This window comes from Muscardinus avellanarius (assembly GCF_963383645.1).
Source record: "Muscardinus avellanarius genome assembly, chromosome: 9".
NCBI classification, from domain to species: Eukaryota; Metazoa; Chordata; class Mammalia; order Rodentia; family Gliridae; genus Muscardinus; species Muscardinus avellanarius.
The window spans coordinates 92,759,057-93,806,028 of NC_137795.1; the positions used below are offsets into that span (position 1 = coordinate 92,759,057).

At 39.7% G+C, this 1,046,972-nt stretch overlaps 3 protein-coding genes and 1 pseudogene across 4 annotated transcripts in view; 2 read left to right on the top strand and 2 right to left on the bottom strand.

Annotated features, from left to right (window-relative positions):
• Window positions 1-114,840: 114,840 nt before the first annotated feature.
• Window positions 114,841-972,971, top strand: EXOC4 (exocyst complex component 4; the record flags this gene model as incomplete). Its single annotated transcript, XM_080701126.1, has 18 exons — window positions 114,841-114,926; window positions 144,812-145,001; window positions 157,588-157,782; window positions 186,129-186,313; window positions 198,523-198,632; window positions 231,898-232,141; window positions 255,177-255,351; window positions 352,812-352,957; window positions 358,177-358,265; window positions 499,878-499,974; window positions 716,689-716,908; window positions 794,517-794,653; window positions 828,512-828,667; window positions 857,729-857,907; window positions 903,457-903,598; window positions 911,482-911,660; window positions 915,385-915,544; window positions 972,734-972,971. 18 exons carry the CDS (start codon window positions 114,841-114,843, stop codon window positions 972,969-972,971), a joined length of 2,928 nt encoding a protein of 975 aa, XP_080557252.1.
• LOC308267243 (protein lin-52 homolog) lies at window positions 209,970-211,529 on the bottom strand (annotated as a pseudogene). The gene is made up of 2 exons: window positions 211,430-211,529; window positions 209,970-210,297 (listed from the first exon to the last, which is right to left on the bottom strand). The product of its transcript is annotated as a protein lin-52 homolog (transcript).
• Window positions 972,972-1,016,830: 43,859 nt separating the features above from the next.
• LRGUK (leucine rich repeats and guanylate kinase domain containing) overlaps window positions 1,016,831-1,046,972 on the top strand; it is a gene marked incomplete at both ends in the record, with an annotated part of 115,026 nt that continues 84,884 nt past the window's right edge. Inside the window, 6 exons of the mRNA XM_080701233.1 lie at window positions 1,016,831-1,017,118; window positions 1,024,404-1,024,511; window positions 1,027,269-1,027,350; window positions 1,031,194-1,031,294; window positions 1,034,633-1,034,714; window positions 1,043,414-1,043,538. Of these exons, the coding sequence (XP_080557359.1) occupies window positions 1,016,831-1,017,118; window positions 1,024,404-1,024,511; window positions 1,027,269-1,027,350; window positions 1,031,194-1,031,294; window positions 1,034,633-1,034,714; window positions 1,043,414-1,043,538 (786 nt within the window). The remainder of the gene's footprint in view (window positions 1,017,119-1,024,403; window positions 1,024,512-1,027,268; window positions 1,027,351-1,031,193; window positions 1,031,295-1,034,632; window positions 1,034,715-1,043,413; window positions 1,043,539-1,046,972) is intronic.
• Window positions 1,025,911-1,026,791, bottom strand: LOC308267244 (small ribosomal subunit protein uS2-like; the record flags this gene model as incomplete). The annotated part of the gene is made up of 2 exons (XM_080701819.1): window positions 1,025,911-1,026,389; window positions 1,026,713-1,026,791. The coding sequence occupies 2 exons, from the start codon at window positions 1,026,789-1,026,791 to the stop codon at window positions 1,025,911-1,025,913; spliced, it is 558 nt and encodes a 185-aa protein (XP_080557945.1).

A 1,046,972-nucleotide genomic window follows, 5' to 3' on the forward strand; every position in this document is an offset into this window, starting at 1 on the left:
TCATGTGTGCCTAGGACTAGAACATACACATTAATTAGTAAGTAAATAGAAAGGAGCTCACCAAAGTTAACTCTCCAAATGCCAACTCTTCTACTGACTTTGTTAAGAGTCCAAGAGAAGCTATTTGCCATTTCTCTGATTTAGGACCTTTATCTATCAAGGACTGAAATAAGGATATCGAGCCAGCTTATGTGATTAGGGAAAGACATTTGTTAGATTGTCAAATTCCCAGGAATGGGCACCATGAAGTAATTGACAAGAGATAAGGCGCCCATTGCCAATTCAAACATGGCAAGAGTGGGAATATCCTCAAGTGGCAGATCTTTAATGGTGGATTGACTCTTGCCTTTAATCCGTGTTTCTCTTTGAGAATAGTGTTTCTATATTTCAGTGTTTAAAACAAGAAGGAAACTTAAGGAATTAATGCCAGTGTTGGAGGGTTTCAATTTTTTTTTAAAGAGTACTTTTTCAAATGACAGAACCTCAGCTGTGAAGGCTCATAATTCCTTTCAAGAGTAAAATGCCACTGGAGGTGGAGGGATGATTGGCAAAGGAAGGCCAGGAAACAGACTCTGCCGAGGTAATAGTGGGCCAAGAGATGGGCATCGGTGAATTCTCATGCCTATATCCTGTCAGAGAAGACTAGGTACTCTCTTCCCGCATCTCCAAAATGGAATTAGTTCTACCTGATCCCTCTCTCTCTCTCTCGACTGTTGTGAAAATGGGTTTGAGCAAAATAGATCTTTCCACAACATTTTCACCTAAATTGAACCAAGAAAATGATGAGCATCCAATTCCAGATGCTGACGATTCCCTCTTGCTAGCACTGCTCTCTGCACCTGTGCCTTTAACAGCCCGTAGTGTGGAAGGCACCCCAGATGGCTCACTGCTGCCTCTCCCCACTTCCCCCCTCCCTTTCCCTTCTTTCCTCCTTTTCCCTGTTTATTTCTCCCTTTGATGAAAATCACTCTCTGTTAGGGAGAGATATTTGGCATATATTTAAAAGCAATAGGGTATCCTTTCTTCCCAGATATTGCACAAGTAGCAAATTCAAGCAAATATTGACTGCTTGGAAAGATGAGAAAAGTACCTTCCCAAGTGTTCCAGGAAAGTGAGCTGCCTAAAAGATAAAGCCGTTTACCATCTGCTACCTAAACATAGTCTATGTTTGGAATATGGCTCAGAAAGTTACCGCTCTTCCTCATTTTCTTCAATTAAAAAAAATCCTGATCAAAAGTATATCTGTGATTTGGGCCTGGTGGTGCATGCTTGTAATAAAGGTGCTTAGGAGGCTGAGACAAGAGGATCACAAGTTTGTGGCCAGCCTCAGCTACTTAGTGAGGCCCTCTGCAACTTAGTGAGACCCTGTTTCAGAATAAAGAGTAAAATAACAGGGCTGGGGAAATAGCTCAGAGGTAGAATGCCCCCAGGTTCAATCCCCACTACCACAAAAAAAGAATAAAAATTGTATCTACATCCAGACATGGTTGTACATGCCTATAATACCAGTAGTTGTGAGGCTCAGACAGGAGGATCATAGGTTGTAGGACAGCCTCAGCAGCACAGGGAGACTTTCAGCAACCTAGCAAGATCCTGTATCAAAAACAATAAAATAAGCGGGGCATGGTGGTGCATGCTTATAATCTCAGCATTTGGGAGGCTGAGACTGGGGGATCGTGGTTCGCGGACAGCCTCAGCTACTTAGTGAGGCCCTCTGCAACTTAGTGAGACCCTGTTTCAAAATAAAGAATTAAAAAATAGGGCAGGGGGTATAGCTTGGAGGTCGAATGCTCCTGGGTTCCATCCCCAGACCTGCAAAAAATAAAATAAAATAAAATAAAATAAAATAAAATAAAATAAAAAACAAAAAGGGCTGGTGGTATTGCTTGGAGGTAGAATGCCCCTGGGCACAATCCCCGATACTCCCCTTGCCCCTCCAAAAATAGTTTACCTGCTTTTTCCAAAGACAACAATCTTCTCAGCTTTTCACAGTTTCTCACAGCTCCTTGGTGTCTGGAAGCTGGACTGATCAACAAACACATGGGAAAATGACAACGTATCCAGTGGGTAACAAGGCACCGTTAGACGGGGGCCATGCAAGCCCTGTGAGCCCACCGAGGTGCAGTTCCACTGCCAGGAAGCACTGGGTCTACACAGAGCTGGGCTCCTGACAAGTTGCTGATAGGTGATTAACCCTGAAAAAGCTTCTGCCTTAGAAAAAAAATGAGAAGGGGCCTCCAGAAAGAATAGTAATTATACTAACATATTTATCTGGCACTGTTGTAAAGCTTGTAACATTTTTAATCCTCATAATAAATATGAGAATTAGAAAGGTCAGGATTTTTGTTCTTCTTTTCTAGTCAGTAAAAATAAATGGCTTACCAGGGTCAGTCAGGGACCAAGGCAGGGTCAGCCCAGACAGAGTCAAGGCCTTCTGATTTCTAGAACTAACTTTCTTTTTCCTTTTTGGTAGTACTGGAGATTGAACCCAGAGGCATTCTACCTCGTATCTATACCTCCAGCTCTATTTCATTTTTATTTTGAAACATGGCCTTTCTCAGTTGCTGAGGGCTTTCTGAAGTTGCTAAGGCTGGCTGTGAACCTATGGTCCTCCTATCTCAGCCTCCAAGTACTGGGATTACAGGCGTGCAGCTCCGCATTGGGGCTAGAACCGCATTCTTTCTGGCACAGGAACACAGGCTTCCCCAGGAGCTGCACGTCTAGCTGAGGGACCTATGCAGTTGGCAGCAGGAGGTGTGGCCTTGCAGCCTGAGGCCAAACTTAATCCTTCTCCTGCTTAGCCGCGTGGACATCTCCGCAACAGATGGCTCAGTGCAGGGTGCCCCATCTCTTTGATCCACCTGATTTCAGCACAATGGCTGTGGACAGTTTCATGTCCCTGGCAACCTCCCACTGCAGGCTTTAGCATCATCTCTCTGCCTAGCATCTCTCAGGACTTCCTCCGAAGCCTCAGAAGGCTCTCAGTTGCCACCTGCAGGTGCGACCTGGAGGTGCAGGGGAGGTGAGGAGCTTCACTAATGGAGATGGGACCAATGAGTGAGTGCCCAGGGCATGTTCCTCACTGTTTCTCAGTAACCAGTCAGTAAAGTACCTCTGCCATCCTTTCTCCCCGCCCATCTATGTACATGCGGTGCTTCTCGGCCATGGAAGTTTGTCCTGGTAGGTTCCATAGGCTTGCTTGACCTTGGGACCTGTCAGGTTACCCACTGGCTACATTTCCCCATGTCTTTGTAGATCAGTCCAAATCCCAGGACCTCTCTCCACTCTCTTACTCTGGCTTCCTGGGATCACTGTAATACTCTGTGTTAAACCTGTGTAACCTCTAAGTTGTTCCTTTGTTCAGAAAGCCCCCAAAACTAAAGGGCCACCCGTCCTTGCCCCTGCTTCCAAAACAAGGGAAGCATTCTCTGTAATTGGCTAAGTTTAAGATAACGCCAAAAATTCTTGTGCCTGTACCTGGGTTTACTATCTATAGGGGGGTCTGTGAGCTAACAGGGCTTGCTGTTGTATTTTGCCTAGCTGGGAGGATGGCAGCCCCACGTGGAACTGTAACAGCCCGGTGCAGAAGAAAAAATCCTTCTGGCCTCTACTGAGTTGATGGTCTTGATTTCTTTGTTCTATGCTTATGGTACAATAATCACCTCCTAAATAAACTCCTCCTACTCAGGTGCTTGTCTCAGGCTTGGCTCTCAAAGCAACCTGAATCTGAGTCAGTCTCCTCTCATCACGCCTCCTGAACCTCTCATTGGTCCGGTGTCTTCTGAGCATCCTTTAGAGAGCCACCACTAGCCATCCGGCCGCTGCCTCTTTCCAGTGCTCCCTCTTAGCCAGCCCTGTGTGCAGCGGCACTGACATTTGCTAACAAGTGACTGGATATCTTTGCTGTATGGAGTCCTAAAGGCACGCCACGCCCCTCCCTTCTAGCGCTTCAAAGGAGCTTTCTCTGCTTTTTCTCTGTCTCTAGACCAGAGCTGCAAGCCATTGCTCTGCAGAGCAATATACACTGCAGGACTTTGTAGGCCAGCAGGCTCTATTGCAACAATTCAGCTGCACTACCATAGCAAAGGAGCAGCCACAGATGGTACATTTTGTTATTTTCTTAACATCAATGGTATGTAAATGCACACACAAGGCTGTATCCAATAAAACTTCAGTATAGATACTGAAATCTGCATTAAATATCATCACTACCACCACCAACATCATCATTATTGAGGGTTGAACTCAGCGACATTCTATCTCTGAGCTACACCCCTAGCCCTTTTTTTAGTTTTTATTTTAAGACAGGGTCTTGTTAGGTTGCTGAGAATCTTGCTAAGTTGCTGAGGCTGGTCTCGAACCTACAATCCTCCTGTCTCAGACTCCCAAATACTGAGATTACAGGCATGTGCCACCACACATAACCCATATTATCTTTACTTGGCATGAAATACTCTTTGTCTTCTTCCTTGAGAGAGGGAGTGACTTCTTCGAGCAGCTACCCCTCTGTTAGCACAGTGCCTGGCACATGGGACTGCACTCAGCACTTATTGGGTTGCTCAGCAAGTGGGACAAATGCCAGTCCCTTGATTATTTGAAAACAAATACTCAGCTGCTTAGCCTCATGTCCCATCTCCCCATGATGTATCCCAAAAGACAGAGCTCCCTGACTCAGTGATTCTGTCCTCTGGAGTGTTTTTTCCCCAAAGCAAAGGCTCTCTGAGAAGCTCTTGTATCAAATGAGCTTGTGTAAATTGCCAGTTGCATAAAACCTTCCCGGCCAGCCTGGTTTCCAGAAATTTCCAGGAAGTCCATTGGCACAGCGAGCTTGTATATTCGGAAGTTGAGAATAGGAGCAGAGGTAACAGGTATTTCTACTGCTTTCACCAGAAGAGGAAAATTCCAACCATGGTGAAAGTTTTGTTATTGGAATGACACACACAGACACGCGCACACACACACACACACACCAGGGGGAAATAATGATTGCAATCTGATCAAGCAATATAGCCAGCCTGTATTATGGAAGCCCTGAGTGCATTCCCTTAGATAACTTCCCCCATTGATTTCGTCCCCATTGGTAGGATAACCATCTGTGGACTCAGCCTAAGGGATTTATCACCTCCTGGCTCTGTTGCTAGAACAACTGTCCACCTGCGATAAGATCTGGAAGCTGATTTAACAAATTGAACTTTAATATGATTTTCCTAAGAAAATTTATCATCTACAGATCCCCTCTGGCTTGTTGAAATGGCCCCCATGGGAGATAAAGAGATAAGAAAGTTCTGAAACAGCACGGCCTCCGGGCGCAGCACCAGTCTGCTTCTTGGATGGAGCTCTGTGAGTGTGCTGCCACAGGCCACGTCCAAGAGATCCTCTAGAAACGCGGCGAACCTGAGAAAGAGCCCGTTAGTACAGAGACTCCAAAGCACCAGCAGCTCCAGGCAGGGACCCTCGGGGGTCCCGATGGCCTCATTTGAGCTTTCTACAACTGCCACACACTCATATACCCCTCTTGGCCCCCAAACCAGGTGTCTGGGTTTTTGCCATTTTCTCTCCACCAAAACTTGTTTTTCAGAGATAATATCTGATAAACTGATTCATGCTCAATTCTCTTCCCTGAAATTATGATGAATAATTGTCTATCTCTTTCCATTAAAATATAAGCGCCAAAAGGCCAGTGGGTGCCTGCGACTTGACTTACCAAATTCTAAAATGTGAGTGGTATGCTTTGGGTCACACAAATGCAGTCTCACTGAACCCCAGAAAAGAGAGAGGGAAGTAAGAAAGAAAAACCAATATACCTATCACTTTTTAATTTTTTATTTATGTATTTATTTATTTTGCAGTACTGGGGATTGAGCCCAGAGACATTCTACCTGAAAGCTATATCCCCAGTCCTGTTTTATTCTTTATTTTGAAGCAGGGTCTCACTAAGTTACAGAGAGCCTCACTAAGTAGTTGAGGCTGACCACAAACCTGCAATCTTCCCAAGTACTGGGATTACAAGCATACGCTATCAGGCTTGGCTACTTTTGTATTTATTATGGTACTAGAGATTAAACCCAGGGGCATTCTATCTCTGAGCCATGCCCCCCACACTATTTTATTTCGAAACAGGGTCTCACTAAGTTGCTGTGGGTCTCACTAAATTGCTGAGGCTGGCCTTGAACCTGTCATCTTCTTGTCTCAGCCTCCCAAGTACTGGGATTACAGGTGTACACCACCACATCCAGCCTACCTATTACTTTAAAAATGCCTGAGACTCCTAGGTTCATACATAACCAAATAATTGTACTTGTAAATTTGTTTGCCTGTAAAAAATTTATTATTCAAAAAGCACTTAGAACAGTGCTTGGCTCATAGAAAACAACAATTTAAACATAAATAAAATAAAATAAAAAGAGCTTCCCCCACTACTGAAAGAAATTAGGAAAGACTGTCCTCCTCCTCCTCCTCCTCCTCCTCCTTCTCCTTCTTTCTTCTTTTTTCCAATACTGGGAATGGAAACCAGGAGCATTCTACCTCTGAGTTACAACCCCAGCCCTGTTTTTTATTCTTTATTTTTGAAACAGGGTCTCAATGAGTTGCAAAGTAAGTAGCTAAGGCTGTCTGCAAACCATGATCCTCCTGTCTCTGCCTCCCAAGTACTGGGATTACAAGCATGTACCACCCGGCTGGGAAGACTAGGAAGACTATCCCTTCTAACACCTTCTGCTGTCACTCCTGCCTTTTCCTCTTCCTCTCACTTCCACAAATTGCATTTTGCTTTTTTTTCTTTTCTTCCAATTTTAGGCCATTGCTGCCATTTACCCTCCTCACCAGGTTTCATCAGTGTGGGAGTGTTGGGGGTAGGAAAGGCCCCAGCCCCTTTGCCCTCCAGGAGAAGACCCTTCTGAAAGCCTGAGAACTAATAAGCCCCTGTGTTAAACCTGCTGCATTTTGACAGGCTTGAACAAAACAAACACTTCTCTGAAGGTACAATTTTGGGGACAGGGAATGGCCCCACTTTGGCCTGGTCACCGTGTTACTCAGCTTTTCTTTGCGAAGGCCAAACACCTGACGAGAGCAAATGAGGAATGATTTATTTTGGCTCTTGGTCTCAGAGGTTCAGTCCATGGTTGGCTGCTCCATGGCTCTGGGCTTGAGGCCAGCAATCATGGCAGAAGGGCGAGGTGGGGAGAGCTGTTCAGCTCACAGCAGCAGGAGGAAGATGGAGGGAACCAGGAGAAGACACACCCTTTCAGGGCACATTCCCAATGACCTGCTTCCTCCAACTACGTCCCACCCCCCAGTAGTCCATTCAGCTATCAATCCAGTTGGTGGATTGGTCCACCAATGGAATGGATTAATAATCCATTCATGAGGTCAAAGCAGTCAATATCACTTTCTGAAAGCCCCACCTCTGCACACGTGCGGCTTTGGTGGGCATCCATAACACTCGTAGATATCCTACTACTCTATAAGATCAGCTCTGTGGGTGACTACAGCATCGGGAAGGATTCCCGTCCCCCAGACGATGAACGTTGTGGAAGATATGAAGATAATAATGCAGATGAGGACAGTGGCGTGGATGCCAATGTGCTCATCACTGCACCAAGAGGTTCTTTCTTCACCATTTTCCCTGCTTCATCCTAGGAAATAACCAGTTTTGCATCCCTGAATTATAGACATAAGGATTTTTTCTAACTTCCCCATGCTTCAAAAACAGCTTGTCAGTGACCAGGCAGAGATTCAAACCCGGATGCATTTTTGTTCATAGACTCTGCATGCCTGAGGCACTGTGCTAAAGGGCACGCTTATGTTATCTCTAATTCTTGCCACAGTACAGCAAGAGTGGTATTGGTGTCCCTTATTTTTTTTTTAATAACTATGACAGATGAGGCTCAGAGGAGCCAAGTGACTGGTGCAAGGTTACAGCTAAAAAGAGATAGAGCTAGTATTCCAAGTAAGAACTTTCAAGTTTTTCAACATGCTGTGTTGTTATTCCAGGATTGTGGGTCATTTTTATTTTCCCCTTGAAATTAAAAAAAATTCAAGTTTTCAATAATAATGTTACTTTAATATTTTTATAGTCTCAATCATAAAAGTAATATACGAATACATACTTATTGTAAAACATTTAACACTGTAGAAGCTACAGCACTTTTATGAGAAAAGTATAAAAATGATGTAATTGCATATTTCTTGAGGTTTACTAATGACTTTATTGTTGTTATGACTAACAATTCTTTTTTTTTTTTGGTACTAGAGACTGAACTCAGGAATATTTACCTCTAAGCTACACCTCTAGAATTTTTTTTTTTTTTCAGTACTAGAGATGGAACCCAGGGGCATTTTACCTCTGAGCTACATCCCTAGCCTTACTTTTTTTTCTTTATTTTGAAACAGAGTTTCAAAACTCACTGAGTTGCAAAAGGCCTCACTAAGTAGCTGTGCAGTGGCTGAGAACCACAATCCTCCTATCTCAGCCTCCCAAATGCTGAGATCACAAGCGCGCCACCATGCCCGCCTACCTCTAGACTTTTTAATTAATTAATTAATTATTTTTGTGGTACTGGGAATGGAACCCAGGGGCATTTTACCTCCAAGCTATACCCCCCAGCCCTATTTTTTGTTCTTTATGCTGAAACAGGGTCTCACTGAGTTGCAAAGGGCCTCACTAAGTAGTGGAGGCTGTCTTCGAACTGTCATCCTTCTGTCTTAGCCTCCCAAATGCTGGGATTACAAGTGTGTGCCACTATACCCAGCTATTTATTTTATTTTGAAACAGAATTTTTCTAAGTTGCTGAAAGCCTTGCTAAGTTGAAGCTGTCCTTGAACCATCATCTGAAGCTTTCCTTGAACCCAAGAGTCCCCTATCTCAGCCTCCAAAGTACTGGGATTACACACTTGTGCCACCACACTCAGCTTCACTACCATTTGTCATAGAGAGAAATGGAGTAGGCCTGTGGCAGTAAAGGCCTACCTTGATCAAGTTGTAAATGAAGATCCTGGTCTGTGAGAGTCCTCTTTACCTGTAGTTTATGTTGGGAGAGCAAATACCTTTCTCATTCTCCTGCAGACACTGGAGCATTTAGGAGTGGCTTCCAGAGTTTTTGTTCCCCTTAGAGAAACACCGGGTAGTGATGGTTATAGGCTGGCCAAGTGCAGGGCTCAGTGGGGGGTGGGTACAGAAAGCCTACAAGGGAGTATTGGTGGTCAACAGGGCCCTGAAGCCTGAGGGAGAATCAATAGAATCAGAGCAGGACACAGATGGTTGGCCCAAGTGGAAAAATGAAGGGGTTAGTTACAAAGGTGTAGGAAGGGTTAGAAGACACCAATAAGTGCTGGTAAAAAAACAAACAAACAAAAAACAAAACAAAACAAAACATATCCAGGAGAGCAACCACTTCCAGCCTGGGCCAGCAGCAAGGTCAAGGAGCAGTTTAAGAAAACCTTGAGAGAAAAGTACAGAGCCTCCCAAATGGAGGTCTAGCCTTAGATCACAGTCATGACAGCTCATAGCCAAGTGGTAGGGACACCAGAGATGAAATACCCCAACCTCTCTTTTTTTCTCCAACTTTCTGATCTCTGGCCAGTCTCTTATTTGTAGAACCCAACCAGAAATCAGGGAAAAAAGAAAGACCAGTTGGCACCATTCACAGTGGTCCACTTCCAGAGGCAAAGGGATGGGTGCTGAGGATTCAAGAGGGGTGGGCAGAGAGGAGCAGCGATGCTCGGGTACCCTGAGCCGAGGTAGAGAAGAGAGGCCAAGAGCACGAGCTGTCAGACTCCCAGAATGGGAGGCTTGAAAGAAAGATGCCCTGATGACCCCAGGGCATCTTTTCCTAGACTGTTTTTTAGAAAAGTTGTAGAGTCACAGGAAAAAAAAATTTAAGATAGTACAGAGACTGCCTTATACCCACTTTATCCTATTATTAACATCTTACGTTAGTATGGAACATTTGTTATGATTAATGAGCTAATATTGATATGTGATATGTTACTGTGAGCTCACATGCTTAGTTTTTTCAGGTGTCCTTACTTTTTCTCCAATATATATATATTGGCCATCTGGAGCTTTTTCAGTTTGCTGCTGTGTTCCTTTGATGCCCTTATCAGTATGTCTTACTATTTTGCTTTGTATTTTGGTTGTTTGTTTGTACTTTTTTACTCTGGGCTCCAAGCTTATCTAGTGTATTTCTTGTCTTTGTTCTAGAATATGTCATATATATATATATATATATATATATATATATATATTAAAAACATATATATATATGATGGGAGAATAAAAACATATATATATATATGTTTTATATATATATATAAGTATATATACATATACTTTTCTCCTATATATATATTTTCTCCTATATATACTCCTATATATATTACTTTTCATATATATATTTCTAGGATCCTGTCCAGATATCCCAGGACATTCAGTTGTCATGTGTCCTTACACTTATTTTAGCCAGGTCAGTTTTTCAGACTTTCCCTGTTTTTTATATCCTTGATAGTTCTGAGAAGTATTAGGTCTTTAATGCATTGTTACTCTACTGGATTTTGTTTGGAGTTTGTTTGCTTATAAAGACTGGGGGTTTATTAGTTATTGGGAGACAAGCCATTGAGGTAAAGTGCTGTTTTCATGGTATCAGATCAAGGGTCCATCCTACCAGCAAGAAATATCATCCTGATATCGATCCTGATCACATGGTTGAGTTACTCTTTCTTTCCCCCTTTTCAACATGGTGTTCTCTAAAAGGAAGTTACCATGGGCAGTCCATACCTAGCAAGTGGGGAATTATGTCTACGTCTTGGAGGGTGAAGTATCTACATAAATTCATCTACATAGATTTCTCTCTTCTTTCCTATTTATTAAGTTATGTAATCATCTACTTACCAGTATGAACTCCTGGGTATTTATTTTTTACTTCTGTTTATAACATAATACTACTTTATATCGGTGTGTGTGTGTGTGTGTGTGTGTGTGTGTGTGTGTGTGTGAGTGTGTTGGGGGGAGTGCTGGAGCTTGAAGCCAGGACAGTCTACCTCTGAGCTACACCCTCAGTCCTTTTTGGTTTTTAAACTGGGTCTCATTAGGTTACTGAAAGTCTCACCATAATGCTGAGGCTATCCTTGAACTCATGATTCTCCAGTCTCAGCCTCCTGAGTACTGGGGTGATGAGCCTGTGCCACCGTGCCAGGCCTGATTTCTGTATCTTGTTGCCCCAATTTTTCCAGCTTTGGCCATCTGGAGCTTTTTCAGTTTGCTGCTGTGTTCCTTTGATGCCCTTATCAGTATGTCTTACTATTTTGCTTTGTATTTTGGTTGTTTGTTTGTACTTTCTTACTCTGGGCTCCAAGCTTATCTAGTGTATTTCTTGTCTTTGTTCTAGAATATGTCATTTCTCTAATGATCCCTAGTTCCTTTTATTAGAAAGGACATTAGAAACCTGAGCTGGGCATGGTGGCATCTGCCTGTCCAGTACATGGGAGGCTGAGATGGGAGAATAACAGGTTCAAGACCAGCCTTAGCCAGACCCTGTTTCAAAATAAAAAATAAAATAAAATAGGTCTGGGGGTATAGCTCAGAGGCAGAACACCTACCCTGAGTTTTTTTTTTTTAATTTAGATCAGAAATAAGAAAAGAAATAAAGAAATTTCTGGAATTAAATGAAAATAGAGACACAACTTACCAAAATCTATGTGACACTTTAAAGATGGTGTTAAGGGGAAAGTTTATAGCATTGAGTGCCCACATAAGAAGAACAGAGAGTAGCCATGTAAATAACCTAATGACACATCTCAAGGACCTAGAAAAACTGCAACAATCTAATCCCAAAGCCAGCAGAAGGCAGGAAATAATTAAATTCAGAGCAGAAATAAATGAAATAGAGAATTAAAAAAAACAGTTCAAAGAATCAACAAAACAAAAAACTGGTTCTTTGAAAAGAATACTAAGATTAACAAATCCCTGGCCAACCTAACCAAAAGAAAGAATCAATTCAAATCATTAAAATAAAAAATAAAATAGGAGACATATCCACAGACAGTGGGGAAATTCAAAGGATTATCAGAAACCAGTTTGAAAATTTATACTTATAAATTTTTGAATTTAAAATTTATAATTATAGACTGGGAAACATGGAAGAAACCAAAACATTTCTAATCACATATAACCTACCTAAATTGAACCAAAAGGACATAGCAAGCCTAAGCCAACCAATAGCAAGCAAAGAAATAGAAACAGCAATAAAAATTCAGCCCAGGCCCTAATGGGTTTCCAACTGAATTCTACAAAACCTTCAGTGAAGAACTAATCCCAATACTTCACAACTTGTTCTGGGAAATTGAAAGAGATGGAATTCTCCTAAATTCCTTCTACGAGGTCAGTATCACATTAATCCCAAAACCAAATAAAGATACCTTAAGAAAAGAAAGTTACAGACCAATATTTTTGATGAACATAGATGTAAAAGTTCTAACCAAAATACTAGCTATATGCATTCAAAACCATATCAAGAGAATTGTATACCACAACCAAGTTGGTTTCATCCCAGAAAAGCAAGGCTGGCTCAATATACGCAAATCAATACATGTTATTCACCACATAAATAGAACTGAGAACAAAAACCACATGATCATATTAATAGATGCTAAATAAAGCATTTGACAAAATACAACACCCATTCATGTTAAAAACAGTGCAGAAAACATATTTCAACAACATTAAGGCAATATACAATAAACCCAAAGCCAACATCATATTGAATGGGGAAAAACTGCAAGAATTTCCTCTAAAATCAGGAACAAGACAAGGATGCCCACTCTCTCCCCTGAGTTTGATCCTCAATCTCTCTGTCTGTCTCTGTCTCTGTCTCTCTGTCTCTTTCTCTGTCCCTCTGTCTCTGTCTCTCTCTCTCTCTCTCTCTCTCTCTCTCACACACACACACACACACACACACACACACACACACACACAACCAAGCTCTGGATCCTAGGTGTACTTGTTGTTATTGGGGGTACTCTTAGCTGACAAAGCAAAAAAATACATTTGTACATACTAACCCATATTTATATATATTTCTATAAGTAGTCACTTATGTCTAAATTAAGGCAAACATGAGTTCACACTGTTGTCTCCAGCTCGGTCCTTTTCCATCTGAACCCGTCCAGGTTCCTCTCTTTGCTGATCTGTACATTTCCATTCCAACGGATGTAATCTTGGCTGCCATTTACTTAATTAACTGTTCACTTCCAGTGTATGTGTACACCAGTCTTAGTACTGTTCATTCCTACCCCTGTGGCTAAACAGTTTATCTGTTTGTATAGACACGTGCTTTATCAACTAGAATGCAGTGTTTATGGGCTGTTACTTTTGTCTTCAGTCTTGCAGATTCTCTTAATTTCCAAAGTCACTTCATTGCTCCTTCAGTAATACTATAGTTGAATTCTCCTGTCACAGTCTGCACCCCTCAATTTACTACATTATTTTTGAAATTTACATACATTAACGTTCATTCTTTGTAAAGTTCTATGTGTTGTGACAAAAGCGTGGTAGCATATATCTATTGCAGTATAACACTGAAAAAAATTTTTTTTAGGTATTGGGGATAGAACCCAGGGGCATTCTACCTCCGAGCTACACCCTCAGCCCTATTTTATATTCTTTATTTTGAAACAGGGTCTCACTGAGTTGCAAAGGGCCTCACTAAGTAGCTGAAGTGGTCCATGAACTGTGATCCTTCTGTCTCAGCCTCCCAAATGCTGGGATTGCAAGCGTGTGCCACCACGCCCAGCTCACAGATTCATTTTATTACCTTATAAAAAGCCCCCATGCTTCAGTTATGCACCTTTTCATCCTACTCTGGGGCCCCTGAAAACCATGTGTCATTTTATTGGCTGTTTGTTTTTATGTTTTCTACAAAGTCATACAATTGTAATCACATAAGGTGTAATTTTTTTTATGTCTTATGTTTCACTTAGGAACTTTAAGGCTCCTTTAAGAATTTCTGGCATATCTGTGGCTTGGTAGCTCACTTCTTTTCTTATCACAGAGTACTATTCCTGACACAGATGTACCACAGCTTGTTTATCCATTCATCCACTGAAGAACATCTTGGTTGATTCCTGGTTTTTGCCAATTACAAGTAAAGCTGCCATAAACATGTATGTGCAGGTTTCTGTGTGAAAATAGGTTTTCAAATCAATTGGGTAAGTATCTATGTCGGGAATCCAGCCCAACAGCGGCGGGGCTTGGACAGATGATGAGTACCGATGACTCGAACACACAAACCCAAGAGCCGGGAGTCAAGTCAAGCAAGATCTCATTTATTTCTCTCCAAGCAATCATATATATAGCACCAAACCACAAGGGGAATTCCCATGGGAAATAGCCTAGCCTATCGGGGATAAAGATCACTAGCACGTAGTTTACAGCCAATCCCAGGCCAGTACATGAGCCATTCATGTGTGAAGAAAGCTCCTTTAAAGGTAGAAAGGGAAAAACCGCTCAGTCTCCCCACCCATAATGAATAGGGAAACCACGCCTTCGTAGCTTCCTCCAGGCGCCATCTTAGCCCATTTTCTGCTGAATCACTTTACTTAAAGTTTTGCCTTAGGCTGCAGGCCACTCAGGCCGAGGGAGGCTGCAGGCCACTCAGGCTGAGGGAGGCTGCATCTCCTTAGGCGCTGTATGGACACACCCCATCATATCTAGAAGTGTGATTCCTAGGTCAAATGGAAAGGCTATGTTTAACCTTGAGAGAAACCGCCAACCTGTCTTTCAAAGGGACTGTACCATTTTGCATTTCTCAGCAACGAATGAGGGTTGGTGTTGCCCTAAGCCTTTTCTTTTAATTCAAATAACATATCAATAGGAGGAAAAGCTCCCAACAAATATCCTTTGCTACAGAAGGCAGGATTTCTATAAGAAGAGGCAGTAACTCGGGTACAAATCCTCAGGACCCATGGCTCAAGGGGACACCAGTTCACCAAGGACACCTGAAGCCACCTTACTTTTGCAATAGGGAAGAATATGTTGCAATTATTCAAAATACTTCGAGTTCTCATTACACAGTCAAATAGTTCTGTGAAGTAAAAAAGGAGTTTCCTTAACCCACACTAGAGCTGAACATATTCAACCCAATTCCCAAGATTTTCTTACATGCATAGAAGTCAGAACAGATTGACCAGCAGGAATTTTTTTTTTTTTTTTTTTTTTTTTTTTTTGGTGGTACTGGGGTTCCTGGAAACCCTTCTACCTCTGGGCTATACTCCCAGACATATTTTTACATTTTTATTTGGAAACAGGGTCTCCTGAGCCAGCACACGCCACTGGCTTCGAACCTGCGCGATCCTCCTGTCTCTGCCTCCCAAGTGTGGGGATTACAAGCGTGCGCCACCACGCCCGGCCAACCAGCAGGAATCTTTGAAGTATAAATATGTGACGTGGCAGAGAAATTAAGAACTTGCCAGTTTTTCATTTGCCAACCCTTAACAACAAAGATCTACTGAACTCGTACCATCACTGTGCTCATATTTTAGCTGTTAGCACCCCCACAACCCACAGCACAGTGGAGGAGACCAACATGTGTACAAACCACCCCATGTAGTGTCATCACTAAGAGAGGGCCACATGTTGATTTGAGAGCTGTTGATACACATCTGGTTAGTAAAATAGAAGAAGATAGGTGACAATTTTGACAACAGCCTTTGCATCTAAGAACCAGGCCAGTCGACCTGAGGGGCTCTAATTGCTTTTTTGGACTTAGGCTAAATTACTTGTGAATAGGGAATGAATTCCCTTGTGTTTTTGAGGCTATTGTGGTGGAAAAGATGGCGGGAGGTAAAGAAAAAAACCCAGCAGTGGAGCAGCCCTGGGCAGAGATAGTTTTTATTATAGGAGCAGCTGCACCCCTCTCTCACCAGTTTCCAAAGCTTCCCTGTCATTTGGAGAGAAGACAGCACACATTTTAAGGACACAGTGGAATGCAAGCGATTGATGGGTCAGCACGGCTGGCTGGGCTGGTGATTTTATAATTACAAAGCAGATTTTTTAGACAGAATGGTTACCCCAACTGTGTAATTAAGAGGATCGTTAAGGAATGTTGCTGGGCTGTGCATCACCCTGGGGCTAGAGCTACCACATGGTTACAATAGAAAAGTGCAGTCAGGCTTCATCATAAGGCCATTGCTAATTAATTGAAACAAATATTTGCAGTAACAATTCCTATAGATGATATATTTGCAACAGTTGAATGCTGAGAAAATCTTAGTAGAGGGGACTGAGCAGGGTGATAATAATAGACAAACAGGTGTTAGGCCCCAGGTTAGAGTAAAACCAATGGGCCAGTTGGAATTGGATGGGCTTGGTGCAGTTTTAGTGGGATCCAACTCTGTAGTGCTGGTGAGGATCTTATTTTGTCCAGCACATTTACCCAAGAACGGGGATGGGTAAATTGGAGGAATGATTGCGGAAATTGGCAAGAATGATTTGTGTTTGAAAATAGCACCTAAGAGGAAGGAGAAGGAAAAAGAATTATTTAGCCGGTGCCATAAATATATATATTATATTCATAAGGACTTTCAAATTTGTGGGGCATTTACTTGTTTGGTTTGGTTTTGAAGAATGGAAATTAACCATCTCTCTTGAGCCGAAAGAAGAAAAAAAAAAAAAAACCCTCAACTGCAGAATGTGAAATTTGAACTAAATGAAAACTTTTATGTTTTAGATTCTCAGACGGGAGACTACACAGATATTTGATTCATTCTTCAGTGAGAAATATTGAATTATTTTCAATAATAGCACTTCAGGAGGGCTATAAAACCTCAACACAAGCCCCTTCCATGGTCTATAAGTATGTTCATTTTTTTACATATTATTCTGATCATCTTCTTTGCTGGTGACCATGGTGCAGCCTTTGCTGGAAGGAAAAAGAGCACTACTTTGAAAAAAACAGGCCAAGTCATCGACAGCCAAGCCAATCTCATGCTTCAGAGGTGGACCTAGTCAATCTGTAGATTACAACTGAATGCACTCAAGACTTAGGGATGGGCTCTAGGTCCTGGGAAGTTGCTTCCAATCTTAGGATTCTAGACATGTTTATATCTCCAGTACCCAGTACTGTGTTCAACATACAATAGGTGGTTAGTAACTGGAGACCATATGCAATATAATTACTCAGGGCCCTTGTTTAAAATGCAGATTGGATCAGAATCCAAGGGTATTTATATTCTTGTTAACTTCTCCAAGTGATTCTGAGAACTCTTGGCCTAAAGCAACCAAATTCCAGCATTGGGCTTGAAGAAATCTCCCTGGGAGTTGCATCTTAGGAGAGAATGCTAGAGTCTCAGTGATTGGTAGGATGTGGAATCTTTTATCTGGTTAACAAATTCAAGCTGGCCAGATTGTCACAGCATAGATTAAAAATAGCAAAGGCCTGCTGAACTGACCCTGGATGTTTTCTGTGCTTTGTGACACCTCACTGGGTACAGGTGAAGTTTCCTGGGAAAGCTGCTGCATCTATCACTCTCAGGACCTAATTATGAATCACTTCATTTCAACAGCCTCTTCCCTTCCACAGTGGTTTGGCAAGGCAGGAAGGTTCATCCCTGGCAACAGACAGAGAGAGGAGAGCAGTACCCTCAGCACAGCAAAAGCTGTGTTCCTCTAGCTTCCATATGAAAAATACATCCAACACCTTCCTGGCGTGCTAATTTTATTTAATATTCATAGCCAAATAATTAAAACAAAGATATATTCATTATATTATAGAAATTTTTAAAAATCACATGAGGGGTGTGTGTGTGTGTGTGTGTGTGTGTGTGTGTGTGTGTGTTGCTGGGAATTAAACCCAGGGGTAGTCTACCTCCAAGCTACAGCCCCAGATCAACTTTATTATTTACTTGGAAACAGAGTCTCACTAAGTTGCTGAGGCTGGCTTTGGACCTGCAATCCTCCTATCTCAGCCTCCCAAGTGCTGGAATTACAGGCATGTACCACCATGTCTGGCTCACACAAGCTTTTGGAAAAAAAAAAAAAAAGCGATATCAAAGAAATGTCTCCTTGATCAAGTTCTGTAAGGGGTTCCAAAATCCTAGGGATATGCATTACTATTCTCTATCTAAGAAGGCTTTTAAGTAGCACTGTACATAGAACTTTCTTCAGTCATGGCGATGTTCTATATAGACACGTGGCTGATGAGACTAAGAAACTGAAGGTTTAATTGCATTCAATTTTAAGTAAGTCAAATATAAATAGCCATGTATGGCTACTGACTACTGCATTGAGCAGGTTTATGGAAGGAGCTTACATTCTAGTCTCAGCTTCCTCTAAGAAATGTCCTTGGGAATTAAGAGGAACCTAGAACTGGCGCAGAGCACTAGGCTTCTGAAGCAATTTTCCCGTCACCCCTCATTTTTGCTCTTAACCCTACATTCACTCGAGAACCTCTTTTCCAATCTGTGGCAAGAACATGCATAAAGTAGAAAGATACCTGCTATGGTTAGGATGTGGTTTATCCCCCAAGGTTTCATGCATCAGAAGCTCGATACTCAATGTAGCAGTGTTGAGACCTTTAAGGGGTGGGGCCTAGTGGGAGGTCTTTAGGTCATTTGGGGCCTACCTCACCTCGGAAGGGACTAAAGTAGTTCTCACGGGACCCTCAATTAGTTCTTGAGAGGTAGTTATAATAAAAGGATGGGCCTGGCCATTCTCCAGCATCTTTGGCTCCCTGCCTGGCAATGCGATCTCCCAGGTCAACTTCCACCATTGTGGCACCCTCTGCCATGATGTAATGTCACCAAGGGGGGGCCTCTCCAAAGCCAGCACTATGCACTTGGAACTTTTGGCCTCCAAAACTGTAAGCTAAATAAACCTCTTTTCTTTATAAGAACTCAGCCTCCAGTATTTTGTTGTAGTAATGGAAAATGACCTAATACAACTTGTTTCTGTGGCAAGCAAAAATGAGTGACTGTCAGGGAGCCTGAGAGTCAGTTCTGGGCTTCTTGTGCTTCTGCAACAAGATCTTCAGAATACTGGAAGTCGTCACAGAGAGACGAAAACTGAGACTTGAAAGTGGAAATATTTACTGCCCCAGTCACTTAGTGAATGAAACGGGAATGTCACTCTCGGCCTCCAGCCTCCGTGAGCTAGTTCCTGTAAGGAGTCTGTGTCCTTCTCAGGGGAAGGTGATGGATTGTTCTACTCTGGCCTGAGAGCTTGCTAAGATTTCAAAGCAAGACAGTATCTTGTAATTGGATCATGTGTATCATATGATTTACAAATTCCCCTCTGACCTAATACTTCTTGTGCTAACAATTTATCCCAGGAAACAGTGCTCTATTAAGTAGATAAAAAGGGCACAAAATCACACACACACACACACACACACACACACACACACACACACACTTAAAATCTCAAGAGTTGCCAGGCGTGGTGGCACACGCTTGTAATCCCCGCACTTGGGAGGCGGAGACAGGAGGATCGCGCAGGTTAGGAGCCAGCCTCGCTGGTTTAAAGACCCTGTTTCCAAATAAAAAATATAAAATAGGTCTGGGAGTGTAGCCCAGAGGTAGAAGGGCTTCCAGGAACCCCAGTGCCACCAAAAACAACAACAACAAAAAAAAAAACCTCAAGAGCTGTTTTAATTTATAATTATGCGTATTACAAAAATTGGAGGAAAACTTACAGTAAACATCTCTGAATGTCAGGGCTATGGATGATTTTAGTTTTCTAGTTTCCCCTTTAAGAAATTTTCATTTTTATTTAATTTTTGTTACAACTGAGAAATTTAATTATTTATAAACATGGACACCTCATTTTTTGTGTGTGTGGTACTGGGGTGGAACCCAGGGGATTTTCTACCTTCGGGCTATATTCCCAAACCCGTTTTTTATACTTTATTTGGAAACAGGGTCTCACTAAGTTGCTGAAAGCCTCACTAAGTAGCTGAGGCTGGCTTCGAACCCGTGCCATCCTCCTGTCTCAGCCTCCCAAGCGCGGGGATTACAAGCGTGTGCCACCACGCCCAGCTGGACACCTCATTTATTAATGATGATTAAGTACATTTTACTTGGTGAGAGCCAGGAACATCTTTTTCACTGTTTAAATATACATGGGCATGCTATGAACCTGTCCTCACAAACTGGGTGTTCTAGAAAGTATGGAGTTTTAAAAATTCCCTTTTTTTTTTTTTTTTTTTGTGTGTGTGTGTGTGTGTGTGTGTGTATGGTACTGGGGATGGAACCCAGGGACATCTAACTCTGAGGCACACCCCCAGCTCTATTTTTTTATTCTTTATTTTGAAACAGGCTCTCACTGAGTTGCAAAGGGCCTCACTAACTAGCTGAGGCTGTTCACGAACTGCGATCCTCCTGTCTCAGCCTCCCGAATGCTGGGATTACAAGCGTGCGCCACCAGGCCTGGACTCTCCCCTTCATTTTCAGTGCAACTTTCCTCCAACAGGAGCCCTGCATGGAGGTGGACGTGTTCACAAGGCAATACCAAGGGGCAAGAAACAGTCTGACCAAAGAATATTCAGGGAAAACACCAGTTAGAGACCTTTTCAAAGGACCATGAATTGGAATTCTCTGGACAGCTAGTAGCAATTTTCAGAATGCACAGCCCACAGGTACCTGATAGAAAAAGTGGCGCCCTTTTCTAATTCATAAAAGATGACGTCTAGGCTAACAATAGCCCTGTGTAGGCTGTTTGGCATCAGCAACTTGATCATGTTCAAAGTGAAATACGAGTGTGGCAAACACACGCACACACTACCTAGGAAGCTGCCCTCACGAGAACCTTCAGAAGTCGAGGCTGATGCCAAGACCTCAAGCACACCTCGTCTCCCCACGGCCAGGCAATTCCAGCCCATGTCTTCCCCGAGGTAGCTTTAGGCTGATGCGCTTCGTTTATGTGAAAGCAATTCTGATAGGATTGGGTTTTTGAGAGCAATTGCCAATCGAATGTAGCTTGGAACTAAGCAGCGGCTTCTGAGGTCTTAAGAGAGCCTATTACCAAAGCAAGCCAGCTCCCTCCAGATCGCTGGCAGACGCAGGATTGGCTGAGAGCTGGGCTCTCTGTCACGATGTGCTGCTCCCACTGAGCACACACTGCTTTGCAGGCAGGACACGTAACGCTGCACTGTACATCTCCCGGCTTGCCACATCCTGTTATGCTGCATCCCATCAGCCTGCACCGTGATGGAGCCGAGTACAACCTGGGGTGACATGTAGCACTTTGTAATGCGTCGTAGCATTTAAATCTACAACGGCCACGTGGCACACATTGGCTCGAACGGTAGATGCTTTCCACGCGTTAGAATGTGATCTAATGTGCAGGAACCGCTGGCCGAGGGCATCAAGTGTGTCGAGGGACGGCACTGGTGTCACACTCCATCTGAGAGCCAAAGTCCATCCACCACATTGAACATCAGCCCCTCACTGAAAAACTCCATAACCACTGGGTTCTTAAGAGAGAGAATCTGGCCAATGAGACGATTCCAAATCTTTGGGAGCGCCGGGCGTGGTGGTGCAGGCTTGTAATCCCCGCGCTTGGGAGGCAGAGACAGGAGGTTGGCGCAGGCTGGCTTAAGAGACCCTGTTTCCACATAAAAAAGTACAAAAATAGGTCTGGGAGTGTAGCCCGTGGGAGTGTAGCCGGAGGTAGAAGGGCTTCCAGGAACCCCAGTACCACCAAAAATAAAAATTAAAAAATTAAAAATTAAAAAAAATCCAAATCTTTGGGAAGAGGATGGTGCATCCAAGACTCTGGTGGGATGGGTTGTGCCCTGAGGAGATCTGCAATGGCTCTGAAAGGCAAGCAATTTGTGAAATGAAAGACTGGATTGATAGCTGTCACCTCAACTCAGGATAATGCTGAGTGCTTAAATCTCTTTGAGATTTAAGCTTATAATCTTGATATCATCACTCTTCTGGCAATAAAATTATAGACATGAGACTTTTCAGAAGAGCTGTGATGATGAAGGATGAATAAATGAGTGACCTAGGGGTAAAATCAAGCTTGCACCATAAATGTAGCTTTGACATCATAATTCCGCAGTCTTCACCTCCAGTTCTCTGTCAAGGACCAGGTCCTGATAGTCAAGAGAAGCCTCATGGTCTCCAAAGACAACTCACCGGGAAACAAAGAAACATCCAGCCCCCAAAGACTGAGGAGTGCTGGTGTGTGCTCAAGTTGTCAGTATCACAGCCACTGGGAATCCTTACTGGTTTCTTTCTATAAAGGGAAATTAAGCCAGGTGTGGTGGCACATGCCTGGAACCTTAGTTCTAGGAAGGAAGGAAGGAAGGAAGGAAGGAAGGAAGGAAGGAAGGAAGGAAGGAAGGAAATAGCTGGGTATGGTGGTGTAGATCTGTAACTTCAGTACTTGGGAGGCTGAGACAGGAGGATTGCAGATTTAAGGCCAGCCTCAGTAATTTAGTGAGACCCTGTTTCAAAATAAAAATAAAAAATAAAAAGCCTGGGAGTGTAACTTGGAGATAGAGTACCTCTAGTTTTCTAGTACCAGAAAAAGATGCGGGGATTATTATAATGAAGGTTTAGAAACCTCAGAAACATGTTTTAGATTACAGGTGCTTCCTACTATACCTGTATCAGAACTCTGTTATTTGAGGTTGTCTTGGCCCAGTCCAGGAGCAATAAAAAATCTGAGGAGAGGAGTCAGGACTATATTTCTCAGGATGCCTCTTTATTAAGTAGAATTAGAACCCTCTACTGGGCTACTTGTGTATCCAGTGACTCAGGGATAAGTCGCAGCCCAGTAGCAGGGTGACAGTCAGGCGACCCTTGGGCTTTCAGACCCCCACTGGTCTTCTGTGATGTCACTAAATCCTCGCCTTCCTCCTTAGTCAAGACTATTTGGTTGGCAGTAACAGAAACCCACTCGAACTACCTAAGGCAAAAGAGTGCGGCTACACGTGGTCAGAGCTGGGGCTGGAAGTGTGAGTCCGATCAGCTCCTCTCGTTTGTTACTTGGTCTCTTCCTCTCTCTGATGCTACAGGGACGGCTCACCTCTCTCTCCCCTCTCCCCTCTCCCCTCTCTCCTCTCCCCCTCCCCTCCCCCTCCCCCCTCCCCCTCCCCCCTCTCTTCTCTCTCCCCTCTCTCCTCTCCCCCCTCCACCTCTCCCCTCTCTCCTCTCTCCCCTCTCTCCCCTATCTCCTCTCTCCTCTCCCCCTCCCCCTTCCCCCTCCCCCTCCCCCCTCTCTTCTCGCTCCCCTCTCTCCTCTCCCCCCTCCCCCTCCCCCTCTCCCCTCTCTCCCCTCTCTCCCCTATCTCCTCTCTCCTCTCTCCTCTCCCCCTCTCTCCTCTCCCCCTCTCTCCTCTCCCCCTCCCCCTTCCCCCTCCCCCTCCCCCCTCTCTTCTCGCTCCCCTCTCTCCTCTCCCCCCTCCCCCTCCCCCTCTCCCCTCTCTCCCCTCTCTCCCCTATCTCCTCTCTCCTCTCTCCTCTCCCCCTCTCTCCTCTCCCCCTCTCTCCTCTCCCCCTCCCCCTTCCCCCTCCCCCTCCCCCCTCTCTTCTCGCTCCCTTCTCTCCTCTCCCCCCTCCCCCTCCCCCTCTCCCCTCTCTCCCCTCTCTCCCCTATCTCCTCTCTCCTCTCTCCTCTCCCCCTCTCTCCTCTCTCCTCTCTCCCCTCTCCCCCCTCCCCCCTCCCCTCTCTCCCCTCTCTCCCCTATCTCCTCTCTCCTTCCCCCTCTCCCCCCTCTCCCCTCTCTCCCCTATCTCCTCTCTCCTCTCTCCTCTCCCCCTCTTTCCTCTCTCCCCTCTCTCCCCTCTCTCCTCTCTCTCCCCTATCTCCTCTCTCCTCTCTCCTCTCCCCCTCTCTCCTCTCTCCTCTCTCTCCCCTCTCTCCTCTCTCCTCTCTCCTCTCTCCTCTCTCCCCTCTCCCCCCTCCCCCCTCCCCTCTCTCCCCTCTCTCCCCTATCTCCTCTCTCCTTCCCCCTCTCCCCCCTCTCCCCTCTCTCCCCTATCTCCTCTCTCCTCTCTCCTCTCCCCCTCTTTCCTCTCTCCCCTCTCTCCCCTCTCTCCTCTCTCTCCCCTATCTCCTATCTCCTATCTCCTCTCTCCTCTCTCCCCTCTCTCCTCTCTCCCCTCTCTCCTCTCTCCCCTCTCCCCTATCCCCTCTCCCCCCTCCCCTCTCCCCCCTCCCCTCTCCCCCTCCCCCTCCCCCTCCCCTCCCCCCTCTCCCCTTTCTCATCTCTCCCCTCTCCCCTCTCTCCCCTATCTCCTCTCTCCTCTCCCCTCTCTCCTCTCCCCCCTCCCCCTCCCCCTCCCCCCTCTCCTCTCTCCCCTCTCTCCTCTCTCCTCTCCCCCCTCTCTCCTCTCTCCCCTCTCTCCTCTCTCCTCTCTCCCCTCTCTCCTCTCTCCTATCTCCTCTCTCTCCCCCCCTCTCTCCTCTCTCCCCTCTCCCCTCTCCCCCCTCTCCCCCTCTCTCCCCTCTCCCCCTCCCCCCTCCCTCCTCTCTCTCTCTCTCTCTCTATCATTGTTACTCTGCCTCTCCACGTGCAAATAGACCAATATGGCTCCCTCCGCTCATTGTAATTCTCCTCAGACCAAGGGAATGGCTCACAAAAAGACAGGACTAGTAACCGTTCGCTCCAGTATCAATTCGGCTGGGGCTGGGTCTACCCAAGTCCAGTCTGTACTGGCCTCCAGTTGTCCTCCGCAGGCCAGTCAGGATGACCTGGATGGCAGACCCGGGCAGCATACACTCAGCTATCTTCACCCAGGTCTGAGACTATAGAATATTCTTAGGAAAGGAGACTATGGCTGGAAATGCACCCCACAAGGCAGTCTCCTCCTTTCATTCCTCCCTAGTAACGGCGGCATCTTCTCTTTCAAACATCACACAAATCATGAGATAGTGAGAGAAAAGAGGCCAGAGAGTCAGAAAGACTTGCATTCACACACTGGCTTAGCAATCACCAGCCATAGGACCTTGAGGAAGAACATTAACCTTGACTTGCCCCAAGAAGAGTGGAAATAGCATCTATCCGGAGAGGTGATTTTTGAGAAATAATGACTCATTTTGGGAAGAGTCAGAACTTCTACTTCTTCACTTTCCACTTATTTTCTATTTCCTAATTTTTGGATTCTGCTTGTACCGTTTCCTTGAAATTATTTTCACTAAGGTCACTTTGACTTCTCTGTTGGTAATATTTATCCTAATCATGTTCACCTTCTTTTCATTATTGACATTGTTGACCATCCTGGCCTTTTGGAAAATGCTATTTCCACATTCTATAAAATATATTCTCTTTTTACAAAGTCATGCTCTTTTTTCTAAAATTATTTAATATACAAATAAACAAAAATCAATCATCAGTTGTATCATCACACAAAAATTAACTACTGTTAACATGGTGAATCATTTTTTATTCTCTGCTTTATAAAAGGCATTCCACCATTTTGTAAAAGATTTTACCTGCTCATGATATAAATTCGATTAATATGCAAATGTAGGAGGACTTCCGGGAAGATGGCGACCGAGAAAAGCGGGGCTTAAGAGTCCCGCTAACAACCAATCTCCATTACCACAAAAAGAGCGCCTTTCATAGCCAGAAAACACCATCACCAGAAAAACAAAAAAACCACCAGGCTCCAGAGAGAAAGCGAACTGAGAACAGAGCTCAGGGCCACAGAGGAGACACACGCGCCCGAGGACGCGGCAGCAGCGCCATACTGCCGGCGGCAGCGGCGAACTCAGCGGACGGCTACAGCAAGCCGAGGTGAGCCGCTGCGGAACAGCCAGGCGGGATCTTTCGGCGCAGAGAGGATTTAAAGCTCCCAGTGGCTGAGCTCAGCACACGCTGCAGGGATTCAGCGTGGAAATCAAAACCAGAGAAGAAAAAATACGCCAGCCTCATGGCCGAGGGCGTGGCAGAGGCGCCATATTGCCACCGGCGGCTGCAGCAGCAGTGAATTCACCGAGTCCAGTACAGCTACATCTACATACTCAAGAACAGTGAGTCAAATTGCGGGCCACAGAGGAGAAATCCCAGTATTGTGCCTCCTGGGACTTGACCCAGTGAGGGAGTGGTGGTGGCAGAGATATCACACCATAGGAGAGCGTGCAACCTGGCACCCCCCATAGTTTAAAGCAGCCTCTATCGACTCCCTGGGTCGGAGACTCTGTGATACAACCCAGTAAAGGAGTAGTAGGGTCTGAGATAATACAGACTCGAGATCCAGAGCACCTTAAGTGAAGCCATAGTGACCCAAGGGAAGAACCCAGAGAAGGCACAAACCTCCGAAATCATGGGAAAGAGGAATAACACTGAAGTAATGAATGTGCACAACCCCACAACATCAGAACCTAATAAAACAGAAAATCAGAGATTTCTAGAAGATCAAATCAGGAAAATAACTGTAGAAATAATAGAGGTGCTTCGAAAAGAACTCAGAGAGAGCCAAAAAGAGATAAAGGATGCAATTAATGAAGTAAAGGCCTCAATTCAAAGCACAAACAACCGATTAGACCACATGGAGAACAGAATCTCGCTCTTAGAAGATGAGCAATCCAAAAATGAATGCATAGTTTCTAATCTAGAAAAAGATATCCAACAGCAGGAATCTGACATTGAAGAAATATGGGCCCATCTTAAGAGAGCTAACCTAAGAATAATTGGAATAGAGGAGGGAAAAGAAAGTGATACCAAAGGGATCAACAATCTCTTCAAGGAAGTAATAGCAGAAAATTTTCCAAATATAGAGCAAGAGGTTGATACACAGATCCAGGAAACTTATAGAACTCCCTTTAGACAGGATCCGAGAAGAGGATCCCCACGCCATATAATTGTCAAAATGACCAATGTGGAAGCCAGGCAGAGAATCTTAAAGGCAACAAAAACAAAGGGCCAAGTGACATTCAGAGGCAAACCAATTAGAATCACTCCAGACTTCCCAAACCAAGTCATGAGAGCCAGAAGGGCTTGGAGTAACATATTCCAAACTCTGAAAGAAAACAACTTCCAGCCAAAAATTTCCTACCCAGCAAAACTTTCTATCAAATTAGATGGAGAAATAAGAAGCTTCCATGACAAACAGAAACTGAAGGAATTTATGTCTTCAAAACCAGCGCTAGAGAAAATACTCAAAGAGATTAACTACAAAGAAGAAATAGGTAACACTCACCAGAACCAGAGAAACAAGAGTTTCCATCCAACAGACAACTAAGATTGGTTATCTGTGGAGATTCATTATTTATGTTAGTCTTTTACCTATCTCTAAATTGTATTGTTTGCCTTTATTGTTGTTAATTTTTTAGGATTTCTAGTTGGAATATTAATATACCTTCAGATATAGCATTTGGAAATATTTTATCCAATTCTATTAGTAACTTTTAACTCTGTTTACATTGTCTTTGGATATACAATATTTTCTTTTATTTTTTAGGGAGTTTGTATATTCTTCTGTTGCCTGTGCCATTGAAATCATATCCAAGAAATCACTGCCAATTTCAATGTTGTGAGGTTTTATGACCCAGATTTTCTCCTAAAAGTTTATAGTCTTAAGATTTATATTTAGGTCTTTTATCTAGTTTGAGTTAATACTTGTATGTGGGATTAGGTAAGGGTCCAATTTTATTCTTTTCCATGTAATTATTATTTTTCAACAATATTTAGTTAAAAGATTATTATTTCCACCACCAAATCTTCGTGGAAACCTTGTCAAAAATAACTTGACAATATAGGGAAGAAGTTAGCTCTAGGCTTGTATTTAACTCCAATGGTCTATATATCTGCCTTTAGAACAGTACTACACTGTTTCAATTATTGTAGCTTTATATGGTTTGAAATCAGAAAATATACATCTTCTAGCTTTGTTTTTGCTTCGAGATTGTTTTGGGTATCTAGAGTCCATATTCCATATCAGGATAGATTTTTTTCTGAAAAATAAATATATGATAGTTTCACCTAAAAAAAAGAAAAAAATATTCTCTGGTAAGAAAGAAAGCAAAAAGAAATATTGAAATGTTATCTTTAAGTCATCAAAAGCTTGGTATCAGACAAATGAAACTGTTATGTGAGATTATCATTTTTAATTTTGGATAAATTGCTATAATACTAGATGTCAACCACTAAGCCAAGCATGGGAGGGAGGGATGGGGAGAGAATGGGATGGGGATCGGGTGGGGGCTGACTGGGCGATGTGTGCATGTATGTCTACAAAAGTTTGTATCCCACTATGATGTATGAATACAGTGCACCAATAAAATAAAATTAAAAAATAAATAAATAAAATAAAAAATAAAAAATACAAAAAAAAAATATGCAAATGTAAAAAAGTATTAACAAATTTGAAACACCTCAAATCCCTCCAATTTTAAAATTATTAAGGATAGCACAATAAAAACTCCTTATTACCAAGGCATCTTTTAACACTGCAAATGTGAAACTAGAAAAATAAACAGAAATATATTTTTCACAAAATGGGCTCACATGATACTCCTCTAAATTAAAAGAATTAAACTCAATTTAATTTAATTTTAATAGATGTGAAACAGAATCATTGTTGAATTTCTAATAAGCATTTCCTTCACTACAATAGGAACAATTTCTAAAAGATACTTCTAACGCTAAAAAGAGTATGAAAAATATCAGGAGGTTAGAGACATGATGAGTCTATTTTAGACCTTGGCACTCACAGTCCTTTCAATCTTCCTCTCTTGATTTGCATTAGCTGGATTGTTGTTTTTACAGTGTTCACATTGTATATATAATTCCCTTAGTTGCTTGGAACCTGGCTTTGGTTCTACATTCAGTTGTGTTTTATGTTCACTATGAATCCTTTTTATCACAGAGTATCTATTTCTGAGTTCTTTATTCTGATTTGTCACTCTATGGAATTTTGTTACCCACGTTTTTTTTAGTTCTTCTGTAGTAGATGGTAGTATCTTTCAAAGATAAGCTCACATCTATGTCTAGAGGCCCATCTACAATTGAAACTGAATGATGCTGCAGTTTAAAACTATCTACATAGTTGAGTAGTGATAACAGATTTTCAGAAGCGCTCATGGGTCTCTATTCTTTGAGACCCATGAGCACTTATTTCACACATTCAGAAGAGCTGTCTCAGGCTTTTCTCTTGACGACTTCTTGGACAATGTCATGTTTATGAGTCACATTTTCCCTTATGGTTTGGATAATGCTCCTTTGTTTTTTTTTCTACTATTGAATGCTCTTGTGGAAAAGTCTAGGGCCAACCTTATTTACTGTTACTGACTGAATGACCAAGAAAAAAACCTCTCTATTATGTACATATAACTTAACTCAGTTAGCTTAAATAGACTGTGTCTTGCTGTTGGTGGCTTTGAGAAGTTAAGAAAATGTACATAAAATGTCCAGCCTAGAAGGTAGAGGGGCTATGAATTACAGCCTGAAGGTTAAAGTCAACCCACAAACTGGTTTTGTAAATAAAGTTTTATTGATATGTAACATTTGTTTTTGTATCCCCTGTGGCTGCTTTCCTACCTCAGTGGCAGATAACACAGATCATATGGTCTGCCAATCTTAAAATATTTACCATTTGTCCCTTTACAAAAAAGACTTACCAACCCTATTCTGCAGCACATACCCTCACTCTGACCTATGAAATCACAAACACTAGTTATTGAGAACAATGTTACACTTCCAGTTTTGCCGAACACCTGTTTTCTCTAAAAGTAGATTCCATAACATTCTAGGCTTGGCCCTACTTACCATAACCACCTCCCAAGAAGAGACGTTCAGGTGCATTCCTCAAGTTCTGTATGGTAGTCTCTTTCAAAGATAGGCCCACATTTATGCCTAAAGGCTCACCCACAATTGCAAACGAATGATGTTTCAATTTAAAACTACCTGCATTCAGAAACTTGCCCTGCTACCTTCACGTGGTCTGAAAGGCCATGCCCAAATGAAAATAAACAATTGATTTCAATCGTAGTGTATCATGTCACTTCTAAAGGGGAATGGAGGGAGGGTGGTGTTGCTTTTATTTGAGTAAAGGCCAAGAAAATGAAATGATAAGTCTACTGAAAGTAATTTCGGCTCATATTTTAAGAGTTTTGATGATGGGATTTTCTTCTTTGCTTTTATTTTTTGGAGTACTGGGGATTGAACCCAGGGACATTTTACTTGTCTTTGAACGTGGGATCCTCCTGTCTCAGCCTCCTAAGTCATAGTATTATAGGCATGGACCACCATTCCAGGCTTGCTGCTGGGACTTTGAAATCCACTTGAGCAGGACTCATCGGGTCCTTCCTCTTGGGGAATGGGCAGCTTCTGCATCAAGGAAACCTGTGGAAATCATTTCCTGCTCCATGAATTGCCATCTACATTCACTATCTCTCATGTACCAATTTGTGGAGAGTGATGAGGGTGGAGAGATAGGAGAAAGGATTAATAGTCTGCTTCCCAGTGACGGGGAATGTTGAGAATAGATATTTAGCAGAGGGTGAGATAAGAAATCTCCACGCCTTCTGTGTGTTTGTACATTGAAGATACTATCAGGTTAGCAGCTTTTCAAATATCCACTTGCCTGAGGTCAGAAAAATTAGAGATAGAAATTTTATTTAACTCTGCATTATCTACTCTCTGCAATCCAAGGCTAGTTAGCACAAAATATATCTTGGGGCAGGTACAGATTTATAATTTATATAAAAGGATGAAATATGGTTTATTCTATTTATCCTTCCATGGATAGCAGAGTAAACATCTATAAACTTCCTAAGAAATAGTATAACCTCAGCATAAACACGTTTAGAATATTTAGTATGTACAACCTTGGTCATGTTGATGTATGTATGTATGTATGTATGTATGTATGTATTCTAGAGATTGAATGCAGGGGTATTTTACCTGTAAGCTGTACCCCTAGCCCTTTTTTATTTTTATTATTATTTTTGTGTGTGTGTGAGGATTAAGCCCAGGGGCATTCTACTTCTGATCTACACCCCCAGCCCTATTTATTCTTTTTATTTTGAAACAGGGTCTCACTAAGTTGCTGAGGCTGGCCGAGAATCTGTGATCCTCCTGTCTCAGCCTCCCATGCACCACCACACCCAGCTTTATTTTTTTATTTTGAAACAAGATCTCACTAATTTTCTGAGGACCTTGCTAATTGCTTAGGCTGTCCTTGAACCTGCAATCCTATCTCAGCCACCCAAGTGCTGTGGTTACAGGTGTTTGCCATAGTGCCTGGCTGGATGACTTTCTTAACCTGTTCTGGTTCAGTTCCTGATCTTCAAAATGGAGAAATAATAATAATAAGAGCTAACTTGAAAGTTTCTAAATGCTTTTTATACGTTATTACATTCAATACTCAAGACTATATAAGGTGCATATTACTATTATTATTGTTGTTGTTGTTGTCCCCTGTTTGATGAGAAAAGTGATAGAGTTGTTAAGCTATTAATAAAAGATGAACCTGGATTTAAACTTGGCAGCCTGGCTCCAAAGATTGTTCTGATTAATAATAGGTAAATTTCGTATGCGTTTTCTAAATAGTAAGCACACAACAAATGAAAGTCATCGATAATAATGAGGCGGGTCATGAGAAAAAGAACAGTATAAAACAAAGTGATATAGATAAGGAATGATATGATCCCTGAAAGTGTTTCTAGCACCAAGCAAACAATTCTCTTATTGGAGACAGGACTTCATTTGAACTTGAACGCTGCCTCTTGTGCGACATATTTGATGGAGTTCAGAGCAGCTGAGTCCATCAACGCAGCTCTGGTTTTGGTCTTGACCACAGAGTTTGGGGTCAACCTTTATCTTCTGCCAGGAGCTCAAAATCAGAACCAGGGATAGTCTCCTGTATTCACATAGGCTTCTGGGTAGAAATCAGGAGTTGTTACTTTTAGCTGAGGAAGGCTTAGAAATGGGGCTGGCATAGATTTATGGACATCATGGAGAAATTGTGGGAGTATTCCCCTTGTATTATTCTGGGTTTCTGTCTCTGTCCTAGCACTGGGCACGTGGTAAAAAGTGAGTTTGGGCTGGGGGCATCAAGTTCAGTGGTAGAGCACTCGCCTGGCATGCACAGGCCCCTCCGTTCAATCCCTAGCAGCATACAAACATGTATGCACATATGTCTATGCAAACACACATGCACACAAGCATCTTGAGAGAGAAATCAGAATCTGTGAGCTGAAGAAGGAGATGCAAAAGGTGGAGCAATGAGGACAGGATAAGAAAGAGAAATGGAATCCAGGCAGGAACAAGAAAAGACTTTGGCAGGAACTGTGAGTCGCAGAGAGGTAAAAGTTGCGGTGGGATCACGTGGTCAAGTCCTCCTGAAAAGTGGGAAAAGACCAAGGAGCTGAAATCAGGGATTCCAATTGACTTTTGTGCACTCCTGGTCATAGCAGCATTATTCACAATTGCCAAAAGTTGGAGCAACCCAAGTGTCCATCAACAGATGAAAAAATTTTAAAAATGTGGTTTACACATACAATGGTGTATTATTTAGCCTTTAAAAAAGATGCAATTCTGAGACATGCTACACCAGGAATAAACCTTGAGGGGATTATGTTAAGTGAAATAAGCCAGACACAAAAAAAGACAAATATTGTATTATTCTACTTATATGAGATTCCTAAAGTAGTAAAAGTTATAGAAATGGAAAGTAGAATAGTGGTTGCCAGAGGCTGGGAGAAGGGAAAAATAGAAAGCTATTATTTAATGGATACAGTTTCAGTTTGTGAAGGTGATAGTTTTGGACATGGATGGTGGTGGTGGTAGCAAAAGATATGAATGCATTTAATGTCACTGAACTGAAAGGGGCTAAAATAGTAAGTTTCACCTTATATGTATTTTATAACATAGACATGGTTAACCTAGACAACCATTGGTGGGAGGGGGGAAGGGAAAATGGGGGCAGGGGGAGAGGGCACCAAATATAGTTTAAATGTATACTATTTATGTTCAATAAAAAATTGTTAAAAAATAAAAGGAAAAATAATAATAATAAAGAAATCTCATAGTAAGACTGGTCAAATATAAGTGATATGACTTAATTCTAGCAGTCGCCTTCTCCTGCACATCTATTACTGGTACAGTAATCCATGAATAAAGACTATGTTTATATTCGGTGGTGGTGGCTAGGATGAGGGACAAACCCACTCTCTGTGCGCAGCTTCCTTTTTGCCAACTGAATCAATTCACTGCTCTGAAAGAGAGCAGATAATTTATTCCAGAGAGCTGTAACAAAATTTGGGCAGGCCTGGCTTCTAACTAATCATTCTCCCAAAAGGTCTGTGGAGCCCAAGATAGCTCTGAAAGAAGTTGTCATCACTAGGATTCTTGTGATGAGCTGGCAAGATTAGACAAGGAAGGAAGGAAGCAGGTCCATGAAGATGGAAGATGCTTTTACAGGCTCACAGAGACTTGAGTTGGGGTGTGGAAGAGCCTTGATTAGGAAGGACATCAGTGCCTTCTTATCATTTAAGAGTGAAGAAGTTGTCACTCTCACGAGGTTGCACAGAGCCCTCTAGAAACCCAACCACAAGACTCTCATTGACTCTGGCAGGCTCCCAAGCTGGCAAATCAAGGCATTGTGGGATGCTAGTCTCTGTACAATTAAACTGATAATTAAGAAATAACAACCTATTTTTCCAATATAAATTGATAGATGCTGGTTGGTAGTGTTAGCTCAGGAATAAATGGAGCAGTAATCTGCAAAGGATGTTATTGCTATTATAAAAATAAAGATCTGTCTCCGCAACCAATCAATTCAGCAGATATATACCAACAATCAAATTGTTAAAAATGACTCCTATAAATTACCCAGTGTTCCGTCTAATGGTGCCAGAAGCAGCTGTGATACAATTTAGGGCTGATATAACCATACGTCGAGAGTACTTTTTCATCCTGATGTGTTTCGTTCCCTTCAAAGTAGTTGTAACAGAGCCCACAGCTTTGTTTAGTGCACCCGTGTGAAAACAAAGTGGATTTCACTCCACGGGCTAGCAAAGTCATTCTGGCAGAAATGCTCAGGAATATATGCATTTAACATGGGAAGAATAATTCAATTTTCTTTCTATTATTTTAGTGACAAGGTTGCAATATCCTTAATTCTTCATTAAGCCCTCTGGCTTGCAAGGAAGTTGCTGTTCTTTATGAGCTGCCATACTTCTTCAAAATGAACGTGGAAAAGACCCACCAAGGGATAGTTACAATCATGTATTTTTCAGTCTTATCTCACAGCCATTTCAACGAGAACAGAGCGATTGAGTACCTTTCCTCCTTACCTGTAGCACTTGAAGATTCAATCTGTCCACACTTTGATTGTCTGCTAATGTCTAATCACCAAGCCAGGCGAGGATCTGTTGGTGGCCTTTTTTTCTCCTTTGCATATTCATGTCAGCTGAAAAAAGTAGTTAAATGCTGGCTGAACTAAAAGCAATTTTCCCAGCTGGGAACCCTGGCACAATGGGAATCCATCTTTAATGTAACAGTTCCAAACTTAGTTCTAACATTGAGGTTGTCTAGTAAGCTTAGGAGGTGGCCAAGCTGAGATAGGGTTTTACACCAGACATAATCAACAAGGAGAGAAAAAACATAAGCAGTAGCCACTGGACGCCCACTGAGCGCTAAGTTCCTTCTTCAGAGGATGGGACACCATGAGATGCAGCAAGACAAACAAACACGATCTCTTCCCTCAAAAAACTTATACTAGAGTGAGGAAATGGCTTCAGTTTCCACCGGTTTGGGAATAACTAAGGTCACACAAATTAGAGTGAGACTCATAAAATAAGTCCTAAAAAATTTCCTATTTTCCCCCAAGATGGAGGTAGATGGGCTCCACCCAGTAGAAAAGGAGCCACATTCCTGACTTAAGTTCAAGGCTCTATCAATCTAGTTAAAGAAGAAATTTAAGTAGTGGCTGAAGCAATGGGTGGTGGCTCAGGCCTATAATCTCCATCCTTGGGAGGCCAAGACTGGAGAAGTACAGGTTCAAGGCCAGCCTCATCAACTTCACAAGATGCTTAGCAACTTAGTGAGACACTATTTCAAAACTTAAAGTTATAAAGGAGCCAGGTGTGGTGGTGTATACCTGTAATCCCAATACTTAGGAGGCTGAAACAGGAGGATCACAGGTTTGAGATCAGCCTCAGCAAATTAAGAAGTCCTTTTATGATTTAGTGAGACCTTGTTTCCAAATAAAAAATGAAATGGACCTGAGGGTATAACTTGGAAGTAAAATACCTCTGGGTTCAATCTCTAGTGCCACAAACAAATGAACAAACAAATAAGTAAAGGCTGACATAATAAGGTAAGAGAACTAGAAAAATCGGGGGCAAGGGCAGAAGAAAGTATTTGAGGGGGGCTGGAGTCACAAACAGGTTTGGGAGGCATGAATGAGACACAGTAACTTTGACATGAATATGCTGTCCAGCCATCCATTAAAATCTGAGTCTGACACTAAAGAAAAATGTCTCGAGATTTAGAGTCCCTGTTTCTTGGAGCACTGGCCAAATATATCCCGTTTCAGACTCTCAAAAACATATAAACTGACATATACCCTGACAATATACTCATGACCCTGACATATACTCATGCTGAAATTCTAAAATGAAAACTCCCCATCATTCAGTATCATGTTTGAGTTATCTGATATTTGATATTTTTAAAATATCACATTATAAAAGTCATAATTGGTCCTCCTACTCAGGATTGCCTAGGTATCCTTCCTGATTCTTTCATCATCCTTCTCCATCCTGATTTGTGCCCCAGGAGACTGGGCTCCTGGATGGCATTGTCTTGCCTTTGGGCTGCTAAGTGGTTTGGCCAATAGGAAGCCCAGTCTAGAGACAACAGGCTGGAGGAGAGTAACCTGAAGCTGTGTATTTGTCACAAACCCCTCTGCCTGGTCATGATAGACTGGCTGCCTCTTTCTCTACAGCTACTTGTTTCAGGTTGCAGTAACTCTTCCCCCTACTTGCCATTCTGGCCTAGGTGTACCAGTATTAGGAAGGCCTTAAGAAGATTTGAGAAAGCTCTGATTATTAATAGATATATTTCAGAAATAATTGTGTCAAAATGGCAGACCTGGAGAGAGGAAGGCTTGGCTTGGGTCAGGAAGCAAACAGCTATTGAAACTTAGATTGACTTAGCTAAAAGTAATTAGCAAGTCCATAGGAGAGGGGAGCTAGGCCCTTCTCTGTCTAAAGACAGATCTACATGATTAGATATGCTAGCTAGGATGGGAGGAGGGGACCTTTGAGGAAGGAGACACCTCCACACCTTGGTGGGGGAGGAAACTTACAGGGACATTTACTATGTCAGAATTACGTAAATAAGATGAAGGTCATGGGTATAAAAAGTCCTGTCAACGTGCTGTATCTTTGGTGGCGAATTGGCTTGGAACTGCCCCCGCCATGCCATTCTGGCATGGGGCTATAACTATCTTCTGTATTTCTATCTTTTTCTCTTTTTCTGTTTTTCTGGGGTTTATTTTCCTTTGGGGAGTTTTCGGGAAATGATTCCCAGGGGTCTAGCAAAGATCCCTGGGGACAGTTCCCCCCAAATGGTAACCCTCAGCCCCCACACCGCAGCACTAGGGACGATGACAGCTCCCTGCTGCAATGTGTTTATGGGGTATGGCGCCACCCCCTTAACTCTGCCTATACTTCATAAACAGTGTTCTCATTATCTTCTCTAACTTTTACCTTTATTAAACTCTTTTCTCGATTTCCTAGTTTGAATGCACAATGTCTTTTTTGACTTGACTCTGGTAGACTCCTCTGCAAATATTGATTGACTGATTGACCTGTTGATTAACATTATCCAGTTTAGGCTCTGTTTTCCTTTAAAAGTTTCTAGGGAGAAATGGGTAACAGGAAGAACTCTAGATGAAGAAGGAGATCCTATAGGGGAGCAAATAAGGTAACCCAACTGAGGGGATGGGAGGGGGAAGAGGGAAGCTCTCTAAAGCACATGATGTACTTAAACATATCAAAGTCAGTCACTAAGACAGGCATGGGAAGGAGGGATGGGGAGGGAATGGGGTGGGGATTGGGTAAGGGCCAAGTGGGTGCTGTGTGCATGGACGACTCCACAAATCTTTTATCCCATTAAGATGCATGACTACGATACACCAATAAAAAATTTTAAAATAAATAAATTAATTAATTTTAAAAAATTAAAATAAAAAAAAATTCTATAGCCAGCTGGGCATGGTGGTGCATGCTTGTAATCCCAGTACTTGGGAGGCTGAGATAGGAGGATTGCAGGTCCATCACCAGCCTCAGCTACATAGTGAGGCCCTCTGCAACTTAGTGAGATGCTGTTTCAAAATAAAGAATAAAAAATAAAGCTGGGGGTGTAGCTTGGAGGTAGAATGCCCCTCAGTTCAATCTCCAGTACCTAAAAAAACAAAACAAAAAAAGTTCTACAACCATCTGGCACATGCCTGTAATCACTTGGGAGGCTGAGACAGGAGGATTGCAGGTTTGAGACCAGCCTCAGTAACTTAGCTAGACTCTCAGCAACCTAGCAAGATTCTGTTTTAAAACTAAATAAATAAAAGAGCTAGTGATATAGCTCAAAGGTAGAATGTCCTTGAGTTCAATCTCCAGTATCATGCCCCCCAAAAAAGTTCTACAATATAGTAAATGGCATCTGAGCTGAACTCTTTTCACAAAAGAAAATGCTCAAGATAGTTTGTTCTAGCCTAGATAGTCATCAGGAGGCAAAGGTAGCGCGGCATGGTGGCGTATGCCCACAATCCCAGTACTAGGGATGCAGAGACAGGAGAATAGCAGGTTTGAGGACAGCTTCAGTAATAGCAAAACTCTCAGCAACCTAGAAAGACTGTGTTTCAAAACAAAAATAGGGCTGGGAGTGTATCTGGAAGGTGGATTGCCCCTGGGTTCAATTTCTAGTCACACACACACACACACACACACACACACACACGCACGCGCGCAAATGGTTAAATGATGATTAATCTCTACAGATGATACCGAAAGGAAAAAGAACAAGACAGTATAATAGCCTAGACACAGAAATATCTCCAAGACACATTAAGTGAAAAATATCAAGCAATATAAAAATAGTCTCCGTACAGCCCTATTTATGAAAACAGTAAAAGAAAGCTATATTTTATATGAACTCATGGTCCATTAAACTCTAGCCCCCAACATTTCCCTTACTTCATCCCCTACCGTATTCCTGCTCCCACCTTACACTTTAGCTACATTCTACGGTAGTGAGTTACAGCAGGCAGGCAGTTCTTGTGGGATGAATGAATGGATTACAGTCTTTCAAAGATATCCCGTACTTTCAAGGTGCAGCCTAGTATTCGTTCATACCGTTCCATTAGTTTGGGATACCGTTAACATTCCTTCACCAACTGTAATTCAGTCAGACAGCACCCATTCCAAATGCCTCCTTATCTGTGACGTCTTCCTCAATTCCCCAAGCCAGAATTTCTCGGCCCTTCTCTGCCATTCCATAGCAATTTGTATTTTCACCTGAGCACTTAGGATACCTAGCTTTATATTCAGATCCAACCTCCCCTATAAGATTCTGAGATTCTATTTTTTTTTTTTTCAGGTCTGAGGATGGAACCCAGGGGCAGTCGACCTCCGAGCTACAGCCCCTGTCCTTTTTTATTCTTTATTTTGAAACTGGGTCTCACTAAGTTGCCGAGAGCCTCACTACGTAGCTGAGACTGTTCGCAAACCACGATCCTCTGGTCTCAGCCCCGGAATGCTGGGATTATAAGCATGTGCCACCATGCCCGGCTAGATTCTGTGATTCTTGAGGAAGCTTTGGCAAATTTGTATTCCTAACATACATCAGAGCATCTCACACATAGTAGGCCCTCCATAAGTAGTTGGCATATTGCCTTGAATTAAATCTAATTCATTGCTAAGATCTGGTGGACCAGGTCATGTTGCCTATAGGTAGTTTGTTAATTGAATGTCTCCCAAACAAACCAAAATGGTTTATTCAATTATGAAATTGAGTGTCATCGATTTTAAATAATTTGCTCTAAAACTTCCAGTAATTTAAATCTGAGAAGAAAAGTAAGTAGAGAACGGACTAACCCAAGTCGGTAAATTCTTTCTTTGTTGGATGTCAAAGCTGATGATACACAGAAGGTACGAGTCTTGAACAAAGATCTGGCCTGGCTGAGGCAGGAATGAGCGAGACAGAAGTTGGCACAAGCAACATGTATGAGGAACAGGCATATTTTCCCGTTGACTTTCGCAGTACTTGCCCCCCGTGGATTTTTTCCAATGAATCGGAAGCCGCCTCCGCACAGACCCATAATCCACAGCTTGTAAGTAATTCTCAAATCTAATTTATTAAAACCTCATTTATTTTCAACAACACCAGATTTCTGATTAATTCCCAGCACTGTGGGTTATTTAATGCAGTGGGTCTCATTGTCATTTCTGATTTCCCCAAGTGCTTGATTGATAGGAGCTATTGTGGGCCCAGTCTTTCAGCGTATTATTCCTTTGTCAAGTGACAACAACAACAACAACAAAATCTTATTGATGAAATTGGTGGATGTCTCTTAAATAAGGAAGAAATACGGTATGGCATTGGAGACCCACAGGTGTTAGGCACTCACCAGGGAAACTTAAAATCATGCTTAGAAATGGAAATGGAATGCAGGCATCCCTGTCTCTCCTCCATCTTAAAAAAAAAAAAAAGTCTGCCAGATTACGGGGTTGTGTTTCTTCATCTGATGTCAAGGAGGAAAGAGCTTTACTTCTGTTTGCCTTTCTATGAGAGCCATGAAAGAAGTAGATTCAGAACCATAAATCAACTTTAAATGAAACCACTCTTTCTTATTGTTTGTTTTTTAAATTTTTCAGAACATTAAAGATCCATTTAAGTGCTTAAGGAGAGTTACCCTTAGAAGACAAGAGTCATTAAGTTTTAAAAAAAAAAGTAAGAGACAGTGCTATGACATTTGTGTCACTAATCTGCCACACTAAATAGGGACCCTTCTTTACTCCCTTTTCCTCCCCTCTGGACTGAGAGATTACTTCCTCATTCTAGCCATAACATAAGCTAGTCACAGGTGTGAATTAGGTAGAAAAGTCATCATGCAATGTCAAGAAGGGGGAAAGAAGCAGGTTTCTCCTATGTGAGCAAGGTGCTTGCACAATTGGTGTACTAGGTTGCTAAGATGTGGGCAGTCCCCCTTGTGTACCTTCCATTAGTGTTCTTGTTACTTTACCTCATACTTCTGGAGAGACAAGGGTCCTCCATGGAGGAGAGTTGGTTATTAAATGGAGAGTCTGATCCCTTCTCATTTCTCAAACATGAGGATAGATAGCTTCCTAATCAGATCTTTCTCTTTTAAACCTCTCCTTCCCCAGCCCTCGGTGACTGCAGCCCAGAGATTTGGATTCACTTTTGTGCCAAGTTTTCTTCTCTTTTGCGTGGTGTCTGACAGCTGGGATGTCATGATGTTTATGAAATGTTCACTGTCAAAGAGATTATACAGCACCTTGAACAGCTTAGAGGACACATACTGTGTACATCTAAGAGCTAAGAAGTCAGCAACCCGAGAAGAAAGCATAATGCAGGCGAAGTCTCCCATCCCCTTTCTCTCACCTTTACTTGCCTCCTAGGAGGAAATTCTGAAAAAGCAAACTAAGGGAAGAATAGCACAAGACCTCAAGTTCTTAAGATCCACTCTGCTGGGCCCTTCATTGTCTATGAACAAGGCCACTCAAGGGCGATCTCTCACATATACACACATTGCTACAGACACTTTCAGAAAGGTGGGCCCTTTGAGATAGTTGCCAAAGAGAGGCCTATAATAATTTATCAACAATTGGTTGTATGAAAATACATGTATTTACTGAATAAATTTAGAATGAATGGGATCTAATGCTCTTTACAAGAGATAGAGTTAAAATTGTGCCATCCCAAATTTTCATTAAGATTGACTTGAGGTTTAAGAGCCAATATATTAAGATAGTAAGATATAGGGAATGGGCAGTTTTTAATATTGTTATATGTAAATGGGTGCCAAATCTACAGAAGGCAATTTGGAACTATCTATCAAGATTTAAATGTCCAATCAGAGAATTTAAATGTTAGGATGGCAGAGAAAATATTTTCCTTCCTCCTTTGCTTTGCAGAAATCACCTAAAACTACAGTTGACAAGAAACAAAACACAAAACCTGTAATATATGACATTAGGAATAATAAAAATATATGAAGGAGAAACTAAATAACACTGAAAGCAGGAGTTAAGGCGCTAAAACCAGAAATTGATTAAATGTCTATGTGGAGAGAGAGAAAGAAAAAGAGAGAGAGAAACCACTTCCTAGAACCCCACCCCATCCCGAGTAGCAGGTGGCTACCTCTCACAAAACCCATACCACAAAAATATTAAACCAGATTATCTTGAGATAATCTGAGGATGCAGGTAACAGGCACTAGGCTAAAAACAAATTCTGTGTTAGTGAGCAGTGACACCCAGTCAACCCCTTGGTACGTGCTCAGCTTCCGGCCACTGGGAACCAGCATGATTATCATGGCTATCTCCTGTCTCCATCACTCTCTACCCAAAGAAAGTAAATTGTAGGATTCTTCTTTGTAAAAATACCTGAAGATACAGGAGGGCGTGAATTCCACCAAGGAAAATCAAGTAACTTTTTATTTCACTCACCTACAATGAAGCCAACAAGCTCAACACTATGAAAGAAATTTCTAATCTTCTCTTCAATGTCCTCATTTTAAAAATGAACTGACAGAGATCATTTGGCATTTAAGGGAAAACCTCCAGACTATACCTCAGCCCTATTTTCGCTTTTATTTGGAAACAGAGTCTTGCTAATTGCTAAGGCTGACCTCGAGCCTGCGTTCCTCCTGTCTCAGCCTCCCAAATACTGGAATTACAGGAGTGCGGCTTTCATCTTTTGTTAATTTTCTGTGTGTGTGTGTGTGTGTGTGTGTGTGTGTGTGTGTGTTTGTGTGTGTTTACTGGGGATTGAACCCAGAGGTTTTCTATCTCCAAGCTATACTCTCACCCCTTTAAAAAAATTTTTTTTTTTTGTTTGGAGATAGGGTCTTGCTAGGTTGCTGAGTCTCATTAAATTGCTGGGGCTGGCCTTGAATCTGCAATATTCCTGTCTCAGCCTCCCAAGCACAAGAATCACAGACATACACCACACCCAGCAAATAAATTTTATTTCATGTACATTACATATCAGAGAGAGAAAGGGGTGTGTGTGGAGGACATAGGCACTGATTCCAAAGTTGTTTTAGCTTCACAGAATATCAAATGAGACCAAAAGAAAAATTTAAAAATCCCACCTCCTTGGTCCTCTTCTCACTGAACTGCATTTATCATTAATATCCCATAAGACCCTCTCTCCCAGACATGCCTGTTGGAATAGAAAAACCCAAAGCACCATGCAGGAGTCTATACTAGCTTCATGAGCAACACAGTTTTTCTCAGAACTTACTAAAAGCCAAGTTTTGAATACTTAAAAACATCTCTATGGTAGATTGTTTGCAAAAATAGCTACAATTATTCCTCTCCCCCAATCCACATCATTTTGCTCCATGCCTTTGCATCTTTCTCCCACAAGAAGAAAAACCTAGTTGTCTGCAACTTGAATGGGCTGATCTTGTGAATTGCATTCTTGTGAATATGGCAGAGGCCACTGGACTATCATTGTTAGCGCAGGCCTCAAAGGCTTGTTAGCTTTTTACTGGTTCTCTTAACACCCTGCTGGGCCACCTTATGAACAGGCTTATTCCTGTGGCAGGAATGTGGCTCAGTCACCACCATCACGCTAGTTGTAACTTGCCAACTTGCAGATAGTGTGAATTAAGCCACCCTAGACCAGTGCTCCTCCAGCTAATCCCCTGGCCGACCACAGAAACATTAGCAAGCCTGGCAAGATGAGCCAAGTGTGGCCTGGAAGAGCTACCCTGTCCAGCTGAGCCATGGAATCAGGAACGATAATAAATGGTGGTTGTTTCACTCAATTTACTAAGCTTTAGGGTACTTTGTCAGGCAGTAGAAGCTATCTGATACAATATTTAAAAACATATAATTCTGTGAATAAAGGAAAACAGCTCACTTAGGTATCTTTGTAAGACCAAAAAGCTAGGAATTTAGACTGGAGATGTATCATCCTCAAATAAAAATAAACAAGACTTCTTAAAGTTTCACAAAAGTCTCACCATATTACACTTTTAAAAACTCAGTTTCAGCCGGGCGTGGTGGCGCACGCTTGTAATCCCCGTGCCTGGGAGGCTGAGACAGGAGGATCGCGCAGGTTCGAAGCCAGCCTCGGCTACTTAATGAGGCTCTCAGCAACTTAGTGAGACCCTGTTTCCAAATAAAATATTAAAAATAGATCTGGGAGCATAGCCTGGAGGTAGAAAGCCTCTGGGTTCCACCCCCAGTACCACCAAAAACAAACAAACAAACAAAACAACAACTCAGTTTCATTTACAGGGATTTATTGTATATGTTCACGCAGTGTGCATTAATATCACTAACTGGGTGAACCTTGATGAGTCTAAATAAAACTTCTCTTGGAAAATAATCTCAGCCATTCATTTTACATATTCTCTACTGCTGCTTTCACACTACCATGGCAGAGTTAAATATATATTTTTAAGGGAGAAAGGTTTATTTTGACTGATGGCTTTAGACCATGGTCAGCTGGCTCTGTTGCTTTTTTTTTTTTAACAAAAAATGTACTGGTGCACTGTCATCAGACATAACATCATGTGCAGGGGAGGAGAGAGTAGGGTGAGACCAAGGGGAAGGTCACCAGGCACTGTGTGCATGTGCGTCTATCACTCTGAATTTCATTATGATTGATTACAGAGTTGAATAATTTTGACAGAGACGGTATGGCCCTCTAAGCCTAAAATACTATCTGTTCCTTTCCAGAAAAAAAATTACTCAACCTCTAGTCTAAGCTGTTAAACAGGTTTCTGACTCCTAGGTCTAGAAGGGCTTAAAAATTTGCATTCTGAATTCCTTCTAAGGATTCTCAAGTCTCCCTCTTTAGGCATCTCCAGTTCTGGGTCCTCTGTGAGCTGGTACCAGAGGCTCCTCAATGCAAACGCCAGGTGTGACCCAGGCTGGCATTCAACTCAGCCTTGCTGTGCCCTCTGTGCACTGAGCATGCTGCTCTGTGCTGGGGTTGGGCTCATCGACCTTACTTGTCTTCTCATATACCACCTAATATTTCCTCCCAAATATTTGGAGGTGGAGCCATAGAATCTGCAAAAGGGTAAGAACTTGCGTCAGTCAGTTTACCTCTCGAAAGTCCCAGGGATGATAAAATGCTCTCAGCTGGGCGTGGTGGCCCTTGTCTATAATCCTAGTACTTGGGAGACTGAGACAGGAGGATCTCAGGTTCAAGGCAGGCCTTAGCAATTTAGTACCAAAAAATAGAGATAGATAGATAGATAGATAGAAAGATAGATGGATGATGGATTTTAAGCACACACACACACTTTCCATGGTTGTTGTGAGAATTAAATATAAATGTTAACAAGCTATTTATCAATGTTAACATCTCATAAACTAACTTTATACTATTTTGTATGACCGTGAGTAACCACTTGTATCATGGTAACATTACCAATATTGATAACCCTGGCGGTTTGGAGTGGCCGTTGATCTCAGCAGAGAAAAAGATTTTGCCCAGAAAGAATTAGCAAGCATTAATGAAATGAGTCTCTGGTTAAAAGGAAGACCTACCTGTGAGATAGCTTCAGCCATTATTCTGTGTTCAATGGTAAATATTTGTCTTCATTCCTGGCAGAAAATTAGAGCATGCTGGACAGGGAAGTGGTGTTGCTAGATCCAGGCTGCCAGACCTGGAAACTTGAAGCAAACCTTCCTGTGTCTCTGCCCAGAGCATCTCTTTAGCCTTTGGGTTCCCTTCCCAGTTCAATGCCACACCAGCCTCTGCGCGCCTCCAGGTGCACTAGTGCCTTCTGCCTAATTGTTCTAGAAGGACCCAGAGCACCACAAACACCTGCCCACACTGGAAACCTCAAGGAACTACCGCCAGCCAGGTCCAAGCTACAAAATCCATTAGCTGCTAATGACCCTCGGATCAGCCAGGAGCCAGGCTGGATGCAGAGTAGCAACGGCGCATTCTGTCCCCTCCAGCTGCCCAGCTCCCCAGCGGCGCACCGGCTGATGATTGCTGGCTGGCTGAACCTGTAAATGTCTTTTCTCAAACCTCACAGCTGTACTTCATGGGGCGGTGAGCCAGAGGAGGGGGAGGCCTGCCCGTCTGCTTCCTGGTTCACGTTTGCTCTTCAGCTGCGATTTCAAGGTCAGCTTAGCTCCTGGCAGCCAGGCCCCGTTACCCATCAAGTGGGAGTGTGCTGGTGGTGTCGCGATTTGAAGCTCAGCGCCTGCCCTTGCATTCCCGCGCCACACTCCCTAAGGTAGAGTCACTAATCCCAGAAACTTCTTGTGCCCAATTCACATGGAGCTCAAGAACCTCCTTAAGAGGGCTACAACTGACGCCAAGCAGTTCAAATCTCAACAGCCTGTTCTAGGAAGCCTGGGAGCCCAGCAGGGGAACGCAGACTGCCTTACCCTTTGGAGGTGCTAACAAGATTGCCCTGACAAGTCCGGCTTCTTATTAACAGTGTGTGTTTGGAATGAGTTGGAGATTTGGGCCCGATCCCAGCTCAGCTACCAGTTTATTCTGGAACCTCCTATAGGTTACATAACCTCTCCAGGTCTTAAAAAATGAAAGAGGAGCCTGGCTTGGTGGCACACAGCTATAATCCCAGTACTTGGGAGGCTGAGATACGAGCGAGGATCACAGGTTTGAGACCAGCCGCGGAAATTTAGTAAGGCCCTTTGCAACTTAGCAAAACTCTGTTTCAAAATAAAAAATAAAATAGGACTGGGGTGCAGCTCAGAGGTAAAATGTCACTGGGTTCAATCCCCAGTACTACACACACACCAAAAAAAAAAAAAAAAAATTAAGGAGGAATTAAGGATTTCTAAGTCTCATTTTGGTGTCAACATTCTGTGGTTCTCTTAAACTCCTGGGATGCTCTTCCTAGGCCTCCCCCCACCCAACAGATATACACACATTCATAGAGAATGCAAACAATTTTTTAATATGAATCCAAGCAAAATGTAATAAAGAAGGTAAATTTGCTGCCCCAAATTTGCATAATGTATTCTCAAGCCAAGCAGAAATGGCATTTGGATTGTTTGCTCTTTTGAATTATCTGCACCACCGCACCCCTGCATTTGTGCAGATAATTGGGAGGTGACTCTGTGTGAGGAAGGTACATAGTTGCCATATATGTCTTCGTCACAATACCATTTCTCAGAGTTTGGGTTCACGTAGTTAGCTCAGTTGGTAGAGCCTGAGGAAGAGCATGAGTCAGATGTCTGCAATTTTATGTTCAGAAAAAATTTTTTAAGAGTGTTAAAAAATTATTTATGTGTTATTTATGTGTTTAATTATGGACCTGACTGTAAAAGGAAGGCAGGATCATGCATGTTAACTTAATCTGAAGCAGCAGACCCTCATCCATGGATGCTGACTTGTAAGTGGACTGAGTCCAAAGGTACATAAGGTAGTCCGTCGTCTTATTGAGGCAAGAGTTTGCACCATCCTTCATGGTAGGTGACACATGGTGGGAAGGAGGTCTACAGATGGTGAGGACAGTGGCCAGTCACCCGGCAGCCACACAGATGCACAGCAGTGTCCTCACAGGCAGCCACGCCCATGAGCACCGCAAAGAAGTGATTTTACTCTGATGCTTTAATAAGGCGAAAAAGGCCATCACTTGTCTGTAAAGATATGCAGAGAAATACGTGATCGGGAATGCAACCCAGAAGAAAGCCTGGAGCCTGGACAAATGTTCCCATTCCCTCAAACTCAGAAACAAGAATGGGGCCTGGTGGTGGAGGTCTCAGGGACTACTGAGAGAGAACCAAGGAGCTGTCTCAGGGGCTTGAAAGGGGAGGCTTCGTGACGAATACAACAAATTACTACTCAACAAACCAAGTAGTAAAGAAATGAAACATGTGGTCCCCGAAGGCAATATCGGCTGAAAATAGAAAGAGGTTCAAAAATTGCTTTGGATAAATTCAAGACTTATAAATCCACATCAGAGGTTTCCTTTGTAATAGAAAACCTAGGTACACATGACACTTGACGGATTTGCTATGTGCCATGAAGCATCCCATCTGCCACTGTCAGGACCACGGTCACTATAGCTCCTGTCGGATGCTTAGTGAACTTTATACATGGGATCATATTTCATCCTCATAGGTACATTGCAGCTATTCTTGCCCTTGTTTCAGAAAAGAGGAAACAGTATTTACTATCCTCCTGAGTTGACTGGGTAGCTCACATGATCCCTCCCCTATGACCACATCTATATCACGTGATACTACCTGACTTGTCCACACCATAGAGGTGGAACTGTGTCCACTGGTGCAGAGGTCCTGCTGAGGAACATCTCCTTGAAAAGCTCGAGCCTTCACATACTGCTGGTGGGAGTATAAGATGGTGCCACCACTATGGAAAACAGTTTCATGGTTCTTGAAAAACCTACCATGCGACCCTTCAATTGTATTCCTTTTTGTATATCCAAATGAATTGAAAATAGACTTAAATATTCAGATACACTAATGTTCATGATGATAGCATTCAGTTACCAAATGTTCTTCAACAGCTGAATGGATAAACAAAAAGTGGTGTATCAGTGCAATGGAATATTATTCAGTCACTGAAAGGAATAAACTTCTGACATGTTACAGCATGAATGTATGTTAAAAAAAAACATTGTGGTAAGTGAAATAAGCAAGACACTAAAGACAGATATAGAATTCCTATTAAAATATATATAGAAAAAGTTATGAAGATAGAAAGTAGGTTAGAAATGATCATGGGCTGGAAGAAAAGGGATATGGATCTAACTAATATCACTAATTAGAGTTTCTGATTAAGTTGATGGAAATGTTTTGGGAAAAAAGATAGTGGTGATGGTTATACAGTATTAAGAATCTCACTTGTGCTATTAAATTGTACATTTAAAAATTGGCAAAATATTATTTTATCACAACAAAAGAGAGGGAAAGCCAGGTGTGGTAGTGCACACTTGTAATCTCAGTACTTGGAAGGCCAGGACAGGAGGATCTCCAGATCTGTGATCAGACTCAGCAACTTAGACTCTCAATGAGATGGCCTATTTTTCATGAATGAACCTAGCAAGACTGTTTCAAAACAAAAAATAAAAACAAAAAAGTCTAGGGGGCTGCCCAAAGTCTTCCTGGATCTTAACTGCAATGCCCAAATATCATGACAACAAATTTCATTTTGTTATTTAACTAGCCAGAACTGTCTGATTTCAAATAGTATATGAAGGTATTGAGTTTTGTTAGGAACTTACATAAAGTCCTACAGCTTTAGAGAATCAGAATTGTGACATCAGGCCACATGCTCATGTGTGTCTGGACTCAGACAGACCTCAGAGTCCTGATTTTAGCCACAATATCCTTGTGCATTGTCAAAAGATAAACATTATGCTGTGTAGATTCTGAGAGGGTCTGCTCATGCTGTCTTCATCTTCTAGAACGAAAACATTACAAAAAGCATGATCGGTGGATTCATTCATTCATTCATTCATTCATTTATCTACAGGGCAGCCAGTTGGCCAGACAATCACTAATAACCAAGTATTTACTGAGCAGTTACTGGATGTATAACATTATACAGAATACTAAAAGAGAGAGAGGCAGACAAACAGAAAAAAAGAAAGGAAAAAGAAAAGAAATGGAGAAAGAGAACCCATACACTATAGCTGTATAACCTGTCAGAAGACAAGTACTATGTGGATAAAATCCTTAAACAACAAGTCACTGTTACCAAGACTTGCAAATCAAAGCATCCAAGAGAAGGTGAATTGAATGAAAAGAAAAATCCATTTGGTATGGATTGGCTTCCACAATAAAAGTCCTTCTTGGTGGATGGTCCAGGCCTGATGGAGTGGATTATTTCCACTAGATTCACAGTTCAACTACTTAATTACCATCCTAAAATCCACCACAAAGGCTTAACCCTTTCTGTCATTCCTCAAAAGCCACCAGAGACCTGCAGCAGCATTTCTACCTCTTGTTTCCTAGGTTTTACTGTGAAAAGTTTGGCCCAGTTAGGATTTAGGGGAGGAATGTTCAGACAGCATGCACATCAAGAATAGGCCTGCCTTTGCTTAAATACAAGATTTGCTCTTATGGCCAGAAATCTGTCTAGGGCAGATATTGGTAAGAAGAGCAATCCTGAATTTCATTCTTTATTTAATGAAGAGAAGGTGTCACAACTCATGACATAGGATATCATCACTTTGGATCACCTTCAACCCCAGGCTCCTCTCCGATTTATCATTTTGGCTAAGCCTGGTCTATCAGGTCAGACAGGTGATCAGTTAACTAATCAGTTAGGTTAATCTCAAAAGTATATCTTAGATTTAATTTGATATTTTCTACCCATGACCACATACCAGGAAACATCCTCATATATGGAGCTAGGAAAAAAGTAACAATTGTTACGCCTGACTTGCAAATCTATATTCTTTAGCTTATATGGCAGATACTGTTGAGTGATCCATAAACAATTTCCCAAATGTCTTCTTCCTTGGCTCCTCCCACCATGGGAGGCATTCTCTTTTGCAACTAAGAGTGACAACATGACCCAGTTTGGGCTTTTGAGATGTGAGTGAATGACTGCTGGGCTAGGGTGAGGAGGGATTGTAGAAAAGAATTTGTTTTCCTGATGAAAAAAGGAGACGGCCCATTTTTCATGAATGAAGATAAGCGTGACCTGGAGTCCTTTGGTGTCTCCTTCAGCATTCTCACTGCTGTAATTCAAAACTCCTAATCACCATTTTACAGAGATTAATATCCACTTGATCACAGTTCTGGAGATTTCAGTGGTTCAGTCCAGGTTAGGCCAGATAAAAGTCTGCAGAGCTCCGGGAATGGTGCAGGATGCAGAGAGAGCACACAAGGGGCTTCCACATCATAGGGCCAGAGGCAGAGAAAGAGCAAGGGGAGGAGGGGCCATCTATAATCCCCAGGCCACATCCCCAGGGATCCCTCCTCAACAGCTGAACCTTACCTCCCACATGGCTGCCTGGTCTCTGTGAGGTATAAGGGGACATTCTAAATCCAAATCATAATATATGGTAATTGTCACATGAAGTGGCAGGCTTAAGGATAAAAAGTAAGAAGCTAAGAATGTAAAGTACATATGCATAAAGAGATGGGCCCTGAGTCAATACCAGAATCTACTTACTTCTGGCCTTTCTCCTCTTCCTGCTAAATATTTATAAGGAAGTATAATGTACATATAGGAAAGACACCTACCTTAAATGTACAGTCCAATGAAGTCTGACAAAACGATACACATCCAGGTTAGCAGAATCTAGATCAAAAGAGATGATGTGACCACAAGATAATGAAGCATGTCCTCTTTTCAGTCATTATCTCTGAAGGATAGCCCTTCCTGCTTCCATGGCCATTGATTAGTTTGGCCTGATTTTCTAGTTTTTATTAATGGAATTGTGTGGTGTGTATTACTTTGTGTCTGACTTCACATAATCAATACTTGTGAGGTGCTTCCACCTTGCTGTGGGTAGTTGCGGTTAATTTATTTTCTATTATATCCCATGTATGTTTATATCTCAGTTTGTTAATTCATTCCACCATTGATGAGCATTTGTGTACTACTCAGTTTGGGGTTATTATCAATGAGCATTGCTAAGTAGTGTGATGATAGACCCATTACACACTTCTGTTGTGTACACACCTAAGGGTGTGATTGGTGGGTCATAGGATATGCATTGTCAAGCAGTTTCCCGTAATGGTTGTATCAGAAACCTTTTTATGTGAAGAAAATATAAAAACTCTCCATGTTTGTTTGAGCCACTGTCAACTTATACCTGAATGAATTCCTAACTAATAAAGCCTTCTTGGTGTTTTAAAATATTTTTTTCAATTAGTTTAAACACATATAATTTGGAAATTTAAACACGAAAACTGCATTTCTAGCATGTCTCGAAATATTAAAATATCTCACATGAGAGCACAAACTCCTGGATGCAAACAATTGGCTGGATTGAGCCCCCTCAGTCCTTCTGCCTGATATCTAGTTCTGTTCTCATTCATATTAACCTGCTAGGTTTCTGTAGACATTCTAATTTGCAACTTCAACGTTATATATTTTGTGAAGAAAAGAAAGCCCAGAACATAAAGTCAGGACTTTAGCTATAACTTTGCAGGATACTTACCGTACCACCAAATTGCTAATCCCTGGGGTACAAAGTAAATCTATATACTTGCCTATGCCCAATAAATTTTCAATTCTTACTGTCATGCAATATAGTCAATTTTCTACCTCCCAACTTCTTGTGGATTTTTAAAAAATCTATTTATTTTTGAGCAACAGTTTTACAAGTAATTTGTGCTTCTATATCTGAAGGTCACTATTGTTTAGCCAATGAGAGGCCCTTTAGGCCTGGCAGCCCAAGGATGCTGATAGGAAGGTGCTCAGGGAAACACTTCAGGGCAAGGGTGCAGGCCACAGAATGGTACAGCAAGACGTGATCCAATTTAGATGAAAGCATAATTTTCTTAGAGTTGGAAAAAATTAGCAGAGCAGAGGCCGTTCATCTAGAAGAGTCTTTAAAGCAGGGAACAAATGCTGAAGGAATGTTTTTACTTAGGTCAAAAGCTCTGAAAAGGAGGGCGGGGAATGAAAGCATACCATTCAGATGGATAAAGAACAGAAATTCGCTTTTCAGCTGGCCTAACAGGTAGAAGTTGGTCTGGAAAAGCAAAGAGAATGATCTTTTTAAGTTTTCAGGAATGTAGAGAAAGAGGAAAAAAGAAAAAATAGAAGAAATCATACATCACAGACAGTGGCTACTTTTTGTTTACCTAGAATCCACTTTCTCTTCTTGTTCATAAGCTGCTCCCAGTTACTGTGGTTCTCATAGGACTGACTCCACATCTCCACAAACTGGCACATGGCCGATGGGTTCCCTGGGGGCACAAAACCCAAGCCAGGCGCTGCAATGCAATCCTGCCACTTTCATCAGAATTATTGGGAAGGCTCTGACTTTTCTGGTATTTCTAGCTATTAATAAAAAGATAATAGGCATTTGAAACTGCTGGAAGCTCTTGTATGAAGAACAACTTCTTTAAAATGATGTTAATACAGATGAGAGAGAAGAAGAAAACAGGTCTAATGATTCCACATGGTTCAAGTCCCTGGACCCAGGCATACTTGAAACACTGGACTTTACCATGACGAGAACTAGTAAGTTTCCACTCCACTAAAGTCAATTTGAGTTAGATTTCTATGACTTGCCACAGCAACAAAGATCTATTTTTCTCTCTTTCTTTCATTCTTTCTTTCTTTCTTTACCTTTCTTTCTCTCTTTCATATATATTATATATAATATATTCTCATAAGATATATATATATATATATGAGTTGGGTTCAATATATATATATATATATATATATATATATATATATATTCCTGGATTCAATTCCCAGTACCACAACTCATATGGAACATTCTACCTCCTAGCTACACCCCAAGCCCTTTTTATTATTTATTTGTTTTGAAACAGTCTTGCTAGGTTGCTGAAAGGCCGCAATTCTCCTGTCTCAGCCCCCCAAGTACTGGGATATAGGTATATACCACAATGCCTGGCTTGTATACATTAATTTTATATATTATGTTTTACATATTATACATATATTAGTTTCTGTATTAGTCTCTCTTTTCATTGATATAGCGAAAAAATCATAAATCAAAAATCATAGCGAAGGTTGGGTTGCACCTCTTCCCCTCCCTCATTCTCTAAGCTTGCTTGCTTGCACTCTTTCTGTTTTTCTTTCTCTTTCGCTCTCTCAACATTTATTGAAGGCCTATTGTGTGCCAGCATTGTCGATCCTGAAATGACACTAAAATGTCCCTTACACTTAAGTTACAGCCACTCTTGTTCCCTATTATTTGATTGAATCCACTGAGGGAATAATTTTTAATTTCATTGCTGGAAATTTCCTTAGCCTCTGATTTCCCCAGTGGATCGTGTATTAAGCCAGAAAAAAAAAAAAAAAGAAACTTTTCCCTCGATTCTCGTGTGTTTGAGGGCTGATATACATCACTGAAGTTTGCTATTAACATCGAGTTAGTTAATTATGGCAGGCACACAGTGGACGTACCGTGATGATGAGGAGAAAAAGCTTGCCCATCAGTCAGTGGAGCTTCTGAATGATTTTGCCATAATCCAGGGATACCGAAATTGATGAGCCTCAGTCCATCAACCAACCAAATAGAGCACCCAGCATTTCCTGAGGAGCAGGCTCTGGAGTTTTCAGCATGCTAAAATTCAAAGGCTCTGGGGGTGCTCGCTCCACGTCACACGCGAACAGAGCATTGTTTCCATCTCTTTCTTCTACCTGTACACCTGGTACTTGCCCACCATCAGCTTTTTGGCAGTTTTATCATCTCTGACTGTCCCACTGCTGACACCTTTGGCTTTGTCCCCAAAATATCACCACTTGAGTGATGAGTGCTCCTGAGGGGTCATGCTCCCAAGTCCCAGCCTCTGCCTCCATGGCCAGGTTATGGGATGAGTCCAGCCATTGTCCTGTAAAATTTGGGATGCCAGAGAACTTAAGAGCAGAGACTCCCGCTGTTTCTGATGTGAGCAAACTCACTGTCCTGCAGGTGGGAAGCATTCCCTTAACCAGGGAAGTGGGAACAGAGTCTCACACCCAATGAGCCCGACTATGGAGACCAAGAGCTGCTTGGAATTGTTAATCACGGCTCTCAGTAAACGGCTGAAAGACATTTTAGAAGCAGTGAATGGAAAATCCACTTCCTTACAAGCCCTCTCACCACCAGTTCCCTTATCCTTCTCCCTTTTCTCTTCCTCCTGTTATTTCTCTTCGTTTCATGTGCATGGAACTTCCTTAATCAAACCAGGAGTCTGAGCTGAACCCTAGGTTGCTCCAAAGACAGCTGTACCACCCCGCCATGCCTGCAGGTCAGTAGTATCGAAGTCCCATGATGGTCATTTTTCAATCAGAAAAGATCGTTAGGGTCTCTCTACCAACCTGCTCCAAGCGGCCCCTCCATCTTGAAACGTGTCTTTGTCTTCATCTGCGTTAACAGTGTGTCTCCTTCATCAGAGCTGCAGCTGCCTTGAGCAGTTAATTTTTTCCAACCTGACTTTTCTTGCAATAGTTCACTCTTAAAACGACTGTGTATCATTTTCTCTAAGTCAAACTGAATATTAAAGTACAGAGAGAGAGAAAAAAAAAGGCTTTAGACCAAGCAGGATGACAGTATTTCATCCGCAGAGACAGAGGGTGTTAAAATGTTCTACAGTTGTGCACCGAGGAAATTTTTTCCCCCCTCACACCTCTCTGAAGCCCAGAGCTGTGTCTAACAGGCTTTCAGTGCCACGTTTAGCACATATTTACACTCTCACAGCTCCAAGATAGGTATCTCCTCTCATCTCAAAACAAAGTCAGCCGGATCCGACCACCTTATCCATGTGAACCTATTAAATCTTATTTATTTCCCAGCTGCTAGAGATTCAGTTAATGGTTATTTATGTAGGAATTTGGCAAATGTCAGACAAACTCAGCGATGCTTATCTGGAGCCCTGTTTGCAAAGGGTGGCAGCTAAAGGGTTGTGTATTTCCCAACCTTTTCTCCTAAGACTACCCTTTGTGTGGCTGTAGGCAGCAAGGTCTTGCAGTGTCTGGTCAGGAGGAAAAGGATGAGATTGGAGGTTGGACTGAATGCTGCAGGAAGCGGGGTGTTGCATGTCTCAGTAGCATAAACTGCTCCACAAACTCAGGGTGCAAAGATGTTCACAATTCTTTTGCTTTTCTTGTCATTATTTTCCCTTCAGCAAGACTTTGCCATGCGCCTATTGGCAGAAAGCCCAGGATATCTCTCTCTCTCTCTCTCTCTCTCTCTCTCTCTCTCTCTCTCTCTCTCTCTCTCTCTTGAGGTCCACCTTAATACCATCAATTGTCAATGGAGGTCAAAGGCTTAATTCCTGGGCAGATTGTTGACAATGGTAGGGACAGCCCTTCCAGAGAGCCAGTTTAGCCTCGCAATTGCCCGGGAGCTGGCTTGAAGGTTTTTCCACGGTCTTTTTGTTCAATCCTGGACTTCCCTGAGTTTCCCCATCCCCTTCCCCAGGGGTTCCCTATCAGGACTGTCTTGTGTCTCTGCCAATTTGTTCACCTTTCCTCAGGGAACAGCCTTCTACCAAGATGTATTGACTATGAGCCACCTTGTCATACTGCCTCTGGGCCACAGGTGTCCCTTCTCTTAGGTTTACCTATGTTCTACCTGAGCAAATCTCTCTTGATAAGCTGAGAACAGTCTTTTCAGAAAGGATGTCCCTTTAAGCACAGCCATGGCTGGCCCCTGTATAATCTCTACCTTGCTACGCACACTGTTCTCAACTTATCATTTACACGTGGTTGTTTCTTAATTCTTGAGGCAAATGTAAAACAGAAAAGTTGGTCGGGCATAGTGACACATTTCTGCCATTTCAGTATTTGGGAGGCAGAGACAGGAGGATCATATTGTCTTTAATACAACTTAGTGAGACCCTGTTTCAAAATAAAAAATAGAATAGGGCTTTGGGTGTATCTCAGAGGTAGAACACCCCTGGGTCTTCAATCCCCAGTACTGATAAATTAATAAATGAATGAATGAATGAGGTTGTAACTTGGAGGTAAAATGACCCTGGGTTCAATCCTTAGTACCACAAAACAAAACAAACAAAAATCCTGAAGAGTTCCCTAAATTATACCAGATAACAAGGCACTCACATTGTCTTTAATACCTCAGACCACAACACCTAGAGCCCCACTTACCCAATCTCCCCAAGATAGCTTTGGTGGTTTCTCCTAGAGTGGTGGTTCATTGCTTGCAGCTGTCTGTAGCCTGCAGCGGACAAGTCAGATGCCCTCCACACTAGCAAGCCAGCCAGCAGGGGCAATGGGGCCTATTGGGCCCCCTGCTGGCCGGGAAGTGCATTGCCATCAGGCGAAATGGAATGTCAGGCAACAGCCACACTGCCTGTTCCCAGAGGGGTCCAGGAGTTTAAAGCCATTTCACCGTGGAGGTCTCATAGCACTGGGAAAGTTGAGGGAGAAGTTTTAATTCATAGGCTCTGCCCCAAACTAGCACTTTCCCCTGACAGCCAAGCTGCTCGTGCTAAGTCCAGGCCACCAGCCAAGAGTTTGTCCTGTTTCATAATGGTGTCCTCTCCAGATCCTGATGTCCTGTTCTGTAATCTGGCCTGAGGCTGGGGGACTAAGTACTCTCCTACAGTAGCACTCATCATCTATCACGCACATCTTTATCTCTTATTCTTAGAAGGAAGGGGATAGGGTATTAACATTTTCCCAGGTGGCTGTTTTGCCTCTCATTGCTGATTGCAAATTGATAAAGGCTGGAAGCACCTTCTATCTAGAAATAGCCAAGACCCATACTTAACCCCCCTACCCTGTCACAATTAAGCTTCTGACTTCAATGGCCTTTCACATCCACACCTGAGGTCAGTGATATATTTCATTTACATTGCTCTGTGTATTAGTTTTATATTGCTGCTATAACAAATGACCCCAATTTTGGTAGCTTATATCAACACCAAGAACTTAGAACAAGAATTTTGAACTTCTTATGTGTATCTCCTAGGTCAGAAGTTCAAAATAATTGTCACTGGGTGCAAATCCAAGTACCCTGAAGGCCTGTTTCTGGAGGCTCTCAGGGGAGAATCATCTTTTGCAGCATCTGGAACTTGGCCCCAATATGGCTCATGACTCCTTACTCATGTCACTCCAACCTCTTGCTTCTGTCTTTACATCTCCTGCTCACGTTCATCTCTTCCTCCAGAGCTCCTTTGAGAACACCTGTGACTAGCTCAGGCCCACCCAGATAATCCAGGAAAATCTCTCAAATTCAGGGTCTTTAACTTAGTCCCTCCTTCAAAGAGCTTTTTGTCACTTTAGATAATATAAAAGAATGCACACTCACATATAGGGTAACATATTCATAGGTTCCAAGGATTCACATGTAAATATTTTGGGAAGGAGGCATTATTCAGCATATTAAACTCATTATAATTTTTAAAAATGATTTTAGTTAAATTATCTCATGTAATGCTTAAGACATCCCTGAGATTTTTATTTCTGTCTTATAAAAGAGCAAATCATATAGGCTAAGGCTGTGTTGTTCAATATGGCAGCCACAATCACATGTGACTTTTGAATACTTGAAATATGGCAAGTCCAAGCAGAAATATGTGGATGTGTAAAACTCATGATGGAATTTAATGTTATAAAAAGCAGAATGTTGCTGGGCGTGGTGGTGCACACTTGTAATCCCAGCATTTGGGAGGCTGAGACCGGAGGATCGCAGTTCGCGGACAGCCTCAGCTACTTAGTGAGGCCCTCCACAACTTAGTGAGACCCTGTTTCAAAATAAAGAAGAAAAAATAGGGCAGGGATTGGAGCTTGGAGGTCAAATGCCCCTGGGTTCTATCCCCAGACCCCCCCCCCAAAAAAAAGCAGGATGTAAAGCATCTCATAATTTTTAAAATAATGATTAGCTATTGAAATGATTTATTTTGAATATTTGGAATATAGTAAATAAAATACAGTTATATTAATTTTACCTATTTTTATAAAACATGAAATTAAATTTAAATTTAAATGTGAAATTAAATTTAAATTTTGTAAAAAAATTTAAAATTACACACATAGGGTGGAGTATAATTCAGTGGTAGAGCATGCCTAGCATGTGTGACGCCTTCCGTTCAATCTCCAGCATCATATATACACATGAAGAAAGAAAGAAAAAGAGAGAGGAGGGCTGAGGAAGGGGAAGGGAAGGGAGGAAAGAAAAGAGGGAGAGAAGGAAGGAGGGAAGGAGACAAGGAAAAAACTAAAAATGAAAAGAGGGAAAGAAAAGGACAAAAGAAAGAGAAAGAAAAAGAAAGATGGCATGGATCATATTTCTGTTTTGCAGTACTGGGCTAAGGTCATACGTATAGCCTTGTCTTCTCTACATCAACCTGTCTTCTAACACCTTTCAAGGGTCCTACATTCCATTGAATAGTAGAAAAGCTATGGATTCAGATTCTGACTATATCAAGAAGCATGCTTATTATTGTTTCTGAGATTCAGTTTCTCAAATCTGACTTGTAGGCTTGTTGCGGATGTCAAATGGATAACCTCTGTAAAGGATCCAGCATAGAAACTGGAACTGGTGACAAATGGCAGTTCCTTTCCCTAGTCCTTTACCATCTCTATAAAACAACCACCATTTGCAAACATGTAAATAATAATTTTAAAGGTTTCAAGTCGCAGGGGAAATATGTTCGTAGAAAACTTTTTTCATCTGTATTAAACTAGGAAAATCTATAAATTCTTTCAATGAAGTTTTACTATTTTAACCCCAGATACCTATTGGATGGTGGCTGGCCACAATATCTAGATCACCATAGAGGCACAAGGAATAGTTTGTGGATACCAGGGAAGGAAGCCAGACTCTTAAGGAATCAGTTGTGCTAATAAGAAATCTAAAGAATTGGAACCTACCTCAGTGGTCGGAAGTTTGCCTCGATTAAAGTATGGCAAATTTAAGAAGATGTAACGCCTTTGCCCCATGAGTTCTCTGTATATAACATAAGCCAGGAACTATTTCAAAATATGCTGCTTAGACAACAGCCATTTCACTTACTGTTGCATTTGGCAAAATGCATTTGGTGGGAAATACATAATGCCCTGGTGAAATATATTCAAAACTTTCGGTTGAACAAAATACGCCGTTCTGCCCATGCTAATGTACATTGTGATTCATCAGAAACCAAGATGTAATGTGCAGATTCCCAAGCTTATGTGGTAATGGAAAACTCCTTTCTTCTGGGTGAGCATGGAACTGATATGAGACTAGTATGGAATTCCTACTTTGAGGAAACACATTTCAGAGGTCTTTGATCTCTTTAAGTGGAATTTCTTCTTTCATATTCTCTCGCAATCATCTCTCAAGTAAAGATCTAGGTATTTTATTATGTGGATCTATCTCAGAGCCCAGTTAGTTCTATTTTTACACTCCTCTGTCCACGGCACACCGTCAACATTGGGTGTGCTAAGAGGACAGCTCCCAAATTCCTTGACTTGAAACACTAATTCCTATCACAAGTTACTTGAGTGGGCTTTGAATCTAAAGGAAGGAATTTTATTTTAGTAATATGGACAGTTGTAATGCAAATTTTCTCTTGTTTTAACAACCATTTTGACATTATCAGTCTTTCATTTCGTATAGCTTGCACTGTGTCTTCTCTTGCCCTTGCTGAAATGAATAATGCAAATCTGATCCTACTCTGACTTCATCAGCACCCTCAAGTGTGTCCTGAAGAAAAGAAATGAGAGATCTTTTGCCGTTTTGTAGCAACTTTACAGCTCCTTTCTCATTCCCTGGCACTCATGCCAAATACATCAGTGCAACATTTGTTGGTGAATGACTGATTGAATGATTGTGGTACTGGTAGTTGAACACAGGGGCATTCTACCTCTGAACTACACTTTAAGCACTATTTTATTTTATTTTTTATTTCATAACAGGGTATTTCTAAATTGCTGAGGGCCTCGCTAAGTTGCTAAAGCTGGACTCGAACCTGTGATCCTCCCATCTTAGCCTCCCAAGTACTAGGATTACAGGCAAACACCACCACACCTGGCTTGCTACAACTTTTAGACGAGCTGGACTTCTTCTCTCTTCTCATGGCAAACAGGAAGACAAGCTTCATTTTCTTCGATGACAGCATAGTCTTTTTAGGTAGTCATTTCTAGAAAGCAAATAATCTCGTTGATTAATTAAGATCACAAAGAAAACCCTAAAATCAATTGGGACAAATTCAGACTGGCCACCATGGACAAATGGAAGCTCCAGCTTCCATGCCAAATAACTGTCTTATTTCAATGCGTCATGATGAACTATTTTAGATATTCAAAGCTGTTCCCTGAGAAAGGTGGGAGTACTGTTTACATATGTACCTGAAACCTACCCACAGTACATATGGAGAAAGGCCCTCCCGAGGCAGAAATATACGTCAAGCTCTTTAGTTACATGATAAAATTTCAGCTTAGCCATCAGCACAAGATACATGAAGCACATAAATCTGTCAAGAGAGTGGAAGATGTATGCTCTAGGTCTCAACTTACCTACTGTTCACTGTCTGCTAATTACCCACCCGAGACAACTGGCATTTGAGAAGTTTCAAAGCATGGCTAAGACATACTCCTCCAGCCAGAATTCTCCTCAAGAGTAAATTCTATCCTCATACTAACTCAAAAACCCACTCATGTGAGTCTTCTTTAAGCTACTCATGAGGAAATCTTAATAAATTTATGATTTATTCTTTCTTATTTTATTTTTAGTACTGGGGATTGAACCCAGGTACATTCTTTCTCCAAGCTATACCCCCAGTTCATTGTATTTTTTTTTGAAACAGGATCTCTTTAAGTCCTGAGTGTCTTGCTAAGTTGCTGAGACTGGCCTTGAACTCACAATACTCTTGTCTCAGCCTCCCACGTACTGGGATTCTAGGCATGCACCCCAATACCCAGTTGATTTATTCTTGAGAAAGTTCCACATAATAGTGCATCTATATCTCAATTAAAATTGAAGATAAGGCTGGTGTGGTGGCACACACTTGTAATCCCAGCCTTTGGGAGGCTGAGACCGGAGGATGATAGTTAACAGACAGGCTCAGCTACTTAGTGAAGCCCTCTGCAACTTAGTGAGACCGTTTCAAAATAAAGAATAAAAAATAGGGCAGAGGGTGTAGATCAGAGCTCAAATGCCCCTGGGTCCCGTCCCCAGACCTGCAAAAAAAAAAAAAAAAAAAAAAAAAAAAGGAGGGCAAGGGGTATATCTCGCAGGTCAAATGCCTCTGGTTCCATCCCCAGACCCCCCCAAAATGGAAGATAATAAATCCTCTATATTTGTCACACAGTCCTAGGATATATGAATTGTTTGAGAATGTAAAAATAGGAAAAGCATCTTTTAAGTTGGGGTAATTAATTTCACAGATAATGAAGATAACCTCAGTCATTCTCATTCTCTCTCTCTCTCTCAGCTTCGAGGGCATTCACAGCTGTACTTTAGGATCAATAGTAGTTATTTTGCTAAGTTTTATGACACAGCCATAACCCATCTTGTGGTTCACTTTTATTCTCTTTCTATAGTTTAGTGGTTCCTCAGTATTTTAGTCTTTGTTGTAATTTAAAATCCTTAAAAACAGTAGGTAGAATAAAAACAAGTAAAGAAAGCGCACATAATTTTTATATCAGCTTCCTAAGAACTTAATAGAGTTACAAGTGCAGAGAAAATGACTAGCCATAGAAAAGGTGGAGCCACAGATAGTGACAGACCAAGGTAAGTTTTCTGATAGAAGGAGAGACAGGAAGAAATAATCTTCTCTACGCAGTCTATTTATTTCCTAAAATGGATTAAGATTTGCACCCACACCAGAGACTGAGCAGATCACCTAGTGCTGCTCTGGGCAAACCATTAATAACTTTTTACTAGAAAGAGATACCATCTTAGTGACGGATTTTTAATTAAAAATAAAAAGCTAAGACTAGCTCCAAAACAATGTATGTGTTTTTGCTTGCCTACAAATTTTGGGAGTGGTTGTTGGTTTTTGTTTTTCTCTTTCCTCATCACTCTCTAGTGTCTGCCTAGACTCGTTACTTCTAACACTCCAGAGACCACAAGCACAGTGTGCTCAACAGAGATGCCTTCTCAAGAACCCATCGCTCCAACACTGCTTTCTGTGCTCAACACCCTCTCTGACCTGCAATTTCTGGGCCAGAGTGAATTGGCTGGATGGCTCTGCTGTCCCTTAGATGATGTCAGCTGAGGGATTGGGCAATTACCAGTCAACAAACTGGATGTCAGGCTCAGTTGAAGAGCTTGATCCTTTTAAAATAAACTCTGGTGGGGTGAAAAGTACATGGCTCTTGGGTACTATGATGGGGTAGGGTCACACTAGGAGAGAAAATCAGGTTACATCATAGGAAGAATTCACATGCTATGTCTGGACTTCACTAAGAAAGGGGTCTCAGACACAAGTTTAGAGAAAAAGATTGCAATCCACTAAACTTTTTTTTTTTAAACTAACAAGCCAACTGATTTTGTAATAGAGTCATGATATTATAGAACCTGAAATGATACCACAGTAATCAAATTCAGGTTATATTAAGTGACAGTCTGTGAAATGCCTTGAAATTGGATGCAGTATTGTGTGGGTATGTGCAAATGTTCATTCTCCTGGAAAAGGGAGTCATATTTCCATCAAATTTCCCAAGAGGTCAACAATAAAAAAAAAAGGTCCCGAACCTCTCACTGATCTAATCCAATGCCCTCATTTCCTCGAGACCATCCAATCATAACTAACTCAAGTTACTGTGCTGAGGCAGAGCTGCCAGGTGAGGGATTAGGAGAGATCAATCACAGGCAAGCAACTTTTCTAATAAGATTTCCTTTGAAAGTCCTAGAGCTTAGAGGGCTGAAAACACCCCAAAAGAAGGCATATGTCAGCTAGAATGCTATAGGGGGGTGGGGTCAAAATAGTTTAGATACCATCTTTTCCGTGATCATTTTATGTGCTTAAGGGTATAATTTTCTCCAGAGGTACTGTGTCACTTACAAGAGAGGAACCCTCAAGGAAGAGATGCCGGTATTACTAGTAACAGCCTTTAGAACACTCGGGGCAATGAGTGTCTGCATGGCACAATGTCAGTGAACATCACCTCCACTTCTTCACAGCCAACTGCTTCCAAGGCCACCTCCCTAGAAATTGTGATCATCCAGAATTTCCCCATTTCTGAAAGATCTCCTTCATTCAAAGGTTTTGCCCCCTGATGACATTTAATCCCCATGATTCCCTCTTCATCTTAGTTGACCACTTTGACACCTACTTCTCTGGCCCTTCTGTTGTCTCTAAGTCAAGCAGCTCCATCCCTGTCTGAAGAACTGCTTTCTCTTGTCTCAACTCTCTTATTCATTGTCTATTCAATCCAACCACTTGATCCAACAGTATTCCCCAGCTAATGTGTTTCCCATGCTCTTTGCTTCCAAAAGATCTGAGCCATGATGGCCTCCAACCTCTACCCAGTCTCCAACAACTATTAGCAGTCCCCCCATTTGCCTTTCCTCTTCTCCCCATCAGCTTGTGCCAAACTCCTGCAGACACTCAAGACTCCAACTCTTCAAGCCCACCAATGCCCCCAACGTTCAGCAGGCTTCCTTGTCACTTCCAGGACAAAAAATAAATACAGGTCATGAGACAGGTGATGTAGCAACCTCTTGCATCTGCATTGGATTTTCCACCAGCCCTTCTGACCCAGAGGAGGAGATGTTTCTCCTTCTGGTTGAGGCTAATGCCCCTCTGTTCTGGATCCATTTCTTATACTTCTCTGGGGACCTCAGTCCACTTATGCTTGCTCTTCCAGCTTTGCTCATCTTCCTTCCCCTGCTTTTTTTTTAACACATGTCTTCAATATTTTAATAAAACTCCACCTCAGATGCCACAGTAACCATCTTCACCAAGAGGTCAAGGTTGGCATCCCCCAAAGTGAGATGGCCCAATATTTTGTGCCCCCTGAGGCGATATAACTAGAGGATAAAATCACTTCTGTATGTTCTTACAAGAATGTGAATGTCCTGAAACTGATGACAGGAAAATGGTCAAATATGTTGACCATTAAATGTTCTGGTGGACAACTAATCTAGACTCTTTGAAGAATTTAATGACATAAAAATAAGAGGGAAGAAGCCAGGCGTGGTGATGCAGACCTGTAATCCCAGTACTTGGGAGGCTGAGACAGGAAGATCACAGGTTTGAAGTTAGCCTCCACACTTAGTGAGAATCTCAGTACCTAGCGAGATCCTGTCTCAAAACATAAAATAAAAAGGATTGAGAGTGTAACTCAGTGGGTAGAATGCCCCTGCATTCAATCCTTAGCAACACACATACACATGTGCACACACACACACACACACACACACACACACACACACACACACACCCCAGAGGAAGCACAGATGGAAGCTGAAGAGACATAACAGGCTAATGTTATATGTGAAACTTGATTGGATCTTAAATCAAAAGAAACAGAGCTAGAGGACATTTTCAGGTTAATGGGGGCAATATGAATTTAGGTCAAATGTTAGATGATATTATTAAATTAATGTTAATTGTTTTAGATCAGAAATATAATGTTCTTATTTGGGGGAGATAAGTGCTGACATATTCAGGAGTTAAGTCACACATTACATGTTTTGGGAAATATCTCCATTCAGGTAGTGAGACCAACTGAGTGAATCTGGGTGAAGGGTATATTTGTGTTCACCATTTCATCTTTTCAGTGGATTTAAACATTTTCAAAAGAAAAAGAAGCTCAGCATGCTGGCACATGCCTGGAATCCCAGTACTTGGGAGGCTGAGACAAGAAAATTCAAAGTTTGAGGCCCAGCCTCAGCAACTTGGCAAGACCCTCAGGAAAGTAGAGAGATCTTATTTCAAATTTTAAAAAATGATGCATGTGTATCTATGTTCATAGCTGTACAATTCACCATTGCTAAACTATGGAGCCAGCCAAGATGTCCATCAACAGATGAATGGATTACAAAACTACAGGATATGTACACAATGGAATTTTACTAAGCCGTAAAGAAGAACAAAATTATGTCATTTGCGGGGAAATGGAACTGGAGAACATTATGCTAAGTGAGATTAGTCAGTCACAAAAAGAACAGATGTTCTCCCTAATATGTGGAAGCCAGGGAGAAAAGGGGCCATAGGAGGAACTCTAGACAAAGGTGGAGAAACCACAGAGGAGCAAATAAGGAGGCCTGACTGGGGGTAATGGGAGGGGGAAGAGGGAAGCTCCCTAATGTACATGATGTACATTCACAAATACACTAATGACAATCACTAAGCCAAACATGAGAAGGAGGGAGGGGGATGGAATGAGTGGGAATTGGGTACGGGATAAAGTGATGTGTGCATGTATGCCTCTAACATCTTGTACTCCATTAAAGTGTATGACTACAATGCAACAATAAAAAATAATTTAAAAAGATAGGGCTGGAGTATGAATCGGAGATAGAATGTCCCTGGGTTCAATCCCCAGTAAACACACACACACACACACACACACACACACACACACACACACACACAGAATTCTCTATTCTCTGCTTCCTACATATATATTCCAATTTTTTAGCCCCTATTTCCTAGCCACACATTTTGATGGATTGTATAAATGCATCTTCTCTGCTTCCTCATTTCTCATTCACCTTTCATTCTAATGCAGTCCGGGTGCTCCCACCGCAATAGCTCTCACTGAGATCAACTATAACAACCTCGTTGCTAAACCCAATGCATGTGTACCTTTGATCTATTTTCTGGCTCACTAAATCACTTTTCAACTGTGTCCAATTTAATGCTAAACTTATCCAATGAGCCTTAAATTTCAGTTATGTTTTAGCTCCCAGAAGTTCCGTTTTCATTTCCAGAAGTTCCTATCTGCTGTGCTGCTTTTTCTGGTTTAATAGTTTCTGCAGGCATATTTTTATGGATAGAAGTAAAGTCATTTTACTTTTTAAGGTATTTTAGTTTTGTCGAGTTATAATCAATATATAAAAACTACTCATATTTAAAATATATAATTTGTGCAAAATTTTGGGAAAGCACACAATGGCATTCTACTTATCAATAAAGAAGAACAAAATTATGTTACTTGCAAAATTATGAAAGGACCTGGAGAATATTATGTTAAATGAGATTGGCCAATCACAGAAAGTGAAGGGTCATATGTTTTCTCTAATATGCACAAGCTAGGGGATAATTGGGATATAAGAGGGACTCCAGATAACAGAAGAAAAACCTCAATGGAGCCAAGGAAGTGGTTTAAGGGGAGGGAAGGACAAAGACTGACGTTCATTAATGGAAATATTATATCAGCTATGTGTACATATGTGAATATACCAATGTCAGTCTCAATACCCTGTATTGGGAAGGGGGGAAATGGGGAGGCCGGGAGGGTGGGTACCAAGTGCTGTGGGCATGTATGTTATTGTCAACATGATTTACATTATGATGTGAAACTGTAATGCACCAATAAAAGCATATTATAATAAAATAAAATAAAGGTTGAATAATAAGGAACAAATAAAAAATTAAAATAAAATATATAATGTGGGAAACTTCTATCTATGCCTATGTTCACCTAATCATTCCCGCAGTCAACATAATAAGCATGCCCATCATCTTCCAAAGTTATCTTATAATCTTTTGTAACCTCCCTCTCTAAGCCCTTGTGCCATCTTCCCGGCCCACACACAAGTTCCCAGGCTACTTCTGATCTGCTTTGTGTCACTATAAGTTAGTTTGGATTTTCTACAGTTTTAAACTTAAAAAATCATATGGTACGTATTCATTTTAATGACCTTTTTAAACTTATCACAATAGCTTCGAGATCTGGCTGAAAATAATGGTGCACACATGTAATCTCAGTTCTTGGGAGGCCAAGATAGGAGGATTGTGGGTTTGAGGTGAGCCTCAGCAACTTAGTGAGAACTTGTTTCAAAATAAAAAATAAAAGGGCTGGCCGGGCGTGGTGGCGCACGCTTGTAATCCCCGCGCTTGGGAGGCGGAGACAGGAGGATTGGAGGTTCGAAGCCAGCGGCGCTGGCTTAAGAGACCCTGTTTCCAAATAAAAAAGTTTAAAATAGGTCTGGGAGTGTAGCCCGGAGGTAGAAGGGCTTCCAGGAACCTCAGTACCACCAAAAAAATAAATAAATAAATAAAAATAAATAAATAAAAGGGCTGGAATTGTATGTAACTGAGAGAGGCTCCAGATTCAATTCCTAGTACCACCTAATTATAATAATTTAATATTAATATTAAATATTAAATATTAATATAATAATTTAATAATTATAATGAATTCCTCTTGTTGCTGAATAGTATTTGATTGCATAGATATGCTTTAGTTTACTTATCTCTTGGTGAACATTTGGGTTGTTTGCAGCTTGGAACTATTACAAACAAATATGCTATAGACATTTATATGCAAATCTTTGTATAGACATACTTTTTAAAAAATTTTCTTCAGTAAATTTCATAGATGCCTATGGCTAGGTCATATTATAAGTGTATGTTTAACTATGTAAAAAATAGCTAGCCAGGTATAGTGGTACATGCTTGTAATCCCAGCATTCAGGAGGCTGAGACAGGAGAATCATGGTTCCGGTTTGAGGCCAGTCTCAGCTACTTAGTGAGGTCCTTTGCAACTCAGTGAGATCCTCTCTCAAAATAAAGAATAAAAAAAAATAGGGGTGAGGGTATAACTCGGAGGAATGCCCCTGGGTTCCATCCCCAATACCAAAAAAATTTTTAAAAGAGAAATAGCTAAATTATTTTCTAAAAGATTTGTAACACTATACAGCTCCACCCAAACTGTATGCATCATAAGAGAGTTCCAATTGTTCCCCATGATGTGATCCATCTTTACATTTTAACCACTAATAGTTGTATAGGAGCATTTCATTGTAGCTTTACTTTGCTGGTTACCTTTGAGCACTTTTTCCTGTGATTACTTGCTATCTATATATCTTCTTTGATGAAGTTATTTTCTCAAACTCTTGATTATTTTTAATATATTTTTGTTCTTGTTATTGAATTTTGAGGATTGTTTATAGATTTTAGATTTTAGTGCTTTATCATATATGTAATTTTCAAATATGTTCTCTCACTCTGTGGCTTTTCCTTTTATTTTCTTGTGTTTATTATAGTTCTTAATTTTGATGAAATCTAATGCCTCTGTTTTTCAGTTATGAATCATATTTTTGGTATTGTGTCTAAGAAATCTTTGTTCAAGATCACAATCATTTTCTCTTATACTTCTAGAAATTTTATAGTTATATCTATAAATCCATTTTTTTTACTTTTATATGTTTTGAATCAAGGTTTATTTTTGCACGTAATTGTCCAATTGTTCCTGTATCCTTTCCTGAAAAGACTATATTTACTACATCCGATTGTTTCTTTACCTTTGTGGAAAATCATTTGACCATGTACGTGTGTGTCTATTCCTGGACTCTCTAGCCTGTTCCATTGATCTATTTTCTATCCTTATGCCAATACCACACTGTCTTAATTACTGCATCTTTGCAATAAATCTTGAAATCAGTAGCAAACCTCCAAAACTGAACGCTCGATCTCTTTCAACCTACTCCTCTTTCTGTCTTCTTTATCTAGTTGAATGATGACGCCATCACTCATGACAAACCAGAGCATCAACCTCGAATCTTGGACTTCTCTTTCCTCAAGTCCTGCATCTCATCAATTACTGGTTCTTCTCTCTACTCTTACTGTGTCTAAGTTGGGTCACGCTTTATATTACATACCCAGTTCCCTTTCTCTTTCAGTTTTAAAGTTCGTGAACATGGAGGTCATGTCTGCCTTGCTACCATTGTGCCCCAATCTCCATGTATGGGCTTAATAAATTTTAGCTAAGTGAAAAAATGAATTAACAAATCAACTTACCTGGATTTTAGTGATGTTCATAAACCAGTCAATTAACTGCTTTCCTTTACTCTTGGCTCATCTAATACATTCCAGTGCAACTATAGTTAATTTTTCTAAGAAAATCTGATGAAGTGCATATCCTTTTAACTTTTGTTTTTGGGTACTGGGTTTTGAACACAGTAGTATTCTACTTCTTAGCTACACCCCCAGCCCTCTTTTATGTTGTGTTTCGAAACAGCATCTCACTAAATTGCCGAGGGTGGCCTTGAACCTCCTGTCTCAGCCTCCCAAGTACTTACTTCTTGTGTGTGTGTGTGTGTGTGTGTGTGTGTGTGTGTGTGTGTGTGTGTGTGATGTACTAGGGATGGTACTCAGGAGCATTCTACCTCTGAACTATGTTTCTGGCTCTATTTTATTTTTTATTTTGAAACGGGGTCTTGCTAAATTGTGAAAGACCTCACTAAGTTGCTGAGGCTGGCCTGTGATCCTCCTGCCTCAGCCTCCCAAGCACTGGGATTACAGGAGTGAACCACCATACCTGGCTTCTCTCAGCTTTGTCTCACCCCACCTATTTTCTCTTTCCTTCTATTATCTTTCATGCCTCAGTTGAGATGTTGTCCCTGACTCCACCACACTTGGGTTAACTAGTTTCCATATTTGATCTCCAAACATTTATCGCAACATATACAGATATGCATATCCCTACAGGGCTCTGTAGAGCGGGGACTATGATCCCCTTGTTCACCAGTGTCTTTCTGGCATTTTGCAACACACAGTAGGTACTTAATAAGAATTGTATATTCTGACCAACCAACATGATTTAAACTATGAGTGTGGATTTGAAAGCAACATTGACATTGCTTCAAATTCATTATTATATATTAATAGACTTAATACCTTTGAGAAGTTCAACAACACATTTGAAAATGTGTTTTGCTGGGCATAGTAGCACATGACTGTATTCCTAGTACGTAAGATACTAGAACAGGAAGATCACAAGTTCAAAGCCAGCCTTAGCAACTTAGCAAGGCACTAAGCAACTTAGTGAGACCCTTTTTCTAAATAAAAATAAGGCTGGGGGTGTAGCTCAGAGGTAGAATGCTCTGGATCCAATCCCCAGCACCATAGGAAAAAAGCAAAGCAACGAAAATGTGGGGTTTCTTTTTTTGTCTTTTATATGGAGTTACTGTTTTGTGTGGGTTTGAGGGTGGAACCCAGGGGCATTTGACCTTAAAGCTACACCCCTTGCCCTATTTTGTATTTTTATTTTGAAACAGAGTCTCACTGAGTTGCAGAGGGCCTCACTAAGTAGCTGAGGCTGTCTGTGAACCCATGATCCTCCAGTCTCAGCCTGCCAAATGCTGGGATTACAAGCCTGTACCACCATGCTCGGCTTGGAGTTACTTTTAAATAAACCAAAATCTAAGCTAGTGCTTCTAAAACTTCAGTGTGCACAGAATAACTTGAAGAGCTGCTTTAAACTCCAGATTCCTGGACTCTGTCTCAAGAGTCCCTGATTCAGTGTATCTGGGAATGGAACAAGGTACCTGTGATTTTGATAAGCATTGTATTACTCAAAGTTATCTAGTTGCCAAAATAGCCCTCAAATCTTAGATGTTTAACACCAAAACTATTCATCTCTTGTTCATAGCAGAGATAACCTGTATAAAGATTCAGGGACCCAGACTGCTTACATTTCGTGGGTATATTCTCTTCTGGGACTGGGAGTCTGCCATGGAAACGCAGTCTTTACCTAGGAAGTGAAGGAAAATTGATAATTCCATGTTCATGGTGTGTGAGAAGTTTGAGAGTTTAGTGCTACTGTGGCAGTGACTGTAATATGTCCAGAGTATGTTCACACCTCTTCAGTGTGAACTCAAACAATAAGTCACACCAAAGTGTAACTGTAGCCTCCTGGCTTGCTCAGGTGCAGCAGAAAAGGCTTGGCTATTGGTCAGCACTGACAGTCCCTGTCTCTAGGGCCCTTTACTTCAGATGCAGCAACCTATGGGCAATAGTTGGAAAGTATCCGGGTATACAATCAAATGCCGGTCATTTCTTACAAAACTTAAACTTTGCCATTAATAACATAGTTGTCTTGAGACTTGATTTGAAGATGTCTTTCTAGAATCTCTTTAATCCTTAAAGTTAGTCAATGGCAGATTGGGCACATTCATGTCTCTGGAGGTGGTCTTAGGATGAAAAGTTGTTTTTGTAGCTTTGGTCAACTATTGGCTGCTTAAAGATCATCATTTTAGCAACTGTCCTTTTCCACAGCTTCTGCTGAAGTAGTTCCTGGAAAGTTTCAGGACTTATCATCCTTTTTTTTTTTTTTTTTCATACAGCAAGAAAAGGAAAGTATGACCAGGTAAGGTATTTCAGGCCTTCAGGAAAAAAAAAAAAAAAACCTTATTGGTAATTAATTCTGTTTCTAGGTCTCTCTTCACTTGAGTGCCTTTACATCTTTGCATTTTATTTTTCTTTTATGTGAGAGCTCACACCATGTTATAACCATTTGATCAATATTTTATTTTGCACATAAATGATTTTTCTTAGTAACTTCTCAGCAACTTACAACTTTTATAAACTGCCTTCTTAAGTATAAGCTGCTCTCTGAGGAAAGTTACATAAGGAAGTAGTTCATAAAGATTTAAGTCATGAAAGAGTCCTCATAAAAATTATTGTGTGCAGGGACTTCCGGGAAGATGGCGACCGAGAAAAGTGGGGCTTAAGAGCCCCGCTAACAACCAATTTCCATTACCACAAAACCAGCGCCTTTCATAGCCAGAAAACACCATCACCAGAAAAACAAAAATACCACCAGGCTCCAGAGAGAAAGCAGACTGAGAACAGAGCTCAGGGCCACAGAGGAGACACACATGCCCGAGGACGCGGCAGCAGCGCCATACTGCCGGCGGCAGCGGCAAACTCAACGGACGGCTACACCAAGCCGAGGTGAGCCACTGCGGAACAGCCAGGCGGGATCTTTCGGCGCAGACAGCATTTAAAGCTCCCAGTGGCTGAGCTCAGCACACGCTGCAGGGATTCAGAGTAGAAATCAAAACCAGAGAAGAAAAATTACGCCAGCTTCACGGCCGAGGGCGTGGCAGCGGCGCCATATTGCCACTGGCGGCAGCAGCAGCAGGGAATTCACCGAGTCCAGTACAGCTACATCTGTGTACTCAAGAACAGTGAGTCAAATTGCGGGCCACAGAGGAGAAATCCCAGTACTGTACCCCCTGGGACTTGACTCAGTGAGGGGGGTGGCGGTAGCAGAGATATCACACCATAGGAGAACGTGCAACCTGGCGCCCCCCACAGTCTAAAGCAGCCTCTATCGACTCCCTGGGTCGTAGTCTCTGTGATACAACCCAGTAAAGGAGTAGTGGGGTCTGAGATAATACAGACTCGAGATCCAGAGCACCTTAAGTGAAGCCATAGTGACCCAAGTGAAGAACCCAGAGAAGGCACAAACCTCTGAAATCATGGGAAAGAGGAATAACACTGGAGTAATGAATGCGCACAACCCCACAACATCAGAACCCGATAAAACAGAAATTCAGAGATTTCTAGAAGATCAAATCAGGAAAATAACTGTAGAAATAATAGAGGTGCTTCGAAAAGAACTCAGAGAGAGCCAAAAAGAGATAAAGGATGCAATTAATGAAGTAAAGGCCTCAATTCAAAGCACAAACAACCGATTAGACCACATGGAGAACAGAATCTCGCTCTTAGAAGATGAGCAATCCAAAAATGAACGCATAGTTTCTAATCTAGAAAAAAATATCCGACAGCAGGAATCTGACATTGAAGAAATATGGGCCCATCTTAAGAGAGCTAACCTAAGAATAATTGGAATAGAGGAGGGAAAAGAAAGTGATACCAAAGGGATCAACAATCTCTTCAAGGAAGTAATAGCAGAAAATTTTCCAAATATAGAGCAAGAGGTTGATACACAGATCCAGGAAACTTATAGAACTCCCTTTAGACAGGACCGGAGAAGAGGATCCCCACGCCACATAATTGTCAAAATGACCAATGTGGAAGCCAAGCAGAGAATTTTAAAGGCAACAAAAACAAAGGGCCAACTGACATTCAGAGGCAAACCAATTAGAATCACTCCAGACTTCCCAAACCAAGTCATGAGAGCCAGAAGGGCTTGGAGTAACATATTCCAAACTCTGAAAGAAAACAACTTTCAGCCAAAAATTTCCTATCCAGCAAAACTTTCTATCAAATTAGATGGAGAAATAAGAAGCTTCCATGACAAACAGAAACTGAAGGAATTTATGTCTTCAAAACCAGCGCTAGAGAAAATACTCAAAGAGATTAACTACAAAGAAGAAATAGGTAACACTCACCAGAACCAGAGAAACAAGAGTTTCCATCCAACAGACAACTAAGATTGGTTATCTGTGGAGATTCATTATTTATGTTAGTCTTTTACCTATCTCTAAATTGTATTGTTTGCCTTTATTGTTGTTAATTTTTAGGATTTCTAGTTGGAATATTAATATACCTTCAGATATAGCATTTGGAAATATTTTATCCAATTCTATTAGTAACTTTTAACTCTGTTTACATTGTCTTTGGATATACAATATTTTCTTTTATTTTTTAGGGAGTTTGTATATTCTTCTGTTGCCTGTGCCATTGAAATCATATCCAAGAAATCACTGCCAATTTCAATGTTGTGAGGTTTTATGACCCAGATCTTCTTCTAAAAGTTTATAGTCTTAAGATTTATATTTAGGTCTTTTATCTATTTTGAGTTAATACTTGTATGAGGGATTAGGTAAGGGTCCAATTTTATTCTTTTCCATGTAATTATTATTTTTCAACAATATTTAGTTAAAAGACTATTATTTCCACCACCAAATGTTCGTGGAAACCATGTCAAAAATAACTTGACAATATAGGGAAGAATTTAGCTCTAGGCTTGTATTTAACTCCAATGGTCTATATATCTGCCTTTAGAACAGTACTACACTGTTTCAATTATTGTAGCTTTATATGGTTTGAAATCAGAAAATATATATCTGCTAGCTTTGTTCTTTTTCAAGATCGTTTTGGGTATCTAGAATTCATATTCCATATTAGGATAGATTTTTTTCTGAAAAATAAATATATAAATATATGATAGTTTCACCTAAAAAAACAGAAAAAAATATGCTCTAGTAAGAAAGAAAGCAAAAAGAAATATTGAAATGTTATCTTTAAATCATCAAAAGCTTGGTATCAGACAAATGAAACTGTTATGTGAGATTATCATTTTTAATTTTGGATAAATTGCTATAATACTAGATGTCAACCACTAAGCCAAGCATGGGAAGGAGGGATGGGGAGAGAATGGGGTGAGGATCGGGTGGGGGCTGACTGGGCGATGTGTGCATGTATGTCTACAAAAGTTTGTATCCCACTATGATGTATGAATACAGTGCACCAATAAAATAAAATTAAAAAAATTATTGTGTGCAAACAGTGTTTCTGCCTGCAAAATTCACATTGGGAACAGCATTTTTAACACCCCCAAAACTGTCTAAAGGAGATTCTAAAGTTTTTTTTTTTTTTTTTCATCCAGAACTGGGGATTGAACCCAGCACTACACCCTGCAAGATACACCCAGCCCTATTTTTATTCTTTATTTTGAAACAGGCTCTCACTAAGTTGTGGAGGGCCTCACTAAGTAGCTGAGGCTGGTTGTGAACCCAGATCCTCTTGTCTCAGTCTACCAAGTACTGGGATTACACGTGTGTGCCACCACGCCTGGCTGCTTTGTTTTCGTTTTTGTTTTTGCAGTACTGGGGATGGAACCCAGGGGCATTCTACCTTTGAGCTACACCCCCGTCCTATTTATTTAGTCAGGGTCTCACTGAGTTGTAAATGGCCTAAGTAGCTGAGGCTGTCTGTGAACCTCGATCCTCCAGTCTCTACCTCCTGAATGCTCTTTTGTTTTTTAAGGACTCAAGGACAGTAGTAATTATTTGGCTTATCCAAATGACTTGGAGTGGGGTGGGTAGAAGAAAGTATTGCTTCAGCTTTTAACATGTAGAATTCATCTTTGCCTTGATTTATTTTCTGCACTGGAGAAAGCAAGCTATAGATAAAGTTTAGGAGATAATCATTCTAAGTTGATGAGGGAAGCCAGGAATCAATTCTTGAAACCCTCTGGCTATTTCTAACTGGCTCATTTTGTCGTCATGGGTTTTCAAAGTCTCCTTCATATGATCTGGAATAACTTTGTCTCCATTATTCCTCCACACTCTGCCTCTGTTTTCTCACTTTATGGGCCAGAAGGTTCTGCAGTGATCTATGAGCTTGGAGAATCATAAGTCAGAGTCATTGTACCAAATCTGAGAATCTCTTTGAATTCTGTTTTTCTTAAAAAAAAAAGTGAAATAAAAGATTGATATATTGTTGTTGAAATGGAGCTCTGTCTCCATTTATTGAAGTTATCCTCCTACACTCAGACCTTTCTCAAATGGCAAGGGAGAAGGGTCAAGGGGAGGCCCAGGCTCCTTCGGAACAAGCAAATGTTAGTTCTTACAATGCAGTCTAAAGTTCAAAGGAGGAGCAGGTGGAACACATCTGAGACACGGTGGCGTGGGCTCTGTACACATCTCCAGAAATGAAATTCCCTTAAGCCCTGGAGAGGACCAAGGGCCTGGCGATCGGGGGCCTGTCTGCCTCACTGCGTCACTGCGTGGCTTGTTTTCTTACATCCTTTGGCTCCTGTCCTACTGCATCCTCCTCCTCCTCCTCCTCCTCCTCCTCCTCCTCCTCCTCCTCCTCCTCCTCCTCCTCCTTCTTCTGCAACATCAGACCAAGTTCTTCTGAGGCTGCCCTCTCTCTGGTTCTCTTTTTTTCTCTCTCCAACTTTGTAAGGGCCCTTGTGATTACCCTGGGCCATCCAGATAATATGCCTTTTTTCTCTCATTTAATAAATGTGAGTAAAATTACTCATAGCATAATTTTACCATCTTAATGTTTAAACATACAGATCAGTTGTATTAATTATATTCACATTATTATACCTTTAGATAATTTTTGTGTTAAAAAGGAAATTCACTCAATGCCCCCAAGATGTCACCTGGATATTTAAAATACCTTTCTAGTAAAAAAAAATCAATAATAAAATTAAAAATTATTGAAAACTGAATGGCCATAACAGCTCAACACCTCAAGACTTGTTAGGTATATCCAAGGAAAACTTAGTAGTCTTAAATACATTGCTTAGAAAATGAGGAAGACTAAAAATAAATGAACTCATAACTCATTACATGAACCTTAGAAAAGAACAAAAGAGCCCAGGGAAGTTATTATAAAAGTAAAAGTAGAAACTGATGAAACATAAAATGTAGTAGACTCGATCAATATAAAGAAAAATGAATTATTCTAAAAGAACAAGAAAATAAACTGAATTTTGACAATTTGTATCATGATTAAAGAGAAAAGGAAAAACAATAAACTTAGAAAAGACAGTGAACAAACTAAAGTTTTAGCATTGCTTTTTAAAAAATGCAAGAGATTATGTAAATGTTACAGCATCATTTAAAATATAGAATAAATGGGTAAATTTCCAGAAAAATATAAATTTTCCATATTGACTCAAGGAGACATAGAGGCAGAAAACTGAATAATTCAATACCAATAAAAGTAATTTAATAGGTAATCAAATATCTATCCTTTAAAGGGCTTAGTCCTAGATAATTTATGGGCAAGTTCTACCAAACTTTCAAGAAATAGATAATTCTTACTTTATATAAATTATTATTCGAGGACTATAGAAAAGATAAAAAGCCACCTCCTAACTTATTATGCAGACATAGATAGAACAAGAAAAATTACATGACTGGGAATGCAAATAAATATTCTAAATAATATATTATAAAATAAATGTGTAATCCCACACCATGGCCATATATGACTTAATCACGTGAGCACAAAGATATTGCAATGTTAGAAAATCTCTTCTTAAAATTTTCTACATTAACAAATGAGGAAATTGACATTGATTTGTGCTTCAAAACTCTGCTCAAATTCAACTCCTATTTCCGATTAACATTTTTTTAAAGCCCTCGTACTAAAATAGCAAAGGAAGAAAACAACTTTAACTTGACAAAGGATGTCTGCCATAAATTCAGCACAAGCGATGGATCTTCAAGCGGAACATTAAAAACATTCCCACTGACGCCGGGATAAGAATCAGCTATCACCATTGTACTGGAGCTTCAAGCCAGTATAGAATTTATTATTTTAAGTGGAATTTCTGGGTCATTGGGCATGTGCATTCTTGATAGATAATCAGCTTTCTTCCCAACATCGTAATATGTCAAATCTGTTCTCAGAATTATGAATATATAAATACCGTTCAAAGCTGAGCCAACTGATGTATCATAATTACATTTATTTTCATGCACTTTTTTTTTACCTGGAGTTAAAATATACTCATATTTTCCTTTACTTAGTAGTCTTTGACCCTATAGTTAAGCTAGCCTATACATTCACAGAGAAATGTAAGACTATTGCAAAGATTATTTTTTTCTACATAATCAGACTTGTCAGCACATAGATCCATTATAATTTTTTTCCTGAGAAATATTCCTTTTGGAGTCTTCATCTTTCTGCTCCAATATGGACCCCCCCATCAGTTTCTTCAAAAAATAAATCTCTCATCTTCTGCATGAGTGATGAGAGTCAGTATCGTAGATTTGGAGTCGAGGTGGAGACATAGGTATTGCTGAAGAGCCTTTTATGGTTTTTGTTGTTGCTCTCTTTGAAGGGGTTGAACTGAGGGGAATTTTACCTCTGAGCTACACCCCAAGCCCTATTTTTTTTTTTTAATTTTGAAACAGGGCCTTGCTAAGTTGCTGAGACTGCACGCAAACTGCAACCCTCCTGTCTCAGCTTCCCGAGTACTGAGATTACAAGTGTGAGCCACCACGCCCAGCTGCCATAGCGCCTTTTAAACCATCCTATTTTTCTGCACTGCACCTCTCTCTTACCTTACAAAGACCATGATACTTCTAATTCTTGGCTTCCCTAGGCTTTACGAAGACATCCATCATCCCGCGGCCATGTTTCCATCTTCATATAGTCTTGCTTAGGGTTATAAATGTCAGGATGGAGTTTGTGTTCTCATTCATCCTTCTCATTATTGCCTTGGTGTGATTCCTCAGAGGAGAAGGGCAGAGTGTTGTTTGGGGACCCAGGAGAAAACTCCTGGCGTGTTAAAACTTTGGGTGTTTTGAATGATGTTCAACAAATAGATATTTGCAAAGGAAGGAGCAAGATGTAGGAGACCCCAGAGGATTCTGTGGTGACAGCGTAGGTAATAGGAAGCCTCCAGCTAGAAGAGGAAAAGATAACCAGGATTCTACACAGAGAGTTAAGTGGGAGAAGTGGTCTTGAGAGAGCAGCGGCGACCTTGGATTGATTGGTGCGGCTCCAGAAGGACCTCATCATCCTCTCTCCCTCTTGTCTCTTGGATTCAGGAGTTTCACAGATGGAACGTAATCAGGAATTGAAGGACAGAGGAGTCACATACGTAGTGCCATGGCTTGGATGTGTTTTGTCTTTCAAAGATCTGTGTGCTGAAAGCTTGGACCAGTGTCCTGGTATTGAGATGATAGAAACTGTAGGAGATGGGGCCTCTTGGGAGGGTTGGGTCATGGGGGCAACGCCCACCAAAAGGGATTAATGCCTGTTTCTTGGGCGTAGGTCTTGTGTGGCAGGATTAGTTCTCTTGGAAACTAATAGTTCTCTTGCTTGGCCCCTCCGTCCATGGTTGGTTCCCTTTCTGCTTCTCTACCGTGTTGTGATGCAGCCACAGGACCTGAGTAGGAGGCTTGTGCCATGCTATTTGGACCTGCTAACTACTAGAATTGTGAGCCAAATATACGTCTTTGCATTATAAGTTGTAAAGCAGCAGGCATTTTCTTAGAGCAACACAAAATAGCCTAAATTCATATCAATCCCCTTGAGGCAGAAAGCACAGTAGAAAGAGGAGGGGAATGGATCTGGAGTATCTAACAGAAGGTACCTGGTAACAGGGTAGGAATTGCTTCCACTAACTCTATTACAACTGGAAGTTCAAGCTCCTGGCTTCACATGTTACTTGACACTATTTCTCAAGCCAGACGTCTTTAAAGTCTGGATCTGTAGCTGCGAGTGCCTACTTAATAGCTTCACCTGGATGACTAACCGACATGGACATAAAATGTTCAAAGCAGAGGTCTTGATTTTTACCCTCAAACATGGCTTTCCCCAGCCTTTCCAAAATTAGCGATAGCACAGCTAGAGCCCAGCTTTTAAGTCAGAAACGTAACAGTCAGCATAGATTTTCCTTTATCTCCCCCTCCTTACTTATAATATTGTTGATTCTACTATCAAAACTCTTCTAAGATCATACCATTTCACTCAATTTCTGCTGATACCATCCAAGCCTCAGCCCCCACCATATTTTTTCCCAATATCAAATTCAGAATATTTTTTTGTACTTGGAACTAAATCTAGGGGCATATATCCCCTTCCTCCTGAACTATAACCTCAACCCTTTTTACTTTTTATTTTGAAAGAGCATCTCACTAGGTTGCTAAGGGTCTCACTAAGTTGCTGAGGCTGGCCTTGAACCTGTGATTTTCCTGTCTCAGCCTCCCTATACAGGCATGTGCCACCACTTAAAATAGCTCTTTCTTAGTTCCATTGTTCCAACTCTTGCTCTCCTACTATTTATTTTCCACGTTGCATCCAGAACAATCTTTGAAGGCTGGAAGAATCCAGATTCAGCGGCACATACCTGTAATCCCAATACTTGGGAGGCTGAGACAGGGGGATTTCAGGTTCGAAGCCAGACTCAGCAATTTAGTGAGTCCTTCAGCAACTTATAGTCTGTTTCAAAATAAAAAATAAAAAGAGCTGGAATTATTACTTGGAGATAGAGTGCCTCTGGGTTCAATCCCCAGTGCCAAAAAAGGAAAAATAAAATAAAAAGGTTAAAACTTATCTAGATGACAGTCCTATGCTACATGTCCTTTATTTCCAATGTTTCAAGAATAACATTCTTGGATAAAATGTCGAGACATCAAAAATAAAATTTCTAGCTGTCCATTCTGTTTTCAAGTCCCTGTAGGCTCTGACTTTCCCTCTTCAACTCTTCCCATAGGGATGCAAATGCAGTCCTGCATTTTATTGACCCCTGAGACAGTCCTCAAACAATGACTATACTCTTGGCTGGGAAGATTCAGGTGTACACTCTCTACCATTAACCAGAGCTTCTGGTTGGGATCACTCTTCCATCTCTCACATGGTAGTTAGTGTGATAGCACATCCTTCATTGGCTGCTTTCCTCCTGTCTCTCTTTTGAATTGGCTTACTGAAATTTTCTGCCCTTTCAGAATATGTAATTTGCCCTTGAATACTTGTCTCCGTGACTGTCCTGGCAAAACTGAAAGTGCCAAAGACAAATACTGAATCGAGGTGTGATGCTTAGTCTCGGTTGTCAACTTGGTTGGATCGTGAAACATCTAGGATTGTGTGACTTTGGGTGTGTTTGTTTGTTGCGGTACTGGGGATGGAACCCAGGAGCATTGTATCTCTGAGCTACACCCCCAGCCCTATTTTTAGTCCTTTCATTTTTGAAACAGGGTCCCACTGAGTTGCAAAGTGCCTCTCTAAGTAGCTGAAGCTGCCTGTGAACCACAATCCTCCGGTCTCCACCTCTTGAATGCTGGGATCACAAGCGTGCACCTCCACGCCTGGCTTTTAGGTGTGTTGATGAGATGACTGGTTTATGTAATGGCCGACTGAAGGGGAAGTCCTGCCTTGAATGTAGGCAACGTGGTTCTGATAGGTGCAGGACCTGGATAAAAGGAGAAATCTGCATGAAGACAATGCCTGGTTTTTCCTCAAGAAATTGTGTCTGCTCTTGTCTGAGATATCGGCCTTCAGTTCTTCAAACTATCTCCACCATTGTTTCTCCAGAGAGTTTCCCGGCCTCTTGAAACATCTTGGACTGGAACTAGATTAGTGGTCACCCCAGTTCTGAGACTCCAGCTTTTGGGCTACTTGATCAGCTGCCGCTTCCTGCAGCTCTCCACGTGCAGGTGGAAACTTGGGATGATGCTATTTGGGACTATAAACTGATTTGCCATATGCATGTCCTGTAAGCTCGGTTACTCTAGGGAACCGTGACCAGTACACAAGGTATTTTATTTCCTCTATTTCTGACCTACCCACCTGCCTTCCCAACCCTCCATCCCACAGGACTTTAGTACGATTCTTAAGACTGAACTTAAACTCGATCCAGCTAATCAGGTCTAGACAGTAGTGGTTGTAGGCAGATTACTAGACTCTCTAGAACATTTTTATTTATATAGAGTGTGTATATTTTCTGAATTTCTCCCTTGTAAATGTTTTCTACTAAAAGCCAAGTTTAGGCAATTGATGTGATGTCACTGAATGTGGAGTTGGGAGCAGATGCATGCTAGTACGTCATTATATATTCTTTCTGCCTGTACTTGCCAGCCATTAAGGTGCCAGCTCGGGTGTCTACACCCCATGTTTATTTTCCTCTCATATTCTTTCAGAGTTTGTTTAGCCAATAGAATATGTCAGAAGTGATAATAGGTAACTTTCAAGGTTAGGCTTTAAGACACTGAAGCCTTTGTCTTGTCTTCTTCTCTTAGATCACTCACTTTGGGGGAAGTTAGGGGCATGTGGTGGGTGAGCGGCCTATTGAAGAAGCACATGTACTGAAGAACCAAGGCCTCTAGCCTCCAGCCGTAAGCGTTAACGCTTTTGGAAGTGAAATCAACAGCTCTATCCGAGCCTTGAGATGCAGTATTCCCTACCTGACATCCTCACTGCAGTCCTATGAGAAGCCCGAGCCAACAGCTAAGCTGCGCTCCGATTTCTGACTTAGAAAGTATGTGAGCTAATTAATGCTTGTTATTTTAAGCTGCTAGATTTTGGGTTAATTTGTTATGTGGCATTATATAATGAATATATTACCAAGCAGATATAATAGATGATAATAGCCTCAAGAGCATAGATAATAATAAAATAATTAGGAAGTGCTGAAGTTTGAATGTTTATTATTTTTGTTTCTAGCATAATTTGTGCAATTATGTTTATATAATTAAAATTTTAATAATAGTTGTTTAACAGATAGCTTGAAAAATTCCCGAAATTTTAACAATTGGATTTCATGAGCCAGTTCTAGCAAAGTGACTCTCACCCAGTGATTGCCAAACAGTTTTGGTTGCATATACCTACTAGTAATAATTCTCTGAGCTTACAATTGCAAAATATTTATACTTAGCTTTGTATTAGACTTATGTACTACTCTACTAATAATTATACATATAATTACTTTTTTCTGGTACTGAGGATTAAACCCAGAGGGAGTCTAACTCCATGCTACACCCCCAGCCCTATTTTAATTTTTTATTTTGAAACAGGGTCTCACTAAGTTGCTGAGGGCCTCACCAAATTGCTGAGGCTGGCCTTGAACCTATGATCCTCCTGTTTCAGACTCCCAAGTGCTAGGATTATAGGCGTGTGTCACCATGTCTGGCTATATTATTATATAATTATTAAAAGAAAAAGAATCAATACTTTAAGTTTTCTTTCATTACTTGTGATATAAAACTATATCTTGTCAATGGAAACAAACTTTTTTTGTTGAGCAAGAAAAACACGTTTCTTCTCTTAGATGACCAATATCTCCACCTGTAATATGTCTGAATTCCAGCTCAAACAAGAAGAAAAAGTATCAACCCTGCCCATTTCTCATTTCCTTGTGCTTGCATTATTAAAATTCAACTCAATTCACGGTCTCGCTGCAGGAATATTTTAAAGCTACTTCTTCATTTTGTGGATTAAAACTAAATAACATAATCTATAAAACCATGTAACTATTTACATGCAAATTGCACCATTACAGAAGTCTAGGAAATAGGATGAATGGAAATGGCAGCCCATTGTGGCACCTGCACTCTTCCCAAGATACTGGTGTACTACTGACGACCAACTGCTGGGCGGACCAAGGAAGGGTGTCAATGTCAATTCGTAAGTAAAATTACAGCTGAACTCCGTTTCTAGTTTTCTGTCTTTCTCCCTCCCCCTTTGGTACTGGAGTTTAAATCCAGAAACACCTATCTCCAAACTACTCCCCCCCCAGCCCTTTTTTATTTTGACACAAGAGTCTTTCTAAGCTGGTGAGGGTCTCACTAAATGGTTAAGCCTGGCTACCAACCTGTGATCCTCCTGTCTCAGCCTTCCAAGTACTGGGATTACCGCCATGTGCTACCATGCCTGGCTTCCTTTTGCTTTTTAAGAGAAATAAATAAATATCATATTATTTTTCCTTTCACACCAGTGGTTCATTTTACTCCATCTCTGGAACCTCATTTCCCCTCCTGTCCCTTAGAGTCCTCTGGCCTCACCCCCCAACAAAGGCACCCGAGCGGCACATCTCCTTTTGTCAGAGATAGGATGGCACTGCACCTGGTTCACAAAACTGGATCAAATGAGAGGGACGGAAGAACAAAAACAAGGAGAAAATACAGCAATCTGTGGAGCCGGAAAGATGAGACCACAAGAAGGATGTTTTAAAAACAAAACTCTACAGAGCAGCAGAGACCCAACCTGGGTGATGGATGTAACCATCAGAGTTGTGGTGTTTTGTTGAAAGAAAGAATTCCCCCCCCAAAAAAAAAGTAAGAGAAAGAAAGAAACTTCACACACATCTTTTGAATCCCTGAAATCTCCTTTTTTGGGGGAAGATTTAATAGAAGAATAAGGCAGTCACCCAACCTCCCGTTTGACATCTATGAATGTGTTGTTCTCCTCCAAAAAAAAAAAGTCTTTAAAGATGATCATTCAAATGCATATTTTCCTGCATATTATAAAGTAATTTGTCACTTCTTTTGTGTTTTGATAGATGTTTCCTGGTGTTTGGCTCCAGAATGTTTCTTTTCGTGCATCTGAAACATTGTCATTTCCTAGAGACTCCAATATGCTGGCTTTAAAAGAAGAATATCAGGACTGAGGTGTTGCTTAGGAGGAGAACCCTTACCCAACGTGCTGGAGGCCCCGGGTTTGATCCTCAGCATTGAAATAATAATAATAATAATAATAATAATAATAATAATAATAATATACAACAAGAAGAAAGTACCACTGTTCTTCCCCAGCCATCACCTGCTCTCTAAAAGAATAACCCAGGAAAATTACAAGGAACTACTGATTTATGTTGGAGGTGGCTCTTGGCCCATCTTAGTTAAGCCTCCATATCACTGTTCCAGCATTTTGACTAGTGGTTGGGATTAGGGTGATGGTAAAAAGAATATATTGACAGTATTTTCTCAAAAAGATCGAAATTAGTATTAGTGATGGTATTGCAGGAGCAAAAATAATTCCCATTATCATAGCCCTTAACAGTTTATGAATTCCTTTCACATTCTTTACACAGAAGAAGAACCAGCCTGCAGTTATAGGTTAAGATTATTTTTATTTACTGTTGAAAAAATTGAGGTCAAGTGGCTTACCCAATTTATACAAAGCTTGTTTTTACAGCAAATATCACAGACACAGCAGGTCCCAAATTCTCTGATCTATGGTGAAAAGAGACAAAGACAAACAGACTTTTTTTCCTCCTCTGTTTTGCTTCATGGTCTCACTCTCTCCCTAACCCCGACCCGGTCCAGGTTGTGGTGAGTTGACAGTCCTCATTTACTTTATGCTTGTTTGGAGAACACTCCTGAGCAAAATTAAACCTTGGGGGCAGGATAAGAAAACAGGGAGAGGTTGGACAGGTTCATTGGCAGACATAAACCATGAGGATGATTCCAAAATAGGGACAGACGAGGTTAACTAGAGATCTGCGTGGCTATAAAGCAGAAAAGATAGAAACAGTCTAGGGGGATCAGAAAAAAAGAGACAAGAATAAAAAAAACAATTTTTTAGATCATGATTTCACCTGCTATAGCATCTTGAGGTAAAATAAACACCACCACCAATTCACCACTGTACACTGGGTAAACTGGGTGAGCTGTGTGCAGTCCTGGGGCCTTATTTTTTAAAGACACACACACACACACACACACCACCTAATTTGGGATTTCCAGTTAAAATATGGGATACACATTTAAATTTTAATTTTACATTTAAAACAAATTATTTGTGTGGGTGGAGACTGTATATGGAACCCATTCTATCTCCGAGCTACCTTCACTGCCTTATTTAATTTTTATTCTTATTTTTATTTTGAAACAAGGTTTCACTGAGCTGCTGAGAGTCTTACTAAGTTATTGAGGCTTGTGTTGATCTGTGATCCTTCTGTCTCCGCCTCCCAAATTCTGGGATTACAGTGAGGTACCACTACACCTGGCTAACAAATTACGGGAGAAGTAACAGAGGATTGAACCCAGGGGCTTCTACCTCTGAGCTAGACCTGCAGCTATATTTTATTTTTTATTTTTGAACAGGGTTTCATTAAATCGCTGAGGGTTTCTCTAAATTGCTGGCCTTGAACCTGAGATTTTCCTGTTTTACCCTCTCAAGTACTGGGAATATCGGTGTGCACCCCATACCCAAATTATAAATGTTTTTTTAACCTGAGTATAATACATGGGATATATGGAACATACTTATATTTAAAAAATTATTTTATCTGAAATAAATTTAATTGCATGTAGTGTGTCTTTGTTAAGTCGGCCAACTCTAACCTAATCATATTTCAGATCAACTTGCTACAGTAAGTATAATCTGACCGAAGCAGAGAGTGTTGCTACTATCTCCTGCTGGCCTGTATTGGATCAGTCATTTTCTTGTGTTCTGACAAGTATATTAGTTGCAAATGATTCTTATTTCCTAGATATAGTTACTCAAACTTCACAACTGAAGTATAGTTCCTGCTCTGTACATGCCAGGGAGAGTTTTTCAAGTAGATGGATTGTTGGAATTTGTTCTCTTCTTTCTTCAAATTTCAGAGACACTCAACCCCTCTCATGACCATCAAGAGAAATTCCTTTGTTAAACTAGCAAACATCTCCAGTTAAATCAAGAAGTGAATTAATGGATCTCCTTCCGGACCACAGAGCATAGGCCTAGGGAGGATTCATCACCAATATTAGCATTTGTTCTATAAATCCTATTCTTTGAGTAGAAGACCTATTTACAAAAACTTTGCAGAATCTCCTTCTTGGGAGTTAGTTGATTTAAGAGAGACCATCTCAAATGGATCGAATTCAGGTTTACCAAATGGCAGGAGGAAAGAACAGACAACTCTCCAGACGGCATTGATTACATTTTTACTTGCTTTCTTCAATTTTTTATTTTGCTCTGGAGAACTATAAATTGAACTTGCTGAAGTGGGAAAGCAACTCACACAAAGAGTAGAGGGATATTCCTATCCCCGAACCCAACCAGAAACCTGAACCTATTAATATACCCCACAGGCCCACATTAAAAGCCAGAAGAAAGCAGAGATGCTTTATGTGTCCCTGAGACTAGTTTAGAAAAAGCCGTCAAATCCAGGAGTAGTGGCCCACGCTTGTAATCCCAATACATGGGAGGCTGAAATGGGAGGATCACAGATGCAATTACAGCCTCAGTAATGTAGCAAGACTCTCTGCAACCTAGCAACCCTGTGTAAAAAAAAAAAAAAAAAAAAAAGAGGCTGAGGGAATAGCTTGGAGGTAGAATTCCCTGGGTTCAATTCCCAAAACACATACATATACACACCACACACACACACACACACACACTGATGATGATGATGATGATGATGATGATGATGATGATGATAATAATAATAAATAGCCATCTAGAGTTTTGACTATTGCTATTAAATTATTAAATTTTAATTATTCAATCAAAATCTAATTTTTATTAACTTTTTTGAGGTGAAATTTACATAAAATCGGCCACTTTTAAGGTGGAAAATGAGCCAAATGTGGTGGTATACACCTGTAATCTTAGTACTTGGGAGGCTGAGACAGGAGGATCATAGGTTCAAAGCCAGATTCAGCAACATAGTGAGATCTTGTTTCAAAATAAAAAATAAAACAGAGATGAAGATATAGCTCAGAGATCCTGGGTTTAATCCCCAGAACTACAAAAAAGTATAAAAATTAAAAAGTAGAGAATGTATTTGTTATTTAATAAATTTACAGTTTTGTACAACTATCTTTCTCAAGTCCCCAAACCTTTCCTTTGATGTTTTCATTAAACTGTCATTCCCCATCTCACCTCCCCTTCAGCCCCACACAGTCACTAATCTGCTTGTGACTCTCTGAACTTACTCCAGGTATTTATTAGGAATGGGTTTATACATGGTATGGCCTTTCATGTCCACCTTCTTTCAGCATAATGTTGTAGAGGTCTATATTTGTAAGCATTTTTATAGCTATAATCTAAAATATGTGACCACATAACTTAGAGTAAGAAAGACTTATTTTCTTATAGTTTTCTTTGGACATATTGAGATTCAGTCCATGTGAGGCGGGGGACCACGGATCTCCAGGCATGGCGGCAGCGGGAAGCTGAGAGAAGGATAGTGTAAAGCCGTGCTCCTCACATAATGGAGGCCTGAAGCAAGAGGAGTGAGATCCGAGGGAAGTGGAACCATATATAGTCTCTAAGCCACACCCCCAGGGACCTACTTTCTCCAAACACACTCTACCAGCCTGGGTCACCACCCAGATAAATCCATCACAGTGGGTTTACCCACTTCTGGGATCACAACCCTCATGATCCCATTACATCAACTTCAAACACCAGTTTATGAGCTCTTCAAGGGACTGTTCTAGACTAAATATAACAAGGTCATCCATGTTGTAGCATATGTCAGTTCTTCATTCCTTTTTATGGCTGAATCATATTTTTCTTAAATGTTACAGTCCAGTTTACAAGTCTTATTATTAGATCTGCTGATTAATATCTAGTCCATGTACACAGTTCACTAATATTCCTTAAAACTTTCCAACAGTGTGTATAGATTTAAGATATATCCCATTTCTGTAATATTTTAATGAGTCTTTTATGGAAGTGTAACAGTGATAGAAAAGGACACAAATCCTTGTGCTGTGGCTGGAATTTTTCCAAGTGCATACCTGCATAGCCACCATTCACTCAAGGGGAACAGGACAAGCATCAGAGAAGGTTCCTCTTTGTCCCTTTGCATTTTCCTATGAAATAACTGTTTTTACATCCTGATCGGTATGATTTTCAGTAGAACATATACTTATCTACCAAATGTCCTATCAATTATTTGCTAGTCACGTGTCTACCTTAACAAAAATGGCTGCCTGATGCTGAGGATAAGATTCAGATGGAAGCTTGTTGTCTCCCTGGTACCTCCTTCAGAAGCCCCTCCAGGAACAAAGTCTTCCCTTTGTGCTGAGTTAGATAACACCTGATACCCTTTATTATGAAGGAATTGGAAACAGAAGAGAATGACACTGTATATCAATATCATCAGGGTTTATGCTGAATATCAGCTGCTGGTTACTGTATATAAATTCCCCACAGTTGGCTGAGCAATTAATCTTTTGGTTATAAAAAATATTTAGGTATTGGCAGGGCCAGACAGGAAACCCAGCAGGCCTTAATGGTCTTTGCTGTCAAGGGTTCCCAGAGCCAGACCAGGTAAATAGCTCCCTAGAAAATATCTCTTAAGAAAAATTATTTCTGCTGGACTAGACTTCAGTGGCAGCAGCTAGATGAACAGAAGCTAAGATCAATGTGAAAATAGTTACAAGAGCAGGTGGGAAAAACAGCATGGGGCCATATAGCACAGAGTTCCTAACGCTAGCAGAGGCACGTGCAGTTAGCAGTACAGGTCACTGGAGGTTTGCAAGGCAAACTGACCAATACCCCTTCTGCTCATTTTCTATACCATTACTTTTATTTTTCAGGGAGGAGGGTGTGTGTGGCTTCTGACATAAAGCAATGAACTGATAAGCAATTTCTCGCTCCTAGGATTTCTTGAGGGAGACAACTTTGTTTGGAGAGGCCCCTTATCAGCCCTCCCATCTCACCACGGAATTGGCGGCCTACCCAGCCTTCTATGCTTTCTCTGCACAGAGACGGTCCATGTGAAATCTCTATCAGCCATGATAGCTAACTATTTATGTCTGATGCTGAGCTAAGTGGTTTTTTTCATCTGCTTCATTTTCATGGCAACGTTCAAAGTTTGTACTGTCTTTATCCCCACTTTACAAATGGAGAAACTGAGGCACAGAAAATAAGTAGCTCATCAAAAAACACCATCAGCCCACATCAGGCAGAAACAAGGCTCAGATCATTGTGGGCTGACTTCCGGGCCCGTGTTCTGCCCTTAGTCTACTTTATAATGATTATTTTATTTATTTATTTATTTATTTATTTATTTATTTATTTATTTATTTTGGTGGTACTGGGGATGGGACTCTCTACCTCCGGGCTACACTCCCAGACCTATTTTTTATATTTTATTTGGAAACAGGGTCACATAAGCCAGCGAGGCTGGCTTCAAACCTGTGCAATCCTCCTGTCTTCACCTTCCATGCACGGGGATTACAAACGTGCGCCACCACGCCTAGCAATATAATAATTATTTTTTACGAATTATTTTATCAGCCTGGCGTGGTGGCATACACTTGTAATCTCAGTATTTGGGAAGTTGAGACAGGAGGATGACCGTTCGTGGACAGCCTCAGCTACTTAGTGAGGACCTGCTTCAAATTAAAGAATTAAAAATAAGGCTGACGGTGTCACTTGGAGGTAGAATGCCCCTGGATTCCATCCCCAGTACTGCAAAAAATATATATATATTTTTTTCTTCAGTGCATTGCAATTATACATCATGGTGAGATTCAATGTCATAAAAACCTAATGCACACAGCTCTTGGTATATTTCCTTCCACTGCCCACCCAGCTCCTCCCCTTTACTCTCCCCACATCGATTAGTGAAATTGGTAGTAATACCTTTGCACATTGTCGTAGTATTACTTAAACTGTCTCCTGCTTCAATCCTCCCTCTTCCCCACCCTTCCTCCCTCTCCCAATTTTTTCCCTCTACTCCACACATCTCTCTTTGCATTCTTTTAAGTCCACTTAGTTTTCTAATTTCTTTCTGGCTTCCACACGAGAGAGAAAACATACAACCCTTTACTTTCTGAGACTGGCTGATCTCACTTAGCATAATATTCTCTGTTCCATCCATTTTCCTGCAAAGGACATAATTTTGTTTTTTATGACAGTAAAATTCCATTGAGTGTATATGCCATATTTTTATTTATTTTAATCGGTGCATTGTAGTCATACATCTGAATGGGGTACAAGATGGTGGAGGCATACATGCACACATCACTCATTTGGCCCTTCCCAAATTCCCTCCCTCCTTCTCATGTTTGACTTGGTGATTGACTTTGATATGTTTGTGAATGTACATCATGTACATTAGGATATATGCCATATTTTCCTTTATCCATTCATCTGTTGATGGACACCTGGGTTGGCTCCCTAATTGTGCTGCTATAAACATTCTATACTAATTCTTGGTCTTAAGATACTTTGTCGACATCAAAGCTGCATTTAATGTTCAATCTCTTTGCATGTGTCTGCAGGTTTGTAAGTTGCTACTGCAAACCTGAGATAATTTTTTTTCCCCTGCTACGTATCATCTGGGTTCTGGGCAATTGCTCAGAGGTGAAGATGTCTTCAGCTGCTCCTCAACTGTGTTTCAGGTGAGCTAGGTAGGAAAACCTGCATCATTTCTTGTCATTATTCAACACTCACTGAGTGCCCATCACAGGCAAAGCACTGGAAGGATTCAAGATGCACGAGACATAATCCCTGGTGGGGAGGCTCTTACACCTCAGCTGGATCTAGGGGCTCTTAAGGGAGAAGATGGAGCAGGACAAAACATTAAAAATAGAAATGCCCATTGACTGACAGACTTTATCTTTTACTTCATCTCTGAATCATGATGGTATGGGGAAAACTATAGCCTTCTTCTTCTCCTTCTCCTTCTCCTTCTCTTTCTCCTCCTCCTTCTTCTCCTTCTCTTTCTTCTCCTTCTTCTCCTCCTTCTCTTTCTTCTTTCCTCCTCCTCCTTCTCCTCTTCCTCCTCCTCCTCCTTTCTTCTTCTTCTTCTTCTTCTTCTTCTTCTTCTTCTTCTTCTTCTTCTTCTTCTTCTTCTTCTTCTTCTTTCCTCCTCCTCCTCCTCCTCCTCCTCCTCCTCCTCCTCCTCCTCCTCCTCCTCCTCCTTCTTCTTCTTCTTCTTCTTCTCTCTCTCTCTCTCTCTCTCTCTCTCTCTCTCTCTCTCTCTCTCTCTCTCTCTCTCTTTCTCTCTCTGATACTGGGGATTGAACCCAGGGGTGCTCTACCACTGAACTACACCTCCAGCCCCTTCTTCCCCCTTTTTGTGGCACTGGGGATTGAACCAAGCGTTGTTCAATCTCTGAGCTACATCTCCAGCCCTATTTTATTTTGAAACAGGGTCTTGCTGTGTTGCTGAGGGCCTCGCTAAGTTGCTGGGGCCGGCCTGGAACCTGGGATCCTCTTGTAGCTGACTCTGAAGTACTAGGATTACAGGCATGCGCCACCACAACTGGCCCCAGCCATTTTTTACAATTTTCTTTTTGAGACAGAGTCTCTTTAATTTGCCTAGGCTGGCTTCCAACTTGTAGTCCTCCTGTCTCAGCTTCCCTTCTTGTACCTGCTTTTCTACCCAGAAAAATGAAGCTCCCTTGATTTTTTTTTTCTACAGAACAGTGGAAGGGTTTGTTAGAGTAAAAGTGGTTTAAGATCTAAGGCAAAATAAAATGTTATTATCCAAGTATGCAGCATACATCGCCTGTAGACTTACGGCACAGAGCAAAGCCCTCTGGGAATGAACACTTATACAAAAAACGGTTTATTATCATAATAGAGTATTCAATTACTTGCTCTGATGAGAGGTGGAGGGGTTTCTTAATTCATTGTATTAATTTAGAGTTTGGGGGGATCATTAGAAATATAGGCCACCTATGGGTGCTGTGTAACACTGATGATAGAGTGTGACTATAATAGCAATAAGATGCATTTTATTTATACAGTCTCTAGCTACAAAGAGTGTTATTAGGTATTTTGCAGTGGGGCTCAGAAGGCTAAGACAAACAAGATTAAAATCAGCAATAAAGCAGATCAGGAGAAGCCAGTGAAATTCAGCAATAAATTTGATGCAAAACCAATGTGATATGCCTAAGGCCTTTTAGAATTTGCTGCAGGCCGATGCTTCTGCTTTCTCATTTTCGTGATGGGGAGGATCCAGGAGATGCGGTTGATGACTGTAAAGAAGAGGTCAACCAGGGAGCAGCTCCTATTGTAGGAAAAACAATTTCAACGTTGTGGAGGAGAACACAACTTTCATGGCCTAAAGATTTTTGTGAAAACTGTGTGTGTGTGTGTGTGTGTGTGTGTGTGTGTGTGTGTGTGTAACTCTCCATAGTCACTCATTCTTCTGTGGCGCCTAAGCCTCAGAATCAAGAAATCCTTTCTTTCCACACAACCCCAAATCATTTTGAGTCCCACTAACGTTTTGGTTCTCCTAAACCCATACTCAGCTTGCGATCTTTTCCAAAGTCTCTGGATTCCTGTAACAATTATTCCTGCTGTCTCTAGTGTCAATGTATCATGGCGTCTTACACAGAAATAAGGCTGTTGAGACCCAATTAGGCAAAGAGGCTGTATCACTTTCGGGTTTTGGTTTTTGTTGTTTGTTTTGGTACTAGGCATGGAGCCCAGGGGCATTATACTCCTGGGCTACGCCCCAAGCCTTATTTGGGGTTTTGGTTTTTGTTATTTGTTTTGGTACTAGGCATGGAGCCCAGGGGCATTATACTTCTGGGCTATGCCCCAAGCCTTATTTTTTATTTTGAAACTGGGTCTTGCTATGTTGCAGAGAGCCTCACTAAGTGACTGAGGCTGGCTACAAACCTGTGATCTTCTTTTCTCAGCCTCCCAACAACTGAGATTATAAATGTGGGCCGCCATGTCCAGCAGCCATCTTTGTTGACCTTCTCCAGATAGGAGAATTTGAATTTAGGGATTGGGGTAAATTGGGTCCAGGTCCCTCAATGTAAAAACACTTAGACGAACGTCTTATTTCAAAACTTTATAAAAATTCAGCAAATATTTATTGAAAAAGACTAAATAAGTCTTCTGTAAAAAAAAAAAAAAAAAAAAAGTTAGGCTGGGCGTGGTGGCGCACGCTTGTAGTTCCTGCACTTGGGAGGGTGAGACAGGAGGATCGCACAGGTTCAAAGCCAGCCTCAGCTCCTTAGTGAGGCTCTCAGCAACTTAGTGAGACCCTGTTTCCAAATAAAATATAAAAGAGGTCTGGGAGTATAGTCCGGAGGTAAAAAAAAACCCTGGGTTCCACCCCCAGTACCACACACACACACACACACACACACACACACACACACACACAGTATTTTTCTTAGGCACTTTATTTTATGTATTTATTTATTTAGTTAGTTAGTTAGTTACTTAGTTACTTAGTTTTTGGGTCTGGGGATGGAACCCAGGGGCATTCGACCTCTGAGCTACACCCCCTGCCCTATTTTTTTTCTTTATTTTGAAACAGGGTCTCAATGAGTTGTGGAGGGCCTCACTAAAGAGCTGAGGCTGTCTGTGAACCATGATCCTCCAGTCTCAGCCTCTCAAATGCTGGGATTACAAGCGTGTGCCACCACACCCAGCCCTCCTGGGCACTTTGAACACTCTTTAAGGCCCGTCTTCTAATGCCCTGGTAAAGACTTCTAGCCCCTGTGTTGAAGAGAATGGTTTGGTCCAGCTTGTACTCTCTTTTATGTGTTCAATGTTGTTCTTGCTGCAAATGCGGATGCCTTTGCCAGTCAAACAGGGCTGAATACGACATATTTTCTAGGTAGATTTACTGTGTATTCTTGAAATTGTTTGCCAGTTGCCTGCTCTACTATTAACAAAAGTGGGTGCATAGTAAGAATGAGAACACTTCTCTCAGTCTCCTCGGAGCACACAGCCACCCTCGGTCTCCTTGGTCTCTGTTTTTGTATTGGCACAATTCATGTTTCCTGATAATGGTAATCTAACCCAAACAGCTCCTAATGGAGGAGCTGTTAAATCTCCTTTAGTGGAAAACATTACTTCCTGCTTGGTAGATATGCCTGAAGATCCTGTTTTGAGCTAGGGCATGGTACTTTCTGGTAACAACATTGAATATCCTCTTCCCTTCTGTGCCAGTAACTCCAGGTATTGTTGTTTCAATACTTCAAGACTGGTTTTTAACACCAGGTAGCAACATCAGCTTGTAATCACCTACCCTGCTTGTAATTGTTCCCAAATTGCTGGTGTGTTTCTACAGGGTAGGCACTACTTTCACATTTCTTTATTTTTTTTCTCCATGTAAGACTTGTTATATACGTAATGAACATCACACAAATATATTTTTATATATACAATTTATATGTTGTCTGTTCTTTCTCAATATCTTATTTTCAAAATGTTTAAACCTATATAGAAATCAAAAGCACAGTGAAAAATCTGTGTATTTTAACTAGATTCACCAATTGCTAATATTTGGCCATATTTGCTTTATCTGTTTATACAAGCTTTATTAACTTCTAAACCATTTGAAGATGCAGAAATCACATTTCAGCTATGAATACTTCAACACACATTTCCTAAAAGGAGATATTTTTCTATATAGCCACTCTATTTATTATATTACACCAGGAAAAATTATACTATTCAGTCCATATTTAAAATTCCTTAATCATCTCCAAACTGTTTTTAATGTTTATCATTTTTAAACATCTAGGATTGCATTCAGGTTAGTGAATTGAAGCATGCTTTACATCTACAAAGTCATTTTGACCCATTGTGAAAGTTCAAAGTCATTCCTTTACTGTTCTTATCTCTGATTGTTGTTAGAATATGGAACAATAATTTATATCCCCCAAAGTTATAAAAGCACTAAAGATAACAAGTTCGGGTCACTTAGAACATCGCTAGTGGGACTTCTGGGAAGATGGCGACGAAGAAAAGCGGGGCTTACGAGCCCCGTTAACAACCAATCTCTATTACCACAAAATCAGCGCCTTTCATAGCCAGAAAACACCATCAGCAAAGAAACAAAAAATGTAATTACAAGAGACAGAGAAAAAGAGGGCTGGAAAAATGAGACACCAGAAAGAAACCAGACTGCAGTGCTGCTGCCGGAGCCACGGCGCAGAGTGGCGGGCGCCATCTTCCCTTGCAGCACCAGGCCCCAGAGAGGAGGGGGACTCAAAACGGAGCTCAGAGCCACAGAGGAGATATGCCGGCCTCATGCCCAAGGACACGGCAGCAGTGCCTTACTGCCAGCAGCAGCAGTGAGTTCACTGGATGGCTCTAGACCAACGCACTCAACAGCCCACCAGGCTCCAGAGAGGAGCGGTGGACAGCGAGCCAAGGTGAACCGCTGCAGAACAGCCAGGCAGAATTCGGCAGATTTTTCGGTGCAGGGAGCATTTAAAGCTCCCAGCGGCTGGGCTCAGCACACCCTGCAGGGACTCAGAGCAGAGCTCAAAACCAGAGAAGAAATACGCCAGCCTCACGGCCGAGGGCGTAGCAGCAGCGCCATATTTCCACCGGCGGCAGCAGCAGCGAATTCACCGAGTCCAATACAGCTCCATCAGCGCACTCAACAACAGTGAGTCAAATTGTGGCCCCTAGAGAAGAAATCCCAGTATTGTACTCCCAGGGACTTGACCCAGTGGGGGAGTGGCAGTGGCGGTGATATCACACCATAGGAGAACGCCCAATCTGGCACCCCCCTCCCCATGGTCTAAAACAGCCTCGATTGACTCCCTGGGTCTGAGACTCTGCAATACAACCCAGTAAAGGAGTAGTGGGGACTGAGAAACCACAGACTCGAGATCCAGAGCACCTTAAGTGAAGTCGTAGTGACCCAAGGGAAGAACCCAGAGAAGGCACAAACTTCCGAAATCATGGGAAAGAGGAATAACAATGGAGCAATGAATGTCCACAACCCCACAACATTAGAACCCGATAAAACAGAAATTCAGAGATTTCTAGAAGATCAAATCAGGAAAATAACTGTAGAAATAATAGAGGTGTTTCAAAAAGAATTCAGAGAGAGCCAAAAAGAGATAAAGGATGCAATTAATGAAGTCCTCAATTCAAGGTACAAACAACCAATTAGACCACATGGAGAATAGAATCTCGCTCTGAGAAGATGATCACTCCAAAAATGAACGCAGCTTCTAATTTAGAAAAAAAAATCCAACAGCAGGAATCTGACATTGAAGAAATATGAGCCCATTTTAAGAGAGCTAACCTAAGAATAATTGGAATAGAGGAGGGAAAAGAAGGTGAAACCAAAGAGATTAACAATCTTTTCAAGGAAATAATAGCAGAAAATTTTCCAAACATAGAGCAAGAGGTCGATACACAGGTCCAGGAAACTTACAGAACTCCCGTTAGAGAGGATCAGAGAAGAGGATCCCCACGCCACATAATTGTCAGAATGACCACTGTGGAAGCCAAGCAGAGAATCTTAAAGGCAACAAAAACAAAGGGCCAAGTGACATTCAGAGGCAAACCAATTAGAATCACTCCAGACTTCCCAAACCAAGTCATGAGAGCCAGAAGGGCTTGGAGTAACATATTCCAAACTCTGAAAGAAAACAACTTCCAGACAAAAATTTCCTACCCAGCAAAACTTTCTATCAAATTAGATGGGGAAATAAGAAGCTTCCATGACAAACAGAAGCTGAAAGAATTTATGTCTTCAAATCCAGTGCTAGAGAAAATACTCAGAGATTAACTACAAAGAAAAAATAGGTAACACACACCAGAACCAGAGAAACAAGATTTTCCATCCAACAGACAACTAAGATTGGTTATCTGTGGAGATTCATTATTTATGTTAGTCTTTTACATATCTCTAAATTGTATTGTTTGCTTTTTTTGTTGCTAATTTTTACAATTTCTAGTTGGAATAGTAATATACCTTCAGATATAGCATTTGGAAATATTTTATCCCATTCTATCAGTAGCTTTTAACTCTGTTTACATTTTCTTTGGATATACAATTTTTGTTTTTTTAGGGAGTTTGTATACCCTTCTGTTGCCTGTGCCATTGAAATCATATCCAAGAAATTACTGCCAATTTCAATGTTGTGAGGTTTTATGACCCAGATTTTCTTCTAAAAGTTTATAGTCTTAAGATTTATATTTAGGTCTTTTATCTATTTTGAGTTAATGTTTGTATATGTGTTAGGTAAGGGTCCAATTTTATTCTTTTTCGTGTAATTATTATTTTTCAACAATATTTAGTTAAAAGATTAGTATTTCCTCCACCAAATGTTTGTGGAAACATTGTCAAAAATAACTTGACAATACATGGAAGAATTCATCTCTAGGCTTTTATTTAACTCCAGTGGTTTACATATCTGCCTTTAGAACAGTACTATACTGTTTCAATTATTGTAGCTTTATATGGTTTGAAATCAGAAAATATACATCTTCTAGCTTTGTTCTTTTTTGAGATCATTTTGGGTATCTAGAGTCCATATTCCATATTAGGATAGATTTTTTTCTGAAAAATAAATAAGTGAATGTATGATAGTTTCACCTAAAAAAAAAAGAAAAAAATACTCTCTGGTAAGAAAGAAAACAAAAAGAAATATTGAAATGTTATCTTTAAGTCATCCAAAGCTTGGTATCAGACAAATGAAACTGTTATGTGAGATTATCATTGTTAATTTTGGATAAATTGCTATAATACTAGATGTCAACCACTAAGCCAAGCATGGGAAGCAGGGATGGGGAGGGAACAGGGTGGGGATTGGGTAGGGGCTAATTGGGCGATGTGTGCATGTATGTCTACAAAAGTTTTTTTTTTTTTATCCCATTATGATGTATGAATACAGTGCACCAATAAAAAATTAAAAAAACATCACTAGTATATATTATATACTTTTTAAAGGGGAAGAACTAGAATTAGAACAAGGCTGATATTCTTGTGATATGTACCATTATAATTATAATGATTGTTAATGTTGAAATGCTATTTTCCATTGGTAAAGAGCTAACACCTAAAGCACACCCATGCCGGGCGTGGTGGTGCACACTTGTAATCCCCGCGCTTGGGAGGCTGAGACAAGAGGATCACACGGGTTCGAAGCCAGCCTCAGTTACTTAGTGAGCCTTTCAGCAACTTAGTGAGACCCTGTTTCCAAATAAAATATAAAAAAGGTCTGGGAGTATAGCCTGGAGGAGTATAGCCTCTGGGTTCCACCCCCAGTACCACCACCAAAATAAATAAATAAATAAATAAATAAATAAATAAATAAATAAATAAAATAAAGCACTCCCAATGGGCCCGTCTCCACACGCTCTCAAAGGCTGTGACTCCTGGCACCATATGGGACCTCTGGAACTACTACTGAGAAGACTGTTCTAATTGGTTAGTATTTGTTATACAGCTCTGAAACTTTACATCTCTCTTGAATTAAACAGTTGTCAGTCTTTAATAGTCACATTCCCCGTTTTCTATGTTTATATCAGCTTTCCTATTTTACTGGGATTATATTTATTTATTTATTTATTTATTTATTTATTTATTTATTTAATTTGTGGTACTGGGGATGGAACCCAGGGGCATTCTACCTCTGAGCGACACCCCCAGCCCTATTTTTTATTCTTTGTTTTGAAACAGGGTCTCACTGAGTTGCAAAGAGCCTCACTAAGTAGTAGCTGAGGCTGTCCTTGAACTGAAATCTTACTGTCTCAGCCTCCCAAATGCTGGTATTACAAGTGTGCGCCACCATGCCCAGCTGGGATTATTGATTTTTTTTTTTTTGGTGGTACTGGGGTTCCTGGAAGCCCTTCTACCTCTGGGCTACACTCCCAGACCTATTTTATATTTTTGAAACAGGGTCTCTTATGCCAGCACGGCTGGCTTTGAACCTGCGCGATCCTCCTGTCTCCACCTCCCAAGCGCGGGGATTACAAGCGTGCGCCACCACGCCCGGCGGGATTATTGATTTTTAAAAAGTGTTTATAGCCGGGCGTGGTGGCGCACACTTGTAATCCCCACGCTTGGGAGGCGGAGACAGGAGGATCACGCAGGTTCGAAGCCAGCCATGCGCGCTGGCTTAGGAGACCCTGTTTCCAAATAAAAATGTAAAAATAGGTCTGGGAGTTTAGCCTGGAGGTAGAAGGGCTTCCAGGAACCCCAGTACCACATAAATAAATAAATAAATAAATAAATAAATAGTGTTTATATATTTCTGGTACTTTATCATCACTTGATAGGATTAAATAATTTTTACCTTTAAGGTCTTTCTATTATTCCCATAGCTCTCTGCATTTTGCTTTTTGTTATATTCTAATCTACAGGGTAGGCCCTACTTTTACATTTCTTTATGTTTTTTCAATGTTTTAAATATATATTGAGATATTGTTATATGTGCGTGAAGCACTCCATTAATATACTGTTTCTTTAATCTATCATTTATATGAATGGTAGGTGACTTTAATATGTGTATAGGATACATCGCATTTCCCCAAGGTAGAGCATATTTTCTCCATCCAGTGCTTCAGTGCTGAGGTAAAAACTGTTTATTAATTTACAGATCTTGGCACCGAACAGATAGCAGGTGGTAGTGACTATTTGTTAAAAATCATATGTATATATGGACTTTTATTTACTTAATATTTTTGAAAGTGAGCACAGAAGTTTTACAAACCTGTAATGTTAAATAAATATCAACTATTTTGCATTTCCTCCATGCTTACAAGTGAAAAGTTGTGCCTCCCAGATATTATTCACATAATCAAAAACTGACGAGATGTTGTTAAATTTAAAAGTTTGGCCAGGCATGGTGGCACACAACTGTAATCTCAGTACTTGAGAAGCTGAGACTGAGTACTTGAGACCAGCCTTACCAACTTAGTGAGATTCTTAGCAACCTCGTGAGACCCTGTTTCAAAATAAATAAAAAGGGTTGGGGGTGTGTCTCAGACGTAGAATGCCCCTGGGTTCAATCCCCAGGACCCCACCCTACATACACACAAAGAAAGTTTCAGCATGTAAAAGTGACTGGCTTGTGTATAGTTATTCCAGAGAACTTTATCAGAAATGTCAATGCAATATTGGAAGGGATTTCTGGATTTGGGGAGATTGAAATAGAAAATTGACAGGGAATGCTGAAGAGTAAACAAAACAGAAAACAAAGCTAATATCTGTACAAGCACTGCCTAATTAAGAAAGAGAACATGCCTAGCACTCCCCACGTACTTCCTTGCCCCCGAGACTTGGAAGATAGCCATTCTCTTGACCTATAATGGTATCATTTGTTTTGGGTGCTTTTTGAATTTCTATAGAGATGAAATTATATAGTACACATTCCCTTGTAACTTTGTTTATTCCTTTTTATAGTTTTGAAATCCGTGGTGTTTTAAAAAGTGGAAGCAGTTTTAAAACTGCTGTTTTAAAAAGTGTTTTAAAAACTGGAGAATTGGTGGTGTCTCTCTCTTTCTGACATGATCACCTCCAATCCTCCTTCTCTGTCTGACTCTCTCTACTTCTTTTCTGTTATTTCACTTCATTGCTATGTAATATTTTCTTATGTTCTCTTTCCCCTTTCTCTTTGTTCAGTGTCTTTTCTGGGCAGTAAGGGCACCAGAAAGCATTTCTAAGTGTTCAGTGCTAGGGGAGAGAATTCAGTTGACCCATCTGTATGGGGCAGTGAATCGGGTGCCCCATGATACCTTCCCAACTCTGCGTATCCCGGGAGTTCCGTCATAGCAAATACAGTGCTCTCTGTGGGCGACTGGAGATCCTCTGGGTAGAGTTGAAGATAAATGGCGTTCATGCTGTTGTAGCTAGGGCCCATTGCAATGGGAAGTGCAATTTTAGGACAATTAAAGTTTTTGAGACATCAATACTTGAAGTCTTGGAATTGAGAACGTCACTGCCTCACTGTTTGGTGCAAGTACCCCTTTCATTATTGATAAACCATTTAAGGACATAAATAAACATCAAATAAGTAAACAGAAACTCAAAAGCTTTTGTATTTTGCAGATCTGTTTTATTCTACAATAATCACCTGTAAGTATTTTCACAGAACGGGCACACAGCTTTTTATATCATCTACAGTTTTACTTACAAGTAAAAAAATTCAACAGAGTTTTATACCAGAGAGTATAAGAAGTTTCAGATATGAAATTATGTTGCTGACTTTGTTTTAATGCTCTTCCAAATTTTATGCACTCAAATTGTTATAAGGCATAAATCAATAAAAATGATTTTTATTTTTTGTTATTGTTCCCAAAGGCAACTTAAGTTTGAATTAACTCATTGCAATGGTGAAGTCTTTTAAAAATTGCTAAAGGAAATACAGTGTTTAAGTCACTTATCATTAGTCTGATGGCTGTGGTGACTTTTACCAGCCTCTCTGGTGTGATTTTCTTTTAAATCAAGTATTTCTGAAAAGTTCGGTCTTAGTCCCATTATATATTAGAGTTGTATAGAGAATGTTTCCACACAACACATATTGTACTTATCGAAAGTCCTAGTCTATGGAAGGCATGGAGGGGATAAAAATGAACAAAACAAGATTTTTGGACTCAAGGGTACAAATAAACAAAACTATAGGAAACATATACATTCTCCATAACAATCATATCACTTCAGCTGGGCCTGGTGGCAGACACCTGTAATTCCAGCACCTGGGAAGCTGAGACCGGAGGATCACAGGTTCTTGTCCAGTTTCTGCAACCTAGTGAGGTCCTCGACAACTTAGTGAGATCCTGCTTCAAACTAAAAAAATAAGATAGGGCTAAGGGTGTAGCTCAGGGGTAGAACACCCCTGAGTTCAATCCCTAGTGTCACAGAAGAAATCAAGTAATTTTATCATAACCAGTACTGACCAAGAGTTGAGTCATGGTATACAGGTGTATTGCATACACGTGTCAGTGCTTGGGTGAGCCACTGACCCATGGCCCTGACGTATAAGCAACATTTTAAGCAGGAAAATTAAAACAAACGTATCTTTAAAAGCACCTTGTGCTGAATGTTCTATATACATATATCATTCATTGTCTCCAAGTCTCACAATAGTCCTTAAGTAGCCACCTTTTTTTTTTTTTCTTAAATTTTGATTTTGAAGTAGGTTTTTTTCTAAGTTGTTGAAAGTGTTGCTAAGTTACTGAGGCTGGCCTCTAACCTAGATCCTTCTGTCTTAGCCTCCCAAGTACTGTTGTGCCACCAGGCCTGGCCAGGTAGCCACATTTTAACATATGTGGAATTTGATACTCAGGGACATTTTAGGAAGTATTTTAAGTCTATAGGAGGATGGAAAGTATAATAATGCTTGACATTGTCAGGATCTGGCTAGAGAGTGGGATGCAGGGGGAGAGAAATCAATAAAGAAGCGAGAGAAATAGTTGGGAGCTGTTCTTCGAGTGAACAGTTTGAAAAACAATGCTGTGGGCAATGACATACGTGTAGTCTTCCCTAGCACAAGGATGAGATCTATGCTTCAGAATACGTAGGATAAAGTGTGATGGGTACATGGGAATGAAGACAATGGAAGAAAAGTGGGAGGTGATTGTTTGCAGGAGTTGAAAAGAGAGGATGAAGGCAGACCCAGGTCATGGGATGGGAATGTGGAGAAGGGGGTGAGTTTAAAAGCACGGTGCAGCTGGGCGTGGTGGCGCACGCTTGTAATCCCCCCGCTTGGGAGGCAGAGACAGGAGGATGGCGCAGGTTCGAAGCCAGCCATGCGCGCTGGCTTAGGAGACCCTGTTTCCAAATAAAAATGTAAAAATAGGTCTGGGAGTGTAGCCCGGAGGTAGAAGGGCTTCCAGAAACCCCAGTACCAACAAACAAATAAATAAAAAAAAATAAAAATAAAAATAAAAGCGCGGTGCAAGTCACACTGATAGAACTTGGTGACCAACTGAAAGGTGACTTAACAGGTCCTCACTTGAGGATTCCGAGGATCCCGAAGATTTTCAGGTAAAGTTCATACCATGAAATTGGCCATTTGAAAGTGTGCCCTTCAGTGGCACTTACGGCATTTGCAATGTAAGGCAGCCATCAACACTATCTAGAGTCAGGACATTTTCCTCACTCCAGAAGAAAACTCTGAACCCCAAGCGTCAAACCTTATGCTGTCCTGTCCCCAGCCCCCAGCCCTGACAACCACTAGTCTACTTTCTGTTTGTCTCTATGGATTTACCCCTTCTGGGTATTTCATACAAAGGAATCATATAATAGACAACCTTTTGTGTTTGGTTTCTTTCATTTTCCATGTGTGTATGGACTTTTTTTTTTTCAGTTCATCCATGTTGTAGTACCGTCAGGACTTCATTCCTTTTTAGAGCTGAATAGTATTCCATTGTATAGATGTACCATATTTTGCTTATCCATCTATTCATGGATGGATATTGGAGTTGTTTCCACTGTTTGGCTTCTGTGAACAGTTCTGCTATGAATATTTGTGTACAAGTTTTGTTTAAACATCTGCTTTCAATAGTTTTGTGTATATACTGAGAAATGGAATTGCTAGAATATATTTATATATTGCTAGAATATATATAGCTAGTGTGTGTGTGTGTGTGTGTGTGTGTGTGTGACAGAGAGAGAGAGAGAGAGAGAGAGAGAGAGAGAGAGAGAGAGAGAGAGAGAGAGATACTGGGGGTTGAACCCAGAGTCACTGTACCTCTAGCTAAACCCCAGCACTATTTTATTTTTTTATTTTAAAACGTGTCTCACTAAGTTGATGAGGGCCTGGCTAAATTGCTGAGACTAGCCTGAAACCTGAGATCCTCCTGTCTCAGCCACCCAAGTACTAGGATTTAATTTTATTTTTTTTTTTTTGCAGGTCTGGGGATGGAACCCAGGGGCATTCGACCTCTGAGCTACACCCTCAGCCCTATTTTTTATTCTTTATTTTGAAACAGCATCTCACTGACGTGCAAAGGGCCTCACTAAGTAGCTGAGGCTGTCTGTGAACCACGATCCTCCAGTCTCAGCCTCCCAAATGCTGGGATTACAAGCGTGCGCCACCACGCCCGGCTATGTACTAGGATTTTAGATGTGTAACACCATGCCAAGCTTATATTGTAATTTTATGTCTAACTTTTTTAGAAATCACTGAACTCTTTTCCAAAGCAAACACAATATTTTGTACTCCCACCACTAATGGTCTAGGTTTCTATTTCTCCCCACACCTGCCCAAATTTATTTTTCTTCCTAAAAAATTTATTGCCAACTTAGTAGGTATAAAATGGAACCTCATTGTGGTTTTATCGATTACTTGATGACTAATGATGTTGAGCATGTTTTCATGTGATTATTGACTATTTGTATATCATCTTTGGAGAAATATCTGCTCAGAATTTTTGCTCATTTAAAAAATTGGATTGTAGCCAGGCGTGGTGGCACATACTCATAATTCCAGCATTTGGGAGGCTGAGACAGGAGGAGCATGGTTTGAGGCTAGCTTAGAGGTAGAATGCCCCTGGGTTCCATTCTCCAGTTCCGCAAAAACAAAAAGACACAAAAACATTGGGTTGTTTTGGTGCCAAGTTGTATGAATTCTTTCTATTTTTAGATAGTAGAAAACTATGAGATAAATGACATGAAATTATTTTCTCTTACTCTGTAGGTTGTCTTTTCATTCAATAGATTTTTTTGTGTGTGGGGGGAGGTCTGGGGATGAAATCCAGGGGCATTTGACCTCCGAGCTGCACTCACTGCCCTATTTTTTATTTTTTATTTTGAAACAGGGTCCCACTAAGTTGCAGAGGGCCTCACTAAGTAGCTGAGGCTGCCCGCGAACTGCAATCCTCTGGTCTCAGCCTCCTGAATGCTGAGATTAGAAGCATGTGCACCAAGCCCAGTGATTTTTTCTTTTTTAATAAAGAAATTCTTTTATTTTGTGTGTGAGTGGTGCTGGGAATTGAACCCTCAATCTTCTTGTCCCAGCCTCTAAAGTACTGGGATTACAGGCATGAATCACTGTCACTTTTGTCTTCCCCCTTCTCCTCTTCCTCCTCCTCCTCCTCCTCCTCCTCCTGCTCCTCTTCCTCCTCTTTCTCCTCTTCCTCCTCCTCCTGCTCCTCCTCCTCTTGCTCCTCCTCTTCCTCCTCCTCCTCCTCCTCTTTCTCCTCTTCCTCCCCCTCCTCCTCTTCCTCCCCTTCCTCCTCCTCCTCCTCCTCCTCTTCCTCCTCCTTTCTCTGTGCTCATGGGGATCAAATCTAGGCCCTTGTGCCTGTGCTTTATGAACAAACTATACCCTGACCCTGTCCTCTGACAGATTTTTTTTTTTGAGCCATTTACTGAAATAGGAAACACAGGGGAAGAAGCAGGAATGCAAAAATCATGGGGGAAGTAGGTGTGTTTTGAGGTCTGGCTGAGGATGCTCAGAGGTATTTGACATGGTGTCTGGAACATGGTGCATTCACATTCAGTGTTTGTCAAACGGTGAATCTGAGTGAGAAGCCTGAGGCCTCGCTGCCTAGCTCACCAGCAGACAGGTTCGTATCCCACAGAAACAAAGGACACTCCTCTTGGACCCTTTATTACTGAATATAATATTTTTGATCAGCTTTTCCTAAAATGCTCAGAATCCCAAATGCAACACGAAGATTAAACCACCACTTCTCTATTGGGATAACATCAATTGAACCAGGCACGGAGAAGAGAGGCAAAAAAATCAACCAGTGAGAGTGATTCAGCCTATTGTGCTCTCCTTAGAAAAACTCCCTCTCAGTAGAATGCAACATGTTTTTTTTTTTTATCTTAAACAAAGCTTGTGTTTCTGTAAGATTTATTTAAACTGATGTTGTTGAAAAAGCTTTATAAAATTTAAATCCCAGGTAAAAATAGAACAGTTGCTTTTTCCCTGTTGGCAGCAGGACTTTTCCCTTGAGTTTATAATCTATAGTCTATGACCAGAGTGGCTCAGTCAGACCTAAAGTGAATTTTTTTATTTTTAATATCTTAGCTGAGCTGACTTTTATAGGCAGACAGTCTGATGGGGAAATGAAATAGCTCCTTTCCTAGAGTACAAGCCCCATGGCTGATATTACAGGGCACTTGTTTTCAAATCTCCTGTGTCTACTCTGGGTGTTGTGCAAACACCCGGGCCTGGGCCTTTTTATGAATCTCAGGGAAGCCATTCTGCTGCTCAGCTAGCCTCACTCACACATTTCGTTTACCCGCAATAATAAGAATATCAATACCCTGGATTTATATAGAGCTGCTCATCCAAAGAGGTCAAAGCATTTTAATTTAATTGGATGTTCCCATGGCTTTAAGAGCCTCTGGGTATATTTACAAATGTAATAATAAAAAACAGTCTGCCCTGGTTTACAAAACAATAGACAACATAAAACAAGACCTGCTTATACGCTGTTTCTTGCCCTCGCCGCACAAACATATCCGGCGTCTGGCCATGGGGCTCAAGGTCTTTTCTGACATGGTCTCTGTGTGTCCCTTCACCTTATGATAGCACTTTTTCTTCACAAACCATTTATTCTAGAATTGTCCCTTTGAGCATAGGATGCAGGCTTTGTTCCTCCACTTGTCTAGAAGGCCCTGGGCTTCATCTTTAGGGATTTAAGTCTCTTTTCTATTTTTTATGCAGCTTAGTTATGACATATCTATTTCATAAGGAGTTCTCTAGCATCTTAGTCTTCATTGATTATTTTCCCTTGAAACACCTGCGGCATTTATAGTCTTTTTGTTTAGACATGTAGTAGATTATGTGGTTTATGGTCATTTCTACATTTCCTTTTCTCTTATTTCCCTGTGCAGAATGTCAGCATCTCCACCCTGAAGAGTCTAGAATTAAGCTCTGAGGTGTTCATAAGTATTAGCTGCTTCCGAGTCCTTACTGACCCTTTGTATACCTTTTGGAGAGATATTTGTTCAGACCTTCTGCCCATTTAAAACATTGGATTGCTTGTTTTAGTGCTGAGTGTAAGACTTTATTTTCCAGGTAGTAGAATCTTAGGAGATCTGTGACTCATAAATATTTTTCTACTCTTCTGTAACTTGTTGTTTCATTTAATAGATTTTTTTTTTCAAACCTGCTGAGTTTGTGAGTTTGTATTGAAGGCTGGAGGTTATAATGGGTAGAACTGCTAATACTTTCTTAGAATGTTTAAAAAGTTGTCCAGTCAGCTGGGCATAGGCACACACATTTGTAATCTCAATACTTGGGAGGCTGAGACGGAAGGATCGCAGGTTCAAAGCCAACCTCAGCAACTTAGCGAGGCCCTCTGCAATTTAGTGAGACCCTATTTCAAAATGGAATGAAATAGCTGGGTGTGGTGGCGCACGCTTGTGATCCCCGCGCTTGGGAGGCAGAGACAGGAGGATTGCGCAGGTTCAAAGCCAGTCTTACTGGCTTAAGAGACCCTGTTTCCAAATAAAAATATAAAAATAGGTCTGGGAGTGTAGCCTGGAGGTAGAAGGGCTTCCAGGAAACCCCAGTACCACCAAAAAAACAAAACAAAACAAAACAAAACAACTAAAAAAAAAATGGAATGAAATAAAATAGGGTTAACATTATAGCTCAGAGGTAGAACACTCTGGTCCAATCCCCAGGACAAAAAAAAAAAAAAAAAAGCTGGTCAGAAAGGTATATTGAGAGCCGGGTGTGGTGGTACACGCTTGTAATCCCTGCATTCGGGAGGCTGAGACAGGAGGATTATGGTTCGTGGACAGTCTCACTACTTAGTGAGGCCCTTTGCAACTCAGTGACACCCTGTTTCCAAATAAAGAATAAAAAATAGGGCTTGGGGTTGAACTCTTAGGTAGATTACCCCTGGGTTCCATTCCATCCCCAGTATCGGAAAAAAAAAAAAAAAAAAGGAAAAAGAAAAAAAAGAAAGAAAGAAAAAAAGAAAAGAAAAAAGAAAGGTCTATTGAGCTAAGTTCTCCTGGAATGGGACATGAAAGTGGGGAAACAATAAAAAACTATTTAATGAAGACTTAATTTGGGTGTGTCAATTTAACTATAACTTAATTGCATTTCTAGTATGTAATAAAAGTCGGCCATAATTTCTTTTTTTCATCTTTTTTTTATTGGTGCACTGTATTGATACATCATAATGGTATAAAAAATACTTTTGTAGACATACATGCACACATCGCCCAGTTAGCCCCTACCCGATCCCCACCCTGTTCCCTCCCCATCCCTCCTTCCCATGCTTGGCTTAGTGGTTGACATCTAGTTTTATAGCAATTTATCCAATATTAACGATGATAATCTCACATAACAGTTTCATTTGTCTGATACCAAGCTTTTGATGACTTAGAGATAACATTTCAATATTTCTTTTTGCTTTCTTTCTTACCAGAGAATATTTTTTTCTTTTTTTTTAGGTGAAACTATCATACATTTATTTATTCATTTATTTATTTATTTATTTTTCAGAAAAAATCTATCCTGATATGGAATATGGACTCTAGATATCCAAAACAATCTCGAAGAAGAACAAAGCTAGAAGATGTATATTTTCTGATTTCAAACCATATAAAGCTACAATAATTGAAACAGTGTAGTACTGTATTAAAGGCAGATATATAAACCATTGGAGTTAAATAAAAGCCTAGAGATAAATTCTTCCATATATTGTCAAGTTATTTTTGACAAGGTTTCCACGAACATTTGGTGGAGAAAATAATAATCTTTTAACTAAATATTGTTGAAAAATAATAATTACATGAAAAAGAATAAAATTGGACCCTTACCTAACACATATGCAAACATTAACTCAAAATAGATAAAAGACCTAAATATAAATCTTAAGACTATAAACTTTTAGAAGAAAATCTGGGTCATAAAACCTCACAACATTGGAATTGGCAGTGATTTCTTGGATATGATTTCAATGGCACAGGCAACAAACTCCCTAAAAAATAAAAAAATTGTATATCCAACGACAATATAAACAGAGTTAAAAGTTACTGATAGAATTGGATAAAATATTTCCAAATGCTATATCTGAAGGTATATTAATATTCCAGCTAGACATCCTAAAATTAGCAACAATAAAAACAAACAATACAATTTAGAGAGATGTAAAAGACTAACATAAATAATGAATCTCCACAGATAACTAATCTTAGTTGTCTGTTGGATGGAAAATCTTGTTTCTCTGGTTCTGGTGTATGTTACCTATTTCTTCTTTGTAGTTAATCTCTTTGAGTATTTTCTCTAGCGCTGGTTTTGAAGACATAAATTCCTTCAGTTTCTGTTTGTCGTGGAAGCTTCTTATTTCCCCATCTAATTTGATAGAAAGTTTTGCTGGGTAGGAAATTTTTGTCTGGAAGTTGTTTTCTTTCAGAGTTTGGAATATGTTACTCCAAGCCCTTCTGGCTCTCATGACTTGGTTTGGGAAGTCTGGAGTGATTCTACTTGGTTTGCCTCTGAATGTCACTTGGCCCTTTGTTTCTGTTGCCTTTAAGATTCTCTGCCTGGCTTCCACATTGGTCATTTTGACAATTATGTGGCGTGGGGATCCTCTTCTCCGATCCTGTCTAAATGGAGTTCTATAAGTTTCCTGGACCTGTGTATCGACCTCTTGCTCTATGTTTGGAAAATTTTCTGCTATTACTTCCTTGAAGAGATTGTTAATCTCTTTGGTTTCACCTTCTTTTCCCTCCTCTATTCCAATTATTCTTAGGTTAGCTTTCTTAAAATGGGCCCATATTTCTTCAATGTCAGATTCCTGCTGTCAGATTTTTTTTCTACATTAGAAACTATGCATTCATTTTTGGAGTGATCATCTTCTAAGAGCGAGATTCTATTCTCCATGTGGTCTAATCGGTTGTTTGTACTTTGAATTGAGGACTTTACTTCATTAATTGCATCCTTTATCTCTTTTTGGCTCTCTCTGAATTCTTTTTGAAACACCTCTATTATTTCTACAGTTATTTTCCTGATTTGATCTTCTAGAAATCTCTGAATTTCTGTTTTATCAGGTTCTGATATTGTGGGGTTGTGGGCATTCATTGCTCCATTGTTATTCCTCTTTCCCATGATTTTGGAAGTTTGTGCCTTCTCTGGGTTCTTCCCTTGGGTCACTACGACTTCACTTAAGGTGCTGTGGATCTCGAGTCTGTGGTATCTCAGTCCCCACTACTCCTTTACTAGGTTGTATCGCAGAGTCTTAGACCCAGGGAGTCAATTGAGGCTGCTTTAGACCATGAGGGGTGCCAGGTTGGGCGTTCTCCTATGGTGTGATATCTCTGCCACAGCCACTCCCCCACTGGGTCAAGTCCCTGGGAGTACAATACTGGGATTTCTTCTCTAGGGGCCACAATTTGACTCACTGTTGTTGAGTGCACTGATGGAGCTGTAGTGGACTCGGTGAATTCGCTGCTGCTGCCGCCGGTGGCAATATGGCGCTGCTGCTACGCCCTCAGCTGTGAGGCTGGCGTATTTCTTCTCTGGTTTTGAGCTCTGCTCTGAGTCCTGCAGGGTGTGCTGAGCCCAGCCTCTGCGAGCTTTAGATGCTCCCTGCGCCGAGAAATCTGCTGAATCCCGCCCGGCTGATCTGCAGCGGCTCACCTCGGCTCGCTGCCCGCTGTCCTCTCTGGAGCCTGGTGGGCTGTTGAGTGAGTTGGTCTGGAGCCGTCTGGTGAGTTCACCGCTGCCGCCAGCAGTAAGGCGCTTCTGCCGCGTCCTCGGACGTGAGGTCGGAGTATCTCCTTTGTGGCTCTGAGCTCTGTTCTGAGTTCCCCTCCTCTCTTGAGCCTGGTGCTGCAAGGGAAAATGGTGGCTACTGCTTCGCGCCGCGGCTCCAGCTGCAGCACTGCGGTCTGGTTTCTTTCTGGTGTCTCATTTTTCCAGCCCTCTTTTTCTCTGTCCCTTGTAATTACATTTTTTATTTCTTTGCTGATGGTGTTTTCTGGCTACGAAAGGCGCTCATTTAGTGGTAATAGAGATTGGTTGTTAACGGGGCTCGTAAGCCCCACTTTTCTCCCTTGCCATCTTCCTGGAAGTCCTATCCAAAATTTCTGATGTATCTTATTCTTGCTTTTTTTTTTTGGTACTGGGGATTGAACCCAGAGACATTCTACCTCAAAGCTACACCCCTATCCTGATTATGTTTTTTATTTGGAAGCAGGGTCTTCCCATGATCTTGAGACTGGCTTTGAAATTGTGATCCTCCTTCTCAGCCTCTCAATTACCAGGATTACAAGTGTTCGCCACTGTGCCGGATTTATTCTTCCTTTTTTAAAAAATGGACTTTGGAGCTGGTCATCATGGAGCACATTTCACAGACAGCCTCAGCTACTTAGTGAGGCTCTTTGCAACCCAGTGAAACCCTCCCTGTTTCAAAATAAAGAATAAAACATAGGGCTGTGGTGTAGTGCAGAGGTAGAATGCCCCTGGGTTCCATCCCCAGTACTGCAACAAAAAAAAAAAAGGCTTTTGTTTATTTCTGTTTATAAACTTTTGAAAACCACAACAATATATAAAGAAAAAGTTAAAAATTACCCATATGTTTGTGTCTCAAAACAACTTCATAGTACCATCAGAGATGTATTTTTAAAAAAACTAGTACCATATTTTAGTAATAATAGCTGCTATTTACCAAGTGCAGATGATACATATCTCACACAGTCTCACAGTAACTTAAGTGATGTGGTATTTTTGCCTACTTAACATGTAAGAAAATTGAGGCAGAGAATTGTTAAGTAAGTTTTTAAAGGTAAACTAGCCAGTAGAGAGCTGGGATTAAACGTAGGCAGTCTTTTTTTTTTTTTTTGTGGTACTGGGGTTCCTGGAAGCCCTTCTATGCTTGGGCTACACTCCCAGACCTATTTTATATTTTTTATTTGGAAACAGTGTCTCTTAAGCCAGCGAGGCTGGCTCCAAACCTGCATGATCCTCCTGTCTTCACCTCCCAAGCGTGGGAATTACAAGTGTGCGGCACCACGCCCGGAAAATGTAGGCAGTCTTACTGTACAATACGCTCTCTTTTTTACTGCTGTAAAATATGAATAGCATAAATTGATAATTTTAAAAAAATTTAAAGTGTATAACATAGTGACTTTAATATATCGTCAGGTTGTCCAACCATCAACACTTTCTAGCTCCGGAAAATTTCATCACCCCAAAAGGAAACCCTGTATTCCTCTACTAAGTAATTTGTTTTTACTCCTCCTGGCTCTGAGAAATCACTAATATGCTTTCCATTTTTATGAATTTGCCTATTCTGAATGTTTCACATAAATGGACACAAACACAATATGACCTTTATGTCTGACTTATTTTACTTAACACAAAGTTTCAGGGTTCAATCATGATTATACTATGTAATAAATAATATGTATTGATTGTTCATATGCATTGATTGTTCATAACTTTTTATAGATGAGTAATATTTTATTATATGGGTATGCTGAAATAATTTGGCTGAAGGCTATGAATACTTTAAAGTTATCATACATATAATTTTTGGCTAATTTTTTATGTTTTATTTTTATTTATTTATTTTTCTAAGTGGAACATATTGAGAGTGGTGTACATTTACATTGTGCTTCGTGCCCTTCCCCCTCCATTTTCCTTCCCCCTCCCAATAGGGAGTGTCCAGGTTAATCATGTTGTATTTATACTATTATACATATTCGTATGTAGCTCCTCCATTGAACAACCTCAGCTTTCTTCCTCTCCTATCCTTCCATTCTAGCTTTGCTGAGATTTCCCCTCCATCATCTGGAGTCCCTCTGGTATCACCACTACTCCCTAGCTTCGGCATATTAGAGAAAACATATGTCTCTTTTCTTTCTGTACTTGACTAATCTCACTTAAAATACTGTTCTCCAGTTCCTTCCATCTTCTTGCAAGTGATATTATTTTATTTTTCTTTATAGCTGAATAGAATTCCATTGCATGTATTTCCCATAATTTTGCAATCTATTCATCTGTTGATGGAGATCTAGTTTGGTTCCATATTTTGGCTATTACAAACTGTGCTGCTATGAACATGGGTATGCATATGTTAATGTAGTTCTCTGATTTCAACCCCTTAGGAAAGATACCCAGGAATGGTATAGCCGGATCAAATGGTGGATCTATTCCCAGTTTTCTGAGGAATCTCCATGCTGATCTCCATAGTGGCTGAACTACTTTGCACTCCCACCAACAGTGTAAAAGAGTTCCTCTTTCCCCACATCCTCACCAGCAATTGTTGTTGTTTGATTTCTTTATGTTTGCCACTCTGACTGGGGTTAGATGGAATCTCAGCGTAGTTTTGATTTGCTTCTCCCTGGTGGCTAGTGATGTAGAACATCTTTTCATGTATCTATTGACCCTTTGTATCCCTTCTTTTGTGAAATGTCTATTCATTTGAGTTGCCCATTTCTTGGTTGGGTTGTTTGTTTTGCTAGTGTAGTCTTTTGAGCTCTTTGTATATTCTGGATATTAGCCCCCTATCAGAGTGGTGGCTGGTAAAGATCTTTTCCCATTCTGTAGGCTTCCTCTTTAGGTTCCTGATGGTTTCCTTTGACGAGAAGAAAGTTTTTAGTTTGAAGAGATCCCACTTATTAATTCTTGCTTTAATTTCCTGCGCTTTGAAATCAATGTGAACTTCTACCAGCTTGATGTTCACTTAATAAAAGTAGCTGTGCTCTAAGCTTGTTGCTTCACAAATCCAGGATCTGAACAAGTTGACTTTCTCTTCATCTCTAAAGCTTTTTTTTTCTTTAATAGAGTTCTTTATTAAAGCGTGTGTGTGGTACTCGGGATGAAACCCAGGGCCTTCTACCTCCAGGTTACACCCCCAGACCTATTTTATTTCATTTTATTTTTTTATTTGTAAACAGGGTCTCACTAAGTTGCTGAGGCTGGCTTTGAAACTGCGACTCTCAGGTCTCAGACTCCCAAGTGCTGGGATTACAAGTGTGTGCAGCCACACCCAGCTTAAAGTTCTTCAGTCTTCACTACTACTAAGCAAATACCCTCATATCCTTCTTAATATTTATTATCCTTATATTTATTATTAATAATATATAATATATAATATATATTATTTAATATCCTTAACATTTATTATTGTTCTTCAGACTACTCACTTTCCAGAAACATTCTAATTCTGGCTGTGTGTTCATTTAATCTTTTGAGTGACTAGAGTCAATGTAGAAACTATCACAAACTTACTAGTAAAAAATGTTCATTGTGACTGTGTTTTATTTAGCTTGGAGAGAACAGGAATCTTTAGTTTCGGCAGTTTTGGTTTTAGTCATATTCCTTTCTTTATCTATTCATTTGGATGATCCTGTGTGATTCCCTCTCCCCCAGATTATCTGGAAATACAGGAACACTGGACAGAATTAACTCACACTTAAAACAATGTAGAAACATTTAGTTTTAGAAAACAAGGAAAAACATTTCTGTGCTCATTACGTTTTGCATTTGATTGCATTTTCATAAATCACTTTTAAAGTAAAATCTTTGCACACAGGCATCAAGTATAGAACTCCTTCCATTTATTTATTTATTTATTTTTTATTTATTTATTTATTTAATTGAACCCAGGGACATTCTACCTCTGAACTATGACCCCAGTCCTATTTTTTATTCTTTATTTTGAAACAGGGTATCACTGAGTTGCAAAGGGCCTCACTAAGCAGCTGAGGGTGTGCAGGAACCCGGATCCTCCTGTCTCAGCCTCCCAAATGCTGGGATTACAAGTGTGCTTCCATTTAGATGCACACCTTCACTTATACAGTTTGGCATCTTCGGATATATTTGACTAAAAGCCTGATCAAGTTCTTTACTTTTATTAAAGCTTGATAGAAGCAAGGAAACTGAAGAAAGCTCGAGGTCTGAAGATATAAATGAAGATACTACCAGACTGAAATTGCCACTGGTTTATTTTCCCCAGGGGCCAAAGAGCCTAGAAAGAGAACTACAATTCCCAGAGTGCTTAGAACGAACACTAATGCCCCGGCTTCGGGACTTGCTGCCTAAGTCCCGCCTTCTTGCTTCAGTGATTGGATACTCCATTTCAGTGCCTTTGGGTTTCCCTTCTCCTATTGGTGGAGACTCCAGCGTGTTCAAATTCGGAGTCGACGCTAGACTTGTTCTGTCAAGCCCGCCGGCTCTTCCCTTACCAAGATGGCGTCAGAAGCCGCTAGTGGGAAATACAGGAGCACTGTCAGCAAAAGCAAAGACCCCTCGGGGCTGCTCATCTCTGTGATCAGGTGAGGGAGGCTGGAGGCAGGGTCCGGGACGGGGGCAGCGGCTCCACCTCCGCTGTGGGAGGGAGAGGGTAAGCTGGGTCCCACCCTGCTCACCCTTCCCTTCCCTCCTAGCCTCCTCCCAGCCCCTTCCTAGGCCCCAGCAGTTACCCCTGTTTGGCCCTATCAGTTCCCCTCTTTCTCTGGGGTTGGGATTAGGGTGAGGGAGGAGCTCAGCCTCACAATCTTGTCTTCAGGGGTAGAGATCTCCAGGATCCCCGGGCCCTAACAGCACGCTCCTTGGGTTTGGTAGAGAAAGCCAGGTGAGGGTGTGTTCATTCATCCGTTGATTGGTTGCCTGCAGCCGCGCTCTCTGAGAAGGGCGCCTAGTTTCCTGGACTTGTGGGTGTCAGGCCCCGAAGTCCGGAGACTCCAGTCACGAGCTGCACACCGTCCGACTCTGATCTCTCTCCACCACCTGTGAGTGGCAAATACGAGAATCAGCTGCGAGCTGGGAGGAGGACTGAGGGTTTGAAGGCACACATCTATTTTTAACTTTGGTTCTGCCCTTTCCTGTCTTCCTAGCTCTGTTCCTTAAGAAACAGAACAAGTTTCAAAGACACCTCCTTGCACCACGCCCCCATATTAGGGTAAGAGTCGAAGTGGTGAAACTTTTAGGTCTCCCCTCACTTTTTCTTTTCTTTTTCTTTTTTTCTTTTTCTTCAAGTGAAATACATTGGGCACTGTCAGGTCAGGATTGAAAGCAACACAAATATAGTGTATTGTGACATGTGATTAAATGGTTGGCTCTTGAGTTTCTACTCGGATATTTTTTAGTGAGACACACATCCACTTCCTGCTCCTTTCCCCCACTTATGTTGAACTTTTGTTTAAGTTCTTGGAGGCCTCTGGGAATGTTCTGATGATCTTTTTAAAACCCGGGATCCCTCAGAATCAGGTACTAAGCAATTTAAAACAGCTCGCCACTCATGTACTGATAAGTTTCTTCTGGATCTTATTTAGGACGAACTCAAGGCCAAGATCTGCCTGTTAAGTCTGTCAATTTCCTTTTACAATTAAGAGAATAATTCTCCTCTATGGAAGTAGTTAATGTACTTATGAGGTACATTGGATTTCCTCATGGAGGAAACTGTTCTGTGGTCCACATTCTTGGTTTGACTCATGAGACTAACACTCCAGCTACAATATCTGTAGTTCCCCATTTCAATTGTCTAGAATTATAATGCCTGACCTTGTTTGTAGTCTTTAAAAAAATGTATTAGTCTCACCTTTACAATCAACACTCATGTAAGCACTGAGTATTGTTATTTTGTGGTACGTTGTCTGGCACTTAATACATACATACCTAGCAAATGTTGCTCAGTGAGTGAGTGAGCGCCCTGAGTTTTGCAAAGACAAATCAGATACAATATTACCCGTGAGGACAAACTATGCATACTAGCTGTAAGAGAAGAGATAAATGAAATGTTACGGGAATGCAGGGATGTTGTGGAAAGAGTGGTCACTTCCAAAGGAATTGGACTGGGGCTTGGGGAAGGTGGCCACTCTTTACAAAGGATTTTTTTTTTTTTTTGGTGGTATTGGGGGTAGAACCCAGGGGCTTTCTACCTCCGGGCTACACTCCCAGACCTATTTCCTATTTTATTTGGAAACAGGGTCTCACTGAGTTGCCAAGAGCCTCAGTAAGTAGCTGAGGCTGGCTTCGAACCTGTGTGATCCTCCTGTCTCAGCCTCCCAAGCGCGGGGATTACAAGCGTGCGCCACCACGCCCGGCTACAAAGGATCTTTTGATCCTATAGGTTGTTCCCTTTTCTTTTATGCTTTATGTCAATTTTCTTCAATGTCAGTTATATATACACTCAATGTCTGGTATTTGAAAATGGCATGGAAACCAACCTAAAGCTCTTTTTTTTAAAAATTCTGATACTGACTCAGAAACATACTTTGCTTTTGGTGTACGGTTCCTTTCTGTTCCCTGCGTGGGATCTCCTGCTGGATGGCCTGCAGTAAGATTTTGTGGGCATCCAGCCATCCCATATTCTGAGCCATACGACCTCATTTTATCACCATGATTTGGCCCTGTTTATTTATTTTTTTTAACTTGGGCTTTTGTTGTGTATTACTGTTTTCATTTTTCTTCCTTGACCTTGACCTCCCCAGAGCATTTGAATAACACTTCTTCTTTTTTTTTTTTTTTATAATATTGTGTGGTATTAGGGAGTGCCCAGATCTAACATTTTGGCCAAGCTTAATGAAGTTTAATGAAGATTGGATTTCATGGTTACATATGATTGTGTGAATGGATGTTGTTGCTGCTGTAGTGTTGGTGTTTGCATTTCAAGATTTCTTTGAAGCCGGGCGTGGTGGCACACTTGTAATCCCAGCTTTCGGGAGGCTGAGAGCGGAGGATGACAGTTCGCGGATAGCCTCAGCTACTTAGGCCCTCTGTAACTTAGCGAGACCCTGTTTCAAAATAAAGAATGAAAAATAGGACAGGGGGTATAGCTCGGAGATCAGATGCCCCTGGGTTCCATCCCCAAACCCGAAAAAAAAAAAAAAAATTTCTTTGAGTGAAGAAAAATGTTGGGATTGGAGTGAGAATATCGATAACTCTCTGTTTCTGGTGTGCTTTTGAATTTTCTTGTGGCTTAAATTTCATAAACAGTAGTATAGATTGAAGAGAGAATGGTAGAATTACTTTGGTATTTAGGATTTGGGGTGAGGGGAGTGCCCCATGGGAAAGAATAGAGTATATTTCTTGCTAGTAAACTGTGCTACAACTGAAGTAGCTACTTTGTGTCTCTATCTTGTATGCTGTGTGTTACCCTTCTTGTAACATTGTATTGATTATTCTTAATTCCTTGTAGAAAAAATGGCAACTTTGATGACCTCCTCCAATCCTTAACCTTTTCTCAAATTCTCTCTCAAAGACTCTTTATTTTTACTGGTTGCTTTGGCAAGACGCCTCAAAATGAGGCTTATATTTAGAAAGTCTGAGCATTCATGAAGACATACCTGGTATGTGCCAGATCTCTTTCATGGCTTCTTGTCATTTTGTCACAAAATCAGTTATGTTAGTGGGACAGTCCACTGTCTTTTGAAAGTTTGATCAGTACTTTATGTCAGTGAGAAATTGTTTTTCTTTTTTGAATAATGTTAAAATTCTCCTTAAATCCTCCTTCTCACATATGTAAACATGTAATTTCTTCCCTCCCTTCTTGAATTGAACCAAGGGGCATGCTACCACTGAGTTATAACCCATCCCTATTTTTATTGCATTTATTTATTTTTGTGGTACTGGGGATGGAACCCAGGGGTATTATATGTCCGAGCTACCCAGGTCTTTGGGGTGTGTGTGTGTGTGTGTGTGTGTGTGTGTGTTACTGGGGTTCCTAGAAACCCTTCTACCTCCGGGCTACGCTCCCAGACACCTATTTTTATATTTTTATTTGGAAACAGGGTCTCTTAAGCCAGCGAGGCTGGCTTCGAACCTGCACGATCCTCTTGTCTCTGCCTCTCAAGCACGGGGATTACACGTCCGGCCTTTGGAGTTTTTTTAAATTTTTCTTTTTTTTGAAATGGTCTCACTGAGTTGTGAAGGGCCTCGCTAAGTAGCTGAGGCTGTCCTCCAACCACGATCCTCTAGTATTCGCCTCCCAAATGCTGGGATTACAAGCCTATGCCACCACACTCAGCTCCTATTTTTATTTTGAAACAGGATCTTTTGCTAGGTTGCTGAAATTTTCACTACATTGCTGAGTCTGTGCTCAAACCTTTGATCTTTCTGTTTGAGCCTCCCAAGTACTGGGATTACAGGCATGTGCCACCACACCTGGCTAGATATATAATTTTTATCCTGTATTATATACATTATATATTATTATACTTCATATTTTTTAAAATATGGTATTTCTAACAATTAGAACAGCATTTATCATTGTGGTAATCTTTTTTCTTTTTTTCTCCCTTTTTTTCTTTCTTTCTTTTTTTTTTTTTTCCCCTGTCCTACCGAGCCTTGAACCCAGGGGCATTATACCTCTGAGCTACTCACCTGAAGCCTTATTTTATTTTGAAACTGGATCTCACTAGGTTGATGAGAATTTCACTACTTGCTGAGACTATCCTCAAAAATGCAATCTTTCTGTCTCAGCCTTCCATCTACTGGGATTACAGGTCTGTGACACCATGCCCAGCTTGCTGTAGTTTTCTTTTAATACTGGAAAGAGAGAGAGAGAGAGAGAGAGAGAGAGAGAGAGAGAGAGAGAGAGAGAGAGAACACGAACCTACTGGCAGATAAGTGTAAGGACAGAATAGGTATAGCAAAGGAACTATCTAAATCTCATCACTATTTTCTGCCATGGTGCTAAATAATGAAATGGTGACTATGTATTTTATTTATTTTTATTTATATTTTTTGGTGGTACTGGGGGTAGAACCCAGGGGCTGTCTACCTCCAGGCCATACTCCCAGACCTATTTTATACTTTATTTGGAAACGGTCTCACTAAGTTGCTGAGAGCCTCACTAAGTACTTGAGGCTGGCTTTGAACCTGTGTGATCCTTCTGCCTCAGACTCCCAAGCACTGGAATTATAAGCGTGCGCCACCACACCCAGCTGTGACTATGTATTTTATTAGTGTGATAGTCTATCACTTTAAAGCATTTAAAAGCCAAAATAGCTTAAAAGTGAAATATTGTCTAATCATAATACAAGTATTATATTGGATAGATTGATATTTTAAGTAACTTGAGACTCATACATAAGTATTTTTCATCATTTAAAAATTGCTGAAAAGAAAAATTTCAGGACAGTCAGATGCTTCAAAAGGTGGATGCGCAGGGCTTTCCAGAAGAGGGCTCCACACCTGTGAAGAGGGCTCCAGTGAGGAGGGAGGGAGTTGGATGGTCTTTGGGATTTGGTCTTTTGGAAGCTACTGCTAACTCTGCCACAACTGGCCCTTTAAATGGAAATAATTAGCAGGGCGTGGTGGCCAGGCTTGTAATCCCCGCACTTGGGAGGCCGAGACAGGAGGATTGCACAGGTTCAAAGCCAGCCTCTGCTACTTAGTGAGACTCTCTGCAACTTAGTGAGACCCTGTTTCCAAATAAAGTATAAAATAGGTCTGGGAGTATAGCCCAAGGTAGAAAGCCCTTGGGTTCCACCCCCAGTAAACCCCCCCCCCCCCAAAAAAAAAGGGAAATAATTGGGTGCACAGAGTCCTGATCACCTGCTGATGTACAATTTGGGCAGTTTTAGACCCACCCACACACACCCACACCCACCCACACACACCCACACACACCCACACACCCCCACAGCAGTTTCTTTCTTTTCAATAGCACCCTTCTCTCTTTTTGTTTGGTGTGAAGTTGGAGGAGGCAGCCTCTATGTGGGAAATAAGCAAGTTGGCATTTTGGAAGGTTTTATTTATTTATCTTTTTTAGTTGTCAGGTTTTTAGTTGGGAAATGTGTCTACCGCATACTGTTAGGTGATTTGCTTTCCAATTAAACGTTGCCTCTCCTTCGTAAGCTGGCCCGGAATAGCCAGTTTAATTGGGCAGACAAACTTCTGCCGTGACTTGGGAGGACATTCTGGGAACCTGGGAGCGGAGGCTTTGCAGACAGACGCTGGCTGGCGCTGTCAGGGAGGGCGGAAGGCCGTCGAAGGCGCACATTTTGATCAACTTTCATGCCTTCACAGAAGGTGGAATTTCAAACACTTTGAAAATTCTTTATTGTAGACACCTGCTAAATTTCCTTCCTCCTCAGAAGGTATTTCGGTCAGCCTGCGGTTAATTCAAAGTCATCTTTGTTGAAGGGGTCCAGGCTTTGATCAGGGCTTTGAACAAACAGCTTTGACGTTCATGACAGAGTCGGTGGCGGGAAAGTAACATGGTCACTGTGCTCGGAGTGAGTCCTGGAAGCTGTGTCAGGTGTTAATGTGGTTCCTAGCACCGTCTCCTCTCTGCTTGAGCCCATCTCGTGGTGGGTTTTGGGTGTCCAGTTATTCTTGTGTCCTTGCAGAGTCTTGGCACTAACAAGACAGCATTGCTTGAAAATTGCACTAGCATATTGAGACCAAACACTTTACAACTTTCCGGAAGCCCCGGGACATTTGCCAGCAGATGTGGAAGTCAGGGGCAGAAAAATTCCCATTTCCTGGTTGTGCATGCAGAATTAATGTCTTGGTTTCCTGGTTCTGCATGCAGAATTAATATCTTGGGGGACCAGTGTCTTGGTTTCTAACCCCAGGTATGGCTGTTAACATTGGAGCTTATTTTATTTATTTATTTATTTATTTTTTTGCAGGTCTGGGGATGGAACCCAGGGGTATTTGACCTCCGAGCTACACCCCCTGCCCTATTTCTTTTTATTCTTTATTTTGAAACCGGGTCTCACTGAGTTACAGAGGGCCTCACTAAGGAGCTGAAGCTGTCCGCGAACCGTGATCCTCCAGGTCTCAGCCTCCCGAATGCTGGGATTACAAGCGTGCGCTACCACGCCCGGCGAACATTGGAGCTTATTGAAGGCTTTGAGGCATACAGTTTTAATATTTTGTGATGTGGTCAAGTTTTTCACACTATTATTTATAACTAGGTGTAGTCATACTCTTTGGTGAGAAATGTGGTATGGTGTAGTTACACAGAAACTTATGTTCCTCATGTAACCTTGGAAAAGTTACTTAAAACTTCTTTAGTTTCTCATTTGTAAAATGGGATACTATTGGATAATATTTTTGATCTGCCGTGGTTTTGGGGAGGATTAAACAAGATAAGGTGATATAAAAGTATCCAGCACAGTTTGGCAGTAAAATTTCATTTCCAGGAGTTATAGCTTCTTTGGTTAGAAACTTGACTTTAATAAATTTGCCTATCTGAGAGTGGTGGCTCATGTTCACAATCTCAGTACATGGGAGGCTGAGACAGGAGGATCACAAGTTCAAGGCCAGCCTCAGAAACTTAGTGAGTCCCTGTTTCCAAATAAAGTAGAAAATTGGGCTGGAGGTGTACCTCAGAGGTAGAATGCTCTTGGGTTCAGTCCGTGGTGCGCCAAACACACACACACACACACACACACACACACACACACACACACATCATACTAAAAAATAAAAATGAAAATAAGCTGGATGTGGTGGTGCACTCTTGTAATCTCAGCATTTTGGAGGCTGAGAAAATAGGATCTCGGTTCTCAGACAGTCTCAGCTACTTAGTGGGGCCCTCTGCAGCTTAGTGAGACCTTGTTTCAAAATAAAGAATAAAAAAAAAATAGGGCTAGGGTTGTGGCTTGGAGGTAGAATGTCAATGGGTTCCATCTCCAGTATTGCAACAACAACAAAAAAATGCCAGAGAACAGCCAGGTTATAAGGTTAATTTTCCACCAGAAATACCATGCCAGGTTGACTGGTATTTTATTCCATGTCCGAATATTGTCTTTATAGCCTGCAAACCTTGTGCGGCTAAATTAAGATGGCAGTTATTTGATCATTTGAGATCCAATGAAAGGGGCTAGATTGAAATATCTTTATTCTTATGAATGTATAACACATACAAAGTACAAACCCACATAAAATATAACGCACTTATAGATTAAACGAGAAAATAAATTATTATTATTAGTTTGTGGTACTGGTGATTGTACTCCTGAGTTAAACTCCCAGCCCTACATTTTATTCTTTATTTTGAGACAGGGCCTCACTAAGTAGCTGAAGCTGGCCACAAAACTGTAATCCTCCTGTTTCAGCCTCCCAAGTACTGGGATTACAAGCTTGTGCCACCACGCCCGGCTATAAAATAGAATATAAACAAGCAAATGAAAGGGCTCAGGACCTCTTTGCTTAGATATCCTCATTGTCCTTTATATAAATTACATTGTACCAGTTTATTAAAAGAGTGGTTTCAGCCAGGTGTGGTGGCCCACACTTGTAATTCCAGTAGTTGGGAGGCTGAGACAGGAGGAACGCAGGTTCATGGACAGCCTCAGCATCTTACCAAGGCCCTCAGCAACTTATCAGGGCTGGGGTATATTTTAAGACATCAGAAAACCAAACTGCACATTTTTTCTTGTATGTGGAAGCTAGAGAGGAAAAAAAAGGAAAGAAAAAGACTTCATGGAAAGGAGAGAAGTCAGTAGGGTATTGAAAGGGGGAAGGGGATTGAGGAGGGTGGAGGGAAGGGTAGGGAGGTGTCGGGAAGGAAACAGACCAAATAATATTCTGTGCCTATGTGAGTGTATCACTGAATCTGAGGATCGCGTACAGGTGGGGAAGTGCGGGCGAGGGAGGAGCAAACCACGTGGTGTGTGTGTGTGTGTGTGTGTGTGTATCACCAGAGTATGTGCTTATTATTATTATTATTTTTTGGTGGTACTGGGGGTGGAACCCAGAGGCTTTCTACCTCCGGGCTATACTCCCAGACCTTTTTTTTTAAAAAAAAAAAATATATATTTTATTTGGAAACAGGGTCTCACTAAGTTGCTGAGAGCCTCACTAAGTAGCTGAGGCTGGCTTCGAACCCGTGCGGTCCTCCTGTCTCAGCTTCCCAAGCACGGGGATTACAAGCGTGCGCCACCACGGCCGGCAGGGTGTGTGATTATAACGCACCAAAAAAGTTAATAAGATCTCTCCCCAAATAACATTTAAGAAAGAGCTAGTAGAGTCATAAAAGAACACTGCCCAGTCATTTCCCAGAATATTCCCTCCTTTCCTTTTTCTGGTTTTTGTATGGATCCTTGTATATACAAGGGTTTAATAATTGTACTTATAACAACGTTCAAACACACATAACATAGAAAATATTTATTAGGTTGCAAGACAAAGTAGATTACCAGGAAGCAAGTTAAAGGACTCATATAAGTATAGTTTTAAGTGAAGAGAGGAAAAATATACAGAAAATTACAGAGAAGAAAAAGTATTTACCTTGTTCTCTTTATCCAGAATTAACCACTAATACCTTTGCTTCCATTTTAAAATAAAAGTTACTGTATTGTTACGAAAATGTTACCCTCATGATAGAGAACTCAATCAATGGGAGTGCAGAAAAATGTGACGATGAATGTAAAATTATCCCAAATTCTATGCTCTGTGAGTTATCATCATATGAAGTGAACCTAAACCTAGATTTATTTCTCTTTTTTATATGAATGTTTTTAATTTGTCCTCCATTTTGAGGTAAAATGTATACACCCAGATGAAGATACAGAACACTTCCAACATCCTAGAATATTCTCTCCCTTTTAATTTTTTTTCCTAGTAGATTTCTATTCTGTGTGTAAGGATATCCAGTTCCAATTTAATTTCTTAAAAAGTGGCTCCCATCTTCACCGAGTTTTCTTTTGTACCTTCACCATGAAGTCTGTGGGTCACCTTGGCTCTTTGGGTCTATTTCCTGACTCTGTAGTCTGTTCCGATTATGTTCATTTATCCTTATGACATACCACACTGGCTCGATTGTTACTTTTGTAAGTCTTGAAGACAGGCAGGGTGAGCCACTGAACTTTATTCTTTTTCAAAGTTGTTTCGGATATCCTATATTCTTTGCATTTCCATAAGGATTTTAGGATGAGCTGATTTTTGCAATAAAGCCTGCTGGGATTCTGGGTACTCTACCCAATGCACTAAATGCCGGGGTCCAGCCCTAGCAAGTGTCGAGGCTCGTGTGTTGGTGAGAGAGAGCCGAGGTCGATGAATATATTGATCAATAAATATATTGATCAGTACAGAGGGATTGACAATAATATTGAGCCTTCTGATCAATGAAAGGAGGAGTATCTTCGTTTATTTCTTCTGTAGTTCATGGGAGTTTTTTTAAAAGATAGATTTCAGTGTATAGGTGGTAGATTTTTATCTTCAGTATTTTAGATCAGTTGTGTCTTACATACAGTACAGAATGCCAATGTTCATTTTTCCCGATTCTTTTTTCTCTTACTCTTGTGTTATATATAATCTTCATTGCCATGCATTTAAATTCATTAGTCTTTGCGGTTTCTGTTATTAATCCTATATCTAACATAGTTTTCATCTTAGATTATAGTTTCATCTCTGCAAGTTTTACTTGGTTTTTAAAAAACATCTTTCATTGCTTACATCTTTAAGCTTATAGCTTCTTCTTCTTCTTTTTTTTTTTTTTTTTTGCGGGTCTGGGGATGGAAGCCAGGGGCATTCGACCTCCGAGCTACACCTCCTGCCCTATTTTTTATTCTTTATTTTGAAACCGGGTCTCACTGAGTTGCAGAGGGTCTCACTAAGTAGCTGAGGCTGTCTGCAAACTTTGATCCTCCAGCTCAGCCTCCCGAGTGCTGGGATTACAAGCGTGTGCCACCGCGCCCAGCTGAGCTTCTAGCTTCTTGAACACATGAAATACAGGTATGTCTTTGCTACTAATTTGATTAGGTGTGTCATTTCTGGGTTAATTTCCATTGGAAATTAATAGTAATGGAAAATAATTTCCATTAATTTTCCCTCTTTAATATTTCTTGTACTTTTCTTGGTCTTGTACTTTTCGATTGGAGGCTAGACACTGTACAATTTACCTTGTTGGGTACTGGCTTTGGGTATTTTTGTATTCTAGAGATTTGTTCTGGGATTCCGTTAGATACTTAGGAGCAGTTTGGTCTTTTCAGATCTTTTAGGAGCAGAACAACATTTACTCTAGGGTTAATTTTCTTTCACAGTTCTGTCAAAATTCTTTTGGTTACTCCGCCCAGTGCTCTGAAGTATGACTTTTCACTGGCTGGGAAAATAGGCACTATCTCTGGCCCTGTGTGAGTTCAGATCTTTTTTTTTTTTTTCTTTTTTTTTTTTTTTGCGGGTCTGGGGCTGGAACCCAGGGGCATTTGACCTCCAAGCTACAGCCCCTGCCCTATTTTTTATTCTTTATTTTGAAACAGGATCTCACCGAGTTGCAGAGGGCCTCACTAAGTAGCTGAGGCTGTCTGCGAACCACGATCCTCTGGTCTCAGCCTCCCAAATGCTGGGATTACAAGCGTGTGCCGCCACGCCCGGCTCAGATCTTTATCCTAATCTTTTCAGGTCCCTCTTTTCCCCACCTGGGTAGTTACCTCTGTACAGGTGCTGGTCAGTACCTAGCTGAGGACTCCGGAAAGCCCTCTGCTGGCCTCCAGAGTTCTCTGGAGCTCTCTCTCCTCTCCATTATGGCCTTGGAAACTAACGGCTTCAACGTCCAATGTTCTGAAGCCTGTTTTATTGGTTGGTTTGTTAGTCCTGGTATTCCATCTGGTCTTGTAGTAGAAGTCCATCAATATTTCATGTTTGAAAACTCTTTAAAGATTAGTTTTCATCAGTATTATTTTGGGTTGCGTATTCTCAGACAGGAAGATTACACGTGTCACTCAATTTGTGTCATGAATGTGAACTAGATACCATGTCATGGATGGTCTTTTTTATTCTGCATGGCATTAAACATGTAAACCCCCGTTCTTCCTAAAACACCTTTTCAGGAAACTTTTCATCAGGACTCTTAGAAATGCCTTGATAAGACTATGTGTGTATTTATGTGTTTCTTTGTTTTTATGATATTGTTTTGTTTTACTTAATGTTTGCACTAGTATTGTAAATTGTTGGCCTGAGGTCTAATGTGACTAGTAATAGGTTTCCTTTGGGCAATACAGTATTTACATTCTTTTAGTTATGTAGTCTTTATTCTTTTTGTTTTTGCTGTACTCCTTAGTATAAATAGTCTTATATTTGGCTGCTTCTTAGATTTATTTTACCTGCTTTCAAGCTATGAAATAAGGTATACAACCTTGGTCTTTATGGTAGTAGCCAGTCCTTTATGTGCTGAGAATTTAGCCTTGAGAAGCATGGGAACTCACAACTTAGCACCAAGTAATAACAAGGAAAAAATATTGTGTTACATTTGACAACAATAATTTGTTGGTAAGAAAATGAAAGATTTTAAGCTTCTTATGAGAACCTTTTCTGATTTTTTTCTTTTTTTCTTTTAAAAGTATAAAACCCTTGCCAAAAAGCATAATTCAAAACCTGTTTTTCTCCGGGTGTGGTGGCGCATGCTTGTAATCCCCGTGCTTGGGAGGCGGAGACAGGAAGATTACGCAGTTTCGAAGCCAGCCTCGCTGGCTTAAGAGACCCTGTTCCCAAATAAAATATAAAATAGGTCTGGGAGTGTAGCCTGGAGGTAAAGGGTTCCATGCCCAGTACCCCAGTACCACCCCCCCAAAAAAGAATGTATGTATATGTATATATGTGTATGTATACATACACATACCTATATGTGTACATATATACATATACATACATATATATACTGAGGATCAAAAGGGTGGGAAACAAGTTCTGTAACTTAATAAATTTTAGAAATGCTAGTAATATATTCTTTATGTCTTGACATTCCCCTCCACCATGCATATTAATGTATTAAAGGATCATGGAAGTCTATATTTAGGAAACCTCTTTCGACTTGTATAACCCGGATTTCCAAAATGTATTTGACTACATAATACCTAATAGTATTTTGTAAAATATGGTTTCTGAGGAACCCACCAGAAAACAAGATCCGTGTGGAGAGTGCTTTAAAGGAGAATATTGGGAATGGAACACTTAAAGTGAAAAAAGAGGTAGAGTTTGGGTAGGGAAGTATATGGGGAGATTTTATTTTATTTATTTATTTTTTTCTCTCTCCTTTATTTTTTTAATTTTTTATTGGTGCAATGTATTCATACATCATAATGGTATAAAGAAAGTACTTTTGTAGTCATATATGCACACATCGCCCGGTTAGCCCCTACCCGATCCCCACCTTGTTCCCTCCCCATGCCTCCTTCCCATGCTTGGCTTAGTGGTTGACATCTGGTTTTATAGCAATTTATCCAGTATTAACGATGATACTCTCACAAAACAGTTTCATTTGTCTGATACCAAGCTTTTGATGACTAAAAGATAACAGTTCAATATTTCTTTTTTCTTTCTTTCTTACCAGAGAATATATTTTTCTTTTCTTTTTTTGGGGGGAGTGAAGCTATCATACATTTATTTACTTATTTTTCAGAAAAAATCTACCCTGATATGGAATATGGACTGTAGATACCCAAAACAATCTCGAAGAAGAACAAAGCTAGAAGATGTATATTTTCTGATTTCAAGCCATATAAAGCTACAATAATTGAAACAGTGTAGTACTGTTCTAAAGGCAGATATATAGACCATTGGAGTTAAATAAAAGCCTAGAGATAAATTCTTCCATATATTGTCAAGTTATTTTTGACAGGGTTTCCACGAACATTTGGTGGAGGAAATACTAATCTTTTAACTAAATATTGTTGAAGAATAATAATTACATGAAAAAGAATAAAATTGGACCCTTACCTAACACATATACAAACATTAACTCAAAATAGATAAAAGACCTAAATATAAATCCTAAGACTATAAACTTTTAGAAGAAAATCTGGGTCATAAAACCTCACAACATTGAAATTGGCAGTGATTTCTTGGATATGATTTCAATGGCACAGGCAACAGAAGAGTATATAAACTCCCTAAAAAATAAAAAAATATTGTATATCCAAAGACAATGTAAACAGAGTTAAAAGTTACTGATAGAATGGGATAAAATATTTCCAAATGCTATATCTGAAGGTATATTAATATTCCAACTAGAAATCCTAAAAATTAACAACAATAAAAGCAAACAATACAATTTAGAGATAGGTAAAAGACTAACATAAATAATGAATCTTCACAGATAACCAATCTTAGTTATCTGTTGGATGGAAAATCTTGTTTCTCTGGTTCTGGTGTGTGTTACCTATTTCTTCTTTGTAGTTAATCTCTTTGAGTATTTTCTCTAGCGCTGATTTTGAAGACATAAATTCCTTCAGTTTCTGTTTGTCGTGGAAGCTTCTTATTTCCCCATCTAATTTGATAGAAAGTTTTGCTGGGTAGGAAATTTTTGTCTGGAAGTTGTTTTCGTTCAGAGTTTGGAATATGTTACTCCAAGCCCTTCTGGCTTTCATGACTTGGTTTGGGAAGTCTGGAGTGATTCTAATTGTTTTGCCTCTGAATGTCACTTGGCCATTTGTTTCTGTTGCCTTTAAGATTCTCTGCCTGGCTTCCACATTGGTCATTTTGACAATTATGTGGCGTGGGGATCCTCTTCTCCGATCCTGTCTAAATGGAGTTCTATAAGTTTCCTGGACCTGTGTATCGACCTCTTGCTCTATGTTTGGAAAATTTTCTGCTATTATTTCCTTGAAAAGATTGTTAATCCCTTTGGTTTCACCTTTTTTTCTCTCCTCTATTCCAATTATTCTTAGGTTAGCTCTCTTAAGATGGGCCCATATTTCTTCAATGTCAGATTCCTGCTGTTGGATATTTTTTCCTAAATTAGAAACTATGCGGTCATTTTTGGAGTGATCATCTTCTAAGAGCGAGATTCTATTCTCCATGTGGTCTAATCGGTTGTTTGTGCTTTGAATTGAGGCCTTTACTTCATTAATTGCATCCTTTATCTCTTTTTGGCTCTCTCTGAGTTCTTTTCAAAACACCTCTATTATTTCTACAGTTATTTTCCTGATTTGATCTTCTAGAAATCTCTGCATTTCTGTTTTATCGGGTTCTGATGTTGTGGGGTTGTGGGCATTCATTGCTTCATTTTTATTCCTCTTTCCCATGATTTCCGATGTTTGTGCCTTCTCTGGGTTCTTCCCTTGGGTCACTGCGACTTCACTTAAGGTGCTCTGGATCTCGAGTCTGTGGTATCTCAGTTCCCACTACTCCTTTACTGGGTTGTATCGCAGAGTCTCAGACCCAGGGAGTCAATTGAGGCTGCCTTAGACCATGTGGGGGGGGTGCCAGGTTGGGCGTTCTCCTATGGTGTAATATCTCTGCCACCACCACTCCCCCACTGGGTCAAGTCTCTGGGAGTACAGTACTGGGATTTCTCCTCTAGGGGCCGCAATTTGACTCACTGTTGAGTGCGCAGATGGAGCTGTAGTGGACTCCGTGAATTCGCTGCTGCCGCCACCAGTAGCAATATGGCGCCGCTGTCATACCCTCGGCCGTGAGGCTGGCGTGTTTCTTTTCTGTTTTTGAACTCCACTCTGAGTCCCTGCAGGGTGCGCTGAGCCCAGTCCCTGGGAGCTTTAGCTGTTCTCTGCGCCGAGAAATCTGCCAAATCCCGCCCGGCTGCTCCGCAGCGGCTCACCTCGGCTCGCTGCCCGCCGCTCCTCTCTGGAGCCTGGTGGGCTGTTGAGTGCGTTGGTCTGGTGCCGTCCGGTGAACTCAACGCTGCCGTCAGCAGTAAGGCGCTACTGCCGCGTTCTCGGGCATGAGGCCGGCGTATCTCCTCTCGTGTTTCTGAGCTCTGCTATGAGTTCCCCTCCTCCCTGCAGCCTGGTGCTGCAAGGCAAAATGGCGCCCGCCGCTTCACACCGTGGCTCCGGCTGCAGCACTGCAGTCTGGTTTCTGGTGTCTCGTTTTTCCAGCCCTCTTTTTCTCTGTCCCTTAAAATTACATTTTTTTTTTTCCTCTGCTGATGGTGTTTTCTGGCTATGAAAGGCGCTGATTTTGTGGTAATAGAGTTTGGTTGTTAGCGGGGCTCGTAAGCCCCGTTTTGTCCGTCGCCATCTTCCCGGAAGTGGGGGGAGATTTTAGGTTGAATTAACATTAGCTTGATACCAAGTGGACGATTGTACCTAATTTTTAGATAATGACCTTGTTTGTTGACTAAAAGATTTATCGCTTTTGGTCTCTGGAAGTGTTCAAGTTAATTGAAATATTAAAAACTGTGTGTGTGTGTGTGTGTGTGTGTGTGTGTGTGTGTTGGGTATAGTAACTGGCCCTATGTGCTGTCTGAAGCAAGATGCCAGTGCATTTTCAACTGATTTTAAAGCAGAAGTTGCTTACTGTCACTTGATATTAAACGAATCTCTTGTGCGGTTAAGGGACATTGTTCTTATATATCAGAAAACTTTTTCAGAGGGACTTATTCTGAATTGCTATCAATTGAGATGGGATTATCTTGTATTTCATGAGCTCTAATAAGACATAATTAGGAAACAAGCAATCACAATGTATAATTGAATATCATAAAATCCGATTTAAAAGTGCAATGTAGATTTGCTTATGCTTTGAGTAAAGCTGTATCTTATGTGATTAGACAGTGATACACATCTTGAAGATTTCTTTCATGTGTAATTTTTTATGCAAACTCAGAATTATGAGTGTTTCTTATTCTTATAATTCACTGGAAGCATTTATAGACTATTCATCATATACAAAGCGCCCCGCTTAGGAGAATAGGCTTGGGATACTTATTGTCATCTCATTTAGTTAGTGTTTATGTATTCTTAAAAATTCTTTTATTGGTGCTTTGCTATTATACCTCAAAGTGCGGTGTAAAGTTGTACAAACATGCACAGAGGTTGGCTGGCTTCCTTCCCTGTAGGTCCCGCGCCATATGGAAGGTAAGAGTGAAGTTGGCAGTGGTACCTTCACACACGGGCACAGCATCGTTTGAACTGCGCCTTCTTTTACTCTTCCCCATTCCCCTCTTCCTTTCTCCTTTCACTGTTCTACTGGTCACCTCCTCAATTGTTTAAAGTCCGTCTTTGTTTCCACAAATGAGAGAAGACATTTGACCCGTGATTTTGAGATTGATGTCACTTGGCATAATGTTCTCAGTTTCATCCATTTTCTTTCAAATGACATAACTTCGTTTTTTATAGCTTGGTGAAATTCCATTGCATATATATGACCACGGTTTGGTACCCATTCATCTGTTGATGAGCACCTAGGTTGGTTCTCTAATTTGGTGATTGTGAATTGTGCGGCTGTAAACATTCTGACTTTCATTAGTTTGGAATTCTGACTTGAATTGTTTTGGAAAGATAGCAAGGAGGGGTGTGGCTGGGTTATAGGGTGATTCCGTTCCTAGTCTTTGAGGAGCCTTCCGTACTTGGTGGTTGTACTCATTTGCAGTCCCACCAACAGTATGTAAGTATTCTTATCTCCCCACATCCTCATCAGCATTAAATATTGTTTCTCTTCTTGAATGCTATTCTAATTGGAGTTAGATGGAATAGCACTGTAGATTTTTTTTCTTTTTGTACTGGGGATTGAGCCCAGGAGCATTCTACCTCTTAACTACACCCCCAAGACCTATTTTATTTTCTATTTTGAAACAGAGTCTCACTAAGTTGCTGAGGGCATCTCTCAGTTGATGAGGCTGATCTCGAACCTGGACTCCTCCTGTCTCAGCCTCCCAAGCAGGGGGATTACAGGCATGGGCCACATCTGACTCAGTGGAGTTTTGATTTCTATTTCTCTGACTGCTACTAATATGAACATTTTCCCCCCATATATTTGTTGGCTTATTTGTATTTCTTCTTTAGAGATGTGTCTGTTCAGCTCAGTTGCCCCTTTTTTTTTGGTGGGGACATTTATTTTTTGTAGTGTTAAGTTTTTCAAGTTCTTTATATATTCTCTATATTAGTCCAATATTCGAGGAGTAGATGGCAGAGTCTCTCCAATTCTATAGGCTCTCTTCAGATTTGTGATATTTTCTTTTGTGGTCAGACGCTTTTTAATTTACCGCCATTCTATTTCTTGATTCTGCTTTACTTCCTGAGCTTTGGGGATCTTTTTAAGGAAGTCTGTACCAGTGCCTTTTTGTTGAAGGCTTGGCCCCATGTGCTCTTCTGATTGCAAAATTTTGGTCCAGTCTTTAGGTCCTTGGACTATCTTGAGCTGACGCTTGTGCAGGTCTAATAGTCGGGTCTGTTTCATTCTTCTACCCGTCTTTTGAGGAGCCTCCATACTTGGTGGTCATACTCAGGTCATCCAGTTTTTCCAACACCATTTGTTGAAAAGACTATCTTTTCTCCAGCATATATTTTTGGCACTTTTGTAAAAAAAAAAAAAAATCAACTGGTTCTAAGTGTAAGGATTTGTCTCGGGATCTTCTATTCTACTGACCTCAGTGTCTGTTTTTATGCCAGCACCATACTGTTTTTGTTATTAGAGCTCTAGAGAATAATTCGAGATCAGGTATTGTGATGCCTCCAGAATGATTCTTATTGCTCAGAATGACTTTGTCTATTTTGGATCATTTGTTTTTTCATATGAGTTTTAGAATTATTTTTTCTAACTCTGTAAAGAATGACATTGGTATATTAATATAGGGTTTGCATTAAATCTGTGGATTCGTTTTGGTAGTGTGGCCCATTTAATAATATTTGTTCTCCCTGCTTAAGAACATGGGAATTCTTTACATTTCCTAATGTCTTGTTCAGTTTCTTTCTTTAGTGTTCTTCAATTTTCATCATAGGCCTTTTACTTCCTTATTAGATTTATTTCTAAATATTTTATTTTTATTTATTTATTTTTTTGGTGGTACAGGAGGTGGAACCCAGAGGCTTTTTATCTCTGGCACTTTATTTGGAAGCAGGCTCTCACTAAGTTGCTGAGAGCCTCACTACGTAGCTGAGGCCGGCTTCGAACCTGTGCGATCCTCCTATCTCAGCCTCCCAGGCGCGGGGATTACAAGCGTGTGCCACCACGCCCCGCTATATATTATATTTTATTTTATTTTTTAAAGGCAATTGTTACTGGAATTTTTTCTAGATTCCATTTTCGGTGGATTTATGGTTGGTATATAGAAAAGCTAATGATCTTTATAAGTTGATTTTGTATGCGGTTAGTTTGTTAAATTCGTTTTTCAGCTCTAGAAGTTCTCTAGTTGGATTTTTCGGATTCTCTAAGTATAGAGTCATGCCATCTGCATACAGATAATTTCAGTTCTTTCCCCCAGTTTCTGTCTCTTTATTTGTCTTGCCTTATTGCTCTGGTTAGAATTTTAAGTGTGTGTGGAAAAGGAGTGATGGTAGTGGGCATCCTTGTGTTTCTGACTTTAAAGGGAATTCTTTCAGTTTCTCCTGCTCAGTATGATGTTGGCTTTGGGTTTGTCATATATTGCATTATAGGCTTAACGGTCTCCTTTTCTTCTCTTCAGTTCATGTGTTCACTGTAGTCATACGTCTTTAGTTCCCCTGCCAACTTAATATGTTGCTGTCAGACATTTCTTAGATTGACTGTTTCATATTTTAAGGAAAAAGACTCTCACAGTTTGAAATAAGGGCTAAATAGATTTAATGTAACCAGACATCTCCTTGTTAATGCAGTTTGGGAAAGAAAACAGGATTCACATTTTGAAGATTCATGTCAGCCCTAGTGTGTGTGTGTGTGTGTGTGTGTGTGCGCGTGTGTGTGTGTGTGTGTGTGTGTGTGTGCGTGTGTGTGTGTGTGTGTGTGTGTGTGTGTGTGTGTGTCTGTGTGTGTGTTGTTGGGATCAGTAATAAAAAGGAAAACATGTTCTGAAAAGATCACTAAGCTAACACCTGTTTTTTTTTTTTCTACTTAGAGTGTGGTTCTGAAACTAGTTAATATTTGAACATTTGTCCAGAGTTTAACTACTTAATTTTTGCCTTGCTATAATGCATTAGAATATTGTGAAAATAAACAAAACACCCTGTCTAGTTTTCTTTCATTATGCAGTCTCTAAAAAGTATATTGTCCTAAAAGAGGGAAAGAAGCAGTGCCCGGCAGGCTGGGTGCTTGACGATTAAGAATACAGGGCTCTGTGACTTGCTGTTGGTCCGCCTAGAGCCCCATTTTGAGGCCTTATCAGAATGGGGGTCACTGAGGAGTTTTGATTCTTATTGTAGATTGTGTTCTACAGAGCTGTCCTTTCCTGATAAGTGATTTTGGATATATGAAGCCTTACTTGTAATTAGTTTTTTTGAGTTACTTGAGGGGATTTCCATTAATTGTTGTGTTAATCTTTATTATTTCTAGAAGAGAGGTCACTGGATGCCAACAAGGAATGCCCTTAGTAGACAATGAAGATTCTTAACTGTTTGCAGAAAGCATGACTTAATGCTAATCATTCTGCAGGTGTCACCAAATTCATGTGTCTTAAGTTATATATTTCTTATAGCAGGTTAATTAGTTTCATTGTCTGTGCCTATATTAAGCAGCTAATTCTTTTTTGTGGCTTTGCCAAGAATCTGTGTTGTTTATGGCTAAAAAGGCCGATTACATCGGCTTGAGAATTTATCCAAGCAAAATAACATTGCCTGTGTTTTATAATGTGATATTTTATTCTGCTCAGGCTACCATAAGAAAATACGAGAGACCAGGTGACTTAAACAGTAGAAAGTTATTTCCGTGCAGTTCTGGAGTCTGTAAGTCTCAAGCGAGGTGCCATCGAGATGGGTTCCTGCTTGTAGATAGCCTCCTTCTTGCTGTATCCTCATCTGTCAGTCTGTGAGTACATGCAGGGGGCTCTTTTCTGTTTCTGCCTTTTCTTATAAGTGGATGAGTCTTGGCAGTTTAAGACCCCATCCTGACCTTAAACTTTATTACCTCCTTTATAGGTCCTATCTCCAAACGCAGTCACATGGAGGGTTGAGGTTTCAACATGAACGGGGAGGGGGCACAGTTCAGTTCATGACAGGTAGTGCTGTGGGCCCTCTTCATTGCTTTGTAAGAGGACCCTCAACTGCTTCCACAGTGATGGTCTGTCATCACCTTGTGTGGGGACCCAGGCCGGAGCCCTGGACAGTTTCTTTTCACAGCTGGTCATCAACCTTACTGTATGTTTTCTGGCTTGTGAACCTTAGTAGTCTTCGAATAGCCCTTGTACTTTACGCTCTCTCCATAGAACTGTTAGCTGTTTTATTTGAACTATCAAAAGGTTTGCTGAGAGGAAGAGGTTAATAAAACATAATTTGGTCCGTGTGGCTCTATAAATTCCCTAAATTCTATTTCTAGATTAAAATGAATCTTTGGAAAACTCTATCCCTGGACTGTATTCAGAAAAAAAAAATCTCTAGGCCTGAGTTGAGTTTTAATGTTATGTTCCTGAAAGGACTTAGAAGAAGTGACGATGTAGCTTGGTGAGTGCATGCCCGTACCCTCAGGACTCGGGAGGCCAAGGTAGGATGATGACATATTTGAGGCCAACTTCAGCGACTTACTGAGGCCCTCAGCAACTTCCTGTTTCGGTAAAAAATAAAATAGGGCTGGGAGGATAGCTCAGGGGTAGAACGCCCCTGGGTTCGATCGCTAGAACCACACAAAAAGATGAAGAAATGGTTATGCAAAATTTATTCCTTTGTTTGCAGAAGGTCATTGAGGAGATTGTTTGCTATATTGTATAATGTGTTTTGAGTAAAAAAAAAAATTTTAATTAGAATTTAGGACTAGTTTGTTTCCTTAAGGAATCTAGAGTCTGTCTTTTTGAGAGTACGAATTATAATATTCTGTTTTCCTTGACCATCTGGAAACTCAGATTTAAACTAAGAGGCCAATCCCTATAAACTAAGTTTGGCCACATGACTTACTTGAGGTTTACATTTATATGCATTTTGTCCTGCATCTCTTTAGTCCCACTTTCCCGCGTGTAATTTACACACACACACACACACACACACACACACACACACACACACATATAATATAATATATATATATATAATTTTTTTTTGCAGTACTAGGGATGGAACCCAGGGACATTCTACAGCGAGCTACGCCCCAAAATAAATATTCTTTATTTTGAAACGGGGTCTCACTGAGTTGCGAAGGGCCTTACTAGATAGCTGAGGCTGGCCATGAACCGCGCTCCTGTCTCAGCTTCCCGAATGCTGGGATTACAAGCGTGCACCACCACGCCTGGCTATTATTTATCTGTTTCTGTATAAATCATCCTGGATCTTTTTGGGGAAAGAGGTAGGATATAATTAAAATGAAACCTGAATGTGAATATTGTTTTCAGTGTCACCGGTAAATGCCGATTGAAAAGTTATCAATTTGGCTAACCCCTAAGTGGCTTCCAAGAACGCCCGGAGAGAAAGCTTCCAGAGCCGTGCCTGGTGTGGCTCCCAGTTTCCTCCCGGACCTCACCTCCCGGCACTCTCAGTCTTCCTGGAGTCTCCAAGTGACATCAACGTCCTTGCCATTCCCATGTCCCTGCAGGCCAAGCACATGCTGGTTCAGGGCCCGAGCATCTTCTGTTCTGTCTGGAGTCAGCCTCCCCTGGTAGCCTGTCTTCCTTTCTCACTTCCTAGGAAACACCGTTCAAATGCATGTTCACCAGAAGCCCTGTGGCTGCCCGTCTTCCTCGCTGCCTTTGCTTTTGCGTAGCTCCGACCTCCAGCCTCCCGAGTCCTAGGCTTCTCTTTTTGCTTCCTTGCCCGCCTCTCCTCCCAGGACGCAGTGTCACCAGGGAGGGGCTGGGTTTGTTCATTTCTTTAATATCTCTAGCTGTGCCTGGCAAGTGATAGATACTTAGTACATACTCATTGAATGAATCAGCGAATTAAGTAGGGCCGCCATAACTATTTCTTGCCTCCTAGACATTTTTGAAGAGGCATTTCTTGATGTGAGACAGTTTACTTGGGTTTGTTTCTGAAGGCAGGGAGCTGTCTTCAGAGACCTCTCTGGATCCTGCCTCTCGCTGCTGCTCGTTATGTAGCTTTTACTAAGCACTTACTGTTCCCGGCACTGTAGGAAAAGAGAGAAAAGGAAGGTCTGCTCTCTGTCCATGAATAAATATCCTCAGGAACTTTGGAGTGGGGTGGGCTTTAGGAGATTTGGGCTAACAATGTTGTCATTCATAGATTATTTTGTTCCTAATAATATATGAGCCAGATTTTATATTTTACAAAGCACATTCATGTACTTCTCAATCTTTACAATATCCTGGCAAGGAGGGTATTCTATTATCTTACCTGATTTACAAGGAAAAAACAGACCCAAAGAGGTTAAGTAACTTGCCCAAGGTTAAGTAAATTGCCCAAGGTCAAGTAACTTAAAGTTGCAGAGGCCAATTTGAATCTGGATTTTTGAATTTTCAAAACTTGTATTTTTTGATGTTTACATGGATGCCTCTCATATATATATATATGTATTTTTTTTTTCCAGTACTGGGGATAGAACCCAGGTGCATTTTATACCCCCAGCCCTATATTCTTTTTATTCCTTATTTTGAAACAGGATCCCACTCAGTTGCAAGTGATCTCACTGAGTAGGTGAGGATGTCCTGCAACCATGATCCTCCTGTCTCAGCCTCCCAAATGCTGAGATGACAAGCGTGCGCCACCACGCCCGGCTCATTTGACATATTTGATGACGGTAGTAGGAAGGTTTTCTGGCCTAGTCCTAAGGTTAGTATTTTAAATTCATGTTTTTTTCTTTTTGCATTTCTTGGTTCTGTCTTTGACTAAAAGCTGTTATTCCCCTTGGGTGATGTGTCACCTTTTGGTGACCAACCTTATTTTCATAGGTATGCTTTTTCTTTTATTTGATCTTCCTTTTGTCTTTTTCAAGAACAATATCGAGTTTTATATGCTTCCTCCTGTCTGGACTCCATTACTCTATTAAGTCCACAGTGAAAGCAAAATTGCTCTAGAGAAGGAAGCTGTGATGGTGACTTGTTATTTTCCTTTCAAAACATTTGACCTGCCAACGAAATACAAGAGCTGGTATAAGAAAAGGAAACAAATTCAGTTTTCAATCTTCAGTTACTTACCCTGGGTTTTGATGCGTGTTTCTAGGACTGGCTTGGAGCTGATGGTTTGTGAATCGTGAGGACCATATAACAGATTCATTCAAACTAGAAGCTGCTATGGTAGCTTCACATGTGTACCAAGGCCCTTTTAGCCCATTAGGTACATAAATTCCTTCCTGGGGATTAATTAGTCATGGTTAGAGATGTAATTCATCATGCAAAATACCAGTGCTGTCTTAGTGAAAAATTCTTAGTGATCCAGAAATGTCTCTGTGTCCAGTGTAACTGCAATCTAGTTTACTCTTTTATGTTACTCTGTGAACTTGACAGTGGTTTGTAGATCATAATTGTTTTGAGATAGGGATGGAGAAAAATCTGAAAAGCTATTCAGTAACTTGAATGCATCTTGGAGTGGCAACTTTAAACCATTTGGCCTTTGCTTATGTCTTTTATTATCTTGTATTTACTGTTTTGCAGTCCTGGGCATGGGACCCAAGGCTTCCACATGCTAAGCAAATATTCTACTACTGATTTATACCCCTAGATGCACTCATGTCTCTTAGCTCGTGCTTTTAAACTTTCTTGTCCAAATTAAAGACTGTTCCTACCTAAAAAGCTGCTCCGTGCTCTGCATCCATCGCTGGCTGTTCACTGTTCTCTTTATAGGTGAGCTGTAGCCTGATTAGAGTGCAGTCCTGCAGCTCAGGAGTCGAAGGCAGTAAAGATAGGATTTCATACCGTGTGCAGTAGGTAGAGCTTGGGCTCTGGAGATAAGAACACCTAGCTTTAATTCTAGCTCTGATATTATTAGCTGTGTGCATGTGTGCAAATAACTTTACCTCTCTGAGCCTCTGATTTTTCACCCATATAAAAAGGGTGATGATACTTTCCAACTCACTAGATGCTATTTTGAGGATTTTTTTTTATTATGAGAAGAAAATAACCACTGAATTGCCTGTCGTATTATAGACACTCAATAATTTGCATCCTGTACTTTACTTTTACCTCCTTTTCCCAACAGATATGGCACAGGAATGCATGTAAATTTCTATGCTTAGTTTTAAAATTTTACAAATAGAGGATGAGTGAGAGCTGGCTTGTCAGCATTTACTGTCAAAAGGATCTTGGATAATTTGTGGATTCCTCATTTTAAAAAATGCAGTGTAACTTTAGATTATAAAAAAAAGAGTCCTTGTCATAGGATATATAACTCTTTTGGTTTGGAAGTATATTGCTGTATTAGTCAGCTTTCAGGCACTGCAACAAAATACCTGAGAAAATCAACCTAAAAAGAAGAAAGGTTTATTTTGGCTCATGGTCTTAGAGATTTTAGTTAGTGGTCACTTGTTATTGCTTTGGGCTTGTGACAGCAGAGTACATCATGGCAGGAGTGTGTGGATATGGAGGCCTGAAGAGAGGAGAGAGAGAAGAGAGGGCTGGGGTCTCAAAATCTCCTTCAAGGGCATGCCTCCAGTGACCTAACTTTTTTCCTTTAGATCCCCATTCCTAAAGGTTCAACCATCAATAGCACCATAGGCTGGGACCAAACCTTTCTTTGGGGGAAATTTCAGACCCAAACTAGAGCATTTGTTTTCAGTTCTGAGCGCATTTGAGAGGCAGGACAATAAAGCCCTTATGAGGCAGACTGGAGTCAGATGGCCTAGGTTCAAGATCTGGCTTTGCTACTTAAAAGTTTTGTACTTAAACAAACAACTCAAGCTCATCATCTCTAAAAAGAGGGATAATAATGGTACCTGCCTCATAGAGTTGTTATCTATTATGAATTATTGTGTTTAAGTCACTCCCATCAATACCTGGCCCTTAGTGAGTTCTATGTGTTCATGGTTTTGAGGGGATTTCAGAGGAAAGCAACAAGGATGGTGGCCTACGGGGGAGACATGATGTGCAGAAAAGAGCTGAAGAAATTGGAGGGAATATTTTATGGAAGAAGGAGTAAATTTATTTTGTGTTAATGAAAAAGACAGCATTAGAATCAATGGGTAGAAATTATGTGGAGGATGATTTTATTTTATTTTAATAAAGGGTTTTTAACAAGTAGAGCTGTTCAGAATGGCTATGATACGTTGCTTTGTGAGCCAGTGAGCTTTGTATCGCTCGGAGGCTTAGAAGGCTCAAGAGAGGTTCCTGCCCTGGCTCGCAGGATGAGCTGGTGACAAGTGTTCTCTTTTTACCCTGCTCTCCGTTCAGGTCAAGTGACTGGCTTAATGTTAGATAATCCCACACTGAAGGTTGCTGGGTTTTGCTGGTGTGTGAAGGCTTTATCCTTACAGTTGTCCACTGTTTCATGCATTTCTGGTCTATCATTAATTCATCTCTCAAACATTTATTGTCTGAGACATTGTATTTCCGGTCTCATTTTGCAGAAAAAAAAAGCCTAGAGCTTAGAAATGAATCTTTAACTGCCTACTCTTGCTGGGCAGTATGTCATCGTTCAATCCTTAAAGGAACCCCATGACATTTTTCATTAGTGCTGGGAGACAGTTCTCCTTGGGCCTGTTGTATTTCTGAAGTTCTTGTAAGCAAAACCCTGAGCACCCTCTGTTAGACTATCTTGTCAAGGGTTTTCTTTTTCTTTTTCTTTTCTTTCTTTCTTTCCTTTTTTTTTTTTTTTTTTTTTTAGAAAATAGCCTTGTAAGTTAGAGATAGTCTGTCCCTCCACATTAAAGAGCAGGCATGTTTCCAGCTTGGTATAAAAGGTTTGGTTTTCCAAGCTCAAGATTCCTGACCTCTAACTCCCTGTGTTGGGCATGCATCCCCTGGAGGTCTGATACAAACATGCGGATGCTCATGCCGTATGCTGAGCACTGAGTAGTGAAGTCTTAGTCTCTGACCCAGAAGCTTTGTGTCTTTTACCAGTACTAATGCCTCTATGGCAGGCTCGCCTGTTAGGCTGGAGATACAATGGAGTCTCAGACTCTCCCCAGTTGTTGATATTACGGAAGAGCCAGGTAGGAGTGAGAGAGTTTAAATCTTATGCCCAGAGCTAAAGTATTCAGCATTTTGGGATGGTGGGATTTGAACCTTTGTCTCTAGAGAATGTACTTTCTATTTTATTGTGGAAAGATGCTACTGTCACTGCTGCTGCTGCTAAAGGTTGAACATCCCTAATCTGGTACAATGAAGTGTGAAGGGCTCCGAAACCTAAACTTCTTGAGCACTGACGAGACGCCACAAGTAGCCAGTTCCACACTGTAAAACTTTGTCTCATGCACAAAATGATTAAAGGTGTTGTACAGTTACTTTCAGGCTGTCTATATAAGGAATATATGAAACACTAATTTCATTTTGAGGTTTGGATCTTTTCCCCAACATACCTCTTTGTGTATGTGGATATTCCAAAATCTGAAAAAATCTGAAATCCAAAGCACTTCTGGTTCCAAGCATTTCTGATAAAGGATACTAAATCTGTACTACAACTACTACTATTACTATTACTACTATTACGGCGACGACTAATACTATTACTATTACTACTACTACTACTACTGCTGCTGCTGCTGCTGCTGCTACTACAACTATGACAGTATTTGCCAACAACTACAGCGAGTCTTTGTTGAGTGATAATGGTATCGGAGGCCTTGTTTTATTTCACCAGTGACTATGAGGAAGGATTCTATGATCTCTCTAGATGAGCAGATGAGATTCCTTTGCGGAGATCATATGGGTAGTGGGTATGGTTGAGTCAATCCTTACCCAGGCAGTTTGACTCTGTAGGAGTTCAGAGCATAATTTGCAAACCTGGGGTTGAAATCTCTGTAGTATTCCCATACACTCATTGTGTGAGGTAGGGCAAATTAATTTAACCTCTTCAAATCTCAGCTGCTTCCACTGCAAAGAGGGGGAGGGGAGACAATAACAGGAACGCCCCAGAGGGATTACACATGCATTCCATAAACTCTGCAACACAGCTGCTTCCCGGCAGCTAGTAAGCCTCTCCAAATATTAGAGGTGAACATTATTTTTATTATCCTACTGTCTGTCTTCTTTTTCTCTAATTAAAAAAAACCCTTTAATGTTTTTGTACTCTTAGAGTTTTATAATATATTTTTGACTAAGGATAAAAAATTATCCATCCCAGTTTACATCAAGAGAATGAATTTCAAATGTGGGGGCAACCTGTCACAGGATGTTTCTTATATAAATATTTTCTCCAAAAATGAAAATAGGAGCAAGAATCCCCTGTGGACTCCATTTCCTCTCTAATCTTCATTTTAGTAGCCCTTCCTGCTTTCCCAAGTAACTCCTAATGACCCAGCAATGCATGGCAGTGACAGCTGATGCCAGAGAAGGTGCCCTCTCTGGGCCTGACATTTTCCATAATGGTAATTCTAACGAGTTAAGGTAAACAATGGGAAAAGTGCTGCGGGTTTCCTTCAAGCGTTAGCAGAGAGAGGAAATTACAAGGAGCATCGTCACAATAGCAGACTCATGCAGTGTATTTCTGACAATCTATACCTCGCTGTTGCAAAGGGGGAGCGACAGAGTTAAAAGTCTAAGGAGTCTTACCTTGGGGAGAGTTGATAAATTGAAGGCACTTTCTGATTGCGCTTTACTTTAGATTAACGGTCTAGGAGGTTTCAGATTTAAAGAGCAAAGTTATGTATCATAGAAACAACAGGAAGACATACTCAGCTACTTTGTACCCAGATATTGCAAATAATCTCGGTAGCTGTAGCTCTGAAACACATTTCCTCCTGAATCTCCCACTTGGACTTACTGTCGTAGTAAAGTACTTGTGTGGCACTCTCTACCGGAAAATAACTGTGGAAGGGGCACGGAGCAGGGTCAGCAGTTTACAGATGCGGAAACAGGACCTGGCATGGCCCTTCATTCAAGTCTTTAGTTCTCGGTCATGTTGTCTCCCCGGGTATCCCACGTCGTCCTTGGTGGGTTTTGTCTCTTTCTTCATTTTTCTCACCTACCCCTCCCTCTTCCATTTCATGAAATGCTTGGTCTCTTGGCATCCCTAACACATTTACAGAATTCATTTTGAAGGTTAGATTGAAGTGTAAGACTGGCCTCCTGAATTCTCCTCTAAATTGAAAAAGTTTTTTTTTATATATTGTGTGGCTCATGAATTAAGATCCTTTGCTCTGAATGACAGTTTAGAGAAGCATGTTGTACAGTATTTTGCTTGCAAGTATCTAGAAGTGGATATGTGATTGATTTGCTGACAGACCATCTCTGAAAGCAGTTCTAATGATGGACTTATAATTGATGGCATCCATCATTGAGAGCCTAAAATATCCCCCTCCCTAAATTAAAAAAGATAAATGAAATAAACCAGGCCGAATGTATAAGCTGACAAATCCGAGGGAATTTAATGAAACTCTAAATTACCACAGCCAACAGATAAGAGGAGGAGGGTTCTTTGTTACTGATTATAATACTAAATTAAAAAAAATTATCCAAGGAAGACATGAGAGGAAACAAAGATCTGTGGCCCGTGTCTCAAACTAAGTTATTGAAAGATTTTTAATAAGTGTATCCATCTCATTCTCCAGTTATTGTTGATTCATATCAATCTTGTTAGTGGTGTTTGAGGAGCAGCAAATGCGGGGACTGTCTTGTACTATAGCTTTGATTATCACTCTTGTAAAAGATTTTGGAATTAATATGGCCTCGTTTCCAGGCTTCTGGGGCCCTGTACCCAATTCAGGTCATTCACATGAGCTCTTTGGAAAGGTGGTTCCTTGGTATATGAATAATTTTATCAGCTAGTGCGTTTAGAGCTTTGAACAAAAGAAAACCAACAGAAAGTAACTTAAGCAATGTTTATTACCTCTCAACAAAACATCTCAGCAAGGCGGTCTCAGGCCTGGCTGCTTCTGTGGCCCCGTGAACGCACTGCAGCGGCTTGGCTTGCCTCCTGGCTTGCCTTTCCATGGCTGTAAGGTGGCCGGAGGGTTTAAGAAGCTCAACTTGGTATAACAACATCCAGGTTTGGGGCAGGCACTTATTCCTGTTATCCTTTCTGCAAGAAAACAACCCCTAGGGCTTCCATTGGTCTCATTGGCCACGATTGTATCAGGTATGAGGAATGGAGTTATTAGGAATTACTATGGTTACTCAGACAGATCAAGAGCAACCCAGCCTGCCAGCTGATTAAATCTATTCCGAGGCCAAGGAAACAAGTGACAGGAAGAACTCCTTGGGTAGTCAGCCAACAAACCTGGACTGGCTTGGGATTTGACACAAGGTGATGGCCATTTTCTCTTCTTAGCTTTGTTAATTGGTAAGATCAGTGTGCTAGCCAGTCTCCTTTCTTTTGCTTTTTGCTTTTTCCATTTTACTCAGCTCGGTATAATCTGTCCTCTCCAGGACCCTGTCTACCAGTGATGATGTCGAAGACAGAGAAAATGAGAAGGGCCGCCTTGAGGAAGCCTATGAGAAATGTGACCGTGACCTGGATGAACTGATCGTGCAGCACTACACAGAACTGACAACAGCCATTCGCACGTACCAGAGCATCACGGAGCGCATCACTAACTCCCGCAATAAAATCAAGCAGGTGAGCCATCCTTGTCTGCTGACGCAGCCTCTCCCGCTAGGACAGGTGTGCTGCTGGAGAGGTGCCATGGTGGCGGCCGGCGGTGGTTAATGAGTGACTCCTAATGACGCTTTCAGGAGTTTCTCAGGTGTCTGGAAGGCCAGGCTGAGGACGGCCACAGAGGGCGTCCGGGCTTGCTTTTTCCTTCCTCTACTGAAATCACGGCTGCCATTGCCTTTCGCTGCAGTGTGGAACTGCCCGAGGACAGTGGCCTCAACTGGAGGAGACTGGAGAGAATCTGGACCAAAGAGGAGGGCTCTTTTAAGACTCCAGGGCCTCACAGGTCCCATCACTGTGTTACATGTGTATTCAGTGCACTCATATCTTATTTTTATTTTTTATATGTGTTGGCATATTGTTTTAGCGGTTAAGACTTTTTTTTTTATCTTTTTGAAATTTTGTCTTGGAGTCTGCCACCGAATTTAAAGTTGGTTGTGATTTCTTTGCCACTCTTACACATTCGTGGTATTTTTTTTTTTTTTAAGTAAAGAAAATCTAGCATGCAAAGTATTTAAACAAGTGATGAAATGTTAATGAAATCCAGAATTCTCGAACACTGGGCTTTAGTTGTGATAAGCTGGCATTAATTTTTTATTTTGTAATTTTCATGTCATGTTTTGGGGCTGTTTCCTTTTTTTTCTTTTTCTCTTCCTCTCTCACCCCTTTCTGTTTCTCTCTCTCCCTCTCCCTCTCCCTTTCTTTTATGGCAAGTTATTGAAAAGCTCTTCCTTCCTCGTTTAGTATCTAAAGGATGAGTGGGTTCATAAGGGACATTTATGTATTTGACCAAGGGATGAATTGACCAAATAAGGATTATGTACTATCACATCATAGTTATATGGTTCTTGACTGTGTGTGTGTGTGTGTGTGTGTGTGTGTGGTATTGGGGTTTGAACCCAGAGGTGCTCTACCTCTGAGATATACCCAGCCCTATTTTAATTTTTATTTTGAAACAGGCTCTCATTAAGTTTGGAAGGTGCCACTAATTTGCGGAGGCTGGCCATGGCCCTGTGATCCGTCTCAGGCTCCCAAGTATTGGGACCGTAGGCATGCACCACAACTAGCTTGACTGTGTTCTTTAATTCTTATAGTGCTGGGGATTGAACCCGGGGCCTCACACTTGAAAGGCAAGTGGTCCAGCACCGAGTTACTACTTCAGCCCCTCTTGACTATATATTTTAGAATCATTCCTTTAATACCTTTTTAATATTATTCTTTGAGAAGTAACAATAATTGCTACCCTTATTGAACATTGATTTTTTTTTTTTGCCAGGTATGATTGTGTCTATTTTTTTTTTTTTTTGTGGTACTGGAGATTGAACCCAGAGGCATTCTGCCTTCAAGCTACACCCCTGGGCCTATTTTATATTTTGTTTCAAAACAGGGTCTTACTAGATTGCTGAGGTTGTCCTTGAACCTGCAATCCTCCTTTCTCAGCCTCCCAAGTACTGAGATTGCAGGTGTGAGCCACCACACCCAGCTATATTTTGTCTGTTTTTTCAATAAATTTAGAATCTGAACCCTGGTCTCCTTGACTATAAAGACTTTGCTGCTGGTTTTCAGGCATTTAAAAAAAAATAATGCAATGCCTCCTTTTTTTACTTAAAAAAACCTGATATTTTATAGAACCTAGATACACAAACATGAAGAGGGGTAGCTCTTCCCACTTGTTTGGCGTTGGGGTGGAGCGGCCCAGAGGATCATGTGTGGCGCCCTCCTTAGCACATGGTGGCTGTCCCTCAGACCCCTCTGGGGGATCTCAGGCTGCCTGGGCTGTGGTTCAAATTCAGTTCCCTGTGCTGTGAGATTGGTAGGGGGGCTCCCTGGCTGGGACCCGCCCAGAAATGGCCACGCACAGGCATTCTCTCTTGTTTTACTTCCTGTCCTCTATACCTTGTATTGTGATTTTTTTTAGTAGATATATAAAGTACGCTCCTAAGAATACTATTATACTATTGATACGTGATTTTCACCCTATAAGAGTCTGCCGCCAGAAGCAGTAGGCTCTTAGCCTTGTTTGAAGCAGTGTACTGACCTCTTTACGTTTTACATTTTGGAAAGGAATACTATAAGTCTTGGCCTTTATGCGTGGTGAGTTCATCCTATGGATTTATCTGTGATGCTAGGTAAAGCAATAGATCAGTTGCTCCACATTTTAAGTAAACTGTAGTCCATTCTGACCCAATATACTAAGCTCAAAAGGGGTCAGAAAATGAATGTATGGAGCCGCTGACCTTCTGGCTTTGCCTCCGGTAATCACAGCAAGGGGGAAGGACCTTTCGGTATTTGTGTTTTCCGATTAGTTTGGTTGACTGAAAGGACTCTGTCCCGCTCTCAAGGGAAGCACCGGCTGATTTCTGCTTTGCTCCCCACCACTGCAAGTCGATAGCATCTTTGCCGTGAACAAAGCGTGTTGGCCGGCTCCTAAGAAGACGCCTCATCTCCAGGCACGCGTGTTTTCTTAGCCACAGTCTTCTTCCCATCCTCATTTTCGGTGTGCTGGGGTTCTGAGCAAAAGAAAACAAACAAACAAAAGAAACCTTTATTATACCAGACAGTGCAAAGAAAGTAAATGTCATGGAACTCAGTGTTAAAGATTAGCCTCAGTATTGGGAAGGAAAATAAGGGCTAAAGCTCTTTGGGGAAATGCACCTTTATTAATTAGTAAATAGGAAAAGTATTGGGAGAAATATAAAAGTGAGTATGTTTTTATTTTATAATTTGACAACTTTGTACCGTGGAAGTTCACTTCTTATTACCAAGGAATCAGTGATATTTTCTCACTTATCTTTCCTTATCTTTTTTTTTTTTTTTGTGGTGCTGGGGATGGAACCCAGGGGCCTTCTACCTCCAAGCTCTACCCCCTGTCCTATTTTTTATTTTGAAACTGTTCTCACTGAGTTGCAAAGGGCCTCACTAAGTAGCTGAGGCTGAGGCTGTCTGTGAACTGTGATCCTCCTCTCTCAACCTCCCAAATGCTGGGATTACAAGGGTGCGCCACCACGCCCAGCTAGGTATGTATTTTTAAAGTAAAAATGTGGGTTATTCAGTCATCCTTGGGATACATTACTTTAGAGTCAAGCAAGAGGTTGATAATATGTAGATCTGAGCTGAACCCCCCCCCCCCCCCGTTTTCTATCAAAGAATATAGTGAGGATTCACTCCATGAATGCGTGTGGAGTGCTGGGTACATTCCTGGTTCTATTTTAGGTGCTTGGGATATACAAGGGGAAAACACAAATCCCTGTCTTCACGGAGCTTATGGGAATAGGAAGAGACACAAACAAGCAATATTTACCAACACTTTCTGCCAGTGCTGAGTGCATTGTTCTAGGGTCTGGGGTATAGAAGTGAAGAAAACAGACAGACATTCCTGTCCTTACAGAGTATACAGTCTAGTCTACATCGTAATGAGGAGAGACAGACTCTAAAGTAATAAATAAGAAAAAGAGATGTGGTATAATGATAGGTGGCAAAAAGTACTATATCATGAAAGAAAGAAAAGAAGAGCCACTAAAAAAATCAGGGATACTAGGACGTGTGTGTGTGTGTGTGTGTGTGTGTGTGTGTGCGTGTGTGTGTGCGCGTGTGTGTATGACAGGGTTGAACCCAGAGGTATTCTACTTCTGAGTTATATCTCCATCCCTATTTTACTTTGTATTTTGAAACAGTCTTAAGTCGCTGAAGGCCTCCCTGTGTTGCTGAGGCTGGCCTCAATCTTATAATCCTCCTGTTTTAGCTTCCTAAATACTGGGATTATAGGTGAGCACGACCAGATTGGATTGGAACCAGAGGCATTCTACATCCGAACCACACCCCAGCCCTATTATTATTATTATTATTATTATTATTATTATTATTATTATTATTTTTTGGTGGTACTGGGGTTCCTGGAAGCCCTTCTACCTCTGGGCTACACTCCCAGACCTATTTTTTATATTTTTTTATTTGGAAACAGGGTCTCTTAAGCCAACGAGGCTGGCTTCGAACCAGCGCGATCCTCCTGTCTCCGCCTCCCAAGTGCAGGGATTACAAGCGTGCGCCACCACGCCCGGCTCCTCCAGCCCTATTTTATCTTTTGTTTTGAAACAGGGCCTCCCTGAATTGCTGGGAGTCTTACTGAGTTGCCGAGGCTGTCTTCAAACTTGAGATTCTCTTATCTCAGCCTCCCAAGTATTGGGATTACAGCCTTGCACTACCTGTCTGGCCACAGTTGCTCTTTTTAACCAGGTTGGTCAGGGAAGGCTTCATTGAAGTTACATTGAGCCAACACCTGAGGGAGGTGAGGCAGAGGGTCCGGAAGAGCATTCTGGGAGGAAGGGTAGCAGGTACAAAGGTCCAGAGGCAGGGTCATGACTGGGAATTTGAAGAAGCAGCAAGGAGGCCGGCGAGGTGGGGATGAGATGAGAGAGCTGTGGAGAAGATGCGGTACAGGGGGCCAGCTCTTGTAGGTCAAGAGCAGGACTCTAACTTTCACTCTTAGTGGGGTGGGGAGCCATGGTAAGGTTTTGAGCATAGGAATAGCATAGTGTGACTATGTTTTAAAGGCTTGCTCTAGGTGCTGGTGTAGGCGTAGATTTTAGTGTGCACAAGACAGACGAAGATGTTCATGTTCACACGTTACCACCTTGTAAAGCTGGAGACCACACGAGTATTTGCACCTCCCATCTTTGACATCACTTTCAAGTATCAGTGTATGTTCTGTTGGCAGAAGCTATGCCCTTGAAGGACACTGGGAGATGACAAATGGATTGGGCTCTTCCCAGGCGCTCCAACAAGTTTTATATGAGTCAAGTTCATTGTACTTTTTTCCCCTAGATTGTCAAAAAAATGTAATACCATGAAATACCATGTGAGATTGATGAGGTCAAATAATGTGAGAATAATAAGCAAAATATTAGGATGATCCTGTTACTTTGGAATTTTTGGTAAAATTGATCCAAATGAGATGCTCTTATTTTAGGAAACCTCAGAACCCATAGGTTTTTGCCAGTGCCTCTCATAACCATTGCTTATTATATTTTTTATTATTTATTTATTTATTTATTTATTTGTGGTACTGAGGGTGGAACCCAGAGGCTTTCTACCTCCGGGCTATACTCCCAGACCTATTTTATATTTTATTTGGAAACAGGGTCTCACTAAGTTGCTGAGAGCCTCACTAAGTATCTGAGGCTGGCTTCGAAACTGTGGGATCCTCCTGTCTCAGCCTTCCAAGTGCAGGGATTACAAGCGTGCGCCACCATGCCCGGCTTTATTTTGTTTTTAATTCTTGGTGGTACTGGGGATGGAACTCAGGGGCCTTCTACCTCGGGGCTACACTCCCAGACCTATTTTATATTTTATTTGAAAACAGGGTGCTGGCTTCGAACCTGCACGATCCTCCTATCTCAGCCTCCGAAGCGCGGGGATTACAGGCGTGTACCACCGCGCCCGGCACCATTGCTTATTATAACACCGCACTGAAATAGCTGAATATGACTGGTACAAGTAGGAGACTGATTGGTGTTTGAGTGTTTCCCCGTGGTGTATTGAGCAGAAGAGCCAGCCTCAGAATGCTCTAAGATACTAAGTATTCACTCTGATGCTTCTCCCAGCAGCAGAGTAGGTGAAGGGAAGGCACAGAGACTTGGCCCTGCTGTGATGTGAGTACACTGAACATTTCACCCCACTTTTGGCCACTTTCTTGGTACAAGATCAAGCTCCGAATCTGTTTTCTTGCCTGTAACTAGAAATAACTATCTGTGGTCATTCAAGTGAAGTTTTTAGGTCTTAGTGATTTAGTAATGCAACATTCATTACTTAACACTTACTGAAAATCACTTTTTGGCTTTTTTATAATAGTATACTTTGAAAGGTAGCATTAAAAAGAAGAATTGCCTTAATTAATATAAGGAATGCTTTCGTAGAACAGCATGTTTTGTGTAGGAAATTCTTACAGTCCAAATCTCAGATGGAAATTCCTAGCTGCTTATTTGAGAAAGGGAAAAGAAATCTTTAGCTTCTGAGAACTGGAGATGGTGAGTAGAGGGCAGTAACTTAAAGTCGGGCAGTCACTGGAGTGCCTTCAGGCAGCCACAGGAGCCGTGATGTCATCTCTGCCTGAAGCTCAGCTGTATTTGTATTTGTGTACCTACCCTAACTCAGCTCACATGGAAGGTATTGCCCTTGGACAGAGTTATAGGGAGCCTCTCAGAGGATCTAAGACCTTAGAATGTCAGCTAAAAACGGTCCGGGGCGGGGGGAAGCCTAGGGAATTATAGTGTGAGGGTGATTTAAAAATGATCTATAGTTCCAAAGAGCTTTTTTTTTTTTTTTTTTTTTTTTTTTTGGTGGTACTGAGGGCGGAACCCAGAGCCTCTTTTACATCCGGGCTATACTTCCAGACCTATTTTATATTTTATTTGGAAACAGGGCCTCACTAAATTGCTGAGAGCCTTACTAAGTAGCTGAGGCTGGATTTGAACCTATGCGATCCTCCTGTCTCAGCCTCCTAAGCGCTGGGATTACAAGCTGTGCCACCATGCCCAGCTCCCTAAGAGCTTTTAAACAAGAGCCATGTTTCTGAAGTTCATTCTTTCTAGGTACTTTCTGTAACACTCCATGGAAAAAATTGGGCTGGACACTTGTGGCAGGCAAATGCCTATGAAAGCAGTTATGGGTAGATTATTTTTACTACCAAAAAAAAAAAAAAGATATAGCAACAGTTTGTACTTCTAATATTAATAATATTGTCATATTAATCTCCAGTGACCTTCCTGGTTCATAGAGAACTTGTAGGATCTTTGGAGGGTACAGTTTCAGTAAGCTGTTTGCACTTTTTTTGGTGTGCTTTAGTGTAGATAATATGCACATTTAGAGGTTATCCCTCTTTGTTTTTACGAAAGCCAAATACACTAGTTTTTTTTATTTCTTAAAGGTTATAGCCTTCCAGCATTTCCCCTGTACTTGTATCTGTCAGCCTCTCTTGAATATATCTCTGCTGTTTCCCCAAAGCTAGAGCATTGTTATTTAAAAGCCTCACTCATTTTTGCCCCTCTTTATTTTTCCCAAGGCTGTGTTGCAAAACTTCCTACTCCTCTGCCATCTGTATCAGCTATCATTTCTATTCTCAATGGCCTCTTGGGCCCTGCTTTTTCAATTTTATTTTTTTTCTAATAGTCTCTCATTAGAGTGACTTGTAGCTCTTGTATATTGAAACTGAGATTCTTGGTATTGCCCAACAGGCCACTGGGAGGAAAGGTGAAGTTAGTAACGTGAGGAAGCAAAAGAGACTTGTCTCCATTGGATGTGACAGTCTGAACAACTCGACTTTTCATCCATTTAAAAAGAGAGTAATGCGATTTTTCAATTAATGGGATCTTTGATTCTTAATTATCCTTAAATTAAGTAGAACTGAATGAGAATACTATCATCACATTTGTAAAAGTAAGAACAGGAATTTGAGGGATAAATGTTTTTGTGCAGGTGGTATTTTTTTCACATTTGAATATTGTTATTCATTGATGGACAATGTCTTGTTCCCTCTGCTCATTAAAAAAAAAGCTTTGCTTTTACTCTTTAAATTGACAAATAAAAATTATATAGCCTTAAGGTATACAACATGATGTTTTGAAATATATATCTATATCTATATCTATATCTATATATATATATATTGTTGAATGGCTCAACTAAGATAATTAATATATTTATTGCCACATACTAGTTCATTGTTGGAAGAATACTTAACTATTTTTTTTAGCATTTTTTCTTTTAAAAATCAATAATCAATCAATCAATCCATTCATTTATTCATTGAGGTGTTCAGAATCAAACCCAGGGCCTTGCACGTGCTAGGCAAGAGGGCTCTACCACCGAGCTGTACCTCCAGTCTTAAAAATTTTGAAGTGTACAATACAGTGTTATCAAGTATGGTTTATATGTCATACCGTGGAGCTTTTGAATGTATTTCTCTTATCTAACTGAAATGTTGTATCTTGCATCTCTCCTATCCTGCCCTCTGGTAGCTATCACTTTTCTCCTCTCCTATGACTCTGATTTTCCATGAAGGTGATATAATATGGTATATGTCTGTTATTACTGTTTCTATGTTATTTCACTCAGCATAATATCTTAGCGGTTCATTCATGTTGTCACAAATTACATAATTTCCTTTTTTTTTTTTTGTGGTCCTGGGGATGGAACCCAGGGGCCTCTACCTCCAGGCTACACCCCTGACCTATTTTGCATATTATTATTTTTTATTTTGAAACAGGGTCTCACTAAGTTGCTGAGAGCCTCACTACGTAGCAGAGGCTGGCTTCAAACCTGTGCGATCCTCCTGTCTCAGCCTCCCAAGCACGGGGATTACAAGCGTGCACCACCACACCCGACTTAGGATTTCCTTTTTTTGGTGGCTGAATTGTATTCCATTGTGCTTATTTACTTCATTTTCTTTATCCATTTATCCATCAGTGGACACTTTGGTTGATTCTCTATCTTGGCTGTTGTTAATAATGCTAACCATGGTTTGGCGACATGGGAGTACCGATTTCTCTTTGACATACTTATTTCATTTCCTTTGGATGTTCAGATGCTTCTTTATTTATGGGGATTTTATCCTGATAAACCTGCGGCAGATTGTCAATATCGTAAGTCAAACATACATTTGATAAGTACAACCCCTGAGCATCCTGGCTGAGTAGCACAGTACATTGTGAAGAGCCAGCTGTTTGCCCTTGTGATGGTGGCTCAGTAGGAGCTGCGGCTTGCTGTTGCTCCCAGCCATCACCAGCGTATGATAAATAGTGTTTCTGGATTGGTAAATGATCAAAATTCAAAGCACAGCTTCTACTCAGTGTGTATTGCCTTCACACTGCTGTGATGTTGAGCCGTCCTACGTTTGGGACTGGCTGTAGAGTAGTTCTCTTTTAACTTTTTGAGGAACTTTTCTTTCCATAATGGCAGTATTCCCCATCTTTACTGAGGCGTAATTTTCATACAGTAGCATGCATGTCTTTTGAGAACACAGTTCAGTGAATTTGGTGACTGTGTTCTTGAATGTGTTACCATCACTCCAGAGTGTTCTCTCCTGTCTCATTACAGTTATTTCTCTCCCACATCCTACTCCAAGCAACTTCTGATTTGAATTGTCACTGTAGATTAGTTTTGCCTGTTCTAGAGCTTTATACGATATATTCTCTTTTGCTGATCATTGTGTGTGTGTGTGTGTGTGTGTGTGTGTGTGTATGTGTGTGTGTAGTAATGGGGGTTGAAACCAGAGGCATTCTATTTCTGAGCTGTATCCCAGCCTTATTTTATTATTTTGTTTAGAAACAGGGTCTCGCTAGATTGCCAAGTCTTGATAAGTCCTAAGGCTGGCCGAGAACCTTCAGTCTTCCCGTCTCAGCCTCCCAAGTACTGAGATTACAGACCTGTGCCACCACGCCAGGCACATCATGGTATTTTTGAGATTCCTTATGTTTCCTCTTTTTTGTTGTTGACCAACCCCATCCCCCAAGTTTTAAAGTAGCATTTTTTTTTTTATAACTGTGGTTTTCTAATCGAAAAGCTGAAGCCTCAGGGCAATTTAGTAATAGAGGTTCTCATAGCTTCTTATGTCTGCAGCTTTGTTACCCCAGTTTAGGGAATATTTTTGGCGATGTTCATTTTCTACACAGTCTGGTGCTTATGTTTTTTTTCTCCACAAATTCTACCTTGCTTTCACTTTTCTTTCCACGTAGTGTGAAGTGAGCCGATTAGGTTGTGTATATTCTAGCGTGAAATGCCATAATGGTCTTTTCCTAATCAGACGTGAGTTTGCCAAGCTCCATCCACACTTTGTAAGTTTATTCCCCACTCTTGATCAGGAGCCTAGTTGGGTGTTGTATGACATACATTTTATTTTTAACAGTTTCCATGGTAATCATTACACATAGAGGAAAAAAACCCCCGAGAATTAGACAACCAAGGTGATATGAGCAGAAGATCAGAAACCACATTTTAAATGATTTTAACAAAGATTTAAAGTGGAATGGGTTTAGCAGCTGAAGTTCTTAACCCAGAGCTCAAGAATTCCACTTGGATCTTGCCCTCAGAGATCTATTTCAAAGTCAAACTACACATGGATAGAAGCGAGGATTCCCCTACTTCATCCAACACATTCCCAGTTCCAGCTCTTCAGAGGCAATGCTTATTATACTTGTAATCCCCTTCCCCAGGTGTTTCTGTTTCTCATAATATGCTTACACTATTGTTTCATGAGCTTTCTCTTTTAGACAGTGTGTGCTGCCTGTGGCCGGCTGTGGACAACCAGGATTCAGTCCCCTTCCCACTCTTCACCCTACCCTGCCATATCCTCCTCCTTCGTCATCTCTAAATAGAGTTCTTACACACTAGTTAAATAATCAGTGCTCACCTTATTATAACTGTGAGTATTTGCATCTCAGCCATATAGTATGTTTAGGTCTTTCTCCTGTGTAGTTTTGTTGTTACTGTTTTTCCTGGATTTCATGATAAATTGTCCTGTGACCTGTCTTCTGTACTGGATTCTCCTTTTCTTAGGTCCCGTGTTTCTTCTTTTTTGATTTTCTCTTGTGTTGATGGAGCACATTGTTCAGACTTTGCTGAGATATACTGCATATAATATTTGATTATTGAGAGCTGAAAATGTTTTTATTTTTTCCTCATACTTGATTGATAGCTTTTCTGGGAAATAATTGTCTCAGATTTTTGGAGTTAAATATACTTTTGTCTTGTAGTTTTTAGTATTGCTATTGAGAAAAATCTGATGCCTTTCTGATTCCCAAGCCTTTGTACATAGGTATTGTAGTACAGGCAACTCTGTAAGATTTTCCAAGGCATCTATGCCCCACCCCAAATTAACAATCATTATACTGTGTTTATCTCACAGCATCATAAAGTCCTCTTATTCAAAACTTTATTTTTTTAAATGGGAAAATTTCATCGAAGTATAGTTTAGGTATTATCTTGAGGTTATAGAAATGAATTAGGTACTTACTCAAGAAACCTTTTTTTTTTTGGTGGTACTGGGTTTCCTGGAAACCCTCTGGGCTACACTCTCAGACCTATTTTTATATTTTTTATTTGGAAACAGGGTCTCTTAAGCCAGTGAGGCTGGCTTCGAACCTGTGTGATCCTCCTGTCTCCGCCTCCCAAGCACGGGGATTACAAGCGTGCGCCACCACGCCCAGCTCAAGAAACCTTTTAATCTTAGCATTCTGTCTCCATATTTTCCATGCTTACCGGAAAAATGTTGAACTTTAGTTCAGTGTGTATGTACACTACCACATAGAAGATGAATACGTATTTTCAGTTGTTTTAAACATAGTAGAAGCCGGGCATGGTGTCACAGGCCTATAATCCCAGTACTTACGAGGCTGAAACAGAAGTATTAAAGACTGAAGGCTAATTTCAGCAACTTAGGGAGACCCTGTTTTAAAATGAAAAGTAATAAGGAGTGGAGATGTGGGTTGGAGGTAGAACATCATTGGGTTCAATCCCTGGTATGAGAAAAAAACCAAAGCAAGCAAATAAACCCCACTAACACCCCCCCCCCAAAAAAAAAAAAAAACAAAACCCCAAACCAACCATGGTAGACTTTCTAGGGTGATGGAAATGCCCCGTATATCAATGAAGGTTTGGATTCCATATGCATTACCAGAACTCATTACATGGTAAATTTGAGATATTTCCATACATTCATGTTACCTCAAACAAAAAACAAAGCCATAGAGACATATTAAACTCAAATTTAAATAAAAAGTGTATTAGGGCTGCCAAGAGTTCACGAAAGCACTTCTGTGATTTGTCAGAGGTCACGGTTCTTTTTATATTTCCATGTCATAACAGCCGATAATTCTTAATCAGGGTAGACAGTAAAAACTTACTCTTTAACATGTGCATTGTGGCTCCTTCCCCATTCCTCTCCTCAGCCTGTCATTGTTATGTTGCGCCTCTGATGGTCACTGCACTGTGGGATTGTCTTATTTAATACCTAATGTTCAGATATAAGGCAAAACATCTTTGGTGCGTCCTTTTTAATTCTATCTCTGGATGTGCTTACTCTTTTTTGGGAAACGGGTTATTTTAATTGGAGTCAGTCGAGAAGAGCACTCGGATCCTTGCTTATATACTTTAGCTGGAGTTCTAGTGCGAGAATTTGGACCAAGGGACCTGTTAGCTGAACAGGACATCTGCAAGGGGCTTGGAGAAGAACTGAGAGCACTGGACTCTGGCATTGATCATTTCCCTTCTGGACACATTTTTATGTGTTACTTATTTTTTCAGAGTGCTTTATATGCATAGTACTTATTTCTAGATTCACTCCAAGGTATGTAAGTAGTAGTTTTCTCATTTCATGGGAGAGAAAATACAGACACGGAGAGGTAGAGATGTTCCCGAGTGAGTCAGGGTGAGCCGGGATTAGAATTCTGCAGGCAGAACAACCGAGGGGAAGAAGTGGGAGTGGGAAAGGAGAACTCTTAGGAGTTTATGCTGGCAAGACTTTGGACTGACCCAAGACGGAATCTATTTTTTATTGTAGGTAAAAGAAAATCTGCTTTCATGCAAGATGCTGTTGCATTGTAAACGGGATGAACTACGAAAACTGTGGATCGAAGGGATTGAACACAAGCATGTCCTGAACCTACTGGATGAAATTGAGAACATCAAGCAAGTGCCTCAGAAGCTGGAGCAGTGCATGGCCAGCAAGCACTATCTCAGTGCCACCGACATGCTGGTAAGAGGAGGCCCATGTGCCCAGATGAAAAAGCACTCTTTTCTTCTCTAATGCTTGTAGCACATTACAAACTGCCCATTTGGGATTCCTGAGCCCTTACAGGTGAAGTCTGGCTGGTTCTTCCTAATTTCGTTGCTTACAATGGTAGAAGATAGCCAGGCGTGGTGGTGCATGCCCCTAATCCCAGTATTTGGGAGGCTGAGACAGGAGGATTCCAGGTTTGAGGGCATCTTAAGCAATATAGTAAGACTCATAGGGCTGAGAGTATAGCTTGGAGGTAAAATGGCCCTGAGTTCAATCCCCAGTAAACACACACACACACACACACACACACACACACACACACACTGAAAAAATAAGAAAGGTAGATTATTACTAATGTATTGTCTACCTTTGAAACAATCGTGAGAAATATAAGAGAAAGAAACCAGTACTCAGATCATATTGGAATGGCAATGAGAGGTATTTTTTGGCTTTATTTTAGAGGAAGACAGTGAATCCCATTTTAATCACTAAAACCTACATGACACAGAACTTTTAAAGATTTATTTATAGCCGGGCATGGTGGCGCACGCTTTTAATCCCCGCGCTTGGGAGACAGAGACAGGAGGATCGCGCAGGTTCGAAGCCAGCCACGCACGCTAGCAGAGGAGACCCTGTTTCCAAATAAAAATGTAAAAATAGGTCTGGGAGTGTAGCCCAGAGGTAGAAAGGCTTCCAGGAACCCCAGTACCACCAAAAACAAACAAACAAAAAATAGTTAAAGATTTATTTATAAACTTGTTCCAAAAATTCTTTGAAGGAATTTTTACATAGAGCTTTCATTTATTTCCCTTTCAAGTGAGAAGAATGAAAGTAATTTTTCTGAGACAAATCCTAAAAGTAAGCTTGGTAAGCAGGAGCTCTCAACAGCCTCGCTTTTCTTAGTTCACAAAGTTCTGTTAATTTTTTTGGCATGAATGGAAGTCCTGAGGAGGTTGCAGTTGACGATGAGTGTCAAGAACAGGCATAAAAATACAGCTTTTACTTCTTAATAATCCTAACTTTCAGTAGTGAGATCCTACTTAAAATAAAAAAATTAAATTAAATTAAAAGAAAAAGACTGAGGGTATAGCTTGGTGGTAGAATGCCCGTGGGTTCATGCCCCAGTACCACGATAAAGGAAAACAAACAAACAAACAAACAAACAAAAAAACAAATTTTATATCTCTGTGCCCACTCTATACATGTTCATGGGTACTTTTTTTTTTTTATAATTCAAAATTGGCTGAGGAATACAGAGGCTCTCAGCAGCAGCAGATGGACTACATTTGAATCGTTTTTTTTCCCCCACAAAAGGTTAAAGACCCTTTATCTTTGTTTTACTAAATTAGATTGATTGTAACACCAGGAAAACACTGTGGGAGAGGCGGAAGGATTGGCTAGGACACAGGCTAAATGCTCTAGATGGTTGCAATTCATTCAGACTTACAAGAAGGATTTTGCTAAACGTCTTTCATAAGAAGTTTTTTAAGGAAACTTTCTCACCAAAGGGTGACAAGTGCCAGGCTCTTCTATCATATGTCAAAACCTGGTTATGAATGGACTGACCGGTTCATTTCCAAAGGGGAAGGAGGTTAATAATGATTTCATCTTGGGAGTGGCAAAAGAATTGATTACTTCCAGCATCTAATTCAAGGTGACATCTTACTTAATAATGGCAATCGGTTGTCCAGCTGAATACCATTAGTGTTCAGCTTCAGCTTTAGTGTTGGTTTATGCATATTTTTGCTAAATTATTCCAATTTTTCAATCAGAACATATATATATACATATATATATGTATATATATATATACACACATATGTATTTGTGAAACATGTCTATTAGAATTATGAGTTTTTAGAATGAGCCTGGTTTTATGCACATACCATATATCAAAATAGGTGTTAGAATTTATTTCTGGTTTAATTATGTTTATTTTAGGGTTTCAGTTTTTTTTTTTATGGTCTTATTATTTAAAGGCTAGTTTCTTTACCTAAGAGCAAACCAGTAATGAATACTGTTTCTCCACCTTTTTTGACTTATTTTTCTTTAAGACTCCATTATAGAATTTAATTAAATGATTGGTTGCCAGTTATAGAAATTCAATTCTAGCCCTCTGTGTTAGCCAGCTTTTTATTATTATAGAAAATACCTTAGATAAATCAAGTTATAAGGAGGAAAAGCTTCATTTTAGCCCACGGTTTCAGAGGTCTCGATCCATGGCTCGCTGATTCCATTACCTTTGGGCCTGGGGCGAGGCAGTATCCCATTCAAGGACATGCCCCCAATCATCTAACTTCTTTCCCCTAAGGGCCCTGTCCTGAAGGTTCCACCACCTCCCAATAGCACCACAGGTTGGAGGCTAGCCTTCCACACATGGGTCTTTTGGGGACAGTCAAGATCCAAACTGCAGTACCAGCTTAGGCTAAATGAGTGATGTGTGCATGTGTATGCCTTGACCATCTTGTACACCATTAAGATGTCTGACTATAATGCAGCAATAAAAAAAGAATAAAATAAAGAAAAGAAGTATTTGCTGAGTATGGTAGTGCATGTTTGTAATCCTAGTACTTGGAAGGCTGAGACAGGAGGATCCCAGGCTCATTGCCAGCCTCAGCATCTTAGTGGGGCCCTCTGCAAATTAGTGAGTCTTTGTTTCAAAATAAAGAATAAAATAGGGCCAGGGGTGTAGCTCAGAGGTAGAATGCGCCTGGGTTCATCCCCAGTACCACAGAACGAAAGGAAACAAAATGAAACGAAATGACAGGAACACAAAACAACTTCTTAACTCATGTATGCAGCCTGCTAAGGAGACAGGAGTGGACTGGAGTGCACGGTACTTCCTATCAGCATCCTCTTCATCGCTTTACCATAGACGGTCTCCCCTGTGTGAAGAAGGGGTTGGGTGCTCAGGGGGAAGAGGTATAAATTGTAGTCTATATCTGTTCAGCTTAGCAGAAGAATTTAACCCTTTTTTTCCTAGTTAAAGAATCTGGGGCTAAATTGTAGATGATAGCTTTACCGAAGAAAATAATCTTTTTTTTTTTTTCCTATTTAGAATGTCAAGACCAAGATTGAGCCAGCTTGAGTACTCTATGACGATCAGTTCTACCCGAAATCACGTGTTTGGGGTGGTGGGTAATGGGATGGGAGGAATAATAGTTGCCTCAACAGGTGGATGTACAAGATGCGTCTCTGAGATGTTTTGTTTCTTTCTTTTCCTTCCTTATTTGTAGTGGCTACACATTCTCAATACTGATCCTTTGCTAGGTGGATTACAGGTATCTTCTCCCAGTTGGTAATTTATCTCTTTACTTTGTAAAATGCCGTTTATTATAAAATATCTCACTTTAATGCAGTAAGATTTCTTCATCTTGTTTATTTTTATGTCGTTTTGTTTTAAGAATTTCTTTTTCATCTGAATGTCTTAAAGAGAATCTCCTGTCTTTGTCTTTAATCCTTCAAAAGTCTGTTTTTATATATGGTATGAATTAGGGATCTAATTTTATCTTTCTTCTTTATAGCCAGTTGACTTAGAATGTTTCTTGGAGTCTTTTTTTCTCCTGATTTATAATGTGTGTCGTTATATAAGTTTTCATATATCCATCGGTCTGTCTCCAGCTTCTGTATTTTGTTCATTTGATCTTTTCTGTACTTGTGTTCAAGCCAAGTTGCTTTGATTACTATAGCTTTTTTTCTTATACTAAATCTTGATAGAAGGTAGAAACATTTTCTTTTTTTTTTTAATGGTACTGGGGACTGAACCCAGGGACATTCCATCTTTTAACTTTTCTTTTAAAACAGGGTCTCGCTAAGTTGCTCAGAGTCTCATAATTCATCTTGAACCTGGGATCCTCCTGTCATCCTCCCAAGTACTGGGAGTAGAAGCTTGCATCACGTCTGACTTCTATCCCTCATCTTGATATTTAAAGTCATCTGTGCTATTTTTAGTGTTTCAGTCTTCCAAAGCAATTGTAATATCAGGTTGCCAAAGTCCACAAAAGATACCATAGAATCTTCATTGAATTGAAGAGAATTTCTATGTTAGCAATATTGAGTTTTCTTATCAGTGAATAGGATATTCCTCTCATTTATTGAAGTCTTTAGTTATGTCCTTTAGTAATGCTTAGCTATGTATTTTTAATACGTATTACATATATTTTATTGAATTTAACTTGGGTATCATATATTTTTTATGGCCTTTAAAAATAGGACTTTATTTATTTATTTAATTATTTATTTATTTTGTGGTGCTAGGGATTGAATCCAGGGATATTCTACTTCTGAGGTACACCCTTAGCCCATTTTATTTTTTATTTTCAAACAGGGTCTCACTAAGTTATGCAGAACCTCACTAAATTGCTGAATCTGGCAGTGAATCTACAATCCCCCTGTCTCAGCCTCCCAAGTAGTGAGATTACAAGTGTGTACTATCATACCTGGCTTCTTTCCTTTTATAATGATAAGGGTCTCTTGTTTTTAACCGTTATTATTTTGTAATATATAAGTGAACAACAGTTATAACATAGCTAATTTGTATTGAGCTAATTTGTATGTGTTGGTCCCAATTTAAGTATATTTGTCAACCCTAAGAGAGGTAGGGTTCTGATATCATTGCCATTTCATAGATGTAGTAGTTGGTTTACACGATCTGGGGAATTGACACGTTCCAAATAAGCGATGATTTGTATATAAAAACAATACCAACAGTTGCAGGGAGGGTGGATTTAAAGCGTGTCTAAAAGATCGGAAACATTCTTCAACCTGGTCTCTAGTATATGAGAGTGGAGTATAAAGTTTATAATTGCCCTTTGCTTCACACACACAAAAAATCACATTTTCTTTCCCCATGGTTATGTGCTATTAGAAGTAAACTCTACTTAAAGAAACTCAAGGGTCCAAATGGAAATCGGTGCTAAAAGAGATCAGAAGGAAGGAATGACGGAACAATCTTTCGAAAGCTCCCAATTTTCTTGGATTTGTTCGTCAGAGATTTTGCAATTTCATTTGAAGGCAGGCGCGGATGCAGATATGGTGCATTTTGATCCCTACTCGGTATAGGTTAGTAGATCCAGAGTGAATGGATCAGTGGTGACTCCTGGCTCTTGCCAGCTCCTGCTGTCCCTGCTTCCCCATCAGCCCGGCCTGGTAGCTATAGGCTTGGCTTCTAGGTGGGATATTTATTTCTCCTGCTGATAACCTGAGGATTGCATAAAATAATTAAATTGTCATGACGGAATGTCTGCAAATAGGCCTGGCCTTTTGTTTCCTTCTTCAAGGTAAACAGCTGCTGTTTGGCTTATGAAAGGCTGAAAGTGATCCAACAAGGAGCCCGTATCCGTCACATTGAAATCAGAGACTTGATTAATCTTGTAGCCTGTAGGTTGGTGATATGTACGGCTTAAATTAGACCTTTGCAGCCATTGTACTGGGTTGATGCAAGCACATTAATGACATAATTTCTGGTTGCTGCAGCGCACTTCTGCAGTCTGTCTTTTGTATTCCACTCACATTAATTGAAGTAATTTTGCCAGTGAAGCGTGTTTCAAACCTCTGCATTTAAATTGAAATTTTAATTCCCTTATTGTCTTGAAAAGACGGCTGAAGATGCCTTGTTACAGGTTTCATTATCACTCAAAACACTCCAGTTGCTGGTTCTAATGTACAATGACTGATTAATTCTGGGAAGAATTATTAATAGAAGAATAGCAGCTTCTTCCCAGTGGTATGAGCTCACCAGGAAGGTATTTTGTGATAGTTAATATTTTTATAAAGTTTTTTTTCCAAGGAAAATTTGTGTGTAGAAGTCTGCATCCTACTAAAATTGCACAGAGAGCTTTGAAAGCCACTTACACAAGTTCTGATTTATCAGCCCATAGAAGTCAATTCATAATTGCATTCAATCAGTGGAAACCAAGCCAGTATGAGTAGTTTCGAAGCACTTTAGCTGACAGTCACAAGACTTGTGACTAAAATAATTTTGTCGTTTCTAAGCCTTCCTGAGATTATAGAGATTTTGAATGTCTTTTAATCATTTTGTCTTTATTTATATGCCTTTAAAAAAGAATCTGTAGCTGTATAGGCAGATAAAGGATTCTTACCATAATTATAATGGTAAACGTGTTTATGTAGCTGCCTTCTTCCCAGATGATCCCGAAGTGCTCTCACGAGAGATTGGGGTGGTAGAATTATTTCACTTACATTGTGAAGGTATGGCCATATCTGGGATAAAGAGAGTAAGGCAGGTATTTAATTGAATAGTTTTTTTTTAGAATCCTGTAATAAAAATAAGCACATTTGTAGCATAACTCAACCTTCGTGATCCTCAGCGCTTGCTGGGTAATGTTGAGGGTTGTGAATGTCAGCATTGGTCTTGGTTTGGGTTAGGAGTACCTATGCTTGACTCCCAGCTTTGACTTAGTAGCTGGATGATTTGTGGCCCTTGGGGCTAATCATTTATTCTTTTGTGTGTGTGTGTGTGTGTGTGGTACCGGGGATGGAACTCAGGGGTGTTCTACCTCCGAGCTACACTCCCAGCCCTATTTTGTATTCTTTATTTTGAAATAGGGTCTCACTTTGTTGCAAAGGGCCTCACTAAGTAATTGAGGCTGTCTGTGAACTGTGATCCTCCTGTCTCTGCCTCCTGAATGCTGGGAATACAAGCGTGCGCCACCATGCCTGGCTCCATTTATCTTTGCTGAAAGCTGGAGTTAAGAGTACTACATGCTACCAAAGGATTTTGAAATGATTAAATGAGATGTTAAACCATGTACGTATTCCTAAGATGTGTAGTAAGTTCTTCAGATGTTATTTATAATTATTTGGTTGTTTTTATTGGTACTTTAAGAAAGGAGATGGCAGTTACTCTCATGTATAATCTCAAAACTGGTCTTGAGGTGGATGCAAATTGAGGTAGTAAAAGAGTTGGAATAGGACTAGGCTAAGAATTTTTTATATTTTATTTTATTGCCGAACATTGACATTAACTCAATGCAAGATTAGCCCACTTATTATTATTGTTGTCATTTTAGCTGTACATATTTATGGGGCACAGTGTGATAATTTGATACATGTATACAGTGTACTGATCAAATCAGAATAATTAACACTTCTCCCTCACACTTTGTGTTTGCAGCTTTTGAGCTCTTCTGGTTATTCATAAATATATATAATAGGTTATTGTGAACTTTAGGCATCCCACTGTGCTAGAGAACCATTTAACTGTATCCTTTTACCATTGTCCAAGTTTCCTCTCTCTCAGTTTCTATTCTGTAGCAATCAGTATTGTGTATTCAGAACCACTTTTGGCATCCACAAATGAGAGAAAGCACGTGACGTTTGACTTTCTGTGTCTGACTTATTCTACTTAACATAATGACCATCCCTTTGGCTGAAAATATCATTCTTATTTACGGTTCAATAAAACAGGTCTTATTCCTTCTAGCTAATGATATTTTGGTGCTATTATCTGACTCCCCCTCCCTCCCATCCTGTAGTAATCACTATTCTATAATGCGATTGACTTTAGATTCTACGTATGAGTGAGCGCATATGGTATTTGTCTTTCTGTGTCTGACTTATTTCACTTAACATAATGTTTGCCAGTTTTATTCATCTGTTGATGTGCCTCTAGTTTGAGTCCATATCTTAGCTCTTGTGAATAGCGCAGCGATGAATATGAGTAATCAGGTGTCTCTCTGATACACTGACATCATTTCCTTTGGATGTATACCCTGAAGTGGGATAGATCGCACAACACATCGATTTTGTTGTTGTCTTTAAGAGACTCACCTCACCAGGCCTGGCCTCCAGCTCCTGAACTTGAGTGGTCCTCCTGCCTTAGCCTACTGAGTACACTGCAGGCATGTGCCACCGCATCCAGCTTACTTTTAGTTTTTTTTTTTTTTTTAAGGAAACTTCATGCTGTTCTCCTTAGTGGCTACATGAATTTATGTTTCCACCAACAATCTACAAGAGTTCCCTTTTCCTTACATCCTTGCTGCATTTGTATGTAGTCTTTTTTTATACTAACTATTCTAACTGGGATGAGATAATAACTCATTGTAATTTTGACTTGCATTTCCTTAATGGCTAATTATAATGATTATTTTTTTATTTTTATTTTTTGGTGGTACTGGGGTTCCTGGAAGCCCTTCGACCTCCGGGCTACACTCCCAGACCTACTTTATATTTTTGAAACAGGGTCTCTTAAGCCAGCGTGACTGGCTTCGAACCTGCGCGATCCTCCTGTCTCCGCCTCCCAAGTGCGGGGATTACAAGTGTGCGCCACCACGCCTGACATAATGATTATTTTAAAATAAATTTAAGTGGCCATTTTTTATTACAGTACTAAGAGTGAACTCAGGGTCTTGAGTTCAGTGCTAGGCAAGCATTCTGCTACTGTGTTACACACCCAGCCCTTTAATTTTTTCTTTTGAGAAGTGGGGACTCATTAACCATTTGCCTACTTTTAAATGAGTTTATTTGCATTCTTGTTGCTGTTTGAGTTTCTTACATATTCGACATACTAACCCTTTACCAGATGCATAGTGTGCTATTTTCCCCCACTGCGCACATTATGTCTTGACTCTGTTGATTATTTCCTTCTATTTGCAGAAGCCTCTTAGTCTGATATAACTCCACTGGTCTTCATAGCCCCCCCTTGTGCTTTGGGGTCTTACTCTAAAAGTTGTTGCATATACTGATGTCTCAAAGTGTTTCCCCTTTGCTCTGCTAGTAGTTTCTCAGTCTCCGGTTTTACCCTGAGATCTTTGATCAATTTTGAGTTGATATTTCTAAAAGGTGGGAGATAGAAACCACGTTTCAGCCTTTCACATGGGATTGATTATCCAGAGTTCCCAGTATCCTTTATTAAAGTTGCTCTGTCTTCTCCAATGTATCTTTTTGGCGACTTTGTCTAGAATGAGTTGGCTGCAAACGCAAAGAGCTATTTTGGGGCACTCTATTCTGTGCCATTGGCCTGTGTATCTGATTTTAAGATATCTGATTTTAAGGCAGTATTATGCTAATTTGATAACTGTAGCTTTGTAGTATATTTTAAATCAAGTACTGTGATGCCAAAACACCTTTGTTCTTTTTGCCCAAGATTGTTTAGCTATTTGGGGTCTTTGCTTCCACATGAATTTTAGGATTTTTTTTTTTCTAGTTCTCTGACAAATGTCATTGGTATTTTGTTGGAGATTGTGTTGAACCTGTAAATTGCTTTTACACATTTACTGTGATTTATTTAACCACATTTGTTGGAATGAACATTGTAACAATATTAATTCTCCAGAGCACATACATGTGTGATTTCTTTATTTTTGTTTGTGTCTTCTTTAATTTCCTTCATTTTAGAGTCATTATTTTCATAGTAAAAGTCTTTCACTTTCTTGGATACATTTATTCCTAGCTGTTGTGAATTTTTTTGTAGCTGTTGTGAATGAGATTACTCTCATAATTTCTCAGCAAAGCGTTATTAATGTGTAAAATGCTACCAATTTTTGTATGTTGATTTAAATGAATCTGGCAACTGTATTCATTTGTCAATTCTAATATTCTCTTGGTAGAATCTATAGGTTTCTTATACATAGAATCATGCCATCTTCAAATAGGGCATTTGAATTCTTCCCTTTTCCAATGTATTCTTCTTGTTTCTTTTGTTGTCCTTTTGCTATGGTGAAGACTTCTAGTACTACATTAAAAAAGAGAGGTAATTCTCTGAATTCAACCCCTTTGGAAAGATACCCAGGAGTGGTATAGCTGGATCATATGGTGGATCTATTCCCACCTTTCTTAGGAATCTCCACACAGATCTCCATAGTGGCTGAACTAGTTTGCACTCCCACCAACAGTGTAAAAGAGTTCCTCTTTCCCCACATCCTCGCCAGCATTTGTTGTTGTTTGATTTCTTTATGCTTGCTACTCTGACTGGGGTTAGATGGAATCTCAGTGTAGTTTTGATTTGCATCTCCCTGATGGCCAGTGATGAAGAACATCTTTTCATGTATCTATTAGCTCTTTGTATCTCTTCTTTTGTGAAGTGTCTATTTAGTTCATTTGCCCATTTCTTGATTGGGTTATTTTTTTTTTTTTTTTGCTAGTGTAGAGTCTTTTGAGCTCTTTGTATACTCTGGATATTAGCCCCCTATCAGAATGGTGGCTGGTAAAGATCTTTTCCCATTCTGTAGGCTTCCTCTTTAGGTTATTGATAGTTTCCTTTGATGAGAAGAAACTTTTTAGTTTGATGTTATCCCACTTGTTTATTCTTGCTTTAATTTCCTGAGCTTTGGAAGTTTTGTTGAGAAAGTACTGCCTGTGCCAATATGTTGTAGTGTTGAACCTATGTTCTCCTCTACTAACTTCACAGTCTCAGTTCTAATTTCTAAGTCTTTGATCCATCTTGAGTTGATTCCTGTGTTAGGTGAGATATAGGGGTTTAGATTCATCTTTTTACAAATGGTTAGCCAGTTCTCCCAGCACCACTTGTTGAAAAGGCTGTCTTTTCTCCAGCGTATGTGTTTGGCCCCTTTGTCAAAGATTAATTGACTAAAAATGGGTTGAATTCAGAGAAATACAGCAACATATCCATACCTATGTTCATAGCAGCACAATTTGTAATAGCCAAAATATGGAACCAACCCAGATCACCATCAACAGATGAATGGATAGCAAAACTGTGGGAAATACACACAATGGAATTCTATTCAGCCATAAAGAAGAACAAAATTATATCATTTGCAAGAAGATGGAAAGCCCTGGAGAGCATCATGTTAAGTGAGATCAGCCAAGCACAGAAGGAGAAGATACACATGTTTCCTCTAATATGCCCCAACTAGAAAACACAAAGGATACCAGTGGGACTCCAGATATTAGAGGGGAAATACTAGCTAAGTTTTAATGGAAAGATAGGAGAGGAGAAAGGCAGATCTTGATTAATGAGGGTCTACACCTGAACATGTGTAAAATTATGAATAAGACATGGTTAACCTGGACAACCATTGGTGGGAGGGGGAAAGAGAAAACAGGGGTGGGGGGGGAGAGGGCACCAAATATAGTGTAAATGTATACTATTTATGTTCAATAAAAAAATTGTAAAAAAAAATTTTAGTTACATTAGGCACACACAAATTTCTAATAGTAGAATGTTTAATGCTATTATTTGTTCAATAAATCCTAAAATACACACACACACACACACACACACACACACACACACACACAAAAGAATTATCTGGCCCCAAATAGTAATAGTGCTGATATTGAGAAGCAGTAATATAGTCATGTATTCTTCTATAAAATAAAATGATAACCACACACACACACAAAAAAAAAGAGAGGTAAGAGTGGACATTTTTATCTTGTTCCAGATTTTGTTCGAAAAAGCTGAAAGTTTTTCTCCTTTCAGTATAATGTTAATTTTAATTTCTTATTGCCTTTATTTTGCTCAAGTATATTCCTTTTAATACCTATTTATTTTGGGGGTTTTTGTCATGATGGGATGTTGGATTTTTTTCAAATGCTTTTTCTGCATATATTGACATAATCACAATTTTTTCCTTTGTTTTGCTGTAGTGATCACATTTATTGGTTTGTATGTGTTTGTCCCTGGGATAAATCCCATTTGATCATAATGAATTATCTTCTTAATGTGCTGTTTGATTTGATTTGTTATTTTGGTGAGAATTGTTGCAATAGAAATATTGGGGTACAGTTTTATTGTGTTCTTGTCTGGTTTTGTGTTTAGGATAAAGCTGCTTTATAGAATGAGTGTGGATGAATTCCCTCCTCTTTCTCCTTCCCCTCCTCCTCCTCTTGTTTCCCTTTTTCTTCTTAGAATAGTTTGAGAAGAACTAGTTGCTTCCTTAAAAGTTGCGTATAATTCAGCAGTGAAACCACACAGCCATGGATTTTTCCCTGTTGGGACACTTCTTCCTGGTTCAGTCTCATTACTTGTTATTTGTCTGTTGAGATCTTTATGTCTTCACGGTAATATTTTGTTAAGTTGTATCTAGAAAGGTATCCATTTCTTTTAGGTTTTCCAATTTGTTGGTATATAGCTGATCCTTGTATTTCTATTATATCAGTTTTAATGATTCCTTTTTTATGTCTGTGTGAAACTCACTGGTGAAGTGAGTTTCTTGTAGACAGCATATCATTGGGTATTTATTTTTATCCATTAGCCAGCCTGTATCTTTTAATCAGGGAGTTTAGTCTATTTACATTCAAGGTTTTTATTGTTATTTAAGGGGGTTTATTTTCATATATATATATATATATATATATATATATATTTTTTTTTTTTTTTGTTTTTTTGTTTTTTTGTTTTTTTGTTTTGTGGTACTGGGGGTGGAACCCAGAGGCTTTCTACCTCCGGGCTATACTCCCAGACCTGTTTTATACTTTTTTATTTGGAAACAGGGTCTCACTAAGTTGCTGAGAGCCTCACTAAGTAGCTGAGGCTGGCTTGGAACCTGTGTGATCCTCCTGTCTCAGCCCCTCAAGCGCAGGGATTACAAGTGTGCACCACCGCCCGGCATCCTCTGTTTTGTTTGAGTCTCTTTTCCTTTCTGCTTCATTTTTGTAGTTTGGTGGTTTATTGTATTGATACTATTTGATTCTTTTGTATTTCCCTTTTGTGAGTCTTCTTGTCTAGTGGGTTTTATACTGTCATAAATTTTCATAATTTACATTATATTTCATACTTATATTTCTTTTGCTTCTAGATGTAAAGTTTTGCTAAGTATCCTTTGTAAGGCTATTTGGTTATGATAAATTCAATTTTTACTTCTCTTGAATTTTTTTCTTATTTTTTAAGGGTAGCTTTTCTACATATAGTATTCTTGGTTGGTTGTTATTATTATTTTTTTATTTTTTATTTTTTATTTTTTATTTTTTTTTAATTTTATTTTATTGGTGCACTGTATTCATACATCATAGTGGGATAAAAACTTTTGTAGACATACATGCACACATCACCCAGTCAGCCCCCACCCGATCCCCACCCCATTCTCTCCCCATCCCTCCTTCCCATGCTTGGCTTAGTGGTTGACATCTAGTATTATAGCAATTTATCCAAAATTAAAAATGATAATCTCACATAACAGTTTCATTTGCCTGATACCAAGCGTTTGATGATTTAAAGATAGCATTTCAATATTTCTTTTTGCTTTCTTTCTTACTAGAGCATATTTTTTTCTGTTTTTTTAGGTGAAACTATCATATATTTATATATTTATTTTTCAGAAAAAAAATCTATCTTAATATGGAATATGATTTCTAGATACCCAAAACGATCTTGAAAAAGAACAAAGCTAGCAGATATATATTTTCTGATTTCAAACTATATAAAGCTACAATAATTGAAACAGTGTAGTACTGTTCTAAAGGCAGATATATAGACCATTGGAGTTAAATACAAGCCTAGAGCTAAATTCTTCCCTATATTGTCAAATTATTTTTGACAAGGTTTCCACGAACATTTGGTGGTGGAAATAATAATCTTTTAACTAAATATTGTTGAAAAATAATAATTACATGGAAAAGAATAAAATTGGACCTTTACCTAATCCCATATACAAGTATTAACTCAAAATAGATAAAAGACCTAAATATAAATCTTAAGACTATAAACTTTTAGGAGAAAATCTGGGTCATAAAACCTCACAACATTGAAATTGGCAGTGATTTCTCGGATATGATTTCAATGGCACAAGCAACAGAAGAATATACAAACTCCCTAAAAAATAAAAGAAAATATTGTATATCCAAAGACAATGTAAACAGAGTTAAAAGTTACTAATAGAATTGGATAAAATATTTCCAAATGCTATATCTGAAGGTATATTAATATTCCAACTAGAAATCCTAAAAATTAACAACAATAAAGGCAAACAATACAACTTAGAGATAGGTAAAAGACTAACATAAATAATGAATCTCCACAGATAACCAATCTTAGTTGTCTGTTGGATGGAAACTCTTGTTTCTCTGGTTCTGGTGTGTGTTACCTATTTCTTCTTTGTAGTTAATCTCTTTGAGTATTTTCTCTAGCGCTGGTTTTGAAGACATAAATTCCTTCAGTTTCTGTTTGTCATGGAAGCTTCTTATTTCTCCATCTAATTTGATAGAAAGTTTTGCTGGGTAGAAAATTTTTGGCTGGAAGTTGTTTTCTTTCAGAGTTTGGAATATGTTACTCCAAGCCCTTCTGGCTCTCATGACTTGGTTTGGGAAGTCTGGAGTGATTCTAATTGGTTTGCCTCTGAATGTCACTTGGCCCTTTGTTTTTGTTGCCTTTAAGATTCTCTGCTTGGCTTCCACATTGGTCATTTTGACAATTATGTGGCGTGGGGATCCTCTTCTCCGATCCTGTCTAAAGGGAGTTCTATAAGTTTCCTGGATCTGTGTATCAACCTCTTGCTCTATATTTGGAAAATTTTCTGCTATTACTTCCTTGAAGAGATTGTTGATCCCTTTGGTATCACTTTCTTTTCCCTCCTCTATTCCAATTATTCTTAGGTTAGCTCTCTTAAGATGGGCCCATATTTCTTCAATGTCAGATTCCTGCTGTTGGATATTTTTTTCTAGATTAGAAACTATGCATTCATTTTTGGATTGCTCATCTTCTAAGAGCGAGATTCTATTCTCCATGTGGTCTAATCAGTTGTTTGTGCTTTGAATTGAGGCCTTTACTTCATTAATTGCATCCTTTATCTCTTTTTGGCTCTCTCTGAGTTCTTTTCGAAGCACCTCTATTATTTCTACAGTTATTTTCCTGATTTGATCTTCTAGAAATCTCTGATTTTCTGTTTTATCAGGTTCTGATGTTGTGGGGTTGTGCACATTCATTACTCCAGTGTTATTCCTCTTTCCCATGATTTCGGAGGTTTGTGCCTTCTCTGGGTTCTTCCCTTGGGTCACTATGGCTTCACTTAAGGTGCTCTGGATCTCGAGTCTGTATTATCTCAGACCCCACTACTCCTTTACTGGGTTGTATCACAGAGTCTCCGACCCAGGGAGTCGATAGAGGCTGCTTTAAACTATGGGGGGGTGCCAGGTTGCACGTTCTCCTATGGTGTGATATCTCTGCCACCACCACTCCCTCACTGGGTCAAGTCCCAGGAGGCCCAATACTGCGATTTCTCCTCTGTGGCCCGCAATTTGACTCACTGTTCTTGAGTACGCAGATGTAGCTGTACTGGACTCGGTGAATTCACTGCTGCTGCCGCCGCCGGTGGCAATATGGCGCCTCTGCCACGCCCTCGGCCATGAGGCTGGCGTATTTTTTCTTCTCTGGTTTTGATTTCCACTCTGAATCCCTGCAGCGTGTGCTGAGCTCAGCCACTGGGAGCTTTAAATGCTGTCTGTGCCGAAAGATCCCGCCTGGCTGTTCCGCAGCGGCTCACCTGGCTTGCTGTAGCCGTCTGTTGAGTTCGCCGCTGCCGCCGGCAGTATGGCGCTGCTGCCGCGTCCTCGGGCGCGTGTGTCTCCTCTGTGGCCCTGAGCTCTGTTCTCAGTCCGCTTTCTCTCTGGAGCCTGGTAGTTTTTTTTGTTTTTCTGGTGATGGTGTTTTCTGGCTATGAAAGGCGCTCTTTTTGTGGTAATGGAGATTGGTTGTTAGCGGGACTCTTAAGCCCCGCTTTTCTCGGTCGCCATCTTCCCGGAAGTCTATTATTTTTTTTAGAACTTAGAATATGTAATTCTGTTGTTAGTCTGCTGGGATTCCTTTAATTGTGACTTGCCTTTTTTTTTTTTTTAGTTTTAAAAATTCTCTTTGTCTTACTTTTGACGGTAATATCCCATGGTGTAGATCTTTTCTGTTTTTGTCTTTGGGCCTCCTATACATGGATGTTGACATTGGATTAGCTTTGAGCTACTCTTTTGCTGAATACATTTTCAATACCCTTTTTTCTTTGCCTTTATTTACTACAGAACTTCAATATTTGTTCATTTAATGGTTTTCTACAGGTCTTGGAGACTATCACAGTTTTGTTTATTTAGTGGTCTTGTAGGCTGTCTCCATTTTTTGTTTGCGGGGGGGTCTATATTTTAAAAGACCTGCTTTTCCACTTCACACATTCTTTTATTTGATCTAGTCTGTTTTTCAGACTTTCAACTGTTTTTTATTTGACTTACTATGTTCTTCATTTTCAATATTTTTGTTTCCTTTTCAAGGGTTTTATCTCTTTGTTGAATGCCTTACTCAAAGTTGAATTGTTTTCCTAATTTTGTTAAACTATATGTCTATAATTTTTTTATTTTGTGGTACTGGGAATGGAACCCAGGGGCATTCTACCTCCTAGCTATGCCCCTAGCCATATTTTATTATTTATTTTGAAACAGGCTCTCCTTAAGTTGCTGAGGCTGGCTTTGAGCTCGAGATCCTCCTGTCTCAGCCTCCCATGTACTGGGATTACAAGTGTGTGACACCATGCCTGGCTTATGTCTGTTTTTTTCTTAAATATTTTTTAGTTTCATTATAATTATTCTTCTGAAAACTTTTTTTTAATTGGTACAGTTAATAACAGTAATCGGTGAGTTTTATTGTGGTATATTGGTACATGCATATAATATTATTTAATCAATTTCACTCTCTAATAACTCCTCTTATCTATTTTGACAGGAGTGATATGGAATCTCAGCAAAGTTTTCCTTTGCATTTTAATGATGGTTAAATGTGTTGAACATTTTCTTTGCAATTGGTGGCTGTTTTTACTTTTTTATTTTTATGTGGAAAATATTGAAAATGGCATACATTCAGACTGCGCTTGGTGCCCCTCCCCCGCTTCTTGTCCCTCTCCCAACAATGAGTGTCCAGGTTGACCATGCTATATTCATACTTTTACACATATACAGATATAGCTCCTCCATTAATCAACCCCAGCCTTCTTCCTCTCCTATCCTTCCATTCTAGCTTTGCTGAGGTTTCTTCACACTCCCCCTGCCCCCATTATCTGGAGTCCCTCTGGTATTCTTAATACTCCCTAGTTTGGGCATATTAGAGAGAGAACATAGGTCCTTTCTCTTTCTATGCCTGGCTTATCTCACTTAACGTAATGTTCTCCACGTCTTTCCGTCTTCTTGCGAATGACATGATTTTCTTCTCTATAGCCAAGTAGAATTCCATTGTGTGTATTTCCCATAATTTCGCAATCCATTCATCTGTACTACGTTTGTACTTCTCTTACATTTGAGAAATGTCTGTTTAGTTCTTTTGCCCATTTCCTTGTTGGTCTATTTGCTTCTGTGGTGTTGAGTTTTTTCAGTTCTTTATATATTCTGGATATGAGTCCTTCATAGGAAGATTGGCTGACAAAGGTTTTCATCCTATATGTTCTTTGCTCTGTTGATTGTTTGCTTTGCAGAAGGTTCTTATTTTGATGCCACCTCATTTATTGATTCTTGCTATTGCTTTCTGAACTAAAAGAGTGTTGTTCAGAAAATAGTTGCCTAGTTGTTTCCCTTACTTATTCTTTTAATAGTTACAAGGTTTCTGGTTTTATACCCTTTCCTCTTTTTGGTACTAGGGATTGAACCCAGGGGCATTCTACCTCTGAGCTACACCCCCTGCCCCATTTTTTATTCTTTATTTTGAAACTCACTGAGTTGCAGAGGGCCTCACTAAGTAGCTGAGGCTGTCTGTGAACCGAGATCCTCCTGTCTCAGCCTCCCAGATGCTGGGATTATAAACATGAGCCACCACGCCGAGCTCAGTTCACTTTTGGACAGGGTGAAAGATGCACATGGATGCCTAGTTTTCCCAGCGCCATTTGTTGAAGAGGCTGTCTTTCTCCTAACATATATTTTGGCATCTTTGTTATATGTCAGCTGGCCGTAACTATGTAGATTTGTCTCTGTATCTTCTATTCCATTGGTGTATATGTCTGTTTTTATGCCAGAATTATGTTGTTTTTGTTCTGAAAGATTTGTAGTATAATTTGAAATCAGACGTTGGGGTGATGCTTCCAGCATTTCTTTATTGCTCAGTATCTACTCTTATGTAACTAAACATGTCAGACTACTGGACATTGAAATTAGGTACAAACCAGTTCTATACTGGAAAGTGCTTATTAAAAGTGTCAATTTTTTAGCAAGGTGTGGTGGTGTGCACCTGTAATCTCAGTTCTTCAGGAGGCTGAAGCAAGAGGATTCCAAGTTCAAGGTGAACCCAGGCAACATAGTGAGACCCACCTCAAAAACAAAAACAGAAGCTGGGCGTGGTGGCGCACGCTTGTAATCCCAGCTCTTGGGAGGCTGAGACAAGAGGATCCTGACTCCCGGACAGCCTCAGCTACTTAGTGAGGCTCTCAGCAACCTAGTGAGACCCTGTTTCCAAATAAAATATAAAATAGGTCTGGGAGTGTAGCCCGGGGGTAGGAAGCTTCTGGGTTTCACCTCCAGCACCTCCCCCCCAAAAAAAACCCAAAAAACAAAACAAAACAAAAACCAGAGTGTTGATTTTAGTGATAGTTGATGTAAGCTCTTCTTTCTGTTTGGGTAACAGGGCCAAAGGACCAGTTAAGGACCAGGTTATTCCTATTTGTGCTAGTAAAATGTGTCACTAGCAAATATGCTGAAATTATTTTCCTTTTCTTACAGGCAGGATAGGGGTGATAATGCATCCACTTTCGAGTGATCAGTGTAGAAGTAAGGAAAAAGAAAAGTAGGGCAAACATCCATCTCTGGCTGGAGACATTCCGAGGTCTCCTGGGCTTGCTTTTTTCTCACTACTCTGGGAATGGCGTTGCAGCGAGAACTCTATGGATTCCAGGGACTGGGACATCTAGGGACTTATCGGATTTAACCTGAAAATATTTCAACAACTGCTGGCATGTTCTAATATCTCTTATAGATTTCTCGACAATGTGATAAAAATATATCAGTGATTAATAATGGAATAGCCATTCCTAAAGCACATTTATTCTTAGTGTAGAATATCAGATTGAAAGACCAAGGTCAACATTCTGTAGTAAGAATTTATCAGGAAATGATCTGGCATATATTTTGATAGATGGATGGATGAGCTGGTGTTTACCATGTGACGAGGCCTTCGTTGGTCATTTCTGATGTTTAGTTATGTGTTTTCTAGGAAGGTGGCCATGACCTTGAAGGAGCTTACATGCTAGTAGGGAGAGACAGATGGTGAACAACTGATCAAAGTCTCATATGATAAAGACAATGGGGAAATATGCAGTAAGAAAGGTTAGAGATTGTGGGGCTTGGGGTAGTGCAGCCTCCTCTTTGGAAAGGGTGGTCGGGTGTAGTTGTATCTAACTGCATTTCAAACCCCTCCATTCTCTCAAACTCCTACATCTGATTTTTTTTTTCTCCAAAATTGAGTTAGTTAGGAGAAAGCTGAAAATAAGGTATTAAATAAATAACCCTGTTTTTTTGTGCCCCAAATCAATTGAGTAGACATGTGACGATTTTATTTTTTTTCTTACAGAATAGAAGTACAGAGCTTTGCTCTAAGTCCTCTTTATTTATATTTCTTTTTGAAGGCTGGAGTTTCTATAAACCAGACAGTTTGATAGCTACCTCGGTATTGTATTAGTTTTCTCTCTCTTTTATTTTGCTTTTTTTTTTTTAAATCTGCTATTCATTTGCCTCTTTTATTTTAAAGCCAATAGAAATTCCATTTTATTACACAAAACCTGATAAGGTTTAGCAGTTTTCATTCAGCTTGCCTGACTGTAGGGCAGTGATTCCTAAACTGCACATTACGGGATCTTTCACGAATTCTAAAGCTCAGGCCACATCCCAGGCTGATTAAATCAAAATCTCTGTGGGTGGCCTACTGCCTTCAATAATTTTTGACATTCTGTAGGTGATGCAATTCGCAGACAAATTTGGAAGTTGTGGTCTAGGGCATAGCTTGTGCTCTGGAATTGAGAAAAACTCACTGTCCGTTTTTAACGCCAGCTCTAAGTAGTTGGAAACACAATTTTTGTGTGAGACACCTATCGCATGGTGATATTCTCATTTATGGAGAAATACTGTTCCAAGGTGCTTTGCTGCCTTTCTTTGTTGAAGTTTTGATAGAACTGATGAATATTTGGCTTTTAGTCTCATTTCATGGCCTGATTTTTTCATCAACTAAGTTTAGTTTAATAGCTAAATGAGAGTATTTTCTAGGTTTGGGCTGACTTGGCACTCTTAGTAGATGTCGTCTTGATTTTTTGTGCGTCTCTGTTGTTGGTCCTCATCTGACTTATTGCAGGGTTCTACGACTCACCTGTACCTTGAGCAAAGAAATCGCTTTTTTTTCCCTCTGTTTCTTTAGTGTCCATATTGATGGAGAGGATATGCAGATTTTTGAATGGCCATTATTGAATGGTTCTTAAAATTAAAGTGTACCTTGAGCAAAGAAATCGCTTTTTTTTCTCTGTTTCTTTAGTGTCCATATTGATGGAGAGGATATGCAGATTTTGAATGACCATTATTGAATGGTCCTTAAAATTAAAGTGAAATAGCATATGGAAAGAATGCTTTGTAAAATATAAGACAGCATGCAAATTTAAAACTGTCCAGGTGTCATCGTCATCATCATTACCCAGTACCAGGTTAAAAAGAAAAGGCAAGAGTCTTGGTGTGTTTACCTTGAGCAGCATTTCCAGTCAGCCGTCAGTAATGTACGTATGTTGTTTACTCAGATAAACTACGTATGTATGCTTCCGCACTTGAGTCGGTAGGAGGAGTGATGTAGGTCAAGCATAATGCCCAAGTTGCATGCAGTTATCCAGAATATTTCTTATTTCAGCTTCATGTATGGACCTCCTAGAACAGGACTTTGACTGGTCAGTCTGTGGCCGGTTGGGAAGAGGTATCTGTGTAAATTGCGGCCTTGATAACTCACATCGTTGATGGGAGCATTCTGCCTCAACTCGACTGTGTCTGAGAAAGCTGATCAGTAGTTTAGATTGGATGGACAAGAAGAGGAGGAACTTGCTACAATAGTCTAATTTCTCTGAGATTCTGAGCCCATTCTGATACTAATTACCTGCGGTTGTCTAGCTCTTCAAATTAAAAGAAAAAGGCCATATTTCTCTCACATTCCTTTGTGGAATTTTAAGAGTTCATGTTAGTGAAGAGTTGTTTGAGTGCCGAGCATTCTAATGGCTTTGGGACTCGTGCACTGTGTGGTGAAATTGTCCTGATTGAAGTGAGAGCTTGAAGTGATTCTCCAAGACCTCCTTTGCCAACTGTTAAGACCACAATTGTTGGGTAACTTGTTCATGTCCCAGAATAACAAATAAGAGGATGGGTTAAGTGACTCTGGGACATTTGTTAAAAGAGACTGTCTTTTCTAGAGTTGTGTTTATTTTGGACGAAACATAGAGGTTTTAATGCTTTCTGTACAGAACACTCATGAAAACTGGGAATTGAAGTGACTCTGAGGTTTGGGACAAGAAAAGATTTCTGAGTTTTTCTGTGAGTAATTTGCAAGACTTTTCTCCCGAGGTGTTAGGTATACTTTAATTTCATCAGAAAAGTAATTGTGAGCAGATCTGTTATAAAGCCTTTTAGAGTAAAAAAGGCTCTTAATTTGGCATTATGCTCCCAAACCCCAGAATATGTGTATAATTGTGGAATTCTACTTGGAGAATTTTATGTTAAGGAAAGGAATAAGACTTTTAATTATGCTTGGCTCAGAAATATTTATATATACACATACACATGGGTATTTGTCACAGTGATTTATGAAAGTTGAAAAAATAGCAGCCTTAAGTGTAGGTGATTTTTATCTCATTTGTGGTGTTTTCACATTGTGGACCTTTATGAAAACACTGAAAACCATTTAGAGATGAGAAAATGTTCCCAGGTATTACCAAATGAAATGTTTAAAATTAGTTATTTTTGTGAAAACTGGGTGGAAAATAATTGGAGGTAATCAGGTTAAAAGATTATATATTACTATTTGATGAGCAGGGTTATGAATGATCTTTTACTTTTCTGAATTTTTGTGTCTTTTTTCTTGGTTAAGCATGTATTACTTTTGGAATTTAGAAGAAAAATCTAAAAAAAAAAAAAAAAAAGAAGTGGCATTCCTGGCTTGACTTTTTTTTTTTTTTTTTAAATCTGTAAAGTTAGTATGAAAGTTTGTTTTATCAACCTTTAGGTTCTCATACGGTAGAAAGGAATGTCATCTCTCGGATTCTGCATTCTGTGAAGCCTGGGCTGGTGGAATAGCAGAGAAGACCTGGCTGCCCTACTTCAGGAGCAAAACCACCAAGTGGATGGCTTTTGTCTTCATAAAATATGGGGATTACTTGTGGCAGAACTCCTCATGTTCAATATGGAAGTTAAAAAGGAGAGGGGCCAAAGAATTGCCTAATAAAATGGCGTGCTTTTAGAACAAGTCTGTTCTTATGGCAGTAATGGGGTGAGATCTTTCATGAAGCTACAAGTCCCATATGATCTCTTTTGGGTTTTGTTTTCGAAGATAGGGTTGAAGACACTTTAAAGAAGGACTTCACCAGTAAAAGCACTTTTTCTGTCAACACTTTATCTTAAAAGGCCCTCCCTTCATTCACTTATCAATAACTTCCCCTCATTGGCTTCATCCTATAAATGCCATTATCTCCCCTGCAGTCTATTGCATTAAGCCCTCAGTACCTAATATTGCCTCATTTCCATTGACACGTGCTTGACCCCAGCCCTTCTCTTCTCTTTGTTAATGCACCAACAAGCACTGATATCTCTCTGGAGCATTATCATTTGGCTGTTAGCTGAACTAATAACAACCTTTCATTTGAGCTGGTGAAGGTTTATTAAATAAAAACATGGAATAACCCCAACGGTAATGAAGGGAGAACGGAGGTAGACAGCATCCTGTTTTTAATGGTGAGAGCACTGCTGAGTCTGCATTATAGGTATTGGGTTTCCTGAGGGAGATGGGGCACCTGAATCTGATCAATAATACGTTATCAGGCTGATGTAAGAATGGGCGTTTTTGATTGTCTGATTTGAGGAGTTCTCGCTCCAGGCACTTGGCCTTGCTCCGCGTGTGATGCTGCTATCCTTGGGAAGTCTGTCTGCAGTATCAGACTGTCAGCAGCCTGAGGCCTTCAGACACTGGCAAAGCTGAGCCATAAGAAACGGCGAAGCTAGCTTCAGAGATTGATCTTCTTTTGGACCTCCGAAGACTTCTCTCAACCTTCATTGTAGCCGAAAGTCTTGGTGGATTCTCTTTATTCTCCCTGCATGAACTGTACTCTTTTTCCCATCCCCACTCCTGACATTTTTTTTTTTTTTTGGTACTGGGGATTGAACCCAAGGATATTCTGCCTCTGAGCTGTAGACCCAGCCCTAGTTTTTTTTTTTTATTTTGAAAAAGGGTCTTACTGTGTTGCTGAGGTTGGCCTCAGCCTCCCAAGTACTGGGATTATAGGCCTGTACCACCCCACCTGGTTTCACTCATGACATTTTGCAACATTTTTGCTTGAAGAGGAGTCTAGCCCCTGTGGTAGCTGGTGTCATGCTATAAATGAAAGTTAAGTGGATGATGTTGTCATGTTTATATTTAACAGTTGGGATTTCTGTGAACATAGGTTCACTTGTGAACCTAGGTTCACTTGTTTTCACTTCTGTGTCATATACACATAAGATGGTTTTATTCTTTTAGGACAGTTGTTCCACATTATCTGATGCTGTTAAGTACACAGGGTTCTAAAGAGTATTGTGATGTCTCAGGTACACCAAAACTTTCAGACTTGCTTCTAAAACCGTTAGTATTGTCCATTTAAATAACCACAGAGACAGTGGCTCTCCAAAGTAGTGAATTTATTCAGGAATAAAAGGGATTATAATGCAGATACACATGCTATGTGAGATCATAAGTACAAAGATTTTCTTTTGTTGTAGGCCTGTATCTTAACTCAAGGCAATTTTCAAAAAATTCTAACTGTATACTTGGCTTACTTTTTGTGTTATAGAAAAAATTTTTTTTTTAAATTTCTGTTTTCCTGCATGGATGGGCTTCTAGTAGCAAAACATGCTGTCCTAGCCCGACATGGTATTACATACTTGTAATCCCAGTACTTGGGAGGCTGAGACAAGAGGATCGCAAGTTTGTGGCCAGCCTCAGATACTTAGGCCCTCTGCAATGTAGTGAGACCCTGTTTCAAAATAAAGAATAAAAAATAGGGCTGGGGGTATAGCTCTGAGGTAGAATGCTCTTGGGTTCAATCCCCAGTACCGCAAAGAAAAACCAAAACCAAAACCAAAAAACAAACAAACTAAAAATATGAAAAGACCAAACAAAACAAAATATGCTGTCCTGTTCCATACTGGGTGTTAAAATATTTTGGGAACATTATCTTCATAGTCCTAAACGAAATATTTGTTTTCCACTCCACCCAGATTTCTGTTATCTTTATGAGCAATTCAAACTGTGTTGATAGAACACTAATATTCTGGTAGATGGTAATATATTCTATTGAAAAAAAAAAACCCCTCTGCTGGTAGTGTCTTTTTTTTCCCTGTAACATTTGTTTTACAAAATATATGTAAGAAAAATTCTAAATATATTTAGTTGATTCATCATTATGTAGTAATCTAAGAAATAATGTGGTGGCTCAGCCTGGTGGCACATGCCTGTCATCCCAGTACTTGGGAGTACTGGACAACCACAGGTTTGAGGACAGCCTCGGTAATGTAGCAAAACTCTACAAGCTAGTGAGATCCTGTTTTAAAACAAAACAAACAATTAAAAAGGGTTGGTGGTATAGAATGCTCCTGGGCTTAATCACTAGTACCACAAAACAAACAAAACACACACACAAAAAAAACAAATAGTGTGGCATGCTGGGAAGTTCTAGGATTTCATATTGGAGATCATTTAGGTCATGAATGCTTAGTGTTTGTTCTGTGACTGTGCTGTCTATTTGCAAATTCATTGTACTCTGTGTTGCCTACTTGATCTTTCATCTGCTGTGTCTTGTCTTATAATTTTAACATATATTTTTTATAATTTAACATATATTTGTTATAATTCAGACTTACCTGTGACACTCTTAGGAACCTCCCTCTCTCCTGCTCTTCCTCCCTTCCTACTGAGGTTTGAACCCAGGGATTCATGCATGCTGGGAAGCACTCTGCCACCGAGCTACATTACTAGCCCTGATCTTGATAATTTCTTAAAGCAGCTAACCTACTGAGACCATTCGGTTACTGTCTACTTTAATCCAACTGCATTCTTAAATTTTGATTGTTGTTTCATCAATGCATTATTTAAAAAGTGCTCTGTGTTAATCATTTGGAAAAGCCCAGTGTTATGATTTGGATCTTGAATATGCCCCACAAGCCAATGAGCTAAAGGCTTAATTACCAGCCTGGGAGGTGGTGGCACCTTTAAGGGGCGGGGCCTAGCGAAATGAAGTTAGGTCATTGCAGACATGCCTTTGAAGATGTTACTGGGGCCTTCCTCTCTTTTACTTGCCAGTTACCATGAGGTGAGCAGGCCTTCCCCACAGTACATTCTCACAGCCACAGTCCCAAAGCAACAGGGTCAAGCAACCCTGGACTGAAACCTCTGAAGCCATGAGCCAAGTAAAAGTTTTCTGTTGGGTGTGGTGGCTTACATCTGTCATCGCACTACTTAGGAGGCCGAGACAAGAGGTTTGACTGCCTCCTCCTCATCTTTTCCTTTATATATCATTTAGTGGTATGGGCTACTTTTAAAAGCCAGACAAGAAAAATGGCAGGTTTTTAAAGTGATGTTCTAGAGCTCAAATGTTGCACTGATAATTATTTTCTTCAAACTGGCTTGCACATCACTTAGTAAGATTGGGGGAGGCTCAAGCAATGACCTTGCCTAGCTCCCAGTGTTGGTTTTATAAGTAGGCTTGTAGCAAGTGAAAGCCAGAAAATAAAACACTGTATTTTTTTTTTATAGAAATAAGAGACTATTTTCTATTCTTTTTTTATGATGAGACTTTTAAAATTTGAGCTCCTAAGATTTCCCTTGATCATTTATATATTAATTGTACTTGTGTTTTGGGTCAAGGAAACATCAGAAAGTTGGTCATAGAAATGATGAATGAGCGAATGCCTGTAGAAAATGGTGCTTTGAAATACCACGCAAACCTCTCTGAGGCTTTGCTCTCTGTAGAATAAATAGGTACTGTTAAAAATAACTTCTGTGAACATTCAACATGCGACAGGCACTTTGTTTTACCTGAAATTTTTAAAACTTGGATTAAGTGGATTTGAAAGTTGACACTGTCTTCTAATTTTGTATTAGGAACATGAGCTGTTGGGGTTAAAAATCTTCATGCAAATTCCTACAAACCAACCAAGTGTGGATGTGCAGTGGGTGGTTTTTAAGCTTAAATATCTCAGCTGGATTTAATTACCTTAAGGGATAAGGCGACATGATGGGCCAGTGGCTTACCAAATTATTTTTCATTTTCTGGATCTCGATGTCACCGAAGGTTAATGCATCCTCCTTTCTTCACTAGAGACTCAAGTTAAAATCCATTTTAGGGCACGAGTGTAAATGAATTTGTTGTTTTTCCTCCTTGGGGACACTCTGGTCATTTTGTGAGGCTGCCTTTCCATTTGGAGTCGCTGGCAGCTTGCACAGGGCCCAGGGGCTCTCCTCGCGGGGGCACTTGCAAGTCAGCGTGAAAACGAACTGGCAAAGCTTCAGAGGGCAGCGCTGGCCCAGGGCTTGTCACTCTGCCGTTCCTCGGTTCTTTCTTGCTTAACTTAAGGAAACTTATTTACTACTGACATTTGATTATAGCACATCACAAAACAAGCGATGTGTCAGTAGGTGAGCCACTGCATTTCTTTTTAACCGTTTCAGGCTCCCTTGTATTGGGCAGCTAGAGAGCTTGCTGTGTTCAGTGTCTACAAGCTCCTAGTGACTCCTTGGCCTGCTGGAGATCCGTGACCAGCAGTTTTGATCACCATTGCATTTCACATCCATTGCTTAGGAATAAATGCTGGATGTTTTAGGGGAATTACATTCCATGGTTCTACCCTGAAGTAGGTAGTGTTGTTAGTTACTGCCTCTCCTGCATCTAGTGGGAAACTTTAGAAGTATAACCTAAGCAGGGAATAGTCTGGTGTTTCTCCTGCAGGGCGCTGAGTGCTCTTCCCTCCAAGCTCATCGTGGGATCATTTCTTTTCTCCTCTTCCTTTTCCTCCTCCTTCACTTTCTCCTCTTTGTTTTTACATTCTTCGTGTTTCTCTCTTCATCCTTTCTCAAGGAATCATACCTAGAATATGCTCTTCACTTTGTTTTTCTTTAAAAGTTATAAGAGACCTTTATTATATAATAGGTAATACATAATTCCATATCTATGACTATATGTACCATCTGTGCCGCCACTCCTTTAGTTATCAGCTTGAATTTCAGTTAGTTACTTTAGGTTCCCAGAATCCTTCGCATTCTCCATTTATTATAGACATTCATATGCCAATGTGATGAATCTAGTCGTATTTCTCTTTAAAATCTCCCAAGCCACAGGAGTATCTCCTTCCATGTAATTTATCCTGTTTACCATTCAAATCCTATTTCATCTATCAAGCTGGATTAGGCTAGGGAGAGGCAATGAGTGCTATTTACACCTGCAGCATCTTGTAAAAAATGCCTTACCTCTGTGTGTGTATGTGCACGAGGAGTGAAAGAGCCCAGCCCTAGGTAGATGCACGTGTGTCTTCAGTTAGCTCAGCTCAGACTTGTGATCAGCACTGAAAATAAGCTATTAATAAAATCTTCTCCCGGTGGTGCACTCCTGTCATTCTAATACTCGGGAGGCTCAGCAACTTGAGACTAGCCTCAGCAACTTAGTGAGACTCTAAGCAACCTAGCAAGACTCTGTTTCAAAATAAAAAGTGTAAAGGGCTGAGATAGCTCAGAGGTAGAATGCCCCTGTCTTCAATCCCCAGTAACACACACACACACACACACACACACACACACACACACGTTCATATAGTGTGCTGTTGTTTAGTCTTAAAAGGCTAACCGATTGAACGTTGATTTAAACCATCAGCATGTGGGATTCTTGCAAGGCATGAATGATGGGATCATTTATTTTGGGAGGTCACTTTACCTGTGTTCTTTGATAAGCAGTATGTGAGAAGATAAATAGTATGTACAGCTTGGCTGTGGCACTTTACATGCCTTCCTGTTCATCTTTGTCAAGATTTTTTAAAAACCTTTATTTATCTTAGATGATAAATCCTATAAGAGCAAGATTAGGCCTATCTACGCTGATAAGGTTTTCATAAACGCCCTTTTGATAGCATTTAGAGAGAGCCTCTCTTGTTTGTAAGACTATTGGGTTATTCTGTTTTCCCTCCCTTTTCAGGTGTCAGCAGTCGAGTCTTTGGAGGGTCCCCTGCTCCAGGTGGAAGGGCTGAGTGACCTCAGGCTGGAGCTTCACAGCAAGAAGATGAACCTCCACTTGGTTCTCATCGATGAACTGCACCGGCACCTGTACATCAAATCCACCAGCCGAGTTGTGCAGCGTAACAAGGAAAAAGGGAAGATGAGGTGGGTTGAATAGCTTCTTTGCTGGCATTCACTGGAAAAATATATACTTTTTTCCCAGAAAATCCTAGGTTATTTTACTTTGTCTTTAATGTACTGTTTCTGAAACTTGAAGATGATTTTATAATAGCACATACTCCAAGTTCTGAGAGGCTGACTCAGAGTCTTCATTTATTGTGATCCGCTTCTGAAAGGATATAGAGAAAATATTTTTCTGTGAGCCTGTTCTATACTGGATTAGAGATACTCTTGTATATCTCGGAAGAAAATGAAAAAAAAAAACCCCTTAAATTGGACAGTAACAGCCAAATTTAAAAAAAACACTGATATATGGAATCAGGTGAGATGGCACACACTTTCAATCCTGGTATACGAGAGACTGAGACTGGAGGATCACAGGCTTAAGGACAGCCTCAGCAACTTAGCAAGGTTCTCAGCAACTTAGGGAGACCCTATTTTAAGAAAAAAAAATTAAATGGGATAGGGGTTTAGCTTGGAGGTAGAATGCCCCTAGCTTCAATCTCCAGTAAATATATACACAAACATTCACACACACACACACACACACACACACACACACACACACATCAATACAACATATCAATTATATATATCAATTAAAGTTATAAGGTTGTTTGTCACTTAGGGTTTTGTTCTGCTTTTGGCATTCATTCTTCTAGAGTACTTCAGGAGAGGTTCAGAGAAAATGCTTTTCTTTTTTCCTTTGGTCAATTGTAGCATGGCCTATATTAAGGAGCTGAGTGAGCTCAAATTCTAGGTGAGGATAGACCTGGAAGGAGTAAGACTCAACCTTACAATAGTAGAGGATTAGGGTTATTAACATATGTCAGATAGCTGTGCATAATAGGCATCCTTCTAAAGTTTCTTTAAATAGTCATCAAGTGTTTTCAGAGGGGATTTGAGTACTATTCACTGAACTGTACTTTGGGCTTCTTCATCCACCTATAAACCATAAGAGTCCAGGGAGTAGTGCATGCTGGCCGTGAAGCTCTTAGGTCCTATCCTGTTTGAACAAATTGCACCAACTTTGTGTGTGATGTTTCAGTTTAGTTGTGAGGCTTTGAAAGAGAAAGACATTTCTATTATCTTCAGCAAGTAGATGTTAGAAAAACTTGTGTCATGCACATGAAATGAGCTAGAAATATGGACCCAAGACTTCAAGACTGGATCTGAATAAGTTGACTGTCAGTTACCGTTTAAGCTGAGAGTTGTGTATGTGTGGGAGAGAGAGTGCTAAGGAAATTCTTTCCAGTGTTTGGTGGTCAGTAGCAGGCCTGAGTAGCTTTCCTCCCACAGAAGAATGAATAACAAAACAAAAGCACTGTGAGTCTTGTGTATATTTCTGTAGCATAGGGGAAAACAAGTATTACTTTGAGGTCTCAGGGGAAGACAGATTTTTGAAAAAAGATATTTATAAATCAAACAGGAAAAACGTAGGAGACTTATGGTTAAGGTTGCTCAAAAGATGCGAGAGACACGTAGTAGATTAAATGATTGTTCAAACTAACGACTCCCCCCTCTTCCATTTTTGTGGGAGAAGGGCACTTCCTACCCCTTCAGTTTTAGGCTTTTGCTTTTGGAAGTTATCAGAAGGCATGACACAAGCAAAGACTTGATTTGTGCTTGTGCTAGTGAGTGTGTTCTTTTGTGCCCCTGCCGTTCCTGTGCTTGGTCCCTGGAAGAGGAAGAGAGACCCATGGAACCAACCCAGGACTGGCAGATTTGCCCAGCAAGGATCAGCCAGGGGCCCATGCAGGTGCTTCTCACTGAAGACCCTGAGCTGTTGAGCCGTCTGCAGCAAGCGGGCAGCTTCCTCAAAACAAAAACAGGGCACTGCAGAAAGGGTTAGGGAGAGATGCTGTGAGGACTGAAACGTGAGTTAGAGGTAAGAAAACAAAAATGGAGTAAAGAAGTTTAAGTCTTGGTTTAAAGCATTAGAGGAACTGAATCAGTAATATGGAAGAAAAGCTTCCTCAACATGACCAGGAAAAAGACAAAATGATGAAAGAAAGATAATAAATAGTAAAGACAGAAAACAGTGATCCAGCCAGTGAGTTTGGATATTCCAGAAGCTTTCGCCAAGACGATGGCGTCAGAGTCTGTATCATACATACTTGCTGAAGGTTTGCATATTGAAATCCCGGTCCTTACTACATCAGACTAGGACTGCATTTGGAGACAGAATTGCTTTTATGGAAGAATTAAGTTAACATGAGGTCATTGGGGTGGGACCTAACCCAGAAGACTGGTAACCTTGTTAAAAGAAGAGAGTAGGAGCCAGGTGTGGTGACCCACACGTGGAATTCCAACATTTAAGAGGCTGAGACGGGAGGAGTGTGGTTTGAGGACCGCCTCAGCTACTTCGAGACCCTGTTTAAAAATAAAGACTAAAGCCGGGCGTGGTGGCGCATGCTTGTAATTCCCACGCTTGGAAGGTGGAGACAGGAGGATTGCGCTGGTTCGAAGCCAGCCTTGCTGGCTTAAGAGACCCTGTTTCCAAATAAAAATATATTAAAAAGGTCTGGGAGTGTAGCCCGGAGGTCGAAGGGCTTCCAGGAACCCCAGTACCACTAATAAATAAATAAATAAATAAATAAATAAATAAATAGACTAAAAAATAGGGCTGGGGATGTAGCTCAGAGGTAGAATGCCCCTCGGTTCCATCCCCAGTACTATTAAGGAAAAAAAAAACACCACCAAAAACAAAAAAGGTAGAGAGTAGGGCACAGATAGGTTCAGAAGAAAGACCCTGTGAAGACAGAGGGAGAAGGCCAACATCTCCAAGTAAAGGAGAAGAAACCAACCCTGCCTACATCCTGATCTCAGATTTCTAGCCTTTAGAACTTTGATAAAATAAATTCCTACTGTTTACATCTCAGTCTGTGGTACTTTGTTATGACAGCCTGAGCAAACCAGTACAGTGAGGTTCAGAAGCAATAATTGGAATGTAAATAAAGAACCTACTTAAATAGGAGGGGGAAAAAAAAAAAAGACCTCGGTCTGCAAATTAAAAATAAAACATTCAAGGTAAAATTCAACAAATCTATTCTTGGATGTGATCCTGAAGTTTTTATTAAAAACAAATTCTATATGCAGTAGGGAGAATAATTATGTTATCTGCTTAAATCGAGTTATTTGTTTACCCAATATCCATTCTCCCCTTCATTTTTTAATGGCAATACTTACTTGTTTCTGGTGGCCCTAGATCCAGCTAAAAAGGTTTTGTTTTGTTTTCCTTTTTTATAGCTACAGCTGTTCAGTGGGACTTCTGCTTGCAAGCTATTGAATGTGGATTCTTGGGGAAAATTTTCAAAGGTGCCAAGTAAATTAGCATGCTCAATCTTTAACTCTTCAGTGGCCCTTCTGTCCTTTCTGTCTGGGACATGAATTGATGACATGAAGTTGTCTGAGATCTGAGATGACCTTGACAATCAAAGCCACATCCCAGCCTCTTTGAGCCCTAGATGGGCTTTTTTTTTTTTTTTTTAATGAGAGGAAAAAAAAACCTTTGTTTTACTTAATTATTTGGGTCTTCTTTTCGCATCTATCTATCTATCTATCTATCTATCTATTTATTTATTTCAGACAATATCTCACTAAGTTGCCAAGGCTGGCCTTGAACTTTCATTCCTCCTGATTGCCTTCACAGTAGCTGGGATTATAGGTGTGTACCACCACACCTGTTGTATACAGTTAGCTCTAATATTTTTCACAAAAAGGAGTGAAGTCAGGTTCATCAGAATTTCTTCAATACTGAATGCTTGAAGACAGTGGAGTAAAGTCTATATTGTTGAATGGAGAAGAGTTGGGACCAAAGATTTCTGTACCCAGCCAAGTGGACATTGACATGCATGGACAGCAGAGAGACATTCTCAGATATAAACTTATAGGCAATAAGTAGCTTTTTTTTCTTAAGAAAAGTACTCAAAGATTAACTCTAAGACATAAATAAAATCACTCTAGCTATATCACTTCTGGGTACTTTTGCAAAGGGACTGAAATCAGAGAAATATAGTAATATATGCATATCCATGTTAACAACGGCACAATTCACAATAGCCAAATTGTGGAACCAACCTAGATATCTATTAACAGATGAATGGATTACAAAATTACGGGGTATACATTACAATGGAATTCTACTCAGCAATAAAGAACAATAATGTCATTTGCAGGAAAATGGATGGTCCTGGAGAACATTATGTTAAGTGAGATTAGCTAGTCACAGAAAGTGAAGGGTCATATGTTTTCTCTAATATGAGAAGCTAGGGAGTAATCAGGATACTAGAGGGACTTCAGATAATGGAGGAGAAGCTTCAGGAGAGTCAAGGAGGTGGTCCAGGGGAAGGGGAGTGGGGAGAGTGAGGACCAAAGAAGAAATGACTTCCATTGACATTCTGTACATATGTGAGAACATCAGGGTCAATCTCTATACCCTGCATGGGGAATGGGTGCCGGAAATGGGGAGGGAGCTAGGGAAAAGCCCTCTAAGTGCGTGTAAGTTAGTCATTATACCTGTGATTTCTGTTCTGATGTGAGAGTATAATGCACCAATAAAAGTATTTAAAAAATAAAGTCACCAAAGGACAAAAGAAATCACAACTTGAGAACAATAAAGTTTTAGGTAGCTTGAAACAACTGTGAGAACCGTACACCATTAGATATATTTATACAAGGTCAGAGATATAAGCTGAAAACTATTGTTAAAAAAGGTCTTTGTGGTCAAGAAATATTTCCTAATAATAAATGGAATTTATATTTCCACATTAAGGTAGTAGAGAGTGGGAAACTTCAATTGGCAGCAAATGGCAAGGAACGCTGAATTTATGTGAGTTAGACGTTATTTTGCCTTGAACTTTAGCAATTAGAGAAAATGTATTGATTCAATTTGTTCTTGTTTTCTTAGCCTAAATATGTATATTTAAAGATGTCTAGTATTTAAAAATCACTAAGGAAGACAAAATCAAATAAAACATGCTCCTTATTTCAAAGGATGATAATATTAGTTAAGATTCGTGATTGCAAATAAAGAAAATCAGTAAATTAAAACATAAAAAAATTATTTGAAAACTATCAGGCATCGCACAGGATTTATAGGAACTATGTATAGCCATGTTCTTAATCCAGTAGGAGTGAAGGCAGATTAAGCAGTTGAGCACACAGTCTTAGAAAAGCTGCAGGAAGTATCGAGTGGGGTTGCTACCACGGCTGGGACTAGCCCTATAATGGCTGGAGTTTAAACTCCGCTGGGAATGATCTGGAAATGGCCTGCTCTTTCCTAATTTAATCCAAATTTGAAGCCCTGGGTGAAAGCATCCATTTTACTGAGCAGTCTTGGCCATAACTGGCCTTCTTCAGCATCTGTAGTAGGAAGTGGGGCTCTCTTTCTGCTTTGAATACAGTGGGGATTCTCTCTAAATACAAAGACTGTTCAGATGGTTGGTTCCCACAGACACCAAACAACACATTTCTGCTATAGGAGAAAACAAACAAAAATTACATTAAGAAATATAAAGAACAGAGGCTTTTGGTGTAGGCAATAGACAACCAGTAGAATTTAGAAACGAAAGGTACACGCATAAATGCAGAAATAATGAAAATTGTATTTGGATGAAATGAATCAAAGAAATGGTGAGATTGTCCATGTTCTTAGCTCATAAAGATGTCAGTTCCAATTAAATCCCAGTTGAGGTTTTTGAAACTCAAATGAAATTTGAAGTTTACATGGGAAAATAAATACATAAGAATTGTTTGTAAAAATTGAGGAGAGTTTGGAGGCGGGCTTTTCTTATGTGATACTAAATTATAATGTAAAGCTACCCTAATAAAAATAGCATAGGCATGCGAAAAGAAAATAAAATTATTGGAGCCAGGCATGATGTCTGAGAACTGTAACCCCTTTACTTGGGAGTCTGAGACTAGAGAATTGCAGGTTTGAGGCTAGCCTCAGCAATTTATCAAGGCCCTCCGCAACTTAGACTCTTTAAGATTAAAAAGAAAAAATAATTCCTGTGACAATATAGAATTCAGTGACAAACCCGGGATTCATGGGACTTTAGTATTTTTTTAACTATAATTCAAGTGGGAGTGGTGATATGGGAGATGAATACTACTTAGTGAATAGTATTGAGCCAGTTGGCTATCGATTTGAGGAAAATATATTTAGGTATACCTCCTTTTTATACACAGAAAGTTCTAGCTAGAACTTTAAATGATAGAACCTTATAACATTAAAACATATAGGAGAATATGTGTGATGGAAGCTTATCTGAGCATATTATAGAACATAAAAGCATTATGGTTAGAAGTTATTTAATAAATTTATGGTTATAAATTATTTAATAAATTTAGCTATTAAAAACTGAAAATATATCTTCTATAAAATGGTGCCAAAAGATAAAACACAGACTCCGAGAAAAATGTGTATATTATATAAAGGTTAACTATCCAAAGTATGAAAATGTTCTTCACAATAGTAATAAAAAAATGAGAGGTAATTCATAGACTTAAATGCAAATGTATAATAAAAATAAAAAGGTTGCTCAACATTATGAGTAGAGAGATACAAACCTGAGAAATCAAACCCAAGTTTTGGATCATCAAATAGCTAAAATTAATGACAGCCATAGCATGCTATGGTGACAGAGAGGAGGAGGTAAACAGCTTTCTTTTGGTGGTTGAATAACCAATATCCTTCTTTGGGGAATAAAAATTGTCATGTTCTTTGACCAAGGGATTTCATTTTCAGTTCCACATTCTACAAAAACCATAGTAGTTCATAAAAAATATGTAACAGGTTGTTCATCGCAACATTATTATTATGTGTCCATTTCACATAATACTGGACTTTGAAAAGGATCAAAAAGATCTCTATGTGCTGATGTGGTACTGTTTCTGGCCTGTGTTGTTGGGTATTAAAAAAAGAGAAATGAGCTGATCTGGTGGCACGCCATTATTATCCAATACTTGGGACACTGAGACTGAAGGATCACAAATTTGAGAACCGCCTTGGCTATTTAAATGAAGTTTTGCTTCAAAAGAAAAAATAAAATAGGACTGAGGTGTAGTTTAGAGGTAGAATACCCATTGGTTCAATCCCTAGTAACCCCCTCTACATACACAGTTGAAAACCAGTATATATGATATTAACTTATTGCATAAAAATTGAATGGCTGGGTGCTTAAGTATGTATCATTTATATAGACATAATTATTTGTATGCGTATAGAAAATTCCTAGAATAATACTGAAGAACTCATAACAGCAGTTACATGTTGGAAATAGAAATGGGCAGTAGAGAACAGGAAAGGATTTCCCTGTGTACACCGTGAACATGTGTTACTCTTAATAATAATACAATTATTATTGATGACTTAGATGATTTTTTTTTTTCAGAACTTGAGATTGAACCCAGGGGCATTCTACCTCTGAGCTACATCCCCAGCCCTACTTTAATTTAGTTTTTGAAACAGGGTCTCACTAAGTTGTGGGGGGCCTCACTAAGTAGCTGAGACTGGTGGTGAACCTGTGATCCTCCTGTCTCCGTCACCCAAGTACTGGGGTTACAGGTGTGTGCCACTATGCCCAGTATAGATGATTTTTAAAAATGAAACAGGAAAGCCGGGCGTGGTGGCGCACGCTTGTAATCCCCGCGCTTGGGAGGCAGAGACAGGAGGATCTCGCAGGTTCGAAGCCAGGCGCGTGTGCTGGCTTAAGAGACCCTGTTTCCAAACAAAAATACCAAATAGGTGTCTGGGAGTGTAGCCCGGAGGTAGAAGGGCTTCCAGGAACCCCAGTACCACAAAAAAAAAAAAAAAAAAAAAAAAAAAAAAAAAAAAAAAAAAAAAGGAAACAGGAAAATATTTAGGCTATATAGGCGAAGGGAACAACTAGAGGTGAAAACTCTATACAGGATCATCTAAAGAATGTTGAAAACATAGCAAGCGTGCCTTATTGTGTGTGTGTGTGTGTGTGTGTGTGTGTGTGTGCGCGTGCGTGTGTGTGTGTGTTGGAGAAACAGTTTTTTGGTGTATAAAATACTTAAAAAGGCATTACCCCCAAATGATCTTAATGGATTATTTTTCTTTATACTTTCAAAAGAGAAGTTGTACTTTTATAACCATGTAAAATCAATGAAATATTATTAAGCACTTAGAGTCTCCTATTTACTCTTATTTACTGCATGCATCCTGGGTCGGCACCTGAAATCCTCCGGCTCATGGAGGAGAACATTTTGGTCCCATGGATTTACTGTCTCTATTTGTCTCTGAGGTGTGAAGAGTGTTCAGAAGCCCATCTATTTTTTGCTCCCTAAGTTACCTTTTCTGTTTACATATGTCAGTTTTCTTTGTTATTTTTCATTTCTTTGTCTGTTTTCTCTCTTTGCTTAGATTTTATTTTTTTCACTTTATTTTCTATTACCATGTTTTCGCCCTTGGTCTGTCATGTGAAACCATGATTCTTTTTTTTTGTTGTTACTTTTATATCCTCTAACTTACTCATTATTTTTTCTGTATTTCCAAATAGGTCTTAGAATGGTATAGAATTACTATGCCAGCCATTCCTGTTTCATTATTCAGTTAAATTTTCTCACTAAGTGCATATTATCTTTGACAGATATTTCTCAGCTCAGTCAGAGAAATATGAATCTTTGGTCTTTGACAGGTACTCTGCCAGCTGTTCTGGTTATAGAAGTGAATATATTACTTACTAAATTTACAGCTTAAAGTTCAACTCACCTCTGCCAGGCTATGGAAGTGAGCTGTAGCTGTAAATTTTGGACATAGTTGGACCCATTTATTACTAAATGAAGGAAGAGACGTGTGCTCTAATTAAAAGAAAATATTTAAAAGGTTGTCAGTACTTCTAACCTTTCTTTAAAAAGGACCATTTTAACAGGCTAAACATGTTTAGAAGCAGATCTTAACTAGTCAGGTGATTCATTAATGGCTAGAAAGTTCTTGGGCTTATGGTGGCAGTAGTTGTTGCTTATTTTTTGATTTAACTTAATTTGCTTTCCAGTTTTTCTGCCCTCTGTTATGTTGTTATTAAATAACATTATTCACTTGGTGATTTTGGCAGGGGACTCTTTGCTAGTAGGGATTTAGTATACATCAACACTTATTTTCAACACTCAGCTATGAATAATTCTGAATACGTTTAAAATAAAATTTTGAAATTATGTATTGAAAATAAAATAACTCATCAATATTTCCTTCAAAATAAAGCAGTTCAGAGCATTCATCCTAATTATAAACTTCCAAAGAATAGTCTATTTAATATTACATTTTGTTTTGTTTTTTAAGACATTGAGAGATTAAAAGCCCTTTGAAGGAATTAATACCTTTTCAACCTTATCTCTGATGTATGGTGAGAATAGTCCTTTTTCTGTCTTGTGAAATGAAAACCAAGACCCAATACCATTTAAATATGATATTCTAGTATAATACCTACCTTTCTGCCAAGCTTCATGTCTGTAGTCACTAAATGAGGGGGTGTGTCCCGTTTCTCTGGAACTTTTGAAACCAAGCCCTTCCATAAAAGAACGAGAAAAAAAAAAAACCCACCAAAAATCATTTCCAGAGTTACTTGCCTTTGGGTTAGTGTGCACAAAGGAGAAAATTGAAGCCTAAGGAAAAATTTTAGAGCGAGAAAAAGAGATGAGTCTATGAAAATAGTTCTGCAGTAAATTGACTTTCTAAAAGTTTATTGATGGAGTTTGAGGGCCCTTCTGGCTCTGATTATAAAGTTGAGAGGTTATGTTTTTCAAAGTTAAAATGGCATGCCATGTATCACCCTATATTTAACAGAAATATACTTTCAGGTTAAAACTGAGAAAGTAATTGTAGGTTTTAATCTAAAGTGAATTGTGTACCTCTGTATTCGTGGAGGCATATAACTTGTGTGTTTATACATATCAGTGTGCACACACTAACTGTACTTCTGTATTATTAGGCTTGGCAGGCAATATGCCAGCTATCCATACGCCTGAATTTTCTTGCTAATTGATTTCTTTATCTTGCTTTACAACCTCTACGTTGTTATTAAAAGCCTTATAAAAGGTATTGTATTAGTCTATCATTTAAAGTTCAAATTAAATTTTTCTGAGTTCCCCAGTGGCAGCACTATAAACCTCAGTGATTACCCTGTCTCTGAGGGCGTGTACATCCAGGGGCTAGGGGGCTGTGGGGAGCTGGTGTTTTCAGTTGTTAATAAAATACAGGCAAAAGACCTTAAGGTAGGTGAGAGTAGAAAAGTAAAAAGACAAAAATGGGCATGCAAGTGAAAGAATGGATAAATCTATGATTTAACTTGTTTTATAAGTACGTAAACTTTCATGACGAAGCATTGGGTTTTCTCAAGGTAGTTTAGGCAATTAGGAGTTTAAAGTTTAATATTGGTTGAAAAGAGTTATTAGAACTAACTGCCAGGTCAGCCCTTGCTGAAGGCTGCTTTTGAATCCTGTACCCCTTACTCCCATCAGCCTGTGCATGGTCATAGGTGTTGGCCCGGGCTGGGTTTGGTTAGCCCCTCCCCTACTCATACTTGCATCTGCAGCACTGAGCGCACCGCCAAGCACTAGCACACGCTCAGGAACCGTTTGACTGATGACCCCTTCCTTCCTATGTAAGTGAAAAGGGAGACTTTAATGACTGTCATCATCCTCAAGGCCTAGGACAATGGTTCATGCATTATTAATACTCAGCAAAAATAGTGATTCCTTAACTGGTAATTTCAGTCTTTACCACAGCTTATTTTTCAAAAACTTCTGAAAATATTTTTTAAAGTACTAGTTTTAGCTGGATGTGGCTGGCACACTCTTGTAATCCCAGGACTTGGGAGACTGAGACAGGAGGATCATAGGTTTGTGGTCAGCCTCAGCTACTTAGAGAGGCTCTCTGCAACTTAATGAGACCCTGTTTTAAAATAAGGAATAAAAAATAGGGGTGGAGGTATAACTTGGAGATAAGATGCCTCTGGGTTCAATCCCCAATACCACAAAAAAAAAAGAAAAAATTAGTTTTAAAATATAGTGGTGGCTGTAGTACAGTGGTAGAATGCTTATGTAGCATGGATTCGATCTCTACCACTGCAAAACTTAAACAAATGAATAAAAGTAAAAAAAAAATAAAACCTACCTAGCACTTTGTTCCAGAAGGAGTGTGGGAGGGAGATGGGGATAGATTACCGTGGGGGTGGGCTGCAGACGTTCACAATTGCACACATCCCTCCATCCTGATTGGGGAAGCCCTCTCTGTGGGCGTGGCCTCTTCCCTTCTCTCCCTGTGCCTGCGCTTCTTTTATGACCTACTTTGAAAATCATTTCCTTGGGCAGCCACTCCGGGTGGTGATGTGTTTCACGACTAGAAGTGAAAACTTTGGCATTATCATAGTTACCATGACGTTGGTGTCATTTGAACTTTATTTTAAACTGATAAAGTCATTTTTAATACAAATAAGGAGAATAGCGCAGTCATGTAGCATAATTTCACCAAAAGGTGGTCATGTTTTCCCTCCTGTTTGGAAGCCAGGTAGTAATGAGGGTATAAGAAGGACTTTGGATAATGGAGGAGAAACTCCTTTGGAGCGAAGGAGCTGGTCTAGAGGAGGGGGGCAGGGCTGGAGGGAGAATGAATAAAGAAAGCACTTTCATTGAGGGTAAGTACAGGTGTGAGAATACCAGTGCCAAACCCCAGTATCACGTGTGGACACAGGGAGGCCGCGGGAAGGGAGCAGGGGAAGCTCACCACGTGCTGTGTGCGTGCTGCCACCATCACTGTGAACCATGTTATGATGTGGACTGCAGTGCACCAGTAAAAGTACAGGTATAAATTGTATATATATACATACATATATGTATACACATACACTGCTATAAATACTGAAAATACCGGTAAACAAGAAAAACAAAGCTGGTCATCCAGATGATCAAGAATATCCATACAGTAATTTTGTTAAACCTAGCATTGAAATAAAAGAGAAAATCATTTACGTCCTTAGACCCGTTAGACGACATCTTCACACTCCTGGCTGTGGCAGTCACCACTGTATTGGGAACATACTTGAGAGTCATTTGAAGTCACAGCGTAAAGAGGGCTCATAACCAAAAGGAAAATAATGAGGGCCAGGCACCTGGTAGACATGATGTTGGTTTTGGACAAAGTGCTAACGACTGCTTCTTTTCCCCTGAAGCTCACATGTGAAAGATGCTTCTCCTGGTCCTCTGATCGATGTTACAAACCTCCCTACTCCACGCAAATTTCTTGATGCCGCTCAGTACTCTACTCCTGGAGGTCCAAGTGGTAAGTTTTTTATTCTTGAGCCACTAAACTCTTTAATAGGCTGTAAATCCTAGACGAAGACCTGTTGGAGTCTGTGTGGTTGGGGCTGGGGAGGCCTAAATGTCTGGGAGCCTATAATGATCCCTTTGTGAGCCTCCCGGAACCTCAGGTGTAAAACCCTCACCTGGGCCTGGTGAGCTAACCCTGGCCGGCCACAGGGTCCAGCGTGGATGTGTTTTATTTGACCCATACTGTTGGGTTTGCTAGGTTGCATTTCACTGCTCTTTCACAGAGCGTGTGCCTTCAGCCTCTGTTGCTTCTATGAATTGTTACCCAGTTTGTTTTTGCTTTCTTTCTTTCTCTTCCTCCCTCCCTCCCTCCCTCCCTTCCTTCCTCCCTCCCTTTCTCCCTCCCTCCCTCCCTTCCTTCCTTTCTCCCTTCCTTCCTCCCTCCCTCCCTTCCTTCCTGTTGGTGCTCTGTAGTCATACACCTTAATGGGTTCAAGATGGCAGAGGCACACCACTCTACATGTGCACATCACTCATTCAGCCCTCCCCCAACTCCGTTACATGTTTGTCTTAGTGATTGATTTTTTTGGTTTGTTTTTGTTGTTTCTGCGGTAGGTACTGGGAATGGAACCCAGGGACATTTCTACCTCTGAGCTACACGCCCAGCCTTATTTTTTTATTTTGAAACAGGATCTCACTGAGTTGCAAAGGACCTCACTAAGTAGCTGAGGCTGGCCATGAACTGAGATCCTCCTGTCTCAGCCTCCTGAATGCTGGATCACAAGCCTGCGCCACCACGCCTGGCTGTGATTAATTTTATATGTTTGTGAATATACATCATGCACATTAGAGAGTGTCTCTTCCCCCCTCATCTTCCTCAGTTAGGTCCCCTTATTTGCTCATCTAAGGCTTCTCCTCTTTGTCTAGAGTTTCTCCTATGACCCATTTCCTCCCTAGCTTTTGCATAGGGAAAGCTTCTGATTTTTGAATCTCACTTAGCATAATGTTCTCCAGTTCTGTCCATTTTTCTGCAGGTGACATCATTTTGTTCTTCTTTATGGCTGAGTGAAGTTCCAATGTGTACATATCCCACAGTTTCGTAATCCATTCATCTGTTGATGGACATCTTGGCTGGTTCCAGAGTTTGGCAATTGTGAATTGTGCAGCTATGGACATAGATATGCATGCATTAGTTTGGTCATTTGGTTTCCGTTTTTTGGGTAGATACCAGAAGTGGTATTGCTGGGTCATATGGTAGGTTCATTCCCAATCTTCTGAGGATCCTCCAAAGTGGTTGTAATAATTCGCAATCCCACCAACAGTGTCTTAGAGTTCCCACTTCTCCACATCCTCGCCAGCATTTGTTGTTGTTTGTGTTTTGAATGATTTCCATTCTAGGTGGAGTTAGGTGAAATCTCAGGATAGTTTTGATTTGCATCTCTCTGACTGCTAATGATGTTGAACATTATTTCATACATTTTACCTGGTGGTTTTCATGAAGTGTATTTCACGTTTGGTCCCTGAGAGCTCTTGAGCATGTGACTCCTCACCTATGACCTGATTCTTTTTTTTCTTACACTGGTCTCAACTCTTCCAAATGTAACTGCATATGTGTTTGCACACACAACACATTTTGAGGAATTGTTCACATACTAAGAGTTTTTCCTCTGGAGTGGCCTAGGATCCTGCTGAATCAAAGGAAAGCCATTTTGGCCTATATTTAGATTTGGGCATGGGAGGGCTTTCTTAGATTATGGGCTTAGATTTGGGCATGGGAGGGCTTTCTTAGATTTCTTAGATTATCCCCTTAAGGGAATGTTTCAGAGTGCCGCAACATGCCCCTTCAGCAGAGTGCAGCTCAATGGACTCAGAGAACTTTGGGCTACTGGGAAGGGTTTCTCTGATGTTATTGCTTTGGGTTTGGGAAGAGATTAAATGTCCTATGCCATATTTTACAGGTCCCAACAGAGGCAGCCAAAGTCCTCAATGTATTTTTAAGAAATAGTAGTATCACCTGGGCATGGTGATGCATATCTGTAATCCTAGTACTTGGGAGGCTAAGACAGAAGACTTGCTGGTTCAAGGCCAGCCTTAGCAACTTAGCAAGGCCCTCAGCAACTTAACTAAAACCATTTTTAAGATAAAGAATAAAATAGAGTTAGGGGTGTAGCTCCGAGGTAGAATTCCCCTGGGTTAAATCCTCAGTACCCAAAATAAAAATAGTATCTATTATTGTCTTTTCAGATTAAAATTGTTACAGTCTATATTATACCTACAGTTATTTAGGAATTAAAACTATGAAGATAGAAAAGGTAGAAATAATTTGGAATTAGCACATTTTGTGTAACTAATTGAAAGGTTTTTTTTGAGAGCTTAACAATATATTGTTACTGGGGCATATTTTATTATTCTTTAAAATCTAATTAAATTATTTTAGAGTTATTTAGGCTTGGAATCTTAAAGTATATTATACTATAGAAAGTTTAATGATTGATTTATGGTAGATATTTCTTCTGTTGATTTACTTAGTTGCTGATTTTTAAAAAATTCCCAAACAGTAATTTTTATTATACTTTGCTAAGATTTATACCAAAGCCTCTTTGTGGAGTTAAAAAAATTTTTGTTTTTTTTTCTCTTTCTGATGGAGTGTTGCTTTTCATTGAGCTTTTAATACTGCTCTGAGGCGTAGCAGAGTATAGAATTATGAAATAAAAATGCATTTATACTTTCAATTTGTATTTTACCTCTACCTTTTGTAGAAATTACCAATTGTTACATCTTTGCATTTTTGTAATGTGAATTATCACTGCTTAGCCTGATTATATTAATTTACATAAATGTTGCCTAGTAAATGGCCAAGTGAGGTAAAAATTTTAATGTTTATGAAGAAATGATAGGGTAGCTTTTGCAAATGAAAGTGCTGAATAAAAATCAAATAAGCTGAAAAATTCCAGTGATTCCAAACTCAAATAGAAACTAATTTTGCTGCATCTATTATTTTTAATAAGACAGCTCTTTACTTTTTGATGGGCGCTTTTTCTGTCAGATCCTGGAGTTAGCTTTTGTCATTTAGTGGAGCTCATGGTGACACTTTGACTTTGGCATTATTAGGAGAAACTCTCGAGAACTGTATGGTGGTTTAGGGAGCTGGGGCCATTATGAAAACTATTTTTCAAGATAGGAACAAAAGTTTCTTTTTAGGAGGGTTTATTCCCTTGACTATTTTGGAAACTGTTGATCTCATGACTTTTTTGTGTGTGATGAATGAAATAGAAGGTAGTTAAAATGTTATTCGTTAAAACGGGATAGCAGAGGTTAAAATGCGTCTCCTATACATGAAGCGATGTTTTAAGTGCATTATATACATTACCTCAGTCCTGCAGGGCTGTGCTCCTCTCTGGGGGTTCCAGGGGACTCTGTGTTGTTGTTGTTGTTGTTGTTGTTGTTGTTGTTGTTGTTGTTGTTGTTGTTGTTGTTGTTGCTGTTGTTGTTGTTGTTTTTCCAGCTCCTAAAGCCTGCTGTTTTGCTTGGCTCCTGGCCCCCTTCCTTCCTGTTCTTAACCAGCAGTGCTGGGTGACATCCTCCTCGCATTGCATCTGTCTGACCCACTGTGCCTTCTTCTTTTAAGGGTTCATGTGATTAGGTTGAACCCAAGTAGATAACTCAGGCTACTATGCTTTGTCATGTAAGGCAACCTATCTGCAGGCTCTAGGGTTTAAGACATGGTATCCTTGGGGCACCATTATTTTGCTCCAAGGACTCACTGCTGATTTTTTGATGTAATTATTTTTAGGAGCCAATGTATGAGCATTTTGACTTTCTTGGAATTATGTAGTATAATCTTTTTGTGTGTGTGAGATACTGAAGATTGAACCCAGAAGTGCTCTAGCTCTAAGCTATGCTCCCAGCCCTTTTTATTTTTATTTTTAATTTTTTTTGTTTTGAAACAGGGTCTAAGTTGCTAAGAGTCTTGCTACATTGCTGAAACTGTCCTCACGCCTGTGATCCTCCTGTCTCAGCCTCTCTAGTACTGGGATTGTAGGTGTGCGCCAACATGCCTGGCTGCAAAGTCTTTTTTAAGTCATTGCAGTTGTAGTGTTTAGGACCATATTAATTTGGACTCCATTATTAAAGGGGGCTATATGAATGAGGAGGATTTAAATTATATAGACACTGCAAAAATATTACTAAGTACATATAAAAGCATGGGGCTGATGAGATACACTATAAATAAATGGCCGAAACTTTGTCTTTTCCTTAGTAATGAACAGTAAATCCTAAGAGTCTAATTGTGGAGTGCCCTGAGTGTGAGCCTAGAGAGTAATAGCCATTTTCAGCAGGGATTTTAACACGGGCTCTTAAAGCTTCCCTCTCATCTCGTGAAACAGTAGGATTGAGGGCGTAATCCATTAGAATTGACACTTTTATAAAGGAAGTTCCAATAGGGAATCCTGGGTAGAATGGATTTCCCATTGGGGTGCCATAAATTAAGGTTGGAGGTGATTCCTGAGAACTTTCAGGTTATTATTAATTAAATGAGAATTTTGATTGCTTATGGATGACTAGTTTTTCACATGTCTTATTTAGAGGTAGAGTTGAGATTGACTTTTCTGTGAGGGATTTTGTATCATGGTTCATAAGTGATAGTTTCTAAAGTACGCTATATCACTTAATATATGCATTGATTTTAGGCAGTACTTAGGGCAGGAACTGTTTTCATTGCCATTACCATTATTATACTTTCACCTGTTACGTATGTGATCATATATTTAAGATATCCCCAAAGTTGTATAAGTTATGTATGCGCCATCTAATTAAAAAAATAAAGCACTTATAAAATGTTAAGTCAAGGCACAAATTGGCAGAAACAAGTAATGCATTAACAGAAAAATGATTAGCTTCTGCCTAAATTTCCTACTACATGTTAATAAAGAAAATAAGTGGCACAATAAAGACCTGGGCAGATAATGAACAATTACCAGGAATAAGAGTCCATGCTCATAGAAATATTGGCATTTATCTGATAGAAATTAAGTATTTAGAATATATAAAGAACCCCTATAAATCAATAAAGGTAACCAACAGAATATTAGGCAAAAATATGAACATGCTAAAGCACATGATGTACTTAAACATATCAAAGTCAGTCACTAAGCCGAGCATGGGAAGGAGGGAGGGGGAGGGAATGGGGTGGGAATTGGGTAAGGGCTAACTGGGTGATGTGTGCATGTATGTCTCCACCATCTTTTATCCCATTAAGATGTATGACTACAATGCACCAATAAAAATTTTAAAAAGAGTTGGGCGTGGTGACCCATGCTTGTAATCCCAGCATTCGGGAGGATTGCAGTTGGAGGACAGCCTCAGCTACTTAGTGAGCCCCTTTACAACTCAGTGAGACCTTGTTTCAAAATAAAGAATCTGGGCATGGTGGCGCTCGCTTGTAATCCCAGCATTCGGGAGGCTGAGACCGGAGGATCGTGGTTCATGGACAGCCTCAGCAACTCAGAGAGGCCCTCTGCAACTCAGACCCGGTTTCAAAATAAAGAATAAAAAATAGGGCAGGAGGTGTAGCTCGGAGATCGAATGTCCCTGGGTTCCATCCCCAGACCCGCAAAAAAAAAAAAAAAAAAAAAAGAAAAAAGAAAAAAAAATAGTGCAGGGGGTGTAGCCTGGAGGCCAAATGTCCCGGATTCCATTTCTAGACCCATTACAAAAGAAAGAAAGAAAAGGAAAGAAAGGAAGAAAGGAAGAAAGAAAGAAAATTATGAACATACATTTTGCTTAATGGGAAACCTATGCTAGTAAACATAAAAAGTTACTTATAATCTAATCAACTATTACATTAAAAGTCTGTTTACAAATATAGAAACTGATTCCAGGGAGGTGGAGTGACTGGTCTGGGTTCCACAAAGATGGTCGTTGGGCCAGCTCCACCCTGTTCCTGCTCTTGGTGTGAAGAGGATACACACTGCAAGCCTTTCTTTCCATATTTGCATTAGCCACACTATTTTGTAATGAAAGGAAAGCCGATGTCTAATTTAAACTTAGTAATTCAACTCTAACAGGTCGAAGCATGGAAGAAGTGTGAAAGAAAAGCCAGTAATTGTAGCAGAATGTTGGTTTAAGCTTTTGGACTCCTAGTCTGCCCTTTCATTTGGCAAAGTGCCTGTGGAACGTTCTCACTGAGCCATTACCCCCAGGGTACACAGGCATTTCACTTGTGCTTCTGTATTCATTTTATCCATGTTCCTGCTGGGGTCGCTGGGATTATGACTAATGCCAGTGGACTTCTGCCTTCTCCCTTTCTTGATTCCAGCACAGGTTTTACATTAAGCCTAAATCGAACATTATAAATTAAGTAATGCTTTTCTTTTGCTGATGTTTTAACGATGTATATTTTATTTTATAAAGTCTGTTCTGAGACTTTATGTTTAAGAATTTGAGGTCTGGTAAAGAATTCTCTGTACATTGGAGTGGGAACAATGAGCCCTGACATAGGGAGAGATGAAATTTCTCCATTTAGAACTTAGCCGTGTAAAATAGTAAAGATCCTGATTCTCTGAAATAATATAACAACTTTTCTGTGACCTGTGTCCTCGGGCTGAGGTCTCCTTGGTGTTTTAAATCCACGGTTACTAAAGCACCCTTAGGTTTGTTCTTATTAAATGCCTTCTTTGGTTTCTGCGATTGCTCATAAATGCAGTTGAAAACTATACTCAAGGGAGGCCAATTGGGTAGTAAATTAGTAGTAAATATATTTCCAAATGTGAAAATAAAGCCAGGGCAGATATTATTGTTTAATTATTTTGAATATATTCATGTATGAATATCATAATTTAATATTACATTATTGCTATTTTAGAGATCACTGTATCCATCACTTCATGTACTTCCCACTAATCAGTCTTAACATTTTTTTTTAAAAGGACATATTTATTTTGATGTCACAGAAAACAAAGTATAGAAAGTACATTCTGCCCAAGACCAGCTCCGGCCAATTCAGGGTTTCTCGAAGGTGGTGAGGAGTTGGCGACTCGAGAGAATGAGAGACAGCCTGTTTTGGAGGCGCGACTCTGCCGTACAGAGTCAATGCTTTATTTTTACATGCTTTTACACGGAAATATTTGATATTAACAACTTTTGACAAAACACATCCTCAGTACACCTGGACATAAACAACTTTTACCAAAACATGTTTTCAGTACACCTACGTACATTTTGCGCTTTATCTGGAACAATTCAACCCGCCTCTGTGAGCTCATATCCCAGTACCCAAGATTATCCAAATTAATGTCATACAAATCATTCTGGTTATCTAGCCACAAAGATCAATTTTATTATTATTATTATTATTATTATTATTATTATTATTATTATTTGGTGGTACTGGGGTTCCTGGAAGCCCTTCTATCTCCGGGCTACACTCCCAGACTTATTTTTATACTTTTTAAATTTGGAAACAGGGTCTCTTAAGTCAACGTGGCTGGCTTCGAACTTGCATCATCCTCCTGTCTCCGCCTCCCAAGCGCAGGGATTACAAGCGTGCGCCCCCACGCCCGGCTATTCTAATTATTAACCTAACTAACAATGGAGCTCTGCAAAGCAAGTTCAAACCTAAAGCTAAACCGAAAGTACAGAGAAAAAGGGGCTTTCCATTAAAAGGAACACGAAGATTTTAAGAGATCTTTAAGGGGCACAAAACATTTTACTTTTATATTTCATATTTTAAAATACTAAATAGCCAGGCGTGGTGGCGCACGCTTGTAATCCCCGCGCTTGGGAGGCAGAGACAGGAGGATCGCGCAGGTTCGAAGCCAGCCGCGCGTACTGGCTTAGGAGACCCTGTTTCTAAATAAAAATGTAAAAATAGTGTAGCCCGGAAGTAGAAGGGCTTCCAGGAACCCCAGTACCACAAAACAAAACAAAACAAAACAAAAAAACCCAAAAAAACCCTAAATATACAATTTATTTTCTTGAATTCTTATGATCTTTGATAAGAAAATACAAAAAAGGAAGGCTCTGCCTAGCCAATTTCTCCATCACATATAATAAACTTTAACTAAACTTACCCTTAACTGCTAAATGCTAAACTTACTATTTTTACTTCTAAAATTAGCTGCTAATTTTATCTGTTATTTTAAACCACTAAGTATTCTATTAACTATTTTGACCCAACCACCAAATTTATACTAAACTTACTCTATTTCTCTAACATACAATGCCTATATCTAATTTTCTATAATAACTATTAAGTTGTTTAGCAAGAGAACTCATTTGTCTTTAATGAGCAGGCACCAAGAAGGTCCCCACCTGCCCAACCCTCTGTAGGAATGGCAGAGTCCTGACATCAAGCCATTTTACAGTGATATTAACTCTGTGCTTTCCAATCATTATACACTCCTGTACAGGAAAGTGGAGGATGGTTGGAGGTGGAAAAGTATTCTGATTAGTGCTAGCCCCCTGAGGGGGATACTATAGTCGACCCCCTAACGTATAAGCAGTCATATGGAGGGCCTTGCACAGTAGGTATAATTTGCCCAAAGTTAACTTTTCCTTTAATGGCTAAAACCTTAAGTGAGTCAGGTGTTGTAAGCAGAGGAGCAAAGAGCTCTTTTCTATGTAGCTCCTTGAAAGTTCTCCCACAGTCATATTCTTCTTAGCGCTATTCCCAGCACAAATCTTAGGGCATTTTTCAGTCATATTCACATCAATCTTCAGATTATTACAAAACAGCAATACTCAATCAAAGCATTGTTCAAATTTCATTAATATTATCATTATTATAACTAAAACCAAGAGGGATAATGGCTTCAGTTTTGCCAGAGTCTTCCAGCCCTGCGGAATTCTCTTCCCAGCTTTGACCCTGTCATACAGCAGGAATGGCACTGCCTCCGCTAACATTCCTCTAACATCCTGAAATATACACACACACACACACTGCACATAAATTTATATTATCACTATAAAATACACCACACCATTAACATTTCTAAGGATGACAAAACCAATAAATACTGTAATTCTAAAACACCTATTTACATTAAGTGCTAGAGAGTATGGTGACAGTAAAAGAAGGAGGCCAAAGCAAATAAGAAAACCAGCTCCCTGGCTTCCTGTTACAGACTTGAGTTGGTTTGTGGGGAGCTAACCCAGTGTTCTCCATGTATTTCTCAATTTCCCCAAACACTTCAAAGCGCCTCATATCATCAACTCTCAAAAACAGAGTGAAGAAAAAAAGTTGACATTAATGGTACTATTTTTTTTTGCAACATACACACATACACATTTACTTCAGCTGCATTTAGGGAGATCAAAAAATATTAATCATAAGCTTAACTTGAAATCAAAGCATCTACAACTGACTCTTCTAGGTAGCAGCCTGGCAGATGATTTCCCTCTCCCACTCATCCTTGTATTGTACACTCAACCATTTCCTCCTTGTAAACAGTAAAGTTGTGTGCATGGTCACATGCATAAATGTCAGAAAATGATTAAGGGATAAGCCATTAAAGTGAAGAGGGCTGAGCTGGCCATGGTGGTACACACCTATAGTCCCAGTACCTGGGAGGCTGAGACAGGAAGATCGCAGGTTCAAAGCCAGCTTTAGTAATTTGCAAAGCCCTCAGCAACTTAGCAAGACCCTGTTTCCAAATAAAAAATAAAGTTGGGCTGAGGTGTAGCTCAGAAGTAAAAAGTCTCTGGGTTCAATCCCTAAAACATGGTGGGGGGGGAGAAGCAGACTGTGCCCTCACAGACTCAAGACCTCAACCATGACCGCACTTTTCCCGTGTCCAATTCCTTCAGACAATTGCCACAGAGATATTCTTTCCACGAAGTTTAGGAAACTCCATGTACTTCTCAAAATATCAGAGAACATGTTTACTTGATGAACTGATTTTTACCTATGGGTGAGAACTTTAACATAGAGATGTATAATTGAAGAGCTCCATGAAGAGGTATATTTAAATCAAGGAAGTGTGTATGTGGTTTTTTTTTTTTTTGTGTGTGTGTGTTTGTGTATGTGTGTGATATAGGTGAAGTATCTGATATGAGGGACAAAACATTGTCATCACCCCATAGCACACACTATATTAACAGGATTCTAGTTTTCAAACGAATGGAAACTCCCATGAGCCATACCCTTCTTCTACTTACCAGGCAATACTGACTTTCATTTAAATGTATAACAGGTTAACTAGAACTCAAATGTCCTTACTTGTCGCTTTCATGTTTGTCCTGAGGTCTAGAACCGAAGATGTCTGAGCATGAACCGTTCACTCTACAAGCTAACTTCAGGAGGGACTCAGTACTCGGGAATTCCCTTGCCTGGAATCAGACCTGGGAAGTAGGGAGTGGATGCTGTTGAGGGTGAGACTATCCTGAGAGGTGTAGACCTCAAAAGCAGGTATACATTTCCTGAAGATTCTGGCTTCCCAGGTGGTAATCTTGGAACCTATTATAGCCTGGAGAGTTCATAGGTCAGGCTGCATGGTCTATTCCAGAATTTACTTGGTCTCTGAGCTCCTTTCATCTTAAATATTTCCTAAATATTCAGCCATAAAGAAGAACAAAATTATATCATTTGCAAGAAGATGTAAAGTCCTGGAGAACATTATGTTAAGTGAGATCAGCCAAGCACAGAAGAAGGTACATATGTTTCCTCTAATATGCCCAAACTAGGGAACACAGAGGATACCAGTGGGACTCCAGATAATGGAGGGGAAATATCAGCAAAGTTTGAATGGAAAGATAGGAGAGGAGGAAGGCTGATCTTGATTAATGAGGGTCTATATCTGAATATGTGTAAAATTATGAATATGACATGGTTACTCTGGACAACCATTGGTGGGAGGGGGAAGGGTAAACGGGGGAGGAGGGAGAGGGCACCAAATATAGTTTAAATGTATACCATTTATGTTCAATAAAAAATTTGTTAAAAAAATACTTCCTAAAGATCAAGCACAACTCAATAGAACCCATTCAATCAATGTGTCACAAGTGACTTTGCCATTAGAGAATTAAGTATAAGATCCTGAGGCTTCCAAATCACTTCTGGAAGTTCAAAAGCATTACTCTGACCTTTAAAAAGGACAGGACCTCTGTGTTGCCAATATCTGAGGCCGAGAAGCTGACTGGGTAACTGCGATTATCCTTGGGTAGAGCAGATTCTTCTCTTTGTCACTGAATGTCCTCAGAGGCACAGAGCCAGGAGCAGGGCAGAGGGGCAGCCCTGTGCAGAGGGGCAGTCCTAGAGGCTCAGCTCCTGAGGAGTCACGAGGTGTACATCAGAACTGCACCTGGAACGAGTTTGGTTAGAGTCCCGAGGACAACTGTCTACAAACAGATGCTACTTCTTGGGCTTCTCTAGACTGTTGAGGAATTTTCCCCGTGTCATCTCTCTGGAGTCATCCAGTCCCAGCTGATAGGCCAAGTTCTGTAGGCCTCGTACCTTCTCCATTAAATTAGCTGATGTGAGACTACCCAGTTCTTTTAACATGTCAATGTCATCATGTTCTATTTCAGCCATCCATTTGGGTGGAGAGCTTGTAATAGGACTTTGAAGGAAGCTGCAAATTCAGCAACACCTGGTAATTGTTCTGGCCAAAGATCTGGTGAGGCACGGTCAAGTTTCTCAAGACTTAGCAAAGATGCTTCCAAATCTGTCCCTGCTTTTCCTGCAATGATCCCAAATTGAGAATGCAAGAGAGATTGTGTTTCTCCTGCAATTCAATCCCAGGATGGCTGCCACCAGCCCCATCTCGAGCTTGAGAGAATCATTCTGTTCCATCTGGGAGACGCCATCTTCCAACCCATGTCATGTGCAACATTTTTTTTTTTATATTTGCTTGAGATAATCTTAAAAATTTCAGGTGTAATTGAAGCTATTTGGAATTTATTTTTTTATGTATTTTATAAGGAATTGAATTTTTAAAAAATATATAACCATTTAGTTCAGCACTTAGTTATGGCCCATCCTGCCCCACTGACTTTAAACTTTTTAAAATGGACTTTTTATTTTAGGATAGTTTTAGATTGACAGAAAAATTACAAAGATAATATAAAACCATCTCCATCATTCTAATTTTTTCATATGCTTTTATTGGTGCATTATAGTCTCACATCATAATGTAAATCACACTGACAGTAACATACAGGCACACAGCACCTGATGCCCGCACCCCGGCTTCCCATTTCCCCTCTTCCGAATACAGACTACTGAGATTGACATTGGTATATTCACATATGTACACATAATAGATGGTAGTATTTCCATTAATGAAATCAGTCTTCCTCCTCCACTTCCCTTAGACCTCCCTGGCTCCACTGAGGTCTCTCCCTCATTTTCTAAAGTCCCTCTGGTATACCAAGAGGGACATATTAGAAACAACATATGACCCTTCACTTTCTGTGACTGGCTAATTTCACTTAACATAATGTTCTCTAGGCCCTTCTATTTTCTTGCAAATGACATGATTCTTTTTCTTCTATGTTGTGTGGGTTTTTTTTTTTTTTTTGGTGGTGCTGGGGATTGGACCCAGGGGCATTCTACCTTTGAGCGACACCTCAGCAGCCCTATTTTACTTTTTATTTTGAAACAGAGTCTTACTAAGTTGCAGAGGGCCTCACTAAGTTGCTGAGGCTGGTTGCAAACCTGTGGTCCTTCTGTCTGAGACTCCAAGGTACTCGGATTACAAGTGTGTGCCACTGTGCCCTGGCGTATTCTTGTTGTGATGTTGAAATTGAGTTGGGAGTCGCCAAGGAGGCAAACACCAGCCAAGTTATTAAAGTCCTCTTTCTTTAATCAACCGCACCTTGGGTGGGATCTGCCGATCGAGTGGGGAAGGGACCGATGATTGACCAGCAGAGCCACGTGGTCAGCAGAGTCACCACTGGTTGGCAGGGTCATGCAGTGAAAGAGGAAGTACGGTTATTTATAGCGGAGGTCTTGGGGTGGAGCTAGCAGCATGTGACTGCTGATTCTCTAGCAACATCCAGAGTCTCGGGGCCCCTGGAGTCTGTCTGGAGTCTCGCAACATCTCCGCTTCTGGCTTCCGGGGTTCCGCCTCCTGTCCTCGTTGTGGGATCCCGTGGGGGAAGGGAGGAACCCGACCTATCACTTGTATTCTACTGAACTGTTGTCCATCTCTGCACTAATGCCACACTCTTTTAATATCTGTTATTTTATTGTTTATTAATTATTATTATTTTTTGTGGTACTGGGGATGGAACCCAGGGGCATTCTACCTCTGACCTACACCCCCAGCCTACTTTTTATTCTGTTTATTTTGATACCTTGCAAGGGAAGTATTCTCCTCTTGCTTATTTTCAAAATTAGCTAGGTTATTTACCCTTTCCTCTTTCATATGCATGTTAGAATCAAGATGTCAGGTCCCATTAAGAGCCCTGCGGGGATTTTGATTCTCATTTTATTTAATTTATGGAATTAGGGAGAATTTGAATCTCTTATTGAGTATTCCTATGAATGAGTTTGCAATAACCTCATCATTCAGATCTTCAGATCCATAAATGTTTTTCTTACCTTTTTTTAGATATATTATTGAGTTCCTTATATTTTTTGTGGTTACCATGACTGATTTTTTTTTTCCTGTTGCAGTTTCTATTTTGGAAATTTTGATTTTTCATGTTGATTTTTGCATGCAGCAATTCTGCTGAATTAACAATTCTTTATATTTATAAATTTAAGTAGATTTCCTGAAATTAATTTGTTTCAAGCTTTTTATATTACTACCTTTAAAAAAAATTGTTGGTGCTTTGTACTCCTACATCCTTATGAGGTTCATGGCGGTAGAAGCATGCATGCATACATCACTCATTTAGCCTTTCTCCATGAATTCTACTAGGATGTTTGCCAAACACATTTGTATATATTTTCTGGATTTTATATGTGAACAATCATAGTGTCTTCAGTTAAAAACAGTTTTGTTTATATTTATTAAAATTTTATAAGTTATTTGTACCCTTCTCTATATTTGTTTATTAATTTTGCTTAGCCAGTAATGTACATTATAACTTTGGAGCAGGCAGTAGTCGATCTTCCTCTATGGATATGCTTCCATAATGTCATCATAAAATATGATACACACTTTTTGTTTTTGACTTTATTTTCCCTTCTGCTGGATGGGAATCTATAGATCACATTTTTGTCTTTTAGATGTTAACCTTGGTGCTTTAGCACCTACCATGCTACAGAGATGCTTTAAAGTTATCAACTGACTATTTTTCCATATTATCTCATATGCAGTATGGTTTTCGAGCTCATTCTTGCCTGTGACAATATGCTGTTTGTTGAATTATGATTTTCTTTTTCTATCATTCTTTCTTCATATACTAATTAAAATTCTTTAGTAATAAAGAATGGGCGCTCCTGCATTTATTCACTCATTATTACATCACTTCGAATTTATGGATATTTATTTTGTTCTATGAGTTAAAGCCAGTTATCATAATTTTTTACTATGTTACATAGATTGTCCCAAGTTTGGCTGCCGGTAGGTAGCTCTTCCAAGTTGGCACCTAGGTCCTTCCAGCATACCCCCATCATATTTTGAGCACAGCCTTACATTCTGGCACTATAAGACATCTCAGGTTCACCTTGACATCTCTTGCCCTAACCTTAGAATTAATTGTCTTTCCAAGGAACTCCCTTTATTGAAAGATGATATTTTGAAGCCAAGATCTGTGTTCTAGTTGTCAACATTTCTACTGCTGTGTGATTGCTGTAGTGCCTCTTAGCTGACAGACAGGAAAAATAAAACATATATCTACACACAAATACATACATACATACACATATACATATGTACATATGTATATATACCTATATATAGCTATTTATATGTTTATATTTACATGTGTCTCTGTATAGGTATATACCACACACATATATACCAAACATACATATACACAGATCTGTATTCATTTAGTCCTACCTTATATATGCATATATATGAAAACTTCAGTTTGCCTCTGATTCCAAATTAACCTACTGCAATTCTAGACTTTTTTTCTTATTTCTGGTTCATTTCTTCAGTAGTGAGTAGCCTGGTTTTCTTTCTTTCTTCTTTTTTATTTCTCTTTTACTTATTTAAAGTAATCCTGTTTTGCAAATAAAATACATTCAGAATTGCTAACCATGAAAAACAATTTATTACACAGTAGAAAACTTTATTAACTCGAGTTTAATATTTGAGTACAGTTCTGTTTGCATACTGTTTGCATACAGTTCTGTTTGCATAAGGATTAGAGTGTATAGTCAAAATAGTAAATTCTGCTTACATCGGGTTTTTCATCCTCAACCCACCTTGTGATTACTTACTTGCAAAACATTTAGTTCATTTGCTATTGTTTTTATTTTTTTGGGTTCACCAAGATTCTGATTGACTTAAATTATTTTTTTGGGGGGAGGACCTATGATCACTGGAATATTCTAAGCCTTATAAGTATATAAAAGTATTCTGACAAGTATCACTTTTGATCCTCATATTTTATCCTAATCCTAGTCTTTTTTTTCTGTTCACAAGTTTTCTATTGGTAACTAGTTTTATTGGTTTCTACTTTTTTTTTTATTTTTTCAGTAAGTAAGACAGAAATGTTTCTTATATCCCCTTTCCCTTCCAAAATATATAGGATATTCTCTTATGCTTTCTGTTTTCACTTAATCATATACCCTGGAAATCACTCTATATTAGTTCATAGAGATTTTGCTCCTTCTTTAAAAAAATTTGCATAGTGTTCTGCTCTTGTGAATCACAACCCAAAGGACAAGGAGAGGACGAAAGCAAGATCATGCTTCTTGGCCAGACCTCCCTCCCATCCCCAGGGCTTATGGCGGAGACCGCACCCACTGGTGGGCTTTCAGTGTGGTAGGTTAGGTCATACACGGGGTCAGTGTGAAAAAACAAAAAAGAAATGAAAAAATTTAAAGCCAGCAAATAAAGTTCAATACCACACTGAGAAAATAGCATATCACCATCAGGGAGGGATTTATTTCAGGAGTGCGAGTTGGTTTAATATTCAGAAATCCATTAATATAGCATAAATAGATTTAAAGATAAAGGATAGAAAAGTGAAAAAAAGATCTTATGATAATTCACAAAAACTACAAATATAAGCCCTAAATCTATGAGAAATTATTCAAACCCATTTACAATTGCAGAATGCAAATTAAGCAATAGCATGGTGCAATTTTCACCAAATTAGAGAAAAATTTTAAAGTATGACAATACAATCAAAGTACGGCCAGGCTGTGGAGAAAAAAGCACACTTCTGCACCAGTGATAGGAATGCAAATCTCCACTGTTATTCGAGAGGAGAATTTGGCACTATCTAATAAAACCATAGGTGTATGTGGCGGGGCGGGGGGCGGGGGGGACCTGCGCCTAACACTACATACAAAAAAGGACTCAAAATGGATCAGAGGCCTAAACGTAAGGCCTAAAACGGTACAACTTGGAGAAGAAAACGGAGGGACAAAATTGGTGTCGACAAGGATGTTCTGAACATGACACCAAACGCACAGGCAAGATGAAGGGAACCTTGACGGGGTGGACCACATCACCGTTACAGACTTCAGTGCATCAGTGCTCGTCTACCAGATTTTGGCCAGTGCTATAATTTGATCCAGAAAAGGAATTTGGAGGCTTCCTTCACTTTTCACTATTCTGGAAAAATTTTTAGAGCATTGACGCGATGTGGTATTTGAAGGTCCAGAAATTTCCCCGTGAAACTATTTGTATCTGGTGTGGTTTTACACCTTCACGTTTCCCCCATTTTGTAATTTTCTGTTTCTTCTATATTAATTGGCTTTTCAAAAGTACTTTATCTCTAGTGGTATTTAACTTAAGATCTGGATTTTCCTGTGAAGTGATCCATCTTTAGCTTTTCATTTTTATTTATAAATGTACCTGCAACATATTTTCTTCCGGTTTTTAAAGTTTTTTATTTCTTTGTTGCCATTTCTTATTTTTTATGTGTTTTACTGTTTCTCACTTTTCTTCATCAAAGCAGTTCACATGTTTTCTATTTTGTTAGTTTTTTTTTTTTTTTTTTAAGAAATAAACCAAGCTGGGCGTGGTGGCGCACGCTTGTAATTCCAGCATTCAGGAGGCAAAGACAGGAGAATCGCGGTTCATGCACAGCCTCAGCTACTCAGTGAGGTTTTTTGCAACTCAGTGAGACCCTGTTTCAAAATAAAGAATAAAAAATAGGGCTGGGGGTGTAGCTTGGAGGTGGAATGCCCCTGGGTTCCATTCTCAGTACTGCAACCCCCCCCCATAAAAATAAAAATACAAAAATAAAATAAACCAGGGCTAGGCATGATATCTCCTATGATCTTATTACTTGAGTACTTAGAAGGCTGAGACAGGAGGATCACAGGTTTTATTCCAGCCTCAGCAACAACATAGTGAGACCCTGCCTCAAAATAAAACATAAAATAAGTCTGGGGTTGTCCCCAGTTAACTAACGCACACGTGTGCGCATGCGTGCACACATGGGGGGGGGAGGGGAGAGAAATAAACCGGGGTTTGATTTTATTCATTACTTCTACTTTTTTTTTCTACCTCAGTATTTTCCACTTTTATTTTTTCTTTCTTTGTTTTCTTTTGGTTTGTTTCTTGACTTGTTTTGAAAAATTTTTGGAGCTACAAATTTAAATCATGCATTCTTTCATTTTTACCAGCAAACATCTTTAGTTATAGGAATTTTTCTCTTGCCACTGATTTAAATATGACCCGTAAACACTAATATGTGGATTTTTGTCATTTAAAAATGATTTTATTTCAACTTATATTTCTCTTTTCACACAAATGTTTTTAATAGAAGTATTTTAAACTTAGAAAAGAACAGGATTTTTAAGTTAGGTGTCCATCAAAAAATGAATAGATAAAAAATATATATGGTATGCATATACACTGGAATTTAGATACATACAATAGATTTTTTTTTTTTTTGGTACTAGGGATTTCATCCAGGGACATTCTACCTCTGAACTATGCCCCCAGTATTTTTGTTTTTTCTTCCTGAAAGAGGGTCTTTCTAAGTTGCTGAGGGTCTTGCTAAATTGCTGAGGCTGACCTCAAATCTGTGATCCTCTTGTCTCAGCCTCCCAAGTACGGGGATTACAGGCATGTGCCACCACACCAACCTTAAAATATTGAGTCAGTCTCTGCCTCTCTCTGTCTCTCTGTCTCTTTCTCTCTGTCTGTCTGTCTGTCTGTCTCTCTCATTCTGTGGGGTACTGGGGATGAAACACAACAGCCTTCCATGCGCTAGGCAACTGCTGCGTCACAGAGCAGCCCGTACAGTGGAGTCTTATTCAGCTAAAAGGAATGAAATTATGACATTTGAAGGAAAATAGATAACACTGGAGATGACAAACTCATAGGAAAAATTATTATATATATCTTTTCTTTTATGTGGAAGCTAGGAAGAAACCACCACCATCACCAAGAAGGGACCTCCTGAAATGGAAAGGGAGCCCCACAAGTAGGGAAAAGGTTCTGCCAGGGAGGTGGGAGGGACCAGGGCAATTTGGGTGAGTAAAATCAATTAAATTATGTTTTTATGTATGCACAGACCCACCACAATGAAGCCCACCATTCTGTATAATTAAAATGCACTAAAACAAATTAATTAAATAAAATGGATAGATCAGACCCCTCCTCCTAAAGGAAGAAAGGAATGGCATTTTGTATTTGTGTCCTTCATTTTTTAAAAATGATTTCTCTCCATTTTTCCCTTCCTCTATCTCTTTCTCTCGATGGGAAGTGAACACAGGGGTGGTCCTTCCTTCCTTCCTCCCTCCCTTCCTTCCTTCCTTCCTTCCTTCCTTCCTTCCTTCTTTCTTTCTGTACTGGGGATGGAACCCAGGAGCATTCTACCTTGGAACTACACCTCCAACCCCATTTTTTAGTCTTTTTTTTTTTTTCACTACGAAAAGTTTGTTTTATGTAGAAGTATATAATTCAACTCAACCTTACCAGTGAAAATAGTAAAATATTAGCTCAAAATCCCCATCAGGTCTTCTGTGATCAAGGACTAATAATAAATGAGGAAACATCGAGTATTTGTCAATTTCTCTGGAACACTGTTTCATAAAATTCAAAATGGCTTAAAATTAGCCAGAACTTTATACCTCACTATAATACCTCAAAACTTGTACTTAAAAAATATTGATAGCTTACTTATTTTTTACTGGGGTTCCTGGAAGCCCTTCTACCTTAGGGGTACACTCCCAGATCTATTTTTTTTTAACTTTTTTTTTTTTTTTTTTTGAAACAGGGTCTCTTAAGTCAGCGCGGCTGGCTTCGAACCTGCGCGATCCTCCTGTCTCCGCCTCCCAAGCACGGGGATTACAAGCATGCCCCCGGCAGCTTACTTTTTTTTTTTTTTTTTTTTTGCAGGTCTAAGCTATACCCCCAGCCCTATTTTTTATTCTTTATTTTGAAACCGGGTCTGAGTTGCAGAGGGCCTCCCTAACTAGCTGAGGCTGTCCGCGAACCACAATCCTCCGGTCTCAGCCTCCGGAATGCTGGGATTACAAGCGTGCGCCACCATACCCGGCTTAATTTTTCAATCTTGTTCCACAGATTAAGCCTATTTTAGAGGCCTGGCGCAATTTTTGCCAAGGAATTCAAACAGGAAGCTCAGGTCCAGAAGCTTAACTAGAAAACCCTTCCTATCTTTAACAAAACCACAAACTTAAGTTGCTTCCACTAAAAATTATCACTCCACATTTTTTAGTCTTTATTTTGAAACAGGGTCTCACCAAGTTGCTGAGGGCCTAAGTAGCTGGGGCTGGCTGGGAATCTGCGATCCTCCTGTCTCAGCCTCTCGAGTACTGGGATTACAAGTGTGGGTCACCAAGCTTGGCTGTCATTTCTATAATCTTGTAACTTAAAGGACAACTTCTGTGGGTTTAAATTTCTTGGTATATGCTTTCATTCATTGAGTTAAAAAAAAACCCACAATACATCATCTTCCTTTGTATGTTTTACAGGAAATCTGGTGCTTTACCCCCTCCTTATTCTCCTTATTATGAAATTGTTGCCTATGGGTCCTGAAGATGTTTTATTATCCAGGTTTCACTGTTTGCCCGGGACAGTACAAACTCCTGAGCTCCAGTCAAACTCCCTGCTTAGCCTCCTAGTAGCCGAGAAGCTGGGACTGCTGTGCATATCACCAGGCCCCGCTGAGGATATTTTATCTGTGCAGTTTAATAGTTTTACCTAGTATGTGTTTTGGAGTTGATTATTTTGCATTAATTTTCCCAGATACTCAATCGACTTTTTCATTTGTAAATTTAGTGTTTTTTAATTTTGGCAAATTTTCTTGGTTTATAATTTTATATGTTCTGTTTCATTTTTTGTTATTTCTCTTTCTCACTCCAGTGTTATTTTTCTTCGCTTTGTTTTCCATTCCCAGTACTTTCTCTTTGAGTTTTTTTAAATCTATTTTTATCCCTATTTTATTTTCTGTTTTGATTTCCTGCATTTTCTCAATACTTATTATCAAATATTTTTTGAGTCTATTTTCTCTGGGGCATTTTATATCTTTTTCTTCATGTCTGAAATAAGCTTCCCCCCCTTCATTTATCTCCTGAGCTTAGTCACTTTTCACATCTTACTTTTTATCCAAGTCTGTTCTTTATTTCTGTTTTTTTTTTTTTTTTTTTAGCTCTAGGTGGCTTTTCATATCTTCAAATTCTTGTTTGAATATATTGATTTCATCTGGAATGTTCCCTATTTTTCTCTGCTTCATGGTTATTGTTCCGGGGGAATTTACCTCCATGGATATATGTTGTATTTTCTGACTTTTTGGCAACACGTCAATATGAATCTGTTCATCAATTTTTCATTTTTTTCTATGACTTTTTATGGTATTGGGGTTTTATGGGATTTTTAGCTCATTGGCTCCCTCTTCTGTCAGTATAGCAAATTCTAGACACTTTGGTATTTTTTTTTTTTTCCTTGCTTTGCTATGGGGGTGGGGGTTGTTGGCTCTTCTGTGTGCAGTGATCTTGAATTTTTCAGTGTTTGCTTTTTTCTCTCTTAACATTCCATTATAGCCAAAGGGCAGTTTTCTTCCTTTTTTGTCTTATTTCTTATTTCTCTCCCAGAAGAGAATCTGCTCTTTCATATAGTACCAACTTTTAAATCCCTTCCTGTATCGTCAGTGCTCAGTCGGCTTGGATACCTTTTTACCATTTTGGAACTCAGGATGGGCTTTGCCTTTTATGAGGGCCGTTTTCTGACCGCGGTCAACCCTGGCACCCCTGATGCTCTTCATCCTGGTTCCTGGTGGTCCACCTTGGTTTGCTACAAAGCCTGGTGACCGAGCAGGTGGTGCCTGAGTACCAGAGGTCAGTTTACTGGGACCGGGTATGTTTTTTTTTTTGTTGTTGTTTTTTGTTGGTTTTTTTTTGCTTATTTTGTTATTTTGAATTTGTGGCAATTTATGCTTTCAAGTTATCTTGAAGACGTGGCTTTTAGGTAGTTTTCTTTACTCTTCTTACCACATTGTCTTGTTTTGGGAGGAAATATTAAGAGATGGCAGTCTTGTAGCCATCATCGTCAGCCCAGGAGTTCTCAAACTAGAGATTTAAAAGGTACATTTTTTGAGCTTTTTTTTGGGGGGGGGGTTGGTGTCACAGTATCTCGATTCATATGTATAACTTTGAGATATGTAATATTATCTTCAGTGTGGAGTTGAAGAACTTGAGATCCTGCAGGATTGGATGACTTGCGGAGGCCACACTCTACAGAGGGGTGAAGTTAGTCAGCCGTCAAGCTGGATGGCGCCTCCCCTGGTGGTGGTGGTTTTCCATCACGCCAGCTCCCTGGGTAACTGAACTCAAGGACAAAGCCCTGCGGCTTAACACACCTTAGTGATTATCAGTCGGAAATGTCTGCTTACCCATTTGTCCTCGGTCTTGGTCCTTGTGTTTCCTGTATCCCTCTTCTATTTTGACAGACTCCTCAGTGGCCGACGATGGCTCCTTTGCTTTGCAAGGTGCCTATTTCGTGCTCTAATTGAGATGATGCGGCTAAAAGCTGTCCCATGGGGACATGGTTCAGCAGATGTTGGTTTTGTGTGTTTCGTCCCATCAGGATCTGTGTTGACTTGTGGAGGAGGAACCAGCGCACACTCATAGCGCCTTCTCCCTCATTGCGACGTTCTCTCCGTCCCTGAAATTGAGACTAATCCCGTCTGTCCACCTCCGCGCTGCCTTATCCTGAGGCTGCGTACACGCCTCCGCTCATGGGAGAGATAGCCCCCAGTAGTGGATGACAATAGTTTTGGATAACCTCTTTTCGGGAGTGGGGAGTTATATTTTCTGTTTTTTTTTTTTTTAAAGTAATTTAATCTATACCTTAGGGGTGCTTAGTTCACATTTTTGAAGTACCTTAATCAGGAATCCACACTCCAGGGGTAGTTAGTTAACATCTGAAAGACCCTAATCAAGATTCTGTACTCCAGAGGCAGCCAGTGCCACAGTGGCGCTCTCCATGGGCACCAGAGGGCCTATTAATTAAAGGAACGGATGTAAGAACTCGTATTTTACTGGTGAAAGCAATGGTATTTAAGGTACGTGGCTGACCTAGGATTTTCCATGAGACTAGGAAGATGAGGATTTGGCAAGGTTCGTAGTTTTCCAGCCTACTTGGGACCTCGATGCAAAGGTCCTGGGGCCTGCAGTCCTGAGGGTGGATCTTGTTGGCTCACCGGGCCAGTGGAGCACAGCAGGTCCCCTTACAGGTCCACTCCAGCTCACTCTGCCTGCTTCTCCACCCAGAGTGCACTGGACCCACACTCTGGCTCCATCCATTGTCTCTTTCTTCCTTTCTTTTTTTTCTTTTCTTTTTTCCCCTTTCTTCTTTTTCTTTCTGTCTGTCTTTGGATTGAACCTCCAGGGCATTCTACCCATTTTATTTTTATTTTGAAACAGGGTGTCACTGAGTTGCTAAGGATCTTGATAAATTCTAGGCTGACTTTTCATCTGTGCTCTTCCTATCTCAGCCTTCCAAGTAACTGGCTTTATAGGCCTGCACCACCGCACCCGGCTGCTCATTGTATTTCTTCTCTTCAGAGAGTCTATTCTCAATTTTGAGCCAGACTATTTAGTTTTACTTTCCTAAATTATATTTTGCACGTAATTATATTTTAAGCAGATTGAATATTTTCAGAGTATGAATTCCTAGTGCCATTTCGATCAGAAGCACACAAATTATTTTTAAGTCATTATTTTTTGTTACTTTCTACTTGAAAGTACTGTCAGTATTATGAGGCCAGGTTCTCATCTGTGGAGTAGCGTTTCTACTTAAGTAATTTGTTTGATACTTTAGTGTTTGAATGAGGCTTGACAATTTTTTAAGCCTCTTTTTTATATTAAATTTTTTTCTTTTTTTTGTGGTACTACGAATGGAACCCAGGGGCATTTTACCTCCAGCTACACCTTTAACTCTATGTTTTATTCTTTATTTTGAAACAGTGTCTCACTGAGTTGCAAAGGGCATCACTAAGTAGCTAAGCCTGCCTGTGAGCTATCCTTATGTCTTAGCATCCTGAATTCTGGGATTATAAGTGTGTGCCACTACCCCCAGCTAAATTTTTTTTTAATACTGGCAAATAGTTTTCATGCTAAATAGGGATACTGTGTGTGTGTGTGTGTGTGTGTGTGTGTGTGTGTGTGTGTGTGTGTGTTTTACTGAGGTTTGAGCCCAGGGAGTTTCTATCATTGAGCTATACCCCCAACCCTCTTTTATTTTTTAACGGGGTTTCTACAGTACCTTGCTCTGGCCTCAAACCTGCAATCCTCCTGTCTCAGTCTCCCAAGTCCTGGGATTATAGACATGTGCCCCCACATCCAGTTAGGAATGTTCTTAAATACAAGAAGTAATTTAAGTTATTTATATTTTGCTATCTATAAACTTTGCATAATTTATATGCCATGAGTAATATAAGGAATGATGTCTACCAAGAGTTTCAATGGTCAACACAACTATTGTCTCATGCCGTAACATATATAAATGATAAATGATACAACAGCTTATTCAATAAAAAGTTGCATATTACTGGAGTCTTTGTTTTCTGCAGTTTGCTGACATACACGCATAAATGATGATACACGTTACATTCTGAGGACAGAAAGCAGCCATGGACTGTTGGTCACGATTTCTGTCTTCACTCACCGGCGGACAAAGTCTTTTTCTTTTTTTGGTACTAGAGATTGAACCAAGGGAGCATTCTCCCTCCAAGCTACATCCCAAGCCCTATTTCTTTTATTCTTTATTTTGAATCAGGGCCTCACTAAGTTGCTGAGGGCCTCTCTAAGTAGCTGAGGCTGGCTGGGAACCTGCGATCCTCCTGTCTCAGCCTCCCAAGTACTGGGATTACAGGCGTGCGCCCACCCCCTCCCCGGCTCCTCAAAGTAGTTTCTTAAATAAGATAGTTAGCTGCATTATTGTTCACTTTATCTGTTTTTTAAATATGCTAGCTCTGATATAGGTATACATATAAGTTGCTATAAGTAATGTAGTCACATATACAGATTTCAATAATTAATGGAATCTTAGAATTCTTGAACTTGAAAAGACATTAGGTGTATCATTCAGCTAATCCTTTTCACGGTGTCTGAGAATCTTAATTAAACCCTCTTTTCATAAGTTCATAGCTAGTCCCAACTACAGGTATTATTTATACCCCTTAGGCATATATACTTAAGCATTCACCTGTGCATAGTCAAGGTATGTGTGTAATAGAAAACATTTAGGGCCCCAAGGATTTTAGTAGAACTAACTGGTTAAAAGGCATCAATAGCATTATGCTATTAGTGAGAGTCTATAAAACTAGATTTGAGAAATCTTCACTAGATAAAATCCCGGGGTGGGAAATATCAGTGGAAGAGAATTGGGAAGAAAATAAAGTATTTCTAATTTCAAAGTTTTAAAACTTATGCATTGAGTACACAGTATATATTACTAGAGATATTAAGGAATGATGTGGTTTTATTAGTTGGGAAATATGTACGTTTTGTTCTGTTTGTTGTGTGAGGCCCTTACTGAATTTTAGTTAAATGATTTTTTTTGTACAAAGCTTTTTCTTTCTTTCTTTTTTTTTTTTAGTGGTATTGTGGATGGAACTTATGGGCACTGTACCTCCGAGCTACACCGTCAGTCCTATTTTTTGTCTTTTCTGTTTTTGAAACAGGGTCTCACTGAGTTGCGAAGGGCCGCGTCAAGTAGCTGAGGCTGTCCGCGAACCATGATCCTCTCTGGTCTCTGCCTCCTGAATGCTGGGATTACAAGTGTGCGTCACCACGCCTGGCTTGTACAAAGCTTTTTCTTTAAGGCACTGATAGTTCTTTCTGACCTCACGAGGTTTTTGTGAGTATTAGAGGAGTCATGGTTGATTATATTATCCTTGAAATTGTGATTTAATTTCCAGCTGATGTAAGTGAAATAGATAATATAAATTAATTAATATTGGATCTGTCCTGTGTTTATGCTCTAGGAGATTCTAGGAGACAAACAGAAAGATCAGGTTTTAAGCAAATGTGCCATGTGGGGTTGTGGCATTTTATTATTCATACCTTGCTTATTTGCTGCTTTTTAATGGGCAATCTATCATATCAGCGTGCATATAAGTAGCTGTATTCCATGTGATCTCTCAGGCCTTATTGATTTAAACTACATTTACCTTATCACCAGTCACTGCTGTGGCAGGTAGCTCATGCTTAGGTGGCCCTGTGCGCGTGTCCTGGTGGTGACTTTCACGTGATCTTTTGTGAGGAACATTTTGTCTCAGCTCAACTTCGATTTCTTTCTGTCTGAAGCTCTTTGATAGCTTGGCTACACCCCCTTCATGCCCCATACGTGCTGAATTTTGAAGGTTTCTTGTCTGCTGAGTACTTCCCCCCTTGCTGCAGGCTTGTTTTTGCTGGAAGGAGACTTCTGTGGCCTGAGGTGCCTAGCTTCTTCCTGTATAAAACAAAACCAGTAACAGAAATGTTTGTTCTCGGAATGTCACGTTTGGAAATATTGATGATCTTTTTTTATTTGCCTTTGAAATTGTCATCTTTAGAGGCTTGAGGCTTTTTGATTCTATTACCAGTTCCACTAATATTAAAAAATATACTAGCCGGGCGTGGTGGTACACGCTCGTAATCCCCGTGCTTGGGAGGTGGAGATAGGAGGATTGCACAGGTTAAAAGCCAGCCGCTCTGGCTTAAGAGACCCTGTTTCCAAATAAAAAAAAGTCTGGGAGTGTAGCCTGGAGGGAGAAGGGCTTCCAGGAACCCCAGTACCACCAAAAAATATATATATATAAATATAAATATAAATATATATATATACACACACACACTAATTCAGTAAAGTATCAAATGACCTCTATATTTCAAGGAAAACCACATGAATTCAGTAATTTTTATATCCTTCTCTCCCTTTGTGAGTTTCAGGCGTCTAGTAAGTCTAATACAGAAATCATGGATAATATGTAGATTACTTATACATATAAGAACTTGAGTAACTATCATATATGTTATTAGATGCTTTTGGTTCATGTTCAAGTTGCTATTTTTTATTATACTAAAATATATATAACATAAAACTAACAGTTTTGTCCATTTTTATGTGTATACCTCACTGGTACAAAACGTATTCATAAGCTAGGCGTGGTGGCGCATTCTTGTAATCCCAGCATTTGGGAGGCTGAGACAGGAGGATCATGGTTCAAGGATAGCCTCAGCTACTACTTAGTGAGGCCCTTTGCAATTCAGTGCGACCCTGTTTCAAAATAAAGAATAAAAAAAATAGGGCTGGGAGTGAAGGTTGGAGGTAGAAAGCCCTGGGTTACATCCCCAGTACCCCCTACCCCCCAAAAAAATACATTCATAGCGTATGGAACCATCCCACCATCTATATAACATAATGTTTCATCTTGTAAAAGTGAAAGTCTGTACCTATTAAATAAAGTCTCCCCATTTTCCTCTTCTCTTATTCCCTGGCAACCAACATTCTACTTTTCATTTCTAGTAATTTGACTACTTTATGTACTTCATAAGTAGAATCATATAATATTTGTCTGTTGAGATTGACTTGTTTTACTTGGCACAGTGTTGGATTCGTCCATGATTTAGCATATATCCCGTCCTTTTAAAAGTTGAAAGGTACGCCACTGTCTGCATGTATCACATTTCCCTTATCCATTCACATGTCAATGGGCCCTTGGGTTGTTTCTACATTTGGGTGGTTGTAAATAATACTGCCATGAAGATTAGTATACAAATATATATTTGCTGATCAATATTCCTACAGGATATTGGCTTGTCATTTTCTTGTGGCGCCTTTGGCTTTGGTATTAGAATAATGATGAACTCACAGAATGAGTTGGGAAGTTTTTCATTTTTACATTTTTGGAAAAGTATGAGAAGGATTGCTTAAGCTTTTTAAATGCCTGGTCGAATTCACCATGAAGCCATCAAGTTCATGGCTTTTCTTCATTAGTAGATTTCTAATTGTTGATTTGATCTTTCTACTAGTTATATATTGACTTAGATTTTATATTTCTTTATTATTTACTGTTGGTTGGTGTTATGTTTCTGGAAATTTGTTCATTTCTTCTAAGTTATAAACAATATGCTCATATTTTTTTTATCTTATTGATGTTTTCTTCATAGTTTATCGACTGTTCTATCATGAAAAGGTGTTGAATTTGGTGACATGCTTTTTCTGCGTCAAATTAGGTGATTATATGCTTCCTTTTGTTATTCTGTTAAAGTGGTGCATTGCATCAATTGATTTTCATCTAGAATCCTCCTGGCGTCATAGAAATGAATCCCTCTTGGTCATGATGTATACTCTTTCAAGTGTGCTGCTGAATTCAGTTTGTTGGTAATTTAGTAGATTATTTAATTCCTCTGATTCCTTACTTGTTTCTTGTTGAGAGTAGAGTACTGAAATCTCTACTATATTAGAATTATTTGTTCTTTTGTTTTGTTCAATTTTTGCTTCATATATTTTAATAGTCTGTTATTAGGGGGATACATTTTTATTGTATTTCCTTTTTGTATTGAACCTTTTATTAATATGTAATATTCTTTTTGTCTCTTTAATTTTTTTATTAAAATTTTTTTAGCTTTTAGTAGAGCCACTTTTGTTCTCTTTCCATGTTGCTATTTCTATGGAATATCTTTTTTTTCTTATCTTTTGCTCTTAGTCTGCACCTTTGCATCTATTTGTGCTTTTGTAGACAGCATATGGTTTGATCACATTTTATTTTTTAATTCATTGTGCCAATCTTTGTCTTTTGATTGGAGAATTTACTCCATTTACATTTAAACTAATTACTACCGAATGTAGTGGTACACACCTGTAATCCCAGTAGTTGGGAGGCTGACACAGCAGGAGCAGAGGTTTGAAACAAGCCTTAGCAACTTAGTGGGGCTCTCAGCAATTTAGCAAGATTCTGTTTCCAAGTAAAAAATAAAATAGGTTTGGAAGTGTAGTCTGGAGAGAGATTGCCTCTGGATTCAATCCCCATAACCACCATAAAAAAAAGTAATTGCTGATAAGAAAAAATATCTTTTATTCTGATATTTGTTTTTTTATATATCTTATAGCTCTGTTTCTCGTATCCTGTGTTACTGTTTTCTTTTGTATTTTGTGGAATTTTTTTTGCAGTGAACAATTTAAATTTTCTTTTTATTTTCATTTATATGAATTCTTTAGCTATTGAAGGAATGAGGATTAAACAGTCTAAGGTTATAACACTCTAACTTAAATTTATGTCAATCTAATTTCAATACTGTATAAAAACTCTACTTTTATAGCTATGTGCCAACTGCTTTTGGTTGTTGATAGCATAAAACTACATCTTTATATATTATTCACTTTAATTCATACAATAACAATTATTTTAAATGCATTAATCTCTTAAATTATGTAGAAAAATATGTATTTATAAAGTAAATAGAAGACAAAAGACTAAACAGCTACAAGATATATAGAAAACAAATACCAAGGTGATAGAAGTCTTTCCTTGTCAGTAATTACTTTAAATGTGAATGAATTAAACTCTATAATCAAAAGACATAGATTAGCAGTACTAGATTCTAGACTAATTATTGTGTTTTAAGAGTCTTTTAGACTAGGAAACCATGTAGAAAAAAATATAGGTACAAATTTAATTACTGTCTTTTATAATTGCCCAGGTACTTACCTTTTTTGAGGTCTTTATTTCTTTGTAACAATTTTTAGCTACTCTTCAATGTCTTTTCATTTCATCCTTTATAATTCCTTGAGCCTTTCTTTCAGGGAAGGTCTAGTGATTATGAACTGTCTGAGCTTTTGTTCATTTGGGGATGTCTTAATTTCTCCCTTTACGTTTCAGGGAGAAGTTTTTAAGATGTATGATTATTGGTTGACAACGTTTTTGTTTATTTGCCTTAGCACTTTGGGTTATTCTACCATCTTCTGTCTTCTCAAGCTTCTGATTAGAAATCTGTGGACAATCCTATTGAGACTCCCTGTACATTATGGCTTGCTTCTCTCCTGGTCATTTGAAGGTTCTCTTTTTGTCTCTTAGACCTTTGATTATGTGTCTTAGTGTAAGTCTCATTGATTTTCTTTCTTGGAGTGTGTTTTTTTTTCAGATGTTTATATTCTTTCTTAAAATTGGGGTTTTTCTCTATCTCCTCTTTTAGAACCACTGCAGTGCATATATTAATCCATTTGATTTTGTCCCGTGGGCCCTGAGTGCTCTTATGTCTCCTCATTGTTTTCTTTCCTTTCCTCAGATTTCTTAATGTCCATTGTCCTATCTTCAAGTTAGCAGATTCTTTCTCCTGCCTGCTTTAATCTGCCTTTGAATCCCTCTAGTGAACTTTTCATTCCAATTATTACGTTATCTATCTTCATAATTTCTTTTTGGTTTGGTTTTTATTTTTCTATCCTTTTGTGATATTGTCATTTTGTTCATACATCACTTTCTTGACTTTTGTTTACATCTTCTTTTAGTTCTTTGAGCACCTGTAAGAGTCAAGTTATACTCTTCTTGTATAGATCTACTACTAAGTCTTCTTTGGGACAGTTTCTATTGATATTTTCTCTGTGGAGTGGGTCATATTTTTCTGTTTTGTGTGCCTTGTGATCTTTTGGTTGAAAGTCAGCACTTAAGTTTCATAATTTGCTGACTCTGGAAATCAGATTCTTCTCCTTTCCTAGGCCTTGTTTTTGTTGTTGTTATTGTTGTTGTATTATAGCCTCTGTCCCAAGGATCATCCTGGATGTGAATTTAATGTTTTCTCATTTCTGTTCTATGCCTGTACCTTTCTTTGGTCATGCCAGTCACTTTGTAATTTTTCATATACAAAAATTGTTTCTGAACATCTTAGTCTTTAATGTGGGGCTCCTAAAAGAGGAGAAAGAAAAAAAATGACGGAGTAAAGAAGGGTACAGGCCCTTCAAACCTTTGGGAAGTCATTTGAGCAAGAGGGAGAGGGGATTGAAGTGGAGCAGTAATCATGGCAGCTCACCTCTGCTGCACCTCTGTGATCAGAGGAAGAAATCAGCCACCGCAGCATAGATACTGAGTATTTGAAGGGTAATATAATTTTGGCCCATGCTATTTCTTGCCATCTGTGTTCAAGCTGTCCCAGGAAAATGTACAGGGCTGCCTGCCAGGGGCCTGGGGTGGGAGTAGACAGGTAGCTACAACTGTGCTAAGAGCTGAAATTGACTGACATTAACTGCAGCTTGCCATCCAAGTAGTCCTATGGAACCTAAAGCCTTTAGCAGCCTCCATAGTTAAAGTTCACGGGTGAGAAATCCATCATTAGGTGATGTTGTCCTTGGCGTGAAAACCGTGGAGTGTAAGATGACAGTAGGCAAGGTGATTTTGTGGAACCACCATTGTATATGTGGTCTGTTGATGAATGGAACTTAATTTTATGGCTCATGACAATAGTTTTATCAGTCACCTTCTGCCTATACGATTGTCTAGGTGAGGAGAGAGCTTCCTGGTGCTTTTTACTCTGCTATCTTTCCAAAATCCTCCCTAAGTGCATTTTATGAGTTGGGAACTCCCCAGGAAGGGAGTGAGGGGGAACAGCCTGCAGAGCATTCCATGTCATCAGAAGCAGAGGTTTTAGAGAATATACATAAATAGTGGTCTTTACAATCTCCCCTAAGTAGATTTCAGTGGTGCTGAACCGCTAGATTGGCTTCTAGTCCAGTTGAGCTTGAATCTACCAAGAAGAACACATTCATTCCTTCAGGCTGTCACATATAGGGAAATCCTTCCATTTGCCAGGCGTGGTGGTATACACCTGTAATCTCAGTGCTTGGGAGACTGAGGATTGCAGGTTTGAGGCTAGCCTTGGCAAATCGGTGATACCATTTTTCAAAGTAAAAAATGAGAAAAAATTGGGGTGGGAGTATAACTAAGAAGTGGACTACCCCCTGTGTTTTGTCCCTACTACCATAAAAACAAAATAAAGCTGGGCGTGGTGGCGCACGCTTGTAATCCCCGCGCTTGGGAGGCGGAGACAGGAGGATCGTGCTGGTTCGAAGCCAGCCGCGCTGGCTTAAGAGACCCTGTTTCCAAATAAAAATATAAAAATAGGTCTGGGAGTGTAGCCCGGAGGTAGAAGGGCTTCCAGGAACCCCAGTACCACCAAAAATAAAAAACAAAACAACAACAACAACAAAAAAAAAACCAAAACCAAAACAAACAAACAAAAAAACCAAACCCCCTAAACAAAACTTTCCAGTTATTTTGAGGATTGAAGGACAGGGAAGGTGGGGCAGATTTTGGTAGTTAGCTTTCATCTTTGGGCTTGTATTCACTTTTGTTTATGTCTGTCTTCATTCTGCCATTAGTACAATGAGAGAGTTATTTTTAGGCCAGAAGTTTGTACCCTCTGGTTCTTTTGGTAGTTGTAACCCCCCCCCCCCCCCGAATTCTTATGTGAAGTTTTGTATGTTATTTTGTGACTCTTAGAAAATGTGTGCTATTTGAGGGGAAAGGCGTGTGGCCTCCAGTAGATACAGAGGTCTCAGATCCTAAGATAATCCTTTCCCCCAACTATCCATAAGAGTTAACAACCACTGATGTAGGCTATTTATTCCTTTTCCAAACAAATGGTTTGGATGAAGGCTGTACTTTAAACATCTATAGAGACTTTTTGATATAACATTGCCTCGCATAAATTTTTGTGGATTATTAGCAATTTATGTCTCCAATAGCTTATGATATATCAGACATATGTTAAAAGAAAAATAGGCCGGGTGTGGTGGCGCACGCTTATAATCCCAGCATTCGGGAGGCTGAGACCTGAGGATCGCGGTTCGCAGACAGCCTCAGCTATTTAGTGAGGCCCTCTGCAACTCAGTGAGACCCGGTTTCAAAATAAAGAATAAAAAATAGGGCAGGGGGTGTAGCTCAGAGGTCGAATGCCCCTGGGTTCCACCCCCAGGCCTACCAAAAAAAAACAAAAACAAAAACAAAAACAAAAAACAGGAAAAATAGGTTGTTCTTTTGTATTTATGAAATATTTCTTCATTTTTCTATTTTTTATAGGGATTGAATGCAGGGGGTGCTCTTAACACCGAGATACCCTCCCAAGCCCTTATTATTTTTTTATTTTTGAACATGGTCTTGCTAAGTTGTTGAGGCTGGCCTTGAACTTGTGATTCTCCTGCCCCAGTCTCCCAAGTACTAGGGTTATTTTTGTTACTCATCCCTCAGAATCTCCTCTCCCGTGTACACATGGTTCTGCCTCTACTTCTCTTTAATTCATTTTTCTTTTGTAATGACTTTAACTTATTTACCTTTCTCCTGGATACATATTTATAATATCTCTTATTCCAGCAGCTTGTCATTTTTAATTAACGAATAGGAGCTTGAGGTAGGGGACCAGCTTTTCGTGAGTCTCAAGACTACAGCATTATGAACAGCATTTTTTATAAACAATCCATGCAGAATAGCAATGGCCATGTGCCAGAAATGGCCTGTGAAAACCTTCCCATGGAGGTTTACATGCTCATTTATACTTTCTTCTAATAGGTACGATTTCAGGAATACAAATATCATTTTGTGACTCCTAGAGAATTATCATGCAAATTAATTTAGCTGCAAAAATCAAAATCAAGGCAGTGATCCTATTATACTAGACTTGTTTTTGAATTTGACGGTGAAAACTATTATTATTGTTGTCATTGTTGTTCTTCTTCTTGTTATTGTTAATTTTGCAGTGAGGGAGATAAGCCTGCAGGATATCAAGGAGGATTTGGAGTTAGATCCCGAAGAGAACAGCACCCTTTTTATGGGCATCCTTATCAAAGGGCTGGCCAAACTGAAGAAGATCCCAGAGACGGTCAAGGCGATCAAAGAGCGCCTGGAGCAGGAGTTGAAGCAGATCGTGAAGAGGTCCACCACCCAGGTGGCAGACAGTGGCTACCAGAGGGGCGAGAACCTCACTATGGAGAACCAGCCAAGGTACAGGGGGGCACAGCTTGCGTTTTTGATACCTCTGTTTATTATACATTTTCTAGAGTAAAGCATAAATAATTGATCTCCCATTAATGATATGTGTTTGACCTCGGGATACTATAGCTCATACAAACTCAGATGAAAACAGCTTGCCCCTACATAATTCAGCTACCTGGTTTTTGATGTTATTGAGACCTTTAACACATATTGTCCATATTCACATAGATTGGCCGAAAGATACAGACCTATCTATAATTAAGTTGTTTATAAGCCAAGATACCGAGTGAATACATAATTCAATGAAAGAATTATCGAACATGTACTAGCTACCAAGTAGTTTTCAAGGTCATTTATGTGTCTATTTATGTATCCCATTTAATTCTCCACAATTTTGCAAGCTAGGTATTAGCATCCCCTTTTGTAGTCAGGAGAACTGGGGCTTAGAAGCTAAGTGGTCAGCCCAGGCTTACAGAACAGGAGGCGGCTGTGGAGTGGGGTCAAGTCCGTTTGGTTCTGAAGCCCCTGCTTTTTCCTCTGTCTCACACTGCCTCTTCAACGTGTGATGATATTTGCCAAAAGACAAATGAGCCTCAGGAATTCCTGTACTAATTTAGAACAACAAATAGGATTTGAATGCCATAACTTTTGTTTCCTAAGGAGATTATGGACATTTTATTCAGATCCTACTTCTGTACATTTTAGGCCATAATAGACCAGTGCCATTTGATGATGTTTGAAATTGGGCTTTCCTGAAAGTCAAAGATCTTTTTTAAAGGAGTCTTTGTCCCATCCCAATCCCCAGTTTCTACTCCAAATGCCTATATATGCCAGATATGTACAAGGGCAGGAATTGGGCGTATATGAAAAATACCCATTAAAACTGCTGTTTCACATAAGAATAGAAGGCAAGGTAGATCATGTCTTTTTTGCTCATTTATATGAGCTCCTGAGAAATATTCATAATCTTATTAATTCTGCTGTTAGGGATATTCCACTGTTTGTACTTAGTGCTTTAATTTTTTTTTTTTTTTAAAGACAGGAACAAGATTTAAAGAGGAAATAATAATAGCTCTTTTAGTATAGACTTTTACACACTTTTAATTTTGTGGAAAAATGAGTATATTCTATTTATAGTTTTATGTTTTTGTATATCTAAATGACATTGACTTTAATTGTATTTTATTTATTTATTTTTTGGTGGTACTGGGGTTCCTGGAAGCCCTTCTTCCTCCGGGCTACACTCCCATGGGCTACACTCCCAGACCTATTTTTTAACTTTATGTGGAAACAGGGTCTCTTAAGCCAGAGAGGCTGGCTCCGAACCAGCGCGATCCTCTTGTCTCTGCCTCCCAAGTGCGGGGATTACAAACATGCGCCACTATGCCCGGCCGACTTTAATTGTATTTTAAAACTCTTTACAAAGGAATTCCTTGTGAACTTCATTCAAAAGTAGTATGGGTGGGCCAGACATGGTAGTGCAAACCTTTAATCCCAATACATGGGAGGCTGAGACAGGATAATTAAAGGTTCAAGGCCAGCCACAGCCAATTATTGAGACCCTCAGTACCTTAGCAAGACCCTATTTCAAAATAAAAAACAAAGAGTAGCTCAGAGGTAGAGCACCCCTGTGTTGATGGGTGAAAGTATGAAAAAGTACTGTGGCTGGTAAAAAACAAACCCCCAAACTTCTGTCTAACCGTCTCCTGCCAGCAGTGTGTCAGAGCAATGGTTGATGAGGCACTTGTTCTCAAGCTCAGATCTGGTGTATTCTGACCTTGTGCTCTGTGGCACAGGGCTGCTTGCTGTAAACGAGGTTGCGTGGTTAGTGTTCAGTGGTTCTGGTAAGTTGTGCATCCACATACACCTGTGAATACCGGTGATTTACTGTTGGTGCTTTCTTCAATTCCTGTGTCTTTCCATCACTCATGTCACCATCCAGAGAAGGCGGGGAATGTGTCTGAATTGAACTTTGCTTTTCTTCTTTCCTTGCCCAGTGCCTGGATTTCCGTGAAGACCTTTTGGCTCCTTTCTAATGAATACTCTAGAATTCTGTTTTGTTATTTGCCCTGCTGCTGCAAGTCCCTAGACAAATAGACTGAACTTTCATAGGGAAATAACATTACTATAATATATACTAGAAATAAAGCAAAAGGGCAGAGATCAATAACTTTCCTGCAGATCTCATTACAGTACCCTTAAAAACATTGTGCCTTTCATAGGATTTTGACCTCTTCCTCTTCTGTTGCCTGGGCCCCTTCCAGAATTCATGAGTGGAAATTGCAGCACTCGGAGTAGAAATTGAGCTCACTGCCCCAGGAAATACTAGGGTTTTCTCTATCAGGAATGAGTCAGCAGCATTTTTGTTCCCCTAAGTTTCATTTCTTCATGAGTATATTCAAAGACTTTTTTTTTTTTTTTGTAGGCAGGAAATATTAGATACTAGCAAGTGAACAAGCTGTTTGCTACAGTTTCTTGTCTGCAACACAATCCTATTTTATAAAACATTTGATCTTAAAAATATTGGGCCCAAACTCTTTATTATAAGTTAAAATATTACCGAGAAAACGAACATTTTGGATGATCTACTCCGTTAGAAGATCAAAAATTAAATTATTGGGCTTGGATTCCAAATGATTGATAATTTGGAGCTAGTTTCTGCTGGTTGCTTGCTATCAGATGCTTTAAAACTCCTCAGAAATTAATTCCTAAAGTGATTAGCACTGTTGCTTCAAAAGGATTGGAATTCTAGAACGGATATTGTCAGATTGTCCCTCGGAGATTGCATGGTGCTTTGCGTGCATCAGACTTTGTTTAGGAAGGTGTTAAGGATCATTTACTTCACAGCGAAGTAAAATCAAAGTGCTTGGCAGCACTGTTGTTGTTGTTGTTGTTGTTGTTGTTGTAATTTTATCATCCAAGGAATCTTATGATTAAAATGATAAGAATCTGTTTTCTTTAAGGAAAGTTGAAACACAGGCAAAAGGAAACCATGAATTCTTCCTCCCCAACATGTATATTTTCCTGCTCACCTCCTAATGAAATAGCGTATTCCAAAATACCAGCATGTAAGTGACGCTCTGCCACGAGATACTGGTTCTGTACTTACCCTGAAAGTTTCATTGCTCGTCCTCATCTTGTTAAATATATTCTGGTTGTGATGCATTGAAAACAGGATTGTTTTCATTCGTCTTTATGGAAAGAGAATTAATGTTGTGTGCAGTTTCCCCAGAAATGTAGAAGCAGCCAGGCTACAGAATTCAGCCTTGCTTTAATTCCTACAGAGCCAGAATACTTCTTCAGCCAATTTTAAAAAATCGTGTAGGTGACTGCTTTATTGTTTCATTTTTTATTTTCCAAACTATTTGTCATCAATAGGGAAAATGGTTTTTTTCTTCATGAATAATTATTGGTGTGCCTAGGCCTCCACATAGTATTAAAGGGACCTATTCAACCGCTGTTGACGTTAACTGGTAGCGTGGTGGAGCACTGGGGCAGTGTGTGCCTTGCTAATCTACCAGAGCCACCTGCTACTCATTACTTCCCCAGGAGGGCAGGCAGTGACTTCAGCTTCAGATGGCAAATGTGGCCTACAGCCTCTGCCGTTCAGAAGAAATTTCTTCAACTCCTGTTGTCTAATTGTTGATTATTTCCCAAAATCTAGTTAATGAGTATTTCCATATCGTGTGTGTGTGTGTGTGTGTGTGTGTGTGTGTGTGTGTAAAAGAAGCTGGGAGAAGTTCTGTAATAATTAACAAAGAAGAAAAGCATGAAGAAGATTTGGAAGGAAAAAATTTTCTCAGAGATGTGAACTCTTGTCAAGAATAAGAAAGAGAAAAGAATGTGGGAAAAGAGAATGGCTTTCATGTGTGTTAGTAACTACTCCATCTATTTGAGAATGGCCCCATTTATGGGTGAAGGCAAAAACTCACTGCAGACTCTGGGCACAATGGCCCACACCTCTTATCCCAGCTACTCTGGAGGCTGAGGCAGGAGGATTGCAAGTTTGAGTCCAGCATGAGCAACTTAGTGAGGCTCTGTCTCTAAGTAAATTCAAAAGGGATAGGGATCTCCCTACGTGGTAGCACCTGCCTAGCATGTGTGAGGCCCTGGGTTCAGTCCCCAGCACCATCAAAATGAAAAATAAATCATTGTAGGGGGAGATGCTAGAGCCTGGCTGTAGTTGGGTAAACGACTGTTGGTATTGAAGAGGGCAGAAAAAATTGAATGAGTTGGAGCCATGGCTTCCTGGGAGACAGATTTGCAGTGTTCATTGACCTCTATTATGAAGAAGGAAGATGAAGTGTCTGCTATGAAAAGCAGAGAAAATCGCATGCTTTGTGCTTGCTGTGACATGGAAGAAACTTCCTGGGAAAAGTGGGTGTGTTGGGTAATAGGCTCTAAGTTCTGTGCTCCTGTCCCCCATTATACAACATATATTAAGTTATATCGAGCAATAATTCCATTATTTAAGACTTAAATTATCGTTCAAATTATTTTGAGGAGAAGTAAAATGAAACAGTAAAAATGAAAGTACCTATCAGAGACATGGATGTCCATAAAATTACATTTTAGTATGTATATAATACCTATTTTTGAAATATAATACCTATTTTTGAACCAACTAGTCATTGTTCTTTAAGTTTTTTAAAAATAACGTATGTAGCTGGGCGGTGGCTCATGCTTGTAATCCCCGTGCTTGAAAGGCTGAGACAGGAGGATAGCACAGGTTTGAAGTCATCTTCGGCTACTTAGTGAGGCTCTCAGCAACTTAGTGAGACCCTGTTTCCAAATAAAATATAAAATAGGTCTGGGAGTATAGCCCAGAGGTAGAAAGCCTCTGGGTTCTACCTCCCAACACCACACACACACACACACACACAATATATATATATATATATATATATATATATATATATATATATATATATATATGATGTCCCTAGAAAGGAAGAGAAGAGGAACTAGTTGCAGTGTCTACCTGAACCATTGTAAATATTTGTTAAGCGAAAGAATGAATCACATATATAGTGAATGTCTGCCATGGACCAGGCACTAGACTAAAATGACAGAAAAGTCATACAAGATCCCTGTCCTTGTGGGGAAGAAATACGTTAATGTGAGAGCAAATACATACGTTACATTTAAGCGGTGGTAGCAGCTACAGAGGATAAACAGAGTGTGCCTTGGACGCATGCGACTCTGGGTCCTATTATTGTCCTGTAATTGTTGTAGTTGTCAAGCTACGTTCTTTTGATAGCACCCACCATTTGTTCTTGTTGTGTAGTTAGTATGACATTGACGTCTGAGATGTGAGGAGGGAAGCAGTCAGAATCCTGAGAGGCCATTTTCACAGTTTTTGCTGACCTCTGTGGTTGATTAAATTTTGATGAGTAATGCCAAGTATGCTTTTCTTAGAGATGGTAGCAATTTTTCATGTCATGGATAATGTTGGAGCATTCCTATATTCCCTTGACAACAGATTTTTATTATTGAATGCCTTTTTTAAATCTTTGTCAATCTGAGAAGTGAAAACTGGTATTTTCAATGTGGTCTGGATTTGTATTTTTTCTCTTAATGAGTGTGGTTAAACTTTTCATTTGTATAAAATAATTTGTTGTCATGTCTGGGTTAGATCTGGATCTATTGCTTCAAAATAAGCGGGATGGGAATAAAAGATATAAATAAAACAAGGCATAAAAATGACAGTGAAGCAGAATTATGGGTACAGAATGATTTATTATCCTAATACTTTCTTTTTTGATGTTTGATATTTTCAGAAATATAGTAGTCAAAAAATATTTTCTTTTTAATAAACTTTATTGCGTTTGTCTTGTATTGATTTACAGAAACTCTTTATATATTTAGGAAATCTGTTCTTTGAGACTCATCATTTTCTTCTACCCCTTGGTGTTTTATTTATTTATTTTTTTTGCTTTGACTTTGTGATGTTCCTGCCATGTATACAATTGTGTTTCTTTTTATGAGGCTATATTTCTCAGCGTTTTCTTTACAAACTTCTAGATTTTGTGTCAAATTTAGATCTCTCTCATTCTTAGATTAAAAATACAATTGCTAGACTTTGTAGTATTGATATGGTCTCATTCTGGACTTGTAATAGTATATCGCAGTCAGCCCATCATAAGTTGAAAATATCATATAAAATGCACTTACTCCCCATAACCACTGAATCATTGAGCCCGCTGCACGTCAGGGCTTAGTGCATAGCATTCTGTGGAGTATCAGCTGCCCTCCTGGTCGGGTGGCTGACTAGGAGCTGTGACTTGCTGCCTCTGCCCAGCACGACAAGAGCGATGGTGCTACCTACCAAGGTAGCCTGGGAAAAGAACAACACTTAACATTCCGAGTATGGTTCTCCTGGATGCATATTGTTTTGTACCATTAAAAAAATTGTTTTTGAACGTTAAACAATTCTAAGTTGGGGACCTTACTGATACTCCCTTTTCTATGGGGTAGCCAGTCTCCCAGATGATGCCTAGAACTATAAATAGCACCAAACCCGACATGTAGTTTTTCCCATATTTATAATAAAGTTTAATTTATAAAGTAGGCACAGTAAGAGATTAACAACAATAAGTAACAAAGAAAGAGAACAGCCATAATAATATACTGTAATAAAAGTTACGTGAAAGTGGTCACGCTTTCAAAACCTAGCTTATATTGTGCACACCTTTCTTCTTGGGATACGATGAAATAATACAACACTCACATGACAGGGTAAAGTGAAGTGGATGGTGGACATGGGGCCAAGCATCGAGCTACTGTGGGAGGCTGCCTGGAATCTCGCGTACCATAGTGGATCTGTTCACCGAGGCAGCTGCTGACTGATGAGAGAACAGGTGGTGTACAGGGTGGACTTGCTGGACTGGGGAATGACTTCGTCATGTCTACCCAAAGTGGCACCTGATTTAAAACGTAGGGATTCTTTGTTCCTGGAATTTCTCAATTAGTATTTTAGGGCTGAGGCTGACAGTGGGTAACTGAAGCCACAGAAAGCACAACCACAGATGCGTATATGCGGTGTGTGTGTGTGTGTGTGTGTGTGTGTGTGTGTGTATGGGGGGTGCTATTTATCTTCGGTATATCTGGAATCTGAAGGCGGGGCCACACTTTCCTAATCAGATCTGACACTTACCATACTGTAGTTTAATGGGCTGTACACCCCTTTCACTTTTACTGCCTCTGTATCTATCATGTAATTGCTTGTCAGGGTTAGCTGCACGCTTGCTGAATAATTCCAACCCCAAATCATTTACTTTATAGTCATGGTTCTTTTCAAGGTTAATATTTGCCTCATTTCCTAAAACTTTTTCCCCTGGTTTTTCAGCCTATGATGGCTGTAGCTTTTCAAAAATGTGCTGAATTATTGTTCTATTCCCCCCCCCCCCAACTGTTTTCTCAGCCTACGAAGGCTGTAGGTTTTCAGAAATGCATTGAAAAAGTGCTCTGAAATTTGAAAAAAGTTATGCTATTTAAATATTTTTAAAATTTAGAGTCCAGAACAGAGTAACAGGTCATACTGACGTAAGAAAGCTTACTTATAGAACGGTTTGTATCTGTGAGAAAGTCGGAAGGCTCAGGCCCCAAGGTTAGTTTTATAGTACAAGTAGAGTGCTATGGAAAGAGAGCTAAATGAAATATTTCTCTTGATTTCTTTTGGACCCATGGCTAGAGTCAGTCATGTGTTTCTTTTTCAAATAGGTAGCATTTCCTTTCATTTCTTCTTTCTATATTAGTTATTCTGCTCCTAAGTATCTGAATTGCAGGACTTGGTAGAGATTGGTCATTTCATTTTGCAGAAAAGTCATTTGAGAGCAGCTTTGAAGCAAGGTCAGGCGTTTGTCCTTGTGGCTTCTTGTAGCCATTCCCGAGCACTGTGTGCAGCACCTGGACATGCTTGGAATGAGGAAGGGCCTCGCTGTAATTTAGATGAGTAGTTAATTCGAATCAAAGCAAGCGGGAAGCAAGTACATTTAACTTCAGTGATTATGATTCCATTTGATTAAATCTCTACTTTTGATTACACGTATCAGTGAGAACATACTTTAAATACACCCGACTATTAAATATTGAAGGGTATGACTGAGATGAACTGCAAGCATATAGAAGAAATCCTGCTATTCTTTACAAGCTTCACTGCAATGTTTTTAAAACAAATGAAAGGGATTAATTCTTTTGCTTATAGGACTTATTACTCTAATTGGTAACTAAGATACACAGTTCATTATTATGGAAGGTTTCAAGCCCACGTGCTTTTATGTAAGACTTAAATAACATAATTGATAATAGCTCCATAGCATATAAGGTGAAATAGTAGCAGTATCACTAATGTTCATAGTTACTTGTAGACATGAAGTTGGATAACTGTCTTTCTGATTATATGTTGTTCTTTGTTTATGATCTCTGAAAGAAGAGTATTTGGTTGAATGGGACAGAAACCTTTATTCCATATCTATCTATCTATCTATCTATCTATAATCTATCTATATTTGCGGTACTAGGGATAGAACCCAGGCACATTCTACCTCCAAGCTCCACCCCCAGCCCTATATTTTATTCTTTATTTTGAAACAGGGTCTCACTGAATTGCAAAGGCTGGGGCTGTCCTCGAACTGAGATCCTCCCGTCTCAGCCTCCCAAATGCTGGGATTACAAGCGAACGCCACCATGCCTGGCTTCATACTATATTTCTTAAATCATTGTTTTATATTTGAGCAGGTTAAAAAAAAAACTCTTGATTTTCTCCTTATACATTCAACAGCTGTTTTAAATTAGATATCCCACCAGTTAAGGAACTCATAGGTAAAATCTATTTCATGGGCCGTTATGACTTTTCTTAGATGTCGTTCTTCATGCTGCATCAAGGTCACTTCTTTCTTTGGCGGATAGTGGAAACTGCTTTATTCTTGCTATTTTCTCTGCACTTGTTAATATTATAATACAATCCTGGGCTGGTGGCACATGCTTGTAATCCCCATGCTTGGGAAGCTGAGACAGGAGGATCACGCAGGTTCGAAGCCAGCTGAGGCTGGCTTAAGAGACCCTGTTTCCAAATAAAATTAAAATAGGTCTGGGAGTGTAGCCTGGAGTTAGAAGGGCCCTGGGTACCATCCTCAGTACCACAAAAAAAAAAAAAAAAAAAAAAAAATATATATATATATATATATATATATATATATATATATATATGAAAAGATTCTCCAAGCCCAAATGGACATTAGATCTTTTTATTACAGAAACAAATCTCAGAATGGTGCATAATTACAACATACCAATTAACAAAGGGATAGTTTATGGCCTAATGTCTGATGTGGGCATATATACATGTATCACTTTGAATGTCACTGTGCTGTATGATTACAATGCACCAATGACTAGTAAGAGAAAAAGAAACACAAGTGAACTTGGGTCAAATGAAATTCTTTGCTTAGTGATGTATGGAGGTGGTGTGGGTATGGTTAAAGCTCCTACATTTCAAATGGTCTGGACCCCTTTAGGTCCTGGGCCACCCCCTTGGCACAGGCTCTAATCAGATTGGGCTGTGAGTTTGTAAGAGGAGGGTTAACTTTGTGTTTGTAACCTGGTTTAGGTCTGGGCTCATATTAAAGGCTCAAGAATTTTTTTTTTTTTTCCCCCAGTACTGGGAGTGGAACTCAGGGGCTTTGACCTTTGGGCTATACTCCCAGAGCTGTTTTGTGTTTTATTTGGAAACAGGGTCTCATTAAGTTGCTGAGAGCCTCATTCAGTGGCTGAGGCTGGCTTCGAACTTGCAAGAGCCTCCTGTCTCAGCCTCCCAAGTACTGGGATTACAAGCGTAGGACACCACGCCAGGCTAAAGGCTCAAGAATTTTAATGAGTGAGTATATAAGCACAGGAGGTCAAGAAGATAATTTTTTTTAATAAGAGAAAGTAAATTTTTTTGAGTCTCAGTTCTACTTGTAGTAGAGTATAAGAATCCATAGAGCTAGTGTTACTTGTGAGGTAGAAATGCAAATTACCCCACGGGGGTGATGAAATTGGAGTCTCTGAGTGTAAGAGCCACAGGACTCTATGCTTTAGATGATTCTTACGCATGCTAAAGGGTCGGAGTGTTTAGAGTGTCACAACCATCTCAGAGTCCTGCAGTTTTGTAGCATTCATGCTTTACCAAACAGTCTGCTATCAGGTAGGTCACCTGAGTGAGTTTCACCACTGGCAGGGGTGTCGTTATTAATCCCAGATGTATCCAAGGCAGTGTGAAAGCCCAGATAACTTCACAATGCACAAAGCTCGCTGCTGGTTGGATCAAGAGTAGACGTAGTCCCCTTCCACCGTATGAGTTCGCTCATGTTTCTAGCTCATTTGCTGGACCTGGTTTTGTTTTCGCTCAGAAAAGGGCAGCGTTTGTACTGACATGTCTGTTCTCTTGCCCGTGACCCCCGTTGTGATCAATGGCAGGCCTCTTAGAGGTAACTGGACAAGTTAAGAAGTGGGATCAGCAGCCACAGAGTAAATGGGTCCTAATTAGCTCACTTGAGACTCAAGCTTCCTTAAACGAACACTTTCTCTAGAAGCCTGGGCATTCTCATACTAAGTGTAGGGCACAACAGAGTGCTAAGAATATGAACCTAAAGTCCTAACTTTTATTGTCCCTGAGAAGCAGATTTATGGGTAATTTTTTAATGTTCCACAATGATAACTTTTCTTGAAATGGGAGAAAGACTCCCATCCCCCTTATCCCTCTTTTTGTGGCACTGGAGAATAACCCAGGCTATTTTACCTCTGAGCCATACCCCCAAGCCTGAGTTTATTTTTTATTTTGAAACAGGGTCTCTTTAATTTGCTAAGGATCTTGCTGTGTTTCTGAGGCTGGTCTTGAACTTGCAATCTTCCTTTCTCTGCATCCCAAGGACTGAGATTACAGGCATATCTCACCATACCTGGTTGGGGAAAGACTTCTAAAAGAATTAGGCACTGATTTGAGATACTTCCGCAAGTGCATTTGAGGTCATCTTTCCAGAACGAGAAGCCTGACTTGACTAGGAGGGCCGTGATGCAGGAAAGAAGTGACTAGAGCCAGGGCCCTGTTCAGGGTGCTTGTTATTTTTGCTGTGTTTCACTCTACGTTGCTAATAATTTCTTTCCTGCTCTTTTCATAGTGCAGATGGAGAATTAGTCAGCATTCTACAAATAGTAACTTCTTTTTTACATGAAACCCATTATTAATAAGTGGTAAAACTTATCTTTGTCTCTCTAAAAGTAGGTTTTAGATAACCTTGAAGACTGATGTGTGTCCTGTTTGAAATGAAAGTACTTGGTTAGCCGAGCTTATTACAAAAGTTTGTGTGCGAGTTGTACACAGGTCAAACTAAGACCACTTTTATATAAATACTGATGGATTTCTTTTACTTTTTCAGATAAAATATAAATTCTAAGTTGGTAAATTTTTTGAGCACAGTGGTAGGACATTTTCCCATTGATTGGCAAAGGCCAAATCCTGATATTAAGGTCTCAGCAGATACATGGGACAGGACTGTTTCCCTCCCTTGTGTGTGTCTTTTCTTCGTGACCAAGGGAGGCAGCTTCTTGGCTGCAGACACGGGTTTCCCAGCCAAATGACTCATTCAAGGTTCCCTGGATGTTAAATTTAGATTCAGATAATCTTGTCTCACCTTAAATACTGAACATTTTTCACAGCTTGGTGAGGTAGCTTCCCACCGTAGATACTTCTTGCCTCCTGCAAGTGACCCTTTCTGTTCCTAACATTGTCTTCTTAGCCTGCTGATTTTTTTCTTGGTAGCATTTGTAGATAAGATGCATAGGGATGGCTGCAGGTTGGTAGAAGATTTGGGAGAATAAATAATGTTTTACTTATATCTATGAGAAGGCTGTTTCTAAAACCTTCCAGGTAATTGGATGTGCGTTTAAAGAACAAATACTTTCTTCATCTTGACACTTTTCTGTTTTTTTACATAAAATAGATTTTATTGCAATATGATTAAAGTTAACTCCAAAAATGTATGTCTTTCAGCTTGTAACTACTTTATGTTCTCATGATTAGGTTGATAAGGTTCGTTTTTGGAGAGCTTAGTTTTGTGTGAAATATTTTTTTATGGGCTCTTAACACCGAGAGATCATAATCAGTAACACTTACTATGTGTAATCAGGCCTCTATCTCTCCCATTCTGCTGGAGTTCATTTTTTATTTTTTCATTCAGCAAATACTCATTTCTCATCTGTCTTCTGCTGGATATTATGACAAATCCTGGAGTGCAGTCCTACATCAGAAGCAGTTCTTTCCCTCAGTGAGTTGGGAGTCTAGAGGGAAAGAGGAGGCCTCACTGGGAGAAAGGATACTAATTTGAGGGCTCTTTGCTAACTATGGGAAGAGACGATACGGCCAGCTCTAGCAGGGTAACAAAGGCAGTGGAGACAAGCAGGCCCATTTGCGAGTCAGTAAAGAGGCTGAAGCAAGTTCTTGGTGAAGGCTGGGAAATGACAGAGGAAGGAGGGTGAGGCTTGATTCTTAGTGTAAGTGGTACTGACCACTGTTGTAGGGAACACAGAGAAGCAGATTTGGTGAATGACAGGATGGATTCCATTTAAGTCATTGTTATGGTTAGAGGGTGGCCCTTTGAAAAGCTCATAAACTGGTGTTTGGAGTTGACAGAGTCATAAGGGTTATAATTCCAGCAGTGGATAAATCCATCCACTGTAATGGATATATCTGGGTGGTGACCCAAGCCAATAGAATGTAGCTGGAGAAGGGGGGTCCTTGGGGGTGTGGCCTTAGTTATTATATATGAATCCGGTTCCCTCTGATCAATAGATCGCTGCCTTTCTTCCAGCCTGAATGATGTGAGGGGCACAGCCATGTGCTCTTCCTCTCCCCTCCTCCTGCTGCAGTGCCCTGAGATTCGGTCCCCAGCCACACATGGACTGAACCCGAAACCCTAAGCAAATAAATCTCTCCTCTAAATTACGTGGTTAATCTCTTAGATTATAGCTGTACGAATGCTGGCCAGAACATTTATGTTAAATTTGAGGCTCACAGCTCAGGAGAGTGATTCTACCAGGAGACGTGTTTAGGAGTCATTAACAGATGATAATGAAGACATCCTGATGAATGAGCTCATTTAAGAGAAGGTGAAGATGGGCCGGGCGTGGTGGCGCAAGCTGGTTATCCCAGGATTCAGGAGGTGGAGACCAGAGGATTGCGGTTCGCCGACAGCCTCAGCTACTTAGTAAGACTCTTTACAATTCAGTGAGACCCTGTTTAAAAAATAAAGAGACTAAACAAAAATAGGGTTGGGAGTATAGCTTGGAGGCCTGGGTTCCATCCCCAGTACCACAAAGAGAGAGAGAGAGAGAGAGAGGAGAGAGAAGAGAGGAGAAGAGAAGAGAGAAGAGAGAGAGGGAGAGAGGAAGGAGAGAGAAGATGGACAAGAACCTATGTCACTTAGGGAAGAGGCTGGGAGGAGGTTCCTGAGAGGGAGCACCCAGCAAGATGGAAGGAAAGCAGGAGTCTCGGGTCCAGGGTTAGTGGAAGACAGTGTTTGAAGGAGGGAAGGGCCACCAGGCACAAATCCTACAGTTATTTGATTCAACACCAAGGAAGATGAACTGGGTTGAGCCAAACAATCATCATCTGGGACTTTAGCAAGATATATTTCAGTAGAAGACCAGGAGTGAAAACCTGTGTGTAGTGAGAGTGTCCAGCAAGTACAGACAGTTCCACTGTCACTCTTGCCAGCCTTGGTTTCCCTCTTAAGTGGTGCTAATATGTCTCTGACCTCTCTTCTGAAATGGTTTCCTCTTTGTCCTACCCCACCAAGAAGGACATGCTCTAAAATTGTGTCCTTTGTTCTTTTCTTGTCTCTGAGCTTTGGTTTGCTTTTCTGTAACATGGGGATAAAGGATATGAGGTATCTTCTTCATAGGGTTGTTCTGAGGATTAAGTGAGATAATACAAATAAGGCACTCATTACAGCACCTGGCATGTTGCACTCAGTGCAGACTGGACACGATTAGCGCAGTCACCACTGCTGCCGTCATCCACGGTCACGGCCATCTTCTTTGCTGATGCTGTCTCCATCTCATTTTGGACCGACTTTCTTAGACTCTCCCACATTATGAGAGTTTTCGTTGCCTGTCCAATGCAGAGGAAAGACCCAGGTCTGCATCCTGAATTCTAGACTTCTCCTGATACTTCTACCCTACGTCGCCCATTCCTTTATTCACAAACTCAGTTGCCCACAGAATATGTTTTCTCCACTCTATACACTGGGCCATGTGCAAACAGAAAGGTGTAGTTACAGAGAAGCATAAATTGAAGACTTTTCCCTCTCTGTGTAGTCCAGGAAGTTATACATACTATGCACGACTTTGTCATATCTCTGAGATCATTGTAATAACGAGTTTTTGTTTGGAGAGACTATAGGAACACACAGAGACTCAAATCCTATTAACTTAATCAAAGAGTTTTTTTTTTTAATTGTAATTAAACAGTGTAGCTGGGCATGGTGGCACTCACTTGTAATCCCAGTACTTGGGAGGTTGAGATGGGAAGATCAAGATCGCAGATTCAAGGGCAGTCTCAGCAACTTAGTGAGGTCTGTTGCAACTTAGTAAAACCCTATTCCAAAATAAAAGTAGTAAAATAACCCTGAGGGGTGCAGCTCAGAGGTAACAAGGCCCTGGGCTCAATCCCTAGCACCAAAAAAAAAAAAAAAAAAAAAAAAAAAAAAAAAAGAGAGAGAGAAGAAGAAAAGAATTTTTAAAAAATGTATCTTATAGAATACAAACAGGAGTTGACTAACCAGCTATGGGAAGGACGACTGAATCTAGGAACATTTGGAGGAATTCTCATCTTTCTTTTTCCCTCTGGATGATAATCATGTGAAAGGATCAGAAATCCAGTGTTACTTTAGTTTCTTTGGTTTTTCATTATGTATTCACATATATCTTTGGCATATAACCCTCAGGACCACTTTGTGATCAGGAAGTTATAACAGAGGAGCAGACCCATGATGTATTGACAGTCCCATGGCTGTTTAGCAAACAGCTGGCATTCAAGACTAGGTCTGATACCAGTGCTTTATACTGGCACTTAGTGCCACCTTGCCATCCAAGGGTTAATATTTTCTTTCATGATGCTGCATTGCATGTTATTATAAACTCTGTGTGTGTGTGTGTGTGTGTGTGTGTGTGTGTGTGTGTGTGTATTTGTTTGTTGTAAAGGTAGAAATTGCAGTTAATTGAAATTCAAACCTCAAAGGTTCATAGACCCATTCCTAGAAGAGGCCTCTTCTAACTCAATTCAGCTTAAGGAATCATCAGGTAATTTAATGATCTTGCGTGCTTTATTGTCTTTTAGATCAGTGGTGAAAACCTTGATCTAAACTGGATTTAAGCAGCTGAGCTAACTGTAATATAATGTTTTTATTTCTTCCTGTATTTAATACTTCGTGGTGGGAGCAGGGTAGAGAATGATTTTTAGCAGGGTTTTGCGTGTTTAGTTAATCCTGTGTCTGCAGCTAAGGCAAACACTTGTTTTCACAACCTCGTATTGTGTGGGCAGTTGGAGAGTGTATATGAATATTAATGACACATTTCAGTTTATTTCTGGTAGCTTTAAATTGGAGCCGACTAGTGCAGACTTACGTCCTGTTTATGTGGATGAAGCCTAATCTCTTTTATTCTTTGACACATCACGGGAGCGTCTTCTTGCATTTTCCTCTTTAAGGAGCAGGCATGCTGGTGCCTTTGAAAAGCACATGATTGACTTTGGTCCCTTTCTTATTAGCCATTCACTGCTCATCCCACGACTGAGCTCACCTTTCAGTGCTCCCCTGGAACCTTGGCTGCCCAGGCCCCTGGGGACCTGCGAGTTGTGAATTTTTCTCTCTCCCTTACCCAGCCTCTCTGTGCAGCCCTTGCCTGTGCTGGTCCCCTCTTCTCCTTTGTCTCTAGATTTTTCTCTGGCTTCCTTCTCCCTCCCCAGCTGCTCCCTCACCAGGCTTCCCAGGCTGCTTTCTCTTGGATTGCTGGCTCTGCCCTTGCTGCTTTTCCTACTCTGCATACTTTCTCTGAGTGACCTCATCCTCTCAAATATTTATACTTTAAAAATTTCCAGCATCAGTCTCTGTCCTGAGCTACTGACTCGCATATTCAATGATCTTAGATTCCACGTACTCGGATCTAAACCCAACATCTCTTCTTCCAAATTTCCATCTTTATGTTACCATTTTCTCTCTCTCTCTCTCTCTCTCTCTCTCTCTCTCTCTCTCTCTCTCTCTCTCTCTCTCTCTCTTACCCACCCCTCCCTCCCCCTCCCTCCTCTCCCCCTCCCTCCCTCCTTACCTCCATCCTTTCATCTCTCCCAGGAAAAATAGCATCATCTTTAGCAACACTGAAGATGATGGCGTTTAGTCAGAAACCTCGACATGCAAATTCGGGGTCCTCTGCTTTCTTTAATGCTTTACCATGACCTCAACTAGTTCTTTCCATTTTCTAACTTTATTTTTCTGAGAGCTCTGTGAGATTCCTAGAACAGGTCCTAATTCTTTAGTTTTACAGAAAGAGACATTTGAGGAAGCTAAAAGATCATTTTTTATTAATTCACGGTTTAGGAGGTATCATCGATGAGGAAGAATGGGAATATTTTATTTTTTAAGTGTTCCTTAAGTAAGAAGGAACAGCACCCTAATGAACCAGAAGAGGAACGTTAATGTAATGACCTCCCAAGTAGTAAATTCAGAGGAGAAAGCTTTCAGATTACCTCATGTTTTGAGATACCAGGTCCCTTCTTTTCATTGTTCACCACAAGAGAATCCTCGAATCCTCAGAATTCTTTTAATTTTTGGTACTGGAGATTCTGCTTTTGACCTACATGCCCAGCCCTATTTTATTTTGTATTTTGAAACAGAGTCTCAGTAAGTTGCTGAGGGCCTCGCTCAATTGCTGAGTTTGGCCTCAAACCTGCAATTCTTCTATCTCAGCCTCCCAAGTACTGGGATTACAGGCATGTGCCACTGTACCCAACAAACTCTCGCTGTCTTTTCTTAGAGCCACAGCTGCTGTTTTTTTTTTTTTTTTTTAAATAGCTATATTGGGATGTAATTAGCCTACTATATGACTCACGTGTTGGAAATATATACTTTGGAGTTTTTTTAATATATTCACAGGGCTGCCACTATCTTGTTCTAGGACATTTTTGTGCCCTTCCCAACAGATTCCTTGCACTTTATCAGTTAATTGCCATTCACTCCAAGAAACCACTAATGTGTTATCAGTTTCTATAAATTGTTCTATTCTGGGTATTTTGCATATACAGAATCATATAATATGTAGTCTTCTGTGACTTTTTTCGCTTAGTGCAGTATTTTCAAGGCTTGTGTCTGTTGTACCATATATCAGTATTTTGTTCCTTTTTTGTGGCTGAATAATAGTCTATTATATGAACACGCCACATGTTGTTTATTTGGTCATTCGTTGATGGATCTTTGGATCATTTCCCTTTTGACTAGTATAAATAATGCTCTTAGGAACATGTGCGTGCATGCATGTTTTCAAATTTTTTTGAGTGCATACCTGGGAATAAAATGGCTGGGGGTTTGTATGGTAACTCCGTTTAATGTTTTGAGGATCTGCCCAGCTTTTTTACAGTGCTGTACCATTTTCAGTTCTTAGCAGCAGAGTATGAGTTCCAATTTCTCTCCATCCTCACCAGTATTTTTTATGGGTGCATTGTACCCGTACATCACGTCGAGGTTCAGAGCGGTAGACTCAAGCGTGCACCTGCATCTGGCGTTTCCCTGGTTTCTACCCCGCTTCCTCCCCTTCCCCATTTATGATATTGAAGTTGGTATCGGTAACTTGACACACGTCCACAGGATTGTTCCGGCGGCTTCCTTCATCACGTCTCCCTCCCAGAGTCCCCTTTTGTTATTCTACCAGTCTTGCTCCTTTATCTGAAGCCCCCTTTGTTTCCCAAGTTCTCTCTAGCTTCCATATGTGAGAGAAAACATATACCCTATTACTTCCTGAGACTTGCTAATCTCACAGCATAGTATTCTTTACTTCCATCCATTTTCTTGCAAATGACATAATTGTTCTTATATGTGGCTGAGTAAAGTCCCATTGTGTGTATAGAACCACAGTTTCATAAGACATCCATCTGCTGATGGACATCTAGGCTTGTCTTATAGTCTGGCTATTGCAAATTGGGCTGCTATAAATATGGATATGCATGTACTACTATCATATATATATATATATATATATATACACACACACATATATATTTTGGTGGTACTGGGGTTCCTGGAAACCCTTCTACTTCCGGGCTACACTCCCAGACATATTTTTATACTTTTTTATTTGGGAACTGGGTCTCTTAAGCCAGTGGGGCTGGCTTCGAACCTGCGCCATCCTCCTGGCTCCGCCTCCCAAGCGTGGGGATTACAAGCGTGCGCCACCATGCCCAGCACTACTATAATATTCTGACCTCCATTTCTTTGGGAAGAAACCCAGTAGTTTTTCCCCAAACTACTGGGAAGGTGGGTCCTATGGTGTGGATCCATTCCCAGTTACTTGAGAAGCATCCACCTGATCTCCATAGCAGCTGTACTATTTGCAATGCCACTAAGACTGTATATGGGTTCCTATTTCCTCACATCCTCACCAGCATCTGTTGTTGCTTGTATTCTTGATTTTTGCCATGTTTAACTGGAGTTAGATGGAATATGAGTGTAGTTTTGATTTGCATTTCCCTGATTGCTAATGATGTACATTTTTTTAATATATGTATTAACCATTTGTTTTTCTTCTTTTGAGAAGTGTCTGTTCAGTTCAGTTGCCCATTTTTTTTGGGGTGGGGTCTGGGTTATTTGTTTTTTAGTTTTAAGTTTTTAAAGTTACTTTTGTCTTTTTGATTATTTGATTTTTGTTTGTCTTTTTGATTATGGTGTATCAAAGTGCTCTCTCATTTTGATATAATTAGCATTTCCGGGCTAATGAAATCGGCATCTTTTTCTTCCTTATTGGCCATTCATACTTTTTGTAGCATTGTATATTAAAGTCTCTTTCTGTTTTTAGATTCGGTTGTCTTTTTTATTACAAGTTGTAAGAGTTGTTTATTATTGTGCTTGCAATTAAGCCCAGGGGCATTCTACCCCTTAGCTATATCTACAGCCCTATTTTTTTTTCTTTTTTCTTTTGAAAAAAAAAAGAGAAGGGCCTCAGAGGGCCTCACTAAGTTACCTAGGCTGGCTGAACCCACGATGATCCTCCTGTCTCAGCCAACCAAGTTTTGGGACTATAGGCCTGCGCCACCACTCCCAGCTCTATGAGAGTTCTTTAGATAGTCTAGGCAAAAGTCCTTTATCAAGTCTGTGATGTGTAAATCTTTTCTCCCATTGCATAGATCGCCTTTGCATTTTGATTGCATTTTTGGAGCACAAAAGATTTTAGTATTTTTAAATTTTCGTTGTTGTTTTATTTTGTGGTGCTAGGGATTGAAACCCAAACCATTCTACCTCTGAGCTGTATCCCCAGAGTGATTTTATTTTTTATTTGGAATCTGGGTCTCACTATGTTGTAGAGAGCCTTGATATGTTGTTGAGGCTGACTTCGCACCTGTGATCCTCCTTTCTGACCTTCCTGCCTACTGGAATTACAGGCATGTGCCACCAGGACTGGAAAAAGTTTTTAATTTGATGTCATAGATGTGGGCTTTATGAATATTGCAGTTACCTTGTGGTTAGGTAGAGGCGAGCTTCCTTCCGGTTGAAGTGGGTTGTGGCTCAAAGTAGGCAGAGCTGATCAAACAGTCCCCTTACATCCGGCCTGTCTCTTCCTTGCTATCGTGACCTTCCTCTCGTTCCTCGTTTATGATGGCCACACTGTAGGGGCAGGCCTGTCTTGGCTTTGAGCCTTTGGCAGTGGCTGAAGCTGGCACTGTCGGCATTTTCAAGGGTTGCTGTGTCCATGATGTTGCTAGGTGCTATGAATCTCACTGTATGCATTCTTTGCCTGCTGGTTTCTTTTCTTTTCTTTTCTTTCTTTCTTTTTTTTTTTTTTTTTTGCGGGTTTAGGGATGGAACCTGGGGGCATTTGACCTCCGAGCCACACCCCTTGCCCTATTTTTTTTATTATTCTTTATTTTGAAACAGGGTCTCATTATTAATTTGCAGAGAGCCTCACTAAGTAGCTGAGGCTGTCCGCGAACTGTGATCCTCTGGTCTCAACCTCCTGAATGCTGGGATTACAGGCATGCGCCACCATGCCCGGCTTTGCTGGTCTCTTTTCTGCTCCTGATTACTAAGCCACTCTCCCCTTGACTGCCAGAGAAGGTGTGCAGTTGTGGCACTCGGTGGTCTTGGGGATAGCCAGGCAGCAGCACCCCTTCACTACTTCTTCCTACTTTATTACTAGTTTATAGTCCAGGGCCTAGAACTTCAAGCCACTGGGATGCTAGACACCTCTGCTTCAGGCTCTGACTGTCACCAATCAGTAAACTTTCAAAAAATGTTGGGTATAACATATGGCCTTTAAATTTTAATTTTGTCAAATAAGGACATTTAGCAACATAACTGCCATAAAGAAAATAACTGATATTTCTCTACCAAGAGAGTACCAAAGAAATGAAATTAAATAAATATAACTTTGTGAAAAGTTGATAAATATATTTAGATTTTTTATTTTTCTGTCTACCACTGAAAAATAGATATGCTCTACAGATGCATATTTGAGAACCATAGTCATCTAGTCTTTTATAAATCTTTATTTAAAAAGTAGAACCTTCACTTAACCGGGTAGTTATGCCAGATGCCAGTTTTATGTTGATTATTTCTCATCACTGAAATAACTATTTCAACTGTTATTTTTAGGCACATTTTCCTGTCTTTTGTACCTCTCTCTGCTGATATTTGAGCCTTCTATGCTGATATTTGAATAGTTCTCCAATAGCACAGATGAGAAAAGAAAATAGAAAATTTTAGACATATATATGTATAAGTACGAATTGACAATTAAAAGATTTTTTTTTGTTTTTTGGTCCTGGGGATGGAACCCAGGGGCTCTACCTCCAGGCTACACCCACAACCTATTTCATATTTTATTTGGAAACAGGGCCTCACTAAGTTGCTGAGAGCCTCCCTCAGTAGTTGAGGCTGGGTTCGAACCCGTGCGATCCTCCTTTCTCAGCCTCCCAAGCTCGGAGATTACAAGCGTGCGCCACCACGCCTGGCTTGACATTTAAAGGATTTTTTATTTTTATTTATTATTATTATTATTTTTTTTTTTTTTGTGTGGTACTGGGGTTCCTGGAAGCCCTTCTTCCTCCGGGCTACACTCCCAGACCTATTTTATATATATATTTTTTGAAACAGGGTCTCTTACGCCAGCACGGCTGGCTTCGAACCTGTGCGATCCTCCTGTCTCCGCCTCCCAAGCGCGGGGATTACAAGCGTGCGCCACCACGCCCGGCTTAAAGGATTTTTTAAAATTATCACTCAAGATGTAGACTGGCATCTATTTACAAATATAGTGTTGTAATTTCTACATTATCTATGTATATCCTAGACTGGGAATACTACATCATTTCTATTGATTCTTTGCTATCTAAATTACAGTGTCAGGTAGATATTAGGATTTTATCATAAGATAGTTATGGGTTGTCACATTGGTATATTAGTTAGAATAATTAGGCAGTAAAGAGGCCATGAGCATATATAGCATACTATGTATTTTTATGAAATCGTAGTTACAACCTCTTATTTGTGGCAATAGAGTCTTGGTAGTTAGCAATGTGGTCAAGCGCTCTTTTGCTTTTCCTTCTAGTTTCCAGTTTGGTTGATCAGTCTTCTCAGGAGCTGTGAACTGAGAGCCATACATTATATAACAAAGCTCACATTTCTAGATTTTCTATATTTGTTCATGATATAAACATTAAATTCATTAAGAAATGCTTGCTGACCATTGTTCTCAATGCTCCTGAGTTCTCAGAGATATATAAGGCAGTGCCTGCCTTGAAATACTAATAATGGAGAAGGGCAGTAGTTAGCTGTCTATAAATAAATGTGAACCACACTTACTGAGGCACATGTGATCAGCTCCTTACAAGTGGGATCAAAGACTACAGACGTTCAGAAGAAGGACATTGTGATTCTAGGCCTGGGTGACCAATGACATTCTGTGGCTCAGTGGTAAAGGAAATACTTTATCTCTGCAACACGATGCTCTGTACCATCTCTCAGCGTACATCTATATTCTAGAACAGTAGTGAGACTTAGGTGGCTAAATGCATGGACACAGAAATCAACTTTGGTTCTTGGCCCGCTCCCTTGCCAGCTCATTCTGTGTCCTTGAGCACATAAAATCGATGTAATAATATGTGTCCGGCATATCTCACTATGATAAATGAGATAATGCGGATGGCTTAGCTGCTCCCTGTAGTGAAAGTCAGATTGCTTGGCAGGTGTGTATTTTTTTCCAGGCACCTTAGGCCATACATTTGAATAGTATTAAGTACAGCTTTCCACAACTAAAAGGATTAGTATCCTTTTCAAAATACCCGAATTATTGCTGGGGAATAGCATATTCTGTGTAACCTCTGAACCGTTGTCTGAAGAAATTGGCCTGAATTCCTTGGAGAATGTGCCTATGTTGAATGCAGAGTGTAGTATTGTGATCAATGAAATATGTTAAAAGGAAATAAGTGTTTATTGCACTCTTACTGCTGGTTTAGTAACTTCATAGTAGGTTTTTAAATGCTTAAATTATTTTCATCTTATAAAAGGAAACTGAGGCTTAAATAGGCTTTTCTTTGTAAGTTGTGGAGATCGTGCACCTGCTTGAAATAAAATCTGTTGAAGTGTGATATTTGTATTGTTTACGTTGTAGTGTGTTACTTCACCTTACTACACCTGATATTTTTCTTGCAGGCCAGTACAAACCATCCATCCATGGGTGTCCGTGCATATGGTGTCTGCGTAAATGTTATTTGTTTATCTGCTTTCTTTTGTTTTTGTTTTGCTACTAGATTGCTTCTGGAGCTGCTGGAGCTGCTCTTTGACAAGTTTAATGCTGTGGCTGCTGCACACTCTGTGGTTCTGGGATACCTGCAGGACTCGGTTGGGAATCCACAGACTCAACCGGAAGAGATCAAATTGTACGATATGGCAGACGTGTGGGTGAAAATCCAAGATGTGCTGCAGGTAAGGGCCTTCTACAAAGGGTGGCCTCTCGATTCAGGATGACAGCTTAGTACAACATCAATAATAAGTCAGCCACCTAAAATATTACCTCCTAAGAATCATAAGCAGAGTGAGAAAGCAGTATTTCCCTTTAAAGGTGATATTGTTGACGCAATTAACCTCTACTATCCTCAGAAGGCCAGTCAGCAAACTTTTATCTTTAGCCAGGCTTTAAAAATAAGAACTTTCTCAGCATGTAACAATCAAGGATTTACAATATCTGGCTTTTTCTTGTATCATACTGTGCATCCCTGGAAATAGTTAGGTATTAAGATAATAAGTAATAACTTGTTCTTAAATATTATTTTATGAACACATATGTGCGTAAGTGTTTTGACGTTTTTTATAGCTAACTTTTGTGTATGTATGGCTAAATGACAGTTTAAGAGCATATTCTGAGAGATAAGAACAAATCTGTAAGGTGCAAATGTATTACTTTGATTGATTTGTTCAATGAAGATCAGAGGAATTACATTACCGATACTGCTGAGATGACATTTGGAAGTTATGTTATTTTCTTTACATGCTCCAGCAAAATGTATTACATTTGGTCAGATGAAAATTAGAAGTGCACTTAAGAGTTTGCTTAAGCAAGTTTGACATAGGTAAATAGAAGTGACTTGGTTAAGTAGTAGCCGTTACTATGAGAAAATTTAGTATATGTCGGGAATTGAAAAATATAACTTACTTAGGGATGATATTAGCAAATCTTTGCAGTAAAAATAGATCACGAATTTAAATTGAAGTCATTTTTGAGAGTATAGGCTTGTTTCGGGTGGATTGAATGATTCTTGGTTATTCATTTTTTCATTTTGGTACAGTTCATTTGCTTTAATGATGTGATTCACTGGAAATCATATGAGTTGAAACTATATTTTCTGAGTTTAGTTCTTTTTACCAATATTTCAATTACTATATGCCTGTAGTGGGGTGATTGATAAATATTTACATATTAAAAATCTTTGGGGTTTGGAGATTGTTATTTAATAATTTGTATCTTGATTTGTTATTCTATCATATGTAAGTAAAATGTATATTTTATGCCGTTTATGAGTAAAATAATAGATTTTAAAACTATTTAAAAATAGTTACAATTAGGAACTTCAGGTTCTGGTCTTGATGAAATTATTATATTTGCTTCCAGCAAATATATAAGTGACTGGATTCAGTTAGCACAGCTGAGGACTCAGGTTACAAGAGAGAGGAGAACAGATGTGGTCGCCTCCACGTTCATCCCTGCTTCCTCCTGGGGATACTTTCCAAAGGATGACACAGGGAGGGAAAGTCCTGAACTGCCAATGGCAGACTCTCTTAGCAGAGGAAGCAGAGATCAGAGTTAAAGAATAGAGAGAGAGCTGCAATTGTGGGTTAGGACCCTGCAGAGGAGGATGGAGGATGAACCCCAGAAAACTTAAAAAAGAGTACTGGTGAGTGTTTTGCATACAACAAGGCTTAGCAGAAACGGTCCCTGTAGTAAGGTCAACTGAATGGCGACTTCAAAAGGAGTTGAAAAATGCTGGGAAATATTGGAACTCCGACTAGCCATTGTGGGAAAGAGCATGCTGCATGCCCTATGCTTTCAGCTGAGACTTCAGAAAGATCAAGCCATAGGAACAGGACTGTTCTAGTCACAGAGGAAAGGTTAATGTAAAGTTCACATGGTGAATCTCCAACCCATGTACCTCTGGAATCAGCCTGATCCACCTCTTCAGAAATTATTCCACAAGATAGACAAATTAACTCAAAAGATAGACAACCTAATTCAGATTCTCATTAACAAAACATTCACAATATCTAGCAAAAAATCATTACACTTGCGAAAAAAAAGAAAATGTGACTCATTGCAGGTTTTAAAATGTTGACAACAATTAGTATCTGAAATAAAAAAAAAATTACCAGATGGATTTAGCAGCAAATTGCCTACTCTAGGAAAACGAATAAGTGACCTTGAAGATAGACCAATCTAAACTGTTCAAATGAAAGTACAGAGAGAAAACAGAACAAAAAGAAAAAATCGACAACTCTGTATTATACTCTGGGACAAGATCATGTAGTCAGTCAATTGTGTTCTTGCAGGTACGGAAGGAGAAAGGTCAGAGAGATTAGGGCAGGAAAGTATCAGAAGAATTAATGGCCAAACAGTTTTCCAACTTTGTGGAAAAATATAAACCCACAGATCCCAGAAGCTCAACAAATCCTAAGCAAGATTAACACAAAGAAAATTAACACTAAGATAGTTCGTTATTAGGTTTCTAAAAACCAAAGAAAAAAATCTTAGAAATATCCACATAGGCTACAGTGAAATAGTGATAAAAAAATTATCACTGACTTCTCATCAGAAACCGTGCAAGTCAGAAATCAGTGAGTGTCTTCTTGAAAGTGCTTGAAAATCCAGAAATTATCATACAGAATTTTGTATTAACTAAAAATATCCTTTGAAATGAATACATACAGAGGTATTTTCAAATGATCTAAAGATGAATTTATTACCACTGTACTTGCATTTCAAATGTTGTAGAAAGTTTTTCAAGCCCAAGGAAAATTATACCAGATAGTAACTCAGTTCTGCAAGAAAAATTAAAGAGCAAGAAATTAAAAATGTGAGCAATGTAAAATATTTTTCTCATCTTTAAGGTTACTTATTTTTAATGGATTTAAAAAATTAACATTTAAAGCAGAAACACTAGTTAAATATCTTGGTTTTATAATCTATTTAGAGGTAAAATGTATGGCAGATGCGTAATGGATAGGAGGGTAAATGAAACTGTATTGTTGTAATTTTCTTCTATCATTCATGAAGAAGTACAATGTTCAGGATGGAGTATGATAAGTTAAGGATGCATAATTTAATTCCTAAGTCATTATATTTTAAAAGCCAGTAGCAGGAATAAAATCAAATGTTGAATAACCGTTTGACTAATCCAAAGAAAACAGGAAAACAAGAAGGGAAGAAAAAAGAACATGGAGGAAGAAAAGATAAAGAACAAAGCAAAGATAGGATGACTATAACACAAACGGCAAGATGATAGATATATATCAACCACATAAATAATCACCTTAGGTATTAATGACTCAACACTGATTAAAAGGCAGAGATCCATGCTGGATTAACAACAAAACTATACAGGTTCTATAGGTGTATTTTATGTTAAATTATTACTTTGTAATTCCTAAAGAATTTCAAACTTTTAGCAAAGTTGTAAGAATAAGTATAGTATGTAGTACCCATGTACCTCCATGTTTATCCACTGTTAAACACCTTACACTTTATCAAGTGCTCTTCTGTATATATATATGTGTATATATATATATATATATGCACACACATCAAATATTTTTCTTTGAAAAGCTGAAAGCTGTTTATCTAATTTACTATTTCCTAGTTTTTTCATATAAGAAATCCACCTAGAATCAGGCATTATATTTAGTCTCCATTAAACTCAAACGTTTCTATTCTTTCTTTTCTTTTTGTCACTGGCATTTTGAAAAATATACTTTCTCATTTAACAAAGGTTTCTTATTTTGAGTTTAAAAGACACATCACAAAGAATAAGAAATCAGATGCTCTTCCTAGTATGCAGAAGCCAGGGAATTCTAGGAGGGAGTCTAGACAAAGAAGGGGATACTATAGATGAGCAAATAAGGCGGCCTAACTGAGGGGGTGGGGGAGGGAAGAGGGAAATTCCATAGTGTACATGATGTACATTAACAAACATATCAAAGTCATTTTCGAAGCCAAGTATGAGAAGGAGGTAAGGGGGAGGAAGTAGGGTGGGAATTGCGTAAGAGCTAATTGGGTGATGTGTGTATGTATGCCTCCACCATCTTGTACTCCATTAAGATGTATGACTATAACGTACCAATAAAAAAATACATATAAAGATATAGATAAAGTAAAATTTTAATAATTGAAAGAGATGTTCCATGAAACACTAATAACTAATATTACCCAAACATATCAGACATTATTAGAATATATATAATTATGAAATGGAATTGTTTCTATCATAGTTCTTATGGTATTTAAAACTATAGTACATTAAGCCTTCCAAAGTTTGTTTAGGACTATGTAATCCTACTCTGACAACAAGCTTCTAAAATATTTTCTCAAAAGGTTCTTATGATCTTTGTCTTTGGCTAAATCTGACTAATATTCTAAATTTAAAAAGCCCACATGAAAAGCCAGATGTCATAGCATATGCCTGTATGTAATAGTGAATGCCTGTAATTCCAGTACTTAGGAGGCTGAGACAAGAGTATTACAGGTTTGAGACCAGTCTCAGCAAGAGTGAGATTCTCAACACATTAGTGAGACTCTGTTAAAAAAAAAAATATATATATGTATATATATATATGGCCTGAGGGTGTGTGTAGCTCCGTAATAGAATGCCCCTAGGTTTAGTTCCTAGTAACACAAAAAGTATAAAAGAACCCTCCCAAACCATCATGAAGAATATATTATGTTGTGAAGAAAATATCATGCCTTTCTTTATTGATTTTGACTTTATCAAATGCATATAATCCCTACTCTTATGAAAGAACCCACATTTCATATTGAATATGATTATTATAAACTAAGCAACTTTAAATTTTACCAGAAATTAATAGCTAAAATGTATAAATATTAAAAGGATGTGTTTCTGGCTTAACAAATGAGATACCTGTCATATGTGCAGTTTAAAATACATAATTTGGGAGGGCTATTTTTATATTATGTAATGAGTTATTTATTTATTTAGATAGCTGTAATGAGGTAATTTTTATGTTATAAAATTCACCCATTTAAAGCATGAATTTCACTGTTGTTTAGAATATTTATGCTATGTGTGGTGGCGTGTGCTTGTAATCACAGTACTTAGGAGGCTGAGACAGGAGGACAGCAGTTCGCAGACAGCCTCGGCTATTTAGTGAGCCCCTTTGCAACTCAGTGAGACCCTGTTTCAAAATAAAGAATAAAAATTAGGGCTGGAGGAATAGCTCAGAGGTAGATTGTCCCTGGGTACCATCGCTGTTACTGCAAAAAAAAAAAAAAAAAAGGAATATTTATGAAATTGTTCAACCATCACCATCATAACTTTGGAGTATCTTTATTATCTCAGAAGAAAACTGTTTCTATTAGCAGTTATTTCCCGTTCCCCACTCCCTGTAGCTTAGTCCTGGGCTACTGCTCATTAATATTTTTAGGAATCACATATTTTTTTTATCATGAATCCTTAGTTTTTTTTTTTTTTTTTTTTTTTTTTTTGGTGGTACTGGGGTTCCTGGAAGCCCTCCTTCCTCTGGGCTACACTCCCAGACCTATTTTTTTTATATTTTTGAAACAGGGTCTCTTACGCCAGCACGGCTGGCTTCGAACCTGCGCGATCCTCCTGTCTCCGCCTCCCAAGCGCGGGGATTACAAGCGTGCGCCACCACGCCCGGCAAATCCTTAGTTTTTATGCATTTGTTTTTCTCTAATATGGATCCTTGGAAGTTTTTCAATTTAAGAGAAGGTAGACAAGATCAGGTTAAGACACGAAGGAGGAATCAGTTGTGTGTTGTATCTGTCAGGAACTTGTAGTCTCCAAATTCTACACTTGCCAATACTGTCACAATTTCATATTAATTCGTACATAGAACAATGACATAAGCTATTTGACAGATATAGAACATAAAACTGAAATGGATCCAGTAATACAAGGCGAGAAGTCTAGCATAAAAATACCATTTCATTTCATGTATTTTAATTGGTTTGAGGTAAAGATATGACAATGTTCTTTGTCTTCTCCCTTTCTTCTCCTCCTTTCTTTTTCTCACACTTTTAGTGGTCTGTTCTTCTCAGTTTTTTCCTTAAATGTATTTTGAAAGGATGATCTATTTAATACTTAATTAATTGTTGATTGTTTCTGCATTACGTATTTACTCATGTTTATTAATCCATAGTTTTGAGAAAAAACATTTTTTGAGAAAGTGGTTCATCTAGTTATGTTATTACTGTAAATAATATTGTGAATACAATTTGAAAAAAGTTTTTTAGGTTTCTGTCTTTTCTATTTCCCTCGTAATTTTTCTAGGTTTCCCAGTATTGAACAATAGTAGGCAGTACACTCAAGGGTAAGTTGGCTATCCAATGACAGATACACATGTGAACTAATGTTGCTAAGTGTAAGACCATTACTTGGTGGAATATGTAGGTTATTCATCCTAAGGCTATTGTATTGGAAAGACTCAGGAAGGCTTTTGAGATGGATGGTGAATCACATCTTTGGAAGATCACAGAGGTAGAGAAAGTAAGGAACAGTACTCCAGATAAGTGGAGGACTACTGAAAATCGTCATGAAAACTACTTCATGAAAATCTAATGAGATAATATTGGTAAGTGGCAGACAAGGAGTGAATGGACAAGGGTCTTCAGGGCTAAGAAGAAGCCTTTAGATGCAACTGGAGGTTTAATCTCCGGACTAGAAAATAAGTTTGGATAAGTAGATTTGAGCGCAGGTTATGGAAAACCTTTAGAGCCATCTAAGTAGTTTGTGATATGTCTTCGGACTCATGAAGCTGGCTGCATGTTAGATTTACCTAGGAATTGACTTTTAAACTCACCCCAAACCTTCTGAATGAGGACCATTGTGGATCTGCGTTTATTTTAACTCATAGGGTGATTCAGATATTATTGTTCGGTATGCTGTATCATTGCTGTGGGCCACTGGTTCTCAAAGTATGTTTTCTGGACCAGAAACGACAATGTTAGCTGGAAAAATGTTAAAATGTGAATTCTTATTGTGCCTTTGACTTATTGAAGCAAAATTCTAGAGGTGGAGCCTTACAGTCTATTTTAACTATTCCTTAATGTGATTCTTATGTATGCTTAAGTTTGACAACCATTGCTGTAGAATATACTAGCATATTGGGGATTTTGATTGGGATGAGCTGAGATGGAGGAAGATTCACGCGGTAGAGTGTAAAGGACCAAGCGGATAGTCTAGAGAGTAAGGCCTACGGACTACTTTGGAACCTAATGGAGAGTCTGTGAGTTATATTACTTGAGATATTGTCCAATAGTAAAGAAACAATGCAGGTTCTTATGATAGAAGAACACAAAGGAGAGATCAAGATCTGTAACCTTTTGGAAAGTATTTTAGAAAATCACAAAAAGATAGAGTTGACCAAGTTGTCAGCTTGGTTTCCAATAGGACAGGTATTTAACGATGGTTTTGTTAAGTTATTAGAACCAATTATCTGCTAAGTACTGAGAAATAAAGATAAACACAACATAAAGAGCACACTTCATTGGATCGAGGGATACCCTGCAGTAGTGTATATTTTTCTATTAAATTCATTGTTAGTGATCTTTTGTACAACTAGTAATGCAGGAGAGCCCTGGCTAGGATATGTGTGATGTTTGCCTATATGAAAGGTGAAGGATAGAAGATTTTAATTTTACTTTCCATTTTGAATTTTTTTGTGGAGAGCCAATTTAGTTTTATATGCTGGGTCCACGAATGATCTTTAGGTTGAAAATTACTCCTGGAGAATAAAATTACAGGCAACAATGGATGCCTACAGTTAAGCCTGTAATAGTATAAATGAAAATGATGAGATAAGATGACGAATGGAGTTGTGTTTAGAGTTTGAATTTCAGTGTTTCTTTGAATGGGAAATGTTTCTTGCTAAAAAATTGAAACATTTCTTTGTATATTAAATTTTGGCAAAGAAAACAATTCTTATCTTCGGAAGACTCTAACAGTCTTTTTTCCGCTGGAACCCGGGCTTCCCTGGCAGGCGGAACCCATCCTGTAGTGGGAAGGCTCATTTGTCTCAGTGTGTTTGTGTCTGGAAACAGACAGTGAGGAGACAAGGCTACAGCTATCACAGTAACAAGGTGTCACAGTTTTCTCCTGGTGTCAGCCCTGTGACCACACACCATTGCACTCCTTTCTCGGTTTTTACTCTTTTGAAGCTGTGATAATAGAAATACATGTTTTTGCCCTTCTGAGCAGCAGCAGCACCTTCCAAAATGTCACCTACTTGGTGACATGCCTGTCACATTGTTGGCTGCAGGTTTTCAAGTGTTTAAGCTACACTAGAAACAAAATACTCATTTCTTGTTGAGTTCCAGGTAACAGAGAAAATCAGAGGACCCCTTTCACCCATCCCACCCTCGAGTGGTTATGATTCTGAAAAAGAATATAGGTTTTTCATATCTCATTTCAGAGCAAAACTGTCCACCGAGCCACTGTTGGCTGCCATGTGTGACTCTGGCGGGCCGAGAGTGTCCAGGGATGAAGGCAGTGGTTTCTTCTCGGCAGCTGTGACTCCCAGAACAAGTTAATTCACTTTTTTGTACTTGGTTTCTTTTCCCAGAAAGTAACAGAGACAGAATATAAAATAATTTTACTTTTGTTAACTGCCACATGAATGTTTAAATAGTGATAAAATTAACCTCATGCAGAAAGAAAGTTGGCTGTCAGGTCAGAAAATCCACAAACTTATCTGTCCTGATCTGTGACCTGGAGGGGTTTCCAAGGAAGCGTGTAATTTCTATTTTGAATCCAGGCCTAGAACTGGGTTATTCTTAGGTTTTGTTCTATTTGATATTTTGGCTTGCTGAAGATTCCTTACCTTTAATTAGCCTTGCAATTAGTCTTACAATTAGCCTTACAATTAGCCTTCTTTGTATTGCAGGCCGGATAACCTGTGAGAGTATCCCCGCGCAAATACATTTTCTTCATTTCTGAGCCTTTAGAACTTCTTGATGGCCTCTATTCTGGGCAGCATAGCAACACCAGGCTCTCAGCCAGGCCATGGAGTGTCCGGAGAGGTGCTTGTTCCTGGAATTCTTGTTTTGTCTTGCCAGTGGACAACATGCTGCACAATGGGTAGAATTCATTACCATTTGAAAGTGAAATCGAAAACCTTCTAGATCAGAGTCGGCTTCTGTAGTCCAGGATTCTCCCTGTGTTCTTCAAGTAGGGCCTGATGGGCAGCCAGGGAGATCACTCCAGCCCCTGGTGCAGATATGACAAATACACAAGTCAAGGGCCAGGTGACTGAGGTTCGGTGAAGCCTGATGCAAATATGAATAGCTTAATCACCAAGCCAAACTTGAGAAAATAGTGTCTTGGCAGGGGATGCCCCAGAACAGGCAGCAGGTCTGCCTTCCCTAAATTCCTAGATACCCAAGATGAGTCTTGGCTTGATTTCACCTTAGTCTAAAGAACCCATAGGGTAGAAATGGCAGCCCTTTACCTTCTAGCCCTTCTCCCCCAATCCTTGTCTCCTTGTCTGGTTTTGTGTAACATTTTAGAGGATGGACAGTTACAGGCCCTGCACCCGGGCAGAGTTGTGTTACTACTGGTGCTTTAAATGTTCCCGTCTGGATTTGGCCACCTAGGCCCAAGCAAGAGGCTGTAATAAGTGGTGGTGACCAGTAGTTAAGAGGAGAGATGTGATAGAGCATCATTATATGATTCGCCATGGCCTTCACCGGCATTGCTCATGTCTACCAGAGAAGACTTCAGAGCCACAGGCATACTTTTTGAGGTTGTAATCTTTGCTTTCTTTACATGCCTTTCTTAAGCCTGTTCTGAGTCTTGGAAGTGGTGCGCATGTCTGTATTCTTGACCATAGTGATCGATCTTTGGCTTGATTTTCTGTTGCTTCAAATCATATTATTCAGAAATTTTGTGGTCTGAGAAGACGACTGCCATTCAGCGTCTCAGTTTTGTAAGTCAGAATTTAATGACAGTGTGATTTTGAACAGTGCTACTCTACACAGCGTTGGCTGGGACTGTCCACGTGGCCGCTCAGCTGCCATGTGAACTGGGTGAGAAGGTTTAAGAAGATGTCACTGTGCATCTAGCACCTTTGTTCTCCTCCTACCGGCATCTCTCTCCACATGACCTCGTAGCAGAGTGGCCGCAGGGTATTCAGACTTCTAACAGGATGGTTGGCTTCCGCAAGGGAGCATTGGGAAGGGTGAAGGCTGCAGAATTTTGAGGCCCAGCCTTGGCTATTCTGTGGTGTCACATCGGCTACATGGTTTCTACTAAAAGGTGCAGCTCAGATTCAAGTGGAGAGGAAGTAGGGTCCATTCTGTGGGAAGAGTGGCAAAGAATTCACAGCTCTCTTTTCTCAAAGCAGCGTGGTGGGGTTTGTACGTTTGCTTTTATAGGTCCTCTGGAGTCTGACATTGCCATGAATTATTGTCCTTCAATCTCTATCATAAAATAAAGGTCAACATTTTTCTTTGTGGACTTCTTTTTAATTGGGTAGAGAATATTTTAATGATGAACAGGTTCAAATTTCACCAGTTTCATCATATTAAAGACAAGATATATTTAAGAAAATGCACGTCTTTTGCAATATTTCTTTATTACAGTGAGTTTATGGAAATTCTTATAGTAATTACAATATAATTTTCACTTTAAATTCAGGCACTGAAATGATTTCCTTTTTTTTTTTTTTTTGGTGGTATTGGGGTTCCTGGAAACCCTTCTACCTCTGGGCTACACTCCCAGACCTATTTTTATACTTTTTTATTTGGAAACAGGGTCTCTAAGTCAGTGTGACTGGCTTCGAACCTGCGCGAACCTCCTGTCTCTGCCTCCCAAGCCCGGGGATTACAAATGTGTGCTACCATGCCCGGCTTGAAATGATTTTTTTTTTTTTACAACTTATTAATCTCGTTTACCTCTTGGTTGTTACCATTTTTCATATTGTCTCTTTTTTTGCAGATGGAGAAACTGAAATAATAAGTTTTATGTTTTTAGCAAGAAGGAGTTAAGTGTAAAATGTGTCTTGCACTACTTTTCTTTAAAAAAATCTTAAATGATTGATTTGCATGCCTACTTTGACTTATACTTTGGCATTTTTATATTTATACATTTTCTTTTTCTGGTACTGGGGATTGAACCCAAGGATATTCTACCTCTGAACCATACCTCTAGCCCTTTGTATTTTATTTTCAAACAGGGACTTACTAAGTTGTGAGGGTCTTGCCAAGTAGTTGAGGCTGGCCTTAAACCTTGATCCTTCTCTCTCAGCTTCTCAAGGACTAGGATTGTGTGTACCAGCACGACTAGATGGCATTTTGACATTTAACTTGAGAGAACCTGTGTTTTTCTTTTAGTTGATTCATTTAGTTGAAATGATTTTAGGTCATATATTTTTTTAAAGGAAGACTTTGTGCTCAGAAATGTTTCTCACCAGGTTTGTATAGAATTGTATTTATACCTGTACATATGCAGATATGATTATTTTCAAATTGTGAAGATTCAGAATTTTAAGCTTAAAAGAATAGTAGTTAGTACCTGCATAGAGATTTGGCTTTTCTTATTTTACAATGCCAGAGATTTTCATAAATACATTAAGATTGGTTGGCATTGCCGTGCATGGTCAAGAAATCAGGGTTATTGCAGTTAAGCTTTTGTCATAGGTTTGGATTAGATCATGTGAACGATCTGAAGAGTTGGGTAGTCACAGCGGTCATTGGGTTTTCCTCCAACCTCTCTGCCTTTTCTGGCTCTGTGACCAGTATAGAATAGCTGGATTCCTGTCCTCCTCTCTTCTCCCTCCTTTCTTTCCATATTTTCAGAGGTAGTTGTTTCCTCTGACTATCCTGCTTTTATGAAATGGAAGCCGGCGGTGAGCACAGAGACTGGCGATGGCCTTTTCTCTGAGGCTCAGCCGAGTGCTCTCTGCATTCACATCTCAGTCACTCTGAACTTCTTCGTGATGTGTGACGAGGATGCACCAAGGAACAAGTGTGTGCCATTGATCTCCATGTACAGATTCTGGTCAGCTTTATAGTAGTGGTACAATGACAGCAAACAGATCATTTCTATTTCTGACCTAAGTATTTGAGAATGTTGACAAATATGATATTTCATCCAAGAACTCTTTTGGCTGACAAAAGGTCACATTGCAATGTTCATTATTATTGACTCTTATTATGAAAGGGGGTTTCCTGGGTGGCTTTTTACTTTCTCAATCTATTACTTTTATGTGTTTTCTGTATAATAGTTCAGTTTTTTTTAATTGAGGAGAAAATAAACTTCCTCTTTTGTAACATATATTTCTTTTTACAAAATTAGAGGAATTATTTTAATCTGCAGGGAGTTTAACATAAAAGGGAATAATATAGAGCGATTTATGGTCCCATGGAAAAGTGTTCCGTATGTGCACAGTGCTAGAGAAGACCACAGAAGGGTGAGGTTAGAGTGGGGAAAGTAGTGACTTCACTGGCAAGGTGGGACTTGGGACAATTTATAATGGTGAGGGCTCCACATATTCTGTAACTAGAGAGCTTAGGAGAAGGGAAGATTTTTACTTACTCTTCTTATAAAGTATCACCTCTCATCCCCAATAGTAAGATTAATTAATTTTGGGAAATAGAGAAATCTTTGAAGAAGATACTAGGCAGTTTGAACTTGGTCCTTCAGGATGTCATCCACCATTTTAGTTTTTTTTTCATTATGAAAACTTTCCAACATTCATATATAGATAGACTGGTATAATGGATTCCCGTGAATGTATCATCCAGTGTTACAAGTTTCAGCTGTTATCATTTTATGGCTAATACTGTTTTATTTCTCCCTCTACTCTCCTCCTCCTCCCTATTTTAAAACAACCCTAGAGGTCATATCATTTTATCTATATTTCAGTATGTGTCTCTAAAGGATAATAATACTTTTTAAAAAGCATAGCCATATCTAAGCACAAAAGTTCTGTATTAAAATCCAGTCAATGTTCACATTTCCAGTTATCTCTGATGTGATAATTATGTTTTCCACAGTTGTATGAATCAGAATCCAAACAAAGTTTGAATATTACAATTTGATAAGTTTCTGAAGACTCTTTTAATCTATAATTTCTCCCTTCATCTCACATTTTGTTTTTGCTCCTTGGGTTTATTTATTGAAGAAGTCAGATCATTGATCTTGCAGGATTTCCCTTTGCTTTGTGTCTTTTGCTATCTACTTTTGTCCTATAACTTGGGTCTAGAGGCATGATCAGATTTAAGTTGACATTGGGAGGCATGCTTACTTCATAGGTGACGGATGCTATCCTTTTTTTTTTTTTTGGGTAGAGGAATTATACAGTGAAGGTAATGTTTTACTCCGCAATAGTGTATTAAATTAGTGAAGAAGGAAATAGAGTTAGAAAGCAAGTTCAATCAGTGTAGGATAGGAAGGAGGACATTGAAAAGGAAGGGGAAAAATAATAGGGATATCAAGAAAAAAAAAGAATGACCTTGTAAAACTTTTTCCTACTAGCATTCTTAACAAGTGAAGAATCATAAGTCAGGGTGAAGTTTTGAACCTGGATGACCAGGAATTAGGATGAGGGAGGTGGCATTTTGTGTGTATTAAAATTGAGGTATTGGCTGAAGGTCCCTGTATAATTGTGTTATAGGTGGCAAGACTGAGCCTGAGAGGCTAGAGCCAAAAATAGGAATCTAGAGGTCTATATGGCTGGGGGTAACAGGTGAAGTTACACAAAGGGACAGCTCAAAAACAGTAATGATGTGAGCAGTACTTTCTTTTTTTATTTTTATTTTTTGTAGTACTGACTGGAGGTGGAACCCAGGGGCTTTTCTACCTCTGGGCTACACTCCCAGACCTATTTTATACTTTATTTGGAAACAGGGTCTCACTAAGTTGCTGAGAGCCTCGCTCAGTAGCTGAGGCTGGCTTTGAACCTGTGAGATCCTCCTGTCTCAGCCTTCCAAGCCCTGGGATAACAAGCGTGCGCCACCACCCCCGGCCTCCTTAAATAGTGTATCAGCTCAGTTCTCCATATTTGCTAAGCAGATATGGCCCCTAGAGAATGGAGTTTCTTGTGGCGATCCACATTTTGTCGTTTTTCTTTTTCTGCATTTTTACATCCTGTGTGATATGGCAGCATATTTTCGAGCAAGACCCAGATGCTGTTGATGTCAAGGGTAGGAGATGTCAGAAGCTGGAGATGCCTTTGAGAATGTGGGCTGATGTCTTAGAGAGGAAAAAAATGTTAGGTCGGCAAAGAGAGCCTGGGAGAAAGTGAAGAAGCAGAGAAAGCAGGAGAGGAAGCATCTGAGGCCAGCTCTAAGGAGGAGGGCGAGGAGGAGAGGCACTGGATGCACCAGCTGAGCATTCTTTATCTCCCTAGTAGCTTCTGTATCTGCCAGCCTGACCTATCCATGACTGAGAACTGGTTAGTGGGGGGTGGGGAGTAGTTTCTTAATGTCTACCCTATTTCTTCTCTCTTATATCCATCAGAACACAGATAATGTGGTTAATCAGAGGCTATAAAAATTGTATATAATCATAAAAAGTCCTTTCTAACTGAAAGGATTTTAAGAAAATATGTTATTCTAAAATATCCCTTAAACTGTTTAACAGGATCATATTCACTCATCTGTGTTTTATGTATACTTTTGCCTAGAAGGATGGTAAGATACATTTTTGCTATCAAATCTATACTTATCATTCAATGAGGTGTTGAAGAAGGGTACTGGGCTCTTCTTTATAGCCAAATTGTGCTCAAAATCATTTCATTTTTCAATCCTAAGATTTTATAGCAAATATTTTATAGCAAATATTATAGCACTGAAAGGTACAGATTTTTTTTTTTTTTTAATCATCCTGGGCTTCCCAGAAGTATTTGCTGTTGCAAAAGAGTTGTTCACATAAGTGAGTGGAATGAATTTTAAAAAATTAGCTACCTCAAAATTTTGAAGGGTTTTGAAAATATGACATGAGCAACAGCAACACAGTCCACAGCTTTGGATATGATTCTATAGGAAGACGGGGCTGCAGCCAAGTGAGCTACGGCAAATGACGAAGGCTCAGCAAGAAGTAGCCAGCCTCACGGGGGTGATAAACAACAGCACATTAGCTATGTGTTAGCAGCGTGATATGGCAATGAAAAAGGCCAGCACTATTTCTGGCTGTGCTGCACAAAACAGCCCCTCATCCCTGAGTTGGGCTGATCATCCCTCTCCATCCAGTTCTCGGGAGGTAGCATCTGGGAGGCTGCCTGGTGCATTGGGCACGTGTGCACCCGGAAGACAGGCACACGGGTGGGAGGCCCATGCGGAGCATCTGCAGTGAGTAAGGACTTGGGATGCGGCAAGCTCTGTTGCTTTTTAGAGGAAGTGACACGCGTAGGAATGAGCAGGAAAGTAAAGAGATGGTAACCTTTTCAGAGATGGGAAGAGAGAGAAGAAATATTGTCACCGTAAAGTTGGTCACTAAGAAGAGCGTTATGACTCCTCAGTGGTTGGCACTGGTTGACTTTAGAAGGTTATGCAAGCATTTTAACAGACAGCAGATCAGGAGAAAGGGGCTCCTGAGAAAAGTTAAGGAACTGGTTGTTGATGGTCTACTGTGTTTTTATCAAGGGATCCTCATTGGCAATGCTCACTGTCATGGAGCAAGGAATACAAAATAGTAGTAGATTAGTAGGCGAGTGCTTTTAATGGGATATTAAAATGCAAATGCGAAACTCAGAAACAATGGATGAGACTCTACAGTGACCTTTAGAAACATAAATACAAAATAAAGGAATTATTTACTTTCTACAATATTATAAACAAGTATAGCAGGAAGAAATTAAGAAATACAGAATTTTTACAGAATGTCAAGGTATAGTTGTTCAGTGAGAACTACCTGGACCATAGGACCTTCACCTTGGAAAACGGGATTGAATTTCATCAGAGATTTGATCCTGACAGGAGTAAACATGCATCAGTACGGGAATGGGCTGAAAATTTCTGCAGGGACTAATTCATCTTTTCTCTGATTTGGGGTCCTTCTTGATGATCCCTTTACCTGTTTGATCAGAAAGAAATTTCATGTCTTGTTTTTATATACCCAGCCATATTTTAGATGATTTGCTGATTGACATAGCTAAACGTGGTGCTTCATTGCCTTGGGAGTGAACTGGCACCATTCCTCCTGATTTTGTAGAATGACTCCCCTCTGTTTGTGATGCAGTGTTAGGGTTCCTTCTTATAGGTAGATAAATTTGACGGCGTGGGCTATTGTGTATGAAGTCAGTGTTTTCTTGAAAGATACCTTATAATCCAACAGGGTTGCCAGCTAGCCTCTTCAGGATACTTTGGGGTCAGCAAATTTGCAGAAGAGATGGCAGTCTTATTTTCTTCCCTTTCCCCAGATACTTTAAAAGAATGAATATTCAGTGGACTAGGTGATCATAGATTCTTACTCTGTCCTGTAGAAGGTATGATAATTATGATAATTATAGGTTTCTGGATGGGAAAATCTACCAAAGGCTATCTTGACTCCTTACCCTATGGTGAGAATGTATATGACAGTCATTGTCAGAGTGTCATTGCATAATCAAAGTAGTAAACTGAAAAGAGCAAACTAAAATTTAAGTTTTTTACAAATGATTCGTGTTTCCCTGTAATAAACTAATCTGCTGGATAAGGTTTTTTTCTTAGTTTGGCATTCAAAGTGCCCCTACAATTTGTACAAAGTCTATTTTTTCAGGCTTAATTTTACTCTTTTTTCTATAGCAATACTGTGTTCTAATGAAATCAGCCTTTCGCTTTGTCCAGCAAATATGACTCTATCCTTTCTTATCCAGTATATCTATTTGTACTATACATCTTCCCATTGCCTTTGTCCTCATCCCCGAATACCTTTTCCAGTGTGCTCTCTGTCTTATCTATGAAACATTCATTGATCATTTCCTTTCTAAAACCCTGTGCTCATTTGACATATCTAATGGCTATATTTTTCTTCCACTACAGAATCCACATCTTTCCATTTAATCAGATTAAAGTTCCTCTCGAGTACCATTTCTTACATGTCTTTAAATTTCTCACAGTGGTTTTGCACTTTCATTTTTCAATTAATTATTCAGCTAGACTTTAAGCCTGTTGAGAGAGGAGACCATAGTTTATTTACTGTGTGCACACCCCTCTCCTCTACCCACACAGTTTGGCTTCTTGAATGAATAAGCAACATTCAGTACATACCTGTTGATTGCTTGGTTTAAGACTTGCTACAGACTGAATCTGTTCCCCCTTCAACTCATGCCTTGAGGTCTAATCCCCAGGGGGATGGTATTTGGAGGCGGGGCTTTGGGGAGGAACTTAGGTCAAGACAGCAAAGCTCTCATGAATGGAATTGATACCCTCATGAAGGAGGCCTCAAAGAGCTCCCTGGTCCCTTTGGCCATGTCCTGTTACAACAACAATAGGGCTGATTATGAACCAGGAATTTGGTCCTCACCAGGTAATTGATTTTGCCAGTGCCTTGATCTTGGATGTTTCAGCCTTTGGAAACTATGATGGAATAAATTTTGTTGTTTATGAACTACCCATTCTATGGTATTTTATTAGAGTAGTCCAAATTAGGAGAAGAATGAATTTTAAGTGCCTTGTATATATAATGGACTTTATAGACTTAGAAACTGTATCTCGGCAATCACAGGACTGTGAAGGCTTACTCTGCTCACATGAGACCTCCTGCTTTGTCTTAGACTCGCCTGTAGTTACATTCCCTCTATTCGTAGTGTCCCTGTTTGTCAGGCAGATTAGCTCAGCTTTCCAGTTAAGGGAAATGAAAAAATGTTGGCAAGAGACACCATTAACAGTTGAGGCTATTTTAGTATTGTTATTAAACTCATGTGCTCTTATTGGCGGCCATCATTTTCACCTCGCCAATGTTAGATTTGGAAGAAAGGTAAAGAGTTTGGTAGTAGGTTAAGCTAAAATAAAAGTATTCAAGCTTGTCCTTCATTCTTTGGAGAAAAAGACATTTAAAGTTTTCATCTTTATGCAAGGCCTGCTGGCACACACCTATAATCCTAGGATTTCGGAGGCCGAGACAGTAGAAATGCAGGTTTGAAACCAGCCTCAGCACTCTAAGAAGGCCTTCAGCAACTTAATGAGACACTCTTTCCAAATTAAAATAGAGTAGGCCTGAGGGTGTAGCTGAGAGGTTGAATGCTTTTGGGTTCATTCCCCAGTAATATATACATACAAATTGATTTTTCAATTTGCTTATCCTTATTAAATTTTTTCCTCCAAATATTGCCATAGGTGAAATGCATTTGCCATAAGTTATATTTATTTTGTTCAGTGATGTATTTGATGTGGAAGTGTTAAGTCTTTCTTTAGAATCATCCGAGCTTCCATTATGTAATACTTTGGAGTGAAGGCTGGTAACCAGAGCCTGCATTTCACCAGAGGGGCAGCTTCCATTGAGTGGAGTGGAGGTGTCTCCTCAGTATTCTTTGTCAAGTGTTTTGTGGTCCTCTAAGAGGTGAGGTGCTATAGAAATAGAAGGCTTTCATCACAAGTCTTGGCCTACTATACAGAAACATGCTAACATCACTGATGATTTTTTTTTGCATAGTCAAAGAATTAAACAAAAAGTCATATTAATTTTCAGCTCCATTAGAGATGCAAGAATTAAAAAAAAAGAGATGTTTGCCAAACGGGAAGGAACTTAATAGGTAGGAGGAAGAAATTTTAATTTCAAGCTTCAAGTGAATGTTTCAAATAACCTAGGAATAAAAAAGACCCCACTGAATGTGTCTGCCAGTGTCCCTTTTTAAAGACCAGCAATGTTAAAAGGGGAGAAAATGGGAAAAAAAAACCTCACAGGAATATGAAATTAAAAGTGTTATAATTGAATCTGTTTATGATAGTAAATTACTTCTGAGAGCTTCAATTTAAAGATGTCCAAAGAGTCTGTGGTAATTCATTTAATATTACCACGGTCACCAATTCTGTCTATTATTGTTGTTGGTCAAATAGCAGTCTTTTTGCCCTTTTTTGTCATACCTGGTTGCAGTTGAAGATGATGAAAAACCCATTTACTTGTAGAAGGGTAAATGTATAATTCCAGAAGTGAAATAGGGACATTTCAAGCTCTCACATTAAGAGAAGTGTGTGTTTGTAATATCAAAGTGTTCCAGTTTTTCCCCACCCACATGGAAGCACCATCCCAGTCTCCGTGAAAGCTGTGGTTAATCTTCTGGGATCATCAATCAGAGGTTAGAGAGATGAGGAATCATACGCAGTGGAGAGCAGTGCCTTTTCTTTTGAAATCAAAACCGCAGGCAACAGAAACGCTTGAGAGGATCCTCATCCTTCCTATTGATTACACTCTTGATGTTATAGCTGCCCTATTTCACTTCATCCTTAGCCAAACAAAATGCAAATAGGGCATCCTTTCACAATATCAAAGTAGCAAGGGATGAGGATCACAGAATTGTGGCTTTGAATGTACTGAGACGATGTGCATTGAGGCCCTACGTGACTGCTTAAGTTAAACACACACACACACACACACACACACACACACACACACACACACACAGTACTCAGAAAGGAAAATGCTGTCTGTTCATTTGTCTACATTTTTGTGGGGGATCTAATCTGTCAGTGAATCTCCTGGAGTTTCTGCAGAATAAACTTACACTAATTTTGTATGGAAAAGGATGGAGAGACCACAGCGTTTTTCTCTAGGGATTGTTTAGCTCTCAACTCAGCAGATTTTTTTTTTTTTTTAACTTTTTAACTACATGTATACATGGCAATGTGATCATTTTTTTCATGTTTTAATATTGGCCTTTTCTGCCTTTTTATGGGAGATGGCTATTCCTTTGTCTTACCATGAAATTTTCTTGGGTAATACAGTAGCATCAGGACTGATTAGTGGTTCTTAAAGTGTGGTCCCCTGACCAGCAGCATCTACACTATCTGGGATGTGGTGAGAAATTCAAATTCCAGTGTGATGTCCCAGACTTACTGATAGAGAAAATCTTGGAGGCTGGGGCTCCACAGTTGTCTTTAATAGACCCTCCTCATTATTCTGATGTAGAGGAGAACCACAGAATCAAATACTAAACTTTAAAAAAGAAATTCTACTGTTGCTTCAAGAAATATCAACATTTGGACTCATTTATGCTGATGACTGGGTCAAGTTTTAAATATATTATTTCAGCTGGACATGGCAGGGCATGCCCGTAATCCTAATTCTTGGGAGGCCGAGACAAGAGGATTGCAGGTTCGTGGCCCATGTCAGCAATTTACTGAAGCCCTCTGCAACTTAGTGAGACCCTGCTCCAAAATAAAAAAATAAAATAGGGCTGGGGGTGTAGCTCAGAGATTGAATGCCCCTGGGTTCAGTACATGTATACACACACACACACACACACACACACACACACACACACACACAGTCATACATATATATTTGTATATGTATAAAATTATATATTACATATTCATATATAATTACATATTAAGCATACATATTATTACCTTTAACACTCTCAACACTTCTGGGAGCTTGATATTGGTCCTTGTTAACATGACGAAATTGTGTTTAGGCTCGTATGATTGGCAAGCCACAGAGCCAGGCTTTGGATCTTGGATCTTGGTGTGATATTAAAGTTCATTCTCTTTACTACTATGAAACAGGAAGATTTTCTTAAAGGATGCTTTTGGGTGAGTATTCTTATGACTTTTTACAGCTAGGTGCACCACCAGTCAGGAAGGCACCTAGAAGTTAAACAGCAAGTTACTTGCCAAGAGCCAAACAGAGTGTAGAACTAGAACTCAGGTCTCGTCCCTGCTCGGCCCTTCCTCTCTCTTATTCATCACTCTACCAAATGTCTTATGTAGACTAACTTAGGAGATGCTAACTTCTCTGTGAGGTGTACCACCTATTCTACAGTGAGGCTTTCCATGTCAAGCTGGAAAAATTGAGGTGGGGTGACTTTTTCAAGGTCATTTTTCTTTTTTAATGGAAGAGTTGTACTTTGCTTCTGTTCATGTTGGTGCTGTAAGGTTACAACTTTGCTACTCTCCTGTTTCAGTGTACAAAGAAATACAAAGCAACCAAGGTTCTGAAGTTCACTTTTTACTGTTTTGTCTAGAAACTTTTCAAATTTGATGTATTTTCTTCAATTTGCATCTTTTTGCTGTGGGTCTAGGGATGGAATCCAGGGGCATTGGACCTCCAAACTACACCCCTTGCCGTATTTTTTATTCTTTACTTTGAAACAAGGTCTCACTGAGTTGGGAAGGGCCTTACTAAGTAGCTGAGGCTGTTCACAAATAGTGATCCTCCAGTCTCAGCCTCCCGAATGCTGGGATTACAAGCGTGCGCCACCAGGCCCGGCTCTTTAATTTACATCTTTGCTCACAACAATAATCATGGTTCTATCCATTTCAGGTCTTGGTTTGAGATGGTCTTTGAAGCAGCCTGGATCCATCCCAAACAGAGCTGATCTAGCCCTCCTGCCTAGGCTTGTAGATATTCTCTTGTTTTTGGTTTGTTTTTATGCTTTTATCAATTTACTTTTTTACACATCATGTAAAGTTGCAGTCTCCTTAGCTTAAGCACTGATTCTTAGGCACCGAGGATGACTTCTTTGTGTTTTTGTGTGTAGAGCTAATATAGTGTCATTTCGCAGATGGTGCTCAATAGTTTCCTAAGGGATATTTTGGCTCTTTCTTATCCTACTATCCTTTTATTTTCAGATCTGCCTTCATCTATCATTTCATTTCTCTTTTCTCTGATCATTTGTACTCACTGCTCCCCTAATGCAGATACACCATTCTCTTCTTCCTAAACTTATGTTACATTAATAATACATACTTAAAAATTTCAGCTAACATTTACTGAGCATTTGCTATATCACAGTATGCCTAGCTTTATGTACATCTCATTTAGTTCCCATATTAGTAATTTTAATGTTATTTTTACTTGGCAGGTGACCAAAAGAGAGAGAGAGAGAGGGAGAGACAGACAGATAGACAGACGGACAGACAGATATTTTAAAGGATTAAATGACTTGCCCCAGCTATTAAGTGGTGAGACTGAGATTGGATCTCAGCTTCATCTGATTTCAGTTGGACACTTAGCCAGCTATGGTACGTTATCTTCATGCTTTTAAAAATCCATATAATCTTTATGGCTTTGTCTCCTTTGCTCTATGATGACATCTTGCCCATATATCAGGCTTACCCTTTTGTTGTAATCTGGAGAACCACCTACAGAGAGAACTGGGCAGGCCGGTGTCTTGCACCCAGAATCCTGGGTCTACTGCTAGGGGGACCCTGTGCTCTGAGGAGCCATGATCGACTGTAGCCTCCAGACTAAGGTTTATTCACATGGCTCAAGTTGTCTCCGTCTAGAAATGACAGAGTTAGTGTATATGTTTGTACTTCAGCAGGGATGCCATTTTCAAACATTATGCTGTAAATGCAAGGACAGTCCTGTTTCGAAATAGTAATGGATCAGCACTTTGTTGGCTTAATTTCTTTCTTCTGGTGTACCAAACCATTCCGTTCTGCCAGGATCTCCTTCTCGTCTTTACATCCAGTTCCTTGCCTATGGCAGGCAAGTGCTTTATCACTGAGCCACACCCCCAGCCACTCAATCCAGGATCGTAGTGACTTTATACATTTGCACACAAACATGTATATATGTTTCGGTATAATCCTAACTTGGTGACTTGATTTCCATTTTCTCTAAATGAAAATAGTTACAGATGTTTTGGGGATGCCTGTGGCTCAACTAGTACATGTGTCTCTATCTATTTTTTTTTTTTTAATTTTTACAGGCCTGAGGATGGAACCCAGAGGCATTTGGCCTCCAAGCTACACCCCCTGCCCAATTTTTTTTATTCTTTATTTTGAAACTGGGTCTCACTGAGTTGCGGAGGGCCTCACTAAGTAGCTTAGGCTGTCCGCAAACCATGATCCTCTGGTCTCAGCCTCCGAAATGCTGGGATTACAAGCGTGTACCACCATGCCCAGCTCTATCATTCATTCATCCATCTATCTATCTATCTATCTATCTATCTATCTATCTATCTATCTATCTCTTTATCTATCTATCTATCGTCACTTTTGGATTTGCTTTATTCAACTGGGTTGAACTTTTACTTTCCTTGTGAACTAGAACACAAATTGGGCCAGATCAGTTTAAAATATTCTCTTTCTAGACTTTTCTTGGCAATTTGTTCTTTCTTTAAAACAGGTTTATACAGGAGATAAAAGTCAGAACTAGAAAGTTGAATGTACATTGTCCTCTTTTATTTTGGTCAATTTTATATTCTCAACTGAATTTCTGAGGATTGAAGAGAGCCAAATTACCTTTTTTTCCTTTCAGTATAACCCTAACTTGGTGACTTGATTTTCATTTTCTCTAAGTAGAAATATTTACATATATTTGGGGGATACCTGTGGTTCAATTAGTATTTCTAAGCCGATTAGAGAATGTAAAGTGAAGTTTAAGTGCTTATCATTTTTAATTATATTATGAAGATTAAGATATAACCATCATTATCATAATCATTTAGAATTTGGATACCATTTATATTTCCAAAGTGTTTTATTCATGCAAATTAACTGGTGCTCCTGGCATTCCTATAAATTATATCAGTATTGTTCATGAAATGTTGCCATTTACAGTTTACAGTTTTTATTTTTACTCTGGTCAAACTACACCTGGCTAAAAGCGTGAAAGCAATTAATAGCCTTAAAAATCACATAAGATAAACATTCTTAAATACCTTTGCAGCTATAACTAGGTGCTGGAAATACTGAAATGACTGCCAGGGCCAGTGTTAGAAAATTAATTTCTTTTCCTTGAATAAATTGCCATATCTTTGCTTTTTCTCTTCCTTGTCTTATCTACTTCTTTTTCTGTTTATTTTATATTTTTATTCATACAAAAACATGTATATATTGTACACATATATTTTCCACATTTTATTGCACTAAACATATTCAATCCTTATATCAGGAAACAATGTACTACCAGAATCTTTGCACTTTTCTTTCCATTTGTCCATTGGACATTTGCATGAATGCAAGATTCTGTCTTGCACACTAGGGATAGAAATACATGTAGACTTGGAATTATGGAGATAATGGGTTTTCATTCTCAGATGTTTTGCTTCAGTTATAAAACTAATTTCAGTACATTATAGAAATGCTATTTCACTAGCTTTAAGTAGACTGAATATTAACAGAAAGAGATCCATGTAGGATGTACCTCGTGTGGTGTAGACAAAATATACTGTTGGACATCAGAGAAGAAAAGCTGAGTCCTTTGAGAAACAGTTCATCTGGAGGTAACATTCGAGCTTGGCTGGGATGGAGGGCTTGGGCAAAAAAGTGGACTTGAGCTAAGAAAGGGAAAAAGATGGGGTAAGGATGGCATTTAGTCCAAACAGATCAAGATGTTTTGTGCATGTCACGTACTGGTGACAGGGAATATCCCAGTTTGTTTGGAGAAAAGGGTTCATGTAAGAGCAGAATTACCATTTATATTTGAGAGGTAAGTGGGGATCATGTGTTTACGGATTTTGAATACCAGATAGTGAGCTAACAAGTCATTGGATACTCTCTGTGTTATGCGAAGAAAGCACAATGCCTGGTGCTTTGCCATGCGTTTTGAGTTTACACTCAAGACATTTGGGGCAGAGGGTCAGTGGTTAGTGGCACCAAAGACATGATCAACTTGAGGAAAAATGGAGAGACCAAACACAGGAACAGAAATTAGAAGATTGTTATGGCTGATCAGATGTGAGAGAATGAACCTTTGATTAGGGTGGGTTCTAAAATTTGTAGACCTGTCCCTAGAGGATTGACTTCAGCTTTTCATGATTATTCTATATATAATGCATTTAGAGTTTGCAATATATAATGCCTATTTATTTGGCAGATACTTATCAATGTTCTAATATGCATACATCTCTGCTGGGATTTATGGACTGCTCACTCTTCTCTGTTTACTTAGCATTAGTTAATTTGGGCAAGCATTTAGTCAGTTTCTGCCTAGTGTCCATATGTGATCATATAATCGAGAGTCGTCCGACTGATTAAAGATTGTAGTTTTTACAATGCCCTCCCCCTTTTTTTTCCTTAGAAATTTTTTGCTTGTCATTTTTTTAAATAAAAGCATACTCCTGTCAGATTATTGAATGTAGTTTATGATTTCTCTTTCTTCCCTAGATGTCCCATCATTTTATAAACAATACTAGATCTGTTAGATGAATTGCTTTTGATGTTTTCCTCCCAGTTTAGCCCTTGTTGGCCATAACAACTATCTAAGGTTTGTCTCGGCCCTTTTTCCCTTTCTCCAGCCTTTCATCACCACTCCGAGAGGTCTTGTTCTTCTGTTTTGGGTTAGATGGTGGGTTAGCAGACTAGACATGAGAGGAGGGGTTTAGAAATGGGGGTGTGTACATATAGACTCATAGGTTATTAATGGGTATCCTGGAAAATAAATTATGTAAAAGAAGATAGAGAATCAGGAAATAAAATATACCAAGGATGAAAATAGAGAAAAAAGAAAAGTGGAAGACATGAGGAATGGTTTGTAACCAGAGGTTACTAGTTGAAGTCAGTCTCATAAACTCTTAACTAAGTTGGGCAGAGGAGAGTCAGAATTATTGAAATATCATAAATTTTCTTTCAACCAGTTATATGATTTGCCATGGTTTTTAATACTTCTTTGGAGTAAGGCTATAAATCCCAGTTGATATCACCATTGGTATACAATATTGTCCCTTAATGTCAGAGCCATCATGTTTTCTTTATTTGGCAAAGTCTAGACAATTTGAACCCCTTTATGATGGCTTTTGTACTAAGACTGATTCAAATTTAGGGTGTCTCTTTTCTTGTTCATATTCAGGCAGGCAATTTACTTCTCAACAATGTCATTTGTCCTAAAATTTGATCTTTCTTACCATTGACAGTGTGTTTCTCATTCTTCAATAAGTACAGGATAAAGTGCCAATCTGAATATTTTTCATTTGTGATTTTAAAAAATAACTGAAAATATTAAGTAGTAAGTGCAATGAGTTTTTGTATGACTTTATTTTTGCCTAAATTTTGAGTTTAGCTTCTTCAACCTTTTAATCTACTCCGAAGCATTATTTTTAATAGATGTACTATTAATTTGCAACTAGAATATTAATTAGCCCTTTTAAGGCAACTCTACTATCCAAAACACATTAACTGCGCCTTCTCTAAGAACCATGATAACACATTTTCACCTGACAAAAGGGGGTGGGCAGAAAATTAGCTAATGAAATAGTTGTTCCAGACTAGTATGTAATTAAGGGCTTCGCAAAGCCCTTGGGGAAATGAGAAAACTGGGGTGAGTTGAAAGTATGTAAATTATCTATTGCTTTACTAAATAAATGTGTAGTGGAAATGAATTTTTCCTCTGGAATATACTTGAAACAAGAATAAACCATAGTTCTGTTTGCCTAAGTGTTGTGGCCTACTGAATAAAAATATCATGCTTTACTTTTTGATCAGTGCTAATTGCCAGTAAGTGCCCCTGTACTGCATAACCTGGAAGTTGCTGCTTAGTCCCTCCAGGTGTGAGGTCAGGGATGAGGTCAGCAATGCGGACACTTCCATCTTATCCGTAGGGAACGAGTTGTGGACAAGTTCTTTGATTCATGGCTTGTCAAGCTCTAACAAGGGTGTGAATCACCTGAACAACTTCTGCAAACACTTTCATGCAGTATTTCTTGGGTGGGACCAGAGAATTTGCATTTTCAATGCACCTCTCAGGTAAGGCTTATGTTGCTTGGACCAAATCTTGAGCAGTAAGACCCTACTTAATATTTTTTGGAACAAGGAGAGAAATCTTTTTATTTAGAAACCATAGTAAATACACATGCACAGCTGCTCATTATCCTTTTAGCATTTGTCATCTTGAGATCCTGGGTGCGGTGTGGGGCCCTCAAAGGACTGTGGTCAAGACTCTTGCCTCTTTAGTATTGCCTTTCCTAATCACCGTGATGACACTGCGTTTGTGAAGACGGCTGGCTGGGTGACATGTTTGACCCAGAACTCAAGTTCTGAACTGTGTGGTTTGTCAGGGCTAGTGGAAATGAATTTCATCTCTTACAGTGATGGGTCATTAGAGTGCTGCCAACATTACTCATTGACTCCTGCCTGCTTGCTGAACCCAGTGCCAAGTGCTAAACTAGCTGCCTTGTAAGTAACTCCTGAGTATTACCTAGCTGTTCCATATCAAAGATATCCCACACTAACCACAGAAGTGTAACAGTTCTGCCCCTTAGCTCTAGAACATATCTCTTCTCTCTCTCCATAGCCACAGCTTTCGTTCAGGGCTCTGTTTTCTCTCCCCAGGCCATTGTTTCATCCTCTTCACAGATCTTCTGGTTCACTCCTCACATCATAGCTGGCACCATGTCTCTAAATGACAAATCCCTGCTTAAGGTTAAAACTCTGAAGCTGGCCGGGCGTGGTGGCGCATGCTTGTAATCCCCACACTTGGGAGGCGGAGACATGAGGATTCTGCAGGTTCAAAGCCAGCCTCACTGGCTTAAGAGACCCTGTTTCCAAAAACAAAAACAAAAACAAAAACAACAACAACAACAACAACAACAACAACAACAAAGCCTCTGAAGCTGACGTCCAAATTATGGCATACAACAAGAGCCCCTTCTGCAGTCTGGCTTGGCAGCTTGATCGTTTACTTCTTTTCCTTGGTTGAATACTGTTTTTTTCCTTTTCTTTGCTTTTAGGCTTTTGCTCATTCTGCACCCTTTGTCTGGTATCTTCTTACCCTCCTTCTTTGGATAATTGTATTTATCCCTGTCTTCTCAGTGTTGATATCAAGCTTTCTGGAAGATAGTTCCTGAATTTGGTATCTATCTCTGTTGTGGACTTCCCCCAAAGTCCTGTGCACTTCCCTGTCCTGGCAGTTTTTATTTTGTATTATCATTACCTGTTCTCAACATGACCTTCTTTGGACCGTGAATGAGTTCTATGCACATCTATATTCTTAGCACGTGACATATAGAAATATTGACTGAATAAGGGACCATATGGGAGGAAAGAGGTTAAAATGTAGGTATCTATTTTGTTTAAGGTAGAATTTGCAATGTTTTTGAGTCATGGATACTTTATATTAAAGTCATACAACATTGATTTAGTAGTCAGGTTCTAATGATGTACATAACAAATGTCAATAAAATAAAGTATGTAATTTTATGTTAGTGTGTAGGTAGTGAGCCATATTTAATATGAAAGAGGAGGGAAAATATTTGGAATAGTACTCATAAGACCAATAATAAATATTTCAGCTTGTGGAAATAGAAATCTTATGGAAATTATAAAAAATGTAATGATATAAATATTACACATAAATATTGATATTACTATTTTGTTTTTCTCTTTTGAATGTGTTTTTTGCTTGACTTTTAGAGCAAATATACCATCCTATGGCACGTCTGTGTTATAATTTAGAACTAGAAATACTCTTTAACCTATCTACCTCACTTAGTAAGTATTTGAGTGCGTAATATGAACAAGTAACTATGTTAGATGCTGGAATTACAAGTAAAAGTTATATCATCTTAAAGATAAACTGTGTCCATATTTATAAGAACATCTTAAGTATCGGTCTACTTTTTGTTCTCTAGGTAATTCATACATGTATACACGTATAGTGACTTATTGCTTGTAGAGACTGTTTATATGTCTTATCTCCTTTTGTTTCTATAATATAGATGAAGAAACTAAGGCTAGGAGTAATTTGCCAAATGTCATGGATCCCTAACAAGTTTTCAAGAGCACAGTTTGAAAAAATACTTAAAAAATTATGGCATATGTTCAAGTACCTAATAATTTTGGAGCACTCAGAATTCATACAACTTAACTTGAGTCCATTATATGAAGGGTCCGAGAATCGCCCACCAACCCAAATAACGAAGGACTCACAAGAGATGTAAAATGCAAGCGAGGTTTATTGTGCTGCAGCTCTGTCCTGGCAAGCCAGGGGTTGAGACCAAGACACTAAATGGTCGAGGTTTCGACTCAGAGCTCACTCCAAGGTCTGAATTTATAGCCCCAGGAGGGAGTGGTTACACACTTCAGAGCCCGCCAAAAGTCCGAGCCTGCCAACCTTAGAATACAACCAATCAGATACAGGGACAAACAAGTACAACCAATAATTTTAAAACATGCATCCACACAAGTCAGAGCCTGCTAAAAGACTACTTATCTCCCTTATGGTATGTGCTCGTTCCCTAGGGCTGCCTTTCCCACCCACCTTGGCTGGGCCAAGCTTATCTCTGTGCTGAGGAATCTGCCTGGAGAGCAGATTAGCATGGCCTTGTTCCCCAGGCCTGAGGGGGAGGGCTGGGAGATTAGAAGCTTTGACCTGGCGGGTCCCCTACCCTGGTCCTCGAATCCTACAACCTGGGCAGCTGGGCTTACAGATTTTCATTCTGGTTCCAATCCTACCTTACTTCTGTATCTTAACTCTATATTCTAATATCTTATTTTAACCTTATATTCTAACTCTATTATCTTATTTCTAATCCTAATATGGGAGAAAACTTCTCTAGTTAACTTCTCATGCTGGGGGTGGGGAGGAAAGCGCTTCTTCCAGCCTGCTTTCCAGCACTCCTATAATATTACCCATTGGGTCTCTGTTGCTTTAAGACATTAGAAATATGGTTTTACCTTTAATATTTCTTAGGATTGTATTTTTAATTTAGCTATGGAAGGAAGATACATATTTTTCCAAATTTCTCTTGTTTTTCCTTTTCACCTCTCGTAATTTCTTTGCTATTTTGATGAGGGGTGATGTGCTTATTGGTAGAAGGAAATTTAGGGAAATAAATATTGTGGATTATATCCAGCAGGTAAATAAAGTACAGTTCTTTTTTTTTATTTTATTTTTTATTTTATTTTATTTTTTTATTTTATTTTATTTATTTTTTAATTTTTTTTATTGGTGCATTATATTCATACAACTTATTGGGGTAAAACACTTGTGTGTACAAACATGTATTCATCGCTGATTTAACCCCTACCCAAATCCCACCCCAAAGTACAGTTCTTATAGTTGTCTTTAGTTTATTCTTGTATCTTCTTGAATAAAAAGTCTTCACTTGGGCCAATAATTATATCGACAATAACATTTGATAAAAGTGAATGCTATACAAATGTAAGGTGATGTTACTATATACCTCCCTCTGCAGGTTGGGTAGAGTTTGCTGTCAGTGTGACTGTTCCAAAGTGTGTGCAGTGACTCTCCTGTTCTTTATAAGGGACCTCACTCTGATGCACCTTCAGGGCCGTTGGATTTGACAAAAATTCTCTCATCTGAATTGTTTGGGCTGCTCAGATCCCTTTCCAGATCAGCTTTGACCTTGGGTTTCCAAGTTCATCCCAACTGAATCCAGTTTTAGCAACAGGTTTTCTGTATCAGTTTAGCAAGAATAGCCTCACCTTTGATATCTGATCGCCCTTGACATATGATTAAATTACTCTTTTTGCATCTTGACTGTGTAAGACCTTGACCTGCCTTTAGGAATAATCTTGTTAGGTTAGTTTAGCAAGAATTCCTCGACCCTTCCAGTGATTTTTCCATGCACTTTTCCATTACTCTGCTGTTGGCTATACGTCTCCCACTGTCTTTGCTGTTCAGGGAGTTGAGTTTGGTCTCTTTCCTTTTAATGCAGCAGTTTTGAATCATCTTTCTTAAGATTTTAATAGGTGTCAGAGTGATTTATTTTTTATTTAACAGATTCACAGCAAGAAGAATAATTCAAATGGTCAAGTCTGTATTTGGATATAAATGTTAAGGGGGGTATGGTTTAATGTGAGAAGAAGAGAATATTATTCATGTGATGAACATATGCAATGTTTAATTAATCTATGAATGATAGCAACCAGGCTCTGTCCATATCTTACTACATGCCTATTAAGCAGTAGAGCTTGGATTTGAACCCAAGTGAATCATCAATATCCCTATACTTCACTGAAATGTTACACTCCTTCCCGCATTCTTTTCAGTCTACCATTGAAGGGTCCGAGAATCGCCCACCAACCCAAATATCGAAGGACTCATAAGAGATGTAAAATGCAAGCGAGGTTTATTGTGCTGCATCTCTGTCCCGGCTAGCCAGGGGTCGAGTTTCGACCCAGGGCTCACTCCACAGTCTGGATTTATAGCCCCAGGAGGGAGTGGTTACAAAGTCAGAGCCAGCCAAAAGTCTGAGCCCGCCAACCTTAGAATACAACCAATCAGATACAAGGACAAACAAGTACAACCAATAATTTTAAAACATGCAACCACACTCGTCAGAGCCTGCTAAAGGACTGCTTATCTCCCTTATGGTATGTGCTCATTCCCTAGGGCTGCCTTTCCCACCCACCTTGGCTGGGCCAGGCTTATCTCTGTGCTGAGGAATCTGCCTGGAGAGCAGATTAGCATGGCCTTGTTTGCTGATCTGGCTCAGAGACCTTGGCTGGCAAGCTGGAGATTAGAGGCTTTGACCTGGTGGGTCCCCTGCCCTGGTCCTTGAATCCTGCAACCTGGGCAGCTGGGCTTACGGATCCCCATTCTGTTTCTAATCCTACCTTACTTCTATATCTTAACTCTATATTCTAATATCTTATTTCTAATCCTAATATGGGAGAAGACTTCTCTAGTTAACTTCTCATGTTGGGGGGAGGGAAAGCGCTTCTTCCAGCCTGCTTTCCAGCACCCCTACACCATGTATTAATTTTAGTTTAGTAAGACTAGCTATGGATCCTGGCACTGTGGACTTAGCAGAAGATGGTTGAATGGGTATCAGTGATTCTATTTATCTTCACATATGTCAATATGCAGCACTTTATAAGACCTAAGGTCCTTTGTAAACCATCACAGTGGCCCGTGTTGGGACCATCTTATATAAACAATTTTCTGTTACTGGAGCTACTTCCAATGATTATATAAAAAGAGAAGTGTAATCAAAATCAGATAAACCTCCCTGTAGGTTAGTATATAGATAAATCATCCTTTTTACTCATTGGCTCTGCCTTTGCAGTACTCATAGGAGATTAGATAATAAACGAACTGGTTTTTACATGTTGAGCTAAAATACAATAACAGAATGATGCCGTTTTATTGCCACATTATTGAGGCTTTGTTTTCCTACCAGAAAAACTACTAATTTGTTGATCTACTAAAACTACAAGAATTTTTGCTGCGTTCGGTTTACTCCTTCACTTTACCTAATCATTCCCTTTGCAGAGACTTCTGATGCCCAAGTGAGAGAAGAGATACTTGGGTAAACGCTTGTGCTTCAGCTGAGCTAGGCACAGGGATTCCCCATCTCAATGTGACTGGAGGCCTCCTCAACTATGAGAGACAGGTTGTGCTGAAGGTTGGATTTCTTTATCTTCAAACGTTTCTAGAAGTGGCCACTGGAGTTGACTTGCTTTTGTTTTTCCCTGAGTACTTTCTTTATTACTTTTGGAGATCACTAACTCAGAAAAAACAGGGAGTATTGTACCAGTATTGGGAATGGCCTAGGAAGATTTGGGAAAGCTCTGATTAATATATTTCAAGAGAAGAGAATTGATATTTCAAAAATAGTTGTACCAAAATGGCGGCAGACATGGGTGAGGGGCAGATCTGTGCAAGGACTTGACTTCTGCCTAAAACAGGCAGCTATTCCAATGTAAATTAACCTAGCTCAAAGCAATTAACCAGTCAATAGAGGAGAGCTAGGACTTCTGCTTTCTAAAGAGATCTACATGATGATCTAGAGAGGATAGGGCAGGGTTTGACCTTGCCCTTCAGGAAAGGAGACACCTCACCACACCTTGCTAGGGGAGGTAACTTACAGGGACGTTCACTATGTCAGAGTCACGCAAACAAGATGGAGGTCATGGGTATAAAAGGCCGAGTCCACGTGTAATTCCTTTGGTGTACTCATTCGAGTCATCCCCTCATGCCATTTTGGCATGGGGCTGTATTTCTATTTTCCGTATTTCCATCTTTTAATAAACTTTAAATCTTTAGCAAGAGTTTGGCTAATGTGTATTTATACTTAGCTCAGAACAAGAATCCGCGGTTTTTCTCTGTTTTTCTGTTTGTGTGATTGTGGTGGGGGAATTACTTCTCCCCTCACATACCAAACACATTTCAACCGCAACAGTATGACTTTCTGCTAGCCTCCTCCTGACCCTGGTCCAGCTTTTCTTACTGTGGAACACATTAACAACTGGCTTTATTCAGACATTTGGCAGGCTGCAGTGGTTCAATTAATTTCTTCTTCCTATTCTATATATTTTAATTACCCTAGGGATCTGGTATTTTGAAGAAAGTCTGATTGGCCAGCTTGTTCAGGGTTGGAAATACTCTCCTTTAAGTTAGCCTTTTAGAGGTGGGAAGTGGAGTTGATTTAAGGAACTGGAAATTACAAGGTCTTACTTAGAGGGAGGTCTGTCATCAGTTAGCATTTTAGAAGAGTTTTGTATTTAATTAGCCTATCTGTATGATGTTCTTAAGACAATATTCAGAAGTATTAGTTTTATTTTACAAATAAAGACTGAACATATAGGTTTGCAGGGGGTCTTCTTTCAGGCTAAGAAATGAAATTATGATTTACCTAGGTCGGTCTGCTTACTGCCTTTTTATTTTTCCCCTGTCTTCAGACAGTCCATCCTGCTGAGCCCATACACAGTGAGTGCACTTTTGAAATGGTTTTATGTCTATGAGCACCACATGGTTAGCCTGCAGGAATCATAATAATGTGTGGGGCATGTGTTTCAAGGTAGCTCAGAATCTTCTTATCAGGACTTGCACCTCAGAGGATATCAGAGGAGGGAGGAAAGAAAGCATCATATTAGAGAAAAAAGCATTATGTTAGGGAAATTAGAGTTTTTGGATGGGGCTATCAAATGAGCTTTAAGATTGAGGACTGTATGTCTGGATGTGTGTGATTTTTTTCCTCCCTCTGCATGTGGCTATACAAGCCTTTACATTTTGCATACATGGGCATCTGTCTACTGCCTTATTTAGTATTATGTTTGGATAATGCATTCAAGGAGGCCAAAACATGGTAAGATTTGCTATTTGCAGATTTTTACATTACTATTAATAAATATAGACCATTGAAACTCTGATGGGTTAGCCTCTCTGATATTATTTTATTAAAGTGTAGGATAGGCACTACATTGGGTGGAATTGTGATCTTTAAAGGCTAAAAAAGATTTAGAGCCCCAAACAGGAGAAGCACAGGTTTGAGGCCAGCCTCAGCGATTCAGCAAGACCTCAGTGAGAACCTGTTTCAGAATAATAGGGCTGTGGCTTCATTTTGGTGGTAGAATACTCCTACGTTTAATCCCTAGTACCAAAGGGTGGGAAGAGACAAAAGTAAAAGGTGGCTACAGATACAAAGAGCAGCTATCTTTGAGTTAATTTCTGGTTTATCTTTTTTTTCTTTTCTGGTTTATGTTTTGACCTTAGACTGTATCTAAAATTATGGCTGGCCATCTTTCTTATCAAAAGGAGATTAGCAAAAAAATTTACATAGATGAATGTAAATGCATATCCACTTTTAGTAAAAACAGTTAAATTTTATATCCTGCACTTATAAAGTCATTTTTGGTTACAAAGGGAAGAACCTTAAGTTGTTTATTTGCTTAATGAGCCAATTATTAGGATGTTGAAACATTTTTGCACCATCTGTAGATGATAGATCCTCATTGAAATCACTTTATCTTCTATAGTGCTGTCTTTAATAGTTTGTACTGTCATCAGAAACAAACTCGAGAATTCTTATCATTAAATAAAATATTCTTAATCATTTATGCACTATAAAGATACTTGGCATTTCCTATGCATTTCCTGACCTCTGCCAGTGCATTTAGCACATCCTTACGCTTGCAGAATTTTAACTAGATCTTATCTCAGATTGTGTATCTCTAGATTTAATGTTTTTGGGATTCATCAGCAGAAGTAGAACAATTTCTTCGTCTTTATATTCCATCTAAACGTGTATTGACATTCTCTGGAAAGTCATTTGAACAAAAATCCTGCCAGCAAATAGCCCACTGAAGGCATCTCCAGGTGCAAATTATGATCAGATTATGAGAGACTTAGCTCCAAGGTCATAAAAGCAAGCTGGCCTTAGGGGAAGCTGTGTCACAGTGTCAAGTGGAACATGCTACATTATAGGGACGCATGCGGTGCTTCTATACTGACATTGTTGACTGTATATGCTCACGTACTTTCTTTTGGCTTTTAAAAATCACGGAGTAAGCCGGGTGTGGTGGCGCATGCTTGTAATCCCCGCGCTTGGGAGGCGGAGACAGGAGGATCGCGCAGGTTCGAAGCCAGCCGCGCTGGCGTAAGAGACCCTGTTTCAAAAATATAAAATAGGTCTGGGAGTGTAGCCCAGAGGTAGAAGGGCTTCCAGGAACCCCAGTACCACCAAAAAAATAAAAAATAAAAAAAAAATAAAAATCACGGAGTAAATCATGCCAAAGTAATTGTTTCTCTTAATTTTGAATCACAATCTCTTCTGATAATATAATTTACTTCTAAGTGTGGCCTTTGAAAGGAAGCAGTATGATCTTAAACCTGAAAGCGAATCACTAAGTAACGATCACCAGTTTACTAGTGAGCTTATTTATAGGGCATAGTACTTTTGAGGCGTGGTAGGTGATTGCTGGGCTGAAGTTAGCCTTGCTGTGCTGTGCAGTGGGCAGTCTAATCTTAAACCTTGGAAGAGCTTTTCGATTATACAAAATTTTTAATTTTTATAAAACTAATTAATTCATCCCTTATTTTTTGTTAATGTTTTGTGGCCTGGTATTGGCTGGTCAAAAGTGATTTGTTAGCCAGTTGTGGTGGCACATGCTTGTAATCCCAGTACTTGGGAGGCTGAGACAGGAGGATTGCAGGTTTGCGATCAGCCATGGCAATTTGTGAGGGCTCCCGCAACTTAGTGAGACCTTGTTTCAGCATACAGAATAAAATAGGTTTGGGGGTATACCTTGGAGGTAGAATGCCTCTGGGTTCAATCCCTAGTACCCATCCACCACCCCACACACACACACACCAAAAAAATTAAAAAGAGGTATGTTGTAGTGGGATGGTTTGGAAAATTTGACATACTTTTAGATGAATGTATTTATATATTTATTTATTTTTAAATTTTATTGGTGTATTATATTCATACATCATATTGGGGTAAAAAACTTGTGTGGACATACATGTACACACAAATTTAATCACAAATTTAATCACCCTACCCAATTCCCACCCCATTCCCTCTCCATCCCTCATTCCCTTGCTTGGCTTAGTGGTTGACTTCAATATGTTTAAGTACATTGTGCGTTTTAGAGAATTTCCTCTTCCCCCCTCCCATCCCCTCAGTTAGGTTGTCTTGTTTGCTCCTCTATAGGATTTCCTTTTTCATCTAGAGTTCCTCCTATGACCCATTTCTCCTTAGCTTTCACATATTAGGGAAAGCATCTGATTTCTTATTTTTTGTGACTGACTAATCTCACTTAGCATAATGTCCTCCAGTTCCATTCATTTCCCTGAAAGTGATGTAACTGAGTTTTTTTTTTTTTTAATGGCTGAGTAAAATTCTATTGTGTACATATCCCACAGTTTTGTAATCCATTAGATGAATGTATTCAGACACTCTACTACTTCCATCTTTCTTTGGATTAATGTACACTTTTTCTTTTTTTTTTTTGGTGGCAGTGGGAATGGAACCCTTCTACCTCTGGGCTACACTCCCAGACCTATTTTATATTTTATTTGGAAACAGGGTCTCTTAAGCCAGTGAGGCTGGCTTTGAACCTATGTGATCCTCCTGTCTCCGCCTCCCAAGCACGGAGATTACAAGCGTGTGCCACCATGCCCAGCTAATGTACACATTTTTAATAGTTATATATAAAGGTTTTTTTTTTTTTAAACATTTGTCTAAGGGTAGCCCAATTCTACAACCTCACGGTTGTGTGTTAATTTCAAGCCAGCAATAGTGTTTTAGGTTTTGTTTGAGTTGATTAAAATAATGTCTGGTCATAGGCCTAATTCATATCAATAGCAAGAATCATAAAAAAAGCAATTATAAGGACAGTTTTTATAAATAAACTCTCGAATCATATTAAAATTTAAGGGGAGTGAAAAACTTTGAGGGACTTTTTTTTTTTTACTGTGAAAATAAAATCCAAAAGTGGTTTACAAGGCCGTGATGATTGGCGCACGGGTACGGACCTCAGCTGAGCCATGGGAGCTGAGTGTGCATGTCTCGTCGTCATCCCGCAAGTGGCAGGTCGACGGTGTGCACGTGCATGAGACTTTGCCTCCACCTGAGCCTGCTGTGGGGAAAAAAAAAAAAAAAGTGGTTTACAGGTTTACAGTCACTTTGTTGGCCTTCCTGAAATGGTGGTTTGATGGCAAACTCCTAAGCAAGGACTTTCTTTTTCAGAGGGGCTGAAGGTATCATTGGTGCTTGGTTCATGTTTAATAATATCGCTATTCATGGTTGAAATGTGGTCAGGTACACCAGGGCTAATGCTGGTGCTCTTAGGAGAAGGGTGATTGGCATTTTAATCAGTGCCTGTGTTCTGAAGCTTTGTCTGAATGACTGTATTTTCAACTCCTCAGATTTCTCTGCTCTGTGTGTAGTCCCAATTCAGAGGGGAGAGCTCCATCTACTGAAGACCTATTTCAGAATGCTACCTTCTGTTGACTTCAATGATTTTTCCTTTGCATTGCTTGTTGACATCTCTTCTGATTTATTAGCTCCAATGAAGATTATGCTGAAACTAAATAATTTGATCGTTTCAAAACAATTTTTTTTGGTCATTTTGTTTAGTTTTTAGATCTAAAGAGTTACCAAGGAATATCCTTAATTCACTCATTAAATAGTAATATTTTGTTGGGACCTAGGTAAATGGTAAGGCTGCTCTTAGGAAAGGTTGCTATAGGTGGTCTTTCTTTAGTCATTCCAGCTTGAATCTCAATACAAAATTGTCCCTTCCGTACAGTCACATTGGCATTTTATTGGTGATGTCATAGGAATTACATTGACATTGGTGTCAGACTTAGGCTTGACTTTGCCAGTTTGGCTTACTCTGGGATATTGTATAAGTGACTTAGTTTTATTTATTTATTTATTTATTTATTTATTTATTTATTTATTTATTTTTTGGTGGTACTGGGTGTGGAACCCAGGGACTTTCTACCTCCGGGCTATACGCCCAGACCTTTTTTCTATTTTATTTGGAAACAGGGTCTCGCTAAGTTGCTGAGAGCCTCACTAAGTAGCTGAGGCTGGCTTCGAACCCATGCGATCCTCCTGTCTCAGCCTCCCAAGCGCGGGGATCACAATTGTGTGCCACCACGTCCGGCAAGTGACTTAGTTTTATAAGCCTCAGTTTCCTCAAGGGAGCTTCTGGGCCAGGATTAAGAGGTTTGGGTTTAGTTGGAAGTAGAATTTTTAAAGGATTTTAAGTAGGGGATCATTCATATTTGCATTGTGGGTCAGACCTGAGATGTTAGTGGCCAGGATGTAAGCTCCCAGTCCCATCAGAGACTACCAAGGCTTCAGGGAGCCATGTTGACCATGTGACCCTTCTTTGATCATGACCCTTCTTTGATTGATCCACATGATTCGATCCATAAAGTGTTATAAAAATACAGGCCAACTCAGACGATCTCTATAGAAATCTAAGGGTCATGTTTTTATGATCATCATAGGGACATAAAAGTCACAAGACATAAAAACCACAAGCCTCCAAAGAAAAACCTAACATTTTTAATACCTGAATATCTCCAACATAATAAAACATTAAAACACAATGAAAAGGTGAACCAAAGATTGGGAGTATATATTTGCAACTCTTCTAAGTGACCAAAGACATACGTGTGCACTTGTGTGTGTGTGTGTGTGTGTGTGTGTGTGTGTATGTATGTTTGTATGTATGTATATACTAGTGTTTGAAAGAAGTCATACAAATCAATAAGAAAAAGACAAACTACTCAATAAAAAATAGGTAAGGAATATAAGTAGACAGTTCACATAGGAAAAAGATTGAATGGCCAATCATGAAAGATGTTCACGCTCACTAATAGGGAAATGGAAGTTAAACCCTGGTGAGATTCCATTTTACACCTGTTGATCGATAAAATCTAATGAGCTTGATAACCCCAAGTGTTGGCAAGAATCAGAAGAAGCAGGAACTAATTCCCATAATACTGATGGGAATAAATTACTGCATTTTTTTAAGCAAGAAAGTTGGAATTTTTTGTTAAAGCTGAAGATGTGTATATTCTGCAACTCAATTATTTTGTTTTTTTTGTGTTAATCTAGAAAATGGTCACACTTATAAAACAAGAAGATATGTGCAAGTATGTTCATCTTAGCACTACTCTCAATTGACGAAAAGCAGAGGGAGTGATAAATAGGGTGTAATACCGTGTGATGTTTCTACCATACAATGGAGTATTTAAAACGAGCTAGTTGTATACGTATCCATATGAATAAGTCTCAGAAACATGATGCTAAGTGCATAAAGTAAGATGTAAAGGAGCATATAATATATACAATTATTGGGTATGTTTGTAATATAGTTATAATATATATTTTATATTACATAGAAAGTTTGAGACATAATTTATAAATGATTTTCCAATCCAGAGTATAAAATCCAATGGCTGTTAGTATATTCAGAGTTGTGCAGCTGTTACAACAGTCAATTTTAGAACATTCTCATTACCTCACAAAGAAACCCTGTTCCTCTGAGCCACAACTATCAGCCTCTCAAATCTCTCATACTCTTGATCCTTAGACAACCACTATTCTACTTGTCTCTCTATCATCCAATCTAAACATTGCACATAAATAAAATCAGATAACACATGTTCTTTCATGACTGGCTCCTTTCAGCTAGGTACTGTTTTCAGGGTTCATTCATGATTAGCATGTACCGTACTTCATTTCTTTTTATTTCCAAATGATATTCCATTGTATATGTGTACCATCATCTTAGTTCTCTATTCATCAGTTGGTAGACAGTTGGGTGGCTTTCAGTTTTTCACTATTATGAATAGTACTTCTATGAATATTTATATGCAGTTTATTTTTGTGGATATAGTTTTCACTTCTCTTGGGTAAATATGTAGGAGTGCAGATACTAGATTACCCATAACTGCATGTTGGAATTGCCAAACTGTTTCCTTTTTTTGTTCGTTTGTTTTTTTGGGTGGTACTGGGGGTGGAACCCAGAGGCTTTCTGCCTCCAGGCTATACTCCCAGACCCATTTTATATTTTATTTGTAAACAGGGTCTCACTAAGTTGCTGAAAGCCTCACTAAGTAGCTGAGGCTGGCTTCGACCCTGTGCGATCCTCCTGTCTCAGCCTCCCAAGCGCGGGGATTGCAAGCGTGCGTCACCACGCCCGGCGCCAAACTGTTTTCTAAGGCAGCAGCAGTGTGCTTTGACTTTCCCACCGGCAGCATCTAAAGGTTGCATTCCCTCCATATCCTTGACAACACTTGTTGCTGTTCATCTTTATTATGAGCATTTTGGTGGGTCATTGTGGCCTCCCCTCCCCAGCTGTGATTTTGATTTGCATTTCCCTGGTGGCTAATGTTTGATTATCTTTTTCATGTGCTTTTTGACTACACATGAATTTAATTATGTGAAACATTGTATGTATTGTATTAAGCCTGATTGTATATATTGTATTATTTCATGAGTGTGTGTGTGTGTGTGTGTGTGTGTGTGTAATCTAAGTATAAAAATGGAAAGGTGTGGGACAGTGGGACTTTATTTGTGTCACTTCATCTTGTTAAGGTGTTAAATACACACACACACACACACACATCACACACACGAAGTTGACTACTCTAAAACAGTAGTTGATGTAGTAAGAGTAGAAAATTTTTTTGGAAAAAGAATAAAAACTTGAGAAGAAGTCCCAGAAATACTTTTATGTACATGCTTCCATTTTGGTGAGATAGGACATCTGGGAAATAAAGTTTGGTCAAAATTTTAAGTTGATCCATGTTGGCACATGGCTGTAATCCCAGTATTTGAGAGGCTGCGACAGGAGATTCATACATTTGAGGCCAGTCTCAGCAACTTAAAAAGACCCCATTTCAAAGCAAAAATAAAAAATAAATAAATAAATAAAAAGGGCTTGGGGTAGGTTGGAGGAAGAATGAGCCTGGATTCAATCTTGAGGATGAAAATAAGAAAAAAAAAGTTTATTTTGAAGAATCACTTATGAGTACAGATACCAAATTAGGGTTGTCACAATGTCAGATGTTGCAGGGAGGAAAATAACATAGTTCTGTTAAATAGAAATAAAAATTTATATGATAATTATCTCATTAATACCCTTCTAAGTTTTTATTTTAAACATAGGGTTTAAACTCAAATTTTAATAATAATAATAATAATAATAATAATAATAAATAAATATATAGTCTGTGAGAAGACATTAACAAAGCTGTCAGTGAATTGAGGGACAGAAATGGGGCTGTATCTTGGGAAGAAAGATGGTTCTAAGTATCTTACCTGGCACATTAAACTAGGTGTGGTGTTTGCCCATCACACCACGTTTGGAATTTCAAAGTGACACCAATGTAACCCAGCTGTGATTTAAAGAATTTTTTATTCATGCCTTCTCCTCTTTTTTGTTAAAAACATTATGTAATTTGCATACATGGCTGCTTCTCTTTCTAGCTCTTACTCTCCTTTGAGTGAAGAAATAACGGATTATTTATTAATCTTGGTACCATTACCAACTGCAGTACTTTGCATATAATACATGCATAAATAATATACTTAACTTAAAATGGAACTTTATTCAGGAGGCTTTGTATGTGGGAAAGCTGTGAAAAACATGGAAAGACGAAACACAACAATGTGTACAAAGTACCCCCAGCGATACCTAATTTACCATCAAAAGATGTGGCTATTTCTTTATGTGTCCTCCTCTTTCAGATATTTGAGAAGAGGTAATTGAAGACAATTCCATACACTAAGAAAGGAATGGAGAGAAAAAGTGACTAAAGATTTTTAAAGGAGGAGGGGGCCTCTGCACTTGCAGGGAGGAGGATGGAGGATGAGGATGCTGGGAGGGAGGATGACTGATGTGGTCAGGGTCTTCCTGCTTTGGGGAGGAGGGAAAGCTTGGAGATGATGGAGGTATTATTGTGGGAACATTAAAGGGAACAAAACATTTGGAAACTTGAGCGGGCTGGATAAAGAAATAAAATTTAGATGACCAAATGTATCTTCCAGCAACATTGAAGGAGTGCAGAATTTTTCAGGATGAGTTCTATGTGATTACGTGATTTATAGGCTTCAGAAACTGGGATTAAAGTAGAGCATACAGGGTCTGTAATGCTGAGGAAAATGACTCTACAGGGCTGCAAAGAAAGATTTGTTGGGGACATGGTTATTTCCTTTAAATGATTCCAACAGTTCTCATATGGATAAGTAGTTTTTAAAATTCTTTTTATCTAAGGACAGAACTAAGGCTACATAGTTGAAGATAGATGCCTGCCCAGTAAAAAAGAACTTAATGCTAATTAGAACTGTCTAATATTGGAATATCCCATTTGAAGAGAGAGGGACTTTCTTGTCAGTAGAAGAATTCAAAGAAAAGCTGAGATACCAAGATAGAAGGTCTGCCTGGATAGTCAACTAAACGCCTAACACTCATGATGTTAGGGGTTTTATTATCAGAACGTTGGTGGTTTGTAGTTCAGAGCAGAATACATATCATTACTACATCTAACAGACAGCATTAATAGCCAGAGAAGAATCTGAGGCGGTTGGGAAATATCTGTGCCACAGTTTACAGCCCCCCCCCCCACCTTTTTGCTTAAGGCATCAAGGATGGTCCTTATCTGTAGTATCTCTCATCACTTACTGTGATTGTCAACTGGTCTACCTCATCAGTATACTTAGGCTCCTTGTGTTTTACCTTCATTCAAAACATCATTTAGAGTGAGCCACTGCATTTGACTTCTTTGCAGTCAGAATGGGTTGTAAATTTATTTGTAGTTTGAGCATGTGTGGAACCATTATAATTCTTTGGACATTTCTCGTTCTTGCATGATTTTTGCTCCTTGCATCACTCAGTAGATGAAGGTCTGATTTTGAGTAAAGGCATTCCATACTATAAACAACTGTTATTTTTCTCATTTTCACTAAAAAAAAATTCTTGAATGCTTTTTGTTTCCTACACTCTCACACAGTCTTCTCTTAGTTGTAGGTAGAACAGAGGCTTTTATCAGCTTCATTAATCTCACAAAGAAGATGTCCTCAACCGTGTAGGACAAAGGACAGCTATATGTATTGGTTCCTTTTTTGGCTTAGTATTTACCATATTTAAACAATAAACTGCAATCTTTTAGGATCCCAAACTTAACTTTTTTTCTTTGTGTGGTATATTAGTGCCCAGAAATTTAGTATTGATTACTGCTGTTTCTCTTGCCTCATCTAGACGTGAAAGGAATAAAAAGAGAGCTTGATTCATGACGATGGCCAGTCAGCTCTTTTTGCTTACTGAGATAGTGCACTAGTTTTAGAGAACTGGATAATCAGTCTCAGAATTACATTGTGATGCTAAGATACTATTGGATAAAAAGCATAGCCATCATGACATACTCTGTCAGATCACTAAGGAGAATATAGAAAATGTACACAGGTTGGTGAAGTGCTGGAGAGGGAAAAAGGATCATTGCACAGAATCTTTTTGGGGCTGTCGTAGAGTAGAATTTCTGGTTCAAATATTTGTGAATGTACATGAATCACCTCCTGTGGTTGTGGAGAATTCCCGGGGTTCTACATTTTCCTTCATCCTGCTTTGTGGCACTGCCTGTGACCACCTTTAAGATAATTGTGAATACAGTTAAATATACGATGAATTTTACTTAGCCATAAAGAAGAACAAATCATGTCATGTGCAGGAAATGGATGGGACTAGAGAATGTTATGCTGAGTGAGATCCACCAGCCCCAGAAAGCCAAGGGCCGTATATTTTCTCCCATGTGGAAGTTAGAGAAAAATTTGGAAAGAAAAGAGAGTTTAGATAAATGAAAACATTCCAGTAGGATTTTAGAAGGTGTTTAAGGGAGGGACGTAAGGAAGATTTAATGTTGGAAGCAATTCAAATAATGCTGTGTATATAAATGAAATTATTAACACTAATCTCAATAAGATGTATGGGAGGGAGAGGGAGTGGTTTGGAGTCAGAAGGAAACACTGTTGTGTGCATGTATGTTTCTATAATTCTGAACCTCATTATGATGTGTAATTACAGTGTACCAATAGAGTTATATTAAAAGTAAAATAGACTTTTTTTAAAACAATAACAAGAACAAAAAGATGAATAAATCACATTACTGGGGAATATTCTCTGGGGATAGGAGGTCATGGTGATTGGTGAGCTATTTTATAACAAACTCTTATGCAGTTAGGATTAAAGACCTCTTACATGGCAAACAATTAGAATTTAAATTAAAAAATAAATCTGGGCATCATGGCACATAACCTGTAATCTCAGTATTTGGGCAACCAAGACAGGATTACAGACTAGAGCCAGCTCCAGCAATTTAGCAAGGCCCTCAGCAACTTAATGAGATTCTGTTTATAAATAAAAAATAAAATAGGTCTGGAAGTGTAGCTCAGAAGTAGAACACCCCTGGATTTTGTCTCCAGGAAACCATACTCACAAACAAAAATGAAAAATGAAAAATATATAAGGAATTATAGAAACTTTTTTTTAGGATGATATAACTTAAGTATTGAGGGGATGGTCATCTTTAACTATGTTTAGCAGTCATAAAATGGTTGAATGTGATTTTCCTATATAAGCAAATTCAAGGAATGTTGTATCCAGAAGAGACTATGATGATGTGCTCTGAATTGGAACAGTGTTTCTTAAAGCAGCTGGGTATGTAGGCAGAACTAAGGAAGATATAAATGGAGAAATAATTTCAAGAAAATATCAAGATGAGTTTATCTGAGGGGCATCCAGTGACTCACTGAAAGAAATTTGAGTGAGTATGAAATAAGACCCCAATATCTGAGCTGATGTATAGTTAGTAGGACTAGGGAATTGTCAAGGAAGAAAAAGAAAGAAGGCTCATGGTACGAAACACATTGAGGGATTATTTACAGATGCACCAAAGAAACATGTTTGAAATTCTCCAAGTTGGTGTCCATCACTAAAAGAATTCAGAAATTTGGAGAACCAACAGTAAAGGAATTTACCACTGGACTAGGGTTTTCTGTGATCCTGATTTTAAGGAATAGATCAAATCTAGAATAAAAAGGGAACCTACATTTTAACTGTACTTTCCATTGTTAGAAGTGACATTGTGGATGGTAGGTGTTAAAGGATTTTTTTTCCGAAGGATTGGGTTGGCCAGGTGGACTGTTTTCATGAGTAACAGAATAGTTGGTAGTGTACAGGCTTATTCGCATCAGGAAATTCGAGTATTGTGCTTTTCCACTTTGGAGGTGCTCTTGGACACCTTGCTGAGAGTCTGTGAGTTTCTAAAGCAACTTTTTTGGGGAAAAAATTGCTCTTTTCCTTTTCACTGTTCCATTTTTGTTTTGATGTTTGGTAGGGAATAGTGGACTTGGTTTTCCCCCTGACTCAATAGCAGAATGACATTAGGAGAGACGTTGTGCTATTCTTAGTATCAGTTTTCTCTTTTGGAAACCCTGTCCTTCGTTTACAGGGTTAGTCTGTAAACTGAATAAGTGAAGGAAGTGAAGGTTCTTGGTAAAGTGTTAAGCGTTCTATAATGTTAGAGCGTACTTCTTTTGTGATAAATGTCCAGTTATCCACAATACTTCTTTGCCACCCATACAAGTAGGTGCCTGGAAGTCATCCCTTTTCCTTGACCCTGTCCTCATGGCCACCGTGCATCAGAGAAGGGATGGATACCTGATTCAAATTGGGCACATAGATTCTCAAATTTGAGAATTTGGGTATGATATTAGAAAATGACAGTTTAGTTCTTGCTGATCTAACAGTGAGATTAGAAACCAAGTAAGCTATAGTACAGCTGTCTTTATCTTGTAAAATGAGTCACAGAAAGCTCCTTGCAGAATAAAAGACAATCATAGGAGAGAGACAGACAGGCAGACAGACAATGAGAAGGTCCCTCCTGTGATTCTTGGCTGCTGGTGGTGGTGGTGACCTGTATGCTTTCCATTTCTTGATGGCTATTACTAATTTTTGCCTTTGAATTGTATAATATATAACTTAAATCTATTGTAATTTCCTTTCCTTTTTGTTTAAGCTATTTCGCTTCTTTTGACTTTTAACTGGAGAGCTAAAATGAAAGCCAATAAGTATGGTACTTAAATTTGTTTAATCCCCTAACTACTCATTCATTCCCCCACTTTTATGTCTACTAATTTGTTTTAAAAGGCCAATTATATCCTTTCATTTTTTGAACAGTCATTGAGTAATTTTTTCAAGGCATTTTAGAGATGCTGAAATGAAGAAATATGATCCTTGCACCCAAGTTATTTTTAATTTACTGAGGGAGATGGACATGCAAATGACTACTTATAATATTAGGTAGAAGTAAGAAGTACTATGTGCAACTCGTGTGAAGTGATTTTGATTTAATGCTCATTATCCTTGAGGTTATTATTTATTTATTTATTTATTTATTTATTTATTTATTTATTTTTGTGTGTATGTGGTACTGGGGTTTCTGGAAGCCCTTCTACCTATGGCTACACTCCCAGACCTATTTTATACTTTTCTTTTATTTGGAAACAAGGTCTCTTAAGCCAGCGTGGCTGGCCTCGAACCTACACGATCCTCCTGTCTCCGCCTCCCAAGCACGGGGATTAGAAGTGTGCGCCACTACGCCCGACTATTTTTTATTTTTTTGGTGGTACTGGAGTTCCTGGAAACCTTTCCACCTCCGGGATACACTTCCAGACCTATTTTTTTATATTATTTTAATTTGGAAACAGGGTCTCTTAAGCCAGAGAGGCTGACTTCGAACCTGCGTGATCCTTCTGTCTCAGCCTCCCAAGCTTGGGGATTACAAATGTGCACCACCAAGCCCGGCTAAGGTCATTATTATTTTAAAGAGGGGAGCCTTTTGTACCTGGCTGGTGCTGAGGTCCTAACCTGGTTTTGAACCCTTCGCTCTTGTCTGTGCCTCTGAGCATTACAGGTAGGCTCCGCTATTTGACTACATAGGCCTTTCATTATCAAATGAGGTGCAGATAATTACAATATCACAGGCAAAACTGAAAACAAAACAAAGCAGAAGTTCAGATATGAGGTGTTTTTTTTTTTTTAACTTTCTCAAGCAGTTCATCTTAAGATGACTAAGTCATCCTATAGGCAAAATGAACGTTTTGGTCTTAGAGGTTTTGTACCCCCTGTACGATGTATAAAATGTGACTTGTATTATGTAACAAAAGAGGATGGCTATAACTTGCATTTTATATTAAAAAAGGGTACCCTCATATAAAAGTTCTTTGTTCCATATAGCTTGCATCACATAATTAAATGAATTCTTAGGCTAGATAGCAACCAGTCAAACTGCAAAGGGTTGATTTTAGAATCATATTTTCTTAACATGGAGGTTATGTAGGTTACATGTTTTACTGGCTCATGCAGCTCTTCCAAGTGACCCAGTTCAGAATGACATTCAACTCCGAGAGAGCTGATTGAAATGGGCACTGGTAGAAAATCCCTTGGGGATTTATGAGCAATTAAAAAAAAAAAAAAACTAGGAATCTCATTCTCTTTAATAATAGAAAAAATATGTAGTTAGTAATTTAGAAAAGTATATGAAGGTTTTATCTTACTCAAGAAATTGTGGGAAATGCTATATTTTATACTAAAAGAAGGAGAACAATTAGTTTCATTTGGAAAATATCATTTCCGAAGTCATAGAATTAATGCAGTAACCCAAGGTTAAGCTACATCGATTTCTTTGTGAGAATTCGAGATATTATTTCTAGGATTATTCTAGAAATGTTATAATTTGGTTAAAGCAATGCAGGCATGAGTATTCCATCCCATCCTCACCACCAACTTGGAAGCTTTGCGTACTTTTTCCTATTGCGCTCTCTCTCACCTTCACAGCGCTTTGCTCATTTGGTAATGGAGTGGGTATGACTCAGGTACGCATACACGTGTAGACATTTTCACCTTCTTTTCTGCTAGAGTGTAAGCTCATTGAAAGTGAAAACCAGATGACTACCTTTTTACCACATGCCCTGTCCCTAGTGCTGTCCTGGTACCTAAAAGCCATTGAATAATTACTGAAGGCAGAAATCAATGGGTATTTATTATTTATTCCCGTATCCTTGTCCCCTATAAACATTGCCCATAGAAAGATATGCTGCAAGTCTTTATAGGTAACATCATTTTTAGGCTCTTCGAATATTATACACACGATAGGAAATTTAGCACTGTGAATATAGTCAGTAAATAATCAATTAAAATGTTATCATTGAGACTCATATGCCTTATATTCTCTCACAGAGAAGCTTAACTTATAAAAATAAAAGAAGAGCGAAGGGAATCACTAGGTGGGACATTTCAAAACTTTAACCTATGATTTGCCAAATGACTACCAAAATTGTCTGGGTAGCTTTTCTGGTAACTAGGTTGGTCAGGACACAGAGAGCAGTAGGGGATTCCTTACAGCTTTCATCTATGTCAGTGATGGCACCTAGTCCAGTGAGGAAGCAAAGACATTTTCCTAGGGCCAGAGCTCAAAGAGGGGGCAGTGTCATGGTGCCCTTTGCGGTGGGGGGAAGCTATTCCATGAACTGCAGTTACGGTCTGTAGGGAGAGGAGCTTTGAAGACATTGAGGTCTGCTGGAGACTAGAAGTTTCCCTTTCAAGAACAGGTTTGAGAAGTTGGACCGGGGCCCCCTCCCCTGCATGTTTTCTCTGTGTCTGGCCAGGATGGTTTGAGAGTGGCTCACTGATGAAGGTGCCTGTCCAGGTAGGAGAGATGTTATCAGATTTCAACCCTGGCTCATTCCATGCTCTCTCTAGAGTGTGATGTCATGCCTCAGCTGGGGGTTATGTGTGTAATTGCCGTTGGCGGAGCACTGTGTGCTATGCCTGCAGATGGCTCTGAATCTGTCAAGGAAAGAGCAAGATAAATATTTTCTTATAAATATAAAAGGAAGAGTTAAACACTTATTGTTTAGAAACCAAGCTGATAAGCATATTACATTGTCTGAGGCACCAGAAATAAGCAAATTAATTACATGCAAATAACTGTTGCTCACGAAGTGTGGGATAATAATAGTATCTGTTTAGATGTTTATGGCAAGTTTATTTACATGGCACAATTTTCTGCTAATTTTCCTGTGGAAAATGATAACTATTGGTTCCTTTTGCCTTTCTTTCATAAATACTTTAATGAAATTCTAAAAACTGTTTTCCTTTCTATCTTTGCTTTGCCAGGGGCAATTTTAGAGAAATAAATGATAAAGAAAGGACTATTAATTATATGTAGGTTTTGATTAACATATATGTTTTTTTCTGCCTCAAACAAGTGACTGACATAATCAATATCACTATATCATATGAGGTTCTTTATATCAAATATGAACACTCAATAGTTATACCATATCAATTTTTGGTTGATTTTTTTAATGAAAAGAATGTAAATGTATCTGGTGCTGGGGACTGAACCCACGGGCCATTCAACCTCCAAGTTACATCTCTGCACTATTTTATTTTTAATTTGGAAATAGGGTCTTGCTATGTTGCCGAGGCTGTCCTCAAACCTGCCATCTTCCTGTTTCAGCCTCCTAAGTACTGGGATTACGGGTATTTGCTGCCATGACTAGCTCTCAGAAACATCTTTTGATGTCAGTTTCTGGGTAAGCTTCAGATGTTTCCTCTCTCAAGGAAAAATGGAATTGTGCAGTTTATATTGACAGTGTGATCCGTGGTATGGGTCTCTACACTTTACACTAATGAATGATTGGATTCGTTTTGTAAGGATACCTCTAGACTCTGCCTAGTACTCCAGACAGGCCAAAGGAGTCCTGTGCCACTCTTGGGATTGCTGTATGTAATGTTTGTTCCTTCAGCTATCTCAGAGGTGATGACACGAGTTCTTTTATTTTTTTTAAGATAATCACTTTTTCTGAGTTATTAACTTAAATTGTACATCAGATTTCTCAAACACTAGGGAAAATTTTAGTAGGGATCAAAAGTAACTCTTTTTATGTTGAACTTTATGGACTGGACTTGATCCATTCCAATCCTCCCCATAGAGTGACACATACCTCTACTGAGCTACTGCTTGGTTTATTTGCTCTGTATATGCTGTCTCTAGCTTGTAGCTCACCTCTGTGCATTTTCACTAGCAGCCCTGACATTTTGACATGATAATTTGGAAAGTATTATCTTATGGAAGGCCAGGCACCTTGATTGATCCTCTCTTGTTCACAAAACAGGTAGTAGAATGGAAATGGCATTCTGCTCTAATTTTTGGTAGAGCCAGAAGTTTAATATCTAGTCAAGAAGGAGAATATAGCAATTTACATTTTGTATTCATTGATATCAGCTCTTCTCCAAACTCGTTTTGCCGTCTAGTGAAAAGAGGGCCTGGCATAAGGAAGTTGAACCACTGAGTCTATAACATCTTGTTTCTCCATCGACTGTCATGGTGGAGACTTGCCGTGGAGGCTTGTGGGCAATATTTTAACGTGTTTCTGGGGGATAGGGGTGGGGGCAATACAAGCCCCTTTGGGTTCCATGGTTTTCATTGTTCATCCTTTCAGAATGAGGTTCCCATGCAGAGAAATTATACTGCCTTTTAATAATCCTGGTTAAAAGAAGGAGAAAAATCAATTGGTAGATTTTGAGGAGAGAATCAATTTTCTTATTATAGAAAAGGGTGAGAGACATAACTACTTTGTGTTTGCAAATTATTTGCTTTCAGTCTGTGCTGCTTTCAAGAGTTTGAGAAATAGGGTATTTAACTTCTCAACTTCTGACTGATAGGATCATAGTAAAAGTGCTCCAGCCTAATGGAAGCTGAAAATGCAGCTCTCAGAATTGCTGGATCACACTTGACAGTGATTTGTATGTCTACGGATTATTAAACCTCAGCACAGAGAATGCCCTGATTTAAAAATTTCCCACTTTGCTCAGTTGGTGTGATGTGAGGAGCAGCCATCCTTTCTGCTGTCTTACCTGGTTGACTGTAAATTTCTAAACCACAGCTTCCTTTCTGGGGAAGTCCAACCACACTGAGTTCTAAGGAATTCCTTTTTCCTTGGACTTCTCAGCTAGAGAATTGCTAACTTGCCCTTCACTTTGACCTTGGCCTTGACACTGAACTGCCATTTATTTTTTCTGCAGCCTTATTAAGTATGCACCACCAACTAGAGCTTGTGTCTTGGAGTGGTCAGAAAGAAGCATTCTTAAAGCAAATGGTGGTTGCTCTGCTGTATTTTACTATATTTATCGTGTAGGCCCTCATACATTTCCTCTTTAAAAAAAAAATCCCTTGAGCTTATACAGCCCTGATTAGTTATGCAAAAACTTAATATTCAGAGATTTCTGTTGTAGAATATATAAATCATGAAACAGATTCAGTAGTTGAGGCTTGTAGCCTTGCTAAACATAATTTTAAGGTTTTGTCAGTTATTTTCTACATCAGTATGTGTTCTTATTCTACCACTTGCTGATTTTTTTTTTTGTTTGTTTTTGTTTTGTTACTGTTGTTAGTTTTCTACCAACAATTACTGGTACTTCTTGTGTATATTTAGTTCTCACATAGGTTATACCAAGACTTAAAGTTTAACTTTTGGTAAGATTGCTTGCAGTGAATATACTGCTCTTTCTGTATTTTAGTGTTTTATCTTCTTTGTTTTTTGTTTTCTGATCAGAAGTTACCTCATGGAAGTTATGCAGATATCTATGCCTGGAATTCTAATGCATAATGAGTCAAAAGCTGACTAAAGGAGAATTATAGAAACATTGGTACCTTGGATAAGCTGAAGGCTCAGGAGAGGGCCGATGCAGAGGGCCCTGGTGTGAGAATGGACTGAGGCAATTTGCAGCTGAGTTGGATGGACCTGGTGCAACAGAAGCAGGGAGGGTGTTGACTCGGGGAGTGGAGGGTGCCGAAGCCATGAAGGCTTGCAATATGAGCCAAGGAATTGATGGAAATAGGCCTTTTTATCTTCTGTTTTAATCAGTTTTAGTGATGTTTGCCTTAGGCCTGAAATAATGACTCAAGTATAAAACTACGTGGGTTTTTTTTTTTTTTTTTTTTTTTTTTGCGGTACTGATAATGGAACCCAGGGCATTCTATCCTCAAGCGACACCCTCAGCCCTATTTTTTAGTCTTTTTGTTTTTGAAACAGGGTCTCAGTGACTTTTGAGACCGGGTCTTCCTAAGTTGCCCAGCTGGCTCTGAACTGAGATGCTCCAGCCTCAGCCTCCCAAGTAGGTGGGATTGCAGGTATGTGCCACCTTGCCCTGTTTGTGTTTAATTTTCTGAGGAACTGCGAAACCTTTTCAAGTTGATTGTACCATATTACATTCCTACAACAGTGGGCATATTTGTAACTGACATACTTTTGAAAAATAAGTGTACCCTTTCCTGCCTTTTTGGAGATGATATATACTGGAGTTACTGCTTGAAGCTTTGAAATGTTGTACAGTTTTAGAGCTGGAGGATTTCTAAGGATTTATCTTCCTACTGTAATGGAAAGTCTCTGAGGCCAGGTATCTTGTCCATTTTGTTCATTATTGTATCCATACTCTATCTAGATCAGTGTTGTAAATATAAATACTCAATTAGTGTTTCTGAGTCAATGAATCTTTTTTTTTTTCAAACCGGGAATGGAACCCAGAGGCGTTCTTCCTCTGAGCTACATCCCAGCCCTACTTTTTTATTCTTTGTTTGGAAGCAGTATCTCACTAAGTTCCAGAGGGCCTCACTAAATAGCTGAGGCTGGCCGTGAACCTGTAATCTTCCTGTCTTAGCCTCCCAAGTATGGGGATTGCAAGCATGAGCCACCATGCCCGGCTCCTGAACAAATGAATCTAATAAAACTCTCTTGCCTTATAATAGGAAAAATGATGCCCAGAAAAGTCAGTGGCTTCTTACAGGCTTCTGCACAGATACTTACTGGCAGAATGAGGATAGAATTGTGATCCCAATTTCCTTGCCAAGCTCTTTTTTTTTTTTTTTTTTTTTTTTTTGGTGGTACTGGGGTTTCTGGAAGCCCTTCTACCTCCGGGCTACACTCCCAGACCTCTTTTTACATTTTATATTTGGAAACAGGGTCTCCTAAGCCAGTGCGCGTGGCTGGCTTCGAACCTGCGCGATCCTCCTGTCTCTGCTTCCCAAGCGCGGGGATTACAAGCGTGCGCCACCACGCCCGGCCCTTGCCAAGCTCTTAGCATCGTTATCGTCTTGAATTCACTGTTCTTCCCAAACCTGATGGTCTGTTGCTGACCGGGTACAGGATTTTCTAACAGTTTTATAGCTGGGTCTTAAGAGTTTATTGACATTTAATGAATGTTTTTGTTCTTGTTGAGGTTATTTACATGTTTGCTGCTGAGTCCGGCATTCATAAAAGGAGGGAAACATTTAAATAGCTCCATTTTACCTAAGGAAGATAAATTACAGTTGCTCATCAATAAATAGATAACTTTCATAGCTGCTAAGATTATTAGATTGTGGAAGACAATAAATTTGTGCCCTCCCTTGTGAGTCCCTTGCCTCAAAAACTTCACAACTAATGATCTGAAAGTGAGCTGAGATAATGCACGTCTGCTATGTGCCTGTATTCTCTCCTCTCCTAATCCCTCTGTGGTTGGAGGAATCCATTTTATCAATGTTCCCTCCTTGCTCTGCTCTCTCAGAGTAATATATGTAGAAATTAAATGTAGCCTAGCACACACAAGCATAGATGTACCCTGTATCGGCACCTCTGTTCTTGCGGCCACATTTGCATGTTAAGTGGAGTTGTGTGCCAAGAAGGATAGGTTTATAGACCGGACCCTTAATGAAGTAGAGTAGTGCAAAAGCTGTAGACTGTAGGTAGAAACCCAGAGCACTTGAGTGCAAAGAGAATATACTGAACCTCCTTTTGACAAAATTTTTTGTTTTATAAGATTTTATGGGAAAGAGTCATTGTAATTGCTTCAGGTAAAAGTCATTGCAGGAAGCAGAGTGTTAAGACATTACTTGAAGGCATTGAGACTTCCCCATTTAAAAATAACTTTTGATCAGCCATTTGATACCTGTTATCAATTAAAATAACTTTAAAGGATTTTCGCATCGTACTGGTAGTCATCAAGCTCTATGGGGCATATCCTCAGGAGGGTCCATTAGTTTGTTAACATCATGTGTGTTTTTCTGGCCCGTCCTAACCCCGTAGCATTAGGAGTTGAAGCCTATCCCTTTTTTTCCATTAAGTTAAGAAATTAAGGTATTGTCAGGGAGTTAGCAGGGATAGTAGGGGGATTAAAAATACTTCACAGGTTTTAATTTAGGGTTATTTCAGCATTCTACCTCTGAGCCAAACCCGTAGCCCTATTTTATCTTTATTTTGAAACAGGGTCTCACTAAGTCACAGAGACTGGTTGCGCACATGCAATCCTCTATCTCAGCCTCCCAAACACTGGCGTTGCAAGCATGTGCCACTGTGGCCAGCTGTCTAATCTTTAAATCACAGAACTTTACAGAGGCTCACTCTCCGCTTTTGTAAACTATGGGCCACAATAATTCCTACCCTGCAGCATAACTTTGCATTTGGTGAGATAATATATGGTCCACCTAGTCGGCACTCAGTAGTTGTCAGTGAACTGTGAACCTAGGTTTATATATACCTGTAAATTTTATCCTCCTTTCAGTATTTTCTCCATTTTATATTTTGTTTCCAATAGTATTTAACTCGGGTTACGTTGTTGACTCTAAAAATGCACAAGGGTAAAGCCTTTTTTTTTTTTTTTTTTTTTTTTTTTGGTGGTACTGGTGATGGAATGCTTCTACCTCCAGGCTATACTCCCAAACCTATTTTATATTTTATTTGGAAACAGAGTCTCTTCAGCCAGCAAGGCTGGCTTTGAACCTGTGTGATCCTCCTGTCTCCGCCTCCCAAGCGTGGGGACTACAAGCTTTCGCCACCACCCAGGCAAGGGTAAAATAGCTTTTTTAAAAAAATAGCTTTTTTAGCTGGGTATGGTGGCGCACGCTTGTAATCCCAGCAATTGGGAGGATGAGGCAGGAGGATAGCACAGGTTTAAAGCCAGCCTCAGCTACTAAGTAAGGCTCTCAGCAACTTAGTGAGACCCTGTTTCCAAATAAAGTATAAAATAGGTCTGGGAGTAGTGCTCAGAGGTAGAAAAGCCTCTGTGTTCCATCCCCAGTGCCACAAATAAAATAAAATAAAAATTAAAAAATTTTTTTTGGCAGTACTGGGTATGAAACCCAGGGGCATTCTACTTCCAAGCTATACCTCCAGCCTTATTTTTTATTCTTCATTTTGAAACAGGGTCTCACTGAGTTGCAAAGGGCCTCACTAAGTAGTAGCTGAGGCTTTCTGCAAACTGCGATCCTCCTGTCTCAGCCTCCTGAATACTGGGATTACGCGCACGTATCACTACACTTAAAATTACTTTTAAGTGTTGTTTTCTATAAAGATTTGTTAGTAGCTACTATAAATTTGTCAAATATTTTAAACTCTCTTCCAGTTTTTGCTAATACCACTATTATTGCTTACATTATCCAAGTTAGAAACCTTGGAATGATCTTTCCTGTTTTTTTCTGTTTCAATTTCTGTAACCTCGTATGTTATTTCTATGCAAAGCTAGTACTACATAAACTATTATTTATGCTTATGTAAGGTACACAAGTTAGGATGTATGTGGACTCAGATGGTTGGGTATGCTAAGCATGACTGTAAGTGTAATTTATTACCCTTTATTTGTCAAATTTCTGAGGCACTAATAAAGCTCTAAATCTTATTCATTTATACTTAGAAATCCAATATAATCCCTATTTTACAGTTTTTACCTGTTTAATTAATATTTTATAATGGTCCTCTAAATGACAAGCTTATAAAGAAATAGATGTTCTTTTGCCTAGATGATACAGTGAAAATGGAATAAGTTCGTGTTCTGTTAGCAGCAGGATACCAGGTGTGGAGGGACAAATCTCTACATCCTTGTTTCTGATAATGTGGTGTGTCAGGCGAGGTGACACATGCCTATAATCCCAGTGCTTGGGAGGTTGAGACAGGAGAATCACAGGTTTGAGACCAGCCCCAGCAACCTAGCGAGACCCCATTTCAAAACAAAAAAATAAAAAGGGCTGGGGATATAGGCAAGAGGTACAAGTCCTTCGTGTTCAATCCCCAGTGTCACACATACCCAAAAGCAAAGGAAAAGAATCACTTAATCTCTAACACACCTCATCACTCCATCCCCACCTCATGGGAGCAGTGTGCTTCCTTCCTCATCTTCTTCATAATGGGCTCGGCCATGGGACTTGCCCTGACTAGTAGACTTTAAGCAGATAGGCCACCAGCAAATGTTTGAATGTGATTGTGCTGGACTTGGTTTTTTGCACTCCCATGATTGTCAGGAGGAAGGTATGCGCCTAGTACCTGGTAGTTGAAGGAAGATGAAAAGCACTGGCTCTGGTACCAGGAAATAACAGGAAAAAAATGCTTGTCCTTATACGCCACCAAGTTGTAGGGTGTTTTATTACTCAGTATTGTTGTGTCAGAAGCTAACCAATACAAAAGGAGATGTAAAGATTTCTGGGGGTACTGACTTGGGAGTTTTAGCATTCCATGTAGACTCAATGCCTTTGTTGATTTATGGCACTTATTTTAATGCCAATTTTGAGCCACTGGTCACTGGCAAACCTGTTTAGTAAACAGGTTTAAAGCTCAGTTGAAAGTTATGCTTACAGTTCAGATACGGAAGAAGGGTTCTGATTAACTTTGGCTATCTCTGCAAACCTGCTTGTACTTGGAGGTTGTTTCTAGGAGAACAAAATGGCTTATTTCTTGTTGAATAAACTAGTTGTATTTTCTTAGTGGTAAAAAAGGACCTCGAATACACATAGTCTCTTTAATTATGGAAAGAACCTATTAAAATTCCATTTTGTCTTTAGAATGGGGCATATAAAGGAATCTGGAGGAGGCCAAACACCTCTTTAAAATACTGATTGTCTTGGACTAATTCCTTTACTGTGCCTCCAGCATCATTAGATTCCAATCCCACTGTGTAGGTTCATTTGCAAAGAAAACTGATTGCAGAGAGGAGGCTGTGTGCCAGGGACCTCCCTCAGCAGCCGGTCAGAAACCTGCCCATTGTTGAAGTTGGTTACCCTCACCACTACTTTTATTTATTTTCCTTCTACCTAGAAAAAAAATATTGTTTATTTCACAGGGTATCATAACCCATCCTTCAAAAGAGAATACCTGAAAAAAGAGAAAAAAGAATCTGTGGAAAAGCTCAGAAGGTTCTCAGCACTTCCTTCTGCCCGGTATAAACAGGAGCTTTCCCTTTGCTCTGAGCTCCCCCCTCTGGCTTTCATGGTATAGTTCTCTTTCTGTAATTACTAACTTCAAAGCTCCCCCACCACTTCGTTTTGCAAACTCTCTAGACTATAAAGTGAAGGTAGGGGTTGCTTTTGTTTCTTAGAGTGTAGAGTGAGGGTAGATTGAGGGGCACAGAGGAACTACATACAACATTTATTAACTTTTAATTCACTGTAGAGAAAAAAATTGGAAACCCAATATACCTTGATGTCGCTTCAAAGATACTTTGAGCTTATTAACCATTTTGCAGCCCGTGCGCCAGAGCTGAAATGAGGTACCTTTTCGCAGACACGGGGTTGTGCTGTCATAACAGATGGATCCATATGGCTCTTTGTTTTTATAATTAAAGCTTTATCCTTACTGATTTTTTTTTTTTTTGGTCTTAAATGGCTGTTTTCTGATAGAGGCTGATTGCTTTATTGTAAGTAAACTCCTAAGAATTACATCATATTTTCTTTAAAAAGAAGATTGATAATGCCCAGTTTATTTGGCACTATTTTAGATTCTGATTTTCAATGTAGCTTAATTTTCTTTTTCTTTCCTTTCTTCTTTCTTTCTTTCTTTCTTTCTTTCTTTCTTTCTTTCTCTCCTCTCTGTCTCTGTCTGTCTGTCTCTCTTTCTTCTTTTTTTCCTCCTCCTTCCTTTCCCTCCCCCTCTTCCTTTCCCTCCCCCTCTCCCTTTCCCCTTAGTAATTCTGGGGATTGAACCCTAGGGCATTCTGCTTTTGAGCCACACCCCTTTGCCTCTGAGCTACACTACTAGCCCTATTTTATTTTTTATTTTGAAACAGGATCTCACTAAGTTGCAGAGGGCATCAATAAGTTACTGAGACTGGCCATGAACCTGCGATCCTCCTATCTCAGCCTCCCAAGTACTAATAATGTAGCTTAATTTTCTAAAAAATAAAATCTCATCACTTTAAGAACCAAACGTTATATTTTAACTTGTCTTTGGGAGAGGTTCTTGAGCATTGATCCTAGGGGCATTCTACCTTTAAGCTATACCCCCTGCCCTATATTATTTATTATTTTGAAATAGGGTTTCATTAAGTTGCTGAGGCAGGCCTTGCAACTGTGGTTCTCCTGTCTCAGTCTCCCAAGTACTAGGTGTACAGGAATGAACCACCACACCCTGTTTATTTTAACATTTTTAATGGGAATTTTTGTAAGATACTTTTTTTTTTTTTTTTGGTGGTACTGGGGTTCCTGGAAGCCCTTCTACCTCTGGGCTACCCTCCCAGACCTATTTTTACATTTTCATTTGGAAACAGGGTCTCCTAAGCCAGCGCGCGTGGCTGGCTTCGAACCTGCGCGATCCTCCTGTCTCTGCCTCCCAAGCGCGGGGATTACAAGCGTGCGCCCCCACGCCCGGCCTAAGATACATTTTTAAATTTTGATTTTTTTTCTCCCAACATACTAAGCACATTCGAACTCCTCTAGATGATTGAAGAACATCATTTTGACCTGGATAACTAACTGATGCTTCCATTGGACTTTTCCACACTACCCTTTATGGAGGGTAGTGTTGTGTCAAGGGATGGCCTCTTCCTTAGGGAGGCATATGCACTGTTCCCAGACATCCATTCATTTCTTTCTCACTTTGTCTACTTCAGATGTTGTCTTTTTTTCCTTGCTGGCTGTTTGGCTGTAGGTTATCATACCTAGCTATTTATCGTGTCTGTTTCAGACAAGCTCCTCTTGCCTCCTACGTTGCTCAGCTCCCATGGTATCAGCTGCCCAGGCAGAGAACCCGGGATGGCTAGAATTGTGTGGAGAAGACCTGACTAGAGAAGCACTGTCTGGATAGCAAATGCATGAATTTTTAACAAGGGATTCTTTTTAGCAGTATGTAAATTTTGTCCATGAAGTTACCTATGCTTTCTTTCCTTCCTTTATTTTTTATTATTCTGAGTGGTCTAGGCTGACAAATAAATTTAGGTGTTATCCTGCTAACAATGGTATGCAAATAAAATAAAATTTCTTCTTTTTTGGAGGTAGAATTCTTCCTCCAGTCCTGTTCATCTGTATTTTCATCACTTTAAGTTTTAAGTGGTCCGTGAATATCCATTTCTGGGGGAAATGCTCTATCATCGTGCGTTTGAGAAGCATCTTCATTTGTTATATTGTTTCTCCCATTGTTTGTTATCCTACCTAGATGGCATGGAATGGGAAGGGAATGAATAACCATGCTTTTCTTGACACTGAGATAAAGAGGCATTTTTTCTTTTGTTTTGTTATGAGTCATATATTTAGTTATTATTTGTTGGTTTTTACCTGTTGACCTTTTATTCCTTATGATAGGATAAAGAAGGGCGCCATAGGGAGTGTGGATTATCTCCGTGGCTGTTATTTTTAGGAGGTGGAGTTCATTGTGTTAGTTGAGTCAGTAGATTGCTGTTCCTGTTTCTGAAAGCTTTTCTTTTCTCTTGACCTCGTCCAGACTGGGTATGACGTGGGTCGACCACCCAGCACCCTGGGTCGTCTTGTGACCGTGCATCCCTCCTGCGCTTTAGCTGCTGTGGCTGGACTTGGCCATCTAGCACCTGAGCTCCGTCCTTCAATGAAAGGACTTTTGAGTTTGACTTTAGCTTTCCTTTCTGAGCTGGAGCTGTTATTACTCATATAAATGATAGTGTATGTGTCACATCCCTTTCCTTTTTATGAGTCTGTGGCTTTCAATTTGGGTTAATCGGCGTGTAGTTATGAAAGGGTACTATGTGGAATGCACATTGAAGATGAATTAATGAAAATATATTTGAGTATCTGGCCGTGGGTAGTGTTGTTGTGGAGTGTGTATAGGTGAGGAACATCAAGAATTCATTAAGCTACATAATGATCATAGTTAAGGTACTTTTTGGATTTTTTTTCCAGTGCTGGGGTTTGAACCCAGGCCCTTGCTCATGCTTGGCATGAGCTTGCCACTGAGCTATACCCTCAGCCCTTACTTTAAAATTCTCTTTAGACGGGCGTGGTGGTGCACGCTTATAATCCCAGGATTCATGAGGCTGAGACAGGAGGATCGCGGTTTGCGGACAGCCTCAGCTACTTAGTGAGGCTCTTTGCAACTCAGTGAGACCCTGTTTCAAAATGAAGAATAAAAAATAGGGCAGGGGGTGTAGCTTGGAGGTCGAATGGTCCTGGGTTCCATCCCCAGACCTGCAAAAAAAAAAAAAAAAAAAAAAAAATTCTCTTTAAATTTTGCTTGTTCTCCAGATACTTTAGAGAGTTTCCTTTTAAAGAAAATACTGAAAATATTTCTCCAAATTTATAATACATATCAAACTTTATTTTAAAGTTCCTCAAATCTACTATGTTTGTCATACTAGCGTCTTTTAAGTTTTTATTCTCATTATGGTTTATGATTTATTCAGCAGATATTGAAATATATTATATTTTGCCATTATATCATTTATGGAAGGAAAAAAAAAAACAGATTATAAACTCCTCTGTGATACCGTTTTCTTCCCAGAAGAAATGGAAAATCTTGGTATCGTTCCCTTCCTAGCTTACTCTGTGGTCAGGTTCTATGTGGGGTCCCACTTTGCTTGCTCTGAGCTCCTTGCCCTGTAGGGCACAGAGGAAGAAGGCACTGGCCTCATGGAACTCACAGTCTGGGTGGAAAAAATGCCCCTGGTCTCACCAGTAAGATTTCCCATCATCTCTCTTTGTGACCATTTTAAGAGTGACAGGCTGTTTCATTATCTAATTCCCCCCTCCACTTCAGGTCTTCTGTTTCCCCATTTTTTCCGTGATATTTCCATAGCGATGGTAAATTGACTTTGCAAGTGTGCAGGGGGATTTCCTGCAGGGGCGTGCGTCCGTCATCCGGGCCTTCTGACTCCGGCAGGTTCAGTTCTGTCAAGCCCTCCACATCTGCTTTTTGTCAGTCGCTATTTTCGCAAAGTCTTCATTCTCTCTAATTATACAAATATGTCTTCTTCATTTTTCTTGTCAAAGACAAATTAAAAAGAATTAGTTCAGTTTCGGAGCCAGTTTAGTCTTCATTAATTCCATACCCGACTCCATTTTTAGCAGCCCTTTTCTTTTCCTAGTCTTTCCCCTCCCCTTGATCATTTTAAAAGCTCGTCTTCTCACGTCTGACTTACTGGAGGAACATGAATTAATTTGTTACCTCCAACTCTTTCTCTAAGTTTGAACTCACTGTACCAAGATACTTTTTTCCCTTTTCTCCGTACTTAGTTCAGATCTGTCTTTGTCTGTAGATATTTGAAGAGTCATTTGTGAAACTACATTAGGTGTTTCTTGTTCATTATCATTTTCCCCAAGAGGAATTTTAATCCTGTGTGTGTTAATTATTTAATTATCCTAATGATGTCTCATATGGTACTCCTGGCCTCTTGCGCACTGATAGAATTAATCCTCCATCCCAATGCTCTTCAGAGTTCCTGATTCTTTAATGTTTGTACATTTATATTTAAGTGGTTCTTATATTCATTTCTAACTACTTTTCTCTTGTCATGCCATCCAGGTATTGTCTCTTCTTTGTTCTCCCACCCTATGTTCTTTAGATTTAAGGGTTTTTTTTTTTTTTGAGGGGTTCTGCCTTTCATTTAAAGTTGGGGATTGAAGCCAGGGACATTCTTTCTTGGATCTGTATCTCTGGGATTTTTTTCTTTTTTAAACAGGGCCTTACTAATTTTCTGAGAGTCTCACAAGATTTCTAAGACTGATGTTGAAACTGTGCTCCTCCTTTCTCAGCCTCCTAAGTACTTACATTACAGGCCTGTTCCACGGAGCCTGGTTGCTGTCATTTTTTGGTCTGTAACCCTTACTCCTTACTGTCCATTTTCGCGAGTGCAGTTCATTGTTAAGTATACTCCAGTCCTCAAGCTCTCACTTGGAATGCTCACTAAGATCCAGATTTCTGGATTCTAGCCCCAGAAAACTTAACTCAAGTGGTCTTTTGAGGGACCCAGTGTCTGATAGAACATGAAAACCGGGAGTCAGGAGATTGGATTTTAATTTTGCTCCTGGTATATTTATGTTTCACTTGTAAAATGGAAGTGGGTAGCTTGGATCTCTCCTGTTTGAACCTCATGTGTAGTCTCTTCCTTCAAGGTTTTTTTAAAAATTTATTTATTATTTTTTATTATTTATTATTTTTTATTTATTTTTATATTTTTTTATTAATTTATTTTTTAAATTGGTACATTGTAGTTATATATCAATCACATTGGAGTACAAGACTTGAGAGGATATACAAGCACACATCATCCAATTAGCCCTCCTCCAGCCCCCATCCCATTCCCTACCCCTCCCTCCATCCCACGCTTCTTTGGTGATTTACTTTGATACATTTGTTTATGTACCTCCTGCGTTTTAAAGAGGCTCCGTCCTCCAGTATTACATACCCTCTGATTGGTCACATTAGTTGCTTCACTATAGGGCCCTTTCTATAGCTCAACCTCTTCCTGTTGCCCTTTTCCTCCTAGTTATTGCCGATTAAGAGAAGCGTCTGATTTATATTTTCTGCGATATTTCTCTGTGCATGCTGGGTTGCAAGTACCGATCCCACTCTTGATGGTCCCAGTAGTGGCCTGGCTACTCAGTGGACTGATCCAGACCTCGCTGGCTCAAGCAGCGGCCTTGCCTCATGGGAGGCCCCAGTTCTGGTCTCGCTGGCCCCTGCACCGGTCTAACCCCTAAGCTGGCTTTGGTCCCGGCCTTGGAGGCCGCAGGTGAACTTGCCTCACGCCAAGCTCCGATGCTGGCCATTGGCCCCTGCACCGGCTTAACCCCTTGGCAGGATTCCAATCCCGGCCTCGGAGGCCCCAGCACGGGCCTAGCCTCACGGCAGGCTCCAATGCCAGCCTTGATGGCCCCAGCACCGGCCTAACCTCTCGGCAGGTTCCGTTCCTGGCCTAGGAGGCCCCAGCACTGGCCATGTCTCACGGCAGGCTCCGATGCTGGCCTCGCCTCATGGCAGGCTCCGATGCCGGCCTCGCTGGCCCCAGCACCAGTCTAGCCCTTCGGCAGGTTGTTATCCTGGCCTTGGAGGCCCCAGTACCGGCCTTGCCTCATGGCAGGCTCCGATGCCGGCCTCGCTGGCCCCAGCACCGGCCTAACCCCTCGGCAGGCTCTTATCCCGGCCTTGGAGGTCCCAGTACCGGCCTTGCCTCACAGCAGGCTCCGATGCCGGCCTCGCTGGCCCCAGCACCGGCCTAACCCCTTGGCAGGCTCTTATCCTGGCCTCGGAGGCCTCAGTACCGGCCTTGCCTCAAGGCAGGCTCCAATCCCGGCCTCGGAGGCCTCAGCACCAGCCTTGCCTCACGGCAGGCTCCAATGCCGGCCTCGCTGGCCCCAGCATCGGCCTCACCCCTTGGCAGGCTCCAATCCTGGCCTCGGAGGCCCCAGTACTGGCCTTGCCTCATGGCAGGCTCTGGTGCCGGCCTCGCTGGCCCCAGCACCGGCCTAACCCCTCGGCAGGCTCCGATCCTGGCCTCGGAGGCCCCAGTACCGGCCTTGCCTTATGGCAGGCTCCAATGCCGGCCTCGCCGGCCCCAGCACCGGCCTAACCCCTTCAATCAAATTTTGAGAAATCTACCATATTTTAATTAGTTGATATATGTTATCACTTATCAGAGTCCTTCAACTTTATAGATATTAAATATAAGACAATGTCATCAGATGGCCCATGAAGAACAGCATAAACAGTAGCATGTGAGTGTGTTTGCATTTAGGCGGATGCTGATACCACACATCTGGCTACTGACATGTTGCTACCTGGGACGTGTAGTTGTCTGGCACTTACGAGAGCCAGGATTTATTAAAAAACAAAGTGGCTAAGACGCAGGGGGCAGTATCAGTCTCTCCATCCAGATGTTTCTTCCATGTCTTCCCTGAGCCTGCCTCACTACTGATTTGCAGAGTGGTGAAGATTCCGACATTACCAGCAGGACTATAAATTCAGTGGATGACTCTTCTATCACTCGGCTCCCACAACTTCAGGAAACCAAGCTCAGGTTAGCTCAGCGTTTCCCGTAAATTATAGCCTCTTTGTTTTTCCTTTTAATTAAACTGTGCTTTAAAAGCATTAAAAAGAACAATTTTAGTGATCAGATTGAATTATCAGGTACTAGCAACCCTCTCCCTACCCCAAGAGAGACACACACTTAAGCCATCCCCAAGCCAGGACCTAACATAAATAATGGCAACTCTCTTTTGAATGTTCAGAAAGTGATAGTTGCTTAAAACTACAAGATCATTCTTATTTCCCTTCATATTTTTGTTGGGTCTGACTGTTGCCTGGAAGGGAAGATGACATATTAAGAGAATTCAGGTAACGTAACAGAATCAACTATATTTTTATGAAACTTTCATTGCATTATTCTATTCCTACCTGATTCCCTCTTTCCTTTCAAGCACTTTTAGCCTTGGAGTTAACTTCTTTTGGTACCTTTGACCATCAATGGTCATGATGTGACTGAAGGCACCACTGGGAGATTTGGGCTGAAATGTTTCGTATCAAAAGTTGTGACTTCAACAGCTAGTGGAAAATGCTGAGTAAGTGATATGGACTATAAGTACCAGGGAAAATAAAGGAAAAGAGAGACCGTGGCACTCTTGGGAAATGCTTCAAGATGTGGGTGGTCTTTCCAGGTGAACAAGCCAGTGAGGGCTAGGGGCCAGTATCAGAAGATGGAGCCAGGGAAGTCCAAGGAGTATGTGAGGAGAGGAAGTATACAGAATGGACCAGCACAGAGGATATGCATGTAGGGCAAATTTTTAAGAAAATTTTAAAGAAAATCTGATTGGGCTGGACTTAGAAATCCTACCTGAGGACTTCAGTTTTATAGTTTATGGAGCAAGGCAGGGTTTATGATGTGTGTGCGTGTGTGCTTGCGTGTGTGTGTGTGTGTGTGTGGGGGGTGTCCTGGGATGATTGGATCCAGGGTTGCTACATCCCCAGCATAATTTTATTTTTTATTTTGAAACAGGGTCTCACTAAGTTGCTGAGGGCCTTGCTATGCAGCCGAGTCTGGCCTTGAACCTACCATCCTTCTGTCTCAGCCTCCCAAGTACTGGGATTACAGATCTGCATCACCACACCTGGTTTCTGACATCATAAATAGCATTTATTACTTCCTCTAAGTTCCAATCATTTTCCGAGGAATGTGGCTTGCAGATGGTACAGCAGGACTAATTCTGACTAGCCTTTGTGTATGTTATGTGTGTGTGTTAGTGTGCACATGCCAATACAACACACCTGCCAAGGGGCACTGCTGACATGCAGTCCTTGAGCAGAGTGGAGAGGAGCGCAGCACTGCTGGCCGAGTCCTCCAGTGAGTGATTTTAGCTGTGAAATGAAAGCAAGTCTGAGTACACGGTTTTTGAGATCTATTGATTACCAGTGATTGACCCACTGGAAAGGCTTGCCATAGCAAGGAGACCCCTAAAGGGTTTTCCCGTGTGTGTGTGTGTATGTGTGTGTGTGTGTGTGTGTGTGTGTGTGTTTTGTGTTTTGTGTTTTGCATTTGCATTTGATGTCTCTTTTCAAGTTCTTAGAAACAAAATTATAAAAGTATTTAGAAAGGATATATTAGGTGTGATTTTCATGATGAATTATAAGTAATAATCAAGGGTAATTAAGAAGTCTCTTTTAAAAGTATACTGTAATATGAAGGACAGACTATGGAAAGTAAAAGAAATGGACAGTTAGTAGAGAAGATGTACAGGGAGGATTTATTCATTTAGTAAATCTTTACTGAAATGTGTTATATTGTGGGGAATATAAATTCAAAAAAGAGCAGAGTGTGATGGTGCATGCCTGTAATCCTAGTACTTGGGAGGCCGAGACAGGAGGATTGCAGTCGAAGGCAATCTTCAGCAATGTGCTGAAACCCTGTTTCAAAGCAAAACAAGGGGGCTGAGGGAGTAGCTTGGAGATAGAATGCCTCTGCGTTCAACCCCCAGTACCACATGTACATACAAAACAATATAATAATAAAGTTGAAAAGGCTTGCTTCCAGGAGGTCTGATATGAATTGGCGATGACACCATGTACTTAATGACAAAACAGGGCCGATTCACTCAGGAAACAAGAAGTGAGTCCTCAGGCTGGTGGGGACGGGAAAGGCATCACGAAGGACTTCAGAGCGGAGGTATTTGGACCTTTTCCTAGGCTAAAGGAAAGAACCTAGTAGAGAAGGAGAAGTTTTATTAGTGATCCAGAAGTAATAAGAGATAATGAAGTGTTGTGTGGAAGAGATGAGAGTAGATGGATCTGACAAGAAGGAGAGGACATTTGCTGGACATTAAGGAAAGAATAAAAACAAAAACCCAAATCCCCCAAAGATGACCAAGTAATCAGTCTGTGTAACTGTGGTCTAGGTGAATTAGTTTCACTGCGGTTGGGTTTGCGGCGATGGAGTTCCAATAGGAACAAACAAGTGTTTGTCTCTGCTGCTTCCCAGATTGAGTTGCATGCCTGCAACCCTCTGAGGGTGCCAGTGGGTGGTATGAGTGACTTTAGCCAAACTTCCTCCATCTTCCTGGCTTTGATGAGGGGCCAGGACCAATCACAGTATCTCAGGACCCCAGAGCCTCATCCTTATTTCTCAAAGTTACTTTCTGAGAAAAGTCAGCTGGAAAGTGTCTCCTTGGTGGGTAGGAGGTGGTTAAGTGAGACATTTCTCCTATGCACAGAAAACTCAAAATGTACAAGGCACCTGCATCAAGATAATGGTGCCAGATAAGGAAAGCTTAGATTATTGCCCTTTTTATTTTGGCCATCACCCCAGCTCCAGAAACAATTATAGACTTCAGGGTCTATGTGGCTCTGGGAATTATGAACATTTCTTATTCTCCTGGTTCAGAGACCTGGGTGTTCTGCTATCTTGGGCACTAGGTATGCTGAGAACCAGGTCCTCGTAAGAGTGGGCTGTAGCTCACTCACTGATTGGATGGGCAAGCTTCAGTCTCACTGTTTTTTCATGAGAAGCCAAATGACAATGAATCAGGCTGGCTGACCAAAGGGGTTTTCAGTGCAAAGAAGAGAGATCCTGGACGAGAGCCAGCAAAGGGGAACAAGGAGACCAGAAAAGAAAACATCCAAGTGGAAGGTGACTCTCCCTCATTCCACATCTCAGTTGAAGAGTAACACTTATCAGGAACGGACTTGGTACCGGAGAATGTTGGGGCCACAGCAGTGAACAAGGTGGAGCTTACACCCTGGTGGCAAGTTGGAGGCAATAAGCTCATACATACATAAGAATTCCCTTCCTGATGAATTGCTATGAGAAAGATTGAATTAGGAAAATAACATCATAAGGCATGATTTGTTCAGGAGGTATCTTTTTTAAGCCATAACGGTCAGAAAGTCCTCCTTGAAGAGATTCCACTTGAGTTGAGTCTTGAATGATGAGTAGAGAGATGTATTATGGTTGAACAACGGGAGATAAGAAGAATTGGAGCTTGTATTTTGACCATGTTAAGATTGAAATGCCTGTGAGACAGGAGATACAGAACTAGGTGCTCAAGGGAGAGGTCTGGACTGATACAGTAAGTAATCTTATTGGATAGATTGCATTTCAAAATGTGCAGAACTGCTGGACATGGTGGTACACACTTGTAATCCCAATACTTGAGAGGCTGAGATTGGAGGAATACAAGTTCAAGGATATCCTCAGCAAATAGTGAGACTCTCATCAACTTAGCAAGACTGTTTGAAATAAAAATAAAAATAGGGCTGGTGGTATATCTTGGAGGAAGAAAGCCCCTGGATTCAGTTCCTAATGCCACCAAAAAACCAAACACACACACACACACACACACACACACACACACACACACGACTGGATGAGATCTTAGCACTCACAATTTTGTGGGGGGGGGCTCCTTAAATGATGGGTATTTGCCTAGAGATTAGCAACATAAAATTTCTTATCTATTCATTGCAGCGATAGGGGTCAAACTCAGGGCCTCACACATACATGTTGGGCAAGCACCCTACCACTGGGTCACATTTCCAATCCTAAGATTCTTATTTTAGGTAGGACAGTTTCTTTTCTTTTCTTTTCTTTTCTTTTCTTTTCTTTTCTTTTCTTTTTTTTTTAATTGCGCAGAAATTAGGGGGCATGTTAGGACTTTGTGTCCGTGTTTTTTCTGTATTTCTAGACCATGAGTATACTGATTGATTAATTTCTCTGCCTAGGTAGTTGATGGCTAAAAGACAGCATTTCTCAAAGTTTTCAACTTATATCCTGACAAATGGAAGATTTTCTAAACTCATTATAGAATCTACTCAAGTGTGAATATGCAGTCATAGGTTTCTGATCTTCAGATTTATTAAGAGGCCCTGAAATCTCGCTCTCAGTAAATATTGTATTTGTAAAGGATTGCTGGAACATGTGTAAAGGGCTTTACAGTGAGCACACATCTGAGGTTCCCAAACCCCCGAGAGGTAGGAAGATATTGTGCTTTCTTCTTTACAGTAGTGTAGGGACGGGCCTTGGAATACAAAGTGACTTCTGCAGTCCCACACAACTACAGATTATTAGGGTCAGTCTTAGGACCAAAGCTTTAATCCATATGCCTGGGCTCTTACTGTTCCCGCAGTGGTTCTCAGACTTTGGCTACACAATAAACTAATAATTTTAAAAGGAAACAAAAAATGCTCCATGCTCAGGGCCCACCCCAGAGGCCTGGAAAATGATATTTGAAAACAAAGCACAACCACAAGAACTCTGCAGGTAATCTCCATGTGCAGTCAGTCCTGCCTGTGAGGCTTTGCTGCCTGACCTGGAGTTTCCTCACCTCTAAGTGTTTACTGACACAACCAAGGACACTGTCTAATGAAAGTAAGGGAGGACTCTTTTCTCTCATGACCAAGTCTAAAAGAGAGCCTTTATTCTTCCTTGTGAGGTTTTCTTGTCTGGTTTTGCCTTTGAAGGCATCACGTATTCCTCCCTTGGCACCAGCATCCGTTCTGCCTGTCTCAGAGCAGTGAAGCCGGGCCACCCCCTTCTCAGAGGTCAGTATAATTACAGCCAAAACCTGCCCATGGACCATGTGCCTATGTAAGAGGGAACTTTGTCTAGTTTTTAGGTTCACAGCTAAGCACCAGCCACTCCCCCATCCTATAAAATTATTTCAGGTAATTTGATGGCATATTTGCAGGGTTATTCCCAGCTTTTCATGCAGGGTCATCTATAAAATGTAGAGGATGACTTTTTTTTTTTTTTTGGTGGTACTGGGGTTCCTGGAAGCCCTTCTACCTCTGTGCTACACTCCCAGACCTATTTTTTATACTTTTTAAATTTGGAAACAGGGTCTCCTAAGCCAGCGCGCGCGGGGCTTTGGACCTGCGCGATCCTCCTGTCTCCGCCTCCCAAGCACGGGGATTACAAGCGTGCGCCACCACGCCCGGCTGTTTTTTTCTGGTTTGCACACTAGCTAGTGAATACCTGCCAGCTCCTATCCAGACTGGCTTTCTCAGAGCTTCTCAGAGCTTGGTTCTCTTGAGTAGCACCAGCCTGTTCATTGTTGCCAGACCTTGAGAAAATAAATATAATTTGAGATTAAGCCTTTAGTAGTAACTCTTAGTGAGTGGGCAATGCCATTTTATGTCTATTGAATAATAAACATAAAACTGCAGCTTGGATTTTGATCAAGTTTGTATTTTAAAATTTTTTATGTTTTTGTTGTATAAAAGTGTCACAATTGACCCATTGTGGCAGATAATTTTAGAAGAAGACATGGACTGGGTCTCTGAGTTAATCAGTGACAGAGTGGACTACTGACCACCTCTGCTTTTACACACGTGGAATGGTACTGTTGTTGAGTGGTGACTATTTTAAGACTGAAGCAACACACTGTCAAGTGATGGATTTCAAATTCTGGTAGTAGGAGTCACCTGGGACTCAGCCTCAATCTACAATATAAATTTATAAACATACTTTTGACCTTCTTGCCATCTGCCCTCTCTAGGCTGTAGTTACATTCACATATGTTTGTGTAGCCCTCTGAAGACACAGGGACATCTTGGTATGTAGGTTATTAACCATGAGTCAAGGACTAAAAGGAAAAAATAGTTTTCAGTTTGCCGTGGCATTTTCTATTCCCATTTTTGATAGATTCTGGTCAAGTAAGCATTTCATCATTTTATATATTGTCATGTATTTTAGCTCTGCATAAATATGATATAGAAAATATATCATTTTTAAAAGCATATTCAGTCAAAAAAAATCAGTGTTGATTGTTTTCTGTTATACATTGTTCTAGGCAATCAGACTTCTGCTTCCTTTTTCCCAACTAGGATAGAGTGGCATATAGAACTCTTTCTCCTCCTTCTTCTCTAATTTAGGGGGCTCTATCTCTGAGCTTTACTCTCCATCCTTGTGTGGTCTTGTTAGGTTGCCCATGCTGGCCTTGGACCTGTGACCCTCCTGCCTCAGCCTCTTGTAATCTTTTCTGGGATCACAGGCCTGCACCACAGACTTACTCTGTGTTCTCCCTGTACAGTCCACTGGAAAAGCCTGTCCACCTTCCCATTTTATTGTATTATTCCTGCTGGAAGAAATGTACAGAAGTTTAAGAAATACAGAAGGAAAGTTAAGCTTACCATATTCCCAGCACCTAGAGATAATTATTATTCACATTTTGATGCATTTTCTTCCCCAGATTTTTGTTTCATTAAAAAATTACAAGACTGTTACATGTTGGGAATGCAAAATTCTATGTACCTATTTTAATAAACCATTTTCTATTTATACATATAGTTATATGCATATTATAGAAATGCTTGGGAAATAGAGAAAATTTATAAAGTAAAAACTTTAAAAAATCCAGATTCCTATATTTCAGGGAAATGTTTTCATTTTAACTTACATATTTATTTACTTTTTAAAAAGTGAATTCATATCCTCATTATTTTTAAGTATGACTATTGTGGGAATAGGCTTAGGCATAGTTTCAGAACCTAGATAAGAGAAGAATTTTTTTAAAAAAACAATGATTTGGGTTATTTAATATGAGTTTCAAAAATGTGAAAACTCATTTATCAAGTTCCTAAGTAGAAATAAATAAATAAATAAATAAATAAATAAATAAATAAATGGTGTTTATGTTTCTCCCTGTAATTCATCCTTTTAGAAAAATACATGTTTAAATTTAGTAGTTCTATACTGTTGTCCCAGATGTGTTTAAATAGTTGAGTTCCTCTTAGTAAGCGGTAGAAATAATAACACTGCTTTTGACTTAAGTCTCTAACTAAAATATTTGACTCTGTCTCAGTCTACATGGTTCTAGGTGAGGGGTACGGAAGGCAAAGGCACAGTTCAGGGAAGGGCTCCTGGCTCTCACTGTCTGGGGATGCCTGTGTACACCCAAAATATATGTTTATGTTCTAAACTTGAATATGCATACATGTGATCCACTTGGAAATATCATCTTTGCCGAGGTATTCAGGTTTCATGATGTCATACTAGATCAAGAGGAGATCATACTGGATTAAGGTCATACTGGATTAATTATACTTTGATTTAATGAGTAGTGCCCTTATAAGAAGATGGAAATGTCCTCATAGGGACAAAAGACACAGGAAGAGTGCCATGTGACAAAGAGGCAGAAATTAGAGTGTTAACAGTATAAAGCAAGAAATACCAGGATCGCTGATAACCGGTAACCACCAGAAGCCAGGAAGAGTCAGGCAAAGACCCTCCTGAGAGCATGCGGAGAGAGCATTGCCCTGCTGATGCCTTGATGTACAGTTCTCAGCTTCTAGGCCTTAGAGAAGCCTTTTTGTTAATCCATGCAGGGTGTGGTAATTTGTTACCACAGTTCTGGGAACCTAAACACTTCCTTCAAACACTGGTTCCTTGTTTTCTTAACTCATGTTCATAAGCTTTCTTAAATGAGAATACATTTCTTTTTGAGCACTATTTTTAAAAAAAAATCTGTAGACATTGTTTCACAGTTTTCTATCATTTTGTGATACAGAAAGCATATAGCTATCCTGATTTTTGTTCTTTTATGTCCTTTTTTGGGGAGGGTCATGGGGTTACCTTATACATAATATTTATCTAGATAAGGGTCATTTCATTGCCTCCAGCTCAATATGGTAAGCTCTTTTGCTTTATTCATTGCATTTTTCCCCAAAGCAAAAAAAAAAAAAAAAAAATATGCCCCTCCCCATTTGTGTGTGTACATAACCTTTTAAAAAAATATTTCTATAATTCTTGGATTGAATCACTATTTTCTTATTATCATGTACATCTGAGAATATTTTCCAAATTTATTTTCCACCTCCATTTTAATTTAATATAATTTTATTTTATTTTTAGATAAAAGAAGATTTATTTGCTCATGACTTTTGGAGATGTTAGGGTTTAGTTCATGGTAGGCCATGTCTGCAGCACTAAGGGCATGGCAGGGGGAAGTGAAGAGAAAGCGAGGGCAAGTCTCTGCTCTTGTATTGTGGAGACTGAAAGCCAGGGAGAAGGAGCAGGAGAGAGAGGAACCAGATAGAATTCCCAAGGCCACACCCCAGGGGCCCTCCTTGCCAACCAAGCCCTACCTCCAAAATGGCGTCTATGCTTCCATGAGGGCTAGGGAGACATTCTAAATCCAAACTGTTTGTTACGTATGTTTATTGAAGCATTATTCACATTACCCAAGAAGTGGAAACAGCCTCAACCTCCACCAACTGATAAATGAATAAAGAAAATATGGTATATGTGCACAGGAAATACCACTCAACCATCAAACGAAACTAAATCTTGTCCTTTTTAACATCATGGATAGAAGTAGAAATCATTATGTTAAGTGAAATGAGTCAGCTATAGAAAGACGCGTCTCACTGATGTGAAATCTAAAACTGTTGTTCTCTTAGAAGTTGAGAATATAATATTATCAGTAGCCAGACTCCAATTTTGTTTTAAAGATATTGATCATTACATACCTAGTGCTTTTATTGTGGCTTTCTCTTTTGTTACAGTATTTTTCTCCCCCTTGTCCTCCTTCTTATCTTTCCTTTGTTCCTTTTCACTTAATCATGGTGTCTTTTCCTTTCAGTCTGACTTTTCTCTTAAGGTTTCTTTTGCAGTTGCAAAAGGCCAAGTGTTTTTGTATGCTACGGAGGATGCCAGAATTCACCAAACATTTCTTATTTTTAGTTTTTAGTTTCTTGAAATTTATCTTTTTCTCCCTCTTCTTATTTATTCAGTGTGTGTGTGTGTGTGTGTGTGTGTGTGTGTGTGTGTGTGAATATTTGTGTTACTGCGGATTAAACCCAGGGAAATTCTACCTCTGAGTTATAACCCTAGCCCTATTTTATTTTTTATTTTGAAACAAGTTCTCACTAAGTTGCTGAAAGGCTCTCTAAGTTGCTGAGGCTGGCCTTCAACCTGCCATCCTCCTGCCTTAGCCTCCCAAGCACTAGAATTATAGGCGTGAGCCAACAAAAGTAACTAAAGTCAAAAGAAGAAAAGAATGAAAGCAGAAAGGAGGGGAAAATAGTAAAGCTTAGATTAGAAGTGGTTCTTACAGTAACCTTATTAGCATATATCTCATTTTCTTTTAAGAAGTATAAGATTAGGGGGGAAAAAGAAAAACTACCTTATATGAATACACCTATCATAACTTTTAAAACTATTTTAAAATGTGAGAAAACTTGGACCTTAGAATCTAAGAAATACAGGGACGTGGCCTGTATGGGTAATGAAAAGCAATGAATGTGCCTGAGGAGAACGCTGGCGGCCGGATTAGAACAGTCCAGTAGCCCGGGCATCTAGAAAGGTCAAGAGTTATCTGCATTCTGCACCCTCTGCCATCTTCACAGCCCACTCAGCCTTCAGCTCTTCTCATCTCTTATGTCCAGAGTCACTGATGCTCATGGATTCGAGTTAGTGACTTTTTTCTGCAGAAGTTATTTTAACTAGCTTGTTTTGATTCTCTGCTATTATGGGTGTGGACAGCCACTGACATTCTAACAGATGCACTTGTTGGGAACAGGTTCTTAGTATAATAACGACAGAATCTCCAACAGAACATTATATACGTGAACTACCAACCTTTGTGTTTCCTGTGGGTAAATGAGCAGTATGTAGACATTTGAAATATATGTCCGTTTAAAATTCTGTCATGTGAGGTTAGTTGTTCAATCCTATGGTCCATTTTGTCTTATTTTCCATGTGCGAAAGTGCCTCCTAATGGCATCGCCAGTTGTTCATCATCCTTCTTTCCATTCTGTAAAGTCGGCCTGTGTCCACCCTCTGTCAATCTGTAAGTTTATCGTGACATATATACACGGAAAGGATCGTTACCTTTTCTGGGAGGAGAATAAACCATAAATATGAACGAGGCTTTAAAAGAGCCTAACATAAATCACCGAGAAAGATCTGTACTAGACTGTAGGAATGTAAAAATCACCATGAATTATAAATAATACAGCAAGGTTAGAGAAATCATTTTATATGAAAGCAGAAATAAATTTCTGCTAGCTACAGGAAGGCTCAGTGCTTTTCATACCATGGGTTGACCAGATTCTGTGTGGAACACTGTACAGTTGAGAGTTCTGTAGTAAATATTCTTGGAGATAATCGATGGAGTACAACACTGATGCTTTCTTGCTCATGGAGATTGCATTTGTTTAAGGCATCAAAAGAAATCTTTTGTATTTGTCTTTGCGCCTCGATAAAATAATTTACATTTTTAATTATTTGTTGACTTCTGTTAGTGCATTGTAATTATACATCACAGTGAGATTCAAAGTGACACAAACCCATATGCACACAACACCTGGCGTCTTGCCTCCCCATCCCGCCGGGTTACCTTTCCCCCCTCCAGGTGGACGTGAGTGAGGTTGCCGTCTCATTATTTGAACTGTCCCCTTCTTTCATCCTCCTCCCTCCTTCCCCTTCCCATTCCACTATTGCACTGGGATCTAGAACCAGCCTAGGTTTTAGTCAGCGGACGAATGGATCATCAAAATGTGGTACATATACACATAATGGAATTTGATTCAGCCGTAAAGACAAACGAAATTATTTGATTTGCAAGCAAATGGATGGAATAAGAGGATATTATGCTAAGTGAGATCAGCTGGTCCTAGGAAGCCAGGGGTTATATGTTTTCTGTCCTTTTTGGAAACTAGAAAAAAACAAAACAAAACTGGAAAACATAAAGGACTTCATATAACCAAGTAGAGACCAGATTTTTTTATTCTTTTTTTTTTGGGGGGGTGGATTCTGGGAATGGAACCCAGGGCCATTCGACCTCCGAGCTACACCATCTGCCCCATTTTTTGTCATTATTTATTTTGAAACAGGGTCTCATTAATTTGCGGAGGACCTCACTAAGTAGCTGAGGCTGTCCACGAACCGCGATCCTCCGGCCTCAGCCTCCAAAATGCTGGGATTACAAGTGCGCGCCACCATACCTGGCTTGATTTTTAATTCCTTAAAAAACAAAAACCTGGATTGAAGATTTTAAAAAGTTTATTTTAATTTAAAAGATAATTTTGCAAGACTCATGAGTTACTTTCGAGCTTTATTTATAAAGCATGCAGATAATGTTCTTAATGACTCATTTTTGTGTTATATGTATTTTAATAATATTTAATGGGGCAAATTAATCCTGAGAAGATATGAGTAGCCCTTTCAGCCTGCATTAAAGAGAATATTCTTTATAATAAAGGCATCATCTCTTGGATAATTACTTCTGTTTGAGCAGCTGGTATTTTTTTCTGAAGAAAGTTTTACTTATAACTTACAGTAAAGGAGTTATATGTTGTGTTAAATGATTAACTTTATTTGGAAAGCAAGATGATTTTATTTTTAAAAAGTACTTTTTATTCATGACACCGAGGCTGAGAAACTTCTATAGTTATTACAGGCGATAAAGGAAAAGTATAGGGCATAGTGCTTGTTCTTAGATTACTTCCTGTTTGGGATCAAACTAATATCGTTTTAACAGCATTGCCATTTCAAGGCAATATATGATTAAGCTTTAAATTCTCTGATTCAGGTTGCTTTTAAATGTCAGTCTTAAAGAAAACTAGAGACAGGCTACCATTATATTTTTACCCCTGTTCACACGTGACAACTGGAAACATTTTTAAATATTCAGTTCCCACTAGATTAGAAACTGTTTTCTTCAATTTATTTCTAACAAGAAATTTCCTCACAGTTAAACAACCTTTTTTAAAATTTTGTACTATTTCTCCAACACAACCCTCATTTCTTTTGAGGAGGTGCTTTGTAAGTATTATTTCCTATCTGTTTAAATTTCAATTCATTGATAACACAGTCCAGGAATACCACCATCTAGATTCCTGTTACTGTTTTCCAGTTAAAAGTATCATGGCTGACATATGGGAAAAATGATCTAATTTAAAGAATATTTTACCTGTAGAGATATTATATCATAGTGAGTTCTAGGCCTCTTTTAAAACTGTTCCAAGCCGGGTGTGGTGGCGCATGCTTGTAATCCCAGCATTTGGGAGGCTGAAACCCAGATGATCGCGGTTCGCGGACAGCCTCAGCTACTTAGTGAGGCTCTTTGCAACTCAGTGAGACCCGGTTTCAAAATAAAGAATAAAAAAAGGGCAGGGGCTGTAGCTCGGAGGCCGAATGCCCCTGGGTTCCATCCCCAGACCCGCAAAAAAAAAAAAAAATAATAAATAAAAAAATAAAAAAATAAATAAAATAAATAAAATAAAAAAATAAAAATAAAAATAAAATAAAAATAAAAAAACTGTTCCAGAATTGATAAATCTGAAAATTCATATGGTAGGTCTAGAAGTGAATTATATTAGTGGTTAGGGTTGAGCCAGTGCTTATCTAAATAGATAAATGCTGACTGCAAATTTAAAACTATTGTGTGATATGCATAATTGAAAGTCTATAGATTTATTCATTACTTCTATCTTGACTTAAAAAGTGAATGATCTGTCATGGTCTTCATGATTGATACATTATATATTGTAAGTAGTGTAGCTCTTACCCTGTTCACCACACCCCAAATTATAAACCAGTATCATTTATTAATTTGAGAATTACTGACTTTAATAGATTTTATATCTGAGAGTATAAATTGCAAGAAATAAATTTTGTAAGTAGTCTGCTTCCTTCTACCTTAGGCTAAACCAGAATGTCTTTGAAAGATACATTACATACTATAGTCAATCTAGGTTCATTCTCTATCCATCTAAGCAATTGTTTAAAGGCAGGTGTATTTTTATTAGTTGAAAGTGAAGGGAAGCTGAGTGTGGTGGTACATGCCTGTAATGTCAGTACTTGGGAGGCCTGGACAGGGAGATTGCAGGTTCCATACTAGTGCCTTGGCAACTCAGCCAGAGAGACCTTGTTTCAGAATAAAACAAAAATAGCTAGGGTATAGCTTGGAAGTGGAACACCCCTGGGTTCATTCTCCAGTGCCACCAAAAAAGAAAAAAAAACAACCAAACAACCAAAAACAACAACAACAACAACAACAACAAAACAACAACAACAACAACACAAATGAAACAAAAGCCATTCCTTAGCCATTGTCACTGGTGATTCTAATTTCTGCTTTTATGCTATTGTAACTTACCTGAAGAATCAGCATTTTGTATGGGTCACTTGACTTTAGAGGGACCCACATTTGACCCACACATGGCTGGAAAATGTTTGGGTGATAGTTTTGTAGTTTCAGAAGAAAGAATAGCTGCATGAAGGCCAACAAAATTAGTTAGTGTATTTTCACAGAGTGAAAGTGTGTCACTCTTAGGACTGATAAGCTTTGTTGCTTTTATAGAGTATACCATCATAATTTACATTCATGAGACTGTATAATCAAATATGCTTAGAAGGGAAGGGAACATCATCAGATGAAGCTACTCAGGTACATTCAGTAAGAACAGTAAACCAGTTTCTATTATTGAATCGTATCTGAAGTATGAGAAACCTTAGGAGACATCATAAATGAAGCGTCTCCAGCTTCTCCGAATGGTTTTGGGTACTGTGAGGACCTGCTATTAGGCTCCCTTGCCTCCCTTTTTGCTAAATGCCACTGTTATGTGAGCAACAAACGTGTTTTTGGAGATTCCATGTTTCCCTGACTCTAGGCTCCGGTGTGATGCCAGTTTTGTGGACCCTGGACCCTGGCGTGATACCACCTTTGCTCACTCTGGGCTTCAACATGTGTAAACCCCTTGAAGAGTTTTTTGCAGAGGCCACATGTTTCAGCTTGTTACAGCTGGAATAATGCCACGACTTCTCCCTTAACCCCCTGTGTGGCTTCTTTTTCAGATGGGCTAGATCGAACCCGCAACTTCCTAGCTTTGGTTGGTTGTACAATGCTGCATATAATCATTCTGAACTTAGCAGTGGATGTACTTTGCCAAGTTTGCAGAGGTTATGTTGGGCTGCAGTCACTGCCAGCATGGAATCAGGCATCAGAGTGCCCAGGATGAAGGGCACACAAGCTGGTTTTGAGGAACCGAGTCAACTCCATCTAGCACCTAGGTGGCAAATGGAAGTGCTTAGGGTAGTGTCTAGTTCATAGAAAGCACTCATAAATACTGTTTGGCTAGTAGAGGTAGTTACAGCATATAGGAAATAGACCTAAGAGCCAAGTCAGTGGCTGGAATCTGCTGGTCTGGTGGTAATTTTGAGTGTATACTTTTCTTAATGGGCATTACACTTTTATGGTTATTTTTTCTTTCTGCAGGATTATTTGTACAGGCCAGTGGAGCAACTAAATTTCTAGCTCCGAGGAACAGGAGGGCACTGAGAGCTCCGTATTTATCTGTGTGTACATAGCACCTAATGCAGTGCATTGCCCTCAGCACATGTCGGCTGGTTAGCAGAAACATTAGCTGACGCTGGATATTTGTGATGGGCTATGGAAGGCGACTCAGTTTGCTTTAGTGGAGGGGAAAGGAATGACTTTTCAAATTGGTAGGACTGTGAATAAAGGAACAGAGAGTGGGATGAGCTTATTTGATTTTTGTGAGACACTAGAGAGGTCAGTCTGAGGAGAAGCCTGTGGTAGATGTTGTGGTAATGGTTGAAAAAGAGGCTATTTTTTAGAGAACAGTTCCTAGGAGATGTGTATTGTGTTTTTTATTGAAGCCCCATCCTGATTATCTTGTAGGGTAGGTCTACTTTTGGAGAACAGAACCTAAATGGGACCAGGCTTGTGTTTTCATCAACATAAAAACCATTTATTTAGTTAGAATTAAGAGAAACACACACACACACACACACACACACACACACACACACACACACACAGTATGACTCAGCAGTGCAAGTTTCTTTGGGGAATACAAAGGAGAATGTGACATTTTTCTACTGAGAAATTCTGCCTCACAGAATAATCTCGAAATTCCTGATCATGCCGTTGTTTCTGAAAGGGCTCCAGCAAGAAGCCAGTGTGGTAGCTCAGAATGCTCACCTTCCTACAGTTTAGAACTCAACATATGAGTTTAACAATGATTAGGATTATTTTCCCAGTTGGGTTGCTTATCAAACCCTTATCAATAATTAGTGGACTGAATCAAATGTGAAACTCCTAAAGGCTATTCTTTGGAAGAGGGAGCCCTTTTCCTTTAAAGGAACTATATTCTATTCTTCAGAGGGAGCCGCTAACTCTGCTAAAAGGACCTTGTAATTTAGCATACACATTTTCCAAAAATAATTATTTAGGGATTCATCCTTTCCCTGTATTCTCCCCACCCCCAGTCCCTTCTCTTTGAATACTCATTATCTTGAATCACTTTTTTCCTTATAGATGTCTTTAAAACTCAAATGCGGCAGTTTGTTCTGTGGCCAAACTTGTTCCTAATACTACAGTTACTAGAAATGATTTTAATAGTAGTAGTAGCAATAGACCCCTTAGTAATACCAAGAATCAGTGCTTTTTTTTTTTTAAAGTGTGCTACTGGCACTTACTATTGAGAAAATTCTGAATTTTTCTCAGATTTTGAGGGGAAAGAAGGGGGAACTGGAAGTATAATCAGAGATAAATGGTAGGCTTTCAGAAGGGTGTTTTTTTTTTTCCCCCTACAAACTTGTACATGGATGAAAGGATAATTATTCTTCCTGGATGGATAGTACATGACAAATATTTTCTGATTTTGAGTCCCATAGTTATTTCATCTGGAGCACCGCATAGCTATTCATCTCATTCTTTTTCGCACTCAGCTCTGGGTGTACCTAGCTCCTCTTGAGCTGGAGAATCTGAGATTGAGTGTTCACGCTGGCGTGAGGACCTGCTCTGGGGCTTAGGATTGCCATTTATCCTATCGCAAATATAAGCCCTCACAAATTTTGTGAAGTGCACTCCAAAGACATGGTTTTGCTTTCAACTTGATGACACTATAATTGATCAAATATATTCTTTCGAGGAATCATCAATTCTTATTGGAGTTTGAGGAGATGTCATGTTCATTTGTCAACATGTCACTCCAGGGACACAGGTGCAGTAAATTTATGGAGGGAGCACCTCATGTTTCTCCTGAGCCACATAAATGTGAAACAGAATTGATTGAAAACATGTGGGTTTGGATTACTCCTCACATAGAGCGCAATTAAGATCTTTCGGCAGAAAGCAATCTGCTGTGATTCTTTTATGTTTTCCCATAGCCTAGGCAAGGATCAGGTGTGAGGGGACACCAGGGAAAATTTTGGAGACCAGCAGATGTCTTCTCACGAAAAGAATACTGAGATATTTCTTCTCTGGCAGAATGACTGTTGCACATTTTTTAGTCAAGTGCATGATTAACTTTGACATTTGGAAATGGAACTTCACGTAAAAATAAGCATGGTTCTTCTGCATATTTAATTAAGATGTTTAGTTCCTGTCAAGGCTGATAGTTTTTTTTTTTTTTTCCCCTCTCCCTGTGAAGGGCAATATATTCTCAACTTCTGAAATTTCAGAAACCTGTACTTAACCTTTAATCGTCATTCCATTTACATGGAAATCTGATTAACAACTTTTAAAGTTCATGAGCTCCTGGTAAATGCAATTAAGACCTTTTTGGAGTTTGTTATTAAGAGCTGGCATTTAAAGAAGACTGCGGCCTGGCTACTGTTCTGTCTTCCCTATAGCAGGATGTCGTAAGCAATTAGCAGAGAACACGCGGTACATGAATTGTACTGTATTGCTTGTGCATTAACATGGTTGGTATTTAAATAGCATGCTGTCTCTTTCTTTTCCATGACTTGCTTTATGGTATAAGCTTGTTACTGAGTGGTAGAATAGTGCCAAGGATAATTAGGAGGAGCGGTGGCAGTTTCCCTAAGTATAAGAGTTAGGCGCAGCTTCCCTCCCCTTGCAGCTCTCAATTCATGTTTATAAACATTCACTCTCGTGTCGTGTGGAGTCAGGTTAATCATCCTACTTCACTGAATTTATTCCACTTCTCTAGTGGGCATGGCAGCCTTTTTGAGAATGAAAATTAAAAGGTGGAGAGAGAGAGAGAGAGAGAGAGAGAGAGAGAGAGAGAGAGAGAGAGAGAGAGATATCATTAGGTATACAGTTATTTCCCAAACTTTTAGGCATTTCAGCTGTTCAACCATTGTCCTTGGTTCATGGAGGCAGGAGAGAGGAGTTAAACTTGTTGAATTAGGCACATGAAATATTGAGACAGCTAAGCTAAGCTGAGCCTCAGTGTTAGGAATTAATGGACATACCTGAAAACTGGGAGTTAAAAGTAGACTCGTTTTTACTAAAGACTATGGAATTAAGATAATGCACCTGGAGATAGAAGGTTAGGAAGTCAGCTCAACCTTCTGAGACTGCATGTTCAGTAGCTCTACCAAGAAACCAGAGCTAGACAAGACAAGGTCACTGTTTAGAGAGATGACCTCATACTCGCTAGAACAGAACAGTGTCTGAAAGTAATACTAGGGACTCTTCTACATGATAAGGGACAGATTCCAGGTGGCAAGGAACAGTCACATGCATGGAATAGTCACTGAAAGGTAACCTATAGTTACCTTTATTAGCATAGTAAAATTTGCACTCCAAGGTGGAGACTAACTGGTGATGAGATGTGGATCACATGAAGGGTGTAGATGCAACTATATACTCCACTCCCCATGGAATGACATCAAGGGACTGGGTCCCTGTTTAGTCTGTAGATGCTATAGAAGCTGTACACCTTTATCCTTGGAGTCGGCCTGGGATTTCAGTCCCTCTTGTGCTACCTCCCTTGTGTTTAAGAACAGAGAGTCTTGTTCTCGTGTCAGTCAATATGTTTTTTTATTGCATTCTTTTGATAGAGAGTTCAAGAACACAGGGAGTTGGTCACAATATTAATTACAAATTGAGACGTGTAGTGATGTATAGAAAGTAGAAAGGGCAATTAATTGAAAACAGAAAGGCTACTAGTCACATGTTGCCACTTTATGATAGACTTGGGTTTCATTTGATGGATGCATATAATATATTTCTTGGGCACTATACATGTGTGCAGGATACTGCTTCATTATTATTTAGAGAGATGATAAGAAAATGAAACAAAGTACCAAAAGAGACAAATCAATAAAATATACTGCATACGACTATACTATTAAAGAATACTTGACCCCAGATGTGGTGGCACATGTCTGTAATCCCAGTATTTGGGAAGCCGAGTTCCAAGGATTGCTGGTTTGAGGACAGCCTCAGGAACTTAGTGAGACCACGTTTCAAAACAAAAAATAAAATGAGCTGGAGTTATATCTTGGAGGTAAAATGCTGCTGGGTTCAATCCCTGGTACCACAAAAAAACAAAAACAAAGCAAAACAAACTGGAATCTTTACATATTTCTATACTGTGAATTTTTTATGAACATAAGTTGCCTTTAAATGAAAATAAGGAACTATTTGTAAAAAATAAAACTAATTAGGAAAATCATTCCAAATTTTAAATAGGAAAACCATTATAGATTTTATGCCAGAACTATAAGTGAAAAGTAGTTCTTGCCGGGCGTGGTGGTGCACGCTTGTAATCCCCGCGCTTGGGAGGCGGAGACAGGAGGATCGCGCAGGTTCGAAGCCAGCCGTGCTGGCGCAAGAGACCCTGTTTCAAAAATATAAAATAGGTCTGGGAGTGTAGCCCGGAGGAAGAAGGGCTTCCAGTAACCCCAGTACCACCAAAAAAAAAAAAAAAAGTAGTTCTCCATTTTGGGGGCCTAGAGTTTCTATATTAACTATAAAGTTATTTCAATTAACAGTGATTATAATTTAAAAATTTTAATCATAGTGTAATCAGAAATTTTATAAATAGATGAAATTGTTTAATTCCATATTTTGAATTAACATACCTTAGTAGAAATGGTATATAATAACCACAGGCCAATTGTAGATACAGATTTATTTTTCTGGCAACAGAATTAATAAAGTAGAATTTTGTTCTGTTTAACCAAGCTATTAATATGTATTTTTCATTAGTTAAGTGTTTTGTTCAAGAGATTATGTATATGTATTTTCACTTTCAGATAGAATAATTTTGCTTATTTAGAGACAGAATCTTTCTTGTAGATGCAAGAGTTGACAAAGTCCGGAATAGATCGATGTCAAATTCTTTCAGTTATTAAGGATTTAATATGGCATTTCAATCTTACATGAAATGGTAGTAATATGGTGTACTGTTAGACTATGTATCTTCTCATCAAATTATATCATGAGGTTAAGCTGTAAAGGGAAAGTTAAATATCCAGCCATTTATGATTGCCAAGTGCAGGTCTTCATCTGGGCATTCTATAAGTATTTGAAGGATAAATTTAACTAAATTTATCAGAGAAGGTTTTGTGCTTGCTGTAGGAGCTGAACTGGTCCTTGAAGGAAGCCCAAGATTTAGCACCTAGTTAAAGTCAATATGCCTATATTCAGAGTAAGTATTACCTTACCAAATTTAACAGACTCTGCAAAGCCTGATCTTGATGAGTACAGCTGGAATTTCCCTTCTGGACTCTTTAACAAAAGGAACCACTTTGTTTATCTCTGTATCCTGATGCCTGTGTCCTTTATGCCTTCAAACCCCATTGCCTTCCAATCCTCTCAGTGTTGCCTCAAATCCAATGGAAAGGTACTTAACACAGTAGGCACACAATAAATGTTAACTGAATCTGAGTCTGCTCTTGCTATTTCAAAAAAATCACATTTGAATGAATTACATGCAAATATTTTTATGCGTATCAGTATTCACGTATTACGGATAACTAATATGAAGTCCTTTAGTAACAACTGCTAATTGAAAATCCTGGGTCTTAACTACTTAATCGAATAAACTGTCTCCAGAGAGTAATTTGGGTCTTTTCCAAGATGGATTAACTCTTTCAGGTCATTAGGGTAGTACTTATCTCACTGGAGCAGAAATTTAATAAATGGTATTCCCGCGGTGTGAGTAAATTAATGTACCTCAAAAAGCCTGCATTTTCACCCAATGTGTTGTAATAATAATTGAGGAGCTCATCTGTGAATGTGAAACATCAGTAAGTTGCTGCCCTTTAGACCGTCACACTTTGAATTTAGGTACCTTGCTAGAGAGCACCTCCTTTGTTCATGATACAGTGTTAGATCTTGACAGAGATACAAAGAAAAGGCATGGCCTGAACTAAGAGGCAGCAGAGAAGGCAAGAGTAATATTCATGGAATCACTCTTAATAGCTACAGGATGAAATTCTTGAGAAATCCAAACTATTGTGTGGGTTCTAATTAGAGTGAGCTAGCATAGATGACTATTTATGATAGATGGTAATCTTCTGGTAGACAGGAAGCATGACTTGTTCACAGTGTCCTCATTCATGTTGAATTCTCTCAGTATGTATTCATACATATGTCTAATTATGAATGGGTCTATACAGACTTATGGGGAATATGAACTAGATTAATCAGAAACATTATATTGTAATTTTCATATATGTGCCAGCCATTTTTCCTATAAGAGTATAAATTATTATTATTATTATTATTATTATTATTATTATTATTATTATTAGTGGTACTGGGGTTCCTGGAAGCCCTTCTACCTCCGGGATACACTCCCAGACCTATTTTATACTTTTTATTTGGAAACAGGATCTCTTACACCAGCGCGGCTGGCTTCAAACCTGCGCGATCCTCCTGTCTCCGCCTCCCAAGCGCGGGGATTACAAGTGTGTGCCACCACGCCCGGCAAGAGTATAAATTATTAGTGTGTGATATTAGTCTAAAGTAACTATGGTGAGTATTTGAAATTTTTTTTTTTAAAAGCCAGTCAAAACTGGGCATGGTGGTATATACTTGTAAGCCCAGTACTTGGGAGGCTGAGTCACGAGGATTGCAGGTTTGAGGACATCCTCAGTAAACAGTGAGATTCTTATCAACCTAGCAAGATCCTGTTTCAAAATAAAAATAAGAAATAGGGCTTGGAGTGTAGCTCAGAGGCAGACTGCCCCTGAGTTCAATCTCCAGTACCCAAAACAAAAAACAAAACAAAAAAATAAACAAAAGAAGGAAACCAGTCATCATCTTTTTGAGATGTGCTCACCTGTTGCCTGATAGCCTCAATTTGGGTGTCAGCCTCCTGATGGAATATTGACCTCCAGCTAGGGAGGACGGCAAGAATGATCAGTTTTACCCACCAGCATGTTATACACATCTAATTGGAAGATAAAGACAATTACTTTTTATAAGACCAAAATGAAATGACATTAAAAAAACTGCAAAAAGAACTTTCAAAAAAAGATATGACTCCACAAGAAGCTTAAACTTCAGGGCTATACCACCTACTTCTATTTTCTCATGCACATCACATCTTCTCCATGTTTATAGACTGACTAATAACCTCTGACTGGAGCTAAGGCGGTTTGTTAAAATCAGTTAAATTCTACTTTCTTGATCTTATTCCCCATGCTTGATAGATGAAAATAGAACAGTTCAAGGCAGGAAGGGGAAAAGAAAAGATAAATTCAGACATAACAAAACAAAAACAAACAAACAAACAAAAAATGAACAGCTTTGCATCTGGACATGGTGGCGCATGCCTGTTATCCCAGTACTTGGGAGGTTGAGACAGGAGGATTGCAGGTTTGAAGCCAGCCTCAGCAATTTAGTGAGACTGTTTTTTAAAATAACAAATAGGGTTTTGTTTGTTTTGTAGCTCAGAGGTGGAATGTACACATAAACTAGTTTATTAAACAATTGGTTATACTGTAAAAAGAACGAATAGGATCTAACCATACAGAGGCCGATTGTCATTGTGTTGAAACCACGGATCATCAGAATGACGACATTGAGGTTAATCTGCTAATAGCATATGACATAGAATGACATGTCTGAAGCAGGATGACCATTTGAGAGACAGTTAAAATGTATATAAAGGACAGTGATGATCTGATATAAAGCATTTAATATAGGAATGAAAATATTTGGAAAAGGAAATGGGCATGAAATGTCGTATAATGACAGAGGACTTTGTAGATGATTTGGAAAAGTGTCATAGCCAGCTATAAATTTTTATCCTGAGGGCTAGGGGGTGGTTCAGTGGTAGAGCACATGCTTAGTATTCCCAAGGCCCTGGATTCAAGCCCCTATGCTCAACCCTTGCACCCCAATTATAGAAGAATGATAATGGCCTAACTTAAGGAGAGGAGCTAGGAAGCCCTTAGGTCTCACGCCTTTGAAGAGAGGTGGTAAGAAAAGGTATTCTTGTTTAGACTTAGTTCATTGGATCCATGCTTTAGCACTTTCTAAACATCTGTGCTGCTTTCGTCTTCTTGTGATAAGGATGTGAAAACTTAGACAGTCTTACAGGTAATGACAGTTCATCCCTTGTGCTTGGGGGTGAGTATGGTATAAGAAGATGATTAGGGCATCACCCACAATATATGACAAAGGTGGAAGGACAAAGAATCAGGACATGCGGTATTTAAGCAGTTGGCACAGCAGATATGGTAGTCAAGCATTCCAAGTTTAGAGGGTGAGTATTAGCAGAACCTGGAATTAATGGTTGATGACTTTATTGCAAAGCAAAGAGAATCAAGAAAGGAGAATGATAGCCATAGATGGACGAGGATATCGATATATTGTCATTTGTTTAATAACAGTCATAAAGCTGTTGCAATGTTTTAGGCAAAGTTCTGAGTGATTTGCAGTACTAACTCACTAAATCCTGATAATATGTAGAGTAGATAATATTCTTTTTAGACCAAGGAACTGAGATCGCGAGGAACAGAGTGGTAATATATATTTAGTTTCTAGAATGCATTAAAAAAGAAAAAGAAAAAAGCCCATATGTCCAAGCCTCATCTGTAAATATAATAGTATGTTTACTTGCTAAGCATTCTTACATGTGTTACTTTGAATTCTCATACTAATTCTAAGAAGTAGGCTTTATTATTGTCTTTATTTCACAGATGAGGGAAGTTGGCTCAGAGAGATCAAGTAACTTGGCCTGGTCACATGGCTGAGAAGTAGCAAAGCTGATTTCAAGCTCAGACATGATACATTTTTATATTGTCATCTCATTTTGTAGTTCTAAGGCTGGGTACATGTATCTCTGTTTTAAAAGATGTCCTTGTGATTCCTATGTGCAAATCTATCTACCCAGAATTTTAGTACAAATAGGGAAGGAAAAGATATGTATATGTATTTGTTGTATAGGAGGAGATAAAACATCATAGTCAGTGAAAATTCACAGTTGGAGATCTTGGAGACCAAGTATTTCCTTAATACCTAGTGTGTTAATGATGAAGCAGAGGTCATTGGAACTGAGGAGACTGGACAGACTTGTAATGTTACAGAGAGTCATTAATATATTATACTGAAGCATAATAGTCTTAATATAGAATAAAATTACATTAGTTACAGAATTAAGTAGCAGTAGCTAAAAGTTTTGTAATGGTGTAAGGAAAACCTGATGTAAGAAAACTGGTAGGTGATATTGATGAGATAACAGGAGAAAATACGGTGAATTAATAGAATGATCTCTAAAGCATGTTTCAATAGAGGAGGCAGAAAATATATCAATTTAGAAAAATGAAGCCGTGTTTTTGTTTATTCTAGCATGATTTCCTTTATTTGTTTTCTATTTTCTAACAGTAAAAAAATAGAAATAAGAAATCATTAAAATACTATGGGATCCAAATTACATGGAGAAAAAACTGACAGAACTGAAAAGTGGAAAATTCCGCAACTATAGTTAGGATTTTCAGTATTCTTAATCAATAGTTAATTGAACAATTAGGCAAAAAAACACTGAGGACTTGAACACTATCAACTACATTGACTTAAACTGATGTATGCGGTGTATTTTAGCCAACATTATCAGAATACAGATATTTGCTGAGTCATATATAATATTTTCTATAAGAAACTATATACTAGGCCATCAAGTATTTATCAAAACATTTAAATGGATTAAAATCCTAATCAGCTTCAGTTTAAAAAATGAAATCACATAAAGTTTATTTTCTGACCACAATAGAATTAATTAAACAAAAAAGAAGAAAAATGAAAGCTCTCTAAATATTTGGAAATAAAACAACAAACTTCAAAATACACCTTGAATGAAAGTTGAAAGACCTAATATCATCAATCTATCTTCCCATCCCAAGAGCTAGATAAAAAAAAAAACCCTCCAACTCAAAGCAGAAGATAGGAAATAATATAGGTTAAAGTTTTTTAAAACATCAAAAATCAATAAATCTTTAAACTGACTAGCCCTTTTAAAAAGCAAGAAGTCATTAAAAATACCAAAATGATAAACGAAAAAGGAGACATCACTATAGACCATACAGAAGCTAAAATGTTTATAAGAAAGTATTCTGGACAATTTTATGCCAATGAAGTAGACAAATTCCCTGAAAGACACCAAATATCAAAATGGACTGAAGAAGAAATAGAAAATTTGAATTGTCCTATAACAAACTTAATTAAGTTATTTTTTTCCTAACATCCATAAGCAACACAAATGTTCTTTGAAACATGTAAAGATAAAATGATATTAATTTTTTGCAAATTATTTTAGAAAACAGAGATGAGGGAACACTTCCCAACACATCCTACTAGGTTATTTACTAATTCCTAATAATAAAGATAAACACATGACTGGAAACTATATAATAATATTTCTCGTGAACAAGATATAGCAATTTTAAATGAAATATTAGTAGATCGAATCTGTCAACACATGCATCTGCCTTAATACTATGACTAATTTGGATTTATTAAAAATTAGTTAATGTAATATACAATATTAATAAAATAAAGGACCAAACCCACATAATTACTTAGATTCAGAAAAAAGAACTTGAACCTCATAGATTTTAAAAAAAGAGAAATTTTCTGAATCTGATAAAGGTATTCATGAAAAAATCTGTAGGAAAAATCTTAAGAACTTTCTGAGTTAGTAGAAGTATTCTAAAGTGATTAAGGTGGTGTTTATGAGCTGTATATATTTATTTTAAAGTAATTGGACTGCACACTATACAAGGTGCATTTCATGGTACACAGGTTATGTCTCCACAAAGTAGTTTTAGGGTATTATGGGATAGAATTGTGTTACAAATACTCAAGACTGTCCTTTAAGTGCTAATAATTCTGTATGAGCTGACAGAGTTTAGCAGTCCTGATACAAAGTAAATTATAAATCATGAAAACCGTATCAGTCTAGCTGGGCTTGGTGGCGCACGCCTGTAATCCCCGCGCTTGGGAGGCTGAGACAGGAGGATCGCACGGGTTCGAAGCCAGCCTCAGCTACTTAGTGAGCAACTTAGTGAAGCCCTGTTTCCAAAGAAAATATGAAAACAGTCTGGGAGTATAGCCCAGAGGTAGAAAGCCTCTGGGTTCCACCCCCGGTACCACCAAAACAAAAACAAAAACAAAAACAAAAACCATATCAGTCTTATGCCTTTTCATACTGTGTATTTCAGAGTACACATGTAAATGAATGCTCATATACTTTACAAAGGGAGTAAATTCCAAACTAAATTTATTGTTTTTGTCCCTACTGAACCCATTGTCCCGTATTTCTGGTTACTGTTCATGGCACTACAAAGTTTTTTTCCCCCCAAAAAAATGAACATTGTTTTTAGTTCTCTTTTCCTTTAAAGAATAGCTAGTTGAATTTTATTCATTTTCCTTTTTGCATTGAGTCACAGGTTTATCCTTTATTATATGATACCATTGCTACTACTTTAGTTTAAAACCCCTTGTTATGATTATGGTGATACTAGGTTTCCCCTTCTCCCCTCCCTGAATAGTATTTCCGTAATGTTTTGCTTTTGTTTCTTGTCCCATTTCCTTTTATTAGTTATGCTGCCAGGTTTATTTCCATACCGTGTATGTTTCACCATTTTATTTACCTATTCAAAACCTTTTCTGCTTCATCAATTTGTATTTGACTTCAAAACATGAGCTTTATATTAAAGGTCCTTAGGAGTGTGTTCCATGTACCATCTTTCCAGGCATTTTTCTGTCACTAAAATATTTGCTGTTTACTAAAGATGCTCTCATTTTCCCCAGCACTGCCACTGCCCGGGCTAGGGCCTTTTTTTTACAGTGTAGATTCTGTTTTTGTCCTTCTAAGGTTTCACAGTTCTGAAGTCTTTTTTCATTGTCCTAACAAGAAGCAGTCTTGTCTTCTGTGACTGCTCTTGGCCATCTCTTTGTCCTGATAGTTTACCTCTTTTGTTTTGTTTTATTTTATAATCATTTCTGTGTGTCTCATGGTAGACAAGTACATTGAGGGGAGGATGTATTTTCGAGTTCCTCTTTTATGTCTAGAATAATACCTTACATATTTTATATGTCAAATAATTATTTAAAACAAAAATTCTTTTGGAAATTGTTAAAACTGTGTTTTCTTTGTTAAGAGTTCTTCTGTGGGAAAAAATCAAAATAAAAGCAGCAAACCAGGAGCTATTTGGTCTAGGTTTTGTTGATCAGGTATTTAATACAGGATCAGAAACCCCTGGAACTTTTTAACTAGTTTTTCTCTGAGTAATGAACTATGCACAAGGCCATGCTAACAGTGATTTTAATAATACAGTTGTTTTTGAAGTGACTATAATTAAGCAGGCAGCCATTGTGTTTTAAAAAGTTTATTTTTCTTTTGTTCCCTTACCCTAGAATATTTGAGTCCTTATATAATGGATAATGGCTGCTATATTAAAAAATCTTTTCTGTTTTTTCTTTGCTAAATTCTAGTCTCTTGTAATCCTATTAGGGAAAATCTGGTAGTTTTTAGTAACTGTTTGGAACAACTGTTATGATATTTCTCCATCTCTGTAGTTATATTTTTCAGGAATTAGGGTGATTGAGAGAGGTATTTCCCTGGTTTTGCCCCTCCCCCTTTGAGTATTTTTTCCTAGACATCCTCGATTCAGTAAGATATTTCTTGCTTGAGCTCTTCCTTTGTTCCTTGAAAACAGGGGGTACCCACTGAAAATAAGCTGATGACTCAGCTACTGTGCTGCTTCTCCAGGGACCAGAGCCTACTCTGATTCCTTTTCAGGACCCCATCCCCCTCCCTTGGGCCTAGAAAAGAAACCCTTGGGCATCTGCATTGAAAAGGGGTGTGTTGTTTAAAATTACAGTGTTTAATATAGCCACATTCAAGACTACCAGGAGAAATGGAGTCTTAGTCCATGTTGGGAGCTCAGGTGATTTTTTTTTTTTTTTTACGTACTTATTTCTCCTCTCGTAAGAAATAGTCCAATGCTCAGATTTATTAAGGAGGAAAATAATAGTATGACTTTACCGTAAACTAATGACTATGTGAAGTTAGTAGCCAGGAGAATTGGATTCATGGTTTTACAGATTAAAATCTGTTGCACAGAAGATCAAGAACAGAAGAGGACAAACTAAATGAGCTAAATAAACTACTATTCATGCTTTCATGAAATATCAGAATTCTCCCGAAACATTGTGATATAACTGTCACTCATCTATCTATCTACAGATATTTTTATGAAGAAACAAAAACCCACTCAAGCTATTGTACATATATATATATATTATATATATTATAAATATATTGCAAATATACTCTGAAACTAAAGCGTTGAAAATTTAGGACCTTAACAACTGGATTTAATACTTGTAAAACTATGGAAAATATTGAAAATTGTCAACTTTTAAATCTTTCCTGTGGGTTTCCTATTCCCCTCCCCTCCCCTCCCCTCTCCCTCTCCCTCTCCCTCTCCCTCTCCCTCTCCCTCTCCCTCTCCCTCTTCCCTCTTTCCTTTCCCCTCTGCCCTCTCTTTTCCCTTCCTCTCACTCTCTTTCTCTTCGTAAATTGATTTTTCTTTATTTCTTGTCCTCATAGCAAAATTTGGTTACTGCAAAGAATTCAGATCCCCTCACTTACACTGAGTAGTAGAGACTATATCATCCTAACATATCCCTAGGAAAGAGAATCTGGTTGAGTAATTGGAGGATGGCTGTCTCCCGGGTAGATATCTCAGCCATGGATGAGAGGATGACGTCACAGAGTTAAAAGTGTGCTACTAGAGACCATTATGGGTTGGGGAGCAGTTCTTAGATGAGAAGAGTATTTTGTAAGCTGGGTATATTCCTGAAAGGGATCTACCATATTGAACACCAAGGATGGTGTAAATGTTTCAATGAGTAGCTAATTAGATAAATGGAGAAACTGAGAACAAGAGATATATTAATTCTAAGCCTATGAATCCCATTTGTAGTTTAAAAAGCTTTGCATTCATAACCACAAGCAACCACAGGCAATATGTTAAAGAAGATAAAGTGGTAAGTGAAGAATTCCTTCAGAAGGATGTTAGCAATATTATAGCAAGTTATACATCGCAGGATGTTGGTCCTGCTTTTACATCACGAGATTTCTAACTGGTGTCTTAGCAACCACTGTTCAAATACTATAGCAGAAAAGATGCATAAATCTCATTTTATATTTTCTTTAAAGCATTATATACCTTTGCTTTGGCCAGAGATTCATCCAGCATACCAGGTTCTTAAGAAATTTAGTAAATCACGATACCACTGGAATATATAGATTTTCAAGTTCTTTCCAAATGTGTCTTTGTTTTTTCCTTCAGTTTTACATATTAAAACTTTAAAAGTTGAATTTAAAAATACCATAAAATTTGATTTTTTTTTTTATGGTACCGGGGATGGAACCCTTCTACCTCCGGACAACACTCCCAGACCTATTTGTATATATATTTTTTATTTGGAAACAGGGTGGTCTCTTAAGCCAACGAGGCTGGCTTCGAACCTGTGCGATCCTCCTGTCTAGCCTCCCAAGTGTGGGGATTACAAGTGTGCGCCACCACGCCCGGCTGACTTTTGTTTTTAAATTCTTGATCAAAAAGAAGTTGTAGTGTGGGGTACTTAGTAAAGGAATTAGTGCCTGCTTATGAAAACATTTAAGGCCAGTAAGAACGTGGGATTATCTTCTGCAGATTTTTTTGTGGACAGTTTGTATTGTATGCAGTGCCCTTTGCCCCAATTTTCCAATTGTGGGTAATTTCTCCTGGACAAAAGATAACCAGTAAAGCTTGTTTCCTTTTATAAAAAATAAATTTGGACTCATGAGTATGTTCTTAAAATATTTATAGTCAATTTGTAAGATGTAGTATATTTTGTAGCATGATGTGGGATCATCACAAAATTATATAGTTGTAGTGTGTATGTTTTTTGCTGGTGTTGAACCCAGGGCCTTGTTTATGCTGACTACATACTCTACCACTGAGCTTTCCCCTCAGCCTTTAGTTATATTTTAATAACAGGTTCCTGGTGTTTGCGTCAAGACTTTGCAGAGAAAGATTTAGCCTAATTCAAATACTTGTTAAGCAGATTAGAAACAGGGACTCTTTATTCTTTGAGCTATTTTAAAGTATACTTTTACCAATTTGGACATCAAAATTATATCTGATCTTCAAATAGTGTTTTCTAACTAGTACTGAATGATGTTAGAAAAAAGAGCCAAACAAAAGGTAAGAAATAAACAAATCGCACAACCATTTAGCCTATTGCTAAAATCACCACTGCACCTTTTTAATTTTACTTGTATTTTAGATTTTTTTTTATAGCGACAACTAATGTGCTGGGTTCTTTCTACTTTTGGAGGTTATTTCTAACTTGCATATAACAAACACGCATTGAGGTTTCTTATACTTCTAAACATTCGGCAATTCATTACATTTTTTTATTTGCTGATATTATGCATGCTTCTGTAGTGGAAGTAAATATATAGTGCTTTAAGGAACATGTAAATTAAGGACTAACAGTAATGGGCAGATTGTAGTGAATTCCTTTTGAATGGTGCAACAAACTGGTTCTTAGGAGTTCAGAACAGAAAAGAGTTTGCCTAGAGTGGCCTTTGATGGACTAATTGAGGAGCGTATGTTGAAATTGTTCTGGAAAGGTTCTTTGGGATTTAGTTAGGAGATAGGGTAATATAAATCAAGCTTTCCAAAAACGAGAAGGTCTAAGATATATTCAGGGAAGAGTATTTTGGTTGTCATGTTGGGGGGAGAATAAGATAAAAATATAAATATTGAAGTCAGATTGTGGATTTTACAGTGCATATCCCTATATGACAGTAGCGCAGTGCTGGGGTTTCAGTCTGCCCATGGTGTTTGAGAAGTACTGAAAGAGTAAGAGAAAAGGGGCAGAAACGTCAATGAGAAAAAAAGTCTATGAGTTGCACTAAGTTGGTGGCAGGCAGAATGGACAGGAAGGACATACACACGGATAATTGAGGACGTTACTAACAGAATGGAGGACTAACTTCTTAATGGCCACAAAGGATAAAGGAATGTTCCAAAAGATGGTTCTGAAGTTTTAAACCTGGAGACAAGTGAGAATTAGAAACTACATAAAAATAAAACGATTACAGAAGAAACTATTGGTGGTATTGGAAACCATTTCATTTTCAGTGAAATTGATTTTACTGGTGAAATATGTGAATATATCAGACATGTAGTCACACATGTGGGACTGGGTTTGGGAGAGGAATCAGAATGAGCCACGATACGGTAAAGGAAACACTAGATGTGAAGGCTACTTTGCAAAATTTGGGACCTAAAGAAAAAAAGAAGTTAAGATTATAGATACTGTGTAAGGACCAATGCAAAGTATTTCTTGGGAATGTAGGAGTAGTATGTGGTTGTAGAATGAAGCCAGTGATTAGAAATAGACTAACAATACTAGAGATAATAATTTCGGGGATATTGTCAATATGGAAAAAAGAATAGTGATCTTAAAATACCTGCAATTTGAGAATACTAGTTACAATATACCTTCATCAGTCACTGTTATAGCTTACAAAGCCAGCCATTGCATTCTAGAACATTAAATGCCTTAGAAGATTTACTTGGTTTAGTATATCTTCATGGTTTGGTGGAAACATCTACCTGTCATGTTGATGTTAAAACCAATACTGGAGTATGAAACAGTGCATTTGCAGACATCTTTCTGTGCCGTATCAATTTGAAATTCTTTTCTAATTTTTAGCCGTCTTTTGACCACAGATTGCTGAAAAATTTATTATCACCATTGGTGAATATCCTCAAGTTCTTCAGTTTAATTGTTAGTAAAGACTCAATTCCGTATCTCCCTGACTGTTGTGTAGTTTTAGTGATGTACTAACAGAGATGGTATTTGTTGTTATAGTATTTCATCAGCATGCTAAATAATGGCTTCATAAATAAATTTTAAAAATTGGCCAGTGTGTTAACACGTTTTAATACTTTCCCAGTGCAATTTTTATTTTGCAGAAATTGAAATAAAGTCCATCTACTGCTACCTATCTGGCATTTTTTATTGATAGGTTGCATGTCTTGGAGTAGAGCTATCATGGTTAATAGTATAGACTTGGGAGTCAATTAAACCAGTTTGCAATCATGGCCTACTATTCTATAACTAAAAGACCTTAGGCTAGCTTTTTAATGTCACTTATTTTTATCTTCAAAATATAGATAATAATTCTGACTGAGTAGTTTTGAGGTACAAGTAATATCTAATATTATTTAAATTTCTGATATTTGATAAGTACTGAGTAATGTATATTTGCTTACAGTGGAGACAAAAATGCTTTAAAACTTGCTGCATCATGTTTATCAGACGCTTCATAATTTTTCTTTTATGACAGTTGCTTGAAATAGGACGTGAACTGTCATTGAATGAATGAATGGTTAAGTGGGAACCTGACTCTCCAAAAAGCCTTTACTCGCCTACCTGTGTATACCTACCTGTGTATACCACTGGGCTATCTTGAAAGTGCAAATGTGATAAGGGATTGCAGAAATGAGTTGATATGCTTTAGTACTAGATATTCTTAGGAGCTACGGTGGTTTATGTTCTAGATCTGATATTTTCTTTCATAGCAGTAGAAACTTTTGAGAATACTGGTCTTAGAAATGGTAGGGTAGCTAATTCTAGTCTGGGCCCTGTGGCTCTGAGGTCAATTGGGTTTTTAAAGTAGGGACTGTTGGTAGTAGTTGATTTTTTTTTTTAAAGAGCAGCTGCTTTTCTTCTCATCTCGGATGAGTATCAGAATGGAAAATCTTTTTAGGTTAGGATCTCTTTATTTCGCTTAGTCTCTCTGCCTATACCTCTCCTTGGCAGATTTGTTACATAGAGGAAAAGCAGGGACTCTGGAGTCTGTCTTCCAGTCTGGAACCTCTCTGATCTCCAGTTTTTCATCTATACTCTAATATCTTCTCTGATAAAATTTGGTACTCCAAGTAAGATAATAAATCTTAATGGATTAGCACCCTGCCTCCTGCATAGTAAACCCTCAATCAATATTAGGGCATTGCTACTGAGGCTGCTGTAGTTTGGAATAATGAGGATTACATTATAATTAAGAAAAAGATCGATTGCTTCTCTCAGCATAGTACCTGGCATATTAAATAAAAATGTTCCTTCCCATTCAAATGCCCACCACATCCTCTTACCCAGGAATAAGTAGCAAGTAGATGACTTTCTTCTGTACTGAATCTTTCCTCCAGTCTCTAACAAGAAAATGAATAATTAGGTTCATATACTTCTGAATGTCAAGGGGTGAGGTTTTAGAATTAGTCTTGCATGATAGCACATTATAGGTATGTGGATTAAACTGTTTATCTGGTTATACAGATGCTGTTGACTGAGTACTTGGATATGAAAAATACTCGCACAGCCTCTGAGCCCTCAGCTCAATTGAGCTATGCCAGTTCTGGACGGGAGTTTGCAGCCTTTTTTGCCAAGAAGAAACCTCAGAGGCCCAAAAATTCTCTTTTCAAGTAAGTATCACTGCTAGCAAGATAGCAAGGTGTCAAGAAGTATTAGGTCCCAAGTAGGGTGGCTTTCTACTTTATTGACAGCCATCACTTTCTGTGGCTGGCGTTGAAGTAGTTTGTAGTAAATGAATATATATTCAGTTTTGTTTAACTTTGTTCTGTTCTCTGTGGTGGCTATTTTGGAATGTGGTTACTGGACCATCTAGAATTCTTAATATAAAGGCCATACATTTATTTCTTAATTTATCTTATATAAAATTAAGGGAAATGCAACTCCTCAGAAGTTTTTGGGGAATTTTATATGAGATAAACAGAAATGAAATATGTCAGCACAGATAAAACCCCAAGTACTAAGAAATAGTCTTTGTTAATAAAGTCACAGAAATCTTCTGCGCTAAGCAGTATTGGGCTTTTTGTTTAATAAATGACAGTCTGAATTTTTTAAGTACTATTTTAGTTAACCCTACCAGGTCATGTGCCCCAAGTATAACAGCAAATAGTTAATGTTAATATTGTTAATAATAACAGCTAAGTCCGATTGAGTGCTTCCTAAGGACCAGGCTCTCTAGTTATAAGTTTCTCAGAATGATCTCAATTTAACATAATATTCTCTATTTAACATAACTTAAACTTCAATAGCAACAGTAGTAACATTTTCTGAGTCCATATTAAGTGCTGAGCTATTAGGCCATTTTCATGGGTATTCTCACTCGCTCATTATAGCAACCTCATAGGCAAAGTTGAGATACAAGAGGGTTATTTAAGATCCCATAGATAACAAGTGGCAGAAGGAGGATTCAAATCCAGCAGTCTACCTAACCAGCTTTTTTTCTGCCCTCCCTCTTTTCCTCCCTTGATCCATCCCTCCCTTCATTCCTCCTTTCCTTCTGCTGGAGATTGAACCCAGGTTCATTCTACCTCTAAACCACACCCCCAGCCCTCATTTATTTGAAAACAGTGGTCTTGCTAAGTTGCTGAGGCTGACTTTGAACCTGAGATCCTCCTGTTTTAGCCTCCCAAGTACTAGGATTATAGGCATGTGCCATCACACCAGCTTCTTGTGAATCTTTTTAAGATTTATTTTAACATACAGACTTAATTTCTTAGAGCACTTTTAGGTTTACAGAGAAGTGGACAGGACTTACCAAGAAATCCCTTATACTCCCTGCCCCTTTCTTTCTCTATGAACATCTTACAGTAGTGTGATGTATTTGTTAGAACTGATGAACTAATATTGTTATGCCATTATCAACTATAGTCTAGAGTTTACATTGGGTTCACTGTTTGCATCATATAATTCTAAGCAGTGCATAATGTCATTTATATACCATTGCAGCATCAGTATCTGCTGTGCTCCTCGTGGTCGCTCCTCCCCCTCCTCCCTTACTCCCAGGAGCCACTGTTTTCATAGTTTGGCCTTTCCCAGAATGTTCTAGAAATGGAATCATCTAGTATATACCTTTTGAAGACTGGCTTCTCTCACTTTTCAGTATGCAGTTAAGGTTCTTCAGCTTCTTTTTGAGGCTTGCTAGATATATATATATTTTTGTATTGTAAAATGATACTCCCTTATGTGGATGCCCAGCTCATTTATCTACTTACCTGGTTGAAGAATATCTTGGTTGCCTCCAATTTCTGGCAATTATGAATAATAAAGCATATAAACACTCATGTGCAGGATATTGTTTTCATTTTCCTACATACTAACCTGAGCAAGCAAAAGTCTTTCAAAAATTTATTTATTTTTGTTTATTTTAGTTTTCAAATTTTTTATCGGTGCATTGTAGTCATATATCTTAATGGGGTACAAGATGGTGGAGACATACATGCACACATCACCCAATTACCCTTACCTAATTCCCACCCCATTTCCTCTCCCTCTCTCCTTCTCATGTTTGGCTTAGTGATTGACATTGATATGTTTGTTAAGGAGCATCATGTGCATTAGACAATTCCCTCTTCCCCCTCTCACACCCTCAGTTAGGTCGCCTTATTTGCTCATCCATAGTACCTCCTTGGTCACCTAGAGTCCTCCTATGACCCATTTTCTCCCTAGCTTCCGCATATTAGGGAGAGCATCTACTTTCTTATTTTTTTGTGACTGGCTAATCTCACTTAGCATAATGTCCTCCAGTTCCATCCATTTCCCTGTGTTTTTCTTTATGGCTGAGTAAAATTCCATTGTGCACATATTCCATAGTTTTGTAATCCATTCATCTGTTGACTGATTCCATAGTTTGGCAATGGTGAATTGTGTAGCTATGAACATAGATATGCATGCATTAGTTTGGTAGTTTGGTTTCCATTCTTTTGGGTATTGTATGGACATACATTTTTAACTAATTTGGGTAAATACCTAGGAGCACAATTTCCAGATTGTATTCAAAGGCTTTGTTTAACTTTTTCTTTTCTTTTCTTTTCTCCTTCCTTCCTTCCTTCCTTCCTTCCTTCCTTCCTTCCTTCCTTCCTTCCTTCTCTCTCTCTCTCTCTCTCTCTCTCTCTCTCTCTCTCCTCTTTCTTTCTTTCTTTCTTTCTTTCTTTCTTTCTTTCTTTCTTTCTTTCTTTCTTTTCTTTCTTTCTTTCTTTCGTGGCACTGGGGAATGAATCCAGGGAGATTTTCCCTCTAAGTTATACCCCTCAGCCCAATTTTTTTTTTTTTAATTTTAAAACAGATCTCACTAAGCTGCAGGGGGCATTGCTAAGTTGCTGAGGCTGGCTGCTAACCTGTGATTCTCTTGTCTTAGCCTCCCAAGTACTGGGATTACAGGCATGCACCACTGTGCACACTTCTATGTTTGATTTTATAAGACACTGTCAAATTGTCTTCCTAAGTGTCTTCAATTAAAAAAATGAATAATTAATTATCTGTTTATTAATCTTTTCTGCCAGTTTTCAATTCTCTTTTCCTTAGGTTCTAGAATTTAAGCCCAGTTCTAAAATAATCACTGGCACGGGAAAGCCGGCCTTGGTAACACCCTTACTCCCAGCAGGTTCATCTCTGGTGCTACGTCTCTAGTTGGAGAGGGAGCTACTTTTACTGGGCAAAGAGAGAATAAGGAAGTAAAACACCAGATGGAATTGGGGATATGTTGGCCAGCAACGCACACAGTGGAAGAAAGAGATGACTGATAGAGGCAACCGAGACTCTCAGAAGGTGCCCAACTAGGCCTCCCCCTCCTCTTCCCTCCCCTTCCTTCCCTTCTTCTTAACTTTCCATTGTAGATGTAGGTTTACTGCAGAATGTAGGCTTCTCTATTGCAGAATGTCTGTAATTTCTAGCTCTCAACTCTTATACACCATTACAATGTCAATGTCTGCTGTCCTCGTAGTCTTCCCTCATCCTCCTCCCTTACTCCCAGGAACCACTGCCTCCATAGTTTGGCCTTTACCAGAGTCCTTCCAGAGCTGTAATTTCCAGCTCTCAATGCTCACCTCTAACTTTCAACCTCAGACCATGCACAGAAACATTTTCAAACATTTAGCTAATCTTCTGAAGTTACAGTAATGGAAAAAAAAATGACTCTAATTGCTAGAAATGAGAAAATTAACTTTAAAATTGTTACACGTTTATTATTATTGGGCAGTAATAAAACTCAGCACCGACACAGAATTAGGCGGTTATTACAGATTCGCCTGCCTCTAGTCTCGGTTTCACTATTAATGAGCCGTGGGTGCCTGACTGTCTCCTGTCTTAGCAGGCCTCGGTGCCTTTGGCTATAAAAATGAAGAGGTGAGACTGAATAATCTCTAGTGCCTCTTTTACTATACAATTATATCAATCTGTGACTTGTCACAAACATAAAAAGAATTCTTGAGTAGCAAAACTATATCAAGTCACCAAGGATTAAGATTTTGGAGGGCTGGACTGTTTTTATCACATCCGTGAAGGACTTTATTACCCTCTTTAATTGCCCTTAGCCAAGGTTAATTAAGTGTGTTTAAGTTCTCTCTCATCGTTCAACGTGAGCCTCTTTATTCTTTGCTCAAGAGTTTATTTTTTCCCTTTGCCATCTCTGATCAATAGCTGTCAGCATGCTGTTTAGAGGTCAGTGGCTTCTCTTCTGCACTTGACTGGCAGGTGGCACTTTTGATACACTGCACACTTTGCCTTCCTTCTGGCTGTTAGTGCCTCTTAGTTCTTGGTAGGGTGCAGAGAGAGGATCAAGCAACCCAAGGGTTTCCCTCCCAGACTGACATTGGACCTGCATTCATCTTTATTGTCAGCTGTGGATAAAGAAGACATAATTAAGAAGATGACTACGCTCCCACCCTGTTGCCAGAGACCTCGCCCATTCTCACGCCTGCTCTTTTCATTCTTTCACTGTTTACCCCTTAGTGGCAAGCATTCTTAGAAGGATTCCTTCTTTTGTCAGCCTGTTATCTTGCCTCTGAAAATCTCAGGTTTGAAGTGGAATCCCTTAGCCTATCAAAGGATTTACTGTTTGATGTAGTCGTAATTTTCCCTGCTTTTCTTAGCTGTAGGTTTCTCCCTAAGAATGATTCATTTTTGTTGTTGTCATTGTTCACTGTTTCAGCTTTTAGGGACCCATTCTTTATCATGAACCTGCCTCCCATGTTTCCCATCGTTGGAAACAGTTCCGGGATAGGTGTGAATGAACACTTTTGCAGCTTGTTATTTTTGAGGGTATTTTATGAGATCGTGGGTGGCAGATCAAAAAAACTAACAGCCACTTGAAAACAATATTTTTTAGGATGTTAGGGAGAGACCAAAGATGCTTGCTGCTTTGATGCGATTTTTCAGCATTCTTTTAAGCGATGCCCTTTGTACCAGTCCTCTAACTGGGGTGGAGGTGTTAGAGTGCAGAGCCAGGATGTCTGTGGTGTCAGCTCGCAGTCATGATGGATTTTGAGCTGGATAATAATGTAATTTAAATGACTTTACAGGTTGCCCATGGGGCTAAGTATAGGAATCCTGGTAAGGGATAATAATGGTCCCAGGGTAAAGCAAAGTTAGGGCATACCACAGTTGTGCTAGTTGAAATGTAGAATAAGCCAAAGATCTAAGTACTATTGTAGACAAATGTCATTTATAAATCAAGGCCAGAGGCAGCTGTCTCTGGCCCTATCATGGTATAGCCAGATGTTGTGATTGTCACACATGGGAGAATATCACACAGACCAGAGTAGAATACTTGGGAACAGATGCATACCACCGGCGCGCTTGCCACCTAACCATTTGTTTACCCTGCGTTTCATTGCAGGTTTGAGTCCTCCTCTCATGCCATCAGTATGAGTGCCTATTTGCGAGAGCAGAGAAGGGAGCTCTATAGTCGAAGTGGAGAACTTCAAGGTAAGCAATTGGTTTAATCTGGCAAAGTCTATTTTCTTGAGGGAGATCTGAAGTGTTTATAGTATGCAAATTTGTGGTTTACATTAGAAGATTCTTTCTAGATAATGAACATTTAAAGACTTAATAATCTAGTTCTACTATCATTTCCCAGCATCAGCTTCCACGAAGCTAAAACTGTTTTCTATGGCTAAAGGACATACAGAGTTGCTACCATTCAAGTGAGGATTCCAAACAAAAGCGATGAGGCTTGGCTTTCCAGCTTACAGAGCAGGCCAGGCCAGTCACAGTTCAGCAGAATGACCTTCTTCTGTGGTAGCCACTATTACTGGTCCCTTCATTAATGTTGAAACCTTCAGGAATATGGCAGGTGCAAGAGAAATTTGGAAGAGGGTAAATGCAACTCTTCTTTGCTTAAAGAAAAGGATGCCTTTAAGGAGTTTGTCTAATCAATAGTCTTTGATATTCAGGAAACTTGATGCCTATGTATGGTTACTAAAGTGTTGTAGCCTGCCAAAGAAAATACTTAGGAAATAACTTACAATATACTTAAACAAAATAACGATCAAACCAAAAACATTTTTTTGTATGTTAAAAAAGATGTGAATCATGGTAAACATAATTAAACTCTGTGGAGGCCTGCTAAGTGTAAGACATTCTAGGCTTTGAAGGGGTAGAAGTCAGGTACAAAGAAATATAAGATAAAACCTTAAGATCCAGTTATGAAAGTTATAGTTATATATAAGTATTCATGTGCGCATGTATGTATATATGTACACACACACATATATGCAGTCAACTCTCTGTGTAGTTGCTTCTGTACTGAATATGTATAGAACTTTTTGTCCTCATTCCCCTAAACCCTACAGTATAACTTTACAGTATAACTATTCATAAAGCATTTACATTTTACTGAGTGTTATAAGTATCGTAAGATGATTTAAAGTATGTAATAGAATTTATATACATTACATGCAAATACTACATCATTTATATGCGACTTGAGCACCTGTGGATTTTAGTATCCACAGGGGATAATTGTTTCTGCAGCATCCCCCACAGAGACGCAGGCATACCAGTAAAGATGCAGGGAAGTAAATACTAACAACTTAGTGGGCTGTGTGCATAGCATTGCCAGAGGAGTGAAGAGATGGCAGTGATAGTTTAAATTGTTTTTGAACTCTGAACATTCTCCGTGATGCATGGCTTGTTCACTTTTACTGTCTTTGACGCACTGTGGGCACTTGGGGCATTTTGCAGCGACCAGTTTGCACAATTGAATAGTTAGCTTTAAGACTCATCATAGTTCTACATCAAACACTACCAAATAACCAGTCAGCCTTTCTGGGCTTGAAGACTGTTGCCTACTCATCCGGCCTCCACCTTCATTACTAGTCTCATAACCTGTAAAATTTCCAGGCTGCTAGGTGTGCTCACATTCGTATCACAGCAATGGCTCCAGTACGCATACATATGGTAACCCAGAGTAAAAGCCTAGAAATATGTCCCAGGGTATGAGAAAAGGGAGATTACAGCCTCAGCTAGTTAGTGAGGCCCATTGCATCTCACTGAGACCCTGTTTCAAAAGTACAGAATAAAAAACAGGGCTGGGGTGTAGCTCAGAAGTAGAATGCTCCTGGGATCTATCCCCAGTACCACACACAAAAAAAGGGAGATTAGGCTACCAATATTTTATTTAACATCAAAGTGTTAGTATGCATCTGGAAAGCCTGTGATGTGTTTCTTGGAGGGGTGTAGGAATTATGGACAAATGAGGGAGCGGCACATTCTGGTCAGACAGAAACATAGGGAGGATGAGACTCACATCTGTCTCGGGAGTGTGGGTGGGCTGCAGAGCGTGGGGGGAAGTGATGGTCACAACACACCTTCCTTCAGGAGTTGGGCTTGTGCTTAAAGTGCCACTTAGGGGTGCTGCTGGTCATCCAGGGCCAGGGATCTCTCTGTTCTCAGGGTCACCGTGTTCACTGTCCTTCTTCTCTTCACTGTTGATTTAAGGGATAGTTTAAACTCATCTCCATCATTTTTCTCCATCTATCTGGTTTTATCTTAAATTCCATTAATGGTGACAAACTCTTTTTTGAAGGACAGATTATTTCATTTATTAAAAGTGACTAGCCGGGCGTGGTGGCGCACGCTTGTAATCCCCGCGCTTGGGAGGCAGAGACAGGAGGATCGCGCAGGTTCGAAGCCAGCCACGCGGGCTGGCTTAGGAGACCCTGTTTCCAAATAAAAATAGGTCTGGGAGTGTAGCCCGGAGGTAGAAGGGCTTCCAGGAACCCGAGTACCACCAAAAAAATAAAAAAATAAAAATAAATAAATAAAAATAAAAAATAAAAGTGACTAGACATTTAGCTGGGCGTGGTGGCACACGCTTGTAATCCCCGTGCTTAGGAGGCTGTGACAGGAGGATCACACAGGTTTGAAGCCAGCCTCAGCTACTTCGTGAGGCTCTGTTTCCAAATAAAGTATAAAATAGGTCTGGGAGTATAGCCCGGAGGTAGAAAAGCCCCTGGGTTCCACCCCCAGTACCACAAAAAAACAAAAGTGACTAGACATTTTTAAGAGCAATTTTAAGACCACACCCAAATTCAGTAAAAAGTACAGAGTTCCCAAATGCCCTCTGTCCCCACCCATGCACAACCACCTCCTTTGTGGAGATCCCACACCGCAGTGGATCCTTTCCTTTGTACTTTGAGATGAAATGGTGGAAGATCATGTGATCCACGGGGTAGGAATGCAAACTGTCATTCGCTCAAATTCAAGCCCTAGTAGTCAACAGGCTAAATGATGCCACATTCTTTCTTGTTAGACAGTAAGAGTAATGGGCACTCTGTGCTGTAGCCACACAGAATAATTTTCAGATTCCCTTTGTGGTCCATGATCTCTTGAGAGACAGCACAGTGTGTCTTTAAAGAGTCAGGCTTCTGGGCCTAGACTGCCTGCATTTAAAAACCTAGCTCTTCAACACTATCCTCAGAGCCTTGGCAAGTTACATGACCTCTGTGCCTCTTTTTCCTTTTCTGAAAATGGGGATAAAAATAACAATACCTACCCCATGTGGTGGTTGGTTGTGAAAACTGGGAGGGGGGGAGTTAAGCTTGGGATAGTGTTTAAACAAGTGTCTGGCATGTAGTGAATGTTATGCCTTCCTTTTCTCCTCGAGTGTTATTATTTCTAGTACTGTGACTTCTGAGTTTTCACACATTCTGTTTACTCTTTGCGCTATCTTTTAATGGCTAAATTCTACTTGACTTTCTAAGTTTAGCTGAATCCAACTCTGATGAGCTTCTTTGCTAATTTCTTCTCTCCCCAACCTATTCACTCATTCATTCATTTATTCATTCATTCTCTCTGTCTCTCTCACAGGCTTTCTCTCTGGTTGTGGCCCATGTCATGTTCTACTGTCTTTTTTTTTTTTTTTTTTGCTAAGTATTTGCCATACTATATTGTGGGTCAAAAGTCCCTTGCTTAAGTTTGCTATGAAGCCGTAAGTTCCACAGGGGACTTAATTTATTTCCTGAACTTTACATATTATACTAAATGTTCCATCAATACTGGGTGTTGCTCCAGTGTCAGAATGAGTGAAGACAGGTGGGATGTAGGATGGAGAGGTCACCAGGGAAAGGGAGGGGAGGCTCTAAAAGGAGCTGGGGCACTGACAGCCATTACCAGCCTTGTAGGTTCCCAGTGCAAGTGCACGCACGTGTGCATGTGTTTTTACTAGGGATTGAACCCACACGCATTACATTCTACCTCCAGGTTACACCCTCAGGCTTATTTAATTTTTGCTTTGAAACATGGTCTTGCTGGGTTGCTGAGAATCTCGGTAAATTGCCAAGGCTGTCCTTGAACTTGCGATCCTCTTGCCTCAGCCTCTGAAGTCCTGAGATTACGGGTGTGAGCTTCCACATCCAGCTCCTATTGGCTCTTAAGGTTAAGGAGAATTAGAGGCTGTACATGTTTTGGGTCTCTGCAGTTCCGCTGTACATCAGCTTTATTAAATAGAAAAGTTGCCCTTGAGCTGTCTGGCCCAGGAGGAAACTGCTGTATGTAATTGAAAAACATGCAAATCCAACTTAGTTACAGAGAAATTTTATTCTGTGAGGATAGTTAATCAAAGAATTGCTATAATCTAACTTTCCCATCCTTCAAAAAAGTTAATTGAAACCTGGGACTTTCAAGCACATGTGTATTGTATTGCATTTACAGCAAGGTAGGAGGAGTCTCTTTGGTTGCAAGAGAGAAAATTAGTTAGCCAACATATCATGTTCATGATATTCATTAAACAATATTTCCACAGGGCTGACACATCACACTCTTAGTGAGAGAATAGATCAGCTGATTGTTTTTCTGTGAAAATTTGATGGTGTTTCATTCAGGAGCAAAAGTTTCACTGATGAATGCTTTTAACATTTCTGCAGGAAAAGAAAAGAAGTCACACTTCTCTCTCATTAAAAGTGGCCACCCTCTTTCAGTTATTCCATTAATCTGACTGGCCCAGGGACCACAGTGAGATCTGCAATTCAGCTTCGCCCCCAGAAAGGCATAATTGGATAATTCAGTTAAATCATGAGAGACTGGCAGAAGATTTTTGTCTCTTAACGCCAGATAGCTGCAGGCTTTGCATCCCAGTGGTTTCCTTCCTGGGGTCAACTTTCCTTCCTGTTGCAGAGGAATGCTAAAGAAATCTACCATAAAGACCATCAAAGTAGCACCGAAAACTCAAATTTCACAAAAGTTATGTTCCTGGCAACATTTTTCATTTTAACATGTAATTAAAAATATTCATCAATCTTAACATTCCCAGGGGGCGGGATGTAAAATGAGATTTCTTTGGTATTATCAGCCCATCTCAGTTGGCTCCACTGATTCTAGTAGAGATGGTTCACTAGTACACCATTGGCAATTGGGCTGAGGACGTGGGGGCGGGGGGGGGGCTACTTCAAACTGTGTGAGATAACAGGTGGAAATGGAACTTGTGTATGTGTCTATATTAATCATTGACTTCCTGTTGTGTAGAGCGTCTCTCCTGCCATGTTGTACTTCTTAGACAGCAGTGTCGTAGGTAAAGAAAGATACATGTTATAATGAACATTTAGATTGAACATCAGTGTCTCAGGCTTAATGTTTAATTCTTCAACAGAATACGGTAATTGATGAACACATTATCCTGTGAAGGTATTAAAGAAAAACTAAATAATACCACTTGTGACCAAAATAAGCTATCAGGTTAATCAATTCACCTGTACCTTTAGTTTCTGAAATAAAAAATAGATCCATTGACAGCCCTGACTACTTTAAGCATATATTATGACTATTAATTTCGAAGTTTAAACTCTGGAAATATTAGAATAACGATATTGATTTAAATTAAAACAGTGCTTCAAAAGAATTCTCGTTGCGGAAGTGGGAATATTGCATCTACCTTGTTACCGCTCACATTCTCCTCAATTCTGGCCCACTAAGTTGACTCCCCCTCAAGCCACCAGGGACTTCCTTCATGCCAGAAATTGTGTTTCATTTTCTCCCTTCATCTCACTAATCTTTCAGGAGCTATTTTCCCTTTGTTCTCATGATGTTCTTTCTGAAGCTTTCCTGAGCCCATTGTCTTGGCGTTTGGTCCTGGGGTCACCTCAGCCAGGACCACGCTTCATTTGGTGCCTTGGTGCAGATGACTTCCGCATCTGTGCCGCCTGCCCCAGTCCTGTTATTGTTTTCTGACTTCTCCTGGCTTCCAGCCCTCTATTGTATAATTCCTTATTACAACATTTTAAAAAGTCTTCTCGTAATACTTTTCTTAATATGTGCATGATTATTTACCTGATAATTTGCTGATTTTCTATGCTTCCCTCTACCTACAATGCCATCTCATTCATTGGTACCCAGGATAATGCTTGGTACCTAAGCTAGAGCCTGGAACTAGGCTCTTAAAAATATATGATTGGTGCGTGGACTGTAGCTCAGTGGTAGAACATATGCTTAGCAAGTGTGAAGCCCTGGATTCATTCCCCAGCACTGTGTGTATTTATACATGTATGTGTGTGTGCGCGCACGCACACACACACACACACACACATATGTATGGCACTCTATTCTTATTTTCATATTTGTAGGCAAAAGTCTACTTGTTAGAGAAACCCTAGTAGAAGCTTTAATAAACAGCGTGGGAGTCCTGTGATTTGTGTGGTTCATATTCAAAGCTAACAAGACTTATGAATGAGTAAAGTTCATTAGTGGTCCTAGATTCCAGGAGAAATGTGTACTCAGTTTTGATTACAGTTTCCTTTCTGTCTTGGGGCTACTTAGTACTCCTGTTTGTACTTGATGATATTACCTTCAGAGTGCCATTTTTATCCCCGGTAGTTTAATGAGTGGCATTTCTATAGCCCTGACATTAAAATATTCTGTAAAGCTCCAACCACTTGAGAACTGACTTTGCTAAGAGGATTTGCTTTACATAGTAAATATGGAAGTATTGGCATCAGGGAAAACTGGGCTGTGTTACTGACCCGACCTGAGTTTTCTGAGCTTCCTTCTCTAACGGGCTGTTGGTGGCTGGGGTTGTGAATACTTAATGATATTGTATATAATTAATCTATTTGGAAATGTGTTGCCTTCAGGTAAGACAATATTTGAGATAGATTAACCATAGGTTGATTATCTTTCGTATAAAAGGACTTATTTTAGACTCTCTTAAATAGCATGCTGTTCTATAATGGACCATTTGAAGCAAGATTTCACTTATGCACAGATTTTCAGGGACATTTTGACTGAAGCAAGTACAACAATTTTACAGTCACACCACACATTTGCTCTGTAGCCTTAAGTATAAGAAGTACTTGTAGAGTTTTATATCCTGAAATTTGATTAGAAAATTCTTTGCAGTCCTTTAAATTTCACTTAATGACTTTGTTAACTACATAACAATATGCAGGGAACCTGAAAAGACATAACATTTTTTTTGAAAATTGCATATAATTATTTCAAAATAACTTTAATCTTTCATAGTTACCTCTTTTGTTTTAGAGTCTAGCATAATGTGTAAAAATTGATTCTCCTTCTCTTTTTATATTTATATCCTTGCTTTTTAAAAGAATAATCTTAACTTACATGTAAGATTTGTATTATAATGAACTTGTAATAGAACTTTTGTAAATGCCTATTTTTTCATCTTCTCCTAAGAAGTAGTAAGTAATAAATATTCTTTTCTCAGGTCATGCACAGACTAATATGTGATTTCAAATCATTTAGGAAATAAAATATTTTTATTCCAAGGCTTAATCTGTGAGATGTAGAAATTAATATTATTTTAAAATGTTTTTCGGTTTTAATAGATTTAATTTATATAAAAAGGGCTTATAACCAGGCATGGTGGTACACGTCTGTGATCCTTGTACTTGAGAGGCTGAGACAGGAAGAAGGCAGGTTCCAGGCCAACATCAGCAACTTATCAGAGACCTCTTCAACTTAGCAAGACACTTTTTCAAACGAACAGAAAACAAACAAAACAGACCATGGTAATAATAGAAAAAAAAAAAGTTAGTGGTATAGCTTGGAAGTAGAATGCCCCAGGTTTTATTCCCAGTCCCACACACGCAGGAAAAGATTTATTTTCTGAAACACTCTAGTTTATATAGTATTCTCTGTAACCAGTGAAGAAACCACTACTACTTCAACTGTATGGAAGAGCCTGGAAATCATGAGAAAATGGATCTTGAGACTGCAAAATAGCCACGACAAAGCCACTGTACCTCATTCTTGCGATATGACCTGTGGTCTTCATGCAAAGCCAGTTGTTTCCGTACAACTTCATTTTTAAAAATGATGTTTTGTTCATTCATTCCCACAGTTATGAGAAAAGAAAATACTCTACCCCAATAAGTTGTATGAATATAATGCACCAATAAAAAAAATAAAATAAAATAAAATAAGAAAATTAAAAAAAAAGAAAATACTGTTAAGTGACATAAATGTATTTGAATTTTAAAAGTGCTACAAATTCATTTCTCCATATCTATATTATAATCAAAACAGAGGCTTTGAAAAACATTTGTATGAAAAATAACTTCTAACATGACACAATGGAAAATTGAGATTTTTATGTCTTATTTTTTATTATTTGTTTCACAATGGATTTTTATAAGGTAAAACATCTTTTCTCATTTTCATAGAATTTCTTGAGGACCACAGAAATTATATTCTTAGCAAATATAATAGTTTATATAATGCTACTCATTCTAAGTTGAGGTTTTAAAAAAAAAAAAAAAAAAAACAACACTGGGAGTGGTTGCACATGCCCATACTTGGGAGGTTAAGCCAGGTGGATTGTAGGTTTGAGGCCACCAGCCTTAGTGACTTAGTGAGACCTTAAAGTTGGGCTGGGGAGGGGGGTGTAACTCAGAGGTAGAATGTCCCTGGTTTTAATTCCCAGTAACAAACACACACACACACACACACACACACACACACACACACACACACGGAGAGAGAGAGAGAGATAGAGAGAGAGAGAGAGAGAGAGAGAGAGAGAAGATAATCATTATTTATGATATATAATTTAGAAAGTAATTATTAAAAACTGGTAAGAATGCTAAATAGCAAGCTCATCAGTATCTTTATAAGACAAATCACTAAAGGAAGGCTGTTTTGTAATTTTGGAATGAAGTTTGGGTCCTTTTAGTTGTATTCATAGGCAGGACATGGTAGTGTAGGCCTGGAATCACAGCAACTTGGGCTGAGCCAGGAGAATTGCAAGTTCAGCGGCAGCTTGAGCAACTTAGCAAAAGCGTCTCAAAATAAGAACAAAATTAATGTGGAGCTGTGGATGAACTCAGTGGTAGAGCATTTACCTAGCATTGCTCTAGGTCCTGGGTTCCATCCCTAGCATCTCAAAAAAATAATAATTTTGATAGTAGAAAGTATCTCATTGCAAGTGCTTATCAAGATTTAGAAGCAACTGATGTGGATATACATGTAGCATGATATCTAGAAAATAAAACTAAATTCCAGTGCTAGAAAATGTTTTAGACTCGTAGCTTAGTGCTTTTTAAACTTACTTTTAGTCATAGAACTCTTCTGTTTAAGTTCGATTTCATACTTCAGTATAGAAAGCAGGGTATAAATGGTCTGATAAAGGAAGATGAGGGTTCAGAGCAGAGCACCGCCCACCCAGGCCCCCTCTTCTTTTGTTCCTTTCCCCTGCAAGCACCCAAGACACTGTTATCAATTTCCATAGATGTTCAGAAGCAGATCCCTACCCAAGTGGAAACTGGATATGGAAGAGATCTGATATTTCATATTGGTAGGAAAGACAGAATATAATCCGTAGAGACGGTGAGGCAATTTATTATACATATAAAAATTGGATTTGTCTTAAGAACTCAACTGCAAAAAGCAAAAACTATTGAGATTGTTCATAGCAGCATTGGTTTGAATTAATTCATTCATATTCTATCATTGAACCCAAGGGCATTCTCCCTGTGAGCTACACCCCCAGCCCTATTCTTTTTATTATTTTGAAATATGTTCTCACTATGTTGCTGAAAGTCTTGCTCGGTTGCTGAGACTATCCTCAAACCTGTGATCCTTCTGTCTCATTTTCCCAAGTATTGAAATTACAAGGCATATGCTCCCATGCCCGGCTGCATTATTTTAATAGCAAAAACCTCAAAAGCCCCTATAGAAAGGCGGTTGGAAATGTAAATGTCTGTAGAGACAGCCAGTAAACTTCTGTGTAGTAATGAAGGGGAATGAAATATATTATACAGTAACTTGGTTGACTTTTGAAATCAGTCAACATAAAAAAGAAAATAGAGTATTTAATGCCATTTGTATGAAGGTCAGAAGAAGCCAGAATTGAATAGTGTGTTGTTTAGGCATACATTCTTCTCTGATCAAAATTTAAGACAGTAAGGTAAGGGAGCATGAATATAGAACTCAGGAAAGAGATCACCTTTGGAGGAGGACATAAGCGGGGAGAGGAGCCCAGAGGGTTTCCGGGGTAAAAGCACTCAGGCCCTCTTAGTTCTCTTGTTAGAGAACTCTTGTTCTGTCTTAGGCTACATTAGAGAAAGACATGTTGTTTTATGTCATCATAGATACTCTTTCATATCTATTATTCTTCTCGTAAAAAGTACACACGTGCACTTAATTAAAAAATTCTTAAGCATCCAGAGAAAAGAACATGCCTGTAATTTCATGTTCCCATTCAGGAGTCCAGACCAAATGTATAGTTTTCTGTGACAGTGCAGTGAGTGTTCTCTGGCCTGCACCATTCCATTAAATCTTGAGGCTCAAGCCAAACCTGTGAACTCTTCCTGAACAACTGTTGTATCTTATGTAGGTCGTGAGGAGACCACTTTGGAGTTAGATGAGTTCCCTCCTGATGTACCTGCTCTTTCCTCTCCCTCATCTTCTCTCTGGGATCTTCGATACCTAGAATGAATTACTCAGCAGCTATCCTAATTTGGGGTTTTCATGTTTCTAGTACTGTTTATTGACTCTGTAGAGATTAATTACTTGTTTATTTGTGCTAGAAACTGCCCTCAGGATACAGACTCCCAAGTACTGGGATTATAGGCATGTGCCACCATGCCTGGCTAAGATTTCCATGTATTTTTAATGCTTAGGTTTAGTTATAAAGGATGAAGAAAATTTTTGTATATATTGAAGGAAGAGGCAGGAATTTTAGGTACTAGGCATAGCATTTATAAATGTATGACAGTGTTAGAGTATGGGCTGCTCATATGCTTCCTAACAATTAAGACATTAAGAATCAATAAAGACCAATGGTGGGCTGGGTGTTTTGGTGCACGCTTGTAATCCCAGCATTTGGGAGACAGAGAACTGAGGATAGTGGTTTCCGGACAGCCTCAGCTACTTAGCAAGGCCCTTTGCAACTCAGTGAGTCCCTGTTTCAAAAAAATAAAAAGACTAAAATATAGGGCTGAGGGTGTAGCTCAGAGGTATAATGTTCCTGGGTTCCATCCCTAGTACTGCAAAAATAAATAAATAAATAAATAAATTAATTAATTAATAACAATTGTGTACTAATGAAAAGAGAGTAAAGGCCACTGTCATACTTGAGCAAAAGATATATGTGACCATATACTGCATTTTTATGAATGGTGTTCCAGTGTTATACTCATGTGACTCTATTATTAAAATTCCTGTAGGAAAATAACTTGTTTTATGTGTAGCTATTATCATGAATCTTATCAGCCTATGCATGGGAGATGAGACTGGATATATTTGCAGGGACCAGAGCCTGAAGGAAGCCCAGCCTATTTCTAAGTTCCTTTAAAAAAAAAAATAGAACACTCAACTTGAATGGCAAGTAGTGATAGCAGCTTGGTTCTGTGTGGAGATTGCAGAATTCTTTATGTTCACAACTGATTTCTAGCTTGTGATTGTGGTATGGGTGAAAATATGCAGTAAGTTACTTTTGGCTTCTCCACAAATTTAAGCGCAAAAAGCCCATATTATAGTAATATATGATAGTATGTATGAATACTACATGAATATTGTAGTAGTCATAATATAGGATGTTCATTCCTAGAATTGTGATGACATCTACTGAATTGCAGCCAGTTCATTTGCATATTCATGCCCACTTAGCTCAAATAAGTCCCTGTTTGTTTGCACATTAATGTCTGATTTCTGCATCAGTTAACTAATTTACATATCCCTGTTCAGTTGGTTAGTGATGTTCATATGTGGAATATTGGTGCAGCTCTGTTTGTGCTTTAAGTAGCTTGGGGAAAGTTATGGTTTAATGGAAGAAGCACCTTTTTTTCATTCCACTTTTAGTAGACAGATCATTCATCTGTATAATGCAGTTAACAACACTTAACCTGTCCACTTGTTGTACACAATCAGTTGACACCATGTACATAATAGTGTACCATCAATATTTGTAGGTCATCTCCTATATAAGGAAGGGTCCTAGGTGCTCTGGAAAACAAGACATACAATTAGTTTTAGTTCTAGCAATGGAAAACAAGACATACAATTAGTTATAGTTCTAGCAAGTGTCACAAACACTTTGGGAGCGTGAAGCAAAAGACATTTAACATTTCCAGTTTTAAAAATTATCACATGGGAAGAATCCTTACACTGAACTGAAAGATGAACAAACTGACTAAGGGAAGGAACTCAGTGAATTGGGGAGAAGAAGATGTAAATCAGCAAAAATGTGTGAGAGCTTCCTGGATTTGTAGGCATTTTGTTGAGGTCGAAGGACAGAGTATGTGGGGAAGACTAGACCTGGACAAGAAGACTTGGTATAACATAGCAAGAAGGTTTGGATTTTCTGTTATGGTTTGAAATAAGGCTGCAGCTCATCATAATTGTAAGCAGTTAGCTTCTCTTCCCTGGACCCCTGCTACAACTTGGAGCACCGATGGCCAAGCTCACCGTATCCTCCAGAGATCCAGAACAGTGCTCAACAACACCATTACGGAGCAAAAGAGAGAGCTTGGAACATGCTTAAGAACCTATTATAAACAGTGAATCTAAACTGCTGAAACAATCCATGCCAGCCCAAGAGGACTATAGACGCCAAGTCTACTCCGTATTCATATATTTGTAGGGTTATATTATTTTGTTGTTGTTTTGCTTTGTTTTTGTCTTTTTTTAAATTTTGTACGTATGTGGGGGAGTGCTTGTTTGTTTGCTTTCTTCCCCATTCCTTTTACAAGCTTCTTTCCTTCTTGTACATATCTACTCTCATTTCTCTGTTCCTTTTCTTCTTTCTTTTTTATCCTTTTCTTTGTCTTATATTTAATGCACTACATATTACTAAATCAAATACTCTGTATTGGTTCCTAGAATCCTACAACATATTCACTATCTCTAATCTCTACTAATTATTACCTTACAAAACTCAAACTCTCATTCTATTTGATCCTATATGCTGCTTTCCCCTATTCTTGCATTTACTACTTTATCACCTTCCTCCTCTCTCAACCTTCACCATTGAATATAACACAACTTGCCTTTGTGTATATGAGCTGACACCTACAGGGTGAGAGAAAACTATCAAAAGCAACAAAGATACAAACTTAAGAAACCTAAAATCATGAAAAGGAGGAAGAGCAAGGGAGAAATGAGCTTCCACAACCCCACAATAACAGAACACGACAACAAAGAGTTGCAGAAGGTCAAATCAGAAATTTATTTATTTTTTTAAAAATTTATTTTATTGAAAGTAAATGTTATACATTTAATCTGTATTTGGTGCCCTCTCCTTCCCTCCTCGTTTCCCTTCCCCCCCTCCCGATACTTAATACCCAGGCTAACCTTGCTATATTTGTACTTTTACACCTATTTGGAAATAGCTGCTCATCAATTAAGTTCAGCCTCCTTCCTCTCTTAGTTTTCCATTCAAACTTTGCTGAGATTTCCCTTCCATTATCTAGAGTCCCTCTGGTATCCCCAATGCTCACTCGTTTGGGCATATTAGAGGAAACATATGTCCCTTCTCTTTCTGTGTTTGGCTGACCTCACTTAACATAATGCTTTCCAGCCCTTTCCACCTTCTTACAAATGATGTGATTTTGTTCTTGTTCATAGCTGAATAGAATTCCATTGTGTGTATTTCCCATAACTTTGCAAACCATTCATCTGTTGATGGGGGCCTAGGTTGTTTCCAAATTTTGGCTATTACAAATTGTGCTGCTATGAACATAGGTATGCATATGTTGCTGTAGTTCTCTGTTTTCAACCCCTTTGGAAAGATACCCAGGAGTGGTAAAGCTGGATCGTATGGTGGATCTGTTCCCAGTTTTCTAAGGAATCTCCACACAGATCTCCATAGTGGCTGAACTAGTTTGCACTCCCACCAACAGTGTAAAAGAGTTCCTCTTTCCCCACATCCTCACCAGCATTTATTATTGTTTGATTTCTTTATGCTTGCCAATCTGACTGGGGTTAGATGGAATCTCAGTGTAGTTTTGATTTGCATCTCCCTGATGGCTAATGATGAAGAACATCTTTTCATGAATCTATTGGCCATTTGTATCTCCTCTTTTGTAAAGTGTCTATTCATTTCAGTTGCCCATTTCTTGATTGGGTTGTTTGTTTTGCTAGTGTAGAGTCTTTTGAGCTCTTTGTATATTCTGGATTTTAGCCCCCTGTTGGAGTGGTGATTGGTAAAGATCTTCTCCCATTCTGTAGGCTTCCTCTTTAGGTTCTTGATGGTTTCCTTTGATGAAAGAAGCTTTTTAGTTTGATGCTATCCCACTTGTTGATTCTTGCTTTAATTTCCTGAGCTTTGGAGGTTTTGTAGAGAAAGTTACTGCCTGTGCCAGTATGTTGTAGTGATGAGCCTATGTTCTCCTCTAATAACTTCACAGTCTCTGGTCTGATTTCTAAGTCTCTGATCCATCTCGAGTTGATTCCTGTGCATGGTGAGATATAGGGCTTTAGTTCCATCTTTCTACAAATGGATAGCCAGTTCTCCCAGCACCATTTGTTGAAAAGGCTTATGAGTTTGGCCCCTTTGTCAAAGATTAATTGACTGTAGGTATGTGGATTTGTTTCTGTATCTTCTATTCTGTTCCACTGGCCAGTGTACCTGTTATTGTTCCAATACCATGCTGTTTTTATACTATTGATATATAGTATAGTTTGAAGTCTGGGATTGTGATGCCTCCTGCGTGATTTTTGTTGCTGAGAATTGCTTTGGCTATTCTGGGCCTTTTCTTTCTCCATATAAATTTCATGATTGCTTTTTCTAGGTCTGTGAAGAATGTAGTTGGTATTTTGATGGTAATTGCATTGAATCTATAAATCATTTTTGGCAGAATGGCCATTTTGATGATATTTATTCTGCCTATCCACGAGCACAGGAGGTCTTTCCATTTTCCAAGGTCTTCTTCAATTTCTTTCTTTAATGTTTTATACTTTTTGTTGTAGAGGTCTTTTACATCTTTGGTTAGGTTTATTCCTAGGTATTTTATTGGTTTTGAGGTTATAGTGAATGGAATTGATTGTTTTATTTCTTTCATTATGCATTCATTGTTGGTATAAAGAAAATCCTCTGATTTCTTTAGGTTGGTTTTTTATCCTTCAACTTTGCTGAATTTGTTAATTAACTCCAGAAGTCTTTTGGTTGAGTTCTTTGGGTCTTCCAGATAAAGGATCATGTCATCTGCGAATAAGGATAATTTTAATTCCTCTCTTCCTATGTGAATTCCTTTTATTTCCTTCTCTTGTCTGATTGCTGCAGCAAGAGTCTCAAGGACTATATTGAAGAAGAGTGGTGATAGTGGACATCCTTGTCTTGTTCCCGATTTTAGGGGAAATTCTTGCAGTTTTTCCCCATTCAGTGTAATGTTGGCTTTGGGTTTGTTGTATATTGCCTTACTGATGTTGAGGTATGTTCCTTTTATTCCAATTTTCTGTAGTATTTTTAACATGAATGGGTGTTGGATTTTGTCAAATGCTTTTTCAGCATCTATTGCTATGATGATGTGGTTTTTATTCTTGATTCTATTTATGTGGTTGATGACATGTATTAATTTGCGTATGTTGAACCAACCTTGTTTTTCTGGGATGAAACCAACTTGGTCATGTTGTATTATTCTCTTGATATGGTTTTGAATGCGTATGGCTAGTATTTTGTTTAGAATTTTTGCATCTATGTTCATTAAAGATATTGGTCTGTAGTTTTCCTTTCTTGAGGTATCTTTATTTGGTTTGGGGATTAATGTGATACTGACCTCATAGAAGGAATTTGGGAGACTTCCATCTCTTTCAATTTCCTGGAATAAGTTATGAAGTATTGGTATTAGTTCTTTACTGAAGGCTTTGTAGAATTCAGCTGGAAACCCATCTGGGCCTGGGCTTTTCTTTGATGGAAGAATTTTTATTGCCATTTCTATTTCATTGTTTGCTATTGGTTGTTTTAGGCTTGCTATGTCCTCTTGGTTCAGTTTAGGTAGGTTAACTGTGTTTAGGAATCTATCGATTTCTTCCATGTTTTCTTGTCTATTGGAGTATAAATTTTTAAAGTAGTTTCTGATAATCCTTTGAATTTTTTCACTGTCTGTGGTGATGTTTCCTTTTTCATTTCCGATTTTAGTAATTTGCATTGATTTTCTTTTTCTTTTGGTTAGGTTGGCCAGGGGTTTATCAATTCTATTAACCTTTTCAAAGAACCACCTTTTTGTTTTGTTGATTCTTTGAATTGTTTTTTTGTTCTCTATTTCATTTATTTCTGCTCGGATTTTAATAATTTCCTGTCTTCTGCTGGCTTTGGGGTTGGGCTGTTGCAGTCTTTCTAGATCCTTGAGCTGTGCCAATATGGTCTGAACTTGGTGATTCTGAGGCCTTCTTATGTGAGCACTCAATGCAGTAAACTTTCCTCTTAATACTGCCTTCATAGTGTCCCAAAGATTTTGGTAAGTTGTGTCTCTGTTTTCATTTATTTCCAAAAATTTCTTTACTTCTTCCCTAATTTCAGCTCTTACGCATTCATCATTCAATAGTGTATCATTCAGTCTCCACGTATTTGCATAGTTTCTTTTGAGTTTCCTGTTGTTGATTTCTACTTAAATTCCATTATGGTCTGAAAAGATGGAAGGAATTATATTACATCTTTTGAATTTGCTGGTGCTTTTTTTGTGTCCCAGGATGTGATCTATTTTGGAGAAGGTTCCATGGGCTGATGAGAAGAATGTGTATTCTGTAGTTTCTGGATGAAATGTTCTGTATATGTCTATTAGGTCCATTTGGTTTATAGTTTTCTTTAGTTCTAAAGAGTCTTTAATCAACTTTTGCCTTGAAGATCGATCCAGTGGTGTGAGAGGCGTATTGAAGTCTCCCAGAATTATTGTATTTGGGTCTATTTGAGATCTGATGTCCTGAAGGGTTTGTTTTACAAACGTGGTTGCATTCACATTTGGAGCATAAACGTTTACTATCATTATATCATATTGGTGTATTCTTCCTTTTAATAAAAGGAAGTGCCCTGATTTGTCTCTTCTGATGTGTCTTAGTTTAAAGTCTGTTTTGTTGGATATAAGGATTGCTACCCCTGCCCTTTTTTGTTCTCCAGTAGCATGGTATATCTCTTTTCATCCTTTCACTTTCTTGCAAACAGCATATATTTGGGTTATGTTTTTTGATCCACATTGCCAATCTATGTCAGAGGTGAGTTAAGTCCTCTGACATTAAGAGTTATTATTGAAATATGATTTTTGTTTTCCATCATTTTGTGTTCTGTCATCTGTTTGGTAGCTTTTTCTTTCTTCCTTTCTTAGAAGCCCCTCTGATCACTTTCCTCTCTTCTCTGGTTCTGAAATCTGCTTCTTTTTTCTTCTTTATGGTTTATTTCTTTAAGTATTTTCTCTAGTGTTGGCTTTGAATTCATAAATTTTTTGAGATTTTGTTTATCCTGAAATACTTTTATTTCACCCTCGACTTTGAATAGTAGTTTTGCTGGATAAAGCAGCTTTGGTTGGAAGTTATTTTCTTCCAAGGTCTGGATCACGTCGTACCAGTCTCTCCTGGCATTCATGACCTGGGTTGTATAGTCTGGGGTGATTCTTATTATTTTGCCTCTGTATGTCACCTGACCTTTTGTTCTCACTGCTTTTAAGATCTTTTCCTTGGCCTCTATGTTAGTCATTTTGACTATTATGTTGCGTGGGGAGGTTCTATTTTGATCTTGTCTTAATGGTGTTCTGTATGTCTCTTGAACATGAAGATCTATCTCTTGTTCCATGTTAGGGAAGTTCTCCGAAATTATTTCTGTGAAGAGATTAGGGATGCCCCTGGTCTGTACCTCTGTCCCTTCTTCAATGCCTTTTATCCATAAGTTAGGGTGTTTCATGTTGTCCCATATTTGCTGTATGTTTAGGTTTTGTTGCTGAATGACTTCTGCATACTATTGACTGTGTTTTCGGTGTTGGATGAACTGTCTCCTAACAGTGATGTTCTACTTTCCATTTCCTCTAATCTTCCAGAATTTCTTTCTATTGCTGACTTCATTTCATTTATTGACTCTTTCATTTCATTCCAAACACAGGGTCCTTCCGGGTGAGGAGGGGGTCGCCTAGGAGTGCCCCGCCAGTGCCTGCCCACCCACCTAGGGTCGAGGCCAGAGGCCCAGACCACAGGGTCCTTCCGGGTGGAGAGGGGTGTCACCTAAGGGTGCCCTGCCAGCGCCTGACCACCCGTACAGGGTCGGGGCCAGAGGCCCGGACCACAGGGTCCTTCCAGGTGGGGAGGGGGTCGCCTAGGCGTGCCCCGCCAGCACCTGCCCACCCACCCAGGGTTGGGGCCAGAGGCCCGGACCACAGGGTCCTTCTGGGTGGGGAGGCGGTCGTCTAGGGGTGCCCCGCCAGTGCCTGCCCACCCGTCCAGGGTCGGGGCCAGAGGCCCAAATCAGAAATTTAATGGAACCCGATAACAGAGAGTTGCAGAAGGACAAATCAGAAATTTAACAATAAAAACAATACAGGATTTCCAAGAAGAATTTAGAGAGAGCCTCAAAGAAATAAAGGAACAAATGAATAAATAAATGAATGAAAAAACAAATGAATAAAGGAACAATGAATCTGACAGTCTGAACAGGAATCAAAAAGAAGCTAAAGGAAGTGAAGGATGCAATCATTGAAGTGAAGGTGTTAATACAGACTATAAACAATAGATTAGACCACATGGAAAATAGAATCTCTCTCTTAGAAGATGATCACTGTAAAATGAACATATAGTATATCATTTAGAAAAAAACATTTGACAGCATGAATTGGACATCAAAGAGGTCCTTCTTAACAGAGCTAGACTAAGAATAATAGGCATAGAAGAGGGAAAATAGAAGGTGAACCCAAAAGCATCAACAACCTTTTCAAAGAAATAATATCAGAATTATTCAAACATAGTAAAAGAGGTTGATAAACAGGTACAGGAAACTTAGAGAACCCTGTTTAGACAAGATCAGAGCAAAGGTTAACAATACCACATATTAAACTGACCATTGTAGAAGGCCAAGAAGAGAATCTTAAGGCAATAAAAGCAAAAGACCAAGTAACATTCGGAGGCAAACCAATTAGAATCACTTCACACTTGCCAAACCAAGTCATGAAAGTCAGAAGGGCCTGGAGTAACATATTTCGAACTCTGAAAGAAAACAACTTGTAGCCCCAAATTTTCTGCCTAGCAAAACTATGTGTCAAATTTGATGGGGAAATAAAAATATTCTACAACAAACAGAAGCTAAAAGAATTTATGTCTTCTAAACCAGCACTGGAGAAAATACTCAAAGAGATTAACTGCAAAGAAGAAATGAATAATACATGCCAGAACCAGAGTAACAATAATTTCCACTAAGCAAACAACTAAACAAAGGAGAACAAACACTACCTCAAATAGAAGTTAAAACTCAAAATGTTAGAAGTTAAAAACATCTCTCAGTAATCATGCTGAACATAAATGGCCTCAACTCACCAATAAAAAGAGTAAGGTGACAGAATGGATTAAAAACCAGTATCCATCTATTTGCTGCCTTCAATAAACACACAAGTAAAGATAGTAACAAACTAAAGGTAAAGTACTGGAGCATTTCAACAGAACTCGAAGACAAGCAGGAGTAGCAACTATGATATCAGACAAGTTAGACAAGTTAGACCAAGCTTACTAGATGAGACAAAGCATTTTATTTTTAACTGGTGAAAGGAACAATCCAGGAAGAGGAAATAATAGTCAATATTTATGCCCCAAACATAGGTGCAGCTACTTTCATAAAACAAACTCTTTGTGACATTAAGTCACACACACATCCTAATACACTAATACTGGGAGACTTCAACACCCCTCTCACACTGCTAGACAGATCTTCTAGACAAAATGTCAGTAAAGATGCCTCAGACCTAAATAACACCATAAAACAAATGGACCTATTAGACACATATAGAATATTCCACCCAACTACAGCAGAGTTTATATTTTTCTTAGTTGTTTATGGAACCTTCTACAAAATAGACCACATCATGGGCCACAAAGTGAGCACTAGCAAACTCAAAAATTGTAACATACTTTCCTGTGTCTTTTCAAAATAGGAGATAACATACTTAAGAGTGAGTTTTAGATAAAGCTTTTATATGTGTGTATGGAGAATGGATTCAGTGCATTGAGGTCAGCGACAAGGAGGTAAGTTGTGCTGTAATTTCAGGTGAAGGCTTACGAAAGACGGTGCCAGCTTCTTAGGACAGGTGGGAAGAGATCCAAAAGCTAATTTAGAGTTAAAATCAGTTGGACATGATAATATGTGTAGAGTTTGAGCAAAGATACACATTTTGGCCGATTGCCAGCTTTCCAATCTGGTAACTGTGGTAGATAATGATGCTACTTGTTAAGAAAAAAAAAGTGCAAAAGGAGGAATGGATTTATGGAGGTTTATATAAGAACCAAGGTACCGTCCTTTGCATACATCTCATGCTTCTCAGTTTCATTAAGATCTATCTAGTCTAACTAGATTTTTACTAGTCTTATCTGTTATCTTCTCTTAAAGTTTAAGGGTTTCACTCTTTTCTGCCTCCCCATAACCATTCATTGTACTAAGTCCTGAATATTGAAGTTATGTGTTTCTCTCTTCCTTTGTTTATTTTTATCTTTTTATTATTTATTTACTTTTGATATTGGGAATTGAACCTTGGGACATTCTATCTCCAAACCACCTCTGTAGCCATTTTCATTTTCTATTTTGAAACAAGGTCTTACTAAGTTGCTGAGGATGGCTTCACACCTGAGATTCTCTTATCTCAATCTCCCATGTACTAGGATTACAGGGACACACCACAGTGACTATGACTGGCTCCTCCTTTTAATTTGAAATTACAAACTTTACTTTCTTCTTTCTGAGTTTTGATTGGGAACTCATTTTAGTCTGTGAATATGAATTGTTAATTTTCATTCCTAGATGTATCCTTTATTTTTAGTATAAAATCATGCCAGCATGTATCTTTCTTAATAACTTTCTCTGTGATTTTGTGAAAATAACCAGTTTTTTCAGTTGCAGGTGGAAGATGTTCAATTATTTCTGTGAAGCTAATTCAACTCCAAAGCTTTAGCTTTCTGGGTTCTCACCAACTTGCTTTCTGTTCCTTAGATCAGAATATGAGGACAAGCCTGCAGTGGTTCAGAGTTTGGTTTCTGGAGTCAGGTTTACTACCTGGTTGGTGACTTTGTGCAAATTAACTCTTCTGTGTGTCACTTCATTTTCTATAAACTGTGAATGTACTTATTAACTTCGTAGGGCCTTAATGAGGGTGAAATAAGTTAGCACATGTAAAATGTTTAAACTGTGCCTGGCACATATTAAGTACTGAGTAAATGTCAATGACTATTACTGTATGTGTGCTCCCCAGCACCTGGCCTCATTCTACCCAAATAGGAGGCATCAATAAGTGTTTTTATAATTAATGAATGAATAGGCATGTTAATTACAAGTTATTTCAAGTTGTGTCTTCCAGTGGTTCTTTGCAGCTCTCCTCCCCCACGCTTCCTTTGCACGCTTCCTTGACAAGAGTCCTGTCAAATGGTTGGGAAAATGTTTTCATTTGAGTGGTCATCCTAACCTAGAGATGTTATTTGACATCCACTGTCACAGTCTGGGTGGTAACACACTTGAATCTAAGTAAAAGGGTCACACTTTTTTGTTTTTTAAGGGGTCTACTCTCCCTTGCCTTTATCCACCCTCCAGGTAAATATTCATGGCCATAATGAATATGGACATTTCTCTTCAAAGCTGGTTTGATCTTCTCTGTCACTAACCCTGATTTTACTACATGAATGATTTAGAACAATGGGAGTATGACAAATAAAAGGGCTAGGGGAGAAAGTTTATTCTTTTTATTTGTTATTTAAGGATTTTACGTCTGAGCATTTGGCATTACTGTTTTGCCTTCCTGTTGTTTCCAGTTTGAAATCACTTTCTTGCTCTTTGTAAAAATAAAAGTAAGAAAAGAAGTCATCGCCAACTCATGATTTGTTAACATCTTTTAACCTAAAAGTATGAGAGTTACAGAGATATCAAATTAGTACTGTAAAAGGGTATAAATTGAAGTTTTTTTTTTTGAAAGTAACATAAATTCTTAAAAACAAAAATTGTATGACTGTATTTTTAGGGTTGTACAGAGAAGCATAACGTACGTGTGTGTGTGTGTGTGTGTGTGTGTGTGTGTGTGTGTGTGTTTACAAGATTTATTAGATTAACTCATTCAGTCATGGAGGCAGAGAAATCCTCTGATCTGCCATCTGCAAGCTGGAATCTAAGATGGTGTTCTTTCAGTCTAAACCTGATTGTCTGAGAAACATGTCCAGTGGTGGAAATGTCAGTCATAGGTGAAAGGGTCCAAAACCAGGGGGTGGGTTGTGTAGGTTCTGATAATGTCACAAGCTAGAGAAGCAGGAGGGCCAGTATCTAGAAGGAGGAGAAGTTGGAAGTTGGAGGTTGCAGTTCAAGTAGAAAAATGGAATTCACTTTTCCTTGGACTTTGTTTCATTCAGGCCCTCAGGGGATTGGATGAATCAGTGGTGAGGGAGATCCGCTTTACTCACTGTAGAGACTTCAGTGGTAACCGCTTCCAACAGCACTCAAAGACATACTAGTAAGTGGTGGTGTCCAGCTATCTGGGCATCTTATAACCCAAGTTCAGTGGACATACTAAAATTGATCATCACAGGATGAAAGTTTATATAAAAAGTCATGGCTAATCTGGAAGGGAACATTTTGACTTGGCTCGCAAGGCAAGCAATTGTTTATGCACACCATTCTCATAACATGGTTGCCAAAAGAGCACTGCTGACAGCAAGGCTGTTAATGAGGTAAGGATTCACTCATTTGTGATAACTATTCTTTCTAGGTTCTGGTACTGCTGAGAACCAACAATTTCATCTTCACTTAAATATCTAATGAATCTTTTTTTTTTTTTTAAATGTAAGAGAAGGTCTTTTGCCATAAGAATTCTTTACCATCTAAATTAAGTGGTAGAGTTCAATTATTTCTAGACTATTTACTCTGATTAACTTAATATAGTTTATTAGAATAGGTAAGGAATTTGAGGTAATTTTTCCTAAGGAGTTGAAATCATTCACCATTCACACATTAGTTAGTCATTTTTTAAACTTAATTTCCAGGACGTTTTAAGGAAAGTGTAACTCAAAGCTTATTTTAATTAACTTCTACTCCCTTTGTCTAGATAATTTGTTTAGTTTAAGGTATATTTATTGCATTTTACACTTCAAAATTTGTAATTGCTACCTATACTTTTAGAAGTAACAATATGCATTATATAAATAGGAATTGTGTCTCTTGTGAGGCGAATCTTGTGAGGCGAATCTTCTTTGTTCTTCACTTTTTTTCCTACCTTACTTTCTTTATTAATTGCCATTATTTCATTATATTTCACTTGTTATTGAGGCAATTGTACTCAGAGTAATAATTGTAGAGTGTACTTATCTTAAAGTCATTTTACATACTTATACACCCATGCAACTACCACTCAGGTTTTCTCATATACCAGGGATCTGTCTCTTACAAAACCTCACATATACTCTCTTCTTTTCTTCTCTTAGTCATTATTTCTTTAGGGAAGTTTTTTGGTTTTTGTGTTTTTTTATACTCTTCAACTATATTAGGTTTCTTCTCTGTATCACTTATAATTGTTCAATTAATTATTTATTTAAAATCTATATTTATGCCGGGCGTGGTGGCGCATGCTTGTAATCCCTGTGCTTGGGAGGCGGAGACAGGAGGATCACGCAGGTTTGAAGCCAGCTGCGCTGGCTTAAGATACCCTGATTCCAAATATTAAAAAGTATAAAATAGGTCTGGGAGTTAGCCCAGAGGTAGAAGGGCTTCCAGGAACCACAGTACCACCAAATGAATAAATAAGCAAATAAAATAAAATGTATATTTATCATTTATCTTAACATCCATGCTGTCAGGGGTCAAGTTAGTTTGGTTTATTGTATATATTAAGTATCTTGTATAGTAATCACCCAATAGATAGTCATACTATTTGCAGATGATCACAATTTGAATATTATTCATTAAGCAAATGGTTGAACTAAACAGAAGCTTAAATATTTTCTTTCCAAGTAGAACTTTTTCCAGTATGTTGATAATATTTTGGAGAAACATATGAATATATCATAGACTCAATTGTAATGAGAATGAAATGGAAACCCAATGTTATTTAAGAGTATGAGATTACTGAGGTGGCATTTTTAGTACATAATTATTATTTTATTCACATAATTATTTCGTCAAATAAGCTTTATTAACTCATTTTTTATGGTCAATAAAACCATGGCTCATAGAGATTAAGTAACTTGACCAAAGTCACAAAACCAATGAATGTCAAAGTTGTTCTTTAAGAGTTTTATTATATAGAGTTTGCAAAATATCTTGCATTTGTATTGGCTATGATTTTTCTACTTTATTGAAATGATTTAAGTACAGCAACTTGCATTTATTTAAAATCAAAAGATTTTGCCGGGCGTGGTGGCGCACGCTTGTAATCCCCGCGCTTGGGGGGCAGAGACAGGAGGATCGGGCAGGTTCGAAGCCAGCCGCGCGCGCTGGCTTAGGAGACCCTGTTTCCAAAAATGAAAATGTAAAAATAGGTCTGGGAGTGTAGCCCGGAGGTAGAAGGGCTTCCAGGAACCCCAGTACCACCAAAAAAAAATAATAATAATAATGAAAAATTAATAAATAAATAAATAATAAATAAATAAATAAATAAAATCAAAAGATTTTAAATAAATCTACACTGAGATGGCATTTAACTCCAATTAGAAGGGCAATCAGGTAATGTGTGTATATAAGCCTCCACCATCTTGTACCCCAGTAAGATGTATGACTACAATGCACCAATAACTCCTTAAAGCATATGATATACTTATTCATATTGAAGTCAACCACTAAACCAAGCATGGGAGGGAGGGATGGGGAGGGAGTGAGATGGGGACTGGGTGGGGGCTGGCTGAGTGATGTGTATATCTATGTCTACACAAGTTTTTTTTTTTACCTCATTATGATGTATAAATACAATGCACTAATAAAAATGATTTAATCACGTTAAAATTTTAAAAAATAATAAAAAAGAACATCCATTTAATGCAAAAAAGAAAGGCAATCATCCAAACATAAACAATAATAAATGCTGTTAAGGATATGGGGAAACAGAAACTCTTCTACACTGTGGGTGGGACTGCAAAGTGGTATAGTTGCTATAGAGATCAATGTGGAGGTTTCTCAGAAGAATAAGACAACCATATGACCCAGTAATACCTCTTCCTGGGCATCTTACCAAAGGAATTGAAGTCAGAATATTGAAGTCAGAGTACCATATGCATCTTCATGTTTACAGCAGCACAATTCACAATAGCCAAATTATGCAACCACCTAGATGTCTACCAATAAACGAACATATCACAAAACTGCTATGTACACACAATGGAATTTTACTCACCCATAAGTTAGAAAAAATCGTGTCATTTGTAGAAAAATGGACGGAACTCAAGAATATAAAGCCAGTTTTAAAAAGTGAGTAGCTATATGTTTTTTCTTATATGTGGAAGCCAGATAGAATTTGAGGAACAAGGGTAATCTCAGATAGACAAGCAGAGACTCAAGTGATGGAGGGGCTTAGAGAGGGAGCAGGGGGGGAAAGATGTAAAGAAGGTAACACTTGAAATAATGCTATGTACATATATTAATTTACCAGTGTAAATCTCAAAGACTGGGAAGGTTAGGGAAGGGGATGAGATCTGGAGAGAAATGTTCCAAGTGTTACATGCATGTATATTTGTATCACTCTATATTTCAGTGTGGTATATAATTACAGTGTACCAATAAAAGCATAAAAAATAGAATGGACAATTTGACGAGTTTGATTAAATGCACATACCTGTGAAAATAATGTCACCATCAAGATGCAGAACTTCTTTTTCACTTAAAAGTTTCTGTGTGTTCACATATACTCCCGTTATCCCTGTGCTCCAAGCCTTTGTTAACCGCTGACATGCTTTATGTTACAAAATGTTACCTTGAAATTTCAGGAACCTTATATACATGAAATCATCTAATATGCAACTTTGGGACTGGCTTTATTTTACCCCATGTAATGATTTTGACATATCTTCACATTGTTGAATATATCAGTAGTTAGCTTCCTTTTAATGATGAGAAATACTTGCTTGTTTGGCTCTGCCTGCAGCGTACTGTGGTTCCTACAGTTGCCGATGGACTTTTGGAGTACTTCCGGTTTTAAGTTATTGTCAATAATGTGCTGTGCCATTTGCCACAGATCTTTGTGTGTGACATGTAGTTTAAATTCGTGTAGGGATACCTAGAAATAGGGTTGCTAGATTATATGGTTAGTATATATTTTAACTTTTTAAGAACCGGCTAGTTATTGACATCAATTATATCATTTTATATTTTCACCAGCATTGTATACTAAAAGTTGATATTGTCAGTTTTTTCAATTTTAGACATTCAACTGGGTGTTACAATGTTATCTCATTGCAGTAGTTTGTCTATTTTTATTTTTAATTTAACATCTTATTGATGTAGGATGCTATAGAACTTCAGATCTGAGCCTTTTATATCCAAATTAGAAGCAACTTCACACACCTTCTTTCTTGTGATATTTAGTCCAGATCTATTATTCTATATCATTTTTTATGAAATAACTTATATGTACCTTCATGAAGTTTTTTACATATAGAGAAAACACAAGTAAGTTTTTCAAGTCTAATATACCTAATATATATTATTATATTATTTATTATATATCTATTATATATTATATATATTATATCTAACATATAATTTATATAATATATAGTATATATAAATATATTTAATATATATTAAATATATATTTACTTAAAGGTTTAAAATAATGCTTACTATAATTACAATGCACAAATAAAAGTATAAGATAAATAAACTTTTTAAAATTATGTTTACTAAAACTCCTAATTTTTCATGATCTTTTGATCTTTCGAAAGTTTGTAGATAAGTTTTGATAAAATCCTGTTCTGAGACAAAAAATTCACAATTATTGTTTTATTAGCAATCATAGGGCTAATATAAAATTCTGCTAATTAAGACTTACCATTTTTTGTTGAGTACCACCATGGCAGCAAATGATATCTTAAACTGACAAGCTGTAAATTAAAACTTGCAGAATGCAAGGCCCAGGCTAGGGAAAATGAAGTTATGTATAGGTGACTTGTCCCATTTGAATTAATCAAAGGGCTGCTGGTGTAGACCAGCTGTGTTCTCTGATGACAAAAACGAATCTTGACATTTTGGATAATGAAAATTCAGTTCAGCACCTCTTAGAGATATGTATGATAATGTATTGTCAGTCAGAAGCAGAGGGAAGGTGGGAACACAAACCCTGTCTTATTAAAATAGACAGTGTGACAAGTGGACATTGCTGGATTTCTGGTTTCTAGGAAAAAAAATGTCAAGGGAAATCTTCCTTTAAAAAAATGACTGGAATGGCTTTTTTATAGAGGAGGGTAAAAAGATTTAACTTTTGATGCATGCCCTCTGTGACAGCTGCCTTTGTTCATGATTCCTAGTTTCATGGTTTATTTTACTGGGGTACAGGGTAAGGCATGAATGCCCCGGGACAGAGACTCACTCTTTTGGTTTGTCAGTATTAATGCAATCACCGCGCTCATACCTTGTAAGCCCACTTATTATTTCCTCTGCGTGTGTTTTTTCTAGTTTTGCGGATTAGCTGCACTGTCTCTTCAAAGGCTATCCAATCAAGGAGGGGTTATTAAAACCAGGATGATTTATGACTGAGAATTAATTAGAGAAGCATTTTCATGCAAAACATCCAATTTTTTGATTAGCAATGGAGCAGGGCCGCAATTAACACTCTAGGAAGCTTAAATTTCCAGCTTTTTGATTCTCAGGAAATGAGATTATCAAACCAGGGTCAGACACTTGACAGCAAAACAGGAATGGGAGGAGTGTGAAATTATATGTTAAAAAAAAAGTCTTTTGATTTTGATTCTGAGATTGCTGTTCAGGCAATGGAAAATTCAGAAGAGGGGAAGAACAAAAAATTAAAAAATGCAAAAACCTGAAAGGCCTGATTCTTTAGTGGCCTATTTGCTATGCAAAATATCTCTCGTAAATGTTTGTTCAGAGTACATTTTAGAAGCACAGCAATATATTTTGTTCCTTCATTATTATTATTCATCTTTCTCTCATAAACTTTTTTTTATATTCAGTGTCTTAACAAGTATTTAAAACGTTTACATGTGTTGGAGGGAGGCCAGAGTTTCATTTGAAAAGGAAGTTTCGTTTCTAAATGGTGGCTTGCTAGTTTTGGAGTCCATCCATTTTTCTTGGTGTTTTTAATTATTTTAATTCTCCAAAAACACAATTTAGGTAGTGAATTATGTCAAGCCATAGATCGGCACTTATTGATAAGTGACCTTTGTCAGTCCTAGGTATCTGAGATAAGAGGTAAAGTAGCCTCAGACCTGCTCTAAAACAAAGTATATTCTGCCTTAGTGTAGTCTCAAGGAGATGCAACGTGATGAAAATTCATTTGTTCTGGAAAACATTATTCTCACTCTGTCCTCTTAATTTAGACATTTAAATTCAATTGAGAAATACAGGAGCAATGCATCTTTTGTCTTAATCCACTCTCCCATGTTAAAGCTCACATATGTCTCTTCTTTGTTCATTAGATGGCAAAATACTTAAATAAATTGAACTTATCAGTATTTTCAAGTTACCTGACCCTCCGTTCACTGCCTTGTTTTCATACTTGCACTGACCTTGATGCTTTGCCTGTTTAAATATACACACTATGATATACAGAGTGCAACATGAACATGTGCTGTTTATAAATTGCCTCTATATTGATATCAGGATCATTTTTGTCAGTCAGTGTAGAGTAGAAAGATGATGAAGAACCCTTCCTTGGCCCAGGTGAGGTAGAGATGAAGATTGGTTAGGATGCTTCTCTCATGTTCTCCCGGTCTTTATTTCTCTACTTAAGTAAAAGGTAGGAACTTAGTTAAAATATTGGTAGTTATTTTTAAAATAGCTTTATGAGCAGATTCCAGACTGCCAACAGCCACAAGTGGATGAGACTCTATAGCATCTATAGAATCGGAGATTTCTAGTGTTGTGTTTTTCTCCCTACAACATGTCGGATTTAGGAACATAATTTATTGATCTAGTCTATCATCCTTGCAGTTCCACTGTGGATTCTCTACTTTATATGTCATTCTTGCTTAATCCACCTTCCTTTGTTGATGAAGAGTATCTATCACTGGCCAGATGAGAATAGGCCACGGTTTTATCTTGGGGAAAGGAGGAGAAAAAACTGCCAATCAGAGGCCAAAGAACAGTTGATCTTGTCAGATCTGCATCTATCAGCCTTAGTTCTGATGTTTCTGTTTTGGGATATTGATGATTATATTCTTTTCGATGTATAATAAATATTTGCTGAGAGAATTTCTAGTGTTTTTAAGTAGATTTTTTTGGGGGGGAATGTTTCTGCATTTCCAGGTCCATAATCTCGGGAGCCTAAACATATGATCCTTAGCCTTTTGTGTCTCTATTAGGGGAAGATCACACACAGAGCCTTCAGGGAGTCTGTGACACCCATTAGTGTTTGCAGATTTGTGGAGCAATAGAAAAAAAAGCATCTAGTTTTCATTAGGTATTTAAAATGCTGTCAATGTGTAAATTTTTATAAATATACATATACATTCGCAATTTCATATACAAATAGAGTTCCTAAATTTGAAAATCTTATTACATATGGAAAAACAATAAAATAATTTCAGTAAAAAGACATAAAATTAGATCCTCTTATAATAAATATGAAATAAACATATATTTCAGTGTTTACTAACAATATTAGTAACATTAATTTAAAGGTAGGTGGAAATCATTGAATTTATAAGAACTGAGAAAAATTTAATCAGGGAAGACATTGTAGTTAAATAGGAATCATTTTTTAAAAAGCCAAGGTTTTTATTTAGTTCAGTGGAAAACAAGGCTATTCTAACATTGTTTCTTTTTTTTTTTCCTCCTCCAATGTGAAGTTTTTTAAAATTACAGTTTGACATAGCTCAATCAATCAATTAATTAATTAAGGAACTTCATTTTCTTGTAGCAGCTCACAATGGATAATAACAACATTATCGTGTGGAATTCCCAGTGGTGGAGTGATGGTGTGAGCTGCTCTCCTGGCAACATTTCTGCTTTGTTTGATTTGCTCTGTGCTCAGTGTATATAGTGGTGGATGATGGATGGGCAAGAAGGCTATTTAAAAAAAAATTGTGCTGGCGATGACTGGGAAGAAATGCTTTTACTCTTTAGTTAAATGTAATTTATGTTTACTAAATATGAGCTCATGTATATTTGGGGTTATATATAATCTATCTCTGTAGACACAGGTTTAATTATTGAATATAGATATTCTTAAAATTTTGTTGGGGATAAGAGACCCTGTTTCCAAAAAATAAAAAAGTATAAAAGAGGTCTTGGCGTGTAGCCCGGAGGTAGAAGGGCTTCCAGGAACCCCAGTACCACCAAAAAAAAAAAAAAAAAAAAAAAAAAAAAAAAAAAACAAAAAATTTGTTGGGGAAAATTACACATTGCTGCTGAGGCTTTGTCACTCTGTTTAGACCTACTTTTCACTGAAATGCTTGTTTTGATAAGGATATCCTACTTTTGCAGAAACAGGATAGAGACAAAGAAACATATTAACGTAGGACCACGATCAACCTAATTAATGGAATTAGAGTCTTTGTGAGCATGTAGGTGAGGGCAGCAGGCTAGCAAAATGAAAGGTTGAAACTTCAAGGTGCCAAGTGATGGACGGGGAGAGATTCCACCAGGCACTAAAATACGCGAATCTTCTCTGTGTTAGATGGAAACCCAGGAGTTGCTCATCTTTTAAATTTTGAATACATAGAAAGAGAAACCCGTGACTAGCCAGAAGGAATAACTGAAGGAGAAGTCATCAACCTGGTTGGAGAAGAGTAGCTCATCAGACTTGAGGTGTCCAGAAGAAATTAGAGGAAGGGCAGGCAGGCAGGTAGTGTGAAAATCATCCATCATCAGCTTTTAGGAAACCCACGCAACTGAGGTCTTAATGATTCCCAGAAACTATAACCATATTTTTTCTTTTGCTTCCAGTGCCTTTTTGTCAGTCTTGACAGCTCTATCTTTCCGAGCCCAAAATATTCTAACTTATTTTAATGGTTTAATAGTAAGCTCTTGAATGCAAGCTAATGAGTTAGAATGTAGACCTTTTGTAGCCATTTTCAAAATTGTCAGTGAAAAACAATCTCTGCTTAACTGTGGCATCATATCTCTGATGAAAAATGTTTTGTTTTGGTAATATGAAATGAATCAGAGAAAGTCATGAAAATTTTTCTAATATAAACCAAGAATTTTTCTCTTATATGAACTCTCTCTTAGTCCCAACTAACTGAAAGACCTTTTAAGTTAGTGAGAGAGCCCATTCTCTTGCTGAATCTTCTAAGAACTTAGGTCTTATGTAGATGGTATTAGTTTCTTTTTCCCCAGAGTTCTCACTAATTGATAGAATAATAAAAAAAAAAAAAAAACCTGTGTGTTCTGCAGTTAGATTCCCTTTAAATAATGTAAAAACTGATAAACGATTAGCACTTGGATGACATCCCACATTCCTCAGTGGGTGTTTTAATTGCTATGATTTTGTGGACTTGTTCAACTTAATTACCATTAACTATTGCTGAAGTCTTTTGCTTCCTCACATGCGGCCAGTACCCATCAGCAGCATTTAGTATAGGATTCATGAAAAATATCTTCTGTGTAAGGTCAATGGAATATGTAAAAATTTTCAAACAACCTATGTAACTAGCGCTTTTAAAAAATGGTTCTCATGCTAAAAAAATACTTATTTAGTAGTGGTTGACTTTTTGGTGGTTGTACTATATTTGGCAGTTGGATGACCAGTTATGTTTTAGAGTATCCAAATGGATTAAGAAAATACATTTCTTGAATATTGGTGTGTGATACATTGTAGGTTATTGTCCACTTATAAGTTTAAGTGTACTCATAGATGACTGACCTTTAGATGGACTTCAGTGATTTTGAACCCATTGAAAAACATTATATTCCTCTATGGGACTAGAAAGCATCTACTGAGATTATTTAAAGCCCAGTGGCTTTAAATCAGAGGTATAAATATTGCATGACTAGAAGCATACATATTATCTTAGAGGCAAAAGGCCCAAGAATTCACTAATCGTAATTTCCGGTACTCTCTTGAATGTTTCAACCAGTATGGATCAAATTGTTGTTTTCAATGTTTAAAATTCTACATCTTTTAATTTTTGCTATTTGAAAATGTTGCAGTGAATACTTTTTTGTCTATTTCTTTTTTATTGATGCAGTTTTTAAAAAAATTATTATTGGTGCATTGTAGTCATACATCTTAGTGGAGTACAAGATGGTATAGGCATACATGCACACATCACCCAATTAGTCCTTACCCAATTCCCATCCCATTTCCGCCCCCTCCTTTTTTCTCATGTTTGGCTTAGTGATTGGCTTTGATATGTTTGTTAATGTACATCATATGCATTAAAGAATTTCCCTCCCCCCTCATTCCCCTCTTTTAGGTCATCTATCGTATCTCCTTCTTCATCTAGAGTTCCTCCTATGACCCATTTTGTCCCTAACTCTTGCATATTCGGGAGAGCATCTGATTTCTAATTTTTTGTGACTGACTAATCTCAATTTCCATAATGTTCTCCAGTTCCATTCATTTCCCTATATATGACGTAATTGCGTTTTTCTTCATGGCTGAGTAAAATTCCTTTGTGTACATGACCCATAGTTTTGTAATCCATTCATCTCTTGTTGGACATCTTGGCTGATTAATATTTGTGAATCATTCTTTAGAATAGGTATTCTAGAAGATGAATTCTTGGGTAAAAGGATAATCCTATTTAAAATTTGATAATCTCCCAAATTATCTTCCATAAATGATATACTATTTTATACTCCTTGCAAAAGTCTGTGCAATTTCCATTTCTTTTTATTCTTGACATTATTCAATATTATCAGTTTTCAAAAGGTAAATTTTTTATTTTTATTTTTAAAAATTTTAATTGCTGCAATATAGTCATACATCTTAATGGGATAAACAATGGTGGAAAAATACATGCACACATCACCCAGTTAGCCCTTACCCAATTCCCACCCCATTCCCTCCTCATCCCTCCTTCCCATGCTTGGCTTAGTAATTAACTGTGATGTTTGTTTAGGTACATCATGTGCTTTAGAGCTTCCCTCTTCCCCCTCCCATCCCCTCAGGTTACAGTATTTGCTCCTCTATAGGATCTCCTTCTTCATCTAGGGTTCCTCCTGTTACCCATTTCTCCCTAGCTTTTATTAGATGATGTAGTTGATGTTTTTCTGCAAATGATGTAATTGTGTTTTTCTTTATGACTGAATACAATTCCATTGTGTACATATCCCACAGTTTTGTAATCCATTCATCTGTTGATGGACAACTTGGCTGGTTCCATAGTTTGGCAATGGTGAATTGTGCAGTATAAACATAGATATGTGTTAGTTTGTTAGCTTGGTTTCCTTTCTTTTATACCCGAAAATACACAGAAGTGGTATTTTGGGAAGGTAAACTTTTTTAGATTTCAGATTTACCAACCTAATGGAGTATGTATATTATTACTAGCCATAGGTTTAGCATATTTACATTTGTGATTTTCGTAGCTGTTTTTACTAAATTATCATTAGGAGTCCAAAATTAACCCCATTTCTATTTCTATTGGTTTGTGCCCTTCATTTCTTCCTTTGAATGATTTTAGATACTCTTGTAGATATAAATATGTTATAAATATTTTTTGCCCCTAGCTTGATGCTTAACTTGGGGAAAGATGATTTTTTTTTAAAATAAGTTTAAATCTACTATTCCAATAGTATTTTTGATGGCATGATCTTTTTTTTTTTTCAGATGAACACATAGACATTTTTAAAGATTGCAACATAAGTAGAGATCATGTTTTTTCCTGGGTAATCTGTTCTTGTGCCTCACAGTCCTTATAAACCTTTTCTCAACTTTAATAAAATTTTAAATGTGATTATTAACATCCACATCAGTTTGAATACCTTATTTAGCAGTCTAAAAGTTTTTTTCCTAATGTAAAATTTCAAGATTTTATGAAGCCCTTTAATTAATCTCAAATCTTTGCTTACTAAGTAGCAACTTGACTCTGCTTTTCTTTTTTTCTTCCTTAAAGTTAATCTATTTTCTCGACTTTAAGCATAGTCTGTAGTATTCATTCTAGATTGTGAAAGGCCATCATCAGTTATGTTTAATAAGGAAAGCACAAATGTTCAACAGTGCTGAAGTTAGTGTCATAGCATAACTGGAAATTAGAATTTCAGCCTGATGAGATCTTCTCTCAAGGTGAACCATTAATATGCCATGCAAATGAAGCCTAGTTTTCCTGTCTAGTATCACCTGGCTCAGAGTGTGGCCCAACCTGTGCCTCTTATAGGAGACATGAGAATCATTCCTGTGTCCTGTTCCTCCAAGGACCCCAAGAAGAGCACCCATCTGACTAGTGACTAGAGCTCATCATGGCTGAAAGAATTCTAGTAAGCCTAGTTGCCTTTTTCTCCCATCTCCAACAGCTATTGATGAGATGCAAACTAGGTATAATTTGGAGCATTATGATTTCTTTCCTCTTAAAAAAGTCAACATAAATAGTGTTATTTTTTTATCAGCAATCATAAAGTTACCTATCTGACTACATAATGATATTTCTTATCTCATTTGTCATTGAGAACTTAAATCTTTTCAGCGAAAGAAGTAAAATATAGAATTCATCTTAAGCCAGTGCTCTCCACCTTTAGGGTAGATCAGATACCTGGAAGGCTTATTAAAACATAGACCTTCTAAACCTTATTACCCGAGTGTCTGACTTAGTGGGTTTGGGAATTTGCATTTCTAGCAAGTCCTTATGTGAGGCTGCCGTTTCTGGACCATGGAACATGCTTTGAGATCTACTACAACAAACCTTACAACACAATGAAGGAAGGCAGAGCTGATCAGGATATACCTGTTGCCTCTGACCAATTACTTGTCTCCTCCTTAGCACTTTGCATTTAGGAATTACTGTATTTCCCACAGAGAATACCAAACCTAATAGAATTATGCATGTGCATTAGAGATCATCAACCTTACACCTTTTCCCCTGGGCTTAGAGCAATTTGAACAGAGACATTCCCATCAAATGACATAAAACCTGTAACTATAGTAACAAATTAACAATTACCAGGCTCTATAATTGGTTGTTTGTACAGATCTCCTTCATTTGGGTTTTATGCATAAATTACAGAAACAGAGATGGAAGAATGTTTAGGAAAAGGATGTGAAAGGCTTGTTTCCTCTTGCTGTTATTCTAATAGAGATTTCAGACTAATTTTGAATTGAAAATGACTAGTCAGTTTAGATACTCATAAGGCATGCCACATTCTTGAATAAAATAAATACTATGTGAAAGATTTTTTTATCTTTGAGCTAGATGTGTAGTTGTGCATTACTGTGAGCTTTTATCCCATACATTTTTCTGATTCCTTTTGGTTCTGAGCAATCTTAAAGGTTATCTACTGGACACTTCTATTTGCAGTCAGTGTCCGCTTATGTATATCTTTCTTTATCTTACCCCTACCTGCTTTTTTATAAACTCTAGATGGTAATGTTCTCAGCAATACATTTTTCAGAGTCCTTTGCAGTTAGTTGTGCAAAAGGCCAATTCATTTAGGAGGTGCACTTTTCTAACCCTTCTTCTCCATCTCTCTGTGGAATATGGATATGATGGCTGAAGTATCAGTAGTCATTCTGGACGATGAAGCACCTTCAAATTGGAAAGCAAGCATTGATATTGGAAGAGCAAGAAGGAGCTTTGATCCCTGATGGCCAGAGTCAACATTCCAGCCCCTGACTATTTACATTCAGATTGAAGAAAGAAACAAGCCTTTGTCATTAATTAATTAATTTATTGCTACTAAGGATAGAACCCTGGAGCATTCTACTTCCAAGATACACTCTAGCCCTATTTTTTATTCTTTATTTTTGAAACAGGGTCTCTCTGAGTTGCAAAGGGACTCACTAAGTAGTAGCTGAGCCTGGGTGCAAACCGTGACCCTCCTGTCTCAGCCTCTTGAATGCTGGGACTACAAGTGTGCACCACCATGCCTGGCTTAACCTCTGTCTTTTTAACCCAATTTATATAAATTTTCTTGTTTTTTATAAGCAAACCTTGTTATTTGTCTTGGAGATGGTATTTTCTCTCTTTTTATATAATGATGTTTAAAACCTATGAAGTTATTATGGTTTAGATATGAAATGGTCATCAGAAATGCTCATGTTCTGGCAATGTTCAGAGGAAAATAATTGAATCATGAGGACTCTGCCCTTGTCAGTGAATTAATCCATCAAATTTATTAATAATTTGTGCTCCTGGATGGTAACAATAGGCTGGAGGAAGTGTGTCATTGGGAGGACATCTGTTTTCTGCCCCTTTCTTTCTCTGTCTTCTTCCTGGCTACCATGAGCTGTACCTGTCCTCCCCCATGCCTGGCCATGCTGAGTGTCTGCTGCCTCCCATGGACACTCCTCTGAAACCGTGATCCAGATAAACCTTCCCTCATCCATGCTGCTCTTGCCTATTCGGTTACAGCAATGCAAAAGCTGACTAATAAAGAGGTATTTTCACTGCTGACCTTATATGTTTATTATGAGTTATTCTACACTTTTTGAATGGATCCCTGTCATCTTACACCTTTTGTTTTTTCTTCTTTCCACCTAATGAAATAACATTTTTCAGAGTCTGATGTACCCGTTTTATCTTTAATAAATTTATTGAGACAATTAACATATTTCCTTATTTTAAGTGTATAATGCACTGACTTTCAGTGATTTTACTGAGTTGTATAAACATTACCAAAATCCAGTTTTAGAATGTATTTCCTAACCCATTTTTATGCACCTTAGGCTTACTTAAAGAAAAGCCTCATCCTTCCTTCAGATAAATAATTCTATTAAGTTGTGATAAGTGCTATAGAAAGAAGGTACAGCATGTTTTGAAAATGCACAGAACCCCAGGAGATGGGTAAGTAAAGGGGAAAGACCATCCTAAACACAGAGAAGAGAGTTGTGGAAGGTCAGAGTGAAAAGGGAGATTGGGGTGTACAAGAAGCTTTTAAGAAGGCAGTATGGTGAGGAAGGAATCAAGGATTTAGGCAGAGCTAACAGTTAAGGGGTTAAATTGTGTCTTAGTGGTCACGTGACTTTTGGCAAGGTATTTTTTCTAACCTTTCTAAGCCTCAGTCTGTCACATTAAGAGCAAGAATTCTCATTTTCAGGGAAACAGATAGATGGAAGATAAACTATATGAAATTTTAGCCCTCTACCTGAAATTATTTTTATCCTGTAATTTTTTTTTAGGGTAAACGTAAGTTATTTCACATATTTCTCTGGCTTCATGAATAGAGCATTTTAAGCATAATGTAACTTTCTATTGATAACTTCAGGTAGTAATCATGAACTTCAAACAGCACACTATACTAAGGTCTGCCTGTCCTTAATTGAAATGATTCAGCATCCTGCATTGTGTTCTGGGTCTGAATTTTACTTAAATTTCTACTCCCTTTCTTCCTTCCTTCCTTCCTTCCTTCCTTCCTTCCTTCTTTCTTTCCTTCCTTCCCTTCCTCCCTCCCTCCCTCCCTCCCTCTCTGCTCTTGGTTACTTCCTTTTAGTAGTCTTTGTTCCCTTCCTTCCTTTAGACTTAGAAATTGGATATAAGAATGTATCATTCTGTGTGAAGTCAAAATAAATAGACCTGAGGTGAGTAATAAGGCTTGTGAAATTTGTAACATCTCTCTTGTTCCCCCAGAGGCCATTTTTGTTTACTTTCAATTCTCGATTATTATCTGGATTCATGCAATCGCTGGATATGTGAGCACTGTCTGCTTTCCAATTTGCCGGACAGTAATTGGGCAGAGGAGAAAATTGGTTTGTTCCATTAAATGTGCTTTTCTAGTACATTTGCGACTGGCTGAAGGCCTCTTTCAGGCTTGTTAATTTGTAGTGTGTAGTGCGATTCCTAACATCTACCTAACATCTACCGAGAAATTCTTATGTACCTTTATTGTTCTCTGTACTTTACTTGTATTAATGATATTGATAATATTTAGCTGCTACTGTATAATTAGTCCAGTTGATTAATGTTATCCTGATGTTCAACTGAAAACAACATTGCTATATTTAAAACAACAAATAGCTTTTATTTTCTATGTAATCTTTGATAAATCTCACTCTAGAAAGAATGTTCTAGAAAATTTGACAGGTCCTTCTGAGTAATATCAAATACCTCTTCATTATCTAAGTTACTATTATAGTGCCGGGGAATAAACCTAGGACCTCACACATGCTAAGTACATGCTCTACCACTGAGCTAAATCCCTAGCCCACAGTATCTAAATTATTGATTACCACCTCCTTAGTCTAGAATTATAGACTGTCCACAGGGACAGTAAGAAGCATCATAGTTCTTAAAAAGGGACTAATGAAAATAGGAAAATAAGAATAGAAACATAGAGTAACATATTTTAAGTTGATTAGGTAGCACTAAAACCCTGAGGGCTTAGAATTAGGGGTGCTAGGCAGTAGGCATGCAAATGAGAAAAGCAAAGTGTTCTAGAGGACAGCATAGCTTATTTTCAATCCCCAAGTTTTATATTCATTTTACTACGGTAAAGTCTACCCTGTGCGTATAAGGTTGCTTCTCTCTGATCACTAGACTCAGGACATTCTGACCTTTTCTTGTCACTGCTACTAGTTTATTCTTTATTGTTAATGAGAAGTTCAGACTGATAATCCTACTGAAGTTCTTTGCCCCTCCCTAGTCAGAAACAATTCCAAGGTTTATTATTTTCTTTTTTTCATTTTCATTTTTAAACATTTTTAATTGGTGTATACATCTCAGTGGGATAAAAGATGGTGGAGACATACTTGCACACATCATTCAATTAGCCCTTGCCCAGTCCCCACGCAATTTCCTCTCCATGCCTCCTTCCCATTCGTGGCTCAGTGATTGACTTTGACACTATTTGTTTAAGTACTTTGTGTGTACTTCCCATCCCCTCAGTTAGGTCACCTTATTTGCTCCTCTACAGAATCTCCTTCTTCATCTAGAGTTCCTCCTGTTACCCATTTCTCCCTAGCTTTCACAGATTAGGGAAAGTACCCAATTTCTTATTTTCTGTGACTGACTAATCTCACTTAGCATAATGTCCTCCAGTTCTATCCATTTCCCTGTACATGATGTAATTGTGTTTTTCTTTATGGCTGAGTAAAATTCCATTGTGTACATATCCCACAGTTTTGTCATTATTTTCTTTATACTTTTATTGATGCATCATAATTATACATCACTATGAGATACAGAGCGATGGAAATATGCATTCACAAACACTAATGTGTTTCCCTCCAGATTCCACACCATTCCCCCCTTACAACTATTATATGTACATAGCATAATTAAATATGCTTACCTTTCTTAGATGTCTTTCTCCCTTCTTTTCTCCTCTAGACTCTCCATTGTTCATTTCTTGGATCCACTTTTTTGTTAGAGGGCTCTTTTCTCTCCAACTTCCATATATGCGAGAAAACATACAACTATTCATTTTCTCAGACTGGCTAATCTAATTTAGCATAATATTCTCAACTTCCATCCATCTTCCTGCAGATGGCATGCTTTTTTCTTCCTTATGGCTGAATGCAGTTTCATTATGTGTCTGTAACAGTTCTGTGATCCATTCACCTGTTGGCAGCAGCACCCAGGCTGGTTCCTTAATTTGACTCTTGTAAGTTTTGCTGCTATAAACAGGGCACATGTATCATTCTAATATTCTGACTTCATTTCCTTTGGAAAGATGCTCAGGAGTGGGAGAGCTGGGTCATATGGTGTTTCTCTTCCCAAGGTTCTGAGGAACCTCCACAATGGCCTTCATTTGTGGCTAAACTAGTTTGCCGTCCCACCAATACTGTGTGAGGGCTCCTATTTCCCACATCCTCACCAGCATTTATTATTGTTTATATTCTTGGCGATTACGATTCTAATTGGAGTTAGATGGAATCTTGGTGCAGTTTTGGTTTGCATTTCCCTGACTGCTAATGATACTGAACATTTAATTTAAAAACAGTAAATTCTTCAGAACAGATATTCACCTAATCTATTCTTTCTACCCTAAATGCATATATCTACTTAAATATCCTTCTCATGAACCAGGGGCCATGAGATAAACTATAACCATTAAGAGATTGATGCTGGTTTGCATAACAAGAGAGAATAAACGTAATCTTCATAAAGCAATAGGAGTTCCATCCATTTCTTTGACAAAACCTTATTTGTATAAATGGTACAGAGAAGGTTGGATCATGTTTGGCGACAGCTTGGAAGGAGTGAAATTAATAGCAAGCACAGAGTTGAGAAGAAATAGTAGTTATGGCAGTTTCCAAGTGTCTTGGGTGAGAACATTTAAAGGCAATTTGCAGGGAACAACTGAGAAAAATCAAGCTGAAGGTGTAATAGCTGTTATAATCTATTTTCTGTTGAGGTAGGAACAGGAAATCTACAAATCCATAAAAGTTTAATAATACCAATAAAATTAGTATATCATTTTGAATCCTTATCCATCTCCCCTGTATATACAAGTTTTGAGTTTGTACATTCATTCATTCATTCATTCATTCATTTTTTTGGTACTGAGGATTGAACCCAGGGACATTCTTCCTCCACACCTCACCCCCGGTGCTTTTTATTTTCAAACAGGATCTTGCTAAGTGTTTTGCTAAATTGATGAAACTGGCCTTGAGCCTGCCATACTCCTATCTCAGTTTCCCAAGTACTGGGATTTTAGTCATGTACCACTGCGCTCAGCTTGTGTAAGAATTTTGAATCTTCTCTTAATTATTCTAAACTCAAATTAGAAATTATTCTTTAATCTATCTTTTACTACATTACAAACTAGCCCAAACTTAATGACCAAAACACCCATCATGTATTATCATTCGATGAACTGGGGCTTGACTGGGCAGGTCTTAGATTTGGACTGGCTCCGTTGTGCTTGGCTGTTCTAGAATGGCTGTAGCTGGGATGGCCAGGGTCCTTCTGTACACTGTTTGTCAACTTTTAAAAGATTAGCAGGGGTTTAGTCTTCTTTGAATCTTGGTTAGACTATGGAATATCAGCACTTTAAATTTGTACTAGGATTATATTGATATTCCATAGTCTAATCAAGATTCAAAGAGTGAAGGAAAAGACTTTTTCTTGATGGAAGATGCTGTAAAGTCATAGTGAAAACTGGTGTGCAGGCTGGGGTGGGGAAATTTTTTGAATTAAAAAGAAGAAGAAAGAAGAAGGGAGAAAGAAAAGAAAAAACCTACTGTACTGTGTCAAAATAATTCAGATTATTGATACCCTCTCTCCTAATTTTTTTGTCCTAGGATAGATTTAGGTTTCTCTCTTAAGGAAATTGTAGGGGAAGAAATATTAATTTAAAAAGTTTTAAATTGATTGTTAATTTATATAAGTCATAGCAGCATCACTCAAAATAGCCGGAGTATGGAAAATACTCTAGGTTGTCTCCAGTAGATAAACTGATAAACAAAATGTGCTGTACACACATAAAGGAATGCTATTCCCTGTCAAAAAGGAAGGAAATTGTGACACATGCTATAACACTGATGAACCTTGGAGACATTATCGAATATTATACAGTAAGTAAGATAAGCCAGTCACTAAAGATCAGATATTATGTAATTCTACTTCTAAGTCCCTGGAGTAGTCAATTTGTAGAAACAAAAAATAGAATGGTAGTTTCCAGGCAGGGAGAATAAGGAGTTAGTGTTTGATAAGTAGAGTTGCAGCTTGGGAAAATGAAAAGAGTTCTGGAAATGAATGGTGATGTTGACAATATGAATGTCCCTAATGCCACTTAACTATATGCTAAAAATGGTTAAAATGATAAGCTGTATGTTTTATATATTTTATACAAAGTAAAGAAATATAAATATATTTGCTGCACCAATGAAATCTTGGTAACTGCCTAAATGATTAACGATATGGAAATAAGTAAATATTTCATAAAAGTTTTAGAAAGAATTAGGTATTAATTTCAATGCCTTATAATATACTTGTAAATAAAAATCAAGGAAGTACTTGTCATAAATAAAAATCAAGATATAAATTTTAACAATACAACCTCAAGCATATAAATTCACTACATGAAAACAGGTATGTGTTGCCTTTGAAGTCACGAGAAAAAGTTATTTAAAAGTAAGCAGAGAGGAGAAAAAGAGCCAAGCTAATTAGTTCATTAGGCTTCTTTGAAAACAAAGCAGAAAACGAAATAGTTTTATACAAGTTGGCTACAACTTAATTAGCCTCCAGATGAGAATTATAGTTTATAGAAGTTGGGCAAGTAGGAAGTCAAGTCTCCCAGCAAGAAACAGCTTTACTATTTGTTTATGACAGTAGAAAGTAGACTACTACAGTGGAAATGAATACGTATTCTACTTTTTGTAAGCACTGTATATGATGATTTGGGATGGGCTTGATCTACTCACTAAATGTTGCTACAGCAATTTGGAAATATTATGTCCAGTTCATTTGGATGTGGTGTTGCTGGCCTGGAAGCCCAGTACTTGGGAGGCTGAGACAGGAAGAGCACAGATTCTTATTCAAGATCAACAACATAGCAAGGACTTCCACAACTTAGACCTCGATGCAAAAGAAAAATAGGGCTCTGGGTGTCGCTCAGAGATAGAGTGCCCCTGGGTTCAGTCCCTAGCTCCACCAAAAAAAAAAAAAAGAGTCCACTTCATCTAGTATTATTTGATAAAAATAAAAGATGATTAAAAATGGTAAAACATGGCCAAAATTAGAATGTAAAAGAAAGTATTAAATGTTTGGCTAGACAAAGAATGTGTGTATAAATACAACAAAAAGCTGGGTGTGATGGTCCATGCATGTAGTCCAGTACTTGGGAGCCTAAAACAAGATCTCCAGCTTTAGGCCATCCTCGGTAATTTCGGGAGGCCGTCAGCAACTTAGTGACACCCTGTTTAAAAAAATAAAACAAAACAAAAAGTGGGATGGTGTTTAACTAAGCAGTAGAACACCCCTGGATCAATCTGTTGTATTACCACTTCCACAAAAAAATGAATATGATGATGGTGATGATGATGATGGTGATGATGATGATGGTGATGATGATGATGAAGAAACACTCTGAAAGAAAAGGATGTTTTAAAATTGTTACCTAGGCTGGGCGTGGTGGCACACGTTTGTAATCCCAATCCCCGCGCTTGGGAGGCGGAGACAGGAGGATCACGCAGGTTCGAAGCCAGCTGTGCTGGCTTAGGAGACCCTGTTTCCAAAAATAAAATAGGTCTGGGAGTGTAGCCCTGCGGTAGAAGGGCTTCCAGGAACCCCAGTACCACCAAAAAAAAAAAAAAAAAGATTGTTACCTACAAATGTGAAACTTTATAATCTAAAACATGTAAAATTAATAGCCAAAAAATTAAAATGGAGCAGTGAAGGAAGTGCTCGGTTAAACCATTGTGCATGGAGCATACCTTCACTTTTTGGGGGTGCAAATTATTTTAAAAGATGAAGTGCATATTCCAGTGAAAATGTCAATGCCTATTGAATTCATATTATAAAATGGAAAGAACACCATTATTATTTCAAATTAATTAATTACAGGGAGCTATTTCTGCTGCCATTTTTAATTCTTTTCTTTTTCAGCTGCCGGATTCTTCCTTTCACTCCGGCCTCCTGTCACCTCCTTTCCTGCCTCCCCCACCTTCTCCTCTTGTTGTTCACTTTCCCCCTGTTTTTCTTTGGACTGCCTCTGCCTCTCCCTTTCTTACTCTCGCTCCGTCCTTCCCCACAAGCTCAGCGAAAGTTACATTTTTGAGTTTCATTTGTGCTCTTCCTGTTTAGCCATAAAAGCCAACCAAGTGTGCATTCCAGATAGCATGAGTATAATGGGCAGTAAGCTCCCGATGCAGGGTGATTATTGTTGGTGATGATGTATAAAATAAATAAAAGGATGCTCTGGGGAATGTTGACCCTGCAGGGCGTGTAAGTGCACATTACATGATCTGGGTGGTAAACTGAGCCAGTCTGATATTGTCTACTGGAAATGGCAATGTTTACACATTTTCAGAGTGACATTTGTATGAAACCGGCTTCTACTTTTACTGCATTGAATCCACTCTCTAACCATATTTTAATGGTAGTCTTCCAGAGCTGCTTTCTGCTATGGAAAACACTAGCTGAAAGTTTAAAATCTTCAGAAATTGTTGACTTTCATTTTACCCGATACTTCAGGTTAGTTGTAATTAAGATTTTATGTTTTTAAACCACTCACCAGATAGCACATGAGAATATAGATTTTTCTTTCACAATTCTCTCACTGAAAATAACTTTGTCATTTCTAATGAAAAATTCTGTCTTTTAAACAATAAAAGTGGCCTTATCTGAGGCTGTTACATTATAAAATCTGGAAGTATTTACTCAATAATACATATTCCTATAGTTTTTGAACTTTATTCTTCAACCTCAGTGCATTTCAACAATAATAGGAAAAGTGAAAGATAGCCTAGAATTACATCCCCAAAGCAAAATATTCTGTATTTATTATTTGTGATTTATTCCAATTCTGTTTCAAATATATTTGTACCTTTAACAATACAGTAACAATGGAGCAGATTCAGTTTTCCTTCAGGCTGCATATAAGTAGCTTATCTCATGACTCCTATTGATTAAATCAGGTCAGTGAAAGTCTTTCATCATGATTACTATTTGTCCTTTTCAGCCATTTTAGTAAATCTTAAGTAGTGGAAATGAAATTTAATATCAACCTGCAATAATGTCTTTTGCCTTCGTTTTTAAAATTGAGTTAGTAAAAGATCTTCCCAAACAAACACATAAACAAACCCCCAAACTACAGGTGTGGGCCATCATTATCTTTAGTGAAGGTTGCGTCTTTAACGTGCTTTGAGTCTTCCCAAGGAGCATAGTACGTGTTATTTGTTTGAGTTTCCGTCATAACTTAGTAGTGATTTTTCTCCATTATGGATTTTATACATAATGAATTTCAGGAAATACACAACAACAGCTTCCTCTGCTTGTAGATAAAGACAGTAATATGACGGAGTGATCAAATACAAATGTTCCTTTAATTTATTTTACCAAGACATTTATCCATGTTTTATTTATAAGGCAATTGAAGTCATTTATTTTGTATGGAACTCTTCCTTTTCTGAATAACAAATAATATATTATCATATATACCGCATTGGAGAAGGGAATGATGAAAGCCATATTCGAAAATAAAAGTTTAATATTTTGGGCTCATTGGGCACAATTATAATGGTACTAGCTTTGTTTTCTACTGAACCATAATTGTGTGTGCAGAGTTTTTAAAAAAATTGGCATGGCATATAGCACAGAAGAGTGTGGAAAACAGAAAATTCTTTGTTCAATGAGGGAAGGTTTTTTTTTTTTTCAGCTGCAGAACATTTTAAATGCACAAAATCTGTCTCAGCAATATTCCTTTGTAAGATCTTTGCATGCACATAATTTTAAGTGGTTTTGTTTCATTGGTGATTGTACGTGTGGAAGCCCACTGGCCCAAGAATCTCAGATATGGCCATGTGAAGCCCATGACCAGTGGTTTTGCTTTTAACTCTTTCCAGGTACTAGTCCATTTGAAGGGATTTGGCATCGCTTCATTTAGGAACCTAGTCAAGTTGACCCCTGATGTTAAACACAGTCAACCCCTTTTGTTTGCTGCTGCCCAAGGTCAGCAAGGAATATACTTAAAGCTACAATGTAGTGATAACTATTTGCCCTCAGTTAAAATTCCAGCATCTTAATGTTAATTGTATTCAAGAATGTACAGGAGCTGGATATGCACACCTGTAATACCAGTACTTGAGAGGCAGAGACAGGAAGATCACAGCTTCCAGGCCAGGGTCAGCATCTTCGTGAGGCTCTCAGCAACGCATTGAGACCCTGATTAAAAGTTAAAAGTAATAGTTGGATGTGGCGGCTCATGCTTCTAATCCCAGCATTCGGGAGGCTGAGACAGGAGGATAATGGTGCACGGACAGCCTCAGCTACTTAGTGAGGCCCTCCGCAACTCAATGAGACCTCGTTTCAAAATAAAAAGTAGGGCAGGGGGTGTAGCTCGGAGGTCATATGCCCCTGTGTTCCATCCCCACCCCCCCTCCCCACGCCACACACAAAGTTAAAAGTAAGATAGGTTCATGGTGTCGCTCAGAGGTAAAATGCCCCTGGGTTCATTTTTTTCGGTACTGGGGGAAAAATACATTGGAGTACAAAAGGAGCTAACTGTATTGGAGTACTTTTTATAATAAACAACAAGTTCTAGTAGAAAGTCCAGTAACACTATATTTTCTTTTTTTAATTTTTTTATTGGTGCATTATATTCATACAACTTATTGGCGTAAAAAACTTGTGTGTACAAACATGTACTCATCGCTGATTTAACCCCTACCCAAATCCCACCCCATTCCCTCCCCGTCCCTCCCTCCCTTGCTTGACTTAGTGATTGACTTCGATATGTTTAAGTACATTGTGAGCTTTAGAGATTTTCCTCTTCCCCCCTCATTTCTCCTCCTTTAGGTTGTCTTGTTTGCTCCTCTTTTCTCCCTAACTCTCACATATTAGGGAAAGCATCTGATTTCTTATTTTTTGTGCCTGACTAATCTCACTTAGCATAATGTCCTCCAGTTCCATCCATTTCCCTGAAAATGATGTAATTGAGTTTTTTTTGATGGCTGAGTAAAATTCCATTGTGTACATATCCCACAGTTTTGTAATCCATTCATCTGTTGATGGACATCTTGGCTGGTTCCATAGTTTGGCTATGGTGAATTGTGCAGCTATGAACATAGATACACATGCATTAGTTTGGTAGTTTGGTTTCTTTTCTTTTGGGTAGATACCCAACAGTGGTATTGCTGGATCAAATGGTAGATTTGTTCCCATTCTTCTGAGGATTCTCCATACTGTTTTCCAAAGTGGTTGCACTAATTTGCAATCCCACCAACAATGTCTTAGAGTTCCCACTTCTCCACATCCTCGCCAGCATCTGTTGTTGTTTGTGTTTTGAATGATGGCCATTCTAGTTGGAGTTAGGTGAAATCTCAGGATAGTTTTGATTTGCATCTCTCTGATTGCCAGTGATGTTGAGCATTTTTTCATGCATTTATTGGCCATTTGAATTTCTTCTTTTGTGAAGTGTCTATTTAGTTCATTTGCCCATTTTGTTATTGGATGCTTTGTTTTCTTAGTGTTGAGTTTCTTGAGTTCTCTGTATATTCTAGATATTAGTCCTCTATCAGTGGTGTAGGTGGCAAAAATCTTCTCCCATTCTGTTGGTTCTCGACTGAGATTCTTGATAGTTTCCTTTGCTGAACAGAAGCTCTTCAGGTTCATGCAATCCCATGTATTGATTCTCCTTTTAATTTGTTGTGCCTTTGGGGTCTTGTTGAGGAAATGTTTGTCTGTGCCAACACTATATTTTCAAAGAAGTTATGAACATAAGTGTAATTTTGAAGATTCATACAACTCTAATATATGCGATTTGAAATGGTTATTTCTGTTGCTGACAGTTATGGGGATGTTAATACTATTGTATTTGTTTGTAAGTATAATCGAAGGAACTGCTAAATTTCAATAGAGACTAAACATGTTTTTTCTTCAAGGTCATGCACTCAAATTCTATCCATGAATCTTAGATTAAGAAGCCTGTTTAAGAAGAGATTTCTGCTTGTCTGATCAGGATTTTTTTTTTTTTAGCCAATGTTTTAGAGTAAGAGTGTTATTTGCTTTTTATAACTGATGGGCTGACTTCCTGAATATAAGCAGATGAGACCTGAAATGCTATGATATTTTTAGTCTTCTGCCAGTAAAGATAGCATAGTTGCTGTCATATTGGCACTAATATTTGGCTCTTACTAAGAAACCAATACAGCATTGTTACCCAGGCTATTAAGAAATCCATTGTTTTGCTACAGACCAAAACATATATATCAATCAGTTTGTCCGAAATCCCTAATCTTTTTCTTTCCAATTTACTCAAGTCAATCTCATTTATAAATGTTGACCACTCCTTCTTTATCTAAGCTAATGTTTGTGATGTAGGATCAGTAATTTGAAAAAAAAAATCAGATAATCACTGAACTGAGATGAAACACCAAATTGATTGGCAAAGAATATATTGATTCATTCAAATACTGAGTGACTAATATTTTAAGTCATTCAAAACACATAAATATCTCAGAATAAGAGGGTATATGTGTCCTTTCTGCATTGTTAGTTTAATTTTCTGTTACTCCAAACTTGCTCTAAAAAATGTCAATTAATTTAGAGAAAGTACTCAGGGTCAATGAATTTACCTGAACAAAAAGAGAACAGATGAGAAAATATACACACGTTTGACAGTTATTGGAAGAGAAATGTCCTGAATGTCTAAATGTCTAAGTTCTCTCTCTCTCTCTCTCTCTCTCTCTCTCTCTCTCTCTCTCTCTCTCTCTCTCTCTTTCTCTCTCTCTCATATCCCTGTTGATTTATACATCCAAACATCAACAGATGTATGATTTAGCATTTGCCCTGCACCTCTGGCTCTAGGGACTGTGTAGTTTTGTACAGAGCTTCTCGGCTGCAGTGAACCCTGTCATTGTTCTGAACAGCTGGGAATGGAGTATAGCTCATTAAGACAGGAGATGTTATCCAAGCCTCCCCTGGCATCCAGAAGGGTAGTGAATGTGTTTGCCTCCCCAGATCTAAAGTATCCATTTCCTTACCACCTAGTGTTCTCTTGCATTTATGAAAAACTCTATTGGCCCCATTGCCTCTTTGAGTGATGAGCATGGTTTTTACCAGCTGTTCCCTTTTTATCCCAGTCTCCTTCTCTTTGGCTTTTTATTATGTTTATAGTATATGTTATTTCATTTATTTTAAAAAATAAAACTCCCATGCAATTGGTGTATATCACTTGTTTATGTAACTAGAATATTAAGAGCAGATTTTTTTTTCCTTTTGTGGTACAGGGGATTGAACTCAGGGGTAGCTATGCCCTGGTCCATTTTAATTCTGTTTTGAAACAGGATCTCCATAGGTTGCTGAAAATCTTGCTACTTCTGAAGCTGTCCTCAAACCCACAATCCTCCTGTCTAAACCTCCCAAGTACTGGGATTACAGGCATATGCTACCATGTCTGGCTAATAGCACATATTATTTTGTATAATAAATCCCTACATAATAAAGCCTATTATGTAGACATCTGTGTTCCATTGGGAATAAAAGCAACTTTGCCAGAGAAAAGGTTACAATTTAAGTTTATAATGCTTATCAGGGGAGTGGGTTTCTATTTGTGCATTTACTTTGTGCGTTGCTTTATTCATGTGACTTTATTTGATTAAATCCCTGAGGCATAAGTGGTATCATCCATTTTATTGACAAGTCACTAAGCTTCAGAAAGACAGAAGGAAAACAAAAATCGACTTAGCAATTTCAGAGCAGGGATTCATCCCTGAGTCTTTTCAGCCTTGTCATCTCTGTCTACTACTTTTGAAACCTGTTGTTGGGGTATATAAATTCAGATTTCTACGTTCAGCTTCCTGTGGCATCATTGCTTACGTGGCATGATTATTTGTTCAGGACAAAAGAAAAACAGAGGAATCATGTTAAAAACAACACGTTCATGTGGAGATGTGGATCATATCTAGGTGATCATTTTTCCATTTGCAGGATTATTCAGTCTTTGTACAAGAGATAGACAAGGCTGATCAGTCAGAGCAACCTGGATGACCAACCTCTACATTAACAATGCTGGACGAATGCACCGTGATCTACCATCTTACGTGCATTATTCCATTTAATTCTCTGGGTGGTGCTGGAATAGATAGAGCAGTTATGTAACATGCCCAAAGCCACGTCGCCTTCAGGTATTCAGATGGAGCCACACAGTCATCTGATTTCATTGCTCATGCTGGAAATCACTGTGCTGACCCCGCCGAGGAACGGCAGGTTAGCAATAGGGCTTCGTGTGATGCATTAACCAGGAAAAAGAGAGGTAAGTTACTTGGACACTTGAACGTTTTCTTTTCCCATCAGCAATATAGACTATTAAGAAAATTGGCATTCTTGTATCCAATCAGATGCTAATCTCCTAAGGAGAAATTAATAAAAACTTACTTTGTGTACTTTTTAAAATTAACCACCAAAAGCTGATAATGTGATTTCTAAATTACTCATAATAGGTACAAGTGGAAGGAACTGAGGGGGTTGAGAATTTAAGGCCTGGCAGAGAAAGGCTAGAGCTTTACACAGACCTGGCTTTGTCGGCTGGAGGGAGCTGAAGGATCCCACCCATGTTGCATGCCAAGACATGTGTGAGGGAAGAGGGAGTGATTTCACTGTGTTGGTACATTAACTGCGTATCCTTGAGTGCAGGAGGGGCTTCGCCTTATATTATGTTTTTCTAGTTAAAGCATCTCTAAGATATTTGATATCTCTTCTGCCATGGCAAGACTCATGAGGCAGGACTTAATAGAGTCTGACATCAGCGAACATGTGGATGATGTAATGAACATTTCTCAGTATGCGTGCACTTACAGATACTTGGTGATATACTTATGTTTTGTAGGAATGCAAAAATCTAGAAAAAGGACAAAATTAAACTTCTAATAAGGAAAAAAAATTATTTAAAACAAGAGCTTAGCCAGGTGTGGTGAAGCACGCTTGTAATCCCTGAGTTTGGGAGGTGGAGACAGGAGGATCCTGCAGGTTCGAAGACAGCCTCTCTGACTTAGGAGACCCTGTTTCCAAATTAAAAAAAAAAAAATCTATATCTATCTATCTATCTATCTATCTATCTGGGAGTATAGCCCGGAGGTAGAAGGGTTCCATTCCCAGCACCACCAAAAAATAAATAAATTAATTAATTAAAATAAAACAAGAGCTTAGTTATTGCTGGGTGTGTTGGCACACGCTTGTAATCCCAGCATTTGGGAGGCTGAAACCGGAGGATTGTGGTTCATGGACAGCCTCAGCTACTTAGTGAGGCCCTCTGCAACTTAGACCCTGTTTCAATATAAAGAATAAAAATAGGGCAGGGGGTATGACTCAGAGTTCAAATGCCCCTGGGTTCCATCCCCAGACCTGGGGAAAAAAAAAAAGCTTAATTATCATTACTATTCATTTCTTTTAAATTTTAGTTGACAATTATTTTTATGTGAAATGGTATCTTTCTTATATTTTATTATCTATAGATGGACCTATAAGGATTTTCCTATTTCAACTCATAAAGCACATTCTACCACTGGTATTTTATAGAATCTAACCACCCATATAGAAGAGAATCAGTGTTCTATTATTAATTTTGTAAATAATTTTATGTGTACATTTTAAATCTATAAGAGTCTACTATGGATTCATTAATTGAATTTGTAATTTATTTTAAAATTCTGACAAGAATTTGAAAACTAGAGGAGAAACAAAAGAACATTATAATAAAACCAAGAAAGGTTTTGGCTGTTATTAGGGCTGTGGCACTGCCATTTCTTTTTTTAGACCTGTGTAAGGATTGAAAGCAGCTCACCAAACTTACAGTGAAAAGTTATGAGTAAACCCCAGGCATGGTGGCGCAAGCTTGTAATCCCCGCACTTGTGAGGTGGAGACAGGAGGATTGCTCAGGTTCAAAGCCAGGCTTGCTGGCTTAAGAGACCCTGTTTCCAAATAAAATATAAATAGGTCTGGGAGTATAGCCTGGAGGTAGAAGGATTCCAACCCCAGTACCACAAAAAAAAAAAAAAAAAAAAGTTACGAGAAAAAGAAAAAAAGACATGGCCAGGCATGGTGATGCACGCTTAAATTCTGACCCATGCAGGGCATGGTGGTGCAGGCTTGTAATCCCCATGCTTGGGAGGCAGAGACAAGAGGATTGTGCAGGTTTGATGCCAGCCCGCTGCCTTAGAGACCTTGTTTCCGCATGAAAAAGTAGAAAACTGGATCTGGGAGTGTAGCCTGGAGTTAGAAGAGTTTTCAGGAACCCCAGTACCACCAAAAATAAATAAATAAATAACAAATAAATAAATCTTGACCCATGGGAGGCTGAGATAGGATTGAAGCTCAAGACTAGTCTCTGTAACGTATTGAGGCTCTCAGCAACTTAGTGAGACCCTGTTTAAAAAAAAAATAGGGTTCGAGGTATACCTCTGAGGTATGATGCCCATGGGTTCAATTTCCAGAACCACACACAAAAAATATATATATAAAGGCATAAAATGGTCCTTGTTTTATGAAAAATATAAAAGTCTTTAGGGACATGAATTCTTCTTGGAGTTGTGGTTGAGAATTCAGTTGTTCTGTTTCTTTGTAGTGAACCTGACTTTAGATAGTATGATAATTTTTTATTGAAAAACTTGCTATTGAATTACTTTGGGAAATTAGTTTTGGGAAAGAGAGCCCTGGTAGACTCCTGAGCATCTAATACTTGTTATTTCTACTTTTGGAGAACCTCGTTTCTTCAAAAAATATGATGAATTTTTTTTTTCCTTGTTAGACAGACCTTGACTTTTTCACTGTGATCTGTTAGCCATGACCCATCGTAATTTAGTAAGTTAGAAAAATAAAAGGAGGGGTGGCTTGGATTGGCACAATTTGCAAAAGTGGGTTTCAGTGACAATCCTTTTGACGGCCAATGGCTCCTTCCACTATGGAGAGAGAGGGGCAGATTGACTGCACTGACCAAGAAGTGATGCTTACTGTTATAGGGAATTTGTTTTCATGAGGACTGAGTGCTTTTTGTATGTGGTGTTGTGGCAGTGACTTAATGACAGAAAACAAATTGCAAAGCTAAATGAAAACATTGTTCTGGGAGAAAGGCTACTAGTAATACACTTTTCTTCTAAAATTGAATGGGACTTTGGAGTGGCCAGGTTAAAAATTGGCCACGTCTAGTGTTATGTTTGGAGACCGTGTTATATTTTGAACCTTAGCAGAAGGAAAATTAAAAAAAGACAAAATTATTTACTCCAATATAAATTTGTTTGTAGGCATCCTTAATTGACATATTTAGCAGCAGTAAGGTAATTCAGATAATTTTAGAGAATTTACTTTCGAGAATGAATTTCAGTAAAGGATAATTTAGACAATTATATTATGCATGAGAAATGACTATTTACTAAAAAGAGAGTAAGGTTACTAATGATAGTGAAAGTTTCAAACAAGAGATTCTCTCTAAATATAGTCTGTTGTCTGAGATTTCAGGGTGAAAATTACATGGATGGAGCATGACCCAGAAACAGCCCTGTCAATGATTGCTACTGGGAATACAGTAATTGAAGATTTGCCTGTGTTGATTGACTTTCAGTATCTGATTACAGAAGCTCTGAGCAGTGTGTCTTGTCCTTTTATCTCCTTTGTTACCTCTCTTCAGAAATGCTTGTAAAATATGTGTGCTTTATCTATAGATTTTTGGATTCTTAGAAGACCACTTATCTATTTCCGTGTAGTGTTTACCAGGAGAATATTTTAATCAATGTCAATATTAACATGCAAAAGCTGAGTTAAAATGTACCAAAATCCTGAGACTAATTTCCTTGGCATATGATGTACTTATTTATTCATTGCAGAACCTCATCTATGTGAATGTTCAAGTTGAAATTATTCTTGACCTTGGGTGCTAAAATGACAGCCTATGCCAGGGCAGTGTAGCTTTGTCGTGACAACTCTCTTATAATGATTCATTGGTGCAGATTGATGTTTTGCAAAAATCTCTCTTTAAGAACTAAATTCAATACTGTCAACCCTGAGAATCTGGTCACTTTATTTAGATCTTAACAGAGGCAAAATATATGAATGGACTTCTGTTTTTAAAAAAAGAACGTCGTTGTGGTATTCTACTGTATGCCAGCTCTGGAAGCAGCCTGCATAGTGTGAATTATTTATGGTCAACATCTTGAGATAGGTTTTCAGCATTATCTTTGAAACCTACGGTAGTGCCAGAGCTGGATGTGCCATCTCTGGACATTATTTCTGGGAATGCCCTTTTTGTTTTATTGGAACTGAACTGCCAGAGACATTGGTAGATGGGCTGTGTAAAGTAGATTGGAAAATATAAATATTTCTTACTGTACGGAAGGACATTTTCGCTCCTACAGACTGGTTCGGTGACTTTTCTATTTTCCCTCTTTTGTGTTACTCTGTTGATTTGGTCTCAATGGCATGGGAGTAAGAGGTAAAATAGGGAAGGGAAGGAATGTTAGGGCTTGTCCCAAAGGCTGTGGGTAATACATGTAACTCAGTCTTAGCAAATTACTCAGTGAGGCAGTCCACATATCATTTGAGAATCTGTTTTCTAAATTACTCAGCTTAGATCAAAGAATTTTATTTTAGCTCTAATAAGTACTTAGTTTGTTTCTAGTGTGCCCTATATTTTCATAATCAACCACAGCTTCTACCTTTTGGCATTTTGTTTCACTCAGCACATTGGCTCTGCGTGTTCATGTTTTTATTGCCATTGTTGATTTAGCACAGAATTTGATTAATGACTACATACATTTTAAACGAAGTTGCATTGAAATGTATATTTGTTCAAATTCAGGACTAATCAGTAAACGTATGTCTTTGGTGTTTCCTTTCTGTTGCACAGATGCACGTCTGGCTACAGTTGTTTTCAGAACCCCCCATTTTGTCCTAGGTCGAAGAACCTTAGCTAATTTTAATCAACCCCGAGCTGTCATTTCTGTTCATCACTGTCACATTAACATCACTCCTGTTCATCACTGTCACATTAGCAGCAAATCTGGACTCGCTGATTAGTAAAGTGGATGGAAATCACAGCTCTGTGTGTGTCCAAATAGCGACTCATCAGCAAGGCTTGTGATGGGGTCTGATGGTTTAATGCAGGCCTTAATCAAGGGCTGAGAAATGTTTTCTCTGCAGTTTAACCTAGTAGCATTGAATTACATTAACATGTATATACACTCGCATCCACATACACACACAGGAGCAGCGTATGTCAATGTTCAAAGTCAATCAGGCCAAATCAAACAAAAGAGGAAAATAAATAGACTTTGCTGGTACTTCTCGTGTTACTTTATTTCAGCCAACATAAACAGCACATTTACCTTTGCTCTCATGGAGTCACTCAACTCCTGCTGAAGAACTACTTGATTGATAATATCCTATCTTTGTGGTCAGGGACTGAAAGTGTATGGGGCGAACTGGACAGGTTTTGTTTGGAGCCAACACTCTCCCGCGTGGCGATAGTTGCTTGATTCTCAGGGACTCGCACGCAGCGCTGTCAAGCAATCTGGAAATCGTGTGCATATTAGGCAGAGTATGAAGAGAGTGAAGAAGTCATTATTTGGAGATAGGATGGGCCCTATTATGGGTATCTCTGCTCAAGCACATGAAATGCCTATATTTTTATTTTTCGAAACAATTTGTGTCTGTGTGTCACACTCAATGCTTCGTATTGATTGCCCAGCGAACTCAGCCATTTTTCTATCTCAGTGTTTCATAATATGCGTGTGTTCCAGTCTCAGATCTCCTCCTTGTCCAAGGTGGGTATTTGAATTCCTGCCGTCATATTCCAATATTAGCCCGTAGGAAGTAGGCAGGGAAAGAACAGGGCATAATTCTCTCTCCAGAAGGAACACGCACTAGCATCCTTTTACACTTAATTGGCTAGAACATTATTATGGGAACATAATTAGATGCAAAGAAGAATGAGAAATGTAGTGTATCTTGCCACCCTTGTGCCTAGAAGGGGAGGATAAATATTTGAGAAGAACTAGCAGTCTCTGCCATTTTGGTTCATGTGAGATGTGCTGTATCCTTAGCTATAGTGTCAGGAAATCAAGCCCTTCCTTTTTACAGCATTCCTGTGCTCTTCATTCATAGGGGCACACCATTTATGGAAACAGAATACCACTTCACTCTTCCGTTCCTTTTCTCCCCAAGAGATGCATGCCTTTTCCAGTCAGACTCTTTCTTTCTTTCTGACCCAGCCACCATGGTCAGTGGCTGTGGCATTCGCTCACAGATCTAGAAGAATGCCATAGCAGAAGTTATCCTCTGGGTTTTTCTGAAAATAGCCCAAAGTCCAGACTGTGGGCTTTAATATTGTCTTCAACCAAACCAGAAGAATGATGGTGTAGTTGTATAGTATTCATTTCATTTTTACCTAAAACTATGCAGAAATCTCTCTCTCTCTCTCTCTCTCTCTCTCTCTCTCTCTCTCTCTCTCTCTCTCTCTCCTCATATGCATGCTACTGGGATTGAACCCAAGGGTGTTCTACCTTATATCTATCTATCTACATATCTATATCTATATCTATCTATCTATCTATCATCTATATCCAGCCCTATTTTGTTTATTTTTGAAATAGGGTCTCATTAAGTTGCAGAGGGCTTTTCCAATCTTCAGAGGCTGGCCTCGAACTTGTGATCCTGCTGTCTCAGCCTGCCACAGATTGAGATCATGGGTGCACATCACTTCACTGAGCTTCGTGTCTTAAATATAGTGCCTAGCATCCCATTTCACCATGTTGAAGGTGTAGTTGTAAAATGTCTTACCTATCCATGACAGCAGCCCATACTTTGGGTGCATTTTGCCTTAATTTATAAATAAATGTCACCTTTGCTCAGTAGTAACAACTACAACAATTTCCCCTGCTTTTCTTCCCATATACTTTATTGTGGTTGATGGATATGTGAGGCCATAAGGATATTTTCATTTTAACAGATAAGGCAGCTGGGTTTTAGAGTTTAGGTTTCTTGTCCAATGTTGTATAATTTCTAAGCAGCAGGTCCAAGGCTCAAACTCCCCAAATGTTTGAAATTTAAACTCACTTCCTTTTCTGCTAGGGCCCAAGAGCTGGAAAATAGGAGCTTTCTTGCACTTACCACACACTGGGGCTCTTCAGTCTCCCTGCCCTGCCTCTTCAGAATGGCCGGGCATCCTTCATGGGACAAGTCCGTTTCCACCCGAGCTTCAGCTGCCCACGTGCCATTTTCCTTTTTGTGCTGTTTCATTTTCTCCTCATCCATAGCTTTAGTGAACATCCTTCTGTCCTTTATCTCTAGACTCTTCTTTTCTTGATTAAATTTATAACATTAAAAATGCTGTGTCCCTGCTCTAAAAGACTTAATATCTCTTTTGGGTTACATAATATATGTATGAAGAAAGGATCATATTTGTCTCCTTGAAAGGTGTGTGTGTTAGTCTTTTTATAGTATACTTTTAATAAAAACTGAATCTCATCTGCCATACTCTATTTTGAAAACATTTCTTTAATTTTTTTTCCTTCAACTTTTACCCATGTACCTATGGTATGTTTAATACTCTGATTTTCTCTACAATTTTATATTTACACACACATACACACCACACACACACACACACAAACACACACACTTTATATCATCTTATGATTACAAAGAGTGGGCTGGAGACAGTGGCAGTGGGCTCCCCCCGCCCTGCCCTGCCCTGAGTGGATGTGGGGAAAGTGTTCTTTATTCTGCCCTGCTTCAGCACTACGATGCTTTCTTTAGGCAAGATAATTTTTTTCTCTCTTAGGATCTTCAGCTTGTATTGGACACATCTTTCTGTATCTCATTTTGTCCCTAACTTTACCACCCTGGCTGTATTTTCCCATTTTGCATATTGTCGATGTCTGAACTGTAAAAGGATCTCAAATTATGAACTTAGGAATGAACTTTCTTTGGCCAGACTGACTTCACAGAGCTGCCGTTCTCCGTCGCAGTGTATTCTGCAGTGATTTAAATGAAAACAAGCTATCTTCATACCTGTTAAGGACAGATATTAAGAAAGGGAATCCAGGCATTGGAGGCACACACCTATAATTTCAGTACTTGAGAGGCTGAGACAGGAGAATCAATTGTTTGAGGACAACCTCAGCAATTTAGCAAGACTCTCAGCAAGGTAGCAAGACCTTGTTTCAAAATTAAAAATAAATAAATAAAATTGCTGGGGTGTAGCTGAGAGTTAGAATGCCCTTAGTTTCAATCCCTAGTATAAAAACAAAAACAAAACCATAAGAAATGGCATTTATCCCTGATGTAGATTCTCTCTAAAGCTCAGTGTAGGTTGGTTGATTTACTGATTTTAAAGGTTTTGGGGTTTGTTTAGTTTTTCCCTTTTTGATGTGTTAGAGCAGTTCCCAAGTGCAGGAAAAAAAATTGTAGTATACTTTTATAAGCCCCAAAACTGTCCCAGGTCTCATCATGAATTTAGTGGATTTTTGTAGTCTTTAGAAAGTAGTTCATTGCTCTGCGAAGTCTATCAATCCTTGGACCTGAGGCTTTCTAGCATTATCTTACTAAGGGAATTTGTTGACTGTCTACCAAAAGACTCTAAGGAGGCATGCCTTAGGGGAAGATCTGCTGTAGAGGTAATGGGTTCACTGTTGGTAATCTCACTGTAGGTAATCTCTTCCTTCTTGCTTGTGACTCTGTGACAATTCTGTAATTCAGGTATATATAAAAATCACTAGCAGCCACCTCTAAAACCTGGGAGGATCATTTAGCTATTTCCCGTCAGTGGTTTTGAGCACTTTAGAAGGAAGCCATTTGATAAACATCAGGCTTTTCTGTTGTTGTTGCTATTGCTATTACTTGTTGTCATTTATGTAGCACCTGTTTCACTAATGCAATTGCTTATAGGAGCTGCAATTTGCTCCTGATGGCTACTTTTGTCATTATCTAATCTATGGTAAACTACATGTCATCTAAATGTTGCCATTGGGTTCTTTTGCCTTGAAATTGCAGCCCTAGAATACTGTTCCAGTCCCATTTGTCATGAACCCCTAATGGAAATTTCTTAGGAACATATGGTACCAGGTGTCCAGGAAAAGAAAGCATTAAAAAACATTGGACCTCCAACTGATTCCCCCCCTCCTGGTCCTTATTACCTTGGAAAACTATTAAAAGAACATTAGTGAGTTTTCCATGCGCAGCTCCATTTATATAACCAATTGCTAAATTTCTAAGTTCCCATTTTATTCACTTCCAAATTTACAAACTATTTCCAAATCTGGGGTCTGATTTACTAATGCATAGCGCTTTGAATATATGCGTGTGTATGCCTTCTTGGTAAATTGTTATTCCTTCCTTGTTTAAAAGCTTTCGGTCTCTTATTCTGAAAAATTTCTGCCCGCAGTCATCAGTTGGCATGTTAGAGAACAATACATCGACCTGATAGACTTTGCCGGTTTCACTTGCAAAAGCTAATAGCTTCCCATTATAAGCAGAGACAGACTTTGTTACCCAGGCATGTTTATTAATTTTCTATTTACTTCTCATCAAAAACCCTAAAAAATATTTTGTTTTGAAATTTGGAATCTTTTGATGTGTGAGGTATTTTTACACAATGAATCAAAGCGCTCCTTGCTAGCTAATTCCCCTTTCCTGACATTATTAACAATTTTTAAATTCTGGGAACATGAAAGGCTTCACACTAAAATAGGTTACAATAAGGAAAATTGTGGCTCGTCTTTTGAATATTTATGTCTACATGAAATTATTTCTGAGGCAGAGTATGTTTTTGAGTCATTCACATTCGTAATCGATTCTACTTAGGTTCAATTAGGGAAATTATAGTCATTATTTACTTTTTCCTCTTCAAAAGTATTCTCTTTATTCAAACATTTGAGAATTTGTGCACTGCACAGGTTAGACATGTTTCAGAACTTATGTCCAAATGGCCCGTGGCTTAGTATTTTATGTGTGATGTTCCTCCCTGTTACCCGCCAGTTTTCTAGCAGTACTGGTGAGAATCTTCTCGTTTAACTCTTCAAGCCTTTGGCCATAAACACTTGGGGGTAAAGATAGGACTACATTAAACAGCCCCCCCCCCATTCTTCCTTTTAGGTGTGAGTCATAAACCAGGCTGTATTTGAAGTTTACAGAAGAATTCTTACCAATGTATATAGATCCTAGATTTGTTGGGTTGAATAGTGTGATAGAGTAAAAACTGCTGAACAGTGTTGGAAGAGTTTTGGGGAGAGAAGTTGCCCTAGGGACCACCTCTGTATCACGAGTACAGGAAGGCTTATCACTGAGGAAGGCAGAGGCTCAAGTCCCTTTCATGGGTAATCTGGTACTAACCACAAAAGCATAAAATACATTTTTAAAAATTTTACATTAAAATTATTTTGAAATAATATGTCATTTGCAGAATACTCATTTAAGTGTGTTCACAAAATAATCTGACATGGTCTTGAAACTGACTTAATGAATGACATTAAAGTCTATATTTGATTATCAGTACCAATATTATTTTTCTTCTATGAATTAAAAAAATTTAAATTGTTCTTTTCAAAGTCCTTGGTATATTGAGAATTAAAACTCAGATGTTATAAATATTAATGATGCTGAGTGGGGATAGACTAGAAATGTGCTCATTTTAATCATGAGAGACCACAGCTCTTAAAGTGCTGTGCTTCTTTTCACTTACAGCACGAACGTCGCAGCTTGACTATATTGGGAAAGTGAGCGTTTTCCACTTATCCTTGAACTCTTGGTTGGTTTTACCACTTGTTTTCTCATAAAGGATTTGTTGCTCTGTTGAAGTGATCTAAAAAGATGATCAAAAAAAATAGATATATATTTTTTTTGTGTGTTAACACCTTTTAATGTCTCACCTTTTTTTTTCTTTTCACAAGATTTGTAACAAAAATACATGGAATTTAATACAAGTTACAGTATACTGGGCAATTAACAGAATCTAAACAAGACATGTCTATGAAGTGTAATCCTTCTTTAGGGAAAGCATATTCCATTCCACTAAGACAGAATGACAACATGATTAGGCACGATCATCTCACACTGCCTACTGTTCTAATCTCAGAGACTGGCAGACTTGGGGGGTATTAAACAAAAATTTTTAAGATACACATAACTCTTCCAACAAAATTCATTGTGCATGTAAACTGAGCATCCAAGGATAATCTCTGTCGCCCAAGATTTTCCCTTAAGGCAAATTTTTATGTTTCTATTTGCTTAACTGTCTTTTTTGGGGGGGAGGGGATTTTACATAGATTACTTCAAGTCTCCCAGTAAATTTAATTAATTGTGTAGATTTCACACAAACTGTTAACAGTTGATATTCTCTGAGTTTCTGAGACATCTTTTTATACTTTTAGCATCTAGTGGTTATACTGTGATTAAATTCCTTCCCTCAGTTTACCCTATTCCTTTATTCCATTTCTTAATTTGCTCCCTTGAACATTTTTCTCCATCCTTCTTACAATAAGCATTTATGTGTACATTTAATGACTATTATTTGCTTATTTTTATGCTGTCTTCAGCCACAGTGACTCCAGTTTCTTTAGACTTTAATTTTATACTGTTTTGTCTGGCCTTAGTGATTTCAATGGCTTCTTCTCATCTAGATCTTTAGAAAACAGTAGTATTAGATTGAAAAACGAACTTACTGCAAGAAACGGGCTTGTCGTTTTCCTCCACATCAGTCAAATTCTTTGAGATCCTCAAGCTGACACCTCCATGGGAACACTTATTATTTGTTAAAATATGGCCATAAAAGTCGACTTTGCAATCATATGGACTCATCTTGACAGTGCTGTGAGTGACAGACGCTAATCTTATCTGCTGGCTAGCATTTTAAAAATGATAAATGGACCCCAAGTCTTTATTTACCTGTAAATGAAATTAAGTTTATCTTATTCCTCCAAGAAATAACATTACTTAGAAAATTTTGAATTATACCTTTCTAAAACGAAGTTAAATAGCAAAGGCTAGGGGCTACATTTTGATTATCATTATATAAGGATATTTTTTTGCCTGGCTTTTATCAAATCAAATAATGGTGTTTGATAAAAATCGAAGTGTGCAGAACTCAGCATATATTTCCTAACAGAACAAAAAGATCCTTCACCGTCCATACCTGCAACCAAACGTAAAAATTCCACCCAGGTAGAGTGAAGGATACGAGTTCAAATTAAATTTTACCAGATATTTGTTCTTTGATTTTCTTTTGCAGATCTAAAGTAATCACAGCATGTCTAAGACTAGTGTCTTCCTTGTTTTATCTCTCTTCCTTCTACCTGCCTAATCATTTGAAGAATTATCTAATTAAATGGAAATCTGGTACAGTGCCTGCTGGTGAATTGATGTTTGTAGTAACTTCTGCTTTGCCTTACTTCTGTTTGTGATCCTGATATCTTTGTTTTGAATTGCCTTTTCTTTGTTGGTTAGGACCAAGGACATTAGAACCCATTTTTATCAAGTCTTATAACAAATGCAATTAGGTTACCTCGCCAGTGTCTAATGCCTTTTTCTTTTCCATTTTAACTGGGTTTTCAGAACCACAAGGTTCATTTTTTACCCCCCTTACTTATTCTTGATCTCCAGAACCGTGTTAATAAGACTTTTAGATGCTGCTTTGACAAATGTGAGGTTTAACTAAAGGGCATTAAATCAATAACCTTTTAAATTTTATTTCTAAAGCATAGGACATTGGTGTACTAAGTTGATGGTGGGAAGAACCTGTCATCGTCGATTTGTAGATTTTCTTCTTCTTTTTCCTCATCCCCATGCTGCAGAGCACTTTGAATATTGTACATGAAGTAATATGGGAAGGAGGTTTGAATGAATAGGATAACTCTTCATCTTTTGTTTTATCTTCTTTTGAACTTTCATTTCACCCGGGCCTTTAAAAGTCAAGGGAAAAACACATACACACACATACTTGCCTGTGTGCACACACTTCTTGGCATTTTAAAATTTGTGAGGGATAAAAAGATGAATCATTTCTCTGTCAAATACTCGTAAATGAGAGATTCTTTCCTCCTCCACTTTAGATTCAAGACTTGCATTATCAAGGAAAAAGAATATATTAATGGCTCAGTGGTACTCATCCTAAGAACTCAAGTGTCTCTCCAAACTTAAATTTCCAGATAACTAAATCCTACCTCTGGGAGTAACAGTAACTCCTCCACTTTTAGATATCAAATAAGATGTAGAATGTTAGATTAGATTGTTTCCCTTTTCATATTAAATATTCTCTCTTGATTTAACTTCTTTCTTATTTCTTCATGTTTTGTCAGAAAATCATTTAGTGAGTCCTTGGGAGGCTGAGACAGGAGGATCCGGGTTTGCGACCAGCCTCAGTTACTTAGTGAGGCCCTCCACAAGTTAAGAGACCCTGTTTCAAAATAAAGAATAAAAAACAGGGCTGAGGGTATAGATTGAAGGTAGAATGCCCCTGGGTTCCATCCCCAGCACCATATACCACACACACACACACACACACACACACACACACACACACACACACACAGTCATTTAGCTTTTCTATTAAAATATTTTTATAATTGAACCTTTCTGTGCTCACTACAGCTTCCCCAGTTCAGATTTGTGTCACTCCTCCCTTGAACCCTTTCCACATGAGTCTTGAAAGCCACCTGGTGTGAACTGAATTCAACCTGCATCCTATCTTCACATATTTGTCAGTGTGTCCGTCGCTTACCGCGCGCTGGTCCTACTTTGAACCCGCATCACAGCCACAGGGATTGTCAGATCCCAGCCTCATCAGGCCTCCTTTCCCATGCATGGAGATGGTGGGCATGTTCCCACTGAAGCCTGTCTGTTCAGAGGAAAGCCTTCAGTTCCTAGTTTGTATTTCTGAGTTCTCCTTGACATTCTGATTGGGAGTTTTGACTGTTTCAGTTGATTTCAGTTGCTTTTAGAAAAAGGGTTCTCTAGATACGACTTAACCAGTCCAAATGAGAAAGAGATGATGGCTTTTCTTGTTCTAGCTGCTTCTGTTAATGTAGTTTGTTGTTACTGTGGATATGGTTTACAGCTGGTCTGTTGGTTCATCAAAACTTTCAAGGCTTCTTTATTGGTGCTCTTTTTAAAGTTTTATTTTCCATTTTTATTATTTTTAGATCATTATATCTATTGAGAGAATTTTTTATATACAGTAAAGGTTTTCTCCCTAGCTGGGCAGTCTGGTGGATTTCTACTGTCATGGAATTATTGCCACAGCTGAGATGTAGACCTTCCCCTGCCTTCTCTTCCTGCGTGGGTCAGCACTCTGCTGCCCTGCTGTTGCAGGTCACTTTTTCCACCCCTGACTTTGGGTAACTGGTTTCTGTCCGTGTTATCTTGCATTTGTTGTTACCATTTCTTTTCTTATGTGACTGATTTTTTTTTTCTGCTCTAAAATAAACCTTGAACTTTATGCTTTTAAATTTTCTTCATCTTAACTTGGTCACAAGGCTCCAGACTACCATGATATTTTTAAATTCTAATTCTATTCTGACATTAGACATGTCTCATTGTTAGTAGGGTCCAGGCCAGAGGCTGCTGGAGTCTCAGCTAATTGAATTTGGTGAGCCACCCACATTGGAAATAAGAGATCATGATATAAAAAAGGGAAAATAAATTTAACTGTAGTCTGGCCCATATTCGGGAGATAGCTAATCTGTCTTTGTCCATCCTGCAGAAAAACATTACACTTTATAGGAACAAAGAGCCAGAAAATAAACATATGTAGATTCAGCCAGACTGCACTGGCTGAGGGGTGTTTTCTGAATTTTATTAGCACCAGGGACTTATAGCTTCCCTTCTCAGCATGAGAGGAGGGTTTGTAGCAAGCTGAGATGGAGAAAATAGTTTAATAAAGAGGGTAACAGGAAACTGAGAATAATAGACAATTTGGGGTTTACAATTCTATTTTGTTTTATTTTATTATCCATTTATTTATTTATTTATTTATTTATTATTTATTTATTGGTCTGGGGATGGAACCCAGGAGCATTTGACCTCTGAGCTATACGCCCTGCCCTAGTTTTTTCATTCTTTAATTTGAAACTGGGCCTCACTAAATTGCGAGGGCCTCACTAAGTAGCTGAGGCTGACCGCGAACCAGGATCCTCCAGTCTCAGCTTCCCAAATGCTGGGATTACAAGTGTGTGCCACCACACCCAGCCTATTTTAATTTTATCTGTTCTGAAAGTTGAACCCAAGGGCATTGTACCTCCAAGCTATGCCCCCAGCTCTTTTTATTTTTATTTTGAAACCGGATTTTGCTAAGTTGCTGATTGTCTCACTAAGTTGCTGAGGCTAGTCTCAGACCTGTGATCCTCCTGTCTCAGTCTCTCAAGTACTGGGATTACAGGCATGCATCACCACACACGGCTTGGAGCATATACTTTTAAATGGAGCCCCTTTTTATATGTTGGCTATATTCTTAGATCATATTAGGGAAAGAAGGCTGACCAAAGGCCAGCCCTTGGTTAACACTAGGAACATTTCTCTATTGTGACATTTTCTTGCTTTCTTTTTCTTTTTCTTTCTTTCTTTTTTTTTTTTTTTTTTTTTTTACTAATTATCCTCTTTGGAAGATTGCACTACCCAACTATGTTTTTTTATGTTTACATTTTTTTTTTTTAGCCAAGGGCAATTCCAAAAGTTTTGACAGATACATTTTTGAAGTCTGGGACACAATTTTAGGCCAATATTCTTACTATATAGTCTAGTATTCTTTTTTGCCTACTAACATGACTTTGAAGCTATCATATTGCCACTGTTGAAATTATTTCTTGTTGTCATTTCTGTTCTTTGTATCTTTAAATTTTGAAATTTATGTGCTAGATTTTCCAGTAACCATAAGTGGTACAAAAATTAATGAATTCTATTTCTGAGTTGTATATTTATTATGAATGCACACTTGTATAAAGTATAAGACTTTTATATTTGAATTGAAGCCATGCTTGCCATGAAGCACATTTATGAAGTCTAAGGTCAACACTACACCTTTGGGTAAGGGACATTTTGTAGTAAGTAGCTTACATTTAATAAATAAGCACTCTGAAGGCAGGTACCATGTCTCCCTTGTATGCTTCTAGGATCAAGTGTAATGCCAGGCATAGAGTAGGTGTTCCTAAATAACCTTTTAACTGTTTCATAGTAAGATGTACAGTATTTACTCTATTAAACACTGAGCCCTGTGCTGGATTTTTTTAGTATTCACTTTTGCCCTTACAACAACAAAGCTATTTTTTTCTGCAAGAATTCAAATAATAGACATTGATTCTTCTAGAATAAGTTAACTATAGTTTGAGACTATAAAATTTCATATCACTGAACAAATCTAGCATTTAATGACGTATATCTTTTGCTCAAGGTAAGAGCCTTGCTGTTTTTATTACCATCAATAGTAGTATTAGTGTAGGGCTTTTTATACTTTATTCCTGATTTTTATTAATAATAAAATGTACAAGCATAAGCACTCAAAGTGAACAGAGATGCTACTGCACGAGTCTGCAGCTCCCTAACCATACACGTGAAGATTATGAGGATTTCATGTCCATTTCTACATCGTTACCTGTAATTTTTAATTTGTCAACTTTGCTAGGCAAAGGTCCCCAGCCATTCAGTGAAACACTAATTTAGATGTTGCTGTGGAAGCCTTCTGTAGATGTGCCTAAGGTCCCAATCAGTTGACTTCAGGGGTAGAGACCCTCCTACAACATTGAAAGTTAATGAAAGTTAGTTGCAAGCAGAACAGAAGCTCCCCTGAAGAAGGTGCAATTCCATTTGTGGGAAATAGCTTCTGTCTTCCCACAGTCAGAGCTTGCCTAGAGAGCTCCCACATTCTCTAAGCCAATTTGCATGCAATGCCCTTTTCAATCTATCTTTCCCTCTTGTCTTGTTTCTCTAACCCTGACTCAGACCTTCCCTATCACAGTGGTGCTTCCGGATGATTTTATAAAGAACAGTGTGATGTCCGTTCCCATGACCCGTGCTGTATCACACCTTAGCTGTAGACAGAATGCCTGTGCCTTGCCTACAGTTGCTCCCCTGCCGTAGACCATTCTGTTGTGTACCCACTGATGTCATTTGATTTTGTTGTTGCTGTAACTTCCAGGTTTTTCATGCTAGGGAAAGTTTCTGTTTGCTAGTTTTCTAGCCCAGTGTATAGGGAAATAATGTTAGGGTAAATTTAGTTGATTCACAATTGCTTTATTTTGGGAAGAAGAAAAATAGCTGTCGTGCATTTTGGTGTCCTCTATTTGGGAGGAAGGTAGACGATACAATAGCACAAGGTGCAATGTGTGTTCCAGGGCCCAGAGAGTTGGTACAAAGGGGATGGCACTTGCTCCGAAGTGTATTCCAGGATTCTGTCTCACGCTGGTGTAATGCCAAAGCATATGGATCTCCATATGGTGTTTCTTTTGGGGTTTATACCACCTGTAATCTAACTGATTTTCATTCATTTAAATTTGTCCAAGAGGTAAGCAAACTAAACCTGGCTATGAAAATTAAATGCCTGCATTCACATGCTAAAGTTTGAAATGAGTCACAATTGTTACCGTAATTACCAAGAAAGAATGTTTCATTAAATGAGTGCATCAGTAATACGCAAGCACTCTTCTGCCACCTCGTTAACAGCAGGGAGTAGTAGATCCATTTCTGACTTGTGGAGCAGAGAGGAAAATTATTCTTTTTTATTTTATTGAGTTTTCATGAGAAGATGGAGTTAGATCATTTTGGACATTTTAAAAAGTAATAATAGTAATGAATTTAAATATGTTTTCATGGTTCAGGAGTAATGGTATTGTGAATGACATTTGGCATTTTGATTGAATACAAAAAGTAATAAAACTGGTTGTTTTGACTGCATGATATTGAAGTTGTTTCATATCATTAAGAACCTTTGATTTCAGAAGTAGAAAAAGTGGCTATATTGAACCATGGTTTTCAGACCTCATAAAAATGCTTTTCTAAGCTCGAGGCAGAGTTACTGGTTTGTGTGTCAGCTAGCATTGTTTTACATTGCATCCTAAATGTCTTAGCCTCTCTTCAAAGTGGCTGGTTTTTTTTTATGGTACTCGGGTTCCTGGAAACCCTTCTACCTCTGAGCTATACTCCCAGACCTATTTTTATACTTTTTTTAAAATTTGGAAACAGGGTCTCTTAAGCCACCATGCTGTCTTCAAACCTGCTCGATCCTCCTGTCTCTGCCTCCCAAACATGAGTAATACAAGCGTGCACCACCACGCCTGGCGCAAAGTGACTATTTTAATAAGGCAGAAATCACTGAAGATGTCTTTGTGCTAGTGCTGTCATGTAAAAACAAAACGGGACTCTTGCTTATAGTCCAGGATACACGTAGGACTCTTAACTGAAAGACGTGGGACTGCTTCCGGTACTTAATATGTTAGGAAACAGGCATAATTATTGATATTTGAAATCACTTGAAAGCCAGATTTATTAGGCATTAATTTCTTTCACTCCATATTCGCCCCCAAGATCTAAATGGCTGATTGGACTGTGACTGTGGGCCTCTTTTGTTGAGACTCAGCGGAGACTTAGGGCAAAGATGGCAGGGTATGGGAACAGGCTGATGGATGGGTTCTGAGTTATAGTTACACAGGAGAAGGATATTCCAGTGCCGTATCAACTCACAGAATGACCGTAGTAGTCATCTCATAGTAAGTCACAGAAGAGTCACTAGAGATAATGATAGTGTACTGTATACTTTTTAATTTATTTTAATACCTATGTTTTTGAAAAGCAAAAGAAGGGATTTTGAATGTTTGTACACCTAAAGAAATAGTAAATATTTGAGGAGATATGTGTACTCTGACTTGAACAGTACATGATATGTATGTGTGTTGAAAAGGTGTCCTCTAGATAGGTACAATTTTTGTAGATTAAAAGAATGAGGTAGCAGGAAGGGCCGGTTCCCGACAGTGGTAGGAGTGATTGCATGTGTATAATCATGATCGGCCTGCCGCCACCGTGTTCCTAACATCCAGTACAGCGTCTGGTACAAAGTGCTGCACATTATATTTTCTTGATAATAACAACCGGCCAGGTATGGTGGTGCACGCTTGTAATCCTTTTACTTGGGAGGCTGAGACAGGAGGATCAGACAGGAGAATCACAGGTTCGCAGCCAGCCTCAGCTACTCAGTGAGGCCCTCTGCACCTTATTAAGACCTTGTTTCAAAATAAAGAATAAAAAGCCGGGCATGGTGGCGTACGCTTGTAATCCCTGTGCTTGAGGGGCTAAGACAGGAGGATCGCACAGGTTCGAAGCCAGCCTCAGCTACTTAGTGAGGCTCTCAGCAACTTAGTGAGACCCTATTTCCAAATAAAGACATATAAAATAGGTCTGGGAGTATAGCCTGGAGGTAGAAAGCCTCTGGGTTCTATCCTGAGTACCACCAAAATAAATAAATAAATAAAATAAAGAATAAAAAATAGGGCTAGAGGTGGAGCTCAGAGGTAGAATGCCCCCGAGTTCAATCCCCGGTCAAACACACACACACACACACACACACACACACACACACACACACACACACGAACAGCCTCATACAAGATTAGAAGTGTTGCTTTTTTTCTTCTTCTTTTTGTCAACCTCAAAGTAAACTGATCCCTGGTTGTAACGTTTATTGCTTGTACCCTCCAATTTTCATCCAGTGCTGGGTCATATCTGCGCCTGCCTGCCTATTCTGTGCTTTGAAATTCAACCCAATTGGTCTTTTTTCTTTGACAATATCAGGATGAGTCAGAACGGCAGATGCAGAGCTGCTGTGGGCTGTAGGTTGGTGGCCATTGTCATTTCCTCCTCACCGCTGCACTGGACCCTGTCTGCCTAGGCCTGCCGCCCCCCGCACCTGCACCCGCAGCCTCTCCCATATCTCCTTCCTCACCAGCATCCCGTCCCGGCCAGCCTCGCAGCGGTGAATGTCTCCCCTTCCTATTCCAGTGGTTCCTGATGTATTATTATCAATCATCATATTGTATTATAATGTTTTGTTTATGCATTTTTCCTCCCCACTACACTCTGAGATCTTTATGGATACAGAAATTATGTCTTACTTGTTTGGTATAACCTTGTGCTTTGTACATTATGTGCGGTAAATGTTTGTAGAATTAAAAACAATGGATTAACAATCAGATTTCTCATCTTATAGGTTCCCCTAGGTATAGCAGTGTGTCACTGAGTCTACAGAAACCTCTAAAACTGATTCAATAGAAAATATTTGGGAAAGCAGTAGATTTGAAATTACTGGAAAAATGGAATCTAGCCTGCAATTCCCCCAGGAGTATGGATTGATACTTATAAAATAGAATGGCCCAGCTAAGTTATCAATCTAAATAACAATGAACAAATATTTATTGAGTGCTCATCCACCTAAGGGACTGTGCTAGAACTGACTACTCCTTTCATGGACTAAGGGCATTTACATAGGTTGCAAAGCTAACAATTATCAAAATGCCTTTTTTGTTTGGTTGCTCCCTGAGTGCGTAGTAGTTCAGAAGATGCTAGTGCTTGAGGCATGTCTTAACTATCTTCCCAGGAGCGATGTTTCATATCTCATCTTCAAAGACAACCTGTAGCTTTGTTATCATTTTTAGCTATATTCTTTCTCTATAATAGTAATGTTTTGATTAATATATTTTAGTCAGCATTCTCACTGCCATGACTCAAAATACCTGATGACCACAACTTAGAGGGAGGGAGATTTGTTTCCTCACAGTTTTCATGATTTCCAAGATTTCAGTCCATATTAGTCTGGGTCACATCTGCAGAGCCATGGTGGCTGGATACAGAAAGAGAGCATGGGGCAGGGACAAGGGACATGTAAGTCCCCAAGGCCATGGCCCCAGTGACCTACTTCCTCCAGCGACACCCTACCTTGCCCACCTCACCAACCATTAAGCCGTCAATGGACTTCTCAATTGATAAGGTTAGAACTCTCATGATTCAGTCATTCCACCTCTGAACACTTTTGTCAGAGGTGAACTACATGAGCATTTCTGAGGACATTCTGTGTCTAAACCATAACAAATGCTCTGTCCGTTTTGATTTTTATTTGTCAAAAAACTTTAAAGATACTGACTTTGTTTCTTAACAAACTCAGGCTCATATTCAGAAGCTTTAGGGCTAGGATAAGAATCACACATGAACCGCATGGGTTTCAACTTTGGCTTTGCTCCTCTGGCTGTATCCTTTGAGACATGGTTACTTTAGCAACTTTTTGCTATTTTGTCCTCTACAAACTACAAACAATAGGGCGACCTACTTCATAAGGTACTCCCGAGGATGAGATGAGATAATGCTCACGAGACTCTGGTTCATGATTATTAGCTTCTGTAATATATATTCAGTGTATCAGAATTTTTAAAAATACTCAATTTTGACATACTCGTTTAGAGCATGCAAAATGAAATTTTTAATTCCTAAAACTTTTAACTTTTTTGAGTCAGAACATAGCTATGCTTTTGTTGGAGGCAGTGGCCTTGTAAGAGGCTGCTCCTCTTAGAAATAGGATGAATCTATCACTTAGGAAATTGTACTCGCTTAGGTGATTTCTTGCCAGCTTCATTTTCCTGTCAGTTGTTGCCCACAGTTAAGTTGTTGCAGTGCAGCTTGGTACCTGTACTCTTTAACTTGTCACCAGATATGTTCTTAATGGATTGTTGTAACTTTAATGAAATCCAGTCTTGCTGAATCACTGAACCTGCTTTCTCCTAGCAGGCCCTTTATTGGGACCTGACAGATCACCTCTCCAGAGCCTTGAGACGTCCTGGCTCTCTAATTCTTCTTCATAACGAGTTTTGTGCTGCATGATAAAATATTCATGTTAAAATAGGCTCTAAACTAATTATCTGCAGCCAGCAGTTGCCACTGCAGTCATTTGCTGTTAGCTTGGCTCAAGTTAATGGCTTGTATTTCAGTACAAATAGTCCCTTCTGGCTGTTTTCTGTCGCCGATTCTTATCCTAAATGGAATTTCCATACATCTCTGGTGTTAATTCTTATTTTGAAAGGAGACTTCTTGCTTTACTTTTTCCATCCCATTCTGTTATGAGTAGCTTGATTTTGGTATCCACTGCCTTATTTCTGTCCTCCACCTTCAATGCCTATGTCACTGTTAAATTAAGAACTCCCACACTGCCAGAGAAGTCAAATACCAGCTGACATTTAGTGGAATATTTCAGGTAAGGTTTTAAGGAAACAAAGTATCACAGTATGGACAAGATATATTTGTTTGTGTGTAAGATAAACATTGGTGCTTAAGAGCAGAAGGCCTACCACTGGATTGTTATGATAGGAATTAACTTTAGAGTTATGGGCCGGGGCATGAGGTAGATAAGACACTAATGGACTATTTTTCTGCAGGTGTTGGTGGAAAGGAAGGATGAAGGACCTCAGAGGGAGTGGGTAGATTAAGGAGCAGAGGACTGGATCGTAGGGGAATCCATAGTGTGATGTAGAATTGGAGGCAAGCCAGCAAGACCTTCCTCATACCCCAAGACTGGGCTAGGCTCATTCCTTGGTTTTTAAAATCCCTTTTCCCTTCCCTTTGTTTCTGTGAGTGAGTGAGTGAGTGAGTGAGTGAGTGAGTGAGTGAGTGTTAAGGGAATAAGCCAGAAAGAGAGAGTGGGGGGAGGGAGTGAGAGAAATGGAATGGGAATGCTGTTAGATGGGCAGAGGATGGGCCTCCTTTGAAATTTCTACGTTCCTCTCACCCCAGCATTATGGTACTACTGCGCTTTTCCAAAATGAGCATCTCACTTGGAATCTTTGGTCAGGGAAATGGGCTCCTATTCAACTAACTAGGCTTTTACTCAGCTTTTCCATAATGGGATAGTTATCACACTTTTTTAACACCTTTGCTCACCTTTCATCCCCACCCCAAATAAAACTCAGGCTGCCTATTGATTCTCTTACCATTACGTGGTACATGTCACATGTGACCTGTTAATGGCTTTATGATTTATGGGTCCAGGATGAGTGGTTTTATTTTGAAATAAAAAAAAAATCTGTTTTGCATAAACTTAAAAAATAGTTTTGTTTTGAATAAATGGAGCTATTAGATTCCTGCTTTTAGGGCATTTCAGGAAGTTGAGATACTGTGTGTGAAGAAGAAAGCACGAGTGAGGGCTTCCTGACATAGCAGTCCAGGCTCCGTTGTATCAAGCAACACACACATGGGGGATTGTTGTATTTTTTCTCCACACATTGTTTCTGACTTCTGTGAAATGTTTCTTAATTCACCTGATCTCTATTCTTTGGTCCAAGCAGAAACATGCCTGTTTAAAACACTTATGGAGAAATGCTTTCTGAAAGAAAATGTCAGCTAACATTTGGTTCTTTTGTTTTTAATAAAAGCATTTTTTGCCCTAAGTCTGTTGTAAATGACATACGTACAGAGAGCTCATATTAGAGTTTTAGAGACCTAATATTAGGGTTGTGGCTTTTAGAAGTTCTACTATAACTTGAAATTTAAAGAGTCACTAAATATTATGCTTTTCATTTATTTTCTAGGTAGAGAATGATAATAATAAATTTCTTTAATTAAATGAACAGATAGTATTTGAAGTTCAAGAATACTTGAGGCACGAGGGAGAGGGGTGTGCCAACCACTGACTCATATAATAGGAAAAATGTGTTTCATCTCTTCTTCCTTAATGTAGAAGAATAAATTTGAATACTACAAACACATGCTTTGCATATTCTTATATCTCTTTCGTAGTCCCTTATTTTTATTGTGAGAAGCTAATATAAATTTTATTTTTGATAGTTTTTTTTATAGTTTTTCTGTCTGTTTTTGTACTCCCTGAATATGACCTATAGGCCAGGTGTGGTGTTGCATACCTTTATTCTCAGTATGTGGTAAGCTGGATCAGGAAAGTCGTAGTTTCAGGGCCAGCCTCAGCAACTTACTGAGGTCCTCAATAACTTAGCAAGACCTTGTTTCAAAATAAAAAATAAAATAGAGCTGAGGATGTGGCTTAGCAGTAGGAAGCCCCTGGGTTCAGTCCATAGTACCACAACAAAACAAACAACAACAACAACAACAATAAAAACAGAGAGAGAAAGAGAGAATCTAAATTTAAATCAGATCATCTAAAATATCTAGAGTTACCACTTCAAATCATCTAATAAACACTGATTTTCTCAGAGAGGGAAAGCTACCAATGATCTCCTAGAAAAACCTAATGGGCGGGAGGATGGAATTCTTTACCCAGTTATCCTCCAAGGGGTTTCATGTGCAGACCATCTTTACTTTCCTTACTATTGTAAGGCTAAAGGACACAGGAGGAGAAATCTATGATGATACACAATTACCACATAAAATGTTTTTGGGGTCTGTGATTTTGAGAACGTAAACCAATTACCCCAAACCTTCAATTTCCACTTTAATTGGCCTTTGGTGTGTATTTCAGTTTCTGTTTTTTGTTTTGCTTTTTACATTTCTTTACCATTTTTAATGCTTCTTAATTATTTCTCTCTCTATATATAAATAGATATTAAAGAAAGGAGATATCTATATCTGTATCTTTCTCCTTTCCTTAATATGGTTTCCTTTCCTTAATGTGGTTTCATTAGTTTTTCTAATTGCTTCTTTGTTTCGAAGTTTTGTTTTTTTTTAGACTTCCCAGTATTAAAAGAACCCCCTAAGATGCCATAGTACAAGTATTTTATATTATATGTTGTTGTTTAATCTATGAAACGTGAATTTATTTTTTTCTGATAAATCTAGGTCTCAGCACCTTCTATTTGCCAATTCTACCATTTTCCAGTGATTTGAAATATGTACTAATTTCAAATGTATAATACGGTTCCTTGATTCCAAGTGAAAATGATCCAGCCTACTGAGTTTAAGCAAGACAGGGTAATTTTTGAAAGAGAGTGGGATTTTTCTCTCAAAACCACAAAACAGAAATTTAGCTGGTTCTCTGGAACTATGACCAGGGAGTCAAATGCCATCAGGTTTTATTCTTTTTTTCTACATTTCTCATCTCCTCTCTTTCCTCCATGTTTGTTTACTCTTCTCACAGTCGTCTTTTTCTAAGTGGTTCCTGAGCCTTTCATCTTCTCAGAAAGAAACCAACTTTCTGGTCTCCATCCAAATATCTTGGGTATGGGCCACCTGCCCTTCACCGTATCCCAGAAATGAGGTCGTATAAGAACACAGCCAGCCCTTCCCAGAACCACATGGGTGAAAGGCTAACCCATCCTGAGATGCCTACTGAACTTTAGGTACATGGGTCTCATTGTGAGCCCTCCAAAATTTATCATTTACTTGTTCATCCATCCCTGTTTCAACTCAGTGCTATGTTAAATGTGATTTTCTCTTGAACTTAAAAACTCTAGTATACCGGCCATGATGGCGCACACTTGTAATTCCTGTGCTTGGGAGACAGGAGGATGGCGCAGGTTCGAAGCCAGCCATGCTAGCTTAAAAGACCCTGTTTCCAAAAATAAAAAAGTATAAAATAGGTCTGGGAGTGTAGCCCGGAGGTAGAAGGGCTTCCAGGAACCCCAGTACCACCAAAAACAAAAAAAACAAAAACAAAAAACCTTCTAGGACAAGTATATTCTCATGGTTTTATTTTTCTCTCTGTTTTGTTTTGTTTCTGGTATTGGGGATTGAACCACAGGAGGGTTCTAGTTATCAGCTATACCTCAGACCCTTTTTATTTTTTATTTTGAAATCGGGTCTTGCTAAATTGATGATACTGGCTTCGAACCTTCAGTCCTCCTGTTTCAGCCTCCCGTGTCCTGGGAGTATAGGCCGGTGCCACCACGCCTAGCTTATTTTTTCTCTTATTAAACAATACTATTTGCTGGTATTTGTTCTTCCAAATTAAACTTAGAAGGAGCATGTCAAGTCTCATTATACATCCCATGGTCTTCTTTCTTTTCTTTTTATAGGAATAAATTGAAGTTATATCTTTATAAATAGAAAATTGGCTTTCTTCTTTTGGCACTTAATATTCCAGAATCATGGTATACCTTTCTATTTAAATAGAAAATCTTTCTTTTTATGCTAATGTAGACCAACATTATATTAGTGTCAATTAAATACTCATTACTAGATTTTGCTCAATCAAATAAAGCTTCCTGGAATAATAATTTAGAAAACAACAAGAAGAAAGATTTCCCATAATCCTGTCAGCCATTCAGAGTTAACTATATACATTTTGGCATGCGATAGTCCTGCCTCTTCTACGAGGTGTTTAGGTTCAACAACTTGGCATCTGAATCCGGAATGTGTGTAGTAACAGGAAACTTGATAACTATATGGTTCTGTTATTTGCTACTCTTATTCAAAGAAGTCTGAAGATATCTGTTCAATGTTTCAATGAAATCACAGCTGATTGTAAAATTCCTTTGGCCTTTCTTGGTGGTCACAAGATGGCTGCTGCTTGGACAATCAGGTCTATGTATCAGTTTGTCCCTTTCCTGTCAGTAAAATAAATTATTTCTAGGGTCACCTATGACCACTTTTCCATCAAGGAAAGGTTCACAAGAATGCACCTTGCTAGCTTTTTAGTTTCTTTTGTGGGAGCCAAGGCTGCGGAGGGCCCTGTGAGTATCAGGTGAACAATATCTGCCTTTGCAAATAGGGGAATATTCACCTTGTGCAAGCGGAGTTTTAAATCACAGACGGATAACTTCTGTATCTTCTTTAACTGATCGCTCCTTAGATGCCTTATTAATTCAATATTTTTCTCAGAAGAATTTCTGAGAAGTCATTTATTTGCCCACCAATTTTACAGTGCAAACGAGAGTCCTGGAAACCTTAGAAGTCATTTATATTTTTCCATTTTTTATTGATTGACTGATTGGGGCATAGTCTTGTAACGTTGCCCAGGCTGGCCTCCAACCTATGTGATCCTCCTGTCTCAGCCTTCCAAGTACTGGGTTGCAGGTGTATACCACCATATTCACTTCTCATTTGATTTGAATGCCATTTCTTAACTGTTTAAGACGGAATTGCCTTGGTCATTACTCATTGAATTGGAATGCTGACTCTGTTTCAGTTTTTTTTGTTTTGTTTTGTTTTTTAATTTGCTGTGAAAAAAATAGTTGAGCCATGCATGGTTGTGAACACTTGTAGTCCCAGTACTTGGAAAGCTAAAACAAAAGGATCACAGGTTCCCAGCCAGCCTTAGCAATTAGGCAAGGCCCTCAACAACTTAGTAAGACCCTGTTTCAAAATTAAAATAAAATAGGGCTGTGAATGTAGCTCATAGGTAGAATACCCTTAAATTTTTATTAAAAAAAAAAAACTTCAATGTCTCATCCTCTCTTTCTTTCCCTGTCTCTCCTTCCCTTCCTCCCTCCTTACATGGAGAGTACCTTTGCTTTCTGGTCATCCGTGTCCTGCTCTGGGTTCCCCATGTCCAGGGCCTGTCTTCTTCTCTGAAGACAAGTCTCTCAGGATGCTTCTCTCATCCCTGGGCTCTGCGTTACTTGCTTCTCCCACTTTCTTAACACCGCTGCCAGGTGCCTCTGGGTAATGTGGTTCTTTCAAATCTCATTCATCTGGCACTTCCAGACTTGTTTTTATTAGGACTCATTGCTTTAACAGTTATGCCATACCCCTGACAGAGTTCTTCTTACCTAGGAGAAATATTAGCTTTATTTTAACTGTGGCAGTTTTCACAAGTGTGCGAAGAGCTGGAAAATTGCAATTAGTTTCAGATAAGCACAGCTGAAATATTCGTGTTTTGTACGAAGGCAACAAATTGAAAGAGAGATTGAGGGCACCAAGTCAATGGAGTTTCCAGTGATACAACCCATGCATTATGGGTTCATGTATCATGCTGGGACCTTGTTACTTATGAAATCCACATTAAAAGGACCTTACTGTGTCCTTAGTAATCCTCATGCCTCTTAATAAGAGCTTTTAATATTTAGTCCCTGAGTCATCGCATTTTTGAATTGTTGGCCCTCCTGTGGCCAAACCAAATACTTTCCTAATTAATTTTAATAACAGAAAGACTCACTGGGGATGCACTGGTCCACGGGGACAAGACTGCTGATGCACGAAATCCTGAAAAGAAAATGCAAGCATTTTGGGTATTTCAGTGCCACTCTTTTATTTTTATTTTTAATGGCTATTTCAGGCCAAGGGGGCCTATTTGTGGTTAGCATTCTGGAGACTGAGTATTGCAGAGTGCCCTGTTTTTTAGTTTGTGTGGTTTATTTTTTTGCATTGTCACACTCTGGTGTTAACATTCATTTTTTAATGGCCATTTGTAGTGGCATATGATGAAATTTAAAGTGACTCTTTGGTTGGAAGGAAGGAAAATGATAATTTTTAATTGTTAAAGTATCCTGAATTAAAAAAATGTCTCACAAAAGTATATTTTGTAAAAAAAGAAATTCAAAATTGGGCAAATCAGCTTGCTCTCATGAACATCTGTAAAACATTGGATTTAATTGCCCTGTATCTGCTCATGGCTACGAGATTTCTACTTTTATTTCTCTGGTTCTTCTCCATCTTTGCATGCCATTTTATTTTTTCTTTCCTAATGTTACCCTGACTAGATGCAGTTGTTTATATAGAAAAATTAAGATGCTCTACTTGTTTTTAAGAACTTAAAGACAAGTGTGCTTAAAGACTTTTCCTCCAAGCACCTGTTAACAGTTGAATTTAATGTGCACCAGCTGTAGCCTAGTTATGTGTAGCTGGAGTGGGAGATGTCTAATACATTATCTTTCTTTGAGATGTTTTCATTGAAATGGGTTTGGTAAAACCAGATGGCTTAAGATAGTTGGAAAAATTTAGATGAATCTTAGCTTAGATGAAGCCCTCGCAAAACATGGTAATTCAAATATTTCTGCTTGTACTTTTGACATGAATTATAAATTGTGTGAAACTAGAGATTTATTTCTACAAAATTGCTGGGAAGTAACTTGCACCTTGAGGCCATTGTCTTTTGACGTTGACCATTTTGTCCATCTTAGTTTTCCTGCTGAGTTATTATTTTGGGCATGATACCATAGAATACATTTACTCCAGAGAGAAATGTAAGTGCTGAGAATGTTTTATTCTTGTTGACATATGAGTCTACTTCAAATTGAAAGAACTGTTCCTTCAACGGAATTCTTGTATTTTGCCTACTGAGTTACAAGTCAAAGCAAACTCTTGCCTTTTTTCTTTCTTCACTTATTTTAATGGGAAATTATATATAATAAAGATGTTGTAATCTTTCTGACATACTTTTAACCAAACCAAATGAATTATACCTTTAACCCAAGTAAACAACTTTTAGTATTCAATTTTGAAAGTAAGGCCTAGTCAAAATGCTGAATTTTTGATGCCTGACCAGTAGCAGACAGGCTAAGATTTTCACTACTGACTTAGTATTTTTAGAGATTTTTAACATGTAAGGTTTTTGAACTGTAGCGTATGAAATAATATTCATTCTCGATGAGTGAAAACACATCCCAACCTGGAGATTAGTTAGAGATTGCTCAGGGACTTCAACTTGAGGACTATGAGGTCACGTGGTAACACCAGTTTCAGTGCCTTGAATCCTAGTGTCCCAGGGATTCTATGAACTCAAGCTTTACCCAGCCCCAAATACACGAGCCAGGGGTCCAATGTGGTGAGTGGGAATTGTGATTAAAAAATACTCAGTTTGGTAAGTACTACTAGAATTCTAGTTCTAATTTGAATGAGAATTAGAAATCAAAATAGTGTCCCCTGGAAAATGATTCCTTACTTTCAGAACCATAGAAAAATGGAATGGGATCCCAAGGCACTATTACCTGATTGGGAGCCAAGGGAGAATTTACTTCCCGAGGGCTGGACATGGCTGGTGGAGTTGACAGTAAAGATCACAAACTTTATGGGCATGCTAAATTAACCACTTTCACTCTTTGTGAAGTAGGCAGTGGGGCATATTTGAATTTAAGTTTGCATATCAAACAAGTTCCCTCTCAGGTAATGCTACTGGTTCAGGATCATAATTTATCTTCTTTTTCCTTTAAGATAGGGTATTTCTGTGTTATCTATGCTGGTCTTGAACTTGTGGGTGCAAACAGTGCCTCTTCAAAGTACATTTTAAGGAACTCTATACCTGTAGGTAGATGGAGCTGAGGAGTACAATGGCAATCATTTACAAATAACTATAGCACAAGGAATAAAATTTATTGGAAATTCAATATATGCCATGATACAGCTCAATAAAGTTAGCATCTAAGTAGTGACAATTTTATTGGGGGATCACAGAGAGGTGATATAATTTTAAAGTAAATAATATGAGTGTGGTATCATTTATAAAGGTATTTAAATAAATGCATTGGCCTAAATGATGTAAAGATATAGCTTCCATCTTCATGGCATGAGCTTAATTTAGGCACAGGTCCATGAATTTTTTTATTTAAAAAAATTTGTGTGTGTGTGTGTGTGTGTGTGTGTGTGTGTGTGTTACTGTGGTTTCTGGAAACCCTTCTACCTCTGGGCTACACTCCCAGACCTATTTTTATATTTTTATTTGAAAGCAGGGTCTTTTAAGCCAGTGTGGCTGGCTTCGAACCTGCGCGATTCTCCTGTCTCCTCCTCCCAAGTGCGGGGATTACAAGCGTGCGCCACCACGCCCAGCCAGGTCCATAAATTTTAATTATCTTGTCTTTTAAATATGATATGAATAATGTTTGGGGTTTAGAGTAAGACAGCCCAGGGCCAAACCTTCACTCCTCTGTGTTATCTTTCTTAAAGTCCAGAAATTACAGTAATATAAGATGCAATGTAAGGAGTCATTTTATGAGCTTTCAAGATAAACATTTATGGGCATGGTGGCACACAGCTGTAATCCCAGTGACAGGAGAAGTAGACGCAGGGGGATCTCTAGTTTGAGGCAAGTCTGGACAATTTAGGAAGATGCTGAAAAAAAAAAAAAAAAAGCCAAGGATGTAGCTGTAGCTCAGTGGAAGAGCACTCCAGTGTTTTATCCCTAGTACTGCCAAAAAATATAAAGTTCAATTATTTAAATCGCCCATCCTTCAGCTTTCACATCTGCATAATAGAATCAACAATAGTACTATCTCATAGGATTGTTGTAATTATATTAGAATGGGAATCATCAGGAATACAAACAATAACAGATGCTGGCAAGGATATGGGGGGAAAGAGCTCCTGTACACTATTGGTACAATTGTAAATTAGTACAACCATTGTGGAAATCAGTGTGCATATTCCTCAAAAAAGTAGGAAAGGTACCATCATATGATCCTCCTATACCACTCCTGCCATCTATCCTAAAGAATGAATATTATAGCTCTACACACATGTTTATAGTGGCACAATTCACAATAGCCAAGGTATGGAAGCAACCTAGGTATCAGTCAACACATGAGTGGATAAAGAAAATGTAGTATATACACACAATGGGATTTTAGACATAAAGAAGAACAGAATTGTGTTATTTTCAGGAAAATGGAGGGACCTGGATAATATTATGCTAACAGATTAGTCAGTCTCAGAAAGTCGAGGGTGGTATGTTTTCTCTACTTTGTGGGAGCTACCGAGAAAACAGGAAACATAAGATTCTTTAAATTATGCAAAGATAATTCGATAGAGTAGTTGAAGGAAGGGGTGGATAGGCAAGAAGTAGGGAAGGAAAGGAGAAGGTCTGGGGACAGAAGCAGTTCAAATAATCCCAGGTCAATATGCCAATCCCAATAACTTGTGTGGGAGGGAGGAAGGGGAGTGGGTAGGATATGGAGGGAAAGTGGCACATGAATCCTCACACTGGTGTATAATTACATTGCACCAATCAGTTATGTATGGCAAAAAGGCCTACACTTAAATGAAAGCTAAGATAGAGTTAAGATTGGGGGGGGGGGTTCTTAAAATAAATAGAAAATTTCTTTTAATTTGGCTCATTGGTCCCAAACCTCATCTACCAATGTTCATTGTTAGTACTTATAAACAGTAAGCTGTATTTATTGTTACAAATATAAACAGTGCAGTTATCTTTGCAATCTCTTTCATAAATTCAATTTCTTTTAGTTATTTATTAATCTCAGTAAAGATGCATTTTTATTTTTAAGGCAAATTGTAAACTTTCGAATACAGGTCTTGTCATATTTCATCTTGTCATGGGCTAAACACTGCTCACAAAATACATGAATCCTTCTTTTTACTGGGAATAGAGCCCAGGACTATTCTACCTCTGAGCTAGTCCCAGTCCTATTTTAGTTTTAATATTTGAAACGGTCTTATTAAGTTACTGAAGGCCTCGTCAAGTTCCTGAGGCTGGCCACGAACCTGCGATCTTCCTGTGTCAGCCTACCAAATCCTGGGATTATAGGTGTGCACCAGGCTACAGTGTTTCATGTTGTGAGGCTGAGGTAAAGAGAAATGAGCTGTTGACTAGCAAAGTTGCAAAGGCCAGATGTGTCCTAGGATCTGCCTGTGAGCATGATCTCTGCCCTTTGTCTAGGTGGAAGCCACCCAAGGCAAGGTGGCTTTTCTACTTGCCAGAGTGAAAAGCAGACTGTAAAACCTCACAGTTAAACATTCTCAAACCTTAGCTAACCAGTGGTTGTTCATTCTCAAAGCATCTTAACAAAAATACTACTTGCCCAGCTACCCCTTCAAAACAGTTCCAAGGAAAAGCTGTTTCTTCAAAACCTTTTTGTCACCCTACATAAAGCTCAGATCCTCCATTTAGTGAATGATTTCTTAATCCAGATCCTCCAAGTCAGGTAGGTTTTTTGATGGAGAAACATCCCCATTCCTGGTGGGCAGGAAGTTGTGTACCTAAACCTTGCTACTTGATCTACTCCCCATGAGAATATTAGCTCCTCAATAAGGGACCATTCTTGTGTTGTTGTTGTTGTTGTTTTTACTCTTAATGCCTGAAATAGTGTTTTCCACACAATCAGATATTCAAAACCTACTTCTGGAAAGAATGAAGGATGACGGCCATTGGTAAATACTTTATATAAACTATGTTTAAAACATTGTGATGTTATAAGTAGACAATATTAGAAGTTTGCATTCATATTGATAAAACATTAGAACAAGCATTTAGAATTTCTCAACAAACCTTTACGGAATCAAGTAGAATGTCAAGAAAAAATGGAAAGGTTACATGTTTGTGTATTCACTAATTGTACCTATATGAGGATAAAGTCACTTGACTAGTATATCAAAAAAATTTTTTTTTTAATGTTTATTATTGGCCAGGCGTGGTGGCGCACGCTTGTAATCCTGAGCTTGGGAGGCGGAGGCAGGAGGATCACGCAGGTTCGAAGCTAGCAGCACTGGCTTAAGAGACCCTGTTTCCAAATAAAAAGTATAAAATAGGTCTGGGAATGTAGCCCGGAGGTAGAAGGGTTTCTAGGAGCCCCAGTACCAGCAAAAAAAAAAGAGATTATTATTATTATTATCATTATCATTTATTATTGTGTTGAGGATTGAACCCAGGATCTCACACATGCTAGGAAAGTGCTCTATGACTGAGGTACACCTTCAGCCCAAACTTTATCATTTTAAAAAGTCAATTTAAACAATTTAAATATTCACATGCTTCAGAATCCAAACGTATGAAATTGTATATAGGTAAACATTTGTCTGCCGCTCCTGTCTTCCAGTTGCCCTGGTCCTTCCACTGGTTAACTCATAGCATTAATTTCTTCTTAATCACCTCAGATTTTTTTAGATATCTAAACTAATAAAAGTATACCCTTTCTCCCTTATTATACATAACAAGTAACTGTGTTTCAAAACATTGATTATTTTCATGTAACATATCACGGAGTTTATTATTATAGCTGAACAGCATTTTATTGCATGGGTGTATCATAATTTATACAGCCAGATCCCTATTAATGGACATTCACATTTTTCCCAATCCTTTGCTGTGCTAGCACCAGCAGCGTAATAATCCAAGTGTTATTTATTACATGCATGAGTATTTCTACAAGAGAAGATCCTAGGAGTGGAATTGGAGGCAAAACAGTGTTGCCCTTGTTGTTTTGAGGGACAGGGTGATACTGCCTGCTGGACCAGTGTATACTTTACCATGCAGTGTTTTTCATTCTTAGCACTGGCATTTTTTTTTTTTTTTGACACTGGGTATTGAACCTGGAATCTTTCTAACTCCAACTCATACCCCCAGCCCTTTTTATTTCTTATTTTGAAGCAGGGTTTCACTAGGTCACACAGGCTGGCCTGTAACCTGTGATTCTCCTATCTCAATCTCCCAAGTACTGGGATTACAGTCATACACTACCACACAGGGTGATTCTTGGCATTGTTATCAGTACATGGTGCTATCAGCTGATTCATTCCAATTCTGATTGTAAGAAACTTTTAGTTTGAATTTATAGTTCTTTTAATGAGATTGAACTTTTCTTTCATATCTAAGCACTTTTTATATTTTCTTTTTTGTGCTCTGTTCTTACTATTTTGAATTATCTTAAATTGACTCTTTTTTTCCTCTATTGATTTGTAGAAATTCCTTATCAGGGGATTTAGCACTCTAAGATATGCATTTCCACTTTTTTTCCTTTATACTTTGACTTTTCTTATCTTTTTTGCCATGTAGAAACGTTTAATTTTTATTTTATTAAATATAACAAAATTTTTCTTATGACTTACATTTGTGAACAAGTTATAAAAGTCTCTTCCCAGCTGAAATTATAAAGAATTTTATCATGATTTCTTTCATTACTTTTATAGTTTCTTTTTTGCAGTAAATTTTTTAATTCATTTGCAAATTAGCATGAGTTAATCCTTTGACTTCCACTTTGTGCTCTATTGGTGATACCCCCCTGATTCATCTAATTTCTATTGAGTATTTTTTATGTTCAAAAACCCTTGCTAAATGCCTTCTTATAAGCTATCTTATACCTTAGTAGAATGGGTAGGATTTCCAAAGCAAATATGAAAGGAAGCATAGGAAATGTAATGCCAGAAATGTTCTGGGTACAGATTAAAAGAATGGTTAATCATTTGTGTATAGGAAAGAACAGGCCTCAGAATAAGGAAGTATTTTGACCACTCATTTGGAAGTGATATGAATGTTTAGCAGATGGATTAACATAATCTGATTTATATTAATAATGCTGGCACCACCCTACTGATATAAATGAATAATGAGAGCTACTAAAGAAGACTAACGTGGGTGTGCTAGTTCTAATTATGTAACCGGTTATATGAGAACCCTAACTTCCCACTCTTAGGATTTTGGAAATCCTTTTGAGAAAGAACCAAGGATAATTAATTTTTTTGAAGGCCAAAATAACCAGAAAGGTGATAGAATGAGTTCTAATGTGACAAAGGCAAAGAAGTTGATCATGTGGAGAAATGCCTAGCATTTGGTACATCCAAGGAAGGTAGCCAAGATTTTTTAGTCGCCCTATGGAAGGGTCAATAAAGATGTTAGGTATTCCCAGAGAATACACTAGATGAGATAATGCTTCTAAGAGTAAGAGGTAATGTGTAAGCTGAGGTGACTTTCAGGAAAGCTAATGATGTTTCAGTGCTAGGTATCCATAGGCAGCTTATTTTCGAACGCACACTACATATAATAGTTAAACATTCATTAACCGACTGCACACAGTACAGTAGTGCATTCCTGTAATCCTGTTACTGGGGAGCCTGAGACAAGAGAATCTCAATTTTGAGGCCAGCCTGAGCAACACAGCAAGACCCTGTTTCAAAATAAAAACATAAAAAGGACTGGGGTGTAGCTCCGAGGTAGAAAATCTTCATTTTGCAAAATTGAAGATAAAAATGCGGAAGAGCTGCGTGTGCTGGTGCGTATTACTGATTCCAGCCCTTGGGAGGTTGAGAAGGGGGATCTCAGGTTCGTGGCCACCTCACAACTTGGTGAGGCCCTCTGCAACTTAGTGAGATCCTGTTTCAAAATTAAATAATAAAATAGGGCTGATGGTATAGCTCTGAGGTCTAATGTTCCCGAGTTCACTCCCCAGCACCCTAAAAAGAAAAAAAAAAAGAATGAGGAAGACAGAACATTGATAAAATACTCCAAAAGTGTGGATTATATTTCATATATGTAACACACACACACACACACACACACACACTGATGTTGGAGTATTGGGTTTTGTTAACAAAGAGCCAAAATAAAGATAAAATATTTAATTTTCCAATTTAAGACACAGTCTTGCATTTCATGGATAAAGAGTGATATTTTTACCCATTATAATGACCCAGGTTTTCAGCCTTCTTCCAGTGAATGTGTGTGTCCCTTCCTCCTTCCCCCTGTCTATATTCTTTTCTCCCTCCCTTCTTTCCTTCTTTTCTTTATTTTCCTTCCTGTACTGGGACTTGAACCCAGTGACATTCTACCTCTGAGCTTCATTCCCGGCCCTATTTTAGTTTATATTTTGAAATGAGGCCTTGCTAAGTTGCTGAGGGCCTGGCTAAGATGCTGAGGTGGGTTTCAAACCCTTCTCCTCCTGTCTCAGTCTCCCCAGACTGTTTTTGCCTTCTGTGCCTTTCACCAGTATACACACCGTCCTGTTTTCTTTTCTATTCACCATTAATTTTTATTTATTTATTTATTTATTTTTGCGGGTTTGGGGATGGAACCCAGGGGCATTTGACCTCCGAGCTACACCCCCTACCCTATTTTTTGTTCTTTATTTTGAAACCAGGTCTCACTAAGTTGCAGAGGGCCTCACTAAATAGCTGAGGCTGTCCGCGAACCACGATCCCCGTGTCTCAGCCTCCTGAATGCTGGGATTGCAAGCGTGCGCCACCATGCCCGGCTATTCACCATTAATTTTTATAAGACAGTAGTGAAGTGCAATAAAATATCAAATGGTTGCCTGACTGTTTCTGTGCTAAGATGGCAGTGCTGTTGAAATTGAATTGTATGCTGGCAGGAAAGGCCTCTGTGGATCGTTGGGAAATATTTGACAGTTCAACTTTGGTATAAAAGTCAAGTTAGTACTGTCAATACGTAATGTATAATAGAAGGCACTGAATGAATACTGATAGACTCATGCATGTAGAACCTCTGTAGACTTTAAAATTAAGGGGAGATTGTGCGCTGAGACTCTCAGACCTCACAGCCACAATACGTAGTGATCATCCAATCCACCACATTATTTTATAGCTGAGGAGAATGAAAACTAAAGTACTTATTTTTTTTATTTCTTGCATGTGTGTACAGGCAAATTTGGTGGCAGAGATTCATAATCAAGTTTTCTGATTTGCTTTATTGCTTCCCCCCCTCCCCAGTGCATATTGCTCCTTTACCATAGTGGTTTTCAATTTTCAGTGTACCCTTTGTAATTCTTGGGAAAACATGTAGATATTTTCAAACAGAACCCCCAAATCTGCATGTTTCTCTGAGTACCACTCAGACACAGATGATTCTTGTGATACTCTGAGAAGGGTGGCCCATGCCATGCATTTAAACTGCACTGTATAAAAGTTACATATACAAGGTTGTACCTGAAGTCAAGGTGTAGGAAGTGGGAAACCAAGACTCTTATCCACTCCTCAGTGTCTTTTTTGGTGTATTTTTGTTGCTGTCTTTGTTCCATGATGCTGTGACTAACTCTACTTGGAAGTCTAATAGGCATCTAAAGTCAACGTGATGCCACTTGTGATATGATGATGGTTATATATGCTTATTAGTAACCACAGTAAAATGGCCTGATAGGAACCACCTTTAGACGTTAAAAAGACTACAATAGCTACCGTTTTAACAATTTGATTCAGCAATGATTTGAGATGCTAATGTAAGTATTGATTTTTCCATACTTTCTGATTTTACACTGTGCTGAGGGACCTGTGCAACCTTTTCGTTCAAGATAGAGGAATTCAGTATTGTTTTGAACTTTGTCTGTAAATGACCTGCAGTATTGTGAAATATACAACTTAAATATGTAAAATATTTAAGGAATATGTTTGTGAAAGTGACTATTCAATGCTCCGTTGTGTGGCTCCAGGTCATGTAATGGTTCAGAGGAGGTGAGACAGGCCTCAGAGTAGTAACAAAATAAGTCTCTTTGGTGCTCCATACGGATGAAATATGATCAGACAGAAGGAAGTCAGTGAATATGGAAATTATTTGTAAAGCTAAGTACTAACGCACTTGCCTGTAGCCCCAGTACTTTGGAGGCTGAGACAGGAGAATCATAGGTTTGAATATAGCTCAGCAACTTAGTGAGACCCTATTTCAATTTTAAAAAGGGGGATCAGAGTTATGGCTTGGAGGTAGAAAGTCCCTGAGTTCAATTCCTACTATCAAAAAAAAAAAAAATAACCTATAAAAGTTAATGCCCTTAGAAGGTTGGAATTTTAGTCCTTTTCTGCTGCTATAACAAATTCCATACAACTCTTAATTTATAAAGAACAGAATTTATTTTCTTACAGTTCTGGCAACAGGGAAGTCTAAGATAAGAGAGCAGCCATTTTGGTTGTTTTGTGAGCTCTGCCTCCTCTGGAGGGGAGAAAAGCAGTGCCCTTACCTGGTGGCAGTGGTGGGCCACCTGTTTATAAGAGAGAAGCCTTCCTGGACTAAGCACCTCTTAAAGGCCCCTCCTCTTAGTAATACCATCACATTGCAACAACACCTGCAGTTTTAGCAGGTTAATGAACAATTAGAACTTTCTGGGAAGATAGACATAAAGATTTTCATTGTTAATTTGTCATTAGGTTAGCATAAACAAGTGTTCTTAATAAAGATTTTAAATGTCATTAGGAATGAAAGAAAATAGGCAGTTGTTTGAATGGCTCTACTTGTGCTAAGAGGGTCTTAGCACAGTACTCTGGCTTACTGTTGAGGTTTGCATAAGGAATATCCCCCAGAAAATGTCATGTGTTGGCAACACAGAAATGGTCAGAGGTGAAATACTTGAATCAGGGCTCTAATATCATCAATAGATAAATGCACTGATGGATTAATAATTGAATGGTCCTACTGGGTGGTAACTGTATGCAAATAGGATATGGCTGGAGGAGGTAGGTTACTGAGGTTGTATCTTTGACTAATATATTTGTGTCTGGTCTGTCTGTCCATCTTTCCCTTCCTGGCTGTGTAAAAGCCCCACCTCTTTATAACACCACACCCTGCTGCCAGGATGTTTCTGCCTTGGAGCTGGCTAACTGTGGATGGAACATCTAAAACCATGAGCCAAATAAACCTTTCTCCCTGTAAGTTGTTCATGGTAGGTATTTTGATCACAACGAAAAAAAGTCTGCTAGTGCACCTACTTTCTTTTGTAACCACATAATTATGGCTTATTTAAAAAACTCAAATTCTGCCGGATGTGGTAGTGCACGCTTGTAATCCCATGCTTGGGAGGCAGAGACAGGAGGATCACGCAGGTTCAAAGCCAGCCTCCCTGGCTTAAGAGGCCTTGTTTCCAAATAAATAAAATAAAATAAAATAGGTCTGGGAATGTAGCCCGGAGGTAGAAGGGTTTCCAGGAACCCCAGCGCCACCAAAACAAACAAACAAACAAACAAACCCTCAAATTCTTCTGGAATATTTTCTAAAGTTCTCCAAATTTGCAGCAATACAAATTGTAATCTGAATTATAGCAATGAATAATTGAATAGGCTAATATGTAGACTTGCTTGGAAAGAAAGACTGGAGTTGAAAAATCAGTAAAGCTTAGGAAAAAACTTATTAAAGTGTATTCAATATAAAAATAGCAATAAATCAAGAATAATAAACATTCAGGTTTCTTGGATAATCATTTTACTTTGAACAAGAGAAACAAATTGTAGCTTCTCTGAGTGCACATATAAGGTATCTGGCATTTGAAAGACTATGGCTGAATACAGGAACTACAAATAAAAATTATATGAAAGGAATTCCTCCTGGCATAACAAAAATCACATTAGTAAAATAAAATGGTTTTATCTTATAAAACTATTTTTATGGTAGATATATTATTGACTTAAAGAGCTATTGGGATTCTGGGGAATCTTTTGGGACAGCTGTAAAAGTTACTCCACTGAAACAGCATGACTGTGATTGCTGATTAATAATCAATTAAAGAATAGTGATATCTGAACATGATCTATAGCAGTTTAAATAGACTCAGAACTTTACCTCCCATGGTACGTACTAGACATTTTCCAATTTAATAAACTCACGGTGCCTCTGTGAAAACAAGGACCCTTTGGGGGAATCAATCTATTATTTTGGGGTTTTTGAACCAGATTTCTTCCACTCATCAAGAATCACTAATAATATTCTAAGAGACCATTTAAGAATATGAGCATCTGATAAAGCTCTTACTCTATAAGAGTAAATATAAGTAAGTTGAGACTATGCCATTTCTTTTTTTTTAATTTTTATTGGTGCATTATATTCATACATCATATGGAGACTATGCCATTTCTAAATAAAAAACTTGTACTTACGTTCAGCTGTGATAATATATGAACAATTAGATCTTAACTAATTAGATCTCTTAACATATTGGCTTCAAAGTCATCTAATTAATAAAATAATTATAATAAAACCATTAGCCAGGTAAAGTGGCTTATACCTGTAATTCCAGTACTTTGGAGACTAAGACAAGAAAGAGGATAACATATGCAAGGCTAGCCTCAGCAACTTAGCAAGACCCTGGCTCAAAATAAAAAAATTTAAAAAAGGCTAGGAGTATAGTGAGGGGTTCAGTCCTCAGAGTTGAATGCCCTGGGTTCAGTCCCCAGTACTGTAAAAACAAAACAAGCAAACACTAAAAAAAATTCTAGTATATCTATACTAGAATATTACATACAACTTTCGAGCTAGAAGGAACCACATTCTTGTAGCATGACAAAGCTTGTATTTGGAGAGGTGAATTGACTTGTCACTGATAGACAAAGAGGAACCTGAGTTTTCTGGGCAGTAGTCATGATAGCCCATAGTTTACTTAGAAGAGTGGAAGGAGGACCACTCTCAGCAGCAGAGAGTAGTCCCCTCATCACCCTCCCTGGAAGTCCAGAGCTTCCATCCTCAACTTGGGCCTGTCCAGGAAGCCTCACCACAGGCAGCTTAATAAGGAGGAGTCCGGGACCAGGAGGTGTGGTAGTGCTCACCAAAGACATAATTCTGCAGTACTTTGTGGCTTTAAAGCAAGACCTGTAACTATCCACATGGGGCTTAATTCCTCACTGTTAGGGTGTTATGTTCTTGTGGTAAAAATTAATGATGTTGGAGACTTATTTTGTGCTATGATGAGACATTATATTCTTCAGATTTATGAAACTTTAAAATGACTTTGGTTCCATTTTATAATTTTTCAAGTTACCATGGAGTGTATTTAAAACATTTTATGTTGTTAAAGTGCATCGAAGAATCTAAATCCTTAGTTATTTAGGTAAGACCTCTGATCAACTGCAGTTCTTACTAGTAGTTTGTATGGTTCTACAGTATTGTTCATCATGAGCATTTGCTGTGAATAAGTAGAAAATGTGTGTACGTATAAGAAGTAGCTCTGACTTCTTTAATGATTCTTGTTCTTTACAGTCAGTAGATGCTGAATAAAAAAACCTTTGTGGGTTGCCCTGCTTTGCGTATTAGGTACGATGAGTATTTTTCTCTAAGGAATAATTAGTCAGAGTGGCTTGTGTGTGTAAGCAGTCAGTCCATTTGTTTAGAGGGCTGCTGGCCCACTGGCTCAAACCTGATACGTTGGCTTTCTTTGAGCAGGAATATTGGAGCTCGTGATCAGGCACAAACATGGCTTCTCTGAAAATAAAATAATAACGATAATAATAATGTACTTAGGTCTCAGGCTGGGTGCTGTCCTTTTTTCTCTTCATTTTTTTCCCTCATTATACATTTTTAAAATTTTTAATTGTCTTTTCCCTTGATACTTAAATGCATCCGAAAAATTGTCACCTGCAGAGATGCCATTTAGTGAGATTTGAAACTTGGTCAGAGTTAAAATTTATCTTTTATCTTCAGTGGTGATGACAGATCTGTTTGGAACAAGTTGTTGGAAGGGATTGTATAATAAAACGACACAGATTATGAAATAAATCGATGACCTGACTGTTTTGTGTGACTTTATTATATGTATCAATGAAGTGTTCCCCAGGGTCAAATAATTATACTTAGGATTATGCATACTTGTGGGGAAAAAGGAGATGTGCTAATTCCCAGCTAAGAAAAGTTTTAAAGCGATATATTTTCTTTGAGGAACTGAGCATGTATTAATTTCCTTTTGTTATTTCCTTTGCCACTTAAATTTACCTATTGTGGGTTCCCAATGTCACTGTGACCACATTGGCCCAGTCTGCATCATCTCCAAACCCAGTTACTGCACACCAAATACTTGTCTTTCCTTGTTCTGCTCCGGTCTGTATACTGAATATTTCAGTGTACATTTATTTAGTGTGGTGGTGATATCTTAGTTCTCCAATGTAAGGAACAGTCTGTCACAAACGGGTCCAGATAGGTATTGATTTGTAATCCTTAGAGCACTAGCTTTAAAAGAGCCCCCCTTCATCTTAACAATAATTGTGGACCATCACATATACAATACGACTTTAGTTGCTTAAAACATTCAATAAATAGTTCCTGAATGTAAACCATTTTCTTGATTTAAAAGTTCTGCTTGCTGGTAGGATTTAGTAAGGGGTTGGCTGTAGAAATGAGTAAATTCAGTACATTCCCTTTCCAATGATAACCGATCCTGGGGCTGAGTAGACTGTTTCTTGAAATTAAAATGGTAATAGTATACAATTATATGTAGCCGAGCAAAGCTGGCATAAATCATAGTTGTACCTTTCTCCTTCGATGCTTCCTTGACCCCCAGTGCTGTACAATTAAAACATATTCCGGTAAGTGCTTCTAACAGTCCTCTGATTTTTCCTTTTCTTTTCTTTACCTTCAGGTTCATCTTAAATGAACCTCGCCATGGTCCCATAAGGCCAGTCTGTTTTTGCATTTCTCAGTTCTGATTTCTTTTGGCAGGAGAACTAGATATGGTTGACAGATTCTATCAGAAAGGGGCTTTGGTAACTGCTCGTTCTGTTCTGTGACTGTGCTGCTAACAGATGGGCACAGTGAATGTTGAAAGTGTTCTGGACCTCCGCATCTTCCTTCGGCTCCTGGGTGGGGAGCTATGCCAGCACTTTTCTTATTATCTATTAGCAAATTTAAAAAGAATCGCTTGGATTCTCGCTTCTTTTTTGGACCTGTAACTAACTCACGTTTATGGTTGGGTTTCTCCCACCTCTTTTACTCCCCCCTTGTTATATACTTTTTGGAATAAAGAGAATTCTCAAGATGTTAGTGCAGGCTGGCATGACTGGGTGCCAACATTTCTTACAGACTTGTTAAAAGATTTATTTTTTGCCTGAGAATTACACATATGGCCTAGAATGATAATATTAGGATCTGTGTTGGTTGAGATAATTGGCAGATCACACCTTAGGAAAAAGTGATTGGTTGGCCTGTCTCTTTCATTTTCATCTCTATCTTCATTACGGTCAAATTTCCATTATGTGGTATATTACTCAACTTTATAAAAAGTGATCTTACCCATTTACAGAGGGCATCTGTTAGTTGAGTGTGAATTATTTATTTAAAGTGGTCTCTTGCATGGACCAATTTAGCAACAGTCAACAAAATCAAAATGAGCAAAGATAATCATAGCTCTAAAAAGCTGATTTCTTAAGGGGGAACAAAATCACCACCCAGGTAGTGCTTAATAGAAAAATAAATAAAAGTGAGAAATGGGATCTCGAAGCCATTTCAGTGAAGCTTCATTGCCCACATGGAGACAGAGTGACTTGAGCTACAGGCTGCTGTTGGAGAGGTAACTAGGAGGCCTTTAGCCCTAGACAGCCCTCTGAACAGCAAATCTTTGTAGAACTCCTTGATATTAGGGACACATTAATTCATCGGTTTAACTTTACTTACGACAAATAAGAGAATAACTTGTAAAGTATCCAATGTTATGATAATTATTAATTCAACATTTATGTAAATATAAGCATTGTAAAACATTATTTCTATAACACCTAATTCTTATAATGCTGATAATGGGTATGTATTTCTGCTTACACAAAAGGATACTAAGACCAAGTTAACTTATTTGCTTGCTTTTGCTTTCAGGTTCGATATTCACCATGTGTAGGTGTAAAAGAAAATATGCCCAGGGTTAGATATGTATTTTCATTTCTTAATGCCTAGAAGACAAGGCTCCCATACTTTCAGCACAGTCTATTTCACTTTGTAGTTTATAATATACATAATTACAAAGAATAAGTTGCATAAATGATGGAGGTATGACAGGCCGCTGTTAAAGATGGGATGATATTGTAGAATAGGAGGGAAAAATAGGCCCCTTCCTCTTCTCTTTAAACATTCACTCTACTTACCACATTTATCAGAGTTAAAGATGCTAGCAATTACATGATTAAGTTACAGACTTAGTTTCTGTTTTTATTTCCCTTCACTTTAATAATGACTTTCTTTATGAAAACTTTTTGGACTATAAAAATACCACTCTAAGTTTCGGGATTAATATTATAAGCATTTTGGTCCTCTTCCCCTCATAAGATAGCTATTTCTACAATGCATGCCAAAGACTATTATAAAATTAGAAGACATATTCGTCAACTTTTATGTCATGGTCATTAGCTTAATACCTGACAATAGCTTAGATGAAGAAAGGTCTGTTTGGGATCATGGTGTCAGAGACTCAGTCCCTTGTCAGTCAGCTCCAAGGCAGAAACATCATGGTGGCAGGGTGTGGGGGAGCAAGGCTGCTCAGCAGCTGGGAAGCAGAGAGACAGAGACAGACAGGGAAAGAGAAGTGAGGACCAGGGGCAAATATCACCTCCACGGCCGCACCCCCAGTGACTTCACTCTTCTAGCCATGTCTCACCTGCTTCCAGTTACAGCTCAGTAAGTCCGTTCAGTTTTTAATCCATCAATGGATTTATCCACTGATGAATTTCGAGCCCTGATTCATTTATTTCACCTCTGAACACAGGAAGCAATAATTCAAGCTCCTGAACATTAAAGGACTTGTTCAAGATTGTACAGGGTACAAGTTAAGTCAGAGTCTGGAGAAGAACCTAGATCCTCTCCTTGCTGCTCTGTACTCTTGCTTCTAATTATGCTTCCTACCATATTCCTCACTCCAGATGAATTGCCTATAAAAAGTCAAAAATATGCCCTTTCCAGTCTAATTCAGCACTTACTATCAATATTTCCCTTAATGTTTTAATAGAATTATAGAATTTAGATTTGTTATCTTTCATAGACCTTACATGCAAAAAAGGCTCAATACATATTTATTGACTCACTGAATGAAACTGGTAGTACTGTTTTGCATATGCAATTTTTAAGACTTTCAAAAGGAAGTTGAAATCAGAACAGAAACTAAGATGGATCCATCTGGCTTATTTGGAAGAACATTATTGCATAATAGAATACCAGGCTAATCACATCATGCAAGTCAGTGTTTATAATCAGAGGCAAATCAACTTGCTAAATATTATAGATTTTCAGAGTAGTATAGATATTCCTTTCTAAACCCCACAATGGGTAGAAACACATGTTCTTCCAACTCAGTGTACATTTGAAGTTGTTGTTTTTATGTTGTTGTCTTAATTTATTGACATTTTAATACTTATCTTGTGTAATGTGATTGTCACATAAATTCAAAAAATGAAAGCTCGTGATTCTATATTCTGCTTTTGCCATATTTCTCCTTTTTATATCAGTTTTACCTGGCATCATATACTTAGTGGGATTTTTGTGACTTACCTAGCTAGCCTCAGTATATAAAAAGAGGAATTTTTAAATTTATTTTATGCTATAGAAGTTTGAATGTAGTTCCCAGAGTGTTAATTAGTGTGCAACTACAAATATAGCCTCTTTTTTTTCCCAGACACATACATAGCTTTCATTTTAGGATATATTTTTATATCTCAATCAGTAAAGAAAAATAGCATTTCTCACAGATTTTTTTACTCATATATTTCTTATCAACATGTCTAATTTGAAATAATAACATATTTTTTAAAACGTGGCTCTAACATGGCAATACGAATTTGATAGTTCCTTGAATTAATAGGTTATTGTATCATTGCATAAGAAAGAGCTGCTTCACTTTGGGGGAAATATGAACTAGTTTGTATAAATGTATTTATGATTAAAATTTAAAGTAATGCACTGTTACTTTTATAAAACAGTTGGTATAGTTGTCAAAGTTCTTAACATTTTTCACAGTATTAGTAGAATTTCCCAGGGCATTGAAAGAAAAAGCAAAGAAACAAATCTTTAATAGCATTGTATTCTGCTCGTCTCTTGGGCTTGTGGTGAAGAACAGGTGTTAGGGTGGTGGTGAAATTAGTTTGGAATCATGAAAAAATAAAATACAACTCTTTGCAATGGCTAGGGCAAAATGACTTTGCAACACAATTACTTTGCTCCCTTCTGAGAAAATGCTGCTTGTGTTCAATAGCTCTTGTTAACCTGAAAAAAACCTCTAGGATTATATAAATAATGAATTGGCCCAAAAAATACATTGGCTTTTTGTAATGTAGATGAAGGTAAGATGTCATGTCTGGACTAAAATTTGCATATTAGAATAATTTAGTTATCTTATCTTGTTCTTTCAAGAAATAAATGACTGTGAATATTCATGGTTCAATTAAAATATTAATGGTATACTTATACTTTAGTTTTAAGTCTCTAGCCATCCATAAAGAGTTTGATTTCAGCTTGATTACCAGTGAAGGGATATTGTAGTATGGAGTATAATGTGTTGGCATTTTGTCTCTTAAATGAATATATAGTACCTGACATGTGCAAATGATTTGTTTATTCATTCAATGCCTCATTTCTTTTGATGATGAATGATTATTATTTTTCAATCTATGGTAAGGCAAGGGCATCATATAAATATACTTTTATACCAAAATACTTCTTATTTATATATTTATTTATTTATTTATTTATTTGGTGGTACTGGGATTCCTGGAAGCCCTTCTAACTCTGGGCTACACTCGCAGACCAATTTTCTTTCTTTATAGTTTTTATTTGGCAACAGGGTCTCTTAAGCCAGCGCACGTGGCTGGCTTCGAACCTGTGCGATCCTCCTTTCTCTGCCTCCCAAGCGCGGGGATTACAAATGTGTGCCACCACGCCTGGCTAAAATACTTCATTTTAAAAAAGGCATAGTCTTCACGGTTCTTATTGTAGTTTTCATTTCATTATTTAGTCACTTCTTTTCTTTTCTTTTCTTTTCTTTTTTTTTTTTTTTGCCATGCTTGGGATCCAATCCAGGTCCAGGCAAGGGCTCTGCCACTGAGCTATACCCATAGCTCTATTTTTTTCTAATTGTTGTAAAATACATGCAACAGAAGTTTAGCATTTAATCTATTTTACATTTTTTTCATAGTCCATTAACTATGCTATAAAATTTACATTTTCATGCACCCATCTCCTGACCTTAAAACATTTTGCAAAACTAAAACTTTATATCCATTTAGCAATAATTCCCCATCTCTCCATCTCTCCCTTTGTATAACCTCTGACCTTCAAATTCCTCTAAAAACCTTCTCCAGGACACCCTTCTTTTTTGTAGATTTTTTTATTGGTGAATTGTAGTCATACCTCGTGATGGGATAAAAGATGTTGGAGACAAACATGCACACATCCCTCAATTAGCCCTTACCTAATTCCCAACCCATCCCCCCCCCTTCCCATGCTTGGCTTAGTGATTGACCTTGATATGTTTGTTTAAGAACATCAACCCACACACTCCTTTGAGCTCCTCCTTTAAAGAGCCTCTTGGTGAAGTAACTTCCACTTAGTGACTGCTAAGGAATGTTGATTTGTGTCAGGTTCTGTGTCAGCCATGTTTCTCATCTCCTCCTCGGTGGCACCAGAATTGCCTGTATCAAGTGCCTTGAAAGTCAGAAACATTCCAAAGAGATGCCATAAACAAACAGACATGTGCAGTCCACTAGGAACTTATAAAGAGCCCTTCATCTCTGGATTCTCCGTCAGTATTCTTACTCTGCTGTTACTTTGGACATGGATTCACATGAAGGTATATTCTGGGCCCATAAGTACTGCTTGAATATCTAATGATGCTTTTGATATTGAATCAAAGTGTTTGGACCCAACTATTCTGAATTGTGAACATGGGCATAGAATTATAATTTAAACTTGAATAGAAGCTATGAAATGATCTGGTGTAAACCTTATTTACAGATGAGGAGACTGACATAGTCAAAGGTTTCTATGGTTGTTAAAAATAGCATTTTTAAAATAATCTTTTATTGATGCATTGCAACCACATATCGTATTGAGTTTTAATGTGATAGAAACATACATTCATATAGCACCTGGTGTGTTTCCCTCTAGAAGAATGGCATTTTCCCCATGTACGGTGGTGTATGCCTCTAATCTAGGACTTGGGAGGTTGGGACAGGAGGATCACAAGTTTGAGGACCCCTCAGCAACATAAGGAATCCCTGTTTTTAAATTAAAAATAAAGTAGACCTGAATATGTAGCTCAGTGATATAATGCCCCTGGGTTCAGTTCCCAGTAACACACACACACACACACACGCACACACACACACACTCACACACACACTCACACACATGCACACACGCACACACACGCACACACACACTCACACACACACACACACTCACACACGCACACCCACACGCGCGCACACACACACACGCACACACACACACGCACACACGCGCACACACACACTCACACACACACACTCACACACACACACACACTCACACACACACTTTCATTGCCTCATTGTTTATAGGGTCTTTTGTTATAGGAGCATAGATGTTTCACTGTAATTTGACTTGTTTATGCTTGCCATTCTAATTGGGATTAGAATCTCAGTGTAGTTTTGATTTGCATCTACCTGAAGGCTAATGATGCTAAGTATCTTTTCATGTATCTATTAGCTATGTGTATCTTCTCTTGTGAAATGTCTCTTCAATTCGGTGGCCCATTTATTGATTGGATTACTTGTTTTTCTAGTGTAAAGTCTTTTAAGTTCTTTGTATATTCTGGATATTAGCCCTCTATCAGAGGGATAACTGGTAAAGATCTCTCATTCTGTAGGCTTTCTCTTTAGATTCTTGATGATTTTCTTTTAATGGAAATACTGTCATGTACCGTGTGTATACATGTAAATGTACTATTTTCAATTTGGACACTTGGTATTGGGGGGAGGGAAATGGGGAGTCAGGGGCCCCAAGTACGGTGTGAATGCATGCCATTGTCAACATGATCGACATTGTGATGTGAAACTGCAATGCACCAATGAAAGAAAATAAATAAATAATAAATAAATAGATAAATAAGGAATAAAAAGAAACATAGATGTTTCAGAACTCTCTACAGCCAAGACAAAATAAAGGAAAGTAATTTACAATGTTTAAACCAGGCTTGTTGAACATATTCAACCAAATAGAATTAACCTAATTATTCCTCAGTGATTCTTATGCAATCACAATTGCTGTATTTTTTTATAAATAAAGGATGTATACATGGACGTTTTCCTTAATATTAGTGTATGTGCAAAATTATTAAATACCTTGCCATTTTAGTATGATATCAATAATGATGACAAGATTAATGATTAAAAATTCAGAAAAATGTGTTTTAAGTGACAATGAAAACAAATTATAATTACCAGAATTGTTTTATTTCTCAAGATCATCAGGGAAAAAAGTAATGGAGCCAAAACAAGTAGTTAAGAGTTCACAGGTTTTAAGCCGGGCGTAGTGGCACACGCTTGTAATCCCCGCACTTGGGAGGCGGAGACAGGAGGATCGCGCAGGTTCGAAGCCAGCCATGCTGGCGTAAGAGACCCTGTTTCAAAAATATAAAATAGGTCTGGGAGTGTAGCCCAGAGGTAGAAGGGCTTCCAGGAACCCCAGTACCACCAAAAAAAAAAAAAAAAAAGAGTTCACAGGTTTTTAAAAGCTTCATTTTTTGTAGATGAGTGGCATCTTTCAGGAAATAACTATTTGTTGAAGAACCGTAGCTTGCTACTTATTTTTAGTTTTTTCAAACAGCTTTATTGGTACAAAATCCATATCCCATGTCAGTCATACATGTGAAGAATACGATTCAGTGGCTTTTGTGTGTTCACAGAATTGTGCAGTCATCGCAGAGGTCTGCTTTTATCACACACTTTTCCTTTTATTGTGATTCTTCTGTTTCTTCATACTCTTACCAGGACTCTCAGCTCTTCTTTACTGATTTCTTTGATTGTCTCCCTCTTTTGTCTCCAGTTGTTGACTGGAATCATAGCCACATTTTCAGAGAAGCTTCCAATACTAGTTCTACATTTTAAAACCTTTTCTCAAACTCAGACAATCCCATATGTGGCACGCTATGTCATTAATTAATTAATTAATTAATTACTTCAGTGTTCATGAGATCCACTCTGTGCTGAGCACTAAAGAATGTTGGCCTAGTTGGGAAGAGAGACTTCTGAACCAATCCAGGGGCTGATGCTTGGGTGTTTAATGTTCTGGATGTCATGGAAAGAAAGAGGAAGGGCACTTGAGTGGTACAGGGGAGATTTTCTAGAAAAAAGAGTCTTGAACTGAATCTCAAATAAAAGGAAGGAATTAGCTTGATCAACAAGATAGAGAACGCCAAGCAAAGAGATGACCATTTTCAGAGTGTCAGTGAAGTGGAGACTTGGAAAAGAGGAGACTTGGTTTATATAGTGGTTCTTCTGAGAGAGAAAAGATGAAAGGTGACACTGGAGGGAGAGATGAGGGAAACAGCCCAGCTTTGAAAGGACATGGATATTATTATAAGGAATGTCACCCTTATCCTGAAGGCTATGAGAGACTTGGGGGAGGGCTCAGAGTAGATAAAAATGACAAAATTGATGAGGATAAATTTAGTGAGCTAAGGCAAGGGACAGAGTGCCGGACTGTGGGGTCATTGTAATTCCTTCAGTTAGAGATGCTATAGGTGAATTGCTCTGTGGTCCTATTTGGGAAGCCAGTGACTGATTGGGTTGGGGAAGGAGCAATGACAAAGGACAGGGAGGGGAAGGAAAGGACTCCTGCCAGGGTGGAAACCATCTGACTTTGGAAGGAGAAAAGCAGGATGTAGAGAGGAGGAACTCAGTCTTAGAATTGTTGAATCTGAAAGTGTGAGGTACTCAGGTGGAATCTGGAGTGAGATCGAGCTGCATGAGCACTTGATGGTTTTGGGTATCGCTGGTGTCCAGGTGGTAGTTGATATCGTGATGGCGTGTAGATCATTAAAAGGAGGAAAGGACTTGAGAACAGATGCTTGGGAGCCTGAGCAAGAAAGGGACATTAGACATGGAGGAAATCATACATGCCTAAAGTCAGGGTCTTCATCACCCCTTCAAAGCCCTTCTTTGAAATTTTCTTCTTGCCTGAAGATAGCTTTCTCAATGTATTTGGAATCTAAAATGAAAAGTCCCTCCAGCACTCATATTTGCCTAATTTGTCACCAACTTCTCTTGCTTTTTTTTTCCAGACTATACCTTTTAAATCTACCCTTTCGGCCAGGCGTGGTGGTGCACGCTTGTAATCCCTGCACTTGGGAGGCTGAGATAGGAGTATCGCGCAGGTTCAAAGCCAGCCACACTGGCTTAAGAGACCCGGTTTCCAAATTTAAAAAGTATAAAAATAGGTCTGGGAGTGTAGCCCAGAAGTAGAAGGGCTTCCAGGAACCGCAGTACCACCAACAGAATAAAAAATTAAAAATAACTAAATCCACCTTTCTTATTTTTCCCCACGTATTATCACTATTAGGGCTTTGTGTTTAATTGATTGCAGTTTTCTCCTATCTTTTTGTCTTCAGATTTTTCTCTCAGACTTTTTATCTATTAATATGTCGGGATTACATACACATTTTCAGACGACAAAGAAGAAGTCTGTTGTTTTAAAAAGGTTTGAAAGAGCTCATTTATAAAAATGCAGTTCCTGGCATTTAAAGCCCTTTGGAGTCTATATCTAATTTATCTTTTTTAGTATAAATCTCAGCGTAAATTTTAAGTTCCTGCCATTCTGCAGTATTTAATCCCCTTGTATTTCCACATCTGCCTTTTCTTGGGCTGTTCCTATTACCTTCTTCCCTGTTCTCACTCATGCAAAGGTCAAACTCAACCATTCACACCTCATTTCCTCTTCTAGAGGAGGCAATGGTATTATATAAGGACCCGTGTGCAAAGCCTTATGCAGCTGCGTATTAACTGAGTAGCTTCAGGTAACTTCCTTTTATAAACTTCAGTTTTTGTATTTTTTAAAACAGGCCATCATGCAGGTTAAATTAATTTTAAAAATGTATGGAATGTAACATGATGGTTATCTCTTCTGATTCCTGTTCCTTTGAGTCTTATTCATCCATTTATTTGTTCCACAAATATTTACTTTGGCACTGCTCTGGGCAGTGGGACACAGTGGGACACAGTGGACCAAAACCTGTGGCCACTGTGGAACTTACATTCTAGAAGGAGAGAACCATGGTAAATAGGGTAAGAAATCTATATTAGTTTAATAACTGATAAGGGTAAAACTTGAAGGAGGAAAGAGAGACATGAAATATCCAGAAGAATGGTGGACTTTTTAGATAGGATGAGTAGGGAAAACTCTCTTTCAACAAAACCTGACACACTTACCATAACCTTAGTACTCTGTCTTTGACATGCTGTTGTTTGACTAGATATATGCATCAGTTGGCTTTGCTCTCAGCTCTATTACGGGCTTTTTGAGCTCAGGAACAATTATTATTAGCTATCCGTGTTCCTTACACTATTTTTATTGCAGTGGAAATATATCATACTGACAACAAATTGATACAATATCCAAATATATAAATGAAGATCAAAGAGAAGGCAAGCTTTCTCATAGGCAGAGAATTCCGTGAAAGTTAAATACTTATCACTTTTTCACCTAATTTTTATTCATTTAGACATTTATGATGTCAAAATGAAAACCAAGAGAAATAGACTAGTGGTAGATACCACATTTTATGAACTGATCTTTGCAAGTTTTTAATGGGGATGATAGCACTTTTGAGTTTCATAATGAAAACTGATCTCTGCTGAGGAATTGCCTGAACTCGCAACCAATTAACGCTCCAGTACTCAGGATGAAACTAACTAGACTGTCCTTGGAAAGACAGAGTCAGCAGCCAATAAAATTCACTTTGTTTGAATTTTTTTTTTTTACAAGGTGTTTGTGCATCTGACTGAACAACATCATTAAGAAAAATGCCCAAGTTTCAGTATCATTGTTTGAACCCATCAACAAAATCAGATGGCTTGAATATGTAATTAACAGTTAAATTTGTCCTCCAGATTTCTTTAGCTTCCAGAATACCAGGCAGGAAATTGAAATCTGAAAAAGGAACTCAGGATGCAAAGCTTTCATTTGTGCCTCAATTTTTTTTTTTCCCAAAGAAAAGTTATCCTGAGAAGAGTTAAATTTTCAGCCAACAATGAGATGAAAGCTGTGTTGTTGCTATTGCTTTTATTTTGAACTTTGAACAACAACAAAAAATCTACCAAATACTACACTTTGATTAGTTTTAGAAGTTTTTGTTTTTGTTTTTCCCCTTAGGGGAGACTGTGGACTATAATTTCATCACACACACAAAAAGTGGTGCTTGAGCTCTAACGAAAAGTTTCAGTTTGTTTTTCCCTTGGGGTTTTGACATTTTCTGTTTCTTGACATTTTTACCATTGTAAGACATACTTCTTTGTATTCTTGCCCTATATTCATCCCCTCAGGGAAATTGTGTATTTTATCTACTGGAAGGCAGGAATGCCTTCTGTTTTGGAGAAGCCATTTAATTGTTCAAATAAATCCAACTATAGTGTAATAGACCAATCATTAGGAACTGGGCCATGTGGCAGCATTTTGATTCATGAGACCTACATCCTAAGTTCATTCGAAAAACAAAATCAAATACCGTGGACACAAAATGGATGGATTTCTTTTCTCTTCGCTTCCTCTGTAGCCCTCCCTTTCCACCACTTAAAAATATTAAATAGCATACTTAAAAAAAGCTCTTTATTTTAATATTTGTAGTTTGCTTAGTTGTGGTTTTCTACTTAGGACATAATAATTTACGTGCTATTAGTTAAATTTTATTCTCCATTTATTTATATAAAATTGTATGTCCAAGTAAAGGGAAATAAAAATATATCACTTATCTTTTTATTTCCTTTTCAGCTATTTTGATATAATTCCATTTTAGCTCATAATTAAATGCACACATATATGCACACATGGATTCATTAGATTTACTAGCAACACTACTTTCTTTCTTTCTTTCTTTCTTTCTTTCTTTCTTTCTTTCTTTCTTTCTTTCTTTCTAATTTTATTTATTTATTTTTCCTTGCAGTACTGGGGATGGAACCCAGGGACATTCTACCTCTAAGCTATACCCCAGCCCTATTTTTTTTTTTAATTCTTTATTTTGAAACAAGACCTCACTAACTTGCAGACAGACTTACTAAGTAGCTGAGGCTGTCCATGAACTGAGATCTTCCTGCCTCTGCCTCCCAATTACTGAGATTACAAGCATGTACCACCATACCCAGTCTTTCTGCAGAACCGAGTTCTCTTAGACCTGCACATAATGGAAACAGACCTAATGGGCAGCTCCCTGGATTATAACAAATGACAGTTGTGTTTGAAGATTGGATGAATGTAGATGAGATAAGCTGGCGCCATTTCATTGACCCTGGACCGTGGTAATAGGCAGGTGCAAATACATAGACATGGTACAGTGATGTTGGTTGTTATCCTGAGAGGGTACTTTTAGCCTGTTGGGATTAAATAGTTTTTGTGTTTTCCCCATTCAGAATTCTGAAATTCCTCTCTTGGGATTATTCCTAGGCCAGAGAAAATTTTGGAAGATCTGGACTTGAGTTCTCTGCAGGCTAATTTTAAAGCATTTCTTTATGGCCACTATAATGCATGCAGGAATGTGGACACAGGGGGAGTCCTTGAAAGATCCATCCAACCACCAAAGAGATACCAATGCTGTCAAGGCTTAAACCTTCAAAAGATTAGGGAAGTCTTTTGTTTTGGTCTCAATAATCTTTCTCAATTTTCATATGTTGTAAATCATGGGAGAGAAAAAGAGCTATGAACAGTCCTCACTTCTGTCCTGCAGGAAACACTGTGGGGCTGTTGTTTTGCTTCATTTTTACAAGTGAAACAGGAGAATGATTTGTGAAGGCTAGACTCAGGATGCTACTTTATTGTTCTGGTGGCAGACTCTGAATTTCATCATTAGTTCTCAGAATTGAGTTTACAATCTGAATTAACTCTGATAATCCTTGCCCAGCAGGCATAACCTTTGGATCATGAGATAATCCAGCTAGAACTCTATAAGCCATAGGCCATCTTGCTCCCTGAATCACTAATGTGTATGCAGTTATAAAATGGGAATCAGTTTCTCTTTGGGAAGATGAATGGAGAAAAATAACTGAGTAAGTTCACTTGTCAGATCTATCTGGTAAATAATCATACTGGATCTTTATGGACAATAGCTCTTATATGATAGGAAGCTCTCCTAATTCTAGATTCTTCTGCAATTTTGCATTTCTCGCAAATCCAAAGGCATTAAAAGATGATTCTCTCCGTGAATTATCATGACATCTGCCCCTTTCTTTGCTAAAATTCTTCTGAGAGTGGGTTTATAAATTGGGCGAGGAAGTGTATTTTGAGCAAATAGTAAGATATATAATAGTCTTAAAATAATATATAAAATAGTCTATTAAGCAAATAAAAATAAGCCAGCTTTATTAAATATGAAAATGAGAATAAATGCATTCTAATTTTCCATTAAAGTCTATATTTTATTTGATTACATGTGTAGTAAAATTTCATAAATTTTTTAAAAGCACTTAAAATGCCTTTGTAAACATTAGATAAGAATAATTAAAATTCTTTCTATATTAAAATTGAGGTAGAATAATGAAGATTGTCCACAAACCAGGGACAGCCATATTGACCATTTTGCCATTGAAGCAAAACTATGCTAATCTTCACTAAGAGAGGAACTTTAGAAGCTAAGAGTTGTCAGTTGCTTTTAAAACTTTGATCATTCTAATTCTAAAGCACACATTGAAATAAGAATTACATTCTTCTATCTCCTTGTCTTCTCACCATAACACTCTGCTTTTAGATTTTTTTTCCTGAAAAATTGGGGTAAAGCCTGGGGCCCAAGATCAGACTTTGACCCTTCTCTCCTTGCCTAGTGTGTTCACGTCCCAGCCAGCCTTGGCCGCTGCCTCCTCGCTACCATTCCTGTTGCCCCGGCTTGCTCTCACTGTGCAGATTTCTGCATGACCATTCCATTTGTGATACATCTTTGTCCATTTCCACAGTATATATACTACATGTCTTGGGTATCCTAGTCCTTGACTTAATTTGGATGGTGTTTGTTTGTTTTCTTATCATTATTTTATTTTCACTGGTGCATTGTAGTCATATATCTTAAAGGAGTATAAAGGCCATCATGTGTACATCACTCATTTAGCCCTGACCTAATTCGCACCCCATTCCCTCCTCCCTCTCTCCTTCTTATGTTTGGCTTAGTGATTAACTTTGATGTGTTTGTGAATGTACATCATATACATTAGGGAATTTCTCTCTTCTCCCCTCTCATTCCCCTTAGGGTTATTTTATTTGCTCCCCTATGGTTTCTCCTTCTTCATCTAGAGTTTCTCCAATGACTCTTTTTCTCCAGAGAGTCCCCATATTAGGGAAAATATCCAATTTATTACATTTTGTGACTGACTAATCTTACTTAGCATGTTCTCCAGTTCCATCCATTTCCCCACAAATGGCTTAATTTTGTTCTTCATGTCTGAGTAAAATTCCATTGTGTATATAGCTCATAGTTTTTTAATATATTAATTTATTGGTGGACATCTTGAATGGTTTCATAGTATGGTAAATGTGAATTTTGTGGCTATTGACATAGATATGCATGCATTAGTTTGGTAGTTTGGTTTCTGTTTTGGGGGGTAGATACCCAGGAGTACTATTGCTAGATCACAGGATTGGTTTGTTCTCATTCTTCTGAGGATCATCCATACTATTTTCCAAAGTGGTTGGACTAATTTGAAATCCCATCAACAACGTATTAATGTTCCCACTTCTCCAAATCTCCACCAGCATTTGTTGTTGATTTTGTTTTGAATTATTGCCATTCTAATTGGAGTTAGATGAAATCTCATGGTAGTTTTGATTTGCATATCTCTGATTCCTAATGAGTTTGAACATTTTTTCATACATAACTGGCCATTTGAATTTCTTTCTTAGGTCACTTGTGCATTTTTGATTGGAGTATTTTTTTAGTGGTGAATTTCTTCAGTTATCTATATATTTTGAATATTAGTCCTCTCTCGAAGAAATAGTTGGCAAAAATTTTCTCCCACTTTGTCAGCTCTCTGTTGAGGTTCTTTATAGTTTCCTTTGCTATACAGAAACTCTTCAGTTTAATGCAATCCCACATATCCGTCCTCCTCTTAATTTCTTGTGCCTTTGAGGTCTTGTTGAGAAAGTTTTTACCTGTGCCTATGTGTTGAAGTGTTGGACTTATGCCCTCTTCAAGGATCTGTAAGGTCTGGTTTCCAAGTCTTTGATCTATTTTGAATTGACTCTTGTGCAGGGTGAGAAGGTGGGGTTTCTTTCCACCTTTCTTCATATAGTTAACCAGTTTTACCAACACTATTTGTTGAAGAGGCTGTCTTTTTGCAGTGTAATTTTTTGGCCCCTTTGTCAAAAATCAATTGGCTGTGTGTAGATTTGCTTCTGAGTCTTCTATTCTGCTCCATTCTTCTATGTCTTGTTTTTGTGCCAATACCATGCTGTTTTATTACTATGGCTTTGTAGTATAGTCTGAAGTCAGGTATTGTGATATCCTGTATGGTTCTTATTGCCGAGAACTACTTTTGCTATTTTGGTTTGTTTGTTTATTTGTTCCACATGAATTTAAGGTCTGGTTTTTCTATGCCTGTGAGGAATGACCTAAATAATGTAATGGGTATTACGTTGAATCTGTAAATCACTTTTGGAAAAATGTTCATTTTGATGATTTTTATTCTGCCTAACCAAGAACATGGAAGATCTTTCCATCTCTTAAGTATTTTTTATTTATTTTTTTTAATGGTTCATAATTTTTGTAGTGGTGTTTTACCTTCTTAATAATAAATTAGGTTTACTCTTAAGTATTTTGCTTTTTGTGAGATATCCCGAGTAGAAGTATTGTCTAGATTTCTTTTTCAGTGGATTTATGGTTGACATAAAAGAAAGCTTCTGATTTTATAAGATTTATTGTGTATGTAGATACTTTGCTGAATTCATTGATTTGTTCTATAAGCTTTTTGGTTGAGTTTTTTGAGTCTTCTAAATATAGTATCATGTCCTTTGCAAATAGGGATAGTTTTAGTTCCTCTTTTCCTATATTAAAAATAAGTGATAATAATGGACACCCTTGCCTTTGTTTTGTTCTTGTCTTTAGAGGGAAATCTTGCAATTTTTCCCCATTTATGTGATATTGGCTGTGGACCTATTCTGTATTGCCTTTATGATGTTGAAATATGTTCCTTCAATTCTGATTATCTGCAGGGCCTTTAGTATTAATGGGTATTGATTTTGTTGAATGCTTTTTCATCATTTTTTTGAATGATCATGTGATTTTTGTCTTTGGTTCTGTTTATGTGATGAATTGCATGGATTGTTTTTTCTATGTTGAACCAGCCTTGCATCTCTGGGATGAGCCCTACTTGGTCATGGTATATGATTTTTTAAAATGTGCTTTTGAATGTATTCTGCTAGTATTTTGCTTAGCAGTTTTGTATATAAGTTCATCAATGATATAGGTCAACGGTTTATTTCCTTGAGCTGTTTTGTTTTGGTATTAATGTGCTGTTGGCTTCCTAGAATGTATTTGGGAGAGCCCCGTTTCTTTCCATTTCATAGAATAAATTGAGGAGAATTGGGCTTAGGTCTTCTATGAAAGTTTTCTAAAATTCACATGGGAAACCATCTGGTCCTGGGCTTTTGTTAATGGTAGGCTCTTTATATATTTGTGACTCAATTTAGGAAGGTTTTATGTGTCTAGAAAATTGTCAGTTTCTTCTAATTTATCCATTTTGTTGGGTATAGTTTTTTCAAAGTAGTTTCTAATAATCCTCTATATTTCCATGCAGTTAGTTGTAATATCTCCTTTTTCATCTCTTATTTGAGTAATTTGTACTCAGTTCTTTTTTTAGTTAGGTTGGTTAGTGGTTTATCTGTCTGTTTATTTGTTCAAGAAACCAGATTTTGGGGTTTGGATTTCTTTTATGTTATTTAACTACAATAAAATGCTATTTGATTATTTTATTTTGCATCACAAAAAATGTACCATGCTTTTCTGAGAAATTTTGTGAGGGTTCTGACTGTATTCTTATGTTTGATAATGTGCTATCTCATTTTGGCAAAAAAAAAAGAGGCTAACTTATTTTTTAACTAGAGAAAATATGCATTGAATTGTTTATATTTGTAAAATGAATAATAGTACAACTTCTTAAAATTAGATTTTCCTGCTTTTACATTCTATTCTTTATGTGATATATTTTCTATTTTCATCAATTAGATATTTTGTTGTTGCTGTTTTGTTTTATTTATAGTTTTTTGTGATGTTTGGGGCTTAGTAAAAGAATAAGATGTCTCTGGGGAAAAATTCCCCATTTCCCCTACACAAAGACAACCTTAAGAAGTCTCTCAAGTAGGGTACGTTTTATAGCTCCAGATTTGTTTCTTTGCTACTGTCAAGGCTCTTCTATTTTCCATGTACGGTCTTCTTTATCTTCAAATTGGCTCCTAGATGGACACCAAGGCACAAAGAATTGTTATAGTTAAAATGACGCTGAGGGCTCTTTTCCTTAATTCAACTAAAATTTGTTTAATAGGGAAATTAAAACTAACAGGCAACTTGGTACAGCTTCAGAAAGTTTTTTTTATTACAAAATCAGTGGTAGAATAGAAAGGGAAGAGAAACAAAGCAGTGTACCTGGCAGCCATGCTGGAGAGTGGAAAGTGGAACTCTATTCCTGGTCTTTAATACAGATTTTGTATTGGTATGTTCTTATCAGCAGTACCAAGGCAACAGACTAGCAAGTTATTTTTTAGGTGGGTGATGCCTCTCTGTCTCCAGACAGTGCACTCACTAAGTGAGCGGTTCAATAATCTACCTTGCTTTTACCTCTGTTGTATTGGGCTGTATGGGTTGCCCATCAACTAAGGGTGTGTTGAAGCGGCTCACCAAGTTTACCTTTCCTATACCCAGGCCAGGTCAAAAAGAAGAGGAGTTAAACAGAGGTGCTGACGTCCTCTACATATTTTTAAGGACAAAGGCTTCAGTTGTCTCTAGGGCTTGTAAGGCTAAAGTCCTTAATTTTGTTTACATTCTTACTATATGTTACCTACTAGAACAAATGGCAGAGAGAGGGGAAGCTCTGCAGTGGAACAGCTGCTGCCCCTCCCTGCCTGAGCACCTGATGGCACCCAAGTTTTGAATGATTTTTTACATTTTGGAAAATTAATACCGGAGAAAATTTTCCAATACCAGCACAGAATCACAGCTTTCCTAGCTGTCTAATCCACTCGAGATTTGTAAAGGCAACAAAGGCCCACCTCTTCTTTGACTCTTCTTTATAATGCAAGAGCAACTTTACTTTCTCATTAGCTTGAATTGCAAACCTTTTTGAAATGCATTTCTGGCCAAGGCGTAGTGTCTGCCTTCTTCCCATGAGGCATGCTGCTCTCCAGAACAAATCAGAGCTCTTTTGAGAGGAAGAAATTATGGATAATATGAATTTTGGGACACAGCCAAATTTTCAGTAATGTTTGTGTATTCTTCAGTGTATATATAATATCTCCTCTCAGCCAGCCTTATTCAAATCAACCTTGGTTAATACTTCAATGACAATTTTTGTCACTAGAGCACCCACTTTACAAGTACGGAATAGGTTCTGCTTCAATAAGCAAAGACCCAAAATAACAACGGCCGCTACAACACAGATATTTACCCTCTTACTTATCAAACATGAAATAGTTCAAGGGTGGTATAAAGACCTTGTTCCACAAAACTCTTGGAGAGTCAGGCTCCTTCTAATGCATGGTTCTAAGTTCCAACTCACTCTGTAGCTGAACCACCACCCCAAATGGTGACCACTGTATCCACTGAATGGTGAAAGGAAAATACACGTGTTTATATCCCACTGTCCAAAGCTTAGAACAATAATATCTGGGAAGAATAGAAATATAGTCTAATTTTAAGATGCTCAACTAAAAATCACAGGAGAGTATATTGATTAAAACAACCAGTGGCTGACCCACTCTCCAGGATTAATGACCTGGATAATGATGTCAGTGAACAGATTATCAATTACTTCGTATTTGAACTGTTTACCCCCTACTTGTCCTTCCCAAAGGTGTCTATTTATCTGCAGAACGATGCTCGGTGTTCTAAGGGCACTTAATTCATGTGTAACTGTTCTGCCTGGCATGAGAGCCAAGTCATGAAACTTTTGAGTTCTTGAAATGTTGTAAATGAGGAACAGAGTTGTTAATTTACTTTAAAAACTTGATCCAGTTATCGGAAACTTTTGGTTATGTCTGGAACAACCTGGGAGTGCGACTGCGTTTTCAACTGTAAATTTTATGAAATCCAAATACAATTATAGTATTTCTTTTTTTTTTTTTTGTGGTACTGGGGTTACTGGAAGCCCTTCTACCTCCGGGCTACACTCCCAGACCTACTTTATATTTTTGAAACAGGGTCTCTTACACCAGCGCGGTTGGCTTCGAACCTGCGTGATCCTCCTGTCTCCGCCTCCCAAGCACAGGGATTACAATCGTGCGCCACCACGCCTGGCTACAAGTATAGTATTTCTGATGAACCTGATAATTTTACATTGAGTTGGTTTTAAATATAAAGTAATAACTATATTTAAAACTTAGTATGAAAAAAGTTCTCTAGAATATCTTAATATTGCAACATGTAACTATATGTTTAAATGATAATGTTTTGGTATTTTTGGTAAGAACAATTAATTTCACCTATTACATTTTCCATATTTTATGTAAGTATTGAATGGTTCAGAATTACACATTTTGTTCTCATATTTTTCTCGGTCAGCACTGTGGTAACGTTACACTTTTCAATAGAAGACTTGACTTCATATGGAGATGAGGAAGCAGAAATTTTTAGGATGAATATACCTGGGCTTTACTTTATTCTCATATTGTCCTTTCTAGATGCAACTAAATTCTCTCCTCTTTTTGTTCTTATTTTTCTCTGCTTCTTCTGATCTTTTCTTCAGCCTTCTTCTTAGCCCTGCCCCTGCCTCAAATAAGACTTGTGGACTAACTGCTATTTAGAAGAAGATGACCAGCCAGGTTTGATGGTACATGCCTGGAATCTGTGCTTGGGAGGCTGACATAGGAGGATTGTAGATTTCAGGACAGCTTTAGCTACTTAGCGAGGGTCTTTATAACCTATTGAGACTGTTTTTAAATAAATAAATAAATAAATAAATACATTTAAATAAATAAATTAGGGAATATAGCTTTGAGGTAAGATGTCTTTGGATTCAATCTCCAGTACCACAAAATTAATTAAAGGATTAAAGAATATGACCATATCATTCAGTCTTCAAGTGACATACTTCTTTGAATCCATCGTGTTGTCTTAGGTGACTAGTACAGCAACCTTTCTGACCTTAGCTTCTATATCTTCCATGCGCTCTGGTTTACAAAATGGATGGGCAGAGACCACATCTTTTCCTTGAAATTGCATTGCATTGTGTTCAAAGTATACCTTTTTTTTTTTTTTTTTACTCATTACCTCATTTATCTGGGTATCTGAAAATGAGATAAGGGAAAATAGGTATGATTCTTAGTTTACAAAGTATAAATGTGTTTCTAAGCTGAATCATTGCCCATAAATACCACATTACAAACAAATCCTTGACTGAACGCTGGAAACCTCACAGATCCATGGCTTTTGTGATCGTCACGTGTTTCTCAGATTGCCTAGCATGTTTTATGTGTTTTAAGCTGCTAACCATCTATGGGAGTTTTCCCATCTGGATTTTCCCATCATTTGCTTCAATAGCACCTGCTTTGGCTCACAATGTAGTGAGTGAGGCTTAGATGAGAACATGGCTATTAATATTATCAATATTATTTTACAGTGTAATTTATGCAGACCTGTTTTCTTCTTTAGCGTAATGAGAGTGGTATACTTCCTCACTTGCCCTGTCACCTAGGTGCAGAATGCCCTCTATTGATTGCACTAATAGAATTAGTATTGCTGCCGGGCGCGGTGGCGCACGCTTGCAATCCCCGCGCATGGGAGGCTGAGACAGGAGGATCGCACGGGTTCAAAGCCAGCCTCAGCTACTTAGTGAGGCTTTTAGCAACCTAGTGAGACTCTGTTTTCAAATAAAATATAAAAAGGTCTGGGAGTATAGCCCGGAGATAGAAAGCCTCTGGGTTTCACCCCTAGTACCACCAAAAAAAAAAAAAAAAAAAAAAAAAAATTAGTATTGCACTTTTTTCCAAAAAAGGCAAGTAATTTATTAAATCATTTGTAAAATATCTCAGCATTGTGTATTTTCTTTTATTGATGCGATATAAATACACATCAAGCTGAGGTGCTGAGAGAGACATTTCCTTTCAGGTGCCGTTTCCCTTTCTCCACTTTTCCATACATGTCTTCGAGGTTGGAAAGGATCACAAACCTGTGGCATATGCACACACAATGATATTTTACTCAGTCACAAAGAAGAACAAAGTTATATCATTTGCAGGAAAATGGATGGAACTTGGGAATATTGTGCTGAGTGAAATGAGCCAGTCGTAAAGAGTGAATAGTAGTGTGCTATTCACTTGATGTGGAAGCTAGATAGAAATTGAGAAACAAAGGTAACTTCAGATACAGAAGTGAAGAATCCAGTGGAGTGATGGAGGGGCCCATGAGAGGGACCAAGGCGGACAGAGACCGAGGAAGGCCACACTTGAATAAATTATGTATGTATATTAAAGTAGCACGGTTTAAGAAGTCATAATTCAAGAAACAAAAGCCAAAAAACTTAAGTCTGATTGAGAAGAAAATAAGAAGCTTTATAACTTTGCCATCTTCTCCCCCAGCCCAACTTGTTGTTGGATAAAACACATCTGTCTTTCTAACCAATGCCGGTTTCTAGCTTAAATCACTATTGGCTCATTTTCTTAACATTTTAAATCTTCGGTCAGATAGGAATAGACATTCATGAAGAATCTCTTTTCTTGGCTTCTATAGAAGCATCAACTATATATAAATCGCGCCAAGAAACTAGATAATTAAATATCATCAGGATACATTTGAAAGCAGGTTTGCTATGAATCACTTACTCTGAGAATAATCCCCTAAAGACTGTCCTGATGAAGTACATGGAAATATAAAAAATATAGAATCTTTTGCCTGGCTCCTCTATTGTTTATATGCTTTTTTAAATAATTGAGGAATAGCTTATTTGGCATATTCTCTTCATCCCTCCCCCCTCCCCCCCAGACCTCTTTATAACAGGAGACGTTTTCTCAGGGGTAAAAAAAAAATATTTAAATTTATTTTTCTTCATTTTTTGAAATACTGACTTTGGGTGTTTATTGCCATTACTGACTTGGGATACTTACCGATCACCATATCATTTCTATTTGAAGGATTTGTTCTCTTTTCTTTAGTGGAAAGACCTTGTGGAAATATCTAGGAAAATAGGAATTCTTTGGGAATATTTGGGGATGGGCATGTGGGAGGGTTGTGTTTTCAGGCATATCTAGTCTTTAAAAATTTTAGAGTTAGCTCATTTCCTTCAATTCTGACAAGTTGTATCAGTCTGAATTGTTCTATAAGGAGCTCACTGTTCTATTCACACTGCCTGGTGGAACTCTTTAAAACTTAGCAAAACATTTTGGTACAGCCACTCTTGTCCTCTCAATGTCACCACTGCCCCTTTCTGATTCTCTCCTACTTGTGAGAAGAGAAGAGCGGTGGTAGTGGGTGGCCGGTAGACAAGATGGCAGCACTTTCCTGCTTTTCCTCTCTAGCCTTCTCCATCATCACTCAGAGCTGCTCTGCGTGCTCTCTCCCGCTAGGGTAACAGTTGAGGCAGATGTTGCATCTTGAGGCATGAGCCTGGCCTCTGCCATTTCTCCAGGACATCGCCCAAAAATAGAGCTGGTGGCATAGTTAAGTCAAGCCGCCGAGCCTCCCGAACATCTGGGACTCCTGTCTACTGCCAGCGGAGGCTTGACACTAAAAAGGCTTTGTCCCAAATTTCAGTTTTGAAGAAAGCCTCCCTACTTCTCTGGGGCATGAGCAAAATCCAATCCAGATCCTGCACCTGCCCACCCAGCTGGCCACTGGTTGTACAGGTTCACATTTCCAGTTGATGATAGAACCTTGCCTGTGTCTGCATGCTTGTGTATGTGTGGGCACGTGTGCGTGTGTGTACTTGTATAAATATACAATCCCAGATGTTTAGGTACTATATGGAATCATAAACAAAATTGTATCAAGAGAGTATATACATATGTACAGGTTTTTGGAGCTTTGCTAAATTGGGTCCAGCATGATGCTGACATACTAACTCGTATGAAATTGGTTTTCATTAAAGTCTGCAGGTTATTCCCGTCCTGGCAATGGCTTTGATTAAGCACTGTGTTAGGGTCATATCCTAGAATAACAGCATTGTGAAATCCCTGGCTGTTTTTGAAGGAATTGTGATTAAAGTTCTGGCTGTTTTCCCGTGATTACTAATGTCTGCTGAGGCTCGAGTTCCCCCGGTTGTTATTGGCGATTGGGTTGCGTGGCAGCCCCTTGTGCTTTCTTGCCAATATCAGTGACATTCTCCAGGGGGGAGTGATTTTGCATTGAAATGCGAGAACAAAAAGCTGTAACAAAATTAACACGGGGTCTAGGGTTTCTGATGTGACCACAGAGCTAGAATGGGAATGTTTCCCAAAGCCTAATTCATCTGTGATTGAATTTCAGACTAAACAAAGCTGCCATGATGAGAAGGGAGAGAAGCCCATCTAGAAGAGATTATGGATGAACAGGTTGAGGAATTCGATATGGCAGGGCGGAGTCTAGGGAATAAGATATATTGGCTTCAGATGGGCTTTTCTTCTGGACAGGTGTGTTCTGTGCTGAAGTATAAGCCGCCCAGGCAGCAGCACACTTGGGAAATCTGTGCTGTTGGGAAGGATAATATCTTTTCTGCTAATGGGAAATGGAAAAATGAGAACTTTGTTTTAATGTGTACAAAATTTTTTTTTGTGTGTGTGTGTGTGTGTGTGTGTTTTATAGGAGCATATAGGGGAAATCATTGTACAGGTTTCATTTGTAGAACTATGGTTGTCTTAAAAAATGAATATTGACTCTCCCAGTTAATGATATTCTTCTCTACATTGAAAAAATGCCAGATTTTAAAAATCAAGAATATATTAAATGCATAACATTTTTAGTTGCTACCAGATTAGAATTCTTTTATTTTATTTTCTAGTCTTCTATCTTTGAACACTTTTCTGGTATTCATTTTCTACTCATATAAATTCAGCAGTCCTTGAGTAGGGCATCATATCTTAGACTTTTTGTTTCTCTTACTATGCCACATATACAACAGTTTTATAATGTCTGTCTGGATTGATTTAGAATTTTTCTTTTGTCCTCTACAACAAATACTTTTTAAACTTAAACGCAGTGTTGCGCAAATACTTAATGATTAAAATTAACTTGTGAGAATTCTGAACTGAAAGAATTGACGCATTTGATATTTTGATATTTCTCATCAGATCCGGTTACGTATTTACATTAGCTTTTGGGGCTAATTTCCAGACAGAACAAAGGCTTCTGGTCTTACCTTGCATTCGTTTCACACATGATTGAATTTGATGTAGAAAAGAACAGAACAATATTGTACGTGTACACAAACTTTGGAGAGTCCAATTTTAAGCAGATTTTTAAATACACACTATTGTCAGGTAGTTTTATAGATGCTTTAGACATATGAGCAATCAAATTGAAGTTCCTGCAATCTCTTATTATTTTTATTTTATTTACTCTGGAATTTTTATCGAGATAGAATTCCTATACCATAACATTTGCCATCTATAGAATTGTGCCATCATCACCACTGTCTAATTCTGAAACACTTTTGTAATCTTTCCCCATTAAGAGTTTCTCTTCTTTCTTCCTTCCTTCAGCCACTGGCAATGGCTCATCTATTTTCTGTCTCTGTGGCTGTGCCTCAGATGGATGTTACATACAGATGGCATCATATAGGCTACATCATACATGTAGCCTTTTTGTCTGATTTCTACTGGCTAACAATGTTTTTAATGTTCATCCACATTGTTGTGTGAATGAGTACTTCATTTTTTTTCCCTGGGGTAAAGAAGCAAGTAAGAGATAGAGGTGGGTTGGCATTGTTTTTGAACATTTTAAGTGAAATTTGTGCCCATTAGAATTCCAGGGGAGATGTCTGGATCGCACCTGGGCATGGGTGTCTGGGGTTCAGGAGGGAGGTCTTGGCTGGAGATACCAATTGTAAAGTCATTATCATATAGATGATATTTAAAGCCAGGTTAAATGAAGTATTCTGTGGAGTATAAATAGAGCAGGGAAAGGGTTCATGGGTTGAGTCTAGAGCACTGAAATGATCAGAGGTCAGAAAAAATGAGGAGGAATACACAAGAAAACTGTAAAAGTTTTGGTTACTTTGTTAGGAGGAGAAGCAGAATAGGATCCGAGAAGCCAGGTGAAGAAAGTGTGTCAAAAGGGAAATGGCTAATTGTGTCAATTGACGCTGCTAGAGCCAGTAAGAAAGATGAGGCTCCAGAACTGTTCACTGACAAGGCCATGGTAAGAAGGCGCCTTCCAGACCAGCATCCTCCAGAGGACAGGCGAAAGCCTGCAAGCTGGCTCATGTCTGGCCAGCACTACGCTCCTTCATGTCTCGCAACTCTAACCGTTTCACATCTGCAGTCTGTTCCTTGTCCTGATGCCTTTTAGCTCATTCACATCATTGACCAGAAAGAGCCCAGGGCCTCCCGTCTGTACCAGTCAGCTTTCTATCACAACAGCAGCTCCTGCCGCTCTTACAAATGGTGGCTCTTTTCTGTACCATAAAGAAATGTGTCTTGTGTCTCCTTCACTCTTGCCTCTTCCAGACCATTTTCTCTTTTCCCTCAAGGTTCCCATGTCCTCAGATTATCCTGTCAGTTATTATCTCTTGTTGTAATTATTTATAAACTCTGGGAGTGTTCTAGCTGTTTCTAGCTGTAGATCGTATATTGTGTAGTTGCTACTTATAAAGTGGTTTATTTTCTGACTTTTGGCAACCATCATTGTTAGAGCCTGGCTTCAGTATAGTTTCCAGGAGGAAGGACAGTTGTTTGAGACCAGTTCTTTTGAGACACTAGTAAATATGGAAGATGACAAATGCATTAATCAAGTTCATGCTGTACAGGCCTAATCTTTAAAACATACGTGAATTTTAAGTGGTTTATATAGTTGAGAGGAAAACGTAACACGTGTGTCTGACAAGCTGATCAAATGATAAAGTGAAAGAAAATTGGGCCTCAACCTTTTGGACAGCCGAGGAAAGTGCAGGCACATTGCTGCTCTCTGAGACAGATGGAATGGGAACAACTAATATATCAGGTTTTGAAACATTGAAGAACAACTTATTTCAGTGCATATGGTGTTGGATCTTAGACAAAATGATATTGGGAGTAAAAACACTTTTAGGCAGCATCAGAAAGACATTGTACCTAAGCATTATCTGCATAACAGTGTTTAAATTTATTTCATGGCAATAAGCTCAGAATTTATTATTAAATAATTGTAGGACACCAAAAGAAGCCTTTAGGTTCTCCCTGGAGTGGTACATAAAAGAAATCAGAGTGAAACCATATTACCGCAAGCATCTGTGATCATTTGAATACTTCCTTTTTTATTGTGCTTTAAGATCAGAAAACTGTTATAAACTCATATAAAACATTTAACAGTAGAAATTGAGATTATTATAATGGACATATTAGCATCAGTGCTTGCTACATGCTACACATGGTTGTCTCTTTTGTTTCAAAAACTGATATAAAATAGATCATTGCATACAACTTAAGTATAACACTACATTTTATTAAAGCAAACAAGTATGGCCTTGAAAATTAATTTTAATATTTGATAAATAGAGATGGGAGAAAGGCAAGCAGTAATTGGTATCATTAAGTAATTTTAAGTCATTCTTCACCATTTTTAAGTTGTAAGCAGAGTTAAGCATTTTTCTTTAAAAACATTTTTGTAGGTTGCCTTATTTGCTCACCCATAGTTTCTAGAGTTCCTCCTATAACCCTTTCTCTCCCTAGCTTCCCCATATTAGGAAGAGCATCCGATTTTTTGCTTTTTGTGACTGACTAACTCAGCTTAATGTTCTCCAGTTCCATCCATTTCCCTGCAAATGATATAATTTTTTTCTTCATTATAGCTGAGTAAAATTCCATTGTATACATATACCATAGTTTTTGTTTTGTTTTGTTTTGGTTTTTTTTTGGGGGGGTACTCGGGTTCCTGGAAACCCTTCTACCTCCGGGTTACACTCCCAGATCTATTTTTATATTTTTATTTGGAAACAGGGTCTCTTAAGCCAGCGAGGCTGGCTTCGAACCTGTGCCATCTTCCTTTCTCCACCTCCCAAGTGCGGGGAATTACAAATGTGCACCACCACGCCCGGCGTTCCCGTAGTATTTTAATCTATTCATCTGGATGGACATCTTGGCTGGTTTCATACTTTGGCAATGGTGAATTGTGAGGCTATGAACATAGATACACATGTATTAGTTTGGTAGTTTGGTTTCCATTCTTTTGAGTAGATATCCAGGAGTGGTATTACTGGCTTCTATGGTAGGTTCCTTCTCATTCCTCTGAGGATTCTCCAGACTGTTTTCCAAAGTGGTTGCATTAATTTGCAACCCCACCAACAATGTATTAGAGTTTCTTCTCCACATCCTTGCCAGCATTTGCTGTTGTGTTTTTTAATGATTGCCATGCTAGTTGGAGTTGGGTAAAATCTCAGGGTAGTTTTGATTTGCATCTCTCTGACTGCTAATGCTGTTGAACAGTTTCTCATACATTTATTGGCCGTTTGAACTTTTTCTTTTGAGAATTGTCTCTTTAGTTCATGTACACGAAGTACATTCATAAATATATAAAAGTCACCCATTTCGCCAAACATGAGAATGAGGGAGGGGGAGGGAATAGTGTGGGATTGGGGAAGGGCTAAATAAGTGATGTGTTCATGAATGCCTCTACCATCTTGTACCCCATTAAGATGTATGACTACAATGCACCAGTGCAAACTTGTTTAAAATTTTTAAAAAGCCTTATTTGGAGTAAGATATTAACAAGCTTTTTAAAGCAATATGTTTTAAGTAATTTGCTTTTATTGGTGCATTATAGTCTCAAATCATAATGTAAATCATGTTGACAGTGATATAAATGTACACAGCATTTAAATACACAAACAGATTACAAAATTATGGGATATATGCACAATGAAATTTTGCTTAGCAATAAAGAAGAACAAAATTATGTCATTTGCAAGAAAATGGAAGGATCTGGAGAACATTATGTTAGGTGAGATTAGCCAGTCACAGAAAGTGAAAGGTCATATGTTTTCTCTGATATGTGCAAGCTAGGGAGTAATTAGGATATTAGACGGACTCCAGACAATGGAGGAGGAACCTTAGTGGAGCCAGGGAGGTGGTCTAAGGGAAGGGGAGGGGGAAGACTGAGGTTCATTACAAGCTTTTTTAATAGAATGGGCCTCAACTTGAAGATGTTCAGAGCTCCATAGAATTATTCTGAGAGTTTGTTTTAAGGTTAGGACTGGGTTTTAGTTTAATAAAAAACACTTTCATCTGAGCCTGGGATTTACTTTTTGTTAGATAAATGAAAATATATTTTCTCTTGAAAAACACAAGAAGATGAGTCTAATTAACATGAATCTCATATTCCTCAAAAGTACTCATATATTATTTTGATTTTGCTTGATTATTCCATGCACACTTATAGTAATTTTTTCTGTCTTCTCAGTATGGTTGTATGTTTATTGAACTCACCAACTCCTGACCACTATTTAAAATGTCAGATTCAGGCATTCTCCTGAAGTAGACAATGAAAAGACTTTGTCTTCAAGATGGTCATAATCCCTGGGGCAACATACTCAATGATTCCAAATAATAAGCCATGAAAATGAAGATAAAATGAAATATTAAAAGATTAGCTGCAGGAACTTAGTTACACAAAACAGTCATCTGTCCGGGACTTAGAATTTAAAGCTCTTCCCATGTTAAAATAAACTTGTAACCACCTTTTACCCAGTTGTGATGTTTTGCATTCAACCTGCTGAGTATTTGGAGAGGTGCTGTAAGCATATGTTTGTCTGGCGAATACTTGAGTTAGGTTCCTTGGAGACCACTGCCTGCCACCCCTAAGCAGCTCTTGTCACATTTAAGGCTTCTGACAATGTGCACTGAGTGTCATGCTAGCAAGTCTTCTGCTTGGCCTCAGTTTTGGCTGACTGTGTGTGATCTGTCTGCCAGGTTTTTACTAAGCAAAGGGAGTCCAAAATGGCTAAAGGCAGGTGTTTACCTTGAGAGAGTTGCTTTAATAGGGGAGCAGTAGATATTATAAATATAATAGTAGTTACCTGCTCAATGTCAAAAGATACTTGGGGAGACCCAGTGGTTTTAGGTAAGTACTTTGTATTTAGGGAAGACTATCTACAGTATGAGCCTGAGTAGTTAAATGTTGTCATTGTTTTCCAGTTATTGAATAAGGATAAAAATAAATGTAGTATTCAAACATGCTGCAACAGAATTTGGGAGAACTAAAGATGCCTGTGAGGCTGGAAAAGATTAATAAGTTATTATTATCTGTGCTAAATATAGCTACTGTCTTTCTGGCAGTTTTATTTATTTATCACTTATTTGGGGAAGAACTGTAAAACAAACACAAATGTGGGGAAATAGTATACCTATAACTTGTGCATAGTCATTGTTCACATTAATAAGTAGTTAGCAGCATTTTACCGCATTTGCTTAATTTCCTATTTTATTTTCCCCTTTTACTCTTTGGATAAGCATTTTAAAGCAATACCCAGATGTTATGATGTTTTATTCCTGCATACCTATATATGTATCTTCAAACCACAAGGAGACTTTTCTTAGAGATCTTCAATTTCAACAGTTGTTTAATATTGTCTTGAGTCCCATGGGACTGTTAGAACTATAATTATCTATCTGCATTCATTTCAGATTTTTCAATTAAAAGAAGGTAGTAGAAAAGAAATAATTTTTATCATTTAAAATCCAATATAAAAATACAGAATTTATTCATTCATTCATATTATTTTGTTTTAAATGTTTCCATACTTAAGCTGAACTTGTGGCTATTAGACCTTGATTCAGATATTTATACCAAATGATATTGGCTTTTATTTTGAGAGGCTTTTGTGAATATAGCATATTCCAATCATATATACTGATGCTGTAACAAGCTGAGGATATTAATGATTTTCTGATAGTATTAATTCGTAATATCTCTGTAGCAATCACACTGCACTCCCTCTGCTGTGTGATCAACATAGGGGCTGTTTTGACACCAGCTGAGGAGAAACATTAATAGAGGAATGTTTTCTAACAAATAAATACAAATTATATCTATACAGCCACTATAACCCAAACAGGAAAAGCCTATGTTTGAATAAATGACATCATTACCCTACGTGTGGATTTTGGGAGGTGGTTGATAAAGTTATACAATAAAAATTGTGAAAATACTTGTAGTCTCACTGGTGTGCCCAAGAAGGCTCTACCTGGCTCACTGGAGCTGATGGCACATCTCTTTGTTTTCAGTGACATCATGTTGGTGGTTTGAAATAGGCTATGATGAGGAGTATTTATACAACGAAAATCAGCAAATGCTGTGAATTAGGGCTCCTTCCCCTACTCAGAAAGCCAGCTATTAAATATTAACCAACGCACCAGTGATTATAGTCTAGGAAATCCTCTTACCTATAAAATGAGAGACGAGAAGGCTGCTCTACTTTTCTGTACTTTCTTTTTTACACAGGATGCAATAGCTTTATCCTCATCTTCTCTTTAATGTGAGCACTATTTCTTTTTGTTCTTGATATAACTAGATAGAATTAGACCTCTCATAACTTTAATTCCCTTTACATGATTCTACATGACTGTGGCAGAATATAATGTGAATTCTTTAGAGAAGCTGGCTACTGTAAAACCCTTGGAAATGGTCTCTGACTTACTCATATTTATGGGTTTAATCCTAGGACATTTTTGTTGAAATCCCCAAATCTCACTGTTACTTTCCAATCAATTCTTTGAATCTCCTTTATGATCCTATGACAAATGGGCATCCAGTTTTCTTTGGAAACACAAACAGAAGATGTTAGTTATAAGGAAGAAACTGTTTCTAAGTAGTCATTAATTTTCTTTGCCCTTCAGTGTTTTCCTTTCACAAAGCCTAATCTATTTTATTTTAATTTTTCTTATTTTTGTGGGGGTACAACTGAAAATTCAACAGATGCACCAAATGTAAAGTATGTAAGATCAATTCAGGGCTGTTGGCAGTTTCGTGGCTTCATGTTTACCATTTCCTTTGGTTGGAAACCTTAAGACTCCTCTAGTGATTTTGAAGTATATGATACATTGTTTTAGGTGGTAGCTACCTCATTGTGCTGTAGAGCACTAGAACTGATGTCTTCTACCCAACTGAAGGTTCAAGGCATTTTGACCTCCTATGCTCTTCTAGGGCCATAGAAAATAACCACAACTCCTTTTTCGTAAGTTAGCATTTTATATATTAAACACAAATAATCATATTCTTTCCCAGAACTCTATTTCTCTAAACGTTTCTCATTTCTTTTATTCCTTAAAACTTTGAATAAAACTGTGTGAATTAAACCTCCTTTCTTCTGAGGATTTAATTTTTCCAGCTTCTTTATGGTGATTAGAAAAACATTGAAAATACGGTGTTTCCATGTTATAATAACTAGCATTCATAATCATGATTTTATAAAAATGAATACTCTCACACACTTTTATTTGATCTATATAAAATAATTCTTAAGCTGGACATGGTGGCAAATGTCTGCAATCTCAATACTTGGGAAGCTGAGACAGGAGGATCCAGGTTAGAGTGCCAGCCTAGGCAATGTTAGCAAGACCCTGTTTTAAAAAAAAAAAATGGCTTGGAGTATAGCTCAGAGGTACAAGTCCCCTGGATTTAATCCCCACTATAAATAAATAGGTTGATTAATTAATTAAATATCTGGACCAATGACACATCAGAGAAGGGCAGATAGAAAGTAGTGAAGTTAGAGTTGAACATTTGAATTTGTTTCTTACTCTAGAAACTCTACCAGTTTTATTGTAGTTCGTGTTTATGATCTTGAGGCTATCTGTGTGCCCTCCTGGAACTATTTGTAAAATTACTTCTTTTATATACACATTTATCCAGGTAGGGAATCCATAGTGTAGATGAGATACTGAAAAAAAAATTTTGACCTCATCAAGGGTAAGAACCCTGACCATGTTACCTTTACTCAAGGATATCCACCTAGGAATTATTTAGAGACAAAATCTTTAATAAGTAAAAGATTTGGCTTTACTACTACCCTGCTTGTAGGGATAGAACTCTCATTGAAATTCATATTACTGGGGAACGATACTTTCTTCTAGGCTGAATCACCTGGCTGTATTATATGAATTGAATATATAATAAACATTCTACGTTGTTAAGTCCAAACATATTTCTATCTCTATCTTTCACTCATATATAGGTATAGGTATATAGATGTGAATATATATATAATATATATTCTTTTTCTGTGTGTATATGTATATATGTATGTATTATATGAGAGACTATATTTTATATTTATTACCTATTTTGTTACGTTTCTATTCTGCTCATAGTTTTAAATTTTCAAATAATTTGTTTTATAAGTAATAAGAACCAAATTTTACAAAAGTAAATCTGGCTTATCGAACTTGCCTTATATTTTATAATAATACCTCATTAAGTAATATTGCATTTCTGGCAGAGTTTAGTGTATGCTATCAATTTATTTATTTTTGGTTATTTTGAGTGAAGCCAAATTTTTCTTTCTACAAGAAGTTTAAAAGTTTCCTAAGACTTAACTGCTAGCTTTAGGTTGGGGGAGGCCCATTCAAAGTGCTGAGAAGACTGGGATGAGTATAGATGTAGGAACATTTAGTTTTATGAACATAGGAAGGGTAAGGAGGTCCAGTTTTTCAGCATCTATTTTCTATATAAAGAAGAATAAGGGAGCCAGTAGTGGAGCCTGGCGGTTGAGGATGGAGAAGGACTGATATAGTTTTGGTAGGCAGTGGGAGAGGGAGTTATTCAGAGCCAGGTGGTGGACTGACAGCACACTGTTGAAGGGTCTGTTTTAGTTGTCTAATGTGTTGTGTATAAAGATAGTGAAGGCAGGCAATTGACCGTCCCTGGGGTGGGCTTTTCCCAGGCTGATACTTAACAGGCAGCGAGGTTGGGAAGAGTGTGTTTGGCATTGTGCATCGTGGCATCTTGGTTGAACAAGAGGAAAAGGAACTATAAAAAGTTGGTGAAATGGGAAAAATGGAAGGGCCCAGTATGTTGGAAGTGATGGGGTCAAAGAAAACTGCAGGAGGAGAGGGGCAAATTTATACTTAGTGCAGAAATCAATGGTAGTAAGATGTGGGGTGAGACTGAGGGGGAACCAGAAGCTGACATTCTTTGACTCTCCAGAAACAGACACAGGAACAAAGATGTGAGATACCTATTAGGAAAGATAATGGAGCAGAAGTAAGATCTGGTAGAGAGAAAAGTCAAATTAGGCAGGCCCTTCAAAGCCTGAAGCAACAAAGCGGGGATCAGTGGAGTGCATCTGGCCATCAGAACCGTCTTTCCTTGAGCAGGAGGTGGCCCAGGCTGGTGATCCTAGTGTTTGGAGGCTGATGAGATTTATAGCCCACATGACTTGATTACATCAGCTCTGAGCATTAATGCATAAGCTCTTCCGGGAACTTCTTATATCCAACCATAGCCAACAGAGCAGCAGAAGGAGAACTCGGAAAACCTGGGGGCAGGTAGAAAATGTAGAGCCTTGCAGTTCGTTGTAAGGAATATGTTTCTCCAAATGAGAAGGGACACCCTCGGAGCATCATGGAGAAGGGAGCTACTGGATTAGATATGCATAGCACTGAAAGAGAGGGGGCAAGGATGGAAATGGGGAGACCTGCAATCTAGGAGAGAGGTGGTGGTGGCTTAAAATATAGTAGTAGTGAGAATGGTGAGCATGGCTGGGACTTCCTGGGATTACTTAGGTCTTGCAGCCCAGACTGGCAGGATTTGCTGGTGGATTGAATGAGAGACAAGAGCAAAATAGATGCATGGAGATGACTCTCAGGTTTTAGACATGGACAACCAAAGACTGATTTTCTTTTTTCTTTATGTGAAGGATTGAACCGAGGGACACTCTACCTCTGAGCTACATCCTTAGCCCTACTTTATTGTGAAACAGTGTATTGCTAGATTCCCACTCTGCAGGCCCCAGCCTGCCATCCATCCTCCGGCCTTGGCCTCCCAATACTGGGGTACAGTTGTCAGTCACCCACCTCACCACACTGATGTTCTTAATGCCACCAGACCTTTATGGTACCTGTACATGGTCGGTACTTAAATACTTGTTGAATGTATTAGAATTTAATTTGCTTCCAGTCTTCTTGTTCTAATCTCTCCTTAGCTCTCTATTGGTGGAGTGGTCTGTGAGCATGAGAGTCAAAAGTCTATGTGCCAAAGCTGTCAGTTTGCGGGTCTTCCGTCCCTTCATCTGGTATCTTCAGAGCTTTTCTGTTGGCACCCTTTGCCCATCTCTGCTCCCTCCTGAGCTAAATTGACGTGTAATTCTTTTGTCCATTCTATTTTACTAAAAGGCTTGTCTATCTTTAAAACTGTTGAAAAGTAACATTTAAAAAGCAGAACACCCAATCTTTAAAGAAATACAAAGGAAAGGTACTTTTCCAGGAAGAGATTGTAGCAGTAATTTTACATGATGTTTTTAGCAAATGTTGATAAGTAGCTCCTTTGTTCTGTGATCGAGTCACTATTTTTGATCAGCCAAAGGGAGTGTTTATTGAATACCAATATTAGGCATTCTATATTATGTGTTATTTCTGCGCATCTGTTTCCTTGTAATACCAGACTACTCTTTGGAGGGACAGTGTCACATTTTCTCTTTAGAACAACTATAACTTTCCATTTCTCCCTTGGATTTCTTATTATGCTTACTTAAGTTGTTTTCCAAACTAAAGAGCAGCAATTCTGTCTATAAGGCTTTTTTGTATTCTTTTGTTGTATTTCTAAAAAATTTATAATTTATCTTCCTTTTAAAAATAATTTACAGATGCATTGTAATTTTACACCATAGTGATGTTTAAAGGGGTTCTTTTTTGTCTTTTTTTTTTTTTAAACCGGGGATCGAACCCAGAGCGCCACACCTGCAAAGCAGGTGCTTTGCCACTGAGCTACATCCCCGCTCCATACGCCATAGTGATGTTTAAAATGATAAATGTGTACACACTCATCACTTGGTGTGTTTCTCACTAGATCCCACCCTACGCCACTCTCCTGCCTCGCCAGACACTTTAGTGACATTGGTGGTGATACTGTCACATATGGACATAACATTATTTTTCTTTATACCTTTATTGATGCATTGCAATTTTACATCACAGTGAGATTCAGAGCAACACATAAGCACATGCACACATCCCTCAATGTGTTTCCATCTGCATCCCAGTCCACCTCCCCTCCTGCCTCCCTGGGCACGTTAGTGGACATCAACATGCCTTCATATGTTGATAGAACATTATTTCAACTGTTCCCTTCTTCTGCCCTCCCTTTTTCTCTCCTCACCTTCCTCTCCCAATTCCCTTCCATCATTTTGCTGATCCTCTCCTCAATTATCTGAAATCTCTTCTGTTTTCTTTCTAGCTGCCAAATATGAAGGAAAACACAGGAATCTTGACTTTCTGAGATTGACTGATCTCACTTAAACCAATGTTTTCAAGTCCCATCCATTTTTATACAAATGACACAATTTTGTTCTTTATGACTGAGTAAAACACTACTATGTATATATGTAGATACCACTATTTTCTTTATCCATTTTAGCTTTATATTTTTGGGGGGCTTCTTTATATGTTAATTATAGCATTCACTTTCTGAGGTCATTAGTTATGTCTTTTGAGTGCAATGAAATTGTTTTTTTCTATAAAATATAATTTTGTCAGAATTGTTTTTACAAAACCATTGATTAAAAGGATTTGTTTGAATTTCATACAGTTGTTTTGTGGTGAATAATAAAGACAGCTTAGGCTAAAATTGCACAGACCAGCTATGATTTTTGCCTATTTTCCTTCTCTGCATTGGAATATTCTTATAATAATCATGGCAGGATCTAAAATGTTTCCCATAAAGAAAGAACATAAAATAATCTTAATTAGATCATGTAAAAATGTCAGCCCAAAATGATAGCAGTTATTTTGTCTTGAAGTATCACTAATATACCAAAGAAAAATATAGCTCATTCTCATTAAAATCCCAGTAGAATTATTGCATATGCTATTTCAATGATTATAATAATTAGAATAAATTTCTTCTTACAACAGTGATTCTCTACTTTTTTATGCAGTAGCAGAAAAAATATAAATACAACCAATAAGCAGAATATATTGTGAAGGAAATTTTTTAATCTAAGGAATAGAAATTCCTGCAAGGAATGCTTTCTCTATGATTCATTTCCCTCATTTTATTGATGTGAAATAGAAGGCTCAGAGGAGATCAGCATCTTACTTAATGTCATAACATTACTTGATTTTGAGTTTAGAAAAAAGTTTGTTCTTGCAGTATCTGATTTTATAATCTATACTAACATGTATTTCATTATATTCCATTACATCATGTTGACTGATAAATTTAAGGAAAGACCTATATTCTCCTTTATTAATTTATCATTTTTCTTGAATTGATTTGAACGCTATTTTTTTAGTTTTGTTTGCTATGTGAATTGATTAAAAACCAAAAGTAATAGGGAAATCTGAGTAGAACTCAAAGATACTTGAACTGGAATAATTGAATTTTGAGTGAAGTTATTTATAGACCCTTCTTAAGGAGTGTATAGTATAAAAATTTCCACTTCTAGCAGTATGACAGGAACCCTCATCAATCTTATCACGAAAAACTAAAAATGCTGGATAAAATCTTTAATAATGCATTATATTGCTTTGATGAGCTGGCAAAACAGTTAGGATTACTGGGAAAGAAAACAAAACAAGACAAGGGCTCCAGAGAGATATTAGAGGAAGCACTACAAAGCCAGTTTTCACCCCGAGGCCATTTGTCTAACCCAAATGAACTTGCAGGCCTTAGGAGGACAGGACCAAAGCACAAAGCGCAGGCTGACCCAGGGGAGGGGTCTGCTGAAACAAATCCCCCACCTTGAAGCATGCTGGAGGGAGGAAGGATCCCTGAGGAATTCATAACTAGGCTCCTGGTCAAAGTAGATGTCCTCTGGATGGTGTGAGAAAGTTTCAAAGTGCAAATTTAATTCACAATGCGGGCAGTAGGGTGATAGTTGCAGAAGCTCTTGCAAGTATTTTCTGGTGCAAGCCATCTTCAAGCAGGCTTAAAAACTGCTGCAGATAAATTGCTATGAAATCTAAGCTTATAAAATACACATGTATGTTATTCACACACAGGAAGAAGGAACAGAGGTGAAAGACAAAAAGAAACATCAGCAGAGACTTTGAATGTTGTAATTATCAGGCAGACAATACTGGCTTATTTCACAATATAACTTTAATGACCTTTTGACACAGTGACTCCTGCCTGTCATATATTTTCATATATTTCTAGCCTTATTTCAATCCTTAGTGGTTGTGTAATATACTAGTTTTATGTGTGTGTGTATGTGTGTATGTATTTGTATGATCATATATTAAAGTGTACACTATCAATTACCTTTTTGCATTTTGATAATTTTAGCTTAATATATCATTCTGTGAAGAACATCATTACTGCCAAATCTTTAATTCTTCCTCCTCCTTTTCCTTCTTGCTCCTCCTCTTCCTGTTGTTATCATCATCATCATCGTCACCATCATCATCATCAATCATTTGGTTCTGCTGACTGAAACCAAGGGCATTATACTTCCAAGCTACACCCTCAGCATCTTTTATTTTTTATTTTGGGGTTGCTGGAGCTGATCTCAAGCCTGCATTCTTTCTGTCTCAGTCCTCCAGCTCCCAGGATTACAGACATTCACCAGCCCTCCAGGCCCACTATTATTTTTTATTAAGGTTGAAAGTAAATTCTTAAAATTATAATTTGGGGATCAAACAAAATGTGAAATGTTAAAGCTGTAGCTCTGTGCTTTACAAAAGTCATGATTAATTGAATTGGAAATAAAAATTTTGAAAATGTATGTGATATAAGTATGCTAAACAAATGTGAAGCAAATAAAATTGGCAAATTGTGTTAGTGGGTGGCTGCATTTGAACATGTTACACTTAGTGAAGGACAGTGATCAAGACTTAAGACAGAGAAATCTTTTTCTCTATGACTGCTATCACTATTTCAATTGTAGATAAGTAGGAGGGGGCCATGTTTCCTGTGTTATCAAATAGAGTATTCCATTTGAGGTCAAACGAATATATGAACATTAGAGAATTTAAAGGTGGGCAGTGTGGATAGATTGAAAAATAATGAATATTTTTATTGCTTCCTGTACATATATAGTTAATTATACATTATCATCTCTTTATATAAATAGAAACCTTCTCATTTTCATTGTTGGTCGTTGCCTGGCTCATGTTTATTTGGCTTAGAAGACTAATTTTAATTTGATAAGACTATTGCTATAGTGCCTAGAAAGTTGATGTTGCCAATAAAACCTAAATAACGACTATGGGTGTGTTGATAAAGTTATTTAACGCCACCTGTGCCTCAGTAATCCAGATGCTTCCAATGAGCCATGGAATAATGCTGTTTTTGTTCAGATGCCAGTACTGATTATCTTTGTTATTGAGCTGAATGAGACCATGGTTTGCAACTTGTATTTTGACTCTAAATTTGTATTTAAAAATTCTACCATCACTCCTCTTAATCATTTAGGGTTCTTATACTTTTTACCTGTCATGTTGATTCCTTCCCAATAACTCTTTCCAAACTTTCAGAATACTTAGGTTTCAGTACATCTCTAAGTGTGAAGACAAGAAAAGCATTTAAGAATACCGTTTCTTCCATATGAACTGGAATATTTATACAGTAACCATTTCCACCGAGCTCTATCATAGGCCATTCCATAGGCAAAATAAGACTGATGGCTTCAGTCTCTGCTCAGTTTGATGCTTCTCTGAATCACAAATCTATCACCCAACTGGCAAGTTAAAGACCCTGCTCACCAAACACACCTGTACATCAGCACTGAGACGAACTCACCTGGTTAGAGAACTTCATTCCATTCTATCATCCTTCATGTCACACAAGCTTTAGTTTAGCAAGGAATCCTCAACAAGAGTAAAAAGCATACTGCAGTGTAAAACTTGAGTGAGGAGTGAAACCCCTGCTTTGATTGTGAGTTATGAAGTCGAGTTGGTACAGTGCAGATATCATAGAGAGTTCCCCAGTTGTGCCAGTTCCCAGATGCTCCTGGTGTGGCCATTGTTTGTCCCATCAGTAATGTTTCCTCTGTGATCCTTTAAAATACGTAGGGTCCCCCAGTCACCCCTGCTGCCACATACACATAAACACAGGAGGTGGTTGAAGAGCTGGGACTGGTGGGAAGGAATTCTTCTGGAGAACCAAATTCTCCTATTTTCTGTTTTCTGACTATTGCCCTCACCCCCAGCTGCTGCACAGCTACTTATGCAAAATCAGAAAGCAAAGTGAGTATTTGGATACAGCCTCTCTGGAAAACAACCTAGCTGTTTCTTAAAAAGTTAAACACAGACTTGTATACACAAGGAAATTGAAAACATACTTTCACACAAAAATGTGTACATGGATGTTTAGAACAACATTATTCATAAAAGCCCCAAACCAGAGATAGTCATTTATCAGCCAGTGAACATGTGATAAATTACATGTGATAGACATACTTTGGAATACTATTAAATCATGAAGTCACAAAGTACTGATAAATGCTATAACATTAAACAAATGCTAAGTGAAAGAAACTAACATATGGCAAACAAGGCAGGGGTCCCTATCATGAGAACTCTGAACTAGATATAACAAGGTAGCCGCTAAAATGTATTTTATAGATTCAAGATAATTAAAACTAGCTAAAGAGTGAAGAGAGAAGAAAGGATCAATGCAATCTCCCCATGCGGCCTTAAAATAAAGTGAGTTGGAAGATAATGTCACTAAGATGGGAAGATCCTCAAAGATGGTCAATTAAAATTCCCCTGTGCCTTATTGATCAACCACTTAAAAATATGCACGCTGTGACTGGATTTGTTGTAACTGGTCATATTTTACAGTCTTGTCCTTCATAGGGCATGCCATTTCAGTCTCCATTATAGAAACATCTGGGACTGCTACTGATGGATCCTTCTTTGACTTATGCTCATGGAAGAGGGCCAGGTGAACACCTCCTATGAATGGCTTATGATGAACTATTATTAACCATAAAATTTATTGCTTCATTTTGCTTCGTCTTCATGTCATCCTGTCCTCCAAAACTACTTTTAATTTATTTGTTAAGAAGATAATTAAGGAAACATGTGTAGTTTTTTTTTCCTCTTTTGTTTTTATTAAACCAAGTGATCACCCTCAAAAAAATTTCAGATTATTATAAAATTTATTTGTTATTTAGAATATAATTAATTCTTGAACTAGGAAGAGATAATATCTTTCTTTCTCTTTCTATTCTTCTTCCTTACTAATCTCTTCTTTTCTTTTCTTTCCTTTTCTGTTCTTTTCTTTCTTGTGGATCTAAAGATTGAACACAAGGGAAACAAAGTAATATTGTTCCCTGAATACTAGGAGCATGTTCTATCACTGAACAACATCTCTAGCCCTATTTATAATGATCATTTCATCATATGGAACTAAAAATCTAGGAGAGATGGTTTTACTTCGGACAAAATTCAGATGAGTCATTTGCTTTCTAGCAGTTAGTTTACATGGAAATTTCCAACAGATGTACAATACTACACATATATACTGTGCAGTTCTTTTTGTGTGAAACATATAATGCATGTTCTTCTCACAATAGCCCCATTATTATGCAGTTCTTGATTTAGATGCTTTTTTTTTTTATTACCCTCCACCTGTCAGCAGGTGGAGGGTAAGGGGAGGTGGAGGGGGCGCATCATTTTTTTCTGCCTTCTAGTCCGCAGAAATGGGAAATGGGAACTTCTAGTTCTTGCTTTTGGGACTGTAGATGAGGAGAAAGTGACTTCTGGCCACAATTGGACCACTCAATCTGTTCCCAAGGGCTAAATGAGAAATGTGTTCATGTGTGCCTCTACCATCTTGGACTGTATTAAGATATAAGACTACAATGCACCAACAGAAAATTTAAAAAAAAGAAAATGGTTTCTCTTGAGCTTCACTTCTGTTTTTAATCAGACTTTTTGTGTATTGGCTTGAATGACCAACTGCTATATTTAGTGTTGATTCTGTGGGAAAAAATGTGTTTTATGTGTAATAAACAGCAAATCCATGATTTGATTCTAGATTGGAATTCCCCTGTCTTACTGTCATTGATATCACTTTAGTCGACTTCTTAGTTTCTTGAAAACATAAAATATTACACAAATAACAGAGTGCTAACATAGTTGAAAAAATCTTTAGAGAAGCTAAACCAAAATTTGAATAGTAACCCTATCATGTTTGACCTGGAGGTCTGTACCTTTCCTCCTTGTCTCTCACCATAAGCTACCATGTCTGTTGTTGTTGTTGTTGTTGTACTAGAGATTGAACCTAAAAGCATTCTACCCCCAAGCCACATCCCCACCCCTTATATTTTTTTGTTTTGAAACAAGGTCTCTCTAAGTTGCTGAGGGTCTTCCTAAGTTGCTGAGTCTAGCTTCGAACCTACAGTTCTCTTGCCTCAGCCTCCCAAGTGCTGGGATTATAGGCATGTGTCTCCAGGCTCAGCTTGCCATCTCTTTATCTCTGTTTGATAATACTCGTACTCTGTTTAATATGATTAGAATCAAAACTGATATTTTATGCAAATTGCCCAGAAAAAAATTTTCTTTCCTAGCTGGTGTTTGATAAATATGAATCCTTTCCCCACTTTTTGCTTCTTCCTACATATTTAGGATAATATTTGGCACCTATTTTAATTATGCAGTATACATTAGAGCTAACCAAGAATAAGACAGAGTTGAGCAATGGACTATTTATAAGGCATTTATTTGATTTATATGAGTATAACTGTTTTATTTGGGGATTATCCTCTGTAAATTTTATTTTAATGGATATTCCTTTTCATCCTTTATTAAAACATTGATTCCCCACTGAACATATTTTGTATCAAAACCATTGCTGTTTTTACTCCCCCCACCCCCCTTAGGTGGTTTGTAGTTAAATCACTTGGTCTAGAAAAGGCATTGCTTACTTAGTTTTTTTTTAATTTGTTCATTTGTTTATTCATGTACTCAGTAAATATTTACTTGAGTGCTTATTCTTTACTAGATACTCTTCCAGGCACAAGGGATGAACAAAACAGAATTGTAGCTGGTAATTATGCGCTGGGTATAAACTGAGTCCAGAAGATGCTTCTTTCCTCGAAGGCCTCATTGCCTGATGGCTCTTCCCAGGTCCTGTAGCAATTGACCTTTGAACACAGCAGTATCATCACCAGTCATAACTTGCTTGACTCTACTGTAATAAGAAACCATTTTAGAATTACGATAAGATTTTACATTTACTTTCTTCTTGACTTAGCACCATTGTCCACGCTCATATATAGACAAATCCTTGGGACAAGTTTAGTGGCTATGATAACAATAGTAATTAAGATACAATGATGATTTATGTTTTAAAAACAGGCACATGTTAAATAGCATAATATAAAAATCAACCAGACAAGATGACAACTCTGGATTCAGGGAAGTCACCGAACATTCAGCTGGCTCCTCCAGCCAATTAATGACCCTATTTATTGGTGCAATTAGGAATTCCATTTTTATTATAGTATATGCATTCTAGTATATATCTGAAGCAAAATATTTGCTGTGAAAGAATTCACTTTCACGGTGTCTCTTTTCTATTGGAAAAAGCCAATTTTAAATCAAGAACACCTTAGAAGTGTCAGACGGAGCATGCTCTTTTTTGTAGTCTAATGAAAGTCACCAACATATTCTACAATATTTTTATTTAAGTACTTGTCATAGTTTATAACGTTAACATCTGATCTGGGTATGGTGTTGCACACTTGTAATCTCATTTCTTGGGAAGTTGAGACAGGAGGATTATAGGTTAGTGGACAACCTCAACAGCTTTAGTTAGGCTTTTTACAACTTAGTGAGATACTATTTCAAAATAAAAAATAAAAAATAGGTCTGGGAGTATATTTTAGGCATAGAATTCCCCTGGGCTCAATCCCCAGTTCTACCCAAAATAAAAAATAAATAAGTAGGTAAATAAATAAATAAATAAATAAATAAATGTAGGTTATCACCTATACACTTGCTATTGATTAGTTTAAATTGAAAAATTAAGAGTAGAGAAAGGCTTATTTCACTCTCGTGCTGTATTCACAGCAATTTTCCCAATCTGTCACCTGCAGTAATACTGCCTCAAAAATAACAGACATGTTTTATTCATTTGCTGTAAGTTAGTCTCATTAATAATATTGACTGAGATCCCTAAAAAAACACCATTTCTGTGAATTTGGGAATTTAGAGCTTTTTTTTTCCCTTAGCTTACATTTCAATGATGTGTGTGTTTGCGTGCGCATGTGTAAAATCAGATCCTTAAGTGTTTGATAATTCTGAAAATTAGATGACCATTTATTTGAGATATGGTAGATACTGAACAATGTGCCAGATGCCCTTGTTCATTTTATCTCACTTAAACATCACGACAGATCTTTGAGTTTATTGCAATCCGTATTTTATAAATGGCAAAGCCAAGGCTCCGGGAATTTGCTTTTATCACACTTCTACTAATAATAAATAGAAGACCCAGAACCTGACATAAGGTCTTACTGATTCCTCCCTCTGTGCCATGCTGAGTTCAGTGAGAACATTTGTTTCCATTTCATTCTGAGGCTTTGGTTTTCTATTTGTTTTATTAAGATGACTATATTCATTATCAGTGACAGTAAATCCTCACTGGGGAGAATCAAGGGATAAATTAATTTTAATACTAATTTCTTAAAAGCAAATGAATTCTAAAGGAAGGGACCAGCTTGCCTCCAACTTGCTGTCACACCACAGCCATCAGGTGGCCCTGGTGCTGGTTGCTGGTCACATGGGAGGGCCTGTCAAACCTGCCCTCCTCATTGATGCAAACAGGAAATCCGACTGGGATGTTTCTTGCCTTCCTTGGCATTGTGTATTCTACTATTGTCACTTTCCTTTTCACTCCAACCATCTATCATCATTCAAGATTTTCCTCCGGTGCCTATCACCTGGCCTCCACAGCTGAGATTAGACTGTAAGCATAATGAATGGAGAGATGTCCCTGCTCACTCAGTGCTCTTGTTGGCATCGACAATGAGCTGTGCTCCTTTATGTTATGACAGCAGTTCCCAGGGTGTTTGATTATAGGAAGGCACACCAGGAGAGGTGTGCTTGTTTCTCAACCAGAATACTGAAATGTTAGACTTGACCTCAGAGGGTAGAGACTCACAGACCTTATGATCTTTGACCATAGCCTTTACTTTGAGTTTTGACAATTTTATTTTCAAGACTATTTTCTTGGTTTGGTGCCTTTTGTTGATAATTTGGTGTTGTAGTCCATTGCTTGCTGCTACAATAGACTACTGCAGACTGAGTAGTCTATAATGAATAGAAATTTATTAGCTTCTAGTTCTGGAGGATGGTAAGGCCAAGATCAAGGGCAGTGTGGCCTTTTGCTATATTGTACCATCCCGGAGCAGCAAAGAGAAGGCAAGAGAAAGAAAGGGCTCAAACACAGCTGGGTAGGGGGGGCAGGGTAACTAAGGCTTGAACCCAGGGATGTTCCACCACTGAGCTACACCCCCAGCCTTTTGTATTTTTTGTTCTGAAACAGGGTCTCACCAGTTTACCGAGAGTGTTATTAAATTGGTTTGGCCCCGCAATCCTCCTGTCTCAGCTTTCCAAGTACTGGGATTATAAGTGTGTGTCAAATTTCACCATTTATAACCAACTTACTTCAAGGAGAATAGCTTTAATCTATTCATGAGGGCCGTGTGGCTGAATGCTACCTCCCAACACAGTGGAATTAGAGATTCAGTTTCTAAAACATGCTTTTTGATGGACACATTCATAGCATTTAATAAGTTGGATTTGGCTATGTGGTCAGTGAAGAGGAAATCATAAAAACGCAGGGTAGCTGGCACTTGGTAATGGATCTGGACATTAGTCTCCGTAGGTGGAATTTTTGCTAGGGATTAAAGTGGGAGAGGAGTTTCTCTTTTTATGTTTCTGCCCTAACTTTACTTTTTGTTTAGCTTAATACCATTTTGAATCACTAATTATCGTTCTACGGCTAGGAGGGCTTTCAACCAAATAAAACTATATTTTTATCTAGCTTCATGCACTTAATTTTCATGGCCAAAATTTTCTCACACTGACATTTCTAGTAGCTCCCATGCTATATTTTTGGTATTGTGTCTTTTATTATTTTCATTCCTTATTTGATTGCCATCCACATGTACTTGTTAAGCACACTGGCTACTCTAAGGCTTTGGGGAGACAGAGGTCATTGCTTGCATTTGTTAGGGTTTTTGGCAGCTTACAAAGGACTCTGACATACTTTCTCATCTAATTCTAATAACATTTTTCCCAGATAGGTCTCTGTTCCTCCATTCATCCAGCCAATGTATATTTATGCAACCACTCTCTAGAAAGTTATATTCCTGGTGGGGAAAAAGTTATATAAGCATTAAAAACACATAACAATGTTAGAAGTGACCTATGTTAAGGTTTATATGGGCTGTTTTATGTTGTAACTGTTATTAGAATTGTGCTCTTATGGAGAAAGCATTTGCCATGTGACTAGACACAGGGCCATAAGGAATGGTAGGAGGGGAGACAGCCATCCAGATGGGGACCCAGTGTGGCCACGCATACAGGTGGCCAGGCAAGCAATGCAACCATTGAGCTGCATTACAGGATTGGCTTGACTGTGATAAAGTTTATCGGGTCTGAATTTAATTATTGAGTACCTGAAATTGTACCTCTTCAGGATATTTAGAAATGACTGGAAATCGCCTAAATCATAAATATTCCATAAAGATTCATTCCGATTGAGTAGAACAACACATTATTTTTTGTATTTATCTCATAGAAACTCATGTCATTCTTGAAGTGCAGAATATGTAACCTGCTTTCTTCTCTACACATCTATCTCCTTGGTGATTCGATTCTGATTAGATTTTACTATCTGAGGAGGAGAGCTGCTGATAAAAAAAAAAGACATAATTATTGTGGGATTTTTTTTCCCCATTTTTAAGCATACTCTGTGACCCTTTGCAGAAAATTTTGATTAAAGAAGTAGTGTTTGGGCTGAGTCTTGGGAGGCCATGCTTAGGCCCATGCTCTCCCACTGAGCCACACTCCCAGTCCCTGTCTTAGTCTTAATGCTCTCATTTTAATTTCCCTTCAATTGCAGAAATTGACAGGACATTGATATCTCTGCAGATACGTTATTGCAGGATGGATTTCATTTATGCTAGGGATGTGACTCAGTGGTAGAGCACTTGCTTCACATGCATACGTCTCTGGATTTGATACCCAGGAATGAACACACACACGCACGCACGCACGCGCGCACGCACGCGCTCGCATGCGCACAAACACGAGCTTTGACTTCTAATTAAGAGCAATACATGCCCTTCTCTTTTCTGTTGCTCTGAAGAAAAACTATTCTCTGATTTGTTGCTGGAAACAACTGATCCAAATGGTATTTGTCTAGACTCTGATGCCTCTGGGAAATCTTGATCCAGAGTATGGATTTCTGAAGTTTCACATGTTTTTATCAATCTCTAAAGTGCCTCAAATGACCATTAAGATAGATAATAAACCGAGGGAGATTTGTTTATATCTGGTAACATGCAGAGAACTATAGTCAGAAAGGAAAGGTTTCATGTAGAAGAAAGGAATGTAATAATATGAGTGTAGATTGCTAGGGTTTGGAAGAAACTAAATAGCATCTATCTTTCTTCTCAGCATTCTGAATGTTTTGAGAAGTAACCTAAGATAGACGGAAAGTGAAATACCATGTTTCATATTATAGAAGGTGCTAAGTTACTGCATTCTTTTTCTGACAAGGCAGACCTTTATAGCTATGTTCTTCTTTCTTCTTTAATCTCTCTCTTTCTCTCCTCTTTTTCTTTTTCTTTCTTTCACTTGAAGTACTTTGGATTGAACGCAGGGACTCACCACATACTACCCGTGAGTTATACAACTGAGCCATACCCCCAAGACAACATAAAAGTTATACTTATACCAGACAATACATGACTATCTACAGACAGTTGATGGTTTTCAGAGTGAAATCTGAGGCATGCTAAGGAATTACTTTACTTCCCTATAGTAGATACAAGTAGAAAGTAGCTAGGGATTACAATAATTAAATTTCATTTTAAAACCAGAAGGAAGATGAAGAAGGGTAGAAGCATTTCTCTCAATATCCAAAGTTAAACACCTTTTCATACTCTAACTAACCTCTTTGAAAGTAGGAAGCCTCTTATAGCATTGTTATCCATGTGGCTGGCCACCATTGGAAAACTGTTTTGATGTTCCTATAGATGAGTTTAGTCGTGATTTCTTGCACCATGACCCTTGAGTGCTTTATTTCAGTAACCAGTTAATGGTGATTTGAGGAAATAATGAGTCCTGATAGGTAAACCTTCTATTTACATATCACCAAGCATGATGGGTATTAGCAGCTTGGAATAAAGTATTGTCGGAAGCCTGGATCACTTCTTTAAGAAATCAGCACTGTTGGTGACACAGGATGACATTGTTTAGGAAACAGGGACATTGGCAACTCTGAGTCACCATCCTTCAGAAGAACTAGACTTTGAATATGATATACTTTTAAGTATGCATTGACATGCTGCAAGGTGGTGCATGTGTGTTATTCTAGCTACTCAGAAGGCTGAAGCAGTAGGATCACACGCTCAAAGCCAGCCTGAGCACCTTAGCGAGTCCCTGCCTCAAAATAAATAAAAAGAGCTAAGGATATAGCTCAGTTGTAGAGTGCCCCTGGATTCGATCCCTAGTACCTCACACATTTACACACACACACACACACACACACACACACACACACACACACACACACAGATTGCCCTAACAAATTTACTTTTCTTATATTTCCTCACTGAATGTGCATGAGAGCCTATGGTAAATTATTATTTTATTTAAAAAGAAGTATTACAATAAGAAAAATATAGACTTTAAGAAAACATGAGCTCGGCCAGGGTGGCATGTACCTCTGATCCTAGCACTTGGGAGGGTGAGCAGAATAGCCTCAACACATTGGCAATTCTCTTTTTCATACTTTGTTTGATACTCCATTTTAAGACAAAAAAAAAATTAAAAGTTTGGTGGTGCAGCTCAGAGGTAGAATTCCCTGGAGTTCAAACCGTACTACCATCATCACTGCTACTATCACCACCACTCCAGGAAAGAAAAAGGAAGAAAGGAAGGAAGGAAGGAAGGAAGGAAGGAAGGAAGGAAGGAAGGAAGGGCAGGCAAAAAAGCAGAGTATAGCTTAGTTAACAAGATGTTTTTTTCCCTAGTGATACATAAAATGTTATTGTTTCCTATAATTAGTGGAGTCTTTGAGTTAGGTTTATATTATATCTGTTCTACTCTTTCCAACTTGAGACAAGTTTGGACAGCACTATTTTCTTCCCCTGAAAGTTTCATATGCTGTACTGCCCACAGTACTCACTGGTGAAGAGAGATCAAACTTTAATGCCATCTGAATTGTGGCCTTGTGCTCTTACTGTAACTATTCCATTTATGCTTAATAGGTTCCATTTTCTTGGTCTAAATGAACATTCTAATCTATAGCTTATTGACGTAGAAGCCTGGATCAAGTCACTCAAAATAATTTGGTCAATATTGAAAATAACTGTTCAAAGATATTCCATATAACATTATAACATTCCTGGTGATAGGCTTGGTTTCAGTGACCTTCATCTGTATTTTTTTTCTTTAGGGGGTCCTGATGACAACTTAATTGAAGGTGGAGGAACAAAGTTTGTGTGTAAACCTGGGGCGAGAAACATCACTGTCATATTTCATCCGTTACTAAGGTAAGTCAAGGTCTGTGATGTACTTAATGAAACTCAATATTTCATTATTTATGCAGATGTTCTGAATGCCAATAGTTCAGTCACATTGAAACAAGTCCTAAAAAACATGTTCCATCTTCTAGGGCCTCATAATCAAAGCGAGTCAATAGAACAGATAACCTCAACCTTACAAGTAGCTGCTTGTTCTCAGGAGTAATAGTCCGTAATTTCTTTCATTTGATCCCCCCTCCCACTTTTCAGCCCTGTCCTTCTGTTTCTCTTTCTTCCCCTCCTCTCTTCTGTTTGATCTTTTTCAGAGGTTGGCAAACCACGGCCCCCTGGAGAAGTGTAGCCTGCCACCTGTTTTTGCAAATACATTTTATTGACACACAGGCATGCTCATCTGTTTATATATTGCCCCTCGCTGCTGTTGTGTGATGATTGCAGAGCTGAGTGATTGCTGCATAACCCATATGGCCCACGAAGCCTAAAATATTTACTCTCTGGCTCTTTACAGAAAGAAATCGTTGACCCATAATTCATCTTACTCATTTACAGTAATGACTCCTTGTCCTTTGAGAATTGGCAGGTCTCTGAACAAATATGATTTACAAAAACTGAGAGATAACAATCAGATATATGGTTTTGAGCAGGGCACTGTGGTGCATACTTGTCATTGCAGTTACTCAGGAGACAGAGGCAGGAGGACTGAAAATTTGAGGCCATCCTGGGCACCTTCCTGTTTCCAAAAAGAAAAGAAAGGGCTGGGGATATAGCTCTGCATTAGAGCATCCCTAAATTTAATCCCCAGTACCACACACATAGAAAAGTATTGCTTTATGCTCTATATATCAAAAAATAATTTGATGGTGACTACAGTGCAATCTGTTATAATTCTTATTTAATTATGATTATAAGGAAACACTGATGAATGATACTTCCATTTTAAAAAATCTGATTCCTCAATACCTTTAAAAATGTACTTTTCTGGGGGTAGGGAAAGGCCATTGTTCAATGGATACAAACTTTGTATTTTTACTGGTATGTTAAAAAATGCTGTACGTATAGTAGTTAACACTACTCTACCTAAAAAGGTGAAAAGGGAAAAGAGTTCAAATACTCTTTTTGAACTATTCTCAGAGGCAGAGTTATTCTACCTCTGAGCTACAACCCCAGTCCTATTTTATTCTGTTATGAAACAGTGTCTTGCTGACCTGCTGAGAGCTTCACTAAATTGCTGAGGCTGTCTGCAAACCTGCCATCCTGCTCTCTCAGCCTCCGAGGTACTAGAATTACAAGCATACATCACCTACTATGAAGGTTTCCAAATTTTACTTTTAAGCAGTACAGACAAACATAAAAATTGTACACATTAATGCAGTAAAGTTTTGATACATAGACACATACATCACGAAATATTAAAATCAGCCTAAATGTATTTACTGTCCCAAATATTTATCATTTATTTATGGTAAAAACTTTCAACATCCTTCTTAATTTTTGAAATATATGGGGCATTATTGTTATCTATCGTGTGGTACGCTGGAACATGTGCCAGCATCACTCTGACCAGACTTTCCCCATCCTTTCCTTTCCTGTGTTCTCTCCATTCTTTGGTAACCACCATTCTACTCTCAGCTTCTGAGATCAACATTAGGTTCCACGCATGAGCGATATCGTGTTTCCCTTTCTAGCACGGCTCATTTTACTTAACACAGGACCCTCCATTCCGTCCACGTTGTCACAGATGATAGGATTTTTGTCCACTGTGGCTGAATCGTATTGTGTTGTGTGTATGTGCCGCGATCCCTTTCTACATTCATCAGTTGATAGACACTTGGCTTGTTGCCATTTCTTTGTTTTGTGAATGGTGCCACAGTGAACATGGGAATTCCCTTCTGACACCCTGATTTCATTTCTGTGAATATATGCCCAATAGTGGGATTGCTAGATCATATGGTAGTTGTATTTTTAACTTTTTGTGGAATCTCCATATTGTTTTCTATTATGGCTGTATTAATTAACATTCCCAACGTGAACATAGTAGTTAACACTGCTGTGTCATACACTTATAAAAGGGTAAGATTATAAATTTAGTGTTATGCTTTTGACCACACTTAAAAAAATGAAGTTTCGAATACTGATATCTGATATATTAATTATATGTTTTTGCTGTAAAGAACCATTATATGTTTTGGTCTGTTTTCATAGAAAGGAATAGGAACGTTTGGATTTACTAAAAGTATATCTTAGAATAACACATAAATATTCTAATATAAGTTCTATAAAATTTTAGACATTTAGAACAATAGTAAAACAAAAACTATTGAATTTTCCAGACAATATCTTGTAGTCTTTTCTAAAACATTAACAGTTTATTACTGAAATTTTCCTTTCTTCTCATTATATAAGACTAGTAAACTGATATCATTAGTGTCTAAACTCATATCTCTTATTTAGGAAACCATTGTTTGAATTGCACTTGATTACTTTCCCTAGTAGATTCTGAATGTAAATGTACAAATAAATAATATAAAACTTCAAATTTTCATACAATACAACCTTTTTTTTTTTATTTTGGTGGTACTGGGCTTCCTGGAAGCCCTTCTACCTCCAGGCTACACTCCCAGACCTATTTTTACATTTTTATTTGGAAACAGGGTCTCCTAAGCCACCGCGCGCGGCTGGCTTCGAATCTGCGCGATCCTCCTGTCTCTGCCTCCCAAGCGCAGGGATTACAAGTGTGTGCCACCACGCCTGGCTACAATACAACCTTTTAAAAGAAATACTATCAATACTTTAAAAATCTCTCTTAACAAATACATGCATCAAGTAAATTCATTTAATTTAAGAATCACAGGAATAAGAGAATAAAGACTTGTTCTCCATTAGTTTAATTAATATATATATAATAGATAAATTATAACATGAAATTTCTCTATTATATGCTACTGTTCACGTATCAACTGCCTTTGGTAATTTAATATTCACTCTTCTGCAATTGCAATTGATTTCTACTTAGTGTTAATTGTTAGAAAAAAGGGAAGAATCCTTAACCATTATAGGCAGCTTCTAACCTAGATTTAATGCCATAATTTAATGTTGTGCTATACCTTGAGTAAATGGAATCCTCATGCTTACATTTGTGTCAAGTATAGAAGAAACTTCATGAAAGTTATTTAGTAGTGTTGCCAATAGCCACTTTTTAGGCGATTTTTTATAATAATTTTATGTGAAATAAAAAATATATCCTAATTATTTTCATATGTAAAAGGCATCTATTATAGAAGACAGGTAGAGTTTAATGTATTGCAGTTCCTGGTAGTTATTTTTTTAGTGTAATATTTATGTACTTGGCTACAGAGTTGTTTTAAGGCTTGATGGTACTCTACTAATCTTACTTGGTTTCTACTTTCATTCAGAATTTTAATTTATTGGATAAAAACTGGAGGTTTATTACATGATATAAATTGTTTATGTTTCATTCTTTCCCTGTGTATCTCTTAATGGAAGCGACAAGAGTATTATGTAGTCTGCAAGGTGAGTTAATTCTTTGATAAGTAGGTGGCCATTGTATATTTTATGTTAGCCCTTGATTCAAGTTGTAACCTTGCCTCTCAAACCCATTATAGAGTTCTAGTTAAAACCTCATGCTGGTCTTCTGGATCTTCAAATGATTAATGTTTTTAGCATTTTTTTTCTATTTTAGCTTTTATTCTTCAGCACTTTCTGTGTGTTTGATTTATTATTTATTCTTAAGTTTAGAAGTTTAACTTTCATAATTAGAAGAATCAGTATGCATTATTTTAATAGTGGATTTTATTATTGCTTTGATCATTTCAAATGTTTCTCAGTTTTCCTTTAGCCATTCATTTACTGATACTCAAAAGCTGTTTATTGAATGCGTATGATGTGCATTTTCCTGTCTCCAAGTTAGTTGAGAACTGTCATTTAATAACATTCATTCCTATTTTTATGGGATTATTTAAATAAAACTGTGTAGATATATTTTCTACCTTTGCAATACTCATGGCTTTTATTCCGTGCTAGTTGAATGTGAATGTGGTTTAGCATTTTGTTATTAACAAGACAGTGTGGCATTGTGGGAGGGGTGGCACTGAAATATGGAAGGATGGAGGGGGACTAGAGTTTAAGTTTCAAAGGAAATTCACAGCAAGGCATCTTGGTTCAAATTCAGGCGCCTTCACCTCAGTTTTTTTTAACGCATTCAAATGCTAGGTCCTAAGGAAACAAAACTGGAAGATCTCCTCCTTGTCTCAATGTACTTTCTTCTTAGCTGCATGAGTGACAAAAATTAAAAATCCTCAAAGCACCAGGTCTTGGAAAGGATGTGGGTCACGGGATTTCAGACCTGTGTGAGTCTAGAGATCCACGCGGCCTCTCTTGAAATCGGTTTGACATTTTTGCAAATTCACATATCCCATTGTGCATTAGTAACCTTCCTTTTAACGCCATTCTTATATCAAGTCTTTTCCTTAGAGATTCGGACAGTTATTCTATATGTATAATTTACATCATAATTAAAAATAAGTTCAGAAGGAATTTATCACAAGTTGTCACTTATCGTGAGTTACTACCTATTTATTAAAACATACATGTTGCTCTTTCTCTTAGTGAACTAATGTATTTGTTCATTGGAAGAGAGAAACATTTTTCTTCTATGTCTAGCATAGCTGGTCTTCTGTCATAATGAAACTTTATATCCTGCTTTCTATAATTTTATTTATGTAAAAACTCTTTACACAACTTTCCTTTGGTGAACGGTTCTTTCTTTGAGGTTTAGAGGGTTTTCTATATGGAAAACTCTGAACCACTCACTCTTCTGAGAACACTACAAAGCAGATTCCCGATACACTGTTTTACATATGCAGTGTAGTCATTTGTCCTGTCCTCCCATAAAATTATTCTACAAATTCCTCAATTCTGGTAATTTCGCAAACTTCTTTTTGTATTGCCCTCACTCCCCGCCCCCCGCAATCTCCTTGTTACACAGTCTCATAGGGTGCTGGAGGAAATATACTCACTTCCAATTTGTTTGCTTTCTGTTAACTTGGAGGGCCCCTTTACATGTTTATTTAATGTTTTTCTTTGCTGTTTTCTTCCTGCTCAGTTTTGTCTCTTAGAAAGATGGGCTGGAGAATTTTGCTTACTTTCCTCTTAACGTACAAAGACATTGTTTGCAATTAAGCCTTAACGAAGACTCATGAGGATAAGAGGTCGTCTTATCAATTTTCCTGCCTGTGGGTCCGAACAAAAGCATCTTGAATCAGATATGTTGCTAGCCAGACTCAGGTAGATTCTAAAATACTGTCCCCAGAATGTAGACACAGAATATGATGACTAGTGTCTTTTGTGCTATTTCTCAGCTTTCTGTGGAACCCTTGAAGAGAAATGTTTGGATTCATTATGATAAATGGGATTTATTTTGTGGATTTTCAGTTTAGGGGAACAGAAAGAAAGATATGTTCGTGTTGAAGTGTAAATGGCATATCTTGCTTCTTTTGTATAGGCCTAACATAGATGCAGATATCTTTGGAAAAAATATTTCTTAATAAATACATGATGTCAATTTCTAACCATGATCTCAGTATAAAAGAGCCTTTGGTGATGAAGAGCCTTTTTACTGAGGTATCAACTTCAGTTTAACACAGAGTGATATTTTTATTGCTCCTAGTATATAATGTAGTCATTTCGGCAAATTTGAAATTCATGGCTGGTCTTTGTGGAATTTGGGAGTAGGGGGTGAGAATTTATTTTATTTTTTTAATCTTCCATGAATTTCTCGTTTACCGTTTCTGCTATGATTACCTACAACAGGTAATACATTGTGCTTTAGGTTTGTTAATACAGTTATTACCTCTACTTAAACATTAATGAGGACAAGAATTATTTCTCTAAAAATCTAAATGCTACCCAGGTGTGGTTACAAAATACTAGTAATTACATTAGTTGGAAGGCTGAGATTGGAGGATTACAGGTTTGCAGTCGGACTCAGGAATTTAGGGAGGCCCTTAGCAAATTAGTGAAATCCTGATTTAAGATAATAATAGGGCAATCATGTACCCCAGCGGGAGAATGCCTTGGTTCAATCCCCAATGCCACTAAAAAAATAAAAATAAAAAATTCAATCTAACTAGAATATTCAGAAAAAACTCCAATGATTTTGGCTATTGTTTCTCCCTTCGTGAGCCAATAATGTACATTGACGGGATGTTACTAAATGAAAACAGAGTCCTTTCCTTGACCCCACTGGACTTATGACCTCACAACTGTAAGGGTCCTTGTTATCACAAGGGGAACCATCAGAGGAAGGTTAGAGGGATTTAATGAACTCCATCATTGTTTCAGAAATAAAACTTCAAGTCCTATTTAGCCCAAACAGGGGTCAAGAATGAAAACACAGACCCCAAGGATTCCTCCTTGCTCTGTCTTCCCATGGCCTCTTCTTTTTGTACATGAAGATCTCTGCTATTTCTTCCTCTTCTCATAAGGACACCAGCCCCACTCAATCAGCATCCAGCCTTTTATCACCTCAGTTAGCTTTAATTATGTTCTGTACAGAATATATATTAACTTTCACAGAATAAATTTGGGAAATTAATGTAGGAAATGAAAGTGGATTGTAGAATAATAGGAGTGAACACATTGTGTGTGTGTGTGTGTGTGTGTGTGTGTGTGTGTTTGTGTGTGTGTTTTACTAGGGATTGAATCTGGGGGTTCTCTACCTCTGAGCTATAGCCCCAGCCCTATTTTATGTTTTATTTTGAAACAGGGCATCACTTCGTAGCTGAGCTGGCCTCAAATCTCTGATCCACCTGTCTCAGCCTCCCAAGTATAGGATAACAGTCATGCACCACCATGGCCAGCCACATTCTAATTTTTGATATTGTCCCAATCACCGCGAATCTAAAGTTTTCTTTATATGTCAAGCAAGGAGCTAATTGGTCTGGATGTTGCATTCTACCTTTGAGTTTGTATGATTCTGTGACGGGGGAGGGCTTTTATAATATTTGGGAAATCCAACAGCTGACATTCTAAAGTGTGAAAGTCCAGGTGACAGTTCTACAGTGAGTTTTCTCTTTTCCTCTTTGCTTCATCTAGCCTTTAAGAGCATGTGGCTCTTAGGGGTAATCAGCACTTTCATATTTGAAGTAGGTTTCTTCCCAGAATATTGTCGAAGGGTTGTTTGCAGTTTGGCGTGACTAGGCAGCAGCAAGAGGCTGGAAACGTGGGGATGCTGAGGGCGTTAGAGCTGCAGAAACATTACTGATGCGCACTGCATTGAGCTCAGCTCCAATACTGAGTATCTAGACCATTACTATTTCACTTTATCATCCTTCACACTTCATTAACGTTGGGCAGCATCTGCAATCTTCCCGAGAACAAAGCAATGAAGTATTTGCTGGTCAGCAGGGAGTACATTGGCATCTAGGTCAGTTAAGGAGATGACGTTTTCTTGGCTACTTGAGCTTTTATTGATGTGCAGTATGTCTTCTGGTTGGCTGTCCCTTTCTTCAGTCAAGCTGCAGTAAAGACAAGGACTTGTAATTGCATTCATTGTCTAACATGTAGTGAAGGAAGGCTTCTGAAAATTATTCTTACCAGCGGTAGAAACCGCCAATTAGTGATAGCACGGGGAGCCATTCCAAAGTTACTCAAGGTCTGTTTGTGAAATAGCTTTGAAATGATGGTGATTTTTAAGAGGTTCTCAAAGTTTAGAGGAGCTGAAGCCAGACCTGAAGCAAGCTAACCCTCCAAAAACAATTATGCCGTTAGCATCATAATTTATGTTTCATAAAATAATATTTTATTTGTATTATACTGCTTATAATATTACTTGTTGTTCATGCTGCCAGATCTAAGGAACATAAAATTCACTGTTATAATTAAGCCAAGAAAAATTCATTCACTCACCCACATAACAAAATTTATTGAGCACTTATTTTGTGCCTACGCTTCTTCATGGAGCAATAAGCAAGTCTCTCCTCTTATAGAATTTAGGACTATTGAAAAAGTCAGACAGTAATTGAATAAAGTAATATACATGGAAAACAGTAGTGTTAGTTTTGCAAGGAACAGGAGAAAAGAGTGAAGAATTTGATAGTGGCTATTGGTGGGGGTGAGGAAACTATTTTAGATCGAATGAACTGGGAAGGTCTTTCTGAAAACATAGCATCTGGTTACAGCCGAAAAGAAAGCTAGAGAAGGAGCTGAATTCATGAAGGAGAATGGCCTGGCCCAGAAAATGGAGGAAGGTGGGTATGTTCACAGAACAGTGAAAAGACTGGTGTGAGTAGGAGCGTCTTCTACATGGGTGAGTTTGGGAAAGTATGGGTAGGAAACTTGTACTCTGGGCAATAAAAATAAGCATGGCCTTTTTATTCTAAAAAATGAGATTATTATTTTTAGATTTAGAAGAAATGTTAGAACTAAAATTTCTGAAAGTTTCAACATGCTGAAGGTGTAGAGAAATCCGGAAAATACTGGTTGTCAGAAAAAATTATTTTGTAAGACTCTGTCTTACTAGATTTAAGCTACTCAGGATCCCCTGTTTTGAATAGCAAAGTCATTATCACTACTCTGTTCAGTACAGTGAAAATGCTTCATCCTTCTGAAAAATTATGTATCTAGAAATGGAATATTTAATTTGATTTAGTCCACTTTGATAGTATTACCCAATGATATTAGGCAAATGTTATCATGAGATTAGTCTAACAGGATGCTCTTAAGGAGTTATCCTGCATGGCATTTTAAATATATGAGTTTCTAAAGAATAGTTGTAGCTGAAGTATAAATTATTGTTTTCTTTCAAATAAATATATTGTCTTGTAGGTGCTTTGCAGAAGGCCTGGTTTGCTTTTGGTTTTTATTTTTTAATAAGCTTTGCCAACAAATCTATCAAATTTTATTATAGATAGTAATCACTTCAGTTATTATATACATTAATCTAAACCTAGTCTAGCACCAAAGGTCTTTTCAATTATTTTGACACTAACTCTTATGAATGAATAAATTTAACAAGGCTATTTTAGGCCTTCAAAAATTCCAATTTGTGTTCCTGTAATATCCTGGGTTTCTGCCTTTCTTGATGTTTCCTTCCTCAAATCCCTTCCTATACTGGTTCTACAATGAAGGGATAGAATTGTGAGTAGTTCACATGTATGTACTGTATGAATGGGATACACAAGAAATATTTTCTTAAAGAATTAGTAAGTTGTAGGAATGTTTAATAAATAATTTGTTATCTGGTATGAATAAAAATATAAAGGAATTATTATAAAATATCAAAGAAAATCTTGTCTTGAATAATAACAACATCAAAATAGATCAATCCTTCTTGCAGAATTAAAAGTGTATAGTAGTTTTTCCTTATCCATAGGAAACACAGTCCATGGATACCTGAAACCACAAATATTACCCAACCATATTTATATACTATTTTTTCCTATACATATATACCTAGGATAAAGTTTAATTTATAAAGTAGGCATATTAAGCTATTAACAACAAATAATAATAATTATTATTAAAAGTATAGCTATAACAGTAAAATATAATACAAATATTAAAAGCATGAATTATTTCTGGAGTTTCCTATTAAATATTTTCAGATTGTTGTTGACTATGGGTTTCAGACTTTGGACATTGAAACCACAAAAGAGAGTGATTACTCAATATTCTAGTTTCTTTTGATATCTTTTCCCCTTCACTGTAAGTAACTGAGAAGTACTTGTTAAAGGCTAGAACGTGGAATTAGAAATGCAATTTTAGAAATTAATTTTTACACTTTTGATCCTAAATTACTCTTTGTAACTTAGACTAATATGTTGCTTTTTGTAATGTTTTGTCAGAAACTGAGATACTTTTTCCTTTTCTTTTTATTATTGCTATGGTGCAAGCTGGGTTAAATAAAGTAACTAATGTCTCGTTGTTCTTTCATGAATCATGGAAACTACTCCCAAGATTATAAACCCTTTCTAACAGAAGAAATCCTGCTTTAAAAACTTTTTTATTCTCTTACTCCTTTTGCTGTATTTTTTTCATTTTTATTTTGAAAGTGTTTACTGGCCTCTATTTCTTGATATGGAATATATTTGTGTGTGTGGGGGTACTTTGAGAGAGAATTTAATTTGAATATTTACATTAAGCTTAAATGTCAAAAGTTGAAATAATTCTTTCATATTTCTTTTCCCAATACTTTTATATTTGAGAAATGCATATTTGAGTTGTTTCAAATATGTCATCCTGATGTGTGCATTGATATTTGGTAGAATATTATTCTGAGAGTTCACAGGTATGCGGTATTTTTATACAGGTACATGTTTGTTCTTAATGAGCTAAAGCTTATATAGACATTTTGAAAGATGTTGGTGATTAGACAGCCTAGCAAATAACATTGTGGATCATACATTATTCATGCATGGGAGAAAATGTGGCCACCTTGTTGCATTTTTATGAAACACTACAGTTATTTTCCTATTCTTAGAATTATGAAAAATATCACTACATTTTCAGACTGTCTGAACTACGAGGCCTATGAAGCAGTGAGGTGGTGGTATATTTAGATTCCAAACACACTTCCATATCTGTTTCTTAATTCATATTATAAATGTTAAATGCCTTTAATCTTCAAACTGACTTTTGGAGATTATGGGTTTTTTTTTATTATTCTAGCTCTTTTAATTTTTTTTTTACTTTCAATTTACAAATGCGGCATCTGATATAGCCCTAAACATTGATTGTGACTAACATATTAGTGAAATGGAAAACCAATCAAGGGTTTAACACACTTTTGTATGTACATTTCAGCAAACTCAAAGGAAGTAAGACATGTTAGTCTAGCTAGCAGCAAACTGCAGATCACTCCTGCAGAATGCTAAGAAAACTAGGAATGTTACTGAAGAATAGAAGATTTTATATCTGTGTCTAAATACATAATCCCTGCACCTCATTTAAAAGAGGTAAAAAAGCTTTGTTCTTTGTTTCTTCATAAGTCTGGATTAAAACTAATTGAACATTAAAGAGATGTGGCTCTCTCCAATGAGATTTTTGCTGAGTAATGAGGATTTTCTTATGAATAAGCAACAGAAAGAGAAAAGCTTTTGTTCAAAGATGCTTACCCATGAGCTGACCTCGAGTTGGAGGTGACTGGATGCTGAACTGTCAGGTCTACATTCCTTAATCTATGACTGTGTCTACATAATGCACTGTTTAACTTCAGAGCTCCAGACACATTTCTTTCAGTCTTGTTCATTTGGGGTATTTTTTATACTTCAAATTAATGCTGGTGATAATCCAGAATCAAGAAGTTATAGGTGGCTTCTACATTATTTTTGCATTGAGTTTGTTCCTCCTAGCATAGAGGCAAAAGGAAAACTCACATCATGGCTGCATCTGGAGTAGTTATTAGAGGAACTCCATCTCTTCCCCACCATATAATTTTATTATTTGCCATTCTCTCCATTCTTTGCTCCTATTTTTAAAATTTTTCTCCTGTACCTGTAACTAGCAAATATTAATCTAACTCTTTCAGTGACTCTGACGACAAAAAACAAAACAAAAGAACACAAAAAACCGACATTTCTACTGCTTTGGAAGCTGAAACACCATGATAGGTGAAAATTGTACTTCAAATACATCTAAAATTATTATGATGTTGATGCTGTGATTTTTAACCTAGATGTAAACTGGCATTTTGATGCAAGTTTTCTTAACTTTAACAATTAAATTTTATCATTAGGAATTAAAATTTGAAAGCTTACCTGTAAAAGATGCTAGAAAATATTATGTTCAGAATAAAACATTTACAGTTTGTGTGCTTCTTTTTATGCATTCTGAACATGAACATGTATTTGTCTTTTGGACTGCAAGAGGCAAAATATGCTTATTCAATATTCAGTGAAATATGTTTATGTTCGGTCACAGGCTCATTTATATCTGATTTTGAAATCTAAATTGATAATATAATTTGGTATAAAAATAACATAGGCATGCCTAGAGGGAAAATACAGCCTTTCCATATAATAACATATTCTTTTGTATATTGGCTATGCATTATTTTTCAGTATACATTGGAAAATTATTTTACCATTCTCCTTTCCTCTCAGATCTCTCTAACACACGTACACATGCGCAAACGCACGTGCGCGCGCGCACACACACACACACACACACACCTATTCATTTTGTTTTCTTGTTTGTGCTTTTCTGACTTCATTATTGTGATTTCTGTAGACTACTAGCGTTCTTTCTCAATCATTTTCAGTTTTTTAACTTTCATTCATTGCTGGAACATTTGATCATTAGTATTGCCTACTCTTAAACATCTACATTACAGTGTTTTCTATTGCTCTAAGAAAATACCTGAGAATGGGTAAGATATAAAGAAAAGAGACTTTCAAACATTGTTATTTAATAAAGGAAAATGGAAAAAAAATGGGAAACAAGATGCATGAAAGCAGCCAGTTATAAAGGACAATAGAGGTGAAAGCACCATAAAAGATGATTTAGTTTTTACTAAACATCAATTTCAGTTTTGGGGAAGGACATTTCTAAGTAGTTTTGAACTTGGGAAGGCTGTCTATCCTGTCTTTGGTTTGTACTTAAAATGGTTACCGGAGTCTTTTTATGTCTTCAAGGACTTTACTGGTTGTGGAAGAATAAAAAATATTTGGCGTTTGCTATTTTTACACTAAATAAGCATTCTTTAAAGCCCATTCCTCATGTTAAATAAGTTCACAAGTATATGATGATGAGGGAAGAACAGAATGTTCACTAAAATCTCTCATTCTCTAGTGAAGAAATATGGAAGAATACTTTTACTCTGAATTTAGAATCTTTATATTTTTAACGCTAATTTTATATTTTATTGAGATGTGACATACCTCAGTATTTACATATATATTCATATGTTATGTGAGTTTTCACATGTTTATGTATGACCTTTTAGTGTCTGACTTCTTTTTTGCAACATATCTAAGTCATTGATGTTACTGGGAATATTAGGAGTAGTTGTTTATTTTAATCAGTCTATAAGTATACTACTGAAACTTGCAATTATGAAACAAAATATCAATAATTATTTTGGAATATGATAACTTTTAGGATGTTAAGTCTTAAAAAAACTGCAAGTAATTTGAGCGTCTTCAAAACTATTTAATTTTTTTTTTTAATTGCTATCAGGTTTGGTCAAGGAGTCTTTCAGACTAGTGAGTGGTATTAGAGGCTGGGACAGTGTCCAACAGGGCAATGAGCCAGGAGATGCAGAAGTCAAATTCTCTATATGATGAAAGTAGACAGTATCATACAGCTTGGGAGTAAAAGCTACAGGAGCCAAAATTAATCAAGTCTTTACTCCAAGACTTTTGGGTTTATGAATAAATCAATGAGAAAATAATTGGCAGCTAATAGCTAAGAGTTTAATTAAAGAAAAGGAATTTCTACACAAAGAAAAGTGCTATTGTTTCAGAATTTAGAATCATCTCTTTCAGAGATATTTGGCCAGAAGTTGTACATATACCTGTAATCTCAGTACTTGGGAGGCTGAGACAGGAGGATTGTAGGTTTACAGCCAGCTTCAGCTACTTGTAAGGCCTGCTGCAACTTAGTGAGACCCTGTTTAAAAATAAAAAAAAATAAAAAGTATGGCTGGGGGTGTAGCTCTGAGATAGAAAATCCCTGGGTTCACCTCAAAAAGTAAAAAATAAAAATAAAAAATAAATAAGATGGGCTTGGGATGTAGTTCAGAGGTAGAATGCCCCTGAGTTCAATCTCCAGTAATCCTCCCCTTGAAAGAAGATAAAGATAGAGATAGAGATGGAAATAGAGATAGAGAGATAAATATCAATATATAAGCTAGTTTTTGGAAACAATTTAATCATTCTTTACTCTGTCCCTGTGTGCTTAGGGCACTGGCATCAGTGAAACCATTGATATCTTATTTGTATAATTTATTTTTGCTTTTGTCCTCTATTTTAAGTAGGGTGGGAAGATATTAAAATGTAAGAGTAGACATAAGAATAGAAAAGAAAATTAAGAAAAAGTGGCCCAAATAAGGTTTGATTAAAGTGTATCAGTTGTTATAAATGCACCTAAGTAAATTTATGCTTTATTCTCACTTTGAAGCTTTTTTTAAAAAAATTGAAATGAGGATTTCAGTAAAGAATAAAAGGAACCAACATCTTTCTCTGGAACATGGAGATCCCTGTGCTATTTAAGCCTTAACTTATTACATTTTTTTTACATATTTTTGATTGACATATTGCGTTTTCAAAACTCAACTTAGAAAAGTAATGAAAGTCAGCTCTAGTTGAAATAAAATGCATTTGGGAGGTGGTTCTTGAATTTGGACATATTTTTTAAGTTTTTTCCATTTATTCATTTCTTTTCCCCCCATCAAATATTCACGGAGAACTTATTATGCATCAGACACTGTTCTTGTCTTTATGAAGTTTATGTTCCTAATTAGAACATTGTAGTAGTTTAATTATAACAGAAAACTTATGGCAAGGAAATTTATCATTCCACAATTGTTGTAACTCCTCCATTTTCTTTAAGTTTGGAAATTGCTTGTTAGGAAGACACATCTCACTTGGTGAGCTCTCTCTTTTTCAGAGGTAGTTCTATCCCTTTTCTTAACCCCACTTCCCGACATCTCATTTGGGATCCAGACCAAAAAATTCTTGGCATTTACCCAGAACACTCTTGTTTCCCCACACACATCCACTGTCTTTTTAATTTTTTTTCCATTTCTACTCCATACATGTCTCAACTTCATCCCTCTCTTTGACACTGCTTTACTCTCTCAGCTTCCTGACTGGTCTGCACTGTGTGAAACCTTACCTACTCCATCTTCTATACCTGTGCCACAAGAATCACGCTAACTTCTTATTTCCTATTCATTGGAGTCTGAATGCCTTGTTGTGGAATTGAAGACTGCATTCTGACTTTATGCGTAGTGCTCAGAAGCTCACTTGTCCGCTCTAGAAACACGAACCCTTTCTTCTTCTAGCTCTCTCATGTTATTTTCCATGTTTCTTTCTTTTTTTTTTTTTAACCAAAGATTATCCACAAATACCAATCTCTTGCCTTCCTTCATTGTCTGACAGACATCCTTCAAGAATCAGCCCATACATCACCTCTCTCTACCTTTTAGGTTTACTTCCACACACCCTCAAAATTTGTACTTAGAAATAAATGGGATTGTAATATGGGTTACTCATTGTCTTCTTTTTAAAAATTTTTGTACTTCAGCCACATTTTTATTATAGCCCTTAAGAGATTTTCTTGATATGGTTCCAGATGGACACAGTTCATGTTTTGAAAGGAATATATCTACCCCTATTGAAAATATTAAAACAATGATCTCCTTATCAGGAGAATATTGTAACATTGATAATTACTAGTCCTATTTTAGATGAAGGTAGAAAAACAGGTATGAGTAAAGGAATTAGACAGCATTCAAAGTCAATATTTTTGCTTGAAAGGTAGGATTGGGAGAGAGTGGAACTTTTAGATAGTCTAAGCTAGATGAGATATTGATACTGGTAACTGAGCTTATAGGTTGACATTGCACGATTAGTGAAGCTTAATAAGATATTGAATTGGGCAATGTTCGGATGGAGTGAATACAGAAAACCCTCAAGCTCAAATACAGAGATTCTGGCAAAGAAACAATGCAAAATACATGGATAAGAGGATAGGATAAAAGAATAGCAAATCACAGGGGATGTTTAGACGGGATCTTTATTTATATAAGGTTATCCATGTAGAAAAGATTGAGTGTACATACCATCGTACATGTCTACAACATTAACCAGCTATTAATAATAGTTTGCTACATATATTTTTATTAACATAGAAGGTATTCATTCAATATATTGAGTAAAATGTTGGTCACAACATAAAATGTATAGGATAACCAAATATTGTTTGAAACATAAATTTTTCATATATCTTTTTGTTGAGCACATTTCTACTTAGAAATAAATATGGAAGCCGGGCGTGGTGGTGCACGCTTGTAATCCCCGCGCTTGGGAGGCAGAGACAGGAGGATCGTGCACGTTCGAAGCCAGCCGCACGCTGGCTTAGGAGACCCTGTTTCCAAATAAAAATGTAAAAATAGGTCTGGAGTGTAGCCCGGAGGTAGAAGGGCTTCCAGGAACCACAATACCACCAAAAAAAAAAAAAAAAAAAAAAAAAGGAATCATGAACCTTATTTTCTTTGTATGTTATAATTTCTTGTATTTTAAATTTCTTGTATTTTATATTTTCATATATATTTTATATTTTCTGAATTCATTACAATGTACACAAATTTATTTTATAAATATAAAAACATATCCAATGGGATAGACTAGCATATAAAGCCCTGATTCCCAGAATATAAAGAATTGTGAACAATTATATAGCAATTTGTATAATATTTCCAAGTACATTGTCTTATGATCCACTTAACAACCCTAAGAATTAGTGTAAGGAGTCATACTGTTAGCCCTAATTTTATGGCTGAGGCTGGAAAATTCGGTCCCTTGTATGTGGGTTGACAGGGTTGGAAGCAGAACATAAACCTGTGGATTTGATTCTAAGTGCAGTGTTTTCTTCAATGTGCTGGATTTGGGGTCAGGCATGAAGATGCCCAGTCTGAGGGACTTACTGGGATGGCCTTGAAAGCAACCTAGGACACCTCCACTTAGTGGCTCCTTTCATATCTAGACTCTCAAATTCTCTTCGTTTTGTAAGGAAAGGAGAAAGGTGAGATTGTAGAAGAACTAGCTCCTAAACTTCATTTTTTTCATGTTTTCTATATAAGGTCTGTAGTCTATATGGCTATATATGTAGTCTATATATGTGTGTGTGTATACATACATATATACATACATATATACATACATATACACATATATTCATACATATATACACATACATATATACATACATATATACATATATTCATACATATATATACATATATACATACATATACATATATACACATACATATACATGTAGTCTATATGTAGTCTTTATCTTAAACAATTTAAGGTTCCGCAAGCCACAGTGCTCAGTCACAACTCTGTTCCCCTGTGTGTTTTCTCTCTATTTGATTCCCCTTTTCTCTTTCTTCACCTGCTCAATTTCTCCCTGTCCATCAGCAACGTCTTTTGGGGACAACTCTGTGATATTCTTTTATTCCTCCTCTTCTCCCAGTGGTTCTTTTCCCTTTCCTCTGTGCCCTTGTAACGACTTTGCATAGAATTATTATTTATGCACGTGTTCTTACATATTTCATGTCATAAAGAAGATACTAGGGCAATCTTTTATTTTTATTGGTTTCATATACCTAGAATTTTATTGACGCCAAGCATGCACTAGGTTCTCAATACATATTGGTGAGTGAATCAGTATTATGGATATTTTCATGAAGGCTAATACGATATAGATCTCACCGTCATAACCAAGACAACAAGAACAGACAACGGGTTATTAAATGACCACACAGAGTCCCTAGTTTAGGTTTTAGGCTCCTGTGGGCCTTAGGGTCATTGCCTCCAATGACCTCTTTCCATGCAGATCTCCTTCTTGGGGTTGCTTCAAATATGTTACGATGCACATTCCAAATATATTTGGGGGTAAAGATATTTAAAGAGGACTCATTCTTATTTAGGTGATTACAATGATGAGGACAAAACAGAGAGACACAGTGACTTTGTAGTCTTCAGTGCTTTATGTTTGCCAACAGGCTGCCAGGGCTTGATTTAAGATGATAGTCTGTAAGCTCCTTAGGCAGACTGTTAATTTCCCATGACAGCGCGTGAAGTGTCTCCTCCCCTCCCTGCCCTCCCCACACCCAACATCCTGTATCACAGGAGCCTCCTGTGTGAGACAGTGTTTAATGCTGCCTGTCAGAGAAGGTGCTACAGCAAGTCAGTCAGGGCGGAGTTTGCAAACACACTTCTGCCTTATGGAACCTCAAAAAGACTGTCACGTATCTCACTTCCCTATAGGGTCTCTTCTTTCTAGAAGAAAACCCATCACAGATGTAAATGTTACAGGAATTTTGGCTACAGCCTGTGGAGCTACGGGAAATGTTATGCATAGATAGTTTGGATTGGGGAAGAGGAAAAGAGCCTTGGCTGAGGCTTTTCAAATCTTCCCAGCTATTTGTGTGAATTTATAGTTTTTACGTTACTAACGACTAGATATTTTTTTCTTTGAAATATTAGTTCTATCTTAAGCTCTTGCTCTTTTTTTTTTTAAATTGCTTCCTCTGAAAAGCAAAGTTTAAATTTTCCCAAATGACATCGGTATTTATAAAATATTATTTTAAAAAATATTTCTTCTCTGTCTTCTAGGCTTTTCCTACCAAGCCTCCTCTTAGGAATTATTCACATATGTACTTACTTGAGGTTTAGGTGAAATATATGTATGTGAGCTGCGCAGGTTTCAGATACTGTTTTATTTTGTGGATAATGAACAACCACCAACAGGGAAACCAGTTGCACTTGAAAATATAATTAGTATTCCCAGCCCAGAAGAAGTTTGCATTTGGTTGTGACAAAGCCAGTTGGATGGTGTGCCCTCTGCAGAGAGGGGACTGGGAAGATGGATGCATTTCTAATGCAATCAGGAAACCCCTCTATAATTTAAATATATTAGCATATTCTAAGAAACCCTGGTATGCGAATGTCCCTGAGATAGTTGAAAGTCTCTCCCAAACAAACATGACTGGATTGCTTGAGGGAACACATTAAGACAGCAAGTTTGGTCCTTAATGGATCAACTTTGTCTTTACTCATTACCAGAGCAAACTCCAGAAAACTATCACCTAGGCCATAAGGAATCAGATTATTGATGTAGCCCTAGTGATTTTGCTTTCATTGTTCACATCTAATTTGCCACCAAGTGTTTGACAATTCTACAAACACAGAATTTCTCCAACATTACTATTATATCATGCTTGTACCTAGAAATAATAATGAGCATAAATTTTGAAGCCTTGTGGATTATATAGAAGAAAAGGAATCATCACTTGAATTTTGTGTTATAAACAAATAAGTAATAGCTTTCAAACATTGTGAATTCTAGAAATTCTAGGGAAATATGACATGAAATTAATTATCTAATTTGATGTGGAATTAATTATCTCTGTGCACATCCTGCGTTTCACTATTTTTGTGTGGTAGTTGTGGGGGCCAAACCCAGCGCTGCATGCATGCCACTTTTGCAATCTTCTTACGTATTGTTCTCCTAGGTCTCCATCAACTCAGATAAATAATAAGGATAGCTCAAGTTGTTGAGCCCTAGTGATGTGTGCAGGTGTATTACAGACACTTTTCATGTATTATCAAATTTTGTAGCTACAAAATTAAGCTCTAAGACTTAGAGAGCCCAGTTAGCCTTACCAACATTACAGTAGCTTAAATGGAGGATCCAGGAGTCAGACCTACACAGAGAGACCCCGAATCCTAGCTCTTACCTCCCATGCTATATTGCATTTGTGTGTCTCCGCTCAAAACCCTTCAAATATGAGTTTTATCAGGTTCTAAGACTCTTCCATGATGGCTCTGATTGGTCTATTAAACTCTGAACTATCATTTCAATTAAAAGCTTTGGAAATAATCTGTAATCATAACTCTTCTATTAGGCCAAAATACATTAAAAAAGATATCATATGACCACCTCTTAGTGTCAGAAACATTATAAGCCAGGTCAAAGTCAGATCCACAGAGCATTTTCTTATGGTAGTCTAGTTTAATCATATGCCTGCCTTTTCCTTAATTTTGCTTCCAAAAGATAAGTCTAAAAATAGTTGAGCCAATTTAGAAGAAAATGCCATGGAGTTAATTGGTTAACTTGGAGGTAATTATTTGTATAATTTAAATACTTTCATCATAAAATTTACCAAATTTTCAGCCTATTTACATTAGAATTTACATTATATAGATTAATTTATTATATCTTTATTAATTTTCTACACAGAACAGGGATGTTTCCATGGTGTTAGAATAGAACCTATGATTTCTCTATTACCATTGGTTCTTGGTATGAAGTGGAATGAAAACTTTCAAGAATCCTATATTCTGCCCTTAGGACTGACTTCTTTATAAACACTCTCTACTGGCATTATCTTCTGGAGAGCTTGAATTTCTCTGTATTTTGTAGCATTACCTTATCTCTCAAATGGCATTTGCTTTGTAGATCCTTTTTTTCTTCTGTGAAGTATGCCAATATTTTAAATATTTTAGTCCTCATTGTACCAGTATTAGGGATGGCCTAGGAAGATTTGAGAAAGCTCTGATTATTAATAAATATATTTCAAAAATAATTGGGTAAAAATGGCAGACCTGGGGAAAGACTTGGTTTTTGTTTTGGTCAGGAAGCAAACAGCTATTGAAACTTAAATTGACATGGCTAAAAGTAATTAGCAAGTCCATAGGAGAGGGGAGCTAGGACTTCCTCTTTCTAAAGACAGATCTACATAATAATTGGATAATCTAGCAAGGATGGGAGGAGGGGGTCACCTTCCTGAAAGGAGACACCTTGGCTGGAAAGTAAGGAGGAACCTTACAGGGACTTTTACTATGTCAGAATTACATGAAACAAGATGGAGGTCATGTGTATAAAAAGTCTGTTCCGTGTTTTGTACTTTAGTGATTTTGTTTGAAGCACCCCTTGTGTTATCCCTGGGTAACATGAGGCTGTGACTATCTTCTGTATTTCTATCTTTTTAATAAACTTCTTTAAATCTTCAGCAAGAGTCCAAGCTATTGCATATCTATCCTTAGCTCAGGACAAGAACCCGTGCTTTTTATTCTTTTTGTGGTTTTTGGGGGGAGTTATTCCCAGGGGTCTAACAAAGGTCCCTGGGGACAGTTTCCCAAACCGTAACATTTTCTCTCAAACCATAACACTCATGACACACTTGTTTCCCCATGTATTGCATACTTCTTATTCCTGAATTTATAGTGGAATAATATAGCCGGAGCCATAAAAGGGGAGGAAGCCAACTCTGACTTGCCAGGACCGTTCTTTAGTGCCATCTGCCAAAACTAGTCTTTGAGGAAGAATGGACACATCTGGATTGGCAGTTTCATTGAGAAACATCATTGTTTTTTGTAATTCATTTACTTACTCATTTTGCATTTGTGCTTTTCTAAAATGAATGTGAGACAGCTGAGCAACTATTTGTTTGAGGAAGAGTTAAAAATTGAAATTGTGTGAAAGAATACCAGCCACGATTTATAAAAAGAAAAACAAGGAATCTACTTAATTTTTCTTACTTTTTCCTCATGATCTATCAGGGAGATGGAAAATGAAAGGAGCAATTGCTCTCTATGGTGGATTGCAGTAAGGCTTGGATACCCTGTAATGATTTGGATTTGGGAGTGTTCCACAGCCCTCACAGAAACAGGGTGGCAATGCCAGAAGCTTTGTTGTAACCCCAGAATTGTAATGGATTTATCTGGATGGTGGTCTGAGCCAGTAGTGGCTGGAAAAGGTGGGTCCCTGTGGCTGTAAACTCAGGGATTCTATATGGTCCCTTCTCTCTCTCTCTCTCTCTCTCTCTCTCTCTCTCTCTCTCTCTCTCTCTCTCTCTCTCTCCTCTCCACTTCCTACTACCATGCTGTGAGATTCATTGTCCCCAGCCTCACATGAACTAAACCCCCCAATCCTGCTCTAATTCCTAATAAATCTTCTTTTCTCTACATTGTTTAGTCACATCTTTTAGATGATGGCTGTGAAAACACTAATACGTACCCTTTTTGGTAGAGGCCTGTTTCTCAGTTTATTTCTCATAAAGGAAGAAATCATTCAGATTTTTTAAATATAGTTGGGTGTTTTCCATTTTTTTTTTTTAATTACTGGTGCATTGTAATTATACTTCTTCGAAGAGGTTCTGAGTGATAGGCGCATACATGCGCACGGCACTTGGTGCGCGGCCCTCCTGATCCCACCCCACTCCCTCCACCGCCCCGCACATTATTTTGAAGTTGGCATTGATAACTTCATACATGAACATCGCATTATTTGAATTGTGTTCTTCTCCCACCCTCACCCGTTCCTCCTCCTTTATCTGAAGACCCTTTCCCTTCCCGGTTTATCTTTAGTTTCTACACAATGAATGAAAACACATGGCCTTTCACTTTCTGAGCCTGGCAAACTACTGAGTATTTTCATGATCCTATTACTTTGAAATAATTTGCCTCTTCCTTTTTAAAGTACCAGAATTGCAAACTTTTTCTACAATCCTTTCCTAATGTTTGCAGAATGCCCTGAGGCTTCTTCTGGTTCCATGGGATTCCTTTTTCCAGGTACTGGCAAAATCATTAGACAAGGCTGGAGCTTCATGATGACTCTTCTAGCTCCACTTTCTTTGCTCTGTATCATTACATTTAATAATGTTTCACCTAATTTTCAGTATTTGTGACAGGGTCCAGAGCCCAACCAACCGGAATGAGTTGGATCACGAAGCATTTCACACACTGGCTGTGTTGAACCCTCTGGCAGCCCGTGCCATGTGGGAAGCCTGACTACTTTTTTTACCCCTAGGGATTATTTATTTATTTATTTATTTATTTGTTTTGTTTTGTGGTACTGGGGATGGAATCCAGAGGCTTTCTACCTCCGGGCTATACTCCCAGACTTTTTTTTATATTTTATTTGTTAACAGGGTCTCACTAAGTTGCTGAGAGCCTCACTAAGTAGCTGAGACTGGCTTCGAACCCGTGCGACCCTCCTGTCTCATCCTCCCAAGCGCGGGGATTACAAGCGTGCGCCACCATGCCCGGCTTAGGGATTATTTATAATTTTGACTTCTTTCATGCCCATTTGTGTTTCTGAAGAGGGTGTCAGGGGAAATGGAGTGCCTGTTCAAAATGGTTTTCTTGATCTTCTTCTGTGTAAACCTCACTAATTCTTTCAGGCACCACCTTTTGTAGCTTGTTTTGCGTTAAAAGAGAAAAAAAAAAAAAATGGAGTCCACCTGAATACCAGGTTCTGGCTTTTTCCAAAGGATGCATGTCTGCCCTGGGAAGCTCGGGTGAGCTCCTCCCCACTATCTCTGTGGCTGCTCACAGGGGCCGGCCGGGCAGCGTAGCAAGAGGGCGAGTGAGGCTTGGCAAGAGCACACCTCAGTAAATATTTGGTCATTATTTGAATGGGCCTCTTAGTCCTCAGAAACAGTGATGAAAAATGACTGAAGGGAGCCTATTTAATGTTAGATCACCACTTTGGGGAAAAATTAATTTTTGGTAAGCATTTCAGGATGATTTGGTTGCTCTCTGGGTTTCTATCCCTTGTAGGTACCCAAAACTATGCAAAGAAGACTTTATTAATACTCTGAACCAGGTTAAAATACTCCTATTTGGATATTTTCCCCATATCTATCAATTTGATAATCTGACAGCCATAAATATGTTCCCTAGTTTAGAGATTTCCCTCACATGGCATGATTGGTGATTGTGTGTGGAATCATTATATGGAAACATTATTGGTGACTTACGGCTTGTCTAAATACTGTATGTTTTTACTGGAGAACATTGGCTCTTGAATGTATTTCTGGCACTGCGAGGAAAAAGAAAAGTATATAAAATACAGCCAGAAGTTTATTTGTGCAATGGAGCTTTAAACTCAATTGTTCCTCCCACTGGTAACAACTTGAAATTGCTTCTCTCCTTCCGAGAAAGAAAATTGTCCCATCTTAAGAACATCGAGACTTATTTTTAATCTTTAAACTGGTGGGGGTTTTATATAAAAAGAGCCAAAAGTCTACATGGTATTTTTTAGTTTGTGTATCACATAGTGTCTAAATTACAAATCTTAATTAGTACTACTCAAGACTAAATAGAGTGGCTGTTTCAAGATCCCTAACTAAGTTAGTTATCCATTAGAATGAGAAGTGAATCTCACAGGAAGATTTGCACTAATAATCCAGGTGGAGTTCTCAAGCAATATGATAAGCCCAAACAGAGAGTAGTATTCTTATTATAATATACAGCCAGGAACATACTTGCTGTTAATTCACTGTTTGAAGGATTAAATCTAATCTCTAAAATTATGTTAGAAGACAAAATTTAAAGAGAAAGGAAAAATAGGAGACATTCTTATTTTGTAAGTTATTTTATCTTATACTAGAGAGAAGCTATGCACTCAAGCTTATTAAATACAGCTTTCTTAGTATTGAGCTTGGTCAGTTGCATTTGTAGAAGGGACATTTATTGTATGTCCTGCAAGAAAGAAGAAAGCTAGGAAGGGGACATTTTTTGATAATTTAATTGTTATAGCCATGCAAAGGTCTTGAAATATATCCAGTGTACTCCCCAGACAAGATAGAAGAAAGGCTGAAAGAAGTCTTATGTAACATTCCCTCCCTCCCCATTTCTCCCCAAAGAGGACATTAGTGTTGTAGAATAAAAAGTCACTTTCTGTTCCTTCTCAGCATTGATGTCGGTGACTGACAGCATGTGTAGCGACTTAGTCTCATTAGGGTGTAGGCCAAGGAAGACATCATAGATAGGAAGATCAAAACTAGAACTGAAGCAAGAACTTTTTACTCAACTTGAATAAAGCTAGAGGAAAAGTATCGCATATCTTCAGAAAATTAAAAATCAAAACAAAATGAGAAAAAGTCAGTACTTCTAGTTTTTAGCACTTCAATCTAAAACTGAAAGTTTTAAATACTTTCAGAAAAAAACATGATATATTAGTCTACAGAATTACTATATTATCAAAGAAAAGATTGTTCACTAATGGAATCAGGGTTTGGATCACTTATATTTTGAATTGGTTTTATAGCATTAAACTGTGATTCAAAGATACAGATTATTCAATACATAGGATTTTTAAAATTACTCTGGACACTTATCTTACATCAGAATTGTACACAAGAACCACACCTTGTAACTCAGAAACTCTAGAAGGTTGATACTACTTGGTAGATTGATTATCTTTATTAGCTTAAAAAAACCTGCTTGATCTACTTTCCTAGGTATTCAGCTATGATAGTTCTGATTTATATCCAATTGTCATTCTCCCTATGACATCCACAGTAACTATTCTCAGTATAATTGAAAAGCTACCAGCATAAGTACTTGTGATATAAAGATGTGGTTTTTTTAAAAAATTTACATGTGAAATGTTATGAATTGTGATTACTTTCACACATAGCCAGAAGTACAGTATCTTCTTACAGACAAGTGAGAGATGAGGGAGAGATTTATCCTTTAGATTACAGGAAAATAACTTGGAGGCTAAATCCTGATAAAAGGCAGGCATCTCTTTTGTTGTTGTTACTGTTCTTGTTCTTAGAGAAATATAAGCTATTTAATTTGTCTTTAACATAATCTCGAGATTATAGTACTTTATTTACTAAATGAAAAAATTGTTTAGAAAGAAAACCAAACTTCAATTTGAGATAAGCCCTAAACAGAGGGAATGCAGCAAAGGGGGCTCCCAAGGATATCATAGAACGAAGAGGAAAGAGAGAGACGAGGTTGGGAAGGAGTGAGTAGCCATGGGCAAAAGAGGGCGCATGGTTCACGCCCTCTTGATTCTCCGTATATTGTGTGGGTATTATATTTTTGATTCTATGTTACTTCCAATTCACTTGGAACCCCCAGCTGTGACTTAGCTGTCGTGAGCTTTTTTTTGTCCTTAAAGACCAACTACCATGATTAAATAGCCTCTACATGTCTACCTACCGTACACAACTGTAGAATTGTGCTTCAAAAGTAATTTTTGAAGGGCGTACTAGACTTCTCAGGACTATCTTTGCACTGTTTTGCATTGGCACACAAGCACAGCAATATTTTTCTGTCTTTTAGTACTTTCAATTTTCTCTGGCAGGTTAAAACATGGTAAGTACCATCTCTAATCTTTCCTTTTTGCTTCAGCTCAGCAAACATCCCCTCATTCCTCGTAAACTTTCCAAAGCTCAGCAAATAACCTTTCGCCATGCAGCAGAATTTTCCTTTTGACAGATTAGAAAAAGTAAGCCTGACTTTATAAGCTTTTTTCTGTCCTGTCACTTTCCAAATGGCTTCCTGTTTCTGAACTGCACGGCAGAATGTGACGTGAACAAAAGAACAATATTTGAGAATGGTGTGCTATCTGTCCATCACTCTTTGTCTTTGTACTTGCATGATGTGAGAAGAGAGAGACCAGGACTGCAAGAATTCAAAGCTGGAGTTGAAGTTCTGTTAGTATAGGATGACTAGTTCTGTAAAAGTCTAAGTAGAATTAAGAAGATTCGTAGGGAAAGATAGCGATAGTCAGGGGCGAAGATAGGGGTAGTCATGGGGAGAAAAGAGATTCCTCCTCAATACCATCTGTTTTCCCCCTCCTTTGGGTCTCATCACATTGGACTGCTAATACAGAGAGTTTTTCCTTAATAAGAAATCAAGTAGTACACTGAATGAATGATCCCTGTCCTTAAAGTGCTGGTTCTAGGCATTTGTGAATAGGTTTCCAAAAATCAATACTTCACGAAAGAGTATGTGTTAGGAGGAATTTAAAGAAGGTTCTTACATTCATTAGTATTCTGAGAGCTAGGAGTAAAGCTATTTAGCCCTGAAGGCAGAAATACCTTGGAGATTTAGATTTTGGAGTCAAAGGGATCTAAGTTCCATCCCCATTTTGGTCACTGAACTTCACAAAGCCTCAGTTTCTTCCTCTGTAAAATAGCAATGACACCATCATTGGCTTGATGGGATAGTAGAGAATGCGTGGGGGAGATGAGTCGATATACCTGATATACCTAAATTAGTCACAGTTGTACTGGAAACACTGTAAGGTCTCTCGAAGTAATATTTGTAGAGATGATTGTCAGTAAAACCACAAATAGTTAAATGGTTTAACATTTTGAGATGATTTGCAGGTTTTAGCTTTTAGGGGTTGTTAATCATGGCTAGATGAAATGAAGGGAGGGGGATTGAAGGGAGTTGGGGAGGATATCTGCCCTTTTATCTCTCTTCTGAGCCCAACAAATTCCTTTCTTTTCTATTCCTCTTGCAGAGGGCTCATTCATAGTAAGGTGGGAGGATCTATTGCTACACCACAGTATTTGTAATATAGGACTTGGAGAGAAAGTACTCGCATTTTGTGGTACTTAAGATGGAACCCAGAGATGTACTATCTCTGAGCTACCCCTCCCCCAGACCTATTTAATTTTTTAATTTTGCAATGGGATCTTGCTGAGTTGCTGAGGCTGGCTTTGAAACTGTGAGCCTCCTGTTTCTGCCTCCCAAGTACTGGGAATACAGACTTGCGCCAACACACCTGGCTGCATGTAAATTACTAAGGGCCACATTTGAAGCTTCAGTGACAAGGATATAATATGGGGGTGCTTCTTAATGATATATGGAATGTTACTCTTCTTCATCCTAGCAAAATAAATTAGCAGACTTGAATATTGGGAGAAATAAAAATGGATTTCATCTTGTAAAGTGTCAGAGCAGGTAATCAAAACAGGAGAATTATTTTTGAATTATGAAATGCTAAAAATATAACAGTAACCCCCTCAAATACAGAGAAAGCGCTAGTAAAATGATGCATAACCCTAGTTCAATAAAATAGCAATGCGAATAACATGGCAGCAGAATACTGATGAAATTTTCCGTCTCAGACACCTTTGTGTTAAACAGATTAGTTTAAAGTGAGCACTATAGTGGGCCCTTACATAATTAAAAAAATGACAACCACCTGGTTTAAAATGTTTCAGTCTTAATCAGAAAATATTTCCAAAACTAACAAAGTTGAACTAATTGAGTCAGGCGCACGCCTCTCTCTCTTTCTCTTTCTCTCTCTCTCTCTCTCTCTCTCTCTCTCTCTCTCTCTCTCTCTCTCTGATTTATGCCAGTAAGTGAGCACCAATTAGAATATTAAAAATAATATAGTATAGCTTTGTAGTGATTTCTTTAAAATTTTATATGCTTATATGATTTTTACTTTTAATGGCCAAGTTAATGATTAAGTCATGACTTGAATAAGAGCTCAGAAGAACATTTCAGATAACAAAAGGCAGTGGGAGGGGGCTCATTCATCTAATTTAACACATGCTGTGAAACTGTAAAGACAAGCAGGGAGAAAGTCAGGAGCTGGAGGTATGATTTCCTGTCTTTTTGTTCTTAGTCTAGTGAAGTAAAATGACATTTCTTCCAAGAACTGAAGCTTGGTTATGAGAAAGGAAAGTTATCCTACAGGCCTGGTGATAGTTACTGATCCCTTCTGCTTTCTTATTAACTTAATTAAGTCCAGCAAATGAAAGTCCTGAGCGTCAGTTTCTTTCCACTTGTAATTAATATTCAGCTCAAGAAGAAGCTGTCATTTACAGCTAGTATTAAGAAGATCCTAGAGTTTTGTTACTGAGCACAGAAAAATTAAATTTTGAAAAACAAAATTTCATTCCAGACTGTTTTTTTGGCATAGAAGTTACCCACCATAAGATACTCTATATTAGTTAATCTGTCCCAACTCTCTTGACAGACACTATTAAATTCTAGTGATACTGGTAATTTACTAAAGGGGATCATTATACTTTTAATGTAAATTGTCATTATGAACAGAATTGATCTTGTGTTTCCCAAGGGCAACAGTGGGAGGGGCTACTTCTATTTTTTTCTCAGGAGAGGTGCATTGTTATTGTATAAACTACTGTGGCTCCTGCTTCAGTTGAATATAGACTCAGTGTTAGAAGAAGTCAGGTTTTCTTGGTGCCTATTATAATGCTCTGTCCTGGTCTGGGTTTTTTGAAGGAATCAAGTCATGGATGTTATTAGTCACTTTGTATTGCTTTAAGGAAACTGACACATGAAGAGAACCACACAGAATGGGCTATACTATGAACCTTCTATTGGACCTTTGACTTTTACAAGGCTTAGTTTGCTTGTTTATTTATTAGTTTATACAACAGTGATTTATTATACACCTATCATGTGCTAGACCCTGTATTTTCTAGTGGGAATAAAATAGGTGACTATCACTCCCAACCCTCGTGGTGCTTACAGACTAATGAGACAGATGAGCAATCATGAAGAAAGCACTTAAATGCCACAAAGAAGGGAGAATGTAGTTCAGTAAACTATCTCAGCCTCTGGGGGCCAGGGAAGTCCTGCTAAAGTGGGAAATGTCTCAGCTGAGAACTAGGAGATGACTAGTACTTAGGATGAAGGAAGAACTTTTCTAACAGATGGTGGAGCATGTGCAGAGGTCAGGGGAAAAGAAGAGTGAAAGGCAAGACCAGGAGTGGGAGTCGGAACACCACGTGCAACTGTGAGGGCTTTATGAGACTTAAGATCCACCAGTTTCTGTCAACATCAGCATGGCTGTCCATTAGCCCTTGCTGTTTCTCTATGGTTTAAAAATGCGAACATCATTATGGGCCACATGACCTCTTTGCCAATGTATTTGCAGAGCCTTTCAGAATCTCATTAGGTTAAAAATTACATCTTGCCAACCAGGTGTGGCGTTCCATTCTGTAATCCCAGTACTTGGGAGTCTGAGACAGGAAGATTTCAGATTCAAGTGCAACTTCAGCAGTATAACAAGACTGTCAGCAACCCAAGGAGACCCTGTTACAAAGACAAAACTAATGATGGCTGGGGTGAGCCTCAAGGGTAGATTGGGATTGATTCTGAGTAATATGCATGTGTATGCACACACACAATCTCTCTCCCTCTCTCTCTCTCTCTCTCTCTCTCTCTCTCTCACACACACACACACACACACACACACACACACACACACACACACACACACACATCTTCCCTGTACCCCAGGTAAGGAGGTTCAGACACTACTGAATGTCCTTTTTATAACCATGTTAATATCTGCTCATATTGTCTTGTCCCCCTAAGGGACAAGGCATGACTGCTTCTAGCCCTTGGGGTGCTGTGCATCTACATACCATTCTAACCCAACTTTTAGGATGTCTTTGAGTTAGCTAACTCTGTGATTTGTACCCATCCTCTCCTACAGATTGATCATGACAATCAGTGAGGCACAGTATTAAGTACAATAGACATTTCATATGAGAGAAGTATATGGATGAAAGTTGATATATAGACATCATGAGGGAGGTAGCAAACCTGATGTAGAAGAAAAGCTTGGGGAAGGAGTACCATTCTAGTAAAGATGGAGTGTTGAATGGCTCTGGGATGCATGGGATGTGGAGAGCCTCATTTACCAGGAGCATTGACTATACGTTGATATTGTTACATAGAAAATAGAATATTTTTTTTGTTTAGTTTCGATTAAAACAAAGCTTCTTAGCTTGACCATCATTTATTTGGTGAGAAATCATAGAAGTGTTTTTTAGGATTAAGATAAGTGGGAGAGAGGGCAATTTGTAGGGCCAGCTTTCTCAAAACAGTTCTGTGGTGTCCCCACTTAGGGGAAATGCCCTCAACTCATTAGCCACTGACTAGCTGGTGAACAGAGTTAGTGACTGTAAGATTTAATTCTGCAGTTTCTTGGTGGTGTGACTTTTGTTGTTTAATCTCAGTTTCTTCATCCTTCTACTGTGGGTAATGGTAGTCCCCGAGGGAGAAGTAGCCACCCTATATCAGTGTTGCTGGAGAATACATAAATACTCAGTTGTAGCCTACATAGTAATAGCTGTGTCCCAGTTTCACTCAATATGAGGATATGCATTCATTTCCTCATATATTCGCTAAGCAAATATGTTGTAAAGATGCTCTGAAGTCCTTGGTTTTAATTTTGACTCCTGGCCTTGTATTATTAGTGACTGGCCTTGTATTTTTAGTTGAAGCTCTATCCTACTCCCCACCCAAAGGAAATTCTTGTTTATTTTAGTTCCATTTTATATGTTTACAGTGTTTATCAAAGTGTGTTCTAAGAATCACCTGCATCCAAACTAGCTTATTAAAAATATGTCCTTCTGTTGGACATAGCAAATCAGAACCTGTGCGCAAGCCCTAAGAAATCAGCCATTGAACTGGATTTTCGGTAGATTATCAGGTTTGTAACCTGTTAGAATCCTACTGCCATACTGGTCTCTCATTTGGTGCTAAGATAAGGAAAATCTAACAGTCATTTTCCTCTTCTTTATATGTTGTCTACAACTCTGAATCCTGAAAACCCCTATTTGCTTCACTATGGTTGGAGAAACTGATTTCTTTATTAGCCTTCATTTACATGGATTGTCTCAGAGAAAAGTAAGACGACTGAACTCTCTTCCTCTCAAGATAAATTTTCTCTTACTAGCAAACATTTCTCTAAAACTCAAGAGGCAACCGCCAATCACTCTCAGCCACCAGCCTTCAGTATAATGCAGGTAATAATGCACTTTCCCTTTCCCCATCCTAGGCTTTGTTATTGCCCTTGGGCCATATGTTCAGGATTCATAGCCTGAATATTAATGACAAGGTAAAAAAGCTGAATTTTCTGCATGTGTTTTCATTAATTTTTTGCAGCCTTAAATTGATTGCTTCCCTTCCCCCAAAGCATACCCAGTATGACCCTGATCTAGTGTGGCTTAATCAATAGACTACAGAATGACTAATTTGTTTCTACTCATTTCATTACTGAGTATTTTCCTAGCAAAAGTGAGTAGAAGAAATGCCTGTCTGTGATCTAGGGTGAAGGGAAATATAATGCCACAGATAAACAGCTATCTGCCTGTGTTTGCTGCAATATTTTTTAAAAGAATAAAAGGAAAAAGAGAAAAGATAGTGCTGAAGATCCCTACTCCTCTCCAATATAATTTCTGCCACATTGTGTAAATATTTAATAACAGTAGTGTAACTCTTTAATACATTTTATTGTTGTTTTGTAGTGATCTCCTTATCCAAAACAATATGGTTTCCATTGACTGGGCCTAGTAGAACTCTGGAGAAGTTAAAATCATCTACTTGAAAGTATACTAAACCTATGAGTACAGTGTAGGGTTTTCTTTTTCTTTTTCTTTTCTTTTTTTCCTTTTTTTTTTTTTTTTTTTTGGTAGTACTGGGGATGGAACCCTTCTACCTCTGTGCTACACTTCCAGGCCTATTTTATATTTTTATTTGGAAACAGAGTCTCCTAAGCCAGCACAGCTGGCTTCGAACCTGCGCAATCCCCCTGTCTCTGCCTCCCAAGTGTGGGGATTACAAGCGTGTGCCACCACGCCCAGCTCTTTATTTATTTATTTATTTTAATTCTTCTTTCCCATTGATTATTTTGTGGAGAAAACCCAATGCCCATTTTATTTTGGGGGGATACATAATAAGTGCTTTATTAAAGTTAAGTGAATAGTATGATGAAAATGGTAGATGTGTGAGGATGCTGAGCTGCCACCTGCAGCAGCCCACCTTAGGTTGAAAATAGCGACTCGACATTGATCATTTATTAAGCACTTGACTTGTACCAACTACTTTTCATGTATTATTGTAACTTTCATTTTTTATCCTTTACTTTTGCGCTTCACATGTGTTGTGCTGTTTTAAATACACTTTTATAGGCACATCGTAATTTTACATCCGTAATGAAGTTCAAAGTGATACAAACATATATACATGCAGAGCAAGATATGAGAAAGAAATAAAGTGGTCTGCTCCAGGTCATAGAAGACAGGACTGTGTGATGGGATTGAGACTTGAGTTTCCCTTTGCCTGACTTTAAGTTTCATGTGCTTGCTGGCAAACCAGCCTCAGCTTGCTCTAGGGACTCTCGCGATATCTGAAATAACAGAGAAAAGTGGCATCTTCCCAGAGAAGTATAAGGAAAGGGAGCCCACTGGGCATGTGTGTTGCTCATAGATCTCTTGCCACATACTGGCATAGCGGCTAATTATCTGCGAGGTGAAGTGGACCATGAATACACCTTATCGTATTAGCCTTCCATTGCTGTAACAAAACACCTGAGATAATCAACTTAAGAATAGGACAGATTTATTTTGGCTCACGGTGTTGGAGTTCACAGGCCACGGTGGGTCGTTTTTTGGCCAGTCACTTTTTTGGTGGGAGCGTGTAGTGTAGGAAGCCACTTGCTTCATGATGGCCAGGAAGCCATGAGGAGGAAGAAGAGAGACTGGAGACCCTCTCCAGGACCCTATTCAAGGGCATACCTGCCAATGGCCTATCTTGTTCGCAGTGGGCTCCACCTGTTAAAGGTCTCACCACCTCCCAGTAGCACCAAGGTAGAGACTAAGTTTTTTTTTTTAAAATACCTGAGGACATTTCAGAACCAAATTATAGTAGTCATTGAAAAATACAAAAGGAATTTTATACATTTTAGTAACTTTTCCAAAACCTGAGTTCTTGTGATATTCTGCCTTTTTCCTGTGGACAAAAATAGATATTTCGCATCCTCACCGAATATGGAAAGCTCATACAGAAATGGTAAACTGCCACTTGTGGTGGTGCATACCTGTAAAAGTGCCTGTAAAGTGTGGTACTAGCTCCTGAGGAGGCTGGGGCAGGAAGGATCCAGAGTTTGAAGTCAATCTCTGCAACACAGAGAGACTGTCTCAAAGTAAACAAACAAAAACCCCCACAAAAAAAAACTTTAAAAAAAGGTTACATCTTTTAGGCTGGGAATGCAGTTTATTGGTCTATCATGTGCAAGGTTTTGATTTTTAGCTTCAAAACCTCAAAAACGTTTCTTTAATTTAATTAAGATATTTTCCTAGCTTATTATTAGTGGCTATATGTTTGTGAAATAAAATAATTTTGATGGTAGGGAGATCTAAATTCTAAAATAGATCATCTCCAATTTCAATTTTCAAAACAAAACAAAATATACAGTTTAAAGTAAATACTGAGCTCTTTGTCCAGCAGGAGGCTGGTGTCCACCATGCATGACATACTTTAAAGATCATATCGTCCCACCACTTTCTGAAGTTCTTAGCTAGAGCTAGGAACTTTTATTTGAGAGTCACAATAATAGCCAACTATTTTTTTTTTTTTTTTGGTGGTACTGGGGTTCCTAGAAGCCCTTCTACCTCCGGGCTACAGGGTCTCTTACAGCAGCGCGGCTGGCTTCGAACCTGCGCGATCCTCCTGTCTCCGCCTCCCAAGCGCGGGGATTACAAGTGTGCGCCACCACGCCCGGCACAAGCCAACTATTTTTGTATGCTTAGTATTTGCCAAACTCTTCGTCATATCTTTTATACATTATTTGTTCATTTTACCTTCACAACAACCCCATGGCAGGTAGTATTCATAACCACACATTCCAGGTGAGGAAACAGGCCCTGAAAAGGCTTTTGTAATTTGTCCAAGGTCATACAGCCAGTGCAAATCTTAGTATGTTTAAATTTCAGTTCTTAATCCCTCTGGTGTTCTGCATAGATGTAGTTTTTGAACCTTGAATACACATAGTTGGAAAGGAGGCCCTATTTAATCTTAGAACTTGCCCATGTGAGAGAAGTAATAAGGCAGCAAAGGCATCTAACAACAACCAGTAACAGAAACCTTACAGGAGCATTTTAGAGAAGAGAGCCATTGAGGGGGATGGGAGGAGGAAGGGGAAACTCCCTAATGTACATGGTGTCCATTCACAAACATATCAAAGTCAGTCACTAAGCCAAACGTGAGAATGAGGGCGTGGGAGGGAATGGGGTGGGAATTGGGTCAGTGCTAATTGAGTGATGTGTGCATGTGTGCCTCTACCATCTTGTACTCCATTAAATTGCACGACTAGAGTACACCAGTAAAAAAAAAAAAAAAAAAAAAAATTAAAAAAAGAAGAGAGCTATTGAAAGCTGGAGAGAAGTCAAGGAAATGAGAAGGAAATTATTTCATATAGAGATTGTGTCTTTGGGGACTTTGACAAGAGCCATTTTGAATAAGGCATTTTAATCATATGCCAATATGCATCCGTTTGTATCGTTTGGATTAGTTTATTTCATGATTATCCTTGGATATCACTTGAGGATGATTCACAAGCATAATGTGCCCTAGGATAATAGATCTCAACAGATTTTAGCAAATTAGAATGTATATATCACACTTTTTACTTCTTTGCTTCTGCCCATGTCTACTCCAAAATAAAGTTCATAAATAAAGAAAAAGAAGTGCCTACCTTCCTGAGAACAGAAAAAAATAGCACCCAAGATTTTTTCTGCACTTTTCCTATGAAATTTTTTGCTAAGAGAAAATAGATAAAGGTCAGTAGGTGATGTGGTGAATGTTATTAGTGGGCTCTACTGAAAGTAGGATTTTTTTTAATGCTTTTTTACTAAGGTACTCAGACATTTCACAGACTTGTCCATGTTTTATAAATAAAATATGACATGTGTGAAGGATAAGGTTATTAATTTTCTTTTCTTTTTTCGCCAGTGGAGAAATTGAAAAAGAGAAAGAAATTCTTTGGAGCAAATATGACCCCCAGTTTTACTTTTCTCTATATCCTCTCTCTCTCTCTCTCTCTCTCTCTCTCTCTCTCTCTCTCTCTCTCTCTCTCTCTCTCTCTCTCTCTCTCTCTTGTGTGGGTGTGCGTGTGCGTGTGTGTTTCCCCTGCTGGTCAGAACAAAGCGTTCATTGCGATCAGCTACTTGGATGGTTACCAAACCTACCTGTAGTCTTTGATGGGGCTTGTTTCTAACTCCTCTTAGAACACTTCACCTGGGGCCCAGGGGCAAAACCAGAACATACTTCTAGTTTTCCTCCCTGCTCGCTGGCTGCTCCCTGAGTTCTTTCCTCATCCTCCTTACGTAGGGACTGGTCCTTCACCAACCTCTTGATATACTTACTATACTTGGCTGCCATCTTTAAGTCTATTCCTGCTTGACTGTGATCTCAGCCCACTTTAGGACTTTAAAAATATCATTTCAAACTGATGACTCCCAGATTTTTATCACCAAACCAGAGGACTTCCCTGAACTCCAGTCTCATATGTCTATCAGCTTACTTCATATTTCTTTGTCTTTGTCATATATGAATCTCAATTTAAAAAATCCCAAGCTGAGATCCACACCATATGTTCAAGCATTCCTGTCTCTTAGTCTTCCTCATTTCTCTCTTTTTTTTTTTTTTTCTTTGTGGTACTGGGAGTGGATCCCAGGGGCGTTTCTACCTAGGGCTATACTCCCAGACCTATTTTTTTTTTTTACTTTATTTGGAACCGGGTCTCACTAAGTTGCTGAGAGCCTCACTAAGTAGCTGAGGATGGCTTCGAACCTGTGTGATCCTCCTGTCTCAGCCTCCCAAGTGTTGGGATTACAAGCATGCACCACCACACCTGGCTTTCTCTTCCTCATTTCAATACATGGCTATGTCATCCTTCTAGTTGATCAGACTGAAACGTAGTACTCATTTCTTATTCACACACTCAAGAAGCAATCTATCATCATGCCCTATTGGCTTTTCTGGAACTGGGTCTGGTGGTGCACACCCAAAGTATCATCCCAGCTCCTGGAGGCTGAGGCAGGAAGATCACAAGAGCAAGGCCAGCCTGGGCAACTTAGCGAGAACTTGTCTAAACATAAAAAGTGCTGAGGATGTAGCCCAGAGCAGAGCACTCGCCTAGTCTGTGCATGGCCATGAATTTTATTCCTAGAACTCAAATCCCCAAAACAGAATCCTACCATTGCTCACCATATTCCTAACTTCTAGATATCTAAACCAGCATCACCTCTTGCCTGAATTGTTGAATTTGGCTCCTAACTGGTCTCTTGCTTCCTCTTTTGCACAGCTCCCTTTTAACCCTGATACTGTTAGAATACAAGGAACTTTTTGGCAAAATTCTTTAATAGCAATTCACATGGAGTAAAAACATAGTTATTTTATAATGGTTTTCAAGGCCCTAAATAATGCATTTTTGCCCGTTGATGTTGACTACATTCTCTACAGCTCTGTCTGTAGATCACTCCTAGACATGCTGGTCTCTTAGCTACGCCTTGAAACTGCCATACATCTGCAGTGCTGTTTTTCTACCAGACATCCATGTGATACAGTCCCTAAACTTCTTTATGGCCTTTCTCAAGTGCTGCCTTTCTAGCAAAGCAAGCCTTCCTTGCTCCTCCTATTGAAAATTGCCTCCTCACCTCCAGCCTGCTCTGGTCTTGTCCCCATTGCCTTCTTACCATCTACATACTTTGTCTTCTTGTCTGTTTCTTTCTCCCACAGTATAAGTTCCATAAAGACAGGGATCTTCACGCCTTGTGCTCACTATTGTTCCCCTGCTGGTTAGAATGGCACCTGGCAAATAATAGGCTTGCAAGTAATGTTTCTTAAATGAATAACTGCTTCCAAGCCTAGAATTGTCAGCTTAGGGTATACAAGTACTGTACAAGTTTATTTGTGAATAAATTTTTTTCTGATCTCCTAGCTTAGTCCTAAGATAATAGTTTTCCTTCTCTGAACAAAGGTTCCCCTGCATATCCAGATCTTTAGTTCTCTGAACAGGTATCGCCTATTAGAGCCAGACATAAGAAGCATGTATTATCATCTCCAATTCTGTAGAGTCTCTTTGGCCCGGGTGACTTGAAAATGCTGTCCCATAAAGGCAAACAAATCCAGAGACCTTTGCAGTTTCTCTTAGCCTCTCCTGCATTAGCTGGAGATAAATCTATGCAGAGTTCACTAAAGGGAACAGACAACTGCATTAAGCTGTGTAATGATGAACACTAATGGCCTGTGACAAAATGGGTCTCTGTAGACTGAGCTGCCTCTCAACGTGGGGATTTTTCCCTCTTTTTGATAGTGGTAATGAAAAAACGCAAAAACAAAGCCACTTCCAAAGATGCTAAGAAACCTGCAGGCCAAGTCAAATGTGGTTTTCATGGTATGTCTTTATTTTTTTCTTTTGAAAGTGCATGCATCTTGGCCGATAAAGGCCTATGCGCTATTGGACAGTGATGGGGAACATCTCGGCTCTATTAATTACCTACGCAATTTCTTTATTCCTCATAGCAACCAAGTGTAGTTCACTTGTTTCTTTGTTAAACTGAGGTAGGAGTTGCTTATTTTGGCTTATAGATACTTATGCCATTACTCCTGTGATCCATAGAGGTTCATTATTTTCTGAGCATTTTTCCCATTCTTAAGTGAACAGCTTTATTTGGGAATCCTTTTCCTCCCATGTGACTGGTCCATGGTTTGCTACTTGGCCTTGAGTTAACCAGCAAACTTTCTCTCTTGTACACTGTTGTGAAGATCAAACAGATACTTATAAATGCAAACTCTTCATAAACTGTTGTTGAAATTTAAATTAATATGAATATTAGAACAGATGATATGATATCTAAGACCCCTTTCACATGTAGACCTGAATTCTTATAACTTACAAAAGTAATCTTTCTAGTAGATCTTATAAATTTAGATTGTGTGTGTGTGTATGTGTGTGTATGTGTATTTGTATAAGACTTGGGGTTTCTGAGAGTTGTCTGTGAAATATTAAATAATCTGAAGTGGCCTTTGATTTAATATTAAGAATTCCAATATGACCTAAATATGCTATATTTCCAGTGTTTCTTTCAGTTATTCAGAACACACTTTACAGACATATTTGACAACACATTTCCTTCCTGTACTCTGCATCTCCCCTGGTGATCTACCAAAATATAGCTCCTCTGTTTGTGACTTTGTAAAGCCCTGGTATGACGTTTTCCTATAAATCTAATTTTATTGACTCCCTCCAAAGTAATTTCTGATAATCCAGCCAGAACCTTCATTTTTGTTTATCATTTTCAAGCTCGATTCTTGTGTAAGAAGACTCTAATTTTAGCCCTAGCACAAAGGGGTACAAGGACAATTTCAAGGCCCTGCTTTTGCTCCCTACTCTACTAAATTTATAAATTCTAGGAACCTATTTACTTTTAAAAACATTTTTTGTTCTTATTTTCAGTACCAATTTGTTTCCTTCAGCTTTCCCACATGCATGACTTTTATAGCCCAGTATAAAGTAGAGTGCTCTGCCATATTGATTTAATGGTATGTTTCAATAAATTTCCCCTGTTACAGTGCTTGCTCCATACCAGGCAGCCAAAGGGGAAACAGACAGATGTGCTAGTTAACTAATTTTAAAAGAGAAAAAATTCCATTTTCTCCATTCTGTAATGTCATAGCTGTCCTGCCAATGACCTGATACTGAAATGTATTAGGTTCCCCTGACATATACTATAGGAAGTAGTGACCTGACCTTTTAAAAATTTTATTAACATTTATAAATTTGTTTTAGTGTATTATGTTAGAAGGAATGACTTTTTCCCCCAGAATGAATGGGAGTAATCGGTGTACAGATTCATAGCTATGCCATATATTAATCTGCTGGACATTTTGTATGTGTACACATGATTGCTCCCCCCTTCCCCTGCCCAACCTCCTCTCCTACTTTTAAGGATTTATGCTAATTAGAATGGAAACATTTAAATTTAAAAAAAAATAAAGCACCTTGCAAACATCCAGAGCCATCATTGTCTTCTTTGAGTTAGGATAGGCTTGGATTATTGCTTGATAAACACCGAGACATAGAGATTCATCCATTTGGTGTTCTCTCCGTGCCTAATGCATTTCACATGCTAAGCCAATCACTAGGGCCATAAGAGGGATCAGCACAATCCCTGCTCTCAAGCAATTGATGGTTTAGGAACCTGTGCTATACAGTCAAGATCCTAATCAAAGATGTTTTCCTCTCTCAATTCTGTATTCACAGCCTAGATGCATTTACCTTCTTTCCCTCCCTCCCTCCCTCCCTCCCATCTTCCTTCCCTCCCTCCTTTCCTTCCTTCCTTCCTTCCTCTGTTCCTATTCTGTCTTGGTACTTCCTAGGAAATAATTTGTATAAACTTTGGAGGCACAATGTCACAGAACAATGCAGGGAATCTTGGTTTGTACAAATCATTTGAAACTTAACTATATCCACTATATTTTTAGCACCTTAGCAATTCTCATCTTTCTGTCCCTACCCTAAGAAACAAAGAAGAATTGTGTGGTTTTATAGAAAGGACCCTGCTCCCCGGACACGAAACCCAGGCGCCAGGAGAGCCAGCCTGCCGCCTTCTAACCTGCTTCCTGCAGCAGCAGTGCTGAGCAGCAGTGATGATTGACAGTCCCATCCATCATCTGCCTCTTTCCAAATGCTTCTGAAACTTAAATTAAGCCCCCCGGCTCCTCAGCGAGTATAGATTGCTGTTTTATTTTACAGTAAATATTTGTTTATTTTATAGACAGGGAAATTGAGGCATTGAGAACGTAAGTGGATAGATAAATAAGTTATGGACACTGCTGGGAAACTTTAGCGAACGCTTATTGAGCCGTGCGCAGCATCCTACTTTCACGAGCCCTGTGCGAGGTGTATGTTTCTAGCTTCCCACCTTCTGCTTGAGGAAAGGATGCGCTGGAACTTAATGACTTGAATTTACTTTTTGTCCTCATAGACAGCGATTGACTGTTGTTGCATTGTCCCTTTTACATTTGCAGTTTCTTCATATACTTTCCTTTCTACCTTTGCTGTAGAAGACCAAATGGTAAGAACATTAACATGTTTCCAAGTTCAGTCACTCAGAAGATTTTAAAAACAAAACAAACAGACAAAAACCGCCACTAACACTGTCCCATATCAAATATCATGCCATGGCCAAAAAGGTGAATCAAGAAGTGGCCCTTGTACCCAAGAAACTCTATTCTAGTAGATCTTGTTTAGTGACAACTACAAAAATAAACACATAAATAATAGTAACGTTTTTGTTTGCTTATTTTCAATTCAAGCAGCTTTCTTCATTGAAGAACTTTTCAGAGCCTCTAATGCACATGTTCACTGCCAATGCGTAGAAAAGGAAATAGTATATCCCACATTTTCCGAGTTTATGTGAATAAAAAACTACATCATGCAAGAGTATATATTGGAGTTGCTGTTCTTTAGAACTTGCTTTCAAGAATTGATGAGAGCCATTTTTCTCCATCCACTTGCCAAACCACACTAGAAAAGACCGTGGGGAGAAAAACAACTCTCCCCGGAACAGTTGCTGAGAACTGAGTCTAGTCCATCCCAGAAGCTGTGGTGTCCTCAAATTGAGTACCAGCTTATGAAGGTGAGACAGACTGCTCACCTTTGTGTTTAATAAACATAGAGTATTTTTAGGCAGGAGCCTAACTCCTAAACCAACAACCAGCAGCCATCTACCTATCCCCAAAATGCAACTTGAGTGGATGTTGAAGCCCAGAGGGAGAGGATTTAGACTTACTTCCCATAGAACCAGCTAGAATGTGGGAAAAAAAAAAAAAACCCAAGTGTTTTCCTCTTCTATTCTACCACACACATCTCCAATGATACCTGGTCAGAGGTTTCAAAACAACTTTGGCACAAATTCTTAGATACATAGTCTTTACCATCAAAGAGACCAAAAATAGGATACACAATCAAATACTTTTTGCTGTTTTTCCACAACAGACCTGAATTGGTGAACTGTTCTCTTCCTTTTTTGTAGTTTACTCCTCTACTCCCTGTCCTGTCACGAGGTTTAGGCTGTTTTCACATTGAGAGCCACATTGTGTTTGAGATACTGCAGACTTCCCTCCTTCTGCTCTTGGCATGTACTGAGTGACTCAGGACTAAAATATGACATACCACAGAAACACTGTGTCAGTTATATTATGATTTTTTTAATTTCAAGAGAAGTATGATCAATATTGCTGTGAGGACCTCCTCAGCAACATACTGAGACTCTCAGGAACCTAGCAAGACCCTATTTCAAAATAAAAAATAAAATAGGGCTGGGGCAAAGCTCAGGGGTACAATGCCCTTAGGTTCAATTATGGTATCACAACAGGAAGAAAGAGAAAGAAAGATGGAAGAAAGAAAGAAAGAAAGAAAGAAAGAAAGAAAGAAAGGGAGGGAGGGAGGGAGGGAGGGAGGGAGGGAGGAGGGAAAAAGGAAGAGGAGGGGGCTTGTCTTTTTCACAAATGTGTTTCAAAAATATAGATATAAGTCATATACAAGTGTATACCTATACTGTAGAATATTCTGTGGGCATCTTTAGATCAGCTTCCTGATTGTTTGCCAAATGGCCTATTTTTGGAAGATTTGCCGTAACACAGTACCCTGTTCTGTCATAACAAGATCGTTTCATACTTGTAAATAGATCGAAGTCCACACATCTGGACCATTTGTAAGTCAGTTGTGTGAAACTCAAAATGTATTGGCTCATAGAAATAATCTTATGTTGTTTGGTGCAAACCTCCACGAAACTGTTTCATCCATAATGTGTCTCTAGTGTCACTGTAACTTTCTCAGGCTTAACTAAAACGAAAGCATGTGTCCTGGGAATGGATTCAGAGTTTGACTGGAGATTCCAGGACCACATTTCTTGCTACTAAAACCTGAGAGTAGGGTCAGGATCTCATGCAATGCTAGAATCTGCTCAATAGCGGAGGCCTTAGAGGTCATCTGGTCCAGCCTTCTTGGTTTTGAGACCAAGAATATCACCCTCAACATCTCATCACGCTTGTGTACAGCGATCAGGGCCTGGGGTAGAGGTCTCTTTCTAGAGAGATCCATGTGGTGATCTCTCTGGAGATCAATGGTGTGAGGGGCAGGATATGGCTGGGTGAGAGGGGGTTGTGGGTGAGGAAAGATTGTGATAGTGTCTGAGGATCTGATTGAATGAGCAGGGTCTTCCTTCCCAGGCCTGGCAGTGTTGTCCTCCCTCTCTTGCCTCTGCTGTGTACCCATTCAGTCTCTGTGCCTTCCTGATTGTTAAGGCATGTTGTGATCTCCTTTCTTATGGCGAAAGGGCATTCATTTCTCTCTTCCTCATTGCTGGAGGAGCAGAGCCCAGTGGTCGCTCTGACTGTAGAGTCCTCGGTGGTAAAAGCAGGGGTAACAAGATGTTTCTGTCAGGGTGTAGGAAACAGGATCGCCTGGGGAATGTAGCCAGTGTGTGTAGGTGACGAGGCTGCGTGGATGCAGAGCTGGACCAGAACATCACAGGCCTGGGGAGGCGGCTGTGAAAACATTGCTAACTCCCAGGGTAAGCTGGGGACCTGTGTGCATATGAGGGAAGAGGGAGAAGGGAAACTCTCTGCCTTTCTGATGCATCGAAATTTGTGATTCTCTGGCATATCCTGAAAAATTACTGGGAAATTGAGATTTTTGATGCTAATTAAATAGTACTCAATGATGATAACAGTTTAAATAATGCTATGTACGTATATGAAATCATCAATACCAATCAAAGTGATATCTATGGGAAAAGGGAGGGAGTGGGATGGGATCCAGAGGGAAACACACTAAGTGTTGTATGTGCATGTATATTTCTGTCACTGTATACATCAGTATGATTGTGTAACTTATAGTGCACCAATAAAAGTGTAAACAATAATAATCAATCACCACAGTGAATGAACCATGTATTTGTCTAAGATACAAGAAGCTGGGCATAGTGGTGCACACCTGTAGTCCTAGTTCTTGAGGGCCCGAGACAGGAGGATCATAGATTTGAAGCCTGTGTCAACAACTTAGCAAGGCTCTCAGCAGCTTAGTGAGACCCTGTTTCCAAATAAAAAATAGAATGGGCCAGGGATGTAGTTCAGAGGTACAATGCCCATCAGTTCAATCTGCAGCACTACAAAGACAAATCAAAACAAAACACAATAAAAAAGTACCAGAAGGTATTCTTTTACCCTGATTCTTCTGATTATGTTTCATTTAAACGATGGAAATTAGCAATACCATTTATTGTGCTTGTTTGAGGTAAGAGAGGGTGGTTCAGAAGAAGAGGATAGATGGATGGAGTGAGACATTAAGTTCAGTTCCCTTCCCTTCCAGCGCTCTGGGAAGATCACCTGGAGAGTCTCTTTGGTCTCCTTAGAGATGCATGAAGAACATCAGGAGAGAACATTCACATATCTAAGAAATACTTGAAAGGACTATAAACAATATTCATTCTCTTATTCTGTTTTTTTTTTCATCTAAACATTTTACCTTTACATAGTTATTTTCTTTTTCTAATTTGGCATCATAGCTATGTGTTTGTGATGTAGGATGGGTAGAAAGCCTGCTTTCTAAAGACTAAAGTTTCTGATGATATTTTGATGGATTTTTCTAGAGATTAATTATTTCAACTTTGGTAATATAAATTCACAACTAATTGAATTACGAGCTTTGAAATTGTGAAATAACTAGTGAGATGGGAGTTTCTTTGTGAATTAAGTTGCTAGATTTTTTTTTTTTTTTTTGGTGGAGGGACATGGAACCCAGGGGCATTCTACATCTGAGCTGCACCCCTAACCCTGTTTTATTTTTTATTTTTAAACAAGATCTCACTAAGTTGCTAATGCTGGCAGTAAACTTGTGATCCTCCTTGTCTCAGCCTCCCAAATCCTGGGATTACAAGCGTGCGCCATCATGCCATGCTTTGTGAGTTAAAACAAATTTATCAATGCCATTCCCAGTGTTGTGCACAGTGAAGGTGAGGAAGCAGGGTTGGACTCGGGGGAGGGTCACCAGGTGCTGTGTATGTATGTCTCTATCATCCTGCACTCCATCATGATGTGTGATTACAATGCACCAATTAAAAAAGAAAAGTAGTCAGCATCTATGTTGCTGGGGTGAACGGCACCCTCAGTTGTGGCATTAATGTACCTCAGGCAGCAGAGCCAGGGGAGTCTTGTTTAGGTAACATTCTTGCCTTGCCAGCTCTCTGACTCTGGGCAAGTCCCTGAATCAACTGAACTTCTTTTCTCACCTGTTTAATGGGGCAGTTGCTCCCGAGCTCACAGTGCTGTTCCCAGTGTCAAAGCATGACACACGTGCAAGGCCCTGGCATTTCCTCGCTGCCCACTCCCTGTGTGATTTGCTTGAGGTTGGCTCAATTTGTGGCTATGTTCTTGGGCAGGTCTGGCTGGAGGGTGTTCATGGAGCTGCAGAACCATGAACTGCAGCCTGCAAAACCACCTCGCCCGTGTGAGGGGCCTGGGCCTCCCCAATTTGTTTCCTAGATTTCCCAGTTCTAGCTCTTGCTCCTCACTGTGTATCACAGTATGTCCAGGAACTCCACAACTTGAACATTTGTAAGGACCTTTATCTCTTTGTGGACAGAATTTGCTTGATCTAGGTAATTCCAATTAGAAGAATGTTGCACAGATCTGCAGAGCATTCTTCTATATTCCTCTGTTAGGGCATTTACCAAAATAACCAAATCTTTGATATATTATCTTTCATGTCTTTTATAAATGAGTGTGTGTGTGTGTGTGTGTGTGTGTGTGTGTTACTGGAGATTGCACCCAGGGACTTATACTTCCAAACTATATCCCCAGCCCTTTTTTGATTTTTGTTTTTTGTTTCAAAAAGGGTCTTGCTAGGTTGCTGAGGCTGGTCTCAAATCTGTGATCCTCCTTTATCAGCCTCTCAAGTTCTGGGATTACAGATGTGCACCACCACATCCAACTATATCTAACAAATTTTTATTTAACTTTATTTATATGCCAAGCAATAAAAAATAAAGTCTGTTCTTCTGGAGTGTATGTCTAATGGGAAAGGCAGATGATCAATGCCAAATGTCTCAGGATTGTTAAGTAGTATGAAGAAAAATAAAGTGGGGAAGGAGGAACCGGGTAGAATGCTGTTTAAATGGGATGTTCAGAGCAAGCGCTCAAGCAAAGACACGGTGGAACTGAGAAACAACCAAGAGTGAAGCCTTCCAGGCAGAGGAAGTAGAAAGCCCCAGAGCTCTGAGACCAGAATGCCTGCAAGCAAGTGAGCCAGGAGAGTGTCTGCGATGATGTCAGAGGTGTGCTGGGAGCAAGACTATTGACATCTGTTAGATGGTGCAACTCCCAACCTTGGAGAGAAGCTATTGAATATTTTTGCATTATACTGGGGATCCAGTCCAGGGGCTCTCTGCCAGTGAGCTATATCTCCAGCCTTATTTAAGTCTTTCTTCCTTTCCTTTACCCTCCCTTTTCCATCCTTCCTTCCTTTTTTCCTTCCTTCTTTCCTTCCTCTCTTCCTCTTTTTCTTTTGAGACATGATTTGCAAAAGTTTCCTAGGCTGGCAACTTGTGAACTCCCTGATTCTGCCTCCCTGGTAGCTGGGATTGCAGGCCTGTGCTATTGCACCTGGCTTGTTAAAAGAGTTTTGAGAAGAATACCATAACTGGGCTTCTTGTGTTTTTTTTCCTAAGGATTGCTTTGGCTACTGTATGAAGAACATGCTGTAGGGAAACAAAAGTAGTAGCAGAGTCAAAAGCCATTGCAATAACTAGTGGTGAGAGATGATGGCCTCAACTAAGCGGGTAACGGTGAACGTGAGACTTATCACCGCGAAGGTTCACCACTGAATTAAATATGAATGCGAGGAAAAGAAAAGCCAAGTACATTTTAAGGTTTTTCACATTAGCAACAGGAAGAATGGAGATGTAATTCCAAGAAATGAAGATTATAAGATGATCTAGTTGTGTAATGAGATCATGATTCAGTATGGAGACATCTGCATTTGAGACGAGTAGTTAGTTGAATGTATGACTGAATTGGGAAGTGAGAAATGGCCTGGTACTATCCAGTAGCACTCTCTTCTGTGATAGAAACATTTTTTTTATCTTTTCTGTCCAATAGGACAGCCACTATCCGTGTGTGGCTGTTGAACACTTAAAATGTGGCTAGTGCAGCTGAAGAATGGATTTCTTATTTAATTTTAATTGATTTAAATTGAGACTTCAATAATCATGTGTGGTCTGTGGTTATTGGGCCAGCTCAGTATGGAAGACCATAAATATTAACTTAAAGTCAGCGATATCTCAGTGTGCTGTGTAAGGCTGTGAGACTGGGAAAATACATTTAGAGGGAGGCTTAGGTAAAAAGAAAAATATGGCCGGGCGTGGTGGCGCACGCTTGTAATTCCCGCGCTTGGGAGGCAGAGACAGGAGGATCGCACAGGTTCGAAGCCAGCCGCGCGCGCTGGCTTAGGAGAACCTGTTTCCAAATAAAAATGTAAAAATAGGTCTGGGAATATAGCCCGGAGGTAGAAGGGCTTCCAGGAACCCCAGTACCACCAAAAAAAAAAAAAAAAGAAAAATATGTGAGGACCAACACCTCCAAAATAGAAGTTAGGAAGATACAGGACTATAGCAAAGGAGGCTTAGAAAGGAGCAGATGTGAAGAATGAAATGAATGAATGAATGAATGAATGAATGAATGAATGAGGTGAACGAATGAAAAGCTGAAAACAAGTGGCTTCCAGGAAACCACAGGGCTCTGAGGAGACTGATTAACTGTGGGCATGCAGCTCAGCTGTCCCTCAGCCTCATTTTTTAGCGAGGCACTGAAGGATTTATCTCTTTATAGTCTCTGTTTATCCTAGGACCTAGCAAATATGTATTGCTTTATAATCACTTCTGAAATAAATGTTGAACAGTTATTCAGTCTTTCAAAATTCTGTTCTGGAAATGTGCTCCCTTACTGAAGGTCTATGCACTGATGCAAAGGCTACCAGCCAGAAAACCCTAACTGTGTTTATTACTTCTTACCCATCAGTGAGGACCAGCATCCAGCCCTTCCTGGTCCTACCAGGACTTCTTTTAGAAGAGCAGATATGCAGACAGCAGCTGAACCTCGTATCTCAGGTTCAGCTGTAATTGAGGTAGAAGAAGCAAACATTCTCTTTCCCCCTATATTTTGCTTCTGTAGGACGAATTCCTTAAAAGAGCTCTGGTCAAACGTTTGTAGATAACTGGAAACCATCTGTGCACTTGGGACCTGTCATCTTTTAGAGTCAAATAAAGTTCTTGTGTGCAGCCAAGAAGCAGATTTGACCCCAAATCTCCGATACATAGATCTGATTTTTCCCCTTGGTTTTCCCCACCTTCCCTTTTCATTCTTCTTCTGGACTCTGAGTTTTAATGGACTCTGGTGTCTGCTGCCTTTCTCTTGTGTGTATTCTTCTCTTTTTCTTATCTCCCTCTATTCCTCGATTTTATAAAACTCTACTTGTTGTTCCGTATCTGCTCTGAGTCAGATTCTTACCTGGCCCAGCCACACACCACCTTGCTGTGTATACACATACACCCTACAATGCGCTGACCGCTCTGCATTAGGAATTTCTCCCATGTGTCCAGGCCACTGTGTGCACCTGGCTCTGCCTTAGCTTCCGTTCTATAGTTGATATACTGTTTCCTATGACCTCGGAGTTATTCCATTAGCTTGGAGAGAAATCTCAAAACCAAGGAGAAAACAGGCCTTTTTTTTTTTACCTTGCCTTTATTTTTTCTTTAATGATGACTATAGTTTCTATGGCAATTCTTTTTAGAATGATTTTAAGTAATTCCTGTGACATTCTAATACTCATTTTCTTGTCCTTTATATCTGTACCATATCATCTTATAATACTGAGTACATATTATCGTGGCCACAGAGAACGCACTGTCGTTCCTATTGTTCCGGTGTGCGGTCACGTGGGCAGTACTTTTACAGTACCCTGCGGGAGAGCAGATGGCTGAGTAGGGTGGCGCCGGACCCTGAAGACCCACAGTGACTTTGCACAGCGAAGGGCAGGGGAGGCAAGGAATTGGTGTCACTCTCCAGCCCTCCAGAGTTTAAATCTGCCAAGAAAAAATGCAGAGCTGTAGCTTGCCTTGAATGATTAAAAGTCACATAAAGAATGGAAAAGAAAATCCCCAAGGATTGATGGCTAGAAATCTTTTATGGTCAAACTGTACCTAAAGCAATGGCTTGAAACTCTAGAAACCAAAGAAGGAAATGAGAATGGATTATATATAATACAAAAGACAAATGCACACACATTCCCTGCCCAGTGGGCTTTTAATAGAAGACAAGCCGATTAGGACACACACGTACACACACATAAAAAGCACAGTAATTAAGGCATATCTTCAGAAGGGTCATGGTTGCTGGATTCTTTGTGCATCAAATATTAAGTTTATTTTCAATTTTCCTATAAGGATAATTATATTATTTTTTAAGCTGTGAATTTGTGCAACACAGTTACATGAAAAGACAGATTACGGAATGGGTTCTGTGTGTTTAACCTCATAATTCACGTATGCGCCATTTGTGTTCCTTGCCTAGCATGTTTGTCTTTTAATGTTCCTCTGTGTTAACCCAGCTGCCTCCCGTTATTACTGCCGTATTACAATGGATGTTCTCTGCATTTTTATGAAGAGCCTATTAGCAGCATAGACTTGATTTAAAGAACTTCTCCAGTTTATGAATACAGTTCAGCCCTGTGAATGAATTTAGCACTTTGATGTTATTTATTTACTCCACACCATAAAATGTAACATAATAAATAATGGGTCCCTTGGGCTTATGGTAAAACTTAGTGATCATCCTCTCAGCAGGAAGAGGAACACAACTTGAGTGGAGAAATAATGATCAAAATTCACCATGCTCACTGGGATGCCATTTATATACCTGAATCTAATAAAGACAGAATTACAATGCTTAACATTATGCTTACTCCCAGCATCTGAATGTAATGAGCCTCAGAGAGGGGAGAGACTCAGCCATGTTAGCAAAATCTTAGAAGATTGTATCAACCTCAAATCTACAACTCAAATAAGAAAGTGTTGCGCATCTGTGATCCCAGTATTCGGGAGGCCGAGACAGGAGGATCATAGTTGCTGAGGTCTGCCTCACCAACTTAGCAAGGCCTTCAGCAAGACCCTCAACTTAGTGAGTCTTAGCAGGGCCCTCAACTTAGTGAGACCCTGTTTCAAATGACAAAATAGGGCTGGGGGTGTAGCTCAGAGGTAGAAGCCTCTGGAATCAGTACCTAGTAACACACACACACACACACACACACACACACACACACACACACTGTTCTTAAAGGCATGTACCACTTAATTTCTTATGCTAAATAAATGGTAGTGTTTTCACCTGCATCCACAAGAAAAGCTTTGGCTTGTTTTATCTTGAAAGAACATTCCTATATCATCCCTTCATAATCAATCCCATCTGGAGTTCTCGGGGTGACTCTAACAGTCATAGCTAAAGTACCTACAGGCCAGGGCCTCAGTGTGGTCACCGGTCAGTAGGGCTGCTCTCGCTCTTTCAGGGTAGAAGCACAGAGTCAATTTATGAGCATTTCAAACTCTGTGCTAATGAATGTATGCCTCACTTTATTACAAGGTTATTTGGATGGCTTTTGTATTATGTTTGCTTTCATCCAATGTTATTTGCTTCATTAGATACTTGTTCCTTGTAATAATGAGTGACAAATGTAAAAAGCCTGTGGGAACCTGATTCATAAACCAAATGAGTGACTTAAGCAGGAATTAGGACTTATACCAACGAGCTAGCCCACATCGCATCTATCTAAAGGGCCTCGCCCCTGCTCAGGTCTAGCTAACCACTGTCATCTATAGTCCTAGTAGATGATCCCAAGATTTCCAAATTTAAAATATATATATATATATATATATATATAATCAGCTATCTTTAATTTTCATGTGAAATCCTCATGTGTTCAATCATCAGCTAATTTTATGGAAATTGAATATGCAATCACATATCAGGTATGTTAACATTCTGGTTTTTGATTCATAGGTTACCAGCTAGGTAATTCATTAAATTATAAGTTCATTAAAATGTTTATATAGAGCTGGATGTGGTGGCCCATGCTTATAATCGCAGTATTTGGGAGACTGAGACAGGAGGATCGCAGGTTCATGGCCACCCTCAGCTACTTAATTAGGCCCTCTGCAACTTAACTAGACTTTGTTTGAAAATAAAGAATAAAAAATAGGTCTTGGACACACACAAAAGGAGGATCACGATTCGCAGACAGCCTCAGCTACTGAGTGAGGCCCTTCGCAACTTAGTGAGAACCTATTTCAAAATAAAGAATAGAAGACCCCTGGAGAAACCAGACCCAGTAAGACGCTGGGTTCTGGGCAGGGGTCGCGGGCTGGGCACGCCAGATGGGGCCCGGGTCGCGGGACTCTGGGCCCCAGGCCGAACTGCGAGTAGCACGCCAGACCCCTGGAGAAACCAGGCCCAGTAAGACTCTGAGTTCTGCGCAGGGGTCGCGGGCGGGGCACGCCTAATGGGGCCCCGGGTCGCGGGACTCTGGGCCCCTGCTGAACTGCGCGTAGCACGCCAGACCCCTGGAGAAACCAGACCCAGTAAGACGCTGGGTTCTGGGCGGGGGTCGCGGGCGGGGCACGCCAGATGGGGCCCGGGTCGCGGGACTCTGGGCCCCAGACCGAACTGCGCATAGCACGCCAGACCCCTGGAGAAACCAGGCCAAGTAAGACGCTGGGTTCTGGGCTGGGGTCGCGGGCTGGGCACGCCAGATGGGGCCCGGGTCGCGGGACTCTGGGCCCCAGGCAGAACTGCGAGTAGCACGCCAGATTCCTGGAGAAACCAGGCCCAGTAAGACGCTGGGTTCTGGGCAGGGGTCGCGCGCGGCGCACAAAAGCCGGGGCCTGGGTCGCGGGACCCTGGGCCCCGGGCCGAACTGCGCGTAGCACGCCAGACCCCTGGAGAAACCAGACCCAGTAAGACGCTGGGTTCTGGGCAGGGGTCGCGGGCTGGGCACGCCAGCTGGGGCCCGGATCGGGGGACTCTGGGTCCAGGCCGAACTGCGAGTAGCACGCCAGACCCCTGGAGAAACCGGGCCCAGAACAGAAAAAGATAAAGAAAAATATCGGAGAGGTGGTAAGAAAGCCGTTATGGATGCCAGGACACTGGAGATGCAGACAAAACTTATCTAAATGCACTGGAACTTATGGAAAAATTCGCCGTGAAAGAGGACTGCTATTTCTCTATATTGTTAAGAATCTCAGACATCACATATAAGGAGAGAGTTTAGCGGAGACCAAGGAGAAATGCGGTATTGAAAGAGTTCTTCGCGATGGTGGTAGAGACTTGTATTCAGGAGAAGCAGAAACCGGATCTTACCAACTTTATTTTTTTGGAGAAATTACACCAAATGTCGAATGCTACCATCACGCATGCTTAGGAACACTAGACAACATTCAGAGTGGAAAAAGAGCCTGGGAAGGATTTGAAACGGTGGAGGCAGTGGCAATGCCAGTGGCCAATATTCGGGGGAGGCAGAGATCTGATACATTACAACTGGAACCTTTGAAATACTAACCACAGAGACAGTGATCGGAACCTGCTGAGGGGTCAGGCGGGCGCCGGGGCCAGTGGCCGACATTGGAGCTTGCTGTGAGGCAGGGCCACTACTGAGGCCTCCGTGGCCGGGATTGGAACCTGCAGAGGGGTTAGACCGATGCTGGGGCCAGCGAGGCCGGCATTGGAGCCTGCCATGATGCAAGGCTTGTGCTAGGGCCTCCGAGGTCGGGTCCGGAACTTGCTGAGGGGTTAGGCCGGTGCTGGGGTCAGCAAGGCCGGCATCGGAGCCTGCCGTGAGGCAAGGCCAGTGTTGGGGCCCCCGAGGACGGGACCGGAGCCTGCTGAGGGTTTAGGCCGGTGCTGGGGCCAGCGAGGCTGGCATCAGAGCCTGCCATGAGGCAAGGCCGGTACTTGGGCCTCCGAGGCCAGGATAAGAGACTGCCGAGGGGTTAGGCCGGTGCTGGGGCCTCCGAGGCCAGGATAAGAGCCTGCCGAGGGGTTAGGCCGGTGCTGGGGCCAGCGAGGCCGGCATCGGAGCCTGCCTTGAGGCAAGGCCGGTACTGGGGCCTCCGAGGCCGGGATCGGAGCCTGCCGAGGGGTTAGGCCGCTGCTGGGGCCAGCGAGGCCGGCATCGGAGCCTGCCTTGAGGCAAGGCCGGTACTGGGGCCTCTGAGGCCGGGATCGAAGCCTGCAGAGGGGTTAGGCCGCTGCTGGGGCCAGTGAGGCCGGCATCGGAGCCTGCCAAAGGCAAGGCCGGTACTGGGGCCTCCGAGGCCAGGATAAGAGCCTGCTGAGGGGTTAGGCCGGTGCTGGGGCCAGCGAGGCCGGCATCGGAGCCTGCCTTGAGGCAAGGCCGGTACTGGGGCCTCGAGGCCAGGATAAGAGCCTGCCGAGGGGTTAGGCCGGTGCTGGGGCCAGCGAGGCTGGCATCGGAGCCTGCTGTGAGGCAAGGCCGGTACTGGGGCCTCCGAGGCCAGGATAAGAGCTTGCCGAGGGGTTAGGCCGGTGCTGGGGCCAACGAGGCCGGCAGCGGAGCCTGCCGTGAGGCATGACCAGTGCTGGGGCCTCCGAGGCCGGGATCGGAGCATGCCGAGGGGTTAGGCCGGTGCTGGGGCCAGCGAGGCCGGCATCGGAGCCTGCCGTGAGGCAAGGCCGGTACTGGGGCCTCCGAGGCCAGGATAAGAGCCTGCCAAGGGGCTAGGCCGGTGCTGGGGCCAGCGAGGCCGGCATCGGAGCCTGCCTTGAGGCATGACCAGTGCTGGGGCCTCCGAGGCTGGGATCGGAGCCTGCCGAGGGGTTAGGCCGCTGCTGGGGCCAGCGAGGCCGGCATCGGAGCCTGCCGTGAGGCAAGGCCGGTACTGGGGCCTCCGAGGCCAGGATAAGAGCCTGCCGAGGGGTTAGGCCAGTGCTGGGGCCAGTGAGGCCGGCATCGGAGCCTGCCTTGAGGCAAGGCCGGTACTGGGGCCTCTAGGCCAGGATAAGAGCCTGCCGAGGGGTTAGGCCGGTGCTGGGGCCAGCGAGGCCGGCATCGGAGCCTGCCGTGAGGCAAGGCCGGTACTGGGGCCTCCGAGGCCAGGATAAGAGCTTGCCGAGGGGTTAGGCCGGTGCTGGGACCAACGAGGCCGGCAGCGGAGCCTGCCGTGAGGCAAGGCCGGTACTGGGGCCTCCGAGGCCGGGATCGGAGCATGCCGAGGGGTTAGGCCGGTGCTGGGGCCAGCGAGGCCGGCATCGGAGCCTGCCTTGAGGCAAGGCCAGTACTGGGGCCTCCGAGGCCAGGATAAGAGCCTGCCGAGGGGTTAGGCCGGTGCTGGGGCCAGCGAGGCCGGCATCGGAGCCTGCCTTGAGGCATGACCAGTGCTGGAGCCTCCGAGGCCGGGATCGGAGCCTGCCGAGGGGTTAGGCCGGTGCTGGGGCCAGCGAGGCCGGCATCGGAGCCTGCCGTGAGGCAAGGCCAGTACTGGGGCCTCCGAGGCCAGGATAAGAGCCTGCCGAGGGGTTAGGCCTCTGCTGGGGCCAGCGAGGCCGGCATCGGAGCCTGCCTTGAGGCAAGGCCGGTACTGGGGCCTCGAGGCCAGGATAAGAGCCTGCCGAGGGGTTAGGCCGGTGCTGGGGCCAGCGAGGCCGGCATCGGAGCCTGCCTTGAGGCAAGGCCGGTACTGGGGCCTCCGAGGCCAGGATAAGAGCCTGCCGAGGGGTTAGGCCGGTGCTGGGGCCAGCGAGGCCGGCATCGGAGCCTGCCTTGAGGCAAGGCCGGTACTGGGGCCTCCGAGGCCAGGATAAGAGCTTGCCGAGGGGTTAGGCCGGTGCTGGGGCCAACGAGGCCGGCAGCGGAGCCTGCCGTGAGGCATGACCAGTCCTGGGGCCTCCGAGGCCGGGATTGGAGCATGCCGAGGGGTTAAGCCGGTGCTGGGGCCAGCGAGGCCGGCATCGGAGCCTGCCGTGAGGCAAGGCCGGTACTGGGGCCTCCGAGGCCAGGATAAGAGCCTGCCAAGGGGCTAGGCCGGTGCTGGGGCCAGCAAGGCCGGCATCGGAGCCTGCCTTGAGGCATGACCAGTGCTGGGACCTCCGAGGCCGGGATCGGAGCCTGCCGAGGGGTTAGGCCGCTGCTGGGGCCAGCGAGGCCGGCATCGGAGCCTGCCGTGAGGCAAGGCCGGTACTGGGGCCTCCGAGGCCAGGATAAGAGCCTGCCGAGGGGTTAGGCCGGTGCTGGGGCCAGTGAGGCCGGCATCGGAGCCTGCCGTGAGGCAAGGCCAGTACTGGGGCCTCCGAGGCCAGGATAAGAGCCTGCTGAGGGGTTAGGCCGGTGCTGGGGCCAGCGAGGCCGGCATCGGAGCCTGCCTTGAGGCAAGGCCGGTACTGGGGCCTCGAGGCCAGGATAAGAGCCTGCCGAGGGGTTAGGCCGGTGCTGGGGCCAGCGAGGCCGGCATCGGAGCCTGCCGTGAGGCAAGGCCGGTACTGGGGCCTCCGAGGCCAGGATAAGAGCTTGCCGAGGGGTTAGGCCGGTGCTGGGGCCAACGAGGCTGGCAGCGGAGCCTGCCGTGAGGCATTACCAGTCCTGGGGCCTCCGAGGCCGGGATCGGAGCATGCCGAGGGGTTAGGCCGGTGCTGGGGCCAGTGAGGCCGGCATCGGAGCCTGCCTTGAGGCAAGGCCGGTACTGGGGCCTCTGAGGCCAGGATAAGAGCCTGTCAAGGGGTTAGGCCGGTGCTGGGGCCAGTGAGGCCGGCATCGGAGCCTGCCGTGAGGCATTACCAGTGTTGGGGCCTCCGAGGCCGGGATTGGAATCCTGCCAAGGGGTTAGACCGGTGCAGGGGCCAATGGCCAGCATCGGAGCCTGGCGTGAGGCAAGTTCACTCCTGCGGCCTCCAAGGTCGGGACCAAAGCCAGCTTAGGGGTTTGACCGGTTCAGGGGCCAGCGAGACCAGAACTGGGTCCTCCCATGAGGCAAGGCCGCTGCGTGAGCCAGCGAGGTCTGGATCAGTCCACTGAGTAGCCAGGCCACTACTGGGACCATCAAGAGTGGGATTGGTACTTGCAACGCTGCATGCACAGAGAAATATCGCAGAAAATATAAATCAGACGCTTCTCTTAATCAGCAATAACTAGGAGGAAAAGGGCAACAGGAAGAGGTTGAGCTATAGAAAGGGCCCTATAGTGAAGCAACTAATGTGATCAATCAGAGGGTATGTAATACTGGAGGACGGAGCCTCTTTAAAATGCAGGAGGTACATAAACAAATGTATCAAGGTAAATCACCAAAGAAGTGTGGGATGGAGGGAGGGGGAGGGAATGGGACGGGGGCTGGAGGAGGGCTAATTGGATGATGTGTGCTTGTATATCCTCTCAAGTCTTGTACTCCAATGTGATTGATATATGACTACAATGCACCAATTTAAAAAATAAATTAATTAAAAAAAATAAATAAATAAAAAAAAAAATAAAGAATAGAAAATAGGATTTTGAGTGTCGATTGAAGGTAGAATACCCCTAGTTTCCATCCCCAGTACTGCAAAAATAAATAAATAAATAAAAAAATAAAAAATAAAAATAAAAAATAGGTCTTGGGGTATTGCTCAGAGGTACAATGCCCCTGAGTTCAATCTCTGGTACCCCCACAAAAAAATGTTCATACAAACAATGCAAGGCTTCTATTGAATTGTTAATTGTTGAACTAGTATTATCAATTACAGTGTTGCTTTAACATCCTAAAAAACATTGCTGCGTGATGTTAAATATTGTAAAATACAGTCATATATACATATATACAAGTAACATTTCTTTTTTATTTTTATTTTTTTGTGGTACTAGGGATGGAACCCAGGGGCATTCTACCTCCAAGCTATACCCCCAACCCTATATTTTATTCTTTATTTTGAAACAGGGTCTCACTGAGTTTCAAAGGGCCTCACTAAATAACTGAGGCTGTCCACGAACTGCGACCCTCAGGTCTTAACCTCCCAAATGCTGGGTTTACAAGCGTGCACAACCACACCAGCTCTACAAGTAGCATTTCTTTTAGGCAACATTTTCATATTTCAGTCTTTAAAAATCACTAAAAGCCACAGAAAGTGAAGGGTCATGTGTGTTCTCTCGGATGTGGGAGCTAGGAAGTAATTGGGATACAAGAAGGACTCCAGATAAAGGAGGAGAAACCCCAGGGGAACACTGTAGGCAGTTAAGGAGAGGGTGAGAAGATAGTATATAGGTAATGAAATTGTCAATGCCAATCTTAGTATCATATATGAGGAAGGGGTGGGATTAAGATGGGAGCCGGGGGCAGCTCGCCAAGTGCTGTGTGCATGTGTGTCCTGATCACTCCTAACTACATTATGATGTGAGACTACAATGTACCAATAAAAGTACATTTAAATATCAATATCAAATTTTTAAATGTATACTAATACGGAAAGATATGGATGATAGAAGGAAATGCTAAGATTTTCCCTCATGGTAGAGGAGTCATAGACAAATAATTCAATTATGCTTTGCTATTAGCAAATGATAAGCAGACTTAACACAAACACAAATATATTATCAAATAATTTTCATCATCCTTAAATTTATTAAATGATAATCAAGAAGTTTTAGATTGATAATTCACTACAAGCCAATGTCCTCTAGATACAATTTATTAGCTAGAAAAATATGTATGTATTTCACAGGATATCAATTTATGAAGACTTTTGTCTTCATGGTGTTACTGAAGGATATATTAAATCACTTACAGTAAATGTAGAAAACATCTAGTGTATTCTGGAAACAGCATAGGCTGTAGTTCTGTAGACTTTATTCTGGAAGTTTCTGAAATCCGATTTACTCTTTGTCTGTCTTGAATGTGGACAAATCATTCTACTTTGTGAGCTGTTTGATTTAAAGCAGTCTGCGTTTCTCGTGGCCCTGGCAAGTTGAATTAGTCCCACACTACATCTCCAGACAGCAGCGTAGACGGTGAGGGACAGTGCGAGGTAGCCCTCTGCAGATAGTTTGACTTGGGTGACTGAATGTTCAATACTTGGTCCTCTATTGGACAACTTCAATTATTAGGTTGAAATGAAATATGCCTTCTTGTAATTTTACTTCTGATTATTTTAAACCTCTGAGTTACCTCCTGCGCTTTTTGGTTCTCTTCACTAGCAGTTATTACTTTATGTTTTTTGTGTTGCATATGCTTATACCATGAGTAAAGAATGCGCTCTCTCTGGCAAAGTTGCCTACTGCAGCTTTGAGGAGGAATGTAAAGGTCACAAAATTATTAGGGTGAGAACTGCAGGCATTCATTCATTACTCAAAGTACTCAAGCCAGGTGGGTGGCGCATGCCTATAATCCTGGCTATTTGGAAGGTTGAGCCCAAAGTATCTCCACTTCAAGGGTAGCCAGGGAAACATAGTGAGGCCCTGTTTCAAAATAGAGAGATCCAGGGGCATAGCTTGGTGCAAAGTGCTTGCCTAAAATGCAGGCCGCCCTGTGTTTGATCCTCATTACCACAAAATTAGTATGTTATTGATTGCCCATTATGTACCAGGGTCTTCTGGATACTAGAGTGCCACTAGTGCTTCTACTGTGGTCTCCCTTCCTTGTAAATTTTTGTAGGTATCTTCTCTCGTTGATGATTATCACTGAGCAGGATTAGGAGCCAAGAAAGAACACACTATTTGGGAGAAGATCTGATGCAAACGAAGTAACAAGGAGGTTACTATACTTTTTGTGATTTATTATTCTTCCCATAAGGCATTTTATTAACTAACACATTCTTTTTCCCAAGGAAGTTTTACTTTCTCTTGATTATTAAGTAAACCAGTTAATTAACAGACTTATTTCTGTATTTTCTAAGTATATCTATTCAAGCTATTTATTTTCTTATTTTTTGCTCATTTCTATAGTAAGAAAGTGATTAAACCCTTTATTCATGATAGGAGGCTCTCAGCATATATACAGTATAGAGAGCTTTTCAAAAACTCATATGGGACTGGAATACAGCTCAGTGAAGTGCACTTAGGTAGTAGGCAGGAGGCCCTGATTTCAATTCCCAGCACTACAAAAACAAAAAGCAAAATAGTCGTGTAAAATTATTATTCGGGGTCTAAAAATGCAGTGTATGGGTGTGAGAGAACAAGAGTAAGAAATAATGAGGTCGAAGTGATGCATCTCCAAAGCTAAGAAATACTTGTCTCCTTTAGGCTGACATCCATTCTTATTTATACTGATACTATCTGTCTGATCCTTATAAAATATTATTCTGTTTTATTTGAAGTCCCCATGTCTTATGCATGAACTTGGCTTTGTTAAATTTCACTATTTAGAAAAAAGAATTTGAAGCCTCATGTTAGCATCTTTGCTCTGGTTAGGATGTATCACTGGTCCTAGGAACAACCGACACATTTCTCCTTTTTAACCATTCCACAGGCTCCTACCACATCCGTGGACACAGTGACTTAGCAGGTGGTTTGCTATGCTGGATCTGTGCCATGATTCAGTCTTTAGACACTTCAATATCTGTCAAGACCACTTCAGTCTCCCTCTGACCTCACCATAGGGAATATGTACTAGAATTTCCCACATGGTAATATACTGCATATATTAAAAATAAAAAGATTGCCATCTGAGTTATCAGCCTTGAAAATAAAATGCCAAAGCCTCAGTTTGGAATTACAGACTTGTTTTTCAAAATTTTCTTTGCTCTGTTTTTTTTTTTCCTTTGGCTTTTACTTTTTTCATATATTGTAGTTTCTTTTGTTCTTTAGCCAGTATTTCTTAAATGCCCAGTATATGACCCCCCAAAAAAATTCTCCCTCCCTCCCTCCCTCTCTCGCTCTCAATCTCTCGCTCTCTCGCTCTCTCATTCTCTCTCTCTCTTTCTCTCCCTCCCTCCCTCCTCCTTTTTTTTTCTCTCTCTCTTGCCAGGCATGGTGGCACACACTTGTAATTCTGGTACTTTGGAAGCTGAAACAGGAGGATCTAAGGTTTCCAGACAGCCTCAGAAATGTAAGCAACTCTCAGCAACCTTCTTTTAAAATTAAAATAAAATAAAAAGGGCTGAGGGTGTAGCTCTGAAGTAGAATACCCTGGGTTAAATTTTCAGTATGAAATATAAAAACTGTACTAAACACCTTGATAGTTATAAAAATGAATGAAAATTCATTTCTATGAACTTCTTTCATCCTGAGGCCACCCAAATCAGCAATCTATTTCAATCAATTTCAAGTCCTTGTCTTTCTAAAAGTAGCACCAGAAGGGAATACTTGTATTAGTTTTTACTGATGGGCTTTGTTAAAGTTTCTTTTATTGATAGATATATTTGAGGAAACTTGGTGAATTTTTATTACATGGGGAGTTAGAATGTTTATTGATATCCTATAGCATGTTTAGTAGTATATTAGATTTAAAAAGCATAATTATATTGTATTCTTAAATTTTTTTTCCTTTTTCTTTGGTGTGTGGGGTTACTAGAAATTGACCTGGGCTTTGTGCTTACTAGGCAAGCATTACTACCACTGAACCACATCCTCGGCCCTATTTTTATTTTTATTTTAAGCCAAGGTCTTGCTAAATTACCCAACCCGTGATTGTCCTTCCTTAGCCTCTGAAGAAGCTGGTGAAATTAAAGGCCTATACCGGGCAACTTTTTTCCATTTTATTTATTTATTTATTTATTTATTTATTTATTTATTTAGAGGTACAAAGGGTGAAACTCAGGGGCATTCTACCTTCCAGCTATACCCCCAGCCCCATTTTTTATTTTGAAACAGGTTCTCACTAAGTTGCAAAGGGCCTCACTAAGTCTCTGAGGCTGGCTGCGAACTGCAATCCTCCTGTCTCAGCCTCCTAAATGCTGGGATTAGAAGTGCGTACCACCACGCCCAGCTTCTTTTATTATTTTTAATAAGTCCCCATTTATTCCTTACTGTTGAAATGAAGGCTTAAAAAGGGATTGAACTTTATAGTGTGTAAATTATATCTCAGTAAAACTGATTGGTATGTGTATTTGTGGGTACTTGAAATAAAGCTTAATAGATCTTACCTAAGTGGTATGGCTGGATGTCAGGAACCAAAAGCCTTCTGCAGTTTGGTCTAATCCTCTGTTCGGCATATTTGTTAGGCCATTTTGCTGCACTATAGATGGACTGCTTTATTCTACCTACTAGTTCCAGTTCTAAAGCATAGAAATATCTTAGTTAACTAATTGAAACACTCATTTGGATAAGAACCTAAGCAAGGTTCAGTAATTCTCAATTTCCCACTTTGCTTGCGAAACACAATGTTAAGTATGGAATTGCCCTCTTCACGGCTTATTACACAGTATGTTCACTCACAGGGAAATAATTTAGTGTAATTCACTCCCAACTACTTCCCTCAAGCTGACCCCATTATTAAAGTAACTCATTTCTCAAGGTTATATTTATTTTGAAATTATTTTATTTTCTTGGAGTTCATAAATTTAGGCACACCTGGTCTTATTCACTCTTCTAGGTGATGCTAGGGATTGAGCCCAGGGCTGCTCTACCACTGAGCTACATCCCTAGTCTTTCTAATTTTCTCTTGAGATAAGGTATCTCTAAACTGCTGAGGCTGACTTTGAAGTTAGGATCCTCCTGCCTCAGTGATGCTCATGGCTAGGATTACAGGTGCGCACCACCTCACCTGGCATTCTCCTTTTGAGTTTTTTCTCCCTTTGAAATTTCCACATTGTGTCACCAACCCAGCTCTGATGGCTCCAACCTTTCTCGTCCTACCTTGATGATCTCAGACTTCTTAGATATTTTATTTTTATGTTTCCCCCATCCATCCTCCTTTATGCATTCAAATCAACACAGGGCTTCTGTTTTGTGAAAGTACTTAAGGTCCACTGTATATGAAGAACTTAGTCCATTACCTCAAAGTGCTTTCCTTAGCCCTTCCCACCATGGAAAAGCAGGGCAAGTTTTCACCTATTTTACCTGTAGATCTGAGGCTTCTCTACCAGATGCTGTTCATTTCGTAGGACCCATGTATTGAAAGTAAATGAGCCATTTTAAAAATTTTAGGAAATTTGATTTTCTCATTTTTACAAAGCCTTTTTATTCCTTTTCCCATATTTTTTATCAATCATAATAACTTTCTCCCCTGAGCCATTTATTAACAGTGCTGGCTTTAAGTTATCCCTCTTGTAATTGATAGAGACTAAGTTGTCTCCCCTTCCCCTCCAGCCCTCCCCTTGCTGGCCTGGGGAATATCTACAGTTTGACATGAACACCACCTTCTTTTCATAGAATGGTACAGATGATGTATTCACTTTAACACTTCATCCTCCATGGAAGTTACCAGTCATGATTCCAGGCAGGCCTTTGTTCTCCTAGATTTTGCATTTTCTCCCTGCACAGCCTTCTCAGGCTAAAAGATTACTCAAAAGTGGCAGTAGGTGATAATATGCGCAGTACAAAATTAGGTTGCTAATTTGTCTACGATCTGAGAATGAGAGCAGTTAAAAGTGAAATTTTAGACCGGTTACAAATTTTACCATTTCAGTATAAAATAGTGGGCTTTGTTTCCCTCGTGTTCTTTAGATTAGTTGAGAGTCCTTCATGCTTTATATTGATTTTCTTTGATAAATTTTTATGTTTTCTCCCTTCCAAGGAGTACTCTTTCTTCCTCAGCTAATCCCTGTGAATTAAAGGCTAAAACGCTTTGTCTTACGTTTGGAGAAATGTCCCTGCATCATTCTAGACAGGAGAGTGATTGATGGCTTTGATATCAAACTCTGACCTGAAATAAATTTTGTCTCAATTTGAGAGAAAGTAATGATAACACAGGTCCTCTCCCAATCAACTCGGGAATGGCGCCTTTGATTTTTTTTTTTTTATCTTTCTTCATTTATTTCTACCAGGAATTGAAAAAATCTCACATTTTTCCTATGTTGATTTAACAGTATGGTTGACATTTTAAAATACCTAAAATAAAGAAAATAGCACATTCTACTGAAAAAGGCTGCCAGTACATTACACATGCTTGGTCTAATGCATTCCTCACATTACACAGATCTCCAGAAATGCTATAGAAAGGAAACACATTCCCTCGACGCTACAGGATGTAAAATGGATGTAAACCAATTACTTTTTGCAGTTCTTTGAGCGGTCTCAGGAATACTGACCCTTCTGACTTCATTTTCAAATAAGAAATCTCCACCTCCATCTTGCAAGGAAAAAATAATTGAGCTGAATTCCTCGCAAGAAGCAAATCAAGGTCTTCAAAGAATAATTTTGCTAGGACCCATGGTGCAAATCACCTTTCAAACGTGCCAAAGGTAGTTATTTAAATACATTTAAGCCCCTAATCACAAAGGTCTTTGATGAACTTTTCCCGCTTTAAATACATCAAAGGAAGTAAAGAGAGTAGAAAAAGCCATTAGAAAATCATTATAATAAACACCAACATCGATCTACTCCCCTTTCCTTTGACTCCTCCCTTTTCCTTGTCTTAAACTATTTAGGTGGGCTTTATATACCGAAGTAATCAAATTCTCACAGACCATTAAAAAAGAAATTTAAATGATTCACAAAACACACACGCACACATTTTCTTTACTTAAGATTTCAAGGAACCTGGGCAGTGCCCGAGTGCCCAGTTTTTGGCTGTGACTTTCAAGTTGAATCGTTTTGATGGTAAATCGCCTCCTGTGTATGCCTGTGTGTTTTGGCTTAAAAAAAAAAAATCAATCTCTGAGAAAATGGGCTTCCATCTTCCTTTCAGCCCTGTCTCCTTTGATGATTGATGTTAATTCAGTAAGCTGCTGACCCAAGAAAAAAAGAATTGTTTGTGCTGTTGTTTTGAATAAATAAACTTACAAAGAATCAATGGCTGTAGCTTAGAGAAATTAGGTGCTGGAGAGCCTTAAGTCTCTTTCAGTCCTGTTTCTCATGTAAATAAAGCAGGTAAAGGGCACTGCAGCACCAGATAGCTTTTTGAATGATCGAAACTTGCTTCAAGGAGAATTTTTTTTTAATTTAAAAATAAATGTTCTTTCTCTCTGTAGCTCTAGTGAGAAAGGTCTGTATTTATGACAACACAGACACTTATTCGCATAATAATTCCAAACCAGCTGTAGCAATGTAAGTTTGCACGCTCCCAGGGCCTCGGCTGACAGGCAGTATTGTTAGATGTGGACTTCAGTCTTCTTCTGCCATTGAATGAAACATGTCAGAGGAACTGAGGACACTTGATAGAGTTCTGAATTGGAACTTCTGAGTTCCAGCTAACTCTTTATTGACTGACCATAGTCGAGTAACCTTGCTTTTCTGCCTCACTATTCTCTTTACCTAAACCCTTCCACCAGATGTTCTGATCATGGAGTGGAGGTGACATCAACCTTAAAATGACTATTCTTCAACCAAATAAGTGATTAACTGGGCTCCCGGCCCTGGCTATGAGACTTAGTATTATTATAGGCAGCCAAGATAATTGAAAAAAGAAAGGCAGCCTTGCTTTTTATTGCCATTTATTGTGGTCCCACTTACTCAGCGTTGTCTAATAATGACTGTGTTTCACTTCCCAGTTCACTTCCCCTACAGTTCCAGCCACATCAGCATACATTTACGGTACTGATACATGGAGAATCAGAGTTTAATGTTAGCCTTGGGCATTAGAGTTTTATAATTCACAAACAATCTAAACATCGAGAAATAATGGAGCCCGGCATGGTAGCAATGGTAGCCTGCTTCCATAATCTAAGCTACTCAAAAGGCTGACACAGGAAGATCCCTGGAGCCCAGGAATTCGAGCTTAACCTAGGCAGCATGGCAACACCCTGTCAGAAAGAAAATAGAGATAGAGATAGAGATGGAGAAAGAGAAAGAGAAAGAAGAGGGAGAGGAGAGGGAAGGAAGATATAGTGAAAAAACTAAGCACATTATGGTATTTTCAGATAGTATGCAGTTATCTATAATTAAGTTAGCTTCCTTTTCTATAAAATGGGTATAACACCCCGGTCAAAGTTAAATTGTTATGTGTGAAACACTTAGAGACTTCCTGTGGGCATCATATAACTATATTATTTTCTTATTCATGATATATTGGAATTGTACTCATGATTAGCATTGATTAGCAAAGAGGAATGCATATGTTTCAAATGAATATGAGATTATACACATAGTATTATCTCAGATATGTAAAATATTGCTAGGAGATAATGTAAAAAATAATAAAAATGATCATCTCTAGCTATTATTTTCTCCTCTCTTTTTTTCTGAATTTTTCATCCAAGAAGCATGTGTTTTATGATTTGAAAAGAAGAAAAAAAAAGGATTTGAAAATGTGTGGCTACTTTCCAGAGTATTTAGGAATGCATTTTGTCTAAAAGAAGTGATCTGATAAAGCTAAGTATGATTAAATTTAGATATTTAAAACAGAGTGAATAGGATTCTTATACAAATGTGTATTTATAGCCTAATCTGGTTCTATCTACTTTCAACCTGTGGGGGAGGGGACAGAGTACTGGGGATTGAACCCAGAGGCCTTCCACTTCTAGCTATAGCCCCAGCTAATTTCAGTTCCTAACTCCACTAATTACTAGATCTGTGATCTCACATATACCAATTATACTCTTAGATGTCTAATCTGTACAGGAGGAATAAGTTTATTTGTTCTGTTTATCAACTAATGTAGTTGACAACATTGAATGAAAATATATATGAAAGAACTTTGTACTTATTTGGAAAATTTATAAAATATTCTAGGCTTTCTGTCTTCTTAGAATTTAAGATATCATAAACTTTCAAATATAAATAGTATTAACTAAAGATGGGCAGTAAAATGTTTAACAGTGAATGAAGTCTGACTCAACAGGATGAAAATAGGTTCATTGAAGGCTATATTTTAGGTGTAATGTTAAGCTTTGTTGTGCACTGGAGTCAGACATCTTTAAGTACTGATGAGATAGCCCAGGGTCTCATTTATTATATAGGAAAAGACAATCAAGGAGACATTCGTAGGTCTATAAGCAGTACTCTTGATTGGGAAGGAAGGTGGCAGTTTTGAACATCGTTCAGGCACCAAACATTTAACTTTGCCTAGTCCAGGCCTCTTCCTGTTTTCTGCAATGCATGTTTAGCTCATAGAAAAGTAAGTTATTGACAAGGAGTGAACATGCCCATTCACGCTCCCATTTGTTGTGAGAACAGAAAAACTTTTAAAATGCTGGCACTGGGTGACAGAATTAGCACTGCCATTTAGATTTACAGTTTTGCCATGAAATTGGGCATCTCCTTTACCAGTTATCTGAAGTGAGCCCAGTTCATCATTTAACTTGTAGTCATCAGATCCATCTTTTTCAGGGTTACTTTCTTTATTTATACAGTAAAGGATTCTTGTGACAATCAAATGAAATGGTATGTGTAAAAATAGCTTTTGAGCAAACCTGACTTGCAAAAACAGGGTATTTGAATGTCCTTGAAATATCTCTACCTAAGACATGATCAATTACTGTGGTGGATTACATATAAGTCAACAAGTCATTGGTATAAGTCTCTTTCTAGGAGGCAAGACCCAACACCCCTGCCCTAGAGAGTAGGAGGGACAAAGATGGAGTTGCAGACATGCGACCCCACTCAGAAACCTTGGCCTTCGAGCAGGGAGGTGGGTCACTCTCTGGCCTTCTCCCACCCTCCACCTCTGAAGCAGTAAGAAGTTTCTTAACTTCCATTAAATAGAGCATAAAAGCCTCATATGAGAGGAAAAGACATCTTTATACATCAAGACAGAAACATAGAGACAAATTTGAACAGACAGACCTTGCCAGGCTCCCAGTTTGTTCCCATTAGGTCAGACCCCTTTGTCCAACTGGACTTCTCCACAGCTCTCCTGTTCATTGTCAAACTACAGCAAAAGCACACAGGCTTCCCATTTGTATGTGTCATCGTTTCTAAAGGCCCACGTCACTTGAAACTTACATTAAATGCGTTTGGACGCTTTTCGTCTATTAAACTATCTCTTGTTATAGAGACTTTAGCCATGAACCAAGTGATGGGTGAGTGATGGCTGCCATAGTGGTGACAAACCTCTAACAACTCCAATGCCTGGAAAAGACAAATGCTGATTTTACAAAGAAGAACCACAGTTGACACCACCTTGTGGGTGCTCAAGCTTTATGTCACCAATAGTCACACACATATTCATATCATGTCTCCCCACCACGTGAAGATGGGCAAGTACTTCATTTCTCCGTGCCCTTAAAACGTTCATAACTGACCAGGCATCGTAGTTCACAGCTGTAATCCCAGGACATGGGAGACTGAGACAGGTTTGAGACCAACTTCGGTGATTTAGTGAGACCTACAGTAAACTAGCAATACACTGTTTCAAAAAACAAAACAAAAAAATTAGGTGTGCAGGTGTAACTCAGAGCTAGAATGCCTCTGGGTTCAAGCCCTAGTAACATACACACTCACAAATTATATATGTAGTCACTGTCTAGTCCTACAAAAACATCAGAGAAACAAAATAATTGGCTCATATCTTCAAAAAAATTTAAACCATGAAAGAAAAGCAAGGACTGTGGAACTAAACTAGATTAGAGAAGAAAAAAAAAGAGACCTGACAGCTGAATTTAGTGTAGCCTCAAGGACTGGATCCTGAAACAGATAGGAAACATTAGTGGGAAAGCTGGGGGACCAGGATGAAGTGTGTAATTTAGTTAATAATAATGTGCCGTGTTAACTTTTTAGTTTTGATAGTTGTACTATGATTGAGCAAGGGAAGAGGAGGAGGGGAATACAGGCCCTCTCTGTGCGATCTTTGCAACCCTTATAACTACTTCAAAATAATATATTATAGTTTGGATCCAGAATGTCCCCCAAACCTCACAGTGCAGCAGTGTTCAGAGGTGAAATAATTGAATCAGGAGGTCTCTAACCCATGTTAGGGGTCTCTAGATTAACCTAGAGATTAACCTCTATATTAATCTAGAGATCTCTAGATTAACCCATATTAGGGGTTAGTAACTCAAATAGATAGACTGCGTGGTAACTGTAGGCCTCTGGGGCAAGGCTAGAAGCAGGTCAGTGGGGGCCTGGCCCTGGGGACTATGCCTTCACCTGGTCCTTCCTTTGCTCTCTGTTGCTTTCTGGCTGCCATGAGCTGAGCACTTTTCCTCTGCTGCTTCCTGCCGCCATCTGTTTCTGCCTTGAAGCTGACTGGCCTTGGACTGAACCTCTGAAGCCATGAGCCAAATAAACATTTCCCCCTAATTTGCTCTTGTACTTTATTTTGGTCGTAAATTCAAAATCTTAATACACATGTAAAAATTAAAATATTTCTCGTACATGAGGATTATCCTATAGGCATGTATAATATTCTTCAAAAGGTGTTGTTCTGTGTATCATATTTAACTGTATTAAAAATCTGAAGGATGGGCGTGTGATTCAGTGGAAGAACACATGCATAGTATGTAGGAAGTCCTGGGTTTGATTCTCAACACTATCAAATAAATAGATAAAGTCTGTTTGATATGATGAAATTTAATGACTATGTCAGATTTTGGCTCATTTCCTTTGTTACCACTTTAGAGCAACTATTCTATCTTATATTTTCTTGGATTTTTTTTCTTCTAGCCAATCTACAATTATATTTTGCCTTCAACTTGATGCTCCTTTTAAAATATGCACATGTCATCGGAAGGAAGATGGATGGAACTAGAGAATATTATGCTAAGTGAGAGTAGCCAGCCACAGAAAGTAAAGGGTCATTTGTTTTCTCTCATAAGTGGAAACTAAGGAGAAGTTGTGCTACAAGAAGGATTTCAGACAAAGGAGGAAAAACCCCAGTGGGGCAGTGGAGGGGAGTAGGGAAGGAAGGTGTGTGGGGGGGCTGATGAAGAAAATATTTCTCAGTACAATCAGTATCATGCAATGGGAAGGAGATGGAGTAGGTTGGGATGGGGGAGGGCTCCCCGGGTGCTGAGTGCATTTTTACTCCGAACTTCATTACGATACGTGATTACAATATACCACTAAAAGTATATTTAAAAAATAAAATATAGTATGTAACATATGCTGTTTCATTTATTATGCCAGAATAATGTTAAATCAAAATGGTATAGATGGAATCTTGTAAAAACTACAAAAATTCGCAAAGTTTGAAAAATGGTAATAGAGAAGTTACAAAATGAGTAAGTCTGTTAGGCATAATAAAGATAATGCTCTGAGAATAACTAACAATTATGGAATGGTACAAATCTAGCAGTGTTTTTAGGCATTCTACAAATATTAATGTGTTGAATTTTTGCAATTATTTACAACCTACCCGGCAGGCACTGTTGTTATCATCATTTTATGGATGAGGTATTTGACAGATAGAGAAGGAAACCCAACTTCTTTCAGTATACAAGCCAACCCGTTGCCCTATTCTTAAGAATCCTTTTATTTCTAAGAACCCATGTTCACATCTTTACACTGGCTGCAGCAACACTCAGAGGCTGTGTATTATACAAGAGGAACATACAGCAAATTGTTTCATAAGCCATCATTTCAGTACACACATTCTAATTGCATTCATGCTAGTTGTGCACCAGATGTGAGGCATCGTGAAGATCAGACCCTTTACCACCACAAAGGGTTCGAGGCTCTCAGTCAAACTGATTCCCAAGATGCCCCTGCTGGGTTTCAGAGCACATTGTTATTTGTTCAAGCACCAATACATGCTTTTGAAGAGAAGGAGTTGGTCCAAACATGGCAAAGAGCTTCTTGAATTGCCCTTCTTGTTCTGAACACCATGAAATACTTTCCTCTGAACAAGTTGGTATTCTGATCTTACAGGGAATTTGTCATCCTGTGAAAAGGGAAGAAAGTCTGAGGGCCCATTTCAAAGACCTCCCCTCTCGCCTTGATTTCCAGAGCACTGCTTCTCCTTTGAATGTCATCTCTCCTTGCGCACTTTCTTCACAGGGCCTGGATTCTCCTTCCCTGTGTGTTTCTATGACATGTCTCATTCCAGCTGACACATTTTGTTAGTGTTATCAGACAGATTAGAAGCAGTAAAATCACTGCCTGTGTTGTTTCTCATTCTTCCAGGTCAACAAGCTTACTTTCAAAGATGGCACTCCTTGATTGCTCTGCTTGGGGCATAATTGATCAATATCAAGTTCGCAGTTGATTCTACATCTGGCTTGTTAACTTAACTCACTGTGTGCTGATTTCATCTGCAGTGTTAGTTCATATCTTGGGACTCTCATCGAATGTATATATTCAACTTTCAAGAGGCTGGCAATAGAAGAATGAATGGTTTATAATTTGATTATCTGAGCTCTTACAATTAATAGCTCTAGCCTGTGAATCAAATAAAATATGCTGTGATGATTATTCTTTTTGTGATCATTAACTAAGTATTGCTTAAAGTTATCATTTTTCAGCCAGGCATGATGGCACAGGCCTGTCATCCCATGGTTGGGAGGCTGAGTCAGGAGGCACACAGGCAACTTAGACTGTCACCAACCTAGTGAGACACCCCCGTCAGAAACAAAACATAAAAAGGGTGGAGATTTATCTAGGAGGTTAAATTCCTCAGGATTCAATCTCCAGTAACATACATACATATACACATAATAATAAAATTGTGAAAAAATATTCAGTAAAATTTATTCAGTAAAATTTAAAGTTTCAGTAAACTTTAAAGTTTTCACCATTCCTATAGCTATATGGTCCCTGTAAAACATGTTGTCTCTTTTTTCTAATTTTGGGATACGTGTATGAGATTTTATATACTGTTGGACCAAGAAAAGTAACTTTGCTAACTGTGTTAAAATAGTTGCCACATTTATAATATATATGGAGAAAAATATCAGCAATTTGTTAACCTCAGAAAATGAAGCCGTGCGTGGTGGTGCACGCTTGTAATCCCTGCGCTTGGGAGGCTGAGACAGGAAGATCACACAGGTTCGAAGCCAGCCTCAGCTACTTAGTGAGGCTCTCAGCAACTTAGTGAGACCCTGTTTCCAGATAAAGTATAAAATAGGTCTGGGAGCATAGCCCCGAGGTAGAAAGACTCTGGGTTCTACCCCAGTACCACCCAAAAAAAAAAAAAAATGAAAAGCTAGTAAATAATTCTTCTATACATCTAGATAATAAAAATTATAAGAAAATAAAATACCTAGAAAATGGAAATATTCCCCTTTTTAAAGATAAACAGCATATGCAGATGACCCCAGTGTACAGCCAGGTTAGTTTATACATGTTTAACGATCTGTCCTATGTGGTGTAGAAAGCCAAAGAATCACATTTTCTACTTTAAAGACTTACCGCACTGCAGTCAGTGTAACAGGTACTATTCATCTAATTAGCTGAGATGCCACTGTGTTAAAGAATTTAGTGGCTGCTTCTTAGCAGCCACTAAATGAGAACCTTGACTATGAACTGGTCAGAGCTCAGAAGAGATGTCCCTGGATGTTAATATCAATATGTTTTACAAATGAAAGATAAAATATTTACCCATCATGATTACAAAGAGACATTTACAGTGCTAGGAAACTTTTGATGTGTTTTAGCTTAAAGTCTGTTTTGTTGGATATCAGCGTTGCTACCCCTGCCCGTTTTTGGTCTCCATTGGCATGATATATCTTTTTCCATCCTTTCACTTTCAATCTGTGAATGTCTTTGGCTGTAAGGTGAGTTTCTTGCAAATAGCATATATTTGGATTATGTTTTTTAATCCACATTGCCAATCTGTGTCCTTTGATTGGTGAGTTAAGGCCTTTGACATTCAGAGTTATTATTGAAATACAATTTTTGTTTCCTCTCATTTTGTGTTCTAACTTCTGTTTGGTATAATATTATTTCTTCTTAGATGCCCTGCTGATCAACTTCATCTCTTCTCTGGTTCTGTAACTTGCTTCTTTTGTCTTCTTTATGGAATATAGCATGGTTAACCTAGGCACTCATTGTTAGGAGGGGGAGAAAGGGAATGGAGGGAGGAGGGAGGGCACCAAGCATGGTCTAATAAATGTATACCATTTTCAATATGTTCCACATATAAATAAAATATAAATAAACATATAAATAAATACATATAAATAAAATTTTAAAAATAAATACATATAAATAAAATTTTAAAAATAAAATAAAAGGCAAAGCAAACTTTAAAAAATTAAATGCTAGGAAACTTTATCTTTGAGTTTTAATGCACTCTATAACTTTGTAAAATATGTGAAAATGATGATTTTAACTGCCTTCTTTGTTCTTACCTTATTTTTTTAAGGGGATCGTGTTGTTGTTGTTGTTGTTGTTTTGGAACTGGGGATCTAACCCATAGTGCCACACCTGTAAAGCAGGCATTTTGCCACTGAGCTAAATCCCGGTCCATTTTTAACTGTTTTCTGTGTGTAAACTTAGTGTGAGTCTAAAGACTATGAAAATTACCATATTTTTAATTGATATCCAATTTTAAGGGTTGGTAATTTATATAAACATGAAAGCACCTTGCCTGTTTGAGTAATTTGTTTGCATGAAGGAAAAGGCTTTCCCAGGATCTTAGACAAATTTCTGGGTTCTAGTTTAAAAAAAAAATGGGGAAGAAAACAAATATCAGAAAGACCCACATAAAAATAAAATGAAAGGGCTCTGGTTTCTGGCAAGGTTGGGAATTAAAAGTCTGGAAAATTTCCTGGCATAAAGCAGTTATAAATGCTGGATAAAATGTAATAAACTTCCTTTTTAATGTATTGCTAACCTTGTTAGAGAGTAAGAGATATCCTGGGGATGAAAATAAAGAGAAAAGTAAAAAACAGACACTGATATTATAGCTGTTGTGGGCATTAGTCAGTCTCAGTAACCTCGATTTTTGAGGTTAACAGCAATACCACTCAGGCAGGCCAGCCTGGGCCTGTGCAGGAGGGAACTAGGATCGAAACCTCCATATGAAGCATAGAAATTGTGGACAGTAACACCTCCAGTAAAAAAGAGACACACACATAAAAAAAATCCAGGTCCCCCATGAATGGTCCTTCACCACCAAACAAATGAGAAAGAAAAAATATTTAAAAATCTGCTCATCAGCAAAAGGAAACGACAAAGAAATTCACCGTGGCAAAACAGACTATTTTTCTTAAGGTATATGCCTTCAGCTTAGACCCTGGCCTTAAGATTTAGCCAGGCACACTGATTCATGCTTATAACCCCAGCACCTCTGGGGCCAAGACAAAAGAATCTCAAGTGTGAGGCCAGCACCATAGCAACACCCTGTCCAAAAATAACAAAAAAAAATTAAAAGGACTGGAGGTATAGCTCAGTGACAGAATGCCCTTGGCTTCAATCCCCAATATCACACAAAAAAGAAGATAAAATCCATTGGCAAAGCTTCCACCAAATCTTTTATTAGTTTTTTTTTCTTCACAAATAATACAGAGACTCAATCAGATCATTGCAGGTGTTATGGCAAGTATCGGGAGCTATTTAAAATGCAGGAAAACAGGACTGTTGGTAAGTACTGTAAATCTGAGCGGCAGGAGACAGCAGCACTGAGTGGCAGGCCCTCGATGTCCATTCGCCTTGGCGACTCAGCTCTTTCTTGCTTCTCGATGTCCATTCGCCTTGGCGACTCAGCTCTTTCTTGATTGCCTTCCACTCCTGAGAGGGTTATTTTTTTTTCACAGCTGAGCTTTTTTTTTTTTTTTTAAGAATCCAATAGCAACATCATGACATTTACAGCCTTTCTCTACACTATGATCCTTTAATTATCTTTTTTATTCTTTCTTTTTTCTTTTCTTTAATGTTCCTAGGGATTGAACCCAGAAGCATCCTACCTCTGAGCTACACCCCTAGCCCTATTTCAATTTTTATTTCAAAACAGGGTCTCACTAAGTTGCTGAGGCTGGCCTCGAACTTGCAATCCTCCTGTTTTCGCTTCCCAGGTACTGGGATTACAGTCATGGCCACCCCCCCAGGCTTAGTTTTTTTTTTTTTTTTTATGTCATCTACTTTATTTCAATGTTGGCTTTCTAAGAGTAAGAATGATATCTTGGCTTTGAGCAGCCCTTTGGCGTGGCTGCTGTTGCATATCTGCTCTTGGGCCAATTAGCACAGCTTGGTAGAGCAGAATCGTGCTGTAGAACAAAGTCTCCTGGCTGAACCTATCCACAGAGACCACCTTGGTGAGCACACATGTGCTCCGTGATTAGGGAAGTCACTTGATTGAGTATACCTAGGTATGTGTAGGCAACAGAGTATGATTTCCATCTCTTCAGCTAACTCTGAGATTTGACTGGTCTCCTACAGTGCTGGCTTTTGCTTGTTTGGTTTTTGTTTTATATGAAAGAGGATCTTGCTATGTTGCCCAGGCTGACCTTGAACTCCTAGGCTCAAGGCATCAATCCTTCCACCTCAGACTGTGGAGCCTCTGACATGATAGGCGTACACCACCAACTGGTTTCCACACTTCTGCTAAGTCTCTAGGTAAGGAATTGAGCCAGGCACGGTGGCACTGTCCAGTAATCTTAGCACTTTAGAGGTTGAGACAGCTGATCTTAAAGATAATTCAACCCATTAGTTAGGTGCCAGGACTTATAACGTAAAGAAATAACTGTTGGTAAAAAGGTTTTATTTGAGCCGGGTGTGCTGACGCATGCTTGTAATCCCAGCATTCAGGAGGCTGAGACTGGAGAATCGTGGTTCGCAGACATCCTCAGCTACTTAGTGAGGCCCTCTGCAACGTAACGAGACCCTGTCTCAAAATAAAGAATAAAAAATAGGGCAAGGGGTGTAGCTCGGAGGTCAAATGCCCCTGGGTTCCATCCCAGACCCACGCAAAAAAAGGTTTTATTTAACATAAATATTTGTATACTGCTTTATAAATTTAGCAGGAAGAGTACAAGTTCAAGGCCAGCTTCAACAACTCAGTGAGGCCCTCAGCAACTTACTGAGATGCTGTTTCACACACACACACACACACACAAAAATAGGGCTGGGGAGTAGCTCAGAGATAGAATGCCTCTAGATTCAATCCCTAATACATACATGCATGCATACATACATACATATATGCTTTAGAATAGTACTAAGCTTAAAGTTTGATTTTTCTCTAATATCCTTGTTTTTCTTATATTTTGAGTTCAAAAATTTTATGTTGGCAGCTGCCCCTCTCTACTGCGGCTTAGCATGTCTCCCACACCTCAGGATGCCACTATTAATAGAAGCATTAACCTTTCTCCAAACTAAATTACTCAATCTTGTATTAAAACGAATTCAACCAATTCATCATTATTTTAGTTTACCTAGTTGTTAATCAGGTGTCACGACCTGTGACTCAAAAAAATAACTGTTAGTGAAAAGTATTTATTTAACATAAATATTTGCATTGAACTGTACATTACTGGCTTATGAATTTAGCATATTATGTATACAGGGATGTGTAAAAAATTATTTTAAAAAATAGGATTAGAGGACATCCACATTTTCCTTAAAGCACTCTTAAAGTAGTTGGTCTAGAGTGAAACTATTTGGCTTCAGTTTATATGCCATTGAACTCAGGGCTAGAATCATGATTGAGACACCCTATAATGCAAATAGAAATGTCCTGAAGTCATTGTGTAATTTTACAGAGAACTCCACCAGAGCCAGGAAGGAGAAGTCTGTAAGTTTTATAACATGATTAACTCGGAGACAGCCGGCCTTTATGTCAAGGGGATTGAAAGTGGACCTGTGTAGGCTCACGGTGTAAGGAGCAGGCATTCTGCTCGGTGCATATCTACTTTTCTTTTTTTCCTATAATCAATGTGTATGTTTAATTAAATAGAATGAAAATCTTCTACAAAATGAAAATATGTGTTGAAAAAAGTGGGAGCAGTAAAACAATACTCTCCAGCTTTTTACCTCGGGTCCCCGTGGATTAGCGATTTACTTTACATTAGACATGACAGTACAGTGATGATTATTGTTCCTTTGGGACTGATAAGAAAAGAAATGGTGTCCTATTATATTAGTTATTAGCATTCTCTGTTATAAGTATTATGGGAAGCTCTGGAACTCAAAGAACATGGCCTGAATATATATATATATATATATATATATATATATATATATATATATATATATATTAAGTGAGTAAATTATCTTCCAGTATTAGTAAAAATGTAGTTTGTCTGCCTTAGAAAAATAAAACCTTCATACATAATTGAGCTTTTCTGTCATTTAAAATATTTCAGAAAACATCCACCATGGTCTAGGCCCATTTTTCTTTGTCGAGAGATGCTTCATTGGTTTCTGTGTGAAAGTTTTGACATTTATATTATACTCCAAATATTTGACACCCCAAAGGATTCCAGCTTCTTAGGAATGAACCAATGGTATCTCATATACCAGTCAGCCATTAACCACATTCTGTTTTTCTAATTGGATTAATGTCTTCTTTCCTTAGATATATTTGCTATGTTACTATTTTTCTATCTAATTTCTTCCATGTGCAACCAATACTTCTCATCTGCTTTTAGCACTCCCCAAAGGTTACTGCTGAGGGTTAAATAGTGTGGAAAAGAAACAGTCTTGAATTTATGTTTTATTATACAAACAAAGAGTCAACATATCCAGCAGTTTCTTGGTAAACGACTGTACCACTGGGTGATGGTGATCATCCTACCATCCTTTATCATTTTAGACCTCCTCTTCAGTATTCACTCTGTTCCTCCTATGTCCTCTATTCTAGCACATATAAAATACAGAAAGCTAGCAATCCCATGACATAATCTACCACACCAGTTCAACAAGGAGAGCTATGAAAAAACTGTTAAAGAAAAAACTTACAACACTTGTTGAAGATCATAGGAAACTAGAAACAATGGCACAATGTAACTCCAGCCTCAGAATGCAGAGGCAGTGGGATTGCAAAATGGTGGCCCACCTGGCAACTTAAAATGTCGGGTCTCAAATAAAAATGAAAAGGGCTAGCATTGTATCTCAATGGTAGAACACTTGCCTAGAATGCACAAGGCCCTGGATTCAACCCTTAGTAACACACACACACACACACACACACACACACACACACACACACACACAGAAGGAGGAGGAGGAGGAGGAAAATAAAATACCTTATTCAAGTGGGGTTGCTACAGTAACATTTTGTAATGGAGAGAAAATTGGACTCAACACCAAATGCAACAAGTACCAATGAAAGTGATAAATCAAGCTCTACTAAAATAATCCTTCTCTTAGCACAAAAATTAGTTTTTGCTGAAGAGAACTGAGAATCAATGGGAGCAGGAAAAAATGTTGGCCCTCTCTGTATGCATTCAAAAGCAGAGCATAAATGTCCCTTTGAGAAAGAAAAATAATTTTTCCTGGTAAAAATACCTCCTTGTCCTATACCGGAAAGAGGAGAAGCACCTCTTATCACCAGAGATGGAGAGGTTTTGCCAGTATGAGTTTGCATTTTACACGTATTATTTCATTCAGTTTGCACCACAGTCCTATGGTATTAACCCTGTTGACAATCTGGTTGTTGTGGTTGGAAAAACTAAGGTTCAAAGAACTTAAGCAACATTCTCTTAATTAAAGAAAGTCTTGCAGCCACATTCAAACCTAAATGTCATTTCAGAACATACTCACTCTCTTAGTCATCATATGCATTTAAATCAGTAAAAAACTAGACAAGGCTGTCTGTATTCTAGACACTGCTGATAGAAAAAAAAGCTATGTACACCCATTCTTACCTTTCTTTCTTGACAGAGGAGGACTGCAAAGAATGAGGGTTGTTTTTTTTTCCAATAACAGAAAGAAAATGAGTCAAGGAAGATACTCATGGGGCCTCAGGATGGCTCAGAGAAGAGAGAATCTGAGCTAAGCTTCAATGGTTTGGCCAGTTTGTGTAGATTTGTTGAAGGCTGAAGGGATGACGGTTGCCAGGGAGTTTCACAGATGACCCCTGGGCCAGCATCTCCTGTCATCTTGTTAGAAATGCAAATAACCAGCCTCACCTAGACCCTTGGAGTCAGAAGCACTGGCTGTAAGATGTCCTGAGGCTGCATTTTTTTTCAAGCCTTTACAGATCATCCTAAGTGTGTGCAAACTTGAGAACCACCACTAATGCTCTGGAGGTGAAAGGACTGGACTAGTAGACTATTATTGCCCTTCCTCTCCCTTGCCACCCAGGAGGAACAGAGTTATTTATCACACCTGAATTGTCCCCTCTGGTCTTCCAGTAGAGTAGTTGAAGATATGTTCACTTTTTACTTTTTTATTATATTTAATATTATTTTATAATGCTGAGGATTGAACCCAAAGCTTCACACATGCTGGACAAGCCCTCTGCCACAAAGCTAAATGCGCAGCTCTTCATGTATTTTTAGATAAGAGAGTAGACATTGTTGCTAATGAGTCAACATTTTACCTTCACTCTTCAGCTCTTAAGAATTGAGTCCCTTCCAATTAGCCTCTTAGACTTGAAAGACTTAGTATTGTTTAATGATAAATTTTCATAATTAAATAATGAGTTATCTGCCAGTAAGTTGGCAAAACCAAGCCATTAATAGTTTAAATAAATCTGTGCTGAAAATTGTCATAGTGATGGCGATGGCAACTTCTTTCTTCATCATTACCAACGATGTCCATTGTCTCAGCACTTTTAAAATTTGAAATGGAATTCTAGAGGCATCAAAATTATGCTTATCCTAACGCTTATTTTTCATCGATCAAACCCGATATAGCAGTAAAGACCAAGGACCATCCAAATTCATTTGTTATACTGACATGTGGCTATATTGGGCCTCGCATGAAGCAATATTGTTTTGATTTGAAGATTAACATATAAATGTGGGTGAGGTGTTCAGAATGTTTCAGAGACTATTTGCGCTGCTTCTCAAGCCATTAAGACACACAATGTAGTAGTGAACAAGTAACATTTAAGACCTGGGCATTGTAAATGTAAAGCATTGATATTTCCACTTCAATTTTGATCTCTTTTTCATATAATCTTTCGTTATTGTTTTTGCTGTTGATATTGAAGTAATATAATTTATTGATTTCTTATAGCTGCTTTAGTGCAGTACATTAATTCCACTCTGCTTTTTGCTATTTTTTCTTAATGTTGCATTTATTACAGTGTTATTTTATTTAATAGGTCAGCCTCCACTATTAATCTGTGAGGGCAAAAATGTCTTCTTTGTTAGTGTTTTTTTTGTGTGTTTTTTTTTGTTTTGTTTTGTTTTTTTGGTGGCACTAGGGGTGGAACCCAGAGGCTTTCTACCTCTGGGCTATACTCCCAGACCTATTTTATATTTTGGAAACAGGATCTCACTAAGTTGCTGAGAACCTCACTAAGTAGCTGAGGCTGGCTTTGAACCTGTGCGATTCTCCTGTCTCAGCCTCCCAGGCGCTGGGATTAGAAGCGTGCGCCACCATGCCTAGCTATTTGTTAGTGTTTCTCCTGAAACATTATTAATAAAATTGTGGTTCTTTCTTTTTTAAATAATATTATGAATGGAATAGCCCATTATATGCAATTTATTAATTTAATAAACAACTGTTGAGTGTTCACTTTGTGTTAGAACTGATGACAGTTTTAGGAAATTTCCTCTAAGTCTGTGCACAATTACTAGGGAACTCTAAAAATAGTTGCTCTTCCTTGGATGCTATCCCTGCTGATTCTGATATTGTAGGATAAGGCTTGGGACGTGGGAAGGTACTATTTTTAAAAGTTCCCATGAAGCCACATATGGTGTTACACATCTATAGTCATAATACTTGGGAGGCTAGAACAGGAAGATCTCAGGTTCAAGGCCAACCGCAGTTCAGCAATTTAGTGAGACCCTTCTTCCAAAAAATAAAATAAAATAGGGTTGGTGGTATAACTCAAAAGTAGACTGTCCCTGGGTTTAGTCTTCAGTAAAACACACACACACACACACACACAAACACACACACACACACACACACATGAGTTTCTATAGTAATGCTAATATGCTAATGTTCTCTCAGGGTTGAGATGGGATTTGTCTTCTTCCTCCTTATCTTTTATCATTATTTTTATTTCTATTTTTAAATCCTTATTTTTATTCATAGAAAAACAAAAAAGGAAAACAGAAAGTTTAAAAGGATTATCAAGCTTAAAGAAATATAAACCATCTTATTGCCTTATAATCATAATAAAATATAATAACTACTATAATATTTCTATGAAGTAAATATTATTCCTCCTGCCCTGTTTTATAAAAGTTTGCATAAGATCATAGCTCCTGTTCTTTTCCCTTGATATAACCAGTGTTAAAGGGAAAAAATTACACCAGGTATGGTGACACAAGCTTATAATCCTAGCTTCTCAAGAGGCTGAGGCAGGAAGAGCGCATGCTCAAGGAAAGCCTGGGTAACTTAGGGAGACACTGTCTCAAAATAAAATAAAAGAGAGCTGGGGATGTAGTTCAGATGTAGCGTACTTCCCTAACATGTGCAAGGTCCTGGGTTCAATCTTCAGAACCAACAAATAAAATTAAATTTACTCAACACCTGTTAAACACAGAGAGTCAGACTTTATTTAAGGGAGCAGGTGGCAATAGCCAGAGAGACCAAGATAGTGGGATCTTGCAGTAGGAATGAGAAATTGGACTTTAACTTTGATGATGGCAAGGACAAGTGCAAATTTATTTCCACAGAACAGAGTGGAGTGGGGGTGGGGTGAGGGTGGTGGAAACGACAAAACCTCAAGAATAAGGGGTTTCTGAGCCTGGCGTGGGGACGCAGGCCTATGATCCCAGTACTAGGGAGGCTGAGACAGGAGGATCGCAGGTTCCTGACCAACCTCAGCAAATTAGAGAGGCCCTCGACAACTCAGTGAGACCCTGTTTCTAAATAAAAATGAAATAGGGCTGGGGTGTAGCTCAGAGCTAGAATGCCCCTGGGTTCCATCCCCAGTAATAACACACACACAACACACACACACACACACACACACACACACACACACACACAACACATACGGGGGAAAAAAAGAATAAGGGATTTCTGGTTTTACTGATCAATGGGATTACTGTTAAAGGGTGGTCAGATATCAAGGGTGGGGGATTTTTCCTAAACTGACTTAGCAGGATTCCTGATCAAACTGGATTACCTCCAAGGACAGTGAGAGATACCCAAGTCCAGCCCAGGTCAAAGGAGAGTCTGTCACCAGCTGTCCTGTAATACTAAGGCGAATTGTTTTGAAAATGAGCTGTCCTAACCACCTATGTGTTCTGTTTTTTAAAACAAAGAATAATGCAAGTAAGCTTATTAGTGATAGATGTCTTAAAATCCATAGGGCAAAAAAGATCAAGTTGGTTTCATCTATGTGACCTTTGCTGTGTTTGTTTTGTTGCCCCATGCCCTATTGGCATTTGACCTCCAAACTATACTCCCTGCCCTATTTTTTATTCTTTATTTTGAAACAGGGGTCTCACTAATTAGCTGAGGCTGTCTGCGAACCGCGATCCTCTGGTCTCATATTGGTATCTTTTCATGAAAAAAGTCTTTAGCTATTTCTTCTCCATTTCACTGTGAGTAGTTTGAACAATGACTTCATTCTTCATTCTTCAGCTGAGAGACTGTAACTCCTGAAGATTTGGTGGTATAATACAACTACCTTTCACACTGCAGTCTCTCTCTCTCTCTCTCTCTCTCTCTCTCTCTCTCTATATATATATATATATATATATATATTCATATATTAAATAATTTAATCATATATGCATTTACATGTATGATTGAATTATTTAATTGTGTGTGATTAGAGTATATACGTATAATTACAGGAATAGTATCCTACACTCTGGAGCACATTGCTTCATGCTTGACTCTCCAGTAACTCCTGTTTCATCTCATGGGAAGGATATCAGCCTTTGGTTTTCTGTCTTGGTGGTTTTTGAGCATGTGTACTAGATTGTGCATAGAATATTAAAGTTTAGATATCGATGGTTGATCTGTGTGTTTAACCATAATACGGAATTTAAAACTTGGCCACAATAATGAATTATTAAAAATATAAAAGTAGGTATGTGCTTTGCCAGTTTTATGCCATACGCCTAGCATTTCTTGTTAAACTATGGACTTACTGGAGATTGCTTTTTAAAAATACTATTTTTGTATAGTATCAGCACTCACCTTTTTAGAACCTCGCTGGTAAATATGATGTATTTATTTACAAGGGTGAAATTAGAATGCAGTTAAAGAAGCTGGTCTGAAATGTGTCTGCGGCGGGATGCATTTAAATTTAGAAAGCGCAGATGTGTAGGCTTACTCTTCCCTCTGTTTGCAGTGCCCTTTCTCTTTGGTCCCCAAAACAAGTAGCAATTCTTTCGTCCTGCAGGTCCACTCTCCAGTGGAGTCTTCTCTGCCTGGCACGTTTCTAGACTGAGTTAGGACGCTGGGGAGATCCACTCCTGGAGACCCTGCGGATGGCTGAAACCTCAGTACCAAATGTGTGTATGTGTATGCGTGTGTGTGTGTGTGTGTGTGTGTGTGTGTGTGTGTGTGCATACCTATGATAAATTTTCGCCTTTTACTTGGGCTTGGTAGTATAAGTCTGTAATCCCAGCTACTCAGGAGGTTGAGGCAGGAGATCACAAGTAGTTTAAGGCCAGTTTAATGACAATTTAATGAGACCTATCTCAAAATAAAATAAGGGATCAGAATGTAGCCCACAGACAGAATAGTCCTGGGTCTAAACCCCAGTAGCACACACATGCGTGCACACACAACACACACACACACACACACACACACACACACACAGAGAAAATCACTTTTTCACTTAAACAAGGCACTTTATGGCTTTTTTTTTTATTTTTGTGTAACCAGAATGTCAGCATTACTACTCCTGTGCATGGTTTTGGAGATATTATTAAGTAAAGTAGATTTACTTGGAAAAACCCCACTGTGATAACATGATGGTCAAAGTAATAATCAATACAGCAACAAAGTGACTAATGGGAGGTCAGCATGGTGCGTATACCTGTAACCGCAGTACTGAGACAGGAGGATTACTGGTTTGAGGCCAGCCTCAGCAACTTAGCAAGACAGTTAGCAACTTAATGAGACCCTGTTTCAAACTAAAAACTAAAATAGGATTGGGGGGATATAGACCAGAGGTAGACTGCCCCTGGGTTCATTCCCCAGTATTATAAAAAAAAAGTGACTAATAAGGCTGGGCGTGGTGGCACATGCATGTAATCCCCACGCTTGGGTGCTAGAGACAGGAGGATCGTGCAGGTTCGAAGCCAGCCACGCTGGCTTAAGAGACCCTGTTTCTAAATAAAACGTATATAAAAAAAAAAATAGGTCTGGGAGTGTAGCCTGGAGTTAGAAGGGTTTCCAGGAACCCCAGTACCACCAAAAAAAAAAAGTTTCTAATAGTTAAGTGGTATATATGGCATATATATTCTGGACAAAGGGATAATTTATGTTCCCAGCAGAATTAAGCACACCAACATGAGATTATATCATACCATTCAATTTGGTATGCAACTTAAAACCTGTAAACTTTTTTTCTGAAAATTTCCATTCAATATTTTTGGAGTACAATTGGTCTCTGTTAACTGAAATTGCAAAAAGTAAAACTGGCTAAGGGGGCTACTGAGTTTGTTCCTCTAAAATCTCCCTGTAATGGTAAATAAAATGCACATGCATGTGAACTGCTTCATGAAAAGACCGTACCTAGGAGCTCCCAGAGATGGCAGGACCGCCTCTGAAGCAGTACACATTCATTATGGATTTGGTTTTGACCTATTGAATAAAACTTATTATTTGCCCTTGCACTGGAAAACGTACCAGATCAACTGATTTCACATTGAACGATGGTGAGCTATACTGTGACTCTTCTATCTGGGTACACTGAGGCATAGGGTGCTGAATGATGTGCTAAGTCATACAGATTGTTCCCTGGATTTAGTATGACACTGTGTTTATTTCAATCCAATATACTGTTCAGTAAACCGACATTTGCAAAACTACGTTCTACCAGACACTATTGCCCCCAAGAAATGTAACTGGACTCATGGCCAGCAAAGGGGAATATAGATTTGGTGGGAGGAGGGACCTCAGGTAAATAATAGGTTTCATTTTCTTTGAACTCTAGGACTTCTCTCAATGATAGTGTACTAAAAGTACATAGTGCCAAAGAGATTCATGTAGTTTATGACATTTTCCAAAGTTATACGTTACCAGAGCCTCATCTGCCCTAACAGCCTTTTTTTTTCCCCCAACTATGCACTAATCGATTTCGTGTGATGTTGACTCAAGCCTTTTTATGTCAAAGTCATGTTGACGTTGTCTGTTAACAGAAGAAATTGAAAAGATATTGCTTGTGGGCTCCTTTCGTGGATTTGTCTCTGATTTGCTCTATGAGATTTGGCAAATTCCAAAATTGAGGGAAGTTGTTCCATTTATCTATTAGTAAGGGGGATACGTGGGGAGACACGGGGTCAAATACTCAACCTTCGCGTTTACGATTTTGAGCCTCTGGTCACTGTTTTGCTCGTAGGTCCCGGTCAGGATGTACATGTCAGATCATATTATACAAATAACGAATGACAAACTGCATTCATTTATTTTGTGGAATTAATTTATTTTTATTGCCTGAAGTAGGTCAGCTTGCTAATTAATTTTTATATGGAGACTTTGGTATCAAATGTGGTCCAAGAAATATTGCAGAGTCTCCTTTCTGTTACCGTTTCTTTTTCGTTTAGTAAAAGGGAAAAAGAGCCTTTCTCTGATATCAAATATTAACTTAGTTTCTGTTTTGAGAAAATTTAACTTGATCAAATTCAAATCTTAGGCGTACTGTGAATTAAAGTTTAATTACAAGAGGGCATTTAGAAGTAGTTATATTGTAATTCGAGATGGAAACCTCAGAAAGCTAATAGAGATTGTGGATTTTGGAAGGGAATCAACAACATTAGTTGTAAGAAGAATGAACCATTAGTGTCTGGGATCTTCAGTGCAAGGGAGTATTTGTGTTCTCACTGTGTGGAAATGATCGTGGTCGAAGGGGCACAGGAGTTTTTATAGTTTCCCTAAGGGAAGAAACAACTAAATTTGGATAAATGTTTTCCAGGGGGGGAAAAAAACACGCAGAACAGATACTGAGAATTTGAGAAAGTAAAGACCCTATGTCTGTCTGAAAGGGAGGGAATGCTCTCGATATGAATTAGTGTGGAAGGATCGCTGCTGGGCTGTGCCTCAGAATCACAAGCTTTGCGGCCATGGACAGCTCTGTTCCTCACCATTCTCTTAAAAGAAAATGGGGGTGTAGTGGTGCACACCTGTCATCCAGCTACTTGGAGTTAAGGCAAGAAGATCACAAGGCCAGCTTTTGCAACTTAGCAAGACCTTACCTCAGAATAAAAAATATATATATATTTAAAGGGTTAAGAATGTATCTCAGAGGTAGAGTGCCTCTGGATTCAATTCTGATACCTCCAAAAGGGAGGGAGAGAAAGAGAGAGACAGGGAAAGACAGAGAAAAAGAATATGTCATATTTAATATGATTCAGTGATTCTGTGCAATGATTATAAGAGGAAACATGTCTTTCCAGTTGATTTTCTTTAGTTGACATATTAAAAGACATGGTCAGAGAAGGATTGGTTTGGTAGTACACAATCCAACTTTGATCAGCTAATTGGTGTGTGTGTGTGTGTGTGTGTGTGTGTGTGTGTGTGTGTGTGACTGGAGATTGCACCCAGGGGCATTCTATCTCCGAGCTACATCCCCAGCCCTTCTATATTTCATTTTGAAACAGTGTCTCACTAGGTTGCTGGAAAACTCACTCTGTTGCTGAAGCTGTGCTCAAGCTTGGGATCTTTTTAGCCTCTGAAGTAGTAGGATTACAGGCATGCACCACCATGCCCAGATCAGCTCATGGAATTTTATTCATAAAAATATTTATTTTAGATTGCATATATTTAAGAAAAATCTGCTGCTTTTGTTCCAAACATTTTTTTTTAAATCTTCCTTTGGAATTACCTAAAAGCACATTTAAGGTTCCCGAATAGTTGCGTCGGCAAACCACAATCCTTCAGGTTCTGCCACCTGAATGCTGGGATTACAAACGTGCGCCACCACACCTGGCAGTCTTAATTATTTTACATGGTCAAAAAAGTTATTAGCCAGAACAGTGACGAATGCCTGTAATCCCAGCTACACAAGAGGCTAAGACAGGAGGACTGCAAGTTTAAAGCCAAGTTGGGCAATTTAGTAAGGCCTTGTATCAAAATAAATATAAGAAGGCTTGAGATTCTCAATCAATGGTTCAGCACTTGCCCAGCTTGTGAGACCCTAAATTTCATCCCTAGTGCCCACTCCCCCAAAAAATCTTTAACAAAGATGACTCACTGCTGAACTTTTTCTAAGACAGTTATTAACGTGGAATTATAGACTATCTTAGCTGTGGAAGCAGCTCTGAAGGAAATATTTAATATCCATAGGCAAATATTTGGGGAGAGTAACTCTTATTTGTATGCTTAATATCTGTTTATATTTTTATTTAAAAGCAACAATTATAAGCCAAAGCTTATAATCCCATTATTTGGGAGGCGGAGACCATAATATCGTGGTCCTTGGACAATCTCAGCTACTTAGCGAGACCCTTCCCAACTCAATGAGACCCTGTTTCAAAAAATAAAAAAAGACTAAAAATAGGACTGGGGGTGTAGCTTGGAACAGAATGTTCCTGAGTTCCATCCCGTAACTGCAAAAAAAAAAAAAAGAAAAAAGAAAAGAAGGAAAAAGAAAAAAAAAGATACTCTGATCTGATGAAACAAACAGAAATGAAAAAGGAAATAGTAAATTTGAAAATCAAGATGCAGACATGTACATCAATGAAAATAAACATTACCTTAAACTTGTAAGTGGAATTCTACCATACGGTTAAAGACATCTGGGCAATCTTAATTTTTAAGTTGCATTTCTTCCTGAGTAATTAAAGCTAAACTACAGTCCTAGGCTTTCGAAATTTCCCATTATCTAAAGCGCGATTACATGCCTCAAAAAGATCTGTGCGGAGTATTAGATGGCATAATTCCACATCTGTGACATGATCATCTGAACGGGAACTGAGTTGCAGTATAATATCACCTTAAAGATTTTAATGACAGAAAATATTAACAGGATTAAGCAAGATCAACAGGCTGAAAAGGCAAACGTTGGCCTGTTGAATCACGCTGTTTCTAGGCACTGTTAAAGAGCTTACCTCCACTGGGGCTATGCTCTGCTGAATGTGCCCGACTTTTATTTGTTTGTTAAATTATAGTGTCTACCAGACAGCCTTTAGCTGGCAGTTTCAATACATTTGTGACTTTAAAAATAATGACTTAATTTTTATTTTATAATATTTTTGTGGTACTGGGGGGTCTAAACTAGGAACAGCTATGTCTGAGCTATGTACCCCCAGAGACCCCCCCCCCATCTTATTTTTTAAACAGAGTTTTGCTAAGGGCATCACTAATTTGCTGAGGCTGGTCTCCAACCTGTGATCTTCTTGTCTCAGCCTCCCAAGTACAAGGGTCTACCACCATGCCTGTCTATGACTCAACTTATTTTTTTAAAAAAGTATCATATTTATGTGGTCTTTCTCTGAGTTTATGAATGAACTTTCCTTCCAATTTGTTTGAATTAATATTTTTATGATCACTGTGTGTTTATACATGCAGATCTATGTCTGTGTGTATGAAAAATTATATATGTATGTCTTTTTATTAGCTTCAATATAATTAAATTATCATAACAAGGACAACCAGTTTAGCACTTTCCAGTATAGTACCTTTTTTCTTACTTTTCAGGAATTTACGAAGTAGACTTTTCAGTTGCAAAAGCATATTGCAAAAGAAACAAGCACATATACATGTCTGTATTCGTAATTAAATTTACCTTTTCACACAGACGAACAATGTCAATATTAGAGATGGCTTGTGTTAACTAATGAAAGTAGAGCTCGTCACTCTGCAAGGGAAACATAATATGAGCTACAAATATAACTTTATTTTCCATAAAACTCTTACCTGAGCCACAAATGTAATTTTACTTCCAAATAGAAACATAAGCCAACATTAAATAAAGTATATTTCACTTAACACGTCTAAAATATCATTTCAATCTGTCACCAATATAAAAATTACTAAGATATTTTACCTTCTTTCTTATAATAAATTTTGGAAATCCAATGTGTATTTTATACTGAGAATACATTTCAGTTTGGACCAGGCACATTCAAAGTGCTTAATAGTCATGTGTGACTCGGGTACCATTATGATTGGGCATCACAGGGTAGATGATTATCAGTCTCTAGCTTTCAGGAAGACCGGGATGTGAGAATAATAAAATTAGACTGGGCACACTGATGCACACCCGTAATCCTAATACTTGGAGGCTGAGACGGGAGGGTCACAGGATTGCGGCCAGAAGCAAGGTAACAAGACAACTTAGTGAGACCCCTCCCTCGTCTAAAAATAAGAAATAAAAGGGCTGTGGGTGTAGCTCGGAGATAGAAAATCCCTGGGTTCAATCTCCAGAAACAAAAGAAGAAAATTGCTGTTAAATCATAGATTATTTGACAGCATATCCAGTAATCACCACTTCTTTGCTATAGAAAGTAAAAATGAGACATAAAGTAGAAAAATAAGACAGCTTCTTAAATATATGTGGATACAAAGGGTATTTACCAAAAGAACTGACTCGATTATTTTTCCTAGCTTGCTGACAGTAGCAATATTTTTCAAATTCAAAATAGATATAAGTTCTACAGAAATTTTCAGTTATTACTGATTCCTCCTCAGGCTGAGAAAGAAAAACAGGACCAGGAAGCCTGCTTTATCCCAGCAAGCTTTCCATTATCATTGCAAAGGTCGGGTGGAGGGCTGAGACCGAAGCTGTTCTAATGAGGGGCTCAGGATTTTTTAAGAATTTGCCCCCAAATAAAGCCAGGTGTGGTGGCACACTCTTGTAATCCCAGTATTCGGGAGGCCAGAGACAGGAAGATTGCAGGTTTGAGGCCAGCCTCAGCAACTTAACAAGACCCTATGCAATGCTGTGGGACTCTGGGACTCAGTTTCAACATAAAAGATAAAATAGAGCTGGGGGTGTAGCTAAGAGGTAGTATGCCCCTAGGTTCAATCCTAGTAACACACACACACACACACACACACACACACACACACACACACAGAGAGAGAGAGAGAGAGAGAGAGAGAGAGAGAATATTCTCTCAGATCAGTAAACATGAATATGAAAGGACATCTTTGTCAGCTCAGGCTGCCTTACTTGGTGACATAAACACTACTTATTTCCCACAGATTTGGTGGCTAGAAGAGAGGATCAGGGTGTTAGCACGGGCAGCTTCTGGGAAGACCCGTTTCCTGGCTTGCCTTCTGAGGAACAGACCCTTGCTCTTCTCTGGGTGTCTCTTCTAAGGGCACCAGTCACATCTTGGGCCTCCCACCCGAGCGCCTCTCAGAGGCTCCACCTCTGACACCTTTGCACCCAGGAGTAGGTCTTCAGCACACAAGGGGGATACAAAGAGTTTAATCGTATCTTGGGGTCTGCCTTCGTACCTGGAGCTTCAACTGTCTGTGGCCCAGTAAACCACTGTTCCTATGACATTTTTGTTTGTTTACATGAAATGGCCTTTTTCTGCCTATTCTTTTTGTTATATATATATATATATATATATATATATATATATATATATAATCAAATGCAAGAGATTTACTGTGGTGAATTATTAATTTTTAGGTACCTTGAAAGATTTACATTGAAGCTTTTGCTAATAAAAGTATATTTTAACTTTTGTGTCTGATTAGTTAAGAAAGTGATAGAAAAGTCATTGCTAAGTAGAAACAAAGAAAAATAAAATTGGCTGAGAAATACCAATTAGATTAACAGTTTCCCGTTTTATTTATTTATTTATTTATTTATTTATTTATTTATTTTTAATTTTTGCTGTACTGGGTATGGAACCCAAGGGTATTGTACCCCTGAGCTACACTCTCAGCTCTATCATTTAGTGTTTTTAGTCTTTGAAAAGGTCTCACTGAGTTGTGAAGTGCCTCACTAAGTAGCTGAGGCTGTCACCGAACCGTGATCCTCCCAAATGCTGGGATTACAAGTGTGTACTACCACACCCAGCCACAGTTTCCCATTTTAAATTCCATTTTAGCAATCCTGATTTTTAGAAATGCCTGGTTTTATCTAGCATCCTAATGCTTATTTCTTTTTATTTTTTTCTTTTCGGCACTAGGGATTGAACGCAGGCTTTGCACATGACCCTAAGCAAGAACTCTACCTCTGAGCTACACCTCCGGGCACTAAAATACTTATCTGAGATATATTTGCTTTTATAGTTGCTTCTGATAAATTTGCAGCCTAGGAATTTTGAAATTCTGGTTATCATAAGTGATAACATACAATTACCTAGATAATGCAATGATATAAATACCTAAAATTGTTATAGTGCTTTTTGGGTTATATTACTTATAGAGGATTTTTTTTTATCCCCAAGAGAGAATCTGATGAAAACCATTAGACTCACAGAAGTTTTGGAGGTCTAAGTCATGACTTAAGCCCTACTACTGACTAGATATAGACAGACTGACATTATTATAGTGAAATAAAAACATAGGACTACCTATTATAAGGAGAAGACTGAAAGAAAGACTATAGGGTCAGTACAGAAAAAATCAATTTCTTCATATGTGGTTTGGTAACTAAAATTAATGAAGAGTTTGAGAGTTTGAGGTATTTATCATCGAAAGCTCTTGTTGCATTACAATATTAAATTTGGGAAAGATGGGACATTTAACTTGGCAAGGTGGAAACTTACATGGTTCAGATGTCTCCTACTGAAGATCATGTTGAAACTTGGGTTGAAGGTATCAGGCAGTAATAGAATCATCGCTTAGCATGCACTAAAGCCCTGGATTTGATCCCTAGCACCTAGAGAAAGGGGGAGAGGGAAAGAGAACAAAAGCAACAGCAAGTGAGAGATTGACGGAGAGAAGAGAGAGAGAGACAGAGACAGAGACAGAGAGAGAGAATGAATCAAGAAATGTATTTGCCAACTTAAAAGTGTGGTAAGGTGTGACCTTGACGAGGTGATGGAGTCACAGGGCACCACCTCATGAGTGGATTAATATCCTAATCAAGGGAGCAAGTTGTTTTTATGGGAGTTGGCCCCTCATAAGAAAATGTTTTCCCACCTCACTCTTTCTTTCATCATGTATGATGTAGGAGGTGATCCTCACCAGATATTTGAACCTTGAAATTAATCTTCCCCAACTCAAGAGCCGTGGAAAATAAATTTACTCTCTTTATATACTTCCCAGTTTATAGTAGTCTGTTATAGCAACATAAAATGGATTATGACCATGCTATGTATTGATGTAAAAGAATTTAGTTCTAATAAAAGGACTCTCTTCACACTTCTGGAAAAGAGGAATTGCCATTAATTGCCAATGGCTAGAAAAGAGCACTCAGCATCTTTGTTTCTTTCTTTCTTTTCTTCCTTCCTTTCTTTTTCTTTATTCAACATACATCTCTAGAACATCTATTATGTGCTAGAGAACAGACATGATTCCTTGCTGTCATAAGGTTAAATTCTGGTAGGTGAGAAGTGTCTGTTTCATTGAAGGCACCCTACTGGGTACTTTACATGAGTTCTTTTCTTTAAGCCCTACAGCAACCTATGACATTGTCATTAGTTCCAACTAAATGATGAAGCTGGAGATGTTGCTCGGTGGTAGAGTGCTTGCCTGACACATGCCAGACCCTGGGTTCAATCCACAGCACCATAAAAGAAGAAAGGAAAGATGAGGACTGCTAGGTGTAGTGGGTGTGTCTATAGTCGTGGGTACTTGGGAGAGGAAGGGGATCACTTGAACCCAACAGTTCTGGGCTAGCCTGGGCAACATAGTGAGACCCCCTTCTCAGGAAAACAAACAAAAAATAAATAAATAAAAAGAAGCTTAGCAAATTGTTCAAGATTACACAACCAGTTACATAACAGGAAACGTAAGTAATCCTTAACTCCAAACTCATTATGTATATACATTCAACATATGTCAATTATATCTTGGTAACATGGTTTTACTTTTTTTTGTTTTTTGTTTTTTGTGGTTCTTGGGATTGGAACCCAGGGGCATTCTACCACAAACTATACCCCCAGCCCTATCTTGTTTATTCATTATTTTGAGACATGGTCTGACTGAGTTTCAAAGGGCGTCACTAAGTAGCTGAGGCTGTCCTAGACCCGCGATCCTCCTGACTCAGTCTCCTGAATGCTGGGATTACAAGCATGAGCCGCCACACCTGGCTGGTAGTGTGGTTTTAAAAATGTAAAATAAAACCCAGCTACTTGAGAGACTAGGGCAGGAGGATGCAAGTTTAAGACCAGCCTCAGCCACTTAGCAATATCTTCTTTCAAACTAAAGAAAAATAAAAAGGACTAAGGATGTTCCTCAGTAGTAGAATGCCCCTGGATTCAATCTCCAGTACTGCTAAACAAACAAAATACAAAATTAAATCTTGGCTTGTCAGACCCAATGCAGCTCTATTACTATACCATTTCCCATGATTACATGCTATATAAGAATACCTTACCAAGTGTCAGATTTTAATAATTTTAGAACGTATAAGTTTGCTCATCGTCCAGTTGTTTTGGTTATTTTTTTTTTACAAAGCTGTCATTTTATAGTATTTAGCTTGGTTATGTTTTCAAAAGAAATTAGATCTAGTGCTTTTAGTCTGATCTGGTAGCACAAGCTGCTACTTCCCCTCCATAATATAACCGAAGATTCTTTTTTATTTTAAATAAAATTGTGGCAACAGAGAGATGCTTAGCGTTTGCTGTGTTTAGAAGCGCGACTCTGATAAGCCATCGCCTCTTTAGTAGTTTCGTCTGTGAAAGCAAAGGACAGCCGGTTGTAATCAGGCATTGTCTGCCAAGATTGACACTGGCGGAGGAGCGCCATGAATCTGTAGATTGTGTGGAAGAATAGAATGCCAGAGATGACATTAAGAAGAAAAGATACAAAGAAAGGCAAGAAGGTTCAATGCGTTACCTATCAGCTACAGCAAAACGTTCCACAGACTATCTGCAGAGGCTGTCAGCAGGCTGTGCCCCAGCAGGTTAGAGTTGTCTTCTGCCAAGATGTTTAGACATCTTGTTTCTTATCAGATCAGGGCTTTGATGGCCAAGCCTCAGGCTGCAGGGTTACGTTTCTTCGTTGCCTGTAGTGAATTTAGCATTGTTTGAAGATTTCCTTGGGTAGACCGATCACCATCATAGTCTGCTTTCTCTGTCCTCTAAGCATGGCGTGAGTTTTCAGTGTAGTAGTGACACTTGTGGCTGTATAGGCAGATCACCTTGGCGCTCATCTCTACCTACCTGTGGAAGAGTGGACCAATGCCTTCATCTCTCATCTCAGTTCCCCTTCCCTCTGTAAAATGAGAATATCAATAGAACTCTAGGTCAGATTTTCTCTTTTTTCTTCTTTTATTTATTAGTGGTGGTGGGGATGGAGGGTCTCTCCCATGCTGAGCAAGCGCTCTACCACTCACTACATGCCCAGCCTGAGCACTTGATAGGATTTTTGTGGGGGATGTGCCATACACTCATAAGCGGAGTGTATGGCACATGGTAAGTCTCATGTGTGTTAGCTAGGCTGCTATTATGATGATTGTTGTCATTATTGCTATTATTATTGTTTCAGAAATGTTATCATGCCATACTTAAATTGTTCACTATTATTCTCATAGCATCAAATGGCAAATGAACAAGAGCGTTTACTTTCAGATTCTTAGTACTTTGCCTGTGAATGCTGTCAAGTTTTTATCAGCCATAAAAGAATTCGTGAGTTTAATACCATATTGCATGCAATGGTAGCTAGACCTTCAGAAGGGAACACTGGGGAGAAGTGGGGCAGCCATGACCAGGAGGTGGCCTGGTCTTCCATGGCGGGAGGGGACAGCCTTCTCAGCATGCCATCCCCTCTGTGCCTGACCTTCCAGGCAGCTTCCCATGCATTGCCCTGGGACCACAGCTCTGACTCTTGTCACGTATGGAAACTTTGCTCAGTGGAGGGAGGATTTGGAAGTGGAAACTATTTGAGACACAAGCTGGTAGCTGCAGATAGGAACTGCCGCTGGGTAAGATATAGCCAGCCACCTCAGCCATTTATATGGTGCAGTCCAAGAAACAAAAAAGTCTATCCCTGGGCAGCTGCTACTAATTTCTTTTTCCTTTGTTTTGCTTTCATGAAATCACCACATTCTCTTTATTTGCTTTTTTGTAGTGTAATGCTAAATCAGAGAGCCATGTCATGTTATCGGGCTTAATTTTTACAACAAAAAAAGGAGGGGGGAGAGAAAGAGGAAAGGAGAAGCCATTGCCACCAGTCACCAGTGTATCAAACATTTTACAGAATGAACGGAGGGAGGGATAAATTAAGCACACTATTGGTAAAGTACAGATCAAAGGGGTGAGGGATGCCGCATGCCACCCGGTCCCCATAGAACAACAGCAAGAGAAAATGAACTATATCATTTTTTACCGACTTGTTCTCTCGGTGATTGAGACATTTCAGCACACGACCAAGAAAATAATAGGTTGCTTTCACAATGGTAGAAGTTTAACAAATGCTCAATCATTCACCCTACATCAGCGCTGTCATTGGCGAGAGCTTTACTGTATGATATTGATGCCTTCTTTCTTATTGCCATATTCTTTTCAGATTCAATCTGTCTGCAATGGGCCACTAAACATTTCAATTTGCTACCTGTAGAGCTGGATTGCAATGCTCAGGCTGAAATGAAAGAGAAATGGATTTAGTGAAACTCAAAATAGAGAGAGTCCCATGGATTTTTGTAGAAGGATGCACAAACTGAAAGCCACTGATAAGATACACATGATCACTTTTGAGTGTCTCATGAAAGTACATGGTATTAAGCAATTCATGGATGTTTGTAGAGAAAAATAGACTCAGCTGGATACTGATAAGACTCCCCTACATTTAGAGAAACTCGGATTCCGTCAGCCCTGGTATACCTGCCTACAGTCAGTGCCATGACAACAGCTTTAAATGCATGTAAAACTATGCTCGTTTGGGTGCTTCTCAGTGGGCTGAGCTAGCAAAGAAGAGAAGTCAAAATTATTTTCAGCCATACCCTGGTAGTTAGTCTTCCTGGCAGTAAGCATGCAGGAGATCCCCTAGCTGGGAGAGGGGATTCCTCTTTACTGAGGGTACCTTTTACTATGTCATTTTCTGACTGCTTTGACCACACTTGTCACTATTATACCCCACTTCTCTGTGTTTCATTAATTTTTATTAAATCAGGGTTTGTCATTCTCTGTGCCTAATATGAAGGTACTCTAAAAGGTTCCCTGCTTAAGCCGGCGTGCTGGCACACACCTGTAATCCCACTACTTGAGAGGCTGAGACATGAGGATTGCAGGTTCAAGGCCAGCCTTAGCAACTTAGCGAGGCTCGCAGTAACTTAGTGAGATCCTGTTTTGAACCAGGAAACAAATAAAAGTGCTGAGGGTATGGGGATTCGGGGATATGGCTCAGAGGTAGAATGTCCCTGGGTTCAACCCCCAGTACCAAGAAAGAGAGAGAGAGAGAGGAAGAAGGAAAGTGTGAGGGAGAGGCAGAGAGAGAGACAGAGGGAGAGAAGAGAGACAGAGCGAATTATTGATTCTCTAGGTAGTCTATATTTGAGCTTTGTAACGTCAAGTAAATAGAATAGACTTGAAGTGTTTTCAGTGTCTGCAGCAGAAAATTCAAGTATTGCAAATTAGAGCCAAAAAAAAAAAAGGATTAAAGTGCGACAGTAAAGTATCCGTTTATACTCACTTAGGTTGACCATAGCAAAAGAATGGAAAATAACAAGTGTTGAGAAAGATGTTAAAAAGACTGCCCTTCTACACTGCTGATAATGCCATGTAGTTTAACCAGTCGCAGTGTTGGGCATTTGTACAAAAGTTTAACATAGAAAAAGAAAAGAAAGAAGAAAAAATTAGAAAGAGGGACTCAAACAAATACATGTTCATAATAGCACAATTCACAGTAGCCGGATGATAAAAATGGCCCAAATGCGCATATGTGGATAAATTAATTAATGATATATCCATACATTGGAGTATTATTCAGTCATAAAAAGAATCCAGCTATTGATACATGCTATAATGTAGGTGTACCTCCAAAATTTTATGCTTTACGAAGTGAAAGAGGCTAGACTCAAAGGGCAATAATATTGCAAAATTCAACTTATATGAAATAGTAAAGATAGATAAATCTATAGAGGCAGAATAGATATACCAGTGGTCACCTGGGCCTGGGCGAAGGGAAGAATTGGGAGAAGCTGCCTATTTGCTTTGGAGTGATGGAAACGCTCTGGAAGTTGATCAAGATTGTGATAGTGCAATACTGGAAATGTAGTAAGTGCCACAGAACTGTGCATTTTGATGTGGTTAATTTTATGTTATGTGAACTTCACCTTAAGATATTAATTTCAAAAACTAAACAGTTAAGAGTCATCTTCAAGAGAAGGGAAAGCAAAGGTTGAAAAGGCAAGTCCTCAAAGGAGGAGTCTCTCTTTTGATTTTGTTTGTGGTACAGGGGATCAGAAGGTGTATCTTATGAAGGATAATGGCCACCTATCAATGCTTTTACAGAGGGGCTTAACTAAGAAGTTAATTTAATTAGTAACAGAATGAATATGGGTTATGTTTATTCCTACTTAATATGATTTTCAGAATGAGAGTTCTCTTTTGACTTGTGGATTCTTTTAGCACAAGTATCTAACAGTGTACCTGTAGTGTGTTTTATCACTTGAATTATTTAATAAGAGCCTTATTGTGCTGAAGACATCATGCTAGTCTTTGGAGAATATAACTGTGAATGAGATAATCTACCCTAAGAATTTAGATTCTAATTGAGAAGAAAGACTAAAAATAAATAAATAAACACATAAAAGGATCATAGACTCTGTGAAGGGGCATAATGAAAATCATTAGGAAGCTGAGCCATAGCAACAGGAGAGGAACTTGGGCTATTCTACTTGATAGGACAGGATGCACAGAGCCTAGGTCACGGGGATGCCCGCCTTCATACCCACAGGAAGTTCCAGACTAGGTGGAAACTTTCTAGTTAAAAGTCTTCTAGGTGCTGAGGGCATGGTTTTTGGTAGGTCTCTTGCTTATCATTTCTGGGTATTGTCCTTAGCATCAAAAACAAAATCAACACCAAACAAAAGTCTCTTGGGTTGAATTAGATGGCAGCTTAACATCAGAGGTTTCCTTGACACCGATACCTCTTGCTTGTGCCTAAATTCCCTGGGGTCTTGCTTCCCACATGTTTCTAGACTGTTCCTTCTCTGCTTCTACGATCTCTGAGCAGACACTTTGTTTTGATCATTGGTATGAGTGTCTTTTGTGTTATTTTGAATACTGCGTCGTTTCACTCACTACTGGTGTAATACCAAGATTTCTGGTGTTTGGTCTGGATTGAACTCTTCCCTAATTTTGACTGAGTGTGCCCAAATAGGACCCAGTGGGTAACTTCTGATCTGTAGTTTCACTGTGATGCCCTTTCCACATGCTCCCTGGGATTGCTTACCCTATTTTCTAGTTTCTGGGCAGTCTCCCTTATGCCTTATCTCAATCCCCATCTGTCCTCAACCACTGCCTTATCTCTCTTCCCCTGGGATAATGAGTGAAAGAGACCATACTCAAAAGGCAATATATTGCGTAATTCAACTTATTTATCCAGAATGAATCAATAGAGGCAGAGTCACACTGGGACATTTTACCTCTGACCTACCCAGTCCCTTTTTCTTTTTCTTTTTTAGCTTGAAATAAGGTTTCCTTATGTTGTTGAAGATCTTTCTAAACTATTGAGGCTGGTCTTGAACCTGTAATCCTCCTTTCTTAGCCTCCCAAGCGCTGGTATTACAGACTTACACCACCATACCTGGTTGTTCTCTTTCTTTTCAAAATATGAAAATCAAAGACCTTATGTCACAAACTTATTCAAAGCGATTTTATAGTTTTATTGGGGTTTAAACCCAGAAGTGCTTTACCACTGACCTACACCCGCAGTACTTTCTGTTTGAGATAGGCTTTTGCTAAACTGCTCATGCTGACCTCAAACTTGAGATTCTCCTGCCTTGGCCTCCTGACTAGCTGAGACCGTATACATGTACCACCTCATCCATCTCCAAAAAAACTTACGCTCGCATGATATGTGTTATTATTCTTTTTCTAGATGCATTCTATTAATATTTTTATATCTGTTCTCAATCAATTAGGCTGGAAATTTTTAAATGATATTTAATAAAGATTTGATCTTCTCTCATGAATTTGAGAAATGAAACATCCAAAAAGTAAGAGCCTTCTTCTAACGTGTTCTTGCAACTATAGGACTTATTTGCTTTCCAGTAGTTTTGAATAGTCTTGAAATTTTTATTTCAGCTGGGTATAGTGGCACATGCCTGAGACAGGAGTATTGCAGATTCGAAGCCAGCCTCAGCACCTCAGTAAGGCTCTCAGCAACTCAATGAGGCTCCCATCAACTTAGCGAGACCCTGATACTAAATAAAAAATAAAATAGGTCTGGGGAGTGTGGACCGAAGATAGAAGGCCCTGGGGTTCCAGCACCAGTAACACACACACACACACACACACACACACACACACGTTCAATTCCTCAGTTGGCCATAACTCACAGCAGCTTTTGTCCCCCTTGAATTCAGATATGAACAAGGGAACAGGAACTTAATTTTTTTGTTCACTGTTAAGTTTAAACCTTATTTGTTATCAAACAATTCCACTTGGTATTTCCCACAGATTCAGATTTGGTTTTTCAAACCCCAAACCAAAACAGTCAATAAAAGAATTCCAGACAAAGATGTTTTCAGTCTTGAACATTTCACAGTTCCTTCTTATCCTTTTAGGTGGCTCTCGCTAAAGAACAAGCAGTAAGATTTTCCTTTCTGTGTAATTTAGAGTTAATTAGTGGTGGGAGAACATGAGCTTTTTAGTTTTGCAAATGATATAAATCATCTTCTTTTGAAGTGGTATTAATTCATGTAATACCTGAAGAGTTGGTGTGTTCTGTGGTGTGTTCTGTTGTGGCCTTTTGCTCTCTTTAAGCGGGGCACCAAGGCCACACTGCGTTGTGACTGTTCTCCATGTGTGCACCTCCATATGTGCCCCAAATCCTGCCGTATACTACCCATGTTTCCTATTAATTTTCTTGTAATACGTTGTTCATCTATACATCTTACTGCCAGCTTGGAAGCTTCTTGTACCAAAATAATAACTTTGTGAACCCAGTACCCAACATAGTTCTTGATATGTTAGCTGTTCATCTATTTCTGATGAGTATGTAACATAGGGCCTTGTGAAGAACAGACACACTTATATACTTACAAATACATGCAACCAGCAAGCATATAATAACTGTTTATTTTCTGCATTTTATTATCTGGGCCTTTTGAAGTTTTTACGTATTTAGGATCCCTCCCCTGATAAGCTTACAATTTCATTGAAATCAGAATGCATGTTTGTTAAAAAAAAATGCCTTAAGTAATGATAGGATGTATGTATTTTAAAGGTTTGCTTTGTTCAGAGGTCTTAGGGACCCCCTTGCTAAGGAGAATCAGGACCTTATTCAGAGAGGGAATGGGACTTAATTTTACCAGACTGGGTAAGATTTTGCCAAAAGGGACTATACTATAGGTGGTCATTGTTGTGTTCAAAAGATTCCATCCAGCCGGGCATGGTGGCGCAAGCTTGTAGTCCCCGAGCTTGGGAGGCAGAGACAGGAGGATCGCGCAGGTTCGAAGCCAGCCGCACTGGTGTAAGAGACCCTGTTTCAAAAATAAAAAATTGGTCTGGGAGTGTATCCCGGAGGTAGAAGGGCTTCCAGAAACCCCAGTACCACCAAAAAAAAAAAAAAAAAAAAGATTCCATCCATTTTCAGGAACAAGGTGGACCAGTCTAGTCATGGAAAGGGCTCATTCTGAGGAGAATAGGACTGGACTTGATGAGGACCCTTCAGGGAGACTGGCTGTAGAGTCCTCCAGTCCATCTAGAGCCACCAAGATTTTCATGTCAAAACATGACATGTTGCTGAATTTTTAGGAAGAATAATGTGGTGTTTGGCATTCCATATAGATTACAAGGTAAAGAAACTAAGAGCAGGAAGACATTTTAGGCTGGAAGTGACTATTTCCCAGAAAGCATTGGATTTGAGTTGTTTGAACTTTGACTCCATTCAGTCCCCCATCAGCCTTGGTCCCTTTCGCTAGAGCCTTGATTACAGCACAGTCAGATCTTCACCCTCAGCTGCTGCTCTTCCTTGTAGACTTGTTATAAAGCTGAGCACTGTAAAAGCAAAGAGTTAAAAAGTTCTACTGTGTACTAACCAAATTAAGTTTTGTGCGCTTATAAATATGTGACAGTATACCCCACTATTACATGTAATTGTAATACACCAATTTAAAAAGAAGGATGAATGAAATGAAAAATAAGTCAAAACATTATGTAATTTATTTTAAATAGAGTATGGTAACAAATACAAGTAACACAAGTGGCATTTTTTCTCAAGTGGACTTAGGTGATTTATTTACTGTTGAATTGGCGGAAACTCAGAAGCAATGCATACTTTTTTAAGAAATAAAAATTATTTTTAATGAAACAAGCCAGGATTCTATAAAAGCTATCAATGTTTTATTTAGCATTCCATTTTCCAACCCTGCCTAACATAGTGCTTTATAAAAACTGATTGCCTCTCAAGAAATGATGGATGCATGGATGGATGGATGGATGGATGGATGGCAAAGGAGTTGAAAATTACTGGATGTTAGCATACTGGGCTGAGGGTATTATCGGATATGTCTCCGCCTTCACCTCAGTAGGCTGTGGATCTCTTGGAAAAGGACTGTGTTTGTTTTTCTCATTGTATCCCTGGTTCTGTAAAGCACAGTGCCATAAGCCTGTATGTAACCTCAGTACTTGGGAGGCTGAGAGAGGAGGCTTGCAAGTTCAAAGCCAGCCTCAGCAACTGAGCAAGGCTCTCAGCAACTTAGCAAGACCTTGTTTCCAAATGCAATAGGGCGTGGGTATAGCTCAAAGGTAGAATGCCCTTGGGTTTACACACACACACACACACACACACACACACAATCAATCAATTTGGTAGCCCAAATTTCTAGCCGAATGCCTAGAAAAGTGTCTCCTTGAGTGAGTAAATACAATCCAATAATAAAGTTAATAACTTAATTATGGAACTTTAAGACAGCATATCACCAATATGGAATTTTGTTCTGACCTTGGGCCTTGAGGCACCCACTTAGGATCTGTGACCCTTAGTTTCCATTTCTGTAAATAAGAAGATACTAACTGGGTTTGGTGGTCAGGCCTATAATCCCAGGGAAGCAGAGAGAAGAGGAACTAAGGTTTAAAGACAGCGTCAGCAACTAAGTGAGACTCTGTTTCAAAACCAAAGTAAAAAGGGTTTCGGGTAGCCGGGTGTGGTGGCGCACACTTGTAATCCCTGTGCTTGGGAGGCAGAGACAAGAGGATCGCGCAGGTTCGAAGCCAACCTCGCTGGCTTAAGAAACCCTGTTTCCAAATAAAAATATAAAAAAGTAGGTCTGGGAGTATATCCCAGAAGTAGTAAGGGTTTCCAGGAATCCCAGTGCCACCAAAAGAAAAAAGAAAAACCATAAAGAAAAAAACGGGGGGCTCAGGGTAATAGCTCAGAAGGAGAATGCCCCTGGGTTCAACTCCCAGTAACAACAATAACAAAAAAGATACCACTTCTTTTGCAAACAGATAAATAAATAGTAGTGTTAGAAGCCATGACACAGGCTATGATCCTAGCTACTGGGAAGGCTGAGGCAGAAGGATCAGGGGTTCAAGGTCACTTAGCAGACCTTATGTCAAAATAAAAAGCTCTGGGGATGTAGCTCAGTAGCAGAGTACTCCAGGGTTTAATCCCCAGTCCTACAAATAATAATAATAGTAATACAGAATACATCGGAGTTAAAATAACCAAATCTACTATATATGCAACAAAGGGGAGGTCTTATTTCATGAATGTTGCCTTTAAGAAATCTTAACTATGGGCTTCCAAGGACAGCTGCCAGTAAGAAAGTAGCCATTTTACACAGGCGACCATGACGCATAAAACAGTCAGCCTTATTGTCTTATTTGGAAGGGTGTTATTTTCTGAATAATTTTTTTTTTTAATAAGAGACTTTTATTAAAAGGCTTCAAAACCCTTTAGAAATATTTCTTTTTTTTTTTTTAATATGACAATTTTTTTATTGAACATAAATAGTATACATTTACACTATATTTGGTGCCCTCCCCCCCCGCCCACATTTCCCCCCCCACACACACCAATGGTTGTCCAGGTTAACCATGTCTTATTCATAATTTTACACATGTTCAAGTGTAGACCCTTATTAATCGAGACCGGCCTTCCTCCTCTCCTATCTTACCATCCAAACTTAGCTAGTATTTCCCCTTCAATATCTGGAGTCCCTCTGGTATTCTTTGTGTTTCCTAGTTTGGGCATATTAGAGGAAACATATGTATCTTCTTCTTCTGTGCTTGGCTGATCTCACTTAACATAATGTTCTCCAGGGCTTTCCATCTTCTTTCAAATGATATAATTTTGTTCTTCTTTATGGCTGAATAGAATTCCATTGTGTGTATTTCCCATAGTTTTGCTATCCATTCATCTGTTGATGGTGATCTGGGTTGGTTCCATATTTTGGCTATTACAAATTGTGCTGCTATGAACATAGGTATGCATATGTTGCTGTAGTTCTCTGAATTCAACTCCTTTGGAAAGATACCCAGGAGTGGTATAGCTGGATCATATGGTGGATCTATTCCCACCTTTCTTAGGAATCTCCACACAGATCTCCATAGTGGTTGAACTAGTTTGCATTCCCACCAACAGTGTAAAAGAGTTCCTCTTTCCCCACATCCTCGCCAGCATTTGTTGTTATTTGATTTCTTTATGCTTGCTACTCTGACTGGGGTTAGATGGAATCTCAGTGTAGTTTTGATTTGCATCTCCCTGATGGCCAGTGATGAAGAACATCTTTTCATGTATCTATTAGCCCTTTGTGTCTCTTCTTTTGTGAAGTGTCTATTTAGTTCATTTGCCCATTTCTTGATTGGGTTGTTTGTTTTGCTAGTGTAGAGTCTTTTGAGCTCTTTGTATACTCTGGATATTAGCCCCCTATCAGAATGGTGGCTGGTAAAGATCCTTTCCCATTCTGTAGGCTTCCTCTTTAGGTTATTGATAGTTTCCTTTGATGAGAAGAAACTTTTTAGTTTGATGTTATCCCACTTGTTTATTCTTGCTTTAATTTCCTGAGCTTTGGAGGTTTTGTTGAGAAAGTTACTGCCTGTGCCAATATGTTGTAGTGTTGAACCTATGCTTTCCTCTACTAGCTTCACAGTCTCAGGTCTAATTTCTAAGTCTTTGATCCATCTTGAGTTGATTCCTGTGTTTGGTGAGATATAGGGGTTTAGATTCATCTTTTTACAAATGGTTAGCCAGTTCTCCCAGCACCACTTGTTGAAAAGGCTGTCTTTTCTCCAGCGTATGTGTTTGGCCCCTTTGTCAAAGATTAATTGACTAAAGATGTGTGGGTTTGTTTCTGTATCTTCTATTCTAATCCACTGGTCAGTATATCTGTTTTTGTGCCAGTACCATGCTGTTTTTACTACTATTGCTCTATAGTATAGTTTGAAGTCTGGGATTGTAATGCCTCCTGCGTGTTTCTTGTTATTGAGAATTGCTTTGGCTATTCTAGGTCTTTTCTTTCTCCATATGAAATTCATGATTGATTTTTCTAGGTCTCTGAAGAATGTCACTGGTATTTTAATGGGAATTGCATTGAACCTATAGATCAGTTTTGGCAGAATGGCCATTTTGATGATATTTATTCTGCCTATCCATGAGCACGGGAGATCTTTCCATCTTCCAAGGTCTTCTTCAATTTCTTTCTTTAATGTTTTATAGTTTTTGTTGTAGAGGTCTTTTACATCTTGGGTTAGGTTTATTCCTAGGTATTTTATTGGTTTTGAGGTTATAGTGAATGGAATTGTTGTTTTTATTTCTTTCATTGTGGATTCGTTGTTGGCATAAAGAAAAGCCACTGATTTCTTTAGGTTGATTTTGTAACCTGCGACTTTGCTGAATTTGTCAATCAGGTCCAGAAGTCTTTTGGTTGAGTTCTTTGGGTCTTCCAGATAAAGGATCATGTCATCTGCGAATAAGGATAATTTTAATTCCTCTCTTCCTATGTGAATTCCTTTGATTTCCTTCTCTTGTCTGATTGCTGCAGCAAGAGTCTCAAGGACTATATTGAAAAGGAGTGGTGATAGTGGGCATCCTTGTCTTGTTCCTGACTGTAGCGGAAATTCTTGCAGTTTTTCCCCATTCAATATAATGTTGGCTTTGGGTTTGCAGTATATTGCCTTAATGATGTTGAAGTACTTTCCTTCTATCCCAATTTTTTGCAGTGTTTTTAACATAAATGGGTGTTGGATTTTGTCGAATGCTTTTTCAGCATCTATTGCTATGATGATGTGGTTTTTGTTCTTGGTTCTATTTATGTGGTGAATAACATGTATTGATTTGCGTATGTTGAACCAGCCTTGTTTTTCTGGGATGAAACCAACTTGGTCATGATGTATTATTTTCTTGATATAGTTTTGAATGCGTATAGCTAGTATTTTGTTTAGAATTTTTGCGTCTATGTTCATTAAGGATATTGGTCTGTAGTTTTCCTTTCTTGAGGTATCTTTATTTGGTTTGGGGATTAATGTGATACTGGCCTCATAGAAGGAATTTGGAAGAGTTCCATCTCTTTCAATTTCCCGGAACATGTTATGCAGTATTGGTATTAGTTGTTCACTGAAGGTTTTGTAGAATTCAGCTGGGAACCCATCTGGGCCTGGGCTTTTCTTTGGTGGAAGAATTTTTATTGCCATTTCTATTTCTTTGGTTGTTATTGGTTGGTTTAGGCTTGCTATGTCCTCTTGGCTAAGTGTAGGAAGGTTAACTGTGCTTAGAAATCTATCAATTTCTTCCAGGTTTTCAAGTCTATTGGAGTATAAATTTTTAAAGTAGTTTCTAATAATATTTTGAATTTCTTCACTATCTGTGGTGATATCTCCTTTTTCATTTCTAATTTTGATAATTTGAGTTGATTCTCTTTTTCTTTTGGTTAGGTTGGCCAGGGGTTTATCAATTCTATTAATCTTTTCAAAGAACCAACTTTTTGTTTTATTGATTCTCTGAATTGTTTTTTTGTTCTCTATTTCATTTATTTCTGCTCTAATTTTGATGATTTCTTGCCTTCTGCTGGCTTTGGGAATAGACTGTTGCAGAATTTCTAGATCCTTGAGCTGTGTCATTAGGTTCTTTACTTGGTGGTTCTCCGTCCTTTTTATGTGGGCACTCAATGCAATAAACTTTCCTCTTAGTACTGCCTTCATGGTGTCCCATAGGTTTTGGTAGGTTGTGTCTCTGTTTTCGTTTGTTTCCATAAATTTCTTTATTTCTTCCCTAATTTCTGCTCTTACCCATTCGTCATTCAATAGTGTATCATTCATTCTCCATGAATTTGAATACTTTCTTTCGAGTTTCCTGTTGTTGATTTCTACTTTTATTCCGTTGTGGTCTGAAAAGATGCAAGGAATTATATTACATTTTTTGAATTTGCTGGTATTTTCTTTGTGTCCCAGGATGTGATCAATTTTGGAGAAGGTTCCATGGGCTGCTGAGAAGAAAGTGTATTCTGTAGTTCCTGGTTGAAATACTCTGAAAATGTCTATTAGGTCCATTTGGTTTATGGTTTCCCTTAGTTCTAAAACGTCTTTACTCATCTTTTGCCTTGAAGATCGATCCAGTGGTGTGAGAGGCGTATTAAAGTCTCCCAGAATTATTGTATTTGGGTCTACTTGGGATCTTATGTCCAGAAGGGTTTGTTTTACAAATGTGGTTGCACCCATATTTGGGGCATAAATATTTACTATCATTATATCTTCTTGGTATAGTGTTCCTTTTAGTAAAAGGAGGTGCCCTGATTTGTCTCTTTTGATGTGTTTTAGTTTAAAGTCTGTTTTGTTGGATATTAGGGTTGCTACCCCTGCTCTTTTTTGGTCACTGGTGGCATGGTATATCTTTTTCCATCCTTTCACCTTCAGCCTGTGAATGTCTTTGGCTGTGAGGTGTGTTTCTTGCAGACAGCATATATTTGGATTATGTTTCCTAATCCACATTGCCAATCTATGTCTTTTGATTGGTGAGTTAAGTCCTTTGACATTAAGAGATATTATTGATATATGATTTTTGTTTTCTGCCATTTTGTGTTCTGTCTACTCTTGGGTGGTGTGATCTTTCTTCTTTACTTAAGTGGCCCACTTATTAACTTCCTCTCTTCTCTGATTCTGAAGTCTGCTTCTTTTTTCTTCCTTATGGTTTATTTCTTTAAGAATTTTCTCTAGTGTTGGCTTTGAATTCATGAATTTTTTGAGATTCTGTTTATCGTGAAAGACTTTGGATTCACCATTGATCTTGAATAGTAGTTTTGCTGGGTAGATGAGCCTTGGTTGGAAGTTATTTTCTTCCAGGGTCTGAATCACATCATACCAGTCTCTCCTAGCATTCATGACCTGGGTTGTATAGTCTGGGGTGATTCTTATTGTTTTGCCTCTATATGTCACCCGTCCATTTGTTCTCGCTGCTTTTAAGATTCCTTCCTTGGCCTCTATATTGGTCATTTTGGTTATTATGTGGCGTGGAGTGGTCTTTCTTTGGTCCTGTCTCAGTGGAGTTCTGTATGCCTCCTGGACTTGAAGATCGAAGTCTCTTTCCAAATTTGGAAAATTCTCTGAGATTATTTCCTTGAAGATATTACAGATGCCCTTGGTCTGTACCTCTATCCCTTCCTCAATGCCTATTATCCGTAGATTAGGGCGCTTCATATTATCCCATAATTGCTGGATGTTTAGGTTTTGTTGCTGTAAAGATTTTTGTATATCGCTGACTGTGTTTTCGGTTTGGGATGTACTGTCTTCTAATATTGATATTCTGTTTTCCATTTCATCTAATCTTCCAGAGTTTCTTTCAATTGCTGTCTTCATTTCACTTATTGCCTCTTTCATTTCATTCCAGACCTCTTTCTGATTCTTTTTTAGTGTTTCTAATTCACCTTTAACCTCCTCTATACTTGTTTTGAATCCTTTCATCATATTGAACAACAAGATTCTGAACTCCCCTTCTTGCATTTCTAGTAGGTCAGTATTCGTGATTTCTGCTGTCTCTTCGTAATTCCTGGTTCTCATATTTGTAGCGTTCTCTGTCCTGTTTTTCTGGTTTCTACCCATCGTTCGTGAGTATTATGCTTAGTCAAATCTTAATATTAGGAGTTGGGGTATCGGCTAGTCAGCAGAGCCTTTCCAGTGTTGAGGGTGGGTGATGTGGGAGGAGCTGGGGTGATTAGTAAAGGAGTCAGATTAGGTAGAGGATATGTTTAGGTTGAGAAAGACTTTGAGTATCGTAAGGTGAAATCTTGCTAGGAATGAGAGAGAGTTAACTACTAGGACTCTTGTCGTTCGTGGAGTAATTATGAATGTAAGAGATACTTAGAGTATTAGACCAGGAGGTATATTATGTGGAAAAGTTTTGGGGGGGAAAAGTATGTAGGGTTAGTGTGGGAAGGTTTGTAAATAGGGGTGATGGAAGGAGCAGACAGACACAAAAAAAGAATAGAAAAAAAAATCCACACAAGATACCAAGACTATTATGTAATCCTAGAAAAAGGGAGGAAGACCAATCAAAGGAGGAGAATGAAAATAAAGGAAGGAAAGAGGAAGAAAGAGGACAAAAGAACAAGAATAAAATAAAAGGAGCTAGCAGCTGTGTGAATTAAAAAAATAAGGCAAACTATCCAATATATATATATAAAAAACAACATGTGAAAGTAAGAGAAGTATGGGGTGAAAGAAAAAAAATAACACAGCAATAACCATACCAAAACAAAAGCACTGTAAAAGCAATATAAAACAAAACATCCACATTAAAAGTAAAATAAACAGTCCTTCTTATTTACGCATATGGGGTCAGGCCTATATAATATGTGCGTATGTGATTGCTTTAGTAACTTTCAGAATACCATCCAATGTCTCTTAGTTTTCTTTGTACTCTATTTTTTTATCTTCTTAGGTCACTCTGGGTGTTTGGACACCTTCTCTCCTTTAGCTGCTTTAGGTTTATGTGTCCGGATGTCTGGTTTCACTGTTATTTGATTCTATACAATTCACAGGTTCTGCGAAATTCTAACCTGTGGTCAGTACCTCTGCACTCACCACCCTAGACTCCAGCCTGTGCTTCCCTACGACACGGGTGGAGCATGACCAAGGTATAAATAGAACCTCCCCCTGAGGTCCTGTGCAGATATTGTGGCCCGATGGATTTTCCTGTGTCTCTGGAAATTCCAGCTGGGTTAGCCGGTGTGGTCCCAAGATGTACCCTGGGCAAATGGGTGCTGGTTCCTGGGTGCCCACGCTTGCTGCCAGAGCTCTGCCTATTCCAAGGGTGCAGGCTGGGTGTGCTGCTTTTACTGGACCCAGGAGTGAGTGGATGCAGCTGTCTGTTGCTGCTGGTATGCTCTTCCAAGGTGTATTGAGCTGAGTTCTCGTTCTCGCTTAGAATTGAGCCTCTGGCTAGCAGGAGGGTGGGAACACCCAGCGGTGGGCCAGGAGTGCAGGATAGGTGCTCAAGGATCCAGTGCGTGGTGCCCAGTAAAGGCCTCTGCCTCCCGCGGGACGTAGAAACTGGGGGTGCCCCAAGGAGATTTCCAGTTTACACAGGGCTTTCGCAGCCTTGAAGGCAGTCTCTGGCAAGGTGGCGGGGGGGGGGGGGGCTAGACACCCAGGTAGGCTCCAATTTAGTGAAGAGAGTGGGACAGGCAATGACTGCTAGCAGGGAACCAGGGTGCCGACAAGGTGCGCAGAGGGGAGTGCTCGGGTCTGAGGCTTGGGCGTGCTGGGGGGTTGGAGTGCAGCGCACGCTAGGGTCCGCACTTCCCGTTGCCCGCGGGTACCTGTCTTTCTTGGTCCAGGATTCGTGGGAGTCTCTATGCTGTTGTGATCCAGTCGCTGGTGGGCACACAGAATTCTGACGTGGGAGCTGCTCGCTGTTTTCAGTCCCGGATTATCTTGCTGCGGGACTATCGGGGCTATCGGGCAGGCAGCTCCGCTGGCCCGCGAAAGCAGCCCGCGGCCGCCGATCAGCGTTTGCAGCTGGTCCGGTGTCTGGGTCTATGTTCTTCTTCTTCTTCAAGTTCAGAGTTCCCCCGAGGTACCAGGATTTGTTTTGGTTCCTGGTATGTATTTTTTTTTGTTGATTAAGACACAGCTTTCTAAGTATCTGAAGTTTTATTTGCTTCAGCTACTGAGGAGTACTGTGTCCCTCAGTCGCCATTTTGAAAAAAAAAAAAAAAACTATTTTCTGAATAATTTTAAAGAAAAGGAAATACGGTTATGTTGAGCTGTTTCAACTTATAAAACTGGAAACTTTTGAAAAGATACTGAATTTTGCTCTGCTACCACAATTGTTTCTGTTAATGTATCAGGGAGAAAGAACTTTTGAGAATCAAGCTAATATTTTGCTTAACTTATTGATACTTATGGGATTCAACTATTTTGTTTTGCAAATAATATTCTCATCATAGATAGAGTACCTACCACTTGGAGGTACAGAAAGTGAATGTTCTAGTCCTAACAAAAGGACAGATCATTTGAGATCGGCCTGGCTGTCATTCTAAGCTACCACTAAAATAATGGATTGAGCTGGGTGTGGTGACACACACCTGTAATCCCAGTACTGGGGAGACTGAGACAGGAGGGTGGCAGGTTCTCAGCAGCTTAAAGGGACCTTGGGCAACTTAAGGAGGCACTGTTTCCAAATAAAAAATTAAAAAGGGCTAGAGATATAGCTGGAAAGTGAATGCTTCTGGCATCAATCACTAGTATGAAAAACAAGCAAACAATGGACTATTTATTCAAAGCTTAAATTCAATTCAGTAATTTTATGAAGTAAATCCTTGGGGCTAGAAAAGGAACATTAAGTAGGAGCCTCAGATTTCCTAACGTAAATACGTAGTCAAGTAGAATTGGATGTTAAAATAGTAGTTTGGCTTTGTTCCCTTTGCTTCTGGTGGACTTTATCTTTGCATTCGCTGCATGGACACAAGTAAGGGAAAGTGGAGAACTCCACATGCAGGGAACTCTTTCTCCCTGTCACTAAATTAATGGGCTGGCCTCGATTTATTTCAGAAAAAGGGAAAATATGGAGCTTCATCTCCACTTTTTCATTAAGATTAAGAAAAGCATCTGTATGTGGCACATTTATCAGCAGTAGCTTGACCTCACAATTTACTGTTTTCCATACTCACAGGAGCTTATTATAAAGAAAAAAACCTTGAAACATCATCAAACATACTTTTTGAGTGTTACCTATTTAAAATTCTTATAGCATCCTTAGGGAAAGAACCAGGAATCAAAACCAATAATAGGAATTATCAATAAGGTAGATAATCTCTTTTAATACACACATAGTGTGATATGGCAGGAAAAAAATAGTATGTTTGGAAGTCAAAATGTTTTATTCCTATTCCTAAGATAGTTGCTCACTGTGCCAGAGGCCAGATTTTATCATTTTTGACACGGCTCCTTGTAAAATTTAGTAAAAGAGTAATGTACATGTAATGTGATGAAAGTTTTGGAACTTTTGGCGTCAACCAAACATTACTAGAAATTCCCATGACCTATCAGTAAGACAAGTGTCTCTTTTATATGAAACTACAGGACGGGCATAAATGACTGGACATTTATTGGGAGACCATCCCATGGCTCTCTTGTGTTTCTTTATGTCCCATGAATATCGTCTTGTCAGGGATTCTCTTCTCAAGGAGGGTTGTATAATGAATAATATAGCCTTGGAAGAAAGTGATCATGTACTTTCTGCTACTACAAAAATAATTTCTTCCTCCAGGGCAAAAAATGGCCAGTTTAAATTTGGAGTCCATTATAAAGGATCAAGCTTTTTAAACTCAGGATTTCTCCCCTGTGATGCAACTGAGTATGGTGCACATCCTGACTCTCATCCTGTGGCCATGTGGAAACTGAGACTCAGGGAACCAGTATAAGAAAATGGTGACATGCTGCCTGCGACTACTGCTGGTAGTGAGGGGAGGTCCTTTGTCCCTGGCCCAGGAGTGTTTGTTTTGTTTTGATTTGTTTCAATTCTGCTAACCTCCATGATTGTGGCAGCCAACTTGTTAGCTTGCTGGTAGGGTAGATTCTCAAAGTCTCCACAGTTCCCAGCAGAATTGAGTTTGAACACGCTGACTTTAAAATAAGGCACAGAGCTAAAGTTCTGCATCTGATGCAATTTGCAACTACATATAAGTTCTAGCATGCAGAGAAGAGGTCAGAAGTAAAGATATGAAAGGTGGCCTCATGGTTTCTTGCTCAATCATTCTCATTCCTTATCTCATCTGGGACTTGAATGCCTTAACACCATCTTTTCATTGCAGTGAAATATTAGAAATATTTTGATTGTGAACTTTAATTTGAGAGTTTAAGACATAAGGTTAGAATGAAGTAGTTTCTCTGGCCACACATATTTAGCTACTCTACTTAAATTTATTAAATTCTTATGACTTTTGTACCTAGCTAAACTTCATGGGTTGTTATGGCTAAATGGAGAATATCCTGTGAGGAGCTCATGTATTCGTGTTGTTCAGAGTTGATATAATTTTGTCAGGAGGGCTGCAATCTCATAGGTAGGTAAACACATTGTTTTGGAGTTACAGGTGGTAACACAGGCAGATGGGTCAAGGTTGGACAAGGAGGGCCCCTGGGGGGGTGTGACCTTAGGGCTGTGCTTTTGCCTTTGAACCGCCTATTTTGCTTGGCTCTCTTGCTCGGGTTCCCATGATGTGAGAGCAGAGCCTCCTTCTCTCCCTCTGTCTGATTTCTGCCGCAGTGCCCTGAACTTCAAAGACCTGGCCTGAAACGGACTAATCCCCAAGATCTCCAACAAAACCATGAGCAAATAAATCTCCTTTCCTCTGTGTTGAGGGTCAGTTGCTTGGGATTATAGCCGTGAGAATTTTGACTGAGACAGAAGAAATGAAGTTCTTTAAATGAAGAAAAAAAAGTTCATTTCTTCTCCTTTAAGAGAAATCAAGATTCTGTATACTGATAATGGTAAATAGGCAATATGTCCTTTCCACAGGAAAAGAGAAAGTGCCTTTTTTATACCCATATATGGGCAACCACATGTCTAATGATAATTAGCCTGTTTGGAAACAATATCAAAACCGTAGGTCTTTGGTGTAAGATAACTGGGGCAATCCACAGAGGCTATAACTGATAGGTCCTTTTGCTCAAGTTCTAGGCACTTTAAAGGTCATTGAGAAAGACTAAATAATCTATTAATTTTTACTAGGGCACCCATTTACATGTCTTTTTTGAAATCAACATGAAATCTCATTTCCACTCAAAATGCAAAGTGCTGTATAATATCACTACACAAAATGCCCTAAGTCGTTGCATTTTTAAATGACTTTGAGGCAGGCTTTCAGGCCTGTCCTTACTGCATGTGTTCAGCATCTCAGATTGGGTTATTGCCATATGAACACAGTAGTGGGAAAAATAAATTTATGTCAGCCTGAGTTCTACTTCTGCATTTATTATTTGAACTGCTCATAACCTTTTCCTAGGTCAGTGACCATCTTGCAGACTTGGTTGTATTCATATATGTCAGAGAATAAAAAATGCTTTCTTCTTGAGTTTCATGCTAAGTTAAATGCTACTTTTCCATTTGCAATAGTAATCTAAAATTATTTACCTGCTTTGGAATTCATATACTACAAATTTATCAGAGGAAAACTGTCAGATGAGTGTACATTTTTGTGCTACTTGTCTATTGTTCATTAAAGTAGTTGCTTTGAGGTCCTCGGCAAAAATAAAGTGTTTTGAAGGAAAGGTAGAAAAGAGGGGAGAAAGGTCAGGTGGTCCCTATCTAATCTGCCATCCTGCATCTGGCACCAACTGGCCTCGTGGCAGTTTCTGCTAGACCTTGAAAAATTACAGTCACCCCCCACCCCCACACTTTCTATGCTCTTTCCTCCACTCAATCTTGGTGGAATTGGTTACCATGGACAAGTAGAGCAGCATTATTTAAAACAAGAGCAATAGTATCTGCCTAGCAGTGAGCAAAGGTATGACAAAACCTCTTGTCCTTTATGGGGAAATACTATCTTGATTTATAAAATAGATATTTCAACAAAAATAGATATTTCTATAGACCAATATTTCTTTCTATGACTTACTCAAAATGGAAAGTGAAACTCCAAGTTATATAAATGAAAAGAATCTTTTCATATCATCACTAGTCATGCCAGTCTAAATCATGGGAGTCAAAAATCTTATATAACTATCACAATTTTGATGAGTGATTAAAGATGATCATATATAGGTTTAATAATCTCAGGCTACTGAATTTTGCGATGATAGGTTTTGCCTTTGGGCGGCTGTATTCAGTCTGAGGCCTTGGTTGCTTGGTCAGATCTTGTTTTCTCAGATGAGTATTTCAGAAGTCTTACACCCTTTCTTGTTGAAAAGCTTAAGGCAGAGAGAACTCAACAGGAGTGCAGAGAATCCTTCACTTACATTCTCAGTTACTCCAAGTCCACTGAAAGATCTCAGTCAAACCAAGCTTTGGTAGAAGCAAAAGACAAAATGATAAACCCACATCTGAAAAATAGTTTAGTGAGGCACATTTCAAACAGAACCTCTTTTATCCTAATTCTTCTGGTGCCTTCTTTGCAGAGTACCCCCAATTCATTCATTCATTCTTTTATTCATTCATTCAGTCAGTCAGTCAATCACGCAGCAAATATTTATGGAGTGCCTCCTGTATACATATTTCCCCAGGCTCTATAGATAAACATCAGTCGATACAATAAATAAAATCTCTACTTTTTTAGAGTTTACATTCTATAGGGAACAGACATTAATAATATCATAGTTATTATTTTTTAGTGAATCATAAAATATATATAAAATGTCAACTGGTAAAAAGTGCTATTAAGATATATAATGTGGGCCAAGGGATTTACTAAGAAAATAACCTCTAGTTAGGTGTGGTGCCTATAATCCCAATAAGTGGGAGGCTGAGATGGAAGGATTACAAGTTCTTGGTCACCCTTAGCAACTTATAGCAAAGCCCTCCACATCTTAGTGAGACCCTTTTTCAAAATAAAGAATAAAATAGGGCTGGGGCAATAGCCCAAAGATGCAATGCCCTGGTTTCTATCCCCAATACCACAAAACAAAACTAAACAAACAGAAATAATAGGGGGGGCCAGGCGTGGTGGTGCCCGCCTGTAATCCCAGCATTTGGGAGGCGGAGACTGGAGGATCACTGTTCCCAGACAGCCTCAGCTACTTAGTGAGGCCCTTTGCAACTCAGTGAGACCCTGTTTTAAAATATAAAAAGACTAAAAAATAGAGCTGCTGGTGCAGCTCGGAGGAGGAACAATGCCTCTGGGTACCATCCCCAATGCCACAAAAAACAAAACAAAACAAAAAAAAAAAAACCCAGGGATCTCTGAAGATAGCACATGAAAAAAAGCCAAAGGAAATGTGAGAATAATTCAGACATTCTTGGAGACAGATGTTGTTGGACATAGGGGCAAAGAAATGGGCTTGCTAAGTTGCCGAAGCTGGCCCTAAACCTGCAATCCTCCTGTCTCAACCTCTCAAGTACTGGGATTAACAGGCATGCTCCATCATGCCTGGCTAATTTAAATTTAAATAACAACATGTAGCAGTGGCTAGCATGTTGGACAACTCAGCTTTACATCTTCAGTGGTAAATCTTTTAGGTTTTGCATTTTTAAGGCTTGAATCTGGAATATCCCCCAGAATTTCATGTGTTCAGAGGTTAAGTGGTTGGTAACTGATTGGATCTTGAGAACCCTGACCTATCAGTGGGTTATTCTATTCATGACTAAATGAACTACTACTGGGAGGTAGGACCTTGTTGAAAGGAATACTTCGCTCGGGGTATGCCCGAAAGGGTTCTCTTCTTCTCTCTTCCTTTTCCTCTTCCTCTCTCCCTCCCTCCTTCCCACTCTCTGGCTGCTATGAGCTGAGCAGCTTTTTTTTTTTACCATGCCCTTCCACCATGATGTTCTGCTTTGCCTCAGGACCAAAGAAGTGGAGCTGGTTGACCACAGATTGTACCTTTGAAACCATGAGCCAGAATGAACCTTTTCTCCTCCTAGATGCTTGTATCGAGTATTTTCATCACATTAACTAAAAGCTGACTAACACATGCATGTCATTGGATCCTTCAACCATATGTAATTAATGAGCATGGTTGTAATGCAATAAAACTTCCTTTATTTGTGGGTCAGATTTGGCACAAGGGCTCTAGTTTGCTGATTGCTGCTGTGAATGAGAAATAATAACCAGACTATACTTAAAAGGGAGAGTTGGCAGGACTTATTTGTAAATTGGATGTGCAGTGTTAAAGAATCAAAGAACTTGAAGATGTTTGATCTCTGCATTTGGTAAAATGCAGTTGCCATTTTCTGAGATGGGAAAGAGCTAGATAAGGAACAGATTTGGGAAGAGGAACTGAGTTGAATTTGGCCTTGTCAAGCTTAAGATATTTATTAGCCATCCAGAAGGAGTTTAGGAGAAAGATCTGTGCTGCAGATGTCTATTTTATAGTTATCAAAAATAACTAAATATAAGAGTTTGGTTAAAAAGATGGGTTAGAGGACTGATTTGTGGCATACTTCACAGAAGTACAAAAGAAAACAGATTAGGAGCACAAAAGAAAACTGTGAGGAAGAGTGAGAGAAACCACAAATTATGTCTTAGCAGCTGAATTAAAGTGTGTCAAGGAGGGATTCATCACGAGCTAACCATATGCCGCTTAGGGCATAGTAAGCACGGGTATTTGTGTTGAGTCATGTATCATCAGACCCTATACTGGCTTCTGTTGAGTTGTAATATATAGCTCCCTCCCACTCAGAGGCCTTTAATGGCTCCCCATTGCCAGTTCCTTGACTGAGAATTTTTATTTTAATATGGCTGTGAGTCCATCAGAAGCCCTTCTTCATAGGTTTCCAACATGCCCTGCAATTTGGCCTCTCTCTCTTTACTCGTTCTATGTAAATCCTTTACATGAGGAATGCCATTTCATCTTTTCGATGGCCGTTGAAACTTGCACTTACTCTCTGGAGCCAATTCAAATGCCTTTCCTCCAGAGGTGCTTTTGCCTCCTTCCAGTCATCTTTTCTAATTCATCTATCCTCGTTCGTCCTGGATCCACGGATGTGTGTTTCAGTCTACACTTAATTTCAGTTGTTTAATTCACAAGTGATATGCTAGACCCCAGAGGAGAGGTGTGTGAGACCGTGGTGGAATGATTGTGAGCAGGGGGAATGGTATTAAACTTACCTGGTTTAAATACCAGTTCTTCCATTTACTGATTTTACTACGGTAACAAAATCTTAGATGCTTCATTTCTTTATCTGTAAGTTAAGATAAATCAAGTTTCATGGGAATTAGGTGAGACAGTCCGGTTAAGTTTATTCATTTATTGCACTTACTGTATGTGAGGTTAAAGCTAACATTTTTTCAAAGTAAATGATTCAATAACCAAGTTTGTACAGGGAAAAGTCATTAAGAATGTTGTTGTCGCCCATGTTTTTACATCTCTTACAGTGTTTACCACGTCCCTTCGCTTATACCCATTCTTCGATCATTCACAATGAAGAGGTTAAATGCTAAGCTCTACCCATTAAGTTAATTACAGTTGAGTCTCGCTCTGCTCACTTTACATTCCCTGTTGAAGGTCTTTTAAATTGTTGCCACTCAGCAGTTTATTAACTTGATAGGAGTACATGATCATCTGATTCTTCCTTTGCCCCACAGGCTACTTTTCCTGTGGCTCAACAGATTCACAGAGTGAGAAGGAGTTGCAGCCAAAGTCAATATTTATAACTTTATCATTAGACCTTAAAACATTCCGTGAAGAATTCATGGCAGCGTATGAGGTGGAGAAAGGGAGAGTTACATGGGGAGCCAAACATCTGGTTAATGGCTCTGTGAACCTCAGGCAGCAAGAAGCATAGTTGCTCTTCCCTGGAAGTAACTGCTCGGAAGTCATCTTGAAAGGATTGTTTCCGTGACAGTATATGCTAGGAAACATTTATTGAGACTTTCCATTGATATTGTCACATAGTGTTTACTGAAGACAGCTTTTTATTTCAGAACCGTAGAGAACACTGAGTTATAGGCTGTCTTAAACCTTTTTGAACACACTGAATCAATCAGAGTGCCTTTGTTTGTTGGATTTCAGTTGGATTGTCTGTCTTTCACTTGGAAAATAGTTGAGTTTTTTTTTAATTTTGTCTTGATATTTAGTGCTAATTTCTCTTACTTAATTGCCTTCTATTTCTATTTTATATTGTGTTCCATGATAACAAGATAAAATTCTTCTGTCAATTCCTTTGGGGCTCTTAACCCATTCTTCTATTAGATAGTTTAGAATCACTTCTATGTACAAGTCATAATACTAAGACCTTTAAGCCCATCTAATCCAATCACCCTCCTAAACATGATCTTTTCTCTCATTTCCTTCTATCTTGAATTTCATCTGTCCTAATACTTAGAACTCTACTTACACCAAACTTTCCACTTTTTGAGGAAACCATTTCATCTTTCAACAAAATTGCCATTAGAAAGCTGTTTTAGTACAAAATACCTCCCAGTTATACCTGTCTGATCCAGTTCTGCCTGTGGCTTCTTAAGGAAATTGTCTAATCCATCCTCCACAAAACAGTCTTTCAAATGTTTGAATGACAGGAAAATAGTTCTATTCTGTAAACCCTGTTGGTTCTCAGATAATGTTGGTTATTGACGAATTTACCTTCTTTTATTTTTCCTTAGAATTTAATTTCAAGGAAAGCTAAAAACAACAAAGACAAAAAAAAAAAAAAACCTCAATTGCAAACTAAAAACTTGGGATAGGCTGTAAGAAGAAATGAGAAATGAGTGACAGATGCCTTGGTTCATCTCTATTGAATAAATATATAATTATGCCATTTTATTTAAAAATTTTACATTTTTCAAAAGACAGTAATTGCAATAGTGCATTGAATAATTATTAAAGCAGTGCTATTTGTCACTAATCGATGGGTTTGGATGCAGCATGTTGGCCTAATACACAAATCTTGCAAAGTCCTCTTTGAGGGCCTGAGGGAAGGGAGAAACACATGAAAGATGCTGCCAGGTAAATACTTATTTAGCCAGGATGAGGCAGGACTGTCAATTCTCTGTATATCAGGGAGTAATGAAAAGATCTTATTGTTCTTCCTATGATTGAAATGTTATTATTCATCATGGCTGTAAAGGAGTATTTACTTACAGGATATCTTCTTGGGTCCTTGGGGAATAGTGAGAATTTTTTCTCAGGCTTTCTTTATGTTATTTTTCTCTTTAGTTAGTTTTAGAATACTATTCCACATTTCATTTTATGAGCCTTCTTTCTCTAATCTTCATACTCATATTTGTATTATAATTTTTAAAAGAAGGGAGAGTCACAATCAACTCTGGTGATTCTCCTTTTCTAAATGTCCCGTGTATTCAGAAGATAAATTCTTCTCTCACTACAGAGGACTAAGAAAACTTTCTTTTCTAGATCTAAAATAGCCTCGCTTCTTGGTCAAAGGAAGAAGATTAATTAACTCTTCATCTGGAAACCTCCCAGAGCAAGATATAAAGTAATTGACCTTTAGAAATTAAATGTTATAGCATTTAGATGAATAATCATTGGCTACTGTGATTACTTTTCTTAGATTTGGGTGAAGGGAATAAGAGACGTAGGCTTTTGACCAAATAAAAGCATCGCTTTGTGGCTGGGGACGTAGCTCAGTGGTAAAGCATTTGCCTAGCATACTTAAGGCCTTGGGTTTGATCCCCAACACCACTAAATAAGTAAATGAAAGCATAGCTTTAATTTTCTGTCACTCTAATTCTGGTACTATTTTTTTTTAACAACCATGAAATCCGGAAGGTTTAAAAACAAGCAAATAAAATAAGAAAGCACCTTCTAATTCCTAGATATAGCCCAAACATCTTCTTAGGGAGATTCTCTCTTCTCTAGGTAGTATAAAGGAGATGATTGGAAACTGGGTAATAATTGACAGGGACTATATGTGAATCTTGTTAAATGGATTGGAAATTCAATTCTCTACTTAGAGATCTTTTAAGAGAAATGATAGATGCAAGCAAGCAGGGTCCCAAATATGGAGTCTTGGAAGTAACTATCTCTAATGACCCTTGGCTGAAATGTTCTAATTTGCCCTTATTCTTTTGACAAATGATAAATTGGTAAGATTATACTAATGATGATGTTATATCTGCTGAAGAAGGCTCTAGGAAAAAAAAATAGCTTTTTGATATAATCAAAGTCAGTTTGGTGAGCAGCTAGCCATTTCAGATTTAGCAGGTCCTATTTTTTTTGTCCAAATGCCTCTTTGGCCATATTTATGAGATCATTTGTTTTAAATCTATCTGTCTCCTTTTTCATTCCTTTCTCTGTTATTTGCTAACATCTAAGCAAAGGAAAAGGGGCATCCCTGTGTCTGTGGAGTTGACAGTCCAAAACATTTGGAAAGAAGTGTCCCAAAACACCAGTACTGAGTATTAAACTCTTTACAATTGTGATAGCTGGGCGTGGTGGCGCAGGCTTGTAATCCCAGCGCTTGGGAGGCTGAGACAGGAGGATCGCACAAGTTCGAAGCCAGCCTCAGCTACTTAGTGAGGCTTTCAGCAACTCAGTGAGACCCTGTTTCCAAATAAAATATAAAATAGGTCTGGGAGTATAGCCCAGAGGTAGAAAGCCCCTGGGTTCCACCCCCAGTACCACCAAAAATAAATAAATAAATAAATAAATAAATAAATAAGTAAATAAATAAATAAATAGAAAATAAACTCTGCAATTGCACATTTTATTTTTCCTCCCCCCTCTTCCCTGCAAGTTTTGAATGGAGTAGCTCGTTACTAGATAAATGTTAGTATGGTGAACTTATTTTCTGTGAATACTATGGAAACATTTGCAGAAGTAATATTCTACTTTTCTCTATTACATTTCCTTTAATTTCATGAGACTCAGATTTTACTTTAAACATGTATCACACTTAAATAGAAAATCAGCATATTTAACATAGATCATCAAACATATTAGTAGATTTCACCCTATAGTAACTTACCATTTGTATAGCAAAATTTCCATCAATATTTGGTGTGATTTAAGTATCTTTATTGCTTTGTATTATTGTGATAAAATATATCTAACATCAGTTCTACCATCTTAACCGGTTTATTGGACAGTCCAGTGACATTAAAAGCATCCACATTGTTATACAGCATCAGCATCATCCATCTCCAGGACTTCTTTATCACTCGGGCATTCTACCCTCAAGCTATATCCCAAGCCCTATTTTATTTTGTATTTTGAATCAGAGTCTCAGGAAATTGCTGAGATTGGCCTTGGACCTGCAATCCTCCTGCCTCAGCCTCCTAAGTAATGGGTTTACAGGAGTACCCACCAAGCCCAGAATTTTCATCTCTTTACAGAAGGAAACTCTAAACTCATTGAATAATAAGTCCCTGTCCTCCTTTTATGGCTTTTGATTCGTATTTTTTACTTTTTTCTTTCTTTCTTCCTTCATTCCTTCCTTCCTTCCTTTCTTCTTTTCTTCCTTTCTTCCTTTTTTCTTCCTTTCTTTTCATTTGTATCTTTCTAATTGCTAATGATGTTGAGCATTTTTTCATGCATTTATTGGCCATTTGAATTTCTTTTTTCATGAACTATGTAGTTCACTTGCCCATTTTTAATTGGGTTATTTGTTTTCTTAGTGCTGATTTTCTTGATTTCTCTGTGTATTCTAGATATTAGTCCTCTATTGGAGGAGTAATTGGGTTATTTGTTTTCTTAGTGCTGATTTTCTTGATTTCTCTGTGTATTCTAGATATTAGTCCTCTATTGGAGAAGTAGGTGGCAAAAATCTTCTTCTGTTCTCTTGTCTCTTTGTTGAGGTTCTTCAGTTTCTTTTGCTGTACAGAAGCTCTTCAGTTTAATCCAATCCCATGTATTGAATTGCCTTTTAGTTTGTTGTGCTTTTGGGTCTTGTTGAGGAGAAAGTTTTTGCCTGTTCCTATATGTTGCAGTGTTGGACCTATGCCCTCTTCAAGAAGCCTCAAGATCTCTAATCTAATTTCTAAGTCTTTGATCCATCTTGAATTGACTCTTACACAGGATGGGAAAGGGTGATTTATTTCCATTTTTCTGCATATGGTTAACCAATTTTGCCAACACCATTTGTTGAACAGGCTATCTTTTTTCCAGTGTATGTTTTTGGCCCCTTGGCCAAAAATCAGTTGGTTGTAAGTGTGCAGATTTGTTTCTGAGTCTTCTATTCTGCTTCATTGGTCTATGTATCTGTTTTTGTGCCAGTACCATGCTGTTTTTATTACTATGGATTTGTAGTATAAAGTCAGGTATTGTGATAATTTCTCCTGCATGGTTTTTGTTGCTGAGAATGACTTTGGCTATTCTGGATATTTTGTTGTTCCAAATGAATTTAAGGACTGATTTTTCTATGTTTGTGGGGAATGACCTTGGTAATTTAATGGGTATTGCTTTGAATATGTAGATCACTTTTGGAAGTATAGCCTTTTTTTTTTTTTTTTTGTGGTACTGGGGATAATGGAACCCTTCTACTCCAGGCTACACTTTCAGACCTATTTTTATATTTTATTTGGAAACAGGGTCTCTTAAGCCAGCAAGACTGGCTTTGAACCAGCACGATCCTCCTATCTTCGCCTCTCAAGTTCAGGGATTACAAGCATGGGCCACCACGCCCAGCAAAGGATGGCCATTTTAATGATACTTATTCTGCCTATCCATGAACATGGAAGATCTTTCCATCTTCTAAGGTCTTCTTCGATTCTTTTTTCAATGTTTTATAATTTTCCTTGTAGAGTTCTTTTACTCCCTTGGTTAACTTTATTCCTAAGTATTTTTTTTGTGTGTGTGTGGGATATCCTGAGTTGAAGTGTTTTCTGGATTCCTTTCTCAGTGGATTTATGGTTGGCATACAGAAAAGCTGTCAATTTTTTCAGACTGATTTGGTATCCAGACACTTTTCTGAATTTGTTGATCAGTTCTCTAAGCCTTTTGGTTAAGTTTGTTGGGTCTTTGAGTATGGTATCATATCATCTGCAAATAGTGAAAGCTTGAGTTCTTCTTTTAAACCCAGGATCCTTCTACCTCCAAGCTACCTCTTCAACACCTACTTTAAAAAAAAAACACATTGTGTTTTGAAGCAAGGTCTCACTGAATTGCTTAGGGTCCTGCTGAATTGCTGAGGCTGGCTTCAAACCTTTGATTCTTTTCTCTTATTCTCTCAAGTATTAGGATTATAGATGTGTGTTACTGTGCTTGGCTTTGCTCCCCCCCCCCCTAATGTGGGGCCTATATAGAAGACTATCCAGTACTCTTGGGTCTTTGTAAACTAATTTGTGCTAATTGAAGACACTATTACTATACTGATTTATAGAACTATGTAGCTTACAGAACACCAGAGAAAGAAGATAAAGAGATTACAAATAGTAATGTGTCTATCCACAAAACACTCACTTGTTCTGTGGACTGGCATGAATTTGGCATACCTCAGGCTGAATTCTGGCTTCAACACTTACCCTGACAACTGTTTCTAGGCCAGATTCTTAACCTCTCTGAGCCTCGGTTGCTTCAGCTCTAGAATGGGTATAATAAAAGCCATAAAGGGATGGTGAAAGAAACCAAAGAGCTAATGATGCCCAAGCATTCTGAAGATTAGAACTAGTATTTCACATGTTAAAGGACATGGCATTTGTGTCATGTACCTGCTTGTTTTCCTCTTATTGCCTTTCTTTGTTATGACATTTAAATACAATTCTCAGACTCAAAAAAAAGTGCTGAAGTTAACAACTTTTTAAAGGGGCTATTTTACCAACACCATAATTGACATTCTGTCACTGCTCAGACTTTATTTCATTTCTGCTCAACTCAATATATAGATTTTTATACAAACCATTTACCAAGCAGTAGACAATAGCGCCGTTGGCAGATCAAATTTTTACAGGTGTGCTGTTTGTTATCCACAGGAGAGCCTCACTGGGATGGCTTCCGTTAACAGGCCAGGTGAGAGTTAGTGACACTTAAAAACTCAAATTATTGATGAGAACATCCCAAGTAGTATAAAGAATTTAAAATTAAGCCTGTGAAGTCATTATCACATTAAACAGGGAGATGGTGATGGGTCATAAATTGGTTTTCCATTTTATTTAAACAAGACCTGGCAGAATATAAATGGAATTCTTGAAGTCCACGTATCTCATGATAATTCTTTACTTTTTTTTTTCAACATGCTATGAGATTTAAAGTGTAGGTGATCTCTGATTAATTCTATTGGGCTACGTTTATTGGAAAAATCATATTTAGAGGATTTTACCCCCACTTTTTTAAAATTTCTGCATGTTTTCCAGAAACTCAAGGATTCCTTGACATTTTAATTTTTCTGCATTGGTTTCACATATGCAACTTTTTGAAATTTTAGGGATTTAATAAACCATGCTCACACTTGATTGACCATATTTCTTAAAGGTTACAGTATTGTTTAGTGTTTGTTAACTGCTTTAAAGCCATGCCTAAATCAAAACTTGGGTCAGATCTTCAACTTCTTCCAGATGTAGCATGCATCTTAGTTGAACCTATGGCTCAAGTGATCCATTTCCTTTCTTGTAAAGCACTTATCATCTGACCTTGAGCCTTAGCTTAAGCCTCACCAGATGCCTCCCAAGGTTGTAAGGCCTCTCCCTCTCTGTGCTGTCTAGTCTTCTGATGTTTTCTTCTAATGAAATCTCTTTGGAAGATTATTTAGCTGCCTCCTTTAAATGGATCTTCAATTCTTTATCTTTTGAGATTTTGTAGTCTTTCTCCACTTAGTGCCAGTTTATCAGTTCACCAGTTAAGATCATCTAAAGAGTCTTCTCTGAGCATGTCTTATTCTACTCTACTCAAAGAAAAGATCACTTTCTCTCTTTTCTCCCCTTTGTTCTTTTTTTCTAAGGAATAAGTCATTTTCTGTTATATCAAGCTAAATTCTCCATCTACCCCCTTTCTCTATTATCCCCCACTGGGCCCAATCCAACCCTCTCTCCTTTCCCATAAAACATTTACTTTCTGTAATTATTCCTCACCTGCCCCAATCTGACCCTCTCTTCTTTCCCCTAAGATATTTATTTTTTCTGTGTCCAGAGGTCTATGGACTAGTGAGTTCTCTCCATATCCTAAGAAAATTTTCCCTTAGCCTGTGGTCCTCTGGAAATACTGCCTGCTCCCCTGCACCAAGTTTCCCAAAAAGTAGATGTGTTTCTTTTCTCTACTCTACCTCCCACTGACTCTAATATTTCTCTTTGAAATATTCTCAGTTCGTGATTCTGTGTAGAATTGCAGTTTTCAATCCTGGCTACATTAGAATCTGACTAGATTTTAAAAATTACTAATACTTGAGCACTACCATGACAATTTCTGATTTAATTAGTAAGTGAAAAACATCCCCATTGATTGTTTTAAAAATCTTTTCAGAAAGCCAGGTGCAGTGGTGCATGCCTGTAATCCTAGTAATTGGGAGGCTGAGACAAGAGAATCACTGATTTGAGGCCAGCAACTTCGTGAAACCAGGCTTCGAAATAAAAAATAAAAATAAAAAAGAAGATCTGAGAATGTAGCTCCCAGGTAGATTGCTCCTGAGTTCAATCACCAGTGCCAAAAAACAAGAAAAAAATATTTCCAGAAAATTGTGATGTTCAGCTTGGGTGGAGAACTACTACTCTAGCTGACCAGTGTAATAACCTCCTAACATTTTCTGCCCAGTATGTATCCTCCTTGGCTTATTAGCTCTTATGAAATAGGTGAACATCTGCTTCTTATGCTTGTAAATGTTCACAGTTGAACATTTTGTTCACCTGCCTTCCCAACTAAACATTTTCCTATCCTTATTTGACACTTCCCCCATCCTATTCCTAAATCATTGCTTCTGCCCAAATTATTATTATTGTTGTTGTTGTTGTTGTTAGTAGTAGCAGTAGCAGTAGTAGTAGTACAGTACTCTGAATGAAGCCCAGGGCATTACTTGTGCTGGGCAAGAGCTCTAGCACTGAACTACATCTCCAGTCCAAGCCCTAATCATGTGGGTCTTCTAATCTATATAATCTACGTTAATGATCTTATCTCTTTTTTTTATCTCTACAATTATGTAATGCCACTCTAATGCCCGTCCCCAAACCCAGTGGCGTCACTGTGAACTGCCATCTGGGCCTCTATATGTACATATCTCATTGGCCCTCATGTGCAGAAAAAGAGCTTAGCATCTTACCAGAATTGTTTCCTCTTTTCTGGCTTTTGTTTATTCAGCCACCTAGGCCATAAAAATCATATTTATCTTCAGTTTTGTCTTCCTTTTTGTCGCTACCAGTTATTATCTAATTTTAAAGATTTCATCCCAGGAATTGCTCCTTAATATGCTGTTCTTTTGGTATTTCCGCAATCATCAATCTTATTCTGGCTGTGTATGGACAATTGCAATAACCTGCTAGCTGGTCTTCACTGTGTCCAACACAGTGCTGTCAGATTAATTTTCGGGCACGACTCCAATCTTTTCACTATCTTTTAAAATCTTCAAAGGTTTTTTTATTCACTATAATTGAATATAAACAATTAGCATGAAATTCTGGGCATTTGATAACAGGCCCCTGCCAGCATTTTCAATCCATCCCCATCACTCTTCCGCAAAGGCTCTGTGTTTCAGCTAAACGGGGCTGCTTGTTGGTTTCCACGGCCTCAATATGTTCCTATATTTTGAAGCCTATTGATTTTTTTTTTTCAAATCCCTTAGGCAGAAAGGTTTCGCCATGAGTGTTCTAGGCTTGTGTAGACCCTTCTCATATTATTTGACTTCTAAATTCAACATAGATTCAGTTGGCCTAAGGTTTCTAGTTGCTAGGATCTCATTTAACCAGGATGTGTATAAATATTTGTGTTCTGTGTATAGCTAATCCATCTTCCCTAACTATTCAAGGTCAAGATAATGCTTTTTAGTTTTAGTTTTTTGTTTTGTTTTGTTTTAAAGACAGCTTCCATGTTCTTGTAGGCCAGAATCGATCTTTTCAGCCTGTACCCTTTGTGTAAGAATGCCATTCAGCTCTTGAATTTAGTGCCATAAAAAATACGCTGAAAAGTTAGGATGCATTTGCTTTTTGATTCTGTAAACTTTGCATACTTTCTGTGTCCCTCTATTATTAAATCCAAATTATCCTCCTGCTATCTTGTATGAAATGGGGTTTCTCAGCAGTAGCAAACAACAGTATCAATCTATTTGAGACTGTTAATGACTCATTTATAATGCCAGCAGACACACGAAGGCTGGAAAAATTAAATGTACAGCATCATTACCTTTGTGGCTAGCACTGCAGCAAATGGCATAATGCTTAGTTCAACATTTGAAAAAGTGAGAGGAATTCCTTTAGGAGAATGAGCTTTATAGTTGAGGGTATGGATAATAGAATGACAAATTCATAACTTCTTGCTCTTTGCACTGCCTTCCACAAGGCATTCTTTGAGATTAACTCTCAGACTCTGCACATATACAGAAGCTCAGCTGTTCCAGTCATCCTGACCTATTTTGAATAGATAATTTTAGACATGTATTTTTGGAGTTTTGAGAATATCATTTTCAGAGAACATGATTTAAAATCCTCTTTAAAGTAGTAATTATTAGAAATTCTCTAAACCATTAGCCTCTTGTAATTTGAAGATGATGTTGCTAACCTCTCCAGGGTTGCTGTAGACATGATCTTGGGTACCGTATGAACCATTATGCCTGTAAGTTGCCTCCCAAAGCCAAGTTGTATTGTTGCTTCCATTCCACTTGAACCACTCCCCAGCAGTATGCTCTAGATAAGCCTTCCTTTTCACATACAGAAGGCATTTATAAAAGAGATGGTTTGTTTTGACAGTTAGTAGCTATGGAAGAGAGCAAAAGGAACTGATCTAGTAGAGATCAAAATAGAACATGAAGTGGCCATCGTGTCCCATGCCTATAATCTCAGCATTTGGAAAGCTGAGACAGGAGGGCCACAGGTTAGAGATTAGCCTCAGCAACTTAACAAGGCCCTCAGCAACTTAGACCCAGTTTCCAAAGCAAAACAAAAATGTTAGTAAAATGAAAACAGTGCTGGTGGTTTTGCTCGGAGGTAGAATGCCCCTGGGTTCAATCTCCATTATGGATGTGGGGGTGGTCGGGAGGGGGAGAGAGAAAGAGAGCAAGAAAAGGAAAAGGAGGAGGAGAAGGAGGGGGAAGAAGAGAGGAGAAAGAAAAGAAAGAAAAATTGAGATCCAAACGTTCAAGTCGAACTATAAAGTGTAATATAAGTGAAAATATTTGGAGGTGGTATCAGACCCGATACTCCTACCTGTACTGCCTTTATACCTACTCTACTCTAGGACTCTGGTTTTCCTTACAGGGCAACAAAGACATTTTGTAAAAAGATATTAAATGTCAAGACATCTGCCTGCCTTATAGGTGGGGTGCAAGTATGTATAGTATGAAATTTTTTGTAAGAATATATATGTGTGTGTGTGTGTGTGTGTAATGTGTGTAGTGTGTGTATGTGGTGTGGTGTGTGTGTGTGTGTGTGTGTGTGTGTGTGTGTGTGTGTAGTCTGTGATCTCTCTATTTTGCTGAGAGTCTCACTATATTACTGAAGCTCTCCTTGAACATGTGACTCTCCTGTCTCAGCCTCCTAAGTACTGGGATTACAGGCCTGTACCAACACGCCTGGCTGTAACGTCATTTTCTTGACAGTTCATACTGGAGCTTAAAGTCAGAAATCAGCCCATCAGGAAGGAAAGGATATAAAGTTGGGGAGAGTAAGGACGACGTAGAACCTGCAAGAATGAGCCAGAGTCTTTGTTCTACCTACTTCCAGCTCAAATGAAGAGGGTGACCCGCAGGGGAGGCCGGCATCATTGTCATGGAGCTCAAGACGCACCTGGCTCAGGAGTTAGAGACGACGGGACATTGGAGCAGGTGCAGGCTGGGCAGCTGCCCACCAAGGAGCTGAGCCAGCAACTGAGCAGCAGCACTGAGGACACGGCTGCCAAGCATGTGAAACACGGGGGCCGCTGCTTCATTGTCTCCCCGACATTGCAGGGGGAAGGTTGGTTCTGGGAGAAGCAGTTCAGCCTGACCCCGTTGTTCACTGCACTTAATGATAAATTAGCTTTCCATGTCACTTCTTTATCAATTCAAAAGGATAGTATTCTACAGGCCAAAACGTTTTCCAACTGTTGCATGATATCTAAATAACAAATCTCCATTCATAACCAACCAGTATATATAATTGTGTTATTAATGCTACTATGGAGCTGAAAGTCTGATAGCTTGGCTTATTGTATTTCAGGGTAAATTATTTCAATATAGCAAATTAAGCTATATAATATAACAATTAAAAATAAATAAATGAGGATATTATGGGAAATCCCTTTTTTAAAGGTTCATCATCAGCCAGGCATGGTGGCACACACCTATAATTCCAGTACTTAAAAGGCTGAGACAGGAAGATCACATTTTAAGGCCAGTCTCAGCAACTTATCAAGGCCCTCGGCAACTTAGTGAGACCCTGTTTCAAAATAAAAAAATAAAATAGGGTTATAGCAGTAACTCAGAGGTAGAAAGGGCCTGAGTTCAATCCCTACTGCCATTAAAATTAAAAAAAAAACCCACAGAGGTTCTTCATCATTTTATTACATCTATTCTATAATAGTATTTCATATTACACTTAGTTTGATTTAGTCAGTTAAGGCTAGTAACCATAAATATACTATAAGTATATTATTAGACAGTAATGCTTGCTATCCCCAAAATTGTATAAAGTGGTTTGCTACTGTGTATAAAAACTGTTAGAACTTGATTGGAGAAATCGATACTCATTTGCTTATACTCTATAGACAACAGTCAGCCTAGGACCCTTTGGAAACTCTAGACCCATGACATTGCTGATTTTCCATACGTTTCGTATAGAAAAACCTGAGTAGAAATTAGCATCCACCAAGCTCTGTCCCTTCAACTTCACATTCCTTGATGCATTCTTACCTTCTGGGATAGTGGTTTCCATGGTTCCCAAACATTTCCCCCTTCATCACCATACGTAGGATACCGTTCGAGATGGGAGTCTCTGGTGAAGAAAACGAAAAGGCAAAAAGGAATATCCTGAAACACTCCAACACTGCCAGGCAGTGTCACGGTTTGCTCGCGGTCTTTCATCAGTATAATCTAATTTCCTGTCCTGTGATGACAATTTAAAATGCCTCAAAAGTGCGCACCTCAGCATTTGCCCTTCTAATTAAAACTGTTCAGAGAAGGGGGTGCTTTCTAAGAATGAAAATTCATTCATTCATTCATTCATTCATTCATTCATTTTGTGGTACCAAGGATGGAACCTAGAGGCATTATACCTCGGAGCTACAGCCCCCGGCCCCATTTTTTTTACCTCATTTTATCTTTGAAGACAGGGTCTCACTGAGTTGCGAAGGACCCCGCCAAGTTGCCAAGGCTGGCCACAAACCACCACCCTCCAGTCTCCGCCTCCTGAATGCTGGGATTACAAGTGTGCGCCAACACACCCGGCCTTGAGGTCTCCTTTCTCACTCTCCTTTATAATCGTAGTTTATATTGTCTATGGAGGTTTTACTTATGTTACCTCATGTGATCCTTCAAGAAAGATGGTACTGTTGGAGCACAGGCATTAGCATAGGAACGATAGTCTTGTTAGATGAGCAGGTAGATATTAGCACTCTCCTGCTGGAAATTAGAAGTTAGACTCCCAGTTGGAAGTCAACAGCTTGGCCAAATCTGGTTGCCTGCCTACATGCATATCCACTCTCCTTCTCCTGCATGTCAAATCCTAACATTGTTTAGGTTCCTCTCTCTGCAAGGCGATATCCTCAGTAAAGGGTCTCTTTCCCTGCCCCTCAGGGTGCATCAATCCTTCTCGACGCCCATTTCATTAATAATATGTCTTGCACCCATCACGGTTGGTGACATGAATAAATAATACACTTCTGGTCAGTGAGTGTGAGAGAAAGTCTACTGAGGTCTTGGGGGAAGAATTTTCTTTGATTAAAAGATAGTACAAAGAAATAGCCTCATTTGTTCCCATCAACAATGCCATTTAGAAGTGTGTTAGGTAGAACTATGGTACCCATTTTTCAATGGGTCGAGCCTATGATGAAAAATAGAAAGACCCTGAGTCCTTAGTGATGTATAAAGCCACTACATTAGCTAATTCTGAAACTGCTCCATCCTAGAAATCCTGTCATGATTGATAATAGTTGTTCCTAGTGTTTAATCTGCCTCTCATTGATGTATCGATATATTGATACTTTCCAAGCTCCTTCTAATATGTCTTTGTGGCTATCTTTTCTGATCTTCCTTATGGCAGAGCTTAGGGGAAAAACTAGGTACCTCTGAGTAGCTGCACTGCCGTGAGATTTGCAAGAAGGAACTGAGGTGAGGACTGTTTTCGTGGCTTGATTGTTTTCTTGGACTTGCAGAGAAATGTCAAAGTTGTTGCAACAGAGTCACTGCCTGGCTTCCTTGCTCTCAAGAGGTCATTGTAGTTTTGCAGCCTCCTAATTCTCTACTTTCCCAATAGTGACAGGTGTCATGGTTCATCTGGTGGGCCACTTCATTAATATTATTATATAATAATTCGGTTTGGACCCAGCTCCACCGGCTCTTTTAATGATATAGTGAGCAGCAAATTTCCTATATTAAATACCTTTCTGTTTAAAATAACTAGAGTGTTTTCTGTTGCTTACAGTGAAACCCTGTATACCACTTTCATTTTTCTAATACTTTTATCTAAAATAATGCTGGCTAAAACAGTCACAGACATATTAAACCATAAAATTAGTACTTTAAATCCAATCCACCTGGTAACAAATTCACACTTCTTTCTACGACACCTACCTAGGAAATCAGTAAGAGTGACTGTTCAATTTCTGCAAGACAACATCTTTCTTTACCCCTCCTATGTCTCCTAAAGTAGCCTCCCAACAGATATTTTTGTCTCTCGTCCACCCCTTGCCTTTCTAAACACAGGTCTGCTCTTAGGAATACTGGCTCATGTCTCCCCATCTGAGACCTGGGTTGACCTACACTTTTCAGTACAGGATATTTAATCTAGTTCTTCACACATGAGGGGAACGTGCTCTACCACTGAGGTACATCACCTCCTTTTATTTAGTTAGTTAGCTATTTGTGACAGAGTCTCACTCAGTTACCCAGGCTGGCCTCATGCTGACAATCTTCCCAGATGGCTGGGATTATAGGTGTGGGATACCATGCCCAGGTTTAAGTGTTTTTCTTCAGTAAACATTGACCTTTGGGTTGTTTGTTTGTTTGCTTGTTTTGGGGGGTTGTTTGTTTTATTTTATTTGAATTTGTTTCTTTTCCTTTTTTTCCTCTTCTTTTTTTTTTTTTTTTTTGTTTGTTTGGACTAGAGATTGAAACCAGAGCCATTCTACCTCTGAGCTACACCTAAGCCCTTTTATTTATTTATTTATTTATTTATTTATTTATTTATTTATTTTGAAATAGGGTTTTGCTAAGTTCCTAAAGGTCTCACTAAGTTGATGAAACTGTCCTTGAACCTGCAATCCTCCTGTTTCAGCCTCTCAAGTGCTGGGATTACAGGTATGAGACAGTACACCTGGCTGGATACCAGTCTCTAACCCTCTTCTGTGTTTAATGACTCCCTCATTCACTTTTTTCCCTGTGTCCACTGGATTCCTTCTGCCCCTTCCCCCATGCTTCTGGAGTTTGCAACACTAACACAGTTCTTAGGAGTCTTGCTAGCCCTTGAGAATTTTCTATTTTAGGTATTTCAGATCATTTTATTTCTACTTTCTACCATTCCTACTTTATATATTTCTTCCAAGAGTCATCTAAAAAGATAAAGTAAAGCATAATATACCCTGGTAACTTAGTTTACCAGGGTCATTTTGACACATAGAAACTGATTTGTTCACAACTTTTCTAAATTCTGTTTGCTAACAGTAAGCAGCACCTTGATAGTAATTTAAGACTTTCAACCACCGTGGTATATTATTCATGTTCTAGAAAACTTAGATTTATGAAAAATCAAAAAGTTTAACATGCTTTAAGAAGTTTCATACCCCACAGCAAGAAAACTTTACATTTCTCCCAGACAAAGGAATCAGGGTCTGTTAAAAGCAATTGTCAATGATGCATTAATATTCAGGGCAGCTTATACAATATGCTTAGATTTTTGTTGTTGTAGTTGTGGTTTTAAGTTGAGACTTTAAATATAGCTGCATTTAAAAAGGGACACACAGGGCGCAAAGGATTCCTCTTCACTCCTTGCTTGTTCTTCCTGGAGTTGTTAACCAGGGAGTTCTAATAGATTATTTGCAGATAATAGGGGAAACAGATTATTTTAACATCAAAAGAGGAACAAAGAAAAAGGAGTTGTTTTTCCTTTTCCCAACTGCCCTCTGGTGGCAAAGGCTCAACAGACAGCAGAGACATTTTATAAAGCTTCTGGCTGTGCAGGTGCGTGAGGCTGGTGGTTCTTAAGAGGGTCTCAAATAAAGTCTTTGCTATACATGTGAGCCTCTGCAAGGGAAGAGCAGAGGCTTGGGTCTCCTAATTACATTTTCCTTCCCAATGGCATCTGTTCTTATCATAGTAGCACCAGGCTCTACCAGCCCCGTCAATACTTGTATATTAACAACAGACAATCGATAGAAAAATTAAAAAGGAAAGTCAAGGTAATTAGGCTAAAGCTGCCGCTTATGAGTTTTCAATAATTGCTTTAGCTTCCTCTTGTTTTCCCATCTCCAGAAAAATAGGGCCTGATTGAAGGACTGGGTCGTGTTTGACTGAGGACATGTCAAAACTATACAAAGCCAGGCAGGAAATAAAATTAAGCGGTATTTGTTTTAGAGCAGCCAAGGGGGCTTTGCACGATGGCTTGGGAAGAATAGGCGTTGATTTAAATGTGCCCATCAGCAGCTGCGCCATTGTGGTACCTGTTTCATGTCATCAGTTTCTGCACCACTGGCAGCAACCCGCTCAAAAGCTCTGTGACATGTTGTGTATTACAGCTCCAGAGGCAGACAGTCTATGAGTTTTTCCCAGAAACATCAGGATCTTTCTGGAAATTAGATGCCATCCTTTTCAAAACCATGGAATAAGTAAAAAGCCCTGTGGCTGTCATTGTGCACCAACCTGCAGCTATTTTGTGTGTGCGTACATAATTGATAGGGGTCACTGGCCATGTATTAGGCCCTAATAAATAAACCATCCATGTTGGGTAAATGAGACTAATCTTTTTGGGGCTTGAGCTACTTTGGTGTTTCTGTGCCCTGGTGCTATAAGTCTTATAAGTAAACCAGAGCCACTCGTGTTTTTTTTTTTGTTTTTTTGTTTGTTTGTTTGTTTTACTGCCACATATTAGGCTGATGTGTCTGCCTCTTGGGAAAAAGAAAGAAAAAACAGGAACTCCAAGTTTGGGAGAGATAAATCTAAGGCGAAAGGATACTTCAGTGAGAGAGAGATTTCATGTTTTATGTCTGTTTACAGTATTCGTTTATACCATTTCTGTCAGCTCAAAGCACTTTATAAACTTTACAACCAAATTATGCACCAACATCATTTCATCATTGCTGATATGTAGCTGTTAAACATCTGCCAGGTACATATTTCTTGGAGGCAAAAAAAAAAAAATGTAGAAGAGAATTAAACCTTGTTAGCTATACAGAAAAATTGGGTATATGGAAAATACATAAATGTATTTATTGAGCAGCTGCTATGTCCAAAGCATTATAGAAGACTGCCCAGGTGGAGGAAATAATAAATTCTCATCATCAGCACCAAACCTTCCCTACCTCCTTCCTCATGTTGGTTAATCAGAAATGAGTGATTGGCCAGTATTTCAATGCAGGACCGTCTGATTTCAAAGTACAGGCTCTTAAACCTTGTGTTGCATTATAATTTTTACCCAAAATTTTAGTTTTCATTGTTGTTTTAAGACTCTTTGAGGAAGACAGAATGTGGGAAACAGGCTCTCTTCTCAGAGAACCCAAAATCTAATTGATGCTAAAATTGTTGGGGTCTGGGTTTGAGATGGAGGAGTACTGAATTGAACGTGCAAGCCCAAACGCATCGTGAAGTGAGATCAGGAAGCCAGAACCAGGGCTTCCTCGAGATTGTTGCCGATTGTTCTTAGTATTGCAAATGGCCTTGTTTTATTCCACCTCTAATTGAGTTCACATATGTTTGTTAACCAATAAGAGTTCTGAAATATTATGCAACCGTTATAGGAATGTAATCAGATAATAAGAGCTTAGATGAATCTGACTGCCTGGTGTGGATCTCAACACTCCTTTAAAAAAAATTTTTTTCATCTTACTTTTAATTAATCATACTATCTTCAGTGAGCATCTTAAACTTATTGTCTAATTTTTGTTTTGTTTTGTTTATTTTTTTGGTGCTGGGGATTGAACCCAGTGGATTCTATCTTCAAGCTATACTCCCAGCCCTATATTATATATATATTTTTTTATTTTTAACAGGGTCTCACGAAGTTGTAGAGGGCTTCACTAAGTTGCTGAGGCTGGCCTCATGATTCGCCTGTCTAGTCCTCACAAATACTGGGATTACAGGCGTGTGTCACCACACCCAGGTCTAAATTTTTTTAATCTATAAAATAAACACAATAGTAATATCTATCTTATGGATTTGTTATAAAGATTAAATGCACAATATATAAAATACTCTGTTCACAGTGCTCTATAAATTTTAACCCATTTAATAATACAAAACTTATTATAATAATGCCTGTGTAATGATACAGAAAATGTTCAAGAGACAACTTTACATTAAAAAAAACAGAATATTAAGTGACATTATCAAAACTCTATAAAGAACTTAAACTTTTTTATAAAAACTTGAATAAAATAGAACAAAATATTGTGGTTCATTCTGGAACCATTCCTTCTTTTACTTTTAAAATATTTTGAGGTACTTATCACAGCACACAATTCTTTTATTTATCTCTAAATCTTGGTTTTTAGTTGTTCTCCCTCTAGCATACAAATTGTATGAGAAAAAACTCACATCAGTTTACCTCCAACATTGTCTATCCTGTGTTTAGTGCCAAGTGTCTGGCTTAGAATAGCCCTTCAACAAATATTTGTTGTGAGAATATGTGTACTTCTGTCTTTCCTGTGTTTTCCAGTGATGTTAACAGATAATCCGTGTTATAACAGAGAGTGAGGAAAGAGATATTTTAAAAGCATTACCTCAGCCTTCCTAAAGACAAATTATTGCTGTATAGTTCATGGCTAGGGATCAAAAAATAAGAAATGGTTTCTCATGTTATATATTTACTTACTTTTATTGTCTCTTTGTTTATATTGTTGTTGCTTTTAAGGATTGACCATTTTAGATGACAGCCTTTCTTTTAATTTTTTTCCTCTAAGGTAGCTTAATTTCCCACTATTTTATTTGAAGCATACTAAAGCTCTTTTATGATTAGAAAAAAAAATTGCAAGTCCCAAATAACATAGAGAGCTTCAGTATTTTTATCCAGTTAAAATTTGCCTTAAAGTGTTACTGTAGATTAAGAAATATGTTCTCAGGGATTTTTTAATTTCTTATTTTGATTTTTTGCAGTACTGGGAATTGAACCCAGGGACATTCTACCTCCAAGCTACACCCCCAGCCCTACTTTTTTTCATTATTTTGAAACAGGGCCTCACTAAGTAGCTGAGGCTGGCTCCGAACCTGTGATCCTCCTGTCCCAGTCTCTCTTGAGTACTGAGATCTCAGTTTTTTATTTCAAAAACTGTAACCTGGATAATGCACTCATATTTCTTTAGTGGTGTACTCACCACTTACTTCTACTAAGTATACAGCTGTCTTTTTTCTGGAGTATATTTCCTCCAGTAGTAATTGCTTTTGGGTGTGTTCAGTTCAATGCATTTCAATATAAAACATATAATCGTTTTTAATATAGAGCAATGACATTTCAGAAGACAATCGATAACAAGTTGGAGTTAACTTAAAGGCTCTCCAGAGAAACATCCCTTCTTGGTGCGTTTTGTCTGGTGGAGCTATGGTCTCTCTCTGCCTAAGGGCTGGTTACATGCAGGAATGCCAATGAAGGACACAGTTGCTTCTCTGCCAGAGACTTTGCTTTCCAGTACAAGTTGGCCTGGGCGCACTTGGTGGAGGTGCAGAAGGTTCTCTGGTTGCTCAGTAAATTCAATGCTTTTTTTTTTTTTTTTTTTTTTTTGGTTGTACTGGGGTTCCTGGAAGCCCTTCTACCACCGGGCTACACTCCCATACCTATTTTTTTACATTTTTTTAAATTTGGAAACAGGGTCTCCTAAGCCAGCATGTGAGCTGGCTTCGAACCTGCGCGATCATCCTGTCTCTGCCTCCCAAGCGCGGGGATTACAAGCGTGCGCCACCACGCCCGGCTAATTTTTTTTTTTAAAGAAGACACCCAGTGAAACAGGATTGCAATGATACATACAGGTTCACACAGTGAATATAAACAGAATGCAAAAGCCTTTTCATCTGTTGCTAGAAAATTTCAAAGTCCCAGAAATGTAGCCTTGTCTTTTCCATGATTTTTCATTCAACTGCCAGACTGACAGCAAGAAATTCTATCATGGTTCATATAAGTCAGGACAAAGTTGTCTCTTTTCTGAAGAGGGTCCCAGGGAAGCACTTTGGAAAAAGCAAAGGAGACAGGAGAGAAAGAAGAAAATAAGTTAAAGTGAGGAGTCAGAGACTCAGAAGGGTTCTGCCCAGTACAAGCGCATCCGGGGACCACTGTGACTCAGGTATATCAAGACCAAAGTTATGTTGGTTCAAGCAGGATTCAGAAAGGAGTAACTCTCTACATCTGTGGTAGCAGTGACATAGTAAATATGGGTAATGAGTCTTCCTTTGTTGCTCTGAAGGCCTGAGACTTCTCTTCTTTGAGCCTTTAACTCCAACTTGTAATCGATTGTTTTCTGAAATGACATTGCTCTATATTAAAAACGATTTTATGCTTTATGTTATATTGAAAGGCACTGACATAAACACACCCAAAAGCAATTACTACTGGAGGAAATATACTTCAGAAAAAAGACAGCTGTATACTTAGTAGAATAAATAGTGAACTGTTGTGTTGCTCTTAAGGTCATAGTGATGATGATAGTGGTAGATATCATTACTATTTTATCTTTCTTAGAGGAAATATGTTAACATATTTAACTTGAAAATGGAACTCCAAAAAGATTAGTAGTAAGTTCATTTATTTAAAATCACACCATAAAGAGTCACAGAAATTGGTATACTGTGAAGGTCAAATTAATTTGTGAATTGGCTTGGAAATTGACATGCATCATTATGTGTGTTGGAAAAATGGCAATGCTGATGTGCCTTTCAGATCCTCATGTCTTGAGCTGTTCAAGTAACAAATAAGAGTGATTTGAGTCGTTTTGACCTTGATATGATACTGAGTATACAACCTCACTTCTTAGCTTCGCTATGGCTCCAGCTTCCCTAACCCCAACCCCAACCTAACACTCCTATTCCAAAGCAGAATTCAAAATCTGTACAATTCGGCAAGAAAAGCCAAATTAGGAATAATATTATTTTATCCCTATCAGCCACCATCACACAATTGCAGTATCTACATCCTGATTGAAAATTTGGTCTTGCAGATTGAGAATGTCTCATTAACTTTTTGCTTCTTGTTCTCACACTGAAAAAGAAGAATCAATATAGACCAAAAGACTAAGAGACTAGAAGATTTTCTCTTCCTCTGGGTATGTGCCTTAGACCCTCCCTTTGTGCTAGGCAGCCCTTTTGCAGATATGGGACTCCCTGGAATGGTATTGCCTAGTCAACTCATGGTAATGGTATTAGTGGTAACAATTACCATCAAAAAGCCTATATTATCCCCCAAATGCTTCTTTTGTGGCCCATTTATGGAGCTATTATCTTTCTACCTGGTCTTAGGTTTCTACTCCTAGAATTAAAACTTTACATTATAGAGTGAACTTACTTATTTTTTCCGAAAACTCTACTCATTAAGAATGACATGATCTTGAAAAAAATAACAAGATAGATAAACCACTAGACAACCTAACTAAAAAAAAAAAGAGAGAACCAACCCAAATTATGAAGATAAGAGATGAAAAAGGAGACAGTACTACTGAAAGTGTAGAAATCCAGAGGATTATCAGAAACTTCTTTGAAAAAATATACTCCAACAAAATGGAAAATCTGGAGGAAATTGACAACTTTCTAGATGAATACAACCTTCCTAAACTGAGTCAAGAAGATATATAACACTTAAACCAACCAATAACAATCAAAGAGATTGAAACAGCAATAAAGAGCTTAGCATCAAAGAAAAGCCCAGGACCAGATGGCTTTCCATGTGAATTCTATAAAACTTTTATAGAAGAGCTAACCCCAATACTCCTCAAACTATTTCATAGAAAAAAGTGGGACTCTCCCAAATACATTCTATAAAGCCAACATCACACTAATACCCAAATCGAATAAAGACAGCTCAAAGAAGGAAAACTACAAGCCTATATCTCTGATGAACTTGGATGCAAAACTATTAAACAAAATACTAGCAACACGCATTCAAAACCACATAAAGATAATCATACACCATGACCAGGTAGGGTTCATCCCAGGGATGCAAGGCTGGTTCAACATATGAAAATAAATCCATGTAATTCACCATATAAACAGAATCAAGGACAAAAATCACATGATCATTTTAATAGGTACTGAAAAAAGCATTTGATAAAATCCAACATCCATTTATGATGAAAACACTGCAGAGAATTGGAATAGAAGGAACATATCTCAACATCATAAAGGCAATCTACAATAAGCCCACCGCCAACATCATATTAAATGGGGAAAAACTTCAAGAATTCACCCTAAAACCAGGAACTGGACAAGCATGTCCATTATCATCACTTCTCTTCAATATAGTACTAGAGACTCTAGCCAGAGCAATAAGGCAAGAAAAGGAAATCAAAGGAGTACAAATAGGAAAAGAAGAACTCAAACTTTCACTATTTACAGATGACATGATACTATATTTAGAAAACCCAACAAATTCAACCAAAAGGCTTATAGAACTGATCAACATTCAGCAAGCACAGTGTCTGGATACAAAATCAATCTTAAAAAATCCGGAGCTTTTCTGTACACCAACCATAAATCCACTGAAAAAGAAATTCAGAAAACACTTCCACTCGGAATCTCCCACAAAAAAATAAAATACTTAGGAATAAACTTAACCAAGAAGGTAAAAAGTCTCTACAAAGAAAATTATAAAACATTGAAAAAAGAAATCAAAGAAGATCTTAGAAGATGGAAAGATCTTCCATGTTCATGGATTGGCAGAATAAATATCATTAAAATGGCCATCCTTCCAAAAGTGATCTACAGATTCAATGCAATGCCCAGTAAACTACCAAGATCATTCCTCACAGACATAGAAAAATCAGTCCTTAAATTTATTTGGAATAACAAAAATCCCAGAATATCCAAAGTAGTTCTCAGCAACAAAAGCCATGCAGGATGAATCACAATACCTGATTTTAAACTATACTACAAAGCCATTGTAATAAAACAGCATGGTACTGGCACAAAAACAGATACATAGACCAATGGAGCAGAATAGAAGACCCAGAAACAAGTCCACACATTTTCAGCCAATTGATTTTTGACAAAGGGGCCAAAAACTTACACTAGAAAAAAGCCTTTTCACAAATGGTGTTGGCAAAACTGGTTAACCATATGCAGAAAAATGGAAATTGATCCCAGTTTCTCACCCTGTACAAAAGTCAATTCGAGATAGATCAAAGACTTGGAAATTAAACTAGAGACCTTGAAGCTCCTTGAAGAGGGCATAGGTCCAACACTGCAACATATAGACACAGATAAACACTTTCTCAACAAGACCCCAAAGGCACAACAAATTAAAAGGCAAATCAATACATGGGATTGCATGAAACTGAAGAGCTTCTGTTCAGCAAAGGAAACTGTCAAGAACCTCAATAGAGAGCCAACAGAATGGGAGAAGATTTTTGCCACCTACACCTCCGATAGAGGACTAATATCTAGAATATACAGAGAACTCAAGAAACTCAACATTAAAAAAAATCATCCAATAACAAAATAGACAAGCAAACTAAATAGACACTTCACGAAAGAAGTAATTCAAATGGCCAATAAATGCACGAAAAAATGCTCAACATCATTGGCAATCAGAGAGATGCAAATCAAAACTACCCTGAGATTTCACCTAACCCCAACTAGAATGGCATACATTCAAAACACATACAATACCAAATGCTGGCAAGGATGTGGAGAAGTGGGAACGCTAAAACATTGTTGGTGAGACTGCAAATTAGTGCAACCACTTTGGAAAACAGTATGGAGAATCCTCAGAAAAATGGGAACAAATCTACCATTTGATCCAGCAATACCATTTCTGGGTATCTACCCAAAAGAAAGGAAACTAAACTACCAAACTAATGCATGTGTATCTATGTTCATAGCTGCACAATTCACCATACCCAAACTATGAAAACAGCCAAGATGTCCATCAACAGATGAATGTATTACAAAACTATGGGATATGTACACAATGGAACTTTACTCAGCCATTAAAAAAAAAAACTCAATTACATCATTTTCAGGGAATTGGATGGAATTGGAGGACATTATGCTAAGTGAGATTAGTCAGTCACAAAAAATAAGAAATCAGATGCTTTCCCTAATATGTGAAAGCTAAGGAGAAATGGGTCATAGGAGGAACTCTAGATGAAAAAGGAAATCCTATAGAGGAGCAAACAAGACAACCTAAAGGAGGGGATGGGAGGGGGAAGAAGGAAATTCTCTAAAACACACAATGTACTTAAACATATCTAAGTCAACTACTAAGCCAAGCAAGGGAAGGAGGGATGGGGAGGGAAGGGGGTGGGAATTGGGCAGGGGTTAAATCGGTGATGTGTACATGTATGTCCACACAAGTTTTTTACCCCAATATGATGTATGAATATAATGTACAAAAAATTAAATAATTAATTAATTAAAAAATAATAAAAAAACTGACATGATTTTGAAGGAAGACCCCAGAGCTTAGAAACCTGTAATGACTCTTTCTCATTAATGCACTCTAGCAACACTCTAGGGAGGTATGAAGAGCTGGCACAAGCTTCATCAGAGGTTAAGTGAAGCCTACCAGTAGGGGAGGCCCAGTGCTGAGAGGGCCCAGGAACGCCCAGAGCGGGAGCTGTTCCTAAGCCGCTCTGGTGTCTGCTGTTGGGAGAGTCACTAGAAGGACTTACAGGTCTCAGCATGTGTACTGGTGTCGGAGACGTACTGCAGTTGATGTGGTTAGGCCGTGGAGCTGGATGGTGGGGGAGAGATACGGGACAGGCCTGGAGGGCTCCATGTGCAGGCTTCCCATGCTCTCTCCTCCCATGAGAAGATCACTCAGAGCACATTCTTCCCCTAGTGAAGGAAACACAGCAGCCTGAGGACAAACTCGGTGCCTCCTAAGATCAGGCATTGGTCATCTAGTCATAGAGACACCCTCTGTCTAGCATTTACAAAAACTTTAAACTCCCAGAAGCAAAACAACTGTTCAGTACCAACTTCATTCTACGGATGGTCCAGGCACGGTGAACCACTCCTACCAGTTATGAAAAGGTGACCCTTGTAAGACCTCAGGCTTGCTGTGTGGACCCTTTTTTGCATAAGCATTCTTGGCTTTGGTGATTTTTCTAGGCAGCCAAAAAGCAGCATGACATAATAGGCTCAGTGACCAGGTTGGCTGACTTTACTTGAGGCATCTAGTCTCATACATAGAAGATAAATACACCAGTCCTCCAGCAACAAAGGTGAGTCGCTAGGGTAATAACTTACAGAGACTTCATTGACTTGAAAATTAAATTCAGGGGATTCAAATGTCCTACCTTTCCTTGAGAACCACTGCTCTTACCCAGTAGACTTTTCAGTCAGGCCCAAAGAGGTGATAGGATGGCGAGATGCTCCCCGACACGGGCTTCTTTCTAGTATTATCCATGTCCCTGGGGCCTGATGGTTGGGGACCTATATTTAAAACTGTATGCATAATCAGCCTGAAAAACTTTTAAAAGGCAAATAATAATTGTTTTGAGACTTGTTTGATCCGTTTCATAAGTAAATCTAATCTTGTCAAACTTCAGAGAGATAATATTATGTCTAAAATTCCCTAGTTTAATCACTGAGCAGCATCAAGTATGAACTAAATTTTTTATATCAAATCAATGGTTGCTTCTTTTTCCAAGCTAAATTGCCTCTCCTCTTACACTACTGTCATATTCAAGAGATGGCAAGGAACCCTACTTTTAAACTGATTTTGTCCCCTCCTTCTTGACCTTCCTAATAGTAGTTGGCTTTTCCCCTACAAGTGGACTTTGATGCCATGAATACTAAGTAGATAATCCTCTGAGACCAAAATGAGATTGCTGGAAATTTATCTGTAGTGAACTATAAGGCCTAATGTTGTGATTTTCCAATCATCAGAAGAGTTGTATGTTAGAATTACCAGGGGATTCGAATTATGAGGCCCTTTTATAACTCTATGGTAATTGCTTCTTATTGTCTCCTTTCCTCAAGATTCTGAATTTTATTTGCCCTACATAGTGAGTCATTCTTTTAATATCTTATATTTCACACAACTTCAGACCCCAATATAGTCAAGGATTCTGAGGACCAACATTTGAATCTCTGGAGGAACAGCTAACATCTAGACCTAACACATAATAGGGAATTTTCCACTTGTGGCGTCAAATTGGCACTCAAAAGAGTTTAGATTTTGGAACATTTATAACTTCAGATTTGGGGATTAGGGAAGCTCAATCCATGTCCATAAAACAGACCTTATGATGCTTAATACTTTGGGGACACCACTTTTAAAGCTATGGGCAAGGTAGTATTGGACCTGAGAGATGGCTGCTGATGTCTGAGAGAATTATGGACTTGTTTTGAACTTTTTCAGTGGCAACTTAACAAGATACATTTTTTGAGAACACAGTGTTTCCTACACCACCAGAGTCAGAACACTTGGACAGAAGTTGTTTGTATTTCATACCCACACATGGTATTAGCATGGAGGACAAGACCATTTTGGCAAAGAATGCTTTTCCTCTAAATTGGTTTATTGAATCTTTGAGTTTCTTATTTCATCAGAGACCATTAAAATATTTGGAAGGCCAGTTTATTTCATGATCACAAATGTACCTTTAATTGCTTACATAAAGTCAGAGCATGTCTTTCTCCCTTCCCAACAAACTGACATTTATTAGCATTTCTCTGGCAGTTATTTGTAATTGCACTAATGTGCCCCATTCCAAAATGTTACAATTAAAGCATTTGAGATTCCAGGCGCATTTCTAAGCAGATGTACCAAATTACAGCCTAAGACTTCTGCTTGAAATCTAGAGTTCCAATTAGTAAAATATCTGGGGTGGGAAGGGTTAGCAAGGAAAAGACCTGAGAAAACACATAGCCCAAAATAGTTTAAAATTTTCTTGCTACATTGCCTCCACCCAAATGTGATTCCTAGGCATGTAAGAGGGTGTTACATTTCCTAAGAAACGGCTTGGTTTCCTTTTCATTCAAGTTTAATTGGTTTTCATGGGCTGAATTAAATCGGAGAAGCAAAAGTTGGATGGATGATGTCAGTGAGCAAATGACTCCATATATAGCAGCATCTCATCTGGGTGTTTGTGAGATTTTTGTTGTTCTTTTTTTCCATCAAAAACCACAGTTTCATTTATAGCTCTTTTTGTCATATTGGTTTTTACATGTTGTCTTAAAACAAAGCAGCAAAATACTTACATCTATCTTTCCCTCTTGACTTGTTTCAAGACTCCTGGTGACTGTCCTCGGAGGTGCCCCTCTTTGCACCTGGAATGGCTACTCTATCCCATCCTCTCTAATTCCCCATTTATGTTCAAACCAACATCTAAAATCTGCCTCCCATAAATCTTTATTTTCTCGGAAACTTGTTTCTGATTCTTCAGCCCCTATGAATTCTGTTTTCTTCAGTCGCATTATAAAGAAAGCTGTATGATCAACAGAAAAGAACATGGTAGGGCGGTAGGGTCTTACCAGTTTGGCCCACTACTGTCTTTGCTGCTAACTTTATGGAATCAGTGTCCTCTTTGTTAAATGGGACTAATGGTACGCATCTTTCTGGGATGCCATTTATTTTCTTCATTTGCTCATCTTTCATTCATTCACTTAGGATTTGTACTGAACATCCTGGTGAAGCCAACACCAGGATGCCAATAAAGACATAGCACTTGCTGTCTTGAAACCCAACATCTTCTGGGGGAAATGAGCACAGGTAATTACAGTCATGGCCAATGTTTATAAACAAAACCAAAATACATACATGCATACAGCATTAGGAGCAATGGAGAGATGGCTCCAAATGAGGTGAAGGGGACTGACAGGAATCACAAGCAACTTTCTCTAGCAAGTACATGTTAATTTCATGGATGATTTCATGAAGGATGAGGATTAACATGCTGTACTCTCTTGTCTTTATCAGCTCTTACATGTGTTTTATCAGAGCCTCAGTCTCACAACCTTCTCAGCTTTTGAATGCTTGCTCAGCTGGCTGTGTCAGACATTCCCCTGCGTGTTTGCCCACATCCAGCCAGCCTTTGCTGTCACAGTCTCACTTAGGTGGAGCCAGTTTGCCTTCCTTTCTCTGGGATTTGGCTGCTTCTGCTCTTTCAACACCATTCTTCTTAGCCCTTTGCTGTGGAATACTTTTGATTTTTTTTTCCTGCCTTATTGACTGCCTCTTTCAAAAATCAAAGAACCAGAAGCCAGAAATGGAGGCACATGCCTGTTCATCTCAGAATTTGGGAAGCTGATACCAAATGATTGACGATTTGAGGCCAGACTTAGCACCTTAGTGAAGCTCTCCACAGCTTAGTGAGACCCTGTTTCAAAATAAAATATATAATAAAATGGGGCTGGGGATATAGTTCAGAAGCAGAATGCTCCTGGGTTCAATCCCCAATATAAAATAAAAAAGAACTCAGTCTCTTTAGAATGGACTTTATTTGAAAATAAACGTAGCTTTGGTGATACATATAGAAGATTTTCATCTATAGAAAATATGAGCACCAAAAGGCTTAAAATACCCATTCTCTTCTAAGAATATTTGAAGTCAAATTTATTTTTTAAGCTTGCTACCTCAAATATGGTTTCACTAAAGCAAGACTTCAAAATTACTCATCTTTATGTCACTAGCACACCCAAGAGCAATACATGATAGATACTTAATCAGATGCTATTTACGTAAAGAAATAATACTAAAAAATTTTCAGGATTGAGCTTAGGTTAAAGCTAAGCAACAAAGCTGGGCATGGGGTTCATGCTTGTAATCCCAGTACTTGGGAGACTGAGACAGGAGGGTTGAAGCTTCTAAGCCATCCTCAGCAGCTTAGTGAGGCTCTCAGCAATTTAGTGAGACCCTGTTTTCAAATAAAATATAAAAAAAATAGGTCTGGAGGTATATCCTGGAGGTAGAAGGCCCCTGAGTTCCATCCCCAGTACCACACACACACACACACACAAAAAAAAGCTAAATGGTAAACAAAATCTCTAGAAATTTGATACATAAATGACTTATAGATACAGCCAGATATAATTAATGCTGTAGAGATACACTGCACAGATTAAATTATCTCTACCTTGGGAGGTCCAGAAAATCTTAATGAACATTAAGCCATATACATTAAATTGGAAATGATGACAAGGATATTTCTAGGTGATAAGGAAGGGTGTACGTTCTAGCCTGAGGATCAACATGTAGGAAGCATAAAGCATAAATCTGACACTACCGCAGAAATCCAAGTTGCTCGTTGCACCTGACGCGCTGTCTGTATTTAAAGGCACCAACACGAGGCTGAATAGACATGCCTCAATTTGAGTGAACAAAGGTAATGTGGCGTGCATGGAGTTTTATTCAGCCACAAGAAGAACAAAATTATGTCGTTTGCAGAAAAATCGATGGAACTAGAGAGCATTATGTTAAGTAAAATAAGCCAGATTCAGAAAGTCAAAGGTAATATGATCACTTTTATATGTGGAAGCTAGAGAGAGAAAAGGAAAAAAAAAGGCATCTGATGAAAATAGAAGGGAGATTAGTAGAGAAAAGGAAGGGGACCAAGGTGAAGCAGAGGGGAGGGAGAAAGGACATTCTGGAGAAAGAAATTGACCACATTATATTGTATGCATGTATACATATATAACAATGACTTCCACTATTATTTATAATCATAATGTACCAATAATAATAAAAAAGCCTTACAAAGACGGAAAGGAAAGCAGGCTGAGGCTAGAGTCTGAAGGTCTGTGTTACATGTGGCTTATAACTTGGACTTCATGAGTTGGGAGATCACTGAAGAAATTTAAGTCAGAATTATTTGATCTTATTTGAACTTGGAGAAGGTAAGGGAAATGGAGGGGAGAATAATATAATTATTAAAACATAACAAACAGAATTTTTACACATTCTATTCTTACCTATTCTACAGTGATGTGTCAAAAGAGGATGTTTTAGCTCAGCAAAATCAAAAGCAATGAAAACAGTTTATTATAATGGTCTAGTTGAGAAAATGGTAAGGTCTTTAGATAAGATTATTTGGTAAGTCTGAAGCAAGGAGAGTTGTCAGTGGAATTGTCAGTTCTTGGCCAAGATCTTGGAGGTGAAGGAGAGGAAGGTGGCCAAGTTCACCCTGGGCATATGGCAGAGGCTCTCTGAAATGGAGACTATAGGAGCAGGAACACATTTCTGGAGAAATGCTTAGTTTTGAAGTTGTAGCAGTTGAGGTCCTGCAGAGTATCTAGAGGAGTGCCTAGGTAGTTAAAAGTATCTTGTAGGAACACATGAAAGTTGCAGTAGGAGATGGATATAAAGGAGTTATAGGTTTTTGGTGCTAGTTGAAACCATAACAATAGTTGAACTCGGAAGTGAAGCAAGGAAAGAATTTGGTGATACCTCAGGGAGCAGAGCCTTTTAAGGAGAGTAAGAGAAATGGGGACCACTGTGAAGATAGTGCTACTGTGTCTATATACTTTATTGTGATAAAAGTGACTAGTCATCATAAATGCACCATATTGACTGATTACGTGAGGTATACTGATGTACTATGATATGTACCATTTAAAAATTCACCTATAATTTACTTTAAATTTAATGCTAACAAATAGAATAATCACCACATATTTAATTAGCAGTACCTTCTTTTCTTTCATAGAATTTCGAAGGGCTACTGTGTATTATCTTTGAGACCCAGGTCTAAAAATCTACAAAGGCACTGAGTTTTTTAAATTGGTTTTAAAGATACATACCCTTACTCTTCTACATTTTTCAGTTAATACTGTAAACAGTCTTACAGTTGCTGGTCAGTAAGTGTGAATCAATGCTGAATGTTTTCCTACTGAAAAAGAAAATCTTGGCCTAAAGCTTGACCTGCTCTTCTCCCACGTATCTTTCATTATCAACATAATCTATTTCAAATGTAATATACTGAGAATCAAACTAAATAAAAACTACCAGGAAACAAGTGCTAACAAACCCTCCAGTCACCAGTTTTATTTTCCTAAGACCTGCTTGTTGCTATATAGATTCTTCACATGATATCTGATATCTGAAACCTATTGCAAGTTATCAGCAACCATTTGGAGAGTGTTTATTTTTTAATGAACTATGGACAAGTAATAGCAACACTTAATCCCATTCGCTGAACGATGCCTACTAAGCTCTTGGCTCTGTGCAAATAGGCACCGTACATGTCTTCCCTCTTATTCTCACATCTGTGTATTCAGCTACTCTGAGCTTATACTATGTCCCAGATGTTCGTGTTTTTATTTTTTTCATGTCTTGACTCCAGGTGGAATAACTAACTGCTCTGTATACCTTCTTTGTGATACCTCTTCATCTTTTGTAATTTAGCCTGTATTGCCAATCTGAATGGTAGCTCCCTTCAAAATTTAACCACTGGAAACATAACAAGATGTCAATGAAGTACTTGGATGAGAGAAAGCCCATCATTCTATCCTGACACAGAAACTTCTTTTAGTTCCATACTTTCCAGTTTTTTCCTCATCCAGATATATTCTTATAATCCTACATGTACTATCTGGCATTCTACTTTTTCTCTTACACATCATACTTTTCAAATTTCCACATGATTTTCATAATGATCATTTTCACCCAGAAAGTATTACTGCATTACAGAAAATGAATCAGCCACACTTACCATCTTGATGATACTTCTTGTTTGCTTTCTCCTGAGTATTTGTGTTACAATTTAAGGTAGCAGGTAGAGATGTTTAAATACCTAAAAATCTAGACATGGTGACACATGCCTGTAATGCCAGTATTTGGAAGGCTAAGATAGGAGGATCACACGTTCAAGGCCAGTCTTAGAAACTAAGTGAGACATTCAGCAACTTTGACCCTGTTTCAAAATAAAATGGGATTAGGAGTATAGCTCAGAGGTAGAATGTGCCTGAGTTAAATCCCTAGTACCACAAAGCAAAAGAAAAGAAAAGAAAAGAAGAGAAAAGAAAAGAAGAGAAAAGAAACCTAGATTGCTAGTTTGTATTTTGATGATTTCACTTTTTTACCAAGGTCCTTTCAGATTCATTTAGCCTCTCAGAACTTCCATTATCTGACCTGTAGAATGATTATCTCTAAAATTATACCTAAAGCCCTTGTAAGCTCCCACCAATCTAGGACTAGGACTCTCTGAATGTAATCAACCTCTAAAGTATTGATGGTTCTTCATCTTTTTATGTCATATACCCATTAGGAATGGGGTGATCTGAGAGTATAGCTCAGGGGTAGAGTGCCCCTGGGTTCAACCCGCAGCACCAAAAAGAAAGAAAGATGGAAAGAAGGAAAGGAAGGAAGGAAGGGAGGGAGGGAGGGAAAGGGAAGGGAAGGGAAGGGAAGGGAAGGGAAGGGAAAGGAAAGAAAAGAGAAGAAAAGAAAAGAAAAGAAAAGAAAAGAAAAGAAAAGAATTAGCCAGACATGATGGTGCACGCTTCTAATCCCAGTACTTGGGAGGCTGAGACAGGAGGATTATGGGTTCACAACTAGCCTTAGTGAGGCCCTCTGCAATTTACTGAGACCTTGTTTCAAAATTAAAAGTTGAAAATAGGGCTGGGGGTATAGCTGGGAAGTAGAATGCCCCTGGGTTTAATCCCTGGCTCTGAAAAAAAAAAAAAAAAAAAAAAGATGTCCCTATGCATAAGCATAGGAACTTTCTCATGCTGTGCCTTCTGGGGACCAATAATTTTGCCCTGAGTACAGGAAAGAAAAAGATTATGGAAGTCACATGGAAGTCAGGAAAAACATCATTTCTGCAAGGTAGGGGAAGTGATGTTGGCTCCTTTTGCTCACACAAGCAAGAAAGCAGAAAATGGAGAGAAAGGCATGTATAAAACACACTGGAAAGTCATATAGAATACCGACTCGAATAGTTTAAAGTATTTGAGTGTGATCTGATTCATTCATTTAAGAGATTCACCATAGTCAAAGATGGTGACTCACAGAACTACACATGGAAATACTAAATCCAGGCTTCTAGAATTGGAGAAGAGGAAATAGACAAGACCACAACTGTCTGGCCGCTCCTTTAAAATATGTATCAAAAAGCCAGGCATGGTGCCGCACACTTGTAATCCCAGCATTTGGAAGACTGAGACAGGATGGTCCAGGTTCATGGACAACCTAGTTAGTGAGCCCTTTGCAACCCAGTGAGACCCTGTCTCAAAATAAAGAAAAAAAAAATAGAACTGGGGCTATAGCTCGAAGGTAGAATACCCCTGGGTTCCATCCTCAGTACCACAAAAAAAGAAAAAAAAATGTATCAAAAGACTAAATATGACCCTTAGTTCCAGATACATTATTTAAAAGTGTATCTGTGAAAAGTGGATGTCATGGATTTAGTTGTCTATAAGTCGATAAGCAGTCCTTTCTCCAAACACAGGCCTCTACCTTTTGTCTTATCCCCCAAAATGTGTGAAATTGTTTTAGGAATGTAAAGAAACCCTCTTTCCTGGCTCCAGCCTTCTTTCCTTTAAAATGTAAATTACAAGTCCCCTTCTTCCTGCTAGCTAGCCCTGGCTTTCTTAGTAAAAAGATATATTTTTAAAATTGGAAATCTTTCCCAATACTGATATATTAATACATTTTCAAACCTCTTCCCAATACTAGTCCATTCACCTTCTGCCTTAAGACTGGTCTCACCACTCTTTTGTCCAGGATGCTCTTATCACAGGTGAAGATAGTGGGTTCTGCTTGAAAGGGCAGCAGTTACGTAAATGGTGTAATGTTGAATGTAAGAAGCCATTGAACCTAGGTTGCCTTTTGTGGCTCTAGTGAAGTGCCTTGGATTTCTTGGCTGAGTTAGAGCAGAGAGGTGGGGAGACAGATGGAGGAAGTAGAGGAGGCACCTCACTTTTTAAGGCATAGCCTGTACTTGGGGTTTAGATGTTTAGAGGGGTGTCGTGAGGATGCTTAAGCTTTGGAAATACTCAGGTGGAATTAAATGAAAACTGTGACACATCTCTTTTCTGGAGGGCTTTTGGTGTCAAAACTTCTGGGTGGGTTCTTCTAAGAGAGGCTTTTAAATGCCATGGAATCTCAACTTGGATTAAATTATGGTTTAAAATACCACAATGGGATGTCTTTTCATGATCTGTGGGAAGTCTTTCTTTATACAAACATTCTTAAAATATTTCAATCTGGACAAAACCAAAATATTCACAGATCTGGATTCTACCTAAGTATTTTTCTGGTCAGTGATTCCCAATCAGTTTGCTTTAGAGTGGCTGTTCCTAAATTTCGAGTATTATGTAAATGACTAATATGATTCTATGAGCATTCATTTACTTACTTATTTTTGGTGCTGGGGATGGAACCCAGGGGCATTCTACTTCTGAGCTACACCCCAGCCCTATTATTTATTCTTTTTCTCTGTGTGATACTGGGGTTCCTGGGCTACACTCCCAGACCTGTTTTTTTATATTTTTATTTAGAAACAGGGTCTCTGAAGCCAACCTGCGCGATCCTCCTGTCTCCGCCTCCCAAGCGCAGGGATTACAAGCATGCGCCACCACGCCCAGCTTATTCTTTATTTTAAAACAAGGTCTCAATGAGTTGCAAAGGGTCTCACTAAGTAGCTGAGGCTGTCTATGAGCCCACGATCCTCCTGTCTCAACCTCCCAAATGCTAGGATTACAAGTGTGCACCACCACGCCCGGTTCTCTACATGCTTTTAGATGGATTAACTCGTTTTATTACCCAACAACACTATGAAGGATATAGTATTATAATCCCCCCATCTTGAAACAAATAAGAGAAATGAGTCTTAAAATGTTTATATAAGTTGCTTAAGTGGACATGGCAAGTAAATGGTGAAACAGGAAATTGAACCCAGTCTGTTAACTGAGATACAGAAAATACCCAGTAAGAATACATGCTCCAGAGCCTGCTTGCCTATCTGGAGAGGGTAAAGAAGAATCACACTACTGGTTGTCAAGAGAATTCTGAACTGCTAAGCGCTATAGGAAACATCAGTAGAGCAACCATTAGTTCCTGTGGCCAGGCAGAGCATCATGATATGTCAAATAGTTAAATCAATGCATTAGCTAATCAAATCAATTCATAGCTTATTCATTGAGTTTAATAGATAACTATTAAATGCCTTGGTCGCAGAGGAGCTCTTTGTTTGGGAGAAGCTGACATAGAAACCACCAGGTACACATGGTATAATAAATACAAACTCAGGGAGGGTGGTGGGGATGAAGATGTCATTACAGTCTGATATTAAGTGACCCCAAAGGCTCTTGTGTTGGAGCCTTGTCCCCAGCTGATGGCGCTAATGGGAAGTGGTGGAACCTTTGAGGAAGAACGTCCTAGAAGAAGAAAACGAGCACATCAGGGGCAGGGTCTGGAAGGGGATATTAGGACCCTGGCCCTCTCCTCTTTCTCTTTTCTTGCTGCTTCCGTGGCTCCATGCTCCCTGCCATGATATTCAACTTCGCCACTGACAAAAAGTTGCAGGACAGGGGACCCTAGACTGAATCTTCTGAAGCCTTGAGCCTTATGAGTTTCCTCAGGTATTTTGTCACATTAAAGGAAAACTGACTAGTACACAATGAATAAAATAGACATATGGTATATAATTCTAATCATAGACAATGGTATACATTTTTATACTGAAAAGTGTGCATAAATACAGCTTACTTAACTTTTCTTGCTCAATGCCCACACAATTCTTTATTATTCTTTGAAATATAATAACCTCACCAATGTACATCTTCCTCCCCAATATATTTTGCCTTTTCAGTCTGTAGATTATTAAGAGGAAAAAGATAATGTGATTCAAATGGAAAAATCAAGAATTGAAGGACTTTGGTTGTTTTAAGTGCTTAAGGAATAAATGTTGACTTCTGAGGCATTAATTGAGGTTGGGGAGGAAAAAGGAGAGAGGCCAATGACATATAATTGGATAGATAATTTTAATATGGTGAAATATTTTGAATTTAAGGGCTGCTTCTCATGCCAAAAATCTTCTCCTCTCATTTGTCCCTGACATTTTACCATTAAAATCTTCTACATTAAGGCACTTTTCTTCAAATTGTGTTCTGTAGAATTCTATTATTTTGCAAGATATTAAAAGATATTCTAGGTAGGGAAAATAGTTCCATAAGCAAACAAAATAATAAGATTGGAAAATAGTACAACTAATCTCATTCTTGGCAGTTCATTTCTCCTTCGAAAAAGTAAGAAAAAAAGTCTATTCAGTTTTACTTAGCCCAGTACTTCCCAAATTTATAAGTTCACAGAATCCTTTTTTAATTTTTCATGGAATATTAGATTAAGATACTATATTTCCTGAGCATTCTTTTAAAACTCAAATGAATCTGAGAGAAGCTAAAAATAATGGTGATATAATGATGATCATGATGGTGACATATTAATAATGTAGTAAAATAGCATGTATTCTTACTGGGTATTTTCTAAAGCTCAGTTAACAGATAAAGAGAATTATTCTTAACAGGATTGCATGAATTTTTTATGTTTATACCACTAGGAAATGACAGAGCAGCCAGAATTCAAATGCTGGTAGTATATTCCATAGCCACTCAGGTCTGTCTTTATCAGCAACACACATGAAGTTATCATCAGATACTTAGAGCCGGGGATCACTTAGTTACTGACCTTTCTTCTCCAGGACTGCAAACTTAGAGAAGGGTCCCAGTGTGTTGAAGTTCTGATGGAAGTTGAGGGAAGAGAGGAAGGATAAAGACCGTCTTGCATTTTAGGAGAGCTGTGTGTGTGTAGTCATAGTCTGAGAAGGAGTGCAGAAGAAGAAAGGTGAAGTGACAGTGTGGTGGAAGACTCACCTGCCTTCTACTTTGTCTAGAAGAAATCTCTAGTGCAAGAGAAGAAAGCATAAAAGCATAATGCATGTAAGAAAAAATTAAGAAGGAATAGAATACAGGTTGAAATTTCCTTTCTCCAAGACAGCACTGAGTCCAATGAGGGAATGTCAAGACAAGTCACAGTTCCCTACAAGCAGGCACAATTGTGGTGCCTAACTCTGTGTAATGAGATTACCCTCCTCAGATAGCCCATGCCCAAACTGCCCTCGTGACATGGACACAATAAACTGTGTGGATCCGGGCAAGTTTAACAGTGGCATTCAGAAGACCCTGTCACCTTTGGTTTAGTCCTGTATATGAAAAAATAACATTTGAAATAATACCAATGGCTATATTTGAATACATTGTGTAATGCACACACACACATGTGTATGTGTGTGTGTCTTTTACTCGAAATTGAACCCAAGTGCATTCTACCTCTGAGCTATACCCCCCAAGACATTTTTGTGTTTTATTTTGAAACAGGATCTCACCAAGTTGTGGACTGTCTTGCTAAATTGCTGAGGTTGGTGGCAAATGTGCAATCCTCTTGTCTCAGTCTCCCAAGTACTGGGATTACAGGTATGCATCATCATGCCTGGCTGTGTAATGCTCATAATAAACATGGACACTTTTCACAAACATTGCCTTGACTCATGAGATGGAATATGGAAAGATACACTATCTTAATATTGTCTCGGATAGAACATCCATTCCTAGAATGGGAAGGGGACAGAAGGATGGGCCACAAAATCACAGGGAAGCTGTCTTCTTCACATCGCAGAATGGGGTATCCAGGGCACATCTCTCTCCACCACTGTGTACCTGCTACCGCGGCCGCACACCACAATACCTGGCATCTCTGGCTTGCATGCCAGCATCACTGCTCTTCTCCCCATCTGGTTAGACCTTTCACCATCCTGCATCACATTTGGGTGTTGATAGCAAAGTCAGAACCTAAGTTGCCTGGTTTCATTATTTCCATTATAGGTAAAACCTTTTTTTCCTTTAAAAAAAAAAAAACAACTCTTTTTAAATACGGCAAAGCAGTTTTAATGTCCTCTCAGGCTGATTTAAAGGAGGTCTTTAATTTAAACAATAAAATGTTCCATGTTAAAAAATATATTTGCAAGGCCCAAAAAGGATTTATTTCAAACAATATCTGATACAACGAAATTGTATTAGATTAAACAGATAACACATCATCTGGGTTTCCTGCATCATTGTTTGACCTATAAAACCAAACTCTACAATCTGATGGCAAAAACAGGAGGATGGCAAATTCACAGCCCTTGAATTCACAGATCCAAGAGCAGCGTGCGTTCAGCCTATGGATGTTAAGTGAGACAGCAAACAAACCAGCAAATTAAGAATTTAGTATTAACAATAATTCTACTGGGGCTTCAACCTCCCCTAATTAGGAAGTCTTAAAGGGAGATTAGCATTCTCTGTTGATGTTTACCTCCGAAATTTTGAACAAAACTGTATAAGCAGAAGATACCCCAAGGAGCGTTGTTGGAAAAATCCCAACAATCGCATAGAGCCACATAGATGAAATGATTTAATTAGCTCCAATAACACTATTCTTCTAAAGCGTCTGAAACCGACTCATGAAACTCATAAAAAGCCCTCTATTTTCTAGCATATGTGAAGTGTTAGGGTGCTTAAGAGTCTACTCTGAAAGGCTTTCTGAGCCTCCCTTGATAAAAATGTACTATTGTCAGAGTTAGAGGGAAAAGAGGCTATGTATAATATCCAATTATCAATGTCTTTATAGAATTAAGAACTGGAATGACACTGTACAGTTCTTCTAATCAGTCTCTTTATACAAGAGTGAGCTGATTCATAGAGTATTGACCCAGTGAAGGTCCCACGGCTGGCTTGGGGGACAGCGCTGGGGCCAGGCTCCAGGCTCCCTGAAAGAGAAGAAATTTCAAGGCTCTTTTCATCCCAGCATATGGTCTGGCTAGTGTTTGATTTGCATTCAACTTTGCTGATAAATCACGTAGCTGATAAGTTACTTGTCTATATGATTTTTTGTTCATTTCTAAACATGCTCCGGTGTAGATTACTAGCAATGCTGATTCTGTGCTAAGCTTTCACCTGGGCCCCATGTTCTTGGTCTATATGACCAAAGAGATGACTTAGACTGGCTTCTGCTTAGTAAAGTGCTTCCTCTCCTTGCTTGCGTGAGACTTCACTGAAGGGATTTGCCTAGAAGGAATGTGAGTTAGGCACAGGATGATGTGTGGACAGTTCCCCCTGAACTTAGCTCTCTGTGCTCAAGCTCCTATGTCCACACCCTTCCAGACATATTACAGAAGTTATAATTCAGGTAGGTGCTTGATTGTAGGAAAAGGCAGACCTGAGAGTAAGACCCACAATGGCACTGAGACTAGTGGTGTGTGTGTGTGTGTGTGTGTGTGTGTGTGTGTGTGTGTGATGTACCAAATAAACAGAAAATTTCATCATTGTATAAATAGTACAATTCGGCATTTCACTGTTTAAGTGGTACAATCTCAGAATCCTGGAAGTTAACCTGTTGGCATTGAATAATATGAAATTGCTGGTTTCCAACTATATTTTTCCTTACAAAACTATGGTTAGCCAGGCCTGGTAGTGCATACCTGTAGTCCCAGCTACTTGGGAGCCTGAGGGAGGAGGATCACAAACTCGCGGCCAGTCTGGGCAATTTAGCAAGACCTTGTGTTAAAATAAATTAAAAAGAGGGGGGAAGCCGGACGTGGTGGCGCATGCTCGTAATCCCCGCGCTTGGGAGGCAGAGACAGGAGGATTGCGCAGGTTTGAAGCCAGCCGCGCGTGCTGGCTTAGGAGACCCTGTTTCCAAATAAAAATGTAAAAATAGGTCTGGGAGTGTAGCCCGGACATAGAAGGGCTTCCAGGAACCCCAGTACCACCAAAAAAAAAAAAAAAAGAGAGAGAGAGAGATGAGAGAGATGGGGGTGTAGCTTAGTGATAGTGTGTTTGCCTAGCATGTGTGAAGCCCTGGATTCAACCCCCAGTAAAACACACACACACACACACACACACACACAACAAATATGTATCAAAATGTTATAGTGGATAATAGTTAATGAGTATATAAGAAATTCAACATTACTAGGAACTAAAAATAAGAAACCATTTCCTTACTTTTATCAAACAGTAAGGCCACTGGTAGTCTAATACTCAGCTGTTGGGAGCATTGGTTAGTATAACCAGTCAGCACAGTGTTTTTTATTTATACATATTTATAGATATTATATAGATATTTATTCACTAGTAGTTGAATAAGTTTTAGTAAAAATGTCAATCAAAGTATGTTTATAACAGCAGAAGAATGAAAATAAACTAAATAGTAGTGGTAGGAGAATGGTAAGTTAGTCATGATATATCCATATTATGTGATCTTATATAAGTTAAAGTATTTACCATGTGTTTTTAATGGTGTTGGATAATTCTAGAATTTAAAATTGAAAAATTTAATGAAAGTATATACAATATAAACATAATTGTGTTAAAAAACAGATTGTATTTCTTCTTTCATGAAGTGTCTCTTTAGTTCACTTGACCATTTTTGATTGGGTTATTTGATTTCTTAGTGCTGAATTTCTTGGGTTCTCTGTATAGTCTAGATATTAGTTCTCTATCGGAGGAATAGGTGGCAAAAATCTTCTCCCATTCTGTTGGCTCTCAATAAATGCATGAAAAAATGTTCAACATCATTAGCAATCAGAGAGATCCAAATAAAAACTACTCTTAGATTTCACCTAACTCCAACTAGAATGGCAATCATTCAAAACACAAATAACAACAAATGCTGGCGAGGATGTGGAGAAGAGGGAATGCTAATACATTGTTGATAGGATTGCTAATTAGTGTAACCACTTTGGAAAATAATATGGAGATCCTCAGAAGAATGGAAACAAACTTACCCTATGATCCAGCAATACTACTTCTGGGTATCTACCCAAAAGAAAGGAAACCAAACTACTAAACTAATGCGTGCATATCTATGTTCACAGCTGCACAAACCACCATAGCCAAACTATGGAACCAGCCAAGATGTCCATCAACAGATGAATGGATAAAAAAAAACTATGGGATATGTGCACAATAATGTGCACTCAGCCATAAAGAAAAACACACATCATTTACAGGAAAATGGATGGAACTGGAGGACATTATGCTAAGTGAGATTGGTCAGTCACAAACATAAGAAATTGGATATTCTCCTTAATATGCAAAAGCTAGGGATAAAATGGGTCATAAGAGAAACTCTAGACGAAGGAGGAGATACTAAAGATGAGCAAATAAGGCGACCTAACTGAGGGGATGGAAGAGGGGACGGTAATTCTCTAATGTTCATGATGTACATTAACAAACATATCAAAGTCAGTCATTAAGCCAAACATGAGAAGGAGGGAGGTGGAGGGAATGGGGAGGAAACTGGGTAAGGGCTGATTGGGTGATGTGTGTCTGTACTCCACTAAGTCAGTCATCTGCTCCAGCGCTTCAGTGTTTGAGGGGCAATTTCTTTACCTTCTTGTATGGGTCTGCCTTATAAAATCAGAACTGTGTCTTTCCATTCTGTCTCTCTTTCACCTAACACATTTCCTGGCTTAGAAAAAAGAGTTCAGTTTTGTTGTCTGGTTTATTGGATGACTTAAGTGGTGAAGAGCACAGTTTTGAAATCATAAAAAATGAGTTGGAATCCTGGCTCCATTAACTTTCTATGCTATAATGCCGAACAGATTACTTACCTTCTTGATGTAAAATGACTTATTGGGGTTGTTGGGAGACTTAAATCAGTCAATATACAACTTTTAGAACTGTGCTTAATAAATGTTTGCAGCTGTTGTTGCTTTCATACTGATTTCCTGCATGTCAATGCTTTTTATCAAAACAGAAAAGTCATTTGAGTACCCAGCCAAAAATAATTGCAACAGCAAAACTTTTAAGAGAAGAAAATTACGATTCTCTTATTAACTAGTAAAACTTGGGAAAAGGACTGTAGAGCAAATAGAATTCTTTAAAAGCAAGATGACATGTTTCTACTGAAAATTTCTGCTTTTAGTTCCCCACCCAGCCCCAGGACTTACTAATTAGGAGACCTCTCAAAATTACTTAAAAAGTCCTTAATCTTGTGAGGGTTTTTTTTTTTTTTGTAGGCATTAAATATAAAAATAAATCACAAAGAAATAATATTCTCTTTGCTTTGGAAGAATTTTTTTTCTTTGTTTTTTCTCTGTCCCTCTCCTTTTCTTTCCTTTTTTCATTTCCTTTTTTTTTTTTTCTTTTGTTTTGTTTTGTTTTTGAGATAAGTTTTGTTGCCCAGGCTGATTCTGAACGCAGGATCTTCCTGCTTCAGCCTCTTGTCTTGAAGAATTTCTTCACCTTCTGACTTGTGCCCTTGTCTCTGATGTGTATAGTGAGAATACCGGTCCCCTTATAGGTTATTTGTGAAGAATAAATCAGGAATCCATGAAAATGAACTAACGAGAGTGAAAGCTTACAGCCGATTTGAACTAATGCATGTTTATTCATTTTTCCTCCCCATTTCCCCCTCTGCCCATCCTTTTGCGTCCCACATTTCTAGGTAGTTTTCAAATATGTCTTGCCCAGAAATTAAGCTAGTATAATTTTACTAAGATTAGTAAATTTTCATAAACTAAAATTACACCAGGTAAAATAATCATCTTTCTGATATCCTTGCCATTAAAAGAAGGCGGATGCCAGAAGTTAATCCATCCAGTCCAAATGTGGAGCCCTCCTCTTCCTGCAGTACAGGGAGCCTTGTTGGCTATTTCGTTCTGCCATCTCCATGTTAAGGAAAGAGCCATGAACCTTGCTTGCTTGGCTGAGATGATTGGCCCAGGAATATGGTACTTTTTCCGACACTCGTGTGCCATTGGACGTTGTTTGATTTGAGGCTTTCAGTTTGGAAACTTCATTGACGTGAAGGGTTGATTTCCTGTGGTAGAGTTAGCTACTCATACTTTCTAAATGCACAGTTGCCATTTAATTCCCTTTGGAGGTAATATTTGATGAAAAAGTTTGCAGTCTCAGGTGCCCTGAGCGACTTTTCCAGATAAATTGTTTTGGCCTTAGCTAACTGAGCTGGGAGTTGCTTATTATCGATCAAGCTTTTACTAACCTAGAGAATGGTGATATCTGTTACACATTATTTCATTCACAATGCAAAGTCTTGGTTTTGAGTTCTAGTTGTGCCACATATTGGCGAGGCCATCATGAGCAGGCAGGTAACCTTCTCAGATCTCCATTACTGCTTCGTTAAGTATAGATGTGAATCACTAGGTAACTACAGTTGTGACCATCAGCTAAGGTAAAAATGAGACATGTTTTACAACCAATTAAGGTAGGTGGGACCTCTAGTCTTACACTGAAGTAGGCTATTGCTGCCATCTTTATTACATTGTTTGTGAAATGAGTTTTCTGTAATATGAGCATATCTTGCTTAGAGAAAGTTTACACTTTGATTTAACTGAGCGTCTGCTTTAATTTCAGGACTTCCATTTAATTGGAAATGATCCCTAACACAAATGGTCATGGCCCGCCTGTTTTTTGATTAAACTAACCATTGGTTTAGACATAATCTGTGCAATGAAAAATTTAAAAAGCGGAGGGCTGGGGATGGAACTCAGTGGTTGAGCGCCTGTTTAGTGTTCATGAGACCCTGGGTTCAATCTCCAGCATCACAAAAATAAAAAGAAAAAGGAAAAATAATACTGAAAAGCTAAATGATTTTTAATATAGCTTTTCAAATGGCCTGTCCTTATTTTGAAAAACCAAGGTTAATGGAATACTTCTAAGGATGGTCGACTCTGAAATTCACAGTTGCCTGTGTGTGTCCAGATGTGCTCTTGTGGAGTGGGCACATCCTTTGTGTCTTGAGCACCGAAAGAACATGGTTTTTTATGCACAGGATAAAAATAAAAAGGGAACATGGTGTTTTAAAATGTGTGTATAGCATATCATTGCGATGTTAAAATTTATACTTGGACCTATTTTAGAAATGACCTAATTAATTTGTTCTCTTTTCTGCATTAATTACCTTCCTTTGTATTATAATCCTTCCTATAAGGAAACTGTCAGACGAACCCATCATTCTCATTGCCTCAGTGTTAAATAAGAATACATATTTTAAATTTTACCTGTGAATTATATTTCTCTCCCCTTGGTAATTTACCTATCTCTTAAGTCTTTGGAGACTCAGCATGGCATATGATTTCTATGTGAATTGCTTTCTTTGCTAAGGACAAAGTTCTTGTTTCTAGGAAATTATGTAGAATTAATCTTTTTAACATGTGGCTTTGTCTCTCACAGCTTAGTGATACAGTCCCATAAAATTGAAGTGAGAATGGAATCTAGTAAATGTTCAGATGGGACTTAACTATCAAAATCAACTGAGCTTTGACCAGGAGTTGACTGACAATTGATCACATTCTCCAGTGCCCTCCCTTTAGTGAGATTTCTTTGCTTTGCTTTCTTTTCCTTGAATATGACTTTTAGGAGGCTTGTGTTTAGAACTTCAGCACTTATTTAAAAAAGAGAGATATCTTTATAATTACTATGTAAGAACTATGAAGTGGGAAAGAATACATTGGCAAGGCATATTACAATTACTTTGTCATGCATCTGGTTATGTTGGCATATTTGTTTAATTAAATTCCCTGCTAATTATAACTGTATGTACTTGTGTTAATTATTATTTGCTTAACAGAGGCAACGCATAATTCTTTAAAGGAAAGCAACTCACTTTCTATTTAAATTAAATTCCAATTTAATATGCCTCCTAAAATAATAGTCATGACATTTCATTAGAATAGTAGTGGGGAAATATTTATCTACCTCAGTGGAGTTTGGACTGGCTAAAATTTAACAGAGTTGTTTTAATATCAAGTTGTATTTGGCAATCTTAAAGTTTTAGAGTAAAAAAGTTAACATCATCAGACCATCAAGTACAAGGTACATGGTTCATCTGCTGATACATTTTTGCTGTGTGTGTGTGTGAGAGAGAGAGAGAGAGAGAAAGAGAGAGAGAGAGAAAGAAAGAGAGAAAGAGATCCAGGACCATTCTACCTCTGAGCAATACTCCCAACCCTTTTTTATTTTCAGTTTTGAAACAGGGTTTTGCTAGGTTGCAGAGGGTCTCACTAAGTTGCTGAGGCTGTCTTTGAACCTGCCATCTTTCTAACTCAGCCTCTGAAGTACTTAGGATTACAGGCGTGTAGCACAATCCCCAGTCATTTAAGGAGAACCCTCACCACCCTTCCAAAAGTCCTCATCACCTACTCCTGAAGAGAAAGGGATAGAATCCTTGACAGGGCTTCTGAACCATCTGGCCAGTGCAGTTCACTTTCTTTATTCTCCAAAGCATTTGTTTAAGGCCACATTGCCCAGGTCACTTGATTATGACCACTCACATGGATATTTAGTAACTTTTTGGCTTTCTCAAGGTTGCAGATCTTTTATCGAAGTTCTTTTCAAATTTCTGGCCAGCAAGAGTGGTGTACTTCTTTAATTCCAGCTACTCTGGAGGCTGAGATGGGAGGCTAGGGCAACCAGTCAGGACTCAGTCTCAACGTAAAAATTAAAAAGGCCTGGGAAGAAGCTCAGTGGCGGAGCACTTGCCTTAGCATTTGGAAGGCCCAGGGTTCAATCCCTAGTACTGGAAAAAAAGAATCGTTGGTGGAGTTGGGTCTTTTCCATTTCATTCTTTTTGTCCTCTTTCAACTTCAAAATGCTTCTGCCTCTGTGGATGTCACCTTCCTTCCACCTATTGTCAGATACTAGATGAAAAAAGGGACTTCAGGTAGATGAGGGGAGTGACCAGTAAAATAGTGCGAGGTGACTGGAGGAATGAGGTAAGGAGGAGAAGAAAGAACACCGAGGAAGGAAACAGTTCAAATAATGCTCTGTCCATATATGAAGGTATCACTACCAATCTCGCTACCATGTACGGGGCCCAGAGAGAGCGGGGCAGGACCTGGAGGGATATACACAAATCCTGTGTTTGTATCACTGTGATGTGTAACCACAAAGTACCGATAAATTATAAAAACAATTTCCCCTTCTTCTCTGGGTGAGGAGCTGGGAACTCTTAGCCCCATAACTGCCCCATTCTTGCACGTACACCTGCATCTACTTAGCAGGCTTGACTCTTACTTGTTCTTTTCCTGTACTTCGTTTAAAGCTGCTTTCTCTTTCTAAAATGTCAATTTAAAGATTTTACAACTTATTCTTCCTATTTACTCTTTCTAAGTCAGATCAAGAACTTTCTTTTCTATTTCAAGAACTTGGTCTTTGGTCCAGGTAGAAATGAGTTTCAAATATGCTTCTTCAGGTAATTGCCAATTTTCTGAGCCTCAGAGTTCTTATTTATAAGATGGGGCTATCAGTGATGACTCATATGGGACTAGAAAGGTCAATGACATATGATCCCGGCAAAGCACATAGTTCAGAATAGGCCTCAATTAAACAGTAAAATCAAACATATACATATATAAATATTTATACGTTTTAAACTTACTGTGTACACACAGCTGATTTCCCGTTTTCATTCTCTTCCAATCTGCTTTCAAGAGTCAAACATATTAACAAATGACACATAATCTACTAATACCAGTGCATTTCAAACATTTCTAGCAGTGGAAATTTTTCCAAATGAAGTGTTAAATGAAACCATATAACACTTTTGTAAAGAACAGTGTAACTGTTCTTATGAAATACTTTTGTGCCCTTCCAAGTCACACCCTGAAAAAATCATGTAGCCTGAGTGAGGTCCATAATTTAAACAGGACTGCAAGATGACTTTTGAGCTCACTTATATTAATGAGTATCCACTGTAAGCAGGGCATGGTGCTGGGGAGGAAGATAAATTAAGACACAGTCCTTCACCTCAAAGAGTTCACAGTCTGGTAGGCAGTCTCTTTCAACTCTGAGATTCGGTAATCTAGATTCAGATAAAGATGTCAATAGTTGTAAAACAATGTGCAGGGCTAAATAGGATACACAAGTGCCTGGGGGACATAGAGTTGTGTTTATTCATAGACTCATCTGGAAAGATCTCATCCAATGATAGTTTGAAAACAAAAATGACTTCTAGAATGGAAAAGTATCCCCATATAAAGGAAAACTTCTTTAGGCTTATCAAGGACCAAGAAACAAGACTTAAAAGCCCTGGGAAGCAAACTACGAACATATTACTCACTCAGTGCATTGATCTTCTGAACCCCGAACAGCAGAACTGAGATGCGTGAATTGAGATAGAATGAAATCTATGGATCTGGTTGTCAGTTTGAAAACTTGGTGAATGGTCAGTATGAGGCACTATAGAAGTTTTTTTGTTTTTGTTTTTTGTCAAGAAAAAATTCTGAGTGGACATGGTGGCTGCACACTTATAATTTAAGTACTTGGGAGGCTGAGACAGGAGAATTACAAGTTTGAGACCCTGTTGCAAACCAAAAAATATAAAGGGATTGGGGATGGGGGCGTCACTCGGAGATAGAGTACCTCTGGATTCAAACCCTATTACTACAAAAACAAAAACAAACAAGCAAAAACCTAGCTGGATACGGTGGGGCATGCCTATAATCCCAGTTTGGGAAGGATGAGACAAGAGGATGGCAGGTCCTCTTGTTTTGTTAGAAGCCAGCCTCAAGCAATTTTAGTAAGACCCTGTTTCAAAATAAAACATACCAAGGACTGGGGAATATATAGCTTGGAGGTAGACTGCCCCCCCAGGTTCACTCCACTGGAGGGAGGGAGGAGGAAACTTAGAGTAATATTGTCCATCTTGGGCTTTTTAGTCGTTGTTGTTACCACAACCCTGCCTCTGATGTCAACTGAAAGCAAGCCATCAGTAATAGTTTAGAGACGAGTCCCTACAGTATGTAAATTACCGTGGGTAAATCTATAGAGCAGCCATGCCCTCTAGGAACCTAAAAATTGTCACAACTCCTTTTCAAGTTCAAATTATCCCTCAGGTTAGATAATAAGCTCCAGCTAGCAAAAATCCAAATGCTTTAGTGTTTTTGAGAGGGATTCCCAGGTATTATCTGAAATTTGTACCTGCCTCTTATTTGCTACATGATCATGCCCTAATGAATTCTTTAAACTTTGATCCTGAGTTTGGAACTTATGTTCATTTCAATTCAGCAGATACCCTTTGATTGACTAGCACATACCAGACTCTGTGTTGGGCACAAGAAAAAGACAGCAAGGCCCCTCTTCCCAGCCTGTAGTGTAGTGATTGGGCCAGAAAAATAAGATGATAATGATAAGATACTGTGCTAAGTGCTACAGAAGAAATATAAAGGGCAGGTTATGGGAACATGGAAAAGAGGATGTCACATCAGAGGCCATGACACTTAAAGTAAGGCTCTGAGGATGAATGAGGAATTAGGCAGATGCAAGGAGAGGGAAGGACTTTCCATGTACTTTCCTTTACAGTGGACATCGGGGACACCAGAGACCAGGCTGGCCATGGGCAAGGCTGCGTGGCCATACCTGGACCAGTTCCTTAGCCTCCTGAGCATCAATCTCTACATCTGACTTTAGCACAATATATTTATGAGAATTAGGTGTGAGAATGCATATAAAGAGGCTCACTGAGGCCTGGTGCACTGTCTGTTTAAAAATTCCTTGGGTTCTTTTTTGAGCACTCACAGTTGGGCTTCCATTGTCAGGACAGCCAAATTTTGGTGTTTGATAGCAGATGAACTTGCCAACCACCTAGCCTGTGGTTAGGCTACTAAAATGGAAAGTTTCATTCCCAATTAATGCAGCATTTTTCTCCGGGACTTTGAACAGACATGTTTTTGATCCATCAAATCTTTCTGTCCTGGGGTTGTGTCTGGTTTTTATTCCAATTTTAAGGTCTGTCTGCACACATCATGCCTTGAGCCATGTGGCACAGAGAAGGACAAATGATTTCTTCTTATGAGTCCCTTTATTAACAACTATGGGGAATAGTTAACATTTATTTAAGAAAAGACTTTGTTGAGAGAAACTTTTTGTTATTTTCTAATGAGGAAAAAGTCTCTAAATGCAATATATCAATCTTGTTTCCTAGATTACAAAGCAAATCGGAGACAGTTTTGAACTTCTCCCTTATTCCCTTTATCATGAATGTTTAATAACCAAAGGAGCCGATTTTTGCTCAGAATTAGCTTCCAGGTTTGAAGGACTATTAGCAGTCACCACAGGGAGCCTCACACTTCGATTATATTTGCCATTTTTTTCCCCCAGAACAGAATCACTTTCCATGTAGTTATAGCAAGTGCCTTTGTCTCTCCACTCTTATCTCCTGTATTTTAAATATGTTCGCTTTTGCCAAGATGAGATACCAAGAAAGTAACCAAATTGTGTTACGGGAAAGAGTCGATCGTTGCTTCCATAAACTTGGAGAAATCAATAAGCATAGCTCTCCATGCCCCTTGATTCTTCCTGAAGCTATTTTAGTTACATCATAAATGTTCTTGTCATAATCATAATATTAGGTTAATATTTTTTTCTCATTTAGTTTAACTCATGCTAAGTACTGTGCATGTGTTATCCTATTTATCTTCACAATGGTCCTATCAGATATAGGCTAGAGTGACATCTAGTTTATCTAGGAGAAAAATAAGGCTCAAAATAGATAGATAGATAGATAGATAGATAGATAGATAGGGCAGTTTGCTTATTATCTTGCAGCTGACAGGGCTGGGATCCACACCCTGGCCTGTGCATTCTTGAACCCAGGCTCTTAGGTGTGGTGTTACAGTGCATCTCTTTAACCCTTCTGTGATCTTTTAAAGTAGACTTTCTACTTGGCATTTTTTACTGGGGGACATAATTTTGTCTCTTGCAATAGTGCATATTGGCTCATTGTTAGCTTTGTTTGTAAACATTTAAAGTACATCATTTACAGGGAAATGGATGGAACTGGAGAACATTATGCTAAATGAGATTAGTCAATCACAAAAAATAAGAAATCGGATGTTCTCCCAAATATGCAGAATCTAGGGAGAAATGGGTCATAAGAGAAACTAGACGAAGAAGGAGATGCTATAGATGAGCCAATAAGGCGACCTAATTGAACGGGATGGGAGGAGGAAAGAGGAAAATTCCCTAATGTATATGATGTACATTAACAACCGTATCGAAAGTCAATCACTAAGCCAAACATGAGAAGGAGGTAAGGGGGAGGAAGTGGGGTGGGAACTGGGGAAAGGCTAACTGGGTGATGTGTACATGTATGCCTCCACCATCTAGTACTCCATTAAGATGTATGACTACAATGCAGCAACACTAAAGAATTATTTAAAGTAAACTGGGCTCCTGGGTTCAATCCCAAATACCACAAAAGAAGGAAGAAAGGAAAGAAGGAAAAAAGAAAGAGCTTCTTGACTTTAAGAAAGTCACATCTAGTCGGGAAAATGTATAAGAAAATAATTGTATATATTTTATTATCAATTCCCAATAAAATATTATAGCTTATTTTACATTTTAAGAAGCATATATTGGTTATTTCCAACCTCTAGTATCCTAGATCTCAACTAAATCTTCAACAGAACTTGGCACTGACTTTACAGAAATCACAGGATACACTTGAGACCTTTGGCACGAGGAGTGTTCCAGACTATCGAATTGCCCCTGTGGAAGAAAGATGGGCACAAATGTGTCTAATGAGAAGAGCCTAAAAGGAAATGAAATGCCTGACAAGGTTAGACTAGCTCAACTTGCTTGGATCATTTATTTATTTAATGAATATTTGTTAATCAATCGCTTTAGCCCAAGAATTTTCTTATCTGGGGACCAAAATCAATAGTATACATATATTTAACTACCTACAGTAAATTCGGATATTTTCTATTCTACTCCATTCCAATTCATGCTGATTGTAACCCATGGTTGGAAAAGCACTGCTTTGGTCATTACAAATAACACATTAAGAAGATAGAGGATTTGGCCTCCACTTCCAGAACTGATTGGTGATTACAGCTGTGCATTGTGTGAATCCCAGAGTGGAGCGGGTAGCAAGTCCCTGCAGATAGTTGCACGATCTTGCACAACTTCTATCAGGTGACAGTCTTTTGTCTCATTTCATTCAGCCTAAATTTGCTAATGCTCCTTGCTCAGTCGCAGAATGTCACGGATCCATTTGGAGAAGCCGATGAGTAATCTTGTGAATGGAAAAACGAGCTGAGGGAAATTGCTTACTTTCTATGTTGATTCAGGCCCCATTTCATCTTAACCCCCCAGTTAGAGGACATCAGTAATGATTCTGTCTCTGCAACTCATTCCTAAATAAAATTAATTGGAAACTAGATAGCTCCCTAATAACCATGCTTGTTTTTGCATAATAGAAGGAGAAAAGGATTAAATTCTTTGTTCTAATTAATAGGAATGAAAATAGAATTTCAATCCCATGGCATGGGAAAATGAGAGAAAATATGGCTTGTAAGTAATTTTCACGGTTGTTTAGGAATAATTGTTTCATTATTGAGTTAATAGCTTTTACAAACAGCTTCCATTTCCATATCATATTTCTGCAGTCACTCTTTATTGAGATTGTCTAAGCAGAAGATGACAAGAAGTTGCTTTAAATCCATCACTTGTCGAAAACACGAGTTCCAAAATTGTTAGGGGAGGAGGATCCAGCAGGAAAGGATGAGGTATAGCAGGAAAATAAGGGGTCAGATTGAAATCGCTTGATTAATAAGACAACAAAATTCATTCACCAGCTTGTTTCAAAGGAGACTCTTATTATTCTGGAAAGAAATTAGACATCAGATCCCTCATAGGCCCCAGGCTCTGACATGTGTTTTATAATGACAGTTAATTAGATACTGTCTGCAGCAATCATAGGCTGTCATTTCTAATACATTTCTGGGAAGTTGAAGGACAGGAGAAGTCACCCCCTCCCTGCCTTCCCCCTTCCCGTAACACAAATCGGTTGCCAAAATTAACTATGAATATATGAGGCACAAGTTCAACAATTATGCAGTAGTTGTGTACATTCACGTCTTCTAGCTGGTGTGTGCTCTGCATCCCAGGCTGTGTCGGCGTGCATTTTGCAGGCAGAACTGTTTCTATGGCTTTGGGAAGATTTAGGAACATGTCAACCAGTAGTCTTAACACCTGGCCTGGTGGAAGATGCCACTTTCATTGCAACTTGTGCAATAGAACACAAAGCGTCTTTCACATTGTCATTTTCAAACCACTAGCCCCCCTGTTCACTAAAACACAACTTGCAATGCATTAATTAAAGTTATATCTCCTTATGTTTATAACAACCTTAAATTTGAATAAATCTTGCTGTAACACTTAACCAGTATTTTTTTTCATGCCCTTTTTCTCCAAACATCATTATAACATAGCAATCAAGAATAATTTTAAAGAAACTAAGGTATGAGATAGAAGCCCTGATTGTGTTGGCTTAACACAATCATATTGTCAGATTTTTAAACATTCTTAGAAATTACCTAGTCCAGTCCTTTTACTTTACATACAAAGAACTTTCAGGCCCAGACTGGTAGAATAACTGGCTAAGATGATGCAGTTAATTTGTTGGCAGGCCTGAGTGGAACTCTGTTCTACTTTCCCGCTCAGAGCGCTGCCTACTACTGACTTGTTACCTGGTGGCTTTGGGCAGATCACTGGATGTGCTTGGGCTGGAGTCTCTTGATCTGTAAAATGGGCACAGGAATGGTCTGGATCTCACAGTCGCCGTGAGAGCAGAAGGGGAAGCTGCTGGTCAGTCTTCTGCAGGACCCTAAGCCAGGAGTGTTGCTCTCCAGCTGTTTTATCAGTATGTCATCGTTTCCAGTGCACGCAGAGAGCTCGAAGGGCAGAAGGAGGTTTTTCTTCCCTTTTGGTTGAAAACTACATTTCCACTGTCCACCACATTCCTATTTTCTAATTTAGAAACCTGCCTACTCAAGCCATGTATAGAAATATAAGCCTTTCAACCCAAATTATTATAACTGATGTCCCTATAGCAATGATTTCCAAGCATGGGGGAGTGAGAACTATCCAGAGAGTATTTTATTTTTTATTTATTTATTTATTTTTTTTAGTTAGTGCTGGGAATCTAACCTAAGCACTTTACCACCAAGTTACACCCCCATCCCTTGAAAGTATTTTTTTTTTTTTTTTTTGGTGGTACTGGGGTTCCTGGAAGCCCTTCTACCTCCGGGCTACACTCCCAGACCTATTTTTTACATTTTCATTTTGGAAACAGGGTCTCCTAAACCAGCGCGCGCGGCTGGCTTGGAACCTGCGTGATCCTCCTGTTTCTGCCTCCCAAGCGCGGGGATTACAAGCGTGCGCCACCACGCCTGGCTGAAAGTATTTTAAAAGTCTAGATTCCTCCTCTCTGTTCCACATCTACCCTCTTGTCAATTACTCTTGAGAAAAAATGGTCTCATATAACATATTTGGAATATTAATCTGTGTATTTGCTAGGTTTTGATATTCATTTTTACTTTTTGAGCTCCCTAGATAATTGTGGAGAACAGCCAGGTTTTAGAGTCACTGTCTGGAAGCTGCTGTTACCAGAATAGATCATATCCCCAAATATGCCACCTTCTGCAGCTGCTAAAATCTCTGGGTACATTTTTGGGGGTTCTAATTAACTTTTAGATTCTAGAGGTTGAATTCTCAGCAGAGAACTGGTCATATAAAATCTCAGAAGTACTACACTGTTCCACTTGCTTGCCCTTATGTAGTCAGATATACACAAAGCTGCCCACTGCCTCTCTCAGCACTGTCCACAGCGCCCTCACCCAAGTGGATTATACACTACGTACCTGCCATTTCTGGAAGTCAGCCTGCTGCCCATTTCCAGTGGAAAACACACTTGAGGTTAATTTTATTTTGTGGTGGTGATTTTAATCTTCTCGTGCCCATCCTCCCAGTAATAAGGTCGGGCCTGTATTAGGCCACTCTCTCTTACATCTGGCCCTCTCATGATCAGAGACATGTATTTTCAAAACACATAACTGGGATTAATGGTGTGGTGAATGATATTGAGTGATTATTGTCTGTGTGAAGTAAACTGGTATCAGATTAAGCCACATCCCTGACTACACTGTATGATTCTCTACTCAGTCAGCTAACCAGCCAGCCAGGGCAGAATTGGGAAGGTACAGGCTTGTAGGCCATTTATGTAGCTGAAGATCTAGGTTGATATCTTGAATTATTCTCAGGTTTGAACAAGGTATGCCGAGCCAAGTCCTCAAGTGCACCTGTTATGGTTCACTTGCTTTCTAATTGAGTGTAGCCTCCTGGCCAGATGTAGACTCTCATATCAGTGAAAGTTTAAAGATTCTTCAGTAGGAAGGAGGATGACACTGAATAAAGATATTTAAAAAAAAAAACAAGGCAGATGACAGTGAATAAGAAATGTTAAAGTTGATTTAGACGGAACCCACACAGTAAGCTTTCAGTGCATATTAACTCCAATCAAGGTTATTACCATTACTCTTAGGCCATTGCTGCTTAACTCAGTTATTGCTGATCAGCCCCAGCATGTTGACCATGGGTATTAAGCATAGAAACTTGAAGGCATTTAACATGATTTTTAGAAAAAAAAAGCAATTTAAGGCTGATCCACTTTGTTGAAGCCTACCTTCTTATTCTATTTGTGCCTATTATAGTATATGATCCTTAACATATGGATATTAGTTCTGAGTTCATATTTCCATTGGGTTTAGTGAATCAGATGTTTTCAGGTGAATTAAATGGGCTGTATGAAACTCATCCCTGGACTAGTTTCAAGGATTGCTGGGGCTTATGGCTAATTCACAATGTCAATTCAAAGTTTATGATTATTTTTCCCTGGGGACTCTAATATTCCACTTTAGCGCGCACCTTCACCACTTTATTAGTTGAATAAATAAGGATGAAAACACGTTTAACCTGACTGAGGACTGTTGCCTCTAGCAGTGACCCAGATAGATGGCAGTGGAGTGGAGCGCTGCCATTACCCCTGGGGCTCCAAGTCGAGGGCCTTTAAATGGATCCAACTCTCTATGGAGCCATAATTGTGATAATTTTTCAAAAAGGTAGACAATATCTTACATGATTTTTTTTCTTAGTTTGCCTTGTCAGAAGTGAGGAATTATATTTCCCCCTGTAAGTTCTTTACCATGTAACGCCACATGCCAAGGGTTCTTAATGTATTTAATCTGCAGTATGACTGTCCTTTGGGGAAAAGGATTGGAAATCAACATGAATGAAATGCATAGCCATTGTGTGTTAGGCTTTCATACCATTTAAAAGAGTGTACATTGATCATTCGCAGCGTGTGTCATAGAAAAATGACTTCCAGCCACCTGTTAGGCCAATCTGACAATCCCACAGGGTGCTGTGCAAACACATAGTGTTCTTGGTCTAGGAATGCAGTGTCTAGACTGCTCTTGTCTAGGAGTTTATTGTCTTACGTAAAGGCAGATGGGAGGTTAAGTTAATGTCATCTGCCACTCGCAGCAGGTGCATCCCAGAGAATGTATGTGTATAGCTACGCTAATGTTACCTGGGATATAGTCTCTCATAGTTTTTGTGTAGATTTAGCGTCCTATAGAGGACTTAGAAAATCGCATGTTCATCAGCTTTCTGTCATGATCATGACATACCTGAGGCACAATTCACATAGAAAGAGAAAAGGCGTATTTTGGCTCATGGTTTTGGAGGTCCTAGCCCAAGGCCCCGTTGTCTTTGGGCCTCTGGCAATGCTGCACATCCTGGTGAAAGCCTGGAACGGAACAAACTACTTAGCTATGAGTCAGGAAGAGGAAGAGGCTGGGGTATTTTTTCTTTCCTCTTCAAGAAAATACCTCCAATCACCTCAGATCCTCTCAGAAGATCTCACCTTCTGAAAGTCCACAGCACCTCCCAGAAGCGCCACGCTGAGGACCAAGCCTTTACTACACGGACCTTTGGGGGCATTCATCCGAACCATAGCACATGGGTATGACATTAAAATGTCCAAGAAAATGTCTGAAACCCTGAAACCCTTCCCCTTGACCATGCCTCCTGTGAGGCTTCTGTAATCCCACAAACCTTGTGTTTTTATTATACTCTACTCTGCCCTGTCTCAAATGTACAAATGCATAAAAAATAATAGGACTGATGTGACTGACACCCTCAATGCAGATAAATCATGGCTATAAGTCATTTGGGGTGTTTTGGTTGTTCACAATTAAGAATTGAAATTTGATATTCTTGAGGCTTCAGAAAAGGATTTTTAGAAGATACAGAATAGTACTTGGTGCTGGGAAAAAAAAACCACATTAATTTTCTAGAAGAAATCACATTTTGTCTGTAATCTTAGTGAACCTAACCTCATTAGACTTTCCTGGTTATTCTACAGGAAAAAAAGCACTGTTAAATTAAAAAAAAAACAGGCAAACTAATGTAAATATTTATTCCTTTCTGGGCTAGAAAGCTAAAGGAGGTGGGAATTTCAAGTTGCAAGCATGTGATTTTACAAAACTAGGTTAGTCCCTTGAGGAAACGGAGTTTTTTCTTAGGTTTTCCCACTACCTCTTGGCTGCTGTCACACATCTATGGTCTAACTCTACCCTTTGATTTTAGGAATGCAAATGTCACTGTCTCTATGATGTTGCTCTGTTAAACGACAATGTAGCATCTTCCTCCAGCGCTCCTCTTCCTGCTGCTAACTGCAGCGACAAGTTTCATACCGTAATTCCAGTTCCATGTTGATTTACCATTCAGTCATCTTGCAGGGGCCAATTAACATCTCGTCTCTTGTTCCACACATATGGCGCGTGTTGCCCCAAGCCCAGTTCCCTCATATGGAAAAGGGACTGCCAGCGAAGGCTAATCGACCTTTTGTGAATGAAGGGCTTCAGCGTGTGGATGATGAATCGCAGTTCATTGTGAATGTGGACATGATTCATTTCTTCACTCTAATTTTTAAGTTCATGTGTAATTTAGGAAAGACTCAATTCGTGTTTGATCTGTGTCCTCTCAAATCATCAACATATTATTTTTTAAGAGTTATCAAGTGTTGAAGAGCTAACATTTGGCTCAGAGTAAGGTATTCATATGCCAAATTATTTGGACTAAGTTCAGAAACCTATTGGTTTGGGTCTCCAAATGGATGTTCTTAGCAACGTATGATTTTCTGTTTCTTTATTGCATATTATGAGCCATCTATTTGTCCCCTGCTTTGCTGATATCCTTCTAAGTGCTTTATATCTAAGAACACTTACCTGTGGCTCACTACCACATTAAAAATATAAAACAAAACTATCTATAACAAGAAGGGCCTGTTAGCCTGCTGGAACCTAACAAAAGTAAAATCAGAACAGATCAAGAGCTTGAATTTTCTTCTAAAGATAGAGCTAACTATTTAATTTATATTTTCAGACGTTATTTCATGAGTATCTTTTGTTGTAGAGTTTTTTTATATTTAATCTGCTAAGCTTGCAGGTTTGAAATGGTGAGTTTCTATCTGTAATGACTCTTATTCACTATCAAGGAGAATTATTTAAACATAAAATTTATCAAAATTTCTATTGAGATTAAAGATCAGATACACTTTGTTCTTTCTCTTTTTTGTTATTCCGAGTCTGGGGATGGAACCCAGGGCCATTCAACCTCCAAGATATACCCCCTGCCTATTTTGTTATTCTTTATTTTGAAACAGGGTCTCACTAAGTTGCAGAGGGCCTCATTAAGTAGCTGAGGCTGGCCACGAACCGCGATCCTCCCATCTCAGCCTCCCAAATGCTGAGATGACGAGTGCGCGCCACCCATCCCGGCTTACACTTTGTTCTTTCTTCTAGGCTCTGCTCATTGTTTGTGTATGTCAATTAAATTTGGTTTCACTAGATATATTTGCAGAAAAAGTGATAAAAATTTTTTTACTAACTATTGAATTCAATATCCAGCTGTGTCTGAGACAATCTGACAGTTGCATTTTGAACAACAATTTATAGTAAAAATATTTCCTGGAGAGGCTCATGCAAAAAGTTGCTTCTCCGGAGCTTAAAAGTGTTTTCACAATTTCAGTGCTTCCTCTAAAGAAAAGGCAGTTTTATGATTATTCATGGAATCGGGGATGGCCTGATTCGTAATTGTACTAGGAAGCCGATGAATACGCTAGATGAGAAACAGGAGCATATAGTTGAGAGTGCAGATTTTCAAACCAGACGATCTAGGTTCACCTCGTGGCCCAATCACTTATTGAGTGTGTGACCTTCATGATGAGTTTGCAAATACCCTGCGCATCACTTTCTTCTTCTGCCGTATGGAGGTGATGATAATAGTACCTTTTAATAAACTGCTATACGAAGCTTGTTAATACTTATGAAGTGCTTATAACAGTCTCTAGCTTCTAGCTAGTATCTCTTTGGCCTATAGCTAGTATATATGCATGTGTATATAATATATGACTATTTCAAGGAGTCATTATGAAGTCTGTCTTGCCTGCTAATGTTTTTTTCCTCTGTGGAGCTACATCTTCCCTTCATTTCTGTGCTATTTTGAGCCTAGATAGCTAGTAACATTCTCTATCTTCTATTTTTTTAAAGAAGATTTTTCTTTGAAAGGTTTACAGAAGTATACTGAATTGATGAGAATTACAGGCATTCTCTGAAGTATGTTTACATTTTAACCAGGACTGTGCAATAAATAAAATGAACAAAAAGGTCCAAAGTATTCAAAATAAGAGTTTTGATCCAAGTTTTCACTCATCCTATGAATCTCTTGATTCTGATCTTCGAGGGGGCAGGTAATGAAGGAAAGAAGGTCGGTCAAGTCACTCGTGAATCCCTTAACTTTACGTGGCACTTGGTTTGAGGTATTATCTCCATACAGACCTTTCCACTATGTCCAGAGTTGAGACAGGGTCAGCAGGCGGTGGCCTCTTACTCTCTGTCCACCATTACTTATTCAGAAGGTTATCAGAATCTAGCCAAAGTTTCAGACTGTTTTTCCCTCCGGTCTAGCACGTAGCAGAAACAATGCCCAAGCAATAATTGCTTTATCTAATCCCTTATTAGTCTATAATGTGGCCTCTGTCATGTCAGGTTTTTTTCTTTTAATTTAATTCTTCTAAAATGCTAACAGCGTTTCCCTTCTGATTTAACCTCACATGGGCTGCATCAGAGATTTTTAAGTAAATTGTTGCCGTGTTAATTAAAATTTCATGGTCAGGCTCCATTCCCTAATAGAGATGATGGGATTTGGTCTCCTCTGTATCTTCAAATAAGCAATCCTCAAACATCCTATGATCTCTCCTGCCGCCTTAGAAGATTTGACATGATGGAGGGATGATGAGGCAATCAAACAAATCCTATTGATTCATCTCCGTGAGTATAATTCATCCATCAGTGAGCACCTTGGGTGCAAAATTACCTTTGGAATTTAAATTTCCGTTCTAGAGTTGTATTGGAAAGGTAATTTTGTTTGGGTAGGCCACGGGGTTTTGCTTTTAGATTGTATAAAATTTATATCTACTTGCCATCTTCATTGTATAAGTGAGAGGTTTAAATACTATGCATTTAATGGCCTTGTCTATAAAAGCGAGGGTTTTTTTTTTTCTTTTTAATGGTTTTCTCGATACTACTCACTCTTATTTTTGCTGCAGTGCTAGGTGAAAAGTGGATTTATAGCACCATAAAATGCAAAGAGTAGAAGAGATAGAGAAGGAACAATTTAACTATTTTAGAAACTATTCCTTGAAGCTTTTCAGAACTCAGTTGGGGCCTTTGGACCATTTGGGGAATTCCGGTCACTGATTTCTTGACGTTTAGGTCAAAGGACTTACGCTGATGATTTGCTAGAGAGCGGGGACCTGTGTTCTGGAAGAGTGAAAGCAAACAGGAGGTAGGTGCTGGAGGGACAGAATTTGCTTAGTGAGTGGTCTTATCATACAACTAACGGCTACTAAGAGTTTTTGACAACTAGCTGCAATTTCATTTGTACTCATTAAACCCTGAATGTCTTAGATTCGTAGTTATTACGCCTTCAGAAAACCCCTGTGCTTTCTTCATATTTGAAGTAGTTCCTCCTTCCTGTAATTGCTTTCAAAGAATCTAAAAAAAAAATATCACACGTTTAGCATTTTATTTAACAGTATTGCCAAGTCAATAAGAGGGGGTTTTATTTTGTTTTTCTAAATCTGGAAAGGAAAGCATTAATGATATTAGCAGTCTTGGTGATAAGCTGAACTGAGCGCTCCAAACCTGGTGTTAAGAGCTTGTCATTAAACAGGCTTCTTGCGCATAAATATACATTTTAAAACTGCCTTTTATATTAATAGAGACAGGCTCTTGCTAGACTTAACAACTCTCCCAGATTCACCACGGGTCTACCAAATTATTTTTGCACAAATAATTCCTGGGAACAATGTCTCTGTTTGTGTTAGGACATTGTAGTTTCAGGTGGAAGCCCACCCACATGGGCACGCAGTGACCCTCATCTATAATCCCAGTGACTAGGGAGGCTTTGGCAGGAGATTCAAGCCAGACTAGGCGATTTAGTGAGAACCTGTCTCAAAATAAAGTAAAAAGAGCTGGGAATGTAGTTAAGTAGTAGAGTGCTAGCCAGCTGTGGTGGTGCACATCTCTAATCCCAGTAGTTGGGAAGCTAAAACGGGAGAATCTCGCGTTCACAGCCAGCCTCATTACTTACAGAGGCCCTCCACAATTTAGTGAGATCCTGTTTCAAAATACAAAAAATAGCCGGCCGTGGTGGCGCACGCTTGTAATCCCCGTGCTTGGGAGGCGGAGACAGGAGGATTGCACTAGTTTGAAGCCAGCCGCGCTGGCTTAAGAGACCCTGGTTCCAAATAAAAATATAAAAATAGGTCTGGGAGTGTAGCCCAGAGGTAGAAGGGCTTCCAGGAACTCCAGTACCACACACACACACCAAAAAATAAATAAAAATAAAAATAAAAATAGGGCTGGGATGTAGCTCAGCGGCAAAGCGTTTGCCTGACAAGCACACCTCCCTGGGTTCAATCCCCAGTCCAAAAAGACAAAAAAAAAAAAAAAGACCCCCTTTAAAATACAAAAATAAAATAGGGCTGTGGATATAGACTAAAAGTAGAATGTCCCTGGGTTTAATCCCCATTATCAAACCTCTCTCTCTCTCTCTCTCTCTCTCTCTCTCTCTCTCTCTCTCACACACACACACACACACACACACACACACACACACACACACACACAATAGTAGAGTGCTTGCCTATCATATGTGAGGCTCTGAATTCAATACCCACCACTTAAAAAAAAAATCCTACACTGGGTTGGAGTGACTCAGTTCAAGTATGCCTAGTATGCCTGCCATTCCCACTGATTGGCTAGGAGCAAAACTAGGACACTCATGTCCTGGAGTCAGACCCTGGCCATCCAAGGTGTGCTCCTACGGGCAGGTAGTTAGCTTGCTCCCCAGCAGATTCTTGATGGGAGATCCCAGAGGGACACCTCCATGGCAGCCATGACTCCTCTTAGCATGATGAAAGTATTAAAGAATTGTAAGGTTTTGCCTTCTTAAATGCAAAGTTAGTATTGGATTCACTTAAGACAATTCTTACTAAATGTTCTGTGTCACTGTGATTCATCACAAACTGGACAGATGACCTTACTAGTATTGGGAAGTGTGAGACACTGATCAGTGATTCAGCAATACTGACAGCAATAGAATATACATCCTAGATAGGTACCCTCCAAACAAACCAACCGAACTAATTGGTCATGTTAAAAGAACAGTGCCGCTGGGCGTGGTGGCGCACGCTTGTAATACCCCTGCTTGGGAGGCGGAGACAGGAGGATTGCGCAGGTTCGAAGTCAGCCTCACTGGCTTAAGAGACCCTGTTTCCAAATAAAAATAGAAAAAGTAGGTGTCTGGGAGTGTAGCCTGGAGGTAGAAGGGCTTCCAGGAACTCCAGTGCTCCAGGGATTGGTAAACCTGAGTTTGGGGTATGGCGCTGCCACTCAGAAGCTGTTATTTCCTTGAAGATATCACTCATACTTTCTGGGTTTATTTCTTTGATTGAGGAATGCAGGAGTTGTCATAGTAATGAATGGCCCTTTCCATTTTTAAAATTCACTGATTGGGTCAGAATGTGTGATAAATGCAGATGATTGTAGCCCTTGAAGTCCAGTGCCCACAGACCTGAGCTCTGGCTGGGCACGGATTGTCTAGGACTCTGCCTCCTGCTGGCTCCCTCTCATCTTCCTGAGCTCCAGTGAGGCCCAGCACTGACCGAGTCATGCTCAGTGGAGAGGGAGGAGGCTCTGAGCCTCAGCACCCAACTGTGTCCTCGGCTTACTCACAGCTCTTATTACTTTGGGCAAGTTGTCTAATTTATCTTTCATTTTCCGAGCTGCAAAGCACAAAGAATGCTTCCTTCCAGACACACCACTTAATGAGTGATAACACAGAAACGCTTTCATTGTGTAGAAGTACACCTCTGCCAACTTTAATCATTACCTTATGCCTTCTAACCTTTACTTTAGAAAAATATATTTCTTTGTATTCCTAGCTCATATGAGGTTTTCTACCTAATTTATTTTGGGGAGTGAAGACAGCCCAGTTAGGCCAGTATCAAAAGGCAAGCAGTGATGTGACTGCCTGGGTTGCATTGTTGTCTGTAACCAGCATCTTTTAAGCTCTTTGAAGACCATGTTGACATCCTTAGCCCAGAGAAAGTCATCAAGCCAGACGCTGCCAGTTATTTGTCAAAGTGCTACATTAGGAAATGTTATGTCTATACATATCTAGGTTTACTAAAATAAATGTAACCTCGGAGGGCATACAATCATCTTGGAATACATACTAGGTAGATATTTGGGCCTCTAGGCTTACAAGTAAGCAAATACCCTCCCTTGGCTTTATGAAAGTGTTGGATTATTTCAAATCACACAGATGTACCCATCCTTGGAGCCTTGAAGACATTAACATTAGTCAAAGTGATGCAAAATTCAATTAGAAATTATCTGATGCTCCCTGCATGTTGATTTCACTAGGTGCGGAGTCTCTTTTGCAATAAACTACTTGCACAGAGGAGACTCAGATCAAGCAGGATGAAAGTTCTCAAAGGATTAAGTTCCAAGTAGGGGCAGAAAACTGATCCCAACATGGGAGCCTTCTTTACAGCATCATCCAGAGAGAAGTGCAGCCTGCGGCAAATCATACGAAATGCCCCTCCCCCGGAAATACATCTTTTGTAGCGACTGTCCCCTTAGATTAAATGTTCCCAGATCTGGGACACATATCTGCAATTATACTGTGCATGTGGAGGGAGGGGGGTGATAGTAAAGGTTGGTGGGAGTGTGTGCACTATAATGAAAGACAAATAAGTCTCTGCAGACCTGCCCTCCCGCTTCAAGGCCACCCACTGATGGAGTGTGCTGTGGTCACCAACCTGAGCCTTTGGGAAGCAGGATGACAGAATAGAAAGACTCAACTCTCAGGATAGCCTGGGGTTTGAATCCCGGCTATAACATGTATTTGCCTAGTGACTTTTGACCAATTACTTAGCTTCACTGGGTCTCATCTTTTAAATTAGGATAATATTTGCTATGGAAATATTATAAAGATTAGTAATAAATGCATATACTAACTTACACATTGATTAATGTGGTAGCATTCAATAAATGATTTTTAAGGAATGTTCTGTAACTCTTTTATTTATTTTTTTTACCATGGATATGAGGCTTTGCATCTCTTGAAAACATTACATTTTTAGCCAGAGGACTTAAGAGTATCTATGTCTTCATGGCATCCGTTAAGTCTCTGTCACACAGGCTCCCAAGAACAACTCTCATTGGACATATTCAGAAAACAGGGGATTGACTGTGGGTGATTGTGGATGAATGCATGAAAGTCATACACTCACATGGACTTTGATGCTTACATATGAAGCACTGCTGTGCGACAGCACCGTTATAAAGGCATGGCTCCAGCCATCGTCCTATCTGTGGTTCCCTTCGGACATGACCGCTCTTATGAACGAGGAATTTTATTTGATTCCTTGTGGCAGAGGGCCAGAATATTCATCTCATTCACAGTGCCTAATCGCTCCTCTGTCTCTTTGCTCTGGAACTCTGCTACATTGAAGTGTAATAAAGTATACATTCAGTGAACTGTGGTCAGAGTTTAGTGGATGGGATCATTTCTTGGAGATAGTTTTTAAAAGCCATAAATGATTTAGAAATTCAGGAAGGCTCAGACTTAAGATAGCTTCGTTCTTCTTTCACTTGTAATATACCAGAAGTACATGTTCTCAAAAACAGAAGGTAGTACAGATTTGGGGCTGTGAGAATCTCAAATTTTTCTAAATTCTTCTCTATGATTTAATTACTCAGACACCTAGCTGATGGCACAAAGAGAAAGTTTTTTGCAATACACAAAGTGCTTGCTTATTTTCATGTGGCTTGGTTTGCATGCTTTGAGCAACTTATACATGTGATAAGTCTTCATACCCTCCTTCCTTTTGCTCTTAAAGAATAGGAACTGTTAGTTTAAAAACACTCATATTGAGGCTGGGATAATAGCTCAGTGGTGGAATCCTTGCCGAGGCCCTGGATTCCATCCCTAGTGTTACAAAACCACACCAATGCAAAATCACCCATTTTCTCTATACTCCCATTTTCAATGATATTATTTATCATTGAAACATTATGCTACTAACTCAAATCAATAAAAAATTATACCAGTTTTTTTCTTAAAGCACTTTCTTGTTTGATTAACACATAGTTCTCTCTTTGCTCATTTCTTTTCCCTCCATCATCACCTCTCACTAAGTGAAGGTCAAGTGGAGGTGCTTGTAATGGCGCACAACATTATTGAGCTCTAGTGGTTAGGACTTCAAGAGACCATTAAGAGGACAGAAAAATGCACCTTTGATGTCTTAATTTGATCACTCTAATTGAGAAAAAACACCTTAATAATTATTCAGCAGGTATATTGACCTGATCATTCATTTGCCTTCTAATTTGGGCCCTTTGTCTCTGCCTCTCGGAGTTTTATCTCCACTTAACGAGGTGATATATGAAGAGCCCTGGACATCAATATTCAGGGGATGGAGCAAAGGCCTTGACCTGTGTCTGCTTCTCTTCCCTCTCCCTCCCTGGAGTCCATTTTCCTGGTGCATGGCGTGGCTGGTGGCTCCGTCGGGGAGCTGACAGCAGAGGGTTGTTATAATGATGCTTTCAGATCTCTTCAGAGTCTGTAATTAAATGACATCACTGAGTCTTAAATGCATCTGCTGTGAAAGTCAGAAGGCTAAATTATCCCATTAAAGAGAGAAAAGTGTTACTCAGTGTTAAAGAATCCCAAGTTTAGTATGCTGCCGAGTTGCTTCGGGAGAGCTGTTGAAAGCCAGTTGAGCATGGAGCATACTGGGAAGACGGGGAGGCTGGAAGGCCCTGTGGTTCAGCACAAGCTGTTCAAGAATCACAGCTGCACTCAGACTAACTTTTAAAAGAAGAAGCCATTTTAAAAAGTCTTTGCTTTCCCAAATGCAGTTAACTACTTAATTGCTGGGGTTTTTTCCCCCATTAAAAACAGCTGTGCTACTCCAGGCCCTTCATAAGCTATCTGCAGCTACATGACCACAGATTAGTATATGGTCGTTAATTAGAATGCTCTTTGAGCGAGAACAAGGCCGTATGTTCATGTCCCATAGGGCCAGATAACTTTACTAAGTCACCAGGTAGCATAGCCCCAACCCTAGTTAGGCTTTTCCCAAATTACTGCCTGATCATAGCAAAAGGGGATTTGGGGGAAAAAAGGACTTATGTTTTCCAACCCCTAAGTGCCACCTCTATTGGAATAATGCTTAGAATTATGACTCTCAGAACTATTTTGGCTAAAGTACAATTGCTTGTATTTTCATTTAATTATCACTTCTAATGCTTTTTTTTAAAATATAAAAATAACTTATAAGCATTAGATAAGGTCTTAGCATTTCAGGTACCATTTTATTTGACACTTTTCATAGAATTGAGAAATGTTTTTAATTGACTTTTTCTTTCTATTCATGTCTAGTTTATTATACTATATAATAATTAATAACTGTTATCTTTTAATTGCTATTTAATATTGGATAGGATGGGATGGGATGGGAAGATAGGGAGGACTTGGGATAAGTTGGACAAAAACTACCCATATTCTCTCTTCCGTAACTCTCGTTTACTTTCTCTAAGCTGCCTGACTCCTTCTGTCCTCAGCATCTTTAGCCGTCATTATTCCCAGTCACCAAACTGAGGTTAAAAGAGGAGATGGAAGACAGAAATAGGCACATGTGTTGCATTCTTGGTTTTTCTTTAGAACACTAAGAAGTTTTCTTCACATCCCAAATTCTTTCTTATATGCCAGATCTATAAGAAAGAATAATTTTGATTGTAAAAAAAAGTTTTTAAAGAAAACTTTCAAGCAAAAAAAGTTAATATTTTGAAGAACACTAGAATATCTCATAGAATCCAATCCTTTAGCAAAATAGAAACCAGGGTCCCTGGGTACCTCAGCAAGAGGATTCTGTGGGTTTTCTCTGTAGGGCTCCCAGTTATCATCAACTCCTAAGTCGCAGGGCTCTCACTTCCAGCAGCTGTCTTTCGACACCATGGAATGCACCAAGAGCAGAGGTAGCAATGTACAGCAGAAGAATTGGCTTCAACGAGTCTACCTTTCTGGGAGTTATGGATACTTCTCTTGAGTAGGGACCAGAGGATCCCACCCAAAAAGTATCCATGTTGTTGGAACCGTAGTTAAAGAAGGACCCCCCAGGAGAATTTAGTACATCACAAAGCAGATTCAAAGATAATAGCATACTGAGCTCAGTGATACAAGCCTGTAATCCTTGTACCTGGAAGACTGAGACAGGAGGATCACAGGTTTGAAGCATGCCTCAGCAACCTTAGCAATACCTTGTGAAGAAAGAAACGAAAGAAAGAAGGAGAGAGAGAGAGAGAGAGAGAGAGAGAAGAGAGAGAGAGAGAGAGAGAGAGAGAGAGAGAGAGAGAGAGAGAAAAGAGAGAAAGACAGGCAGGCTGAGGTTGTAGCTTGAAGGTAGAATGTCCTGGGTTTAACTGCCAGTACCACAAAATTAAAATCCAGTTCTCATAGTCTAGAACACTAGGTCTAAAAAAGGGTTTTCCCTTAGGCCTAAGGCCACCTACAAGGTCAGTGCTCTTCATGAATCCATTTGCATTTTGATGACCTCTAGTCAATTATTTGCCACTTTCCCCACCAAAAAAAAAAAAAAAGAAAGAAAGAAAAAAGCCATGTAAGATATAACAGTGATGATTTTATTATCCTGGCTGTTATAAGAATTAAAGTTTATGTATCTTATAGCAAATTTCCCCTCCTCAGCATGTAAGGCAATCAGAGAAGAAAGTCCAAAATAGGAAAGACTCATCTTCATTTTAGTTCTGTCAAAATGTATTTGTGTACTAATATGTATTCAGTATCTACTATACTTAAAGTATTAGACTAGAATTGTGAAAAATATAAGGAAGTCAAAACCATTTTTGAATGCCTATACCTTAGTTGGCAATATAAGACATAAATACAGAAGTTACAATTATACGTCAAGGTTGTAAATAAACTTAAATCGATTGGTCTATAGATAAAAAGTGCTTTCGGCATAAAAGAGGAAGGATTTATGAATAACAAGAATGTTGTAACATTTATTGAGTATCTTCTATCAGATGCTATATTGAGCATGTCTTATGGGTTAAGTTATTTAATCCTTCAACATATAGTTAGTGGTGTTTTATAGAAAGAGATAGACTTGTTGTCTTAGTCATTTTGAGCTGCTAGAACAAAATACCATAGAGGTAGACTGAAGCCTGCAATTAGTGTGTCAACTTGACTGGGATCTAGTGACTGTTCTTCCTGACTTAAAGACAACTGCTTTCTTGGTGTGACTTCACACTGGGGGCATTGGCAAGAGCAGAAGCAAGCTCCCTGGCTTCTCTTCTTAGGAGGGCATGAGATTCCATTATGAGGACAACATCTTCATGACTCCATCAAAACCTAATTACCTCCCAATGTCATCACATTCAGCATAAGAATTTGGGGGCCACAGCTTTGCATCATGTGTACTCCTGCAACCCCAGTACTTGGGAGGCTAAGACAGGAAGATCACAGGTTCAAGATGAGCCTCCCCAATTTAGGAAGACCCTTAGCAATTTAACACAACCCTGTTTTAAATTTTTTTTAAAATTCAATCTCCTGGATTCAATCTCCAGAACCAGAATAAGAAAAAAAAAAAAAAAAAAGGGGAGAAAGGGAAAGAGAGGGGGAGGAGAGAATTGAACTTGGAAACAGGGGAACACACTCTAATCCAAAGCACTCATGAAGGTTAAATAACTTGCTCAGGGTTAATGTAACCATATAACCTAGATACTTCTTCTTTATTCTCATGTCTTAACCTTTATGAAATATATTTTAGGGGATTTTTCTAGAGGGAAGGGAACTTGAATAAAATTTCTGTGTATTTGAAACACTAAAGTTATTGGGTTCTTGATTGGTTCTCTTCCTCTTTCACTTTCTGTTGCTTTTCTTTGCAGGATCTCCTCATCTTCTCTACCTCTGTATTGGTATATCTCAGGGCTCAGTCATTGGACCTCTTCTCTCTTCTATCAGATCTACTTCCTAGGTTTAAATACCACCTGTACAGTCATAGCTTCTAAGTTTTTATCTGTAGGACCAGTCTCTCTTCACTCTTTGATGTCTCCTTGTGGATGGCTGATCAGCATCTTCAACTGAATTTCTAGGAAAAAAATGTCCCCCAAAGGTCTCCCTAAAATTGTTCCTTCTCTTGTCTTGCTCATATCAATAAACGTTTCAGTCTCCCAATTGCTTAGATCAAAACTCTTCATGTCATGTCATGCTTGACACCCCTCTTTTTATATACCCCAGGGATAATAGGTTGTCAACAAATCTGTGGGTTCTACTTTCAAATTATATAGAGAATCTAACTAATATCTCCATTGCTATCTTCATAATCTTCATCATACCTTATCTGCATTGTCAGGGTACCTCATCTCTGATGCTTTTAATACTCTTGTCCTTTATAGTCTCATTTTCAAATGGCAGCCAGAGTGATCTTGATAAAACCCAGGCAGTCATGGAAGTCGGTCAAGGTAAAGTTCAAATTCATTACCATGGTCTATAAATCAAGAAAGGAAGAAAAGAAAGAAAAGCATAGGTCAGAGAGCTTTCTGGACCGGCATCTGTTCCAGAACCACGGTAAATGCTGTAGGAATTTATTCATCTGAAAAGTTCTAGAGCCCTAGGTTGAGAAAAGCATGCGGGGTATACAGAAGCTCACCATCTCTTGGCACTCTGCATTTCACAGATGCTGATTCAATTTTATGCCACTTACCCCTTTTCTCCCCCAGCACAAGTGAACATACATTTTGCATATGATCAATTGTTGACTTCCAGCAACATTCCTAATACAATTTCATGCTAATAATATAGGATCGCCAGTTGATGGTAAAAACAAGTGCATTGTGAGGTACCAGAATGAAGACTGGCTGAGGATATGAGAGACCTGGGCTCCAGGCCCATTGCTGAGCCTTGGTATATCTTTGTTCAGTGTATGAAGCTCTACATACTTCTGTTACCATATTTAATGATAAAGTTATGCTGCTGTTATAATAACTGCAAGTCATTCATCAGTTAAAGTCTAAACATTTCAAAGGGAAATTGTTATTTTGTTATTGATTGTAGGGATGTAATGGGAAAAGATTTTCTCCTTTCCATCTTAGTTTCAAAGTATATACTACTGTTAAAAGTGGTGATAGATTTTATGTGTAAGCTGTGCATTTTAACAATCATGACTGACTCTCTGTCTTAGATGTAGTCAACATATTGATCATCTCCTTGGAAGTGTCCAAGGACTTGCCACTGTGTCTGGATAGTGAGCTCTTCAGCCTGTTGACCGCATAATTAGATGAAATATATACTCTCATGTAACAAACTTGAAGCCATTAGTGTTGGGTAGCCCCTGAGGGAGTCCAAAGCTGCCTCCAGCCTTGTAAATAATGAGCACATAACTTCCAACACCTGATCTTTCCAGCAGAACTAAGAACCAGACCATTTCACAGCGCAAAGTATGGTCAATGAACCCGTTTCTCCAGCTATAGAAGAAATAAGTTTTGGGTTTTTTATTTTTGTTTTTTGTTTTTGCTTTTTAGGAGCAATGGCGCATGCAGCAGTATGTAGACAGGAAAAGCACGTGATGCATTTATTTGCACTGGGGAAGTCAGAGAAAAATCTTCACCTGAGATTGCTTAGTAGTCCTAAAGCTCTTAAGTTGCTAATGTGTCTCTGCTCATCCCACTGGGGGCACTTAACTTTTTGCTAAGCGTTAGAGAGGCCAAACAAATGATGCAAGAGCATGATTGGATTTTCTGGAACTGTGGAAGTGATTACGGGAATACCTCAAATTGCACAGAGCGATGAGCTTAGACAATTGGTAGAAGTGCATGAAAGCTATTTGCCTGTTTCACAAGTTCACGTGCCAGCCCTATTCCATGCAGTCGGTATTTTGCGGGTGGCCACATGCATTCCATATGAGATAAAATGATTAAGCAGATTCTTTCTGTCACTCATCCCCTCTTTCTAGAGCTAGGTTGTCCTTCTAGTTAAGATTTACAACAAGCCAGTAACTGAACGGAAGATGGCATGGCTGAAATATTATTCGGTTCCACAAAGCACACCTTTCCAGACTGAGGCTTGCAGGTAATTTCATGCTGTGCTGTCAGAGGCTCTGTGGAACCTGCTTGTCAAATAAACAGAGAACATTCATTCTCAGGCGTGCGGCCTGAATAGCTTTCACAAACATTAAACTCACTTAGAAAATAATTAGTAATCAAAAAAGGCATTTAAAACTCAACTCTCTGAAGCATGGAGGGAGATGTACATTACATCGATTGAATTATCAGTTTAAATATCTACTTTAGGTTAGACATAATTAGGTTTTAGTGAAAGATGTTTATGGAGATTGGGGGGATGTAGATTGTTTTAATCGTTGAAGTATCCTTTTTATTAGGTTGGATAGTAGGGACTGGTGTTGATCAACTAAAGATCTTCTCGACTGGGAATGGAAGAATCTTAACACCGTCTAGCTGGAAGGAATCTGGCATGACCTCATTCAGCAGCTGTCTGCCCAGGGTGCCCAGTTCCTACAAATCTATGAAGCCGATGATGAGGTTCACATTTTTATTTTCCATATATTCTTGAGTATGAATGTACTCCAAGTAGTGCTACAAAGTTACCAATACCTTTCTTTGTCTTTTGGTTGGCAGTTCTACCAGCACAAGGTGCAGTACTCACCACATGTTACGTAGAGGGAGGGGCTGCGTCGGCCTCGTTCATTTCTCTGTCCATAAGCTCCCACGACTGTGGCCTCACATGTGTTAGGAACTTCCAGGGCTGTCGATTGGTTCTTTTGTTGAACAAATCAGTAGAAGAAAACTGATTAGAAGTCCTTTTGGCAACTATACAAATTTAATTTAATTTTTTAGAAAAGAAGATATATAAACTGTTGTTCAGTTAAAGCAGTTTGATTAGTAAAAACATATTTTAAAACAAAATCTCCATGAATGTGAATTAGTAAAATAAGTTATTGGTGTGGAAACTACTTTGGACAATGGCAGACTGAAGCCTGGAGAAGTTAAACATGTGGCTCCAAGCAAGGTATTAGGGGTCAGAGCAAAACTAAGATTTGAAAAACTCAGGTCTTCCTACCATGGTCCAGGTTCTCCTGTCACAGACTGTATTTCCTAAAACAGATACGGTGCCTTTAGATATTGAATATTTATTAAACGGTAACTTCTACAGTTACTTCTTACTTTTGTTGTTATGTTTCGTAAGGTAGAAAATTAATTGAATATTGTTTATCACATGATGGTGAGGTGCTGTTAATGGTACTTTGTGGTGTAGGGAGGTTTTGGGGCTTACAGACACCTTCAAAAGCCATGCAGTGTCACTCACAGAGTTATGTGGTTCATGCACCGCAGATTTTGGACCCAGGCTGAGGGTATCTGCCGCCTTCCCTATTGTCCCTCCTGTGATTTGATTTTTTTTTTATTTTATTTTTTTTTTTTTTTGCGGGTCTGAGGATGGGACCCAGGGGCATTCAACCTCTGAGCTACACCCCCTGCCCTATTTTGTATTCTTTAATTTGAAACAGGGCCTACCCAAGTTGTGTGGGGGGGGCCTCACTAAGTAGCTGAGGCTGTCGGCAAACCATGATCCTCCAGTCTCAGCCTCCGGAATGCTGGGATTACAAGTTTGCGCCACCACGCCCGGCTAGCTCCTGTGATTTTTGGAGGCTCCTATCAGAATTAATGAGTTTTTCACATTTCCTTTTATTCAGATCAGTTAAACAACCCATACTGTTTTATCATTTAAAATGTACCCCGCCAAAATAAACATAGAATGTACCAAGCCAGCAAAGTGTGATGGTGCATGCATGTAATCCCATTATTAGGGAGGCTGAAATGGAGGGTCGCAGGTTCAAGGCCAGCCTCAGCAACTTTTCGAGGCCCTCAACAACTTAGTGAGGGTTTCACAATTAAAAAGGTTGGGGATATAGCCTAGAGGTAGAATGTGGTTGAGTTCAATGCCTGGTACCTACCAATAAAATAAAATGTGCCAAAATATACTTTTCACAATGTCCTTATAAACTGGTCAATTTATTTACAACTGAGGCGTTTTCATTTAGGAGCGGTGGAGATAACATCTGCCATAGAAGAAAATTACTCACAAAGAACAAAACCCTAAATTTCCACGCCATGATGAAGCCATAAGAGGAGCTATTGTAAAATAGACGTTTTTAATCCCCAAATGAAAGTGAAACTGTAAAAACAGACAGAATCAGCTACTCAGTGAGGCCCTCCGCAACTTAGTGAGACCCTGTTTCAAAATAAAGAATAAAATATAGGGCTGGGACTGTGTCTCAGAGGTAGAATGCCCCTGGGTTCCAGCCCTGGTACTTCAAAAAACAAAACAAATTCCATATCACATACATTCAGGAGACTTTAGTGAATAGTGATCTTTTCATTTTTACTGTCTAAACTGAGTCAGCCTGTGTCTCTCTCCCGGTTCAGAAAGCGTCTGGCAGCCAAGCTTCTTGTCCACTTTACTGGAGACATTGAAGCTACCTGGTCTACTTACTGATCCCAGAAGCAGAGCCTACGCTTCTATTTTGGTGTTTTTACTTAATTTTTCAGTGTTTGTGAAATCTCAAAGTTCAATCACCATTACTTTGAACTTGCTACCCCATTCTCTCTCTCTTTGCTTAGCACCTGAAGGATACTGCTCTACCTTCAATTCTTTCAGCTCAGATGTTCTTCCCGTCTTTACACTAGCTCCTGGGAAGATGTCCAGGCTGCGGACAGCAGCCTGAGTGTGTTAGAGCTGATGGCCACCCATCACTTTCTTCCCAGTGAGTAGCCATTGTTGGTGCCAGTGAGTATCCCAGTGTAGTCTCTGTTTAGTCTCTGTTTTTTTTTTTCGAAGCAACTACTTACTGTACATACTTTCTTAAATGTTAGGTTGAAGAGTCTATACGCAACCTTTTTGTAAAAAAAATAGGTATTATACAAGCAAGTCCATATATAACCATTGTTTAATAAACTATGGTCCTCACTAAATAAAGAATGAAGACACCGAGAAAGGAGAGAACAGTGGTAAATGGGTCTGCTTTTCCCTCCAACCACAGCCATGACAATATAATCCTCATTAAAGGGCTATAAAGTTGTGTGCTTTAGCGGCTCAGCACACTAATGCCTCCTTGCTTTTAGTGCTGTTTTAGTATGTTGACCCTCTGTTCCCTGCAGCTGGGAGTTTATTAGTCTTTGTGGCCTTTGGGAATGAATATTCATAATGAGATAGCAGTGATGATTCAGATCCCTTTTAGGGCCCTAAGGGAATTACTCTTAGCAAGTAGAAAAGCTGAAAAAAAGACCAAATCATGCCAGCATCCCATACTAAACCAGGGAACAGGAAGCTGCATTCACAGACTCTACCAGGTAAACTGAGGCCCAGAATTACACAGTTATAAATCCTGTGGCCGCACTGAAATCCAGGTCTTTTGATTTTCAGGCCACATTCTTTCCATGATGCCATGCTCTCTCTATATTAATTTTTCGTTTTCATTTCTGAGGTACTAACACAGGGAAGACACGAAATGCCAAACACCTAGCTGGAACTTGACCATGATGGTGAGAATTCTGTGTCTAAGCTGCCCAAGAAGAGCAGAAGGGTGGAAAAGCATCTCTACTAACCATGTTGGTGCTTAGAAGTAAACTCAAGCTGAGCGTGGTGGTGCATGCTTATAATCCCAGTATTTAGGAGGCTGAGACAGGAGGATTGCAGTTCACGGACAGCCTCAGCTACTACTTAGTGAGGCCGTTTACAACTCAGTGAGATCCTGTTTCAAAATAAAGAATAAAAAAATGGAGCTGGGGGTGGAGCTCGGAGATAGAATGCCCCTGGGTTCCATCCCCAGTACGTGAAAAATAAAAGAGTAAACTCTACTTATATTTTGAGAATTAATCTCACTAATTCTATGATATAATTTTCCTCTTAAAATTATTAGTGTCATTAACTTCTTTTAAACATCACTAAGTGTATTAACAGGGTTTATGAAATGCCTGTTAAGTGCTGATCATTATGTTAAATAGGGTGGGAAATATGAAAGGCATATATTCCTTCCTTTTAAGTTACCTTTTCCCAGTCGTATTATAAAGATCTTATGAAGATTTATAATTTTAAGGTGAACTTATTAAAATTCTTATGATTACATTTTAATTTACCATGAATATCCAGTTATCTAGCCTTAAAATTTTTCAGTAAAATTCCACTGAACTTTCTCTATAAGCAGCTTATTTAAGTCAGTACTTTACTCTTTTAATTTTTCAATGAGATCAGGTCAAATGTAAGAACTATTTCATTTTCTCAAGATGACATCATTTGGATCCTTGACTTAGGTTGTATTTTTCCTTTTTCCCGGGATAGATACCAATCAGACATATGGGAAAAAGGACTCTAGTGGAAATATGGCCAGAGAGCCTCCACTCCTGATCCAGGCTGCCTAGGAAGCTTCTCAGTTGACTGGAGGATGAACTAGATAGCTTTGCCTATTATAGTCATGGCATTGACATAACATTGGGTTAACAAGATTATTTTTAGTGATCTGAGTCTTTGGTTTTATTTGGAAGACACCTGACTTCATAGATGGGCTCCTTCCCCAGTTCTGTGCCTAGGAAGCTAATTATTCAGTCGGAGGGTAATGAAAGACCCTGCCATCTGTCTGCTGATTTAATAGAGTGTCAGCATATCCCAAATAGGACGTAATTGGATTGACAGACACAAAGCCAGTTATTAGACTGTTATTATCTGATTGGAGAAAAGCAGCGGAGAAGCATACAACTATAGCTAAACTAATCTGATGATGTCTGTTGTTCTCGGAATATACAGTCCTTCATGCAGAATACATGGGCTTTGAAAACCCTGACTGGCTTAGGAACCTTCTCTCAAAATTCATCTCTGTATTCTTATTACAAATCATTATAATGCAATCTAATAAAACACAGTTTGCATAAAGATGGGGCCCATTTATAAAACTGTCACCACAGCTACTCTATTAATAGAGCCATTTTAAAGATTTATTGTGAGCATATGTTACTTTTTACAGGGGGCCAGATTGAGAGCTGCAGGATTTGAACATGCAAGAATGTGTTCCTTTTGATAATTTTTTTCTTAAATGAAGCTATTTTACTCAAGTAATGTCATTTGATTCTTACTCTTTTCTTACTTTTCAGGTATAATCATCAAACAACAATCTTGGTGAGGCATTAGCAGAGGGTAACAAGGTCTAGATCACTGTCACACAGCCACTGTTTTCTTTCATAGGTTCTAGTTTTACTTCTGAGTACCTCCGGGAGTCAGTGAGCCTGTGGGATGGGCAAAATAGTGGGGTCTGGAAGCAGAAGGGTCTCTGTGCATTATTCTCCAAACACAGGCTGGATGGATCTGGTGGGGAAGTGGTAGTAACCGGATTATGTCTATTCACTCACTAATTGGTTAAGTGAGAGTCATAACCTTGCTCATTGCCATACCTAGAATTTTTTGTTCTTGGAGTTCCTGTCTTTGGAGCTCTTGGAGAGAACTGGATAGGACCCCAGCAAGCTTGTGTTTGTTCAACAACTATTTAAAGGATGCTTGCAGTGTGCTGGGCACTTTCCTAGATGGGCAGATGTGAATCACCAAAGCCCTTCCCTCACGGGGCTTACATTCTAGGGAGAAAGATCGAATGTAAATAAATAAGCAAATCCATGTATATGGTATCAGATGAGGACAAGTTCCATAAAAAAAGAAAAAAATTATTTGAAATAGGGTGGTGCATAATTGTACTCCCCAGCTACTGGGGAGCTTGAAGCAGGGGGATCACTTGTTCAAAGCCAGCCTGGGCAACTAAGTGAGACCTTGACTCAAAACAAACAAACAAAAAAATTAAAGGTCTGGTAGATAGGGTTAGAGGGTTCCTGGATTCAATTCCCCACACCAAAAAAGAACAAAAGAAAAAAGAAAGGCAATGAAAGGAGAGTGAAAATAATCAAGGGAGCATTTTAGATGGCCTCCTTGGACATCTGAAGGAGATAGGTGAGCAGTCTACAGTATAAGAGTGGGTCCTGTGACCATCCGGAGAAAGGACAGCCCCGGGCAGAGGGCAGCGCTTTCAGAGGCCCAAATACATGTCAAGTATTACCGTCAATGCTATGGCAGCTTCCTTTGCCAGATAATAATCCCTAGTGTTGCTTATTTGCAAGTTAGAGAATGCTGATTATATACATGCGTGGGTAATGGTCTGAACAATACATAAACATGTGATTCTGGTAATAAGTTCCAAGTAAGCTCTAGAGAGCACCATCATTGTAAACTGAGTCACTGTGACTTTTTGAAGGACTTCCCTCCTAACAGACACATTCTGTAGTGACATGACTTTCTTGATACAACTATTCTGTTATTAATTTGGTTGGAATTTATAAATAAATTATATAACTGTTAGAAGTATTGCTACTGTATACTGTATAATGAGCTTTCACTGTGGGACTTGCTGATCCTGTGGCCTCTTCTCTATACCATGTTGCTCAAAAGATCCTACCTCTGAGTTTCTTTCTTTCTTTCTTTCTTTCTTTCTTTCTTTCTTTCTTTCTTTCTTTCTTTCTATTTTTTTGTACTGGGAATTGAACCCAAGGAAATTCTATCTGAGCTACAACTCCAGCCCTATTTTACTTATTTACTTATTTTATTTTGAAATAAAGCCTCACTAAGTTGTGGAGGATCTAAGTTGCTTAGGCATGACAGGGACCTGTGATCCTCCTGTCTCAGTCTCCCAAGTACTGGAATTACAGGTGTATGTCACCACACCCAGCTTGAGTTCTTAATATAAATGGCAGACTGTGTCAGAAACCATAGGAAATGTAGGGAAAAATAAAAACGCAATTCCTATGCTCAGAAAAATGAAAAATACAGTTGGAGAGAGATAATTACATGAGAAATAACTGAAGACAGTGAAAGATGAGGTATAAACACATAATTGCATTCCTAGTACTGTGAGAGGGAGATGAATGTAGACTGCAGATAATAAGCCCGAAGCTGAGACTTCAAAAGGTAGAAATTTGGTGGGTTCTATCATAAAGTTCTAATCAGATATTGGAGTTAGAAATCACTCCTGTACCTAGAGTGAAAATTGGACATCATCATGATTACTCATGAAAATTACTTAGAAAGCTAGAAATGATCTAGTGTCTCTCAACACAGTAAATACAGCGCAGATATATTTTCCTTCATTCTCTCCCCTTTGGTTAAATTCCAAAAGGAAGTATTCACCTTGTGAATAATAGACACTCTATTGTATAAAGACACAATGCTTAAAACACTAGATCACACAATCACATTTGGAGTGGCTAGATACTGATATCATGAAAGGCAGCCAGAGGCTGAATCTGATTGAAGGACCGAGATTTGTGTCTCTCTTTCCTTGTGTGCCCTGGGACACACACTCTGGGAGTAGAATGGTGGGCTGAAGGCCTTGTCATATTAACATGCCCCCCCCCAGGCCATGCATTGTTGATTTTATATATACTAAATGCGGATATTCTGAAACGTTGCTGAATTGCTAGATGCTCCGAGTGAGTAGAAAACTACTAGCAACATGTCTAGGGTAGAAAGAACCTTGGATTCTTGAAAATAATAAGCAAATGAGCGTCCTACAGAGATACGGGAAAGCAATGGGGCCAGAACACCAAAGAGAGAAGTGGAGATTCATGCAATGGGAGTAGAAACCACCTGGGAATTTTCAGAACTGGAATGTCACTGTGGAAGAGATCGCTAATGCAGGTTAATTTGCTGGTGAAATATAAGGTGAGCAGTATAGTTGGGAGCCCAAAAGACCAGCCCAAAGTCATCTGCAATAATCTAGGAAAGGAGGGCGTGCCAAGGGATTATAGACCAGTCATGGAGAGGGGACGGCTGTGGAGATGTGTCCTTGCTGCCTGTCCACCTCCCTTGGGCTCATGAAAGCAGTTTAGAGAACTTGATGCACATTGGAAGGAACAGGTCAAACTAGGATCTTGGTTAATCAGCCTCACTTTAGCTTTTTAGAATCTTTTTTATTTTTTTGAGGGTCTGGGGATGGAACCCAAGGGCTCCATCGACCTCCGAGCTACACTTCCTGCCCTACTTTTTATTCTTTATTTTGAAACAGGGTCTCACTAAGTTGCGGAGGGCCTTACTAAGTAGCTGAGGCTGTTTGTGATCCGCCTTCCTCAGCCTCCCGAATGCTGGGATTACAAGTGTGCACCACCATGCCCGGATAGAATCTATTTTTTACCCACCTACCCATCCAGTCTTCTTTCTCTCCTCTCCATGCTTACAGTTGAATACATTTTTACGCTTACAGTCAAACATAATTCTTTCCCAGATTAAAGTCCAAGCATAGCATAGATGTTAGTGGCATTAAATTATATAAGGAAAATTCTCAACAAACAAATTTGAAATGTTAAGATCTTTATTATCCATTTGTCATTCCTTTTGTATTCTCTTAAAATATTTAAATGATGTCAACAGATTTATGTATTAAACATATATTTGAAAATATATGCTATATGTCGTTCAATGATCTAATTTTAACTATTCTGTTTTCACCTGCATTTTTATGACAACATCTCGTAGAAATTGATTGACCAAAGAGAAAGGGACTCTTTGGCTTTTTTCTGTGATGCTCTTAATGAAAGATTCGCAACTGCAAGAATAACAATTTTCTTGTTTTGTTTTAGTAAGATACCTTTTATCTTCTTCATAAGACAGTATGAGTTGTAATCCTATTAAGTAATGTTCCTGCACTTAATTTTCAGTCCTCTGATAAGGTTTTCTTACTTATGTTTTAAAAGTCCAAATAATCTCAGGAGCAGTAGTCAAAAAATAAAAAGTTCATTTATGGGAATGCTTTATGAAGATCCCATGGTCATTGCTTTCAGGGTTTTGTTAACCCTAGTAACTGACAAGTGTTGACATCTAATTATAGCTGTTTTCCCCAGTACGGGGACCTAGAAGGCGAGCATCTTCTAAAAATACTCTTAAGTGTCAAGCGTGCACAACTTCTCAAGTCTAAGTACAAGGTATAAAACTCTCGAGGTCATCTCATGTGCTTTCCCTTTCCAGCATTGTCTCCTAAATTATCTTGGGGAATATAATGACTCAGTCTTATGGCTGGAGTTGGTTAAGCCCATCTTTTCCCATCAGAATAAAAGAATTGGTACATGGCAACTGACCAAGAGCCTCACCCTGCAGGACAGACACCCGCCAGACACTTTGATGTGCTGAGAGCAGGTGGTGAAGGCCTGGCATGGGGGCTGTTTATTCCTGTGCTCGTCACACAGGGAGGGATGAGAGGCATGGAAAGCCGTATTGGGAAATGCTTTTCTTGTTGGCTGTGAGCTAGACATTATTTACTGGCTCCCCCACCCCAGGTTTATGTTCTGCTGTTGGGCGAGGATGTTATATTTGCTCTTTATGAATAATCAATAGCCTCACTCCCTTCCTCCCACACCACCGCAAGCCCAGATAATAAGAGATACAAATTTGTCTTAGCAGCAATATGGTTTGTAATTTCTGAATACTTCCTCAAGGTAGATACTGACAAATATGAATTAATTAGAGATTGCACACAAGTGAAGTGAGGTGTAATTGTCATGTGTACAGAGATAGAGCATAAAATGATCATAAACACTGGTCAAGGACAAATGAATGTCTCTTTCCCTCACATACGTCCAGCTGGCCATAGCCCTAGGTGCTGCTCTGCACCGCGGCCACCCTCAGAGCAGGCTTAGCCTGTCCCTATATGAAGGAGGCTTGCACTGCATGTCTATGGAGAAACTAATGATAAACCTAACCCATGCCTCATCCTCAAGGAACCTAGAGTTCAGGAGAGCCATAAGGCAGAGAAACAAATTAGAGCGGCCTGTTCCATTAGCGCTCCTAGCCTATCTAGAGTACAGTTCCCAAGTTACTTTCTCTGTGGACCAATGGCTTTTGTATTTCTTTTTCTCCACTATAACCTACAGAATTGGAATATTTATTTATTTATTTATTTATTTATTTATTTATTTATTTATTTATTTTGCGATACTGGGGATGGAACCCAGGGACATTCTACCTCCAAGCTACACCCTCAGCCCTATTTTTTATTCTTTCTATTTTGAAACAGGATCTCACTATGTTGTGCATTTTTTAAACACCAGGATGTTTCTACTCCAGTATGTGTGTAAAATTATATATATGTATATATACATATGTATACATTTAATATTTATATAAATTAAACACAAGTTGCCATTAACAGATGCGATACACCCTGCCATTTCCTAGCCCATTCGGTCCTCCTTCCCTCTGTGTCCCCTCCGTCTCCCTCACCTCCATACTGTTCGTGGCTCTTTAGTTTTATTTCATGGCCATTGATAGGATGTGAATTGTGGCCGTGCTTAGCTTGTCTTCCCCTGAGCTCCCAAAGAGCAGGTTTTCTGGGTCTTTCTCACTCCTGTCACCTAGTCATGCTTGGCATGTGGTAAGCACACTGACGTTCAGGGACTGAATAAGGGGACATCCACATCTCCTCACAACCAACTTGCGTTCGAATCTGACTCATGGTACAGATATATTCCTTATAATACTGACTTCAAGGAAAAAAAATTGCTGCTGTCTCATTCTACCACCTTAACTAGGGTGAATACAACAAGATAATGAATTATGCATTGCTAGGAGATGATCCCTATAGGCTAAGGCTAGGCAAACACATCTACCACCCTCAACTTTTAATACATTTCATCTCATAATGGTCTCTTTTTTTCAGCATGCTGTTGAGAATTTTTCCAAAACCATGACTTAAGGAAGGGAATCTACCTTCAATTATTTATGGCTTAAATTAATGCAAATAAGACTTCCTGGGTTGCTGTACTGATACTCATTAATAAATATTTCACTGGGCATTCGGAAGATTCAGATTGACTAAATGAGGCTCTTTTTCAATATAAACAAAAGCCCTTGTGTTTTTCTCTGCCGTGCAGGCCTGGTTCCTATGCCTGACTTTCATTAAGTCAAATGAATGTTAGATGGGTGCATCCACAGAGCTATGGATCCTGTGGGAGCCAGCGTCGGCGGGGGGCTCCGCACTGAAATAATCCTCTAGTTAAACCAAATCTAATCTCATTAGCAGGGTAATTGTGCTGTTAGGGAAAATGGCCAACCAGGTTAAAGAGAAGCCCACATAGTCTAATTACTCTTTCTCTTTTGTCATCGGAGAATAGAACATTGAACTGAGAGGCGAAAGATGTAGATTCTGTGCTTGCTCTCAACAGGCTGGAGTCTTAGAAATTTCCAGCTCTCATACTCCCCAGGGCCAGGGGATGGTATTGGTGTCACCGCATACAGTGTGAGATTCTTTCCTGTAGAAACAAAGGCAGCAATAATATATAGCCTCCTGTCCTATGGTTCCCTGTTATACGTGTATTTTGCCCCTCACATTCCCAACACAGTTATACCATCAGATTTCACCAAGGGTTTAGTACTCTTCAAGCTATACTAGTGCAGCAGAAATGTCTAAAGCCATCAGAACACTTCAGCTTTAGTTATGAAAGACAGGGCCTTCCTTATTTCTGCTCATTAGGGAATTTTCTAGAGTCATTGAATCTGTGGCCATATCTCTTGCATCCTTCTAAACTTGCATGCAGGTGGGCTTTGCCATTTTTAGTGTGTGGCATAGAAGAAAGAATGGTGGGTTAACTAGGAGCCAGACCGGGACACGGTCTTAAAGCTTGACAGCAGTGTGACCTCAGCAAACCACTTATCTTGTCTGAACTGCCGTTTTGTCACATGTAAAATGGAAATAATTATCAATGTCATGACAGCTCCCAAAGCAGAATGAGGTTCAAATATGTAAACGTCCCTCTGTAAGCACAGACATACACTACAGATATGAGAGATAATCACATGCCCACTGGCATCCTTAGTACAGCTTAATCATACTCAGCAGATACCAGTTAATTAATTAATTAGATGTTTGGGGTATTTACTGCCATGTTTCAGATTGTTGTTTCTAGGATATCCCCCTTTTTTCATAACAGTGACTAAACCTAGGGGGCGAGGTACCACTGAACTACACCCCCATCCCTTTTTCATTTTATTTTGCAGCAGGGTCTCACTAAATCCCGGAGGCTGGCCTAAAACCTATAATCCTCCTGTCTCAGCCTCCAGAGTATCTTGGATTACAAACATAGGTCACCATGTTTCTCTTAAGGAAATCTTACATGAATGAATATTATCAAGGATTTGTGAAAAACAGTGAAATGGATGCTGTTGCATGTTTTTAAAAAGAAAACACGAGCTGGGTGTGGTGGCATACACTTGTAATTCCGATATTTGGGAGGCTGAGACAGGAGGATCTCAGGTTCATGGCTAGCCCCAGCTATTTAGTGAGGGCCTCCACAACTTAGTGAGACCATATTTCAAAATAAAGAATAAAAAATAGGGCTGGGGGTATAGCTCAGAGGTAAAGTGACCCTGGGTTCAATCCCCAGTACTCCCAAAGAAAAAGAAAAAGTAAAAGAAAGCATACTGAATATCTTCTAAGAAGAGCCTGTTATATCACTTCCGAAACAAGATATGCATGTGGGAAATGACAAAAACACTAACGCGTATTAACTAGTATGAATGCAATGTAGTAACCTTCATACATAAATAAGCAATGAAAAACTAACATTTGAGCTTGCGACTATCATGACTGCAGCCGTAATTTTTCATCATTGACCCCATAAAACTGAACCATCTTATGCATACTATCAAACTGAAAAGAAACGGTGTCAAAGGGAATTGGTTGCCAGTATGAGGCCTGGGATATTTTTCACAAATTTTATATAAAACAACGTTTTCTGAAATTTTTTCCCATTAAGTTGTGTTTTGTATATTTTGTATTTATTCTATGATAAAGCCTCTATTCCTTTATTTTCCCTTTTATAGTGCTTTGAAGACAGGATCCATTTCTCATATGAGCTCCAATGCAAGTCTTACATTGGACATTTGCTTTCAATGGACCAACCTCTTCTATATGCTTTTTTTGTTTGCATATTAATAGCAACAGTTAATAACAACAATCAGCCCAAGAGGGTAGCACTAGTCACCTGGTTGCAGGTTGTTGACGCTTAGACAGCTGTTTTATCTGCTGTGTGTTTTAAGTATTTATCATGAGCATAATCCAGACAAATATCAGTTCTGCAGGAACGGATAACACTAATCGAAAGTCTCTTAGAGGGTCTAGTTTTTCTTTGGAAATTCTGTATATTCTATCATTTTAATGCCCCGCGCAGTTGATACATAGTCACCTGCAAGTTATCAGCCAGACAGGAGACTATTTTTTTTTCTGTCTTATTCAGTATACAAATATGATAATCTGTATTTTTCTGCATCTTAGATTTGTGAGCGGAATTTTTCCCTCTAACATTACAAAGGATATGAAAACTAGAAAGTGCACCTATTTGTGAAACTATAAGGAAGGAAATGATTCTGATGCCTCTGCTAGGGACACAGAATGATAAAAATGGAATGCTGGCTAAGGTAGTTTAAAAATGTTAGCTTCGTCCACTTTTGATATTAAATTGGTGACTCAGGCAACAGTCTCATTGCTGGCCACATAACTCAGAGGAAGATTTATTTGCTCAGAGTTTTTGGAGATTTAGGGATTCTGCCCATGTGAGGCCAGGGTCTGCAGATCTCAGGACTCAGACATCAGAAAGAGAGAATCCTAGGAATCAGAAAGAGAGAAAGAGAGAAAGCAAGGGCTCTGCTCTCATGTGGAGGCCAGGAGAGATAGAGATAGAGATAGAGAGAGAGAGAGAGAGAGAGATATCAAGCAGATTCCAAGACATAAGCCCAGTCCCTAGGGCCACAGCCCAGGGACCCACCTTTTCCATCCTCACTCCACCTGTCTAGGTTTCAACCCAGTAAATCCATTGCAATGGATTTCCCCGCTGATGAGATCACAACTCTCCTGGCTTAATGACATCAACTTCGAACATGAAATATGTGAGATCCTCAAGGGACATTTTATATCTAACTATAACAGTTGGTGTCAACACAAGCCCATTTCATCATATTGAAACCTTTAGGGCACAGTGTGTCAATCCATGTTTTATCCATGTGATGGGAATTATTCTTCTGCATGTCTTCACTGTTTTTGCTAGCAAAACAGAGGGATGGACAGCTTGGGAGGGGTCATGCTGGTCCTCGGCCTCCCTGGCTGCCTGGGATCCCAAGATGCTTGAATCTGGGAAGGATCTGGAGATTGTTCATCATCTTTGACTGAAATAAAAGACTGTACTTTCTGCCTGGAGGCTGGGCAGGCTGCTGGCAGGCCCTAGTCAGGGGTGATGAAGGTGGAGGACAGCAGGAGACCTCAGCCCTGTGTGGGACCTGAGCCACGTGCGGCAACACAAGCCTTTAGTCGCAGACTGAGTTTGGGCCACATCCTGGAGCAAGGGCTCCTTCTGAGAAGGCTATGGAGGTTCTTAGCCTGATTTTTAATTGGGAAAGAGCTAATAACTTCATTGAAGGCAACAATTTTAGAAGATGGTTTCTTGGACACCCAGGCACTCGCTGTGCAAAAAGGGCAGGCCCCAGCAAAAGAGCTGGCTGTACTTACTCTCAGTATGTTCCCTTAAGTCCTCAGGATAAGAGAGCTGCTGACAACCAGGATGCTGCCCTGGTTCCAGGAGGGCTGTGCAGTGGTGTCTCACATGAAACCCAGGCTCTAGGCTTCTGGATTTGAAATACTACCCATTGTTTCTTTTTTTCTTTCACATTTTTAGTTCTTTTATGGTGATCAGCAGCTTCAGGATATCAGGGTTGATGAAAGAGGGGCCTCACCTCAACCTGCCAGCCTGTGACGTCTCCCCATCACAAGGCATCTAGCAGGTGCTGGGTAAGACATCCTTGCTGGGATTTGCCCTGTGCCCAAATGGAGAAAAATAAGGCCTTGGTAGTCGCCCACCACCAAGAGAGGAAGGAAAAGGCCTGAGATGGCTGGATCAGGATGTCAAGTAGGAGTTAACTAAAGGGATCTCTGTGCACATTGCCCTCTGGGATGCCCTTCAAGTCAGACTGGTTTTCTTCAGGTTTTTCTGACAGGGATGAGGCCAGAGACAGAGAATGCTCCAGAAAGGAGTCAGGGAAACCGGAGTGGGAATAGGGGGCGAGTTGGCTGGAGAAGGAACTTCCTCATGCTGCCCAGGAGGCTGGTGGGCTGTAGCAGGCCCTGGTGGAAGTGCTTCACCGGAGCCATTGTCATGTAACCGCTGATGGCATTTATCCTTGTCACAGAGCATCCTAGGTGGTTGCGGGAGACAGGAGACAGGAGCTGCAGCCAGGAACATAAGGTGTCAGAGCCGGGCAGGCTGGGCATCTGTGGCCGACAGCCCACACTGCTCCGCACCCTGACATCACAAAGCCAGTGCTCTTCCTCCCCCTAGGGCTTTAGGCCCTTCCCACTCCAGCCTTGTCTCCCTCAGGTCATCCCCGGGCCATGGACTCACATCACAGATGCTGATGGGAAGAACACAGGGCAGTGGGAAATCTTCACAGGTGCAGAACTGAAGTGCGTCCCAGGTCTCTCACAGCTCCTCTAGAGAGACTCTACAAGCTGGAAATGGAGATTGAGTTGTAGGAGAGAAGGAAGGGCCCAAAACTTGGAGGCTGCGTGGAAGGTCCTTGAGGGAAGACTCCGGGGAATTGGACTCTGGTGAGGAGGACCAGGACCTGACAGTAGTGTCAGGCACAGGGAAGGGACTCACTTCATCAATTATAAGGTGCCTCCCACCTCCAAGGTCCTCCAGAGATCAAGGTCCTGATGACCTCCCTGTGGGGTGAAAAGGCATGTCGTCTCCAGGAGGAGCCTGCCTTAGCAAACAGGGCCAGCCTGTCCTCAGTGGACTCCAGGGCCCTACCTACATGCCCAGGCCCATACCGCCCCTTACTGGATACATCCATCTCCTGCCCATGACAGCTTCCTTCTGAGCAGTCCTGGGTGTGACTTCCTCCCCAGTGCCTCCCTCTCAGGATTCTGCCACTGACATCCTCTGGACCTGATGTTGATCTCTCTGGGACAGCAGCAAGAGGTGACATCCCCTCAGGGCAAGCCACTCAAGCCAAGAAGGACAGAGCCACTCTTCTTCCTGACCTTGCTTCGCCTCCCCTTTTCCATCTGATGCTGAGATAAGAAAGAAAGGGGAGCTAGGTCTATTCTCCCTCTCCTCCCCCTGCACAAGTGTGGACATCCTGCATTCCTGAATTTGACATTTAGCTAACAGAGCTCATCTTTAAAGTGGCAAATAAGTTCTCTTTTATCTTGCATTTTTCTTTGAAAAACATTATAAAGGTAATATTCTTTTTTTCTTCTTCTTCTTCTTGGCACTGGCACTGAACCCAGGGGATTATATCTCTGAGCCCTACCTCCAGCCCTATTTTATTTTTTTGTTTCAAGGCACAGTCTTGCCAGATTGCTGAAGGTCTCCTTAAATTGCTGAGAGCCTCGCTAAGTTGTCAAGGCTGGCTTTGAACTGCCATCCTCCTGTCTCAGCCTCCTAATACTGGGATTGCAGGTGTGTGCCACCATGCCTGAGTCAATAGGGGATTTTCTGCATTGGCTCCACCATGGATATCTTCTGTCAGGAAAAACACTCGTATCTACAGTTGCATCTCAGCTGCAAGGTTAGGTTCTGGTTCCTGAGACCAGATGTGACTCTGGTCTGCCACAGGAGAAACAATAGAATAAGCCAGGTGTGGTGGCACACTCTTGTAATCCCAGCATTTGGAAGGCTGAGACAGGAGGTTCAAAGACAGCCTCAGCTACTTAGTGAAGCCCTTTGCAACTCAGTGAGACCCTGTTTCAAAATAAAGAGTAAAAGCCAGGTGTGGTGGCTCACGCTTGTAATCCCCGAGCTTGGGAGGCAGAGATAGGAGGATCACGCCGGCTCAAAGCCAGCCTCGCTGGCTTAAGAGACCCTGTTTCCAAATAAAAAATATAAAATAGGTCTTGGACTGTAGCCCGGAGGTAGAAGAGTTCCTGTCCCAGTACCACCGAAAGAAAGCAAGAAAGAAAAAGAAAGAAAGAAAGAAGGAAGGAAGGAAGGAAGGAAGGAAGGAAGGAAGGAAGGAAGGAAGGAAAGGAAGGAAGGAAAAATAGGGCTGGGGATGTAGCTCAGAGGTATAATGTCCCTGGGTTCCATCCCCAGTACCACCACCAAAAAAGAAAGAAAGAAAGGAAGAAAGAAAGAAAGGAAGAAAGAAAGAAAGAAAGAAAGAAAGAAAGAAAGAAAGAAAGAAAGGAGGAAGGAAGGAAGGAAAAAAGATATTTTCTTCAAACAAACAAACAAACATAAACTAGGAAAACTACATATATGCAGCACTCAGCAGGGGCGATCTGTGTGTCTGGATGGTGTGCTGGCACAGTGAAAGGTCATTCAGCTCACACATGAGGAGAAGGCCTCTTGGGGAAGGTGACATCAAAGCTAGTGGCCATGAGACCTGGGACCCTCGGGAATCTGGTGCAGGGAGTGTTCTAGATAAATGGCCCGGGGTAGGCAAAGACCCAGAATCAAGGGAGAGCAGGGCACACTTAAAAAACTGCCAGTAGTTACATATTCTGTGCTTTAGTGAGACGAATATGAGAGCTGTTAACTCTGTTGAAGGAAACAGAGACTGAGGATGGGAAGAAAATGACTTTATAACAAGTTGTGTCCAATCATCTGCCTCATCATTTAATACCGGCCTGAATTAGAGAGTGACTTTTAGAAAGGGAAGCACAGGAGTATCTGCGCGGGCTCCAGCGTTGAGCTAATCGACGTGGTACCATTCCTGTCATCTGCTGGCGAATGACAGCCCCTGGGGCATGATTCTCTCACTGTGGGTGCTAGAGCACCCACAGCAGCGCATAGCATCAGAGCGACACTCCATAAATATTGCCTAAGTAAAAGAAAGCGTGAACTAATGAATGCATGCATGTGCATAAGAGAGTCTATAAAGTGAACTCCCACAAGGGGAAAGGCGTCTTACATGCGTAGCAATACTGAGGAAAAAGTGAGAGATGGTGTTGGAGCTTGAGCCTGACTACCTTGGATGATGGTGGTACCGAAACAGAAAACACAGAAGGAGGGACGGCGGTACCAATGGGAGGGCAGCAGTGCAGACTTCATGCGGGCTACAAGTAATTTGAATTATCAGGAAGTCATCCAGTTGAAGGTATTGAACAGGTGGATGAAAATATAGAGTAGAGCAGGAGCAAAAGGTGGAGGCTGGAGAGAAGATTTACTATCTTCCTTTTTTTTGTGTGTGTGTGCTGGGGATTGAACCCAGGGGTATTCTACTGCCAACCTACACCCCCAATCCTTTTTATTTTTCATTTCATTTTCATTGGTATATTATAGTCTCACATCATGATGCAACTCATTGTTTATATATCCCACAGCTTTGTGATCCATTCATCTGTTGATGGACATCTTCATCTTGGCTGTACACAATGGAATTTTACTCAGCCATAAAGAAAAGCACCATTTCATCATTTACAGGGAAAGGGATGGAACTGGAGGACATTATGCTAAGTGAGATTAATCAGTCACACAAAAAAATAAGAAATCAGATGCTTTCCCTGATATGTGAAAGCTAGGGAGAAATGGGTAACAGGAGGAACCCTAGATGAAGAAGGAGATCCTATAGAGAAGCAAATAAGGCGACCTGAGGAGATGGGAGAGGGAAGAGGGAAACTCTCTAAAGCACATGATGTACCTAAACAAACATATCAAAGTTAATCACTAAGCCAAGCATGGGAAGGAGGGATGGGGAGGGAATGCGGTGGGGATTGGGTCAGGGCTAATTGGGTGATGTGTGCATGTGTGTCTCCACCATCTTTATCCCATTAAGAGGTATGACTATGACGTACCAATAAAAAACTGTAAAAAGTAACGCAACTCATAGTGACAGGGACACACATGCACACAGCACTTGGTGGGCTTTTTTCTGACGCTCTTCTGACTCTCTCCTTCCCCACACATGATACTGAAATTGACATTCATATTCTCACTGGCATTATGTCCAGTGACATAATGTGTAATATAATCAATATACTCTATTTTAGGTGCTTTGGATCATAATGTCGGTGGAAGTGCTAAGTCGCTGAGTCTCACTAAATAGCTGAGGCCGTTGGACGTTCCATCCTCCTGTCTCTGCCTCCCAAGTACTGGGATTACAGGCGTGATCAACGCACTCAGCTATTTCTGTCTTTCAGTTTTGTTTGGTTGTTGTGGTAGTAGGCATTGAACTCAGGGGCATTCCACCTCAGAAGTACACCCTCAGCCATATACATTTTTTTTTTTTTTGCTTGTTTTTTGAAGTAAGGTCTCACTGAGTTGCAGAGGGCCTCTCTAAATTGCTGAGGCTGGCCAAGAACATGTGATCCTCCTATCTCAGCCTCCCAAATACTGGAATTACTGGAATACTGGCATTATTGTAGTATATCAGCTTGTCTCTGATACACTACAGTGTTTGTATCTAGCAATACCATGGTCCTCTCCACCCACACAAGATCTAACAACTTCAACACGCACTTCAGGGCGTTCAGCATGCACGTCTTTCTATGGATTGTCCCCGCTTATTGGCCCACCGCGAGACTCCTCACCCCGGTGAGGTGAGCGTCGCAGAGGTGGTGATGTAGAGGAGTCTGTTAGATAGCATAGGCTCACCTCCAGCATCCACCGTGCTTTCTGGATCCAAACTTTCCAAGGTCAAATTTTGGCCTTATCACTTACTGGCTGTATGACCTTGGGAAAGTAATTCACCTTTCTGTTCTTTCCTTTTTTCTCCCAAATGACAATTGTACAAATACTTCATAGCGTTGTAAGGAAACTGAAGCAAAGCATAATGAATACCTTAAAGCAGACTGGCCTATAAAAAGAACAACAGAACTAGCAACTGTTAATGTTACCGTTATTTTTTTTCAGGTGCTTGGTTTCATGCTATGTGAGATGAAGACAGTAATAATGCAATTCTTACAGAGTGACCATGAAATGCTTTGCATGAAATAATCCATGCAAAGCTCCTCGTTATTAACACAGCTTCTACTGACAGCAATAGGTAGACAGATTTTCAGGTTCCCCTGTGTCTTATATTAGAATACGTGAAGGCCAAACTGATCCGAAGGACCTAAAATAGAGCATATTGATTATATTACACCTAAGTTTCCGGGTGATGTGCTAGACATGTGGTAATAAGTCGCAATTTTTCTTGGAAACATTTTTGACAGCTTTTACGATTTATTAAAAAAATATTAAGAAGAGGTTGTTTTGCTATATGTAGATTGAAAGATGTAAACAAAATTCCAACTTTACTGGAAAAGCAGGATTGTTATTTTGTCTTTGAGGTTTTTCTTCACCAGTAGCCCTTATGTATTTATTTATATGCACTTGGGTGGTTAAAAAAGATTTCTTAATATCAGGGTTCAAATCTTAAGTCACTTAAATTTCCAAATTATATGCTTAAAAAACTTAACAGCTGTCATTTTAAAGAGGCTGACTTCATTTTACCTAAAGTGCTTTTTAGTCTGGAGGGAACATAAATGCAGTTGCAAATCACCGGCAATATACTGACGGTAAGACTTTAAAAAGTTAAATTTGCAGATAATGTTCAAATTTTGCAGATAATATTCCATTCTGCCCTAATGATTTTTTTTTTTTTACCTCTTTTCTCCCCCGGACGAGGTATAAATTCCACTCATTACAAATAAGAGCACCTAAATGTCTTCTTATTTCATTAGTTGGGCAAATTGTCTCCTAGGGGTGTGGGCCAAGCATGTGACTGGGCTCTGCAATGATAAGCTTATTTTGCACTTTTATTCAGAAAATCTTTATATACAAAAGCTCAGCCAGTAGATAGAGTCAGCATGAACAATTACAGACGATTGGGGGAGACTCCTCCTGATGTGCCAGTGGTGTAGTCCCATGAATTAAGAGGCAAATGTGCTCCAAAGTGCATTAACCTTTATGGATTTTTCTTTGGTTTTCATGTTCCACTGATTTATGGTCCTAAATATGCCCATTGCTGCTGTTTCTGAATGAGTCCCTTTAAATCATTTCTAAACGATCTTTTTCGACTCAGATAATGCAAGTAAGTTGACTATATCTCCAATCAATTCCTCTGAGGCTTCTTTTCTTTGCCCAAGCTGTTTTTCAGTTGCTTCTGTACCTTACATGTTGTATCTGAGAGCAGTCACGGAAGTAAGAAATATGTCTTAAAGGAGCCACATTTGCTGGGTAGCTTCCTTCTGCAGACTGAACTGTTTCTGATCTTTTGCACGACCTTTCTTGGGTTTATTATTTTCTTTGTGTTGAATTCAGGGACATTCTATGTTCGAGCTACACCCTCCACTTTTCCTTCTCTCTCTGTCTCTTTTTTTGGAAACAGAGTCTGTTAGGTGGCTGAGAATCTTGCCACTTTGCTGAGCTGTCCTTGAACCTGCAATCTGCCATTCTCAGCCTCCCAAGTACTAGGTTTCCAGCCATGCAGCACCAGGCCTGGCCTTCCTGGAGTTTGATCTGAATCGCCATTTACCTTACTACAGCCAGCTGGTCACATTCCTTTATTCAAGGATGGGCTCCGATCTAGGAGCAGATTGTATTATGGGTTCTAGATTGATTTTATTTTCATTCAAATCAGGCATGGTAGGGATTTGAATATACTGTGTCCTCATGAAAGTCCTTCAAATGAATAAACATCTCTCCTCCCACTGCAGCTTCTGCAGTGCATTGTAGGCCCTCTGTGTCCAAGAATGTCCACAGCTAGTAGCAGCCACAATTCTTGGCTGAGATGAAATGGGAAAATGGAGCTTTAAGATAAAATGGAATTTCTGATAAGAAGGCTGGGCTAAGCAAGGGGCTGAGGAAGCCCAAGTGAAACTTTAATTAGTTTATAATTTCCCTGGATAGAAATCATATCGAGATAAAAATGTTGAAAATACTGGGTGCAATGTCAGTGGTGCGTGCTCATTTGTGCCTTCCAAGGGACACATAACTTGCTGCAAAAAAGATTAAATTTAAAAATACAGGTATTACATATGTATATACTTTTAGAGGCCCCCTAGTTGGTAATCCAAAAAGAAAACCTCTGGTTAAATATTTACACATAGCAATCTTAAAATTTACAGAGTAAGATCCACGCTTTGAACATTCAAATGCGAGGAGAAGGAGTTGTATCCACTCGTTATTTGTTTTTTGGTTTCTCCTACGTTACAGCCGTAGGTTTAAGAGGCTGACTTGGATAATGTTCTTCAAATTAGATGCTCTACATCCAGCTTTACATGGGTCCTTTCTGTGGATGCTCTCGGTCTCTTTTCCCACATGCACAGTGGTGCCTGTGTTTTCCTGCTCTCCACACACAGGGCCAGGAAATCCCCAGTGTGACTGTCCCCCATGAGATGCGATCTTACCCTGTGACAGGTTCCATCTGTGTTCTAGCCTAACTTTGAGATGAAATGTTTTCTTTCTTAAGGACTCTCCTCACTGTTAAAAATGCGATGTGTTCTTACTTCCATAGAGCTGATTAAAGGCCTTGTTGGAAAAATTCGGTTTGGGGATGATTCTCATCTGTACTCTTATCTCTCTCATTCAGTAAATCATTTAAAAAATACTTACTAGGTCAAAGGGCCCAGACAGCATATTTGGGGAATTTGGGGGAAAATACAACATAGACTTGCCCATGAAAAATGTCAAAATAATTCAACAGAAGCAAAGTGAAGGTGTTCACTGTTCCTCATATACATTGGTTTTAATAATATTGTCTTAATTATCATGATCGAATGAGTTTATAATACTCTGTGAAAGAGCAGGAAGAAAAGTAGTATGGCCGGGTGTGGTGGCATGTGCCTGTCATCCCATGCTTCAGAGGCTAAGACAGGAGGGTCGCAGGTTAGAGGACAACCTCAGTAAGTAGTGAGATTCCCAGTAACCTAGTGAGACCCTGTTTCAAAACAAAAAATAGAAAGGTCTGGGGTATAGCCTGGAGGTAGAATGCCCCTGGGTTAAATCCCCAATAACACACACACACACACACACACACACACACACACACACACACACACACACTTATGAACAATCATGAACAACCATAGTGCACAACTTAAAAAAAACAATGTGAGAATGTCTGCAAGAACTAGATAACACTCTTTCAAAAAGAGATGCCAGTCAACAATGGAGTGGTGGAGATAGGGTATGGTTTTCCTTTCTCTTTTTAAGTCTTCTACTTGGACCTCTAGTCCAAATTCTTGGGAAGAGGACGTTATTTGCCATGGTCTGGTTTCAGGAAGAAGGGTTTGAGATGAAAAGATATGTTCACTATTTCATGCAATATTTTATTCAACAGATATGTCCTGAGAGTCTACTGTGTACTGACTGTAAAGTGTACTGGGCAGAGGGTGCAGCCGTGAGCAGTTTACACCTGGCCTCCGGAGTCGTGGCGATGTGGTCACTCCCACATCTGTGTGTTACTGAAATGTTCAAAGTATTAATGTAATGGCCTGAACTACTAACTATGGATGCTTATATAGGAAAGTAAAAAAGCAAAGTGAATTATAAAATATGTCACACTTTGCTCTAATTCCCAACCTTGTCAGGTTTGCAGAATACTAGTGATAATGGTGCTTATAAAAATAGCAGCCACCACCATTCACTTTGCAGTTATTAATGTGACATTCTCTGTTCTGAGCAATTAATTTGTATTTCCTCATTTAATTCATCAGAACAATCCTATGGGGTAAGTATAGCTATATCCACTTTACAGAATACAAAAGAAAGGCTGAGAGAGGCAAAGTGTCTCTCCAGATGGTACATACCGGGTCCAAACTAGTGCCCTGCTCTTGGCCGTTCTGCTCCCAGAGTCCCTCCTCCCTGCACCGTGGCCGTGAGGGGCGTGCACCTCCAGGGTGGCTGTCAAAGTTCTCTTTCTACCTCTTTCTCTGTCCTGTCTTCCCAAGAAAGGGCACTGCCCTCTTAATGTCATTGCCCCTCATTTTATAAAAGTTGTATTGCTTTTTTGTGTGGTACTGGGGATTGAATTCAGAGGCATTCTAACTTCAAGCTATACCCACAGCCCTTTTTTATTTTTTGAAAGAGGGTATCACTCTTTTGCTCAGAGACTTGCTACATTGCTGAGTCTGGTCTTGAACCTGCAATCCTCCTGTTTTAGCCTCCCAAGTACTGGGTTGATAGGTGTGTATCACCAACCTGGCTTTACTGTGTTTAAATTGACAAAATTATGTATACTAATAGTGTACACCATGTTTTGAAATATACATTGTGGAATGGCTAAACTGAGCTATTAACATGCATAGTTATCATTCACATATTACAGTGTTTTGTTTGTGTATGTGTGTGTTGAGAATATTTGAAATCTATAGTGTGTCACTTTTAAGTATATAAAACATTGCTATTAACTATCATCACCATGCTGTATAACAGAGCTCTTGAATGTATGCCTCCCATCTAATTGAAGTTTTGTGCCCTTCGACCAACCTCTCCCCACCACCAGCCCCTGCCCAGCCCCGAGGAAACATTATTGTTCTACCTATTTTTGACTCAAGGAGTCCAGAGACAGCTCTAAATTTTCTTTTCTTTCCACCCAATGCCTCTTGCTTTCTGCACAGTGCAGCGGCCCACAGCTCTGGAAGCAGATTCGGGAACATGTTGCATACGTTCCCTGGAGTCAGAGACGACAACACCAGCCTGGCTGTGCCATTGGAGACTGATGTGTGTGCTTTAGGAAATAGTGACTCGTATTTAAAAGAAATCACACAGCCGAGGTGATGGGACCCCTCTGCCAGTGCTGTTCAGAATGGTTTCATTTTAGGGACACCCAAGACAAATAGAACTAGAATAAAAGAAAATGTGGATTATATAGAGACTTCATTACCTTGCTTAGGAACAGGTTGACTAGTAAAAAATATTTTGTTTTTATAAATGTTAAAGATTGCAAAAATGTACGATATATTTCTGCGTAGAAAACTCTTTTTCTAATTTCCCTTAAAGGAAATAAACAAGGATTCTCACGATTGGTTCTCATAATATTTTAAAAAGGTAAAAAGAGCTGGGCATGGTGGCCCACTCTTGTAACCCCAGTACTTGGGAGGCTGAGACAGGAGGATGACAGGTTTGAAACCATCCTCAGCAACTTAGTGAGACCTCTAACAACTCAGTGAGACCCTGTTCCAAAATAAACAATAATAAAGGGAGTGTGCTCAGAGGCAGAATGCCCCTGGGTTCAATCCCACGTGTCATAAAAAAAAGAGTTTTGATATATTTACTCATTAGCAAGTTGATAACTGAAGTTTTCTTTTGGAGGCTGACTAAGGGGACCAGCATACACCTGGGGAGGGGAGTTCTCTGGGGATTACATAAGACTAGAAGACCTGAAGTGGTTAGTGTGGCAGAATGTGGGCTGTGGAGGTATTCAGATTATGGCTGTGGTTAACCACTTGATTTTTTCCATTTTTCTCTGCCTTCTTCCACCCACCCTCTCCTTAAAGATTCATGAGATCTTGATTTGGGTCACGCTTTTACTGCTTTTTCATGTGATAACATCAATTCAGAAGCTTCATTATTATTTCTCTCGCCTTCTCAACTTCCACTTTCTCTCCTGAATTCCTTAGGTTGCTTGTTTTCATTGTAATAACCCCATGAGTATACCACTGTACCATCCCCTTTCCTACACACACACACACACACACACACACACACACACACACACAGAGCTTAGTGGGTTAATGGGGTATTTAACTGGTGATAAGCAAGATAATCTGCCATGTGTTGATTTATTAAGTAAAAGAAACTCAGGTTGAACAGTCAAGCTTTGAGAATTATTTATATGCCAAACTTTAAATGTGATCTAATTACAAAGCCATTTATGAAATATAGTCTTTGATATGTATAGGTATTTTTTAATTTCTAATTTAATTTTAATCAAGTAGCTAATGCATTCACAGTTTTTAATAATCAAATGATTATAAAAAGTTATGATTGAAAACCTCATGCCTAATCTTCCCCTAAACTTCATATTGCCCCTGCCTCCCACAGGATTTATTAGTGTTTGTTTTTTTTTCCACTGAAATATGTATCCTGGAGATCTGTTCACATTAGCACATCAAAAGTTTTCATGTGAGGAGGATGAAGGGAGCTGAATAGTATTATAATACATAGTATACCAAAGTTTGATTCCCCCCTACTTGATGGACTTATGGGTTGTTTCTAGGCTTTTGCCATAAAAACAATGCTAAAATGATCTATATACCCTATACATAGACCCTCTCATTCACATTTGGATATAGCTGTCAGAAAAATTTCCCAGAGGTGGTATTTTTGGGTCCAGAGGAAATGCATTTATACTTCTGAATGATAATTCCGACTTACCCTTTCTTAGAAGCGTGCTATTTTAGCTGGGTGTGGTGACGCACGCTTGTAATCCGCACTCTTGGGAGGCGGAGACAGGAGGATCGCTCAGGTTCGAAGCCAGCCGCGCTGGTTTAAGAGACCCTGTTTCTTAAACAGGGAGTGTAGCCCGAAGATAGAAGGGTTACCAGGAACCCCAGTACCACCAAAAAAAAAAAAAAAGAAAGAAAAAAGAAAAAGAAGAAGTGTGCTATTTTCCCCTCCCTTCAATAATATACAGGGATGTCACTTTGGCCACATTTACGCCAACAGAGTGTGTTTCCAAGCTTTTAGAATTTGGACAATTGCATGGGTATATAAATTGGTATCTCAGTATAGTTTAACTTAAATTGTTCTCATCATGAATAAAGTCAGTATTTTTTATGTTTCATGGCCACTGTATTTCTTTTATTATAAATGCACCTTATATGTCTTTTGATCATTTTTCTCGTAAGCTGTTTGAATTTTTTATCTTGATTTCTAGCCATAATCTTTGGTATAAATTAGAAACCATCCAGTTAGTTATTCATCTATTTTCTCTGCTGTTGTTGATTGACTGTTTGTGATAGGGGGTATTAAACTCATGGCCATGCTACCACTGAGATATGTCTCCAACCTTTTTAATCTTCATGTCAAGACAGGCACCTCACTAACTTCTGACTTGTGATTCTCCAGCCTCCGTTTCTGGAGTCTCCAGGATTACAGGCATATGACACCGTACACAGCTCTTTCTTTCATTTCACTTCATTTTTCTCCTTCTCTTTTGTGAAAGAAAAGTTTTAAGTCAGCCTTTGCTTTGCACAGTATTGTGCAAACCGCAAGATGACAGTTTTACTGTAAAACTGTAAAAATGACTAAACCAGCTAAAAACAGGCAAAGCCATCTTAATCAATGGGGAAAATCACAGTTGTTTCATGACTTCTAAAAATTTTTGTCAAAACATTAATAGCTCTTACTGTTATTTATGAATGATCTCAGAATGAAAATTAAGATAACTAGGAGGTACTGAGTATGCTGTTAGACAGCTCTTTGCTGCTGTGACAAATAACCATGACAGTCAGCGTACAGGGGGAAAGATCCATTTGGCTGGTGGGTTCAGCCCACAGTTTTCTGACTCCAGGACAGAAACATCATGGCAGAGCAGAGCTTCTTGGCTCATGGAGGCTGGGGAGCAATGAGAAAGAGTGTGTGTGTGTGTGTGTGTGTGTGTGTGTGTGTGTGTGTGTGTGTGTGTGGCTGGGGAAAAGATATACCCTTCTAGGGGATGCCCCTGGTGCTCCACTTTCTCCAAAGAAGTCCTACCTCCTACACTTCTCACCACCTCCCAACAATGCCATCAAATTATGAATCCCTGGATGGACTAATCTATTGATGAGGGTAGTGTCTTCAGGATCCATCACTTCCCCAATCTCCGAACACTGCTGGCTGCCTCGGGCACCAAGGCTTCAACGTATGTGACTTTAGGGGGCATGAGACTTGGGGGCAAACCATAACAAAAATGTGTTTTATTGCTTTTAAATATGCAAGAGTAAGTCAGGCATGGTGGCACACTCTTGTAATCCCAGTTCTTGAGAGGCTGAGACAGGCAGATTGGTGGATTGTGGACAGCCTCAGCTACTTTGTGAGACCCTTTGCAACTCAGTGAGACCCTGATTCAAAATAAAGAATAAAATATAGGGTTGGGGGTATATCTCAGAAATAGAATGCCCCTGGGGGTTCCATCCCCAGAACTGCAAAAAAAAAAAAAAAAAAAAAAAAAAGCTGGATGTGTAACTTGGAGGTAGAATGCCCCTGGGTTCCATCCCCGGTACAGAGAAAAACAACAACCACAACAACAAAAAGTAAAAGTAGTTTGAATAGCATTTGAAAACTTCATCTCATGTACATAGTGATTCAGCGTGAGCATCTTCTCGATGCCTTGGCAAGCCGTCCAATCCTTCTACGCTTGAGTCAGCCGCCAGTATTTGACCCTTTGTTGTTTCACTGTGAAACATGAAGTTTTCTGCTGGCATCACTCCCTCCAGCGTTCCGTCCTCCTCACCCTCTTCTTCCCATTCATCACAACCACTTCCTCATTTATGTCGGGCAGAGCGCCTTTGCTCCGGCTACATATGTCTCTCAAATGGCAGCAGTGTCAAAATTCTCTTGGTCACCAATTTCTTTTATAACTCTATTTACATTCAGTTCAAATTTCATCCCCAGTGTCATCACTTTTACTTCTGTTGCTGTGCTTTTATCTTCGTTGGCCAACTCCCTCTTTCAGTTATCTGTTTTTATAAAATGTCACATGGGCTTATCACTGGGAGACAAGGAGACAACTACATGCTTGGCTGCCTGGACATGTGCCAATAACCAGTGCATTTTCAGTACTGAACTTAGACCCTGTATACGGTAGCACCGAGGCTGTCTTGCCTGTGACCAGTTACCAATAGACTTGGGAAAGTGATGTGATTGGTCACAGATCATGATGCACAGAAGTAATGTACATAGATAATTCTGAGGAGCTAGTGCCATACTTTATGCTTTATGCAATTATATTTTATACTGTAGTAACACCATGATATTATGGTCTTTAAACCATGTTATTGGGGAAGTAGCATTATATAAATTGTAGTAGGTTCAATTTGTGTATATCAAACCACAGAAAACAGGGGCCACCTGTCTTAAAATGTATGAATAATGTAAAAATACATATGCATAGTTATCTCTGAGTTTGACAGTTTTTTTGTTATGTATACTTTAAGTGTTTATAATAAAGGAAATAAAACACTACAAATAAAATTGAAGTTCTTCTTTGTGCCCCAGCTCCCATTCCATTCCCTTTCCTAACCTGCAGGCTCAAGTATACATCATGAACTAGAAAAGTATCCTTCCTTCTCTTTTCTCTCTCCAACATGTATATATAAACCTACAAAGTTTCAATAAGAAATATATACTATTTGTGGCTGTGCGCTCTAATTTGCACCCTCATTTTATATTCTACGCATTGCACTTTTTTGCATTTTATAGTCTTACTTTCTTCTTGAATTAATAAAAATATTTTTGTCTTTTCTTCTGCCCTCCTAGAATAGAAGTCATGTTTTTCTATTCCATCCTATTTCTGTTTCATTAATCATGTAATGTATTCTAAAAAAAAGTTAAAAAATAATTAATAAAGTAATGTCCTTCTGTCTCCATGGAAATAGCTAAATCCTAGAGATACATGTGTGATGTGTGTGTGTGTGTGTGTGTGTGTGTGTGTGTGTGTGTGTGTATGAGAGAGAGAGAGATCTAACCTTTTTGCTATATTTAATAATCTTTTTACCCTGTCTTTCAGATTTATTCAGGAGATCGAACATGCCCTGGGACTTGGTCCAGCCAAGCAGTGTCCTCTTCGAGAATTTCTCACCGTATATATCAAAAACATCTTCCTCAATCAAGTCTTGGCTGAGATCAACAAAGAGATTGAAGGAGTCACTAAAACATCTGACCCCTTGAAGATCCTAGCTAATGCGGATACCATGAAGGTGTTGGGGGTGCAGCGGCCTCTCTTACAGGTAAAAAAAGAAAAAAAAATAGAACTTACTATTTTATGAGCAATTGTATTAGCCTGGCCAGAGTCATAAATTAAAGAAGAAGAATTACCATCTGTTTATATATTCATCAGGGATAAAACAAAAGGAAATAAATTAAACAGGCACCAGGGAAATTTAGGTGTAAAATAGTTGGGTAACGGAAGTTCCTTAAGATCTTAAAGAAAAACTGGTTAACTTTGAATGTGGGAGATGATGAGTCTCATTAACAGGCAAGCGACTCTTCTTTGCCTAGAATTTGTCCTTGAACGGCATCGTTTTTCCATTGGTCAATGCATCCCAGAGGAGAAAGGATTAACAAGAAGGAAATTAGTTACTCTACCTAACCTCAGTTACCAGCAGGAAACTCTGTATACCATCTGAGGGCAAAATTCCCATAAATAACTTGACTAGTTTGCAGTGAATTTGAACTGGTAGACTGGCTTTTAAAAGACAGATCATTTCATTTATATAACGATCTGGTTAATATTAAAATTTTTACCTTGACTCCATAAAAATGGTTTCTGGGCAATAGAAATCAAACTATCAGAAGATGGTTTTGATTAATAAACTTGAAGTATATATTTGCATACATTTTAGCTAGTGACCTGGAGGTAAATATAAACCTAAAAGAAAATTAGTATGACTTTAAATTATAGCTATACATTGATTATTATTAACTCATTTATCTTTATAATGTTTATTCATTTAAAAGAACATGGGCCCAAAATCACACGTTTATAAAAGCTGCCCAATAGGAGGATATCCAAAGTGCATAAAGCTTGAGCCACTTTTGGAAGAGCAGCTATATAAATGGGGGGGGTGTATTTACTGCGATTGCCTGCCCTCAGCTGCAGTTACGTATGTCTTCCTTCATTTTGCCTTCTATGTACGTTAGAATTAACAGCCATCCAAAAAAAATTTAAAAAGTAAGAATGAACAGAAATGCTAGACCTTTCTTAGGGAAGTGTTCTGGTTATGAACATTCTGTTTGGAGGGACAAAGTCTTCTATGGCATTGAGAAAGTCAAGTGCAGGCATCACATGCAGGAAAATGCTCGTTTGGATGGGCCTGGGTTGGACAGGCTCCTGGTGAGGGATGTATGCAGAGAAGGGAGTGTGCCCACTCCTCCTGCTGCCTTGCTCACCACTGGCTCTTGCATGGCTGGGATCTTCTCTTTATTCTTATTTGATGTATCACCTCCACGGGAAGGTTTTTCTTGACTGTCCTGCCCAAGTAGGTCCCTTTTCCTGATTTCACCATTCCTCCTTTTCCCTTTCCCTTCACCACCATCTCCCCAATGCATTTTTAAATACTGAGGCTAAACCTGTGGACTGGATCAATGTTTTATGCTAGCATCTCATACAAATCTTTAAAAAGCTCAATCAAAAGACTCACAAAAACATAAATCACCCATGATGTATGTCTAGCATTTCCTTTTTCAAAAAATTATTTTAAGATTATTTAAATTAATATATAATTAAAATGTTTTATATAAACATTATAACTAAAATTGATGGGCAGCGACTTATAAGAGACTCAAACAACAAAGTTTTCTTTTCCCAAGGATAAAGTTTGGGCCAAAGATTAAATTCAAACTGACCTTAGTTTGGGCCAATATATAAAATTAAGTTCAAATCAGCCTTGCAAAATGAGACAAAACATACTCTCTATGATTATTTAAATATCTGACACCCTTGCCCTAAAGTCTATTAAAAAAAAAACTTTTCCTGTCCTTGGAGTTCCTGCTTGCATGGCTATGCCTTTGCTTTCTGCCCCCCCCAAAAATATATATGTTTATATATATTTATATATTATATAAAATATATATAAATATAAATATATATATAATATATATATTATAACAAATCCTAAATAAAACAAAAAAGTTTAAACCTGGTCTCATATAACAAATCTTCTCTCATTCGACCTCGACTCTCCTCTCACCAACATACAAACCTCGACTCATATTAAGACTGGACCCCAACAGTTTTATTCCCTTCTTAATACTTATCACAACTGCAATTATTAATTAATTTTGCTAACTTCTTTACTTTATGTCTTCTCCTGCTGCAAGGTAAGTTTCAAAAGCATAATATAAGAGTCAGGCCTAGGAGGATGCTCAATAAACAGGTCCGTGAATGCCCACATGAATGTATGGACTGATGGACAGGTAGATGGATGGACACAGGGAGGAGTTTTCAGTCATCATACCTGCTTTCAGGGTCAGAATGGGGAAATGGAGAGGGACAACAACTTGTTTACTCTAATGCTTTGTCTGATCATCTTACTAATCCCATTTTCATCAGAAAACCATTTAGTTTTTATTTCCCAGAAGTGTTATGCTACATGCCATATAGAGCTAGTTTGCTACTTTAACATGCTTGGTGTACTGAATTTAAAAAGAAAAAAGAAAGGGCCACAATGCACTGCCAAGGGAATCTGTGAATTAGAGATTCCATCTTATTAAATATGATCATGTTTTGAGTAGCAGTGACGCAGTAAAACTCATAAGCAGTTGACTATATACGATCTGGGCCATGTCAGGCCACGCACTGCCAGCCGAGTGTCATCTCTGGGCATTTCCCCCATGTGCCTGTCAGATCATTCCCAGCCTTGTCACCAGACATTTGGCACGTGTAACTGTGCCTCTTGTCCTTTGAATCAAATACTCCATTCTGAGGCTAGGTAAGAACTCCACCTTTACCAGTCAGGCTTTGGCCTCATCAGGATATAATTATGTGTAAGTGAGTCAATCTTGAAGCAAAGGCCATTCAAGCTATTAACCTCCAAATTTGTTTTCAGAGATAAAGCGCCTACTTTGTTATTTGGTTATTTTATTGCCCATCCTCTTTTTTTAATCAAAATTTTATTTTATGAAAATGAAAGGTGCTAAGGGTACAGATATCAAATTAATATTTTTGGAGTTGTGAGGTTTAAAAAGCTAAGGAGGAGAGTTATTTTTCCTTCCCTATCCTGAGAAATTCTCTGGCTTCGTAATGATTATAAATTATCTTCTAACATGATTTCCCATGCCCAAATTTCAGTGTTTCTAAAGTGTGTTTCTATGTCTGCTCCTTAAGATTTCTATTCCCAACTAATGGCAGGTGGCTAGTCTGAAGAAAAAATAGGAAGTAATAATAAAAACTTTTAACTAAGAATCCAAAACAGATATTAAGGAAGGAGTTGAAGAAATGTATATATGTGTCAAAGATGGGCATTGTTGAGTATTCAGGTAATGTCCTGCATAAAGATATCCTTTACAGTTCTTTCTTCTGCTAGACTGTTTGGTCACAGAGGAGAAGAGAGAGTGAGACTTTCCCCTGTGGCAACACCCAATGTCATGTGGCATCAGCCCAGCCAGATTCTCGAGGGAGGTGGAAAGACAGCTGTCTTGGTGCTGCTTTCATTGGTTTGATGATGGGCAGATGCAGCGCACGGGTGCCCTGTGAAGAGAGCCCCAGGACACTTTGTCCTTGCCCCTCTGCGATGGCATCTGAGCAGCACAGACACTTGTGTTATGAGGGCTTGTCCATGGGTGCTGACATGCAGCCCCACCAGCGACTTTCCTTTTTCATAAGAAGGAAGGAAGGAAAGAAGTCAAGAGGAAAGGAGACAGTACCAGCCTCTGTCTAAACTGTGCAAGTGTTGGCCCAAAACAATACAGCAAAGTAGTGCTAGTAGTAATACTAGAAAAGGTAGTAGTAGTAATAATGATGACAATCATAATAATATAGTGGTGACGATAGCAGCTACCAACTCAGTGGCATTTGCTATGACCTGGACACTGCTGTGAGTGCTTTCTGTGTATTGACTTACGAATGTTGTGATTGTATGGCGGGAACTTCTGCAAGGGTCTTATTATGGCGAGGAAACTGAGAAACGGTGAAATTAACTGCCTTGCCCACAGTCATATAACTGGCAAATGTAGAACTATATAATTCACACCCAAGCAATCTAGTCTTGGAATCTGTGCTCTAAATCCCTTCTACTGAAATTGTTGTCTGAAGAGATATTCTTGTCTGCAAACTATGTGTTACTGGTATCTCAGGCACAGAGAATTTGAGGCTGAGTATATAGACACTTTCTGTTTTTTTTTTTTTTTTTTTTTTAGCAATTTGACATGGCTGAGTCTAATTTAAAAAATCAGGATTTCTGTTTTGTACATTTTTGTGGGCTTTCAAATTTCTTTCCATAGCAATTCATTTTAATGCATTTTATAAAAGTACCTATCTTTAACAGATTGAGGGAACAAAACCGGGCTCTCACCTTAGTCAAAGAAGCTATACATCCTTTCCTCCCTACACTGCCTCACACACAAGTAAAGCATAGAACCATCTTTTCTGCCTCAATGTTTAAAGCATTTTACAACAGACAGATGAGCTTGAATATTTGTTGCAGTTAATTCTCTTCTTAGATATAACTATTTATAAAACTTAAAAATAGGGTTTTTTTTAGCATCTCCTTCTTTCAATGGCACACCCTACACCTAATTTTTCACTTCCTAGAATACTCTTAGAATAACTATGATATTGAGGAAGTACTCAGTATTTAATAAATTAATGAATGAATGCAGATGAATAAATGAAGGCTTTCTTCACATAGGACACGCTTGTATATGACTCCCCCCCACCCTGATATAAAATGCAGGATCTTAAACTGAAGACTTTAGATGCTGCTTAACCCAAAACGTCCCGGTTCTTATGTTTCTGTTGCTCCCACTCAGGCAGGACTGGCTGCACCTCATGATCTCACCTCTGAAAGTTCTCTATTGCTATTGCTTTTTCTGCAAAATGGCTCCCACCCATTGCAAAGCAAAGCACGCTGATTCAAACTAAAGTAAGGAAATTTTTAAGAGTATTTTTAATTTCTTGGAGTCATATTCCAGACAGAGAATTCCAAAAAGCCATGACATTTTGATGTTCCTAAGTTCCACCTAGTTTGGGAACTCTGTGCCCAGCATTCTGAACATGGATTTTGGGGGGAAACCATCATTTAAGGTAGTCCTCGTGTGCCTCCCACAGTCGACAAATTGTTCATTAGTTCCACATAAAGGAGGGATTGAATTGATACACTTTAGTTTCCTAGTTTATCATTGATTTGGGGGTTTATTTTGGGGGGTTTTAGTACCTCCATAGTAAAAAAAAAAAAATCAGGAGACTAATGTTTAGTGCTTTTATCACTAACCTATCAAACAGTCAAATGGGTAACTATCTCACCAATGGTCCAAGTCAAGTTACTTCACCTATCCTCAGTGACTTAACCTTCACCCTTGATATCTAACAAATATGTGTGAGGCTTTGAGTCAGACTCTGCATTGCTATGGTGTCACTGGCTGGTCTGTCTGCCCATTGGTATTCTAGATGCATGCCTTGTGACTAGGACAACAAAGGATGGTCTGTGGACTGTAATGTCTCCATTTTCTGGGAGTTTGTAAGAAATAGATTCCTGACCCTCACTCTGCTTGGGGAACCTTTGGTATAACCAGCCCTTCAAGTGGCTCTGGGACAATCTGAAGTTTAAGATGAATGTCTTTAACCATCATCATGCCTGGGTTGTGGTTAAGTAATAGAATCTAATGCCATGACCTCTTAGAGGTTCCTGATGAACAACAGTAGTCCAAAGGAAAAAGAAAAGTATTCCATTTTGTTTCATGCTGGCCCAGACATCGTTAAAACAATATTTGCCGTGGTACCAGAAGCTGCTTCCTAGTCTAGCACATTGCTGATTTTTGCAAAGTTCTTTCCAAAGGCAGGAGGAACCCACGTTTCCTGGCTCATGTAGGGCAATGTGAGACAGAGGCAGCTTTACTAATGCTTGGGCTCAAATTCCCGCATCCCTGAAAGAACAAACATAAGCTGTGCAAGTAGAAATTTTAAGCAGTCTTGAAACATTTAAGGCATATTTTCATTTTCCTCGCTGCCCTTGTATTTGCCAGAGTCTCTTCTGAGAAGTGAAATAGCTACAGTCTGCCTGCAAACACCATACTCTCACCTCCTCCTCAGCCAGCTGCACCTCCCACTTCCACCTGCAGGCTTAGAGGAGCGATTCTCAGCTTTGTTAGAATCACCCAGGAGCTTCTGGAAAATACCACTGCCCACATCCTATCAGCTGACCAGGAAGGGGGTCTGCCCAGCCACCAGTGCTTTGTAATGTGCTATGGTCCCAGTATAGCCAGAATTGGTGCCATAGCTTGGAGCTTTCTATTCCACAGAGTCAGCTCTTTCCCTCAGGGGAAAATGTAAAAAATTACAGTTGAGGCACTAACTCTTGTTAGTTGTTTCTAACAAGAGTGCTTTATTTGCTACATTGAACCCAGCTCTGTATATAAACCTTGGATTTAGACACAAATGGATTTCAATTCCAGCCATTTCATTTGATAGCTTTGTGTCCATGCCCAAACCCTCAACCTCTCTCTGTACCTATTTCTTCTGTGAGATAGGAATAATAAAATCTGAGTCATGAGAGCACTCTAATGGCTAACTACAGTGACAATTGTGAGCCATGCCTCCTCCTTCCTACCCGGAGTGCAGAGTGTGGAGCTCAACATTGACTGCCCTGGAACGCCACCTGCTTTCTCCTTGACTCCCACTTCTATGGCTTTCTGGCCTCTGCTGTTGGCTCCTCATAGACCCCATCCTCTCTCTAGGTGTTCATCCCGAGTCTCCTCACTTGCTATTTGCCTGCTTCTTGCTCTCTGTCCTCCAGTACCCACCTAGTAACTTCTCTTTCCAGTCCCCCACTACTCTGGCCTAATAAGAGCAAGAGGTGATACTGTCTAACCCTATTTCTTATTTTTCTGGAGTTTGCCTACTGGCCACATTTTAGCAGCAGTAATAGCATGAAGTGTTTCTGACTATTTCAAGTACTGGATTAGAGTACTAGGGCTTCCAAAATGAATTATTACAAACCACAAACTTATTAGCATCAATCAACAGTAACTTACTCTGTCACAGTTATGGAGGACAGAAGTCAGCATCCTTCCAAAGCTGTAAAGAAGGACCCTTCCTTGTCCTTCCTAGCTTCTGCTGGCTCCTGGTAATTCTTGACTTAGGCACCAGCACTTCAACCTCACCTCTATCTTAGAAGGGTCCTTTCCCCAGTGTCTCTATTTGTTCTTTCTGGCTCTCATAAAGACTCTTTCATTGCGTTTAGCATCCATCCTAATCATGTATGTTCTCATCCCAACATTTACCTTATTTACATCTGCAAATACCTGATTTTCAAATTAGATCACATCCTGAGGTAAGATCTTTGGGGGATAACACTCCCCAGTTCACCGCAGCTAGTAACTAGAAGCAAGTTACACAGAATGCAATATATTCAATTGGTAATGTTTTCCTTAGTGATCCTCTAGCAGGAAGCAGTGTTAAAAGTATTGCTACTGAAGCAATGGTCCCAGTATGTCTAAATTCTTAATGTCTGCAAGGCTCAGAATGAAAGTTTTTGGCAGGCCATGTGATCGCTAAAGCTCTAGTTAAGCCTTATTGAAGGTTGATGGACACAGCTGCTTAGAGTAAAATAATTTGCTAGAGGTAATTACACTGATTCCCCAACCTATTATCTCCCCAGCTAAGCCAAGGTGCTGCCAGCAACCTCTTCTGTTTTCCCAAGAAAGTGTGGCCAGCAGCAATAGCATATTGTTTTCATCATATTGAATTATGTTAATATGAAGAATGTTGCATCGCGGCCAGTTGTTGCCCTTCCACTCTCGGGTACGGAACCCATTCAGCTTTTATTAGTGTAAATAGATTAGTCCCACTTAAGGTCTCCTGGAAGTCATCATGAAAATCATTAAGTTGAAAAGAGAGCTAATCAATTGATTTTTTTCCCCATATGCTCTGAGAAATGGTGCTAATGGTCTCACTGTGCTAAACTAGGTCTAAGAATCAAGGTGTCTTGGGGTCTGATCTTATTCTCCAGTGTTTATAGCAAAAGAAACACTAACTTAGAACTCCTTGTTTTCATTTTTGAAGTTTACTCTTATAATCTAATTTATTCATTAGCAATATTGTTTGGTCTTTCCTCGAAAATTGGAGCCTCAAATAACCAGCCACTTGTGGCTACTTCAGACATTATTCAGAAAGATGGAGTACTAGAAGATGCCTTTGTTCCTGTCTCTGGTTGTCAAGACTGTGACCATAGCTTCAACACTCACCAGTTCATCCTCAAGACAACTGAGCGAATTAAATCTTTCATTACTATGGGGTCGTTCAGGATAACATTCATCTGTGTTTTCAGATCATTTTATCAAGTTATGCTAATTTTGTACTGTTAACTCTATTATGGGTTTAATGCATTTTAATGTTTGTAGGATTTTTTACTGTGATGTTTGAGAGGCATTTTGAAAGTAATTACTGCTAGGTTTCATCTTGGTGGGAGGGGAAAGGCATCTAAAGCTTGGATCTAGTCTCTTTATCAGCTCGATGGTAAGTCCAGGCACTTACCTTGCCTGAGATTCCCCTCATCTATAAAATGAGAATGACACTTGCCTACACTACCTTGCAAGACTAGGGTGGGAAGACCCATGTGACCATGTATTCATTAGGATCTAAGGAAGTGCTGTATATACTGAGATGCTTCGTAACAGTTACTATACCGAGTCCACATGCCCACAAGATCACTTCATTCAGAAGAATCCATTAACATTAAAGAGAATGGTGCTAAAATGCCTACAGAAATTTTAAAAATGCTTCTATTAAGTGAAAAGCTTCACTAATCATTACCAACATTTGTTCCATGCATCATTAGAAAGCCAACGTAAGAACCTGGCATTTCTGAAGCTACTTTTTCTCCAAATAGCTTATCATGAAAATATTTTAGACATCCATAAAGGCCAGGAGAAATGTCCATTTAACACCCACATACTCACCACCCACATCCTCCAATTAACATTTCCTTATATTTTTAATAGCATAATTGAACCTGGTCATTTTAATTCTTCTTCAGCTATCCCAGAAATGAATTGCCGGCCATTCCCTAAGCACGTTATCATAGTGCTACTCACAGGATTTTAATATTTTACTTAGAAAAAGTTGAATGTACAGAGAGCTACATTAAGTGAGAGAGTAGTTGCTTTGTTACGAGTGTTCAGTTTTTAACAGTACCCGCCCAGAAATTTTCTTTAAATAGTATCATGGAACAGGGAATTGACCAGCTCATGCTCATGATTAATCTCTAAGTAGGGTCATTATTGATAGAACATTACAAAGGAACTTCTCCTCACAACTGTTGGTGAAGAAGGCTGTGGTGTGAGCCAGTGAGAAATGATTTTTATATACAGGCAGACCAGGCACTTTAGATGATCAACTTCAGTTTTTATAAATATCCTTAACTTATAGTCTTACCTCTGAAAGAAAAAGAAAAGTTCCCGGATAATAAGACTTCTATAAGTCAATTTATGTGAGGCCAGGAGAGAACAAAAATTAGCCATGTATAAACTACTTCTATAGGATTTAGCTATCTAGGCAAGTGGAGTAATACCAAAAGGGCTAGAAATAAACATCTTTTTCTTTTTCTTTTGTCTAACAAAAAATTATCTGCAGCCAGCCATGTGTATTTTATAAAGACCCTTAATAATCTAAATAATTTTGGTTTTGGGGGATCCATCATCATTCCACATGTTTTAATGATCCATCACTTCACACAATGTACTGGGAACAGATTTTAATTTATAGGCAAGTTTTCAAGAATTCATCTACTACATCCGGTTTATGGGGTCAGTTTAAAAAGAATAAGCTGAAATGAAGGCTTTAGTCAGGAGGGATTGCTGAATGGAAAAGTAATTACAGCTAGGGACACTTGTTTACCAGCTTGGCTGGGTACTAAGAAACTGGTTTGAGCACAAGCCTATCTGAGAATGACAACAGTATATGGATAAGCCCCGAGTCTTAAACCCAGACTCTGAATTTACTTCCTATCATGAGCAAAGGTAGGTCCACTGATGGCCAGCTTGGTTGTCACCTAGGCTGTTCTATGAAATAGGGCTCATTTGAGATAAATATTTTGAGACAGTGATTGTCTGCTGTCCATTTGATCCTGCCTCAGCCCACTCTTGGGTGGATAAGCTGGAGAGAAGGTAATGACTTACGACAGATCTGCTGACAGGGACCCAACTACATTAACACTCTGTCACTCAGATCTTTAGAGAACTGCCTTTGCCTGAAATATAGTTGACTTTACTTGCTAACAAAGGCATCTTCAGATTTATTTCTTTTCCTTAAATGTGAGAGAAGAGGAAGAGTGTCCCATCAAAAGATACTAGGAAGAGAGAAAAGGCTGGCTCGACAGGCCAGGCAAATGAGAGTTATCATTCTTGGGAGAGCAGAATTGCTGATCTGGCAAGATTGCTCGTAAGAGCCAGATGAGTATAGACAGAGAACTGCTGCTCTTAGAAAATTTCTGAGGTTCTTATCCTAAGTAATTTTTGCCCTGTCTGGATGTACATGCAGCTTTGGCTTAAAGATGTTCTAGTGAGAAAAGGAAGAAAGAAGAGGACTACCTCAGCTTGCAGTTAAATGGCCCCTTCAAGATGAACTGTTCAAGAAAAGCAGCTGTATTATTCCTTCATGCTTTTCAAGGACATTGTTCTGCTCAGTACTTGTACGTAGCTGATCTTGGTGAGCTAATAAAAACCTGATGCCTCATGCATTTCAAGAGGGACATGGTGCTGTTGAGTAATTGACACTGTTGAAATTATAAAAGACTAAATGATTCGTATTTATTAAACACTGACTTTATGCTAGACAAGGTGATATAGGGATACAGGATAAATTTCAGCAAGACTCCCATTTCCCAGAAATTTGGTAAGGATTATCAAATTAACTAAGGGATCAGAATTTCTCACACCTACAAATCCAAGAATAACAGAGGATGACGTACAATTGAACACTGAATCTGGTGGTTCAGCAGGCTGACACTGAATGGATTAAGGAGAGAGAAATGAGGACTCTAGCGAGGCCTGGGGCAAGAAGTGGGCTCTGGGGCATCAGGATTGTGCAGAGCTGGAGAAGGCAGAGGAGAAAGTGACTCAAACGAGGACAGAAGATACACGAGGACGCAGAAGGTGGGCATGGCCATTATATTGGGAAAGGAGAAAGGGAAGTCTGAGTAAGGAATGGAGAGTGAGAAATAAGGTCACTGGGGCCCAAAACTCTATAGTGAAGACCAGCTTACCAGGAAGAGTTACAGAGTCATAAAAGATTTTAGAAAATGGATGTGCTCAAATGGATGCACTCTGAAGGAAGAGTGGGCGTTTGCAGTTGACAGGTACATTAAGGACAGAAGGCTGGGGTCACTGGTGTCGAGGGCAGGGATCCAACAATCTGGCGCTCAGTAGGGGAGACAGGAAGTTTTCTCTGAGTGTTGTTTCTCTCCCAGTGGAAGCTTGGGGAATTGACCTCCAGGCTGCCTGAGGTTTGGTGAGCCCCGACATTTCCCTGAGCTCAGCATTCGAAGTCATTCTTTTGATTCATTGCCATCATTGACCAAACACACCCCCACAGACTTACTTTCCAGAATAAACATTGCACTCATAAATCTCCATCAGACCTTTTTTCCTGTGCCTCAAAGGCCGTGGCCGGATGAGGTTCGTCCTCACCTCTGTGTCCACAGAAATAGCCACTTGGCCGTAACACATTCATATTTGTTTAAAGATCAAACTGGAGTTTTCTCATGTATTGCCTTTCTAGACAAACGGGAGCTCTGCCAGTTAAAGCCCTGCCTTGGGAGAAAGGCAACACACAGCTCGCTCATTAACAGGTTATCTGTGTCATTATGTCCTTTTCGGATTGTGCGTATTAGGAATAGAGTCTTTTGAGGAGAAAAATTCATCTAGGCTTCTGGTTTCCCTTTCTTTTTCTTCCTCGTTTTTTTATCTGCTTTTCCTCCTCCATAGTTACGGCTATTCCCGTGGTGAATGGTCATATCTGTGGAGTCCAGAATACCCTGAGTATTCACTTGCAAATAGCTACAAAGTTAAATTCAGATAACGGCACTTAAATGAGAGCCCTTCTCTATCTCTCCATTTGGACACACACTACTTCATTTTGCCCCATTTCAACCAGCAGAGCTTAATTGCTTTCTTCCTGACTTTCCACAAAGCATTTCTGAATTTGTTGTCCCCTCGGTCATCCCAAGGTCAAGGCTGTCTATCAGGAGCTTGCAGAAGCGTGTTGGTGACCTTGCTTGCTGCGTTTGTCTATGGCTTCCAGTGCTGTACCAGAGAGAGCCACCTACCTGGGCAGACAGAGGCCCGGTTGTCAGTTCATTTCTTGTCTCTGAACAGGGGTACTCCTTTTCTTCCATCCTTTTGAAGTTTTGCTTTAGAGCCAGTAGAACTGTCTTGGCACGAAGTAGGCACTGATTTGTCGAAGGAATCAAGTGGAAATTGCCAATAGTTATGTCAAAGAGTATTCTTTGGCTTGTATGGTGAGAGATGGAATTTATTAAGGCAGATTTGTTGGTTTGCCAAAGAAAGTAACTTTGCATGTTGGTTTTAAAGAACTAAGCCTTCTACCTTGAACATTTTTGATTTACAGAAAAATTGCAAAGATAGCATGGAGAGTCCCCATATATCTTATCCCCAGTTTGGTTCATTTGTTACCAATGATGAACCAATATTGATACATTATTATTGATGAAAGCCCATACTTTACTCATATTGCCTTAATGGATTTTTTTACATCTAATATCATTTTTTTTCTTTTTTTTGGGTATCAGCATCCCGTCAGAATACCACATAACATTTCATGTCCCCCTAGGCTCTCTTGGCTTTAACCGTTTCTTTCCCTTTATTTGATGACCCTAAAATTTTTTGAGGAATACAACTAGGTACCTTGTAATATTCCTAAAATATGGGCTTATGTAATGTTTTTCTTATGGTTTCACTGATGTTAGGAGTTTGGGCATATAATCTCAAGAGTATATACACTATCAATATTGATTGATTGATTGATTGATTGATTACTGGCCCAAGGAGTATTGGTCAGGATTTTCCACTATAAAGTTACTCTCCTTTTTCCACTTTATGTAGTATGCTCTGGAAGGAAGCCACTTCATACAATCCATACACTTAAGGAGCAGGAGTGATTGGGAATACTTCTGCATGAGAGATTTGTGACTTCTCTGTATTTGTGTTTATTGAGTCATTTACTTACGTCACTGTTGGCTCACAGATCGTACTTGGGGTTATAATTCAGTACTACTTTAATTTGTTGCTCAAATTTTTCCAGCTTTGACCAGTTTGAGCTGTCTCTATTGACACCCTCACTGTCTGTGTTCCCATCCTTGTTAATTGTTTTCGAAAGCGCTTCCTTACTTACAAGGCTCATCTTGTATGCTTATTGCGCTAGTTCTGGAATCAGCCCATTTTCTAAGGACTCCAGATAATTTTATTGGAGAATGATATTAAAATCTAAAATCTGGGGACTTGTTTTTTTTTTTCTTCTACTTGAGCATATCATTATTTCTGGGCCCTCTCAGCTGACAGAAGAAGGAAATACATGTGTATAGACTAGCTCTTATGTATATTCTTATCTATAAATATTTTTGTACGTAACTATTTATATCTATCTTAAGCTAAAAATGAGTGTATTGATGTCTTAAACCCTAATAATAAATCACCACATGGATCATTCTATTGTCTTCCTCTTGCTTAGCTGTCCTCTATCTCTTCAAAGTGATAAACCTGGCTTCTCCCATCTCTCAGTCCATTTACTTATCTACTTTGTTCCAGTAACATATATAGCAGAATAAGAGCAGTTCAATTCCAGTATACCTATGCAGCAGTATCAGAGCCACCACCCTCTACCCTTGCAGGGGGAGCAAATTTAGCAACTAGTGCGCTGAGCTTATGTACACATCCTTTTCCCTGTCATCCTGTAGTCTCCTCATCTCCAAAGTGACTTAAGCAGAACCTGTTTCTCCCACTCCCTCAGAGATGCCGTTTTATACATTTGTAATATAGTTAGTTGGTTTTGTCATATTCTCTATCCTGGGATCCCATGGTATCCGATTTTTTTTTTTTTTTTTTTTTTTGCCTGCATTACCATTTACTCTTTCTGTTTTAAAGTTCTATAGGTTTTCCAGGTTAACCATGCTATATTTATATTTTTACACAAATTCAGATGTAGCACCTTCATTAATCAACCTCAGCCTTCTTTCTCTCTTACCCTTCCATCCACATAAAAATTAAAAAAAATTTTTAAATTTTTCTGTAGGTTCTTGACAAATACAGGGTCATGTATCGATCAGTTAGAGAGGAATTAATAGGATGAGAATATAGGCAGAGGGGTCAAAGTATAAAGGCAGAAAGAACTTTCTCAGTAGCCAGTAGGACAAGAAATTTACAGATAGCAGTGATCAGAAGCTTTTTGAGGCATAAAACATAAATAAGAGAAAATTAAATATTTATCTTAAAGTAAGAAAGAACATGAAAGTTATGATTTACAGTGTTATTATTTAGTTGGTGAATGTTTTTAATTAGTCCCTAGGTAGCTATTTTTTTCGTCTTTACCAGGTGAATATAAAGCTCATATGTTTGTCTAAAATGCATTAGTTAAATATTTATGCTTATGTGATTTGTTACCTATAATGTCTACTTTTTATGGAAAATAAAATCTATTTTTACTTTTTCTCAACTAGTAAAAAGCTAGGAAAAAATCAAGACAATTGGCTTATGAAATTATTGCCCAGATTCACCTCCTGTGTAGTAACCCAATTTTAGATCTTGTGCATGGGAAATAATCAATTGGTTTTGAGCTAGTTTAGCAAATAGGTCAGTAATAGCAAAAAGAAAAAAAAATTAGGCTTATTTTAATTCTGCTTTCTTATTTCTTCTAAATTCTGAATATATAGACAGAGTCTGAGTTTCTTATTTGGTAGAAATATAACATAGCAATTAGGTAATGTAACTAAACTCATATACATGGGAATAAATATAATTTCTTTATTTTTATTTTTTTATTTTTTGGTGGCACTGGGGGTTGAACCTAGGGGCTTTCTACCTCTGGGCTATACTCCCAAACCTTTTTTATATTTTATTTGGAAACAGGGTCTCACTAAGTTGCTGAGAGCCTCACTAAGTAGCCGAGGCTGGCTTCGAACCTGTGTGATCCTCCTGTCTCAGCCTCCCAAGCACAGGGATTACAAGCGTGCGCCACCATGCCCGGCCTAATTTCTAAGATATAACTCTTTTTAATAGAAGCTTGGTTGTGTATAGTTAAACTGAATTGTGAATCTTCCCAGCTACACTGGTAATCTCTGTTATTAAAAGACTGGACATGAATAGCATTTTCAAGACTAGAATGTGCTTTATAAACTAATCCATGTCCATCACCGGGGTGAACTCAACACAAGTGCCTGGTCCAGGGTTTCGCAGATGGAAGCTCTGTGATGGAATCCAGGTCCTTCTCCCAGCCTAATAGTCTTTCTGTTCTATCCGTGGTACTATTTGAAACCTGTTACCTTTCATGTGCTGAATGGCTTACTTATGTTGGATTTTAACAGCACCAACACTTTTACTGTAAGAAAAACATTTTGATCTGCTGAACTTTCAAAAAAGTAACATCCTGAAGCCCCTCTTTCAGGATGATTCTGCCTTTGGTTTGCTCCTTTCTCTAGGCAGAACACGTTTTACTCCAAAACCAAATAACAAGCCCCTCTCTCTTAATTTATGGTTTTCAGATTTTTATAGTGTCCCCCCCTTTGCTGTCCAGAAGGCTGTCTGAAAAGTCACAATCGTTTAAATAATTGATGGCTACTTTATGAAATTGTCAGGCTGGATCCATCCTCCTGCCGCCCCAACCGCAAGTCCTTGAGCAGCTAATCCTTTTATGTTGTATGGTTTTTTTTCTTCCTGGTTTCATTTAGATAATTATATTATTCACCCTGAAATATAATTGCCGTTATACTGTGGGGGAAGAGGAGGTGGAGCAGGCTGGGAGCCGCCTGCTGTTGGCATCTGCGGGTTGTAAAATGCCTGTTATACGCTAGCCTCTAATTTCTTTGCCATCCCACCTTTTAAAGATTTAATTATACCTGTGTAAAAGCATAATTTGAAATGTGACTTCTGATTCTTTTGGAAGATAAAAGAGAGATTAATTCATTGTTAAACATGAACAATGTTTTTTCATGGAACAATGCAAAAAAAGCTTAGGACTAGAAATCGGGAAAACTGTAGTCCATTAAACAAACAATTTCTGAAGGCCTACTGTGTGCGAGGCACAGACTAAGAATTAGAAAGTGCAGAAATTTAAAAAGAAAGAGAGAAAAATCAATAACTGTCCTCTAGGAGCACAGATCCCAGTGACCTGCTTCGCCAGCCACATGACATGACTTTGGGCCACATGCTAACTTCTCTGGGCCTCAATTTCTCATCTCTGTACAGAGGGGAGTGGGCTTTTCCAGAATTTCCTTCTTACCTGTAACATTGGGTGACATTCCAAAATGAGATCACAAAGTAGCAGCCACATTCCTTCTTTGTCGAATATAATTGGAAGAGTGAGGGATTGTAAAAGGTATAAATTTTCTGTGACAGAAGTCAGTTTGTCCTCTCTGAAATCAAAGACAGTCCAATCTGAAAGCACTTAGACAAAGAGATTCTTTTTTTTTTTTAATATATTTCCTACCTGCCAAGTTCAACATTGCTAAGGCAGGGTGTGTTTGAGGGCAGAAGGTAACATTGTCTAAGCAACTGAAAGTCATTATCAAAGGAGCAGTAACCTTCCCTGTCACGTTATTTCATGACATCTTTTTTTGCTAGCTCACAGCACTGTTTTTTCCAATAAGGATTGTGATTCTAACAGGTGATTTTCACAAATCTAAATTTCTCTGTCCACTGGAGAGAAAGAAAGATCATTAGTTATGGTTTTTTTTTTTTTAATGTAATGCTCCTTTCTCTTCAAAAGTATTGAATTTGGATGTGGTAAAACTTACCAACTCAAAAACTTAGAAAACTTAAGGATATTACATATAAACAAAATGACAGAGTGGGCATTGTAACTTTATGAGGTGATGGTATTCGCCATGGTGTTAGATCAAATAAACTCGAAATGACAACAGATAGCCCATTACAAATGGAACACAAATAACACATGATAAAATAGAGATTTAGCATGGATTTTATAACATGTTGATTTTTAGGGAGTAAATCATAACCCATTTGCCTTATTGGAAAAACAATTTTCTTGTTATACAGGAAAATGGAGTATTTAAAAAAGAAATGAATGTGACAACCAAATGGACTTGGTTGGAATCAGCAAATTTGTTTCTTATTCACTTGTTTTTGTATTCAGGAGAGGGATATGGAGCCTAAACCAGCTTAGATAGTAATAGTTGCTTTATGAAACAAAACCCAAATTAGCCATTTGGGCTAACATAATTTGCCTGTTTCCCATGTTCCCTAGTAATATAAATTGATGCTAGAAATCTCTTCTCTTTATATACAATATTAATGTTTTTATAATTTGCAATCTGCCTCCTTTTTCTTCTTTATCTTTATAAAAATCTTTGCAAACAGCCCTCTTCTTGGTAACATATTCTGCATCTAGTAATAAGCTCACCTATTTGGGGGAACTTTCATTTGTTTTTTACATACTTTTATTGTGCGTTATAATTACACATCACAGTGGGACCCAAGTGAGACGTACATCCATGCACACACCACTTGGAGTATTACTCTCTGCATCCTACCCTTCACTCCTTTCCTCCCTCCCCATCCATGTTAGCGAGATTGGTGGTGATAACTTCATCTGTGGACATAACATTATTTGAACGGTTTCCTTCCTCCAGCCTCCTTTTTCCTCTCCCCACTTCCCTCAGCAAATCTCCTCCCACTATTCTACTGGTCTCACTTTATCATGAAGTCTCTTTTGTTTTCTATATTCTCTCTAGCTTCTATCTATAATAGAAAACATGCAACCCTTAACTTTCTAAGATCTCACTAATCATAATATTCTCAAGCTCTGTCCATTTTCCTACAAATTGTATAATTCCATTTTTTTCTTTATTGCTGATTAAAATTCCATTGTGTGTATATATGCCACGTATTCTTTATCCATTTTTCTACTGGTCCCTAAAGCTCAGGCAATAAAACCAATAATCAATGGGATGTCATCAAATTAAAAATCTGCACAGCAAACCGGGCGTGGTGGCGCACGCTTGCAATCCCTGCGCTTAGGAGGCTGAGACAGGAGGATCGCACAGGTTCGAAGCCAGCCTCAGCTACTGAGTGAGGCTCTCAGCAACTTAGGGAGACCCTGTTTTCAAATAAAGTATAAAAAAAAGATCTGGGAGTATAGCCCGGAAGTGGGGAGGTAGAAAAGCCCCTGGGTTCCATCCCCAGTACTACCAAGAAAAAAAAAAATCTGCACAGCAAAAGAAGCAGGAGTTTCTTTTGAAGTTTTGGAATTTCCATGAAAGAGGGCCTACAGAATGGAAGCAAGTCTTTGACAACTACTCCTATGATAGAGGACTAATAAATAGACTATATATAGAACTCAAAAAGTGTTAACACCAAAAAATGACAGTAACCCAATCAGAAATGGGTATATGTCTCAAAAAGAAGAAAGACAAATGGGCAACAAATAACATGAAATAAGGTTCAACATCACTAGCAATCAGGTAAACACAAATCAAAACTGAACTGCGATTCCCTCTAACTCCAGTTAGAATGGCAACCACCAAGAATACAAACAATAATAAGTGCTGGTGAGGATGCAGGGAAGTAGGAACCCTCACATGCTGTTGATGGAGTTGCATATAACTACAACCACTATGGAGATCAATATGGAGGTTCCCCAAAAGTCGAAGAATAGAACCACCTCATGACCCAGCTGTGTCACTCCTCAGTCTTTTTCCAAAAGAAGTAAAGTTAGACTATTATATGTGATACTTGTGTACCCATATTCATAGCAGCACAACTCACAATATTTTTATCTCTCTTTAGGACTATGTGATGTAATCTACTGCTTCTAAAATTTTAATATTGTGATTCATTGTGTGTGAGAGAGGGTACCTTTTAATATATGTCATCTAATCCAGTCAGTGGGTGAGTCGTGCTACCATCTATTTTGTGTCAGTACTCAGATGATGTTGCTGCAGCTGGTCCAAGAACCCGGTAGCTAGACTGTGTACCTGGGGTCCTCAAGCTTTCTGTAAAGCACTAGATAATGAGTATTTTTTAGCCACTGTAGCTCCTGTCACCTCTGGACAACTGTGCATCATAATGTAAAAGTAAGCCCAGACAATCTGTAAATGAATAAGCATGGTGGCATTCTAATAAACCTTATTGAAAAAATAAAATATGGCAGCTGGATCTGGCTTATCGGTTGCAGTTCTGCCAACCTCTGACTTAAAGAGTATGTTTGCAGTGGTTTGCTATTGTTTTAACTTGAAGGCTGCCATCGAGACATTTACATCGAGTTGTTTTATGATGTTAGACACATACATAGGATAAATAGAGAGAGGTTAATTTATGTTTTACTTGGGCATTATAAGAGAAAAATTTCAAACCATGTAAGATATTTCTTTCCTCTCGAGGACTTAGAATAAGGTGGGAAAAATAATGCCTTAGCCTTCTTGTGGGATAATAGGGCCAACATTTCAAATAATCGTGTCCTTTCTAGCAAGTCATGGTTTACAGTGGTACAACGTACTTTACATTCCTTTTTCCAAACTGTGACCCTTTCCTGCATGTGTGCGTTCCTTTTATCACTTCCCTTGCCATATCATTTGGCAGCGATCCATATTTGGGTAATGAGATAGTTTGTTGTGCCTGCAATGAAGAAAATGATTTAAAATGTTTTTTAATAAGTTAACAGGAGCAAGTGTTGAAATTACTGTAATGAGATAATGACAGTGCGGCATATTGCTTTGAAGATTGTGCTCTGGTGAAAAATGTATGCTCCTAATAAATTCATTTTCATGCCATTTTCCTCGGCAAGCTTGTTTAGCATTTGTCTGTCTGGCTGCCAGTAACAGGTAAGTGGTCACATGAGTTGGAGGTCAATAAAGAAGACCAAAGCCCCTACTTGTATAAGGAGTTACCGAACTTTAGGACATCAGCCATGGAGGATTTGCACTGATACCCAGAGGCTACAGTGACAAGTGCTTCGTGGGATGTTAAGATCTAGATTTATGAACCTAGGTTTACCTTTGTAATATGTCTGTTATGGTAAATCACATGTAATTTTTTTTGGTATTTTAGATGTTGTACTTGAAAGTTGTCTACTTGAAAGTTGTTGGCACAGTAGCCAACAAGTGCTTTGTGTGCATACTCAATACATGGCAGAGGAGAAGACACTGAGACAGCAGAGATGAAGGGGACCAGAGACTCGTTGTCAAGTCCGCTGTTCATTAGGGTGAGGCAGATGTACTAACACTTCAGTGTTATATCTGCCACGATGTACATTTGTGCATGGTACATCGGGTGCTGAGGAATAGTGCTCAATTCTACTTTGAAAGTCATTAAAAATATTTTGTAAAAGAGAGGATACAAAAGCTAATCTAGATAGGTAGGGGAATGTCCCATGTAGAATAAAGAGCATTAATAAAGGTATAGAAGCTGGGCGTGGTGGCACATGCTTGTAATCCCCGCGCTTGGGAGGCTGAGACAGGAGGATCGCTCAGGTTGGAAGCCAGCCTCAGCTACTTAGTGAGGCTCTCAGCAACTTAGTGAGACCCTGTTTCCAAATAAAATATAAAATAGGTCTGGGAATGTAGCCCGGAGGTAGAAAGCCCCTGGGCTCCAGCCCTTGTACTGCAATAAATAAATAAATAAATAAGAGCATTGCAAACTGCGGAAAGAGATACATTGTCATATATACTGGTTATGCTTTGAATATGGTATATTCCCCCAAAGCCCATATGCTTATGGATTTACCCCCAAGGCAGTAGTGTACAGAGTTGGGGCCTTTGAAAGGTGATTGAATCACGAAGTCTCTGACCTCATCAATGAGTCGATTCACTGACAGATTCATAGTTGAGTGGACTATTTTGGTGGTAGTAGAAACTTAGGAGGGGGCCAGGTTGGAGGGAACAGGTCCTTGGGACTTTGCTCTTGAGGACCGTAGCTTGTCCCCAGCAGCTCTCTCTCTCTCTCTCTCCTCTTTCTTTTTTTCCTAGATGCTGTGAAGTGAACAACTTTGCTTCAACATTTCCTCTGTTCCATTATGTTCCCCACCACATGTCCAGAGACAACAGACCAAATGACCAGGGCTGAAGCCTCTGGATCCATGACCCAAAACAAGTCTTTCCAAAATCATTTTAAGTTGTTTATCTCAAAGATCTTGTCACAGTGACACACATAACTCTTGTAAGGGAATCCTGTATAGCAATGAAGATGAAAGGATGAGTGAAGGAATTAATGAAATGCATGTTATACATAGCCTGGACGAATCTATCAAATACATTCTTGAAAGGAATAAGATACAAAATAATCTACAAAATGTAATTCCGTTTATAACTGGCTAAATAAAACTACGTAGTTTAAGGACGTATAAGTGGTAAAATCAAAAAGAGTAACAAAGGATTACTATAAAGTTTACCTTTGGCCAGGAAGTACTTTGGATACTGAAAAGTTCTTTAACAGGCTTTTGGTTTCATTGGGTGTTTCCTTTATGATTATTCACTAAGGTACAAACTCATACTATAAACTGTGTGTGTGTGTGTGTGTGTGTGTTAGTCTCTTCTGTTGCTATAACAAAATGCCTGAGGTTGAGTATTTATAAAGTAAAGAGGTTCATTTGCTCACAGTTTTAAGGGCTGAAAGTCTAAGATTGGTGACCCTATCCATTCTGCCTTTGATCAAAGCTTCATGAAAGATGGCATCATAATAGCAGGGAGGTGTGGGGAAGAGATCACAGGATGAGACTGGAAATAAAGGAGACTCAGGAAACAAGCTGCCAGTTTTTATGACAACCTATTCATGCAGGAACTAACCAAAACCCCACAAGCGTGATGCCCCCAATAACAATACCTTCCATTAAATCTACCTCTTAAGGCCGGGCGTGGTGGGCACGCTTGTAATCCCTGCACTTGGGAGACTGAGACTGGAGGATCGTGCTGGTTCGGAGCCAGCCTCGCTGGCTTAAGAGACCCTGTTTCCAAATAAAAAAAATAGGTCTGGGAGTGTAGCCCGGAGATAGAAGGGCTTCCAGGAACCTCAGTACCACCAAATAAATAAATAAACAAATAAATAAATAAATAAATAAATAAATAAATAAATAAATAAATCTACCTCTTAAAAGTCCCACCACCTCTCAACATTGTCATACCAAGAACTAAGCTATCAGCACAAAAGTCCTTGAGGAACCCATTGAAATCATATCCAAACCATAGCTTTGCATTGTGTGCACATGTGCATATGTGAATGGTGTAGAAAATAGATTGTTTTAAAGAAGATAAATGTGAAGAGGTTGAAAATGGGAGACTGAGGCTGCGGTGTCTACAATGGGCAAGGCCTTTTCTGACGCAGCTTTTTAATCTTTTTGGCCCCTTCTTATTGCACACAAAGATTATTTGTTCATATCTACATCTTCAGATGGGTACAGTTCAGTTACTACTTGCATCCAATCCTGCCAAGGAAACTGTGAGCGGTCTATCTTCATACCCTCCTTGAATCCAGTGATTGCCTCACACTACGTATACCCTCTCATGCATCCTTTCCTAACCAGTCCCATTCCTGTGATTCTTTACTACAGCCCAATACCCCCGTCTTGCCGGTTCGGCATGTAGAGCCCTTGCTTGCTGCTCACTCTCTTCCCACCCCCTTGCCCAGTCCTCTCTGTCTTGTTTCTGTGGGCAGAACAGTGTGATGACAGCCTTTCTCTGAAATTCAAGTCAGGTTTTGTAAGCAAACTCAGAGTCCCCTTCAAGAACCCCTCCTGACCAAAAGAGATGTGATTTAGACCCTCTTGAAATACTACTTGAAAATATCTACCACTATAATCACACTAAAATCTCTACTTTATAATAGATTTTGTTCTATCAAATACAGACTTATTTATTTACTTATTGGGTACTGAGGATTGAACTTCCTAGAGACATTCTGCCTCTGAGATATAACCCCAGTCAAATTTTATTTTTAATTTTTAAACAATGTCTAACTAAGTTGCTGAGTACCTCACTAAGTGGTTGCTAAGACTGACCTTGAACCTATGTTTCTCCTGTCTCAGCCTCCTGAGTACTGGGGAAATGCAGTTGTTCTTTGTTTTTTGTTTTTTTTTTTTAATCTAAAGCCTGAAAATCCAAACATATATCTTGAAACTGAAATGTATATGCATAAATGGACTGTACATCATGGACACTTGGGTTTTTATTACTTTGTGTTTTTCTTTGAAATAGAATGAATAAATCCTGTTAACTCTTTAGAAAGATGATATGGAGGCCTCCTCTAGCCCCACAGGTATATGCTTCATGTCATTTTTCTAGCATAATAGCTATGGTGACATGATCCATGCACATCCTGTTTCTGGTCTGTCTTACCATAAATAGCCCAGTGGGAACATTCTGTTTAGTTAAAGTGGGCTCAGCACCCAGTGTGCCCCAATAGCAAAGAGAGTGAGGTTAGTAATATTGCCTTTGCCTTCTGTCCTTACTGAAGACACCTCTGAGTTACTTCATCAGTCTGCTACCTGGTTCTCTTGGAAAGTCACAGCCTGGTGGGCTTTCTCTCTGGCAGAAGCACTGCACGTATGTATGACACCCTCCACCTTATGGCTCCCACCACGCATCCCAATCATGGGGATGAAATGCCTCTTTCTTGGTATTGCTTTGCAGCGTGGTTCAACCCAATCTGCACACTTCTCGTTGCATGCAGTGAGTTAAAGGGTGCTATGCTTACTGTAACCGAAATTACAGGTTTATTTTGTAATCATCTCATGGAGAGGAGACATGATCTTGTGATCCTTGGCTTCAGTGGCATCAGTGCTGATAGTGCACTCTTCTTTTGTTGGAGGAAATGAAGTGTCTCTGGTTGACTGGCTAAACTCTTAAGTCTCACAAGATATGAGTGAATAGAAAAGGCAAGCATTTGTTCACTATCATAAACAAACCGGCTTTTCAAAGAATTCTGTGATACCTGCCACCTTCTCGTTCTCCCATTCTCTCTCTCTCTCTCTCTCTCTCTCTCTCTCTCTCTCTCTCTCTCTCTCTCTCTCTCTCTCTCTCAGGAAATTTCTAATTTATAGCCCCGCAAAAGTAAAAATCACATTTATTTTATATCTATGAATTTGGTCTTCAATCAAGCAAAGAAAGAACGGATAAAGTAAAAGGAAATTTGAGAAAAGCCAATGCGAGAGGCAAGCTGGGGCTGGAATTTCATCAAATCCATTTCTAGCCCCATCAGCTGCTTGCCTTGTTACCTGAGGCTTTCATTTCATCTTTAAATCTCACTTCTATCCTGCTACTCGGTCCTTTTGCTTCAGTTTCTTGGACGCCTAAAAAATGCTAAGAATAGAAATCATAGGCCAACCTGAAGTTCGCCGGATACCTTATGACTACCACCCTTTGCTGCGTTGTATTTGTGGCGTGCACCCCTGGCTGGCACACTGGCTTAGTGAGCTTGGTTGATATGTAGGTGGCACACACCACATGTTGGCACTCTGGCTTAAGGAGTCCAATTCCAGGACCCAGTAGATTCAGATAATTCTATATGCCAGACTGAAAGAATTTATACTGTTGTTTTGGGAAGTTTAGGACTTCTCAAGGCAATATGGTTTATTTCAGGGGTCAGCAATCTTGTGTAAAGAGCCTCATGGTTAATGTTTTCAGCTGCAGGACACACATAGTCTCTGTTGTGACTGCAGATGGTGCCCATCTATGATAACATCTTGCCGTGTCTCAACTCTAGAGGGGTGCAAAAATGATACAGATTCAGTGCAAAATCGTACTTCAAATTCTGAATTTTGACCTTTGCCCCTTGCTAGCAATATGCCGTCCAATCCTGTTTTGTGATGCTGGGTCACAGCAGTAAGACTGTGCTCCCAGACTGCCACATGATCAAGAGGGGATGCTACCAGCAGCTCTGTCACCTGCTGTGCTACTGAGCTCTGGTCAGTAGGTTAGGTGTACTAAATGTGTTTTCCATTTGCAGTATTTTCAACTTACAATGTTCTATCAAGATGTAACCCCATCATAAATTGAGGAGTGTCTGCATTCAGCTCTCCCTCTATAGCAGACTGTACACGAATGAACACATGTGGCTGTGTTCCATTAAACTTTGTTTACAAAAATAGGTGATAGATTTAGCCAGCAGGCTAGAGTTTGCTGACACCTGGTATAAAAGCAAGAGTGTTGAATTTTGAACTGGGCCTTCACATAGAGTTTGACACCTAAAATCATTACAGTCTAGCCCTACATGAGTCTTGTTACTTTTATATTTATTTGTAAACTTTGTAGCAATAGCATTTCTTGTGCCTCCTTTAGGGGAATGGGGTAATTTAGATGAATAAGATTTATTCACTGTGAAGTACTGTGTAACTCTTTTCCTAATTACTATTATTAGAAGCAGCAAGGCCAAGTTTTCTAGATGAGGAGAGGATTGGGACTCACTTTTAATTCCCCACAACTATACTGGGATATCTTGGAACATGTAGGTTTAGGTACAGGACCAGAACTCTGGGAGGTAAGCCACACCTGAAAATGGCTATACGAATATGATTCTAATTTGAAACCCGAGAAATGTATCACCTAGCAACAGGGAGAAATAGAGAATGGTCCCTTTTGCCTGAGTACACAGTTTCAGGAAGAACATGTGAAAGAAGGGGAGAGTGCCCACAGGGTCCACAGTGTCTTTTTACATCAACTTTGGCAGTCAATGAGATATAAACATTGTGGCTGGTCTCCTTCCATCATAGTGTTTCTGTGTTAAGAATTTAAATTTGCCAAGGATTTGGTACACTCAAATTTGAGTGCTAAATTTGACCAGTTTCTATATCTTTAACATTTATGAAACTAACACAGTTTTGTCCCATGAGGGGAAACTATAGATGATATTGTATCCTAGATAGAACAGTACATTCTACATAGTGAAGAATTTTACTTGTTCTTGTCACTGTTTCCAAAAGGACATATAATATTTTTGGTCCCCTTATACTTCCACAACTCTTCTCTCCACCTGAAATATACTTTATACTTTCCTTCAACTGTCAGATATTATCTTTAAGTCTATGTCACCTCTTCTCTGGGATATGAAACGTTCTTATTCTCTATATTCTAATAATACTGGCTATCTGGACCATCATTGAAACAGTTTATCATTTCATATCTTTTCATCCTAACTTCTCAATGAGATTGTACATTTTCTGAAATCTGAGACTATTTCCAATTTAATCTGCATCTATCTCATCCCCTTGCATATGGTAGGTTATTCAGTACTTGGTTAAAACTAAGCAAATTTGTTTAAGCAAATTAAAAGTATTTTTGGTATTGGAAAGCCTTTGTGAAATCAAGACTACCAGGATACGAAACCTTGTTTGATAGCCTCAACTTTTTAAAGGTGGAAAAATAGCTGGAGGTCTCAACTGCTTAAACCTGAAATCTTGAGACCTGACAGTAGTAGTCCTTATTAAACAGTGTTCTGGTGAATGTTTAGCAACCAACTTTCTAGGGGGAAATAAGGTGAAATGGAGAGAGCAATTAGTAAACCAAACCCTGATTTGTAGTGTTCACCAATTTCTGTGATATAAATACTCTTACCATGGCCAATGTTAAGCTAGCAGCATGGCAGAGAATACATTTTGGTGAAGAAATACATAGCAGAACAGCACTGTACAGAATTTCCATGACACAGGCTCAGTAGACTTAAGTAGCCTCAATAGTACAAAGGGGGGAAATGTGAAGTAACTGGGAGGTGGTAAATTTTGAACATTTATCACTATAGTTTTTAATGGATTTTATGTAACTGTGTGTGTGTGTGTGTGTGTGTGTACTACTGGGGTCTGAACCCAAGGGTGTTCTACCTCTGAGCTACACCCCCAGCCCTATTTTTTTTATTCTTTAATTGGAAACAGGGTCTCACTGCGTTGTGGAGGGCCTCACTAAGTAGCTGAGGCTGGTCATGAACCTGTGATCTTCCTGTCTGAGCTTCCCAAGTGCTGGGGTAACAAGTGGGCGCACCATGCCCAGCTCTTATATAATTGTAATGATATTTATGTTTAATAACTATTGTTCAAAAGTCCTAAAAACTTAGCCCCACATATTACTGTACATTATAATGGCTTGTCTTTCTCTCCTCTTAAACAATGAGCTTCCTGAAAGCAAGGATAACATCTTTATTGTATCTCCAATGCCTAACACATAGAAGATACTCAAGTATTTGTTGACCGAGTCAATCAGTTCAATATTTTACATTTTTACCAAATTAATATAACCTAAAACAAAGAAAAAGGTTCTTTTTTCTAAAACTCACATTTTATTTTCTTTCTTCTGATTCAGCTCTAACAACATACTATGAATGTTCATCTCAAAGCAGTTCACCACATGAAATATTAATATTTTCAATATCTTGCAACTAAGTGTATGTGAGTTATTCATGGGCAGAATGTTCAAAGAAATAACTCTTAATGTAAATATGTTCAGGAACTACTTTTCAGCAGAATGTCAACATATTTTGAGCTGCTTACATTTCCTTAAACCAACCAAACACTGCCAATTCTTATGTTATATAATTTATCCACATTTAATTGCAGAATTTTAAAAAATCTATTTTTTCTGGGTACTATGTATCTTCCATGTTGTCAACCTAAAGCTTTGGCACTGACTAGAATATAAAAATCAGAATTCTAGCATTATACTTCAGGGTATTCTAAGAAGAAAAGAATACTCTTTTCATAGTATAGACTAACATTTCCTAGAATATGTTTCATGAAACTCAGCTCTGTAGGATGTTAACAGGTACTTCATGACAACTGGTTCTAAGGTCATAATAGGTTTGGGGAAAAATTAAACATTATATAGATTTCTTCAGCAGTGCATCATAGAAAGGGTACAGTGTACACTATTTCCCTAATGATTTTTTTTCCAGTAGAGTTTGACAGAGACCTAATGTTCCAAGACATGCTCATAGAAATATCACATTTGTATGTGAACAGACTTAAGAATCATATAATGTTTACAGAGTTGAGAGAATGCAAATAAAGGTCATGAAGGTTACTTCCCCACCCACACACTGTCCATGGCTCCATACAGATGGCCATCCAGCCTTTGCTGACCTGAGCAGGAAACTCAACCACTCCAAAAATCAGTCCACTCCATCGCTGGCCTGCTTTCCTTTTTTTAAACACAGTTCTTCCTTATAATTGAACCAAAAATCTGTTTCTCTGTAAATTACCCTTTTCTTCTCACTTTGCCATCTGGAATATGGGCAAAACAAGCTTGCTTTCTCTTCTGCAAGAAGACTATCACACTTCCTGTTACTCGGATCTTCTTCGACGTGAGTATTTCTAGCTTCTTCAACTCTTCCGCTCATGACGAAGTTTCTAGAATCTTCGCCATCCTGATTACTCTCCTCTGGATAAGGCCCAGCATCCCTCTCAATGCGAGATGCCTAGAAATAAACAGTCTGCTACGATCTGCCAAGGACAAATGTTTAACATTTTATTCAACAAAGACTTCTGGAGACACTATTCTATTTGGGGGCACTATTCTAGACATAGGGAATATGACAGGCAATAGAGACAGGTATTGAGGAGGAAATATAATTTCTCCTCCACCCCCATAATTTCATAGTTGGGACAGGCCCCTATGATAAATGAGAACAAAAAAACCCCACACATTTATTAACAAGTGCATTTCATATCACATAGCGTGATCCTCAATGAAAGGTAACTCAAAGCCAGATATGGTGGTGCACATCTGTAATTCCAGGGCTTAGGAGGCTGAGACCCAAGTGTTATAGGTTCAAGACCAGCCTTAGCAATATAGTAAGACTCTGAGCAACCTAGCCAGACCCTGTTTCAAAACAGAAAAGTCAAACAGGGCTAAGGATATAACTTGAAGGTAGAATACCTCTGGATTCAATCGTTAGTACTCCAAAAAATAAATAAATAAAAATTTAAAAATGCACTTACCTAAAACTCTGACTTACCTAGAACTATATGCATGTTCCAAAAAAGAACAATAAAATTTAGAGAAGTGACAAGAGAAAGGGAAGGAGTTTTAGGCTTTTAGAGGTGGGAAGTGGTGGGGAAGTAGCTATGTGGGAAATTAATGGAGTAAGGTTTGTAGTTTCCTCTGATGCTGTCTCTGAGCTGGTAAGAGCTGGCTTGTCTTGGTTCAGGGAAGCCATCTTTCTCCAAGGACTTGATGTGGCTTGCTAGAGGTAGGAAAGGACGGTTCAGATAGTGCTTTCTGCAACTTCTGCATCTCAGGTGCCCTTGGGTCAAAATCCCAGTATGCCAAATTGGCCTATTTGGGGATGGCATGTCCTGATTTTCTTTGCAAGCAAGGAATAGCTGTCATGGAGATTACAGCTCAGTAATGCAAAAGTCAAGCAAACCAGGCAACATATAAAGATGCAAGTTAGTCTCAGGTAGTCAAAAATGTTATGAAGAAAATAAGACAGTACAATAGAGCCGTTTGTGGGGAGGTGGCTTATGTGGGCAATGGTGAAGGAAGGTCTCTCTGGGGTCCATTTGAACTCTTCCTGGAACTCACAGAGGAACTGAGGAACAAATGAGGATCTGAGGGGAGTGTGTTCTAAGGGGAGGAAGAAGGAAAGGGCAGGCTCGATGACAGACAGGGCTCTTATCAGCAGAAAGAGAGCTCATATAGGAAGTATGAGAAAGGGAGAGTAACTTGGGATGACATCAGAGGGGAGGCAGCAGCTGCCCTATTTCTGGTGCCAGAGCCATATTACCAGGGCTCGGTTAGGTACCGATTTTAAGCATGGGGACACTCACTGGAAGATTCAAGCAAGAGAATGACACACAGGAATTGCAGTTGATCTGATCTGCCAATGAACCATCATGCTGCATTATACTGCTGTGGATCCAGCCCAAGATACTCTTGTTGTTACCACTGTTTTTCTAAAAACCTGGTCAAGTTTCAAATTTGTATTAATGTTTGAAAAATTAAAATTTCTAGATGTTTATTATTTCTCTTCCTAATCCTCCTTCTCTTCCTGCTTTCCTTCTTCTCTTCCTCCTGCTACTGCTCCTCCACCTTCTTCTTCCTCTCCCCTTCTATTCTTCTTCTTTATCTTGACGAAGCAAGAAATTTGAAACCTAGGTGAAAAAAAATCTCTGTTGCTCTTAAGTTTTATAATCTTGGTCTCTTGATTATCAGAATGATGTTGAATCCTGACTTATTCACTACTAGTAGTGTAGAATTCTTAGATTTCTGACATTATTATTATTATTGTTATTATTATTATTATTATTATTATGTGTGGTACTGTGGATGGAACCTGTGGGCATTATACCTACAAGCTGCACCCCAGCCCTATTTTTTTTTCTTTACTCTTTATTTTGAAACAGGTTCTCATTGAGTTGCAAAGGACCTCACTAAGTAGTTGAGACTGTCTTTGAATTACGATCCTCCTATCTCAGCCTCCCAAATGCTGGGATTACAAATATGTGCCAAAACTCCCGGCTTGGCTTCATTAAGTTTAATAAATGATATATGTCTTTTCAAAGTTGACATGTTTTATATATATAATATATAATGAGTATCTGTATTATATTATATAGGATAAGTCAAAGTTATCAATAAAATTTCTGTTCAGGCTCTTTCCAAGGATAGTAGGCTATGAATGATACCCCTTTAGGTAGAAAAAAATCCATTGTGCAATCTTGTCTCAATATAGCTTTTCAGCCACCTGCTAATATTTGACTCTAGGAGTTATTTATCTTATATATTTACCTCACGATAAGACATATAGACCATTTAGTCTACTAATACTAATACTGTAAGAAGAAATAATTACCATAGCATTTATGTGAATGCATAATGATTCTTAGACAAACATTTTCTTGTCTAAATGTTTAACTCTACTCTGAGAGATAATCAGCTGATATTGACTAAGAAATTATTAGCCAGGCTTGGTGATTCACACTTGTAATCCTAGTACTTGGGAGGCTGTGACAGGAGGATCGTAGGTTTGTGGCCAGCCTCTGCTACTTAGTGAAACCCTCTGCAACTTAGTAAGACTCTGTTTCAAAATAAAGAATAAAAAATAGGGCTGAAGGTATAACTCGAAGGTGGAATGCCTCTGGGTTCAATCCTCAGTAGTACAAAAAAAAAGAAACAGTTAATCAATGGTTTCTAAATTATCTTCTTTCCACTTATAAAAAATATACATGACATTTTCCTGGCTTCAAACTTTGGGATGAAGATTGGGTGCAGACAAAGCTCTCATGGAATTAGAAAGAAAGCATTGTTTCTAATGGAAAGGAATATAGCAACATCTGCTGTCCCTTAAAAATCCATTGCACACATAGGAGTTTATTGAGTACTCTAATAACGACATAGGGAGCAAAGATTTGTGAAAAACACAAGCCAAAGCACTAAACAAACAGACAATCAAGTATCTTTGCTCTTAAGTATTCCTTGAAGGCCTGGCAGAATCTGAGATGGGTTAAGTTCCTGGAAGCTAGATTTAGTCAATTTCCTGTCTTTTTGTTACTAACGTTCAGAATCCAGTAAATGGTCCTAGCCTAAGGTAGAAAAGTGCCAGTTAGAATGCAGTTAGACTGTGGTTTAGGCAATCAAGGTCGTCTCGGGCTTCCTTGGAACAATGCCATTCTTTAGCCTGACGCTCAGGGTAACTGTGTGCTTATTCACCAGCTGGACACCTGCTTCATGTAGCTAGCTGGGTTCTGTGCCAGCCGCTTCTCTCACCTCAGCATCCTTATTGTCACGGTTCCACCCATTGTTTTTTAACCACCATCACCTCTATTTCGTGGGGAAAGAACATCGTTCTTTGGCCTGATGTCTAAGTCACTCAGCGTGAAGCCTAGGCACACCTAAGGACCCAGAAACCATTCACACGTGTTGCCCAGACATCCTGATTCAGTCTGCTACAGTTTAACAAGTGTTTATTGGACCCCTACCATCTGCTTGTTTATATACTCATCTCTGGGGCCACGGTGAGCTTCTTCTAGAGACGTTTGCCACCTCTTCTGCTCAGGTTAAACCTAAAAAGAGCCTGCTGATTCATCTTACCCAAGCAGCACATTTGCACTGCACCCTTTCCGGGTGTCTTCCTCTCCTGGCATGTCTGTAGGCACAAAGGTACTTGTGAAGCTAACTTCTCCCAGGTCACAGGCCCTGGTGGATTCAAAGGTGTTGACTGTGTTTCTGCTTGTCTTCAGGAGGTAGAGTGTGAACCATCATGGAGATGTGGTTCACAGAGGAATCAGCCTTCACCAGGAATCAGAGAAGCAGCGCTCATGGGGCGAGGGAATGCGTCAGAAGGTCCATCCCTTTGGAGAGTCCAGGATGACACATCCGCAGTGCTCTCTACACTTGCCCCTCACTGGCCACCTGGCTTCCTGTTTGTCACTGTGAGGCCACAGTACAGCTGTGAATGTGGACCCACCCTGGGGGCTGGTGAAGGGCAGGGCCATCCAAGACTGGAGACTGTTCCCTGCTCACATGCTTGCCCTTCCCGTTGGCCTCCCCGGTCCCGGGTGTGTGTCTTTAGCAGTGTCCTCAACTGGACTCAACTGCTCGAAAGCACGCACACACAAAGATTTAATCCTGCATTTCACATGCTGTGAAGTTAAAATGAGTGTGAGAGGAAAGAAGTTTACATCAGATTTGACAGTCTTACTGATCGTTGCTGATAAAACCTGGCAAAGGGGAAGGTAATCGGAGCCTCGGGAATTCAACTCGCTCCTTTAATCCACTCAGCAGATATTTTATTTTTAAAACATAAGCACAGCCATCAGCAAAATTGAAAGGCTGTATGGGACCCCGAGGCACTTTAAACTTTTGAGCCCTCTTAGCTCCCACCCCATCCCTACCTTCAAATGGTCCCTCTTAGCCATTTCTTCTGCTTAGGTGTATCCTCCTCATCCTCTCTTTCCCTTACTCCCTAGAAACCAATTAAAAGAAAGAAAAAGAACTTGCCTGTTGGCATTAATTAAAGAAGGAAGATGCCTTGTGATCTAGGCCATCAGCTAGAGAGTTCTGCAGTATATTATCTCTACTTCTTACGATTTTCGTAATATCTCTTTGTCTTTCTCATTTGCAGGAAGTAGAGAGCACTGTGCTGCCCTCTAGCTGATTATGATAGTGCACAGGGCTCCTCCTCCTCCCCAGGCGCTGCCAGATCAGCTGCTTGTGCCAGCAGAGACATAGGCAGTTGTTTCTCATGTATGGCTTTCCCTAGGCATTTAGTAGAGAGAACCTCTTCTACTTTAGACTGCTTTCTCAAGCCTCCTGAACCACCAGTCTTCCTAGAATACTCTGGTGTTCTATATCAGAAAATCAACTTAGTCCTACCTGTGAATTTCAGCCACTCTATACTATAGCAGGTGCCCTAGAAGATTTTTTTCTAATAAGACACAAAAACAAAATGTACAAATGGCTGTGCCCATTTGTCTTCTACTTACTGATCAGGCAGCACTGATTCTTCATCTCGGTTCTTAAGATACCAGCATAACTGCATTTGGAGATATAGGCTCTCATTCTAGGACCCCGGGGTTCATAGTTTACCAGTAAATGTAATGCTCAAATCTCTAAGCTTATTTTCTTACCCTCAGGGCCCAAGTCATGATGTAGTTGTGTTTTTAGTATAGAATGATAAAATATTCTGAAAAGCATGCTTAGTGCCCTGTTCATTGGGGCCAGGATAGAAGCAACCACTGATAGAAAAGTGGCCTTAAGTCAGCTCCCTGTGTTTGTTTTATCTGCCGGTCAAAACAGTTAGGTTGCAATCCCCCTTCACAGTCCAGAGAGCTAGTGAGCAGGCTTTACTTGACTGTAATGATGACCTGCAAGTATTATGTCTACATACATAGACTGTAATAGGAAAAGGCCTTGATCTACATCTGGCATTTGGTAGTAAGCTTTATCATTAGCTTTGGTAGTAAGCTATATCACTAGCTTTATCGTTTTTAGTCATGTAAACAGATCTCATCTCTCGGTACTCTGAGCCGTGTTTCCCTTACCTGTGATCTGCACTATTCACCTCACAGCATTGTCAAAAAGATTAACTGATCTGGGCCTGTCAAAGCATTTTGGACAGCTTGGGCTTTGGGATTAGATGTGGGATCAGATCCCAGACCCATCCTCACTGGCTAAATGACCTTCCACAGGAAGCCGAACTTTCTTGGCTTCCTCATCTATAAGATGAAAATAATAGGAACCCAATCCATACAGCACCAGTATGAGAATTCAATAAGTAATGCATGTAGAACAAAACACTGGCACACACTAAGTTGTGGGTGCAATTGTAAGTGGAAAACCTACTGTGGAGCTCTCGTGAGTTGTGAGAGAGCACAGTAGTTAAGGACCTGGGACACGCTGCTAGGCCTGATACCTGGCACTAACATTTACTAGCAGTGTGACTGTTCACTAACAGTCTTTTGTATTGCTTGTGTATTTATCACCCCAAGTCTGAATTCCTTCTGACTAGCAAGACTGCCTTCTTACTGCATGTGTAGCTAGCTGGTAGAGATTCTAACATGTAGGTGCTCAAGAAAATTCTGTGAAATGATTAATCACACGACTTTTCTCATCCGCCATACCTTTTACACTGTGGTACTTCATAAATATCATTCACATTTATAAAAGTAGCCATAAATTGGAATTGGTAGGCCACTGACCAGATAATGTAGCTAGTGTGAAATCCACAAAGCTGCTTCTATTCTCTATCTCCAGGCTCCATGATGGCTTTGGATTCAACTTCCTTGCTCAGTAGGTCTCACTTAAAGCCAAAAATGCTATGTAAAAATAGTTTGTTTATTTTTGTCTATCTGTAGACAAAAATAAACTTTTTATTTTTATCTTTCATTCTGAGACAAAGTTTTCACCAAGTTGCCCAGGCTAGCTTCAAACTTTTAATCCTTCTGCCTCAGCTCTCAAGAGGCCAGGATCACAGATACACATATCCATACCCAGCTTTTAACACTTTATTTTTATTTTTTGATACTGAGGATTGAACCCAGGACATTCTACCTCCAAGCTATACCCCTAGCGCACTTTATTTTTTTTTTTTTTTAACAATTTTTTTTATTGAACATAAATAGTATACATTTACACTATATTTGGTGCCCTCTCCCCCCGCCCCCGTTTTCTCCCCCCCCCCCACCAATGGTTGGCCAGGTTAACCATGTCTTATTCATAATTTTACACATGTTCAGGTGAAGATGCTCCTTAATCAAGATCGGCCTTTCTCCTCTCCTATCTTTCCATTAAAACTTAGCTAGTATTTCCCCTCTAATATCTGGGGTCCTACTGGTATCCTTTGTGTTTTCTAGTTTGGGCATATTAGAGGAAACATGTGTATCTTCTCCTTCTGTGCTTGGCTGATCTCACTTAACATGATGCTTTCCAGGGCTTTCCATCTTCTTGCAAATGATAAAATTTTGTTCTTCTTTATGGCTGAATAGAATTCCATTGTGTGTATTTCCCACAGTTTTGCTATCCATTCATCTGTTGATGGTGATCTGGGTTGGATCCATATTTTGGCTATTACAAATTGTGCTGCTATGAACATAGGTATGCATATGTTGCTGTATTTCTCTGAATTCAACCCTTTTGGAAAGATACCCAGGAGTGGTATAGCTGGATCATATGGTGGATCTATTCCCACCTTTCTTAGGAATCTCCACACAGATCTCCATAGTGGCTGAACTAGTTTGCACTCCCACCAACAGTGTAAAAGAGTTCCTCTTTCCCCACATCCTCGCCAGCATTTGTTGTTGTTTGATTTCTTTATGCTTGCTACTCTCACTGGGGTTAGATGGAATCTCAGTGTAGTTTTGATTTGCATCTCCCTGATGGCCAGTGATGAAGAACATCTTTTCATGTATCTATTAGCCCTTTGTATCTCTTCTTTTGTGAAGTGTCTATTTAGTTCATTTGCCCATTTCTTGATTGGGTTGTTTGTTTTGTTGGTGTAGAGCCTTTTGAGCTCTTTGTATACTCTGGATATTAGCCCCCTATCAGAATGGTGGCTGGTAAAGATCCTTTCCCATTCTGTAGGCTTCCTCTTTAGGTTATTGATAGTTTCCTTTGATGAGAAGAAACTTTTTAGTTTAATGTTATCCCACTTGTTTATTCTTGCTTTAATTTCCTGAGCTTTGGAGGTTTTGTTGAGAAAGTTACTGCCTGTGCCAATATGTTGTAGTGTTGAACCTATGTTCTCCTCTACTAACTTCACCGTCTCAGGTCTAATTTCTAAGTCTTTGATCCATCTTGAGTTGATTCCTGTGTTAGGTGAGATATAGGGGTTTAGATTCATCTTTTTACAAATGGCTAGCCAGTTCTCCCAGCACCACTTGTTGAAAAGGCTGTCTTTTCTCCAGCGTATGTGTTTGGCCCCTTTGTCAAAGATTAATTGACTAAAGATGTGTGGGTTTGTTTCTGTATCTTCTATTCTAATCCACTGGTCAGTATATCTGTTTTTGTGCCAGTACCATGCTGTTTTTACTACTATTGCTCTATAGTATAGTTTGAAGTCTGGGATTGTAATGCCTCCTGCGTGTTTCTTGTTATTGAGAATTGCTTTGGCTATTCTAGGTCTTTTCTTTCTCCATATGAAGTTCATGATTGATTTTTCTAGGTCTCTGAAGAATGTCACTGGTATTTTAATGGGAATTGCATTGAACCTATAGATCAGTTTTGGCAGAATGGCCATTTTGATGATATTTATTCTGCCTATCCATGAGCACGGGAGATCTTTCCATCTTCCAAGGTCTTCTTCTATTTCTTTCTTTAATGTTTTATAGTTTTTGTTGTAGAGGTCTTTTACATCTTGGGTTAGGTTTATTCCTAGGTATTTTATTGGTTTTGAGGTTATAGTGAATGGAATTGTTGTTTTTGTTTCCTTCATTGTGGATTCGTTGTTGGCATAAAGAAAGGCCACTGATTTCTTTAGGTTGATTTTGTAACCTGCGACTTTGCCGAATTTGTCGATCAGCTCCAGAAGTCTTTTGGTTGAGTTCTTTGGGTCTTCCAGGTAAAGGATCATGTCATCTGCGAATAAGGATAATTTCACTTCCTCTCTTCCTATGTGGATTCCTTTGATTTCCTTCTCTTGTCTGATTGCTGCAGCAAGAGTCTCAAGGACTATATTGAAAAGGAGAGGTGAAAGTGGGCATCCTTGTCTTGTTCCTGACTGTAGCGGAAATTCTTGCAGTTTTTCCCCATTCAATATAATGTTGGCTTTGGGTTTGCAGTATATTGCCTTGATGATGTTGAAGTACTTTCCTTCTATCCCAATTTTTTGCAGTGTTTTTAACATAAATGGGTGTTGGATTTTGTCGAATGCTTTTTCAGCATCTATTGCTATGATGATGTGGTTTTTGTTCTTGGTTCTATTTATGTGGTGAATAACATGTATTGATTTGCGTATGTTGAACCAGCCTTGTTTTTCTGGGATGAAACCGACTTGGTCGTGATGAATTATTCTCTTGATATAGTTTTGAATGCGTATAGCTAGTATTTTGTTTAGAATTTTTGCATCTATGTTCATTAAGGATATTGGTCTGTAGTTTTCCTTTCTTGAGGTATCTTTATTTGGTTTGGGGATTAATGTGATACTGGCCTCATAGAAGGAATTTGGAAGAGTTCCATCTCTTTCAATTTCCCGGAACGTGTTATGAAGTATTGGTATTAGTTGTTCACTGAAGGTTTTGTAGAATTCAGCTGGGAACCCATCTGGGCCTGGGCTTTTCTTTGGTGGAAGAATTTTTATTGCCGTTTCTATTTCTTTGGTTGTTATTGGTTGGTTTAGGCTTGCTATGTCCTCTTGGTTGAGTGTAGGAAGGTTAACTGTGTTTAGAAATCTGTCAATTTCATCCAGGTTTTCAAATCTATTGGAGTATAAATTTTTAAAGTAGTTTCTGATAATGTTTTGAATTTCTTCACTATCAGTGGTGATATCTCCTTTTTCATTTCTAATTTTGGTAATTTGAGTTGATTCTCTTTTTCTTTTGGTTAGGTTGGCCAGGGGTTTATCAATTCTATTAATCTTCTCAAAGAACCAACTTTTTGTTTTATTGATTCTTTGAATTGTTTTTTTGTTCTCTATTTCATTTATTTCTGCTCTAATTTTGATGATTTCTCGTCTTCTGCTGGCTTTGGGAATGGATTGTTGCAGAATTTCTAGATCCTTGAGTTGTTTCATTAGGTTCTTTACTTGGTGGTTCTCCATCCTTTTTATGTGGGCACTCAATGCGATAAACTTTCCTCTTAGTACTGCCTTCATGGTGTCCCATAGGTTTTGGTGGGTTGTGTCTCTGTTTTCGTTTGTTTCCATAAATTTCTTTATTTCTTCCCTAATTTCTGCTCTTACCCATTCGTCATTTAGTAGTGTATCATTCATTCTCCATGAATTTGAATACTTTCTTTCGAGTTTCCTGTTGTTGATTTCTACTTTTATTCCATTGTGGTCTGAAAAGATGCATGGGATTATATTACATTTTTTGAATTTGCTGGTATTTTCTTTGTGTCCCAGGATGTGATCTATTTTGGAGAAGGTTCCATGGGCTGCTGAGAAGAAAGTGTATTCTGTAGTTCCTGGTTGAAATACTCTGAAAACGTCTATTAGGTCCATTTGGTTTATGGTTTCCTTTAGTTCTAAAGCATCTTTACTCATCTTTTGCCTCGAAGATCGATCCAGTGGTGTGAGAGGCGTATTAAAGTCTCCCAGAATTATTGTATTTGGGTCTACTTGGGATCTTATGTCCAGAAGGGTTTGTTTTACGAATGTGGTTGCACCCACATTTGGGGCATAAATATTTACTATCATTATATCTTCTTGGTGTATTGTTCCTTTTAATAAAAGGAAGTGCCCTGATTTGTCTCTTTTGATGTGTTTTATTTTAAAGTCTGTTTTGTTGGATATCAGGGTTGCTACCCCTGCTCTTTTTCGGTCACTGGTGGCATGGTATATCTTTTTCCATCCTTTCACCTTCAACCTGTGAATGTCTTTGGCTGTGAGGTGAGTTTCTTGCAGACAGCATATGTTTGGATTATGTTTCCTAATCCACATTGCCAGTCTATGTCTTTTGATTGGTGAGTTAAGTCCTTTGACATTAAGTGATATTATTGAAATATGCTTTTTGTTTTCTGTCATTTTGTGTTCTGTCTACTCTTGGGTGTTGTGATCTTTCTTCTTTACTTAAATGGCCCACTTATTAACTTCCTCTCTTCTCTGATTCTGGAGTCTGCTTCTTTTTTCTTCCTTATGATTTATTTCTTTAAGAATTTTCTCTAGTGTTGGCTTTGAATTCATGAATTTTTTGAGATTCTGTTTATCCTGAAAGACTTTGACTTCCCCATTGATCTTGAATAGTAGTTTTGCTGGATAGATTAATTTGGGCTGGAAGTTATGTTCTTCCAGGGTCTGAATCACGTCGTACCAGTCTCTCCTAGCATTCCTGACCTGGGTTGTATAGTCTGGGGTGATTCTTATTGTTTTGCCTCTATATGTCACCTGTCCTTTTGTTCTCACTGCTTTTAAGATTCCTTCCTTGGCCTCTATGCTGGTCAATTTGGTTATTATGTGGCGTGGAGTGGTTTTTCTTTGGTCCTGTCTCAGTGGAGTTCTGTATGCCTCCTGTACTTGAAGATTCAAGTCTCTTTCCATATTTGGAAAATTCTCTGAGATTATTTCCTTGAAGATATTACATATGCCCTTGGTCTGTACCTCTATCCCTTCCTCAATGCCTATTATCCGTAAATTAGGGCGCTTCATATTATCCCATAATTGCTGGATGTTTAGGTTTTGTTGCTGTAAAGATTTCTGTATATCGCTGACTGTGTTTTCGGTTTGGGATGTACTGTCTTCTAATATTGATATTCTGTTTTCCATTTCATCTAATCTTCCAGAGTTTCTTTCTATTGCTGTCTTCATTTCACTTATTGCCTCTTTCATTTCATTCCAGACCTCTTTCTGATTCTTTTTTAGTGTTTCTATTTCATCTTTAACCTCCTCTATACTTGTTTTAAAACCTTTCATCATATTGAACAACAAGATTCTGAACTCCCCTTCTTGCATTTCTAGTAGGTCAGTATTCGTGATTTCTGCTGTCTCTTCATAACTCCTGGTTCTCATATTTATAGTGTTCTCTGTCCTGTTTTTCTGATTTCTACCCATCGTTCGTGAGTAATGTGTTTAGTCAAATCTTAATATTAGGAGTTTAGGAGTATCGGCCAGTCAGCTGAGCCTTTCCAGTGTTGAAAGTGGGTGATGTGGGAGGAGCTGGGGTGATGGGTAAAGGAGTCAGATTAGGTGGAGGATATGTTAGGTTGAGAAGGACTTTAAGTATGATAAAGTAATAACTTGCTATGAATGAGAGAGAGTTAACTACTAGGACTCTTGTTGTTAGTAGAGTAGTTATGGATATAAAAAATACTTTGAGTTTTAAACCATGAGGTATATTATGGGGAAAAGTTTTGGGGGAGAAATGTATGTAGGTTAGTGTGGGAAGGTTTGTAAATAGGGATGCTGGTAGGAGCAGACAGACATAAAAAAAAAAAAAAAAAAAAAAGAATCCCCTCAAGATACCAAGACTATTATGTAATCCAAGAAAAAGGAAGGTAAACCAATCAAAGGAGGAGAATGAAAGAAAAGGAAGGAAAAGGGAAGAGAGAGGAAAAAGGAAGAGGAATAAAATAAAAGGAACTAGCAGCCGTGTGAAATAAAAAAATAAGGCAAACTGTCTTGGTGCAGGAATCCGTGTGAGTCTCTGTGCCGATGTGATCCGGTCGCTGGTGGGCAGACAGAGTTCTGGTGGGTGCTGCTCGCTGCTTAGGATGCGGTCCTAAGTCCGTTTTTATTCCCGAATTATCTTGCCGTGGAAATATCGGGCAGGCAGCTCCTTGGACAGCTGCCAAAGCAGCCCGCGGCTCAGCGTTCTGGTCCGCGGTCAGATTGTATCTGCAGCAGGTCCCGTGTCCGATCTTTGTTCTTCTTGTTCAAGTTCAGGGTTCCGCCGAGGTACCAGGATGTGTTTTGGTTCCTGGTATGTATTTGTTTTGTTGATTTAGACACTGCTTTCTCAGTATTTAAACTTTATTTACTTCAGCTACTGAGAGGTGCTGTGTCCCTCAGTCGCCATTTTGGAAAAAAAAAAAAAAAAAAAAAAAAAAAAAAAAAACCCTAGCGCACTTTAGTTTTCATTTTGAAACAGGGTCTCACTCAGTTGTTAAGGTTGGCCTCAAACCTGAAATCCTCCTCTTTCTTTCTTTCTTTCTTTCTTTCTTTCTTTCTTTCTTTCTTTCTTTGCAGTACTAGGGATGGAACCCAGGGGCATGCTACCTCAGAGATACACCTCCAGCCCAATTTTTTAATTCCTTTGAATGAATCTATTTTTTTTGTTTTTTTAATTGGTGCACTGTATTCATACATCATAATGGTATAAAGAAATTACTTTTGTAGACATACATGCACACATCGCCCAGTTAGCCCCTACCCAATCCCCACCCCGTTCCCTCCCCATCCCTCCTTCCCATGCTTGGCTTAGTGGTTGACATCTAGTATTATAGCAATTTATCCAATATTAATGATGATAATCTCACATAACAGTTACATTTGTCTGATGCCAAGCTTTTGATGACTTAAAGATAACATTTCAATATTTGTTTTTGCTTTCTTTCTTACCAGAGACTATTTTTTTCTTTTTCTTTTTTTTAGGTGAAACTATCATACATTTATTTACTTATTTTTCAGAAAAAAAATCTATCCTGATATGGAATATGGACTCTAGATACCCAAAACGATCTCGAAAAAGAACAAAGCTAGAAGATATATATTTTCTGATTTCAAACTATAGAAAGCTACAATAATCGAAACAGTGTAGTACTGTTCTAAAGGCAGATACATAGACCATTGGAGTTAAATAAAAGCCTAGAGATAAATTATTCCATATAATGTCAAGTTATTTTTGACAGGGTTTCCATGAACATTTGGTGGAGGAAATACTAATCTTTTAACTAAATATTGTTGAAAAATAATAATTACATGGAAAAGAATAAAATTGGACCCTTTCCTAACACATATACAAATATTAACTCAAAATAGATAAAAGACCTAAATATAAATCTTAATACTATAAACTTTTAGAAGAAAATCTGGGTCATAAAACCTTACAGCATTGAAATTGGCAGTGATTTCTTGGATATGATTTCAATGGCACAGGCAACAGAAGAGTATACAAACTCCCTAAAAAATAAAAAATATTATATATCCAAAGACAATGTAAACAGAGTTAAAAGTTACTGATAGAATGGGATAAAATATTTCCAAATGCTATATCTGAAGGTATATTAATATTCCAACTAGAAATCCTAAAAATTAGCAACAATAAAAGCAAACAATACAATTTAGAGATAGGTAAAAGACTAACATAAATAATGAATCTCCACAGATAACCAATCTTAGTTGTCTGTTGGATGGAGGAGAATCTTGTTTCTCTGGTTCTGGTGTGTGTTACCTATTTCTTCTTTGTAGTTAATCTCTTTGAGTATTTTCTCTAGCACTGGTTTTGAAGACATAAATTTCTTCAGTTTCTGTTTGTCATGGAAGCTTCTTATTTCCCCATCTAATTTGATAGAAAGTTTTGCTGGGTAGGAAATTTTTGGCTGGAAGTTGTTTTCTTTCAGAGTTTGGAATATGTTACTCCAAGCCCTTCTGGCTCTCATGACTTGGTTTGGGAAGTCTGGAGTGATTCTGATTGGTTTACCTCTGAATGTCACTTGGCCCTTTGTTTTTGTTGCCTTTAAGATTCTCTGCTTGGCTTCCACATTGGTCATTTTGACAATTATGTGGCGTGGGGATCCTCTTCTCTGATCCTGTCTAAAGGGAGTTCTATAAGTTTCCTGGACCTGTGTATCAACCTCTTGCTCTATGTCTGGAAAATTTTCTGCTATTACTTCCTTGAAGAGATTGTTGATCCCTTTGGTTTCACTTTCTTTTCCCTCCTCTATTCCAATTATTCTTAGGTTAGCTCTCTTAAAATGGGCCCTTATTTTTTCAATGTCAGATTCCTGCTGTCGGACTTTTTTTCTAAATTAGAAACTATGCATTCAATTTTTGAATGATCATCTTCTAAGAGCGAGATTCTATTCTCCATGTGGTCTAATCGGTTGTTTGCACTTTGAATTAAGGCCTTTACTTCATTCATTGCATCCTTTATCTCTTTTTGGCTCTCTCTGAATTCTTTTTGAAACACCTCTATTATTTCTACAGTTATTTTCCTGATTTGATCTTCTAGAAATCTCTGAATTTCTGTTTTATTAGGTTCTGATGTTGTGGGGTTGTGGGCATTCATTGCTCCATTGTTATTCCTTTTTTCCCATGATTTAGGAAGTTTGTGCCTTCTCTGGGTTCTTCCCTTGGGTCACTATGACTTCACTTAAGGTGCTCTGGATCTCGAGTCTGTGGTATCTCGGTCCCCACTACTCCTTTACTGGGTTGTATTGCAGAGTCTCAGACCCAGGGAGTCAATCGAGCCTGCTTTAGACCATGGGGGGTGCCAGGTTGGGCGTTCTCTTATGGTGTGATATCTCTGCTACCGCCACTCCCCCACTGGGTCAAGTCCCTGGGAGTACGGTACTGGGATTTCTCCTCTAGGGGCCACAATTTGACTCACTTTTGTTGAGTGCGCAGATGGAGCTGTAGTGGACTCGGTGAATTCGCTGCTGCTGCCACTGGTGGCAATATGGCGCCACTGTCACGCCCTCAGCTGTGAGGCTGGCGTATTTCTTTTCTGTTTTTGAGCTCCGCTCTGAGTCCCTGCAGGGTGTGCTGAGCCCAGCCTCTGGGAGCTTTAGATGCTCCCTGCGCCGAGAAATCTGCCGAATTCCTCCCGGCTGATCCGCAGTGGCTCACCTTGGCTTGCTGTCTGCCACTCCTCTCTGGAGCCTGGTTGGCTGTTGAGTGCGTTGGTCTGGAGCTGTCCGGTGAGTTCGCCACTGCCGCCGGCAGTAAGGCGCTGCTGCCGCGTCCTCAGGCGTGAGGCCAGCTTATCTCCTCTCTGGTTCTGAGCTCCGTTATGAGTTCCCCTCCTCTCTGGGACCTGGTGCTGCAAGGGAAAATGGCACCTGCCGCTTCACACTGCGGCTCTGGCTGCAGCACTGCAGTCTGGTTTCTTTCTTGTGTCTCGTTTTTCCAGCCCTCTTTTTCTCTGTCCCTTGTAATTACATTTTTTGTTTCTCTGCTGATGGTGTTTTCTGGCTATGAAAGGCGCTGCTTTTGTGGTAGTAGAGATTCGTTGTTAGCGGGGCTCTTAAGCCCCGCTTTTCTCCGTCACCATCTTCAATAAATGTATTTTGAAACGGGTTTCATTGAGTTGCAAAGGGCCTCACTAAGTAGGTGAGGCTGTCCACCATGAACAGCGATTCTCCTATCTCAGCCTTCCAAATGCTGGTATTAAAAGCATGCGCCACCATGCCCAGCTAGCAATCATCCTTTCTCAGCCTCCCAAATACTAGGATTACAGGTATGTACCATAGTGCCTGGCTTTTTAACAATTTTGAAAACAGTACCTCCACTTGAATCCCCCAGATGATTGCCTTAATACACTGGGACTAAACGGACATAATAGTATTTGCCAAGTACCTCTGAGTCCATCAGGAAAGCAACGTTTTGGAAACTTCCCGAGGATGGGGACCTGGCTTTGCTCAGGCGCTTGAGACATGCTGATTCTGAAACCGAATGATCTGTTCGTTCCCCAACATCATGGAGTTTTCCTCTACGTTTACCCCATGGCAATTAGTCCAAACCCATAATACTACTTTCCAATTAGTCAAAATAATGTCACAGTCTTAGGCACCTCTTATGCTTCATCTATTTTGGACAGCAAGTGACATCTTGTTGCAGCTTCTCTGCAACCCCAGGCTGCATGTCAGCCTCCAGTCACTTACTACGTGGCAGTCTCCCCCTCCAGCAGGACCCTTTGTTGACACCCTCTGAGAACTTGATGCCTTTCCCTCCAAACTGCAAAACCACACTCACTGGCATCAATTTGATTTTCCGGAACCTGATTCCACTTTTCTCACTGCTCCTTTTCCATTAGAGTTGAGTCTCCAGCCATCGCTGGGGCAACGTTAGTTTTCCCAAGCAGCCATTACTGGCAAATGGCCCCACAGCTCCTGCTACATCTTAAACACGCGTCCCACAGGTAGACAGAGCATCAGTCTTCAGCACCACCTGGCTCCCTGGTAAGCTTTTGTTTTATGTGTGGCTATGCTGTCAGGAGCTCTGCTCCCCTGGCTCTTACTATAGCTCCCAGAGAGCTTTTCTGAATATGACAACTATCTAAAGACGAATTATCTCCTTGCAAAGTTAATTTCTGTTTCTCAGCAGGGAGCCACTGGTTCCCGCTGGGTTTGAAAGTGCCGCTGTTTGGTTAATGGATGAGTGTCTCTTGGATCCTGGTACCCACTCTGGAACTGTTGCAGCGCCTGGCTTCACATTTGCTTTAATTTCCTACTTGCAGCTGGTGTTAGGAAACCTAAATGGGTTTATTCACGGGATAGTGGCTTACAGTCATTAGCACGGGAAGGAAAGGATATTGAAAATAAGGACCAGAGAGCTGCTTTCATGCCGTTCTTGAACATCTAGGACAGTCGGGTGGGTGGGCTGGTTGGTTTTTTAGAGAGTAAATTCACAAAATCCTTCTAGAGATAGAACAGGTTGGCCTTAAATTGGAGGTTCATCTCTGACCTGGAAGAGTTGGGAAAAATTAGAAATTTTTGGTGTATCGTCAATGCCCAGAATTATGGAGATGAAATAAGATTCTCTAACACTTTTAAGAGTAATAGTCAGGGTTCTTAATGTTGCTAATATCCTGAGGCTTTTAAAATGCAAAAAATTAGCTGAGCACGGTAGCGCATGCCTGCAACAATAGGATTGCAGGTTCTCAGCCAGCCTCAGAAACTTAGTGAGACTCCCAGAAACATTTGTGAGACCCTGTTTCAAAACAAGAAATAAAAAGGGCTAGGTTAAGCTGGGCGTTGTGGCGCATGCTTATAATCCCAGCATTTGGGAGGCTGAGAAAGGAGGATCTCGGTTTAAGGACAACCTCAGCTACTACTAGTGAGGCCTCTTGCAACTCAGTGACTCTATTTCAAAATAAGGAATAAAATTAGGGCCGGGAGTATATCTTGGAGGTAGAATACGGCTGGGTTCCAATCTCCAGGACTGGAAAAAAAAAAAAAAAAAAAGACTAGATTACAGATTGGAGGTAGAAGGCCTCTGAGTTCAATCCTCAATACCAATAAATAAATTGCAAGAAATTTTATTACACAGAATTGTATTTCTTTTAGAGAGCTGAGCCAGAATGCAGACTAGAAAACTTTTTTAGAACACATCTGGAATATTTCTATTAGATTCTGAAGTTGCCACTTTAATGGTCAACAAGGTAAAATCTTGGCAGTTTTGGGTGGGTTCAACCAATGCAACTCTGGCTTTTCAGATTGATTTCTAAGGGCCAACAGAGGTATGTTTTTACCCTCCAAAAACATCCAGATCCTAGAGGCCAGTGCTCATTTATCCTCGAGAGGAGCCCAATTCTCAGCTGTTAACTAGGTATCAGAATATGCCCAGAGTTGCTGTGAGGGGAACATCTGGGCGCAGAGCCCCGCTGATGGCAGACAGCTCGCTCCCCTCTCTAAGGCTCACGGTCCACAGCTTTTCTACACAGTATACAGTCAAGCTAACTGCATGAGAGACTGCCAGACTCAAAGTTCTAAGGAAGCAAGTATACGAATCGGCAATTCCTCCCTCTTATCAAAGTGCCCTTGACAGTGAAAAACTTTAATCCCAGTGAGTCCATAAGAGGGAAGAAGGAACCATGCAAGACCAGTGAAAAGGAAATCTTTCCCCCTTCTCTCTGCTCTGTGACTTGGGGCAGATCTCTTATTGTCTACTAGTTTGGGTTTTATACTAAGGAAAATAACATTTCAGAGAGATGACCGGTGAACTGATGAAGATCCCGCAGTTAAATATAGAGTACAGAACAGATACGCATAGGCGCCTAGTAGAAGGTACTTCTTTTGTTCTCTGTTTCCAATTTTCAGGCATAGAATTAAATTATTTAATTTAAGCCAATGAAATGATAATAATACCCTATGTAAAATACCTTTATTTTATTTTATTTTATTTTATTTTATTGGTGGTACTGGGGTTCCTGGAAATCCTTCTATCTCTGGGCTACACTCCCAGACCTATTTTATATTTTTATTTGGAAACAAGGTCTCTTAAGCCAGCAAGGCTGGCTTCGAACCTGCACGATCCTCCTGTCTCCTCCTCCCAAGCACAGGGATTACAAACATGAGCCACCATGCCCAGCTACCTTTAATTTTTAAAAAACATCTTTACATAGTTGATTTACCTAAATGAATTAATATGCATGCAATTAATATGCATGTCTCATCCATTCCATTCTCCTTAGCATACCTGCTTTTTAGTTCTTCCTCTTTTGCTTCTCTTTTTTGAGAAAACCCTTCCACCCATCCCAAATACCCACATATTGCTAGCTGAATGGTCACCTCCTTCCCAAAGCAGTCTTCTCGGCTATTGCTATTATTATTTTTTATTATTATTCAAAGCATATAGATGTAGACTGCTCTCTCTCTCTGCTGGTTCTCTTAGAGAGCATGGCTTTGTTTCTAAACAAAGAGGTTAATTTTAATAATAACATTTAGGTCCAGAAATGGTGGTTCTCAGATTTGGATGCAAAAAAATTGCCTGTGGACCTTGTTTAAAAATGCAAATTCCCTTGGGCGGGCGTGGTGGCGCAGGCTTATAATCCCTGCGCTTGGGAGGCAGAGACAGGAGGATCGCGCAGGTTCAAAACCAGCCGCACACCGCTGGCTTAGGAGACCCTGTTTCCAAATAAAAATGTAAAAATAAGTCTGGGAGTGTAGCCCGGAGGTAGAAGGGCTTCCAAGAACACCCATACCACCAAAAAAAATGCAAATTCCCAGGCCCACCCCACAGATTATGATTCCCTGGGTGTGGAATCAATGGGACCCACAATTTTAATCAGCACCCAGGGTGATTCTGATGCACAGGATTTTTTTTTACTTACTTTGAGAAGCTGGTTTGGAGGGCAGGAAGCCTGCCTGTTAAGAGTGAAAATGGCAAGGTTAGGAATGCCAGAGGGACTCCTCACAGCTCTGTATCAGTCCCAGCCATTTTTTTCTTGTGATTACCAATAAAAGTCCTGACACAGGGTGCTTGGTCAGCAGGCGGTTACTTGTGTAGCTTCAGAAACATTCCAGTGCAGCCATAACGCAGCCACCAGCACTGGCGCATGCACTTTAAATCTTTAGTTTTCTTTTTTTTTTTTTAACTTTCTTTGGTTTACTCAAAAGAGCTTTATTCCCAGGGTATTTTATATATTGCAATGATTGATTGATTGATTGATTGATTAACTGACTGACTGACTAATAGTTGTTGTAATTACAGCAGAAGGGATGCCCTTTAGTTAAACTGAGTCATTACTTCCAGCTATGAAGCTCATACATACATAGCTGCTGTTTCTAAAATTCTCAGGGATTCTTACAAGAAGTATGGCTGCTCTTTAAGGCAAAGAAAAAAGATTAAAATAGACGAAAATAGATCCACACATCCTTCTTTCTCTCTCTTGCTTGCTTTTTACCTTCTTTCCTTCCTCCCTTCCTTCCTCTCTTCTATTCTTCCTTCTTCCTTCCTTTTTTCCTTTTTTTTTCTTACAATGGAAAGGATTAAACCCAAACTTCACACATGCTAGGAAAATACTCTACCCCCAACTCCCAACCCTATATATATATTTTTTAAACAGTGGTGGGGCTGGGTTTGGTGGCCCACATGTGTAGTCCTAGTATTTGAGAGGCTAAGACCGGAAGATCAAGGCCAGTCTCAGCAACTTAGTGAGACTGTTTCAAAATAAAAAGCAAAATAGGATTGGGGTATAGCTCAGAAGCAGAAAACCCCTAGGTTGCATCCCCAGTAACACACACACACACACACACACACACACACACACACACACACACACAGTCCCCGCAGTGTTGGGGCCTGGGGATATAGGTTAGTGGTAAACCACTTGCCTAACTTGAGCAAGGCCCTGGTTTATATCCCCTGAACCACAAACATAATAGTTGATAAATAAATAATGATAACAATACAAATTGAGGTCGGCATCATGTAGGAAAATTTTTTCCAATATGTTTACATTTAGTGATATGACAAGTGTATGTTAGTGGTAAGAAATTATACTAAAGGGCAAATATGAATGAGTAAATGCATTTAAAAATTAACATCTAAAGCAGCACACACCTGGCCGAGGGGCTCTGAGTTGTTGCAAGGAGCGATCAATCCGAGTAATTTGTCAACACGGGTAGCTGATTTGTAGTTTGCATATTTATTTCATTCACACATTTGGCCAAGAACATAAAGGCTACGTTAGAGGATGCCATCTAGTCCGGAATCTCTTTCTTGTTTAGAAAAACTCCCAGCTTTGCAACTCTGCAGTAGTGACTGACAGCTGTGACATTCAGCAGTTGTACTGGAATCTGCTGCCCGGAATTATACAAGTAAACAGGTTTTATAAAAGGCAGTAGGTGGCCCTTGAGTTATATGTTTTTGCTTGTAACTGTTAAGGGTGGGATTAGCAGCAGTAATAAGTATTCCCTCTCATGTTGATTCTGGAGTGGCTTCCTCCCCCACCTAAGACTTGCCGTCGTCACCATCATCAGTTAGTATTTTGGTGACTGCTAGCCACGTCTCTGCCGTCATCTCTAACGGCTACTTCATAGGAATAGCTATGATGGAATGCTTCAGAGCGTTCACGGCTCTGTGGGTATTCGGTTACGGGTTCTGAGGCTGGATCTGACTAGGCCTACTGATGGATACATGGAAGTTGATGATACAAATGAACACTTAGCATTTTGCCTTGTGCTTCTGAGTACACAATGTGCACAACTACCTTGCAAGATAGACCATTCTTCTCTTGTGTGAAGAAAGAAACTGTATGACTTACTTAATATAATAGTACAGTTAGAGAATACAAGATCTAATATTTGTCTAAGACCAATTCTGTGTTTTTTTTTTCCCATACTCTACTATATCTCCTCCTCTGGATCAGGAAAGTTTTAGGGTTTTTTTTTTATTAATTTAAAAAATCATGAGATCATTAGGAATCATAAGATGATTTCTCAAATCCTCAACCTTTTCCAATAACTAGTAGTATTTAATAATTTGTCAAGTTGCGTATGGTGTATTGCTTAGTAGTAAATTGTCAAATCATTTTCTTCTGGCTTAAAACATTTGCACTCAGGTTAGAGAAGGCAGAGGGATATAGACATCTATGGAACAAGAGATAGACCTCTAAAAAATTTATGTGCACCAAAAATGAGAACGTAGATATTGTCACGCCTTGGTACTTCTGGACCAAGGAGTCTTACGTGGTAAGAAGTGAAAATAAAGTAATGAGGCTAGATGGTCAGATTTCTTAGAACAGGAAGCCAAGCTCTGACCATGTTTGTTTGCCTGCGAACAAGAGGGAGGGAGAGGTCCTCTCTGAGCGCTCATCTCCCTAGTCCTGGGTGGTCAGCACCGGGGTCCTTCTCTGCTTCTTTGGTTCCACCCCATCGTTGCTCTGTCCCTTTCCCCATTTTCTATTCTTCTGGGGAGTTGCATCCTTGAGAATGTTCTCATCCCTGCTGGTGACAGTCATTCCACTTGATGGGATAACAGGCTTCTTTTCCTCTTCCTTTTATGATGAGAGAAATGCCCTAATGTACATGATGTATATTCACAAACATATCAAAGTCAATTACTACACCAAACACGAAAAGGAGGGAAAGGAGGGAATGGGGTGGGAATTGTATCAGTGCTAAACGAATCAGTCAGTGCCAAATGAATATGTGCATATATGCCTCCACCATCTTGTACTCCATTAAGATATGAGTACAATACACCAACAAAAAAATTTTTTAAAGAAATAAATACTTAATTGCTAGTTATGCATAGGGAACAATGCCAAGTGCTCTAAAATATACAAAAATGAGCAGTAGCAGGCTTTGCTTTCAGGAAACCTAAATTTAAACATGAGAATATGAAAACTACATCTGATTCATGAATCCTGTCTTATTCATCAAAATATGCATGGTATATTTCTACACACCTGACTTGGAGAGGATAATGATGCTTTTGCATTTATATCCATAAACTATCCTTGATTAATTAATAAATTAAGCACCAAAAGTGGATTAGTATAAGTAAAACAGAAACTTCTGAGTTATGTAATTAGTGGTCATAAACCTAGGTACCAGAGCACATGTACTCTACCCAAAGGCTCTCAGTCAAATCTGTTTATTGAAGAATAATTTTGGCTATCTGACTCTCTGTTTTACATTATTATTTGTATTTCCAGTGCTGGGTATCAAACCCAGGACCTCACACATGCTAAGCAAACACTCTAGTACTGAGCTATACCTCCAGCCCCTGGTTCACATTATTTTTTAAAAAATAGCATTAATAGTAAGTATTGGAACTGAAAACAATAGAGTCTACTGCTATTTTTTATTCAAAGCATTAAGGTTTAATAGCTGCTGTTCTCTGTAAGAAAAGCTATAAAGTCATTACGCAGCATGCTGGTCTGGAGCCATGTGAGTAGGTACAGACCGCTCTCTCTGCCAGTCCCCGTGGAGGGCATGTCTTTATTGCTGAACAGAGAGGTTAATTTTGATAATAACAAATCATTAATTCATAATGAGTCATTCCATGGTTACATTGAGATCTATGGATTTCACTGTAAAAGGCAGGGAAATATGAATATGCTTTAGAACAATCATCAGTGACAGAAGTATAAGAAATTATATGTTATATCAAGTAGTTAGTTATACTAGAATTTTGTTTTATTACATAATTTAGAACAGGTAAGCCACTTACTGGAATTGGGATTTTATTTGGGAGAACTTTGTCTAAAAATGAAACCGAATAGCCAAGAATTATTATGCATGTAATTTTAAAGATATTTACTGTTATCCAATAATTTTAAATTTTCTCAAACAAATTTCGTGTGATGGACTGTTATCTTTACTAGTTTTTTTTTTTTCCTGATCAGATCTAAGATGGTTTCTAGATTTTTATTTTATCTTGTTTTTGTACTAGGGATCCAAGCTATACCCCCAGATCTTAAAATATTTTTGGTTTAAAACAGGGTTACTGGGAGTCTCACCGAGTCGCTGAGACTAGTCTTAAACCTGCAATCCTCCTCTCTCATCCTCCCATCTACTGGGATTTACAGGCATGCATCACCACACCTGGCAAAATTTTTATTTTTATTGAGTTTTTTATTTTCATTCTTTTTAAAAAAAAAAAAACTAGAAACCCTAATATCAGTAGAAGCAATAGCAAGGCACTGAAAAAACAGGTGAAAAAAAAGTATAGTTTGTAAGAAAAACTTCTGGAGTTTTTCTATGTGATTCACTTACAAATGATATATAAAAGCCAGGCATGATGGTGCACGATTGTAATCCCAGCACTTGGGAGGCTGAGACAGGAGGATCCCCAGTTCACGGCCAGCCGCAGCTACTTAGTGAGGCCCTTGCAACTCGGCGAGATCCTGTTTCAAATTAAAGAATAAAGTAATAGGGATGGGGATATGGCTCCGAGGTAGAATGCCCCTGGGTTCCATCCCTAGTACCGCAAAATAAATAAATAATAAATAAATAAATAAATAAACAAACTCAGAGTATGCCAATAGTTCTTTTAAATTATGTTAATATTCCAAGCATATAAGAAAACCACATTATAGTTACATCTGTTGCATTCTCATGTTTATTTTTATTTTTTTCTAGAAATACTTGTTTTTTAGTTAAATGCTTTCTTATGACACCTATCAGCGTTCAATCACTGTGAATTAAGAGGTGTCTATTTTTCTATGCTGTTTTTAATAAAGAATACATATATAATACATGTGTATTATATATATTTTTATATGTTATCAATATTTTTTCAGGTAAATTACTTTTATTTGACCATCATTTATGGATGGGAACTCAAAATAACTGGAAACCATTTTGAGCAAAGTACTTTTCACATATATTACCTCATTTAATTTTTGCAATAATCCTATGAAGTGAATACTCTCAATGAGATAGAAAGTAAGTGGCTTCTTAGAGTCACAGAACAAAGTCACTGACAGAGTTAGTGTTGAACCCCAGACTTTTCTGTCTCCACAACCAATGGCCTCCCTTGGGCATTTTGCTTACTGGGTACCAGATACTGCTGCTCAAGATATACAGAGCCTCCTGTGTTCATGATGTAGTTGGGCTGAAATGGCTGGAGTAGGGAACTAAAGAATAGAGGTGGAGGCTGAGACAGGAGGATCGCGGTTCCCAGACAACCTCAGCTACTTAAGTGAGGCCCTCTGCAACTCAGTGAGACCCTGTTTCAAAATAAAGAATAAAAAATAGGGCTGGGGGGGTGTAGCTTGGAGGTAGAATGCCCCTGGGTTCCATCCTCAGTACTGACAAAAATAAAAATAGGGCATAGACGTGCTCTTCAGTGCAGCCCTGTGGGAAGTGGCCAAGAGATGAAGGTACGTAGGGCAAGACACTCAGTGAGACTACTGTTCTGGAGCTGGTGAGGGATGCTCAGTCTACAGGCTCGGCAGTGGGGAGCCAGTGCTATGGGCCGAGGCCAGGTAAGAACAGCCATGGCACCATCATTTGTTGCTGCCCAGGGTGGGAAGGGAGACCTGGGCGGGAGAGGAGGAGGAGGGAGGAAGGTGGGTGGTAGGGCAGGGGCCGAGGAGCCTGTCACAGGGCACTGTAACTTCCCTCTTCCACTAAATCTCAGCTCTGACAACCACCCTACTGCTTAATTATTTATCTCTGTTCCAAAGTGGAACTCATTTCAATACATCTCTGGATCTGAAAGCCTACATGCTCTGCAGCTATGAAGATTGTTATTTTTTCCCCCAGCTTTATTAAAGCACAATTTACAAATAAAATCGCATATAGTTAAGGTGTACAACCTGATAATTTGATACATGTATATGTTGTGAAATGATGACCACAGTCAGGGTAATTAGGACATCTATCACCTCGTACACCATTTGAAGCTTTGAGTGTTAGAGCTTTGCAGGACCTGTGCGGTTTCTAATGGAGACAGAAGTGTGCATGCTCTCTCTACTGAAATGGATTCTCCCCACTTTTGTTTTTCCTGGGAGGTCCATTTGCAAGTGGTTGATGTAGAAACACTTGGTTCCACTATGCCCTGCTGTCTCTTCATCCAAGCCAACCAAACTCAACCACTGAACCTTGCCCTGGCTCTAGTGTAGGGTTGGGCTCCCGCAGACTCACATGTCACCTTGTAATCAGTGATTTGGGGCACTGGCTGGCATAGGATTCTGCCACTAATGGATGCTACCTCTCCTTAGCTCAGCCATTCCCAGGATCAAGGGATCGACGGTGAACGAATAACCCAGTGGTCTCTGGAGCCAGACAGCCTGGCTTCCGGTCCTGGCTCTACTGCTTACCTCCTATGCAGTTGTAGGCAAATGACCTACCCTCTCCGCTTCAATTTTTTTGTCTTGCACAAAGGCACTAGTCATGTCTTCTTTACAAAATGATTTCAAGAACTATAAAACTTGCATGTAAATTTCTAACTTGCTTAAACTTCCTAAAGCAATGATCAGCACGCATAAAGGTAAGGTATGTAGAGTCTCATTACGCCATTGACATCAACTCTCAACGCAGCAAAACCTCTTGTTCCTTCCCACTGCCAGCCCTGCCTGCCCACCTTCCTCTCTAAGACCTGGCTGGCAGATCTTCTTACACTAAAGTAAGCTGTGAACCCTTTGCTGGGCAACCAAAGACTTGGTTATTATTTCACATGGGAGCGGGGAGGAAGAAAATGCCTTTTGTCTTTTGTTTTGTTTTTTGTTTTGTTTTGTTGTTTTTCCCTCCCATTTCCTATAGCAATTAGAACAGAGTTATTCTCAGAAAACCCTGCCAAATTCACTTTAAGTGTGCTAGACAGTGTGATCTGTGGAATTACGGTGAAAAAACCCTAGTCACTTCCATAATCCTGCCAAAGAGCCATTTTTAGGTGACTCAGGGGTGGATGTCTATTTTAGAAGTCTAGGTCCTTTTGGTAGAACCTGAGCAAATGTGCTTTTGTTAACATCATTAAAGAAAGTTTGTAACATGCACCTTGCACTCTATGTGTTACCTGACTACTGTGTGGTTCTAAGAGATGTTTAAAGCATATGCGCTAATGGCCTTTCTCTTTTAAACCTGCAAAAATTTGAAGTTCTTTCGTCAAATTAGGAATCAAATAATTGCCAAAAACACAGAAGGTAAAAAACAAGAATTTTCTTTTATAAGTAGGTTAAAATATTATAAACTATTCTGTATGAAGTATGGTTCAAAGAGATCCTTCCTGTTTTTTTTTTTTTCAGATAATTAGGAATAAATTCTTTAGCTTCCATTGATTCTTTGTGGCTTGGGCTGAGATCATAGAACCATAAAGATTTGACTGGACTATTTTGAGGAGAAAACCTTCAACATCTGCATCTTTAGGTCATTCCTTTTGGACCAGACTCCACAAAGGAAAATTCTCTACTCTGCTTCCTGGAGACCGAGGACCTGGTCACCAACATGTAGGAAAACAAATAGAAGATGGAAGTGGGCTGGGGATTCTTGGCATCCAATATGTATAAATTCACCTAGTGCAGGTTTTCTCTTGCCTGTTAAGTGTTCAAGCTGTCTCCCAGTCCAGGCACTCTCTATTTTGTTCTTTCCAAGAATAAAGCTTCAGGCTTTGGCCAGGGTAAAGGAAAGACAGTTGCTCAGCTGGGGAAAAGATCTGGGGATATGTGTACTTCAAAAATAGAATAGATGTACTTTCTAAATAATCCTTTTATCAGCTACTCCTCTTCTTTTGCCTCAGCATTCAAATATACCTAGAACTGATAGGAATTCAAAGTAGAGATTAAGTTGAGTATGCACTTGTCTTCCTGGTGTTCTAGGATTCCATTCCCTTGAGTTTGTTGGAAATACTTGCCACTCTTGTCTTCTTTCCAGCTTCCAAGATTGGGTTGCATGCTCTGGTTTTACTTTAGATCCTATAACACTTTCACCTTTTATTAAAATATGGTTGCTTTCATTTTCTCCCTTTGGTTCTTCTTGCCCGTGTCTTACAAACTTCTCTTCTACTGTTATTTCAGTGGAGTTTGGGGAAAGAGAAAGAGAGGAGAGACAGACAGATAGACAGAGACAAAGAGGAAGGAGAGAGAGAGAAATTGAAAATATCAGTGTGTACCTGGAAGTAATTCTGCCGTCTCTCCATCTTTCATTCATGTGATGTGTGCCTTCACTCAGAAGGCTCTGCCCTGCCTTTCCCAACAGGTGTCTAAGGAGGAAGGTTGTCCCCTGCTTTTCTTCCTACTCATGCCATAAAGGTCTAGCCTTTCCATGTATTCTTCCTAAAAACCCAACTCTTATCCCAGCCCGTCTCTAAAACCATTCTAGAGCATCCCAGGACATAATGAATGGCACTCATATCTCCTGCACGTCGCTGAATCTTGGCATAGTCATCTTTTTTAACGTCTTCCAAAACTCTAAAATTGGATTCTCTTCATGCCAAGCCCTGCCGGATAGTGATATATAAATTGTGAGCAGCACAGCCTGGGGGCAGCTCTGGGCTCCACTTTGCAGCTGTTATCGTGAAGGTTGAACTTAACCTTTCCGCAGCTCTTCGTCTTCATCCCGTAATATGAGGTATGTAAAGACTCAGTGATATAAAGCATGTGGCCCTGCTTAGCCTACTGCCTGCCATAGAGGAGGCATTTAACAAAAGTCTCCTAATCCTGTTCTCACTCACCTCTCCACAGCCTGGTACTTCCCTGGTAGTAGATGCTCAAGAAATATTTCATTAAATGGTTATTTGGGGAAAAGCTTAGTAGAGGTTCTTCATTAGATATAGTCGCTCAGTTTTTCTGTATCCACAATATATGGTATCAACTATAACAGAAAAGTAGAAGTCTTCTCTTAACTAGAATGTTATTAAGGCAGGAAATTCTTACCACTCAAATAAAGAGGCATCAGGGGAGCAGAAATACAGTGATCAATAGAGCTGAAAGGGCCCTGGTCTTGGTACTGGCTTGACCAAAGCCAACCTGAGGCCTACAGCTGTGCTCTCTGCTTGCAATTATAAAAGTGAGAACTGTGTTAACTAACTACCAGTTCAGTCCACAGCTTGCCACTGGGGACCTGGAAGCCAGCTGATTTCTTGACCTAGGGCGCTCTGCTGTGTAGGGTTGCCAGTTGTAATTATATGTTCAGGTGTCAATTAGCAAAACAGGCCATTATTTGGCAGTTCGGAGTAATGAGATGGATCTTGCCCTAATCCTTCAACCCCACAAGCATTTGATAAGTGCTTTACATGTAAAATTCTATATTGTGCTACATCTAGAGGAAGTTACAGGAAGAGCCAGAGATCCGGCACTTTAAATGTGCATTCCTCTGTAAGCTCATGAATTCTCAAATAGAATCTTAAGCAATAAAGAAAAAGAAAGAATGATTTCCATTAAAATATCTCTCTGTCTCCACACACACACATCCTTTGTACTCAAATGATAGGAATTTCAAATACCTCATGAAACCGATAATATAAAAATCTATTTAGTAGAAAATCCTTCCCGAGTATGATTGTACTAGATTCTGCTTAACTCTAGGAAAACCTTGGTAAGTGAACTCTCTCCAGTGGTTGCTAGTTGCCTCTGATATTTGATTTTATTTCTTTTATCTATTTCAGTTTTTCCATGCAATTTTTTCTCAGTGTCTTATCCAGTTTTATGCATAGATTATCTTCATCAAATTCCTCAGTTGTATTCTCTTTTTATACCTTATCGTTATGACTCACCTAAACCATGTCATTTTATGAAATATCCTCCACTCCTTTTTTTTATAATGTCCTTTTTTGGTGCGTTACAGTCTTACATCATAGTGTAAATCATGTTGACAATGATCTGATTATTTCTCATGAGCAAGAAATCGCCACGAAACAGAGAAAGATAATGCAAGACCCCAAGGAGGGAGTTGAGAGTGGGTGGCAAGGGCCAGCTATGTTCTTTTGTTGGCTTCTCATGGCCTATAACAGAGTATAAAAAGACTACTCAGCCCTGCTCTGGACTTCTCTTCTCCAACTCTTCACACTAAACCTTGGTCTCCACCTCTCAGATTAGAGTACGTATTCTGTTTTTTATACACTCGGTTGTTTTTGTTTGTTTTCATCTCCCTGTGGTTTTATTTTTCTAGCCATAGTGAGTTGGAAATCTCAAAACGACATCAAATCTCCAAATCACTATCCAGCCACTTATTTAGGATAGATGTATTTGGGTAATCACACTTAAGAGATTCCACAATACTTGGACGAAAATTTTCAGAAATGTTGTGAGCTGGTGAATAAACATTGCCATTAAATAAAAAGTAAGTTCTGTAATATTTAAAGCAAAGGCAAGCAGGATGTGGTGGCGCACACTTATAATCCCAGTACTTGGGAGGCTGAGATAGGAGGATCGCAGCTCATGGACAGCCTCAGCTACTTAGTAAGGCCCTCTGCAACTTAGTGAGACCTTGCTTCAAAATAAAGAATAAAAAATAGGGCTGGGGTGTAGCTTGGAGGTAGAATGCCCCTGGGTTCCATCCCCAGTAATCCCCCCCCCAAAAAAGCAAAGGTAATAGGCGCTCAAATCCATCCGTTCTTAATTATTTCACTTCATTTTCCCATTATCGCTGTTCTTGAGGTGATTTCCATCCACTGTAGATGATGGCAACCATACTGTATCTCTATGTGTGTTACAGGGCATCTCTTCCCAGCTGAGTTCAGTGACATCACATTGGCTGCTTAAAATCAGCCATGGTAACGCCTACTTACATTAGTAAAACCAGGGCACACTGCAAAGCAGGACACCTCCATCTCCCTGGAGAGCCAGTTATCAACTATCTGCTAACACACACCACTCCTGCTCTTCTCTTCTGCTCCCACCACCCCAGTTACCAGTATCTTCAAGAGGGCAGACTCTCCTGCCAAGGTAGTCACACCTACCTTACATTTCTTTGTCCCAAATCCTTAGTGAACACCAGGCTCAAATTTTTTTTACTGAGGGTTCAAGCCACTCCTAGGCTGCCCCTCTCTCCTTTTTCATCCCCCATGAACCAGTCATTCATTTCTCTTTTTCTTCCTTCTCCCTTCTCCTTTCTTTCCTGGAGCCAGACTGGCTGAGTGGCTTTGAGTCTGGCTTCACCATTTACTAGTTGTGTTGCCTTGGGCTTCTTACTGAACTTTCTGTGCCTTGAGTTTATTATTATTAACATGGAAACAATATTATCGACCTCACAGACTTATTTTGGGGCTTAAATGAGTTAATAATCTTAAAAGTGCCTAGAATATTTCCTACCATATGATAAGCAATCTATGCATATTTATTTATTAAAATAAATATTTGGGTTTGTTATCTAGCACTTACTTACAGGCTTATTATGTGGTAGAGTTCAAATCCAAGAGGACAGCTGCAAGGGAACACATAATAAAAAAGAGGCAAAATGGGCAGAGATTGTAACATAAAATAGTAGCTTTAGGAATCAGGGAAAGGGTGAATGAAATAAACTGGAAGAAGTGGCTATCAGAGAGGGAGACAAATATAACAAAATATAGGCACATTTCAGAATAACCTGCAGAAACTAAAAATATGTAATATAAATGTTTAATGTTTGCTTTCAAATAATGTACCATGGAAGTACAGGAATATTTCATTATAACTGCATAGAAAATTCCCATTTTGATTTTAGCAATTAAATCAATTTTGGTCTGCATTTAAGGCAAGAATTTAGTTGTCACGTATTTAAGGTACTGAGGCTAAATCAAATGTGTATTGAAAAAGAGTGGAGAGAGAGAGAGAGAGAGAGAGAGAGAGAGAGAGAGAGAGAGAGAGAGGAGAAGGGGGAGAGAGAAAGAGGCCATATCTATGAAAAACGCAAGCCCAGGAGCCAAAGTACTCATTTGTCTGACCATCTGGAAATCTCCAGTGATCTAGGCACTTAATTTTACCCTCATTTTTAGAACAAAAGGGAAACAATAAAAGAAGAAAATGGGCAGCAGGGACATTCTACTTTTCATTTAAAAAAAATCTTAGTGATAAAAGGAGCAGCGAGTTTAAAAGAAAAAAATGAAAAACCATTAAAATGATTTGAATGCTCTGTCTGTATTTTGTGGTGGGCTCTATTGTTTTCAGTTACATGGGAACTGTGGTAATTTTATGAATCATTAGAGTTTTCTCTCCAAATTATATCTGTGTATTCTTAAAGTGCTCCCTATGTTACCCACAGTAAGAGGCTGTTGAACAATTTCATTTAATACTTTAGAATTCTGTGCTAATTTTCTAGTTTAAAACATTTATACTTAACAGTCCAAAGATAAAATCATGGCAGCTGAGTCTTTGTGTATTTTATTTCTCCTACTTTTTAAATCATATGAGCCTGTCTCTGTTCTTATCTATAGTCTGGTGAGAGACTAGGAAATAAGAAGCCCTGGTTTGGTGTCATGATAACTTCCCACTCGAAAGCAAGCAAGAGCTCTCCTATACTACCCAACGTTGGAAACAGTCACAACATTTGAAATTTGTCCTTGGGCATATGTCTCATCAGGCATGAGGATCTGTAAAGCATGTACTCTATTACTGATGCTGAACCTCTCAATTAACGGAGCCCAAAGGCTATTCCATCAACTTTGCCCAACAGTCCAATATGGACCCCACAGGAAATTGATGGAGTGAGGTCAATGAAACAGGTAGTATATGGCTGTGCATGTGGAGTGAGTGAGTGTGTGTGTGTGGTGGGGGGTGTGTGGTACTAGGATTGAACTCAGAAGCATTCTACCTCCGAGCTACACTCCTCCCCCCTCAACCTTTTTATTATTTTGTATTGAAACAGAGTCTTGCTAGTTACTGAGGCTGGCCTTGAACCCGTGAGCTTCTCAAGTACTAGGATTACAGGCATGGGCCACCACGCCTAACTCTTTTTCCTATTTTTTGATGTGAAAACCACCACCGTCACACTTTTGTGAAAACCATGACATTATAGGTGATCTGTTTTATGTTTTGTTTCAAGCATCTTCACTGAGTAAGATAAAAAGTTAAATCTATGTTGGTCTCTTTTACTTCTGGTTGGTGAAATCCGAAAGTCTAGAAATAATTGTACATTCCAAGTATTGGCTGCATCCTTCCCAGGGACGTTGGTGGTTCCTGTGTGAAGAAATTGTCCTAGAAGGAAATACATCAAACCTTCAATATTCATATTTTTAACCACCAACTATTCTTGTACTTGGGAGAAAAGCTGCCTCCCTGGGCCGTATGTAGGTGGTTCTATTACGGTTTCTTTCACACTAGCTTTGGCTAGATGCCCTGGAGCTGAGTTCAATATAATGTATTGTGGGGATTTCCAGTCTCATATAGGCCTGTCTCCTTATAAATGATGTTCCTCAATAACTAAAATCTAGAAAAAGATGTGTGAATGACTCATGTTTTAAACTTAGGAAGATGAGCTAACACCTACTTTAACGTTATGGGGACGGGAGGCAGGAGATGTCACCATGGTTCATGAAGAATATCGCACCCCAAGCTGGGCATAGTGGTGCACACCTGTAATCTCAGTACTTGGGAGGCTGAGACTGGAAGATCACAGGTTCAAGGACAACCTCAGCAATGTAGCAAGATTTCCAGCAACCTAGCGAGACCCTGTTTCTAAACAAAAAATAAAATGGGTCTGAGGGTGCAGCTCAGAGGTGAAATGCTTGTGGGTTCAATTCCCAGTAAAACACACACACACACACACACACACACACACCCCACGACCCTTGTGAATGAAGAAAGGAAATCAACTTGTTCAACATCCGTGAGTCAGTTGGTGTTAAAACCATGTTCAGAGTCCAGCTCCTATTGGCTAGTTATTTGATTTTTGTCTGCAGTACATTCTGCTTTTTTGGGCATGGAAAAGTCATACAGAGCAGTTAAACGTGTTCCTGGAATGAGCTAGAATGCTGGGTTTATAGCTTTCAGTTGTTTCAAAACAAAACCTACTTGTTAAAAGCCATTAGTTCTGAGATGTTATCCCCACTCCCACTATGAGGTGGATCTGAGTTGTACCTCTACCCTTGAACAAATCTCCCCTTGCATGTGCACGCTTGCACGCACACTCTCGCCCCCAAACAGTTCCATATGTTCTCTTTTACTGGAAGCCAAGCTCCCTGCTCGTTCTGCTCCCCGGAGGGCTCCACATCTCACCTCTGAGGTGCATGAGTAACTCAGGCTGAAACGATTTGTAGGGAAACTTGTCAGCATAATTGATTATAATATGGTGTGAGCCACCAAAGACAGGTGAGCCTGCACGGAGCAGAACAGTGTGTACGTAGTGTGCCTCTCCCACCGGGCCCGGCCGGACTTCCTCCTCTGACATGATGATTTATAGATTTGTAACACTTCCCTAATGTATCATGCCCCGGTGTGGGTCATTGGAACCTCCCGCCAAGTCACCCTGCCTTTTTGAGCAGAAAGAAGAACAGTAAAGGTTTCACTCTGAATTTTGAGGGTTTTTTTTTTTTTTATTAGCTCTAATGGAAGTGGCTGAGGAAATGTAATCTTTAAAAGGACAAAATAATTACCTATAATGCTTGACTAATACTGGTACATCCAGAGAAATGCTCTTGTGACTACAGATGCTTTGTGACATGACGGAAACCCGTCAGAGTGGCGTGAGGATTTAAGAAATGTAAATGATACAAGCATCTCCCACCACCTCTGGAGGCAGCGTGATATGCTGGTGTTCTTTGAAAACCTCTTTCTAAGTGTTGTACGTGTTCCTGGAAACAGCTCTAAGTGTTAGACTTGCTATAAAATAGGGAAGATAATGACTGCTCTACTTTCTCACAATCTGTCGGGATATTGACTGAGATCTTTGCAAAGTACTCTTCAGTTCTCAGGAACAGGAAGCAGAGAGTTAGAAAATGCTATGGTAATGTGTTAGCACGGCCTGGGAAATTATGCTAAGACACGAAATTTCAGAAAGAGGTTTTAAGACAGGTTGGTCTATTAGTCTGAGCCTGTATGGTGGTCCTGTGCTCTTCTGGCGGATCATTTTGTCTTCAGTATTACTTGTGGATGAATTAGGAGGCCCAGGTTTCAGGCAAGCAGGAAAAGAAAGGAGCCCTTGCTGGTTTAAAACCGCCCAGGAATAATCTCTTGGCTGCTGGCACTGGAGCAGCCCATGCTGGGAGACTGGTCAAAGGAACGTCCACTAAGGCCCAGGCTTCATGTCCTGTCCTGACTCTCTTACCCATCCCCCGAGTTACTTCCCACCTTCCTTTCTCTGACAAATGTCCCAAGTGACTGTCCCTCCTGGACACACACACTTCCTTCACAGCTTTCTATCCACCTGGTTTGGGCACAACCAACCCTACCACTGTAATATGGCCTGAAGGTTACAGTGACCCTCTTCCTTCAGCAGCCCTCATCCACCTTGACCTTTCTACACAGGCAGCATGGCTGCCTGGACAGACCAAACTCATCACTTAACTGTTCCTGTGTTCTTCCTGGAGAAGCAACAAAAATACTGAATAGGAGTAGGCCTCCGAGTCCAGGCTGCTTGAGTTCAGATTCTGGCTGGGACTCCTACGCACTAGTTGTGTGGCCTTGGATAAAACCCTTTGACCTCGTGGTACTTTGTAAAACTGTAAATGAGGATAATAATAGAAGCTAATTTATAGTTAGATAAGAGAATTCATGTAAAGTGCTAGGACCTGTTATAGCTCACTTCATTAGAATCTCCTATTTTGTTTATTGGCCCCTCTAAACTGTAAGCATGAGGAGGGCAGGAAGTGTGTGTGTGTGTGTGTGTGTGTGTGTGTGTGTGTGTGTACTAATATACTGTTATACTGTCATATTTCCAGAGCATAGCAAGGTGGTAGTGTCAGGCACATAATAGGTACCATCTCAATAAATATTGGATGGATTGACAGATGAATGATAGGTAGGTAGTCTTTTTTCTTTTCTGTGATACTGGGATAGAACCCAGGGGCCTTCTAGCTCTAGGCTATGCCCCAGACCTATTTTAAATTTTTTTTTATTTGTAAACAGGGTTTCACTAAAATGCTGACAGCCTCACTAAGCTGCTGAGTCTGGCTTCGAACCTGCAATCCTCCTGTTTCAGCCTCTCAAGCACAAGTGTGAGCCACCACATCTGGCTTAAGCATCTCATTTAACATTCACATTTAAACTACACAGTAAGTTCTATTTGTATTTATATTTACTTTTAAAAAAAGAAAGGAAACAGTGGTTCTTGGGAACTTTACTTTGGTCAATCAAGACCACTAGGCTTGGAGTTTGGTTATCTTTAAATATATCTTTAAATATATTCTCTACAACCTCATCTATATTTGCTCTTTTTCCTGCCTTTTTACTTTGATGCAGCTTCTTGCTGTTATTTTTTTTTTCTTTTGAGTAAAAAGAAAAATACTTATATTGGTTGTGTTAAGGAAAAGAATGAGGGTATTTTAAAATGTGTGTATACCTAGTTTGTACAGCCTAGAGTAATAATGGACCCCTTGATCAGAAAGAGAATGTTTAGAAACACACAATCAGGAATAAAATGCCAGAGGGCACTGTTATGTAGAGTTAAGTTCAGAGGATTTTGTGAGTGGTTGGTTTGTTGTTTAAAGGTCAGATGCCCTTCCACTCATATTTTTAGTGAAAAAATGCTGATGTAGTACATATTTTATTATGTGATGTTCTAATGAAGAATTTTATATCCAAGCATGAAATATTTCAGTTTGTATGCAAATACTATAAGCTGACTACAGTGTCCAAGGTTAGACTTTTTTTCCCCCGCTAAGAAAAATCTTGTATAAATATTCAGGAGGCATGGAATTGTCACTTTAAGAAAAAAACATGAAATATTTTATAGTGAGTTTTATGTCTACTTTTTAGAGAAATCAAGATGAATTCATAGCCAACTAATAATGCACTACACACCTACATTACTCAAGAAAAGAAAACTATATCAACCTATAAGAATAATGAAATGTTTTTATTTTCTGTTGACTTGAAAACAATTACTAAAATATAATCCAGGATGTTATTTCTCTAGCCTGGCTTCTCACTTGCTTCCTGATGGTCAAGGTCATGGCACAGATACTAACTGTTCCAAATATCATGACCTACTGTTCATGTACGGTTTTTTTGTGTGTGGGTCTGGGGATGGAACCCAGGGGCATTCGACCTCCAGGCTATACCCCCTGCCCTATATTTTATTCTTTAATTTGAAACAGGGTCTCACTAAGTTGCAGAGGGCCTCGCTAAGTAGCTGAGGCTGTCCACAAACCGTGATCCTCTGGTCTCAGCCTCCCAAATGCTGGGATTACAAGCGTGTGCCACCACGCCCGGCTTGTTCATGTACTTCTTCTGTTTTTTCTACTATCCCAGCTGAATAGTATGATCTCTCTACCTCACTTCCAAATAGGTAGCCTATATCTAAAGGAAAGAGCAAGAGCACCTGCTTCTCAGTCTGCACCTTTTGCTAAGCTGTCTCAGAAACAGTAAAAAGATGATCTGCTTTCTCTATAACACTCATTGGTTCTGACACAGAAAACAGCAAATAAATCAGACTTGTGCAATGCTTGGCCACACTGTGGACCATGTACACTTCAACCAATAAGCTCCGTAAGTACTAAAAGGCCCTACAAAAATTAGGAAAAACAGCTCTAAGGAATTTCAAAACATCTAGTTCCAAATAGTCTCTGAGCGTGTTGTTTATTCCAGCAGGAAGCATGTAGCAGTAACGGATGAAAGGCATGTTGTCTCGAAGCTGAGGACTGGTGCAGAGTCTTAGAGGTCATACACCAGCTGGGCGGATTCAAAGTTCTAATCGACAGCATCCCCTCTGCCCAATATTAAATCTCATATGCTAGAAAAAGCACCTGATATCAGATGGAAACACAACACAACACTTTGACTCGAGGAAAGGCAGATAGGGTACAATAACCACTGCACAGAAGGAACAAGAATAAGGGATGTCCTACGGACAGTGGTGAAGGTATCAATATTAATTTTACTATTTTGAACAGGGAGGAGGAGGGAGCAGGCCTGGATCTGGCGGGAAATGTACCAAATGTTGTGTGCATGTATGTTTCTATCACACCAAGCCTCAGTAATTTGTATGGTTACAATGCACCAATAAAAGTACGTTTTTAGAAAAGAGTAAAGGGTAGCTTCAAGCCTCCTCTTCCTCCTCTTCCAAGGAATCAATGTTCCGATGCCAACAGGAATCAATAAATACTCTACTCTGTCCGTTCCCTCCTTTGTTCACAGGAGCTTGTGGTCCATCCATTCAGTTAACTGGGCTTGGAGTGTCAGATCACTATTGACAAGGAACGCCTCCTGCTGCTACTGTTAAAAATCTTGAAAAGAAAGTCCAGTGTAGGATAGGTTATCTCGTTATCCAACCAATACTTTCTTAGTAGACTGAAACTCCTTTTCCCCCCTTACACTAGGGATAAGATTTAGAAAGATCTGAGTCAAGTAACTAGGTGGCAGAGATCCATACTGTTTAACCCAAAGAAATTTGTTATGGGAGGCTTCTTCATACCAGAGTCTGCCTTGTATGACGTATGACATGCAAGGTGCATTGCGGTCATCGGTAGAGGCTGAAACGTGTGTGTTACACAGAGGTGACTACTCTCTAACAATTTGCTGGCTCTCATCTCCTCCCAACGTTTGGCTGCCCAAATGTGGAAAAAGAAGAAGAGTTGCCAAGAAGGATCTTCTGGTTTTTGTTGTTTGTGGTACTGGGGATGGAACCCTGGGGCGTTCTACCTCTGAGTGACACTCCCAGCCCTATTTTCTTATTCTTTATTTTGAAATAGGGTCTCACAGAGTTGCAAAGGGCCTCACTAAGTAGCTAAGGCCATCCTTGAACCATGATCCTTCTGTCTCAGCCTCCTGAATGCTGAGATTACAAGCGTGTGCTACCACGCCCGGCTAAGGATCTTCTTTAATTTGGTTTATCGTCCAATCTAGCTCATCCACCACATGTCAGAAAGGACCTGTATGATCGAGGACTTTTTCTGTGATAGAACTTAGGGCCGATTTTACATTGATTTCAGAAAAGAAGCCATTGATGACAACATGAATCCTCAGCATGTTGGTTTGAAACCTTTTTCATCTGTCTCTCTCAGAACCCAAACCATAAAGCACAACATTGAACCCAAGGTCTGACTCCAGCATCCACTTATAAAACAGGTTTTCATATCATTGATTCAGTTAAGTTCAACGGAAATGGAAGGAGCGATCATGCTGAAGAAACCATTCAAGGTTTGCTGATGTGGTACAGCTCCCGTTAGCGTCTGCAGTGTTCTGTCAGAGGTTCAAACTTCTGGACTGCTGTGAGCTTCAAGTCTCCTAAGGCACTGTATCGTCTCTTTATTTCCTTGAGGATGAGTCTTTGCTAGTGGAAGTTGAAACTGCTCTGAGCTCGACTCTTTTGGCTGACTAGTCTGAGCTAGTGTCCTCTTCTTGTTCCTTTGCAAACCCTTCGTCATCCTCTGAGCTGAAAGCCGAATATTCATTTTCATTGCCAAAATGAGACCTGGAAACTATTCATCTTTTTTGTACAGCACAAGATGTTGAGAGAAATTCACTTTCATCAATGTTCTTCAGATGAACTTTAAAGCAGAAGGTCTCGTGCTACTTGAAGGGATGTTTATCTTAATTTCAGGGTCCTTCTTCACACAGAATTCAACACTGGCTCTTGGTGTTTGGGCTGGTTGTGAAGTTAATTTCACCATCTTTTCAGTGTTATGTATTCTAAAAAACAAAAACAAGCAAACAAAAAAACCTTTATCTCCACTACTTGTAGCAGAGCCGCTCTTCAAGGGTTAGTGCTAGAGGTTCTAGGCCAGTGTTGACCTCGGCTCAGCTCTGATGAAGGGCTCTTGGTATGCCACCTGTGGTTGGAATTGTGGAGGGAGGGAGGAAGGGAGAGAGAAGGGAAGGGAAAGGAAGGGAAGGGAGAAGAGAAAGAGAAGAGGAGGGTCTCACAGGCCACACGGGGAGCCTGAGCCCCCTCCTTAGCTTTCTTCCCACTGTGTTCTCCCCATCCTCCATCCATCTCCTCTCTCTTCCTCCTTCCTCTTCCTGCTGCTCTTTCTTCCCCTCCTGCTCTTCCTCTATGGCCCCACTCTTTCTTCTACTGGATCTTTTAACCTCATGCCATTCTTACCTTATCTCGAGCCTATCCACGCCATTCTTGTCTACTGCCAGGGCCTTAGTCACTGCCTTGCTGTGAGCTCTCTCTCCCTTCTTTCTTCAGGCCATCCACCCACTACAGTGTACCTACCACCTTCATCCAGCACCATTTTCCTTAGGAGAAGGCACAGTGTGCACTCAAAAGGAGAACACTGACCTAGAAATCAAAAGGACCGCATTCCTGAATTTTTCTTTCAGATTCCAATTTTTTAAACTTTTTTCTAGATGCTTTTTGAGATTTTTCTATTTATCATAATTTTCAGCAATTTGATTTTAATACAATCAAATTGTATTACAATCTCCTCTCTCCTCTCTCTTTCTCTCTCTCTCTTCTCTGTCTCATGTTGGTACTAGTGGTTTGCTTTTACCTGAATCAAGTGTTTTATTAGGAGATGCAAAGTAATTTTCTTATTCAATTATTTCTGTTACATTTTTTAAAGATGACATTATTCCTTAATGTAGAATTTAGCAGAAACATGGTTCCTAGTGGAAAGACAGAGCAAATGCATGATTATTTCTCTTTACCAGTTTTCAGAGGAAAATTTTGATTTAGGAGATACCAAATTGTGGCAGAATATTTTTTTCTGACTTTCTTCATTGGGGTGTGTGTGTGTGTGTGTGTGTGTGTGTGTGTTTCAGTAAACATAACCAATTCAGCAATTTATACTTTGGATGCTTTACTCATCAACTTTGGACACAGGTGTCCTTTATAGCACTCAGAGTATCTTACTGTCCTTCTTTGTGAACTTATTTGAGTTTTTTTTTTTTTTTTTTTTTTTTTTTTTTTTTTTTTTTTTTACTAGAGATCAAACTCGAGCCCAGGGGCATTCTACCTCTGAACTACACCTCCAGCCCTATTTTATTTTTTATTTTGAAACAGAGTTTCACTACATTACTGAGTATCTCACTAAAATGCTGAAGCTGGCTTCAAACCTGCAATCCTCCTGTCTCAGCCTTCCAAGTACTGGGATCACAGTTGTATACCATTACACCAGCTAACTTACTTGTCTTTTTATCTAGGATTGTTAGAAGGCAGGGACCTTGTATTTCTTTGTATCTACAGAGAAAATCTTTACTTAATAAAGTAGGTACCTATTTAATCAGTTAATTACCCATCTCATCCTCTCTGGAATAGTTCTCGTCTGATGGTTTATAGTAGTACTGCCAATGATACTGCTATATCCTCATGTTTAAAAAATACATCATGAGTAAAAACCATTAGAATAGAATACATACAGATGGTATTCTTAAATGTTTCTGAAGGGGAGCCTATTTGTTGATACAATGGTTAGACATAATTGTTTAAAAATTGAGATTTAACATGTGCCATCCATGTGACCACCAGCCAGATGCCCTATCCTATTAATACGCCTCCCCCCGCCCACCCCGTAGCAGAAAGTACTGTTCTGGCTTCTGTCACTACGGATGGGCTTCCTTTACCTTATCCTGAGCTTCACATAAAGGGGCTCAAACAGTATATACACTCTTTTGTTTCCAGTCAACATTATGTCTGTGATGTTCAACTGTGTGAATTCTTGTATGTACCACTGTCTGCTATTTTTTCATGGTTCTATAGTATCTCACTGTATGAATATATCAATTTTATTTTTCATTCTACTGTTGAGAGACATTTGGGTTATTTTCAGTTTGGACTTAAACATGAGTTTTTGTTTGGGAACCAAACTCCCAGATCATTGCTTTAGTGGCCCGCTTTTTATCCTTTCTCTTCCTTCCTTTGGTAAATGAAGAATTGCTCCTTATATAGGATGTACTTGCCTTTACTCATTCAATTAGAAATATTTATTGAGTACCTGTTATATGTCAGATCCTGTATAATTGTTCTCTTATTTAGGAATAATTTTATAGACCAATTGGGAAGCAATGAAAAATGTGTAACATGTTATAACAAAGAAGTCAGAGATGTTCCAGGCATTTCCAACAGGGAGACCTACTATGGTAGAGGCTTAGGATGAGTCTTCCTGCAGAAAGGATATGGTAACAGGGGCTTGGAAGATAAGCAAAGCACTCCAGCAGGGGAGTAAGGAGCAGGGCATGGCGGGCCAGAACAGGGCCCTGAAGTGGTACCAAAGAATTGAAAGGAGCCCACCCAGCTAGTCTTCAAGAAATGAGGAGGAATTGTAGGAGATGAGGCTGGGGGGGTCGACAGAAGCCATGGTGTGTCTGGGTGATCTGAAGAATGCCTATTCCATGAAAGAGTTTTAAGCTGGAGAGAGACATGATGAGATACAATTTTAAATTTTTTCTTCTGATGTTAACTTTACAAATTGTAAAGTGCATAGATCTTATGTGCCAAGAACTTTACATGTGTTTTTTAGGCTTGTGTTTTTACTTATGGGACAGCTACTCAAGCAGGATATTTTCAGATCCTAGAATGCTCTCTCCTTCCCCATTAGGACTTCTGCCTCCTCCAAAGCGAGCCACTATTCTGGCTTCCCTCACTAGGGATGACTTTTCTTTGCTTTTGAACTATAGTAATGACAAAATCCTATGTTTGTATTCCTTATGTCAGACCTTCTTCACAGAGTATAAAATCTGTAGGATTCTTCTGTTGTGTGGATCATATTTGTCCTTTTTTCACTGTACTGCAGTATTCCATTGTATGGATATAACAAAATACATTTGCACATGCCTATTATACCATAATATATTTACGCATGCCTGTTAATAGACTTAAGAATTGCTCTCTCTCTCTTTTTGGCCATTATAAATAATGCTGTTATGAACATTTGTGTCCTTGTCTTTTGATGGACATGAGCACTTATATCAATGAGAGAAATCACTTTTTAAAAGATCACTCTGCCTGCAGGGTAGAGGCTGCTTTGGAGAGTAGAGGTGGCAGTTCCAACTTCCGGATACCTAGCCTTCTACCAGCTAGCTTAGCAAAGGAGAGGACCATTCACTTCAGTTTAAACATCATACAGATCAAAGCATAGACAAAAAATGGAAAGCAGATTTCCTTTTGGCTTTTGTCATTATTTTTTATTGTAGTTAGTATCATGGTTTACAGCCAGTGACTACTTAAAGCTGACAGGAACTTGAGGGGAAATATGGCATGATGAGTTTTGTTGACTTGTAGTTGAATATGCCTCAGTAAGCAGGACCATTTTCTTATTATCAAATATGTGAATGCCCATCACTCCACAATTTCCTGTCTGTATGTGTGTCATGGGAATGCAGGGTATGTGTCTGAGGTAATGGGTTAATTTTTCTGACAATTTTTTTTTCCTTTCTTCCTTAAGCAGTTTCTCAGAATGCTAAGTTCTTTGCAGCATTTTGTGTGTGTGTGTGTGTGTGTGTGTGTGTGTGTGTGTGTGTGTGTGTGGTACTGGGGTTCCTGGAAGCCCTTCTACCTCCGGGCTACACTCCCAGACCTATTTTTACATTTTTATTTGGAAACAGGGTCTCCTAAGCCAGCGCGCGCGGCTGGCTTCGAACCTGCGCGATCCTCCTGTCTCCGCCTCCCAAGCGCGGGGATTACAAGCGTGCGCCACCACGCCCGGCAATCTTTGCCGCATTTTTTAACTATTCCTGCACAGGAGCTAAAATAGCACTCATACAGAGACTGTATTCACCATTGTTTTTCCCCTAAATTGTGAAGAAAAAATACATATATATTCACATATATGTATTCAGATGTGTAGATATGTGTTATGGATTGCCATTATAAAAATAATATCAAATGAAAGTAGGTTTTTTGGTTTCTGTTTTGCAGAAGTATGTAAGAACCTGAGGCATGATACAGATACTCAGTCCTTAGAACCTTGAGGATTAAGATAGTAATAAGGAGGCTGTGGTCTGCTTCTACCTTATCAAAGCAGGCTTTTGACCTATTACTGAGCCTTATAACTTTCCTCCTTCCTGTTCTGAGCGGGCATGACTCATTTAATGAGCATTTACTGAGCACCTGCAATGTTTCCAGTAGCGAGGTGTGGTGGATATGAAGGTATTGTCACTGGTGAAAAGAATTTGCACTCTAGTGGAACAGACAGCCAAGTGAACCTGCAGTTACAGTGCTCCATTTATAGTCGAGAGTAAGACTTTAACTGGGGAATTCTAATAGCACAGAAGTAGGGCATTCGATTAGAGTAGGAAACCCTTGTCTTGCATCCCCAAGAGTCAGAGGATGAGACACGAAGAGCATTGCAGGCAGAGAGATCTCGAGGCAGAAGGGCGCAGAGTCAGGTGTTAGCCTGGTGCAAGCAAGGGATGCTAGGAATTCAAACGTGCACATGCTTAGTGGAGCTGAAGAGAAGGTTAAGCTGGAAAGCCTGGCCAGAGCAGAAGAGGCCTGGTGTGTAGGAAATGCCTTGGACCCCAAGGAAGAACCTGACTAATATCCCTGTCACTACCAGTGTTCCTTGCGGTCTCAAGCATGTCATTGGGCTTTCGTGTCCTCAGGTAGCATTACTGGAGAAGAGTTATTCCCAAACCACATTCCAAAACATTGTTCCAGTAGATGTAGAAAGATAGGCTGTGGCTGGCTGTGGTGGCCCATGCATGTAATCCCAGTGCTTGGGAGGCTAAGACAGGAGGATCGCAGGTTGGAGGGCAGCTCCAGCAACTGAGCAAGGTCCTCAGCAACATAGTGAGACCTTGTTTCAAAGTAAAAAGTAAAATAGGGCTAAGGGTGTAGCTCAGATGTAGAATGAATGGGTTCAGTCTCCAATACACACAGAGAGACAGAGAGAGAGAGAGAGAGAGAGAGAGAGAGAGAGAGAGAGAGAGGGAGGGAGGGAGGGAGGGAGGGAGGGAGGGAGGGAGAGAGAGAGAGAGAGAGAGAGAGAGAGAGAAATAAGCTGTAAGAAAAAATTTTATTTCAATAATTCAAGGATTAAATACTATGTTCACCTCTTGAGGGTTCACAATGACAACATATTAAAGATTGTCAAAGTCTTCCAGTAAAGACACCACTTCAGTTTTCTTTAAATGCAAATGTTTTCCAAATTATTTGAGCTTGGACCCAGTTTTCTATAAAATTAGTATCATGCTGCAGAGGGCCATTTTGAAAACAGACCATAGGTCAAAGGTCCAGTCACCTTCCCGCATTAGTTTTTTTGTTCATACATGCCGATGGTGCTGGGGCTCATCCTTGTCCGCGTATGCGCTACTACTGAGGTACATACTTGGCCCTTTGCAAAACCATAAAGCTGGTTCATAGATGTTCACTTCTTACTTTAGATTGCAGGTGCTACTCTGTAATAAAGTTCGGTTGTTTAATATCCTAGCAATTCTTTTTGTTTTATTTCATCTGCTGCCTTGGGGTTGTTCTCCCCCTCTTTATTATGTCATGCTCAGACTTTATTACCTACTAATAAGTTGCAAGAAATGGTAATTGCATTGTTGCTAAACAAATATCAATCATTTATAATGTGTTTAGTAAAAATTATAATAAATAAAATCAAGGTTTTACTTATTATGAGGTCCTCAAATTCTGCATTGGCAAACATCAAAATTAATAATAAGTTAGTAAATCGTCTGTGATGCTAAAGAGAGCAAATAAGTACAAACAGGATTAACCTTGTTAGAAATTTAACATTTTTCTATGTGTATCTGTCAGAGCCACTGGTTTGGAAATTGTTTTAAATTTTTAAAAAATAGGAACTTGCTTTCTGTAAGAATTCCCATCATTTCGCAGACTGCAGTGTTATTTTCCTGGAAGAAAGTGTAGTGATTGATTATCCAGAGTGCTACCATGACAAGGGAAGCCAACCAAATAGCTGGAAAACTGTGTGTAATCATGTAGCATCACATACGCGCCGTGTTGAGTGCAACCATTGGAATTAAACCATGCCATTCCGATCACTCCCTGCTGTATGTCCTGTTTACCCCTAAAATCTTTACCTCTAAGGAATATGGAGGGGTGCTAGCAGTCCCCCCCCAATACCATCAGCACAATTACCTTTTGATTCGAAGAACTGCAGTAAATACAGAACAAACCTAATTCCCTCAGAGATTTCAGAATGCAAGACGTCTGTGTCTCACAACCCTCACTTACATGACATTCAGAGAGACGTTATTTTTCTCCTATTAACATCCTTCTTATTGGTAATATTATCCTCAGGGCCTTGAGGTGCTATAAACAAAAAGAGAAATAGAAAGATGGGAGATAGACAAGAAAGATAGAAAAGGCGAATGCCGATCTCCGCTGAGAAGTTGGTGATCTAGTCAGGAAGGCCAGACACACTTGCGATGTGTGGAGAACACTGTAATTCAGCCAGTGTCAAAGTAACAGTGTGCAAATTGAATACGTGAAGTCATGAGGGCGATCAAATTATCCTTGGTTATTACAGGACTAAACTGAGTCATAAGAAAGGAAGGGGCTACCCAAACTACCCCAGAGATGCTTATCCATGGCGTCATTGGGAGTAGACCCCAGCCCTGCCTCCTAATCATTGGAGTACCTCCCTGTGCTCATCTCCCCTGCACTGTCTGAGATGTTGAGCAGGCTCCGTGAGGCCGGCTGAGCCCCACTCCCCTTCACTAATTGCCATCCACGTGTTGTAGGATATCCCGCGCTCTGAATCAGGATGAGGATTTCAGATGCTTCTTAGTATGGGGACATGTAGCCGGGCCAATCAATCCCTGTCACTCACACACAAATACAAAGGAATGGGATTATGGATCAGGGTGAGGCTGCGGTGCTTTAATCTTAAAATCAATACAGAAAAGGAAGTTGAACTTGTGGGGATTCTATAGGGACTGTAATTTCATTTCCTATGAGGTTTGCCTTACAGAATATAACTGCTCCTGGCTTCTTTCCTTCTAATTATTTTTCTGGGGTTGGGGAGGGGAGGAGAAGAGAAAGAAGATAAAATCCTCAAACAACCAAATCAACTTGAATAAGCATGCAAATGTCACTCATAATTCAAGCTAATCCTCCACTGTATTGAGGGAAGCCACACACTTCTGTCCATTGTTTTCATTTTTACGGAAAAAGAATTTCACCAAAACCCTGAACCTCAGAGTCTTGTCTTTTAAGCATACTGAATTGCCTTTGGCTCCTTAATAGGTCGCTGTCAGAATGGGAAAATATTTTTAAATGTTTACTTTTATGGCTAAATCTACTCTAGCCTATGTAATTTTATATAAAGAAGTATTCAACACATTCGCTATTGACCAAAGGATTTCAGGCTGCTAAGCATGTGATTAATATTTATTCCAGTGTAATTCTACTCCTTTTGAAAGAGGCGTGAACTAATGGTTTAAACAACTCGGTCTTTTTCATAATCAAAGATTTAGAGCTTATTGAATAGGCCTCTTTTCAGATATACCCCTGATTTGCTATACACTACAATCTGTCTGGCATTAAGACAGGCTTATTATGTTTCCCTTCAGATGGTTCTCTAATTCAATTTTAATATACAGCTGAGTCTGTTTCGACCCTGCTTCCACAGTGGTGGCAATAATATTGCTATAGTTTGGATTTGGAGTGTCCTCTGAAAGCCTATGTCTTAAAAACTTGTTACTCAGACTGGTGCCATTGGAGGTAGTGGAACCTTTAAGAGGCGGGGCCTCGTGGGAGGTCTTTAGGTCATCGGGAGCCGCCCTTGAAGGAGATTGTAGAGCTCAGCATCTTCCTCCTCCTCTTCTCTTTTGCTCCTGGCCATGAGATGAACAGTTCTGTTCCACCATGTACTTCTGTCGCAATGTGCTGTCTCACCACAGGCCCAGAGCAAAGGGGCCAGTCAGTCAGGGACCGAAGCCTCAAAACTGTGAGCCCAAAGCAACCTTTTCTCTTTATAAGTTGACTATCTCAGTTATGTGTTAGAGTAATGAAAAGTTGAATAATAAATAATGAAACTCCATGATCTCATGGGAAAATAATTGCGCCATGGACAGGAGAACTTGGGCCTGTTTCTGAGGCAGAATACTGTAGTGAAAAAGCAAAATAAAACAAAAAACAAAAACCCTGATGGAGTGTGGTGGCACACACCTATAGCCCCAGGACTTAGGAGGCCACACAGGAGGACTGCAGGTTTGAGACCAGCCGTAGCAACTGAGGCAAACCTTGTTTCAAAGTAAAAATAAAAAGGGCCAGGCAAAATAGAAAATAAAGAGTGATGGGGGTATGGCTGAGAGCTAGAGTGCTCCTGGGCTCAATCCCCAGTACCCCAGTATTCAAAACAAAAACAAAAAAAGGGAAAGAGAAGAAAAGATCTGTGGCTTGGTCTGCTTCATCTTTTAACTGGGGGTGACTACAGGACCCTCCTGATAGGTAGGGGCGTCGAGAAGATTAAAAGAGCCAAAGCAGCAAAGTGATTCACACGTCCCCTGTGCTTGCAAGAGTCCTACAAATGTTCATGATAATCGTGATTATTATTTGAGTCTCAAGCGAGGTAACATATGCTTTGTATGTGAAAACATTCTACAAGCTTTAAGGCACAAAATGTTTTTTCTTGATAGATTGATAGTATTAAAACTTTTAAAATAAATCAAAGAAGTTTTTTTCCTTGTGTTGCCTATCATAGGTCCCTGCTTTCAAATTAGAGCCCTGGAGGGGATAAATCAGGCTCCCACTGAATATGCATTCTCTTTCTTAAACACTGCATAGAAGCCCTGCGTGGTGGCACATGCCTGCAATCTCAGTGCTTGGAAGGCAGAGACAGGGGATCACAGGTTGGCAACCAGCTTCAGCATCTTATAGTGTGCCCCTCCACAACTTAGTGAGACTTGGTTTCAAAAAATATATATACATATATATGGCTCGAAGGGTAGAATGACCCTGGGTTCAATCCCCAGTAAAACACACACACACACACACACACACACACACACACACACACACACACACACTAAAAATATAAGAAAGCCACGGGCATATCTTACTGATTCCAAGAATTCCATGGAATAAATTTGAAAGTCGTTATGCTATGTCATTCTAGAGTAAAACTCCTCCTGGGATCTTTGGAATACCAGCACTACATAAGATGTATATTTTATTGTTGACGGTGGTCTGTATTGTTAGATGTGACATCCTTCAAGAAAGCTCAAGTGTCTCTAATGACTGCACTCTTTCATCTCTCCTTCCTTGCCGTCTGGACTCCTGGAGAACAGCAGTCTCTGGGTTTCTGAGCCCTCTCTTCTATGTTCTTTTCCAGAGCACCATCATTGTGGAGAAGACAGTGCAAGACCTCATGAACCTGATGCACGACCTGAGCGCGTATTCGGACCAGTTCCTCAACATGGTGTGCGTGAAGCTCCAGGAGTACAAGGACACCTGCTCTGCGGCCTACAGGTAGCGCCTCCATCACTATAGAGCCCGGCATGGGTTCAGATTGGTGTTATTACCTTCGTTACCTGTCTTCCACCATTATGGAAAAGGTTCATTCCTGAATTTCTCAAGGGTCCTGATGAGAAAGAGTGCCCCATAAATAGTGTATTAGATCCTTGCATAGTCCTACCAACAGAGAGAATGAAAGGGACCGAGGGTCAGAGACACTTAAGACTAATGTGATTGTCTCCCCTGAGATGTCCGCCTTGATTTCCATGAAAACCTAGAATTGAATGATGTTGTCTTCCTAGAGGAAATTCCAGATCTTCATAAGTTTATCTGGTGGGTAGAAAGATCCCTAAGGGAAGCAATTTGAAACTCTTAATCAAGTATTTCTTTTTCATTGTGACAAACATATTCCTCCTGATGTTTGATCTACAGGCTTCCTACTGTGACAAAAGGACAGTTGTGCCTGTTTTCAGCATCAGTGGAAATGAAAAACCGTGTTATGAACTTGAAAACTGTTAGTTATCCCTCTGATTTCTTTTCTCTTGGTTCAAAATCTCTCTGGGCTTGTGAAAAAGATTATAGCACTTCTCATAGAAAGCTAATAATAGGAACAAATTATGGTCTGGTTGACAAGACGTGGAACAATTACAGAAGAAAAGAATGTATAATAAAATGCTAAATTGTACCTGATGTATAATTAAAGGTAGAAAGGTAAAGTACATAGCAGGAGCTACCTGTGCAATACAGACTGTAAGGGCAGACTAAGGAAAACACGAGAAAGACAGGCAGGATGGCTGCAACCAGGAATGGTTCTGCAGAGGGGAGGTAGGTGATGGATGAATGGCACTGATGGACGTGGAGGAAGGACATTGAGGGATGGAGGGGAAGTGCTGACATAGTCACCTGCTACTTGGAGGAGATGAGGAGGAGGAAGTTCAACTGAAGCAGAGGTCCTAGTAGAAAGTAGTAAGAGATGGCCCTATATGGAAAGAATAAGACAAAATCAACAAAGGGGCTTAAAAAATAAGGCTTGAGCCAAGCATGGTGGCACATGCCTGTTACTCCCAGTACTTGGGAGGCTGAAACCGAAGGACTACAGGTTCAAGGGCAGCCTTAGCAACACGGTGAGACTCTTAGCAACCTAATGAGAGACCCTGTTTCAAATTAAAAAATAAAAATGGCCGGGGGTGTTGCTTGGAGGTAGAAAGTTCTTAGAGGTTCAATCCCCAGTACCAAAAAAAAAAAAAAAGACTTGGAAATAGGAACATTGTACAGTAGATAATAAGTCATTATAAATGAGCCAGTAAGCAATGTTTAAGGAAGATTAATTTGACATAGTAATACAATATAGACTAATGCTTAATCTCCCTCACTCTAGCAATAAGTGGTATTTATCCAGTTACATGGACCAATTAAAGAAAAGAAATCAAGCCACTTAATTGAGATGTACTCCCAACATTTTATTTTATGTGTTCAATGATTATTTATCAAAACTTATATTTATCTTAAAATTACATATAACTAATAATTGTTATAATCAGCTACATATTAAATAATGACAGTCATTAAAATAAAAAGTAAAAAATTTACTCTTGAGGTAATAGGAAACCTAAATTTATGTTGGGTATATTTGGATACATTTAAAATGATGATTTTAAAGTGTCAGCATTTATGATATGCCAAAAATAGTGTCTTTTGCAATTAAACTCATACTAGAAACAATTAATGTCAACTTTAAAATGTAGGAAGGGGAATATGTTTTTTCAAAACTATATTACAGGATCACAAACTACTGTGAAAGCATTTGTCTGAGATTGGATATTTTGGCCCATTAGGAGTTGTTTTTTTCAATTTTATAAAAGCAGATTTCTTACAGTCTATACCAACATCTTATCTACCAAATGAGAATTGAATTTTTAAAGTATTAAAGCTGAAATATTAAACAGTAAAAATATTTTAAGTGATTATATTTAACAACATTACATTTTACTTTTATGTTTACATTGACCTTTCTTAGAATGTAAAGCTTTAAAAAAAAAAAAAAGAAGCAGAGAATGCCTCCTTTCTCATATCTGAGTATGGATACCCAATAATCTCTCACAAGTAATAATGTTGATGAACATTAGTTATTATAGAGAGTGTACATGGCTGATCACAATAAGGTAAAGTTGAGTCTAAAACTGAAGCCTCCCTAGTGCCCATTTTCATAGTATTGCTCCTGTTATTTTGACAGAAAAATTTGAAGTCCTAGTAGGTTGGAACCTTATTCATCATAAGTATTCTTTTCCTCTTTTTTTTTTCTTTGTAGTCCTGGGGATTGAACCCAGGAGTGCTCTGCCCCTGAGTTGACCCCCAACCCTTTTCACTTTTTATCTTGAAACAGGATCTTGCTAAGTTCTTTTGGCTGGCCTCGGACCTGTGATCCTCCTGTTTTATCTTCCCCAGTCCTGGGGTGACAGGCCTGCACCACCACACCTGGCTCCTCAGGGTTTTTATCCCACTCCTACGTGTGAGGGATTGAAAGTCACTGTGTATTCTCCTTTCTGTGTTACTTAAAGTACTTGAAGCATTTGAGTACTAGAAAAGGGGTGTGTTACCGGAGGCTCCAGTCCCACATCAGATGGCCTCATGGCTGTGGGCCTCCGGCACATCCTGGCAGGAGTGTGTGGTGGAGCAAACAACTTATATCGTGAACCAGGAAGCAGAGAGGCCTGAGACCCTCAGTCCCCTTGAAATACACCCCGGGGACCTTAGGACCATGAATAGGACTCTAGCTCCTCAAGCCGTTAGCACGGGTCTTGGAGGTGGGAGGCAACATCTGTGTTCAAACCGGAGCATCACTGCATTCACAAGTTTTCGTCTGGAAGTATTTTTTGTATTCTGAAGTGATCCTTTCCTATCCATTGGACATAGCCCTTTTTTTTTTTTTTAGAGGGATTAATTTTAATCCTTATGTAGAAAAACCTTTCACATCTGTGCAGATAGCTATCTCGGTCCATTGAGGTTTTATTTTAATTTTGTTTCCTGGACAGTTTCTAAAATGTTCCCAGTTTCCAGTGTCTCTGGGATCTGCAAATCATCCGAGTTACCCTTCTCCATTGCTCATTAGCTTGGCAGTGTCCATCCTGAAAAGGAGTGCCCCAAATCAGGCCCGGGGCTCCCAGACACGCTCCGGCTGTGGCATAGAACCATCACTTGGGTTGTGCAGGGCCAGCGCAATTCTTTTTTCTTTTATAATATACTCTTATCGGTACGTCGTAATCATACATCACAGTGAGGTTCGATGCAATGCACACACGCACCCAGCACTCGTGTGACTCCCTCTGGACACCCACTCCCCATACATGTTAGTGAGATTGACTATAATACTTTCATATATGGATATAGTGATGTTTGAGCCTTCTTTTCCCCTTCTCTACCTCCCTCCCCCCAATCTCCTGGTCTGTCATGCCGCGCGCGTGTGTGTGTGTGTGTGTGTGTGTGTGTGTGTGTGTGCCCAGCCCTATTTTATTTTTTGAATGGTCTCACTAGTTTGCAGAAGGCCTCACTAAGTAGCAGAGGCTGGCTGCAGACCCTCCATCCTCCTGTCTCAGCCTCCCGAGTACTGGGCTTACAGGCATGCGCCGTCAGGCCGGCGCTGATCTCTTATCTGAAGTCCTTTTGTTCCCCATGTTCTCTCTAGCATCCACATATGACAGAAAGCACACGACCCTTGACCTTCTGAGACTGGCCAATGTCACTTAGCATAATTATTATATCCTAGGACTGCATTTGTTGGGTATTTATTGCACATCTACAGAAACACTGTGTGGAGTGTATGGGGAGAAAGAAGTTAACCAGTTGCAGAGTCTATCTCTAATGAATTTATATTCTAGTTGAAGAATTATAGGAAGGGAAGTATAGGACCAAAAATAGGATGCATATATACAGCTCTCATTTATGGTAAAAAGCATGGAAGGTGGGTGAAGACTCCATATTCCAGGAGGATGGAATCACTAAAGAGGACAGAAAAGGCTGGGGAAGGGGACGGACTAGGTTTTGTGGAAAAGAAGAAAGATTTAGACATAGAGGCTTCAGAAGGGAAAGGAATGAATCAGGGCAGTGTAAGGAGGCCGGAGGAGGAGGGAAAGGATCTTGTATGTCAAGTTCCAGAAACTTGGTCTTATTAAATTAGGTAATGGGGAGCCACTGAAGGTGTGTGAGCAGGGAGGACCAGGTGCAATCCTGGGCTCTGGGCAGATTTGGGGGGAGCTTTTTTAAGTGTATTGGAAAAGCAAGATGATAAGGTAGAAGAGGAAAAGATTAATTAAGGGCTGAATTAGAAAAATGGAGGGCAAGGGGCAGTGCAAGAGACACCAAAGAGCCAACACTCGAAAGACTTGGCCAAGGGCAGGAAATGCAAAGAAGATACACTTTGTGAAATTATTGTTATCTTTTCTATTTGCAATTCTTAACATAAATTCAAGATCTCACATGTACCCATTAAATGTAGTATTATTTTTAACTCCTCATTCCAATCTATGGAGATATTTTTAAATCTTCATTCTGTTATAAAAAAAATCTTAGCTATTCCTCCAAATTCCATGTCATCCTTGATTTTAGAAACAATCTTACTTTATGTATGTCATTGGAAAAAAATAATAAAAGTATGATAGGACAAGGCTGAGTTGAGAAATTTGGGGCTCTACATCTTGAGACTTCCTTTCAGATGGACATCTATACATTGCTCAGTACTTGAGGAGTGCTTAAGTTTTTCTAACTCAGAACCTGGGCTTTAGCTCAAGACCAGCCTTGCAATGCAAGTCTGAATGCCCGCTTTTCACCTACTGGTAATATAACCCTGAGCAGCTACTAACCTTCTTTGTCTCAACTTCTTTGTCTATAAAAATGGATAATGACAATTCTTTCCTGAAAGAGAAATTTTTTAATGTGGATATTTTTAAAACTGTGTTTTAGCTAAATAGGAACACACATGCGTGCTTGCGTGCGCGCGCGCGCACACACACACACACACACATATACACACAGATTAGCTGTTTTTTTTTTGGTGGCACTGGGGTTCTTGGAAGCCCTTCTACCTCCGGGCTACACTCCCAGACCTATTTTTACATTTTATATTTGGAAACAGGGTCTCCTAAGCCAGCGCGCGCGGCTGGCTTCGAACCTGCGCGATCCTCCTGTCTCTGCCTCCCAAGCGCGGGGATTACAAGCGTGCGCCACCACGCCCGGCTTAGCTGTTGTTTTGATACTCTCTGTGATAGTGGTTAGGATTGTCTTTTCATTACCCATAGTACCTTCTATTAGAGACTTTATCTGGTTTCCTTCTGGTGTCTTCCTACTCTTGGCCTTTTGGGGTTCTTTTTTTTCTTTTTTTTTTTTTCTTCTTCTTTTTTTTTTTTTCATCTTAGAGATTGAACCCAGGGCTTTCTACGTCTAAACTTTACCCTCAGCCCAATTTTATTCTTTATTTTGAAACAGGGCCTCACTAAGGTGCTAAGGGCCTTGCTAAGTTGCTAAGGCTGACCTCGAACCTGCGATCTTCTTGCCTCAGCCTCTCAATAATCCAGTGCTGGGTTACAAAGTGCACCACCATGCCCAGCCTAATCCTGACCCTTTTAATGCGAACATCCCCATCTCATGTCTTCCCAAGATAGGTGTGTACAAGCCAGCTACAGACAATACTCTAGGGATTTGTTCAAGAATCTTCCCATCCCTTTTAAGGCCCACTTCTCCTTGCTTTGTTGATCCATTTTTTAAGAATTCTCATCCTGGGCAGCTCTCAAATTACCGCTGGGGAAAAAGTCAAGAAAACCAAGAGCCAAGTTTACCATTTCTTCATTTAAGTCAGTTAGGAAAGGAACAAAGTCACATGACTTGTTATCTGTGAGATCATCTTGGCACCTAGTGAGGACCACTTCTGAATTGTTCACAGACTATATTAATAATCTGTTCAGAATTTTGCTGATAATTCCAAATTCTCCCTGATTCTTTACCTTCCTTTTATGAGCCTCAGGGATTTGCTCTCAAGCATTTTGGATTCCAAGAAAAATTCCCTAAACTTATTAAAATAGTCTGTTTTTGTGGGAATGGGGATTGAACCCAGGATCATTCTACCCCCAAGCTACACCCATAGGCCTATTTCTTTTATTATTTTTATTTTGAAACAGGGTCTCACTAAGTTGCAGAGGGCCTAAGTAGCTGAGGCTGGCCATGAACCCAGATCCTCCTGTCTCAGCCTCCCAAGTACTGGGATTACAAGCATGCGCCACCACATCCAGCTTAAAATAAGTTTAGAATATTCTTTGATCTCACTAACTCTAAGCACAGTTGATTATTCTATCCTAAAAATGGTTTGTTACTTGATTTCTAGGGCTTCTATTATTCTCTCAACCCTGTGTGAGAGTTTATAGACAGGGCAGAGTGGGGAATGTGAAGCGTTTGCCTTCCTCTGGTTTACTGGCTGTTGGAGGTGGGAGAGAGGAGACAAGTAATAGATAAACATAATACACAAGGAATTTTAGAAAATTTAAATGCTGTGCGGAAAACAAATGCCAGCCGGGAATGGTAGCACGTACCTAGAATCCCAGTACTTGGGAGGCTGAGACAGAAGGGTCATGGGTTCAATGACAGCCTCAGCAACATAGTGAGACTTTAAGCAACCTAGCAAGACCCTGATTTGAAACAAGAAATTAAAAAATAAAGGGGCTGGGGGTGTAGTTCAGAGTAGAATGCCCCTGGGTTCAATCCCTAGCACCACGAGTGGTAAGGAATGCAGTAGGGGGACGCATAACTTAGTAATCTGGAATGAGGCCCTTGCAGTGTTAAGTAGCATGCCCCAAGGGGGTCCCTGTGGAGTTGAGGTTTGAGGAAGGGCTGGAGGGAGTTGAGGAAGATAAAGTATTCCCTGGCAAAAGACCAAGGCCCTAAGGTTCTTGAGGGAACAGGGGGCCATGAGCCTGGTTGCAGGATGGTGAGCAGGGTGATGGGTATTAACAGATGGCTGTGACAAAACAAAGGGCCAGACCACAGGAAGGGTATTGCGTTCTCCTTGAAGTGAGATGAGAGCCATTATAGGAATTGTGCCTACGAGCAGCACGATCTTACCATCTTACTGACACTGTATTTTGTGTGTATTTATGTATGTATTCTGGTACTGAAGACTGAACCCCGGGGCACTGTATCACTGGGCTATGCCCCTAGCCCTTTTTATTTTTTATCTGGAAACAGGGTCTGGCTAAGTTGCTGAGAACTCAATAAATTGCTGCAGGCTGGCCTCAAACCTATAGTCCTCCTGTCTCGGCCTACCAGGTGCTAGAATTACAAGTATGTGCCACCATGCTTGACTTATTTATAGTTTAAAATACAAATATTGAAAATGGGCTGCAGGGAGACAAAGATGGAAGCAGGGAGACCGATTCAGGGCTATTGCAGTTGTCCAGGTGAGAAATGAAGGCAGCTCACATTGCTGATGGCAGCAGAGTTGGTAAAAACTGGTTGAGCGCTGAATATATTTTCAAGGAACAACCAGCAGAATTCCTTGTCAGAGTGGCCATAGGATCTAAGAGAGAGAAAGGTGTCAGAAATGGCCAGTGAAAAAAATGAAGCCACCTGCCACTGGATGGAGGACACTGCAGGTTTGGGAGCAGGTAGAGTAGGACTTAGATTTCTGGTGTCCACTAGCCGTCCATGTGAAGATAGGAAGTATGGGTAGGTGCATCAGAAGGAGAGAGCTGTGTCCTGCTGGAGATATGTGCTAGCCACTGACGTACACATAGTATATATAAAGAACATCTAAAGCCATGATACTAAATGGAAGTTCCATGGCATGAGTGTACACGCGGCACATCAGAGAACTGTGGACTTGAAGCGGTTTGAAAAATGAGGAATAGCCAACAAGGGATGATAAGAAGCAACAATCAGTGAGGTAGGAGGGAAATAAAGACGACCCAGTGACATGGGAACCAAGTAAAATCGAGGTGGAGCTCAAATGCTGCTCCTAGGCTGTCATTAGCACTGAGAACGGGCTAACACATTGAGCTAAGCAAAGGTCAGCGGTGACCATCACAACAGCTATTTATAAGGAGCAGTAGGGGTGAAAACCAGACCGGGGTGGACTTTTCAACAAAAATGGTAGGGCTGAGGATGCAGCTCAGTGGTAGAGCACTTGCCGAGCATGTGCAAGGCCCAGGGTTGCATCCTCAACACTGCAAAAGCAAAATAAAGACAACAGAAATGAAGTACGTAGATTGTAAAATACAAGTAAAACTTTTACAGTGAATTTTGCCCCAAAGAAAAATGGAGTGGTCATTGGAGAAGGGAGGTCGTGTGAAAGTATTTTCTTATATGTTATGATATTTTAAATATTTGAAGAAAATCATCTGGAAAGAAAGAAAATGGTCGGTGTAGGAAAGAAAAGGGAGAATTGGCCGGGCGTGGTGGCGCACGCTTGTAATCCCCGCGCTTGGGAGGCGGAGACAGGAGGATCGCGCAGGTTCGAAGGCAGCCGCACTGGCTTAAGAGACCCTGTTTCCAAATAAAAATATAAAAATAGGTCTGGGAGTGTAGCCCAGAGGTAGAAGGGTTTCCAGGAACCCCAGTACCACCAAAAAAAAGGGAGGGGGGAGAATTGCAGAGGCTGTTTTGGGCTAAGCAGGGGTGGTGTCTGATGCACGAGTGGAGTGATTGGTCTGGGGCATGACCAGGAGGAGTTTGTTCACTGTGGACTGCCCTACCTTTAGCAATTGAGTTATTCCTCTGTCGTTCATATTTCACCATTTTGTCCAACACAGGGAGCCTCTGTCTCTCTTGCCCGGCTTCTGTTGGAACAGTCATTGGCATATTGCAGTCGTCAAGAGTGTCTTGATTCCTCCCTCTAAGGGCTGGACCACTTTAACACCCCTCCTGGACAGTCTCTGGGGTAGTGCGCACTTCTGAGTACCCATTCTCAGGTTATTCCACATACAAGGGAATTTAAGCGAGCGAACTACCATGGCTGCTGAATTGCAGGACTATGTTGAATTTGTCTTAGGGCTTGGAAAAGTGATGTTAGGATTCTTTGAAGGGGAATAAATAGAAAGTCATTTCTGTTTGTTGTACAGAAACGCACTGCCACGTGCACACACACATACGTCCGCACATGCATACAAGGGCGCGTGCACGCACGCGCACACACACCCATAATGCATGTTGCCTGTTACTTAATCAGCTTTGTCAAGTTTAGGGAGAAAGTGTTTTCTTGTTGTCTGAATCGGAAGATGGGAGGTGTCCTCACTTCCTCTCTTCCCATGGATTGCCCTCCCCCAGATTGGCACCTGCTTGAGGAGTAATTAGGGCAGTCCTAATTTGGACAGCCAAATCCTGATTACAGTGAGAGGAAAAACAGGAAATGTTCTAGTTTTACTGCCAGCAAATGACTGACTTAAATAGAAAGCCATATACAATTCAAATGATCCAAAATGATATAACACTAGCGAAGGAGGAAGGGAGTGGGGAAACATTGCAATCCGATCCTCCCCCGCTGGACGCAGAGAGTTTGGGTAGAGGGATGGGATCCGCAAGCTCACAATGCCCTCTGCCGAGGAGGCTCGGCTGGCTTTCCACGCTTGCCCTGAGAAGGAGCAGCCACTGGGAGTGTGGAGATCTGAGGAAAGGTCAGGTGCATCTCACCTTTCTGTGAGCACCTCACTCCAGAGAGAGAAACTGTACTGCATAATGATGTCACGTTGCACGCTTTGGATAAAGAGCTTGCCTAAAAGTGGTATGAGGATTAGAAGTGTTTTCCTTAATTAGTCACCCCCTGGAGCTTAAAGGAAGACTCAGCTGTGAATTCTGCACTGCAGCAGCGCTCCGGCAGTTGGTCCATTTCTCGGCTACTTCTAAGCCGAACGCCTCTCTCCCCTTTCTTGTTCTCTTTGCCCGGAGATGCAACTGGTGGCTTGTGTGGCCCCAAATAATAACTTACTGATTTCTATGTGTTCTCATGTAAGCATTTTTTTATGCATTTTTTAGTTCATTCTCTTTTTTTCAGGGTCCAGTAAAGAACCTGCACCACCCCGTAATCGGACCTGGTGAAGAATTCAAAATAAACCTCTTTTCTACTATTAGAGGCACAATCGATATGAGACATTAGTGTATTTTAGGGGGCAGGAAGGTATAGCCACCGTCAGGGCTCACCTTTCTCCACTTCATCACAGAGGAGTTAGAAGGCATGTGAGAACGCAGACAGAGCCGACAGGGATGCTCCTGCAGTCACTGATGGCAGAGACCAGGTCCAGCCCAGCTCTGGATATGTTTTTGGAAGGAATGAGGAATCTGCTGACAGAATGGACAGGACAGCAAGTTGTGCGGCAGCAGGGTTGGACGTGGTGCGTGAGGGAAGTTTGAGAAAGGAGATGATTAGGATGGAGAATTTTGGAGGGAGTTGAAAACTTCCCACGTAGGGTGAAAGAATACTGTCACAGGTTTTGGTGAGGACGGCGACGTGACCAAAGTGGTGTTTTAAGATCTTCTGGGGAATACTATGCTAAGTGAGATCAGCTAGTCTCAGAAAGTCAAAGGTTGTATGTTTTCTCTCATACGTGGACGGTAAAAAGAAAATAGCCAACAAAAGCGATTTCAGGTAAATGAAGACAGGAACCAGCTGTGGAAGGGGGTTGGGGAGGGAGGAAAAATAACACGTAGAATTGAGGATGGAAATGGTCCAGATAGTGCTGTCTATATAGGAAGGTATCAATCCCAATTTCACTAACATGTCTGGGGAGGGAGAAGTGGGGAGCTGGGTGTGATGCACAGGGAAAGACACCACGTGCTATGTGCGTGTGTTTTTATCTCGCTATATTGTCTAATTACAATGCACTAATAAAAGTGTAAATATTTTTCTCATTAAACAAAAAAGGCTTCTTGGTCCCATTGGGCTGACTAGATACTAGATACTTGAGGTTTCTGGTGTAAGCAGAGGCTTCCGTCCTACAGGAACAGAAGCCAAGCTGAGCCTGTGCAGCCTCTTGCAACCTAGATAACTTTGAGCATCAGAAAAGCCAAGTCCAATACAAGGAGAACATTCTGCAAACTTGATTTCAGTCTGCCTGTTCAAGCCCTTTTTCTTTTGGCTCACCTCACACTGCTATGTATTCGTTTTTATTAAATATTAAATAGACACAAATAAACATTATAAAGTATATACAGAATCTGCTTTGCAGAGAGCATTCAGCGAGTACAAGCTTCTATTATGTTCTCCTGGAATTTATTTTGTATAGCTCAATGCTGGTGTGTTATTCCACTGTATTATAATTTAAATTTTTATGTATTTGACCAGTTACTGGTTTACATGCCTTCATCTCTCTAGAACATTATTTTTCAACTGTGGCTTCCCATCAGAGTTATATGGAGAATTTTAAAATATACTTATTGAACTGGGTATGGTGGCACATGCCTATAATTCTAGTACTTGTAAAGCTGAGACAGGAGGATCACAGGTTTGAGGCCAGTCTCAGCAACTTATAGAGACCCTCATCAACTTAATGAGATCCTGTTTCAAAAATAAAATAAAATAGACCTAGGGGTATAGCTCAGAGGTAGAATGCCCCCGGGTTCAATCTCCAGTACCACACACACCCAACAAAATGCACTTACCAGATTTCCTACCTTAGGTCCACTGACAGGCCTGGACATATGTAGTTTTTAAATATCCCCAAAGTGATTCTCATGTGTATTACTGTTTATAAATCACTATCTGGACTCTCAGCTTCTAGGAGGAGGTTACTGTTACTTTCCACACAGTCATCTATGTCTCTCCATAGGGCTCTCAGGCATGTTTATTGACCAAGTAAATACTTTCACTTTCCTTCTCCAGAGGACACTGGCTCCTCTCCTGGCCCAGTACAGATGTTGCTCCCTAACTATGTGTCCTACGAATTCCGCAGCAAGCAGCCGGTCCTCCTTTCCCCTGCCTAGCACAGTCTGCCATGATCAGATAGGAGTCTATTGCAGTAACCTTGATGTCAATAATGAGGACCTGAGCCAGAAGGGAAATAAACAGTAAAGTACAGTCGCTACGCAGGGGACTCTGTAGTCATGAGCTTATCTCGTCAGTCACGACTATTTTGTTAAATTAGATTCTCCCTGCCTTCCAGATGAGAAAACAGAGGTTCAGAAAGGTTAATAATGGGGCAAAGGTCACAGAATGTGGAAGTCATAGTGCGTGCATTAGAAGCTAAGTCTCCTGAATACAAAGCCCAAAGAAAAGGCAATGGAATTATAGAAGAAATAAGAAACCTGAACACTGTTTCAAATGGTTTAAAGAGACAATAATAAGGAGCATAGACTCCAGAGTAGTAGGTGTGGGCCCCTCCAGGCTCTGCTTCACCGGCCTGTTGACCACAGGCAAATCCCCTAATCTCTGTGCCCAGCATTTCATCTATCAAATTGGGAATAATGTTTACCACAGGGGATTGTTGTGAGGACCGAAAGAGCTAATATATTTAACATACATAGAGGAATGTCTTGTTCATGGTAAATAAATATTAACAAATATGATTATTTGTTAATAATCCTAAATACTACATAAGTGGTAATACCAAATAAGTGTTAGCAAATATGATTATATGCTAAGAATCCTAAATACTAAATAAGTGATAATACTAAATACCAAATAAGTGTTAGCAAATACGATTGTTAATAGTATCTGTGATATTTTCTTATCACTTACTTCTAAAATAACTATCAGCCACTGATATTTGCCAATAAGATGTCACAGGAAAGATATTTTTATGACTTCAGTGTTTTCCCTGTTGTTTTATGCTTCAATTGTATTATTTTATCATATAATCTATTATTTTATCCATTTAACAATTATTGAGGCCAGTAATTGTTAAATGAATTATATCACTGAATACATCAGGTATTGGCCTAATGCTAAAGCCAGACAAGAATATCACAACAAAAGAAAACTATAGCCCAACATTATTTGATGAACAAAAATGCCTAAATTCTCAACAAAATGCTTAGCAAATCAAATTCAGCAACTCATTAAAAGGATCATTCACCATGATCAAGTGGGATTTATCCCTGGGATACAAAAATGCTTCAACATACATAAATCGATGAATATGATACATCACATTAACTGAGTAAAGGAAAAAATTATGATCATCTCATTAGGTGCAGAAAAAGCATTTGACAAGTTAATTTTCCTTTCATAATGAAAACCCTCAACAAATGAGGTATAGAAAGAATATACTTTAACACAATAAATGAATATACCTTAACACAGTAAGTGTTATATAAGAATATACCCTAACACAGTAAATGGACCCTATATGATAAGCCTATAGCTAATGTTACACTCAATGGTAAAAGATTGAAACCCCTTTCTCCAAGTTCTAGAACAAGACAAGCCTACTCTCACCAATTCTATTTAACATAATAATGGAAGTCTCTGCCGGAAAACTATGTGACCTATGAATTCTGGAAGAAAGAAAGATGCAAAATAGTTGCTGTTTGCTGATGACATTATCATATATACAGAAAACCCTTAAGATCCCATGAAAAAAAAACAATTAGAACTAATAATAGTACAGTAAAGTTACAGGATGCAAAATCAACATACAAAAATCAGTAGGACTTATATACATTAATAACCAACACACTAAAAAAGGAATCAAGAGAACAATCCCATTGACAATAGCCACGCACAAAAATGCTCAGGAATAGCTTTACCCAAGGTGGGGAAAGACCTATATCCTGAGACTATAATACATTATAAAACAAATCGAAGAAGACGCAAATAAGTGAAAAGATAACCTGTGTTCGTGGATTGGAAGAAGTAATATTTTGAAAATGTCCATACTATCCAAGGTGATCTGCAAATTCAGTACATTCCAGTTAAAATTATGATGCAGGGTTTTTTTGGTAGAAATAGAGAAATAATCCTAAAATTCACATGAAGCACAAATAAACCTGAATAGCCAAGGCAATTGTGAGCATAAAAAATGAAGGTGGAGGCATCGCAATATCTGATTTCATTCTACACTGAAAGCAAGAGTAACTGAAACAGTATGGTACTGGCATAAAAATGGATTCATCAACCAATGCAATAGAACAGAGAGCCCAGAAATGAATCCAAGCATGTGTAGTTAATTCTTAAATTTTTTTCCCCTGCGGTACTGGACATAGAACCAAGGATCATTCCACTTCTGGGCTGTACCCCTAACCCTATTTTATTTTTTTATTTGAAGCAGGGTCTTGCTAAATTGCTGAGACTGGCTTTAAACCTCAGTCCTCCTGCTTCAACCTGCCAAGTAATGGGATCACAGACAGTTAATTCATTTTTTTATGAAAGTGTCAAGAATATATATTGAGGAAAAAACATTCTCTTTGATAATATCATTGGGCAACCTGGATATTCATATGCAGGAGAATGAAATTGGACCCTTTTTCTACATCACATACAAAAAATCAATTCCAAGTAGATTAAAGACTTAAAGTTAAGGTCTGAAATTGTAAAGCTACAAGAAGAAAACATGGGGGTAAAGATCATAACATAGATCTAGGTGATGGCTGTTCAGGTTGATTCCTAAAGTGTAGACAATGAAAACAAATTTAGATAAATAGTATTACATTAAAAAAGAAACGAAAGCCAGGCGTGGTGGCACACACTTGTAATCCCAGCATTTGGGAGGCTGAGACAGGAGGATCCCGGTTCATGGACAGCCTTAGCTACTTAGTGAGGCCGCCCTTTGCAACTCAGTGAGACCCAGTTTCAAAATAAAGAATAAAAAATAGAGCAGGGGGTATAGGTCGGAGGTCGAATGCCCCTGGGTTCCATCCCCAGACCGGCAAAAAAAAAAAAGAAGAAGAAGAAAAGTTTCTACACAGTAAGAGAAACAATGGAAACAATTGCAAGAGAAAAAATAACCTACAGATTGGGAGAAAATATTTGCCAGCCATACATCTGATAAACAGTTAATCTTCAAAACATAAAAGAAACTCAACTTTAAACAATGAAAACAATCCAATTTAAAAGTAAGCAGTGGGTGCTAGGGATACAGTTCAGGGGTAGAGCACATGGAGGCCCTTTGTTCAATCCCCAAAATCACCAAAAAGAAGAAACAAATGATAGGCAAGGGACCTGAGTAGACATTTCCAACCAGAAGACATACGAGTGGCCAACAGACATATCCAGAAACACAGTTCAACACTGCTGACCATTAAGGAACTGTGAATTAAGACCCCAACGAGGTGCTCGCTTTGGCAGCACATATACTAAAATTGTATACACAGATTCGCATGGCCCCCGCACAAGGATGACACACAAATTCATGAAATATTCCATATTTTTATAAAAAAAATAGGGCTGGAGGTATAGCTTGGAGATAGAATGCCCCTGGGTTCCATTCCCAGTACCACCAAAAAAAAAAAAAAAAAAAAAACCACCCACAATGAGGTATCACCTCACACTTGTCACAATGGCCATCATCACAAAAGATAAAAGTAAGGTATTGGCAAGTAGAGTAAAGGGATCCTTACACCCTGTTGTTGGGAATGTAAATTAGTACAGGTCAATGGAAAAATGCAAATGGAGGCCCCACAAAAAGTTAAAAGTAGAATTACCACATGATCCCGCACTACCACTTCTGAATTTTTGCCCCAAATATTTGAAATCAGTACGTCCAAAATATAACTGTGTTCACTGCAGCTCTATTCATAAAAGCGAAGAAGCTATAGAATCAGCCTAAGTGTCCATAACTGGATGGATAAAGAAAGTGTGATACATATAAACAATGGAATGCTATCAGCTTAAAGATAAAAAGAAAACTGTCATTTGTGACAACGTGGACGGAATTGGCAAATATAATACTAAATTAAATAGGCCAGACACAGGAAGAAAAACACCTCATGTCCTCACCTACATGTGGAAGCTAAAACAATGGAATTCAAAGAAGCAGAGGATGGAGCTGTGGCTACCAAATGGCTGGAGAAGGGGAGACGAAGAATGGAGCCATAAGGGTTGTTGTTGTTGTTGTTGTTTTCCATTGCAATATATTGTACACTTTGGTAAATACAACAACTAATCATGTTTCAAAATCATTAACTTTCTAATGTCCTCACCACAAAAATAGTATCTATGATGATATGTTCATCAGCTTGATTTAATTACTTCACATTTCATTCATAAATCATAACTTTACTTTGTACTCCATAAATATATACAGCCATGATTTGTGAATTGACAACTTTAAAATAAAAATTGTAATACATACACAATTATTTATTCAGGCTCAGGAGAAAAGGAATGAGTCAGGCCAGGCAAGGTGTTGCCTTCCTGGGTTTTACATTCTAATGGAGGGAGATAAATGATAATCAAGCGAAAAACACACAAAATAGATTTCCCAATAATGAGGATCATGGGATTTTAAAAATATAAAAACAAAACTATTCTGGGTGAAGGGCAATAGCAGAAAAGGATGTGGTGGTGTTTGAGCACAGTTTTGAAGGGAGAGAAGGAGCCACATGGCCAGGAAGGGGCAGAAGCAGATGGAAGACAGGAACTAGCTTAGCGCTCATGTGAATTCAGGTTAGTTTAACAGAGCAGAGTGAGCTAAAGAGGTTAAATACCAAATGAGGCCTGCCAGCCAGAGAGGTCAGGTCATTGGGGTCTTCTCTGGCTACACATGAGAATTATGTGCGAGTTTAAAAATAGCCGGCCTAAGCCCTATTTTAGACTGTGGAATTGATAGATTTTCAAATGCTTCTCTAGTGTTTTAATGTACAGCCAGGATTAAGAACCTTTGAAGAAGGGTCTCGAGACCACAGCATTTGAGATTTATTCTAAGTGCATGGGAAGACATGCAAGGTTTAAACAGAAGCTACCTGACCTAATATATTTTTATAAAGATCTTAAAGATATTCAAACACAGAATACATTTAAATTTGCTTAGCATCAGAAAAGTCTGAATATTAACAGTTAAGACAGATTTTATATTAATTCTTGGTCCACCGCCTGTGTTGTAATATAATTCTTTTCTTTCTGGGTTTTTAAATGTCAAACAATTATGACTCTTTATATGAGAATTTGTCTATTTAAAGATTGCTATTAAATTATCTCTAAGCATTACCTTCCATAAAACCCCAGATTCCAAATCCTTCTCCCCTTGGGTCTTCTTGAATTGTTTCCCACGAACCATCACCAGAGTTATCAGATGTTTCTTAACACCTAGGTAGAAATGCACACCATCTGAAAGCTCTCTGACCAGCACTGGGTGTGGTATCAAAGATGACCTGATGTTTCTCTGCTTTATTCCCAGGTGTATTCTGTTCCGTCTTACCCTAAGGGACTTTTTGCTTTGGCTTTTCTGTTGGCTGTTTCTCGTTTTCTTCAGCATCATACTACTATCTCTAACTTTGCATTCCTAATTGTCATTATCACGTGTGTTGCTGGACTTTGCACAGCAGCTTGGCCTTCTGTGGGCCTATGGTCATCCACAGTCTAAATTGGACCAGAGCAGTTCAGTTTGGAACAGCTTTGTCCTGGGGTTCATTTGTCTATCTTGCCTCCTCGTTTTTGAAGTGTCTGAATGCTTCAATCTGGGAAAGTAAGCATCATGCCCAGGCTGTCACCAAACAGTGGAATCCAATTAGCCCTATCTGCCCCTGGTTGTTTACCTAATGAAAGATTCAGCACCCCAGCTGTGTCCAGGGACCATGCACACTTGCACTCCCCAACTGTTCCAGCGTGGAAACCCCGCACATCAGAGCTGGTTGGCACCAGCAGATGTTTCCCGAATGAAACCCACTCAACCGTGTCTGGAGTGTGGACCCTCCGCGGGACAGCAGCCTTCTCACCTGTTTCAAGAGCTACACCTATTTTCTTCTTCCTTCTGGGAACAGATACAAATAGTTACACAGATGGCTCTGTCTGTGGCCCTTTGAGCTGTGAATTAATTAGTAGATTATGGTTCTGGTAGGGATGATTAGCTCTACTACTCTTATGGAAAAATTGTTAGGGATAGAGCTCTCCTTTTTCTTGAGGCCATTTGAAGATGTCCTGGAATTTCATAACTCACATGATACTGTTTGTCACAAAATCAAAAGCCAATAAGCTGGGCTCAATGCCACATGCCTATAATCCCAGTACTTGGGAGGCTGAGACAGGAGGATCACAGGTTGTGGCCAGCGTCAACAACTTAGTGAGGCCCTCTGCAACTTTGTGAGACCCTGTTTCAAAATGGAATGTCATGGAATGGAATAGGGCTGGGAATATAGCTCAGAGGTAGAATACCCCTGGGGTTAATCCCCAGTACCACACACATATACACACACAAAAAGAAAAAGAAATTAAGAAATTAAGAAAGAAAGAAAAGAAAGAAAGAAAGAAAGAAAGAGAAAGAAAGAAAAGAAAGAAAAGAAATAAAGGCAATTTGTTACAGTGGAATGAAAGAAATACCACTAGGAGAGCTGTATATTTTTTACTAATATCTTTTAAGATAAATATCTCTGAAGCCAGGCATGGTGGTACATGTGAAATATATATATATTTCCCAGCCTTCGGGAGGCAGAAACCAGAGGATCGTGGTTCACGGACAGCCTCAGCTACATAGCGAGGCCCTTCACAATTCAGTGAGACCCTGTTTCAAATAAGAAAAAAAGACTAAAAAATAGGGCTGGGGGTGTAGCTCAGAGGTACAATGCCCCTGGGTTCTATCCCCAGTACTGCAAAAACAAAAAATTATCTCTGAAATAAAAAATATCTTTAGAATAATTATATGCTAATTAATGCCAGTATTTCAATTTAGAATATTTGAAATTGTTGTGGGGATATTGGTGTTTATTCTAACATGAATTAACATATTTGTTATTGAGAGCAGTATGTGGTAATATCTTAATTAATGTTACTATTGTTTAATAAATGGGATCTGAGAATATTAAGTAGTAATATAATACTGAACTTTTAATTAATGTAGTGTTTTAAAAATAACTCAATAAGTAATATGGATTTAATATAATGTATTAATATAATGTATTACTAAGCTGTTTTTTGTCTTATCCTATCAAGTGCCAAAATAGGAAACTATAGCCCCCAAAGTATACAATACCATCTCATACTTATAGACCCAAACTGTTTTCTGAACCATAGGTGCAGACCATGTCTGGCTCAAAGGTTGAGATACAACAAAAATTAGTTGCGTTTAGGTTTGCAGAACTTAACTTGTCATATGGCCCCAAAAGGAACTGAACCACCCACCTAAAGTTCTTTCTAGATGCTAGTACTGAAATTTCAACTTTATGTAATATCCCTATGTCACAAAAAAACTGTTCTTTTAATTTTTTATGAGCCATTTAAAGATGGCAATGCAGGACATACAAAGACAGCTGATGAACAGGTTTGACCCATGAGCCAGTGTACCCACCTCATTGCATAATGCAAGGTAATTGCAATGTGATAGGTGATCAGTAGAAAGTAAAGGATTTTATTTGTTTCCCTTCCAGTGAGAGAAATCATCATAAGCTGTCATAGTCACCAAATTCCTCAGAGAAAGTGAGTTTTTGAGGAGGCTTTCCAGTAATAGGCCACCTTGGAATAAGTGGAGTAGGAGAAAAGTTTTGTTAGTAAAAGAAGAGGGAGACTTGTTAATAATCACTCCTTGGTTCTTTTGTTTTATATCAAGACTCTTTTCTGTTGATTTTTTTTTCAGAAAGGAACATACCTGCATTTATTTATTATTCCAACTTGTATTCAAGTCAGAGTGATCTGTGATTTTGTAGAATACCAAATAACTTAATAGTTCATCTAAGCCATTTAGTGCAAAAAATAAAAGGGAACTCACTAGAATGAATTTAGATTAATAAGTAATCTAGACTCCTAAAACTGAAGAGGACTTATTTTATCTCCAGTTCAGTTCTTATACACCTTCTAAACACCAGGTATTATACTGAGCACCAGAGATTTTAAAAAAAAAAAAACTAATAAATCAACTATACCCTCAGAGAACTCATCCAATTTGGAATCCCAACTTGTAAAAATGTGTAGCAGAACCAACAAGAATAAAGTATGTGTAAGGGTCACCCCTGGGTGTGCCTTCGGATTACCTGGGAAGCTACTAAAACTTTGTGTTGCCCCTACCCCCACACATTCTGATTTGCTTGGTCTTGGTTATGACCTGGCATCTCTCTTTTTTCTTTTTCTTTTTTTTTTTTTCAGTACTTGGGATGGAACCTAGGGGCATTCTACCTCCAAGCTATACCCCCAGGCCTCTTTTTTACGTTTTATTATGAAACAGGGTCTCACTGAGTTGCGAAGGGCCTAAGTAGCTGTGGCTACCTGTGAACAAGGATCCTCCTGTCTCAGCCTCCCAAATGCTAGGATTACAAGCATGCATCACCACGCCAGGCTGGACATCTCATTTTTTAGGCACCTACCCCAAGCGGTTCTAATGAGCAGTCAAGGTTGAAAACCTCTGGTATAGGGTTATGGTGCACAAAAGGGAGGGCTCAGCAATCAAAAAGGAAGAGCTGAGGAGGAGATGAGAAAGTCTTTCCAGGCAATGCAGTCGCCTCAGCATGCACGGGGTTTGGCACAGAGCAGCAGGCTTAGGCAAGGGAGCAAAGCTGCAGCAGGAGGTGAGGCTGAACAGGTAGGCACTCAGGTGCCTAAGTTTGGTATTTTGTGGAATTAAGAGTCACTGTAGAGTTCTGAGAAGGGGAATACCATGATCGTTTTTGTGGTTTAGAAATATGACTCTCTGGCTAGAGTGGTGAGATGGAACGGTGGTCTTGTAGCTCTAGACAAGAAGCCCCGTTGCCAGATCGTCAAATCCAAGTCAGAAATGATGAGGGTTTAACTATAGGTTTATGGCAGTGAACCTGGACTGGAAATGGCAGATTTATAAGATATATCGGAGATGAAATTGGCAGGATATGGTAACTGAGGGTGATGAAGATGACTCTGTTCCTGACTTGAATAACAGGATGGCTTGAATAGGGGATACCAGATGGTTAGTGGGAGAGAGAGAGGTGGAAAATTAGTGAATCTCTTTTGACTCATTTTAGTTTGAAATGCTGATGGACTATCAAGTAGCCTTCTCCAGCAAACTTTTAAATTTGTTGGTTTAAGACTTAGAAGAGAGGGATTCCCTGGAGATACTAATTTGTAAGTCATTAGAATAGAGATTGGTCCAGTTGGGCAAAAATGTGAGTGCCCAAGTAAAAAATGTAGAACACAGAATTTAACCTGTAGACCCCGGCAAAGACCTATAAGTTTGTCTAAAAATGGAGTTAGGCTGGTAGGAATCAAATTGGGGGGCGGGGGGGGAACAATGTTATAGAAAGCAAAGGAATAATAATTCAAGAAAAGAATGACAAACAATATCAGATGCCTTAGAATAGTTAGAGTGCGAAGATTAAAACATGGCCATGGGTTGATGGAGCAATATCCCTGAAATTTTGGTTCCAGAACCCATATTGGTATTGATTTTTGAGTAAAGAATGTGGAATAAATAGGTTTAGAGAACTCTTTTCCTAATCTACTCATCTGTTGGTGGACATTTGGGATTATGAACTGTGGCATATGCACACAATGGAATTTTACTCAGGCATAAGGAAGAACAAAACTGTGTCATCTACAGGAAAACAGAACTGGAGAGCGTGGTGCTAAGTGAGCTTAGTCGGTCTCAGAAAGTCAAGGGTCATGTTTTCTGTCATATGTGGAAATAGAGAGAAATTGGGAAACAGAAGGGATTTCAGAGAAGTAAGGAGATGTGCCAGTAGACTAGATAAAGGGAAATTAGAGGGAATGGGGGAGGAGGAGAGGAAGACTTGATGAAGTAAACAGTTCAAATAATGCTGCGTGCCAGGCATGGTGGCGCATGCTTGTAATCCCAGCCCAGTCACTTAGCGAGGCCCTCTGCAACTTAGTGAGACCCTGCATCATAATAAAGAATAGAAACAAAATAGGTCTGGAGTATCGCTCAGAGGTAAAATACCCTTGGGTTCAATCCCTAGTACCGAAAACAACAACAACAACAACAAATAATGCTATGTACATATATGAAGTTATTGATTCCCATCTCAATGTGTATGGGAACAGGCAGGAGGGGGTGGGATCCAGAGGGAAATACACCAAGTGCTGTGTGCATGTGTTTCTATAACTATGAACCTCAGTATGGTGTGTAATTATAATGTACCATTAAAAGTATATTTTTAAAAAGCCCTTTTCCTGCTCTTAGCATACACAAACTAAATAAAAATTGATAGCTTTGAAAGTATTTCAAGTAAATAAACAAACTCTAACCAAACTCAAAAGGAAGAAACAAAATGCTCTAGAAGCCATGAATGAAAGAGGAATTAAATTCCATAGAAACAATCACATGTTGGAGTGGAGAGGCCCACGGTGATATATAGGGACAGACATTTCAACCTGTAAGACAGGGAGGGAGGGAGCCTTATCTGTGCAAACATTATGAAAGAAACAGTTCCATTCATGAGCAGAACCAGGGAACCTCTGGGTTCTCAGGCCACTTATCTGATGAGTATCTCTGAAGGAGGATTAGCATTGGTAGAGAGAAATGCTGGATAAAGGAAGCGTCCTCCCCCTCCTCCCCTCCCCCTCCTCCCCTTCCCCTCCTCCTCCTCCTCCTTTTCTCTCTCTCTCTTTCTCTCTCTGTTAAGTAACATAGGGAGTTGAAGAATATTTTGTAGAGAGAAATACTAAAAATATAGGAAAAATAGGGAATAACTGGATACCCCCAAGAGCCTGAGTAGAAGAAATATGTGTATCTGTTGTAGTTGGGAGGCAGAATATTTAACATTAATAAGTCCCCTTTTTCCTCTGTCAGATAGGAAGGATGGGGGCTTGATGGGCAGTAAGGAGATACAAGAGGAAAAAGTTTTGTTATTTGTTTCTTCATTTTAAATAGCCACTAAGGGAAATGGAGAGAGGTTGAATAGAGACACATAAAATGAATGCCAAAGCCTGGCGTGGTGGCGCACGCTTATAATCCCAGATTTGGGAGGCTGAGACCAGAGGATCACGGTTCGCGGACAGCCTCACCTACTTAATGAGGCCCTCTGCAACTTAGGCCTTGTTTCAAAATAAAGAATAAAAAACAAGCCAGGGGTTGTAGCTCAGAGGCTGAATGCCCCTGGGTTCCATCTCCAGACAAGAAAGAAAGAGAGAAATAAGGAAGGAAGGAAGGAAGGAAGGAAGGAAGGAAGGAAGGAAGACAGGAAGGCAAGAAGGCAGGCAGGCAGGCAGGCAGGCAGGCAGGCAGGCAGGCAGGCAGGAAGGAAGGAAGGAAGAAGGAAGGCAGGCAGGCAGGCAGGCAGGCAGGCAGGCAGGCAAAAGCAAGAAGCATCCACCTGCAATGGCCATCCAAAATCTGAAGTGGAACCATTCTATAAGTGTTGCAGACCGGCTCAGTCCTGTTGGGGCGCGAGTCCATTCGTGGTCAAAAACCTCAGCAAAGATGGGGAAGGATTAGAGTGAAGTACTGCAGCCTCTTCTCTGCAGCAATTCTTTCCCTTCTGGGAACTAAGAGTTCCTAGTGACGGCGCTCTCTAGAAAGAATCTGATATGGACAAAGGCTTCTTGAGCCAATGACACTTTATTACAAAAACCCCCCAAAATTTATACCCTTCACCAGTAAAGTTAATAATAAGAGAAAAGGGAGTAAATGCAATCACTGTGAAATAATAGTGAATGACATGTAAACAAAGGTAATAAAACGAATCCTTCAGCTGGCTGTTGGCCTTCGAGAGATTAACTCCAGATTCTTTCCCAGGTCTTGCAGATAAGCAGTTCCAAAGGGCGACCTCCCAGAAGAAACAGGCACGCCCAAGGCTTGGAGGCTTCTCGGGGAATCTTCTTTAACTTTCTTGGAACTTTCCATCTTTTAGGCTCAGTTCATATAGCAAGTGTGGGGAGATGTGGTGATTCAGGTGGATGTGATAGGGTTTCTTCAGGTGTTGGCATCTTACCTTCTAAATCTGAAAGCTTAAGCAAACTCACAACACAGTTTGGCAGACAAAATACCACAAACAACACCACAAAGTTCTTGGTTTTAATTGTCCGATGTATTTCCTTAACTGCTGAATACTCTTCTTTAGACAACAAGCCTATTAAAAGCCTATTCATCTTTAATAATCCATTTCCCTGTCACAAACCCTCTGCAACCTGCTTCTAACCTTATAATTCCTTTCTTTCCCAGTTGGGACGTTCTTATGATAAGCTCTTCTTCATGCAAAAATGCTTTTCTTACTCTTATGGTATTTCCTTTCCTTCATACATATATATTTAGAATGTCTGTCCTTTATTTTGTCATATTCATTCCTAACCATGCGGCCAGTCTCTCTGTCTCCGGGAATGCTCATACTGGGCGTAAAAGTCAACAATCTTTTTCCTTGGCTCTATTGTATTTGGGCAACTAAGTTGTTCATCAACTAAATTGCTTCGAAGTCACACACAAAGTTTTATCTTCTCTGTCTCTAGGCAGGATCTCAAGGGTAAACAGAGTTACCTTAAACTGAGCTACCTTACCGGAGTTAATGGCTTAACCCAAGTTAGTGATAGGAATGAGGGGGAGTTAATGGCTTAACCTAAGTTAGTGATAGGAATGAGGGTCGGAGACCATTTGTGATTGCTGCAGCTGGAATGCTTATCACAGCATCTGAGTTCTGGCCAGTTTTTTCATTACTATTGAGCAGAGCCAAGGGCATTTAGACAAATTATTAGAGAATTTATTTCCACGGACTCAATTTCTTTCATAGTCCTGATCTCACATCACCGGAGCAATTCGTATAGAGAGTTAAAAGAATACTAGAAGAATAATAGTTATGCAAGAATATCTAAAAGTGGAGAATGCTTTTGGCCAGCGACCACACCTTTTCTCGGGGCTTATTTCTCACGTTGAGATTTTGCCTATGGACTGCAATAATGCAGATGCCAAGAGGGCGTGGCTTTTGCTGGTATCTGCATATAAGGCCACACCCTGCAGTGCAAATAAACGATTGTAAAAGTTAGATTGTTGTGTTAATTCTTTAGTATTGTAGAAAAGATGCAATAAATAACAAAAGAGGGACTAGAGGTCCCCCTGAAAGAGCAATTTGAGAGAATAGAGGGAAGAGGTTAGTCAGATTTATACATCTCTAATCAGTTAGTAATAGAAAATGTTTGCTTAGAGTAAGTTAGAAGGATTCTAGAAATCATCCTCAGTCTTCTAATTTATTCTAGCTTATTTTAAGAGAACGAGGGTAATATTACTCCATATAACATAAAACTATGTTACTTTCAGTCTGGCAACCACATGTCAAGGTTTATAGGCTTTAATATTTCTTATCGATAAACATCAAATTATTTGTTGGGTCAAGGAAGCTATATATATATATATATATATATATATATATATATATATATATATATATATACACACACACACACACACATACATACCATATGTATTTACCTGAAAATGCATAAAGTATTCCATTATGGCATCCCCAAAGATATTTCTGCCTGTGATGGAGGAAATTTTCTTGAGTCCTTGTTCTTCAGAAAGAAGGGGTATCCACCTAATTAGCACTCCTTTCACAAATAAATGTCATTTCTGTCGCGAGTATTACTGATGAAGATTTTTAGACCATTGAATTCAGTTCTGGTGACAGAAAGAGAAGCTTTTTTAATTAGTTTGAAATTGAACATCTAAGGTGAATTTACAGGTACATTCTGCTGAGGACAGTGTTAGTAGAACCCATGGGCCTTATTAAAGGACTTGAAGCTGTCAACTCCAGGTCACTAGCCAAAGCCCACTGGATGTAGCAATAATTAAAGACTTTCTTCTTGACATCTAGGGCAGAGGATTTTTTTTTTATGTTGATAGGTCTGCTTTGAACAGAGGGATGTCTATAGTTCAAAAAATACCTTTTAGTAGAAGTAACTGACAGTTTAAACCAAGAAGTCAAAGAATAACCTTTTGTCATACTCTGTTACCTTTTAGGTAGTACTTATGTTGCTATTTAGCAGCATTTTCTAAATATGGCCATTCCACTTTTTATTTTTTCTAGTTTTATTTTTTGTTTATTTTTATATTGGTGCATTATATTTATACATAATCATGAGGTAAAAAAAAAATTGTGTAGACATAAATGCACACATCACCCAGCCAGCCCCCACCCAGTTCCCACCCTACTTCTCTCCCCATCCCTTCCTCCCATGCTTGGTTTACTGGTTGACTATGATATGAATAAATACATTGTGTACTTTAAAGAGTTTACTTCTTGCCAGGCGTGGTGGCACACACTTGTAATCCCCACGCTTGGGAGGCGGAGACAGGAGGATCGCACAGGTTCAAAGCCAGCCTTGCTGGCTTAAGAGACCCTGTTTCCAAATAAAAAAGTGTAAAAATAGGTCTGGGAGTGTAACCTGGAGGTAGAAGGGTTTCCAGGAACCCCAGTACCACCTAAAAAAAAAAAAAGAGTTTACTTCTTCCCCCCTCCCATTCCCAATTAAGTTGTCTTATTTGCTCCTCTGTAGGATCTTATTCTTCCCCTGGAATTCCTCCTATGACCCATTTCAGCTTAGCTTTCACATATTAGGGAAAGCATCCGATTTCTTACTTTTTGCCACTGAATAATCTCTTAGCATAATGTCCTCCAGTTCCATCCATTTCCCTGTAAATGCTGCAATTGTGTGTGTGTGTGTGTGTGTGTGTGTGTGTGTGTGTTTTATGGCTGAGTAAAATTCCATTGTGTACATATCCCACAGTTTTGTAATCCATTCATCTGTTGATGAACATCTTGGCTGGTTCCATAGTCTGGCAATGGTGAATTGTGCAGCTATGAACATAGATACACATACATTAGTTTGGTAGTTTGGTTTACTTTCTTTGGGTAGATACCCAGAAGTGGTATTGCTAGATCGAATGGTGAATTCGTTCCCATTGTTCTGAGGATTCTCCATACTGTTTTCCAAAGTGGTTGCACTATTTTGCAGTCCCACCAACAATGTTTCAGAGTTCCCACTTCTCCACATCCTCGCCAGCACCTGTTGTTGTTTGTGTTTTGGATGTTTGCCATTCTAGTTGGAGTTAGGTGAAATCTCAGGGTAGTTTTGATTTGCATCTCTCTGGTTGCCAATGATGTTGAGCATTTTTTCATACATTTATTGGCCATTTGAATTTCTTCTTTTGTGAAGTGTCTTTTTAGTTCGCTTGCCGGTTTTTTGATTGGATTATTTTTTTTAGTGTTGAGTTTCTTGAATTCTCTGTATATTCTAGATATTAGTCCACTATCAGAGGAGTAGGTGGCAAAATCTTCTCCCATTCTGTTGGCTCTCGATTGAGGTTCTTGACAGTTTCCTTTGCTGAACAGAAGCTCTTCAGTTTAATGCAATCCCATGTATTGATTCACCTTTTAGTTTGTTGTGCCTTTGGGGTCTTGTTGAGAAAGTTTATATCTGTGCCTATGTGTTGCAGTATTGGACCTATGGCCTCTTCAAGGAGCCTCAAGGTCTCTGGTCTACTTTCCAAGTCTTTGATCCGTCTTGAATTGACTCTTGTGCAGGGTGAGAAAGTGGGATTAATTTCCAATTTTCTGCATGTGGTTAACCAGTTTTGCCAACACCATTTGTTGAACAAGCTATCTTTTTTCCAGTGTACATTTTTGGCCCCTTTGTCAAAAATCAATTGGCTGTAAGTGTGTGGAGTTGTTTCTGGGTCTTCTATTTTGCTCCACTGGTCTATGTATCTGTTTTTGTGCCAGTAACCATGCTGTTTCTATTACAATGGCTTTGTAGTATAGTTTAATGTCAGGTATTGTGATTTCTCCTGCATGGTTTTTGTTAATGAGAACTACTTTGGCTATTCTGGGCTTTTGTTGTGCCAAATAAATTGAAGGACTGATTTTTCTATGTCTATGGAGAATGATCTTGGTAATTTAATGGGCATTGTGTTGAGTCTATAGATCACTTTTGGAAGGATGGCCATTTAATGATATTTATTCTGCCTATCCATGAACATGGAAGATCTTTCCATCTTCTAAGATCTTCTTCGATCTCTTTTTTCAGTGTTTTATAATTTTCTTTGTAGAGATCTTTTACCTCCTTGGTTAAGTTTATTCCTAATTATTTTATTTTTTGTGGGAGATCCTGAGTGGAAGTGTTTTCTGAATTTCTTTTTCAGTGGATTTATGGTCGGTGTACAGAAAAGCTTCTGATTTCTTAAGATTGCTTTTCTATTGATACACTTTGCTGAATTTGTTGATCAGTTCTATGAGCCTTTTGGTTGAGTTTGTTGGGTTTTCTAAATATAGTATTATGTCATCTGCAAATAGTGAAAGTTGAGTTCTTCTTTCTCTATTTGTACTCCTTTGATTTCCTTTTCTTGCCTTATTGCTCTGGCTAGAGTCTCAAGGACTATATTGAAGAGAAGTGGTGATAATGGACATCCTTGTCTTGTTCCTGTTTTTAGGGGGAACTCTTAAAGTTTTCCCCCATTTAATATGATGTTGGCTGTGGGCTTATTGTAGATTGCCTTTATTATGTTGAGATATGTTCCTTCTATACCAATTCTCTGCAGTGCTTTTATCATAAATGGATGTTGGATTTTATCAAATGCTTTTTCAGCATCTATTGAAATGATCATGTGATTTTTGTCTTTGGTTCTGTTTATATGATAAATTACATGGATCTATTTTTGTATGTTGAACCAGCCTTGCATCCCTGGGATGAACCCTACCTGGTCATGATGTATGATTTTCTTTATGTGTTCTGAATGTGTGTTGCTAGCATTTTGTTTAGCAGTTTTGCACCAAATTCATCAAAGATATAGGCCTGTAGTTATCTTTCCTTAACTCTCTTTATTTGGTTTTGATGTTAATGTGATATTGGCTTTATAGATTGTATTTGGGAGAGTTCTGTTTTTTTCTATTTCACAAAATAGATTGAGGAGTATTGCTATTAGCTCTTCTATAAAGGTTTTATAGAATTCACTTGGGAAACCATCTGGTCCTGAGCTTTTTTTTTTTTTTTTTTTTTTTTTTTTGATGGTAAGCTCTTTATTGCTGTCTCAATCTCTTTGATTGTTATTAGTTGGTTTAAATTTTCTATATCTTCTTGACTCAGTTTAGGAAGGTTGTATTTATCTAGAAAGTTGTCAGTTTCCTCCAGATTTTCCATTTTGTTGGAGTATAGTTTTTCAAAGTAGTTTCTGATAATCCTCTGGATTTCTACACTGTCAGTAGTAACATCTCTTTCATCTCTTATCTTCATAATTTGGGTTGATTCTTTCTTTTTTTAGTTAGGTTGGCTAGTGGTTTATCTATCTTGTTAATTTTTTGAGAAATCAGCTTTTGGTTTTGATAATTTTCTGTATAATTTTATTCTCTACTTCATTCATTTATACTCTTATTTTAATAATTTTCTATCTTCTACTGGCTTTGGGGTTAGATTGTTCCTGTTTTTCTAGGGCTATTTATTTGATGGGTTTTTTTTTTATGTGAGCACTCATTGGTATAAATTTTCTTTTTAACACTGCCTTCAAAGTGTCCCAGGGGTTTTGATATGTTGTATCTTTATTTTCATTTGTTTCTAGATATTTCTTGATTTTACCTCTTACATCTTCTATGACCCATTCCTTATTCAGAAGTGAGGTGTTCAGTCTCCACATGTTTATGTTGTTTCTCTGGGTCTTCTTATAGTTGATTTCTAGTTTCATTCCATTATGGTCTGAAAAAGACACAGGGAAGTATGTCACATTTTTTGAATTTGCCAGTGCTCACTTTGTGGCCCATGATGTGATCTATTTTGGATAAGGTTCTATAACCAGCTGAGACAAATGTGAACTCCACTGTAGTTGAGTGAAATATTCTATATGTGTCCAACAGGTCCATTTGATTAATGGTGCTCTTTAGTTCTGAGGCATCTTTACTAACCTTTTGTCTGAAAGATCAGTCTAATGGTGTGAGAGGGGTGTTGAAGTCTCCCAGTATTATTGTATTGGGATTTATGTGTGACTTAATGTCACAAAGAGTTTGTTTTAGGAAAGTAGCTGCACCTGTGTTTGGGGCATAAATGTTGATTATTGTTACTTCCTCTTACTGAATTGTTCCTTTTACCAATAAAATATGACCTTCTTTGTCTCTTCTAATAAGCTTGGGCTTGAAGTCTAACTTGTCTGATATCATAGTTGCTACTCCTGCTTGCCTTTGAGTTCTGTTATGATTACCTTGCCTCAGCCCTTTACCTTAAGTTTGTTACTATCTTTACTTGTAAGGTGTGTTTCTTGCAAGCAGCAGATAGATGCATTCTATTTTTTAATCCGTTTTTGCCACTTTATATCTTTTTTGGGGGGGAGTTGAGGCCATTTACATTCAGTTTGATTATTGAGAGATGATTTTTAATTCCTAACATGTTAATATTTTATTTTTGTTTGAATGACTGTTCATTTTTGCTTAGTTATCCGCTTAGAAATTCTTGTTCCTCTGGTTCTGGCATGTATTACTTATTTCTTCTTTGTAGTTAATCTATTTGAGTATTTTTCATAGCGCTGGTTTTGAAGACATAAATTCATTCAGTTTCTGTTTGTTATGGAAGCTTCTTATTTCCCCATCTAATTTGAAAGAAAGTTTTGCTGGGTAGGAAATTTTTGGCTGGAAATTGTTTTCTTTCAGAGTTTGGAATGTGCTACTCCAGGCCCTTCTGGCTTACATGACTTGGTTTGGGAAGTCTAGAGTGATTCTAATTGGTTTGCCTCTGAATGTCACTTGGCTTTTTTTTTTTTTTTTTTTTTTGCCTTTAATATTCTCTCCTTGGCTTCTACATTGGTCATTTTGAGTATTATGTGGCCTGGGGAACGCTTTCTCTGATCTTGTCTAAAGGGAGTTCTATAAGTTTCCTGTACCTGTGTGTTGACCTCTTGTTCTATGTTTGGAAAATTTTCTGCTTTTAATTCTTTGAAGAGATTGTTGATCCCTTCGGTTTCACCTTCTTTTCACTCCTCTATTCCTATTATTCTTAGGTTGGCTCTCTTAAGATGAGCCTGTATTTCTTCAGTGCCCAGTTCCTGTTGTAAATTGTTTTTTCTAATTTATAAACTATGTTTTCATTTTTGGAGTGATTATCTTCAAGGTGTGAGATTGAGATTCCATGTTTCTAATTGATTGTTTATAGTTTGAATTAATGCCTTTACTTCAGTGATTACATCCTTTATTTCTTTCAGACTCTCTCTAAATTATTTTCTAAAATCCTGTGTTATTGTACAGTTACATTCCTGATTTGATCTTCTGCGGATCTCTGCATTTCTTTTATCACATTCTGTTATTGCGGAGTTGTGAGAGCTCATTTCTCTGTTGTTATTCCTCCTTCCCATTATTTCAGAAGTTTGTACCACTTGCTTTTGGTAGATTTCTCTCAGTCTCTAGGTGTCAGCTTTTATATTGAAGGGCAAGTTGTATTGTATTCAACAGTGAAGTTTGAGTAAGGACGTAAGTGAAAGTGTAAACGGAAGAATAGGGTAAGGTCTCAGATAAGGTCGAATAGTGTGACTATATGAGTTTGGTAAGGTAGTATGTACTAGAGATTATAGATAGTACAAATGTAGTAGAATTCTAGTAACCAATCTAAAGTCCCTGGTACAGTGAAGTGGATTTAATACAAGACAAGGGAGCAATAAAAAGAAGATAAAAGATAGAAAAGAAACGGTGTGAGTAGGTATGTACAAGGGAAGAAGCTTGGGAGAGGATTTGGGAAGAGGATTAAAAAACAAATATAAAACAAAAAACAAAACAAACACACACACACACACACACACACACACACACACACATACACACACACACAGCTCCCCCCCAAAAAGGAAAAAAAAAACAATCAGGTATTCACTGGCACACATAAAAAAAAAAAAAGAATGAAAAGACCAAAACAATCCCAACAACGAATTAATGCATCTCTACAAATAAATGACTAATCAGCAGTCTCTCTCTGTGTAGATACCAAGGGCCACTGGCACCTTTCCCTCTATGAGTCTGGTTCTCTGAGTCTTCTCAGTCTATGCAGTTGGTCAATATCAATGGGGCTGATTTAATATTGAGTGAAGGTCGCCCTCCACACTTTCCACAGATTTGGAGTCTAGGTCTCTCCCTGCCTCTGTTGGTAGTGTATGCCTCTGAAACCAAACTCAATGTAGGAGTCTCAGTTCTCCACAGCTAGGGCTGGGCTAGTCTGACTTCTCCCTCTTCACCACAATTGGGAGGTCTGTGTTGTTCCCAGAGATCTTACTCATTTGGGTTTAGTGTTAAGCATAAGACTCCCCCCACACTTTCCACTTATCGGAGCCTGGGTCTGTCTGAGCTTCTCATATGATCAACAGCAGATCCCATTCCCACATTCTCTGGGTTCTTCTCCAGATCACCAGGACTTCACTTGTTGTGCTCTGGATCTCTAGAGGGTGTGGTAATCTCAGCCTCCACCACTCTTTCCCCGGGTTTTATTGCAATGTCTCAGACCCAGGGAGTTAGTCACAGCTGTGCAAGACCCTGAGAGCACTGGGATGGGCATTTTCCTTTGGGAAACTGTGCCTAAGGTGTAATAATTTCTGTCACCCCTACTCTTTCACTGGGTTGAACTGCAGGATTTCAGACCCAGGGAGTTTGTCAAAGCTGCGTGAGTCTCTCAGGGTTCAGTGCTGGGATTTCTCCTGTAGGGTCCACAATTTCACTTATGATTGTGGTACATGCTGGGCTGGAGCTCTCTCAGGCATGGTGGTCTCACCGCCCCTGCTGGCAATATGGTGCTGCCACCACGCCCTCGGCCATGAGGCTGGTGTATTTCTTTTATGGTTTTGAGCCCTGCTCTGAATCCCTAGAAAGCATGATGGGCTTGGGCGCTGGAAATTTTAGCCAGTCTTTGTGCTGAAAGAACTGCTGAATTACAACCAACTGGACTGCAGCTGGTTACTTCAGCTTCTTGTGTTCCTTTTTCCCTGGAATCTGGATCTGTGAGGCAGGATGGCGCTGGTGTACCAGCTGCCGCCACGAGGCAGGCAAGTTTCTTTTCCGCTCTCTGGTTGTTCTTCTAGTTTTATTTTTCTCTGTCCCTTGTACTTATAGTTTTTATTTCTCTACTAATAGTATTTTCTGGCTATGTAAGGTGTTATTTTTGAAGCTATGGAGATGAAGTGTCAGCAGTACTTGTAGACACTGCTTTACTTGGTTGCCATCTTCCTCCACTTTTTATTTATTTAACACTTTCTTGAAAGAACCCCCCCAAACCTACACCCTTTTATTTATCCTAAGGGATTATCTATGATAAGAAGGACTAATTAGTATAATCAGCTTCTACAGTTACTCAACAATTAAGAAATAAGAATGAAGACAAGAAATTGTTTCCCAGTATTGTGATCTATTAATGGATGCCAGTGTTTCCCACCCAGATAATGAATTATGTTAATAAGGGAGATGGGTATGATATTTTCATACTTTCATTAGTACATCATAATTGTATATCATAGTGAGGTTCAAAGTGATATAAACATACCATGCACACAGCACTTATACTTCTCGTCCCATCCCGTCCCATCCTGCTCCCATCTCCTCCCTCCCCATACACGTTAGTGAGATTGGTAGAGGAATCTTCATGTACTGACATAGCATTATTTGAACTGTTTCCTCCCACAGTTCTCCTTTTTCTTCTCCCCACCTCCCTCCCCCACCCCCGCCCCCATTCTACTGATCTCTCTCTTTTTTATCTAATGTCCCTTTTCCTTCCTATTTTCTCTCTAGCTTCCACATAGGAGAGAATAGTGTATTTTTTCTGCAGTGAAGGTAGATGAAAAGTACTAACTGAACACCACGCCTTGTGCTAAAGTGTCTCTTTTTATTGGCTGTTTTTAGGGGCATTGTCCAGTCAGAAGAAAAACTTGTCATCAGCGCATCTTGGGCAAAAGACGATGATATCAGCAGACTCTTGAAGTCACTGCCGAACTGGACTAACATGGCTCAGCCCAAACAGCTGAGGCCAAAGAGGGAAGAGGAAGAAGATTTCATAAGGTGAGGTCTATTTCCTACCTTATACTAGACACAGGGAGGAAAAGCACACTTGTTAATTCTTTCTTACATGAAATCTTGGCCAATTTTAAAGATCAAGCAGCAATTGCTTGAATTTAGCAATCTGGTTTCATTCTGTCTCACTTCATTTCCCGTGCAAATGTGCCTTGAGATCAACCCATTGGAAGGGAGGGATTGCTGTGAATCAAATTTGGAGCACTGCTAAATCTGATTAAAATATTTTTAATGTTCATGTCATTCTTCCCACTTACAAGAAAAATATAATTCATTTGTTCATTCATTCATTTGTTCAGCAAAGCTGTATTGACCCTATGGGCCTACAGACCTGACAATAGGATAAAGTTCCTGCTCACAGAGTATGTTAACAGCTGTTCTTAATGTATTCATTAATTTATAGCTCCAATGCTTAGATTTTCCAGAAAATACAAATGTGCTTCCCAAGTTGACTCACCGAGGTGGTATTATCTCTAATTGTTATCTACTTAGACAAAAGTAAAGTCTCTCAACTGTATCATCCAACGTTTACCTTTGCACAATTTAACTTATTTACTTAGCAGTGGAATTTGATGGAGCTATTCGTTTTCACACGGTTGGCTTGCCACAGTGAAAAATCTCACCTCTTGTTGTCTTGGATTTGTGGAAAAGTAGATAAGTGACGGTGGCAATACTTTGTCCAGTTAAAATTGGGTTCGTTTTTATTGTCTTTTGCTTATCCAATTGAATGAATAGATGTAAATAGAATAAAAGTGCTCTAAAGAAGCAAAGACCTACAAAGGAAGAAAAGAAGTAATGGCCAATCTGTTACTTCTAATTTATCCTAGAACTATGGACTTCTCTCTCTCCTTCCTCTCCCCCCCCATACACACGCGCGCGCGCACACACACACACACACACACACACACACACACAATGTGGATTATAACTATAGATAAATAGCTCTTTAGTTCTCCCAAGGTTAACCATATTCATATGCTATAGCACCATCCAGATTTGACCAACATTTATTATCAAAATTTTCTATAGTATCATTTTAAACTTTCCCCAAATCCTGGTACACAGTTTACACATAACTCAACATAAAACCTTCCTATTTGGTTTTTTTTTTTCATCTTTATTGTGCACATTTTTAAATACTTCATTTTGGAGGAGCAATTTTATTTAGGTTTACGTAAAAAATTGAGCAAAAAGTATAGTTTCTGTGTGTCCTCCTCCACCCACCACTCACCCCAGTTTTCCCTGTTCATAGGGACTAGTTTTCATGTGTTATGTTTGCCACAACCGGTTACATAATGCTCAAGCAATATTATTAACTCAAGTCTCTAGTTTACAGTAGGGATTACTCCTTGTGTTGTATATGCTATGGATGTGAAATAGGTAAGTAATACATCCATCGTTCCAGCATCTTTATGAATCTTCTCACCACACTAAACAGCCATCGTGCTCTTCCTGTTCCCTCTGAACCTGAAGCCACTGATCTTTTTACCTTCTCTGTAGTTTTAGTTTTCCCATTTCCGGTGTTATGTACTTGGAATTATACAGATGCTGCCTTTTTACACTGGCTGCTTTTGCTTAGCACCTCACATTTAAATTTCTTCTGTCCTTTTGTGTCTCTGTAGCTCATTTCTTTAATCTCTGAAGAACTTTCCATTTTCTGAACTTATTACAGTTTGCATATCCATTCATCTACAGAAGGGCATCCTGGTTGCTGTCAAGTTTTGTGTATTTATGAATAAATCTGCTGTAAACATGAATGTCCGGGTCTTTGTAAATGGAAGTTTTCAACTAATTTGAGCACATACCAAGGAATGCAATTGCCAGATCATATAGTAACAATATATTTAATTTTGTAAAAATAATGACCAAACGCTCCTCCACGGTCCATTTTGCATTACTATGAGCATAAATACAAGCTCCTATGCCCCAGGTCCGTGTCAGCATTTGGAGTTACCAGCATTTGGGATTTTGTCCGTTCTAGTGAGGATATAGTGGTTGCTTTAATTTGCAGATTTTTTTTTGTAGTAGCATTTTAATTTGCAGTTCTCTAATGGCATGCAAAGCTGAGCATCTTTTCATATGACTAACTGTCATCTGTATATCTTCTTTGGTAAGGTGTCTGTACAGATCTTTTGTCAGCTTTTTAATTAGGTTATGTGTTTTCTTGCTATTCAGTTTTAGTTCTTTGTATATTTTAGATACCAGTTTCTTACCTAATATGCACTTTGCAAATATTTTCTCCCAGTCTGTGGCCTGTCTTGTCATTCTCTTCACAGCGTCTTTTGTAGAGCAGAAGGTTTTAATTTTAATGAAGTATATCTTGTGATTCACTCGTTTATATATTGTGCTTTTCTGTTCTCTCTCATTTTAATTGAGTATTTTGTATGATTCTGGTTTTTCCCTCCATTCTTAGCATGCCAATTATATATATATATTTTACTTCTTGCATTTGCCATATGCATTTGCAACTAATTCAAGACCACTTTCAAATAAAACTCCTTCACTACAGAGGTAATATAAGTACAATTCCTCCCTCTTGTCCTTTATAAAATTAGAGACCTTTCCATTATGATTCTTAACCTATAATCAATAATTATAATGTTGCTATTATTTTGAACAAACTAGTACCTGTTAAATCAACTAAGAATAAAAATACCTCATTTTTGTTTTTATTTATTCTCTACCTAATGTATATCCTTCCTTCATATACAAGTTTGTGACCTGTGTTATAACATTTTTTTCTAAGAGACTTCCTCTTCAACATTTCAAGCAAGGCAGGTTTACTGGCAACAAATTCCCTCAATTTTTGTTTGTCTGAAAAAAGTATTTTTCCTTAACTTTTGAAAGATTATTTTGTTGAGTACAGAAACTTAAGTTGGTGTCAGCGTTCTCCAGAGAAACAAAAACCGTAGGCCTGATACATAGATAAATACTTTTCTTGTGTGTGTGGTACTGGGAATGGAATCCAGGGGCATACTACCTCCAAGCAACACCCCCAAACTTGTATTTTTATTCTTTATTTTTGAAACAGAGTCTCATTGAGTTCCAAAGGATAAATGCATTTGTTATGGGATTGACTTGTGCCGTTATGGAGGCCCAAAAGACCTACCATCTGTTGTTGGCAGTCTGGCGAACCAGGAGTGGGGGGAGGGCTAAGTGTGACTCCTAGAATCTCAAAACTGGGAGCTCTGGTATATATGGACAGAAAATGGACATCCCAGCTTAAGAAAAGGGAAGGGTGAATTCTCTCTCCACCTTTTGTTCTGTTCACGCCATCAAGAGATTGGACGATACCAGTGATTAAAATGCTCACCTCTCTTAGAAACACCCTCATAGACAAACCAGAATTAAAATTTTACCAGCTATCTGGGCCTCCCTTAGTTCAGTCAAGTTGATACATCTAATTAACTATCACAGTTGATGTTATTTTTTTCCTCTGAACACGGTAAGTATTCACTCTCTACTCCCACCCTGCTTATGTGATTTATAAAGAGAAATGTGATGTAATTCATATCCTTGTTCCTCTATAAGTAAGGTCATTTTTTTCTGTTTTTTTTTTTTTTTTTGTGTGTGTGTGTGTTATTAGGGATTGAACCCAGACGCATTCTACCTCTAAGCTACGCCCCCCAGCCCAAACTATTTTATTCTTATGTATTCACTCAGTTCTTGAGAGTCTCACTACTTGCTAAGACTGCCCTCAAACCTGCCATCCTCCTGTCTCCGCCTCCCAAGTCCTGGGATTATAGGCGTGCACCACGCCCAGCTCCCCTAGCCTTTTTGTTTGTTTCTTTGTTTGCTTATCATCTTTGATTTTATGTAGTTCAGATAGAATGTTCCTAGATGTAGAATTATTGCTATTCTCGGAGGTTCCTGGATCTGCTGTATCATATCTGTCGCTAGTTTTAGGAAATTGTCAGGTATTATTTTTGGAGCAAAAGTACTTCCACGCCCACTTTCTTCTTCTCCTGACAATCCAATTTTGCAGCCGTTATAACGCCTTTAATTGTCTCAGTTCTTCGAACGCTCTGTTCCGTCTTTTCATTCTTTTTCTTCTCTGGGTGTCAGGTTTAGAAACATCTACTCACAGTTCTTCAGGGTTATCATCGTTCCCTTGGCATACGCAGCGTGCTGCTGAGCCCATGAGAAGCATTGCCCACATTTACTTAGGATCCTCTTAGAATTTCCATCTCTTCTTATATTACCTGTGGTTTACTTTTCATCAAATATTTATTGCAAATAGTGTTTAATGAGGAACAATAGCTGTATAGAATGTACACATATCAAGGGCACAGTTTCCGTACTTCTCACTTGTATAACCAACACCCAGAAAGAAACGGAGCATTAGCAGCAAGAAATGGAACATGGCAGCTGAGGCCCTCTGCCTGCTCCCTGGCCGCCCAGCAGCTACCATTGCCTGACTTCAAACCACTCAGGCTAGTTTCATTTGCTTTATATAAGTAGCATCGTGTAGTTATGTACTCTCTTATGACTGGCTTCTTATGTTCCATGTTATGTTGGCAAAATCCATTCATATTGTGTATAGGTTCTCATGATGCTAAATATTTCACTATTTTACACATTATAGATTCTTAAATAACAACTCAATATGTATAATTTGATATATATATATATACATATGTATGTATATAATTTGGTTTTGTTTGCTTAAAATATAGGGTTAAATATTTAATTCCAAGCCTCCTGGTTAATCAGATTATTTTTCTGTGCCTCTAATGTTCATATTTCTTTTTATTTTTATAGTTTTATTGGTATATTGCAGTTATACAACCTAGAAAGGCTCAAAGGCATACAAACACCTAGCACTTGGTGTTTTTTTCTCTTAATCCCACCCAACTACCCGCCCCTGCCCTCCATTGTGTATGGTAGTGAGATTAGTAGTGATAAATAGTGATACCTTCATATATGAACAGAGCATTATTTGAACTGTTATATGGAGGGTCCTCATAAAATTAAGAATGGAACCACCATATGGCCCAGTTAGACCACTTTTCTGTATCTTTTTTTAAAAAATTGAAGTCAGCGCTACGGATTTTTAAAATATATTTTATTATGTGTATGTAAGTCTGTGTGATATACATATCCATGTGAATGTGTGTATATACACAAGTGTGTATACTTTTTTATTTTACTAGTGCGCATCTGGTAGCTTTTATTTTAGAGCAATTTCAAATAGTGCCACTGTGAATATTCTGTTCTTTTGATAACTGTATATGTGCATTTCTGTGGGGATATGCTAGGAATACAACTGCTGGGTGATCATGTACACAAATGTTGAATTTTAGTTCACACTGTCAAAACAGTTTTCTGAGTGGTCGTAAGAGTTTACATTCTCACAGAGATATGTTGAGAGGTTCAGTTACTCTAGCTCTTATCAATGTCTGAGATTTTTCCATCTTTAAATTGTAGCCACTCAAGGAGGTGTGGAGAGATGTCTCATTGTCCTTCAATATACATTTCTCTCACGAATGATGACATTGGGAGGGGGACAGAGGGAAAGTCTCTAAAGCACATAATGTACTTAAACAAACATATCAAAGTCAATCACTAAGCCAGCCATGGGTAGGAGGTATGGGAGGGAATAGAGTGGGGATTGGGTAAGGGCTAATTGGGGGATGTGTACATGTATGTCTCCACAAGTCTTTTATCCCATTAAGATATATGATAACAATACACCAATAAAATTTTTTTTAAGAAGATGACATTGAGCAACTCTCAGTGTATTTTCATGTATTTGTTGGCCATTTGAACACCCTCTTTCATAATGCATTTTTTCAGATCTGTTGCCTATTTTTAATTGGATTGCCTTTTGCCTAGGAAAAGGAGTTTTTTATATATCATATGGAAACTCTTTAGCTCTTCATTTATCAGATGGAAATTCCTTTCCTGTAGATAGATCAGTCTTCTCCCACTTTTTAGGATGCCCTTTTACTCTCTTAATGGTATCTCTTATTAAACAAGGTCTTTAAAGTTTTAATAAGTCCAATTTATTATTTATTATTGTGTATCTTGTTTAATAAATCTTTACTTATACAAAAAGTCAGAGAGATGTTTTTCTCTAAAACTTGGAGCTGAATATTTCTCAGCATCTGTCATAAATTATAAACTCTAAAATTCTTTTGCACTACTGTGCTTTTTATTCCCTTTATTTAGACCATATTATCATGGCTTTAGCAATAGAGTATATCCCCATGACTTTTTCTGTCTGGGCATGCAAAGACAGACTGAGAGATTGGTCAATCAGAGACCTGAGTAGAATTAATCAAATTCATCTTAAGACAGAATTCAGTACACAGAGCTCTGTTCTTTCACAGAATTACTGACACATCCTTCTGGCACATGTGAAGAGGCCTGAGTGAGCATAATCCTATTCCTTTCCTTTAAGTGTACTCACTTAGTCTTACCCACTAGCCTTACTAGCTGCTAGAAGCAATTTCTGGAAGTTAACTAGTTCTTTCCCAAATGTGCAGGTTAAGTGAATGTGTGTTTTCTTATTGTTGCTTCTAAGCTTATTATTAGACGTCTGTCTTGTGCTTGCAAATGTTTTTTTTTTTTTTTTTTTTTTTTGGTCCAGTTGTATTAGTTACCTTCAACAACTTAGAGTTAAAGGAAACTTTCTGTAGCTCTATTCCTAAGGGGAGAATGCTGACTATAAGAGATGGCTTTGTCCACCTAAATCTGTGCTTAAAAGAGCTAGAATTGCCGGGCATGGTGGCGCACGCTTGTAATCCCTGCGCTTGGGAGGCGGAGACAGGAGGATCGCGCAGGTTCGAAGCCAGCCGCGCTGGCTTAAGAGACCCCGTTTCAAAAATATAAAATAGGTCTGGGAGTGTAGCCAGGAGGTAGAAGGGCTTCCAGGAACCCCAGTACCACAAAAAAAAAAAAAAAAAAAAAAAAAGCTAGAATTAAGGTCTTGCCTTTCTTTCCTCTTGTTCTGCCCACTGAATTGTATCACTTTCAATCTTAAACTTGAGGGAAAAACAAATATTATACAAATATTTCTTAACTCTCTTGGTGCAATCTACATGAAGTAAAGAATAATTTTAAATGGCTATCTCAATGAAATATTACATTTGATTATACCCATGCAACCACCTCCCAGTTCAAAATATGGAATTGTTCTAGTGTCCCCAAAAGCGCTCCCCTCAAAGTAACCACTCTCCTGATTTATATCAGCATAATTTAATAGCTTGGTCTTGCCCGTCTTCAAATTTTGCATGCATTTAATTGAAGTGTCTCGTCTCTTTTGCTGAACATGCCTGAGAGATTGGTCTATGTTTTCACGTGTAGACATAGGTTGAAAAACAAATTGTATTTGCCTTCACAAAGAAGAAATAAGTTTGCAGGTCTATTTTGTTTTGTATGTGGTTGATTGTTTCCTTTTAACCTGTCACATCCTCGATCCTGATGAGAAGCTGAAAGCCAGGAGATAGGAGACGATGCTCTTCATTGATATTCCATTGTGGTAGCATTGACGGCGAGCATCGCTTTAGCACATTAGACCACAGGAGAATGGGGGACAAGCCAAAAGGACTGGAAAGTCACACTCTCCTCCTATAATTAGGCTTTAAAGCTTAGAGGGCTATTTGGCACTCAGATGAATGTAGAATCCAGTGCCCTTTGCATTGAATAAAGGTGATATTCCCTTCATTATTAAATGAAGCTCTTTTCTATTCTTGCTTTTTAACTAAAAAATAAAAATGTATTATTTCCAGGTTTAACTTTGAATAAAAGGGAAAAAAACTAGGTCAAGCCAGGGCTTTAATAGAAAAAGAAAAACAGCAAATATCCTTTTGTTTCCAAAGAAGCCGCAAGCGGGCTCTCGGGCCCATTGTCTTTGCACCTGTCACATATATGTGTATATTTATCCTTTTGAGATCTAGAAGTTTCCACTGATAAAAGACAGCCCTGTTTCCTGGAAATGTCATTAACAGGAGAGAAGGGGGGGGTTAAAAGAGATAGGAAAGGGTTGTCTAGGAGCTAGGGTACGAGAAAAACAGTCCCATAAAACTGATCAACCATTTCACTTAGGATCCCTGAATCTCAAAGAATAAGTCTCGTTTCTCTAGAGAGAGCTTTAAAAATTCTTTTCTTGTGGGTGTTTGTGGTACTTGGAATTGAACTAGGAGCATTTTACCCTGAGCTACATCCTCAGCCTTATTTTATCTTTTATCTTTTATTTTGTGAAACAAAGTCTCACTAAGTTGCAGAGGGCCTCATTAAGTGGCTGACACTGACCTGTGATCCTCCTGTCCCATCCTCCCAAGTACTGTGATTACAGGTGTTTATCACCAAGCCCAGCTCAGCTTTGAAAATTCTTAAATGCGGTTGATGGGATCAGAACTGGAGTTTGGGGGTGCTAAGTCAAACAATACATGAATTAGTCTTGAACTGTAGAAGGTGGAGAGATGGGCAACAAGGAAATAAGTCTCAGGACCGATTGTGCGATGTATCTAAACGATCAAAACAGCAAGAGTGATAGTGCCTGGAACTATATGGCAACCTTGTGAGTCCCAAGTATTGCTATTTGCATTCAACAGATAAGAAACTGAGGTGCAGAAAAAGTGACTTCCCCAAGTTCACAGAGCTAGAATTCGAACCTAGGTAACAACCTGGCTCCCAGGGTCGCCATACCAAGGACACAAGCCTAAACCTGAATCAGGATTTTCATGTTTCAGCATTTGAGTTATTATTTGTTTTCACTGTTTACAGTGTCTTTTCCTTCCAATAACAGGTTTTAAACAGCATGTTTATACAGCTATATCTGAAGGGAATCATGTACTGAAACCAAGAGTTTAGGTGCTTGAAAGCTGCCTTTTTTATTTCCCTCTGAGTTATAAATTTGCCTGATTAAAGCAAAGAAAATAAAAATAATCACTGTTGCCAGGCATGGTGGAGCACGTTTGTAATCCCTACGCTTAGGAGGCAGAGACAGGAGGATCGTGCAGGTTTGAAGCCCGCCTCTCTGGCTTATTAGACCCTGTTTCCAGATAAAATATAAAAAATAGGTCTGGGAGTGTAGCCTGGAGATAGAAGGGTTCCATCCCCAGTACCACAAAAAAAAAAAAAAAAAAAAAAATCACTGTTGAAAAGGTAAGAAAAATGCCAGGTGTGGTGACACAGGCCTATGATCCTAGTACTTGGGAGGCAGAGATGAGAGGATTGCAGGTTTGAAGGCCAACCTCAGCAACTTAGTGAAACCCTGTTTCAAAATAAAAAATAGAATAAATCTGGGGGTATAGCTCAGAAGTAGAAAACCCATGATCCTAATCCCCAGTACCAAGAAAAGAAAAGAAAAGAAAAGGAAGGAAGGAAGGAAAGAAGGAAGGAAGGAGAATAGAGAAAGAAAAAGAAAAAGGATGAAATGTGAAATAAATAAGGTTTTGGAAAGAGGAGGATGCAGTCCTGAAAAGGGAAGAGAGACTTAAGGACATTTTTCGCTGCTTTAGTTGGTGAAGTATTTGAAATATATCTTCTTAAGTTTGTCAGGACAATCAAATGAGTGATATATTGAGACTCCTTTTCTCTGTCTTATGAAATTATGAACTCAAGATGATGAGTAATAGCAAAATGTTATTCTCAATGATCAAGTGGTTGATTATGATCATTTCTAAGCTTTTATTTGGCATGGGTTCTACATTATATGTTTAGTGGAAAAAGAGTCCAAGCCAAAAGAGAAAGCAGGTCCGTGCTTTTCCCCCCCTTCTGTGGACTCTTACAGCAAACACGAGATCTTTAGTGAATATTGAGTGAATGGCATGGATTTCACAAACTGGAAGAATCAGCTGCTCCCCAACTGAAAAGTGTTAAGTGTAAATAATGGAAATGCTTCAAGATGGAAGAAAACACCTTGAGTGGAGTCTTCTGAAAGTTACAGGCCCGGTAACACTTTACCTGGGGAGGAATCACGGGCCTGAGCCCCGGCCCTCAACACTGACCTTGACTCGTTTGTTTTGTTTTGTCCTTTGGGAAGGGAGGGTCTTTGTTCAGTTTCTTCTCCCAGTTCAGATTTGACAATTATAAAAGAAACAGAAATCTAGCAAGGCTAGGAATATAATTAGACATAGAAATAGTATAAATAAAGTAGAGCATTAATAATTTTCTGGAAAATCTCACCTAGAAATTTAAAAGGTTCCCAACATAATATAAACAACAGCTATTAAAAGGTTACAGCTAACTACAGCTATAGAAGAATCTTTAGATAAATATGGCGAAGCAGGTAAAAGAGGTGATACGGGGGATGGGGAGATGTCAGCCATTTTGAACAAAACATTCATTGGAACACAGACATTCATTTCACTCCCTGTGGATGCTTAATATGACTTACAATGGAATTATAAAAGGAAAGATGAATCAGGAAACATGAATATATTAAATAAGTACGAGGGTAAAAAATGCTTTGCTAAAGCATTTCTTCTTCCTCCGGACCCTATCTCAATTCGTTTTTACTTTTTGCCAATTTTGTGCAAACCACTCTCTCTTCTATATCATATCTCACTTTGCCACCAAAGATCCCATCTCACTCTCTCCCCCAAGACCCCACCCCAGTCCTTTTTTAAAATCCTTCTTATTTTGAGACAGGGCCTTGCTAAACTGCCCACACCAGCCTTGAACTTTTGATCCTCTTGTCTCAGCCTTTCCAGTTGCTGGGATTATAGCATTGGGCCACCATGCCCTGCATTTAAAAAAAAAAAATGATGTATTCTTGTTCAAAACTAACAGAACATGCCAATGCAACTTTATTCCAAGTTGAGTTTCTCCATGATAACTCTAGGCTGGTGCTGTCAGTCTCTAAGTCATATGCTGTTTACCAGTTAGCTTTTTGCTTATTGTTACCAGTTTTTATTTTCATGGGATTTTCTACTTTGTTTATTCACGGCTAATACATCAGTGTACTCTTATACCAAAAAAGGGATATATATATAAAAAGTAGAAAAAATTCTGAGACTGTGTCCTCTCTCTCCTCTGCACCTCCATCTCTTCATCTGTCAGCCCTAACCTGTGAGTCTAGAATTTATTGGCTGCTTTTTTAAGTAACGTACATATCTGTGTGTATTTATTTTAACTAGCATACGAGGTCATAGTTAGGTCCACTAAAGTTCTGTTTTTTTATCTTGCTTATACAGTCTGGAGTAGACTGGAACTCCTTGTATAATGAGTAAACCTAGTGCATTCTTTCTGCCCATTTTGTCAAAATTTGAACAGTCTTTTACTACTTTTAGTTACTACTCAGGGTTCTAGTTTTAGTTGTTTATATGTATGGCCTGCTCTCTGCAAACATCCATCATTTGTTTAGTGTTTCAGAAAGATAGCCTTTAATTATAAAGCTGTTTTATAAGAAAATTTGGCTAATTCCTTGATGAGTGCTATTTTCCAGGGACGTTTCCAGGAAACATTATCATAAAAAAGCAGGTTGGACAGGTGTGGTGGTGTATACTCCTGTAATCCTAGTAGTTGGGAGGCTGAGACAGGAGAATCACAGGTTTAAAGCCAGCCTCAGCAATTTAGCAAGGCCCTCAGCAGCTTAGTGAGACCCTTTTCAAAATAAAAGGGGCTGGGGTATAGCTCAGAGGTAGAATACCCTGAATTTATTCCCCAGTATGTACACACACACATGCACACACACACACACACACACACACACACACACACACACACCAGAGACTGCCTGCAGCAATAGATTGTTAAACCAACAGGTTCCTAGATGTTTCTAGATAGAATCAGGATTCAGTACTAATATCAAAGGTATTGTTTTGTGTGTGCATGTATATGGTTCTAGGGATGGAACCTAGAGGTATTCTACCTCTGAGCTACATCCCTAAACCAATTTTATATTTTATTTTGAACCAGGTCTCCCTAAGTTGCTGAGTGTCTGGCCAAGTTGCTGAAGCTGGCCGCAAATCTGCAATCCTCCTGTCTTAGCTTTCCAAGTACTAGTATCACAGGTATGCACCACCATACTTAACCCCACAAAAGAGTTGAAATACCAATATCAACTCCCAGATGAATGCATATATACCTGACACTCAACTCTCTGTCCAAGTGTATATCGCTACTTGCTTCTTGCCAACCCACCTACAAGTAGACTCTAAGTAAAATAGCCCTTTACTCTAAACACTTTGGAGTGATGTCCCAAGAACAGATATCCTCTTAGGCACCCACCTCTTTATCATATGTATGTAGCTGACCTAAGAAATTATCACAAACATAGTGGCTTAAAACATAAACTTGCTGTCTTACAGCTTAAAGTAGGTCAAAAAGCCCAACACAGGACGTCTGGGAAGATGGCGACCAAGAAAAGCGGGGCTTAAGAGCCCCGCTAACAACCAATCTCCATTACCACAAAATCAGCACCTTTCATAGCCAGAAAACACCATCACCAGAGAAACAAAAAAATCACCAGGCTCCAGAGAGAAAGCGGACTGAGAACAGCTCAGAGCCACAGAGGAGATACACCAGCCTCATGCCTGAGGACACAGCAGCAGCGCCATACTGCCGGCGGCAGCGGCAAATTCACCAGACGGCTACAGCAAGCCGAGGTGAGCCGCTGCGGAACAGCCAGGCGGGATTTTCAGTGCAGGGAGCATCTAAAGCTCCCAGTGGCTGAGCTCAGCACACACTGCAGGGACTCAGAGTGGAACTCAAAACCAAGAAGAAATAAGCCAGCCTCACAGCCGAGGGCGTAGCAGCGGCGCCATATTGCCACCGGCGGCAGCAGCAGCGAATTCACCGAGTCCAGTACAGCTACATCTGCATACTCAAGAACAGTGAGTCAAATTGCAGGCCACAGAGGAGAAATCCCAGTACTATACTCCCTGGGACTTGACCCAGTGGAGGAGTGGCGGTGGCAGAGATATCACACCATAGGAGAACATGCAACCTGGCACCCCCCATAGTTTAAAGCAGCCTCTATCGACTCCCTGGGTCGGAGACTCTGTGATACAACCCAGTAAAGGAGTAGTGGGGTCTGAGATACTACAGACTCGAGATCCAGAGCACCTTAAGTGAAGTCATAGTGACCCAAGGGAAGAACCTAGGGAAGGCACAAACTTCCAAAATCATGGGAAAGAGGAATAACACTGGAGCAATGAATGCCCACAACCCCACAACATCAGAACCCGATAAAACAGAAAATCAGAGATTTCTAGAAGATCAAATCAGGAAAATAACTGTAGAAATAATAGAGGTGCTTCGAAAAGAACTCAGAGAGAGCCAAAAAGAGATAAAGGATGCAATTAATGAAGTAAAGGCCTCAATTAAAAGCACAAACAACTGATTAGACCACATGGAGAACAGAATCTTGCTCTTAGAAGATGATCATTCCAAAAATGAACGCATAGTTTCTAATCTAGAAAAAAATATCCAACAGCAGGAATCTGACATTGAAGAAATATGGGCCCATTTTAAGAGAGCTAACCTAAGAATAATTGGAATAGAGGAGGGAAAAGAAAGTGAAACCAAAGGGATCAACAATCTCTTCAAGGAAGTAATAGCAGAAAATTTTCCAAACATAGAGCAAGAGGTTGATACACAGATCCAGGAAACTTATAGAACTCCCTTTAGACAGGATTGGAGAAGAGGATCCCCACGCCACATAATTGTCAAAATGACCAATGTGGAAGCCAAGCAGAGAATCTAAAAGGCAACAAAAACAAAGGGCCAAGTGACATTCAGAGGCAAACCAATTAGAATCACTCCAGACTTCCCAAACCAAGTCATGAGAGCCAGAAGGGCTTGGAGTAACATATTCCAAACCCTGAAAGAAAACAACTTTCAGCCAAAAATTTTCTACCCAGCAAAACTTTCTATCAAATTAGATGGAGAAATAGGAAGCTTCCATGACAAACAGAAACTGAAGGAATTTATGTCTTCAAAACCAGCGCTAGAAAAAATACTCAAAAAGATTAACTATAAAGAAGAAATAGGTAACACACACCAGAACCAGAGAAACAAGATTTTCCTCCATCCAACAGACAACTAAGATTGGTTATCTGTGGAGATTCATTATTTATGTTAGTCTTTTGCCTATCTCTAAATTGTATTGTTTGCTTTTATTGTTGTTAGTTTTTAGGATTTCTAGTTGGAATATTAATATACCTTCAGATATAGCATTTGGAAATATTTTATCCCATTCTATTAGTAACTTTTAACTCTGTTTACATTGTCTTTGGATATACAATATTTTTTTTTTTAGGGAGTTTGTATACTCTTCTGTTGCCTGTGCCATTGAAATCATATCCAAGAAATCACTGCCAATTTCAATGTTGTGAGGTTTTATGTCCCAGATTTTCTTCTAAAAGTTTATAGTCTTAAGATTTATATTTAGGTCTTTTATCTATTTTGAGTTAATACTTGTATATGGGATTAAGTAAGGGTCCAATTTTATTCTTTTCCATGTAATTATTATTTTTTAACAATATTTAGTTAAAAGATTATTATTTCCTCCACCAAAGGTCGTGGAAACCTTGTCAAAAATAACTTGATAATATAGGGAAGAATTTAGCTCTAGGCTTGTATTTAACTCCAATGGTTTATATATCTGCCTTTAGAACAGTACTACACTGTTTCAATTATTGTAGCTTTATATGGTTTGAAATCAGAAAGTATATATCTTCTAGCTTTGTTCTTTTTCAAGATCGTTTTGGGTATCTAGAGTCCATATTCCATATTAGGATAGATTTTTTTCTGAAAAATAAATATATAAATATATGATAGTTTCATCTAAAAAAAATAGAAAAAAATATTCTCTGGTAAGAAAGAAAGTAAAAAGAAATATTGAAATGTTATCTTTAAGTCATCAAAAGCTTGGTATCAGACAAATGAAACTGTTATGTGAGATTATCATTTTTAATTTTGGATAAATTGCTATAATACTAGATGTCAACCACTAAGCCAAGCATGGGAAGGAGGGATGGGGAGAGAATGGGGTGGGAATCGGGTAGGGGCTGACTGGGCGATGTGTGCATGTATGTCTACAAAAGTTTGTATCCCACTACGATGTATGAATACAGTGTACCAATAAAAAATAAATAAACAAACAAACAAACAAATAAATAAATAAAAAGCCCAACACAAGCTTCACTAGGCTAAAATCAAGGTTTCTGCAGGGTCTCATTTCTTCTTGGAGGCTCCAGGGGAGGATGCATTTCTTCGTCTTGCTACTTCTTAGAGGCCAGCCTCGTTCCTTGATCCATGGCCTCCCTCCATCTTCCAAGTGAGCTTCCTAGCATCTCTTTGCCCTTTCTTCCATGATCACACCTCACCCCCTGACTCCAGTCAGGAAAGGGTCTCCTCTTTTAGGGGCAATGTAATTAGAGTTGGCAGGCCCATATAATCTAGGATAATCTGTATCAAGGTGCTTAACCTTAATCACACCTTAATCATACCTTATTCCTGCCTGTTCTACAATTCCACATCAACCAGATCATATAATACATACTCTTTTGTGCCCCACTTTTTTCACACAGAATAACAATTTGAGCTTCATCCATGTTATTGCTTTTATCAGTACCATATGTTTATTGTTGAGTGGTTTTTCATTATATGGATATACTAAAATTCATTTTTCCATTCTCCAGTGAATGGACATTCAGGTAGTGTTCACCTTCAGTCTCTTATAAATAAAACAAAAATAAATACAGACTTATTTATAAATATAGAAATATTGATAAATAATACAAATAGTATATAATATTATAAATACAGCAAATATAAAACATAATTATAAAATAAGCATTAAATAATATATTACTATTTTAAATGTAAATACAATTATAAAATATAAATAATAATGAAACATTAATATAAATATTAAGTATTAGAAATAATAAATTTATAAGTTTATTTTTAAAACAAAAATAGATCCGGGCGTGTTGGTGCACACTTATAATCCCCGCACTTCGGAGGCTGAGACAGGAGGACCACACAGGTTCAAAGCCACCCTCAGCTATTTAGTGAGGTTCTCAGCAACTTACTGAGACCCTGTTTCCAAATAAAGTATAAAATAGGTCTGGGAGTATATCCTGGAGGTAGAAAAGCCCCTGGGTTCACCTCTGGTACCACCAAAAAAAAAAAAAAAAAAAAAAAAGAATGATGCTTATTTCTCATTAGTCATTATAAAATCTCTCTCCGTGTGCTTTTATTCTTTTGGACACTGACATAGAAGTGGAGTTGTCAGCCGTAGGAGAGGCTCCATTTTCCTTATGTGACCCGCTAAGAGAGTCCTCGGTGCTTCCCCTGCTTCTCAGCATCTTGTTCCAGTCTTCATTCTCTAGGAGGGTTTATAGAAGACTGGCTTTATTTCTTTCTCAAGTGTTTGATAGATGTCAAAAGTAAACCCATGTAAACCTGCCTTTTTCTTTTTTAGGAGTTTTTTCTTACTATTTCAATTTCTTTAATATATATAGCACTATTTATATTTTCTATTTTTATATATATTTTAAGAATTGTGTATCAAAGACTTTGTCATCTAAGCTATGGAATCACTGGCACAAATTGGCTTAAAATATCCCCTTATTATGCCTCTAATGTATAAACAATCTATAGTGGTGCCCCTTATTTAATTCTTAATGTGTGTTCCCTTGCTTTTTTTTCTAAATCTTTGTCCTTAGGTCAAGAGTTGACCAACTCTTTCTGTAAGGGGACAGATAGCAAATATTTTAAATGCTGTGGCCATGCAGTCTCTCCCCTTGCCTCTCAGCTCTGCTGTTACAGTATGGAAGAAGTCATAGACAATACACAGAGAATGAGAATGGCCACGTTCTCATAAAACCTCATCTACAAAAAGGCTTGATTTCACCCTCCCATGCCAACCTCTGATTTCATCACTTTCATAAACTCTTGACTTTGTTCATTTTATTAATTTTCTCAAAGGATCCATTTTCTTGTGTCACTGATTTTCTTCTACTGTTGAGATATTTATTTTTCTGATTTCTGTGAGGGGGGGGTGTTTTCTTACTTTGGCTTTAATATTTGCTCTCTCTTATCTAACTTCTTAAAATGAAGTCACTACCCCTAACCATTTTTCTAATGTGTTTAAAATTGTACTCTTCTTTTCTTTTTTTACCCAGGGGCTTTTCTACGTCCGGGCTATACTCTCAAACCTATTTTATATTTTATTTGCAAACAGGGTCTCACTAAGTTGCTGAGAGCCTCACTCAGCTGAGGCTGGCTTTGAACCTGTGCGATCCTCCTGTCTCCGCCTCCCAAGCGCTGGGATTACAAGTGTGCGCCACCACACCCAACTTAAAGTTGTAGTTTTCTAAGTATTTTTCCAGCTGTGTCCCACAGATTTCAATATATATCACTTAATTCAAAATACTTTCTCTTTTCCTTTGGACTTCTTCTGTGAATCCCAGGTTACTTAGAAGTGTGTTGCCAAAATTTCAAATATTCAGAGACATCCCAGATACATTTTTGTCACTTATTCATAATTTAATTCTTAGCCGTGCGTGGTGGCCCATGCTTATAATCCCAGCATTTGGGAGGCTGAGACAGGAGGATCGCAGTTCAGGGACAGCCTCAGCTACTTAGTGAGGCCCTTTGAAAGTCATTGAGTTCCTGTTTCCAAAATAAAGAATCAAAAATAGGTCTGGGAATGTAGCTCAGAGGTAGAATGCCCCTGTGTTCCATCCTCAGTACTGTAATAATGATAATAATAATAATAATAATAATAATAATAATAATTTTGTAGTACTTACTATACTTGTTTTAGTAATGTCCCCAGAATATGATCTACCTTGATTACTCTTCCAAGTAAAATTGTGATGAATATTCCACATTAATTCAGTGATGTATTCTATAATTATAATTAGGATATGTATGTATATCCATATATAATTAAAATTATAATATGTATGTGCATATATATCTTCACACACACACACGCACACCTGCATCATGGTCTGGAATGGGTTTTGCTTCATTATTTTTTCTTTTCCCAGGAGGTCACCATTTTATGTTGCCTGTTGCTCAGCATCTCAACACTTATTTAATTATTTTATCCAGTTTTGTAGTTGGCTCATGGCAGGAGATCTGCTCAGTATCAGTTCCCCTATCGTGGCTGAAAGCAGAAGTCATCTTCACTTTTACTGTTCTTGAGACTTAAATTGTCCAGCATGTAGCCAGGAAGAATCTCATTTTCTTTTGACGTGACCCCAGTAATCTTTGATCATTTCTAGTGGATCAAAATGTCCTAGCTTCATCTTGCATATGTTCTTCCCCGGAAAGACTCCTAGCATATCCCAGGAATCCTGGTTTCTTTTACCCTTAAGGTATATTATTTAGAAACTAAATCTGAAGCCAGGCCTGCTGGCCCACACCTATAATCCAAATACTTGGGAAGCAGAGACAGTCACACACACACACACACACACACACACACACACACACACACACTAAATCTGAGCACTAAATGTGCTCATACACATCACACCAAGCCATTGACACCTTAATGACAGTCACGGTTAATTTCTCTGGATGTTGAGTGTTGCTGAGTAGGAACTCAGACACCTCAATTTCCCGTTACCTAGAAAAAAATAATATTGTTCTAAGTCTCAAGCAAAACTGCAGGAGAAAGGAAATTGCTGATGTTTTCCCATATGCAGCTTGACTGCAGAGAACACACTGAGTGCTGTGGGCTCCATCCAGCTGTGTCCCGGGGCACGGGGGGGGGGGGGGGGGCACAGCCTCATCCGGTTAGGCCCAAACATCGCACGGTGCTAAATGGTAGAAGAAAAGTTGGTAAAGAAAACAACTGAAAAACCTGATTGTGCTCACTGAAGAGGAAGAGAAACTTCTAGAAAGAACCAATTACTTGTTAAATATGAAAAATAGCCGCTCACGCGATGGCGTGCGACTAAACGCGCATGAGGGAGAACCATTGAAGGATAAAGCTAGCGATGAGTTTTAGCGGTTTCTAAGGAGGAAGAAACAATATTGTAATCAAGATAACTGGACAATTTTATTACTTTCTGTTTATGAGGGCTTAGTGGAGATCATTTTAGAAAAACAATTTTTGAAAACCTGATTAAATTATCCATCAGTATGGTACGACCCCATTATTTTTGACATGAACAAATTAGACAGGTTTTGAAAGGGTTGAAGATTGAGCAGTCGTTAAAAAAAAAAAAAAGCAGTAGTGCTGAATGAAAATGTCATTGTCACATCTCATAAGAATCAGTCAGTATTATTAGGGACCCAGGTAGGCGACCTAACCTTTTTATCACCTTTTCATCGGTGTGAGCTTTGCCAGATAATGCCAAAGTGATTTTTAATGGGTCACCTTAACATGTCTCAATTTCTATCTCTAAACAACAGAACTCCTTGATCCCCTTGCCAAAGAATTTAATCGGTTTCCAGGAGCATTAAATATAGTCAAATATCATTACCGTTAGATCTTGTACAAGTCAAGGTCTAACATGAGGGGAAAACCTTCAAGGATTTACCTCCGAGGAAATTTAATGCAAAGAATTGCTCATGTAGTTTCATAACCCACAGATTGGCAACGACAAGAGCCGTTGCCGCCATGGCCAACACCACCAGCACCAGCTCTCCATCGTGATGCCGAGGGGCAGGGGCATGTTAGTGGACCACCTGAGCTCCCAGGGGAAGCTGGCGGAGGCCAGAGGCAGAGCCAGAGAGAGGATGCTGCCAGTGCCAGAGATGCCCCAGCATGGAGAGCCAGGGGTGTGCATGTCCTGGCTTCCCCTTCTCCTTTGCGCCTACGTTTCCCACCCTGGACTTCCTCCAGTGGTCAGGACCCCGCTGGGGGCCAGAAAACATCGAACAAGGGTCAGGCCCTCTCCCCCAGTACAGATCAGAGCCCGGAAAGGTAAGGAATGATGACTCTTAAAATAAGGCAGCAGAGTTTCAGGGTCCAGCCCTTTTATTATTCCCTACCGATTCCTACCCTATCTCAGAAGTTCCTGCTTCTGCTTAATTCAAGGTAACTGTTCATCATTTAAAGCTATTCCCGCCCTTCCCCCAGCAAGGAAGACTCAAAAGTCCCATCAGCTACTGCATGCATTTCAAGTCTAGGATATCCACAGTCCTCCATTTCAGGTTAGATAGATTCCTTATCTCCAAACTAGAGTGGAAAGGTAATCACTACCAATGGTGCTCATACAGAATAGCAGGGAAATACCACTTCATACCCATTAGGACAGCTATTGTTTAAAACAAACAAAAATTATAAACTAGCTGATGTCGTCAAAGATTAATCTGGAGAAAATGGAAGCCTTATGCATTGCTGGCAGGATTGTAAAATGCAGCCACTGTAGAAAACAATTTGGCTGCTCCTCAAAAGGTTAAATAAAGAATTACACTATGATCCAGCAAGTCTACTCCTAGGTATACACCCAGAAGGATTTTAAAGCAGGGACTATAATAGATACTTGTACACCAATCGACAGCATTGTTCAAAGCCAAGCAACTGAATTGCCTATCAACAGTTGAATGGAGAAGCAAAACATGCTATGTATATGATAAAATATTCTTCATCTTTATAAAGGATAAATAAAATTCTGATATGCTTACATTACAGCAAAGACAAACCTCAAAAACATTCTAAATGAAATGTACTAGACACAAAAGTGTATATATTGAGTAATTCCAGTTATTTGAAGTGTCTAGCATAGGCAGATTTATAGCACATGGTAGAATAGTGGTTATCCCAGGCTGAGGGGATATGGAATGTTACTATTGTTTAATAGGCATAGAGTTTCTTGGGATGATGGGAGGATTCTTGAAATAGGTGGTTACACAGCATTGTATATGTACTTAATGCCACTAAAATGGCTTATATGACAAATTTATCCATTTTAAATGATTAATTTTTATTATGATATAATATGCATTGATACATTTGTACATTTTCACCCAAAATTTAAAAAATAGATGAAGTTCAAAACAAAAAGGAAGCATTGATTTAAGCATGCATTAAGCCAGGCATGGTGATGCATGCTTGTAATCTCAGCACTTGGGAGGCTGAGATAGGAGGATCACAAATTCAAGGCCAGCCCCAGCTACTTAGTGAGGCCCTCTGCAACTTAATGAAATCCTGTCTCAAAATAAAGAATAAAACAGGGGTTGGGGTGTAACTCAGAGGTAGAATGCCCCTGGGTTCCATCCCCAGTACTACAAAAATAAATAAATAAATACAAACATACATACATACATACATACATACATACATACATAAGCAAAAAAACATGTTAAAATGCAAGGTTGCTGCAGTCTTTTCTGATCCCAAGGCAGTGGGTGATTTTTTTTTGGGGGGGGTATTGGGGGTGGAACCCAGGGGCTTTTCTACCTCAGGTCTACACTCCCAGACCTATTTTATACTTTATTTAGAAACAGGGTCTCACTAAGTTGCTGAGAGCCTCACTAAGTAGCTGAGGCTGGCTTCGAACCTGCACAATCCTCCTGTCTCAGCCTCCCAAGTGCTAGTATTACAAGCGTGCGCCACCACGCCCGACTTGGCAGTGGGTGATATTTATCACTTACTTCAGGCACCCATCCCATGTGGCTCTTGCCCTCTGCCAACACGTCGTCTGGTCAGAGTTCTCTGCCTGTTGGTGTTGCATCTAGCCTTTGTTCCTCAAGGGCCTGGCTCTTTGTGGGTTCCCCTTTGTCAGGTTGCTGTGGGTTTTCAGTGACTTTTACAGTGGACATGGACATACCAGGAGGGATCCCAGCAAATGCAACACAATCTAGCCTGCCCTTACTTTCCCCTTGGTAAATCAGGTCCCTCATTCCAGGCAGCCAGGTAACCCCTGTGTCTGCCTGTTGGTTCAGTGGCGTGAGAAGTCCAGAATAGCCAGATGGCAACCTCTCCTTCCAGTTAAATGTGGTCATTGTTGCATCTCCCAGTGGGAGCATTCCTGGTCACCACCAGCCCAAGAATTGGAGAGAAAAAAGCAAAACTTCCATGAGTAGTACTGCTAATGAGAAGAGGGGTCATTGCTACTTTGGTTCTCAGAGTCCCAGATCCTTGTTATTGGGCGGGGGATGGGGCACTGTATATTGGTCTCTCCATCTCAAAGTATTCCCATGGTCTAGCCTTCTAAGTAATTTCCCAACTGGTGCATAGATGAATTCTGCCTAGGCCATTCCAACCCCTTTGTCAGGCACTGTCTGTCTGGGCATTTGGGTGTACAACAAGAGGGGAGAATTCTAGGAGATTGCTCCCTGCTTCACCGCTTTTGTTGTAAAAATAAGTTTTAGGTCAGCCACATTGTTGAATGGGATACCGTGAGTGTGAATAAGACCTTGAGTAGACCTACTGGAGTGGTGCTGGTAAAATATTTTAGGCAAGCTAGGAAGGTGGTTCCGTACTCAGAGCCTGAGTTACAGGTGAGTACAGTACCACCTCTGAGATGTGGAAGTCTGTCCATCTGCTTGACCAGTCCTCTCCCTTCCTGGCTCTGTTCTGTGTCGTTAGAAAACTCCTCTTCACCCGTTATGTCCTAGGCTCTCGGGGCTGTTATCTCAAAGCTGGGCTGCGCAGTAGAGAGCAGTGGGTAGTATACATGGGTGGGGGGAAGGAAGAGAAAGGGGTGGCCCTAAGTGTATTTGTCCTGTGAGCGGATATAGCACTTAGATAAAAATCTATCACTCTGAAACCATTTATCATGTTTCCTTCATAATTTCATTGACTCTGCAGATTTTTTTTGCCCTTCCTTTCAGCAGATAACAGAATTATTTAAAGACTAAATGGAGATGATTTTGTGCATCTTTGGCAAAATTCTCTTAAATGAGTTCTTGTAAGACAGCCTTCTTTAAGGATTATAATTGTGTGATAAAATTAAGTTAGGCAGGTTGAGCCCTCTTGGTAAAATTCTCTTAAATAACTTTTTGTCAAATCATCCTCTTTAAAGATTAAAAAAAAAATTGTGTGGTAAAAATTCAGCTTAGCAGGTTTAATACCCTTCTTGGGTTTTCTAAGCCTCTGTGTGAACTTATTGACCAACTGGTTATGAAGAGGACTGTGCAAATGGGATTCAGTACCTAAACCCTGCAAGTTTTGGGTTCTGCCTCCTGTTTCTGGCTGGTTCTGATGATCTCTGGGCGATCATGAATACCTTCACCTTCTCAACATAGTCATTCTATTGCACGTGGCACTCAAAAATATGTAATGTCCTCATTAAATACTGTATTTTAAGAGTAAGTAAAAGATGAAGACTATGTGAAATATCAGATGAAGAAAGAGGAAATAATTCTAGCCCAGATGCCAGGTGGCTGTGATTCTGTCAGGGGATGGCGACAGCATCTTTAGCATACCTAAAGCCACAAGTCCAGACCAGCCTCAGTTCGACCGCCCATTGCCTCCCAATTTGGCTCTAGTAACTATAATACCCATACCCTCCTGTCTTCCATTTGGGGATTTCTTTTATTTTCTTTTTTTATTGGTGCATTGTATTCATACATCATAATGTGATAAAGAAAAAACTTGTGTAGTCATACATGCACACATCGCCCAGTTAGTCCATATCCCATCCCCACCCCTCTTCCTCCCCATCCCTTTTTCCCATGTTGGTTTAGTGGTTGACATCGATATGTTTAAGTATATCATGTGCTTTAGAGAGTTTCCTTCTCCCCCCCTCCCATACCTCAGTTAAGTTACCTTGTTTGCTCCTCTATAGGATCTCCTTTTTCACCTGGAGCTCCTCCTATGACCCATATCATCTTAGCTTTCACATATTAGGGAAAACATCCAATATCTTACTTTTTGTGACTGACTAATCTTGCCGAGCATAATGTCCTCCAGTTCCATCCATTTCCCTGAAAATGATGTAATTGTGTTTTTTTATTGGCTGAGTAAAATTCCGTTGTGTACATATCCCACAGTTTTGTAATCCATTCATCTGTTATCAAAAATGGGCAAATGAACTAAATAGACACTTCATGAAAGAAGAAATTCAGTGGCCAATAAATGCATGAAAAAATGCTCAACATCATTGGCAATCAGAGAGATGTAAATCAAAACTACCCTGAGATTTCACCTAACTCCAACTAGAATAGCAGTCATTCAAAACACAAACAACAACAGATGCTGGCAAGGATATGGAGAAGTGAGAACTGTAAAACATTGTTGGTGGGATTGCAAATTAGTGCAACCATTTTGGAAAACAGGATGGAGGATCCACAGAAAAATGGGAACTAATTTACCATTTGACCCAGCAATACCACTTCTGATATCTATCCAAAAGAAACCAAACTAAACTACCAAATTAATTCTTGTGTATCTATGTTCATAGCTGCACAATTCACCATTACCAAAGTATGGAACCAGCCAAGATGTCCATCAACAGATGAATGGATTACAAATCCATGTTGGGATTCTTAACATGCTTATTTGAATTCTTTTTCATTTGGGGTGAAATTTTCAACATTTCTTTTGATTAAAAAGTAAGCATAGTTTTTGTAAATAAGGTGGAAAATTCAGAAAGGCACAAAGCATGATCCAGTCACACAATTAATATTTTGGACATATAGATATCCAATCTTTTTTCACTTCCTGTGTATAATTATTTTCTTATTATTATACAGTGCATGCAGTTAAATAATAGTTTATTTTACTCAATTACATATCATGGCTAAAAATAAGCCACACCAAATGCTTTTCTGTGATATCAAGTATTTTCTACCATATAATTTTTAATGACTCCATGGGTTTTCATTACATGGATATGCTATAATTTAATAAATCAAAGGGTTTAGGGGGAAGAAATCTGTAGTCAAGTAGCTAAAGCCATCCCTCTGAGGTTATTGTAACACATAAGATTCTTCCACCAAGCTCTTTCACACCCACAAATCCTCGGAGGGATGAATTTTTTGTGTGTGAAATGGTTATAGCTGTCAATCAGTTACCCTCCATGTCATGGTTGCTGTGCTCTTTCCAGGTTCTTAGGGGGCGATTATGGATTCCTGTCAAATGAGATGTCTACTATGTATTCAACACGAGGCAGTTTGTATTTTTCCCAGTCTACTGCTCCCCGTCTGAGGAGGTTAAGCAAATCTCAGTGAGCCGAAGGGAAACGGGATAGGCATCTAGTGCTGTAAGCGCACCGCAGACGTGCCTGGGGCCCCCAGATCCCAAGCGATCGGATTAGACTCTACATAAATACATTTGTCTTGATTGTCATATTCCACCCCGGGTTACACCTGCATGCATAAAAATGGCTCCGAGCCTGGCTTTCAAAGCTGTTTGCCTCCCCTGTTGCTTTTTAACCACCCAGCTCAGAGGCATTTTTGTGTGTGTGTTCTATCTATCAAGGATGATTAAGGGCTGCAAGAGTTGATATATAAGGGCAGATTAAGAAAACTAAATATTTACAACTGAGTGGCAGCCAGGGAAAAAGATATTAGAAATGTCTTCTGGACTCAAAGCATGGAAGAGACATAACTTTGCTTTTCCAGTAACTGGATTTTAGGGGTATCTAAATTCAGAAAGTTTCCTGAGGATGACATCACCTATTGGGGATTGCATTTAGCAGCTAGTAAAAGAAACTTGAAATGGCAGTGGCTTAAGCAGAGAGGGTTTCATTTGCTCTCCAGTGACACGAAGCCCAGAGACATCTTGTCTGGGACCACAGTACTGCTCCGTGACATCACCAGGATGCGGTGCCCTCTTAGCCTTTGGCTCCATCGTTCTCAGCAACAGCCTCCACACTCAGGGTCACTGATGTTTGAGAAGAGCTTCTGTGGCTCAGTTGCTCTGGCTGCCTTCCAGAAAGGGGAAAGCCATAGAGGTCCCTGCTGACTAAGATAACTGGAGAGGGAACTTTATTTTAAGATTTGATTTCACCTAATGTATCGTCAGCCACCTCACCTGCAAGAGGGGCAAGGACATTGAGTGGGTTTCTTTTTTCTTAAGATTTTATTTCATTTTGCTTTTTAGTTGGCACATTAGTGGCCCCAACAATATCGGGGTCTTCTTACCGGGAAGGCATGGAAATGAGAACTGGATAGGCAACCAGTGCTTCCCATCCGTGATTCCCATGTGGAAGACTGTGTGGAAGACTGTGTGAGCTCCAGGGGCACATGCTGTAGTGTTATAAGGTTCCATTTGAAAAGCTAGCCCTCGAGATCTAACATGTTTACCGCTGCTCATTCTTGCCTATTAAATTTATTCACCATCATATGCCTTGAGTTGACTAGGCATCTAAACAAAAAAAAAAAAGGAATAATAATAGCTATACTGATTAGCTTTACCAAGTTCCAAGTAAGTTCCAAGTGATATACACCTTGTTTGTTTGTTTGTTTGTTTGTTGATACTGGGGAATGAACCCAGGGACATTCTACCTCTGAGCAGCACTCCAGCCCTATTTATTTTATTTATTTTGATATAGGGTCTCATTAAACTGTTCAGAGCCTCTCTAGTTCCTAAAGCTGGTCTTGAACCTGTGATGCTCCTAAGTCTCCCAAATACAGGAATTACAGGTGTGCACCACAAGATGTTAAGTATAGAGAAAATAGATTTGCTGTGAGTTGCTAGTAGTTGAACTGGGCTATTGTATACATGGAATTTGTTATACTCTTAACTTTGGTAATTATTGAAATTTTTCCAATAAAAACGTTGTAAGATTTCTGGGTGGCATGGCACACACCTGTAATCCCAGCTTCTCTGGAGACTAAAGCGGAAGGATCACAAGTTTAAGGCCAGCCTGAGCAACTTAGTGAGACCTTGCTCAAAAATAAAAAAAAGCCTGAGAATATAGCTGAGTTGTAATGCACCACTAAGTTCAATCCTCAGTACTGAAAAAAAAAAAAGAAGGACCTTATCTAATCTTTGTATTACTTCTAAAAGGTCAGTAGCGTTACCCCTGGATAGCAACACTGAGGACCCAGCAGGTGGCAGATTCAAGATCCAAGCCAGTTTCTCCTGATTTTGAAACCTATGTTCTAACTCTTGCTACTACCCAAAAGGGAAGCTCCTGGAAACAAGTTAGAAATGCGGCATTTGGGGCCCTACCCAGGACCTGTGTGTGATAAGACCCCAGATAAAACTGGTCAGCACACTCATCCCCCTGCACATCATTGTCCCCAGAGCTTCCACTTATCAAAATCAATCACTTGAGACTTTTCTTTAAAAAGGGTAACTAGCCGTTTGCTGCATTGATCATGAGTCACTACTTGGTAGCACAAGCATTTTAATAACCTTTTAGTTCACAACAATCATTTCAACTTTATCTTCTATAATTGTAGGTATTGTGTGTCAATTAAACATCTTTCTGGCCATATTTTACCTATTACTAGTAACTGCTTGCTCAAAACTTAATTGAGCTTTCCCCATGGAAATAAAGCCTACATGTTCTCACTTATGTTGTTCTGTTTTGTTTTGTTGTTTTGTTTGTACTGGGGATTGAACCCAGGGGCATTCTACCTCTGAGCTATACCCACAGCCCTTTTTAGTTTTTATTTTGAAACAGAGTCTCACTAAGTTGCTGAGGCTGGCCTTGAACCTGCAATCCTCCTGCCTTGGTTTCTCAAGTACTGGGATTACAAGCATGCGGTACCCACCAGGGACAGCTGCCCTGGGTTTCAAAGCCTTAAGACACACAGGAAACTCCAGGTGTCTGTTCAGCCTCTGCCAGTTCCAGCTGTGCTTACCCACCATGTGTAACTTTCCTGAAAAGATGTAATTTTTTTTCTTCCTACTGTCCTCAACCATCTTTTTTCATTTCAGACCTCTCTCTTTTGGAAAGAAAGAGAGCTATTAAAATTAGGCAGCCTGTGTCCCGGCTTCACCGCTCATGTGTCTTGTGGGCAAAGTAATTCAGGTCTCACCACCATTTTTCCTCTGTGCAGCAGCTGTGGTGGAGGCACCCAGGGTTCCTTCCATGCTCTCTCCTGAAACCCCTTGGAACTTGATTTTTTCAGCCTCTCAAAACAGTTTGTGGAAACTTGGCTCTGTGTGAATCCCACCCAATTATATTTTTCCAGTTAGTAAAAGGATCCTGGCACCGATTTTTTTTATTGGTTTCTCTTTCTAAATGACAAATACCATAATGCTTATTTGCCTGACATCCTTTTTAGAATAAATAAATGAAGAAAACCCTCATTTCATCTCAAGTATAACCTGCTCTTAGAAAGGCTGGGTCCTCTTTGCTTTAGAATATTTAAAAATATTTTCTAAGCCTGATGTGGTAGCACCTGCCTATAATCCCAGTACTTGGGAGACTAAAACAGGAGAATTGACCTTATTTAATCTTATCTTGAACCACCGGGTTCAAGGACAGTTTCACAACTTAGTGATACTCTCTGCAACCTTGTTACTAAATAAAAAATAAGCCAAGCGTGGTGGCGCATGCTTGTAATCCCCGCGCTTAGGAGGCTGAGACAGGAGGATCTCACAGGTTCGAAGCCAGCCTCAGCTACTTAGTGAGGCTCTCAGCAACTTAGTGAGCCATTGTTTCCAAATAAAATATAAAATAGGTCTGGGAGTATAGACCAGAGGTAGAAAGCCCCTGGGTTCCATCCCCTATGCCACACACACACACACACACACACACACACACACACATAAAAAGCTGGGATTGTCGCTCAGAGGTAGAATGTCCTTGGTGTCAATCCCCAGTACCACATAATTAAAAAAAAAAAATACTTTCTAGCCACCAAATTAACCTGGTTAGTCTTTATTCTTATTACAATAAATTATAAGCAATGCATGTATTTGGCACCCTGAGCTGCTAATCAGCTTCCACAGCTGAAGAAGAAGCAAGAAAACACAGGAGAGGACAGCAGAGAAGTCGGCCCCAGGGACCGCCAGTGTCATTCAGGCCCGTCCTGGTTCCTGGTGAAGGTACATCACTGGGTCACTTCTTTCTTCTTCTGAGAACTTGTCCTCCTACCAGAATGATTTTGAGCAGGCCTGTGATTGTTCCCTAACAAGGCGAAGAGTGAAAGTGCAGCCGTGCTGTAGTGGTTAGGACGGTCACTGTGCGAGTCATGCCTGAGAAAGCACAGCCCAGCCCAACCTTTGCCAAGCAAGCTTAGGCGAAATGTGTTCCCTTCTTTTTTTTTTTTCAGGGCCGCCTTTGGCAAGGAGTCTGAAGTTCTAATTGGGAACCTGGGTGATAAATTAATCCCTCCCCAAGACATCCTCCGTGACGTCAGCGACCTCAAAGCCTTGGCCAACATGCATGAAAGCCTGGAATGGTTGGCAGGCCGGACGAAGTCGGCGTTCTCCAATCTTTCTACGTCCCAGAGTAAGTGTCTAGCAGGGCAATGAGGGCGGGGGCATTTGAAGAGCTACTGTCTCTGCTTGCATTGGAAATGCAAAGGTGTCTACTGGTCATGGTATGGGGGTGGGGCTCGTCCCAAGTTGTCAGAAGATCTGGGGCTGAGGATGGCCTTGCCTGGCATGCACAAGGCTCTGGGTTCGATTCCCAGCACTGAGCAAAAACAAGCTGTCAGAGTCGCGTTAGAATTCTGAATTTGTTTTGTTTTGTGTTAGGTCCCCCCTGCTTTGTGATTCTGGGAAGGAAACAAATCTTCGTTTCTTTGTGTGGGGTGTGGGAAGTCAAGAAAGACTCCTGTTACCATAGCTTAATATTAAACCCTAGAAATGTGAGCCGGGCATGGTGTCACATGCATTCCCAGCTGGGACCACAGGATCGCAGTTCGTGGACAGCCTCAGATAGGCTCAGCTACTTAGTGAGGTCCTTTGCAACTCAGTGAGAACCTGTTTTAAAAATAAACAGACTGAAAAGTAGGACTAAGGGTGTAGCTCGGAGGTACGCTGCCCCTGGGTTCTCTCCCAACACCAAAAAAACAAAAAACAAAAAGCAAAAAAACTAGAAAGGTAAAATTGTGTAAGATTGAGCCCTGTGTCTCAATTACAGAGAGGAGTACATTTGGTCCTCTTTACAACAGCTTCTCAAGGGCAGAAACTCTCCGAGCTCAGGGCTGAGTACACAGCTACATTCTCATTTTAACTTGACATAAAGCTAATAAAAAGTATCTAAAAAGAGAATAATAGAAATGATTAAAGTGCTAGAAAATAGAGGTAATGAGAACAACAATTATTCTGGAAAAGAGATGGCTGAGAGATAACAATTATAGACTTCAAGGAAATTAAGGAATAGGGTACGAAATAAGAACAAGAACCCTCTTTTTCTATCAGGGGCCAATGACTCAGAGAAAAATGATTTTAAAACTTTAAGAAAATAATTTTAAACTTTAATAACAATAAAATACATATTTTTATAGCATTAGGAGTGCTATGGTGTTAAAAGAGAGGCCAAGAAAAAACTAATGTGAAGATGAAACAAAGGAAAAGACAGGTTTAGATGTATGGATGGAGAAATGGAAGCAGGCTCACAAAAGCAAATATCAGCAAGAAGAATAAAGTAGCAAAATAGGCTCTGGGTTTCACATTAGGGTTAACTGTTGGGTGATTATTATAAGCAAAATGCTTATGTTATTTGGACTGTTCTTTGGACTTTAGAGTGAGTTATTGATTCCCACTATCCTTTAAGAAGTTATTATTACTTGATTTACCATGATTTTGGCTAGAAAGAAGAGTGGAAGTATTTCATGGGGGTAAATTGCTCCCTGAAATACAAGGACCATCGCCAGAGTCTAAGAATGCCCTTTGAATGACCAAAGTCTTTTTTTTTTTTTTTCCCACGGTACTGGGGATGGAACCCAGGGCCATTCTACCTCTGAGCTACACCCCAGCCCTATTTTTTTAATTATATATTTTGAAACAGGGTCTCACTGAGTTGCAAAGGACCTTACTAAGTAGCCGAGGCTGTCCGCGGACTCCGATCTTCCTGTCTCAGCCTCCCGAATGCTGGAATTACAAGCGTGCGCCACCATGCCCAGCTGCCCACAGTATTTTATTTCAAGTGTACAGCATTCCAGATTTTTCTTCTGTCCATTTTCAAATGGTTCCATGAAGCTAGACTGCTCATAATTTCTGTAGCAGGCCACTGAGGGATTCTGGGGGGCCAACTTGGCACCAACGGTTTTCAGAAGGAGAGAGATGTTCTCTGAGCTAAGCTTAACTTTGTAATTGCACAATTTAGCTCTTATGTTCCTGTCACCCAGAGTACCCAGTAGAAACGATGTCTGATTCATGTCTTTAATCATCTCTTACTCTGACAAAGATCTCTTCTGCCACACCCATTAACACTCAGTCTCGTGTGCTCAGCTCTATCTTACAAGTTGTGCCCTCTCAGCTCCTTTCAGGGTGATTATTCCACCCAGTGAGTGGCTCAAGTAACTCAGCATTTCGGCGATCAGTGCAAAACCCAAGTGAACTGTAACCAGTACTTCTGGTGTCTTTGCCCAAACAAAGCATCAGGTGAACGTGGCTTATTCTACTAACAACCAGCCCCACTCAGCCACACATTCCTGCTTTGTGGGTTCGGAGGAGAAATGCCCGTTGGTGTTTATAATTTGAGCAAAGCAGGGGCTTCTCTGATAATTGGTTACTTTGATTGCTCCATGCCAGTGTGACTCTGCAAAGGGAATAAGGGGCCGCTCTTTATTATGCTTTTGAGAAGTGAAGCAAATGAGTACTGCAGTGGAAGCAGATCCAAGTCTGGAGAAAATGCTGCCCTTTTGTCCAGCACTCATAGATACTCAGCAGGACAGGAAAACTCAAGAAGATTTTAGGTTTATTTCTTATTCCACATCCTGTTAACTGTCTGCTATGGTAAATGCCCTATTTTATTAAACTTAAGAAGCTATCAATGTAATGGACTAGAGAAAGTTTGCAGGAACTTATTTTTATAGGAGACTATCTTTTCAGAGGGTACAGTAGGATTTTCATCCCTCTGAAAAATTTCATCTCACCCTGAACAAAGCCTGTGTGTTGGTAGCAGGGGTTTTTTTGCTGGTATATGTCTTATTTTCTGACTCTTGTCTTTCTCCCCAACACCAATAAAATTCTATCTGCCCTTCCACCCCTAGAATACCTGTATGTTGAGGATTTATTCTAACAGGCATGCTTTTGGTAGAAGGAAGTTGAACAAGATCATGCTTAGCATTCAATGTTTATGATCTAAGTTTACTCACTATTTCTTCCATTGGTCCCAATTTTAACCTTGTAGTAAAGGCACACGATAATATCTCATTTTTTTTTGTATTATCTGCTGTTTGTAAGAATCCTAAGAAAAGGCTCTGGAATTTAAATGGATTTTCCTAAGAAAATTATTAGGGAAAAAATATAACCTACATAAAAATTCCTAGTTTTTATTCCAATTTTAACATTAACAGCTTTCTTTTATATTTTACCCTTTTGTTTTCAGGCTGTGTAGCTTTTATACATTTTATTAAATTGATTTTTTACTAATACCTAAAAGCAAAAATTACATTTCTTTGGGGGATACGATGTAATATTTTGATACATGGATACATTGTGTAATGTTTATTTTTTATTTTTTGTATTTTGGCAGTACTGGGGCTGGAACCCAGGGGCATTGTACCTCTGAACTACACCCCCAGCCCTATTTTTTGGTCCTTTTTAAATTTCGAAACAGGGTCTCACTGAGTTGTGAAGGGCCTCACTATGTAGCTGAGGCTGTCTGCGAACCGTGATCCTCCGGTCTCAGCCTTCCGAATGCTTGGGATTACAAGTGTGCTCCACCATGCCTGGCTTGTAATATTTACATCAAGTTACATGATTCTGTTTCTGCAAACATTTATTATTTTATAATGAAAATATTCAAAAATCCTTTCTTCTAGCTTTTTGAAATATACAATATATTATCATTATCCGAGTCACCCTTCTATGCAGTATCACCTGAGAACTTAGTTGTCCTGTCAAATATTAAATTAGTGCCTACTGCAACCTTTCTTCAGTTCTCCCTCCCCACACTCTCTCCAGCCTCTGGTGACCACATGGTATTCTCAAATGCTATGAGGTCATACTTTTCACAGTCCATATATGAGCGAGATTATATATTTGTCTTTTTGTGCCTGGCTTATTTCACTCAGCTCAGTGATCTACAGCTCCATATTCATTGTTGTATGTCTTGGTCAATATTCCCACTGCTGTAATCCATAACAACTGACCACACAATTTAGAGGAAGGTAGACTTATTTGCTCATAGTTTTTGGAGATTTCAGGGTTCAGTCCATGTTAGGCCAGATCTGCAGGAGCTCAGGGCATGGTAGCGGGAAGCAGAGCAAGGGGGAAAGCAAGGCTCTGCTCTCACATAAGCAGGCCAGAAGCAGAGAGAAAGCAGGGAAAAGAGAGGCCATATATAACCCCTGAGGCCACACCCCCAGGACCCGTCCTTAGTGATAAAGTCCCACTTCCACCATTGCTCCCTTGTTTCTGTGAGTGATAGGGGGACACTCTAAATTCAAACCCTTCCATTGCAGGTGGAGGATTTCATTGTTTCTTATACCTAAACAATATCCCATTTTATATATGTATCACATTTTCTTTATCTATTCATTAGTTGATAGACACTTAAGTTTTTGTACATTTCTTGACTGTCATGTTGCAGGAAACATGGGAGTGCAGATGTCTCTTCAACTTATTTATTTCATTTCCTTTGGATAGGTACTCAGGGGCTAGATTGTGGGTCATATGGTAGCTCTACTTTTAAATTTTTGAAGAACTTCTATACCATTTTCCATAATGGCTGCACTAATTCTCATTCCCACCAATAGTGTGCAGGATGGCTTCCTCTTCGTCACCTGCTTGCCAGCACTTCCCACCTTTCATCTTTGCAATAATGGCCATTCTTTATGTTTTCTCCTATTTCTTTTTTTCTATACTTCTTTTGATGCATTGCAATCAGTCATACATCCTAGTGAGATTCTAAGTGATACATCCAAGCATGCACACAGGTCCATTCTTTGTCTGCTCACTCAGTTTCCATTGCTAAAGTTTTCCTGAGCCTATGTGCACAGATAATAAAACATAATAAGAAATTATATGCTAGTCTTTTTCAGTCTGAGCAACCACAATTTCCTCTAACCTCCAGAGCAGATAATTTTATCCTGGGATCGTTGTGGGAATTGCAGTATTACTTGTAACGTTTTTCATATACTTTTTTCCTAAAGCAAAATTTTTGCTAAGAATCTTAGAAATCATCTGGTCCAACTCAGTTATTCTGCACATGAAGAAATTAAGGCCTCGGGATGGTCACACTGCGTGTCTGTGCTGACCTAGGACAAAAGCAAGTCTTCAAGTCTCAGTTCAATTTCCTCTCTGCTACATCATTGTCTTACGGAACCAGCATTAGAACCACTAGCTGATGCGTTCACGTCACTTTCCCATTAAACCCTTCCAGGAGGGTGGTCATATTTTACTTGAACTGAAGTGCTCTAATGTCTGCAGTTCACTGGTGATCATTTCTGACCATGATTTTCTTTTGCCTTGTCAGAATTTCTATGCCTTAAGCATGTAGAATTATTCCTTATATCTCTTTTGAGTTTTGTGTGGCTTATAGTGAAGCATTTCTCTAATTTGTCACCCTCTATTTTTGTGTTAAAAGTATTTTGTAAGTTAGAAACTGTGTCTATCTTATTATGCTATGTAATGTATTTTAGATACTGCACTGTCATATACTGTAGCCACTAGCCTTGGGTGGCTATTTAAATTTAAATTTATTTAAACTTATATTTATTTAATTAAATTTACAAATCAGTGCATCTATCACAATAGCCACCTTTCTTTTCTTCTTTCTTTCTTTCCTTCTTTTTTTTTTTAATTTTTTGCAGTATTGGGAATGGAACACAGGGGCATTCTACCTCCAAGCTATACCCCCAGCCCTATTTTTTATTTTTTTATTTATTTGAAGCAGGATCTCACTGAGTTGCAGAAGGCCTCATTAAGTAGCTGAAGCTGGCCATGAACTGTAATCCTCCTATCTCAGCCCCCAGAATGCTGGGATTACAAGTGTGCAGCATCATGCCAGCTTCCTTCATTCCTTTCTTTTCTTTTCTTTCTTTTCTCTTTTTAATATGGTACTGGGGTTGAACCCAAAGGTGTTCTACCACTGAGCTACATCTCAAGTCCTCTTTATTTTTTATTCCAAGACAGGGTCTTGCTAAGTTGCTCAGGCTGGCCTCAAACCTGCAATCCTTGTTTCTCAGCCTCCACGTCCTGCATACTACTAACTTTTCAGATGTATACGAGACAGCACACATATATATCATTGTCGTTGTTTGTCAGGGGCAGAATATCATAGTTCTGATTTAAAATGCTGGTACTGTGAAGACTGTAGGGACTCTTGGAGATGGACTAAAAGCATTTTTAGATGGCCATGAGCTTTGGGGACAGAGTGGAATGTTATAGTTTTGATTGAAAATGTCTCCTGTAGCTCAAGTGTTAAGCAGTGCAAACATGTTTAGAGGCAGGACATGGCTGGAGGACGCAGATCCCTGGGCACACATGGCCTGGGGGACCATAACTATCCACCCCACCCCCACTTCCTCCACCATTGAGTTGAGCATAGCTTTTCCTCCTCTGCTGTGCACTAAGCCCTGCTGCCGTGGGTCCTGTGTTGGAGTCGCTGACTATGGAATGACCTCTGAAATGGTGAGCCCTGAATAAGCCTTTCTTCCTCTCTAAGTTGCATTTACCAGGTGTTTGGGTCACAGCAACAAAAAAGGCCAATTAAAAAAGCAGGGGTGTATTCATTTTGAGTCACCCTCCCCCATGCCATTTTGGCATGGGGCTGTATTTCTATTTTTTGTATTTCTATCGTTTTAATAAACTTCTTTAAGTCTTCAGGGAAAAAAAAGCAGCATAGTATTTCTTAAATTTATTTTTCAGTGAAACTCTCTTAGCCCAGAGAATCTCACAGGATGTTTCCCTCCTGTGAAACAACTGAGCTACACAGTCCAGTGCTGTCTTGGCATAATTTGTCCATCATCTTTCATTCCTCCCAAAACTAACGGCACAGATGTTCCAATGTTGCATAAGCTTAATTCCATATTACCGACAAATTGCACATCAGATGACGTCTCTTGCAATTTCGTTATTTGATTTGTTTAGTTATTTTAAGAAATGTTCAAGTTAACCTACATAAAATGGCAATGATTTTCCTTTCTATTTGCTTTATACTTGGCTGCTATATTGACCCTTTTTCAGTAACTGAATTTTTCTCACAATTCTCAAAGACTCTGCTCTAGTATCCTAATACCACATCTCAATTCATAGAAGATTGCCAGTATATCTATCGTGGGTCTCCTAGGAGTGGCCTTTTTTAAAATAAAAATTGATTTCACAATATTTTTAGATTTAGAGTAAGTGGAAAAGAAAATAAAGTAAAAGAATAATGTAAAGAGAATTCCTTCATGCCTCACTCCCAGTTTTCCCCATAGTTGGCATCTTATATTAGTAGAGTACATTTGTCATAGCCAATAAACTAGTATTGATACATTATTATTAACGGAAGTCTATACTTTGTTTAAACCACCTTGGTTTTTGTCTAATATCCTTTTCCTGTTAGAGGAGCCTATGTGGGATATCACAATACATTTAGCTGTCGCATGTCCTTGGGCTCATACAGACTGGGATAGTTTCCTAGACTTCCTTATTTGTGATGACTTTAGTTTAGAGGAATGATGCTGGTTTGGGTATTTGTTGCAAGTCCTTCAATGTGGTTCTCTCCGATGTTTTTTTCATGATTAGACATCAGACATTAGGCTTAGGAGTTTTAGAAAGGAAAACTTCCAGGTAAAGTGCCATTCTCATCACATCAAGGGCATATTTTTTCAATGTAGCTCATCACTGATAATGTTCTGGGGTTGATTTTTGTGCCTCAAATTTATTTAGTCCTAGATAGTTCCTTCTGAATTCTAGGTCAGCTCTCTGCTTTCCCACCACAAACTGCTTTTGTGTTTTTATCTTTCTAGTGGCTATTTTGTTAACATAATGAGTGCATGTATTATAGACCTCATGTTGGACAAGTTGAATACCTGCAAAAAAAAAAATGATTACCTACTTTAAATGAATATGAGATTTATATAGATTATAATCATGTGGATCTGATGGGCTTTGTGTAGGAAGAGCTATTTTTCTACCCTGAGCCACTTTATTAAGGCCTACAGCTTATTTTTTAGTTGCCACATGTGCTAAACAACCTTGGGTAAATATATACCATTATATCACTTTTAAAACAATTATGTTGTGATGTCTTCACTAAAAATAGTTTTATTTTCATTCATATATATATATATATATATATATATATAATTTTTTTTATTAGGGATTGAACTCAGAGGCCTTCTAGCTCAAAGCTACATCTCCAGCCTTTTTATTTTTATTTTGTTTTGAAATAGGATCTCAGTAAGTTGCTGATGCTGGCCTTGAACTTGTGATCCTCCTGTCTCAGTTGGGTGGTTCTCAACATTGGCTAATTTTAGAATCACCCATGACTGGGGATGCACACTTGTAATCCCAGTACTTGGGAGTGTGAGACAGGAGGATCGCAGGTTTGTGGCCAGCCTCAGCTACTTAGTGAGGGCCTCCGCAACTTAGTGAGATCCTGTTTTAAAATAATAAAAAAAAAATAGGGCTGAGGGTGTAGCTCAAGGGTAGAATGGCCCCTGGGTTCAACCCCCAGTACCGCTAAAAAAAAAAAAAAAAAAAATAGAATCACTTATGCTTTTCAACATTTCTTCAGGTGATTTCACTAGCCAGGTTTGGAAACCACTCATGTAGACCCCCTAAGTATATCTTTTTTTTTTTTTTCACGTTCTGTAGCCTTTATATTTGGGGAATGCTTTGCAGTTATTTTGCCAGTTCTTCTATTCTCAGAAACATGAGGTTGACATGATTTTCCATTTTATGGACAAGAACACCAGGCACCATGATACTGTACTTTATATCTGTGCCAGATTTGGCACAGTAATCCACTTCTGCTTAACAGTTGCTTATTAGCCCATCTGAACATGAATCCAGTATAAAATAAAAACATTCCTCTTACTCCTTTCAAGCTAGCTAAATGAGAAGGAACAAGGCATCGGTGTTTCTCTGAACTCAAAAGGCTACAATTGCCAAGCCTATCAAATGAAGATGGAAATGTTTACCAGTCAACTATATCATTGAAAATAAGGATGGAAAAGGTCTGGGTATCCAGCCACCCATCTCCCATGGACATGGCGGTGTGGCACAGCAGGATGTTTTCATGCAAAGCCAATTATGATTTTAACTTTTTTTTTTTTTTAAGAATTTGAATTCTCCCATGCTAGAGCTCACGGTCTTGGACTTTTTGTGCCTTGATGGTAAATGTAAAATAAAATGCAAGTCTTCCAGCTGTTTGGATTTTGTTTTCCTGTCTTGGCACAAATGAGAATAAAATTTCCCAATCCGAGATGTCATGGGAAACTGTCCTTTTCCAGCTTTTGTCAAACCATTTAGCCAGAGTTTTTTCTTGTCATAATTTCATCTGATTATTTTTAATTAGAACCCTCTGTGTGTTTAATTCCTCTTTCGCTCCGCTATTTACAAGTTTCAAATATTTGTAGGCTCTTATCAGGCAGCTCCTTGTCGGCGCTGCTTAGCCTGCCTCTGCATGTTCAGTTGTGCTAATCATCTTTCTGCACTTAGCCCCTTCACTGCCCACTGTCAGGTTTCAGTCTCAGTAGCTGTCATTTTCTTAAGCTCTCATTTTATGACTCCATTTCTATATTCTTCTCAATATATGACACTTTCCAAATTCATTGCCATCGGTTAATTTCACGATCATGCTGTTTACTAAGAAAATTAAATTACCGTAGGTATTATATTTTGTTCACGAGCCTCCCACCTGCTGTCCAACTCAGAAATTTGTTTTGGTCTTCTCTAATTGACACTTACTTGTACTTCTGTCTGAGCCTTTCTCTCTTGGTAAAATAATGTCCAAATGTATCTCTAGGTTATATTCAATTTCACAGCTAATCATGTTTTATGGGAACAAAAAGACCAACTGATCATTTTATGATGATTCCGTTATGTTCACTTTCAGTCTTAATTGTACTCTGTTGATATTTATAAACTCATCAAAATGTTCTCATAATGAAGAAAGAATCATGCAGAAGCTGCTGTGCTCAGGGTGTTCACCTGATTGTTCTTAGGACTCTTCTGAAAACGGCGTGGTTGTTACTGATGGCAACGCTGCTTTTTCTTATGTTTCATAAGGAATACCACCTGGACCCCCTTTTCTCCTTCTCCACAGTTAACATGCTGCACATGCTTATCATCCAAGCCTCAGAATGACCCCACTGGGTTTTCCTATGTTCCTTTGCTGTGAGCACATTTTAAACACTGGTGCACAAGGGATACTCCCCCTTTCAAACACTCCCACCCTATTGTTTTTTCTCCCTCCTCATTGGCTGCCCTCCCATGGCTCCCAATCCTGGTTGTTTTTTCTCGCCTCTTGCATTTATGTTCTTTTAACGTATAGAATCGTTTCCATTCATCTTTCTTGGTCTAGGAGGCCTATAGCACATATTTGACTTTGAAGTCAGCCACAGTTGAAGATAACTCAAGAAAATTATTGTATCACCATTGGGAAATTATTTAGCCTTTCTGAGCTAAATGGGTTTCCTCGCCTATTAAATAGAAATAATGGTATATATTTATTTGGTGGTGGAAGCTATTAAATGAGATGAACTTGGAGTTCTTAACAGTTTCTGACACACAGCAAGTACTCAGTAATGGATTCCTGGGCTTCTGACTGTGAATCATAATGCTGGAGTTCTCTCATTCCTTATGCTTGTACCTCCACTTACCACTTCAGACTTTGCTTTTATCTCATGTTGTACGGTAGCTTTTAAAACCCTGCTGGTATCTGTGCTTCTGAACCATTGCTAGTAAGTCATGGCTCTCACTCCACCAGTTTCCACATGTGTCTAGGAATGCCAGAGAATGGCCTTGTCTCTGAGAGTTCACATGTAAATATCTGAGATGCCAGGGTACCTTTCTGATCCTCCAAACTAGGAAGAGAAGGCTCAACTATTACTGAAAAACATATCAGATCCAAACCCAGTGCCCTTCTGTTGATCACCTGGTCATCTGCAGAGTTCGTTGTCCTCTGCCAGGTCCTGATCTGAAACAGCACCTCCCCTACACTGCAGGGAGGTGATTATCAATTGCAGGGCTAGAAGCTAGTCCTGTGGGCCTTCCAATGTAATTACACAGTTCTAGGAATCTGCCCATAAAGAATTATGTGACTATTTCTTTGAAAGTGCTGACATTTTGATCCATAAGGGAAATATCTTATTAAAATATGATAATATCATGGATGCTTAAGTGTGGTGTCTGGGAACTTCCAGCTGAATGATTGTATCAGCAAACAAACCTATAAAATGTAAGCAGGAAGAATAAATATAAATTAAAATCTCTGGGAAAGAGAGAGGGCAGAAGAAATTGGACAGCAAAAGAGGCTCTAAGATGGCATGCTGAAATTGCTGAAAAGATGGTAGAAATACACATTTGCAACCAGGCATGGTGGTGCATGCTTATAATCCTAGTGCTTGGGAGGGTGAGACAAGAAGATTGCAGGTTCAAGACTAGCCTCAACAATTTGGTGAAACTTTGTTTCAAAATAAATAAAATAGGGCTGGAAGTAGAATGCCCCTGGTTTCAATCCCCAGTACCCCAAAGAAAAAAAAAGGAGAGAAAGGGAAGGAGGACAACTGGTAGGGAGGAAGGATGGAGGGAGGGAGGGAGGGAGGAAGGGAGAGAGGAAGGAAGGAAGAAAAGAAAAGAAAAAAGAGAAAGGCACAATTGTCTGAGCCTAAGCTGGCACCCTGCATAGCACTTAGGAGAAATAACTACTATAGCATCATGACTTAAACAAGAACTTGGAGGGACAGCTTTGGCTCCCGAGTAGAAAGGTGTCTTTATAGTGAGGGGCAGGGAACGAGTCTACCTGAAGACACTGACTGTACTATTAAATCTAAGCTCTTATCTAGAAAGGCAATAATCAGGGGCTTCAAAGCTTGAGATAAGTCCATGGACTGGACTGTGTGAAATCATGACTTGATAAACTCCTCACTAGAGAAAGAGTATGTCCATTAATTGTTTCATCCTTAAAATGGGCTTCATGTGTGTCACCAAATGCACTGGGTGAGAAGAGATGCATCCCAACGGGGAGACTAGAAAGAGGGCAGGGTGCTGGCTGATTTCACGGACAAAATCTCCGTCACTTGGTGGGATTAAATTTAGAAAAGTGTCCCGAATGCAAACTGGATACGCTTCTTCTGTACTTATTCATCAATAGTGCATAAGGACTTTTTGAGACTGCCAGCCCCAGGAAAGAATAGCAAAGGGGCATATCTGTGAACGCCCCAGCCTGTCACCGTCCCAGAGGACACCATGAGGATGATAATGGCCCTCAACAGTTAGATTCCATTTCATACTTTCAAGGACCTTTGCAACCATTAATTCTTAATCACTTATCCCTGGCTCAAGCGGGACTTGGCAGGCCTGCCCGTATTCTCCCCTTTTTACAAAGCACAGCTATGAAAGACAGAAGTCTGACCATTTGCCCAAGGTCACAAAGAGTCAGTCACAAAATCTAAACTCCCTCTGACTGTTCACAGAGTGCAGACCAGAGATTCTGGAAAAAAACAGCAAAAGCAGCATGCCTCTGTTTCTCTACAGAAACAGACATGGCTGTTCTTTAACCATCTCCCAAAATTACAGCAGCAATCTGAATGCTGTATCCCTGTGTCCAGGGCATAAATACACCAAAGGAGAGTGGAGGAGTGATCTTGACATCACTTCACCCATTTTAAGTCGCCAAAGCATATAGCTGTGCTCCCTGCCCCCAAGGGTTGATTGCGTATCTAATTTTGATATTCATTTATCAGGGAAAGGCTCATTTATTTCTTTGTCCTAAACCCAATAAGTAGCTTATTGTAATGTCCTAAATTATACATACAAATAAAAATGTAAAACACTTCCTTCTTCACGTGAAAAAAGGTATATATCAAAGGGAGCTCTCTAAGGTACCAGGTTGTTTATTAAGAGCAGTTAATTCTGTCTACTAACGTCTTTGAGTTCTGGACACTGACTCCTGGGTGGCGGATTCGACTGGTTCTTCACTAACAATTCAATTTAATTTTTATAAGAGGAAAAGTAATAGGGACTTTTCTGTAAGACTGATGAAAAACCTATGTGTCTTTATAGAAACCAAGAATATCTGATCTGATTCTTCAAGGCGGCACAAATCCTGTAAATGTCAGAAAGATGTTACACGCTGGAAAACCCCTTTGGTCAAATTCATCCAAGGAAATCACTATTTGTGGGTGACTTTTTAGCAAGTCTGTCAAAAGCTTCTTCTACAGATAAAAATTCAATAACCTTTCACTGTGGATGTGCCACAATTATCACTCATTTAAAAACAGCCCCTCTAATAGAGTATTTTATCGCGCTGGACAGTCTCCGCATCGTTCATTATTTAGTGTTTGCTAAGCTGATGGCGCTTCTCCCGCACTTTTCTTATCTCTGCTTCTTCAGAATTGGATTTTATATTTCCAAACCAGTCAGATATGACAAGTCATTTTCTTCCCTCTTGTCTTTTAAGAAACGCAAACTTGATTTCTTTTTTCAACAATCACCACTTAAAGATTAAAGTTATTGGAAATGTCTGTATTAACCAGCACTGGGACGTGCGGTGGAGAACTACTGCATTTTAATTGCAAGTGGGGGTTGCCCCCCTTCCCTTTCACTCTTTTTCATTGTCCATGGTAGGTATATTTTATATCTCTCTGGCCACCTCCCCTCCGATTCTGCTCAGTAAACACACAATATGTGGCAAAGACGAGGTATTGTGAAGCCTGATGTGCTTAGAAGCAAGGCAAGAAAGGTATTATCAGAATTATTATATTATAGAACCTCAGCAAGGTGGTGATAAGCTATGTAAGTGGATCTCTGTGTAAACATAGACTGTCTTTATATGAGAGACTTCCTGAAAGGAAAATGATAAAGTCATTAGCCTGACACCTGGGGGGGAGAGATTCCAGTTCAAACAATGTCTCTTTCTAACAATCGCTCATTATGGAGAATTTTAACTAAGTCTGAAAATACTACCTGTCATTCTAGGAGGATTATTTTTTAAAGAATTTATATACTTTACCTATCCTTTGGACCTGATTGAGAACACATGCTGCCTGGGTGTTTGCTTTTTATTCTGGGTTTTATCTTGGATGCTCTCATAAAAATTAGTCTCTTTGCTAGTTAAGAACTAGTCTCTTTTCCTTATAATGTGAAACCCTGGGAGATTTCAGTGAGACAGCCCGAACGGAGGAACAGAATAAAATAGCTTTGTACCTTTCTTCATGGGGATCTCTCTCCTTGGGCCTGACAACCTGTCCATTCTGTCTAAGAGGCGCTCAGCTCACATTTTCTTAGGGAAATAGTAGAACTTCATTCAGGAAGTCTAATGACAACCTCTTGGCCTTCTGTGGGTATGATCCTTTGGCAGTGATATTAGAATACTGAGAAGAGAATGCACTAGAGAGAAAATCTCACCAAAATATTAATTTTAAGACTTGTGTGTTCTATAGAAATAACATGGGAGTCTTCCTTCATATACTGATAATAAGGGCTATCCTTGAGGATTGGCTTTATGAAGAAAAATATTTACCCAGACATTACCCAGAGAGAGGAGATGCTTAGAATCCATGTCGTATCTCCTTCCGAAAGAGGGAGAGTAACTAAAAATTCACTATGGAATTATTTGTTTAAAGGTACCACAAGCCCAATTAACGCATTTGTTCAAGCCAACAGACTTTTAACTTTTCACAGAAATCTTGGAAGTGTACTAAAGAAACACCCCCACAAGAGTTTTGCATATGCTGCTGTATCTGCCTCTCCTGGAAGCAGAGCACGGGTCACTGACAGACAGATGGCTACCACCAGTTTGCCAGTGGCCCAAAGCCCCGCCTACCAGCTCCCCTTCCCCCAAGACCAGCATGGAGAGGTCTTTTCTGTAATGCTGTGCTGCCCAGATTTCCTGCCCCTGCCCCTGCCCCTGCCCCAGCCCTACCCTTGGAGCGCCGAGGCCAGCCCCACATCCCACACTGCACGTCTGCAGAATTGCCTTCCCTCCGAGCAGCGTAGCTCAGGGAAGGAGTTGGAGAAAGGCCTCGAACACTGCCAAAGGTGTTGCCTGGCTTTTCAATCCCTCAAAGGGTTATTTGGAGGATCCAGTGAACCAGTGAACACACAACTCCTCATATAGGGCCTAGCAGTCAATGAGCCTGACGAATGATCATTTCTTCTGCTGCTTCTTTGAAAAGCTCTTTCCCTCATTCTTAGCCATCCTGAGACTCTTCCATTTTGCCGCCAGTGTTTGGCTGTAGTGGACGTCAATGTGAAATGCCCAGGTCTTGTCCCCTACTGGATTTCTCCATCTCCTACCCTTCTTGTTGATGGCTGGGCCATTCTGTTTGATAATTTAATTTTGCTGTCAAGGCATCTTTGATGTATTGCATTTGAAATTAGATTTTGAGCTCTTAAATTTGACTACTTTGCATGATCCAAGTGGCCTTGGAACTTCAGCAGAGGGTAAGGTAGTATTTATACAGGGCCAAAATGAGTGAAACTTAAGGTTACACCTCCAGCAGGCTCTCACAAAATGACTTTCTCTGTAACTTGCACATCAGTGTATTAGACTCTGTAGGACTGAAGAAGCTGCTGTATCGTGGCTTTGGTAAAAGACTGTAACAAAGATGGTAGATGATCTAATGCTAGAGCCTCTAGTAACTCCAAAGCGCTTGAGCCTCTTAACATCAAGAGGTTCTGTCTGAGTCGGGCATGGTGGCACATGCTTGTAATCCCAGCATTTGTGAGGCTGAAACAGAAGGATCCTGGTCTGGATGGATACACTTCATATGTTTTTCTACTTAACACTTCTGAACACCCTGATTGCTTGTATAGAAGATGTCCTCTGAAGAAAAGTTTAGCATTTTCCTCAGACATGGTAACAATGATGATGTTGAAAACACATGCCAAGCTTTTTATCCTATTGCCTGTTCCTCAGATATGGTAACAATGACACTAAGTTACACAAGGTAGTCATAACAAAGTTCTCACAAGGTAGTCATAACAAAATTGCATAACTGTCAGGATAAAGGTAATATCCTGTAACTCAAAAAAAATATATATATATATATATATAAACAATTATTTATTTATTTTTTTAAATTTTTTTTTACTAGGGTTCCTGGAAGCCCTTCCACCTCCAGGCTACACTCCCAGACCTATTTTTATTATTTTATTTGTAAACAGGGCCTCTTAAGCCAGTGAGGCTGGCTTTGAACCTGCACGATCCTCCTGTCTCCACCTCCCAAATGTGCACCACCACACCCGGCTATATACAATTTTTTAAAAGGACCAAGAAGCCAAAAAGTCATGTTTTTTTTTTTTTAATAACACAGGAAACTTCACAACAATAGGAAAATAACTTTAGGATTGTAATAATAATTATTTCCAATTTAGGATTGGTGTGACACTGCCAACTCAGGATGAGGGAAGAACACACAGGCATTTTCAGACATATAGAGTCTCAAAAAACTTGCTTCCTAAGCCGGACATGTTGGCACACACTTCTAATCCCAGTACCTGGGAGGCTGAGACAGGAGGATCGTGCAGGTTCGAAGCCAGCCTCAGCTACTTAGTGAACCTCTCAGCAACTTAGTGGAAGTGGGACTTCTAGAGTGTTCACAAAAATAGAAATCTCCCCAGGATGACAACAGGGTTCGCCAGGACGGCATCTCTGCCTACAGGCCTACGGAGGAACTGACCCAGGAGGATCTCAGGTCTCGGGAGTGCTTTGTATAGGAAAACAATGTGAGAAAACTATTGACAGGAGAACTGTTCAGTCTGGGGAGAACTTGTGGTCAAATGGTCTATTGGAACATAGGAAACTAAACAAACTAATAAACCTGAAACACCAGAGGCAATAAATGTACCAGAAGGAGAAAAATGGTTGACTGCCGCGGAGTTTAGATGCCGGTAACATTTATCTAGTCAGAATCATGTAATCATGAGATGTTGATTTAACCAAAGTGAAGAGAATCTGTAATGAAGGGGGACTGGGAAGAGGATGCATATTCAGGGGAGTTAACTGAAAAGTTCCAAAGTAGTATAATAGGCAAGTTCTTTACCTATGCAGGTGTAAGAACCAAAGAATTCAACTAAAAGAATTGAAAATTATTTTCTAGTTAAAAAAAACAACTTGACTCTAATCTATGTGCATATCTAGCTTTGATTAAACTAAAAAGTAAATTTAAAAGTCATTATAGCAATAAAAGTCCTGAGTGTTCACTTTTAAGTTTTCAATCAATTCTTGTTAATAATTTACAGTCCAACGTGAAAATATATTGGTAGACTCAGCCAAAGAAGAACCTGTTGTCCACAAAGTTTCAGTCATCCCTCCGGAAATCCCAAAACTACAGGAAAATAGGCCTTCCAAATATCGGTAGGAATCGGGACTTTCACCATTTCTCTTGTGAAATTTATGATAGAAATTACTCTGTAAGCTGCCTTCATTCCTAATACTATTTACTAAACCCAAATCTGAATAATTTATTTTCTTAGGTTTGCGTGAGATGATAAAAGCTGCTCTACATAATATTTATTTATTTATTTATTTATTTATTTATTTATTTATTTATTTTTGGTGGTACTGGGGTTCCTGGAAGCCCTTCTACCTCTGGGCTACCCTCCCAGACCTATTTTTACATTTTTATTTGGAAACAGGGTCTCCTAAGCCAGCGCGCGCGGCTGGCTTCGAACCTGCGCGATCCTCCTGTCTCTGCCTCCCAAGCACGGGGATTACAAGCGTGCGCCACCACACCTGGCTCTACATAATATTTAAAGAGACCTCAGGTGGCTTCTGTATTCTGCCTTGGTCATGGACACACTCTCTTTGCCAAGGTATTCTCTAGTTTCATAAAAGCTATTAGATGACTAAAACCATGAGGCAAGCTGTCACACTGTAACAGAATGGATGGAACTGATTTCTGCTTTTCAGCAGTGCTCCCAAGAGATATAGGAGAACCCTAATATTTGACTTAGGTTTTTTTAGGTCTAACTTAAAATGTTAAGCCTATAGAGCATACATACGTGTATAAATAAGTAAATACACATGTCTGAAAAAATTATCAAGAAAGGATGCAAGTATGTTTAACACTTGGGGATATACTATATTTTCTATTCTCTATAAGTAATTTCATAAAATAAACTATTGTGAAGCTTTTTTTTTTTTTCAGTACTGGGATAGAACCCAGGGACATTTTACCTCTGACCTATACCTGCAGCCCTATTTTTTTATCCTTAATTTGAAACAGGGTCTCACTAAGTTACAGAGGGCCTCAATAAATAGCTGAGGCTGTCCATGAACTTGTGATCCTCCTTTTTCAACCTCCCAAGTACTGGGCTTATAAGCATGCACCACCATGCTTGGCATGAAGCTATTTCATATAAGTTATTTTTTAGAGTTTTTTAGGCAAATACCTCAAACATAATAATCCTGCCAGGAGGTTTAACAAGAGAGCTAAATATTATGTTGTTATAATATTTTGACTATTCATAGACACACGTTTGCAGATAAATGAGACTTGGACTCTACTTCTTTATAACCAAAATATAAAATTATCAACAAAACATTTAGCTATATGGTTATAATATCACAGAACTTTCAAGGTGGAACACCCTTAACCATCAGTCAGTTCCAATGATGAGCACTGCCATTTATTGAGAAGTTATTATACCCAAGATGGCTATATAGAGGGTTTTAAAATATCATGTCTAACTTTCACAACTATGAGGGTAAATGTAGTAGGCAGAATGATGGCTTCCCCCCAAGAGATGTCCATACCCTAATCCCAGAACCTATGAATATATTAGAGAAAGGGGAGTCAGGGTTGCTAATCAGCTCACCTTAAGTTAGGAAGACTAGTGTAGTTACAAGAGCCCCATAAGTGGAGAGGGGAGACAGGAGCAGGTCACAGTGAGAATAAATGTGAGAATAAAGCCGTCTTCACTGGCTTTGAAGATGGAAGGAGGGCCAGAGGGCAAGGAACCGGGACAGCCCCTAGAAGCTGAAAAAAAAAAAAATTCATCCTAGGGTCTCTGCCACCTGTTTAGCCCAGCAAGACCCATGCTGAATTTCTGATCTCCAGAACTGTAAGATAAGAAACCATTAACTGTGTGGTCATTTGTCACAGCAGCAAAAGGAAATGAAACAGTAGGGATTGTTGGCTCCATTTTCTTCCCATGACAAAATAAGGTTCAAAGATGGAGTGACTTGTTCAAGGTCATGAGACAGAAGGGGAAGGAGGAAAAGCCAGGGCAGGGCAAGCCAGCTAAGACTCTATGACCAATAGTGCTGGGCATTTATTGGACACTACTAGGCAGAAGGTAGGCTCTGATCTACGTACTCCAGTGTGCCGTCTGGTCCAGTCCTTACCATACCAGTATTGGGAAGAGGCTTCAAAATGCATTAATGTACCAGTATTGGGAAAGATTTTCAATTTTAAAATATATCTTTGCTAGTGAAGAAAGTCAGAAGCTTTGGGGAGAGGGTGGCAGGTTTCCAGGCACCATGGATAACTAGCAAAGGAATAGAAGAAGCCTAGGTCCATTTTACATTTCTAAAGAGAGGCAGACTTCTGCAAGAATGTGGGGGAAATCCAGACTCCAGATAATACCTTTTGGAGAATAACAGAAGGACTAGGAAGATCTGAGCTGGAGACAGAGCAGTATACCTGGGTTAGAGATAGTGCAGGATATCTACATATCAAAGGACCTGCCCTAGATCTGGTTGGGCTGGCTATAAGAATACTCTGCATCCAGGGAGGATTGGCAATTTGGTTTGAAGCACCCTCTAATGCTTTAGCATGGGGCTGTAACTATCTTTTGTATTTCTATCTTTTTAGTAAACTCTCTTAAATCTTCAGCAAGAGTCCGGGCTATTGCATATTTATCCTTAGCTCAGCACAAGAACCCGCTGGTACTTTTTGAGGGGAACTGTTTCTGGAGGTCTAACAAAGGTCCCCGGGGACTGTTCCCCTAAATGGTAACCCTCTCCCCCAAACGGTAACATCCATCTTTTACCGTAACATCTTTAACCCCAACATCTTTCACCGCAACACTTACAGCAGCCCAAAAGGTGGGTGACAGTCACGTTCATTTCTCAAAGGTGGAACCTGAGGCCAAGGGTGGTGGAGGCAGGATTGAAAACCGCGCAGCTGAACGCCAGTGCCCACTCTCCATCTCCACCTCTCTTGCTATCTTTTTTGCATTTTACAAATGAGAAGACTGAGCGCCGAAACATCTGCCTCCACAGAGATCACACAGGCAGAGCACTGCTGCCTGGCCCCTCGGCGCTCTCCACCAGACACCGGAGACACAACCAAGACGTCTAAAAGGCTGCGCTCTTATTTTCTGTCACTCTTTATACACAATCTCAATCTTATCACACAAACAACACTTATCATGCAAGTTAAACAGATTTAATTTTAAGCAAAATTGAGTGTCACCACATGTGCTTCTGCCAGATCTATATAATTCTTTTGAGGTTTTTGGAAACATGAACCGAGCCATTTACGCTTCATAGAAACAGATTATATCATTTGAAATCCTCAATAAAAATGCAGTCTCATATTCTACAGATGGGTGTCATTTAATTATAATATGTATTTAAAATGCAAAGGGCTACATTAATTCCACACTGTGGCTGAGATTTTAATTGCACTCAAGTTAGGAAATTCTGAGTTAATGTTCCCCTGGCATCCCTCATTCAGCCTTTTAGAACAGATGTATTGTGATCTGAAGAGGACTTCAATATGTTCCCACATGCTGTACATGTAGGGATGCCGTTGAGATACCGGGATGGCAGGCATTAGAAAATCAGGCAGCGGATCCCAGGGCAGGCACGCAGCATCCCTGGTGGTGACTCTGGTGGCTCTTCAGTCTGCCCAGGTGGCTCTGCTGACCTTCCGTGCTGTCGTGACCCCTCCTCTGCCCGTCAGGTATCACTGAAAAGTCATGGTGCTTCTGTTTTGTGTGTGGGAGAATGCTCAGAACTCGGAACTCCTCCTGAATTTTTAAAAAGGTGAATGTTTTTAGTACATCTTAGAGTACAGTTAAGTGTTTAATAAGTGCTAGTTAACCAGCAGCAGAACTAGTCTCACTAAAGTACTCCCATGATACAAACTAGAAAATAGAGTCCACAGTAGAACTCAGGAGTTTGTTGGTTGTTTTTTTTTAAGCAAGATCAATGTTTTATTCTCATTGAAGTTCTGATTTCTTAAGCAAAGACTAAATATTTAAGCCATTTTTAAAATAATTTTTAGTGGTGTATTACAATTATACATGGTAGTGAGATTCCTAGTGATACATTTGTAAATGTAAATAACATCATATGGCAGGTTTCTTTCCCAAGCCTCCTTTCCCTCCCTCTCTCCCCCAAGCCCCTCCACGATTCCATTGGTCTCCCTCCTAAGTTCCAGAAGACCCCCTTTTCTTTCTGTTTCTCTAACTTCCACATATGAAATAAAACATGTGACCCTTGACTTTCTGAATCTGGCTGATCTCACTTCTTTCTGAATCTGGCTGATCTCACTTTGTTTTATGTTCTCCAGTTCCCTTTATTTTCTTGTGAAGGACCTTAATTTTGTTCCTCTTTGTGGCCTAGTCAAACTCCATTGTGTTTATACACTGTATTGACACACCCACAGGAGTCTCCACCCTCAAGAGCAGCTCTACAGACTAGAGACAGCCCCAGGGCAAAAGACAAGCCAGCTCAGGAGGGTGTTTCAGACAAGCAAGGCCGGGAGTGGAAGGAAGGGGACAGCATCCTAGACACCCTGAGCCTCAAAGCGGGAGGGATAGCTGTGGGTCAAGCATTTGGGGAAAAGGCCGATTTTATACTTAAATTACTGGAGAGTATTAAAGAGCCAGAAAGGGAAGAGCTGAGAATTCCCATGAAAGGAGAGAGGGAGATAAAATCAAATATGGTTCCTTCCTTCATTGTGTTACCTCCCTCCTGCAGCCTGCTCCGGTGCCCAGGACAGCGCTGGGCTGGGAGGAGTCCAGGGCCAACAGCCAACCCCACTTTGGGGCTCGCAGCCTGGGAGAGCCTTTATCTACATGGGATGTGAGTTAAATCAATGCAGAGATGTTTGTTTTATTTTTAACACAGTTACCTAGGATATATTAAGGATTGCAGAAGAAGAAGAGAGAGAGAGGAGTGGTTCCTCTTGAAAGTGTGTTAAGAATGCTAAGTATGGAAACAGGAACTTGTCTTCTATTTTATGAGAATGTTTTTATTATGTGTGCCTGCCCCTGTGAAATCTTTTTAATTAAAATCTGCAAGACTAATAAGAGGTAATATAGGCGAAAGAACTTCTAGTTCTTAGGAAAAAAGGCAGTGTGTGTAAATCTTTGGTGGGGGGGGGGGGCGGAATAAATCCCAAACCCTCTTTGAAAAAAATCTGCAAAAGAACCAGTCACAGGACTCAGACTTTCCAGCTCCTCATCTAGTTCTTTATGTCTGAATGAGAAAACTTCTAAATTAAAAAGAAAAGCCAGCTACGTTGAAGAACCAACCATATTTTCTCAGGTTGTTAAAATGAGTTTTCTCCGTCTGGGCTTCCCGTGGCTCAGTCATCAGCCACAGAGCGAGCGGCCATCACCAGGGGGCTCCAGGTCCCAGCACCTCCACAGACCCATCTTCCTGGTCCTCCTCTGCCCACTTCTCCTCAGACCTTAAAGTGACTCCCAAATTAGATCTGCATCCTTAAAAAATGTCTCTCAAGCACATCCCAAGATGTGACTAATTCCAAAGGGGCCCTCTAGCCCTTTAAAGGCCCTTGGAGATAGAGAAGCCAGTCATCGGGTTAATATGTAAGACTCAACAAGGAAGAGATTGATTCCTATGGAAGACTAATAGGGCTTCAGAGTTGTTGGGTTTAAAAAAAAAATCTCAGTTTATATCTGGGCCCTTATGTAAGATGGATGGATGGAAAATATAGATGTTTATGAAGGGTTGTTTTTCCTTTATTTCTTTGATTTTTCTTAATAAAACAAATTAGACAGATGAGCCACAGCTCATCAGATAACTTATAAAGAGGCAAGTTTTCTTAAGCATGCCTCTTTTAAAGTGGTGATTGCCTCCTTAAAACTGCTAATTTCCCTACGAAATTTATGCCTTCTTTCAGGCAGCGAGGAGTACCTCAGGCAGTTGGAAGGAGACAATTCATTAGTGGTTAGTATACACACTCCATGAAGGACATTAATTCACAAAATGAAAAACTAATCGAGTGTTTAGCTGGCTCTTTATCACCCGTGGCACCATCCACTGTCTCCTCCCTTAGTGTTTGCTGAGCTGGTGGGACCGAGGTCAGGCCTGCTTATCCCTTCTCATCTCTGACCAGTCTGTACTACTTTCTGAGTATCACTGGGCATCTCTGCTCTCTTCCTTGAAACCAGAAATCCAGATTTCCCAAGGACACTGTAAAGTTATTCTGTTTTCTTTTTTTCTCCTTTGCCTTATACTTGCAAAAAGTTGTGGTGGTTTTGTTTTGTTTTGTTTTGTTTTTTGTTTTTGTTTTTTTTTTTTGTCTCGGAACCATTTTGAGTTACCTTTTGTGCCTTTCTTTGTGACTTCCTGATGTGCCCCTAGCAAAACCTCCCCAGCCCTCTACATGTGTGAATTGCACTGTAGTCAGCCAGTAGCTAATTCCCACTGTGTTGGGGTGTGTGCATACAGAGCCTAAAGAGATGCAGTCTTCCTCGGCCTGAGCGGCCTGCGGGCTAAGGCAAAGCTTTAGGTAAAGTTTAAGAACTTCCGCAGTAAAATGATTCAGCAGAAAAGGGGCTAAGATGGTGCCTGGAGGAAGCTACGAAGGCGTGGTTTCTCCTTTCATTATGGGTGGGGAGACTGAGCAGTTTTTCTCTTTTTACCTTTAAAGGAGCTTCCGCACACATGAATGGCTCATGTACTGGCCTGGGATTGGCTGTGAACTACGTGCTAGTGATCTTTATCCCGATAGGCTAGGCTATTTCCCCACTGGAAATTCCCCTCGTGGTTTTGTGCTATATATATGTTGCTTGAAGAGGAATAAATGAGATCTTGCTTGACTTGACTCCCAGCTTGTGTGTGTGTGTTCGAGCCATCAGCACTCAACCTTCCATATCAGCCCCGCCACTGACGGGCAGGACCCTGTCACCACTACTGCCTTCTGAGCCAATTAGAAAGTTAGTATCTGGACTCCCAGTTACACATCAGCAAAGCATGATGTGTGTCTAAAGCTTAGCTAGTGATAGGCTGAAATACTAATCTGAGGGCTACATCACTTTTCATTAAACTAAAAGGGGAGTTTGCCTCCCTTCTGTTTCTTCTTCTTGTACTCTATACTTTCTATTTTCTCAATATTCTTCATTTTAGACAATCATGATTATGATTTCCGCTTCCTGAGGCATCAGATTTTTAGCAATCCTTCATCAGAAGTACAAAGCTAAGGTGCATTTTCTTCTAAAAGCCTGCACTGGTGATTCTTGGGCTCATAGCAGATGAGTACATGTAAGTGTGTGGCTGTGCTTGAAAGCATACAAAATAGATAGACCACCCGTGGGTGAAATGGGGCGTGTACTGTCAGCAGAAAGCAGCACCACTCTACTTCTCTTGGTTTCTAATTTATTTACAAAGGGAACAGTTCTCCAAATGAAAGGACAGGATGTCATGCTGGAGAAAGTACCAGATGGCATTTGGCTTCTTAAAGTTATTTTTTACTCAGATGGGTCAGTTCTGAGAGTGTTAAGGAAATTTGCTGAAGATAAAAAAAAAAATGATGGATTATGTAAAAAGTGACAGAATACTAGATTATAACAAATATTTCTGATTTCAGAAATATTTATATGTTATGGTGCCACACCAAAACTAACAGTGCCCATGTTGGGCACCGAAATTATAATGGTGTGAGATGTAGCCGTGGGTTCTTGTTCTTAGCTATTTGGAGAAAAGAATAGCCAAAACTGGTGCAAGCTTAAGCAAGTTTATTATTACAAAGGCAGAAAGAAGGGACAGACCAAAGAAAAGCACTGCATCAGAGGGGTGCAGTGGGGTAACCTGAAAATAAGTCGCTGACGTTTTGAACATTCAAAGAGTGTTTATAAAGATTCATTATCTCCTTTTTCCCATCCTGCTTGGCCAATAGTCTTTTTACCTCCCCCTGACCTAATGCAGGCACAGGCCCACCAATTATCTCCACGGTATTAGCCTTTCTTGTAATATTTATGACCAAAATGTGTCACTTGGTTAACAAGGTTAGGGGTTACATGGTATGTGCCCACTTTGGAGGAGGCCTGCACCATCCACCTGTGTCCTTGGGGAGTTCTCAGCCTTTTTCTATCCGCTGGAAGTTATTTATTATGTTGAAAACTTGTCTTTAAAGTATGGAGGCTTTGGGCTATAACTCCTTTGTGTACTTGGTAATTAGTATAGGTTCTCTTAACCTTAAACTAAACTACAGTAAGAATTTAGTGTTTGCCGGGCGTGGTGGCGCACGCTTGTAATCCCCGCGCTTGGGAGGCAGAGACAGGAGGATCGCGCAGGTTGGAAGCTAGCCCCGCGCGCTGGCTTAGGAGACCCTGTTTCCAAATAAAAATGCAGAAATAGGTCTGGGAGTGTAGCCCGGAGGTAGAAGGGCCTCCAGGAACCCCAGTACCACCAAAAAAAAAAAAAAAAAAAAAAAAAGAATTTAGTGTTTAACAGTCCATGTTTAGCTGGACTAACAGCTAACTTTTAGCTGACCGAGGTCAGTATTGGCTGCAGCTCTTGGCTGACAGCTTAGAGGCAGAGAGAAGGATTTTATTGTTTTGCCTAAGTATGAAAGCTTATCCTTATTAGCAATTAATACAGCTCTCATTAACAATCAGTATAGGCTCAGTCCCCATCAGTATAGACTAAAGTTAGACCATGATCCCTAGAACCCATGTAATTATTAGAATGTAACAAGTGCCAGGAGCCAATATGTGTTCACCAGAGGAAAAGAAAAGCGCCCTGGGAGTGCAAGGACCTCTGAAAGAAAGAGAATGAAACTTACACAGAGGAAACAGGGACAGCATGCATACGACCTTATAACTCATGATTGAAGACCAAGTCTTGCCACAAACATGTTTAATATCCAAATCAATGCAAATATATTTTTCAGCTTAGCTCTTATGTCCTATCAAGCCAACATTTACCAACAGCAGCTCATTGTTTCTTTGAAAATAAAATCCTACTTAGTCAGTCCTGCAGAGGAAGATGCAAAAACTTAAGAGTACACGTTGATCATCTCTACTCCAACAATTGAAAATCTGAAACGCTAGACAATATGATATTTGAGCAGTTTCAGATGTTGGAGCACTTTGGATTTGGGATTTTCAGAAGGAGGATGCTCAACCAGCAAAGTCTACGCGAATATTCCAGAATTTATAATGACCTGAAATGTGAAACACTTCTGGTCCCATGCCTTTTGGGTAAGAGATGCTCATTAAATTTGGAGGCATGCCCTAATGTTTGACTTTTATCTCTACTTTGGTGGGAAGCTGGATAGTAAAGTGGAGTAGAAACCTGCTTGTTGTGAACAAATCCTTTCTTTTCAAGAACAGTTGTTGGTAAATACTTTAAAAAAAAAAAAGGCAGTAGACCTTTCTTTTAGCAGAATTTTACTGGCATACATTCACTGGGTAACAAATAAAACTGTAGCTTCCCTCATTAAAAGGGGGAAAAGCAAGACAGAAAGAACAGTGGCTGAACAGTCAGGAACCCTGCAGAGCACTTTCTGAAAACCCTTGCCTTGAGCTTGCAGTAGTCCATGAAATGGTAGCCCAGGCATTCTCCATGATCCTTCATCCCGCTCCTTCCTACTCCAGATGTTTTCTGAGACTCAAGGCGCCACAGTACAGAAGTATCTCATGAGTGGAAGGATGTATTTATTCATTAAGGATCAATCAAGAACACAGACACCAGTTTAGATATTTCAAGCAAAAGGGAATTGAATTCAAGGAATTAAAGGTTTCAAAAATTGCTGAAAGGGCTTAGGAAACAGTTGGAGGGAAGGAAGACAAAACAGCAAGGAAAGTAGCTTCTGGCCTTCAGGAAAATCAGGAAGTACAGCCTGGGGGCTTTCGCCTACCTGCAGAGAAGAAGCAGCTGTTTGCAGGAGCTCCCCTGGAAGCTGCTGCAACCTCTCATTTGCCAGCTGCCCGAGCATCTTCCTACCACTACAAGAGGAAAATGATGTCTTACCCTTGTTTTTGCTTTACGCATCTTTGGGAAGAGCTGCTCAGTGGCAGAATCTAAACCTCAAGCCCTGCTGGTTGGAAAACGGTCTATGGCTTCTAAGACTGTGGAGAGGACGCCATGTTGACAATAGAACACGGAGGTATTTCCTCCCTCGCTTTCTACAGTGAATTTAGTCGAAGGTAATATGAAGGAAAAAATAGTTCCAGGAAAGCAGATAAAATAAAAAGACTCTGATAGTAGTAAATATAAAAAGCATATTTCCCAAATAATCCTGATTCAGCTGTTTTAAGCCTCATTAGAAGACCTGACTTGTCAGTGTCTTTATGTGCATATTAAAATAACTTATAACCCAATTTTTCTCTCTTCACATGAAAATAACCCAGTTTCTGTCATTTCAGGTGAAAATTGCATGGGTGTCAGTAATGGCCGTGTAGTCATAAACATCCCCTCCATGCGCCACATGGAGTCGGTGGTGTTCCTTCTGCTCGCTCCTCACTGTGCCTTTGGAAGAAGGGAAGGAAAATGTAGTCACAGAGTAAATGCTGGCTCAAAATGCAGATATAAGCATGACCTTCCGGGTCCTGTTTGAGTGGGGCAGACCTGATCTCTCAAACACATGAACAATTTTGGAGCTCTGTTAAGTATTCTTTTCACATCCCTAAGATAATTCCTAAGTTCAGTGTGCTAAAGAAGTGAGATCCACTGATATGGCTTCCTTGGAAAGGAGAAATCCCATTCCAATGATCCTGAGGCTCATTCTTCCTCGAAATAATGTAAGAAATACTCTTTTTTTATATATACCAAGGATTGAACTCAGGGGCACCCTACCTATAAGCTACACCCCCAGCCCTTTTTATTTTTAAATCTTTGTTTTGAAACAGGACAGGGTCTTGCTAGGTTGTTGAGAGTCTCACTACTTGATGAGGCTGTCCTCAAGCCTGTGATCCTCCTGTCTTAGCCTCCCACATACTAGGATTACAGGGGTGAGTCATTGGCCACAATATTCTTTTCATCTCCTCCTAAGCTGCCTACCATGCCATTCTTTCCTTTCCCTCCAAACTGCCACTTCCCCCTGCCCGTGAGAAATGTCATCTCTGCTATTGAATTGGCCACTCTTGAGAAAGTCACTCCCCCCCTTTTCAAAGATGAAAAGATTAATTTTAAATTTGCGAGTCTTAATCTCTTTTTTCCTCTGCATGTCTGCTGATTTTAACATTGATGGAATTCTGTTTTTATACTTTTGTAATTCTTCAATTTTAAGTTCAAAATGCCATAGTTTCACACAGTATATCTTTTTTTTTTTTTTGGCAATACTAGGGATGGAACCTCTGAGCTACACCCTCAGCCCTATTTTTTATTCTGTATTTTGGAACAGGCTCTCACCGAGTTGCAGAGGGCCTCACTAAGTAGCTGAGGCTGGCCACAAATCTATATCCTCCAGACTCAGCCTCCCAAGTGCTAGGATTACAGGAGTGCGCCACCACGCCTGGCTCAGTGTCTTGATTCTATCTACATATCATTCTCTTTTTGACCATTATCCCTGTGGACAACTAAGCCCACCACCTAGAATTTTTTACAAGGATTATTTTGTGAGGTGGGGGGTAGGTCTAGGAATCCTACTTTTCCTGGGTTCTCATCAGGAAGTTCAGCAGTGCTAACTTGGATTTACTGAACACTTATTACGTGCATATCATTGTTCTAAATGCTGTTTTTAATCTCACTGAATCCTTACTATGACCCTCTGAGACTGAAAATGTCACTCTGATTCATAAATTTTAATGATTTGCCCAAAGTTATTTAGCGGGTAAGTAGCTGAAATAGAATTTAACCCCTGATTTCTGGGTCATTCCAAAAGAAATGTCTTAAACTTCCCCCCTCAAAATGTTGTTGTACATTAGGAAAATTTGGTTTATAGTCAATATGAGAACACTTATATCCTTTTACTTAGAAATGTTATTTGGGTTTTGAGGCAATATCCTGAAATTATATAATCAGCTCATAAGTGATTGCTTTTCTATCATGGATATAAACATAGATTAGTAGTATTTTGGTTTTTAGGGAAGTTGATTCTGGAGGCATCAATATGAACTGTTAATTAATCTAGGGATTACATGACAAAACTGGAATGAAATGTGTGAACTGTATTCATGTGTTACTAATGCATAAAGACAGAAATATGGTCATATGTTTATTAGCGTTCACAAGGCACTAGTCAATATGTGTATGATGCCAGCAAATCAGTAGAGCTTGCACAGGCGATATCTGACACGGGAGAAATCAGAGGGGAGTATTTCACTGTTACCTTCACCACATAGTGGGGAAGCGGCCACACTTGTCCTCACTGAGGAGAAGTGGTCTTAGCAAGATTTATACCTGTAAATTCTCACTTGCAAGTGAGTTCTCCCTGCATTTTCATGTGTGTGTGTGTGTGTGTGTGTGTGTGTGTGTGTGTGTGTTTTACTGGGGACTAAACCCAGGAGCATTCTACCTCTGAGCTACACCCTCAGCCTAATTTTATTTTATTTTTTAAATTTAGAAACAGGGTCTCCCTAAGTTGTCAGGGCTGGCTTTGAATCTGAAATCCTCTTGTCTCACCCTCCCAAGTACTGGGATTACAGACGTTCACCACCACATCCAGCTTTTCTCTCTGTATTTCTTTATTTAAACATACTTCAAAGAAGGCACTGCCAACTACATAGCAGTCACAGTGATGGTCCCTGTGCCTGGTGGCAGGAACAGCGTGGTCTTCCCATATACCAGTCAGTCGTGGTCTTCCCATATACCAGTCAGTCGTGGTCTTCCCATATACCAATCAGTCGTGGTCTTCCCATATACCAGTCAGTCGTGGTCTTCCCATATACCAATCAGTCATGGTCTTCCCATATACCAATCAGTCGTGGTCTTCCCATATACCAATCAGTCGTGGTCTTCCCATATACCAGTCAGTCGTGGTCTTCCCATATACCAATCAGTCGTGGTCTTCCCATATACCAATCAGTCGTGGTCTTCCCATATACCAATCAGTTGTCCATATACTGTGGCTTCAAGGATTTGCTTATTTAACTTCACAGTCAGAGTCTCGGGTTCTTCTATCAAATGTATATAGCTTATCTAATTGTTCCAGTGCCTCTACCTAAAGCTACCTAAAACTCTAGATGGATAATACTGGGCTTTTGTTATTTATTCAATCAACACATCTTTACTAAGTAAATAGCAGGAGGAGAAGGAGAAATACTAGTTTCCTTATAGTAAGTGCTTCCGTGTCAAATACCCTTCTAATCCTTTACATATTTTTTCATTTCTTTATCAGAATCCCGTAAGGCCGGTAGGCCATCCTTTACATGGGGAGAAACTCTTATGGAGTCGTTCATGCAAATAGCCTATGAGAAAATCAGAATCTGAACTTTGGTCTGTCTTTCCTCAATGGAGATCTTCATTTTTTACTTCCAAAACCATATACTACCTTGGGGATACAGACAAAAAGTGAGGCTGTATCTGCTGTCGGTTAAGAAGGAAATGATTATTTGATTATTTCTCAATTTAGGCCCCAATTTATGAGTGATGTCGTGGCCTAAAAAGGAATTCATGAAAAAAGCACCTGGACAACAGTTAAATGGGAGAGAGACAGACCCCCAGTTTTCTCCTTTAGTTACCTCCCCATTTGCCATACTCGCTTACAGTGTCTTCTTGGGAGATGTGCTTTATTGCTATTTGGTTCAGTTTTGCCACTGGGAAATGAACCTAATGTTTCTAATTTACCCAGTGAATAAGCTCTCCCCTAAGGCTTTTAGAGAGGTTAACAAATGCCAAAGCTAGCCAGAAAGATCCTTATGGAACACACAGACAAATATGAAATCTCCACCCGGTGCTACTCTGGCCTCAAAAGTTCTCTTAAAACTTAAATCCATTTCACTAATTCACCTGAAATATCTGGTGAAGTATTCGTTAACACTTTAAGATAGGTTTTTCAGAACTATGCAGAAGGCTCACAAAGTGCATGGAATTCTAATGCAACTCCACAAGCGTGCTTTCAGCAGAAGGACAAGTTGTTTATTAGCCTTTACCCCTATTTCTCTTTCATATCTGCCACAAGCTAAATTGGCCACACCACATGCCTTTTTAGTAGATGATGAAGTCTTTACCAAGCCTCCGGGAGGATTACTTGGAATAAAGGGGGGAAAAAAATCAATCTTAATGTTTCTCCCCAGGACCAAAAGAGACTGTGGTCTGCACTATCCACCACGGGTGTAGAAATTGTGTGTCTGTGCCAGTTTGCGCAATATGTAGATAGGACCCTAGGGCTAAACGCTGGAGGACCCGGGCTCGCTCACATTTCTTACCATCAAGGATTAGTTGGTAAGTCCCTGCAGGAGGCCATCTCTCTGTAGAGCCGTGTCGTGTGTGATGTGTACCCTTGGGTCCAATTGCCCTCTTATCCCGTGGTAGCCTAAGGAAACAACTGTCCATTTTTAACACGGTTCTTATTTCTGTCTTATTCTTCAGAATGCGCCTTGTACACAAGCTCCTTTATTCCTTCTCTGTGACCTGGTGTTTGGAATAATTCTGCAGTTTCATAGCCTTTCTGAAACTTTAGCTTCTTACCCTGAAACAAAAGAATATTCCAGGGTAATGAACTATTTGTCTGACCCCAGATTAAAAGGGTTGTGGAGATTTAATTGTGAAGAGGGGTATGAAGCTCTTTGATTTGTCCTTAACTTGAAGGTTCAACTCAGCGAGCTTTCTTGGTGGTCCGCTGAGTGTAGGCGGAAGCTTATACGATGAGAAGTGGAAGAAGAATGAATGGTCATCTGTGTTGTCCTGGACCACACGGTCTAGTAGAGATGCCGAGGGCGAATGAGGTGTGAGCTGAAAGGTTCCAGGCCCCTGGCGCAAAGCCCAAGCATCCCTGGAGTCCCTGAGGTGTCCCCAGCACTGCACCAGGAACCACGCTCCCCACGTGTCCACACAAGTCTCTGAGTTGCGCATATGAGGGAAAGGAGGCTTATTGCTTATTCCAGAAGCAATAAGAAGTGGAAGAATGAATTATATTCCTCTGGGAAGCAGCAGGAAAAAAGTATGGTATCAGAGAGATGAAAATTAGTCTGAAGCAGCATCCTTAAAATTAAGTGCAAGTTCTTTATATAAGAGTTTGGTCTTTTGGGAGAAAGGGGAGGCAGCCATCATAGAAATATGTTCTCAAATAAATGTTATTGAATGTCTGCGGCATTAAGACGGACAGTGAGTGGAACGGGGATGCTGTCTGCAGTCAAGGAAATATATGACATTTCACAGGAGCTATTCTGTCTTATGACCAATGGGGAAAGAGTTGTAATACATGATGATTTAAATAACAATAGTACCACACAAAAGTAAGGTTTCTGCCTCCTATACCCACAGGTAAAGTGTTCCTTTCATATTCAGAGAGCACCTGTTTTTAACATAATTATATGATCAACTTAGTGACTACACTGTATAAAAGCAAATATAAGCAAGACTTGCTGGGCAAGGTGGTGGACGCCTGTATTCCCTGTACTTGGGAGGCTGAGACAGGAGGATCTCGTATTTGAGGATAGCCTCAGCAATGTGGTAAGACCATGTCTCAAAATAAAAAATAAAAAGGGCTGGTGGGTAAAGCCCACCAGCTATAACACCCTAGGTTCAATTCACACACACGCACACACGCACACGCACGCACATGCACACACGCACACGCACACGCGTGCCATTCCCTCATCCTTTAGTTCCCATACCCTTACCTCTTTTTTCCTTCCTCCTAGTGAATTTCTTTTACTTTTCTTCTCCTCAGTTTTTAAGAAGCTGCCTCTGTTTACCCTTCTTCCCCTGGAAGAATGGACAACAGAGAACTCCCATCCAGAGGCAGCAGGGAACGTCTGGTGGTTCTTGCTGCACAAATATTTACATGCAGAAGAATTTATTGGTCAGGAGTTGTGTCTCATAGAGTAGGCCATATGTCTAGCAATAATTATATACTTGTGTACACGTGTGCTGGGTCGAATCTGAACAAGTTGTAAAATTTTCCCATCCTTTTAAATCAGAATTCTGTTTGTTAAAGAACAATATCTGTTTGCATATTCGTTTTCAAAGCTAATGACTTTGCTAGTTCAAACCCAGTTGATATTACTTTGAAAAGAAGACCACGGCTTCTCAAATAGCAAAATGAAGAAGACATTGCAAAAGCATTTCTGAGATCTCATCTTTATGTAAAAACATAGTAACAACCAAAAAAAAAAAACCCTTAAAACTCAATTATAGATGCTTTGGAAGATAAGAAAGAACAACTAAATAAATGGATTGATAATAGTAGTAGCAGAAGCCAAGATCTGTTTGAAAAAGTAGCTGGGTGTAATAAGATGTGTCCTGAGAAAGAGTAATAAAAAAAATTATCCTGATGTGTTGACACGCTCCTCTAATCCCAGTACTTGGGAGGCTGAAAGAGGAAGATCACGGGTTTGAGGACAGCCTCAGCAAGTAGCAAGATTCTTAGCAACCCAGCCAGACCCTGTTTCAAAGTAAAAAATAAAATAGGGCTGGAAGTGTAGCTCAGAGGTAGAATGCTTCTGAGTTCAGTCCCCAGTACACACACACACACACACACACACACACACACACACACACACACACAGTTAATAAGAAATTTTAGTTTCATGTAACTAAAGACATCTCTAACCAAAGAAATTTTAAATTAAAAAATTAGATGTTAATAAAACAGAAGATACTTTATGAAGGTAACTTATTTATTCCAGAAGCCAGCAGGCTTTATAAATAGATTAACAATGGACTTTAAAAGTACCTACAGCCAAGTTAGGTAGCACATGCTTGTAATCCCAGCTTTTTTTTTTTTTTTTTTTTTTTTTTTTTTTTTTTTTTTGGTGGTACTGGGGTTCCTGGAAACCCTTCTACCTCCAGGCTATACTCCCAGACCTATTTTTATATTTTTTTTTATTTGGAAACAGGGTCTCCTAAGCCAGCGAGGCCAGCTTCGAACCTGCGGGATCCTCCTGTCTTCACCTCCCGAGCGTGGGGATTACAAGCGTGCATCACCACACCCGGCTGTAATTCCAGCTTTTGGTAGGCTGAGAATCTCAGCTTTTAGGAGGCTGAGACAGGAGGATCGCAGTTCACGGCCAGCCTCAGCTACTTAGTGAGGCCCTTTGCAACTTGGTGAGACACTGTTTCAAATTAAATAATTAAAAAAGGGGGGGGGGAGGCTGCAGGTGTAGCTCAGAGGTAGAATGCCCCTGGGTTCCATCCCCAGTACCTCAAAGGAAAAAAAAAAAAAAAGCCGGGCATGGTGGTGCACACTTGTAATCTCAGCATTTGGGAGGCTGAGACAGGAGGAGGTTCACAGACAGCCTCAGCTACTTAGTGAGGCACTTTGCAACTCAGTGAGACCCTGTTTAAAATAAAGAATAAAAAAAAAAAAATAGCGCTGGGGTTTCACTTGGAGGTAGAACGCCCCTGGCTTCCATCTGCAGTACTACAAAAAAAATAAATAAATAAAAATAAAGAAAGAAAGAAATAAAAATAAAAAGTGCCTACAGTGTACAAGGGAGAAGATTAGCCTGTGTAGGTTTGCAAATAATTCAAGGGAATGAATTACAAAGTAGGAAATTAGGAAATTTAAGGATAGAGTTAGATGGCATTATAATTCCAGCTTGTGGCTGCAGTATTTTAATGTCTAATACTTTAAAATGTTACCCTAGTGTGAAGCTTCCTAGCGGCATATCCCATAGGCATTCAGGAAGAGAAGAGAGCCCGGGTAGAAGGGCCACTGTCATTGACCCCAGTCACTCTGTAAGCCCCATTAATTTTTAATATCATAGACCTCATCAGCATTCCCGTCTTGAAAAAAAGGGGGATTTAGCCTGGTAACGACTGAAAGATCTCAAAATTATTTACGGAACCTAATCACACACTGCTTTAGGAGCTAGGAAGATGCTATTGCCACAATTTTTTAAATAGGAAAATAGAAACTTAGAAATTAAAGAATTTTATCCCAGGTTAGAGCAAGTCTGCTACCTTTGTAGAGATAGGAAGAGGATTCAGAAATAATTATTGTATCCAAACTCCTACTCCTAAAATGCTTCCAGTGAGAGTCTCCTGGGATTATTCTTCAGTGCCTTTTTCTATTTTCTAAAGTTTGAATTCGCGGGGTTAACCTTTCTTCTCCTGCCATGATAACTATCTCTGCCTTTTCAATTTATCACTTTCGTGGCAGCTGATACCAGTCTAAGCTAATATTGTAACAATTTTAGATAATATTGCAGATGCACAAGGACATCCTCATATGAATCAATTAAAGAAGTCACAGTAAGTTGCCATTGAAACGGTAGCAGCTGCATCCTTGAAAACAGATGCTCTTCTGGGTCTGAATGAGTCCAATTTTGACTAATTTTAAGAGCTAAACAGATTTCAGCCTGGTTAATATTAGGATATGGAACCACTCGAGACATCCTAATGTCCTCTACTGATTGCTTCTCTATGACAGTCAGAAAGTTGCCTTTCCTTGAGAGATTCTGGGTATTTGACACTCCAAGGATTTTATGCCAATAAAAAAGAGAGCCCTCACGCCTCTGCTGCAGCAAGGAGCACTGAGCCCTCATAAAATTAAAGAGACTTCAAAAGGCAACACAATCTATAGGAAAAAGTCCTGGGGCTGCAGGGATTACACAGAACTGCATTCAACTGTATTTCTGCAAGATGCCTGAATAGCCAGGAAACCAGCTGGAATGAACTACTTTCTCAGCCTCACATTCTCAATCATACCCAGGAAACAAAAGGGAAGTTAAGGTTGTAAATGGCACGCTATTCCTTCTGTTTTCTAATCTGTATTCATGAGTTATGTGAACTCTTTTTTATTGCTATGTTGGTCAATTAAAGTCATTAGTTTTGTTCAATAGAAAAGATATGGATGAAGTTTCTGTAATGCCTCCAGTTATTCTGTTGACTTTTAAAATGGATTCTAATGCCTTGCCCTGAAGGAGTTAGTGATCTAGAAGGGAGATATAATGGTAAACAGATAATGTAAGTAGAACATGACATTATCTATACTACAGTTGTGTGGGCAGAAAACACTTAGAAGGAGCCAGGCGTGGTGGCACGCACCTGTAATCCCAGTACTTGGGAGGCTGAGACAGGAGGACCACAGGTTTGAAAACAGCCTCAACAATTTAGTGAGACTCTCAGATACTGAGTAAGATCCAGTTTCAAAATAAGAAATGAAATAGGGCTGGAGATGTAGCTCAGAGGTAGAATGCACCTGAGTTCAATCTCCAGTACCACAAAAAACAAAACCAAAAATGCCTAGAAGGGCCACTGACCCTGGCTAGAAAGCATGGACAGTTATGAATGGTGACTAAGAGCCAGAGAAGGTATAGACCATGAAACAGCGTGATATAACAAGGAAATGTGCTGTACAAGGGTGGTTAGTGATGGGCCAGAGATGGGCAAGGGAGAACTTGGAGAGAAAGGAGAAAAAGTAACAGGTAGGAAAAACAGGGAAGCTTGGATAGAAGTGAAAACGGGATGGGAAGCATCAACATGATTTATACAAGAAATTTTCTTGTAAAATTTGTGATAATCCAGTTTGTCACTGAAGAAGATAAGATGTAAGCCAAGAAAGTGGCAGCAGACATAGAAAAGAGAAAATAAGAATTAAAAAAAAAAAACAGTAAGGAGTCAGGTGTGATAGCGGGTGCCTTCATCTCCTGGACTGGGAGGCTGAGATGGGAGGATCTCAGGTTTGAAGACAGCCTCAGCAATGTAGCAAGACTCTCAGCAACCTAGCAAGACCCTGTTTCAAAACATAAAATGAGTCCAGCATGGTAGCACATGCCCGTATTCCCAGTAGTTGAGAAACTGAGACATGAGGATCACAGGTTTAAAGACAGGCTCAACAGCATAGCAAGATTCTCAGAAATCTAGCAAGACCCTGTTTCAAAGCAAAAATAAAAAGGACTGAGGATGTCGCTTGAAAGTAGAACAGCCCTGAGTTCAATCTCTAGTGCTGCAAAGATTGATGATGATGATGATGATGATGATGATGATGATCGTGGTGGTGGTGATAATGATGATGATAAACAGATGATAAGATAGATAGATAGATAGATAGATAGATAGTAGATAGACAGACAATAGATGGTAGATAGATGATAGATAGATAGATAATAGATAGACAATAGATGATAGATAGATGATACATAGATAGATAGATAGATAGATAGATAGATAATAGATAGACAATTGATGATAGATAGATAAACAGACAGACAGATAATAGATGGTAGATAGATGATAGATAGATAGTAGATAGACAATAGATGATAGATGATAGATAGATAGATAGATAGATGATAGATAGATAGATAGATAGGTAGATAGGCAGGCAAGCAGGCTGTGGGTATAGTTCAAAGGTAGAATGCCCCTGGGTTCAATCTCTAGTATCAAGGGAGGGTAGAAGGAAAGAAATGAAAGAAGGGAATATTTAGAAAGTAAAATTGGCAGATATTAGTCTTTGTTAGAAAGGAGAGAGTCAAAGGCACACTTAACATTTGCAGCTTAAGTTCATTAATCCATGTGTCATTGATGGAAAGGGAATTCAGGATAAAGAGCAGATGCCGATGAAAGATAAATGTGCAGGACTTCCAGGAAGATGGCGACGGAGCAAAACGGGGCTTACAAGCCCCACTAACAACCAATCTCTATTACCACAAAATCAGCGCCTTTCATAGCCAGGAAACACCATCAGCAGAGAAACAAAAAATGTAATTTTAAGGGACAGAGAAAAAGAGGGCTGGAAAAACGAGACACCAGAAACCAGACCGCAGTGCTGCAGCCGGAGCCGTGGCGTGAAGCGGTGGGCGCCATTTTGCCTTGCAGCACCAGGTTTCAGAGAGGAAGGTAACTCATAACAGAGCTCAGAAACCAGAGAGGAGATACGCCAGCCTCACACCCGAGAACGTGGCAGCAGCGCCTTACTGCTGGCGGCAGCTGCGAGTTCACCAGACGGCACCAGACCAACTCACTCAACAGCCCACCAAGCTCCAGAGAGGAATGGTGGACAGTGAGCTGAGGTGAGCCGCTGCGGAACAGCCAGGTGGGATTCAGCAGATTTCTCGGCGCAGGGAGCAGCTAAAACTCCCAGGGACTTGGCTCAGCGCACCCCGCAGGGACTCAGAATGGAGTTCAAAAACAGAAAAGAAATACGCCAGCCTCACGGCCGAGGGCATAGCAGCGGCGCCATATTGCTACCGAGGGTAGCAGCAGCGAATTTACCGAGTCCATGACAGCTCAATCTGCGCACTCAACAGTGAGTCAAATTGCAGCCCCTAGAGGAGAAATCCCAGTACTGTACTCCCAGGGACTTGACCCAGTGGGGGAGTCGTGGTGGCAGAGATATTACACCATAGGAGAACGCCCAACCTGGCACCCCCCATGGTCTAAAGCAGCCTCGATTGACTCCCTGGGTCTGAGACTCTGAGATACAACCCAGTAAAGGAGTAGTAGGGACTGAGATACCACAGACTCGAGATCCAGAGCACCTTAAGTGAAGTCATAGTGACCCAAGGGAAGAACCCAGAGAAGGCACAAACTTCCGAAATCATGAGAAGGAGGAATAAGAATGGAGCAATGAATGCCCACAACCCCACAACATCAGAACCTGATAAAACAGAAATTCAGAGATTTATAGAAAATCAAATCAGGAAAATAACTGTAGAAATAATAGAGGTGTTTCGAAAAGAATTCAGGGAGAGCCAAAGAGAGATAAAGGATGCAATTAATGAAGTAAAGGCCTCAATTCAAAGTACAAACAACCGATTAGACCACATGGAGAATAGAATCTCGCTCCTAGAAGATGATCATTCAAAAAATGAACGCATAGTTTCTAATTTAGAAAAAAAAATCCGACAGCAGGAATTTGACATTGAAGAAATATGGGCCCATTTTAAGAGAGCTAACCTAAGAATAATTGGAATAGAAGAGAGAAAAGAAGGTGAAACCAAAGGGATTAACAATCTTTTCAAGGAAGTAATAGCAGAAAATTTTCCAAACATAGAGCAAGAGGTCGATACACAGGTCCAGGAAACTTATAGAACCCCCATTAGAGAGGATCAGAGAAGAGGATCCCCACGCCACATAATTGTCAAAATGACCAATGTGGAAGCCAAGCAGAGAATCTTAAAGGCAACGGAAACAAAGGGCCAAGTGACATTCAGAGGCAAACCAATTAGAATCACTCCAGACTTCCCAAACCAAGTCATGAGAGCCAGAAGGGCTTGGAGTAACATATTCCAAACTCTGAAAGAAAACAACTTCCAGTCAAGAATTTCCTACCCAGCAAAACTTTCTATCAAATTAGATGGGGAAATAAGAAGCTTCCACGACAAACAGAAACTGAAGGAATTTATGTCTTCAAAACCAGCACTAGAGAAAATACTCAAAGAGATTAACTACAAAGAAGAAATAGGCAACACACACCAGAACCAGAGAAATAAGATTTTTCATCCAACAGACAACTAAGATTGGTTATCTGTGGAGATTCATTATTTATGTTAGTCTTTTACCTATCTCTACATTGTATTGTTTGCTTTTATTGTTGCTAATTTTTAGGATTTCTAGTTGGAATATTAATATACCTTCAGATATAGCATTTGGAAATATTTTATCCCATTCTATCAGTAACTTTTAACTCTGTTTACATTGTCTATGGATATACAATATTTTTTTATTTTTTAGGGAGTTTGTATACTCTTCTGTTGCCTGTGCCATTGAAATCATACCCCAGAAATCATTGCCAATTTCAATGTTGTGAGGTTTTATGACCCAGATTTTCTTGTAAAAGTTCATAGTCTTAAGATTTATATTTAGGTCTTTTATCTATTTTGAGTTAATATTTGTATATATGTTAGGTAAGGATCCAATTTTATTCTCTTTCATGTAATTATTATTTTTCAACAATATTTAGTTAAAAGATTATTATTTCCTCCACCAAATATTCGTGGAAACCTTGTCAAAAATAACTTGACAATATATGGAAGAATTTATCTCTAGGCTTTTATTTAACTCCAGTGGTTTATATATCTGCCTTTAGAACAGTACTACACTGTTTCAATTATTGTAGTTTTATATGGTTTGAAATCAGAAAATATACATCTTCTAGCTTTGTTCTTCTTTGAGATTGTTTTGGGTATCTACAGTACATATTCCATATCAGGATAGATTTTTTTGAAAAATAAATAAATAAATGTATGATAGCTTCGCCTAAAAAAAAAAAAGAAAAGAAAAAAATATTCTCTGGTAAGAAAGAAAGCAAAAAGAAATATTGAACTGTTATCTTTTAGTCATCAAAAGCTTGGTATCAGACAAATGAAACTGTTTTGTGAGATTATCATCGTTAATATTGGATAAATTGCTATAAAACTAGATGTCAACCACTAAGCCAAGCATGGGAAGAAGGGATGGGGAGGGAACGGGGTGGGGATCAGGTAGGGGCTAACTGGGCGATGTGTGCATGTATGTCTACAAAAGTATTTTCTTTATACCATTATGATGTATGAATACATTTTACCAATAAAAAAAAAGAAAGAAAGATAAATGTGCTGTTTTGAACACATGGCATCTGAGGTGCACAGGTAGAGTATCTTGCAAACAGAGGTTTAGGCGTCATTTCATAGGTAATAGTGCGGCCGTGGCTGTGCTCTCCCAGAACATGGCGACAGGAGATGACGAGAGCCCCCAGGAACAGCAGCATCGTGGGTGGGTGAAGGAAGAGGAGCCAGTGAAGGAGAGGTCAGAGGGGCTAAAGAACAGGCAGGAGAACATAATGCCATGTACCAAAAGAAACTTAGTCACAAGAAGTCAGTGCCAGTGGTGTCAAATGTAGCAGAGAGCTTTTATAAGAAGGCCCGGAAAGTACCCTGTGGACTTGGCAATTAGAGTATCATTGGCTGTCGGTCAGAATAACGTTTTTTTTTCTTTTTTTTAATTTTTATTTATTTTTTTTTTATTTTTTAAATTTTTATTGGTTCATTATATTCATACATCAAGTTGGGGTAAAAAAACTTGTGTGTACAGACATGTACACATCACTGATTTAACCCCTACCCAATTCCCACCCCATTCCCTCTCCGTCCCTCCCTCCCTTGCTCGGCTTAGTGGTTGACTTTGATATGTTTAAGTACATTGTGTGTTTTAGAGATTTTTCCTCTTCCTCCCTCTCTCCCCCTTTAGGTTGTCTTGTTTGCTCCTCTATAGGATTTCCTTTTTCACAGAATAACTTTTTAATAAAGAGGTGAGAGTAGAAATCAGATGATGGCACTCTAAATATTTTTCTTTTTTCATTTAAGATCCAGAACTTTTTATGAACAATAGTCTGTATTTTTTTTTGCTTTGTTATTGTGAGTGAGACGATTCAAGGAAGATGAGGTTTCTGATGTTTGTTCTCAGAATGTGGTACTAGAATTTGAAATTTCAGAGGCCAGAAACAGGATTTAACTTAGCAGGAAATTATTCTATTTTTAAAATTTCCTTTTTTTTTTTTCTTTAAGATTTTCACTGGTTAAAAAGATATTTGTTGTCAGCTGGGCGTGGTAGCGCATGCTTGTAATCCCAGCATTTGGGAGGCTGAGACAGGAGGATTGCAATTCGAGGTCAGCCTCAGCTACTACTTAGTGAGGCCCCTTGCAACTCAGTGAGACCCTGTTTCAAAATAAAGAATAAAAAATAGGACTAGGGTTGTAGTTCAGAGGTAAAATGCCCCGGGGTTCCATTCCCAGTATTGTTTAACAAAAAAAATTGTTCTCCTAGCAAAACAAGAAATCTGAAAGCAAGCCATTGCTGGTGTTGGCCAACAGTTCAGTAGCAACACAAGCACATCTCCTAGTCTCCATTTTCCCCTCTCAAATCAGAATAAAGGGGAGGAAGGGAGAAAGGACTAGAACCCACTTCAGCTCTCTCCCTTTATTAGGAAACACAAAAGCCTTCCTAGCCAGGCACAACAATGCAAGCCTGTAACCCCAGAGACTGGGGAGGCTGAGGCAGGAGAATCACGAGTTCGAGAGGAGCCTGGACAATTTAGCAAGGCCTTGTCTCAAAATAAAAAATCCAAAGGGCTGGGGCTGCAGCTCAGTGGCAGAGTGCCCTGGGTTCAGTCTTCAGTACCAGGCTCGGGAAAGCCTTCATAGAAGCCACAGAAGACTCGACTGAGGAGGGCACTAGCCACTCTGTGACACATGGTCACCTCTAGCTACAAACAGTGTGTTTTCCAGAGGCTAGCGTAGAAAGCAAAGCAAGGGAGTAGAGAATAAGAAATAGCCATTGTTTTATAAAAAAGCAATATCCAGAGGTCAAGGTTCAATCTTCTTGTGTAGACCAATGAATGGATTTAGCAGAAAGCCATCGTTCCCGTGCACAGATGGCTAATGAGGAATCTGAAAGATTCATGCTTGCATCGCCAGGGTCATAAGAGGACCGAGGATACTGTGAAGGAGCCGATGCCACCCATCCCCAGTAATAGAAGAACTGCTCAAAGCCCGTTTCTTAATAAAATAATCAAGCACTAATAGATGTAAACGCCACACGGTAGACAGTGCTAATGTGAAGAGCAGTCCCTGGGGCCAGGATACACTTACTTATGTAACGTCTAACATAGTGCATGCAGCTGTGTGTGCATGTCTGTCCAGAAGCTCCCTTTCTTCACTCTAATCTCCCAAGCACATTCTTTCAGTGGCACCTTTTTGTAGCTTTCTGTTCAACATTTAAGAGCTAGTTCATTGCTTGTGTTGTCTCTGTTTACCAGGCTCAGCATTCCTTTGCTCCGTTTATTTCTTCCTATTAAAAAAACTTTGTAAATTTTAGGAAGCACTTGGGAATTCACAAGCCAGCTCTTCTGCAGTGCCCTGGGCCTCGTTTTTGTGTAATAAAATGTTACACTGGGGCTATAGATTACAATCAAATGAAACGCACAACATTCAGATCTGTAGAACTGTTCTTCCTTTGCTCATTGAGAATTTTACCTTGGAGCTAAACTTGCCATTGACTTAACTCTACATGAGGTGTTTTATATTTCCATTTGGCAGTGGTCAATTGCCACATGATGAAATCATATATTTTTAGAATAGGAAAGGGAAATTTTTTAGTTGCTGGTTGAATTTTGTTCAGAATGTCTTTGACAGAACTTGGTCTGTTACGATAGCTTTGGACTTTAGACCACGAGTGAGCTTTCTGGGTCTGATTTTTGTCTTTTTTTGTTAATACACAGATAAATATTTCTACCTGCCACATCTAGTCTCATGTGACAAATGAATCCAGGGGCTGAGAAGCCCTAAAATGCTTTGCGATATTATCACAATGTTCCGTAGAGTTGCTTTCCCGTAGCCTACCATATGCAGTGTGATATGATGTTCCTGACTTGTAACCAAACAAGAGGAATACTGGCTGCGTTAGAGAGAAGACAACGTCATATCCAGTCTCCAGCAGGTCCAGTTAGTGAATACTCAGGATGATAGCAAGACTGATAATCATTTAAAATCCCCATGGCCACCTTTCCTTCCTCACTACATGTCAGTTCCCTTGAACAACATTTGATTTTTTTGTGTGTGTTTACTATATTATTTTAATTGATCAGAGGCTTGTTCCAACAGAAGATAATTTAGCCTTATAAGTTCTGCATCTGGATTATCTATCCAGGACCTTGTTTGGACTTGACATAATCTAGGAATAGATTGAGCACTAAAAGGCCTTAGCTACAGATACTGCTACAGCCAGGTGCTGAGTCCCCACCCTGAAAGGAGAAGCTATCTCCCAAGTCAGCCAGTGATGGCTCACCAAATCTCACGTGCCCTGAGTCCAGGAAGCCCTTGTTCCATGGGACCCCATATCCTCTGACAGAGAAGAGGAAGGAGTTTTATAGAGAAAAACAAACAGTACTCATATGTATAAATTGAACTTCCGAAAAAGATGAAATTATTTTGTAAGTAACTTATAATTAATCTTAAGACTACATGGATAACTAACAGACTAAAGAGTAATAACTGCTTACGTTTCCGATTTCTATTAATATTGAGTATACTTTATTTTTTTATTTTTATTTTTTGTGGTACTGGGGTTTCTGGAAGCCCTTTTACCTCCAGGCTACACTCCCAGACCTATTTTATATTTTTTTAATTTGGAAACAGGGTCTCCTAAGTCAATGCGGCTGGCTTCGAACCTGCGCGATCCTCCTGTCTCTGCCTCCCAAGCACAGGGATTACAAGTGTGCGCCACCACGCCCGGCTTAATATTAAGTATACTTTAAAAGCTATTGTTGTGTTTTACCCATATTGACCCATTCAACCTCATGATACAGGCCCCATTATCTTCATCTTATGAAAGAAACTAAGGCAAAGAGAATTCAAGTAATCAGGTCTTGGTCACATAAAATAAGTGGTAGAGACGGGATTCAGAACCAACCTCTGAGGCTCCAGAGAACTGAAAGAAATTTTGAATGATTTTACCAAATTATTGTTGGTGATATTTGAGAAATTAGGAGCAGTTGGAAATACAACAGAACTCTAGAGATAAACAAATATAGTTTCATACTTTGGCTGTTCAGTATTTTCCTGCAGAAAAATCTCCAGATGTGGTTAATTTATTCTATAAATTATTGTGGGAAGGGATAAAAAGCTCCTATCAAACTTTCTAAAAAGATCCTTTGAGTACACGTAGTTGGCCCTAAGCGCTACAAGAGTTAAAGTGGACTGCAGCACACTACCACTATGACTTCCACCCCACCTCAACCCCAGGTTTTAGGCTTCAGTGCAGGCAGCAAGATGACTCCAAACAGGGACTTGATCATGATCAGGCCCTCTGTATAATATATCCTGCTTGGTACTGAGTTCCCCATTTAAAGGGAAAGACAGATTGACTGGAATGTGTTGGCCAGAAAACTTTGAAAATTATGACAATATTCAACCTTGTCATTTGGAGAATGACTGAAGAACCAAGGACAGCTAGCCTAGAAAGGGGAAGACTTCAAGGAAGCCCAAAGAGACAGCCTCAGTACCTGAAGTACTGATGTGTAGCATTAGGGGGAATCAGAGCCAGTGATGAGAAGTTAGTGAAGGCAGAGATTGGCTTGTTGTATGATGATCAAATACTCCAGAGATGCAGTTGGCCGCCTCAGAAGGTCTTAGGTTTCCCTTCACAAATGCTCCCGTGAGTGTGCAACCCCAGAAGCTGGACAGCCGCTTGCACACGTGTGGAAGGCACAGGCACAGACCACATGGCTGGGCCACCCGACTGGAAGGCCACTTCCAGCTCTGAGGTCCTGTTTCTATCTTTCTATGAATTGATTTGAGACAGTCAGCTGAGCTTCTATGTATAATCAAGTACAGAAATAGTCTAGCACGTCTTAGGCTTCTATAATGCTGCCAACACTAGTATTAGCCAAATTGGTAAAAACAACAAGATTAACAAAATAATATGTGTTCCCCAAAATTCTGTAGGCATCTAATGACATGATTGGTGTTTTGTCCTCACCCCTTCTTGCAGTGCTTTCTCCTGCTCAAGAGGGCCACGTGAGCATGGACCTCCCCCCAGTGTCCGAGCAGATCACACAGACGCTGAGTGAACTTGCCAAGTCTTTCCAGGACATGGCCGACCGCTGCTTACTGGTCTTGCATCTGGAAGTAAGGTATGACCCAGCTAAACCCAGGCTTTGAAATATCAATGGCTCATTAATCACCTGCATATTTGTGGTGGGGTATCACCATAATTTGTAGTTCTTTTTGTTGATATTGTCTTTTTTACAATGGACATGATTTTCAACATTATTCGGTCACTATAAAAGTACCTGAGAACATACCGTATTGCGAGTGTGATGGTACAGAGTTGGCGTGGCCTGTGACGTCAGAAAGGGTCTGGATGTTCATACTTGCAGGCTAGATGATATGAGTTTGACTAACAACCTTACAAATCCTCAGTTTACTCTTATTAAAATGGAAATGGTGACTCCTAATTTACAGAGATTTTATAAATGAAGTAATTGTCTGCCACATAGTAAGGGCTCAAGATGTGGTTGCTTTGCATTTATTTTATCTTTATTGTCATTCATATTTTTGCTATAAAATCAAAGTCGAGAAGAGAATTACAGATGCAAGAACCATGATCCCTTTCTGCAAAGAACTTAAAACCCAAATGAAGAAATTAAGGTAAATAATAATCCAAGAAAGAGGTTTCAAAGATGCCAAATGCTTGGCCTCTCATTCCTTTCCCTGCAGGAGGGGATACTGTGATTATCATTGGTAGTCTTTATTTTATTATTATTATTATTATTAATTATTATATTTTGTCAGTACTGGGATTGAACCCTGGGGCACTACTGGGGTGCACCACTGTGGCCAGCTAATTCTGCATTACTTTGGAACATGATTAATTGTTGGAGTATTTTCTTTTTTTTCTTTAGGATTTGGAAGTGTCAGCAGGACTTTGGTTGTGGTTAAGCCTTTGCCGTAGGTTTAGATCCAGGTGTGAGGACGTGTGCTAGAGGTGCCCCGTCCCTTCTTTTGTGTGCTCTCTGATCTTTTCATTCTCCCCTATCTTTCCCAGCGTGTTACGTTGTCATCGTGGCTGGCAAGCACCTCGTGACTGGAACAAAAGGCGTCGCGGTGCAGATTTGGAATTTTTTTATTCAGCATTCTTTCTGATTTTATTTCTTACATTAGCCTGTCCAGAAATAAAGGCTCTTGCTCTATGTTTTCTGATTTGTTTTACGATAATCTTTAGATTTGTTTTCTATTTATTTTCAGGCTGATAGTGAAATAAACCAGGCATCTTTCTATGAATAAATAAATGCAATAGATGAAGGGGGGGGCGCCCAGCAATATTCTGATGCCTCCATTACCCAGCTTGCCAAGAAAAACAAGGGAACACCAAATTAATTACTCTCCCAACTCCTGGAATTTATGCTATTGATTGTATGGTCGTGGGACGTGTTCTACATTCAGAATTACCTGCTTGTGGTGTAGTTAATTCCAAGTGGGATATTTTCAACACGTTCGAATAAGATCTGTTAAATCCTTAACCTCTATTCTGTTCTTTTTATTTTTGCACATCGTGGCAATACTCTTCTTATAATGCTGAGCATGTTCTAGTCATTATTTATTAACTTTACAAGAAACCATACACTGCTATATAATGCCCATGCTATATCTCCCTCAATATTAACTTAAAAAAAAAAAACAACAGAAAAGGGTGATTTCAGGCTGAATAACAAACAAACAAAAAAGACTAAGTTTTAGAATCCTGGATACAGAATTATCTGTCCTTGACTTTGAGAAGAGTAAACATGTTTTTTTTTCTCAATTAAATTTCTGCACTTCTTTTTGTGATTTCAACATTCAGACTGCTTCCTTATGAATATGCTCCATTTTGTCTTTGTTCCTTTTTAAATCAGCATTCATCAAACTTACAGAATACTCCACGCGTGGCTCAGGCGGTCAATGTTAACATACTTTATTCTGTTCTAGCACATTAACAATATGGGGGCGTTGTACAGTGAAATTACAAAATGAATAAGACATCTCACAATAACCCTCGGGCTCTTGTGTAATAATACTAAAACAGGCGGTGCTAAGTGCCGTGGGGATTCAGAGTGCACGCCTGTGGGAGAGCCCATCGTCGGCTCTTCCAGGTATGCCTTGTGACTGTTGTTGATGGCCCCAGGAACTAAACAGCCCTGTTGTACATTAGGTACTCAATAAATGTGTGATTGATTCTTCAGAATTATCTGGTTAGAGCCAGATGTGCTGGCACATGTCTGTAAATCTCAGTACTTGGGAGGCTGAGACTGGAGGATCACAAGTTCAAAGCTAGCCTCTGTAACTTAGACCCTGTTTCCAAATTTAAAAAAAAAAAAAGAAAAGAAGAATAGAACTGGGGATATAGCTTGGAGATAGAATGCTCCTGGGTTTAATTCCCAGTACCACTAAAAAACAATTAGTTATTTTGAAACCAAACTCTGAAAAAAGTAATTGCTATTTTCCCAAATAAAACTTTAAAGAAACATGAAATTGGTTAAAGAAAATGAACTGGTTTGTAGATTCTGTTTCACACAGTAGTCCACTGGCAAGTCCACTGCACATACCTAACAGGGACAGAGTGTGTATCCAACACCATCTTTGCATTGATCAGTTAATATCTATTTTGTCCCTATTCTGCTATGAAAGAGAATTAGAGGTGGGACCCTATTGCCCAGGAGCTAATGTGACTCAGTGGCTGGTTAGGTCTGATCTCTGGCACTTGTAGCCAAGAAGTTACTGTAATAAGAGTGTGGCCAGAAGAGAAGAAAATGCATGTAAAATATATGAATGGGATATGGCAGCAAAGAATCCAGAAAATTGCTCAAAAGCCAAAAATTGTGTCATTCCACAAACTCTCTTGATCTCCACAGCCTATGTTTTTCTTTAAAGTTGTTAAAGTTCAAAGTAAAAATAGTGTTCTCGGATCCAGCGGTCTTGTGTTGAAGAGCCCATCCAACCAAGCCTTGTGGATCACATTTAACCACCCAGCAGCCCCTTTCCATAATTTGAGGCCTAAGGGAGATGATGCTCTCAAGAGATAACAAATATGGTGAGGCCAGATTTGTCGATTAAAAACTGTTGATATCTCCCCCCCCCCATTTGAACATTAGAAGATGAAAATTACGTTGCCTTTGAATTCAAGGTACCAGGAATGTCACCTTTATCAGCTGACTTTTCTCGCCCTCAGGAGGGCACGAAGCGGGTTCAACAACAACCGCCTGTCAGTGTTGGGATCCTACGTGTGCACTTTCTGAAAATCAACCATCCTGCTGTGTAATCAGCAGTGTTTGCAGAAAACCTTAATTCCAAAGTCACATTAAGGTCAACAACAACGTGCCTGAATCTAAAGAAAAACATAACTTTATTTGAATTTGACATTCACTGAAGACTATTTTCATTTCTTTTTTTCCTCGTTAATGATTTTGGCAGAGGAAAACAGTACCTGGAACAGTTAGCAGTAGTTTTCTCTCCTCTCTGCTGTTAGCTGTAGGATCTCATCAATTCTCACCTCCAATTCCTAAAACCTTTTTGTCTAAGTCTCTCTACTTCGAGCTGCTTCCATTCTGTATCATTAGTTCACCCACATCCTATGCCATTGGTCTTGCCAAAGCTCACATCTGATTGTATCATTTTACCTTGTAAAATTCTCCAAGGACTCCTTGTGGTTTCTGACATGAAGTCTAGGCGTTGGAGGCCAGGCTTCAAGGCATCTGATGAACTGGCCCCTGCCAGTCTTCCCACACTCTCTACCACTCAGAACCACCCTCCACCTACAGCCTCACACCTTTTTATATGATATTCCCATGGTGAAAGTACTTTAGCAGAGTTGCTTTGATTTTGATGAAGGCCTACTTCGTTTCAATTTCTGCTGTAGTAGCAACCAGTTGCCTTAGTTGCAAATTCTATTCTGGGGTCAGTCAATCTCCATTGTCAGAAAGGTCCTATTCTAGAGAAGCTGCTGCCAGTTCCCTTGCTGTATCTTGATCAAAATGCTACACTTTGTCAATCAGCACGTGAATGTCACAATGAATTGAACTGGTGAAATTAATCATTGGTAAAATGAATAGCCGTCAAGATATTCAAATTCTCTTGTGTAGAAAGGTTATAAGAAGAGTATGCATCATATACAAAACTTATCTCAAAATATTCTAGAGGATGGGGGTATAGCTCAGTAGTGAGGGATTAACTCAGAGTATATGTCTGGCATGCACAAAGCCCTGAGTTTGATCCCCAGAACCACCAAAAACCATTTTTTCTAAGGATCATAGAACTGAATATAAAACTCTAAAACTTCTAGAAGAAAACATAGGAGAAGACTTTTGTGACTAGGAGAAAATTTTGTGTTGTGTTTAGGTAGCAATATTTTTCCTTCCTTCCTTCCTTCCTTCCTTCCTTCCTTCCTTCCTTTCCTTTCCTTTCTTTCTTCCATTCTTTCGTGGCTCTACCTTTAAACTACGCCCCCAACCCTATTTTATTTTTTATTTTTAAGCAGGGTCTTGTCAGCTTGCTGAGTCTGGCTTCAAACTTATGGTCTTCCTGACCCAGCCTCCCAAGTACTGGGATTACAAGCATCTGCCACCACTCCTAGCTACAATTTCTTAAATATGACACCAAAGGCATCATTCATAAAAGGAAAAAAAAAGATAAGTTGAACCTTATCAAAATTGAAAACCATTTTTTGAAAGACATTGTTAAGGTGCTTAAAAAAAGACATTGTTAAGATGGATAAGACAACACAAAGATGTACCACAATACATCTACTTTTAATGTAATTTTTGGTTTTTTAGATCTAGAATATTTTTATTGTTTCTACATTTATTTATTTTGATGAAAAACAAATTTTTTAAAGTTGGCCCACTGAGTCCTGGGGAGGATGCAACCGGAACTCCTGTGCCCTGCTGGGAGGGAAGCAAAATGGCAGAGTTCCCTGGGACAACAGTATGTCAGCCTCACAAAACTAAGCTTATACTGACTCTGTGGATCCAGAATTTCCACGTCTAGTTATTTACCCACAAGAAATGAAACTTACGTTTACATAAAAGCCTGTATACATGAAGTAGCTTTATTCATAAGCACCGCTAACTGAAAAGTAATATCAGGGTCGGCCAGTGAATGCAGAAACCTTCACCAGTCAGCGGAAGGCTACTCAGACGTAAAAAGGAATGAGCGCTAGTGTAGATGGATTTCAAGTGTTTTATACAAAGTGAAAGGAGCCAAGCCAGGCCCTAAGGCTGCGTACTGTTTCCATTTCTATGGCATTCAGAGAAAGATAAAACTACAAGGACAGGAAGTAGATCAGTGGTTGCCAAAGGCTCGGTATGTGAGTAGAATCACACGCAAGGGTGATGTAAGGGAATCGGAGGGAGGATGGACAGTTCTCTGATCTGTTGTGGTTATATAACCCTAGGCATCTGGCAAACTCGTGGTACTGTATGCTAAAGGGGGGAATTTGCTGTAAATTATTATTATTTCTCAATCAATATGCCCTTTTAAGATGAAGATGGGCACAGTGGTGCACCATGTGCCATCCTTTGGAGGCTGAGAAAGGAGGATCACAAATTTACCTCCAGCCTCAGCTACTTTGTGAGGCCCTCCAAAACTTAATGAGACCCTGCTTCAAAATAAAAGATAAAAATATAGGGCTGGGGGTATAGCTCAGAGGTAGAATGCCTCTGGCTACAATCCCTAGTACCGCAAAGATAAATAAATGAATTAAAAAATAAAATAGGGCTGGGAGGGTAGTTCAGATCTGGGTCATTGAACACTGACTGGCTTAGCCTCATGTCCACCTGCAGCGAACTGTCCGTACGAGATCAGGCAGCGCACCCAACACAGTGGACAGTGAGGACTTCACGGAGCCAACAGAAGCAGACTGAGCAGTGCCTGCCCACGCAGGGCGTTGGCTTAGGTTAGGGCTTTGTTGTTGTTGTTTTTGTTGGTTGGTTGGTGGGGTTGGAGGTATTCAAAACGTGTGTGTGTGTGTGTATGTGCGCGCACATGCGTGTGTGGTGTCAGAATCTGGTCGGCACCTTGATTTCATTACGACTTAAGCAGATGGCAGAGCTGTAACCCATTCTCAGGTACCAAGAATTATTCATGTCCAAACCAACTCCGACTTTGATCATGGAAATGCTCCTCTTTCTCAGCCTCACTCAAATACATGTGGAGACCCGAGTCCCCCTCCTGTCGTGGCCAGTTTCCATGGCACCCTGTATCAACGGGGTTTGAGTAAGATGCTGTCCTCATTTGGTCATTTCCTTTCTTGGTCTGTTCAACTAGGCTGTGGAGTATTTAAGGGAGCGAATATCTTTATATTCCCTGGGCCTAAGACAATTTCTAATAAATTCACAGTTGCTCAGCAAACAATTTATTTAACTAACAAATTAGTAGTAACAAATATCATATAGTGGTGATAGCCAATACTTACTGTGCACGTGCTAGACTTTACATGCAGTAGCTCCTCACAGTACCCATGACTATGATCCCCATTCCACAGATAAGGAAATGGAGGCACGGAGACTTAAAGAAAGTGGCCTGAAGTCACATAACTCATCAATGTCAGAACTGGGAGCCAAACCCAGTAGTTTCTCACCGAAGCCTCTATGGTGAGGATCTGGGCATCGTGCCAGTCATTTTCATTGCAACATCTGTTGAAAGATACCCTTTTCACACTTTGCACACATGGTGTGAAAGGAGACTTTCAGAACACATCTATCCCTTTCCAACACTGTATGCTCAGTCAGATCACAGAAGCCCACTTGCTCCAGGTCACTTATTGGTTCTACAGAAAAACCGATTGCTTTCTGCTTTGAAAAGATTGGCAGGGGGCATAGGGAAAGACTTACGAGGCCACTGTTGCTTCAGATATTTTGGTGCTCCCTTTATGAAGTTAATCCTAGGGTTATGTGTCCTGTCTAGACATCTTTATAGCCTTTCATGTTCCCTCCAGTTACTTATGAATCTGATGATGCTTAAATGTCTTTATGTGCCTCAGGCGTGATGGAACATGCCTGTAATCCCATTATTTGAGAGGCTGAGATAGGAGGACAACAGGTTTGTAACAGCCTCAGCAAATTAGTGAGACTCAGCAACCTAGTAAGACCCTGTTTCAATTTCAAAACAAAAAATAAAAAAGAGCTTAAGGTATAAATCAAAGAAAGAGTGCCCCTAGATTCAGTCTCTGGCATCACACACACACACACACACACACACACACACACACACACACAAAACACCCATATACACACACACGCACACACATGTGTCTTTGTAGAATGAGGGAATCGTGTGGATTTTCTAAAGAAGAAGCAGATGAAATGCTGACACCAAAAGACTATAAAATCTTTGGGGGGAAACTTATCCACTTCTCTGCCATTTGAGCTTATTTGAATTTATCTCTTTCTTCCTACCCCACTCTATTTTCTGACACTTTTACCCCACTTTTCTTGTTTAAAATTTGTACCTTCTGTTTGGCATTAGAGGAGAATGAAGTGGGGGTTGAGGAGAGAGAATTCCCAAATACATTACTTTTTAGTTTGGTTTTCCTTAATGTTCTGCAATGTAGAAAGAGTAGAAGTCCTGCATCACTTTGAGGACGCAAATCTGAGGCCATATACAACTCAAAAGCAGTTTAATTTTGTGTGGTGAGTGAGAAATAGAAAACAGTTTACTTGGTGCCTTAAAACTAAGAACTCCCAAACATGAGAAAAATAGTGAAGCCACTTAAGGGAGTGACGGGGGATGCATAAATATACGATGGGCGAGATGCCGTGGCACCTCCGAAATGCACTGTCCCCCCTTTGGTCTCTGTGCCTTAGGGGACTCGCTGCCTCTCTCTTTGAGGCCCCACCTAAGAGGATGTGAACACGGCAGCCTGCAGCAGAGTGCTTGACTGAATTCCAGGTGAACACCAAGTATCTTGGTGCTCGGTCACAAGATCACCGTCATCACTGGAGGGTCGCTTATTAACTGCCATCCCTGTCTCTTCTGTTTTCAGAGTCCACTGTTTCCACTATCTCATCCCTCTGGCAAAGGAGGGGAACTATGCCATCGTCGCCAACGTGGAGAGTATGGATTATGACCCTCTGGTGGTCAAGCTCAACAAAGACATCAGCGCCATCGAGGAGGCCATGAGCGCCAGCCTTCAGCAGCACAAGTTCCAGTACATCTTTGAAGGTGCGCCTTGCTTCTGTATCTGGGAGTTTGGGAGGGAGGGAGGGAAAGAGGAAGGGAGGGAGGGAGGGAGGGAGGGAATAAGGAAGGAAGGAAGGAAGGAAGGAAGGAAGGAAGGAAGGAAGGAAGGAGGAGGGAGGGAGGGAGGGAGGGAGGGAGGGAGGGAAGGAAGGAAGGAAGGAAGGAAGAAAGGAAGGAAGGAAGGAAGGAAGGAAGGAAGGGTGATGGTTTTCCTAATATTCTGCATTACTGAGATGCCAAACTTGTGGAAATAAGTTGTTTGCTAGTTTGTTTGGACAAGATGTGTAGTAGCCAACCTCTCCGCGTATGACGAGGTAGATAATATGGCCGCCATCTGCTCCTGGCTGATAGGGAGACACGATCCAAGATAATGCAGATGGCCGCCTGCTGCCTACCTTGACATGCCACTCAGGAGATTTGGGCAAATGTGCAGGATGGACTACAAATTAACTCAAGAGGAGCTCATTAAAAAAGAAAAGGGAGAGAACAAACACACATACACCAAAAAAAAAAAAAAATGAGGAGAGAACCCTTAAAAATACTTTCATTGGCTAAAATTATCAGTGGAAAGGGAAATTTTCTCTCCCAGGATCCATTCTTGTATAAAGAACAGTGATTTTTAGGAGAGCTGAATCCCCCCAGGTCCAGGGCCAGGCAAACAAGGAAGGGTGTGACAGGTATACCAGCTCAAGACATTTTCTCAAAAACTTAAAAAATACGATGCCAGCCAAATTATTTTGTCAGGCTGAGTTCTGCCCACAGGACCCTGTCATTCTAGTAAAATACCTGAGATAATTTACTTGTAAAGGCAAAGGATCATTTGGCTCGTGGTTTTAGAGGTTCCAGTCCTTGGTCAGGGAGACCTATTGCTTGTAAGTCTCTCATGGCTGTGCTAAGTGGTAAGGGCCAGAAATAAATGGCAGAGCACCGTGCTCACCTCAGGGCCAGGAAGCAGAAGGGAAAGAGGAAGAGGTCAGGGTCCCACCCCCCTTGAATTCAAGGGCACACCCCGTGACCTATGGCCCTCTGCTTTTGCACCTCCCAACTCTGCTGAGCTGGGGACCAAGCCTTTAACGCATGGGCCTTTGGGAAAAATTATCCAAACTATAGCAGAATCCTGTTGGAATTTCTAAATATATTCCCTTTTTGATTATTTCGGTTGGTTGAAACATAGACCTGGATGCCAGAAGTATCTGTATTGTCACATGGAATTAAGCCAGTACAATTCAAGACAATTGAGAAGGCACACTGTCAAAAGATTGTGGCATACTGAAGATGGGCAAGGGTCATACCTGGCTGGATCATATTTTCTGAAAAAGTGATACTGTAGCGTATCTGGACCTCCTCCCCCCCAATCTTATTTTCCATTAAGTTATAAAGATAAAGATGTGTCCTGAAGGAGATTTTAGCCCCTGCCAAAAAAGTAAGTGATTAAAAGGCTAGTTGCTGGTTAACCTGAGGGCATTATAAATTTGGGGGCACTCGTAATCTTCTGTAGCTCAAAGCTACAGTGCCCAGCCATGAAGTCACTTTGCCATGACAACACAGAGCTGCTTCTTTGTTCTGTTTTTTATAAGCCCTGTGCATCAACATTCACATTACTCATCTGATAAAATGTATTTTCTTAATTATTTATCATAAATTATGATTTCTTATTCTCTACAAACAATGTGCCCCGCCTCGTTGCCTGCACTTTGAAAAGACTCATTATTCCATGCAAGGCAAAAAATTACACCTGAAGTTATTGGGCTCAAGAGAAGGACGGCAACTCTTGGCCTAAAGCAGTTTTTCATATAAATATAAGTAGTCAGCCAGGCATGGTGGTGCTCGCCTGTAATCCCAGTTATTAGGAGGTTGAAACTCACCAGCTTAGCAATACCTTCAGCAACTTAGCAAGACCCTGTTTCAAAATAAAAGCATAAGCCAGGTATAGTGGCTCATGCTTATAATCCCAGTCCTTCAGAGGTTGAAACAGGAGGATCACAGTTTTCACAGCCAGTCTCAGCAACTTAGTGACACCTTCCACAACGTAAACCCTGTTTCAAAATAAAAATAAAAATAGGGCTGGAGTGTAGCTTGGAAATATGTCTTTGGGTTCAGTCATCAGTAACACACACACACTCACACACACACACACACACACACAGAAAAAGTAAAAATGGTTGGAAGCATAGCTTGGAGGTACAGTATCTCTGGGTTCAAATCCCAGTATAAAAATAAAAAAAAAAATATGTAAGTAGTCTAGCTTTAAGTGTAGGCTCCATGGATGTATTTCTTTTCCTTTGGTAAAAGCCTTTCCCTTCACTGTAAATAACAGTGCCGATAAAATGTGGTCTTGAAGCAGGATGGGGTGAGCGTGGCAGGAGCAAGAGAGATGCCTCTTTCTCTCCCTTTCTACTTTGATCTCAACTAAGGGGAGCTCATCCTGAAGGCAGAGGAACCCCGGAACCTGAAGATGTGCCCTGCACTCCAACCCGAACCATAGTCACCATGCAGGGATGACTGTAGAAGAGGAAAAATAAGAAAAATAGGCGCTCCTGACTCAACCAACTAGCTTCGGGGCTCAGAGGAAAATGCCTTACTAGAGGCCAACTTTGCAAGAATAAGGAAAAACGGGAAGAAGGAACATTTACTCAGTCCCACATATTTAGAATTAAATCTAACTTTTAAGTAACCCGTATGCGTGTTATATTGTTCCGCCCTAGCCTTTCTCAACTTCATTATGTGAACTATCCCACAGGAGACCTGCTAGTTTGTTGATGCCCCAAGCTACCCTCTGCCAAATTTCTTAGACAAAGAAGACAGTCCTTTAGATGGAAGAACAGAACACCTACGGGACCCCAGCAAGGTCCATAAGTGTCTCTGGGAACTGATCAGTTGGTTCATGGGTGGCATTTTCTTCATTTTTTGTTTCTGATGACATTCTCTCTTATTGCTACCTTAGAAATATTCCTCACTTATGGTGCTGAGGTGTGTGAGCATTGTTGCCAGTAACCCAGTTTTTATTGATTGGTTTTATTTTGGGTACTAGGAATTGAACCCTAGTATTCCACCTCTGAGGTACCCCCCCACACCCTTTTTATTCTTTGTTTTGTTCTCCCAGAGTTGCTGAGGGCCTCACTAAACTGTTAAAGCTAGCCTCAAACCTGCAGTCCTCCTTATCTCAGCCTCCCAAGCACCCGGATTACAGGTATGTGTCACTACGCCCAGTTTGATTGATTTTCTTTTACTTATCAAGGATGAAGTTTATTACCATCACTGCCAATGCCCAATTCTGTGTTGATATGTTTTTACTTATGGAGGTCCCCAATCAACTTTTGACTCAGTGTCCCCTTCTCCGTTCTGTGGGAGGCAGAAGAGAACAAACAGCTCATTGTATGTACTTGAGCTTGTCTTTGCTCCCCAGGTATCGCTCATAAAGGTAGGAGTTCACTTCCAGTTAGAAGTTTCTAATAACCTGGCATATTCCTTAAGCCCTTGGCATGCTGACTTAGGTGAATACAGCAGTGCTAGAGCCTTGGACCTCACAGGTTTTGTTGACAACATATAGAACCTTCTAGAACAATGTAGAACAATTCTGAAGCTATGGAAAGAGGAGCTGGTGCAGCCAGCAGATGTGTTCTTTCTGTGGAGGGCGAGAAGAGCACGTTCCTGTGTGCGGGTTTCTGCCAGATGCTGCTGACCTGTCTTCTCTTTTCTCCCCCAGGCCTGGGCCACCTCATCTCCTGCATCCTCATTAACGGTGCCCAGTACTTCCGGCGCATCAGTGAGTCCGGCATCAAGAAAATGTGCAGGAACATTTTTGTTCTCCAGCAAAATTTGACCAACATCACCATGTCGCGGGAAGCAGACCTGGATTTTGCAAGGTAGGAGGGAAGATAGGGCTTACCTTCTCCTCCCAAAGCCAAGACTCGCTGTGAAGTGGTTTTTAATGGATTCTTGGTACTGAAAAAGCTTATTTTAAAAAAATAAAAGAAAAATAAACTGATAGATGTTTTTAGCTAATGGAGGAGGCAATTCTGCAAAATTCTGTGGAATGTTTAACATCCCTCAGTTAGGTATTTTCTTACAGTCTGACCTAAGTTCTTGCTACAGAGCTTTAGCAAGGACTTTTTTCTCATTATAAAAGCAATATATGCTCATTGTATAAAATATATAAGATAATATACAAAGGCATTTATATATATATTGCTTATACACTTTTGATTCCAAGACTATGATATTGGTATACTTTTTCCTGCCTCTTGGTACACATGCTGTGTATTTGCAGCTATTCACACATATATATATGCTTATCAACTCTCATTTCACAAAATTAAGACGATGTTAACATGTTATATTAATTTAATTGAATTTTCTGTGTCAGTAATATTCTTTAGGAAAATATTATTTTTTCCAATATTCACTAATACTCCTTGAAAATATTATTTTTAATGCCTAAACAAATATCCAGCATAACGAAACCATAATTTATGCTTTTAATCATTTGTAATTTTTTGGACGTTTGAATTTTCTCTCTCATGGTAAATAACAGGTTCTGAACATATATTTACATAAACGTTTTTGTCACCTTTGCTGTCTTAGCCCAATTGAAACCTGTGTCCTCTTTTTGTTGCCAAAAGGAGCATAATAGTTATGCATCACTGTTTTTTCCTCTCTCTCCTGTGAGTTTGCTGACTCAGTATATATTTTTCTTATATGACACTTTTTCAAATCTGAAATTCTCTTCATATGGTCTTAATACTATCCATATCTTAATCAAACCTTTGGTACTTTTTTAGTGTGTGTGTGTGTGTGTGTGTGTGTGTGTGTGTGTGTGTGTGTGTGTGTTACTAGGGATAGAACCCAGAGATATTCTACCTCCAAGCTACACCCCCAGCCCTATTCTATTTTTTACTTGGAAATAGAGTCTCACTAAGTAATTAAGAGCCTCACAATTTGCTGACACTGGCTGTAAACCTGAGATCCTCCTGTCTCAGCCTCCCAAGTCCTAGGATTACAAGGGTGCACCACCGCAACCTGCTAAGCCTTTGGTACTTTTAATTAAAGTTTAAACAGCTTTGAAGAAGATGGATGGCAGTAAGGGCACGCACGCGCACCTGCGCGCGCACGGACTCTGTTGCTGTTTATACCCTAGGCAGATTATTCCATAATTCCTTTCATTTTTCCAAAGCCCTTATGACTAGGAAGTCATTTATTTTTAGTAGTCCAAAACATTTCTTTTTTTCCCCTTTTTGTTTTCATTAGTGCATTTTAGTCATACATCTTAATGGGGTACAAGATGGCGGAGGCATACACGCAAGGCATACATGCACACATCACCCAATTGGCCCTTTCCTGATTCCTACCCCTTCCCTCCTCTCCCTCCCTCCCTACTGAGTATCACTTCTGTGTCTTTTCATTTGAAGTTTTAATTCCTTGAGAAGTTCAGGAAAAACTGAAACAATTTTTGAGGTATTTGAGGGGATGCTCAAATATTATGTTACTTTGACAATTACAAAGACATATTCTAGGGTCTTTGTTTGGAAAATGAACCACAGATGTTGATTTTTAGCCTTTCTTCCCCAATCTGCTACTTCATTTGTTATATTGCTGTCCTGTTCCTTTGCTTCTGTTCCCTTGGTTTTTTTTTTTTTCTTTCTATTTTCAGGAGTGAGAGTGTGTCTCTCTGTGTGTGTGTGTGTGTGTGTGTGTGTGTGTGTGTGTGTGTGTGTGTGTGTGTTGCCTTTAAATTCCCTGTTTTAGGCTAAATTTGGTGGAAAGTCTTTCTTGCTCAGATTAGGGAAACCAGGTGTGACTGAATGCCGCATTTATTTGGCCGCTCTTATGGGAAATGATCTCATTATTGAATTAGTCTGTTCATAATAACATTGACAAGGGGAAGCTAAGATCATGGGGGCCTGAGGGATACAGAGAACCATTACTAATTCTCCGAGGAATAGAATTCCTAAATTCAATCATCCTTTTTTAAATGATTTTTTTTTATTTAGCTGAAATAAGTAAATTAACACAGTTATTGGCAGACGGTATGGGACCCAAACACATACTGGGGAAAAAAAAATAAAAACCAGCATCTGGGTCCTGACGTGCTGACGAGGCATTGTGAGGGGTGGTGTTAGTGGGCCAGGTTCCAATGGAGAGTTCTTTTAGGACGTAATGGAATGACAACCGCAACATGCTTTTCACAGTTGGATTTGTGAATTATATCCAAGGAAGCAGGTGAAAGAGGAATGTGACCACCAGAGAGAGGTACTTCCTCTTTATTCTTAAATTGATTGTCCAAGGAAGTAGGGTAGCGCAAACACACAGGCTGGGAGGATTCTGTCCTTCCAGTCACGCCTCAGAGACGTCTGCTCACAAGGCGGTAAGCTCCCAGAGACTGAAACTGTGTCTTCAGTGCTGGTACCAGAGTAAGTGATCACTGTGTGTACTGAATAAATTAATAGGAATCAAAGTATATTTTGGTGTTGGTGAAGGGCTTGGATAATGACAGGTTAGTTTAATCCTTGATGCCTTCGGGGTTTAACCAGCTGACATGGTCAGTTTTCTTATAGGCTGGTAACAAACAAAGCATCTCCCTTACAGTTCTCTCTTTTAGAGCAGAAAGCATTACAAAAATTAATAATGTAATAATTCATGGTCTCTTTCTCATTTTCTCTTGCTCTCATATAGACAGACTTTATAGCCTTCGTCCCCCCTCCCTTTCTTGTGTTTGGTAGGGATAGGTTTTGTGAAATGGGCTCCATCAATTCTACCAAATTTGAAGCTATGTAAAATAAATATAACAGCAGTACCAAAATAGCCAGAAATAATAGACTGCAGCAGTGTGCCTCAGCATTCCTCAAGCAATGTCTAATCAAGCATGGACGGCATCTGTATTTCCAGCAAGTCTCTATAGGAATGTTATCTTCTAACACAGTAATTAATCACTGGTTGCCATGTGTCAGAAAACTTATTTAACAAGAAGTTGCGCAGTGCTTGTAGGTTTTTACTTCCGTAGCCTTTCCTGGCCAGTGGAAAATATAACAGCTTTCTGTACTCAACAAAGAGATCTGGGGCTGAGGTTTCACTCAGTAGGAGAGCGTTTGCCCGGCACGTACAAGGCCCTGGGTTCCATGTCCAGCGGTACAAAAAAGAAAAGGCAAGTACGTAATGAGGGATCTGAAGTGATTCCATTCGTGTTGATTCCTCTGCTCGTGACATTGGTGTCCATCTTTCATACTCCCCTTTAATCTCTAGTAGGAGGGTAAATGTTCCATGAGCCCAGGCTCAAGACAGCCTATAACATTACCAGAATTACAGAGTGCCCTTGGCCTCTATGGTAATGATCACTTAAGCACTGTTATGGCTTTGACCCTTTTGACCCCAGTGTTAATTTGCAGACTCAAAAAGACATTTTGTCCAAGAAAATCACTGTAGATTAACTAGAAGGTGGAGGGCCTTTATAAGTGCACTTTTTCAGTTCCTTCCATCACAGATCATCTGAACTTGAGTTGCCATGTGCGTTTCCAAAAGAAAGATACCAAAGCCCCTCTGGAGTCCAAATTGATGATGTATAACAAGAGAGACCTGAATAGGCATTGAAGTCCCCAAGGTGGATCTGGCAGTCTTTGTAGTTGAAGTGAAGCCATTAATCAAAAAGGACATCCCAGAGTTCCTGTCTCAGGTCTCCCTTCTCTCCCACAGTGCTCCCCTCTGTCCCTTTCATTCTCTCCCTCCCATTATAGTCACGTCACATTTTTCTTTATTCTACCATTTTGCTCCCTGTTTTCCTTCTTCAAGATTTTGTCACTCCTTGTTTTTTTTTTCCCCCTTTATTTTGTATTCCTTTGGACTGGTGTCTCTCATTTTTAAATCTGACAGAAATAAGGAAATAAAAGCTGAGGTCCAGGAAGTGATAAGGAGACAAATCCCAACACACAATAAAGTTCCATCATCCTTTCATTCTTTCATTCATTCCACAAATAATGGTTGTGGTTATGTTCTCTCTAGGTCTTGCCCTCATGGGCCTCGCGTTGTTGTAGGACAAGGTATAAACTGGTAAATAAGTAAGAAATAAAATTTGTCAAACGATTATATATGCTATGATGACAAACTAGCCATGGGAAAGAGATTAGAGGGTCCCAAGATATAGTAGAGGTAATCTGAAAGTTTAAACTGTTCATGGAAGTCCTCAAATGAGATAACATTTGAGGAAAATATTTAAGGAAGAGTGGGAACGAGTCGTAGGGATATCTAGGGAAGGAGCATACCAAAAAGGGCCTCCTGGGATGAAGACCCAGAGGGAGAGGTATCTGACACTTGGAAAGAGAGCAAGGAGAACAAGAGTAAAGTCAGACACTTAATCTGAGAGGCTGAGATCTTGACGGCCATTATGCTGATGTTAACTTACTTTGTAGGGAGCCACGAGAGGGTTTGAGGCTGAAGGGTACTAGAATCTAAACCACTCTGGCTACTACATTGAAAAACCAGATGCCTAGGGAGAAGTTGTAGGCAAGGACAAGATAAAGGAGCCATCAAAACATGTTGGCTTACTATAGTGATGCCTACATACTCACATGTATAGCAGCACGATTCACAATAGCCAGATTATGGAACCAACCTCAGTTTCAGTGAACAGATGAATGGATAAAGGAAATTGTGTAATAGAAACACAATGGAATTTCACTCATCCATAAAGGAAAACAAAATCATATTATTTGCAGGAAAATGGATGGAACTAGAGAATATTATGCCAAGTGAGATCAACCAGTCTCAGAAAGTCAAGGGTCATATGTTTGATTTCAGATGTGGAACACAGAGAGAAAATAGAAAACAAAAGGGACTTCACTTAAATGAGGAGACTGACCAGCAGAATCGTGGAAGGGGTTTAGGGGAAAGGATGTGGAGGAGGGAAACAGTTCAGATAATGCTGTGTCCATATATGAAGGTATCACTAACTAACATGTAGTTGGGGGGGAGCAAGGTGGGATGAGGGAGAGACACCAAGTGTGTGTGTGTGTGAATGTACGAATGTATGAATGTGTCACTTTAACTCTCACCATGATGTATGATTGCAATGCGTCAATAAAAGTGTATTCAGTAAACTATGGCAGTAATCTAGCTGAAAGATAGTGGTGATTCAAACCAAGATCACAGCAGTGGGGAGGGTGAGAAGAGGTCAGCCCAGCATATGTTTTCAGAGTCGAGCTGACAGCTTTGCTGAGGGATTGGAAGTGAACCAGTGACTCCAAGAGTTTTGTTCTGAGCAGTTCAAAGCATAGGGTTTTCTCTATTGAAATGAAAATCAGCCAGGCAGTGGGCTAGGCCAGTTGAGTGTGTTGGAGGTCAGGGGAGGACATATCAAGAGTTTGGGTTTGACACATTGTTTGATAAGCTCCTAGATATCTAAACAGATTTTTTTTTTAAGGGGATAGAAAAGAAAGTGCAGCAGAGAGGTCTGGGCTGGAGATAGAGCTTGGGAGTCGCCGGGTAAGATCGCCATGGGAGCACAAGTAGAGAAAAAAGAGGAGCTGTCCAGGAACTGGGCCGCAGGGGCGCACTGCAGAGGTGCTGGAGTGTTGAAGAACCAGCCCAGGAATTGGCAGAGGTAACTAGGGAAGGTCACATCCTGGAAGTCCAGGAGGTGTTTGAAGAGGAGGGCAGTGTCCTCATCTGTGTAGATGCTGCTGATGGGTTATATTAGCCCAAGACAGAGAAGAAGCCACTGGTGAGCTGGACGCGAGGCCTGAAATGCACGGATTTGCATCCCTTTATCCCGCTCACCCAAGGTCACTAAACTAGGAACAGCTTCAAATGCTGTGTTATGGGTGGCTTCTCACTCCTCGGTTCTGTAGTGGGGTCTGATGTGATGAGGGCAAACGAAAATGCAATTTGAGTGTGGTCAGTATGATACACAGAAGACCCAATTGGCAGCTTCTCTTTTCTCCAGGTCAGCATAAACTGGCATGAGTCATGTTGACGTGTTCCTTTGGTGTGTCATGAAAATGGCACTCTACCTCTGTGATGACCTGTCCCTAACCCACAGCCCCAAACTAACAACGAAAAAGACGCCAGCCTACAGAATGCCTAACCGGTGCTCCTCCACACTGTCAAAATCATCAAAAGCTACGGAAGCCTAAGATACTAGCCCAGGCAGTAGGAACCAAGGAGACATGGCAACCAAAGGTATACTGGTACCCTGGATGGGACCTGGAACAGAAAAAGAGCACATGTAAAAACTGAGGAAGGCTGAACAAACTATGGACTTTAGTTAATAATAATGTAGTAATGTCAGTTCATTAGTTGTGACCAATGCACCATACTAATGTAGGGTGATAATGATAGGGAAACTGAATATAAGTTATACGGAAAACCTATACTATCTTTTCAATATTTTGCATATAAATCTTAAACGATTCTAAAAAATGAAGCCAATTAATAAATATTAGGCAAGAGATTTGAACAGGCATTTACCTAGTGAAGATATACATGAAAAGATGCTCAGGATCATTTGTTAATAGGGAAATGCAAATCAAAACCACAATGAGATACCACTCTATACCCACTAGGATTACAATAATTAAACAAAGACAAAGTGTTGGTGAGGCTGTGGAGAAGCTAGAACCCTCATTTTTTTTATAGGAGGAATGCAAATGGTGCCCTTCTTTGGAAAACAGTTTTTAGTTTCTTAAAAAGTTAAATGTAGAGTTATATGGCACAGCAATTTTAATTCTAAATATATACCCAAAGGAAATGAAACATACATGTACACAAAATATTTGTATGCAGGTGATCATAATAGCACTAATCATAATAGCCAAAAGTAGAAGCAACCTAAATATCCATCAACTGAGAGATGGATACAATGTGGAAAATCAATACAAGAGACATTATTTGGCCATAAAAAGAGATGAGGTACCGATACATCATACAGCATGGATGAACCTTGAAACATGTTCAGTTTAAGATGCTAGCATTAAAAAGACTATCTATTGTATGGTTCTATTTATAGGAAATGCTCTACATAGGCAAATTTATAGGGATCAGAAATATATAAATGGTTACTTAGAGTTGAAAGGTTAAGTGGGAATGGGGAAATGGATACAGGATTTCTTTTGGTGGTGATTAACATGTTCTAAAATAGATTGTGCTGTGATTATATGACCCTGGGGGAACTAAAACTTAGAATTGTATACTTTAAATATATGAATTATATGGTATTTGAATTATATCATAATAACTTGCTCTAAAAAAGAGAAGTTAATCTTTAAAGTTTTAAAAATCCTAAATTATATGTCATAGAAAATGAATAGCCCATGTTTTATATTCACATTAATGGGGAAACTTTGTAAGAGAAATATCTGGCTCATTGTATAGTTTCCCTGCTCCATCCTGAGAGGCAGTCAATCAAGTAAGAATTTTTGGAGAAGCAAGTGATACTTAAAATTAATACTAAGTGGAATTATCAAGGATTGGAGAAAGAGCAATTTCAAGGAGAAAACATAGTTCAGAGGTACCAGAGAGGTCCCAGGAAAACAGTGGTCAAAGATGAGTCCCAAGAGCCAAGGGGAAATCAGAGCTAGCTTAAGGTAAGGCACAAATATCACCTTCTATCCTATCATTTCAAAACCTTCCTTCCTTCCCCACCAGTACTCCTATTCTCTTTACTTGATTCATTTTATCATATAGATAACATTTTATATTTATTTATATATTTGTTCCTTTCTCTTTCTATCCAAGTGGAATGGGAGCTGCCCAAGCATAGATTCTTTTTTTGTTTAGTGTGAGAGCCCAAGCCCTGGACCAGTACCTGGCATGCAGTAGACATTTGATAAACACTTGTAGGGTGATATAGCTATTTAGACGTTATCCTGAAGATGACTGAAATTTGTCAAGCAGAGGAGTTAATTGGTCATATTTGCATTCTGAGTGGATCATTTCCTCAGCCAAGTGGAACGTGGATTTGAGAAAGATAAATCAAGGTATGAGGCCCAGCTGGAAGGTAGGTGCTAAGAGAATGATGTGTAGGACCTGGATCAGATCAGTGTTGGTGAGGAAGGAGGAGACTTGATAAGTGTGATGGAGCTAAAACTGGCAGGATCTGAAGAGGGGTTGAGTAGCGAGGGCCTAGGAAGAGGAGTCAGGGATAGATCGTCCCAGCTTCTGACATGGCGTCTGCCTTGGCCATAGTACCATCGAGTAAGACAAGCCTACAGAAGGAAGGTCATCAGTGGCTGTAACGAGTGTAAGATGCCATGGGATTTCCAAGTGAGGATGTCTAATGCACACAACTGGATATAAATGCTAGAAGCTTGAGGGAGAGGCCAGGGTACCACCAAACAATTTGGTACATCATCGGCATGGAGTTGTTTAAAACCATCAGAGAAAATAAACACTGCAGATGGAGAACAGTCCTCTGGGAAAGGCCCAACAGCGAGGGGCAGAAGGAGGAAGAAGAACTCATGAAGAAGACAGGGAAGGGAAGGACAAGCGCCAGAAGAGGATGGCGCATGAAGGCCGAAGAGAACATAAGGGCCCTCCCGCCTGCACAGCACGGCTGCTTTCCCCACTAATTAATATCACAGCTTCCTTCCCAATAATTGAGGGCATTTGCTCTTCTTACTTCTCCATCTCCTCTGGGAGGTGAACTCTCTGGGTGCCGTCCTCAAGGTGACAGGGTAAGCGATAATAAAACCAGCCTAGAAACTGAACGCGCTAAGACGGACCCTGCTTTATCCTTGACCTGGTGCCTTCTCTAAGGACAGACTGAGAATGTCACGACTGAGAATGTTGAATTCCTCCCAAGGGATCTGTTCATGTACATTTATTTCTTACGAACCTATTGCACAGGAACACTACTTTCGTTTTCTGCGGCAAAGGTTATGAGTTTTCCTATTTGGAGTGACCAGGGCGTAGCTGGATAGAGGGGGATTAGCAATGACAATGCTGCCACCTACTGGAAACACCCACAGACATCCCCACGTGAATATCTGGTCTGAATCCCCATCTCTCTTCTGAATCAAGAATGGGTGCTGCCCCCAGAGTACTTCAAATGCAACGTGGCTGAAAATATGAAATGCCCCCATTGATAAAATAAAGTTGTCTTTGCTTACCTTGCCAAAAGAGTAGTTTTGTTGCTGAGAAAAAAAACAAAACAGTTTCTGCATCCTTTACTTGGTTTATTTTTTTGTCCAGCTTTATTCTACCATTGGCCTCATCTACATTTCCAGCTCCAGGCTAGCCTATCCCTTTTCCAAACTCTACCTGTCATACTCTAGATTTCTGAGTCGAGATAATTTAACCACGTGGATTTGTGATTAATTTTATAAGAGAGATTGATCTGCTGCCAAAAACTCTTTTAATGATGCAGCCCCTCAAAAGTCTGATAAATCTCATGGATTTAATAGTGATAAAAGGCTAGGCCTGACTTTCCCACGGTTCAGGGTAAATTGGCAAACACGGTGGTCATGTAGCTTTTGCTGCATGGAAGAAGGACATAGACAAATTAATAAAATATAAGTAAACATGAAGTTTATATGGCTAGGTTGCTGAGCAAATTTTCTTAAAGACCCTTACAGAAGTCAATTTAAATAATGTTACATCGCCGGGCGTGGTGATGCATGCTTGTAATCCCAGCATTCCGGAGGCTGAGACTGTAGGATCGCGGTTCGCGGTCAGCCTCAGCTACTTAGTGAGGCCCTTCGCAACTCAGTGAGACCCTGTTTCAAAATAAAGAATGAAAAAATTGGGCAGGGGGTGTAGCTCGGAGGTCGAATGCCCCTGGGTTCCATCCCCAGACCCGCAAAAATAAATAAATAAATAAATAAATAATGTTACATCTAATTAAGCCTTCATTTGACTTAGCTACCCCATTTCTGCCCCTACCATTTGTTTCTGATACCCTTATTCTGGTTGTATTACACATGTAGAAGGTTCTATACATTGTAAGGATTAGTTGTTCTCTGTTTTATTAGGGCTCTCTGAGTGCAGGTGAGTAGACTTTAATAATCTACATATTCTCCTCAGCACCTTAGGACAATGAGTGCTTGTGAGCTGCTCAGAGAAATACACATCTGTAATTGATGTTTGATTTCTCATAAACATCTCATTAAGTGAGATTTCTTTTGATTATGCTCAATTAATGTCACCATAATATATATATATAGTCAATGTATAATTTAGGGGTTCTTGAGACTCCTGGCAGACAGTGGCAGTCTTTCCTTTGTAGCACATTTGCTGAAATTGAAATAATTCAGAGATTAGCCTAGATGGCAGGTGTTATTATCCAATAAAGATCTCAGAAATGGAAATCAGAAGTGACTTGCCCAAAATCTCTTGTCAAATTGTGCTGTTTATATATCCTACCTCAGTAGTCATCCTACTTAGGAAAGTGAATTAAGGCACCCAGTGGGACTATTTTTTTCTGCCAAGGAAGAACCTCATTGTACTGAAAAGATGTTACACCTGTTTTGTGACTAACACCCAAGAGTCCTTCAGACTCTGGCCTTTCTTCTTTTCTATATAAAGATGTAAGGCTGAAATCTGGGTGCTTACAGGTAGGAAGCCAGCACAGTGGTGTTGGTTATGAAAGTGGAACTGAAGGCCAGACTCCTCCCCAGCCCTGTCTTGTCTTGCTTCTATGTGCACAGAAGGTGCCTGTGCCCTGTGCCCACTCCTTCTCTCCTTCTGTCTGCTTTGTTTAACCCCCTTTGTCAATGTAAAGAGCTAAGTCCAGTGTGCCAAAGGGAGCACGCATGGCCAGTGAACACCACGGGCAAGGCTTAGATGAAGTCCCTTCTGCTCCAAGCCTTCCCTAAAGTGTCCCCACACATCACTTTATCACCTTTCTCCCCATCTTTTTCTTTTTTCTTTCCTTCTTTCCTTCCTTCCTTCCTCCCTCCCTCCCTTTCTTTCTCCCTTCCTTTCTTTCTTTCTTTCTTTCTTTCTTTCTTTCTTTCTTTCTTTCTTTCTTTCTTTCTTTCTTTCTATGGATTGAGCCCAGGGGCATTCTACCTCTGAGTTACACCCCCAGCCCTTTTTATTTTACTTATTTATTTATATTTTGAAACATGGTCTTGCTAAGTTGCTGAGTGTTTCAGGACGTTGCGGAGGCTGCCCTCAAACTTGCAGTCCTCCTGTCTTCGCCTCCTGGGTACTGGGACTGCAGGCATGCACCAGCATACATTCTTATTTTATGTAAGCACCGTTGCTATTTTAGGCAAGCATCTAGCTTTACATTTTATAAAAAAATATAGTTTATTTATTTATTTATTTATTTATGCACTGGAGCTTAAACCTAGAGGCATTGTATCTCTGAGCTACACCCCCTTTCAACTCTCTTTTATCTTTATTTTTTAATAGGCTCATAAGATTATCAGTATTTGCTGAGGCTGTACTCAAACCTATGGTCCTCTTGTCTCACCTCCCAAGTACTAGGATTATAGGCATGTACCACCATGCCCAGCCACATTTTTAAAAAATATACTTTTATGTCCTCATCTTTTAACATTTTATTAGTATGTTCTCTCTTCCTTCCCACTTAATTATAAAGTTCTGTGACTAGTACCCATGATTGTATTTGGTTTGGTTGGTTACTGGGTGTTTTATAGTTTGTTTTTGTTTTGTTTTATTTTTTTCTTCTCTTTAATAAGCTCTCATAACAGTCTAAAGTAGTTATGAATGCAATTTGAACTTCAAAGAATATTTGGTAAATATAAATTTCTAACTAGGTATTAAAAGGTGATCAATGAATCATTTTTGTACCTAGCCATACAGACCTGGACTCTAAATTGCTTTCTAAAAACCACTGCCAGCTCCTAGAGGACAAGTGGCTTTAGCGTAAATCATACTAGAAGCCAAAAATTAGTTACTTTCATCAGTGATGATGATGACATACCACCATTATAAGAATAATTATTGTTACTAATTTTATTATAATCATGTAATATATATTAAATAATTGGGCTCAGTTATACAAAATAGATATTACATAATTGAGTTCAATACATGACATGAACCATAGGAAGCCCCACATGTAGCTGATATTATCATATTATATAGATTAAAAAAAGCTAAAGTTTAAAGAGAGCAAGTTCCCAGTTCACATAATAACAGAGGCAGGCAGGGTTCAGACTTAGGTCACCCCAACCCTAAAGTCCACGTGTGCTCTTAAACCATGTTGAGTAAGGCTCTCACTTTGGTAAATATTTGGTCTCTATTTTGCTTTGTTTAATTAAAATATAACTTAATCTTTCAATTGGACTCTTAGCTCTCATTTTCCTCTATTTTTTCTGATTGCATCTCTTTCCCTCTTGATTTTCATTGAGCGCTGATGGCTAGCAGTCATAATTAACCTTAATTAGAGGATTGTGGAGGGCTCTGCAGATCCTTCCTACCATGGTCTGTGCTACAGGGCTAGTGTTGCACAGCTATCAGGTGCTCAGTGCCTCTTCTCGGTCGTCTGCTGGCATTGCACACATTGTCATGGGGTGGTAGCACTTACTTACCATCCAAGACCAACAATTAGAACATCACTGGCAGACTCTAGCGCTGATCCCAACTGTACACATCTATGGGGTGTTTGTGTGTTACTGGGGATCGAACCCAGGGGCGTTCTACCTTTGAGATACACCCTCGGCCCTATTTATTATTTGAAATAGAGTCTTGCTAAGTTGTCAAGGCTGGCTTCAAACCTGTGATCCTCCCTGTCTTTGCTTCAAAGATTCTGGGAAAACAGGTGTGTGCCACCACACCCAGCCCACATCTGTGCTTTTAAGACAATAAGTAGCTTAACCAAGTGGTTCCCAAAGGCAAGAGGGTATAACAGTTTCTTGGGAAGCTTTGTTAAGTGGACACTTTTTAATTCCATCCCTAACAACTGATTCATAAGACCAAGAATGAGGTCAGCCCTCTGCAGTTTGACCGTTGCCCAGGAGACCCTGATGCAAGCAGCTTGTGGACACTGTCTTACTCACATCCTCTGAGACTCGTACAGTACCCAGGCCATTTTTTTTTCAGTCTCTCACTCTCCTTTAGTCACCTTATTGTGTTTTTAAAAATTTTTCTCCTGCTATAAGCAGTAAGACTAAACCTAACATGAAAACACTTTTCTGGATTAAGTAGTATCATCATTACAAACCACCTGTAAAATAGTCAACATTATTATTTTTGGCTTATATACATAGAAGTTGAGGCAGAGTCAAGTCATGTTCCTCGAAGTTGGAAGTGAACTAAAAGTCCTAGTCTGGGCTGGGGATGTAGCTCATGTTATGGACATGTCTAGGATGTGTGAAGCCCTGCGTTGGAGCCCCAGAACCAAGCAAAACAAAACCCACCAGGATGACTTAGGATGGCTTCACATATTTTTCAACTCTATGATGATGAGCAGATGTACTCAACCAACAAGGCTATCATTTTGAGGGTTTTGTTTTGTTTTTGGTGTTTTGGGTGCTGAGGATTGAACCCTGTGCCTTGTGTACTCAGCAATTCTGGTATTCACTTTCAACAACGTATTCAATATAAAGTTCATAAGATCTCAACACTTTATTCTAAAATGACTTTATGCCAGTTGATTTTCCCCCAGTGTGGCTTAATGTAAGAGTTCCAAGCATGTTAGGCGAGGCTAAGTAAGAAAGAATGTTCCATAGGTTAGGTGTGTCGAATACAGTGTCAGCTTACAATATTTTCAACCCCCGGTGTGTTTATCAGGACACAGCTCCCCTGTAAGAAGAGGGCATCTGTATTTCATTTGCCTAGTTGGAATTCATTCAAACCTAATCATTGCATGAACTTGGGCAATTCACTATAGCCCTCTTGGCTGTTTCCTCTTCTATTAAAGGAGTTTCACCTGAGGATCCACTGTAGATATTTTCCTGTTTGACTTGCTAGAGACCCATGATGTAGTGGCAGAGGTGGGGCTTAGAGGGTTGGCACTCTTGTCATGCTCAAAGGACACCATCTCAGGAAAGGTTTTCAAAAGGGAGGAAATTAGCTCCAACCTAATTCCATAAAGATGCTGTAAAGATTTCTCAGGTACACAAAACATAACGGGCATTTTAACACTTGTTGGCTGGCCAGACAACTTGTGTGCGTGTATATGAATGGGCGACTGAGGAAGGAAGTGATGCAGGACTTTGTCTCTTCATAGTCAGCACCATGCTTGGAGCCTTTGCTCACCACTCGTCTAGGAGAGTAAGACAGATGGAGACAGAAGCTGGCTACTGCTTGTGCACGACCTATAAAGGTCTTATGGGGCTCTGAACAGTAATTCAAAAAATAAACATGTAGGTACTCAAAAACATAAATGTCACATCTGCTGCAGCTCTCCATATCCTTAACTGAGCCCATGCTTTTCCAGCTGATGGAAAGGTTTTATTCAGATCAGCCATTTCACTTTTTCCTGGAGGCACTCTTAATCTTTGTGTCCTAACCTTTAAAGATAGAGGCTTCGGTTACCGCTATAATGATTTCCGTTGCCCAGCACCCACAGGTTTAAATTCCTCCGAAGAATTGTGCACCTTCTGTTTTTCTCAATTGCAGATGAAGTCAAATGAGAAAAAAAAAATCAAGTAGGGGTGGGAGAGGCCAGTTCTTGATTGACTTCTCTCTCTTGATACCTACAGTCAGGGAGGAAGCGGATCAATAGCATCAACTTTCCAGCCAGCATTAATGCAGCATCTCATTCTCCTTTAGGCAACCTGCTTCACAAAGACGCTGATTAAACATTTTGGCAGTATTGGGGACGGGGGAGCAAGGGAGAGGTTGGGGATTTTTTTTTTTTTTTTTTTTTTTAGTGGCTAGGGCCTTTTATTGACAACATTAAAGGCTTCGTGATATATTCGACCAGAAATTAATTACAGCCCAGTTCCCCATTTCTCCCTTAGGTGACAGTCTTCTGTTGATGTGTACCGCCGTGAGAGTAATAGTAGGTTTCAAATGTTTGTGAAAAACAGAAAGTAATTACTTGCTGTGGCAAATCAGTCATTTGAATCATCGGCGTCTCTCGGCTCCATGTATGTGGTGGTCTGTCTGTTTCTTTTGTTAACTTTAATTATAGAGCACAGGAGAATTTTTATTTTCCAGTTTTCAGAAATGTGGCTTTTTTTTTCCCCTCAATTTTTTGGTTTCATAGATCTCCGGGGACATAAGTATTGAAGTGATAATGACATGTAACGAACATTTAAACAAGAGAAGCATATGTCTGCCGGGGAGCTGATGGCCTTAGTTAAGTTTTGTAGCTATTGGCTATCAGCTATTTGCCAGTTTCTCTAATGAGCCTTAAATATTTACTGTGTGTTGTACAGAGAGGAGAATTGGCTCCCAGGCCTGGTGAGCTTCCGTCTCACCGATGGCATATGTTTAAATTGTGGGCCCTCAAGCCACAGTTTATAATAGCTCTTTTTCCCTTTTTTAAATTAGAAAAAAATGCAATTTCCCAGTCAAAGCTGCAAGCTCCCTTTCCGGGGTCTCTTTCTTCCTGTAGGATGTGTACAATTCTACTTGGACAGTGCCACCTTCTATGTTTGGTCACCTGGACAGTGAGAAGGAACTCTCCTTTGGCCTCTCTCTGAGGTTTTGCTTTTTTGTTTTGTCTGTCTTTTCTTTTTGATACTGGGGGTCGAACCCAGGGCATTGCTCTTGCAAGGCAAATGCTCTGCCACTGAGTTCCATCCCAGTCCTTGACATCTCCCTTAACAAGGATCCTTACCAGGGAAGAAGGGTACCCTGGCCTGCTCACAGATCATCATATATAGATATCCTACCACTTGCATTAAGGTTGAGCCACCCCTACAAATGTGAATTTTCATATTCACATTTCTTTTCAACCAACTAATATAAGTATGATGTTTTCCCGTTCCATCTAATCTGTTTCACCCATTCCTGATCAGTGAGTAATTATAAATCCTAACTTCAAAGGTTTGTTTAATCACCAAGACCAAGCAGTCTCTCTCTTAAAACAATATATTTTTTGCCTTTTCAATATTAATTGCTTTCTTTGAACTATAATTTATATTTAAAACCAAATATAAGAGCAATGAGGATTGGTTATTGATAAGTGTGTGTGTGTGTGTGTGTGTGTGTGTGTGTGTGTGTGTGTGTGTAGTGTTTACTGGGAATTGAACTTAGATGCCTCTATCACCAGCCCAATTTTCTTATTTGGAAACAGGGCCTCACTTAGTTGCTGAGACCCTCCCTAAATTGCTAAGACTGGCTTTAAACCTGCGATCCTCCTGACTCAGCCTCTAAGTACTAAGGTTATTATAGGCATATGCCAGCACAATTATTCTTCTATATGAAAAATCAGACTAACTGGGACTTTTGTGTTTTTCACTGTTATGATAATGGGGTTCATGATGTTTACCCCTGAATCTAGAAGATTCCATCTGTCATCAGGAAGGATACAGCTGTGTTCATAATAGCTGTAGCATTATGTAAATTTCACTGTATTCTGTCTTTGGAAAAAATGGTGATGCAATAGGATATCTCAGTGTAAGTGAGAATATCTGATTAACTGACCTCTTGTTTTCTTTTCATATACGGCATCATGGATTTTTTAACATCTTTATAATTCTGCCAGAGCATTTCATCTTTTCCTTTAAGGTGAGGTAGTAAAAACAAATTGCTTAAAATAATTAATTGATATTACCTTATTATTGTTAATATTATTAATAGTATTATGTGGCAAGCATACTCTTTGTCCATATGTGATTTACACACATTAGCCCATTTAATCTTTACACTAACCTAGTGTGCTTTGGTTTTAGCATTTTCATTTTACAAATGGGGAAATGGGGTCTCTGAAAGATTAAGTGAGCCAAGGCCTACACTAGTAGTAAGTGACAGGGCCATGATTCAAAGCCAGATCTATCTGCAACTCAGCCATTGCGCTGTACATCTATGACAGTGTAATGCATTAGTATTTCAAGAGGATATATCACAGCCTCAGTGTTTTTATTGACTCTATTAAATAGTGGTGATGGGGTGTTCCTAGTTGAAAGGACTAACAGGAAGAGAGAGGGAGGGAGGGAGGGAGGGAGAGAGAGAGAGAGAGAGAGAGAGAGAGAGAGAGAGTTAGAGTTTTATTTTCCCTGAGAGAAACTGAAAGGAGATGGTACTTGGTGAGCCAACAGTGAATGATAAAAGATCAGAAGGGTATGAGAACGAATGTTAGCCTAGCATCTCAGGCCTGTCTAGGGATGACCACCATCACTGATGAGCCCAAGTGAGGCACAAAGGGGGTGTCACCCAGACAGCCTTGGCATGGCAGCAGCGTTAGATGGTGTCTACATGAGGGAGACAACCGCAGGGAGGGGGGAGCCACCACCAAGAGAACCCTCAAGTCTCAAGGCATCCATAGAATTCCTACGTATGGTGGAAATATGATGCCTGATGGGATTGTCTTAAGAAGCAAGTATTTTTTCTAAAATATTCAAAAAGGAAGCTGGGCACGATGGTGCACACTTGTAATCTCAGCATTTGGTAGGCTGAGACAGGAGGATTGACGTTTGCGGCCAACCTCAGCTACTTAGTGAGGTCCTTGGCAACTCAGTGAGACCCTGTTTCAAAATAAAAGAATAAAAAATCAGGCTATGAGTGCAGCTCAGAGGTAGAATATCCCTGGGTTCCATCCCCAGTACCAATCCATATATATTCAAAAAGGAGAAGAAAGCAAAAAGGCATGTCTTTCTGCTGTAGCAATAGAAAATAAAATCTTTTTTTGAAAAAAAAAATGTAGTAATATATAATTGACATTGGTCATATTTTGCCTACCTAGCTTCAAAAAAATCTGCGTTTAGGGAATTTCCCATTGCCTGAACTTGGAGGGAGGCGGAGTTCACCTTCCTTGAGCGGAACACAAACATGCAGGCCTGCGCACTGTGTCGAGGGAAGCCAGGAGCAGTGCACTACACCTGCTTCCAGGAGCTGCGACCTGGAGTCCAAGGAAGGGGAACCACAGGGGCTGGGGGACAGTGTCACAGCAGTGGGGACTTCCACTGACCCACCCACCATGGTAGCAGCAGCAGTGGCTGCGGCATGGCCGCCATCCAGTTCTGCTGGCAGCAGAGGCAGACGTGATACTGTGTGTTTAGCAGCAGCAATGATGGTACCTCTATGAAACTGTTTCGGAAGAGTGATTCTGATGTGATTTTGGCTGTGACCTCAGCTGCGGCCTGCTTTGTTTATTCCTGCTCATGATCCAAGTCTCATTTCCCTGGACTATGAGTTACCCAGAATCCTTTCAGTAATTCCTTCTCTACAACTTAGAACCTGGATGTTGCACACAGAGGTGCATGCATGCCTACACAGTAACATCTACTTGTTCGCTACTATCATTACTATTAAAGTTGTGACCTGCAACCTACCATTTTATCTTGCCCAATTATATAACACACTTAAATTTAACTACCTAGAATTTTCATTGATAAAGAGGAAGGAAAATTGGCTAGGTTGCATTCTCTGGAGTTTGGCAATCTATATTTAAGAAGATTTAATTATTTGGCCAACACATTTGTTCCTGTTATCTATTTATGTGTAATAAATAATCTTGAAATCTGGTACCTAAAACAACCATTTCATTAGTTGTCTTGATTTAGTAGATTGACTAGGGCCCAACTTCAGCTTCTTTGTTGATCTGCCTGGGGGGTCCCTTGCATGGCTATAGTCTGGTCCCAGCTGGGACTGGAACATCCAACACAGCTTGCCCCATGTGTCTGGTGACTGGGAGGAGAGAGCCAGAATGCGGAGGTGGCTGGTGTCCCCCATCTCTCCATGTAGCCTCAGTTTCCCCTGTTCCATCTCTTCTCTCCATTGGGAGAGCCACACTTCTTACATGGTGACATGGGGCTGCCAAAAGCATGAATGTAGAAGGTACCAGGCTCCTACGTTCTGAAGGCTTAAACCCAGGACAGGCATAGTATTGCTTCTATCATGTTCTTTTTATTTTCTTTTTTTTTTTCTTTTGTTTTGGTGATACTGGGGATAGAACCCTTCTACCTCCAGGCTACACTCCCAGACCTATTTTATATTTTATTTGGAAACAGGGTCTCTGAAGCCAGTGAGGCTGGCTTTGAACCTGCACAATCCTCCTGTCTCTGCCTTCCAAGTGCAGGGATTACAAGTGTGCACCACACCCTGCATCTATCATGTTCTTAAAGCAAGCCACAAATCGGGAGCATTGGTGCATGCCTATAATCCCAGCACTCGGGTGGCCTAGACAGGAGATTCACAGGTTCAAGGCCAGCCTCAGCAACTTAAATGGAGCTGGCCAGATTTAACATGGGAGAGGACTAAATGGAGGTCACAAATGAAAATGACGAGGGCATGGTTTCTTAGGGGATCTTTGGACAGGCTCCAGGTCAGATGCACTTAACTCAGGGCCTGATCTAGTAGACATCCAGTGTATTTTTAAAGACTCTTTCCATTTCAAGAAATGGATTTTTAATTTAAACTAGTTTAAATCAAAAGAAGAAATTCTTTGAAATCATAAAACTTTCAAGAAATAGACAGTTCTAGACTCTCTTTTTTCCATGTATTCAAACCATATCTGCAGGACTCCTCTTCGCGCTCCATTGCTTACATTTATTTGCACCTCCTTGGCCTTATAACATACCCTGTCTCCCCGCCCAAACTTGCACCATACTTAGAGCTGGGAATCTCAGGGAGAGACTGTCTTCCAAAATGCCCAGGGTGAGTCTCATGGAGGGACTCTCAAAGGGCCATTTCTGAGCCAGTTGCCATGGCAGCATTCTGACTGGACAGCCCAGATCACCTGTTCCGACCCTTTGTGGAGGGCTGATTAGTCCAACCTGAGCCTCATAAGACTTGTTCCAGAGATAAGGAAAGTTCTGTTACCCAAAGAAGAGAGACGGATGCTAGATAAACAGAAACTATTACTCCCAATAGCAATTGGCTTCATGAATAAAGCTTAAGTAATAAATGAATGGTGGAGATAATAAAGTCCTGAATTTGTGATGTGTCAAATAAGAAAGATTAAAAACAATTATTTTATGAAAAAGACATTTTTTTTCAGAAGAGTTAGAGATGCTGCTGGGACATTATTCAGGATGGATCAAAATAATTAGAGAATGGGTTGAAAAAGTAGTTTGTGAGCTGTGCTTAGAGAGAGGTAAGATTTAGAAGGAGCAAGGATGCTATAAGCAGAGGAAAGTTTATCTTCTCAGAAACAAATGCTATTTTTAAAAGAAAAGGTCATAAATATAATTTGTGGGTGCTTCTTCTTTTCTGAAACTAGACCTCTAAGAAAATTAAGAGTTTGTTGGCTGTAGCACATTGTACTATATTGTTTCATATTTGATCAATTATAAGGAAAAAAATTATCCCTGGATATGATAAGTGGGTGTTTTAGTACTTAAGGTACTCATACAAAAATAAACCTTCCAAGGTGTTTGCTGCCAAAGAAAAAAGCATTTACTTAAAATGTATATTCATTTTTCCTTCATCGCTTGATTAGCAATATATGCTAAAATTGTCAAAAATAATCACAATCTATGTTTATATTTCCACCTGTGAAGCTGAAGGTTTCCATGAATGTGAATTAATGTAATGCCACTCTTGTGAGCTAAGAAAAAAGTGAACTAATCCTCCCTCCCCCAAGAAAAATAGTGAGAGAAAACTGAGATATGAAGAAAAAAAGAGCAAACACTGAGTTGGCTGAGCTGACTTCCCAATTCCTGCGGGATTGGTGAAGAGGGCAGAGAGAAGGGTAGGATTTGGTAAGACAAGTCCTGGGTGGCTCAGATTACTTAGGTCATAGTACCTAAAACCTACAAGGTCTCCTTTGGATAGGGCCTTTGAGATGGTGCCATCTAGCTCTGTCTTCTAACAGGCAGGAAACTGGCTCCGAGAGAGATGGATAAACATTCAGCCAGTGATCCTGATGGGACTAGAACCCAGATTCCCCACCTCCTCAGGCAGGGCTCCCTCCTGAAGATCTCTGTGCTTCCAGCAGGCCGAGGGCTGAGACTCACAGTTAACATTCTCCTCAGACATGGTGATGCCCTAAGCCAGTGATGGGCACCCGAGAAGGAGATTGGCATCGTCGTGTGCTTGGAACTTCTTGCCCTTGTTTCTGATATAATCCTAAAGGGGGTCACAGTAACCTCACCATACTCTTTGCCTTAGTTAATTACTTGCAAACCCTTCCTTACAAACACAAGTTCCTACGGGGCAATAATTAGGGCTCCTGTTCACTGTTACACAGACATATGTCCTTGTTACTAAGCAAATGCAGAGAGATGATTAGTTTTATTACTTTTTGATACTGATTTTGCTGTGTTCTCTCTTCGCTATAAATATCTACTCTGCCTACATCAACTTGGATCTTTTTTCTTAAGAAAATTAAAATGGAAACTATAACACGCTCGATTATTATCTAAATTCTACTAAACTAGAAGTCAAAACAAAATATAAGGCCTGCAATTAGGTGGGACTGAGAGATCGTGGGAGACTTTTCCTGCCACTAAGGAAACAGAGTCAGATTTGTAGGAGAACAAGGCATTCTTAGGTAGCCCCAGTGTGGAGGGTGCTGGGCTCCTGATGCTACCCTTGGCCACAGCACCATTGCCGAAGCTTGGAAGACGAGTATCTGCACTTACCTTGCCAAGCACTAACCTGGTACACATCTCCTGCCTCTAGTGAAGCTTGCACCCCAGGGTACAGGGCTGTTTTCCTGAGCCCCAGAATTCATGATGATTATGTAGAAAAGTCCCCTTCAAAGGAAGAGCCTATGTATCTTTGACCAGTCTGGAGAAGATCTGAGGGTTAGCATTGGGACCATTTATACATAATCTCCAAATTCTTATTTTCTCCCTGGTCTAGCATAGATGTCTGCTGACTGCCTTGGGATATTTTCTCCCTGGTCTAGCATAGATGTCTGCTGACTGCCTTGGGAAAACGTTCTCAGCTCTGCTAGTGTCTCTAATGTGTTCATGTGAGAGAGGCCCTGGTCTTTCTGAGGAGTTAGGAGGGACCAGAGAGAAGCAGACTTCATGACGATGGGATATACACTCAGGTGGCTTTTCTCTTACTGTAATAAAGGAAATCCACTGTGCCCAGACTAAATTCATCAGTAGGCAGTCATTTTTATGTTGAGAGATCATGTATTATATGATTCCATTCCTATAAAGGTCTAAAATTTGGAAATCTATGCAGACAGAAAGTGATTAGTGTTTTCTTAGGGCTGACAGGGAAATGGAAGGGCCAGGGTGATGGTGACTAAAGAATACAGGGTTTCTTTTTGAAGTCTAAAATGATCTAAAATTCACTGTGATCATGGTTGCACGTCTGTCGATATACTAAAAGCCACTGAATTGAACATTTATTATTGTTGTTGTTGTTTATTTGTTTGTTTTTTACAGAACTGGGGATTAAACCCAGGAGCACTCTACCTCCAAGCCCCATTCCCAGCCTTATTTTTTTAATTCTATTTTGAAACAAGATCTCACTGAGTTATGGAGGACCTCATTAAGTAGCTGAGGTTAACTGTGAACCTGTGATCCTCCCGTCTCAGCCTCCCAAACTGGGATTACAAATGTGTGCCACCACGTCCTGCTAGAATTAAACATTTTAAATTGGTGAGTTATATGGTATGAGAATTATAGCTCTATAAAATTGATTTTTTTTATTTTCTTTTTTGTGTGTGTGGGTCTGGAGATGGAACTCAGGGGCATTCAACCTCCGAGCTGTACCCCCTGCCCTATTTTTTATTCTTCATTTTGAAACAGGGTCTCACTGAGTTGCAAAGGGCCTCACTAAGTAGTAGCTGAGGCTATCCGCGAACCACGATCCTCCGGTCTCAACCTCCCGAATGCTGGGATTACAAGTGTGCGTCACCACGCCCAGCATAAAATTGATTTTTTAATAAGGCAACTGGTAAAAACAAAACCTGAGAGTCGTTGGGAGCTTCTCTATACTATGCCCCTCCAAAAAAGGGGGAAAAATCCCAAAAAACTTGATATTCAAAGAAAAACAAACACAAAGTTTGTAATACTGCCTCTGGAAGTAAAGAAATACTTTTAGTTGTCCCGGTGATTTTACTCTTTTTGTTATTAAGAGTTGATTGTGGAACTAATTAGGACTAATGAACTTCCAGTTAGAGAAAAGGGCAGATTTTACTTGGATAGATAGAGACGGCTATTACCAGTTCAAAATATGGCACACACCGCCATCTGGCTGAAAGACTTTCTTAAACTAGAAAATGAGCTTTGAGCCTGATATAGTGGTGCATATTTATAATCTCAATACTTGGGAGACTGAGACAGGAAGATCACAGATTCAAAAACAGTCTGAGCAACCTACTGAGATTCTATTCCAAAAAAATAAAAAATAAAAAAGGATAAAATAGGACTGGGTGTATAGCCCAGAGGTAGAATGTCCCTGGGCTCAATCCCCAGTAACATAAAAATAAGAAAAAGAAGAGGAGAAGGAGCTGTGCTCTGGTAAGTGACTGGAGACATATCAATTCCAAAGTAAGGATGGATATACCTCAGAAAGAAAAGGAAACCACTATACAAATAAACCTCTGGGGAAAAATGAATGGAAGACTTCATTCTAGACCCATTAGGTTTAGAACAGCTAGTGGCACAGCATTCTTCTTTGTATGTGTTTGCGAGGAAGCTTTTTCTTTTGTATGTTTTCATTTGTTGCAGAATCCCTCTGTTGCAATAATAGGTAGATGGTGAGTTTATAAAGTCATGATTTAAAATACTACATGTATGATCTCCCTGGTAACCCCAACCATCTGGGAGTATAAACAATGACTCCGTATTGCCACCTGATGACAACAAAGAGTACGGTTCCTCTAGAAATACCAGGCTGTCTAGGGAAAAAAAAATTAACTCCTTGAAAGCCAAAAGTAGGGATCAGTGCTACAGACATGGTCACAGAGGCTTTGTATAAGGTCCCCTGACCTTGGTATCAGAAAGAGGCCCTTTGTGTCAGCATCTTTGAATTCCAAAGGCTTTTCCTACAACCACTTGGCTAGAAAGCAACGCCCTATACGAGCAGAGCAGCTTTCATTCTTTTACTCTGAAGCATCGGGTGTGCTGGGCGCCTCCGTCAGCACTTCCCCCTGCAGTTGTAGCTGTTGTCGCTGCCCAGTGGCTGCTCCTCTGGTGTCTGTGGCAGCTGCCAGCCTGATCTCACTGTCGTTACTGTCATCACCATCCCAGGCAAGCTGTTGCCCCCACCACCATCTTCCTGCTGCTAATGGGAATAACTGGCACCTCTCCATGCCACGTCAAGGTGCAGCTGCTGTCGCCCTGCCAGGCTCAGAGCCATCTACACCCTTCACCGACACAGCTCGTTACCACCCTCCCAGCAACATGCCAGCTGGGACCAGCCCAGCCCGAGATGGGAGGCCACACCAGCGAAGGGACCGTAGCGGGCACCTTGCTGCCAGGTGTGCTCTCAGGGGGCCAGGACCCGGACACTCAAAGAATCCCGCACTTTCAGGGGTTGCCGTAGTAGCCCCTACAGATGTCTCATTAGTTTGTTTCTGGAGATGACAGTAATGATGAACTATTCTGTGTGGGGCAAGGGACAGCTTCAACAGACTCTTGTCACCGACTCCCTGTTTAGATGCAAGAAGTACGCACTGCATAGGGATGAATGCCATACGTTGAAGGTTGAGTGATAAAGTCCTGTATCATCTTTCCTATCTTTAACAAAGCCCGTGAGGCTTAAGTAATATGCAAAAGACAGTATGGCAGAGCCCACTAATGGACTTTTAGAGAGAAACCAAAGGGAATGAATACACAGCCGGGATTTACCAGGGAACAATGGGTGTCAACAGATTCCTGGGAGACAGGGAATCTGGGACACTATCAAAAGATAAACCAGTGGGGAGATCTCAGTCTAGAATGAGCAAGGAGACCCTCAGAGAAGTTCCAGGCTCATAACCAACCACTGAGATAAATGACTGGGTACCCAGAGAGAGAAAGATGAATGAAAATGTATCATAGGGCACTCCCCTCCAGAATATTGGGGAATTTATTTATTTATTCATTCATTTTTCAGTACTAGGGATAGAACCCAGAGGCATTCTACCTCTGAGCTACACCCCCAGCCCTATTTTTTAGTTTTTATTTTGAAACAGGGACTCACTGAGTTGCAAAGGGCCTCACCAAGTAGCCGAGGCTGGCTGAGAACCACGATCCTCCTATCTCAGCCTCCTAAAATGCTGGGATTACAAGGGTGTGCCACCACACCCGGCAGGAATTTTTTTTTAATTTATTTTTATTGGTGCATTGTAATCATATATCACATTGGAATACAAGATTTGAGAGGATATACAAGCACACATCATCCAATCAGCCTTCATCCAGCCCCCATCCCATTCCCCCCCCCCTCCCTCGATCCCATGCTTGTTTGGTGATTAACTCTGATACATTTGTTTATGTACCTCCTGCATTTTAAAGAGGCTCCATCCTCCCCTATTCCATACCCTCTGATTGGTCACCTTAATTGCTTCACTATAGGGCCCTTTCTATAGCTCGACCTCTTCCTGTTGCCCCTTCCCTCCTAGTTATTGCTGATTGTCGGTAGAGCGTGAGGAATTTATCTTTGAAAGAGCCATCTTAGCAAATATCAAGGGATAGTCAAGGCTTCTGGTGGGGATGTTGGAGCCCCAGAATGAAATCCTCCTAATTCTGGAATTGGAGGAAGACAGTCGATATCGTATCTGCTCCCAGAAAGAGAAAACTGCCCCACACGTGACCCTCCCAGCCACAACACCCTCCCACTACAAAGAGACATTTCTAGCAACATGCTCCGCTTGTGTGTAGAGGCCTGGGACCCAACACATTAGAGTCCCAGGAACAGGGAACACAAAGCAAAGGTGGAGAGGCAGCAGAAGATTGTTGGAGAACAGTAGAAACACTTGGCTAGACCTGGGGAAGAACACAGCTCTTCATGTTGTAAGAGTCTATTGGTGCCCAGGGCAGTGCACAGAAAAGAAATAAAGAAGTGATATTCTCACAGTTCTGGGGAAGAAAAATCTCAGCACAGAATAATATGTCTAGTCTATGGGCCTATTCTGAGGGCAAGATAGACCTTTCCAGATGGATAAGGACTCAAAGTTTACTTCTGCTCCTCCTCCTGGGGAGCTCATTGAGGATGTATTCAAGCAAAGCAAGGCAATAAACCAAACAATTAGAAAACAAAAGGTCTAAAATACCCTATAGTAAAAGGATAGCCATGAAGCAGGCTTAGAAAAAATTGGTCTACATTAGAGGAATCAGATGCAGATTCCTTGATGACAGGTCCCTTGGGTGGGTGGGGGGGACTCAAAATAGTATGATTGACAGGTTGAAGAAAAGCTTAAGATTTGATAAATATGAGTAGTGCATGAAAACTGAAAGTCAATTTGAAACATTGAGGGGAAAAAAACACATACAAAATTTATGCAAAATAAACTTTTAGAAGCATCCTCTTTCTGGATTATGACTTGCTAATAAAGGAATGTAATCCTTACACAGTACCTGGCTGAGCGCTGGCCAGTGTTTATGGACACACACACACACACACACACACACACACACACACGGGGTGTAAACCCTTTTTGTCGTTATTCATGAATCATCACACAAAGCATGACAGGCTCAATTGTGTTTGCAGGACAGTATGCAGATGTGTGTCTTCACACAACAGAAGTGAAGGTGTAGCTGAGAGAAAACAGAAGGGCGGGGACAGGCCAGGGTAGGGGAAGAAAGATTTTGAAAAGCATCATTAATAGCCTCGTTTTGAACATGGGAGCAGGAAGGAGATTGGCTGAAGTAAAAAACAGTGGTCTGGGTAATTAAATCACAAAGAACAGCCTTTTCACATTAAAAAATTATAAAATCCTAGAAGAAGGAGCTGGGTGTGGTGGCGCACACTTGTAATCCCAGCATTCGGAGGCTGAGACAGGAGGATCGCCGGTTCACAGCCAGCCTCAGCTACTTAGTGAGGCCCTCTGCAACTCAGTGAGACCCAGTTTCAAAATAAAGAATAAAAAATAGGCCTGGGGGTTGTGGTGTATCCCAGAGAAAGAATGTGTCTGCATTCGATCTCCAGTATCACACAAAGGAAAAAAGTTCTAGAAAGAGAACAGTATTATGAGTGAGCCATATCTTTTTCTCTCACCACAGATCATCTCTCTGGACACTTTTGACTGCATGTAGCAGAAAAGCCTGACTTGAGTGACTTGAAACCTTTTTTAATGTTTTTTTTGTTTTGTTTTGTTTTGTTTTTGAGATGGAGTCTTGCTATGTTTTCTTGGCTGGCCTTGAACTCCTGGACTCAAGCATTCCACTTGTCTCAGCCTCCCAAGGAGCCTGGGACTACAGGTGTACACCACCACATCTGATTAAAGCATTTTGTGTGTGTGTGTGTGTGTGTGTGTGTGTGTGTGTGTGTGTGTGTGGTACTGGGGATTGAACCCAGGGGAATTCTACCTCTGAGCTACACCCGTAGCCCTAGGTCAACCAATTCAATGGCCTGTGCATCTCTTAAGAACCCAGATGTGTCCATGTCCCCACTCTTCCTTTCTCAAGGTGCATTGGCTTCATCCTCCAAAGTATGCTGTGTGGTCCAAGACTCACTGCAACACTTCCAAACACCCCATGGAAGAAGAATGTTTCCTTATCTGGTGCTTAATTTTATCAACAAAGAAACTTTTCTAGCAGTTCCTCAACTTTGGCCAAAATTCTTTCATATTTTCTCCCTTCTCTTTTCTTCTCCTCTTCTCTCTCTCTCCCCCTTTCCCTCTTTATCTCTCTTTTTCTCTCTCTCTCTGTAGTGCACATACACACATACACACACACACAGTCACTAGCAATAGGAGTAGAAAACTGCTTATTCATGGTCACATTGCAATAGACTTGAAATAGTCATTTGTATCTCGGCATGAACCCTAGACATAGGCATGACATCTATTTATCTCACCTCCCCTTAATTGATAAGTATTTACACCAACAGACTTATTAAAGAAAAGTTATCTGCATTATTCCTGTGCTCAGACAATTACAGACATAATTCAGAAAAAGGGGCCACAGTCACTATCTACTTCCCTTGTTCAGAGATTCCCCCTTGATGCTGGGCAGGGTGTCGCATGCCTGTTACCCCAGTAATTGGGAGGTTGAGACAGGAAGATCATAGTTCGGACTCTACAGCTTAGTGAAGCCCTCAGAAATTTGATGAGAACCTGTTTGGAAATAAAAATAAAATATGGCTGGGGGTATAGCTTAGAGGTAGAATGTCCCTGGGCTCAGCAGGAATGAAGGGAGGGAGAGAAGGAAGGAAGGAAGGAAGGAAGGAAGGAAGGAAGGAAGGAAGGAAGGAAGGAAGGAAGGAAAGAAGGAAGGAAAGAAGGGAGGAAGGAAGGAAGGAGCCTCCGCCCCACCACCGAGATAAAGAAGTTGGGTTTCCTTTCTGGCTAACATACCAAGTCAGGATTCTCAGAGCTACCAAGTGAATTTTTTCTTTGAATAAACAGCTTTATCATTTTAAAGAATCCTTAGTCTCTTTATGTAATCTATGGACCTCACATAATAGATTCCATAGAGACAATAAGACTCTGTCTCTTCCCAAAATGTCCTTGCTTTGCAACTTGTTAAGACAGAAACAAAATGCAGACCAGAGTTTGAATCCCAACTCTACCACTTACTAGTACTTGCATAAACCTCAGTAATTCCCTAACCATCTAATACTTTAGTTACCTTCTCTCTGCAATGGAGAGGATTTGCTTACACTTTGGAGAGCTTATAAGGGAACTGCAAATGGAAATATTCAGTACAGATACAAGGAAGAGATCAGTAATTGCTCAGTTTTTTCTTCCTACTATAACATGTAAGAGGATATCTAGCTCTTGGGTTCACCGTTTTCATATTTTTGATAGTAGGTTGATATTATTGAAAAGTGAGTCAAATTAGGGGGCAAGCCAGAGGAATTTAACTCTCATTTGAAACATTAATATAACAACAAGAGAAGAGATGAAAAGCAGAAAGGGTAAAGAACAAAGGGAGAAAATATCTGTGGTTCGACTCCGCGTTCTCAAAGACGGCAGGCTGCTCCACGTTGCCCGGAGGTAGCTCCCACAGAGCTCCGTGGAGGCCGATTTGAGTGGGATGGTTTCCTCACAGAAGGAGACCAGGGCGACTTCATTTCTTTACTAAAACACTTTGAATTTTAAAAAGTCAGATGATCAAAAAGCATGAAATGATGGGTAAAAGATGTTACAGGATTATAATTCAATAATCATTGAAATTCTTTGGCATTTTTCCCTGGTAGAGAGGTGCAAAGAAGTTCAAATGTCTCATCTCAGTGGGTGACAGGACACATCAGTATAGATGAGGGCCTGGTGCCGGGCTCTCCAGGCTTCCTGTCCCACCAAGCGGTCCCCGCGGCTTTGGCATCTGGGATTTATAAACTTGGCCTCAAACATTTCAGGTACACGTTACAGGTGTGCTCTCCTCATCCTTCTTGGTCTTGAGAATCATCTTTTTAGTTTCTACTCTGAATGCCCTAAGAATAGTTACTCTAGGTTCAAATAGCTTATACAACAGAATGCTACAACCAAACAAATAGAAGCCTTCCTGAAACTTTTCATAAGTTTTTACTTCCTAGTGCTGGCCTGGATGTGCTTAATATGTTTTTTTCTTTCTTCCCTCCCTCCCTCCCTCCTTTCCTCCCTCCTTTCCTCCCTTCCTTTCTTCCTTCCTTCCTTCCTTCCTTCTTTCTTTCTTTTTTTTGTACTGTGGATTGAACTCATGAGCATTCCACCTCTGAACACCATACCTCCATTCCTTTTAATTTTTTTTTTGAGACAAAGTCTTGCTAAATTGCTGAAACTGGCTTCAAACCTGCAATCCTCCTGTCTTAGTCCCCTGAGTATACTGGGATTACAGATGTGCATCACCATGCCCAGCAAAACCAGATATTTTAATTTTCATTGCTCCAATTATAAAATAGTAATCCTTGGCACCTTCCTACTTACCAGCTCAGGTTTTCTCTGACTCCGAGCCTAGGGGCTTCTTTTCGAAATGCCCAGAACTCTGAATAACAAGGAGCTTAAAGAGGTAATTTTTCTTCTCATTTGCTACCTTTAAAAGGTCAAGATAAGAACAAAATTCAGTGTGATTTAGGCCTCCATTGACCACAGTGGAACAAAAGTCATGTTTCCTGAGGCAGGGGAGCTGGGTATTGATTGTGGGAGGCTTAGCATACCTGGCAGATGGGGGCTGTCCGAACTCATTGAACTGAGAGGTGCCCACGGCAGCCAGCCAGCCAGCCAGCCAGCTTTGCACAACTGAACTTACACATGGCAGATTTACATGCATCTCAAGAGGCAGCAACCCAACGCTTCTCCCATGGAGATGTAGTAAACACATAAAAAATGTTTTCCCCAGGTCCAATGTCCACACCCTGGGCATCTATATTTATATTTGTGCTCCTCAGGAACCACTGCAGAGAGTCGAGTGTTAGGGGCTGTCCTCCTCTCTGGTCTATTTTACATGTGCTTTATTTTTTTCTTAGAGTGTTGAGCTAAACTCTGTGGGTAAATTCATCTTTTTGAGAAATCGTTTGTAACATTAATTTTATTCCTTCTGCTTCCTACCTCTTTGGCATCTCTGCCTACTAATCTCTGTGCTGCTCCTTCTCATGTTTCTTTCCTTGTGTTCCTTTGCTGCTCTCATGACTCTTGTGCCCTCATCTTCCCAGACAGCAGTGTGAGGCCAAGGCCCGGCAGAGCAGGCGTATCACATCCTGCTCTCAATCTCCATCTGTTACCATCCATAGTATCTAGGCACTTTGAGACAATCCCTGGGCTATTTGTCTCAAACGGGATCTTCTTAGGGCTCCACTGGGGCTAGATGAGGGTGCTTAGAAACAAGATAACTACACAGTTGCTTACCCAGCAGCCTCAGCGCATTCATAGTACAGGATACACACGTGTGTGTCTGCATAATAAATATTCATAGTACAGGATGCACACGTGTGTGTCTGCATAATAAATATTCATAGTACAGGATACACACGTGTGTGTCTGCATAATAAATGCCATAATCTGTGGTCCGACGTTTGCAGAGACTGAGGTTTCAGCCTTCATTTTCTTAACCCACCCATCTTTATTCTGCAGGCTCCTGCTTCCTTCTGGTCTGAATAGAAATCCTGATTAACCAGAAATAAAGGTGACTGAGGGAATGCTACGTGAGGCCTTAATAGAGATAGATGGGTAGGCAGGTGGATGGGAAGTGTATATACACATGGTGCGTTGTGTAGAAAAGATGAGTCTCTATGTAGATACATGTATATGTGCAGAGAGGTATATGTGTGTAATTCGTGGCATCTAAACCATGTAATCCTAACCTAGAGTACATGATAGAGCTTCAGAGGTCCATAAACCCTTCATATTATATCAAAGTCTGTGTTTATATCGATGTGAATTCTTTCTAGCAAGATAGTTCATGATTTTGCCAAACTTCAAAAAGGCACTGAGGTGCCACATCCCTTCCCTTTGGCCTCTGTATCTGCTCTCATACTTGGCATTCTGAACAAAAAGCTAGGAATCGGAACAGGCTCCCACACTAACACAAGATACGACCTCGCCGGGACCAAAAGCGCCTTCTCCTCCTCACTGCCCTCTGCCCTGGTCCTCCGCTCATGGCCCAGCACCACCCGCTAGCTCCTGCACTGTTTGTCTAGCTGCCTGAGAGAATGAGCAGCCTGCGCATAGTCTGAGAATACAAGCTCCCATCATCCAAAGGAGCTCAACGTCTTCTCTCCCAAGGCCCGTCCCCGCTTCTGACCTTGCTCGCATTCTCCATTCAGGATGGAAGCCTTGGATGGCCGCTGACACCCCATGTCCTCTCATCTCTCCTCCAGAATTAATGGCAGACGTGTCTGTTCGCTTTGGTTTGGCATCTCTGTAAATGTCGTCTCAAGATCTGCTCGGTCTGGACCTTAGCTCCACTCCTCATCCCTTCACCTTGGACTTCACATCACAGAAGCCGCTAGTGCCTCTCTGTGCTCCGTCTGTCCCTCTTGTCACCAGCCTGTGTCCAGTTCAACACACAGTTTTGTGGACTCGTTCTTCTTCCAAGTGGTTCTCGGTTCCATTCCTGCTTTACCGTTGCTACCATCACTACCAGATCTCATCTGGAATAAAGGAGCAATCCCTCTGCCGATGTCCATGTCTCATTTTCTTCCCTCAGCCATCCTTGGTGATGTAGTTAGACTCATCATTCCCCAATCTCTTAAGCTTTTTTTTTTTTCTCAATCCCAAGAGTGACAACTTTACAAATGTTCATGCCTGAATAAAAATTGACCTAGTTGTTATTTCTTTACTGGCCAGCTTCTTTACATCATTTCTTCTGGAATCTCTTGTTTCACTAATTTCACAGTCCTTCTTACAAGTGACTTACACTCTACCTCCACATCTTCAGTTCTGCAGGCTGATTCTTAAACTCCTCAACCTCCAAAACACTTCTACTCCTTTTCTAGAATGATTTTCTACGCATATTTTTGTTCTTCTACCCTCATTTTTCTGTTATCTGAAGTCTTTAACAAATTATTTCTACCCTCCATAATGTTAGTACAGGACATCCAATAGATATGCAATAAATATTGGATTATTTCAAAGATAATTTTCCAATAAATAGAATCCAAGAATAACAAAGGTATGTCTTGGGGAAATCATAAAATGATAATGGCCGAGTAATCACTGCACACATTTTTACCAATGTATAGGTAATTCTGAGGTCACTGAAACTCAATAACATGTGTAATATCATCAATATTTGTACTTGTCGGAAAAGAAAAAGTTGCAAAAATGTTTGCAATGAATGCCTCCAAAGGGAAGTCAATCACTTGTAGAATGATGCTACTGCTAATCAAACTCTATGGTATAGTATAGTTGCTCGGGTCTTTTCTATAATTGTTCAGGTGAATATTTAATATAGCCATCCAAGCCTACCCTCAGTCGAACTGTGAAATGTATTGAGCTGTTCTGTACCTTTTCCCCCTGATAAAATGTAAACATGCATTTCCTTTTCCTGCACCAATCTGATGTTCTCATCACCACCAAATTCGCATATGTCTCCTCTTCACATGATTATGGCATCCGAGGCTCACGGATGGTTCTGTTGCAGTCGGTCCTGAGTCAGGGCAAATTTTAGTATTGTAATTACTGTTCCCAAAGAATAACATAAACTGCTTTAGTCAGCAAATATATATATCATCTTTGTCTTGCTGTGTATTGAATTGCTGACTCCTTCTTTTTTTTAGACCCAGTAGTCATTTTTTTTGCTTCCTTAACGTATGCGTGAAGCCAAAAGAAAAATCACTTAGTATTCTTAATAAAACAGCATAAGGTTTAGATAATATTTTACTATGTGCAGTAAAAATGCAAATGTGTGTGGCTTATTTGCAAATGCAGACATTAATAACTGATATTTAAACAGGCTGGATTAGCAATTTTGCTGATATATTTAAGAGATTTTTCCAATAATTTGCACACTCAAAATCAATTTGAATACAACATGTAAATTGAAATTAATTTTTTGATATAAAATTGTAGTTATCAGCTTGAACCATTAAATTTACTATTTAATATATGCTTTCCAGCTCACTTGGTTAGAATTTCATTGCGCCTTATCTATATAAATTTAATTAGGCTTGATATCATCGGTATATTATAGAACTAATTAAAGATTTAGATAAGTGCTGAGGGGTCTTATTGAAAACTCCATAAAGTTCCATTTGGAAATGAGATATTCTCCCGCTAGTTCCTTGTGAAGGGATGAAACAGCAAGAAGTATCTCTTGCAGTGTTTCTGAAAAATTATTTAACTGGATTTAATGGACTTATTCCTCTCTTTGAAGAGCTTTTTAATTACTCTGTGTCTTTGTGGAGTCCAACAATAGTTACAATCTTTATTTAAAGGCTCTACACTCATTTCCTCCTCTCCCTTGAGCTAGAGATCTTCCACCGTGCAGAGCGCTGGAGTCTCAGCTCGCACGTTGGAAGTACTCCCACTCCAGATCATGTCATGTGGAGGGGTGTTTGCTGGACGCCCGTCCATCCTCAAAGACCAGGGAGCACCTGCCATAAACACAGTGGGAGAAAAGGGAAGATAAGAAACTAGGCCCAACCCTGGGCAAAGATAAGCAACCGTGGTGCGAGGGGGGCGCCCATCCGGAGCTTCAGCTACTCCGAGTGAATCGCTCTGTAGAGCCACTTTTGAATTCCCCGTATCTACATCTCAGCAGTAGAGCATAAAGCAGATTAGCCTAAAAGACTGTGATTTCAACCAAGTGCTTTGTGTCTTCATTACAAAGCACAATAAAGCTTTTTATTACAATGAAGACGCTATTACATCCAATTGAATATACGCTGAAATAAAGCTGCGTCCACCGCATTTCCCAGTGAGCTCAATGCTCTCTTTAAAAGCATTTCTTTTTTTCTTTTTCTTTTTTTATTTATTTTTTTTTAGTGCAGATTGAGTGATGCCCTGCACGCTAGAAAAATAATGAAAGTGAAAGGACAAATAGCAAACGCAGACCCTCAGTGCCCAGGCACGCTGTCATTTAGAGCAGAGGCCCCCAGGAACCAGGGAGCCAGATAAATTGTCAAGAGCCTGTGTAATGTTATAGAAAGGTTACAGGCTTTGGGCCCAGGAGATGCAGATTTAAGTCAAAGCTCTGCCGCTGATTAGCTGTGTGACCTGGGGCTTCATATCTCCATCTGTCCAAGTCCAAATTGCATTTCCCGGAAAATGAAAGGAATATTAATAATACTGCCCATTCCCTCAATTCCATTCGCCCTCGTGGCTTGGGGTGCTTTTTAGATATCATGTATTCTACCCTAATCAATTTCGCTGTCCAAACATGGAAACGGAGGCGCAAATAGGACTGATTCCCATGATCATGGCCACAAGTTGGCTAGTGATGGGACAGAGATTGGAGTAGTTGCATCAGAGATGCCACAACATGTCGACACAGTCACCTGGAATGAGAGGAACATGGTCTCTTAATGACATCCTGGCCCCCCCAACCCAAAGCAACTATCACTGAAACACATCACTGCAGTTTTCCTGCCCAAATGGTTTTGTAAACATTTATACCCCCAGCCTGAGAAAACATTTGCAGAAACATTTGGGTCACAAATCAATATTTGTTTCACCACCACACTTGCAATGTTTCTCTTTGAAAACATTAGAAATGTTTGCCAGTAAAACAGATTCTCAACAGAAGTGTGAGTCTGGGCCGAGAGGGACACCCCCAGCCAACTGGCTTGGGACATTTAAGGACCTCTGTGCATAGCAGTTCTCTCCTGGCCTGTGAGGACTGCGCGGCATCTCCCAGCCTCCCCGTAGACTTCAATATTCTTTGCCTTTCAAGTATACTGAGTTGTGCTAGTTCTAGATGAATTTTGCAGGTGAAAGGTGGGTCCAACCTTCTGACTATAAATTGATAGTATTGGTGGAAAAAGAAGTGTGAGAGGAGAAGGAAGAGGAGGAGGGGGAGGAGAGGGGGAGGTGGCGGCCGCTGGCCAGAGCAATCCCACTGGAGAACGGGATAGACTGGGATTTGCTTGTTGCCATCTTCTTTTCTTTCCACGTTCAACGTGGCCTTTGCAGCTGCAACCCAGTAGCATTGACGTGAGGCCAGGTATTTAAAAAAAAAAACAAACCTTGGTTAGTAGCGGGGCCTGATTATGATGGAACATGGTCTAGTGATGAGTCCAGCAAACTAGAGTCCGGGCAGATTGGGTGGACCTCTACCTCTGACCCATGGATAACCCCAAGTAATCCACCCTGCCACTGGGCAAGGCCTGGGGGAGGAGAGGCTCGAAGGCGCCTGGCCCAAGCTTGGTCAAGGGGACCTTGTCACCACCTTCCTCCCATGTCATTTTTCTCCACTGCTTGGAAGTCATGAGAGCAGCCTTTCCTCTGAGCCACAGGGAAACAGCCCCGCTGTGACGCACCTGTGAACACCCGTTAGGTGTTTGAAAGCACCAGAAGGGACGGGACTCTGACTCTACAGGTAGCAAGTGGGAAGGAACTGGAATGAGCACTGCTAGCTCTGCCTCCACCCCATCCCCACCACCTTCTGCAGAAAAACTAGGTTCTGGCTTCCAGGCAAGTTTGGCTGCCTTTTGAATAACTTCTACTTTTCCTCTTAATGATCTGGATATATTTCCTTTAAAGGCTGTACTTACTAAGTCCCAGGCCATCCTGCCCTGCACCTTCCTCTCTAGAACAGTCTCTACTCAAATGAAAAGAGCTATTTGTGACCATCAGTAAAGAGCGAAGGGTCGGCTATGCAAGAGTCGACAACTGCAAGCTGTCTCACCTGCCACTGTAACTTAAGCTAGCACCCTACTCACACACTGAGTGGTCGGCCACCCAATGTCCCCATCCAGTGCCCACGAATCCGTCCTACCAGGTGGGGTATTTGCCTAGCATGTTACTGTTTCCCTAGGGGTCTCAATGGGCCTCCTGATAGTAAATGTTGCCGTCTCCCCAAGCTTGATTCTGGTGAAGCCTTTTCTCAAGGCTCCACTCAGTAGTTTTCCTGGAAGGATCTAGGGGACCCAAGGTAGGAGAGTATATTGTTATGTGATCAGAATTCAGCCCTGAAAAAATAAAAAGAATCTAATCACGATGCTGTTTTCAACCAGCCAGGTGACCTTAGGTGAGTGTTTAGCCTCTGCGAGCCTCAGGTTATCCAGACTCAGTCTGGCATACCTGTAAAGCACCTGGCTCAGAGAGAGTGGTAAATGCTAATTGTTCTCCTTAATTATTGACTTTCTGAATAATAAACATTAATACGGTCATTAGTGAATCTCAGTCACTCTGTAATTATGCACGTAGAATTGTTCCCAATTCTAACCTGTTTTTCTAGTAAGGATTATTTATTATCAATTTTGATAATTTTTTTTTGAGAATACTGCATGGGGATGGAGGGGGTCCAGGAGCATTTAGAGAAGATGCTGGAGGTTATGTAACCTACAAAAGTACAAGCCCTGAGAAAGGGCTTTTGTGCAATTCAGGAGCACTTAGTAAAAATGTTTCTGAATCTGTCAGCTCAGAGTCTTCTCTGCAATTATCACAGGGGAGTGTGGAACCGCAGCAAGTGTCCTGACTCACAGGTGAATCTTCACAATGGTGTTGGCCGTGGTCGACTGTCTGCTGTACATGAAGTCAGAGTTTTGGTTCATAAAACTGTCATTTTCATAATGGCTTTACTGAATTATAATTTACATACCATACACATTAACCCTTTTAAAGTGTGCAATTCATTGGGTTTTAGTGTAGCCGCAGAGTTGTACAACCATCATCACCAGCTAATTTTAGAGCATTTGCATTGCCCCCCAAGGAAACCCGTATCCATTAGCAATGGCTCCCTGTTCCTTCACCGGCCCTACCCCTGGCAACCACTAATTATTCTCCATCTCTTCTGGATATATCATATAAGTGGAATTATGCAGCATGTGGGTTTTTTTGCAACTGGCTTCTTTTAGTGAAGCAAAAAATTTTGAAGATTCATAAAATTAACATTTCTTGATGTTAGAATATGAGACTAAGTTTAAGATAGATATCCAGATACCTACCCTAATTCCTGGCCTACTGCCTGCTTTTCTCCTTTCTTTTCTTTTCTTTCCTGTTTCTTTTTCTTTTTCTTTTTTCTTTTCTCTTTTAGGATTTGGGATGAGGAAGGTAATATGTTTTTATTGAAATGTAATATACGTATAGTAAGTTGCACAGATCTTAATGATATAGTATACAGCCTGATTACTTTTTTTTTTTTTTTTTGGTATGGGGGAGATTGAACCCAGGGACATTCTACTTTTGAGCCACACCCCAAGCCCTATTTTATTTTTTGAAACAGGGTCTCACTAAGTGTCTGAGGCTGGCCTCAAACCTGCAATCCTCCCTCCCATCTCAACCTCTCAAGTACTGGAATTAAAGGGATGCACCACCATACCGGGTTTACAGCTTGATTACTTTTAACAAACCAACAGCAAGATAAAAATATCAAATCTCTAAGTCACCCCAGAAGGTTCCTTTTGTCCCTACCCACCTGGTCATTCCCCCAGCCAAATATTTCCCATTTTTGTTTTGTTTTGTTTCCAGTTTGTTTCTCTGTACATCCACATCTAGCAATGGTCTACCAAGCATTCTGACTTGTAGAAAACCTTTCCCCGGCACTCCATCCTCAGGTACCTCCATTGACTGACATTGGGAATAATCAGCCGCACACTGAAGAGCCCCTCCAAGGGCACCCGTGAAGTTCTCCCTACTCTGAACGGTGACCCCCACACTTGAGCAAGAGGGGATGGGCATCAGCCTCCTGCCTCCATCAGTCACGCCTGGGGCCCACGCAGGGCGGGGCCGCTGCACAGAGGCCACTGAGTCCGGGAGCCCCCATCACCCGTGGCCTGTCACACGCTCAGTTTTACTCTGATCAAAATGGAATGACTCTTAGGACGTTCCACAGGCTTAACTCTGTCTTCACAAATAAAAAAGAAATAATTTCTTAAAGAAATTAAGGTTTCACTTTAAATTCACCTCCTCGTCTTGGTTTGTTGTATGGTCTAGAGCTATAGGTTAGCATTAGCATTTAAATAGCAGCATTAAACTTGCTCAGAGACCTTCCTCTCATAACTCTGCCCTTTAGGAGAGGTTTCTTCAAATCAGATACTTTTTTTTTCTGTCTAAAAGAAGAATGCAAATGCTATATAAATTTTTTTTTTCCCACCAGAGGCCCTTTCATTTATATAGAGACAGGAGAGTGGCATTGTGGAGCAGTCTCAGGATTAGTCATTTTTTTGAGAGGGCCATTTTTGAAAAGTTGCTATTCTCTTCCTCAGTGCTTGATTATGTTTTATTTTTTTTTTCTTTCTGACTCTCAGAAAAAATGTATTTGCCTGGTTAGTTTTATCCTCTGTCTCATTTCCCTCCACCCACCTCCCCAGACTCCAATCCTGATCATAAGCTAAGCCTCTCCTGCAGGTTCTTGCTGTGTTATAATGGCTCTTGGAGTTACCATTGCTTGGATAAGTTCCCATAACTCTAGGAGAAAGCCTTGAGGCTTGAGCTCTGGAACCAAAACAACCAGGGTCCGAATCTCTATCAGTGCACATGAGACCTACTCTGTGACCTTCTCTGACCCTCTATTTATCCATCAAGTTATAGTCATCAAATCTTTCTGAGCTAGTTGACAGAGGTTAAATGAGATAGTGATCCTACTCTTAATTTATACTCTGCATCATCAGTCCCTCCTGTACATTACAGCCCAACCTGTGGAGGAGTAGGGGTGAGAGGGACCCATGGGTGAACGGCATCCCTCTTGTGTCCTCTGATCCTCCTGCCAGCCTTCTTGCTCCTCTCTGCCTGTCTCATCTCAGTCCAGGTGTGTGTCGTGATGGTCCCAGGCTAGTGCTGACAGAGATGAAAGTCCGCGGGTGGTGTTGTCTTCGGAGGTGACAGCAGCTTTCTCTCTGAGGTTGATTTTGTTGAGCTTCAAGCTTGCGGACGTAGAGTTGTGAGAATACCTTCCAGCGGATTGAGATGGTCTGATGGAGAAAAGTAATTAAGCAAATCAGTCCAAAGCCAGGTTGCCCAACAGTCTGCAGCCCTCTTCCCCTGAGACTGCCCTCCACGCTGCAGCTGACGAGGTCTTTCTCAAACACTTTTGTCACCACGCATGACTCCTTTCCAGAATCACCTGTCTTCAGATCCCCTCCTCCCCATCAGCCACAACGTTAATTCCCAAATGCCCAAAATGAACCTCACCCTCAGCCATAGGAGGTCGTGAGTTTGTGAATTTCTCATAAAATAATACATTAAAACTTTTTATTCTGGGATGGGCATGGTGGTGCATGATTGTAATCCCTGCATTTGGGAAGGTGAGGCAGGAGGATTACACAGGTTCAAAGCCAGCCTCAGATACTTAGGCCCTTTCCAACTCAGTGAGACCCTGTTTCAAAATAAAGAATAAAAATTAGGGCTGGGGTGTAGCTCAAAGGTAGAATGCCCCTGGGTTCCATCCCAGTACTGAGAGAGAGAGAGAGAGAGAGAGAGAGAGAGAGAGAGAGACAGAGAGAGAGAGACAGAGAGAGACAGAGAGAGACAGAGAGAGAGAGAGAGAGAGAGAGAGAGAGAGAGATATGTCACTGGGTTCCACCCCTAGTACCACACACAAAAAAAACCTTTTTATTCTGATTACTTCCTTTCTCTTTGATGAATACTATCTTTTATGAAAGCCTTGTAATACTAGATGGTGACTGTTTTGTTTTAATAAACTAGGAAAAATAAGAATAACCACTCTTAAGTCAGCCTGCTCCTCATCCCTTCCCACCCACCATGGAAGTCCAGTCCTGAGCGTGCCCCACAGGTCCTACAGCCTGGCCCCAGCACACCTCCCTCCCCTCCATGCCTCCATTGCACTCAAGGAGGGGTAAGCCACTTGTCGTTCCCCAGACACCTCTGCTCGGCCACCCAGTTCTCATGTTCCAACTCGTGTGTTCCTGCAGGACTTCTTCCTCCTCTCAGCCTCACCATTAATGTCTCCTCCTATGGCCTCTCCCCCAGCGTCTCTGAGAAGGGTCAGCCCTTGCTGCCTGCCCTCGCAGAGGGTCTCCCCTGTAAGCTCACACCGCTCAGCCATGTGGCTACTTTCACAGCACCGTGCATTGCCAGAGAGCGAGGGCAGGTCTTCCTCATCCCCGCGTGCACAGGACCTACTGTGGACCCACCAGTGTGCAGTTGACACTTGAATATTTGTTGAGCGAGCAAACAATTAAGCAGAATTTTTAAAGGCACAAGGTGAGCACCGAGGGTGACACAGAGAGACCTAAGATGGTCCTTGCCATCAAGGAGCCTGCAGTCTGGGTGACGACAGTAGACGTATGTCATGGTTCAGCCACAAAACTGACTGCTCTGAAGCCATTGAGAAGAATGAGGCCGTCCATGTGCACTGAAAAGCGCATCTCCAAAACACACTGTTAAGTAGAACAAGTGCAGTACAGAGCAGCATGTAAACATCGTGTCTTTTATATATACACCAAAAAAAATCTGTCCGTGTATATGGATCAATATATCTGCAAGTATACCTTGGAAACTAGGAAATAGGACGTGTAGCTAGAAGCTGTGGACAAAGAGAGACTTGCATTTTCTTTCTTTCTTTCTTCCCTTTCTTTTTCTTTCTTTCTCTCTCTTCCTTCCTTTATTCCTTCCTTCCTTCCTTCCTTCCTTCCTTCCTTCCTTCCTTCCTTCCTTCCTTCCTTCTGTGGTACTGGGGTTTCTGGAAGCCCTTCTACCTCCGGGCTACACTCCCAGACCTATTTTATATTTTTATTTGGAAACAGGGTCTCTTAAGCCAGCGCATCTGGCTTCAAACCCACGCGATCCTCCTGTCACCATGCCCAGCAAGACTTGCACTTTCTAATTTTGTATTTTTTATTATTTTTCTATTTTTTATATTTTTGGTACCTTTTTTTCAGTACTAGGGATGGAACCCCTAGCCTTATTTTTTATTTTTTTTTATTTTGAAACAGGGTCTCACTGAGACTGAAACTGGAGGATTGCAGGTTCAAGGACAGCTTCAGCAACATAATGAGACTCTCAGCAACCTAGCAAGACCCTGGTTCAAAACAAAAAGTAAAAAAAAAAAAAAGGCTGGAGATATGGCTTTGGGTTACAATACCTCTGGGCTCAATCCCTAATACCACCAAAATTTTAAAAATGTTAAAACAATAGAACTGGTGATGATCAGATATGCAGAAAAATGAGAGTGAAGAGTCAGCAATAATCAGAGGTATGTAGCCAGTAATATTAATAAAATATTAGTCAGTAATGTTAAGAATATTCAGGGAGGCCACCTGATAAGGTCTTCTGGTAGAAATATCTGGAGACCAGTAAGAATATAAAGCTTTGATCTATTGAGAGACCAAGCCAGGCATGATGACACACAGTCTCAGCTACTCAGGAGGCTGAGGCAGGAGAATGAGGAGTTCAAAGCCAACCCTGACAATATAGTGAGAAAATAAAGATAAAAAAGGGTTGCAGGTTCCAGGCCAGGGAGTGTTAACTTGGTGAGACCCTATTGCAAAATAAAAAGGGCTGGGTATGTAGCTCTGTGGTAGCATATCCCCATGTTCAAACTCCGGTATCACAAACAATAATAATTATTATAATAATATCGAGAGACCAGATCTTCAGAGAGACACCCAAGTATGATAGGCACAGATAAGACTTTTGGAAGCAGCAAGAAAACAGAGGACCACCTCCTGCCGGGGAAGAACGCCTGCAGCGGGCAGACAAAAAAAAAGCCAACGAAGGAATCAAAGAAGAAACCAGAAGAAGCCGGGAGAAATGCCGAAAAACGTGGCTCAAAAAGAGTTGAAGATGGAAATCTGTCAAGGGAAAGAAGACTAAACGAAGGCCACTGTGTGGTCCACTGCGAGGTCACTCGTGATATATTTTATCATACATACGTATTGGAAGTCTATGGCTCTTTAGATGGAAATGAAACTAAAAAGAAAATTAAGGCTCAGTTAAAGAGTATCTGATGAGGATGGGCAGGTATCATTTTTTTTGTTTGTGGTACTGGAGAATGAACCAAGGGGCACTCTACCACTGAGCTACACCCCAGCCCTTTTTATTTTGAAACAAGGTCTCGCTAAGTTCCCTGGCCTGGAACCCGCCATCTCCAGTGTTGCCGCCCCACTATGGGATTACAAGTGTGCGCCACTGGACCCAGCTAACTGGAGCGGTAAGGAAAACCTCGCTTATGGATCAGCTGACATTTGGGCAAAATTGAACTGGATCTCTTTTAATCTATCTTCTCCCAACCCTCAGTCCCTTTATTCCTATTTAGTGTTCTTTTCGGATTTCCTCTGAATTGCCATAGGATATAAAGCAGATAAAAACTGTGAAGTGCAGCAAAGGCGAGGATTGCCATCAGATCCTTACCCTGTAAGGAGTACTTTTGAACAGGAAGTAAGAAATGCTGTTTCCACCGCCCCCCGCCCCGCCCCAGGACATCCCACAGGCGTTTCACCCAGTACAGTTGTAAGATTTCCCTCCACCGTGGAATATGGGAAGCTAGGATTTCTTCCACACCAACTCACCTGGGCTTTTCTAAGATGAAACTCCTTTTGTTACTTGCCTCCCATGATTCTAAGCTCCCCGGAGTCCTCCACAGCCTTCCTTTCTTTGTTTGGGTTCACAGCCCTTCCCCATCCACTAACATTTGCCCTTTCTACCACCTCCGTGTCTTCCTGCACGCTAATTAAGGTATTAAGCGGGATCAGTTATAAAGCCAGTGTCCTTGGCATTCAGAGGAGGTCCCCGCCTCGGAATCTGTTGATTTGCTTTATCTTTATCCTTTGTTTGCGCTTCAGCCTGTGTCCATCAGGGGTAGCCATTCAGAATACATTCATGTTGATAGTTATATTTTCTTGAGAGGCACTGCATCAAATGGTCACCAACATCCAAATGTGTGTTGGTCTTTTCATCCACCAAATTCGCATTGCTCCCGTAGCTATCCGTCACGTTTGTCAGCGTCTTCGGGTCTTTAATTAAACCCTGCTGGATCCTGTACTGTTCCCATTAGCGCCTTCCTATTTCGTCTATTATTTTTCTAATTGACATCCATTCTCAGTCACATGTCCTTGAGTCTCAGGTGGCCCATTTCCTAGCTTTGGTTTACTTAGATTTTCTTTCTTTCATAAATAACCTGCGGGTTTAGTTAATACTCCCTCAAGTCTCTTCTACTGGGACCTACCGATTTGCATATGCTCATACTTTTCAGATAATCAACTGTTTATTTTGTTTTTGTTTTGTTTTTCTCTCTGTCAAATCTTTTTTTTTTTTTTCTTTTTCCTTTCCGGTCCTTCAAGCCTAAAAAAATGTGGTCTTTTGTCTCAGCAAAGTGGAAAATCCTCTAACAGTTTTGAAAAGTATGCTAGGGTCTCTGAGAAGGACCACAAGGCCCAGAGCGGGGTTTGAGGGACTCAACGGAGAGCTGCAGAACAGCCCAACAGCAGTAAAGAGCTGCAGGGAAGGATCGCTCACCCTGCCCAGCACCTGTGTGCACACAGTCATGGGGCAGCCCCTAGGGGCACAGTCAGCCACCGAACAGAACCACTGAGACCGGCACCTGTTAGCATTAGACCATTACCTTGGCCTCCTTGACACAATGCAATAGTGAGAGTATTTCCCCATCAAAGCCATGTGATCACCCGTCTTTCTCCCCAGATATTTCCAGATAGGCAGGATCCTCATATTTTAAGTGCAGAAACTGAGTGGATAGCTCAATAGTGGAGTCCTTGCCTAGCATGTGCAAAGCACTGGGTTCAGTCCCTAACACTACAGTGAATGAATGATTGAATGAATGAACCAGTGTAAATCCCATTGTCCTTTATTTCTGTCACTACCTCTTAGTCATCACTTGGAGCCAAGCCTTGGTTTCTGTGTCTTCTCTAGGACCCTCCAACTATTTTTATCCTGTCTCATGTACCAAGAAACAGATAGTAAAATGGGCAGGCGGGCAGACTGGCAAGCCCTGCCCTTATTTTACTTTAATTTACAACATTTGCCTTATGCATACCTTTGATCTGGGCCTAGACTGGATTTTTGTTTAAAGAGTAAATAACAGAAGCTTCTTGAAGCCAAGGACTCTGTCTATGTTATGTTATCATTTAAAATGTTTCTGGAGCTTCCTAAGCATTAGTAATAATAATATTAGATTTCTCTTTGAAGAAATACTATGCATTATTTATTGAAAAGTTAATAATTCCATTTCATTACTTAAAACTGAAAAAAGCCAAAGGGTCTCTGAATTGTTTTTATTCAGCCTACGTCAGCAGTTGTTTCCCAGAATTCTAAGCAATGGGAGACAGATATATACAGTATGAGAAGTTCATGCTAATTGCTAAAAAAAAAAAATGTAGCTTTGTGACCACCAAAGTGCATAATATTGTGTCCTTTTTATCAACCCATGATATTAGATAAATTATTTTTAAAAGTTGAAAAGACTCGCTAAAGTGATATTCGATAAGCTTTTTTTTTTTTTTCCAACTGGAAAGGCTCTGAAGTGATATTCAGCACAGCATAGCTCTCCTTAACCCGGGCTCACCTTTCGATAATCAAAAGAGCATTTACAGAAGTATGAGACAAACACAATTATGAAAGTAAAATGAAGGACCTAAATAAAAAATCACAGAACAAGAGGGTAATTCTATTCACTCTTTCATATTTCATTATTTGATAACATCAGAAGATGAATCCATCAGAATTGCCTTGGCAAGTGCAAACAGAAATGTGCCTGATCAATATTTATTAAAACCTTCGAAATGGGAGAAGGAGCTGAGCAGACTTCCTAATGGACTGAATAATTATTCCTCTAATGGGCTTTGACCAAAGGCAGTGCCACACCAAAGAAACACAGTTTTAATTGTACTGAATTAAAATGCAGATCTTCCCCTAGCCCTGATGCAGAAAACTTAATTTAAAAAATTATCTGATGTAGCAGAGAGCGACATATGAATCCTTAAGTTCTTGAAGAGGACAGTTCAGCCATCTATATTTATAAATGTGGAATGTATCCCGAGGGTGGAGAGAAAGCAAAGTTGCTAGCTAAAGGAATGAAAAGACATGATCCCCCGCCCTCATTCCAATGACTATAACCTTACGGAGAGCATCCGAAACAAAAAATTTTATTTTGTTTTGTTTTGGGCCATTGCATCTTCTAAAAACAAATGAAGCCAGGCTCTGGCTGCTGCTCAAAAAAAAAAAAAAAAAAAGTCAGGATCTTTTCCTGAGAGGAGTGAACATAGCTGACTTGACCTTTTAAAGCCTTCCCAGGTGAAGACTTCTCCCACCCCAGTACTGCTGAAGCATGATGACTGTCAGAACGAGGCCAACAGAACAATTGCCATCTTATTGATGACACCATCTTTGATGGTGCTTGCAGATCAAACCACTGAGCTGCTCTCCCGGCCTGGCAATTGCCATTTGAGTATCGTGCCATTGCTGGAGGGTGGAGGGTATCACTGTATGTACAGACAGCCGGGATGAATGTTCCTAAGAGAAGCCCAAGCAAACCATAAAGCCCCACGCAGACGCCCAGGCCATCTCCACCTCGGCTCAGTGATGAACTGTCTAAACATCACGTAGCTTTCCTCTACCTTGCTTTTCTCATTCCTGAAATGGAAATAACTTCAACGCATTTCAAATTAGAATTTTCAATCATGTCTGTAATAAACACTAAGCTCTTTGAAGGAGAAGACAAATAAGAGCAATTATATTCTATTTTTTAATAAACTAATTTATTCTTGTGACACACAGGATTACCATCCATTTTATTACTGGCCTGGTACATCTGAGCTGAGACGAGTGTTTCCAAATCCACTGCTAATCCATCTTGCCCACCGTTGCTTCGTGAACATCAGTATCAGGAGAGCCAAGGCTGTAACTCAGTGGTAGAGCACTTGCCTAGCGTGCATGAAGCCCTGAGTTTGATTCCCAGCACTGCAAAAGAGAGAGAAATACTGTTTTGAATTGTTACACTCATTGAACTCTGATCATTTTTAAACACTTTCATTTGAAAATCAGCAACAGCTTATTCTGATAAAGCCCCATGATGTCAAAGGATCAAGCAGGGGATGCCATAAAGGCTATAAAATCCAAAAAGGCTGCCAGTGTTCAAATTGCATCTGCTATAACCTCTGGGCTTGCCTCGTGGGAAACAGAGGTACAAAGAGCTGAGAGCATTTACCCAAGGTCACACGGCTAGTTACAGGGAACCAGAGTCTGAGTTTAGTTGATCTCTAGAGTATTTTCTTCTCGAAGTCTTTCTGCTATAACCTATCAATTATTTATGGGATGATTATCTAGTTTATGGATTATTCAGTTCCTTTCTTTCTGTTCCCCGTTTATTATCCTATGTACCATTGAGCAGGCAGAGAAAACAGGAGTTAAAAGTTTCACCCGACAATTTAGTGGCCCCTCTACTTCTTAGTTTCTTTTAAAGTGCTTGAAAGGCCCCGCCTACAGGTTGAGCATCCTTAATCTAAAAATGCAAAATCTGAAATGCTCCAAAATCCAAAAATTTTTGAACACTGACATACGGCCGCAAGAGGAAACTTCCTCGCCTGACTTGGCTTGATAGGCTGCAGTCAAAGTGCAGGCTCACTAAAAATACTGTATAAAATTACTTTCGGCTTATGTGTATAAGGTGTGTTAGTCAGCTTTTTGTCCCTATAATGAAACCTGAGGCAAGCTACTTACTAAGACATGTGTCTATGTGGCTTACAGTTTGGGACGTTCAAGGGCATGGTGCAGGCCTGCCTCTGCTCAGCTCTGGTGAGGTCCTTTAGCAGAGGCAATGGCAGGAACTTGTGCAGGAGCAAGAGAATGTCACATCTTAACACAGGAAGCCAGAGAACAATCCGGGGGCAGGCCCAGGCTTTTTCAACAACTAGCTTTCATGGGAACTCACTCCAGAAAACCAGTAGTCCCCTTCAAGGGTGGGGGCAGCATCTCCAGTGACCCAAGAACCTTCCACTAGAACCTTCACTTCCCCCTTGCTTAAAGGTTGCACCACCTTCTATCCCTGCTACCTTGGGACACTCAAACCACATCACAGCCAAACCATCATGGGTGTATATGAAACATAAATGAATTTTATGCTTATACTTGGGTCCCATTCCCAAGGTATTATGTATGTGCAAATATTCCCAAATTGGAAGTCCAAAACACTTATGATCCCAAGCATTTTAGATAAGGAAAATTTGGCATGTATTGGTTAAAAGGAATTTGAGGAGCTAAGTTATATTCAGGTCAAATTTTCTCCTTCTCAAACTTGTATTTTAGAAGTCATCATCCCAGTGGCTAGTGACCTCTGTATTCTACTCTGTTTTTCATCCCCACAAATGTGTGAAAACATGTGGCATTTATCTTTCTGTGTTTGGCTTATTTCACTTAACATAATGACTTCCATCCAGTTCCATCTGTATTGCTGCAAATGACGGGATTTTGTTCTTTTATGGCTGAATAATATTCCACAGTGGATGTATACTACATTTCCCATATCCGTGCATCTGTTGTGGACAGCTTGGTTGACTCCACATCATGGCTATTATGAATAGTACTGCAGTAAACATGAGTGTGTAAGAATATCTTCAATATAATGATTTTATTTCTCTTGGGTGCATATCCAGTAGTGATATTGCTGGATATGGTAGTTTTGGTTTAAGTTTTTAAAGAAATCTCCATGCTGTTTTCCATAATGGCTGTACTGATTTGCATTCCTACCAACTGGTGTATAAGACTTCTTTCAGGGGAAAAAAAGTCTTTACAATGAAAATACTTGATTGTGCTTCTTCTTCAAGGAAAAAATGAATCAGAAAGGCAGCCAACTTTTTAAAAAGAAAGGTTACCTATTCATTATCAGAATTAAGGGGCAAAGAACAGAGAAATAAAGATAGGTTTTTAAAAATGGGCACAAAGCTGGGCATGGTATACACGCCTATAATCCAAGCATTTGAAAAGCTGAAACATTAGGATTGCAGTTCGCTGAGACAGCCTCAGCTACTTAGAGAGGTCCTTTGCAATTCAGTGAGACCCTGTTTCAAACTAAAGAATAAAAAATAGGGCTGGGGCTGTAGCTCAGAGGTGGAATGCCCCAATACTACAAAAAAGAAGAAAAATGAAAAAGAAAAATAACGGGATGGTGGCACATGGCTATAATCCTAGAACTTGGGAAGCTGAGACAGGAGGATCACAGGTTAGAGGGCAGCCTTAGCAACTTAGAGAAACTCTGTTTCAAAATAAAAAATAAAAATGAGTTGGGGGTGTAGCTCAGAGGTAGAATTTCCCACCTTCACCCCAAGTTTAATCCCCAATGCAACACACACACACACACACACACACACACACACACACACACACTATAAAAAATTCAAATATTTTCTGCAACCCCTAGATTAAGTGCAAAGGTTTATATTTGGAGCAAAGAATTCCCAGATCAAATCCAGTGCTTTTTAAATATAACCACAAATTTTACATAAATGAATTTTGATTTGTCACAATGCTGACTCGTTCTATTACAATGAAAGGCAGAACGTTAGCATGGAAAGTTTATTCAATTTATATTTCCAAAATCATGACTGAAAAATGAATTAGCTATACAGATGTTTTTTGCAATTAGTTATTTTGCTTTGCATGTTTTCAAATATTCAGTTTTGAATGATGGCTTTGGAAGGCCTTGCACAAATCATTCATACTCTGGAGATCAGTTTCCTTATCTGTAAAATGTGAATAACTATAGTACCTATTTCAGAGGTTCAAATATGTTGATGTGCCTAAAAGACCTTACTATTAATATTACTATAATCAGTATAGACCCTAAAGTCCAACATAAGACATAGCTATGTACAGCTGGCTATCCTCATTCATGGATCCCACATCCAATGGATTCTGTATGCAAGGACTCAACCAACCAAGGTTTGAAGATATTCAGCAAAAGAATTTTTCCCCTGAATTAAACATGTACAGATTATTTTTCTTGTCATTATTCTCTAAACAATACATGATAATAGCTAACTGAATTGTTATTACATTGTATTATGTTTTACAAGTATTTTAGAAATCATATAGTATATAGGATTTTATATGCAAATGATATGCTTTTTTATACAAGGCACATGAGCTAGGGGATCCTGGAACCATCCCTTACTACCCCAGCTACCAAGAGATGACTATATTTAAAAAGCACAGCTTCCATTCGGGGACCCAGGATACTGAATTCCACCAAGTAAAGGAAGGCAAATGGCGGGGCTTTGTCCAGAGACTTTGGACAGTTCCCCACTCTGGGCCTTCTTGTCCTGCCCATACCCAACCATTATGGAAGGCCTTCAGAGGCAGGAAGGGGAGTTGCTGTGGGTGGGAATAGATGGTTTCAGTGGAGCTTGCTTCCCTCAGTTTACAAAGAAAAAAGACTGACATTATTTGCAATAACTTCCAGAGAAGCAGTGGTAACTTTTAACAGAGTATGCGAAAGTGGGACATATAGGCAGTGGTGACAGACTAAAAATCTCCTTGCTTCTTGTTCATGCACTGAAAAGCAAAAATCAAAATGACTGGAATAATATAATTCTTTCTCTTTTTTATATATTTTATTTTTTTCCCCTGTGGTGCTTGTAACTGAAATCAGGAGCATTCTATCTCCAAGCTACATCTCCAGCCCTGTTTTATTTTTTATACTGAAACAAGATCTCTAAGTTGCTGAGAGCCTCACTAAATTGCTGAGACTGACTTCGAACCTGCAATCCTCCTGATTTAGCCTCCCAAATACTGGGATTACAGGCCTGTGCCACCACACCCGGCTGACTAGTTTTCCTTTTAGAAAATCTGTCTCAGTATTCTCACTGCTGTAACCCAGAGCAACTGACCATTCAAGTTAAAGAAAGGGAAATTATTTGCTCAGGTTTTTGGAGTAATCTTTTTCCACATCTTTCTTTATGCTCCATATATTCTATTTGGCATGTGTATTGATTTTTTCCAATCATAAAAAGGTAGAATAAACTTTAAAAAGATCTGCCCACCTTACCGAAATGCCCTTCATGTCTTTACATGCAGAAATGTTTTCAGACAGAATCAGTGGTAGAGAAAGAGTAGCATTGAAATTTCATTATAATAAATAAGGGCCTAGGGGTAAAGCGAGGTAAAGCCTGGTGTATATGAGGCCTGAGTCTGAGATCTAGCACTGCAAAAAAAAAAAAAAAAAAAAAAAAGTAAGAGAAACGAAAAATCATGGGGAAAACATGAGAAAAATTAGAAAAATGATCTATTTGCCCCAAAATATAGTATCCATGTGATCATGTTATCGACTGTAACCAAGAGGCCAAGCTATTTGACATCACGACACTACTTCTCTCTCATCCTACCCTCTTGTGCTCCCTGCTCAGGATACTTGGGATCTGTTGCCAAAAGGCACACAGCAAGTATACGAGAAGCCACGGAAGGCACGAACTTCTTCATCGAATGTTCTACCCAACGTGGGGACATTAAACTTGGGTCTTTAGGATATCTGGCACATCTCACAATTGGCCCCTGACAATTATGGACAATGAAGGGACTTGTTCAACAAGTCACCAGCTAGAAAATGTCTAAATCAATTGTGTGTTTAGCGATCCCATATAGGTAGGTAAGCAAGGTGTCAGCTAGTATCACACGTGGCACCCTGGGAGCCATGGCTGCTGTTTCAGTGCTTGATGACAAAGACCAAGATCTCATTTTGCTGGGGCCTCAATAAGTACTGGTCAATTTTTTATCCCTATTGGATTACATGATTTCATTTCAGTCTGTCAGTGTTTATCATGGAAGCTCATTCTAATTGCACAGTTTGGGGGCCTTTTCCTATTTTCTCTTAGGCATCTTGTAGCACCCTTTCCCCACCTCCACATCTAACTGTTGCTATGCCGATTTATTAGTCTTTGCTACTGGGTACCCTTCTGAAAGATAAATGAATTTCATCTGTCTTTAAATATTTATGTTTCTTTATGATCTAATATATCATCATGGTTATAGGGGAATTTTCCCCCTAACTATAGAAAACACACCATCAGTTACCTGTCAATTTTGTTTAATAACTCAGCATTGCAATTCTGGCACATTGTTCATCTGAAGCTATTGAGAACTCTTTTAGCCTCTTTGTTCACTTCAGAGCATCATTCTGGGATTTATAAAGGTCTTCATTGCATGGAGGATATTGAAACATCAAGGGCTTAAGTGTATGCCCTCTGTCATATCACTCTAAGAGATCCAGGACTAGAAATCCTGGCACCTTTGTCTTGTTGTTTGTTCCCAGCCGGAAGCAGGGCCTCTGTTAGAAAACCAGCTAGTAGCCCTAGAAACAATTCATCAGACTTTCAAAAGAAATCCAATTTCATCCGGGCTGATGGATTCAGTGTTACTTCTTAAGATAACTGATGAAAATATCAACATCGTAATGCAAAGAGTCCCAATTCTTTGGTTTAATCTCAGTTGGAAGCATCACAAAGCCTACTGCTCCTGTAACCTTCCCTAATGCTTTTAGGTCCTTGGCTGGAAGAGGTGGGGAAAATGGTTTGTAACTCTTCCCCTACCAAAGAGACTATGGCTCAGAGTCCTGGCTGGCTCTCTGGTTTTGACAAATCACAGTATCTAGGGATGGAGCCACAGCATTCTGCACTTTTTATAAGCTCCCCAGGTCCTTAGTGAGGTACTCTGAAGTTTGTGAATCACTAGTCTAGAAACTACAGATTTCAAATCTTTGCTAGCTCTGAAAGAATCATGAACCCCCAAATCTCATTCCACTTGGCAAATCTAAATACATACATGAGCTGTTCTTGAGCATTTTATAAAATGTCTTATTCTTAACCTAAACAAACAGCTTTCTTGCTCACCTGTACATCTAAAGGAAACAAAATTAGATGATATATGCCATCCTTTATTAAAACAAGTTACCAGGGTGAGGGAGGAAGCCATCATGTACCAGAGAACACCCAAATACAGAGGACACGTATGGTGCATCTTTTTACACCTTAAGTTTTTCTTCAAATTATTACTTTCTAAGTTACAACCAATACATTGAGGAATAGGGTGCAAAGCTCACATGGGCTTTGTGCTAAACATGCAGCTTCAAAAGCTTTCCTAAGTGTAGCTAATACTGGGCTCCCAAGCTCCTGGAGAGAAGTTCATCCTGTTCTTCCATCAGAAGTACTTCTGTCTCCTTCAAGGTTACCCCTGACCAGTGGCTCCGAAATATCAGGTTCCATGAGGTTAAAATGAACATTCCTTTGAAACTTCTACAGAAAAGGAGTCTGCAGGGGACCCATCCACGGTGATGCTGAGCAGTTTGCTCCCTGGAGATGGTCATGAAGTCATCCACCTGTCGTTCCTGACACTCTTTAGGGACTATTCACAAGGAATATTATTTTTCCTATTTTTAATTGTATGTTAATTAGAAAAGTAGGGTCAGCAGAGCAGGAGAAGAAACCAATCAAATGAAAACACATCAAAACTCTTCTTGGTCACATTCCTATTGTAGCAGCAATTTATAAAATAGTTTTGAAATTACAAAGCTCCTAGAATATATTACCTATCCAAGGATGGCTTTATTTTCGCATAAGAGATACAGATGATAATAAAAGCATATATATATATATATATATATATATATATATATATATATCCATACTTTTTCCCCCAAGATGTTTCTGATTAAGAATAAACAAATATAAAACCTTAAGTCCAATAATAGAGGATTTCTGACCCATCGATTCTGATAGATTCATAGGATTCCTTTACCCCCAAGAATTACCTCAAGCCTGCTGCCTGGTTCTGCCCCTTTGATCCTAGCAAAGCTCTTTTCATGTCTGGGGAAAGTGAGCCATACCTTGAAGGAAGACTCTTGTGCTAACAAACTGGTTAGCTGGCTCAGAGCCTGTGCTGAACGTCCCCCCTGAGTGGTCATGAAAGTCACAGCACTGAGTCCAGCAGACTCGTTGTGGTACAATGGTGGTGACGGTAGCTTTAGAAATGCTGAGGGGCAAAAGACTAACATAAATAATGAATCTCCACAGATAACCAATCTTAGTTGTCTGTTGGATGGAAAATCTTGTTTCTCTGGTTCTGGTGTGTGTTACCTATTTCTTCTTTGTAGTTAATCTCTGAGTATTTTCTCTAGTGCTGGTTTTGAAGACATAAATTCCTTCAGTTTCTGTTTGTCATGGAAGCTTCTTATGTCTCCATCTAATTTGATAGAAAGTTTTGCTGGGTAGGAAATGTTTGGCTGGAAGTTGTTTTCTTTCAGAGTTTGGAATATGTTACTCCAAGCCCTTCTGGCTCTCATGACTTGGTTTGGGAAGTCTGGAGTGATTCTAATTGGTTTGCCTCTGAATGTCACTTGGCCCTTTGTTTTTGTTGCCTTTAAGATTCTCTGTTTGGCTTCCACAATGGTCATTCTGACAATTATGTGGCGTGGGGATCCTCTTCTCTGATCCTCTCTAACGGGAGTTCTATAAGTTTCCTGGACCTGTGTATCGACCTCTTGCTCTATGTTTGGAAAATTTTCTGCTATTATTTCTTTGAAAAGATTGTTAACCCCTTGTTTGCTTTTATTGTTGCTAATTTTTAGGATTTCTAGTTGGAATATTAATATACCTTCAGATATAGCATTTGGAAATATTTTATCCCATTCTATCAGTAACTTTTAATTCTATTTACATTGTCTTTGGATATACAATTTTTTTTTATTTTTTAGGGAGTTTATTTACCCTTTTGTTGCCTGTGCCATTGAAATCACATCCAAGAAATCACTGCCAATTTCAATGTTGTGAGGTTTTATGACCCAGATTTTCTTCTAAAAGTTTATAGTATTAAGATTTATACTTAGGTCTTTTATCTATTTTGAGTTAATATTTGTATATATGTTAGGTAAGGGTCCAATTTTATTATTTTTCATGTAATTATTATTTTTCAACAATATTTAGTTAAAAGATTATTATTTCCTCCACCAAATGTTCGTGGAAACCTTGTCAAAAATAACTTGACAATATATGGAAGAATTTATCTCTAGGCTTTTATTTAACTCCAATGGTTTATATATCTGCCTCTGGAACAGTACTACACTGTTTCAATTATTGTAGCTTTATATGGTTTGAAATCAGAAAATATACATCTTCTAGCTTTGTTCTTCTTTGAGATTGTTTTGGGTATCTAGAGTCCATATTCCATATCAGGATAGATTTTTTTCTGAAAAATAAATAAATAAATGTATGATAGCTTCACCTAAAAAAAAAAAGAAAAGAAAAAAAATATTCTCTGGTAAGAAATAAAGCAAAAAGAAATATTGAACTGTTATCTTTTAGTCATCAAAATCTTGGTATCAGACAAATGAAACTGTTTTGTGAGATTATCATCGTTAATATTGGATAAATTGCTATAAAACTAGATGTCAATCACTAAGCCAAGCATGGGAAGGATGGATGGGGGGGGAATGGGGTGGGGATCGGGTAGGGGCTAACTGGGCGATGTGTGCATGTATGTCTACAAAAGTATTTTCTTTATACCATTATGATGTATGAATACATTGCACCAATAAAAAATAAAATAAAATAAATGTTCATTCAAACAAAAAAAAAAAAAAAGAAAGAAAGAAATGCTGAGGGGCAGCCTGCTCTCCTTCCTGACTCTGCTTTCCTCTTCTCTCTGCACTGGAGACTCACTGTAATGTACATTTCTGTGACATGTGTTGTTCTCTTCACCACCCAGGCCAATGGCCCTGCACAGCCAGATGGCTCTCAAGTTCCCTCCTTTTTACTAGGATCATAACCAATCACCTCTCAGACCACTCCACCTTCTGCTGTCACATTTACCCTCCGGAGCATGACTTTGAGTGGTACCTCTGTGCTCAGCAGACCTGGGCTAGGGAGGGAGGTCCTCTCTTGGCTCACCTAGCCAAAATCCTGGCCTGTCCAGACGCTCTACCTCCTGCTTTTCCTGCCTTGTCCCAGGACTCCCCACTACTCCCCTACACTCCTCTGCCCTCCCCAGTAACCAGGTTAGTCTTCCCTGTCTTCCTCGTACTCTTCATCTAGAATGTCCCTCCTGGAAGCCCTGCCTGACAAAACCTGCTGTCTATGAAGCCATCTTTGGTTTTGCACCATCCTCTCAACGCAGTGAGATTTCTCCTTTCTCTGCTGTCAATTCATAGCCCTCACACCTCACTCACTGTGCATGGAACGTTTTTTTCTTAGGAGTTTTCTTTTTTTTTTTTTTTTTTTTTTTGATGGTACTGGGGTTCCTGGAAGCCCTTCTACCTCTAGGCTACACTCCCAGACCTATTTTTACATTTTTATTTGGAAACAGGGTCTCCTAAGCCAGCGCACGCGACTGGCTTGGAACCTGCGCAATCCTCCTGTCTCTGCCTCCCAAGCGCGGGGATGACAAGTGTGCACCACCACGCTTGGCTTCTTAGGAATTTTCTGTGTCTGCAAAGTAACTGTTGGCCTTGGAGTCAGAACCCTGGATTCATACCTTGGCACAGTCACCCATGGTCTTTGTGACACTGGAAAAGTCCTCTAACTTCTCTTGGTTTCAATTCTGAGAAAAGGGAGTTCCAGCTCCCTGGGTGTGGTGAAGGTTGAATGGCACAGAGCATGGGAAGGAGCTTCACCAACAGCAGGCAGTCCTGATTTGTCTGCTTTTCTTTACCTTTTCTACTTGTTTTAGAGCTGTATTTCAGTAATCATTACATACTATTTTTGTTTTTATTTTTCCTGGGGATTGAACACAGGGATATTCTATCTCTAAGCTCAACTCTCAACTCTATTTTATTTTTTATTTTGAAATAGAGTCTCACTAAGTTGATAAGGCCGGCTTCAAACCTGTGATTCTCCTGTCTTAGCCTCCCAAGTGCTGGAATTACAGGTATATGCAACCATACTCAGCTTACTATTGGTGTGTGTGTGTGTGTGTGTGTGTGTGTGTGTGTGTGTGTGTGTTACTAGGGATTGAACCCAGGGTCAGTCCACCTTTGAGTTACACACTCAGCCATCTTTATTTTTTGTTTTGAAACAAGGTCTTACTGCTTTACTCAGTCTCACTCTAATGCTGAAACTGTCCTCAAACCTGTGATCCTCCTGCCTCAGCTTCACCATGCCCAGCGCTACTTTTATTATATTATGAATAACACATTATTGTCATGTTCCTAATAAGAGTTCATCTTTATGAAGCACCACCATTCTAAGTGCTTCGTATATTTTAAGTTACTTCTTCCAAGAACCCTGAAAGGTAAGTAATATTATTACCCCACTGTATGGAAGAAAAAAAAAAAAAAACATGTATTTCACAGAGCTTTCATTAATAAATGAATGAGGATTGAGTGGGACAAAAACCCTGCCTGCCAGGTAGCCAATAACTATCTCTGGAATAAGCAAAATAACAAACAGCATGTGTAATCCTGCGACGCGGCCCTTGCTGCTGGCGGAGGCGCTGAGCAGGTTCTGTCTTGCTTCCCCAGGCAGTACTACGAGATGCTCTACAACACGGCCGATGAGCTCTTGAACCTGGTGGTGGACCAGGGTGTGAAGTACACGGAGCTAGAATACCTCCACGCCCTCACCCTGCTGCACCGCAGCCAGACGGGGGTGGGGGACCAGACCACCCAGAACACGAGGCTGCAGCGGCTCAAGGAGATCATCTGCGAGCAGGCCGCCATCAAGCAAGCCACCAAGGACAAGAAGATAACCACTGTTTAAGGCAGTGGGGGTGGGTGAGGAGGTCACTTGCCTCTGTGGTCAGGCTTACTTCTTTGATGTGTTACTTGGTATATTCTGAGCTGACCTAGTTTTGTCCACACTGATACTTTAGCAAGTAAGTAAGGATTGTAAGGATTGTTTTTCTCTATAGTTTTGGCTTTTCATATGAACTCTAAGGAAGTTTTCGGTATAGAACAATTTGATGTAACTAGTACTTTAGTGCAGTCTGTTCCAAAGGGGCTAGGTTGGGGCAGGGAGAGAAGGTGTGTCAAGAATTGCTAATGTTTTGTTTATTGCCCAACATATATACACTTCCAACTTAGAAAGCAGCCCACTACCTAAGGTTTAGTCCCTTCCTAAAACCACCTTATAGGGTTCTATTACATAGAAACTAGAATTTTTACTCTCTTGACCTTCTCTAGCCAATGAAATAAGTATATGTACATTGCTTTCTGTCTCTATTTCCAAAAATCAAATAAATGGCTTCTCAGCAGGCTATGGCTTTCAACAACTTTCCCTAACCCAAACAGGGACTCTTCAAGGCTAGAAAAAAATGTCCTTCGACCCAATCCCTGGTAGAGTTTGTGTGCTGTAGCTTGTACACAAGTTATTGGTGGTTTATTGCCTTTGTCATTTATTTCTGCTATATCGAAAGCAAAAACTATAAAACCAATGACAGAAAATGGACAAAAGGAGATTCAACCTCTGCTTGGTTTCCCCCTCTAACTTCCAAAATAAAACAATGGTTCAAAGACACTCCATCTCACTTAAAAATTTGGGGATGAATGAGTCTGAAGATGCTTACCTATCCTGCCTTGAGCGCCTGGGTCTTTCTCTTGCAGAAAGTGGCCCAGACCTGCTCAAGGTGAGCACAAAGAGGAGGCGACAGCCATGTCATCTCCCCTCTGCATGGTCACTAGCTGAGCCCTCCTGATTGCTTCCTGGTGGTGCGGGTGCTCCCTTTGTTCTTAGCACCCTGGACCTCACAGTTGTCCTCAGGCCTCAAGTCCTCTTCCTGCCCATGGTTCCTGTGTCACCAGAGGCTGGCATGCACTCGAACACACGTGGGAAGGAGAGCCAGGAGGACTGCGACCGCACAAGGTCACGCCTCAGGCCCTGATGGTTGGGAGTCCCATGCCTATTTGTAACGACTTTGGTCTTGATGGGATAAGCAGAAATTTAAAAATGTTTCGAGAAGCTGAAATGTTGTCTGTTGTATTTCCTTGTATTCTTTATTCAGTGAACATCCCCCCAAGGGCCTAACATCTACCAAGTGCTTCTTTACACAGGGCAGATATCTAGACAAAGAGGACATCTTTATCACCTGAGAATGTAGAAAGTGGACTTGAGCCCAAGTCCCAACAAGTGTACACTCAGGGCTGAGGTGGAAATCAGGTCAAATGGTGAGGCAGCCACACAGGGATTAGCAGGCAGCCACAGGGCAGTCTCCCGTCAGCTTCTGAGAGGAAAGGATGTTGCAAATCTTGGTTCACAGACCTCACTGGGCAGAAGTTCAAACTCTAGGAGATACGCTTGGGAAAACACACAGTCCTAATGAGGCACTGGGAGTGGTCTACCCAAGAAGCAGGTGGAGGTGGAAGACAAGAGACTAGAGTGGACGCATCTGTTAGGAAGCTTCCTCTTAGTGACGTGGCCTCCCTCCAGGCTGAGATTCAGAGCCTTCTTTCCTGTTCACTCGAGGGCAGAAACCCTGCTTAGTGAAAGCATTGCCAGAAAGGGCCAGGGTGGGGTAGGGGTTGCTGAGGACAGTCTTCCTGGATGTGGAAGGGGACATGTGTCTGGGTTGATTGAGTAGAATGTCAAAAATACCGAGGACCAGCAGAAAAATAGCAGCTGAGCTCCTTCCCGGCACTTTTAGGAAAGTGGTTTGTGTACAAGCTTTGCTTACGGCAATGATGCAATCTGAGAAGTGTCAACTCTGTGCAGAAAGGGGGACCTAGGTGTCACTGCCCAAGGCATCGAAGGCAGAACTTCCTTTGAAGGCAGGTACATCAGTCTTTATTCTTCAAAAGGTCAAGAGTGCCCGATGATGCATTCAGTGGGTGGTGGGTTGGCCGCAGATGAACAGAGTGCGTCCAGCTTAGATTCTGCTGGCATCAGGAATACATCGATGATTTCCACTTGTTATGGTCCTACTTTGAAGATATTTTGTAAGACTGGTTTTGTGCTCTTCACAGCCATGACTAGAAAGTCCTAGAGAGAGCCAGTGTCTACCAAGAACAGGGCCCATTGGACACACTGATATGTTCTCAAGAATTTGCTTTCTACCATGAGGCCTACTCTCTAAATGTGCTGTTGCAGGCAAAAAGGTCAACCAAAGGGGCACCAAAAAGAAAGCAAACTATGTTCTCATTCCTGGGTGGTTTTTTTTTTTATTTTGTTCTTGAGAAAGGGTCTTATTATGTTGCCCAGGCTGGTATCAGACTCCTGGACTCAAATGATCTTTCTGCCCCAGTCTCCAAGTGTTGGGATTACAGACACTCGCCCGCCACCATGCATAGCTGTGTATTTTTATCCTTACCCAGATGTACAAATGGGATGAAAAACAGGTGACCTGTCCTATCCATGGGTTTTACATCCAAGGATTCAACCAGCCCTGGATCAAAAATATGCAGGGGGGAAACTGTATTTGTATCAAATATGGATAGACTTTTTCTCTTGTCATTATTCCCTAAACAAAACAGTACAAAGATTTATATGACATTTATACTGTAGAGGCATTATAAGTAATCTAGAGATTATTTAAAGTATATAGGAGGATATGCATAGGTTATATGCAAAAAAACCATGCCATTTTGTACAAAGCACTTGAACATCCTCAGATTTGGGCCTCCAGAGGGGTCCTGGAACCAATCCCCAATGGATACCAAAGGATAAATATGTAGAATTCTGTCTACAGCACTAGCCACACCTTCTTGGGGAAGGCTAACAGGACTAGGAAGGGTCCTGAGATAGATAGTAAACATAAGCATGAAGAAGAATGGCACCGAGGCTGTATCACTCAGCCTGGTTGTCCAAGAATAGCTCCACGGGCAATAGCAGCTCCCGGGGAGCTTCCTTCGTTAACAGTGTCATCGACTCCATAGTTTTTGACATGTTTCCCATTTTGCCCTCACAACAAAACCATGTCATAAATACTATACTATTATTACTACCAGGCCCAAGGGATCAGCAACTAGAAGAGTTTCTCCCAACTTAGCCGCTTTTAGATTCAGTTCTGATTATAAATTGGAAAATTGTGTTCTCAAGAATGCTGGGAGTCATTTGGCCTACATTTTGTTTTGTTTTGTTTTTTTGTAGCTTTTACCTTCTAATCACCTGTCAATATACCTTCAACTTATAAAGTTACTCTTCGGGTACTGTTGTGCCCTTTACCCCATGAATACTCATTTAAAATACCTGTCCTGTTCATAGACTCCTTTCTGGAGCTTTTGGCCCTGAATAGTAATTTTATTCCTAACTCACAATCTTAAGTCTTACTGCCCAACTAAATCTTTTTCCTCCTCGCAGCTAATGTCCCTGATGAATAGACAGGATTCCTTCCTTGTTTTATCCTTGCCCAAAGAAGACAATGAATGCCTGCTTTCAGGCTCTGAAAGACAAGTTCATTTCTGAATAGGGCCAAATCAGCTCCAGTGTAGGTACAGCATAGACCTAAGCACCTTCAGCCCATACTCTTTATTTAGCCTTTTATTTGAGACTGAGGATTAAACCCAGGGGCATTCTACCTCTGAGCTATACCCCTAACCCTTTTTATTCCTTATTTTGAAACAGGGTCTTGCTAAGTTGTTGAAGAGCTTGCTAAGCTCCTGAGGCTAACCTAGAAACTGTGGTCTTCCCGTCTCAGCCTTCCAAGTACTGGGATTACACATGTGTACCACCACACCTGACTCCACAGCCCATATCCTCAAGATGGGTAGTCACAGAATCCATGCTGGGACTCTCCTCCTGGTATCCCTGCCCTCTGTGGAGTGAACTCATTTATAGATGCCCCACCACTCTCCAAGAGATGGCATGCTTGCCTGAATAAACATTCAAGCCTTATAGTCACTATTCTGTGTTTCAAATAGATTGGGAGGAAAAACAACAGTCATGTTGAACTGGCAACCAAGCCCTAATGACGCTTACTGTTGAGTCATATCTATGGATTTCTTGGTTCTAATACATTCATTCAACAAGTCAGAAAGGTTTAATTGCCTGTCACGGCTCAGGTGATAGGGGACTCACGCAGTGGCAAGAAAAAGAGACAGTCCCTGTGACAAGGAGCCTGCACCTCCACTGCCTTCCTAAAATGTCCACTGTGCCAAGTTCCATATTTCTTCCTGGATCCTCTAAGACCACCTTTTCATTTAGGAAAAGAGCTCACAGGAACACTGACTGAAATTTTCAGCCCCGCACCCTGTTGCTCTTTTCTGAGCTTTGGCCCAGTCACTGTACCCTGCTGGCTAGCACAGGCTGGCACTGCACCCTGCACTAGTTCTTAATGAAACATATGGATGCCCGCCTCACAGTTTCTGTGAATGGGCCATGGACATCACATCCAGGAGTCGTGCTCTAAGCAGGTTCTATAAATGGTCCACAGCCGTGACATCCAGGAGTCCTGCCCTGAGCACAGCTCTGGCTGCCTCCCCAGGACCAAGGTGCAGAAATTCACAATAAAGAACAAAGGAGACCAGAGTCCAGCCTCGGGACTCAGCAAGCCCAAGCCCCATTCCCTTCATTTAGGTCAACTGTGATTAGAGGACCTGAAACACAACTATCCTTCTAGCAGGATATGAAAGCAAGGAGAATCCCGGTCAACAAATTTTGCTTGAAAAGCAATGTGTGTGCTGAAATATGCACACCTGAGAGCAATTGTCTTAATGTGGCAGGGATGTAAAACAAATTGGGCATAATTTGGAGGGAGGGTAATGAGGTACGAAGAACAAGAAAACATAAAGAATCACGAGGCTCTGCAAAGGTCTCAACTCTGTCCTAATTAGGCACAGTTGTTATAAGAAGTACATAATTAATAAGCATATGACCAGATGTGAAATGTGTGATATACAGTGAAGCTTTCTCCTGAAATAGAAGTGGTAATGAACTGTACACAGCTGGAAGCAGTTGTCCTAATTTGGCTGAAGCAGAAGGCCTGCCTGCGATTTTGAAGAGGTGTAGGAAGATGCACGCCACAGGTTTACACCTGAAAACAACTAATCCTATTCCAACCGGGCTGGGGTGTAATGAGATAGAGCTAATTATCAAGAGTGTAATGAGATGCGAAAGTCAATGGAGCTGAGCTGGAAATTTCCTTTAAAGTGAACTAAGATGCAAACACCTGAAAAGAATTTCTGCTAACGGAGTAAGGTCCAAGTGTTACGGCATGCGTGTAACGGGAAAGGGTTCTCTAGCATACCTGGGCCATAAGACATGGCTGTGATTAAAGGTGTCACCAGGAAACACACACCTGGGGAGCCCTGGGATCCTGAGAAGGCAATGACCTGGAAAAGGAGCATATGTGTGATGTGTGTTTTTAAATGAATATATAGCTAATGTGTGTACATACAACAAATATATATATATAAACAAGATGCCTTCAGGTGAGTGGAGTTTCCATTATATGTATCCCATTTGGAAATATGGCTTCAGATTCGTGCTGACCTTGCAAAAGATACTACTGGGCGAACCCAGTTCCAGATGGAGAAAACAGGCCAAGGATTTATTTACTATAAGGGTTCAGGAAACCCTTGTTTACTATGAGGGATCAGGAAACCAAACTGGTCTTGAGGTATTGGTTTTCTTTTAATAGTTGCCATGTAGACACCATTTCTTGAACACTTAATGTGTCAGGTGCTACACTAAATGCTTTCCACATCATTTCTTTTCTTTCTTTTTAGTACTGGGGCTTGAACTCAAGGGCTCTCTCTACCGCTGAGTTATACCCCAGCCCTTTTTACTTTGGAGGTATTTTTGTTTTTGTTTTTGCTTTTTTACTCTTAGTTGTGCATTTTAGTCACCTTATAACTAACATAGTTCATAATGATGGTGTCCTACATGCACACAGCAGGTGGTGGGCTTCAGTTGCTGAGTCTGACCTAAAACCTAGAGTGTTCCCGTCTCAGCCTCCCAAGTACCGGGATTACAGGCACGCACCCATAACCCAATTGCCCAGTTTCCATCATTTCATTTACTCCCATAGGAATTTTGTGCTGGAGATCCTATTATCACTAGAGGGACTCTGACAGATTCTTAGAGAGGGGCACCTTAACTCACAACTGGACTTCTGGACAGACATTACAGAAATGAATTTAAGGATTCATCAGAGACACAGACAAAGATTTTATTTAGGAAAAAAGAGACACATTCAAGGGGGAATGTGGGCTCTCTCGAGTGTGAGTATGCCTTTAGGGCCCCGGGCATTTCTTCACAGGAAACTTGGTGGGTATGGGAAGGCACGCGGAGTGGACATCGGCCTGGGGACCTCAAGACAGCTGGCAGGGGTCTGGTCCTGCTCAGGCTCCTTAGGCTTACTTGGTCTTCATTATTTTATCAGTACATAACTTTGGAAAGTACCCTGGATTGTAGGTGTGTGTGTGTGTGTGTGTGTGTGTGTGTGTGGTACTGAGGATAGAACCCAGGGACTTTCTACCTCCATGCTACACTCCCAGATCTATTTTATATTTTATTTGGAAACAGCGTCTCACTAAGTTGCTGAGAGCCTCACTCAGTAGCTGAGGCTGGCTTCGACCCTGTGCGATCCTCCTGTCTCAGCCTCCCAAATACCGGGATTACAAGAGTGAGCCACCACACCCATCTGGATTATAGGTTTTTAAGAATATCATCTCTTGCTTTACTTAATCTATTTATTATATAGGCTAATGAATAGTGCTTAAGATAATTTCACAAGTGAATGAATTTATAGCAAGTAACTCTAACATTTACAGATTTTCCAGAAACTTGGGAGTGGCAGCCTTGGAGAGAGAACTGGCTTGAGAACTAACGGGCCCTGGAAGAAAGGTGATAAATATTATCTATACACAAGTTAATAACATTATTTTTATTTTGTCTATTTTTTTTTCCATGAGCTTTGACCCAGTGTTATGGATACATGCTCTTCTGAAGTGGCTTAAGAGTGCAGTCACCCTGACATGGCCTGTTAGAAAGGCCCCAGTTATAAGCCAGGCATGATGTGCACAGGTTTGTAAAACTGAGACAGGAGGACCACAGGTTCAAGGATAGCCTCAGCGATTTAGTGAGACCTTGTTTCAAAATAACAAATATAAAGGGCTGGGGGTGTAGCTCAGAAGTAGAATGTCATCTAGGTTCAATCCCCACTACCAAAAAAAGAAACAGAAGGAAGGAAGAAAAAAGGCAGGAAGGGATGATAGAGAAGAGGGGGAAGAGGAGAGAGAAAAAAGAAAGGAGAGGAGAAGAAAAGAGAAGGCTGGGATGTAGCTCAGTGGCAAAGCTCCCGCCTTGCAAGTGCAATGTCCTGGGTTTGATCCTCAGTTCCAACGAGAAAAGAAAAAAAGAAAGGTCTAGGTTATAGTGGGAAGGGCCCAGACAGCTGCTGGCTGTGTTTTGCAGCCTCCCCCTCCTGCTGCAGGACCACCGCGGGCTTGGCGCTGTCAGGCTCCTCAAGCTCCCTTCCTTTCTGTCTGAGGTGAAGGCTTTGCATCTCATTACCTGCCAAGGTACTTATGCGCATCTCATTAACTCCAGCCCCGGCCAGTACCTTACGGGGAGCATGCCTTCCTGGATGTGATGGCCTCCTGCCTGGGGTCTGAGTTCGCAGTTACTCTTTCGGCCACCCTGAGGAATGTCAACTCATGGATTTCTAATAGGCTCTCAAATTGCTGTGTGAAATTGAGGTGAGAAGAATGTTGCATTCCTTTTTTTTTTTTTTTTTTGTAGTTTTCTGATGCTTTTGTAATTTTCCGATGCTCCTATCACCACTCTCAGCAGAAGTCCTAGCTGAGTCATTTCAGGTTGCTTTCTCCCCGAGGAGGGGGAGGGTTTCCTTTCTTCCTTCCGGTTGTGCCAACATCCCAGGCCAAGAAGACCAGGTGAAGGCACTAGGTGGTCAACTCGTCCTGTCTCACCTGCTCTTGCTGTAACACAGCGAGGGCTTTGGATGTCCGCTGTCCTCAGCGGGGTCGCTCACTCAGAGGTCCTCTCCAGGGTCCCAGGCTTCACCTGGCAGCCTCCGAGCCTCTGTCCAGCCTCCACAGGCATCTCCGTGAGTACTGGAGCCACACGGGTCCACAGCCTCTGTCTCTATCCTCAGCTTTGGGGGTACAACACTGCACATGGGACAATTCTTTCTTTCCTGGATGCCCAAGTCCCTCTTCCTGTCTCAGACTGAGAGAACCTAAACCTTTCAAAACAATAGCCTTCTGGAAGGAGTTCTCAAGTTAAGTTTTCTCTCCTCTTTCCTCCCCCCAACCCTTTTTTTTCCCCTCCCTGCTTTGAAACAGGAATTTTATTAACCATACCCTTGAGGTAAAGGGAGATTAAGCTCTGAGAACAATCCCCAGACAACCTTCCAATAAGGTGCAGGGGAGAGGTCTTCCTTTTGTTCTAAACTGGGGGATGGGGTTTATATACATTCATGTCTCAGTAATTGTGTTTGTTAGGTTTCTGTTACTAAAACACAGCTGAGACAAATCAACTGAGAAGGCGCATGGGCTTACTTGGACTCATCAAAGGTTTAGTTCATGGTCAACAGGCCCCATCGCTTTGGGCCTATGGTGGCACAGTACCTCACCATGAGAGTACATGACAAAGAGGGCCCGTTCACCTTGTGGCAGTTGGAAAGCAAAAAGAGAAAAAAACTGAGGTCTCCATATCCCCCGCAAGGGCACACGCTCATAACCTAACTTCATCCCACTAGGCCACCTCTCAGAAAAGGTTCTAACACCTGTCAGTAGCCCCAGCTGAGAACCAAGCTTTTAACTCCTGGGCCTTTGGAGAATGTTTCAGATCCAAACAATAGCAGTGACTCAATCTCTTGTGAATACAGATTGCTGGATGGAACTTTAGAGAGCTGTGCCATCACCATCAAAATTTTCAGAGCAGCAAACTGAGGAAATTCAAGAGAAGATGATGGGAAAATCTAGTTAATGACTGAGCCAGGACTAGCATTCCAAATGAACACACCTAAGGGATCCTTCCTACACTATAGCCCCAGCACGTGTTAGGTGCCAAGTGGCGGAGCGTACACAAAGCCTGCATTCAAAAGCCTGAGTGTCCATGTAAGGACAGTCAACTGTGGAGCGTGGCAGGCCAGCATGCTAGCCAAAGTTGATTTGTGGTTCATCTTAAGTATTTGAGAAATGAGGAAAAAGGCATAATGATTGAAGACTGTTCTTAACCAATGTCAACTATATGGAGTAGGTGGTATTAGACCACAGTCTTAAGGAAAATGTGGAGTTAGGGAGTTGGTGGGGGGACTTGGGAGGGACACATTTTGACAACCTCCACGGTTTACAAATGTAAGGTACGAGCCTGAAGCAAAAGAAAGAATTCTTGGAAATGTGAGGAGGATCATCGGGGCGCACTCATGAAAACTTGTCAAGAGAGGAAACGAGTGTCTTGGTCTGTTTTGTGCTGCTATAGCAGAATCCCCAAGACTGGGGAAATTATGAAGGACAGAAATTTATTTTCTCAGCAGTTCTGGAAGCTCATCTAGGGGCTGGCATCTGATCTGGTGGAGACCTCCCTACTGTGCCACCACGTGGTAGAAGGCAGAAGTGCAAGAGAGAGAAATTATATAGATTAGATGGAGAGAAATTGTATAAATGTGGGAGAGAAACAGACTGAGATGGAGAGAGATGGAGACAGTGACTTATATGGGAATTGGCTTATACGGCACCCGAGGAGTCCTATGATTTGCTATATGAAACCTGGAGAACCAGGTGACCTGGTGGCATAGTTCAGTCCAAGGGTAAAGAGAACTAGAAAGGCTAGTGATGTAACTCCTAGTCATGAGACAAGGGGCTCTGATAGGAGCCTTGGAGGACAAAAGCCCGAGAAGCAGAAGCACTAATGTCTATGGGCAGGAGAAGATGTGAGAATTCCCCACTCCTTCTCTTTTTCATTCTACCAGGACCCCCAGCGGTTGGAAGATGCCCTCCCATGTTGGCGAGGGCAGATCTTCTTTACAGGCTCCACTGACCCCAGAGCTCATGTCATCCAGAAACACCCTCACAGACAGGGGATGCCCAGAAATAATGTTTTATAGCTATCTGGGCATCCCCTGGCCCAGTCAGGTTGACATATATGATTAACCATTATGAGGAGGGACCCTGAATCCTTTAAGCTAATTTAAGTCTTTTGCTTTCTCTTCCTCCTTCCTCTATTTGAATTCAATAGCATTTGTGAGCCCACATACATAGATCTTAGTTCAGTGTTTCCAATTATTCATAGAAATTAATATAAAAATAGAAAAGCTACTATTGATAAAAAATTAAGTGTTATTAAAGTTTAAACAACCAACAAGATGCCATATATCTCTGCTCCTAAATTCTAAGTTTAGTATCTTATTGCACTGGCCCTTTTTTGTTTTGGAGTTTTCCATGACATACGATTTAATATCAATCCTCAGATTTTGTCTTCTGACAACCCAGATCCTATTCATAAAACATGAAAATACTTAGAGAAAACTCTCTTTTCTGTGTTTCTATCCTTCATCCCAGCAGCTTAGATTTCCTTTATTTCTCTGATAATCCCAATGGAAGTAAATGTTGCTGGTTTTGAACAAGATCTGAAGTTGCCATTTTAAAATGAGAAGACATAAACCCAAATGCTGTTAATGTAGCCAGCTGTATGAGACCAATAAAGTACAAGATTCTGAGCCTGTGGGTCCTTAAAGAGCTAGCTAAAAGGCATGCATTTACAATACAGAAAACTTTAAAGTATTTTCATAGGAGTTATAGTAATTCTCATATTTTGCAGTTTTATTGACTGCCATCATTTTTTATTTAATTCCCATGTTTCCTGGATGAAGTTAGTTACAGAACAGGTCCTGCCCATCAGAGCTTGAGCTAGTCACACACACACACTTCCCAACCCCTACTCAGAATTTAGAAGGGAAATAAGAGTAAACAAGTGGTGTGTGTGGTGGCACACACCTATCACAGGTTCAGGGCTAGCCTCAGCAACTTAGTGAGAACCTGTTTCAAAATTTAAAAAGTGCAGGGAAGTATATCTCAAAGGCAGAATGCCCCTGGGTTCGATCCCCAGTAGAAAGAAAAAAGAAGAAAACCTAAATAATTTGCTCTATATTCACCCCTTCAGGGAGGACTGATATATGGCAATTCTTTGTTGGTGGGGATTTTCTGAATAAACATCAGTAGCCTTCTACCACAGAGATGGGAGCAATATTTCTCCTCCCCACAATTTTGCTAGCAGGTAATAAAGTAATTCACAGATAACCATTATTAGTAAGCAATTACAAGTCATCTTACAACCTGCTCAGTAAATCTGGTGAAATTTCTACTCTCTGACCAGCGTGTATGTCTGTGTGTGTGTGTGTGTGGGGGGGTTGCTGGGGATGGAACCCAGAGGCATTCTACCTCCAAGCTACACCCCCTGCCCTATTTTTTATTCTTTATTTTAAAGCAGGGTCTCACTGAGTTGCAAAGAGCCTAACTAAGTAGCTGAGGCTGCCTGTGAACCACGATCCTCCTGTCTCGGGCTCCCAAATGCTGGGATTACAAGCGTGCACCACCATGCCTGGCTCCAGCCCTGTTTTTTATTCTTTATTTTGAAACAAGGTCTCACTAAGTTGCAGAGGGCCTCATTAAGTAGCTGTGGCTGGTTGTGAACCTGCCATCCTCCCATCTCAGCCTCCCAATTACTGCGATTACAAGCATACACCACCATGCCCGGCTTCTGGCCAGCCTTTTAAGTTATAACATTGACCGGAAGGCAAATACAAAGGTGTTTTGTCAATAAGACCAGACCTACCTTCCAGTGAAATGTGGAGACAGAGTTCTCTAGTAATTATGAGGGGTGGAGGGCCTGGATCCTGATCCACATCTGCCAAATCCTGGTTTTACTTATTTTTAAATTCATTCACATAAAGTGACAAAGCCCATAATGGTCTTATCAGCAATCACATATCCCGAACCCCTTTTCCACTTATTTCTAACCCCCCTTATGCTAACTAACCAGCCCCCTGGTACCGTTCCAGTTTAGATGACATTCCTTGAGAATCTTCCATGGCAAGCTCTGGAGAGCAGTTTCTAAGAAGGATGCTCCTGAGTCTTTAAAGGCAGCCTTTCTCAGGGAAGCCGCCAGTGTGGGCTGTCAGGCCCTCATTAATATATCACCCTGTAGATGCAGTGTCAGTTCCTCTAATCCCTGCAGTAGGATATCTACATCACCTTCTAGGGGTGGACACAGGTATGCACTGAGCCATCCATACAGGCTTGGGAACGCCAACCCAGATTTGTAAGGCAGAATCCAGGGTGTGGTCCCAGGCTGCCTTCTCCCAGAAACAAGGCCTCAGTGACCCAGTGCTTCTCTGACCACTGGGCTCTCCAGCCACCCTCCACCATTTAGAGGTCTGACCCAGAGATCCCATGAACGAACACATGGAGGCTTTGGTGCAAATCCCCCCCCCTCAAAAAAAAAAAAAAAAAAAAACCCTAACCCCTAATGCTGTGCAATCAGACTCTCCTTGAAAGTGCAGCGATCTGGACTCTTCTCACACCAAGACTTGGAGTCCATCTAGCTTATGCTATTAATAGCCAGGGCCATGCCACCAGCGCATGACTTATTAATAATGTATGGCCACGGTTCCTGACTTAGTTAAGCTACAAATGTCTTCATCTGCATGATTAGCTTTCACCTTCCTGATTAGAAAGTTTCATCCTGTCACAAAACCTACCCTTTCTGAATGAATGACTCTTTTATAAGGAGCCAGGCTCTCTAAAATACATCGTAAGCTCAAATAAACAACAACAACAACAACAACAACAAAAACCAATTGACGGTCAAAACAAAAGTCTTTTGTTTTCTTTATGGAATGCGAAAGAAAGAGGGTTAGGAAGGTGTGTGTGTGTGTGTGTGTGTGTGTGTGTGTGTGTGTGTTTAATTCAACTCTGTGTTTACTGAAAAAAAAAGGTAAAAGGAGTTATAGCTATAAGTGGGGGCTGGAGGAGATAAAGTTGTTGGGAGGAAAAGGACTCCAGGGCTTAAAGGAGATATTACTTAATTAGTTTTATTTTTCATCTTGAGGGATGTGCAGTAAACACTGAGGGGTTTTAAAGAAGGGAGAATTATCAGGTGTTTTGTTTTTTGGTGGTACTGGGGATTGAACCCAGAGGCATTCTACCTTTGAGCTACACCTCCAGCCCTATTTTATTTTTATTTTGAAGCAGGGTCTCACTGAGTTGTAGAGGGCCTTAGGAGGTTGCTAAGGCTGGCCCCAAACCTGTGATCCTCCTGTCTCAGCTTCCTAAGTACTGAGATTACAGATGTACCCTATGGTGCCTGGTTGGGTACCAGGTTTTGACCTTAGAAATATCACCCTGGGGAGAAGATGGAGAATGAATTGGAAAGCAGATGGCAGGGAGGCCAAGGAAAAGATGGTGGTGGCCCACCAGACGGAGAGTAGACAGACTCGGGAGATGGTCAAAAACACAATGGCTCCTTCGCCTCTCTTAGGCCTCTGCGTGGATCTCATCCTTCTTTGACCACCGTATAAAATAGCAGTTCCTTCCCCATACCTTATCCTCAACTCTGCCTAATTTTTGTCTATAGCTTTTATTGCCATCTGACATCCTATATAATTTGTTAATTTATTTGTTGTTTATCTTTCCCAATTAATAAATACACACTCTGTGAAAGCAGGACTTTTTGTATCTTTATTTGTGGTACTGGGGATTGAACCTAGAGGCATTGTACCTCCAAGCTACACTCTCAGCCTGATTTTTCATTTCTTTTTTTTTTTTTTTTTGGGGGGGTCTGGGCATGGAACCCAGGAGCGCTCGACCTCCGAGCTACACCCCCTGCCCTATTTTTTTTTTTTTTATTCTTTATTTTGAAACCAGGTCTCACTGAGTTGCAGAGGGCCTCACTAAGTAGCTGAGGCTGTCCTCGAACCACGATCCTCTGGTCTCAGCCTCCCAAATGCTGGGATTACAAGCGTACACCGCCACACCTGGCTTTTTCATTTCTTATTTGAAGACAGGGTCTCACTAGGTTGCTGAGACCCTTGCTAAGTTGCCAAGGCTGGCTTTGAATTTAAGACCCTCCTGTCCACCTGGGCTGGCTGGGATTTTTGTATCTTTAGTTCTTATATATTCAATCTTTTTTTCTTTGAGAGTTTTTTTGGGGGGATGGAACCCAGGGGCATTTGAACTCCGAGCTACACCCTTGACCTATTTTTTATTTTTTAATTTGAAACAGGGTCTCACTGAGTTGCAGAGGGCCTCACTAAGTAGGTGAGGCTGTCCGCGAACTGTGATCCTCTGGTCTCAGCCTCCCGAATGCTGGGATTACAAGCATGCGCCACCATGCCTGGTCTATATTCAGTCTTAGAATACTCTCTGGCACATAGAAGACAGTTAATAAACACTTTTAGAGCAAATGACTATGTGGAAGATGAAGAGAATTGATGTGGTGTGATCACTGGTTAGAGAGGAGGGGTGAGTAAGAGGAAGCAGTGGAGGAGGTGCCAGGTTTCTAGCTTCATGAACTGGGCATGCATGGAGGGTTGCTGTAGAGGAGATGGGGAAATATCTCGCAGGTGCAGGAGATGCAGGGGTGGAGTTCAGTGGATGCTCTGAGGCTGCCATGGGGCACCTAGGACAAGACAGAGAGAAACAGGAGAGGGCTTTGGTCTGGAGTAACAGCATCTGCCGTCTTCATTCATTCAAAAAGTATTTCATGAGCCAGGCATAGTGGCGCATGCTTATAATCCCAGCATTCAGGAGGCTGAGACCAGAGGATCGTGGTTCGTGAACAGCCTCATCTACTTAGTGAGGCCCTCTGCAACTCAGTGAGACCCAGTTTCAAAATAAAGAATAAAAATAGGGCAGGGGGTGTAGCCTGGAGGTCGAATTCCCCTGGGTTCCATCCCCAGACCTGAAAAAAAAAAAAAAAAAAAAAGTATTTCCCGATTGTAATTTGTTCCAGACACTATGCCAGTGATGGTGGAGTCAAAGAGAAGTGAGCTGGAAATAGACAGTATTACTCATCAGATGACAGTCACGACCACGCTTGGTAACAGCCAGTGACACTGAGGAGACCCAGAGCTAGCATCTTCATGGACCTTGGAAGGAAGTGTAAATTGATGGTACCTTTTTTTTTCTTTTATGGTACCCGAGATTGAACCCAGAGGCATCCTACCTTCAAGTTACACCCCTAGCCCAATTTTATTTATTTGGAAACAGGGCTTTGCTAGGTTGATGAGACTGCTGAGGCTTTCCTCAAACTTGCAATCCTCCTGTCTCCGTTTCCCAAGTACAGGGATTACAGGCGTGCATGCGCCACCACACCCAGCTCTTGAGGGTTCCTTTCTGGAGTACAATTTGGTAATATGCATTCATAAACTTGGGAATTTACATATCCATGACTCAGTAATTTCCCTTTCTAGACATTTACTTGCTGTTCAAGTCCAAGACTTGCTAATTCACCAAGAGGACAAGGGTGAGCCCTACATGGGCGTGACCAGCCTCCACACCACAGAGACACCTAGGACGCCCATCCAGTTATGCAAAAGGCAGGCCCCTTCGAGGGCTTGAACTTCTTCCGTGATGGCTCAGGACTGTAAGAGACCACAGCGGAAGCTTCCAGTCTTTTAAGAGTCAAGCCCCAAGTCAGGCGTGATGGCAGCCACTTGTAATCCTAGCACTTTGGAGGCTGAGACAGGAGGAGCATGAGCTTGAGTCCAGCTTCAGCAACTTAACAAGGTCCTTTTTCAAAAAAAAAAAAAAAAGATACAGAGCAGGAAAGTATAGCTCAAATCTAGAATGACTCTGGGTTCAAGCCTCAGTGCCAAAAAAAAAAACCCAAACCAAAAAACACCCCCAAAATAGTAGCCCTAAAATTAACACAGTATCACTTTGCCTGTACATTAAAGGACAAAAAGCACTAGGCCAGTGATAGATTCCACCTCAATGAGTTTACAACCATCATTAATGTGTCACACTCTCCGATTCAAGATTTCCAGAAAGGCAAGATCCTGGAAACACATTCTAGTTATCCCCCTTCTACTCTCCTGTGGTGTGAACCACTTTTTCTCTCTGTTTTGCAAAATGAAAATCCCTTTACCTCTTTGTTCACAGAAAACAATTGTAATTGTTTTTGTAATTGTAATTGTAAGAAAGGAAGCCCTATTTTCTATTGAAGTTCCAAGCTCACATAAGGAGCGGGCAGGCTTCCATTTGGTAACCGTTGCTTAGGTATATGTTTTATTTTTATTTATTTATTTATTTTTTGGTGGTACTGGGGTTCCTGGAAGCCCTTCTACCTCGGGGCTACACTCCCAGACCTATTTTATCCTTTTTTTTTTATATTTGGAAACAGGGTCTCTTAAGCCAGCGCAGCTGGCTTCGAACCTGCGCGATCCTCCTGTCTCCGCCTCCCAAGCGCGGGGATTACAAGCGTGCGCCACCACGCCCGGCAAGGTATCTGTTTTATAACTTTCATACACCCACCTATTTGTTCCACTCCCAGATGTACTGCTTTTGTGTTTCTCCTTTTGTGAAATCTGCCCAGTGAAGACTAGCCAACCAAATCAGATGATAAAAGCCATACTACAGCCAATGGAGAACAGCATAACATAGTGGCCTTCATGTCAGGGAATAAAAGGCTGAGCGGACTGCCCACCCAGTGTGCTGTACCCTTCTGCGTAGAAGTAAATCCCCTCACCACATTACTTTTGATTTCATAGGTTTTTATTTGTGGCTGCCCTAAAACCCATTTCTAACATAATGGAAACCATAAATGATCTCATGTAGGATCACCAACATGCTTGTGTGACACAAATCAGAGCTGTCTGGCTTCAGGAAGCTGCTACTAACCTGGCTGTCCTGAGAAGGCTTTTCATGGCAAAAGACATCTAACCAGGCCAGTCTTAGCCATCTGCTTCTGGAAACGTGGCTCGGCCAAGGCGAGTGTGATTTCAACTGACCCATTATCATACCGGTCATCAGCTTCAACCGGCCCTTTTGAAGGCAGCTGCTTCTAAACCAGATGGGCAGACCTAAGTCCTAGTTCCCAGATACTCTTGTGGAAGTCATGGATGGTCCCTTATTTGTCCGGTAGCAGTGAGACCCTTCTCTTGCCAGTGTTGACAGACAGCATAAGTTCTTATCAGGGCACCTTGAACTACAAGGAAAGTTCTTCAGGGACTTAGCATCTGTGAGACTTTGACTACCAATTGCAGGGCAGTGTCCAGGCCAGCAGAGCTAAACAACCCGACAGATCAGAGTCCTAAAATCCTAAGAGGTGGCAGGTCCTCTCATCTCATACCCTCACTTGGGCTCCCCGTGGATTATTGGGGTTCCTGGGACCAGCTTTTCTGGGTGTAGATCCTTTCCCTCCTTTCAAGGCATGTGGTTATAGAAGGCACAGGCCTTCCATGTGACCAAAGAGAGTACAAGCTTTTCTGGAAAAAGTGTCTGGTCCAGCTATAGAGATAACATTCTCCAAAGGACTGGTGTCCCCACACCACTGAATTTCACTGCTAAGTCTGGTAACTGATCGTGGCAGCACTGGGCCAGGCTAAGACGTAAGACCTTGAATTTCAGTTCTGAGTACTGGTGCTAGGTAGTGGCTTTACAATATGTCCACAAAGTCTTTGTCATTCCTCTCTTGAAGTCTTAAAGACTTCAAGAAAGGGGTAGGCATAGAGGACTCGTAAAATTCTGGAAATCTGCTCTTTTACAAAGGTAGTAAGAATACTGACAAGCCAGGTGTGGTGGTGCATGCCTAAAATCTTTGTTCTTTGGAGGCTGAGGCAGGAGGATCACAGGTTTGATGCCAGCCTCAAGCAATATTGTGAGATTCTTGTCAATCAAGCAAGACTCTGTTTCCAAAAACAAAAAAATATAAAAAATAAAAAGAGCCAGAGATATAGCTAGCTCAGAGGTAGAATGTTTCTGGGTTCAATCCTCAGTACCTCTGCCCACCAAGAGAAAGAATACTGACCCCAAAAAACTCCTTCCAAACTCTAGACATTAACCACAAACAAAATGGGCGCAAAAATTCCTTGGAGCATTTATTTAAAAAAATAAAAACTCCTGCATCTTGGTGGGAAGAGCAGATGCTGTGGCATTTGACTATACTCTTCCTCTCACCCCAGCTATTTGGTAGCCTTAAAAGCCAACGGCTTGGGGACCATGGTACCTGTATAAGTGAGCACTCTCAAAGCCACCGGAGGCTGTAAACCCAGGCCGACTGGGCTTCGAGGTTCTCCAAATGAACTTCCTGGATGATTGTCACCATTGCCAAGTGGCTTGCAGCTCCTTAGAAAAGCCCCCCGCTTATAGGGTGTTGTCATTATTTGACCTCATTCAGAGCTCTCTGAGACGGGGGTGACGGGACAGCTCTTATCCCCCGGCACTTGTCAAAAACAATCAATAGAAACTTTTCAACAGCGTGGCTGTCTGAGGCTGCAGAACAAGCGGAGGCAAACGTGAGCCTGGACAGATGTTTAAAAGGAAGGTCGTGGGAACAGCTGTCCACAGGGGCTTTGGAATGCTCCAGCAATTGCTGGGGCTCTAGAAGGCCGCGCGCAGGCGCAGGGCTGGGTGCAGGCTCAGACATAGGTGGTGGCGTCTCATCTCCAGCTGACCTGAGGCCCTATGTAAGCAGGAAGCTGGAAGCTTCTGGGCATTGGAGGTGTGCCCCAATGTACAACAAGCGGGGTCCTTCAGGGAAATCTCTGCTTCCTCATCAGCTGACCACTAAGTTAACTAATCAGAGACGCTAGTCACGACATGGGACATTGATTTTACAGATTTGCCCAGGAAAGTTACTAAACAGCAACAACAGACTCTAGGTTGAGGAAGGTACCTGATTTCCACAATAACATATTACATTATTTTAAATGTCCAGTTTTCAACTACTGGATACAAGATTTTTATTTGAGTGGTGCTGGAAATTGAACCCATGGGTGTTCTATCATGGAGCTATAGCCCCAGACCTTTTTATTTTTTATTTTGAATCAGGGTTTTTCCAAGAGGAGGCTGCGGTTGGCCTTGAATCTAGGATCCTCCTGTCTCAGCCTCCCAAGTACTGAGATTACAAGTGTGCGCCACCACGCCCAGCTGGAAGGTCACTTTTTAAAGTAGTGTGCTCCTTGTCACTCCAAGATTTCAACCAAAGGCAAATGACCGCTTACCGCAGATGTCTAGTGTTATTTTCTCCTATGGTACCTGGAGGATGTTTTTCAATGGAGATCAGTTCTGTTTTCAAATTTACTTCCAATTGGACACTCATCACCACTCTCTCTTCTCCAGAAAGAATTTGAAGTAGTTTGGAATTATGAAATATATTTATAAAGAAGTTTAAAAAATAATTTTTTTTGGTGCCGGGGATTGAAACCAGGGGCTTTCTACCTCTGAGCTACACCCCCCAGCCCTATTTTATTTTTTACTTGGGGACAAGTTCTCACTAAGTTGCTGATAGCCTCACTAGGTTGCTCAGGCTGTCTTCAAACATACAATCCTCTTGTCACCGCCTTAAGATAAAAAATTTCCAAAATAAGCCAGGTACAGTGGCACAAACTTGTAATCCTAGCACTTGGGAGGCTGGGGCAGGAAAATTGCTAGAGCATAGGAGTTTGAGACCAGCCTAGGTAACAGAGCAAGATCCTGTCTCCAAAGGAAAAAAAATTAAATATAGAAATCAGAGTCCCCATAGAAGAATTAGAAGGCTGAAACAATTAGAATTAAGCTTCATGGAAGCTCAAAGAAAAAGAAAATCCAACTCTACCCACTGGAAGCGTTGATTCAGAAAGTTTGGCCTGGAACCTGGTCAGAGATCTAACTCTGGTCAGAGATCTACTGGCTCAGCCTGTTTCTCCCCACTCTTTGTCATCTTTGTGGTTTCCTTAAAAGTGAACATTGCTCAGTTGATGAATATTCCTTATTATAGATAGAACATCAGTCCGTGGACAATGGATCTCCAAAAGGCAGGTGTGAGAGAGTCTAGCTCCCTTTACAGTGGACAAAGGGAAATCTCACTGTCTGTTGTTTACAGGGGCTGCTGTCTTGTAGTCCCCTAATATAGGCTACTTGTATGTTTGCATAACTAGGGAGACTGTCTCCTTGGTTCACCCTAATGGAAGATGGAGGATGTGATTTGGGCTCATAGACCATCCTTGTTATTGATGTAGGATAGAAGAAATGAGTAGGTAGAAAGGAGACAGACAGGAAGGAAAAGTCAAATATAATTTTAATATAAGGACCCGGAGCTGAAGTGCTTCAGCCTCTAGTTCACAAACCAGTGCTCTTTCCCGGGCCTGACTCTCCCAAATTCCTGGGAAACCTGTAGATCCTAGAGTTAACTAAAAGAAACTATAATTGCCCTGTGCATTGATAACAAGACAGATAGGATATTTTGAGAAGCCTATAATTTAGGACATTCCAACTTATCTGTAAATCGGCTAATGAGAACCCCGATCGACCTGAGACCATCCACCTAAGGCTGACTAGACTGCCACAAACTGCCTTGGGACTACCAGACTGAGCTCATCCTCACAGACCTCCTCTAGCCCACCTCTCATGAAAGTCCCCTATCAGAAGAGAACCCTGAACTCCCCAAGATGTCTTCTTCATCTTGAGGTGGCCCGCACTCTCTCTTGAAAGTGTATTTCCTCTCCTTTCTCCAAATAAACTTCTGTCCATTTCTCTGACCGGCCCGTGCTGAAATTCTTTCCTGTCACATAAGCCAAGGACCCTGCAGATCCTGAGTTCCTGAGCTGAGGGCTCGCCTCCACACTACAACACACAACTGGACGACCTCGAGAGTCAACTAATCCATCCCAGGGTTTCCCGCATGTTGACCAGAGATCCCCCTCTACAACCTGACATGGGATAACCTAACACCCAAGCTACCAGAAGTTGCTTTTTCTGCATAAGCCCATCCTCCTGGGTATCTGAGCCTTCCTAGGAAGAGACACTAAGATGTTATAATTCCGGTTCAGAGTTTTGAGAGTCATTTGAGTTCTGGAAAATTTTCAGGGTGATAGTGATTGGCCATCTCAGCCATAAATGGTTCTGGGGGGAAAAAAATCTGATCACACAGCTACAGTACCTTCAGATCAAAACTCAGATGAGCAGTATGGTCCACATTCCCAACAACTACTGCATTCTCAGATTCCAGTGCGGGGAACCAGGCGCACACAAGCACTATCACGGAAGGAGGGTTCCCACTTAGTAATCAACCTAAAACCTCAGACAAAAGTAGAGAAACAGCACCTGATGTTCTTTTCCACCAAGGCCCCTACTTAATTGCAAACATATTCTGCAGGCTGGATGCCGGGGCAGCTGAAGGATGATCAGTCTTATGCTGGAATTAAAGCCTGCTGTGATGTTAATGAAGAACCTCCAGTGGGTTTGGTGGAAGGTAATTTAGATCTACATAATTATGACTTAATCCCTCAACCTGTGACATCAAAAAGGTCTCTACCCAAGTGCAAGCCGCACGATTCCATGCCACAAAGCGTGCAGCTGTTTGACGCCTGTTCCCTTTTGTACATCCTGCTCACATCAGTCATGATAGCTTTATTAAATGGTGTGACCCGACCCGATTCTTGCACACGGGGTGCAATCTCCTCATCAAAACCACAAAATGTGGCTGAGCAGGCTGTGAAAAGAAATCAAGATCTGCATCTTAAAGAGCAGATTAACAGCTCTGGACAGCTGTGGCCTACTGGGGTGGGGATGCTTCAGAAAAGCCTGGGTCCTTTGGCTCTAGCAACTGGACGCCCTGCCTCTAGCAGGTGGAGGTAAAGAAGTCCTTGGGGCTGCCTTCACAACTACAGTACTGATTCTAGGGATAATGGGGGCAGGGCAGAGGAGTGCTATGCGGGCACAGTCTCAGCACACAGTGGGGGCTGGGGCCACGGAGAGCTCTTAGTGAAGTAGTTGTCGTCCCCCCCCCCCCCCCCCCCGTCATCTTCCTTCCTCCAAGGCAGATGGGACAGGGGTGTTAAGAATTAGCAGACAGCAGATCAACAATCCCTTCTGAAAATAGCCTGGAGTCAACTCGGATATCAGAACCAGACATGAAACCAAGTTTTTTGTATCATAAAACATGATCAAGTTATAAAGGTTACTCAGACCAGAGGTGTTCAAGGAAGAGTAGAGATGGTGTCAAACTTGGAGTAGGAAAACAAGGAAAGGGTCAGGAATGTTTTTAGAAGTAGATGGCATATGGGTTTGATTTACAGGATGCTGTCAGGAAGCGTGGCGATGTGTCCTTTCAAAATGTGTATATTGAGCCAGGCGTGGTGGTACACGTTTGTAATCCCCACGCTTGGGAGGCTGAGACAGGAGGATCACACAGGTTTGAAGCCAGCCTCAGCTACTTAGTGAGGCTCTCAGCAACTTAGTAAGACCCTGTTTCCAAATAAAATATAAAAATAGGTCTGGGAGTATAGCCTGGAGGTAGAAAGCCTCTGGGTTCCATCCCCAGTACCACCAAAATAAATAAATAAATAAATAAATAAATAAATAAAGTGTATATTGAAGTCATAACCCCCAGTACCTTGGAATGTGACCTTATTTGGAAACAGGATCTTATAAATATTACTAGATAAGGTGAGACACACTGGAGTAAGATGGGTCTTTAATCCAATAAAAGTGGTCTTTATAAAAGAGACAATGGGACTCAGAACATGCTGTCCCAAAATATGGCAGGTTGACTTTGAGAGAATTGCAGACGCAGGAAGGTCGCTCTCACTCCTGGTCCCCTTGTTTCAACAGTCCATAAGACCCAGGAGGGTCACGCTTTGACCTTCTCCTGCCTCCCTGAGGTCTTTTATGAGGCAGGCTTTCTGCCCTGCACTGGAGGGAGGGAAGTCCCCACAGGAATGTGAAGAAGAATCTGAGCAAACCGGCCTTGCTGAACCACCCCTCGTGTGTATCACCAGAAGATCACACCATTTTGTCCTCCGATCCCACCTCTGTCCATAAAAATACAAATGTCCCAAGCGGAGCATGGTGGGGCACACTTGTAATCCCAGCATTCGGGAAGCTGAGACTGGAGGATCACAGTTCCCAGCCTCAGCTACTTAGTGAGGCCCTCTGCAACTGTGTGAGACCCTGTTTCAAAATAAAGAATAAAAAAATAGGGCAGGGAGTGTAGCTCGGAGGTCGAATGCCCCTTGGTTCCATCCCCAGACCCACAAAAATATCAAAAAAAGTTAAAAAATACAAATGTTCCAATTTTTTGGTATCTTCATTTATGAAGGCTTTTTGCATCATATTAAACTGAGGTTACATAAATGTATATGTTTTTCTCTTGTTCATCTGTCTTTTGTTATAGGAATCTCATCTATGAACTTTGAAGTAAGGAAAAGATATTACTTTTTCTCTCCTACAAGGGGAAATTTGAAGACAGATACACCCATGGGGAGATTATAAAGTTTGGGGCACTGCTGTCCCAGGCCATGGAAATACTAGGAGCTAGAAGGGAGACCTGAACAGACCTGTCCCTGGCACCATGAAAGGAGCAAAATTCCAGTGACATCCTGATTTCTGACTTCAGGCCTGAGAGACAATTAGTTTCTCTTGTCTTAAGCCACTAGTTTATGGTACTTGATTATAGCAGCCACAGCAAACTAATAGGGATTTGTAGGACTAAAGTTTTATTTATTCATTTAGTGGCACTGGGGATTGAACCCAGGTGCATTCTACCTCCGAGCTACACTCCAAGCCCTATTTTAGTTTTATTTTGAAACGGGGGTCTCACTAGGTTGATGAGAGTCTCACTGCTTGCTGAAGCTGTCCTCAAACCTGTGATCCTCCTGTTTCCGCCTCCCAAGTACTGAGATTGCAGGCGTGTGCCACCACAGTTGGCTGGACTATGGTTTTAGCCATGGGAAAGTAAAGGCTCTGGCAGATAGACAAGTGTGAGCTTCCTGGGTTAAGAACATGTACCTGCATATTGAGAGCAGACTCAGCTATAACCACGAGGTGAAGAGAAATGGTGGGAAGGAATATTGTCACCAAGCAACGGTTGGCTTTGGATGCTGGGAAAACATCTAACTTTCCATCTGGGGGAGTTTGCTTGTTTTTTGTTCATATTTGTCTATATCCAACTTGGCCTATCATGCTCTGCAGTAAATGCCCTTAACATATGCAGGTCACGGGAGACACGGTTGTATGTCAGGAAGCGACTCTATCCGCCTCCACTGGAGAATGAACTCAGATGTCCTCCTGAGAGAAAAGACAGTCAAGAAGCAGCCAGAGTAAGAAGCTGTAACATGTATCTGCAAAAGCAGCAAAGTAGATACGAATTAGGGGAATAACAGGTCAGAGAAGAGGAGGTGAGGACAGGAGGTGAAATTATCTGCTGGCCTGGCGAAAATTCATGAGTGGGGACCAAGTCAGAGACGGGGCCTGAACAGAACATTGTCAACGTCTTTAGCCTGGTGACTGGGAGGACAGTAGTGTCAGGAACAGCTTTGGCGAGGAAGGGAAGGTCCTGTGGGTAGAGTTGAAGGGTTCATTTTGTATGCACTGAATTTGAGGGATCTGTGGAGGCTACGACAAGTAGAAGAGTCCAGCAACCAATGGAACTTGGAAGAAAATATAAAGACATGCATCTCAAGAAGTGAAACTTTGAAACTAGCTGAAAAACAACAGTTCTACGCTACAGGAAATGAACTAAAATGCAGGGGGTGCCCAATCCATTTAGTGATTGTTCTATCCATTCAAATGTGTTGTTACGTCACATTTAGTGACAGTATTTAAAAAAAAAAAAATAGCCAGGCATGTTGGTGCACACCTGTAATCCTAGTACTTGGGAGGCTGAAACAGAAGGATCACAAGTTTGAGGGCAACCTAAGCAACATAGGGAGACCTTCAGCAATCTAATGGGATCCTATTTCAAAAACTACACACACACACTTATTTTTCAGCAACCTAGTGAGACCCTCATTCAAAATATATACATATTATATAAGTATTATATATGTATATATTTTGAAATAGATGTCTTATAAAAATATTTATAGATATATGGCTAAGGTTGTAGCTTGTGAATAGAATATTCCTAGGTTCAATCTCCAGTACTACAAAAAACACTATTAGTAAATTTTTTAACTAGCCGGGCATGGTAGCTCACACTTGTAATCCCAGCATTTGGGAAGCTGAGACTTAAGAATCATAGTTCAAGGACAGACTCATCTACTTAGGCCCTCTGCAACTTAGTGAGCCCCTGTTTCAAAATTAAGAATAAAAAATAGGGCTGAGGGTGTAGCTTGGAGGTAGAATGTCCCTGGGTTTCATCCCCAGTACTAAAAAAAAAAATTTTTTTTTAGCTAACAAACTGCCACTACGAATAGCAGACTATCAATCTGGTCACTGGCAAAACAGCTCAAGTCTTGCTTTTAGCTAAGTTGTCCCTATCCATGGAAAGCTGAAGTCACGCAGAAGATGCTCTTGTTTGTCAAGGAAAGTCTCCCTCAATTGAAAAACAAACGCGTGAAGTCACGCGGGTGATGTCCTGCGCTGTTTTACTGTCCCAGGCAGGAAGCGGAAGTGGAGACCTGGGACTTGCTGGCAGCGCCTGCGCTTCCTTTGGAGAATTAATTAGCGGGTGAGCACGGAACTCTCTGACAGAGAGGAAGCTCAGGTCATCACAGCGTCCTTAATTGATGCATCGGGAGAAAGAGACAAAAGCAGCAGCCTCCAGCAGACCTTGGATGCTTTTAACGCCAGAATGAAAGTCCTTTCTTTAGAGCCAGGAAAGAGCTTTGGTTAAGTTAAACAGTGAAGAGTCCTAGAATATACCTCATACTCGACCAGAATACCTTCTGTGCTCAAGTATGTATTATGCCAGGTAAACATGAAGAATATATCAGCTGTGGCTTCTTGTCACCAAAGCTTGTTAAGCCAAGTAACAGTGCATCGGGACAGGAAGAGTTGTCACCAATACCACTCACAGTCTTTGGTGCTGTCCAATGAACTAGGCTGTGAACCGTGTGTAACTCCAAATAGTCACATTTAAAAGGTAAAAAGAAAGGTGAAATTAACCTACTATTTAACCTAATATGTCCAAATATTATCACTTCAGTGCACAATCAGCATTTTTTTTTTTTTTTGGTGGTACTGGGGGTGGAACCCAGAGGCTTTCCACCTCCGGGCTATACTCCCAGACCTTTTTTTATATTTTATTTGGAAACAGGGTCTCACTAGGTTGCTGAAAGCCTCACTAAGTAGCTGAGGCTGACTTCGAACCCGTGCGATCCTCCTGTCTCAGCCTCCCAAGTGCGGGGATTACAAGTGTGCGCCACCATGCCCGGCCACAATCAGCATTTTTAAATTACTGAAGTATTTTACCTTTTTTTTTTTTTTTTTTTTTTGCATGAAGTCCTCAAAATCTGGAGTGGAATTTGTACCTTGAGCATATCTCAGTTGTACCGGCCACAGTCCAGCTGGTCAGTGGTGCCGTAGGCCAGTGACGACCTTATTGGAAAAGACGGCACGCTTACCTCTGAACAGGAGATTCCAGCCCTTGCTCCACTATTTACATACATCATTTCTCTGCTTATGGGGTTCTGCCTCATTTTCAAAATGGTGATTTTTTTTTTTATTTCTGATAGAGAAAAGCTGTGAACAAAATAAAATTTAAAAGAGTTTATTTGAGCAAAGTAAAATTCATGAATCTGGTAGCACTCAGAAACAGAGAGGTTTAGAATGACCCACGGCGACTGTTTTCATAAGCGAATGCAAACATGGACAAAGAAATTCGACGTGATCGGTTAGAGAGGGGAGGCCCTAGATGAAAAGAGGTTCACCGGGGGCTTCTGGTTGAACTGTTTCGTTTTACTATTTACATTGGGTTTTGGTTTTCTTATGTAGAAACTTAAAGGACAGGGGCCACTCAGCCTACTGACCACTGCACCAAAGATTGAGCACCTTGACCACACTGACTATCTTAGGCCGAAGGAACTGAGAAAACAAGAGAAGAACAAGCACAAAGGTCACTCGCTGCCCTTCTCCTACCTTTGACCCCTGACGTAGGCCATGACAAAGGCCACCCCTGCCGAGAGTGGCGCTTGGTAGATTTCCTGTCTCTGGCATTGAATGAGTCACATGGATGCAGATCCCGTGATGCCAAAGGCGGTGGCACACTCTTACGTGGGAGACTGGACCCAGCCCTTCCTCCCTCCCCGCCTGCCCCCCACAGCACCATGCAGGTTCTGCTCAGCATCGCTCGAAAGCCGCCAACACTTCCTGATAGTCTGGGACTGCAGAGGGTCCAGCCATCCATCGGCCTAACCAACTCCGTTTTGTCCCGCTTGGACCCCATTTTCTTCTTTAACATTCTTCCTTGTGAGCCACGGTCTTCTGCAGTTACCTTAGATACCAGGAGCCACAGATCTGGTTGGTAAGAACCCTTATGACCGGGAACCGAAACTATTCTCCCAAAATGAGCCTCATAGAAAAAAAAAGTCACCCTTCTTTTTTTGCGGTACGAGGGATTGAACCCAGGGGCATTCTACCTTTGAAGTACTACACCCCCAGAGCTATTTTATTTTTTATTTTGAAAAAGCGTCTTGTAACCGGGGCGTGGTGGCGCACGCTTGTAATCCCTGCGCTTGGGAGACGAGACAGGAGGATCGCGCGGGTTCGAAGCCAGCCGCACTGGTTTAAGAGACCCTATCTCCATATAAAAATATAAAATAGGTCTGGGAGTGTAGCCTGGAGGTAGAAGGGTTTCCAGGAACCCCAGTGCCACCAAAAAAATAAATAAATAAAAAAGCATCTTGCAAGGTTACTGTGGATCTTACTAATTTGTTGGATGCTGGCCTTGAACCTCCTATCCTCCTATCTCACCACCCCCCGCAATTACTGGGATTACAAATATGTGCCATTACACCTGGATTTTGTTCCAAGTAGAGGAGGAAAAATGGGCTGGGGGTGTAGCTCAGAGGTAGAATGTCCCTGAGTTCCATTCCCAGTATGAAGAAAAAGGAGGAGGAGGAGGAGGAGGAGGAGGAGGAGGAGGAGGAGGAGGAGGAGGAGGAGGAGGAAAAAGAAGAGGAGGAGGAGGAGGAGCGGGGGGGAGGGAGGAGGAAAAAGAGAGGAGGAGAAAGAGGAGGAGGGAGGCCAAGAAAAGGGTATCTTGGAAAAGAATGGAAAGGTGCTGAGCCCTGAACCTGTGGCAGATCTACAGACATAATGCAGCACTAGGAGCTGACTCACGCTCCCCTGCCCCACTCCTCTCTCAGCCTCACCTGTCTTCTTTCTTTCTTTTTCTCTTTTGCTCTTTCTTTCTTTCTTTCTCTCTTTCCTTCTTTTTGAGTACAAGAGATTGAACCCAGGGGCATTCTAACCTCCCAGCTACACTTCCAGCCCTATTTTTTTATTCTTTCTTTCTTTCTTTTGCATACTGGGGATGAAACCCGGGGACATTTGACCTCTGAGCTATACCCCCAGCCCTATTATTTATTCATTAGTTTGAAACAGGGTCTCACTGAGTTGCAGAGGGCCTCACTAAATAGCTGAGGCTGGCCACGAACCTGTGATCCTCCAGTCTCAGCCTTCCAAGTAATGGAATTACAAATTTGCCCCACCACACCTGGCTCTCCTCTGCCCTTTTGCCTCAGTCGGTCAAAAACAAACCCTGATTTGTACTTTCTGCTCATCTTACTTTATCCCAATTCCCTCACTAGAATACAAGCTGAGGGCGTATGCATGGCTTTTTATTTTCAGGTGTGTTCTTACATGTATTGGTCACAGTGCTTGGCACATGGTAGGTGCTGCTGCACAGCATTTGGTGAATAGAATGACAAAAATCCAGGGTGCCTTGTGAATTTAAGGGCTGTAGAGTTGAGGGGTCAAGAGTGCAAAGAACACAGAGACTATGGTGGCATTCACTGGGGTTTGAGAGAGGGGAGTGGAGGGAGGATTTCAAGAGAAGACCAGTGGAGGAAGAGCTGCAGGCAGGCCAGTGCAGTCTGCAGAGCCTTAAAGAGCCCAGGAGAAATCAGAGACCTGGCATTATCTCATTATCACATTAAAGAGCTTGGTCCGCAGGATGACTGCCCTTTGTTGACAGATGCCTGTTTGATCTTACAAAAGAACACTGGAAGAGAAGTTTCCTATGGCGTCCTGTGAAATTGTTCTGCATTTCACAGAGAAAGCTCCCTCAATTACAAATGAGAAATGAATGTGATTAACTGCCCTAGATTCTGTAGGGAAAGAAAGAAAAAGAAAGAAAGAGAGAGAGAAAGAAAGAAAGAGAGAGAGAAAGGAAGGAAGAAAGATGAAAAAGGCAAAATAGCTTGAATAACCATTAGAAATATCCAAAGACACCTACTGTCAAGAGAAATAATTAAGGACCCAGGCTGGTTCTTGCCTGGCCAGAAGACAGCCAATTTTGGAATCCCAGGCTGCCTCCTCAGCTACTTAGTGAGGCCCTTTGCAACTCAGTGAGACCCTGTTTCAAAATAAAGAATAAAAAATAGGGCTGGGGGGTGTATCTCAGGGGTAGAATGCCTGTGGATTCCATCCCAAGTACCACAAAAATAAATAAATAAATAAATAAACCAATCACAAGCCAGGAAGAACACTGATTGGCTGACATCGATCAAAGGGCTGTGGCTGGGTGTGGCCTCAGGAAGAAGGGTTCCTGGAAGGACTTGAGCTCCTATTAGAAGGGGATGGAGTAGAGGTGGGGCATGGAAGTTGGGTCTTCAGATACTGTGGTGTGCTACAGTGTGGGTTCCTCATGACTTAGTATTTAATTCTGCTTATTAAACTAATGGTATCACAGCTTTTCCCCCCTAAGTAGTTTTAGTGTACTTAATTGGATCCCAGTGTTTTTGTGAGACATCCTGAATATAGTAGAATATGGGCTTTGGGATCAAGAGACCTGAATTCACATTTTTTGCTGTACCTCCAAGTAGCACATGTGCTAGTAGGCAAGTCACTTAACCTCATAGACTCTGTTTTCTCATTGGCCAAAGTGGGGATAATCCCATCCTGTGGATATTAAGAAAGAGAATGTAAATAACCCAGCCTAGTGCCTGGAATGTAGCATCCTTACAGAGAAGTCTCGTTATTCTATGTTTGAAGCCGTGGCAGGATCCTCTGGGTCAGTACTGATTTTTAATTTGCCAGCAGGTTGACATCTTAAATTTGTTTACAGGGGAGACGCATTAAGTAATTTACAGTTCTGTAGAATCCACAAAGAAAACTGGTAGAATGGGGTATTTTTCAAAAATACCAAGGGAATGACATATGTCAAGCCAGTCTAGGAAATCAGGGGACGCAGAAAAGGAAACACTGGTGTGCTCCTTCTCTCTTTTCTAGGACTTGGAACTCCATGGGTTCACTCTGCTCTGATAGGATCGCTGGGTTCACTGTGCTCAGGTAGCTAGCCACCGCCTCCTATGCTTTCCCTGAGCACTTGGTCCAGAATTTTATTTCCAGCATCCATTACACTGTATTAAAATGCCCACCCATCTTTAGGAATCACCTGGACATGGTGCTGAGGAGGTAGAAAGACAGTAGAAAGATAGGGTTAGTAGCCATGGTGGGAAGACCAAGTTTCTTGAGTAGCAACAGGACCAAATCTCGTGAATGCTAAGATTCAAAACCTCCTGAGAATGACCAGAAAAAAAGTGGATACTGTCTAAATCCCAGGAAACGACCTCTGGGACCCCAACTGAGAGAAAGAAACTCTAAGAAGCATATAGACCCCTAGATAAGCCACTCCAATTGGTTACCAGCTCAGGAACTCCTCCCTCTGGGAGAATCTGAATGCCTATCTGCCTCCCTGTCTCTGTCTCTCTCTCTGTCTCTCTCTCATGGGTCACACTGGGTAGTGGCCAGAAGGCAGCTGCTGGACACCCCACTGCCCGCAAAGGTGATCTGCCTCTTTTACCCTCTCACTCTCTTGACAATAAACTCCCCCCTCATCTTTCTGTTGTCTGGATGTGTCACTCCTCCAACACTGCCAGACAGAAACCCGCTAGGGAAACCAGGGGTTCCAGTGCCCCGCTGCTGCCACTAGACCCTGGGTTGACCTGAGCACCTCTTCTTATTTATTTTGTCTTGCTAAGGAAAATTCCAGAGACCTAGAAGCTTTTGTTTTGCATGGGAATTACAGAGAAGCATTTGCCATTTCCAACTAAATGTGACCCGTGAGATCACAGGTGCTCATTTCCCCTGTCTTGAAGGGATGTGTGTAAGGCTGGCAGAGCCAGCCCCGGAGGAGCCCTCGCTGACCGGAAGCAGGGCCGGCACGCACTGACCCATGCGTGTTTTAGCCAGCTTCTTGCCCCGTCATTCCTTTTCCGTTTCAGCCTCTCTTACCTGCTTCCTTTTAACTCTTGTTCTTTGAGAGGGAGTTCTTGTTCTTCTGTCCTAATCGAGTGCTCTCCAAATTCATAGCTTCAGCTTTCTCCCATCTGCGGTTTCTTCTCCAGGAGCTGCCTGTTTACCAGACTCACTTGAAGAAGAATGTTTAGTCCTCTAATAACAGTTTTTGAGTTTTAGTGGCAATGGCTCCATCCTGATTTCAGATTTCCACAAATTCCCCCACGCTGTGATATTTTCTCCCCTTCGAAGCTTTGGTTTTTGAATGGCTGAGCTCAGAATTGTAGCTTTGGCACTCTGCAGCTCAGATTCTACAGTTTGTCACTTAATTAAAATTCCTGTGCTCTTTTGCTCTCAATTAATACATCAATGGAACTGCTTAACAATGAACTGTATTCATTTGCTGTATTTATTATCTGTACTGAGGAACTTAGGTAGGTGGGTAGACCTGGTAGCACTAATAGAGAGCCAGCATTTGTTTGGGGAAGGGAAGGAGAGGGAGGATGGAAAAGCAGTACTGTGCCCCAAACCCAAGCTCTGTGCCCCAAAAGACAGGAAAAATAAGCTGCACATGGTGGTGCATGCCTGTAATCCCAGTACTTCGAAGGCTGAGATGGAGGATTGCAGGTTCAAGGACAGCCTAAGCAATGTAGTGAGATTCTCAGCAACCTGGAAGACCTTGTTTCAAAATAAAAATAAAAAGGGCTAGATGTGTAGCTTGGAGGTAGAATGCCCCTGGGTCCAGACCCCAATAGCACACATACACATACTATATATATATATATATATATATATATATATATAAATATTTTCCTTATTGGTTGGGGCTCTCAAAGACAAATTATTAAAAGAAAAGGATACACATTTATGTAATACAAGTTTTATGTGATAGGAGCCTTTATAAGGAAATGAAGACCTGAAGAAATGGTTAAATATGAGTATTTTTAATAGGTTCGATTAAGAGTGGAAAGTTGTGGAGAAATAGGTTAAGGTGGAAAGGGAATAATCATGCTGAAAACCTGGGAAATATGGCGAGGTCTGTTCAGGTTCTTCTCAGCATCTTCTTTGATGTTCCTTTCTCTCAAATGTAGGACACCTCTCCGATAGGGTCTTATGCCCTCCCATTAAGATGTATGACTACAATGCACCAATAAATAAAAAATTAAAGCCACAGAAAATATACAACTTATAAAATTAGTATACCTATAATGCCTAAAATACTAAAAAATCAGCTCTTGAAATAAAAAAAAAATTCTTCCTAGTATTTATGACCTTCTTCAGGGAAGAAGAAGGGAGAGGTCAGAGTGAACCATCCAATTCTGTGCTTTTCTTAGATCTGAAGAGATCTAAGAAAAATATTCAGCACACCAACTTGTCATAGTTGGGGTATTATTTCCTGAAACCCATTGTAAGTTTCAAATACAAACCAATATCTCAATGAATGATGGTTTAAAGCCAACAGCCGCACTGTCGGTTAAGTGAGTTTGTCTTTGGCCTTGTACAACAGCCCCAACCTTCCCTTTCAAAGCATCTGATCCTTTTCTTGATAGTATCTGTGGTCTGTGCCCACACTGGGTCTGGTGCGCTCTGCTTCCATATCCAAGTGCTGGCCTGTGCTCTTTCTGATTATTCTCTTATCTGTTTTCTTATCACTGGGAACAGTATTGCTGACTCTGCTCACGCTCTCTGGATTCTAACCTGCACCACAGTGCGTTCTTGTCTTTCCATATCTCCTTCCTCCTGTTCATCTGTTCTTGTCCAGGCAATTCAAATGACAAGTCTGTTCTGTAATGACAGCCTTTTTTGGTGGGTACTGTTGTAAAACAATATAGATCTCTTTCCTCTTTACTCAGGAAAACTAATGTCTTTTGTGGTCAAAAGAAAATTAGTAGCAGCTGAAAGTGGAATTTTAATGACACTAAAACCTAATTGTAATTCAGCTTTAACTTTGAATCCTACCTCCTCTTCCAAGAATTCCTATTAATTCATCAGCTAAATAATGTGGCTGCTACTAAAGATTCTGACATCTAATTCTCTGCCTGTGCAGGTTTATTGCCAGGGTGAGAAATACTTTCTCTTTTTACTTTCATTTTTAAAAACAAGCATAATGAAAATATAAAATATTGTTTAGGATTTATCTAAGAAGATGTGGCAGCTTCTTTGAGAAATGGTAGGGTGGGGAGATATGAATCAAATCTAGAAGTCCTCTCTCCTAGCCTAAGTCATCATTTGAATAACTAGGAGCTGATTGGTCAGGGAGAAGATTGCTCTATATTTTACACTATAACCCATGTTCAGTTTTTTTTTTAAATTTAAAGTAAAGAGCATTTTCAAGGTCCAAAGGATTATGAATTAGCCATATGTGTTTTTCAGCTTTTCAGCACTGTGACAAGATACCTGAGACAAACAACTTAAAAGGAGAAAAGGTTTATTTTGGCTCACAGTTTCAAAGGGTTCTTGGCTGCATTGTTTCTAGGTCTATGTTCAGGCAGAACATCATGGCGGGGAGGATGAGGGAGAGGGAAGCCGCTTACCTCGTGGCCATCAGGAAGGAAGGAGAGAGAGAGGGAGTAAGGAAAGAAGACACCAAGGACAGAATAAACCCTTCAAGGGCACACCCCCAGTGACTGCTTCCTCCACCTACACCAGACCTCCTCAAGTCTCACCACCTCCTCTTATCCCATTAAGTTATGAATTCATCAATAGATTAATCCAGGATGCTTTGAGGAGACACGTTAGATCCAAACCATAACACTGTGTAACCTCACAAGTCGCAATGACTGCTGTCCTTGAGTTGAGTTTACAAAATATCCCCCAAACATGGCACTGATTATTTCTACGTGAGGTTGGAGTCCAAGCCTGTAATTCGAATAGCTGCTGTTGGGAGGTAGTAGACGTGTTTAGAAGGGTGGCAGCGGCGTCTTATGGTTTAATTAGTAACGAGGGTCACCGCCAGGTAAGGAAGTGCTATAATTCTGACCTCCTATGTGCTCAAGAACCACCTCTATGGTACAGGATTCCGGGTATAGTTTACAGAAGATCACTGAGATGGCAGAGGGCCTTTCCAGATTCGGACTGGTTCATAACTGAGGCAGGCCTGGATATGAATGGGGTTTGACCAATTAGTAAGTTCAAATGTGTGGGAGAGAAATGACCCAGGAGAAGACACAATTCCTTTGGGAGAGAACTAAAGAAAAAAGATATTTTTAAAAGTCGAATACTGTCAGTCTCAGATTGATGTCTTTTTTTTTAAATTAACTTCTGATATGATAAATTATTGCTTAATGTTATCCAGCCCTGAGTTTGCAGCTCCTTCCCAAAATATAAACATATTTCTGGGGCTGAGTGGTATATAAACACTACTTGATTTTTTATTTTTGTTTTCCAGTGCTGGACATCAAACCCAGAGCCTCATGCATGCTAGGAAAACACCCACCTAGCCCAAAGCTTAACTTCTTGACTGGGTTTTGGGAGACTATAGAAACCCTTTTAGTTACTTTAAGGTGCTGATAGTGTAAAACCCAATTACTAGTCTACCTAAAATAACTATCTTAATCAGTACTTAGCAGGAGACGATGGTCTTTAACATCAGATTTTCCCTCTGAAATCTTACTTTTTGAAAAGTAAAATATCAGAATTTTTATTTCCTTCCTTCCTTCCCACCACTCACTTTCTGTTCCCTCATGCCAAAAGAAAACAAAAGGAAAAGAAAAGAAAAGGAGAGAAAGAAGGCAAAAGAAGCAACTCCTAGATCTCTCTCAATCAACCTTCAACTTCAAAACAGGATGTTAAGTACCTAGGTGAATATCTCTCTGGACTAATTAGTTTCATGGTATCTTGTCAAATGGTCCTGTTTACCATTCCTCTCAGGCAGGGGCCTAGCAGGAAACTTTAGGCCCACTCAGAATTCTGCATATAATTAACAAAGGGAAAATTTACAGAGGTATAGCCAGGGTTAAGGGAACTAACAAAGGATGTCGTGGTACCCAGGACTGAACCACAGTAGGAAGGTGAAGGATCGGGAACACAAACTGTGAGTGTGAGTGTGTGTGTGTGTGTGTGTGTGTGTGTGTGTGTGTGTGTGTAACTGGGGATGGAACCCAGGGACATTCTACCTCCAAGCTATACCCCAGCCCAATTTTTTATTCTTTATTTTAAAACAGGGTCTCACTGTTTAAGTTGTGGAGAGCATCACTAAGTAGCTGAGGCTGGCCAAGAACCTGGACCCTCCTGACTCAGCCTCCCAAGTACTGGGATTACACGCATGTGCCACTATGCCTGGCTAACAATATTTTTGTAAAAGCAACCATGTCTTTTCAACAGATGATGTTGGGAAATATCTACATGCAGAAGAATATAATTGGACCCCCATCTCACACCATATATAAGAATCAACTGGCCGGGCGTGGTGGCACACGCTTTTAATCCCCACGCTTGGGAAGCGGAGACAGGAAGATCGCACAGGTTCAAAAGCCAGCCTTGCTGGCTTAAGAGACCTTGTTTCCAAATAAAAATATAAAATAGGTCTGGGAGTGTAACCTGGAGGTAGAAGGGTTTCCAGGAACCCCAGTACCACCAAAATAATAATAATAATAATAATAATAATAATAATAATAATAATAAATTTTTAAAAAGAATCAACTGAAAATAGATTAAGACTTAAAAGACATGAAACTAAGTCTACTTGAAGAAACCATAGGTGAAAATATTCCTTACATCATTATTGTCAATGATATTTTTGGATAGAGCCAAAAGAATGGGCAACAGAAGCAAATATGGACAAGAAGCATTGCATCAAACTCAAAAGTTTCTGTGCAGTAAGGGCAACAGGCAACAGAGTGAATGGGAGAAAATATTTGCAAACCATTTATCTAATAAGGTGGTAATAACCAAAATATATAAGGAATTCATGAAACTCAGTAGCAAAATAATAATAATTAAAATAGCAAAAAATCTAAATTAGACATTTTTTCAAAGAAGACATTCAAATGGCCAACAGGTATATAGAAATGTAGTTGCCATCATCAATCATCAGAAAAACCAGTGTTGGAGAAAAGGGAACCTTTGCACACCACTGAGAGTCATTATGAACAATAGTATATAGTTTCCTTTAAAAAAGTTCAGGAGATAGGTGGTGGTGATGGTCACACAACAATGTGAATGTACTTAATGCCAATGAACTGTGCACTTAGAAGTAGTTAAATAGTTAATTATTTGTTATGCATATTTTAACATAGTAATTCTAAAAGCATAGTAATAAGAGAAACTCAGTATCTAAAGAGACAATATCAAAATTCCCCCAATTATTTTTATTCAAAAGAATTTTGTAAAAGCCATGCATTATTTTCTAAATGAGTTCATAGTCTAGATGGACTCTTGAGTAGCTTGATTTGGTCAGGAACAAAAAATCGAAAAGAGAGAGCTGCTTGAGGGGACTTCAATAATTAATGAACTTTGAAAAAGGCCTTAAGCTTCTAGTTATTTATAATGAAAATATTATGCATACACAGAGTTTTTTGTATCTGCAAGTCTCTTTCTAAATCAGATAAATAATTCAAACACAAATTCACTCACCTGGGTATCTAAGGGTAGGTCGGGGTAAAGGCCAGGCTTCCATCTATTTTTCTGATGCTTATAGATTTTTGTTTTCCAGGAATGGACATTGCCAATATAATGCCCTACAACTCACCAAAGGACTCTAACATAATTCAGGGTTTTATTTCTCTCTTTTTACCATTCTCTTTCCACCTTAAGCGTCTACTGTTTGATCTGAAGGGAAAAGAATTTCAAAGCCACCACTTATCTATTTGTACTTTTGAGTAAATGTGGCTTTTATCATCAATGTTATTATTTGTATTTTCATCCTTTTAATATATCTTTTTAATATTCTTAGTGGTATGCCTCAACACAGACCTTAAGGATGGAAGAAGTGGTACCCAGGCAGTGGCACATGAAATATAAGATGTCCAGGCAGATTATCTATGAAAAGAAAGGCTGCTTCAGCAGCAATAAAGAATGTGGGGTTCTTTTCTTTTTGTAGATGTCCGACTTTCTGGTGTTTACTTGGCCACTTTCTGTAAGTGCTACTTTCTGATAGTTGACTTTATGTGTCAACTTTACTGAGCCATAGGGTGCCCAGATATTTCGTTAAATATTCTGGTTGTGTTTGTGCGGGTGTTTCAGGATGAGAGCAACATACGAATCTGTGGACCCAGGGAAGCAGATTGTCTGCCTTAATTGGGGATTTCACCCAATCAATCAAAGATCTAAATAGACCAAAATGGACGAATAAGATAGAACATCTCCTACTGACTAGTTGAGCTGGGAGTTTGATATTTCCCTGCCCTTGGACAAGAACTTCCACCTCAGCTCACCTGGCTCTCAAACCTGTAGCCCTGTGCTAGGAGTACACCACCTTCCCTGTCTCCAGCTTGATAACTGCAAACTCAGAGTCCTCAGCTTTCATAATTACATAAACTAGTGTCTCTCACTCTGAAGGTGGCCTGAATTCCTCCTCTGAATGTGTATTTTTGGCTTTCCTAAATAAATCTCTGTCTGTCTCTCTGAAAAGAGATTGTGTAAGCTAATTCCTTACTATATCTACCCGTGTATTTACACATACATTTTTGTATATATCACACACATTTGTCCTTCTGCTTCTGTTTTTCCAAAGAATGCTGAAATACTAATATACTTGCATTGCTGGAAATATTTGGAGCTTCTTTTGGAGCCTCAATAGCAGAAAAGATTTGTTTATGAAGGAAGATAGTGCCTTCGGTAGCAACGGCTAAAATGAAACTAGTCACTTTAGTGAGAATCAGAAAATAAAGATTCTAACCTCAATCTGTTAATAAATAGTTGGGAGAGCCTATAGGCAATCCAGATACCATATGTATAAGCTAATTACCTTTCAAACCCTAAAAGATCTTAGTTGCTTAAAACAATATGTACTTAGCTACTCAGCCCGTGATTCGTGTGTGTGTGTGTGTGTTACTAGGTATGGAACCCAGGGGCTTTTTACCTTCAGGCTACACTCTCATAACTATTTTATATTTTATTTGGCAACAGGGTTTCACTAAGTAGCTGAGGCTGGCTTTGAACCTGTGAGCCTCCTGTGTCAGCCTCCCAAGTACTGGGATTACAAGTATGCACCACCACACCTGGCTCTTAGCCTGTGATTCTAAAAGATGACTGGGCAGTTCTTCAAGCCTGGATCATCTCAGATTATTTTTGTGTGCTCCTTCGTTCATCTTAGCTCAGCTGGCAAGTCAGCTGGGTGATCTAGGCTAGATGGTCTTGACTGGCTTCATTCCCATGGCTCACAATGGAAGGCAGTTGGCTAAGACCACAGGGGAAATGAAACTCAGTGTCTCTCATCATCCAGTAGGCTAGCTGAAACCTCTATACAGGGTGATCACAGCATTCCCAAGAATAACAAGGAACGACCCAATGCCTAAGCATCTTCAAGTCTCTGTTGGTACCACATTGGCCAAAGCAAGTTACATAGCCAAGCCCATATTTAGAGGGTGGAGAAATAGATCCCACCTCTGAATGGAAGGAGAGCTACAAAGTGCCTTTGCAAGGGTTGTACATACTGGGATCAGAAGAACTAGAGGTTGGATTTGAAAATCTATCATGCTGAATCTGCCAGTTTTACACACATCACCTTTAACACTCCCAGTAATCTTGCAAGGCAGGATTAGATCCCAGATCTGACTCTAAAGAAGTCCTGTCACCACCTTTGAATGCTGGTTGTGGAGGCTTCAGAGTATGGGGAGTTCTTTCGAAGACAGGTATTCTGTGAACTTCGTTCTTCTGCTCATCTATGTGGATGTCGTTGCAGTCCGAAGGGATGAACTGGCAGCTATATTCAGTGTAATAAACCTGAGCTGCTGAGCAGTCACTCATGTTTAAAAAGCACCATTTATATGCAGAGCACTTTCTGCAAGAAACAGAGATACCCTTAGTAGTGAAAGGTGACTGAGGAAGTTTGGCCATAAGGTTTAAACAGAAGTTGTCGAAGACCCCTAACATGTGCAGCACATCAGGGACGGCAGAGCCTCCCGTCAGTCTCATGGGAAACCGCCACTTGTGTATACCTGACTTCATGTGAAAGCAAGAATTATGAGGTCCCTGTCTTCTCCTCATGGCTGTCAGACCTCTCTCTATGCCCATCTTTTCTTCTTTCCTTTGAAGTCCCCTCTCCTTGAGTCTGTTAAGACATTCTGACACAGGCAATTCCATCCTTTTCCTCTCTCATGTCCCTTTGCTTCCAGGAAGGCAGTACCCTCCCTCTTCCTCCCAACTTCTTGTTAGCAGATTTTATTTCATCTTAATCATTTTTTGGAGATATCCTGAAGCATATCCCTACCAGCCGCCTTCCCTCTATCTACGCCACTTCTGATTTCAGAATGCCCAGCCCCCTCCTGCTCCTGAAGGGCTTCGCTCAGCTTTTGACTCCTCCCCAAAGGTCCTGAGCAACTCTGTCTTGGCACAGATGTTCTCACTGGAAGACTCCCCAGGTCTGGCCTGGGCATCGCTTCATCTGAGGCCAGGCGTGAGCCCGCGGGCAGGAATAGTCAGCGAGGAGTGGCAGCCTGCAGTCCCTTCCCGAGGGCCTGTAACTTAACTTTAGATGAGTCAAGGGCTAATGATCTCCTCATGAGTACGTTCAATTTATTTTTAAACATTTGTACCTGGATGACCATCCACAATGCCAATCCCTTGAATAAAGAAACCAAGACTTCAACTTTTTTTTTTGTATCTACAGGGCCTGAAACACACCTCTCTACATAAGCAGGGCTTTCCAGGCTGTAACCAGTTGGCGGTAATGGTGACTCGAGTCTCCCTTGTGCCTTACACAAGAGCCTGTGTGATTGGCTCTTCCACAGAGCACTACTGTTCCACGCTTGCTCTTAACTAGAGGAAATATGTTGCTGTTTTCAGAGTGGATGGGCCATGGTGGGATTTCTTGCCCATTTCACCGCCTGTCTTCTATTTGCTCTTCCTCTGTTTTTATTATTCAGTGCCACTGGGATGCTTTGGTTATTAAATCTGGTGTTACTCAAGCTCCCTTTCCCTCCTATCACCTCCTGCAATAATTTCTTCTTGAATTCCTTCTGCTCTTGGATCTTCTCAATGTCCTGGCATAACATCCTCAAATTCTCATCGCTTCATCCCCAATATTTCATACAGTCCCTTATGCTCGTCCTTTGAGTCATTTTGATCTTAAGCCTTTGCGACTTCCCTGATGGAATCTGGTTTTCTGTGGGCTAAAGTATTCTGTGCTGGAAATTCTCAGGAATTCCCATCTCATCCTCTGCTCAGATTTTATTCATGACTTGACACTTGTGATTCCTTTGCAGGAATTCATCACTGGTTTGACTTTTCTGCCTCCGTCTCTGAGCTCTGAAGATGATCTTTCCTATACTGCAAATTTTATCTTAATCTCAACACCAGTGTCGTGTTATCAGTGGGGCAGCTCCTCTCCCCCATGCCTGCTATAACTGCTATTAATCCAACACCTGCTTGGATTTTAACAGGTCCCATTAGCCCAATTAATGACAATAATTATCTGAATACAGTTGACTTCTGCAAGGACAATAAATACATGCTACATTTGTTGTGCTGTCTTTTTCCAACTTTTCTTAAGAGTCATTGTGAGGTTCAAAGTGCTTATGTGACATTGTGTGTGTGTGTGTGTGTGTGTGTGTGTGTGTGTGTGTGTGTGTGTACTGGGGATGGAACCCAGGGGCCTTCTACCTTCAGGCTATGCTCCCAGACCTATTTTATGTTTTTATTTGGAAACAGGGTCTCTTAAGCCAGCTGAGGCTGGCTTCGAACCTGTGGGATCCTGCTGTCTCAGGCTCCCAAGCGCAGGGATTATAAGCATGTGCCACCACACCCAGCTTATGTGACATTTTGAAGGACATGTGCTGGCCATCTCAGATCAAGGTCCCAGATAGCTCCTATGTTTTCCCTTTTTAGCCCTTATGACAACTGAAACAAAATGATTATTTGTATAATTATTTTCTTAATGTCTATAGACTCAGTAGGTTTTTATTAGATAATAAGCTTCCTTTCCTATTGTCCCCTCTTTATAGAAAGATACCAGCATAAAAGGATAATGTTGATGCATCAAATTATCTCAGGTTTAGAGTTCTCTTTCACGGAGGTGAGAAGTACAATTTTTGGGGGGTGGGGTGGGCATACTGTGGATTGAACCCAGGGGCATCCTGCTTCTGATCTATATCCTCAACCCTTTTTAAAAAATTTTAAACAGAGTCTTTCTAAGTGGCTGAGGGTCTCGCTAAGTTGCTGAGGCTGGCCTTGAACCTGCAATCCTCCAAATCCTGGGATTACAGGCAATGCAACACCATATCTGGCTAGTATAGTGTTTTGATCAAGAATATAGGTCGGGAAACCAGATTTTCTGATTCCATACAAGAGAGTGATTGTCTGAATCCTTTATCTATCCTTAAGAACCTCTACTGTTCTGTTGTTTTCTTCTGAGACCTTTTGTAGCTTTATCTTGCAGATTTTTCACCTGCAAAAAAAGTGGTTGTTGAAGGTGGACTGTGGAGCTGGTCAATTTAGGTCTGAATTCCAGCTCCGCTTTCTGCTCGAGACTCAGTGACCTCACCTGTTAAATGGGGGCAGACAGAAGGTAAATGTGACTATGGAAAGAAACCAAACCCTTGGAAATACATAACCACACACGCTAAGTTCTATTGTCCTGTAGGGCATTAGCCGGTTTTGTCTCTAATATCGCAAATTTATTTCAGATTGTCTTTCGTGGTAGATTCTGAATTCCGTGTTGACATTTTACTCATTCCCTCTTTAATTAATGAGTTACTTAAGAACTTTTACATGGCTTTCATTCTATTTAGTTCTACTTTTCTATGAGAGGCATGCTTTTTACCTTTTGAAATGATTCTCTGACGGGGCCTAACTCTGCCTTAAGACATTTTTCTAAAAGAACAAGATGGGCAAAGCTCACTTGGCTAGAAATGCTGAGTAAGTTATTGAAAGACAAATTTGCATCTCTCTAAGTCCTGCCCCCTTTTTGGTAAGTCAGCCCCATACAGGCCTTAGGAGGGTGCGGGCGGGCGGGAGAAGTTCCTTGGAGGAATCTCTACCTACTGGAAAAAGAAACAAGCAAGAAGCAAGAAGCCCTAGCAGAAAGAGATACTTTCACAGGCGGCCTTTACATTTATGACTAGCAAGATAATGAAGGAAGGTAATTCTGAAAGCTTTATGTCATTTTTAATGTCCCCCAAGCACGGAGAAAGATAATAGTCAATCGATGGTGTCCATAAGGATTTTTTTCCCTTCTCCCCTGACAGCCATTGACAGGATCATTTTGTATTTGCAACTGCTGTCACTGATGCGTGGAGAAAAAGGCCCTGTAAGGCCGGGAGGATGAGAGCGACTTCCCTGCAAGGATGTCTATTGTCACCACGACAGTAACAGTTACTATAATCTTCATTCTGCTTTTCTATGGAGTGTCTACTTTGTGGCGCTTAAGGCTATGAGATTTGGGTCACATAAAACCACACTAGCATAAAACCAGGCTTTGTAATCTTACAAGAGTGTTTTATAAAACTGCAAAGAGAACTTATGCAACAAGATTATGATAATTACCAATGCAGGTCACTTGACTACTACAATTATTTATGGGATGCTAATAGCTTTTCAGAGGTGCTCAGATACAGTGTCAATTCGACAGCTATTTTCTTCTCTTTTTTTTGGGGGGGGGGGAGTTTGGCTTTTTAGACCTGCCAGGTTTTTTCCCAAGGGTAGGGCTTATCATTATGTGTGGGGGTGTGGGGGTCGGGATGTAAGTTAATTGCAAATTTGCTCGTTGTTATCCAAGATTAAACCACAAGGGCAGGAGAGAGGAGCACATTTTTGCATACCGTCTCTCCTGCCCCGCATTGCATAGAATTAAATTTCAGTGGTACTAGCTTTCCCACACACAGTATTAGGGACATCAAAGCCTCAAAATGCGATTCTGCGGAGTGGGTCCTTTGCAAACTCAGCAGGACTAGAGGCGTGGGCGACGGAAAAGCTCTAAGATGGGCCTCCAGGTAGACAGCAGCGACAGGGAATGGGGTGGGTTCGAGAGATGGAAACCTGAAAGACACGCCAAAAGGAACAAGGACAGCGAGTGGACGGACTAAAGTGAGAGAAAAAATTAGCAAAAGAAGATAAAAAGCAAAGCCACCCGGGGCGCAGGCGGCAGGCGAGCACGCGCGGAGGAGTGGGGACTACAACCCCCAGGATGCCTTGCGGCGCCTCCTCCCCGGCGCTGTCTCCTAGGCAACCGCGCCAAACAAGATGGCGGCCTCCGGGCGAGTTCCCGTGGGATCGAAAGCGTCCTCTCTCCACAGAGGCCTGAGCAGTTCGCGGACAGCAACTCAGTCGAGACGGTGGCGCTTAGAAAAAGAGCGTCATGCGTGTTCTTTCCCCATGGGGCAGAAGACGAAAGGTACTTTCCAGAGAGCCTCCTCGTACCTGCTCCAGCAGCTCATTCACCGCTCCCAGGATTCGGATGCGGACGGAGAAGAGGACCAGGGCGAAGGGGAATCCGAAGACTCCTCAGAGTCCGAAATGCTGAATTTGGAGGTGTGCCTTTCCCCCGCCCCTCATTCCCTGGCTTCCTCCTCCAGCACGCAGACTCCGCGACCACCAGGCTCAGTCCAGGCTCAGCCCACTCCTCTACCAGGACCCCTTCGTTGCTTTCCCTTTCTTTTAGCCGTTTCTTAACTTCTTGCCTGAATTAGCTCCAAATATCCCTTTTCTTTTTCATAACATTTGATTTCTAAAGAATCAAGTCACGTAGCATCTTGATGGAAAAGGAGCTATTTGCGTCGGAGTTAAGGCTTTGAGGTTTTCAAAATTGCCCCTTGACAGAATTGTCAATAGGCAGGGTTCGTCTTTGACATCCCCAGCACCTATTTCCTAGGGCTATGATATGCTCCAACACTCTCCTCACCTGTATTCCAATCTGAGGGTTCCCTCAAAGAGTACTCAGTGACTTAAAAGTTGTTTTTATTTTTTTTATTTTTTATTTTTTTTATATTACTTCTGCCCGGGCTGCAATGTCTTAGGTAAACCACACATCCCAGAAAAGAGCCATAGAATGTTCAAACGGCCAGGTCACGGCAAAAGTATTTCAGGATGTGGGGAATGTTCCCAACATCTCCACCTGTGTTACTTGGAATATTGCCTTCACTTTTTTATTTTTATTTTTCTTCAGTACTGGGGATGGAACCCAGGGGCATTCTACCTCCGAGCTACACCCTCAGCCTTATTTTTTTATTCTTTATTTTGAAAAAAGGTCTCACTAAGTTTCAGAAAGCTTCACTAAGTAGCTGAGGCAGTCCACGACCCACGATCCGCCTGTCTCAGCCTCCCAAGTACTGGGATTACAAGTATTCACTTTGAATTCCTTCTTTTCTACAATACCTCTTTTAACCACCCACCCAATTTCACTTCTTTCTTATACTTACTGTCTCCCTGTTCCTTCCTTAGCCTGTGTTCTTGTTCTTTTCCACTTCTCATCACATTAATTTTGCCTCATGGCTTCTAAGAAATTGTTTGCTGTCTTTCAAAAATATAAATTGATCTGTTTCCTTTTAATTCAACATGCTCTTAGATTTTCCTCTTTGGCTATTAGGAAGCTCAGAATCAATATTTTTAAATTTTTCAATAATTTCTTTTTTTGTGTGGTGCTAGAGATTGACTCTAAGGTTACTCTACCTCCCAGCCCTTTTTATTTCTTAATGAGGAACAGTCTAGCGCAGGCAGGCTTTGAACCTGAAATCCTCCTGTCTCAGCCTGCCAAGTACTAGGATTACAAGTGTGCACCACCAGACCCAGGGAAATTTCAATAATTTCTTTATATTTAGGGTTTTCCTCTTTCCTCTTCCTTTATAAGTTGCTTCAAAATTTTTTCAGAAGTAGATAAAGGGAAATAGAAAGTTTCCAGTATCTTCATTGTAGGATGTGTGTGTTTTCTTCTAGCTTTCTCTCTTGGCATATTGATATCTTTTCCTAGCTGGGGGAGTCTTTCTTGCCATCCAGGATGTTTTTCTTTTTAGTCCTGTTTTCTTTTTTATTCTACTCCTTTCTTTTATTCTCCGTTCTTTTATTCTACTCCTTCTCTCCTCGTAATTCTATTTTGCTCTCCCTTAATCTGCAGCTTGTTCTGTTGCTGATTGTACCAGCAGTCATTCACACCTCCCTCCACCTGGACTCTTCTTCTTTTCTAGTGTTCTTTGTTCACTTTGAACATTCGGCCCGTTTTTTTCCCCCCCACTTTAGCCCCCTCGTTTTCTTTTACTTTGACTTCCTTCTGTGCATGCTATTTATAATTTAGTTTTTCTCAAAGTGGACTGTAGAAAGTTTTGATGTATTTCGTCCATATCTTGTTGATTTTCTTTGCTACCTTTAACAGTGACTATTGCAAAACTGTAGCAGTGTTTTTGCAACTTTGAAATGTTTGTATGGTTTCTACCCACTTCCACCCCAGAGGAATTCACAAATGAACCACCAGCATACTTTATTATTCTAATTAACACATGCTCTTCGGCTATGGGGTTCATTAGTACCGTTGTTAATCTGTCTTCAGTATGCCATTAACAAGCCGTAGAAGGAGCTGGTTGGCTTGTAGGACATGTTTGGGAAAAGTTCATTATTTATTCTACTTACATTCTGAATATTAGAACTTATTTTGTGTTGTCACATTCTACTTTGGTTTTTCATAGTATTTGCTTAAGTTTCAATATGCTGGAAACCCAAAATGTTTTAAAAAGAAATATTTGGATATTTACATTTAGATTTTTTTTTTTTTTTTTTTTTGGTGGTGGTACTGGGGGTGGAACCCAGAGGATTTCTACTTTCGGGCTATACTCCCAGACCTATTATATATATTTATTTGGAAACAGGGTCTCACTAAGTTGCTGAGAGCCTCACTAAGTAGCTGAGGCTGGCTTCGAACCTGTGCGATCCTCCTGTCTCAGCCTCCCAAGGGCGGGGATTATAAGCTTGTGCCACCACACCCGGCTTAGATTTATTTTTCATATCGCAGCCTGATTAAGAGTTGCAATGCTATCATGGTCACAGTGACGCTTGAGTACCCATAATGCAATTAACTTCGAACTTCAGAATCTGTTTTGAATTTAAGGGAGACAACATAGACTAGCTGTCCAGAGCATTGCCTTTGGAAGGAAAGATTTGTGCTCGAGGCTTAATTTAGCCTTTTCTTAGTTGTGAGATCTTCATCGAGTTATCCACCTTCTCTGTATGTCACTTATAATGTGGGGACTATAATAGCACCTGGCCTCATAAGAGAATTGTGGGGATTGAGGTCTATGTGGAGAATGCTCAGCCTAATACATCACTGATACTCTTACTACAACAAGTAGTAGGTTACATGTGTTTATCTCCTGGTCTAGAGATTTTAATTAATTTAGCTTTCACAGAGTGAACATTTATGGAGTTGTTTCAGTATAGGAAGCATGCTGACTATCCACAGCAGAAGTGTCTGGCCCCACATCTGATGCATGAGTACCACTCTTTTCCAACAGCCTAATGTGGACAATAATGCTTGCTCATTGGTAGTTATGAATATCAGAGTTAGTGAGAGACTCTGTATAAAAGGTGTGTGTGTGTGTGTGTGTGTGTGTATAAAAGGTGTGTGTGTGTGTGTGTGTGTGTGTGTGTGTGTAGGGAGTACTGGGGATGAATGCTTTATTTTATTTTGAAGCAGAGTCTTGCCAAGTTACTGAGACTGCCCTTGAACCTGAGACCCTCCTGTCTCCGCCTCCCTAATACTGGAATTAATGGCGTGGGCCACAGTACCTGGCTTAAAAATTCCTAATATTAGCATCTAGAAGAGAGTAGGCTCTCAAAAATTACCTATGGAACAAACAATAGCAACGGTAATAATAGAAGACCATGAGAACGTGATTGAGGACAGGCATGGGCTCTCAAACACGATAAGGACGTGAAAAAGCATAGCAGCTCAGCACCTGTAGTAAGTATTGTGTGCAGAGATGTGTACAGACAATAGCTCGATTTCGGGAGCCATGAGAAGAGTACTGCTGTCTAGGCGGAGAGATGGTGTGTCAGGTTCATGGCAGCTTTTCCTGTTCAGGAATTATAGGTGAGAACAGAAAGAAGCAGCCAAGTTAGGGACTGGATTGTGACTGACTCTCTGCTGTTACAGGAGCCTGGGTTAGAGACTCCTAGGAGTGGGGAACTGCACTGATGGCCAGTTGGGGTTAGATGGGAGGATAACTAGGATAACAAGAAGCTGGGTGTAATAGCGCTTGCCTATAATGTCAGTATTTGGGAGGCCTATACATGGAAAGATGAGGCAGAAGGATCACAGGTTCAAGGACAACCTCAGCAACTTAGTGAGACCCCTGTTTCCAAATAAAAAATAAAATAGAGCTGGGGGTGTAGCTCAGAGGTAGAATATCCCTGGTTCATTGTATGTCTCTATAACACACACACACACACACACACACACACACACACACACACACACACGACCAAGAAGATTGTAGTAATATGTAGAGGAGAGCCAGAAGAGTCTAGATTAAAGTGGTAACAGTGGAAATGGTGGAAACCAAACATGAAAACACTGAGAATATGCCAGATGGGCTAGTCGCCAATCGAATACTAGAGGTCTGGGTGACTGCCAGACAGGTCTGCAGCATGGTCTGGGGGAATATTAAGACCATCATACATTACTGCCAGTAATCCCAGTACTTGGGAGGCCGAGGCAAGAGGATTGCAGGTTCAAGGCCAGCCCCTGCAACTTAGTGAGGCCCTCTGCAACTTAGTGAGACCTTGTTTCAAAATAAAAAGTAAAATAGGGCTAGAGGTAGGTGTAGCTCAGAGGTAGAATGCCCCTGGGTTCCAACCCCAGTACCACAAACCCAAACCAAAAACAAACAAAAGATATGGGAATGGGTTATGCTGCCAGTGGGTTAAGTGGGAAGAGGTTAAAAAAGTTCTCATTCACTTTGCCTATTTGTGTGTGTGTGTGGGGGGGTACTGGGGATGGAACCCAGGGGCATTCTACCTCCAAACCACACCCCCAGCCCTATTTTTATTCTTTATTTTTAAACAGGATCTCACTGAATTGCAAAGGACCTCACTAAGTAGCTGAGGCTGGCCATGAACCGTGATCCTCCTGTCTCAGCCTCCCAAATTCAGGGATTACAAGCGTGTGCCACCACGCCCGGCCACTTTGCCTATTTGAGGAAGGCGTGATACTGCCAAGTGATGGGAACTCAAAGGAGGTGTGTAGAGTGTTGCTCTGTAGTCTGGCCCGGGGGTCTGAGAAAGTGCTAACAGCGTAGCCTGTCTCCCTGTCGACATAGGCATCCACCTGCTGCATTTGAGGACGGAATGTCTTCTCCGGGTGGGTCAGGTGAACTTCAGACATACAGGTGGAACCTTCGGGAGGGAAGGTAGCTACTTCCAGTCCTTCCCAGGCCTTACCTAAGACATTGGAACTCTATTTAGAAAAGTAAATAAATACAGGTTGATGCATCAGGGTGAGCGAAACATTCGGATGTGGAACTTCTCACCTCGTGCGCACGTGGCAGCTTCATTTGTTGGGGACACCTGCTGTGTCCCAGGCACTCTGCTAAGAGCTTTATGCACTTTCATTTTTTTCATTCTCTCCCACTCATCAAAGGTGACACACGGGAGGAAAAGACTTTCCTCTCCCTCCTAGCATTCATAGCCGGGTCTATGAAATAAACTGACAACAGGCAGGTTAACATGGAAAAAAGTTAAGCAGATTTATTAATTTTTAATATTAAATACATGGAGTGTCACAGAGGAATAAAAGGAAATGCCCTCCCCAAATCAGTGAGACCTGAGAGTTGCTGCACCTTGCCAGTAGGTCAAGGGGAGGAGGCCAGAGGCCTCCGAGAGGAGTGTAAACGCTCCTAGAAGAATGGATGGAGGTGAGGTGGCTGATGACAAGGTGTGTCTGTGGTGCCTCTCCTCTCCTGCGATAAGGGCCAGCCTTCTCTGGTTGATGAACCCCGTGGAGGGCATTTATGACAATCGCATTCCTTTTGGAGTTTCTGTCTTTAAGTAGATAAAAGTATTCAGAGAAAGCCCCCCTTGCATGGCTGTTTTTTTGTGTGGCTTTATCTCAAATCAGTCAGTACACCAAAGCAGCCTATTTGGGGCCAGCATGTCCAGAACTCCTTCAGAGAAAATAACATGTGCTATTCATAGCTGACCATGTGAGGCTCAGAGACACCGTCACCTCCCCAGAGTCACATGTTCAAAATGGCAGCCCTGTGGTTCAATCCAGAGCTCACTGTGTGCATGTTGGCAGCATTCCTTAGGTTAGTGGAAGTTTGGGGTTCGTGTGTGTGTATGTGGGGAGTACTTTGAAGTAGCACAAGCCTGTACACTTATAACCTCAGTACACACAGCCCGAGCAGCATTATTGCTTCCTGACTTTACATTAATTCAGAGCTGGAAACGGCATATCCATCACGTTAGTCCTCATGCCAGCCACGGTTAGGTGTCGGTGTGATGACTGTATTTTCTATCATAGTGCTGATGTCTGTGTTAATGTGGTGGTCAGTGTGGAGTTGAAGGTAGCACAAACATAACACGGACTCATGTTACCTCCTGTGTCTGTCATTATTGGGGCAAGGGCATGTTGGGTCACCATAGGTTTATGGGATGTCTGTACCAAGGGCCAGTCTCCTTATGAGAAAGGTTGTCACCCTTTTAACAAATCTTGTCAAGTCTATGAATCCAGCAAAACTGGCCAGTAGGAATAAGCTAAGGACCTGTTTTCTTCAGCAAGAATGCAAAGTTTAGACAAGTACTTCTCCCCATTTGATCCAACCATCACATCATTTGGGTTGAGGGTTAGCCAGCAGGTATACCCTCTGTGGGCTCAGACAGATTCTGGCTTTCATTCCAGCTCTGTCACACACTGTGCAGTTTCCTGCAAGGTAACCTCTAAACCTTAATTTCTTCCTCTGTAAAATGGAGGTAAGAATACCTACCTCAGGGTGACAGAAAGGAAAATAGTCGGTCCACTGAGAACTCTTAGTGCCTGGAGCTCTTTGGTAGAAGGAAGACCACTTTGGTAGCAATCACCACTAATACTGGTGGTGGTCCTCCTCCTCTTCCTCTCTTCCTCCTTTTCTTCCTCTTCCTCCTCCTCCTCCTTCTCTCTCTCTCCCCTCTCTCTCCTCTTTCTTCTCTCTCTTTCTCTCACTCCTTCCAACCACCATGAGTGGACCAGCTTTCCTCTACCATTCTCAGCTGCCCTGATGGGTCTGCCGTGGAGCTGGCCGGCCATGGACTGGACCTCTAAAACCACGAGCCCAAATAAACCTTCCATCCTCTAAGTTGTTCTTGTCAGGTTACAGTGGCAATAAAGAAGACTAAAACACAAACACAAGACACCACCTGGAGCTGGGCGTGGTGGTCCAGCGACTCAGGAGGCTGTGGCAGGAGGATTGCAAGTTTAAAACTAGCCTGGGCCATGCAGTGAGATCCTGCCTCAAAATAAAAGATAAAGAGAGTGGGGGTGTGTTTCAGTGGTAGTGTTCCTGAGTTCAAGTCCCAGCACCACACATGTACACACACACACACACACACACACACACACACACACATACATGGCCACCTATAAAAGCAGTGGCAATAAAAACATTCTTTTGGCATTTATTTAATTATATATAGTATATATGTGTCTGCAACACACAGTTTTCCTGGAATTGTGGACCACTCAGCACTGAGTATGTAACTGAGTATATCAGTAAGTGCTGGGTGTGACGAGGCGGGTTGTTTCTTTTCTAATGGGAGTCCTTTCTTTGTCCACCTCTCTGCTTTTTTTTTTCTACAGGAGGAATTTGATGGGGTCCTGAGAGAGGAGGTCGTGGCCGAGGCACTCCATGAATTGGGGCGCTCAGGCCCTGGGACTGAGCAGGTCTACCTCAACCTAACTTTATCAGTGAGTAAGACAGGATCTCGTTGGGGAAGGGTGACAACATGGCGGCCCTGATCAGCCCATGTCCGGTTCCTTCGATTCTCAAAGCTTTTGTGGTGGCGGCAAATCTCAGAGTCTTGTATTTGACGGACATTGGTAATGAGAGACACTTGTGTAAATATTAGACTTGAAAGAGCACCGACCAATCCAGTAATCGGCTCCCAAATGCCTTTGCTTCCATTCTCCGCACACACTATTTCTTTCATCTCAAGTCGTCTATATTATAGTAATCAATGCTTTCTTTCCAGGAGGTTGAATTTGATTCTGTGAAGCCAATCAAAAACTCTTTAAAAATTTGCTCTCTGATCAGTGGAAGAAGCACTCAAATTTATATCTAAATCCAAGGGAACTAAGTATTTTGATATTGACTTTCCCCCCTAAGTATGTCAAGAAATAAGTAGCTTTAAGCTATAAGTTACTTTCCAAACCATACCTATCATTGGAGGAAAAAAAAAATACGTTGTTATTCATCAATTTCAAGATTTCAATCCCAGTCATTGAATAACACAAAATCTTGGTTCCAATTTTATCCTGAGAGGCTATACCAGCAAAGTGCTCAGGGTTGAGCTTTTTTTTTTCTTTGTTTTGCTACAGTCCTAGAAAACTAACTCCTTTTGCTTCCTTATGTATAAAAGCATTAAATATTCCTTGGAGAGCCACAGAGTAAATATAGATACCTGTGCGAGAAAAGCACGCCGAAAGTTTACCACGGCGCCATGGTTTGGCTGATTCCTTGCAAGGCTGCTGACTCTGGAACGTCGTTAGTGAACTCTTCAAGGGGTGGCAGGCTCTTTTCGCCTGGCCTGGTTTCGTGGGCGGCATGTCCTTCGAGGTCAGCACACTGCGGCGATAACTTTATTCCTGCAGCTTTATAACATGCTACGGATGAGTCAGGCAGTGACAGACGGGGAGCACCCTACACATATTGGACTGTGCTGGACATCGCAGTGTATAATTCCAGCAGCCAATACAGCCCCACGCAGGTCCCTTCAATCAGTATTCTGCTTATGTATGTAGTGCTGTCCCTTAAATTGACGTGCCAAAAAAAGCAATCCTTTAAATCTTATTGCAGCCAGAGGGACTGAAGCTTAACTTATTTTGCCACTGACCCCCTTAACATCTGAGATATTGCATGCTGAATTACGTGGCCTTAATAACCTGTCTTACTGAATACACTTTCTGGTTCAGTGATTACCCCCTTCCCTTATATCTTACTTCTGTTGCACATTGTTTTCTACTTTCTCTTCTTACTCATGTACCTATCTTCTCTCCTGTTAAAGTCATGAATTTCTTTTTTCTTTCAAAAAACTCATGTTTATTTCCCGCCAACCTCATTTCCACTTCACTGGTGTCTTTAGGCAGCTTAAGACCACTCGGTGGTTGTTCCGACCCACTCTGTGGCCTGGGCGGTAGGAGCTGCAGACCAGTCTTCAGTGGCTGGCTGGGTGCTCCAGTCTTCAGTAGGGAACTGCTGAATGGGCACTGAGGGAACCTGGACGCCCTCCGACCAGTCTGCAACCTCAGGCTGGGCAGCGGCGAACTCGGGGGCTGGTGCAGTCCATTCGCCCTGGAATTCCTCCTTGGTCACCGCCTTCTCAGCAGCGGCCTGCTCTTCTTTTTCAATCTCTTCAGGATCTCTGTAGAAGTAGAGATCAGGCATGACCTCCCATGGGTGCTCCCGGGAGATGGTGCCAAGCATGCGCAGGACTTCTCGGGCCAGCATCCACCACATCAGCCCCACAGAGTGAGCTCCCTTGTTGTTGCAGGGAATGGCGATGTCCACGTAGCGCAGGGGAGAGTCTGTGTTGCACAGCGCGATGGTGGGCAGGTAGTCATGAATTTCTTAAGGGCACAATAGAGCTGTGTTTTATTATTGCGTTTCTCATCACGCCAGGCACAGTGATGGCTTGTACATAGCGGGCACTCAGTATTTATTACTCTTCAGCAACCTTCATTAAACAGCCGTTATTCTATATGAGAACTTGCCTGTAATCACTCTTCTTTGGTTGGCCCTTTCTGACTCTGACAACACAATATAAACCAGTACTCTAAGTCATTGTATCACCGGGTCAAATCCTTTCCCAATCCCACTTGGAGTGTCCCAGAAATATAATTTCCCAGAATTAATTTTGGACAAAGATTGAGGAGACGGTGACTTCAGGTACCCCACTGTATCTCATATTTAAATTGGGACTGATCTGCACTACAGATATCATAGGACCATTTTACCCTTGAGATTTTCATGGGGAAGCTTTGAAAAGGACCACTGTGGCAGTGGAGGAGGGAGGGTAGTTAAGGAACTCCTGACTGGGTGTGAACTCACTTTACAACTTCATTCACAGTCTAGGCACTTGCTTTTTCTCCTACTAAATAAAAGCTTTGTCTTTATTGCTATTGTGTGTTTTTATGTGAACCGCTGTTCTAGAGGTCTTCAAGAACACTGCTCTAATTTGTCTTTTCATGTTGTATTCGTTCTTGCTAACACCGCTAATTTCCCATTATGTTCTTTAGAGAAATGCATTTTTTCTTTTTGATGGGCTCTGTGGTCTGTTTTGAGATCCTATTAGTAGCAGACTTCAGCTACTTTTCACGCCCATCTCCTACACCTTTGAAAGAAACTCTGTATTTCTTTCCACTGACTATGATTTCTAGATGTTGCAAGAAGGCCAAGGGCTAACCCGGTGAAGCAATTTTAAAGTCTTTTACCTTTTATTTTCTCAGGGCCGTGATTTAATTGACATTAGCATTCTTTGTGGATATGTTCACCTACAGAAGTTGGATCTTTCGATGAATAAAATTGGAGGTATGGAATTATCATTCAAGTCAATTGATCACTGGATTTTTTAAAAAGTACATATGATTTTTTAAAAATTAAATTTAAATTCTACATATATAAATAGAATATTGATTGAAGGGACTTGAGTGGGGATGTATAGGCTACTGGAATTATACGAAGCCAATGTCTAGCATAATATAATACATGTGGGGTTCTCCCTGACATTATTAAATATCAAATTTAATAATATCAAACTTGACCTAAGTGATTTGTAGATCAATTTACGCATTGATCCTTTGCTTTCCATGTCTGTCCCCCAAAAGAGGCATCAGTGATCAATGAGTGAAGACAAAGTGGTCTTCCTTATCATATGATTGAGGTGTACTCATACTTAAGAATATGAGATGGAACCTGGCGTGGGGGTGCATGCCTGTGATCCCAGTACTTGGGAAGCTGAGACAGGAGGATTGCAAGTTCGAGGCCAGCCTCTGTAACTTAGCAAGGCCTTCTGCAACTTAGTGAGCCCTTGTTTGTTTGCTTTTTTTTTGAAACTACCTACCTAACTAAATAGTTAAATAAATAGGTTACATATAGCTCAGAGGTAGAGTGCTTCTGGGCTTAATCACCAACCCCCTAAGCCAGGTGTGGTGGCGCACACTTGTAATCCCCACACTTGGGAGGCTGAGACAGGAGGATCGTGCAGGTTCGAGGTCAGCCTCAGCTACTTATTGAGGCTCTCAGCAACTTAGTGAGACCCGGTTTCCAAATAAAGTATAAAATAGGTCTGGGAGTATAGCCCGGAGGTAGAAAGCCTCTGGGTTCTACCCCCAGTACCACACACACACACAAAAATCACCAACCCCTGCCCCCAAATATAGAAAATGAAGTGGAATGTTTGCTTGATTTTCTTCTTTCAGAAGATTAATCATTATTTCTTCAGAAGATTGATCATTATTTCTTCAATACTTCCTTAGTTTTTGATAGTTTCCTTTTTTCTTTGATTTACTTATTTAGTACATATGAAATTAATGCTTTTTCCCTCTGATTAACTCATTTCTTTATTTTGCTTTTGCATTTACATTTAACCCCCGCTGGCCACTCCTCTTCTTCCTATTTGAGCACCAGGGATCCACAAGTTTACAAGTTTGTTCTCTCTTCTTGCCGTCTTCATATTTGTGGCTATTGATTCTTTCAGTGTCACCATTTGTAGTTCTATAAAGGATGTTTGTTATGACACCTTGTTCACATTTAATAAAATTAGTCACATTTTTCTCAAAGCTTGAGCCTTGTTTCTGATTTTCTGATCTTATTTGATGTTACCAGTGTATGCTTTTTTCTTTAGCCTTCTAGAGAAGTAAGCAAATCGTTATTTCTGACCTGCTTTCTCCACTGATTCTCTTTGTACTTGCTTCCTTTGCCTGCCTTTTAAAAAAATGACAAATGGCTTCTGGTATGATCCTCTTTCATTTTTTTAAAATTTTCCCCTAATGTGACTCTAATAATTAAAATCCACTCCTTTCGGTGGCTAAGGAATAGTCTAAACCCAAAATTCTAAGAATACTACTGTTTTTGAAACACTTTTAAATTATTCTTTTCTAGTTTCATAAGACTATTTTGGAAAATTGCAAGCAGGTGCATAAATAGCATGTTGGAATGGATATTGAGACCCCATCATTTTAAGCCCATGGGCAATCTTGTTTCTTCTATACCTCTCTGACCCTTCCCCCAGCATTGTTTTAAAGTAAATCCAAGATCTTCAGAAAGACTACTTTTACATTCTTGGCAGGAGTGCTCCACCACCCCACACCTCCAAGGTTGATTTTATTTACTGGATAAGAGGTTCCAGAGTGGTTGGAGGCTTTGCAACACTCAGTGCTAACAGCAAAGAGAGATGGATCTGTGCCACCGGGGCAGGTAGTGCACACAGTTGTGATGAAAGCTTTCCTCTTCCCCAGACCAGTCTCCATTAATCCTGTATGGCCTGTTTTAGTAATTCATCAAATGTCTGAGGTTCTAGTATGTGTTGGATACAGTGTATTTTTTCTTTCTGTGATAATAACCTTACTGATGTTCTGGTGTAGACCAAATTTCAAATTTGTATCATCTGGGGACCTCAGCAAGTTGCTGAGCCCCACCTTGAGAGTTTCTGGTTCTAGAGGTCTAGGGTGGAGCTTAAGGGTTTGCGTCTGAAGTAGTAAGTTCCTTGCAAGACTGACACTTCCGGTCCAGGACCACACTTTGAGAACCACCAATGTAGACGTGAGATGCTCCTGCCATCTGGTGGACGAGGAGGTCACTGCACCGAGCGGGACCTCAGCCGGTTCCAGGAGGAAGTCCAACAACGCAGACCAGGCAGGATTGCTGCCACAGTGATTTTTAAGACATTGACTATCTACGAGTGTGAAACGTACTCACTATCTCTTTGTCTATCCGAGTACTGTCTGCAGTTTCCACTCTAAGGAAGATCTCCACATTACCAGCGTCTATCTGCCAACAAAGAGATCTCTAGCAGGAGTTTGGAATCCCACTTTGGAAGTTACGAGAGAGTCGAGATGATTCCTGCCAGACATGCCACTAAACTCAGGGTGGACAGATAGATTCGAATCATCCAGCATTTAGTTTCTCCTTGCGTTTTCTCACAGAGGCAGCTTTCCTTGATTGGCTCATTAATTGCTACCAGCGTGTTAATGTCCATATGCTGTGCCTCTCCTAGAACCATTTGCATTTAGTGGATGGCTTAGTCCAGAGAAATGAAGTAGAAGTTGGTGGGGGTTTTCTGGCTTCGGTGTCCCCTCGAGAATGCAAGGTGCCAGGAGGTCCTCTCACACTGTGCCCCTGGGCTCTGGCGCCACCCCCAGTGCCCCAGGGTGCTCCCTTTTCCTGGGTTGCGTGTGTCTGTGCCACTGGTTAAAAGTGGAAGCACTTGGTGTGGCTTCGGGCCTGGCGACTCCCTTCTCGCACTCAGAGCCATCTTTCCCATGGCCCCTTCTATGCTGGGCTATGAGAGACACGGGGAGATGCTGTGACTGTTGCTGTATCAGATAGAGAAATGAATGGCTGGCAACAACCAGGCTGTATCCCTGACCGAGTGATTCTTCTCCGTTTCTTCCTTCCCTAATTCCTTCTGCTACCCTCAAGTGCAGCAGCTATGAGGTGGCAAAATGAGCCTTCCCAAACTTCACGTTTTACATGTAATTCCACTTGGAGTGCTTATTAACACACAGTCCTTTACTTAGTATTCAAATTTCAGGATATTTGCCTGCAATACAATGCAAAATTCAGATGTAATTTTGAGGCAGTTCAGAGTCGAAGTAACATAACAGCAATGCTTTAAATCACTTCAAATTATTAATGAGATTTAGGATTAAGTCCACCTAACACAAAATTGAATTTACAACAAAGAGAGTCTCCTAATTGTGGCATCTCCAATCTTCTGAAAGGACCTAATTCGGTTATTTAGGGGCTAATTATCAGGAGGATTATCTAAGGCTTTAGTTTCTCATCCTTCTCTCTAAGGCTGACAATTTTCGAAGCATTTAGGTGCTGGCAGATTGTGGGAGAATGAGCAGGACCGTGGTGCAAGCTTTGGCCATCGGTCCCTTGATTGTCCTGGAAATAGGGGTTGGAAGAAGTGGGTGGGCCCTGGGAATGAAGGTTAAATTACTGCTCATAGATGAGTTTTCACATCCTTTTAAAAAAATATTTCACACATTTCTGGGTTTCTTCACTTCATTGATCTGGAATATTTAAAATTTGCTTGCAACTAGCATAATTAGAAAATATTCTGATGTAACATGTGCTGTTATTGATGACTTTTCCTGGTTATTTCGTTGGCTTACCTAATCTGTCTCTGTTTCTTCCCACTCCCAGATTTATCTTGTGTGAGCTGCATGCCTTACCTCCTAGAACTTAATGCTTCTCAAAATAAACTGACTACATTCTTCAATTTCAAGCCACCCAAAAACCTCAAGGTACACTTATCAATACACCAATTATATATGTTAAGTGGTTTGCAAACTACAGTAAGTGAAATAGCCCTAAAATAGAGCATTCGGAGAGAGTGAGAGGTAGGGTCCCAGAGTAAGTGTCTGAATTGAAATAAAAGAGAAGTATTTGTGCATCTCTTTTGAAAAGGGAGATGGCTTGTCAACAGCCTTTTCAGGAAGCTTTGCTAAAACCTTGTGTTAAAATCTAACTTCTTCCTCTTTTCCTCTTGCCCTTATTTTGAAAGTATTCATTACTACATTTGTTTTTTCCTTAGAGCAGAGCCTGTATATCTGAAAAATCTATAAAAATATTCTAGGGGCCCAAACTTTGCCTTCTTAATTATCTGCCCTTTTCAGAAAGCCCTGTTTCCAGACCTCCATTCTTGTCCTGGGCACTTGCTTTTGCCCTTGCGAGGTGGAAGTGAGCTCTCTGTGATGGGTGCTTTGGGGAGTGGTGTGCTGTGCTGTAGAGGAAGGAGTGTGTCTCCTGCCTTCATGGGCGCACAGGTCACCGATGGTTCTTGGGAGACTGGAGTCTGCCTGGCAGTTTGGGAGTGGGGCCTGAGGCCGTGATGTGGTCGCTTACTTAAGTAGAGGGGACACAGAGTGCTGTTTCCCAAACTTTTCTGCACATTGAAATCACCTGGGGGAATTTTCCCACTGCCAGAAACTATGCTGACAAATTCAGGGACCCTTGCCGCAGGGCTTTGCGATTAATGCTTTTTTCTATTGGACTCAAATATTTAATTTAAAAAAGTTATTTTAAGGAAGGGACATCAGCTCTTGCCTTTTATTATCTCCTTATTTGCAAACCCAATTAACTTGGATCTAAAGCATTCTGAGGTTTGCGCAAATAGGAAAAATCTATTTGACTTTCCCCAAATTGCCAGTGGGTTTTCTTCCGCTGCTTCACATCACTCAGTCAGTCAGCAGTCTATTTTCCTTTTCTGAAACTGTAATTATTCCCAGGGTGACATTCCTTTATCCAAATAAGCCACATTCGGCGCCTGTGCTTAGTGCTGAGGCCGCAGGGTCTCAAGGTTATCAAGAATTTGTAGAGTGGCTGTTGTTGTTGTTGTAATTATTGTTTTCAGCACTAGGGACTGAACCCAGGAGCATTCCACCTCTGAGCTATCCCCCCAGCCCTTTCTACTTTTCACTTTGAAAAAGGGTCTAAGTTGCTGAGACTGGGCTCAAACCTGCGATCCTCCTGTCTCAGCCTCGTAAGCACTGCTATTACAGGTCTGCACCACCATGCCCCGCTGAGAGCTGTTTTGATTCTCCTCTGTTGAGCCCAGGGAAATCAGTTATGGTAACAGCAGACTTTTTTTTGTTCATACCTTCCGATCTCTCCTCCCTAAAAGGCCCCACAAACCAACAAAAACAAATCATATACCCCAACTTCAAGGTTCCAACTTCCTGGAGCTTTAAGAGCAAACATACTGTCACTTTAGAGGCATGCTTGCCAAGCACCAGAGAGTCCTGGTGAGGTGTTTCAACCCCACACGAACCCTGCGTAGACCTGGAAGAGAGGATTGAGGCCGTCTGGTGTTTTCAGTGCATGGTCGTATTTCATCCTCTGAGCCAAGCCGTGCGGGATGGTTCCGTCCCATTTTACACGAGGACACCAACGCACAGGAAGGTTAAGGAACTTAGCCTTAGCTGGACGATAGCGGAACCGAGTCTGCACTCAAGGACCGAGACCCCAATACCTGTGCCTTTACGCTAAGTCAGGCGTGAATAGAACTTCCTCTCTTGAGAAGATCTTCTTTTTCACTTAATATCTGTGAGCTCTGTGCCACTAACTAGAGAGCCTGCATGCCCTTTAAAAAGAACAAGCCCTTCTGCTTGCTTTCATTTTGCGTGTTTTAGAATGCTTCTGCTCTTGGTGGGTAAACAATGTTAATCTGATTGGGTGAATGCTTCCTGTAAGCTTTGGGCTCCATAATCCCTTTAAAAGCTCTCTAGAAGCCTAAATCATAGGTACACAGAGGGCATAGTTCTGGCAAAGATATATCTAAGTAGCATGCTCTAGTACAGGAATGAAAGGTACTGATGAAGAAGGGTCAAATACAAGTAAGCCCATTTAATACGTTTATTTCTAATCCACCATTCTTCTTGAGAAGAGAAAAGCAAGTGTTAAACTCCATTTACATCCCGTCAAGCTGACTCATTTCATAGAATCCGTTTTATGCACCTGCCATTTGCATACGTATAAATTTATGTGTAGCTTTTTAAATTTAACATTATTTGCACAGTTCCCTTTCTTCGTGTGATTTATTATGCAATTCAATTGTTATATTGTAATTGACTTAAGCAGCTAACTCTCGCTACTTGAGTATTTTCCCTAATTTTTTTTAGTATCTACTATATAAAGTTTATAATATGTTAAAGTATTCAGTATTCAATGCATTGCTAAAATAATATTATTAAACTTGAAGAGGGGGTGGAATCATGAGAAGGTAAGAATTGTTGTTCTTAGTCTATAAATTGCTGAGTAGTTTAGCAGAAAGTGATTTCAGTGTGCCCATCAAGTTATCAAAGCAATATTTCACAAATGTGGGTTTTTTTAAATTGAAATAACTTTTGTGTATCTTTGCCCCAAAGATGGATAAACAGTGTTGTTTTTATTTTCATATTTGTGTCTTTCTTCTTTTTTCTCCTTTTATTCTTTTTTGGGCTGGTGCTAGGGATCAAACCCATGGCCTCATGTGCTCAGCAAGTACCTACCACTGAGCCATATCCCCACCTCCTAGCCTCGTATTTTTGACTCGGAACAACAGATGTTGCTACAAATGCCTTTCTAAAATAGTCAATTTTTAGAAAGGATGTAAAGTTGAAGAGGTGTTGCCTGAGGGAATGAGTAAAGAAAAAACCATTCTTCTAGCAGTTAGTGAGCAGGTAACCTAAGAGAATATATTGAGATAGGAAAAGAAAAAAAAAAACAAAAGGAAACGAGATCTGCATATAAAGAAATCAATATGGCTTAGACTGGGCGTTAGAGAAACTCAAAGACAGAATGAAAGGGGCAGAACTGAGGTGGACCGTGAAGGAAGACTAAGCAAGTCAGAAGTAGGTGTTGACGAGGGGAGAGTAGCTGCAGGAAGCTAGAGGCCGAGGGCTCTCCTACTCCCCGTCCTTCCGGTTCAGACCAGGGTACTGGTTCAAAGTGACCGGAGACAGATGAAGGTTGTACCCTCGGTGTGTTTTCAGTGAGACATTCTAACTCCACATGTAGACATACCTTCCTCGTGTGCAATTAATTTTTGTGGCGAATGCAAATGAAAACTATATGTCACCTGTTGTTCTCTTTTTCTCTCCAGAAGGTGGATTTTTCCTACAACCAGATTTCTGAAATGTGTGATTTATTGGCATACCACGCTCTCACTAAACTGATTTTGGATAGTATCCTTTGAATGAGCAAAGGGGAAATTTTGGTTAATGGCTCCATCAAAGAATGTGTACCATATTAAATGGAATACTACCAAATAAGCAATTTTCTAGAAATGCTTGTTTAAGTGATTACAAATTGATATTCACAAAGTGAGGAAAGATATTTTATTTGCCAAAGAATGAAACTGCAAGTCAAAGCTTGCCAAGAACGTTGTGTCCCTGAAAAGCCTTGTCAGGTAGTCCTTCCAATAAATGTAGGCTTATTCTTTTTTTTTTTTTTTTTTTTTTTTTGTGGGTCTGGGGATGGAACCCAGGGGCATTCGTCCTCCGAGCTACAGCCCCTGCCCTATATTTTATTCTTTATTTTGAAACCGGGTCTCACTGAGTTGCAGAGGGCCTAAGTAGCTGAGGCTGTCCGCGAACCGCAATCCTCTGGTCTCAGCCTCCCGAATCCTGGGATTATAAGCGTGTGCCACCACACTAGGCTCTGTAGGCTTATTCTTAATTTGAGAACCAGAGAAGTTCTGGTTTAATCCATTTCTCCAAATTTGCTTTATCTTGTGCCCAGTATTATATAAGCTCAGTATTTGAAAATTCAGATATTATCATAAGAAAATTTATGTTTTTCTTTTTTAAAATTTTTATTGGTGCATTGTAGTCGTACATCTTAATGGAGTATAAGATGTTTTTCATCATCAACTTAAACAGTAAAATTCATACTAAATTTCCTTTAAAGCAAACCTTTCTATAATATTTATTTTTGGTGCTGCAGCCTTGAGTATGTTAGGCAAAAGCTCTACCATTGGGCTACACCCTGAACCCCTCTAGGATATTTAAAATATGTTTTCACTAAAACAGAAACACAAAAAAACTTAATCTGCAGCCATATTAAGGAATATATCTCTTACATGAATCGGGCTCCCAAGTAGACACGGCACCTACTTTAAAGTCAGCTCAAGATTCCAGGGCCTGAGGGGTTAACTGGGGCCCTGTGAGTTTAATGAGCCTGAGTTGCTTCTGTACACCAGAGACTGACGTTCTCTGGGTAACAGAGGAGCAGTGCCCTCTCTCTCAGCAAGTATCTTTCTATCCACCTGAGGATTTTGCAGGGAAGAACGGAGAATTAAGGGATCGTCTCTGGGTGCTTCATTCCAGGGGTGCGGCAGCAGGTTGTTGGTAATAAGGCTGAGATTACAGAAGGTGCCTTTTCTTGAAGAAATATTTTGTAGAAACCTTTATTCATATGCAGTGGAAGGCCCACTCCCTTAAAACTTGTGTATGAAAATGAGCAAGCCAGGCACGGTTGTGCACACTTGTAATCCCAGTACCTGGGAGGCTGAGACGAGAGGATCGCAGGTTCGTGGCCAACCTCAGCAACCTTGTGAGGCTGCCCACAACTTAGTGAGACCCTGTTTTCGTATAAAAATAAAAAAGGGCTAGGGATATATCTCAGGGGTAAAATGCCCCTGGGTTTCATCCCCAGTACCACAGGAAGGAACGTAGTAAATAAATGAGCAGTTAGTGGACGTTCTGTCCACTAAGCTTTTGAAATGAACAAGTGCTCCCAGCTGTAGCCTAGTGGAGGAATCAGATCATGATCCAAACGGATAGTATACACTTCAGCAGCAAGCTCTCCATAAAGCCTTCCCTTTCTGCTTGACCATCCTGGGTACTGAATTGGCAAAGAAACAGGGTCTGACAGCTCAGAGCTCCGGGGTAAGAAATCCACTCATGTCGGGCGTGGGGGGCGCACGCTTGTAATCCCCGTGCTTGGGAGGCGGAGACAGGAGGATCGCGCTGGTTCGAAGCCAGCCTCGCTGGCTTAAGAAACCCTGCTTCCAAATAAAAAGTATAAAATAGGTCTTGGAGTGCAGCCCATAGGTAGAAGGGTTTCCAGGGACCCCAGTACCACCAAAAAAAAAAAAGAAAAGAAAAGAAATCCACTCATCTCGGGTCATGTTGAAGCGTGCTGCCCAGGGAGACCAGGAGCAGGGACATCACCTGAAACTTCTTAGAAAAGCAGATTTTTGGGCACCACCCCAAACCTGTACCACCACAGCCTGCATTTGAACAAGGGGCCCAGACAATCAAGTGCATGTTAAAGCTTGAGAAGCACTGGTATAGAAGTTGGCTGTCCCATGAGCTTCTGCCTCCCAGAAGGGACTAGGCACCTGGAGTTGTCCTTCAGGATGCTTAACATGGCAGTGTGGAGTTTGCTAAGGAGGGCTCTGTGCACCAGTGAAACATTCTTCTCTGTGCAGCCTGGAATTGCCAGAGAAACAACTGCCCATTGTTCTGGACCCAAAATGGGGGATACAGGTTAAAACATTTCTATCATAGAACTCTTAGTCTACATAAATTTAGCTTTCCGTATAAAAATTAAAAAAGCATTACGGCTTTGTAAATGTCAAATATCATGAAGAAATGAATTAAGTTTTTTTTTAACTTGACATTAAATGTAACAATTGAGTCCCATCACTGAAATATGTAAAGTTGTAATTATTACATTAGAACCAGTTGAAATCTACAGGGGCATAGAATTAGAGCATATCGCAGCACCATTACTCACCTATGTTTGACAATGCAAAGATGAGTAGCCAAACCAAAATACTCTGTAAGCTATTAATGACATGAACTAAGATGTTTGACACTTTTGGAAAGATAGCAGGTGGGTAGGGATGTGTAGCTCAGTGGTAGAGTGTTTGCCTGGCAGGCACAAGGCTCTGGGTTCAGTCCTAACAGCACAAGAAGAAGAAGGCAGTGTGCTGGCTCCTAAGCAGTACTCATGCCTCATTCTCTTTTGTTCTGTTGAGTAAATCAGATTGTACGTGATGCAGGCAGTAGGGTTTTATAAGTTTTTCTGGACAACTGGAAGTAAAAAAAAAAATACACCTGATAAGGTTATAAATCAATCTATTTGGAGGCTAAAAGCACTAGATTAGATTTTTGAGAAGATTAAACTATGCTGAGATTAAACAGATAAGAGGATTTAAAAATAAGTTTTATCCCAGTACATTTGAAAACGCAAGAGGAAAGAAACTCCTAGAAACTATTTCAAATTAAAACAATGGTTTAGAAATAGAAACCCTGAGTAGTCTTATAACTATGGAAGTAATTCATACAAAGTAATTCATTATAAATTAAGGTCAACTGAATTAAAAATCTTTCTATAAATCAATTTCACCAGACCCAAATCTAGAACAGACTTTGAAATAATGCATAGACTCTAACATATAGAAGATATAGTCACAATTCATTTTAGTGAGGTTACATTGATATCCAAACCAGACAAGGAACTATAAAAGAAAGGAAAAGAACAGGTTTTTATTTATTTTTATTTTTATTTTTTGTGGTACTGGGGATGGAAACCAGGGGCATCCTACCTTTAAGCTACACCCCCAGCCCTATTTTTTATTCTTTATTTGAAACAGGGTCTTACTGAGTTACAAAGGACCTCACTAAGTAGCTGAGGCTCTCTGTGAACCGCGATCTTCATGTCTCCTTCCAAATGCTGGCATTACAAGGGTGCGCCACCATGCCTGGCAGAAAAGGACAGATTTATTTTAATCATAGTCGTAAAAATCCCAAACAAAATAGTAGAAATTAAATCTGACAATTATTAAAAACTAAAATGATGATATGCTATCAAGTTGGATTTATCTCAGGAATATAAGGAAATTTAAATAGTAAATATATAAATGCCATTAACTACATTAACAGATTAAGGGAAATAAACTTTATGATTCTTAGATATAGAAAATGAATAAATATATAAAATTCAACACTTATTCCCAGTTAGACTCTCGGTAAACTAGTAATAAGGAATTTTCTCTACTTGGTAAAGAATGCCTACAAAAATATTTGAAAGGAACTTTATCAAAATTCATACATGCTATAAACATTCTCTCTTAAAACCAGGAACAAGGCACGATGACCTCCATTGGAGGTCTTATTTAGCCAGCACCATAAACTAAGAGAAAGGAATTAGAGATGTAAGATTGGTAAGGAAAAAATAAACATCATTTTTTGCAAATGACATATGCGGCAACAGAGAATATAAAAAAGAAATTGCACTCGAAATAATAGAGTTTTGAGAATTCAAGAGTGATTGCGTATGACGTCAGTAAACAGAAATCATCTGCATTTCTCTACACCAGAGGCAAGCAATTAGAAAGACAATTTAAAGAGAGATGCCATTCACGAGAGTAACACATATGAATCTTATTAAAAATGAGTAAGACCTGTGGGGAAAACACAATAAAACTGTATTAAAAAGTTTTGAAGACCTGGTTAAAGAGAAATATATCCCATGTTCATAGATAAGAAGATGGGCAAAGATGTGACTAGAAACACAGAATAAATCAGATGAGGCTGCTGTACCCATATAGACATGTCAGTCTCGTTTGCCATCAGAGAAATTCAACTCGAGACTACAGGTACTGCACTATATTCATTTCATTGACAAAATTTAAGAAATCTATAAGTACCAAGTGTTGGAAAACATGTGGAATAAGAGGATTGCTTTTTACCCTGCTTGTGGCCACAAAGTTAGTTCAACCACATCGGGAAAAAATTTTATATTATCTTGTAAAGTTGAACATCCAAATTTACTATAACCTACCACTTCCATTCCTGCATGTGAGAAGTTTAGCATGCATGCCCTGGAGGCTCATATATGAATGTTCACAGTGGCATTGCTTGTAATAGCAAAAAATTGAAATGACCCAAGTGCCCATTGATAAAGCATAAATAAGTTATACTATAGTCACACAGTAGCATCTCACACAGTAAGTGAAATATACCCACTTGAAGCGATAAAGATGAATCTTAATAAAAATAAAATGTAATTTAGATATAACACTAAAGCAAGAAGGGAAAAAGAGGCCATCCAACATAATCATTATCTCTGCAAGGCAGACACAAGGATTGGACAGGAGAGGGAGATATAAATTGTTGCCAGTGTTCTACTTGTGCTGGGGTGATGGGTCAAGAATGTTCATTTAATTTATGTATATGGAATTTGTATTAAATATATACACATATATTAAACACACAAATATGCTTATTAAGCTTAGCTCAGTTTTATATAGGAATATAAGCACCTGGATATTCTAAATTTACTTCTTTGGAAATAATTATTTAATCAGTTAATTAAGCTGGTAATGCTGACAATATGATTATCATTAATTATATCAGTACCTCAGAATGAATTGTTAACTATAAGGTCCCTAAGTTTTTATTTCATCTTACTGGACTATTTTATCCTTCCCTGGGTAGGTAAGTGATGATTATTGCAAGATCATAAGCCTTGCCAAGGTTAAGTGCATGTGTTTGTTATTAAGTAAGAATACATTGTAGTTTTTACTTATAGGCATTTACTGGTTATTGATTAGAATGTATTATAGAATTATAGATTATGGAATTTAAAAACGGATTCATAAGCCGGGCGTGGTGGCGCACGCTTGTAATCCCCACACTTGGGAGGCTGAGACAGGAGGATCGCACAGGTTCAAAGCCAGCCTCAGCTACTTAGTGAGGCTCTCAGCAACTTAGTGAGACCCGGTTTCCAAATAAAATATAAAATAGGTCTGGGAGTATAGCCCGGGGGTAGAAGGCCCCTGGGTTCCATCCCTAGTAAGACAAAAAAATAATAAAAATAAAAATAAAAACTGATTCATAAAATTTTAAATGTAGGCAGGATTTTAGAGACCACCTAGTGCAAAGCATTGTTTTATGTATTTAATGGGAAAGGAGTGTGAGACCCAGGAAGAGTCAACAACTTGCCCGGAATCATCTGGTAAATGGTTGAACTGAAATTAATTTTCTGAATTCCATTGTTGTTGTTTTTTTTTTTCCTATGCTGCAATTCACTGAGTAATTACTACTTTTATTGCATGGCCATTTAAATTATATACATGTTTCATTTCTTAGAGAGATTCACTCCTATAGCGAAGACCATTTTTCATTGGCAAGGTGATAGAGATCTTTCAGAACTGGTTTTGATTAAAGCCATCATCGCAGCTCTCTCCACTAAGAGAATTGTGATGGATTTCCTACTTATTTCTCAGTAACTGTTTTCTATACACCTGAACCATATTTTATGATTGTAGACAAATGAATAAGAGCAAATCCTGAGGTAGTGAATAATTCATGTCAAGCATTTGAGAACTACTGACAGCATTGCCAAAATGTAAAAATATATCGTTGGGTTTTTTCCTTCCTCGTTGTGAAAGTTACGCATAAGTGCCACAGGGTTCCTTCCCTCCATTTCCACAAGGATCTAAAATTCCACTGAAAAGATTTATTCACAGAATAGTAAAACTTCAGAGCTGGAATGCGATCCAATGGTTTTGAGCGCTTTGCATCTCTTTCGCCTGATAGCTGTCTTTTAAAATTATACCTAAGAGGATTAACCCAGTAAGCTAATTTATTGTAATAGTTTAGTGATTTGTCAGATTATACTTCTTCTTATCAGAGGCTCACAAGACCTAAGAAAGAACATGAAAGAGTAATGTTAGGCAGAAGGGCAAGTAACGTTTTGTGAAGGTTCTTAAATAAGAAAATGGGAGATTGGAGAGATAAAGGTATTCCTGATGCAAACTGTGAGCTAAGCGCTCCCCTTGGCCCTGGCCTGCGTGCTGACTCTTAATCATTGCTGGCAGTCACACATGAGGTGACCGTTGGGGTAATTAGGGAAAAAGCTAGAGTGCTACCATCAAAGTATAGCCATCCTTCAGTATCTGCGGGAGATGGGTTCCAGGACCACCCTCGAATGCCAAAATTCATGGACGCTCAAGTCCTTGATATACAGTGGCCTAGTGTTTGCATATAATCTAGGAACACCCCCTCATGTATTCTAATTTATCTCTAGATTATTTACAGTGCCTAATACACTGTAAATACCAGGCAAACAGTTGTTCTGCTGTCTCATTTAGGGAAAAACAACTAGAAAAAAGTGTACAGTTCAGTACAAATGGAGTTTTGTTTTTATAAAATGTGTTCAATCCTTGGTTGGGTAAATATGGGGAGGCAGAACCTGTGTACATGGAAGGCCAACTGTCTCCTTACTCAAGAGCCGGACTGATTTCTAGTGCCTGAAATTCCCTCGAAGTTAAATGAGAGTGAAGAGGTGGGAATGGGAGAAGACGGCTTTTCTGAAATGAGTATATTTCTCAGCAAGGCTGTTCAGTCCGTGCCTGACCCTTGCTTGTCCCAGCGTTTTGAGTGACTGCAGTGGGATCTGGAGGAGCCATGGCTCAGATTGCAGCGAGACGTCTTCATTCCTCCTCCTCTCTATCTTTGCCATGCTCATTTCAGAAAACATGCCTGGCTGTAGCAATTGAAGCTTGAGAGGGAACTGTGGTAGCTGCTAATGCCTGGGTAAATGACTGTGAGCCCAATAAACAAGCGTTCAGTTCCTGATATCTTTCTCTTTCTCTTTCTCTTTCCCTTTCCCTTTCTCCCCCCCCCCCTCTCTGCAGTACTAGGGATAGAATCCAGGGGCATTCTATCTCTGAGATATACCCCCAGGCCTATTTTTTATTCTTTATTTTGAAACAGGGTCTCACTGAGTTGCAAAGGACCTCACTAAGTAGCTGAGGCTGTCTCAGCCTCCACAATGCTGGGATTACAAGTGTGCGCCACCTCGCCCGGCTTAATTATTTCAAAACTAGAATAAAGACCAGATCTTTGTGGATATGAATAACAACAAAAGGTGAATGTGAAATACAGCAAATAGGAAATATAACTATGGATGAAATAAAATATCCATGAAGCAGGGAGGTTGAGACAGGAGGAACGCAGTTCACGGACAGCCTCAGCTACTTAGTGAGGCCCTCTGCAACGCAGTGAGACCCTGTTTCAAAATAAAGAATAAAAAAATCGGGCTGAGGGTGTGGCACGGAGGTAGGATGCCCCTGGGTTCCATCCCCAGTACTGCAAAATAATAATGATAATAACAATTATTATTTAAAAAGCCCAATGAAAATGAAGCTAGTGTTGGTGAGCTAGTGTTTGTAGGGTGGTTCCTGCAGGGAGCTATGGAAGTCGATTGGAAAATGCATGTTGACCACAACAGAACAATGCTGCAGACAGAATCTAAAACCACCAAGGGAAACCTAAGAATGCCTGGCACATTTAGAATCCATAGCTAGTTTCTTTACTTTCCTTTTTCTTTGGCCTAACTCTCTTCTGATTCAGTCCCAGCTATGACTTCCATTTCTGTGCTTTTGGCCAAGAGGTAGAGGATGAGATTCCTTGGCCTCGTGGGATTGTAATGTAGTTATGAGAGTGATACCTTACAGTTGTGAGGAATAACTAATTAACACTCTTCTTTCTTTCTTTCTTTCTTTCTCTCTCTCTCTCTCTCTCTCTCTCTCTTCTTTCTTTCTTTCTTTCTGCGGGTCTGGGGGATGGAACCCAGGAGCATTTGACCTCCGAGCTACACCCCCTGCCCTATTTTTATTTTTTATTTGGAAACAGGGTCTCACTGAGTTGCGGAAGGCCTCACTTAGTAGCTGAGGCTGTCCGCGAACCGCGATCCTCCAGTTTCAGCCTCCCGAATGCTGGGATTACAAGCGTGCGCCACCACGCCCGGCATACTTCTTCATTTAAACTGTTATCCGATGTTTTTAGTGGTGATTTAGCACTAGTTTGTTTCTTCTTCAAATGCTTTCAGTAACATTTTCCTTAAACATAGTCATGGTATACAGACAACGAGATAGAAGAGATTAGTGGCCTAGAGATGTGCAGCAGTCTAACTCACCTTAGCTTGAGAAACAACAAGATCACAACAATCAATGGCTTAAACGCGTTGCCCATCAAAATTCTTTGTCTGGTGAGTCAAACTAAATATTCCTTTCTGTAGCAGTAGCAGTGAATATTTAGTGAAAATATGAATTATAAGTACTTAGAATTTTTCAAGCATATAAAGAACCAATTCCTCATGAAATGTTCTTGTCTTCAATCTTGTCTTTTCTATCTCTGTGCGCGTGTGTGTGCGTGCGTGCTCGCGTGTGTGTGTGCGCGCGTGTGTGTGTGCATGCGCACGCCTGCGCAATGTTCCATGCTAAACAATAATAAACAATTTTCTACTTTGGTATCCAAATTCAATTTTTCAGAAGATTGACTTCTTATAGTGAGAAAGAAAGGCATACTTTTACCAAGTCTTTAAAAATATTTTTCTAGTATCTGATTGGTGAAAATAACATTTGAGCACACTTAAACACAATATGTATTGCTGTTTACTCCTTATTGTTTCCAAATGAACTTCAGGATGTTTTCTAGGCAGTGAACTTGGGAAGTCCTTTTATATTAATATATCCTAGTCTCCCAGCCTAGAAAATCAGAAACCATGCTGAGAATAAATGAACAGTTCCAAACAGAGAGTTGAAATTTGATGATTTTTTTTCCCCATAGAGAACGTTCTTTTTAAGTGGTATGCCATGTGACTGTGGCGTAATGAAAATAGACATTGCTTATTTTAAAAAGTCAGGAGGATCATACTAGTCCCAGAGATCTACATGATGTTCTAAAACTAACAGTATGGCTCAGTACTGTGGGGGCTGCTAGTATTATTGGAGATATTAGTATTATTAAATAATTATTTAAAATTATTATTAGTATTATATGGAGTATCCAGGGTCCATTCTTCCTGTCCTCCTCCCTCCAACACTTGGGTGGCTTTGCTGTTTCTTCTTACATCTATCATAGGTGGGCAAGAAGCATTTCAAGCCATGAGGCTTGTCGCTTATTAATTTTTTATGTGAACCATCCCATAGGAAGAGGCTCAAGTGTTATCTGACATGACATCTTAGGTTATCTGCAGATTTTGACATATACAATCTTGTTTAACCATATGCCACTAAAAGTTGGCTATGTGATCGTGTTTCTCGCCCTGAGCTTAGAGCTCTAAGGTTTTTTTTTTTTTTTTTTTTAAGCCTCTTCCATCTCTACAGTGAGCTAGATGAGGGTAAAGTATTGGCCTTCTAGTACTGAGGATGGAACAAAGGATGAGAAGTTTTAATAATTTATTTGAGCTTTCATAGTTTCTGCCTGCTAAGGCATGTTAGCAAAGTATAGTGAAAAATGAATTTGACAAATTGGGTTGAAAACTTGGGAATTATGCTAAGTAAGATTAACCAGTCTCAAAAAGTGAGTAACTGTATGTTTTCTCTCAAATATGGAAGCTAGACAGGAATTGGAAACAAGGGTAACTTCAGGTAGACAAAGAGAGACTCCAGGGGGACGTTGGAGGGGATGTAGAAAGGAGAGGGATCTAGAGACATAAAGAATGTAACAGATGAAGTCATGCCGTGTACGTATGTGAGTATGTTGAACTACCAGTGCCAGTCTTGAAGACTTTTAGATGGGGAGGGGGCCTCCTGGAGGGAAATGCTCCCTGACTTGTATGCACATATATTTTTATCACTCTGTATATCAGTATTATGTATCATTACAATGCACCAATAAAAATAAGAAAGAAGGAGAGAAAGCAAGCAAGAAAGATTAAACACTAGAAAAGAAAGCTACATTTTAAAATTATGACCCTCTGAAGGATTATTGACAATATTGTGCTATTCTATTTCTAGTTTGTTAGAAGCTTACCCTTTTCTCTGCTATCTTGCCTGTATTGACATTCCTACTAATTTTAAGCAGAGTATGATAAGTGGAAAGAGAAATGGAGGTGTGCTTAAGGGAATGAGAACTCAAGTCATTATTAAGAATGACACATAGTCCTTCCATCCTCAGAATTTGTTTCATGAACCATGTAAGTAATCCATGTTGTCAGGTTTCTCTCAAGCAGTTTTTAGAAAAAAAAAAGACATAAACTATTCATTTTTTTCTGCAAATAGATTAAGTAGATTGTTTTCAATCATAGTTCACTCAGGATGAGTTAGAAAATATATAATATGCTATTATTCTGTTTTCTTAAAATTTTTGAGAAGGTCTTCTTTTCTAAGCTTTAACAAAGTATATAACATAAAATGATATGCATTTGTTTCAAGAGTTTTTAATGCTTTAATCAGAAAACCAGTTGCTTAGTTACTATTGAAAAGAATCCATTTTACAATTTAGAAGAAGAACAAACCAATTGCTAATTCTCCATAAGTGTAAAAGTCAAAAAGGGAAAAATGTGGTTCACTAATGGGAGGTTCTATCATCCAGCTTCTTAGCAAGTAATGATAGTGCATTGTGAACTTTAAACTTCGTCTTGTCAGAGAAAGAGCCGCTTGGTTTGGCGTCCCCAAATTGTTAGATGAAGAATGTTTCTCATTTCATTTATTTAAGAAAATAGCTTCTCTCCCAAAGTGCTCTTCCTGCTGATCACCAAAATCAAGCATGAAGAATTATTCGTGCAGAAAATGGGTGTCCACTTCTGAGAGTGACGCATCAGTTTTGCAGCACGGAATAAAGGCTCTAACTAGCTGGCTTTTGCTTCAGAAACTGTGTGATTCTGAAATTTTCGCTGTTCCGGTTTCTTTTATGACCACAGGCTATCTAATTAAACTTTTCTATGCTCGTATCACTACCACTTTGAAAGCCATCAGAGACACCACGAAGGAGAATTACAATCTATCTAGCATATCTAAAGTTCTCCAAAGTTCTTTGGGGAAAAATGTGTATTGTATATAAATTTGATGTGCGGGCATTTTTGAATAGAATATCAAGGTCTTCTTTCAATACATTAAATTGATATGGTTATGATGTTAAATTTAGTGTCATTCTTTCCTTTTCCTATTACACTTTTTTTTATAGCTTTTTTGAACTCTGAAGAGAAAGAAATTGGACTTTGCTTTGGCAAATGGGGTTATAATTTTTTCCTTCTTATTATGGAATTTTTCAAACACATAAAAATTAAAAGAATAGTATGATAAACCTTCATGTGTTATAACTCAGCTTTGTAGATTATTAACATTCCATTACCATGTTTTAAGGAGCCATAGAATTATACTAATGAACACAAATCTGGCTCATTGTTGGAGTGACATTTAATGAAAAATAGAATGAAAACGAGCCCTTGCTGTTAGGTATTCCAGGAAACCAGTACCAGTGAATATATTGCAAATGGAAGAGAACTCTATAATTAAAATTTCAGTTTTTAAATGTGTATTAAAAGTTTTCAAAGTTTAAGGATAGGTACAACAGGGCTATAATTCTCAATACAAACTAAAGGTTTAGTTTCAGTATGATCTTTTCCTATACCTCAAGGCCACAGAAGCCAAGAAAGGAAGAATATGTCAGAAAACATGCAAGAAAATGCAAATTATT